The following is a 1,153,433-nucleotide window of genomic DNA, read 5'->3' as shown; positions in this document are numbered from 1 at the left end:
GCAATGAGGAGGGATAGGAGGATTGGGATAGGGTGGAGGCACTGAGAGAATGGGGTGGGGTTCAAGGTAGATTGCCTACCTGAACTTCTGGAGGCCTGTGTCGCCTCTTATTGAACAGGGGCTCTTTGCCCAAGTCGGGAGCTGGGACACAGTGACAGAAAGGGGGAGGGGCTTGGGGAGAGGGAGGGGGGCATTGAGACAGTGAGCGAGGTCTGTGGGCAGGTGGCCTACCTGGACTTGTGGTGATTGGCATAGTGTCTGGTAGAGGGGGAGTGTCCACCAGAGTTGAGGTCTGGGACATGGTGACACAGAGGGGTTAAAGATTGGGGGTAGGGTTGCAGGACACTGAGAGAATGTGGGAGGTGCTCAGACAGGAGGACTACCTGGACTTAAGGTGACCTTCACAGTCTCTGGTCATTTTACCATGTAAGAATCTTCTGTGCTTTACCAATTTTACATTTCCATTTCCTCCTCAATCCTTTGCAACCCCTGATGTGTTTTATCATGTACATAGTCTGGTTTTTCCCAGATATTATTTATATAGTTAAGGTAATCAACTTAATCTCATCAGAGTGACTTATAATTTTTTTGCTCATAAATATGAATGTAAGATTCTCCCAAGGTTAGGCACAGCTTGGGAGGTCACGAGTTTTATCTATGAATATCATTCCATTTACAAGTGTACCACAGCTTGCTTATTTGTTTACTCTTTGATTCCCATTTTGGTTGGGTCCAGTTTTGGCTATATTAACAGTCCTGTTATCCTTCACTAGTGTAGATCTTTGTGTAGCGGCTTTCAATTAACTGGGTGAGTGTAATTGTATGCAATTGCTGCTAACCCTGAGAGACTCTCGTTAGCTTTGCAAGGTGCTGACTGTCTTTCAAAGTAATCGGACCATTTCATATCCCTGCCAACAACAAATAAGAGGTCTCAGTGCTTTGTCTCTTTACTACAACTCATACAAGGGTGTTTTAGATATTAGCAATTCTAAGAGAATTGTCTTATTGTCTATTTGTTGTTTTAAGCTGCATTTTCCTGGAGACGAATGATTTGTGCTTGTTTTCATATGCTTGTTTGGCTTCAGTGATTTCTTTATAGAGTCTATGTCTCTTTGAAAATGGGGAATTGTTCTTTTTTCCATTGGTTATTGAGGTTCAAGAATTCTGTTTAATGTTCTACATTTGTCTTTCATCAAATATAAAGTTTCTAAGAAGTAATTTCTCATCATCTGTAGCTTATATTTTTTGGTACTCATGAAACAGATTTTTAATTTTATAAAAATTAAATTTCTTCAGTTTTAATCTTATAAACCTCATATCTACTTTTCTAAAACCTCATTATCAAATCCAGTGTCACCTAGCTTTCTTCCATAAAAAGATTTTGATGTGTATTTTACATTTAGCCTCTGATCTGTATTGAGTTACTTTTATGTGCTATGTGGACCCTGAGTTCTCTCTGTTGAAATGAAATTTTGTCTTCTGAAAAAACACTTGGCTGTATCTGTGCAGGTTTATATTGAGTCTCTTTTTGCTTCCATGGAACTATATGTCTACACTCTTACCAGTGTCATGTTTTACGTGTAGGAAACCTTGCAATTAGCAATGCTTGACTTTAGTTTTGTGTAAGTCCAAAACTACTCACCATTTTCAGTTTGTCCTGTTTTTCATGGAGGTGACTTCTCAAGACTTAGCATACATACAAATGGTATGCATATGGGGCATTTTACATATATATATATGTATATGTATATATATATATATTCATATAACAACAATTAATGAAAAAAGAGGCCATAAATTTGAACAAGATCAAGGACGGCTATCTGGGAAGGTATAGAGGGATGAAAGATAAGGAAGAAATGATATTATTATAATCTCAAAAATAAAATTTAAAATAAAACTGATCCCAGAAGTTTTCTTTCATATGTTTTATTAAACTTTTGGGCTGGAACCTGGAGAGTTAGTATTTAAGGATGAGCATAGACTTTAGGTTGTACTCACAATTCATGTTTAAATTTTCAGATACAAAACAATATATGTCTCAGCTTCCCTACGTAAATATGGAATTGTCAACATATTTTGATATCTTTGAGGGTTTTTCTGTATTTAACATTAAATATTAAAGTTCAAATCCTTCCTTTCAGGAGTCTAGTACCACCTAGCCCTTTTGAGTCTAGGCCTCCCCTATCCTGGCCCCTTCCATGTCTCTTTCTAGCTCTACTTTGTCTAGAAACACCCTCCAGGCCACATAGTAACTCATGGCTTTCTATTGTTTGGAATAGCATCTTCAATGTCTGTCGTAGCATTTCACCATCTGGGGGTCTTGATTGGCTTCATTTTCTCTGCCACTTAGCTAAAAGGCAGGAAAAAAGTGTTGGGTAAGACAGGTAGCAGTTGAGAAATGCTTGAACATGGCAATCAGAATCAACAATTGAAGAAAAGTTTCTATTAGGGGTGGGGAACACACACATACAGCAGGCACACAGGAAAAGACCCTCAGTAAAGCAGAGAAAGTCCAGAAGCCACAGCCTGCCCTCTCTCTGAAGGGTCTCCTCTCCTAATTTATGGTTTGTCAGTAGGAAGAAACACAGGGCTGACCTATAACTGTTGTGTAAATATATCCTGATATGGCCTCCAACTTGTTAAACCAGTCCATTGTGTGGGTGTGGGTGGGTGGGTGGGACTTAACTGGAAGGAAAAAGGGCCCACTGGGCCTCTGTTTTAAGTTGCAGGGCTTTTGTCTCATCTAATTGGGAGGATGAGGATGAAGTCAGCCATCTTGGATGTTCACCATCTTTAGTATGGTCCCTCAACCTATCTCTCTGTTCGTCAAGGAATTTGTCTAACTCCTCTTGCCTCAATCACAGCTGTGGGAAGAGCAAACAACTTACTTCTCTACATTCCTCTGAAATGGATCAACAGTTGCCTCAATAATTCATGGACTCACTACAGCCAATATCACTAGCTTTAGTTTCTTGAGCTCTTGCTACAGGCAAAGCAGTATTATGTTCATTGCATGAGTTACTTCGTTTGTTCTGTTAAGTTAAACATGTCTCCATTTCCTTCATGTCTCTCTTTTTAATCCAAGAGACTGACTAATTCACTTGTGTACTGCTTAGATGTGGGTGGCTGGAGACTTCAATTCAAATCTGTGTCATACAAGTCTTAGGTGTCTTTTCATCGCAAGTATATTTATAAGACTTTCTTGTTGACTTCTAATTGCATGGTCAATTATTTACAACCTTTAATCTGAACATCTTTCACTTGATTTCTCTTTCATAACTTTAAAGATTGTAGTATAGAAACTCCTTTGTAACTGAACAATGTCTCCTGTTAGACACGGAATTAAAATGTCAAGAGACATGGGTCTTCTAAGTAGCTGTGTGACTTAAACAAGTCATATTTTTGTATTACCAACCACTTTCCGGATATTATCCTGAGTACGGTGCTCATATTGAGCTCATTACCCTCAAACAGAGCAACCTGTAAGACACACTGCTAGGAAAGCAATTTTACAACCGAGGAGCTGGGGTGTAGAACACGCTGCTCATCAGGTGGGTAAACTGGGTTCTCTAGGTTTAGAGTCCATGCTTCTCTGTGCAGTGCAACACTGATGCTTATGCGGATCAATCGGTTGTTCAACAAGCTTGTGTTGAAGTCTGCTGCCTGGATGCTGTGTTGAGTCCTGGGAACATAGTACATCTGCCTCGGTCTCAGAATTCATCTTCTTGAATCTAGAAGCTTGATGCTTAGTAATTGAGTGTGTGTGCAGTGGTCACAGAGCGGCAGCAACAGTAGCAGCTTCAGTGGTGGCTTGAGAACTCTCCTTTTGGGCCTCTTTGAGGGCACTACTTAACATTAAACTTTGAGAAGCACTAATTCAAAATGTAAGCACTCAACCATAGTCAGCAGCATTCTGAGCTTTAGTTTGTTTATCCAGGAAAGGAAGGGGCCTGGCAGAGACCACATCTGAAGCATCTGTGCTTTAATATCTTAGACCAGGGGTTCCCAACCTTCCTAATGTTGTGACCCTTTAATACAGTTCCTCATGCTGTGGTGACCCCCAACCATAAAATTATTTCATGGTTACTTCTTAACTGTAATTTTGCTACTGTTATGAATCATAATGTAAATATCAGTGATGGTCTTAGGTGACCCCTGTGAAAGGGTCATTTGAGAACCACTCTCCTAGGTGGTAGCCAGCCTCTGGTCACACTGCAGGACACTGGACTGGAGGTGACCTGGAGGATGGACACGGGGTAGATGTCTGCAATGGTGTATGGGGTCTGAATGCATAACACGGGTGCCTAGTTTCCATCTTGCTCCTGATTTCTGTAGGCAGCTGAGGAGATTAGACCGTGGCGGGGCAAGCTAGAGGCTGCCTTGAGAAAATTTATAAGGCTTTTATATTTATTTAGAGAGCAGGAAGCCTAGCACAGCTCCCTGCTGCAAGAGGCAGTGACAGGAGAATTTAAAAGGGTTGTTTCATTAATTTTGGAGGGAATTTATTGCTGACAAAAGACTACATTATTGATGGCTGGAAGGCAGCGCTAGCCTTGTCTCTGGGGAACTGCGTGGGAGATCCGCCCCCGCTCCTGCCTGCAGCCTCCTTGGCTCAGCAGCCAGGGAAAGCCCTTCCCAGGGGAGGACCAAGGAGTTCTGGCGCAGCTCCTGCCGGCTGCCAGCCTTAGAAGGCACAGGCTCTGTCTGACTCTGCTACTGCAGTCTGAGGAAGGACACTTAGAGGTCGCCTACTCCAGCCTGCACAAGGCATAGAGAGATCTTGTAAAATGACAGTGAGCAAGCTGTTTACCCACCGCCATAGGGATCAGACCCAGCAGGTGGCTTCATCATGTCTCTCCTTTCAGGGTTCTTACATAGCATTAAAACTTCCTAATCAGCACTGGCAGGATGTGCGTGGGTGGCGTTCTGTGTGTTCTTTGCCCAGTACTAAACTTTGTTTCTCAAATAATGCCAATAGCACATGTTTTTACAGTCTTCAAGCCCCGTGAAATGGAACTGGACTCTCACTCATCCTTTTGGTATTGGAGATGTAGAAAAGACGTCTGTGCATTAAGGTGTTTTTAGCTGCTAGCAAAGGGCTAGGCTCTGGAATTAATTCTATTCATGTCATCATCTTTGATGGTAAACCAATTTTGTGAGGTTGACATCTAATCCTCCAGCTTGGTACAGCTAAGGAGTTTTAAGAGGAAGGAAGTAGCTGGGGTGATTCTCTGTTTACCTGTGTTTTTATGAGTTTTTATGAGTTCTTCAGACTTTGGAGAATTGTTCGAGGTTGATGGAATAGCTTCTGTTAAAACATTCTACCTGTGTTCTTGAGGATGGGAAGATGAACCCTTTTCCTAGGAATGGGGTTCATGGAGTGTGGCTGAGCCCAGAAAAGAGAGGGAATGTTGTAAAGCAGGTTAGCATCAAGGCTAAGATTCATATTCTCTGATATCTCTAATCTATAAGTCTCTGTATCATACCAAGGATCTGCTTGAGTATTATTTCTATGCATGCTATATGTGTACATGCATTTACAAAGTGCATTAGTATATTGCAAATTATATATTTGAAGTGTACATACATATGTATGCATACTCACATATGCTTCTTCTAGCTGTTTATTCTTTTAGTATCAAACTGTGGGGAATAAAGAGCTACCTAGAGTGTGGTAAACATGAACAAGACTGTACATCTTTTAGAAACACCCGACAGTAGGAGCTTTAAGTGATAAGTGAGGACAACTGTAGCAAAGAGGCTTCATTTAGAGCATAGTCAGACCTGCTCTTTCCATGTAAAGATTTGACTCAGGCTGATTTTGAGTTTGGAGAAAATTATATTTAGAAGATCCAAGATCAGAAAATGGAGAGGCTTATCAGTACTTGGAAATTCCAGTTATTTGAAGAAAAATAGCCTGGATAAAATTGTATAGTGGGTAAAAATCCACCTAAAATTTCCTAAAGTTCTTTATTACGAACATACCCAGATGACCTGTGTGTCATGGAGGGACACTTCACTGGAATCAAAAGGCATGTGTCTTATTTTTGCAATTGGCTTGCTTCAAGAAATGCTCAAGAGTATTTGGTGTAGCTTTTCAAATACTGAAGATTGTGGAATTTGTCAGTATCTGACTTTTGGTTAGCAGTTATTGCAACCATTTGTTCCCAATATAGGCTTATTCAGTTAGTAGTTATTTAGTAGATACTCGTTGATTGTTTATTATGGGCTAGGTATCATCAAGAGAATATTGTGGCAACTAAGGGTCACTAAGAAACACAAGTACTTCAGAAGGCAGCCAAAGTCTTGGCAGCCACACCCCTGCCCCTTCTCTGACTCCTTCTCAAGTGGAAGAAGGTTTCAGGTAGTCTAGGCTGGCTTTCCACTTCCAAGTGTTGACACTGTAGGTGTATGCCCAGTTTATGCAATGCTGAGGATAGACCCTAGAGCCTCCCTCATGCTAGCCTAGCAATCTACCAGCTGAGCAGCCTCTCCAGGCCTTGTTACGATATTCTTAATTGCTGGGCTATGAAATGTTTCTTTTCTTGACATTTGAAGACTGTCCACTCATCCAAAGTAGGACACTGGATAGTAAATCTACCTTATACTAAGGAGACAAGAAAACTGACAGTATTACAACAGCAATAGTTCCAGAGTCATGACATTGCAGGGAATGGATAATGAAGAATAAATATGAGTCATGCAGGAGACCAGTATGCTCAAATGGTGGATTCAGGCCACTATTCCTTAATGTGTGACTATATGTCACCTACTTTTGACTACTGATGAGTTAGTTGAAATGAAGAAGACAGGGTCTAACTTCAGCTCTCTGGAACCAAGGCCTAAAAGCACAATTATATATCTGCTTGGTGATGAATAGTGGACACTCAAATTATGTGCACAAAAGTTTCAAAACCCCTGACAAGGTGGCTGCACACACTAAAATAATGGCAAAAGAAACCACTGCGATGTCAATGTATTCAATGTGCACAATACAACCTCCATATACCCAAGCAAACATTTAGCAAATCTTTTTGTTAAAATTCTGAAAACTATCCCCCTAATATTCAAGGTGGCATCCACACATTTTCTCTTTTGAAATAGTAAAAGAACATTGGTTGGAGTCCTAGATAATACATATGCAGCCTACACTGCTCTGATTTATGGTGTGCAATGAGGATCTAATAGAACTCAACTTCTTGACCTCTAATTTCCACTTACTTTTAAAGGTTTAGTGGTCTGGAATCTATGGGGAGATAAGGAAACAGCTCAAAAATAAAGAATACTAGGATGCAGAAAAATGCTACCATAACCACTTTTCTGAATACGTAATCGTGTTTGCTGAAATACAAGACAAATTTTTATTTTGTGTGGCTATAATGGTAATGAAAAATATTTAATGATGCTTAGATGAAAATACTGAAAACAAGCAATTCAGCTTGTATTTTGACTCATTACCAATATATTTATACACATAACACACACACTCACATACGCACAGTGAAAGGGCAAGTCAATAATTAAAGAAGTTGTTTTTCATCCATTCCCTTCAGTGAGTTTGGAAAGGCTTTTCTCTGCTGCCTTCTAGAAAGGTTCCTGTTCTTTCACTAGATGGTGCTGTAATGTGACTTCTCTTCCCGAGGGACTGAGGAGAAGGTTTGGGTCTGTTTTGGAGTACCTGAAAATTTATCCCCTCTTGTTCTCTGTTCTGTGACTTCCTGACTGTTAATTTCCTACTGACTTTCTGATCAGTTATTATTGGCCATGAGGATATATATACAATATGATCAGAGGAAATTGTGACTTTGCTGTCGGAATAGGAGGGAACTCCTTCCTATAGATACCTGCTATTCTGAAGTGACTCTCCGTTTATGATCCTCAAGAACACAGTAGTGGGGATGAAACAGGAATATCACAAAGTCCTACTGTGTTATATTCATTCGTACTAAAGCTAGCTTCCCTTTGGTTTTCTTTTCTCCTTTTATTATTACTCAGAATTCTATAATTTATAGAGTTTACGAAATTTATAGGAACTGACCATCTAGATTCATAAGATTTTGGATTAATGTGGTACCTTGGAAGTTTATGCTTAGTCATAATTAAATTTTCAATAGAATGCTTATATATGTCTGTATTTCAGATAGTTTAATTTAATTATCTTATAGAAAATGTTAAGCACTCCCTTCAGAAAGCATATTTATTTTAATTATTTGTGAGGAAAACAGTTACTGCCTGCAGCCATAAGGTATGATAGAATTGCAGGAAAGTCATAATTAATGAGATTTGTATAATACAAATACTTTGTTCTCTACCTTTCCATTTTAAAATTTATTTCTATTTCTGTTTCTTTTACTAATCTTGAAACGTTATATTAAGATTGAGAATCTTTTCAGTTTTTTAAAGCATCTGAGAGTTTAGTTAACTGTTTTAATTCTACTTTTGTGTGAAAATTCTTTTAGCTCCAGCATGCCTTTTGCTGTGTTATGTGTGGCTTTGCTCAGTAGCACAGAACTTGACTTTAAGAATTGGGTTATACAGAAAGACAAATATGGTAAGTACTCACTCATAAATGAATATTAGCTGTAAAATAAAGGATAACCATGCTATAATCCATAGACCTAGAGAGGCTAGGTACCAAGGAGGGCCCTGGCAGGGATGCATGGATCTACCTGGGAAGGGGAAATAGATATCTTGGGTGGACTGGGGGCAGATGGGGATGGGAACTTGAGGGATGTGGTTAAGGGATGAATGGAGGGGGAGAGTTCTAAAAGAGATGACTGGAAAGGGGTGGCATTTTGGAGTCATGTAGAGCCCTGATGCAAGGGAAAGTTCCACAAATCTACAAGGATGATTCCAGCTAAGACTCCTAACAATAGTGGGTATGGTAGCCTGAACTGGATGGACCCCTCCTGTGATCAGTGTGGTGACTACCACATTGGTTATCAGAGAGCCTTCATTCAACAATGGAAACAGATGCAGAGAGCCACAGCCAAACACAAGACTGAGCTTGGGGAATCCTGCTGAAGAGAGGGAGGAAGGATTGTAGGAGCCAGAGAGGTCAAAGACATCACAAGAAAACACACAGAAACAACTAGTTCATAGGAACTCATAGAGTCTGAACCATCAACAAGGGAGTCGGCATGGGCCTGACCTAGGCCCTCTACATATGTGTGATAGTTGTGGAGCTTGATTTGCTTATGGTACTCCTAATAATGGTAGCAGGGTCTGTCCCTTGTGCTTTGACTGGCTCTTGAGAACCTATTCCTCATGCTGGGTTGTCTTGCCTAGCCTTAATACAAGAGGAGGTGCTTAATCTTACTGCAACTTGATATGCTATGCTTTACTGATACCCATGGGAGGCCTACCCCTTCCCGAACAGAAACAGAAAGAGTAGATTGGGGGGGGGGAGGCAGAGAGGAGGTGGAGGGAGAGAATGGAAGGAGAGGAGGGAGGGGAAAATTTGTTTGGGATGTAAATTTAAAAAAATGGAAAGAAAGAAAGCAGACTGAGCTAGCCATGAGGAGCAAGCCAGTAAGCAGCACTCCTACATGGCCTCTATATCAGCTCCAACCTACAGGTTCCTGAGCTGTTTGAGTTCCTGTCCTGACTTCCTTCAATGATGAACAGCAATATGGAAGTATAAACCAAATATACCCCTTTTCTCCTAAAAAAAAAAAGAACTGGATTATGGCTGGGCAGTGGTGGTGCATGCCTTTAATCCCAGCACTTAAGAGGCAGAGGCAGGGGGATCTCTGTGAGTTAAAGGCCAGTCTGGTCTACAAAGCAAGTTCTACGACAGCCAGGGCTACACAGAGAAACCCTGTCAGGAAAAACAAACAAATAAACAAAAAAAATAGAGAGCAAAAGTAAAAAGCATTTAATGGATTGTCCTTTATTTTTATCTTCTTTCTCCCCCATGAGCTGGTTCTTCTTCATCATCAATTATTTGCTCATGTTCTTATCACAGAATGATTAAAACCTCTGGAACGTCTTACATGATAAGAATTTCCCTAACATCTTTTCCATTCCAGTATTCTGGATATTATTCTGTGAGTTGGTGCTCAGAGGACACTACAGAGGTCCAAGATAGATGCTGGTTGATAGAAGAAAAATCACTCACTTTGTTAAAGAATTAGGATTTCAGCCCTATCTCTACCCTCCAGGAGTGGGAGAGGAGCTGGACAGTGGGCTGAATGGCAAGCTGTGATCAATCCTGTTAGTGCAGTGCACCTTCTAATCACCTCTGAAGGAGGGAGGCTAAGGGAGCATCCCCACTACTTAACACTCAGGTGTTGGGAGAATGACTTCTCCAGACAGGGACCAGAGCTCTGTATTCACAGCTGTATTCACAGTCTGTATTCACAGCTACCCCAGTATTCTGCTCTGTGCAACTCTTCCATTTGGCTTTTTCTGAATTAGAGCTTTTATTATACAATTGTAAATATAGTATTAGTTCTTGAGTTCCCTGAGTCATTCTTATAAGTTACTGAACCTGAACGTGGAGAATTTCTAGTTGGGTGGGAAGAAGTGTGGGTAGACTGCAGAAGTCATGCTGTTCCTCTGAGGTACTGCAGTCTTGAAGGGCTAAGCCCGGGCCAGAGAAGAACTGTTCTAAGGCCAAGTAGCTGGCATCAGAACCAAATTGATTTGTTAGACACTGGGATGGGATACAGAGTTGGATGTTGTTGGAAAATTATACATCATGTTTCCAGTTTTCTCAGTATGGATGGAAAGTTTAAAGCCAAAACATGGCAAGTAGGGAAGCTAAAATCTTGCTGCCAACTGGACCAAGGATTACATAACTAGCAAGACTGAACAGATTACTGGATCCTAAGTTCAATGATGTTTCCATCCTACCAAGATGCCCTTATACTACATGCTCACTTATGTATGACTAACCTTGAATTACACATTTATTCATATGTGTTTTTTAAAAGATATAATTATATCATTTCCCTCCTTCCCTTTCCTTCCTCAAACCATCTGTCTCCATGTTCCCATCTTCCCCAATCTTCTCCCTCTCAAAATCATGATCTTTTTTTTTCTGTGATTGATATTGTTACATATAAGTATAATGCATAAATATATAAATATAACCTGCTGAGTCCATTTAGTATTACTTATCTGTATATGATTTCAGGTCTGACCATTTTATATTTTATAACCAATTGGAGGATTCATCCCTGGGGACAACTGATTTTCCCTCACTCAGTAGTTGTTAGGTAACTGTAGTGCTTTGTGTAGGGGTGAGAGCATATCTTTGGTATTATTCTTGTTCAGGTCTTGATTAGGCAGTCATATTGTTGACATGTGATGGGAGTACTTTTTTTGTCTTTGCTCACAGCTCCAGGGTATAGTCTACTATGAGAGGAAAGTCATAGCCAAAAGAATTTGAGTTAGCTGGTCATATTTCATCCACAAACAATAAGCAGAGAGTGATGAATGTTTGTGACTAGCTCTCTTTCTTCTTTTGAAACAGTCCAGGATCCTAGCATGGGGAGTGATGCCATCAAGAGTGGTAGATCTTCACACATCAATGAACCTAATCAAGATAATTTCCTTCAATGGAAGTACTTTTGAGTACTTCCTGTAAAACACAAACTTTTGGAAGAGGAAGTAATTACAATGCCTGGGAAATTTTTAAATGGCTAGACATTACCTGTGCTTTGAAATGCCTGTGATTACAGAGCAGTGAGAGACTCTCATAATCATGTAGCATGCTCAAATCATCAGAGGCTACCAAAAGACTCTTGACTTTTTTTTGAGACTGCCAGAGACATTTTTGATGGGATTATGATTTTAAAGTGGCTAAGACAAGGTAACCAGTTGACAACACTGGTCTGCATTTCAATGGGACCTGAGTATGCAATTTTACCGGATCTAGTTAGATATGGACACCACAAGCTTAGATGGTCCATTGACTATGATAGGTGAAGAAATTGAGGCTCCAGGATCTTGTCAAATAATCTGCCTAAGATGAGGAACTATGGCCAGTTTGGAACAATGTTAGGATATGAACTTTGGCTTCTATATCAATTTTACCTCAGGATAACTGGAGGAGACCAGTGAACTATGGTCAATGTTATAAATACTGAGTATAAGCTACTCATTGTGCCCTGTATAGTGGAGTCTCTCAAGATGAATAATATGTGGTCTTGATTTTTCCAAAGGTTTCTTGTATAGAATGGGAAATAAACACACAAAAATAATGGTGTCACACAGGGAAGTAATTCTGTAGCAGAGGTGGTGGAGGAGCCTGGGATGGTAGCTCTCTTGCCATCCAGATTCAAGCCATCCACCAGGAGCTCTCACTTGAATAATGACTCTAGCTCATGTTTGTTTTTCTCTCTTCCCCTCCTTCCCCCTGCCTCCTTCCTTTCCTTCTTTCTTCCCTGTCTGTCTCCCTCCCTTTCCAGGTTTTTTCTTGTTCTATAGTGTCTGTTATCTTCAATACAGTTGGACTCATCTTTTAAAATGCCAGTTGTATCACTTTATCCTTATGTGTCAAATTCTCAGTAGCAGTCCCTTTCTTACATGAACACAGAACCAGACTCAATCCTTTATCCAGGGTCATAAGTAGCCCCACCCCCAGTATTTGGTCTCTGCCTAATCCAGCTGTCTTTTTAGCGCCTTTGACTCAGCTCATGATGCCAGCTCATTCCATTTTAGGGCCTCTGTACCAAGGAACACTTTGGACCAAAAACTATTCTAATGCTAGGTCATTCATTACTGGGATGCTCTGAGCTTCTATCTTTTTACCCAACTGCCTTCTCTCTAGGTTGTTTCCTAGAGAGAAGGTCACATTATAACTCAAATGCTCATTTTTCAGAGAACTCTTCTCTGACGACCTCAGTTACAGTAACCCACCTACTGGTTGTTGTCCTGTATCACATCATTTTACTAGATTTTCCGTAGGCCACTTGACTTCCACTAACATGCTTTGTTTTTTTATTCTTATCTATGTATCCCTTCAACTTCTTTACTGCTCCTTCCATGAAAATCTAAGCTCCATAATTATGAGGATGGTGGCATCTCCTCCTGTTGATAGTTGTATTCATGATGTTTAGCATATTGTCTTTCCAGCACACAGTAACCTCCTCATGCTTGCTGAGAAGTTTGGTCGAAAGTTTCAAATATGCATTATGATTTCATTATTTCTCTTGTGTGTGAACTATTCAGTTTGTTTATATGTTAGCTGCTAAAGTTTTGAAGGTGTTGCCAATTTCACAAGGCACACAGTTTTAGAGACAGAAAACACAGAGTGCCCCGTATTACCACTAGGTTGCCCTCCCTATACACCTGACTTCCTTTCTCCATCTTTTATTCCACTTTTTCCTCCCTCAGGCTATTCAGTGACATCTAGATGTGATTGCTACAGACAGCTTTCAGTGAAGATGCATTTGTCACTATTATTGAGAGCCCATACTCTGCCATTGGACCCACCAGGTCACCCCAGTTAAAGCTCAATAGAGGACTGAGGCTATTATTCAGGCTCTTCAAATGAAATTAAGTGCTTTATTGTTAGCCAATTCTCTTTCTGTCCCTGCTTTGTTTTGGCTACAGGGACAGTTTGAATGGAGCTTTGAGAGAGCCCAAGGTACCTCTGTGGAACACCCAGCTGCTCTTTCATTTTCTCTCTTCTGCCATCTGTGACTTGGACAGAAACTGTTCCTAGGTGTATGGGGAGATGATGATGAGAATGCTGGAAAGGTCCTTTCTGAGCCAGGCTTCCCTGTGCTTCTGACCTTGCATTAATGGTGTCAGACACTTTTATTATTGTAGAAAAGTACCGCTGTGTTTGCTCCTAAGCCCACTCGTCTGAAAAAGTAGGCCATCCTCGCATTTTTTTTTTTTTACAAAGAATGCATTATGTTACCTTAATTTATTTCAAGCAACACTTAACAGATACTCATTGTTATCCAAATCCCACTTTGTGATGCAGAGATTAGTAATTGAATTGAAAAAAGATACACAGGTTAAGTGTGTGTGTGTGTGTGTGTGTGTGTGTGTGTGTGTGTGTAAAATATGATAATATTTTAAGTTGAGTTCTGTAAGTAACTTGGGGAGACTAAGATCTCAATAGGCTTTTGGTGATATGATGAAAATAGGTTACCAAACTGTAACTTTATTCAAGAAACATATTCAAAAATCTTCAATGATCAAAGCCATTCAATGGAATAGACATGGGTTAGAAAATCCATTTTACCTTAGAGATAAGAAAATTGAGTGCATATCTGGGAAGTCATATAAGGCAGTTTGGCTGAAATATGTGCAATAAATGCAGGATTATTTTTAAAGATACTGGAAAAATAGAAAGGAGACATACTGTAGTGTTCTTCCAATGGCCTGAACATAATGACCTCACAGGTAAGGAGGAATCAAACTGTTTGAGTGTGTTGTCTAGTTTTTGTCAACTTGACACAAACTAGGGTCATCTAGAAGAAACCTCATTTGAGAAAATGCCTCCACCAAACTGGCTTGTGGGGGATGTATTTTTTTCTTTTAAAAAATTTTTGCTTTTATTTTTTGAGATAATTTTAATCACATAATTTCTCCTTTCTTTTTCTTCATCCAAACCCTCCCATGTGTCATCCCCACACACAACACACAAAATGCAGCACCATTTCTAAATACATAAATATAACCTTCTCAGCCTGTGTAATGTTATGTGTTTGTGTATGTTTTCAGAACTTACGTCAGGGCAGACTGTTTGATACTGTATATCCAGCCAACTGGTATGATCTTCTCCTGCTCAGCATCCCATAGTTGCCTGCAGTTCTTTGTCTAGGGTTGAGGTCTCATGAGCTTTTCCAGCCTCCATCCACATTAGTGTATCTATTGGTATGATCCTTGTTCACTCATATTTAAGTGTGGACATTGCTGAAATTTTTGAGTGTAGCTTCTGACATTCCTACCAGACACAATATAACAGCAATCTTTAATCCCTTTTTTCTGTAATATTCCCTGATCCTTAGGACCAGGAGTTGTCTTGTAGATGTATCTAGTGGGCTCCAAAACTTTGCATCTTGACTAGTCATAATTTTCTGTAACGGTCTCCATCCATTGCAAAGAGAAGACTCCTGGATGAGGACTGAAGACTACAATAATCTCTGTAGTTAAAGGATAAATATTGCGAATGTAGTTAGGAATTATGCTTTGTTCAGTAAAGTGGCAACTGAAGGTTTTCCTTAAGGATCCATGATGTCTATATCCCTGGGCAATTGTATAGGTTTCCAGACCAGACATGTTGAGTGAGTCTTAAATCCAATTAGAGAGCTGTTGGGTACCACCAATGTATTCATGCCACTACTACACTCTTAGGATTATGGAGCCTTGATTATCTTGTTGTGGATGAGAGGCATCATAGCTTGGTAGGACTATTGGTTGCTTCTCCCTTTGGCAGCTTGCACAGCATCTTTCGGGACCATACAAGCCAGTCCTCAGAGAGGCTTTCAGGTGTGTTCCACCTCAGGGGCCTCTGGTCCCTGTGTCTGAAACATGTTGTGTCTTTTGCTATAGGGCCTTATATTCCACCGTGTGTGTGTGTGTATGTGTGTGTGTGTGTGTGTGTGTATGTGTGTGTGTGTGTGTGTGTGTCTGTGTGTGTCTGTGTGTGTCTGTGTGTGTCTGTGTGTGTCTGTGTGTGTGTGTGTGTGTCTGTGTGTGTATGTCTGTGGGCAACAAAGGGCATTAGCCTGTAATTTTGTGGCGTCTCCTGAACAACCTGTACCAACAACTCAAAAAAAAGAGGGCTTTTTATTCCTGGTGCTGGAGTTTTGTTAGATGATCTATGGCTCTTGGAGGAAGCATTGTCTGTCCGGATAGGAAATTTTCATTTAATTTACGTTTATATGCATATTTATACACAAACTTATATGTATTAGAGATATTTTTAAGTATATGATTCCATATGACTTTTTCCAGACATTGAAACTGTTATTTTACCCTCTTCTCTCCTTCATTTTGTATTTTACTTTCCTACTGCTCCATAGTTGGTAGCCCACAATTTTCTTGACTAATAACTAATGTGGGAGGGCCCAGCCTACCGTGGGTAGTGCCACCCCGAGCACGTAGACTTGGGAGGTATGAGAATGGTAGCTGAGTGAGAGCCTGGAGAACAAACCAGTGAGCAGTGTTTCTCCACGGCCTCTGCTTCAGTTCCTGCCTCCAGGTTCTTGCCTTAAGTCCTTGCCTCTCAGGACAGACTTTAAGTTGTAAGCGTAACTAAGGCCTTTCCTCCTCAGCTTGGTCTTTATCACAGCAACAGAAAGTGCACTAGGATGACTTTTATGCATCTAGCTTCATTCTAAATAGCTTCATTGAGGAAGATGATTAGGACAGCCTGAAAATGGACCAGTCAGAGGAGAGGCACTGAAAGCCATGAGGATGGTTTTCCTGAACACTAGTGTGGGGCTAGACTAACTCTACAGATGAAAGTGGGTCAGGTGGACCTACTGCTTTCCGGAACCCAGGTACCAGGTTTCTTGATGTATAGTATTTATAGTGAGAGGACACACATCCAGAAGGAAAAAAGAGAATTCATGAGAATGCACAATGCGAAGACTCCCGATTTCTTGATGACATCTCCTCTGTCCTGAGACTCTTTGATCAGACATTTATAATTGGCCTTTCTCAGTCTATAACAGATATTTCCCAAAGCTCCAACTCACAGAGTCAGTTAACACTGTAACCAGGTGCAAATACAGGAAGAAATTTCTTGACATTTGGTGGAGTTCCTTGTTCTAGCTGTTAGATGGCTCCCAGTGTTGTAGAAGCTAGGTATGGTAAAGAGTGAAAAGTGTGTAGGCTTTGAAATCATAGGCCTATGTCTATGGATTTGGACTTTCTGTCCAAATTATGGTGTGACTATGAGAAAACAGGAAAGAAAATCGGTATATCAATCAAAGCTTTTGAGGGCAGCTGGTTGCCGTGTTTCATGGCTTATGTCTTAGAACCCTGGCTAGGGGCAATGAAGGAACGAAGAAAGGACAGACACATAGACACACATGTAACCAACCTGGGATCAGGTGGCGTTCTCTAACCAATAGATAGCACAATAACCCAGAGCCTTAGTGTGTTTATTAGGTATAGCCCAGGGGAAGGGTTAGCTACTCTCAGTAGGAGGTCTCTGTAGGCAGTCTCAGGCTGCAAATATCCAGAAGAGGAAGCTGCCGTTGCCACTCTTTGCAATCATTCATAAACACTCAGACTACTGAGGAAAGTTTTGCCATCACTCTAGAACTTGGCCCATATGGGTAACAGCTTTGCCAATTCACCACGGGCCAATTGGTCTCGAAGCCCTCAACAGACTGTGCTCATGTCAAAATACACATTCACTCAGGGCTTGCTCCGTTCCCTACAGATGGCTACTTATCTTGTCATTCCCATTTAGTCTGCCATTCCCATAATTATCCTTTGTTAACACTGTAGACTTTGAGTAAAGGTGTTATTTTAGCTTCTATTTCATGTGAGTTGATATCTTTTCCTGAGTTTTGTCCAAAGAGGTACAGTGTAACCAGCTTGTTTCCTCTGAGCAGCTTTAAAGATTATACCAAGATCCACCGAAGTTCTATCATGTCAGAAAGTATTACTGGATCCATGTACCTAAAAGAAACCAAAGTTAATGGAAAGCAATCTAATTATTTAAAAGAATATTCACCAATATGCTGAAACATTTTATCATAGTTCCTATTGCTGGGACTTGAGGAGAATATATGTGCTAACTGGGTTGGAATGTAGTGCGAAATATGCAGTCTGCTCCTACCGTATATGAAAGCCCAGTTTCTATCCTAATATGAAACCTCAAGTATAGAATGTTTTACTCCTCTTTAATAATGATTCCTGGGCCTGTGGGGGGGAGAGAGAGTAACATGATGTCTCGCTTACAAAAGGGACTTAGGAGATCCTACTCCTAGCTGAGGAGATATTGGTAACTGATAGCTGTTGGGGGAAGGAGAGTCAGTTTTCATTGGATGAGGCCACTGATAGGTTGCCTGCATTCCAGTGGATGAGTTTACACCTATATACATACTGGCATCAGTCAGTGCATTCAGTGAGTTTAGAAAACGAGTTGGACAAGAAAAGTGGTAATAGTGGGTATAGAGGATTATAGGGGAAGGACAGGGCTGTGGATTTGAACAAAAATATCTAACAATATTGATATTATCAAACAATAACATTTTTTAAATATAATTTGATTATAATGTAAACAAACAAATAAACTAGATAACTTTGTTAGAAGGGTATATGATATCCGAGTTACCAGTTAAGATTTGTCAACAGAAGTATAGCTTTGTGAGGAACCTGAGAACTCCCCATAACGCTTATATACCTATCATAAATTAAAAAAACTTAAGACTAATAGTAAAAATCTCAATCTAATAAATTATAACTGGAATGGGTGTTATTTTTGCCTGTTGGAGATTCCCAGCTTAGAATGGAATATGTAGGGTCTATTGATTTCAGTTTTTAGAAGGTGACTGAGCCAGTTCTGTTTGGCTTAACAGCTTGGTAGCGTTCTAAGGACCTTTACATAAAGTGCCATGGATTGCTTGAGAAAATTGGAATATTCACAACTTTAGTCACAAGAGTCAATGGAGCATCTTAATTTGTTGATGTTTTAAATTTACCTTTAGCCAGTTAGAAAAGCTATTTATGTGTGGTGGTTTAACATCTCCAGGTGGTTGTGAACTTACATACTATTAGGTCAATAAACAGTAATTGTTTTATTGAAAATCAATCAAGTCACATTTGCTTAACATTCTCCTGCCTCATTAAGTATAACAAGAGTATACTTGAAAAGCTTAGCCAAAAATATTTTTTTCTAGAATTTGTGTAAAGCATGAATATTAAATATGTTAATGGCAACTGGTGACAGCAACTTCAATGCTATGTTTTGCAAAAAGCATGTTGTTATGCTGTTGAACAAAAGCAAGAGTGAAAGACAATCAGACATCTCTATTAAATGCACATTTTGTTATTTTATAAAATAAAAAATCAAATACATTGCAGCATTGCCATGGCAACGATGGAATTTTTTCCATCTATAATCACTATGTGCAGATTTAGTAACATTGATTCCATTTCACCTATTTCTGGGGTGATCATTTATTTATGCTTGGTTGGTTTTAAATTGTTCATATATTTTAAAGGGAAGTAAATTAAAGATGCAATAATAGGACATTAGCCAAAAGACATGATACACCTAAAAATAATATGGCTGATGTTCATAATAAAGAACAATCAACACATTTACTCCACATGAATCTCTAACTTGGAATTTCAGTGATGTGCTTTCTCTTGGCTGTGGCATGGAGGAGTCATAAGTAGCCTACTTTTTTGTACAAGAGACCTAGTATCAGTTCCTAGTCAGATATTGCCTATTCTTAACCTCTGACATAAAATAAATAAACAAAAAAACCGACCAAACAAAAAAACCAAGTACTTTTAGAAGCAGAGCTACATAATGCTCTCTGATGTCTTACATAGTATTCCCCTATATCATTGTCATTTTTTTCTTCCTTATTCTCTGTAGTTTTCTAGTATTCTAGGAGAAGGGAATAAAAATTGGTAGCACTGGAAATTCCTGGTTTCTCTGAAGACATGTACATTAAGCTGTTCTTTAACATGTCGAAATTTTTTTAAAAAAATTATTCTTTGAAAATGTCATATATGTATACAGTGTATCTTGATCGTATGAACTCCTCATTTCTCCCTTTCATCTCCCTCTAGGACTTCCATTCAACTTCATTCCCAACTTCATCGTCTTCTTTTTAAATTGTTAATAAATGTATTCATGTTTCTAACTCACTGAGTCAAATTAGTGCTGCCCATAAGCACATGCCTATGGGGCCATCTACTGGGATATGGGGACCTACCAGTTGTCACACACCCAAATAAAGTGACTCTCCCTCCCCTCAGCCACCATTAACTACTAATGGCTACTCAGATAGTGGTGGGACATTGGTCATTCCTCCACACTCCACACTGAAATTTTAACTGGCTTGCTCTTGTGTAAGTCTTATAAAGATAACTACAGTTGTGTGTTGATGTGTGTAACAGCAACCTCATCTCCAGAGGACAGTATTTTGCACTGTTTCTCCCTATCTTTGTGCCTTTACATTCACATATCTCCTGTGATGATTCCTGAATCTTAGAGCAGGGAGATTAATATAAACGTCTCATCTATGGATGATTGATTATTCAGTCACTTATTCTCATCACTTTGAACACTAATGAGTCTTTTCACTAACCAATACACAGTGAGTTAAAAACAAAAACAAAAACAAAACAAAAACAAATAAACTTCTCTGACCCAAGTTGGGTATAGTACCACTTAATGGATATACAAATAAAAATTAAGAAGACTATCTCATGATGGCCATTTATTTAAAAAAAAACAGTATCAATAGATTATTCTCAAGGGTTTTGACCATGTTTATAGTCCTAGACATGAATTCTCTTCTATGCAATAGGCTTTAAATCCAATCAAGAGAGCAGTTGGTTAACCTCATAAAAATATTGCATCTACTGTACATGTGGTACATCTTCCTTCGAATGTCTGTATTGTAGCATGTAGAGTCCAGCAATATAAAACACATTAAGACCATTAATGTCTTTTCCCCCCAGCAGCATGCACAGCACCTTCCTGCACTATAAAATCCAGCCAGCATGGAAGAGAATTGCTATGTCAGTTCACAATATTTCTTAAAACCAAAGTGTATGCTATCTCCTATGAAGAGATCTTACCATGTAGTTATTATGGGCCATCAAGAGCAGTGGCAATACTCTGTATTGTTTGGGAGTACCTAAAGGTCTTTCTAACAAATAACTTGGAGGGAGGTAATGTGTCCTGGGAACTGAAATTTTCATTTTATAGCTCATGTCTTCTGGACGCAAGATTGCTTACTAATGTGGGGTAGCTCTTTTCAAACCCATTTTTGAATTTATATTTTAAATTAGCCTACAAACTGGCAGAGTTCCATAAGGCTTCTTTATATATCTTTAGTTTTGCTTAACTCTTTCTTAGTCCTTGTTTCTGTATTTCCAACCTCATTCCCAAATAACTTTTTTTTTGTTTTGTTTTGTTTGTTTTTCGAGACAGGGTTTCTCTGTGTAGTTTTGGTGCCTGTCCTGGATCTCGCTCTGTAGACCAGGCGTGCCTTGAACTCACAGAGCTCTGCCTGGCTCTGCCTTCCCAGTGCTGGGATTAGAGGTGTGCACCACCACTACCCAGCCCCAAATAACCTTTAGTTTCCACTATTGATCTCCTTCTTTCATATCACATTCATTCTCCTATCACCTCTTATTATAACTTTTACTTGGATTGAAGGATCATAGGCTCCCAAGTTTCTTCTTCATGTACTGTGGTGATCTGAATGAGAATGTCCTCTACTCATGGCTCATAGATTTGAAAGTTCATTTGATGGAAGGAGGGATTTGGAGGTGTGGCCTTGTTGGAGGAGCTGAGTCACTAGGGTTAGGCTTTGATTTCAAAGGCCCACACCATTTCCAGTTAGTCTCTTGCTCTCTATCCATGCCTGTGGATCAGATTTCAACTCTCAGCTACTGTTCAAGCTCTATGCCTGCCTGCCTGCAGCCATGCTCCCCACCATGTTGGTCCAGGACTCTACTCCCCTTTGTAACCATGATCCCCAAGATAAATGCTTTCTTTTAAAAGTTGACTTTGTCATAGTGTTTTTTTCACAGCAATGGAAAAGTAACTAAAACATGTATCCTTCATTTTGGTTTAGACTTCCTCTGCCTAGCTATTTCTCTATTTCCAATAGTCCACTACTTGTTTGAAGCCTTCTGCCTTCTGTATTACCATTCTCTACTTTCATTTTACCTCTACTCTACTATTTTGAAAAATATGTCAGATAAATTTATAGCTATCCTGCCATGTCCAACTTGTTTTTAGGTTTTAGGAACATATGTCATACTAACAGGTGCCATAGATAGAATTTGTGTTTTCCCCAAATTCATATATGAAATGATAAGCCCCACTAGGTTGCGGAGGTGGAATCTTTGGATGGCAATTTGTTTATGAAAGATGAGACCTGATAAATGAATGGTCTTAGTATCCTTACAAAATAAGAACAGATAGCTCCCTTGCCCTCTTCTACTGTACAAAGGATTCAGCAAGCATCTATGAAGCAAGAATCAGGTTCTCAGGAAAAGTGAATCTGTCAGTCAGCACTTTGACTTTGGACTTTCCGGTCTCTAGAACTATTAGAGATAAATATGTTTTGTTTATAAACCAATTTTATTACAATGATGAATCAGCTTAAAATCAGTAAGACAACAAGTTTGACAAGTAGCATAATATTTCAGTTGAGGTGGGGTAGCTTTGCTGATGGATATACAGCCATCAAGAATTAATAGAACTGCTGGGATTAAAAATACCCCCTCTGATCTATTTGCGTTAGTGTTATAAATAATATAAGCTTCTGCATTTCAAATTAACTGAAATTGTTAAGATAACGATTATACTGGTTCCATCGATTATATGACATGCCTTTGGCCTTATGGCAGGAAATGAATGTTGCTCATTTACTTTCTAAATTAAAGATCTGAATTTAAAAGGCAATCCCAACAAGAGAACAAGAAAGGATGAGAGTATAGTGTATACAGGACTTTTCTTCTGGGGGTATGATTATGGCTTTGCAGTTTTATTTTCCTTTGTATGTAATTACTGTGGATGTAGGGTTTTTTTTTTCATGAAAAATAGAGTAGGGAAGTATATAATAGCTGCATGGTACAAAAATAAAGTGATCGTTACCCCATTTTATTCCACTTTGGAAGTCATTTTAAAGTAGAAAAATCAGCACTAGTAAGTGGTCTTGAGGAAGGTTAAGATAAGCAGCTTGAGACAAAGATGATTTTCCCTCCCACTTCCCCTCTCAAGATTCCTCTCAAGTTTCCATAATATAATCCCTTCCCACGTACATATCTGTATTTTTTCTGGTAACTTACTGAGTCCAATTAGTGATGAATGTACATACATACACATGAGGCTATCCACTGGAACATATGGAATCTACCCATGATCACATATTTTAAAGAAAAGGGTAGAGGTTCTCCCTCTTCCAACAGCTATCAGTGGCCGATAGTTCCTCTCAGTAAGGGGTAGGGCACGGAGATTTTGTCCTCCATCTATACTGACATTTGGATCCATTGACCTTGTGCAGGTCAGTGCAACAGGGGTAAGTTTATGCATGAGACTATGAATCAAGAAGACAGCACTTCACAGCTCTGTTTCTTTACCTAGCTCTCACTTCTGTCTGCTTACTTTTCTGTGATGTTTCCTAAACCTTGGTCATGCTTCATTATATACAGGTATAAAATTCTTAAGAATAAAGATTTTTTTTTAAAAAAAGGGTATTTGAAGCTGGATGAATGTCTCCATGAGTGTCATTTCCAGGCCTCATGTCACATCAGGTGGCTCACATTCATCTGTAATCCAGCTCCGTGGGGATCTGATGTGTCTGTGGTTACTTGCACACACGTGAACACATCCAGAATCACACACACACACACACACACACACACACACACACACACACACACACACACACTGAAAGATGAAAAGGAGTGTTTTTTCCAGTACATTGAGAATTTGATTTGATCTAAAGTAGGTAACTGTATAAGAGGAAACTCAGAAGAGAGCATCTTAGCATTGACCTTTCTGAAGAGAAGACTGAGAGCACACAGAACAAGACCATTTACATAGGAGCTGGAGTACAAGTCTCCAAAACCCTTGTGAGGACACATGAGAGCCTGAGTTTCTGTTGCTAACTTCTTTAAAGTTGAATCTTATAATATGTGAGAATATATATATTGTGTTTGTGATTCTGGGACCTTTATTCAAAATGACTTGGTTGGAAAAGAATTTAGGGCTTCTCACATCTCCGGTGTTCTATACCATGACGACTTCATTGGGACACATGGGTGACTGCATAGTAAATGGTATCTGATGAGCTCGTTCTCTGACTTTTCATTCTTTGGAGATTTACTGTAGTGTAACAAGTACTCATTTTGATCCATAAGAATGTTCTTAGAGACTAGCTTCAGCCCAGATTCTTGAAAGAAGATGGTCGCATTGACTAGTCATTTTGAGTAGAGTCACTTCTTGAAGTTTCTCAGGCTTCCCAGGTGGTGGAGGTCAGGTGACACTTATCTTGTTAGGGTTTTATACCTTTATTTTTGGTGAACCTCACTGCTCCTCTTACTGGAGTCTAGGTTTCTCAAAGGCAACATTATCCCTGAATGCCCGCCCCCTATTCATGAGTGTTGAGTTATTTAAAATAGCTCAGCCCAGATGTCTCTTCTTACTGGTTTATTAGGAACTCACCTTACCTAGAAAACAGGAGGAATGACGAAGAGAAGGAATATGTAGTGCTAGGCTACCGGCAAAGACAAGGATCGTTTAAATTCCCAATGTGGGCGGACAACCCATTTCATATCCACTTAGCAGGTGCCCGGTTGCTCCCCTCTGTACTCTCATTTCGATGCGAGTTACCTGAGTTTTAAATTTAAGCTTCCAAAGTGTCAGTTATTTTAATCCTAAAGTAGGGAGAGGGATTTCTCCTATCATAAAACTGTTTTCAGAATCAGCTTTTATAGCTCTAAGGTATCTTGCATGGAAATACTAGTTTCATGCTGTTCCCTCAGTGGGCCACACGTTTCTCCCCATCTTACTAATGAAGAGGTGGAGGAGATAAAAACCAGGATTGGAATGGAAAATAATGCAGATAAAGAAGCTAAGAAGTCTCGGGGAAGGCAATCTCCCTGCCCAAGACCACATGCATAATTCGTAGTTGGACTGGCATCCACAGTGAGTTGGCCTCATCCCACTTCTGATGTTCTTGAACTGTGCTAACCAATTATCCCAAATCAGTTTCAAGCCTGCGCCTACGGACTGTGTCTTATGCAACTTTGCCAACAATTTTGGCATTTTCTTGGAAATATATAGACCATTAAGAATTAAAACACAATTTGATCCATTTTCCAAATTGGGGAGGTTGGTTTTAATTCAGGATCTAACATGTACCATGAAAGACGTGAGTATGCATAGACTGAATAGTGGTTGGAAGAGGTCTTTACAACTCATTTTTAGTATTGATAAAACACTTCATTTTCTATTACCCAGAAGTTTTTTTTTTTTAAATATGTTATCTATTTTAACTTACTAAATTCTTACCACAATATTGAGAGGCTGAAGCCAGTTTATCATTATTCTTGCTTTGTGAGCAAAGCGACCTCTGCACACGATGGGTGAGCAACTTCCTTGAGGACACACAGCTGGTAAGTACTTCGGCGAAAGACCTAGACAAGAACATCAGGATGCACTGTTACTGCCACTCCCCAGTCTAGCCTGCTGACTCTCAGTTCTCATTTGCTTGACTCGTAATCTATAAGTAAAGGAATGGGCATAGAGGAACGTCAAATTCACCTTTCCTGAACCACTCTAAGACATCTCTGTTAGCGGCACCAAGTTGTCTTATTTTTGTTCAGTTGCAGATCAAACTCTATGAAAATATAAGCATATTTCAGCAGTCCTATCACGTCCTTGTATTGATTGTCACTAGATGATGCACTGTACCCAGAGGTCACCTCATAATGTTTCCTGTTGCTGCATGAATGTACTACTCTCTTAGTACAGCACCTCTGTGCCTATAGCCTCTTGGGCATGTGGCTTGACAAGACATGGATTACAACAGGATTCTCAAATCAAGTGTTCTGGATATCCTGGCACTTCCTCATGTCTCTGGCTTATGTCCCATCATTACCTAGGAGAGACACAGTGGATCTTGGTACCTTAGAACTGGCGACCTTTCCCCAAGTAATGTGTTTTATAGTTAAAAAGCACTTTTGGATTCTGAAGAAACTGGCTTTCTGTATGGAAGCAATACTTCTGATGTCACTAAGAACAAGAAGATAGAGTAAATCCAAGGCAGACTTTCTAAAAAGGACAATCTTTGTGATTGTAATAAAGCTAGTAGCTATAAACATTGTGGGGTCCCTCATTTAAAAACTTCATGGGAACTGTTCTGGAGATTTCTACTCAGGCAAGTTTTATGTGTTTCTCATGATTAATTCATTTTTAAAAAGAGAAAAATTAAAGACATGCACTCAGGAGGCAGAGCCAGGAGGATCTCTGTGAGTTCGAGGCCAGCCTGGACTACCAAGTGAGTTCCAGGAAAGACGCAAAGCTACACGGAGAAACCCTGTCTCAAAAAACCGAAAAAAAAAAGAGAGAGAAAAATTAGGATAGTCATGCAAGGAGTGGGTAGCTTCTGGGACCTGATTGAGTTTCTGTGTGTTAAGTGTGGACTTGAGGTATTTATATTCATTGGCATTTTTTATGAAGGTGAGAGGTTTAGGATGTACAAATGAGGATAATGATGTGTTAATTTCCTATTAGTTCCTTAACACTTTGATGCAAATATGTGCAGTTTCATGAGAAGATGAAAAAAAAGGAGCATGCCATTTTCAAGCAACAAGACCTTTTAGTGTCCTTAGAAAATGGGTATGGCCTCAACATTCTCTTTGGCGTCCTAGAAAATGGGTACAGCCCTAACATTTCAAATTCATTTTCTCTGCTTCGTTGCAATATTCTGAATTAACACATTGTTTTTTATTGTTACGTTATACAACCTATTTTAAGGAGATGTTATTTAATTAAATGCTGTTTTGTATGAGTTCCTGTATAAAGTACTGAAGTAATTGTTTTTATTCTACCTTCCAGAGAAATTCTAAATCATATTGTGGTTAAAAGTCTTTTTTGTTTTGAATTATTTGTGAGAACATTTTTTTGACATTTATTCTCTAATTAAGTCACAGTTCTTACAGCCAAGTAATGATGTAACCATTGTGAGTTCCTTAATTAAAAGGGCAAATCAAGTAATGTAACAAGAATTTAATAAAAGCTTTCTTAATAGCAATTCTGGAAAAGTAAATTTAAAAGCACTATTTTGTTAGTTTGCAGGGGATAGCTATGTGCTTGGGGGAGGATCTGAGCTTGTCCTGGAAGCTAGGAGGAAGCAGGCTTCCATAAGGAGTGGGTCCAGCTTCATGGAACCTGCGTTTTATTGAGAAAATAAAAGGTAATCAGAGAACAACTATCAAACTCAAAAACAATGAGCTGTGTACATTTATGGAATTTTCTGATGAGTATGTAGTCTAGGGCTCTAAAATTTTCATTTTTCTTGTGATTTATGTTAGGAAAATTCTGAAAGAGTTTTATAAGATAGAAGTAGTTTTCTCACTTGGAGAACTGGAGAGATTCAGGCACTGAAAAAGAAAAAGAAAGAAAGAAAAGAACTTGGTCCTTTCATCATGAGCAGAAGAGAATTTCATGAAGTTATAGCATCCAGTTCTTATTCACTCATTATGTCTTCTGTCATTCTGAACACCACACTCTATCTGTCACCGAATCATAGGTTATAATCCATCCTCTTGACAACTTGGGTGTCACTTGACACTTTTCATAGAAGAAGCACTATTAACTCTACACCATGGACACAGGGCCATTTTCACACTTGAAAAGGAAGGAACACATGATCTGGAAATGCCTTAGGGACTTTGCTTCTAAGGAACAGTCACAGATTTTCTGGGCTAGAATCAAACTATCCTCTCCCACATTTCCCTAACCATGATTTATGCCATCTTTATTCCTCTTTGGTGAAGGAGTATTTTCTTTAGTGAAGACGTTCCTATTATCTTCTCATGAATGCCTCACAATACAACATTTTCTTAAATGCCATCCTCTCTGTGCCCTGCATGCTTATGAAGATGCCATCTGCCCTTCATTAGAACCTCTGAAGCATTCAGGGCTTTCTTCAGTCCAGTCCACATTTTCTGATTTGAAATGAAGTCAGTCTGTGCTCATTGTTTTGCCTGATCCTCAAGGTGATATGTGTAGAAACTGTTTTGTGTATTTCCATGTAGTTTGTCCATTTTTAATATATGTAGAAACTGTCTTGTGTGTTTCCATGTAGTTTGTCAATTGGCAAGAAAAGCACCTGGATCTATATTACCACTTAAAGTACTTTCTTATTAAATTGAATTAAATTTATTTATATTAAATATATTCAGACTTTTAACTGAAATGATTGTTCACCTATTAGATCAATGAATGTAAGTTCATCTATACTACCTATCACAATATATATATAGGTTGGTGCTATGGTGATTAAGAACTCAGAGATTGTAGTTAGGTTAAATAAACTTAAAAAAGAACCCCGATTCTGCCACTTTGTCTCTATGAATAAATTATATAGTCTGCTTTTCCTTTAACTTTTTCATATGTAAAATAAGATAATATTTGTATTATTTAAAAATAGGTTGTTGCTAGATAATCTTGGTAATAGTTAAGCTACAATCTTAGATTAGTTAACACAAACAACTAGGCCAACATCTTCTCACATAACTATTATTAGGTTCTGGGAATGTATTGATGTATGCATAACAACTGCTGCCCTCAAGCATCTTTTGTTCCAGAAGAAAAAGAGAGAAAAAGGAGCAGATTATTAGAGTTCATGCGACTAGGAGTATACTTAAACCGTGTGCCAACAGCACGCATCTTCTCTTTCACCCACAGGCCTGTGCAGTCTTGTTGCTATAAACTGATCTTTAGGATGAGCAGATGTCTACTTTTATTCCCAATCGTTTAGCAGCAATCTCCACTTTCAAGTGGAGATGCAATGTAGAGCTTCTGATTTTACATTAGCAATAAATGAGTGTAAGATATAATCCCATAGTCACAGAAAACCATTTCTCCCAGAACTTTATGAACATAAAACATCATAAAAATGTTTCAGTCAGCAGTTCAAGAGTCAAGATTTAGTTAAAAGTTTTCCTTAATAAAACCAACTGATGTGAAGTGATGATTATGGAAGCACACGTTTAAAGCTTAGACATCATTTTCTATTTCATTTTGCAGATGATGGCACTGTTGACCCTTAAATAGAAAGTGACTTGCCCAAAGTCACACAGTTTCTAGGTAGAAGAACAGAAGCTCTAAGGACATACATTACATGACTTAAAAATATATTAGCAGACGCTGGAGTGTGGATAATAAAACTAGTGTCACTTCATTGAAGAAAACCGATTTCCTCTTCTGTCAGCTATCAATTGTGAATGACCTCTTGACTAGGTGTGGGACTTTGTGCCCTCTTCCTCTTGTCTAATGCTGTGATTCGTCTGCCATGAGCTTGTTTAGGTCTTGTGCATGCTGTCACAGTCTCTGTGAGTTTGTATGTGCTTCTGTACTGTTGTGTCTGGAAAACGCTGTTCCCTTGAAGTTATCCTCCACCTCTGGCTCTTACAATCTTTCCATCCCCTCTTCTGCATTTATCTCTGATCTTTGAGGGCCCGTGCGTAGGTGGGATCAATGCAAATACAACTCTATGGTGTGTGTGTGTGTGTGTGTGTGTGTGTGTGTGTGTGTGTGTGTGTGTTGTTTTTAAAAGGGAGAAAGAACATGAAATGGAGTACATGCATAGGTTAATGGGGGGGATCTTTATGGAGTTTGGGTAGGGGAAAGAGTATGATCAAAATACACTGTGTGAAATGCTCTAATAATAAATGAAAACATTAAAAATTTTTTAGCATAAGAAACCAGTCTCATTTCACTTTTACAAAAATAAAATATGACCTCAGTCAGACCTGGTAGATATCCCTCTGCCCTGTGAATTTTTGCAGAGAGTAATAGGGAATGCTACTTTCTTTGGCTGGTTTTACTTTCACACTGATTTATGGGTTAAAGTTGTCTTGAACTTATGGAAAAAGTATTGTTTACCTGTCCTATCCCTGCATAGTCACACACAATGGAAATCAAGTGTTGTGCATCCTCCTTTTCTGCCTGAGGTTCATGCATCCTTGCAGCTATAAACCTATCACTAGTTTCAGAAAGTGCCTGCTTTTCTTCCTAACAGGCTAGCAGCAAACTCTTCCGCTAAGGATGACTTCATGAGCCAAGCAAAAAAAGGAAATTTGGGGTAAGGAAAATGAATGTAAAGCTTCAAAGTATGTGAATGTAGGACTCGATTTTACACAGTACCCAGAAGATAGCCATCACAATTAGCAACAGTTCAACCCACATATGGACTGAGGTCATGGTGGCTAGTGAAATTTTTAAAAATTCTTTTCATCAGTTATTGTCACATACATATGTGCATCCACATACTTATTCCTAAGTAGATAAATACATCCAAACTCAGTCTGAATGTTACTTGTATGTTTGTTTTCAGTGTTGATCATTTGGTGTTGGATAACCAATTACTGTCTGTCTTAGTCAGAGTTTTTAAGAAACACCAGGACCAAAGGCAAGTTGTGGAGGAACAGGTTTATTTGGCTTACACTTCAGCATTGCTGTTCATCATGGAAAGAAGTCAGGACAGGAACTCAAGCAGGGTAGGATTTCCAGAGGCAGGAGCTGATACATAGGCCATGGAGGAATGCTACTTCTTGGCTTGCTGCTCCTGACTTGTTCAGCCTGCTTTCTTATAGAACACAGGACCACCATCCCAGGGATGGCACTACCCACCATGGGCTGAGCCCTCCCCCACTGGTCACTAACTGAGAAAAATTCATTATAGCTGGATCTCATGGAGGAGTTTCCTGAGCTGAGACTCCTTCCTCTCTGATGACTTGACCTTGTATCAAGATGACACGTAAGACCACCAGCCAGTACAGTATCTTCTTCCTTATTTCTCCCACCGTCAGTATTCCTTAGTTGTAAGTAGTTCTTTGTGTAGGGTTCAGGCCTTTGGGGCTTTCCTCTGCGCACCTATCTGGGCTCCTTCACAAATTACGGGTCTTCAGCAGATGTCCATCATCATCATTGTCATCATTATCAACCATCTAATGAATTGATAAATGTAGCCAATCAAGTGAAGAAAAATTAACTTGACCTATTCTTAGGGAAAGGAGTTAATAGTTGGAGGGTGTTTGAAACTTCAAGTGTTGTTAACGAAAGATCTATATTGGGAATTCCATTAGACATTCAATGTTGAGAGCAAACAAACAAAAATTGAAATCTTAAAAAAAAAAACAACAAAAACGATATAAGCCAGTGAATCCAAAAAGGATGGAAAAGACAATTTCAAAACTACCCTTTGTGATAGAAGACCAATGTTTCTGTGACAGTTAATCTACATTATCAAATTGATTGAAATGGGTGAAATCTAGATGGTAAGTCAAGCACATGTCTGGGTGTGTCTGCACGGGTGCTTATAGAGATGAAAAAACAGACAACTAGCCTGTATGTGGATAGCATCATCTGACAGGCCTGGGGCTCAAAATGAATAAAGCAAGAAGGAAGCATATGAGTACAGATCTTTCTCTGCTTTCTAGATGCCATGAGGGGAGGAGCTCTGTTCCTCTGCAGCCTTTAGCCATGGTCCTCTGCTGCATTCTGGGCCCAGGAACTGAAGTAAGCTGTCCATGGACTAACATTTAAAACTGTGAGCCAAAAATAATTTCTCTTCTTTTAAATTATTTCTCTTTGGAATTTGTCAGGGTCATAAAAGCCTAATTAGTGAACTATGTCCATCAAGAGTGCCAGAAAAAAAGAGAACAGGAAGAATGCTAAGAAAACATTTGAAAAGAAGCAGACATTAGCTAAGATTCATATAGCATAACAAATCTGAGAGAGTTCAATAATCATATTTAAAGTTCTGTCAATACTTAAGTTATAGCCATAGTGGTGGACTTATAGAATGCTTATACTCAAGGGTTGAGAATCACTTGATAGCCCTTGAATTCTGTTGGTCACCACTGGAAGGACCCAAGGTGCATTTGGGATTCCCCCGTCATCAGTCTTGTATTAGTTATAATTCCTCATGCTGTGATGACCCCCAACCATAAAATTATTTCATTGCTACTTTTTAACTGTAATTTTGCTACTGTTATGAACTGTAATGTAAATATCTGTGATGGTCTTAGGTGACCCCTGTGAGAGAGTCATTTGAGAACCACTGTCTGAGGTGGTAGCCAGCCTCTGGTCACACTGCAGGAAACTATGGACTGGAGGTAACCTTGAGGGTGGACATGGGGTAGATGTCTGCAATGGTATATGGGGTCTGTATGCATATCATGGATGCCTAGTTTCCATCTTGCTCCTGATTTCTGTGGGCAGCTGAGGAGATTAGACCATGGCCAGGCAAGCTAGAGACTGCCTTGAGAAAATTTATAAGGCTTTTATATTTATGTAGAAGCAGGAAGCCTAGAAAAGACCTCTATTCATTAAGGGGTTTTTAGCTTCTAGCAAAGGGCTAGGCTCTGGAATAGATTCTATTCATGTTATCGTCTTTGATGGTAAGCCAATTTCGTGAGGTTGACATCTAATCCTCCAGCTCAGTACAGCTAAGGAGTTTCAAGAGGAGGCAAGTAGCGGGGATGATTCTCTGTTCACCTGTGTTTTTATGACCGTTCTTCAGACTTTGGAGAGTTGTTTGAGGCTGAAGGAATAACTTCTGTTAAAACATTCTACCTGTGTTCTTGAGGATGGGAAGATGAATCTTTTTGCTAGGAATGGGGTTCATGGAGTATGGCTGAGCCCAGAAAAGAGAGGGAATGTTGTAAAGCAGGTTAGCATCAAGGCTAATTCACAATCTCTGATATCTCTAATCTATGTCTCTGTATCATACCAAGAGTCTGCTTGAGTGTTATTACTATGCATGCTATATGTGTACATGCATTTACAAAGTGCACTAGTATATTGCAAGATATATATTTGAAGTGTACATACATATGTATGCATACTTATATATGCTTCTTCTAGCTGTTTATTCTTTTAGTATCTAACTGTGGGGAATAAAGAGCTACCTAGAGTGTGGTAAACATAAACAAGATTGTACATCTTTTAGAAACACCCAACAGTAGGAGCTTTAGATAAGTGAGCATAGTCAGACCTGCTCTTTCCATATAAAGATCTTTTTTTGTTTTTTTGTTTTTTGTTTTTTTTTTTTTTTTTGGTTTTTTGAGGCAGAGTTTCTCTGTGTTGTTTTGGTGCCAACTGTGGATCTCACTCTGTAGACCAGGCTGGCCTCGAACTCACAGAGATCCACCTGGCTCTTCCTCCTAAGTGCTGGGATTAAAGGCCTCTGCCAGCAATACCTAGCTGGGTGTAGGTCTTGAGAGCCTAAAGACTGGCACCATTTTGAATCTGTTCTCTCTGCTTCCCACTTGTGGTTTATGATGTGAGCTCTCTGTACGGCACCAGTCACCACGTCTGCTTGCTGCCATGTTTCTCTGCTTTGATGGTGGTGGACTATTATCCTTCAGTAACCATGGGCTAGGCTCCAAATAAACTGTTTCTTCAGTAAGCTGTCTTGGTCATGATGTTTTATCATAGTAATAGGAAAGTAACAAAGATAAGTGTCTCTATCATCTATGCTTGGGAGCTTTCTTCATACTGAACTCAAAATAGCCTTTTTGATCTTTTTTTTAACCTTTCCACAAGTCTCAAGATTTTCTAAGTGAGGTTCTCAGTTGAAGCAAATAGAAATAGAATGCCTTATTTTAATCTAATCTCACAAATTAGTTCAAAATCAAATAATTTAAATAGGTACTCAAGAAGAGATTGGAAAAAGAAAGAAACCAAGAAAATATAAAAAAAATATTCCATAGATTTAAACTATTTAAACTGCTTTATAGCCTAGAAAAGGATACAATATCTAGATCATAATAAGTCTAGTTTTATAAATTAATTTCCCTTAAATTTTAAGAAATAAATGTTATAGAAATAGTTCCAGGGTATCAAAAAGAACAATTGATAATTAATTTCCTTGAGATTATAAATAAAACAGAAAGAAAGCTTTTTTTCTTACTTGATTAAATATTTCAATGATATCTTTACAAATTGCATAAATATTAGAAAGATTTTCATTAAATTCAGGAGAAAATATCTATGGTAATTAGTAGCATAAAAAAGTCCTGTTCATGTATTATTAAATATACTCACATGTTAGGAATTCAAAGAGATGTAATAAAATGGTCATTATTTATAGAAGAATCAAAGAAAATTTACAGTCTATTTATAAATTCCATGCTTATCAAATTGGTCCACAAGGTGATGGGTATGAGAGCATTACATTGTCAATGTAAAAATGATTGAGAATTGACAAGTGCTCAACACTGTTCAAATTGACTTATAGTAAATTAGGCCATCAAATCTCTCCCTGGCAGAGAATTAGTGTACTGTCATTATACCTATTTACATGTCACAAAACTGAAGCTAAATAATTTGTCCCCAAATCAGAAAGCCAATAAAGGGAAATTCTGGGATTATACCAAAAAGTCTGTACCCTTAAAGTAATGTTCATAAACATAAGTAATAGCAAAGTAAAAATATTTAAAGGGAATGAAAGTTACTATTCCGCTAAATAGCCATTAAACACAATGCTGTGGTAGTCAGCATTTTTAAGTATTCCCTATTATCTTTCTACATCAGAGTGCAAACTCAGACATGAAGAAGATGGATTACTTTGCACTTGATTAGATTAGATTGTGTAGTTGATATGAGCCATACAGACAGGTCCCATAAAATAATTTTCTTAAGATGATGGGAGAGTCAATCTGCTATTCTAGAAGAACCAAAAACTTGTAGGGATGTGCTGACAGGGAAAGGCAGCATCTCTCTCTCTCTCTCTCTCTCTCTCTCTCTCTTTCTCTCTTTCTCTCTCTCTCTCTCTGTCTCTGTCTCTCTGTCTCTCTCTCTGTTTCTCTCTCTTGATTTCTTTTATTTTTTTGAGATTACTATATAATTACTTTATTTCTCCCTTCACTTTCTTCCCTCCTATATATTTAGGAATATATATATATTCCTAAATAGAACCTGCTCAGTCTGTATGCTACTTGTGTGTATGTTTTCAGGACTGAACATTTGGTATTGGATGACCAATTGGTGATATCTTCCCTGGGGAAGACTATTTTTCCAATGCTGATCATAAGAAACCTTCTTTTGAGTTGTTGGTCAAGTTTGTCTAAGATATTCCCAAACATCATAGGTTATTCTATTGCCTTTGTTGTCCAGAGGTAGAAGGTAAGTCCCTAGTGCGGAAGACACCATGCACTTCAGACACATGACCTAGAGTCCCCTGAGCAGAACTGATTTTAATGTCTTTTTCCTGAGGACCAGCTTTCATCATAACAGAAGGCACTATGCAAGCTTCTAAAGGAGAGTGACAATCAATAGTCCTACCCAGCTATGACACCTATGAACCACAAACAAAGATGAGCATGTCAAGAATCTCAAGGGTGTAATAATGGCATGCACACCTTGGCAGTAACCAACAGCTCTCAAGTTGGATGTAAGACCCACTCAATAATAAGGAAATCATGCCTGGTACCTAGCCTACTACTCAGAAATAGTGAAATCATGAATCTTGGAAGAGACCTACAATCACCAGTTTACTGAACCAGCATAACCCTAACTAAATTAGAAATATTTGTCTTTATAATCACAGATACGTGTATTTCTCATCCTTCATCAAGGAAACATCTTTTTGCAACAGACAAGGCCGTTGTAGAAAACCACAAACAATCAAAATGCAGAGTTGTGGAGCCCAGTTCCAAGGGATATATCTATAAGACAATTTATGAACTCAAGGCTCAGCATCATAGCAAAAGAGGGGATGGGGACTTTTTAAGACCCAGAGATTCCAATTCTGCTGTGAGTTTGTGTCTCTTAGTAATGTCTAAAGCTATACCTGTAAAGCCTCACCAGTTTGTCTGCCTAAATTTGAGATGAACAAGGACAGCAACAATAGACATGCTAACGTGGCCTCTTGAACTGATCTGTCTGCAGCTACCAAGAACTAGAAAATGAGATGTTCAGTTCTATCACAGTCAGGAAATGAATTCTGTCAATGATATGAATAAACTTGGAAAAATAATAGGTTATTTGACTTGGAGATAATCTGGCCTTTGAGAACTTATAACAATCTACTGGTTTAGCAAGTAGCAAAGTCAAGATATAAGGTGTGAAGTCAGCAGCCGCCAATTAGCCAACAGCAGGCCCAGCTTCGTGCCCACACTGTGGTGCTTTCTGTGCTCTGGGGCATTCTGTGGACTAGAAACTCACTTGTGCTCCAGTATTAGACTTCGAAGGAGTACAAACTTAGCCTGCATTCCACTCACTACAGGGGTCTGCTTTTATTTATCTGTCTCCACAGAATAGTATTAGCTAAGGTAGAGTACAAGCAGTCATGTATAGAAGTAGATAAGGAAGGTTTGTCCCCATGTAAACACTTCCAGATGGATGTTGTGGGAACAGCTTAGAAGGGCAGCCTTAGAGAATCAACCTGCTGCAGCAGGATCAAGCTCTCCAGAACAGGCAGGCTGAATCTGCTCTTAAACTCTCATTAGCTTTCAGTCAGACAGAAAAGCAAAGCCTCGGCCAGCCCGGGAGAAACTCGGCTTCTGTGTCTGTCTTGGTCTGTGATGTAGGAGGCTGACTTTGGGGACGGCAGATGAAATGACTTGGTTTGTCATTTATGTCACTGTGCACAGATGGTTTCTAGGCATCTATAGAATCTTTCACAGAGCTAGTTACTGCACCTTCATCAGGTCCCAGGAGACAAGGTGTGATATCCTCCACTCAGCAGTTTTGCTGGCTATGGATTGTGATGCTTCAAAAAGGGCCATGTTGCTGGATTTTGGAATTTAAAATAATGCCATTACATATAAATTAAAACTTAATTGTCTGTTTGCCAAATCTGAAAATATACTCTAAGGAGAAATTCTGTTCTCTTCTAAAAGATGATATCATTTACGTGTCACCAAAAGAAATATAATGCATTCAACTTTTTTTTTCTGATGAAAACTATTGAGTCATAATATTTTCAAATATTTTATTTTTAATTATGTATATATGTATGTGTCTCTATGTGAGTTTGTGCAATGTGAGTGCAGGTGCCTTTGGGGTCCAGAAAAAGCATACAATCCCCTGAAACAGAAGGTACAGGGAGTTATGAACTACTTGACACGGGTGCTGGGAATAGAACTCAGATCCTTGGCAAGAACAGTGTTCTTAACTGATTAGCCACATTTCCTGTTACCTTGAGTCATCATTGAATTCAAATGAATAGATAGTTGTTAACAATTTGTATAAGTATTTCTAAAGACTCAAGTGAAGGACAAACCAATTATTATTATGAAATAGCCCATATAAGAGAAATGTGAGACATAGAGTTACAGACATGAGGCTTTTAGTTCAATATCCAGGAGTCTCAAATGGAAAAACAAAAACAGAAAAATGGAAGCAATAAAATAAATGCTTCTCTGAAAGAAAAGAGAAAGCAGAGTTTATCAGTTGGGTGAGCTCAAATATGGTTTTAGGGTTGACTAGGTGTTACTTTAGGTGTTATGTTTGCTTAGCCCTGAGGAAGGTCAAAATTTTCCATAGACAAATTGAAGGTGATCATTTCCCACATAAAAATCACATTGGCATGGAAAGAATACAGTATATATTTTATACAGCAAGAAATAGAAATGCTTTTATGTGACTGAAAAACTATTTTTGCCCTCAATGAACAAAGTTTAAATTTGAATCATTTATTCCATGGGAACTGTTACTCTTTCAAACAGAATTTTATCCACAAGTCCCAGAGAAAAAGCAAGGTCTAGATGAAGATGATTGCAGCCAGCAGTGATTGAGACATCCAAAAGCATGGCTCTGCAGTAGCTTTGTGTTATGTACTTACTGCTCAGGGACTAAGGGAAAAAAAGATGTTAAATGCTTTGTCCAAAGTTACATAGCTAAGGACAAACCATGAGTTTGAACCAGTGTGAATGACACTATTCCTTCATTATGAAAATTGCTTCTTTGAGATCACATGTTTCAGGATGCAGACTGCCTCACTGTTTTCCATTTGCAAGATTTTATTAATTTATTTCTCTTAATTTACCCATTATATGGGGAACAAAGAAAATAAGGCTTGGAAAGAAGTTTAGATTTGACTTGGCAGAAAATGGATGACTAATTGTGTGAAAAGAGATAATCTAAACTCCTGTTGAAGGTGGGACAAGCCAGCAGAAGATAGCTGGCTCAGAGAACCTTGTCAGAAGCCCAGGCTTGTGTGGCCGAGGCCTGTGGTAGAGTTGCTGCTGCAGAAACTGTAAGGGAATGCCTGGGACCAGAAGGCTGCTTACTGAACAGACATTGAGTTGTCCTTGGGGAGTTAGCTCCTATTCACAAAGATAATTTTTGTTTTGTGTAGTCTTATATCTAGGTTTGGTTTGGGTTCTCTGCATATTGATTTTATTCTTCATTTTTTTTAATTTAAAAGAAAAAAGTTAGGTTTTTTTGAGAACTTTATACATTGTGTTTTGATCATATGTATCATCTTCCCTAACAGTTCCCAGGTCCACTCCTTCCTTCTATACCCACTTAACTTTGTGTCTTCTTCTTCCTCCTGTTCTCCTCTTTTACTTTTTTTTTTTAAAGTCAGACAACTTTTCATGTAAGATTCTGTTTTTGAAAAAGCCAGATGAGTTCATATTCCACTATACTTAACTTACTTTCCTACTGATAAATAACACCTATCAACTTTACAATATTCACAATCATAACCACTTAAGGAAGCCAGAGAGAATAGGGCTATTGAACATTAGAAGATGGAACCTTCAAGGGTCTTCTTCCTTCACGAGCTGAGCTTCCTGGTCTTTGAGCCTGAGGTCAAGGGCTAGTTATAAAGTCTTGAAACTGGACAGCTTTGAAGATTCCAGACTTGAAGAATAAGAGAATGGGTTCAAGGTCATTGAATAGGAAAGAGTTCTGTGCATAAACTGTGCTCATATTTCTGGAGGATTCCCAAGCCACTCATGTGTGGACAGAAGACTCTAAACAACCCTGTTGAAGCAAAACAAAACAAACAAATATGATCTACTGCATAGGAGATAAAATTTTAGTTCACATCCAGATAAGCAGTTGTTTACTGAAAAGAAAAATAGCACAATTCTTGGAAAGAATAAATATTCATCAAGAGAGGGGACAATAGCAACATCAATAAACACAAAACAATGTATACCAATGTGACCCAAAGCTGAGACAGCCCAGATTTCAGAATAAGTAAATAAGTACAGTAGTTATTAAGCTATGCTTAATAAACATAGAGAAAGATACTTACAGGGAAAGAAAGAACGTAAGGCAGTCACTGGAGGAAAGGAAGTTATGAGAAAGAACTAATAACATTCCATATATATATATATATATATATATATATATATATATATACACAGTTGTCATTAATATTACCTTGTGGTGTGGATAAACTTGCTGAAATCCATACTACAGGAGAACCTAGAGTTATGTTTTGAGACATGCCTAAATGTTATGGCTACAAAAATCTACTCTAACTCACTCCAACATACTGAAAGTTTAACCAGAACAAATTTTTAAAGAAAATGTTTTTAATTTTTTTCATAAAATATATCTTGAATCATGTTGTTCCCTCCCCCAGTTCCTCCCCAAACCTTCCTACCTTCGTACCTGCTGAACATTATAGTCTCTCTCTACAAAAAAAACATGCAAAAAATCTAAAAACAAACAAACAAACAAAAATCCAATAAGTCAAAAAAAAAAAACTGAAAAACTGCCCCCAAACCTCACAAGTAAAACAAAAAGTTCACAAAACATACATAGAGTTTGTTTTGTGCTGGTCAACTACACCTTGCAAATGGGGCTTGCCTTGGAATGTGGTCGGTATAGCCTGTAGCACTCTGTTGGAGAAAACTGACTTTCCCTTTCTTAGCAGGTATGAGTTGCAACTCGCTTTTTAGTTAGTGCTGGAACCTTGTACCCACTTCTCTTTCTCAGTACTGGGGTCCTTCCTGACTTGTTCTTGTTTGTGATGCCTCAGTATCTGTGAGTTCATATGTGTAGTATTCCCGCGGTATCTGAAAAACTCTTTCCTTGGAGTTGTGTATCTCTCCTGGTTCTTGATTTCTTTTTGCCTTCTCCTCTGCATAGATCCCTGAGCCTTGAAAAGAGGGACTGATGAAGACATCCTATTTGGGCCTGAGCATTCCAAAGTCTCTCACTCTCTCTACATTGTCTGGTTGTTGAAATTCTGTGCTAATTACCATCTCCTGCACATAGCTTCTCTGATGAGGGCTGAATGACACTTTGATCTATGATGGGTATAGCAGTAGTGATTAGGAATCATTTTATTGCTCTATAGAATAAAAATTTAGCTAAATGTTAGTGATTGTAGAAAATTGCCTTAAAAGTATTTCCTCATAAAACGTCTTACCAGACAATGATTAGAAAAGCAACCCTTTAAAACGTTGTTGCAGGGACTGCAGAGATGGCTCAGTGGTTAAGAGCACTGACTGCTCTTCCTAAATGGTCCAGAGTTCAGTTCCCAGCAACCACATGGTGGCTCACAACCACCCGTAATGAGATCTGGTGCCTTCTTCTGGCCTGCAGGGACACATGCAGGCAGAATATTGTATACATAATAATAAAAATAAATAAATCTTAAAAAAAAAAAAAGAAAATTTAAGCCGGGCAGTGGTAGCGCACGCCTTTAATCCCAGCACTCAGGAGGCAGAGGCAGGCGGATCTCTGTGAGTTCGAGGCCAGCCTGGGCTACCAAGTGAGTTCCAGGAAAGGCACAAAGCTACACAGAGAAACCTTGTCTCAAAAAACCAAAAAACAAAACAAAACAAAAAAACAAAAACAAACAAACAAACAAAAAACAAAAACAAAAAACATTGTTGCAGTATGTACTGTTCTCAAAAGGAAAGACTTGTCTCTGGGGTAGAATGAGAATACAGGAAAACAGTGGGTCTTATACAAGTGAAATGCAATTTGGCAATAGTAATGATGCACTTCCCTTTTTCTCTGTCATCTTTCTTGTCCTTCAGCCAAGACAGAGTCCAAGCATGTGAGCTTTATGAGTCCCATTTACTTGTTTATCTCATTTAATTAGATGAATCTCTCAACCAGGGAAGTTTGAGAATATTACATAAAATAGCACATAGAAATAAAAAGAAATATACATATCAGTGTAGGTTTCAAAAATAATATATAGAAATACTCTAAGCATTTGGGAATATGTGGGTAAGAAATCACATATTATTTTTGCTGGCACAAATGTAATCACAATCCTTTCCTACAACAGCAAATGAATCCCCAAGTGGTGACTACTTGCGACTAAAATGTTAACTGTGTATGGTAATAGAGAAAATAACTGTCGTGATTGACAAACTCAAATGACAAAATAGTATATATACTACACATATAACCAAGTCCAATATATTTTCTTAGAGCAGAAAAACAAGGACAAAGCATTAGGGGGCATTCTAAGAGAGAGAATGAAGTTAAGAAATGTTTTTTCTTGATTTGTGTTGTTATTATGTTTATGTAATAAATAAGCCTTAAGATAGCTTTGCATCCTAGCAACTAAAATTTAAAGGAAAATGAGACTAGATTTTACTTTGCATATTGTGTGAATAGTAATCTATAAAAGAAAGCTTTTTAAAACATGTGTTTTTAAAGCATCTCAGTGTTCAAGGACACAGCATGGAACCATGGCTGCCCTGGTACCCTGACGAGAACACAGGCTTAAGAGTTCTTCCTACCTATCTTTCTTCAATCCACATGAAACTCTCTAACCTCAAGATGGACTAAAACGCGTTAACTGTCTTGTTGTTTGATTATGTTAATGAGACCTGGATATTTTGTCCTGAAAATACTCTTAAAACTTATTTGCACTCACAATCCACTTTAGCAAAGAGGCCATTTAAAGTACAGTTTAATCAATAATTCGAATAAGATGTTTCTTAAAGTTTGCAAGTAGGAGAATGCATTATAAATGGTGTCCTGAATTTCAGATTAAATTTACAGATTTTAGCATCTCTTAGAGTGAATGTTGTCCTTTCACAGATACATGCAAGTCTCCTGGGGTGCTGCACTCATAACTCTCATTGGCAATTTGGTCAGCTCAAGAGAGGGCTGAAAGGATTGGTAAAAGACCTGCTAAGATACAGAGAATCAGTAACATTTAATCCGTTCATGTCTTTAGTAGTTAGTTTTATGTGTCACATGGATTCTACTTTGCACACTCAGTGAATGGTAATCTCAACATAAGAGAACGATATTTAAAACACAAATATTTTAAACCATCTTTCCATTAGAGAAGTCAGTGTGGACCATGGTTGCCCATATACCCTGATAAGAACATAGAGTTCAGGGTTCTTTGTATCCCTCTTTCTCAGTCTACAGCCAACCAAAGCCTAACATCAAGACAGGTGGTATGCTAGCACCTAGTATTTTGTTAAATATCCCTTTGGGTGTATTTGTGAAAGTGTTTCCAGATGCGACTAACATTTGAATCAGTAGGCTGATCCAACTAATTGAGAGCCTGCTTAGAACAAGAAGTAGATGGATGGAGAACTGAGTCTCCTTGCTTGATTGCCAGGCTACTTACCTCTTCTCAGTTTGGGACCTACACCATCAACTCTCCTGGACTCAGATGGGAACTGTTTCCCCAGCTTTCCTGGTCTCCAGAGTCCTGATGGCTAACTCTGGAACTCAGCCTTTCTAGTTACTTAAAACAATTTCTTAATTTTTTTTTCTGTCCAGAAGCAGAGAGAAAAATGCCTGTGCTCTTCAGAATTTCTCCTTTTTATTCAGTCTTGGAATCCAGCCCATACTGATCATGCTAGCTAAATTTGGGGTGGATCTTCCCTTTTAAACAGATAAATCAATCTAAATCATTTTCAATGACCGTCTCAGAATTGGAGTGTCTCCCAGGAGGTTTGCTTACTTATGAAGTTGAAAATTAAGATCAGCTGTCACAACATCTTTATATGCTACCCTTGTTTTGGGGATTTAGAGGTCATCTATGAATTCATCATAGATATCTTCCTTCTCCACCTTTTAGTTCTTAGTTTGCCATTTAAAAAGTGATGTACCATGTCCTAATCCCATTGTTACCAGAGGCACCATTGATTTTGATATTTGATAGATTTCGTTGGAATGAATCTCAATTTTCAGATGAGTGTTTATGACATAAAGCTTCTTGATTTCTCAAAACCTCATATTTCTCATAGATAAAATAGAGATAATCATATAGTTTAGGTTAACAGGAGCATAATATAAAATAATATGCATGAAATGTTTAGAACAGATTGGACAAAGAAAGATCAGGATCTGTTAAATGTAACAAACATGCACTTTCTTTTTCATTTTCATTATATTTCTGGGTCCTAAGAGATTATGTTTTAGTACGAATAATTTTCTGCACTCTAAAGTAAGCAAAGTACAAAAATATAGCACCACCAGAATGTCCATAGATAGACTAATCCTGAAAGATAAGCACACATTATACAGAGCATCTGTTAATTATTCTCCAGCAGGGCCAGCCCCTGTCCCAGTGAGTGTTGATGGGGTGACTTTTCAGCCTCTTCTCTTGGTTCACTGGTGTCTTTGCCTCCTCTGTTTTGCTCTGGTACATCTGATAGATGAGCTTCTGCAGCTCCCGGGAAGTAGCACTGACTTTGTCTCCCACACAACATAGCAAATTGGAGGCAGGAAAGTGTGACTGAAATTATGAAAGTGAAAGTCTTCTGTCTATAGAAATTTATAAAAATGTCTGTACGCTACTGAAAAGCTCCAACACTTTAGCAATCATGATGCTAAATTATTGAATACACTTCACAACTGATGCAAAATCAAGAGCATAAGGCATGACTCAGTAGTTGGGAGGAGTTTTAATGCATTCTGTTTTTCAGAGGCCAATTTTATTTGCCCTTCTTGAGTACTTTGAGTTTCTGCCTTCTCCATCTTCTCCTTTGAAAGCTTTTTGATAATAATTTTGATAACCTCATCATGCCCCTTTCTTCTTAGCCTATTTGGGATTCTCAATACAGCACATGCTTAGGTTGGCTTCAGACTTTTTTTTTTTTACAGTGCTTACATTCCTATGTTTTCCACATTTCACTAAAAACTCTTAATTAACCCAGTCAATCTTTTTTCTCTTTCCCCATCAGAAGATCCAATTTATTGCTTTGTCTCATGTAACTTTGTACATGATTCCTTAGTTTAAAATTGAAGGGGCAGAAGAGAACCTTGGAAGGCAAATCAGACAGGAAGTTAATTCTGCAGCGACTTGGATCCTTACATGCCACTGTCATCGCTGTAACTGAGGCTGCATCTTCCTAACCAGTGCAGAACAATGATTCCAAACTTCAGGAGAATTCAGAGACTTACAAATCAGAGAGTTGGCATCATTTTCTTCACTTTTTGAGCCATGCAGATTCTTACCTATTTAGCCAAAATTCAGGCCTTACACATTTTACTTTCAAGGACATTCTAAGACTTTTTTTTTCAGGTGTTTGGGTGCTGAAAATAGTTCAAGGGCTGACCCAGACTATGACATTTATTGCTGTCTGAGGGACGTTTTAGAGGCCACAGAGCAATTTACATGGTCTAAGAAGTTGATTTTTGAAAATCCAGCTCTGAAAAATCAGAAACTGTAGCACCTGGAGACCTCCGAAGTGTCTAACCTGAATCTTGTTCAGTGACCATGGCCCACAGCTAAGATGTGATGGAGACAGTGAGGAGTTTAATCTTTTACACACAATGTCCAACAGACTATCTGTGTAGAGTACAATCTACCAGTTCCAGGTTCCAGCTACAGATACAGAAAATACCATTAGATTCACAAATTGTCATGGGGATTTTAGGAGTTATTCCCTCCTGAAGTACTGTAATGATTAGATATTCCATGATTAATGTTTTATAAAAGTAAACATAAATGTCAATTTTAATCTCCCAATCAGTGATTTCTTAAAATGAATATGGCATACTACCTCACATCTATCTTGCAACATGCCCTAGAGGAAGAAACTGGAGCAAAAAAAAGATGGGAACTCTGTCAGGGTGACAAATAGTGGGAGTGCAATGTGCCAGGGTGTCTTATTTATCACAAATAAGTAGCTATGATTTGCGATTACTCAGGGCTGTTTGCTACTGGTAACAACATGGTTTGGAGAATGTGTTCTTTGATGACTTGTGACGTACTTCATGGCTTTTACGCTCAAACAACAAGTAGTGATAATTTAATTTTGGGGGCCTGTTGGCTACAAGCCATAGTTATCTAGATTATCTTTTAATTCAAATAAATAAACAATTCCTCATAGAAACTTTTTTTTCTGATAAAGCATCAATTAGTAATTCCAAATAAGATTTGTTGAAAGCAAAAATATCAAATATAAAGCACAAATTAAGATTTCTAGTAAAGAGCTTATTCATTCAAGACAATAATTGAACATAGTTATATATAAATTGTAAGGTTAAATGTGAAGACGACAGAAAACACAACATATATCTGGTCTTCAGGAGTTTGTAATTCAGCAAGAGAAGAGAGATCCAGAGTAACAATGAAACAGCATGAAAATAACTTCCTGAGTGGAGGAGAATTCAAACCTTTGGTGTTGCTGAGGTACTTTTAAAATTCAGAGTAGACATGATTTTATATGTGCACATATGTATATTTGCTCTATATGTAACAAATACTATATTCTGTTAAGCTATGCCCAGGACATGGGAACTCTAACTGGGACTCCCACTTTGGACTGGTATGATCTTCACCATCATCTCCAGTTCAGAGATAGCTATGGGATTTTAGTTTGTAGCCTTGGGATACAAACAAAGCTTTGACAGTTTCCATCCTCAATATCAGAATGGGTCTTTAATGGTGAATTTGGTGTCTGTTCAGTTAATATCATGGCCATATACATACTATAAATAGTCCTTTGTGGATGAAATTAATGGCTTCCAGAAAAAATAGATTTGAGTCATTTCATATGCATAGATAAACCATGACTTAAAAACCAGAGAGGCCATCCCTTTAGCAAGTAAGCTCTAAATGCTACAGTATCAGGCTGTAAACTCTAACTTCTACTGCCCAATAAAACCTGTATGGATAGTGGCTATCAGGATAACAGATCTTGCTTATGAACTCTTGATATGACTATAGCAGTGAAGTTTAATGCAAGGTGGCATTTTAAATATTGGAAAGAACAAGAAGGCTGGATTCCTGAAGTCCTAATATATATTGCATAATTTATACTGTGCTATAATTTGCTCATGAATGTTTAGTTAATAAATGTTTAATGTAGGCAAATTTGAGAATTGTTTTCTTATAATTGGTATCAGGTTGATAAGAGTGAGTTTATTAAATGCAAACTTCTGTGAATGCTGTTAACTCATCAAAGACCTCAGACCTTGGCATGACTGATAATTTTTAGGATAGCTCCCAGAATGTACCTCCTACAGTATGACAGAGAGAGTAATTAAGCAGAGAATAGATAATATATTGAGGTACCAGTGAATACCTTAGCTCCTAATTATATTCTCACCTTGGTGTTAAGTTGAGTTCCAGTTAAATGGCTTTTTACATTTTCTGAGCTGTTTTTCAATAACTGAGAGTTATTTCCTGGCAGAAACAACTATTTCTGATAGAGCATCCGTGATGGGTATTTGCATGTGGCATATAATACAGTTACTGTCTTACTGGAGAGGACATGGAGTCCTGAAGGAGGAATTACAGGAATGTGACATTGAGCTAATTGATTTTTGTCATTAATTTGCATTTTTGTATATTGTATTTTTTCATCCAACATCTAAATAGGTTTTACAATTTGATTTGCAAATGCATAACCTTATTGTCTATAATTCAGTTATCTAAAAATCAGTTATTATGATGATTTTCATGGATATACAAAAGGGATGGAAGGAAGTAATCATGTGTCCAGTGTCCAGGCTCATTATATAGGTCAGTAGGAGTGCCTGCAAGCAGTGGATGGAAAAGTGGCTGTTCCCACTCTCTTTGTGGTGGGTGGGAACAAAGAGCCAGAAAAGCAGATGCCAGGAAAGGTAATGGGGGTAGCTGTACTCTTCCTTTGTCTCCCTAGAAAGGGCTTTTACAGGTAATTTATTCAGTATTCTTTATCAATGCCCTGTTGAGGAGGTTGTCTGTGTTCAGATTTGACATGCAATGAACTGGGAGGGTTTTCAGTAGTGAGCCCTGGAACGAACTGGGGATTTGGAGGTAGGGTTCATGCTCTTGAACGGCCCATTTTTAAAGGGGCTATTGAAAATCAACATTGAAAACTTATGTCAGGGTTGTTTTACAACTGTATATGTATGGTAGAGCAGCGAAATTCTTATATCTGTTTGCAGGTAGACCTCAGGCATCTATAGTTTTGAAAATACTCAGGTAATCTCACTGTAAAGCTAATTTTGGAAAACATGTTCCTCTAGCCTGATGGAAAAATGTCATGTTTTCTGAAAAAAAAAAATCAATCAAGATATTTATGAATGTTTAAGTGATTTCAAATAAAAGCTAATACCTATAGATAGCTGGATTGTAGGTGAGATTTTTGTTCTAATGCCACTGTGACTAATGATATGAAACAGTAGGATTTTATTGTTTAATTAAAAAGAAGCAAAACAAGTCACTATATGGATTTTCTTTTTTCTTTTCTTTTGGAACTCACCTTAATGTCAAATATATATAGATATAGTTATTTTATTAATGTATATTTTCTACATTAATATTCTAAATATCAAATTTTAACATTGCTATGCTATCCTGGAATTTTTGAATTTCTTGAAACCAGAAATAATTACTGTGAGAATGTTAATAACAATAGAAGTTGGAGAAAACAAGGATGGCAGCAGCCGTAGGCACCCCTGTAGAGCTCCGAGGAATCTCAGTGAACCATGGAGGCTCTGAGCTTTGGAGAAAAGGAATGTGTGGGGCTCCAAGACAACTGTGAAAAAAACAGGGCAACTCTTATGGGAAGATGTTTTTACAATGTGGACTACAGAAACTGGAAGGAAAGATGGAAGAACAGAGCTGTGGAGAGAGACAGAACTAGAGATGCAATGGCAGTGATAGTTGTGAGAGAAGCCTGCGGTGGACAGGGGAACATGTTATTGCAGAGTAGTGTAGACAGCATGGTGTGCAGCAACCTGGAGCTTGCACTCGGACTTTGCCCCCAAACATGCAGCCTAGCTGCAGGATCGCTCTGGTTCTGAGCCATGACAAGATGTCAAAGATGAAGAATGGTTCACTTTCTGGATCCAAGACTTCTATGGGCCATACTACTCCTGGAGGCCGTTTTGATATCCATGGTCCACTGTTCCAGGCTGTGTTGAAGCCTAGTGTTCATGTGGATGTCTGTGGTCTTACAGCAGCCAGCATCTGTGTTGATATCCCTGGCCTTAGTTACCACCAAAAGCCATACAGATGCCTTTGTTCTGGGCCACCACCCGAGATTATGCTGATGCCCATGGGCTGTGCTGCTTGCCAGGAACGATATTGATGTGAGTGGCCTGTGCTGCCACCTGAGGCCATGTTGATGTCCTTGGCCTGTGCTGCCACAGAGGGCTGTGATGGTGTCCATGCAGTGACAGAGGGACATGTTGATGTCTGTAGTCTGTACTGCCACTGGAGACCATGCTAAGGGCACTATGAGAGTTTTCTATACCAAGAAGTCTAGCTTTCAGTCCCTTGTTTCTATAACCATTAATAAGAAAGACTGAGCATAAATAAAATATTTCATTTTTTGAAAAGAAAATTTATTTGTATTAGTTTTACTTAAGTGTATGTGTACATGTGCATCTCTCTCTGTCTCTCTGTCTCTGTCTCTCTGTCTCTGTCTCTGTGTGTGTGTGTGTGTGTGTGTGTGTGTGTGTGTGTGTGTGTGTGTGTGTGTGTGCTAGCAGAGGCCAGAAGACCCCTTGGAGCTGGAGTTGCTCACATGTTTGTGAGCCATCTGATGTAGGTACTTGGAACCAAACTTGGGTCCCCTGGAAGAGCAGCAAATACTCTTTTTCTTCTTCTTTGACTATGTTTTTCTCTTCCCCAACTCCTTCAAGATGTTCCCCATCTTAATTCTCACACTTCGTTTTTCTAGAATTAAAAAACAATGAGGCATCTAAAAGTTAATAATAACATAAGATTACATAAACACACAAAAACCAAACCAACAACAAGAACAAAAGAAAGGAAGGAAGGAAAGAAGAAAGAAGAAAGGAAAGAAGGAAGAAAGAAAGAAAAGAAAGAGTAGGACAGAGCAAACACTTTTAACCAGTGAGCCATCTCTCCAGTCTCTATTTGATTTTTCAGGAAGGAAAAAATTAAGTCGTTGGGATTGTCTGTAGAGTCTATGGGTAAATGTAGACGTCAGGAAAATGTGAAGCAAGTATTCCTGAGGTTTTGTGCTTTCTCCTTAACACTTCCTCTTCACTGTAAAGCCTTGGCAGGGAGTGGAGGAATGGCTTGTCACCACTTGTGACAGAGAACCCACTTTGCAGGAATTATCAAGGGAGCCACCACACTGTATTCTTTTGGATTTCTTAGTATGAGTAAAATAATGTGAAACTTTTAAACATATTTATGAAAGCACTTTTAGAATACTTAGAATTCTGAAATATTTTCACAAATAGCCAGTCAACTTTAACCTAGTTTCCAATGATTTCTAAGATACTAATTAGTACCATCTGTTACAGTCTGTCCTGTGGCTTGCTTTCTTTCTCACAAAATTGTAGAAGCTTCGACTTCCCTATTTGCCCACACCTTGTTTTGATAATTTGTTTTTTGAAGAAAGGTGATGGAGTGCACTTCATCCGGCACTATTATTGCACAAGGTTTTTTACCCCCCCCCCAATAATTAAAGGCAAATAGACACTCCATTATTCCTTAGAAATAACAGAGATAATGCCAGGGGTCCCTCGTTAGTTAGCTCGGAGCACAAGAATCTTCCAAGCTATCAAGCACAATGATTTTGCTAGGGTTTTCTTTCTGTGGTGGTGTTCTCCCGAATAGACTGAGTTTGCTACTGTGATGATATTTAAGTGAACCCCTGGAACCAGCACTGCCCTCACGTGGCTCTGGTTGATTTGCTATTGTAAAAATACTGCAAAATGCGTCATGCCCGTGATGAGCCCCATAAAGAAAGTATTTAGCCATACAAAGTTTCCAAGTTGTTCCACATAGTAGTATCCTGAACATTACAATGCACATTCTATAAAAACCGGTTTGTGAAATGTTGATCGAAATCTACCCAGGACAGAAATCCCACTAGCAAGCTGGCTCTTTGAAGGAAAATGACTTGAACTGGTTAAGCACAAAAGCTGTAAGAAGAAAAATGCAGAATTACTTACTATACGCATATCACTGAGTGGGTGGTATGTGTTTTATCTTTTCTAAAATAACTTCTGATCTAAGAGAAATAGGAAACAAGTCTAGAAAACATACAGGAAGAATATAAATGATCCATGACGGAGGTACAGACAGGGTAGTATGAATACAAGGAAATATGATTACAGCCCAGGCATGCAATAGAAACAAAGGCGCCTCATAAAAATATCATTAACTCATATTTCTGTGGTATTGAGGATTGGACCAAGGGGTCTCACTTATACTCTGTGAGCTTTCTACCACTGAGATATACCCCTAGCCCACCCACATTAATTAAATTTTATGTGTTTTACTTGAACACGAAGCTAAAGCATGGCAGGTAGAGATGGATGATAGATAATGACTAGGAGGCAAAAATCATAGGTCAAGCTTAGAAAAACCAGTCCATGTTCAGGTAGTACGCAATAAGAAGATAATGGGGGCAAGAAAGAGGTTAACTCAGCTTAGATTATCAAGGGTAGTGAATTCCAAGGTGAAAATAAAAGATAACCATTTCATGATAATTAGGCACAGGTAATCATTTTTGGAATATGTGATAATCCAAGATACATGGTTGCAATTTCCTCCAATGACCCTAATCAGCAGAATATGGTCATAAGGGCCTTAAATAAAGAATCAAATGAGAGGAAGAAATCAAAGAATTGGGTAAGGCTAATACTGACCTCGTGTTCTTAAAAAAGTGTCCCAGAAGAGTATCCCTCATATTTACTGAGAAATCTGGTAAAATGCAGATTCAGATCCAGTAGTTCTGACATGCAGTCTGATGAGCTTCAATTCAGGCACTAGGCGCTGTGTTTGTTTGCCTGTTTTGCTAATCTGTAGGCTCCATGTAGAGTCAAAATTGTTCCAGCAGTGTGATTTCCAAACTGCAGCACGTGTCAAGATCACTAGGGAAACTTTCAAAATTAGTATCCCCTGGATCTTGCTTTGAGATTCTAATAGAGCTGGGTCTCAACACCAGGGGTTTAAGACTTGCCAGGAAATTCTAATGTTAGGCCTCTATTGCAAAGCAGCACCCTGGGTTAGGTCTTAAGTTAGTGTCTCTCAATCCTGAATGCACAGAAGACTGCCTTAGGGAAGTCCTAAATGTCCCAGCACTCAGGAGCTTTCCAAGCCATTACATGAGACTCTCCAGGGTAGGGACCTGGACAGTAGGTCTTTTCAGTAGCTCCCTAGATGATGCTGATGGACAGGATGGCTTAGAACCACTTCCCTGAAGGGCTTGAGGAATTCTTTTCTGGCCTTTGCTGGATTCATCCGTCTTTAAAGCTATTTAAGAGTCAAATGCTCATTGCTATTTAATCTGTTACCAAATGTTTTAAAATGTAACGCCTGTGTCATTGACCAAGCTTCAAAACTTTTAACCCTGATGTCAGTAGAAGACATCATCTAATGGCTCTGGTTTGGAAGTGAAATAAATTGGACTTTATTTTTTCTGGAACAAAAGGAGTTAAGGAGTAAACAGAACAGTGAAGGGCTGATCCCATGATTTTGTTGACAGCCAGTGCCTCTCAGGTCTCTCACAGGTGTTCAGATATTTTCCCTGGAAACCTGGAAAACAGCCACAAACCACTACAAAACGGAAGAAGAAAGTGATATTTGGATTAGGAGGACATGATTTGGCAGTGGAGCTAGTGGAGGAGTGGAATAGGACCCCAAGGAAGTATGGCCTGGTTCTATTGCTGAGTCACTAATACATAAGTTAGTTTCATAGTCTGCCCAGTGGAGGGAATTATATCTATTCACAGGAGTATATAAAGATGTACTGCACCCAACGACTTTGATGTAAGATATAAACTGTTAATAATTAAGTAACATTACATGCAGAGCCCAGGAGTGATGATGAATAACCTTGATGTGGCACAATCCCCTTTTATTTTTCTGTAATCATTGCTTTCAAAACACAGGTGCTCCATGTTGGAGTTTACAGCTCTCTGAGTTCGAGGTGTGATATACAGTTCTCAACACGGAATCAGAGCTTAGAAGAAAAATGGAGACAGAAAATTTTGGGAAAGTTTTCTCTGTCCTCATGCAAACTTCACTTTTATACAACTCAAGATGATTTTACACTCAAGGCTATAAGATATGATTGCAGTAATAAAAAGTAGAGGTCAGTATGAAGACACATATAAAGGAGAGCAAATGTATTATTTGTGCCAAGTAAGTAGAATAAATAGTGAATCCTAAGTTGTTCATGAACTTGGACATAAACTGAGTATGAAATCCATTTGGATGCAGAATTATAACATGATGAAGTGTTCAACATTGGAATATTACCATAAATTTTTAGAGGTACTAAGAAATAAAAGCAATTTAATTATTCATATTATATGATTATGTTCCAAAGTGTCATTTCATCTAAGTGAACTAAATATAGATAAGTCAGCCATGATGTTAAACTTACAGATAAACATGCTAAATGTGCAAAAGACTCCTCAGATTCATGGTGACTTCCAAATATCTTTTTACTTTTAATATGTTCCCTTCCTCTGTGCTATTAATTACAAGGGCTGATACCCAGTTAAAATTCAAATGAGTCAACTCAGTGATGCATGCACTTCCAGGAATATGAGCACGCTCTGGAATGTTAGGGTTCTGATCCATAATCACTCTTGTAACTGGAATCAACTCACACAATATATATGACACCTGATATTGTTCACAACACTTGTTACATAACCCATTTTGTTAACCATCTCCTTTATTATTAAGTCGAGCATCTGCAGAGTGTTTATTATGTACCAAGCAGTACTGTGAGTTTTTCACGGGTGCTGGTTTATGCGACACTGATAAACTCCCTTTGAGGAAGGTGTTATTGTTCTCACTCATCTTACATGGAAACCCAGTGAACAGATGACCAAGCAAAGACTTAATTCCATATGGTTGGCTTTTTGAATCGATGGGGTAATGATTTAACAAGCTCTCCTCATTCTATATTCAAAGTTATTTTGTAGTGTAATTTTCCATTAGAAAATGAGAGATGATAATTGTGCTGGAAATTAGATATATAAAGATGAATAGGATATGCTATTAGTTCGACCTCACTGCCTACCACTTTCCTTATGCCACAGCTACCTTAACGAGAAAAGGGAAGAAACAGACTAGACCATTAGTTAACCTGAGCCGTTAGAGTTTTCATGAACTAAAAGGATAGCAGCTGCTCTGGTTTGGGACTGAATCCATATTTGATATTCTCTTGAGTGTATATGAAATCCAGCTTCTTTGCCATTTGGCTGACTGAAAATTTCAGATTCCATGAAACTAATAAGCCTTTGGAGTTCCTATGTTTGATAGTGATGTCCATCTCTTACTCATTTGATTCTTGCCTGTGCCCCTTGTGTTTGAAAACAATATATCCTTAGACTCTCGATTAACATGCAGCATCACTGGCCCATTTCTGACAGTTATTATCTATATTCTATAAAACATGCCAAATGTTTACCCAGTTACTATTTACCCAGTTTTAATGCTTATGTCTGGACATGAATAAACCTGGATGACATAATCTATACCTTGATGGAGTTTCCAGAGTGATAGAATATACTGATGTGTGCAACAGAGGTAACGGGCTAGGGGGAAAGAATGTAACAGAGGATGTTGATCTAGGTGAAAAAGTGTATGGCTAGCCTTCATAGTAAAGAACTCATAACTAAAACATAAGGGAAGAATATAAACTTTTGAAGTTCTAAAATGGCAGTGACAGCCCTGTATAATTGACTATGATGTCTTCTTAATAAAGCACCCATTACATAATTAGTATTTAATATATAGTTTGAAGAGATGAAGAGTGAAAAGTATATCTTTCCTTCATCAGACCGTACCCAGGCTCCCTGAAATGTTCTCTTTCTGACCAGATCTCATCTGTATGATGCCCTGCTGAGTCTAGTTTCAGGCAAGAGTGTTATAAGCCAGTTTACTGGAATTTCCAACTCCGCTTGCTATCTACTTACCTTGTTACCTTGGTTTGAATTTATCAGAGTCACAATTTGTCCAAACAATTCTACTTTTGATGTCTAATCAAGTTATTTTAAGTAATTTTCATCTTCAGATTTCCTCATTCTTCTCATTGGTCATAAATCTCCAGCTGTCAGACAGGTGAGGCAGAACATGTCTGTAATCCTAGAATTTGGGAGGCTGAGGCAGGTGTACTTGAGTCTGTAGTCAGTCTGGGCCACATAGGCAGACTGTATTAGTCAGGATTCTCTAGATAAACAGAATCAATATTATATATATATATATAAATATAATATATATATATGTGTGTGTGTGTGTGTGTGTGTATGTGTATGTGTACACAGATGGGATTTATTAGACTGGTTTATGGGCTATGGTCCAACTAGCCCAACATTGGCTGTCTACCAACAGTAGGTCAAAGAATCCATCCAGTAGCTGCTCAGTCTATAGGGCTGGATGTCTCAGATGGTCTTTAGTAAACACCAGAATCCTGAAGAAGTTCACTCCATTGCCAGTGAAGGAATGGACTTGCCAGTGAAAGTGAAGGCAACCAGGTAAACAAAGAGAGTTACTTTCTTCAGTGTCCTTTATATAGGCTGCCAACAGAAGGTGTGACCTAGATTAAAGGTGGATTTTCCACCCTTAAATAATTTAACTACAAAAAAAAGAAGCCCCTACAAGTATACCCAGATATTTGTGTTTTAGTTCATTCCAGATGCAGTCAAGTTGACAACCAAGAATAGCCATCACACAGACCCTGTCTTAAAAGGAAACAAGCCTCCAGCTGTCGCTGCTGAACTTGGAGTTGAGGTTGTCTCTCTGCTGTACTGAAACAGTCTTCTCCCATTTTGGTAGACTTGAATAGAATGTTCCTTACTACTTTAGCAAATTATGGATGGTTTCTCTACAAAACAAGAGTAAAAATTTGTGAAGGACAACATGCAGAAAGTCTCAGTTCACATACTTGCTTTCTGCTTTCAGATGATGTTTTCTTTTTCTTCCCTTTTTTTTTCTTTAAAGGAAGAATTAATTTCTATGCCATTGGTTATTCTAGACATTAATTGAAAATACTATAGGGAAGTAATATGTGCAAAATATTTGCATTATATCGTGCTGAATAAATAGTAGACATCTTTTTCAATTTTTATTTTCATTGGCTCTTGGTAATCCAAAACATGATCACTATCCTGAGATTTAGATAAGGTATTTGGTATATGAATGCTTCCTCAAGTTGCGTACCAAGTTTGTTATGTGAATTTTTATTATGTAGGGAGAAGATCAATACCTTTTATTGGGTTCTTCAACTCTTCACCTTTTAAATATTACAAAGCTGTCCTGTATTTACTTTTGAACAGAGTGAGTCTGCTTTTATGCTTCAAAGCTAATAGTTCATAACCACATTCATCATATTCAAACTGCTCTGTACTCTATATTTTTGCTTCATTAATATTCAAACTCTACCTCCTCAGCTCTTTCATCTTACCTGTCCCAGTGTCTGTCTCGAGTTGGCTTCTCTTCCTGAAGACATTTTAATGATGCTTTGTTCCATGTCTCAAGGTGCACACCTAGAACTGATATGCAAATGTTCACAGTTCTTTCTGCCGTCTGTAGCAGTTATATGATTAGACATCAGCAATATTTACCTGAGGTTGCAGTGTTTTGTCAATTTTCTCTAACCAGCTTTACTTTGTATTGAGATTTTTTTGGGGAAAAGCCTCCTCACTGGTCTCCAGGTCTGTGTTTTGTTCAGATTTAGTTTATCTTCGGTGGCACCATTTATCATAATTTATCTTTAGCAAGATGTTTTCTACAGAACTCTTCTCATTCCAAACTCCCCCCTTAGCCTTGGCTCCAAATGAATGTTCCTTAAATGTCCTAGAATTTCTTTTGACTCAGTTTTCATTATAAGTCTTGGCCATCTTTTATAGCTTAATTTAATCTGTACCTCTTCAGAGAAGCATTCCTTCATGGTGTCTTTCATGTTTTTCCTGCCTTCTTACTGTATTATTTCTTTGTCTTACCTCACAGTATGCATATCTATGAGGTCTCTCTCTCTCTCTCTCTCTCTCTCTCTCTCTCTCTCTCTCTCTCTCTCACACACACACACACACACACACACACACACCAATAAACGGCTCATTAAAACACAAACACACAAACAAAATTCTATGTAGTAACTTTATTTTTCCAATAATAAAATTATGTGGTAACATTAATTTTAGCCATTAATTGTATATTATCTAAGAAATGAATAAAAATAAACAGCAATCACTTCAGAATCTCTGAGAGAACAAAAACATGAGCCTAAATGGGATAATAGCTATTATTTATTCATTGTTTAGTGTGTGCCTAGCTCTGGTACACATTTGATATCAACTTTTGTTCTTTAATTCCACATTAAATTATCTTCTGAGTCAAATCCATATACATAATAATACAGGAACTTGGTAAAGCCTTAGAGACCATCTACCTAGCCCTAGAGTTTTTATATATGAAGATACTAAACTAGATAATGAGAATTACAGCATTCAAGGCTGCACACCAGTTTAAAAGTAAGTTTATTAGGATTAAACATCAAGTATAATTACAATCCTCACCCTCCAATTGGTAATTGTTTTAATAATTAACTAATAAAATAATAAATAATAAAAAGATGGAATTTCCAAATGCAGATTTAATATTGAAATGTGATGTGAAAGCAGTGAAGATTAGATACATAACACAGCCTTGGAGAAAAAAAAACTATGTTTTTACAGTGTCCCACTCAGTGAGTATAGAGATGTGGAGAGACATATTTCTGTGATGCTCAGAGCTAGCAAGAACTCTCTGTTGCTTGTTATGACTGTTTTCTGGGGTTGGTTTATGGTGGAGTTCACATCATTGAATAATGAGTATTATATAAATTCATGCTGAGTTTCTCCTAACTGTTTTTGGAAAAAGGTTATTCAGTAGGATAATGGTGTGATATTGCATACTGTGGGCTGTATTTTATGCTAAAGAGTCTCACATAAAGGGCAGCTGATTCACAGGATTTTCTTTCTATGGCATATAAAACAAAAGTATTGTAGGTGTTTGTCCATGAACCCCTCTGCAAGTTTTTTAATTTTGGTAATTAAATGACTCTGATACATACTTCTAACAAATATAGCCTGCTGAGTTCACACTGAAGGGTTATATCGTATTGCTATGTCCTACACAATGCGGCTTTAGTTGTAATGGTAAGGTATGCCAAATTTCACAGGTTACATATTTTCCCCTTGGTTCAGGATCAAATGATTTGTATCACACAAGAAATTTACCCAAAGTAAAGGCTTTTAAAAAGACTTTCTAGGATTTAATGAGATATTGTCACTAGTATGACTTAATTCTAGTTTTAGCAATTTTGTTAGTCAGCAATCATAACTATTTCCTTTGTTTATCAAAAACTATTTTAAAATTGAACAAATTAAACATCTTGGATTGGTTTCCTTTTGTGTATGTCATTGGGACCTATATAAGTGCTCCTACAATGATATGTGTTTTGTGGACACATATGCTACATACACACGACATAATAAAAGCCTTAATTTGATATTTACATATAATGGGAGGATTTTATTTCTACATCTGTATATATATATATATGTATATGTATACATGTAATATGTATGTGTCTATATATTACATTCTACCCATATACTGTACTTCTAAGAATTTAAGATTTCTTGTGTGCTCTCATTGTCTGTTTTCCTAAGTGTGATGTTCTCCAGTATTCCCTCCTTGAGTCAATCTGAGAGAGAGAGAGAGAGAGAGAGAGAGAGAGAGAGAGAGAGAGAGAGAAAGAGAGAGAGAGATCCGCATTAACTTGCACATTGCATTCTATACATGTATCCCATCTATTATTCATATCTGTACCTACAGTTTGGAATAAAAGGTGCTTCAGTGTTTAATGCTTCCTTAACAGCACATTTGTCTGTATATAACATTTCAATTTCACAAATGATCAAGGAGTGTCTCTTTTCAGAGAGGGTCTCAAACATTGAAGCAAAGAAATAAGATGCATACTAATGGAAGAAAAGGCACAGGAGAGACTAAAGGAAAGGACACTCCATGCCAACAGATTGGTGAATCTAGTTATTCTTAGAATAACCAAGCATTTCTCTTAAAATATAAAAGGTCAAGTAGCATAACTTAAAACATAGAAGAAAATCTATTTAATTTTAAATTTGTTCTTGTAACTTCCAGTGTTACTTAGAGGAGAAAATGACTGAGGTTAATGGACTCGCATATGTCACTAGCTAAAATGGTTGATGAAAATAGGAATTTAAGGAATCGAGACAGGTATTTCAAGCCTGTAATGACAGATCATCAATCTCCGAAATGACTTTGTTTCCAGTTTGTCTGAAGACTGTGGCCCATTTTTGTCAAGTTTTAATTCTATACATTTTTTGTTCTAAGGAAGCAATCTAAAATTTTTCTGCACTTTAACCATATAATCACAGTCAGGAAAATGAATTCTTATTTACCATTTGTCCAGTAAAATGAATAATTATCACAGAAGGCTACTGGAGCTTAGAAGCAAGGTGTGGGGGGGCTTAATTATCAATATAGTGACCTGATATCTATTGACCAGTTTTACGTTTAAAAAAACTACAAAGAAAAAGAAGTAAAAATTACCTACAACCAATCAAAATGCAGAGTGTGAGGCCCAGTCCTAATGGATAACCTATAAAAGACTCTCACTCTGAAGTTTCAGGGAACATTGAAGAAGAGTAGACAGAAAGATTCTAAGAGCCAGATGATACAGGAGTTTGCTGTGAGATTGTGTCTCCTACGAACATCAGAAGCTATACCTATACATTCTCAACAACAGGAAACATGACTGCCCAAGTGTGAGTTGAATAAGGACAATACCAATGGACATGCCAAACAAGACAGACAAAAGCTTGTAAGGCCTCAACCCTACACAAAGAACTAGACGCAACTAAAGAAGGCTGGGAATGGTAGAGGTGGTCTTTTCACGGTAAGAGTACACCAGTCGGTTGTCCACTGATAAATGGCTGTCCCTAAATATATACATACAGGTATCACTATATGGACTGAACAGGTTATATTTAGGAATATGTACGTGTGTAAATACACATATATGCATGCAATAACAATTAGTGAAAAAAGAGGCCATGAATTTGAAGGATAGAAGGGAGGGGTATATGGATGTGTTTGGAAGGAGGTGAGGAAAGGGAGAAACACTGCAAGTGTATTGTAATCTCAAAAAGAAAAAGTAAACATATAAAACAAAAAAATGCATTGGGTTGGAGGAATGGCTTGGTGATTAAGAGCACTGGCTGCTCTTTCTGAGAACCTGTATTTAATACCCGCCACTCACGTGACAGCCTATAACTCTAGTCCCAAGGGATCTAATGCTCCCTTCTGGCTTCAATGGGCACCAGGACAGCCTATAACTCTAGTCCCAAGGGATCTAATGCTCCCTTCTGGCTTCAATGGGCACCAGGCCTCTAGTGATGCACAGACATACATACAAAACATTCATACACATAAAATAAAAAATAAAATAAAAAGCACATATTTATTCACAGCTTTCAATAATTAGTATTGGGGCCAACATTTTCTCTTTCATAGTAACATTATTTTGAGCTGCACTCTAACTTTAGGTTAAGAGCTAATTCCAAATGATAACAACTAACAGGAAGTAAACATGATGTGGACAGGAAGCCAGTTACTGTCTTTGTAGCTTGTTAGGACCACATTACTGAATTACTGATCTTAACATCATTAGCGTGCCTTATTGGGGACATCTAGAATAAGAACAAAGTTCTAGGGAACAACAGGGAATGCCCCACAATGAAGACTTAAGATTCTGACAACCTGAGAGGCATGCTATCTGAGTGCAAGAAATCTTGACCAACTCTGCCACTGGGATGTGCTTTGCTGGCTTGCAAAGACTTCAGTTGCTGTGAAGTCCCTCATATGCTTACTTCTTTGTCAGAGGAGGTCTTCCACAGATGTCATTCTGTTCCTCCTTACCTCTTTCTTGGACCTTCCTTGTCAGCTGACTCTCTAGAAGCACACCTCATTCTTTGGCATTGATTTGCTTTTCATTGTGTTACTCTATTAAGATGATACATACCTGCCATAGAGGCAAACCTTTTCCCTCTTCTTTATCCTCAGAGCCTAGGATAGGCTCAGGAAGTTTCTAAATAGTTATTTGTTGATTGAAGTAATTCAAGGCACAGGGATGAGGGAAGAGGTAATTTAAGGTTTCATTTTAAAAATACGCACACTGCCACTGAACCATTAGGAAGAATAGCAAATTCATCCTGTGACTTCAAGGTTCCAGACTCATTTGTATAGGCCTATAGCTGCGTTTGTATCTCTTCATGTCTGCACATGAATAGCAAGTTGTAAAAACAAAACAAAACAAAAAACAAATACTAAGACCTAGTTTGGCCAAAGATTTAATTAAAAGTAAGCCTTAGCTGGATAGAGTGGCAGAAACCTACAATCCTACTGCTTGGTTATCATCTGTCAGAAGGATCACAAGTTTAAGGCCAGCATGACCTACAGAGTCACACACTTATCCTAAAAGATATTTAGTTATCTTTAATATTCTACTTATTTCATAGTCATATCTAACTTCTTGGGTGTGAATGTGTGTATCGGATGGGAGGTGTTCACGTGCATGCAGGCATGTAAATGTGGGTATGAAAGCCAGAGGTTGGCATTGAGCATTTTAGTCAATTGTTCTCCACCTTATTTTTACTACATTTATTTATGTGTTCATATGCTTATTTGTGTTGGGGGGCATATGTGTGCCATAGTGCACATGTGCAGGTGCAGGTCATAGGATAGCTTGTGGGAGCGAATTGGTTCTCTCCTTCTACTAAGTTGAGTCCCAGGGATGCAATTTGGGTTCTGCCTTTATCCCCTGAGCCATCTTTCTGGTCCTCCACCAGGCTTTACAGAGATGCCGGATGTTTGGTATCTCAATTAGGATACTCCCGATTACATGGCAAGCATTTTACAGATTGATCCATCTCACTAGCCCTTAGATCAAATTAAGATGTTTAATGTATTTTCTTTCAGTGGCAAGCAGGTGGAGGCTGGGGATGAGCAGGAAAAATGGTTAAGGAAGAAGTTAGTTGACATTAACATCAACTACCTTTGACTTTTAAAATCCTTATTTAGTGTGGAGATGGCTCAGTCCTTCCATCATGTTCATCTGGTGTCAGAAAGCTTGCACGACAGTGCACATTGAGAACTATACCTTTGAATGGCAACTTTGTTTTACTCGGGAGGAGAGTACTTTACCCTGGGAGAATCTGAAGCTAACCTTGCAACAGAACTGGGTTCATTTTACATCTGTATCCAAAAGTGGTTCCTGACTGCAGATCTTGAAGGGTGGAAATGCTGGTAAAAGTCTCACGGCAAACTCACAGGTTCTTGACATTTTCATCCTTACCATTATTATTTTCTTTAGCACTAATATTTCAAAAGATGCTGCTGCATTGAACAATCCTGATACCTCAATTTTTTTTTTGTCAAAGAAAATGTCTCCCTTCAGAGAATTTAAAATAGTGATTTTAAAAAATAGAGATCAGAGGCAAAACAGTGTCTTAACTTTTGTGTTGCTTGCATCCTTTTTGTTTTGGGATAAATCTCTATCATTTTGAGTTGGCTTCCATCTCTGTGGCCCTCCATGCACTACTTCAGCATGTTACTGGCTCTGCTCACATTATTCACTGGACCGCTACTTACCATCACAGATCAGATATGTAATTATATCCTTGATGTCTGGGACATACACAAAACATATTATGCTCTCAGACTCCATGCTTATCATGGACCTGCTATTTTTCTATCTCCCCCACACTCTCATATTCCAGTCACACACATATTTTACCTATATTTAGTGAAACCTGAGAGCTCTTTGAGGCTTATTTTTAATGTGTCTTTCCTAATGATAGTTTTTTAATTGTCCTCAAAATAAGCACCTGTTCTTTTCTCCCAACAGTAATCGCTCTCTCATCATATTTGTGATATTGTATTTCTTCAAGATTATAATCAACTTTTAAATTTTTAAAATTTAGTTTTTGATAATTTCATATGTGAGTACTGTATTTGTATCATCTCCCCTTTTTCTCCTTCCTCTAATTCCTCCCATATGACTCTACTGCTTCTCAAATTCATGGCTTCTTATTCTTTTAATTATAATTATTACATTTTTATGCATATAGGTGTATGTTTTTATAAATACAAACTGCTAAGATTATTCAGTGTTGCTTATATGGGTTAGGTCTGACATCTTGAAATCAGCTAACTCATAAGGGAGTGTTGGATCCCACTGAGGTATCCTAGTGGTTTTACCCAGCAGGACTAAATAAGAGGGTGATTGGACCATGGTCTTGAGTACCAGGTGTTTGGAAGGGTCTACACTTGTCTGTATCTAGCAAGGGGGAGGTCTTTTGCCCCTCCTCTTGGCATCGTTATAAAAAGCCCTTTTGAATAAAGTTCTGGACTTAATGGATTAGGATCCAGGCCCCCCAGAGGCTATCCTGCATTTCTATGTATTTCTCTCCCCTCTATATTTCTATCTAAGTCTCTTATCCCTCATTCCTCGAGAGTCCCTGGAGTAAATAAATGTGGGAGCTGGTCTCCCACAAGGGAGCTCATCCCCAGAGAAGATTGATTTTCCCTCTCTCTGTAATCATCAATTCCCCACCCACACTGACATGTCAATTGGTATTGACATTTTTAAGGTTTGGTTTAGGCAACCATATTGTTGTTACTTGGGTGTAGCTTCCTTGTCCATACAACTCACACTAGTACCCTGACTTATAATCTTGACAATCCCTGTTCCACAGTGTTCCCTGAACTTTAGGTATAGGGGTTATGTTGTAGATGTATCAGTTTGGGTGTGGGCACCCTGCAGTCTGTTGATCTCTGCATTTTGACCTCTTGTGGCTTTCTGTAATGCTCTCCATCTGCTGAAAAAAGAAGCTCTGCTGAGGAGGGATGAGAGCTTTATTTTCCGGGATTTCATGCATGTGTACATTGAGCATGATTACATCTACCCTCCATATGTCTCCCTCCAACTTTCCTCCTATTCTATCATTAGGCTCCTCCCAACTTCCTCCCTTACTTCTCTTGATAAGCTACCAAATCCAGTGAGTGCTGCCCATATGTGCTTGTGTTCTGGGATCATTCACTAAAGCATGGGCAACCTACCAGTTGCCATATTCTCAAAAGAGAATAATTCATTCTCTCTCATCAATCATGCACTGTTAGTATCTCCTCAGTCAGAGGTGGGGCCTAGAAGTCACCTAACCCATCTATGCCTGAGTTTTGAGTGGTTTGATCTTGTGCAGGTCTTGGGCAGATAACCACAGAGGCTAGGGCTGTGAAAGCATGGCTGCAGCAGCCTTACCATGTCATAAGACAATATTTCATAGCACTCCTCCCTCTGGCTGTTGCATTTATTCTGCCTCCTCTCCGGCATGGCTCCCTGAGCCTTGGTGGATGTGGGGTTAATCCTCTTGTCCTGGTGAAGGCTGAGCACTCATCTCTTATCCTCAGCACTCTGATGAGTTTTGCATTTCTCCAGTGATTGCTGCCCACTGCAAACAAACATACAAACAAACAATAAAATTTCTCTGACCAAAGCTGAGAGCAGACCAGGTCTATGGGTATAAACATAAGAATTTCAAAGGCAATTTGACACCATAATCATTTAACAAAATAATAATAGCAGGCTCTATCCTAAGGTCTATGACCTCCGAGCCATGGGCTTTTGACCAGGAGTACATTGCCAGGCATGAAGTTCCCTCCACCAGAGCTGGCTTCAAAGTCAATTAACAATGGCTATTTACACTAAAATGATCTTGTCACTATTGCGCCATTAGGCATGTTTTGCCACATACATAGTCCAATCCTGGGTGAGGCTAATGATGTCTTTTCTACTCCCAATGCTTGCATAGAACCTTCTGGTGCTTCCAAAGCTAAACAGAATGGAGGATGTTTCTAAGTTAGTTTGAGATTGATGTCTCTGTGTCCTACGGCCAAATTGCTTGCTGTCTTCAGTGACAGAATCTTATTATGTAGTTATAGTGAGTAACCAAGGGCAATGGCAATCATCTGTGTTGTTTTGGGAACGTCTGAAACGTCCCTAATCAATAACTCCTAAGAAAATAACCTATTCTTTGCTCTACAGCTTTTATTTAATAACCCATGTCTTGTGAAAATGGGCTTTTTCTACTTGTACAAGATAATTCTATTAAAATTTGTTTCTAAGTACTTTTTGAAATTAGTCCACTAAGTAGTGGGTTTCCATAAGGCTTTTTCACACACCCCTCATTTTGGCTAACCTACTTCATTTCTCCCATTCTCCAGTACCCTCCATGTTTAAGCCTCAATATCCATCTCCTTTTCTTTCTTTTTACAAGTGTCCTATTACCACTCAACTTGTTTTTTAAGTTGTATTGTGTAGCAGGCTTCCATATATCCTTCCTTTGGGCCAGGATTTTTCTTGATTTTCCCTGTACTCCCATACCTATTCTTACTTAAATTTTTTGGCTTCCAGCATTCCTCAATACTACTTCCACTTTGTCTATAATCTATTAGCCACCTTTCCTAAATATGTGTACTCCATAAAAAGCCCCCCTTCTCCTTTCTGGGTGTCCATTTATGTTCCCAGCTAAATACACAAAACTAAGATTTAAAGCTACAATCTGTATTAGACAGAACATACAACATCTGTCTTTCTGGGCCTAAGTTATGTCATCCTATATAATTTTTTAAATGATTCTATCCATTTACTTGCAAATTTCATGGGCTCATTTCTATTCAGAGAGGAATAACATTCCATTGTGTGTATGTGCCACATCCTTTTTACCCATTTATATGTTGATGGATATATAAGTTGATTCTACCTCCTAGCTATTGTTAGAAGTGCAACAATGAACATGTGTCTCTGTAATAGACTATAAAGTTGGTGCACAGTATATATCTTCAGATGTGGCATAGTATTTCTAGTTGTAGTTTTTTTTTTTAGAAGACTTTAGATTCATTTCCAAAGTGGCTGCACTAGTTTACATTCTCAGCAACAAAGTATGAATGCTTCTCTTTCACCACATCCATGAAAGTATTGTTTGCAATGTGTATTCTTGATGATGATCATTTTTGACTAGAATGAGGTGGAATTCCTTTTGAAGATGATATGAATTGCTCTATAACAGACCCTAAAGACTCTATCTTATAGAGCTGATAAACTATTTTAACATTTGAAGGACACAAATTAATATGCCCAAATCAAGAAATTACCTACATACTAATGACAAACAGACTCAAAAAGACATCAAGGGAACAATCCCATTAGTAGTAGATGCACATATATAAACCAAACCAAAACGAAACAAAACAACAATAACAGCAACAAACAAACAAATAAAACCCAATCATGACAATAAACTTAGTCAAGAAAATCAAAGAACTCTACAATAAAAATTTCTTGACATTGAAGACACAAACTGAGGAAGACTCTAGAAGATGTAAAGATATCCCATGTTCGTGTGTTGAATACACTAATATGAAATGAGCATCCCACCAAAAGCTACCTAAAGATTCAGTGAGCTTCCCATCAGAATCCTAACACCATTTTTCACAGACATAGAAAAAGCCCCCAAATTTATATATAGTTACAAAAGACAAATGTTAGTCAAAGCAATCTCAAATGAAAAAGAATATTGAAGGTAATATTACCATACTTGATTCCAAATTATACTGCAGAGCTATAGTAATAAAAACAGTCTATTATATGTTAAAAAAGACACATAAGTCAATGGAGTAGAATTGAGAATCGAGATATGAGTCCATACAATTGTTCTTATTTAAAGTTTTGACAATGTTGCCAAAAATGTACATTGAAGAAAAGCCAGCATCTTCAACAAAATAGTTATGGGAAAACTGGATTTCATTATGTGGAAAAATGCAACTAGATTTCAGTCTTTTACTTTGCACAAAACTTAACTCCAAATGGATCAAGAGCCTCAGTGTAAGACCTGATACCGTCCTTATACACTATCCTCATCTAGACTGTTTACTTAGTTTTCAAGGTAACACTAAATTATATATGTGTGTGTGTGTGTGTGTGTGTGTGTGTGTGTGTGTGTGTGTATGACTTTATGATATTGTTTCAGCAATGTATGGATAAAGAGGAACTATAGAATTATCTAGGAAAATTCCCTAGGTTGCATCTCAGTACTCTAGTTTCCAATTATTAATATCAATGCAAAAGCAATAATGGGCCAATATAAGCATTCTGGTAATGGTGCAGACCCTTCAAGAATGAAGGTGTGACCCAGACAAAAATGCACACACCTATGAACATCTGGTTTTTTGATAAAAAAAAAGCCAAAATTATACAATGGGAAAAAGAAAGCATCTTCAATAAATGGTGCTGGCATAACTGGATGTTGGCATATAGAAGAATGCAAAGAGATTCACATCTATCTCCCTGCACAAAGCTCAAGTCCAAGTGGTCAAAGACCTCAACATATATCCAGTTACACTGAACCTGATAAAAGAGAAAGTTGGAATTAGCCTTGAATACATTGGCACAGAAGACAACTTTCTGAATATAACACCAGTAGCACAGACACCGAGATTAACGGTTAATAAATGTGACATCCTGAAACTGAGAAGCTTCTGTAAGGCAAAGGACACTGTCAATAAGACAAAACAGCAGCCTACAGCATGGGACAAGATCTCCACCAACCCCTTATCAGACAGAAGACTGATTTCCAAAATATACAAAGAACTCAAGAAACTAGAAATCAAAATACCAAATAATCCAATTAAAAATGGGGTACAGATTTAAACAGAGAATTATCAACAGAAGAGTCTCAATAGCCAAGATACACTTAAAGAATTGTTCAACATCCTTAGCCATCAGGGAAATGCAAATCAAAACAACTCTGAGATGTCATCTTACACCTGTCTGAATGACTAAGATCAAAAATACTAATGAAAGCCTATGTTGGAGAGGATGTGGACTAAGGGGAACACTCCTCCACTGCTTGTGGGAGCACTTTGAAAATTGGTATGGTGGTTTCTCAGAATATTGGGAATCAACCGACTTCAAGACCCAGGTATACCAATCTTGCGCATATACCCAAAAGATGCTCAATCGTACCACAAGGACACTTGTCCAACTATGTTCATATCAGCATTATTCTTAATAGCCAGAAACTGGAAACAACCTAGATACCCCTCAACTGAAGAATGGATAAAGAAAATGTGGTACATATATACAATGGTGTATTACTCGGCAGTAAAAACAATGACATCATGAAATTTGCAGGCAAATGGATGGAACTAGAAAAAAAATCATCCTGAGTGAAGTAACTCAGACTCAGAAAGAAATCCATGGTATGTACTGATTCATAAATGAATTTTAGCTGTAAAGGATAATTAGGCTACAATCCACAGCCCTGGAGAAGCTAGGTAACAAGGAGGGCCCAAAGAAGGATGCATGGATTTCCCTGGGAAATAGATGAGATCTCCTGGGTAAACTGGGGGTTGGGAGTATAGGGAGAATGGGGGATGGTAACATAAAGGATCAGATTGGGCTGGTTGGGGGCAGGACTGAAGGGAAGTGTAACAAAAGAGAAGTCTTGATGGGGGGACAATTTTAGGGTTAGGGAGAAACCTGGTGCCAGTGAAATTCCCAGGAATCCACAAGAGTGACCCCAGCAAAGACTCCTAGCAATAGTGAAGAGGGTACCTGAACTGGCCTTCTCCTTTAATCAGATTGGTGACTGCCCTAATTGTCATCAGAGAGCTTTCATCCAGTAACTGATGGAAGCAGTTGCAGAAACCCATAGCCAAGCACTGGGCTGAACTCCGGCAGTCCTTTTGAAGAGAGGGAGGAGGGATTGTCTGAGCCCTGGGGGTCAAGATCATGAAGGGAAAACCCACAGAGATAGCTGACCTTAGCTCAAGGGAGCTTATGTACTCTAGACTGACAGCTAGGGAGCCTGCATGTGACCCACCTAGACTCTCCGCCTGTATGTGACGGTTGTGTAGCTTGGTCTGTTTGTGGGGCTCCTATCAGTGGGATCAGGACCTGTCTGTCCCTTGTGCTTGAGCTGGCTTTGGGGAAGCTATTCTCCATTCTGGGATGCCTCTGCCTTGTCCAGCTTGATGCAGGGGAGTAGCTTGGTCCTGCCTCAACTTGACATGTCATGCTTTGTTGACTCCCATGGGAGGCCTGCCCCTTTCAGAAGAGAGATGGAGGAGCAGATGGAGGTATAGATGGGAGGTGAGGGAGAGGAAACAGGAGGAGAGGAAGGGAGAGGAAACTGTAGTTTGTATGTAAAGTAAATGAAAAAAAATTAATTAAAAAAAGAACGAAGGTATGTTAGGAATTAAGAAAGTTAAAGTATTTTTAAGATAATTGGAATATACTGTAGAGTTGGCAGTGGAATAAAACACTTCTAATTACTAAGTTAACCCATAGAACTCAATAGAGAAATGTGTGCTGTTTGCCATTTAATTTTTTCCTTACTTTGCTAGAGTAATTTATATGTACATTGCATTTTTCTCTTGTCTTCCTCCATTTTCCAACTATATCAAATAGATGTTAGTAGTTGTTAATTTATAATCCAGCTTTACATTTCAGTATTTCAAAAGAAGAATGAGACTTAGTTAGAAGAGAATTATTACTTGATAGTACTAGTAAATATGTGTTTTCTTTGGAGGAAGATTCATGTTTCTCATATTGTGACCAAGAGCTACACTATGTTAGGTGTAAATGTGGTTTTATCTTTTCATGAATATGTGTCAATTTGACTAAAGGTGAACTGTGATATACTTACATGCCTTTTCGATGTACTTGAACTGGGACTATATCTACAAGAATTAGATTCACAGAGGAGTTCCACGTTACTGGGGCTCAGAAAAGATGTTTTGTCGAAGCTTTTGAAATTCTATCAGATAGGCAGGTGGTCAGAAACGGAGATGTGTGCACAGTGAGTGTGAGGACAAAGCCAAAGCACTAAGGGGATTCATGGCAAAGTGAGTCCTGCACTGGATTCTCCCCAACGGTAAGCCTCCATGTTGAATGAAATCATTGCCCTGCTGCAGAGGTCAGAAGAAAGACACTGGCCATAGCAATTAGGGACTGATGGAGGAGCTAGTAGGAAACCCAGCAAGAACAACAGGCAAGCCAGGTCTAAGAGATGATGGTGGTAATGAGCCGAAAGCCTGCATAGGCCCTGTGCCGCCTTTCTCCCTGTAATACTTTCTATGAGTTTTTTCACTACCTTTTCTAATTGCAGGTTCTGGCATTTGGTGTAAAGATAGTTTTTTTTTTTAATGTATGTTTAATGTGGCCCCATAATGGTATATTCTCAAAGGCTTAAATTAAAGTAAATCAATCAAATTGTGTGTGTGTGTGTGTGTGTGTGTGTGTGTGTGTGTGTGTGTTAAAGATGGAGATATATAGAGAAACAGAGTTCAAGTCTCCATTCTGCTTTTTTTTTTCTCTTGAACCTGCAATAAGTCATAATTAAAAATGCAATAGACTCCATCAGTGCTGTTATCCTACTTTGGCCTGTAATTTTCTGGACATACTGATGGTGATGACCATAGCAACAGCTTTGTCATGACCATGAGCCAAAACTGTTCTCATGGCTTCAGTTACCTCAGAGGTAGGTGTTATGACCATTAGTGTTCTCAGTCTATAAATCAGACAACAATGATGTTTGAGTGGCATCTCCAGTGTTACGTAGCTCTGATGGGAATCTAGGCAAATCACTGCCAACTCTACAGAGCTAGAAGGTCTGGAGTTTAGACACCCATCTTAACTGCTGTGTGGTTTGGCATCCAGCTCAACGTTAAATGAAGCTTGTTTTGAACAATATGACTTCAGATTCACTCCTATGTGAGTCTGCTAGAAGGTGAGGAGTGAGATAATGGGGTGATCTGTATAGGTATCCCTGGTTTGGCAATTAGAGTACGCTAGTGATAAAAGGAAAATTAACGTAATAGTGGGGCAAATGAGAATAGCCTCCAGGAAATGAATAGCTATCTGATGTCGTCTGAGTGGAAAAAAACAAAACAAAACAAAACAAAACAAACCCAAGCATTTTCTCCAGTGTGCACAGTATTTTAAAGACAACATCCTGGTTTCTGGTGCCAGACATCTGACAAGAGAGGATATATGCTACCTCTTTTGTCCTTGATCTCATCAAGATCTTCGAATCATAAATTTTCATTTCATATTTAGCATGTTAAAATCGTATTCTATAATTTAAATTTATTATCACATTGGTCTCTCAATTATGCTAGAATCTAACTTGAGAATCAAAGTTTTCCTGATCAAATTATGAGAGTCCTTTCAACTAACATTTCTAGTTTCATTGAGGTGAAACTTCCATAACGTAAACTTAGCCATTTTAAAGTCACCAACTCAGTGGCATTTTGTGCACTCACAGGGCTTTCCAACAGTCATCCCTCATTCTACCACAAAAAGAAACCTAATTGCTCATAAAATAATAGCTTTGTTTTACCTTATGTTTTTAAAAGCCCATTTTATGTAGCGAACTCCACTGCCATTTTAGATTTACTAAACACATTCATTTCACATTTGATTTTTCTTTTGCCTATGGATACTAGTGTCTTCTACTACTCTAGAACATAGTTTTATATAATTGTAAATATGCATGCAAATATCCATATAATCAACATATATGTGAGACATTTGTGTGTTAGTGTTTTACATATTAACATAGCTTAATGTTTCCATATTCATTTTAATATATTTATAGAATTTTAACTAATATACACAATTGTATTTACTTATGGCCTAATGAAATTTTTAATAGATGTATATATTGTGTAATGTTCAAGTTAGGGTGTGCATATTTATGTTTTAAAGCATTTGTTAGCTATTTATGGTTAAAAAAATCCAAAATCTATTCTTCTGGAATTTTAAAACATCCACTACATTATTGTTATCTGCAGTCGTCCTATTCAACAGCACACCAGGACTTATTCATGTAATGTGCTTAATTTAATGTTTCACATTCACTTTTTTATCTTCATGTTTTCAATTCCTTTTTCTAAAAATCCTTCCTGATGCTGAGAGCATAAAAATTATTTTCCCTTAAAAATTTGAGACTTTATATTTTAAGACTTTCCTTTGGAATTTATTTTGTATGAAGTATTAAAGTGGGAAATTCTGTTTTATAGGACAAGGAAGTTGGTACCAAACCATGTTTTATCAGCTAGTTCTTTTCTGTCTGATTTGTTATGCTCCTGTTCACGTATGAGTTAGATCTACATGGGATTTAGAGTGTTCCACAATTCACCAAGTTTGCTCCCTTATTCTACCATAAATTAGTAAGACAAAGGCTGGAGCACAAAATACAGCAGTGGAAAACACAGTCTTCTCATAGGGAGGGTGTACTGGCAAATTTCTAGTTTGGTTTATATTAGCTTCATGTACATAAAAGTCTCCTTGCTGCTTCTGCTTCTTCTTTCTTTACTTTTTTTTTTTTCGTGTGTTTCCAAATAATTTTCTACAAAACCAATACAAGATCTGAATATATGAATATAAGTAGAACTTAGTAAGTATGCGTTTAAGGGGTTGAGGACACAAGGAGGACATGGCCCACAGACTCAACTAAGTAGGCCTCACAGGGGCTTACAGAGACTGAAGCAGCAATCATGGAGCCTGCATGAATCTGCCCTAGGTCCTCTACATATATGTTGTGGTTGTTTAACTTGCATTTTTTGTGGGACCCCTAACAGTGGGAGTGGGGGTATCTCTGTCTCTTTTACCTGTACTTGGGACCCATTCTCTCCTATTGGGTTGCCTTATCCAGCTTTGACAAGAGGGTTTATGCCTAATCTTATTGCATCTTGTTATGTCATGTTCAGTTGATATTCCTAGGGGTCCTGCTCTTTTCTGAAGGGAAATGGAGGAGTAGTAGACTTGGGGGAGAGGGAAGAGGCAGGAGACTGGGAGGAGTGGAGGGAGGGGAGGCTGCAGGATGAGAGAAGAATAAATAAAAAGAAAAAACTTGTGGTGTTTTCTGCCACTTTGTAGGCTTTGAGGCATTGGTGAGGCCATCCGTGATGCCACATTTAAAAGTCCTACCACGTGATGAATAGTAATGGTTAATCACTTACTGAAATTGGCCATACAATTAAAACAATTTTGAATATTACACGAGATGCTACAAATAAAACACAATTCATAGGAATCTTAAGCAAAAGGAATATTCTTTGAGTGACAATTGCTATTATATTATCATTATTTCATCATCAATACTATTGTTTAGATACTGAATATTTCAGAAATGAGTTCTTCAGTGCCAAAGTAGAGTAACACAAAACTCATTCAAATCACAAGTGTGTTCAGAGATTTCAAAGAGGACACAAATAAACATGTGGATAAATTTAAATAATGTGATCTGAATAGTATTTTTATATCCTGAATTGACTTCCTTATTTCATTCATCTGTTTGTGTTTCTTAGCATTCAAAAAATTCAGATCACATTATTTAAATTTATCCACATAAAAATAGTAAAGAAAAACAAAACTGAAACTATACAGGAAATGTCAAGTGAAAACCTTAGTGGAAAGCATTAAGCCATAGATTAACACCAACACAGTAATAGCAGGTGATTTCAGTATCCCACTCTTATCAACTGACAAGTCATCAAAGCCAAAATTTTACAGAGAAATATTGAAAACAAATGATGGTATATCATATGGACTCAACAGACATCTACAGAATGTTCAACCCAAACACTACAGAATACACATTCTTCTTCGCAATCTATGAGACACATTTTACAATTAATCACATATTTTGAAACAAAGTTCATCTTAGCAAATAAAGGGAAATTAAAAGAAATCAGTATATTCTATTTGACCATAGTGGAATAAAGCAGGAGAAACCACAGAAAATAAACACACTCATAGACATTAAACACAACACTATTAAACAATGACTATGTAATTATAGGAATCAAGTAACAAATTTAAAAGTTCCTATAAATGAATGAAAATTCAAACACAAACACAAATATCAAAATTTATGGAAGACAAGGAAGGCAGTCCTGAGTGGGAATTTTATAGTTCTTGGTGCCCAGATCTCACATAAATGATGGTACATTTCATCATTAGCCATCAGAGAAATACAAAATAAAATTATTCTAAGATTCTGTATTACTCCAGTCAGAAAGGTTACTATCAAAATGTTAAATGAAAACAGATGCTGGCAAGGTTGTGGGGGAGAGGAATCTTTATTCAAGGTTGATTGGAATAAGTATGATTTAGCCACTATTGAAACCAGTATAGAGATTTCTTATAAAAGTTAGAAATAGAACTATCATATGATCCAGATACACCACTCATTGGCATATAGCCAAAGAACTCTATATCCTACTATAGAGATATTTATTCATGCTAATTGCTGCTCTATTCACAATAGCCAGGAAATGAAAACAGCTCAAATATTCATTCATTGATGAATGAACAGTGAATTTTTAGTACGTATACACAATGGAATTATATTCAGTTGTAAAGAAGAACGAAATTATGAAATTTTCAGGATACTGGGTGGAACCCAGTTAATACATTTCAGGTAACTGGGTGGAACCACTATAATCAGAAAGATTATAGAAAGTGATGTGACCCAAACCCAGAGACACGTACCACATATTTTAAAATATGTGGATCCTAGCTTTGACTCTCTAGATTTGAATGTTTAACCTAGAGTACCTGTAGAAGCCAGGGAACTACAAAGCAGCCACTTGGAAGTGGGAATAATGTTTTAAGTGACAGAGATAATAGGACACAGGTGATATGAAAGTGGAAAGGGAGTACTGTGGGTGGAGATGTATAAGCAGAGATAACATGGGGAGACTGGAGACACAATGAGGCAGGAAGGAAAGCTTAATCAAAAAAATTGATTGCACAAGGTCTTTATATAAGCCTACACTTTGTATGCTAAATTAACACTATATGTTAAACATTAAAGAATTCAACCTCTGGGTAAGTTGGTGGTCTAGAAGCCTTATTACTGAAAGTTGGTGAGAGAAAATGCTGAAGATAACACACAGTAAGCTCTTACACTAAAGGAGGCAAGGTCTGTACACTTAATTACTAATTCACGGGAAATCTCTGCAGGGAAGCAGGCTTGAAGGCTGAGAATCATGGCGCAGCTGGAAGCCCTCTTTACTGTGCAATCTGGCCTATTTGCTGGATAAAGCATGTCAGGAAAGAGCAGGAGGACCACAGGGGAGGTGGTCTTCATGGATGCCCAGCCTGAAGCACAAGAGGAGTGAAGGGGTCTAGAAGAACTGTAGGAAAGGACTTCAAACCTTCCCTCCCCTATATGCTAGATCCCAAGATCACTGAGTCTGCAGAGGTTAAGATTACATCCCCCACCCCCAGTATTACATGGCTTTGTAATCATACATTCCTCTATCCAGTTTTTATTATGGAATATTTTAGTTATCCTTTAGTTATGGCTGGTATGATACTTTGAGTTGGTAAGGTCTTCTAGAACTCGCAATTTATCTGTCCAGGCACTCCTGGATTTTAACATTTCTGTTGCATAATTGGCTGTTATTCTGATGGTCTTGCTTTGGTATGAAACCTCAAATACACCCCCCACCCCTGCCCCAGTGACATGCTTCCTCCACCAAGACCACACCAACTCCATTTGGCCATACCTCCTAATCATTCACGGACAGTTTACCAACTGGTGACTAAGCATGCAAATATGTGAGCCTATGAAGAACATTCTCATTCAAACCACCACGCATACTGTATCTGGATTGGCATTTCTTTTACTAACTGAGGAATTTTTTGTGTAATGATTCTTCCAATATCACATTGAAGGACTATAGTGTTCGCATGAGGCAACCTATGCTTTTGAGCTGATGAACTCTTTTCTGAATGACATAACTCTATCACATTCAACCCTCACATGAATACTACAAATACCTCATCTAAAAGAACAGCTGATAATAACTGAACCAATTAATGACATAACTTAATGCATATATCCCAATGTAATAATATAGGAAACATGACTCCTCCAGAAATTAGTAGCCCTACAGAAAATATATCTAACAAGCACATTTGAGATGGAATTATAGACAGAGAACTCAAAAGAATGAATATGTTCAAAGAAATCTAAAAATAAAATAGGGTCAGGATTGAAACACACACAGCTGAAATAGTCAGTGTGAGATATGAAAGAGAGCTCCAACTAAGAGAGAGAAATACTGAAGAAAAATCTACCTCAAACTCAAAACAATAAGTCAAATTAGACGCTCCAGAGAAAGTCACACCAATAAAAACATCAGTGAAAGGACAGAATATCTTATCTGGAAGGCAATGTGGGGGAAATTCACAATCAAGCAAGGACAAAAATAAAATATGATGGTACCAGGGGCAAATCAAAGATATATGTGACACCCAGGAAAACCTAAATTTACGGGCAATAGGCTGACTAGCTTTCATTGTGCTCAAACGTGCTATGTACGCTGCTGAGAGAGATAAGGCATCAACAGTCTTAAACAACTGGGAACTCTGTTAACTCAAGGTCAACCTGACAGGCAAGATGGGCCTGCTGGAGCAACAGTGGACAGAATGTTTTGGGGTAACCAACCCCATCAGACTGGCTTTGAGGCCTTCTTTACAGGAGATAATACATGCCTGGTACTGTAACCCAGTTAAACCCTGTAAATGGAAAGGTCATAGGCTCTATGAGATCACTGACTACTGTTTAGATACATTGGCATAGCACAAAACTAGATTGTAAATATTTATATTTATGTCCATAGACAAATGCTATGCTTATTCTTAATCAGAGAAGCTTATCTTCGCAGTTAATGGCAAAGAATGAATAGACTTGTGGCTGCTCAATGTACTTTGAAAAAGTGATGGTTGTGTATGTTACTCCAAACAGGATCGTTATCCATACCCTCTAGGGCACAGGGAACATTGATAAGAAAGCAGAAGGTATAAGTGACAGAAGATAGGGAGAAGGACTGCAAAATGCTACCTTTCGGCATACATAGCAATTGCAAACATGATCTCACTGCAGCTGTAGTTGCCTTCACTGGGTATGCATAAGACTGGGTCTGTCAACAGTCAATCAAGGATTCTGTAGGGACCTATTGAGGCTTTATCCCTCTCTACTGAACTATTGGCCACAGATAAATTTTGCAGCAGGCAATCATTGTCTTCAGTCCTGTACCCAATGGTGATCTCACCAGGCTCAAATGAATAATTCCAAAACCCACGGTCACACAGATGGGCTTGGTTAAAATCTCTTTGTTACAAAACAAAATGTGAATGTGGTAAATGGACCCATAGGGAGGAGGGGAGACTACAGGAGGGGAGCAGATATAAGATCATGGAGAGTGATAGCAAACAGAATGCCTTGTATATAAACATCAGACTATCAGTGAAAACATTTTAATTAATAAAAAGTGAAAAAAAACAAAAAAATGATCATTGACTAAGGATTAAATTTTTGGAATACCTATGTAACATCACCAAATGAGAATGTTATGTAGGTACTTTAAAATGAACAGTGTTTCAGATTTATATAGAAAGAACATGGGACTGAAGAAAAATTCCTTGTTTCTTAACTAGACTGTCACCTTATGGCAATCAATACAATATATTCTATTTAACATATTCACATGGCACCTTATTATATATATATATATATATATATATATATATATATATATATATATATATCAGGATATTTTAGGATACCAACTATTTTATGTATAAATGTAACATCCATTTTAGTTCCAGGGGAAACAACCACTGAGTGTATGATTATTCATAGTATATCAACATAATATTTGTTTTAGTCTAAAAAAATTTCCTGTTTGGTAGTAAACTCCAACCCTTCCAGGAAAAGAGATGAGGGGGTAAACTAAACAGTGAGGCCTCACTGGTGCTGTGTATTTGAGGGTGTTTTCCAGTTTCACAAAGCTGGAACCTTTCACAGATAGGACTGCTTCAGTCTCAAGATGACTGATTTTGAATATCACCTTCCCAAGGTCTTGTACTTATGTATTGAATATTAAATGTTCATATTGTATATTGAATGTGCCAAAACCTTTCTCATCCTCAAAGTTGCTGCATAGATTCTTACATAGCTTTAGACACTTTCCAAGAGTGAAAGACCTCAATAGATAGATTAATGAAAGGCTATTTGTGAAAGTCTTCAAGCTACCTAGTGGCTGCTGCTGATCTGCAGCATGTTATCACAGTAGACTGTTATTAGAGCTTAGAGTCCCATGCCCTGCTGGTTTTATCCTGAACAATATAAGCAGAACATGCAAGCTGTGTATATAATTACAATCCGAGAGACATTTCTCTAGATTGAAGACAGGCTTCAATTTGAAAGCACTAGTTATACTTACTATCAAATAGCTCAGTTATATTTTAAATGTGCAAAGAAAATCCCAAACCCAAGTCTCACACAAGTATGGAAACCCTTAAACATTTCTGATCTTAATGACCTGATTTTGTTAAAACTCATATGTGTGTGAAACAATCATTAAGTAAAATCTCTATAAAAGAGCATAGCAATTTAGTGAGTTTACAGGCATTCAGAATTTTCATAAAAGTCACCTGAGTGAACCATTCATGAATTTGATATAAATATTACAATGTGTATTCTTCTATGGAAAAAATGGATTTGTTAACACCTGTGGAAAGTTGTATATTAGATGGAGAAGTTCTAATCTTTAATTGTATTTTAAATATTTCATTTAATTACTCTTGAATAGCACATTGTTTTTTTTATTAAACTTTATATTTTTCTTCCTGTATGTGTGGTGTACATGTAAGTATGGGTGCTGATGTGTGTAGTATGTGTGTGAGTGCTAATGTATGTGCAGATGCAAATACAAGTATGTGTGCATATGTTCAGGTCACAAGGTGATGAGGGAAAATTTCCTCAATTATTCTTCCTCCATATCATTTGAGTCTGGGTCTCTCAATTAAACTAGGGCTCACCAGCCATCTTGCTCTAGGAATTCCCCACCTCAGCCTTCCAAAGTTAGGATTAAAGGTGAGTCACCATGCCCACCCAGTTCTGATATGGGTTCTTAGGATCAAAATTCTAGCTCTCCTGCTTGCCTGGCAAGTGTTTGAACTGCAGAATCATCTCCTTAGCTTGCATATTTATTTTTTTAAGTAGAATGTAAGGTAATAGGTTTCCTTAAAGCATTTTATACATAAATAATAAATATGAATGTTGAGGCATAAGACTCATGCCATTTAATATTATTTATATTATTTTACTCCAATGTATCTTTATCTTATACATCAGGCTTTCTTGGACAGCCAGCCTCCAAATCATGACATGGAGATATATTATTAATTATGAATGCTTGGCTTGTTTCTAGTTAGTTTTTTTTTACTTAAATTAACCCATTTCTTTTAATTTATGTACTGCCCTAGGCTTGTTTACCTCATCTGTGTAGTATCCATCCTGTTTCTGGCTTTCTCCATGTCTGTCTGTCTGGCCCCCAATTGGCTGGCTCCTGACTGGCTGGCTCTCACTTTCTCTCTGCCTGCCAGCCCCACCTCTCCTTCCTCTGTCTAGCTATTGGCCATTCAGCTTTTTATTAGACCAATTGGGTGTCTTAGGCAGGCAAGGTGAAACAGCAACATATCTTTACATAGTTAAACAAATTCAGCATAAACAAATGCAACACATCTTCACATAGTTAAGAAATTATTCTGCAACAAAAACAAATGGGACACATCTTTATATAGTTAAACAAATATTCTATTCCACAATAATCTTATAGAATGCATATAGGCATTTAATCATCTTCTATCCAGCTATTGTGAAATATTTTAATTGGTCTTTACAGCCCCAGAATAAATTCTTTTCTTTTTTTTATAATAAAGCACTCTCCTATAAGGCACTTCAAAATGAGTGCAAGAATACATGATAGAAAACAAATTAAAGAAGGTAAAATTCCTCAAGTTGGTATGTCCCCAGAAACTAGGGGTTCTATGGACTGACACCCGTTAGTTCTTTTAAGAAAATTGCATGAGAAGTTACCAAGATGATTTCTTAAAAATACACTTCAGACCTAGGGCACTGTGGAATCCTTGCCACTGTCCCACAGGCACATTTCTTTATTTGGTAAACTCTAACTATGAACTTATGTTCCCCAAAGTTGTTTGCTGGCACAATGGTCGAATTAAGGTGGGAAGCCATCAATAGCCCTACCCAGCTATGATGCTATGACCCACATCATTGACCAACAGGCAACAATAACCCTAAGGTGTAGCAGTGGCATGAATACCTTGGCAATAAAAAGCATCTCTCTAATTGGATTTAAGACCCACTCAACCAGAGAGAAACCATGCCTAATGCTGGAAACCTAGCTAACTACCAAGTACTAGTGAAGTCATGGTTATTGGGAAAAAAATTTACAACCACTAACTTGCTAAAACATCATAATCCCTAACAACAATCTGTAAACATTTGTGCTTATGCTTATCGATAGGTGTATTTTCCATCCCTCATCAAGGAGACTTCTCTGTGTGCAACAGAAAACCACAGCCAACAAAAATGTAGAGTTGTGGAGCCCACATGTAGTTTTAATTCATAATCTTTGGGGACGTTATTAACTTACTTGGAAAGGGCTACTTCCGGGATTAAGTAAATCTGCATCCTTCATTGGCTTCTTTGTCAGGTTTGTTGTTGATGTGTGAGCCAGACACTCTTGCTCGATTCATTGTTGATCTAGATGATGCTTTCTTCAGATTTGTTAGGGTGATTGCACACCTAAAAGAAATAATTCAACTTGGGTAGATCCAGAGAAAGTGAAATTTATCACACATACATGAAAAGCTTTAATGAATTAAAACCTCAAATAAAATAATCAGAGTAAACACATGTCTATAAGCTGTATGACAATGTTGATATGTTGATCACAGTAGCATACACAGAGTTATCAGGAATTCAAAGCACAGTAGGAGAGATTCACATGTACATACCTGCACCTAAGTACTAAATACATTTTCTAAAAATACTCTTTTTAGCCAGAAAAAAAAAGAAAATGAGATAAACAAGTTTTCTCCTCACCATATGTTATTATTAGCCAGGCTTTTAAATTTTTTTCAGTTTCCATTTTATAAGAAAACAGATGTTTCTGAATAGGTGTAGGTGGGTGGATTGAAAAACCGACCGATGCAGAAACTTTCATATCTATTTTTCAAAAGAAAGTCATTATAGCCTCCATTCCTTTAAAAGCCGTTCAGGGCACCTGTTTTTCACATTCTACTGCAATTTTCATTTGCCTTCCCTTAACCCAGTTTGATCAAATAAATAAATAACAATGAAATGCAGTTTACTTTATTTCCTTCTTAAAAATTGAAGGAGCCCAGAGGGAAATTACCCAGTTGTCCAGTAGTCTGTGTAATAACCTCACACTACCAGTCCATCTGTCCTTTCATTTCCTTCCCTGTTCCAGTTCTCATCTTTTCATGCCCCTCTTTCCTCCCTATACAAGATTCCTAATGAACTCTATACCAGGTCTGTTTCTTTGCGAAATAATGTCTTCAAAATAGATAATCGGGTGGATGACCTAGAAGTCCCTAAATTGTCAGGAGAGTCTAGTTTTGCCTAGCCATTTTACCTTTCTACCTTACCTCTTTTTGAGATTTTTTTAACCCAACTCTATAATCTTGTTCTCAAATTTCTCAACAAGATTAAACAAAATCATGTACATCACATTTTTGGAATAAGTCTCTATTTTAAACAAATTGCTGTTTAATGTCTTTCCCCTAAGCAAAGCCATTAAGAGCTTCCTAACAAAGAGAACGGATTCTGAGTGGCTGATAATGGCATTTGGACCTTGCTGCAGACCAAAGCTAGTGCATTCATCAGTGCAGCTGTCTCCATGGATTTAGTGTTAGGCGGTGGGTGTGGTTTCTGAAATGATTTGCTCTCTTGCACGTGTTGGTCATTCCATGGACTTTCTCCATTTCCATTGTTTTTCTCTAGCCTTCTACACTGATTAGAATGTAGCTCATTCATCTTTCCAGAAACTTTTCCAGAAACCTTTCCTTGCAAAGAGGTGACTTATGTTCTTGACCATACAGTGTTTTCGCTTTTTATGAGCTCATTCTCCACAAATTTAAATAGCACAGGATGCTCTACCTTATGTCCCATGAAGTCATTCCTTGTCCTTTGTAATTGGAAAGTGATAATTTGAATGGCAATTTGTGTCTTGGTTACTTTTCCCTTGCATAACATGCTGTACCCTGATAAAAAGTGATAAGAACTTTGGTACTCACTGCTTGCTGAGTTAATAAAGATAGAAATTACTGTGCATAAGAATCTTCATGTTTGTATGTGATAGGATGAGTGATTTTGGTCTACACAGTGTTTTCATACATGGAAGAGAATGCAGATATTGTAGGAGGAAGCTGGGAAGAATTATAAACAATGATTTTTATGACCTTCCAAGAAATCCCTTCTAGCTATTTATTCAACATGTAATTACTGGTCCTTAACTCATACCACACACAGTTATAAGGGTACCAAGAGTGCAGTAGTAAGACAACAACTCTGGCATCAGCTACATGTTAAAGGGGGATGTGGGAAACTAACAGGTAAACAAATACACAAAAACTAGAGTGTTGTGCTTAAGGTTACAACATATGTGAATTGGGAAAAGGGGATGAAAAAGGTAAAGCTTGCAATGTCAAACAGGTGGCAGGGAAGTCCCATTGGCGAGGTGATGTGGAGGTATTGAACTAGGCAAGGATCCTGTGGGTACCCACAGAGGCCAGAAGACACATGAGATCCCATGGAGCTAGAGTTACAGGCCTCTTTTGGCTCACTGGACTTGGGTGCCAGGATGCAAACTCTAGTCCTTATGCTAGAGAAACAAGTACTACTAACTTCTGAGTCATCTCTCCAGCCTTAGACATTCATTTTTAACTTACAAATACTAGTATTCTATAAAGTGTTTAGATTTCTTCTTATTAGTTTTATTACCATTTATCATATTCCTTTCTTTTTATTTCTTGATTTCTGAGTCTTTGGCCACCTGTATTTCTGTTTCTTTTATACCTTGATTTTCAGACAAGATGATGTTCTCAAATACCAGTGATTCAGCTTGTGCTGAAGACCTGGGATTTGTCTCTGATTAGCTTCAGTAAAATCTACAAAGAATCTTTCTGGGAACATTAAGAGGGACTACACAGTGGACTCAGACATTTTGTTTTATGTTAAACCATGGCATTGAATCCATAGGCATGGCATGTCACTACCTGTGTTTTTGGAGGCTGAGAAGTGACCTAGGCAATTATTCCAGGCAGAACAACCGTGCTGTCTGAAGAAAATATGTGGCTGAAAGCTTGGCTCAATAAAATGGTGTTCCAGCTGGGATGTTGCTCATGGAACAGATTGATCTTGAAATCTGGTCCACAAACCAACTTAACAGCAGGAATTTCACACATGCAGGCACAAATAAGCACTTGTGCAATCGCCATGAAATAGCTGCTAATATTGTATAAACTAGCTTTCGGCTCAGCAGCCAGTTTTTCAGATAAAATGTCAAATCAACTATATAATTACAGAAATACAGAGCCAATGTCCAGTGGTAGGGATGGGAGAAAATGTTTATTTTGATTTAAATTTTGCTGGCTTCATAGACTCACTGAAATAGTGTTTGTTCAGATTCTGACATGTTTAAACAAAAAATTAAACAAAATAACCTAATGCAATCCCTCCCTTTTACTGATCATGTGCCAAGACTTATGTAGATTACTTTGGAATAAAAATAATTAACATACAGCTTCTTAAACAGCAAACTAGTAATCACATAGGGAAGACAAATACGTAAATGCTAAATATAAAATATTGTACAGATGCTTTAATAGTCAACAATGCATTCTTTTTAAATAGTAGAAAGTAAAAAAAAATGTATTTAAGTAGCTACACTGAGAAGATAGACAAAGAGATCCAATGAGTCACCACAAGTTTGTCTTTGGAGTTTTGTCACAAAGTTAGGTTTAAGTAGAGGGTAGTATTCCTGACCAAGGTGTAATCACTCCCATCGCTGGGCATCACTCTCTCCTCTTAGGTAGTCTAACAGGTTGTCAGGACTGTGTGTCATCCTCTGCTAGGAGACAAGTTCCTCCTCTGGCTTGTACTAGGCTTCATCCTTTTCCCAGCATGAGACTCTAGGAGAATTCCAATTTCTTTAGGACCTGTTATGTATTTTGGAAATCACACACTTTCCAAGTCCCTAGACAATCTGCTTTCTCTGTCTTAGCCACTGCTTTTAACTCCATGAAAGCCATGATTTTGAACAGGTGTTTAAACAACAGCAAGACATTCTTTGTTGAGCACTCTGGGAAAGAAGAGTGGAAAATAAAATTTAACCAAATATGTCCTGTGTGAATGGGGAAATAAAACCACTTCCCTTTTAATCTGTAGCATGAAAATGGAGAGGGAAAAGGAAAGAGGGCAGACCCCTAAGGGCTTCCAACACTGCTCTCTACAGTGGCCTTCACTTGATTACTACTAGTAGGTATAATCAGGTAAAAAGGTTCCAAGAGATGACTCAGGAAGGACACACAAATGGCCAGGAAACACCTGCAAAGATTCTCAGCATCATTAATGACCACGAAAAGCAATTAAAACAGAAATGAATGGGCCTCCACATTTTCAGAATTACTGTGATGAAATAAGGAGTGAAAATACCCCAAGCATTGGTGAGCGTGGAAATTCACCGAGTTTAAATGTTTAATGAAGATACTGCCTTCTGAAGGTGGCAGCTCCATATTGTTCATGTGGAGATTTTAGAGGGATAGCAGTTTGCATTCCTATGCACTCATGAGTCCTTTGATGTGGTCTCCATATGTGCACTGTGAATATTATCTTCCAGACTACGGACTGCTTCAAATGAGAGGATGGGTTGAGTTTTGATGAAGTGCAGTTTACGAAGTTTTTAAGGCAACCAGTATTTTTCTGCATTCTAAGAACCTTTTACTTAATTCCTTGAAATTTTATCATTTTGGGTTTAGCTTTTAGTTCTCCCATCAATTTCACCATTTCTTATGCGATAATGATCTCTTATCTTGTGCAATAAATCTATTTGGATATTTAATCATTTCATAAATACTTGTTGGAAAGCATCTCATTTATATATTTAATTGCTTTTTCATTTCTGTAAAAAATAATCAACTAGCTAAATATGCATTGTTCTATCATTTAATCTGGTTCCATTATTCTGTATTCTTAAATTTCTGGCACTCCCAAAATACAGCAAACTGTACAAGCTTTTTTTTTAAGACTTGAAATCAAATTATGATATTTATTCTAGATACTATTCCTTTTATAAACAAATTCCTTAGCAAGTTAATTATAATTTCTTACCTTTCTATAAAAATATTTTATTAAAGTTTGACAAGTTAGCCTATGTGCTCCTGGTTATGACTGCATTGAATCAATAATCATATTTCATAAAACAAAAGTTTCTGAGGAAATTGGATCTGTTTGAATACTAAGATTTTAACAATATTGGTAACCTTTATTTGTAATTTTAGCATGTTCCACTACTTATTTGGTACTTCCTTAATTTCTTTCAATAGTATTTAAAATTTTTTTGTAAGACTTTGATTTTCATCATTACATTTATATAAATATTACATGAATTTGTGTACTACTATGAGTAGATTTTCAAAATTTCTTCATTATTTATTGTGGTTTTATATATATTTTTAAATATAATTTTTATGATAACTCTATCCTGTAACATCGTCGAGTTCATTTGTTAGTTATAGCAGTTATTTTGTATAATTTTTCTGGTTACTTTAAGTAAAAATTACATCTTTTAAAAGGGACAATTTTGCCTACTTTTATTGAAAATAGATTTTTTGGCTGGGGATCTCTACATCTGCTTCCATCAGTTTCTGGATGAAGGTTCCATGAGGACAGCATCAGGCCAAGCTCCAGGAGTCCAGTTGAAGAGAGAGAAGAGGGATTCTATGACCCAGGAGCATCAAGATCATGATGGGGAAAGCTACAGAGACAACCAAATCAAACTATTGAGAACTAACGAACATCAGACCAACAGCTGTAGATTCTCCATGGGACTGAACTAGGCCTTCTGAATAAGCGAGAGAGTTTTGTAGCTTGGTCTGCTTAAGGGGTCCCCTGGCAGTAGGATCAGGATCCATCTCTGGAGCATGAGCTGGTTTTTTGGAGTCCACTACCTATGGTGGGACACCTTACACAGCCTTAGTGTAGGAGGAGGGGCTTGTCCCTGCCCCAACTAAACGTACCAGGTTTTGCTGACTCCTCACGGGAGGCCTTACCTTGTTGGAAGAGGGGATGGGGGATGGCTTGAGGGGTAAGGTTGGGGGTGGGAGGAGGTGAGAGGGGGATCTGTTGTTGATATGTAAAATGAAAAAAAAATGTTTAAAAAAAGAAAATATCTTTTTTCTCATACAATATATCCTTTATAATTTATGCTCCCAAACTCCTCCCAAATCCTCCTCATCTCCTCACCCACCCAAATTTGTACCTTTTCTTGCATTTTCTTATTAAAAAACAAACAATGATCTGAAAAGAAAAAAAAAGAAGATAAAATCAGAAGAAACAAACCTGAATAGGACAAAAACAAACAAACAAAGAAGAAAAGAAAGAAAAAAAAGGGAGCCAAAGAGAAAGCACAAGAAACATATATAGACACAGAGATAATGCCTTTGCCCAAAGAAATTCCATAAAGATAGAAAATGGGAAACGATCAGGGGAAGACAAGACAAAGCATTATGAGCCAAAACAAACAAACAAAACCTCCAAAAACACCACTGAGTTCATTTTGTGTTGACCATCTTCTGTATTGCTGGCCATGGGGGCCTACGTTAAGTGTGGTTTATATACCCAGTGAGATTCTGTTAGCAAAAACTAATTATTCTTTTTAAGTGGGTGGCTATCAGTTGGAGATAGCTTCTGGGTTAGAGACAAGGGCTTGTGTCCACTTCTCCTCTCAGCTCTGGGACTCCATCTGAGGTAGACCTGTGCTGTACCTCTGTATGCTGACACGGTCCCTGTGAGTTCATATTTGTGTCAGGTCTTTTGGTTCTAGAAGGCCCTGTTTCCTTGGAGGTTTCCATCTCTATTGGCTCTTAGAATATTTCTATCTCCTCTTCCACAGAGTCTCCTGAACAATGAGTGGAGGAAATTGGCAGAGACATCCAATTTAGGAATGAGTGTTCCAAAGTCTCTCACTCTCTGCACTTTGCCCAGGGGTGAGTCTCTGCATTTGTTCCCATCTGTCGCAGGAGGAAGCCTCTCTGGTGATGGCCGAGTAAGACATTGATATATGAGTACAGCACAATATCATTAGGAGTCATTTTAGTGCTATGTTCCTTTAGCAGACAGTAATACTTGGTTTTCCCCCAGGTCCAGAGCCTACCCAGTCTCAGATTACAGGCTACCCGAGCAGTGTGAGGCATGGGTTCCATCTCATAGAATGGTCCTAAAATCCAATCAGATATTGGTTGGTTACTACTTTGGGGCCACTCTTGCACCAGTGTATAATGCAGTCAGGTCATCATCGTTAGTAGAAGGGTTTGTAGCTGGGTTGGTGTTTACATTTCTTCTCTGGTAGCATGTAGAGAACATTTAAGTACTAAGAACACTAGTCAGTAGGGGTGAAGGCTCAGGGTAAACATCAGCTGGACTTCTGTGTATTCAATGGGTTATGTAGGTGTTGTCTTCAGCAAAAGGGCCTCACATCAGTTTGTGGAGAGAAATCAATTTCTTTGGCAATAGCATGAGTTGTTTGGGAGTTCCCATAGGGCTATTTTAGCCAACAACACAATTAGATGGAACCCATTCCTGGCATTGGAGGTTTCATTTGGTAGCAAGAGATATCCACTTGGAGCTTTGTCTCATGGAATATTTGGTGATTACATTTAATTCTTTCATATATGTATATATTTTAGAGATGATTCTGTTGTTGTAGTTTTGCATAGGACCCCTCAAATGTATCTTAGTTTCAGGTAGGCCATCTCTGTATTCCTTCCCTCATCTCCTTTACCCCCCTCTCCTTATTTGATAATCTGAATCCTGTTCCAGTCTCCACTCTCCACCATCCATCCATAATTATCTATTCTCTTTCCCCTTTCTAAGAAAATCACCCTTGCATATGTACACACACACACACACACACACACACACACACACACACATACACACACACACTTTCCCTCTTTTTTTCTCTAAATACTTTACTCTGTTCCTAACCTCAGTGTTTTTAATGGATTGTAGCCTGCGAATTGAAGGCTTAACAGCTAACATCCACATATAAGCAAATACATACCATATTTGTCTTTTGGGATCTGGATTACCTTACTAGGGATGATTTTTTTTCTAGGTCCATCCATTTATCTTTAAATTTCATTTTTTGAAAAGTTGAGTAATGTCCCGTTATGTAAATGTACACGTTTTTTAATCTATTAGTTGTTGGTGGGCGTCTAGGCTGTTTACAATATCTGGTTATTATGAATAGAGCAGCTATGAGCATGGTTGAACAAGTGTCTCTGTGGTAGAATGTGGAGTCTTTTGGGTATATGCCAAAGACTGGTATACCTGGATCATGAGGTAGACCAACTTCTAGCTTCCTGAGGAAGTACCACACTGATTTCCATAGTGGCTGGGTAAGTTTGCTTCCCCACCAGAAAGAGATGAGTGTTCCCCTCACTCCACATCCTCAACAGAATGAGCTGTCACTTGTTTTACTGATCTTAGCCATTCTGAGGGTGTAAGATGAAATCTCACGGTAGTTTTGATTTGTATTTCCCTGATGGCTAAGGATATCGAACATTTATTTAAATGGTCCTTGCCATTTGAGTTTCTTGTTTTGGGAGTTCTCTTTTGAGATCTGTACCCCCATTTTTAAAATTGGGTTATTTGTATTTCTTGATGTCTAGTTTTTTAAGTTCTTTATGGATTTTGGATATTAATCTACTATTGGTGTGGAGCTGGCAAATTTTTTCCCATTCTGTAGGCTGACGCTTTTGCAAAATGATGGTACACTTTGCCATGAAAAAGCTTCTCAGTTTCATGAGTTACAATTTATTATTTTTTTATCTTACTGCCTGCCCTAATGTTGTTTTGTTTAGGAAGTCTTCTCCTATTCCAATGAGTTCACGGCTATTCCCCATTTTTTCTTCTATCAGGTTCTGTGTATCTGGTTTTATGTTGATGTCTTTGATCCATTTGGACTTGAGTTCTGTGAAGGGTAATAAATATGGATCTATTTGCCTTCTTCTACATGTTGACATCCAGTTTGACTAGCACCATTTGTTGAAGATGCTTTCTTTTTTTCCATTGTTTATTTAAAAAAAATCAGGTGTCCATAGGTGTATGAAATTATGTCTGAATCTTCAATTGGATTGCATTGATCCCAACATGTCTGTTTGTGGCAATATCATGCTGTTTTTATTAATATAGCTTTACAGTACAACTTGAAATTGGGGATAATGATAAGTCCAGCAGTCTTTTTATTATTTAGAATATTTTTATTTATCCTCCTTCTCTCTCTCTCTCTCTCTCTCTCTCTCTCTCTCTCTCTCTCTCTCTGTGTGTGTGTGTGTGTGTGTGTGTTTCTCCATATGAAGCTGTATACTTTCCTTTTAATGTCTGTGAAGAATTGTGTTGGAATTTTGATGGGAATTTCATTGACTCTGTAGAATGCTTTTGGTAGGATGACTGTTTTCACTCTGTTAATCCTACTGATCCACAAGCATGAGAGACCTTTCCATCTTCTGATATCTTCTTCAGCTTCTTTCTTCAAAGACTTGAAATGTTTATCATACAAGCCTTTCACTTGCTTGGTTAAAGTAACCTCAAGATATTTTATTTTATTTAAGACCGTTGTGAAAGGTATTGTCCCCCAATTTCTTTTCAGTCTGCCGTTTGTATACAGGATAGCTACTGACTTTTTTGTGTTAATCTTGTATCCAGCCACTTTGCTCAATGTTTGTATCAGCAGTAGGAGTTCCCTGGTAGAATTTTTAATGTCACTTATGTATACTATCATATCATCTGCAAATAAAGATACTTTGACTTCTTCCTTTCTAATTTGCATTCATTTGATCTCTTTCTGTTGTCTTTTTGCTCTAGCTAAAACTTCAAGTGCTATATTGAATAGACATGGAGAGAGTGGAAATATTATATTATTCCTGGTTAGGGTGGCATTGCCTTGATTTTCTCTTGATTTAATATCAACATGTTCACTATGGGTGAACTGTAAACTGTAAACTGTTTTTCTGTAAACTGCTTTTAACGTATACCTAATTTCTCCAGGACTTTTTATCATAAAAGGGCATTGGATTTTGTCAAAGACCTTTTTTGCATCTAATGAGATTGTTATGTAGTTTTTGTCTTTTAGTTTGTTTATATGGTAGACAACATTTATTATGTTTGTATATTGTGCCATTCCTGCATCTCTGAGATGGAGCCTGCTTCACCATGGTGGATGATCTTTTTTATGTATTTTTAGATTCAGTTTGCAAGTATTTTATCAAGTACTTTTGCATCTATGTTCACAAGGGATTTAGCCTGTAATTTTCTTTCTTTGTGGTATCTTTGTGTGATTTGCTTATCAGGGTAACTGTGGCCTCATAACATGAATTGAACAATGTTCCTTCTGTTTCTATTTTGTGGAATAATTTGAGGAGTATTAGTGTTACCTCTTCTTTGGAAGTCTGGTACAATTTTATGTTAAAACCACGTGGCCTTGGGCTTTTTTTCCCCATTGGGAGATTTTAATGGCTGCTTATATTTCACTAGGGGTTGTAAGTCTATTTAAGTTGCTTATCTGATCTTGATTTAACTTTGGTAAGTGGTACCCATTAAGAAAATTATCCATTTCTTTTAGATTTTTCAATTTAATAGAGTACAGGTTCTTAAGGTATGTCTTTACGATTCTCTGAATTTCCTCAAAGTCTGTTGTTATGTCCCCCTGTTTGTTTCTGATTTTCTTAATTTGGGTGTTTTCTCTCTTCTAGCAAGTTTAGATAAGAGTTTGTCTATCTTACTGATGTTTTCAAAGTTATCAATAACACAGTTTCAGCTCATGCTTGGGAGGACGTGGAATAAGGGTAATTGATTGTGGGAATGCAAATTTATACAGCCACTATAGAAATCAATGTGGTGGTTCCTCAGAAAGTTGAGAATCAATCTACCTCAAGATCCAGATATAACCACTCTTGGGCACATACCTAAATGACTCTTCATTCTACCATAAGGACACTTGCTCAACTGTGTTTATAGTGGCTTTATTCATAATAGTCAGAAACCGGAAACAACTTAGATGTCCCTCAACAGAAGAATAGATAAACAAAATGTGGTACATTTACACAATGGAGTATTACTCAGCTGTTAAAAAAATGACATCATGAAATTTATAGGCCAATGGAAAGAACTACAAAAAAATCATCCTGGGTGGGGTAAAGCAGACCCAGAAAGAGAAATATAGTATGTATTCATTTATATGTGGATATTAGCTATTAAATAAATGACAAACAACTTACAATCCATAGATACAGAGAGGCTAGGTATAGAGGAAGGGACTAGGGGAAGACACATGGATCTCTCTGAGAGAGGGAAATAGAGTAGATTGTTATGGGTAAACTAGGGGAAGGTTGTGAAATGAATGGGAAGATCAGGTGGGGAGCAGGAGAAGAGATAGGCTTGAAGGAGAGAATGAGGGAGAGACAGCTAGAATGGAGGGACATTTGAGGGATGATATGGAAACTTAGTGCAGGCAATCTTAATGAAGTCTTCTAATAATGGGTGACAGAGTGACAACTGGCCATCTCTTGTCACCAATGAGTCTTCCAGTACTGGGACTGGATTGCATTCAGTTGAGTTCTTGGCCAAAGGGGGGGTCCCCTGGAAATCCCCCAAATAAACTAGGCTGTGTCTAAGACAATGGGTTGCTCTCAGCAAATAGACTGCAGGGCCCCATTGCTGAGGACAATACTCACATGACTCATTAAACAAGTAGAAGTTGAGTTAGAGCCTACATGGAGCCTTCACTTCTACATTCTTGTGCCTTTGGAGTGAAAGGTACTCTGTAAGTTACCAAAAATAGAAACATAAGCACCAACCCAGCCACAAAACCTTTGACATACAATATGTTCTGTCTGCAAGATATGCTAGGGCAATGGTGGCACAGAACTTGTGGGAATAGCCAACCAATGTCTGATTTGACTTAAGGCCTACTCCATGAGACAGAACCCATACCCAGCACCATTTGGGTAATCAAGTAGCAGAGACTAAGAAGCACAAAGATATAGGGTAAAACCAAATATAACTGGTCAAAAAAAAAAAAGAAGTAAAAATGAAATGACTTCTATTGATATTTGCTATTCTCATAGATCAGTGCCTTATTCAGCCATCATTACAAAATAAGGTTCCTCCTGCTGCAGATGGGAACAAATAGAGATTCATAGCTAGACATTACACAAAAAGAGAGACCTTGGAACACACAACTCTAATTGGAATATCTTCATCAAATCCTTCCCCTTCAAAGCTCAGGAAACACCTGCAGAAGAGCAGCTGAAAGAGTGTAAGAACCAAAAGGGTTGGAGGACAAGGCCCTCTGAATCAGCTGAGCAAGGCTCATATGAACTCACAAAGACTGAAGCAGGAAGAACATATCCTACATGGGCCAATAGCCTTTCAGCTTAGTATTTTTATGGGATTCCTGAGTGAATGAACCAGTGGTCTCTGATTCGTGTGCCTGCTTTTGGGCCCTTTGCTTTTATTGGTGTTGTCTTGTCCAGCCTCAATGTGATGGTTTCTGTTTTATCTTATTATATTTTATTTTGCCATGTTTGGTAGTTATCACCTAGGAGCCAGCTCTTTTCTAATTAGAGACAGGAAAGGAGTGAATCTGGAAGAGAGGAGAGGTGGGGAGGAAGTGGAAGGAGTAGAGGGAGGGAAAACTGTAGCCAAGATACACAGTGTGAGAAAACAATCTATTTTCAATAAACAGAAACAAAATAAACAAACAATGAATGTGCAGTGGCCATGGTTTCCTAGTAGGAGTGCTTTTGAGTCCCTGCCATGTGTGGCCACTAGAGGTCCAAGGTAGAATGTGTTTCTAGGTATTGGGAGCTGGTACAAAGGATTGCCTCTTTATTCCTAAATCTTTTTTTTTTTTTTTTTCCGTGTGTCAATTAATAGTCTCTGAAAGTCACTTTTAAATAGATATGGATAATATGGGCTTGCTTGCATCATTCCTCATCTTCATCAGAATGAGATCACTCTTTTACCATTAAGAATAACAATAGCCCATTTTGGCCGCAACAAAGAGCTATAGGAAAGTGAGGAATGTTGGGGAAAATAGTCTTCTTCAGAGAAGAGCACACCAATTGGTTATCAAATGATCAGCTCTGAAAATACACATACAAATAACATTATATGGACCCAGATGGTTGCACTTAGGAATTTGTATGTATATACATGCCCATATATCATGGAACAACAATTTTCAAAAAAGAAGTCATCAATTTGAAAGACTGAAAGAAGAGATATGTAAGACAGTTTATAGGAAGAAAAGAGAAGGGAGAAATATACTTATTTTAATCTCAAAAAACAAACAATATTAGTAACATCTTGTTAATGTTACTATCCCACTAGTGTGAAGTGTTATCACAAATGCATGTTGAATTGCAACATATGAATCTAATTAAATTTATATTTTTCTAGTAATCTAGTAAATCTATCTAGTAAATAAATCACTTATCCTCTGCATAATAGCTATAGAATGTGTAGTAAAAATGCCTCCCTCTTTCATGAGATTAATAGGCTTCCCACTTTTCTTCTACCATTCATTCATTATTCATTCATTCATTCATTCATTCAGAGTTTTTACTTTGCTTAGTCTCTTGCAAAGTATCATTGTGCTCTCTTCTTTATATCAATAAATGATAATAAATACAAATTATAAATAAAATAATAATAAATATCCAATAAATAGATTTTATTCATTCACCATGTTTTCATATCTATACTATTTAGGATATCTTTGGGGTTTATTTACTGTTAGTATATGCACAAACAAAATAGCTGCATCTATTTAGAATTATATTTCTTATTTTAGTGTCTTTTCCTAACTGTATAACATAGAATGCTGGATTATTGATTTTAGTCTTTTCTCCATTTTTTAAAAATTTATTTTATTTATGTGTACAAATCTCTCTCTCTCTCTCTCTCTCTCTCTCTCTCTCTCTCTCTCTCTCTCTCTGTGTGTGTGTGTGTGTGTGTGTGTGTGTGTGTGCGCGCGCACGCGTGCGTGTGTGTGTGTATGCACATGCATGCAGATACTCATAGAGGCCAGAAGAGGATGATACATCCCCTGGAGCGATAGTTACATGAAAATATATGGTTTCTGGAAATTAAACTTTGGTCCTCTGAAAGGCAGCGAGAACTCTAGCTGTTGAACTATCTCTTCATCTCCTTTTCTGGTTTTTTAAGTTAAACGTTTGCATTTTTATCTATACATTATTTACTATTATTATTTTTGCTGTTACCATTATTTTGTAAATTTAACATTTTTGAATGTAAGTGCAATCGTATTCTTTTGTAAGAAATAATGGAAAAAAAAACCCTCATATATCATTTGCCCAGTATTTCCCAATGGAAACACTATAAATGATTAGTAAAATATCACATTTGAGATATAAGCTCCAGTAAAAACATGCATTTCTTCTGCCATAGGATCCTTAGGTTTCTATTTAATAGCTATGCAATTGTCTCCTGTCTCATTAACCTCACCCCAGCTTAGGTCATGGCAAACACTAATCTGTGGCACATTTATACAATTTTAACCTTTGAATATTTCTGTGTAAGTAGAGTCATATAATATATACTTTTGACTGATTTTTTTCCTCAAGATAATTCTATACATATTCATGTAAGTTGTGTACATAGTTCAGTATTCCCTCTCTGTGGTAGTTTTAATGAGAATGACCGCCAAAGGCTCATATGTTTAAATAGTTGGTCTTTAGTTAGTGGAACTATTTGGGAAGGATTAGGAGGTGTGACCTTATTGGAAGAGGTGTGTCACTGGGGAGTGGTTTTGAAATTTCAAGACTTATATGATCCCTAGTGTCTCTTTCTCTGCCTCAAGGTTGTGTCTAAAGATGTGCTGTCACCAGGGCCATGGTGGCTTATGGTCCCTAGCTGCTGAGTTGGTATTCCTGCTACAGCTGGGGTCTGTGATGATGTCCATGTGTTGTGCTACCACAGGGGGCGGTGCAGGTCATAGCAACAATAAGTGTTGGAATCTGAGGGCAGTACTGAGCTATTCCTACCTCTCACTGGCCCTCACTGGGACAGCTGACCCTGCCCCTCACTGGAAACTGCAGCAGGAGAGCTGACCCTATCCCCCATAGGAGAACTGGCTCCTGCACTCAGGAGAGATGGTCCAACCCCTCACCACAGGCATGGGAAAGCTGACCCCAAAGGCTAGCTCTGCTCCTTGCCTGAGGGGAACGGACCCAGTGCCCCAGAAGAACAGCATAGCTTATTTGCTATGTATAAATGCACCATCTTTGGTGAAATACCTGCTTATATCATTTGTCCATATCTAATTTGTTTCCTTATTCTAGTTGTATTAAGAAATGAATTTTAAAAATAATTTTAAATTACAGAAATTTTGCTTAGGTAGTTTCCCATATAATCTAAACACACTTTACATATTGATAACATCTTACAAAATTTGGTATATTTGTTATAATTATTGATTCAATATTGAAACATTAATTACAACTGAAATTACCACAATTTTGTCATGAGATATCTGAACTAATAGAAGACAACATTTAGCCGGGCGGTGGTGGTGCACGCCTTTAATCTCAGCACTCGGGAGGCAGAGGCAGGCAGATCTCTGTGAGTTCGAGGCCAGCCTGGGCTACCAAGTGAGTTCCAGGAAAGGCGCAAAGCTACACAGAGAAACCCTGTCTCGAAAAACCAAAAAAGACAACATTTATCTGTCATTACATTTCTGTATATTTGGATGTTCACAAGATATGTCTTAATCTTACTTAGTTTCTTTATATATGTGAAATATTTCATTGATTAAAAATTGAGGCACTATAAGGAGGCAAAGAGCATCAGTTATACCAATTTTAAGAATTATCATACTCCATTCATTTTAAAAAATGGGTCTTTAAATTTTGTACAGATTTTTAAGAAATCACTATCTATAACACACAGATATTGCCTACTCAATTAAGTATTTTATTTATTAAAATGATATGTAATCATGGAAAAGTTGAAAGCAGAATTAAATTTAGAAAACAACATACATCTCCAGCTGTAGACAACATCATACCCTCCATCTAAAGATAACAAACATCATACCCTCCATCTATAGACAGCAAACATTATACCCCTCCATCTAAAAATGACAAACATCATACCATCCATCTATAGATGACAAGCATCATACACTTCTGACTGTAGACAACAAACATGATATCCCTCTGTCTATGGATAACAAACCTCATATTCTCCATCTATAGGTAAAAATGTCATACCCTCCATCTATCGATAAACATTATACTCCTCCATCTATAGATGACAAACATCATGTACTTCTGTCTGTAGATAACAAACATTATAGCCCTTCACCTGTAGATAACAAATCTCATATTCCTCCATCCATAGATAACAAACATTATACTCCTCCATCTAAATATGACAAATGTCATACCCCTCCATCTACAGATAAGAAACACCATACACTTCTGTCTGTGGACAACAAACATCTATCACTTCCATCTAATCAGTAAGCTCACATCCCTCTCTGTCTGTAGACAACAAAGATCAAATTCCTCCATCTGTGGACAACAAACACCATTCACCTCTATTTGTTTTGTTTTTAAAACATAATTCCTTATTGATTCTTTGAGAATGTCACACCATGCACCCCAATACTGTCCACCTCCCAGTCCTTTCATATCCACCCTTCACCCCTGCAGTATGGCCTCAGTGGCAGTGAGGCCCTCAGATACCAACATGGTTTCAGGTGGCTGTCCAGACCCCTGGCATCTGCAAAGACCTCAGGGGCAACAGGAGCCACAGACATCAACCCAGACCCTGCTGGCTGACATTTCAGGGACACAGACATGGCCCACAGCAGTGGAAACACCATAGCTTCCTGTGGAAATGCAGGTCACCCAGATCAACATGACTCCAGTGGTGTCATGGCCCTCAGACCCACTCAGACATGGCCTCATCAGCAGCTCAGGCTTGGATGTCACCTTGGCTCCAGGTGGTAGTGCAGGCCACTCATATTGGCATGGCTCCAGCGGAGGTATGACTCTCAGACACCAACATGGCCCCAGGTGGTGGCCCAGATCCCTGGCATTGATATGGCCTTTGATGGCATCAGGTGTCACAGACATCAACACAGACCTTGGCTGCGATAGGGCCACAGACTCAGACATGGCCTTCACTTGAAACCTGGGCCCAGATGTCACCATAGCAACTTGTGGCAATGCAGGCCAGTCAGATCTGTTTGGGCTTGGCTGCAGCATGACCCCTAGGTCACTATCTGGTGTCAGGTGATAGTCCAGACCCTGGATGTTTACACAGCCTTCAGTGCTATCAGGAGCCATGAATATCAACCCAGACCCAGGCTGCAGTAGGGTCACGGATCCAGACATGGCCCTACACAACAGCCTGGACTTGGAGGTCACCATGGCCCTGGGTGGCAGCACAGGCCATCCAGATTAGTATGACCCTCCACTCCCATCCACCCCAGCAGGGACTCAGGTGTCTGACCAGAACCCAGTCATACCCAAGGCCTTCAGTGGTTACTGAAGCCATGGACATCATCACAGACCCTGGCTGCTGCAGGGCCACAGACCCAGACATGGCCCCCAGCAGCATCTTGTGTCCAGGTATCATCATATTCCCTGGTGGCAGCAGAGGCCACTCAGCTCAACATGGCCCCTTTGGCAGCATGGCCCTCAGACACCAAAATGGCAACAAGATTCCCCTCTATTTGTAAACAAAGGTCATTCACTTCCTCCTGTAGACAGCTGCGCTCACTTTTACTTTTATTTGTTGGTTGCTTTATTTACTTGAATAGTTGACAATGTTTTACATAATATAATTCAGATTAAATATCTTAATATGATGCTAGCTTTATGCTAAAAAATCAGTGTATAATCACTGGAGAAAAATGAGGAACTGTAAATACACTAACATTTTAATAATCATTACTATTTTTCTGTATTTCATTTAAACTGGATAATACAAATGATAGTTGAAATAAATAAATATTAAAACACTTATAATTTTATTCCTTCTCTATGTATTAACCATATTTCAAGAACTATTCTATATTCACAGCATATAACTGGTTAGGAGACTGTGACAGCCTCATATTCTCTTCACTAAATTTGGAGGAATTTTCTTCTTATAGGTGCTATTACATACTTGACAATTGAACAAAGTACTTTTCTTAAGTCAAATGCAGTTGCTGGATAAAATATTCTTTTAAGACTACCCTTAGGCTGAGGAGATGACTCTGTTGACAAAGTGCTTACTGTGCAAGTGTGAGACCCTGACTTCGTATCTCTAGCACCCATGGAGACAGAAGGATTACTAAGGCTTGCTGACTGCCAACTCATCCCCAGGATTAGTTGGAGACTGAGTCTCAGAGGCATAGTGCAGAGAGTGATAGAATAGAATACCTAACATCCTGTCTGTCTTCTGCATGTGTGCACAGGAACACACACCTGTGTCACACATGTACACACATATAAATAAAAATACAAGCAGAGAGTGATTGATAACAACACTGGACAAGTGTTGTAGGTAGAAATGTGAAACATATTTTTAATCAGAGGTGTTTTGTCAAACAAAAGAAAATGAGGATTTGATTATTATGACCTTAAGAATTATCTTAGAGCCAGGCAGTGGTGGTGCATGCCTTTAATCCCAGCACTAGGCAGGCAGAGGCAGGCTGATCTCTGTAAGTTCAAGGCCAGCCTGGGCTCCAGAGAGGGATCCAGGAAAGGTTCTAAAGCTACACAGAGAAACCCTGTCTCAAAAAAACCAAAAAAAATACAAAACAACAACAACAAAAAGAAATATCTTAGTACAAAGGACAAATGTTATATCCAATGAGAAAGGTGAAGAATTAGATAAGAACCTGCAAAGAAAATGTTTCTTCTATATCAGAAGGCAAGAAGAAATATCTTTTAAATAATTTATAAGATATGATAGCAAATTTGCCCAAAGTATTTGAAAATACAAAAAATAATGTGAAACAAAAATGACTAAATGTGTTTCCAAAATGTGAAGCAAATTTTAGACATGAAAACTAAAATAGTTAAAATAATTCAATATGGAATTTTCAGTAATTTATACCCAGTTAAGGAGAAAATTACTATACAGGAAACTGTATTTCAGAAACTAATCAGACTTTTACAAGGAAAATAAGGAAAGAGAAATGAGGAAAACAGTATAAAACATAAATAAGATAATATCTTGTTGTAGAATAATACTTTAACTACATAAAGATGTGTTATATTTGTTTATGCTGCATTTGCTCAACTATGTACAGATTTGTTGCATTTGTTTCACCTTGCCTGCCTAAGGCATCTGATTGGTCTAATAAAAAGCTGAACAGCCAATAGCTAGGCAAAAAAGGGATAGGCAGGGCTGGCAGGCAGAGAAAACAAGTAGGGGAAGGAATCAAGGCTCTGGAAGGAGAGAGGAAAAAACAAGGCGGGGCAGAGAGAGGGAGAAAAAGAGAGAGAATATTGGAGAAAGAAAGAAACAAACAAACAAAGAAACAAAGAGAGATGCCTGGGACCAGCCAGGCAGTCAGACATGGAGTAGGACATACAAAATGAAAGAAAGGTAAGGAGCCCTTACCTTACCTTCACAGATGAAGAGACAGGTTAATATACACTATAAAAGCCTAGTGGAGCAAGCATAAGATAAGACTGTGCATTTATAATTAATAAAAAAATCTAGTCTCTGTGCCATGATTTGGGAGCTGGTTGGTGGCCCAAAAGAAAGCCTGCTATAATATCTAGTATATTTTACTTGCCCCTGCCAAAAATGGCACCATCACTTAAAGAACCCATTCTTAAATAAGTCATTTCTAAAGTATCTGTCATAAACCACAAATAATAGGTGATTATGTGTGTGTGTGTGTGTGTGTGTGTGTGTGTGTGTGTGTGTGTGTGTGGTGTGTGGTGTGGTGTGTCTCAAAAGAAAGCATGGAAAATAATTCCAATAGGCTTCCATTATACTGAAACTACTTAACTCTAAAAGTAAAGTTCCTAAAACATTTATGTGAAGGAAAGTTACACTGAGAGTTGATGTTTCAACTAAATCTTGGGAGGAATAATCAATTTCTAGTGGCATACTGACATTCATTTTTATTTTTATTTAAAAAAGAAACATCATGTTTAAAACCAACGTGATCACTATTGAGGAAACTCACAATGACCCTACATAGGTTTAGATAGAGTAAAACATATAAGTTAATAAAAATATGAATAATTCTAAAAATATTGACAAAATAAGTGTAGACTTAGTTAACAATTGAAGAATAGAAAACAGTTGAGAGGAGGATCCCCAAGTCCTTGTGTTGGTATGAGAAAGAAAAGATGCTAACTGCTTGCTATCCCCTTGCTTCTCTATATGATCCTACAAGACCTTCAGGAACTTTGACTTACCCAAAGTGAAAGCAGAGGTATATGACCAGGTCCTCAGTCCTTCTCTGTCTCCCCATGTATGTCAGAACCTGTAGGGTCTCAGAATGACTCAGAGTGTAGTCAAACACCCTTGATCTGGTTCCCTAGCCTCTCACTCATCTCTGTCCTCCTGCCAGGATGTGAGATTATTCTAACTGATCCAGTGTGAAGTCAGAGACCCATGACTCATCACCTAAAACTCCACCCCTTTCTCTACACTTCTGCCAGGTATCATGGGGATTCTCAGTTCCTCGGGATGAGATCAGAGATGTGTCACCCAGAGCCCTATTCCATCAACTAGCTCCAGAACACTATTAAGTCTCATGGAGTCTCAGATTGGTCAGTATGAGATCAGAGATCACTGCTGTCTCTACTCACACATGTCTAGGCTATTGCTGGGCACGTGAAGCAATCCAATCAGCCCCAGTGAGATGTAAAAGAGCCCTGTCTCATTTAAACATACCATAGGCCCATCTGATGAAGTCAAAGGTTGTGAAAGCTTTGTCATAGCATGCCTTCACACACATGGTTTTGATTCTCTGTGAGCAATTGGAGGCTACACACCCCCGCTAGTGGAGTGGCAGATTACCTCAACTATCCCACTCATGAATCAATATTGAGCATCTCCATAACTGAATTCCAAGCATCACTCAGTCAAGCTGACTCAACATCAAACACCAATCCAAACACCCACTAAACCAAAGGATCCCAAAGGGCTCAGCCAATCAACTCCAAATGGGAAACTCCCAATACAAAAACCACAAGCAACAGGAAACACTGTCAATGTGTGTATTCCAAAAACTACCAATACCACAGCAATGGTTCCTAATGAGAGATCCTTAAAATTCCAGATGCAGAAGTCAAAGGAATGATTATAAATAGATTCATAAAACTCAAAGATGGTGTAAATAAATACTTCAATGACTTTAAAGAGGGCAGTAATATATTCCTGAATGAATCCAAAGAGAACAAGAGAGCACAACTAAATGAAAAGAATGTCAATTGAAAATGCAAAAACAGAGTTCAACGAAGTAAAAACTGCAAAGCAAAATTAAACTTAAGCTAAGCTGGAAAGGAAAAATTCAATAAGTCAACTCAAAGGCTTGTTGGAAAGACCCAGTAATAGGACGTGTTATGTGGAGGACAGACTATCAGAACTTGAAAACAAAGTAGAGGAATTGGATCATTCAAACAAAGTAGGAAAATATTTGATTAAGGGATACAATAGAACAAAAAAGTCAGGAGAAATGCTGAAGAAGTAGGCCATAGACTTGCTTTTAGGAATGGCACACAGAACTAACACCACTGGAGTGGCATTTCTAAATCAAGACTGATTAGGATGTCACTGACTTCAATGTTACTCTTCCAGTTTTCTAAAGACACACAGGGCAATTCACCTAATAAGCAGATACAGAAAGGCACAAGAGCTCAAACGTTGGTCATTCATTAAAATGAAAACACAAAGGTGGCTCAGGATGCTCATAAAACTTTCCTTCACCCTTGACTAACTTGATCTGTTCGGACATGAAGTTAGCTTCTTCGTGGTTTTTTTTTTTACAGCTTGTAATCCAGATACAAAATAGAATTTGCTAATTGGGTGTCCTTGTGGAATGCAGAGCACACAAATGAGAACTATTGCTGGCATTTTCTAAATCTTCTGCCAGCATCCATAATAAATAAAGCAGAAAACTACTCCTCAGTGGAACCTTCTAGTGTCAAGATGAGATACCGTTCCATCAAAGAGAATGGGGAGCTGACAGTTGACATTCCTTACCCGAGAAGGTTTACCCTCCTATCTCAGCACTAGAACGTACCAGTAGCCACAATTTCCAAGAAGAATGGCACTCACTCTCCCTCAGCCAACTGCTCCTCAGTAAGGGCTGGGGCCTGAAGATCATGTCCTCTACTTGTGAGGGGTTTTGGCTGGCTTGTACATTTGTTAGTCTTTACAGAGTAATTTAAATTTATTTTAAAGAATAGTTTTTAATGCCCCCCCAACTCTGTGTGTGTGTGTGTGTGCCTTGTGTGTGCCTTGTGTGTGTGTGCGCCAACAGAAGCCAGAAGAGAACTATGATCCCCTAGAACTGGAATTACAGACACCTATGAGCCATCTGACATGGATGCTGGGAATGGAGCTCATGTCTTCTGGAAGAATAGCGAGTATTCTTTACTACTGAGAATTTCCTCCAGCTCCTATGCAATTTTTTAAAAACATAAACAATACTTTCTGGGAATTTCTTCAGAGCCCATTGGTGGAATGTGCTTTTAATTTTATTTGTCTGTTAATAATTTTATTTTGATCATATTGCTGATAGACAGTTGCACCTTTTATAGATTTCAAGCAATGTATTCTGTCATTCATTTATTTATTTGTTTATTTATAAGCAGGGTTTCATTATGTAGCATTGGATGGCCAGGTACTCACTATGTAGAACAAGTTGGTTTGAATCTTCAAAGATATCAGGATGCTGAGATGAAAAGTAGATGATACTACATTGATTTAGTGAAAAATCATCCTTACAAAAACATAACTGCATCATGTTCTAGATCTTAGAATTATTTATATATAATTATGGATGTTTTATAGTTGACATATTTTAACATTGGCAGCTTTTAATATTTTCTCTGGTATTTGAGTGGTTTTGTACTGTTTTGCTTGCTTGTTTTCTAGGACAAGATTCTCTCTGTAGATCAGTGACTAATAACTATGTATCCCAGGGCCCAGCCATTGTATTTTGTCCAAAGATGATGTTACTGTATTTTGGAGCTCTGAAATGGGTTATTCTTGGATAGTGTTACTCTAGTAAGTGGTTTCTTTTTTCTCTGTACTTTCTCACGTTCTATATTCAGCTTGATTCCTTGATGGCTATTTTCCATGCTGCTAACAGATTTTCCTACTATAATATGTTCATCAGTTGAATTTCTATGTCATTAAATTCATTTTTGGACCTTACTTTTTTTTTTTTTCAAACATGGCTGTACTTTCTAAAACACTTTTTTTTTTGGTTATAAAACGTGTTAATTACCCCAGTAGTTCAGCATTTGCAGCCTTTCTTGATCAGGACTGAGATTTTATCCTATTGTTTGTGCATAATGATTTAAATTATTTGTGTATGTGTTCATTCTACTATAATTTATAGGAATCTTTTGGGTCTTGTTTGAAATGCATTCTTCCAGCTGTTTTTGTTTTGCCTTTTCCTGGAGTCTGTGGCTAACAACTACTTGGAAGGATGTTAACGACAATTTTCAGGATTTTTTTTTCCAGAGGAGGTGAGAAATAGGACTCACAAGCAGTGTTGGCTGCTGTGAAAACTCCAAGAAGCCGTCATTTTGTTTGTTTCTTATTTAGCTCTACTTACATCAAGGACAGACGGGTGAAGATGTCTACAAATCTCTAGCCAGGCCTTGGCTTTCTGAATTGTGATTGTTCAGAGTTTCTGCGTTTCTCTGAATTTCTCAGCACTCAAGTGCTGTTTTGTTAGCACTCTTAGTCCTCTCTCCTCTCTCCAAGGCTGATTAGAGGTGAGGTCAGCTATTGGCCACAGTTTAAAAAAAGTGTCACTGCTCACAGAATGCTTGCCTGTTCTGAGGTAGAATCTTTGTTGTTTCTGCACTGCGTGTGATGAATGCTGGGAAGCTTACAGAATGACAAGACCACTTTAGCTACACTTTTATGGAAGATGATGCATTTATTATCCAATCGGCCGTATTGCTAGCAAATGGAATCCTTGGTATTTTTTTCTGGTTATTTATTTATTTTGTGTCTGAGTATAATTTATATATAATGCTATTTAGAGATAACCAAAAGAAATAGAAGATAAAAGCCTTTTTATATGGTAGTACATAATATCTGATTTTTGATGTAATCAAATGTTACATTTTGTTGTATTTACAAAGTAACATTATTTTTCTAGTAATGACTAGAGAAATTGCTACAGCCAGATTCATGGCCTGTTTCAAAGAGTCAGACTATTTTTCAAACTATTTTCAGTTATTTTACATGACAATGGTCACTGTATCTTCTACTTAATTTTATCTTTAAACCAAATTTTAAAAAAATGATTTGACATAGTATCTTATTTTTATAAGAAGTAAAACACATAGTAGAGATCTTAGGCAAGAAAACTATAGCACATAACTTTATTTGCTCATTAAATATAAGATTAATAATGCCAGAATGGCTACATTAAGGATGCTACCTAATTATTGTTCAATTCTCTTGGGAAGTTTCTGAGTTTGGCTTATGCTTCTGTGCCATGATGATTTCTGAAGCAGAAATTGTGTATCACTTTGTAAGCTAATAAAAATGTTTATAAGCTAAGATGTAGCACTGTCAATCAAGACAGGCCCTAAAATACCTCATTGTGTTACACTTAGCTAACACAAGATTAGTCACCCTTTTAACCTCTCTATTGAGAACACTTAGTTTCTACTAATTTCCTCTTTTTAATAATCATTTAGAGTAAACTAAAGCTCAACCCTCGACAAAATTGTTGTGATTTATATGTGAAATGCCCCCTATCCACCTATGTGCTTGGTTGAGTCCTTGGTTCCCAGGTGGTATCACTTTGGGGAAAGTTATATAAATGTCAAGGTGGTGGTAGTATGTCAGGAGGGGTTACATTTGAGATTTTATAGCATGGCTCACTTCTGGTTCTCTCTCTGCTTCTGAACTCCAAATGCCATGTGACAGGCCAGCCTCATGCAACTTGCCACCCTGCCTTCGTCACCATGATAGACTGCATCCTTTCTGGAACTTTTAAACAAAACATATCCCTTCTCCCTTCAGCTGGTGTTGTCTGGGTGCTTTATCATAGTAACAGAAAAGTTACCAAAGCACAATTTCTCTTCTGTTGTCCTATTAGTCTATTCCATGTAAGTGAAGAAGTGGTAAGTGTAAATTCCATTTCTTCACAGAAAACAGAAACAAAGACTCCCAAAATAAAATAATTGAAGTAATTAGCTATAGATCACACAGGAATTAATGGGTTAGGTAAGCATTGTTGTATTACCACAGAGACACTACTTTAATCATTTAAAAACCACTATATTGTGCTGAGAGATATTTATGAAGACACCATTATACCCATAATGAAAACTGGGAAATTTGTAGGATGACAAGACTATATATATATATCTTAAATGTTAAGGAAAAAGTTAATGGCAAGTAGCTGGTTACTAGCTATAGGAGCTTCTTGCTTCCAAGCTTCATGTGTGGTAACTGCATCTTCTAATGTGCAGTATTTTAGGATAGTGCTTCTCAAATGTCAGTGTGATATGATCAAAGCGTGACCTTGAATTCCTTAGCTTTAGGATTCCTTGCTTGATAAAAGGAAAGATAATAGCTTTATAGCATATTAGACACAGGTATCGTGACTACAAAATGAAAAACAGTGCCCTTCTTTGAACAAAGTCAGAAATTTATTAACTTAAAAATAAGTGTCTGGATGTACTTAAAATATTTAAGCTAAGGAGAAGTTGGCTATTGAATTGAAACATGTCATCTTGGTGCCTTTTGGAAGAAATCCAACGGGAGCTTCCAAATTGCTTTCCTTGGTTATGAATAAAAGCATCGGATGCAGAGCAGTTTTGATCAAAGAAATGCAGACAAATTGAAAGGAGGTGAGATGTGAATTACATCAGCTCGGCAGGACAAGTGTCAGGTTTATTGAACTCAGCAAGGGCAGCCTGGAAGCATCACAGCATCATCTCCCCAGCGAGCGGGGAGCCAGATATACTCTTCCCTGTCTTAAAAGTGAAACACAGAATGTTATTAATTCTTTGATTTTTGAATCTTATCTTAGGTACAACGTGAAGTTGGCTTTCATTTTTCTATTCATTTGAAAACAAATGTGAATTTTAAACACTCAAAATTGTGCTTTTTGCTTGTGTGTTTGTTTTTGGTTTTTTGAGATAGGGTTTCTCTGTGTATGCCTGGCTGCCCTGGAACACACTCTGTAGACCAGGCTGGCCTTGAACTCAGAGATCTGCCTGCCTCTGCTTCCTGAGTGCTGGGATTAAAGGCATGTACCACCACACCCCACTAAAAATTGTGCCGTTTAAGAAATAAATTATAAGCTTGCTCTTTCATCCTCTCCTCCAGCAGTCATTCTCAAGCGTCATTAAGACCGATTCCAAAGCATTTGCTATTTAATAAAGGAGGCAACCCGAGACTCACTCTGATCAAACAGACAAGCCAGTGAGTAGGAAAAGAAGGGGCAGAGGAAAACATCCAGTGTGCTTATATTTTCTCAGAAACTGTTCAAAGTACCAGGTTTCATGTGCAGGGGGAATGTCAGGGCTACGTCTATTTCACCTTCACTGAGGATTCTTAGGGTTTTGTTGCTGTTGTTTGTTTGAGGTGGAAAAGAAAATATGTTGCCAAGAGGCATAGACTGGGAAGAAGTGCTGCTTATGGAGACCCTGCTCTTACCACTGTCCAGATGACTGCTGCAGAATACCTTTACCTTGAATTCCAATGACTGACTTGTACCAACACTAACACTACCATCTTGCTTTGTTTTTAAAGAAAGAATCTGCCGCATATTTTGCACTAGAACATCGAACCACATTCAATGGATATAGAAGAGTCTGGATATGATAGATAAGTCATTTTAGTTGAAAGACTGTCACTATCCAATGCCATGTGAAGTCACTAAGTCTTTATCCAGAGGTTTCCAATTGCTGTTGAGTGGGAGGAGTAATTTTTCCTCAGGAAAGCTGTAATTTCACAGTGGTTAGAAGATTAGAAGTCCTTCTTGATATTGTTTACATATTGGTTTTGGCATAAACTTCTAAAGAGCCACTCTAAAGAAATAAATGGCCAATGATTTTCATTTAATTTGGGTGATATCCAGGTTGCTGGGGTTCTTGGAAGGCCAACAATATTTAAGTTAACTAAGTCTAATTTCAAAAGCAATCAGCCTTAAGGTCAAACACTGTCAGTGGCTAGACAATATATTCTGTGTTGTAGTGTTACATTTATTTAAACTGAGAATTTAAGTATCTTTTTTATGCTTTTCAAATCTGTCCCTTTCCTCTTCAGTGTTAGTCTATTTTATTAAATCATGTCTTTTCTTTTCATGTCTGATACCCAAGAAAGCATTTGCAACTCTGAATGTTACTGTAATGCTGCACACACACACACACACACACACACACACTGAATAGAATAAAAGGGAAGGTCTAAAGCAACTCTTAAAAGCAAATGCTGTCAAGAGGAGGTTCTAGACGTTCTCAGGGCATGGACAAGTTGTCACTGATTTTTCTTTCTGCCCTTCACTCAACAAGCCCCAAATCTGTTGTCATTGATAGTATGGGCTTAGACATTCTTTCCAGAAGTAATTGATCACTAAATGATGTATGAGTCACACACAAGCTTCAGTTTGTACTTTATAAGCTAAATAAATCATGAGTAAGTAAATATAAATAATGTAAACATCATCTCTTATACTCGGATTGTATAGATAGAGCTATTATCGGAGAAAATGAACATTAGGGAGTTGTGTAACAATTCTACAATGTCAACGTCATTAAAAGTGATACAGATATTTTTTTAACAAGTAAAAGATGTACACGACCTGAAGAGAAATGGGAAAATCATAGATATTTTTAGCAGAAGTCACCTAACGTTTTCTTTGAGAACACACCTGCTATGCATCCACGTAGATATCTTCACTTTAAAAGTTAATTAGAAACCATGTGCTTCTTTCCCCCTTTTATTTAAAATAGATTTTTTTCTCACATAATATATCCTGATTACAGTTTTACCTCCTTCTACTCCTCCAAGTTCCTCTCCACCTTCCCTCCCACCTGGATCCCCCCCCCCTTTCTGTCTCTCATTAGAAAACAAACAGGATAAGGATAAAATTATATAATAAAAGGGTAATAATGAAATAAAATATAAGACCCAAACTAACACATTAAAATTGAACAAAATAAATAGATGGAAAAGAGCCCAAGAGAGGATAGATGAAACAGAGACCCACTCGTTTACACACCCCAAGATCCCATAAAACCACTGAACTGGAAGCCAAAATGTATACACAAAGCATCTGGTTGCGGATCTTTGTAGTCCCCATGCATGCTGCCTCAGGACTGGGAGTTCATTTGAGCTTTGCTCGTGGTGGTTCAGAAGGCCTTGTTTTCTGGGCGTCCTCTGTCTTTTATGGCTCTTACACTCTTTCTGCCTCTGCTTTCATTGGGGTTCTCTGAGACTTGAGGGGAGAATCTGATGGAGACATCCTGTTTAGGGCTGAGTGTTCTAAAGTCTCTCACTCTCTGCATATCGTTCAGTTGTGGGTCTCTGTATTTGTTCTCATGTGCTGTAAGAAGAAGCTTCTCTGAGGATGGCTGAGCAAGGCACTGATCTGTGAGTATAGCAGAATGTCATTAGGAGTCACTTTATTGCTATGTTTTTTTTTTAATTATCATCATCACCACCACCACCATCATCATCACCATCATCATCATCATCATCATCATCTTTAGAACAGTAGTATTTGTTTTTGCTCTAGTTCCCTGGGCTATCTAGTCTCAGGTTCTAGGTCACCCAAAAAATGTCAGGTAGTTAAGGGTTCCTTCTCATGGAGTGGGCCTTAAGTCAAATTAGATATTGGTTGCTGCTTCCACAAGCTTTGTCCCACCATTGCACTAGCATATTTTAGAGGAAGGACACCAAAAAGAAACCACGTGAACCGGGCGTGGTGGCACATTCCTTTAATCCCGGCACAGAGGCAGGATCTCTGAGAGTTAGAGGCCAGCTTGATCTACAAAGCCAATTCCAGGACAGCCAGGCCTACACAGAGAAACCCTGTCTCAAAAAAACAGAAACAAAAACAACAAAAAAAAAGAAGGAAAAAGAAAAATAGTAAAGAAAGCATGTGCTCCTTAATGATCCTTTAACTGGTCAAGATAGAGAGTAATCAATGAATTTAATAGTGTTTTCTTCAAATCCACCCAGAATTAATATTTTGCATAAAATATTTAGAAACTCTTTGCATGTTTTAAACTGTGTATTTTTTCTTACAAAAACTAGCTAAACTAAGGAATGTTGATGAATTATAGGAAACCATGACATTTTAAATAGATTGCTTCTCCATCTGGCAATAAATTTTGTAAACCCCATCTTCTCCTTTGACCCCTTTAGAATTCATGTTTGAATATAAGCAAGTGTGCTATTATTTAAAGAAATGACCACCATCACAGTCAGTTATAAAATATAAAACAGATTTTTTTTTATCCTTGAATATATACCCCCAAACAGCATTGTTGGGTTACAAAGTGTTCTATTTTTATTTATTTATCTTGTTATTTAAATGTGCTTGTCATGTTGTATAACACAGCAGTGCTCTTGAATTCATACTTCTGATTTGATACTTTGCTTCAATTAATCTATCAAGTCTTCTTATAACAATCCCAAGTATGTAGGACCATGCATGTGCTAAATGATTTGGTATAGATATTCACTGCTCATGTATCTTGTTGTATGCAATAGATAAATGCATTTTCCTTGTTAATAAATTTCAAAAATCATTGACTAATTGGAATGAAGTGTTGGTTATCTCTCTGCTTGTTTCTGTCACATGGAGCAAGATCTGCTTCCCTGGGTCTCTTCATTAGTAAGATGAAAGTTTTGAACCAGATGGGCTTTAAGGTTGCTTTTAGGTCCCTAGAAAATTTTCTGAGAGAGAGATTTTCTAGAATAGATAAGAAGAAAAAAAGACATACATACAACCTTTAACAATCACAATCAAAAAAATTTACCAAAATACATAAATTAGAAATTAGGGAGCAATACTTACTTGGAATCAGAAATAAACTGACCACATATTTTCTTGATATTTTTATTTAAAAAAAAAATCTCTGAAAGATACCTTGGTTTAACTCTTCCATTTTGTTTCAGTAAATATTAAGCATCACTACAAAAGGTAACATGAGATTATATAATAGTACAACAATAATGTACTATAATGATACATTAAAATTTCTTCATGTTCATCTTGATTATCTTTTCTGTCAAGATGGTTACATAGAATAGATGAGAAAAAAATCTCTTTAAGTATGGTTCCTATTATGATAATTCAAACTCAAAGTGCAGTGGGAAACCAAAGGCTCCTAACTCCAACAGAAGATGTCAAAAGTGAATTTCTGCTGGGGTGTGGTGGCACATACCTTTAATCCCAGCACTCAGGAGGGAAAGGCAAGTTGATCTCTGAGTTTGAGGCCAGACTGGTGTATGGAGCAAGTTCCAGGACAGCCAGGGCTATATACAGAGAGACCTTGTCTCAAAAAATAAAATAAATTGCTAGTTGATAGAGCTGAAAACTGAATTCTAAATTGATCATGGTGAATAACCTTTTGATGTGCTCTTGAATTCTTATAATGAATCTAAAACTGTAATTACATATTTATAATATAGCTAGAGAATTTTCTTCCTGTGCTTGATCAGGTCACAGATTAGACAGCTTACCAAGTTCCCCATGGATATCAAAAAATTATTATATCTTCCTTAAGAGTAATTTGATGATGGAATCTGCCATGTTAATCTCTGAAGATTGGTTATAATGAAGATGGCAGTATCAATTTCCTATACATAGGAGGAGTTTTCTTGTCCCGCAGTGGCTCCCAAATAAACACGCTGAGGCTTATATTAATTACAAATGATCGGCCAATAGCTCAGGCTTATTACTACCTAGCTCTTACATTTTAAGTTAACTCATATTCCTTATTTATGCTCTGCCGTGTGGCGGTACCTTCATTAGCATGGCACATTCATCTCCTGCTCCCTCTGTATCTGGCTGGCAACTCCCTTATTCCATTCAGCTGTTGTCCAGTCAGCTTCTTTATTAGACCAATCATAGTGACATATATTCACACAGTGTAAAGGAATACTCCGAAGCACCCATATTGATTTATTTAACTTATAATGTACAGAGATTAAAATTAGATAAAACTTCAGATGGAGGTAAAATAAGCTGGGCCCTTATATAATTCTGGTGGAAGTGTGAATTGGTGAATAATTTTTAAAAGTAAATTTGATGAGCTGTCAAAACTTTTTAAATATTTCACACTTTAGATCTACTAATTTTATTCTTAGAGGGATTACTAAAGAGGTAAAAGAAGATGCAAATATATAGTTATGTATAAAAATTTGTACAGTTATGAACCTTAGAAATAAAATAGTTATTGAGCAAAGTTCATTTAAATGTAAATATGAACATATAATCATATAATGCTTTCACATAATTATAATGTTACATTTGCAGGGTTAAAGGGAAATAACTAATATTATAAACTGATCATTATATATATATTTTTTTTTTCATACAAATTCACTGGGAGGAAATTACATAGATCTTTAAGATATCACCAAAATTAAAATGCAAATATGACTTAGCAATTTCATTTTTAGGAATTTGTCTCATAGATAATACATACTCAAAAATGTTTACAGCAATATTATTTCCGTTAGAGGTGAAATGAATATAAATATCCTCCCAATAATGAGCATATTGAATAAATACAACAATTAAGGGAGGATAATCTGCATGTTAATTTTCAAAATATAGTAAATAAAATTGAAAATGTAAAGCACTGTCTGTAGGCAATCTTCATTTATCTGCAATTGTAGAAATATGTTTGCATTAAGTAGGAATTTTCTGGAATATATATATATATATATATATATATATATATATATATATGAGTTGTGCAGTAGGCAGGAAGGCTAATCATTAATGCTGCATTCTGATTTCCCTCTTGGACATTTGGAAGTCACACTTTTCAAACATTGCAGTGACCCAGAGCTATGGTACTAGTAATAGAACATAAAATATTAGTAAGATTGACAAAAACGATGAGCTCCACTGAACCCCACCATTCTTGCCTTATCTCACAGTCTCCCTATAAGGGTCGTGTGCTGAGAAAGTAGAGCTATAAAACAAAAGGAGCTTGGACGGCCACCTTGGTTATGAGGAGAGCTGTGTGAGGGTTACAAGGACACACGAGAAGTTTGCAGATAAAACGAATTAAAAAAACTTTCACTCTTTTATCCCTGTAGCTTTGGTGTTTTGCAGAATTGACTATTTTGCTTTCTTTAAAGGTTAATTTAGGGAGCCAAACTATTTAAAATCAGCTTCTTGCTATTTTTTTTTTTTTCGAGACAGAGTTTCTCTGTGTAGTTTTGATGCCTGTCCTGGAACTCGCTCTCTAGAACAGATTGGCCTCGAACTCACAGAGATCCGTCTGGCTCTGCCTCCCGAGTGCTGGGATTAAAGACGTGTGCCACCACCACCTAGCTCCTGCTATAGTGTGTAAACCGCAAATTCTATAATGCTCACATGCACTTGGGGGATACTCGGCACCACTTGTAATCTGGGATCACATATTCCATACAGGGCATTCAAGTTTTTGGTATCAGTTCTCAGTGATCTCACAGAAGTATGAAAAGCAGCTAACCCCTGCTACATGCCCTGAAGCTGAAAGGTTGCAAAAGGAGGCATTCTAACTTATGTCCCAACTCGCAGTCTCTAAGCTGTTTATCCAGAAAAGCAGTTCCTGGGGATGGTGAAGCCACGCCCTCTCCCTTCCTACCCTTAACACAAAATCTGTGCCCTCTGGTGCCCAGCTGCAGGTTCTCAGGGAAGCGGGGGTGAAGGGTTGGGGGTGGGGTTGGATACTCCCAGACCCATAAAAATCTGATCTTGCTGTTGAAGTCAACCTTGTTTCTTGTTCTTTCACTTACTTCTCACTGTGTTGTTTCTGACATTTGGTGCTGGAACCCAGGGAAGATTTCTCAGCAGGTTTAGCCTGACTGGAAGCTTTTCTTTGCCAGGTGTCTTTCTCATCTCACATTTTCTATCTTCCCTCTATTTTCTGAAGATCCACTCTGTACTCTTTTTGGCATGGACAGCAAGTTAGTTCTTTTTCCTACTATCTATCCTGACCTCCCACACTCAGGAGGGCTATCTTTGCTGTTTCTGTAGCTACCTGGAAAACTTGTCATTCTCTCGACTGAACACACAAGCACCTAGGAGCCCTTTTATACCCAAATGGTGAACTGAGATTCCCATGTCTTTTCAGGCTCAAAGGGTCTACCATTCTTCACAATAGTTCTATTACATATGCCAGAGAAGCTTGCGGTAATTTATTTCCAGCAAAACTTCCAATTTTGAGGACTGCTTGAAAGTAGGAATCAAGCTAATGATACATTTAAGCCCATAAAATCAACAGTAAGCCCTCTACTCCTAAAGACAACATTTTGGCCTATCTCCCAAAACATTTTCAACAACTGAACCTCAAGTCAGCTTTTTTTTTTTTTTTTTTTTTTTTTTTTTTTTTTTTTTTTTTTTTGATTATGAAGGATTCCTTTATTTTTCCTAGATGGGAGAACCTAATTATTATTATTATTATTTTTTTTTTTTTAATTTTTACTCTGCAACACAATTCAGCTCTATATATCAGCCACAGATTCCCCCGCTCTCCCCCCTCCCGCCCCCCCCACCTTCCCCCCAGCCCGCCCCCCACTCCAATCTCCTCCAGGGCAAAGCCTTCCCCACAGACCGAGATCAACCTGGTGGACTCAGTCCAGGTAGGTCCAGTCCCCTCCTCCCATGCTGAGCCAAGGGACCCTGCATAGGCCCCAGGTCTCAAACAGCCAACTCATGCAATGAGCACAGGACCCGGTCCCACTGCCTGGATGCCTCCCAAACAGATCAGGCCAATCAACTGTCTCACCCACTCAGAGGGCCTGATCCAGTTGGTGACCCCTCAGCCATTGGTTCATATTTCATGTGTTTCCGTTTGTTTGGCTATTTGTCTCTGTGCTTTATCCGACCTTGGTCTCAACAATTCTCTCTCATATAAACCCTCCTCATTCTCGCTAATTGGACTCCCAGAGATCCACCTGGGGCCTAGTCATGGATCTCTGCCTCCAGGTCCATCAGTAGTTGGATGAGGTTTCTAGCACGACAATCAGGGTGCTTGGCCATCCCATCACCAGAGTAGGTCAGTTCGGATTGTCGCTCGACCATTGCCAGCAGTCTGTTGTGGGGGTATCCCTGTGGATTTCTGTGGGCCTCTCTAGCACTTTGTTTCTTCCTATTCTCATGTGGTCTTCATTTACCATGGTCTCCTATTCCTTGTTCTCCCTCTCTGTTTTTGATCCAGCTGGGATCTCCCACTCACCCAAGCTCTCTTTCCCTCGACCCTCGCCCTTCACTACCCCCACTCCTGTCCAGGCTGTTCATGTAGATCTCATTCCATTTCTCTGTCGTTGGGCGATCCCTGTGTCTTTCTTGGGGTCCTGTTTTCCAGGTAGCCTGCCTGGTGATGTGAGTAGCAGTCCAGTCATCCTTGTTCCACATCTAGTATCCTGTTATGAGTGAGTACATAGCATGTTTGTCTTTCTGAGTCTGGGATACCTCACTCAGGATGATTTTTTCTAGATCCATCCATTTGTCTGCAAACCTCATGATGTCATTGTTTTTCTCTGCTGAGTAGTATTCCATTGTGTATATGTACCACATTTTGTTTATCCATTCTTCAGTTGAAGGGCATCTAGGTTGTTTCCATGTTCTGGCTATTACAAACAATGCTGATATGAACATAGCTGAACAAGTGCTCTTGTGGTGTGGTTGAGCATTCCTTGGGTATATGCCCAAGAGTGGTATAGCTGGATCTTGGGGGAGATGGATTCCCAATTTTCTAAGAAATCGCCATATTGATTTCCAAAGTGGTTGTACAAGCTTGCATTCCCACCAGCAGTGGAGGAGAGTTCCCCTAGCTCCACATCCTCTCCAGCATAAGGTGTCTTCAGTGTTTTTGATCTTAGCCATTCTGACAGGCGTAAGGTGGTATCTCAGAGTTGTTTTGATTTGCATTTCCCTGATGATTAGGGATGTTGAGCAATTCCTTAAATGTCTTTCAGCCATTTGAGTTTCCTCTGTTGAGAATTCTCTGTTTAGTTCTATAGCCCATTTCTTAATTGGACTGTTGGGCATTTTGATGTCTAATTTCTTGAGTTCCTTATATATTCTGGATATCAGTCCTCTGTCAGATGTGGGATTGGTGAAGATCTTTTCCCATTCTGTAGGCTGTCGCTTTGCTTTGTTGACCGTTTCCTTTGCCCTACAAAAGCTTCTCAGTTTCAAGAGGTCCCACTGATTGATTGTTTCTCTCAGTGTCTGTGCTACTGGTGTTCTATTTAGAAAGTGGTCTCCTATGCCAATGTGTTCAAGACTACTTCCTACTTTCTCTTCTAGCAGGTTCAGAGTAGCTGGATTTATGTTGAGGTCCTTGATCCACTTGGACTTAAGTTTTGTGCACGGTGATAGATATGGATCTATTTGCAGCCTTCTACATGTTGATATCCAGTTTTGCCAGCACCATTTGTTGAAGATGCTTTCTTTTTTCCATTGTGCACTTTTGGCTTCTTTGTCAAAAATTATTTGTTCATAGGTGTGCGGATTAATATCAGGGTCTTCAATTCGATTCCATTGGTCCACATGTCGGTTTTTATGCCAGTACCAAGCTGTTTTTATTACTGTAGCTCTATAGTACAGCTTGAAGTCAGGGATCGTGATGCCTCCAGAGGTTGTTTTATTGTACAGGATTCTTTTGGCTATCCTGGGTTTTTTGTTTTTCCATATGAAGTTGAGTATTATTCTTTCCAGGTCTGTGAAGAATTGTGTTGGTATTTTGATGGGGATTGCATTGAATCTGTAGATTGCTTTTGGTAAGATTGCCATTTTTACTATGTTAGTTCTGCCTATCCATGAGCATGGGAGATCTTTCCATTTTCTGACATCTTCTTCAATTTCTTTTTTCAGGGACTTAAAGACCAGATAAACTATTTAAATAGTCCAATAACCCCTAACGAAATAGAAACAGTCATTAAAAGTCTCCCAACCAAAAAAAGCCCAGGACCAGATGGTTTCAGTGCAGAATTCTACCAGATCTTCAAAGAAGAGTTAATACCAATACTCTCTAAATTGTTCCATACAATAGAAACAGAAGGAACATTACCAAACTCCTTCTATGAGGCTACAATTACCCTGATTCCCAAACCAAACAAGGATACAACAAAGAAAGAGAACTACAGACCGATCTCCCTCATGAACATTGATGCAAAAATACTCAATAAAATACTGGCAAACAGACTCCAAGAACACATCAAAACAATTATCCACCATGATCAAGTAGGATTCATTCCAGGGATGCAAGGATGGTTCAACATACGAAAGTCTGTCAATGTGATACACCATATAAACAAACTCAAAGAAAAAAACCACATGATCATCTCACTAGATGCTGAAAAGGCATTTGACAAAATCCAACACCCCTTCATGATAAAGGTCTTGGAGCGATCAGGAATACAGGGAACATACCTAAACATAATAAAGGCAATTTACAGCAAGCCAACAGCCAACATCAAATTAAATGGAGAGAAACTCAAAGCAATTCCACTAAAATCAGGAACGAGGCAAGGCTGTCCGCTCTCCCCATACTTATTCAATATAGTACTTGAAGTTCTAGCCAGAGCAATAAGACAACATAAGGAGATTAAGGGGATACAAATCGGAAAGGAAGAAGTCAAGCTTTCCCTATTTGCAGATGACATGATAGTATACTTGAGCAACCCCAAAGATTCCACCAAGGAACTGATACAGCTTATAAACACCTTCAGCAACATAGCAGGATACAAGATCAACTCCAAAAAATCAGTAGCCCTCCTATATACAATGGACAAAAAAGCGGAGAAGGAAATCAGAGATACATCACCCTTTACTATAGCCACAAATGACATAAAATACCTTGGGGTAATACTAACCAAGCAAGTGAAGGACCTATATGACAAGAACTTTAAGTCCCTCAAGTCAGCTTTTGATCTGGCCCAAATATACCCTGGACAACCAGAATTGCTGGCCCAAATTTGGTGAGTTCAAACCATGGTCTTGAAGGATCTCTAACCAAAATTCCTCCAATGAAATGACAAAGTCAATTATGTCCCTATATATAAGCCTTCTTTCACTTCCGCTCTGGTCACTTACCTCTACTCTACTCCCTTTGTTCCTCCATTTCTGCATATCATGTTTTATTAGTTCAAACTTCTAATCCTAATTCTCTGGACTCTGTCAGATTTCAATCCAGCAGATAAGCACTCCCCTATCAAACTTTATCAGGTTCTTCCTCTTTCTCTGCCTTTCTACATACACCTTCATCTCCCTCATCCCCCTTTCCCCACTATCTACCCACCATTAACCCCTTTCTTCCTCTTCATCTCTGGCATTTGCCCACTCTGTGTCTCAGGGCTAAAATGCTGGCCCATAGATCTTTTTCTTTGACTCAAGGGGTCCAGTTGAAATTTGTTGACATCCTGGAGCACACCCTAAAATTCTGCCCAATGTGGTTGCTGATGGTTTTTAATTATCCCAGGAGTGCAACCATCAATTTGTATCCGTGCTATGGGTCCAAATGGAAGCCACTAGAGCCAAGGCAGATACAGCAGGAGTAGAGTAGCCATGCCTTCTCACAGGCTCCACCTTATTTATTTATTTATTTATTTATTTTTTGCATCTGTAGGGACCCCAGGAGTTTCAGCAGCTTTGCAGGGAGCTCTACTGTAAGTGGCTGTGGAGCAGGGGAACAGTTTTTATTCACTTCTCTGGCAGGGACTGAAGATATAACCTATGACATGGCCTGAATTCTTTTAGAAATCTGGTTTTCAAATCCACTGAGTTCAGTTTTACAGTTACATATATATACATAACTTGTGCATGTACATAATTTGTATATATATAATGTCATATTGGCAAATTATCATGTGTTGTTAAGTTCAATGAGAAACTGGTTCTGGAGATGAGATTTGACAATTCTATGTCAAACTTAATCATATTTGTCCCAAAATGTCCTTCAAATTCTTATCCTGAGTCAGGCTGGACCCCGAACTCTGTGAAGAAGAAAAAGAGAACAACAAAACAACCCAAGAGCAACTCATCTGCCTTTCTGGACTGCTAATGGGTGGACTATTTCCAACACAGGTTACTATTATTTTTTCTCACTGCACACAGGTGCCTATGGTAAAAACAGCTAATGAGATGTTTAATCTTACGAAGCTCAAAGAGGACCTTCTGCCTAACTGTTGAGATGTCCCATGCCCCTTCACATGAGACAAGAGGTTTCTTTAGTTGACATCACCACAAACAACAGGAACTTAAGCCATTGTACAGATTTGGGGGAAAGAAAAATTTCCTATCTCTTGAGCATCAGGTGCCCCCCCCCCCACCTTGGTCTACACTACTACGGAGAAGGTTAGTGGGAACCAGTGCCTGTCTCTTGGAATGCAGGCTCTCTACCCTATCTTTTGGGTTAAACAACAGCCATCTTCATAACTTCTTCTATACCTCCCTAACATGGTCACAGCTGGACATTTAAAACGTTAACACACTTTCACCAAAAGAAAAGATGGACGAGGCCATCCCAGCTTGTTTTATACAACTAGGCCCTAATTACACAAGGTCTTGGATCTTGAGGGGGACCTACAGTGAAACTGAGGAAAACTAGAGAGAGGGAGGTCTACCTCTGTCATGATGGGGAAGCCCTCATACACACTGGGTGAAAATTTTCCAGTGTGAATACTTTTTGGTCACTCACACTCTTGTCATTAACCCCTTGTACATGATTTGTAAGTAAGCCCAATAAACTTATTGGCTCCCCAGAGTGAACTTTGGTGAAATTGAACTTCAATTTGTCATTAGACCCTTATGTAGAATGGATAGACATTGCTTGGTTTCCCCCTGTGAGCCACCATGAGAAAATTCTCACAACATATGGTATATAGTAATGTTATTATGTCCTGTGGTATTAAGAAAGAAAGCCGGAAAGTAAAAGAAAATGTTAACATTTAAATTGTTTTATTAAAGAAAGATTTGTATATGAAGATTGAGATGGCTAAATTTTCCCAGAGGGAAAAAAGAAAGAGAGAGAGAGTAAAAAACTTAAAATCTTATGCACGATTTAAAGGGCTGAGTAAGTTACTTAAAGTAAATAAAAGATGGTATTTAGAGATGATGCATACTGTGTCAAAATTTCTAAGGACAAAGATCAACAGTTACAAAGCCTGGCTAAAATGTATGCCTAATCAAAGTTTATTTAGAAGTGCCTGGCTTTTTAAGATATTATAGGGCATTTTAAAGCATCAGAAAGGCAATAAAAAGACAGGTCACACACAAGAAGGTCTCTCTCTCAGGGGAAGGATGGCAGTGAGTGGTAAGCTAAAGGCTATTATTCACTAGTGCTCTGATCTCTTGGGCTTTTAACTCTGAAAAAAAAAGCATCAGATTGATATAATTGACTTCCTGTGTGTTCAATAACTGTATTTGGATGCCTATACTACTGTAGTCAGACAGATTAAAATTGAGGTAGATTATTTCTTGCCTTGCTCTCCAAGGTCAACTACATATCAGGAAGTAATGGGAGCTCTGAGAGTCCTATAACTATGGGGAGTCATTTGCTCTCTTGTTCAGGGATGCCATGGAGACCCCACTCAGTGGGCTCCAAACACTGCCAAGTCTAGAGAAGAATAGTCAATGCAGACGAAATATTTCCTCCACATTTCCAGGTGAAGTAACAGTCAGGTAAGGCCTTTGACTTGTCCTCACAGAAAGCCGAATAGGTAAAAAGACTAGAGGAGGCAGATGTTCCTCCAAAGCCCAAGTGAGTCCTAAGGATGAGATCTTTAACAGGTTAGTTAACTGGCTACCTACATGGTCTTAAGTACCCAGCAGAAATGTATAACCAGGATTAAAATGAGCAGTATGTTTCTTTAACAGTCCAAGGGACCGAACTCCTTAGACATTGCTCTTTATCACCAGTGAATCTTTACTAGGGGAAAAAACAAAACAAAACAAAACAAAACCTACAGATACAAAGCATGACCTTGGATGAATTCAGCACTGCAGGATCTTCTTGCTGTTAAGTAAAACAGAACTATCATCTTAAACACTGAGGTCGGTCAAGTCCTAAAACTGGTTTTACCAACTATAAAACACTGTTTCTGGAAAAGTGCTCCTCACAGGTGTGGTATGTCCTTCTACACCCTTGCCACACATGCTCACTGATTAGAGACTTCCAGGTACCCTGTAATTAAACTCACAGGATTGGGGAAATCATTCAGAATGCCCATGTACATAGGGACCTGCTGGTGAAGCCTATTTTTAAAAAGACCTCACAAGGTTCTATTTCTCTTTAAAATTACCAGTTTGATGATGACTTTCACCGATGTCTCTTCCAAGTCTTTCAGGTGTTCATTCCTTATACAGGAGTCTGATATAGCAAACAGCTGAATACACAGTCTTATTCTTCTACAGGGCTCTGGCACACATTCCAGCCAGCTGGAGGATTACATTTTACATTAATCATAATGTTGAGAAAATTTCTTCATTAATTTTATTTCTTAACGTTTCTCATAATATTGGAATAAAGGAGACCTGATGTTTGACTTCTGAACTTACACTGTAATAAAAATTGTCTCCAGCACTTGAGCCAAACCAATGGCTTTACATCTTGTAATGGCCATCAGTAACCAACCAACCAACCAAACAAACAAACAAAAACAACAACAACAAAAAAATCAGTTGTTTTGCTAACACCTATGACAAAGCCCCTAAGGGTTCTTTAGATGGTTTTCTTGACTGTTCTCTTCTTTTAATGAGGGCAAAACCTGGCCCAACTGTTTTCTTAACAACACTCTCAGTAAACATTTTAGCAGTGCTAACCGTCTCACTTTTTGTATGTTACTGATGACACCTCATTTGCATAGAAGAAACAAGGTTGTACATTGTCATGAAATGGCTGACTTGGGTTTTGGAGCGTTGCCATATCAGCTTTGTTATGGCTCCTTAGTTCAGCCCTCCTCTGAGGCACTCTAGCTGCTGCCCTTTATACATCACCATTTTGGTCAGCATGAAAAGGCTAGACTGGTTAGCACCTCCCAACACCTACAGGCAGTTAGAGTGACCTATGAGAAGTGGAAATGATAAACTAGGGGTTAGAGAGATACTTGACAGGCAGGAGAGGGGCCATGACTAAGTAATAAAGACGGCAAATTTCCAAGATGACTGGACTCATCTTGAGACAAAAGCTTGGCACTTTAAAAACCAAGGCATGTTGAGTTTTTCCCCAGCCAGCTGATGAACTTGGCAAAGTCCAAGGTGAGATCTGGATGCCACAGCTCTTGGCCAAAGACACAATGTCCTTTTCAAACTGACCAACCCTAAGCTAGGGGGTTAAAAACTCTTCAAAGACAAAAAATAAAAGAAGAAAAGAAGAAGCTCCCAAAGAGAGACTGGATTTTGAGGGAAATGGGGTTCCTCAATCTGATTCTACTTGGTAGAGGGTCTTTCTCTTGGTTCCTCTGCTGGCTGTGTCCTCGTTGTCTCAAATTTCTAACTTAATATTCCTGTCCACATTATGGGTCTACTTTACCTTGACCTCAGGTTTTCACTTCACCTATAAAGATGGTAGTTAATCTTTGAAATGGTGGGGAGGGCTTTCTTAAGTTGTCTGTACCTCTTACCTTTCAGTGATCTTTTAAAACTTACTCCTTCCCAATGGCTACACAGCGCACCTCACCAGCTGGGAGGAACCCTACTTCACAAGGACCCCTTACAGGTCTGTAGAGCTCACTTCTCTGCATACCTTAGTACCTGTTCCCTCCAACCTATGAATGCAACCTCACCAACTTCACTTTACAAGACTATCAGAAGCATTTCATCACAGGTCTCCCTCCTGACACTATCCACCACACTGGCCTTCCCACTTTTAATCTGTCTGAGTCCTCTTCTGGTTCCCAATATTTCTGGGACAAGGAAAAAGACCTGACTTCCCTACTGTTAGAAAAATCCTTTCAAATACTTAACCCACTCACACCCATTTAAACCTAATGCTGCTGTCCCCTTTTCAGTTCCTTAAAAATCCTTCATTGTCCTGGTTTTCCTGGACACCTTTGTCTTTTTATCTACCTTATGGGGCATCTAACTTGTCCCACTTTTAGTCACTCTGGGCATTCTTTCAGGTTTTTGAAGGGTAACAATGGAACTGGAGGTTTCTTTGCATCAGTTAATCTCTGTTTCACCAGCTCTTGTACAGCCTTAAAAAAAATTCAGATCAACGCAAGACCTTCAGGATCAAATTGAGTCTTTCGCTACTATGGTACTTCAAAATCAAAGCAGGTACTTCTGACAGCAGCCAATGGAGAGTGTTATGTCTTCTTCCAGGATCAATACTGCTAATACACCAACAGATACAAACTTAGTTGAGACGGGTTCAGAGACTTAGGGAACAGGCTCAGAGAATCCAACATCAAACCTCTTCTGGATGGGGTTTTGGTTTCCTCCCATTCCCTACTCATGCCCTTCCCCTTTATTATCATCTTACTTCAAGTCCTTTCCCTGTCTTTCAAACTCATTAAAGAAATTCCTCCTAGATTTCATCATTGGCATCTCTTGGTTCACCAGACAGCACAAAGTTAAAGAGAATGCTTCTCTTAAAGTCATTCTAGACACAAGAACCTCAAAATGATGCTGTCCCCTCTCCTGCCACCAGCAGTAAGTATCTAGACAGAAAAAGACACTCCTATCCTTTGTATAGAAAAGCTCTAATATAAATTCCCCTAAAATCATAGCCATAGGCTCCATAGTCCATGGCTCTAAGAAATATGCCACCCATGGAATCCAGAATTCTGGAAAGAAGTCAATGCCTACCACATGCCCTAGAACTCTGGGTTAAAAAAAAAACAAAAACAAGCAATCTGACTTACTGTCCATCTCAAAGTTTCAGAAAGTAGTTTATTTCAGAAGCAGTTTGGGGTCTGATGAAATTATGCCCTCCCTGCCCCAACTCTTCACTACAAAAATTGTTCTTGGCTTTTGACAGTGTTTTCCTGTACCCTCAGATGCCAAGCTACAGGGTCTCAGGGACACCACCTCTCAGATCAATAGACATCTGCTCTTGCTGTTGAAGTTGACTTGAGTTCCTATCCTTTGATTTTCCCTTGCCTGTGTTATTTCTTACGTTTATTTGTTTCTTATAGAAAGAGCATAGAGTTTCCCATATGGGAAATTTTTATGAGAAGGCCTGGAGGTGATACATTACCATTTTTCTTCTGGCCAAGGAACTGCCATGTGGCCATACCTAAGTGCCAGTGAGTCTGAGGATGGGGTAATTTGACTGTGAGTCCGGGAAGAACAGTTAATGAATTTTGCTCAACAGTTAAAAGACGGTACATTGATCAAGGGACTTGCTTTTCAGTATGAAAGCACTTATAACTATTTGAGTGTAAAACAATGAGTGCCTACTATTTTTTAATAAAAATTATCATAAAAATACCATGAGAAAATGCTCATGCTATGCTTTTTTAACTTAAATTTTGTGAGTTTTTTTGTTTATAATAAATACATAACATTTACAAAAATGTGAATATGAAACAACAACAAATAAACGTGAAGATTACCCCAATACCCACACTCCCATCACAATAATCTTATTAGGGCAGATGAGGTTGGCACACTAGCTTACCGCTGAAGATGCTAACATTAAAGGACTTAATGAAATGCAGAAACTCTCACGGTGGTGTCAAGAGCCTGGGAAGCAATCATTGTCGGGATACAAGAACAGAGAGGACTTCTATAGAAAAAACACACTCGTTTACCAGTGCAATGCCACTGAGAGGACACACAGAAAGAGAAACACAGCAGGACAAAGGCAGTGGTGATGTAAGCCATAGGTACTTTTCATGTCTATTTTCATTTACATAACATCCAGGTGTTGCTTCCTAGCAGGCAGTATGCACCTGGGCACTGGATGCACATTGATGAGGCTATTGCAATGTGTGTATCATAGCAGCAGTGGTTGTAGTGATGAATACCAAACGGCAGAATCCTAACACACAACACAATTTAGGTGTTTCACAGGGTACTGGAGGCGATAGAGATGGCTTTTGTGTCTGTTCTTATGCCATGGCTCATTTCACCCCGAAAAGCTCTTTCCAGAACAGTTGGAATCTGATACAACATGATCCTGGCCAAGATTCTAAATAGTGATTATGGCAACCCATTGGCTGCTTTCAATTAAACACATCCAGGTGTTGAATTCTCTTGAGCTTCGAGGCTAACTGTAGTTAGTCACTGTGCACATCCATTGTATCAAAAGTTATAGACTTCAGAAAATGTAATTTGCTCTTGAGCCTTTTACTAATTAGCTGAACAGAATAGAAACTTGTCTTTCTAACCTGGGCTATATGTGATTTTCCTCCTATCTAAAGAAGAGAAGATACATATTAGTCCTTAACTACTTCCTAGTTCTAAAACCAGAGTATGATAAGAGTAATTGGTTCTTCCAAATAGCTACATTTATAGTTTTATGTATTTATTGTTAGCATTAATTTCTACTTTATCTGGTAATTATATGGATAGTTTTAATACTTCTACTCATCATAGGACAGAGAAGCAATTTACTCCTTTGTTTTCCTTGGTATCTAGTACACACCAAAAAACTTAAATGATGAACGAAGAATTAAGTTTTTAAATTGAAAATACAGTATACTATGCTAATGATGACTCTCTAAAGTTTGAAGGAATATTCTGGAACCATTATACTTAATGTATGACACTCACTACACACGTAGAGAAAAATAAACTTTGAGTAGCCCCATAATCCTCCTTATTCCTAGCATGACTAATGATTTTAAAAATCTTTGAAACATGCCCACGTATCTATGACCTGGAGAAGCATCCTGACTGCAATATTGTTTTTAAAGCAGCAATTTTCATTTATATTCCCTCCTTGAGTCTTTAGTCCTCCACTGCTCTGACAGCTTGTCAGGAGTAAATCTTGTTAAAGAGGGTATTCCCTTTGGAAAACTTCACACAGCTTGTGTCGCTGGTGAGGAAAAAAGAAAAACATAGCAAGCCTGTTCCATCCAATTAGCAAAGATGTGGAGGCTGTCTGGAGGTGCAGCTGGGCAATTGGCAATGGAGGGAGGGAATTTTATGGTCTATGAAAGCCCCTCATTTGTGGTGACAAACTCGGGAATTCAAAGTGTACCATTAACTCTCTCCTCACATCTTCTGTAACTACTAGAAAAAATTTTTTTTCCTCATATAAGCAGAAATAGTTCACTACTATTTGAATCAACACATTATCAAATTGCATGTGGTTCTTCAACACAATTTTAACTAGGAAAAATATTTTAGTTTGTATTTTCTCTGTGGCATGTGGAAATTCTATTGTTATTAACCCCCCTAAATTTGTAGTTGTAGGATCTAGAATAAGAGAATCTAACACTTGTAAGCTATGAAGAAAAAGTTCTCTAGTTGGAGGATCTCAACCCAGTTTCTTACATATGAGAGATTATGATGGTGTTATTTTTGCTATATAACCACTAGGGAGGTCATTGTATAACAATCTGTGAAATTATGAAATCTAAAGCAACAAACAAATTATGTAGATACATAGACAGCTGTGGGATACGTGCAATCAGAGAAACATCATTTCTTGTAGCCCCTCAAAGGCAGTTTTACATTTGTACAGTGTAGGCAGTTAATGAGACGTTTTTTATAGATATCACTTCAGATCATTCCCCATATCCTATAGGGATGCATTAGTTTTCTTTCCACTTGACTTATGAAAAAATGTGAAAACAGATCTTCAGTGATTTTCCTTGCACTGCCAGATCCTTCTGTGAATATACTATTTCTGCTTTTTGTCAAGATGGTTGATGGCCACTGTCTTGGTTGAGACGATGTTTTGGCAGACCACAGAACGGCTTGAGGCAGCCATGTGGATGAAGTTGTGAATGAAGGAATAAGAGGAGCAAAACGAATGCAAAGGTTCTACCCTGTGCCAAATACCTACTGCCTTCGAGGAATGTGAGGGGATGCAGTGAAATGAGTAGTAGAGAGTGGAAGAAGAGAGAAAGAGAGAAGAGTTGAGTTGCTGCGCACTCCCTTAGAGACTGTGTGGGTGCTGTGCATTTAATAGGACAGCAACATGACCTGATTTATATTCTAAATGGATTGTTCTAAGTTTTCAGGGGGCAGAAATTACTTTTGCAAAAAGTATGCACTATTGAAAAAAAACAGGACATTGATTTTTCTAGAGATAAGCATTATTACTTGTAATTTGTATATCTCCCCTGACTTCCAAATTAGTACTGTTAAGAATTAAAGTTTGATTCTGTAAAATTCATAATGCCATAAACGTGATCTCTTTGCAACAGCTATTTCTATAACCAGACAAGAAAACAGTCTAAATTAATGAGGGAGTTTAAAGAGAGAAACTCTTAAAGAAAAGTAATGAGGAGTGGTACCCTTCAACACAGGACTATCCAGGAAAACTGGAGAGGCTCAAGATTCAAACACATTATTGTTGTGTGGTCAATACTGCAGAGTATCTCGTATTCAGTAATAAGCTGATCACCACATAGTAGGTAGACTATCTACCACCGACTGCAACAGCAGGCAGCCCAGGATACGGTGGAGAGACAGACATTTTGTATTATCCCATTTTGTGTGTGCTATTCTATGGCACAGCTTTCTAATTTCAATGTCTTGTTAGAATCAAGCCATGAAATAAGAGACGACAGTCATCCATGACCAGAATAAGACCACACAAATAAATTTATATTCTAAGGTTAGCACTGAAGTGGGCAAATGTAAGCTAATAATATTTTCCCCTTGTTCACTATTTGTTTAAAATTTGTTCATTGGAAACATGATGTACAGGTCAAAGAAGTTGTAAAAGAGGCTCGATCTTTCCTGAGGGTTATTACATGCTGCACACAATGATCGTTGTTTTCTGGTTCTTTGTACCTAAAGTGATTTTTGGATTGGACTGTGGAAATTCTGGTATGATCAAGGCTGTAAATTTTGCCGTCTTGTTTTAAAAGAGGCTGCTTTTTAAAACTACGCACACATCTTTGTTTACAGTAGTGTATTGTTATAAGATTACATCACTTCTCAGAGCCAGAGTAACATAATGATCCTCAGAATTGAGCAAAGAGCCTGACACCTTAAGTCTTTGTTTCAGGTGTAAAATTAATAAAATTAATTGTACCCTTAGCATACTTGGTTTGCCCAATCTCATCTAAATTCTGAACTTCTTACTCTTCAAAGTATCACATCAACAGCATTTTAAATTTAAGGAGAGTTCTAGGATATCAGTTTCAAAGCAAATAAAACTGTATTAAACCAACCTATGGAAGACAAAGTATTTCATTTGTTTACAGATTGGGTGTGAGGGGAAAAATGAAACCTTGGGTACATATTTCTTCCAAATATAATAATGTGGGGTGCTTTTTTTAGTTATGGAAAATCCTCTTGAGACAGCAGAAAAACAAACACAATTGTTGAATATAATCAAAATGTTCTTAAATGTACAGAAATGTAGAAAATAGTATGAAAAGATACTAATTTTAGTAATGAAAGAATAAGTAAAGCCTCTCTTACATTCTGCACAGGCAGTTATTTTAATGCATTTTTCATGCTACAAAGTGAGCAAATTCTCATCTCTACTCTTACTGGTTGTAGATTTTTAGTAGGAACTGGCAGAGTGCAGGGAAATAAAATGTCTGGCTAACAACATTTATATTCTTCAATCTAAGCAAGACTCAAGAGACGGACATTCTGAGAAGGAGAAGATATGTAGTGCAAAACAACACATTAATAGTTGGAAACATCAAGCACAGTATTCTTGGGGAGAGAGTGAAACCCATGGCTTTTGAGCATGGATTAGTTATTCAAGCCTGCAGGAAGACAGAGTCACTTGCTAAAACTCTTTCCTGAAGGCCTGTCCTGGTGAACTCATGCGTTTGTCTGTTAGGAAGTCAGATCATCTCGGATGGCAGATGTGCCGACTTTGATTTCGACCTTCAAATCCTAACTGCTAATACAACCTTGCTTCAGGTGTCAATCATTTAGGGGCTGGGCTTTTTTCTTTCATGGACTTTCTCTTTCTGGAATCCCAGATTTCTCAAGGTTTTCCTGCTCTGTTTCTCGGCTGAAAAGAGAGTGAGTTTTAACTCGGATGTACAGCCACTGGTGCGTGGTACTGCTTCTGTGATCTCCTGTGCAAAGCAACCAAAACAGAAGGCAGCAACACCCTGCCCGTTTGGGGCTCCCAGCTTCAATCCCAATCGAAAGATGATTGTTCACCTTCCAGCTCTAGTTCCCCAGGTAGCTGTGTTTTTAGAATCAAACGCTCTAATTTTCAGGGAGAATCATTTTGTAGAAGCTCATTTTGCTCTGTTAGAAGTAGTATCTTGGTGTATATCTCCTATCGGAATCACGAACTTTGAAAATTATACTATGTGTGATTCCTCTTTATGTTGCAAACCCTAACCTGAGGAAGGATCATTAAGAAACCCTATTAGTATGATGATTGGCCAGTCATACATAGGCAGAAGTTTCTAGCATGGTTTCCAGACAAAAACAACACTACTATTACAACTAATAAGTATAGCTATCCCATGGTTTTCCATGAAACAATCATACCATAGACAGCATTTTCTTCTCATTCTTAGTTCTTCTCATTCTCTTCTGGAATAAGAAGGATACAGAACTGAGCCATAGCCACTCTGTAAGGTTCATGTGATGGTTAGATCACCAACTTGATGGATTAGGACCACTTGGGAGATGAGCCTGAGCATCCTTTCTTTATTTTCTCCGTGAGTCCTCTTCCCACCGCTCTGCTCTCTCCTGCTGGTCCCTTTCTTTTCCCTGGCAGCCTAAACCCCACTTTCACGACCTCTACCTCCCATATGTGCACATATATAAGGATGAAAGTCTTATGACTCTGCTTATGAAACAAAACATGTAACACTTGTCATTCTGAATCTGGGTTGTTTCACCTAATATAAATTTCCAGCTCCATCCTTTTTCCAGCAAATGTCATGGTTTTATTTCTGTTTACAGATGAATACATTCCCATTGTGTTTTCCTGTCCATCAGTTGAAGGACGTCTGAGCAGTTTATATTTTCTAGCTATCATGAGTGTGATTAGCATAGATGTTCATGTAAGAGATACAGAATTTAAATGTATTGTGAATGAGGATGATAATGAATGAATACGACTGTAACCAAACATGTACATATGGTATATGCATATATATTCAAACATATATATTAGATTTAAATCTCCTCCCCCCCCGTGTGTGTGTGTGTGTGTGTGTGTGTGTGTGTGTGTGTGTGTGCATATGCTAAGACAACTGCTCAGTTCTCATCTTCTCCAGTGTTCTTTGAATCTGAGTAAGGAAGACAAATGTAGAAAAAAAGAAACTTTCAGAGACAAAGACTTAAGGAGAATAAAATTGCGAATCTTTTACAGTAAGTATGATTTAAGCCAACTGAAGCACGTTATACATTTTTAGAATAAGAAATTTCTTAATATTTGTCCAAACATATTTGAACATCTCTGTAGTTCAGTGATTAATATTAATGTAAATTTCCCCTTTGAAAAATACATTTTAGAATAGTGTCTAGGAAGACAGAGAACTTGTATTTTAGTTCACAGGTCTTCGTGCCAGAACAATATAGCATATGAATAAAAGGAAAAAATTATCATGAAATTCTGGTTGAGGGTTAAATTGGTTGAAATGAGGGTATTTTCCTCTGGTAATGAAGTAGAATATTTTCTATGAAACTTGAAAGTGACAAGTAAGCACTTGTGATCAAGAAAGCAAATGTTGCAGACCACATCATTTTTTAAGAAATATTAACTTCTACTTCTTTGAAAGAGGATTGTGGGTGCTCACTGGTTACTTCTCATAGCCCTTATTGGAGGTATTTACATTTCCAGTGAATTGACATGGTGGTTAGCTGTATAGCATGTGGCAGTCAGATACTACTTGTGAAACTGATGCACTCAATGCAGAGTCAAAGTCTTATAGGCATCCCAAGTTCCTGTCTGCTACTTTCATTTCAGTCTCCATCGGAATATTCTAACTATACTTGGGAGTTGATTCCTCCCCTGTGTTCCAAAACGAGGAAATTCAAAGAGAAGACATGGAATACACAGACAAAATAAAGAGAAGTCACTGAAGAACTGTGTGAACAAGGAACAAATATTTGTGTAATGTACAAAATCAGAAGAAACGTCTATGTCTTCCAAAACCACATTTCCACCTTAAATTTCAGTAGAAGGTATGAGATTTTCCAAGACCTGGATCCTCTAAGGAAGGTTGTTTGTTCTATTTGAAATATACGTGCACATGTTTATAGGCTGTAATACAACTCAGGGTACATATCATGCTAAAATCTATGCAGGAGCAGAAAACAGGACTACATCTCAACCTTATGTTTAATGCTTGGGGAACACCCCTCTGTAAATCAGATTTTGTAGGTTTCAGATTCTCCATCTATTAAATTAAAATATGTCCTGTTCTAAAACCCTTGAAGACTTTTTGAAGATGGAAATATATATACAGTGTCAAAACATTTTATGACTTACATTAATATGCAAATTTGCTTAGAAGCAGATGAAAAGATAGACTCTCCAACAACTTGGACACTTTTCTCCTTGAAAATGGAGTAGTGGTTTGAATTCAGCACAGGTAATGTGTTTGTTGCACATGAATGCAAATATACAAAATTTTCACAAAAAAAGACAGGAACACACACACACACACACACATACACGCACACTTCACAGATAGCATTTGGTGTTCTATATAGATCAGCAAGTACCTTAAATAAAACAACTGCATACAGACAGAAGAAACCTACAAATTGTGTCACCTTTAAATGCAGGACAAATTGCAATTCATCTAAAAATTCCTAAGATTTTGTTCACTGATTCAAGCCAACAAAATTTTAATCACTTTGTGAATTTATAAATTTGATCTTTGTTTTTTCCAAAGGAAAAATACTGGAAGAAGAGGAAAAGTCTTAATCATGCTTTCATCACTCCTGTACCAATATCTCCTTATCTGCAATTGTGATGAAAACAGGATGAGCTATTTTATTTCAGTCTTCATCATACTGCATCATATGGTTGAAAACTCAAAGAAGTGAGGAAAACAGAATTACAATTATGCGCTGAATACTGAATTAATTGAAGTACATATATGCGCTGGTCATTAATTGTGCAACTGAGCGTCCCTTCTAGCAACAGTCATTTCACCATTATTCACTACAGCGAAGGCAGAGGACTCAAGTATGTGTCTATAAACAGACAAATTGGTAAAGAAACATGATGCATGTGGCACAGCACTGAATACTATCCAGCCACACAATGCTCCTGGCAGTTGTACAATATTGATGATCACAAAAGACATTATAGTAGGTGCAGCAAGCAAGACACAGAATGAAAAATACTACATTCACTTGTGGTTGGAATATGGCGAGGAAGTGGAATGAAGAGATCATCAAAGGACACATTCTCAATTAGGCAGGGTAAGTTTGGAACAAATGTATAGGATGATAAGTACACTCAATTACACTCTACTGTCTACTTGATATCAGTTAAAAGTGTAGAATTTAAATGTTTTAACACATATAATAACTCTTTGGGGCAAAGGAAATGCTAATTACCTCAATTTTGATAACCATTTGACGTTCACATATTCTGAAACCATGCACTTTTCATTTACCAAGAAAATAATGTGTTTGAGGATGTTTTTGCTTTTACATGTACTCAAAAGGCATTTCATAGACCTATGCTAATAATGAGGACTCTCACTCAATTGATGTATTTTGAATTTTCAAGGGGCATCCAAGCTCCATGTTTAATTCTTTCTCCTTTACCCACTGAAACAGTTCCATGCTCTTGCTTTTCTCCACAGATATTTGAGGACTTCTGGTGGTCTCCATTCTTGCAGACAGCATACTTAGGTACTTCCTTCCACTCAGACTTTCTTGCTGTCATTTTAGTAGCTTTTGAATTTGCAAGTGACTGGATTAAACTGAATTTTGTAACATTTGGCCACTGGGATTTTATTCAAGCAATATTGCATGTTCTAAATTATTTGGCCTTCCAAATATATTTTAAGGCCAAATAAACAAATTATGTTAATATTTTTACTGAAAAATTTCACTATAAAAACAGAATACCAAATGCTAAAGAGAAAATAACAGGGAGTCATATATATATATATGACTCCCTGTTATATATATATATATATATATATATATATATATATATATATATATATGTGTGTGTGTGTGTGTGTGTGTGTGTGTGTGTGTGTAATTTCATAGTGGAGCATTGCATTACATCACTCCCACTGCCCCCACTCACACCGGTCCCAAGTAGCTTTCTTATATGTACATGTGCCCAGGGCTGACCACTTGGGATTGGATGATCTCTATGTGAGCTCGTTCTTAGAGGACACTGATTCTTCCTCTGTCTCATCAGTTATTGACCAGCTGAAGCTCTTCCTCTAGAGGTAAGGCCATGCAGGATTTTCCCAGTCGGTGTTAGCATCTCAAATGGAGTCGTCATTATGCTGAGTCTTGTTCATGCAATCGTATCGTTTAGATTTCACGGATGCATTTTTCTTGTTATGAGCAGGGACACATCTAACAGCAGACTTCTCAGACCTCTTGCTCTTACACTCTTTCTGCCCTCTCTTTTGCAATTTTCTCTAGCCTTCTGTGCATTGTACATGTATCAGTTGGGGTAGGGCAGCCCGCAGTCTCTTTTTCTCTGCCTTTTGACAGTTGTGGATCTCTGTAATAGTCTCCACATCTCTTATTTGTGGCTCCTAGCTTTAAACATTTTAGAAGTGAGTATGTAACCTGGAGTAGTCACAGAAACCAGGAAAGCAAAAACACAACCAAGTAGGGAATGGCAGAGGGTGGCACTCTAGAGTGGGAAATACCAGGACACAGGTACTATGAAGGGGAAATAGGGAAAATAGGGACTAACCCAGCAGTGGGGAAGGAAGTCAATACAGAGGATGAGGGAGGGAGAAAGAATAAATAAAACTGAAGATGTTTGATAAAGACAGAGAATTATATTATTTCATGTTTACCTAAAATTACATATACACATAATTTATAGTTTAAATAAAGCCAAGTTATTTGTTGTGATAATAGCCCTTCCCCCAGAGCCATAAACTACCTAATAAAATCTCTAACTAGCTTAACACCTTCTCTCAAGGTGTTAAGGGAAGAGAGAAATTCCCACTTAAAATATTTTGGTCAGGGGAGTCTAAGAGACCTTCAAAGCATTACAGGCTATTGTCATTGTCCTTGCTTACCTCCCAGAACTGAAGGTAAAGTCCTATTGCTGATGACGTCACTCACTGTGGATACAGGATGTGGTAGGACAGCGTGGGAACTCACCTGTGGTCTAGCTTCCACAGTATTGTGTGTAGCTTCCAAGGGAGAAAAGCAACCAGTAGTCCTGTCTGTCTATCTGTTTTGTTTGTTGGACCAGCAATTGTGTTGTGACCTTTATAAGGGACCCCATTCTTTTTCAACACTTTTGGACATTGTAAATACTAGATTTTACTCCTTGAATTTAAAATCATCTTACTTTAATAAATACTTGCTTTTATCGAAAACTATAACTGTTTTAATACTGAATACTTTAGCATTACTAATACTTTAATATGGATAGAGTTTGTGGAGAAAGGTACTGTTCTCTGATCTGAAGTAAAGGGATGTATACATTAAAAGTGATTAAGGAAATTAGCTTTAAAAAATTATCCACCTTTAAACAAATGAAAGCAAATACATGAAGAACTGTCAGAATACAGCATGTTGGATTGAAAGGAAAATGAGATACAGAACTGATATGAGATTTGAGGCTTTAAATTTTAATAAGAAGAGAAGCACTTCTAGAATGGCAGTGAAAACACCCAGAAACTCGGGCAGGGAGCAGACAGCAGAGACTCCCACAGTCATCTTATTCAGATATGAGGACAGTTAGCTGGGACTTGAAATAGCCCTGAGAGTGGCATGCAAGGCAAACAGCTGGATCTTGGTAATCAAAATGAGTTTCCTGGTATTTTTACATTTCACTCCATTCCTGTAGTTCTGTGGTGGCTTTGACAACCAACAGCATCACATCTATGGTAGCTGCAAAACTAACAAGTGTAGAGCCCATGGAGAAGAGACCATGGTTCTGTACATTCCAGAAGCCCCGTCTTTGCAGAAGTATCATGATTTGACCCCTGGCTCACTGAAAACAAACAAATAAACTAACAACAACAAACCCATGAAACTTCATTTCAGCACTTGTCCTTATTTGATCTGGCCTAGAATTCACTCTGTGTGAGTTCTCACTTCTGTGCATTTTTTAGAAAAAAATGATGAGCATAGTTTTAGCACTTCAGTGTCCTGAGATAGCAATATCTCTCAGGGATTGCAAGAGGCTGACTTCAAAACTTCAACACAAAATTAAGGGACAAAATACCCTTGAAGTATTTAAGTATGGTTGCTATATTCTTGGGAACCTAAAAATCTTCATGCCTGAGTAGTGCTGGTCATTGTTCAGGTAAAACCTGATATGGAAGTAATATCCTCCTTCATATGAAAATACATGGACTCCAGATACTCCAGATATATTGAAAAAGAACAAGAAGGCTCAGCCCACACATATTCTGATTTCAAATCTTACTTTAAATCTCCACTAACCTTACTTAACCTAAGAACAGGTGAGTAAAATGCTCATATAACTACAAACAAGAATAAGTGGAAAGAAATTTAAACTTTGTAAATAATGTCACACATTTATGATAGATTATTTTCAACTAGGGTGCAAGGATAATTCAGTGAAAGAAAACTTTTTCAACAAACATAGCTAGAGCAACCAGATATCCACTAGCAAAACAATTAAGAGAAACGCCCTATGTCCTATTATCAACAAAAAATGACAAAATACATCCCATATTTATATATAAAAACCAAAACTTTTATAAAGAAATGTAGAAATAAATATTTTAATATTGGTTTAAGCATAAAGCCTCAAAATCACAAATAGTAAAAGTAAGAAAATGAGCTACATCAAATTAGAAACTTGTATGTTCAGGTGATATCATAAAGACAGTGAAGGGAGAGTCTACAGAATATTAGGTGATACCTGAATTTCCTTTATAAATAAGGTATTTATCCAGACTAGACAGTGAGTTATTATAGCACAGCAATAAACAGACAAACCACTGAATTCTCCAAGAGGGTGAGAGCATAGGAATTAAAGAGGCAAGACTAAAGGATCACATAAGACCCATAAAATTCAGCATCAAAGAACAAGAGAAGAGAAAAAACATGAAAAAATAAGGCAAGGAAAGAGAAAAGGAAGTAAAAAGGAGGGCAGAGAGGAAGGGAAAGAGAGACGGAAAGACAGGTACTGAGACAGGAAGTCATGGGTGGAAAGAGGATATTCAGATGAAACTTGAAACAGATCTCCATTTGTGTAAAAGGGTGACATCTGAGTATGTTATCCACAACTTCAGAAATCTTAGATGGAGAAACGAATGGATCTATTACATGAATAAATGAATAGACTTCGAATAGTTATACATGAAGCTTTAAAAACAGGTATATATATATATATATATATATATGTAATAGTTGCATAAATCGAACATTTATTGACATTTAATCACAAAGAAATGCATTTTAAAACCACTCTTTGTTATGTGTTAAATTCCCTCATTTAATAAAGATGGAAGAGAGTGTGCATACTAATGAGTGAATGTGTTTGTTGGTCAGCACAAGACAATCCAAAGCTAGGCTAAGCCCATACTTACATGCTGAGGAATGATGGTAGTAAGATATGAAAAAGCTTTCATTTTCCAATTAAGCCATTATTATTATGGGAGCAGAAAATTTTACACATAGAGTAAAAACCCTGTGGTTAATAACAGAATAATCTCAAATCTGAGCTGAGGCGCTTCATGCAGCTGCGTTGTATGATGTGAGGACTTGTGTAGTATAAAAGGTGCCGACTGTGCTCAGAACAAGGCAATGGTGAAGTCACGAGACACAACACGGTTAGCACTGGCGGCAGCATCACAGACTCATTCTGCACTTGTCTTTGAGTTAATTGTTGGATCACTGTACGTTCAGAACATGTAAGCATTTTCAAATTTGTTTTACTCTCACATTTAATTTTTTAGGTCTCTACCCACAGCTAAAGAAGCTTTGTGTTACAGTACTGAGGGAAAGCTTTCAGCCTATAATGCTATGCCCCTTAAAGAAGCAGTCCAAACAACAGCTTCCTGGAGCATTTAAATGTTGAAAGGATGCACCGCCAGTCACATCATAAGTGGTAAAATTTTCTGGTCAAAGGGTAATAATTGTTAATTTCCATGTCATTCATTTTAGGGACTCTTTTCTCTCATCTGCACTCTATTGTGAATAATCTATTGTATTTATGTTTTACTTTCCATTTGCTTCTTTTATTTATCTTATATGTGTTTAATACTTCCCATTGTTCTATTTATCCTGCATTTCCCCCTTTGCCTTGGTAGTAAACCTGTGATAGTGTTTTTAAGACATTTGTCTGGCAATTTAAACCTGGGAACACATTCTCAGTTGGCATTTGTTGACTCTATTGTTAAGGGTATACTTGGTTTTTTGTTGAATAATCTTAGATTTGTCTTCTGCCTTTAATGGTTGAAAGTCTCCCTGGTCTGCTTCGTTAGAGAATTTCTTTTGTAGCCATCTGCTTTAAAGCCACACAGTCTGCCTTGTCTCCTTCATGGTAGTGCAAATCCTATTTCAGTGGCTTGTACTTTACCAAATGGTAACATTCTGTATTGTGTTGCTCAGCAACTTGACAACCAACTGTGAAGATTAATCAATACAGGATCACTGGATCCCCTTCTCCAACTCTACTCTCTGCAGCATTCTCCTCTCCCTGGTTCCGAAGACTTCTCCAACTGGCTTCTCAGGGTAGTAACCTTCAGAGCTTCAGGAAAGGTCATCAAGAGTTGAACAAAATAAACAAACATGAAATCCTTTTCTATTCAGTCCCAGTGTTTCAAACTATGTGCTTTTCCTACAGTTGGTTTGTGAAGTGTTCTGCAACATCTAAATTAGTTAATTTTGAATATTTTCTGGGATTTCATCTATATTTGGAAGAAGGAATGGCTTGGGATCTGATTCTAATTGTTAGGAAAGGTAATTTAAGTCTTTTTCTTGACACTGATTTGTGTGACACATATGACCACATTTTCTTTACAATGTGTATGCAGAATCACAAAAGATAATAAAAACACAATCACAGAATAGCACTACAAAACCAAAGAAAGCAGAAAATAAAATGGGAAAAAATAGTGATTTTCATATTGTTCTGAATATCTTGCATTTATTTGATAAAATATTTATATAATTATAAGGCTGGGCAAGATGAGATATGCTGTAATCCTAGCATGTGGTAAGCTAAGACAGAAGATTGCTACGACTATGAGGCAACCCTTGGGTAGACAGCAACAGCTTGTTTCCAAAAGAAAAATTTGGGGAGAGAAAGTATATATACACATCATATGATCTCCAACAAATTATAGGTGAGAAATTATTTTATCTGATACTTCTATTAGATACTACATACATTTAAAGGTCTGATAGCCTCCCTCTTTGCATACCTCTTGCATTTCATAATTACCTGCTTTTATGTTAAGGGTAAACTGAAGGAAAAGCTAATGTAACACAATAATCTATAATACACAATCTTCATCAGTAATTTTACACATTGAACAGTCAAGCTCTGTAACCAATGAAATATCCATTTGCAGTTAAATTATTCAAATTAACATGCCAATATTTTGTAGCGTTCATGGGAAATGCATATGCAACCATGGTAGGAAAAACCATGCAGAGAAAACACAAACCTCAGCACTGATTATTCAGATGAACCTGCGAGTCTTAACACCGACCTGCAGCATGTAGTATGCAAAAGGGAAAAGAAAACACCTGATCAATTCAAGCACAGCCTCCAAATGGAATGCCAAAGGAGCTGGCTCCCTGAATTATAGCAATGATTTGCTGTGAAGCAGCTGCTCACACAGGCAGAGCTCCACAATTCACTGGAGGACAAGCACAGCAGTGTGTTTAATCATGTTTCTCAACGTCCAGCAAAGCCCTCAGGGGAAAAGGTGTTATTTAGCACAAGGGTGAAAAGAGATGGCTGTTAATTCTAACTTGCAAAAAGAAACAATACTGAAAAGCTAAAATCTAAATACAACAAGCATATAGTATAGGAATATAGTATTTGAGGGAGAATATATGGTGTGGGATCAAGAAGAAAATACTGGATTAGCAAGAAATTCAAAAGTATTTTTAGAGGTTTAGCAGTATTTATTGTTGCTCATCATATGTTAAACATATTGTTAAATGTTACCTTGTATATCCCAAAATTTAATAAATTATCATAAGTGAAGCAGGCATAAGGCATGAAGAGGCAAAATGTCATTGAAGAGAAAATATATTACAATAACAATATATTTAACCATTAGGGAAATGTCAGGCTGAGCTTTGGTAAGAATCACTCTTAAACCTTCCTAATTGCAAGCATGGAAGGTTGATTGTCTTCAATCTTGAGCATCTAATGCCACATGGAAATTCCCTCCCTCTGGAAGACAGTTTGGTATTTCTGAATAAATTTAATATGTAGCAACTTTTGATGCAATGGTTTCTGCACTTTTATACAAAATCTATATAAATCTTCCATGTGCATACCCAATGACAAATAAACATGAAAGATAATGTTCACAGTTTGCAGTTATTTAATATGATACTTCAAATTAAAAGCTGATCAGATTTAACTATATAAATATCTATGCTATGAACGTGTAAGGCTATGATCACAGGTGTAGAATTGTACTTGTCCTGAAAATAACAAATTTCAGAACTGTCAATGACATGGACAGGCAGGCCAGAAGATGTGAATGGAGACAATACTCTGAATAATGGGAAATCATGTCATAATATGGGTGGTGTATTAAAGTTGCTCATTTTATCTTTTTCAAACACCATATAAATGTCTAGACCCTTTTATAATTTTTCACATTTTCATTTGTAAAACACAATGAGCTAGCTGCTCCTTCCAAGATATTGTTTTGCACCACTCTATGGCTAATATGAACTTAGGAGGAAAAGAAAAGTTAATGACCTTTGTGCTTGATAAATGAACAGTATCACTGCTATGATGGTTTTCAGTTGATAAACCATAATTACAACCATAGAATCTCCTTTTATTAGATTATCATCTGTGGTATTGACTGAGCAGAGACCAGGTCATCATTTCATGGATGATTACACAATCAGAAAGTGTGAGTCTATTCCATAAGCCAACACAAGATTTCCATTAACTAAAGAGAATGAGATTGCATGGAAACCCCTTTGCATCCTTGTGATGAGTCTAGATTCATCACAACATATTTACTTCTCACTGCATTGCTTCACTTTCCTAACTATTTAAAAAGAATTTTGTTTTTATATTTGTGAATAAGACTGGCCGAATGTATGAATTTTTTTCCCTAATTTGTGTCTTCATTGCATGTGGTAAAATAATATGTATATAACTGTATTAGTTACTTTGCTATTGCTGATAAACAATATAATCATGGCAACGTCTACATTCGGCTGGTTCCAGAGGGTTCAGAGTCCATTGTGTTGGGGAAATGTGACAGCAAATAGCAGACACAGTTGCTGGAGAAAAGATAAAGACTCACATCTTGAATCACAAGAATGAAACATGACGAGTGATCTAAAAGTGACTCATCTTTAAACCTTGTAAGCCTTCCTGTAGTGTCATACTTTCTCCAGCAAGTCCAGACTTCCTAAATCTATTCAAACAGGGGCATGAAGATCAAGTAATCAAATGCTTGAAATGATGAAAGATTGTTGTGTACTATTTGATCACACTGTGTGAAGACTTTTGGCTGTTTTACTTCACCTGCCTAAGGCACCTTCTGATTGGTTAAATAAAGAGATGAATGGCCAATAGCTAGTCAGGAAAGGAAAGGTGGGACTTATGAGCAAAGATAGGAACTCTGAAAAGAATCTGAGAGGCAGGGAATTCACCAGCAAGACTTAGAGGAAGTCAGACATACAGTACTAAGAAGAGGTAATGAAACACATAGCAGAAAGTAGCTTAATATAAAAAGGTTAATTAGTTTTAAGAATTAGTTGGGAATAACCCTAAGGTAAGGCCAAGCTTTTATAATTAATAAATATCCATGTCATTATTTGGGAGTTGGAGGTCCAAAGCAAGACCTGTTACAGAAGACACTTCATTCAACCATTACAGAAACCTAGCCTGTTTTTTAAATTCTTTGCCAAACCAATAGTCAGGCAGTATATCAAATATAAACTTGAAAACAATGCATAACTTTCAGTTTGGGGGCAAAAGTCCATATGTGAATTTTATATTTTAATTTTAATCTTAAAATTTGTTGTTTTACTATACTGCTCTAAACTGTGTTATGTACAATTTACTGAAATCACTGCTAAAGGTCATACCTTACAATGTTGTCTATAAGGTTTTCTTAGGACAGCCTAAAATATTGTGTTTGAATATCTTATGGTAATCATACATTTAACAATTTCATTTTTCCCTATATATTGGCCTTTTTTCATCCCTTCATGATCTGCTTTGCCTCTAATAGTCTTTCTTCTTTGTAGTCCAAACAGATGTCATCATGCCACACCAGCTTGCCTTTGTTTAGCATTGGCAACATGTTTATTTTCCTATGGGTAAGCATTTTCTTTTGTTGTCTTCTCGAAAGCAGTCAGGTATCGTGGTTAAGCATGTCAGGAGCTTAGAGGGCAGCCTGACTAAAAAAATGGCCACAGACTGCTGAGACACAGCATGCATGGTACTTAGAAGCACAGCTGCTGGACTCATTCCTTGCATCTGAATCTTACTCCAAATCCTGTGAACCAAATAATCTTGGTCAACTTAAATAATTCTATTTGCTCATCTTTCAGTGAAGGATGGTATTACCATAATAGCACATATGTGCTGTGTGATGAATAAATATGTGCAAATGGGAAGAATGTGACACAAAAAAGTGTTTTAAGTCACGTTTTCTGTCATGCCCTTCTTCAAATTACATTTTTCCATTTACTTTACATACTAACCACAGTTTCCTTTCCCTCCTCTCTTCCCGTTCCCTCTCCCCACTGCCCATTTACCCAGCCCCCATCCACTCCTCCTCCCTTCAGAAAGGGGCAGGCCTCCCATGGGAGTCAACAGAGATTGGCATATCAAGTTGAGACAGGACCAATCTCGTCCCCATCATACCTTTTTTTTTTTTAATATAGTATGATACTTTAATTTCGTTTCTTAATCTAGTCCACATTCTTGGCATAATAACTGGAGACTTTAGCTCAATTTCAGTTACCAATTGATATACCATCCTAAAAGTTTGTGGCCATAAATACCAACCATTGTCATCTTATAAGATTCTCTGGGTTTACCAAGTTGAACTAGGTAGGTCTTCCCTTCCATAGACTCATAAATTCTAGTTTCATTTTCACAGTATTCCACACATCCTAGATTCCATTTTGGCCCTATCTTTTAACTTTTTTATATAACTCTTAATTATTTATTCATTTATTATTACTGTGTGGTGTGTATGTGGGACCTTGTGCTTGCCATAGCATGCAAGGGTCAGTGGACATCGTTGTTGAGTCAGTTCTCTCCTTCCACTTTTTTTTTTTTTGTGAGTTCCAGGATTGAATTCAGATTATGGATTTGTGTGGAAATTGCTTTAATTCACTGAGCCATCTCCCTGACCCCATTTTTAAGCTTTGTAATGGAGTTCTCATCATTAATCTTTCCCCAGCACTCCTTCCTACCCTACTGTCTCAGCTCCTGTAACCATCACTTTCTTCTGAACTCCCACACAAATCAAATTCTTTAGAGTCTACATCTAAGGGGGATTGTGTATGTATCAGGAGTCTTTAAATCTTCATTTAAGAAATGTACATTTAGATCTATTGCTTATTTTTAAATTAAATTGTTGGCATGCTGTGGAGTTTTTGCAGTTTCATACGGATTAGCCGTAGCAACTTCCCAGCAGTGATGTACTTTGTCAACAGTTCCTCCTCCCACTCTGTGTGATGTTGTCACACTCTGCTTGTTGTTTACATCATTGTGCAGAAGTGATCGAGTTCATAGAATCTCATTTGGCTGTTTTGCTTTTTCTTCCTAAGTCTTTGAAGCTTTACCTCAACCTTCCTTGTCCATTTCAATCCTGAAGCATTTTCTATATATATTTATTTAGTGCTTTTCTAGTTTCTGGCCTTCTGTATAAGTCTATAATCCATTTTCTGGTTATTTTGTGGTTCGTGGGACACAGAAGTCTAACATCATTCTTCTTTGTGTGGATAGACATTTTAAACCATCACTTCATTTAACTCCTCTCCTTTCTCTTGGACATATTCTTACTGGCTTAGGCAAAAAGCATTGGCTATGGATTTTCTCCTAGGCTCTCTATTCTCTAACCTTTCTTGCTCTTTGTGTGGATGCCATTCAGCTTTGCTTACTTCAGAAGTGACTTGAAGTCAGACACTACAGTGCTTCCTGATTTGTCCTTCTTGCTATAAATTAGTCCAGATATTTGTTGTTTATAGCTACATATATAATATATGTGTGTGTTTCATTAATTTGTTCAACATTTTATTGTTGAGAGTTTTCACTATATTTCTAAAATTGTAGACTGAGAAATGGTGGGTTATACAATCAGTTTTAGTGGCAATGAACAATACTTTTCAGTAATAAGATCAAATGAAATACAACAGAAAGCACAAAGTGCACTATAGGGTAGAATTGTTTGTGGGAAAGCATTATCCATTCTTTACCCTTGTTCCACAACCATGTCTATTGTACAGATTAAAATGTGTTTTCACTTTGTGCTGCACTAAAGGAATTTCAAAAATGCATTTAAGATATCTAATCTGTCTTTAGCAATTAATGTATTCTGTGTGTTTAAGTAATCACTCTTATTCACAGGGACTCAAAATACAAGTGTTAATTGAAGCATAATCCAGAATACTTGAACAAATTGGAACTCTTTAAGTTCTTATGTTTTTATTGGATTGTATAACCATTATTAACTGTACTCAAATGCATTATTTTGAAAAGTGATTTTTTAAAGTAATGAAACGACAATAATCATACAATATGTGTTATCTGGCAATGTTTGAGAAACTGTCATGCACATTGGCTGTATTACTGAGGATGTTTTGAAAGAGAGGTATCAGACTTACAGGCAAAGCAAGTGATGGGAATCACAGGCAAAGAGCCCAGTGTGAAGCGCTAGCTCCATCATTTCCTCAGCTCCTTGCAAAGGAAATTCCTTTGCAGATGGCATTAGCCCATCACTCCCACTCTCAGCTACTATTTCTAAGCAGAAGCTACCAAAGGCTGTTCTATGGAGGGCTGAGGGTTTCCCCCTTTGGAGGGTGTTGTTGTCTCTGGCTGCAAAGTGTACCTTGTGACAGAGGCGTGGGATGATTTTCCCTGGGGTGTAAACTATTCCGAGTAGCCACCCACATCCTCATGAATATTTGAGTTCTGGCTTTGGCACTGCTGGCTCTCTGTGTCCCACTCTATGAAACAATGCATAATGAATACTGCCCATGCCCCTCCCCAAACAAACACAGGATGCCTCTCTGATTTATTTATTTCTGGAATCCATGCCAGCCAGGGGAAAACACAGCAGACTGCACACTTCAGCAGTTCTCTGGGATTTTACAATCACATTTTATTAGTTTTTCTTCACTAATTCCAATGACATTGACCCAGCTGACTCTCTTAATAGAAAATTACGATTTCTTGATACTGTAACTTAAAGTTATGGGGAAGGGAGATTTTAAACTATTAATTTTGGACTTCCAACCTCTGGGACAGGAATCATTTGTAAGAAGTGATGGTATTGTCCCATAATTATTATGTTTGTTTTCTCAGACATAAAATGGGAATAAGGCCCTTCTATTCTTTCACAGGGATATGAGAAGGATGGCAAAATACTATCAAACAGGAATTTCAACACGTGCTTAAAAGTGAAAGGGCGGGCTCTGAGAACGGTTAATATGAGCAGGTAACGGCTCAGTTAATCAGTTCCTCTCCACAATGTAGTACAGCAATATTTATACACAGGAAGATTCCTTTTTATAATCAAATGCGTTAATACGGGCATGATCCTTAAGAGGGCTCATATATAACAGACTCTCGGTAACTGTTAGTTCTCACAGAAGACACATACAAACATTCAGTATTATAATTGTTTTGGGATCTCCAATGGGTTATAAAGATGTAAGCTTTTGGATGACAAAGATGTTTCTATACACAGCACGGAACGCTTTGACAGTGGGAACTCAAAGCTCCTAGGCTTAAAATGGAACCTTGAGCCTGAAGGATAAAATGTGACCCATATTTTTCTCACTGCTCAGCAAAATGTTATTTTTGTTCTTTTCTCAGGAAAGCCCTCTATGATTAGTGCTTGACGGGCTGTCTGTGGATCTGCCTGCAGTCTTTGTGACTTGCATTTTCTTCAAGGATTCTTTGACAAGACTGTCTACTAACTCATGTCTTCTTTCATAACCACCCTAGTGAAGCGTTCTTTGTGGGGTATTTCCCTTTTTTCTAGAGCTTCTAAATACAATCTTTTAATAACCTCAGATCTTTGATTAGCATGATGGACCCTAAGAACTACTAGAGTCATAGAGTTTGCATACTGACAGTAATGATTCAGAGTAGAACTTGACTGTGGGCCCATTACCTACACAGCTGTGCTCTTTCTGTTTCTTTTCCTTACCAGTCCCATAAAGTTTTAAGACATACTAGCCTCGGGGTTTAGGATCTGTCCATTGTTTTCAGGAATCTGTTTTGCTTTATGACTTGTAGAGAAGTAGGGGGCATCTTTCTGCTCAGTTACTGTTAAGTAATCTATTAGTATCCTGAACTTCTGTTTCTTAGGGTCTCTTTTATTCAGTTTCTATCTTTTGAAAAATAGTCGGCCGTGTATGTCTGGTTCCTTCTATTCTTCCAAGGCACATTAGCCATAGGCTCAGTAGAATACTCTCTCTGTCTCTGTCTCTGTCTCTGTGTCTCTCTGTTTCTGTGTCTCTGTGTCTCTCTCTCTCTATCTCTCTGTCTCTCTGTCTCTGTCTCTGTCTCTGTCTCTGTCTCTCTCTCTCTCTCTCTGTGTGTGTGTGTGTGTGTGTGTGTGTGTGTGTGTGTGTGTGTGTGTGTTCCATCATGTCATGGATACTTGAGTGAGCAGCTGTGCCTGGCTTTTGTCATGTGCTGAGGTTTCAGACTCAGGTCTTGTGCTTATACATCAAGCATACTTATCTACTGATTTATCTCCTCAGTCACATGAACTCTCCAAATGTAAGACTGTCATATTTTCATGAATGGCTACTATTTTTATATGGTCTGCTTTATTGGTCAGAAATATTTGTTGTCTTCTTTTATCTCCTTGTGGTCATGTGAGCTAACATCACTTTGCAACCTGGTAGGAAAGAAAATAGATGTGAGGTTGAGGAGGCTAAGGAAAACTACAGTTTTGTCTTAGTGGCTATGTCTCCTGATGGTCAGAATGTCCTGTTGTTCTGAAAGCCTTTGAAACTGTAGTTCTTTGCAATATATGAGAAATTAAGGAGTAGAGAACTTTCCCAGTGGCCACACAAAGCAACAATGAAGCTTCTATGACCTCAGAGGATCCCTATTTCATGATAATATCATTTATTATGTGATTTTTTTTTAACTTCCTTTGTAGGCTTTACAAAAGGATGGCTCCAAGACATAATCTAAAAGAAAGATCTTGTCCACCATGACTCTAAAGACAAAAAGGGATTACTCTAAACTGATAAATATGCTACCCATGTCAGAAATAAAAAAAAAATCTGAAATATTCTCAATGCAGAGTCAATAGACTGGCCTCCACCTGTCTACAGCACACTTTAATATCTATTTGAATTATATGGTCATGTTGCTTTGCTGAGTAAAATTGTGCCTAAGCTGTCAGTCAGCTGAATTCTTTCCTTTGAAATGGTTGGAACCAATGGGAAACCTTCACTTGGTACCATCTCTACCATTTCTACTATAATGCACATTGGATTTATCATAAAACAGTAATAAAATAGAATAAGCATGATGGTAATAACAAAGAAAGAGGCAACAATGAGAATTTTCCCAATTGCAGGATTTCAAAGCTAGATGACACCCTGAGACCTTAGAAAGTGACTGAGAAAAGAAAAGGTCATTGCAAATGCCACAATTTCTTCACCTAGAAAACATCCAACATTTACAAAATATCTGAACCCCAAACAGTCCTTAGAACTTACTCGTCTGCCTCTCTTGGTAAATTGAGAACTTGGTTCATGCCTGTAACCTCAGCATTGTAGATGCTGAAACTAAATGATTGCTGGGATTTGGAGGGCAGCTTAGGTAACACAGAAGATAGCAGGCCTCCGTAAGCTATGCAGATAGACAGACAGACAGACAGGCAGGTAGGCACTCATGCATGCACACACACACGTGTGCACACACACATTCCTACTGAGTATTTGTCTGATTATTGGCATAGGAATATGGCACTTAATGCTTTCTGAGGGGAGAGAGACATGCATACAACTATGAATAGATAAAGCAGGGCAACAAAAACTCTTAACTGGAAGCATTTGAATTGAAGCTAAAATAATGAGATGACAGTCACGTTTCTTATTAGTGTTTGTTTTTTCCAATCTATTGCAGTTCTGCTCGTGTCCTGGTGCTATCAGATTATATAAGCCCTTTGGATAGCTTCAGTTGTTTCAGATCTACTCATTGTGCTCCACAGTCCTTATTTGCCCCAGTGGATCATTGAAAAGGAAGACACCTAATTTTAGAAGTGCAGAGAATAAGTGATCTGATTGCTACACAGCTCTTTCCATCCCAACTTGAAATTTCTGCAAGTTTCACCACAATACTGTTTCTTTCCTTTCCCCCTTCACTAAAATGAGGCAGCACTTTGATCCGAATGCATAGAAAAATCTTATTCCAGTCCTCGTGTGATGTTGTCGTTTCGTAAGGACCCACATACACATCCATCACTGCAATCTGGATATTAGTAGTGTTATGCAGAAGTTAGATGTTAAAAAGTAATCACAGGTTTATCTGTATAAAATGAATCATTATTTTAAACACAACCTCATTTACCAGATGGTACTGAGATATGTTGAATCAGGGGCCCTATGATGCTGAAAAATATACTGCAACGTGGAAAATAAGAGGTTCCTTTAAAATGTCCCATTAGAAACAATTAGGAGGCTATTAGTTCTTGCACTGAAAAAATAATGCAACTATTAATCTTCATGCTTAAATAGTGACAGGTATGGGGGGAAGATGGGCACAACAGAGCAGTTGTCTGGGGGAAAAACTATCTTTCTGCATGTTCATACACAAATTATACAGAATTAAATTTTAACTGTTTTGTTTACTGCCCCCCACTCCCAAATATTTCAGAATTGTGCAAAGGGGAGAAGTACAGCTTAAAGCTCTACTCCCTGTGGGATTCACTGACTTATCAATACTGAATCCAAGCTTCCCATTTTGCAATTCACACCCCAAGAAGGACATCTCAAGGTCGCACAGCCAGCTGGAAGCTGCCAAGGGATGAGCAGGGTCAGGAGTTGTTTGGGAAGCTAGACAGTTTTCATTTTCTTCAGGGGCCTGATCTCAGAAAAGCATAGATTAGTGAAGGCAAAGATATTTTAGAACCTCCCATTGAAATAATTGCTAACAAAACACCTGTATCGTTTCACAGACACGGCAGGAACATTATGATCTTTTCACAAAAATATTAAGGAGAATATATGAAATCTACCCCTATTAGATTTTCCATGATTAGGAGATAAACTGGAGACTGACCAGCTCCTCTTTTGTACTATTATTTCTAAAGGTCCAAATGTATGAAGAGCTACTGACTTAAACTGACTGCTGAATCATCAGCCACTTCTTTATGCACAAGCTGCAACAGGGAATTTCCTTTTGAAAAAAATAATTCCAAGAACTAAGTATTGGAAAAATATTTAGATGAAACACTAGCCATGTTCACAAGGACTGGGGAACACCAAAGTCAACCAATAGAGTATTATCATTTGGGCATCATGAATTTGGTAGGAAAGCCCCAGATCAAGTTTTATTAACAAGACATGCTGTTGTTTTTACAATAGGTTTTTGCTTTTAAGTAAATATGACTTAATTATGAACAGAAGAATCGTATGCTGACATATTTATCATATTTCCTAAAAGAAAACCCTTCATCACACTAAGACTATTTTATAATTCCCTAGGAAATTCCTTCATCTCTCACATATTTGATCTTTTCCAAAATCCCAAGAAGAAGACGAAGCAAAGATTAATACTTGGATATACACAAAAGGAAAAGGAAATAATTTGTAAGAATGTGATGGAAGGTTGTGCCACAAATAAATGGAGAAGCTGAGAAAAAAGTTGGACTTCACTCCCCTGACAATTTCAATATATCCTCAAGGAGTACCCTAGCTTCAAACTTCAAGCCTTCAGAGTCTCAATGTGTTAGATATTGGTGCCAAGCTCAGGCTTTTTCTGGGTAGAACAGTAGGTATAAATGAAATTCTACCAGATGAAGGCACCTTGCTTTCACTTCTAGTTTTATTGTGGAAAATCACAATCCCTAGGGATTGCTGGTCCATTAAATGACTGCTGTCTCTCTGAAGATTTCTGGTAATTCCATCAGTAAGACTGTTGGGTTGACTCTTCTAGACTCTCTCTTAATGGCAACTGATTCCTAACACAAGATGACACATTGCAGCTCAGTGATGTTTCTAGTCAGGCTGGAGGCCACCACTACCTCTTTGAAGGCAATACTCACTGAGATGATTCATACCCAAGAGAACACAGCTCTCAGAGCTGAGCAGACATTAACACTTAGATTTTCCACCCAAGTACTTAAGGGAATCAACCATGCCTTTGTTCCATCACAGTTTCAGCCATACAAACATTTCCCCTGCTTTTATTCCTTTCTTGTGTTTATTTATTTGTTTGTTAGTTAAAAGATTACATTTTAACCTAAGCTGCCCTCTAACTTGTGGAGATCCTCCTGCCTCTGCCTCCTGCAAGCTGGGATTACAGGTGTGTGCACAATACCCAGCTTTCCCTGCCTTTCTTACACATCACTGCCACTATTAAAAAATATTAACCATGAGGTGGCCTATTATATTTTATTTCTCTGTTTTCTATTGATATGATTGAATAAAAATTGCATATGGTGTTTTTCTTCTGGAGGTATCAAAACTCTATGTTTTCTGGTGTTTAAGAGGATAATAAACTGTGACACTGAGTCATCTAATACTAAATGCAAGCATACTTAAGCATTTAGGAGTATATGAAAACTTTTCTGTTTATACACAGATAATATTAGCATGCATTCTTCATTACCAGGAATGGTTTACATACTTGCACGGAAAGGAGGCAATATGTGTGAGTAATGTGTTGCTTGCTGAAACCATAAACGTTCTGTCCTAACATCAGAACATTCCCATGTTATATCTCTACTCACAACTCTGAGTGCATCTATGTACTCTGAGAAATTGTCTTATGTATATTCTACTGGTTTGTAGCTAATTATCTTGGTTTTGAAAACTATTTGTGCTAAGAAAGAACAATTAAGACAATATTATGAAGTAAAGTAAGAAAGAAATTTCTTTGAAAATAAATTAGTATTATGAATTATGTGTTGTGAATAGTGATGGAAATATTGGCCTTACTGACAATTTACTGAGTTTTAGAAAGCTAAGCTGTAATGTCATGGGCATCCCCTAAGAAATCTAATGTGAACGCCACTTACTACACACCCTATGATATATTCAACCAAGAAGACTATTTTCTTTCAGCTGGAGAAGTAATTAGAGATTTAGAGTTTACATTTGCCTCTGCTCACACCCCTCTCCCCCAGCTATAAGGTCAAAAGAGAATGCACTTGAGAAGAAACACATATAATTCCTGCCTGGCTTCCTGGGCAGCCATCCAAGCAAGGCTTCCTCGGTGTTCTCTGAAGGATGACAAAGAAGCAGCTTCCCCAGGTGGTGTAGCAGCAAGGTGCCTTCACACTGCAGGAGGATCTCATCAAGGAAAACCAGCTCGGGGAGAATTATTACTGAGGTGATTTGGAGTGATGGCATTCCAGAGGGGATTGCTTAGATAGACTCAAAAGATCACATAGCTCGACAGCTGTGATGAAGAGTCATACTCCTCAGATAAACCACCTCTCATCCCTTAAGTACGACCCTCCCAGACCCAGGATTTCCAATATCAGTGCAGTTGGTGTCAGGAAAACAAATTATGATGCTGCATTGAGCTATATTCTTCCTTCTATCTGAAATGTTTTTGAAATAGATTGATCCCATTTATTTTTGGTTTTTATCTTACGGTCATCAAAATGGAAATTATACAATTTTGAATTCAGAATTCTATTAATTAAAAGGTTTGTGAAAGAAATATAGTTCAGTTAGATTTTTTTCTCAATAATTTTAGCCTGGGAGAAAACTTACTGCTTCTCTCAACTCATCCAAAGAACATTTATTATCATCTACTTACAACACCACTATTTCTGAAATTCTCCAATGAGCATTTTTTTTGTTTACTTTTGAGATTGTATTTTAGTTACAACATTTATTCCTTCCATTTCTTCTTTCCAAACCCTCCCATATACCTCACTTTGCTCTCCTTCAAATTTGTGCCTTCCTTCTTTCAGTTGTTATTGTGATGAATATCATTTTTTAATGGGCACGACTGTTTTCATTTGAGTTACTGGGCCCCTATGCTCCACTGTCAACTCAGATAGACATGAAGTACCCATTTCGTTTCAAGAGATACTTACTTTTAAAATAGAGGAGAGTTGGGAAACAATTAACTGTAACAATTAACTGTAATGTATGAGCATTGTGGTGATTTCACAGGTGTAGTGTTTGTGATAGAGGATAGCCACCCTGTTAGCATCCGCCAATTTTATCTATGTCTAAGGTGGCTGGAACTTGAGGTGTAATAACTAATATGTATATACCTATAGTGCATCTGCTTTCTTAGAGACAGTTCTTCTGAGATGCCATTACGTCTCACAGTTTTACGTTTTCAAATGCGAATAGTGGATATATGGACTTCCTCAGGAGTTCTTAACCTTTATAGACTTATTTATATTGATCAAGAATATCTGAAATCAAGAAAATAAATACATGTATGATAGAATAAACTTTTTAGAAAATGGAACTCTTTCTCCTTATACATCCTAACCTCTCTCTCTTTACCCCCTAGCACACAAACACACGCTTACACACACACACACACACACACACACACACACACACACACAAACACACACACACACACACACACACATGAGATCTGAAGAATGACTCTAGTCATTATAATATTAACTTTTTAATTAAAAATTTGTCCTAGAGAACATACACATATAATAAAATATGATCACAACCACCTCTATATATTCCTCCAACTCTTCATGTGTCTCCCTTGAACATGCTCTCCTTCAAACCTTATGTCTCATTCTCTTTTGATAACCACGAAGTGCTTCTCATACGTTAATAGATGATGTCGCTAGAGCATGGGCAACCTACCCTTGGCCATATCCTCCAAACAGAATGAATGATTCTACCTCCCTTCAGCATCTATCCCCTGCAAATAGCACCTCAAAAAGGAGTATAACCTAGAGATGACCTACTCATTGAGTAGGGGATTTAACCTGCTTGATCTCCTACAGGCTTCACTCAGATCATCACAGCTGTTCTAAGGTTTTGTTTGTGTTCGTCATGGCACAGCATAGCAGAAAACAGCAGTCCACAGACCTCTGTCTCATTATCTGCTGTCTATGCCCTTCCTCCTCTGCTTCTGACATGGTCGCTGAGCATAGCGAGGTTAATAAAGATGTCCCATTTCTGTCTGAGCACCGGGTCTCTCACTTTGATCAGCTATGCATCTCTATACTGATTGCTGCCCATTGCCAAAAAGAGCTCCTCCGAACAAGGCTGGGAGCAGCCCAGGTCATTGGGGATAAACATAAACATTTAGACAGCAGTCTGACAGCGTGACCATTCAGCAAAACAAAAACAGCAGATTTTACCATAGGTTCCGGCCATGGAATTTTTACGAGGACTACGATAACAGACATGAAATTCTCTCTTTAGAGCAGGACTCAAGTATACAGAGAAAGTGGTTAGCTACCCCATAAACAGTCTTGCCACTGCTGTGCCAGTAGGCACATCTTGTATGGCATTTTGGTATTGTAGCATGCAGGATCCAGTTGCCTTAGAAACATGATTTGTGTCTTCTGACACAATGAAAGCTAGCTAGAAGGATGTTTCCAGGTCAGTTTGAGGTAGATGTGTCTATGTCCTTGCAGCCAGTGTGTGATGCCTTTAGCAATATGGTCTTAGCATGTTATTATAATAAAAAGCCAAGAACAATTGTAATAATCTGTGCTGTTTGGGGGACCTCTGGGGCCTTCCTGACTAATGACTGGTATGGAGGTATCCCATGCCTTATACTCTTATTTCTGTTTAATAATCTATGTCTTCTGGGAATAATATTGTCTGTTCATGCAAGGTAATGCTGTCATTTTTTTTTAAATTTTAAGTTGCATTTTGAAATTATCTTACTAAGTAATGGGTCTTCAGGAGACCCATCCATAAATCTTTAGTTGCAGTTAACTTGTTATCCTCTCCCCGACTCTGCCACCCTTATTACTGTTTAATCCTTTCAGCTTGAGCATTCCCTCCCATAACTCGTTTTATCTGTAATCTATTCTTGCCCCTCTCCTTAACACCTCCCAAAGGCACTTTCATTCCTGGCCTCTACTTGTGCTCCAGGTTTAACAAACAGGAGGGAAACACTTGCAGGTAGGATCTGCAAATGAGGGAGAACACACAGTGTTTGGCCTTCTGTGCTTAGCTTGACTGTGTCTGAGTTTTCATCCTTGTTTTAGTTTGCCTTAGAGCTGACAGGTACTACTATATTTGCGTATATTATCACATTTTTCTGCTCCATTCATCTCTGGATTGTCACCTTGGCTGGTTCTATTTCCTAATTAAGGTGAATAGAGACACTTTGAACAAGGAATTGCAAGTGTCTCTGCAGCAAGATATAAAGAGCAGCATTGGGTGTGTGTCTAGGAGTGGTATAGCGAGACCATAGACAGTCTTATTTCTAGCTTCTGAGGAAGGAACCTCTACACTGATTTCTAAACTGGCTACACTAGTTTACCCTCTCATGACATCTGTCACAGCATTTCTTTCCTATTTGTATTCCCGATAATGGCCATTTGATTGGGTTAAGATGGCATCTTAAAGTGATTTTAATCGGCATTTCCCTGTGGCTAAAGATATTCAGCGCTTTTTAATGTTTCCTATTCATTGGTATTTCTTTTGAGAATTTCCTGTTCACTGCTGTAGCCACTTTTAATTGTGTGTTTAGGTTTTTTTAGTCCTTTCTGTATGCCAGACACCAATCCTCTATTGGATGAATAGCTGGCATTCATTCTCTCCCATTCTGTGGACTGTTCATTCACTTCCTGTAAAAAGATTTTCAGTTGCATGAGATCCTATTTGTTAAGATTCTGATCTTGTTTCCTATAGTACTGGAGTTTTATTCAAAAACGTCTTACCCGTGTCTGTAAACAGGAGTGTGCATCCTACTTTATTCCTCAGTAGTTTCGGGGTATCAGGCTGTCAGGGTCCTTGTGTGACTTTGTATAAATTTTTGGGCTGTTTTACCCATGTCTATGAAAAATGATTCTGTGATTTAATTTGAATTGCATTTAATTTTTAAATTGCTTTTAGTAGGATGATCATTTTTACAACATTAATTCTTCCAATCCATTAGCATGGGAGGTCCCTCCATCTTTTAAAAGCTTTCTCAGATACCGCTCTATCTCTGAGAAGCATGTGTCTACTCTGGGTTTGTCCTATTGTTCTCTTATATATTTTTTCTCTCCCACTTCAATACTGGCTCTTAGATCCATATTCAAATATTTGATTATCTTCAGCTTGCTTTCTACAAAATAGTTGAATGGAATATTTAGAGGAATTAAAAATAGCCCAACTAGTTTCAGGAGACTAGAAAGAATTACCTTTGTCCCAATATAGGTGGCCTCTTTGCAAATACACATTTAATAATGCATTTCTCTATTGTTTTCTTTATATGAATTTATTATCACTACTCCACAGGCATACTAAATAAAATTGTGGCTTGCATATGGGTAGGTGTCAAATTTATCAGTGAGGACATACTGTTTTCCTTGTTCATATGTTTAATTCTAGCTCCTGGTATGGATCAGAGTCTAGACTAGAGCCCAGCTGCCAGAAGAATGGAGGACATGCTTCTTTTGATTAGTTGACATACTAACTTTTCTAAAATCTTTAGGATTGACCTAGTAAAACTGATATGGGATCATCAAAAAACAATCTAAAATTCAGAATAACAGGATCCTTATAATTTTCAGGATAACTCTTTAAGGAACATTTATTTGTGGGTTTATATAAGGAAATAAATCAATTTAATATATCCTCTGGTTTTTGCACTCAGTAGAATACAATAAAACACAGAGTCTATTAAACAAGTTCACAGTGGAGATTAAAAATGAAAGAAGTCTGAGACAGCAGACTGAGATGAAAAGGAAGCTTGCTGAGAGGCTGAAACCCACTGGAAACCCCATGAGATGAGAAAGTGGGAAGAAACGGAAATTGCTGTCGCAGAAGGGCTGAGTTTCTGTGCCTGGGAATCTCACCTGGCTGGAAGAGCCTAATAGATGTTGTTCAACTTTTCACAGAGGAATTTATTAAGACCTACTTGTCACAAGTCTGAACCATAGTGGTTAAAACTAACTCACAAACTTCTGAGAATACAGTTAAGAGATGCTGTTCTGGAGATTCAATGAAGAGGAGCTGCGTCTCTTTCTGACTCAGTGGGTCGCAAAGACCTTGACAATCACTGTTACTTTTACCGGGACATTCTTCCTCTCATCATAGTCTTGATGTGTTGATGGCTGGACTCCTACTGTTTTTTTCGCAGCCCTACACAATGGCACATATATCCTAGAAATTATGCCTAACTATGAGCATAGACTAGTTATCATTTTATACATTCTCTTTACAAAGATCTTACTCCTTAGAATAAACTAAAACTAATATTTACTAGCAGGAAGCTTGTTTCTTTTCCTTTATTTTTTCTTCTGATCGGTTCTGTTTTGGAATATTTGTTTACACTGTAAGGATGCGTCTCTGCCTAAGGTACCTTCTGATTGGTTTAATAAAGAGTTGAATGGTCAATAGCTAGGCAGGAGAGAATAGGCAGGACTTCCCAGAAGTGAGTGGGAAGAAGAGAGGCTGAGATGCCATTGAGACGCTGAAGAAGTCAGACAGACAGTAGAGAGGAGAGATAACTGAGCCACGTGGCAGAATGTAAATTAATAAAACAGGTTAATTTAAAATGTAAGTGCTAGTGGGACAAGCCTAAGCTAAGACCAAGATTTCATAGTTAAAAAGAAGTCTCTGTGTAGTTATTTGTGAGGTGGTAGCCCAAAGGAAAGTTCAAGACTACATTCTTCACAAAATCTAAACTAGTGTTAGGCATCAAAAAGACACTCAATGAATATTTTTTAGTTAAAAGAGTTAATGAGTCACATCAATCTGAGTCTGTATCCATACCTGTGAGTACATTTATTAATTATTGACTTCTCTGAGCTCCCTAAGGTTAAGGTCATGTGCTCTGTCTATTTTGATCACTCCTATATAGCTGGACACCAATAGAATGCTTATAGATAGTAAACAATTAAATATTTTAAAATACTTATTGAATGTTTGATAATCACCATTAGCAAATGCAGAAACATGAAGAACTCTGGTAGGTTTGAGTTACAGCTGGTCAAGAATGATAGATACCCATGTACTGAACAAAGAGGAGAGCAGTCTTTCTGAGGAGCAGACATCTTTTGGGAAGAAGACTGAGGGTGCATAATTTGTTCACTACTTGAAGTCTCTAAGTGGGGCTTAACTGCTAAACCAATAGAGTGAGACAAAAGAAACCCACTATCTAATTGTTATAAAAAGCCAAGTTTGTGTGGATCCCACATTGTCTGAGGATGTATGGAAAGGTCTTAGAATGACTGATTCCATTTTTAATTACAAGGATACACCTGTAATTCAAGCACTTGAATGGCTGAGACAGAAGCACAGCCAGCTCCAGGCCTGGTTGGCCTTGATACTGAAATGTGTCTGACAATAACTTTTAAGAGTTGGGAAGGTCCCTCAGTGGTAAATGGCTTACTTAACATATGCAAGGTCTGGGATCAAGAAATGGCTTTAATGCCTTCAACTTCCACCCCATAAAAATATTCCATGGCTCAAAAAGAAGGTCAGAAGCACAGAACTCTTCTAGGGAGAATTCAGTTAGTTAGACAAAAGTTTTAGGGAATTCTTTGAATTCTTCAGAAAATAGCACCAGGGTAGCAGTTCTCTTCATGTGGGTCACTGTGGGGCGTTTACCCAACCACCCCCACAGTTCCCCAGAGTTTTCTTGAGTGCGAGCAGCAGGAAATATTAGATAGAAGGATTTATTGCGGAGAATATCGCGGAGAGAAACAGATAGAAAATAAAGGATAGCCTCGAGAGGGCCTGGAACCTATTCCAACGGGCCCCCGACTGCCTCTGCCCCAGGGTTTTTATAGAGACGCCAAGGGGTGGAGCAAAAGACCTCCTCCCCCAGCACAGCCAAGTGCAGACCATCTCAGACACCTGCACTCAGGCCCGTGGTCTAATCATCCTCTATGCGGACCTGCTGGGTAAAGCCACGAGGAACCCGAGAACGGGCTCCCACAGGTCCCCCTTTCTTAATATATAAAAAAATAACTATAATGGCTTACAGCAATCTCCATAGCTGTTACACCTCCCAGTATGGGAGTAGAGGATGATATAGATGGCATTTCTCTTTTGAATTAGGTCCAAGGTGACTACAGCAGTCTTAGCTGCCTCAAGCCCTTTCTAAGCCAAAAACTCTTAAGGCGACTACAAACTTAAAGAATCCCTTAGCTTCATTATTACCATTAACAGGTTAACATAAATATTGCTATACATAGTCACAATTCTCTCAATCTTACAACTCAAAGCAAACTCTTAACAGAACCATTTGAATTAGCATATATGGTGCTATATATAGTTAACAATTTTCTCCGTCTTACAACTTTAACTCAATCATTTGAATTTTCTTGTTAACAGAACATAGGAAAAACTTCGATGTATTCACATCAAACTTAAATATTTCCTTAACTCCACAAAACCAGGTGCATTAATATCAATAGGTTTCTGCAAACATAATTCAATCTCATAACTCCTCCTTCTCTTTATAATTTTTTAAACAAAATCTCAAACCTAGTTAGAGGAACCCAAACTTATACAATTCCTATAAACCCATATTGAAAAGCAATCTTCTCAGTCTAACCATGAACACTTTGAAAACTTTTAGCAAAACATCCAAAAGCAGTTTCTTAATAAAACTCTTTACACTTTAGAAGTAGTCTCTTAATATACCCCATTTGCATTTCTTACTAACAAAAACATGACATTAATTCACTCAAACAACTTTTGAAATTAGACTAAGGAATATTAACTCTCCCCCTTTTCTTTATAATTTAAGCAAAATCTCAAGCCTAATTATAAAACCCAAACTTTTCCATTTAAACAGTTCCATTTGTAACACAAAACCAGTTCTGTAAGTAATTTCATTTTTACATATCTTATTTTCATCTTTTTCTTACTCTTAATTGTTATCACTATCTCTATTAGAAAGATTCTTAACTAGACAGGAAGTACGTACATCATTGCTAACGTTTAGAGTGTATAGTCAGCTTTGTTATAAAACACTGGGATTTAGTGAGTGTTGTTATAGAATTGTGATAGTTGTTGCTAGGGGACGGTAACCTTCCCAGGATGATGCCACACTCCAAAGTTGCCAGTTCTCTCAGCTGTTCCGGACCCAGCAGAGATGCACTGTCAGCGGTAGACGGTGTTTAACTAGAGGCTGTCCCTTCACCCAAATTCATAATAGTTCCCCTAAGTGTTTCAATTCAGACAAATGTTTCTATTACAGCAGTACTCTTGGTTTGTTCTACCGAAAAACTTCCCTTCATGCTGACGGTGAAATTACCGTATTTAGCTGCTGTAAGCTCTTTGCCAAATATCGCAGTTATTAGGTGATATAAAGTATTTTTCCAAAGGAGCTAGTAAAGCCAAAAGCGGCACAGCTCCGAACTCTATTTCCTCACTGTTTGCATTAACCAGTGACAAAACCTCAGAAACACTAATTGAGCCACTTTCATTCTGGTTCCATTGTAGGAACATCATTGGAGCTGACCTTTCTTAGTTCCAAGCTCCTTACGAAACGCTCCGGTAATCACCGAGCTTCATTCTCCTCTTGTGAAAAAACACAAACATGTCCTCGACCCCATATTAACACAGGATCGGGACCCTTCCACAATCCCGAGCAGGGATCTTTCCATTTCGCATTACCCTCAGCTAAAGGACCAGGAAGATTGGAGTGAACTCTAATATGGCCCACAAAGCATGGCAGCTTTTTTTTTGTAGATAGCATAAGTTTCCTTCATATCTAAGACAACGTTCAGTGTATAAACTGCTCTCTCTTGCTTTAAGGATTTTAAAGTGGCTTGTTTGATCTTATAGGTAGCTTTCTGTCATCCAACTACCGTTAAAACTTTGCACAGCTATTAGGGTAAATAAGTCATTTTACCAACCCCCAAACCGCGAAGTGCCTAGTTCCATATCCTTTCAATGTTTCATTGGAACTGACACTTAAAACTCTTAGATGATTTTCCTCCTTATTCTTTTAAAAGCTGTATTTTAAAGTTTACCATGAACGTATTTTCGAGCTGACAAAAGTGTTTCAGGGCAATGTCGCCATCTTTAGCAGAAAAACTACCTTTCCCAGAATGCATTTCCCTTATATCAGTCCATAATAGTATCAGTCCCTTAAATCAGTCCTTTATATCATTTCCCTTATATCAGTCATTTCCCATAGTTCTTTTTGGGTCTGAGTCAACTTTTAAGTTCTTTTTTACCAGACTTGCTTACAAATTCTTGCCCGGGAGGTTTGAACAAAGTTTTTTGCTTTTGCAACGGGAGATTTGAACAGGCATTTTACATTTTCAATTATGGGACATTGGGAAGTTTCTGGTCTCTCCTCAGCTGGCTTTAACAGGTGTCTCTCCTTTAATTGACACTGGCCCCCAAATCAGAACTGCACCTGCCTCGTTAGCGCGCATTGAGGTGGGCAATTTCTGATAGCAACTTTCCTCGGGGCTTGTGTTTGTCTTAGCCAGTCAGTGAAAAACAAATATTTACAACAGAGTTTTTTCATAGCTCTTTCAGAGAGATTTTCTCCCACTGATCTATTTCATTTTGCTTGTTCCTTCCTTCCCCAGATGCAGAGCTTCAAGTATCTGCGGCTCTGTACCTCTGCTAGCTGCCCTTGGAAGTAGGGGCTTTTTTTTCTCCCCAATCCGCCTCAAATTCTAGCAGCTTTTTTAGGTCATATATTTTTCTGGGGAGGATTATGTCCCCTCTGTTTCTTCGGAGTGTTTTTCCCAGACAGTTCCCAGTTTGGTCTCAGTTTATCCCCTCTACCCCAGAAACAGTTTCCGACACTACAGTGGCGGCTTTCCCTGCTCCTGAAGGTAGGGGCTTTTTGTCCGTTTCTGTTTTCGGGGTCTGTGTGGTTTGCGTACAGACTGAAAATCTAACAAGGGAGGTTTTTGCCATTTCTAAACTCCCATTAGGACAGGCATTTTGTTTCATTAGGCCTTCACCTGGCCCAGTCCCCCAGTGGGTTGTGTTTGTCTGAGTGCTCAAGGACAGAGCTTATGCCAGAGGCAATCACCCCTTAGGGCTACACTCCCTCATCTGATTGGGAGTTAGTTGAAACAAAGCTTTTCTCAAAGAGATGCTTTCTCTGACAGAAAAGAAAGCTTTACTAGTTCTGTTCTGCCCTGGCTGGGCTCTTTCTCCAGACAGCGTTCTGACTCAGCAGCACAACTGCTTCAGACACAGTTCAGCTTTACTGTTTTCCCAGAAAGGTCCTTTCTCTGATAGAAAAGCTTTTTTCTCAGATTTCTTTTTGCAGCTGTGGACCTATCAACCCAGGACTTGTAGGAAAGTGGACAACTGTGCCGTTCCCACCGGCTTTAGTTTTGTTTGTTCATTAGCAATCTTCCCCTGGGTCCTGCACCTTCCTGCCTCAGCTCTGTGCTCCAGGAAGTTTGCAACTGCAGGAACCCTAGTATCCCCGAAATGCACTCCAACTCAGAGACGCTGGCCAGTCGCCTCTGGGTTTTTGGTCAGAAGCGAGGATACAATGCTTCAGGGGATCTTTGCATTAGGACGATTAGGAGACCTTTTCATTCTGAAATGCTCACTCAAACAAAACCCTTGATGCCTCAGCTCAGCTGTAACTGAAAAGCTTGGCTTTTTTGCTTTTCTCAGGTAAAGTTTCTGGCCCTTTTGGGCTCTCTGTAGCTCTTTACCCACACTCTCCCAAGCGTTTCCCTCAGGGTACTCTGACCCACTGTCTTTTACTAGCTTGAAGAGACAGAGCTTAGAAGAGGTTTTTAGGAACTTGTCCCTGCCTCCTGCATTGCAGGGAGGATTTTTAAAGCTTGAAAAACAGAACTTAGAGGTTTTGCTGTCTTAAGAGGTTTGTTGTTTTTCCCTTAGAGCTAATCACAGGTAATCCCCATACTAATATCTTCAGGTGATTCTAATTTTTGCCCTTTTGAGAGAAAGTTAAAGGCTTTAGTTTTTAAGTTTGAGAGCTTTTGAGAAAGATGAAGGCTTTTTAGAGTTTTTCCCAAGTTTTCCAAGAAAAGCTTTTAGTTTAAGAGAAAGATTTTTTTTTCCGAGAGAAAGACCAACTTTTCCCAAAACTTCCCAACTTTAAACTTTTTGGCTTTTTACACCCCCATTTTTTGCCTCAGGGAGAAATCACTTTCTCCTGCCGCTCAGACTTAGCATTTCAGTTGTCCCCAGGACAAAAGCTTCCATAGGAAAACTTTTCTTCAAAAGCTCAGAGAAGAGCTTTTATACTACCCAAAAAGCCCAAAGAAAGATTTTTTCCCCCAGTTTGCGTTCTTAGCCCCCAAAGTTAGAAAATTGAAGAGTTTTTCTGTCTAGTTGCCTTACTTATTTTTTCCTACACAATCTTACACTTCTAAGTTTTTCCTACACTATTTTACTACCCTATGCCTTATACTTATTTTTCACAGATAGAAATTGAGAAAGGGATAGAAGATAGAAAATTTTGACAGAAGAGAATTTCGCTGCAGCATCGGACATCCTTCCAGTCCGCTTTCCTTTTCTCTCGAGGATAAAACCCCTGCCTCTCAAAAATATATATATAAAAAATATATATTTTCCATAACACCGGCATGCCTCATCCACTGGCAGGGCTGAACTCAGCACTTTCGCCAAAAACTCTGTAATAAAACTATTATTTTCCTTTATCTTTAGTCCCTATTACTTTGTCTTTAGTCCCTGTTCATTTGTCTTTAGTCCCCCCTTTTTTTTAGTCCCCCCTTTTTTTCTTTAGTCCCTTTTTTCTTTTTTCTTTAGTCCCTGTTCGGGCGCCATTCTGTGGGGCGTTTACCCAACCACCCCCACAGTTCCCCAGAGTTTTCTTGAGTGCGAGCAGCAGGAAATATTAGATAGAAGGATTTATTGCGGAGAATATCGCGGAGAGAAACAGATAGAAAATAAAGGATAGCCTCGAGAGGGCCTGGAACCTATTCCAACGGGCCCCCGACTGCCTCTGCCCCAGGGTTTTTATAGAGACGCCAAGGGGTGGAGCAAAAGACCTCCTCCCCCAGCACAGCCAAGTGCAGACCATCTCAGACACCTGCACTCAGGCCCGTGGTCTAATCATCCTCTATGCGGACCTGCTGGGTAAAGCCACGAGGAACCCGAGAACGGGCTCCCACAGGTCACAACCCCTTTGGTGGTGGTGGAGGGGAGCGTCAAACAAAGCCTTCAAAGGAGTCACCAAAGATCATCAGAAAACACAGATATTACTTTGTAATTTATAATAGTAGTAAAATTACAGTTATGAACTATCAGTGAAAATAATTTTATGTTTGGGAGTCATCAAAACGTGAGGAACTGTATTAAAGGGTCAGGACATTAGGAAGGCTGGGAACCACTGCACTAGGAGGCTTAGGAGGAAGGCTTTAATAAGTAATGCCTGGATGTTAAAGAGCAACTGCATGCCATACAAAGGGACAATCAATTATAAGAATGGCTTATGAAGAAAGTGTAATACATAGTGCGAATAAACCAGAACTGACCATGATAGAAATCAAACTCTATGCTGAGGGACATGAGCATCTACACATATCTTTCAAAAATGTACTAAAATGATTTATTTAAAAAAGGAAAAGATGGGCTGTAGCTCAGCTGACAGAATGCTCAAACCCTGATTTGATCCCCAGTACTGAAAAAGTAGTGGTGTAGTGTCACATGACTCTACTCCCAGACGTTATGATTTGAAGGTAGAGGAATAAAGGCAACCTCTATTAAAAAGCAACTTTAGAGCCAGTCAGGATACATGAGACCCCCATGTTAAGAAAAATATAAATAAGATAAATCCGAAAAATCATAATTGTGGAATTCTTTTTACTGAAAACCAACAAACCAATTTTGAGCATTTTTTTTAAATTGAAAACCCAAGTTAAAATCAAAGAGAAGATTTGTTTCTTTAATATAACATCAGACAATGCTGATCAAAACAATGTATCTTCAAGTGTAACAATGGGAAAAAATTAGTTGTACCAAATATCCTCAGGCAAAAACACTCAGTTCATGATGGTTTTTATTTTTTATTTTTGAAAATTAAGGCACGTAGGCAAAAACCTCTGACTTTCAACAGCATCAAACCATAGGAGAAAATATCAATTTTGAAGAGAATTATTGTCACTCTTGCCTTTCATATGCTGTCAAGTTGTTCTGTCTAAATCAATGAGACAGAAAGACTGTCTCAAATATTTATTGGCTTAGAGAACATATGCCATCTGTTTCTTTTTCCTCGTCTTCTTTCCTCAACAAACTTGAAATCACACTCCAAATAATTGATAAAGGTCTGGACACACGGTGTGAGCTGCACTCATCTCTGACTATAAGGGTAGGTGTTTAAACTGAAGTGAGGAATTATATTGGCTTGGGAACTTGACAGCAGCGAGTTCTCTTTTAGTGTTGATGACCTCATGGATAGTTGGACAGGTTTACAGTACAAGGCTTGCATTTCTTCCTGTGAGTGGGACTTAAGTCTAGTTAGGTGGCTGCTGGCTACTACTAAGATATGTGTCACTATTACGCCCTTGAGCATGTCTTCCAATGCTGCTCATTGTTGTGGTTCATAGGCTTCACAGCTTAGTAAGACTTTTAATTGCTTTTCTTCCTGGGCAGCTTGCATAGCATCTTCGGATGCTATTAGGGCTGGTCCTCACAGAAGATGATTCGAGGTTAGTCTGGCTCGATTTTTCCAAGTGCTATGTACAAAGTGGGTGGTGTCTTCAGCAGAAGAGTCTTAACCTTTAAATTCCGGAAGGCACCAAGAGCAACAGCAATGGCCTATATCATTTTATGAGTCTTGTAGACTTGTTTGACCCACAACTTGTAGGACAGGTCCCATGCTTGCTACTGGAGGATTGGTTAGACATTCTGTGGCTCTTATGGTAGCATTACCATCAGGTAATGTGTGTGCATGCATGTATGTATACATATATTTCATCTTTAAAATAAATATAAAATAACATCCCTGTGGAGGCTTTTTAAACACCCTTAGTGTTATTTATCCCTTTTCCCTCTCTCCCCCTTGCCATTTAATCCTGCCCCTGCCCCAGTTTTTCCCACATTCACATTGTAGTACCTATGCTCCAGTATCTCCCCTGTGACAGCTGTTTCTCCCCTCCCACGTGGTCTATTTTTATTTTCCTGGTGTCTGTGTTGAATCTACATTATATGTTATATATTATATATTATACATTACATATAACTAAAGATTTGGAGCTAGGATCCCCCAAATAAGGAAGAATATTCAGCATTTATCATTCTGGATCTATGTGATACCGCTCAGTAAAGATATCTTATTCTTTTCATTTACCAGAAAATTTTATGCTTAATTTTTTTTACGCTGTGCATGTGACCCACATTTTCATTATTTAGTCATCAGCTGAAGGACATGCAAGTTCTTTCCATTTTCTAGTTATTATAAATATAGAGGCGCTAAATATGGCTGAGAGAGTATCTGTGGAGTAGTATGTCAAGTCCAAGGAGTGGTGCAGCCAGGTAACAGAGTAGATCCACTTTTAGCTCTTTAAAAATGCTCCAGAACTCTTTTCACAGTGGGTGCATCAGTTTGCAATCCCACAAATAGTGAATGAATGTTCCTGATTCCCTTTTACCCGACTTACCTTCAGCATTTGTTGACATGGTTTTATTGATGTTGGCTCTTCTGATTAGAGTAAGATGAAATTTCAAGGTAGTTTTAATTTGCATTTACCTAATTCCTAAGAGTGTTTGGTATTTAACCTTAAGTATTTGCAGGCCACTTTTGTTTCTTCTGTTGAAAACTCTCTGTGCAGATCCTTAGTTTGTTTTTAATTGGGTCATTTGTTTCCTTGACTCTTTCTTTGCTGCTGTTTTTCTATGTATAGTCTGGATATTAATCCTCTATTAGATATATAACTGGCAAAGTTTCCCTCCCATTATGTAGGCTTCTTCATCATTCAGTTGATGGTTTCCTCTTACGTACAGAAGCTTTTCAGTTTTATGAGGCCTCATTTTTCAATTGTTGGATTTAATTGCTGGGCAAATGGAATCTTATTCAGAAAGTTATTTCCTGCCCATGCCTAGTAGGGTGCTCCCTGTATTTTCTCTAGAAGTTCCAGAATTTTAGGCTTCACGTTGAGGTCTTTGGTCCATTTTGATGTTGCTTTTTGTGCGGAGTGAAGGATGTGGGCCTCATTCAATTCTTCCATTGGTGGACATTCAGTTTTCCCAATACCATTTGTTGAGGATGCTGTATTTTCTCCACTATGTAGTTTTGGCATCTTTGTCAAATATCCAACAGTTTTTCTTAGTTACACTTATGTCTGGGAGATCTGCTTTCCTCTCTTTATTTAAATGTATATTTTGTGCCAGTACCATGCTAATCTTATTACTATAGCTCGGTTATACATCTTGAAATCTGGTGTGGTCATCTCTCCGGAGTTATCATTTTGCTCACTATTGATTTGGCCCTCTAGGATCTTTTATGGTTTTATATGAACTTTGACTGCTATGAGAGACTATAATCAGTCTTCTCCAGGAGAGCAGGCCCCTGATAATTTATCCAAACTGATAATTTATCCAAGTGGTCAGTCCTAAGCACATAGACATATGAACAACACTAAAAGGACTCAGCAGGTTGTGTGTGTGTGTGTGTGTGTGTGTGTGTGTGAGAGAGAGAGAGAGAGAGAGAGAGAGAGAGAGAGAGAGAGAGAGAGAGAGAGAGAATAATGAATAGAGAAAGGTCACGAAGTTGGGCAGGATTGGGGTGGCACTAGAGGCATTAGAATGGTGAAAGTAGAGGTAGAAATGATGTAAACACAGAACTGTTGTCTGAAATTCTCAACAAAAAAATACTGAAATTAATGTTTGTAAGAAATCCCTGCACACACGTGACAGAGACTCCAACTACAAAGGTGAACAGCCATGCAGCGCTGAGAGCACATACCGCTGCCCAAGTTTACAAAAGAAATGAAAGATCGCACACTCCCTAAGGAAAAGCTGAATGATGAACTAGGAGGAATGAGCATTACAGCTAATTAGTTCCTAAAGTAAAGTCGACCAAACAATGTGTCACTTTCAACACAGCGGAGGAGACAAGGACGAAGAGGAAAGTGCTGGAAAAGAGTAAGACCGTCGTACTACATGGGGGGAAAGAACAAGATGGCACAAATGAAGGATGAATGTTTCAATTCCAAAGGTAAGTGAAAATTAAATTACCCCTAAAGTAAAAAAAGAGTCTCTAATTGGACTAAAATTATTTGCTGTGTACATGAGTCATACTGTAATTAGCTTTCTGAATATGAAATATAAAAATTTGGCTTTGTAATTTCAGAGCAATCAGTGCATGCACAGCATAGTACTAATAATGGGAAGTGGGTTGCACAGCAGAAGTAGCCAAGGTCTGTCAGTGCCATCTGGGATGACCTTGAGCTTACTGCCCTTCTGCCTCAGCCTCTGGAATACCCGGCCTTAGAGACCAGGTTCCACTCTAGCATTACATATTCTTATTACCACGGTGTCCAAGTTTCTGCTTTGACTAAGAAGATACATGCTCTCTTATTTCCAGGCCTTTACACTTCCTCTTCTGGGCACCATTTTTTTTTTCTTACTCTTCACTGGATTTTTTTCTATAAGCACAATCTCCTGTATCTAACTTAAACAGATATTTAGGTCACACTATAACTATAGATATTTAACAACCCCCATAAACTATTTCTTTGTATTTTTCTAAAATAAGCTAGGTCTCCATGTTGAGAGTAGTGGTTTGCATGAGAATGCTCCCCGTAGGGTCCTACATTGGCATGCTTGGCCCCTAGCTGGTAACACTGTTTAGGAAGGATTAGGAGGTGTGGCCTTATTGGAGGAGCTGTGTCACTGGGGGCCGGCTTTGAGGTTTAAAAAGCCTACACCATTCCTAGTTACCTCTTTGCTCCATGCTTGCATATCAAGATGTAAGCTCTCAGCCACTGTTCCAGAATCAAGCCTATTTGCCTATTGCTATGGTCCCCACCTTGATAGTTACGGACTTGTAGCTTAAGTTTTCCTGTGTCCAGCTTGGTCCACAGCCACTCAGACCCAAGTAAACACACAGAGGTTTATATTAATTAAAACTGCTTGGCCATTAGCTCAGGCCTACCACTGACTAGCTCTTACACTCAAACTCAGCCCATTTCTGTTAATCTATATGTTGCCATGTGTTCCATGCCTTTACCTGTGTGCCATTACACATTGTTCCCTAGATGGCAGTCTGACATCTCTTCACTCAGCCTTCCTTTTCCCAGAATTCTCCTTGTCTGCTTATCCTGCCTAAACTTCCTGCTTGGCTATTGGCCAATCAGCATTTTATTAAACTAGTGTACAAAAGCACTATCCCACAGCATGGACTATAACATCCTGAAACTGTGAGCCCCAAACTAAACATTTCCTTTTGTAAGCTGCCTTGGTCATGGTGTCTCTTCACAGCATTAGAAAAGTAACTAAGCTATTGGGAGAATTCAGTATTAATCAGATGAAGATTTGTGGGTATGATAAGGATAATCATGTCATTCTCAGATTGCTGCCAGTTCCTGTTACTATCTTTGCATATTAGATCATATCACTTGAGCAACTTGATGCCACTATTTTATTATTTCCACAAATTAACAGGACGGTCATTATGATAAACTTTTTGATTTTTTTTGTTGTTGTTGCTGCTCGCTAATGTGGAAAACCATAATAGAAAAGACTTTCAGATAGGGCATAATTGGAAGTTTGGGCCATGGAATCATCTGGAAATATCTAACTCAGTTGGCTTTTGACTAGCACTTTAGCTAGGCTGTCCATCAGTGCACATAAATGCACATAAATGTCTGTTCACATGGACTGTGTTTTTGCCAGCCTGGAAGTCTGAGACATGTGGAATTTCTTACACAGCAAAGCAGGACTGTGCAGGGTATGGTATCCTAACCAATACAGCAGAACCTGCATCGTCTCTAGCTAGCCCATGAAGACACATATACTAAAATCCATCCAATTCTGTTATTTGAAGTGAGTCATAAGGTCATAGATTCAGATGAAGGGGCATCTTTCTACCTCTTCCATAAATGAAATAATTTGTGTCATTAAAAATATACTTTGCCGGGCGGTGGTGGCGCACGCCTTTAATCCCAGCACTCGGGAGGCAGAGCCAGGCGGATCTCTGTGAGTTCGAGGCCAGCCTGGACTACCAAGTGAGTTCCAGGAAAGGCGCAAAGCTACACAGAGAAACCCTGTCTCGAAAAAAACCAAAAAAAAAAAAAAGGAAAAAAAAATATACTTCAATGTCATTAAAAGTATACAGACTCCTTCCTTAATTAAGCCTATGATAATGAAAAATAGCTATGTTTTCAGAGTTACTTCAAACCTGATCCTTCTCCTGAAAACTCCTGCATGTGACAACCAGAACATGAAGAGGTTCACTAATGGCATACATACACATCTATGACTTTGGATTGAAGGTAGGGCTTATATCTTGCTCCTAATCAGCAGTATTTGGCCAAGATGAAGGGCTTTACAGGTACAATTAAAGCCCCTTTTCAATTTTTTAAAAAGATAAGCCCAAGAGGATATTATCCTAGGTAAGCAAGACACAGCTATGGACATCCAATAAAAAGAGTTGTGAGGTCAAATGATTTTCATTTTTAAAAAAAACTATTCTCTCATACAATACATCCCAACCTCATCCTCTCCTCCCTCTACTCCTCCCAGCTACCCACCCCCACTCAACTCCCCCAGGATGCGCTGCTCCCTGTTTCCCTCCAGAAAAGAGCAGGCTGCCCAGGGATATCAACCTAACATGACAGCAAGATGCAGTAAGACTAGGCACAAGCCCACCTATCAAGGCTGGATGAAGCAACCTAGTAGGAGGAAAGGGGTCTCAATTTTCATCTTGCCTTGGAGAAGAATTAAGTATTGATAAGTTCTGCAGATGTGACGAAATTCAGTTAACCACTGGGTGTACTTAGAAGAAGATTTATCTTAGTCTCTGTAGGAAAACCCAGCCTGAAGGAAATCTGACATCAAACCTCATGAAATCTTCAGTAAAGAGCCCTGGTAAGTGGGGCCTAGACATCTGACACATCTGAGATTGTATTTGCTGTTTCGAGTTATTTGAGAAAATATGCTGGACTAGTAGAATCGATTGTAATAATTTCACAGGATCCCAATCACATAGTTCATAATTTTCACAGGGCATAGAGGCCATCTATGGAAACATAAAATACATAATACATAAAAGTGACCTTTTCTTCTCTCTTTTCTTTCTCTGTACCCAGTGCTGGGAAATCAAGCCAGGGATGCAGATATGCAGAAAAGATTCCATTGTTTGAGGATGTCTTTTTTAATTGTTTGTTTTATTTTTTGAGATCATAAACATATCATTAACCCTTCCCTTTCCTCAATCAAGACATCCCAAATACACTCCCCTATGTGTTATTTTTCAGTTCTCCAACCCTACAGAAAAAACTACAGTCAAACAAGGAATGTTGAGAGTAGGAAAAATAGTCTTCCCCAGGGAAGAGCACATCAATTGCTGATCTAATACAACATCGTCAGCACTGAAGACAAGCCTACAAGCAACATTATACAAACTGAGTAGTTGTAATTATGTATTTAGGAACACATACATGTGCATATAAATTCATATATGTATACATACATGTGTAACAATAATGAAAGTGTTTTGATTTGAGTTTTTCTCAGTTCTCAAATTGAAAAGACCATTGGGATGCAAAGCCATTGATAAAAAGGAAACTTCAGGAGAAACTGGGGAGCTTTGTAACACCACAGAGACAGACAGTAGAATTCTGTTGCTATCTAAGTGGAGAACGTTGGTCAACAGTCACATTCTCTCACAATCCCTGCTTGTTCTGTGTTTTTAGATAAATAGGGATGTTTCTGTTCTGGAAAACATCTTTGTTGTTGGGGAAATGTGTAATGGAGAAGATCACTATGGTTTTCATGCATATCTTTGGGGGTTCAGTAGGAAAATCAAAGTCATGCTGAAGAAATGGATCTCAGGAAACAAGAGTGGGTGATAGATACAACCACTCGCTGATACACGGAAGGCATTTGCTGACACATGGAAGTCATCGAGTAAATATATAAAGTAGATATGATTAATTGATTCAAGAAAATAGACTGTGACATGGAAAATTGAAGTCATCAGAAGCAAATATGAATTAAATATCAAGCTTAATTATTAAATGTAGAAATTCAATAGTAGAGTTGTACTGAATGACTACTAATGTAGACCAGCATTGTCTAAATGTCAGACATTTGGACACATGAATGTGTGATATTTGCAAAGTGGCTGTTTCAAAGTGATCAACTGTGTTTTTTAAATTTTATTTAATTAATTTTATATTGATTGCATATTAAATCATACTAATCAATTTCCCATTTCCTATTTTTGTTTTAATTAGTAGATTTTGTTTCTTCACACTTTTATACGTGTATACCATATAATTTGTGCTGTTATTCTTTCCATTTTTTCTGCCTCAACCAGCTCCTCCTCCCTTTAAACATCTTTCTTCTATATGTAGTTTGGTTTGGTTTGGTTTAGTGTTCCACAGAGTTTAATCAGGGCCATTTGGATGACCCCGAGTTTGGAACCATCAGAGCCTTGTGGGTCTGCCAGTGAGTATACATACTTTCCTCCTTCCTAGAATTTCTTGGTTTGCAACACACCAACAGTAAGTGATAGGACCCTGGTGGTCACTCAGGCCTCCATAGCTGACTGTTAGTAGGGCTGATATCCATAGGTCCGTTGCCAGTACATACAGCTGCTGTGAATATATGTTTCCCATGTTCCTGTCCTGCTTAGAAGATGGCATGCCACACCCTCTCTCTCCATCCTGCAACCCTGGCACTCTGTCTGTCCTCTCTTCCTCAATGTTTCCTGAGCCTTAAAGGGAGTGGTACAAGTTGGTCTTTTCAGGGATGAGCCCTTAGCTATTTTTCATTCTCAACATCTTGTGCAGTCATGAGTCTTTGCCTTTATCTTTGTTAACTACAATGTAACACTTCTCTTTCTAAGGTTGCGAGCATCCTTTGTCTGCGAATATAAACAGAAACTTAGGAATGATTTGAAGTTGTGTCAGTTCAGTTACTTGTGGAAAAAGCTTCTATCTCTTGACTTGGAAAACCAGTGCTTTGTAGACCTTGCAGCCAAGTTAATAATATGCCTTAAGATTATTTAAAACTATGTATTCAGTTTCCCTATTGTGTACTCAGCCTCATTAAGTGTAACCTGTCCTTAAGAAAACAATGTAACCAACATTTCTGAGCCTTGGATTTTCCATGTAATCAGCTTTTACAGCCTAAGCAAAGTACACAGCTTTCATCGTAAACAATGTAATTTTCCATGCCCCTTGGCAAGAATAATGTGGTGTGTGTGTGTGTGTGTGTGTGTGTGTGTGTGTGTGTGTGTGTGTTTTGTGCTAATCACTTGCTGAAAGCAGCTAACAGGTTGAAAACAACCTTAATGAAAACAGTCACCATAAATACTGTGAACAACATGTAGACCTGGGTTGGTGATATTTGTATGTGTGTGGGTTTGAGTATTATTCTGGGTTAGTTGAAGTTCTTGTTTCCTTGCAAAACTCTGAGAAAATTCCTGTAAAGAAGAATTATTCATTACTTTCTCATACCATATTTCCTGTGCTGTTCACTAAATATAGAACAAATACCATCTTAGGACAGACAGATATTAGAAATACACAACAGACAGACTGCAGACAGGCCGGCCACAGACCACAGACAATAGGCAGACTGAAGACACAAGGAGAGAAGTGGAGAATTCAGATCTGGGCTAGCTCTTGCTCTAAACTACCCCAAGAGGAAGACACTTTTCATTCGTTAAGGTGATGCTGATTCACTGAGCAGCTGTCTTGGGTTTTGCTTAGGGTCTAAGTGTCTAAGATCTCTCCAGTCATGGCTTTTGTCTATTTACTTTTTAGAAATTTTCTATGAACTCTCTTTTGTTCACTCCCTCTCCATTTCATAGTACTTGTCCCTGTCCCTCTCCCATTATCCACCCTACCCTGGGGATTTAACCAAAAGTCTTACTCATGCTCAGCACATAGTAACTATAGTCCCAGACACTACATTTCTATTTGGTATGATTATTTAGAAGAGAAAATTATGGAAAAATTATAATGATGAATGTAGAAAAAAATAAATGGAAACAGATAAAAAGTATAAGATATATATGGAACAAAAATAAGCATGGAAATATATGTGATTCAATATCTCAGCAGAAGTAGGAAGAAGTAGTGCCAAAACTTTGCATGATTGAATAATGGCTAAAAAATTCCAAAATCTTATTTAAATAATGTTTAAGTTATGACAGACCTTGGCAAGAAAAACTTGGGCACATCATCTTACAAAATCTTGGTAATCGATTATAAGGAAAATTCTTAAAAGCATATAGAATTAAAATACTTTAAAAGAAACCCAAAAAGTCCTAAGACAATAAAACAAACAGAAGACATGTCTAGGCACACACTAAGGGAACATTTCCCTGGACAACCCTACATTAAATTAAATACCAAAGTGGGCAGTTCATGCTAGAAAACTACCTAGAGAGCACCTCAGAAGGTAACCAGTAGCAAAGGACAGTGGAAATTCAAAAACAAAAATAGAACAGAACTAAAAACAAGCAAAAAAAAAGTGAGACTAAGTATTGAAAAGCATAATGTTCTTAATAATTTAATATATATTTAAATTAAAATGTATGCCTACAAACTTAAAAAGTGGTGAACAGAATTGTGATATGAACCTGGCAACTGTAAAATGCCTCCATCCATTTCACAAAATACATTGCAATTTATGTTCTAGGTGTGTTTAACATTTTGAAATTGTGGCCTAGTATTTATATCTAAAGGGTTTATGCTCAAGAACTATGAAGTGTGTTATGCATGAATATTGTCAAAACCAACCATGATATTTTAGATGGCTTATGCTTTTGTGTTAGGCTACATTGGTGGCTATTGTAGGATACGTGTAATATGTTTATCCTGGGGAATGTATCAGAAAGTCATGATCTTGGGCCTGGCAACAGGAATCAGGGTCTTTTGGGGGCATTTCAAGTAAAATGCCCTTATGCCACTGAAATTTAAGGATCTCTGCCTCAGAAAAACAAAGTCTACTACCAGCAAACTGACACATCCTGATAATGATCACTGTTTCACATATTTCTCTAATAGTTAATTTTTGAGATTGTTTTTACTTAAAAAACAAACTATTGCATAGATTTTTTAATTTTTATTTCCTATTTTTATGTAATTATCTTTATCACTGAAATCCCTCCAAATATTTGTTATATAGGATGGCATAAATTAATGATTTGTACAATTCTTCTATATACCAGTCTGTCTAGAAGCTGGATTTCTTCACAAAGCAGGCACATTGGAATAATTTCTGATCCTTAATTTTCATACTAGTGTCTAATGATATTGGCTACTGAGACAGAGAGAGAGAGAGAGAGAGAGAGAGAGAGAGAGAGAGAGAGAGAGAGAGAAGGAAGGAAGGAAGAAAGAAAGAAAGAAAGAAAGAAAGAAAGAAAGAAAGAAAGAAAAAGAGAGAGAGAGACTACTGTGGATATCGCTCTGTATAAATAAACACTGATTGGCCAATAGCCAGACAGGAAGTATAGGTGGGACTAACAGAGATGAGAACTGAGGAAACAGGAAGGGAAGGGAGAGATTGCCTGGAGCGGCCACCAGGACAAGGAAGATGTAAGGTATCAGTAAGCCACAAGCCACGTGGCAAAGTATAGATTAATAGAAATGGGCTGAATATAAGAGTAAGAGCTAGACAATGATAGGCCTGAGCTAATGGCCAAGCAGTTTAAATAATATAAGCGTCTGTATGTTTATTTTATAAGTGGGCTCTGGGACTGCCGGGACTTGGTGAGAGCTGGAGAGAAATTCTCCAGCTAGAAGAGACCGAAAGAAAGAAAGAAAGAAAGAAAGAAAGAAAGAAAGAAAGAAAGAAAGAAAGAAAGAAAGAGAGAGAGAGAAAGAAAGAAAGAAAGATATGGAGTGAAAGCCTAGCACAGGACCACCCCACTAGAAGATACTTTACTAAGAATCTTCTCACAGCAAATGTCCTCCTTTCCCTATCTACTTGTTTTTGCTTTTATAGTTTATATTACACAATAAAATATAAGCTCTCTGAGGGAAAGGAAAGAGGTCAAGAATAAAAAAAAAATTAAACGAAAGAGTAAGTTTGAGTTTTGATGGTTGAATGTAGGGTAGTATAGTGTTTGGATGCTGGGTCTCTTAGTAAAATCTTTTGCAAAAGACATCAGGAAACCAGACAACAATGCATTATTCCTCAAAACTCTTAGAAAGGTTACCATCTAGTGCTGTGTCAAGGAATCTGAGGTACTGAGTTCTGTTGGTTATATTAAGATGCAAATTTGAATGTGTTTTTTTATATAAACTTAAATTTCCACTTATAGGACTTTTAAAAATATGTATTGATGCTAAAAGAAACAAATTTTACATATTCCAAAATATGCCTATTCCAATGTAAATCTCTGACTGACAGTAGCTCTATTTAGACTAACTTAAATGGTAGACTATTGCCATATTATAGACTCCCTTCAAGGAAAACATCATTTAATTTATCATGGAATCCAATAGGATCTTTGAATATACCAACAGATGTTTAAGTGCTAAAAGAAAAAAGATGTTTGGAATATTTTTAGATGTAATTAACACAACACATGTTATAACTAATTTGTACCTTTAAAAATTGCTTTCAGGAGTTTTCTGCTTTATAAATCATCTGACCTTGGAGAGCACAGATTTCAGGAGGTAGGCACAAACTCTTCTGCATCAGTGGATGTTTTGTCTTCAGTTTCTCTTTGAAAATTTCCTCTACCTGTTTTATGTTTTGCAAAAGAGTTGTTTTCAGAAATCAGGGTAACAGAAATGTAAGGTTGACAATGTTTCAGATATGTTAGATATGAAATTACATAGTTGATACTCTGAGTGATCTTTTAGTATATTTGGTAAAATTATTACATTGCTTGTGGAAAAAAATAACAGGAGGCCTCATGTAGCACAGGCTGGTCTCAAACTCCCAATGTACTAGTGGTCATCATTGAACTACTGAACTCCTGCATCCACCTTCTAGGTGCTAGCATTATAGGCATATGTCACATGGCTCAGCTTAGAAAAAATAATTTCTTATATAAATATAGATGATTACTTTATGTCTGGCTTATCACACATGTTCAAATTTAATTCCTACATTATGTTATAGTAGGAGTCATTTTAAGAGTTGTGAATCAGCATATTCTATGGTGATGTTCTAGATATTAGGATGCTACCTTCATAAACTCCAGTGAAGATCTCACAAAGTGAGATTAAAAGCTTATTAATTATTAAATTAAATTTAAATTTAAAGCTGTTTATTGGCACTTTCAATGTCTGCTTATTAGTTTCTTCCTCAATAAACATTTGAGTACTTGTTATGTACACAATGCCACTCCAGTCTCTGTGAGTTTGCTAGAAACAAGATAGTCTATAACTTGAGGCTCCAACAACATAAAGAAGACAAGAGAGGCAAAAGCTAAGGGAATTGGACAATGACATGGAAATAATAAAGATGCACATTGGCAGGAGTGTGATTCACAGAAGGTGACCTTCAAAGGCTAATCTAAACTTAAAAGGTCAGAGAGAAAGGGAGGATTTCGGGAAAGATAATTCTTGAAAATTACAGTTCCATGTGCATCAGGAATACAGACAAGGATACAGCTATAGGCACATTCTAGGAAGAATAGTACGGTTTGTGGCTAAGAGGTGAGAAACACAGTATAAAGCAAAAATAGATACTCGAAGCAGAGAGAAGCCAAGAATAGTTAGAGCAACAAGAAAGGTTAGATAGGAAGAGCAACACAAGTATCAACAAGTTTTTATTAAACATGTAGGCAATTTGGAGCCACTGATATGCAGTCAGTGGAAGGCTCAAGTGATAGATTTTTTAAATACAGATAGGTAATTCCGGAAGGACTATGGAATCATCTACTTTGAAATTAGCATGACCAGAAACAACAGAATATTTTCAGTAATGTAAAAAGTATCAAAAATTCTGATAGGAACTGAGAGGAAGAATGAGATTTGAGGAATATTTTGCTACTGCAATTAGAACAACATGACGCTTCGGAGTGAAAGGAAACAGAATGAGTCTTACATTGACAATGTAGAGGGCAGGGTATATGAGTGGATCTGATGAGTTTTCTACTTCACTCCAAATAATATACAAACATTTAGACAGTGATGTCTACAGGTGAAAACATCTCTTGCTGCTTCCAGACATCAAAAGAATCACAATCCGAGCAGCTTAAAGTCACAACAAAGTTTCAGATTCTTTATGTAGGTAGAATTTTAATACCCAAGAGTTTTAGTACTCACCAATTATTTCCTTTGTCAAAACCATAAATTCTAATACATTGAAAGCACATTTTCAAATGTATCTGAAAGTGTACTATTTGATGTCCTTAAATATATGTTACCTTATTCTTAAGATGAGAGGGTGCAAATCCAGCAAATGATTAAAAATTTTTAAAATGCTCATACTTTCTATACCTTACACACTTAGAAGATTGTTGTGTATGCCATATGTGTTGGACACTGGACTGTGCACTCAGGCATGCTGTCCTTGATCACAAGTATTTGTTTAAGTTAAAAGATGGGTTTAGAGATTGTTTTCTACATTAGAAATGATTTAAGGAAATACAATGATTTTGCTCCTCTCAGAATATGCTAGGTCGTAGGAGTCTGCTGGAGTCCAGCTCCAAACTGTTGAAGGGTTCTTTGGGGGAGGAGAGAGGAATGAGGAAATGATAGATAGAAAGATAGAAGCAGACAATAAGAAAAGACACAGGATAGCTTCAAGAGGGCTATAGACCAATACACAGTCACTTTGAGGTTAATTCTGAAGAGCTCTTTATACAATGCCAAGGGGAAAGGCAAGAGACCTCCCCCTTTTAAGATCAAAGCACAATGTACAGCCAAGAGTAGACCCTTCAAAATACCTGGCAGCCACACCCGTGCCCAAATCATTCCATTATGCAGCCCTGCTGGAGTAGAGCAAGCCCAGATTCTCTGGCCTTGAGTAATTTGAGCCCTCACACTAGGCCTCAACTCATCAATAATCATAAAAGACAAACAGTCTTTTTGGAAATAATCTGCAGCTGTTCAGTTGTCAGTAATTGGCCCTTGAATTTTTTTAATTAATCTTTGTTTTCATAAAGTGATCAATTTTTTCAAGTTCTTATGTGACCTGGCATACTATTTCATGTCAGTAGAATCCATCCCTGCTAGTAGCATGTGTAACACTTGCACATCTTCTTTATTTATAGTTTCTCACTCTCATACTATATTTTTGTGGAGCCTAAATAAAATTGTTACGAATTGGACTTAGCTGAGTTCTCGGCACCGTCTGTTCATGATAGGGATGTGATTTAATCTCTGGAATACTACATCTTTATAGGAAAAGCCAGTTATTGGAACTGGATCTTAAGATAGGAGCTTTTCAAATATAGCTGTTGCCAATAACTGAGCAATTTGGAATGTTCCATCAAGATATTTCTTGTAAAGAATATTCTTGAAGTTTAAAGGAGCTATAAAAATTTTAGACAGATAACTTCAATTAATGAGTTCAAAAACAGGAAAAATATACCTAACTGATTTGGTTTATTCATTAAATTATTATAATTACTACTATCAAAGAGAGAGAACACTTGTTATTTAAGAGCTTAAAATCATTATAATGCGGGGTGAGGAAAATAAGATTTGGACATTGTTAAAAATTAGATTTCCTCATCAGATAGCTAGATAAAGAAAAACAATCTGAACATATGTCACATGTATGTACACACATATGCACATGTGTGTGTGTGTTGTATTGGTGAGATGTCTCAGAGGGTAAAGGCAATTTCTGTGCAATCCTGAGGGTGCAGGTTTGATCCCTGTAAACTTGTAAAGAGAGGGCCTACTCCATAATGTTCTTCTATGACCTCCATTTGAACACTGTAGTACCTGTATTCCCCCAAACACATCACACACACCCTTAAAACATGCCACATACACATACACATGCACACATACACTAAATCAAATCAGCATTAATAAATATGCCATGTGTGTAGAGGTACAATTTTCATGCATTAAAATTCCTTCATTCTCAGGTAAATATTCAGAAGATCAAGAAGTTCAGGCAAACATACCCAGCTGTGTAAAATATTACAATAAAAGATAAAATATTCACACTTTTGTACATCTTCATTATTTCATTCTTTTATATCAATACTATGTTTCCCACTTTGAGTATATGACACCTGATCTTATTTCTATGGGTATTTTCTGTCTTTTTGAAAATGCCATATAAATGGAATCATACATTATACTAGGTTTTTTGTTTCTAAGATTATTTCAAAATTATTATCTATTACTGAATTTATTGCACGTATCTGTAGTTCACTCCTTTTTAATGATGTCCAGAATTGTTCATTAAGGTTGCAACACAATTCCATGCTTTATCCACTTACCAGTTAATTTTCTGAGTTTTTTGTTTGTTGATTGATTGGTTTTATTTTACTTTTACTTTCCATAATTGGGCTGTTATAAATAAAATGGGTGTAAATGTTCTGAAGAGTGATATGTCTATGAAAGCCTACATGTCCTGAGTACATCTTGAGGAACAGGATAGTTGCATCATAAGATTTAACTTTATAAAAACCTAGAAAGCTCTTTTCTGAATGATCTCTCACATCTTGCCCCTTACTCTTTATCTCCATCAAGGATACACAGTGACTTTCAGTTTTCAGTTTAGCTTTTTGCTGGAAAGCCATCTGACTCTATGTTTACTTTGTATTTCCCTGACAAAGTATACTGAATCTCTTAAATGTTCACTTATGTGAACATTAAATGTCACTCATATATGTCAATGCTTCAACAATCGTTCATACTTAAACTGCTATTTGTACGTTAGGTAGTTAAATTGTTATCTTTATTTACAAAAGTTACTTTTGCATTATGTCCTATGTTGTTCATAAGATACACTTCTTGGCAATATTCTGACTTAAGATTAAACTATGTATTTCTAAACCTTTTGAACAGTGTGTAATTATATTTTGTATGAAACAATTTCTGTATATGCTGTGATTCATGTACATTGTTCTGAAGAAGTTTCACCTATTTAGCAACCTTTCCTCCTGTTTTCTAGGAGTTTTATAATGTTAGGTTTTATATTTAGGTCTATAACCTGTTTGAGGTTGTTTTGAATATGGAGAGAGAAATAATTCAACATCAGAGTACTGTGTTTAAAATATCAAAAGATCTTCCAAGTTCTTTAATAACAAAATTATCTTTTCTTCATTGAATGATTTTGTTCCTATTAAGAAAAGGCAAATGTGTGTGTGTGTGTGTGTGTGTGTGTGTGTGTGTGTGTGTGTGTGTTCCTATACTACCTGCTCTGTTCTTATTGCAAGTATTTTCACATATTCTCATACATGTACCTAGGTTATGTTTATTCTTGGCATTAGTTAATGTAGTTTCTTCTTAAATTGTATATTGACATTCATGATAATTAGCTTTTCCACATAAATTTTATATGAAGCTTATTTAATTTCAACTAAAAAGTAGAGGAAGACATTGGGGTTATTATTGGGATAATAATATATGTTTGAGGGAGAACTGCAAATTTAACCATTTTTCTAGTCTTTGGTCAAGTATATCTCTGCAATGATATATGATTTTAAAATGAGAATTCCACCATATCTTTAGTTTCTACCATGAAAATTTGTTACTTATTTTCTCATATTCATCCTTAAGTATGTGTGGCTCTGAAGCTATCATAAATGACATTTAAATGTTTACACTCCAAATAATTATCAAACAAGTGATGTGGCTATGGTAGCACACAGCTTTCATCTCAGAATTTGGGAGGCAGGGGCAGCTGGAATGCTGGGAAGTTCTAGGTGAGCCTGGTCTACATGGTGAGTTTCAGGATAGCTGGGACTACATAGGAAAACCCTGTCTTCAAAACATTGCCCTCCTACCAGCATCAATTAAGGAGACCTCTTTCCAACATCCTCTCCAACATTTGTTGACAAATGTGTTAATGATAGCTTTTCTGACTGGCCTGGGTAGTGTCTCAATGTTAATTGGCATTTTCCTGATGATTATGGATTTTGAACACCTTTTAACATGGTTACTATCCATGTTTTTCTTTTTTTCTTTTGTAAATTAGTTATTCATTCCATTAGGTCACTTATTGATTGGTAGTTTCATTTTCTGAGTATTTAACTTCTGTAGTTCTTGTAAATTCTGGATATTAGCCTGTCTGGATATAACTGGGATTTTTTCTCTCTCATTTTATGCGGTTTGTTTGCTCTGTTGATAATTTCCTTTTGTATGCAAAACCTTCTTCATTTCATGTAATTCTGTCTGTTAGTATTTGGGGCTAGATTCTGTGCTACTAAATTTTTGTTCAGAAAGTTTTTACCTAGCTAATAACTTAAAGAATATTCCCTAGACTAACCACATGGAGCTGGATACTAAACTCCACTTAAGGGACCCTCAGAATCAGTCTCTTTCCCCTGTTCCCATATTCCCCTAAATAACAACAAGCATCTATAACCTACCAAATAACCCAAAACTTCCCACACCCCTCTTGGGAATGTAGGCATCATGTTCTCCAAACTGCTTCCTATTGTCTCTGGATGAAGTGTCTTTAGGGTCCCTGAGAAAATTTGAGATAATGACCAAGTCCTGGGAAGGCCAGCTATAATCTTTTTTGATAGATATTACCTCTCAAGGTTCAGGAGGTCTTCCTTGATCAAACCTGACCCATATTAACCTGGAACAAACCCACAGCTTCTTGTTTTCTGTGGAAACAAAACTCAAAAGCGTTTTTGATTTCCATTTGACAAATGTAATTTTTGACTTTCATTTTAAAGCTAAAGTATTCTTAAAATATCTAGACTGGCTTATTTCATCAGTTCTTTCAATTCCATGTCTCATAACAGCTGTTGTTTGCTTATCAACAAGCAAAAAATTCAAAATCAACACAATAACACACAGGACTCAGACTCCCTGTGTATTTCCCGTCTCTACATGGCTTTTTCTTTTCTTTTCTTTTTACTGCATATTTAAAGACTTTATTTTATTTTTAAACTATTTATTTCTTTCCACAACTGTCCATACCTTTTTTCTTTCTTTCTTAAGCCTACCCACATTGTAAAACACCACTGGAACCTGTTCAGAGGTTTTTCTGCCTAGACCTCTTTTACTGCATATCTTTTAGCCTTTTTTGACTGCATGAGCAAACTTCAGACTGTTAAGCTATACCCGGATCACTCTGTGTGGCTCTTCCTGTTCTCAGGTCATGATAGCCAAGACTAATGCTCGGAGCCAATTTGGTTAGAGGTGTGTGACCAAGAACTTCATTCAACCTTCCCAGGGCTCTAGAATGCCAATGTTCACACTGTGGCAGACATTTTTACTTAGTTTGTTTTTGTTGTTGTTGCTCCTATTTAACTTACTGGCTACTCGAGGGCTCACTAGCAGGAAGAAAATCCTAAAGTAGCCGGATACACTTTTTTTTTCTAGCTTTCTCAAGCCCCACAGGGAAATTTAAGCCCCAAGTTGGGTGCCAAACTATAGTTGGTTGTTTTCTTTACTCTTTTGGCTCTTTTGGATGGGAGGGGCCCCACCCAACTCCCAAATAAAAGAATGCAATACAGCTCTGCATCATTAAAACAAATGTTCCACAGCATAAGCAAGTATAACACATTTTAAAATAATATCCTACAAGCGGCATAGATATTTTAATATCTGGAAATGTAGACTTCAAGCCAAACCTAATCAGCAGAGCTAGGGAAGAGCACTATCTATTCATTATTGGAAAAGTCCACCAAGAGGATGTTACAATTCTAAACATTTATGCATCAAATGCAAGGGAATATTTAACAAGAAGAAAACAAAAATAAAAAGGAAGAAGAAAGAATATTCTAAAGAGTATACAGGACAAAAAAATAAAGCACAGGGCTGAAAACAAATTAGAAACAAACAAAATGCATAAAGTATCACTGAAAGGAAGTATTGCTTCTTTGAAAAAATTAGCAATATTTACTAATCTTTAGCTAAGTTAATCAAGAGAAAGAGATGATCCAAAGCAATAAAATAGGAAATGAGAAAGGAGGCGTTAAAACAGATACCAATGAAATTTAGAGCATCATAATGACTTACTTTAAAAATCTGTGTTCCACTAATGGAAAATTAAAGAAATGAGCTCAATTGTAAAAAAGAAAAAAAAAAAGGCCATGAATTTGAAGGAGAGTGAGGAATGGTGATGAGAATGTTTGGATAGAGGGAAGGGAAAGAAGAAGTGTTATAAATAAATTATAATCTCAAAAACAAGATAAAAATAAATTAAAAAAAGTAATAGGTTGATTCCTTGACACATAAACAACCTATAAAACTTAAATTGAGATAAATGGAACAATTTAAACAGACTCACAACCCCAGTAAAATATAATCAGCAATTATAGGTGTTCCCACAACAACGAAAGAAGCCCAGGGCCAGTCGGATTTGTTGCAGAATACTGTCAGGTTGCCAAAGAAAAAATAATGCCAATTCTCTTCAAATTATTCTGCAAAACAGAAACTGAGGAAAAATTTCTAAATTCTTTTAAATCACTTTTATCTTACACAACCATACACAGACTTTAACAAAAAGAAAATTGTTGACCAATATCCCTTTGAACATATATGAAAAAATTTCAGTAAACTATAAACTGAATCCAAAAACATACCAAAAATATTGTTCAACATGATCAAGTTGACTTCATTCCAGACATGCAAGGATGAGTCATCATATGTAAATCAATAAAGGTAAACTACCACATAAACAGACTAAAATACATACAACAGTTAGTCATCTCACTAGATACAAAAAATATCCAACACTTCTTCATGATAAAGGCCTGAAGAGATATGAAAGACTTAACTCAAAATGATATAAACAGTTTATTGCAACCAACACCAACATAATTTTAAATGGAGAGAAACTCAGAGCATTCCTATTAAAGCCAGGGGAAAGGCAGAATGTATACTTTCTCCACATTTGTTCAATGTAGTTCTAGAAGTCTTAGCTACAACAACGAGACAACTGAAAGAGATCAAGGGGTAGAAGTAGGAAAGTAAGAAGTCTAAGTATCTTTATTTGAAGATGATGTGATTTTATATGGAAACAACCCTAAATACTCCACCAGCAAATTTCTAGAACTGGTAAATACTTTCAACAAAGCAGCAGGATGCAAAATTAACACACAAAAACAGTAGCCTTCCTATACACAAATAACAAACAGGCTAAGAAAAACATCAGGAAACAACAGCAGTCAAAAAATTAAATATCTTGGAATAACTCCAGCCAAGCAAGAGAAAGACTTGTTTAATAAAACCTTTAAGACACTGAAGAAAGAAATTGAAAATGACATCCAAGGATGGAAGATATTCCATGCTTATGAATTGATAGGATTAATACAATGAAAATAACTGTCCTACAAAAGGCAGTCACCCATTCACTGTGATCCTTATCACAATTACACTATTTTTCACAGAAATTGAAAAACAATCTTAAGCTACATATGAAAACACACACACACACACACACACACACACACACACACACACACACATACACACTATAGTCCAAACAATCCCAAATAACAAAAGAATTACCAGAGGTATCATCATCCCCTATCTCATGCTGTGCTACAGAATTATAGTAATAATAGCAGCATGGTATTGGCATAAAAGCAGACCTGTTAATCAATGGAATAGAATTGAAGACGTAGACATAACATCATACACCAATGATTTATGTCTCTTGAGTGAGTTTGTATCTCTAGGACGAAACCCACTTGGTCATAATGTATGAACATCTTAGTGAATTTTTTAATTTATTTTCAACCTATTTCACTGAGAATTTTTGCCTCTATTTTCACCAAAGAAATTGACCTGTAGCTTTCTTTTATTTTTGTGTCATTACGTGGCTTTGATATCAGAATAATGCTGGCATTATAGAATGAATTTGGAAGTATGCCTCCATTTCTATTTCATGGAAAATGTTAGGAAAAATTAGGATTAAATCGTTCTTAAAATATTGATAGAATTCATCAGTACATCGATCCAGTCCTATTCTTCTTAGACATAAGACTGTTGAGAACATATAAAACTACACACTCCCTGAAAGGAACAGATGGACAATGTGGCTTGGGAAAGAAACAACTTCACCTAACATAATAAACCAGCAACCTCCCAAAACTAATGTAGGAGAAGGAGAAGAGATAACAACAATCCAGGAAAAGAGAGCATTTTACTAATAAATTTGTTAGAAATGGAAAACCGCCGGGCGGTGGTGGCGCACGCCTTTAATCCCAGCACTCGGGAGGCAGAGCCAGGCGGATCTCTGTGAGTTCAAGGCCAGCCTGGGCTACCAAGTGAGTCCCAGGTAAGGCGCAAAGCTACACAGAGAAACCCTGTCTCGAAAAACCAAAACCAAAAAAAAAAAAAAAAAAAAAAAAAGAAATGGAAAACCTCCTATAGTAAATTTAGATGTAAATGTCCTCACTTAACCATCACAATGCTGTCAGTCTGGTGTTTTTCTGGGATTTCTAACTATGGGAGTGGGTGTGTCTTTGACTCTTTTGCCTGTTCTTGAGATTCTCTTTCTGCTGTTGGTCTGTCTTGTCAAACTTCAGTGTGAGGGTTTTTGACTTGTCTTATTGTATTTTGTTTTGTCCTGTTTGGTTGTTGTCTCTTGGAGGCCTGATCTTTTCTGAAGGGAGATGGAGGGCGAGCAGATCCTGGGGAGGTGGGATGTTGAGGGAAGCTGGGAGGAGTGGAGGGAGGGAAAACTGTGGTTAAGGTGTATTGTATGAGAGAAGATTCTATTTTCAATTAAAGACGGAGATGCAGACTAATGGAACAGATTTAAAAAGAGCTACATATTGTCTCTAAGAAATACACTTACCTAGCAAAATCTCTCTCTCTCTCTCTCTCTCTCTCTCTCTCTCTCTCTCTCTCTCTCTCTCACACACACACACACACACACACACACACACACACACACACACACAAAATCACTATTAAATGAGGAAAACAAGCTACCAAGAAAAGTAGCAGTTATCTGTCTTTATAGCTTATGAAGCAGACTTCAAACCAAAACTAATTAGAAGAGATAAAGAAGGATTCTATGTATTAATAAAAGGGGAAACCCACACATAGCCATTGCAAATATTCATGCACTGAATACTGGAGTACTGAAGTCTATTTTTAAAATGCTAAATGGTACAAAAAGGACACATAGGTCCAGACACAATAATAGTGGGGAATTTTAATACCTTGCTCTCATATTTAGTTAGGTCTTCCAAACTGAAAATAAACTAAGAAACTTCAGAGCTAAAACATAGTATGGATAAACCAGAATCAATAATTAGGTATAAAATATTTCACCCAAAAGATAGGTAATATACTTTTTCTCAGGGGTACATAGAACCTTCTCCAAAATTAATTATGTAAGAGACAAAGTTTCAATAGATACCTGAAAATGAGTTACCTAAATATTCCATTGCCTCTCCACCCACCAACCTGGCAATGAATGGTCCCTTTTTACTTTTCTGGTTCCTGAGGTTACTCTGGGAGATGTGCTCACATCTGAAGATTTGGAGCTAGGAGCCTCAAATGAGAGAGGGCAAGCAATGTCTGTCTTTCTGGGTACAATCAGCCCTGAAAATATGCACACAAGTAAAATTACGCAGACTGAGTGGATTGTACTTATGCATTTTTGATTACACATATATGTATACTTAACAAGAACTAATGAAAAAAAAGGCTATGGGTTTGAAAAAGAGCAAGGAAGGGTATATGGGTGGGCTTGGGGGGATGAAAAGAAAGGAAGAATTTGTTTAATTATATTATAATCCCAACAAATAACAGAAATAATTTAATTTTTTTAGAAATTTTTTTTTCTGACCCCCAGGCAACTTTATTTATTAACATACAATTAAAATCACATTTCAGTACAAGTAAAATACCACCACATTTCCCCTTTTCTATTTTAATAAAAAGGAAAAAAAAAGAAAAAGGTTATAACTAACAAAAGAAAAACTATATACAAAAGTACAATAACTATATACAAATAATAAATGTCTAAACAATGTCTAGTCCATTTGTATTTGACAAATTCAGAGATAATAATTTCATTATCCTATTTTGTTAAGTCCAAAATGTATCTAATTCACTTTCTATCCTAATTAATCTTCAACTATAACTAACTAACCTTCAACTATAACTAACTAATCTTCAACTCCCTCAGAGACCCAAGAAGGAAATAATATTAGCTAACAAAAATAAAAACAAAGTGCATGCAAGCAACTTCCAAAAATTTGTGAGTTGACAGAAACAGCCAGCTGCCTGGACAGTCACCTGAGGTTTCTCCGCAATGCTGGGGCATCATCTTCAGTCTATAGGCTTAGCATATCTGACAGACTCATTTGTGAAGTAGGATGTACACAAGGTCAACAGTTCAACCTCACATTGGGTGAGAGCAGTCCATGTACCAGAAACACCTGAATTCCACTAGTGTCATGTCATGATTCAGGATTTTAAATTCTGGAAATTGTTGATGTTTTTTTAATTCAGCTGTCCATTCTTCTTGGCTGTGTACATATGGCTTCATCTCAGCATCCCGTTCTTCTCCACATCCCTCTATCAAATGCCAGTTTACTATTGAGAGGCGTGAGCTTAGTTACTCTTCAAGAATAACTGTTTCAGCTGCTGTTCCATTGCACATCAGAAGCCATCGGCCCACTGCCTGTTCAGCTGCCTTCAAAGAAAAGGGCACTGTACCTTTTCCGAGTTGCGAAGGCCACGTCAGGGATGGTGCCATATTGTCCTGGCCTCAGAAGATGCAGACTGCTGGCAATGGTCGAGAGACAGTCCGAACTGACCTACTCTGGTGATGGGATGGCCAAACACCCTAATTGTCGTGCTAGAAACCTCATCCAACTACTGAGGGATCTGGTTGCAGAGATCCATGACTAGGCCCCAGGTGGATCTCTGGGAGTCCAATTAGCGAGAATGAGGAGGGTTTATATGAGCGAGAATTGTTGAGACCAAGGTCGGATAAAGCACAGAGACAAATAGCCAAACAAACGGAAACACATGAAATATGAACCAATGGCTGAGGGGTCACCAACTGGATCAGGCCCTCTGAGTGGGTGAGACAGTTGATTGGCCTGATCTGTTTGGGAGGCATCCAGGCAGTGGCACCGGGTCCTGTGCTCATTGCATGAGTTGGCTGTTTGAAACCTGGGGCCTATGCAGGGTCCCTTGGCTCGGCATGGGAGGAGGGGACTGGACCTACCTGGACTGAGTCCACCAGGTTGATCTCAGTCTGTGGGGAAGGCTTTGCCCTGGAGGAGATTGGAATGGGGGGCGGGCTGGGGGGAAGGTGAGGGGGCGGGAGGGGGGAGAACAAGGGAATCTGTGGCTGATATGTAGAACTAAATTGTATTGCAAAATAAAAATTAAAAAAAAAAAAAAAAAAAAGAATACGACGCCCACATTCCCAAAGAGGTGGTGTGGGGCGGGTGGTTTTTTGGTCTTTTTAATGGGTTTTGGGTCTGGGATAATTTTCATTGTTTATGGGGGTTGGTTACAAGTTGTTATCAAGGGTTAGGAAAAAGACTAAGCAGATTAGATTTAAGGTTCTTGTTTTTTTTTAAAAAAAGAGAGAGAAAGAAAGAAGAAGAAAAAGACAATTACTAGTTTTAAATACTTTACATTGGATTGGATTGTTTTATATTGTATACAAATTATATATATTGAAATTGATATTGTTAGAAAATGCTATGTATATTTCTAATTGTACTTATATTGTTCATTTAACAATGCAATTTTCTGATCCTTGAATGTTATTATTACCAACTATTAGGATATAAAGAAATGATAGTTAGTAGTTAGACATTACAATAGAACTTGTAGTCATATTAGATATGTTTTAAAAATTGAGCAGATATATTTTAGATAGGTCATCTTCAAACCCTTCAGAGAACTACAGAATATGGCATTTAAAATGTTTTAATAACTTAGAAAATTTTTCTTTTTTGTTATGACTATGAGACATGTCGGCTCCTGGCAGTACCAATCTACTTCAGAGAAAATATGGGCATTGAAGAAACTACGTATGGAGTTAGCTTTCATTGTGGCAAAAGTTAGCCACTGGACAACAAAGTATCCTCGAATCAACTGCTGACAAAATGGACAGACAGGACATGAAACAAAGGACTACTGATTCTTGCCTAAGCAAGCGTGGTTATGGCTTTATCAAATGGCATCTTCTGAGGCCAGGACAATATGGCACCATCCCTGACGTGGCCTTCGCAACTCGGAAAAGGTACAGAAATTTTTTTTAAAAGAGGTGATTCTGAATATCTTGTCAGACAGTGATGCGATAAGAGTAGAATTCAACAGTAAGAGCTCCCACAAAAGTACCTGGAAACTAAATAGTACATCTTTAAAGGAACAGTAAGTCCTCCAAGAAATCAGAAAGAACAATAGCATCGAATGAAAATGAAATCACAGTTTACCAGAATCTTGGGACACATATAAGGCAGGCCTAAGAGGAAAGCTTCGTACAATAAGGAATAAAAACAAGATCTGAGAAGCCCCAAATAAACAATCTAATGATGCGTATCAAGGCTCTTGGAAAACAAACAGCAAATTCCAAACTCTTATTGAAAGTGTAGGAGTGAGTGGCTGGCCAACACAAAGCACACTCCATAGTGTGGTTTGTGTCTTCTTGTTTCGTTTTGTTTTGTTTTTGCATTTTTGTCTCTTTTTTGTTTTTTGATTTTCACTTTTTTATGAGATTATAGTATAAATACAACAATTCTTCATTAGCTTTGCTCCCTGCGAAAAACTAATTATATATATATATATATATATATATATATATATATATATATATATATAATGCTACCTATGTATATATTTTCAGGGCTGACCATTTGACATTAGAATTAGACAACCATTTGATCTCTTCTTCTCTTGGGAAGACTGTTTTTCTGATTCTCAACATTCCTTAGTTTTCCATACTTCTCTGTGTAGGCCCAGTGAGCTTTTCCCTTTCTACTTTGACAGAATTATTGGTATTGCTTTGTGATTTTGAAAGAAGTAACATGAAGTTCAGTAGATATGGAAGCTAGGGAGGATCTCAGAGAAGCTCAGGAAGGGAAAAGGTGATGAAAAAGTACTGCATGAAAAAAATTTAAGTGAAAAAAGGAAAGTGGGCAAACTTAAAAAAAGTACTGAGATGATCATAAATAAAAAAAAATATTAGGAAATGAATCAATAGAATAGAGACTAAAAGAACAATAAATCAAATCAACAAAAGAGATTGTTCTTCAAAAAGAAAATCACTAGATTGACAAACCCTTAAGTTAGTCTGAGAGGAAGAGGTAGAAAACAAATCAATGAAATTAGATATTAAAAGTTTATCATTGCCTCAGACTCTATTGGAATCCAGACATTATTAGAAAATATTTTGAAAACTTACACACGAAAAAGATGGAAAACCTAGAGGAAATACCAAAATTAAAGCTGTAAGATATGAATAGCTTGAACAGACCCAGTGCAAGTAATGAAATAGAATGTAGCTACATTATTATGTGTATAATACATTGTGACCATGTTGTCCAAGGGGCAGTTATTGTTAAATTAAGAATAACATTTGTTACTTTGGGTCCTCTCCTTCTGTTTCTGTTACACTTGAAGCACTTTCCACATTTCCTGTTGTGTGAAACTTCTGATAATGAATGAATGAAGTACACCACTTAGCAATGAAAAATTCTACTTTGCTATTTCTGAAAAGCATGTTTTATGTACAGAATGAGTGGAGTTTTTCTTTCTCTATCAATACTTCAAGAGGTTGAACTACCATCTTCTAGACTCCATGACCCTTGATGGGGAAGGATTCAGGTATAGGTATTTTCTACTCAGTTAAAAGACATTAGATCGTTACGTCTTATCTTTCATCCTAGACAGGAAAAATCTTCTCACCGGTATGATTAGATCATGACTCATACGGTGTCATATGAAGTAAACATTTGCTGTCACATCACTTGCATCACCGTTCTTCTGACTCACATGTGCTTGGGAGTCTGGCAGATTAAACAATGAGACTGATGGTGACTAAGACTCAGTTACTACTCTTTGAAATGTGAGTGGGAGGAGGCACATAAGTTAATCAGTGAATGGGTCAAGAAAAGAGCAAAGCAGTAATGTTTTAGGCTTAATTACAGTCTTTGGGAAAGCAGGTGAAATATTTTACTGAGGAGAGAAAACTCTAGAATGGGCTCTTTGCTAGCATGGTGGAGTAGGGGGAATCTGGCATGAAGATTACTATTAAAGAACCAGGAAAAATATTCCTTTCTGCTTACATTTCCTGAGTTTTCCTTTTGACAAGATTCACTACCTTTCCTTAAGTATTTGCATCCTCATAATGCTGAGATGCTTCTTTTGTTATGTTTTCAGACTTAACTTTACTCTTTTTATTATGTATTTTAAGTTAATTAAAATTTCAAACATGAATTTGAAATATATATTGCAGTATATATAAATACATAGGGCCATTTCCCACTCATTTGTTACAGTTTCAGAAAAGTCAAATTTAATAAAACATAAATTGGTATAATGTTCTCCTCACCCAAATAAGTCTGTCTAATAATAGTTTGCATCTCAGTCAGTAACTCCACCATCTACAAGCTTGGGATATGGGGACTACCCTAGTCTTCCTTACCCTTCATATTCCACTTCTAAAATCCAACCAGTAATTAGGCATATCTGAATCTATTTCTCAATTCACTTGAAACTTTATATACTTTCCAATATACTCTGTTGAATTTATAATTATCAGTTATATTTCTACTTCCATGAAGATTACAAAAATTAACCAAATAAATACAGAGAAATACAAATTTTTAATTTCATATGTGAAACAAAAGTCTACAGATTAAAGTTATCTGAGTGTTAAAGAGTTAGTAAAAGGCATCAAATCTAAAATTATTGATGTTCTGTAATATCATTGTTTTTTCAACTGCATTAACGACTAAAGAGATTTCAGTTGAAAGTTCTCACAGACATGATAATAATATTCTGTATCATCTAGAAATATCCTTGAGGCCTGAGGAAATTTCCTTTAGCGACATAATGGGGCTACCTTTTGGGTTCTCAATAACTGTGTTAATTCAATGTCTAGAGCCCAATGTGATTCTTTTTTCAAAAGTCTTGAATGTTCCCATGGTGCACAAGCTTACTGGGGCATTAGTTCAACATTACCATATTTAGTAATAGATCTGCAGCTCTGCAAAATTTCTAGACAAAATTAACACCCTAGGATTGACTGTCCAGAGAGGGACAATAGATAGAGAAAACTTCTCAGCTCCATTGGGATCCTATTTGATGTCCCTGAGCCAAAACCTACAGCCTGTGGCCTATGAATACCCACTTATCTGTTTGTGGGATGCCTTAGGATGTATTGCAGAACTGGAACTTCCTCCAGATTAAGAAAACCAGAACTTATCTTTTGCATTATATTAAAAAAAATGATCCTTGATAAAGGAAGTAGTCTTATTTTTGCTTGTTTATAGAACTTAACATTTCATTCAGTAAGGATCATGTGTTCCTGTCTTTAAATTAAAAACTCTAGCAAACATGAATTTTTACCTAATTTTAGACAGCAGGTAATCCTACTTCAAGATTTCCTGGAGATATTAAATATTCTTTCCACAGTGGTCCTTTGGGATGGGAAATCAATGCAAATGTGACTTCTCCTCTACTGTCATATTATTGCTTCTACTACTCACTGGTTACTGTTTACCTTTTCTTATGAGTATTGAAATGGAAAGAAGACAGAGGAATGAGCTCTTTTAGGAGCCTGTACTAATGTGCACGCTATTTTTGAATTCTTTCAGAATGCCAATTGTTTGCAGTGGTTCTTTTTCTCCTGAAACATTTTAATTTCTTTTCCAGCATTCTTGATGGCTTTTCTGCTTCAGTCCCCAGGTACCTCTTTATTCCTGGCAGTACTTTGCTCCTTCTGTAACTGGGAATATATGAGGAATTTATTCTTATTTAGGTCTTCTAGACTCACGTGACAAATCCACTGGACAGGACTATGACTAGCTTCTAATTCTACATTCCTTGTCTAGCAACCTCTGGATAAACAGGTCAATTCTGATATAATTGGACTTTCATGGAACTGCTACCATAGTGGTTCGCCTTTTTCTTGGTCCCAAGATCTCCTGGGAAGATGTCATAGCCCAGGCTATATTCATTTGATGTGATAATTCAGGCACAATTCATCTGGGACTACCAACAATTTAAGTATCCAGACTTTTCTCTTTAACAAGTGTCTGTGACTATCCATTGGGTGAGGTCTGTAGCTACCAAGTGTTTGTGGTGAAAACCCACAACAAAGCAGAGCTCTAAGTTTGACCTGTGCTGGGTCTTCTTATTTAGTCTGTCTATGAATTTCCTCTTGTCAGTAAGAACCAAATTCCCTCCCTTCTCATTTCTCTTAACTCCCAGATTTATGGTTCTTATTTTTAAAAAAAATGTAAGCATCATTTCATGACTAGAATTTTTCACAGTTATTACATGATTGAGTTAGGTGTGAGAAACCAGTTTCTTGACACTGTCTTTGCTTTGGAGTATCTTGTCAGAGAATGTTCTTAGAGATATAAAAAAAAGAAAGATAGGAAAAATTATGTTCATGTTTTAAGTAACCATGTTCCTTTTATCTTGAGCTCTATTTTTGCATCCTTACAAAAAGTTATTTTTATATTGGAGATTTTTCTCTCCAAAAATATAGGTGTGAGGACACTGCGTAGTTCTTCTTATCAACATATTAATTCCTATGTGCCTTCCTGACACCACAATTTACCAGAAACTGCAGTGAACTTTCTCTTCTCTCCTCAGATACAGAAACTGCAATAGTAGATGCATTAACTCATTTTCTCATCAGGAAGTAGGAACAATCATCTCTTTTACCAGATAACCTTTCCTTTTACAAATGGGGCAAATAGTTTTCTAACTCCTGATTCAATTTCACCTCTTACTACATGTGGGCTTCCTAACAAAACACTTATGTCTTCAACTTCCTTGCATTCCTTGTGAAGCATAAGAACATGGCACTGTCAATGATTCTACAGCATGCACATCTTTTCAGCTCTTCGTGTCTCAGGTTGAATTTATTCATAACTAAAGTGTCTCATAGCTTAATTTTTGGCTCCTTTTCCTCTTTAGTGGTAAATGAGCTAGCATTCAAGATGAATTGCAAATACAAATTGATAACAATACAAAATACCAAAGTTGGGGGAACATAAACAGTGATAAACTTCAAGATGTTTCAATCATCATCTCATTGAATTTGCTTTGTTTTTATACAATTATTTTGAAATGCCTATATTTTAATAACTTTATTGCATTAATCCTAAATGTGTGTATCTTGTACCTAAAACATTAGATTTTATTACATAACTACTCCTTTATTGATCTACTAACTAATACACAGAAGCATTTAGAAACTCAATTTAATTGCTTTCCAGTTTTCTTTGAGTTAAATTTTATATTTTTTGAATAAAATTTATTTTTTACAACTTTTATTCCTCTCTCATACATTACATCCCTACAGTCGTTTACCCTCCTTCCACTCTTTCACGTCTCTCCTCCATGTTGACTCTTCCCCAGATCCACTCCTCTGCTTCCCTTCCAAAAAAAAATAGACCAGGAATCCAGTGATATCCACTGAACATGACCTAACAAGATGCAATAAGACAGGGCACAAACCCTCATAACATGGATGGACAAGGAGGCAACCCAACAGGAAGAAAAGGGTCCCAAGCACAGGCAAAAGAATCTCTCTCTTTCTCTCTCTCCCTCTCTCCCTCTCTCCCTCTCTCTCCCTCCTTCTCTCTCTCTCTCTCTCTCTCTCTCTCTCTCTCTCTCTCTCTCTCACACACACACACACACACACACACACTGTTGGGATTTCAAAGAACGCCAAGCTACACAACCATAACGCATATGCAGAGACCCTAGCTTAGACCCATCTAGGGTCTGGGTTTGTGTTTGTTGCTTCAGTCTCTGTGAGGCTCCTTGACCCCTGCTCAGTTGATTCTGTGGGTCTTGCTCCCTGGTGTCCTCTACATTTCTGGATCCTATAATCCTTCCTCCCAATCTTCTGCCAGGTTCTCCTGACTCTGCCTAGTGATTAGCTGTGGGTCTCTGCATGTGCTCCCATCAGTTCCTGTGTGACTGCCCCTCTGATGACAACTGGGCTAGTCAACAATCTGTGAGTATATCAGAATATCATAACAGAGTATCATTAGGAATAATTTCTCTTTCTCTCTTTTCTTTCTTTTTTCTTTCTCTCTCTCTCTCTCTCTCCTTCCTTCCTTCCTTCCTTCCTTCTTGCTTGCTTGCTTTCTCGATTTCTCTTTTTCTTTTTTGTGAGTTGTGTTCGGTTCTTTCTATCCTGGGTCTCTGGTCTGTCCTGCCTCTGATTCCAGCCCTCCAGGCAGTGTAGGGCATGGACTCTCTAGTGGCATGGAGCTCAAGTTGGACCAGTCATTGATTGACTACTCCCACAAGTTCTGGGCCATCTTTACCTCAACACATCTTGCAGGCAGGACAGATTGTAGGTTGAAGGTTTTGTGGCTGGATCGATGTCCCAGTCCCACCACTGGAAGTCTTGCCTGGCTTTAGAAGGTGGACGGTTTAGGCTCCATTACTAGGAGACTTTGCTAAGGTCATTCTCTTAGATTCCAGGGAGATTTAACTGCACTAGGCTTCCATGTCATCCCCCAAATGTCCCCAATTCCAGTCATCTCTCCAAGTACTCACTCTTTCGTACCATCTGCCTGATACCTCCTATTCCCATCCGCATCTGCCCCCAGTCCAACTTCAAAAAAACATGTGTTCAGTATTCTCTTCTCTGCTCCTTGACTTTTTGAAGACACTGTATAAATTATCACCAAGAAAGTTCACATTCAGGATTTGTCTTTTCACTTCCTATAGCTTCTTTTAAATTGTTTTTTTTTTTTTCTGTCTGCCCGTACCATTTGAATTAAAAGCTATAGATGTAAGTTGGCTAGGTCCAGGTATAATAGTCTCAGTGTTAATTTCAGAGCTGGAATTATTGACTTTGTACTGTATCATAACAAAGAGGGCATAGTTTGTAGTTCCATAATAGTCACATTTGTTCACCAATTTGTTGTAACATGAAATCTAAAATGGTCTTATAATAAAAAATCCTGGGACCAGATATTGGAGTAAAATGCTGAAAGATCAGAGAGACAAAGGAATAAGCCCTTACCACGTATCACCTCACCAACTCCGCAAATCCTCTGACTGAAATCCTGTGAGTCCTCACCTGAAAACTCTCCAGCTGAAAAAAAAAACCATAATTCCTTTCTCCTCAAGCCTTATATACCTTTCTTGCTGGGATTAACGGCGTGTGGTTCAATTACTGGGATTAAATGTGTGTGCCACCACTGTCTGGCTCTGTTTCTTTCCTGGTCTGAATCAATCTCATGTAGTCCAGGGAGGCCTTGGACTCACAAAGATCCAGATGGATCTCTGCCTCCTGAGTGCTAGGATTAAAGGTGTGTGCCACCACTGCCTGGCATCTATGTTTAATCTAGTGGCTTGTTCTGTTTTCTGATCTTCAGGCAATTTTTATTAGGGTATACAATATATCACCACAATTTGTCTTCCATATTTTAGTTAAGTGTGATTGACTCCAGTAAAAATATAATAAATGAAATGTTCCAGCCATAATTCACAATATGCTAATAATTATTTTTTTCTGAGCACTAGAATGAACCCCTTGCTAGTCCTTTCTCTAACATATTCATTCTGTGAACACTGTCCTACAACACTAATCCCTTAATAATTGTCTCAATTATAGTATCTATCATTTTGTTATCATCATGCTTGTATTCAAGTGATCATTATTTTACTTAATAATGGCCACAAAATGAAATTGTAGTAATGGTAGTAATGCTGGAAATTTATATATGTCGAAGAGAAAGTTAAAGTGCTTTTCTGTACATGCAAAACTAAGTTGTTTCTTAAGGAGATAAATGAAATTGCATGTCAAAGCTTCTAAGTTCCATGGAAAGAAAATACTTCTACCTGTGAACTTGTGATGAAGGAAAGAAATGCATGGCGCTTTTCCTGTCACTCACACTTTAGTCTACAAAAGGCATGGTTACAGGGTGGATAGCAAGTGCCTTGATAAAATGCAAACGGCATGAAATTTGAGTGTGGATATACAGAAAAACTCAATACAATATAGTACAGTATAGTACAATACAATATATTATTTCTGGCATCCACTGAATCTTGTATGCATCTCTATGGATACTAAGGATTACTGTACTGTCAGAAGTAATTTGTTTTCTCATACATTTCTCATAGTGATCTTTCTGTTTATTGTGCCTCAAGTGGATGAATACAGTTAGGGAAAAGTAATGTTAGTTAAAATGCACTAATAGTTGTCTGTTTCCTTACTTCAGTCCTTCTCTTTTGAACTATTTTTTTTTTTCCTCAGAAGTCATGATCACCTATCCACATAACTTAGAATAGCTTCTTTGGCAGATTCTTTATGTTGAAGTATTTCTTCTTTCAGTAAAGCACTGTTTAGCGTTTCTATCTAAGTTTGCAAGATGTGGCCATATATGGCTTTAATTTTAGAATCAATCAGGGCCATGAGGACAAACTATTATCAGAATAAGACTAAGGAATTTCGGGATATTTCTTCAAAACAAGGTATTTTAAAATTTCATTCCCCTAGAAAGAAGAAAGACACAATTCTGACATGAAAAATATAGACCCCCAAACACTCAATACAGGTAATTACAAATTGTATAGGGGAGTTATCCAACCTACTCAGAAAGTATATAAATAGAAAGTTATCTGTTCTACTTTGGGATTTGCTGAGTCAATAATAACCTTCTCATTTCCTCCTTTCTTAATGAGAACTAGTAAAAGTACATTTTCTACCTTTAATTAAGTACTTTCTCCCCCAATAAAAACAAATTATGATTATTTATTTGTCCCTATTTATACTTTAGAAGCTCAGAGAGGTACCCAGAAGAATTAACCAGCATAGTTCAATTAGTAAGCCTCCAACATTTTATGAGCAATAGCAAACATTTTAAAATTTCTAAATGCCATGTTTAGAGCTGAAGAGATGGCTCACAACACATTTGATGCTAAAGCATTAGGACCCAAGTGTGGATTTCTGCACTTAGATTAGAGTCAGATGTGGCAGAAACTCCAGCAGAGGTGGGGGGATACTGAGGTAGGTGGATCTTGGGCTCTCTCTGGTTGCTCAGTGTAATGAGAATGGAGACCTCCAAGTTTAGTGAGAGACTTGTCCTGAAAAAAAAAATAAAAAAGGTGAGTAGAAACTGAGGATGTTTCATGATGTTAACTTCATGCATGCCACACATGCACAAACAGTTGAGCACATCTGTATACACACACACACACACACACACACACACACACACACACACACGACAAAATATTGTCTAAGGACTACAATGGGGGAAATAATTAAGAAGATTAAGTGTAAAAATGCAAGAAGAGCAAACAGAAACTCTCTTGAATCTCTCATGACTAAAAAGTAAACATCGTTTTGTTTCTAACTTTATTATATAGGGAGCAAAGAGGTGTCTCAGTGGATGGAAATGAAATGCCTGCTGTGCAAGTCTGACCATGATAGTTCAACTACTGGATCCCACTGTGGAAGGAAAGAACAGACTACTACGATTTTTCCACATCCTGGCGTGCTCCGGCCCATACTTACACATATGCAACTCCCTCCCTCCCTCCCTCTCTCTCTCTCTCTCTCTCTCTCTCTTTCTCTCTCTCATATAATAATAATAATAATAATAATAATAAATAATAAATAATAATAATAATCCATTAAAGCTATGTAGCAGTGGGTGGTGGTTATAATTTTGCTATTTTTATTTGATGCCATAACCAAAACTCTGGGTAGTAAGTTGATAGCTGAAATATTAAATACAAAGAAAATTTATAATGATTCTGAGAAATGTTAGGTCAATAGCTGGAGGGATTTTCAAATCTTTTGGAAAGACTTTAAACCTAAACTTTCGGAACCAAACTATCCAGCTGGAAATTGTAATTGCACATCAGAGTGGGAAAAGTTTTGTTCCCAGAATAATCTTGTTTGAAAAACCTTAGGCTCTCATGACAAAATTTTCCATCATGAAATTATTTTTGAAATAGTGAGCTAAACAAATTCTTCTCCTGCATATTTGATACACATTTAAATATATCACATACATTATGGTACTTAGAAAAATGGAGTAAAATATGCAAAGATTTTGAAAGGCTTTTGGGGTCGGAGTGATAGTTCAGTTTCTGGGCACATTTGGGGACCTAAATTCAATCCCTCAGAAACCATGTAAAAAATAAATTCACATGGTAGTGCAGGCTTATAATCCCAGCATTCAGAGGAGAATCTTGGAGGATATGAAAGGCTTGCCCAATCAGCCTAATTGGCAAGCTCCAGGTTAATGAGATAGCCCATCTCACAAAATAAGATGGATAGCTCCTGATGAATGATACCTTAAGAGGTTCTCTGGTATTACACACACACACGTACACACACACACACACACACACACACACACACACGCACATTTACATACAGCTGGACTCTCACACCATGAATGTGAACATGCACGTACACATACTCTTAAAAATAGGAAAAGAAAGAGAATGAAAGAGAGAGATAGTTTTTTGACCATATTCTTTCAGACTTTTGTCTTCCACATGAAGAGTACTTTCATGTTATACATTGAAGGTGGAGACATAAGTAGAAACTGAATTCTGTCTATGAGCTGAATTGTATAGGTTTTACTCTAATGAGCATCTAAATTACTGAAAAATTATATAGTTCATCAAAAATACTCATTTCAGACATTATGAGGGTATGTCCATCTTGATTTTGTTCTTTTTCCTAGATAGATGTGTTTCATTCCAGGACGCAGTCACTGTTCTTTTTGTGGTTTCTCGGAAATGGGGAAGATTAACCACCTGCTCCAACATGTCAGTACCTACGCTTCCAGTTCTTTCCAGAGAAACACACGTACTCACATTTCTCCTTGCTACTTCAGGTTTCTACGTGCTCTTATCCTGAGCATGCTGAGTTAAACCTCAGGAATAGACCAAGAGTTTGAATGGTGACTGCCTACATATTTATCATTCTCATTTTGCTCAGGGATCTTCCAGTGTTTCCTCTTTGATTTCACAGCCATCTAACAGCATTGGATGCTGCTGTCAAATCCATCTCTCCAAATAGACTCTGCTCCTTAAAAACCAGCTCTCGTTGACACACCGAAGAGTCATGGTTCTTTCCACAGTATAGCTCTATGTAGTTTTCAGAGCACATTTTAGTCATTGACACTGAACAAAAGCAAGTGTGGAATTTAAAATAATTGAAAATATTTTGTGTTTAAAACAGTAATGCATCCTTATTAAGATAACTTGAAACTTAAGAAAAGGAAAAATCAAGTACATGTATTTGCAAGATCCATTAATACTTGGCTGCATTTTCTACTGGAATATTTCTAGAGCCATGGAACTTACAAATGCATAGCAATAGTTACATGTGTAGTAAAGAAGGCCACTTGCCTCTGTCACCAAGCAATACTACTAGTAGATTTCTACATTAAGAAGCCGTTTATTTAAAAATGGTTTTCATCAAGTTTACTTGAATATTCTGTTGTTTGCATTAATCTTCTATACATTGTATAGAAGTTTCTATAAATTTACATGATTTTCTGGTATAATTCTGCTTATAAATCTATTATTGCTAATTATTATTTCCATAAGTATATTTAGAACATATATAAACATATTTAGGAATAGCAATGCACATTGGGGTAGATATGTCTGTAAAAATTCTATGTAGTGATAATTTTATATTGTTGGAACCAAATACCCAACAGAAACAAGTTAAGGGTGGAGTGGTCTATTCTGGCTCACAGTTCACGGATACAGTTTATGACTTCAGTGAAGGTGTGGGATGATAGTGGTTCAAGAGAAGTATGGTTGCAGCCTTGTAGTTGTCTAGAGAGCAGGGCTCAGACTGGAAACATGGGTATATTTTAACCTTCAAAAGCTGGTCCTCATTTTGCCATTTCTATAACCCAGCCACTATATCTTAAATATTCCAAGCTTCAAAAATCCAAACCACCAATTTGAGACCAATTATTGAAACATATTATATGATATGTTTTACAGCCAAATTGTGATATTCTGTTCCTGGCTTCTTCCATAGCACATTTGCCATTTTGTAAGGTAAAATGCATTCAGTCCAACTTCAAATACATTCCCCCCCCCCACCAAATCTACAGGAACCCAATATTACTCAAAATTCCAAAGTCTGTTTTAAGACAATGCAAACTCTTAACTTGGAACAGCTGTGGTGGTGATGGAACCAAATTATATCCACTCTACAGTAGCATTGAATAAATCACTCCATTCTAAATGGGATGGAAAGCAGGGTAGCCAGGAGATAGCAGAGCAAACAAAACCAGAACACAGTGGAAAATACCAAAATCTCTAGCTGTAGTGCCTACATCTGGAACAGTAGTCTCTGATCTTAGAGAACGATGCTCTTCAGAAACCACTGAAAGTAAAATGAGATGAAGACTTGGGCTTTTCCTACACTTGAGATTTTAGCATGGTCCTAACATGCTTCAGCTGCCAGGGGAGTTCTCAAGCAAAATCATACATTTAAAAAGAAATGAACCAGCTACAAACATCAGTCGCTGGTGAGGAACAGTCAGAGTCAATAGCTCCCTCATGTCCTCGCCCAGTTAGATTCCATGGTGAGATAGAGGCTGTCAGTCAACTATGCTTCTTCGATCATTTTCCCTTTAAGGGTGAGCAACATCCTTCGGGGCCCTACTTCTCATGAAGCACTTTCATCTTCTTTGATGAAATTCACCCAACATTTCAAACACAGAGGTAATTTTATTAGTTCTCATCTTGCTTGAATATGTAACTCCTTAAGAACAGAGCATGTGTATAAAAGAATGCACTTGTATTATTGCCACTCCAAACTGCTTTCATATGTTCTGCCTCCACTGTGTGACTGGTGTTACTCTGTTTCCCAGGTTGTACTTTGTACTTCCTTGTGGATTTCTTCCTTCAAGATTTTTGAGTCTTTAAAAGAAATTATTAAATTAGGAAAGAACTATTTGAGAATGCCAAGACATAATTTTATGTCTTGGCCCTCTTCACTAGGGCCAAAATTTCCTTTCAAATGAAATTATAATAATAGTAATTATACTAAATTTTTAGGTAGAACTCATTTTTCACAGACAGACTTTTCATTGCTATGCTATCTGATTGTTTCTTTGCTGGGCACAGTTATCAAGTACACTAAGATAACGCTTTACCATGGTATGTATCTTTGAGTGAAATAATTTGAAATCCAGTAAAGTGGGCTATGATTCCTTAAATTTATGACTGCAATGGGCAATATTCAAGAATGGAGGACAAAGAGATGGTAAAGAGATTCAAAGGGAGATTTTTCTTTCTCATTGGGAAATCACATATGCAACTCAGAAGTAGTGCCTTTAAAAATTGGACCATCTGGCTTACAGAAAAATCAAAGTGCAAATACATATAGCCAGAAAGTAGGTAACTACCTGAGCTCACGGGGTGTATGGTGACCACAGTTTGGCCAGTGGGAGAGAAACTAATAATGGATATGAGTATGGTGTTTCTTTTTTATGTAACAAAATGTTCTAGAATGGACTGTGGTGGTGGTTCCATCACTTTTTGATTACTCAGGATTGTTAGATCTCATAATTTAAAAGTCTCAACTGCATAATATGGAAATTTTACCTCAGTAGATGTGCTTTTAAAAAATAAAATGAAGGGTACAAATTAAGTTGTGTAGAATCTGCAGTCCATGAAGATGAAGAATCACTACCATTATTGAAAGTGAAGTGTGCTTCTTTCAATGTTCCCATTGAAACTAAGGTAAGCTTGGTGCACAAGCCATGCCATGCACAGAGCATACTATTTCAGACCATTTCTCCCCATCCTTTTGTGCTTAGGTTGCTTCCACTGTCTCTTGATGCTCCCTGAGCGCCACTGTGAGTGATATATTCAAATCACTACTAATTATAGTTTAGAAGTGTTCAACATTACCAGCTTTCAGGGGAATGCAAATTGAAACTACTTTGAGATTCTACAACACTCCAATCAGAATACTATTATAAAAAAAAAAAAATACCAAATGACAAGAAATGCGGACTAGGGTGTGGGGAGAGGAAAACTTATTCACTGTTTATGGGAGTATAAACTGGCAAAGCCATTATAGAAATTAGTGTGGTTGTTCCTAAGGAAGAAAGAAAAAGAAAAACAATATGACCCAGATATATCACTCCTTGGAATATACCCAAAGAACTCTTAACCCTACTATACAGATACTTGCTCAGTCGTGTTCATGGTTGCTCTATTCACAGTAGTCAGAAAATGGAATTGACCTAGCTGTCCACCAACAAATGAATAGATAGTAGAAAAAATTGTTACTTATATACAATAGAGTGTTATTCAGCTATGAAAAAATGAAATTATGAAACTTTCAGGTAAATTAATAGAATTAAAAGGAATTATACTAAGTGGGATAACCCAGGCCCGGAAACACAAAAACATTTTCTCTCATATTTGGGTCATAGCTTCAAATTTTAGTATCTGTGTTTTTAACCTGGAATACCTATAAAAGTCAGGAAGCTAAATGCTCATTGGAGTAGGAGATGGCTCCATAGAGAGGTCATAGTAGAACATGAAATATAGTAGAATATGAAAATAGAGATAGGCATACTGAAAAGGTATTAGCATGGATGGGGTCCATGAAATGGAGAGGTGAATGTGAACAGAGAAAGACTTAACCCAAATAAAGGATACAATACAGAGCTATATGGAAACCTATTACTTTGAAAGCCACAAAAATATAAGAGCTGGAATTGCGATTTCCTGCGTGGTTCGATGATAAAGAACCCAAGAGCCAAGAGTAATTAAACCAAATTACCAGTGCCAGGTATGGGATAGAAACCACAGAGCTCCAGACAATACAAGCTCTTGCTATTATTCTTGGATGCTTATTAAAGTAAATGACGCACTATTGCTGAAGATACCAGATGCTTTTTCACTGCAAGATATAGAGAAATCAACTGGAACTGAGCTGAGAGATTCCTCCCTGGCAGTCAGCTTTCATCATATTGTCCAATGGAGGCTGCTTGGGAGGAAAAGATGCCAAAAGTCATAATAATTGAGCTGAGATCCCTGTAAACTACAATACCAGCCTGCCAGGCAAGATGTTTCCATCGGTACAATAGTGGTATGACTGTTTAGAGAGCAACCTAGCACTCTGTGGGTGGTTTTGAGGTACCTCCTACATGAAAGAATCCATGCTTTGTAGTGTAAATCTGACTTTTTAAAACATGGGTAAGGAGGTCCTAGATCATAGGACGATCTTACTATTGTTGCTTAACTTAACTAAACTGACATGGTTTGTTTACAGATACCTTAAAAACACTTGTCTTGAAGGGCATCTAGGTTGTTTCTATGTTCTGGCTATTACAAACAATGCTGATATGAACATAGCTGAACAAGTGCTCTTGTAGTGTGGTTGAGCATTCCTTGGGTATATGCCCAAGAGTGGTATAGCTGGATCTTGGGGAAGATGGATTCCCAATTTTCTAAGAAAGCGCCATATTGACTTCCAAAGTGGTTGTACAAGCTTGCATTCCCACCAGCAGTGGAGGAGAGTTCCCCTAGCTCCACATCCTCTCCAGCATAAGGTGTCTTCAGTGTTTTTGATCTTAGCCATTCTGACAGGTGTAAGGTGGTATCTCAGAGTTGTTTTGATTTGCATTTCCCTGATGATTAGAGATGTTGAGCAATTCCTTAAATGTCTTTCAGCCATATGAGTTTCCTCTGTTGAGAATTCTCTGTTTAGTTCTATAGCCCATTTCTTAATTGGACTGTTGGTCATTTTGATGTCTAATTTCTTGAGTTCCTTATATATTCTGGATATCAGTCCTCTGTCAGATGTGGGGTTGGTGAAGATCTTTTCCCATTCTGTAGGCTGTCGCTTTGCCTTGTTGACCATATCCTTTGCTCTACAAAAGTTTCTCAGTTTCAAGAGGTCCCATTGATTGATTGTTTCTCTCAGTGTCTGTGCTACTGGTGTTCTATTTAGGAAGTGATCTCCTATGCCAATGCGTTCAAGACTACTTCCTACTTTCTCTTCTAGCAGGTTCAGAGTAGCTGGATTTATGTTGAGGAATGGATAAACAAAATGTGGTACATATACACAATGGAATACTGCTCAGCAGAGAAAAACAATGACATCATGAGGTTTGCAGACAAATGGATGGATCTAGAAAAAAATCATCCTGAGTGAGGTAACCCAGACTCAGAAAGACAAACATGGTATGTACTCACTCATAGGAGGATACTAGATGTGGAACAAGGATGACTGGACTGCTACTCACATCACCAGGGAGGCTACCTGGAAAACAGGACCCTAAGAAAGACACAGGGATTGCCCAATGACAGAGAAATGGAAGAGATCTACATGAACAGCCTGGACATGAGTGGGGGTAATGAAGGGTGAGGGTTGATGGAAAGAGAGCTTGGGTGAGTAGGAGATCCCAGCTGGATCAAGAACAGAGAGGGAGAACAAGGAATAGGAGACCATGGTAAATGAAGACCACATGAGAATAGGAAGAAGCAAAGTGCTAGAGAGGCCCACAGAAATCCACAAAGATACCCCCACAACAGACTGCTGGCAATGGTCGAGAGACAGCCCAAACTGACCAACTCTGGTGATGGGATGGCCAAACACCCTAATTGTCGTGCTAGAAACCCCATTCAACTACTGAGGGATCTGGCTAGATCCATGCAGAGATCCATGGCTAGGCCCGGGGTGGATCTCTGGGAGTCCAATTAGAGAGAATGAGGAGGGTTTATATGAGAGAGAATTGTTGAGACCAAGGTTGGATAAAGCACGGACAAATAGCCAAACAAATGGAAACACATGAAATATGAACCAATGGCTGAGGGGTCACCAACTGGATCAGGCCCTCTGAATGGGTGAGACAGTTGATTGGCTTGATCTGTTTGGGAGGTATCCAGACAGTGGGACTGGGTCCTGTGCTCATTGCATGAGTTGGCTGTTTGAAACCTGGGGCCTATGCAGGGTCACTTGGCTCGGCCTGGGAGGAGGGGACTGGACCTACCTGGACTGAGTCAACCAGGTCAGTCTGCAGGGGAGGCTTTGCCCTGGAAAAGGTGGGAATGGGGGGTGGGCTGGGGGGAAGGTGAGGGGGGCGGGAGGGGGGAGAACAAGGGAATCCGTGGCTGATATGTAGAACTGAATTGTATTGCAAAATTAAAATTAAAATTTAAAAAAAAAAAACGCTTGTCTTAGTCTTAATCAGAGAAATTTCTCTTGGCAATGAATGAGAGCTATATTGGTTAAGTCAGTGCAGGAAGAAGAGAATATTTGGTCTCATTTCCTGGCCACTACCTTGATCAAAAATCTCCTTTTATGTGGTAGGCAGTAGTTAATGCAGAGAGTCCAAACTGGTGAGAACAAGAGACTGTGTGTGCTCAGCCCTAAATGAGCCATGGATGTTGCCTTCTCCACAGCTTTACATATTGGTAAACATTGTATTCAAACCCAATCCTTTAAGAGCATCCAGAGAGTGTTTAATTGAAAGCATGGTAATTTTGGGTTATTTTGCTGCAGACCTTAAGGGACTTTTAAGGCAAAACCTATTAAAATGAGTTATGTTATTTCATTTAAATAAAAATATGATGACTAAATTATTCTCTGGTGTTCTCATCCGAAGGTGGTTTGTTAGGTTCTGACCCTTCATTTCAATTCTAACTTGGAACTGTATGCTGCTGATAATTTCACATACTATTTAAACCTCTTTGAAGGGAGACATTTGCCGATGCTGACAAAGAGAATGCTCTTTCTTTTATGGTTTTAAAAGATCTTATATCGATGGCATCTTTTTAACATCATTTTTCTGCAAAGCGTGCCTGTTGAGACGGCTGTGGAAGTTTCCTCTGCAACACAAATGTGGTACTTTCTGAAATATTTCTTTATTACCTGGAATATTTCTTTTTTTTTTTTTTTTTTGGTTTTCCGAGACAGGGTTTCTCTGTGTAGTTTTGCGCTTTTCCTGGAACTCGCTTTGGAGACCAGGCTGGCCTCGAACTCACAGAGATCCGCCTGCCTCTGCCTCCCAAGTGCTGGGACTAAAGGCGTGCGCCACCACCGCCCGGCGGAATATTTCTTTATTACTTCTTTGTACCTGACTTAGAATTATTTTTATACATGTCTGTTTTCAAATTCTATTTGCATTTTGTTATGGGAAAGCTTTTGTTAATTTTTCTTTTTAACTCAACAATTGCTTATTGGCTTACTCCACATGGCTTGCTCAGCCAGTTTTTCATATACCACCAAGGACTGCCTACCTACCCAGGGCTAGCACCACCTTTACTGGGGTGGAGCCTCACACATTAATCACTAATCAAGAAAATTCCCAGGGATTTGCCTACTGACAATCTGATGGAGACATTTTCTCAATTGAGTTTCCTCTTCCCAAATAACTCTAGATTTGGGTCAAGTTAATTGGAAACCAACCAGGAGAAGTGGCACAAATTTTAAATGACTTTATTGTGGTGTGATTTACATATAATATATGATCCGATTTTAAGTTCAGAGTTAGATTTTGATGCATGTATTCACTCACATAACCACCAGTGCAACCAACATTTACACCACCATGAAGTGCTTCCCTGGACCCTTTGTTGGTCATTTCTCCAATCCGAGTTTCAGGCAATGGCTGATTTCCTTTCTTTCTCTATACACTAATTTTGCCCTGTACAGAATTTCACAAAAATGGAACCAAATAATGTGAGCTGTTTGGGGTATGGTTGCTTTCTCTGAATATAAAATTTTAGTGACTTGTGAGTCATTAAATTGATATATTTTCTACAGTTTATTGCCTTTTTCTCCAGAAATGATTCTGTTTATGACTATTCAGGATGCATTCATATGTTGATGAACACTTGAGCTATTGAGAACTGAAGTATTTGACACTTATAGATAAAGTTATGGCAAAATTCTTTTCAAATTGTTTGCAGCTTTTTGTAGTTATAGGTTTTAATTTCTTTAAGAGCAGCTATCTAGTAGTGAATTACAGAGAGTTGTGATAAATGCACACATAACTGTATAAGAAGCTGCTAAATGATTCTCTCAAATAGGGACATTATTTATATCTCTACTATGAATGTATAAAATTTCCAGTTGTTACATATTCATTTTAACAGTTGGTGTTTTAAATATTTAATTTTAACCATTCTTATTTGTGTTCATACTATCTCACTCTAAGTTTAATTCAAATATGTCAGATGAGTATAGATATTTTTGAGTATGTTTTGAAGTTTTTAATCTTAGATATTTAGATATCTTCCATCAAAAAAGAATTGCTTATATTTTATTGGTTTTTATATTAATAAAACATAAGAATTCATGTGGATACAAATCTTATAGATATATGTAGTAACATATTCGTGTACGTACAATCCAATTATTTTTTCCAGACTGTGACTTGCATTTTTATGTTCCAAATGATCCTATTTTAAAAATAGATTTTCATTTTAATGAAGACATTTTTTCTCTTTTAATGTTTGTTCTTATATTCTACCTAGGATATTTTTCCTTGACTTTACTGATGATTTCTTTATTTGTCACCTAAAGTTTCTCTCTACTTACTTTATTTTCAGGAGTACAATCTATAGTAGGTTATTTTGAGTTTGGGTGAGATAGAGCTGGTGTTTAGTATTTTATATTGATAAAATAATATTATTTTCTCAAAGATTCTTTTCTCTCTGATTATTTTATGTTTCTAGAAAACTTATTAATACACATAATGATATTTGGCGCCTAATATTTAATTTTGTTGCTCTCTGTATTAGCCGTAACTGAATACCAGTTTGCTTTGATTATTGTAGCTTTGAAGTAAATATTAGAATTAAACAATGATAGGTTTGTCACTTTAAGACTTTTTGCTCAAAAACTTAGTAACTGTTTTAATTATTTGTTCAAAGAGTAAATTGAGTGAGAAGGAATTTGCTTTGGCTCACAGTTTAAGAGTATAGTCCATGATGTAGGAAATCCTGATAGTAAAAGCAGGAGAAGGCAGCGAGTCATCTCATACCTAGTAAGGAAGCCAAGGGAGTAATGTGGGACTCAGCCTGTATATTAAATCCAGGACCCCAGCCCACAGTTAAGGTGAGTCTTCAGACCTTAGTTACCCGGATCTAAATAATCCTTGGAGGTTTGCGTTCTGCACGGCTCTAGACTCTGTTGAGTTGATGATAGTTACCATTGCAGTTACTGTCTTAGCTCCTTCATGTTCGTGTTCATTTAGAATCAGCTTATCCATTTTTTACAAAAAAAAATTATATAATCTCCTTCCCTTCTTTCTTCTGTCCTCCTCCTCTTCCTCGTTTCCATTCAGATTCATTCTATTTTATTCGTTTGTTTGTTTGTTTTGGAGTAATGTCATGCTGTGCTTTCTGCAGTGGCTGCACTTTCACACCTTCCGAAACAAGTTGCAAGGGTTCTAGCTTTCCCACTTCCTTTCTAACACATGTCATATTTCACTTCTTGTTTTCTTGGTAGATGCCGTCATGATACATTTGGTGTTTCCCTGGACTTTTATGCTCATTTGCCTAATGATTGGTGATTGTTGGCACATTTCATATGCTTAATTGGCCTTTTTTCAAAAGATGACCATTCAAGTTTTTTGCCCATTGTTGGTAAGACTATTTGGCCTTCATGTCCTATTGAATTATTGGAATTGTGTATATAATTTAGCTATTAACTCTGTCCTAAATATAGTTGCTTCTATTTTTTGCTGTGTAGAAGCTTTTTAGTTTTATAAAGTTCCATTTTTCTAATTTTGCATTTGTTATTTATAATTTTGATGTGATATTTATATACTGTTAAAAATCTACATACTAAGGCAGTGGCACCAGGTCCTGTGCTCATTGCATGAGTCAGCTGTTTGAAACCTGGGGCCTATGCAGGGTCCATTGGCTCGGCCTGGGAGGAGGGGACTGGACCTACCTGGACTGAGTCCACCAGGTTGATCTCAGTCTGTGGGGAAGGCTTTGCCCTGGAGGAGATTGGAATGGGGGGCGGGCTGGGGGGAAGGTGAGGGGGGCAGGAGGGGGGAGAACAAGAGAATCTGTGGCTGATATGTAGAACTGAATTGTATTGCAAAATAAAAATTAAAAAAAATCTACATACTAAAATACAGTGTCATTATGTTTATTTTAAATTGCTCTCTTCTATGAATTGAAGGCTTGGTGTTTAAATTATTTACCTACTTGGAATTTGTTTTGTATATTGTATATAAAAAAATCAGTCTTAGTCTTTCAAATAAAGTTACACAGTTTCCCCAAAACTATTTTTTCAAAATAATATTCTTTCTCTAGTTTGTGTTTGGGGCCCATATATCTAAGATCAGTTAGCTATGTATTCTGTTTGTCTATACACCTGCCATTTTGCTAATGCCATGCTTTTTAAAACACCATATCCTTGTATTATATTTCAAAATCAAAAAGTGTTATGTTTCCATATTTGTTCTTCTAGCCTATGATGGCTTTACATATCATAAAGTGATTATGTAACCCCAGGATGACTGTAGGACATATGAAAAGCTATGCTATAGAAATAACATCCATGTCCATGAACATTAAGATGTAGGAAAAATATGTGATCCTTAATGAATACAATATTATTAATTCCTATAAAATAAGAGAGTCCTGTTTATATGTTGACCTGAATATCTCTGAGAAATGTTTTCACTAAGTGAAATTGTTCAGTTGTAAAAGAAAATATGGTCTATGATTATAAATTGACTAAACTGATAAATCCAAAGAAAGAAGAACAGGATGGTAGTTGTCAGAGTCTGAGGAGTAAGGGAAAGGAAAGGGATACTACTTTTCAGGGGTGAAGCATTTCCATTCTGTAAGAAGAGTGGCTTATAGACGTTGTTAACAGCACATCATTTATTTTCATAACTATGCTGCATGATTCACTTATGAGGAATCAATATCCTCAAGAAAGATCAGTATATGGTGGAAGATATTCCCTTACATTTTTTTCCTTTTATTACCAACTTTTGGAAAAACAATGTCATTATCTGAAGGAAGGAATGTTAATCACTCTTGAAGCCAAAGAATAAGATGCTTTAGGAAAAGAATTACATTCAGCTGATACCTTTCAAATCATAGTTGTGTATATGTTCAAGATATAACTTCCAAATTAAAATTCAACAAAATACTTTTAAATTTCTACATATTCACTATTATTTTTTCTAATTTTTCTCATTTACATTGTAAAATATAAGCTTCCTGGGCCAAAATATCTAACTAGTGTATCCTTTTGTTATGTATGTATGCATAATGAAATTAAATTGTAGTTTAAATGAAAAAGAAAATTAAAATAAGCCTCACAATATTAATTTAAATATAATGTTTGATGTTTTTAGTTTTATTGGATTAACATATTTTGAAATAATTATATTCATACTGAGTCTGGCTTGTAAGCTGAGGGTTATATTTATGCTTTCTGCAAGTCTTCTTAGCAATATTTTGTTGATTTAATATATTGGTCTTGCTAATGCCTGAGCAAATGCATTTTGAAGTAGTCATACATTTTAAAAACAAAAGTTGTAAAAGTCTAAAAGAATTTTAAGATGGCTTTAGACTAAAAAAAGTCAAGATAATATGCAAAAGCTTAATCTATTCCTCTAGCAACTGTCCTCAGTGATACTTGTTTGTGGAGTGATAACAAGGAGCTAGCAGTGGGGAGACAAAACTCCTGAGGTCTGCATCAGGTCTCCCGGGAGGAGCTAATGTCTTCCTCCTAAATGCATGTATATGTTTATCCCAAGACATCGGGAGGATCAAAGGGACCAAGGAAGACAATCCCTACAATAATAGAAGGACCCAAGACATTGCTGTTTGACTAGATAATTTAGCCATTGTTAGTCACAGGTGATGAGATGGGATAGTTGGGAGAAATCGCTTTTGGAAAAGGGAAAATGAAGCCTATACCAAAAGCTATTCTAATGCCACCTCACAAAACACAAAAGCACAAAATTGAAAATCAAACAGATCTGAAAGCAATGTAAGGATCGTGCAGAACAAAAGTCATGAATATCTATCGGAATTTGTAAATGTCTAACATCCAACATGTAATATTTACAATATTTGGAATATAATAAGAACATCAAGTATGAAAAGAAGTAAGAAGGTGCTCCCTACAGACACCCAACTGATGTAAAGTATAGATTAGGCAACAAATATCTTAGAACTGTGAACAATGTATTCAAGAAAAAAGAGAAGAAATGGTGATGTCCTAGAGTCATGAAGACTGCAAAAGCCTTCAAAACTAAGTTCATAAAGAGTGTAACTACAATGTCTATAAGTACACTGAGATTAGTGGCATGTGCTGTAATACACTGAATTCAGCATGGTTAAATATAAAACACCAGGATCACACATTCACCTTTTTAATTCTGCCCAAGATTTCTGCTTTTGGGACAATTGAGTAGACATTTTTCTCTGTTCTCATTATATATACACGTAGCAATTCTGGATGTTCTATATAAAACAAGCAATGGGACACACTGGAGAAAGAAAAGTTAAGAGTGACTGCCTACTGCTTTACAACTCCAGAAATTACATGATGGACTGTTTCCGAGTTTCTTTATATCCTGTCATATCCCAAACCTTGTCAACAGATATTCAAATTCTTAAGGATGGGTCACAGGCACCCCTTTTTCCCCAAAAGAAAGATTTTCCCAAAAATAATTTTATGACTGAGAGTCACCACAGCATGAGTCTTTTCTCTCTAGACAGAAAACAATAAAATAAAAAACGGATAGCTTGGTAAAACAGAGCTCTTTTGGACAAGAGCCACTCTCCTGCAGCCAAACACCTCTGAAAAGAAGGAGCAATGCATCTCCAAGAAAACACCAGTTAAGAGCCCTGATGGAAGAAATCACTAACCTGCCCCTTGTAACGTATTGACCAAGAAGCTCTGCGAGGGCCACACTTTTCGTCAGGGACAAGCAGCAAAGGGCTTCTGCACACATAGGGTGTCAGAGGAGACTAGGAGGAGCATGAGTTTCCTGCCACCTCCCAGGAGTGAGGTGCTTACCCCTGCCTCAGGGGGAAGGAGGAGGAACAAACTTGTTGGAATAAGGAGCCTGAACTTACTCTTCCACAGTGCAGTGATAAGGCCTTCCAAGTATCTTCCAGGGCTTTTTTGGGAAATAACTAGAATAAAAGTTTAGATGAAATAAGCATCCAGGTTTCTTGCAAGCATGACTTATTATACTGAGAAACAAGAAAGTCAACAAAAAATCATGTTAGCCACTAACACAGAAGTTTTCAAATTGTGGGTCATGATCCTTTGGGGGAGTTGAATGACCTTTGCACAGGGGTCGCCTAAGACCATCGAAAAACACAGATTCTGACATTACAATTCATGACAGTAGCAGAATTACAATTACGAAGTAGCAACAAAAGTAACTGTATGATTGGGGGTCACCATAGAATGAGGAAATGTATTAAAGCATTAGGAAGGTTGAGAACCACTGGACTAACACAAAATAATGAAAATAACAAACTTTATGGACACAGATTTTAAAGATGACATCATTAAAATGCATCAATAAGTGATTATTGAAAGTGTGAAACAATAAAAAACAGAAAATGTTAGTCAGGAAATAGCCTTTAAAAACACAAGGCAACAGAAGTAAAGTGAGTTAAAAAAGACACAAGCTCTGCCTTGTGACATAGATTTGCAAGCCACAAAATACAATTGTTAATTTAATAGGCGGTACAAAATTTGACCCTTCTAAAACTTAGTTTTCTAGTAAAACTTAGTTTTCTAGCAATGTTAAATGAGTTAAACCAATAAAGACTGGGGATTCCAAGGGATAGAGATGATGTGATTCAATAATTATGGAAGACCTTCAGCTTCTTGAAAGATTAAACATACACCTACCACACATCCTAGCAATTCTACAAGTAGGTATTTACTCCACAATAATGAAATGCATTTCCATTCAAAGACCTGCTGGAAGATTTGTAGTTCCTTCAGTTATGGTGGCCAAGAAAGATAAACAACTTAACATGGGCACATGTAAAGAAGCCACTTTGTGGTATATTTCTACCATGTGTAGTTTTGGTGACTGTCCTGGATCTCGCTCTGTAGACCAGGTTGGCCCCGAACTCACAGAGATCCGCCTGGCTCTGTCTCCTGAGTGCTGGGATTAAAAGCATGTGCCACCACCACCACCACCACCACCCCAACCCCTTTTTTGTTCTTCCTTATATTTTTTACATTTTATGTCGAGACACTTCATTAAAGGTTTTTTGTTTGTTTGTTTTTCAGGTTGTGTCCCTAACAATTCTGGGGAAAAAGTTACTTTTCTTTAAAAAGTTAATTTGAAAATTCTGAAGTCATTTTATTGCCTTTATAATTTATTTTCCTGGATATTGTGAGGATATTAGGAGTAGAACTCAACAGGGATGTATAAGGTCTCCTTTTGCAGATTGGGCAGCCTATATGGCAGTCTTCAGTCTCAGTGTCCCCAAAGCTGGCATTACAGGCATAAGCCACCATGCCTGCCATGTCTTGGGTATCTTACCTTTCTCTCTGAACTGTAGTCATTTCAGTGGACTTTGTTTCAGAGATAGTAACTCTGTGTTATTTTAGCCGGGGACTGTGAGATGCTTTTAGCATGCCTCTTGAGGTCTTTATGTCCACCTTTGATAAGTTTTAAAATAGGTACCACTGTTCCTAGCTTTAGTTTTTCATCTCAAAGTCCCTAGTAATATGGAGATTATTCATTTTTTTTTTTTTTTGCTTATGCTGTGATTCCATGATTTCTTCTTTTTTGGTTTTAGTTTCCTAGTTTTTTTGAAGGTTTCACTTAAGCACAGACATTCTCCTTAAACTTTCATTTCCTTCCACATTTTAGACTCTACTAGACTTTCTCCTTCCTATTTTTGGTTTTAGTAAATACTTTGGGAAGAAATTTGGGGTAAATATGAGGCTTATATTTATACTTTTCTTCAGCAGGACTCCTCTCTCTTTCCAGGCACTCTGTCTAAATTTTTTTTCTGGTGGAAATACCACACAATGTCATCCTCAGACAATGAAAATAATTTGTTGATAAATTTCCTGAAGTACAGCTTGTTCAATATTCCCTTAATATATTTTCTACTTATTTGGGCACTTTTGACTCTGTTGCTTCTTTGTAACTGGGGGCATTGTACTAGCTTATTTAAGCATATTTATTTTTGTGGTTATGTTCCTAGTATTTGAATGCACTGCCTTTATTGCAAAGCCCATATGAAATTAAAAATGAATAGAGTGATCAAATTATAAAGACCTGCCTTTCTTCTGATACAAGAAGATACAAATGTTGCTTCCACCAGCCTTATAACAAACCACAAAGATGGGGATATTTGCCCAAACCAACTTCTATTTGATGCACCAGAGAGATGATGTTGCAGAATAGTCTTCCAGCCTACAAATCTAAGGATGGATTTAGATTTCATTTAAAGAAAGATGGATAACAGCAAAAAATTGCTGTAGAGAAATATACAAGGCAAGCAAAATTAAACAGTGTTGAAGCAATTGAGGAAATCAGACCTTTGCTCCTATGAAACAGAAGGCAGGGAGCCTTTAATAAGGTGCCAGAATGAGCTACTGTAATACACAGAAGGATATAAGAGAAAGACATTGGCCATCAGTTTTTGCTGTTGACCTTGCCTCCAGCAAAAATTAACTTCCCAAGAATTTTTACTACCTTTTAGTGTACAAAATCATATGAGCGTGTGTGTGTGTGTGTGTGTGTGTGTGTGTGTGTATACACATCTCTGCCATTTGCTATTGTTTTTCACCTATTATGTTACTTTATCTCTCCTCTCTACTTTATTTATCCACTTTATCCTTCAACATAGTCACCTATTTTCATGGCTCTCTATACATATATATAAATATATATATATGAATCTAGGCTATTGTTCTAATAGCTATTATAAATAATATCACACGAAACATGATTGCAGTTGTCTCACATAAAGGTATCTATTGATAATGATTTTTATATAGGAAAGTTCTGGAAGGCAGAGATATATTCTCCTTTGGAGATTATATTTAATATGTACAGCTCCCAGGTCCTGGAGAAAGATATTCCTGGTTTGTAAATGGCAACAAACAGGCTTTCCAAACAGATTTGTCCTCATATGTAAAAAGTATTTATAATTATAAGCATTTTAAAGTGAATGTTCTAAGAAAAGATAAGTAAGAGGCTGGAGTTGGGAAGAAGCCCATGTGGCTGAGAGAAAGAAAGATCATCTTACTTGGATGGGTATTAAAAGATCACTCTCTTCTTTGGGCCTGTATGATATAAGCTAGAAGTAATTCCAATGAAAGTCTCAACAAATGTCAGGCATGGTGGCAAAGGCCTTTAATCCTAGCACTCAGGAGGCAGAGGCAGTTGGATCTCTGTGAGTTTGAGGCAAGCCTGGTCTAAAGAATGAGTTCCAGGATATCCAGTGCTACATAGAGAAACCCTTTCTCAAAAGAAAAGAAAAAGAAAGAAAGAAAGAAAGAAAGAAAGAAAGAAAGAAAGAAAGAAAGAAAGAAAAAAAGAAAGAAAGAAAAAAAGAAAGAAAGAAAGAAAAAAAGAAAGAAAGAAAAAAAGAAAGACTGTTTCAGTCACAGGGCTGGAGACTGTCAGGGTCCTGAAGAAGTCCCACAAAAGACCACCATCCATGTACGCAATCAACAAGAGCCTTTTTATTCCAGCATGCTGAGGCCTCCTTCCTATACAAAGGCAAAATGGCAAAGACTCCAAGAGGGATGTGTGGGCTCCTTTTATACACAGCCAAGGGGAGGTCCTAAGGCAGTTGGGTCACTTTAGATATGATTGGCTCAAGCAAGTGGCAATCATATCAAGTATATTTTAATTGGCTAGGGCTAGTCAGGGTCAGGTCCACAGTTGTTCATTTTCAGGCAGGCCTGGACAAGTCCCAGGCTTTGTCCGTGAGCTGCTGTGGAGGCTGGCTGGCCTAGTATGTACTGACTGTGGGGCCTGTCTCAGTGGCCCAGACTTGGTACATCCTAACTCCCTTGTTCCTGTGGTCAGGGGCACCAGTGATTAATTGTCTTTTGTTTGTGGCTCTTTCAGAACCTGCTTGTTCAACCTCAGGAAACTGAAATTGAGGCCTGATCTCTAAGAGAAGACTGAGAAACCTGTTATGGCATCTGCTTGGTCCTCTCAGAGAGAAGGCTGTTCTTCCAGAGAACCCAGGTTCAATTCCCAGCATTCACGTGGCAGCTCACAACTGTCTATAACTCCAGTTCTAGTGATCAGGCACCCTCACACAGACATACATGTAGGCAAAACACCAATGCACATAAAATTTTAAAAAAATTATATAAAAAAATTCACTAAGTTTCTGAAATTCAAATGTGATCTAGAGTGAGATAGGAAGTGACTGGTAGCTGTGGACATGGGAAACTCTGTCAACAAAGAAAACTCTTTTCCTAGCACTTCAGTGGATTCTCATATGGAAGACTGAGGGCCCAGCTATCATACAAAGCTCCCTGGGGCTCAGGTTTGAGGTTCAGAAGCAGTGAGGGCAAGAAAGGAAGCTGTCAAAAGACTAGAGACTTGTCTTCTCTGCAGGATGAATGCATGAAGCTTTTGAGGATAGGACCAAGCTCTGTAGCCATGGGTTACAGAACAGCCTTGGCACCACAGGAAAAGACCATGCCTCAGGACAGTGTGGTCTTTTCCGACTTACCATGGTCATCAGATTTTTTTCTTTTTTTTTTTTTTCTTTTTTACCTCAGAATCTTTGCCATTTTATTTTAGTGTAAGTGGAGATATTTTGGATTACTTGTTATTTTATTTTTGAATAGTAATTTCTTTCTTTTTTTATCATTAAGAAATTTTCTATTCATTTTACATACCAACCACAGATCCCCACCTCCTCCCTCTTCCCACTCCCCAGACTTCCCCCCAACGTACTCCCTATTCCCACCTCCCCCAAGTCAAGGTCTCCCATGGGGAGTCAGCAGAGCCTGGCACACTCAGTTGAGGCAGGTCCAAGCCCCTCCCTCCTGCATCAAGGCTGCGCAAGGTGTCACACCCTAGGCACGGGGCTCCAAAAAGCCTGCCCATGCACTAGGGATGGATCCTACAAACAGTTCAAGCTAAACAACTGTCTTGCTTATCCAGAGGGCTTAGTCCAGTCCTGTGGGGGCTCCACAGCTATTGGTCCACAGTTCATGGGTTTCTGCTGGTGTGGCTGGCTGTCTCTGTGTGTTTTCCCATCATGATCTAAAAGTCCCCTGCCCACAGAATCCCTTCTCTCTCTCATCAACTGGACTCCCAGAGCTAGGTCTGGTGCCAGGTCATGAATCTCTGCATCCACTTCCATCAGTAACTGAATAAAGGCTCTATGACAACAGTTAGGGTATTCACTCATCTGGTCAAATGACTCTGAGATACCATCTTACATCTGTCAGAATGGCTATGATCAAAAACACTGAAGACAGCTTATGTTAGAGGGGATGTGGAGCAAGTGGAACACTCCTCCATTGTTGATGGGAATGCAAACTTGTACAGACACTTTGGAAATCAGTATGGCAGTTTCTCAGAAAATTGGGAATCAATCTACCTCAGGACCCAGCTATACCACTCTTGGGCATATACCCAAGGAATGCTCAATCTTACCACAAGGACATATACTCAACTATGTTCATAGCAGCATTATTAGGAAACAACCTAAATACCCCTCAACTGAAGAATGAATAAAGAAAATGTGGTACATATACACAATAGAGTATTACTCAGCAGTAAAAAACAATGACATCATGAAATTTGCAGGCAAATGGATGGAACTAGAAAATATCATCCTGAGTGAGGTAACCCAGACTCAGAAGGACAAACATGGAATGGACTCACTCGTATGTGGATACTAGATGTAAGGCAAAGGATAACCAGACTACAACCCACAGCTCTGAGAAGCTAGCTAACAAGGAGGACCCTAAGAGGGACACATAGATAGCCCAGTGAAGGAGAAATAGATGAGATCTACATGAGCAAACTGGGAGTGAGGAGGGATAATGGAGAGCAAAGAATGGGGGATGAGAATATAAGGAAATATGAGGTTCAAGCTAGAACAGGGACAGAGTGGGAGAGCAAGGAAAGAGATACCATGATAAATGAAGACATCATGGGAATAAAAGGAAGCAGGGTGCTGGGGAAGTTCTCAGGAATCCACGAGGATGACCCCACCTTGGACTACTGGCAATGGTCATCAGATTTAAGGATTCATTAATGTATGGCTTTTCCTTTGCTTATTAATAAATTGTCTAATGTATGTAAAGAACCCGATACATAATACAAAACACCTCAATGAGAAGTATATTTTTGAGATACAAAATGGTAAATGTTGGAATATGAAAAATTTGTAAATTCTTTCTCTTCCTAACTCTGAGTTAGTAACCTGAGAAATAATCCATAAAGTCCTATTGTGCATTTTTAAATGATGTGTCTTCGTCTCTGCAGCCACACTGTCTCCGTGTCCCCAGTGGAGACATTGTACTAGTGATGATGATCAATACGGCTCAGCAGATGTTATCGCCTTATCACAGGGCTTTGATTGAATTTCTCCTTTCACTGTTGCATTGTTTTAATGCTTCTAGGCTGTATATCATTACAATATAAAAGGGGGTTTGGTTAAGAGTGCACCATAGGGATCCAGGAAGAGCTGTCTAATCATTGAGTTTAGAGGCGCTCAAAAGAGTAAGTTGTGCCCTTGATGCCAGGAAATGTAAAGGCATCGTTGCGAGGATGGCAATAATAATAACTTAAGATGCTAAAATGCAAATCCCTACCATAATTTTATTAATTACAACGGTGCTGCAGATGAGCTTTCTGAGCCAGGGAAAGTTTTAATAACTTCCTTGGGATCACACAGCAATTAAGATGCTGAGATTCATATGTGTATCGACATGGAAACCATCACCTCGTCTTCTTTGCTTCCCTTTGCCAAGTGTCACTGACTAAAGAACAATGATACAAACATTTATGATTTACCATTATGTTTCAGAATTCCCTCTGAGCGTTTCACTAACAAATTATTGAGAGTTCTTACACTTTCTGTTCCTAGACTTACTTAATCACAATTTCTTAGTAGAACTGCAGAGTATATATTTTAAATAAAAAAATATGAATAATTTTCATAAAGTAAATCGGAGAGCCACCTTTGAACACCTTTGCAGCTTCTGGCATGGGAATTTTTTTGTTGTTACTGTATTTATTTATTTTTTTTTAGTAAGATGTTAAGCTTCACTTCCAAACTTCCACAATGAATTTTCCTGAATGAATCTTAGAAACACAATCATTCTCTGAAAGTATTAACAACCAACACTGTCTTTTGGCTTTGTTCTTTTTGTTGTTTGTTGGTTTTGAGTCAAAATCATTCAGATTTCTCTCATACTGATTCTGAGATTGTTATACATTTTCACTAGCTATAATCCCTCATGGCACCACAGAGCTGTAGAACTTCCATTCTAATAACTTCTAAAACTCATTTTCTTCCACTCTTCTTGGTAACCATTGTTGAACCCTGCTTCTGTGAATTAAGTTCCTTTTTTATAGTCTTAAATTCTACACAAAAGCAAGATTACACCGCATATGTCTTTTTGTGACTGGTTAAACTTATTTGACCATCCAGGTTCATTCTCTTGTTATACGTAGCAAAGATTTCTTTATTTTTAAAAAGTAAAAGAGTTTTTGTTGTATGAATTTATTTATTCATTGATACATCCTCAGAGAGACACACAAGGTTGTGGTACAGCTACTTGGGGAGGCTGGAGGAATCATATTTCTAGGGATGCCTGGAAAGCCCAGTGAGATCAAGGCCAGTCTGAACAGCTTAGTGAGACTCGGTCTCAAAAAGATTAAAAAAAAAAAAAAGGAATTGAGGACATGTCTGGAATGTCTAAGCACAAAGCTCTCTATTCAAACCTCAGTACCACAGGGAGAAAAAAAGAGTGAAAAACACACTGGTTGTTTCTGTATATTGGGTCTATGTGGAGCTTCAGTGAGCATGGAGTGCTGAGAGTTATTTGAGATAGTACTTTTAATCCTTTGGACTGTAGACATGTCAGATGGATGCCTATATTGCCACCGCAACCCTAATCTTAATTTTTAAGAAACAACCATAATATTTTCATGATGCTTATACTACTTATATTACAGCTGACAGGATATAGAGTCCAATTGGACTTAAGGACCTTTCATCATGAGTGAGACTATGCCGAGTGTTGGAAACCTACCCGACCATCTGGTGCTAGTAGGTCATGGGTATTACAAGAGAGTCTGATACTAACACTGTTAAACCAGCATAGTTTCTGTTTCTAAAATATCTTTATACCCACAGATAAATGTAGCTCTCACCCCTCTTCAAATACATTTCTCTTTGAAGCAGATGGGGACTAGAGTGTTTTGAATGAAAATGACTCTCATATAAACTTTTCCCATATTGCATCATTCTTATTGATACTTCTCTCCACTTCTTCCACAATTAAGAGACTGGGTGGAGACTTGGACTGTGGCTCATCACTGGGATGTTTATCAAGCATGTGCAAGAGTCTAGGTTCTTTCCATAGCTCTACAAAATAAAACAGGCAAGGGGATATGGGATTTCACTAAGTCCACCCAGATAATAAATAATCTTCCTATTTAAACATGAGCTAATAACAATCTCATTAGCTGCCTTAATTATTCTTTGACATACAACTTTACATATTTTGGGCTCTAGTACCTAATGTCACTGTCTTTGGCAGACCAGAGTTCAGCATACCACATAATATAGAAAAAAAAAAAAAGATACATCAGTGAAGTCAGGCTTTGCTCAGACATTGGCCTCGGTAGAATACCAAATATACTTTATTGTCCCTTGCGGGTGAAATGTTTACTTATGAAGAAAAAAAATTGTTTGAAAGGATGACAGGCCTTGGCAGTCTGTGACATGTTTTGAAAGCTTTACATGTGCAAAGCTCCACCATGCTGTGAAATGTCCTATTTACTGAGGGCTGAGATGGGGTAATTTATAATAACAATAATTTCTTAAATGTTATATATTCATACTGTTGGAAAATACTTTCCTGGGCATTATTGGAAGTGAAGTTTTAAAAGCTTTAGTTAATTCCAGTGGCCTCTTCTATTTTCTCAGATCCAGTCCAGTCCCAAATCACTTCTGCTACACACTCATAAGAGTGCCTTAAAGCCAACTTATTGCTGTGCAAGGGACACATGGAGAAGACAGCAGATGTAGTATGTGCATGGTTTGGCATTTAAGCATCAGTATATACCTGTGACACAACCACAGACATGAAATGTTCTTAACAAGAGTTTATCTATTTAAATATTTCTTTAAAAGCTACTGAGTGACATGTCAGCCTCCTTTACATAGTTGTTTGTTTAGCTTGCATTTTTAAAAATCAAATATCTTATAATTACCTATGTTTCCTGGTATTCCCTTTTCCAGGTCCCATAAGCTCCTGCTAGCTCAAACTTCCACAGACTTAACTATTTCATTTAAAAAAAAATTAATACAATGCTTGGACTCCAGAGAATTCTATGGTGCTCTTTTATTCATTTTACATTTTGCTCATAATTAGGTATTTGCTAATGTTTAAATGTTTAAACTACCAACTTTTCTGTGGTTAAATATGCAAGCAATTTCTTAGCTCTTCTCAACATGAAGATGGAAACAGCATGATATGTAGTAAGCTCCAATATTTCTCTATGACTCTATGTGAGAACTCCTATTTGACTGTCACTCTTTATCACTGTCCTGATACTTACTGATGTCATATAGTGTCCTAACATTTTCAACAAATGGAATACGAAACAGGGTATGCATTTTTGTCTTTGCTCTATATTATTTCATTTATTCTGATTATTTGAAGGCTCATCTGTTTGAATAATTCATATATTAAAAATGCACATGCATGTTTTGCCTACATGTATGTACTACATATCTGTATATGTACTACATGCATGCTTGGTGCCAATGGAGCCCCAAGAGAACATTGGGTTCTTTGGACCTATAGTTGGTTGTTCATGAGCCATCATACAGTTGCGAGAAACGAAACCAGATCCTTTGCAAGAGCAGCCACTGCTCTTAACTGCTGAGCCATTCTCCCAGGCCCTTACTACATTCTTTTAAACAATGATGTTTTTTCCTTGACAAATTAATCCACATGAACAATGTATTCTGATTATTCTGATTAATCTTTCCCCCCACCATCTCTCTTATAGCTCTCCAATCCCTACTACCCCCTCTCTATCATTGCCAGATTCATAATTTTTGGTTTGGTTTTGTGAGTCGTTTAGTTAAAGCATCTGATTGAAATTATACATTAAACCCTGGTGGAGTCACCAATGGGTACTCAGCTGGAGGCAATAACTCTTTTTCCTGGGTTTCTCAGTCACTAATAGTCCAACAGTTTTATCCAGACTCTGTGCAGGCATCCACAATAGCTGTGAGTTTATGATTTCAATGGCCATGTAATGCCTGGAAAATAACATTTATAGCCCTTCCTCCTGCCTTCTCCTCTTATATATATATATTTTTTGATCCCTCTTTTGCAGTGTTTCCTGAGCCTTACAGGGGATGGTTTACACATTCTGTTTATAACTGAGCACTGATCTGTCACTTGTTCTCAACAGTACTTTTTTGTTTTTAACATGTATGGATATCTCACTGAATGAGTAACCCCCTCTTAGTTTATCTTGTTGATTAGCAACAAATTTAGAAAACAAAAAAGCAAAATAACTGAACTTGTGATATTTACAACTCAGGACATATATGGGCATTTCTGAATATATGCTCTGAAGAAACTGAAATTTCACAGGGCTTCTAATTGAAAAGGGAAGGCAGGACAATGGGATTTCTACAAGGTACAACAGGCATTCACCAGTGTAGAAAACCTTCTGAATACTATGCTGTACTTCACTGGGCTGCCATGATGGATGATGAGGGTTCTTCCTAAGGGTAAAGTTTGTTGGTCATTGGTGACACTTTCTTTGCTATAACTACCAGTAAAAGATACTAATGGTTTTGTCGGGTAAAGGTTAGCATTTCTTGTTATTTTCTCATATCCAGTTCAGAAGTGCATTTAACTAGGCCTTACAACACACACAAGCCCTGCTCATCTAAGGGCCTCCAAACTCCATTTTGGAATAAAAGTTCTAAAGATACTTTTTTTTTTTTTTTTTTTTTTGGTTTTTCACGACAGGGTTTCTCTGTGTAGCTTTGTGCCTTTCCTGGAACTCGCTTTGTAGACCAGGCTGGCCTCAAACTCACAGAGATCTGCCTGCCTCTGCCTCCCGAGTGCTGGGATTAAAGGCGTGCACCTTTTAAAAAATGTATTTTTATTAATTTCATGAGAATTTCATACCTAGAATTTCAATCATATTCCCCTTCTTCTCCATCTTCTCCAAAGTACCCCACTTTGCCGCCCACCCAGCTTTTGTTCTCTCTCTTTTTTTTTTTTAAGTTTTCAATATCAGTTTGTACTGCCCATATGATCATGGACACATGACCTTCTTCAGGAGTGTGATGGACATACATGGAGCCATACCCTTAAAGAAACTGACGTTCCCCCTCCCAGTAGCCTCCAATTGTCATTAGCTCCTCAGCTATGGTGGATTTATCTCCACTCTCCATGCTAGTGCTAAGGCCTGGCTTGAGCTCTGCTAATCTTGTGCATGTCATCATAACTGCCAAGAGTGTACATGCACAACTGTCTTTCTGTGTCTGGGAAAGTTTCATTGTGATTGTTGACTGCCTCTTGCACTTACAATTCATTTCTAACATACCTCCCCCGGCTGGATTTCACAATTTGTTTATCTATTGGCAGAGATCTAGGTAATTTCCAATTTTAAGATATTGGTAATAAAATTACTATGTACATGAATTTGTGTGGATGTATGCCTTTATTCTTCTTGAGTAGGAATAGGAAGTGAAATTCTGATCATTGACAGAGTGTGTTTGATTTCATTTCTCAGATAGCATGTATCAACTTACGACCTGACCAAGAAGAAAGTTTTGACCATTCTTCTTTTATTCTGAACAATCATCAAAAGTATAAGTTCTACGTATTTTCTTCTAGTGGTTTTTTGTTTGTTTGTTTGTTTCTGTTTTTGTTTGTTTGATTTTTCTGATTTATCAGTAACTTAAAGATTGTAGGAGTGTTAGTTTATGTTTTTATGGAATGTGTTTTGCATATCATAGATAAAAATCTAGCACAAAAAATAGAAATGTTCTTATGTCTTTTTGAGAAATTTTACAGTTTCACATTTGATTCTATGGTCCTGTTTTATTTTTATTATTTTTGTTTTGTTTTTATTCTTTTTTGTATTACTGGAGACAGACCACAGACTCTCAGTTTATTACCCCAGCACCCTACCGTTGACATCCTCAGTCGTCTGTGGTCAATATTAAATTAATTTTTGTGTGGTGGGAGGTTTGGCGGAGGTCATTTTGATTCTGTTTTGTTTATAACTGTCAGTCTTTTAGTCACTTGTGTTTGTATTAACTACTTGGGTTTATCACAATCATGTTTGTTTAGGAAAATTTGTCTTTCTGTTGTCCAAGGAGTGTATACACTTTGGGTAAGAAGCTTTTGTCTGTTATATGTAATGAAAATCTTTCCTTCCATTGTATAGTTTAAGCTAATTTCAGTTATGGGGCTTTTTATTCATAGAAATGTTTAATATTATTAATATTATCATTTAAAAAATTTCTGTGCTTAAGGTATTTTCCTTGCCATACAGTCATAGAGATGTTCTACCAAATACATTTCCTAAAAGATAAATTTATGTTTTTCACAGCAGGTTTTTAATCATAAAGTTCATTTGGTAGGTACCTCTCCATTATTTTTTGGATGAATAGCAAATAATACCACTTATTGACTAATCTATCACTTTTATGGCAATTTATGATGCCCACTGCTATTTCTTTAAGTGTGGTTTTTGGTGATCAACTATTGCTTGTCTCAAAAAAATATTTTTGACATTGCCTTCATCTTTTACTTGCTGTTTCTATTTACCAAGGAGTTAGGAGTTAGCAGGCATTTCCTTTTTGTTATTAGAGATACCATTTCATTGTCTTTTCATTTTCATTACTTTTTTTTAAGAAATCTCTTGTAAATTCCTTGGGATTGTCAAGGCAGGATCTTTTCTCTCTGGCTGCTGGAAAGTTTTTCTCTCTGTGTTTGGTTTTCAGAAGTTTTACTAGGAAACACCTTGAGTTGATTATCTCTGTTTGTTGCCGGGAGCTGCCTGATCTGTGGAACAGTCTTGAATGGAAGAGTGAGGATTAAGAAATAACAGATATGAAAAACAGAGACATGGATGAAGAAAAAGACAGAGACACAGAACAGCTTTGGGAGGGCTCTGGGTCAATACCCAGTCACCCTGAGTTTATTTCTCAGGACCTTTTTTTACCCAAGGCAAGGGAGGGGGCACAAAGGACCTTCCCTCTCAAGGACACCATGGCTCAGTGTACAAATAAGTGTAAACATTTCCTTAATTCTCAAGACCCCTCCCTGGTAACCACGCCTTTGGCCATACATCCTGTTATACAGCCTTCTGGAGCAAAACAAACTCAGATTCTCTGACCTTGAGTCAAGATGGAAATCAAGCCATAAAGACAGAGTCCTTGTAGGCTCCCATGGGTTGTCCCGTGGATTTTCCTACCTCCCTTGTTACCTTGATGTATATTTTGTCAGTGTTAAAATCTTGGTTTCTGACCTTCTTTCTCTTTCCCCTTTCTCTTTCAAAAAGTCTGATTGCATTGTCATAACTCTTGCTTGTTTCTCATGTATCTTTTGATTATTTTTGCATTTTCTGTAAATCTGTACTGTTTCTCTGAGTTTTAGTTTTTCCTCATGTGTTATTTATTTTGTGTATTGCATAATATGTACATATGGTACTCATGTTTGCATGTAAGTAGGCCCATGTGTGTTTGAAGATATTTGTATGTGGAAGACAGATTGATATGAGGTGTTTTCTTTGACTGTACTCACTAAGTTGGGGTCTCACACTGAACCCTGAGATCACTACCTTGACTAGTCTAGACTAGCAGCTTACCCAGGAGATCTCCTGTCTCTGCCTTTAGAGCACAGGAATGATCTGGTGGGCTGCCTCTGCCTAGACCAACCTAGGATATTCCATCACCCTCTGCACCAGCCCCCAGAGGAAGATGGGCATCTCAGCCTTACTAGGTATTTGTCCTCTCAAACACTCTAAGTGTCTCCTTTGAAAGAAAAAGATTATTTGAATGAATAAAAAAAAGGAAAGAAAGGTGAGATTGCGAGGAGAGAGAGAGAGACTCTGTTGTGGGATGTTGTTCTGTATGCTGTGAATATGTGTTGCTCTGATTGGTTGATAAATAAAAAGCTGACTGGCCAGCAGCCAGGTAGGAAGTGTAGTCAGGGCAAGCAGATGAGGATAATTCTGGGAAGAGGGCTGAGTGGGGAGTCACCAGCCAGACACAGAGAAGGCAAGATGACAAGGTAGAACTGAGAAAAGGTACCAAGCTATGTGGCTAAACATAGATAAGAATTATGGGTTAACTTAAGTGTAAGAGCTAATCAGTAATAAGCCTGAGCTAATGGCCAAGCAGTTATAATTAATAGAAGCCTCCTTATGTTTACTTGTGAGATGCGAGTGGGAGAGATTTGTCCTGACCGCTGGCAGGCAGGGACATGGGAAAACTTTTAATCCCCAGGGAAGTCCTTGCCTTGGAGGAGGTGGGAATGGGGGGTGGATTGGGGGGAGGCCGGTGGGGGGCAGGAGGAGGCAGGACAGGGGAATCTGGCTGTGGCTGATATGTAAAATTAAATTAATTATAACATTAAAAAAAAAGACTCAATTAACTAGCTATTCCAGAAGTACAAGCCCCAGTGCATAATCAGAAACAACATAAAAGTTCTGTGTTTATCTGGGCCTTAAAATTCTCTTAAAATATGTTGAGCCCAGTCTGGTGGCTCACACTTGTAGTCCTAACACTTGAGAGGCTGAAGTAGGAGGATTGGTGTAAGCACAGGCCAGTCTGAACTACATAATGAATGTCAGGACAGCCTGAGCTACTGTGTAAGAAAATAACTAATGGGAAAGTTCTACACTGAAATAGAAGGTATTTTTAGTAATACATAATTTGGAAATTTAGAGTCATGTGGATTTATTTGAGTTTTTGACTTTTATTTCCCATGCACATTTCACCATCTTTTCTATAGCACAGGATATTTATCATGTATTAAGCATTTTAACATTTTAAAACATTGTCTTGATATTTAAAAGTATTTTTTTTGGTTACCATTTTCTGTTGAATTTTATTAGTTATCATCTCTATGACATTTTAAAAGTAGGATACAGACACTTTTTAGGAAACCAGGCAGCTACACTGAGGCCTTGGGTCATGTTATCTTCCTCCAGGTGTAATTTACTTTTTTTTTTCTGGGAGACAGCTTAAGCCAACAGCAATTGAACAGGAACGTATTAGGGCTTCAACAGCAATGGTCCATCATGGAAGAAAGATGATGAAATGTGAGCCACCAAAGCGACAATGGAGAAGTCATAACATTTGAAAAAGATGTGCCCGTTTTAAGCTGAAGATGGCAAGATTCCTGACAGATGTGGTATTTGATCTAAATGTGTAAGAACGGTTAGGAGTTTGACATACATGACTCAGAACAAGAAGCTCGGCGTGGTGAGGGAGAGTGAGTCAGAGAAGTGACTTTATACATGGTTGAGGCTGATTGACTGCACTCCAACACACAGAAACACACTTCAGATCAGCACTCTTCTTTTTCAGTAGACAAGCTGAGATCATCCCTGGAAAGAGATTTGGTGTAATAAAATGAGAAATAAAATATAATGCTTTTCTGATTATTCTTTCCTCTATGCAGGATACTTTAAAATATAGCTACTTTAATTTAAAGATTACTGCTACTATTCCCAGAGATAGTAACTCACTTGATGGAAACTTACTTTCTTCTAAGAAGTATATATGTTAAATAAATTTAAAATGCCAACTATTTTAATTGTATGTACTTCATCTCAAAAACTGATTTTCAAAAATTTATTTTTGTGTTTATGGATGTGTATACCATGCAAGCAGGTTTGTCAACCTAAGTATGGACACATGGAAGACAGGTCCACATCAGTCTCTTCCTCTGTCTATCTTCCTTTGGGGATAGGATATCTTGACAAACCTATGACAGTTGTTTTGCTGGACTGAACAACCAGCAAGGCTCTTAGATCTACCTGTCCCTGGTGCGGCCTTGACCAGTGCTGGAGTTACAGACACGTACCACTATGCCTTGGGCCCTGGGAGTCCTAACTCAGGTCTTCATGCTTGCCCTGAATCATACTCTCCACACCAATATTTTTTTGAGCACAAAACACCCCATATGACTTTTTGTTCTCTGTTCAGAATTTTATTTGCCAAATGTGAATTTAGTAACTTATGTTATTTCATTTATTAAATGTCGCAAATAATGAGAGTACCTTTATGCACCGAGTATTTTAGTAATAACTGAACAGTGCTTTCACTGTGTTCTAGTGGGGTATAGAAATGTGAAATACATACACCAGTGACTATCACATAATCAAGGTGTATAGTCATGATAGGTTTATCATGAGTTGTATTTATAGAAGGGATGTATTTATTTAAGATTATGGAAGTCTGGTATAGCAAAACAGCACTGCTTTTTTGTACTGTCCTTCCTGAAGAATTTAAGGACAGTGATGTAACATTATAGTACCTTTTAACTAAGTATATTGAAAACACACACACACACACACACACACACACACACACACACACACACACTGCTTTCATGTCTATATTTCTTCTGAATGCCTAGGATTGCAAATATATCACATTTTTTTTCCATAGTCAGTGGTGCTTTGTAAAAAAATTCTAATAAGTGTAGTTATTGACCCTCATCAAAGAAGTTTGTTTTTGTAACAGATGGAGATTATGACAGAAATCCACAACTGGCCCAAATGCAGAGAAAACGCGTCTGCAGGATGCCAAATCCCCATTGAAACATTCAAATGCCATCCTTATAAGTAAGGCTCAGGAATACCACAGAAAAGAGGGTGGAGCGATTGTGAGAGCCACAGAACCAGAGTGCCTGCTAGCTCAGTGTTTCTCAGTTTGCCTTTTCAGTGTCATGCTACTTTTATAACCAACTGTTGACATACTTTTGGCTAAATGAAATTACACTGTTTTGATCGGACCCTCATTGTAAGAAGAAAGCACAGCCATGCATAGGTGTTATGTGTTACTGGACATAGAAGCATGAGGATAGCATGAATCTACGATGCTAAGCAGCCCACAAAGAGCAAGAGAGGCAGAGGTAGGTAGATTTCAGTGAGTTCCAAGGCAGCCAGAGTAGAGTTACATGGTGAGAATCTGTTTCAGAAAAGATTAAAATTAAATTTAAAAACACCTTAGATTTGAACTGTCTTGAAGCATTGCAAAGACATTCATTAAGAGTCTATAACATTTGTAACAGGCAGACAAAGTAGCTTTCAGAAGTGAGAAAACACGTGGCTCCTTCAAATTCCTGTAGCAATTCTGGGCTAAGGCATTTGAGCTTGTATTTGGCAGAAGGCCTTGAAGGCTTCTGAGCAATGACTCACATAACACAGTGTGTATGGACGGTGTTTACTAGGCTGTGCTAATGGATATGATGATGAAGAGCAGGACGTTCAGAGTTTATGACAGTGTTGAGGCAGGTCTAGAGGACACATGATGGCCAAAACCAGGTTAGTTGCAGCTGACTTGCTTAGCTAAAAAGTAAAAATGGTGGCACATGCCTTTAGTCCCAACACTTTGGAGGCAGAGGCAGGTGCATCTCTGTGAGTTCAAGGTCAGCCTGGTCTACAAGGTGAGTTCCAGGACAGCCAGAGCTATTACACAGAGAAACCTTGTCTGAAAAAAACACCTCCCCCAACAAAAAGTAAAAATCCAACATGAGCTAATCTTGTAGCATTAGAATAAAATCGCTGACCAAGCTTTCTAGAATTTTAAAATAAAGACCTTATTTAACAGCTTTTGATGCTACCGTGTCCTTAATTGAGTTGATATGTGCTTCAACTTTTTTTTTTTTGTGTGTGTGTGTGTGTGGTTTCCAATTGCCTTTGGCTTTCTTTAATAATACTCTCTCTGGGAAGTGAAAGGTGACTTTATATTTTATTTACTCCACTTGAAGCTTCAGGCCAATAATTTTGAAATCTCAGTGGAATGTTTAAGATAACATTAATCCACATGAAAGCTGAGCTTTAAGGACCCAGCTTCAGTGAAGCCCAGAGTCCTGAAGGGGAAATCATGAGTCGTGCCCTCTTCTACCCCTCCTGCTGGCGGGGAACTCTTGCCTTAAGCACATAGTTTTATTCTGTAGGGCCTCTGTCCACAAAATAGACTTATTAAAATATTTGTCCTTGCCTTGATATCTTGGGATTTATAGACCTGAGCAATATCTCCTCTCCATCAGAAATAACGTTCTCTTGTTCTAAGTTTAGAATATGAGCAATACATTTGAAGTGTCTTGTGACATTGTAGGATCCCTTGAATTGTATCACCTTCATATAAAATTCTCAAAAAATGGAAGAAAAGTCAAATCACACAACAGAGAAATACATCCCAGGACATTCTTCCTAAGGTCTGAATGAGTTTTACTCCTGCTGCATTCATTTAGTGAAAGGAAACCTCAGCTTTAAGCTTGGCACCTGACACCCACCCTGCGCAGACCCATGCCTGTGCGTTTCTTCAGGCCTTCCACTGAGGTGAAGTCCTCCTTCTGTGCTTTCTCCTCCTTCTTTGATGTACAAACAGAAAGTCGTTTGTAAAAACAACATACTCAATCTCCCATTTGTGCTATTCCTTGATGTCTGTTTCCCTGACAGTCAAAAGAAAAAATAATGTAACTCCTTTCTTTCATGAGAGTTTCCAGGTTGTCAAAAGCACAGCTTGCATGTTCTTTTCCACTTTAGTCACTGACTGATATTGTTTTTTTTTTCTTTTCTCTCTCTTTTTTTTTAATACTGTTTCTTTCCCCTTTAACGCCTATGGGTTTTTGTTTGTGTTTTGGTTTGTTTTAACCAATATTCAGCCAAAGGTTACGAAGAGTCTTTTAGTTTTTTTATTTTTATTATTTTGTGAGTGACAAGTGATCTAGATCTGGGATGAACTCCTCGTTTAGATATGGGCACATCTTGATCACACTCTTGGCAAGGAGCCAAAACCACACACTTATGCCAGAGTGAAGACCATGTTAAAAATAAATTCACTTTGCACATATGACTTTCAAAAGCCTCTTTGACCTTCAAATCACATTTTATACCTCTGTGCCCTTTGCATCCTTCATAATGATACAGATTTGCCAGTCTCGTGTTAACAGTGTGTGTGAATTTCACATTTTCACTCTGCTATTCTTTCCAGGGGCATACAACTACATTCATACGTACAACTTCCAGTCCTAATTCTGTTTCCACACAAGGATCTAGGGTTTGTACAGATATTTGTATGCTTGTATATTCCTCTGCTGCAAAAATCTTACAAAATCTGGTTGCAAGTGGGACCCATGAGGTTCTCATTAAATACAAAGGAGAAGTATAATATACTGGTCTTCTTGCATCTCATCTTCTCTACCTATACATTTTTCCCCACAGCATTGTGCGATTTTTTTTAAAACTCAATGTTATTTTTTATATATCTTAGAGGCTTTTCAGACAGCTAGCTGTCAAAAACCTTCATCCCCTACTCTGCCCACAGGGGCCTGTTGTTTGATTTCTGCCTGTTTTACCCCAGTTCTGTTTTGTGATTCAGTATTCTAAAAGGAAGTGAGAAGAGACATTATATGTATTTGTCCTGGGCAGGAATACGAATGTTCTTACAAGGGATTCTCTGTTGGCTTCTCCGTTTGAGCAGAATGTCTGTGACAATGATGTCAAATGACTTAGAAAAGGCATGTGGAGACAAGGAAGCTTCTGTCAGTCAAGGTCATCCTGTCCTTGATCCTGAGCTTTCACCCCGAAATACTTCAAGAGAAGAGCATAAAGCCTGCTCCACTGAAATCTTTAGTCTTGCCCTGAGCGGCACCACGATACTGGCACCACCCATTCTGAGCAGCAGTTTTTCAGTGCCGTACTTACTTTTTATTAGATAAGCATCATGAAACACAACTGATAGAATAAATATCAAAAATTCAGTTTAACTACTCTGCTTTGCTAAAACCTACCTGCCTGATATTTCCATCAGTATACTTGAAAATCGTGCTGATTTATGACTTCCTTTGTTCCGTTCTTATAAAAATTTCATGAAAGTGCAATCACACTAGAACACAAATTCTGAAGTGACCTGAATCTGTGTACTTTGGCTGTGGTCACTCATATTTGGCTCCAGAATAAATTATTTCCTATCCTCTTTGTGGTGAGAGTTGTGTTTCTTTCACTGACAACAGAAATCTTAATTACATTTACACAGAATTTTATATTTATGAAATACAAAATATTACCGGGTAGGACACTGAGGTTGAAGGTCCTGGGAATATTAAACCTCTGCCTACCACAAAGCATTTCCTCACAGGCAGTTTTAGTTCCTATGCCTCAGAACACAGAGCTCTCTCCTTACTTCACCAAGGTCACATCATGCACGCACATGTCTTAATTTTCTTATTTATACAGCACCTTTCTTAAATCTATCAGTAAATTTTACTTATTTCATTGCTGGTAGAGCAGGGATACTATGGAGCCTGGATTACTTGATTTGGAAAACCCCAGGTTCTAAGAGACTGGACAAGCTGATTTGGAAATTCCAGGTTCTCAGTGAGTAAAGGCAGGGATATCCAGAGCCAGACTTGGAACAGAGAGGCATATTCTTTGCAAGAAGCATTTGCATGTGCCTTCCTTCTTTATTTCAGGCTGTTTACACAAAAAGAATGTTTTATTTGAACATAAAAATGCTAATCACAGCTGTATGGATTTTTTTCTGATAGATGTGGAGAGTCAGAGCACAACAGGGAGCATGGATATAACACTTTTCCCCTTGAGGATCCAACCTGAATTGTTTACCCCAAAATAAGAGATTCTCTACAGTCTTTAATTTCACACATTTTAAAGAAATGTGTTTTGTTTTTTCCAGTCAATGAAAATACAGGCTTATATAATGTTTTTTTAAAGTGGCATTTTTAATCTGGACTGAGGAATCTGATACCCTTTCCTATTAAATGCTTCAGTAGCACTGAGATTCACACACTATCAGTGCTCCATGCATTTCTCATATCCACTTTAATTTAACAATCTGTCGTTAGCCTAAAGGCTTTTTTATTTTCCTTTTTAGTTGTGTTCCTGCTGAGAACCTATTTGTACATTGCAGAAGAAAATTTCCTCTTGTGGTGGAGAGATTCTACTGCTAACCATAAACCTTCCAAATTCAGAACAAGCTGGCTGTCTTAGAACTGAACAAAACAGGCTAATAAGTAACAGTGACATCACAGAAGGCTAGTCCTACATATGTTTTCTTTTTTTTTTAAAGAGATATTCTATTCATTTTACATACCAAGCACAGATTCCCCTGTCCTCCCTCCTCCCACTCTCCAGTCCCCCCTCCAACCCTCCCCCATGCCCACCTCCTCCAAGGTAAAGTCTCCTATGGGGAGTCAACAGAGCCTGGTACACTCAGTTGAGGCAGGTCCAAACAGGAGACAGAAGTGTAGAGCAAGCATCAGAATTAGCAACGAGGACACCAGCGCCTTCCATTGGTGACCTTAGAAAATTACATAACCCGTGAGCCTCAACTACCTCCCTGTCAAAGACGCAAACTGCACTCACCTGGGACGGTTTTGAAAATACAATGAATCTATTTTGTGAGTCTATAGGGCTGACACAAATTATTTTTCCAAATAATAAACCAGTCTGCTGTAAATATGCATAAATATATGATCATCATCAACATCATCATCATCCCACGATTTACAAAGCAACATGAAGAACAGGTTGGCGCCATGCCTGACTTGACTTCAAGCAGCCGATTAACTGCAGCACAGAGGTTACAATTTAATAGATGTGATTACCATCTGATCTATTAATTCCCACTGCTGCCCAAACCAGACAGTTTCTCTCTACATCACCACTGCCCATGGAACATGTCGCTTACCTTACTTAATTGTACTTCTCTGCTTTTTCTTATAATTAAATGCAAGATTTTTTAGAGGCTTTTATATTTACAAAAAAAATGAAGTCTTTTATTAAAGTACATTTTTTTTCTCCTTTTTGTTTTTGTTGTTGCTTTGAGAGACAGTCTCAGTTTATAACTCAAGCCTGTCTGGCATTCACAGCGATTCTCCTATCTCATCCTCACAAGTATTAAGATCACTGATGTACTGGCTAGTTTTATGCCAGATTTACACAAAATAGAATTATTTGGGAAGTAGGAACCTCAACTGAAAAAAAAAATGTCTCCGCCTCATTTGCCTGTGGTCAATTCTTGATTGGTGATTGATGTGAGAAGGCACAGTTCATTGTGGATAGTCACACCTCTCGTCTAGTGGCTCTGGGTACAAACGGAGAAAGGCTGAGCAATACATGAAGGGCAACCCAGTAATTCAGTTGCTCCATGGCCTCTGCCTACATCAGTTTCTGCCTCCAGATTTCTGCTCTGACTTCTCTGAATGATGGACTACAAACTGTAATTTGAAATAAACCATTTCATTCCCAAGTTGCTTTTGGTCATGGTGTTTTTATCTAACAATAGAAACCTTAACTAAAACCAAAAGCATGTGCCAAAATACACATTTTGTACTCAGTGTTTAACTCTCCCTAGACCCATCATTCAAGTCTCATTATAATCTGCCACTGAGATACCCTGACACCATATCTAGCATCTGTCACATGTTTCTGAATTTACTCTTTGTTAGGAAGAAAAAGGCATCATGGCTACCTGCTATGTTAACTGGGAGAAGTATTTTAAAAGGGTGCAATGACAGTAAACCTTTGTTGTTGCTGTTTTATACCTTCATTTCCACCTCCTAAAACATGTATTCTAAACATTTATATGGATCTGACTATTTATATGATGCATCTTTTCCTTAACTAAGTAGCAACAACAGAATCAGCTTCCACAACTAGAAAAACAAAACAAAACAAATATCCTTGTAAAAGTTTTTGCTTCAAAATATTCCAACTGGCAGAGTGAAACACCACTGAAAATTGTCCAGAGAAAGTAAGCTAAAGCTGAAGCAAGAATGTCTAGGAGTTGGTAATTAAAATGACAGGTTATGGATCTCCCATGTTTTTAAATATTTTCCATAACAGATAATAGATACATGCATTTTGTAATGAAATGTACGTACCCTCAAAGAGAACATTGATGCTATCATGGATAATGAATATTTAATCTGAAGAATGCCTGTGCCCATTGTCAACATGGAAAAGCTCTTAGCAGTTTGAAGTCACATGAAGTCAGGAAATCTTCTTAACTTTTTAGTGATTTGATAAATAATCAAGAAAATCTTGTCTATAATTAGAACCTTAAAGGATGACAGCCAATATTCCACCTATATCTTTCAGCTCAGAAATCCCCTTGATCTGTGGTCTCTTTGTTTCAGTATATATAATTTTTTACTTTTGGGCCCATGAAGGCTACTAAATATAGGCTACTTGAAACCTCTGTTTCTCAAAATATATAAATAAATAAAAGTCATATAATTTAAGTTACTGATGGATCAAGATACCTTAGGAGTGGATTCTGGACTTGGAATTTAAATAATATCTCATCTTCATTTTAAAACATTTCCTTTGCAAAAGTAGTGTAAAGAGTTCTAAAAACACTTTTATTTTGTTAAAGATATTGATAATTTTGACAGGTGCTGTTTTCATAGTCTTGTCTCTCACAGTCACATTGATCCATCTTTCAATGTGTTCTTCTCCTCTGACGCTCACATCAATCCTGTGTTCAGATGTTTGATGACAATCTAGTCTTCCATGTGCTGTAATAAATTCTCAAGCAAAAGAATAAGCAGAAATGGAAAACTCACTCTACAAGGGAAATAGGAAATGTGAGTGCATGGCCATCTTGACATGATGTATAAGATACCTTGGGAGATGTCTTCAGGAAGAATACTCAGATGTGACTGTCATGTAGGGTACTTTGGCAGTATGCAGCCAGACAGTACATACAAGCTTCTCAGTGACACACCATCACAGAGAGACACTTCCAAAACATCATCTCATTCACATAACAATTGTTTTAAAATATTTTAATTTTTGAGAATTTTATATGGGTATTACATTTACATCATTTCCTCATACCTTTATTCACTCAAATTTGTTTTATGGCCTCCACTCATTCTCATTTGTTAAATACATAGATGTATAAATTTATAAATAAAAGTGCTAAGTTCAATATTTTTGGCAAAAAATTTATTCAGAAATAAAGTAGTCTAGTAGAAATTAAGGCATACCACCTTTTATTAAAAATATTTATTGTGAGAAACCTTAGGTTAACAATCTTTTTGTTTTTCCTACAGAAAGAGGTACTATCTTGTATTGTGGCAGATAGTGGATGCACTATTGTCAATTTTGGAAAATCAAGCAGAATTCTTGAGGGTAATTGAGTCTTTACATAATTTAATTGCTTTGCAAATTACAAATTTACTATTTTCATCACAAAATAAAACATAATGTTTAATGTCTAGAGAAGCTGATTCTTGACTGAAGCCAGCATCCAAGAATCCCAAAGTTGAAATCTAGAGAGACTCAGCTTTAGGAACTTCCTGACTTCATGCATCATCCATCCAGCTTAGTCACAATAGAGAGACAACAGAAACCTAAGAGAATTAGAAGAGACGAGAGCTTTATTTGGGCACATAGTTTTGGAGTTTTCAATGGTTGGTTGGTTAGCCTATTTAGCACATCCTAGAGGTCAGTGTAAGACAGAGCACACTGCCCACATCAAACAGGCCAGATTACAAATGAAGTAGGAAAAGGAGGGTCAAGGTATAAATGTCTCCTTGAAGGCCATGTCCCCAGTGACTTCAAGTTGCTGCCATTGACCCTCAGCTGCTAAATGGTTCACCATCTCTCAACATTTCAGAGGATTGGAGACCAAATCTTCAAGTGCAATTCTTTAGGAACATTCAATATCTAAACTACATACCTGGCTTTTATTCAGGACTCTCTGTAGGAATTTATGCTAGATTGGTGATTTTCAAAGTAGAATGATCCCATTACCTTGTAATGTTCTGCTTCCTAAAAAAAAAAAAAAAAAAAAAATTGATACCTGGATACAAAATTATGGACTGACTCGCATGGCTCAAGCAACAGAGCTTCATACAAATATAATTTATCTTACTATGTTGACTAACCTTCAAAGACATTTTAGTTCTCTGGCATAAGAATTGATCTAAATTAGAAATTGTTAGGCCTTCCAATGAAAGTTATGTATACAGACAGCATACTTGCTTTATGAAAGCTTGTTGGAGGACTTTCTGCAAAAGGCAACAAGCATCTCTCCTTTATGACCTCCCAGGTTAATAATTTATGATTGTAAAAAAAATTCAGAAAAATGCCATAACTCTATCATACTTACATTTTAAAATGCGGCATTTACCCTAATATCTCACAGTCAGTCACTGTACAGTTTCCTCACTAATGAAAAGTGGTATCCAATATTAAAATCATTTTATGTTAGAAAAGGACCAATACAGGTAAGTTTGTTCTAATTATGAGGACCTAATATTGTCAAAGGAAACACATGATGCTTAGTGAGAAGCAGGAGGCTGGTGACGGTCTAAGAATTTCTTATACCTGAGTAAATTTTTAAGATTCCAATTCATTCAATTTATCTTAAAGAAGCTATTTAACCTGTAAAATTTTGTTTAAATCATACATATCACACCAGTATCTTCATATTTAATTTCAAAATACTTACACTAACTCTAACACTCAAATTACCTTGAGAGTGATCATGCATAAGAGTCATGTAAAATTATGGACCCTATCAGCCTGACCCTTGGGTTCAAAGGCATCAGGGACAGCAAAAGTGAGTAAAAGCAATAATATTCAATTTCAATAATGCAATATTTGGAAGGAAAAAAATTATGTTTATTAGGAACTTTCCAAAGTATAAAATTTTGGAATGTGGAATTAAATCTTAAAAGAAATGAAACTACTTGAAATAGTTGATTCTGTGATTGTTGGCAGGTCAGTGTGGGCTCCGTCATTTCTACCATTATATTAGAGGTGCCACATAAAGCTTCAGAATACTGACAGCCAGCCTACACGTGAACACGGGGCCATTTTTTATTACAGAAAGCTAAGTTATTCCTTCTGTGGTTCCAAATATAAATTCACAGAAAGGACAATGATTTGGCTGGCATTTTAAAACAACTTTAAAATGTTTCAAATAAAATCAGACCTCTTTATGGCGATGTTAAATGAATGGTCTTTGATAGAGGATAATGTACTTAAATAGTTTTCAGATTTAATGAGTCAGAAAAGATATCTGAAGCAAACTTCATTGGTTCACCCACAACATAAGTTCAGGGCCAGAAATAAGTTGAAAGATTGACTGGTTAAATAGTCTTCCGGATACCCACCCACAGCATAGAACCACAGTGAGCTGATGGCAAATTTCACCCTGTAGTGACATAGGGCTCCACTTCCTTTGAAGCTAAAATTAAATACATTGTTATGGAACTGTAGCACAAATCTTAAAAGGTCTTATTAATAAAAACAAACCTGGAGCCAGGTATCGGGGTGAACACTGGAAGATCAGAGAAGCAGAACATGCCACAGCCACCTCACCTTACCAGTTCTTCAGCTGATCCTGTTTCCTCAAACTAGAAGCCTCTGAGTTCTCATCCGGAATGGATCTCAGCTGAACTGCTGCTCAAAAGCCTAAAAGCTTAACCAGCTCTAGTTCCTGGTCCTCATGCTTTATATACCTTTCTGCTTCCTGCCATCACTTCCTGGGATTAAAGGCATGAGTCACCATGCCTGGATGTTTCCAGTGTGGCTTTGAACTCACAGAGATCCAGATGGATCTCTGCCTCTGGAATGCTAGGATTAAAGGTGTGTGTGCCACCATTTTCTCTGTATCTAGTGGCTGTTCTGTTCTCTGACCCCAGATAAGTTTATTAGGGTGCACAATATTTTGGGGAACACTATATCACCACATGGAACTTTTATTCAATGTACAAAATTTTATAAATTAAAATCTCATTATATTCTTCTTCTACATGCTGGACTTTCTCCCTTGACCCGTGTATTGATTTGTTTGTTTTTTGCAGTTTTGGCAGTTGAACCAAATTCTTGTTGAAGTTAGACAAGAGCTCTCACTGAGCTACAACTCCAGCCCTTAAATCTTATCTTCTCATCAACATGAGTCCTTAGACCATTAAGTTCTTCATCCTATACATTTTTGCTTCACTTTGCTTTCAACAACCTGGAAGATTTTCTTAGGATGACCTATTCTGAGTATTTCTAGCCTTCTTTTTAAAGGATGCTAGCCATAATTTAGAACAACTGCAGTCAGGACAGAAGGAAATGAGTCCTACTCTGCCTGTCTGATCTCTCAGTATTGTAAAAGAAACATCTTCCCTTCAAAAAAAGATATAACACAAAGGGCTCACCATATCCCATACCATCTTAGTGTTTTCTCTTATCTCAGACATAGTTTGTTTCTCAGAATCCTTTGTGATTACATGGAACTTGGGAACTGAGTTCTGGCTAATGCAATACATGTAGATGTATGGCTATCTCCTCCCAGTTGAACATTCCTAAGAGACAGGATGCTGAAAGATAGAGGTCAGGGAACTCTTGAAACTTACATAACTCAAGAAGCTCAGAAAGTTATCAAATTTGCTGCTCCCTTCCACAAAGTTACACAAGCAGAGAACAGTATCTGGAAGGAAGAGGGGCACACTCTGGAGCAGCTGCCTGCAAAATGGCCAAAGAATTCCAGGGATGCAGCTGTCTGGAGGCTTTAACTACACTGGGCTAGGCTTTTTACTTGAACCAGCTACCTTTGAGTTACCTATGTTATTGTAAGAATTCCTTTATTGGTGCTTCTGAAGGTAGCCACAATAGACTAATTGGTTCACCATGGTAGACCTGAATGGAATAGTTTCTCTAATTTGTTGGCATATACTCATTTTCTCAGAAAAAGTCATACCAAACAATTGGCAGTCTGATAAGAACTGATAAAAGTGAGTTAGAGGGGAATAGTTACCTGGTTCCTGTGATGAGTGATAAGACAAGCAACTGAGGCTGATCTGTATAAGGGTAGAGCATCCATAGTGAAAATTCAAGTATAGAGATAGTCCTCCAGCAGCTAAAGGAATACAGATTATGACAATATATTTCAATGTGTAAAGGAAGTGAGCATGGGATGGCTTGTAAACTGGCCTTTGCTGTGAGCATGAAGAGATACAACTGATGCTCAACTGTCTGGTGAGAAAGACCTTGTCTACTTAAGGGAAGAACTGCAGTGAGGGGGAAAGGCATGGTGATGCTGTCCCCTCAATCAGAAAAGGACTTGGTTGGAAGCCTGGAAATAATGGAGAATGAGATGAAGATATGGGATTGTCTTTCAGCTTGTGAGATTCTAAAGAAAGAATATAGGTTAGAACTATAACATAAAGCCTTTTCTAGAATCTTAAAATACATAAGAAGAACCAGACAGTAAGTTGCGAGTGAGGTATGAGTGATAAAACACATGAGAAGGGTACTCTCTAAGATGCACACTTTAATACAGAAGAAGGAAAAAATCAGTGACTCCAAATGTCTGTTTTAGTCATAACCTGGCACAGAAAAGTACAATAAGCACGGAATATTCTGGATTTGAACTGTTGGATGGGAACCTTACATGCTGAAGTGGGCCTTGCTAACATTTTGGATTTTTTTATTATCTCGTTAGCAGTCCAAGATTAATTGGCATTTGCTTGGGAAAGATAGAAAGACTTTCAGAGGTCATATACCTTCTGTGATCAGGCTTCCTCATCTAATGCTTAGCTTCTAACGTCTCATGGAAGTGGGAAAACCCCTGGCAAGAAAGTAAAAACATTAGGTGAAGAACTTCAGTGAAGACACCCTGCATACATCCAAAAAGGCAGTTCCAGAATGTAAGGGATCCTTGCTGAAAAATCCCACAACCAAAGCAAGTTACCTCTCTACAAGCTGTTGAGCAGGGAGGTGCTTAAGGACCCACACACTGCAACTGCTATCTGGGCACCAGAGCTACAATGTAGTACTGAATTTCTGAAGACATCACATGTTTTGGTTGCAGGATATGGAGAAATCCATCCTGGACTAAATGCAAAGCTCTTGTTCTTTGGCTTCTATAGTGGAGGGCACTGAATAGGCTGCTGGAGGAGACTTGTCACTCACTGACAGTCTTGTTCAGTTATAGACCCTGTATACTATAGTGCCAACGTGTCAGACAAAGATGACATTCCATGCAACAGCGGTATGACTTTCACAGTTACACTCTACTACTTTCCTATTGGATTCAAAGCCCCCTCTACAGGAAAGAATTCACTTATTGTATTGTAAGCCTGTGGCTAGGAGAAGCAACTGCTATTATTTTGTTAAACAGATGCAATGTGCCTGTCAAACTGCATTCTGAACATTTGTGTTTCTGTCCATAGAATATTGTGGTTGTCAGCAAAGGTCATGGAAAGAAAAATAAATTGGAGTGGATGGTATTTACTGCTTGGGATTCATAACTATTTAAACTTTAGAGAATACATTATTCCTCCTGAGATATGGTGGCCCAATGCCTAGACATAAATGGAAGGAAATAGACATGTGTGTTAACCCCTCAAGGTTCAGGGAATATCGCAGAAGAGGATGTGGAAGAATGTATAAGCTAGAGAATGGGTGCAATGATACAACGATTTCCTGTGAATTACAGCTTTCTTTCATAGATGTAGGAGTCTCATAAGACCCAGGTACTAATGCAACTTAGAGACTTGGGAAGCTAAGGAAGCTTAGAACACTTGGGAAGCTCAGAAAGGATGACAGTATAAAACCTCCTCCTTGAGTCTACATGAGTAGAGAACAATTGCTGAGAAGAGAAAGTTATCTTCAGTGGAGTTGTCTACATGATGAGCAGGGAGCTCCAGGATGCAACTTCTGTGAATCATCACCTATGCCATGATGACCTTTTGAGGATGCAGTATCCTCTGACTCATCCATGCTCCTGTAAGCAGTTCAAATAAGCACATTGTTTTGCCAGTTTAGAATTGAGTGAAATCTTTTTCTCTAATTGGAGAGTATTCAGTAGAACACTGGGCAGGACAAAGGGATTGGAAAGGTGATAAGGGAGAAAATTTGTTACTGGATGACATCACAGACAAGTCCCCAACTTACTTCCTACCAGCCTTAGACAATTACAGGGGTAAGAAATTCACTTTTATTTTATTAACCCACTGGGAATTTGTATATGCTTGTGAAATCTGAAATTATTTACAGTCAAGTGTCCTCCATTTCATATATATACAGTAGCATAATAGCAAGCACCAAGTACTTCTGATGATGTTTCCTGTGATATGTTAATGGTTGAGCTATTTTTGTCCACTTCCATTCATGAGATGTCCTCTCAAATAAAAGTAAATTTTTGACTCCCACATTTACCTAGAGTGGTATCATCACTGTCTTGTGAAACAGTTTGTGATGCTAGAATGTGGTATAGGATAATTTGAAAGGGTTGAAAGAAAAAGAACGCCTAAGTGAGCATCATAGCATCAGCAGTCATTATGGCAGAAGCTCCAGGGAACAATAGCAGCATCTCTCGGGTTAACAAATGCTGTTCCAGCCAACACAAGCTTTTATCTTAGTTGTGCTGTTGCTTAGAATGAAGCTCATCATTACTCACAGATCACTTTGATTTCTTTCACATTTCTCAGTAAATTATCTTTCCTTGGTGCTAGAGTATACCAGTTTCATCTTGTGTTTCTTACATGTTGATTGAATGATGTTTCTGTAATATATCATACCCTACCAAAGTCCACTTTCAGTAATACAGATATTGCTAATTATATTAAGCTGAAAATGAATTTGTTTGATAATCTTGTTTAATTTTTTTCTGAGGTTGGGTTATTGTTCCAATAATTAACAATGAAATTAGATTTAGGCTTATTTTCATTACCAAATTATTTAATACTACTTTTTAATAATATGAAGTATAACCTATTTAAGTGAAATCTATATGATAGATTCGGTAATGAGAAAATTTGGTTCTATATGCATATACATATGCATGCAGTTTGATGGGGGAAAAGAATGGTTTTGATACTAGAATTAATTGGTGACAAAGTGTTTCAATGAACTACTTTTTCACTTGGATATGTGTAAGGTCTTAATACTATTTCCAAGGCATCAACGGGTTAATTTCAGCTCTCAAACAGTCTCAGCTTGGCTCTGCATTTTCTCTGCCCAATTAGCACTATGTCTCTAGATTCCAGCAATCTCAAGGATCATTCCAGCTGTCTCACATCCCGGAATTGTGTTTGACCTATTCAGGCAGCAGTCTGACTTTGATGGATTGATACTAGAATTAAATTCCTCTAAGATCTTTGCTATTATAGCATAGTGCACTTGACCACCTTGCACTGTGTTTTTCTTCTTTCATCCACTTACCCACACTACACAAGCTCCTCACTCTTCTCTCAGACAAGCTCCTTTTCACGACCCACTCCCCACAGACATTAATATCCACCTTCATCATATGAGAATACCTTCCCCCATGGAATGTGCACAATCCAGTTGCTCTCTCGGTGATGGCACAGGAGCCTCCTCTTTTGTGAATCCCATTTCTGAAAAAAAAAATTGTCACCTTCTTTGTACCATCAGATCCTTTTGTTTCTACTGCCCACCCAGCAGGACTTATAATAGAGTTTCATTTTCTAGTTTATCATTGTCACTGGATGGTAACCTACACAGGAGGAGCCATCACGGTTTCTTCTTTTTGTGGCACAGAGAAGCTGTGTGTGAAAGCACTTAATGTGTGTTCGGTGAAGCAGGAGAAAGCAGAGACAATTGTGAAGATATCAGAATGCAGATTCTCAAAAGGTAGTTTGAGATGGTTTTAAAAATGCAGAGAGGAAAAAATAAGCCAAATTTAATTTATGGAAATGACTTAGACCTAAAATACTGTCTTCAATGGGAAGAGTGTTGGTTGTGGAGCCTTGTGCAAGTTAAGCTCATGTTCCACCACCAAACTATTTTCCAAACCCACTGTTGTAACATAAAAGTTAGTGGGTCAGTAGTAGAACATTTGCCTACCATAGCTAAACCCCTGCACTAGATTCCCAGCACTGAGTAAATAAAGTAAAATTAACTCGATAAAAACAAAAGTATAAAATGATCCAAATGGTCCTATACCAGTACTCAGTGGGGTCTCAATCTGGAAATCCCAAATTATGAGAAAAAGTCTTTAAGGAAACAATAAAACTTCATAGCAACTTTTTTAAATTAGTAAATGTTTATTATAAAACTTATTCCAAGACTCAAGTATTAAAGAACCAAATATTCTTTCACATCTTTCTCAGTTTATGTAATTCTAAAATTTATATAAATATATTCATGGATTTTTGATATTATAATTAGAAGATAATTAAATCAATAGTTATCATGATTTTGTAAATCTTTGTGTCATACTTGATTTAATAAGGATGTACAAAATATCAAAAGAGCAAAGAGAAGACTAAGAAAAAATGTCACTGAACTGAACTACATAAAAAATTTCCAACAGATGTGTTCTTACAGATGTTTTTGAAGTTGTATATTATAGTTAGTACAGAACATTTGAGTTAGACAGGAGGTTTGTTATTCTATTCTTAAAGAAAATAACAAAAAAATGAAAAACTATATAACATGAGAAACTGACATCCCTCACCACGAAGATGAAGATGAGGGAAAATACCAATAAATAAGTTATTTATTCTTAAATGCAAAGTTAAATTCAAGTAATCATGTATGCTATTGAATATGTCTCTGTATGTGTGTGTTATCCTACCTAGCTAAATAGTTTTATGTATGCATTAATATTTAGTGAAGTACTGGCTTTTCAAATATAAATACCGTGTTTGGGAAGCATACCTGAAAGTAAAAATAAGCTCAAATACAAATTTCTCAAATTAGAGAAAGTACCATTTTATAACCATTTTCTTTTTCTCTGTAATTTATCATACTTAAAATGTTCACTTAAAATTTTATGAAATTTTTTAAAACCTTTCAAGATAGAGAGAAATTATATCCATGATTCATCACTAAAATCAATGAATATTAGTATTTCACAAATTTTGTCGGCTATATTATTCTTTCTGGTATTTACATATTTAGTGTCACTCAAGATTGAAGACAAGGGCTCCACACATGCTTTATAAACACACACCACTGTTCTATAACCTAAGCCCTCTTTTTACTTTTATTTTGAGACAGACTTTTGTTCTACTGGTCAAAGTAGCCTTAAACTCACTGGGTAGCTTAGGAAGTCTTGAATTTACAATTCTCCACATTAGTCTCCAAAATATATAGGATCACAAGGCTTCATCATCAAGTGTAGCTTCATTTGAATTTGTTTTTTTTGTGAATTTTGAATTGAAACATATCTTTACGTATGATCATCTGAGAACTTGACACACATATACAATGTCTTATGATTAAATAAATATATTTCTTTATATAGTATAAATAGGTAGTATTTCTCTCTCTTATTATTTATTTCCATGTGCTACAAACATTCAGAACATCTTTTCTGAAGTTATTTCAATGTATAAGTATATAACAAATTGGTATACACTGAAAGTACCCCACTGTTCTATGGAACACTAGAACTAACCTGCCTGTCCACCTTCAAGCAAGAAGTACTTATTGTCACTTGTCACTCTTTATACCCCTCTCTCTTGGTCTTCTTAACTTCTGGTGACCTTTACTCTGCCCTGCTTCTAGAAGATCAGTGTTTTAGCCTCCACAAATAAGTGAGTACACAATATTTGTTTTCTATGCCTGATTTATTGCACTTACAATATTCATAAAAGACATAAAGTTATCATTTTTACAGGAACCTCTTGAGGTTTGAATGCCATCAGAATTTAACTTTGAGGCATGAATTTATATTAGCAATCTCCGGAGAGGTAGTATGTGTAGAGAGCCAGATAGATAAACAGACCTACATAGATGGTATGGGACTTATTAAGAGAAATAGCACACAAGGAGGCTGAGAAGCCAGGTGAAACATCCACTGCAAAATAGGGGCAAATGTCTATATCATGACGGATTCAGAACACTATGAGCCTTTGGTGTACCCACCTGGGGCCTGAAGGTGTGTAAACTCAGAGGGCTCTGGGGTAAGTATCAGAGTCCAAAGGCAGAGAGAAGTTGGATGTCTTTTTCTAAGGATAGAAGAAAGGGAGTGTCTAGTAAAGGGACAGGGACACACAGGATTAACTACCATTTCCATGAATTTTAGGGAACATCCAGGCTTTTAACCGATTTCATGATCTAGCCACAGTGAGGGTAGATTTTCCCATCAGTTTACAGTCTATAAACTATATGATGATGCCAATAATCACACCTAAAACTGACTTGTCCATTTTCCAGGAAACCCTGAGTTCAGTCAGGCTAACATCTAAAATTAACTGTCACATCTGTTTTTAATGTAAGGCACTAAAATCCTTTCACTCACATTATTTTTTTCCAGCAGGATTTTAAGTATCAAATTAACTATCTACCTATCTATGTATCTATGTATCTATCTATGTATCTATGTATCTATCTATCTATCTATCTATTATCTATCTAATTTATTCATCTATGTATTCTATTACATCTATCTATTGACCTAATCTGTCTACCATCTATCATAATCTCTCAATCAGAAAATTATATTTAATGCCACAGTTTTAAAGTATGTGCATCAGAGCTAAAATAAATCCCAACTTAAGAGCCATAAATGTCAACTAGCTACTTGTTTTATTTTTTCATGTGTTTGCTTAATTCATATTTTTCCAGAGATAACAATTTACTGAGATGATTACTTGAGTGAAATAACCCCTGAGGAGATGTGTACAATGAGAACACTGAAATGAAAGAATATTTTTCCAGTATCTTTGCCAACTAAAGGCAAATAGACTGTGCTGTATAAGAACATGTGCCTTGCCACCCGATCACGCACATAGAGATATATATTATAAAACTAGTTTTAGTAGCATATGTAGATGAACTGTGTTTAAACTGAACATGCTAGTTTCTACATAAGCTACTGGGATAGCATTTTATTTGTCTACTTCAACAATTATCTGTTAGAGCACATTCTATGACAAGTAATACTCTGTGGGAGGGAGGGATACATGATGAAAATGCCATAATCCTACGGAGGAATTTAGAGTCTGTGGTACAGATTCACATGTACATGCACGACTTCTATAAAATCAAGGACATCCATGAGAGGAATACATGCAATGTACCATTGTAACATCAACGGTGAGGAGATTAGCCAAATATTCCCAGCGCACATACTACTTCATTTTGAAAACAAAGGACAAGCTAAAAGCCAATGCACAAGTGGGAATGTGCCAAGACATGGTAAGAGAGCAATTACATGTATAGTTGTAGAAACACACTTATGCCTTTTCAAAGAATAAGGAATTTTGCAAATGGCAGAATCTAAGCTCCTCCCTCAAGACAATAAAATAATATACTGGAAGGATCAGCTGGTTATAGACTGCAGAAGACCTGCCACCAACTCACATGACAGTTGACCTCATTCTATGAGTGCCAATGAGAAGGGAAAGTTCAAATATGTCTTATGAAGAAGGGTGAGAGTGAAACCTCATATTCATGCCTAAGTATGGTAAGCAAAGTGGACAGTTAGCTAGAGAGAGGAAAAAAATAGAAAAAGGTTACACCTACCTTCAAAAGTTGGAGGCCAACAAGACAATCCATGGGAGAAACAAAAGATCTTCAACTACAACAGTGGCAATCCCAATTTTAATAATGGAATATCTCAAAGACAAAGTATTGCCATGTTATGAGCAATAAAATTGCAAATCTGTGGAACTAAGAGCAGCTGAAAATAGAACTGTCATTTAGGTGGACACTGTGCTCTCCAGATCACCTTTGAACCTTTGTTCTGAATTGCTAGCTCTCCTGTGCTTCGGTATCTTTCCTTAGGGAGCTCCAAATGCTTGGAAACATATATCCTTCTACTAAGACTTGCGGGATAAGTGACTGACAGGAAAGGAGAAACATTTAGCCATGCTCTGAATGTTTTCTGTAGCCCATTGGTTGGAACAAGCCGAGTAGCGTAAGAATGAATCCTTGTTTGCTTGTCCTGACCACCCTCTGGGTGGCATCTTCTCCTCACTCAAATTTCTTCTGAGACTGTGTCCCTAGTATATTATTGGCACATGGATTTCTCATCATCATGTGTTTCTGAGTTACTCATTCTAAAAGAGACAGACCTTTTAACATTGAAGGTTTTGAGATGAAATTAACCGAAATAAGGAAAACAAGATCTATCCCTTTGATTCACTCCTTTTTAAAGCCCATGGAATGTTTTTTATTGATCTGTTTGACTTTGTGCTGAGAACTCATAGTGGAAGAGGAACAAGCTAAGGTGTTAAGCGATCCCAACATGTCCCAATGGATGACTCCAACCTATATCCATGTGAATAGTCTGGGTTAAACTCCAAGGTTCACAAAACAAAGCAAAAACTTGAACTTTTTAAGGGGATTATATGGAGGAGGAAGGATTAGCAGGTGTCAAGGACCTGAGAGAGGATTTGCATTTCTGAAGCATTTCTTATTATTTAGTGTCTGATATCAAACTATATATAACAAACATATATCATTTCCATAATATATAACAATAATTTTGTGCCGGGCGGTGGTGGCGCACGCCTTTAATCCCAGCACTCGGGAGGCAGAGCCAGGCGGATCTCTGTGAGTTCGAGGCCAGCCTGGTCTCCAAAGCAAGTTCCAGGAAAGGCACAAAGCTACACAGAGAAACCTTGTCTCGAAAAACCAAAAAAAAAAAAAAAAAAAAAAAAAACCAACAAAAAAAAAAACACAATAATTTTGTATTTTAAATAGATTATTTTAATATATACAAAATATAATTTTTGTATTTAAGAATGCAATTTCAACCTGGTTTAAAGAGGGTGCTTCTTAAGAGAATCAGAGTATTGTCCTCCAGAGCTGCACACTAATCCCTCAAATACTCAAGACAGGTGGAAGGTGAGTTTTAAATAATTTTGTGGATGACTTGAGTTCATCTAAGTTGCATTAAAAAGACATGAAGGTATTGGTTATTTAGTAGGCATGCTTTTCTCTGGGGAAGACTATTTCTTTTGCTCTCAGCATGCCTTAGTTGCCTGTGGTTCTTTGTGGAAGAGTGAAGTCTTAGGGAGCTGTCTCTGTCCACATTAGCATATCTATTGGTTTCATCCTTGTTCAGTTAGCAACAATTCATGAAAAAAAGAGACCATTGATTTGGAAGAGAACAAGGAGGAATATAGGGGAAGAATTGGAGGGAGAATGAGGAGGGGGAAATTATGTAATTACATTATAATCCTTCAAAATAACTAAAAATTTAAAAAATGAATGAGGGAAGAATGAAAAAAAGGCCATCAAATAGTTTTTTTTTTCTATGAAATTCTGTGATGTGAACCAGACCATCTTAGATGCTCTCATTCTGAGAGACAACCACTCAGTGATGACTTTGGCCATGTTAATGTTATACCTTTTTGAATCTTCTAACAATTATGGGTTAATATTTTTTCCTTTTCCAAATAAGCACCATTATTCCACTTTTTGAATTTTTATATCTGCCAATTCATTTTGTAAATACCTTGCAACTATTTGTGACTAAACTACCATATTTTACTCATTATATTTTTAGTGAGCTGAGCATTATATTTGGTTTTGTCATTTGTAAATTGGAAAGCAAATAATCAAGGTGTGTAGCAGCCTTGGAGTCAGAGGGAAACTGAACACTTAGGTCTTTGTCAGTGAAATTTATTGGCTTTTCTGGATAACTTCGTGAGCACTTCCTACCTCCTCTTAATTTTAAATAGGTAGTTTCTTCCTAGAGACTTTATTCCCTTGGATTTCTCTCTGTAAGCTCAGTAACTAACATAATTAACTGCACAGCTTAACAATCTAGAAATGTGAATTGAATTATTGCATTCCAAACCAACAATGAAGAAAAAACTAATTTTATCTTACACGATATCTCTGTGTGTGGCTGTAGTGATGAAGGTTTTCAGAACTGAGGGTTTAAATAATATCTAACCAACTTCTCATTTCTATAACACAACTAATAATAAAACCTTGGCCTTCCATTTCCTTAGAAACACAGAAATCGATCTACTTCAACAGATTCCTGCAGTTCATCTTACAGTTATCAAAAATGCTGTGTACTAAACATCAGGTTATTAAAACAAAATCTAAAGGCACCACAAATGGAAGTTAAGTGTCTTGGGCATTTCCTGTCCCCAAGTTTGGTCCATATCATCTGTAATTGTTTCCTCTGCTGACAGCCTTGGCCATTTGCTGTCCTTACTGTGGACATCAGCACTTGTTCCCTCTACCACCAAAATCCTTTGTATGGATGAAGAGGAGTTGTCTTTTCCACCACTGGTATTTGATCGGATTTCACCTTCATAAAGTAAGAACTCCACCCCCCCCCTCCATTCTTCTGAGGCCCACATCTACCTCTATCTCCACTGAGCTCATTGTAATTATAGGGCATATATATATGCACAAAGATTTCCTTATTAATTGCTGTCTTTGTTAGAATGGACTCTCTATAAGGAAGGAAATGAATTTCATGTTAGCTCTTGTAGTATTTGCGTTGCATTGAAGAATACATAACACAGAATTAACACTAAGCACATATTCATAAACAGGTTTGTTGGACACATTTAATACTGATGCTTGATCACATCTTAGCTAATATTTACATTGTTCCTTAAAACTTCAAATCAACCTAATTAATCCCTGAAAGGCTAGGAAAGGTCCACCAGGTAGCTAAGATGTAATACACTATCTGAAATGAGCTCTCAGATATTTATTTAACACTTTGAATGTTAATGACACCATCTCTGATAAAAATGAAAGTATCTTTTTAGATTCAGCCTTGAGCCTAAATGTTCATGTATATGTTAAGCAGTATTTTTAGTGTGTACCATATTATAAGGGATTCCCAAAATTAGTTTATGACTGTACTTCCTTAAGCAGGGATTGAATCAGATACTTTGGGACAAATAGAATTTGGAAAAGAACAGTAAATATATTACTAAGCATAAGCCATACATGTGGTGGTTTTGTGAAGGATTAAGAGAAAAAAATATAAAATAAAAAAACATGCATGGTTCAACCCGAAGACTTTATAATTTAGAAGAGAGAGGAACAAAGGATTTATACTAACTTAACAGCATCTCGAGAACAAACAAACAAACAAAAAATCAGTGTACTAGGGGAGAACCTATATTCTTTGGAATCAGGAGAATTTACTTGGAGTTCTAATTTCATTAATCACTCGCTGGGTTATTGTTCTGCAACACGTTTTAATTCTGTGATCTTTAAAATGGAATACTCATAACAATGGAACTGACAAAGCTGGTGACATTGAGGGAAGACGAATTTTAGAAACTGCAAAACTATAAATAACATCAATTATATTCGTAAGAAACCTTGGGTGTTACCCTCACCGCCCTTCCATTCCTGCACTTTCTCCACTGTAAATTAGCATTTTCCTTTGATCACATAATTTCTTTGAGTCCTATCCTTGACACAAGACTTCCTTAAGATTGTTCAGCATGGCACATTCACCCACGTTTGGAGGTTGATTTATAATTTGGCAGGAAAAGACTTTAGGGGAAGTGAAGGTTCTTGGATTGTACTCCAAAAATTGTTTTTTAGGGCCTTGTAAACAGATTATATGGCTTTCTATAACTCTGCATTTGCTGCCAAGGTTACTGACCCGAGTTTGCCCCATAGGACCAAAGTTGTCAGTGTCGTAATAACAAGCTAAAAAAATACAGAAGCTGAGATGAGGAGATAAAACAGGAGGGTACCCAAGGCACAGTTATGAAATAAAAAATTTATAATTGAACTGTGTTCCTACATAATTTGAAATCTGAGGAATCAGATAATTACTTTTTTGTGTGTGAACACAAGAATTTTATTTTTCTAAACTAAATGCTAAGTAGCTTTATAAGTGCAAATTCTCTGCCAATTATCAAATACAATTGAAGTGCAGCCTTGAGGGAAAGAAGATTAAAACTCAACTGAAACTGATCTGTTGTATTGATCCACGGTATTTCTTTGAAGTGTTCTTGATTTTTTTGATTCTCACTTATTCTGAAAAGGCAAGGTTTCTGTCTTTGATTATTTCCAGCTGAGTTCTAGTCTTGTTCTCTGTAGGACAAAAAGCCTACTTGCCTGTGGCAAGCCCAGCAGTAAATGCCAAGCTAAGGATGGAACTGAGGATGGGATTTGCTGGGCAATTTAGATGTTCATTTTAACAGGCACATAATTGTTGCTGCAGCTAAAAATGATCATGGTTACTATGCCAATTGCAATTCTGAAGGAGTCTTTCTATTTGATTCACTTATTAATATGCAGACACTATTCACATTACTCCTTTGTATAGTCTGTTAAAATACAAACAAACGAATGAATAAATAAATAATAAAATCACATAATATGCTATAAATCTTACAAATAGGTGTAATGGATAGTACAAACAGCCTCTTTCATAGTATGGTCTCTTTGGAGAGTGGTGTGCTGAACCACTGACAGGATGCCTACACTTCTTTTAGACAAAGGCACCAGTAGCACTTAGGCAAATCACGGTGTTCTTTTTCAGCAATGCATGTGCAACTGGAAATGTACATTTTGCTTACTGATGACTAAGGAGGGAAGCTTTAACAGCATCCACTCATAAATACTTACCTGCCTCTTCCCTGTTGTTGTGTACACGGTGGTATACACACAAAGAGGAAAAAAAGAATATGAATACTAAATATGTCATAATAACTGCACATTTCAATAGTGATTTGCAGTTTGCTAAGTCTTTCACACTGTGGCATATGGGAAAAAGAATAAAATCTGGACCCATGGGAATCTGCATTTGCTCTAGTGTCTAGGCATGTCTAGTTTAACAGATAAATCCTTCTGTGAGCCTCTGCATTATTTTCCTATAAAGAGGCTCATCTTTCAGCCCAGTTCGCCTGTTAGGGTTGCTGGGAGGACAATTTGGAATTAAATATGAGAGAACATGAAGGAATTGGTAAACTCTGAGAGCTCCACTGAGGTTAGTAATAATCCCCTCAACTTCACTTCTTAAGTGCTGCATAAAGGGACCACAAGTATTCATCTAATAGATGGAAGTAAAATGTATCGCATTGCCTATTTGTTTTATTCTGACAAGTAAATATTAAATCTGCAAATATAATTTCCGTGCATTTTATGTTTAAAGGGCTACTATAAGGAACAATGTAACTAAAACATAATTTTCAGAGTTAGTTCCTTGAAAATAAGATAGCTAAATGTGAGGAAAATGGAAATGTAACTGAAGGGCAGCACCCAGACATCAAGTCTGCCTTGTAGACAAAGGCAGAAAACTGAGCCTTGACCTCTGTAAAATGCTTGAACTAGGAAAACTCTAAGAATGAGAGCTGGGGAGAGAATGGGAAGACTTATTTGCAAATACCTTGAGATTAGAGAGTGGATTTTACAAAACCATCTACTGAATTGCCAAGGTTTATGAAGAATAAACTAGTCAAAAATTCAGAGGTCCCCATTGTCTAAGCTTGGATTAGAAAACTTAAAAGCAAATCTGTCAAGGGTTAGGAAAGAAGAAAGAGAAGTAGAAATCTATTGCTTTATAAAATTATGGAATAATGTTATATAATTGAAAAATGCAAAGTTTGGAACGGAAAAAAAAATGGTTGGATGATTCTTTGCCACAATGCTGGAGTGCTGTATAACAGGCCTTCATGAGAACTACATAATTTTCTTGGACATGTCCATCTTACAATAGCCTAAATTAGGAGATATTACCTACTAAATCATATTTTTAAAGGAAGATAGATATGCAGTTTTTTGTCCCAAAGAAAAGGCAGCTCTAAGGGAGATGTTTTGACTGACCAAGCAGGGTCTAACTGCTGCAGAATTCCAGATGACTTTCCTAGCTGACTGTGTAAAAAATGTGCCTTGAGCAGTCCGCTGATTCCTCTGTTCTTAAATGAAACCTTTTGTGACTTATTACTCTATATTTCATGAGTCACCTTTGTATGTTTTAAGGCAATTGACATTGTGGCATTTTGTTACTTAACATTAATTTTGCATGCCCCTCCCCTGCCAGATTAAAGAAAGGAGCAACATAATAGTCTGTTTTCTATGACTTTAACAGAATTTGATCTGCATTTTACATTTCTTAACCTTGACTTTTCTGATCTTTTTCACTCTGTTATTTATTGATCTGATTGTTGATCAGCAGACGCACCAACCTTAGTGAAGAAAGGCAGGAAACATCTTAAAAGTTTCAAGATATTAAAATTTAAATGTCATAGAGTCTATCTACACTAGAAAAATCTTACTTTATGACAAGATGATAGTATAATAAATCTATAGATTCCTTCCCCAAATCCTTACTCAAGAAATGGAGAATTTTTAATGTATTCAAATAGATATGATAAAATACATTTTTTGAAAAAGAAAGTCACAGAGAACTCACCCTGCTCTAGCGAATGAAATAATTTGTGTTTAAGTGCTAGGAGTGTGGCTCACAAAGGTGTCAAGTCAAATAAAACAAAGGTGTCCTGACCTTTGGAGTATAAAGTAATATAGCCATGTGGTGTATTTGCATCTATAAATGCATACAAATCATCCTCTTTGTTTCTTGACCCATCCAAATTTAGAACAATGCAGGGAACAAAATTCTGGGAAGTGTAATTCTGTCTTAGTGGAGATGACCCAATCAGTATCCCCCATAGATCACTCCTTACCTATTTGGCATCCATATACTTACTTTCAAAGTATATTCAATTTAATTTACAAATAAAGACAACAGAACTGTCCATGCCCTGGCTGAACATAATGTCCTCAGCCTTGGTACATTCAAAGCATGCCGTCCTCATCTCCTTAGAGCAGACATACAATCTTTACCTACTGGATACCATGCATGCTTCATTTAGATGAATTAGGCTCCCCTTTGATGTGTTATAAATTAAGTAATGAGACGAAAACTTAACTATCATTAATGTATTTTCATTAGGTGACAAAAAAATGGAAAAGGAAAAAATATTTGACCTATGATCAAGCATATTCATATTGAAGAAACACAGACATGGTCCATATATTTGTGATCTCAGACCTGGGAAAATTAGAGGCACAGGTTTTAGGAGTACAAAGTCATTCCTTTTTCTTTTTCTCTTGAAGACTATTTTATTAGGAAGAGAAACTACAAGGTAAGCAAGCTATACATCTCAGCAGCTGCCTGAAGGAAGAAGGTAAGAATAAAAGAGGGGAAAGGCTGTGCCCTTTGAATTAAGCTGGCATGAAGGTCAGTCCCATGGCAGACAAGCGGCCACGTGGTGGGGAAGAGAGCTGTAGAGAAAACACGAAAATGGTCAAAATGTCCGAGAAAGCATACTTATGCTCTGGTCAGCATCTGAAGCGAAAAGACAGAAAAGAAGGCTAAAAACAAAAACAACAACAACAAAAAAAAGGTAAAGTTTAAACCTCTCTGAGAACGCACTCAGAAAGAGACCAACAGAACATCATGGTGGTTCTGGAGTAACCCCACTAGGTCATGGGAATTCTGGGAAGGAAAAGTACATGATCTCATAAAGGAGCCAATAATTCCTTCTAGATGGCTTAAGATGAACTTGCCTTATTGACAGATGGTCCATTGATCACTTGATTAACTGGCCCAGCTTGATTAACTCTTCAGGGAAGAGACAGTGGCAGATCTCTACCCAGGAGTAAGTTCCATATTTTTTTTGTTGTTGTTGTTTTTTGGTCTAGGCTGCAAAAGCTATCTTTGACTGGGCTTTTAATGCTACTACAGCGTTCTGCCCTCTGAAGAGGTAACACTGAAGTCCTTCAGGAACTAGGACAGGGATGAGAGTTCTTAAACACTTTTGGCATTCCTGGCCTCCAACTAGAGTAGAACCAAGCTTTCTTGTTGGATGTTTATGTTCATGCAGTCATCCTTTGGTATGGAAAGGCTCTTTTAGGCTTTCTCAAGGCTATCCTTAGCTACATAGCAAGTTCTATGTCAGCCAGTGCTGTATGAGTCCCCATCTCAAAAAAAAAGAAAAAAAATTTAAAAACATGCAGACGAGTCGGGCAGTGGTGGCAGATGCCTTTAATCCCAGCCTCGGGAGGCAGAGCCAGATGAATCTCTGTGAGTTCAAGCCTGGGCTACAGAGTGATTTCCAGGAAAAGTGCAAAGCTACACAGAGAAACCCTGTCTCGAAAAATCAAAAATAAATAAATAAATAAAACAGTGAAGTGTATATTTAAAAAAAATGCAGATGTTCATAGCTATTACCGTCCTTGTCTGCGCAAACTCTCACATGCTAAGCTGGTGTTCATCCTCTGCCTACTGTCTGCCTTCAGTTAGTGCCTGGGATAGTCTTGTCCCTTGTTTGCTACAGTAACAAAACCTTAATTTCTGAAGTGTTGCTACCATAGATTCTTCCTCCTTTATCAGATTGCTGTGGTTTTGATTGACTTTGATCACAAGGTTATATAAATAATGAGTAGACACTGGGGGGACTTCCTGCATTCATGTGTGTTCATCCTTGCCCTCCCTGTGTATCAGCAATTCAGGTCCCCTTTGGTGTTCAGGATTAATTACTCCAAATGTCATCTTTTCCCCCTAGATTTCTTTGAAATGAGGAGCACAAACCAGCCAAGGGGAGTTACCTCCTTTTGGTTAATGAAAACCACTGTAATGTGTCCTGGCAGAAGCAGTCTGCATCCTCTGATGAGCTTTTTTTCTTTGAAAACTAAGACTTCTTGAGCAGTAGAGTCCACAGTTGCACTGACAGGAAGGCCAGCACTTACCAGTGCCTCACAGAACAGTCATTACAGCCATTCACAGTGGTAGCTCTTGATGTCACCAGTCCTGTCTATAAGAAAACCACTTACAAATCATTTTCTAACCGGGAACATGAGTTCCATCGAGGAGGATGTAACTCTAGGACTGTTAGGTATGTCTTATACCTGGTACCATAACTGAAACATCTAAAAGCTATTTAAATATTTTATCAAGACAGTAGTGTGGGTAGAAGCACTCTGGTCATGGAAGGTAAATTCATATCCACATAAGTGCTAGAGCAGAAATAAGTAGAAATAGCATAGAAAGATCAAAGCTTCCATTATAAACAATCTGATACCAGATAAAGGGTTGAATTCCTGGGGATTGACCTCTCATGACCTTATAAGAGGATCAGAACTATCTCTGATTGTTGGCATATTGGCCTCATTTTGGTGATTAAAGATAGACATGCTTTGATGACTCAATAGCTTTATTGCTGAGTCCACATGAATCATCCAGGTTTGTCCATATGACCAGTAATCATTAGTACCTGCAAAAGGATAGATTGAAATAGCATTTAACAGGTCTCAAAATAGTAGTAAGTATTTCTTCTTACTTTATCTTCTACTTAAGTTGCATTTTGGTTTTTGGTGTGTGTGTGTGTGTGTGTGTGTGTGTGTGTGTGTGTGTGTGTGTGGTCTGTATGTTTGTGTGCATGTTTGTACATGAGAATGAGTGTATTGTATAAGTGGAAAACAATTAAAAGCCTAGCAATAAAATACATTTAATGCAGTCAATATTTTATGCTCAACTAATTTATAAAAATATATCCATTTTAAATTAAAATATAACCAGGTCATTTCCCTCCCTCTTTTTCCTCTCTCTAACCCTTCCCATGAATACTTCTTGCAATCTCACAAATTCATGGCCTCTATTTCTTTAATTGTTACATCTCTTTCTCTGTCTACAATCTATTCATCTATCGATCTATTATATCGCTGTCTGTCTTTGTGTGTGTACATTTCTAAAAATATGAATACAACCTGTTTAAATAACTTTTGACTGAGGAACAAAGGAGATTCAACAAGGAAAACAGACTTTTTAAAAGAAAATTTGATGCCGAGGCAATAAAAACATGCAAACAAACATGTTTGACTTAAATTTATGCAAACATTAACAAAAATCAGTTTACCTAACTAAATTTGTAATGTGAAACTATAAAATTTCTGTCAGAAAACATTCAAAGACAATCCAAATGACCTTTGATTTGGTGTACCATCCATGAAAAAGTTTGACAAGTTTGGATTTCAGTATCAGTTTTAAAATCTTCAACTCTATGAAAGACACTTTAAACAGACAAGTCACAAACAAGAAGACAATTTTTGCAAAATACATCAGTTAGAAAAGTGATCCATTTGCATGCATACTATGCCAAAGAAAATGTCTGCATGGCCAATAACAATGTGAAAAGTTGTTCAATGTCATCTTATTCCTGAATTGCTAGTAAAATAATAATCACCTTTAAAATATCTAAAATCTAAGACACTGACACTTTAATACGATAGTCAGGTTGTGATCCTGTGGGAACTCTCACTCAGTGCTGGTGCAAAGACAGAACAGTGTGACCACCCTGAAAGACTCACTGTGTGGCCATTTCAGGTAACCTAAACAGTCTTATCATATGACCCAGGGATTTTCCTCCGTGGTATTTGTGTTAAAGTGTTGAAACCATCTGTCTACACACAAACTTCTGCATATAAATAGTTAATTTATCAGTTTCCAAAAAGTAGAAGCCAGGTTGCTCTTCAAGGCAAATGAATCAGTATGTTTGTGCAATGGAAAGTGACTAACAAAAAAAGAAATGCGTTGTCACGTAAAGAAGAGCTATGGAGGAACACTAAATGCACACTGAGGCTTCATGCTTCAGGCAAGAAAGTTATGTGCTAGCTTTTAATCATGACCCCATGATCAAAGGCAAAGACTTCACATGACAGGCCCCTAGTGGGAAGGTTTCTCTCCATGTACTAGACTGCTGCACCACCTGAATAGAACAGTATCCCTGACCAGCTGCCCTGCTCTTAGGTACATCAAATGCCTTCAGATGACCTTGTCGAGGCCACTTTACTGGGTCCTGTCTTGAAGAAACTTCTCTATTCTGACTCCATAGTCAGTATTTTTCCAATCACCCTTTTCTTCTTTTTACCCTTCCCACTAGGCCCATAAAACAGCAGGATCCTTTTGTGAAGGGCTGCCTTGCCAGTGAGATGACTCTCCCATCTGCCCTGATGTAGCTGACCTTCCTCCATGGGGGAAAATAGAACATTGAGAGAACTGGTGCTTTTTCCTGTTTAAATTCTTGCTTGCACCTTGCAGTTGAAATTAAAAGCCTGACAGTTGCTGTAATTTTGGCTATTGTCTTAATGGACCACCTCAGCATCTGGCAGCTCCATTCTCTCCTGCTCAGGTCCTTATATGTAGTACTTAGCAAAGGAGATCAGCCTGAAACAGCTAAATATATAGTTTATAATTCCAACTAAATGATATCTAAGGAAATATGTACAATTTTATGTAAAATGAGATAGTAAAGTATATGGGATAACCAGGAATTTAAAATGGGGGGGAGGGGCTAAAATGCATAGACTGTGGGAGGATTTAAAACAGTGAAACTATTCAGTAAAATGCCGTTATAAAGGGTTTATGATATTATACATAGGTATCCATTATTACACATATTGTATTATAATATTATACATATTATCTATGGTTCCACACCCATAGAAATGTGTAACATAGAGTCAAAACCAGCAAAAGTGTAGACTTTAGTTAACAATATGATAGTATTTGTGTGTCTATTGTAATAAATGTACCACGGTAAGAGCAGATGCAGTTATCTGGGCAAACTATGAGAAAAGTGAGAATTGTGAAGTGGAGGAACATTAGACTATGATCTGTTTCAATTTTCTATAAGCTCATAATTGCTATTAAATAAAAAACTTGTTAAAAATTTGTATCCCCTGAGGAAAAAATCTTGTATTACAATTGTCCTCCTAGGGAATCTTAGTGAGAATACAGTAGCAGACCCACTGCTAGCCACATATAATTTTCCTAAGTTGGGAAATCCTCCTTAGAGGTTCATGGTTATGTATTGTAAGTGATGAAGCATGTGACATGAATATAGATATTAGATACTTCTGATAATCAGTGGCACAGCTTGCTAATGCCTATCTCACCTGTAAGATCATAGCTGATTTATGTCCTAATTTAACTTCTGTTATTTCTATTTAAAAACAAACAAACAAATAAAACTTGGCCCCCCAAAAAGCAACTTAGGGGAGACAGGGATTTATTTCATCTTTAAATTACATACTCTTGGGGAGTTATGGTGGCTAATTGTTTGTCAATTTGATATACCTGAGAAGGGGAAACTTGTATTGAGAATTTGCCTCCATTAGCCTGACCTGTCGGTACATCTTTGTGGCATTCTGTTGATGGTTGATCTATAAGGAATGGACCAGGCCATTCTGAGCCATGTCACCCCTCATCAAGTGGTATAAAAAAGGCACATGAGAATGAACTTGTAAGCAAGTCTTACCACTGGATATTACTCTTGGATATAGTAGGCACAGATGTTTAACCATGGGTCAACATTATTACCATGGGGTATCCATAATGAAGTGACCAAGTCATAAGGAATGCATAGTACCTTTCTTTCATCAAGTAGAAGTTGATACAGGAGAGGTAGGCATTAGCAAGCTGTGCCACTAATTGTCATAAGTGTATAATATCCACATTCATGTCACATGCTTCATCACTTACAATACATAACCATGGTCCTCCAAGGAGGATTTCCTGACTTAAGTACATCATTAGCCACAGGGTTTCTATTTCTTAAAACCCTTTAGTATTGTAGGTCTTTTTTCCATAGTGCATTGTACTAAAGGGTTTTAAGAAATAGAAACCCTGTGGCTAACGATGTACTTGAGTCCAAGTTAACATCTGTTGTCATGTCATTCAAAGAGATTGAATTTGGAACCTGAAACTCTAGATTTTCATTTACAGTAAGCCAATCATCAAGCTTTACTATCCTAGATTATAAACTACGCTAATCCTTCCTTTCTCATCTGTAATTTTGAATACAATATACTAATTAACTCCAGAAATATGTTACATTTCTGGAGGAATTATCCCAAAACTCAGTTGATGAAAGAGTTGAACTGTAGGTCTTAAGTTGAAATAAAAGCATTGATCTCTTTGCCATTACAAGAGTCTAACACCTATAGGAAGTGTTCCCATTCTTTTTTTCTTCCATGGACCAACACCAATTGAAGGGTAGGTAGATTGATGCAGACTTGTTGTAGACAACCCCAAATACAAAATATCATCAGCCTGAGGAACACTACTGTTGGGGGAACAAGTGCTATGAGTAACAACCACATTATATGCTGAGAAAAGTTTTCTGAGTTCTCTTTCCCCGTGGACTGGGTGTGCTTGAGACCTCTACATGAGGCTTCAGATAAAAGAGTTGTAGGCAATGTTGATGCAAAAACACAACTCTTACCTCAACAATGATAAGAGATAGTTTATTCTGGAGCCAAGTTGGAGTAGTCATGGCCCAGAAACATAGATTTAAGTCTACCCAATACCATGTTCCAGTGAGGTAGAAATATCAGGAACTTTTTGTAGTACCGGAACAAGAAAGCCACAAATCAAGAGTTTTCAAGTACATTTATGGGTGCACCAGGTGAGTGTGTTGTGTCAAAATGGGGAGAACTCTGCTATAGGCCCTGGATGACTTTTGACAACACTTTTATTCCTCTGATTGCTGAAAACTAATGTTTTGCTAAGTTACTACATTCCAAAAAGTTTCAATCTGTTTGTCACTTTGCTAGGTTCCACTTACCTGTTAATTACAAGATGTTAGGTCCAACATGGGGGAGAGCTGTTTGATAAGCTAAAGATAGACCAAGATACATTGTAACTAGGCTCTGGACTTGCAGTGTTTCAGCCTCTTCAAATCACTGAGTTCTAATAAATCAATCAACCTTGGCAGACATAGTTTAGTTCAAAGGATACTAGTTCACAGAACAGCAGTGCTATATCTAAGCATGCAAACTGAGAATAAATATGTCAAATTAGTAGAGATGGGACTGTCACTGCAATCATTGGCTGTGCACTGTATCTAGCACATGGGAGGCAGGTTTCCATATAAAGTTGGCCTAGGAAAGACTTTCTAATTGATGACTCTGAAATCTGAAAGACTATACATAGGTTATAACTAGGTGCCAGAGTAATATAGGCATTTGATTTTAGGACTGACGTAGGATTCACTACAGTCATATATAATTGATGTAGTGAATTATTCACAGGTTCTAACTTGTGAATCCCTCTACTTTCTAAAACTTATTGTGACCTTCAGATCAGCACACAGTCTCTTTTCAGGGACATTTTTGCCTGTGTACAGAATGGTCAACTACTTATCACATGTTATACAAATTCTCTGATTTTTACTATCATATTGTTGATAAGTGAGATTGTTGCATGGTCTATTTAGTGCCATTTTCACAATTTCATGATTTTTGTTACATATGAAGATTTTCCTAATAAAACCCTAATTAGGAAAATATGCTGGTCTTTCAGAACCTGGAACATTCTTACATCAAAGTTTAAAATAACATTTTCAATAATTCTTTGAGAATTTTGTAAAGCATATTTTGAGCAGAATCAACCCTCCATATCCTCCCAAATCCAGCCCCACCTTCTTAGGTGTCCAAATTTGTGTCCTCATTTTTTTTTTAAACCCATTGAGTCCAATTTATGCTGCGCAAATACTCTTGGGTGGGAGACCTACCTTGAAACATGATTGACCGACCACAGATCATATCCTTAAGAAAACTATTTCTCTTGCAGCAGCAGTCAATTTCCAATAGCTCATAAGCTAGAGGGCGGGACTTCTTGCCCTCTTCCCCTCTCCATGCTACTATTATTTTCTGACTTGAGCATGTGCAAATCTCGTACATGTTGTCACAAATGCTATGAGTTCTATGTACAACTTCCTGTTGTGTCTAAAAAAGACCATTTCCTTGTCATTATCCACCAGCTCCAGTTTCAATAATCTTTCTTTTTCTGAGTTTTGTGAGGAAGAGTGTGATACATGTGTCCTTTTTAGAGGTGAACACTTTTCAGTCTTTCACTCTGTGCATACTGACCAGCAGCGGACCACTGTGCTGTCATCTACTACAAGAAGAAGCTTCTCTGATGAGGGTTGAGAGATGCACTTCTCTATAGATATAGCATTAATTCATCAGAGTCCTTTCATAGATATATCCTTTAGCAAAATAATAGTAGTGGGTTCCCCCTTTGTGATCATGGTCTCTCTAGCTACAAAAGCTTGGCTCTGATAATGGCACCAGGTATAGTACCCATCTTTTGTGATTTTTTTTGAGGGGTACTGAATTTACCATTTGGAATGACTTCCAACTGTTGCCATAAAATACAGTACTCCTAAACACATGAAAAATGTTACATAATTTATGGGAAAACACATGTAAAATAAAGGTCATTCAAGCAAGAATTTTAATGCTACTGGCTGTAAGTGCAGTGTCAAAAATCGACTATATGAATTAAATTTGATATCTTTAAACACAAGTACAAATAAAACAACTTGATTAATTGACTGATTGACAAAAGTGTTATGACAAGAGGCTTACAAAAATATAATTCTGGATCTCCCCTGGGAAGAACAATTAAGGATTTGCTAATTCTGTGTTTAGAGTGATTGGATAGAGCATGGCTATTGTGAGTAACTAGAATTGACTGTGCATAAACAGCCAGGGGATTTTGCAGGTAGAAAGTACTCTAAAACCACAGGAATTTCCAGGACTGAACAAACAAGTACTTTATATATTTGTGCTGTCTTTTTTGTTTTGTTTTGTTTCGTTCACTTTTTGGTTGTCCTGAATCTATTTCTTCATTTAGTAGTAGCAGTCCAATCTCCTAATGATGTGTCTCTCTTAAGGACTTTAAACAGTGACTGAGCGACACAAGCACAAGGAAGTGGCTAGTTAACTCTGGACTTGGAAAAGACAATACATTTATTTTTGTTTTGCTTTATATATATATATATATATATTGCCTTCAGAATTTTTATTTTATTCAATATATATTACCCTCCTTGAGTTTCCTTTATTTCAGATTTTACCAAGTTAAGCATATCACAAAGTAACTTTTTAAAGCAAAGCTCAACCATTGCACTTTTTTTGTTGAAATTGTGACATTAGTGTTCTTTGCTCTGAGAGTAATCCACATGGATTATGATGGCATGGCCAACAACAAATCACATGGAAAATATTTTCTGTCTTATGAGTATTTCTCTTATTACTAAAGCCACAATCTTATGTCATCTTCTCCATGAACTTCATCATCTTCATTGGTCATCACACTAACAGTATATGGGAAGTGTTTAATCATCTCCACTACAGAGATATTTTTCCATCCAATTGTAGTCGAGTGGAATTGCATCATTTTCTCTCTTCCCTTTCCTACTTCCAGTCTGTTGCAAGTTCCCTCCTCCCAATTCTAACTGTGCTCTCCTACTCTCAAATTGACAGACTCTTTTTCTTTGATTAGTATTGTTACATACACATAGATGTATGTATATTTATGTGCAAAATAAAATAAGTCTACAAATAAAACTGTGTCTGCCTGTGTTGTTTGAATATATAATGTTTCAGAGCTGAGCACTTTGTATTAGATAATAAATATGGGGTTTATGCCTGGGAGAGGCTAATTCTCCCTCTCCCAGCAGTCTTTAAATTGCCTGTTTAGCTCTCACTTAAACATTAGCATGTCTATGGATACTGCCATTGTTCCAGTATTATTTATGCAGTCATTAATATAAGACACTATTTCACAGCCAACTTCCTGGTTTTCTGGCTCTTGAAATCTTTCTGTCCTCTCTTCTCCAATATTATCTGAGACAGTACCTATGGTACAGATGTAGCCTTTGGAGCTGAGTTCTCCACCATTTGTTGACGTCTGCATTGTGTCCACCTGTGGTTTACTGTGATGGTTTTAGGCTCTTTTCTTTCTTTCTGCTTGTTTAGTTCTATTCCAATGTACTAGTTTTTGTTTTATCTTATTAGATTATATTTTGTTTTGTTTTATTATTATCCCTCAGAAGCCTGTTTGCTTTCTAATAAGAGATGGAAAGGGGTGGATCTGGATAAGAGGGGCAGTGGGGAGGAGCTGGGTGTAGTAGAGAAAATGGGGACTGTTATCAGGACATATTATGTGGGGGAAAATCAACTTTTAATTAAAGGAGAAAAATAAAGAAAAGAAAAGCTTTGATGTGTGATAGCTACACTTCTCTGTGGGTATAAGGATAAGTTTTAGCATGTATTAAGGAAATATGGTGGCCTAGCAAAGTGATGGTAGTAAATTCTTTTCTAAGGTCTGCTGTGGTGATTGTTTGGTAAATAAAACACTGATTGGCTAGTAGCCAGGCAGGAAGTATAGGCGGGACTAACAGAGAGGAGAAAAGGAAAGGACAGGAAGGCAGGGAAGAGAGACACCAGCTGCCATCCAGAGAGCATCATGTAGAGGCAACAGGTAAAGCCACGAAACAGGTGGCGACATATAGATTAATAAAATTGGGCTTAGTATAAGAGTAAGAGCTAGACAATGGTAGGCCTGAGCTAATGGCTGAGCAGAAATAATATAAGAGTCAGTGTGTTTATTTTATAAGTGGGCTCCAGGATTGGCGGGGCTTGGCGGGAGATGGAGTTTCTCTCCAGCTACAAAGGTCCATGACTTCACTACTCCCAGGGAAGTTTTAGAGGTTTCTAGTATCAGTCCCAATTTCCCTACTGTTGAGTGGGCCTTAAATCCAGGTACAGAGCTTTTGTTTACTACCATCCTGTGCCACCACTCAGGACAGCTTGCGTGCTGGTCATTGTCATGTTTCATAGGAGATGCTCTCGAGTAGGACTATTAAAGATTTCCTTCTCTTACAGCTTGCATAGCATTTTAGGGTACCATGGAAGCTAGATGTCAGGAAGGTCTCAAGACTTTTAGGTTTTAGCCAGCTTAAATAATCTGAGTCCTGAGTTCTAAACAGGTGGTGCCTTCAGCAACAAGGGATTACCTTCACCCTCTAAGAAGCAAAGAAAGGCTGTCTCTATGATCTATATTGTTTGGGGAGTCACTTGGACTAAACTGACAACCATTCCACAGGAAATTTCTTGTACCTGGTATTAGAGTTTTTGCTAATCTATGAATCTTGTGGGTTTATGGTTATCCTAAATGGCTCAATTTCTTTCACAAGACCTGTGTGTGTGTGTGTGTGTGTGTGTGTGTGTGTGTGTGTGTGTGTGTGCTATGTATAAAAGTACATATTGATATATCATATATATAATGCATATTTTTGGTAAATATAAAATAGCATGTTTCCCTGAGGTTTAAGTACACAACCTTTGTATTATTTGTCTCTTGTCCCTCCTATTTTTGTCATGACAGTCCTCTAGTGTCCCCAGGTGGAGCCCCATCTCCATATTTACATTTTCTTTTTCATATCACCTCTATCCTGCTATTTGCCTCTTAAGCCACTACCTCCTCCTATGGCCCCTGGATTTCAAAGCTTGACTTTGTATTGCTGCATTTCTCATGTGGTTATTCCATGTTGTATCCACAGAGAAAGAACATGTGGTATTTACCTTTCTGGGTCTGGGTTATCTCACTCAATCTAATCTTTCCTAGCTACATTCATTTACCTGCAAATTTCATTATCTTTTACAGCTGAATAGTATCCCATTGTGTATATGTACCATATTTTTATTATCCACTCATCTGTGGAAGGACATTTAGGTTGTCTCCATTCCCTGGCTATTGTGAATAGGGCAGCAAAGAACATTGCCTGATCAAGTACCTCTGAAATAGGATGGTAAGTTCTTTAGGCATATTCCAAGGAGTGGCGTAGCTAGGTCATATTGTAAAGACTCAGATCTGAAACCCATGAAGGTCACATCATGGAAAAATTAAAAGGAATTCATAAGTGTATGGGATAACTTATTTCTTTCTTTGTGCCTTCCGTGTCAATAGATGTTTCCTGTATTTATATATATTATAAATAAATAAATATAAATAATATTTATAAAGTGTTTGTCTTCCTTACATTTTATAGTTTTGACATTTACATTTAAATTTGTAATTCACCAGATATTAACTATGCATATGATGTTAGGGTCTCAGTTTTCTTTTCCTTTTCCTTTATCTGGATGAGTGAGAGTGTCTACATCATTGATTGAAATATCTATTTCCCCCCCACCGAGTAGCAATGGTGCTCAGATATAAGTTAAGATTCTATGTAAGTTTCGACTTTTTGTGACCTATAATCTGATTTCACAGCTTGACTTTGTATTGCTGCATTCCACATACTTTCTTGCATTTTAAATCCAGTATAATGGCATCTTTGGTTAATACTTCTTGATGGTCAAGATATGAATTTTCGCAACGTGTTCTCTCATTTCTTTACTCCTCTGTATGTATTTGAGAATTTTTTAAAAAGTGTAATCCCACATTTTTTCTCATGCGGTTATGGCAGAACTTGAGTTGCAGTTAGTGGCACAGAGCATCCTCAGGTTTCCCAGACTTCCCCATCTCCGACATGCTGTTCAGGGATATCTTGCCCCTCTTGATGGATTTAGATTTCTTAGGAGCTTCCATCTGCCTCCTGGCCAGTCACCTGAAGTCCCCCACAAGAGGCAAGATTAACCACATCGCAGACCTAGACTCTAGGGGTTTCCTGTTTGGCCCCTCTCTACCTCAGGAGCTGGGTCTGGGATGTGTGCTCATCTTGAAGGGCAGGAAGCAGCCAGGCCCTATCATGTCAGCCTCCAATGCTCTGGAGTTTGGTAAGACTGAGCTGGAAATCCAGAAAGATGCCTTAGAACCTGGGCAGAATATGGTTGTTGTAGATGATCTCCTGGAAATTGGAGGAGCCATGCCTGAGGCCTGTTAAGTGCTGGGCCAGCTACAGGTTGAGGTGGTGGGATGTGTGAGCCTGACAGACCTGAGCTCGCTGAAAGGCAGGATCCATACCATTCTCTCTCTTGCAGTATGAGTAACTGAGGGGCTAGAAAAGCTGCTGCATTCCTGATCCCAGCATCTGTAGCTGGACTGTGGGTCAGCCCTAGCACCTAAGTGACCTTTGTGAGCCAGTGGATGCCCTTCTGTGTTCACTCATTTCATTGTTCAGCTGATCACCATGCCTATGGACCCCCTGGGTCCTTGGTTTTCTATATATACTGAGCCCTGGAGAAGAGCAAAGCTGTGCTACTGTAGGTTATGACACAGCAAAATCAATAAACAGCTTGTTACAATGACAAAAAACAGTATAATCCCACATCCTTTGAAATTTTCTTTCTTCAAAACTCAGAAACCATTTCTCCTCTTCTTTGCTGAAGGATCAATCAGCTGGTCAGTTCATTAGACAATTTCTTCTTCTTCTTCTTCTTCTTCTTCTTCTTCTTCTTCTTCTTCTTCTTCTTCTTCCTCCTCCTCCTCCTCCTCCTCCTCCTCCTCCTCCTCCTCCTCTTCCTCTTCCTCTTATTTCTTCTTCCTCCTTCTCCTCCTCCTCTTCCTCTTCCTTCTTCTCTTCTTCTCCACCTCCCTCTTAGATCACTGACCATGTCAAATAAAATGTGATATTGTCTACATGATGAGGACCTGGGAGCACCCATCTAACAGCTATTGAGAACTACGGAGTTTTTGCAAAACTCTCCCAAGTCAGTCATTTTTGATGAGTATCTATCAATTCAAATCATGATGACAGTCTACTCCAGTACAAGTACAACTTAACACCTACCCTGCAAGACACAACGATAATTATGCATCTCAATACCCACTGCATTCTAACCCAAGAAAAAGTGCTATGGTAAGTATGTGCTAAGCCTCAAGCTTCTGTGATACATTTTAAACAGCAGATAGCCAGGACAAAAGAATACGTCTAGATATTTTCTGCTCCTACATAAAGAGGATTAATGTCTCTCACTAATTTCTCTTCTGTTTTGATGTTTTGTTATTTAAAAGTTGTATTGATCAGATTTCAGCAACAATAATGAAGTGAGATAATTTATAAAGAAAAATATTTGTTTTTATTTACATGTTTTGGTCTAATTTTGGCAAGTCTATTTCTTAGAATGCTTAATAAAGCTAATAGATGTGACTCATGGAACATTAGTGGCCACACAAATACACATTTATGGCCAGAGAATGAGAGAGAGATGATCTCTTTTTAGAGGTCATTGGCTCACAATCCCCTCAATGTTATGTTCCCAATAACCCAATGATCTCCCACAAGGTTCCATCTCCTAAAGATTGCACAACCCAGAGGCAATTTAAAATATGATCTAGGGTAAAGAATGCTGACTAAACCATATCAGGTAATGATCTAACCTCTATACCTTTGTTATCTTTTTTGAAATATTTAAATTTCTTTTCAATTATTTTTTCATATTTATCTTTCAGTAAAGTAACTCTGTTTTTAAATATGATTAATATAGTGCTATGCCATCTGTGTGGTATTTAATATTAATCTCTTTGCTGATATTTTCAGAAGGTCATCTTATTTATCTAAAAAGAAAATTTCTTGGTTAATCTATAGTCTATTTTTAATTCTCTTATATTTTAAAACTACTTTTATATTGTATTAAATTGCAAGCATTCTTGCATTATTGATAATTTTATTTCAATTATTTTCTCTGCATTTGTGGTATCTGTTTTTCTGTTATACCTCTTTAACATTGGTTCTAGGGGATCCAATGCCCTCTTCTAGATTTTGAGGACACCTGCATGAACTTAATTGGATATTTTATCTTTTTTATTATGTGTATAGTCCTTGCCTAAGTGGAAATTATTTATTGGCTATGGTTATGTTTTACCTTAAAATCTGTATTCATTCTAAAGTAGTTGGTAACTATATAAGAGAAATATTAATGGATTTGGAAAATAAATTTAGAAAAGAATTATATAGCTAAATCTACCCAAATGTATCCCAAACATATTCTTTTTATCAATGTGGTTTACAGAAGTCTAGTGTCTAAATCATGGAGTCATTGACTTATTTATTGGGTTAATTTTCTGCCTTCCTAGACATGTGTTTGTCATCTGAGCAGTGTCACAAACATAATACCTACAGGATCACATTCTTGTTTCCTAGGGCTGCCAATGTACAGTTACTCCCACTGCCCATGGGAGACACATTCTGTGGTGGCCAGTGGATTCCTGTAACTGGGTGGATCAGAACAAGAGAGAAATGTGATTTTTTTTCTTTCCTACATATGGAACTATGGCAAGATTTAATTTAAATTTTAGAGGCACCAATTGATAAACCATGGTAACTAATAAATCAGAATCACTATAAACAGTGTATTATAATACAAGTTATTTCAAACTTATGAATTATTTATCACTGGAAATTTCCACTTAATATTGCTGGATTGCAGTTGATCATGAGTAGGTGAAACTAAAAGGCAAAATGACAAGAGATTCATAAGTCAGAAATGTCCAAAATCAAGATACCAGCATGGCAAATTCCCTTCCTGGGAGCCCATGCCCTGGGTTTGGTGGGCACTGGCCCACTCTCACTTTTCTCCTCTCACTGCTTCCTTCCTTCCGATTGCTTACTTTTTAGAAAGTCTTGCAATAAAAGCATTAGACAATAATTTAGAGCCCATTGAGATACAAGATGACTCCATCTTAGTTACATTTGCAAAGACTACTTCCAAGTCAGAGAAGACCTTGAGAATCTAGGAGGGTAGGGTGTTTAAGGATGGAAGCTCTGTTAAGCCCATCCAGGGGAGGATGTATGGTCCATGGGAGTTTAGGTTGAACATTTCCTCTCAGTAAACTGAAGGAGGAGGCCATCAGAGCTATTGTTCCATTCATGAGCACCAAGTCCCCAGGATGTCCCTAAAGCATTACCAATGGCAAAAATAAAAATAAAAATAAATGACTCCAAACCTCATCAGAGCTATTACACCAATTATAATTTGAGTAGTTGGGAGTAATTATTTGTGTTCATCAGAATGAAATCTTGTTGTGGATTTACATTTCCTTCCTGTTACATTTTGCTATTAGTAGAGTGATTTGAATAGCTCATAAACCATTATAATATTCCATACAAGCCTCATCGTGTCAACGAGTTCATGTAAGGAGAAGGCAAGCAATGAGCTAATGCCCCTGTAATTCATTCCACTTGTTAAAGGCCTTCTGGAAGTAGCTGGGCATCTGTTTAAGTGAGTTATGGCATTAACCTAAGGTCTGTTCCTTGAAAGTTCAGAGTATGGTTTATAATATCTGCCATGCTCCTAGTAAATGTAAGTGGCCATTTCTGCCATAACCTTGCTACAGCTGTCCGAAGCCCAAGGAGTGGAGATGAGACAGTAGTACTCTCAAGTATACCTGTAACTTCCCACTTCTGCGAGGGCACGGCTGACCGCATTACTCAGTGAGACCAGCACTCTCCTGGGAAACATGATTCTTCATACATTTAACTAAAACCTAGGCCTCTCATCTTTTCTTTCCTTATTTCTTTTCTTGTTTGCATGAGAGAGAGGAGGGGGAACTTGAAAAGAACCCGTTTTCATTTTTACTTTCACAGTAATAAGGAGAAAGGATGAGACTAAGAAATGAGGACAAGCAACAAACAGTGCCAGGAGCATCTGTGAGCCCCGTAGTCTCTAAGGTCAGTCTTATTTCTTCTCTGCTGGGGGTGTAAATCTGGTGGAAACTGACACATATTTTACAAAAGTGATTATCACAGGGCCGGATCTGTAGGAAAGATTTGGTGGCTAAGTCTGGAGGCAAATAGCTCCAGCTAACCGGATGAATCCTCAAAGGGACAGACAAAAGTGAACACCAGTCTTACCCTTGTGAAAGATTTAGCCTTCACCATTTTTTGTCTATTGCGCTGGTTAATCTTGATTGTCAATTTGAAGAGACTTAGAATCACTTAGAAGACAAATCTGAGTGGGGAGCTTCCCATTCCTTCTCCAGGGGACCTTGCAATCTTTACAAATTGCTAATGGCCAGCCAGCAGATGGACCTAATGGGGATGAAGGAGACAAAGTATGGGAGTGCCTCAGCAGTCTACAAATAAAGTCTGACACAGAACCCTACCTCTGGAGTCTCATCTTTAAGGCCCCTCCCAACCCTTGTTGGAAGAATTCTGTTTGCTCCAATAAAATGTTTTGTTGTATTCTTTTATTATTTTTTTTTCTGTTGCTGGTTGTTCTCCACTTCCACATCTGTAGCCCCTCTGGACTGTTACTTTCACTCTCTGGCGGTGGCCCTCACATCTGCAAGTATTACTTTCATTCTTTGGCGTGGCCCTTTCACGTTCTCTGAGACTGCTGCCTTATGATCTCCAATTATCGCTCTTTCAATGGCCATCCTCTTTTCAACTGTTGTTTTACAGTCCTGTGGCTTAGGAGTCTTCTGTGTGGGTCTGTTTTTCTAGGACATGCAATTTTCATGTGTCCCACAGAACAAACTTGGTGTGTCCTTAGAGCAACAAACCTTACCCAAGACTGTGTAACAACCACATTTCATCTACACATGATCTGATTGCCTGTGTAATCTATTTTATTTCTCTGGATTCAAAGAACTTTTTTTTATACTGTATTAGCAATTATATTTTAAAAAGTCAGAATTCAGTAAATATATATAATTCGCTTAAATACTTCTTTCATAAAATAATACTTAATTGGGTAAGCAAGAACATTATTTTTCTTACCATTCTCCCAAATATACTTGTGAGTTCTTTTTACCCACTATACATAGTATTCTGAAAACTAGAACCTAGTCTAAAAATCAATGACTTTAGCATTTGAATGCCCCTCTAGACTTACTTTTCTATCAATTAGTGTATAAATTTGTACAGTGTACAACAAAACCACCTTCAGCTATCATTGTGAACTTATTTTTATTTATGTCTAAAATGAGGGGGTTGGAATTAATAATCTGAATATAAAAAATAAATATTGACTATTTTTTAATGTCACAAAATACCGTTATGAAAACAACTTTAGCTACTACAAATACTTTTAAGAATATAAGATGTGAAATCTAAAAATTAACAAGTGTGAAAATTTCTTAAGGGTTCAGCTAAATTAATGAGTCTAAGAGAAAATACTAACAAAATAATTGGGATTTTTTAAAAGTAAGTTAGAAACCACACCTAGCAGCCAAAATGAATAAGAAGAAGCATGTTCCTCAGACTGGATTTTTTAAAAGTGGCTGCATGTCAAGTTTTCTAGCTTGATTATTTTATCAGCCTCTGAATTGGAACAGCATAGATGCTTTTAGAAATTTACCAAGAGAAATATTTCAGTAATTAACTTAAATTCTAATCTTTTATATTTTATTTGGACTTTTATTTGAATGTATTATTATACGTCTATAAATCTAAGAGCCCCTTATTCTGTGTTTTATGATAGCTAATGATTTTGCCTAGAGTTTTTCTTTCCTGTATAATCCTTATATATTCAAGATCTTTAAAATAGATAGATATTTGTGCTTTTATTTTTAAATGTTTTATAGTTTCATAAATGTATGTACTGAATGTTATTCTTTTCATAGCCTATTACCCTGGCTTTCCATTCTCCTTCTCACACTGGTGCTGTGCTCTCCAGCGAGTCTTTTATGCGTGTGTGAGACCATTCAGTGTAGTTTTCCAGCATGAATGGAGGTAGGCGGGTTATTCACTTCAGCTTGGCAAGTTGTCAATGGATACATGATTGAAGGAAGTGACACTGTTCCCCTAGCCAGAATCCTATGTCAATAACCCTTTAGGGAGGGGTAGGGCTTATTGAGTCGTTTCTTCTTCCATGAGAAACACTGAGCAAATCTTTAGCAATCACAGTTGCAGTGAGTGTGTGCCATGTCCCCAAGACACTGTTATCCTTGAACTGAGGACCTTACAGTTTTTACAGTCCTTCTTCTGTGAGTTCCCTGAGCTTTGGAAGAGAGAGAGTAATCAATACAGATGTCTCACTTAAGGCTGAGAACTCTTCAGTCACTTGTGGTTTTAATCACGCTGCCTTACCTTCATATTATTTTGTTGGTTTCTGTGACATAACCACCTGGATCACTTCAAATACTTGGATGTCTAATGATACAATGTGACAATGTAGAGAAAAACTCACAAAAGTCCAGAAGTAGCTGTATAACTATGCCAAGCTCAATAAGTCTGTGTGTTACAATCTCAGTTATTTATTTGATTTGAGGGTTATATGTGGCTCATCGTGGCTAAGATATATATGTGGGATATACATGTGGGATCAATATATATATATATATATATATATATATATATATATATGGCACAATACATACACACACATATATATGTGTGTGTGTGTGTGTGTGTATATATATATATATATATATATATATATATATATATATATATATATAAATTTCCCCTTAGCTTCTATGTATTTCTACAAACATATTCTTCTCAAGTAGGTCATAGAAGATGATAGAAAGCTGCACATATCATGTTTGCTCCCACTCAAATTTGATGCCCAAAGAAAGTTAGCAGCCATTTTTTTGCAGTTACCAAGGCAAATACAGGTTATTTCCCAAAGAAAGGGGAAGTACATATAGATACCAAATGACAATTCTATCTGTCACACAAATATAGCTACTCTTTGCTTTAGAGGTCTCCTCTTTGATTCTTTATTTTTTCTGGCATCTCATTGATAGTGTCTCTGTCTCTCAATAAACTCTTTATCTACATCCTTCTCTTTGCTTTTCAGAAAATTTCCACTCTCATTTCTAAATTCACATTTTCTGTAATAGAGACAGGAATAATCTATTACTATATTTGAACTTCCTTTGGTTTGTGCTACCAAAATATTTCATTACTCACAAGTTCAATTATAGGTTCATATTTATAGGGCAATGGGTGAGCCTCTTGCAACCAGATTGAGCCAAAAGAGGCAGCAGTACATGACTAGCCCTTCTTTATGTTCTGAGTAAGTTCACAAAGGCTATCTGAGCAGAAGTATTCAGAGAAGTAATATCAGGCTTTTTAAAGAAACTTTCCATTCTATACTCAAACCCCTAGATTCTGGGCCATAAAAGCTACCCTTAAGTTATTATTTCAAAAGAGATACAAACTGAACATTGTGTTTTTATTGTTTAAACCTTAACCCCCATGTAAGGGGTAAAATCAAATAGTTACAAGGTGTAGGAATAATTGCACCCCAAAATGCTAGTATCTTCTGACAAAATAGAACATTTGATATGACTCAATTTATAAAACTATTCGCTTTATTTAAAGTAGTCTTGTCAGAATGTTAACTAATTTTCTTAAATTCTCATTTGTATTATGCACAACAGATGTTCTTAAACCTTGCCAATCTTAAAAATCTCTAAGTCTGTACCCGCTCTTTTTCTTTTTTCATTTCAATACTCCTGATCCTCATCTTTGACTTTTATTAAACTCAAGGATATAAGAAGAGGTGACAATGTTCATACTTAAAGACCAAGGATTTGTTTGGGGTCATAAGAGAATTTCCTGATGTTGATGTTGTACACACACATCAATGAAGTCATCTGAAATTACTTTCACTGCTCAGGTAATAAAACTATGTGTTTTAAATATATATATTTTTTTTTACTGTGCTTTAACTGATCCTTTTTTATTATTCAATTTACATACCAACCACAGGTTTTACATACCAATCTGTCTCATCCCTCCTCCTCCACTCCCACTGCCTTCTCCAGCCCCACCTCTTATCCCCTCCTCCAACAGGGTAAGTTCTCCCATGGGAGGGGGACAGCTAAGCCTGTTACATTCAGTTGAGGCAGACCTTTCAAAGAGAAATAAGATCATCTGGTGGTTCCACAAACTCAGCAGGACTCCATATTGCTTCCATCATGCTTCTTGGATCTCTTTTTCTTTTTTATTATTTTTATTTTATAATTAACTTAATTTCACATATCAGCCACGGATTTCCCTGTCCTCCTTCCTCCCATCCCCCAGCCCTCCCCCCCCCCAATCCACCCCCCATTCCCACCTCCTCCAAGGCAAGGTCTCCCCTGGGGAGTCAGCCCAGCCTGGTAAACTCAGCCCAGGCAGGTCCAGTCCCCTCCTCCCTACACCAAGGCTAAGCAAAGTGTCCCAGCATAGGCCCCAGGCTCCAAAAAGCCAGCCCATGCACCAAGGACAGGTCCTGGCTCCACTGCTTCCCAAACAGTTCAAGCTAATCAACTGTCTCACTTATCCAGAGGGCCATTGGTTCACAGTTCATGCATTTCCACTAGTTTGGCTATTTGTCCCTGTGCTTTTTCCAATCATGGTCTCAATATCTCTAGCTCATACAATCTCTCCTCTCTCTCGCCGATTGGATTCCCAGAGCTCCACCTGGGGCTCGGCCATGGATCTCTGCATCTGCTTCCATCAGATACTAGATAAGATTTCTATCATGACAGCCAGGGTGTTTGGCCATCTGATTACCAGAGCAGGTCAGCTCAGGCACTCTCTTGACCATTGCCAATAGTCTATTGTGGAGGTATCTTTGTGAATTTCTGGGGACCTCTCTAGCACTCTGCTTCTTCCTATTCCCCTGGGGTCTTCATTCATTATGGTATTTCCTTCTCTGTTCTCCCACTCTGTTCCTGATCCAGCTAGGAGCTCCCACTCCCCTAAGCTCTCTTTCCCCTGACCCTTGCCCTCCATTACCCCCCCCACACACACACACCCAGTTTGCTAATGTAGATCTCATCTATTCCTCTGTCATTGGGCAATCCCTGTGCCTTTCTTAGGGTCCTCTTTACTAGGTAGCCTCCCTGGAGTTGTGAGTTGCAGTCTGGTTATCCTTTGCTTTACATCTAATATCCACTTACAAATGAGTACATACCATGTTTGTCTTTCTGAGTCTGGGTTACCTGTGGGGCGTTTACCTACCAACCCCACAGCTCCCCAGAGTTTTCTTGAGTGTGAGCAGCAGGAAATACTAGATAGAAGGATTTGTTGTGGAGAATCTTGCAGAGATAAACAGATAGAAAATAAAGGATAGCCTCAAGAGGGCCTGGAAACTTTTCCAAAGGGCCCCGACTGTCTCTGCCCCAGGGTTTTTATAGAGATGCCAAGGGGTGGAACAAAAGACCTCCTCCCCCAGCACAGCCAAGTGCAGACTGTCTCAGACACCTGCACTCAGGCCCGTGATCCCAATCATTCTCTATGCTGACCTGCTGGGTAAAGCCACGAGGAACCCGAGAACAGGCTCCCACAGTTACCTAACTCAGGATGTTTTTTTTTAGTTCCATCCATTTGCCTGCAAACCTCATGATGTCATTGTTTTTCTCTGCTAAGTAGTACTCCATTGTGTATATGTACCATATTTTGTTTATTTATTCTTCAGTTGAAGGACATCTAGGTTGTTTCCAGGTTCTGGCTATTACAACTAATGCTGCTATGAACATAGTTGAGCATGTGTCCTTGTGGTATGATTGAGCATTCCTTGGGTATATGCCCAAGAGTGGTATAGCTGGGTCTTGAAGAAGGATGATTCCCAATTTTCTAAGAAAGCGCCATATTGTTTTCCAAAGTGGCTGTTCAAGTTTGCATTCCCACTAACAGTGGAGGAGTGTTCCCCTTGCTCCACATCCTCTCCAATATAAGCTGTCTTCAGTGTTTTTTTATCTTAGCCATTATGACAGGTATAAGATGGTTTCTCAGAGTCATTTTGATTTGCATTTCCCTGATGACTAAGGATGTTGAGCAATTCCTTAAATGTCTTTCAGCCATTTGAGCTTCTTTTGTTGAGAATTCTCTGTTTAGCTCTATAGCCCGTTTTTTAATTGGACTGTTGGGTATTTTGATGTCTGATTCTTGAGTTCTTTATATGTTCTGGATATCAGCCCTCTGTCAGATGTGGGGTTGGTAAAGATCTTTTCCCATTCTGTAGGTTGTCACCATTTACAATAGCCACAAATGATATAAAATACCTTGGGGTAATTCTAACTAAACAGGCGAAGGACCTATATGACAAGTACTTTAAGTCCCTGAAGAAAGAAAATGAAGAAGATGTCAGAAAATGCAACATCTCCCATGCTCATGGATAGGTAGGATTAACATAGTAAAAATGGCAATCTTACCAAAAGCAATCTACAGATTCAATACAATCCCCATCAAAATACCAACACAATTCTTCATGGACCTGGAAAGAACAATACTAAATTTCATATGGAAAAACAAAAAAAACAGGATAGCCAAAAGAATCCTGTACAATAAAAACAACCTCTGAAGGTATCATAATCCCTGACTTCAAGCTCTACTATAGAGCTACAGTAATAAAAACAGCTTGGTACTGGCATAAAAACTGACATGTGGACCAATGGAACTGAACTGAAGACCCTGACATTAATCCAAACACCTATGAACATATGATTTTCAACAAAGAAGCCAAAACTATACAATGGAAAAAAGAAAGCATCTTCAACAAATGGTGCTGTCATAACTGGATATCAACATGTAGAAGACTACAAATAGATGCATATCTGTCACCATGCATAAAACTCAAGTCCAAGTGGATCAAAGACCTCAACATAAATCCAGTTACTCTGAACCTGATAGAAGAGAAAGTAGGAAGTAGTCTTGAAGCATTGGCACTGGAGATCACTTCCTAAATATAACACCAGTAGCACAGACACTGAGAAACAGTTAATAAATGGGACCTCTTGAAACTGAGAAGATTTGTAGAGCAAAGGACACAATCAACAAGACAGATCTCTTATTCTTGGGATTGTATCTGACTTATTAGCTCATTCAAAGCCAGTAGCATATTCATGCTGCAGGTAACTAGAAGAGTTGCTGTGTTTCTGCTGCAGTCAATGATAGGAGAGTTGCTATGTACTCCCTTCAAAGAAGGATTCACTCACCTAACTTCACTCAAAAGGGAGAGTTTCCTGCAATGAGATTGTCTAAAGAAATTGGGAGTCGGATATCAAAATTAAAATAGTTATGAACCTATGGCATCAATTAACTTTAAAATTAGGAAATTTGGAATACAACTGATAAAATATTTGACTTTCTTCACACTAAAAACCTAGTGATGGGAAGAGAAGATAATAGAGAAAAGAGAATCAGTTTCTGAGTTCTAATGATGCTGTTCCAGCTGTGAAAACAGAAGACAGGTAGATGGAATTTTAGCTCAATAGGTCAATGGTTAATAATTCTGGAGTTTAAAAAGGCCAACTGAGCTTGCGGTGTCAGTGCACACTAAGTGTGAAAGAGTGGTGACACACACACGAACTGTGAGGAATAGTGAGGGTGAGGTATGTGTGTTAAAACAACCCAGACAGTGGGAAAGTTGTGAAAAGAGCCTTGATACTCTACTGCAGAAGTCTTTAAATTACAGGTGTTAGAGGGTCATTATTGATCCTGGGTGTGAAAATGAGTAAATAAATGTAAGCCATGGTCTAAAGAAAAAGCTTAAAGAATAATTGCCTTAATTATGGGATGGCAAATATTCTATTTTCATAAAATCATCTGTGTATCAGATGTACAAAAGACTAACTCTTAATTGGAAAAAGAATACTGGAGGAATAAAAGAGAATTGGAAAAAGAAATGGAACACTGAGTACTGAAATAGCCATCTGATGATTATTCTGTCAATTTTTTTATATGCTGGTTATTGCTTTTAAGGCAGGGAAATCAAATAATGCCATTATTTGATAACTATGATACTTGAAACATGAGCCATTGTCTTTGTAGAAGCATTTGTTTTTAAGACTACACAATTATGTTGATTATGTACTATGTTTGCATCTACCCAAAGAATTTGACCTCAATGAATAAATATCTACTATCAAAAAGACAAACGTGTTCCTCTGTGTTTGAATCTTTCTGGCCAGTTTTGAAGAATTGTCTATAATGATACTAGTAAAATAAAGGAAATGAGCCATCATAAATAAATACATCAAAGTGCCATATAAAAGCTTTGCATGGAGGGGTAAGAAATGCTCATATAAATATTAAGCCTTAGGAAGTCATTGTTGCTTTGGACAAAATAATGACAAATAATGTAATGATACAAGCACTCAAACATAGACTCTCTGGCTGCTAGAATTCCAGCACACACAGAATTATAGCCTGGGATATAATTTGAATTAATTGCAACTGAAATGCAGTCATGTAGAATACCTATTATCTGCCAGAGAGCTACTGTGCCTGGCTTTCTTCCATGAAATATATTTGAGATACTGAGTGCAAAGATGATCAGCCATAGGTTCCTTTCATGCCTCCTTTCTGTTTACAGCCTCAGGTTTTTTCCTGATAGGTTTCCAGCAAAAGGGCACAACATATCTGCTCAGGCTGTCTCTGAAAGTCATTGTGAGAGTTCAAATCGAGTCTTAAAACTCCAGATACATCATAGGTGAATCTTCCCTATCATTTACAGGAGACTTGATCTCACAGCAAATCTCCTGGATTTTTGGCTCTTATTATTTTTCTACACCCTTAGATACAGATGTTGTGTTATAGATGTACTGACTGGGGCTTGGCACCCCAAGACAACTGATTCTCTGTATTTTGACCAGTTGTGACTTTCTATAATAGCCTCTGCCTGCTTAAGAATAATTAATTAAAGAAAACGAGTCCATGGCTTTGAAAGGGACTCCTTATCAATTAACCATATAATTCCAGAATACATGTTCATTTCCCGAAGTATATAGATCAGAAGAAGCTCATACTGCTGAGGGGCAACCATAATGCTAAATACATTCCTTTGTTCCTTCCTTTTCCTCACATTCTCCTGGGAATCCTACTTAATCTGGGTGCATCTTGGGACAAGGCAATCCAACACAAGTGCCTATTGAAGGTCTGCTCGGGTGGAAAGCCAAACTGGCAAAGAATCTTTGATACTGGCTTCTCAAGAACCTGGGTGGCTTGTTTCCTATGCAATACAGTTCTGGAGCCCAATGTGAGAAAGACACATCTTTGATGGTATAATCATTGTCCAATGACCTCGTCTCAGAAATGCTCACAAGCACCTTCTGTGATAATGTTTTACATATACACCTTTTGCATTGCTTTTACCAGTCCAGAATGACACTTTTCCTCAGCCTGGAAACCTCCCTAACCTTGTTTTTATTTAGCATCCCCTCTTCCACTAGACACATTATACCATTTATTCTCCATATCTCTAGAGAATTATTTTTCACTTAACCAATGTATTTGTTTAACAGTTATATTATTGTTTACTTCCCCTACCAGGCTGATGAATTATTTCACTTTAGTTTCCAGTTAGCCAGTCTTCAGTATCTAGTGTCTGATTCACAAAAGTTAGGTATAAACATTATCCACCAGAGGACCAGACCAATAGCAAACTTCCGTCATCTTGCTGTACCTGTCTCTCTAACACACCCACCAATGTATTTTAAATTTCTCTTGATCTATGGCTTTCTTTGTTATATAAAACTATGAAATTGCTTTCATGCTGGAACATGGAATTTGGAGTAACCTAAATCTGTATTTCCCAAGTCATGGTTACTCAAAATGGCTCCATAATGAAGTATCTGTTATTCCCTTAAAAACTATTAAAAGATTGATATAATGTATGATCACATAATTGTCAATCAGTAACATTCACTTATTTCCTCATTAGTGAACTCCTGTATCAGCCAGTTCATGCCCTTGTGACTAGCTCATTTTCAGATTCTCCAGGTAGACCTATTGAAGTGTGTCCTCCAGTGATGCCTGAGGTGGCAGACATCTTGTATGACTGTCTGTAAGCAGTAACTGCATAATTCTTGAATAGACAGAGTACCACCTATGCAATTGAATGTTAATTTGCATGTGAGTTGATAAGTGATGTACTAGTCCACTAGCCTAATTATGGCACTCAGTTGAGGAGTGCTCTCTTAAGGACACTTTAACATTAGAGTATATATAATTGAAACTTAACTGATTAAGGATGTTGATACAACTTTCTTTTAAGAAAATAAATCATGATGATGCCTAATGCATAAAAATGTTAACTTTAAATTCACAAATGCAATGGGTTGGGTTTTCTCTAAGTATGTGAAATAGAGAATAGGACAGAAGTGTTCTCTAGAAGATTGTTAGTCTAAGTAGAGATTATAAATTGCATTTTTTTTCTCTAAGTATGTGAAATAGAGAATAGGATAGAAGTGTTCTCTAGAAGATTGTTAGTCTAAATGGAGATTCTAAATTGCATTTATAAGCATATATGCAATTTAGCAATCAAGTACATATGCAGCCTAACTATTACTATTTTCATTATTATTACTCTTATGATCATCGTCACCATCATTGCCAAGGGAGGATGCAATGTCAGAATGGCATTCACATTTCTGGTTTAAAAAACCAGTGGCCACTTTTGCATGCCAATGGTAAGCAGAAGTTGAGACAGAATGATGTCTAAAATTCACTAAACCTTCTGCTTTGGACATGAGAAAAACAGGAAAAATAAATATATCATTTTAATTTGTGTTTTGGTAAAGAATTGTTTGAGAAATACTGCTAATATATCAAAAATCAGATATTTTGAATCACCATTTTTCAACTATATAAATGGGCTTATTTTACCAATCCCAAAATAATTTTTATAATTTTGAAAACTATTAAAGCAGAACAATCCATGCTAGATGTGAAAGTTAAGCAATATTTTGTTAATTACACCTTTTTGTGGGAGGCCAGCTCCTACCTTTTCAAGAGTTCTTATGAGAGGGATAAGAAAATATTAGATATAATGATAGGCCTAGATGATGAGAGGAAAGACAGAAACACCAGATAGGTTCAGGAGGATCTGGGTCAATACCCAATGGCCTTTTCCATTTATTCAAAAGGGCTTTTTATAACAATGCCAAGGGGCAGCACAAAAGACCACCTCCCCTTGGTAGATCAAAGCACACTGCACAGCCAAGTGTAGACTCTTCCAAACACCTGTTAACCACGCCTGTGGTCAAATCATCCCCTTATATAGCCCTACTGGGTAAATCAAGCTCAGATGCTTGGACACTGAGTAAGTTCTCACTAGAAAAACTCTGTGGGTCTCTACACCATGTCCTGAGTTGAACTATTCTTATCAATAGTCAAATATTCATACGTATATTTCCATAAGTATATGTACACATTTGATAAAAAAGTCTCATGCTGCATATGTACATAAATGAATGATAAAATGTTGGTATGAAAATATTATTTCATATTTTTTTAAAGATTTTTATTTTTTAAATGTGTGTGTGTGTATGTGTGTGTGTGTATGTGTGTGTGTGTGTGTGCAGGTATGTGCATATGAGTGCAGGTGTCTTCAGAGGCCAGAGGAAGGTGACAGATTCCCCTGGAGCCAGTGTGACATTAAGTTTTGAGCCTTAGAAAAATGGGTGCTATAAACAAACTCAGATCCTCTAGAAGACCAATATGTATGCACTCCTAACTGTTCAGCCACCTCTCTAGATTCTAAAATATTGTTTAAAAGGTGAATAAAGCAGATCATTGCCATACTCACTAATGTTTCCTATTTTGTAACATGTTCAATATATATTTATTGAGTACTTACATTTTTATGAAGTGCTATGAGAGTTATAAGAATAAATTCAATAGAATTTCTTTGGAAAAGGAAATGTTTTGAAGCAAATCATAAATGAAACAATGAGGCATCTGATGAATTTTATGAGATTAGAATATCCACATAACAACCAGACAGTGAAATGGAACGTTGCTCACACCCAGCATTCCCCTTGGGCTTCTTGTCAGTCAAACATTTTTCAAAGAGGAGCAGATTTCTGGTCTCTCTCTGTGAAGTTTTTCTAGCTACAGTTACATGACATTTGAATGAAATCATACAGCGAGCACTGTTGTCTTGTTTCCATTACTTAATATAGGACTTGTGTTATTGAGCTTCGCTTATAGCAGGCCATTCATTTTCTGTCTGTGTCATGTCCCATTATTAAAGAATGTTTGCCTTGTTTCCATTCCTATGCTATTACAGTTATGCTATTACATATAAAGTTTTGCTTGGCTCTTTGTGTGTAAACATATATATGACTTTTTGCAGGAATCATCTAAAAATACAATTGCTTGGTTAGAGAGCATACTATCCTAAATAGAGTGGCTTCCAACAACAATGGCATTTATTACCCCATATATATTCCATTAGTTAGAAATCCAGGAGCAATTTGGCTATATGTCCCTGGCTCAGTCTTTTATGGGGCTACAGTCAAGATGATGTTCCTTGGCTGCAGTTAACTAAAGGCTTGACAGGGGTGGAGGATCTGTTTCCAAGACACATCACTCACGTGGCTGTTGGCAGGAGACCATATCTCCTTAGCACATTGGATTTTCTCCACAGGCTGCTTGAATGTCCTCATGGCATGATGGCTGGCTTCTTTCAGGAGAGAAGTCAATTCCTCAATGTCTGTAGTGACTTGGTTTTAGGGACTCATACAAACTTCTGTTGCTTATAAAAATCTTTTCTGTTCATTGTAGGATGAGACAATAATGCTTTATGAATCCTATGAGGTAGAGGTGGTGGTTCCATCATGAAGCCTGACTAATAAGATTATATATATATAATATATATATATATTATATATATGTAAACTTTTGTGAATTTTTTCCATTGTGTCCAAAGTGGTTGCCTGGATGAGTAAGTTCTATTTCTTTATGTCTTAGCTGATGATTGATTTTGTTAAATGTTTTGTTTCAGCCTTGTGTTCTATGAGTGGTGACACCTACTTCTGGTTTCAATGTGTTTTTTTTTCCTGAATATTGTAAATATTTTATATAGACTTATGGCTATTTTAATACTGTCCTTTGACCAGTTAAACATTCTCCCCATTTTAATGCACTTTCCTGTTTTAATATTGAATTACTGAGTTCAAAAAATAATTCTAGAAGTATTGGGTCTGTTCCTTGAATCTAATTGTGTATAAGAAGGCTGTGGTAAAGATGCCTTTGGATATCCTGTGACTTGTCTACTTAATACTCACAAATGGTATGTTTTGGTCAATGAAGGTTCTTGAGTTCAGTTCAGTTCATTGTATCTATTATTAACTTTTCATTTAGCACTTTTAAATATCTGCTTAAAAACTGTTCTCCTGCCCAAGATCATGAACTGTTATTGCTGGAAACTTCAGTACTTCATGATCCAACTACTGAACTAAAAACTACCCAATAACGTTTTTCCAAAACACAGTATGAAATAGGGTCACATTTGATGTTATTTATCATTTGCATCAACACACGTTTACTGAAAAGCCCACCTTTCTTCAATGTTTTGCAGGACCAAAGTGTCATAACATGGGTGCATGGGCTGACTTTTGGAAAATGCTTTTTAATCCATATACCTCTTTAATTATCTTGATACCTATATTCACTGTCCCATTTACTGTTTTATATCTTGATATCCACTGCTGTCTTTTTGTTTTTTGTTAAAATTGTTCAATCCTTTCTGAAGATTTGCATTTTTTTTAATAAATTTCATACTCAGGATATAGGATGATAACTCCTCCATTTAAAATGTTAGTTGGTCAGAACCAGCTTACCTGTGCCATCTCCAGATACCAAGCCTAGTTTTGGTAACATCACTAGTGCGTTTGCTTACCCTGTAGCAACCTTGGATCTCACTGAAGACAAACAATTAAGAAAAGAAGTCAACATCCCAGGCTATATCACAAAAACAAACAAAAAAATTATCAAAAGCCAAGACAGTATGCACCCAGCCAAATCTCTAATCACCTCCTCAAAGTGAAAGGATGGGAGAATGTATTTAAAGCAAATGGGACCAGGAAACCAACAGATGTTGCTAGTAATGTCTGACACAATAGATTTTGTTAATTAAATAAAGTTAATCAGAAATGAAAAAGGATACTCCATACTAAAGAAAGGAACAATTAATCAAGAAGACACAATCCTAAACATATATGCATCAAACTCTCACACACCCAATTCCATAAAAAGTCTAATATGAAATATTAGACTTAAAAACAGAGCTTAATTACAGTTCAGTAATATTGGGCAATTTCAATGTCGTATTTTTTCCAATAGACAAGTATTCTGGACAAAAGTCAAACAGAGAAACATCAGAAGTAATGGCATGAAACATCAAATGTACCTAAAATATATGTACAGAATAGTCTACCCAAATAACAAAGACTATAGATGCTCCATGATAACCCATGGAAACATGACTAAAATAGACCACATACATGTCGATGAATTTCTAAATGGTCTTATTAAATAAAAAACATGGAGCCAAATATAGGGGTGAAAGCCTTAAAGAGATCAGGGAAATAGGGAAAGCCACCAGCCAACCTTATCTCACCAAGTCTACCTCTTCCAAATGCAAATTACTTCCTGTCCATCCATGCACATATGCCTTGCTGTTCTGCCATCTGATTTGCTCTCTGTCCAGCTACATCACTTCCTCTTCCTACACAGCTCTGTCACTTTCTGTCTGTCTGTACAGCCCTCCAAACTTCCATGGTTAACTAGTTTTGGAATTAAGGAGTGTGCCACCACATCTGGCTCTGTTTCCAGTGTGGCCTTAAAAACACAGAGATCCTGCCTGCTAAGTGATAGGATTAAGGGTATATGCTACCACTGCCTGACTTCTTGTTTACTTATAATGGCTGGCCTTTTTTCTCTGATTTCCATGCAAACTTTATTTATTAAAAGGCAAATAAAATATGACCACATTTCAGCACAAATAAAATATTACTACACATACTAGGGCATAAAACAGATCTTAAGAAGTCTATAAAAACTGAATTAATTCTATGTATGTGTCTTATCTGACCACAATGCAACAAAGCTTAAAATTAACAACAAATGAATTTCTAGTAATGACACAAACTCATGGAGATTAAATAACTCATTACTGAATGATGAATAGATCAAAGAAGAAATTAAGTAACAAAAGATTCCTGAATAAAGTGAATGTGAAAACACAACACAGCAGAGCCTCAATAAATCTAAACATTTTTAGATTACACTCAGAATAGTTGGCGATCTTTTAGACAATTCCATATAATTTACAGAACAGGAAGACAATATTCAATGAGTACACAGGAATATTGGAACAGAAACTAATTGGTTTGGACTACTTGATAGATATGGAAAAATCCATCCATGGCATGTGCAATACAATATTTGAAAATGTTTTCAGACTCTGGCCAAGAAAAAAGATGCGGTAGATTGTAAAGTAAGTCAAAAGAAAGCATTCCATGTGGTGGCAAAATGTTTCTAATTATACTGAACATGTAATGAAAAACTTCAACATTTACGGTACAGTGGTAGACTTAATATATATAAAGAGGACACATTCCCACAAAGTAAACAATTCCTAAACAAGCAGAAAAGCAAAACTAAGGAACTCAGTTGCACAGGCAAAAAGAAAACAAGAAAAGAGACTCAGCAAACATTAAAAATGTGCTTCATAAAACTGTCAACCACCTTATTAATCAGAGAAATGCAAATTCGACCACAGGGGGGTATCATGAGAATAGGTCTGATGAAAAGGAAGGACAGAATATTTAACAAGTGTCAGAACCAACAGCGATATTTTACACTGTTGGTTTCAGTCTAAGTGTTAAAAATGACTCATGGAAACTGGAAACACTATTTTTTGTATTTAAATAAGAAAACCAAACATTTTTCCTTCCTTGTGATATCCTAAAGGAACACTGGTGATATTGAAAGACCTGAATCCATGGTCAGAGCAACATCAATAACCAGAAGTCAGTTCTACATCATGTGGGCAGCAAATGTCTACTTTGAATTAAGTAACTGGGAGTTATGTAAGCAGGTGCTACCCTCAAGCATGCTGTCACTACAAATGCTAGGAAGGGAAGTCTCAGAAGTTCCCAAGAAGCTTTCAGTGGGATTCTCCCCCCAGCCCTTTTGTATGTCATGGGTGTTTATGTAGACTGAATATGCTCTTGTATACTTAATATATATTTTAAAACATTTTGGTAATGTTTAGGGAGCAGTTTTAAGGCATTAAGAACTTTTGAGTTGTTAATTTAATTGATTCATTTAAATGATATCAAAATCACTTCTGGTTATGTTTGCTGCCTTTGAGGTTCAAATGCGTTCATATAAGTCTTCCCAAAGAAAGATTTAGGAGCTGCAAGCTGTGGGACCAGGTTGTTGGACTTCCCAGTGTGTGTGATACCATCCTATTTAGATAAGTTTCTATTGACTATTCAGGGTTTTAATTTGAATTATTCTATAAGAAGAATTCATTTCATGTAAGATGCACAGTCACTGTCACTACTTGACAATAGTTTTTTTTAGCATTTGAAATTGTTAGAATTACAGAAAAAAACATTAAGTGTCAATACATTTATATAGTGCCTCCTTATCAAGGGATATAATTTTGGCCTTACGTATACAAAGGTTTAGTGGATAAAAACTAATTTCTTCGGACACAGTGGTTGATGTGAGGAAAAGTTCAGTTAACATGAATATCCTTTAACTTTCATATCATTTGATGAATAGTCTTCTAAAACTCAAGTTCAGACAGATTCAGATGGGGAACCCAAGTTACTGACCAGATCAGATAGCATGTGGAGAGGCAGGAATGAGGATGTAGACATGGAAATTATTACATCTTTATTTTCTGTTACTGAATTAATGATAACTTTTAACTTCAGAAAATATGGCTACCTGTAAATTCTGATCCTGTATTATAACATATTCAGAGTTTTACTTTTAACTTTCTAAGAGTTTCATTATTTTAATTTTAAAATATTTAGTCCTTTAACCTAAAATATTTAAAAGGACTGATTATAATCTCTGAATCTGCTAACATAGATGTCATTTTATCTATTACAAGCATTCATATTTGTAACTCATTTTTAATGTGGTAGTCAATTATGCAGAATAATATCTAGCATCAATCTTTATTTCCTCTATCTGTTAAAATAATATTTTCATGAAATATTAATATAACAGCATTGTAGTTTTAAAGTGTCTTGTTGCTTATAATTTCTTATTATAACTTTGCTACAGTTTTCTGGCTTAACAGTAAGTTAATACACACTTCTTTGTGTTTATGTGTCAAATATTCTTTTTTTTTAATGTTTAATGTTTCATTTCCTTTACCAAGTATTGCCTGTGGGTAGTGAATTCCCAAGGTTTAGTACTCATACACAAATCTGTAGGTCAGAGGCTAAAGAGATAGATTGGTGATTGAGAGTACTTGCTTCTCTTACAGAGGACCCAGGTTCACTTCCCAGAACCTACAAGGCTTGCCATACATAATTCCAATTGCAAGGTATCTGATACCCTCTCCCGGTTTCCATGTGAAGAGGCATGATGCACATGGTGCGTGTGTGTGTGTGTGTGTGTGTGTGTGTGTGTAGACAAAACATTCACATACATAAAATAAAAACAAATAAACCCTTAAAAACCCAAATCTGCAGGTCAGCTCACAGGCGATTCAATCAAACCAGAAATCCTCAGTGGTCTTTGGACAAAGCAAGGGAACAACAGCTACATTCTGGGTGAGGCTCTCCACAAAGAGGTACCATGGCCTCTGTCAAGGCGTGCCATGGGATGAACCTGCACAGAGCAACCGTGGATTTATTTTGAGATGATTTTTTTTCAAGATGAGATTATTTGAAAGTCACCATTGCTATGCACGTGAAAAGAAACAAAGAAGAGTTGTATTTGAAGCTGGAAAATACTTTATGACTGTTAATTATGAATTACTCATTTGGTTTTGCACTGTGAAAGAACATGTGCATACCAGAAGACTTTTTCTCTATACCTCTATCTCTTGCCCTAAAATAGTTCTGAAAATCTTGCTAACATCTTCAAAGGTGTTTCTCTTTATATTTTCACATAGCTTACAGAGTTGCTTAAGGGTGCCAAGGTGGATTTAATAGATGCTTCTCTGAAGGTCTAGGATAGTAAGATAGAGCATTGGCTACAACAGGTATTTTCAAAAGCTAAAGTCAAACCAACTTTGTTTCTTTTTGATTTCTACGGTGTGCAAGATTTCCATGAATCTCATACAGAGGGAGGTGGTACAAGGACATGAGATCATAATATCTTTTATAATTTTATTAATGATGATATGCTACTTAGGCACTCTTTACATATCCATGTATACTTTGGCACTTCTTAGTGGACTTGTTATTTTAGAGTGAAGCATAGAGTGCAGGAATAAGTCTCAAAGTCCTACTTCTAACCAAGAAGCTAGTTCCAACTGATAGCAACTTTTCTTTAATGGAATGACACTGACCAATCACACTCCAGAGCAGGCCCAAGGCTCAGGATTCGCTGACCATTACAAATAGAACTCTATGGTGTGTGTGTGTGTGTGTGTGTGTGTGTGTGTGGTTGTTGTTGTTGCTGTTGCTTTTTTTACACACTGATTTATGCATCATTTATTGTTTTTACACCATCCTTGAATAGATGTGACAGAAAGCTTAAAATATTTATTATCTGGCCCTTTCAAGAAAAACTCTACCAACTCTAAATTAGTGTCTTAGTACCCTAATTGATTTCAGCTAATTTCATTAAGACACATTCCCAAGGACAAGGGAATCCATGGCTGATATATAAAATTAGATTAAATTATAAAATAAAAAAAAATGAAAAAGAAAAACTTGAAATGACAAAGCTCAATTACAATAAAGTTGAATGAAAGTATATTTATATATTGTTGGTAACATTATAAATCAATGTAATAACTTTACAAAACAATTTGTTGTTGATTGTTTTAAAGAAGAAAGAACTTGAAATTGGATAGGTAAGAAGGTAAGAGAGGATCTGTAAGAAGTTGGGGGAGGAGAAATGATTGATCAAAATATATAATAGTTTCAAAGAATAATAAAAAATCAAATTAAAAAATAATTGCTGCTAAAAGTCAATATACTGCTGTATTATGCACCCACCCACCCACCTGAAAAAAGAGTGAAGCAGTCAGGTTAGAAACCCAGTTGAAAGGACTGGATGGCCAAGCCAGGGCCCTAACAGGTTCCCCTAGCAGCCCTGGCATGGAGGGTTCTCTATAACAGGCTGGAGCTGAGCAAGCAATTCTCAGGAAAAGGACAACTTAGGGACAACCAATCAATAGGAGCCCCCCAGCCTCCTGCTGGCTCAGCAGGCGGCCCCAGGCCCCTTCTGCTGGCTCAGCACATGTCCTCCAGACTTCTGCTAGTAAACATAGCTTTCCATACCCCCTTGTCAAGAAGCCCCTAGACACTAGATCCCTCCCCCCACACACAACACCAACAGGCCCCTAACCACTACAGCCTCCCACCAATCAACTCTCAGACTAATCTTTCCTCCACCAATCAGCACCAGATTAATCCCTCCTCTTTGGAATTCCTTGAATTCTGCTTAAAAGGAGCTTGTGACCCCCCTTTGGGATCACTATTTGCCACCCCATCATGCTGGAAATAAACGCTCTTACTAAATTGCATACATGACGGTTGGTCTTTCTTGGGGTCTTCTCTCGGACCCTAACACTAGTCTCTTTCAATAATACACAGCCATCTTACTGACAGACGACTGGCTTCCCTGGCTAGTCGTTTTTCCCCAATCAAAAACATTTGGCAAAAATTAGACCTGAAATCATTTCTTTTTCAATAAAGGGGAAAATAAATGTTGAGTAACTCAGTGCCCCTTACTTAATTGGTATTAGATGTAGGGGTGATGGCTTGCTGATAGGTCTATGTGAGCACAGAACGTGAGGAAGCTGCTTGAGGAGATCTGGATAAACTGTCGTTCTAGGAAGCACTGGTTTTGAAAAGTGCATTGAAATGGAAATGGGGCATCTCCGTGTTCTTTTCTGGAATCTGATAGTTGCTTTGTGTGTTCTCGCATAAATTTACTTTTTAAAACCCATAATTTATTGCCCCAGTGCAAAATGAAAATGCCGACTTCATGCTCAAAAAGTTTTTAAGGAGGCAGCTGCAGAGTGTGTTGAACCAAGACCCTTCTTAGAGAAGGGCTCGATGCAGTTGCACAAATTGGATGCTCATGAAGCTGACCTTTCCATTTATGGTGTGCATGCTCATTATTCATAAACCAGAGGGATATGTATGAGTGAGTGTGTGTGTGTGTGTGTGTGTGTGTGTGTGTGTGTGTGTGTGTGTGTGTAGAGAGAGAGAGAGAGAGAATATCTACAACATGGGTCTCAAATTCCATGTTACATTTTGAACAATACTAAACCGGGTTAATGTTCAGTTTACCTGGAGAAACCAATAAAAATATTGTCTCATCACTGTTATTATGAGAATTATTCCCATACTTTCTCCAGGTATCAGTTTCATGAAAGTTGGTTAAACTATAATTATACATCTAAGCCATCTGCATTAAGAAAGTGTGTGTGTGTGTGTGTGTGTGTGTGTGTGTGTGTGTGTGTGTCTATGTGAACAAGGAAGGGGTAGCCTATAGACACATATTTGAAAGGAGGATGAGAGACTGGTGTTATGGAACATGTTAAGTGAGAGAATTAAGGGCTGGAGCAGTGAGTGACAACCTGGCTGATAAAAAACTTATACCGAAAGTACTCAATATTAAATGAACTTACAATAAATAGTAGAATCAGAAAGAAAGTAGAGCTGGCATTACTTTCTCTTTTCAATGGCACCTGCTAACATTCTGAAACAATGTCACATCCCTAACAGTAATGCTGTATAAAAGGAATTTGGGCAAGGAATCAGGTTGGATAAACTGAAATAAAATGACATTTATCTTTCCTTTTTACTATCTTAATGAGATACACATTTTGTCCTCTTTGATTTTAATCATTGTCTAAGACATAAGAAAATAAAGGAACTTTCAAAAGGTACTGAAATTAAAGTCAAGACAAAAGCATGAAAGAAGAACCTCTTCCACTTCAAAGATACTTCTCTTAGAAATTACCAAATATCAGGTTACCTTACTCCAATTCCCAAAATGCTTTACCATAATGATCCCAGGAAATGTTCCTGCTGTCCTTTCACTCACAGGATCTTCCAGCTGCTTCTAGACTCAGTTTTCCAGCACCCACATCTGTCTACTCAAGACAGCTAGAGCTAAAGGCTGCAGCATTTACCTGTAGCTCACTCTCAGCTAAACTTCATTCTCTGAGTATGGTCCGGCACTATACTCTGCCTCTTCCTTTTACAGCCCTATAATAATATTGAGTTTTCTAAATATTTCAAGCCATTCTCTTGCTCATACCATGGGCAGATTGCCCTTCTGTTTAAAATGCTGTATGTATCCCGTTTCATCCGGCAAGTTAGTTTGGCTTGACCTTGCACAATATGCCCTCCTTTGCAGACGAGTCTCTGCTCAATTTCAAAAGGAAAGTAGCTCCAAGATTTTCGGAGTAGTTACTCCAGTACAATATGATATTATTTAGGTATACGGTGAAACAAACCAGCCAACTTCTTCTCAAGAAGCATATCCCAATGCCATATCTCTTGATTTTGTTATAACTCATTCAAGCAATGTTTTGCTGTAGACCTAGTCCCCTTCTCTTCATCCTACAGATTTCCAGTGGTGACTTTCCATTAAGAGATGGTTTAGTAACAGAAAATTAGAGTTTGAATTTTTTGATTGAAACTAATCATCATGGCAATATCCAAGGACTAACAAGTCCAGGGGCTTAAAGCCAAAATCAACCTCAAATACAATGCAGAAGAAAGATAGAAGAAAGACTTTAGAGGATGAGGCAGAACAGACAGGTAAGTGCTCTCTTTCCTCTTAAACTCCAAGTGTGAACCCTGCATGCTGCACAACTGAACCACCAGGAAAGAATTACCCAAGTGCAACGGCGTGACCGTTATGTGGCTAACTGTGATGGTCAGTCTCCATTGTCAGTTTGACTGGATCTGGAATCAACTAAAATAGAAGCTGCTGGGAACTTCAGTGAGGAATTTTTATGATCATATTCTTTGAACTGGAGGATTCACCCTAAATTCTGGCTGTGCCTTCTGGTGCCAGCCCTGATAAAAGGACATGGAAGAATGAAACTGTCATTTTTTCCTACTTGCCTTTACTCTTGATTGCAAGGTCATCCACACTTTGACTGTTTCTTTACTTTGCTGGCATTAGAATGTGCTTCTCTAGGCTTCTAAAACTGACTTAAGAGCAACACATCTCTATGAATCCACCTGGCCTTCCATACAAGATTGAGACTTCAGAGACATCCAGCATCATCAACCTTGTGGGCCGAGCATCTATGGATTCTTTACTTCTTCAAAGTGAGACAGCCATTATTGGACTACCCAAACCATACCATGTAAACCGATCTAATGAATCCTCTCCCTACCCCTGTGTGGGCATGTCCATGTGTATGTGTGTGTGTGTATGTGTGTTAATAACAGATGGAAAGTGAATATTGTGTAATTTCACCTTGGAAGATACAAATATCTATTCACTCCACATATGGCATCGATGACAGACCAAAGAAACAGTTTCACCTACAGCTAGCTTAGTGAGCAGGTGAGCTTATCAGGGTGGCTTATGGAAGCATGAATGAATGGTGCCAGGAGCATGTGTGACACAAAGGCAGCTGCATCTCTGCAAACTCTGTCCCAGCATAGATGGACTCAAACATTGGGTCCCTGGAGCTCCTAACACAACTCAACGGCAACTCAGCTGGGCACAGTCTCCTCCTACCAGCAATGGTTTTGCTTATATCAATTTCTGTAGGAGTCTATTGAATTTTGCAAGTTTCCAGATCTTCAGTGACACTGTTAAGTTTCATCTGCTTCCTGAGTCTTGTGAGCCTTCCTCCATTTGCATTCAACTGTTTTCCTCCAGCTCTTCGATTGTTTTGTTCAGTTCTTCTTCTGCAGTGTCCTCTGTGACGGAGAGAGTTGACATAAGTATACAATGGTTTTCTTCCATTTATGGGTGAGTTTTGGACCACTGTGTCATAGCAACAGTTACTTATTCTCAGGGACTGGACTTATTTTGAGAGCCTAAAGTACTACCTATTGGAAAAACAGAAGAATTTTCCTCAGTTACTGACTGTAGCTGGCAGTATCAATAATCATTTGAATAAACACAAATATTTAGAAGGCACTTTATCAGACATACCATATCCACTTAGGAAAACAATTGTCTCTTCTCTACTGAGGTCTATGACCTCTCCAGCCATATGCTATTATCCTGTCTTACAGTTCCAACAGTGAGTTGACTCTTTTGGAGTGGATCTTACATCCAATCAGAGAGTAATTGGTTGCCCTTATAACAGTCATAACAGTATTTCATCAGTAGATATATTTTTTTTTTGCCTGGCATGTTGGTCCTATAGTATCTGAGATTTTCCTAGCTGAGCTGGACTGTTTGTGACAATTACCTTACACTGCACATACAGCACTATGAAATACAGCTATGAGAAAGACAGCTAGAGCTCTTTCCCAGCCTTATTTCTCCATGTCTTATAGCCGAAGGACTTCAGTGGCTTCAATAATAATGACTCACCATCTACTTATGACATGCAATCAACAGCAGTGGCAGAAGTCTTCATAAAGTGTGGGCTCTACAGGATGTCCTTGGCCAACAAGTTGTAGGCAGGCTGTCCACCCTTCCCCTGGGAGTTCACCTAACACCTTTGTAGTTCTTGGAAATGTCCTTTCTCACTGATGCACGGTATCTTCATTCAAACTCCTGAACTGCTGTCTTTATTATTCCTGCCAGTGGTTTTCCAAATCTGTAAGTCATGCAGGCTCTGTCATTATATAAATGAGACCTTTTACAAAGGGTGGAGAGGCTCTCTGAAGGGCCAACATCATCCATCCCAAGTGTCAGTTGTTCTTGGTAGCTAAAACCAAATTTGCATCCTAGTTTGCTTCTCTCTTCTGTGATAGAACACTTACCAAAAACATGTGGGGATAAAAGCGTTTATTTCATCATAAAGTTCCCAGGTCACAATCGATCACTTTGGAAAATGAGGGCAGGAACTCAAGACAAGAACCTAGAGCAGGGACCACAGAGGAATGGTTTGTGCCCACGGCTTGATCATTCTGCTTTCTAATACAATCCAGGACCATATGTTGAGAGGCGGCACTGTCCGCAGTGGATTGAGCTCTCCCACATCAGGAATTAATCAAGAAAATGACCCATAGAAATGTCCACAGGCAAATTGGATGGATACAATCTCTCAACTAGGTTTTCTCTACCCAGATGAGTCTAGTGTGTCAAATTTACAAAAACAAACAAACAAAAAACCCAGAACAGTTACAAAAGACTAATTCAGAATGAAACGGTGTCGATAATTCTGCATGGGAGATTGAAGTCAGTCTTTGTTCATGAGCCATCTATCCCTCCCACCCTAGGGCATTATTACTTCTGTGAGGCTTGTGTCTCCACATTCCTAACACTCTTGATAAGGCTGGCTTAAGCTGCATATTCCAATCCAGGTCTAATGTGGAGCAAGGCCATGACTCAAACTGCCATGCATGCTGCTGGAGCCAGCTCCTCGGTTCTAACAGGTTCCTTCCCAGCACTGTGTCCCTTATCTCTTTATCAGCCATGGGTGGCTGCTTAAAAAGATGGATTGAGCAAAGCATCCTCACCCTCAGCATATAATTTTAATTTTTTTTCAATTTTATTTTATGTACTAGGTGTGTTGCCCAGATGTGTGTCTGTACATCAGTTATGGGACTGGTGCCTGAAGAAGCAAGAAAATGCTGTCAGATTCTCTGTAAATGGGATTGCTGATAGATGTGGGCCACCATGTGATTTCTAGGTATAGTAACCAGGTCCTCCAGAACAGCAGCCAGTGCTCCTAACTGCTGAGTAACTTCTTCGGTTCTTCAACATCAAATTTTCAAGGAAGAAATGTAGACTGCAGAGACTGAGAGGATAACTGTCAACCCTAGAACAATCTTAATCATCTCTTCTGTATGATTGTGTATGTCCTCTGTGAATTGTTGCTCTAGCTGTAAAGCTCTCAAGAAGCTCACAGCATAGCTTTTGGCTTTCTGAAGTCTCCCCCGCCCACCAAAAAAATCCACCTAAGCAGAAATCTTGACATAGTTGTCTTTGAGTGACCTAAACAGACCCCATTATCTGCTCTACCCATTTCTCATGCTCTTTGGGTTATATCACTAAACATGGACCACTAAGTTATTTATTACCAACAGTGCATCTCCTGACCCATAGAGATAACATCCTGTCATGGAGCTCAGAAAAACTCTAAAGCTATACCAGTCCAGAGGTACCTGCTGAATTAACCTCTTACTTAATTCTTTGTGAAAAGTCATTTCCAGACATCAACTACTGTCCCTCTCGTGCCCAGTTGTTTTAGCAATGCCTTTCACACTTCTGTTCTGTTCTGTTCTGTTCATTGGGAGTTAGTCAGTGGTGACCAAGTGTTCCTGGTTACTGGTATGAGCCAATTCTATGGGAACTGATTTAGTTGGTATTGGCCAAGATGATGTAGCCTTTGTCTCAAAATGGATGAGAAGTTACACTGTTTAGTTTCTCTGTTGCATTCTTGGACTTATCATCCACTTCCAGGTACTACATTCTCACAAGCTAGTCTGTGAGAGGATCTTTCATATATTTAAAAGTTTTCCCAAGTTGAAATAGTTCAGATGCAGAGTGTTTTTTGTTACTATAGTTTTCTGTTCTTGGCAACTCTTAAGGCACATGCATGCATGCTGAATGATGAGTTTTTCTATCCCCACGTGTTAAAGATCAGAGCAGAGGGCTACCTTCATCCCTGCTACCTCACTCCTTCCTTCCTGTTCAACTATTCCATGGGTCCTCACTTTCTGGATCTCAGTACCTGCTTTTTGGCATTCCTCGTAGCTTTCTGCATTGTACTTACCTTTCATATCTTGCTTACATATAGAACCTTTTAATATATTTGAGTGCAAAAAGTAGTTCCTAATGCAAACAGTTTTCCCAATATCATAATTTTCACAACTTTTTATTCATGTAGTCATTTACTGGAGCAGAAATCTTTAATTTTATATAGTTTATTTCATCACAGTATTCAGCACAGATCTATTTATGTTGGAAATTTAACAAGCCATTTCCCATCATGACTTCTCAAATTGGATCCCTTAAATTTATTTCCATGAATAGAATTGTAGCAGAGAAATACAAAATTTCTAGGCATTAGAAATAATCTAGCAAGTAAATTTACTTTGGAATAAATATATCCAAACATGAGTAAATTTCAAATATTAAATGAAGTGAAAACATCAAATGTCCTGTGATGCAATGTGGTATAAATCATGTAAATTATTGATATGCCTAAATAATATTAAAAAATGTAGCTTGGGAACAAAATTGGGAAATTGCCATGAATAATGGATGAAGGGGTAAAAGAAAAAGAATATATTTAGCCATATGTTTAACTTTTATTGAAAGAGAAATTGGACACGAAGCAAAAATATTAGCATCTGGTGAAACGGAAGGGAATGCGCACTTATGTCCCTTCTATGTCATTTTCTGCACTTTTCTGTAGGCTTACCATATTTCAAAAAGCCTTCCATTTGACACAGCGTATCAAGTCCACGTTCAGAAAAATACGTAAAATATTTCAAGTTAAAAAAAATTTACAAAGGAAACAGATTGAAATCAACACGAAACGTATAGGAACACCGGAACACTGTGTTTCAGAAATCAATAATTACTGAAATGCAAGTGCACATGTTTAACGGATGCGGCTGCTTTGTTGAATCCAGCTGCTTGATTCTGAATGAGTGTCTATATTCAGACATTATGAGAGAGAGAGCAGAGCCCAGTTTCATGCCAAAGAGGATAATATATCAGCCCTTGTAAATTATTCTTCTGGGCACATATGAAGGTTAGGTACATTAACCAGAAAGTTAAAAACCCCAATTATAAGAAACTCTTCTCGAAATATATGCAAAAAAACCTATAAGGCATCCCAAAAGACATACTAATTTTCACATTAGGATGTAATTAGATATGTAATTGAGTGCTGGAGAAACAGATGAGTTATCCAAAACTGATTTTTTTTAAAAAGTCAAATGTTTGCCAGTTCTAGGACTCTATAAGCTGGGGATATTCCATTATTTCACAGATCACATTGACTTCACTCATTGTCAGCCATGGCCTAAATCCTCAAAAATGTCTATTCTTCAAAATTATTATCAAGTTTATGAATGCTTTGACGCCTCTGCCATACAGCTTTCTGCTCATCAGTCCAGGGAAACCATAGAACAGGTTTACAGACAGAAACAACTTGCTTGAATTTCTTTACACACCGATACCTAGGTAGTATTACAGAAGGAGTTATTATTTTCTGAACCTTCAGACCCCTCAAATCAACATGAATCAGAATTCTCATCCACCCCTTCCTCTGCTTCAGAATTGATTTTTCTTCAAAGCCCCTAGGGCTCATGCCTCCAGACTGTGCAACTTGCCGCTCGCCACAGTAACTTTCACACCTATCTGGTTAGTTTCCGTCATTGACTGATGGCTTTACTTATTCTATTTTGGTACCTTCTTTTTTTTTAATCACTGCACATACTTTCCACATTTTAGATTTTTGTATCTTCAGTCCTAAAGTTCCCCATCACCCACAGTGGTTTCTCACACCCACATCATCCATCTTGTTCTCTGGTAACGTTTAAAAGCCTTTGGATCACTGATCTTCACTACCTGAGATAAAGCTTACTTCATAGTTTCTTCTCCATGATGCACTGCACTCAGCCTCCATGTTCACAGGCCTACCACTTCTTCAACTTCTTAAAACTCGACAGAAAGCTCCAATTTATGCTGCCTCCTCTTATTCCTGTTCATTTTCTAATCCCTTCCTTCCTCTCTTAGATTCTGCAGCATGCAGTTCTATGTGTGGCTCTGCAAACACTTGTAATTCATCCACCCTTCCCTTCCTCTGCTATACTAATCTGGAAAACTTGTGACTGTAGCTCAGCTTAACCATGTGTCCCAGGTGATGCATGGAAAACTGTTTACTGCTGTAGTTGGCTTAGTGAACATGGGAGAGTATAGCCTAAAAATAAGGTGGGCTAGTATCTCATGCAAGGGCCAACTTTATTCAGAGCATCAGACAATGTAAACTCTGAGGATTCAGAAGAATTATATGAGTAAGATGTCCAATGACAAGGACAAGCCACATGTGGCAAAAACAAGTTTTTCCATAGAGGCATATGAATAATAACAGCTGAAGTCAATTCATTCCTGTCTGCTCCACCTGGGAGGAGCATGAAAACACATTCCAAGAACAGTTCTGTGTTTTGAAGAAACTGAGGTCACAAGACTCTTGTCTTGTTTTCTTGGAGTTTTCTCTCAAGCATTCAGAATTCTCACACCATTCCATTCTTGGACTATGTTACAACCGAAAACAAACACCAAAGTTGACTTGTCCCATTGTAATATCTTGATGATAAATCTCAGTTGAGTCTGCAATGACACCTGCCAATCTTAATCTTTTTCTATTACCCCAAATATCTATTTTATAACTTCTACACTGTCTTCTACAGTCCTATCTTACAGAGTATTGCTGATTATCACTCACTTGTTTATTTAGTCACACAAGAGAAATGCCCCAATTGATCACTCTCAGATGCAAGCAACTCATAAAGGAAATTCGTCAATTGATGACTCCTAGTTACAAGAGTTTATTGGGAATAATATTGATGAGACATTCTGAGGCATGGCCTAAGAAATTCACATATTTATCTGTTTCCAAAAGAAGTATCTGTCAAATTGTGTAGAGTGATTTTTCTCCAACTTTCTTCTTTCTGTGAGATTTAAAAAAAAAAAAAAAAAAAAACATTTATTTGGTTAGTTTTGTTTTTGTATTTATTTATTTATTTATTTATTTATTTATTTATTTATTTATTTATTTATTTGTGTGTGTGTGTGTGTGTGTGTGTGTGTGTGTGTGTGTGTGTACACCTGTATGCATGCCATGGTATAAGAAGACAACTTGAAGGAGTTGGTTCTCCCCCTCTACCATGTGGTGTCCAGTGATCAAACTCAGGTCATAAAGCTTGGCTCCAAGTATTTTTACCCCTGAACCATATTGACAGCTCTTTCCTTGTATTTTAATACCAAGGTCTTAAAAGCTCTTCTGTTTTCTTACGTCTTCAGTAATGAATGCCATCAGAATAGTTTCCCATAAAAAGTATAGATAAAGGTTGTATAACCATTTCCTCTGATCTCCTGGAGGGAGACACATAAATCTTGGAAGTAAATGAAACTTACAAGTCTCAGGAAGTCTGAAACATAAAGATTTAAAAGCCTCCCTTTAGTGACCTTGTACCTATACTTTTATTTTTTTCTTTTTTTTTTTAATTTTTATTTTGCAATACAATTCAGTTCTACATATCAGCCACAGATTCCCTTGTTCTCCCCCCTCCCGCCCCCCTCACCTTCCCCCCAGCCCGCCCCCCATTCCAATCTCCTCCAGGGCAAAGCCTTCCCCACAGACTGAGATCAACCTGGTGGACTCAGTCCAGGTAGGTCCAGTCCCCTCCTCCCAGGCCGAGCCAAGGGACCCTGCATAGGCCCCAGGTTTCAAACAGCCGACTCATGCAATGAGTACAGGACCCGGTACCACTGCCTGGATGCCTCCCAAACAGATCAGGCCAATCAACTGTCTCACCCACTCAGAGGGCCTGATCCAGTTGGTGACCCCTCAGCCATTGGTTCATATTTCATGTGTTTCCGTTTGTTTGGCTATTTGTCTCTGTGCTTTATCCGACCTTGGTCTCAACAATTCTCGCTCATATAAACCCTCCTCATTCTCACTAATTGGACTCCCAGAGATCCACCTGGGGCCTAGTCATGGCTCTCTGCATCCAGATCCCTCAGTAGTTGGATGAGGTTTCTAGCACGACAATTAGGGTGTTTGGCCATCCCATCACCAGAGTAGGTCAGTGGGAATGCAAGCTTGTACAACCACTTTGGAAATCAATATGGCGATTTCTTAGAAAATTGGGAATCCATCTCCCCCAAGATCCAGCTATACCACTCTTGGGCATATACCCAAGGAATGCTCAACCACACCACAAGAGCACTTGTTCAGCTATGTTCATATCAGCATTGTTTGTAATAGCCAGAACATGGAAGCAACCTAGATGCCCTTCAACTGAAGAATGGATAAACAAAATGTGGTACATATACACAATGGAATACTACTCAGCAGAGAAAAACAATGACATCATGAGGTTTGCAGACAAATGGATGGATCTAGACAAAATCATCCTGAGTGAGGTATCCCAGACTCAGAAAGACAAACATGGTATGTACTCACTCATAACAGGATACTAGATGTGGAACAAGGATGACTGGACTGCTACTCACATCACCAGGCAGGCTACCTGGAAAACAGGACCCCAAGAAAGACACAGGGATTGCCCAATGACAGAGAAATGGAATGAGATCTATATGAACAGCCTGGACATGAGTGGGGGTAGTGAAGGGCGAGGGTCGAGGGAAAGAGAGCTTGGGTGAGTGGGAGATCCCAGCTGGATCAACAACAGAGAGGGAGAACAAGGAATAGGAGACCATGGTAAATGAAAACCACATGAGAATAGGAAGAAACAAAGTGCTAGAGAGGCCCACGGAAATCCATAAAGTACCTATACTTTTATAAGTGACCTAATAAACACATTTAAGTTGACTAATTTCTTTCCTGTGTTGTCATGGTCCTGTATGAGGTGAATACACATTGTTCATGTCTCCCCAGGAAAGTCACACAACATAATGACCTTCAGAACCAAAGATTACCTACAATGATTTGATGAGACATGCTACCAAGGGTGGGACATGTGAACATGGACTGTCCTCCAGGGAAATTCTAGGGTGGTCATCTTCCTCTAAAGAGTGAAGATATGGAGACATGTCTCCAGGATGAATGAGGTCCACCCCATAAGTACGAGGATTCCTCCCAAATGTCTAATGAACTAGATTATATACGATAATACTTGAAAAAAAGCTATGGGACATGATAGTAAACCATCAATGATATGGCCCTTGCTGTTGACAATAGACATGCAACTGAGGCTGAGGTGTCTCTTTAGAAAGAACTTGTCCATGTAAAAGAGGAAGCATGATGATAAAGAGCTATGTAGATACCTTCCTATGCATTAGTTTCTGGGTTTGCCTGAAAAGTAAGTAAGAGGAGTCTATGGAAAGATAGGATGAAGGAGTTATCTTGCCCCTCCATATACAGCAAGCATGTAAATGTGAAACTTACAACAAAATACCATGGAATTATCATCTTACTATCTTCTTGCACTCACAGAAATTAGGACTCTGGACAACATAAGCAGTGTCACGATATAGTCTACTTCATTCACTATTACTGTGTGATTAGAGATTTGAACACATGTTCTCCTGAACGGTCTTGTACCCCACACGTGCTGCTGTTCTTAGTGGTCACCCCACAGCCCTAGCATTTACATATGCTGAGCTCTCCGCTGCAACTGAGGTTGCATGTTTCCCAGTGGCCTCTACTGTCCTTTCTTCAGAGAGTCTCCAACCCCAACACAGAGTGACAAGCCTCAGACGTTCTCCATTGTTCTTTCATCTTTCAAAACAAACGCCATGTAGGAGACTCATACACATTATTCATTTCAGCTGCCAGCTTGAGCTGTCTGTAGCCTTGGCCCACTCTGGACCACAGCTTCTGTTTGTCCTGAGGAAATACTTTCCAGAAGAGTTCACTTCAATTATGATGATATCTTATGAACCACAGCTGAGTTTTCAGCCCCAGCTAACCAACATGGGTTATCCCAGTGAAGTACTAAAAGATTCCACTTTCACAAATTCTTAATTGTACCTATGACAACAACCAGCCTTGAGAGTGGTTTTGCTTCCCTCTAAAATCTCACAAGCCTCCAACATTTGCACTACTCTCAACATTCTTGTCTTCTAAGTTTCCACATAACAGTCCCTTGAATTGTAGGCATTCAACAGTTTTGCAGCCCTAAGTTCTGAACATTTCCACAATCCTAACCCAAACAAACATGGTCATGTCTAAGCAAGATCCCAATCCTGGTAACAATTTCTGTTCTACTTCCTTTGCGTTGCTCGATACTCCATGATGAAAACCAACTTTAAGAGAAAGGAACTTCTTCTGGCTCCTATGTCACAGTCCATCATCAATGAAAGCTAGGGCAGGAACTCAAGGCAGGAACTGGAGGGATTAATTAAATAGAAAAAAAAACCAAAAAACAAAACCCAGAAAATTCTACTTACTAGCTTGCTCAGATTCTGTTCTTATAACCCAGAACCACCTGCCTATTGACATTTTCCCCCCTGGGGAAGCACATCACACATATCTACTCACGTGAGAAAGGAGGCCATGACAGACCCAGGTATGGATATCATCAGAGTCTAGCTTATTGAACCAGTGAGTTTTATTGGATTTACTTACAGGAATATGGGTGGGTGGTTGTTTATAGGAGCAGAGATCTCTCAATGAGAGTCACATCACCAAAGTCCATCTATGTGTGACAACTCACCAAGGCTGGAAATCTGGAGCTCATTTCCCAGCCTGCAGGCAGCTCAATGTGTTAGAGGGTGTCATTTCCACATGGCTCAGTTGGTCTGAGTTTCTTCGTGGCAGCTTAGGTGGATTTTTTTCTTCCAGGCAGTTTAATAACCAGTCTCTGCTTCTTCCAGGCAACAAAGATTGTCTTTTCTCGGCAGGTTTTACTGTTTATGTACTTTTAGGAAGGGAGGGGCATAGTGAATCCAGTCAGTTTCAGGGACTTCCGAAATCTAGTTTGAGTTGTTTACATCCTATCTTAACAAGCTTCACTGTGGTATTTGCTCTCTCCTTGGGACATCCTGATGTTTCACCTCCCTGCAAACATCAAGTCTTAAGAAGTTCCCGTCCAAATGGAAGGCTTTTATCTTGGTGGAAACAACTACATTATGCTCCACAGAAGTAGCACTGCACACTGTGGGTGTGCCTCTCCCACAGCAACCATTAATCCAAAAAGAAAAAAAAAAAGTCCCACAGACATGCCCACAGGCCAATCTGATAGAGGCAATTCTTCATTGGCATGTCCCTTGTCTCAAGGACTATAGTTGTGACAAGTTGACAAAAGCTAACCAGCACAAACGTTATTTCTGTATATTTCTGTGAAGATTTTTTAGAAGACATTGACTGATACATGAATAAGGAATCACAATTAGGACTATCTTCCTTACTCAGTATATGTGGGCATTATCCATTTTTCCCAAAAAGAATAAAGAGGTAGAGGAATATGAATTTCCTCTCCCATCTAATCTCTTTTTTCTTTTTCCTTCTTTCTTTCTATATCTTTTCTACTTTCTCAGAAGTGGAATACCCTTATTCTCTCATACTATGGTATCACAACTCCACAGTAGCCTATCTTTTGGCTCTAGGACATTACTAGTAATCTTATGGGTGTCTGATGCAAGATTAAGAGTTACGTTGCCAATTTTCTTGATTCTGAAATTTTGCAACTGAATGATAACTAAACTATGCCAATGACTTACTTGGTTTTCCAACTTACAAAAGACCTATTATGGGCCTTCTCAGCATCCATAAATGCTGTGGAATGGTCTTTCTGTATGCTGTGAATATGTATTGCTACTATTGGTTAATAAAGAAGCTGTTTTGGCCTATGGCAACACAGGATATAGCCAGACAGGGAATCCAAGAGAGATACAAAGAGAAGAAAGGCAGAGTCAGAGAGACACTGAGAGCCTCCAGGGGAACAAGATGTAATAGAACACAAGTAAATCCATGAGACATGTGGTGATTCATAGATTAATAGAAATGAGTTAATTTAAGATGTAATAGCTAGCTAACAAAAGCCTGAGCTGTACACCAAACAGTTTGTAATTAATATTAAGCCTCTGAGTGATTACTTTATAAAAATGGCTGCAGCCCAGGCTGGACCAGGGGAGACAGAGAAACTTCAATCCACGTATAATGACATGAGCCAGTACCTAATAAGTCCTCTCTCTCCTATATCTACATCCATGCTTGTAAATCCATTCATGTCTATATCGTCATTATATCAGCCTTTAATAATCTGAAGGTTAAGCTATCTCTCACAGATTTATGTGCTTAAATAGCCCTTGTCTCCTAGCTGGAGATCCTGACTTTGGAGATGATAAAGTCTTTACAGTTGGAGGCATGGATGTGGAAGAAACAAAAATGCTGAGTTTAGGACTTTGAAGTCAAGAGTCCAGCTCTGCTTTTGAGCCCAGAATGTTGATCCTTGGCTTGACTCTGCCATGATGTGAACAGCTGCCTCACATTTCTGCCACCGCAGCCACAATACACTCCCACCTTCATGACTTCCCTGCCATTATGGACAGTGTCCACTGAACCATGAGTCAACGTGATAAGCCTCTCCACCTTTTAGCTGATGCTGTCACTAAAGGTCATAGTTATGTAAAAGTAACTGACATAGGCACACAGCCTATCAGTTTGTTTCCCTAGAGAGCAATAACCAGGTCTGTGAAGAAGGCTCCGTGAGTTAAGAGTCCCTGATGTGCTCACATGCAGACCTTAATTCAAATCCCCAGCACCTACATGAAAATACGTGTTTTAGTTGTGGTGCATGTCTTTAAATTCAGCACTCCAGGAGGCAGAGACAAACTGTTTTCTGTTGAGTTTGAGGTCATCCTAGTCTACATCATGAATTCCAGGTGAGCCAGATCTATATAGTGAGACTCTGTCTCAAAAAAACAAAAACAGTTCACCCCTGTTGGGGAGGATTTCTGTGGCTTGCTGGCCATGAGCTTAGTTCCAGATTCAGAGGGAGACCATTTCTCGAGGAAATAAGGTGGGAAGTGGTAGAGCAGGATACTCAGCACCCTCCTCTGTCACCATGTGTGTGTATATAGGCTCATGCACCAGCACATTCAAGTACACACACACACACACACACACACACACACACACACACACACACAGAGACTCACACACATGCATAAACACACACACTCTTATACTCACCTACACCTACACACACACACACACACACACATACACACATATACTCACCTACACACACACATTTACACACATATACTCACCTACACACCCACATACACATATATATTCACACACATATACACAGATATACTCACTTACACACACACACCTATTCTGAAAAGTTCTTTTCTCATACATTCTTTGTGGTTTTGCAAAGTGCTATAAAGTCAATAACTTCCAATATGACCTATCCAGCTATAATAATTTTTGACATTCAACATCTATCAAAGTGAGAGTTCTTTCTCTTTATTTTAATTTTTCTTTTACTTGTGTGTGTGCACATGTGTACTCTACATGCACTTGTGCTTGTGTGTATATAGGCCAAAGGTCAAACTCAGGTGAAGTTTTTTGGGTGCTGTCCATCTTATTTTTGAGACAGTTTCCCACAGGTCCAAATCAAGCTGAGTAGGTTGTTTGACTGGCCAGATAGCCTCAGAGATCTGCAAATTTGTGAATCTGTGATTATTATTGTATATAAATACATGTTTTTGTTGTTGTTTTGGCTTGTTTTATATTATGAGTTTAGGGAACCAACACTCTCATCCCAAATACTGACTGAGCGATCTCCCTCATCTAGAGAAATCTTATTCTTTGAAGGTCATTACTCTCTATTCAACCTCTTTCAGGATTTATATTCTATCTTACTGGCACTTATTCTCTACGTTCTAACATCTTCAGCACTAATCTTTTTTTTTATTTCTACTTGATTTGTACAAATTTGCTTTCTATCACAAATCTAGGCACTGTGTCAGAATCCTAAGCCTTAGAAATTACCATGGTGCATCTCTACCCTGATTGTATTGCTGAAAGCATTTCTTCTGCAGACTCAGGCTTCTTTGGCCTTAATTGCCTAATCTAACTCCTTATGTCTACTAAGGAGTTACAGAGCAGCATCCCTCACTCCCACTGCTATTTTTAGTTGGTCATTATTCTTTTTGAAATCTGTATAAGATCAATAGACCTCTCTGAAGGGCCATTTTTCTTGATATGAAAACAAATGTGTGCCCCCTCCTCCTGAAAATGTTAAGATTTATCTATAGAAAGTCATCTGCCAATAGCATTTTGATGTGTTAGAGAGGCCCTCTAACACAGAAATATTAGATTTTTTTTTGTTCAAGATGTATTATTTGTTAAGGAAAGCAAATAAATAAAGACGAGAAGAAAAGAAGATAATTTGTCATTGTGCAGAGTGCTTAATTCAACTCAGAATCATAGATGCAAGAGCAGGAACATGTTTTAGCATAACTAGGCAGTACTAAAAATATAACAAGTAAGGCGACTCATTTTTTCTTGTGATCGACCATAGTTCAAACATACTTTTATCCAGAGTTAATTTGTGTATGTGTGTAGTGAAGCATTAAGACAAACAAAAGTGCCCTCCCCTGTATGAGGATCTCTGGAACTCAGTGCCATAGTGGGCATGCTTCGGTAGCCTGTCCAACTTCCCTAAACTCATGTGCACTAGAATTTTGCCCCTTCAACTTCTTTCTCCAAGGAAGTAATATCTCTTGGTATTAAATAAAAATTTTAAACACAGTTTTCTTTATGCTAAGCTTTCCTGAAATTACAGGATGTTTTTTTTTTTTTTACACTTCTCTCTTCTTCTTTATCTCAAAATCCTTCCTCCTTTGGCCTCCTCTTTCTATACCATTCCACAAATTTGTTCTTTCTAATGAGGGAAAATTATACTGTTTTTGTATTTGTATCCATCTCCTCATGTAATCACTGCCCTTTCTTTCTTGTCTGCCGTGATTATACCTTACATTGCTCATAAACTTACTTCCAGTCCTCTTATAGACCACAGATAGCTTTATAAATTTTTTCAAGGAAACAGTGCTGATTGCACCCAACACAGGCTCTAATGTGATGTTGATCAATTTTTCTCTCCTGAAAGTTACTTTCTGATTTTCAGTATCATTTCCAGTTTCTTAATCATTACCTCTATCGTTACTGTCTCTGGCAGTAAATTTTCTTCCTCTCTTTACACATGATGTTTTCCAGAAATGTTTTCATTTTTTACACTCTTCTTGTCTTCCACTTCATTTATTTCATGAAGAATCTTGGAATCATTGCCTCCTCAGCCCCACAGAATCAGCCCTATGTTCCTGTGAGCACTGCACACATGTATTAGTAACTACTCCTTGAGTGCATTTCTACCCAAGTAAATCAAAAACAAATTCTTTACAGAATGTTTGAGCCTTGTTTTGCTATCCTGACTCTCATATAAAATATTGGTAGCAGCTCATAACCCCAACTCTAGGCCTGGAAAGCCCCTTCCCATTCCCTGGCCCTCTCCTCGAGTATTGACTCCTGTATCACTCTGTGTCTCCACTTTCTTGCACACGTTTGATTCTCTCCATCTGTCTGCCAGAGCCTTAGTTCAGTTTCTTGTTCCTGTAGAAACTGCCCTTCCCTCCTTCACGGTTTCTCTAGCAGACTGCAATGAAGCATGCATGCCTTTACTGCTGCACTGCTGCCTGCTGAGGTGACATCAGAGGTGACTTCCTAACTGTCCCTGAGCAGGTGGCTTCCAGGCAGTCTTTCTAGATAAATATTACCCAAGTCTTAGCATCTCATCGCCTGCATCTTCTTTTGTCACTGAAGTAACCAATCCTAACTTGAGTGTTACAGCATAAAGTGTTGGTAATAGAGAATCTAAGCATGACACATTGCTACTAGATTAAAATAAACTTTATTAGAGTATGCTGATTTCACAACACTATTTCATTAGTATTTGAATAATTATTTATATTGAGTTTATATTGGTTTGAAAGAATATAGTGAAATTATGTTCTAGAAGCTTCTTTTCTGCCTGCTTCGGTAGTGGATCTTCTTGTCACATCTTTAGGTTTGTTTTAAGGTTGCTTCCAAAGGGGTAGCAGGGTAGCTGTCACCCCTTACAGAATACAAACCTCATCTTGTGCACGTTCTTGGAAACAATGGGCTACTTACTTCTCTGACACAGGCAATCCCACACTATTATTTATTCAGGAAAATACTATCCATGGCAGGAAGAAACTGTGTACAAAGAACTAATTACAGTTGTGAGGTTGCATTCTTGTGGCAATTAGCACATCACGGGGGTGTGTATTTTGCAATAAATACCAGCTGGTCTAACATGAGAAGCCTTGCAATTTGAGAAAATGGCAAAAGTCCTGAGTGAGAAACTGTTTTAAAGGGCTTTTGTTTAACATAGGAAAGATTTAGATTTTTTTTTTTAAAAAAAAAGGAAAACAAATTCAAACCAGCAAAGTCTGATGCTGTTTTCCTGCAGTAGTTTTAATAGGTGGTAAGAAAACAAAAATGAGATGCTGCCTGTTTTGTTCTAACCAAGGTAGAGCAACACTCCACTATGTCCTATTTCCAGATGTAAAAGCAGTGTGACTTGTGACATCATGATCATCATAGAAGACACTTTGATTTGTTTTTTTTCTCATCATCCTCATAGTGCATGTGTAGTTCACCCTGATGTCCAGTACTCAATGGGAGAAATGCAGCTTCTGACAGACAAGTGCTCGAACATGGCGGGACAATTTAGTTTCAGATCTTCTAGCTCCAAATACCAAGCCATTGTTCTTTCTCCTGGGTGCCAGGATCCGAATCACAGTCCTCCTTTAGACTGTGTTCTCTAAGCAAAAGTTTAGCCTCACAAATATTGCTTACTCCACAGAACGGTAAAGGTCAGCTTGCTTTGTGTTCTGTTGATCTGGTCTAGCAGCATCTTGCCTCTGAGCCTCCAAACTTACACACAAGGGAGAGGGCCTCTTTGGAGCCTAACGCTGTCAACAGAAGACACTCGGGCTCTTTGCAATGATGTGCTCAATTATTCTGGTAAAGATAAAACTGTGTATTTTATTCTAAATAACTTAAATATCATTGGTCATCAGAAAGCAGTCCATGGGTTGTTCTAGAAGTTTCAAAGCAACTGTTTCCTTTTCTTTTTATTAATAATTTAAAATTGTTTAATGTCATAATATAATTGCATCATTTTCCAGTTCACTTTCCTCCTTCCATATCTTCCCAAGTACCCACTCTCTTTCAAATCATGACCTCTTTTCTTTAATCGTTAAAAAAGCTATTTGTTTCATCCTTCATGTGGACCTCAGTGGCATAACTGAATTTGACTTTCATTTCAGCTGTTCTTAATTTCATCAGGACCACATGCTAAAAAAATTAGTCAATGGTAATAAATAAATAAATAAATAAATAAATAAATAAATAAATAAGGTTACGTGTTTGATTTCACTAATCATTATCCCTAAAAAAAAAATGAAGTCCAGAATCAGAATGGGCCTTGGGGAATGCTGAACTGGTATTTTTGTTTAGCTTTTCCTGCCTAATATTCTACTCTCCATTTGAAGCTCTTCCTTCCATGGAGGATTTACTGAGTCACATCTTCTACCAGAAGCACCAGCCTTCCTACCCCTGCTGTGAGTTAGATCATCATCTCTGTGTGTATAACACTGCATAAACCAGTGTTACGTATTATTGTGTAATGTTTTCTACAACGTTGCTACTTGTGTCTACCATTTTCACTGCCATAGTAATTGAACCATGTCTTACCTCCTACCTTCACCAAAGAAAGTCATCTAAATAGTGATTTTCAGTGACAGTTACATATGAGAAATATAGAAATGATGCCACCTATAAAAAATGATGTGACTCTTACCTGGAGTCTCAGCTTGCCTTATTGACTTCTGTTTTTTGAGGTATAATCCATAAGGAATTAAAGGGACTGATGAGAGTACGATCTTGCCTGGCAATAACGGTACTTTCTAGTTGTAAATGCTTATTGTTTGCATTCTCATTAGAGAAAACCACGTATCTAGAAAGAAACACAAAGGAGTCAAATACACTTCACTGATGCTGGGGCAACCCTCTTCACGGCCCATAGCTGTCCTCCCCTCCTACAGTGTGCCTTGGGACTCTCACTCAACTTGATGATTTGTGTAAGTCGTTATACTTTTGCTTTCCCGTCATATCTAGTTATTTTTCTGCCTTCAAAACTAGCTTATATGTTGCCTTGTTTGATAAGCCCACCATAATTCCCTAGAACCGAGGAATTTTACCTCTTCTTCTATCTTTTTTATGCTACCAAAGATTAAATTTAGGGCCTCACACATGGGAGAAAAGCGCTGTATCACTGAGCTGCATGCCCATACTCTTATCTTTGAGTCACTATCAGAGGACTCTGGAGGCACCTCCATTATAAATCTTCTCCTTTATACTTCACTTTTCTTCTGGCATGCCTGGTTTCTCCCTTAGAGTCCCTTTGGAAGTGGAATGAGTTTTCCCTCTCTCTGTCTATTGGCAGGTGTTTCCAAGGGACCTGAAACATAATAAATGCTCAGTAACTTCTTAATGAAGTAGAGATTTTTCTTACCAGCAGAAGTTATTCATCATCTCCATCCACAAAGCATCTTCTAGGCACTGACGGATGAAGAGTGATGCAAAAATCTCTCATTAGATGCCAAAGGATGTGAAGAGCAATGCAGGAATCAGAGCAAGGACCTGGGCTGCACTTCCAAAGATGAGAGCATTCAGCAGCAGCAGATAGATGTGGGATGTGGGACATGGTTGCGAGAGACAGGACCATCCCAGTCAGAGGAACAGCAGGATGTCACAGGACACTCTGAGGAAAAGAATTAAAGGCAAACTCTGTTAAATGTAAATAAAGCAGCAGGACTTTAAAACATGCAATGTATAATTATTAAAGTAGATTAGAACACAGAGAGCACTCCAAGAGCCCACATTTATTTAGCATTATTTGTGATTACCTTGCTATGTGAAAATTTAGATAGGCTGTCAGGGAAAACAGAATACAGTTTGTCTGGCATGTATTATTCTCTCTTAAAACTAATTCACGTTATCAATTTAAAGTCACAATTAGACCTAAAGCTGAATATCAGCATTAGTAACTCTGATGTTTGCATGGTTCTTTGTTTAAACTCTAAGGCATATACAGCTCTTCTTTCTCCTTCCTCTACTGTTTGAGTTGAGACCCTCAAAACCAGACTGACACCGTGGCAAAGCAGCATGAGAGAGTACAGAGCAGGCTGTGCTGGACAAGAGCGTGGCTAACATGCTCAGGACAGACCAGGCTGCACTGTGTCCTTCTTTACTCCGTCCTCACTGTGCTATAGAAACCACCTTACACGTCTTGCAGAGACTCAGTGACAAAGTCATCCCTAGCAGTTCAGTTCTGTTACCTGGAGATTTCAAATAAGCGAGAGACACGGGGAGATGCCAGGAAAAGAAAAAGACATGTTAATAACTTCTTTTCCTGTTTGTGTGATAAAATAAATACTCTGACAGACACAATTTAAGTGGGAAAAGTTCTTTTGTTTGTTTGGTTGGTTTTCTGCTTTGTTGTTGTTGTTTTGTTGTTTTTTTTTTTTTAAGCTCACAGTTCAAAGTATTCATCATGGTGGGGAAGTCAAGGCAGCCCAGCCTGAGCGTACATCAGTTGGTCACATTTGTATCCTCAACCTGGAATCACAGGAAGAGGAAAACATGCAATCTGCTCACTTTCCCTTTCTTACACAGTCCAGGTTCAAACTATGGGGGCAGGTGCAACTCACAGTGGGCAGGTATTCCCACATCAGTTAATGAAGAAAATCCTCCAAAGACATACTCAGAGCCTGGCACCCTGGTGATTCTAGGTCCTGTCAAATTAACATTTCACAGGGTCACACTGGGTGTGTGGTGGGTGGGAAAGAAGTCTGTGGTTGCTGACACATGCCATACCACTGTATGGCAGGACTATTGAACGGTGACACATTGATGAAGCTGTAGAGAAGTGAGGTAGAAGGGCCAAAAGAAAGAAGGACTGAAATCAGTGGCTAGCTAGAAAAGCCTGGAACACTGGATGGAGATGGCACCAAAACTGGAATGGAAGACAAACCGTAAGAGCTAATGTCCCAGGGTCATGATAACAACCTGTCCCAACCACAGAGTGTAAGGACATGCTGTTACAAAATATCAGGCTAAATGATTCATGCTGTGAACGGGTCAACAAACACCATGATGAAAACAACACTACTGTAAGAATCTGCATTCTAATCCGGTTTCTCGAGTGTAGCCAAGGCTGGGAAATGATGTCTGCGTGCCTCCCTTCTCCTGTTCTCAAACTGAGAGTGCCACACTGGGATCCAGCTTCGACTAAGATCTTGCTCCAGATACGAGTGTTCACACAGGCTTGGGTACTACAAACTTTAGTGGCAGAGACCAGCAGCCTGTGTCTTCATTACTCTACAAATGGTTCTGGAGTCACCCAATTTTGTGAGAACCAGATTTGTATGTAAGCTGATAGTTACTTTCTTATAGCTGCCCTTGTTAATACTTTTAAGTATTAAGTACTTTTTAATACTCTTAAGTATTTAATACTTAGTGAGAGGAGACATAACATCCATGATTTTGCTGACAAACATCAACACCCTTCTGAAAGGGAAGTTGTGACTCATAAAGTTTGACTACTAGAGGCCTGGATTTTATTGTTGACGACCTAGTCCAACTCCAGAGGTGGAAATCCTAAGTGGTCAGAGAAAGACAGAGTAGAGGGATGAAATCTGTGGTCTCTTAAATGTGAAACTTCCAGTGAAGTCATCTTAGGTTTCTGGAGAACCTAAGACGTACTCCAATTATAAAAATAACTTTTATCACGTGCAAGGAAGTGTATAAAATCAACTGGATGAGGAAAATTGAAATATGCTATGGCTTAGGAGGTCGAGCTTGCAAGCATAACTGTGTTTGTGTAAGCAGAAATACGGGACAGCAAACATGCTTACAAATGCCATAAAGGTTTCCTGTGGGTCTTCTTTGCTAAGTGAAGTCAAAGGCCAGAAGAATCTAGTCTCTAAGAGTTCCACATAGCTGAAAAGCCTGCAGTGCATCAGTGCAGGGAGGAAATGGGGATTTTTACATTTGCCTATTCAAACTCTTCCCACTGTGTGTATGGAAATCCCATTAACAGCCGTGGATGGTGCACATGCCCTCTATGGAGACATACTGCCCCCCATGCTCCTTCTAATGAACTCTGGCTCGGCAGGTAGGACCCGATAATTACACAGATAGAATCTGTACTCTATTGCTCTCTCAGTGGATGATGATGACAGAAGACAGTGCCACACGGTGCACACCTTCTGTCTGAAGAGAAAAGTGAAGGGCTTTTTTTTCCAGGGTGAAATTTAAACATGGATTTAGATTCCCTAGGCAATAGGTAATAGGACATTAGCACATAGTTATTTCAAAGTAAAAAATAGTTGAGTAACCATAAGGAAAACTTGAAAAGCAATGGCCTTTTAGAGTCAGGAAAATGTGATTATTATAAACACAGGGAAACATTAGGATATGATTACATTTTCTGTGTGTGAGTTAGAAATGGTATGGTTTTTATGTTGAACATTAATGGAAAAATAACAAAGAAAACTGAAAAATGTTTGATACCTTTTTTCAAGAAAGTCATTAACAGTAATTGTTTGGAAGGAGTCTGGTGGAAGATCCATCACGGCTTTCTTCCCCATCTCTTTCCCCAAACCCAGCCCTTCAAAGCCCACCAAACACAGCTCCTCCCCTAGAGAGGCTCAGGATGACTCCCACAGGGGATATATAAGTAGCATCCCCAAAAACAGACTTGTGGTTCTTCCAGTCTTGCATCCCTGTCTCCTCTCAGCAAGCAGGGAATCGCCCAGGAGCGCTTTACCCATTAAACTTGGGCTTTCCAATTTGGTCTGATTGGGTTTGTTATAATGGTGGAGAGGCCTTTCAGGAGGCCTAAAACTTATCAATAATCTATATTAAAGAAATAATTACAAAATAAAACATATACAGATGTGCATTGCAGTTGTTGCTGTTGTTCCTGTTGCTCTTATTTGGTTGGGATTTTGAAACAATTATTTTAAGTTTCCCAGGCTAGTGTCACACTTGCTGTCCTGCCTCAGCCTCCTGAGTGATGACTTTCCAGGCATGTGCTGCCCCACCCAGCTTTACCATAGGTGCTTGAGGCAGACTGATCATATTTAGTCTCTATTTCTGGTGAAGAACAGAGAAGAGCTGAAGAATCGTGGATGAAAAAAAAAGTGCAATAAACTTTTGAAATCGGAACCCAGAGATGTAATTAGTACTCCGAAAGACACAGCATTGTGTGCGCCTGTGAAGTCACCCTCATTGCCCCCAGAGACTAAACTTGGCAGGATTAACAGGAATCTCTTTCCAACGCAGGTGAGGTTTGCCTGTTTTTCACATCAATTTCATAAAAGAAAATTATAAGCCATTTGCTCTCGCTTGTTTGGATGCATGTTTTATTTATGAGAGCTGTAAATTGTGCCTTATGTAATTGAGATCTGCAAATTCATGACTACTTAGTATTCCATCACTGAATATACAGCAGTGGGATAGGTTGGATTTGATCACTGCTGTTTCGGGAATATCTCAACATTAGCATAAATATTCATCACACAGAGAATGTCTGAGTCCATGGTAGAGGACGGAATGAGAAATGTGCCTAACAGCTTCAAGTCTTTGAACACTTGGTCCACAGTTTGTAGTGCTGTTTGGGGAGGTTGTGAGGAAGAACAGCCTTGCTGGAGGAAATCCATCACTGAAGGCAGACTTTGAGAGAGTTTAACCTCGCCCCTCTTCCAGTTGGGTCTCTGTATTCCATGTTTGCAGTTAAAGATGTGATCTCTTAGCTTCCTCTTGCTTTTTTATTTTTTTATTTTTAGTTTTGTTTGTTTGATTTTTTTGAGACAGAGTTTCTCTGTGTAGCTTTGGAGCCTGTCCTGGAACTCACTCTGTAGATCAGGCTGGCCTTGAACTCACAGAGATCCACCTGTCTCTGCCTCCCAAGTGTAGGGATTAAAGGCGAGCACCATTGCCCGGCCAGCTTCCTCTTGCTAATATATGCCTGCCATTGGTTGCCATGCCTCCCTACCGTAGTGCACTTTTATAGCTTTGGAAGCATAAGCCCAAATAAAGCCTTTCAGAAGTTGCTTTTGGTCATGGTCTTTTATTACAGCATGACAAAAGTGACTGTAATCCAATGGTGTCAAACAGTTGTACAGACTGTACAACTCTCTAGTCTAACTAATAATGATTTTTTCTTTGTACCATTAATTGATTTTGGCACTTATGACTACTGCTCCATGTTTGTTTTAATTTGATTTTTCTTTATGACTAAATTCTGACCATTTCTTCTTTAGGGTATCTTCTATTGCACAATGTTTTCTCTATTATTTTTTAAAAATTTTCCTCTTAGCTTGTCTGCCTCTTAAAGAAACAATTTTGTTTTCTGTGTATTCCATACATTAGATCTCAGTAACATATTTTTATAGAAATATTTATTTTACTTTTTGTCTTTTCTTATAAATTTCTTGAAACTATCTTTGACTGGATATATATTCATAATTTCAATTTGTCAAATTTATCTACTTGTTTTTATTTTGGGGAGATTATCAACTTTTTTATGTCTTGCCTGTGAAAACTTGACTCATCAACAAATTCTGTTTCCTTTTGAAAGATTCTGTCCATAATTTAACATTTAAATTTACATTTTATTTCACATTTAAATCTATATTCATGACATATGATGTCCAGTTGTCCTGGTACTCTTTACTTGTCCACACCTCATTGTAATCTCATATTCTTCATACATCTAACCAAGATATATAAATGATTCCAGACTCTGAATATAATTGTCTATTTATCTATTCTTAGCTAATACAATGATCATACTTTTGCAATTAATATTGATACCCATTTACACAAGTCTTCTTAATGTGCTTCTCTTTAAAACACCTTACACATGTTCACCACTGTATTTACATATCAGTCATGGAGTTAGCTTCTGATAACATCCTACCAAAAGCTAATTGATCCTGGGTTACTGCTTGAGACTGTAATTTCCGTCTATTGAGGAATTTTCGGGAACAAACATTTACATATATTGTATCTTTTAACCCATGATATTAGACCTTCCACACATTTCTTTTTGTCTATGATAGTTTATGTCTTGTTATGAAATTTTGCAAATGCTTTGTTAATTATGTTGTCAATTTCTTTTATTTTTTATGGGGGGGTCTCTCTATATAGCCCATGCTGACTTCAAACTCATGATCCTCCTTCCTCAGTGTTTTGAGTGCTAGTGTCCACAGTATGCACCATATTGTCTAGATATATTGTTAAATACTTTAATTCATAAATGGTATTAATTTTATTATTATTTAAAAACATTGTCACTCATACTCAATATGTATTTAGTTTGTTACTCTTCATTATTTCTTATAGTCTTTAATTTATTTTAGTTTTCATGCGTACAAAATAGTGTCACCTATGTAAATAATAGGAGGATTTTTGCCTTTTGTATGCTATGGATTTTCTGTTCATAAAGCCCTAATTCAAGTGTTAAAAAGTAGTCTTACAGAAGATCTTACCACTTCAAAGATAATTCTTCCAATAATTCAACCATTTATATCATGCCCACTGTGTGACAGTATGATGAAGCTGCTTTTTGTTTTTAATGAGCTAAATATATTTATTATTTCATCATATTAAATTCAACTAATATTCATGGAATGTTCATAAGTTTTCAGATCTGCAATTAAACAAAGCTAAAATTAACAAAGCATACACTGTTTTTTGCATTATAACAATAAAACTTTCTTCAATATCTCTCAGCAGCCTGAAGAAGAAGTGTTGCAATGTATTCCCCTATAGATAGTTTTAATGACTCTGTATGTCAAAATGTTATACCATTCACATTTTTTAATTCTCAACAATGACGATGTTTATGGATTTGTTTCCAATATGTTTCAGCACACAAGCATTGCGGTGAGTAATCAATCCTATAGACTATGTGCCCATACAATAAAACAACAAAACATGTTTTGTTGTGTGATATTTTGCTTGTGTTCTGACAAATAAAGCTTATCTAGAGATCCAAGGGCAGAGCTAGTCACTAGTTAACCAGAGAGACCAGGCATTGGTGGCTCACACCTTTAATCCCAGCACTTGGGAAAAAGAAGCAGGAAGATCAGGAGTTCAAGGTCACCCTGGGCTACTTGAGATTGAACCAGTCTAAAAGAAAAACAGAGCCCAGTGGTGGTGCATATCTTTAATCACAGTACAATCTGGAGGTGGAGACAGGAATATAAGGCTGGTGGAGACAGGATCTCGCCCTCCCCAACCCAGCAATTTGGTCTGAAGATTCGTAGAGGTAAGAAGTTTTTAGTGGCTGCTGCTCTGCTTCTCTGATCTTTCAACTTTCAGTTTCCATATGTGACTCTGGGTTTTTATTGTTAAGACTAATTAGGATCACACATCAGTGTTTTCCCATATGTGTGGCAAATCTAATTAAAGAATACAGAGATATGTCCAAGCATAATATTTGATTAAACTCTCCTGAATTATAAAACAAAATATTTTATTTATAGCATTTTTTTTTTTTTTTTTTTTTTGGTTTTTCGAGACAGGGTTTCTCTGTGTAGCTTTGCGCCTTTCCTGGAACTCACTTGGTAGTCCAGGCTGGCCTCGAACTCACAGAGATCCGCCTGGCTCTGCCTCCCGAGTGCTGGGATTAAAGGCATGCGCCACCACCGCCCGGCTTTTATTTATAGCATTTTAAACAATTAATAAATGCTAGTTTTTATGTACAGATATTACCTAACTATTACTGAGAGGGTTAAATTATTTTTTAAAGTAGTTAATGACTAAGGGCTCACCAGCATGTAAATTTGCTACACTGGTTTGTTTTTATGGTTTTTTTTATAATCTGTCATTCAGAGTAAATGAATTAAATTTCAATGAAATTCCAATTTGCTGTGACCATACCCTAGTGATTCCCAAAATTACCTTGGTCTAATGCCAACTAAAAACTACTGATTGAGTGTTAGACTTTCCTATTCAGCAATACTAACAGTGAAAATAATCATTTATTGATATATATTAGTTCTAAAAGAGACTAGGCTTTTATCTAATCTGGATCCCTTCATAGTTTTCTAATTTTACAGATAGACAGACAAAGTCCCAGACAGACCAACAGACCTCAGCAAGTCACAAACCTCATGAGAACCTGCATGTAACTCAGAAAACAGAGTATTGATATACACTTTAGAAAATTCTATGAACAGTAAATGAGGACAATCTTGTCATTCTCAGTGACAAGATCCAAGGACACTATAAGTAACTGTAGATGTTAACAATAGTCCCTGACTCAGGATTAGAGCTGTACCTACTGCTCCCATTGAAGCATGTATACACAATTGAGTGTCCACAGATACACAAGCCAAACACAATCACATGCTAGAAAACAGGAGAAAGGAGTATGTGGAGCAGCTTCATGTCTTACATGCATCAACAGACTACAGCATGCAGATACCTAAGCCTTGTTTCTTCCTTTACTAAAATTTGATGAAATAATTATAAGATTGTCTTGCCAGTATTTCCAGTTAAATGGTGTCTACAGAAGGCCTAACCATCTCTGCCCCAGCAGAGTATCTTTACTCTGTAACCCATGCCTTTTCCTTACATGGATTTCAAAGGCAAACTTAACAAATGCAATTGAAGAGAAAGAATCTTGAATTTTTAATCGTTTAAGCCACAAAGCAATCAGTTTTGTGAAGGTAAACAATTTGATGGTTTGTAAATTAATAAAACATTAATAAGAATTTTAATATTTTATTTCGTATGACAATGGGATGTTTCAATAGAAATCTTTCTGCTATTTATTCATATGAGGATATCTACTTAGAAGAGACCATCCTCAGCTACAGCTAGAATTTGCTTCAAAAAGCAAGATAAATTCAGATAAGCCCAATAAACTAAATATGATAATGAGACATAGAAATAAAGGAAGAAAGATCTCTGCAGGAAAGTCTGGGCATTGCGATTGGCATTGTGTTCTGGGGTGGGACTGCCTCACAGTGCTTTTGGGGGTTGTGTGGTGGGTTATCAATGCTGCAAAGGCACTTGCAGGCAAGAAACTTGCTGAGTGATAATGAATCCTTTTCCCCTGAATGTCTCCAATACTGTGAAACAAGAGCTTGCATTGCACAATGGACTGGAACTATAAAAACACAAAACACCCATCATATAGCCACAGGCCCACAACTTTCACCTTGCCCCCCCACCCTGCCCACTCCATTACCAAGGCTGTTCTCATTGAAGTCCTGACCCAATTCTCCTGCAGAGGACCTCAGTTCACATGCTCCCAGTTCAATATAAGGTGAAAAGGGAGGTTTGCCTGTAAAACACAGTCACAGGAGACCCAGATGAACAACTATTAGCACGAAGACTTTCTTTGCCAGATGTTTAGCTTAATACACATGTGGCCTACCTGACTTTTAATTGAGCGCTATATAACAGGTTGTAAACTTCAAATCCATTTTCCAAGAAGATAAAATTATTAAAAGTGACCCCAACATTTTACTCTGGTAATTTTTTTTGTTTTGTAGCTTCCAGAAAATTGGCATAAGAACAGACTACTGATCTTTCATGTTAAATGCTTATTATATCATGGGTTAGACTTGGCCAAAAAAAAGTGAACTTAAGATGGCTTTACTTAAATCAGTAAATGTTTATCCTAACTTTCAAGCTCACCTAAACTGGAAACATTCAGCTAAGGAGAAGATGAATCAGACCCTGGCCAAGTACACCCTGAGATTCTACAGAGTCTTATTTATAGCAAATGCTGATGGGTTCTGCAGCAATTTAATTTTTGTAATGCACTAAACAAGCTGTGGCATGATTGTCTCATAGCAATTTTACTGAACTTTTCAATATGCTGAGGGGTTGTGCAGGGCTAATAACCCTGGAGACACCTGCCTATGGGACTGTGGCTTGGCACAGTCTGACTGTGGCAGGCAGTGTGGGTATCCCTTGACAACCAGGCCCAGATACCAACATTGTAGATATAGGAAGTATTTTTTTTTTCTTGTAGAAGACTCTATGACTCACCTATACATTAAAAGGTATCCAACCACCATATTACTAACAGTTTCCCTTTAAAATACTAATCTAATCATTTCAGAATGAGCTCAGACAGACTGAATTCAAGGATTATCAAGTGAGTTCTTTCCCTCTTTTCCTCCCACCTGGACCTGGACTCTTAGGCTTTCCGTAGATGAGTCACTCATCCCTTTTAGTTGATTCTCACTGTCAACTTGACTGGATTTAGGATCACTAGGGGAGGGATGCCTGTGGTGTGCCTTTGAAGATGCTTCCAGAGAGATTTAAGGGGAAAACACCTTAATGTGAGCATCCTATCCCCTGGGGTTCCTGGACTAACAAAGAGGGGAAAGCTTGATGGCCAGCAGCCTTCAACTGTCTGCCTCCTGATTGTGGCTGCAGTGGGATCAACTGCCCTGTGCCACTCCCATGTCTGTCCCACAGTGATGTCCCATAATACTCTCTCAAATTTTAAGGCAAAATAATTTTTTCTTCTAAGTCACTTTTCATCAGTTATTTGGGTCGTGGTAACGAGGGACGTAGCTAATCTACCCCTTTACCTGAGAAGGCCCCAGGCCAGGCTCTGTTGGTCAGCTCAGTACAGAGCTGTGGGTCTGATGGACAGTGTCAGCCCCCCGGACTCTGCTTTTGTTCTTCTGAGGAAAACACCGGTGGCAAATTATCTCACTGAACTGGGAATTTCTATTCATCATATTCAGTTTTGGACCTTTTGGGAAGGAAGGTGACTCACTCTCTAGACCAGATAAAAGGATCTCTTGGCTTGTGTGGCACAGAAGGGCTGAGGGTATAATGAGGTACGGAGTCAAAAGCTTGAAGTGTTGTGCATTTACCAGTGTTCCTTTCTTTGTGCGTTCCTTCCTGTCAGGCTCCTTAAGTGAAAGAAGTACACTATTGGATAAGAGAAGGGGTGCATTGCACTCCAATTGTGTTTAAATATTTATGTTCATTGGAGGCATGTACTCCTATACCCCTCAGCTGTCACAAGGTGCCCTGCATAAATGTGTCGGAATGCTTTCTCCCTTTTAGTCAACTGCCCAACTTTGCTTTCTTCAAACATTAAATCAGATGTAACTTTCCCTCAGATGCTCAAGAAAAACCAATAGGTTTCTCAACTGTGCACATGAAAGTTAGTCTTTCATAGCTGTGTTTTAACTATCTTCTTAAAAAGTGTTGCCTTTTCAGATCCTTTAATGAGTGGAGCACATCGTGTGTTTCAGAAACGCTTCCAGTTCTTCCTCACATAACTGGTGCCAGAAACAACCAGAATCAAAACAGTTTTGAATATTAAAGCAAAAGAAAAAAAGCTAGAGAAAGTACAAATGAATTGATCACTTACATGAGATTGTTTTGGAGTGCAGTTTCTAAACAAAAAGAAGAACCCGGAGGTCAGGCAGGGTGCAGGGAGCAAACTTTATGAACTGCACTTATGTGCTGATGCCCAGCTAGCCTATGGTGGTCTATGACAGTGACAGGAGAGTCATTCTCCCTGTCAGTGTGAGGCTGAACTTGCCAGCCAACCTCCAGGGACCTCACGCAACTGAATGTGACCTGCCTCTGAGATCTGATTGTTTTCCGGGAAAGGATACTAAATAAGTCCAAAGAAGACAGGGCAGCAGGGATGGAGATGAGTTTCCAAATCTTGTAACTGTTTTGTTGACTGGGAGTGGGTTTTTGTTTGTTTGATTTTATTTTTTTTGAAAAGTTTTTTTTTTTCATTTTACATACCAATCTCAGTCCCCTTCCCTCTTCTTCTCCCCCCCCCCCACTTCCCCCAATCCCATCCCCCATCCACTCCTCAGAGAGGGTAAGGCCTCCCCTGGGGAGTCAACAAAATTCTGGCATACTAAACTGAGGCAGGACCAAGCCCCTCCCCTGTGTCAAGGCTGAGCAAGATCATGATGGGGAAAACCACAGAGACAGCTGACCCAAACTGGTGGGAGCTCATGGACTCTGGCCTGTCAGCTGGGGAGTGGCTTTTAAGTGGTAAATTCAGAATGTGCATGACTAGGTAAATAACTTGCTGGCGGGTAAGATCTTTGGGGACACGATACATTACATAGTTATTTTCAAAATATATGGTCAAGATAGTTTTCTGTGTTTCCAAGAGCAAAAGTAAAGTAAAAAGTAAAACTTCAAATGTTAATAATATAGATTCTAATTTTTAAGTAAGGCGTATCACTATTAATAATAATAATGGAATTTTAATTTTTTTATTATTTATTTATGCTACATTTTTTATTAAGATAGAATTTTGTCACTTCCCTCCTTCCCTTTCTTCCTGCCAGTCCTCCCAAACACCCTCACTCCAACTCCTCCCATGGCCCTATATTCTCAAGTCGGTAGCTTTTGATAGCTTCTTTTTCTTTGATCATTTTTGTGACATATATGTACAAACATATCCGTGTGTGTAAGTATGGTTATACCCAAGTATATAAATACAACCTGCTAAGTCCATTTTGTGGTTTGTGTTTGTGTGGTTTCAGGGCTGACAACTTGATATTGGGTAACAAATAAGTGGTCTCATCTCTGAGAGAAGGTAATTCTCTCTCTCTCTCTCTCAGGAGCCATTTACTGACTGTAATTCTTTGTCTAGGAGTGGGACCCTGTACAATTTTCTCTTCCCATGTTAGAATGTCTGTTGATGTTGTGTTGTTCTGATCTTTATAATACAGCAATTTCTAGAAGAGGTTATTTCACAGCAGCTGTCTAAGAATTCTGGCTCCTGCTTTCCTTCATCCCCAACACTCTCCCCCAACCTCCCAACTGTCCCCACCTACCTGCAATGCTTCCTTGACCACAGATGCAGCAACTGTGATACAAATGCTTTAGTCTGAGTTAGCCTGTCCAGGATCTGTTGATCTCTGCACTGCAACCAATTGTGATTTTTCTGTGATAATCTCCATTTCCTGTAAAGAAAAGTTTCTTTGACGAGGAGTGATAGTTGTACTTATCTGTGGGTATAAGGGTAAGATTTAGAATGCAGTAAGGAATTATGCTAGTCTAGCAAAGTAGCCATAGTATATTATTTTTCTAAGGTCCATGACTTCACCATCCCCAGGGAATTGCTAGATTTCTAGCACTAGGTATGATTTCCCTACTGTTGTATGGGCCTTAAGTCCAATTTGACAGCTGTAATGTGACCTTTTAAAGATTGAAATTAAGAAAAAAAAAACATATCCAGTGATCAGACAACTATTAGAAAATTCTGGCTCTATAATAATTTCATTGTTCATTCTAACAATAGATCTAAAATTTTATAGTATCTGTCCAAAGCACCAGCCAATGACTCTGTCGCGGGAAAAATAATACTAACAGCTTCAGTGGGGCTTCTCTCTGTCTCCTCTCTGTGCCCCCCCACATCCCACGAGCATGCTACTTGTCGCTTATATTTAAAAACATACATTTTTTTAAACCTTTCAGAAAAAGACTTAGAATATATTAAAAGAGTTAAAATGGAGCTATACTGCAATGGGATAATGATGTAAAGTTCTTCAGGGTAGGTCCCATATTCTACCCCTTTAACCTTCAAATTACTTCTTTTTTATGTACAAGGTGCTTTATTAATTGACATGTCACTTGGTAGGTTGGTTGATTGGTTAGTTGTTGGGTCAGTTGACTGGTCAGTTGGAGGGTTGGTTTATTGACCAGTTGGTGGTTTGGTTATTCTACAGTGATTTCAATGAGTTGACTTTACTCAAATTAAGAATAGTTAATATTACCCATAATTTGTATGTATCTTAATAATATGTAATAATCCATTATGGAGATTAGTTTTAGATCTTTTTTAACCAATAAGAAATCTACCCAAAAGAATTCATGTTAATTAAGGAATATTTCTTTATGATTACATATAAAATGAATTTTTTAGGGATCATCTACAAATACTTGGGGCAAGAAGTTGTGTTGTTTGATTAAAATGCATAACAAAATACTACACAATAATTCTACTTCTTTACTATTAGATACATACTACTTTACTAACCTGTCCTGGTTTTAATATGTCAGGTGACTTCTTTCTACATAAAATACTTTAAATGTTTCTGACATAACATTTTACCAAAAGAGAATGAATTCTCTGCTATTGTGACATTGTAATCTACAAACAAATTAGGCTTATGTATGCATCAGGGAAAACATTGAAAATTATTTATAGTTATTTGATGAACTAAGTATTTGTTTTATTAAGAGTAGTTATTATAAGCAATAGTAAAATACTAGAAACTATTATATTTAAACAATATTTATTAAATACTTAGTTGAGTATATATGCTTGGAAAATATTAATGCAGTAATATGCAAATTGAGGTTATTTTTTATCTAAAATGTATTTGCATTTGAATAATCTTAAAACTAGCATCTTGAGTGTTTTTTAGAGAAATATTTAGATACATAGACAAAAATGAAGGCTTTTTAGTATATTAGCATTAATAGTTTAAAAGCCTCATTACACGAGCTACGACTCATTATCTTACAACATCTTTAATGAAGTTTTCAGGACCAATGTCAAAACTATAATAATTCACATAATTTATCTTCACTCAAAGATAAACAATATGGCTGAAACTAATGAGATATTTCATGTTTCACGTTCTTTATAGGAATTTTGCAGAGACCAATGGTTAGTTACACTTTCCTTTTACTCAAGTTAGCTGATGGCAGTATGAAAGTTTGTGTCAAAATTTTAATATAGTTTTGTAACTTGCCATTTTGTCATATACAAATAAATAGAAGAAGACACATAAAGTTTTATAAAAAATTATTATGTTATAATGAAAAGACAATGTAACATTATCTTAAAATGGACCATATGTAACAACATCAAGAAAACAAAAACAGAAGAAATATGTTTGCATGGGTGTATCTACAGGGGCAGGTGGGTAAATGTGAAATTGCTGTATCAAAGAACGGCTACTCAAAGTATACCTGAGCAGTAAGTTCTGAGGGAAACTGTTCTAGCTGGCTTCCCTCTTGCTGTGATAACACACTGCACTGACCAAAATCAATTTGGAGACGTAAAGAATTTATTTGGCTTCTGGGTTTTAATCCATCATTGAGGAAAGCAAAAGCAGAAACTCAGATAGGAACTTGAAGCAGAAACCATGGAGTATTGCTTCTTAGTGGCGCTCTCTCTCTCTCTCTCTCTCTCTCTCTCTCTCTCTCTCTCTCTGGCTTGTGCTCAGCCAACATTCCTATACAGTTCTTAGGGATGGCACTACTCACAGTGGTCTCTGCCCTCTTGCATCAATGAACAATCAAGAAAACGCCCCCGTAGACATGCCCATAGGCCAGTTTGAATAAGGCAGCTCCCCAGCTGGGGATTCATCTTTCGAGTTGAGTCAAGTTGACAATCAAAATTAGTTATCACAGAAGGTGTGTAAGGAACTCACTATGTTCAGAAGCTGTATTGACAAGAAGGGAATGAGACAGTGTCAAACTAATCACTGGAATCTGGCTTGTATTATTGGTTATGCTCTCATGGGGATAGGAAATACTTGGAAGCTGTTATGTCACTTCTGCTGTCTGCAGGGCAGTCTACAGCCTCATGTTTGGAAATAGAAATATGTTCAGACAGTGTCTAAAGTTCATTGTCTCCATGCAGCCTGTGAGCAGTTGCTACTGGCATTTGCTTCAGTGAGGGCTTTTTCTACCTCTATAAACAAGCAAAGGCTCCTCTGAATTATAATTTTATTTAGATATGCTTAATAAATACAAGAAGCTATACACATTCTGCTGGTCTAAGGCGGGGGTGGGTGGTGGGGATCCTGTCTCTTCCAAATGACTTCACACATTTTCGTGGATACTATATCTGATTCACCAGATGCCATAGTTTAATTCTAAGAGAAATAAATTTCTCTGTCTTCAATTATATGTCTTAAAATGTGGAATTCTGGAAATGATTAGCATGAGGGTCTTCTTTCAAAGCCTTCATACATTTGTGGCATGCTAGTGAGTAAAATATTAGTGATCTACCTGAAAAATACGATTTCAAAGTCTTAATACACAGCCTTCAATTGAAGATAATGCCCTGTGCATTAAAGAGATAAACACAAACAAAAGTAAATAAACAAAAGCAGAGCTAGGTGTATTGTGTAGTAATCAAGTCAATGGTGACTTAAAAGGGTTTGATGTCTGTGTTCAAACTGAAGGTAAATTAGGTCACCAATGTATTGGTTAGAGTTAGAACCAAGAACCCAGAAGCAGGACTGATTTCCTGGGAACACTGGGAAATTCAGGAGTCTGGCTTCTCTTCCTATTGCCTCATTCTGCTCAAGGGTCACATTCCATGCATAAACAGTTCAGCAGCCTTGTCTTTGCCCAGAGTACACTTGGTGAAGCCAGCATGGGGCCGGAACTAAGGCATTCTCTCTTTCTCAATGCTTGATGTGCAGCAGTGTTAGATTTAGAAGCAAACTCAGTTTCTCTAAGGGAAAAGTTCACAGGTTAAGGACAATGTTTGGTTCAAGGACATTTTCAAAGGCTTAATGCCAAATCTTCGGGCCCTCTTTCTATCAGTAGTAGAAATAATGGCTCATTTATTTACATCTATGCGATGACTGTCCTGTCTTGCTCAATTGGCTCTGAATTCAGAAAGAAGAGGGATAATATGTAAGTTTTTTGAAAACTTCAAACTGAAAAATCTGTGTGCTAATATTAAGGATGTAGGAATGGGTATCAGCCTTTGTTGCCCAACCAGATGGTACTTTGTAACACTGCTGTGACCCAGCCCTCAGCACTGGTGTGGGTGACCCCTGTTCTTAGATGTCAGAGATGATTGGTGATGCCCTCAATCCACCAGGATTTGAAAATCAGGGCTGCCTTTTAGATATTTTGGATGGGTGGTATGATGACACAAAACCAGAAAATTGACTGTGGACTTGTGCATGAGTCTTCTGACTTCACCCAAAGCACCATTGGTATAAGCCTCTTCGATCTAAATTGTCTAAGTTAGGTCATAAAGCTTACTTCAAAACAGCCATAGCATATACTTGCTTTAGACACAGATAATTTTTTGTGATTTCACTGCGTTCTCCAACAAGCTCTGAAAGTAACTGCTTGGAAGTTTACACAGTAAGTTCTCTGTTACTAGAGAACACTGTGGTTTGTTTCTCCCCAAGCATTTTTAGTGTTGATTGATCAGTGGTCCTCAGTTATGTTTCTCTTTACCTTGTTTGTTTGTTTGTTTGTTTCTGCTCCTCAAAGACCAAGGATGCATCAGTCACGGAAGTGACCCTTTGAGTGAACCACTCCAGCCCCCTTCCAATATGCCTTCTCTTTGATTCTAGCTTTTGTAGTTCTGTAGACTTTGACTTGTCTTGGCCTCATTGTTTGGTGACCAGTGTGTAGCACCACATTTAGAAGGAAGGTGGCTTTTCTAAAGCAAGTAAATCTGTAGCAGCATGACTACTTCATGCTAGAGGCTATGACATTAGCCACAACATCATAAGGCAGGTCCATATTACCAAACTCACTTACTAGATAAACTTACTTCTGAACACTAGAGCCAGAGGACTGAAATCCATGGCATACCAAGCCACTTTTAGAGGAAACAGACAGTAAATGCTGATGGGTTTCTTGCTCCCTCCCCAGTATAGTATACACATTATGCCAATAGGACGCTGCTGCTGCAAACATCTTTCCCAATTCATGGACGGCTAGAATGATTGGCATAGACTGGTGGTGCTGAACCAATTTAGCTTTGTCAATTACTTTTCTCACAATTAGTACTAACTCTCTGATTGAATATTTGGCAAAACTGTACTGTGAAATGGCTTCCTGAAGAACCATTTAACTCTGTAATATTATTCTTAGGATTAAATGTGAGTTTGTTTCTGAAAGTTTATGGACATGGGGATGATAGTTGTGCTTCCTCAACCTTTATATTCCTTAGCATAAAGGTACAGCAGCAAGCCAACTTATAAGACCTGGTAGGTAAAAGCAATTATAGTGGGGAGTAGCCAGATTTTAACGAAAAAGGAGACCATGCTTTTACAAAACAACAGAGAGATGATTCTGACTGGCACACAACAGGAAATGGGTTTTAATAGGTTTTTTATTTTTCACATTTTTTGTTCATAAAAGAAGGAACATTGTACTTTGCAATCTCAGCTTTTAACCACGAAGTCAGAATCATTGAATTTTCTGTTACTGTGTTTTCTCTCTGGCGATTTAAAGCAGGATTAGTTTTGTATTTCTAATAGAAGCATCCCCATTGGTGCACTCTGTTACAACGTATGTTATCCCCCAGCCTGGATACATGATTGGTCAGTACTCTACAGCAGATAGTGCATCAGTAGCTTGAATGGTGCTCTGTGGGGCCTTCACACACTCAAGCTTTGCTCCACATAAAACACAGAGAACACAGAACCCGGGAAAGAGCAACACTAAATGCCATTCCTGTGAGTGCTAGCTGAATGCAAATCACCTTCACCCTGGCCCAGAGAAACACAAATTTCCCATGACTCAGAGAATACACAAGTTTGGGCCCTTTTCTTCAAACCTATAAGCTTTATTTAGAGATGGAAGAGGAACTTTCATGGTAGGTTGACTGTAACAAAAAGGGGGAGCAAAAAGGTAACCTGTCTCCAGGAGCACAAATTTCACTTTGTTCTTTTAACGTGTATACCCCACCATGGCCAGTTTATTTTAATACAGCTGAATCTGAGACTGGATTTTTCTTCTTGTGTAATTCTGACAATAGTAAAACTCAGGGTAACACTGAATAGATACTCTAGCTTCATTCGATTTATTTTTAAAATTAATTTTTAGTAACTTGTTTTTGGTAAACTTTAAAGTGTTGGTAAGTTTTAAACTTTCAAAGGCTTGTGTCTGTGTAGCTGAATATTGTATTGAAGTGCTCTCTCTCACTTTCCCTCTCTCTCTCTCTCTCTCTCTCTCTCTCTCTCTCTCTCTCCCCCCCCCCTCCCCCCGTTTGCTCTGGATAACACCTCTCATGAGCAGGTTATAGGGATAATGTTGCCTCAGTTACTTTTCAAGGACTCAAATGTCACTTTTCTCTTCCATGGGTCCTACCTCTGTAAGTGTTTAGTGATTGACTATTTGATGTTAGGAGTTCAAAACATACACCCTCAGCTCTTGCTATCACCTCCAATTCACAAACACATTACACGAAGAGCCACAAGCTCATGCCTGTGCAGCCCATGGATTAACTCATCTCCAGTCATTCATCCCACTTCACACAGACAGCTTCCTTTTCCTGTGACTGTCCCCATTGTGTGCTCTTGGAGGTAGACTTCAGATGTGTCTGCTTTGAGAATTAAGTTCTTTCTTTGCAAAACTTTCTTCCATAAATGGGAAAGCATCCGGCAGGCTCGTTTTGGGAACATTAGCAAGGCCATTTAGCTTTCACACCAAATTAAGTTCTCTAATCATTTGCAAACAAAATAGCTCTAATTAATAGAGAAGTTTCACAAAACAAGGAGGAAGAAACATTCTAAGATTTGGAAACTGTAAAATGAAAATGACCTCAAAACCTCTCAGAGGGAAGGTCAAATTGGAAAGAGTTAACACATTAAAAGATGGAAGTATTTGAGGTTTATTGGTAAATAACAGAAACTGAAGAAACAAGGGAGAAATAAAAGGGCATGGCTGGACAGCAGCTTTTGGTTCCTACAAAGGGTAATCTTCAGGGGTCAATTTAATAAAATTCCTAGAACCCTAAACACATATGTCATTATTTCCAGACTTTGGCACACTACAGAGATACAGACAATAAAACATAGAATTGGAGTTTGAATCTAAAATGTGTCCACAGCTTCATGTGTTGACGGCTCAGTTTACAGTTGGTTGGAACTAAAGGTGATGGGGCCAGCCTGTAGTTCAACATGCATATGCATGTGGCTCTGTGTCCGGCAATGGCCGATTCCTGCTATCCCATCACGGTGAGTCTTCCTCTCTTCAGACCCAAAGCAAGAGAGTCAGCCAAACATGCGGTGAAACATCTCAGTCTGCAAACGAAAACAACCCTCTCCCCCCTTGAAACTATGTCTTTCAGGCATTTGTCCCAGTGAAGGAAATTCGGATGACACAGACAGAAAGTGTCAGAAGAACAGGCCCTCTGCATACGGAAGACAGTTATGTAGCTTGGTCTGTTTGAGGTGTCCCTGGCAGTGGGATCAGGATCTATCCCTGGTGCGTGAGCTGGCTTTTTTGGAGCTCATTACCTATGGTGGGATGCCTTGCTCAGCCTTAATGCAAGTGGGAGGGGCTTGGTCCTGTCTCAACTGAATGTACCGAGCTTTGCTGACTCCCCATGGGAAGCCTTACCCATTCAGAAGCAGGGATTGGGGGATGTGGAAGGGGAAGGCTGGTGGGGAGCAGGAGGAGGGATGAGAGGAGCATATGTGGTTGGTATGTAAAATGAATAAAATAATTTTTTAAATAAAAAAGAATATTTAATGAACCCTTCACAGTACATGTTGTCAGGCCAGTGAGAATGGGATCCAAGGGGTAAAATGGGAAACTTTCAAGTTTGGCTTCTTTCCTATTTTAGTTTTGTTTGCTTGTTTTTTTAACATTTTACACATCATGTTCTGCCTTGACAATTCATGTGTAGTAAGTAACTAAGTATCGTAAGTTAACTAGATGCCAACTAATAAAAAAAAAAAAAGAATGTTTGATTGTTTCCCTATGATAACATGCTGGTGTTCTTGACCATACTGATAAAACCTCTCAGCAGTAGAGCATTTAAACAATAAGGAGTATTGGATCAATTCTTGCAACAGAACTGAACACAACATCACTGTGAAGGCCTGACACTACGTGTTAATCTATCAGATGCAGTTGAAGCATGGCCTACAAACTAGGACGCCTTTATTATTTGTTGATTTAAACAGCATTAATTCCAATGACAAACCTTTTCCTATTTTCGTCATAGTCTCTGTTTTTGTCATTTTTCTTTCTTTCAGTTACAGATGTGTACTTACATGTGCATCTGTACCCTGGATTTGTCCTTTTCTCTTTTTGCACACATATGCATACATGCACATGTGTATATGATATATATGTATATACATACATACATGGTGTATCTTCTGCTTTTATCCTGTATTTTCACACATATATGTGCACACACAAATATATCCACATGCATGTGCACGCACGTGTGCACACATGCACACACACACTGTACAGTGGTGAATATTAAGAAAGTTCGTAATTCACATTATTCATTTACTGATAAATATATTTGTCTGAGAACTGAGTTCAGGATTTCTGAGCAACAAGAAGAAAAAAAATACTATTTTCATAGTCAACCCTATCTCCCCTATAGAAATAAACAAAAAGTTGAATTTGATTATCACCTCGGACATCCTGTGGAATGCCAAGCCACTCAATATCCTTAAAGATCAAATTTGTTCTTAAATAAGTGAAAAGAAATCTACCTCCACTAAGGGACCACCAAGAGTGTGCTGTCATCCCCGGATGTGCTAAATGAGTGTGATGGTTACTTTTAAATGTCATTGTGACACGGCCTTAAATGAGTCTCAGTGGGTGTTTATCTATATCAGAAAGTCCTGTGGGCATGGGTGGGGGAGATCATCTTGACTGCCACAAATAATGTGGGAAGACCTAGCCTAAAAAGTGTAGGCAGGGCATCATTCCCTTGTTTGTCTAAGAGTAAAGAAAGCTAGCTGGGTAATAAGCAAGCACAAGTTCATTCTCTCTCTGCTTTTGACTGTGGACTTGATGTGACAGCCAAGCTCCCGCTGCTGACGTCCCTGCTATGATGGACTGTAACCTTGATTGTGAGCTAGAGTGAACCCCTTCTCCCCTACCTTGCTTTTTTTTTTGTCATGGTATGTCATCACAGCAGCAGACAGTGAAACTGGGAGGGCTTCCCTGTCATCTGTCAGCAATCCTTGATTGTCATACACCGATCATATATTCTAGATAAAGCAGAATTACAACACAAAGATAAATGATGCTTATAAAATGCATTTGCTTTCTATTTAGAGATCAAATTATAACATTTATTTTTACTCTAATTTGACATGAAAATGAGGCACGGCTATACATTAGAATATATGAATATGATGCTTAGGGAGCATTCTTTTGAATTGGTACTTCTCCTGTTGAAATTTAAGCTTCCTGCAGGTCTGACATGCACACTGAGCATATGCCCACATGTTCCTCACCATCCTTTTGCTTGCCTTTCCTTGCTCCTCTTCATCCCTCTTGTTCCATTTCCCTGTTTCATTTACATCTCATATATGAAAGTAAATTATTTTATGTGCCCATTTATATATTTACAAAAGTATAAATTCTAGGAACCACAAGTGAGAGAAAATACATGATATATGTGTCTCTGAGACTAGCCTTGTTAATTTGATTATTATCTCTGTTTGCACACATTTTTTATGCCAATGACATAACTTGATTCTTCTTTATGATTCCTGAGCTTTTGGAAGGTGGAATATGGTCTATAAGTTCCTCTTAGGGCTGGGCACTCTGCACTCTCTTATTTTCTAAATATTGACAAGTTGTGGGTCTCTGAGTTAATCATGATATACTGTAAATAGAAGCTTCACTGATAGAGTTGAGAAATAAATTAGTCTATGAGTATAATGATAAGTAAATAGGAATTGGTTTAATACTACGTCCATTCAGTACAATAATAGTAGTAAGTTTTCCCCTAGAATTATTGGTCTGTCTAACCACAGGTTTTGTCCCAATAATAGTGGAAGTTATGGATTTCATTTTGTATATTGGGATGTAATTCTAATCATAAACTGGTTGGTTACTCCCATGACATTTGTGCCATGCTACCTCAAAGAGAGCACATCCCTCCCTTTACTGCTGGATACCAATAATCTGCATATCACTGCCAGGACTTCAGAAGTGTGCTCTAAGCCCATGTGATATCACTGGCTTGAAGGGCATGTTGTTCACAACACTGCCTCTACCTCTGGTGCCACTGATTATAGTTGAGGAGCTACTGCAGTAACATACCAAATGAGAATCAAAGTCAATTTAGACTGCCAAATGGGCCCCTTATGGCATATCATAAGAAAATAACATTGTACTGAAAACATCACATTACCAATGCCTTAGAGGCAACTAATAGCCGTGTAAGCAAGTATCAATGTAGGAGCACTGGAAGTGTGGAGATGCAAGGTACTGTGACATCACATGTGAAAGCATGATAACATATAATAACACATTTAGCAACAGCCCAGAAGAGGATACATAGTATTAACAAAGTATTCATAAGAAACGGTTCTAAGAAGAATCAATGGCATCTACGAGAATGCAGATACCCTAGTTAGATTGGAAAAACAATTTCTAATATTAAAGAGAAACTCAACAAAGAGAGTGACATCGTGAAAATGCAAATGAAGGATTGAATCGTCCAGACAAAATACATATTGAAAGCTTCCATAACAGACTAGACCAAACAGTAGAAGGGATATCTGAGACCAGTCAGGTGTGTATAATACCTTAAACGAAATCACATCTTCATGCAGAAATTCTCTGAGACTTCTGGAACATCATTTTAAAAATTAATACAGCTTGACTATTTCTGAATACAAAGGAAATGAAAAGAGCTAGAACACCTACTCAGTGAAACAAATGAATATCACCTTTAAGAGATGTGGACACCCATGAGGGCCAGAGGATCTCATACAGAATAGATGGAATGAGGACTTAACTTGACACCACATTGAAGTCCAACTTATAAAAATATGCAGGACAAAGAATTCTAAGAACAGCAAGAGCCAAGCCCCTTGTCAAATTTAAGAACCTCCATTAGAACGACAGCAGGTCTTCATCACTAATATTGGAGACCAGGAAACCATAAAATTATGTATTCACATCCCTAAAACAAAAATAGCATACCAAAAAAGAATACTGTACCTAGAAAGTTAGCTTTCAGAAATGGACACCAAGCTTCCAAGATAAACAAAAGCTGTGGAAATTCACTGGCGCCATAAGAAATACATAAAGGGTTCTCCCATTGGAAGCAAAAGAATGGAAATGTGTAGACATAGCTACTTTGCTTCTAAGTGCAGCTTGGATGCCCAAACTTTAAGCAAATCTTCCATAGAAAACCTCAGAGGCACATTTATCATTGCTTCTGATATGTCTCTCCTTGAAAATATGTGCATACTCTGTCCACAAATTTTGAGGCACTCTTCCACTGGAACACAGTCTTCTTCTCTCTTCTTGCCCTTTGGCTTTCTGCATTATCTCAAGAGGTACCCTCTGGATAGCTAGAGGGAAGCCATGAAGGACTCTTGGACTCTAAGCCTTCCAGAGACCAGGGTTTTCTGTCCCTTCTGCCCAGAGGAGGGATGCAAGTAGTGATATACCCTTGCAGCAGAATGGCTAAGTTATCCCCTGAGATGCATGGAAAGTCAGCAACATCTGTTCCGTCCCTGTCCTTCTGCTAATGTCTGAGAAGCACTTGCTTCTCTTGTTTCAGGTTTCTCTTCTCTAAAATGAAAAGCACCATCCCTTGCTGGCTGTCTCCAGGGGCTCATTACTGCACCCAAATGTGAAAATGTTCATTAAAGAGTTTGGAAAAGTGATAAGTGGTACAGAAGTAATGACTCATGACTGTAAGAGGCTGAAACTTGACTGGACCAACACCTACCCCAGCTCACTTTATCCTCTTCTCACCTCGTCTGCAGAAACTAAGGGAAAATACTAGAGGTGGGAGAGATGACTCACTGGCTACGAGTTCAGATTGACCTTTCAGAGGACCAGAGTTTGATTCCCTGTGCCCATGTTGGGCAGCTCACAACTGCCTGTAAGAAGAACTGTGGGGGATCCGATGACCTTGGTTTTAGTGGGGATCAACACTTCCATGCACAGGTACATAAATAAATAAAATAAACCCTAATAACCAATGAAATAGAAGAAGTAATTTTAAAATCTCTTAATTAAAATGAGCTACAGGGCCAGAGGGTTACTGTGGAACATTCAACCACAACTTCAAAGAAGAGCTAGCAACGGCACTTCTCAAATTATTCCATAAATTAGAAAAGGAAGGAAAACGTCCAAATTCGTTCAATGAAACCAGTATTACCCTGATGCTAAAACCAAAGATTTAACAATAACAAAAAGGATATAATAAGCCAGAATTTCTAATGAGCAGAGATGTAAAAAATTCTCAAAATACATGCAAATAAAATTAAAGATCATTTAATAAAGATTGTTAACCATGATATAGTTGGCTTCCAGAGATCTAGGGATGGTTCAACAAACATACATCAATAAATGTACTCCACTACATTTAAAAAAATTGAAGACAGAAATGATGCGATAATTTCATTAGATGCAGAAAAGGCCTCTTACAAATGACAACATCCTTTCACAATAAAAAGCCCTGGAAAATCTAAGGATACAGGGGACATAGCTCAACGTAATAGAGGTAATACATAGAACCCACAGCAATCACTATGTTAGACAGAGAGAAGCTCAGTGTTTTTCACTCAAAGGTCTAGATCTCATTCAGTGTGACTCCCAGTGTACTCAGAATACTTGGTGAGATATTCATTATTGCTTATTATTGCCATATATACCTTTTTTGGTGACAATTTTGAACTGTATTAACTGTGTCAACCAGCTCTTGAGTTGAGAATACCCTTAGAACTGCATGCCAGTAGCTCTATTAGTAGAGATATATACCAGTAATGTGAATGTATCTATCAGCAGTTGGTGCCTAGCAAACCTTAAGCTCACTGCATCAAAATCAAACTCTGTGGTTCATAGTTTTGTGGCAGGCAGTTTCCACAAGACTCTGTTCAGTAGTTCCATTTTCTCTCCACAGTCATCTGTAGTCAGTGGTGAACTTAGCTTTGATGATCTTCATTGAGATGTCTCTCATTTCTGAGGATGAGACCGTGACACATGGGTGGCCCACAGTCTTTATACACCTAGGCTCTGATATGAACTTGCTGCAGACAGAGGCAGAATGCCCAAGACAACAAGCAGACACTTCCTAGACTCCTTGAGGCTAAGCTTAAAAATTGTCTTGTTCATTTCTGATAAATCACTTTGTTCAAAGCACATCAAATTCAAGAAGTAGGGAAATGGACAAGATGAACTAGAATAAGATCAGGACGGATGTGGGTAGAAGATATGTAACAACTGGGTTCCTTTCTACAACATCTATCAAGCCATTGTGAGATCATACATGTTTTTAAATCTTAAATGAGTTTGACCTCAGAGTTATATTATTTGTTACATGTCTTTCTACAGTGGGGCAAGTTCAATAATATACAATTTACTGCAAGGACAAGTTCTAGAAAAAGTCCTAAAGACAGAGTAGGGCAGCTTAATACCTCTGTGGGATTATGATTGTATACTGTAAGATAGAACCTATCAGGTTGTCAGATTGAAATAAGTTAAATTAGTATTCTTCCTTAGGTATATAAAATATATACATCACCATATATATTACATCTGCAAACAATAGTTTTTTAATGTGATCTCATGAAATCAAAATATCACCAATGTAAAAAATATATCCATTACATAAAACATGAAAACAAAATAAAAATGAAATTTTAGTATCCCAAAGCCCCTAATACTTCTCTCTTTCCAAAAAAGTGTGGTGATATATTGTATATCAAATAAAGCTTGCCTAAATTTCAGAAGACAGAGCCAGCCACTAGATTAAATACAGAGGCCAGGCAATGGTGGCACATACCTTTAATCCTAGCACTCGGGAAGTAGAGATCTGCCTGGTCTGTGAGGTCAAAGCCATCCTGGACTACATAAGATTGATTCAGTCTAAGAGAGAAACAGAGCCAGACAGTGGTGGGACACACTTTTAATCCCAGGGCTTGGGAGTCACACATCTTTAATCCCAACACTTGCGATCTCATGCCTTTGCTACCAGTATTTGGGAAGCACACACACCTTTGATCCCAGCACTAGGAAGGAAGTGAAATGGCTGGGCAGAGAAAGGTCTATAAGGCAGGAACTAGAGCCCTTTCAGTGGAGGACTCAGAGGCATTTGAAGATTCATGGAGATAGGATCTCACCTTCCATTGGGCCTGAGGATCCGGTAGTGGTAAGAAGTTTCTCCAGTGGCTTGTTCCTTTGTCTCTCTGATCTTTCAGCATTTACCCCAATACCTGGCTCTGGGTTTTTTGTTATAAGACCATTTGGGATCTGTGCAACAAAAAAAATGTTAACATCACTATTAATTGCTCACTGTTTTCCAAACCATCCATTTTAGAGTTGTGTTAAGATAATATGGAACAGTATGACACTTTTGAAAGTCTACTGTGCTACACAGAAAACAAACATACCCTCTCTCACAGTTCATGTAGAAGATTAAATGCAGTATCTGTGAAAACATGGTGTAAGTAAAGGGGAACATTTTACATTTCCTTCAAAATTCAATCTAGTATATCACAGAACAAAAGCAAAAAAAAAAAAAGATAGAGAGAGAATAAAATCCATGTTCTTAAAATCTTATCTTCTTCCTCACTAAATGCTCTGCTTTCTTGTCTCTGTCAACAGCTGACCTATCTGACATTTTTTTTTCTGCATTCAATAATAGGGTCATGGAGGCTGAAGACTACCTATGTGTTAGTCAAGATGCAAAGGACACTCGAGCTAACAAGACAATAGTTTTTCTATTGTTAATACAACTTCATTACTTTTACAGGCTGAAAGGAGAAGCTCTTCTAAAGAACCAAAACTGTCCAAGCCAGAGCTCAAGGAACTTATATTGCTGTTTATAAAGACTTGTAGAATTATTTAGGGAAATATACATCAGTGAGAAATTGATGAGTCACTTGGGAAATTTTCTAAAATGTTATAATTTCTCCATTCACCCAAGAGGGCACTCATTATGCAAATGTCTGTTAAAGGTCTCCTATGTACCAATCAGGAAGATGTGTAGGAAGATAAATTTGGCCTAGTCTAAGCCGCTTGGGAACTTTCAGTCAAGCAGGGGTAGGAGTGAAGTGAAATATATTTACATAATTAACTACAACCCCACTCTTAAAAGAAACGCACTACAAGGGAGAATTAAATATATGGTGTGCTTAGGTACAGGCATCATGCTGTGCTGTTAATGAGAAAGCTTCAGATTTCTGGAACTGCAAGCACCACATAGTTAAGATCATTCCTAAATTTCTAGACATTAGGTAAGGAGTTTGAGATGCTCCGGCATCTCTCACCAATGAGACGAGGTCACTCTGCTCTTGGATTTTTCTCTAAGGCAACGCTAAACCAGTATAAACTCTATTATTCATTGCATCATAAATGAATGTCAAGAACAGTAATGCAACTTTAATAAGGATAATGATGACTAGTATTTATTAATCTCTGTGATAATGAAGCACTGTGCTAAGTATTTTATGTTTCTTATTTTGATTCTCAAAATAGTCCATTGGCATACTTATTAATATTCATGAAGACAGTCACATGTCTTAGAGAAGAAAAACGGGGATACAGGGCTATTAAATGGCCAAAAGTTGCACAAGAACCTATGCTGTTACGAAGAAAGGACTCCAGACACTTCTCTTCCAGAATCTCCACTCCCATGCCAGCAAGTGTTCTTTACTTTTGCCCTCCAGCCATGGCTGTCACCTATATACCAGGTGCCCTTCTCTGTGTCTCCATTCCTCATATTTTCTGACCACATATTCTTATACAATGCAAGTTTTCTTGAAGTATTGACAAGAGCATGGTTTTAAGGTGTAGGTGTACTTGAATACAATTTCCTGCTGTCTCCATCCATCTTGTCATTTTATTTACTTATTTATTTGTTTGTTTGTTTGCTTGTTTGTTTATTGGGTGAATGATGGACATAAGAAATGTTTATTCCACACAGTATTTTGAAGCTGACAGGAGATACTCCATAAAATGCCCTGCTATTCAAAATGATCATGCCAGCCAGCTCTATTTTTTAAGGTATATAGACTTCTAAGATTCTCAGTCTTTTCTTAAGTATTTTTATGCCCACAAAATGTTTCAAAACTAATAATTCTTTATTATATCCCCCAACATGCAGTACTATGTAATTATGAAATTCCTAACATCCTTTCATTTCTAACACATTTTAATGTCTGTGACCTTGAAGTTTCCGTTTCCATTTTGCCACTGAGGAATACATGTCCTTCTGGAATCTTTTCATCACAGTCTGCTTTGCATGGATTATGAGCACACAGGGGCCAAGGCCATGGCCCTTCTCAATTTCATCCCTTCTGTCCTCTCTCCCAGACACTGGTTTGATATTGGTTTGGGATAGATGCTCTATAAGCTACGTTGAAGTGGATTGTGTAAATTACATCCTTGTGAGCTGGGGTACCTATGAATGAAAGACACAAAGTAAGATGTTCTTACCCCTACAGAGATGGTAACTGACAGAAAAAAATTGATAGCAGCCTCTGCTTCTTCTGTCTCTCTTGCTTTGTTAACTTTATAGTAGAGAATTCACTTGTGTGCATTACGTTACTATCTGTCTTTTGCATTGCCTATAGTCTGTAGAGAGAAAAGGGAACAGGTTAACATTGAAAAGTGTTTATGGCTGGGTGGTGGTGGTGCAAGCCTTTAATCCCAGCACTCAGGAGTCAGAGGCAGGGGGACCTCTGTGAGTTCGAGGCCAGCCTGGTCTACAGAGTGAGTTCCAGGAAAGGGGCAAAGCTACACAGAGAAACCCTATCTCAAAAAAAAAAAAAAGTGTTCATGTAAAACAAGACAAAAGATGCTCATGACCATCTGACTTGGGCATTCAACTGTGTTCTCAGCAGCTATTCTGCAATTACACAATATATGGTCATAATTTGCATTAATACTATTCATGAACAATACCACTAAATGTCTGCATGTAGGTGTCTATGTAGGTATACCTGCAGGGTCCCAATGTCACGCCTGTACGTCAAGTACCTGTACATAGGACCTATGACATTTTCTTGGCCTTCACAACAATATTGTAAAGGTCTTACGACTGACAGGAAATCATGTAGCACCTTATTTAAATGTCTGTAGAGAAAACAAGACAATATCTAGAAGACAACTGCGATTGAGTAGTCTGAGACAGACAGGCAGATAAGGGATTCTGTACTCTGACGATTTACATCTCTGGGTCTATATCTTAGGATATCCTCACATAAACCTCACATTTCAAGTGAACTGCAATATCGACAGCCAGTTCTCCACCTGCACGTCTTGGAGTATGCTGCCTGAAATAACTATTTGCACCTGTCAAAAATTTTAAATTCTCCAACCCTATTCAGTTGCTATCTCCTAAAAGCCACAGTAGCAAGCGTCACATTGGTTTTCACGACGGAGTACTTGAATTGCTCACAGTATGATTCTAATAACCATAACAATGATAATAAAAATGCTGAGCATTAAATCTATTTTCTCTTTTAATACTTACCTTACCATTTTAAAGGAATACACTACTATTCTGTTCATTTTAATTTAGGACATTAAAGCTGAGAAGGTAAAATAATTTCCCAAAGATGCTCAACTTGCATTTGACAGAACTGAGAGCCAAGCCTGGGCCATCTGCCTCTAGACACTAAACTGCTATCAACAGCCTTGTTGTCCAGCATCCTTCATGTGACTATTGTTATTTTCTTTATCCCTGACACTAGACTCTGTAATGCTCTGGAAAACTTGTTTATTTTCTCTTCTTAGTATAAGTAACCCTTGCTCTTAATTCACATATAAGTAATGAGTGCTGTCATACTAAATTTTTAAGAATTTCATCTTGCTTCTACAAGTTTGTAAGGGAAAATATGAACAATAATAAGAATGCACATTCTTTAAACTGGTGGTTCTCAACATTCTTAATGCTGTGGTCCTTTAATAGAGTTCCTCATGTGTGGTGACCCCCCAGCTGTAAAATTATTTTCATTTCTCTTCACAACTGTTATTTTGCTACTGCTATGAATTATAATGTAAGTATCTGTGTTTTCCAATGTCTTAGGTGACCCCTGTAAAATGGTTTTTCTACACTCCAAAGTGGTTGTGACCCACGTGTTGATAACAACTGGACTAGATGATCTTATCTGAGCATCTTTCCTATGACTGGAAGATTATGAAGTTATCTTTTACACATACCATGACTTTATGTGGCCTGTGATGCCATAAAAAGATGCATAATAAAATTCTTCACAGGGAGTTATTTTCAGTTTTAGCCACTATTCACAATACCTGTTTTTTGAACCATTTGGTCTACTCTATCAGTATCTTCAGATCAGAGATTACTGCTAAATCCATTTTCTTTACTAATATATTCTGTGATCACTTTGTTTTTGTTAATGGATTGAAAGCTATTCAGTTATTCAACACCCGTTTATTGATATCTGTTAATATAAAAGATTGAATGAAAGTCAGCAAAATGTACTACATGTAGTTCATTGTACACATCATTTCAGGGCAATGAATGTAGCAGAAAACACCTCCACAGTTATGACCAGGATACACAAACAGAGAGGAGAATTAGAGTTAGTGCAATCTGTGCATCAGAGATATTTCCAGAGAGACCGTGGGCAGTATTTTATAGGGTTAGAGTAGTTCAGAATGAGCAGCCTCCCCATTAACACACACACACACACACACACACACACACACACACACACACACAAACATTCAAGAGAGAATAAAAGCAAAGTAGCACATGAGTATAAGGAACAGCAAATGTATTGGTATAGCTAAAGTATATAACAATTATAAATTAGAATACTTCTGAGAATTGAAAGGGATGAAGACATTTAGAAACTTTTCTAACTGACATCTTTCCCATACATTCTAATTTTCAATTTATTTAAATTATATTTTATGCTGAAGCCTGTATGTATGGATTTGGAAATATTGATTTTTCATCTCATATTCTTGTAGGAATGCGTCTGAGGTCATCTAGCCATATTTTCCACCGAGAAATTAAGTCATTTGAAACTTTACAAAAATCAAATGTTATATTTGTGTGTTTGTAGTTGAACATATTTACTCTCGGAAATCCATTACATGACTCATTTAATGAACAATGTCATTTAGTATTTAATGGTAAAGACTCTATTTCCTTGAAGGAATTACCTCTTGAAAAAGCTCCAGCTTGCTATATTCCTTTTCTGCACAAATGACTAGAATATCCTGAAGATGCTTTGGAGTCAAGATATTGGTTTCTATTTGTTCACATTGTTTTTTTTTGTTGTTGTTGGTGGTGGTGGTTTTTGGTTTTTCAAAACAGGGTTTTCTGTGTAGCATTGTGCCTTTTCTGGAACTCGCTTGGTAGCCCAGGCTGGCCTCAAACTCACAGAGATCCTCCTGGCTCTGCCTCCTGAGTGCTGGGATTAAAGGCATGCGCCACCACCGCCCGGCTTCACATTGCTTCTTAATTTTGCTGTCTCTCTTAGAATTTCATTGCTTACATCCTTGATAAAATACCTTTCAAAATATTTGTAGCAGTGTGTATATCATAACCATGAACACCATAGCCAACACTCAAACTTCGTGCCAAATATTATTATTTGTATATTTACAGATGATCCATATATATGAATAGACTATGCTTTGTATCAGTACTCATTTGCATAGTTTTATTTTAGGAAGGCTTATTTACTACAATCTAAATATAGTTTTAAATTATTTTATGTCATTTTTAATATTTTAGAAATTTTAATTTTTAATTTCACTTAATGTACATTTCACAAAAAAAAGAATAGTAGTAAGTAGACTTCACTTTATCTATTATGAGTTAATGGTTTAAAGCAATATTTCTCAACCTGCAGGTTGTGACCCCGTTGGGATCTGAACAATCCTTTCATAGGGTTGTCTAAGACCAACAGAAAACACAGACTTTTATGATTCATAACAGTAGCAAAATTACAGTTATGAAGTAACAATGAAAATAATTTTGTGGTTGGGGGTCACCACAACATGAAGAACCGTATTAAATTGGTCACAACATTAGGAAAGCTGAGGATCACTGACCTAGTCCAATCATCAACCTGATACATCTTTTTTTGTCACATTTTCTAAACAACAATGAACAACTGCAACATCAGTACTTTCTCCAAATTATGTAAAAGGGCAGCTCTAAGGGATCTTCGTGTGCACCCAAGAAAGGAACAAGGTGAAGAAACAAAGATTTGTAAAGACGAATTTTTAACAAACAAGCTGCAATTCCTGTCTCCCAAGTTCTTATCTATATATAATTGCATGAAAACCAAAGCAAAGGAGTTGAAATGAGGGGATGGGTAAAGAGAAGTTTCCTCAATATATATGAAAATGCCAGTTTATCCACTTAGTTACACTCCCCTTTCCATATTTTTAGAAGCAACTTGTCTCTGAATCAGACTCTAAAATGTTCCTTTATTTAATGAGTACATACCATGTTTGCCTTTCTGAGTCTGGGTTACCTCACTCAGGATGATTTTTTCTAGATCCATTTATTTATCTGCAAACCTCACGATGTCATTGTTTTTCTCTGCTAAGTAGTATTCCATTATGTATATGTACCACATTTTATTTATCCATTCTTCAGTTGAAGGGCATCTAGGTTGTTTCCAGGGTCTGGCTATTACAAACAATGCTGATATGAACATAGCTGAGCAAGTGCCCTTGTGGTATGATTGAGCATTCCTTGGGTATATGCCCAAGAGTGGTATAGCTGGATCTTGGGGGAGATTGATTCCCAATTTTCTAAGAAAGCGCCATATTGATTTCCAAAGTGGTTGTACAAGCTTGCATTCCCACCAGCAGTGAAGGAGAGTTCCCCTAGCTCCACATCCTCTCCAGCATAAGGTGTCTTCAGTGTTTTTGATCTTAGCCATTCTGACAGGTGTAAGGTGGTATCTCAGTGTTGTTTTGATTTGCATTTCCCTAATGATTAGGGATGTTGAGCAATTTCTTAAATGTCTTTCAGCCATTTGAGCTTCCTCTGTTGAGAATTCTCTGTTTAGTTCTATAGCCCATTTCTTAATTGGACTGTTGGGCATTTTGATGTCTAATTTCTTGAGTTCCTTATATATTCTGGATATCAGTCCTCTGTTAGATGTGGGGTTGGTGAAGACATTTTCCCATTCTGTAGGCTGTTGCTTTGCCTTATTGACCGTATCCTTTTCTCTACAAAAGCTTCTCAGTTTCAAGAGGTCCCATTGATTGATTGTTTCTCTCAGTGTCTGTGTTACTGGTGTTCTATTTAGGAAGTGATCTCCTATGCCAATGTGTTCAAGACTACTTCCTATTTTCTTTTCTAGCTGGTTCAGAGTAGCTGGATTTATGTTAAGGTCTTTGATCCACTTGGACTAAAATTTGCCTTTTATAAGTATTTGTAGAAGAACAATAAGCGTTATGTAAATCAAAACCCCTCTTATACAAGCATTCAGATAATTGGTTAAATTTTATAGAAAACTTTCCAAATGTTCCATTATTTGTCCTTTAATCAGACTTAAAATATAAATACTAGAGCTGATGAACTGCTAACAATTTAGTCAAGGTATCTATATAGTGTCCTATGCTGAGTGAACTTAAAGTTGTGGGTGTATGCACTTTATTAATATAACTATTTATAAGCTTTATTAATATAACTATTTATAAGCTTATCTCAGAAAGAGTGTATGAATACATATGCCTAATAAAATAAATTAAATATAAATGGTCTGTATGTCAAATTGCTCTGATTGGTCAATAAATAAAACACTGTTTGGCCAGTGGCCAGGCAGGAAGTATAGGTGGGACTAACAGAGAAGAAAATTGAGAGAACAGAAAGGTGGAGGGAGTCACTGCCAGCCGCCGCCATGACAAGCAACATGTGAAGATGCCAGTAAGCCACGAGCCACATGGCAAGGTATAGATTTATGGAAATGGATTAATTTAAGCTATTAGAATAGTTAGCAAGAAGCCTGCCATGGCCATACAGTTTGTAAGCAATATAAGTCTCTGTGTTTACTTGGTTGGGTCTGAGTGGCTGTGGGACTGGCGGGTGACAGAGATTTGTCCTGACTGTGGGCAAGGCAGAAAAACTCTAGCTACAGAGCCTTACTGACAAAGAAGAAAAATCCCTAATCAAAATGTCACTTAGCATAGAAAATTTTTAATCCACCTTTTTACACAATCCATGCTATTTTCATAGTTAGTTCCTAAGTATCCCTCACTGGGCCATATGTTAAAGGCTGGATCCCCAGCTTCGTGCCGTTGGAAGGTAATGGAATTTTGGAGTGAGAGTTAGAAGTGTGAGTTAATGAGGAGCCCCTTAGGCATCAAATGGGATCATGGAACCCCAGCAAGTATGCCCATTTCTTCCTGTCTTTTGTTTCCTGAACATGTGGTGAGTGGTTGTCTTTTGCCGTGAGCCCCAGTCATAGTGTGCTATCACTCCATAGTCCAAAACAGAGGGGACCTTGACCATTTAATGAGTGAGACCCAAGCCTGTTTCCTTCTTAAAAGTTGATTCCTATATTGATAGAAAGCTATTTATCACATGATTAAAAGGGGGATTTTATCTCCCTTATCAATATATTAAATATTCCTAATGGATAATATGGGGTAATAAACACAAAATTCTGAATGTTACTGGTCAAATACAACCCTAATAAAGCCAGTGCTGTTTGAATTGTACAAATCCTGACACTATCTATTCAAATACTCACATATAAATTGTTTGACTTTATTTATTATTTACTTTTAATTGTTACTGCTTTCATGTATTTTCCAAACCACTTTCAAAAAAAAAAAATCACAGTTATCAGCCCTTAGGAAATGGCAATATTAGTCTCTACAGGCTTTTTCATAAAATATGCAAATCATACCCAAAGCTACCTAATTTATATAATTTAAAGGTATTTTAATTTACGAGTGTGTTCTAGGCACCAGATGCTTATGAATATAATTAAGGGTAATAAATACCTCCATTCGTCTTAATCTTATTGTGAGAAGCCTAAGAAAAAGAGTTGCTGTTCTTTTTTGTCTTACTGGCATGTTCTCTGAAAGCACATTGGCCTCTTCTCTACACTTGCTCCAACTTCCGCCATCTATCACACGTCCAGGGAAACGGTGGACGCAAGTGTTTTGCCTGGCACCTGAAAGTCAAGCCTTAGCAGTTCTGTGCTTCACTTCCTGCAGCAGCCTGAGAAGTAGAAGAAACAGACAGGGAGAAGGGCTGCGCCCTGTGAAAACGTTCACACTTGCCTCGGCAAAGATGCTCTGCAAGTCAACACAGCTCCAGGAGCCACTGAGAGACGCAGAACCTCCATTCACTTTCCCCCAAACATCTTGCCAAACATTTCCAGAGTCTGGTGTGATACTTGGAGGAAGCTTTCCAGCCACTCACTGGAGCCTATAACCGAGGATCAAATCTGGAGATCCACACCAAAAGTTTTGCTTCAGCTAAAAATCTTGTGGTTGGAATGCATTGCCGTGTTTATTTATACCTTGCCCAAGAACATTTTGAGAGCTGTAGATTCAGTTGTGACATATGGTCTACTGAAGGCCTAAAAAAATCTATTTTTTTTAAACAAAGATGTTCCTTGGCACCTTCCCCCACCACCCCACCCCTCACCATTCATGTTACTAGAGGCTGCTGTGATAACTCTATTTTTATAGGTCCTCAAAAATAAAATCCTGATAAAATACTACACTGTTTAGGGGTTCCCATAATAACATAATTTATCTACTACTTCTAAAAATATGACTTAAATAAAAATGTGCATGGCTTGGTGTATATATACCCACTCCTCCCAGTGTCAGATAAATATTCATGGCTTGGTATATCACCAGCCATCTCCAGATCAAATATTTTGAATTCCAGACTTTTTTTGGTAGAGTTTGAAACTTTCACTCCACGCTCTAATTCATCTCAGTAAATAAATCACAGGGGCAGTAATTTTGAGATAGTCATTCCACTGAGCTCTGGGATTATCAGAGGGTCAAGCCTGAACTGCTGTTACATGCTTAATCTTCCTCTCAGGGACAGCATTCCTTCTGGCAGACTTTGAACCTCACAGGTTCTTTGTAGTTCAATCATCCAAAGGGAGTTTCAACTTTAAAAATACATTTTTTTAAAAAATGAAATGTAAGGAAGTACAGTAATTTAGTGTGAAGAGAATCAGGCCACTTTTTGTAGGGTCGTTTCAAAAGAAATTCATAGTGAAAGTGTGGTCTTTTTGTAGCTTCCAGAAGCATCTTTAGTTTTTATGGGTACAGAACCATCGCACACCTTTTAAAAAGCCATTTGACATGTTTCGGTGCAATTATAGAAAGCAGCAGGTCATCTTGAAATTAAGAAGAAATCAAAGTACATCAGAGACGGGCCTGACTCTGTGTTGAAGAGTTCAGTTACCTTGCACATGCCCTGTTTTCCTTTTTTTTTCTGCCCATATGATGTTTTGTCTATTTTGTTTTACATTGGTTATTATCTTGTTCCTTGTTTTATACGAAAGACAATTTTTCAGAAGAATAACATACCATTTGGGGACTAAATGTTAAGTTCACAGCCCAGTGTGGTTGACAACAGTATCCAAATGCTTCAAGTCAGGTTTGGGCACTTTTCCCAAATTAGGCAACTTGTCCTACACTGTTGCTCCTTTTTCTTAAGGTGGGGAGGACTTATCCTGGCTCACGGTTCTAGGCGATACGGTGTACCAACAGCAGGGAAGGTGTGGGGCCAGGAGCAGTAGTTGGCTGGTCACATTTAATATGCAGTCAAGAAACAGAGATCCGTGCTCAGTTTGTTTTGTCCTTTCTATCTAGTCAGTACTGCTCATGTTTAGGGTAGGTAGGTATCTTCACATTAGTACACCCAGTCTAGAAACTCCCTCACAGATATACCCCAGATTTGTCTCTTAGGTGATTCTAAATCCTCTCTCGTTGACAATAAATATTAATTAACATAGGCAAGAAGTATTGTAATTAGAAATAATGAGAATAAAACAATGTTTAGAATAAAACAATTCTGTATATTGGAGGTAATAGAGTAGATTAGTGTTTTTCTCATTCCTTTTCTAAATTTCTTGTGTTGTATTTTTGTTTGCTTGTTTTTGTCATTCAAAATTTTAAATATTTTTGATAATTTCATGCACAAGTATGGTATTTACATTATTTCTACTCCTCTCTCTCTCTTGATTATATATATAAAATATAAGTATAATTATATTGTACATATATATATATATATATATATATATATATATATATGTAGCTAGAAGTTTTCCTGTGTCCCACCCAGTTCACAGCTGCTCAGACCTAAGTAAACACACAAAGGCTTATATTAATTAAAACTGCTTGGCCATTAGCTCAGGCTTACTACTGACTAGCTCTTACACTTAAACTAACCCATTTCTGTTAATCCATATGTCACCACGTGTTCCGTGGCTTTAGCTGTGTGTCATTACATGCTGTTCCCTGGATGGTGGACTGGCGTCTTCTGACTCAGCCTTCCAGTCTTCCCACAATTCTCCTTGTTTGCTTATCCCGTCTATACTTCCTGCCTGGCTACTGGCCAATCAGTATTTTATTTATCAACCAATGAGAGCAACACATTCACAGCATACAGAGCGATATCCATAGTACTTTCTCTTTTCTCTTTTTTCAAAAAGGAAGGTTTTAACTTTAACATAGTAAAATTACATATAACAAAATAATTATCAAGCAAGAATTACAGTTACATATATATAGATATATAGAAGTATATATATATATATATATATATATATATATATATATATATATATATATACTTCTGAGTCAATTTGTTGTTGCTCAAATGCGTATGTGTTTGGTGCTGACCACTTTGTATTAGACCACCTGTTGGGACAGGGGAGCTCATTCCTGGACAAGATTGAGTCTTTCAGCAGCCATTAATGGCCTGTAGCTCTTCATATAGGGGTGGACATTTCTAAGATCTCCCTATCCGCTTGATATGGCAACTAATGTTGTTGTTTTCTCAGGTCTAGTGTACTCAACCATGTTGTTAAGATTTCATGAGTGCGTCATCCCCATCATACACTGAAAGCATCATCTCAAAGAAGACATCCTGGTCCTCTGGCTTTTATGGTTCATGTATTTCCATGCTTCCCTATGACTTGTTCAAGCATCCGTAGTGTTATTTATCCTTCCCCTCTCCCTTTTCCTCTGTATTGCCCTCCTCCTCCCTTAGCCTTGCTACTTTCAACATGTTTCAATATTCTCTGTTCTTTCTTCCTTGAACTTTACAAGGCTTTGGATTTTAGTATCCTGAAACTTGAAACCAAGTTTCTCTGGCTTTCTCTTTCATTAGTGAAAGGACAGGGCTGTTTAGGAGAGGATTGCAAGGAAGGACAATGTCTGTGTTTGGACACTAATTCAGGAACCAGTGTGAGAAGCAAAACTTTGGGAAGAGCTGTAACATCACAATGAATCATTACTCATTATTTATATCCATGTCTGTAAAGAAATGGAACCCTCCAGTGTCCCCCACTGACATATGTTAAATGAGAATAGTATCACTCTCCTTACCAAACTATAAGATTAAAATAGTTAATAAATTTGAAAATAGCTGGAAAATTAAATACATTAATATTCCTAAAATCCATGTTTTGAAGTAGGAATGAAAATCTCATGTAACTTCCAGATTTCTTCTGTTATCTTCTGTATTCATAAAAGAGTATTTATTTTAATTCTTACTTACATGTCAACTGCTATACTAGCAAGTTAAGGATAAATAAGTTAAATACAAAATGTCTTACAATGTTGAAAAACATGAAATCTATGCCTCTAGATTAGTGGTTCTCAATCTGTGGGTCATGACCCCTTTGGAGGGTGAATGACCCTTTCATAGGAGTCGGTTAAGACCATCAGCAAACACAGATATTTACGTTATGAATCATAACAGCAGCAAAATTACAGTTACGACAGTAATGTGGGGCACACTTACTGTTCTAAACCTCTAGGTCTCATGTCCTCCTGTAACGATGAAGTGACATTTTGACAATTATTTTCTCAGGGGGTATCTAGCAAAAGAACGCTCAGTGTTATAAACAAAGCCGATCACAACCCCAAAAACATTCTAACCACAGTAGCTCTTGCTTGTTTACAAGGCCAGATTCACCTCAATTTGAACAACAAGCCCGAAATTCTAATTTATGGATCATAACCCTGGAAAGCCCAAGGCTGTCATTTCTCCCCCAAGGTTGCTCTGGGTGAACTACTAGCGGTTCAGCCATTCAATCAGTGCTTCAGTTTCAGGCTGATGGTTTCAACTCACACCTTCAACCTCATCCACAGTCCATTTCCTCTGTCTTTTGAGGCCATACTATAAAATCATTTAACCAAGCGGGACGTAGTCATCGTCCCCGTTATGTACCTGAGCAGGTGGTTCCTTCTCTTATGCAGTCAACCAGGTTTGTAAACACTGTGAAGTTTCACATTTGCTTCTCTTGAATAGAGGGGAAAGTTACTGGAGATTAAGTCTGACATCTGACTACTATCCTGAAATTGTTTACCTTGGTGGTATCCTGTTTCTACTGCTTCCTAGGGGGATGTTTCCAACTCTACTTGATATTCATGGTTTTCATCATTCCATGTTGGTCTTACAGTGTATTATAGATTTTGGAAGAAAACAATCTCTGGGGGGCAGGGTATATTGATGCAGGTAGGAGGCAGTTAAGAGAGAGGAGTCACCAGAATGCATTATGTGCATGTAGGAAAATGTCAAAGAATTAACTTTAAGAAATACAGAGTTTCAGATATTATTAATATACAAAGATTCCGACGCACAACATAGGTTGAGATGGACATGCTAATGAAGTTGATTGTGATCAATACTACAAAATAGATGCCAAATCATTGTATTTCATACTTTGAATGTATATAATCATTAATTGCCAATTAAATAGCTTAAAATAAAAAAAAACCTAAGTCCCTATCAAAACAAAATGTTCCCATCCTATTTTCTAACATGAAAGGTCTGGTTCTATACATTTAACCCTAATCCTAATCCTAATCCTGGATCTTTGCCACCTGATGATTATTTCATCACACCCAAGTATACCCATCAAATATGGTTTATTGTCACGTTTTTGAATACAAAAGCTTTGATAGTGTAAAAGAAAAAGATGATGCTGAAAGAATACTGTAGCCAGAACATAGGGAAGGGGACTATAAAATACCTTTTTGAAGAACTATGGGCATTGGCAACCATGAACTCATGGCACCTGTGTATATTCAGGACCTGGGGTGCAGGAGCTGGGTCTGCCTCATAGCTATTAAGGCAGAGGGGAACCATTGGACCCTACCATATGTAGCTGATCTATAGTCAACCAACAGTTCTGGGATAGTCAGAGGCACATCATTCAGCAGTTTTGTATCCCTAGGTGAGCTCATGAAACTCTTTGGTTAAATCCAAACTCAGGATCACACAGATGGCCCCATTAAATCCTAAGTTGCACTAAGTAAAAACAGAATTTGTCAGAAATGCTACTGTATTTAACTTAATGAAATGGATCCATGTGGGAATGGAGAGATGGCTCAGCAGTTAAGAGCATTTGCTGTTCTTGAAGAGGACCAAAGGTTGGTTCTTAGCAGCAAGGTCAGACAGCTTGCAACTCCCCATAACTCCAGCTCAGGGCATCTGATGCTGTCTTCTGTACTCCAAGGATGCTTGCACTTATATGTGCATAAACACAAATGCACATGTAGAATAAATATAAGTAAATCTTTTCATAAGGGATTATCAGGCAATTTTAACTACTTTTCGGTCTTCACAGAATGTTTATGTGGGCATTGGAGCTTGGATTCATTATTCATTTTTAATTCTTTCATTTAACAAGTACTTAGTAATTCAGTGTCACTGCTATATTTCTAAACCACCTCCCATTGTCTGTGTTTAACTCGGCTCTATTCTCTGGTCCTCTAATCTCCCCTTCAATGTGTCTGTTCACCATTATTGTGAAGACTACCTCAGTTTACCTAATAAGTGAAGCTTTCCTTTTGTTCTTTCTGTTCCATAGCTCTTCACAAACTGTTAGTATGAACTTGATGGTTCTGCTCTCTGAGTACATTCCTACCCTTTCTCCTTCTCATGCCAGATTCCTATCCATCCTTCAAAAGGAGCCCAAATGTCACCATCTGTATTGTGCTTCTCCCTTATCACTCAAGCAGAAATAGTATTGCTCCTGGAATATATCATTAATTTTTGCACACCGAGACATCTATTGGTAGTGCTTTTTCACTTGACTATATGTTCTTTAAGGAGAAAAGTGCCCTTAATACAGAAGTCACATTGCCTTGTGCAGAGTTAGTGTGCTCCTTCTGCCTTACATTAACTGAATGGAAATTGGGGTACAATAAGTTAAATGTGACACCTCAGAAGTTTTGTCTGACTTTCCCCAAAGGGAAAATGACTCTTTGTAAAGTAGCAGATTAAATGATGGTGAAAATTTCACAATAAAAGTGCAATCTTTATCTCACTATGGAATACTGGCACCTGCATTCATTGTTGGGGAACCATATGAAGAAGAAGGGTCATTCTGAGACACAAAACACCAGCCAAATGCACATGCCATTCTTTCCTTGGGGAAAAAAATGAACAATAAATTTCTTATGGCTCATTTTAAGACACCCGTTGAATCCATAAATAACAAACAATCAGCATTCTGGTTTTTCTATTTTCTTACTGGCAAATTAAGGAGCTCATTTTCAAAGATGTTCAATTGACTTAATCAAAAAGTGTTAAATCTTTTGCATAAAGAAATAATATGGGATCCAAGAGTAAGTGTGACATCATTTATAGTGAGTGGAACTACAGGGACACTAATATATTTATATTGAGTAAAGATTAATCAAATGAAGTGATGTAGTATTATAGGTAAAGAGTTCATATTGAACATTTTAGTAGGTGAGAAAGGGAGTGTAAAGTGTTTGGTAAAAGTCTCCCTCATGGTAAAGAACAGTAACTGTTTCTCTTCATTTAACTCCAGAACATTTCCTCTAGACGGTTACAATAATCCTTGAAGATGTAGAATGTTGATATTTCAATGACTCAAGTTAAAGTATTGTTTCCAATTAATGGTATTTTAAAATATAGCAATGCAGATAATATAAGGAACATATATCTTATGAATTCAGAGTTTTAATTCTCATAAACTATTAACAAGTTTTAATTTGGGACTTTTGTAAGTACATAAATACCCTTTATACAGAAATTTTCAGAGATAATTTAACACAAAAACTCTAAAAATAGTTGCCCTCCATCCAAATGATCTGCTCAATAAAGCAGCCTTCCATTGTTATTCCTTCCACTTATTATATGTCCAGTGATCATTATTTATAGACAAATGTACAGTCCCTTCATTGAAAGATCCTCTATAGCAATGTATTGGATTTAGCTTCAATGAAACATCAATACTTTCCTGGGGGAAAATAAAACGTCAGCCCTAAGCTTCAGAAGAAATATGAAGGCAGCAGACGTAGGAACCCTTAGATCTTCAGATTCATTGCTTTCATCAGAAACTTTTGCCTTGACATCTAGGGACACCATCCTTTTATCCTTTTGGTGTCTGAGATAAGTAATCACTGACCCAATAACATTTACTGTCCTCTAAATCCTTTTGATTTCATACATTTTTACTTAGCTTCTATTTCTACAGACAGATTGAACAAATATGAGTGTTAAATGAATGTCAATTAATTATGTAATTTGTCTGAAGCACCAAAGTCAGATCTAATCTAACTTTGAAACTTCCCATATTTAGAATATTGCAGACACTTTGACCAATCTGTGAATCTGTTCTCTGTTCAGGACAAAGCAGACAGATTAACTAAAAAGATGTGTTATCCTTTGTCCATTCAAATTGGACCCATTTTTTAGCTGACATCAAATTATTTTGATGATTTCTATCTTCTAAAATCAAGTAATTTACTTTACTGTCGGTAATTGTGAGTTTTTTCTTTCCTCTTCAGCATAATGGTATTTTTTTCTCCATTAATTTTTTTCTTCAAGGATATGGGCTGATAATATTTATTTATTCAAGTCAGAGTTTATTCTGTTGCCATTAAAAAACACTAGTTAGCTACACATGTGCAGATTCCAGATAATATTTGTACTAATGTTCTCTCTCTAGGTTCTTTTCTAGTTAATCAATCATATATTTCTTAGAATACTACTTTGCACGTGTCAATACTCTGCAACAAATATGTTAGGTGATATTTAGTGCATACAAAATCAACTTCAAATTTTTAAACTTCTCTTGTGTCTTGGTCAGTGTTCTGTTGTGATGAAACACCATGACCACAGCACCTCTTATAAAGAAAGCATTTAAACTGGGCTTGCTTACAGTTTCAGAAGTTTAGTGTATTGTCATCATGTTGAGGAGCTTGGTAGCATGCAGTCAAACATGGTGCTGGAAAAGTAGCTGAGAGTTCTACATTCTGATTCACAGGCAGCAGGAACAGAGAGAGACATTGGGCTTGGGGTGGGCTTTTGAAACTTCAAAACCCACTCCTGGTGACACACTTCCTCCAAAAAGGCCATAACTCTTAGTCCTTCTCAAGTAGCACCACCACTCACTGATGACTGTTATATTAGTCAGGGTTCTCTAGAGTAACAAACCTTTTAGAAAGAGTGTGTGTGTGTGTGTGTGTGTGTGTGTGTGTGTGTGTGTGTGTGTGTGTGATTTATTGGAATGACTTACAGAATGCAGTCCAGTTAATCCAACAATGGCTGGCTGTGAACAGAAAGTCCAAGAATCAAGTAGTTGCTAAGTCCGCAAGGCTGGATATTTCAGCTGGTCTTCAGCATATGCTGAAGTCTCAAAGAAGTAGGCTCCAATGTCAACAAAGAAATGGATGTGCTAGCAAGGCAAGGGCAAGCAGGCAAAGAGTAGAAGCTTCATTCCTCCATGTCCTTATATAGGCTTCCAGCGGAAGGTATGGTCCAGATTAAAGATGTGTCTTCTTACCTCAAGATCAAAGGCATATTTCTTCCTAACTCAAAGGTTGGGACTAGAAGTGGATTCACCCACTTCAAACCAAGCAAAAAAAAAAATCTCTCACAGTTGCACCCTCCATTTCTGGATTTTAATTCATTCCAGATGTAGTCAAGCTGACAGCCAAGAGTAGCCATCACACCTATGCATTCAAATATTTAAGCCTATGGGGTCCATTCTTATTCAGGCCACCACAGCTTGGTAGGCCCCGCAGTGTACATGCTCTCTAGTGTATTGCCTGGTTCTTGTTGTTGTTTCTCATGAATAAAATGGTGAGTGTAAGTTGTGGTCATAATTACGCACATTGGTGTGACTAAATTAAGAATTTGGACTACAGGTAAAAAGCTGTGCCTCCTGTGCTTCTAGACTTTTCGTGTGTATGTTTGTTAAGAAGGTGTTTGCTGGGAAGCAGATCTGTACTATCACCAGCTCAAAAGCCTTCCATTGGATGGTTGCATATAACTAAAATCAGTAGCTAGGCACAAAAAAATAATGCCATGTAGGTTAAATTTGATATGCATTCTGAAGTAATTTAAGACAGCGATCCTCTATTCCAGGTGCGTAGACCCAGGTATTCTTTGGAATCAACTGGATAGCAAGGAAGTTATGTAAGATTTCATTGTGCACTTCAAAAGTTTGCTACAACTGTGTAGTATTCGATTTTTGTGTGGTGTACAATGGGAGTCCCATTTACATGTCTGCAGTTAATATGAATTCCTCCAGAATGGTGGAATGCCCCTAGCAGTCCACATAGTGTGCAGTGTCTAATGCATATCCATTCCTGAAGCACTCTGTTGATCCTACTACTAACAGCCATAGAACCATTGCTGAAATTGCTGCCCACTCATTCCATCAATTACTCTTAGATTCGTGTCTGTGCTTTAGTAATATTGTAGAATTTTGGATTACTTATTTTGAAATTAAATTTGTTATATCTTTCTCATGAAAGAAGCCTTTATTATTATTAAATTATGATCTCTATATTTAAGTAAATATTTTTCTCCCTAAAGGTCTATGTTATTTAATATGACGTCTACTGGCTTTGCTTTATTTACACTGTCAATAATTGATAATTCACTGTTCTGTAGCGACCTTTTTTATTAAGCAACATAAAGTGCATTTATTTTGCATTTATATTCTCTGAAATCAAACAACTGTTTAATTTTAATAGAATACTTTCCTTCCAATTAATGTTAAAACTAGTATATTTATACTTATTGCTGTTATTTTTTGTATCTCAACTTCCCTTTTTGGTATTTTTATCATGTTTATGCCTTCTAGATGGATCGTTTTATCATTATTGTCCCATTTTTTTCCTTAAACTTGTTCGAAATTTATGCATTCACTAATAATACAGTGGTACATTAAAAGTTATAATGTGTAATTAACTTACCCATGTATGAAATTAATTTTCTCCAGTAATATGAGGACTAAGGGCACATTTACTGCATTTGCTTTTGCTCTTGACCTATTGTTGTCTATTTGGCTATTGTGATACCCAAATGAATATTGTTTCATGTAACCAATGCACAGTGTTGCTTCCTGCATTCCATTTGTTTGTTCTCTTCCTCTTCGAGCTCCAATCTGATTTGTAAGACTATTTTATATGCAATATGACAATTTAAAATTTTATATAGATAACATCTTTTGTGATGAAATCCTGCAATATTTTTGAAAACAGTTTTATTTGACCTTCAACTGTGATGATATTATTGTTAAGATATTTAGTTCTAATTTCATAATTACTGCTTTCTCAGAATCTTAAATATTATATTATAGAGCATTCTAGCATCCAACTGTTAGTATTCTGAAATAAGTGTAAATAAGTCTAAATAAGGTTCCTTTAGAGAAATCTCTAATGCTGATCCGATTGCTTTATAAGTTTTCTGTGTCTAGTGTTCAAAACTATCACTATCACGTCTAGCTGTATCCCTTCAGATGTCATTGAAAGCCCTAAATAGATTCATTCATTAATTCTTGAAAATTATTAGCCCCTCCCTTCTTTGGCTCTTTGAGTCAGGGTTTCCCATGTTTCTCTGGCTGTCCAGGAACTTACTCTGTAGACCAGGCTGGCCTCTAGTGCAGAGATCCACCTGCCTCTGCCTCCTGAGTATTGGGAGTAAAGGTGTATGCCACCACTACTTGGCTAAATCTTGGCTCTTAAATCAAAAGAAGGGATACACACACGCACGCACGCACGCACGCACGCACTCACGCACTCATGCACACGCACACACACACAGACCACTACCACCACCAACAACAACAAAATAACAGAAATCAACAATCATTGGCCATTGATATCTCTCAGCATTCAGTGGTCTCAATTTCCCTCAAAAAGACACAAGTTAACAGATTAGATGCTAAAACAGGACCAAAGAAACACACCTCAACACCAAGGATAGACATTATCTTAGAGTAAGGGGTTTGAAAAAGATATTCCAAGCAAATGGACCAAAGAAGTAAGCTGGTGTAGCCATTTTAATATCTAACAAAATAGACTTCACACCCAAACTATCCAGAAGAGATAAGGAAGGACACTACATACTCATCAAAAGAAAAATCCACCAAGAGAACATTTCAATTATTAACGTCTTATGCCTCAAACACAAGGGCATCCAAGTTAGCAAAAGAAAGCCTATGACAGCTTCACTCTGTTTCGATAGCTACTTTATTCCTTACGGAAGCTCAAGAAACATATCTTAAAGTGCATTATTCTCAACCTATCACTTCTTTCATTTTCACTTTGTCTGTGCTAGACTGACTCATCGGCTCTTTCTTTAGCTGTGCATAATCTCCTATTTCTTGCCTTCCATTGACTTTGTGTTTGCTGACTTTTGTATTTGGAAATTCTAGAAGTTAGGATTTTTTTTACATAAATTTATCATAGCTTCTATATTTTAAAACTCATTAAAAGCTTTCACGGCCACTGTGACATCGTGGTGTAAAGCATTGCAGACTCATTTCTGCTTGTTTCATTATGGCATATGATTTCTCTGTGTGTTCATGTTGCACTGCATATTTTGCTTGGGTGTATTTGCCCTCAGGACCTTGGAAATTTGAGAGAAGACAGATTTGCTTCTTCAGGCAATCTAGACCTGCTAGTACTCCTTCTGTCATTTTATCCAATTTGATTTGTTTTTGACACTCCAAGAACACAAACTTGTATTACAGGTCAACTGAGATACACATGTACAATGTTAAAAATTAGTTTTGCTATTTCATCTTGTTCTAGTGAAAGATACCACGGCACCTTCCTTTCTATAGTGTTATTATAAGTAGGTTGATGGTGGGTGACAGTTGACTTCCATTGCCACCATTCTTGCCTTAATATTTACTTAAATGTTTTCCAACTTGGACCATCTACAAGAAGAAATGTCTCACTTTTCAGTGAAAGTACTGAATGTGTATTAATTTCCCTGTTCACCTCTCATTTATACCTCCCATATATTAGCTCTAATGATTACTAAACTGACTTAGGATACCTTATCATTTGTTTCTAATTCCACAATTAATCTTAACTCTGCCTTTAAAAGTCAGGGAAACTTGGCTCTAAGGGTTGAAAAAGTCTGTGCCATTCTTTTAAAACTGGACAACTTGGTGTTTTTATGTTGTTTGATTTCCAGACACTGGGCCCTTCATATTTCCCACAGGTCATAAAGCAGGGTAAAGGTAAAGGGGTTTTTCTTTCCCGTTTATTCTCATCAGATGGGTTGGCGTCTAGAATGTAAATTTTTTTTTTTTTGCTTTCTGAGTTTCCTAAAGATATGTTTTTATTTATTGAAAAGTTAAATAAGGAGTCCTTAATTAGCTTTTAGGAAGTTTAACAAAAATGAATATATAAAAACACCTTACTCAGACAAAATGTTTTCTTGTTACAATATTCTCTGAATTTTCTCTGACACTTGGAAAGAATTCATCAGAATACCTGTACATTTTCATCTTGTGGGCATAGATTGTGGTTGTATATGTCTCCCTTACCTGTCGACCCTACTACAGCCCTACTATATAAGTCAGAACATACTCAGTTGTACAAAAACACATGCATACACACACCAGCTTGAACTATTTTCTGTTTAGTTTGAAAAAATAATCCTATCTGGGTCAAATTTATTATTCCAAAGGACATGAGAACTTCCAGACTTTGAAATGTAAATGAGAAACAGTGAAGGTAAGCAAGCTGGAGTTTAAAGACTGAAATTGTTAATGCCAGGATTTGTGTATCCTAAGATAAGTGACAAATCTGGATCCATTATAAGGGAATTGGATTAAAATACATGTTTTAAAATGGGTAAATATTGGGAAATAGTTTGTGATTTAAAGGTGAATGTTGAAAGAATATTTGACAAAAGCTAAATGATGTGCTCTAATTTCTTTTCTCTCACACCTCCTCCCCCTTAACCAATTTATGATCTTGGTCACTTAGCCAAACAAAATAATTTAGAATTTTTCTTCTCTAGATACATGGTCTGCTGCTGAAGTATACTCTTGCAGTAGGGAACACCTGCCCAAATCACTGGTGTGAATTGTATATGTCCTGACTTTCAGAATTTGAGAGTAAAATGTGACCTTTGACGAACTCATCATTATAGAACATTTGGAGGCATGGACCACTTAGTTCAGTAAAAAAAAATTAATACCAATACTCCACTGCAGTTCCATCTTTCCCCAACGGCAATCTGCTTCTAATCTAAAGAGAAAGATGCAGTGATATTCAATCTCCAGTAATTGCAGTAATAGGAACCCTCAAGAAACACCTCAAATCTTTTTACTTTGTTGTAGAGCGTTTTAATCTTCCAAGAGTTTTAGCAACCCAGAGCGACTGACAGCAGAGTCAAGGGCTGAAGCATCTCTGCTTCTTGGCAACTAGAAATCACTAGTAAATTTCATCTTTAAGAAAAGATCATACGTATATTATAAAATATGGGAAAAGGTCAGTTATATCCACTTAAAATAAACTTGGGTTGGATTTAAATGTAGTCATGGGCTCTATCATTTTTTAGTTAAAAGCTGTGTTCTCTGTGTTCAGATCAGTAATAATAAAACATGCCTGATGGCCCTGCATCTATAAGGACCATCTGTCTTCACGTAATGGATTGACCCTGATGATTATACATGACGTCATATGCTGGATGACAACTGGAGACTTGCAAGTATGCTGTTCCTTCCCACTGTGTCTTATCCCTTCCCTCATTTTCTGCCTTTTTGGGGGGCAGGGGTTGTTGTTGTTTTGTTGCTTTTGCAAATTCTTTCTTTTGCAAATTTCTCATACAAAGTAACCCAATTTCTAAAAAAAAAAAAAAAAAAAATTGGTTGAGCAAATGTCTAACTTTCTCACTGAAATGTTGTAAGGACACTTACACTGTTCATATGAAAATCACAGGGGTGAAGAATGTTAGCATTCAGGCATTTACACCTGCCTGCTCTCGGGACCTGGCAGGACACATCAGCAGCTGCAGCCAAGATGTGACTAAGCTACAGAAGCCACCAAGTAGAGCACTCTCCCTATGCCCATGCGCTATGCTATATCCCCTTATAAAAGACAAGCTTTTCTCTTTCTCTTTCCTGCTGCTCTAGGTCAGAGTCCCTCCTCTGCACCTCCCCCACAATAAACCTCCCATGTGAGCTCTGTTGCATGGTGTGACTTTGTGGTGCTCCTTGCCTCCAACTCGCTAAGATCTCCTTCCAACGCTAAATGTACAGGGAGAGCGAGAAAGGATTTGTTCTTGATGAACTCCAAGTACAGCAGAAAAAGAAAACATGAAAACAAGTAAGTAAACAATGCCAACAGCACCAAGCTGTGTGTGACCATTGTCATAGAGAGCTCCAGTAAGTGTTTGACTAGAGAGACGATGGTTTGCTTCTTGGGTGCAGTAGTGGCATTCTGCACATTGACAGATTAAAGAAATGAGTGTGCTATGGAGATAGAATAAAGAACATGAAATTTTCACAGATTCAGTAAAAATCAGTTTCTAAAATCTGTGTATGTCCTCTGACTTTTGGTGGAGAATCCTGTCTAGTGAAAACGGTGGACCATTGGGCCAGGAAGGGCAATTCCTTTATGGCACTCTGATACTCTGGAGGGAGTTATTTCTCTTCTCAATGTAAAGTCTGTTTCTGAATTCTTTTAGGAAATTAAATGTCTTTCACCCTACCTCTTTGTTTCACCTAGCAACAGCCAAGTCAGTCTCTTCTGGAAAACTCACTGGCTTTGCTGGCTAGGAAATCAAGTAAGTGGCTTTTACTTTCCTTCCCTTCTCCAATTCCAGTCTCCAGTCTTATCTCCAGCTTTGGAGCAGGACAACCTGCTGTGATCTCTCCTTCTGTTCTGTCCCCACTCCCAGGGAACTAAGCAAATCTCCCCTCTTCCTTCCTCACTCCATCCCTTTGCCTTACTGCCAACAGCCTAGCCAGAAACCCTTAGGCCGTGCAGCCAGGGAATTAGATCCCACTAGTGGCAGACTCCATTTGCTTGCCCCCTGTGAACCCTCTCAGCTCTCTGCCCCTTGTAGCCCATCCATCTCCATCCTTGCCCATTAGCTCCCAGTATATGAAAACAAGTTCTAACTACTTCCACCTGGGATCCCCAGTGATCACACACAGCAGGAACTCAAAACAACAACAATAACAAAAAACACAAACAATCAAGGAATAAAAATCCTTGACTAGCCACAGGGACTACACTCTCCTAAGATCCAGAGAGGGCAGTGGAAACCAAGAAATGGAAAATTCCCTCAACAAAGACAAAAACAGGTGTCAACACACAAAGTTACAATTGTCCCAAATACAGATGCCTAGATGCCAGCATAAAAATGATAACAGACAGGACACTATGTCTTTACCAGAGTCCCACAACCCTACTACAGCAGGCTCTGAGATATGTAGAGTAGCTGAAGCACAAAACAAGAATTTCAAAATTATGAACATGATCAAGAACTCCAAAGAGGATATGAATAAATCAATTAATGAAGTCTATGGAAACCCAAATAGAGGAATGAAAAGTTTTCAAGATGTAAAAATGGAAATAGAATCAATGAAGAAAACACAAGCTGCGGGGGCGGGGGGAGGGGGGCTGGAAATGAAAAATGTAGGAACTCCAGCAAGAACTTTTAAGGCAAACCTCACCAACTGCCGGGAGCCATTCCCTGGTGGTGGATGGGTCCTGCAGAGGGTGTAAGGAGTCGGCAGGGAAGGAAGTGAGCCAGGCCATGGTGGTCAGGAGAATCTTGACTATTAGAGATGGAAAAGAGAATCTCAGGCACTGAAAAAAAGATAGGAGAAATTGATACCTTGGTCAAAGAAAAAATTGTTTAAAAAAAATCCCAGGAACAAACCCTCCCAGAAATCTGGGACACTATGAAAAGACCAAATTAATAGGAATAGAAGAAGGGGGTGGGATGACAATCAAAGACACAGATAAATTTTCAACAAAATCATAGCAGAAAATTTCCCTAACCTAAAGAAGGAGATACCTATAAAGGTTCAACAAAGAACCTGTAGTGAAAAACAAAAACCAACACTTCACTTTTTGGAGGAGCCTGTATTCTAGATAGCTTTCTACAGAGACTAAGACACCACAGATGCCAGCCCAGACCACTATATCTAGAAGTTTTTCAATCACAATAGATGGAGAAAGTAAGACATTGCATGAAGAAAACCAAATTTAAGCAGTATCTGTCTACAAATCTGACTCTGCAGAAGGCACTAGAAGGAAATCTCCAGTCTAACAAAGTTAACCACACCAGAGCAGCAAATCAGAAAGGGAAAACAATAGAAGGAAGATGGCCCAATTTGTTTCACAAGGCCACACTTACCTTGACACCTAAGCCACATAAAGACCCAACAAAGAAAAAGAATAACAAATCAATTTCACTTATGAACACAGATGCAAACTTACTCAATAAAATGCTTGCAAACCAATTTCAAGAACACATCAAAAAGATCATCATCATGATCAAGTAATCCACCATATGAATAGACCGAGAAACAAAAATTCTGTGTAAAAACCACACAATCACCTCATCTTGACAAGTTTCAATACCCCTTTTTGATAAAAATCCTCAGAAGACTGGGAATGCAAGGGACATACCTCAACATAATGAAGGTGACTTACAGCAAGTCCACAGCCAACAACCACTTACATGGAGAGAACCTCAAAGCATTTCCACTAAGACCAGGAACCTAACAAGGTTGTCCACTCTCTTCATAAGTATTCAACATAGTGTTGATGTCTTAGCTAGAGCAGTAAGACAACTGTCAAAACTGGAATAATTTTAATTTGCACTAAGGGATCAGAGACATCCTTATAAGTCAGAGTATATCATTTCTTCCAATTGAAAAGGTAGCATTCTAGAGGGAGGGTCTATATGCAAAGCACAAGAAAAACAGTGGAATCCTTGCTATCAATCAGAAAATCGTTAACCCACGAACTTCAATATGAGTTGAATGAGGGGAGAAAAGTGGTTCTTGAGTGGAAATAGGCAAATTTTTAAAAATCTGGATGTAAATGACAACCTAATTTCAAATATGAATGAGAGATTGTCTGTGAAATTTGAGTCTCAGGGCTTCAGTTTTCTCATATTTCAAATAGGGACAATAGTTCCTATTGTGAGGTATTGTGGGAGCCAAAGGTAGCAACTCTTGACTGCTTGAAGGCTGTGAGCAGTTAGAAAGGATGTCTGTGTTAGTTTTCTGTGGATTCTTGCATATGAATGTAAAGGCCTCTCACAATCTGTCTTCCCTGTGTGGTTGTGATGGCGCCACCTTCTTCACATTGCTCAATTCTTATTCCTCATCTGAAAAAAAAAATAGAAGAACATACGTGGGTCTACTTCTGAGATTACTGTGGGAATCAGATAAATTAGAATCTCAAAATGCTTTTTACTAGCAACACACACCAAGTCCTGTTGACCTGTTCAATTAATCATTTTATGAGAATTTTTTTATTGAAATGTAAGTGCAAACATTTGTGTGAGAACTGAAGTATTTTGTCAAATGCTGATTTCCAGGAATGACCCCAAACTTACTTTGTTAGGGTTCCTTGAGGCTAAGATCCCAAGAATCTCTATTTTTATTTAATTTCTTGGGTGATTCTTATCCTCACCAAAGATCTGGCACAATTAATCCTGAATCTCTTTTGAACTTTTATCCCTTAATAATCTGTAATTCTTTCCTAGACTTAATTTGCCCCAAGTCTAGGAGAAAAGCAGGACATGTATGCAGTGATCACTGCAGAGGTCAGATGATGCAAATACATTGAGGCTCTTGATTGATCTTGCTCATGCTGAAACAGTAAGATAATATACCAAACACAGTTCTACACGCTTCCCATATCTTGTTTTATATTGTCATTTATTCAATAATTAAGTCATGCTTTTGGGTACTAATTAATTAATCAGAATGAGAAAATTACAACAGGAATATGGTGTCTTGGCCATGGTTCAGTTGGTATAACGCCTGCTGCACAAACATAAGGACCTGAGTTTCCATCTCCAGCAACCAAGTGAAGTCTGGGTGCAATGGCAAGTGTCTCCCCTTTTAGTTCTGGGGAGATGGAAACAGGAGGTCTTTGTAGCTCATTGACCATCAGCTTAGTCAAGTTGATGAGCTCCAGGGTCAGCTCCTATCTCTGAAAAAATCACAAGGAACATACCTACTGTCTGCTTCCATTCTCCACATGCTTGTGCACCCACACACACTTAGATATAGGAACTCCATATACCTACACATACACATGCAAAACATACTCCCCCTGCCACAAAGACAGGGCCACGTTTGTATTGGAAATAGACAAGTGCAGAATGAGAAACACATCAGCGGTAAGATTCAAAGATGCTATGTGGGGGCTGGAGAGATGGCTCAGTGGTTAAGAGCACTGGCTGCTCTTTCCAGAGGTCCTGAGTTCAATTCCCAGTACCCACATGGTAGCTCACAGCCATCTGTAATGAAATCTGATGCCCTCTTTTGGCATGCAGGTAGAATACTGTATACACAATAAATAAATAAATCCTAACAAAAAACAAACCCACAAAGATGCTATGTGTAGGACTGATGCAATGATGTCCGGGGAACTGTCTATCCAGAAACAAAAGTCCTGGTATGGAGTATATGCCAATTTCCATAATGTGCACACCCACACAAATGCCAGTTTTAGATAACAAAATTTTAGAAACCCACTGATCAAACTTCTGAAAAACTTATCGTTGTCACCCAGTAATTGCACCACTATGAATAGAAATTCCCTGATACATAAATTAAGACCAAGGATGAATGTCAATGGGCCTGATAATAAAGCACTAGGAGGGTGCAGAGCAGAGAGTCTGTCCTTACAACTGAGGAGGGCAGTGGCTAGAAGCCCAGGGTTTGTGACTGCTCCCTTGTGCTCCCTCCTGAGCTTAACTTCCCTTTCCATCTTTGTCCTTGCCTTTTTTCCCCCACATTAACTTTCTTGATTTGGGAAAAAAAAATTTTTTTCCCCATCTCTGGAAGGCAAATGTTTTGAGATCAATGGCAACAAAAGCATATTTTAATTCAAGATCAGAATACAGCCAACCAGTCCCTAATAAGCAACAATTCAATAAACTTCTCCTTTAGGAAGGTTCATTGCGAATTTCTTTCAAATGCAAGTATTCACAGAAGCAAAATTTCCCTGAAAGCAAGCATTTCTGCAGGGCTACAGAATACTTTCTTTGATGCTAAAAGTGTCTAAAAAGAGTTGCTTTCTGGTCTGTGCACACAAAAAGAATTCCTGAAAAAGTTTTTGCAAACTTTTCATCACGTGCCCTGAGCCCAAGATACAGAACAAAGTTCTCAAAAGGACTGAAATGCGGTAAGAGTTCAAAATATGGCTGTGTCTCCTTTGCAGGCTTGATTTGCGTGTGTGGCTTCAACGGGATCTGCTGCACAGAGAATGACATGTATATTGTCTGATTTCCCCACACCGACGGAAATGCTGCCTTTGCTCCTCTTTAGTCTGTTCTCAGCAGTTTCAGTTGGAGAGGAAGAGTCCTCTGCACTGAAAACCATCCCCAATTAGGATATTTGTTTGTTTTTTCATCTTAAATCTGCAAACATGTGGGAAAGTAGGAGAAAACATATCAACGTTCAGTTGTATAATCTGCCAGCTTTAAGCACCAAGGAAGCAGGAAATTTTAAATCAGTGTTTCGAGCAGAATCCCTTCACGCTTTTATAACAAACATTTCATTTGTGGCCCTTGGAAGACTTCCATCCATCTGTCTCTACTCAATTGTTAGTGATCACGTTTTTCTATAAAATATATCGCAAGCCTAATGTCTTTCCAAAAAGTATGTTTGGCATAAATATCACACAAAATAGAAAGTAAGGACCTCAGCTGTCTTCATAGCTAATTAAAATCTCATTCACTGGTAGATGCAGCAATATATATATATATATATATATATATATATATATATATATATATATATATATATTTGTTGTTAGATGCCTGTTCTCCTGAGAGAGAATGTTTCAGCAAATATGTCCATGTTTGGGGATGGTTTAATCAGCAATACTGACATACTGACCTTCACAGGCTGATGTATGGATTCATATAATACCCTTTGTCAAAACCCACTGCTTATAAACCAACTAGTCGTGAACATTGCTCTAAAACTTGACATAGTTGAAATCAAATCAGTAAAAGAAAACTCTTCCTTGTCTCATCCTAATTAATTTACATCGCTGTCCTTTTATTTGTACCTATTTTTTTGGTTTAAACTGTGATTGCTTCTCACATTGGTGTTTGAGATTGCATTCTAAACAAATTCTTGTCTCTGGTTCTCCTCCCTGCAGCCCACACAGCATCCCCTGCTAGGATAATCACCCTAAAACACAGACTTTGCTCCTGTTTCCTAGGAACCAATGGCTCCAGAGTCTTCTATTTGCCAGGAGAACAAAGTTCTTCTCTCTCACTTGATTTTAAATGTTCTGTTTTGTTGTAAACAAGCTTGGATACTAGATTTGTGAGCATCTCCTTTACTTAGAAAAAGGCATCTGGGAGTGGGTGGTGTCGCCGACTCTTACGCTTGTTCTTGGGACCTTTTGCCTCCTACTGGGTTGCCTCACCCAGCCTTGCTATGAGGGACGGTGGCCAGTCTTATTGTATCTTGTTATGCCACATTCAGAAGATATTCCTGGGAGGCCAGCTATTTTGGAGGAGGAGTTGATCTGGGGTAGAGGGGAGGCAGGGAGGGTGATGGAGGAGTGGCTGGAGGGGAAACTGAAGTTGGGATGTAATGTATGAGAGAAGAATAAAAGTTAAAAGAGAGAAAGAGTGGGGAGGAGAGAGAGAGATTTGTGTCTTTCCTTGACTGGGCAAACTTGTTACTTTCTCTCTTCCACTTGCCCATTTTTCCTGACCAAACTCTCCCTAACTATTAAGGTAATTGTGATCACTCACGACCTGTTATGTCATTTGCAACCTACATAAATTACATCCACTCATCTCATGCTATTTGGACTATATTATATAGTGGTTCTTCTGCAAACAATTAAATATTCGTGTTATTTCTTAGTTGAAAACACAATGCCATGAATCATAGAATTAGTTTAGTGACATGTCTGTTAAGGCTGTGCTGAGAACCTTTTGAGCCAGCAACCATGCTAAACCACAGGTGTAGAGAGCTGCATGCAGCCGCGCCTCCTAAGATGGTGCTGGCTTCTGCCTTCCACCCTCCCTACGGTGAGTGCTCTCTGAAAAACAACTCCTTATTTGGCTAAGGCTGGGATCTGGCTTGCTTTCGCGTACCTGGACCTATCTGTGGTACCCACGTGGCAGACTGGGGTAGGCTACCCAGAGGCTATTTAAGTTGTGGGTTGGCTCTCCCCGGGGTCAGAAGATTGTTTCAAGGTACCTGAATAAACTGCTTGGAGAAGAGCCTGGTGTTCTGTCTTCCTTGCTGGTCGAGGCGGACGCGACATACAGGAATAGATTTTAGTAGAGAATAAGCGCAGGCAACCTGTGAGATGAGAATTCACAGGCTCTGTCGTCAGACACACATTGCCTACAATCCTGGTTTTCCTACTTGCTATGTGTATTAGGGCTCCCACTTTGATCGTGTTATGAGAGGGAACAACAGCAATCTCAGAATGTCAGGGCTTATTGAGATACTTAATTTAAAACTTCCAAAAGATAGTAGCAGGCCACTAAAAGTAATTCATTTCTTCATCCATTCTTTCCTTCATCTGCTTGAACTATAAACAAGCTATCAATGAAGCTGGAGTCAAGGAAAAAGATAGGAAACAAGATAATAGACCCATTTACAAGGTGATTGGAAATCAAACCAACAGATTTTATTCTGACTTTCGGCAGTGAAGGTGTCTGTCCTAATTCAGTTATTTGTTCTGGGCTGAAAATTACCAGCGCCATCTTGAAACAGGGTGGCTATGCTGACTTGTCTTGTCGACTAAGAACAAAATCTTGGTAAGGAAATCACCTGAATAGTACAGATAAAATATAAGTTTATAGTAACAATAATGAGGACAGTGCATTCCAGTAGAAGGAAGAGAAAAGGTCAGGAGATTCAAGGGATCATCACATTAAATTGTGAAAAACAGAAATCCTATTTTATTTAATTTCACTTTTCCCAAATACAAAATTCTATTAGTAGTTTTTAAGCTAATTAAAATATATGATTTGTGGGGTTGGGGATTTAGCTCAGTGGTAGAGCGCTTGCCTAGCAAGCGCAAGGCCCTGGGTTTGGTCCTCAGCTCTGGAAAAAAAAAAAAAAAAGACAAAACAACAAAATATATGATTTGTAAAAGAGATGACCCTAATTAAACTCAGTAGACCACAAAGACAAAGAAAATACATGAAAATATGAGGGGTACTTCTTAGGAAGAACAGGGTGGGGGGCTTACACCAGGAGTAGGAAAGAATGAGAGAGAATAATGAGTGAAGTGACCAAAATGTATTTTATATGTGCAAAAAGTATCAAAAAAGGGTAAAGACACTAACAAATAACTAACTCCGAATATCTTCAGTGTTCAAAATACTCAAAACACAATTTACCTAGAAAATAAAGGTTTTGTTTCTTAAAAACATAAGCTTCTCAGTCTCTGTAAACTTTTCTTCTACATTGGCCCTCTGTTTTCTCTCCAATGATGTTATCATAGTTTTACTAAGTCTTAGTTGGTTGCCTATATTATGTACATTTTCTTTTTGGTTCTATCTTTAGTCCATCAGATTAGATCATTGTGCTTTTTACTCTACATGTGAAATCTGTCAACATTTAGAGTAACTATTTCTGAGAATTTTTTTCTTATGGTTTTTCAACTCTACTATTATCAAAGTAGTCGGACATTTATCTTAGACAAATGAGAAATTAACAGGCCTTTCTCAGGCTTTCCTGTCTGACACACAAGCTACATTATACCCAGAGTAAAAGATACCACCCACTCTGAAATCAGCAAATATTTAACCCTGATAACTAAAATTGTGAGGGATTACAATTACAAAGAAGAAAGAAAGAACTGGCATATTCCACTGGCTGTACAGCATACAATTCAAGGTGCCTACTATACTGGCATGGGCCAAACTCATGAGGTCTCAACTGTGGCAGGGAGTGGAAGCCATGCATAGTGATGGAAGTCCCACGGGCACTCTTCTACATGGATGATTGGCAGAGACAAAAGCTAAAGTTCAACAGCTCAGACAGGCAGTCTTTGCAATGTAGCAGATTTAGCTGTAGTAAGTTAGAAGAAAAAACAGCAAATTTGACAAGTTTTGCAGCTACTTATGTCAGCAGCTCAAAAGCAATCACATTTCTTTTTAACAAAAATCTGACATATGGACCTCAAAAGAGAGTACTTCTACTTAACAGGGAAAAAATAAAAAAAAAAATAAAGATGCGAGAAATTGAAAGATTTGTTACCTTTACCAACAGTAAACATTAAACACATAAAATCTAACTCCAGATTAACCTGAGTCCTCTCGCAAACTGTCTATTTACCTTTAGTCTAACAATAAAGTACAATTGTCCTTCAGCAGAAAATTATAGTACATGTAAAAGTCAAGGCAAAACATCCTCTCAACAGACAAAATGAGAGCCAGGCTCACATATTCCATAAATATGGAAAATACATAACATATTGTTCAAAAAGACTGGGATTAATATTTAAATAGGGGGAAAGGAAAAATTGAAAAACAACTGGGTGACATTCAGCAGAGGTAGATCCCATAATCAAGAATCAGAAGAAATTACACGTGCAGGAAAAAAGTGAAGAATACTTTTGTTAGGCTTAACACAGATCATGTAAAAATGAGTTGATTTTGAAGATAAATTAATAGAAATTTTCTAAACTGAAACCAGAGACTAAATAATGAATGAGTGGAAGAGAATGAGAGTTATAGGATAGTGTACTTGGACAACCAGACTGAGGAATAACATAGATTATGATCAATATTTTTATAGACACAGAATCTTAAATCGATAAATGTTAAAGAAGACAAGTCATAGTAAATATCAGAATATATGTTTTGATATCTGGATCCTAATTACAATGTATAATAAATAAGAAGAGAGTTGGAGAAGATGCTAAAGTTCTGCTAAGAAAGTCTCATGGCATTGGCCTTGCCTACTTTACCCAACCTTCAGCAGGAAGCAGACTCCATGAGAGGAACCCACACAAGCCAGAGTTCTAGGCGAGAATGGGGTTGTCACTAGAGACTACTATGATGGTTTCTTGAAGATTTGACTTAGATGCTCACAGTATCCGTTCCCTTTCTATTGCTATAATAAAATGCTATGACCAAGGCAACTTTGAAAAGATAGCACTTAACTGGGCTTACAACTCCAGGTGGTTAGAGTCATGATGGAGGAGCGAACACATAATGACAAAAACTGCTAAGAGCTCACATTTTGAACTATAATTTGGAGGCAGAGAGCACACCGTGGAAGGTGGAAGGCTGCTCAAACCTCGTGACATACCTCCTCAAGCAGACTGCACCACCTAGTCCTTCACAAATAGTTCCACTGACTGGAGAAACAAGTCAAACATACAAGCCTATGGCAGTTATTTTCATTCAAAACACCATGTAGAGAACAGCATTAACTTCAACTGAGTAACTGTACAGAACAATAGTACAGCCATGCCTCAAAACACTGTGTGATGAGGAGGAGGCATAGCGCTCCCTGAGGAAATCAGACATGTTTATGAGAACTATTCATACAATAGGTTGCCAAGAACTCCTCTGTTCTTGCTCACTCTGCTGCCTGAAAGACTCAGTTGATTTCACTAGTTGAGCCTTAGAAGATACATGCTCCCACCTACTTCCTGATTTAAGAGTACATAACAAATGTGAGGACAATGGGGGCTACAGTGCCTCCAATCAAGTCTGAGTCCCACCAGATACAAGAGTCTCTGTATGCACGTCTGTTGTTTCCTCATTTCCATTGCCCCAGTCAGGTCAAGGCCAAAGCCATGCAAGTCATGACACTACCACACATGCCCTGATTTAAATCGTACCTCATATATTTCCTATAGATGAGCAGGATCCTCAGTAGTATTAAAACAGAAAACATATCCATTATATTGGCCCAAAGCCAGCAGCTAACTGATTAAACATCAGCAGTGAAGAAGCTGGGATAAATGAGATATACCAGAGAACAATGAAAATACCCAATAGTTTTCTTTCTCAACCAGAAATTCCAGAAGGTCATACATATGCTCATAGGTAATTCAAAAAGATGAGAAGCTCTCATTTCTAGGTGACCTTTTATTTATTTGAAAGCAGTAAATAAAGATCAAGGACACATTGGAAAAGGCCTGACTTGGCACTCAATCTAGGCCCCAACCCATGTGCTACTATATAGAAATTTAGGCTCCCTATACTTCACCGAACACCACCAAACACCAACTTATGCATAATGAGAATTCCAGAAGAATAAAAAGGACAGAAATTCACAGAAAGTATATAGGCCAAAGCTTCTCAAATTTTCATGGGCACAGCTTCCCTGTGTCTAAAAGACAATATCTAGCAGCAGAAGTCCCTGCCCTCTGGCTCTTAGAGTCTTTCTGGAATATTTTTTGTAATTTTCCTGAGTCAAATATCAGTAATACCTAATCTCAACAATCCTTAACAATGCCTAAACAATACCTGTACAGTGTTGGCACCAGTTGACATACCAACATACCCCTATATGAAGATCTGGAGGCAGTTAATGTCTGCCCAGAGGCAGGATGCATTTTTTTTTCAAGGACATGCTCTCTAATAGCTTTTCCAATGCCAAGTGGTCAGCCCTAAACACGTGCACATGTGAGCAACACATCACATGGACTCAGTAGGCTATTCATATGTGTGTGTGTGTGTGTGTGTGTGTGTGTGTGTGTGTGTGTGTGTGTTAGTTACAAATCTGAGAGAAAATGTGGACTGTGGAGGGATTTGGAGGGGGAGAGATAGGGAGAAATGATGTAAACACATTACTCATGTACGAATTTCTCTGAACTTTTATATAATTTATAAAAGGTGAGTTCAACAAAGGTCTTAAATATTTTAACAATTCACACTAAAAGCTTGATAATGAAAATCTCAATAAGGCAAATTTTTAAAAAAGATCATTGTAAATTCTCATCAATAGAATGAATAAAATGGAAAACAGAATATCAGGTAGATGAATTATAACATTTAGACAATAGCAAAGATAAATTAATAAAAAGCTACAAATAGACTATATGTGATCTATGGAATACCATTAGAAGGTTAAATCTATGAATCATGGGCACAGACAGAAAAAGGAATAAGCTAAAGACATAAAAGTATATCAAATAGAATCAGCACAGAAAGTGCCCCAAATTTAGAGAAAGAGATGGTCATGAGGATCACAGAGGGCTTAAAACACCAGAGAAGAGCAGAAAAGAATTTTTCCATACCACATTATGATTAAAACATGAAGCATACAGAGCAAAACAATAATAACATTGCAAGCTACACTAGAAGAGCGTCAAGTCACATAAGAAGACAAAAGTTTCAAGAGCAAATCTGAAAGCCAGAAGAGCATGGAATTATTTACTTTAACTTCTAATTGCCAGACCAGATTTTTAAAAATCCAGAAAAACACTCCTTCAAAGTGGAGGAGCATTAAAGACATTCCATAATAAACACAGACTAAAAAGAGAAAGTAAGCCTCCATTCCTAAAGATAATTTTCAGTTCAGGAATGTTATACACTGAAGAATTAACACATTCACAGGAGTATGAAGAACAATAAACTAAACTAAGAAACTAAGTAAGCAAACAACGGTTAAGAAAATACCAACACAATTTAAAAAATTACAAAATGAAAGGACTTAAGACATACATTTTAATAACTGGATGTTGATGGTCTCAATTTTTAATCAAAATATATAGACTATATATGTTTGGTATAAAGTACAACCATCTCTTTGTTTTGGGTTTTGTTTATCATTTGTTTTTGGTTTTGTGGGTTTTTTGCTTTTGTTTGCTTTTGTTCCTTTGTTAGTTTTTGTTGTTTTTTTTTGTTGTTGTTGTTATTGTTGTTTTATTTCAAGATAGGGTTTCTCTGTGTAGCCCTGGCTGTCCTGGAACTCACTCTGTAGACTAGACTGGCCTTGAACTCAGAGACCCACCTGTCTCTGCCTCCCAAATACTGGGATTGAAGACGTGTACCATCTATTTGTTGGTGATAAGGAACACTTGCAAAGATAAGCACAGTCTTAAGGTGAAATGATGGGAAAATGTATCCCAAGCAAGGGGAAATAGGAAGCAACTTATTGTTTGTACAAAATAGACTTCAAACCAAAATTAGACTGAAGGAATAAAGTCACTTCACATTGATTAAGGATTAAGAGAACAATCAGTAAGGACTCTATTATAACTCTAAACACGTACCCACAAAACATAAACCCATCATTTCTTATAGAACAAATACTGCTGGATGTAAAGTCATAGACTGACTTCAGCACATTAATGGGTGATTTCAGCACATGACTGTCACCACTAGATAGGGCATCCAGAAAAATAAACACAATAAGTCAGCATTAAATGGAATTACAAATCAAACGGACTCAACACACATCTACAGAATGTTCACCCCAAAACTAAAGAACACACATTCTTCTCAGCCACCTCAAGAGCTTTCTCTGAAACAGATAATGTTTTAGTTTATAAAGCAAGTCTTGACAGGTTAAGAAAATTGAAATATGCCGGGCGGTGGTGGCGCACGCCTTTAATCCCAGCACTCGGGAGGCAGAGGCAGGCGGATCTCTGTGAGTTCAAGGCCAGCCTGGTCTCCAAAGTGAGTTCCAGGAAAGGCACAAAGCTACTCAGAGAAACCCTGTCTTGAAAAACCAAAAAAAAAAAAAAAAAAAGAAAAAAGAAAATTGAAATATCTCTAATATTTCATGTGATCACAAGAGATTCAACAGCAAGAGAAACTATAGAATATGGACAGTCTCAGGGAGGTTGAATGGCACACTATTAAATGATTAAAGCTTCACTCAAGAAATCAGAAAGAAAACTTAGAAATACCTAAGTTTGAATGAAAATGAAAACAAAACATAACAGAACTTGTGAGGCAGAATGAAGGCAGTTCTAAGAGCAAAAGCTAATGGTATAATTAGAGGCCTTAGAAAAAGAACAAGTCAAAAATAAAGTGGGAAGGTGGAAAAACAATAAATAGTAAAGATCATTGCAGAAATTAATGAAGTGGAGATAAAACGATCACTACAAAGAATCAAAGAATTGGCTCTTCAAAAGTCAAAAAGGACTGGACAAATCCAATCAAAAATTTACAAAGATGCACAAAACAAAATTAAATCAATACAAACTAACAAAATTAGTTTTGAAAAGGGAGACATTATAATCAATAATAATGAAACTCAGAGGCTTGTTAAAGCACACTTTGAAAACATATTGACAATAAACTTGAAGATCTAGAAGAAACAGATAAATTTCTATTCCATTTGATCTAACAAAATTAAACCAGGGGATAAACTACTTTAATAGCTCTTTAATAATCACTGGCATTAATTAAATCAGTAATAAAAAAATTTATTTCAGTTAAGCAAAGCCCTGTTCTGTGAATTCACTGCTAAATTCTGAGGACGTTAAAGATGAACCAATACCAGGCTCCTCAAACCATCCCAGAGCATAGGAAGGGGAGGAACTTCCCTTATTAAGCCACTCTTGCACTAATACTAAAACCTAATGAGGAAAAAGCAAAATATAAAATTATAGGCTAATCTCTCTGGTGAGTATGGATACAAACATACTCAATAAAATATTTATAAACAAAATTCAACTATAGATAAAAGAAAACAATAAATGCATAAAGACATGGCCATCTTATTTGATGGCCCGAAGACCATGTCTCAAAAGATGACATGCAGATAGCCAACAGATGTGAAAAAATGCCCAGCATCATTAGTCGTAAATGCTAATTAAAACTACATTGAGAGTCTGAAGAACCAAAGCACCCCCATTTCAAGGAAGCCCTTCACCTTAGCTTGAAACAGGCCTGAGTTTCAAAATTCTCAGAGCTGCTGACATAGGTCCCGGGAACCCAAAAGTACAAAATCAGGATGTTTGAAGAGCCATCTGGCAGCAACTGATTAACCACAGAATGCCCCAATGCCAGAGATGGTCAAAAGTACAAAGTCAGGATATTTGAAGGACTATCTGGTAGTAATTGATTAACCATAGAATGCCCCAATGCTGGAGATAGTCTATAAAGTTTGACAAACAACTGGTCAAAACTGCAAAGTAAGATAACACAGAAATTTTGGAAAGCCCCTAAAACTTGAGTCAGTCAGAATTGCACCCCTACTAGCACCCCTAACTTATGTAACCTTGTGATTTTTGCCTTTAAAACTGAGCTTGCAGAGGAGAAGGCACCTCCTCTAGCTAGCCTCTGCTGCATTGGATTGCTTGATGAGGTCCCTGTCATGAGGTTTAAACTGCTCCAATAAACTTTGCTTTTGCATTTCAGTAAGTTCGTGTCTCTGGTGGTCTCTTTGGGAGTCTCACACCCAGGGCACAACAAGTCCATCTCACTCAAGATAGACTGACTATCACTAAGAAAACAAGCAACATATCTGTTGCCCCAGATTCAACTCCCCAGTCTCATCTCCATCTCTGCAGCAGAACACCAATGACAATATTCTGTGGTGATGTATTGTGTCCCTCAATATACTGTATCTCCCAATAAAATTGACCTGAGGATCAGAAGAAAAAGCCAGCCACTATAGTAAACAAAAGTCAGGCAATGGTAGCACACACCTTTAATCCTATCACTTGGTCGGAAGGGATCTGTGTGGATCTCTGTGAGTTCAAGGCCACACTGGGAAACAGAGCCAGGCTTGGTGACACATGCCTTTAATCTCAGCACCAACCGCAGAGGTCTGGAGGTTTGTGCAGACAGACAGGAAGTGACAGAGCTGAACAGGAAGAGGAAGTGATGTTGCTGGGCTGAGAGAGCAAATGAGGGAACAGAATAGAAAGGCATATAGGCGTGGGTAGACAGGAAGTAGCTCACTTTTGGAAGCTACAGACTTGGTGAGGTGAGGTTAGCTGTGGCTTTCCTATTTCTCTGATCTCCCTCAGGCTTTAACCCCAATTTCTGGCTCCAAGTTTTTTATTAATAACCCCATTTAGCAATTCATCTACAACATTCCCTGTCCCCCTCCAATCTCCTGTGGATCCCATAACCTCCGGTCCCCTCCCCCACAACTTGTGCCTTTGTCCCAGACCCCAACCCCAGTAGGCATGCCCTCCAAGGGGGAAAAAAAAAAGTAGGCTGAAGGCAGACCCACACCTCTCCTACTGCTCCTGAGATCCAATACCCCAGTCTCACCCCCAGCTCCATGGCAGGAAACCTGCAGTGGTCTCCCTTTCCTCTCTGACCCCATCCCCAGCAGATCAGGATCACAAAGACCTTCTCCTCCAACCTTCCATCCCCTAACTCTTCCCAATTACCAAAATCCAACACCAGCAGGCATTCTCTGTGAACACATCAGTTGAGCAGACCAGTAAAACAAGCAACACACAGTCATCACACTCTCTGAAAATCCAGGAAACAGAAACCAAGGAACAAAACACCTACCCAACAAAGACAAATGCAGAAATAAGCACGTAGACCTATAATCATCCCAAACCCAGATGCAGAGACACTAGCATAAAAACACAATCTGTAACCGCCAGGACAATGTGTTTCCACTAGAGCTCAGCTATCCTACCACAGCAGGCTCTGAATATTTCAACATAGCTGAAACACACACACACACACACACACACACACACACACACACACACACACACCTTAAAACCAACTATATGAAAATGATAAAGATCCTTAAAGATGAAATGAATAAATCCTTTAACAAAATGGGGGGGGGTGAAAAAATTGGAGGTTGTGAATAAACCTCTTAACAAAAGCTAAGCAAACACAAACAAACATTTAAAGAAAATGAATAAAACTGTTCAAAACAAAAAAATGGAAATAGAATAAATAAAGAAAACATACTGAAGAAATTCTGGAAATGAAAAATTTAGGAATTTGAATTGGAACTACAGAGAAAAGTTTCACCAACAGAATACAAGAGATGGAAGAGAGAATCTCAGGCACTGAAGATACAATAGAAGAAATAGATATATTGATCAAAGAAAACATTAGATCTAAAAAATCCTGACAGAAACATCCAGGAAATCTGGAACACAACCAAAGCCAAGAAAAGAAAAGACCAAAGCCAAGAATAGTAAGAATAGAATAAGGAAAAGAATCCCAGCTTAAAGGCCCAGAAAATATTTTCAAAAAATTACCTAACCTAAATAAAGAGATGCCTATCAAGGTACTAGAAGCATACAGAACATCAAATACACTGGAATAGAAAAGAAATCCCCCTTGTCATATAATGATCAAAACCCTAAACATACAGAAAAAAAGAAAGAATATAAAAAGTTGCAAGGGAAATGGACCAAGTAACATATAAAGATAGAACTACTAGAATGCACCTGACTTCTCAATGGAGACTCTAAAATTCAGAAGGTATGTAGCAATATGCTGTAGACTTTAAGAAACCACAGATGCCAGCACAGATTACTATACCCTGCAAAACTTTCAATCACGTAGATGTAGTAAATAAGATATCCCATGATAAAATTAAATTTAAACAATATCTATCCAGAAATCAAGTACTAAAGAAAGTGCTAGAAGGAAAACTCCAACCCAAGGAGGTTAACTATACCCATGAAAATGGAGGAAATAAATAATATCACACCAGCAAAATCAAAATAAAGGAAGCACACCTGTGCTTCCGCTCATAAGCCCACAGACTCACTCACCACCACCAACAACAAAATAACAGGAGTCAACAATCATTCATCATTGATATCTCTCAATACTGATGTTCTCAATTCCCCCAATAAAAAGACATAGACTAACAGAATGGATGCAAAAACAGAATCAGTCCTTCTGCTGAATCCAAGAAGCACACCTCAACATCAAGGATAGATATTACCTCTAGGTAAAACGTTGGACAAAGATATTCCAAGCAAATGATTCTAAGAAGCAAGCTGGTATCATCATTCTAATATCTAACAAAATAGAATTCAAACCAAAACTAATCAAAGGAGATAAGGAAGAACAGACATTTCATATCCATCAAAGGAAAAATTCACCAAGATGGCATTTTGATTCCTAACATCTATGCCCCAAACTCAAGGGCATCCAAGTTTCTAAAAGAAACACTACTACAATTTAAATCACATATTGATCCTCACATACTGATAGCAGGAGACTTCAGTACTCCATTCTCACCAATAGATAGGTCATCAGAAAGAAACTAAACTGAGAAATGCTGGACCTAACAGAAGCTGTAAAACAAATGGACCTAACATATTTACAGAACATTTCACTCAAACACAAAAGAATATACCTTCTTCTCTAACTTCATGGAACTTTTTCCAATTCAACAGATACAAGAATAACTACCTGCACCCTATCAGATAGTCACTGATTAAAGTTAGATATCAACAACCGAAACATCAAAAACTTACAAACTCATGGAAGCTGAAAAACTCTCTACTGAATGAAATAGAAATGGGTCAAGACAGAAACAAAGAAAGAAATTAAAGACTTTCTATAATTCCATGAAAATGAATACACAGCATACCCAGACTTATGGGACACAGTGAAAGCAGTGCTAAGACAAAAGTTCATAGCACTAAGTGCCTACATTGAAAAAAAATGAAAGATCTCATATTAGAAATTTAATAGCACACCTGAAAGCTCTAGAACAAAAAAGAGTAACCATGCCCAAGAGGAGTAGACCACAAGAAATAATCAAACTCCAGTCTGAAATCAAAAAAGGTGAAACAAAGAGAATACAAAGAATCCATGAAACAAGGAGTTGGTTCTTTGAGAAAATTAACAAGATAGACAAACTCTTATCCAAACTAACTAAAAAACAAAGATAGAATATCCAAATTAACAAAATCAGAAACAAAAAAAACATAAAAATAGACATTCAGGAAATCCAGAAAATTGTAAGTACATACTTTAAAAACCTGTACTTCTCCAAACTGGAAAATCTAAAAGAAATGAGTAATTTTCTCAATAGGTACCACTTACCAAAGATAAACCAAGTTCAGATAAACAATTTAAATAGACTATAACTACTCGTGAAATAATTCAGTTATTAAAAGTCTCTCAAAAAAAGAAAAAAAAATCCCAAGGCCAGATGGTTTTAGTTCAGAATTCTACCAGACTTTCAAAGGCGAGTTAACACCAATATTCCTCAAATTATTCCATAAATTAGAAACAGAAGAAACATTGCCCAATTCATTTCATTAGGCCAGTTACCCGGATACTCACACCATATAAAGACTCAACAAAACTCCTCCACTGTCGGTGGGAGTGCAAACTTGTACAACCACTGTGGAAATCAGTATGGCGGTTTCTCAGAAAATTGGGAATCAATCTACCTCAAGACCCAGCCATACCACTCTTGGGCATAGACCCAAGGAATGTTCAATCATACGACAAAGATACATGCTCAACTATGTTTATAGCAGCATTGTTCATAATAGCCAGAACCTGGAAACAACCTAGATGCCTGTCAACTGAAGAATGGATTAAGAAAATGTGGTACATAATCCAATGGAGTACTACTCAGCAGAGAAAGACAATGACAGCATGAAATTTGCAGGCAAATGGATGGAACTAGAAAATATTCTGAGTGAGGTAACCCAAACCCAGAAGGACAAACATGGTATATGTTCACTAATAAGTGGATACTAGACATAAAGCAAAGAACAATCAGACTGAAACCCACAGATCCAGGGAGGCTACCTAACAGGGAGGACCCTAGGATGGCTGTGGCTAACAATAAGTTTTGGTTTTACCCAATCACTGGCAAGCTTCAGTAAAACATTTCACTATTAGGATAAGAATTTGTACTGTATCAAGCTGATAATAGAAAAAGATAAAATAAAGTGATTAAAAAATAAAGACTCAACAAAGAAAACTACAGACTAATTTGTCTTTCTGAATGTAGATGCAAAAATACTCAATAAAATACTTGTAAACTGAACCCAAGAACACATCAAAAAGACCATCCACCAGGATCAAGCAGGTTTCATCCTAGAGCTGCAGGGATGGTTCAATATATGAAAATCCACCATATTAAACAAAAACTGATGGAAAAAAAGAACACATAGTCATTGTTGGCATTCTGGCCCACCCTCGGGGACCTGCCCTGCGCCCTGATGTAAATCCTCTTTTAAGAAGAAACTCCTCCCTTCTTCTTCCTCTTCCCTCTTCCTCCCTTCCCACCATGAGGTGTGCATATCTCTGCTTCCTCTCTTTCCCTCTCTTTCTCTTTCTTCCTCTCTTCCTCTTTTCACCTCTTCCTCTCTCTCTCTCCCTCTCTATAATAAACTCTTTCCATGTAGATGCTGTACCTGGGGTGTGAGTGACTTTCCAATGTGCCAAGCTGCAGCCAATCACTGTGTCTATATGGCTGTCTGCCTCACCCGACTGGGGGCACCTTGACTCCACAGCCAAGGCTTGTGCCTTATCATTACAGTCATCTCATTGGGCACAGAAAAGGCTTTTGACAAAATCTAATACCCCTTCAGGGATACAAGGGACATACATAAATATAACAAAGGCAGTTTACAGCAAGCACATACCTAGCATCAAATTAAATAGAGAGGAACTCAAAGCAATTCCACTAAAATCAGGAACAAGGCAAGGTTGTCCATTCTCTCCATATCTATTTAATATAGTACTTGAAGTTTTACCTAGAGCAATAAGACTACTGAAGGAGATCAAGGGGCTACAAATGTGACAGGAAGATGTCAAAGTATCATTATTTGCAGATGATATGATAGTATACACAGTTACCCTAAAAATTCTACCAGGGAACTCCTACAGCTGATAAACACTTTCAGCAAAGTAGCTGGATCCAATATTAACTTTAAAAAAAAATATCAGTAGCCATCTTATATACAAATGACAAATGAACTGAGAAAGAAAGCTGGGAGGGAAAATTATAATCAGGATACATTGTAAGAGAAAACAATCTATTTTCAATATAATGAAAAAATAGAAGAAAACAAACAACATTTGTATGTGTTGGGAGAGGAGGGAGAAAGGGGAAGGAGGGAGATGGGGAGAGAGAGAGAACAGAAGAGATAGGTGATAAAAAGAGACTAACGGGACATTAGAGGGGAGGAGAAAAGGAGGGCTGTGAGGGGCTGAACATAGTCAAAGTGCATGATGCACGTAATTCAAAGAAATTATCTTTATGAAACGCAGCACTTTATACATATTCACCAATCAAAATTTACCGAAAAAGGGCAGAGTATCCAAATACTTACAAAATCATTAGTACAAGACAAAGCTTCAAAAGATAAAGTATGAAAACATAGGTGTATGTTTCCAATGCTGCTGTGTTACTAGAATAAAATCATTAGACTGTACTGTGCTCTTTGCTGTGGGAAACACATGCTAAAGTAAAATGACATATAATTGGCTGCCATGTTTTAGTGTACAATTTTAGAGCATTGTATGCACCTCTAATATCATATCCACCAGCCCAGAACGCTTCTTTGTGTCCATTACTAACTTCTACCTTTTACCTTCCTGAACTCCTGTCTCTCAGGCTGTCATTAATATACTTCCCATCATTGTAAATGGACTTACAGTTTCTTGAGCTTTGCATAAGTGGAATAATACTCTGTATATTTTTTGGTTAGTATGGTTATTTTTCTTTTTATTGATCTTATCTTAATCAATGATTCGTTTCCTTTTAGTTTGAAGTAGCATTCCATTGAACTGATATGCTAGAAGTATGTAATTTATTTAGATAATGAGAAGGCAATGTCAATAGTGAATCATATTATTTTTGTCAATCAATATTTCTATTCCCATTTTGACCAGACACTGGCAAAAGGACTTAGCTAGGGAAGTGGATGAGATGGAAAAGCTTCAGGAGTTGGCAGAATTTACAGTTTTGCATTTTTAAAAGAAGAAGTAAATCACATATCCAAATAGACAGATATGCAAATGTTCACTGCAGTTTATTAGCACGAAGCTGTAGTTGACATTATTGCAAATGAGAGAGAAGCAGAGCAGCTGCATCATATTGTGGATTATATTCACACTTCTAAGACTCTAACAGACTGGTTTAAAAGTAATTGCAGTATTTTATGTCGCCACCAGCAGTGTGTAAGAATACCAACCCTACTGCATCCTAACATTTGCTGTGATCGATGACTTTAATTTCAAGCATTTTAATAGGTGCTTAGTGGTATCTCATTGTGGTTTTCATTTACACCCCCTAATGACTAATGATTTTGAATATTTTTTCATGTGCTTATTTGCCATCTGCAAATAGTCTTCCCTAAAGAATCTGTTAGTCCTCTTTTCTGCAGATTCCTGCTGGTATCAGATCTGTATCAATTGATAATGATTGATTTTTCTCCTCATTGGAGGTTGCATTTTTCTGCTTTCTGCATTGTGATCCTTTTAATGGATATCAGATTGTGATATTTACCTTTTTAGGCATGGTTGCTTTCCATACTTATAAATACTCTTAAGCTTTGTTTCAGGATGCTGTCAGTACCCTCAGGAATGGGCTAATCCTGTAGGATTTTGATTTTGTCATTTGTTATCTAGCAAGCATATAATACCCTGCACAGCTTTAAAAGACTCATTGAAGAACAATTTTTTTTCCAAGAAAGTCAAGACTTTCTTTTTATTTAAAACTTTTTATACAATATATTTTGATCATGTTTTTCCCTATCTCCACCTCTTCCCAGATATTACCTACCTCCCTACTCACTCAACTTTTCTTTCTCTCTTGATTTTTCACTCTCTCTCTCTCTCTTTCAAAAAACAAAACCACAAGCACACACAGAAAATGAAATTCAGACAAACAAGCAAAAAAACAATAAGACAAAAAAAAATGCTAAGACAAAACAAAATGAGACAGAAAGCCCACAAACGACAATAAAACCACATAGAGTTCCTTTTGTGTTTGCCTGAGCATGGGGCCTTACCTGAACTATGACTGATATAGCCAATGATACCCCATTGAGGAAAATTGATTTTTTTCTTTGCCAACAGTATCAATTTCAAATAGCTTCTTGGCTAGAGGCAGGACTCCATGTCTACTTCTCCCTTTCTGTGCTGGAACCTCATCTGGCTAGAACCTGTACAGGTCATGTGCATGCTGCCATAGACTTTGTGAGTTCATATGTGTGACAGTTCTGTTGTCTGGAAGAAACTATTTCCTTTGGAATCATCTATCACCTCTGGTTCTTACAATCCTTCTGTTTCCTCTTCCTTATAGATTCCTCAGTCTTGAAGGGAGGAGTTTGATAAAGACATCCCAGTTATGACTGAGTACTCCAAAGCCGTTGACTTTCTGCACCTTGTCCAGCTGTGTGTCTTCATATTAATTCCCACCTATCACAGAAAGAAGCTTCTCTGATGAGGGTTGAGTGAGGCACTGATCTATGGTGACTGGTCAGTCTCTGTTCAGATGGTGTCACTAAAAGACAGGAAACATGAGAAGTGCCAACACCTCCTGGGGCTGTTTGAGCAGACTGCAGATGTAACGGTCTTATTAAATAAGAAACACAGAGCCAAATGCAGAGTTAAAAGCCCAAAAGATCAGAGCAGTAGCTAAGAGCTGAGACTAAAACCGCCTTCTTATCACGTGCTGCCACTGCCGTCCTTCCCTGAGAAAGAGACCTACTTCCTGTGTGTCTGTCTTTTTATTGACTTTCTGTTCTGCCTTCTCATTGGTTGTAAACCCAACCACATGACCTCCTCATCACTGTCTGTCTATGCAGACCTCCAGGTCTCTATGGTTGGTATTGAGATTAAAGGCGTGTGTCTCCAAGATGGCTATGTCCTTGAACACACAGATTCTGCCTGCCATGTGATCGGATTAAAGGCATGCGCCACCACCGCTCAGCTTCTGCTATGGCTTGCTATTAGCTCTGACCCCCAGTCAACTTTATTTATTAACATACAAATAAAATCACATTTCAGCACAAATAAAATATCACCATAGCAGACCTGAGTCTCTGGAACACTAGATGACTCATAATGGAGTCCTAGCTTACTGGAGACCCTCTAACTTGGTGCCAAAGCTCAGGGCAGTTACCTGCTACTTGTCCTTTGTCTGTAAGCACACTGGACATACTGCCCCCCTACACACCCTCACATAACTCAGGTTCCATGCCATTCGGATTCATTGGACAATAACTCAATATGACCTTAGCTGATTGGATAATGCATGCATATACGCCAGTGAACATGCACATTAAACCAGATCTGCACCTCAGTGCTGGTCTCCAGAGTCGACTTCCCAAGGAACTGGTAATGACTCTGTCTCCCTCAACCCTCCCCCACTGAGCCACTTGGGAGAGGGAGAAAAAGATCCCATACTATGGGAACAGCAATATGGCATTAACAATCATTTTATTGTTGTGTTTTTGTAGCAGAATAATAGTAGTGGGTTTTCAATCCTAAGCTGAAGATTTTCTTGAGTATTCCACCCACTGCTTCCTCAACACAGACTTCTTTCTATGGGCAATGGCCCAAGGCTAGATCTAGGACTGTTTGATCTAGGGCACCATCACTTCTAATTCTTCCAATCATTCTTCTTCCCAGTCCTAGACAGCTTTTGCATGGACATGTGAAGATTGTGACTGCATCATTGCAAGAGAACTACTATAGGTCTCAGCATCCTCTTTTTAAGCACATTGCTTCTATTTTCATTTTTTTCCTGGTTTTTCGAGATAGGGTTTCTCTGAGTAGCCCTGGCTGTCCTGGAACTTGATATGTATACCAGGTTGGCCTTGAACTCAGAGATCTGCCTGCCTCTGCCTCCTGAGTGCTGGGATTAAAGGTGTGAGCCATAACTGCCCTTCCTATTTCTATGTCTTAATTCAATCCTCTTTTTCTTCCCAAAATTCCGTGTCCTCAACTCAGATATTCTATGGGTTCTGCCTGTTTTCACCTTCCCCTGCTACAGTCAAGAGACTTCCTCTGCATTAGGAGGAAATCATATTCTCTCAGAAGGAGCTGCCCTCATCATTGGAAGTCCAGGGTCTTAGATATAGTTATTGCATGACTGTTCTTTGTGTTGTTTTCTGTGGGAAAAATCATCAGTTGACATCCTGATATTTCATCTGTGAATGTCTCTTTTCATTGTTAAATTGTGGATTTCACTGTTCCTCCAGACCAAAAAATTATTGCTTTAAATTTTTTTCCTTATATCCTTATATCCTTATATCCTTATATCCTTGTATCTTTCAATATTTCAAGTTAGTATTTTAAAGTTTCATAAGATCTTTCTATCCTATCCACATTTTATTACCTAAATTTCAATTATTTAACACTTTATTTAAACTTGTGGAAAAATTAATTCCACCTCAAAGACCTTCTGAATGTGCTTAGTAGCAATGGCACTAAAATTGGTTGGGGAAGGAAATAAATATTCAGTTGCCCAGAGATTTCTAAGCTCTATGACCTGAGAACATGTTGGGTTTCTTCCTTTCACTCATCAAAAAGCACATCAGAGAAATGTAAGAGAAAACACGGACCAGGACTGAACATTGAAGATTATATTTCCACAAACACAAAGGAACTTTACAGCAATTACGAGGAAAAGTTTAGAAATGAGCACATAAGCTAGTGGCATATCTCTCAAAACAATATGAGCAGCATCAAAGAAGTTGGAAAAAGTTACTCATCAAGCTTCTCTGCTCTGGAATTCTGGCACTAAGAGTGTTTGCTTACCTGGGGATGACCTCACATCTCCAGCCCCACTGTGACTCTTGATGGAGCCAGTAATGGCTAAAGCATCTTGTACAATCCATGCTCCTCAAGTTCAGAATCTCAGTGGAGATTTCAACCCCTCAAACAAGGCTGAACACAGGAGCATGAATGAGGACAGTGGTTCATTTGGTCTTAGAACATGAAATCAGGTCAAATCTAATGTCACACACTAGGCCATTAACAAGAAGGTTTCTGAATGGAGTGTAAGTAAGAGATCAAGATCTTACACTTGGGTCAACTCACAAAAGGTCTGCTTTTATAGCCTATCGTATTTACAAAATGCATTTTTTAAAACATCATTTTCGCCTTTCTGCCTCATTGTTTGTTTCTTTAGTTAATAAAATGAACAAAGTATGTGGCATTTACACAGGAAGTCACATACAACAAGGTTCACTGAGCCTTCATTACGGTCATTGTCACTGTCAGATCACGATTGTCATTGACATTTCCTTTAAATTGTATAGAAAAAACATCAAGAATTCTACATACTGAGAGAAAAAGAAAAACATGATGTAAGCGCTAAAGCACCAATTTCAGGTTCAAAGCTCTAGTAATTAACACAGTATATACTGGCGTAGATGGCTTATTTTTTAAAATTTTCATCAGAAATTGATCTTGGTTGTAAGGAATAAAGACCTCTTCCTCAAGAAAACACACATAATAGCACTACAAAGAAATTTAAACAAATCTAATCACTATCTCTCATTAAAATAATGAGTAAACTAAAAATATGATATCCTTGACATGTTATGAACAATGTCCATCATTTTCAACCCAGTAGTAGATACCACATTTAACAGAGCAGTGGAGGGAAGCTAGAAGCTGGAAGCTGGTCCTCTCAAGTAACAAGACAGGTGAGGGCTGGACCTATTGAAAAGATCAGAGAACTGCCGTTGGTGTCCAACAAGGATTCATCTTCAAAGCCGAGATGCACTCACAGTTAATGAGGTCCATTAACAACATGAAACTTAGGCAAAAGTGATCCTTGATGAATTTAAACACTTACATAAAGCTGAATAACTGAAATCAAATAGACAGTGATTTTTCCCAAAATAAGAAATATATTTCAAATGTCACATTGAGGGAAGAAGTCACCAAAGATAGCATTCAAATACTTCGTTATGAAAATCAGAAAGCTCTTTCCATAAGTCAGAAATTTACGTGGACCAGTGAGAAAATGAGCCCAGCAACTGTAGAATATCCTGCAGAAAAAAGATCACTGTAACTAGAGAGTGAAGACGAGTTCTTGCAACTGCAAGTGTTCATTTACGACAATGAAAAAGGATTGTTGTTTAGTTTGAAAGAAAATTAAAGCACGTATGTGTGTATATGCATATATTATGCAAAAATATATAGTAAGCAAAGTCATAAAATTGAAATAAGAATAGATTATTCCTTAGTTTATAAGCAAATATTTGATCAAATATGCAAATTAATCACAAATGTGTATTATTAGCACAACACACTCATATTTTATAACTGATGTTTACCAAGCAGTTATTGTACTGCATACAACATGTACATAAACTATATTACTCCATTAAATATTCATCCTGTCCTCATGAATTCAGTATACATTTGTATCATTTTACAAATAATAGATAAATGAGAGGCACAGAACAACCTAAATCGTGCACAAGCATACCATCAGCAAAGATCATCTGCAGCTTGAACTCATGTGGTCTAAGTACTTTACCTCATTAACCAGAGCATTGTGCTGCAAATCAGTTCAGACTGACCCAGGAAGTAATTTATGCTCATGGGATCAAAGTTTGATCAAGTGCTACCCTATTTCATGACACAGCAGAACTTCTTACTTGATCTAACTATAATTTAGGACCCATTGATCAACATCGCCTCTCACTGCTAAATCTTCACAAATCACTATTATACTTTCAAAATTTTTAGATGGATTTTTTTTCAGATTCCACATAAATGAGATCACATGATTGCTGTATTACTGTATCTGGCTTATTTTCCCAAATAGAATGATCTTCACTGTCAACCATGCTGTTTAAAGTGACAGAACTTCATCTTTTTATTGTTAAATGTTATTCTATTACTTACACACACACACACACACACACACACACACACACACACACATCACATCACATCACATCTCCCACATCTTTGTTATCTATACATCAGTTAGTGTACAATTAGATTAATTCCACTTCCTGGATGTGATGAATAGTGTTGCAATAAATATGTGAGTATAGATGTCTCTTTCATATGCTTGTATTTCCATTGCATATACATTCAGTAGAGAAATTGATGGAACCAGTGGTAGTCCTGTTTCTGATGTTATAAGTAGCTTCTATGCTCTTACAGTCTGCTAACTGATAATTCTATTAATAGGGTGCAGGAGCTTACTTTGCCCCACAGACTCAACTCTCTTCTGTTGTTTTAATAACTGAAGGGGAATTGATATTAGATATTTATAAAACATTTTGCAGAAATCATTAAAGAAACCACCAGACTAGCTTTCTATCATGAGGCACTTCCATTACTGACTCAATCTTTCCTTTGCTATTGGTCTCTCAAGTATTCTATTCCTTCAAAACGCAATCCTAGTAAAGCATGTCTACCTCATAATTACTGCTTACACTTTTAACTGCTATTCATTCTAAGTTATGTAATAATTCTTAATCTAATATAATAGTAAATTTTGATGTGCAATCAAACTAAATATAATAAAATAATAAACACATTAAATGCTCTGTTAAAACAAATATTTGTAAAACTTTAATATTTTTATTTTAGTGGTTGCATTATAGCCTATTTAATTATTCTATAACACAATTGTTTTCCCAATTATTTTATTCTGGACAACAATTTTATAATTTTTGTACAATGTTGGCTTGAATTAAAAGCTATAAAAAGCTGAACATTACAAATATACAAGACTAGAACCTAAAAGAAAGGGAAAAACTAAAACAAATGGAGAAATTGCTGGAGACTCAAAGTTGACTTTCACCAAGAACACTTTATTCAATCCAAATGGAAATGGGGTTTTTTCTACTACTTTCATGTTTATTTCATAAGGTTCTTTGTCAAGTGTATCCCTTTGAAAAGGAGTAACTCATAATTACCACTTGAAGACGAGCTTTCCTCTCTCCTCTCAGTGAATGATCTCCATCCTGTTACCCATTGTTCTCCTTGCCTTTTGGATAACCATAGCTTTTTCTCATTTCACGATATCTGAACAATGTGCACAAATGTGTGTTTTAGACAAAATAGTTTCAAGTTTGATTATACCAAGAAAGAGTAATAAGTATTTAAGTTTATAGAAGACTATACTGAAATTAACCAACATAAATATGTCTTAATACTTGTTCATTCTATGATATGTACACAGCAACACAAAATATATTTCTCAGTGCATATGCCCCACCATGCATTTCCTATAATATGATACTGAACTTTGTATAAGAACTCAGCAATCAATTTTATAATAACCAATACTACAAAATGTTGATTCACTAAAATCACAATTCTCATGAATTTTAACATATTGAAAGTATATCATTTACCTAAATATAAAGAATTGTGCTTTAACCCTATAATGACACCATATCATTTTATCCATAGATACAGAACCCATTAAATTTATTGAAAATTATACTAAGCCCAACAACAATCAAACTAGTACTCTAGACTTAGACTGTTCATACAGGGGAATTACACTAGAATTGCATAGAGTCTAGCTTGCATAGAGGTACAGGTTCCTTCTCAAGAGACCAGCAAACAAAAGGGCAGATCTAGCTGTTCAGAAGACAACTCACCTCACACTCCTATTTACAGCTTTGTGCCCCGTCTTAATATGAAAGCCACTGCTTTTCTATTTGAAATACCTAAGGCCTAAGCAATGGAATGTGTTTAAATATACAAAAGAAGCATACTAATTTCAGTTTGGAATGCAATTGTGGTACTACTTTTTGTATAATGTACAATTATGTTTAGTAAATTACACAAATAGGTTACTAACCTGAATGAAATGCACACATGTGGAGAAAAGCTTAACAGCAACAAAAATACGGGGGTGGGGGGGAACATACACATAATTAATGTTTATTTTACCATCTTGTCATACTCCTGGGTCCTTCAGCAATGATACATGAGGAAAAAAATAGGAAAAAAAGAAAACAAACAAAAATAAACTGAAATCATAGTTGCCAGTGTTATCCTGTAAGGAAATACAGAATTTGAAATCTGGTATTCATCAGCAAGAGACAATAAATACCATGCTATCAATAGAGACAAAAAACAATGTGAGAGCCATAATAATCAAAACAGCATGGTACAGACACAGTAACAGACATGTATGTCAATGGAATAGAACAAAGTGTCCAGACATAAGTCCCTGTAACTACAGCTCCATCTTTGACAAAGATGTCTAAAAGGCATGCAGGAGAAAAGACAGCTTCTTCAGCAAATGGTCCTTGGAAAATTGGATATCTAATGAAACACAATCCTTCTCTCTCACCCTGCACCAAAAATCAAGCATCTCACTGTAGACTTGGTAAAGAGAAAAGAATAAGGACCACACAACAGTATACAGGCTCAGGTAAGGACTTTCTATAGAGGGCTCTGTTCACTCAGGAAATGAGACTATCCATTAACAAATAAAACTTCATAGAAGTAGAAAGGTTTTGTGGTGAAAAAAGAAAAAGAAAAAATCAACCAAGATAAATGATAGCCCACAGAACAGGAGATCTTTGCCATCTATACATTGACACAAGATGAATTTCTGTAATTATACAAAAAGCTAAAATAAAAATAAATAAAATGAACAACCCAACATAAAATGGGTGATGAAACTAAACAGAGTGCTCAGACGAAAGACAATGGAAAGAGCATTTTTTTTTTTAAAGTGTTCAACATCATCAGACACCGGAGAGATACACATTCAAACCATTTTGAGATTTCATTTCACCTCAGTCAGAGTGACATTTTATCACTAAAATCAAATGACAAAATATCTTGGCAAATACGTTGGGTATGGGGAGTACTTCCACCCTGTCACTGGTGGAACCAGTGATGCAGACTGGTGCAACCATCAAGGAACTGCGCTGGAAGGTTCCTCCCTGCTGGCTAGTGTTCATAGTTTTAGCAGATCTAGACAGGCTGCCAGGGGAGAAAAGTCATAAGTAATCTAACCCAGTGATGGATGATGCATGCTACATTACCAACCTGCCAGTCAAGATATGCCCACCGGTAAAATACTAGCATGAATGTTCTTAGAGTAGCTAACCACCTTCTGATTAGATCTGAGGCCTCCTCTGGGGAAGAGAACACTTGCATAGTACTGGAAATCTGGTCAAAAGTGTACAGCCCCTATCGGGGGAATCTATTACTGATGTTTTGAGATATTCACATGTAGTTAAACTGCTTTCTAAATATTTGTGTTTGTGCCCATAGATTTGGTGCAGCTCACAGCCTTAGCCAGAGAAGCCTCTTTCTGCAGAAGGCAACAGTCAAAGCAGAGACTTGTAACTGGTCAAGAGACTTTCGAGTGCTCAGCCCTAAATGAGACATCTATTCTGTATCATCTACCCTGAGGTCCAGGATACTGCAGAAGAGGGTTCTGAAAGACTGTAAGGGCCTGAGGATGGGGAGGTGTGTCTTCTGGATAAGCTATGGTCATTGTAATCCTAGATACACAGCAGCTGTGACCACTGTGCAAGACCTGGACAGAATAAACAAAATAAATCAGAGTAGGAGCTGGACTCAGGTATGAATAGAGAAAACATATGTCAACAGGAGTGGGTGGTAGCTATAAGATAATGAGGAGAATACAACCATAGCTACATACAAGTGTGGTATTGTCAAAAATTAAAAGACATCTAATAGCTAAAAACTTGCTAGACAACTCTATGCATCATACCTTTCAAATCAACTAAGTGTTGTTCCTTCATACAATGGGACATAAATAGAATTCTTCCTGTTACAGTATAGAAAATAAGTTCTTTTATCTTTTTTAATATTATGGCTGAAAAAAAAAGTGTTTGCAATGGCAATTCTACGAAGCTGTCCCAGAGTAGTCCTGGGACACATTTGTCGGGTCTGAGGCTGATGTGAACTGTAATTCTTCTATTGGGACAATGGCCATTCTACAACAACATATGACGGATACAAAGGTATAGGACAAACACAACAGAGAAGTTCACTTAATATCTGAGCAACATTTAGACACAATCAGTTCCAGTGCTGTCCACTCTTTTAGGGTGAGGCTTTGGTTCATTTACCCCTAACTCTCCATTGCTCGACACACTCTCCTATAAGAAAACTCACAGCCACTGTCTTAATTAGGGTTTCTATTGCTATGATGAGACAGCATGACCATGGCAACTCTTTTTTTTTTTCTTCAGTTATTTGAAACAGGGTTTCTCTGTGTACCTTTGGCACCTTTCCTAGAACTCACTCTGTAGCCCAGGCTGGCCTTGAACTCACAGAGATCCACCTGCCTCTGCCTCCCGAGTGCTGGGATTAAAGGCGTGCGCCACCACAGCCTGGCTTGACCACTGCAGTGCTTTAAAGGAAAACATTTAGTTGGGGCTGGCTTACAGTTTCAGAGTCTTAGTCCATTATCTTCATGGCAGCATGCAGGCGACAGACATGGCGTTAGAGAAGGAGTTGAGAGTTCTACATCTTGATTCATAGGCAGCAGAAAGAGATTGTCCCACTAGACGTAGCTTGAGCATATGAGACCTCAATAAAGCTCCCAACCACAATAACAAAACCTTACCTCTCTTCACATGCCCTTCCTGTGTGTAGAACAACGCCTCTGTTCTGAATCAGGAGTGGATCTTGCTGTCTTACACTGCTAGCTCTAACTTACAGTGGCCCCTCACGCAGCTTCACCCTAGTCAGGAGTGGCTTCTCCACTAAAGCACAGTAGAATCTCTAGCCAGCCCATCCCTGATCCTGGTCCCTGCTGTTCCTTCAATGTCATTAGCTACCACCTTCCCCATTTACTTTTTTCATCTTCCCATGTAGTCTCAGTATGATCCTTGAAAATGTGAGTGCTCAAGCCCAAAAGTCTTCAGAGGATCAAATATAGATCAACCAAAGATGTGCATACCAAGTTTTGCTTTCATCCTGTTTGTAAAGAACCCACTGGTGGGTGCCCGTCTGTCCCACACAGGATGTTTAATAGAGTGCTCTGAGTTGGCAATTTCCTGATTTTCTACTCTTCTGTAGATGGAGAACTGAGGTCTAGGAGTTGGGGTGGACTCCTGCGGTGCATGGGTGAAGGCAAGATTGAGTCACTCTGGGTCATAAAAACCACTCGGAGGGATTATATGAGCAAGAGATAGTGAGACCGTGATTGGAAAAAGCACAGGGACAAATAGCCAAGCTAGTGGAAACACATGAACTATGAACCAATAGCTGAGGAGTCCCCATGGAACTGGACCGGGCCCTCTGGATAAGTGAGACAGTCGATTAGCTTGAACTATTTAGGAGGCCCCCAGGTAGTAGGACCAGGACTTGTCCTTAGTGCATGAGCTGGCTTTTTGGAACCTGGGGCCTATGCTGGGACACTTTGCTCAGCCTAGGTGAAGGGAGGAGGGGACTGGACCTGCCTCAACTGAATCAACCAGGCTAAGCTGAATCCCCAGGGGAGTCCTTGCCCTGGAGGAGGTGGGAATGGGGGGGTGGATTGGAGGAAAGGGTGGAGTGGGAGGAGGGAGGACAGGGGAATTTGTGGCTGATATGTAAAATTAAATTAATTATAAAATTTAAAAAAAAACCACTCCCTGGGTCTGTGATGACTACTCCATTCCTTCTGGAAACTGGATTTTGTAGTGAGAAGAGCAGAAGACAAAACCCAAGGTATACCAAAGTTTGGAGGATCCCCTATGGGACAGAGAGTCATGTTTTCATGACAAAAACATCTATCTCTCACAGTATTTGATGCATCTGATCAACTACATAATATTGCAAAGGTTTGATTTAGTTTCCACCTGTGATCACAGTTCTCAAAAGGTGAAATAAATTTCTGAAGTATGGAATCAAGCCATTAGCAAAGGCAGTCTTCAAAATCAGTCCTACTGTTTAAACCCTAATGCTGTTTGCATTCACTGAATTATGAAAACCTGTATTTTATGGCTTCCTACTTTTTTATTTCTTGATTAGAAAACTTATATGAACTGAACATGCTTACTTCAACTCCATAGTTCCTTTTTTAGAAGCATATCACCACAAAATTTCACATCCAAATGTTCCCTTCTCCATGACTAGCTGCAGAAGGAGCCCATTCTAGAGAAAACCAGTTATCCTTCATCCAGCAGCCAAGTGTAAATAGATGTTTGAATATAGTACAGGAAGCCAATTGGCTACAGCTGGGCTAAACCTCAAACCACAGACATTAAGCAGAATTATTTACCTACATCTTTGGATTCCTTTGTCCTATTTAACATTTCACTCAGAAATCAAGTAAACAAAACTGATTCAAATAAGGATGTAGGTCAGCAGATACTTTGCATCTGTAAAGCCATGAGTTCAATCCCTGGTACACACGGGAATGGTAATTTTATCCTATTCGATCTCCATAATTCCCATTTTCCACAACTCTTTTAATAACTTAACTATCTCTATTTTCACACTGTTTCAGCCCAAGCATCCTTGAGTTGCAAGGCTTCTCAGTTCTCAGGAAATCTCAAAGTGTCCACACTCATGGATCAACCTTCTCCATACAGCAGTTAAGTTCATCTTCGAGTGGGAGGAAGACTTCGTAATTATGAGCAATGCTTGCTTCCTGCTCTTCTGGGGTAGCCCAAGGCCAGACTCCACCCTTTTATTTGCAAATTTCCTGCTCTCACTGAATAGTCATAAACAGGAACTTCAAAGCTGTTCTGTCCCAGCAAGTTCTTGCTGGAGTCTTATAGTGTGATCATGATGAGGACAACCCCCCTTAGTTCAAATCCCACCATGCAGGACATTTTACACATATAGTTGTAGTAGATGGTGATGGTACAGTTAGATCCAACCTCAGGTGACTCATATGGTGCTATGTACTACATGGTGTTTAAAAGTGTTGCTTATCATCCAAAATATTCTGCTTGCACTCTTTAAGATGTTGAAGCTGGGTGTGATAGTGCATGCCTTTAATCCTAGCACTCAGGAGGCAGAGGGATCTCTGTGAGTTCGAGGCCAGCCTTGTCCACAAAGTGAGTTCCAGGACAGCCAGAGCTACACAGAGAAGCCCTGTCTTAACAAAAATCAAAACCAAAACCCCCAAAAACAGTTAAATCAGATAATTATGGCAAAGAAAACAAAGGACATCTCAGACAGGGCTGCCTTAGGACTGAAAACCAAAGCCCTTCAGGGGAGAAAGCTGAGAGTTCCCAGGAACTGAAACCTTAACTCCAAGGTGAAACTCCAGCCTCATATTGGAACTTGCCAAGTCTGTCCTTGGAAAACAACACGGAATATCATTCCCTTTGTCCTTTCACCAGGGCCTCTGAAAAAGCCTTGGATGGGTGTGGCTCTCAGACTCAGACTCTTCCAGGGCAACACCCAGAAGTCAGGCAGGTAGGTGGGCAGCTGTTCTTCCAGGGAGCCTGTCACTCTCCTGAGACATATGTCCTGACTGGGATAGAGGTGCACTCCCATCCCAGGAGACCCCTGTGCCCAGGGTGGTGGCTATGGACTCTAGTTTTTTATTTATAACAAGAACTGACCATTTCTGACTTTCCTAGAGGATAATTGTGGTAATTAAAAGTTAAACATGCAGGAACAAGTTTCATGTAAATGCTAGATGCTAATAGATGCTAATATGGCAGGAAAGAAGTGTGTATAGCTCAAATGCATAGACATAGGACTTTGACTATACTTGTTAATGACTGGAAAGATTCCGACTTACAATTCCTTATATTTAAGTTGGATGAGGCTGATGTCAAAGGGATCATTTTGAATTCTAACATTTTATGCACATGCCATAAACTCCCTATTTTACTAACTTTTCAATTTTGCTTTTACTTTTAACAAAAAAAGTGAAAAATTATGAAACGTCAGCATTTATTAAGTACGCATTTATAAGGTTCACGGAGACTTTGAAGTTAATACTTCCTTTAAGATGAATCCGTCTGGAGCCTTGAGCATTCACACATGAGTGCAATGAATAATAATATTCTCTAATTGCATAATGCTTTTTCTCTGGGAGCTTAAAGTGCCTTACATATTACAAAATCATGCAAATTTATACCTTTACATAAAGTCAAAAGCTAAATATGTTCCAACAAAAAAATGTTAACTTAAAGAAGAAAGTAGAGCTGACAAAAATATTGTACACTTTTCAGTGATAATGATATCAAATATTTATAAAGTCACCACTGTAAGCCACAGACTCATTCTGTGTGTGTGTGTGTGTGTGTGTGTGTGTGAGAGAGAGAGAGAGAGAGAGAGAGAGAGAGAGAGAGAGAGAGAGAGAGAGAGAGAGCGAGCTCCCAATACCCGTGAAAGTTAATGGTCAATACTCTCATTATGTCCACTCATGAATGAATGGACTAAGAATCTTGAAGGTTGTGTTCAAAGTCTTCCAGCTCCTATATAATAATCCTAGGATTCATGTCCATAACCCTCATGGTGTCCATAGTCCTACCAATATCTAATCATACCTGTTACTTTCCAAAACTTTTCCTAGAATGTACCCAAATGTCTTTTAGCTTTGTAACTATAATAATGGAAATTTCTACTATATTTAAGTGAATTTCTTTCTATATCAGAGGAAAACAGTTGAATACTAGAAAATTAAAACAAGGGAGCATCAAATACTCAGTTCACATTAGAACAAGTACTAGAACTGAAACATTTTCAATCCCTTACTAGCATTTTTTGGCATTCCGGTAGAAAAAGTCCTTTCCACCCACATACCTAGACACAAGTATAACTCGTTCATTGTTAGGACAAACCAACCAAATATGAAGTCTTACTGAGGCTGGTGGATGCAACATGCTGCCCAGGGAGAGGACCTCGGGATAAGGCGGGCTTCTGCAATTGGTTCAGATTTAAGAAAAAGAGCTTGAAGGGATGATAGAAAGAAAGCAGGGAGGGATGGAAGGAGGGAGGGGGAGGAGGGCAGTAGGAAATAAGAGGAAGGTGGGGAGGGCGGTTGCAGGTAATACAGAGGTAAAGGATTTTATTTCAAAAAATAACTTTAAGATAAGCTCTTAATATACTGCCTGCTGTAGCTAGTCTGAAAAAAGGTAATTAGCCTCCTGGGACGCAGTGCCAGCCCTTAGTAAGAGACATACAAAGTGTTGTTAGGGGATGGAAAAATAGCTCTATGGGTAATATGTTTCTCGGGAAAGCATGAGGACCTGAGTGTGATCCCCAGCACCCACTTGAATAACTAGGCATGCTCCTGTGCCTGTAATTATAGTGCTGGGGAGGAGAAGGCAGGTAAATCTGTGAGCTTGCGGGCCAGCCAGTCTCACTTATTTAGTGAGCTCTAGATCCTGTGAGAAACCCTGTCTCAAAACGTAAGGTTGAGAGAGATAGTGGACGATAGGCACTGTTGACCTCTGACCTCTACACCCATGTGGTCGTTTTTAGCGGCACTCTTACCCTGTGAAGAAAAGTCACACAGCAGGACAAAATCCACTAACAAGAATTTTATTCAGACAAGGAGAAAGGGGTAGATGTGATCAGGCCTGCTGAAAGGACACGTGTGAGAGAAGGGGGCTGGGGACATGGGGCCTGCCTTTTTAAGGGCCAGCCCGGACCTGGGCACACAGGCCTGGGTGGTTACTCCATGCATGCGCATAGATCACATGGCCACGCTGGGGCGCAATTACGTGACCATGCAGCACATGGGTTACATAGGACACATGACTAGGCAGAAATGACTAAATGTCCCCCAGGGCATACCTGACCATGGGGGCATGGTTGGAATTCCTATCACCAAGCACTCATGCAATACACACACACACACACACACACACACACACACACACACACACACACACAACACAACACACACACGGGGCGGGGGGGGGGGATGCTAAAGTGTCTGAAATTGGCAAGCATCTTGGGATTTGAAGGGAAAACATCTGAATTTGCAGCCTTTGTGCAGATTATGGGACAGCTACTAAGAAATAGATTAATAGAAAAGTGACTGATGAGGTCTTATATTTGAGCCAGAAAAATAAACTTTTATTGGAGAAATTTGTGTAAATTCTATAAAACTACCTTGGTAAATCTCCATGGCTTGTACATCACTGAAGAACGTTAACTAGCCCCATATGGGATTCTGTGCTAAATAAAGGGAGCCAAACAGAAACGTAAACAGAGAACCTGGTCCATAACCAGAATCTGATACAGCTGCATATGCATGCTTAATTGCTTTAAAATTGTTGATAGCCCAGTCATTTCTCTTGACCAATGCTTTATATAAAAATCCCTGTGGATTGTCAAGAAGGAAAATTGGAACCAGAAAGTGTTTTTATTCTAAACCAGGGTACCTAGAAAAAGCAGCTTTTAGCACCTACAATCCAACCCCAGGCTGGGTTCCCTGGGAGCAGATGCTGTTAGAGTTTGCAGTACAAGATGTTCTAAAGATCAACAGCTGTGACAGAAGAGGGTGCAAGCAGGCTTAGGCACAAAGATATTCCACTGAGCTGCTTATGAGAGAGGGCCAGTCATGCTGGGAGCTCTGCAGAAGACAAGGCCCTTACATTTCCTTTGGGTCATAGGCTGGGCCTTTCTAACCTTGCCTACTATGGATATGAGAAGCCAGGAAGCAAGGAGCCTCAGGGTCAGGACAAATTATAGCCAAAAAGACTTGGAAAGAGTCGACAGTGGACCTTTTAGATCAAATTTGTTCTTAAAGGACTTCAAGTTACCAGAAAGGGCTGTGACAGAGCCCATATCAGAAAAAAAAAAAAAAAGCCTTATTGCTATCCCATATTTATTTTAATGTTAATATTTATACATTATGCATTTTGTATTTTTTTAACATTGCAATGAAAGAATTGTTCAATTGCTAAGGGATTTTGCAGGGAGCACCCCTTAAATTTTGCAATAATGTTTCCAGCAATGTCTCTTTTGTCTGCCATATTTTTCTTAAAATGTCTATCATTTTCCATGGAGTCTCTTCCAGAAGACACAGTGTGCCCAGGAGCAATCAGTGCTGTAGGTGTAAAATATGGAATATTATAACCAAAACCCCGTGGAACAGGGAGCAAAAGACTAACTTCATGTCCAAATTCTTTCTTTCTTCCTTTTTTTGCATGTTCTTATTTATTCTATATATTAAGTATCTTTGTGTGTGTGTGAGTGTGTGTGTGTGTGTGTGTGTGTGTGTGTGTGTGTGTGTGATATGTATGTAGGCAAATGCCACAGCCTATTTGTGAAGTTCAGATTAAAACTCACCTGAGTCACTTTTCCCTTGCCACCTCGTAGGAGCTGAGGGTCAAACACAGGTGCTCAGGCCTTGAGGCAAGCATTTCTACCCAATTAACCACCTCTCTCATAACCAGTTTCTCCCAGCTGTTCCAAAAAAGCCCTTCCACTTCTGGGCAGAGTTCTTATAGAATCTATGTCCCTAGGTATCATAACACTTGACATCATTTAAATGTGGTATATTCCATATGGCTTAAACCTTACAGACCCTTGGGAGGTTTAATTGACCACATAACATCTACCATATAAGTAAGAATCAAGGAAAGTACTCAACCCATCTTTCAGCAACTCACAATGTGGAAGCAGCAAATACGGAGTTTCCCTGAACCATTTTTCCAAAGGCCTTAATACAATTTTATATTAAGCCCCAGAAATTTAACACTATATTATAAAGCATGTGATGGGTATTTTTCCTATAACCTTGAGTTTATGTTCGACAGAAAATATTTTGAAATACCTCTCATTACAAATTTCTTTATTAAAAAAAAAAAAGGCTAGGTTTTTCCACTCATATCCTTTGATATCTCAAAGATCAACTGGGAAAAAATAGAGCCAGAAAAATATGGATATGACCTCACCTAAGAAAAACCGTTAGTATATAAAAAGAAATAGTGAAACGGAAGAATATCTGCTTAAGGAATGTGGGAGAAAGGCTTCATGGAGCCTACAGAACACAGAGTGCAGCAGTGTTTCCCATCTTCCATCTCCTGATCAAAACATTAGAGAAGAAAGTTACGTCACATATACAGAGGGGATAGTGAGGCCAAACAAGACCATGGGCATCAGTCCCAGCCACCACCAGTGCCCTTCAATAAACGTACCGGTGTGGTTGTCTGCCAGGTACATGGTGAGAAGGAGGACTTCCTTCTGGCTTTTTGTAGCACTAGCATAGGTTTAACACGAAGATTCTCAGTTCCCCAGAGGAGACACTTCTGGTTCAGGGAACTCAAATCACTTGTTCACTGCGTTTCCCGAGCTCCCCTCAATGTATGTAGAAAAGCTTCCATGACCCTTTGGCCCCCTGCAAATCTATTTTAGCTGGTTGGATAGCGTGTTTCTCCGTCATGAGCTAGACCAGAGTGTAGTCAGAATGAGGAAAATGTTGTGGTAATGCGACCCCATAGGCAGCACAGGTCACGAGTGAGGTAGAGAGTGGTACAGACGGCAAGTGGAGGCGGCACAGAACGGGGCGGTGGTGGCGCACACATTTAATCCCAGCACTCGGGAGGCAGAGCCAGGCGGATCTCTGTGAGTTCGAGGCCAGCCTGGTCTACAGAGTGAGATCCAGGACAGGCACCAAAACTACACAGAGAAATCCTGTTTCGAAAAACGAAACAAAACAAAAAATAGAGAGAAAGAAGTGGCATGGCACCCCGAGGCCAGAAGCCATAGTCAGATAGCTAGTAGTACTAGGCTCTTACAAAAACCGAATGTTAGAGAATTAATAGACTGAATATGAAAGGGGAAAATCAGTAGCCATCTTGAGAGACGCTTCCCCTTCCCCTCCTCCAAAGGTATTTGCTGACCAGCAGTTTTAAAAGTGACCAGAAGTTGAACTTATAAGGCTGGGACAATAAATCCATGTATCCTGGACTTGGCAAAACAAGATATGGGGAGTAATGGGCTCAACTGACCAGAAGGTGAACTCACAGGAGAGTAGGACTGGAACAATAAATCTGTATGTATATATCCTGGGTTCAACAAAAGCAGGACATAAGGAGTAAAAAATTTGTGTCTCTGTAGATACTCTAAATCCTGTTAGCCATCAGTAACCTCATGCTTATAGTTCAGCCAGTAACTTCAAAAAACTGCCTCACCCCTAACCCCCTTATCCAATCCTAAGCAGCATGTAAACTTTTCCTATATAAACCTTTTTTTTTTTTTTTTTTTTTTCTGAGACAGGGTTTCTCTGTGTAGCTTTGCGCCTTTCCTGGATCTTGCTCTGTAGACCACGCTGGCCTCAAACTCACAGAGATCTGCCTGCCTCTGCCTCCTGAGTGCTGGGATTAAAGGCATGCACCACCACCGCCAGCTATATAAATCTCTTAAAGTCAGTGCTTGGCTGTCCTCCTCCACCTGCTGTGTTGGATGTTGGACATGGACCAAGCTTGTTTGTTTTGTTTTTAAAAACCTCTGTGTGCTTGCATCGGATATTGGCTCTGTGGTGGTCTTGCTTGGGGGTCTTGCAACCTGGGCACAACAAATATCAGATGGTATTGATGTATCATTAATTTTAAGAATCAATGTTTATAGAAAAGATACATTAAAATTTTTACATTTGGATATATATAAAATAACTAGAGTTGACAATATACTACCATGATTAACTTTTAAAAGCTGTAGTAAGAAAGAGAAAGAGAAGTCAAACTGGCAAATGATAATAATTATTAAATGAATGTGGTTCATGATAAAAATTCTGCTTATGTTTTTCTTAACTTTGAAAGTATGCTTACAGAGACTATTTAAGTCCTAGAAATTGTGAAAAACAGTTTCTCTATTTGTATCTGTGTGTTTTGTCGCTACCGAGAAGGCAAAGGCTCTTGAGAAAAAAAAAAAAATGTTACTCACACAAAAGACAGATGTGCCTTCTTCTGGGAGCACTGTGAGTTCTGAAACAAAACTGCTGCGTATGAGAGTAAAAATTCATACACTACTGGAAAACATGTAGGTGCCACCAGATCCCTGTCGCTTGTGTTGAGCAACACAAGGAACTCCTGCTCAGCTGCTCTATGATTCATTCTTCAGCATTCCCACCCATATCCACACACTAGAAAGATCTTGACAGTAAGACATTACCCAAAGGATTTCAACCTGCTAGAGTTAAAACCTAAATTCAACTCACCCCTTACTAAGTAAATCCCCTTTACTTGTGGAATGGTGTGTTAACTGACTAACACCCTGTTTGAAGCAGTGGGTTCTTAAAAATACTGAACGTGTTATCATTTGTAATATCAGATTTTGGTCATTGTGACAGAGATAAAATTTACAAGGAAGAGAGTTGTTTGTGACTCATGGTCTTAGGGATTTTGGTCCAAGGTCAGGTGGAGCCAATCCTTTTAGCCTCAGGTAAGAAAGAATTTCAGGTAAAAGGAGCTGGAGGCAGGGGGGCCTCACTTTATGGTGGCCAGACTACACTGAGGTAAAGGGGATTGATACGAGAAAGAACCTAAGGTCACATTCCCAGTGACCAGCTAGACCCAAAACCAAAAGTTCCATTTCCTCCCAAGAGTTCTGTCAAATTGTGGCTCCATCATTTCAGTGGGAGTGGGGATTCATGATCCAATCATCTCTTGATTATTCAATCAGGTCTCCATGGTGACTGGTGCCACCAGCTGGGAAACAAGCATTTCACACTTAAGCCTTCTGGGGAGAAGCTTCACATCTAAACCGTCACATTATAGGTTAATGTCATTACTGAAGTTCTTCAGTCATTTGACTTCGTGTTTTTCCACGGTCCCTGACACATACCTCAGGGTGCTTTTCTTTTGTCATTTCTGCTGCCATCACACCCTCATCAGTTCTCACCGATTGTTTCTTAATGATTCAATGTTTCACCTTGTATCTATACCTTTTTGTTTTGTTTTTTGTTTTTGTTTTTCAAGACAGGGTTTCTCTGTTCAGCTTTGCGCCTTTCCTGGAACTCACTCTGTAGCCCAGGCTGGCCTCCAACTCAGAGATCCGCCTGCCTCTGCCTCCAGAGTGCTGGGATTAAACACCACCCCTGCGTATCTATGCTTTATATTTTTGCTTCATGCAGTTACCGTTCATAAAGTATACTAGAACTTAGTGCATGGCTGAAGCCCGTGAGCTGTAGAGCTAAGACACCTCAGTTCATAAAGCTAATATTTCTTAACTGCATTAATAGTTCTTAATTACACTAGTAATTCCAAGCACGTAAGTCTTAGTAAACTATATTGTAAATAGAGTAAATTGTACATTTACGTCACTTACACCAAGACTGATGAAGTGTCGGGACTTTAAGCAGCTTCTAAAAGTAAGACTAGTGGCTTTGTATATATTTATGAAATATTTGAATATATTTACAAAATATTTGAATTTATACTGTGATAAACATCTTATATGTAGAATTAGATGTTCATCTTATATTCTGTGCCCTAAGTTATGTCAATTTACATATTTGCTAGCAGATCATAAGAATACCCATCATAAAAACAATTCCCACCTCAGGATTAATATTTATTTTTTGTAAACTTACAGAAAAGTATTTCATTTCCTGAGTTTTTAGACTTACATGCATTGCAAATCTAGTGTCATGTTATAAAATTTCAATTCTTCATAATAAATATGATGCTAATTCCAGAAAGATGAAGTGACTTGTCAAATGTCCTACAGATATTCAGCTAAAGGAAGGAAGAAGACTACAGTCTCCCTTCTGCATTTATACCCATGACTGCTGTTGAGAAAACCAGCTGTTGATGATAACTTTCATATCCTCTACTTCCTATTGGGCATTTCCAGCAAAGGGATTACATGTTTTCTCTGGACCTACCACAGTGGTTTGAGCAGACAACCTTTCAAAGAATTATTATCCAATGATTAGCAAGTATATGAATCACATACTAATAAACAGAAAAAGTGGGTTATTTAGAACTGTTGAGCAAGCCATCGTGGAAAGCATGTTGGTTTCCACTGTGGTGCCAGGGTAAATGGCAGGTTTGAGGGACCATCTTCTAGAGAGAAACAACAGAAAAGGCTGTAAGGACAGATTACTAAAGCGTGCTCAACTACACAGCTTGAAATTTATTCATCAACACTGGGAACTTTCAAAAGAATCCGTAGGCAAAGGAAGAAATGTTCAGATGTGTATTCCCTGCAATTGGCCTTTGGCCAAGCGAAGGGTGTATTGGAGGTGAAGCGCACTGCAGCCTGAAGAAGTGAATGGCCTGACAGCGCTGATAATTCATTTAAGGACTAATTGACAAAGGGAAAAAAGTTGACAAAGGAAGAGGAAAAGAGAAAGGGAGTGAAGGGAGGGACTGGAGGGCTGTTGCCCTTGATGGTAAGATCTGAGAAAGTCAGGAGCTTAGGAAATTTAGGGGGAGATGTAAAGAGGCTGTGCTCGTCTGTTTTATAACAATTATCAGATTCTTCTGGGGTCATTCCTTCCTGTACTCATCTTCTCACCAGAACACAAATAAGTTGAGGGTGTGTCCTTGTCTCATGGCTTCTGTATATGTGATGGTTTTTTCAAAGCCTTTATCATGGTTTATGATAAATTGATGCATTCATGAAATGATTTTTACCTGTAAACACATGTATACATTATACGTTGTGACTTGTGTGAAATGTAGAACTGTCTGATTTTTCACACAGGCAAAACGAGGCTGGGATGTGAGAATGAGAATCTTGCTATCTCTTCAGAACATACAACTAAAGTAATTTTTCAGGAAAAAATGAACATTCAAGGAGGGATGGCTAGTCACAGTTCACAGTAAGTCCCCTTTCCCCCCACTTTTATTAAGATCGCATTTAAGATAGGTTTAGCATATATGTTTGATTTTTCAAAGTATGAGTTTTTGTCATTTTCACAGAATTAGGAAAAGTAAAAGAGAGGAATAGTGGATTCAATTTTCCATTTCAGTTTATTTTGAGCTCAAGTGGACTTGAAATACTTCAACAAATATTTCCTCTAGAACCGAAGCCGACATTCAGCTGGAGGCTTTCTTAAGTTATTCAATGGCATGCACTCCAATACAGCAATACCAGCATTTGCACAACTGTTAAAAATTAAAATGTGATCGTTTGGAATGCATCCACCTGATGCTTTCAGATACGTACACCAAAAATTACAAATAAAATGCGCATCAAAGAGTGGCAGTTTGCAATGACCATCTTGTTTCAAACAGTCCACAGAACACTCAGTATCTCCATCCACATAGTACTGAAGTACCCTAGCAGACGCCAACACATGTAACATCTTTCATGTCTTCTTTCTATAATTCCACACACACTGTGCATTCAACCCAATGCTGTTACCAGCCCCTTCTCCTTTTCCTTCTTTACTACGCAGAAAGAAAACTCTGCTACAGCATTAAGTCACTGATCTTTGCTTCAGGCAGCTTATACATGAATATGAGAAGTCCCATCTAAGACCACCTTAACAATAATGCTGAAGATGATGCCCTACAGGCCAAGCCACCAATTTGTAATATGCATTGAAAAGCCTAATTTTCCTTTCTGCATGTCTGTATGTATAGTCCTGTATATTTCTAGAGAGGCTGAATTATGCTAAAGTGGCAAATGATGCCAGATAAAGGTAGAGTAAAAGACCATAGATATTTCCTCAATTCACATTTCATAGGAAGAAAGTTGACAGTGAACTTTGATCAAAGTGTCCCCATGGTACAAGCAGAGGCATGAGCAGTTTTGATCTGGAACCTTCCTTGAGAAGGTGACAGAGGAGAAAGGATATAACAAGTTCCACAGTGCACAGCTCAGATCACCTACACCATTTTCATGGGAGTATCATTGGTAGTTAGAGTGACTTTCCAGACAATCCTGGAGCAGAGGGACAAGGAAAGACTGAGGAATAAAGTAGTGCTATGTGTTTGGAAGGAGAGAGCCTGTGTTCTACCACATAGAGTTGTGGCCCACCATAGATGCAGATCTCATGAAAACTTCCAGGAGAGGACCAGGCTTGCTGGGTCTGCCTCTTCTGCATCCAACCCTCTTCAATATATACTGCCATCCTAACTGGGATAAGGTGTGGGGTTTGGAGGTACAGTCATCATTATTGAGGAAAGAAGGGGCCAATAAGCATAAGCCCACCAGCCAAAGCTGACCCATTGTCTATTTTCAATAATGCTTTATTGGAACATTGATGTTTGTTCTTTTATTTGTTCTCTTTGGAGACTTTCACACTATGAGGAAAGAGCTGAGCAGTAGCAATCTTAAGGTACACAGAGCCCAAAATATTTACTCTGACCTTTTAGAAGAATGTGTCTACTTTTATACTAAAGTGTCTAGAACAGGATGATAAAACTTTAAATAGCATCCTTTATCTCCTACATACTATGGAGTATTTTTAAAAACTTGTTTTTTTTTTAAGGATACAAACATTAAGCTATTTATTTAAGTCAGAGAAAAAGAGTTGATTACTCATAGTCAAACAGTTCTGATATATCTCACTGCAGATATCCCATGCTGACACTCAAACAGTATCCAAATGGTAAAACGTACCATTTTGGGTAAGTGGTTGGTCCAAGCTCAGCACTAGTCTAGTTGGAAGGATCTTGGCTAGAGCTGGGAATATGGGTCCCTGGCTCAGAACATCATTTAGATGCATTGCAATGTTGTTAAGAAATACAGCATTATATTGAAGGAATTATAAATAAAAGCAAAGAAATAATAAATATAATAACAAGTTTGGGAGAAATGGTGAAGAAACATGGGCATCAATTCATGACTCTCTGTGGGAGCCCGTTCTCGGGTTCCTCGTGGCTTTACCCAGCAGGTCCACATAGAGGATGATTAGACCACGGGCCTGAGTGCAGGTGTCTGAGACGGTCTGCACTTGCCTGTGCTGGGGGAGGAGGTCTTTTGCTCCACCCCTTGGCTTCTCTATAAAAACCCTGGGGCAGAGACAGTCGGGGCCCCGTTGGAATAGGTTCCAGGCCCTCTCGAGGCTATCCTTTATTTTCTATCTGTTTATCTCCGCGAAATTCTCTGCAATAAATCCTTCTATCTAATATTTCCTGCTGCTCGCACTCAAGAAAACTCTGGGGAACTGTGGGGGTGGTTGGGTAAACGCCCCACAGAATGGCGCCCGAACAGGGACTAAAGAAAAAAGAAAAAAGGGACTAAAGAAAAAAAGGGGGGACTAAAAAAGAAGGGGGGACTAAAGACAAATGAACAGGGACTAAAGACAAAGTAATAGGGACTAAAGATAAAGGAAAATAATAGAGTTTTTGGCGAAAGTGCTGAGTTCAGCCCTGCCAGTGGATGAGGCATGCCGGTGTTATGGAAAATATATATTTTATATATATATATATTTTTGAGAGGCAGGGGTTTTATCCTCGAGAGAAAAGGAAAGCGGACTGGAAGGATGTCCGATGCTGCAGCGAAATTCTCTTCTGTCAAAATTTTCTATCTTCTATCCCTTTCTCAATTCCTATCTGTGAAAAATAAGTATAAGGTATAGGGTAGTAAAATAGTGTAGGAAAAACTTAGAAGTGTAAGATTGTGTAGGAAAAAATAAGTAAGGCAACTAGACAGAAAAACTCTTCAATTTTCTAACTTTGGGGGCTCTGAATGCAAACTGGGGGAAAAAATCTTTCTTTGGGCTATTTGGGTAGTAAAAAAAGCTCTTCTTCGAGCTTATGGGGAAGAATAGGTTTCCTATGGAAGCTTTTGACCTGGGGACAGCTGAAATGCTAAGTCCAAGCGGCAGGAGAAAGTAATTTCTCCCTGAGGCAAAAATGGGGGTGTAAGAAGTCAAAGTTTAAGGTTGGGAAGTTTTGGGAAAAGTTGGTCTTTCTCTTTTGGGAAAAAGTCTTTCTCTTAAACTATAAAGCTTTTCTTGGAAAATTTGGGGGGAAAATCTCTCTAAAAAGCCTTCATCTTTCTCAAAAGCTCTCAAACTTAAAAACTAAAGCCTTTAACTTTCTCTCAGAAGGACAAAAATTAGAATCACCTGAAGATATTAGTATGGGGACCACCTGTGATTAGCTCAAAGGGAAAACAACAAACCTCTTAAGACAGCAAAACCTCTAAGTTCTCTTTCAAGCTTTAAAAATTGTCCCTGCAATGCAGGAGGCAGGGACAAGTTCCTAAAAACCTCTTCTAAGCTCTGTCTCTTCAAGCTAGTAAAAGACAGTGGGTCAGAGTACCCTGAGGGAAACGCTTGGGAGAGTGTGGGTAAAGAGCTACAGAGAGCCCAAAAGGGCCAGAAACTTTACCTGAGAAAAGCAAAAAAGTCAAGCTTCTCAGTTACAGCCGAGCTGAGGCATCAAGGGTTTTGTTTCTGAGTGAGCGTTTCAGAATGAAAAGGTGCTCCTAATGGTCCTAATGCAAAGATCCCCTGAAGCATTGTATCCTCGCTTCTGAGCAAAAACCCCGAGGCGACTGGCCAGCGTCTCTGAGTTGGGGTGCGTTTCGGGGATACTAGGGTTCCTGCTGTTGTAAACTTCCTGGAGCACAGAGCTGAGGCAGGAAGGTGCAGGACCCAGGGGAAGATTGCTAACGAACAAACAAAACTAAAGCCAGTGGGAACGGCACAGTTGTCCACTTTCCTACAAGTCCTGGGTTGATAGGTCCACAGCTGAAAAAAAGAAATCTGAGAAAAAAGCTTTTCTATCAAAGTAAGGACCTTTCTGGGAAAACAGTAAAGCTGAACTGTGTCTGAAGCAGTTGTGCTGCTGAGTCAGAATGCTGTCTGGGGAAAGAGCCCAGCCAGGGCAGAACAGAACTATCCAGGAGTAAAGCTTTCTTTTGTGTCAGAGAAAGCACCTCTTTGAGAAAAGCTTTGTTTCAACAGACTCCTGTGAGATGGAGTGTGGCCCTAAGGGGTGATTGCCTCTGGCATAAGCTCTGTCCTTGAGCACCCAGACAAGCAAATGCAACCCACTGGGGGACTGGGCCAGGTGAAGGCCTGATGAGGCAAATCACCTGTCCTAATGGGAGTTTAGAAATGGCAAAAACCTCCCTTGTTAGATTTTCAGTCTGTACGCAAACCACACAGACCCAGAAAACAAACGGACAAAAAGCCCCTACCTTCAGTAGCGGGGAAAGCCGCCACTGTAGTGTCGGAAACTGTTTCTGGGGTAGAGGGGATAAACTGAGACCAAACTGGGAACTGTCTGGGAGAAAGACTCTAAAGAAACAGAAGGGACCGATTCCTCCCCCAGAAAAATATGACCTGAAAAAGCTGCTAGAATTTGAGGCAGATTCGGGGGGGACAAAAAAAGCCCCTACTTCCAAGGGCAGCTAGCAGAGGTACAGAGCCGCAGATACCTGAAGCTCTGCATCTGGGGAAGGAAGGAACAAGCAAAATGAGATCAGTGGGAGAAAATCTCTCTAAAAGAGCTATGAAAAAACTCTGTTGTGAATGTTTTTCACTGACTGGCTAAGACAAACACAAGCCCCGAGGAAAGTTGCTATCAGAAATTGCCCACCTCAATGCGCGCTAACGAGGCAGGTGCAGTTCTGATTTGGGGGCCAGTGTCAATTAAAGGAGAGACACCTGTTAAAGCCAGCTGAGGAGAGACCAGAAACCTCCCAATGTCCCATAATTGAAAATGTAAAATGCCTGTTCAAATCTCCCGTTGCAAAAGTAAAAAACTTCGTTCAAAACTCCCGGGCAAGAATTTGTAAGTAAGTCTGGTAAAAGAACCAGTTGACTCTCAGACCCAAAAAGAACTATGGGAAATGACTGATATAAGGGAAATGATATAAGGGACTGATATAAGGGACTGATATTATTATAGACTGATATAAGGGAAATGCATTCTGGGAAAGGTAGTTTTTCCACTAAAGATGGCGACATTGCCCTGAAACACTTTTGTCAGCTCGAAAATACGTTCATGGTAAACTTAAAATACAGCTTTTAAAAGAATAAGGAGGAAAATCGTCTAAGAGTTTAAGTGTCAGTTCCAATGAAAAATTGAAAGGATACGGAACTAGGTGCTTCGCGGTTTGGGGCTCCGTTGGCAAAATGCCTTATTTACCCTAATAGCTGTGCAAAATTTTTACAGTAGTTGGATGACCAAAAAGCTACCTATAAGAGCAAACAAGTCACTTTAAAATCCTTACAAAAGCAAGAAAGCAGTTTATACACTGAACGTTGTCTTAGATATGAAGAAACTTATGTGAAATTAAAAATTATTTACCTTTTGAACAAACTGCCTGCAATGAGTGATTCCTCTGCAAATCTAATTAAGGGGATAAGAAACAGGCATTCAAAAAGAAATGACTGCTTTATAGATGGGAAACAAACTTTAGAAAATCTAGCTGTCTTACAAAAGAGTTGCTTCACCTGAAAGTTCCTTATAAAAAAATCAATGCTAAATATTACAGCTGCTAATAACATCAGGAGTTAAAGCTAATGAAGTGAAAATACTAAATACAGTTTGGAGCTGTGCCGCTTTTGGCTTTACTAGCTCCTTTAGAAAAATACTTTATATCACCTAATAGCTGTGCAGTATTTGGCAAAGAGCTTTACAGCAGCTAAATACGGTAATTTCACTCAGTGTGAAGTAAAATTTTTTCGGTAGAACAAACCAAAAGTACTGCTGTAATAGAAACGTTTGTCTGAATTGAAGCACTTAGGGGAGCTATTATGAATTTGGGTGAAGGGACAGCCTCTAGTTAAACACCATCTACCGCTGACAGTGCATCTCTGCCGGATCCGGAACGGCTGAGAGAACTGGCAACTTGGGAGTGTGGCGTCATCCTGGGAAGGTTATAGTCCCCTAGCAACAACTATCACAATTCTATAACAACACTCACTAAATCCCAGTGTTTTATAACAAAGCTGACTATAAACTCTAAACGTTAGCAATGATGTACGTACTTCCTGTCTAGTTAAGAATCTTTCTAAGCCGGGCGGTGGTGGCGCACGCCTTTAATCCCAGCACTCGGGAGGCAGAGCCAGGCGGATCTCTGTGAGTTCGAGGCCAGCCTGGACTACCAAGTGAGTTCCAGGAAAGGCGCAAAGCTACACAGAGAAACCCTGTCTCGAAAAACCCAAAAAAAAAAAAAAAAAAAAAAAAAAAAAAAAAAAAAGAATCTTTCTAATAGAGATAGTGATAATAATTAAGAGTAAGAAATAGAAAAAGATGAAAATAAGATATGTAAGTTTATAAAAATTCTCTTGTTAGATCTGTGTTAAAAAATCTTTAGGTGTTTGCTAAGTTAAATATATGCTAATGGTAGTAGCCCTATATAAGTTTGTAAAATAGATCTATAGATCCTTTAAGAATATAAGCTTGCAAGAAGTATCTCAGGTAGTCTTAAGACATGTATTAATAAGCTTGTAAGAAGTAAAGATGTTAGCTGTAAATGTAAGTTTAAATAAGAATAAGATGGAATGAATATAAGAAATATATAAGTAATAAGAAATATATTTGCTAAAGTAGTTCTATAGTTTCCTTAAGGAGTATAAATAAGTAGATGTTAATACGTTATATGTGAGTTTGTAAAATGTAGATGTTGAATGTGAGTCTAAATGCTTTGCAAGGCAAAAGGTTATATGTGAGTTTGTAAAATGTAAATGTTAAGTGTGAGTCTATTCTTAATGTATATGGTGAAAGAACCTGAGACATACAGAAGTTAGTGTCCTAGCAGACTGCAAAGCAGGCAGTCTGAGCGGTTTTTCAAAAGCTCCAGAAGTCGCTAAGAAGCTAAGAATGGCGGACGCCAGAACTAGCACAAGGCATCCGCAGCTGAGATTCATGGAAAATCAACGCAACACAGAAAAACCTGAGCTAACATCAAAAACGGTGCGGTTTAGAATACTACTGTACCTAAAAAGGTCTCTGTCTGTGAGAACAAAAGTTGCAGAGACGCTTGTTTGAAGTAAAATTGTTAACGGCAAAAAGTTTTGGTTGAAAACCATCTCTTCATATTTGGAAGTGAAAGCCTGATACTAGAATTTATTTCTTGTTTGAACTTTTTGAACTTAAAATGAGATAAAACTACAAAGATTTTGGTTATGGATTTCTTCATATTTGGAAGGCTCGTACCAGAATTTATCATGTGAATTTTGGGACTTAAGAAATGAAATGAACAGAGATTTCATTGCAATGGGACAATTTTGAGTTTATTCATAGTAATGACCTAGAACTGTTTGCTGGAATTGGGTTAAAAATGGAACTGTTTAAATGAAGAAATTTATTTCTACCTAGAATCAAGATGCAGTTTTGTGTATGCATATATGCTTTATTAACTGGTGATTCATGAATTGTTTTGTGGAACTGTTTATGTAAAATGGAATTACTTATGGAACTGGTTTGTGTTACAAATGGAACTGTTTAAACAGAAGTTTGGGTTTTCTAACTAGGCTTGAGATTTTGCTTAAATTATAAAGAAAAGGGGGAGAGTTAATATTCCTTAGTCTAATTTCAAAAGTTGTTTGAGTGGATTAATGTCATGTTATTGTTAGTAAGAAATGCAAATGGGGTATATTAAGAGACTACTTTTAAAGTATAAAGAGTTTTATTAAGAAACTGCTTTTGGATGTTTTGCTAAGTTTTCAAAGTGTTAATGGTTAGATTGAGAAGACTGCTTTTCAATATGGGTTTGTAGGAATTGTATGAGTTTCTTCTAACTAGGTTTGAGGTTTTCTTTAAAAAATTATAAAGAAAAGGAGGAGCTATGAGATTGAATTATGTTTGCAGAACCCTATTGATATTAATGCACCCTGGTTTTGTGGAGTTAAGGAAATATTTAAGTTTGATGTGAATACATCGAAGTTTTTCCTATGTTCTGTTAACAAGAAAATTCAAATGATTGAGTTAAAGTTGTAAGATGGAGAAAATTGTTAACTATATATAGCACCATATATGCTAATTCAAATGGTTCTGTTAAGAGTTTGCTTTGAGTTGTAAGACAGAGAATTGTGGCTATGTATAGCAATGTTTATGTTAACCTGTTAATGGTAATGATGAAGCTAAGGGATTCTTTAAGTTTGTAGTCGCCTTAAGAGTTTTTGGCTTAGAAAGGGCTTGAGGCAGCTAAGACTGCTGTAGTCACCTTGGACCTAATTCAAAAGAGAAATGCCATCTATATCATCCTCTACTCCCATACTGGGAGGTGTAACAGCTATGGAGATTGCTGTAAGCCATTATAGTTATTTTTTTATATATTAAGAAAGGGGGACCTGTGGGAGCCCGTTCTCGGGTTCCTCGTGGCTTTACCCAGCAGGTCCACATAGAGGATGATTAGACCACGGGCCTGAGTGCAGGTGTCTGAGATGGTCTGCACTTGCCTGTGCTGGGGGAGGAGGTCTTTTGCTCCACCCCTTGGCGTCTCTATAAAAACCCTGGGGCAGAGACAGTCGGGGCCCGTTGGAATAGGTTCCAGGCCCTCTCGAGGCTATCCTTTATTTTCTATCTGTTTATCTCCGCGATATTCTCTGCAATAAATCCTTCTATCTAATATTTCCTGCTGCTCGCACTCAAGAAAACTCTGGGGAACTGTGGGGGTGGTTGGGTAAACGCCCCACAACTCTCCATTTTAAATTTTGGCTGAAAGCATCAGATTAAAGTACAAAAAAAAGGAGGAAAAGTGTGGACATTAAAAAGTGCAATGGTCAGAGAATTTACTGAATAGAAGGAGGGCACATGTTCACTGCATTTACTTTGTGCCAGAGTCTTTTGGTGACTGGTTATTTAATTTAAAAAAAATGACAGTAGAAATGTGTGTTGCCATAGAATCCAGGGAGAGAGGTTTGGGATGACTGGAGCAATAATGACAAATTTAGACAGATGACGGGTCAGGAAAGCTGCAGGTGACAGTGGCAGTTTACAGAGGACTCTCCTGGTGGCCTCTCTCGTGTGGAGTGGGACAGATCAACTTAGGATCATTTGCTAAGAGGATAAGGAAGAAAAAAATGAGAGAGGGAGAGGCAGAAGGAAGGAGAGAGAGCCAAAGACAACAAGACAAGGAACTAGAGCGTGAAACCAGCATAAAGAAGGTTTATTTAATAACCTGGTGAAAACTCTTATACTATTTTAGGACATTGGATTAACACATAACTCATAGTACTTTTAACATTTTTTTTTTTTAGTTTTTTTGAAACAGGGTTTTTCTATGTAACCCTGGTTTTCCTGGAACTCAGTCTGTAGACCAGGATGGCCTTGAACTCACAGAGATCCCCTGGCTCTGCCTGAGTACTGGGATCAAAGGTGTGTGCCACCACCACCTGGCTTTTTTTTTAATTATTTATTTATTTTCTGTTGTATGTTTTAAAGTTAACAATTCAGAGAAACACACAGAGGACACAGCTTGAGGCCTGGTAGGCACTTATTACATGTAAGTGGTAATCCTCTCCTGGTTTCACCACATGGCTTGATAACATGGAGTTTCCGCGTTTCTGTCTTTCCCTCTGGACTTCCTCTTATCGGGAGGATCATAATTTACCCCTGGGGCATAATCCTATTTTTCATCTTGTATAGAAATTTGTCTTTCTTTCCCCATAGTGAGCGTGTTTTAAGCGTGTGAGCTATGCACATATTCTTATATTTTATAAGATTTGTGTTCTTCTGTATTCTTTATCTTCATCCCTGCCTTTGTTCATTTCTTCCATCTCATCTGTTTTCCCCTTATGAGATTCTCAGATCCATTTTCCTTAAGGCCATATTGTCTTCTTCAATATTAATGAAGATCGTAAAACAGATTCTTGTAGTCCATATCCAGTATATACGCCTTTCCTTTGAGCCTCCTTGATACTGATTTTACCCCTATTCTCTAGTACAGTGGTTCTCAACCTATAGGTCATGGCCCCCCTTCACAGGGGTCGCCTAAGACCATCGGAAAATACAGATGTTTACATTATAAATTCATAACAGTAGCAAAATTACAGTTATGAAGTAGCAGCAAAAATAATTTTATGGTTGGGGGTCATCACAACATAAGGTTGCAGCATTAGGAAGGTTGAGAACCACTGCTCTAGAATTTTAATATGTAGATTTTGAAAACATTTTTTCTTATTGTTTTTCAAGAAAGGGAGAGAGAGATAAAAAGAAACAAGGACTTGTCACTGGACAAACCTAAGGATATCACTGCCCACGCTACAGTGCTGTGGGTTCCTCAGATGTTTAACAGCAGAGGAGATCATTGCATGCACAGCCTAGAATCTGAGACTGGCACTCTGTCTGTGGACCACTGCATTACTCTGTCCTTGCATCCTTCTGGCTAGGTCTTCAGTCCTTTAAAGGGATGGAACACATACAACACAGTTGCTAGCAGGCAGGACTACTTGTGGCTGCCCATTTCTGTTGACTTCTGTGGTACATTTCTGAGGATTATCCGTTCTGCTTTTCCAAATTCTAATAGTCATGGCGAACGGAGTATGAAAATCTCCTGGACAGGCTATATAAGAAATGGATTCTGACCACACTCTGCACATATCTGAATCAACTATCTGCAGTCACCAGCTCTTGAAATAGTAATCAATTCAAGAGTTTGAGCAAAAATGCCTGCAGCAGCAGACCGGAGCCAACCGCACCTCATATCAGCTTCCCTAATTTTTGTTCCATTTTCACTGAAGATCACCCAGGAAAGACAAATACATGCCTTAAACAATCACACAGGAAGCTCTGTTTCCACTTAGCCTGTTTTCAACTTTCTCATGGTGGCACAGCTAAGACCTTGCACTGCCACTCTGCAAAGAGCTGGCACTCGAGTGATTACATGAAATCAGTGCCAGCCACAAGTGATGCTGGCTAATTTTCTTCCTGTGGCAGGCTCTGAATAAACAGTCTCTTCATAGTCCCTTTTGAGTGCGCTTCACTTATTTCCTGTTAAATTGCAAGCTGCGGAGCCTCCTCCTTGATAAAGATGAATTAATTTATATTTGGAGAAACAATGCTTCTTAGACAAAGCAAGAAAGACCAAAAACTAACATCTGATTAGCTTACTTCTTTCATTAAGGAGTCCACCTTTTAATTACAAAGTAGTTTTTATTGGTTTTACTCACTGATTTTTTAAAATTCATAAGCATTTCCATGTAAGTTTAAACAAACGTAGACGCCATATTTCTCTAGATATTATAGCACAAGTGCTAGTACACTAAATTCAAGGTTAATGATGTGTTTCCAGTGGAGAAAATGTTATCACTATACACACACACACACACACACACACACACACACACACACACAGGCACACACACATAGAATTCTGATGATTAATGAGTCCCATTATACAGATCATTCTTTTTTTTTAGTTTTCCATCAAATGTACTAATATTTTTGATGATAGTATTATTTTCCTGGAAGTAATCGTGAACTCATTTAATGAACCACTCCACTGTCTAATAAATGTTCTAATTAATGGGGTATCTACTAATTAAAGAAAAAAAAAGCTTACTTCTTGCTTATGCTCCTAACAGCTTTATGTTTTTTTTTTTGTTGTTGTTGTTTTTTTACAAATAGTGTGAAGACCCATCACTCACATGTATTCTCATCAGAAGAAAGACATCATGCTACTTAATAGCAAGGGTCTTTGGTGCTCTGTGAGGTGAGGAAAGTAATCTTCACAGCTGCAGCTGCTGTGTCCAGAGTCTGTTTTTCTTGTATCTGCTTCTCACCTCTGCACATAGACTGTGTCCTTGAGACAGTAATTTAAAGTGGCTCTTTGCTATTCCTAGTAATGCAGCCTTGTTTTTCTACTGTGCACTCCAAAACTCAGTGTGAAACATTTATCCTATTTAATCGTGACACTGTAGATGCCGGGGGAATTGAGTAATGTAGCAGTAGGGAGAGCATCGTGGCTCCTGCATTGTTCCTGGTAACTTCAGTAGAATGTACTCTCCCAAAAATCTTAAAAATGTTTTTGTGTGTGTTTAGTGCCGCAAATGGTCAATTTGCATTCTGTTCCTATCCAAATTTATATTTCTTTGTAACCACAATACACAAATTTACTACATATGCTGAAGTTAATAGAATGATTTCTGCCTCCAAATCCTAAAGATAAATTCTGTGTTCCTTACTTCTATCCCCTTAATAATATTACTGTGTTCTGTGAGGCATTTGGCTCAGAGGATTCCATGGAGATAACCCTTATTTGAGCATTTTTACTTAGAATTGCCCCTTGAAAACAGAGCTATGTTGAAGCCACTTAGCATCATGCTCAGCCCTCTATCATTTGGTTCCTCTGTATCTTGATTTCATTCCCTAAATATGTGTTTTACTAAAGAGACATAGTTGAATCACTTGAGTGCTATTAATCAATAATAATTACTGATACCCAAGCTGGAATGGTAATTACTCCTAAATACTTGTTATGAGCTGTGCAGTGTGCTGAGGGGCGACAGTTCACAGTAACCTCAAGAAGGAGATACAATCAACTTAACACACAAACAAAACTAGCTCTGAAAACAGTGAAGGGATTTTCTCAAGGCTGCATAGCCTTCAATTCAAGCCCTTCTTCAAATGTATGTCATTTTTGTTCTTTCTTAAAATTCTCCATGACGGCTAACATGTTTTCTGAGCCTCATAGGTATTGCCGTCTAATCAGAGAAGCTACATTTACCTACGTGAGGCCCTGAACAAATTGGAGCCTTCTGACTGCCCCTCATAGGTTTGGCTGTGGAGGGTAATCTGACCCTTGCCTGAGAACTCAGTCCTACCTCTGCCACCAGTGTTGTGGGATGTTTGTGCACTGTGTGAAGATGTGTCACTGTGATTGGATTAATAAAGAGCTGAGTGGTCAATAGCTAGGCAGGAAAGATAGGCATGATTTCAGGGAAGAGAGACAAAAAGGAGGAGGAATCTAGACACAGGGATTATACCAGAGATGCTGGGAGACACAGAACAAGTCGAATGTACAGAAATGGAGAAGAGGTTAAAAAGAAAAACAAAAAACAAAAAAAAAAAAAAACACCTCTAGAACATAGATTAATAGAAGCAGGTTAATTTAAGTTATAAGAGCTAATTGGGGGCAAGCCTAAGATAAAGGCCAAACTTTCATAATTCATAAGAAGTCTCTGTGTCAGTATTTGGGAGTTGGCTGGTGGGATAGAGAAAGACTCACTACACACCAGCTGTATGGAATTGTGCCACAGAAGCTCATGGTTTGAAATGTCCTAGCATACAGAAGGGGTGGGAAGTTAACAGAAGGTAAGACTAGGTAAGGCTGTATGTGAAAGTTTTTGGTGAGTCACCTGTTTGGGGGTCAGCCACACTCTTGTAACCAGTGTCCCACTCATACTCATGTAAGGAAGCTCCATGAATGCATTAGTTCCCTGAGCTGGACACTGGGATTTTGCCTTTAGTCTGGAGTTCCTGTTCTAAGGCAAGTAGATATTGCCTCAGGTCTCCCCAAGGAAATTGTGTCAAACAACTGGCAAAAATAATCAGTTGTATGTTAATTATATTTTAAATCTGTATTAAATACAAGTGTTAAAAATAAGGTGGAACTATATGGGAAGATAGAGTACACAGTGTAAATAAGCCCCTCTCTTAGGTCATTTTTAGAGACATGTTCTCATGTATTCCAGGCTCTCCTTGAACTCATTGTGTAGCCTAGGAAGAGGATGAACTTCTGATCCTCCTGCCCCCACTTCCCAGTGCTGGGCATCCAGGGTACGGGAGAGAGGAACTGGCCGGGTAGGACAAGGATCCCAAAGCTCCTGTTCTGGGAATATTCTTGCAGGAGGCCAAGAATACCAAGAGAGTTTGGTTCCTGCTTTCTTTGTTGTCTCCTGAAGGCTGTCTGTTCAGAGTGAAGGAAGCTGGGAGCCGGCATCTGGACATCTGGTTAAACCAATCAGGTGGAGAGTAACCTCTTGTACCTCCTCCCATACCTCACCCCAGTTTTTTGATATAAATCCTTAAAAAAGCCTCCAGTCCCTAATGCCCAGAATTCCCCCTGCTCTGAGAAAACTCAACCGAACCCTTTGCCCCTCCTTTTCATCCCTTCCTCCCCTCTCCTTTCCTTCCCCTTTCTGCTTCCACCTATGGATCTATAGTAAACATCTCTCTGAAACTCACCCTTTGTAGACCATGAATTTCATTTTTTTGAATTTACAAGAATCCAAAAGTCAATAGTTCAAGGCAGTTTAGGTGATCATTGAGTTTTGGGAGACCCTAGCTCCCCAAGAAAGGTCCGATAAGTCTCAGTTATTCTCAGTGATACCCAAATACACACTTATCAGTATTAGGAATTAAACATGGGGCTCCATGGATGCTAGGAAGCATAGATGCTGCCATCTGAGCTACAGCCTCAGCTCCCTAAGTAATCTTTTCTTCAAAATTTGGTATTTATCCATAGAAAAGAGTAATACACACACTGTACACTATTTCACAATTCAAATTTGGCCACTGTAGAAACACTTCCAACCCTCCTGCCTCTGCCTCCTAAGTGCTTGGGTTATGTGTGTTCCTAAGAACTGCCTGCTTGCTTTCTGGCTTTCTTTTTTCTCCCCTTCATCTTCCTCCCTCCTTCTCTCCTTCCCCCACTTATCGCTCTCCCTCCTTCTCTCTCAACAGAGTCTCTTTCCTTTAGGAGCCCTGTTGTCTCTCGTTCATCCTAGACCTATGGCTTTTTTTAGTCTCACTTCAAGGAATAAATTCATTAGATCCCTAGAGACCAGACTTCTTCATGTGCTAAATGAAAATACTTAAGTGTTGCCATGGTGATCAAGGTTCTAAAGTGCTCAGCAAAGGGTCCAACACCCAGTAAACCTTCCACAGCTGCCAGCTATGGATTTGCTCCTATGGTCACCACATCCCTTTGGCTGCTATGATCTTCCCTCTGTGACATTCCTAGCCTGGGAAGGCATAAGAGTCTGTATCCATACACAGTATGACATCTTATGAAGAACTCTGAGATAAGCAAATAAGACCCAGTATAGCCCAGGTTTTTGCTTACACATGATGACACTGGGAAATCACTAAGCTTTGTAATGAGTTATAATTCATCCCATGAAGAACAAGACAGGTACAGTGAGCTCTGACGTCAAACACTCAATGAAGTAAAATGTCATAGGCTAATGGCTCAGTCTGCCCTAACACTATCCTGACCTCAGACACCAGGCATAGGTTCAGGAACCTCTGGGCATCCTCACTGACCAGCGGGCTACAAATCAGGAGTCTCTAGGATTGACCAGGTTTGGTAATATACTGACTGTTGGAAGTCAGAAAAGCACTATTTGGATGGTCTCAGTTTTGTTGTATCAAAGAGGATACAAGTCAGTATGAGTCAAAGGGCAATACACCTCAAGGTCTAGGAAATTCCCAGAGGCTAAGAGACAGTATCCTCAGATGGAAGAAGACACATATACTGACAACCTGAAATGCTCATTCTAACCTCAGTGCCCAACCATCTGTGAGATTAGTTGCATATGGCTGACCAATCATGGGTCATACAGGGGAACGCTGTCTCTAGCCCCTTATCCACCTGGGGATATCAGGTGAGAGAGACTGTAATGGACCTTGGTGGTTATCTAGAAGATAGCCAAACTATGAAGAAAGTGAAAGTAACAGCTTTATCAGCATCCCTTCAGGATGGGAGGGGTTCTAAGGCGGAGAGTCTGCTAAACAGACTCTGTATTGGGATGTATTACAGTGCTCCTGAGTCTTCCTTTCTCGCCTATTGGTCCCATGTCTATATCTGCCTTCTTAGCCCCTCCATTTCTCCTTATAGTATCTTCTGGAAGGAAGAAACTGCCATCTCAGGAAGCCTGCTTTCACTATGACATCTACATACATCCTTCTGCCTCTCCCTCAACTGGTATCACAGCTGAAAGCCCCAATATGAAAAATGCCTGGGCATTCTGCTGTGGCCAGCCTCATCCAGAACCATTTCTTTAGCATAAACTATTTAGGAGCCCTGGGGAGGTGCCTGATTAGCATGGATTGTCTGTAGAGGTCCCAGAAGTCCATGAAAAATCAGAATCCAAAAAACAGGAAAATGTCAAATATTCAGGGGAACACAGGCTTATAGGTAAGGAATTCTCCCTTATCTACTAGGTGATGCACAGTGTGATCCTTAGGAGCTCTCCAACTTTATTTCTTAACATATTCATTGAAGGGGGGGGGGCTGCCCCTGGATCAGGCAGATAGGAGCAGGTGCCTCTTCAGAAGTAATTTTTAAGAAGAAAAGGGGGAAGTCTGTGCTAGAATGAGTTGGAAAGTCCTGATTGGACATGTCAGCCAGTAGAGCCAAATAATGAATTTTGATTGCTGGACTTTGATGTTTTGATAGTTGGACCTTGATGATCAGCCTCAGGAATGAGTTAGGCATACGAAAGTGGCCAAATAAGGGAATGAACCTTGGTGGCTAGCTTTAGGGATACAATCTAATGTTTTAGCAAGGGAAGGGAAGGGGAGAAGGCAAGACCTGTTGGCACCATGTTTGCAATGCTTGGGCCTGTTAGAGAGCCCTTCACTCATTTTCCTAAAGGATTGAGCACAGGAATAGCTTATCAAAGTAATGAGCAACAGGGAAAGCTAAGGACTTGCATCTGCAGAGAACATTTATTCTTGGTTATCTTTCACAAAGATGGCACAGAGGAAAGACGTCTTTGGCAGCAGAAAAGAATTCGGATGAAACAAGGAAAAACATCTAAAGAAGGTAGCTGTAGATACGTGTGCCTGGGAGCTCAACCATCTCTCACCTAAAGCTTCAACTATATCGGTTCCAGACATTGAGATCAGCTGCCAGACGCTTTCCAGAAATATTCCAGAGACAGGAATTGGTAAAGGAAATGGGTTTATTTACAGTTGTGGTCTGCACTAGGAAAAGAAAATTTCTCAGCTTCTCTTCCTTTTGCCCTGTAGCGCTATTAAAATGTATAGAAAAAATGCAACAGAAACTAGGAGGTAGCTATCGGATCCCTGCCTAAATGGGCCGAGGCAGCATCCATTATAAGAAATGTCAAAAGAAAAAAAATTGCAACAATATAAAGTTCTCAGCTGGCATTAGCAAGCAACACTTGATTCTGTCAAGTAGAGTAAATGTTCCCAAGAGCCAAACAGAAGAGATGAGTTTGTTTAGAGCATATCATGTTGATTTTAACTTTGGGGAGATGGTATAAAAAGAAAAATAGATTGGTAAACATCATGCTGCTTTTTGATACCTAGTTTGAATGAGAATAAGACAGAGAGAACTTCATCATGCTGTTAAAATGGCCTTTGGAGAAATGTACCTCTTTAATCCTAATTTCTCAGATTATATTAGTTACTTTTCTGTTGCTGTGATAAACCACCAGGACCAAAAACAACTCATAGAAGAATATGTTTTTGGCTTACATTTCCAGAGGGATAAGAGTCTGCTTTGGCAGGGAAGTATGGCACCAAGTGGCAGGCATGGAGGCCAAGCAGAAAGCTGAGAGCTCACATTCTCACCCCCAGCAGGAAGAAGAGAGAGAAAATGAGCAGAAAGTGAGGTGGGACTACAAAAGCTCAACTCCTTACCCCAGTAATGTACTTTCCTCAGCAAGGCTGTATGTTCCCATAACCTCCCTGTCTTAGTTATTGTTCTATTGCTGCGAAGAGACGCCATGACCAAGACAATTCTTCTATCTTGTGTTAATCCCAAAGACCACTGACCCAAATCATCATGGCCAAACTATTTAAAGCAAGCTTTAATAGCTTTCATTCTTTTCATTCATGCACATAGGTTGTCTCTCCCTAAAGCGGGGCTAAAGAGACCAGCATTGGACATGGGTAAGAGAAGGGTGTTTATAGTTTAGGAGTGAGGGTTTTCCAAATGGGGGATTTGGCAGGCAGATAGGCAGGGTTATAGAAGCAGAATATAAGCATAACAAGTTGGTCATGACAACCTCCTGAAACAAAGACGTAGTCGCAAGGTGGTCATAACAAGGTAGTCATAACAAGCTGGTCATAATAACATTTTCAAACAAAGGCATGGTTGCTGTGTCCTGGAACAGGTTATACAGAACCATTTGTAGTTAAGGTTACAGGTGGAGCATGGCCCAATCCTTAAGAACTAGAGTTAATCATAAAAAGGAATGAATCTGGTTTGTTTTTATTATAAGGTCTAAGTCTAAGATGGAGGCAGGCTGATTTATCACTTGCTTACAGTTTCAGAGCCTTAGTTCCTTATCATCATGTCTGGAAACAGACATGCTTGCTGCTGGAGAAGAAGCTAAAAGTCTAACATAGCTAATTTTCAGGCAGCAGGTAGAAAGAGAGAGATAGACATAGAGACAGAGATGGACAGACAGACAGTGGGCCTGGCATGGGCTTTTGAAACCTCAGATCTGACCCCTAGAGACACACTTCCTCCAACATCTCCTCCAACAAGGCCATACCTCCTGATCATTTCAAGCACTTTCAATCAACTGGGGACTAAGCATACAAATACATGAGCCTATGTGAGACATTCTCATTTAAAACAACACATTCCCAAATATTACCACCAACTGGGACCAAGGGTACAAACACCTAAATTTCTAGAGAGCATTTATCATTCAGGCCATTATCAGGTTCTCTCTGATACAAAATTATAGTAAAGAAGACTCTATTCTAACTTGTAGTTTGGTCTACTGAGGTCTGATACAAAAGCTCAGTTTGGGGGCTTCCTGCAATTTTGGTTTTATTTGTAAGGGAAGTGACTAATACACTAGTGGCCATAGATAGCACCCCCTATCGACATGTAATGTTCTCATATAGGTATCACTGTTCATACCAACTGGACAGAGATACAAGAGTATCTGTACTCTTATTATGTTTTAGATAATGTCTTCTCAGAAGGCTTTAACATGCCAAGTTGAAATTTAATGAGTATTTTAGAGGAGAAAATGTCTCTAAGACTTAATATGAAGCCAAAAAAGAGTCAGGTCCAAGACTCCTTTATACAATCATCTATTTAGCCAATACAGAGCCAAGTTAGTCTAAATAAGATCCCAGAAAGAGACATGTGGAACTTTGTTCTTTGTGGTCTCACCATGAGTCATTAATTTTGTTATATTCCATAATTTAGTAAAACCAATTTTTTAATTAAACTGTTCTATGGGGCTAAGTTTTAGGGAACCTGTTCAAATGGGCCTTCTTATTAAGCAAATTTCTTATTGAATTGTCCTAAATAGACACATTATAGAGATCTGACACAGAATGTTCTGAGAGTGTTGGATGCACCAAAGATGTATTCACCCTCTCTGATGTCAGAAAATCTTGCACAAAAGTTCCCGACATGATCCAGGAAGGAAGATAAGCAGCTGTGTAGTAAAGGGCACATGGGGAGCAGAGATGAATGAATTTTTGGTGAAATTTAGCTTGTGAACAGAATAATATAAGATAAAATGAAGAACTTCCTCTCTACCTGGCCATATAATAAATGGAAATTCATTTTGCAGAATTAGGAATTATGACGTGTTGAGTTTACGATGGCCTGAGGAAGGGAGAGAGCCATCATAGAGCAGGCCTGTGATATAAGTGAATCTCTGTGACTGATCAGCTACAAGATAAAGGACAGGCTTGCTCTGTGCTCCAATATCTAGTTGCAGGTTTTTATAGTTTGCCTGTGGGGCACACTCAGCACACCTCATCTCCACAAAGCTAAAGTATTAACAGCTTGATCCATGATCAAGGCAATATTCAGAAGTGGAGTTTGGGGTAACTGTTTGGATCATGAGGGTTTTTCTTTCATTGATTGATTAATCCATTGTTGAATTGAAAATCAAAATAGACTATTGGGAGAGGCTAGGCCGTGGAAGGTAGGGCTCTGGGACTTTCTTTGAAGGATATATCTTGTTCTAGTTCTGCTCTCTCCCCTCCCCTTCCCTCCTCCCCTATTCCCATCTCTTCCCAATCCATTGCCACTTTTCTCTATTTTCCCCTCCCACCTACTCCTACCTGTGATATACTGAGAATCTTTTCCTTCACCACACCTTCCTCACTACAAGGCAAAACCACCACAAAATCAAATGACGGTGGTATTCCTAGAGTTGTTTGTGTAAAAGCCTCAGCACTGGCAGTCCTAACAGGCTAGGATTGGCTACCTATCTTCAATAAGCCAATCAAACAGATGAGTGACAGTGAAAAACAAAAGGGTGTTTATTCAATGCTGTCATCCTGTGAAGAGAAAAAAAAAGACATCCAGTGACCTCTCAAGTCTACTTTTGAGGCCTTAACATAAGGTTCAGGTTTAAAGAGAAGTCTGGAGGTATGTATGCATAGCCACCCAATCCTTGTTAAACTGAAGTCAGATCATCCTCATCTCAGCTCCAGTCTCCCCTGCAAGAAGGTCGGACTGACATTAAGAGCAGTGTGTGAAAGCCACACTTCCCTCTGTCTGCCAGATCTCAGACTTTTCTGTCTTCCAGGAAGAGACTCCTCTGGGAATCCCTCTTTCTAGGGACTCATTGCTTCATCAGTAGTGTGATAATCTAAGGAGGGAACAAAGTGTCCCTTCAAAGACTTTGATTCCTGCCAGGACAGTATAATAGAATAAAACACTGGAAACTATGAGCCCACCCACTCTTCTTCCTTTAAGTTGTTTCCTCAGTATGACAGAAGAAACAGCTAAGAAGGTACAAGACCTGTCTGCCAGCTATGGCTGGCATTCCAGAATCAGTATGCATCAAGTTTACCTTATTGACAGGGACATGAAAGCATACATGCATAAATGCCTACTTTATTCTATCTATCTCTCCATCGTAACCTCTTCTGTAGCCTTGGGAATTTTCTTTTTCTGTTTCCAAGCTTAATTTGAACATCTTGTTTCAAAATTCCTTCCAAGACTATGCTGCTCACTTCCTGCCTCAGTGCCATGTCTTTACTTTTCTTTGTCCTTTGCCTTTATCAGAACAGACAAGAGTTTATGCCTACAGTTCAAAGAACACACATTGTGTCAACATCGTGTCAGAGTCAGTATGCATTTTTCCCATGCACAGTGAGTCTATCAGGAAAGTTGCCATGTTTGAATTCCCAATGGCCACAGAGGATTGCATGGTACATAAAAAGATGCTGTCTATACGCTTTCAGAAAAAAAGTAAACCGTGGGATATTTTTTACTAAAATTGTCAAATCAGAAATCAGGTAGGCCTCAATAGTAATTTGAATTTTGATACAAGTAAGACAGAATCTGATAATATATATTAAGCTTTATTCTATGTTTTTACCCCAAATAGTAATATGGCACCAGGTGTGCAGAAAACATTCAAGTACAAACTTACCTTTTGACACTTCATAATGTAAATTAATTTTCCATTTTCACAGTCCTAAACAATATTCTTCGATAGTTCATCCAACCGGGAGGTTTTGCTATATAATTTTATACTCCCTTTGTTGATTTATCTGGATAAGTTATAGCTTTATGAGCTATGGCCTATTAGCAAGCATTTATATTGAGCAAGTTATTTTGCATAAAACATTCCTGGGGAATTATAGATGCTGCAACTTTTTAAAGCACAAATAAAACGCACTGCTTGTTGAGAAAAGGAAAATTCTTTGTTCACCATCCTCCCTTTCTCCCAGTCATGGATGTTGTTTTGATAGTTCTTCTCTAGAAAATTGTTTCCCTTCTTTTTCGCCCTTTGATCAGACTTAAGTTGAAAAATCCATAATAATTTCATACTGCTTCCCATTTTGTATCATAGAGTTCAAGGAGGAAATGTCATTTTTTCAGACTCTGGTCCCCGTAGTTAGTGGGATGATGTGTTAGACTTACTATTTGGCTCAGGGGGTGATAAGTTATTGAAGCTGAAGTGAAAAGAAAAATAAAAGCATCATTGAGATGAGAATTGATGAGCCCTGCTGTGGGATGGTCTGTATGTCAAGTGTGTTGCTGATTGGTCAGTAAATAAATCATTGATTGGCCATTGGCTAGGCAGGAAGTATAGGCGGGACAAGGAGAAGAATTCTGGGAAGTGGAAGGCTGAGAGAGGGAGACACTGCCAGCCGCCACCATGACAAGCCACATGGGAAGATCCCGGTAAGCCACGAGCCATGTGGCAAGGTATAGATTAATGGAAATGGATTAATTTAAGATATAAGAATAGTTAGCAAGAAGCCTGCCACAGCCATACAGTTTGTAACTAATATAAGTCTCTGTGTTTACTTGATCGGGTCTGAATGGCTGTGGGACTGGCGGGTGAGAGAGATTTGCCCTGACCGTGGGCCAGGCAGGAAAACTCTAGCAACAAATGGCGTCCAACGTGATGGCAAGAGTTTCCACCTAAAACCTGAGTAAAAAGATTCTAAAACGGAGCTAAAAACAGCTCCTAGTTGTCTCTTTCAAGCTAGCGGCAGCCTGAATGTTTGAGCTACTATGGCGGGTTCCTGGCGTGCATGCTCGACCTGCGGTATGGCGGGAATGAGGCCTCTACAAGTAGCACATTAAGCTATATGATGGATTTAGTCCTTGCTAGTACAAAAAAAAAAAAAAAAAAAAAAAGAGAGAGAGAGGTTTCTGGGCTACACGCTGCTTTGATAGAAGCATAGACCCACTATTTCTGAGAGTTGATGGCTCCCAGAGCTGGTGGAAAACGTACTACCGCCATGTTGGAAAGCTAAAGTGGGCGGAGCCAGGAGCCACAACGCCAGCGCCATTTCAGGCTTAGAAGGCTGCAGTTTAAAGCAATAGGCTCAAGCTAATATAAAAAAAATAAGCCACGTAAAGATGGCTACCACACAGAGAATCTGGATTATGTTCTCTTTGATATTCGTAACTGAAGAAAAACATTTGATTACAAAAGCTGTTGAGTTATGCCAAAATGTGTATTTTAAAGGTACCTTGACTTCAAAATTTGGATATAAGGATATGTTGCTTTGGAAAGGAGGCTCTGATTTTGTTTCCACAGAAAGCCAGAGGCTATGGATTTGTTCAAGATTAAGATACATCAGGTTTGACCAGCCAAGACCCCCTGAAAGATCTCCGATGACACCATGGCCCTGATGATCCAACATCCAGAATGGTTTCAAGGCAACTGGCTCAGACGACATACCCTCATGGACTATTCCATAATTCTAAAATTTTCTTTGTATCCCCATAAGATACAGCGCCCCCCTCCAGCAGGAAGTAGTAAGAGAAACTACGCCCAAATTCCCAAATATACCAAGCTGACTTTGGAGATATGTAAAGGTTAAAACCTTCCTTTTTAAGAAAAGAAAAGGGGAAGTGCTGTGGGATGGTCTGTATGTCAAGTGTGTTGCTGATTGGTCAGTAAATAAATCACTGATTGGCCATTGGCTAGGCAGGAAGTATAGGCGGGACAAGGAGAAGAAATCTGGGAAGTGGAAGGCTGAGAGAGGGAGACACTGCCAGCCGCCACCATGACAAGCCACATAGGAAGATCCCGGTAAGCCACGAGCCATGTGGCAAGGTATAGATTAATGGAAATGGATTAATTTAAGATATAAGAATAGTTAGCAAGAAGCCTGCCACGGCCATACAGTTTGTAACTAATATAAGTCTCTGTGTTTACTTGATCGGGTCTGAGTGGCTGTGGGACTGGCGGGTGAGAGAGATTTGCCCTGACCGTGGGCCAGGCAGGAAAACTCTAGCAACAGAGCCCCTCCAAATCTGTAGGAATAGCTTTAATTCTAAGATTTAGAATTTCAACTTCCAATATCAGTGCTTAGGAGTATTCCCTGACACCGGAGTGTGGCCGAGAAATAGAGCTTCATGCTTCGATTTGGGACTCACTTGTGCCAAATTAATTTCACTTCCTTTGGTTCTATCTCTCAGATGAGGTAAGACCTGATATTTAGGGCTCTCTTCTGCCTGAATACTCTATGGTTTTTAGGAGCTACCTCATCTTTAACATGCTTAAATAAGAATTATTCCACATAAACCTTGTTTCCAAGCATCTACCTGATTGTTTTGTAATTCCCTGAGAAATTATTTGATAATTTTGTAAGCTAGGAATCCAGATTTATTAGGATAGCAAGATAGTAGTGTCATATATTACAGGCATATATTTATCTTTCAGATCTTTGGTCCAGACTGAAGATTAATTTTATAGGAGACAGAAAAACAAATAGGGATTGAGTATAGACACTTCTCCTTTATCTGCTGTTCTCAAATACAGAATCTAACAAACTTGGACCCCTTCTTAAACCTTTCATAGTAGTTTTTACATTTCCATTTAAACGTATCATTTAAACACCCTCTATATCCAGTTGTCTCATCGTTGAGTGCCTCTGTGTGCAGTGAAGCTGGAAAACAATATTGCTAGGACTCACCAGCTTGTGAATATTAGCGAAGCCCGATATTGACCAGTAAATCAACATCCTAAGTCTTTCCCTACCTACACACTTCGTGTCTGTCTTGACTCCTCTTTCCTGTACTTTCGGAAAGAGCTGTACATTTGTGACCTCCACTCCACGAAGCAAAACCTATTCCTTTGCTTCACAAATAATGGTTAACCATAATTGCCGTAAGATAGTGAGTGGTTTTAATTCTTTTTAAAGTTTCAGTCTCTTACCTTAATGAATCCATTTTTATATCAACCTGTGCCCTCTAAGAATCTACCATGAGAACAAGTTTTCTAAAAGGAGCCTGTTAGATTCTCAGTGCCTTAGATCCTTTGATTTCCATGCAGAAACTATAAAGAATGCATTCATTCAAATGATGAATTATGTTTCACGTTCAGTACTAGAAAAATAATACTACCTGCTTGTATCCGGAAGGAATTTTCTTCAAATACCTTCTAGAGTAGTTAAGGCAGTGTGTGTAGGCCAGGTCTGTGCCAGTTCTCTCATTAGCCCCCTTACTCCCTTTTTGTTCTCTGCTACAAGTTAGACAAAGGTTGTGAAGGTAGAAACCTGTCACTTTCTCAGATTTTAGTTCCCCAAACCTAAGTTCTTGCTGTCCATTGATTCATTCTGGGCTCACATAGAAATCCACTACTAGAGATGCGCATTGGATTCTCCAATCATTTCTCACTGGAAAGAATTTCTCACGTGTGACCATGACCATGAAGGACTCTCTCTAAGTCTCTGTCAGCAGCTCGCTTCCATGCCTGAGGGTAAGATGCTCACAATTGTATCTCCCAGTGAGTTAAGCTGGAGCACCCAAGCTTAAGCGGCATAATAGCCTCATGTATGGTTTGTGGCTTCCCTTGTCAAGTCTGAGAATCACAAATGGGGCCAGAAACAAGATTTTGTGTTGAAGAAGACAACTTAGAAATGTTTGGACAATTGGTTTCTTGCACCATAAAGAACATAAGACATTAATCTACAGTTAGTGCATTCTGACATCAGCTACTAAGGCATCTACTATCAGAAATGTACTAATGTCCATTGTCAATGAGTAAATGATGCCTAATTACTTACTATAGTCAATAGGTTTTATATATGGGAGAAAGGGATTAAGGGTAAAGAGATAAATTCTAAAACCCTTTATGAAAAGAGGTTACTAATACATTTATTGGGGTTGTTTTCAAGATCCAAAGGTTAAAGACCCTTTGTTATAAAAGACTTCAGTATACAAGGGGTAGCAAGAGAATTGCGTGAGGCAATCTAACTAGGAATTTGTATAAATAATGATGCAAAAAGAAGTTTTGAAAAGAAGTTTTAGTAAAAGTTTTGTAGAGCCTGGAGGTCAGAGTAAAGCACCTGGGAGGCCCTGTCTAAATGAAATAGACACCTTCAGGAGATCTGAAAGAAATAAGAAAAGCTGACAGAGGATCCTGTCAGAAATACTGACAAATCAACCAAGTAGCCTAAAAGGGATTAGATTTCGGGCAGCCTCAAGAAATGAGAATCTGGGTGACCCTCCTCACAATCAGTCAAGGAAGCAAAAACAGGAGCACCATTAGAGTAATCGCTGAAGAAATGAGACAGCAAGATAAAGTCCAGAGCAACAAGATTGGGCTTTGGTTCTGGAAGATTCTGAGAAAGACCACACCAGTATTTCAAGAACCAGTGATGGAAATGGAAGTTCAGCTGCCGTTTATATCCAGCTCATTACAGCCTGATGGCACCTGTGACTTCCAAGGAACTTGGAATTCCAATGAAAGTTCTTTTTTTTTTCTTTCCTCTTTTTCTAAATGAAATTTCTACACATGACCATCTTGAGTATTTCCAAGGCGTTGGTTCACATTCAGCACTGTGGCAGCTTTTGAGCTTATCAGCTTCCAATGGTATTAACCAAAGATATAACAACGACAGTTGAAGTGCATACAGTAATTGTAGCTAGTGAGGTCTTGCTGATTCCCAAATTCAACCAAAATAGTACCATTTCGGCATTTCATTTTCCAATGTGTGTATATGTATATGGGAGTTCATGGAGGTGTCATACAGGGAAGCAAACTACATGAAGAGATAAGAAGGAAAACGCAATGCAGATTGACTTTGTCAACCTAGATCCGAATTTGGGGAGTCTAATCCCAGGTGGTTCATTGTCAGTATATTTAAAGCACAGTACAATTTGGGAAAGGTTTCCAGACAACAATCAGTCCAATCAATCCAGTTCCAGGTGCACAATAAAGCTTAAGCTGTGACTACATAGACACTCTTATACAGAGTACATGTGACCATGAGGGTGGACTCGGTAGCTGAAAGGCCTAGGTTATGCTGTGGTCCACCGACAGCATAGAGGTCAGCAGGCCATGAAGTACCTGTGACATCTCCCCTAAGGATGAGTAACAGTCTAGGAAGAGAAGGGTCTGGGATAATCATTCTTGGGGATTTGGGTGAGGTCTGCCTCTATAGCAAAAGGTGGATGTGGCCTGCCTCCACAGATAGCAAAAAGGTCACCAGGTTGCTAACAAAATCCACTCCCAGCTTTCTGGATGGAATGCAGATATTTGATTTTTATCTCCTCATTTGAGGAAATACCTCTGCATGGTGTGATTAACATTATTGGTTCTCTTAGTGCTTCTCTGTAAGTACAGGACCTCTGTGCCCCCAACAGATATGTGTGTTTTTGTGTATGTATATAATACATATCTGTTAACATGAAACATGAAAGATCTTGTAACATCACTTAAAGCAGTATCTGCCAGATTATTGAAGCACAGTATTTCTAAGTTATTTTCTAATAGCACGTGTTTCTTTAACACTACAATCAGGAGATTCTGCCTTTGGCACAGACCTAGATCATCATGATAGTCACTCTTGCTTTTGTCTCCTGCCACTTGCCAACTGAACGAGTTAAAGAATCAAACCCTACAGAGAAAAAGAGTAGTGTTTTGGGAGAGTCATGAGTGGCCAATCTTTTTAAAAAAAATAAGATTGGGAGGAGAGGAGGTTTCCCCTCCCTCCTCTCCTCCCAGTCCAATATCCTCTGTTCCCACCCCCAATCCACTCCTCCTCCTTTTCTATTTAGGAAAGGGCAAGTCTCCCTTGAATAACAACAAAAAATGGCATATCAAGACTAAGCTCATCCCCATGTATTAAGGCTGGGTAAGGTGACTCAGTATGATGAGTAGAGTCCTAAAAGCCAGGAAGAGGTCAGAGGCAGTCCCGGTTCCCACTGTTAGGAGTCTCACAAGAGGACCAAACTATACAGCTGTAACAGATATGTAGAGGGCCTAAGTTAATCCCAGGCAGGCTCCCTGGTTGTCAGTTCAGTCTCTTGAGCCCCTATGAGCCCAGGTTAGTTGATTCTGTGAGTTTTCTTGGGGTGTCCTTGGCCCCTCTGGCTCCTACAATCCTTTCTCCCCGCTCTGCTGCAGGATTCCCCCAAACTCCACCCAGTGTTTGGCTGTGGATCTGCATCTGTTTCTATTGGTTGCTGGATGAAGCCTCTCTGATGACAATTGGGCTAGTTGTTATAAAAGATTTTCCTGTAAGAAGCCCGTTTCGAAGCTCTGTTGGGGCAGGATAAGGGCCACACACTGTGGGTGCTTTCAGAACCAGTAGATCATTTATGGAAACATTATTAGAATTACCCAGAAACCCGAGGAGCAAGAATATTAAAGAAGATAATGGTGGAATAATCTGAGGGGAAAAACTGAATCCATCTCAGAAGTTCCTGATTTACTATTCACACAGTGGCTACTAAAGTGCACCTAAGTATCAGCACAATCATAGAATTTCCAGATGAAGTCAGCTTCAATGGCCATAATGTGTGATGTTGGGAAACTTATTTCCTTTTAAGAATATCAGGTTTTCAAAATGTACCCATGAAAGCCATTAATATGCTAGTAAAGACTTCAAATTAAATCATTAAAAGATCTAGAGTACAATTTCAAAAGCTTTCGAAATAGGGCAAGTATTTGCCTAAGTTCTCTAAAGAATAAAAGATGGACAAGCGGCCGGGCGGTGGTGGCGCACGCCTTTAATCCCAGCACTCGGGAGGCAGAGGCAGGCGGATTTCTGTGAGTTCGAGGCCAGCCTGGGCTACCAAGTGAGTCCCAGGAAAGGCGCAAAGCTACACAGAGAAACCCTGTCTCGAACCCCCCCCCCCAAAAAAAAGGTGGACAAGATAGCAAGGGGAGTTACACACACACACACACACACACACACACACACGTTTGTTATCTACCAAAAATGGTAGTGACCAACCATTTAAATATATGTGATTTTATTAAGAACTCATCAGGCAAAGAGTAAAATTCAAGGCAGAAATTGGAAGATCCACTTTGTGCAATAAAGGCCTGTAGCTTGCTAATTCTAACTACATGTAAAGGACCACTTTAAAATTACCATGTGTACAATAAACAGCCCGATTCATAAAGTGCACAAAAGTCCTAAATAACAACCTTGAAAATAGTCAGGTAATCAGTAAATATATAAAGACATATTTAGCATTATTAATCACTAGAGAAATGCAAATTTAAATTATCATGAGATACTAACACTGTTAACTAAAATGACAAAACACATGATGATTACCAAGGATTGCTTAGTAGGGACAAGAAGTTGAAGGCTCTTGCACTGGGGGGAGACTTGTACAATTATGGAGACATGTTAGAGAGCTAGTAACATTGACAAAAGCTTATTAGATGACAAAAGTTTAACTTTATATATAACATACATTTTTTTAAAAAACACAAAAAAAAGCCTTAACTGGAAACTTTATTTGTAATTTACCCAAACCCATATGAAAAAAAGGATGCATCTTTCATTAAAATACTTCAAACTAATAAAAGAATGTAATACTGCTACATGAAGCAAGTAGATTAATCTTATACAATAAGAACGAAAATATGAAGTTTAACATAAAATACTGTATCCTGCAAATTTCCAATTATATGGTAGTCAAAGGCCTTGACCAAATGGAGAATTTTCTCTATGGCTACCAAGTGCTCAGTGGGAAGAGACACTTGCCACTCCCTCCCGAGTCAGACACCATGAACAGGTCAGTGGAGCAGTACATCACACTGTTGTTTTAAACCCATGTGAGAACAGAAGAGGTCATAAAACCTAAAGGAGCTGAATTCCAAAATGATAATAGCTTTATTCACGAGGCAAGATCCATGACTGTGTTCACTCCTGGAAGATCTGAAGGGGAAAAATACAAAAGAAGTCTGCCTTAAAGATATTATTACAAAGGCATTAAAATGGCAACAAAAGAAACGGATCATATTTGAGTACACCCATTAGATTAAGCTTACTTGTGGCACCGTGAATTAGAAATCCAAGCATTTCCTGCCATGATGTGAGTCTGCATACACCTGTGACTCTGCCATCAGCCTTCTGAGGGAGTAACTGGAAGCTAAGGCAGATTGTTGTGAAGAGGTGGTCTCCTGAGAAGAGCAAGTAGCCTGCTGAGGTACAGGGAAAGCAGGGAAGCTGAAGGAACCCTCTATGAGGCACCTTGGGTTTTTATCTGCACTGTAGCTAGCCTCTAAGGCCTGATGCAGGACAGCAGACTGGAGAAAATCTGTGAGTCACACTACCTTTTTTAGTGCATGAAGTGGCCTTCCGGAGGTGGGCAGAAAGTCAGCAGAGAAGAGAGATGGCTGTAAAGATCCAGAGCTAGAACAGAAATGGAAAGCAAAGAGAAGGCCACAGACTCCAGGAGCTGCACACAGACAGACCTCATGGCAGAAATAGCTTTGCAGATGAAATGTAAACAACAAGAGACCTCTGGAGTTTGACCAGTGCTGCATTTTAATCCTGGTCGAACACAAAGTCCTGATGTTAACTCTCAACAGTTTTGAAACAATGGCAAACTGGAGAGACAGTAAAACAGTGGAGGAGAAGGGGAGGAGGAGAGGGAGGGAGGAAATCCCATGAAATCTATGCAGCAGATTGTCTCAGATCACTGCCAGACAATTCAGAGGTGGCTATTACGTACAGTCTAATTGAACTCTTCTCTTAAAATGTACAGCATAAAGTAGAAAATGGTAAGAACATAGGAAGAAGCAAAGAAATCTACTCATGGTCAAGACAGGAACCAGCAGATTAAGGAAAACTCAGAAGTACTTCAGAAATCATCTGGCAACTTCCAAAAGATAGCAACTAAACCATGGCCACGAGTTGGAAATAAGGCTCAAAGCCCAGACCAACTCCATTCTCATTCTTTCTCCTTCCTCCTGTTCTCTCTGCGTCTCTTCCCGTATCACCCAAATCACAAAATCACAAAAGGCTGATTTCTAACAGAAGGTGAGTCGTAGTACGTTGGTGGTAACTACGTCCATTCCTGGTTCAATAATTACTAGGAAGTTGAACAGAACTCAGCATTCACTCTTGGGTGTAAGCTAGTATACCAAATTTAAAACAAATACTAACAATGGGAAGAAGATGTGAGACAAACTCAAAGGAACCCAGATATAGCTTACAAGGCTCTTTCCCACTAGAGACACACAGGATGGACTTTTCCTCCAGCAATAAACTCTGGCAACACCTCTGAAACATTGTCTGTCAGAGATTGTCTTCAGAGGCTTGGTTTCTTGTTGGAAACTGATCACACAGGCATGCTTCATGCAGCACTTTAGAACATCCAAGGTGTCTAAAAAAGAAAGTGACATTGAGCATGAGTCATATTGTCTCATAAATAGCTTAGGCGTAGCCAGATATTATCACAGAATGACGAGGAGCCTCCTGGAATCAAGTTTTCAAATATCAGCCGTTGATGATCTCAGCAAACAGATCGTTCTAAAGACAGCACTCTCAGGTTTCCTAGGTTAGTTTTCTGTTTTTGTTTGTTTGTTTTTGTTGTTGTTGTTTCTCTTGAACCCTCAGAAATGGAAAATGTGGAGGCTGTTTACCAAAGGGAAAGAGTTTATTGGAAAGCAACCACATAAAATCTCTTTATGGCTTTATTCCCGGCTTGCACATGTGAGGATCTGATCAAGGCCTGTGAGAAGCGAACTAACTCACACAGACTTATAAGTAGGGGAGAGCTGAACAAAAATGTTTTAAGGAAAAGTGAAGCTATTGGGAGCTAAATAGACTTTAGAGCCACAGACAAGTGAAAACACATCTGGGGATATTGTTTAATGGTAAATGGTCAAGTGCTTGCAAAACAATTGACATTTCCCAAGGAATTTCAGCAATAACTGGTCACATAACTTAATATTCAAAATCTCCAGACCCATGTCTGACAGAGCCACAACACTTTCAACTGCAGTTGAAAAATATAATCAAGAGATGCCAAGAAGGAGATAAGGGCGAAGTTTGGATTTTCAGAACAGATATTGAACACAGATGCAAAGTCAAATTTCACCTAATCAGTTGCAAGTGCAAAAAGATATAAGGAAAACAAATTTCAGAATTTTAAATTATAACCTTAAAAATATGAAAATTTCCTTGAATGATAGAATAGAGGAAGGGAGCTGTTGAAAACAAGAGTCAGTCAAGTTGGAGATCAGGCCATGGAAACTGGAACAGCCAGGACAAGAGAATTATAAAAACAAAGATTGAGAAAAGTGAAGAAGGCATCAAAGAACAGTACCAATCCACGTTTTGCGGCGTCTAGCTGCCCATATGAGACATGAAGCAGGAACCTGGTTTTGGCTCTGTTTAGAATTGGTTATTAAATATTGTTAGGTTTAAGGTGGACACTGGAGCCATTGGGCGCCATTTGTAGCTGGAGAATTTCTCTCCAGCTCCCACCACCAAGTCCCGCCAGTCCCAGAGCCCACTTATAAAATAAACACACAGACTCTTACATTATTTAAACTGCTTGGCCATTAGCTCAGGCCTGTCATTGTCTAGCTCTTACTCTTATATTTAGCCCATTTCTATTAATCTTTACTTTGCCACGTGGCTCATGGCTTACCGGTACTTTACATCTTCCTTGTCCTGGCGGCAGCTCCAGGTAGTCTCTCCCTTCCCTTCCTGTTCCCTCAATTCTCTTCTCTGTTAGTCCCGCCTATACTTCCTGTCTGGCTATTGGCCAATCAGAGTTTATTTACATATAGTGATATCCACAGCATTTGTGTGGTTGAGTACTGAGGGAAGGATACACACTGCCACCATTCTCAAACCTCATGCTAGAAACAGTTTCCAGTTCACATATTTTGGGATTGTTTGGTTTTTGTCTGTTTGTTTTATTTTTACCCCTACCCACAGTTTTCTTTTATTGAAAATAGATTTTTTTCTTCTACAATGTATTCTGATTATAGTTCCCCTCCCCTAGTTCCTCTAGGATCCTCTCTACCTTCCCTCCCAACCAAATCCACACCTTTTCTGTCTCTCTTTAGGGCATCTAAAAAATAATGATAAAATAAAATAAGGCAAAACCAAATAAATCAGAATAGAATAAAACAAAGAGAAGAAAAAGCACAAGAAATACCCATAGACTCAGAGACACACATGTTCAGACTCACAAAAATCCCATTAAAAACACAAAAATGGAAGCCATTATATATATATATATATATATATATATAATATATATATATATATGCAAATGACCTTCGAGGTAAAAGAAAAAAGTACCCCGACAAAGCATTATGAGACAATACCCTCCACCCCTATTACGATATACTCACATCGAAACCAGCAAATGTGAGTGTCACTGAATATTGAAACCTACTGCTATCAATCATTATCTAACACAGTATTAGAAAACTTAACCCGCGCAGTTAAGGGAAGGGGTGGGGAGAGGGAGGAGGAAGAGGGACTGAGGGGGGAGGGACAAACCTTAGGTAAATACAGACTATAAAATAACAGAGTCCATAGAGATGTAAAATGGAGGGGAGTAAAATACAGAATGTATTCCATATAAAATAACACTGAAGATATGCAGGGTTCCTGGAGCTATGCCCTTGTGATAAATTAGACGGGATCCTTACATTAAAATTGTATTCATTATGAAGAAAAGTGATCCATGCAACAAACTATTTGTGAATAAATGAAAACAAGTTCACAATAAATATATTTTTAAAATACAGCTGGTGGATAAGTGCATAAAAATCTATTTGATAGTGAAAGTATAAAATCCACAGGAAGCTCCACAGCTTTTGTTTCAAATGACTACTTCAATAGTATAGAAGTTTATTGAATTGTACAGTCTTTGGGTCTGTTTAATTTTGTTTAGTGTTTTTTTTTAATTTGGAACTTTTTATAATAAAGTTTAAAATGTTTTAAATCAAATAAGAATTTGATTAGTGTGACTATGTGTAATATTACTTTATGTATTTTTTTGTTGTTTTTTGTTTTTGTTTTTCGAGGCAGGGTTTCTCTGTGTTGTTTTGGTGCCTATCTTGGATCTTGCCCTGTAGACCTTGAACTCACAAAGATCCACCTGGCTCTGCCTCCAAAGTGCTTGAATTAAAGGCATGCACTACCACTGCCTGGCTTTATATATGCTTTTAATGTTCAAACACTTCATATTAATAGCTTGTTCTGTTTGAGTTAATGTATATATTTAAAAATCATGTATAATAATTTTGTTTTTGAAAATGTTTTAGTAGAACTCTTGTATGTCTGACCCTATGATAAAAATAATTTTTCAAGCATAATTATGTAGTGAATAATTAACTTTACTGTTGTGGAATATTATTTTAAGATGTGTTACATTTGTTTATTCTGTGGAACATTTGTTTAATGATGCAAAGATGTATTGCATTCTTTTACTTATGTTGCATTTATTTAACTATGAAGCTGGGTTATTGTGCCTGTCTAAAACACCTGATTGGTCTAATAAAGAGCTGAATGGCCAATAGCAAGGCAAGAGAAAGGATAGGTGGGGCTGGCAGGCCGAGAGAATAAATGGGAGGAGAAATCTGGGAGAAGATCAAGGGATGTAAAAAGGAGTAGAGGAGGATGCAGGGGGCCAGCCACCCAGCTTCACAGCCAGCCACAGAGTAAGAAGTAAAGAAAGGTATACAGAAATAGAGAAAGAAAAAAGCCCAGAATAAAAGGTAGCTGGACTAATTTAAGTTAAGAAAAACTGGCTAAAAACCAGCCAAGCTAAAGCTGGGCATTTATAAGTAATAATAAGCCTCTGTATGATTTATTTGGGAGCTGGGTGGCGGGCCCCCCAAAAGAGCTCAAAGAGTAAAGAGTGAAAAAAAAATACCGACCACACTTTACCTCAAAGAGAAGTCTGGGCTTTGTCCTAGGCTCCAATGGTGATGCTAAAGTCCCTGAAATGTCTTGCCATGTAATGCCATCTTTACTTGCCTCCTGTCTTCGGTCACTAGACAATTTCTCAATGCAATTCATGAGATGAGCTTTGGGCTAAAAGATGAGTTATAACCTTTAGATAATTGCACACTGATGACCAAATCTTGACCTCTAGGGATCAGAGTAAAGATCAGACATGCAAGTATTATGTCATCAACCCAAGAGAAGCTTTGGACACCAAGGGCAAAGTGAGCTTCCCTTTATGACGGTCCTGCATCTCATCCATCTATGCATGGACAGAATGCTCTGCCTTGAGGGGACTTGTGTTGGGAGCTCCACTCTCCTTGTCCTATATTTCTGTTTGTTTAGGTAATTCTAATTTATATCCTTCAGCCAGAATAAAACTTTAACAATAACATTGCATTATCTGAGTTTTGTGACTAGACCTTCTTAGTTATCAAAACTGAAGAGAATTATAGAAACAGCTGCATTTTTAGTCAGTTGATCTAGAGAGGGAAATTCCAAAATTTCTCTAGTGTATGAAGTGTTGATGAATTCTTAGAGGATACTCCATCAGAAGGAACATAAAAGAGTCTCAGTGTGTTGGATACATTTTGTAGTCTAGTAAACTAGGTCCTGAAGTTCAAATTTAGCTCAATGAGGGTAATGATTAAAACTTTAACAACTTTTTATTGTTTTAGAACTGTCCTTTATACTCATCTCTACATGATAAATATTCTAATGGACAGCTAGAAATTTAAAATTCCTACATGCTCTTTTTAACTGTCATGTCAAGGTTTCACTCTTAGTTTCATAGTGGTCTTTGTACTGTGCAAAAATAATAATCAGGAACATTTGTCACAAGCACACACACTAGTAATGAGCCCAGCAGTTTACCTTTTTCACACACACACACACACACACACACACACACACACACACACACACACAAACACACACACCTTTGTTTTCTGTAAATTGTCACTCAGAATAACCTCTAGACATTTATTCTCTTTGAGCCATATTTTAGCTAATAATTGGTTTCAAAGTTTACAGGTAATTGGAAAGTAGTGGTGAAATTTGTTTTGGGTCCATTTGCATGGTTTGTCTGGTTTACCATTTTGATTTTTTCTGTGGTATTTATCATCTCCTCATGAATTACATGCTTTGCATTTCCTATATTCTACAGTGACAATTTAAATTCTAAGATGGCAAAATACATTATCTGCTTCAACACTGTATAAAAACAGCTAGAAGATTGCTTAAAGTGGAGCTGGGGCTGAGGAAATCATTGTCACATGAGGACCAGGATGCATATCATCATTCGTGGTCTGGATGTTAGGGTGCTGAAGAACAGAAGTGAGCTTTCCCAGGTGAGACAGTGGATTACTTTATTCATTAGTGGGTGGCCAAATCTAAAGCAAGTGGTCTACATATTGTCACTGAGGCTAGAGAACATGTATTGTTCCTGAAAATAATTGTTAAAGTAATATTAATATACATGATTTCAGAGGTAACTATGCAGTGCTTGTGAATTCAGAAAAGCAATGTGCTAAGCTGTGATTTTTCCCACTCCACTGGGATTCTGTTGACAAGCAGAATATGACAAGCTGAAATAGTTGGATAATATATTTTGCTCATGATAATAATTTCAAATGATTTTTAATTCTAAATTTTATTTTTTATTATTATTGTATGAGTATTACATAAGTTTTGGGTTATGTGCATGCCTTGGAACATGTGTGGAAGTCAGAGGATAACTTTCAGTTGTTTCCACTTTTCTGTGGTTCTAGGGTCTAAAACTCAAGTTGTCAAGCTTGTCTGACAAGAACTTTTTTTTTTTTTTTTTGGGTTTTTCGAGACAGGGTTTCTCTGTGTAGCTTTGCGCCTTTCCTGGAACTCACTTGGTAGCCCAGGCTGGCCTCGAACTCACAGAGATCCGCCTGGCTCTGCCTCCCGAGTGCTGGGATTAAAGGCATGCGCCACCACTGCCCGGCATTGTCTGACAAGAACTTTTATCCTTGAGCCATTTCACACACACACACACACACACACACACACACACACACACACACACACCTTTGTTTTTTGTAAATTGTCACTCAGAATAACCTCTAGACATTTATTCTCATTCAGCCATATTTTAGCTAATTATTTTTTCCAAAGTTTAACAGATAATTGGAAAGTAGTGGTGAAATTTGTTTTGAGTCTATTCACATATAATAACGACTGGCTTTTTATCATTGTCCATAGAAGTCAAGGGGTTAAGTTTTCTGAAAGTTTTATAGATTATGAAGGAAAAAGTATAAATTATCTGTTCTGAGCCACTGTCATAATAAATTTAGTCTGCTCTGAGAATCTCGTCTTCTGAGGCTTGGGCTCATGTTTGGTGCATGGATTTAACACAGGAAACAAATTGTGAAGAAAATTTCCAAGGTGAGTCTTTTTTGCACTTCTCGGGGTTTTGTTTACAATCTGTCTAATTACACCATGGTATTGATTGATTCATTCATTCACTACGAGTGAGTTCACATTATGTCATTCAACTCATCGTCCTGATTCAGCCCCCCACCAAGTACCTGAGATTACAGGTATACACCATTGTGTACTGCACTCATAGCTTTTTAGATGAACCTTTTGAATCCTTGAATATCTGAATACATCTGTATTTTGAAAGTATACTGAATTACAATTTCAGTAGGCAGTTCTAAGTTTATAATTTCCTTTTTGTTCAGAACTTTACAATTTTAATGTATTTTTATTTTTCTTTGAGAAATTAATACATGTATACAATGTATTTTTTATCATATTCAGCACCATTCCCTACCTCCAATTTTCCTCAAATTCCCCAATACATGCGCTACTCCCATCTTTCTTTTCTTTTTTTTTTTTCTTCTCTTTCTTTTCTGTATAACCACTGGTACCAATTATTGCTGCCCATATATAAATGGGTTTGGGGCCACGCACTGGATTATGAGCAACCTACAAGCAGTCACACCCCTCCAGAAACTGACTCCCCTCACCCCAGCCTCCATAAACTGTGAAGAACCCCTCAATTATGGGTGAGGGCTCATGACTTCCTCTACCATCCACACTAGAATGTTAACCTGACCTTGTTCAGGTCTTGTGCAGACAAGCAGAGCTGCTTGTGAGCTCAAGAGTGAAACAGCCCTACTATGTCCAGAAGACACTGTTGCACAACATTCCTCTCTAACATCCGGCTTTTACAGCCTTTATGCTTCCTCTTCCTCCTCCTCCTCCTCCTCCTCCTCCTCCTCCTCCTCCTCCTCCTCTTCCTCCTCTTCTTCTTCTTCTTCTTCTTCTTCTTCTTCTTCTTCTTCTTCTTCTTCTTCTTCTTCTTCTTCTGAGATGTTCCCTGAGATTTGGGGGCAGGGTACATGATGTAGATGTTCTGCTTATGGCTGAGCACTCACAGAGACTTATTCTCGGCACTTGGACTAGTTGTGAGTCTCTGTATTAACTACCATCCACCACACATGTGGAAACTGAAATATGTATTTAGAAGGCAGTTTGATACTATGTCTGCATAACAAAATAATAGTAGTAGGCTCTACCCCAGGCTTATTAGCTCCTTAGCTATGGGTTCTTGGCCAGAATTACAGTGCCAAACATCCATTTCCTTCTGTGGAGTTAGCCTTAAATGCAATCAGAGAGCAGTTGGTTACCCAAAGAATAGCCATGCCATTATTGCACCTATGGGCAATAATTTAAGTTTTAAAATACTTCATTTTTTTAAATCTATTTTCTTACATCTGCAATGACACATTGGTTATTTTGATGGAAATAACCCTTCTTGGATTCCTGTAAGAATGTCAACAAAATGGATTTTGAGTTATAATTTTACCTTAGTTTTATTGATTTACTCAGAGCTATCTCCTTATCTTTCTCTTTCATTTGGTTCTCTTTTATTTTGGTTGCTTGCTATGATTGTTTTTTACTTGTGTCTGATGCTTCATGTTTATTCACTCACATATTTTAAATAAAAGATCACATTAAACCACTTAGGTATATGGTGTAGATTTCTTCTTTCTTAATCATCTACTCTGCATGAGAACTTTGACTTTAAGCACTTACAGTGTAGGTGGGAACAGAAAAATGGCATGCTTCACTTTAGAGAAGCATAAAAATAGATGAGACCCTCTCCACACACCTTAAATACCAAAATAAAAACTTTGCATTCCACAGGTACTGATCTAAGAAGGTCCTTTTTAACTCCCTGCACGTTATTTTTCTATTTTAGCAAAGAAACAAGTAGCCACATAAAAAGCCATTACACATGAATCCATTCATGTCCCTATTGATGTGTACTGTCCTCTTTCAATGAATAAACATAAGACAAATTAAGTAGGTATTAGATATCCCATTCTCATGGGGCTTAAAATCATGGAGCCAGCAAGATAGTTCAGTGAGGAAAGGCTCTTGCTACCAAGCCTGACAACCTGAGCTTGATCCCCAGAACCCCACAAGGTAGAAAGAAAGAAAGAAAGAAAGAAAGAAAGAAAGAAAGAAAGAAAGAAAGAAAGAAAGAACTGACTCACAGAACTGCCCCCGCCCTCCGCATGTGTACATGTAAACCTTGGTGCTCATGTATCATTCACCCACCCTATGCACACATAAGATAAATAAATATAGGAAAAATAATTTTCAAAAAAGAAATTCATGATAACATATTTAAGCACTGGAATTTTATTGTTATTTGTATAGTTTTACATGTACAATTCTTCCTGGCAGGAGTGATAGGTAAAGGAAGGACAGAAAGTAGTAATGGGAGTCTGTTGCATCATTTTCCATCATTGGCTGAGAATGAAGGGATCTTTGATTGCTTGTGAGTCTTTCTGGGCACTGCCAATCTCAGTACATGCTACACAATCCGGAATGAAAACACAGTACAATGCCTGCAATCTCAACATCCTGTTGCTAAAATCCCATGCACCCAAAGAAAAATTCCATATGCAACTACTCTCCTAGACTCAAATTCTCCATTTTATACGTGTGACTGCTAAAAACTGGAATTTTACTAAGCAAAGGCATAGTGGAACAAATTCTTTATGTAAATGTTGCCTGTAGAACTACAAACCTACTGAACTCAGGAGCCGCAATCATTTCTTATGCGTTCTGTGTATCAAGATTTCCATCATCCCTTATGCTTTTTGAATTTCACAATACTCCCATGAAGTATAAAATAAAAAGATTGTCAATGTTTCCTGATGAAATTAAAAATAAGTCAGGATAGGAAATTAGTAATTTAATCAAAGTTGCACCTTAACATATGGTCAAATCCATATCTGTGAATTTCTCGTTCAAAATTCTCCTCCCAAGAGCACAACAAAGAATGGGTCAACAATTCCCATACACAAGCCAAGTAAGAGCAGAGTCATCCAACAAAAGGCTTCAGACTTTCCATTGACCTCTCAAATTTCTCTGTGGCCATAGTAAGCCTAGAATCATTTTAATTTTCTCCTTTACTAGCCTAAAAGTGCACAGGTGAATTTCACCCTGTCAGCAGAGAACTAAGACGTGGCCAGGTTTCAGCTGTGATGTGTGCAGCCCGGGGCTTGTACTGAAGCACCAGAAATCATAGCTCTGCTTTTCAACAAGACAGCAGGCGCTGTCTTTCATCTCACTCAAGTCATCCAGAAGTACAGGAGCTGGGGCTCGGGCATAAAGGACAATTGCAATGTAATCTCTCCTCCTATTTTCCCTTACCCATGGAGATGGTGTTGTGATTCATCTCAATCTCTTTGAGATCCATAAAGGAAACTTCAACAAGACACACAATAGTGGTGGTGGGTGGGGGAGCAGCCAGCACTTTTAAGCTTTATGATTTGTGCTGGTTTGGCATTTTCCACAGGCATTCCTTGGGGATCAAAATATTAACCACAAAGTCTGCACACTCCACAGGGAAATCTGACGACTGAGCAAAGTCTTTTCAAAGGCTCCCAGTATCGCTTTGTGAAAATCAAAGTGTTTTTTTGTTTCTGGTTTTCAAAACCCAAGATCTGAAGCTTAGTACCTTTGACAGGTCATCTAAGGCCTACACAGTAACTACAGCACCCTCTGGATTCCAGAGTTTAACATCCCTAGGTAGATAACACATATCCAACAACGGGAGGGCAGCAAACTGCCATTTGAGAAATGTGTTCAGCAGTTAGACTGGCACTTCAAAAGACTGATTTCTTTTCAATCACAAAACCACTCTTAATTCAGGAAATTCATGTGTGGAATGTATTCAAGTGGGAACTGTAGGTAGACTTTTCTTTCCTGCCCACCAGTTCCCAAATAATCACTCAGAGACTTATTATTAATTATAAATGCTCAGTCTATAGCTCAGGTTTGTTACAAGCTAACTCTTACATTTTGAATTAACTCATATTTCTTGTTTACCCTCTGCCACATGGCAGTACCTTCTCTCAATATGGCACACTCATCTTGCTTCTCTCTGTGTCTGCTTACCACTCCTCTGACTCTACCTTCTTCTTTCCAGTGTCCTTAGTCTAATTCTCCCACTTAACCTTACCCTGTCCACCTATTAGCCAGTCAGCTTCTTTATTAAACCTATCACAATGACATATATTCACACAGTGTAAAGGAATAGTCCACGTTTCCGCCTTTTTTGTCTAATTAAAAAGAAAGGTTTTAACAGTAAAATTATATACAACAAAATCGTTATCAAGTAAAAATTACAGTTACAATATCCAATCCATTTGTACTTGACAAAATAGAGAAAATACTCCCTCAGCTGTCTTCTCCCGAAAGGTCTAGAGTTTCATAACTAATTTACTTTCTATCATGACTAGGGAGAACTGCAACTGTGACTATCTAGTCTTCAACCCCATCAAAGACCTGAGAAGGATTTAATATTACTTGAGTAAACAGGAAGTACAGAGCAAGCAACTTCTAAAATTAAGAGATGGCAGAAACAGCTGGCTGCCTTGACAGTCATCCAAATTCTTCTGTAACACTGGGGCATCCAACTTTGGCCTACAGGACTCATAATCTGACAGATATTTTGAGAAGCAGGGAATTTTGGAGGACTGTCCTACCTTGTCATAGCAAAGTTGGAGGTTTTTTTTGTTTGTTTGTTTGTTTGGTTGGTTGGTTGGTTGGTCGGTTGGGTTTTTTTTTCATCCTGCTGGTCCAGATTGGACAGTATACTGGCAGCAATTGAAGCAAGGGCAGATTTTGCCCAAATGGCTAGCTTTTGCCATAAAGAAAGCAAACTCCATACAGAGGTTCTTCAATGTCCATCATCTTCTCTGAAGTAGACTGGTGCTGCCAGGAGCAGATGTGTATCACTGTCATGAAAAGCCTTAGATTATTAAACATATTAAATGCAATATTCTGTAGGTCTTTGAAGTGTTTGAAGATCATCTATCTACATATATCTGTGTATGACCTTGAAAATATACCTAACATGACTATAAGTTTGACTACCATAGATAACTAACTACTAACCTGTATTTTTAATTATACATTTTAATGAGTTGCATAAGCACAATACCCCAAACAAGAGTAGAAACATACATACAGTACAGTAAAAATAGCTTTAAGTTTATATCAATACCAAAATACATATCAATGTAAAATATTTTGAGATTAATAGTTATTTTTTTGGATTAAAGTAGAATCAATAATCTATTCTTTTATCCTATAATTTCTATATTCTCTTTTTTTCTTTTCAGAACAAGATCCCTAAATCTAATCTCCTTTGTTCAGCTTTTTTTTTTTACCATAACCAATAACAACTTATGACCAATTCCCCTTAAATATCAATGACCAATATTTTAGGAATGTGGATGTTGTTTTCTCTAGACTGCTTCCTGTGGTCTAGGGTCACTGGCCTCTTTGGGGGAACCTTGAGAAAATTGAGATAATGACAAGTCATGGCTGGAGTACTCAGTGAGGTTGGATCATCTCAGCCAGCAACCTTGGAACTCTTTTGGGTGCAAGACTCTGAGGAGACTGAAACAGAGGCATTTTGAGATGCTGAATCACCTGGGTCATCTGTTTTCATTGGTATCTGATCCGTTTGCCCTGAAAATATATAAACTTTTAAAGGTAACATGGGCTGGAGAGATGGCTCAGAGGTTAAGACCACTGGCTGTTCTTCTAGAGGTCCTGAGTTCAATTCCCAGTAACCACATGGTGGCTCACAACCATCAATAAAGGTAACATATATATTTGCATTAATACAAGTATAGACTGTGCATTGTACATAAGTCAGCCAAAGATGATTTTTTTTGTTTTATGTTTAAGCAGGTAAAATATACATCATGTGTTTTGTAGTTTTTCTGGGTTTGTTTATTTATGTTTACAGCCAAAATTTTTCAGGGAATCTTCCTCGATCAAATCTGATCCATATCAACCTTGAATGAATTCACAGTCTTATTTTCTGTGGAAATAAAAGCAATACATCTTTTGACTTCAATTTTGAAATATATATATATATATATATATATATATATATATCGATAGATATAGATAGATAGATAGATGTTTGTTTGATCTAGTAGCTTTTATAATAAAATGTCTCAGCTGCTATATATAGCTCCTTCTTTAGCAGTCAAAAAATTTAAAGACAACATAGAAATATAGAGGATCCAGACTCTCTTTGTATTTCCCATCTTAATGTGCTTTATTATATTTTTTATTACTGTATTCCCTTTTTAAGGACTTCACTATTTTAAACTATTTTTTAACCTATAACTGTATGTAATCTTTGTCTTTTCCCTCCCAAGCCTATGTATATTTTTAAACACACTGTACCCTTTTTAGAGGTTTTTTTCAGTCTGGATTTATCTTTATTATGTATCTGTAATCTTTTCTGTCTGCATGAGGGAAACTTAAACTCGCCATGTGGCTTAGTTCATGCCATGCTGTCAGGGCTCAGGCTAGTGGCTCAAGTCTTCAGAGAAGAAGGCAGTGGTTAGGAGACATGTCTCCATGTTGTAGACAGCATGAGAGACAGGAGAGTAGGGATCCATGCCTGGTTCCATTTTTGTGTGTCTAGAACCCTTTCCCAAGCTCTCTCAGGTCTTTTGTGGACATAGTATCCCACATTGGGTGCCATTTGTAAGCAAAAGTTTCTGTCCTGCAAGCCATTCCCAAGTAACCACACAGAGGCTTAATATTAAGTATAAACACTTGGCCAATAACTCAGGCTTGTTACTAGCTAACCCTTACATTTTAAATTAGTCCATATTTCTTATCTATGCTTTGCTATGTGGCTTGGTACCTTTTCTCAGTATAGCATGCCCATCTTGCTTCTCTCTGCATCTGCTCACTAGTCCAAACTCTGTCCTCCTTCTTCTCAGCATTCTCTGTTTGGCTCTCCCCCTAACTTTAACTTGTCCAGCTATTGCCCAGTCAGCTTCTTTATTAAATACCAATCACAGTGACATATATTCACACAGTGTAAAGGAATATTCCACAGGGAACACCTTCACAATTTCTAATTGACTGAATATAGTGGGAAGTTGGAATCTCTTTCAAGGATGCTTACCAGAAACACGTAAAAACTTCTAGTGACAGCAACAAGAGATGCCTAAATAATGCATCTAAGGGTTTAAATTGTGCTATTTTACAAAATTAATAATATTATAAGAGAGTATATCTAGTATTGATAAGTAGACTAGTTTTATTCTAAGGTGATCTACATGAATTAGAATTCTTTCTCAAATAGTTAAAGATCTTTATTAGATAAAACAAAAAAACACCAATCTCTTCCCTTTCTTAAAAACTGTACTTAAAGCTAATTTGCTTTTAGTCTAAAATTTTGAAATAGCTCTTTCAAGACCTAATGTGATAATACATATTAAAGTCCTCAACACTATAAAGTGCTGTGTCAATGTGTGGGATATCTACTTACTGCTTTAATGCCTGAGAACATGAACAATTAAAATTTGAATAGCAAAGTGGTAGGGATGAGGAGCAATGCAATGGGATTTCCAAATAATAGCAGCACCAGGATGCCTAAGGTCAGGACACAAACAATCCTGTGTGAAATGTAGAAAAGATCTTCTGCAGGGTCGATCCAATACTGAGGAAAATGGATTAGCAAACAAATGTTGACTCTGATTTTCCAGAGACACCCCCAAACTGTGTTACTCATCTTTTGGCAGTTAAGCTCCCCAAAACATAAGGTATTTGCTCATTTGGCAACGTGTTCATAGGATCACATTGTCCTCAAGTCAGCTATTAACATCCGCTTCATTCTAATCTATTCTGGACTGTTTGGATTCCATTATCCCTGTGAATAAAAGAAACCTACAGATAAATTTCCTAATGTAATACAACACAGAAATACTATTTACTGGCTGACTTAAATCTCTATGTGACCTTCGCAGAAAAAAATTGCAGACTACAAAGAATAACTAAAATTTGCCTGTTTATATTTTCACTAATTGCAAAGTAGGCAACTCATGTGGAAAAGAGGAAGGAGGGGAACCTGAAAGAGTGTGGAGGGGGGCAAGAGAGGTAAGAAATAATATAATTATAATCTCCAAAGAATTAAAATATATATCTATGGTGGGGTATATAGCTCAGTGGGAGGCTACCTCTTCTCACACATGAAGCCCTGGATTTTTAACTCTGGCATCACAAATAATACAGAAGGAAATAAAGATAGGAGGGAGGAGGAAGAGAGAGATGGAGAGTGAAAGAGAGGGAAGAGGAGGGAAGGGAATGGTGGGGTGGAGGAGGGGCACGGAGGGGTGGAGGGAGGAACAGGAGAAGGAATGAGGGACAGGGGGATTTTCTCATCTAAATAGTTCTGCAAGGTTACAAAAATGTAGTATGAGCATTTATTTAGGCAAATAAATCTAGGATAGCTTCACAGAAGGGTAAAGTATTGTGTCTAGAGCTTAAAAATCAGTATTAATATTTAAGATTAATAATTAAATATTAATGTACTTTAAAATAGTAGAGATTATTTCTTACAAATTTCTTAAGACTTATATAATTCTGAATTATCATATTTGGCAAGAATTGTAATTCACATGGCAGGGTTAATAGAGAGAGCTAAAGCCCCATTAAATGTTTTTAAACATGAAAATCAAACTGTCCTTTCAAAAGAAACAATTATTTGCTAGATAAGGTATTATAAAGAAATCTTAGCATGTTTTGTTAAATTAAATATAGTACTAATAGGCTTTCCCTCTACCACAGACCAATATATATCATTTTAAGAGAAAATGCTTGTTATTAGACAAAGGAAAATAAGATGGGATGAGATAATAGCTTTCAATAAAATGAAAGGTTATGATTTTTATATAATGAGAAGAAAATCAGATGTGTTTCTATAGAGAGTCTTAAAATTCACTATATCTGTTTGTGAGATATAAATTACAACTATGAAAAAATAATCCAGGTTGAAGGAGTAGTTCAGTGGTTAACAGTATGTCTTCCAGGGAACCAGGGTTCGATTCCCAGCACCCACATGGTGGCCCACAACTATCTGTAACACTACTTCCAGAGGATCCAATGCCCTCTTCTGGCTTCCACAAGCACCAGGCAAGCGTGTGGGTGCATGGACATATATGAAGACAAAACACCTATACACAAAAAATAATAAAATAAAATAAATTAAATGCTTTCAAAATCCTTAAATATTTTAACAATATGAATTACATATTTTGCTTTACATTTCTATATATTTAAAATTAAAATCCAGTACTTGATAAACCAAATGCTAAAAAAGAATTAAAAACTTTATTCATATGAAAAAGTGTGATGCTTTCATATTTGTGAAATGCTTAAAACCATCAGCATGAACAATCATATTTACAGGAAAATTAATTATTTTCTAACATCTTTTATTAGTAATTTGAATTAAAACATTTTAACTCATGCATGCTGGTTTATTACACATAACACTAATATTTTAATGTTATAAATTTTTATTTATAACTTGTGGTTAAGTTCTTCAAGTATGCTATCAGAAAACATAATATTTGAGGATGAAAGTACTGAGAGTTTTTAAGTAAGAATTATCAATGAAAACTGTGACCACTGCTGACAACGATGTGTTAATTAGGGTCATCTGAACCAGTGTGTGCTCACCAGCTGGTATGTGACCCATCTAAGACTCTCAAAAGTTTCTTACTGACTCCCATTTCTTTGATGTGCTTCTCAAGGTCAAGGCTTTCCCAAAAGTAACTGGTAGAACTTCAACCTACTTCTGTTTTTAGGACTCAACATGACACATGATTGCTTGGATGCCACAGTAAAGGCAAGGGAGATTCCTAGGGTGGTTCATTCCTCAGTTCAGAACTGAACCAGGCTGTTTATTATCACTGCTTATTCGTGTATTGGATTTCACCAAAATAAGGAAGCTTGGTCTTCTATTTGCTTAACACAGAAGAGTACAGTTGTTAATGGGTACTGGCTATATCCAACAGAACTTCCAACATTGCTCTCTTCCTACAAGGTAAGATAACAGCATGCCACATTTTGTTGTCTCCATTGCTCTGAATACTGATGTAAAAATAGGAAGAAGCAGAGTGCCAGAGAGGTTCCCAGGAATCCACAAAGATGACTCCACTATAGACTACTGGCAATGGTCGAGAGGGTGCTTGAGCTGACCTACTGTGGTGATCTGATAGCCGAACACCCTAACTGTCATGATAGAACCCTCATCCAGTGACTGATGGAAGCAGATGCAGAGACCCACAGCTGGGTCCCAGGCGGAGCTCCAGGAGACCAATCGATGAGAAAGAGAGGAGGCATTATATGAGCAAGAGATATCGAGACCATGGTTGGAAAAAGTACAGAGACAACTAGCCAAACTAGTGGAAACATATGAACTGTGAACCAATAGCTGAGGAACCCCCATGGAACTGGACTAGGCCCTCTGGATAAGTGAGACAGTAGTTTAGCTTAAACTGTTTAGGGGGCCCCAGGCAATGAGACTGGGACCTATCCTTAGTGCATGAGCTGGCTTTTTGGAACCTAGTGCCTAAGCTGAGACACTTTGCTCAGCCTTGGTGCAGGGAGGAGGGGCTTGGACCTGCCTCAACTGAATATACCAGGCTCTGCTGACTCCCCAGGGGAGACCTTGCCTTGGAGGAGGTGGGAATGGGGGATGGGTTGGGGGGAAGGCTGGAGGGTGGGAAGAGGGAGAACAGGGGAATTTGTGGTTGATACGTAAAATGAATAGAAAATCTCTTAATAGAAAAAAAAGAATAGAAATTTTGGGGCTGAGGCAATGGCTCAGGCAATAATGTCACTTGCTGACAACCTTGAAACCTGAGTTCTGTCCTCAGCATCCACACAGTGGACTGACTCCTACAAGTTGGCCTGTCTGTGACTTTCTGACCTTCACACATATACTTTGGCAATGCAGGTACATGCATGCACACACAGATACACATACACATACTCATATGTGTGCATGTATGCATATACAATAAATAAAAGTGAAGAAAATGTAATAAATAAATAATAGAAATTCTCATAGTTAAATTCTTTTTGCAAGGGGCTGGAGAGATGGCTCAGCAATTAAGACCACTGGTTGCACTTGTAGAAGACCTAGGTTCAAGTCCCAGCACCTACATGGTGCTTCACAAACATCCATTACTCCAGTTCCAGGGGATCAGACATTGTCTTCTGACCTCTAAGTAAACCAGGCACATGTGTGATGCACATACATACATGTAGGCAACACTTACACATATACAATAAAATAAATCTAAAAACAAAAGTCTCCTACAAGACAAATGCTGAAATGCATATATATGGTAGATAATGTTAGTAATAGCAATTCAGGGCTTTTGTAGACATTGATTTTGCCCAAATACCAAATACTCTGTTCCTTGATGTAAAAAATCTAAAGAGATTTCACCGATCACTTTGAAAGACAAGAGTTTGTTGATTTTTATTAATTTCAGTAGCCACCCCTTAAACAACTGCTGTCCTAATCAGCAACTGCAGCTCCACAGCTACCTGTAGTGGTTCGGCTGCACTGGCCATAGCCAGGTGGGAATTCCGTTCCCTCAGGTACGGGCTCTATCACGCTGCTAAAGGGAACTTTATCTAGATCTCCATTTCTCTATAGGACTCAGGATTCAAAGGTTGAGGTGAAATTCTGCTCGCTCAGAGAGGCTGAATAGCAAAAAACAAATAGCTAACCTTTTCTCCTAGCTTGCAGCTTCCCAAAAACAGCGTGCTTGGGCCTCTATTTAAGAACCCTAGCTACACATGGTTCCTCCCTACCACTTCCTGCCACCTCTTAAATTAATATTCCACAACACACATTGACGTAGACAGAAGTAAAGCAACCAACATCACATAGCCCATATACGGCTAAGCTGATTTGTGTTGAGTCTAGTGAGGACAATAGTGATGGTACCCAGTCTGGTGGAATCATAAAAAAAATGTTGGACCATCAGTGGGTTTTGAGCATAATCTACCATAACCCACAAGTGATAATAATAGTGTTTGCTAGTGTGCTCCTTCTGTAGGGGTGGTTGTCTGCGCTTTACCCCTGAAGCACCACCCCTAGCAGGCAGCAGGTAACTGCCACGTACCTGCTCCCACTCCCCCACCACCTCCCTACCATCCCCCACCACCACATGGGCATGGCCAAGGGGGGACTCCTTAAGACCTGGAATAGTTTGAGCTTGCTCTCTTGGCTACCTCATGGTCTTGGATGCTGGATGCTGGTACTGCGGACCAAGGCAGAGTTCTCCAGAGAACCGCATTGGACCATCCCTCATCGCTCTGGACCCCGAGACCAAGCCCCTTCTGCTTGTTGTAAGTTAACCCAAAATAAACCGCTTTGATTATCAGATAAACTCCGTGGAACTGCCACTTCATCTGTCACTTTACCCTTCCTAATCCTTCTGAGTGTGCTTCCTGGGATATCACTCCTAGATGTTTCACATCCAAGCCTGTCCTTGACCCTCAAAGGTTTTCTTGTATTAAATAATAGACATCTAGATAAATTTCTGCCTGCTAAAGCTAAGGAAGTGCACTCTGGCTTTCGCAACTAAGGATCCTCAATGATATATGTTGCAGATAATTAGCCATCATATACAGTGAAGATAAATGCAAAAGGTATTTCTGAGCAGTGAAATTTTCTATAAAATTTTAATTAAACTAAAATTCAATGAAATTTAAATCCCAGCTATGAAATCGAGTAAGAAGTCTGAGAAACAAAAGATGACTGTCTCACACAAAGGCATCAGGTGGGAGAGACGACGTCTTCTTTTTGGATGTATGTCAGATGTATTCCTTTCAGAAGATTTGAAAATACCCTATGATAATCACTCTTTCTGTTTACTCTCACTTCCATGCCACTATTCCTGTGCATACAGGCTGCTGTAAAATCAGCTTTCTTTTTACCTCAATTTTCTTTTTTGTCATAATCCAGTTATTTGGGATATCACACCTGCCAAGTCCAATTTTCTACTTTTTTGTTTATGTAAAGCTATTGTTAGGATGACCTTAAGAAACTACTAACCCGACTTTTGAAGTTTGCCCGTACTGAAACCTAGAGAAAGGTTGTGAACTAGCTGTGATGGGCAATGTTTGGTGAGGCTTGACTCAAAGCCTCAATCCTTGGTTTCCAACTCACATATTTTCCATGCCCTCCTAAGACAAAGGTCTCTCTGTCTTGATATGTGTTTCTCTGGAAGTACTCAGTTAAGTACATTATAATCTATATTCTCTAAAATACACAGAAACCAAGATTAATAATAATGCCAGGTTAAACTCCATGTTTAAAACAGCCTTATATTGAATAGCTGCTGAACTATTGCTTCCTTGAAAGGTCTGCATTATTTGGGCATGGTATATGATCACAGGAACTTTCTCACTAAAGTGATTAGTTATTACAATGTGTCTTTTGAATCATTCAGTTTTTTTTCTTGGGATGACTATGGTTCTACTTGGCTTACAGGCATCAATGTTTATACCATGCAAAGTAAATTCTAGAAATTATTAATTATCTCACTTAAATAGAATACCCAGATTCATCAATATTCCTCTCCTTAGATGACTGCTGCTTCCCTGGAACCATTTCTTAGTGTACTTTTCTTAGAACAGGAAACTTTGCCCCTGTCACATGCAGGGGTAACCAAGTGGCACAACAAACCGTGTTCAGGGTGAATCAAGTCATAGGGATATTCCCTCTCGGATGGTTAAGGGCCTTTGAAATAACAAAATCCAAGATACAGACAGATATATTATCAACAAAAACAGCCTTCGGTCTGGACATCATTGGCCTGTACCCCATTCTAGTACACCTTCTTTATCCCCCAAATGCTTTATTTTATGCACACACACACACACACACACACACACACACACACACACACACAAAACCTCTCTTCAAATGAAAGCCAACTGTGAACCGTGGCAAGTAAAAGAGTGACGGCAGGGCTCCTGCACACCAGTATCTGCTCGCCCTACATCCGACCTTCAGTTTGTGAGCAGGGCTCCTCCACACCAGTGTCTGCTCGCCCTACATCCGACCTTCAGTTTGTGAGCAGGGCTCCTGCACACCAGTATCTGCTCGCCCTACATCCGACCTTCAGTTTGTGAGCAGGGCTCCTGCACACCAGTGTCTGCTCACCCTACATCCGACCTTCAGTTTGTGAGCAGGGCTCCTCCACACCAGTGTCTGCTCACCCTACATCGGACCTTCAGTTTGTGAGCAGGGCTCCTCCACACCAGTGTCTGCTCACCCCACATCGGACCTTCAGTTTGTGAGCAGGGCTCCTCCACACCAGTGTCTGCTCGCCCTACATCCAACCTTCAGTTTGTGAGCAGGGCTCCTGCACACCAGTGTCTGCTTGCCCTACATCCAACCTTCAGTTTGTGAGCAGGGCTCCTGCACACCAGTGTCTGCTTGCCCTACATCAGACCTTTAGTTTGTGAGCAGGGCCCTTCCTGGTGCTGGGAAGAGCATGGGTGACTCGAAAGCATAAATCTGAAGGTGCAAAACTTGAGACTGGAGGGCATCTTGGGAAAATCTGAGTGGACACATGAAGTAATGTAGGAGTCTCATTCTACAGTAAGGGGAGCAGATGGAGGCCAAGGACAAACCCACAGTGATCATCCTTAACAAGTACACCCCTTGACATTTAAGCCTTTTCCTAATTACATGCTCCAAACTAATTGGTTTTTATTAATGAGACTGAACACAACGTTTGGAGATATGCTATAGCATATTTGGTATTTGTGCTCAAAGAGTAATAATTTTTATTATTTTTCTATTAAGCATTTACTGAGCAATAGAGTGAAATACTGATGAACTGATACATTGTAGGCCTTTAATTCCAATTTTATTGTTGCTAAGATGTATACTTTACTCCTGGGGTTGATGTTAAACAAAATGAAGCTATCACTATAATTATTTCAATACATGTTTTCCCAGTTCAACCATACATTTAACCATCATACTATATTTTTTGTTGTTATTTTGTTTTTGTTTTGTTTTGTTTTTTCTTTTCAAGACAGAATTTCTGGAACTCACTCTGTAACCAGGCTGGCCTTGAACACACAAAGATCTGCCTGCTTCTGCCTGCTGGTATTAAAGGTATGTGTCACCACTGCCTGACCATCATACTATGTTTGAAAAATGTTTATCAACTGATGACTTTTTCTGAGATGTATGGTCATTCAAGTCAAACAAGTGCTTGTGATCGTGTGGGTAATCAACCATTTGCATATTGGATTCTTGTCATAGCTACAAAAGTCACTGATGCAACCTCTGCTACCCCAGTTGCCTTGCCTTTTCCCTCATGTCATTCATGAGCCACTTAATCCTCCATCATTACTGTTCTGTCCAGACTTGGTTAACAGTTCAGTCATCAGTCTAGACTAATATAAAGGACCTTAGGTTAGTGTCGAAGCTATCCACAAACAAGACTGCTGTTCTACATTCCCAACTCCAATGAAAGACCCTTTCCTCTGAAGACCTGTTTAGATGCCATTGCAGAACATAGAACTGCTCATTGGTTCCCTGTATCTGGGTGGTGATAAATTGTCATTTTCCCTAAAACCACCCTACACCCATGTATACATGTACTGCATATTGAGTTTTGTTCCTTAAATAAAAGGACTAGCTCATTTTGCAAAGAAAATTCCACAGTACAGAATTCTTATAAGGAAATGATGAGAGTGATTTTTGTTCTGAGGGAGAACTTCATCAAAAGTCTAGGCTTTTAGTCAATATGCTAATTAAAGATCTATCGTATGCCAGGCATTATTCTATCAATGGAAGATAAAGTCATTTGAAAGAAAGGAAAACAGATTAAATTCCTGTTCTCTTGAAACTTATGGAGGAAACAAATACATAAGGAGTCAGAATAAAAAAAAGTGGATTATTGGCATCAACCTTGCAAAACTAAGTAAAGAAAGTCAGGATCTAATGAAAAAGGACCTTCATCCAAGATTGCTTGATAGAAACTGGCACAGAAGCTCTGTCAGCACTACAACCTTGCACATAAGCCCCCATAATGTCACACACACAAATATTGCTACACAGTGTGTTAACCAATGTATTCTGCTGCACAGTCTGGGTTCAGTGAATTTTATTAGGTGAATGGCACTAAAAGTCCCAAAAGTCTTTTAGGAAGTGAAACCCTTCATTTTGGATTTCAACTTCCTAAAAATATAGTTATTGGGATAATATTGATTAGTCCCTTTTTGCTAAATCTCTGTGAACATGCCATTAATTGAATTAAACTCTTCAAGTAAGCATTAGCCAACGAGCTAAATGTGAGCATGTTCACGAATGGAGTTGATTGCTTTCCTCTGACCCTCCATCCCTTCCCAACTGTTTTTGGAAAAAGCAGTGTGATTCCTTGCACAAGTGCTGTGCCCTGCCACACCAGCAACTCTCCAGATTTGGAGAGGAAACTGGTGATTTGGTAATATTCAAAATTCTCTCATGATATTGTCTCATTTTGACTCTCATAAAACTTTATATGATTAAAAAAAATGAACATAGCTTCAGTTTAGTAGGGAATAAACGAAGCTAAGAGAAATAAACAAATGGCTGTTGCTGTGAGATGGTCTGTATGTCAAATATGTTGCTCTAATTGGTCAAAAAATAAAACACTGATTGGCCAGTAGCTAGCCAGGAAGTATAGGCAGGACTAACAGAGAGGAGAATTAAGAGAACAGGAAGGTAGAAGGAAACACTGCCAGCCACCGCCATGATAAGCAGCATGTGAAGATGCTGGTAAGCCACAAGCCACATGGCAAGGTATAGATTTATAGAAATGGGTTAATTTAAGATATAAGAACAGTTAACAAGAAGCCTGAGCCATTAGGCCAAATAGTTTAAATAATATAAGCATCTGTGTGTTTATTTTATAAGTGAGCTATCGGACTGCCAGGCCTTGGCTGGACCCGGAGAGAAAACTCTCCAGCTACAGGCTGTATTGATGTCATCTAGTAACAGAGGAACTCGAACCCATGTGTCCTGAGAGGCTCTGCCTAATTAAATGCATCCCCTGGATTTCCCCTCTACTATGCACATTTAGACAAGGTAGGTGGGCTATGCTCAGCATGCTAATGCTTTCCACAGACCCAGTCTTTCTTGCTGGGCTCTGGGATGCAGAGGGGAGACTGTAGGGCTCTAGCTTGGCAGCAGCCTCCATTTAACCAGGTGGACAAAGGTGCCTAGGGAGAGCCAACAGGATTCCAAAAGACAGACCCTCCTTGCTTCTTGCTCTTTCTCTTTTCCCAGGATTTCCGTTACTTTATCCTCCTGTGAGTAGACGCTCAGCAAGACATTACCAACATTACCCTTATGAAGGCGGCATTTGTCCTTTTACCAGAAATGCCTCCCCTCCAGGATCTGAGTCCTAAACTGGAAGGTTGCTTCCCTGAGCTCAGAAGACAGGAATGACAGAGTGACCACGCCCTCTCATCCTTCCGACCCTCCTCCCAGGGCCCTTGCTCCCTCAGCTTCCCTGAGGGCAGTAGCTTCCTACAGTTTCAGGGCTTTGATCCTTACCTAGCCTTCTATCCTTTTGAGAGTTTGGCCATGTCATGTCTGATTAAATGTTTGTGTATTCATCCTTTCCCCACCAAATCACTCACTTGGTTTCTGTCTCCTTTACAGACCCCAACATACCCTCTTTTCTAAGGCTACCCTGATGATCACATTTCTAAAAAGGACTCCAAAGGCTTCTTGCTAACATCTCTAAATGTTAAACATGTACCAAGAAGCTGTCACTCACTCTCTGCATATGCCTTATCTTCCAAGAAAGTGCATTTCTCTAGTTTCTACATACTGTCTTAGAACAGATTCATCATGGCTCCTTGCTTAAAGTGAGAATTTTCCTGTCTTGAATTCTTCTTTCCTCCTTCCTTCGTCTAGCTACATAACTACCTACACACCTATACACCCATCCATCTATAGTTTATCACTTAGTCCAAATATCTCCCAGATAGCTCTATAATTTCTCCTCACCCGAAATATTTCTATTTATATAAGTTGTATATGGGAATTTATCACATATATTTCATAAATTATAATATATTTATATAACATAATAATATAAGAAAACAGTCTTATACTTTCAAAATAAATAATTTTACCAAGTATTATCTAAAGGAATCACAAAGCAAAAACAACTTAAATGTTTAATATTCAAATGATGCTATTTATTCATTATAATGAATAAAATACATGTAACAAAAACGTTGCAAAAATTCTACAGACATGAAAAAGTGATTATGACTTAATATTAAGTGAATAAACAGATATAAAATCCACCATGCTGAGAGATCCCAAGTGCATTCAAATACATAAAAATGACAAAAAAGAAAAATTTATTCAATAAAAGAGGAAAACAGAGAATAATAATTTTTTATAGTTTTCCTTAGAGGCCACTGTAATTTTTCTACTTTCTCCCATTGTGTCCCATGGTCATTGGAAAGGAACATTTTATAATACACACAATGCAGTCAAATTATTTCATGTTGCCCTCTGAATGTAGTAGTGCCAACAAATGTGGACAGATAAACCATACATTGATTTTCAAGGTGAATTCATCAATGTAAGATAATAAATAATGTATTTGCAGCCTGAAGCTCAGGTTATAGTTTCAGGTGTGACCTTTTCTAACAGTGAACTTTAAGTAGATTATTACGCTTCTCTGATCTGTAGTTTCTCATTTGTAAACATATATTTTCAATACCCCATAGGACTGGTTTTAGGCAACATAAATTGCTTTTATCGGTAAAGTAATATTATACAGACTAAACAGGCTATATTTAGGAAAATATGTATATACGTATGCATATAATGACAATTAGTGAAAAAACAGGCCATGGGTTTGAAGGAGAATGGGCAGGGGTATGTGGGAGAGCTTGGAGGGAGGAAAGGGAAGGAAGATATATAATTATTTTATAATTTCAAAAGTAAAGTAAAAAATTCTGTATACACTGGAAAAGCCATATAAAATATTTTCTTGCCAAATTATTTTCTCTCTAGAACAGGTTTGTCCCAAATAATTAAAACCTTATTCTTCAAGCTTCTAAATGCTGATCAATTATTCTCTTTTGATAAATAACTATTATAACTTAAAGAAACAGGATTTTCTACAAGGAGTAGTTAGTCTCAAGTGTCTCTGTCTCACCCGCTTCCTCTCTTCCTTCCTTCCTCTCCTTGTCCTGCTGAGGAACTTGAGATCTTCCCCAAGCCCATAGACAAAGTATTTATTTAGGATTGAATTGTGTCCTACAAGTGCACACCCCAGAATCAGGTTCCCTGAGGTCTATGTTGCTATAATATATCTTAATTGATTGCTGTCAGCATTCATCTTTGTAATGGCCTCATTATTCTAACCTTCCTCTGTTTGGGATTCTGAATTTTAAGAAGAACATATTTCACAAAGCAGTTTCCACAAACTTGTCAGTGTTAAGGTGATGTTTGGCTGCATCTGCTGTCAATTCTACCTTCACACAGACATTGCCTTGTTCAAAGACAATTTTCTGTATTTTTAATAATAATCCACGATTATTAGATTTCCCCAGTATTCAATTATTTTATAAATCCTACTTACAATTTAAATTTTTACCATCATTGTGATAGTATGGAGATTGTTAGAGAATACACAATCTCCTTACCTCTCCGTAGACATAAGTCCAGGAAGATACCTTAATTCCTCAGTATTGCTAAGGCACTTCATAAGGAAAATAGGTTAATAACTGTGTACTTTATAAGAAAAATAGGTTTATTTTAGCTAAGAGTTTTAGAGGCTTGTCATGGTTACTTTTCTACTGCTGTGATAAGATACTGTGATGAAGGCAATGTTTCTTTGTGGCTCACAGTTTTAGAAGGTTGGTGTCCATGACTTGCATGGCAGGGGGCCATGATGGCAGACAGACAAGCATGGTGCTGGAGAAAAAGCTGAGAGCTCACATCTTGAGACACAACCACCAGACAGAAAGGAGCTTGCAATGAGTCTTGGAGATCTCAAAGCCTGCCCCCAGTGACTCACCGTCTCCAACAAGACCATGGGACCTAATCCTTCCCAAACAGTTCCATCAGCTGGGAACCAAGCATTCAAATACAGAAGCCTATAAGGGTCCAATCTCATTCAAACCACCACAAGTCTGAAATACCAAATTCACAAGGCCTTCATTGCACATCATACCTGTCCAATGAGATGACAGAGGAGAATCACTATAAGTAAGACAGGAATCTGGAGTGGTCTCACTGGGTAATAACCCAGCTCTTTAAGTAAGTAAACCACTTTCATAAGACTTAATCAATCCCCTAAGAAGGGAATTAGTTTTTTCCAAGGGCAGCCTATGACTTATTTATCTCCCATAAGATCCCTCTTCTTAACAGTTCCATTTTTCTCATAATACTGTTACATTGTGAATTCAGCTTTGAGCACATGAAATGTTAGGGTGATGAAGGCAAACCATATCCTAAACATAGTGTATATATAGTAAGAGACTGAACAATGCATTTCTACTTTCTTATATTTGACGTATGCCAACAAAAACACCAAGTTCTGACTGTCCTTGGTGCTCATGAATTTATTTCAAATTTCTTCCCAATATAGAAATACCTTTACTTGTTTCTCAGACTGGGCAATTACTTAACTTTTAGAATACTTCTTGGGAAAGAGTACTCAAGCATAGCAAGAAATTCTGTTGTTTTATACATAGATCTAATTTTCTCATTCAGATACTAATCATCCTTTGTCACAATGCTTGGAAGACAAACATTGTAGAAATTAAAGCATTTACTTTCCGCACAGTGCCAAAAATGACTTGGTACTTGTTTCCTAATAAAGCCCTCACTCCACTTGACTATGGATATGGTGACAAGCCTTTGTTCTAGATGGAGAATAAATTCTGTAAGAGTAGATAGAGCCCATGCTTTGTTGCTTTTTATACCCAGCTATGGGTTATGTTAGGTGACAAATGAATAATGAATAGGAGGTGAAATGTTTCCTTTATTGAATGGAAATGAATGACTCTAGCTTGCCCATATTGAAATGACTTTGGATTCTGATGCAACTAAGAGAAAGCTTTCGGCGTCTTCCCAAGGTCAGCCTCAAATCAGAGGCAGCTTGAAATATTCTCCCTTCAAGCCTGGCATTTGCTGTCCCTTCTCACCTCTATATTTGATAATTGTTACCAGGAAATAGTTATGTTTGCCAACATCCAGGATGATCAAGGAGTGAGATAGAAATGTTTCCCTTACTGCAAAAATAACTGTCTTGTTGTCCAACTTAAGTATGCACTTTAGATGGCAAAATAGGGTTAAGATAGAAAATCTAAGAGGTCACAATTGTAGGGAGGAATGTGAGTTGGAAGACTTTCTGCTGGTTTTGACTTAGTATTTTTGTCCCTCACACGTTTGGCTTGATGAATTAAATAATCTACATTGTAGAAATGCATTTGCCCTCACTTCAGCAAGAGAAAGTTGCTTACAATGATTTGGCTTCTAGCAATGCAATGATTTGAGATTCTTGGCTTTAGGTTCCATCATTTTACAGTAATGCATTTAATCTCCACTAATACTAATTTTGGGGGGCTTAGGGAGTTTTATGGGATTTCAATGTAAAATTTTCTTAAAACAGTGGCATGTGTTCCTGTTACTATGGGTATACAAACTGATGGTTAACAAGGACATTCCAGCTAAGTCTGATGAACCATAAGGGCATAGCACTGAACTTAATGCCATATGTCAAATAAGACACAGATACAATAATTTCATTCTTTTATCCCATATCTCCACATTTTTTCTCTACTGAGCCATCATTTCAGTTTATTAAATACCTTTTCACACAAAGCCTCTTCTCATCTCTAGCAGAGTTAATCATTTTCCCTTTTGCATGGCCTGCCCATAAGATGAATTATCAAGCTTAACCCCCATAAGATGAATTATCAAGCTTAACATAAAATACAACAACTAAATCCTCACTATTTAAAAAAAATTTTACTTGCACTTTGTAATGGAATTGGGATAATTTAAATCATTATTTTTATGCTCCTACAGAATAAAATGCATGTATGTAGACAAGCAATATTTATATTTTAGGAAAAATAATAATCAATTGAGATTGTGAAATTGTTTTTTGTATTTTTGTGGTAAATCTTATTATTGAGTTCATGATTTTTTACTCTGTCCCCACTGTTGAAGGGGAGCTGGGAGGATAGAATGGCTGGGTTATTTATTTCATGCTGTGACTTTGCAAGCTGATAAGTGATTGTTTTTGCAATATCCATTATGGATGCACAAAAGCAGTGCTTTATAAATAATGTCCTATTCATTCATTCTGTTTTACTCTCCTGGGTGACACAGTGAGCAATCAATTTCAAAAATGATCAACCTTATTCAGGAAACATATGTGTGAATTTTGCAAAGGTAGAAATCTGAACTGGTAGAGACTTGCCTTAATTATTAAAAACAGGCATAACAACCCAAAGGAAGGAAGGAAGGAAGGAAGGAAGGAAGGAAGGAAGGAAGGAAGGAAGGAAGGAAGGAAAAGCAGGAAAGATGGTAAGTAAACTTTTCAATCAATTTCCAAATAAAGAAAACAGACCAATCAAGGTTTTCTAATGAAGAATTTTAAATGAAAAGGACTGGTTCAGAGTTCTTTGTATTTGAACAACCAAACACCAAGTTCAAAACAGATTTCATAGGAACATGTTCATCCTGAGGATGAGTCAGTAGGCAGATCAGCAGTCTCCACTGCCTCATTTGGTACTTCGTCATAGATTACTTTTGATCACTATTAAAATAAATTCAATCTAATAAATCTACTTTAACTAATTGATAAAATCTATGGTAATAGTAGTTTGTATCACCGAAGTTCTATTATTCCCTGATAACAAATGTTTCAATTGAAACAGGGTAAACAGTCCTTTCCTGTGGCTGGTACTAGATGAATGAAAAGCCTTGCCTCCTTTTTTCATTTTCTGCATAAAGGATGCTTTTAATTCTCTCCACATATCTATCTACAAATCACTAAACAAAGAATGCTAATGTAATAGTTTGGGATGAATAAATGACTTAGTGATAGAGAGGTGGAGAAAAAAGAGGACTGTTAGGTCAATTAATTGCGAGGGACTTATTAATTACCTTCTTTAATTCCACTAGAGTCCAAAGAATATGTCACAAAAGAATAAAAAATTCATGTCTATTTATTGAAGGATTAAATATTTGATGTGCACAAATTTACTCTCATATTTATTCAGCTGTACAAGGGGTGACAGATTTGCCTCAGCAATTCCTTTTGTAAGTGGAAATGTCATCGACATAGATTAGCCTATCAGGTTTGTGTGAGTTGCTGGCTTTTCACACATTGTTATTATTGTCATCATCATTATTATTAATAGTAATACTTACTATTAATAGTAATACTTGGGATCACACCCATGGCTTCCTCATGCCTACATGCTAGGCAAGTGTGTTAACACTAGGATAGTTCCTTAACCAAATCTTTATTGTTTTGCTTGTTCATCATTTTCATTTTGCTTTAAAAAAAATACATACATTTATTTATTTATTTATTTATTTATTTATTTATTTATTTATTTGTGTGTGTGTGTGTGTGTGTGTGTGTGTGTGTGTGTGTGTATCTGTCACACTCAGTACAAGTGTGAAGTTCAGAGGACAACTTACATGAGTCCATTCTTTCCTTCCATCATGGAATGGGGATGGGGGCACTTTAGGATCAAACTCAGGTTGTTAGGAGCAGAGATCAGTGCCTTTGCCTTGTGAGCCATTCCATCAGCCCTGTTTTGCTTTTGTGAAACACAAAAATGTAGCACTGGAGGGCTTCAAGCTTGCTATGTATCCAGGATGACCTTGATATCTGATCCTCTCAAATGCTAGAATTATAGCCACAAGTCTCTATACCTACCTAAGGCTTTCACTGCTTTGAGAGGTTTCTTCTATACCTATTTTTGAGAGATTTTAATTATAGATGGATGTTGAATTTTGACAGTTACATTTTTCCTAGATAATGATAAAATTATGCAGGTTTTTGTGCTTTTATATTGCTATTATAGTGTAGAACATTGATGGATTTGCAGGTGTTGAAGCATCTCTGCATGTCAGCCATGAAGTCTACATGACCATGGTGCATGATTCTTTTAATGTACTCTTGAATTTGGTTTGCTAATATTTTATTCATTCAGTCCTTGTTTCATATCCTATATAAAGTCAACTCGAAATGTGTTAAGGATGTAAATATAAGACTTGAAGCAAAAAAATGGTTTAAGAAAACAGAGGGGAAGTGTCTTCACATTATCTGGGCAAAGAGGATTTTTTTTTTTATATGACAGTAAATGAATCATAGCCAGTAGCACTACTAAAGGCATGGTATTGTACTAAACAAAAATGGTTCTGAAAAAAAACAAAGGATGGGAAGAAAGAGAGAGACAGACAGACAGACAGACAGACAGAGACAGAGACAGAGAGAGAAACAAAACAGGAACAAAACAACCTATGGAAGTCAAAAATACTTAAAGTATAGATAAAAGGTTAATATCCAAAATTAAAATGAACTTACATAGCACAATAGACAAACCACATAAAATGAATAAAGAAAAGAGAAGAAAAGAAAAACCATGAAAGAACAACATTAAAAAACACATGGCCTTATTTAAATGGAAAAAGATCTAAACAGAAATATCTTTAAAGAGATGTGCAAATGATCAACAGATATATGCAAAGAGTTCAGCATCACTAATGATCTAAGAAATTCAACTCAAACTGCCATGAAATATTACTTCACACTGATTAGCATGGTTATTCTCATAAAGGCAAAAGATAGTGTAGAACTGTAAAAGTTTGTTTCAGAGCAGTTTAGACTAAATTGTGGTTACCACCATCTGGGGATTAAGGAAAGGATGCAGGTTGGTGGTTGTGGACTGTTATTCTGGCATGCCAATGCACATTAGGGTGACTAGAGTGGTAATGTTTTGTCCACATCAAGAAAGCTAGAAGAAAAGATTTTGAATACTTCCATCACAGAGGTGATAAATATTTGGGGAGAAAGATATGCTTATCATTAGCAAAAGTTATAGAGTGTATATGTGCCTCAAGACGGTACATGGTGCCTGATAAGTGTACACTATTCCTGTGTGCCACTTAAAAAAAAAAAAAAAAGGCATGTGTGATGGCTAATTCTTCAATCCCAGCACTTATCAGGTAGAGTCATGAGGATTATGAGTTTGAGGCCAGCCTGATCGGTTTACCGAGGTCCATGTCTCATTGAACTAAAATAATATTAATTAACTAAATTAAATTTTAAAATAAAAAAGATAATAAAACAAGATAAAGTCTATATTTTTAGTCAAAATTTAAATTTCTATGGTTTCTATGGAAAATAGTCTCACATCTTCTCAAAAGAATTAAAACTGTGATTATTCTACATCTTCTCAAAAGAATCAAAACTGTGATTATTCTACATTCTAGTATTCTACTTGTAGATATATGTCCAAAAACACATGAAATCATCCTCTCGAAATGATACCTACAGCATGATGTCTATTAGTATTCAGAATAGCCAATATGTAGACACAAATCTAAAAAGCCATTGAAAACACCAGTAGCCATCAGAGAAACGAAAATCAAAAGTACAGCCGGGCGGTGGTGGCACACGCCTTTAATCCCAGCACTCAGGAGGCAGAGCCAATCAGATCTCTGTGAGTTTGAGGCCAGTAACAGGCACCAAATCTACACAGAGAAACCCCGTCTTGGAAAAAAAAAATCAAAAGTACATTCAGATTCATCTTATTCCAGTTATGATAACTAAGATTAAGAAAACACATGACTTAGCACGGAAGGATGTGGAGACACCCGAGATCAAGGGCCATGTTGGTGTCTCAGAGCCAAACTGCCACTGGGTAGTGATGACATCCAGACCCAGCCACTGTCGAACCATGTTAGGGTCCATGGTTCTACTGTGGCTGGGGTCTGGGCAGAAGTCCAGGTCCTGCATTTGCTAACAAAGGTCACATTGAGGTCCAAGGTTAGGGCCGCAACCATTCCCACCTTAACGGCCAGGCCCCCTACCCAGAGTCAGATTGTTTACCAACCCAAGCTGCTACTGAGGGCCCTGTCTAGGTCCGTGGTCCAGCCACAGCAGGGGTCAGTGTGGATGTCTGTGACCTGTGTCACCTCAGGGGGACTTAGGAACCATGTGAGATGAAATAAAAGGACCATGCTGAGTCGGCCACAGCCTTCACTGGCCCTGGGAAAGCTGGCCTTGCCTCTTGCTGGACACTACAGCAAGAAAGTTGGTCCCTGCTGGCTGGAGAGATGACCCACACCCACCCCTACCATGGGCCAAGGTGAATTGACCCTGAGGGCATGCATGTACCCCCTCGCCCTAGGTCAGTGGTCCCAAGGGCCCAGAATGACCAGCATGGTGACCAACCAGGCCCACAGCCGGGTCTTCAGCTGACCCACCCTAGCATCTTCCCCATCTGTGACCTGCTGGTGTGGGTGAAGGGACTGATCCTGTGGAACGATGCCCGAAAGATCGCCAAGACTCCTGGCAGCCACATGATATCCCAGAGAAGTTTCAGTGAGGATCTAGTGGTGATGGTGTAACAGAAACCAGAGGCCTTGAGCCAGACCAGTGGCTCACTGCAATAAACATTTGCCGGGAAAACTGACAGGACAAAAAGGTGTACTATATGGCAGACTGAAGCCTCTAGTGCCACCAGGACAAATGAAGAGGTGATGGAGAAGCAGCAAAGGAGGAGAAGCAAAGAGATTTTTCTATTGTAGTTTGTGTTTTGGTTTGGTTTGGGGGTGTTTTTGCTTTTGTTTCCTTGCTTGCTTACTTTAATTTGTTTCCTTATGTGGGGGTATATGGCAGGGATGGGGGAGGACATGGGGGGACCCAGAGGTGAACAGAATTAGGGTGCATGATGTGAAACTCCCAAAGAGATTAAATTAAAACAAAAAGAAAAGAAAAAGAAAACCCATAACAACAAAGGATGGTATGGATATAACAAAACAAGAGCACTCATTTGCTATTGGTTAGAGTGCAGCCTGCCAAACTGATACAACCACTGTGGGAATCACTATGGAGACTCTTCAAAGAGCTAGAAGTACATCTATTTCTCTATACATAGATCCACTTGACACAGCTACACCACTATTGAGTATATATACCCAAAGGACTCCATACCCTACTACAGAGACACTTGTTCATTCATGTTTATTACCACTTCATTAATAAGAACCAAGGAATGGAGACAATCTAGATATCCATTCATGGATAGACAGATAATGAGAATATAGTACATATACACAATCAAATTTTATTCATCTGTAAGAAACAAATGAAGTTTGTGGCTAAATGGATAGAACCAAAAAAAAATTATATGGAGTGATGTAAACTAGGCCCAAAAGGACAAACAACACATGTTCTTTCAAATAAGTACTTCTAGATGCAAACCTTGTGTTCAACTTGGAATACTTCTGGAATCCAGGGAACTAGAAAGGGGCCACTAGAGTTGGAGGGAATAGAAAGTGAAAGGAACTGATAGAATGGAGGTGATATAAAGAAAGGGGAATAATAGAGAAGGGAGTCAAGTGAGGATTGGGAGAAGGAAACAGAGGAGGTATGGGGGGTGATACACTAAAGACCTTCAAAACAGTCAGAGGGAAACCTAGAAACCTACTATATTATAAACTTCCTAATACATAGAGATGAGATAGATAGATAGATAGATAGATAGGTAGATAGATAGATGAGAGAGAGAGAGAGAGAGAGAGAGAGAGAGAGAGAGAGAGAGAGATTCAATTAAACTATTCTACATGGAGGATAGTGCTCCTCCCAGAAGCCATAAATAGCCAAATGAATTGTCTCTTGTTAGGTGTGTGGGATATCCCTTCAAGTTGTTGGTCAGGGGTATTCAGAGACTTCCCCAAACAATAGTTTGTATTGTCATTGATCTTGGTTGCCAACCAGAACTTGATGGTAAGATCCTATTGCTGAAGACATCATATACTTTGGTTACAGGACATGGAGAAATCAAGTTGGTTCTGATTAGGAAACTTCCTCCATGTTATGTATCTCTAACAATACTAGAAAGTGCAATGCTGGCTGCTGTGGAAAAAAAAAATTCATAAACAGTCTTACCCAGATATGAGCTATAGTAATGACTGGACTACTAAGACCTGCCCATGGATGTAATATTAGCATGGGTGTTATGGAGGTAACCAACCAATTTCTGATTGAATTTAAGGCCAGATTCTCAGGAAGAAACTCATCCCTAGAATTGTAAATCTGACCAATAACCCATGGATGGGAGAGCTAGTAGGCCCTAGGAGTAAACTTGCCACTAATTTGCTAAATGGACATGGTACCATATTTATCCATAAATTAGTGCACCTCTCAGTCTTCATCAGAGAAACTTCTCTGTGCAGGGGATGGTGGTTAATATAGAAATTCACAACTGGCCAAAGTTCAGTGGACAAGTGTCTGTGGAGTGCTCAACTATAAATCGGAAGTTTAAATCACAGATCCTCAACCTCAACCCCCACCATGTCTCAGGGAACATCTCAAAAGAAGAGGCAGAAAGATTGTGAAAGCCAAGTTTGGGGAGGACTGCTGTGAAAATCTCTTCTGGACATGGCAGGCTGCTGCACTCACGATCTCACAGCCTGGACAGTACCTATACAAGATCAAGACCATCAGCCTCCCAGTGTGAATGGGAAAGAGTACAGGTGTCTCTGCCATTAGGGAGAGTTACTCTTGGTTTATGGGTACTGGAGGGAGGTCAATTTTATTTAAGTGTGCTTCTCTGGTAGGTTGATCATGCTCCAGTGGGTGATTACACATATATTGGCAGCACTAATTTGACTTAGTAGATTATAAATAAAAATAAAGAGAACATGAACTTGAGAAGGTTACCTTAAGGACATCTGGGAAGAGCTGGAGGAAGTTAGCATAGAGTGAACAGCCGCTTTAATAATTTTATTTGGGAATTTTATTTCACTATACGTATGTTCAAAACATCTTAAGCACATCAAATTTTCGGTTTTTACTTACACTTCAATAAAGCTGAGAGAAAAAGATTCTGTATTTTATAACAGATATATGATATGCACCCTGTAAGAGTGGTGATCACAACTATATATTTCACAGCGTAAGACAGGAGCTGGCAGATACAGAGATACACATTCCGCTTTAATACTGCATTCATGTCCAGCTAATATGATTAATGCCACACTCTCTCCCACAGAAGTTAACTGAAAATTGCACTTAGGGATTGTGCAGTAGGTATCAGTCATTGTTGACTATTAGCAGTCATGCTTGTCCACTTGGGGGATCGCCTGAACCATGCTGCATGTGAGCGTGGTAGCAACATCAGCCAATAAAGCTCCACCCCTAAGAAGAGTCCTCTAACAAACTGGACTATTCCTCAGGATTACTCACCCTACCTTTATTTTTTTTAAAAATATGTTTCTCAATGTTTCCTTAATTCTTCAACAGCTGCCCACCAAATTACTAACAGATTGTTCATTATCAATTAGCTAAAGTATGTTTCTATTGCATGTAATCAAGCAGCCCCACTAAGCTGTCAATAATAAGTGACATGTAATTGTCACTTCCTTAGAAGAGAGGGAGGAAGGATTATAAGAGCAAGGGTGGTCAGAATCATGATGGGAAAAACCACAGATATAGCTAACCCAAGCTAATGGCAGCTCATGGACTCTGGACTGACAGCTAAGGAACCTGCATGGGACCCCACTATGCCCTCTGAATGTGGGTGAAAGTTACATGGCTTGATGTGTTTGTTGGTTCCCTGGCAATGGGACCAGGACTTATCCCAGGTACTCGAACTGGATTTTAGAGCCCATTCCCTATGGTGCAGGGCGGAGGGGCTAGGTCCAGCCCCAACATGGTATGCCAGCCTGGGTTGACTACCCAAGAGAGGCCTTACTTTCTATGAGGAAGGGGTGGGGGTGGGATGTGGGGAGGTGGGAGGTAGTGGGAGAAGGGGAGGGAGGAGGAACAAGGGTTGGTATGAAAAAGGAAAGAAAACATTTTTTAAATAAAAAGAAAAAAAAGAAAAGAAAATTTTCCCAAAGAGTCCCAAGCAAGTTAACGATTATCAATAACAGTCCAAGTAGATGACATTGAGAATTGAACAACACTGACAGAAAATAAGGTCACTGGGACTGTTACAAATTCCTCTCATTCAACCTAATTTGAATAGCATCTGCATTCATCTCTAGAAACACAAGAATGTAAACAGTGAAGAAGGGAACTACATTGCTCTCTAGAAGATATAGAAAATGCCAGTCACGGAACCCAAGACAATTCTTCTGATGCCCACTTGAGAGGTTCTGAGCTTCTAGCTACTGATCCACCAGCTGTGAATCGGTCTGGAAATTAATGAATCAATTTCTGGCAACATATTTAAGTGTTGAAACACAAACCTAGAAATATAGGTTTTAATCATTACCAGTGGAAAACAAAAGTATCCATCACAAGAGTGTATAGTTAGGATGCTTGTAGCTTTTATTGAACTTCTACCAAAAGAAGTAGAGCTGACACTTGGGTGCAAGGTACCCTTTGCCACTTCTAGTTGAAGAAACACAAGAACAAAGGATGAACTGAAGCAGTACAACATCACTTTGACCAGTTCCCACTGGGAGGAAGTTCAAGACCCCATTTTTCACAAGGACTAGTGTAACTGAGGTTTTCTCCAGTCCTGCCTGACCCACGGTCAGGACAAATCTCTCTCACCTGCCAGTCCCGCAGCCACTCAGACCCAACTGAGTAAACACACAGAGACTTATATTGCTTACAAACTGTATGGCTGTGGCAGGCTTCTTGTTATCTAGTTCTTCTATCTTAAATTAACCCATTTCTATTAATCTATACTTTGCCATGTGGCTCATGGCTTACCGGTATTTACATCCTGCTCCTCATCTTGGCGGCTGGCAGCACCTCCTTCTTTCCACCTTCCTGTTACCCCAATTCTCCTCTCTGCTAGTCCTGCCTATACTTCCTGCCTGGCTAGTGGCCAATCAGTGTTATATTTATCAATCAATCATAGCAATACATTTACATCATAGAGAACATCCCACAACAGACTGGGAGAAACTGCTCCTTAAGAACATTTCTACAATGATTTCTCAAAGGAAGCTTTCCAGATCGTCAGCCTCTCACATTGTATCCTCCAGGAATGGGGGCTATTCTGATTCCTCCTTCATCTGGTTTCAGCTACATGAACAAATGAAGAGGTGTGAGAAATGTATAGAGTAAATACTTTGCAATATACACATTTAAAGACAGCATGTGGGTAGTAGGATCCCTTTTCCTCTTGCTCAGCTGTTTTGAGATGATTATACATCTAAACTCAGAATCAGTGCTTTCCCTGTGTTGAACCACCATGAAGGCACCAGTGCACATATCTGAATGATTCTAGAATCATTTATATTTCCTTGAATATGTGTGGTTCTGAAGGATGTAAGGCAACCTTGAACATTAGTGTCCTTGAGAATTAGCAATTGAGTATGCAGTGTCTTTTTTCTCTTTTCCTCCTGTAGCTGCCTTATCCATCTTAGGATATCTGTATTTTGTTCACTATGTCCCCTCTTCATGAGCCCCTAAGCACATAGTCCCAATGATGATTGGAATTAATACTGTCCTATATTTTAGCTACTAGCTCATCTTCCTAAGATTATGGTCAGATGAGACCCTGAGCAGGTTCCTGAATAATACTGGAGATTTAATTAAATAACCTTTAGGCAATTTCCTACAGATTCTATGCTTTTATGAACTTTCTTCCAATCATCTCTTACAAGGTCAGTTAAGTTCTTTTCTACATTTGTCAGCTAGTAACAATGTAGATGACCTTGACTGCAGCGGCCTTCAGTATGAGAATTCGGTATTGCCAGGATTGGGGAAATAATTGACAGTGCATACTCCATTGAAGCTGAAGAGCAGTGTCGTTTCTCTCCGTGAAGCCAGACACATAAAGTATAAAGGCTAATCCATGGGCTCACAGAGCCCCACTAATCCCTGAAAACCATAAGCAGCTTTGCAAATTTTATCATGAACTTGCAAAGCTTGTTTGCAACTCTCTAAAAAAAAAATCACAGAATCCCTGAAATGTTTGCTTGGAGGACCCAGTAAGGTCACTCACTAGCAACCTTCATTAACCCCTCTCCAGTCTGCTTTCCTTAAAGCATTTCTGAGAGAGGATTCTTCCAAAGTCACTGTCCAGAAACTCTTCTTCTTCTAAAAGTCTCAAAGTCTATTTTTTTCATATCATTAAGTTATACCTCTGTCAATAAATGAACTTCTTAAAGTGCAAAAGACAAAAGTGGAATCAGAATAAAAATAAATGAATCCTATCAATAAAAATAATTGAATAAACTGAACCAAATCCACCAGATTTTTCTCAATTCTTGTTTTAAACATTTAAAGCTGCATTTGTGTGTTGTACTCTTGTTATAGAGTACAAAGAGATTCATTATTTGGTTTACACTAATATTTTCAACCTTATCTACTACAAACCTATTTTTCTTTCAATTGTTTAATTTAAACCACCAACACAAGTTGTACCTGCAGTACTTGAAGTTACGGTTTTTACTTTCTCAAAATGTAAAATCAACATCCTACTTGAAAGTACAATCTCTTGTGAGACTTCCCTAACTACACATCAATACTCCTTGACAAAATCATCTCAAAATGCATTTCTTTTATATATTTCTGGAACAGAATATATCATAATACACCATACCTATTTTTGTCTTATTAGATCTAATCTCCTTCAAACTGAAAACCAGTTATCATTTATGTTTATTTTGAATGGCTAGGAAGTCACTTGTATTAAATAACATTGCTAAATTGCATAGGAGTTGTGGACTTTTCAGCTATGGAGATATAAAGAAAGGTATCATTTTTAGTTTAGAATGTGATAAACATTCTTCCAAGAAATTTGCATGCTATTTGATTTTTTTTAGTTCACTAAGAATTGTGGTTGATATCATAATAACATTATATAACAAGAGAAATAGACTACCAATAAAGGAAATTTTAATGATCTCTTCCTCTAGTAGACAAAAAAAATGAAATGGTAGTAGATAGAAATAACACTTAATAACATTAAGTGATTAAAATTGTCCCATGGTTAAAAATTGTAACAATTAACTATGACATGTAATAGCTAGAGAAAACTTTCCTATCATATACATTGTATTAATTATAAGTAAAAAAAAGGTTATAGAAGTTAATTACGTTTTTAAAGACTTGAGTATAGGTAAAAATAACTTGCATAAATGTATTCTGAGTACATTGATTATTATATATATTATCCTATTTTCAAAATATCTAAGACTCAGAATGTGGGGGGGGAATGCCTCTATTCATGTCAGTTTGACAATGTCACTTACAGCATGATCTTTAAACTGGATGACTAGAACTCCACGTTTTAATATTTTTTGATAGGTAAAGAACTGATGGTAGCCTTTTGAGTTCTTAAATGTTAAGATTAAGAAAAATTCAGCTTAATACTGAATAAATAGAGGTAGGTAACACAGTTTTATACCTTCTATTGACTTTAACCAAAGTGAGTTAGTTTATGAGGTTTATCTTAGGCAACAACCAGTCTAGGAAAGAATGGATGGATTTGCAGATAAGAGAGTGAAGTTTAGACAGAGGTTGTGTAACTTATCCACAGAATACACTAATAGTCAATAGCGCTGAGCTTTGAAATCTTGTTTCCAAACTCAGTCCCACAAGTCATACAGCCATGTACCATAGCTACTGCTACAGTCAGGATATTATTTCAACAAAATGTAAAAGAAGTCCTGATTTCTAGTTTCAGCTCAGACATTTATTTCAATAAAACTAATTGAGGCATTTTTCTTAGTTATATCAGAGAGTTGAGGCCAAAGATATCACCAAAAAATGCAGGAATAGAGAGAGAGGAAACCAAGATGCAATTATCTAAAACAGAAGACAATAAACATATGAACTGATTGGAATAGTAAAGAATAATTTGATGAATTATTGAAGATAAATGCAGACTAACTTAAGTATTAGAAATTCTTGATGGCCAATAAATATCCTGATAAGGGTGCTATACTGTTATAGTTTGTGTATAAATGTCACTCACAGTTGTAAAATTACCCACAGGTAAATGAACATTGAGGTCCCAACTAGTGGTGTTTCATTGGCAGATTGTGAACCTTTAAGAAGTGGAGCCTAGTTGAAGGAAGTAAGTTGTTGGGAGCAGACTTTAGCTGTTATAGCCAAGCACTACTTCCTGATCTACCCAGATTGTGAGCAAGCAGCTTCATGCCCCTACTGCCACAGCCAGAACCATTCCTGCTACTGTGCCTTCTCCACCATATGAACTGTAGACTCAGTGAGCTAAAATGCAACTTTCTTCCCTTGCTTCTTCTTAGGTACTTAGTGATATCCAGAAGAAATATAGTAAAATAAAATATTGACACCGAGAAGCAATGTCATTGCTGCGATTGACCTGACTGCATGATTCATGAATTTTTGGAATAATTTGCCTGGAAAAGCCTGAAAGACTTTAGAGATGTGAGTTAGAGAAGCCTAGAGTAGTGTTAATACCATTTAATGAGTGACTCTGGCAGATAAGTAGAAGATGAGAATACTCACAGAAACAAGGACAGTTTCATAGAGACTGGTATCATGGGATCCAGTTGGGAAGAGAGACTGTATCTGACTAGAGGCCATTTGTGTTATGTGGTGGTACTGTGTTCCCCCAAAATATTGTGCACCCTAATAAACTTATCTGTGGTCAGAGAACAGAACAGTCACAATTGTAAACATAGAGGTTAGGCAGTGGTAGCACATGCCTTTAATCCTGGCATTTCAGAGGCAGAGATCCACCTAGATCTCTGTGAGTTCAAGGCCACACTAGAAACAGCCAGGCATGGTGACTCACGCCTTTAATCCCAGGCAGTGATGGCAAGAAGCAGAAAGGTATTTAAGGTGTGAGAACGAGGAACTAGAGCTGGTTAAGCTTTCAGGCTTTTGAGAAGCAGTTCAGCTGAGATCCATTTGGATAAGGACACAGAGGCTTCCAGTCTGAGGAAACAGAATCAGCTGAGAAGTTGGCCAGGTGAGGTTGGCTGTGGCTTGTTCTGTTTCTCTGATCATTCAGCATTCACCCCAATACCTTGCTCCAGGTTTATTTTTATTAATAAGACCCTTTAAGATTTGTGCTACAGTGCCATGTTCTGGAAAGACATCAAGTTGTTTCTGCTTGTGTCCTAATATTTAAGAGTAATACTTAAGCTGGGCAGCGGTGGTGCATGCCTTTAATCCCAGCACTCAGGAGGCAGAGATAGGCAGATCTCTGAGTTCGAGGCTAGCCTGTTCTACAAAGTGAATTCCAGGACAGCAAGGATTAAACAGAGAAACCTTGTCTTGAAAGAAAAAAAAGAGTAAGACTTAATTTATAAGTTGTTTGGCAGAGAAAATGTCAAGACAGCATTACATCCAGACTGGGCATGGTTAATGCTCACAGTTTTTAGTCTAATTTACAGTAAAAGAAAACAGAAAAAAATATGAGAGCAGGAAGTATACAGATTGGTAAGGAAAAGAAGGAACATGACCAAAACTGAACATGGATCAAGAAAGAGCAAGTTAACACTTCCCCCGATAACAGGAAACATGTCCTCAGAAGACGTAGACCCAATGGATACCCCAGCTTGTACAAATGTAAAGAAATTTGAAAAGAGAGAGTATAGGCTAAGAATGCCACCACATAAGTTCTCTGTTCAAAAACAGCCACATAAGGAAGTGTTTCCCAAGGTCAAGAAAAAGAGATCTAAAGCTGTGATAGAAGTGGCCATATCTTAATCTTGGCAGCAGTACCAGATGGTTTTGCTGATATGCAAGATACCAGGGTCAGTATGTCATGGAGGCTTATGCCAAGTTTCCATAAAGCTGTTAAGGTTATGAAATACATGGCAGATTCAGAGTCTCTACAAAGAGGCCTGGGAAGGGAGGCTGTGCACAAGGCTGTGGAGGCAAAGCCTAAGTTTTAATGGTAATCTCAGAATATTGGAGATATCCAGGATATCTACAATACAAAGCTGTAGGCATCAAGTAGAGTCAGCCCAAGAGAGGCCACTTATGCTACAGACAAAATGCTTCAAGAGTTAGGGCTTTTTAGACCATTGGAGCATAGATGATACTGTAAGGAACCCAAGAGACCAGATCTGTAGCTTGGGATCAGATGTTTTATTCTTGCTTTAGTCCAATATTTTTCTTGATAAGTCACTATTTTTCTCTTTAAGAATGTAACTATTGCTCTGAGTCAAAATGTATTCTAAGTATGTAATTAGTTTTTGCTTTTACAGAAACTCTCAGATAATAGGCCAACTGTGTCTTAGAACAGATTTTGAACTCTGTGGCTTTTGAATAATGATCAAACTGTTTGGGAACTTTTGAAATTGAATTCATTTTGCATTATGAGAAGGCTGTGAGCCCTCAGAAGTAAAACATTATGAATTGGATGGAAAATATCCTTCACAGGCAAATGTAAACAAAAGCATATTCTGTAGATGGTAGCACTGTATTGGGGGATTATTGAAGCTTTATCTAACTAGATAAAACTGGTCACTGAGGAACAAGTCCTGAGATTTATAGACTAGATCTACTTCTTAATGCTCCCAGATGTAAGGAACCAAGTGGCCCCAGTCAAGAGCCATTCTTTACTTCTATGTCTTCCCACATCATGGACTATATTGATTGGAACATGAGATAAAACAAACTCCTCCCTTAAGTTGCTTCTTCTCAGTTATTTGGTCACATTAAGGAGAAAAGTAAGCAATATATATTCTTTCATGAGTTTTTGTCTTTAAAATTCCCCATAAAAATCTGAGCATGAGCTAAGAGAATTCATATGTTAGGTTTAGCAGAGGAAGAGGGAAGCAAGAGTCATGAAGTATACATGAAGGGCTTTCCACAGTAATGTTCTACCCTCCAATGAAGTGATTTTACCAGGTCCCCATCTAAGGTTAAAAATAATAAGTCATAATTCCCATTCTTTCTGCATTCCTCTTTTATCTAATTAGAGGGATGCACAAGAAATATTGTGAAGGTCACAGTTAAGAGATACAGACCCAGTAAAAGATAAGACTAGCTCAAATGACTACAGAATATTTACTCTTTCCTTCACAGAATGTTCTTCAATTTAGACTGTCATTATCCTACCATTAAGCCCATCACTACTTGAAAATATCAAGCACTGAAAATGCAGTAAATACACCTAACCTATCAAGTTTGGTAGTTTACAGAACAATGTAGTATCAGTGTCTTTCTTTCCCCGTGACTACATACCTGATTAGAACTATGGCTGAATTATTCCCCATAATCAAGAAATAATGATGTAGAATAAACTGCTAGAGAAATAAATAATATCAAGTTTTGAGGTACATTTTCTAATTAATAGTATTGCTTTGAAGGATAGTAATAAACAATAATAATGATAATACTGATAATCCTTATCCTTGTAAGTCAAGAGTAGTCTGCACTCAATACTTATCAGGGCACCAATAAAATGATTATATGATTATAGATGGATGCACGCAAAGACACAGACTATCTTCAGGAAGGAGGTTTCAAGGACATCCAAAGACAATACAGGAGATGAAAATAAGAACACTAAAGAAAATGGAGACCTCTGGCCCTGACCACTGCAGCAAATATCAAGTAAGGTGCAGCTTCCAGCCAACAAACACAAAACTTCAAACAGAAGGCTGGTTTAGAAAGGCTCCTATCTACCACACGTACACCATGTCTCACTTTCAACAGATGTTACAAGGACTGGAGAAAGCATTGTCTGAGGAGATAAGCCAGTCAGCAGAACAACCCTCAGACATAGTGTAGATCATGAATTTTTCCGGCTTTTTTCTTATTAATACAATAAATTCAATAAGTGTTGAAAATAGGAACAATACATTGGATATTTATGCTTCTTGAATATGTGAAACAAATGGCAGCTGTTACAAGGCTTGAGGAAAAGGAATTAGGAATGCCAGGTTCCAATAGTCCTGGGCCATAAAGAGATAACAGTGTTGTTTGAAAATGGACTCAGAGTTATGGACATGTGAACTGCAAATTTAGACCACTCCAAAGGTTTAAAAAGTATGTGGTATTTATTTGCAGTGCCTTTGAGAACATAAGGTACAACAGAACCCACTATAAGAGTTTTATTAGGGAGGAAAAAGTATAAAAAAGTGAATAGGCCTACAAGAAATGAGTACTGCGGGAGAGGGTAGGTGGAATCTGCTTTTATAGGTCACCTCGTACATGTGCATATGGGCTTATGTAGCTACACCACTCATGCACATAGATTATGTGACCACAAAGCACACAGATTACATAGGACGTAAGGTCCTGGAGTGACTAAACATTTTGCCTGACTGCTGGACAGCACATGTGCAGTCATGTAGCTAAGAAGTAGCTATGAATTATAATAGTATGAGTATTGGTAGGTTAAGCAGGAGGAAAAATTAAAGTGCTCTGTGACAGTCTGTGCAGACATAAAAGATGAAAAGAATCACAAAGAATAAATGAAAGAATCAGAAATCAGTTATAAACACAATGACTATTAATCCTACTGCACTGAAGAAAATCTTTAATATATCAATTAAAAGATTTGTAAGAATGGACACTTAAAAAAACACAGCATGGGGAGATGATTTGATAGGTAAAGAAATTACCAGACACACCCAATGATCTGAATACAGGTCCTAGAACCAACAAAATCCAGCTGTGGTAGCATGCTTCTGTAGTGTTTCTACAAGGCTATGGAAATCTCCAAAAGGTAACAAGCCAGTTAGTCTGGTATACAGAGCAGTAAACAAGGGGGACCCTGTCTCAAAAAGGTGGAAATGGCAGACTAACACCTAAGGTTTCTTCTAATATCCAAATACATGAAGAAATACACACACACACACACACACACACACACACACACACACACACACACGTGTTCATACATAAAAACAAGTACACATATACCATGTACACACATGCAAAGATTTTTAAATAATATAAAATTTAATTCAGTTAAAAAAACAGGCTCAACTATGTGTTGTTTGTAAGAAACCCATTTTTTAAAAAAAGTACAGGTAAAAAAAAGTAAAGGGATTTTAGGGTACAGGCATATAGAATAAGATATGAGTTTAGGAATAAGATAGAAATAAAAGAATAAGATAGGAATATAGGAATAAGATATAAATACAGGAATAAGATAGGAATATAGGAATAAGCTTAAGGGATGGAAAAGGACAGCCATCAGCTTGGCCAGCAAAAAGGGATTCACCTTTAATTGGACCCTTCTGTGTTTTATGATGGGCAGCTCTGTCAACAACCCAAATGTTAGTGTTCTTTTACTAAAGATTGCCCTTTGTATTCCTGGGGTTAGCTATTCTTGGATAACCCGCTACCACTCACTACCAAAACCAAAGTTAACTTTTAATGAGTTCTACATGACAACCTGCCTCATGTTGTTTCATATTCCCCACTCCACACACACACACTATGGGAACCCATCAATGTCAGGAGAAGTTGCAGGTTTGGGCAAACATCAATTAACTGAGTCAGGAAGGGTTGTAGGGATATACGAATATCATTTACCTGAAACATCCTAAAACCTTGTTATGGGAAACTGTAAAAACCTAAAAACAATTTGTCTCTAAAAGCTTAACTTCAAAATTGTAAAAATTCCTTTGTCCATATGTAGTGCTTTCCCTTTACTATAAAAAGGGGCTCACAACCCCCCTCCAGTGGCCACAGCCTCAGAATTCTGAACCCCGGCTGTGGTCTCAGCAAGCTGATAAGCTTTTGTGCCCTATGGTGATTTTTCCTCTTTTTCTCTTTGGTTTTTGGAATAAAGTCTGATTCTGGTTTAATAGACTTTGGTGGTCGGTCCTCCATTATTGCTTGACCTCGGATCCAACAGGGATTACGTTTTCTGCAACATTGACACTAAAAAGAAAATTGGGATAGCTTATATCTATTTCAGACAAATTTTAATGAAGCTCAAGACAAATTGTTAGGGATAATGTAGGGCACTGAATAAGGACAAAAGTGTCAATTCTTCAAGACTTACCTACCTTTAATAGATGACATATAAATATATAGATCCCTGTGATAGAACATCAAAATATTTGAGACAAAAATCCAAGCCAAAAATAGACAAATCCACTATTATAGTAGATTTCAACACATTTCCACCAGTAACTGATGAATCCATCAGGCCTACTTGCACAGATATAATTGAACTGAACAGCACTGAGTGTCAACCTAATCATAAATAAACAATAGTCTCCAGCATTTCAGTAACTATCTGTCCTTGGGCAAGGGGCTTGTAGATCAGAGGCATTTTGTTTCATGGATCTCTTAGGCACAGCAATTAAGACTTAAGACATATCTTTGGTTCTCACAACACTTCCACCAAAAAGGCAACTCCTAGTCCAACGAGGCCATACCTCCTAATCCTTCTCAAACAGTGCCATTCCCAGATGGCTAAGCATTCAAGTGTTTAAGTCTATGGGTGTCATTAATATTCAAACCTCCACATGCCACTCCCTGGCCCCCATAGGCTTGTAGCTATATCATAAAGCAAAATGCATTCAGTATAACTTCGAAATTCTCCATAGTCTTTCAAAGTCTCAATACTGTTTAAAGTCCAAAGTCCATGTGTCTTCTGAGACTAAGGCAGTCTCTTAACTGCAGCTCCCTGGAAAATCATAAAAAAACATATCACGGAGTTCCTGTAACACAAATTGCTAAATGGTCTTTTAATAAAACATCCCAAGTCAGATATTGGGGTAAATGCTGAAAAATCAGAGAGACAAAGAAGCAAGCTACTGCCATATCTTATCTCTAGGACTCCTCAGCCTGAAAAGCCTCAGCTGGTAGGCCTCTAGTTGAATGAGCTTCCTTAGCCAAAAGCCTTTTGGCTGAAAGGGACCCCAATATCTGGCTCGGGATTTTTTATTAAAAGACCTTTTAGCAATTCTTGTTACATCTGGCTCCCAACATAAAATATACATTACCATTCCAAAAGGGAGGAAAAGAATCATAGTGAGGAAATACTGGGCCAAAGCAAGACTGAAAGTGTTTGGTAAGACTAGAAATATCAGGATAAACTCCACATTCTGTATCTCCATGTTTGACGTGGAAGACACCAGATCTCCAACCGCTTTCAGTTTTGTTGACCAAAACATACTTCTCCTTCTTGGGCTGGTTTGACACCCTGTTAGCAGCTCTCCTTGACAGGCATCCCTCCTCTCTAGCATCTGCAACATCTTAGGATCTCCAATGCAATCTAAGCTTCACCTTCACACAATAGCACCTCCAGGCCTGCATGTAGGGACTGCCCTGCCCAATGGCCTCAGCAATTTTCCTTAACTGTGGAGGAAGGTTCCATCTCCCCTTTGCTGTATATTCTTTGATAAGTCAAGAGCTACGTGGCCAAAGTTGCCAGGTTCTTTTGCCCCCTCCTTGAATTACATTTATATAAACTTTCCATTTGCTGATTGTTTCCTTTGTTGCTTAAACTTTTCTTTAGTTCCTTTTCAGAAGTTGGAAGCTTAGCTGGGCAGGGTCTTGCCCTGAGGTCACCACTCCCTTTATTCCATTTAGCATCAAGCTTTCTTTAATTTTTTTTGACCTCCTTGATCCTAGGAACCGACTCCAACATTACATTTCCTTCTCAAAACTGCATTTTATATTTTTCCTTGTTCCTCTTGCTTCTTTTCATTGTAGACCTGCACAAGAGTAATTACTAATTAGCACTAATTGACCACACAGTCAATATTAGCCTCTCTTGAAAGCTCCTCCATTAATTCCATTAATCCCAAACTCTTCAATTTATCCTCTGGAAGATTTTCTGGAGAAGGGCAAAAAGTAGCCACATTCTTTGTCAAAATATCATAAGAATTATCTCTAGACCAGCCAAAAATATCTTTCCCTTCTAAAATAGCTTAACCTGGGCTCCATAGTCTACATCATCAATACTCCTGTTGTTATGTCCAGATAACAGGGACCCCCAAAAGACCACCACAGAGACCGAATCCCATATGTAAAAGCAAAGAGCCTTTATTCAAGCTCAAGCTTGGTCTCTCTGTCTGTCTGGCACAGCAGTGAGAGCAGAGAGGCCTAAGCCCATGTTGGTAGGGTTTTTACCATACCAGAGGTTGGGAAGAGGGGATTTTTAGGGTTCAGGAACCTGATTAGCTGACATTTGTCTAGGGGTATCTGTAAAAGGGAAATAGGTATGTGCTAGGCTCAGGGACATCTGGCAATCTTATCTAATCTTATCTAATGGTTGGAATGTTTGGGAATGTTAGGTACTTCCCCTTAGATGCTGGAACATCCCCTGGGTGGATCCCTGGGTGGTATTAGCTTATGGCCTTCCCTGGATCTGGGTATTGCCTGTAAGTAAGCCTATCACAACATCTGTGTCTGGGCCCCTAAGCCTGTCATGGAAGCTGTGTGGTCAAGCTATTTGGGGGCCCCACACTGTCATCCATGTTTCTATTAATATGGCCTATTCAACCCCATATAAATTGTTAAACTGCTTTTCTAGCAAAATCTCAAAGTCTTTCATATTCCTCCAACAAACATCATGGTCAGACCTATCACAGCAATATCCCAGTCCCTGGTACCAATTTCTGTCTTAATTACTGTTCTATTGCTGTGAAAAGGCACCATGACAAAAGCAACTCTTATGAAAGGAAGTATTTCCTTGGGGGGTTAGCTTACAGTTTTAGAGGGTTAGTCCATGATCATCATGGTAGAATGCAGACAAATATGACACTGGAGTAGTAGCTGAGAGCTTTATATCATTATCTGTGGACAGAGAGAGAGAGAGAGAGAGAGAGAGAGAGAGAGAGAGAGAGAGGAAGAAAGGGGAGGGACAGGGGGAGGGACAAGGGAGAGGGACTGGGCCTGACATGAGCTTTTGAAACCACAGAGCCCAATCTTAGTGACACACTTCCTCCAATAAGGCCACACCTATTCCAACAAGGCCATACCTCCTAATCCTTCTAATTCTTTTCATGCAGTGCCACTCCATGGTGACTAAGCCTATGGGGCCCATCTTTATAAAAACAACCACACCTGTTGTTAACAACTGTGCAAAGACCACATGCTTACCCTGGCCTAGAATGAGTGTTCCCTTATAGGCTTTCTACTGGCCCTGAACATGTTATCTACATTTCATTTTACTTTTTTTATCTTTCACAATATCATTTTATAAAAACTAAAATACATAAGATTTAAAACACAAAAGGTGGCCATATTTGCTAAGTATCATGAGACTGTGTGGTCCAAGATTTAGAAAGCACACTCTATCACATTGGCATAGTAACTACCAGCAACATGTCAGAATAAATTATTTCTCTCCTATAAATGTCTAGTATCTTCCTGGAGTATATTACATCTGAAACATCTGAGTAATATTCTCAGGTTTCCACATTTCTAACCATAAGAGAAAGACCAGATAGCAATTTTTCAATGCAAATATTGAGAATAGTGCCAGTGTTTTCTGAGAACTTCAAACACAAGCAATGCATCTAAGTTACCCCACTCTTTCTTCCTCCAAGTCTTCTCAAATTTATGCCCTCTTTTTCTTTATATATAAAGCAATATATAGTATAATAAATAAATATAAATATATATATTTATAACTTACTGATTCCATTTAGCATTACCCATATGTACAAATGTCCAGGCTTGACCACTTGGAATTGAACAGTTTATGTGTGGTACTGTAAACCTAGCCAACTACCCATTGCTGGAGAAGTCGTAGACCCTAGAGAATAAACTACTACTGCTATTTTCTTAAATTAATATGATTTCTAACTGTGTTCTAAATACTTATCCTTATACCCACATATAAGTCTAGCTATCACTCCTCATCAAAGAAGCTTCTCTTTGCAACATATGTAGATTACTACTACCACTGATCAAATTTAGAAAATAAGTGTCAGGGACATTCCCAAAATCAGCTAGTATATTTGTGATACAACTGTTACAGATAAGGCTTGAGAAGTATCATGGCAGAGAGGCCAGAAAGATTGTATGAACTAAAGAAAAAGGATGCATAGTGCTAGATAGACACAGCAAGAAAAATGTACCCATGGTCTCTCAACAATATAGTCACCTAAACAAGACTAGCATAATGATATCCTTTGACTTCCTAGAGTGAACAGGCATACTCCACATTTTCTATATCTATAAGGACCAGAGGAAATTTGATACTTGTAGTAATCATAAAAATTCTGTCATAGACTTTGAAGGGACCACAGGGAAGAACAACTAACATTAAGGGTCAGTTGAGGGGTCATATGGAAACCTACTACTATAGACCGTTATTAAAATATATACATATATGAAAGATATAAAATTGTAGTCACCAAATAACGGGAGAGACAATGCCCCAACTAGACATCTTTTATCACCACCTTAAACCTCCAGTACATGAATGGGTTACATTTGTTTGAATCATTGTACAGAGGGCCCACGTAGAATCCTCCAAATAATTCAGGCTATTGCCAAGGCTGTAGTTGTTCTCCACAAACTGATGGCAAAGATCTATTTCTGAAGACAATGCTTACATACCTCTTAGAACACAGAGAAATTGAACTTTGCCTGACTAGAGCCTTCACCCCTGCTGACTAGTGTGCATGGTACTGGATGGTACTTTTCAGGCTCCCAGAGGAGAAAGGTAAGTACTAAGCCAGCTACAAATCCATTTATCTGTAGTGGTGACCTCCCTGCATGATACCCTGGTGCAATAGTAGCACAAACATTGTGCAGATGTGGGATGATTCATCCCTAACAGGCTTGAGGGCCAGCTGGCCCAAACAAGTAAAAAAGGTACTTTCTGAGAGCCAAACTGGGTCTGCCCAAGGGCTTTAGCAACAGCAGCTGAAGCATGATCTGGAAATCATCTGGTCCAATGAAAAGCAGCCATGTCACACCAGCAGATTCATACTTGTCAGACTGCCCCCCAGGATGGGGTGGAGGGTATATAAACTGAGCTTGTTGTTTCAACATTCTCCCAGAGTCTATGTCACTGACTCTGCGCCTACTTGGCCCCCTCCCCCAAAGGGAACAACAGCACAGGACCCTGCTACATGTGAATAGTGAACTATTATCTGATTGGATTTAAAGCCCACTCCATTGGATGGAATCCATGCTTCACACATCTCAGAAGGCTAAGAACCTGAGAAGTAGATAGGCCATGGACATAGGGGAAAAACAAAGCAAACCTTCTGTTGAAGGAACGTAGGAATAAAATGACTCCTAACAACAGCTACATTCATAGGTAAGTGTCTTATTCAGCCATCACCCAAGAAGCTTCCTCCTGAAGTAGATGGAAACTAGCACAGAAACCCACAAAGAGAAATGAGCAGAGAGTGAGAGACCATGGAGCATGAAGTCCTAAATGGGATGTCTTCATAAAACCCCTCCCCTCGGGGCTCAGGAACCTATATCAAAGAGCAGGCAAAAAGTTTGGAAGAATCAGTGGGGATGGATGACACCAAGGAAATAGTGCCTTCCAGATAGAAGAGGACTGATGCACATATGAACTCACAGAGGCCATGCACCATGCACAGGGTCTACACAGGCCCAAGACAGATGGGTACCCTGTGCTGAGAGGGGGAAATGGAAACAAGCTCCCATCCCTATCCAAAAAATCATCTTCAGTTAATATCTGCTTGGAAAGAAAAAATATTAGTTCCTGCAATGGAGAATGGGGTTATTGGGCTCTCTCTCTCTCTCTCTCTCTCTCTCTCTCTCTCTCTCTCTCTCTCTCTCTCTCTCTCAATGGTAAGCCCAATGTCCAGCAATACATTGCTAATGCAAAACAAACTCAATGGTATTTTTTGGAGAATTTTTTTCTCATATTGTTTGGTTGGGCATTTTTTTTAATCTTACTGATTATTTGCTTATATATTATGGCTTCTAGTTTTGTGTTTTTATGAGTTTTGTTTGTGAGTGTGTGTGTGTGTATGTGTTTCTTGTGCTTTTTCTTTGGTTTTATTTGTTTGTTTTATTTTGTTCTCATTTGTTTGCTGTTTTATTTGTTTGTTTTCTAGAGAGTGAAAAAAAGATGTGGAGTTGGAGGGGTAGGAGATGAGGAAGGTCTCATAGGAAATGAGGAAAGAGAAACCGTCATCAGAATATCAGAATACATTTGTATGAAAAACAATATTATTAATTAAATTCTTTTTAAAAATAAGCAAAATACTGCATTGATGAGAGAGAAAGGAGAGGGAGTGAGGGGGAGACAGAGAGAGAAAGATAGAGGAGAATATTCTATTGTAGACTTGGGCTCATAAATCACAAATATCCTGTCAGACATGGGACCATAACTCATGTCCTTATTAGCAGTAAAATGAAAAATTGAAGAAACTGGACTCTTCCCCAGTGTGTAATGGAGAAACTGTGTCCTCTTTCTTCACTTCTTTAACAAAATGTGAATCGTAATGGTCACGCTCATGAACTTTGAGAAACTTGGCAACTCAAATTTCTTCTCATCTCTGAACCTTTGTCTTCTTATGTATAAACCAGAAATAATAAAATCCATAATAATGTAGATTCTAATGAGAAATGAGTGAAGAAATTCATGCAAAGCACTCATTTCAGTGGCAGGCACACAGTGAGCATGTGTTCAACAGAGGTTAACTATCTCATCATTTCCTACACAGAAGAGCAAAGCTAAAGGTTAGAACCCATATGGTACGTGATCCCTATAAGCCCTGTATGTAGATCAGACCAGCTACCCATGTTCCACCCACACTGTCAATCACCTTTTTTCCTTTTACTAACTGCACTCAACAGGCTTTGGGATATAAATCCCACCTCAGCGTCAGCTCATAAACTCCCCAAATCCCTGTAGGAACAGCAGTGCTGGTAAGCTCTGCCACTAGATGCCATTTCTCTGGGGTCTGAGCTGGAAACCAGCAGAGACTACTTGGATAAGCTTCTCCGTGGGTTCTTATCTTGGTCTTGCTTATTAATGAGGGCTATGTAGCACACTTTAGACATAAATAAGGATTTTTTCTCATAAATTTGATCTTTCTTGCTATCAGAGCCTTATATTTTTCTTCTGTTAAGCCACACAAAAACATGGCATAATACTCTATTAATCAGGAAGGATCAAAAGAATCTATCAGATAGACTTCCTTATAATTGTTGGCTCTAGGAAAAGGCCCTTCCTACAACCATCAAATTTAAGGGTATATACAGCTCCTATGGAGCTTTATTTTGCACGTTGAAATTCTTTAAGTTTGAAGCTCTACATGTCAGAAATTAATATGCACCATTCACATCACTTTTTGTTTAAATATCTCAATATTCTCTACTATGTGTGAGGTCCAGAGCATGTCTAATAGATGACTTCTTACCTGATTGACCCGTGTTACCACTGTCACAGTCACGTATATGTTTATGATCATCCTTTGCTCTGTAAGATGATGGTAAATGCTTTAAGAGATGTAGGAATTAACTCCCAAGCAAACCTACATTTATGTCCCAGCTCAGGCACTGTGTTATTGTGATTTTCTTATTGGCACCTGTTACAAAGGTCATTTAATGTCTTTCTATCTAAAGAACTCTCCAGTGCATCCAAGGGTACTTACTTTTTGGTGGTGACTTCCTATGAGCTTTATATTGCTCTGGCAACCTTCCTTACACCAGAAGCAGAAGCCAGAGCACAATTTCCAAGTGTGGAATGTGTTATTCCCAGAAGCCAGAAAGGTTTATAAAAGACTGCTACCTTCTTCCTGGTAAAAGCTGCAAGATATATTAATCTATCCTTTACCTCTGGAGAGGGGATAAGTAACCTATTGTTCCCTTAACACCTGGTGTTGATGAATCCAGATTGCTGCCTGGATTGTAATGGAGTTTTGCTTTGAAACATTTCACATTTATATATAGATAATATACAGCTATATTTTTTGCCACAGTGGTGAAATTGATAGAGTTGTGAGAGAGACTGTTTAGTCTGCAAAAAAAGAAAATTTTTAGTATTTGGTTCTGCAGAAGCAGTCTGCCAACTGCTACCCTAAATCTCAAAACATTTGATTACTTCTCCAATGTGTCAGAAATTTGAATCTTGGTGGCATTAGTGCCTCACCATTTGTATGCCATATATTTGACTACATTTCCAAAATACTGCTAAAGCCAGCTTGTCTATTTCACTGAAACAAGTTTACAAGCTAGTCAGGACATCCATAGACTTTTAATTTCACATTCATCAACAGTACATCATACCTAGCCTCCCATTGTCTTTTCCCACTGTATTGGTAATAGTCAACAACAGCCACGTGACTCAGGAGTCATTTTCTTCACCCCCCTCTACACCTCAGTTACCTCATGGGTAACTCTATGGGAGCAGTCTCATCCACAGACAGAGCTCCGCCAATGAAACTGCTGTATTCCATTGCTATGGTGAGACCAAGGCTTAGACATAACATAGCAACAAAAGTATTGTCTACACTGATGGCCAACTGTCTTGAGTTCATCCTCATTGATTTTTATCTGCTCACCAAGAAGGATAGATTTAAATAATTAGTTTCTTTTGAAAGAAAAAAAAAAGGAGACAGTGTGACTTGCATGGATTCCACAGTAGTGTCCTCTAACAACCAGCTCCCAGAGTGAAGAAGTCAAGACTGGGCAGAGAAAGAAGCAAGTTTGTGATGCAATCACAAGAGAGGTCTAAGCCAACACCTGGGGAGGGCCTTAGTTGAGCAGGTTGGGGTTTAAGGGACACCCCAGATTGGGATTTCCATCATACTCTTTTTATTCTATCAACCAATTTGGAACATGGGTGCAATTTAGTCCTCTGTAGTCCAAGACAAGTCCTGAAGAACATTACATGGATGAGCTGTTAGCATGCAGTGAGTGCCTTCAACAACTGTTGAAAGGAAGTTTGGACTCCGATGTCCAGGAGACAGGGTGTTCAGAGTGACAGAGCACATTGTCTCCTGCAGGGGCTGATGAGAAAAACACAGACTTTGGTAGTGTCACCGTGAGATGGTTAAATAGCGGGAGAACAGTAACCAAAGCTGCACTTGAACGTTCTTGGACTTGGTCCCTGGAAGAAGAGACGGCGCTGCCTGCAGCATCCATGTCTGCCACCAACAGAAAAATAAAATGGTGGCCACTCTCGGAAAGTAACGTCTCAATTTCTAAAAACAACATTTGGTGTCTTCCCTTTTTAGCTCAAGTTTGGGCTGTCACTTTGGTGAGACTTTATGAGGAAAGCTTCTGATGTTACTAGAAGACATAATAGAGCAGACAGGGTATCTGGGAGGGTTTAAAGGAAGGAAAGGAAAGGGAGGAATGTTGTAGTTAAATTATAATCTCACAAAAAGGCCATATTTGTACTTATTGTATGAGCCACTCAACTCTAGGCCATATATTTCAAACAGATGAAATTATATGTCTATTCAAAACTGTGTATGAAATATATACGACTTTATTCATAAAAGGTATAAACCAGGCCAACCTCCAATGGATGAATGGTTAAACAAACCAGAGCACATTCATACTATGAAATACTACTTAGCAATTAAAATGAAATAAAATATTGAGTACAAATAAGCTAGATGAATCATCAGTATCAATGAAAAGTGCTAATCCGAAAGATTGCTCACTGCTTGCTGTGTGGTTTCCCTCATATTTCATCCTTCAAATGGCAAAACTAAAGAAATGAAAAACTGATTAATCACTTCCAGGAATTAGTAGTTGCCAGAAATTAGGGAAGAAGGAAGAGGAGGGTTAGCTAGCTGTAAAATGGCAGCAAATGAAGCCCATAGATAGACTGCTCTGTGTTTTCACTATTGTGAGACTCATACACAGAAATGCGATCGTAGAAAGCAGGTATTGTCTGAGAAGGTGACAAGGCTGTATCAGTGTGGCTGTTCTGGTTGTATTACTGTACTACACTAAAACAACCACTATTGTTGGGAGAAACAGGTTAATGCTCATGTTAGAATTGTCTGTACTACTGCTTAGGGTGAACGTATATGAATTGACAATTATCTCAAAACAGAAAACTTAAAACCCCCTTTACGGAAATTTTGTACCACAGAAAATACTAAAGAGAAAAATTTTCAAAACCATAGTTTGTGGGGAGCTTGCATCTGGGCTATAGGTGACAGCGTTTGTGTGTACAAACAGTGACATCTGGTTGGTGGAAGAAGATTGGAAAAGTTCTCTATATGGAAATCAGAGGAATGGAGCAGAAGGGAGCATTAAACTTTTATACCCATGGTTTCTATACTTTTAGTTGTTTGTTTCAAGGTGATGCCAAGCACTTTTAAAATACAAAGATTCAATTCTCAAGTTAGAAATATTATTTTAGAAACATAGATACCATCTTCCAGTGCAGCACAGAACATTTCACCTAAAATTGTTTGAGTCCAAATATTGGGGTGAGCTAATGATCTGTGTTTATCTCACAAAAAGAAATTCTTTAAGACATGAAGATTGTATTACTTTTATCTTTGCTTTTCAATACTCACAGATTCAGAATTGTACCTCCACTAGAAAAGTACAAGAGGAATCTTTCAGATCAACACAGAAAGAATATATGAATTACTTCAGGTACTGTCCAATCATAGAATTAGCTGCCTGAGAGCATTGTGGGTTTTCCCATTTTCAGATAGATCCAAGTGGGGCAGGGTGGCTGTCAGGAAAGGAGATTCAGGCTTTTACTTAATAACCTAAGTTTTCCTTAAGACTTGAATTTCTATGAAAAGCATTTTTACATGATTCCTAATAATAAACGATTTTTAATGAAAAAAATCTTTGCTTTGATTTGCCAGAATTAAATTTTGGCAAAAAATTCCAATAAAGACCATTAATGCTAATGCAATGCCTGAGGCTGGGGAGGCTGTTCAGCAGTTAACAGAATGTTTTGTTTTTTGAGAGGTCTGGGGTTCCATTCCCAACACCCACATTAGATGACTCACAACTGACTGTAACTATACACTCACACACACACTCTCTCTCACACACACACACACACAAATTTTAAAAATGAAAAAAAAAAAATCTTTCGAGCTAATGCCCAAGAAGATAGACAACCTCCTTTGTTTAATATTTTTCCACTAAATAAAGGAAGTTAAATGGGAACCACAGCATTTCTCTGTATTGAATACGACTTTTTCTTAAAGAATGGAAAGGATGTTTTCATCATTTCTAATTTGTATTTAGAGTGATAAAGTCACTCCATTTCCTTCTTCTCACTCTTCACAGAGCTATAGTGCCAACCTCTACCAGATACATCAGTGTGTGACTTCACAGTTCTGCTTTAAGTTGACCTTTAGAAAGACTGTTTACTTTCTTATGTTTCAAGGTAAGTGATTCAGGAAAAACAAATTCATATTTTGTTGATGAAAATTATTTTTCCAAAAATGATAATTTGGCAATGAAAATGTGACATGTGGGAAGCCATGACAGAGAAATGTTTTTCAGTGTTACTATAAGTACCGAAATTTGTTTTTATATAATACACAATTATCTTTAATATTTGTGCGTAAATGAGGATCAGGGAAGGAGAGGGAACAAACACGGCTGAGAGTATGGCACATCCTTGACTGATGAACGATACAGATTGAAATCCATGTTTAGACTTACATAACTCCATGTCTTAAGTACCCATTTAGTAATTATTTTCAATGCATAGAAATTCCACAATTCAACCTAAGAAACAAATTGCTATTAACCTACGTGAAGGCTGTGCATGACCTTGTAACTCTTCGAAGTGAAAGTCGCTGTCATGGATTTGGTGTTTATGGTAGTCCTCCAACCCCCATTTTATTCCAAGAGTTTTAGGAACTTCTATGCATGTCTAAGAATTGCATTTTGAACTAAATAGGTTACGATGGAGTGTTTACTATTCAACAGGAGACACCAGCTGTGCTCTGCAACAGAAAATGTTGACTTAAGTGTGAGATGCTTTAGTTCTGTTCTGTCTTCTCCTACAAAGTCACCAGGAGCCTCTGTTTCCTTAGAGGCTAGGATGGAATTGTGCTAGATGAGTAAGTCCCAGCCTTTCATAAAAGCAAGATGTTCTTTTTAGAGTTTATTTTTCAATTTGAGTTCTAGGGTTTGTCATACTATAGAAGTACTTGGTTCTACCCTCCCAGCTCATAACGCTTCATGACATCAACAAATGTCCTGATATGCATTAGGCACTCAGTGTTATCTTACTAAGTAAACTTAATTCTAACCAGGGTGAAAAAAATTTCATTTTAATACTGCTGTAAAATTTTGTGTACATACTCTCTCATCAGGTATACATTTGTGTATGCATTTTTAGATAATATTTGATACACAATTTTAAGTATGTAAAGGAAATTGGATCAAAAACCTATTTTTGATTCGTGTTAGGTGCTTGAAAAGAAAAGCTCTCTTTATAAGTTCTCCCATCCTTTGCCATCAATCATACTATTCCAGTTCACAATGAAGGCCTCATTCTCAGTCTCAGAGAATGATAGATAAGTGTCTGGTTATAACCAAAAGGCAGACTTGTATTAAATTGATCTACATTTAAAGTTTGACTCTAAAGAGCATTTGCCTGCATAATAAAGAGTCCTTGTGCAGACACATTTTGAAATGTTGACCTTTCTATTAAATGGCTGAAGTGTTCAAGTAGTTCAGATTAGTGGATAGATACCAAAGTGTAGTGTGCGCATACCTGCCAGAAAATCACTAGAATCACATAAGGTATTTGTTGAAATTCAAATTTTGGAGAAATTATTTGACATAATAGATCAGGATACTCTTGGCAATAGAAAAACAACACTAAAGACTGCATTTCTGAAAAGCTCCCTGGATGATTCTTTTGTTTTACAAGCTTATTTAGCACAAGAACCCAGTTTTGCTAGTCAGTCAGTCCTCTGGGATCTGTTCCATTGTCAGAACAATAACAGCATTGATAAAATAATTTTATAATTTGAATCAGTGAAAACCCATGGTTCTTCATCAGAATGGGTCTAACCTATGCACTCACGGACTCCCATGTTTGCTAAGAGCCACATCCTTACTGACAAGAGGACTCCTTGTTAGGCTCAACAACGTAATCACAGTAAAGATTTGATGCTAATTCTTAGTTACAGACATGATTTTTATCTCTGAGAACAGAATATTATTACCAAACCTCAAGCCTCCTCCCAGAAGCAAAGCACCAATTATCTCGCTCTCAACAACATATTGCCTTGGCATTTTTACTTTATTTCTGAGAGAAGTTGCTATGTGGAGTGGGGGCAGGGACTCAAACACAACTTCCAGCTCAGGATTTAGAGGCAGAGACCAGCTGTCCAAATTAATAGGCAAGTCATAGGTTCAGTACCTGACACAAATTAGACAGAGTAAGGAGAAGTATTAATGGAAATTGAAAGGAATTCCCACAGAAACTGCACGGGGCTTCCCCTTACAGTACGGCTTCCAGCTGCACCATTGTGATGTCTGTCAAAAGCATGAGCATGATATCTAGAATCCTTTTGTGGGAAGAGGGAAGAGATAAATTGAGGCCATGTGTCAGATTTTCACTTCATTTGCAGGAGACCAAAAGGGTTAATCAGTTTTTATTTAAAGTATTGAATTACATAGAAAATAATAAAACAAAATACATTGAAATGTGAATGCAGAAAAAAATCTTGAGAAGCTGGAATAAAATCATTCTGAGTGTTTACTTTCATTTTGCCATAGATTAAAAGCATATGAATGCAATCCTTTGGATAAAATATAAATCCATTCACCATAATTGTGTCTGTGTGCTTTGAGAACAACTAGGTACATGTGACCTTCTCGGGTAGTGGAATCCCATAGGCATCAGGCCCACTGATGGTCACTGTGGTGCTTGCTCTTGCAGCACCATCCTGTTATGGAATGTTATTCTGCATGTTGTGAGTATATGTTGCTCTGATGGATTGACAAATAAAATGCTGATTGGCCATTAGCCAGGCAGGAAATATAGGCAGGGTAAGCGGATGAGGAGAATTCTGGGAAGAGGAAGGCAGAGTCGGAAGACACCAGCCCACCATCCAGGGAGCAGCATGTAATGGCACACAGGTAAAGCTACAGAGTCCATGGCAACATACAGATTAACAGAAATGGACTGAATTTAAATGTAAGAGCCAGTCAGTAATAAGCCCGAGCTAATGGTCGAGCAGTTACAATTAAAACAAGCCTCTGTGTGTTTACTTGGGGGACACAAGTGGGAAAGATTTGTCCTGACTGCAGGCCAGGTGGGACACAGGAAAACCTCTGACTACAAATGGCTCCAAAATGTGGGGCAAGATTTTCCACCTAAAACCTGAGAAAGCTTAAAATAAAAATTCTAAAATGGAGCTAAAAACAGCTTCCCAGTTGTGTCTCTCAGGCAAGCCATGAGCTACAGTATGGCAGGTTCACAGCAGCCTGTGGGCTTGAGTGCAGGATGGCAGATTTCTGCCATGGTAAAAACCGGTGTCTCTAAGCCACACAATGCACTGTGTGGCAGATTTAGCTTTTGCTAATACAAAAATAATCAAAGAAAAAAAAAAGGCTTTTGACTACACACTGTTGGATGGAGGCATAGACCCACTGCCTCCCAGAGTCAGGTGGTGAGCACATGGTGAGCATGGTTCCCCCAAAGCTAGTGGTAAATGTAGTTCCGCCATATTGGAAGGCTGAGGTGGGTGGAGCCAGCAGCCAAAGCTGCTATTTTAGTCCTAGTAATGCTGCACTTTAAAGCAATAGATTCACAATAAAACAGATTCAAATGAAATAAATCTCTAAATGGTTTACAATGTGTGTAAAAATATTCATAGGCTTGGAAGAGAGAGGAAAAAAATAGAAAGTTTTAAAAAATAAAGTCTTTAAAGAGACAGTAAATGTTATATAAAAAAAATAAACCACGTAAAAATGGATATTACACAAAGAATCTGGATTGTGTTATCTTTGGGATTTTTAACTGCAGAGAGACATTTGATGTAAAACCTGCTGAGTTTATTCAATATATATATATTTTAAAGATATCTTGACTTCAAAATTTGGATTTAAGGATATGTTGCTTTGGAAAGAAAGCTCTGCTTTTGTTTCCACAGGAAGCAAGAGGCTATGGATTTGTTCCAAATTAAGATACATCAGGTTTGATCAGCCAAGACCCCCTGAAAGGTCTCCAATGACAAAAATGGACCAGATCATCCAAAATCAACTTCAAGGCAGTTGGCTCAGAGAATACAGCCTCACAGACTACTCCAGTCAAGACTTGACCATATCCTAAAGTTTTCTGTTTTTTTTCATTGAGAAATTTTTTCTCATTTTACACCCCAATCAGAGATCCCCTCTTTCCTCCTCCTGCCCCCCAGCCTTCCCCTCAACAGACCCCCATCACCCCTTTTTTGTATCCATAAGATTACCAGTGCCCTCTATCAGCAGGAAGTAGCCTAGAAAACTATGTCCACATTCCCACAACATGGATTATGGATATTAGTCTTTGTTTAGGTTATTTGTTACAAATTGTTATTGGTCATAGTCACTCTCTTTCTAAAAGAAGAAAGGGAGATATGATATAGAAACATAAGATAAATATTTTACATTGCTATAGATTTTAGTTTATTGATACAAGTTTAAAGTTAATTTTGTTATACTACAATGTATATTTCTACTCTTGTTTAAAGTATTTTGTTTGTGCAACACATTTGAAATTGTAGCGTATAGTTGAGAAATACAGATTAATAGTTAATCATATATGATAATCAAAGTTGCAGTCACGTTAAATTTTCTAGGTATACATAGATATGATTCAGTTAGGTAGGTAATTTTCAAACACTTCAAAGACCTACAGAATATGGCATTTAAAATGTTTTAAAAACTTAGACTTTTCTGGACAGTGAAACACGTCTGCTACCGGCAGCATTGATTTGCTTCAAAGAGGATGATGGGTGTTGAGGACACTCCATATGGAATTTGTCTTATTCTTGGCAAAAATAGCCATTTGGACAAGAAACTGTTCTTGCCTGGACTCCTTGACAAAATGTATCGACTGGACATGCAGGACACATAGGAAGGTGACCACTGAACTTTGCAAGGAGAGATGGTCCTTCAGGTTCCAGCTTCACAGAAGAAACTGCCAGAAATTCTACAGGACACCAAGAGAAACAACTGAGAGACTTTAGGTCTGTTGGCTGAAGATGGATATTCTAATGTTGCAAAGGAACTTTGGATGACTGTCCAGGCAAACAGCTGTCTCTGTCACTCTAGATTTTTGGAAGTTGCTTACAATGCTCTTCCTGTTTACTTAGGTAATATTATATCCTTCTGGGATCTTTGATGTAGTTGAAAACTAGATAGTTATAATTTTGCTTAGTTATGATAAAAGATAAATTAGATAAGAAACTTTAGACTCACAAATATAGGATAGATAGACTATTTTCTTTAATTTTGCCAAATACAAATAGACTAGATATTATAACTGTAATTCTTGCTTGATAACTGTTCTATTATTTGTAATTTTACTATGTTAAAGTTAAAACCTCCTTTTTGATTAGACAGAAAAGGGGAAGTGCTATGGGATGTCATTCTGTATGCTGTGAATATATGTTGCTGATTGACTGACAAATAAAACACTGATTGGCCATTAGCCAGGCAGGAAGTATAGGCAGGGTAAGCAGATGAGGAGAATTCTGGGAAGAGGAAAGCAGAGTCTGAAGACACCAGCCCACCATCCAGGGAACAGCATGTAATGGCACACAGTTAAAGCCACAGAGCCCATGGTGACATATAGATTAACAGAAATGGGCTGAATTTAAATGTAAGAGCCAGACAGTAATAAGCCTGAGCTAATGGCTGAGCAGTTACAATTAATGCAAGCCTCTGTGTGTTTACTTGGGGGACATAAGTAGGAGAGATTTGTCCCGACCACTGGCTGGGACACAGAAAAAATTCAGCTACACTGTCTTCTCCTTGGAGCTTGTTAGAAATGATAAATACCAGGTTCCACCTTATACTTGCTGAAGCCAAATCTGAACCCTAAGAAAATAGCAGATGATTCCAATGGAATTTGCATTGTAGAAGCCTCAATTCAAGCCTTTAACTAAGCTGATTCTTTTCTATTGGCTTGGAAATAATATTCTAAAGTTAAAATTGATATTTTGGTAAATCCCTAAATATAAAATAACTTCAGAGTGGAAAGCATCTGTGAAATCGTGTTTTACAATTTTTTTTGATAGATGAGGAATGTAAGGGCTCAAAGATGGGAACAAGAAGCCCAAAGCCACACAGCTGTTTCAGAACAGAGCCAAGTTCGGATGTCTTTATCCCCAGTTCTAACATGGAAGAAAAACAAGATTCACCTGAGTATAGGAAGAGTGTTGTAACTTTAATGTTCTGCATCCCAAAAATCTACTATTATTTACTTGCTCTATTTGTACAAATTCAGGAAAAAAGCTATCATTTGTGCATAAGATAGACTCCAAAATTAAATTTCCTTGTCTCTAAAATCGGTCATTTACTCCTTCGGATCAAATATGTTCTTCTCTGTCAGTCCTTTGACAGCAGTATATTTATCTCTAATGCCAGATAAGCTTACTAAATATGTATGCCATTGTGACAAAAATGGGTGACCATTGTGACAAAAATGGGTGACCAGGAAGCCAAAGGAGGTCAATGACAAAATAGGTGGCGCTAGAGGGCAAGGACTTTTATTTTATTTTTTTTGCAACAATGAGAAACAAACAAACAAACAAACAAAATTAACCTTGGAGAGTCAGACACAAGTCAATAAGCCCTGAACCTCCACACAGTCAAAGCTGAGCTCTATGAAGAGAGGGTGACTACATCAACCCGAAGTCCCTGTGAGTGAGTGGTCCACCCAGCTCATGGCTAGACTATACAAACTGTGGCCGCTGATGACCCTTGTAAAAACGTTGATCCAGCAATAGATGCAGTAGGGCTTTCAAGATAAAGAAAAATTAGAGAGAAGCAGGCTGAGAATTTTAAGTGAAATACCATTTTAAAAGTATTTGAAGAAGGTTTGGGGATGTAGCTCAGCTGGTAGAGTTCTTGTCTGCCATATCCAAGTGCTGCATGTGACACCCTAGCACTGCATAAACTTGGCATGGTGGCACACGTCTACAGTCTCTGCCTCAAAAAGATAAGCAAAACTATTTGAAGTGTTTACCACCATTAAAAATAGATAATACCTACACAATTCTCAAAGTGTATGTAGACCACAGTGATTCTCTACAACAGTTATTTGCAACCTTCCTAATGCTGTGATCCTTTAATACATACAGTTGCTCATGTTCTGGTGATCCCCAACCATAAAATTATTTTATTGCTACTTTGTAACTGTAATTTTGCTATAGTTATGAATCGTAATGTAAATATCTGATATGTGGCCCCGAGATTGAGAACCACTGCTCAAAAACATCTAAATTACAAATAGGAGTAAGTTAGGTACTTAGAGAGTGATAGAAATGATAAAGCAGTACCCTGGTGTCTGAAGGGGCTGCACACAGCATCTCATCACCTACTGTTTGACAACAGTTGATTTAAGTACCTTAACTCTTTGGAGGTTTTGATATTGAGGGATGCAGAGATGAAGAAAGCAGAAGGAGCAGATGAGCTTGAGGTGGTAGAATGAAATCCAGAATATATAACCTGATAAACACGTATGAAATAACATAAACACACAGTGAAAAGACATTTGATTTTTAATGTCTTCCTAAAATTGAATTTGTTTGATGGATGTTCCATAAGTTGTACATTTTCAGAATTATTTCTTTGTATTCCATTTGGTTGAGACCACTCCAGTAATATCCAAAATAAAGATTTTATGTAATTGCTGCAAATTAGGAAAGGACTCAATACTATAACATATATAATATTATATACTATTCATTGGTACTTGTGTCTCTTACAAATGAAAAGTGAAACTTTTTGAAATTCTTGTGTGAAGTATGCACATGCCATACTGTGGATTCTCGTTGAGTTGGATCATTGAAGGGCCATGTTAAGCATCTTATGAATCCTTGGATTCCTTTGTCTGCGCTAGCACCCAGAAAATGGCAGGAATCCCCTTTCTACTTTACCTCAGTTAAATCACTCTTTTCTTCTCCTCACTTTCTAGTCAGAAAAGCTACGAAGACATACATGTAAATTTCTATTATTTGACTTTAAACTCTAGGTCATTGTGCTTGAACTAATACTGTACACAGTTCTTGGACAAGTGTCTATACATAGCCTGGGCTTAAACTTCTCTCCTAAATTTATCTGCTTCCTAATCCACCAAACCTTTATGTTTACTCATATGGTAAAAAGGACTCTCCAAAGTTAGTTAAACCAGAAATGTCAAGATGAGTAGGATACCCTGGATTCTCCAGGCATCTGGTTTTTTTATAAGAGGGCACCATGAAGGACAGGCCAGAGAAAGACACAGGAAACTAGGAGCCAAAGTTTGAATAATTCTGCTCTAGAGTAAACAGCAACGTCGCCTCTGGCAGCCCACTGTCCACACAGCCTTCAAAAGTATCGTACCCGGGATGACCATATTCAAATGCTGACCTCTAGGGCTGCAAGATAGTAAATGGATTTCTGCTCAAAGACACTGAATTTGTGGTAATTTTTAGAATGGTCATTGAAAATGAACACAGGTACCTAGGATAAGCTAAATGAAAGGAAAATACAGAGAAACTGAAAAAAAATTAATTTATAATACTGATATAAAAATGTATCAAGTTCACAGTTTATACAATTCTACAGCATAGAGGTGTGTGGTTCAGTTTACTAGCAACAGTGTCACGTGGCTACTGAGCACTTGAAATATGACCACCTCTTATTGAAATAGTTACTGTTGATTTTAGAAAATTGACTAGGAAAAAAATTGTAAATATTCTAGTCATCATTTTATAGCAAGTTGCAGTGGTTTGGATGAGAATGGCCTCCATGGGCCCATCTATTTGAATGCTTGGTCCCCAGTCAGTGGAACTGTCAGGGAAAGACTAGGAGGTATGACCTTGTTGAAGGAGGTGTGTCAGCAGAAGTAGGCTTTGAAGTTTCTAAAGCTTTTGACAATCCCAGTTAGCTCTCTCTGCTTTGTGCTTGTGGATCAAAGATGTGAGCTCTCACCTACTACTCCAGGGCCATGCCTTCCTGCTGCTGCCTAATATTAATGGCCAGGAACTCTAACCCTCTGGAACCATGAGCCCAAAATTAAGTGTTTTATTTTATAAGTTGCCTTGGTAATGGTGTTTTGTCAAGGCAATAGAAAAGTAACTAAGACATAAGTATATATTGAATTGTCAATATTTAACATTGAATTAAACAGAACTTATCATTAGAATAGGCTGCATTTACATGTTTTTCCTTTTAGTACAGCTATGAGAACACATGTGGTAAAGATTATTCTTCTACATATAATGCTTATACAAATATTTCACAGAGGCTCATATCCTGAGGTATCTCTTTGCATTCTGAAATTCTACACACTCATACATAACCTCAAAATAGGATAGTGTGGGTTCTCACTAAGTGCTATTATACAAATGAGCTTAGTTACCAGCATGTACTGCTCTTCCAGAGAACCCAAATGTAGTTCTCAGTACACCTAAAGATGGCTGAAAACTGTAACAGCCGTTCCAAGGAATCAGGCTCCCTCTTCTGGCTTCTCAGACACTACACTCATATGTACACACCTGCTAGCTTAGTTATTGTTCTTGTCATGAAGAGAAACAATGACCAAAGCCACTCTTACAAAAGAAATCATTTAATTTGAGACTTTCTTACAGGTTCAGAAGATTAGTGCATTATCACCATGGTAGGAAGCAGACAGACATGGCCCAGGAGCAGTAAATGAGACCTACATCCTGATGCAAAAGTACAAGGCAGAGGGTGGAAGAAGACTGGGCATGGTATGGGCTTTTACAACCTTAAAGCCCACTTCCAGTAACACACCTTCTCCATTAAGGAGTCCCACTCAAACAGTCCTACTCTCTTGTGACTAAACATATGAGCCCATGGGGGCCATTCTCATTTAAACCACCACACCGACATAGACATACACATATACACAATTTCTAAAAAAAAAACAAAAAACAAAAAAAACAAGCCTTTTAAAAAATGAGATAGCAGCTGGGCGGTGGTGGCACACACTTTTAATCCCAGCACTTGGGAGGCAGACACAGGCGGATCTCTGTGAGTTCAAGGCCAGCCTGGACTACAGAGTGAGTTCCAGGAAAGGCATAAAGCCATACAGAGAAACCCTGTCTCGAAAAACCAAAAAAAAAAAAAAAATGAGATTTTATATAATGTATCAATAGCTCTGCCTCAAGGCATATATGCAGCTATTTTTCATATATATTAAAGTCACTTAAGAAGCCTGCTTTGTGGTCTTACTGTCATAAATTTGGATGTCTACTATTCTTTGAAATTACATCATGAAGCATGGCTTTTCAATCTTATCTTTGATTATATGGAAGTGGCATTATTTTTCTCTTTTCCAAGATAAACAAATCTCTTTGAGATTAGAATCATGTGTCAGAGAGAATAAAGAATGACTTTACTCATCCTGGCAAACACTTGCATTGGTTTAATCATGTTCTCTGTTGCATATAAGACAAAATAATAAATTAGATACTATGCAAACCAATACAATAAATCTGTTAATGGAATATTAGAAATATTAATAGGAATTTTACCAACTTCTTTAAAATTCCAAGTAGTTTTAGGACTTTAGTCAATTGGAATATTTCCAAAGATATATTTCATTATTTCCTAAAACCTTATTAAAATCAGCCTAAGTTTTTCTCTGTGCTTAGCAATTCTGCTTTTTCCTTAATTAGGTGAAATATAAATGTCTACCCGCAAACTACTATATATCATTGCTATTATATAACTACATAAGTCTTCAGTGTAAATCATAAAGGAGAAATAAAATAGTATCAGAGATGACACAGTAAATTATACTTGCAATCAGTTCATTCTTATAACCTTGAATAAATGAGAGGTAGGGTTGAAAGTCATTTCCATAGTAGTCCATTTGTCAATTAAAATTATCTCACTATGGAAATACAAAGCCTAATTATGGCTGTTCACCCAATGTGTAGGAATGTGTTCCAAGTGCCACATCTGTCTTCCCTCTGTTCATATCCCAATTCATTTAAAGAGTGATTATTCTTAAAGGAGAACTTAACAGTCAAACCTCTAATTTCATTTGGGAAATCAGGTAAGAATTTGAAAACCTTTGGCCCAGGCAATAAATCCAGGAAAGATTCTTGTTCTGTATTTAAAATGAATGAATCTTAATTGAAATTATTATAAAACTTGCTGAAGTGTGAACAAAGAAAATCACTTTCATCTCTACTAAAGGCCCCTTGTGTTCCAGCTGCCTTGATCATAACCACTAGTCATATACTACAGAGAAAATTGGGTTCACAGACTAAAGGAAGCTGGGTAATCACACAAAGTTTGCTTCTGGATTTTTGTTTTAACTAGGCAAATAATTTTCAGTAGGCAAATAAATTGTAACTATCTTATACTACGTCCTGTGAATATTAATAAATTATACAGATAAGGTTTAGAAACACCATATATTGAGGACAGAAGCTGAATTATAAATTGTGGGACACTATAGTTTTCTTTTCAGAAAGAAAGGCTCATACAAGAAATTAATAATATTTTTAAAGTAACCAAGAGGAACTGGAGAGTTGCCCCAGAGGTTAAGAGCACCCATTACTCTTTCAGAGGAGAACCACCCACAAGGTAGCTCACAACCAATAGCTCCAGTTTCAGGAAACCCACACCCTAGTGATCTCTGCAAGCAAATATGCATGTGGTGCACACACGTACACGTAGGCAAAACACAAATACACATAAAAATAAGTAAATCTGAAGAGGATTTAAAACTAGCCAAAGGGACAGGAAGCATCCCTGAAGTGTGTCAGCGATGTCAAAGAGGCACAGTTTTGTAACTTTGAGTTGAATCTATACAGGCAACAAGGAGAAGAGGACTAAAAGGCCCTGTCACTCAGAAATGTAAAGTCTCTGAGGAATCCATTTTTTTGGACATATAAAGGGATAAAGTGAGACTTTTATTAACAAATATAGAATCATAACCAATTTTGAGAGAATTGTTACTTATATAACGCATGTGTATTTACATGAAATTTCTCATGCTAATTTCCAAAATTATGGCAGTCTCCAAAACAATTATGCTTCAATTTCATTCTCTGCTTTCATCCCATTTTTCTTACAAATTGAGTTTGAAAAAAATGCCATCCAGCCAACAGTCCCACCGTACGCTTTGACCTGTTTCAGACTGCTCTGGTCCCCTTTTCCTCCATTGGTCACCTCAAGAATGAGGGAGCACTGGCACATGATTTCATGAGAAAACAAAGGGGCAAGTGCCACTGAGTAGAAGACTGTAAGTTCTCAGAACGATGACATTTGTAAGCAGCTTCAGGAAAATAATAGTAGGCCCCTGATATGGAATTATAATTGGACATCTCAATTGAAACTCATTCTGCTTAGAAATAATTTTTTTGCTGTAACCTTTACCACAGTCTTTAAGCAAAACCATCAACAGCAATGAGCAGATTCTGAGACAGATTTTAATTGTTAAACATCATTCTTTATGTAAAAGAAATAAGGAATTTTTAAAGAACCTATACCAGGCAATGTTCAGGTGCTAACAAAAAAATTGTACCTGTTGCAAATTGGGGTGCATTAAAGAAATAAAGAAGTCTGTTTCTAGGAAACTTTTGTGGACACTTTGGAAGAAATGGAAATTATTTTAGACTATTTGATATTGAAAAACAATAAAATACTTGCAAATTAAATCTAAGAATACATTAATAAGATAATTTACATGCTCGAGTAGGCTTCATCTCAGAGGTACAGGGATGTTTCAACATATGTAAATTGATAAATGTAATCCACCATATAAACAAACTGGAAGACAAAAACCACATAATCATCTCATTAGATCCAGAAAAGGACTGTGACAAAATTTAACATCACTTCATGATAAAAGTCCTGGAGAGACTAGGAATACAAGGGACATACCTAAACATAATAAAGTTTATTTACAGCAAACCCATAGCTGACATCAATATAAATAGAAACTCAAAGCATTTCCACTAAAATCAAGAAAAAGAAAAGGATGCCCAGTCTCTCCATAGATTAAGGAAGAAATCAGGGAAATAACACCATTCACAATAGCCTCAAATACCTTAGGGAAACTCTAACCAAGCAAGTGAAAGACTTGTATGCTAAACTCTAATACATTGAAGAAAGAAACAGAAGAAATATCAGAAGATGGAAAGATCTCTCATGCTCAGGGACCAGTACGATTAATATACTGACAATGGCCATCCTACCAAAAGCAATCTACAGATTTAATGCAATTTCCATCAGAACTCAAACATAATACTTCACAGATCTTGAATGGGCAACTTTCAGTTTCATATGGAAACACACACACACACAGACACACACACACACAGACACACACAAACACATACACACAAGGATAGCTAAAAATAATCCTGAATATTAGGAGAACTTCTTTAGGTATCATTATCCCTGACATCAAATTTTACTACAAAACTATAGTAATAAAAACAGTATAGTATTGGCACAAAAAAGTTCATTGATTGAATCAATTGGAAGACCTAGATATAAGTCCACATGCATTTGGACGCTTGATTTTTGACAAGAAGACAAAAATATACACTAAATCCTCCACATATAGTGCTCTTAAAACTATATGGCTGCATGTAGAAGAATATAAATAGACCCATATTTATCACCCTGAACAAAATTCAACTCTAAATGAATCAACGACCTTGACATAAAACTATATACACTTAACCTGATAGAGACAAAGTGAGGAATAATCTTGAACTCATTGGCACAGGAGAAGACTTTCTGAACAGGACACCAATAGAAGAGGCACTAAGACCAATAATTAATAAATGGGACTGCTGTGGAATAATCCTTCTGTGCACTGTGAATATGTATTACTCTCATTGGTTAATGAAGAACTGACTGGCCTATAGCTGGGCAGGAAGAGATTGGACAGGAGAGCCACACTAGAAGGATGCTGGGAAGAAAGATGGTGGAGTCTCGACTAGTGAGCAGATGCAGAGAGAAGCAAGATGGACATGCTAGACTTAGAAAAGGTACCAAGCCATGTGGCAAAGCATAAATAAAAAAAATATGTGTTGATGTACTTAAATGTAAGAGTTAGCTAGTAACAAACCTAAGCTATTGGCTGAGCATTTGTAATTTATATTAAGTCTACCTGTCTGTTATTTGGGAACTGGTGACTAGGAAAGAAATGTCATCTACATGGAACCTCATGAAACTGGGAAGCTTCTGTATGGCAAAAGACACTATCATTCAGACTAATAGATATGGTACAGAATGGAGAAAGATCTTTACTAATGAAGATCTTTTAAAGGGTTAAGATCTAAAATATATGAAAAACTCAAAAAACTGGACTTCAAGAAAACAAATGACACAATTTAAAAAGAAATGGAGACAACATTGAATAGAAAGTTCTCAAAGGATGAAACATAGATGGCTGAGAAACACTTAAAGAGATGTTCAACATCCTTAGCCAGCAGACAAATGTAAAATTACTTTGAGATATCTTCTTATACTAGTCAGAATGGCCAAGATTAATGAAACATAGGACAGTTCATGCTGGCAAGAAGACTACTCATTCATTGCGAATGAGAATGCAAACTTGTACAGCCACTATGGAAATCAATGTGGTTGTCCTCAGGAAGCTAACAGTAGATCTACCTAAAGATCTGGCTATACCACTCTTGGGCATGTATACAAAGGCCTCTACCTCCTACTACAGAGATACTTGTTCATCCATGTTCATTACTCTTCTATTCATAGTAACCAGAAATTGGAAACAGCCTAGATGTCCATCAACAGATGAAAGATTAATGAGAATGTGGTACATTTACACAACGGAATATTACTCAGTAGTTTAAAAAATGAAATCATGAAATTTAAAAGTATGTAGCTGTAACTAGAAAAAATATCAACCTAAGGACCCAAAAGGACAAATATGATATGTATTCTCTTAAATGTGGATGTTAGGTTTTAAGTCTTCAATAGGCATGACACTATTTATATTATAAACACAGGGTTAGGTATAGGGTAAGTGGCTAGAAGAGATGGAAAAAAACTCTTAAGGTAGGGAAACTAGAACATATAATTATGAAGAGATAGGGGAACAAGACTGGAATGGGAGGACTAAATGGAGATGGAGAGGGAAGAGATGATGAGAGAGGGGAGAGGGAATATGAGTAGTGGCAGCTAACACTAAGGATCATTTGAGGGGTCATATGAAAACCTACTATACTGCAGGCTGCAGGAAGATATCATAAGAACTTAGCTGGTTATGGCAAAGTCACTACCTGGAGGGATCAGGGAATTCCTCCAGAGGAAGCCAAATTCCAAGGAGCTTTTGGTGTTACTTGGCTTGTTATATATCAGCTGTATTCTGTTATGAAAATCATGTGTGCCTTCATAGTTTTCCCAAATGACTTTTCCCTAAGAAGGGCTAACAGTGAGGACTGATCACTCTCTGGACATACACATTCCAGATATTTGGAGAACAGCCTCAGAAAAGGCTTTCTCTGGAATCAGATATCTCCCTTAGCCACTTTCAAGGACTACAGGAGACACCACCTAGGTGGGTGCCCAACTTTCAAGGACTAACAGTGATAGCAGCGCACATGCAAGTCTCCTGACTTAAGGTAAATTCCACAAGGGGACACTGCCTAGGTCAGGTGGACATTAAGTAATAGCTTTATACAATTTAGCTCAGACCCTCCCTTCTTACAGCCTTACTAACTTTAGACCTCTAACTCCTTACCTAACCACTTCTAGGAATATTTAGATAACCTCCTGCACTGACAGCTATGCTCAGCCAGAACCCCAGTTCAAGCCTCCCTGTAATTATCATCATCGGCAGCATCCGGCCAGGTCCATCCCCAGATGGAGGAAAGTACCTCATCAGAGATACCTCTGTACTCTCTAAGAACACACTTAAGCATCCAGATTACCTGTTTGAGAAGGCCTAGCAGATGTGAAAATTAAGCTTAACTTCCTCCTTTTCCAAATGTTACCTCTAGTTCCAGATCTCCCTTTAACTATCACCAGAGGCATCTAGCTGTATACTAACAACTGAGTACACTTTCCCCTACCCTGCAGAAAAAAAAACAAACAACAACAACAAAAAAAAAAAACGGCAGATAGCTTGGAGCCACAGGAAAAAGGAAGGCAGTTTTGTTTTCTCCCATTGACCTAGCAACTTACAGATTTTTAACATTTTTTACCAATCATGTTTAAGATTATAGTTGTGCACATAAGATCCCTCTTCTTAGATATTACACAAATTTAGCCTTTAGTTAATTCATCAGTCACTTCCCCTTTGGGTTGCAAATGGTAATTAACAATTATTGCCCCTCTTTGTGATTCTTATCACCCCTCCATTTGACCCTAATAGCAGACAATCACTGCCTGAGGAAATTCAGGCTGGGTGACCTGGGTGGAGTGGAGGATTGTGATTGTTTGGATATATAACTATAAAGCAAGAGACAATGGTTGTATTAAAGTGAATGGACTAAGAGCTCAGTGTGCTGAGATTCATTTTTCCCGAAAATAGTCCTCGCCATTAGTAGTTCTCTCTCCTGAGCCCCTGGGATGTATAATATTGAGGCTGGTCCCTCAAATATTATACAAGACTACTACAGCAGAATCATATGTGTGTGTGTGTGTGTGTGAGAGAGAGAGAGAGAGAGAGAGAGAGACAGACAGAGAGAGAGAGACAGAGACAGAGAGAGACAGACAGAGAGAGAGACAGAGAGAGAGAGAGAGACAGAAACAGAGACAGAGACAGAGACAGAGAGAGAGAGATCTAAATCACATCACCAAAGAAATCTGTCTCAGAACTGCAACTAGACCCTTCTCAACACCAAATGAAAACTCCATTGACAGGAATAGGTTATATCTAATTGAGTTGTTGACCATAGAACTCAAGGAGCCCCATAGAAACTCCCAAACAATTCAGGCTATTTTCAAGGCTATTGGTTGCTTTCTAAAAATTAAAGGCAAGGCCTTGTTTCTGAAGACAACACTTATATCTCATTAAACACAGAGAAGTTGAGCGGGTGGCTACCTAGAGCCTTCACCCCTACTGATTATTATTCATGGTACTGGAAGGTACTCTGCAAGCTACCAGAGGGGAAAGGTAAACATCAACCCCACTACAAACTGTTCAGTCTACAATTGTGACCTGTCTACATGATATGCTGGTACAATAATGGCACAAAAGTTGTGGAGTAACCAAACATTAATTGATTAGAAATAAGGCCCAGTCCATGATAGGGAACCCATACCCAACACTGCTTGACCTGAGACTAGATAGCCCACAGACCTAGAAGAATACCAAATACTACAATTGTGCTAAAGGACAAAACAGTAATAAAATTATTCCTAGTGGCATTATGCTATGCTCGCGGATCAGTGTCTTGCTCAGTGGAGATGCATCCTCCTGCAGTTGATGGAAACAAATATGGAGACCCACAAATTGAAAATGTGTATAAAGTGAGAGAACACTCGGTTCTAAATGGAATGTTTTCAGCAAACCCCTTCCCTTACAGCTTAAGGAACTATGTGTAAGAAGAGGAGGAAAAATTCTAAGAGCCAGTGAGAACTAAAGACACCAACGAACAAGGCCTTTTAAACACAGCAGGAATGATACATATCAGCTATGAGAGACTGTAGTAGCATGCACAGGGCCTGTATAGGTCCAAACCAGATCAGGTGCCAGCAATGACAGAGGAAGTGGACAGAAGCCCACATGCCTAACCCATAAACTGTCTCCAGCTGACAACCACTTACAAAGGAAAAATTAGTTCCTACAGTGTAATCTCACCAGTATACCAACAACACTTATGAGAGGCTCCATGACCATCAGTAGATGGCCAACACAAAATGAATGCGAAGATTTTTATGTAGATGTTTTCTCTAATAATGTGTTGTCTGGGCATATCTACCTTGCTCTTCTTTTGCTTACCTATTTTGGTTCCAAATTTGTGATTTTATGGAGTGTGTGTGTGTGTGTGTGTGTGTGTGTGTGTGTGTTTCTCATGTTTTTCTTTTCTCTGTTTTGTTTTGATCCAGGTTTTTTCTTTCAAAATTTGCCTATTTATTTTCTAAAGGAAGAAAGAGAGGTATGTTGTTGGATCAGTGGAGAGATGGGGAGGATCCAAGAAAGAAAAAAAACCACTGTATTATAAAATTGTTTTCAATAGAAAATTTTATGATATTGAGGGGAAAAAAGCTGAGAGACAGCTGAGAAACTAGGGACTGCTGGAAAACAATTTGACATCTCTGAGGTTGACTATATAATTACTTTACTTAGAAAATTGGTAAAAATAAAAGCATTTAACTTGTCTACATGAAAAAACAAACTCCTTGTCAGTGAAGAAAGTTCTTAATAGAGAATATCGAGCAAGTATATACTATGCATAATTTGTCCTATTTAAGAATCATACTTTGTTTGATAAACAAGCTTCTACAGAGCTCTATTATCTAGACATGGAGGATATTTATGTTCTATTTTTTTAACTTATCTTTTTAAATTAGATTAAGAAGAGGTAGTCTTCATTTGGATTTTTTACATTTTCTTTACTTTGGCTAATTCTAGTATTAAATAATAGCTATCAAAGAATAGAGGGGGATGCTAGTGGTGGAGAGGTTCAAACATGCATCAGATGGGAGAAGGGGAGAAAGCAGGCAGAGGGAGGGATCCAAAAAGCTGGTTCATGTACCATGATCACACTACCAGGGGCCCCTCAAACAGAATCAGCTACACAACTTCCTCCCATATGCAGAGGGTCTAGTTCAGTCCCATGCATGTTCCACAGTTGTTGGTCTAAAGTTCATGAGTTCCTTTGAGCTTGGTTCAGTTGTCTCTGTAGATCATGATCTTGACCCCCCCTTGCTCATACAATCCCTCTTCCCTCTCTTCGACTGGACTCCCAGAGCTTGGCCTGGTGCTTGATTTTGGATCTCTGCATCTGCTTCCATTAGTTACTGGATGAAGGCTCTATGATGACAGTTAGAGTATTAACCAATCTGATTATCAGGGTAGGCTAGTTCAAGTACCCTCAACACTATTGCTAGTAGTCTAATGTGGGGTCATCCTTGTGGATTCTTGATAATTTCCCTTGCACCAGGTTTCTCCCTTACCCCATAATGTCTCCCTCTATCAAGATATCTCTTTCATTGCTCTCCTATTCTGTCCCTCCCCCATCTGGACCATCCAATTCCCTCATGTTCTCATCCCCCATCCCCTACTCTCTATTGCTCTTCTCATCCCCAGTTTACTCATAGCCAGAACATGGAAACAACCTAGATGCCCCTCAACTGAAGAATGGATAAAGAAAATGTGGTACATATACACAATGGCATATTACTCAGCTGTAAAAAAACAATGATACTAAGAAATTTGCAGGCAAATGGATGCAACTAGAAAACATCATTCTGAATGAGGTAACCCAGACTCAGAAAGACAAACATGGTATGTACTCACTCATAAGTGGATACTAGATGTAAAGCAAAGGATAACCAGACAACAACCCACAGCTCCAGAGAAACTAGGAAACAAGAAGAACCCTAAGATGGACGTACTGATCACCTTGGGAAGGGCAAACAGAGGAGATATTGATGATCATCCCTTCGAACACATATTCACCTGTGTTCTTCCACTACTCAGATAATAATTTTCCATTTCGGTTTTTTATGCCAAAAATCTTAGAAAACATCAGTAAAACTCTCTCTTCTCTCACCTCTTTTCTATACATCAGAAAATCCTGTTGGCTCAAACATCCAAACGTATTCAGAATCACATTGCTCTACTCACGTCCAAACTATCTTACCCTCACGCAAGCATCCCTAGAACGCCTCCTAACTGCCTTGTTTCCATATTTGCTAATTTATACTCTATTCTCAGCCCTGCATCCAGAGTCATCCATGATAGGGTTCAGCTGTCCAAAAGAGACAAGGGATGTTCTCCTCCCTCAACATCGCCCCTTCATAATAATTATACCTTTTGTCAATTTATGGCCAATAAAGGAGAAAGGGCCCATCAAATTATCTCTTAGGAAATGGTCTGAAGTTTGCACGCATTAATTCTTCCCATGCACTACTATCCAAAGTTTAGAAGCATCAGAGTCTTCCTAGAAGAAAGCATTAAAAAAATCATGCTGTGAGCAATTAGAACCTTCTCATTCTCCATTCTTGTCATGTAACTCTTCATGTATTTATTGCATCCAGCCCCAACTTTTGGGATCCTGTGATATGCTTCCATTTCTACTATATATGAATTCGGTTATTCAAAGGCAAGACACCTTTTAACCAAATACGGTAATATTTTCCCCTCCCTTTCTGAATGTTTAAATATATTTGAACAGTGGGAATGATCGAACCATAAGGAAGTAAGCACTGAAATGGAGACCATGGGGAATAGAGAGTCCTGTGTTGGAGAGTAGTTACAAAATCACAGAGATGTCTCCAGCTGTTGGCTAAGTTTCTTGCTTTACTTAGCTGGGTCCCTCAGTGTGTACATTCAGGTATAATTCCTTTAAGTCTTGTTCTCCATGCCTCCCATTGTATTGCCTTGGACATCATTGCATTTTATCTTTATGACAAGCTTGAGGATGAGTTGGTACATGTTCTACCTTTGGGGCAGGATATTCTTCTCACCTTCTTTGGTTCAACGAAGGTTTGAAGGTTCAAGGGTTTATTAGTGATCAAGGTCTGCAGTAGAACTCCTTCTTTATTATCGTTCTTTTGCTGCCCTCCATGTGAAGACTGGCCAATTTCGTTTGTTTCAGATTTCTTTTTATTTATGTGTGTATGTATATGGACATTTCTGTTAGAGAACCCCTGCTGTTAAGGTTGCAGCCCCCATGTCTGGATAGCTGTCTGAGCTGGGAATAAAATGGAGGACTCCCTTTCTCAGCGGGGCTTCTTCTTCTCCACTAACCTTAATCTTCTCCACTAACCTTAATTGGAGAGTGTCCCTAAGCTCAGATGCCTGGCCTTATTTGCAGGATGACCCGGTACAGAGCTCTCTGCAAATGCTGTATGACTCAGCACTTAAGTCTCCCACTTTCCTCCTGCCCATATGATAATTAGGTGCTGTGTTATGACCAATCAGCTGTTCCCACCCATGACCCTAAGAGCCCTTATATATGCCTTACCCTGGGAACAATAAAATGAACTGTCTTTCTGAAGCTGACTCCCCGAAGTTCTTTCTCTCATGCTCACAGCCATCTGAACCTTGCTCCCTGCTTCTGATCCCTTTTCCTTGTGGGTCGGTGGCCAGTGACCTCCGAGGAAAGGGAGACCCACACATTTTTATGTTGCCATGTGTGTGCAGGTACCTGCAGGGCCAAAAGGGCCTTACAGATCCTCAGGAGCTAGAGTTACAGGCAGTTGTGAGCTGTCTGATACAGGTGCTTAGAAGTGAACTCAGGTCCCCTGGAAGAGCAGCAAGGTCATGTGTCCATTGGTTTCCTTCCTACACTTACTTATTACTTACTGAAGTTTGAAAAGCAAGCAATACAGAATCTTAGAATTATGCCGACTGAATTTTCAGAAGTACAGGCTGAGGAGTACATCGCTCGCCTTCCAAGCTATGGCACAGCAACATTTCTGAACATTTTACCACAGCATAATGACATTTGTCAGTTTCACAGCTCACAATATTTATGAATTTTTCCATCTGCTACTTTGTCCATATTACATATAATCCTTTTTTTTCTTCATGAATCATCCCACTTCCAGATACCATCTTTATTTTCCAACAAAAAATTGTTAACATTTGAAATCTAAAATAGATGTACTCTATGTCAATAGGTTTCCAATCCTGCTCTCAATTGTTACCATTACCCAGTTGGAAAGGAGGAGAAATAACAAATCAGAGTAACATCCTAAAGATCTCTGTTCCTGCTCACATAACACCACAGAGCTTTAGTCAACCACAAATCTCCACATTTGCTTGCGAACAAGAGAATGGCACAGTGTGCTCACTACCACCTTAACTTCTAGATTCGATTATTAAGAGGAGTGAAGGAGTTAGTTGATCTTTACCACATTTATTTATCCATATTATCCATTATTATACCCAACAGAGACACAATAGTCAAATACTGAACAATATAGTATCTTTATCTCTATGGATTCTAGGAACCACCTGTTCAACATGATTCTCTGGTAAAGTTATTGCCAGCCTTGTAAAGAGAGAAGGATAAAAGATGCCTGTAAATAAGTTTTGAGCAAAATGTATGAAGAAACAAAGTCATATTAAAAGAAGGGCACATGAATATAAAAGACATTTGCATGGAAAAATAAACACATGAAAAATTGTTCAATATCACTAAGTACCAGGGAATTGCATTTCATACCCATAATGGTATTATCTCTCACCAGCTAGGATGCCTGCATCAAAATCAAATCTAACAAAGCCTGATGAGGATGCAGGGAACTCACACACTCACAGTGAGAGTGTAAATTAGCAGCTATTGTAGAAGTGGTTTGGTAATAACTTTGAAGTACCTTTGGTGCATAAATACCACTAAAGAAGATGAAAATGTTGTATCAGCACAACACTGAAATGTCTCATGTTTATTTCAATACTGCTGATAATGGCTAAAATACAGAAGCAACCCAAATTTCAACCAATGGATGGATGGATAAGAAGAATGTCACACCACACACACACACACACACACACACACACACACACACACACACAAACACACACTATACTATTCATCCATAAAAATGTTAAAACACTGTCATATGCTGCAGAACAGATGGACTAGAAATCACTGTTAAAAAAACACAAGCCAGACACAGAAAGACAAATTCCAAATGTTTTCATTCAGTGAAGAAGTTAAAAAGTCAGTTTTACAGTGGAATGGACTGTAACAGTGGTCATCAGAGACTGAAAGGGACAGAATGTAGGAGGGTCATCAAAATACAGGTAGACAGGTAGAGACTAGAAATTAGATCTTGTTTCCAATAAACAGTAGAATACAACCAACTATGTTTTCAGAAATAACTTGAAAACAAGAGTCTAGTTTTCCAGTCCATGGAAGGACATATGACATTGCCTTGGTCACTACACTGTATATATATATATATATATATATATATATATATACCAAATTATAATTATGTATCTCACAAAATATATAAACATTATGTCACAATAAAAATTTTAATGGAGACTATTTGAAACATGATATTTGTCATTTCAAAAGTCATTCAGGGGTAAAACACTCCACCCCGCCCCCCTGCCTCCAGCAGAAGATGAATCAGTCTTTTAAATTTTCTGTAAACATGTATGACACCTTTTTTTCTATTATCTTCTTTCTTGTTAGCTTTAACTTCCTGCCTGGAAAAATCACCTTGTGTCTGTTAATGAACATAGAAGTAATCTATGTTTAATGATATTGTCTTAATAATAGTCTGTAAAATGTGGGCCGTACAGCTTCACATAATTTCCTTATGGATAGACTTTTCCTGTATCTTTTTTAATAAATATTTATCATTTTACTTCATGTAGAAAGATAATATTTCATTCTACTTTTTTTTACATTTATTTGTATATATGTGTGTGAATGTGCATGTGTGTACGTATGTATATACGTGTGTGTATGTGTGTGTTTATGTGTGTGTGAATGTGCATATGTGTATCTGTGTGTGTTTGTGTATGTGTGTATAAATGTATATATGTGTGTGTTCATGTGTGTGTGAATGTGTATATGTGTATGTGTGTGTGCTTGTGTGTGTGTGTATGTGTGTGTGCCTGTGTGTACCTATGTATGTGTGTGCATCTGTTACCCCCATAAATTAGCACATGCATGCTACTGGCTTGTGGAGGTCCAGGAATCACCAGCAGGAGTTTGTCCTCTACTTTTGTCGTGTAGATTCCAGGATTGAACTCAGCTTTGTCGGGCTTGCATGGCAAGCCACTTTAACTATTTATAACACAAAATAATGATACACTTTTATAATCTATCAAATGTTAATCCAGCTGCATCATCACACAATTTGGTCAGGAAATTCCTTCTGTCATATAGAAAACTTTCTTATTTATGAAAGTCGAGTCCTGGAAAAAAAAAAAAGAGGACACTTGCTTAGAGTCAAACTAGTAAGTGAACAGTGTACATCAACATCCAGCAGGAAAGCATGAAGTCCTTCAGTTGTGCAGCCATGACTGGCCCTACAATGAATGGACATGGGATTGATTCATACCCAGACAGCAGGAAAGGTGCATGCCGGGGTTGTGGGGGTAAGAGGATAAAAGCACCTTGAAGTTTTCATCTCTAGGCCTAACTGGGTTTGCCTTTCCTGTGATGTCCATCCAGACCTCTCTGTTAGCACTGAAATGCGTAACACTCCAGCTGTGCAAAGGTTGGTTGATGTGGCATCCAGAAGTCTACCTGTTCACTCTATGTTCCGTGTAAGTGGCGAGCTGCCACAATTAAATCAATGAATCAATTAAGGGTAGCCCACCTTGCATACCTAGATGATATGAGGTATGCAAAACAGAATCTTTGTTGAAACCAGGATAACCCATAGAGGTCATCTCAGCTGCAGAGACCACCTCCTTCTCTCTCTCTCTCTCTCTCTCTCTCTCTCTCTCTCTCTCTCTCTCTCTCTCTCACACACACACACACACACACACACACACACACACACACACACACACACACACACACTGTATTATCTGAGATATTACCTTTTTTTGTTTGTTTTTTCGAGGCGAGATTTTTCTCTGTGTAACAGCTCTGACTGTCCTGGAACTTGCTTTGTAGACCAGGCTGGCCTTGAACTCCCAGAGATTCACCTGCCTCTGCCTCCTGAGTGCTGAGATTAAAGGCATGTGCCCCCATGCTAGTCTTTAATTTTAAATCAATACAGGTTAAGTTCTCCTGTTGGCTTGCAAATCCTGCTTCTCAAGCTGCCTTGCAATTGTGCTTGAGAGTACATTCTCTTATGAACTTTATGTACTCAATTTTCTATGGCCCACTGTTTCCATGGAACCTGACCTAAGGCACATTTGCCTTTCCTAATTATCAATGAACTGATGCAGGGTGACTGACAACACAGGGTGCCAGCTCGGGCTCATCAATTTGAAAGTGGGATTTTCTATTACACATTATATAGTCCCTAAAATGAGCACTTTTTTTTCAGGTGACAGTCTAACTTTATTTTGCTTAGAATATTTTCAACACAAAAGGTCACCATCGTACTTGAAAACACCACGCTGCTGTTCATCAATTCACAACAATTTACAGAATTATATACTATTAGATTTGTAAAATACCATGTCCATCATCTAAATTTTATAAATGACTGATGACTTGATTCTCCAGTGCTGCACTTACTACACAACATCTGTGTTTCTCTCTGTTCTGATAGATAGGTTTCATGTTGTAAACCATTGTTTTGTTGCTGGTTTCTGTCCAGTACTTCCTATGTAATGGCTGCTTAGACAGTGTTTACACATGGAATTTGGGAAATCGGGGAGCACAGACAACTAAAATGAATTCACCCTGGGGACCACCCTAGCTTTTTCCTTTGGTGTGACTTTTAACATCCAGCTAGTGGCTGGCTGTAGCTGGAGAGTTTTCTCTCCGGGTTCTGCCAAGCCCCAGCAGTTCCTTAGCCCACTTATAAAATAAACATACAGAAGCTTATATTATTTAAACTGCTTGGCCATTAGCTCAGACCTATCATTGTCTAGCTCTTACTCTTATATTCAGCCCATTTCTATTCTATATTTTGCCACGTGGCTTGTGGCTTACTGGTACCTTACATCTTCCTTGTCCTGGCAGTGGCTGCAGGCAGTGTCTCCCTCTCTCCTTCCTGTTTCCTCAATTCTCCTCTCTGTTAGTCGCGCCTATACTTCCTGTCTGGCTACTGGCCAACCAGTGTTTTATTTATACAGAGTGATATCCACAGCAGCTAGCATTCTCAATTCCAAGGCCTATAGGACCATGTAATGTTGTATTCATTTGTTCCATGGATTTGACACGATGATGTTAAAATACAATATAATTATTCTCTGTGACAATACTGTTTACTTCTTTCAATGTACTTAATTCATTCTTCACATTTTACCTTGAGAGATCATTCTAAAATAAATAAATGAGCAATCCAGAAACAAGTGCTTGCTTCCTACATTAAATCCAAATTTGTTGCTCAATGGTATGGTAAACTCTGCTTACACTTCCACAATTAGCCGCTGCACCATTTCTGGCATCTACACTGGCCATCCAGCCCCCTTCCTCCCAGTGTGCCTCCGCTACTACAATACTCTTCCCATTACTCAGCATTCTGATATGACCACATGGCACTTGTTTGATATATATATATATATATATATATATATATATATATCCTTAAAGTAAATTATTACTTGTCTTACTTCTGCTTATTTATTCATTTATTTATTTTCATGTTTTTGAGACAGGTTCTCTCTATGTATCCCTGGCTGTCCTTTAACTCTTGATGTAGACTGAGCTGGCTGGCCTCAAACTCATAGAGATCCAGCTCCCTAGGCTTCCCCCGGTATTGGGATTAAAGGTGTGCCCCACCATGCCCATCTATTTAAAAGAACACATACCAAGTTTTAACTTTGTCACAAGTGTTTAAATATCTTGCACGATACTCCAGCTTCATGAATGATTGAGCAAGTTGTTTCTTAGCTCAATAGCAATCAAAATTTTCAAGTCTGGAGGAATTTGAAAAATAAAGAGATAATTTTCCAGTTGAGGCTGAAGTGGTAGCCCATGGATGGTCAGATGTACCACATATATATATATATATATATATATATATATATATATATATATATATATATATAGAGAGAGAGAGAGAGAGAGAGAGAGAAAGTCTGCTCTTGTTATTCACAGTAGAGTTATATTCTGTAAAGTTGCAGCAAACACCAAATAAATACAAAAACTTGTGTTTATTTCTGTTCAAAGGCACTTTAACATAGACTGTTGATTTGGTTACACTGCACTCAAGAACAGCAGCATTATAACTTGTGGTTCAGTGAAGCTTGTCCAAAACACAGGGGTTCTTCTTAGAGCACACCACAGCCTTCTTGCCATTAAGAAAACTAGACAGGATACTTCACCATGACGTGGGGATACCTTGTTAAATGGTAAATTCATCAGCAGAAAGAAAAAAGTGTGAAAGGCACAATAAGGAGGCCAAAGTAAGGACACTTGTCTACAATCCAAGGACCTCTACAAGAAAGCAGACGGCCACTTTATTCCATGCCAGCCAAGTACTTGCAGTTATGTAACTCAATTGTTTTTCAGCATTAATTCCATGCATAAATGATCAGGATGATGGCATAAGTATTGATTCTAGTTTACAAACAGATGTCATCTGGGGCAAAATTTGCTAATGTGAATAAGAATGCTGACAATACTCAAAACACAGGGTTGAAACTTGGAAGAGCTGTGAAGAGCCATCCTGTGTTCTCTTGGTTAGTAATGTTTTTCAAAGCTCAAAATAGTATCATTTGGTCTTTTCATTTCTGGAAAGTTTAGGTATTGACATGGACAGTAGCTAAATCTGAGTGGGGAAGGGGTGGGGGTCAAGATAATAACACAAACTAGCCAGCAGAAGCAGAGGCAGTCTATGACTCCCAGCAGTTCCTGGCCTCATTCTCCAGCTGCACGGAGAACTTTATCACTGTGGACTGATATTTGTGATTCAATGGTTGCTGCTTCTTCTTCTGTTGTTGCATGAATTTTCTCCCACAGAAAATCATCTGCTGCTGCCACTTCACGAATAGTTCTTTTTCATCCCTTTGAAGTCCCTTCGAGGAATACCCTTTTCTTTTATAGCCAAGTGTTTTTTTTTAATTAAAACTAATCTAGAATAATATATTTTACCTCCATTATAAAAAAGGGTAATATAAAATGCAGAAAAATTAAATCATGTCTTGTTACTTGTTAAAAGAAGGCCATTTACGCTCTGCTTATGAGTTCTATGGTGATAATAGGTGGTATCTTGGGTTGCTTTTTTTTTGTCCTTCATTCATGATTTTGATGAAAGAGAAGGCCAGTGGCTCCCTCAGACTAAGCACTAGTGGTTTGGAAAGGGACCTTCCTCCAGGCCCTCCCTGGATTCTCTTTTTCAGTATCTAGCCTCGCAAAACAAAAGCCCACATGCTATTAACCAGATGCTCCACAGAGAATTAGAAATCCTGAAATAATGCACAGCCATGCCCCCATGGAAGGATGCATTGATGCAGACTGATTTTCTGTCTGCTTTAAATCACACTAGGTAATTTACAGCCTGCCATTTCCTCACTGAGTAGGAGGAATTCTTCACATGTTATCAATGAAAGTGCAATATAATTTAAAATGTTCTGCTCCCCAACCCCTGGTATCAATTTCTTCTGAGGGGAAAGCATAATGCATAAGTAAAGGGAACTGCCATGAAACAGGTCCTCATAAATGTAATCAGTAGCAAAGATCATAGAAAAGGAATGGGAAGAGGAAAGGATCAAAGGCATGAAGACAGAGAGGAGACATAACACAGGTCCTTGCAAATACTGATGAAGAGAATAAGGCATGCTAGTGTGACCATTAGGTTATTCACAGGAAGGAGCGATAGTAGACCTGAGAGGCTGCCACCAGGTTACAAAGTGTTTCAGTAAAGATGGTGGAGATAATGCAAGTATCCTATTTGATGCTCACCTCCAATCCCATTACATGAAAATCCTACTGAAACAACAAGTAATATTAAAGGAATAAATTTATAAAATAGTGGAAAATAAGATCAGGGCCATCAATAGCAAAACTCTGAATGATAGAGAGCACACTGCACGAGAAAACTTGACACATCAACACCAAGAAGAGCAAATCCCAAAATATGGTGAGAAAACCCAGGGATTTACCTGAATAATGAAAAGTACTAGTTTTGGAAAGCTAGGGTTTAGGCAATAATCCCTATCTAACTCCATAATTTTCACCCTTATCTAACTGCCTCATAAAATATGAGAAGAAAAACTACAACCACCTCTTCCATTTTAATGTCTCTGGACAGAAGGTAGCATGGTTATTTTCTAGAATCACTATGACAGGACCTGTCTACCAAACTCCAGACTAGAGGGCAGAATGGCCATGGCTATCATGCAATTGAGCATGTACTTACTAGTCACTTCTGCTGCTGTTCTGACAAAATAGCCTTACCAAAATAATGTAGAGAATGAAGGGTACTTTCTGGCTCACAATTTGAGGGTGCTGTACATCAAGGCAGGAAAGGCAGGGTAGCAGGAATGTGCAGGGGCTGGTCACATGGCATCGACAGTCACATATCAGAAGACAAAAACTGGTGTTCAGCTCACTTTCTCCTCTTTATTCAGTATAGAAGCTAAGTCCATGGGATAGTGCAGCATGTATTTAAGGTGGGTCTTGCTTTTTCAATGAAACATGTTTGGAAATACCCTCATAGATTGCAGTTATATTTCCATCATGATTTTAAACCCAGTCAAGCTGACAATAAAGATTAACCATACCTCTTATCAACTTGACACTGAAACATATTACTCCAAATCACAGCATTCCATTCCTTACCCCTGAAGTCACATTTTCACCTCATAATTCAAAATGTATTTACTCGGTCACCAAAATTCTCCAACACTGTTCAAAAGTCCAATGTTCAAAGTCTCTTCTGAAACTCAAAACACAAATTCTTAACTGTAAGCCTCTACAAAAGTAAATTTAAAACAATACACTGGAACAGAGTAAGCATAGTGGCATTATGTGGGCTCTAACAACCTTGGACATTCCCACTCCTCCAACTCCGCCGCCTACAGCTCACAGAAACTCTGGTTCCACTACACACCTGCAGCTTTCCTTGGGAAATGTCACATGGCCTTGTCATCTCCAATATCCTGGTGACTCTATTACAACTTAGTATTCACCTTCCCTTCTTCAGGAACTCCCTTTCAAGAAATCTGACCCTGTCACACATCCTGGTTCAGCGGCTTTCTAGAACCCGAGTGTACAACTGCACAGCCCCTTCACCCTTGCCTTCTTTTTAATGTGCTAATCCTTTTAAAAATAGCAATTGCTCTTTCTATATCCCCCTTTTAAATTGTATTTATTGGATTTGTTTAAATTTATTTAATAAACAATGGAAAATTCTCTCATATTCCTTCCCTTCCTAAACTTTACTTTTTTTCTATGGCTCTGTACCACTCAATGCTCTGTTTCTCACCACAAACCCAAATAAGAAGGATGAGCAGCAACCATTCCACAAGCTAAATGCTATCCTGTGTTGAAATTTCTTCTAGCAAAATAAAATAGTCCCTTACCTTTGGATTTAGCTTCCCTGAAGTTTTCAAGATAAATGCAGAATGAAGTCAGATTCCTTGTCAGAGCACAGGATGGCCTTTAGCCAAGATTCTGTTAGAATTTTTGTTCCTCTCTAAAACCTTATGAACTGAGCATTTAGTAGCTGAATTTCTCTCAGCATTATAGTCATCTAATCTCCTACCAGAATGGTCCATTAAGATCTGATTACAGTATTCCAATTTTTCTTAGCTTTCAGCAACTATACCTGGCATATTCCTCTCACAAACAGGCAGAAATGTGGTATTATAAAGTTGAAGGATTCTTTATGAAGAGAGTCAAAAATTACAAAGATAGTAAAGCAAATATACAACAGAATCATTAAAAAAAATGTCGTAAGTCTCAATATTAAGCCCACCAAAATGAAATTGAATCTTACCAGAAATGTGAGATGGAAGATTGTATATTTCTTTGTGGAGAAGGAGATAGGAAAAAAAGCCAAATTCTCTCTTTCAAAGTAGTTGGTAGTGCTGAAATTTGAAAAGAAAAAAAATTGCTGAAATAGTATTTAGTGATGTAAGAGAGAAAGAGATGAAATTTACTTATGGTATTTAGTGGTGAAAGAGGGAGATATGAAAGTCTATATAGCTGCCATGGTATTTAAGGTTATAAAACAGAGATATGAAATTCTACAAAGCCCATTCTGGTTCACATTTGAGATTAGTGCTGTGCTATAGATGGATTGCTAAATGGTCTTATTAAATCAAACAACACGGAGCCAGAAATTGTGGTTAAAGCCTGATAGAGATCAGAGGAATAGGAACAGCCACAGCTAACCTTACCTCACCAACTTGCAGCTTCCAAATGCCAGATAGTTCCTATCTATCCACGCATAGATGCCTTGCTGTTCTGCCATCTGATTCACTCACTCTGTCCAGCTACTTCCTCTTCCTGCCCAGCTCTGTCACTTCCTGTCTGTCTGTACAGACCTCCAGACCTCCATGGTTAACTAGTGTCAGAATTTAAGACATGTGCTACCACACCTGGCTGTTTCCAGTGTGGCCTTGAACTCACAGAGATCCAGACAGATCTCTGCCTGCCAAGTGATAGGATTAAAGGCATGTGCTAACATTGCATAATTTTTGTATTTACTTATAATGGCTTGGTTTTTCCTCTGATCTCCAGGCAAGCTTTATTTATTAAAGCACAAATAAAATATCACCACATTTCAGCACGAATATAACATCATCACACTGTGCCCTGATATCAGAATGGCTTCTTACAGCAGTGTAGTAGTTAATGTACACTCATAACTGGCCAACATGCCCAGAGTAAGTGCTATTGCAGTGTTCTGTCCTGAATGAGACAGCTATATCATCTCCTTCAAGGCTCGGGAAATTTATTTTTTGATAATCAGATAATAAAAGTCATTATTTTATAATAAGAGATTGTAAAATCTATGGAAGAGCCAATAGGATAAGAGATGTGCAGCAAAAAGATGTCTTAATATAGCTACTGTACTCAACTCACAGCATGCTGCTGTACATGATTGGTAAACTGCACAAAACTAGGCCCACCAACATTTTACCGTGGATGGGGAAGGGTCCATATGGCTTCAGCCCTTCTTGGGGGACTATTGGCAATTGAAAGTTGAGGGCAGAGAAGGTTTTATTTTCTTCAATGGTACAGGTACTGACAAGTTATGCTTGCTCTAGCAAATTACCTCCCACCCACACTTAGGCAAGAAAGTCTAATTAAGTTCAGTGGACCACACACACACAAAGAAGACGTGAGAATAGGAAGGAGACTGGTTGGGAAGAAGAATTCCAGCCTGAGAAAGGGAGAAGGAGAGGATAAAGGAGGGCAAAAACTACTAAGACTCCTGATGTGGGTATTTGAAACTGTAAAACCGAATTTCAATGTTCAAAGAAATATCTGTCGGGGGAAAAAAGAATTGCTTCACAGTTAACTACATTCTGAAAGAAGAGAAATGAAGAAAGAGATGGTGATCACTGTCTGTCTTAGTGGCATGGTGGAATCAGGGACGCTTTGAACCTGGTACTTACTGTGGCTAGAGAGATGGTTCAGGGGTTAAAAGCAGTGCTGCACTTTTACGGGACTTGACAGCAGTTTCCAGCATCTCTGTTGGGCAGCTCACAGCTGCTTGTAAATACAGCTGCAAGAGATCTAATGCTCTCCTCTGTTTGGTGCTGTTACCTGCACACATGTCACACACACACACACACACACACACACACACACACACACACACAGAGACCTAAATAAAAATAAGTCTATTTTTAAAAATCTTGAACCTATTTAACCCATAAAATGTAAGCTCAAGGGCCAGAGAAATGCTTAAAGGTTGAGAACACTTGTTGCTGTTCCTGAGGACTGGAGTTCAGTAACTAGAACCCACATCAAGCATCTCAAAACCACCTCTATCTCCATTTGGGGGAGATCTGATGCCCTCTGCTGGCCTCCTTGGGCACAAAGCATGCAAGTGGTGGACATATATACAAAGAGACAGCTCATAATACACATAAAATAAAATAAATACATTTAAAAAAAAACAAAACCTTTAAGCTCAAAACGGTGACCAGATCCTAAGGGCATAGACATCGTTTTGAGTGAATCTGATGTAGGCAAGAAAAGCTGTGGGAAAGAAACCAGCAGGGATGAGAGGAATGCTAAAGCAGGTGAGGGGAGAACAAGAGGCTGGCAGACTAAAGGGGTCTGGAAAAGCCAAGGTGCACAAAAGAGCTCATCTTTGTGAAATATGAGAATCAAAATCTCCTGAGAACAAAAGAAGTGCAGAGAACTTAAATAACATCTTCTCACACAGCAAGACTTGCTCTAGAACAACCTAGATGCAGACATGCAAAGGACAGGCTGGCCTGGGCCTGGGGGGTTTTGAAGGTTGTGCCAGGGTGTTTTCTTTACAAGGCTCAGATGGATCTACATCACTCCTCAAGTTTCGACCTAAACATACAAACTTCAAAATGACAATTTCTCATAGAGTGTATTCAGAAAAAATAAATATGTGAGCTGGGAGTGGTGGCACTCTCTTTTAACCCCAGCACTGAGGAGGCAGAGGCAGGCAGATCTCTGTAAGTTTGAGGCCAGCCTGGTCTACCGAGTGAGTTCCAAGACAGCCAGTGTTACACAGAAAAACCCTGTCATGGAAAAACAAAATGAAATAAATAAATAAATAAATAGGTGAACACACACAATTTATCCTTTCATCTATCTGACTTTTATTGTAAACCTAAATGTAGGTTGAAAGTATTTACTGTTCAATATAATAACTGGAAGAAATTATTCTGAAAAAAAAAAAAAACAGCCAAGAGCTGTTGGGTTTTTATTTAGTAATTACATTCATATCTATTAATCTTCACTCTAAATCAGACTGGAGAAATGATCAATAGGCAAACAGAAGGGAAATCTTCAAATATATGCATCACTAAAATGATTTCACCAAGGTTCTCTACTTTAACAAAATGTCTTAGGATGTAAAAATGAACATTGAAGATGTCATTATTTGAAATGCTAATTTTAAATTTTCTGCTTTTAACAACCCACTTGAGTTCTTAAAAAAGCCATTTACTCAGAAAGAAAACCTTGTCGCACTCCTTGAAGTAAATGTTTATGGATTATGCATGTGAATTATGCTAGCTGCATATCCATTTATACCTGAATGCAAAGGGAATGTGAACAATCTTATGAACATGGAAGGATTCCCATAAACCCCAGCAACCACATTAGCCAAGCAGCTAGAACACAGTAGGCTTCCTAACAGGACAGTTTGTCTCAAGGAAGGTCAGAGTGACCTTGTCATTCTCTGAGTCTGTAAACAGGCAATTACTGAATTCACAAAGCAAAGGGACTCCATGATCTGCCTGAGTCAGAAACAGTATTAGTACAAAAGAAAACATGTTCATTTCCAACAAAATCCTTCCCTCCAGACACCATTCCTGAAGCTCTCAACATCTTAAATGGGAACCCAAAGAAAAGGATAGCCCCTTGCTAAACACCTCCTTGTGGCGTTTTCCAGATCTAATTACAGAACCCCATGTCTCATCAATACTAAATACAGTGGGGATTCCTGCCAGACAGAAATTACTCAGGACCGTTCTAATTAATGTGTGTGACTCTCACGGGGATTAACTGCATGCTGGGCTCAGAACTCTGCAGTGAGAGGAGTCAGAACATGGAAAAGGTCACACATCCAAATCCCAGGGATAAAGCTGTGTGCAGGAAAGAGGTGGACTGTTTCTTGACAGAGGCATCCCTCCACTTCTGCCAACTGGGTACAAAGGGAGCGATACACAGCTAGAGATCGATCCTCTGTGAGGCACAGCTGATGGAGAGGAACGACACTAAACATACACTTCCCTGGTTTATTTAGTTTGGATGGCTAAAAGCAACATAGGGAAATGCAGAAGGCAACTGGAAACAACAGATACATAATACAATAATAAGAAGAGAGGCTGAGAGATGTGGCCCAGTTAACAGAGTGTTTGCCTACCGTGCATGAAGCCCTGGGTTTGATTCCCAGTACTTCACAAACCAGGTGTGATAAGTATCATACAGGGGAGATAGAGACCAGGGAATGGCGAGTTCAGGGCCAATAGCAGCTACATAGTGACTCTGCCAACAACCTAGGATGCATGAGATCTGTCTTAAAAGGAAAGAGAGGAAAATGGAAGGCAAAGGAAGAATTAGACATCTCTAGAATTCAAATAATCTAAAAAACAATCAATCGCTACATTCAAAGTTCCAATTGTGGGGGGGGGGGGCAAAGCCTAACAAAGCACTGTTTATTAAACAATATTAAATATATTAAACAAAACATTTGATAAGATTAATGATAAAGTAGTTTCCTTGGAAAAGCAAAACCTGGAATCTATTTCTGGTAGATAAAATCTGCGGGATAAGAAAGAAATTTTCAAGGAGAGTATAATGCACGTGGATTTACAGAAGAATGAGAACTGGAAATAACAAATGAAGATAATACTGAATTTTATTTTTTATTCTTCAAAATCATTTTACATGTAACCATTGAAAGCAAAAATTACAATGGTCTATTTTGTGTCTATAACCTGTGTAAAAGCAAAAGGCATAACAAACAATAGAAGGAATATGAGATGAAGTGAAAGAATCAATGACGAAGTGTGAAATGATGCAGCACTGTCTGAAGACAGATTTGAATGAAATACATATTGTCGCCCTTAAAACAACCACTGACAAAAGGTTATAAAAACTAAATAATAAACATAGAGCAGATAAAATAGAATTATGATACATCTGACTAACTCAAGAGAAGGGAAAAAAAGCAAAAATAAGTAAAGACACATAAAACACAAAGTCCAACTTGATTCAATTATATTAGTAATCCCATCAAATAAGTATCATGTAAACACTCAAGTTAAAAGATGTTGGTGACTGGCCATGCATACTGTAATCCCAGTCCAGAGGCTGAGGCAAAAAAAGAGGATCATTGCTTCATAGACAGCTGTTGCTACATAGCCAAACCCTATCTCAAAATTAACAAACAGCAAATATATAATAGTTGTTGAACATCAAACCTTTTCTAGTACTCAAAAATTTTGTCATGAAGATAGAGAAATATTTAAAGTCATAAGCTAGGTAACATTAACTCATGCTAACAAATTAGTAACTACAAAACAAAGAATGTTATCAGAGTCAAATAGGAACATTGCCTTTGTATACAGAGACCTGTTCTTTAAGAAGACACAATGCTAAGTGTGTATGCATCCAAAACTGAGTTTCAAGCGACACTAAATAGCAGCTGTGGTGAAGGATCTCTGGATAAAAGCAATTGCTGCACAAGACAAAGATTTTAATTTAGATCTCCAGCACCCATATTAAAAGTCAAACAAGGTCTCTCTCTCTCTCTCTCTCTCTTTCTTTCTCTCTCTCTCTCTCTCTCTCTCTCTCTCTCTCTCTCTCTCTCTCTCTCACACACACACACACACACACACACACACACACACACACACAGTCCTAGTACTGAGAGGGACAGGTCAGGAGGATCACTAGGGATTTGGTGGCCAACTAGTCTAACTGAAATGGTGAGCTCTAGCCTCAATAAGTGACCCTGCTTCAAGAGACTAAGATGGAGAATGACAGAGTAGGATCCAATCCTCCTCCTCTGGCCTTTGCATATGTACATTACACACATACACATACCACACATTAAATTTTAAAAATCAGAATATATTGACTGAAAACTTGATAGAAATAAAATAGATATTTACATGCAAAAATAATCCCCTTAATACATAGATCATACATTTTAGAAAAAGTTAATTAAGAATTGATTATAGGCAATTCCAGGCACCAGCTTCAGGCCCAGGAAGGAGACCTAAGCTAACTCAGGGTAAGGTAAACTACATGTAGGGAGTTCTACAACTCCTGAGAAAAGAATCAATTAATCCAGGCAAAAGATTAATGCTGACCCAGGATAGTACTTGAGACTCAGAAGAAAACTAGGGATAGAGTTTCCAACTCTGAATATCAGACATGCAGAGGGAAAACACGACATCTCAATCCTTCCATGATTTAGTCCTGTACTGAACATTGTAAAAGTATCCACAGAAAGAAGAAAGGAGGATTGAGTTTAAATATGTTTATATATACATATATATTTATTTATGTTTATATATACTGGCTGGAAAAAAAATGTCTCAGCAGTTCAGAATGTTGGCTGGTCTTTTGGAGCATACAAATTCAGTTCCAGACCACAACACCAGCTCCAGGGGATTCACTGCTCTCTTCTGGCCTCTGGAATACATGTACACACACACACAGACACACACACACACACACACACACACACACACACACACGCAAAATAAAACAAAATAAATAAATGAATAATAAAAAAATTTTTTTTTGGTTTTTCGAGACAGGGTTTCTCTGTGTAGTTTTGATGCCTGTCCTAGATCTCACGCTCTGTAGACCAGGCTGGCCTTGAACTCACAGATCTCTGCCTGGCTCTGCCTCCCGAATGCTGGGATTAAAGGTATGCACCACCACTGCCCAGCTATAAAATAAATATTTTAAAGAAAAATAATTCTTATAAAAGAAAGCCTTACCACATGAGCTAACCCCAGATGCACAAGTTCCAACACAGCATGTGTAAAACAAGAGTGCTCATCTTCTCCCCAGACCACCATTCCATAGTTATGGCTGATAAAAATAACTAGAAAGGACTTCCAGATACAGAGTTTGAAAGAATAATCATAATTATGTTCAAAAAACTAAAAGAAGTCATTAATGAACTCCAAGAAAACAAAGAGATGAATGAAATAATGAAGCCAAGACAGGAAGTAAAATTCAACAGAGACAGGATTGTGGAAGAAAAATGAAAATAAAATGATCTTTGAAATGGGAATTCAATAAGCCAAGTGAATATCTCAGGGAAACACTAAACCAAGAGAATGGAGCATGCAGGACACAAAGCATGGGGCTTGAATGCAAGATAGAGAAATTGCATCAAAAATTTTGATAGGAAAAATATTTAAGGTCAAATTTTTCTTTTGCATCTACTGTAATGGTATTTGCAATAAAAGTATCAGTATTTTTCTATACTACCTTAACTGTTTTAAGGTCAGGAAAGGTAAGGATATTATTCTGAAAGTCCTATCAAAGAACTGTGATAAATAGAGCAAAGAATTTCCTATAAATTATGTTTCTATAAACTCCAAATTTCACTAATAAGTCAAGGAAAGGTCAATAAAACGTTATTATTCAAAAGCAAATGTCATAATGTCTTAGAGTTTCTATTGCTGAAACTTGACTTATACTTCCACATCACCAAAGGAAGTCACAACAGGAACTCAAGCAGGGTAGGAACCTAGAGGCAGGAGCTGATGCAGAGGCCATGGAGGGATGCTGCTTACTGGTTTGTTTCCCATGGCTTCTTCAGTCTGCTTTATTATAGAACCAAGGACCACCAATCCATGGATGGCACTACTCATAATGGCCTGGAACCTCCCCCATCAATCACTAATTTAAAAAATGCCTTATAACTGGATCTTATGGAGGCATTTTCTCAATTGAGCTTCCCTCCTTTCAGCTAACTCTAGTTTTTGTCAAGTTAACATAAAACTAGTCAGCACAAATAACAGTTGTGGATAGTGACATATAGGTGACCTACTTGTTTATGTATCATGCATCTTTTGAAAAGTATTTATAATTGCTAATTTTTAATTAGAAGGTAGAAACATAAAATTCATAAAAAAATGCTTTCTAAGTGACCCACAAATTCACTGAATTTTAAGTTTTGTATAAGAACATTTGCATCCCAGTTTCTTCTTTTTTTAAAAAGGAGAGTTTTTTTGTTTTGTTTTGTTTTGTTTTGTTTTTGCCGTGCGGGATATTGGGATTTGGTTTCAACAAATGATCAGGAATGCTTTTAACTCTCTGGATATTTTCTCTTTGAACAGCTCACTTCTTATTTGGACTATGAAAGTTTTTGAAAAATGCCCACTCAAAACCCACGCCTCACTTCTTTTCTACTTCTAGCTGTAGTACTTGAGCCCTGAATTCAGTCCTTGTAACATCTTCATTTAAATCACCTGTCACTTGGAGACTGCAGAATGGAAGTTTCAGCGAGAAATGTTCAGGGTCAGGCCTTGGCTCTTCTACTGATTCACTCACTCAAGGACCTCAAGGCTAATATCAGAGAAGTATAAGTTATCCACACGTGAAATAAATTCAGATTCCACCTACCCTCCTTGTCACATGACACACACTTCTTAGGCTTGCCAAGGTTGCCCCATAAACATGTTTTGGTTTCAAGAAATGCACCTACAGTGTTACAGGAGCAATTTTTCATAATAACGGAGATACCCAGTTTCTCCGATTCTAGTGACTCTAAAAGCGATACTCAGTCAGCAATGCCTGTAATTTGCTGTAGTCTATGCATCACCCATTACCTCATATGAGGCACATTTCATCTATTTACACTACTTGCTTGGCTTCTATAACTATATGAGCTCATGACACGTGATTATATCTTCAGAAGTCAGTTATTTCTTGCTGAGAAAAAAATGTCCTATGATCTCACAGAGGTAGGCAAGTGTAGGTGGGGAGAGGAAGAGATGGAAAGCTAATAATTAGCATGCTGGTGATGATCTTAATAACAGGGATGAAGAGAGAGCTAAATAAATTTGAGCACCAAGATGTACTTAGGGATTGCATTTAACAATTACATATTTTATACCACTGATTTATGAGGACATTAATCACAGATGTTAGCTGCCTACTTTATAGAGGATTCAGGAAGACTAAGAGGGGAGACAGTCAGCCCCGTTAAAGCAGATGGAAAGACAGCCACCCCTGATCTCCACTTTATCAGCCACAGACCTGAACCACAGGAACAATATGGGGGATCTGATCTTGCTGTACATGCTGGAGCATGTAAATTTCAGTTACAGAAATTAGGAAGTTGTTATATCAAGGTTATTTCATTTCCTCCCAGTACACATGGGCCCTTCTATTCTGAAAGAATTAGCACACTCCAACTTAAACATAAGTATTGGTAGGCATTTGTATTTACAGGCTCTCAATGCTAGAAGGAACTTAAGCATCATCTGTTTAGTCTTTTCTCAACCTTTCATGTTTGGAAGTGGATTGATTTTTTTTCTCTAAATAACTTTAGAATAACTTCATGACATATGCATATATATATATATATATATATATATATATATATATATATATATATATATATATCATGGCTGTCCTGTGTTCTTCAACACTTCTGCTCTCTCATTTCACCTACATTCTACTATCTTTCCTATCTAAATGTATCTCTCCTTCCAATGACTTACTTCTAGTTTCCATATATACTTCACATTATACATATACAACGAAAGATTTGAAACTAGAACCTCAAATGAGAGAGAACATGTAGCATATGTCTTTGGGGTCCTGGATCATTTCATTCAATATTTTTTTTCAAACAATACATTTATAGGTTCCATCCTCCAAGTTCCATTTTCTCCAGCTCAGTATGTTCCATGTGTGTGTATGTATCACATTTTCATTGTCCACAGGTAAGTTGATGCACATCTAGACTGACTCCATTGCCTAGCTGTCGTGAATAGAGCGGCAATTTGACAATATGGTCACTTAGAAAAATCATCAACAGTTTTGCCTCAGAGCCTAGGAATTTCATAGCCACAAGCTTTAACCATGCTTACATTAGCCCTAGATACCTTTGGACTCATAATGAGAACTCATAATGACTGGCCTTGAACTAACAGATGTCCACCTACCTTTGCCTCCTGAGTTCTGGGCTTAAAAGCTTGTGCCATGCCACCTGTAAATACTTATTTTTATGTCCATATATTTGTGCTGTTGTCACCCTTGCTAGGTGAAGCTTCTTTTTGCAGTGGAGTAATGGTTAACGTAGAGATGCATTATTGTCCAAACTGCTTAGAACTATAAATGCACTCAGATGTGCAGCTGTAGATAGCACAAATCTACACTATATCTACACACTGTGCCAATTCCTCCCAAGGCTCAGGAAACATCAAGGAGTTGGAAGGATCATATAGGAGGAGAAAGAGAGTGAGGATTGCTACAAAATGCTGTCCTGTGGACAGGGCACGACCGCCATAACACATGAATTCACTGTACCTATGGTTATATAGACAAGACCTACTCAAGATCAAGGCAGTTAAAAATTGCAGGATGGAGGCTAGGGTGGAGTGCCCGTGGTCCCACTTCAAGCTGAGGAACTATTGACAGCTGTTGGTCACTTCTCTTTAGGACTGTAATCATTGATCAGTTTCCCTATAACCCAGTGGATGGTCCCAAGTCCATGGCATATGGGCAACACTAATTAAATCCAATGGGTTAAAAATAAACCCAAGCAAACAAATAAATAAATATAAAAGGAGGACATGAAGTTGGGAGGGAGTTATGATGGGAGGTCCTGGGTAAATTAAAGTGGGGCACAGGGGTAGTTATTATCAATATACATTGTATAAATACATGGAGTTTTCAAGGAATATATGGATAGATATATGTGGATAGATAGATGATAGATGTAGATAGATAGATAGATAGATAGATAGATAGATAGATAAATAGAAAGATAGATAGATGATAGAAAGATCGATGATAGATAGATATGATAGAGGATAGATAGATAGATAGATAAATAGATAGATAGATAGATAGATAGATGACAGTAGGGTCCTGTAGTTTTAGGAAAGTGGGGTCTGAAAACACTATTACTCATGTCCTAAAGTCACTTCTATCAGTGAGCTTAGCGCTACAGAACCATGAAGAAGAAAAACTTCCTGCCCCCTTCTTTTCTTTCTGGAGAGGGAGTCTAAAGTTCAAACTCGCGTAGATAATGTGTGATGATAGAGGGAATGGGGGGACTTAGGGTAAGGTGACACATGGCACCAATACTAAAAATGCTGGAAATAGTGACCTGCTCTCCATCAAAGTCTCAATGAATTTCAGCCAACGTCTGGCCGAAGATCCTTTTAACAACACTATAACTCAAAAGTGGTTCATCTCTTGCATGTCTGGTGTTCTGTAGAATATGCACTGCAGGATTGGGTGACAAGGGAGAGAGAGCACAAGAGGACAGGTGGTCGGGATAATTGCAGACCTAGAGACTCTCTGTGACCCAGTTCCTCAGTCTACAGGAAGGTCAATTATCTCCCCCCTGCTAGCCTCACAGGGATGTGGTGAGACACAAGAGACAGTTCAATCTGGAGGGTGCATTCATTTGAAAGCATTAATAATAAACTCCGAGTCGCCAACAATTCATCAGCGTCACATTAAGGGAAGGAATAATAGCACTTACCCTTGGGGTCATTTGACCCAGAGAGAGCCCAGATTTGAATTCTCTACTTCAATCTCCCTGGCTCTGTATTGTATGAGTTTGAATCTATGCCTGTTTGAATGCTGTTTTGTGAACCCGTCTGTCCTTACCTCTGTGGTATGTATGTCTCGAACAAAGGGCTTTGCTCTCTCCTTTATTAAACAGCACAGAAAGTGTCACATGGGGGGGAAATGAGGGACATGACAGAAATCTTTAACAGAGTTTTATAAAAGATCACATCACTGACTCCAACTGACACAGGCAATAAACAGTATTACAAACACCATTCCTTATCAAGCAATATCCATATATTATTTATCTGTATATTATTAATATCCATCTAATATTTGTGGGGATAATCATTTTATAAGATGACTTTAGTCAGCTTTCTGTTTCCAGCCAATGACTATCACAACACACATAAAACACATGTGCCTTATCCCAGGCAGGGTCATGGATGTGTACCCGACAAGATTGCTGCTATATATGTACTGGCTTTGTTTGTAAAAGTTGATTACCTGGGAAATCCAAAGCAAGCAAGGTTGGTTGTTGCTGTTCTTTTAAAGCCAGGCCAGCAAACACGCTAAATACATGGTAAGATAGCACTCTTAACTCTTAAATGACCTCCAATTGTATTATTATTATTATTTTTTAATTAAGAAAAATTTTTTATTTATTTTACATACCAATCAAACATCCCCCTCTTCCCTCCTCCCTCCCCTCCAGCCTCCACCTCCCAACCCACCCCCCATTCCCTCCTCCAAGAAGGTAAGGCCTCCCATGAGGAGGTACACTTAGTAGAGGAAGGTCCAAGCCCCTCCTCCTGCCTCAAGTCTGTGCAGGGTGTCTCACCATAGGTAGTGCGCTCCAAAAAGCCCGCTCATGCACCAGGGATGGATTCTGATCCTACTGCCAGGAGGGCTCTTAAGCAGATCAAGCTACTTAAATTGTATTATTAACTCTACCTGTGAGTCCAGCCAAAGTTTGTGGTCTCAGAATGCAAGAGACGTTTTCATAATACGGTATCGCCACGGGAGGGGTTGAGGAAAGGAAACCGACCTCAGTATTTTTAATGGCCAGACTTGAAGCTTAGCTTTTGTATTGTCTGTGTCACTCAGTGCTCCGCTGGGTGTGATAAACGTGTGTTCTTGTACCGTCTCTGACTGTTATTATTTATTTCTCAACATATGTGGTTTACGATTCTATTGCCAAAAGCCGGTAGATACTTAAGATAAGGCGCTAGGATATCTGCCATGCCATGTTATACACTCAGAGGCCCAACAATTTGTGCCACTTGGAAAACTGTGCTTTGGTTTCAGAAGAAAGCCTGTCTGGACAGTTTTTCCTCTCCTGCTCTTGAAACGTGATGGGTCTTCTAAGGGAGCCATGTGACGGGCCCAGTTGCAGCCTGGCTCTTTGCAGGGAAGAGGCGCCTGTCACCGCTCAAGCCTTTTGGCTTTGCTCCAGACAGCAAGGCCTCTTCACCACCCCCACTACTTCCTGGCAGCTGGAACAGGAGGCGGGAAGCCAGTGGCAAACTGTGAAGTCTGGCTGTTTGGGTCTGTCACTAATGACAGCCCCTGCTGAATCATGACTCAATAACTGTGACTCTTGCTCAAAGGGATTCAAGGGAGAGAAAAGAAAAGGCCTCTCTGACCTCTAGTCTACCTTCTCCTGGTAGAGAATGCTCCTATAGGCTATTCTGTAGTTTCCCGGGAGGAAGCCAACTGACGGTGTAAAAAGAAAGTTAATGAATTTTTTTTTTTTCAAGCATTGTTCATTCACCCTGTGATTTAAAGAAAATAATGGTGCTACTGCAGGAAGGTAAAGACATGGAGAGAAAAGTCAATACTTGCTTGCTACGTGGCAATGACATAAACACTGTGCATGCCTCCTGGCTGTCTTCAGCTGGAGGAAGACCACACTGGGACTTCGCTCTGATCGCAGCCTCTGACGAGAAGTTGTTCAGTGGAGACCCTCTTTCTTCTATCTCCTCTTCCAATGCTTCCCCCTGGCATCTGCCAGAACCCGCTCACACGTGCCTGTGGGTCCAAGGGGTGTGTGCAAACGCATGCCCAGAGTTCAGAGACAGCCCTGCCAAAGCACCAGGGACTCCTCAGGCGGAGAACCAGTGGCACTTGGAGCAGCAGAAGACTGCTTGGGAGGTGCTGGGAATGGGAGTTCAAGGACAGGGTGGAGGTGCCGCACGTCCAGGCTCTCCTAAGTCACTGCCTGCTGAGCACCCAGGGCTGGTGCGGGAGAACGAACGTGACACTGCCTCCACCTGCCACTGCTACTGATGTTTCTCTGTATCTTTAAATTCTCACCCTTTTTGTCCCAAGAACACTTCCCAATTTCGTCTCTTTGTTCCCCTCATTTTACATTTCTTTTCCCCCTTGTCAGCCTAAATAATGCCTTCTCTTTCTCCTCCACTCCGTCCTCCATTCCTGCTTCTGTGTCTACACACACTATGGGCCTTTTCAGTCTTCCTTTGTTCTCCCCTAGCCTCTGTTTGAATGACTTCCCCTAGGCTTACACTTATTCTTTGTAGCCAGGGTTTTGCCTTTGTCTCTAAAGTGAATGCTCATCAGTGCCGGGTAGACTGGGAAACATAGAGTGCCTCAGCCATCGCCCCACAACAGTGAAAGACTAGGCTGCTGTTAGATAGAGAAAGCTTCAGAGCTGGCAGGGCTGCTGGTAGTGTTATGTCTGCGTTCTTAATCTTTTCTGATAAGCATGCCCGGCGTGAAGATAAAAGAAATCAAAGGCTGGTTTTTCAGCCTGCTAGTTTTGAAGTCTGCTAGTGCAGTTGCTGGAAGCTTCCATTTTCACTCCCTTCTGGATGAAAAAGCCCGAGCTTCGACTCAAAATCAAATGTTTCCTCATTATTCCCCCAGGCTCCCTTGTCAAACTTCCTAAGGACTAAAAAACACCAAGCTTCATAGTCTAAGACCAAATGTTTTAAACATAGACGATCAATGAACATTTTTACCTGGTGAACAGTTGTAATTTGAACGACTAATGTAGCCAGTGAATGATTTCAGTTTCTGTTTTAAGTGTGGTCCCCACTTGTGGAGGTTGGAATGAAAATATCCCCAACAGTCTCATATATTTGAATGCTTAGTTCCCAGTTGATGGAATTGCTTGGAAAGTACTGGGAGGTATGGCCTTTTGGGAGGAGGTATGTCACTGTAATTTGGCTTCGGCATTTCAAACGTCCATGCCATTTCTGATTAGTGTTCTCTGTCTCATACTTGCAGATAAAGACGTGAACTCCTTGCCTGTTGCCACGTTCCCACGTTCCCCACTCTCATGACCTTGCCTTGGACTGTAACCCTCTGCAACTGTTAAATGTTTTCTTTTGTAAGTTGCCTTGGTCCTGATGTCTGATCACAGCAATGGAAAAGTAACTGAGACACCTCTGCAAGATCTGTGGACATGCTATCATCTTTTTGTCATTGGAATACAATGTTGTTGGTGGTTATTTTTTCTACTCTTTGCTCTTTACTCTTTTGGGGGGACCACCACCCAGCTCACAAATAAATCACATATAGAGGCTTATTCTTAATTATAAAAGTCTGGCCTTCACTTGGCTTGCTTCTTGCCAGCTTTTCTTAACTTTAAATTATCCCTTCTACCTTTTGGCTCTGGGCTTTTTCCCTTTCTTACTTCTGTATATCTTAATTTCACTTACTCTGTGGCTGACTATGTGGCTGGGTGGCTGGTGCCTAGCATCCTTCTCCTTGTTCTCTTGCTCTTCATTTTGCTCCTTCCAGATTTCTCTTTCTATTTATTCTCTCTGCGTGCTGGCCTTGCCTATCCTTTCTCCTGCATCCCTATTAGCTGTTCAGCTCTTTATTAGACCACCAGGTGTTTTAGACAGGCAAAGTAACACAGCTTCACAGAGTTATACACATGCAACATAAAAGAATGCCACACATCTTTGCATAATTAAACAAATGTTCCACAGCATCAACAAATGTAACACATCTTAAAATAATATTCTACAACACAATAAAGGTCTGAAAATCTTAATGAAAACAGAGAAGCGACTCAGTTTAAACAGTATCACAAGCAAGTTTTTCTTTAAAACGCTGTCCTTGATAATTTTAAGTCAATGAATCTTTATTTCTGCCATGTGAACACCCATGCATAGATGCCACAATTTAGTCTGTATTTTCTCTGCATATCAGTTAACAGATACATTTTGAAATGCATCATTCTCTTAACTGCTACTTCATCAAGAAAGCCATTTCATGCCCAAGAAACAATGACCACCTACATAACTCATAATTTCTAAAAGTTCCATAGATTATCACATATATAAGTAGTCTACATTAATTATTTGTTAGCACATAGAATATGATTATCAGGAATGTATAAATTCAATCACTTGAAGTAAAAACAAATGTTAATGTTATATAGTACACACACGGAAGTCATCTTTTTGGGAAAGAACATTGGGAAATTTTAACACAAATTGCTAAATGTTATTAACAATAAAAAAAACCCAGAGCCAAATATTGGGGTAAAAGCTGAAAGATCAGAGAGGCAGAGCAGCAAGCCACTAGTTCTTACCCCTACAAATCCTCTGCCAAAAGAGAGCGAGCTCCTCTCTCCACCCTGCCTTATCACTTCCTCTCTCTGCCCAGCTCTATCACTTCCTGTCTGTCTGTATAGACCTCCAGACCTCTACAGTTAACCAGTGGCTAACTCCTCCTTCTGATTTTCAGGCAAACTTTATTTGATAGAACACAAATAAAATATCACCACAGGAGATGGTATTTCCAAGAAAATATAAGGATGATAAACAACTTAAACAGCAAAGGATCAGAAAGTGAGCAACTATATTCATCTTTTCTACTTATTCAACACAGCTTTTTTGTTCTAACTTGCTCTGGGACCATCAAACCTATTAAATAGGCATTATTATTTTTGATGTTAATATCTTTCAAGTCTTACTTTTTTAAAGCAATTAATTCACTAATTAATACATTTAAAACTAAGAGGTTAGGATGGAGTTAGTTGGGGGCTTCTTGGAGAGTCTAGATGATAAGAGTTGGATTAAACATGCAGATGAGACTTACTAAGATGAAATAAAAGGATTAGAGCATAATGATGCATGTGTCATTGAAGAATATGGAAAAGGGGAGATGTAGACAAATTTCTAAATGGTCTTATTAAATAAAAACACGGAGCCAAATATAGGGGTGAAAGCCTTAGAGAGATCAGGGAAATAGGGAAAGTCCACCAGCCAACCTTACCTCACCAACTTCACAGCTTCCCAAGAGAGGGACTTCCTGTCTACCCAGACTTATATGCCTTGCTATTCTGCCATCTAATTTGCTCTCTGCCTAGTTACGTCACTTCCTCTTCCTGGCCAGCTCTGTCACTTCCTGTCTGTATAGGCCTCCATAACTCTATGGTTGGTACTGGGATTAAAGGCATGTGTCACCATGCTTGGCTCTGTTCCCTAATGTGGCCTTTAACACACAAAAATCCTGCCTGCTAAGTGATAGGATTAGAGGTGTGTACTACCACTGCCTGACTTCTTTATTTACTTAAAATGGCTTGCTATTTCCTCTGATCTCTCGGCAAACTTTATTTATTAAAGCACAAATAAAATATCACCACAGGGAGAAAGACTTCTAAAATAAGTCTAAATTAGATTCTTAGAAGAATGACATTTTACAAAAGTCAATAAGCTTGATTTTAATGAATCTGTTGTTGTGGCTTTAGATTTACAAAGATAGTATTGGAGTTCCCATGTCATAATCCCTGTATGCCTTGCTGTGAACAGCTTCAGTTAGCATGCATCTTTTTCACTGGATTCTTCAGAAGGAAGTGTCTATGTTAGGATACATGTAACATGTGGGAAGTTCGGCTTCAGATCCCTAAGAGCAGACTTTCTACATAAATTAAATTTCTACGTGGAATATTTATCTATTCTAAATTGTTTCTTTTTATTCAGCCACTTATTTATGTCAATAGGAACTCATAGAAATTAATTTCATATTTTAGTATACTTTGGGTTACAAACTAGCAGTATTTTATTTTATTGAATACACTGGTCCAGCTCAGGCCACTGGAAGTACTCTCAATTCGCCTCTACATACTTTTGGCTTTACTCTGTGATGGATCTTTTGGTTTGTGATGTTATAATCTACCGCAACCAGTCTCAATCACTCTTCTAAAGATCCATAAGGACATGAATGACTCCATAAGCTTTGGGAGTCATAGCTAAAAATAGAACTTTATAAATTTGATTTTAATACACTAATTTTAGTATTTAATAAATATTTTCTACTTTTCATATTAAATTTAAGTTCATACAAAAATGGGTGTTTTGCCAACAGAAAAAGGGTTTCTTTCTCCGTCTCGTGTTTCTTCAATTCCTGTCTAGCATTATGGAATTAAAAGTAAGCTTTTTAATCATTAATATCATATTTGAATAGCAGGAAAGGAAATACTAGCAAAATATTAAAGGATAAGACCACCCTATTAATTCAGTTTTTTTCAGCGTTTTGTGTGTGTGTGTGTGTGTGTGTGTGTGTGTGTGTGTGTGGTATGTTTTGAGTTGTTTGTTTGAGTGTTTGGGGTTTGGATTTTTGTTTTTTTGCATTATATATATCATATTACTCTGTTGGCTGTTCAAGCTTACAACACACTAAGTAGCCTAAGATGACACTGAATTTAGAATGAATCTCCTATGTCTCTGTCCCAGTTGCTGAGATGACATAGTCACAGGCCTCTATGACTCAACTCAGTTTTAAAATATGCTTCTAAATCAATGTATTTAATCATTCACAATAATTTGTGTAAATTCTATCATTAAATCCCTTTTTCCACTTGCCTCACTGTTTAATGTTTTGGAAAGAGATCAGAAATATAGGAGGGTAGGGAAGAGATTACTATGAAGACATGAGATGTGCCTGAAGCAAGATAGACACTCGTGGCTTTGTAGTCTATGTGAGGTTTCCCAGCTTCAGGGGAAGAAGCTTGTGCTTCCACATGTCTTTACTACTCTGCTCCAAACTCCCTCTGTACTCTCTTCTCGTTGTATTGTTCTTCAAAAATTCTATTGTTTCATTTTATCTCCTACTCTTCTCTGAGATACAACAAAAACAAACAAACAAACAAAAAAACAAAAAACCCTTGTCTTTAGGAGCTAACCATTATACACATGCTCGCAATACTCACACACTCACATATAGTCCCCCTCATGTATATACACACTACATACTCACACACACAATCATTCACACATATTCTCAAACACATCCACCTTCTCACACATACACACTTCATACACACTCACGCATACCTAGACAAACATACACTCATCTTACCCACACATACACAAATAGCAACTACCAGTTTTAGTTACATTTTTTTCTCTCATAAGATTTCAAATAATTGCCTTTTAGAAGCTCACTTCATATCTTCATACAACCATCTCTCCTTAAATGTGTGTGTGTGTGTGTGTATATACACACACACACATATATGTACAAATATATACATATATATATTCTTCTGTATATCACTTTTATCCACAATTTCCACTAAGAAGCAACATAATACAAAATACAGCACCAAATAAAATGCTCAGTCTGAATTCTAGTGCTGACTTGTACATTTATTCTACATGAACCGTGTATGTAACTTCCTTTAATTTTTATATCCTTTCTATAAAGATGAGGGCCTATGTATGAGATTCTTACTGACGCTTAACCATTTTTAATGTAACTGGCTAAAAAAAAACAATTACCATTTAAAATAATGTCATTTGAAACTAATGATTTATTAACGGACATAATGCTAATACATTAACAGATATGTAATTTGTCTTCAGAAAATATATTTTTCTAGGGTACTTACTAAAAAAGTTAGATTCAAAGACCTTCATGACTCCAAATAAATATGATACATCTACAACCATAATAAACAGCATTAGAATTGATTAAAATCCCATTTTTCTTAGTTTAGGAGAATGCTAAGCCAGTTTACATTATTTCTTTCTCCTCTGACTTCATGAAAGAAAACACATTACTTAGGTCAGTAGGATTTCTGAAAACCTAATCCTTTTATTGATGGCAGTGATGTAGAAGAAACTTGAAGTGAAAGAATTGATGCTATAAAGGATTTACTAATAGGTAATTCTTATGAGACATTAAATAGAAAGGGAGCATTGCCTCCAAAACACCCCCAAAATAAGTCATAAGCTATCCATACCCGTTACAGATAAGCAGGGTGCCAGGATGCTAATGTGCTGCACACCTCCAATTAGGCTCCATTATCAAAACAAAAGAAGAGAACTCTGACCTACAACAGGCCCTTAGGGCCACCTCCAAAGCTAAGAATACATGTCAAAGGGGCAGCCCAAGACAGTAGGCCATGGTCACAACCATCAGGAAGTCCTGGTCTGCCATTAATCTCCTGTGCTCTATTCAGAAAAAGCCTATTTCTGCCAGGAGAGCAAGATGAACCTCGGTAACAACTATTCAAAAACAGCAACACTGGAGTACTGAACTAATAATTCTGGCAATATTTTTTAACTCTGTAAATCTCTAATCTGGAGCTGGGACCTGACAGAAATTTCAGGATGACAGTGTTCATGGAATGCCTAAACCTAAGGTATACATAAGCTTTCGTATAGACACTTTAGAAGTACCTAGTATCAAATTATGTTAGTAAAGTATTCATGGCTGGCTCCTCTCTGAGAAGTAGCTAGAGTAAGATATGAACTATAAATAAAGAACTTTTTCCTTTATTGATCTCTAAGTGTGCAGAGTGACTTCCTACTGGGAAGACATGGTAATATTAATTCTAGAATTCTAGGGTCTTTTGTGGTGGTGGTGTTTTGCATTTTTTTTCTTTCCTTCATTTTTTTCTTTTCTTTTTTCTTTCTTTTTTGTTTTTTGTTGGAGAGGGTTTGTCCTATAATTTCTGAATAGTATTCTTCCTGGGAGAAAGTGAATGATTTAACAGCATATCTTTTGAGCCTGGGAAAAGTACAAAAAAAGAACTATTTTCAAGAACTGCAAACAGGCAGTATGTGGCTATGATTCCTAACTAAAAACAACAACAACAACACCACAAAGCAAAGGAGATGAGCTCAGCAGTTAGTTTTTTCTGCCTGCAGCTGCAATGAGTTCACTGAAGACAAAGTGGTCGAAATATCCAAGACACCATGACTAAAAGAAGCTGCTAAGTAGATAGAAACCCCGAAAGTTTCATTTAAAAAAATCCCATCTTTGAGTGAATATCAACCTATGTCTGAAAATAAAAGCCTATGTCTATTAAATGCAGCAAAACTGAATCAAGGAAAGTTTGAAAGAGAGAACAATGAAGGGCCATAAACTTAGTGACTCCAAGAATTCATATAGAGCTTGTAAAATCCCATTGGCTTGAGTAAGGATACAAGATGCATCCAGTAGGGACCCAGACATAGAATACTTTGTATATGGAAGTAAAGAAAATTCTTCTAGATTAAATTCACCAAATACAGTAAAACCCCTCAATTATGAAACTAATATGCAAGTACCCTTACCTCCTACCAGGAAGACCTAATACTTTTAATTAGAATATAATAAAATTCAGAAAGAAGAATTGCTAATGAATAATGCAGTCTAGCAAACAAAAGGTCAGCAAACACAAGAGAAAATAAGACATTCTGAAAAACGTCAATCAAAAAAATAGAATTATAAAAGGTAAAGATAAAGAATTAACATAAACATACATTAAACCATTATTGTAAATGGACTTTATGATATAAGAGGAGTATAATATGTATTCTAAATGTAAAGATATAAAATATAACATTTGAAAGCAGAAATATTGAGTGAACTTAACAACATATGGGGCAACATACTGTAAAGAAATAGGATATAATTAATAATATATTTATAAATATATAAATACTATATAAAATGAAGCAAAGGTAGAATAAGATGAATAATCATTATAAGAATTCAGTGAACTATGGAAAATATCAAATGACCTAAGATACTACAGCAGTGACTGAAGTCTCAGAAAATTCAAAGAAAAAAAAAAAAAGAAGAGAGAAATATTTGAAGATACAATGACCAAATATTTTATTCAATTGATGAAAACTGTAAATTTGGAAATTCAAAAACAATCCCAACCCCCCTTCATACAATCATAAAAAAAACCTCAAGCCTAACAATATTTTAAATAAAAGGCTAAAAAAGGATAATGGATGGAAAATGTTTAAAGCAGACAGAAAAAAAGCATCAAATACAGATGAACAAAAATAAGCATTATTTCATGCTTATGATTAAAAATTACTATAGAAACTAAAGACACTACAAAGTTGTCTCTAAATTTGTGGGGAAAAAATCTATAACCTTGGAATTCCACAAAGATCCAAAATATCTTTCAAAAGTGGAGTAAATATATGTTTAGGCAAATAGCCTGAGATTATTTATTACCAACAACCTTATGATAAAAAATATTAAAGAACATTATCAGTCAAAGGAAAAATAATGACAGGTAGGAATTTTGATCTATGCAGTAAATGAAGAATACAAGCAAGTTGTGCTGGCTAATTTTATGTCAACACGACCCAAGCTAGATTCATCTAAAGGGAGGTAATCTCAATTGAGAAAATGCCCCCATAATAGCTGACTGTAGGGCATTTTCTTAATTAATAATTGATGGGGGAGGGCCAAGTCCATTGTGGGTGGGGCCACCCCTGGCCTGCTTGTCCTGGGTTCTCTAAGAAAGCAACCATGAGCAAGACTTGAGGAGCAAGCCAGTAAGCAGTACCCCTCCATGGCCCCTGTATCAGGTCCTGCCTCCAGGTTCCTGGCCTCCTTGCATTCCTGTCCTCACTACTTTTGATGATGAACTATAAACCCTTTCCTTCCCAAGTTTCTTTTGGTCATAGTGTTTCATCATAGCAACAGTAACCCTAACAAAGACACAAATGGTGTGCATAAGGGTAAATATCAAAGACAGTTTTTCATATGAAGTTTCCCTATGGTAGTGATAATCAAACTCACAGTTAATTGTATAAAATTCTAATTAATAATTGGAAATCTGTGAAATGGATAAAAGTGAAGGGCCCAACTTGGCACTTTCTTAATAATATTTCAATTATAAATGTGAAGAAAATTAAAAGCAATAGGAAGTATAAATATAGCTTTCAAATGCTAATGAAATGGAAATAAGAGTCATTATAGTAATGACAGTCAACACAGACTTCATAATAAGAAATGATTAAACAGTCCATTTGAGGGACTGACAAAATGGATCAACTTTTAAGAGCATACACCACTCTTACAGAGGACTTGAATTCAATTTCCTGCACTCACAACTGCCTGTAACTCTAGCCCCAGGAGATCTGATGCCCTCTTCTGGCTTCTACAGAACTAACAAGTTCATACTCTCACACAAATGTACATGTATTTGCATAATTAAAAGTAAAAAATAAACCTTTCCTTAACTCCAAGTGGTAGTTTGAATAAATTGTCCCCCATAAGTCTTTGTCATTTGAGTACTTGGTCCCTAATAGGTGGCTGTTTGGGGAGAATTGGGAGGCATGACCTTGCTGGGGAAAGTATCTCACTGGGGGGTCACTTTGAAGTTTCAAAAGACTCATTCTATTTCAGGTTAGCAGCTCTCCGTGCCGTCTGTTTTTCACGAGAGACTGTACCTCTTAGATACTCCTCTAACTTCCCTTTCTAAAAATTCTTTGTGTTTTCTCTTTGGAAAATTTGCAATTGTAAATTCTTCTTCTGCTTCTTTGATATGTAAATCACCTCCCACCCTTTGCTTTGGAAGTGTAATTATCAAGAAAAATGGGTCCCTGTGCTGAATCAGAGCCTAAGTTCAATAAGCAATCAGCAGCCCAGAGAGTGCCTAAATCACATTGATCAACCCTTCCAACAATACCATCAATTTCTCTTTTTTTTTTTTCAAATTAAATTACATTTTATTTATTGTGTGCTTATGTGCATGTGTGTCATAGGACCCATGTAAAGGCCAGATGACACCTTGCAGGAGTCAATTACCTTCTTCCATCGTATTAGTCTTGGAGATTGAATTCAGGTTGTCAGGATTCCTGGCAAAGGGTCATTATCAGCTTAACCCTATAGCTGGTCTAATATCATCTAATTCTTAGGGCTGTGTGGAGACTAGCTTAAATAGTCTCATGCTGGAGAGGTTGAGACTGATGAAATCCTTGAGCCCAGGAGATTAAAACTAATCAGCCTGAGCAATGTAGAGACACCTTGCCTCATTTATTCAAATGGTCCTGTAATTTTTGTCCTTGGGTTCATTTATTCAATACTATTGATCCCACCAATCAAGAATAAGACACTACCACAATTTAAAGCCAAATCTGAAGCAAGGTTTAATTCAATATTCGCCAGGTAGATGGACTTTGGCCAGGTCCATACCCAGGTTCCCAGCAAATGGCCACGAGTCACATTTTGCAGGAGCTTAAAAAGGCAAAACCCACAGTTCACCGCAGTTCCTATCAGGTTCAATCAGGAGCGAGCATACATGCTGACATGCTTGCTACCCTTATACCTCCCACCCACATGTGATCAAGCACAGCTGGTCCAGATGGGTCAAACAAAACTTGGACGAACAGGAACTTATTCTTAACTGTCTTAACAGCAAACAGAACCCATAACCTGCAAGGTATGTTTTTCCTGCTTTGGTCTCACATTTATTTGCAAGGTGTGTTTTTCTCGTTTTGCTCTCACAATTACATTTATTAATTTGCATACTTTGAATCATCCTTGCATTTGTAAAAGAAGCCAACTTAATTGTGGTCAATGCTTTTTTTTTTCAATGTGTTCTTGAATTCAGTTACCATGTTTTACTGTGAATTTTTGCATGTATGTTCATTAGGCTTAAAATGTTCTTTTTGAGTTTTGTGTCATCTGGTTCAGATAACAGGGCAATGCTGGCTTTGTAAACAGAGTTTGGTACCATTCCTTCTTTTTCTGTTTTACAGAATACTTTGGGAAACACTGGGGTTAGTTTTTCTCTAAAAGTCTGGTAGAACGGAGTCATGACGCGATCTAACCTGGACTTCTTAATTTGGGAGTTTTCATAATTATTTCTTCAACCCCATTGCTTTTCATAGATTTTTAAATTGCATATCTCATCTTGGTTTGATTTTGGTAGGTCATATGCATCTAGAAATCCATCCATTTTTTCAGGTTTTCCACTTTAATAGAATATGTTTTTAAAACATGTCCTAGTGATTCCTGGGATTTCATTAGTGTAATAATTATGTCAGCAAGAGAAGAATAAAAGACTAGACTCAGTTCAATTTCAAAATGGTGAGAGCAGATTTTCTTGGCCTAAGAGGTTGCCACCATCAAACCCTGCAGCTTGGTATCTGAGGTACAGAACTCACAGCGTAGGGTGTGGCAGTGGCTTTTGTAGTCCTGATGAGGGATAGGGGAGGCCAAGGTTTCAAGAGACCTAGAAACTCCTTTTCTGGATAAACTCCTTTTTGAAACTGGGGGTGGGAGATAAGCCAGGAGGCCTGGTTTTACAACTTCCATCTGTGGGTTAGGAATGTAAGGGATATTAAATATGAGTCTTCTCTATCAAATACTATAAAACTTGCATTTGGAAAAAGAATTTTTTTTTTTTAATCTTCCCCACCTTGTAAGACTTTTAGTCAAAAGTTTTAATTCCCCCTCCCCCCCCCCCCCATGAGTGGTAAAACTTTTGTTTACACAAAGGTCTTCTGTTGTATTCCATGAATTTTATGCCCTGGAGGAATGTCTCCATTCCCCCTCCTATCAGAAACTATTTGTCCTATCAGAAACTCTATTTGTCCCTGAGGGGTCATTTTAAGACTCTTGCTAAGTTGGGTTTCTGCTTATGGTAGCTGTAGCTAAATTACATTTCTATTTACTATAAAACTTAATTTTCTGTTTCTCAGAATTGGGTTGTGCCCTACCTCTGTGAACAGAGAATAGTCTTTAACAAATGTTCCGGGAAGATTTTCTTTACTGGTCTCTCTTCTGTAATCGTTTTTTGGTTGTCAAATCCCCCACCTTGTGGTTTTGGTTTTGCTCTATAAAGAGGCTTGAGAAATTGACTCAAGGTTGTTCTACTAAACTCCAATTTAGGAGGAGGCTGCCAGTTCAGCCCCCTGGTGTACACAAGAAAGCATGCTTTAATTTGGCCATAATTTGAGATCAGAGGGTCTTTCTCCTCACATCTGTAGAATGCACCAAATCTTTTCAGACTAGCCAATCAAATAAGACTGTGTAGTTCAAACCAGCCAATGGGGGAAAGACATAGTTACCATACTCATTAGAATAAAAATCAAATGCACTTCCTGTCTCCAGGTGTTCACTCTTCAAGCACACTCTCTTGATCAAGTGTAGTCTGCCTTATCCAGATGCTTCTGTTGGAGTAGTGGTCTCTTTCTTTTTGACTCTGGATTTGTTACTAACCGAATTAACTCAGATTGCTTGTTTTTGCAAACTCTGGGCTCTATAGAGTGTGGTGGCAGTAGACTGCTTTCTGGAACTCTATAGGCAGCAAGTTTCTTGAAGCCTTGAGCCTGTTTTATGGCCCTAGTTTTGGGTGGGTGGGGGCTCCTTTTCATTGGCATCTGTTGTAATTGTTAATATGTGTGGAGAGGAGTTTGAAAGATTCTGAGATTCTTGTGTCTCCAAACAATTCACACAGAGACACATGAACTATAACAGGAAGGAAAATAGTTTATTAAAGAAGAAATAAATGTGCTTGGAAACACATCAGGACTGGATCTGGATTGAGGTACTGGTCCAAAAGAAACCTAGTTGGGGACCCTGTGTCCTATTATGGGTCATTTACCTATCATTCATTTCTCCTCCACCTATTCTGCTCTCTTACTTATAGCCAGTAGTGTGGAAGCCATTTTTCTCTTGTCCCTGTCTTCTTCCATATGTTAATCTGGATGCCTCTAGACTCTATTCCTCCATCCAACTCTTCTATCGATAATCTCACCCTTTCTTTTTTTTTTTTTTTTTTTTTTTTGGTTTTTTGAGACAGGGTTTCTCTGTGTAGCTTTGCTTTGCGCCTTTCCTGGGACTCACTTGGTAGCCCAGGCTGGCCTCGAACTCACAGAGATCCGCCTGTCTCTGCCTCCCGAGTGCTAGGATTAAAAGCGTGCGCCACCACCGCCCGGCCAATCTCACCCTTTCTTGTCTAGTTTTATTTTATTTTATTTTATTTTGTTCCTTTTTTTGGTTAGTTTTGCTAACAATTTATCAATCCCACCCACCCCCCATTTTAAAAAAAAAAGCTTTACACACAGTACACACAGTGCAGATATCCTTAATATAACAGGACCTGAGACTTCATGTGTATTTTCATTTAAAGTTTTTTTTAAATAGTATAGATTCTGTGGTGGTTTGAATATGAATGGCCCCACGGAGTCATGTGTTTGAATGCTGGGCCTATAGGGAGTGACACTATTAGGAGGTGTGGCCTTGTTGGAGTAGGTGTGGCCTTGGTGGAGGAAGTGTGTCACTGGGGAGGCAGCTTTGAGGTCTTATATGTTCAAGCTACGCTCAGTGTAGGACACAAGTCTCTTGCTGTCTGTGGATCATGATATAGAACTCTCAGCTCCTTCTCCAGCTCCATGCCTGCCTGCACACTTCCATGCTTCCTGCCATGATGATAATGGACTAAACCTCTGAAACTGTAAGCCAGCCCCAATTACGTGTTTTTCTTTATAAAAGTTGCCATAGTCATGATGTCTCTTCACAGCAATGGAAACCCTAACTAAGACAGATTGCTTCCTTGTATGAACAAAAATTCCTTAACAGAAGTTGTATCTGCCTGGCAACCTAAAAAAAAAAAAAAAAAAACACGTAGAAGGAGATTTTGTGTCTTCAGAGACTTATGGACTAATTGGAGTTTTAGTACTCTGGAAAGCCTGGGATTTTATAGGTTCAGAGGCTAATTACATTATCTCAGGCTACTTTTTGCCTTCTAGAACAGACATTCCGTACCCCACTCTGTATCTAAACTAACATCCTTTAATAATAAATAAAAACTTGTGATAATAAATAAAAACCTCTTAGAAGCTATTAACTTAGAACTAACATCATGTGATAATAAATTAAAAAAAACTTTCAGAATCTATTGACTTTGCAGAACATTAGCCTCTACCAACCCAAGAGATAAGAATGCAATCAGATAGCATCATGGGACTAGAAAATAGCTCCATCTCACTATTCCTGCTTGTCTGGTATACCTACCAATGTTTTTAAAGTTGCCTTTATAGCTTTGTTCTATAAGACTATAAAAATCCTGTGAAACTGCTTCCATGTTGGAATATGGAATTTTGGGCAAGCTAAATCTGTGTTCACAAGTCATGGTCACTCAAAATGGCTCTAGAATAAACTATCTCCTATTTCTTTAAGGTGACAGTTGTGGTTTTCACATGGACAGATATATAATAATTTTTTAATTACTTGAACAATGAGTTGTAAAAGATGAATTTGTTTCATCCTTTCTCTTTTCCCTGATGAAACTTCAAAGGAGAATTTGTGAAGACATGCTTTTCAGGGACTCTGTACATTTGAAAACAGCTGACTCTGGTGCCGCTGAGCATGGTTAGTCTTTATCTTGCTTTCTGTGTACTGCCTGGCTCCTCTAGGAACTGTAGGATCATCTGTCAGTTGTGTACAGAACTAAGAGACAGACACCAAGAGAAGAAAAATGTCGGCTTTTTTTAATCACAATCTGTAATTAAGAAAAGGCTGTCATATCTCTTCCTTCTTGCTTTTATGCTGGATTTTTATATGCTGGAATAATGGAAAGTTAAAACCCAAATCTTCATTTTATTAATTTGAATAGAATTCATGCAGAGAAAAGTACTGAAAATGGACTATTTGGGGAAAATGCAAAGGCACACAACTAATTAGATGCATAAAAACCCTAAACTGCCTTTGGGCATACTCTAAGAATTAAATATTCACTCTAATAAAGTATTCTGATTACTTGAGATAACTAAAAGTGTAGCTAAGCTGGGTTTTTAAAAAATAAAATGTTTCCTTATGTTTGAATTTATTTTGCATAGACTTTGTCCACTACAATCTTCTATAAAGATTACCAATGTCATAGGGTCAACATAACCAAAGCATTTGCCATTGGCCTATATAGATGAGCAAAACCAATCTCAAGAAATATTTATACACAAAAGGATGTTTATGCCGTATATAGGCCTACATTATCTAGGTATAATACCTGGTGAATCCAGTTATTTTAAACATTGTTCTGAAAGTCCAAAAAGAAAATCGAGTCAAGTTACACTTAATTTCCTTTAACATTACTTAGAATTTGCAGCAAAGGCCTTTTTCAGAAGTCTGGGATGTGCAGGATGATTTAGCAAGACACTGACAAGTCTAACAAATAAGAGCCCAAGAGTAGGCCTGTTCTTATTCATCTCTAAAATTTCTCAAAAAGTATAGCATGGAACCTTACACAAAGTCAATACATACAAAGTGTTGACAGTGTCAGACTTTAAAGAGTTCAATTTTTTTCATCTGAATATAAGTTGTTGAAGTGTTGAGTATTAGCAGGTTGTTAAAAAATAAAAAGCCCATTTTATCTTCATTTAAAAATGATTGCTCACTTTACTGAGCACCTCCATGTACCTTCAACAAAATTCTCTCTATGGGCTGAAATGCTCACAGTCTCAGGGTTTCTGTAACATGCCAAACATTTAGTAGACCTAGAGTTCCACCTACAGTGATTACATCAGTGTATAATTCTCTGCCTCAGTGTCTCAAATAACAATAGCAAATCTGAAACCCTAAGTAGCACTGCTAAGTTCAAACACCAAAGAAGCAGATTATAAAATCCTCTAAGTCACTCTCCCTAACTCTGGGCGGGGGTGCTTTTGCTGTTCATGTTTATCAAGGACTACTTCCTTAACATTTCAGTGTTCTCAAGACCATAATGTCAGATATATTTCTAATGCTGAGATGTCTGTGAGCTCAAGAGGATATAAAATGTGCACACTCCTGTAAAATAGAAAGAAATTAATTCCTTCACCACTGTACAATATGTATATGGGAACAGATGAGAGAAAGCCAGACCATCCATTATTCACAAGACCTTTAGGCAAATCTCATTTTCTCTGACACATATCTTAAGAACACCAAATGTCCCTCAAGTCAGTGAGTGATTCCATAAGAACCACCAGACTTAGACCAATCAACATTTCTTTCCTGCCTAAGATTTTTAGACCACCAAGCTATTAGAAAAGAAATAAATTCATATCTGAGTTAAGAGAGTTGAAGGAGAATGAAATAATTTTATAGGTTTGTATTTATAATTTTCTCTTTTTATGAGATACTTTAGAAAAGAAGATATAGGTAAACATACCTATATTTTAATCAGTAAAGGAACTGACAAGTACTGGTATTGTCTGTCCTTATTTTGTGTGTGGCACAACTTTGACGATCAGTTGGTGAAGTCTCAGCTCATGATGGATGTCCGAGATGATGCCTCCAGCCACACCAGCTTTGCTAACAGTCTCTTCTTGTGCTGGCACAATTTATCTTCAACATGCTGCCACATCCAACATCTCAAGACAATGTAACTTTTATTTCAAAGGGTGAAAAATGAGAAAATGAAACAAAGTAAAGTGTACTCTTAAATAATCACGTATCCAGAATATATAAGGAACTCAAGAAATTAGACATCAAAATGCCCAACAGTCCAATTAAGAAATGGGCTATAGAACTAAACAGAGAATTCTCAACAGAGGAAACTCAAATGGCTGAAAGACATTTAAAGAATTGCTCAACATCCCTAATCATCAGGGAAATGCAAATCAAAACAACTCTGAGATACCACCTTACACCTGTCAGAATGGCTAAGATCAAAAACACTGAAGACACCTTATGCTGGAGAGGATGTGGAGCTAGGGGAACTCTCCTCCACTGCTGGTGGGAATGCAAGCTTGTACAACCACTTTGGAAATCAATATGGTGTTTTCTTAGAAAATTGGGAATCCATCTCCCCCAAGATCCAGCTATACCACTCTTGGGCATATACCCAAGGAATGCTCAACCACACCACAAGAGCACTTGTTCAGCTATGTTCATATCAGCATTGTTTGTAATAGCCAGAACATGGAAACAACCTAGATGCCCTTCAACTGAAGAATGGATAAACAAAATGTGGTACATATACACAATGGAATACTACTCAGCAGAGAAAAACAATGACATCATGAGGTTTGCAGGCAAATGGATGGATCTAGAAAAAATCATCCTGAGTGAGGTATCCCAGACTCAGAAAGACAAACATGGTATGTACTCACTCATAGCAGGATACTAGATGTGGAACAAGGATGACTGGACTGCTACTCACATCACCAGGGAGGCTACCTGGAAAACAGGACCCCGAGGAAGACATGGGGATAGCCCAATGACAGAGAAATGGAATGAGATCTACATGAACAGCCTGGACATGAGTGGGGGTAGTGAAGGGTGAGGGTCGAGGGAAAGAGAGCTTGGGTGAGCGGGAGATCCCAGCTGGATCAAAAACAGAGAGGGAGAACAAGGAATAGGAGACCATGGTAAATGAAGACCACATGAGAATAGGAAGAAGCAAAGTGCTAGAGAGGCCCACAGAAATCCACAAAGATGCCCCCACAACAGACTGCTGGCAATGGTCGAGAGACAGTCCGAACTGACCTACTCTGGTGATGGGATGGCCAAACACCCTAATTGTCGTGCTAGAAACCTCATCCAACTACTGAGGGATCTGGATGCAGAGATCCATGACTAGGCCCCAGGTGGATCTCTGGGAGTCCAATTAGCGAGAATGAGAAGGGTTTATATGAGTGAGAATTGTTGAGACCAAGGTTGGATAAAGCACAGAGACAAATAGCCAAACGAACCGAAACACATGAAATATGAACCAATGGCTGAGGGGTCACCAACTGGATCAGGCCCTCTGAGTGGGTGAGACAGTTGATTGGCCTGATCTGTTTGGGAGGCATCCAGGCAGTGGCACCGGGTCCTGTGCTCATTGCATGAGTCGGCTGTTTGAAACCTGGGGCCTATGCAGGGTCCCTTGGCTCGGTCTGGGAGGAGGGGACTGGACCTACCTGGACTGAGTCTACCAGGTTGATCTCAGTCTGTGGGGAAAGCTTTGCCCTGGAGGAGATGGGAATGGGGGGCAGGCTGGGGGGAAGGTGAGGGGGGCGGGAGGGGGGAGAACAAGGGAATCTGTGGCTGATATGTAGAACTGAATTGTATCGCAAAATAAAAATTTAAAAAAAAGAGAATAAAAAAATCTATTATTTAGAAAATACCAAGTTTATTATCACCTTCACACTGAATAATTAAAATTAAAAATAGGAAAATACTACCATGCTTTAACAGTTTTATACACACACACACACACACACACACACACACAGAGAGAGAGAGAGAGAGAGACAGACATAGACAGACAGACAGAGACAGAGAAGTCAAAACAGCAAAATATGCATAGATATGAAGTAAACATGAAAAGACAGTGTCAAAACAGTGGTAAAACCATCCCATGTATGCTCACATATTAGAATTTGAGCTACATAAAAAACATTCACTTGACATTGTCAAGTCAAGGAATGTGACGTTTCTCTTACTGATGATAAAACTTTAAGACATGAAGAGAGATTATTCCCCACTTAGAAGTAGTCTGTACTAAGCAGTGTGACTAACCTTCAGTCAGAATGACTGACTTCATATTTTTCTTCTTAGCTTACAAAATATAACTTAAGAGGATATGTATGAAAAAAAAAAAAACAAAGAAATAGACAAAAAAAAAAAAAAAAAAAACCCACGCACTGGAACATTTATAGTGAATCTGACCAGATCCTACTAGATAGGAGTTTATTCCACAGTGAAGGACGATATCATGCCAAGGTGCCCAAAGCTGCCCCTCAGTGGTCTTTATGAGTGAATACAGGGTAAGTCTTGAGCAAGTAAGAAGAGTCACCTACAGTGTCTGGAGAGAAAGGAGGAGCAGAGGAAGTGGATCAGAAATAATTGTAGTCTCTTCGTGCCTCTTGGAACAGATTATATTGTGTGTGCATGTGTGTGTGCAGATTAGTATTTGCATTAAAAAATAGACATCAGGAAAGGTGCATGGGATTCGATCTTCGGCACACACAGTAATTTCTAAAGTTTGTGAGTCTGGGCAAGTTCTCATGTTAAACCTGCTTGTCTTTCACAAAAGACTTGGAGGATAGTTTGTTGGAATTTAATTTACAAGCAGCACAAGTCATCACAGAGAGATAGCACAGAATATGTAAGTTCCAATTACCCTAAAAAGATTAAGATGATAGCATTATAAACCAGGAAACAATTCTACAGGTAAAATCTTATCACTGAAAGTTGATCATATTTGTCAACTGATTTGTCCTGATGTAGACACATTTCTTCTCATTAAGCCCCACGATTATTCTCCAGTTAACTTCAGCCAAGGTTACCAGGAAGAAAGAGCAGGCCATGATCATCCCATACACAGACTTTGTGACTTACATTTGCAATAGCCAGCATTTACAAACCATCTTCATAAACCCAAAGATTCATGTGGCATTAAGGCTGGAACATACTCAGTATAATTATGTGGTTTCCTCTCTCTCTTTCTTTCACCTACTCTCCAAAGTTCTTAGATTTCTAATGAGATGTGAACAAGAAGGTTTCCCTGTTCTAAGTAACCCCAATCATGTGACATCATCTTACTTAAAGATAGTGACAGCAAGACAGGAACATGCCTTATTCCATTAATTCATAGTATTATATAATACCGTATTATTGCTTGCCCTATTTCTCATGATTATGGAGGTGAATGAAGTAACCTGAGCAATGAAGACCATTTTCTGTGCTGTTAATTGTTCATTGAGAGCAATGTATGTCCTTCTCACTGTCTCTGCTCACTTTATGCAGTTTCTATCATGAATGGAATCAATTCTGTGAGACTCTGGGCTACCTCCATATGAGCCTTCCATCACTTCCCCGTTTGTGAGGAAGTTATAGTGCTTATATATATATATATATATATGGTCATTTTTTGGTTGGCCCTGAATGGTTTGAAGTTTGGAAATTATAAAAAAGAATGAATTGGTTTCATATAGATGCCATAGTCAAATACTACAAACTGTGTGGATTAAGATTCCAGGAGTTTATTCTCTCATGGTTTGGGTTGCTGGATATCTGGGGCTAATGTTGTCTGAGACATTTTTGGGCTGAGATTCTAGAAGTAGTCTGCCTTAGCTCTCCCTGGCTGATGAGAGTGCTGTGATTCTTAGCCTTCCTTGGGAGCAATGGCATCTATCCAATTACTGCCACACAGTGCCCTCCTAGTGTGTCTGCCACCCCATGACAACTTCTAGTCTTGTATATGACACAGGATACAACCTAATGACCTGATCTTAACTTGATTGTGTGCATACAGAATGTGGGAGATCCACAAGTTTTCTGGTGAAATAGAAATTAACTCATAGATGGAAATTTTATAAAATGTAACAGCACAGATTTAGGACAATATTTTTTTTTTGTATTTATATAATAAAAGCTACCCAGAATAATGGTTTCAATGAAGTAGGATGTTTAATGTGTATTGATTTGAGTTTAATTGACTTTTGTCCCAAGTTGACACAAGTAATTTTATGTTTCCTTAATAACAGTATAGAATAAGTAGAACAAAGCTCTATGTGGTGGTTACTTTTCTGTTGCTGTGATGAAACACCTTGATCAAGGTAACTTATGGGATGAAGAGTTTATTTAAGCTTACAGTTCCAGAGGATTAGAGTCCACATGGCAGCAGGCAGCACACATGCCAGCTAGAGGAGCAAGCTGGGAGCTCACACCTTGAGCCAAAAGCACAAAGCAAAAAGGAAAAGTGGAAATGCCCCATGCTGTGGGATGTTCTCTGTGCTGTGAATGTGTTGTTCTGATTGGTTAATAAATGAAGTGCTGATTGGCCAGTAGCCAGGCAGGAAGTATAGGTGGGGAAAAAGAGAGAGGAGAATTCTGGGAACAGGAAGGCTGAGTCAGGAGATGCTGCCAGCCACCACGATCATGAGCAGGATGTAAAGTACCGGTAAGCCACGAGCCATGTGGCAAAGTATAGATTAATAGAAATGGGTTAATTTAAGATATAAGAACTAGAAAGCTAGAAGCTTGCTGCAGCCATACAGTTTGTAAGCAATATAAGTCTCTGTGTGTTTACTTGGTTGGGTCTGAGTGGCTGCGGGACTAGCAAGTGAGAGAGATTTGTCCTGACCTTGGGCCAGGCAGGACTGGAGAAAACTTCAGCTACAGCCCAAAGTCTTTAAACTCTAAAAAGCCCACCTTTAATGGTATACTTTCTCCAACAAGGCCACACCTCCTAAACATGTCCAAGCAGCACCAACAACCAGAGAACTGAAGACTAAGTGTTGAAATGGAAGAGTCCGTGTGTGTGTGTGTGTGTGTGTGTGTGTGTGTGTTTGTGTGTATGTGTGTGTGTGTGTGTATTTTCATTCAATCCACCATTCAAGATTAAAAAACAAACAAAAAATGGAGTGCGATATTTTGTTTGTGCTCTAACAAATAAAGCTTGCCTGGAGATGAGCATGTGAAACTAGCCACTAGAGGCCAGGCACTGGTGGCACATACCATTAATCCCAGTACTTGGGATCTCATGCCTTTGACTCCAGTACTTGGGAGGCACGTGCCTTTAATCCCAGCACTTAGGAGGAGGAAACAGGAAGTGATATGGCTGGACAGAGAGAAGAAGTGATAAGGTGGGATGGAGACAGAAGCTCGGCCTTTTTGGTCTAAGGATTCCTAGAGGCAAGAAGTCTTTCTGGTGGCTGGTTGCTTTGCATCTCTGATCTTTCAGCTTTCATCCTTGATATCTGACTCCAGGTTTTTATTATTAAGACCAATTAGAATTCATGTTACACTGGAGTTAGTGAGGACTACAATTATTTCAGTGCTATGAGAGACATTTTCCCTCTAGAAATCATGGTTAATCTTCCATTAAATGTGTGTAAACTGAGTGTGTGTGTGTGTGTGTGTGTGTGTGTGTGTGTGTGTGTTATGTGTGTGTGTGTGTATGTGTGTGTACATGCACACATGCTCATACACACATGTGGAGGGCAGAGGACAAGTCACTGGAGTTGATTCTCTCCTTTCCCCCTGTACATTCTAGGGATCAAACTCTAGGTTATCAGCTAAGGTAGATACCTTTATCTGCTGAGACATTTCTCCAGTCCAAGAATATGTGTTTCACCACCAAGTATATGTTCAAAATTCCTTACATTGTATGCACACAGGTATATGCTAAGGTACTCTAGGTATTGTATTTATATTGGTTTGGATGTGAAATGTCCCCATAGGCATTTAATGCATTTGAACACTTGATTTCCAGATGGTGGCAGTGTGCTGGGATATTCTGAAACCTTTAGGAGGTGTGGTCTAGCTGCAAGGAGTAGGTCACTGGAGGACAGGCCTTATTAGTTATATGTAGAACTGACCTGGTGAGTGCCTGATCTCTCTGCTTCCTGCTACAACAAGATGTGAGCCCACTGTCTCACATGCTTCTGTCATCACAGACGATGCCAGCTTCTATCGTACTTTACCCACTGTGATAGACTGTAACCCTAACCACAAAACCAAAACAAATCTCTCCTTTGTGAACTTGAATTTTGCCACAAAATTGACCATAGGAATATATAAATAAACTAACCAATAGGTGCAAACTGGAAGTATTATTTTTTTTGTTCATGAAGGTGTAATGGCAACAACATTTATGGTTATGGCCTGGATCATAACTAAATAAATTTAATTTGATCTGATCATTTGGATCTTCAAGATGGAATTTGAAATTTCTGATTCATGGGCCAAGATTTCTTGATACGATGAAATAAGTTAATCTCATCTAAAACATAATCCTAATTGAGAAATTGCTTCCATCAGAATAGCCTACAGGCACATCTGTGGGGCATTTTCTTGATTCAGTGATTGATGTGGAAGGGACCAGCCCTCTGTGGGTGGTGCCACCACTGGGCAAGTGGTCCTTGATTGTACAAGGAAGCAGGCCAAGCAGACCATGACAGCAAGCTAAGGAGCAGCTTCCTCTATGCTCTCTTCATTGGTTCCTGCTTTCAGGTTCCTAACTTGATTCCCTCCCCTGACTTCCCTTCATGATGGATTGTGGTTGGGAAGTATTACGCCAAATAAATCATTTCTTCTCTAGGTTGCTTTTGGTTATTATATTTTATCACAGCAACAGAAAGCTAACTAGGACAGTGCCACATTGAGCCTCAATGCCCAGCATCAATGTGACATCTATTCTTACATGTCTCACATGTTTTTTAATGCACTTGGGTTACAGAAACTACAGAATGGTCATCTAATGTACACAGTCCCTTACCAACTCTTTTCCAATAACAGTAATGCATCACATACCAAAACCATAGCTCACTGATGCCTACAAGTTCTTCAAAGTGAGGCTCCTGACTTTGTAAATTTTACTTAATAAACCAATTAAGCTCTATTTGTTATAATCCCTAAGGGTTCTCCAAAATACAGTGCTCTTGCAATGAAATTGTCTATTTGAAGCATGCTCAATCTGTCTAAAATTGCCGTTGAAGCATTTTACTGTTGTGGGCCAGCAAATTTCAATGAGATTTGGATTCATCTAGCAACTTGAGAGACAGATGGTGTTAAAAAGATACCGATGTAGCAACTTCTATTGATTCTTAATATGCCCCTCTTTCTGTTGTCTTAAGCATTTTCATCAGTCAATGAAATACTTGTTTTGCCAGAGTCAATGATTTGCATAATAACTTGGGAGAAAAAAACATGAGGCAATAACTGAAAACTTAGGCTATTACTGCTGCAAACAGAAGATGTTCCAAAAGAGAAATTCTTAATTTTAAGGAACCATGAATCTTTCATTGCTCATTTATTTGTTCATATATTTATTTACCCAATAAATATTTTTGAGCACTAACCACTGTAGACCCTTTGATAACCACTTGGGAATGGTAATAGGCATAATTAAATTATGATCCCTGTTCTTAAAGAATCTCTCAAGAGGAAAATAAATAATGAATAAGAAAACTCTAAGTAAGTAAAATGCTAAGAAGTGTCATAAAAGATAAATTACTGTCAAACTGAAGCCTGGGAGTGTCTACTTAGCAGATTATTTCTGGGAAAATAACATTTAAGTTGGAGTTTAAGTACTGGGATGTCTCCAATTAATGAATATGAAAAGGCAGGCACACAAATCCCCCACTGGAAAATCTGTAAAGAATTGGTGGCCTCAAAGAAAAATGGGCAAGATAGAAATTCTCCATAGAGGTCTGAGATAAAATGGGAAAGATCTAGGTTTTTGAGCAAGGATCAAGGTGTTTTAACTTTACTAACCAATAATGAACAAGTGATACTATTTGAGTAGAAGCAGGTTACTTGGTCATGTTTTATAGGTAAGTTTAACAAGAGTCTACTGCAAAGATGTGTGATTCCTGAACTGTCTAGGACAGACAGAATTGAAGACAAACAAAGGTACAGTCAAGGCAAATTTATAGGGAAAAAATATAGGGTTTAAAGTTTGACTAAATGAGGACAAGGTCAGGGTGATGGAGAAGAGCTGACAGGTTGTTTGAGACTAGTAAGCCCTATGTAAAAGAGACAGGAATAGTCCTGAAATGAAAATTCAGATAAAAGCACAGGCTTAGGAGAGAATATTGAACATACATGGGATTCTTTGAAAAAGCATGGTCCAATCAGAATATGATGCATGCTTATTTCAGTTTTCCCAAACCCCATTTTAAACTGTAAAAATGTATCAGGTGTGGGCTGTGGAGATGGTTCAGTGGTTAAGGAGCTTGCAGTGTTAACATGGGGCTCTTCCTTCAGAGCCTCAGCACTCACAGAAAAAGTAAGGCATAACATTGGACACGTCATGGCAGCCATTTAAAAGTCCTGTGAATTTCCACATTTGCTTCCAAATATAGACTGGGACTTGTGCCTAAGTTTGTGATGTGACTTCCTCTCCCTGCATGTTATTAGATGATCTTGTTGCCCTTCCGCCTTCTAACATACTGTACCCATAGAGATAATCATTGTTTTTATAAAGTGTTGTCTGTATTTCTCCTCCAGAAGATAGGTTTCTAAAAGTAGATCTGTATCTCACATGCTTAGAAATGTGACTATTCATAGTAAATGCTCTATACATGTTTATCCAATAAATTTTTCCTCATTCTCAGACGAACACAAATCTGTTAGAGTAAACCTCAATTCCAGGTCTGTGAAGATCACTGTGGGTACAGAATTGGGCATTCTCTGTCTTTGAGCATATCCAAGATCTTAGGATCTTGCCTATTTGGTGATGATTATGTTGACAGGATAAAGGTAAGTTCTTACTTTAAAGAATAGCAAAACTTTCTATCTACAAACTACTACCACGGCCTGTTATATACAGAACTGATGTGTAGAAATTAGATCACAATGTGCACACTGGCAAATTCTGCATTCACTAAGCTTCTCTCTGGAGTCAGAAGGCAGGTTTGAAAATATGAGGATAAAGTAAACAAGAAACTGTCTATAACCTTAAAGGAACTCATATTCCCAAAGACACACAGAGTTGCTGGAGGAGATGACCAAATGGAAATAGCAACAGGAAGACATTAAGCCCAAAGAGAAAAATCAATAAAAACAGCAAATTTGAAAATTACATATCCAAGCTAAGTGTCTTAGAAAATTCCTGTACTGATTGGAAGTACATTAGTTTATTATACATTGAAAAAAGTGAAGAGTAGGCAAGAAAAGGTCAACCATCCTGTAAATTGGATTTTTGGGTTCAGTGCAGCCGAGAAGCCTGAAACGGGTGCGTTATTAATCCTGCAGCAATTACAATGTGTTCCTTTGGACAGTGCCTCTCCCTCTTTTCTTCTGGGCACTTTCATCTCCACACAGAAGCCATGCTGCAGTCGCCATACTGCTATTATCAAAATGCTAATTGCTATAATAACAACTGCTCATAAAGTACCCAGAGCAATAGTCACAGCAACAACAATAATATGTGACTTACCAACATGTTTTTTCAATCTGGAAGGACAATATGTTCCATTTTCTGTATCTGTCCTCTCCTAGCTTTACAATCTTCCCTGTGGCCATTTTCCATGGTGTTCTATCCCCACTGTGATTTGATTTAGAGGTTTTTGTCTTCAATTTTCCAAGTGAACACGGTGTTTTAAGTGACACCCATTAACATTCATGCACAAACATATAAGATGTACTTATAAACCATTTTATAAATTTAAATACAAACTATTTTGTCTGTTCAAATCTACCCAATTGTCACTCTCTTTAGTGATGTAAACATTGCAAATCAATCTATAAGTATTTAATTTATATCTCTTAGCTATTTTTATGTATTTATTGTCAAAGTCTTTATTGTACATGGGAAACATGAATGATGTTAAAAACTTTGCTGAAAATCAGCTATTTTAATCTATTTATGAAACACTCAGTATTAGAAGACAATAGAAAGTCCAATTTTCTTGTGATACCATGAGTTTTATCAAACAGAACTTAACCCTGATCAGAGCATAAAACACCAAGTATGAATGTAGCACTGAGAAAAACAAGTCAATCAAATGATTTAAATGACTTATGACTTTTGACAGAATTTCTCTCTTCTTAACAATCATTTTCTTTGTATTTCCAACCAATAGATAACTAATCTATAATTCTTTAAAGAATACTTGATTTCACAATTTCTCAGAGTGTCATAGTTCTTATATCCAGAACCACGTCTTCATTTCAGAACAATTTAATATGCAAAATACTCATGTGTCTACCATATTTTCTTCACCTTTCTCTTTTATATGAATAAATTTCAAGAGGATCTTGAAAAATGGCTCTTCAATGATGAGAATTCTTCAGTCACATCTTAAAGTTATCATCAATACTCGTTTCTTAAAATTAGAATCATTTAACCTTTCCATGATGATTCTAATCTCTTCATCAACCTTGCTCTTTATCATTTATAAATGTGAGAATGGTATCATACTTTATCATAAGAGATATAAAACGAAAGTGTTTTGCAAAATGCATGAACAAGAAGTTGAAAAATGCACATTCTCATATGGTAAAATGAAAACGTGAACGTGAGTTGTCAACACTCGAAGCCCAGGAAATATGATTGCAGCCCCAGGTGTGTGGTAAAATCTGGATTGTTACCTGGTCCTTATCCAGAGACTTTACACACACACACACACACACACACACACACACACACACACACACACACTTACTTCTTGCTGAGGTCAAAGAATAAAATTTTATGAATTTTCAGCATTTGGGAGCCATGGAAAAAAAAGTACTTGGAATTAGGAGACTCATACTCCTGCCTTGACTCTGTCAACTGTTTAGATACTCACAGTTAGCGCCCACATTATTTTACATCCTGTTTTGCATTTTTACATTCATCAAATGTGAGCATCTACTGTGTGTTCCATGCTACCCTTAGTGCTGGCAAAACAATGGCCCTAATACGCTCTTTAGATTTTTCATGTGAGATAAGAAATTATTGAAGCTTTCAGGAGAGTAACGAATTTGGTTTATATTTTGTAAAGATTATTCTTTAATTGTTTTATACATAATGGGATATTGTAGATGAACGAATGGAACTAGTTCTAACACTTTCACAAACATTACGCACTAGATAGGATAACAATAATCAGGGAATGGTTGGAGCATGCACAGACTTACTGAAGGAATTGTAATTACTAGAAACAATAAGTGACAGAAGTAGTAGAAGCAACTAGTGGATAGTGGCTCCCTACAGTACAGCTGTGTTTCAAGAGACAGCTACACATTCGTTCAATTGGCCGCCATGCTTGTGAAGTTCTGTATAATGAGTAGTACAAGTGTATTAAAATTCTTTCTCTCAGATGAGTGATGCAGCATGCTGTTATTGGCTCAGACACTACCATTTCCCACTAGGAAAAGTCCATCTTGAAATAATATTCTCTTACATTTTTAGCAACATTGAAATTTCAGAACAATTTTTTTTATTTTGTCCATGTCGAGTCATGTAGATATTGTATGCCTCTTACAAGTCCTGAGAAATAATTCTTCCCTTAATTTGACTGTAATTGGTAATTTGGGATTACCAAAGTGGTTTTACCTATTTGTTTCAGTTATTCTATTACTATTATTTATAAAGGTTTAATTCTCCATATACTCTCTATGTATTCTAGGCTTCTAGAGATTTTGTTATGAAGGCAAATCCAAAAATTTATAGAAGCATGAGATGGTGTAAAAAATAATATGCAATGATACTTAATGCAATGTAGGTGAATGTGCCTAAAGTACCACATACAACTTGCTAAGCTACTAAGTGTTAGGGTAAGTTTTGTGTAAGTATAACATTTGACTTAAGTGTTGAAGAAAGAAGATGGAGTATGATTTATTATTTGCCTTAGTTAATTATCTTTCTTTTTTAAAACTTCATAGTTCCTCCAAAATTAAATCCCCACAGCACAGTGCTACATCATTGCAAAACTGACTAAGCTCTCAGACAGAGGCATAAAGTGTAATCCATGCTCTGTATTACAATTTGCTTCTGAAAAGCCACAACCCCCCCCACCCACCTCCCACCCCCCCCCCCCGACCCCACCCCACCCCCGCATAGTTTTGAACCTTAGTCCCTGACTAGTAGCGCTGAGTTGAAAGCTGTGAAAATGTTAGGAGGTAGGATCTGGCTGACAGAACTAGATCACTATGGGTGGGTCTTTAAAGTTCTAGTTCACCCTAGTTCCAGCCATTGTATCTCCTTCCTAATCTGAGAGCCATATGAGCAGGTCTGTCTCACACTCCTGCTGTCAAGGCAGAAGCAACTCCCACTGCCTTGGTGGAGGACACACCCACTGCATGCCTTTCCCTCTCTCTCTTTAGTCCTGAGCCACAGCAAACTATTCCTCCTTTAAGTTGTTTCTGTCAGGTATTTTTGTCAAGTAACACAAAAGTGACCGACAACCATGAAACTAAACTTCGTTGATTTGAATTTTGTCTTCTGGTTTCTGCAGCACCATGTTGTTCAGCATATAGTAATGTACCACTGTTGGTGCTTAGGTTTATTTTACATAGATAGACATTCTTGACCTAAATGGTTTTAGTCACAGTTAGTGATCATTAGGAGAAAAGCTATGTTATATTAAGCCAACTAATTAGAAGGCACTTTAAAAAGAAAAATCGATAGAAAGTTAATTAAATTAAAAGTCAATTAATAGTATGCTGCTACGTTTTACAAAGGTCCAAGGGAAAATTATAACTGTAGATACCATCCTAGCAGATGGTCTTGGTGTGCTCTCCACACCATCCAGCAATTGCTGAGAGCTCTTCTAGTAACCTTGAATTTATGTAGCATTTTTGTGAATTCTGATCTCTGCTTGGGATACTTCCTCTGACTGGAATGTAGACTTCTACCCACATGCCATCTCTTTTTCTTCTACTCACTTTATATCTTTTTATATCATTAACTGTGTAGTTTGACATATATTATGATGATTCTAATGCGTTCGTCATCCTTACAGTGCTGGTCACTCTACAGAGAGGACAAATGCTGGTTATATCTCTGATTTTCAGCTATGAGTGGAGTGCTTGACTCATGTTTACCGGTGAGTGAATGGACTTATAAATGCAGGATGTAGGTGCCACATTACCAGGAGCTGAACTGAATTAATTGAGACCCAGGAAGGCCCAGGTCCTCCAAGGTCTCTATTGCTTCACTGTTAAATGTCACTTCAAACTTAGCAATGATGATTCATGGCTTCTGAAAGACCATGTTTAAAATAAGTAGCTGTTGCCTGGGAACAGAGCAAACAGGACTGACGAGGTTTTGTGGATTATCTTGTCAAATTAGCTCATATTAGCAGGAAATTTTTATTTGTACAAGAGAGAAAGATAGGGAAAAGGAAATGGAGACCACTGTGACCTCGTTATAACCAACAGGGTCATTTGTACAGATTTCTACCATTCCATGACTCTACCCCAGCCTCATTCCAACCACATGAGCTGCTATTCTGACAATGCACAAATGAAAGTGCCGAGCAGAATTTGCCCTCATACTGTCCTTCCCTTTCTCCCTTCCTTCCTTCCTTCCTTCCTTCCTTCCTTCCTTCCTTCCTTCCTTCCTTCCTCCCTTCCTTCTATCTATCTATCTATCTATCTATCTATCTATCTATCTATCTATCTGTCTACCTACAAACCTATTTATCTATCTATCATCTCTCTATCTATCTGACAGAGCTTGATGTATGGCCCAAGATGATCTGAAACTCCCAATCCTCCCAAGCCTCCTGTGCACAGGATTAAAAGCCTGTGTCATCATACCTATCTTGTTCTTTCATTTATAAGTGGATTTTCACCTTGTTTCCTATATGTACATGGAAGTCTGGGAACCCAGGTTGATCCAGTACTGGTGGGTGACCATGACAGAAAGCTGATAGGCAAGTGTATGGAATTCTGTACCTCTGTAGCTCCTGGTCAGAATATTACTTACCTACCAGCAACTTGCTGCTCATCACTCAGTCAGTTGATCAACATCCTAGAAAATGAGATGCTTTCTTAGCCAAGGTGACACAGGGAACCAAAAATTGCAAAGAGTCCAAGTTTCTTTATACCAGTGTCTCAAAGCCATCAACTGGTCCAGTATATGCTCTAGACTGGAAGGTTTAGAGAGTCTAACTCTATATTAACAGGAGGAAATTAAGGACAAGGTCAGGCAAACTTAATTGACCATTGATTGTAGTTGATAGTATTTAATGATTTCAGAAACCACATTTCACATTTACATAAATATAATGAGAACCCATGTTAAGTAAGACATCACAGTAATAGAGAAGATATTTGAATTATTTGTATGCGTTCTTTAGTTCATAGCATTGAAATAATCCTAATTGGCCTTTAATTTATCTGAAATCAAGGACCAACTGTCACTAAGAAATTTTATGTGTTTTTTCCATGAAAACTAAAATCAAGTTGTTCTAAAAATAGCCAGAATTGTAAGATGAAAGTTATCCAAAAGCAGTACGTAGAAATGTCAGTTCATCTACATTAATGCTACACACAGTCATTGTTATTCTCTAACACTTTAGCTTAGACACATTAAAATGCTATTTAAGCCAATATCCAGGACACTTAATGTAGAAACACTATTCAAGAGAAGTAACAGGAATTTCTCCCCTCCCCAAATAATAATGAACAAAGGGGAGTGCTATCAAAAGGAAGATTTGGGCCTCTGGGTTGTCACTAGAGAAAGGTCTCTCGACCATTGCCAGTAGTCTACAGTGGAGGTATCTTTGTGGATTTCTGGGGACCTCTCTAGCACTCTGCTTCTTCCTATTCCCCTGGGCTCTTCATTCATCATGGTATCTCCCTCCCCACTCTCCCAGTCCGCTCCTGATCCAGCTGGTACCTCCCACTCCCCTAAGCTCTCTTTCCCCCTGACCCTTGCCCTCCATTACCCTCCCCCACCCCCAGTTTGCTCATGTAGATCTCATCCATTTCTCTGTCACTGGGCGATCCCTGTGTCTTTCTCAGGGTCCTCTTTACTAGGTAGCCTCCCTAGAGTTGTGAGTTGCAGTCTGGTTATCCTTTGCTTTACATCTAGTATCCACTTACGAGTGAGTACATACTATGTTTGTCTTTCTGAGTCTGGGTTACCTCACTCAGGATGATTTTGTCTAGTTCCATCCATTTGCCTGCAAACCTCATGATGGCTACTGGCAATGGTCAAGAGAGTGCCTGAGCTGACCTGCTCTGGTGATCAGATGGCCAAACACCCTGGCTGTCATGATAGAACTCTCATTCAGTGTCTGATGGAAGCAGATGCAGAGATCCATGGCTGAGCCCCAGGTGGAGCTCCGGGAATCCAATCGACGAGAGAGAGGAGGGATTGTATGAGCGAGAGATATTGAGACCATGATTGGAAAAAGCACAGGGACAAATAGCTAAACTAATGGAAATGCATGAACTGTGAACCAATAGCTGAAGAGCCCCATAGAACTGGACCAGGCCCTCTGGATAAGTGAGACAGTTGATTAGCTTGAACTGTTTGGGAGGCCCCCAGGCAGTGGAGCCAGGACCTGTCCTTGATGCATGGGCTGACTTTTGGAGCCTGGGGCCTATGCTGGGACACTTTGCTCAGCCTTGGTGTAGGGAGGAGGGGACTGGATCTGCCTTGGCTGAGTTTACCAGGTTGGGCTGACTCCCCAGGGGAGACCTTGCCTTGGAGGAGGTGGGAATGGGGGGTGGACTGGGGGGAGGGCTGGGGAGTGGGAGGAGGGAGGATGGGGGAATCCATGGCTGATATGTGAAATTAAGTTAATTATAAAATTATATATATATATGTATATATATATATATATATATATAAAGGTCTCAGTAATTGTTGTCATCAAAGGGAATCAAGAGGATGCCACGCCAGTAGACTTCAACTGCATAATGCTAATTATAAGAGCCTTTGGTCAAGATATAAAGTTTGCCTACCGCAATAGTTAAAAGTTGATTACTACAGCCATGATTTCCAGCTTCCTTTTTAAAAATTCAATGTATGGATGAAATGTGTCTGTCAGTTAGCTACAAAAAAAAGATAGCACACCCCATCGCCATTAGTAAACCTGTCAGAATCTGTTCTAAATCTATGAAGGATGCATGTTAGCCATTGACATCAATGTCCTTTCAGTGTTTGTTTCAGCCTGTGTCTCCCTGCAATGCTGTGCTCCACAAACATTCTGTCACGATGAAGCCGCCACTATTTTCCACACATTTTCCTCAGCCTTTGGGGCATTACACATGTTGTTCTTGATTTTTTTCTCTAATTCAATGTCACTCTTCCATTAAGACATCACAAATCTTCAAAGCAAAAGAGAATATATTCATAGTAATGGATTTAAATTATGTATGTCATGCCAGAGTTACTTTTTCATTTCTTATATGTTCATTATTTTAATATATCCTTAATTTTTGCAGTGTAACTTTTAGAATAAAAGTGAAATAGTCCCAATTTTCACCTCTGTATCCTGAAAGCGTAGTATATAAACAACACCCATAGAGTCTAATTGGTGTTGATGGTCTGTTCTTAGGCCCTTGATATCTTATCACTAGCTCAGATTGTTATACGAAAGAATAAATTAGTGATGTCAAAATAACCATCACATTCTTGTAACTACACCTGTAAATTTTAGCTAGTGATGAAATTACTCAATACGTCTCACAGCTAGACTGATATATTACAGAATTTGAGAACTGTGCTTATCCATCCTTACACACCCATCACCTGGGATATGACACTCTCAGTTTATTTAGTGAACAATTTTGCCGAGGGCATTCAATAAAACAGGATTACGTTAAACACTTGAGGAAAAAAGTAAATGAATGAATGCAGCTGGTGGAGATAAGCTGAGGAAGCCAGCTAGAGCAATGGTTCGCCTTAACCCCTGAGTCAGACAAACATCAGGAAAACACAGTTGTTTACATTCCAATGCACTACAGTAGCAATGTTACTGTTATGAAGTAGCAACAAAAATAATTTTATATTCTGGGATCACTACAATATGAGCAACTATATTAAAGGGTGGCAGCATGAGGAGGGTGGAGAACCACTGAGCTAGAGGAAGCACAGGTATGGCTTTACTAAGGGGTAATTTGGTGAAGCTGTCCATGTTGACCGTGAAGTCGACATGTCCATCAAACAGCTGTTTTGTAATCTAAGATGCGCAGATGGTGAGTAAAATGATGCTACACACTTCAGTGCTCCTCAAACAGCTCCACACCTGCTTATCTCCAAAAGGATCACTTTAAATTAGTTAAAGGTGGAAAACAGAAAGGATGCAGACATGTGGTGGTATGGGTCAACAGGCAGGAGAGAAAACAGAAAAAGGAGGTTAGAGAAAAAAGGAAAGGAAAGGATAGAGGAAAAGGAATGAGGAAGCAGGAGTGGGGGGGAAGAAATGGGAGAGAAAGAAACAAGGAGTAGAAGAAGGGAGAGAAAAGACAGAAGTGATTTAAACACACCTTAAAACTTCACACATACACTAGAAAAGGTAAGTACGTCAAACATACACATATGTATTCTTTTTAGTGTTTTTCTTTATTGTGAATCTCAATTGCTGAGGGCTAAATCAATTGCAAAGACCTATGTCAAATACTGGTATGTTCTTTTGGTCTTATTCCCCACTCCATTGCATGCAACCCCTAGACAGAATAATTCTGATACATGTGCTGTACACCTTTATATTTTCTTTGAATTACACTTAGCAATTTTTACATCAAACAAAAAAAACCGTACTGCAATTCTTTCTCAACAAAAATACCATAATTATGAAAATTCTTCAACATTTTTCTCAAGAATTTGCACTAGAATTTGAGCTCTGCCTACTCACAGGTGGCCTTATGGGACTAAAGTAAGACCAGGTACTGACATAGTGCTTCCTATAATAGCCTTACCAGTCCACACTCCCATCAGAAGTACACATTGCATTAGATTTTCAGAAATGGGCTATCTAGTATGTAATTCCAATTTTCTGGATGCTTGAGTACTTGTAACTCTGCTCTCCACACTGCAATGACTGACCTCTTAAAGAATATCCTCTGAATGTGTGAATTGTGTACATTCAATTGGACCGTCGTCTAGAACCTACCTCTGGCCAGCTATGGAGCTTTTACCAACTCACTTTCTTTTTCAATATTTCCATCACTGTACTCATTTAAGCAATTATCCATTCATCCAAGAAAAATCAGTCATGCACCCACTATGTAGCCAAAGATTGTGTCCCCTGATGATGTCTCCTGCCTGCAAAGTAAGCCTTCACACTAAGTACTCTGAAGGCAGCAAGCAAGGGTCTGAGTGCTACTGTCAGAGAACTTTTGAAAGTTCTGGGAAGCTCTCCCTGGGAAAGATACATTAATTTAAGATTCCAAAAAGGAGTGTATTACTCCAAAAACCATGGAAGCCCAGTAACTTAGGGGTTGAGAATATTAGCATGCCTTGCATTCTATATAGATGGAAATGATGTCTACAACAAGCCAAGAGGAACAACTGCCCACCCAGAGAAGGGAGGAGGGACTACATGAACAAAGTGAAAAGATGGGTGTTAGCTAGAGGGTCAGGAACGGGGAGGTGATACCCAACCATGAAGAACACTGCAGAAAATGAAAAACATTTGATTAGAGAAAAATATCTAATGTGTAAGCATTTGATGAAAACTTTAAGGATTACCGGGTCTTTCCATTTGTTTCTTTGAAATCTACTTCTGACAGGACACCCACTAGCCACAAGTGGCTGCTGAATGCTTCTAAAGTGGCTGGTCTTAACTGAGATGTATTGTAAAAATAAACATCAAGTTGCAAAGCCTTACTTTAGCAATCAACAGAAAGTACGTATTGAGACTTGCATGTTGGTTATATATTCAAATGGCAATCCTTTGGATTTATTGGACTGCATATACTATGTAGTATGAAATTAATTTCACTTATTTCCTTTTTTGGCCCTTTCTGTGCGGCTACTGGAAAACTAAAAATTATACGTATGGCTTGTCATCTATTTATTGGACAAAGCCAATGCTCATTTGTCTTCCAGGCCTCTGTAGAATGCTAAAGAGAAAAACTTTCTGATGATCTTCTTATTAGATATGCGTAGTGCATTGTATTATGTCAATACTGAGATGGTTTCAACTAGAATCCCAGGTAGAACGCCATCAAAGTAGATATACACTGAGTAGATATAGCCTTCAAGGAGAGCAGTGTAGAAGATTATGTGGGAGTTCAATATATGCACATATCCCATTATGTATTAACAAGATATGTGCTTTGTGAAGACTCCCACACACCACTTAGAATACCGGCTTAAATTTTTCCATCAGTAGAGCAACTGAGAATAAAGGAGGGGGAAGTGTAGCAATAGTACAGTGAATGCCACCAGCTCTAGTCAAATGGTAAGGACTGTTGTGTAAAGAGTGAATTTTTCATGAGTGCTCTTTAAAAACCACCTTGCTAGGATTCTTTTTCTTTGATAGGGTCACCTCAAGAAGCCAATTAACTCTTATTGAAATTTTCTGATTGATCTTTTTCACATTTGAAATAAGAATTAGTAAAAGAGGGCTGAAGAGCTGGCTCAGCAGTTAAGAGCATACCCTATACTTGGACAGAACCCCAGTACTATGCTGTTGTCCTCACAGCTACCTGTAGCTCCACCACCAGGAGATCAGATTCTCTGGGCAGTCAACTGCACTCACATACACAGACCCACCCCCCTTGTACACACACACACACACACACACACACACATACACATACCCAACCCCCACATGCACATACTACCCCCCCACATACATACGCACCCCCATATATACATACCCAACCCCCACATACACATATCCCACCCCTATGTACACACACCCATCCCCTACATATACATAATTAAACATCAATGTTAAAAAAGAATTTGTTAAATAAGTTGTAAAGAATGTATTACATTCTGGCTTTGCCAACCTAGTTGTCCAAACATTACTTTTGGCCATCTCAGCTCAGTAGAAGAAACTGATACACTCAAAAATGAAATGGTGTAGAAAACTGAAGAATCAAGTTACATCTAGAATACAAATATGGTTCTTCCTGTGAGAAAATTTGTCACTTTTATTACCTACCTTATCTATATTTTTGTTTAAGACACAGATGACTATCCGTAGTCTAGAAAACCTTTAACTACATTTAAAAACTGTCTTATATGACCTAAGTGTAGGAACTAACTTTTTATTAAATAAAATAACATTTAGAGAAATATACCACCATGAGACTGTACAGAGGTGCTCTCATTGCCATTCTATAATTAATAATTATGTAGGTATTAGAGTGTTGCATTAACAGATTTAGCAGACTTATCCTGTCTGTACAGTTAAGACAAGATTGTGTAGCATGTTGTTTATTTATGGACTGGCAGTCACTGTGGCTTTTCTGAAATGCCTCATTTACTTTAAGAAGTGTTGTAGATTTTGCTGAGGAAAGAGGACCAGGTATTTAACTCTAAACATTTTCTATGGGTGGGCAGCTTCTGTATTTCATCTGAAGCACTGAGCTTTAACCATGGCTTGAAACATGACACTCTGATTATTTTTAAATCCACTTAGAGGTCACTTAGTTTTCAATACATTTTAAATCCAAATCAGTGGGCTAAACAGGAACTCCCAATCAGCCATTCACAGAATCATTAACACCTCTCCTCTCTCTCTCTCTCTCTCTCTCTCTCTCTCTCTCTCTCTCTCTCTCTCTCTCTCTCTCTCTCTCTCTGTGTGTGTGTGTGTGTGTGTATGTGTGTGTATACAGGTGCACATACCTGTGCATGCACCTGCGTACACACGTCACAGAGTTAGGGCAGGTTTCCAGGTTTCCTGCTCTGTCATTTCCCATCTTATTCTTTTGAGATAGCTTCTTTTAGTGAGTCTGGAGCAAGGCTGACAGCCAGTAACAGCAAGCAATCCTCCAGTCTCCATTCCCCGCGGTGGAGGGTTTTAAGCACAACCCCTGGCCTTTTACATGTGCACTGACTATTAAAATACAGATCCTTATGCTTGTGCGGCAAGTGATATGAGTTACTGAGCCTTTTTTCCAGCCTCAGCCTGTCAGCTAAAAAAATCCTTCACCCATGATGTTTTAAAAATCATATGGTTACACTTTATACTTATGTGGCACAGGTTAAATGGAGACCTTTCACTTTTTCCTGAGTCAAACAAGACACGTGGAGTTTTGAGATATTTTGCTTTTATTTAGAATTCTTTTGGGATTTATGTATGCATGTGTGTAGTTAGAAGGGGTCTTTGAAGGGAAGAGAAGACATCCCTTCAGAAAACTGACTAGAAATGAAAAGTTAAATAGAAATATAAAAGCATTACATTTTGGGAGTTTTAAGGAACCCATTTAAGGTCCATTCTGGATACTGTATACTAAACATACATATATTTTTTTCAGTGAATAGAAGCTGGCTAGAATACAGAGGAAATGTCTATAGGGATCCAGATAAGTACCAGTCCTGGATTCATTTGTCACTAAACCGGTGGTAGCTTTACTGTATTTTCTTCCCATGTCTCTTAGTAACAGAGCAGTAGACAAAGGGGCCGATGGAGTGCAGAAGAAACCCTCTAAGCCTGGCTTAAGGGACAGAAAAAGAAACTCAAAATTTTCAGAGAAATATAAAAAACATTAACAACATATCCCTCCTTAATTTTCCTTCCCTTCTGTAACCAAGCCCGAAATAACCTTGGGAAACAGCAGCGTCTCTGGAAGCCCAAATTCCGAGGGCTCCATCTTTTTACTCGCTTCAAGAGTGCAGCTGTGATTCGGAAAGCAAGCCCATCTTCACTACTGTTGGCTGCCCTTTCTGTCTTTTCATTCATACCCAACATGGACACACCCCCAGAAGTGCTTTGAACTATTACAAGTCTAACTTGTAATACTGAACTATTGCAAGGCAATGGGGAAGGTTCCGAAGGACCTGGAGTGCAAGCAAGGTGGAACTTGAAAAACCATTCCAAACTGATACTTACAAACTAGATTATTTCCCAAAGACTAAGAACTGAACACATAAGCCACTAGTTATGTCTGAGACTGGCCACTAAGTCTCTCAGGATCTGACCAGATTCAGATCAGCACTTCAAGGACTTCCGATAGGATCACCCCATGATAAGCCCATTCATTGTGTTTTGAAAATATCATAAATCTACAAAATGCACATTAACCACCTAGCATACCAAATACTATAACTTAAAAACATAATACGCAATGTAGTGTTGGTTGCTTGTGGCTTACAGGAAGCAAGATGGTGTCAATGCGATGCATAGCACTGGCTCAGGATAAGATAGCAAAATTTTGATGTAAGATTTCTAATGCACGCATCTCACTTTCACACCATCATAAAGTTGAAAAGTTCTAAATCAATCCATTCATTATAATTCAAGGACCATGTAAATTACTGTAACTGCTTTGACAGCTATTCTGGAAGCCCCTCTGTGAACCCATCCAGTTACTGTTCACTGAATCAATGGGTTAACACTCTGTTTTGTATTTAAAGAGGATCCAGAGAATTATAAGAACACATGACATTTAAAATGTCCAGGAGGCGATAGCAAATCATGTGGAATTTGAGTTAACAGGAAAATATGTGCTTGCTTAGGAAAAAATAAGTCAAAGGACAACATTCTGAAATGAGGAAGAGGTTGGAATTAATGCGACCCCTGAAAACAGAAGACCATGGAAAGTATGCCAAATAAACAGAAAACATAAAGAAATACCAACCTGGGAAGTTTGGAATTCTACTCACAAAAACAATGGAAGCTGATGGAAGAAACAATAAGTGAATTTAAAGATATATCACCAAAAAGGGATTCCATCTAAGCAACGTGCAAGTATCAAAGCAGTGAAAATACTCTTAGGGATCTATAGTGTAACAATGGAAAATCCAGAGTTTGGAGTTTGTCCAGCTATTTTTTTGTTTTGCTGTGTTCCAGTATTTCCCCACTTATCCTGCCTTTCCTCTGCTTTGAAATGGTAATGTATATCCTGTGCCATTATATGTTGGAAGTATGTGGTATGTTTTTTAATTTTGATTTTATAGGGAATTGCAATTAAGAGATTGCACGAATCTTAGAAGAGATTTTTGAACCTTGGGCTTTTAAACATTGTTGAGAGCTTGATAGGATACTGGCACTTTTAAAGTTGGACTTAAATACATTTTTGCATTATGCAACGCACAAGCCTATAGGGGTCCGGGAATGGAATGTGGTGGTTTGAATATGTAAGGCCCCATAGACTCATGTGTTTGAATGCTTTGATAAAGGGAGTGGCACTATTAGGAGGTATGGTCTTGTTGGAGTAGGTGTGGCCTTGTTGAGAAAAGTGTGTCACTACAGAGGCAGGCTTTGAGGACTTATATATGCTCAAGCTACGCCCATTGGGACAGCTGCTTCTGCTGCCTACAGATCAAGATGTAGAACTCTCAGCTGGTCTCCAGCACCTTGTCTAACTGCATGCTGCTATGCTACTTGCCATGAAAATAATAGGCTAAGCCTCTGAAACTGTAAGCAAGCCCCAGTTAAATGTTTTCCTTTATAAGAGTTGCCATGGTCATGGTGTCTCTTCACAGTAATACAAACACTAAGACACATACTTTTAGTGAATGTCATATAAGATCCACATAGAGACATATGAAAATCAAGACTGTGGAAAATTTAAGAGAAAAAAGAAAGAAATTTAAAAAAATTATACTTTGAATATGGTATGTCCCCCTAAGCATGTGAGTTTGAACACATGGTTTCCAGGTGATAGTGGCATTTGGGAAGGCTGTAGGCCTTCGTAGGTGGAGCCTTGCTGGGGAATGTGTGTCACTGGAGGCAAGCCTAGATATTAGTAGCTCAGCTCTACTTTCTGTTTACTCTCAGCTACCTGACTGTGGGTGTGATTGACAAGGCAATCTCCTGCTGACAGTACTGTCTCTTTCTCTGCTCTTACACTCTGATCCATTCAAAGTGTGAGCCAGAATAAACCCTTCCTTCCTTCAACTGGTTCTTGTCAGGTATTTTGGTTACAGAATTAAGAACAATAACTAATGCAAATTCTGGCAGAGCACAGAAAATAGAGACAGAGTCAGAGGGCAATCACTAAAACATGAAGGCAGAAGTGTTTTTAAAGGGTGGCTCCAGGAGAAGCACTGCCATCCTGCTAACATATCTTCAAGAATGAAAGAAAATTAAAATAGTTTCAGATGAAGGGAAAATGAAGAGAATCCATTACTAGTCAACTTGCCTCACCCCTGGCATAACTAAGGAAAGTTGATTAAGCCCAAGGGAAATGAGGATTCCAGAAGAAAATCGGGATCTTCAGAAATGAAGAGCAGCAGTGTGGGAATGACGCGAGTAAATACATTCTCTTCTGGAGTTTTAAAACCATGAGTGAAAGCAGGGAAGAGAATTCAGAACATTGGTGAAGTGCAGTGTCTGTACATAATTACAAGTGAGAGGCTCAGTGGGCCCACATAGTGGTAGGCTTTCTACTTTCAACCCGAGTTGGTAAAATATTAATTCTAAGTAGACTTGAAATTAAATATGTATATTGTCATCTCTGGATAAAATGTCTGGCAACCAAAAAGAAGTTGGATAAAGGAAAGTAGAAAGAACTAAGTAAGAAAAGAAAGAAAAACTAATAATTTAACAGTAAACTCAAATCTAAACATACACATGATTATATTAAATATAAATTGATTTGTACTTTATTAAGAATAGAGTCTTTTCTTATATAATATGTCTTGATTACAGTTTGTCCTCCATCTACTCCTCCTAGATCTTCTTGACCTCCCTTCCCATCTGGATCCATTCCTTTTCTTTCTCTCATCAGAAAACTAACAGGCTTCTAAGGGATAATAATGAAATAAAATATAATAAGAAAGGCAAAACTTAACACAGTGATACAGGACAAGAAAAACAGAAGGAAAACAACCCAAGATAAGTTGCAAAAAACAGGTACAGATACAAAGACCCACTCATTCACAGAGTCAGGAATCCCATAAAAACTTTAAACTACAAATTTCATGATGCCATTATTTTTTACCACTGTGTAATACTCCATTGTGTAAATGTACCACATTTTCTTTATCTATTCTTCAGGTGAAGGGCATCTAGATTGTTTCCCAGTTCTGGCTATTACAAATAATGTTGCTATGAACATGGTTGAGCAAATGTCCTTGTGGTGTGGTTGAGCATCTTTTGGTTATGTCATCATGAAATTTGTAGGCAAATGGATGGAAGTAGAATAAAATCATCCTGAGTGAGGTAACCCAGACTCAGAAAGACAAACACAGTATATACTCATTCATAAGTAAATGTGAGACACAAAGCAAAGGATAAACGGGCTACAATCCACAACCCCAGAGAAGCTAGGTAAAGAGGAAGACACTAAGAGAGACACACACGGATTGCCCCAGGAAGTGGGAAGAATTAAGATATGCTGGGTAAACTGAGAGGGGAATAGAGGGGAGGAGGTGGAAGGGGATGGGGGGGCGTTGGAAAATGGGGGAGAGATGGGGAAGGAGAGCAATGAAAGAGATATCTTGACAAAAATTATCATTAAGGGGATGGAGAGAAATCTGCAACTAGGGAAAACCCCAGGAACTCACAAGATTGTCTCCAGTTAAGACTTATAGCAATGGTGGAAATGGTGCTTGAACTAGCCTTTCCCTGTACTCAGATTGGTGTCTACCCTAATTGTCATCATAGAACCTAGATCCCATGACTGATGGAAGCAATTGCAGAAACCCACAGCCAAGAACTTGGCCAAGATCCTAGAGTTCAGTAGAAGAGAGGAAGGAAGGATTATAAGAACAAATAGGGGTCGGAATTATGATGGGAAAAACCACAGAAGTAGCTGACCTAAGCTAATGGGAGCTCATGGACTCTGGACTGACAACTGGGGAGCCTGAATGGGACCAAACTATGCCCTCTGAATGTGGGTGAAAGTTGTGTGGCTTGATGTGTTTGTGGGTCCCCTGGCAATGGAACCAGGACTTATCCTGGGTACATGAATTGGCATTTTAGACCTGATTCCCTATGATGTAATGCTTTACTCAGCCTTGACACTAGGGAGAAGGGCTAGGTCCAGCCCCAACATGGTATGACAGCCTGTGTTGACTACTCAAGGGAGGCCTTACCCTCTATGAGGAGGGGGTGGAGGTGGGATGGGAGTAGTTGGGAGGGAGTGGGAGAAGAGGAGGGAGGAGGAACAGGGGTTGGTATGTAAAAGGAAAGAAATTTTTTTAAATAAAAAATTATATAAAAAAGAAAATTAAAAAAACAAAAACAAAAAAATCCCTCTAAACTAGAAGCCGTAACATATACACAAATGACCTCTAAGATGAAAGGAGAGAAAAATAAATAAATGAAATACAAAAAATATAAAGTTAAAAAAACCCACACAACCACAATATGACATTATGAGACAAGGAACCTCCAAAGATGCTACTGAGTTCATTTTCTGTTGACTATCTACTACTAGACATGCAGCCTTCCCTTAAAAGTAAGTTTGTTTCCACAGGAAAATCTCTTGAAGAAAACTAAATTTTCATTTGCAAGAGAATATCAATTGAAGATGGTTGTGCTCTAGGAATAGGGCCATGTGTCTACTTCTCTGGGACCCCATCTGGTGCGGACCCATACAGGCCCTTTGTATGCGGCCTCATTCTCTGTTAGTTCATATGTGTGTAGATACTGTTGATTTAGAAGGCCTTGTTTCCTTTGTGTCTTTCATTCCTTCTGACTCTTACTCTTTCTTCCTCCTCTTTTGCTGGGTTCCCTGAGTCCTGATTCTTGAAAGGCGGGGTATGATGTAAACATTCTGAATAGGACTGAATGTTCCAAGGTCTCTCACTCTCTGCACGTTGTCTGGCTGTGGATACCTGTATTTGTTCCCATCTATTGCAGAAGGAAGCTTCTATAATGATGGCTGAGTCGGGCACTGATTTATGAGTATAGCAAAATGTCATTAGGAGTCATTTTATTTCTACTTTGTTTTAGTAGAACAGCAGTATTTGGTTTTACCCTAGATCCCTGAGCTATCCAGTCTCAGGTTCTAGATCACCCAAATAGTGTTGGGTGTGCGGTTCATCTTCTGGAGTGGGCCTCAAGTCAAATCAGACATTGCTTGATGACTCCCACAAGCTTTGTGCCGTCATTGCACTAGCATATCTTTTTTGTAGGCAAGACACAACTGTAGATCACAGAGTTTGTAACTGGGTTAGTATTTATGTTTCTCCTTTGGCACCCTAGAGGTCACTTCTTGTACCAAAGATACTAGAACACAGAAGTGAAGGCTCTATGTAGGCATTAGCTTGACTTCTCCATGTTCAATGAGTTATGTGGTGTTGTCTTGTGTAAATAGAGCTTTGCTGTCAGTTTTTGGAGAACTTGGTAGCAGCCAGAATTGTTTGGTGGTTCCCATGGAACTTTGCCCAACAATTCAATTAGCTATAACCCAATCCCAGTACTAGAAGATTCATTTGGTAACAAGACATGTCCAGGTGGGCCTCGGTCTCCCCCAGTATTTTGCAATTTCATTTAGGTCATCTTCATATATGTATTTATTTTAGGAATCTCCTACTGTATTAGATTTATATATTACCCTTCAGCTAACCCTTAATTTTAGCTGTCATTCCCTGTATTCTCTCACTTGTGCCCCTCTTCCTTCTCCCTAACCACTTGATCCTCCCATTCTAGCAGCCCTACCTCTAGCCCTGGTTCCATCCAGCTGTATACCTTACTTTCAACCTAACTTCTGCAGTTCTGTGGATTATAGCATGGTTATCATTGACTTGACCTCTAATATCGATATCTAAATGAATACATAACACATTTGTCTTTCTGGGTCTGGGTTACCTCACTCAGGATGATTTTTTCTAGGTGTCTATTTACTTGTGTATTTCATGTTTTTTTTTTAATGGCTGAGTAATACCACATTATGTAAATGTATTATATTTTCTTTATCCACTTATCTGTTGAGAGACATCTAGGTTGTTTCTGGTTTCTAGTTACTATTAATTGAGCAGCAATAAATATGATTGAACAAGTGTCTCTGTGGTAAGATAAAGTGTCCTTTGGGTAAATGTTCAGGAGCTGTATTGATGGATCTTGAGATAAATCAATTTCCAGCTTCTTGAGGAATTGCCACAGTGATTTCATAGTGGTTGTGTAAGTTGCAGTCTGACCAACAGAGGATGAATGTTCCCCTTACTGAACATCCTCTCCACCATGGTCTGTCATTTGTTTTATTGATCTTAGCCATTCTGACTGGTGTAAGATAAAATTTCAAATAGTTTTGATTTTCATTTTCTTGATAAGTAAAGATGTTGTTTATTTCTTTAAATGTTTCTCAACCATTTGAGTTTCCTCTTTTGAGAATTCTCTGTTTACATTTGTACCACATTTTTCAAATGGGTTATTTGTTTTCTTGATATCTAGTTTTCTGAGTTCTTTATGTATTTTGGATATTTACCCTCTATCAAATGTGTACTTAGTAGAAGTTCTTTCTCATCTTGTAGTTTACAGTTTTGTCTGGATGATGGTATTCTTTGACATACAGAAGCATTTATTGAAGTCTCATGTATTGATTGTTTATCTTGGTGCCTGTGCTAATGGTGTTCTGTTCAGAAAGTCTTTTCCTGTGCCAGTGAGTTCAGAGTTACTCCCCACTTTCTCTTCCATTAGCTTCAGTGTATCTCATTTTATATAAAGTTTTGTGATCCATTTGGAGTTTAGTTATGTCCAGAAAATTAAGTGAAATTTGTAAAAAGACACCATTTATTAAATTGTGTTATTTTGTGTATGTCTGGGAGTAGTATGCATGCCACAGTGATTGTGGATGTCATAGGACAACTGTGGGAGTTGGGAATGTGGGGTGTGGGAGTGGAATTCAGGCTGGGCATCAAGTGCCTTTACTCACTGAACCATCCCTATATCCCAAAGCACACATTTAAAAGATAGATATTTTCAGGTTGGATAAAGACTGTTAGACAGTCAAATATTCTACATGGTATAAATCATTTTTGTTTCATAATCAGGCAACAAATGTATAAGATTATTACTTGATTAAGATGCAACAATACCAATATTTAAAGAATTTTCTAATGTCTTACCTAGTGTCCCTAATGTATAATCAAATAAAACAAGATAATACAGTTAATGAGATAATAGCCTATCAGGACACAACTCAAAATTCAGTGGCATTGGAATCCTGACTCAGTCCAGGAAGATAGTGTAACTAGGAAATCCATTAGAGAAGCCAATGACTATATATAGAGGGGGTAAACTATGACTAAATGGCACTGGACTCTATATTGATTATATTGAATATATTGCTCATGGTTCTTTTTTTCCCCAATTCCCCCCCCCTCTCTCTCTCTGTGTGTGTGTGTGTGTGTGTGTGTGTGTGTGTGTGTGTGTGTGTGTGTAATGCATGATTTAATGATGGGGTTACATTCTGAGTGAAGTGTGTTTTTAAATGATTTCCCAATAGTGTGACTACCAGTGAATGTGCTCACTCAGCCCTGTATGTCATAATGTATCATACATCTTAGCTATGTTTTATCACTGATTGCTTGGGGCCTACAAAACTGTGTAACATGATACCTTACTGAATTTTCAGGAACTAGAAGATAATTTATGTATTATATAATTTAAGTATATGTGTTATAAACATAACTAAACATAGAAAAGATAGAATAAAAACACTAAACAACAGGAAATATTGAGCTCTGTTAAACAATTGTAAGCCGGGCGGTGGTGGCGCACACCTTTAATCCCAGCACTCGGGAGGCAGAGGCAGGCGGATCTCTGTGAGTTCAAGGCCAGCCTGGTCTCCAAAGCGAGTTCCAGGAAAGGCGCAAAGCTACACAGAGAAACCCTGTCTCAAAAAAACAAAACAAAAAACCCAAACAAACAACAACAACAACAACAAAAACAATTGTAGTGCCATGACCGTTGTATATGCAGTCTTTTTTTCTCTCACCGTTCTTTAGAGAAATAAAAACAACATACAATTATGCATTTATTATATATATGTATGTATATATATATACAAATATATGTACATATATATAATCCTCCCATGATAGACACTGTAGGGTTCTAGAATGTCCTCTCAGTGTCAGTGTCCATGTGCTAAAGATTTTGTCTCTAGATTGGCATTATTGGGAAGTAGTACAACCTTTAAGAAACAGGGGACAGTAGATATTCAGGCCATTGTGACATAATGTCCTCCAGGAAATAGTAAGTACCTAGCCTGCCCCTCTCTCCTTCACTTCCTAGCCTTGAGGTAAACACGCTGCTCCGCATACTGATACGGTCTCACTACAGACCCCAAAACAACAACGCAAATGGATTGCAATATAATTTTCAAAACAGGGAGTCCAAATTAGCTTTTTCTAAACTGTCTCAGATATTTGTTATAGTGGTAGAAATATATATGTATGGAAAGAGAGAGAGAGAGAGAGAAAGAGAGAGAGAGAGAGAGAGAGAGAGAGAGAGAGAGAGAGAGAGAGAGAGAGAGAGATTTAGTATGATGAATTGGTTTATACAACTCTGCAAACTGGGAAGTTTCAGTCTGATATCTCAAGGTGGATATTTAAGAAAGGCAGTAATATGATTACAATCTAAACCAAAGGCTTAAGAACCCAGAGAGTTGATGGTGCAAATCCCACCTCATAAGAAGATTGGCATCCAACCCAAGGGGCAGAAAAGTGCAAGACTTCTATTTAGTTTGGTTTTTATTACTGTGATAAACACTATGACCAAAAGCAACTTGGGGAGGAAAGGGTTTGTTTCATCTTACAGTTTATATCATAAAGGGAATTCAGGGTAAGAAATCAAGATAGGAACCTGAAGGCCAGAACTGAAGGAGAAGACATACAGGAGCATGATTTACTGGCTTGTTCCTCATGGCTTGCTCAGCATGATTTCTTACACAATTCAGGACTACTTGTCCAGAGATGGTATTACCCATGGGCACTTTCACATTGATCATTAATTAAGAAAATGTCTCATAGACTTATCTGCAGACTAATCTGGTGAAGTTATTTCTCATTTGAGGTCCCCTCTTCCCAGTTGACTCTAGCTTGTGCCAAATTGTTCAACCAATCAACCAACCAACCAATCAACCAACAAACAAACCTACATTACCAAGAAACAAACAGCAGTAGCTTCAGCAACGTCAACAACAAAAGCTAACCAGTACGACTTACTTCATCTTTTAGTTCTATGTATGTTTCCAGTGCACTACATGATGACCACCCATATGGATGAGGACCATTTATGCTACTGTAGTCACTAATGTGAATGCTAATCGCATGAGAAGACATCCTCGGATATATACACCAGAAATGATGCTTAATCTGTATCTTCCGTGATCAGTTTAATATGTAGAGTTGAAGTTATGCTAGGTCTGATCAGTTGTATCATTTCTTTTCAATGGGACAGAAGGGGCCAAATTATCTAAGAGAAATTCACCGGTAACTTGGGTATATTCTGTTTTGATGTCTATACTTTGCATTATGTGGGTTCTGGGCACTGGAAGTCAGCATAGTCTGTAGTAAATGTCTAACTTTCTTTCCTTTATCACAGGGGCATGTCAAGGGGAGTGTGTGAGACATGCTGTGTTTTTTTTTTTTATCAAAAAGGATACAGGTGTATTAGGTATAAATGAGCTTAAATGATTAGATATTGAAACAAGAGCCAATGTGTCACATAGTATTCTGAAGCAGTCTCACATTTCTTTTCCCAGGCTCTCATTGAATCAGTCAGAGAACATATAGAGAAAGAGTCCTATGTTGTGTCTTGCTTTCTCTGGTATAGTGATGAGCAGAAAAGAAAATGCCGAACTGACAGTATTATTAGAAGCAAGAGCGTGCTTTTAGCAAGTGTAGAGAAAGCAATTTTAACTTAATTCTATCCTGATACCAAATGTTCTGATCTAAGGGAATGAATCAGATCAACAAGCATAGGCTAAACTGTGAGGAAAAAGTGAACTCTTTTGCAACTGCCAGAGAAGTATGTCTCAGTGTATTTGTGCCAAATAAAGTGGTCTCGCAAATGTTGGGAGCAGAGGCAAGAAATAAAGTTGGTTGTCTAGAAAGATCCAGATTCTAAATGGATGTCTTTGTTTTTTTTTTTTTTTTCTCGAAGCTAGTACTTCAGGACAGCAGCCATGTGTATTAACATCATCCAGATACAAATATGTAATGTATAAATAAGCTCACACAGTATGTTTGCTGGAAAAAGAAACATAAGATAAAAGAGATGGTGCTTGAATCCACTTGAATATTCAAGCAAGTGCTAAGTTCTACCTCAAGCAATTCTTTTGTGTGTGTTGTGGTAAATTCTTATTTGGCATTCTTTCTTTGTTCACTATTTTCTCCTTCACATGTATTTCTGTTTTAAACTAAATATATATGTATATATAACATATGTTTATAAACATATATAAAATATATAGCTTCATTGAAAGCTAATGTAGACTTAGGTGAAAACCTGAAATTCACTTATCATACAAAATTTCTTAATTTATTTTTTATTTATTTAGTTTGTCCTCGGACAATGGCAAATGCATGTATAGTACATTCTCTTTATTCAACTCCTACTCTTTCTTTTCTCCCACCCACCTATCTCCATGTGTTCTTCCCATGAGTCCCTTTCCCACATTCTTGTTTTTCTGTTATTTTTGAACCCTTTTGGTTTTAATCAGAACATTCTGCGTGGGTCAATGGTTTGGAACTATCCACTGAACCCTAATGGACATACCATTTAGTGCAAAACTGAAGGCTGTCCCTGTCACTCTCCAAGAATCTATCACCTGTCACTAGTATAGCATGCAGGGTTAGGGTCCCATGATCCCTCCCTAAAACATGATTGGATGTCACAGGTGTTGTGAGATCATGTTTGCAATGGCTGTGCCATGCCTTGAAGACAGTATTTTGCATACATTCTCCTTATCTTCTGATTCTTTCCTCTTCCATGATGTTTCCTGAGCCTCAGAGGGGTAGTATAAACGTCCTGTTTAGGAAGAAGCACTAAACTGGCATTTATTCCAAGCATCTTGTACAACCATGAAACTATGCATTTACCACTATTTATTACAAATAGAAGCTTCTCTGATTAAGAATGAGAACAGTGTTTGTCTATGAATACAAACGTGTAGCAGGGTCCTGTGCTGTTGTTCCCTTTGGGGGCGGGGGCCAAGTAGGTGCAGAGTCAAACCACACAGACTCCAGGAGAATGTCGAAACAACAAGCTCGTTTATTCAGGAAGAGGCAAGCCTTATATACCCTCCACCCCTCCACAGGGGGAGGTCTGATGAATATGCATCAGCTTGTGTGACATGGCTTCCTCTCATTGGTCCAGGTCATCTCCAGATCATGTTTTAGCTGATGTTGCTAAGACTATCAGGCAGACCCAGGCTGGCTCTCAGAAAGTATCTTTTTTACTTGTTTGAGCCATCTGGCCCTCAAGCCTTTTAGGGATGAGTCATCCCACACAAACACAAATATCTAGACTAGTTTTGTGCAACGGTCATATCAATTTAGCTAAAAGTATAATTGTGAAGCCCCCCACTTTAGGTCTATGACCTTCCCAGCCATGTTTTTTTGTTTGTATGTCTTGTTTTTTTTTTCCCCCAGATTGACAGTATTGGACATATATTTCATCCTTTGGAGTGGTCCTCAATCTAATCTAAGAGAGATTGGTTATCTCCATAACAGTCACGCCATTATTGCATCACTTGGCACATGTTATCTGACTGGTTGGCATTATAATAATAAAATATATTATTCATACCTTGATAAGACCATTGATGCTTTATCCCCCTCAGAAGTTTGCACAGCACCATAGGACACCACAAAAGCTAGCCAGAAAGGAGAAATCTTTCAGCTTGCTTTATATTTTGTACCCAAAAATGTATTGTGACTTCAGAGTAGGGTTTTACTGCCTAGCTGAGGTGAGATATAAAGAGGAATGGCTATGGTATTGGGCGGGGTGGATATATAACTTTTCTAACCGAGAACTCATAAGAAGTACATGATTCTGGACCACTGAAGTTTTTGTTTTGATAAACAATGGCTTCTAACATTACCACTACCCAGTCATATAGGATACTTTTTAGTTTATATTTTAATGGGATCACAAAGTAGTGGGTTTTTATTGACATTTTCACACATTTTTTCATTTTGGTTAGCTCTTCCTCCCTGCCTCCACATCATTCCCATTTCCTCATCCCCATCCCTGCTTGAACGTTTCTACTGCCAGTGTTCCTGTCACGAACATCACATCCTTTCTACTTTTATACCACGTATGTTCTACTTGCCCAGTCTTTATGACCACCACTGGCCTATTTCTAGTTTCCTGGATTCTACAAGTATTCCAAGGTCTTTAAGATCCCCACTGGCCTATTTCTAGTTTTCTGGATTCTACAGATATTCCAAACTAAACATGTAAAGCTAAAGATTCAAAGCTTAGATCCACAAAAATGTGTGGCATATGTCTGTTCAGGCCTGCATGACTTCACTCAGTATAGTATTTTTCCAGTTGCAACTGATATATAGGAAGACTACTGATTTTTCTGTAATAATTTTGTATCTTGACACTTTGCTGAAAGTAAATACTTTCAGCTTTAAGCATTTGCTGGTGGAATCATGTTTTTTGTTTGCTTGTTTGTTTGTTTTGTTTTGAATGTATTCAACCACATCATCTGCAAATAAGGATTTTGATAATTTTTTTCCTATTTGTACCACCTCCTTTGTCTCTGAATGTATTACCCTAGCTAAAATTTAAGTACTATGTTGAAAAGGTATAGAGAGAGTGGAGATCCTTGTCTTGCTCCAGGTTTTAGTAGAAATGCTTCTAGGTTTTTGTTGTTTAGCATGATGTTGACTGTGGTAAGGTTGCATGTTGCCTTTACTATGTGAAATATACTCCTTGTGTTCTTAGTCTCTCTGAGGCTTTCATTATTAAAAGATGTTGGGTTCTATCATTATTATTTGCTTCTACTAAGATTATCATGCAATTTCTGTCCTTGAGTCAACTAATACTGAAAATTAATTTATTAATTTATATATGTTGAGCCATCCCTGCATCTTAGGGATAGAATTATTTATTTTTGTGTCTATGTCTATCAGGAAGACTGGTCTACAATTTTCTTTTTTTAGTGTGTCTTTACCTGACTTTGGCTATCAGGATAATTCTGCCTTCAGAGAAAGGTTTTGAAAGCATTCTTTTATTTTCATTTTATGGATTAATTTGAGAAGCATCAGTTTTAGTCTTCTCTAAAGGTCTGGAAAAATTTTATGGTGAGTCCATCTGGACCTAGGCCTTTTTTTGGTTTGAAGTTGTTCTTTTTTATTTTTTAACTTTTATTTCAATCTTGTTTTGTTTAAATTTGTTATCTGTTCTATGCTTAGCATTGGTAGGACATGCGTTTTGAAATTCATCCATTTCTTTTAGGTTTTCCAATTTGGTGAAATATAGATATACACCCTTATGGTTCTCTGGATTTCATTGGCATCTGCTGCAATTTCTTCATTCCCATCTCTAATCTTTTGGTCTTTGGAAGCTAATTTGGCTAAGGATTTATCAGTTTTCATTAGTTTGTCAATAAGAATCAACTTTTCCTTTCATTGATTTTCAAAATTGTATTTCCTGTTTTTGTGTAATTGATTTCTGCTTTGATTTTAAATCATCCTGCCACTGTTCAATAGCGTATCATTTAGTCCCCACAAATTTGTATATTTTCTGTAATTCTTGCCATTTTTATTTCTAGTTTTATACTATATGGTCAGATAGAATGCCAGGAGTTATTTTAATTTTCCTATATTTTTTTAGACAAGCTTTATGCCCTAAGATGTGATTGATTTTAGACTCCATTTCTTGGACTGCTGATAAGAATATGTAATCTGTAGCATTTGAGTTGCATGTTCTGCTGATGTCTGTTAAGTCTATTTTATATATAGTATCATTCATCTTGACTGTTTATCTATGAGTTTTTCACCTGTATGACCTGTCTATTGGGGAGGGGGAGCGGGAATTGAGGTCACCTATTGTTGCTGTGTTAGGATTAATCTGTGACTTTAAGTCCAGTAGCATGTGTTTTATGTAATTGGCCATGCCTGTATTCAGTGCCCACATATTTAGATCTGCAATGTCTTCTTGATGACTTATCACCTACCTTAATTAGTATGAAGGGTCCTTCTTTATCTCTTCTTCCATGTGTTACTTTGAAGTCTGTCTTGTCATCCATCAGAATAGTGACTATTGTTTCCTTGTTCTGCTTGGAACACCTTTGTCCCTCCTTTCTAAGTTGTTATTACTCTTTGGTGTGGAGTTTTTTTTTTCTCTTTCTTTCTTTCTTTTTTAGGCAACTGTTATGAAGCAATCTCTCCTGAAATAAAACCTCCATCTTGGAGGGAAGATCCTTTAGACACAACATGTTCTAATATGAAGTGAAACAGTTCATCTTTCAGGTGCACGTCACCCTGACCACAGTCCATGATGTGTTAGCATGTGCATTGAGATGTGCCTGTTCTGACTGTTGCTAACCATCTGAGTGGAGCTGTTTAGCATTAGGAAAGCTACATCTAGGTTTCATGGTGGCCTTTATCCTAGTTATCTTGGTAACAGAGCCAATAGACTCTGCAAGGTGATCTGGCTAAAGTTTCTGGGTACTTTATACAGAGTAGTGATGTACTAACTCCATTCTAACTCATAGGAATGAAAGAAAAATATCCTTTTCCACATAGCTCTAATATGTTCCTATTAGCATCTGACAAGGGACACTCAAGCAGGCTATGTTTTGCATATGAAGTAGAAACAACAAAGGTTCAGTTGTTAGAGTGAAACCATTATTCTGAACTGAACCTCTGTGTGTATGGCAGTGAGGGAGGTGTAAAGGTGTGTGTGTGGGCACATTCATGATGTGTATGTATGGTGCATGTCTTGGTGTGTGTGTGCACATGTGCATGTGGAAGCTAGAGGTATTGTTTCTCAGGAACTATTCCCCTTGATTTTTGAAGGAGAATTTCTTAATGGGGTCTCGGACACCATTAGGTTAGGATACCTGACCAGTGATCATCAGGGACCCTTTTGTATCCCCTTTCCCAGCACTGGAATTATAAGCACACACCATCATGCCAAGGTTTGTTCATGACTGATGGGCATCAGCTGAGGCTCTTGTGCTTGCATACCAAGAGCTATTTCTTCAGCCCCCAAGAACTCTGTATCAATAGCCTTGTGCAGTCTTGAGGGCCTGTAGAATCAGGATGTGCTCAGTGAAAATGGAATGTGCTCAGTGCAAACCTAAACAGCAGTTCCAACTTGTGATAGTGACTTCCAATTTCTTACCCAGTGTCTAAGTCACTCTCACCCTTATTAATGCAATTCCATTTTCTTTTTTTCAATGAGACATAAGCTAAGGGTTCCTGAGAAAGATGCTCTCCTGGCAGGGAGACATATCTTCCTATATCCCTTTGGCTTTTTTTCTGAGACTAAACGTGGAAGTGGTACACAGAACTGGAACAACCATTAGGAATTATGAATAAAAGCTCTATTATTTAAAAAGTACTAATTATTGCAGACTTTGTTCCAAATGTTTTTGATTGCTCCAAATAATGTCTACCAATTCTGTATTGATTTTACATTTAAATGCCTCCTAATTTACTTACACTGCTATTTTCATGGTTGTGTATGTTTTGTGCCAAGCATATCGATTAGAAAGTATAGAATTCTAAGATAAATCTGCATATATAGAAAAGAATTACTCCAAAGAATTTAGTAAGCATCTCGTAAACTAAATCCTGAGACAATGAGCAGAAATTTTAGGCAAGAAATGAAAATAGAACTGGCTATGAGAAAGCAAAGCATGGGTAGGCTGATGAGAAATTCATAATTAAAGGCCTCTTCTTAGAATGTCTTATTGAGCCTTTCTGCGGTAGGAAAATACTTTATAGATAACAAAATATAATGGATAGTCAGTGCTAATATACAAAGGTGAATATAAATATCACAGAATAGTGATTAAAATACACTGTTTTAGATGAGCTTTCAAAAACTAGAAAAATGTGATAATGTGAATAATATTTTCAAAACTTAGGAACACTAATTGTGAAAACTTGTGATTAGAAGATGCATGTTTTCTAATAGGATGTATCAGCTCATCTGCAAAAATACAAAGTCGAAAGTAAGTGGAAAATCAAGATAAGTTTTGAGAAAATGGTAGCTCAAAGATTTGATGTTAATATAAAACAACAACAACAACAAAAAACCCAATACCATCCACAATTGGGAGATACAGCTTTGGAAATTTAGTATATTTACTCTCATTTTGAGTGTTTAAACATAGGATATTGTAGAGTTTAGGGAGGTCATGCATGCTGCCCAAATGCTTTTGAAGTTCTTCATATCTGAGGACTCTATAGAATCAGTGCAGAAGGTGACATCTTGAGAATTTTGCAATTACCTAACATAACACTAGACGTACTTTGATAGGTATTGGATGCTTTAATATAGTCCAAACCAGAAGAGCCAATCAGCACTTTCCAGCTTCTTTGTGTCATGGTCATCTAAAAGAACTAGGTAGGATGCGATGTGTTGAGTCACTGTCAAGCATGTCACTTGTTCTCATTTTTGTCAAGAGCTCCCAAATCTCTCCTTTAGGTTTGTAGCCTGTTTTTCTCCATCTGTGTACTTGCATTTGTGGTCCTTTTTTTTTATCTGGGAAATTCATTTTATCACACATTCAAGTGAAAATTCTGTCTCAGAATTTATGGTTCGGTTTCTACCCATTCTGTTGATTCTTGGTTATACAAGTGTCTTAACTACACTGGCAGACAAAGATCTATCACTTTTATTTAAGGTTATGTCTATTCATTTTTTTCCCTATGACTGATGGTGCCTTCTTTACAGCAGGCATTTCATAATGTTGGAGGATTATAAATGTATGGATAGTAGCATCAAACCTCCAACACATCTCAAATTAGTGTTCAAGATGATTCTTTAAAATGCACACATGTGGAGCAGTGAGATGTGAGTAGATTTCTTTTTGCAGGGGGTGTTAAAGAGTGACATTATAGATGATGTGAATAAAGCTAAGAAAAACCAATTACAACTTATGTCCCAGTGATGATATTGGAACCTCTTTGTGAACTGCCAGTTTGTTCAAGAATTCTGGATGAACAACCAAAAACTCCCCAACAGATAAAGGACTCAAATCCACAAACTGCACTGACAACATTTTTTAATAACTTTTAATTTTTATTAGTCTCAGCTCAGTTCTTTTCCAGCCTCATGTTATGTACTGTTTTCTTGCTTTATTCCTAAGTAGTTCCCAAACTTGGCGCACATATGGCTCTCTTTTAAATAATTTCCTGTCAGATGGTCCTCTTTCATCTTGGTTTCTACAAAGCAGTCATCTTTTCTGCTTTCTGAAATCCCTTCCTTTCTAGACTCCATTTCTGCATCATCAATGGTGTTCAACTTCTAAGTGACATGCCACTGTAACACATTTTCAGGGGCATCCTATCATTTATGTGTCTAACTTTCTTAGATTTCAGAGATGATAATTTAGTTTATGATCTCTAAAGTCAACCAAGTATCTAGATTAAAAATTATGAATAATGAAATAAAGGTTATGTACTCTAATTCTTGACCCTAGAGGAGCAGGTGTCAGGTCACCGCAGGTATCTGTGTAATTAGAAAATATTATTTACCTTTGAGTGTTGAATAAAATTTAATTGACTTCTCATCTGTAAAGCCATATCTTTCTGTGCACAGCACACTTTCTCAGCCACGCAATTTATCATAGACACACTAAAAGAAAAAGAGAGACTTCTCGGTGAAGTTTAATGTTTTGTTTTGTTTTGTTTTTGTAAGTGCCAATATTCTACATGCATGAGTAACTCAAGATTTTAATTTCTTTTCACTTCAGGAAGGTTGTGGTGTATAAACAGTTTACAAAGCTGATCTCAAAAAAAAAACAATGACTTAAATAATCTGTGCTTTAATGAAAAACAAATATTAATCTGCTTGGTTTCTCATATAACATGTTTATTAAAATTTTTTAGTATCAATCATTTGTTAATATTATAACACTTAACCTTGAAATGGAGCCAATAATGACTATTTGTGGCTATATATTTTAGATTTTTAAATGGCTTTGAGTAAAATGAATGCTACTGTCAATATATTGTGCTTGGATGCACAGACAAAGAAACAGCAGCTCATTGTTTCTTTGTAAAACTAATGCTGCAATGCTCAATGCATTATTTTAATGCTGTTATAGTGTTAAGTGCTCTTTTTTGCTTTTATTTGTCATTGAAGCTCAATATACCATCCCTGAACATTAGCAATTTTCACTCAATTTGGATTTAAATATTGACTTTAATTATGGTCACCAAAATGTCCTGATAAAGATCAATATGTCACTTCCTTTGCCTATCCTTCAACCAGCTTTCAAACCTCAGATTGGAATGAGATTTCTATTGGGAATTATAGCTTTCTAAGAAACATTTTAGACATTAAAGCATTATTGCTGCATCAGAGGGGATTAAAAAATAACCAATGTTCTGAAGGAGTATGTGCTTTAGTATTGTTCCCACCTGTTTCTTTTTTTATTATAAAGTGGCAATTTGTACTATCATTAGAAATATACATTTATATATAAAGTTTTGCATTCAAGTCTCTTTATTTTTGACTACCTAATGAAAGTCCACAGATCAAATAGAAACTTTATATAATATATCCTCATTTCAGAAGCATATGTATATATACACATATATATTTGTAGAACAATCCACAGTTTTAAAGGTGATTCTGGCTTAAAAAATGCTATTTACAATCTATGACAGAGTAATAACCTCAGCCTTTAGTGGCATTAAAATGAGCAGGGAATTTTTAAGTTTGATTATGTCTCATCTTGTGCAGAAGCAACTTCATGGAAAACCTTTTCAAAAGCAAAGCCTTGTACACTAAGCCACAGGGTATAAGGGTAGCTTTTCTATTTCTGGGTCTATGTTTTAAAATATAAATCACTGTTGACATAGTCATGCTTCTTCTCCAAGCAACCAAGGGTTCCAGATTGGACCTAAAGACAATTCAATACACAACAACCAAGTTACACTCCATCCTTTCCTCTTGTTTCAATACTCTCAACACTTCTCTGTGGCATGACAGAATCACTGATTGAGAAACAATACCTAGCAACAGTATTGCCATGTTCTTAGGTAGAAGAGTTATTCTGTATAAATATCTGAATTAGATGAGGCCCATAATGAATCACACTATATTACATAGATGTCTATTCACTGTGCCAATCCGTAATGGCTAACAATGTCTTACGAACTTCATAGATGTAATTCAAAACCAAAACTATCACTATGATCAAGAAAAGGATGGCTTACTGTGTTCAGTCTCCTGAAGCATAAGGTCTCTAAGTTAGCAGATAGAACTTCAGCACCATTTGTTTCTAGACCTCAGACATCTAGCTAAAATATCAAGTAAAGAATATTGACCAAAAAGCCATTTTATGAGACTCACAGAATTTTTGTTTTCATTATGAAGACCATTCACTTAAGACATAAGGGCTCCTATAGTTCTCTACTAGAGTCCTTTCCTGGGAATATCCCCTTGCATTGTTTTGGAAACTACAAAAAGCAAACCCTTATTGCAATTAAAGGAGACGAGATGATAGATGAGTTGAAGCCAGGAAATAAAATAAAGATTATCACAGTGAAGATATCAGTTGGAAATCAAGCTGAAAAACAACCATCGAAACTGGCTCATGTTTTTAAGTGAAATTGGACATTTATATGCTTATATTTCTTCATGTATTTTAAAACTTAAGTCAGTGAATATTGGTTCTATTTATGCTTTTAATGTACTTAAAAGGCAACCAAAGAGTAAACAAATGTTCACCCTGTGCTCTAAACCACATTTTTCCAGGCTTATGAATAAAAGGAATGTGAGGCTTTCAATTTGTTCTTGAAGTCAGTTGTAAATGAAGCAAAGTTAATTTCCAAAACACATTTACAATTGCTAAACACAATGTGGAGGGAAAACTAGAGACAATGTGAGTGGTGAGAAAGCTTTTTAACTACTGATATGATAGGGACAAAGCTGTGTCTGTATGATGAATGATTGACAACCACTGAAAATAGAGATGGGATTTTATTAGAGATCAATATCAGATTATATTTTCATAAATAATGAGCTTAAATTTCTATCATGAAATCATCAATGAGATGGGCAACTGTGATTTCCACCAATTGTATTTCCTGTGGACCCTCAGCTGCATTATGGTTGAGTAAACATATCACCTTAAAACCTCTAGGCACTTCCCTCTAAAAGAGCCCATGACCCATTTTATTGAAGCCTCTTTATTTTTTTTTTCAAAGAAAATAAGGCTTTGTGCTTGGGATTTGTTTGGTCCTGGAAGTGACAGGTGTATTTATAATCAAGCTGGATCAATAGTGACAATGAATACAACTCCTGAATTTGTGTCTTTATGTAATTATTCTTTTCCTAAGACAGCAATATTCCTTATATAAAAAATTAAATGTATCTGTTACTTTTCCTGTATTCTGATTTAAAATGTGTACAAATGCCTTGCCTTTGTGTGTAACTGCTGTTCTTTGTAGTTTTATAGGAAAATTCCTCCAGTACATTTTCTGCCATTGTCCAGAGAACATAAATAGGATACTTGATAGGACAAGAATCACACTGAAGAATAATGATGTGTAGAGGGGGGACACTACACTGACCTTGAAAGAATACAGCAACCAGTGGAAAGGTTCAAAGTGAGGGCCAAGATCTTCTGCAAAGTATGTGTTTTAGGGGTCATATTTGGAATAATACATGCTGGACAGTAGAGATATAGGAGAAGTTACATGCTAAGTCTTCTCATTATGATATCCATAAATCTGCAAACATTTTTAACATTCTGGTTTGGTTTGTTTTAATTTGGATGTCTCTACATCCTTCCTGATTTCCAGGCCTAAGTAGATCTAGTAATTCCAAAATGCCATGGTATAACTTCATGCCTTTGTTAATGTTTTCTAGTACTTCAGTATTCCTAACTGTGTGTTTGCTTGCTCTTACATGGAGTTCTTTTTCACGACACAAATCCACCGACAAAACACTGTATGTTGGAATCAAGGCTGTTAATTCCACATTTTTTTTCCTCACCATCCCTTGAAAATTCCATGTTTAATTAGTTACCTTCCGTTTTCTAGAAGATAGAATTATTGCAGTCTAGTCTTTTAAATTGGATAATACTAACAAGCTACTGGCTTCATAGATGGTAAGTTAGGAATCTCACTACCACGCCTCCTGATTTCTCATAGAGTTTGGAAAACATCTACACATAGAAGTCTGGCAATGTAAAAAAGGCAATTAAAATTTGTTTTGACTCTAAATCTCAGGCTTATTTCCTTAGGCAAAACCCACTTTCCTTCTTCCCTGCTGCAAGATATGGTAAAAAAAAAAAAAAAAAAGGACAACTTTCTATGACAGCTAGACATGCACATACACACTCAAAGGTACCCACAGATCAACACTAAGACTGAATGGAAAAAAGCAGGAAGCCTGTGCTTCTTCACCAAACATAGCAATGGCAGGGGGTTCCCTACATCTTCTCAGAAACACAACAAAACCCTTTCCCCTAAATGTCAAAAAAATAATGAAATCCCAGATCAATACCTAGATAAAAATATGATATTCTCTTAGGAGAAACTCTTTACAAAGGAATTAAATCAGCTAATATGATTAAATTCAACACAAGATTTTCATTTTCTAAAATAAAAAAAATATTATCAACATCAAGAATAATGTTTAAAACCTTTCTTCACGCTAAATGGCCCCTGGCTATATGTCTGACAGACATTAGAAGAATATAATTTTGACATGTTCAAATTTATGATTGAAGGAATGTCCTGGAAACAGGATGTAATTGTGTATCATTTACAGAAGTCTAAAGAAAATACAAATATGAAACAAAACTGCACATCACAGAATTCTCTAGAACGTAAAGGCATTTACAGTTCAACATTTTTTAAGTGGCTTTCTCAAAACCTTTTCCATCAGTTCAATGACTGTATTTTGTCTGCATTATAGTCTTCATTGCAACTAGCCCTCTGTTAATAACAACACACTTAAATTTAGTGTTTGTGGAGTCCTGATTTATTTTTTTCTTTGCTTTTATGTGCAATAATTGTTATGCACGTGAATTATCTACCACATTGCAACAGGCAAGCTTTGGTTCAATTTTCTTGTCCTACACAAAGGAAGATTTTGAGTGCAGAATCTCAGCTACTAAGTCCTGTGATGCCGTTTTATTATTTTTTTCTCTTGTTGGGGTGGATTTATTGGAGAAAATTGGGGAAGGGGCGGGAGGAGAAGGGAGAGGGTGGGGAGGGCAGAACAGGAGGAGTTCTCAGCTATGTGGAGTCTTGATTCACAACTTTGCCGCCATTCATGGTGGGTGTTCCCGAGCTTTTTCTTGAACGGCCTTGCTTTTCTCCAATTTCATGTAGCGATGGTTCTCTGTACATACACACTGGAAGGCAAAAACCACAAAAAATTACTTATGATGATCAATGTAGATATGGCTTCAATGAACTTCCTGAATCTGACTTTAGAATGTTCAGAATATTTAGAATATTCAGAGCACCCTTCATCAGAAGTGATACCTGGATGAGGATAGAGAAATAGAAAAATATCAATGTATTTCCTTAATTGGCCCAGACTTCCTTCACCTAAACTAAGGCCCAGAGCCCATGCACAGTTAGCTACTCTCCAATAGGGAATGTGGCTATTCAATGGAAGATTAAAATCGCATCCTCTCTTCTCTGTCTGCCTCTAAGGTTGTCATCTGAGAGCTATCTCGGCTTTTGTTCAGTTATCACTTAGAATGAGTAGGGTTTTCCAATTCATAGCTATTCTTACAAGATCAATCACCACAATGAGTCTTTTAACCTCACTGGGCTGTTATGATAGAGACGAATGTGTCTATATAGGCATATTTTACTTAAGCATCAGGAGTTACTTTCCTTCTTAAAATAAGAACAAATAAATATCTTTGTCTATTCTGGCTATTATCACTACAATGGTTCAGTAATTTGCATGGTGCTTCCAAAATCAAATATTTTTTTTTTTCTTGGGTAAGACTGGGGAATTTACATCTTCAGGAGATGGACTATTTGGTCCATAGGCTTACTTAGCTGCTTATTGTCTGTCAACCCAGGCACACTTTTATGATGGAAAAATGGCATTTTTATCAGCAGGAATAGGTAACAAACATCTAAAATGATCAAGAAATATAAAAAAATAATGCCATTCATTAAGATTTTAGAAACATGTTGTAGAGAATACAGGATAAACTGTTCAGATCTAAGCTATTCCACTACTTCCAAAACATACAAAAACACAAAAATACAAAGCATGGTTCTTCTGACACTAGTTCAGTAAAAAGACAGTTTTTCCCCCCAGTGTGTTAGTAGTGTATTTAGCAGTACTGTGCATTTATACTGCGTATGGGAATTGTTATTATGTGACTTATGAGCCATTAGTTCTGTGGTGAATTTGGGATCCTCTGCTTTTACTAAGCTACCAGATGATGCTGATGAAATACAATACACATTCTCTGAGTAATACAGAATATAGATATGAAAGATGCTTTTTCAATGTCTTATGCAAGAGTATCTATCACACATCTATTTCTGAATGACATGTTTAAACCTTTCATTTATTTCCATGAATATTTCTAATATCTCCAAATGCCGTTGGTTGAAGAGTGCAACCTATAGGTAAGCTTTGCACTAATAGCTGAGAGAGTTGATTCTGTTGTTTTTAAATGGTGTAAATAGGTAATTCAACTTCTTTAACAATAACAATAAGAATCCTAGAAAAATCTTATAGTACAGCCCACTAGATTGTTGACGTCCCTCAAGTGTCCTAGCTCTTAATTGTATTTCTGTTTTGAGGAAAGTAGAGCAGGTGCCAGATCTCCAAGGTGAAGGCAAACTTTTATTTGTGCATGATATATCCACTTATCTACCACTGGCTAATGCACAGGCAACTCAAAGGTAATGAAGTGATTCCACTGGCAAACAATCCACAGGCTGCCAGGAAGCAGTTTTCTGAACTCTATCACCTAATTGGCTGTGAAAACCCACAGTCTCCAGGCTCCAGCACAGATCACTTAAATCATCATCTCAATGGATAAAAAGAACCTTTCTGTTTAAATACCCAGAAAAAAATATTAGACCTCAGATGACTTCAAAATCATCTTAGGGGAAAACTTCAAGGGTGTGATATTGCTTGATAACCACTAAATAATGTCTTTGTATAGTTGATTTCTTAGAGTTGCACCATCCCTTCCCTTCTCATTATATAGATTCTACCCAAGTTATACATTTGAGAATTTATTTTTATGCATTTACTATTTCTCACATATACACAAAGCACTTCAATTATAAACACACACATATTAGCACTAAAATTAGTGCTGCAGGCAAATTTTTCAATAATTGAACCCTACTGGCCATCCTTGAAATGGAGTCTGCAAAGAAATTTCCAAACTGACCTCTGGAATTTTATAGTTTATCAAAGTAAAACTCAATAATGCTACAACAGAAGATGCAGTTTTTCTTTTAGGGTAATTCAGTCACTACTGTTAAGGATTATGTCCTTAATTATGTCACCAGCCTGCGATGGGGTCCCAGCCTAAAAAGCGGGTGTGCCCTCTCTGTGTTTCCTCTCTTTCTGTACTCTCTCTCCTTCCATCTGCCCCCTGCCTCCGTGTGGTTTCCTCTCTCTCTCTCTCTCTCTCTCTCTCTCTCTCTCTCTCTCTCTCTCTCTCTCTCTCTCTCTCAATAAAGCTCTAGAAAGGTAACCACGGATCCTGATTCTTCCGCCAACCAGTACTCTCCTCTGTCAGCATGGCCACTGCAGGCGGCAGCCAGCCACAAGTGCTGCATGACCAACAACTACCCTCTTTATATACCCTATTAAACTGAATAATAAAATTCAGGGTTTTAATAAACCAAATGATTAACAAGTATGTTTTCCAGGTCACTAAAAGAAACTGTCCCTCATCCACCCAATGAATCAAATAGGTATTTTATTCTCTACATTTCTGTTGACAAAGTGGATTTGGATTGTAAGACAAAGAAAAACCAGGTCATTCTGGGAATTGCATGCAAATACAGAAATGGGAAGGAGCAAGGCAGGGAGGAGGAGAGGAAGGGTGGGAGGGAGGGAAGAAAGGAGGGAGGGAGAGAGGGAGGGAGGGAAAGAGAAAAAGAGGGAGGGAGGGATGAATAGAGACAGAGACAGAGAACTATTAAACCAATTACTTTTTCATTATCATTTACAAGTCCTGGAACTCAGCAGAACATCTATCTTTAGACTGTAACAGGTAAAGGGCTCCAGCTCCCAATCAGATTTTAGAACTAAAACGTACAGAGTGCGACTGAATTCAGTTACAACACGAAGAAAAGGGACAGGGAAAGGACAAGCACTCTTCAGTGTGGTGACAGCCACCTCTGCTAGTTGTAATAACTTTCTTTGAGTCAAGTTCTGAATACTTCAACATAAATCATGGAACAAAATTTAAGAAGTGACAAAGCATAAGATGTCTGACGAACATATTGTAAGTCAAAATGTAAACTGTTAATGCCACAAACAAATCTGTCATTTTGAAGTATTCAAAGTCACTTTAAATTGATCCTCTCATTTACTGAATAGAATAACTTTGTGATCACCAGAGGCAAGAAATTATTATCTTCATTTTTAAACATAAATAAAAGTAAATGACTTCCCTAATATCAAGGGCTGAGCAGTGGCAGAGCCAGGATGTGCCTGTCTAGTCAGGAGATCTGATCTAAACAAGATTCAACACACTAACTGATATTAGACAATATTTACATTATTGTGGTTGCATATTAATTAATATTTAAAGTTGGCCTTACTTTCACTAAATATTGCTATTGTCATCAAGGAATGATTTTGAAAACAAATATGACACATATATACTAAAAACAATAAGTAGAAAGTAACAAATGTTGGCAGGTATGTGAAGAAATTGGAACACTTATGTATTGTTGCTCAGAGGAGGTGGTACAGCCACAGTGAGAAATGACAATTGTCATCCTTCCCAAGAGATAGAACCTATACCTTTTCTGTTATTTCACCTTTAAATTCTCAGTGCTACTTCCAACCTTACCAGATTCACATGAGAATAAGCATCTACTGCAAGAGTGTTATGGTTGAGAAAACCTGGTCTAAGGGACCACATTATGCTTTAAAATGTCGCCTAGGAACAGTTGACATATTGAGACAACACACATTTGTACACACACTCACTAAGTGGCACCCCTCCATTATTTTCTTAATGAAGCTCAAGCTTATAATGTGAGGACATGATTTTTGCTGACTTTGTTCTGACAATAAAACCATCCCTCTTCTCTTCTTCCTCATTTTAATAAACACCACCATCATTCACCAGCTGCTCTTATACCAAGCTTGACAGTCACCAATGATTTCTTTCTTGCTGTCTAACATCCTGGAGCCATTAAATTAGAATGCTCTACTAGGTCTAGCATCAAAATAAACAGAGTCATTCTTTTCTCCTTTAGACCCCCGGGTCTGAGCTACCTCCACCGAGAAAAGATTCTAGCACTTTGCCTTGCAATCTTCCTCCAAGTGTGTAATGCTTTCCCAAAACATTAAAGAGAAAACATAATGCCTTATGGCAATTACAAGGTCTCAAGTTCTCTGGAGTTTAACAAACCATTTTCCCCTAAAATCAACTGCATCCAGACAAACTGCCATTCTTGTTCATAATCAGAAATATTGGATTACCTCGGATGTTTGTAATTCCTGTTTATTTTGCCTGGACAAACACTGCCCTCAGATCATTGGTTAATATTACTAAATTTCAGTGCTTTTTAAATATTATTAATTCATAATGTCTAATGAAAGATTTGCTTTGATTACCACATAAGATGGTTTGAGATATTTTTCCTTTGGGACTAGTCTCTAGTGACAGTTTTAAGTGTTTGCCCATTTGTTATTTATCCACCTAAATGCATAGAATTGTTTTCTTCAATAGTACCAAATTCCCTCTTATGGTGAATGACACTTAACTAAGTGTTCCATGATCATTTTCCATATGAATATCAAAATGTTCGTTGCCTAATTACAGGTATCCCTGTTTGGGATACAGATGAACTTCTTCCTCAAAGTCAATGAATCTTTCCCTTCCTCTAAAATCCTGAATCTTAATCTAGAACGTACTTGTGTGACTGTAAAATGGATGATTTTGAATGGAAGTGAGCACTGCGTAGTAGGTCACATTTACCAAGATTTTTAGTTTACTGATATTTTTTATTTTTAAATCTCCTTTATCTTCATAGGCAAAGAAAATGAATCAGGAAAGCTAATCACAAACCCTCCCTTTCTTCCACAGGAACATATGATAAGTTGTAGAGTCTAGAAAACAAAGAGCCCAAAGACCTTTGCTTCTAACAATCTCCTGCGTTCCTGTTTATTAAAGTGTGACAACTCCCCCAACACACACACACACACACACACACACACACACACACACACACACACACACATTCACACCAGCAACAGCAGCACATAGAACTTAAGAAGGGACATTCTTGGACATAGCCCGACCCTCAGAGGGTGAGGTTCCTACACTTTGTGCTCTAACGAATCCTCCAGGAGAATCTGAAGAACAATGTATTTACAAAGATGCCACATTTAATTACTGTATGAAAATCAGTGGTGTCACCTTCTAAGCAACGAATTCATGTATATACATCCTGCCTGTGCAGATTTTAACTCTCAAACAGAGAATTCACAATCACAGGAATCATTGAAATAAATAAGCTGATTAGTTGTGAAAAATGACAAAACCTGTGTGTGTGTGTGTGTGTGTGTGTGTGTAGGAAAAATGTGAGGTCTGAAGTTGGAAGATATGTGGATCTGAGATAATTACTTTATGCTTCTTAAAATGAGTTTTCTCCCAATTAAAATGGAGATAATAAGCTATCAGCTTATTATCAAGGTCTTGGTGACAATGAAATGATAATCCGTCTAATTCAACAGATGGAAACAGCAGTGTTGGACAGAGAGGACAAGGCTGCAGAGCTGTGGCTCACTGACTCCTTTTACATCACTACTCGATTCTTTACAGATGAGAAGAAAATGGGGACTTTGAGTGGTGATGTGGCCAGCTGTGACAGTCACCAGCATCAGGAAGTAGGTTGTCGGATGTTCGTACATGGCCATTGTAGTTGTTACTGACAAATTCTCCATCCAAATGGAGACAGTAGACCCTCTGTTTTGAGTGAAACTCATAATCCATGTCTTTTATCAGTGTCTATGAAAGAAGAATTAAATATGACTAACATGTTTTTATTACTGACAGTTTAATCAAATCTTCTTTGGCCTTCTCTAATTTCCAAGAAATGGAAAGGTTAAATTGCTCTGTAAGTTAATGTACCATTAAAAATATCCAGCTGTCTTAATAGCAGATCATAGAAGGGCCTGGGCAATTAGCATGAAGCAATTCCACACCTTAATTAATGTCACATGGAATCTCTCTGGAACTGTGGGAGTGAGTTAAACACTTGTTTGAAGGTAACAGATCATAAGGAAGTCCCCAGTATGCTGAAATGTTTATAACAGAGGTTGGGAAATTATGAACAACAGAAGATTTATGTCTTTATCTGAAAAGAGAGAAGGAACAATATTCAAGTGTAAAAGAGAGATAAAAGTGAGTGAGGAATGTGTTGGGGGACTTTTCATTAAAGATTGGGGACATTTTATTAAAGATTCATCTCAGAGACTAGCAGAAAGTTGCTGTGAAGAGTTACAATTGGGAAAGGGAAACTCAAAAGGGGAGGGAAGAAGAGAGGGTGGAACAGGAAGAAGGGAGGGAGAGACAAAGAGAGAGTCAGAGTGCCCGTGTGAATATCCTTTCTGCAATATGCTGTGCCAGGGAAGTTTGGGGAATCCATCTCTATGTAGTTATCTTTAGTATGGTCCAGCCCAAAAGAGACTCTGTGCATATGAACCATCTAGTTCTTGTTCCTGATAGTTTTATATATGTTTGTGGTCTTCACCTTCCCATTTGGAGCTTCACAACCTTAGGAACCCAGGGTCCTTCTCTTTGGTGACTCACTGTATAGCTGTGGAAGGGACTCTCTGCTCTACAATCTCGAGTTGAGATTTTCTTCATCCTATGTCATATCATCCTCAGCATTTCTTTAAGATAGAAGACAATAAGGCAATGACCGTTTTCTAAAGAAAAATATTTAAAGGCATTTTGTTTTTAAACTGGCAAAATTTGAGACACTGAATACTTCTATAGGGATGAGTTTCAATTGATAAATACTTTGGTAATATCTTATTTTCTCCAGTACTCAGTCCTGGAAACTTAAAGTCTTTGGATAATGCACACGCACACGCACACACACACACACACACACACACACACACACACACACACACACACACTGTTTTTCAGGGGGAATAATTTGATTATAACTACTCAACCACCTGCAAGAGCTGAGTAATAAGCTTATGGAGGAGGAGGGTGGAGAAAATGAAGTGTTTCTATCTTTTTCTTTGTCAAAGAGTCTTTTGCCCTCTATCTGATACTGGAGGGGGAGGTCACCCAAAGACAGTTTAAATCTGGGGTGTCACTTTTCCATGGTGGAATAATGCTCTGAGAATCAATGAGCCTGTGCTGTTGTCGTAAATTCTAGGGACGAGTAAGTAGAGGCTTATGTGCAGCGTACATAGCAATGGGCTTAAACACCAAGTCAATCCATCCAGCACATGTATCTGCAACCCCTCATTAACATTGTCCTTACGTGGAACACCAGAGAGTGAAGGATTGAAGGGAATGGGCAAGTGAGTAATTATTATCATGTTATCTGTGTAAGAATTACAGATCCTTTAGCTGGAAAACTTAATTTTAGGAATCTTAACACTCAAAGGAAATCAACACAGGAGTGGGATAAAGGCAAAGATGTTTGAAGAAAACAAAATCAATCACAACACTAAAATAACACACTTTGGCTTTCTACCACCTAGGGCTAATGTACTTCACAAGAGAACAGCCCATTCATCATGCAGTGCTGGGATCTGTCGGGGTGGTAATGGTATAAGCAGTGGGTTAACAGATTTATAAAGAATTTCTTGAACATTAAAAATAAACCAACAACCACTTGTTTAAACAGATACATGCTTAATTGCAGTGCTATTATTTCACATTTCTTTTCTAAAACTATCTTCCAATTATATGCTTTATAATTAGACCATGGAGAGATCATTAAAAAAATAAAACTCTTTCCTTCAAAATACAGTTTATGGCTAAAATACTTTTCATCTTAGGTTTTGATTCAGAAGAAACAGACAAGGAAATAACAAATTATCAATGACAGAAATAGCCCATAAAACTGTACTTTATTCATTCACTAACTTAATAAAGGAAATATGTCTAAACTATTTTATATGTAAATTTAATGCAACGTTCCATCAGAGTGTGTGACTTTACACTAAAGTACTTACAAAAAGTGCTGCACATCCTATCAGAGGAGATGAGACATTACCTCCCATCCTTAAGGGATGGCTCCCATTTTTATCTATCTATCTATCTATCTATCTATCTATCTATCTATCTATCTTCATCATCATCATCTATTTATTTCTTTATCTCTCTCTTTCCTCTTCTCTCTTCTACGTTTTATTTTATTTTACATATGTAGGTGTTTTGTCTGTATGTTTATCTGAATGCTACATGCATACAGTGCCTGAAAAGGCCAGAAGAGACTTAAATCTCCTGGAACTGGAATCGCAGCCGGTTGTGAGCTGTCATGTGGCTGCTAGGAATTGAACCTGGATTGCTGTGTGATGTATGGCAAATGTGTTACTGATTAATCAATAAAACACTGATTGGCCGTTGGCTAGGCAGGAAGTGTAGGCGGGGCAAGGAGAAGAATAAAGCTGGGAAGTGGAAGGCTGAGTCAGAGAGACACTGCCAGCTGCCACTATGAGAAACAGCATGTGAAGATGCCAGTAAGTCACGAGCCATGTGGCAAGGTATAGATTAAAGGAAATGGATTAATTTAAGCTATAAGAACAGTTAGCAAGAAGCCTGCCAAGGCCATACAGTTTGAAAGCAACATAAGTCTCTGTGTTTACTTGGTCGGGTCTGAGAGGCTGTGGGACTGGGAGGTGAAAGAGATATATCCTGACTGTGGGCCAGGCAGGAAAACTTAAGCTACAAATGGTGCCCAACGTGGTGGCAAGAGTTCCCACCTAAAAACTGAGAAAAGATTCTAAAATGGAGCTAAAAACAGTTCCTAATTGTCTCTCTCAAATGAGCGGCAGCTGCTGATTTGAGCTACTGGTGGGTTCCTAGTGTGCAGGCTCGACTTGCAGTATGGCGGGAATGAGGCCTCTGCAAGTGGCACATTAAGCTGCGTGGTGGATTTGGCCTTTATTAGTACAAAACAAAAAAAGAGGTTTCTGGGCTGCACTCTGCTTGGATAAAAGCATAGACCCATGGAGCCAGCAGCCACAGCTGCTGCAGTTTAAGGCAAGAGATTCACAATAAGACAGATTCAGATGTAATAGTTTACAATGTGTGTAAAAGATACGTAGGCTTGAAAGAGACAAAAAAGGTGATATATAGAGTTATAGAAACAAATACATAGTTTTAAAAAATAAAGACTTTAAAGAGACAGTAAAGGTAGTATAAAAAATAAGCCACGTAAAAATGGATATTACACAGAGAATCTGGATTGTGTTGTCTTTGGGATTTTTAACTGCAGAAAAACATTTGATTGTAAAAGCTGTTGAGTTATGCCAAAATGTATATTTTAAAGATACCTTGACTTCAAAATTTGGATGTAAGGATATGTTACTTTGGAAAGGAGTCTCTGCTTTTGTTCCCACAGAAAGCCAAAGGCTATGGAATTGTTCCAGATTAAGATACATCAGGTTTGACCAGCCAAGACCCCCTGAAAGATCTCCGATGACACCATGGCCCAGATGATCCAACATCCAGAACGATTTGAAGGCAACTGGCTCAGAAGATACACCCTCATGGACTATTCCATAATTCTAAAATTTTCTTTGTTTCCTCATAAGATACAGCGCCCCCCTCCAGCAGGAAGTAGTAAGAGAAGCTACGCCCAAATTCCCAAATGATATGTAATTTTATTTTGTTAAGGTTAAAACATTCCTTTTGAAAAAAGAAAAGGGGGGAAGTGCTGTGTGATGTATGGCAAATGTGTTACTAATTAATCAATAAAATACTGGTTGGCCGTTGGCTAGGCAGGAAGTGTAGGCGGGGCAAGGAGAAGAATAAAGCTGGGAAGTGGAAGGCTGAGTCAGAGAGACACTGCCAGCCGCCATGATGAGAAACAGTTTGTGAAGATGCCGGTAAGCCACGAGCCATGTGGCAAGGTATAGATTAAAGGAAATGGATTAATTTAAGCTATAAGAACAGTTAGCAAGAAGCCTGCCAAGGCCATACAGTTTGAAAGCAACATAAGTCTCTGTGTTTACTTGGTCGGGTCTGAGAGGCTGTGGGACTGGGAGGTGAAAGAGATATATCCTGACTGTGGGCCAGGCAGGAAAACTTAAGCTACGCTGGATCCTCTGGAAAAGCAGCTGGTGATCTTATATGCAGAGTGATTTCTCCAGCTCTGTCCATCATGTCCCCTTCCTCCATGGTAAGATATTAATTGAAGCTAAAAATCTATGATTGGAGATAAATACTATTACAAATTATTGATGCTCTTAAAAGGTTTGGAGCACTTTCTATATAATGTTTTAAACTAGTCTTTACCTTCCACAGTAGGAGCCTGCTTTTAACCAAAACCCAAGCCTACAAGTTATTCATATTTTGATTTTCATATGGTGTGTAATGAAAAGGTGAATACATAAACAACTCCATAGTATTACAGATTGAGTTTAGTTTATCAAACTAACAATGTACCTGTTAGACATCAGTAGATGTGCCAAAGCCAAAAAAAAAAAAAAGCAACTATAAACTTGTGTGGGGGACCATACAATTTCATTGTCAAAAACTTTAGAAGTCATTTATCCCAAATTATTTTACATAGTGGGAAATTAAGAGCATTAAACATAATAAGTATATAAGCATTTTATATCTTATTTATGTATTATATAAGTTTATAATAATTGTTATAGCTCCTTGTTGAACTGGTCTCTTTCTTTGCCTCTTTATATGGTTTATCTCAAAGTATATTTTATCTGATATAAATATAGGTGCTTATGTCTGCTACTGTTTTCACTTAGCATGGAATGTCTTTTTCTGTCTACTCACTGTGTCTATATATACTAGGGAAGGGCACTTCCACTGGGCAGCAAACTGTACGACTGGGTAGCTCACTGAGTTATTTATTTCTAAGATTATTAAATCTTCATTTTTTAAATGCATTCATTCTAAATCTTATTAGTTTTTGAAGTAAACTTTCCCTTTTTATTATCATATTTAAGTTAACAGGTACAAAGGCAATGCATTCTTAATTATTTTTAATTCAGTTTGAACATGATACTTCATTAATGGTCACATCCACTCATCTTCAATATGCATTTTTATATCACTTCATAGACAGTTGTCTTAATTCTTCTGGGTTGAAAAACCAGCTTAGTATGTGTTTTTTTTATCATGGTCTATAGTGGTTTGAATGAGACACAGGCCCCATAGTTTCAGGCATTTGAATACCTGGTCTGCAGTTGGTGATAGTGTTTGGGAAGGTTTGGGAGGTGCTGTCTTGCTGAAGGAAGAATGTGACTAGGGGTGAGTGGGCTTTGAGTGTTTAAGGCCTTGCTCTACAATGGATTTGCCTTCTCTGTTTTCTGTTTGCAGTTCAAGATGTGAGTTCTCAGCTTCTGTTCCTGCTGTCTAATTCCATGCTATGACCACCAGGCTGGACTCTAACTCTTGAGAACAATAAACCAAAATAAACTTGTTCTTCTGTAAATTGCCTTGCTCATGGTGATTGATCATAGCAACAGAAAACTAACTAACACATGGTACAGCATTTCTACTTTGCCATCTCATCATCACTGACTTCTCTGGGTAGCTGGATATTCATAGCTTGCTCCCAATCACAGGGCAGTATAATGTAGGGTCAAGTGCTGAGGCACTGGGTCTGGGATTCCTGGATTGTAATCTCACTGTTGAATTTTTGTAGACTTGTGATTTTGGACACTTTACTTATTGGTTTAAATACTAGTCATCTCATCTATAAAAGAAAAATTAAACTAGGGCTATTGTGATTCTTTTAAATAGAGATAATATATACAACCTTCCTAGTGAATACTAAATTGATAGATTGTATATAGCAAGAATAGTTTGGAAACCCACCAGGAAGGAAGAAGTTCTGGTACACAGAAAAGAAAAACCTAACATAACCTCAATTATCTTTCTTACAAATAGAAACCCAATGGTATAAAATATAGCTGCATAGAGAATTGATGGAAAATGTTTCAAATTTTGCATATTTTGACAATTATAACAGAATATATATGAAGCATAAGGACCTGACAAATTTGTGTTTATCAAGTAATTTACAAGAGCATGAATTTCTTCAAGGATTTGCAAGGAGTTTTATTTCTACACTGTAGTATATTCCAAGAGAAGAAAAGGATAAGCAATCATAAGTAGACATAAGTTCAAGATCATTGAATCCTTTTGTCTAGTAATTAGATTACATCCACAGCCTTTCTGACTTCAGACCAGCCCGTTGTCACCCATGTTCATGGAAGTTCAGCACTTGACTGCGTGAGGCAGACTGCTCTGGTTTGAATTCCAGCTCTGTTACTTACAGATTCCATGATTTGGGACTAATTACACACTTACTTCTTTGCTTCAACTTCAACATTTGTGAAACAAATTATTCTAGAAACTATTTCTTAAAAATGAGAAAATAATTGAGGTATACTTTAAAACACCACCTAGAAGAAGAAAGGATTATAAAACTTGACCAATGTTGTTCGATTAAGTATACTTTGTTCTTTAAGAAAAATGGCAAATACATCGATAGAGAATTAAATGGTCCTTGATGAGAAAGCAGCTAAGTTTCCATCTTCAGAAGTGAGTCTTATCACACACCTAGGAGTTATTTCCTGCAAATGAAACTCATCAAAGGACCTTGGAATTAAATTAAAGTATTAGTGAATCCAATTTAAAAACAGAGACTATTTTCCTTCCAGTGTCAAGGGGAAATCCTTATAATTCACCAGTAAAAGCAAAATTAAAACAAACAATTAAAATGATGCCAGTAAGGGAACCTGAGACATTCTAAGGTGAAAAAGCTTAAATCCAGAAGCAGAAACTGATGTCTCAGTGCCCACTCTACCATTGTTCTCCCAGACCTGAATCTATATTTGGCATGAAGCCATCCATCAAAAGGCTACATGTTCATCTCCTCTGTACCTAAGTATGGCTAACCGTCTAGGTGTTGCTACTGAGGTGTTAAGATTGTGTGGCAGCTATTGGAGACTATGCTGACACGAAAACATAGATTTTTTAAATCCCTTCTTCCAGTTCTTCTTTGCCCTCTGAATCTGGAAGGGTCACACACAGTGTGTGTAGTTTTGCTAAGAGTGCAATGCACAGGTTTAGGGGTGCACTCTACCTGGAGCTCTATTTTGTGCATCATTCTGGCTGCACTGTGCAGATCTAAAGAATCCCAGCAAGGCACTAAGATGAAAGATGTGAAAGATTCAAGCAGCCAAGGTCCCCAAACTGGGACACCATGGCACCATTTCTGAAAGAGCTCCCCTCCAGATTCAGTTTCTGAGAGGATAGCATGAGTAACCTGCCATTGGCACACGTTGTGTGAGGCCAATCTTACTTCTAATTTATAGCATTGTAACAGTCTTCTTGTACCTTCCCTTATTTCTACAAAATGCAGCAATAAGCAGAACACTGAAGCGCATCTGGGACTCTGAGCACAGTCATCCCACGCATTTCTTTTCGACATGTGCACAAGGCCATCCGCCCCAAGAGGAAACTCAACTAACCAGAGTACAGAACCAGCTCCAATTAAGGAGGCAGATTACAGATGTTTCCTTTGGGGGAATGGAGTGGAAGGGGTTCTGCAAGACTCCACCATCTATATAAAGAATAAATAAAACATAGATTTTTTTAAAATATATTTTTCTAGCTTTACTGAAGTTTGTTAAAAGCCTTGTAATACTGTTGCAAAAAAATGAATACATCAGCTTAACTGTTAAAAATGATACAGGAGTTGAAATTATTATTTGCCAAAGCATTCCTAAGAATGAATATATTTCCTATAGTGGTAGTATCTATTTCCTAGGGACCTTCTACTCAGCCCTACAAAGCAGGCTCATTTCTGCCTTTAACCATAGTGTACGTGAAATGGCATTGTCTGGATGATTCCTCCTTGTCCCCATTTGTATGAGTCTGGCCTAGTCCTTAGTGATATATTCCTTTCTGTAGAAATGACAATACTTCCTCTAATTCCCAGTTCCGCTACACCATTGCCATTAGTAACCGTATTTCATACCTCTAGGAACATATCCTCTGGAAAATATAGTTCTTAGTCTTTACACTGACTTGTTTCGTCACATGTTCAACTGAGAACTGATTAAATATCTCTTTATGATATGCTAAATAGTGCACATGACAAAAGAGAGGTGTGAGAAAAAACAAATATATTCCATTCATTCTGAGAGTGAGTTAACCATGAATGGGCAGAGACAGTGGAGCAATGGGCATGTCTAGAACATGATCAGCAGAAAAACATAGAGAAGATATGAGAAATAATGTTTACTTCCTCTGGTAAAGAAGTCAGAGAAAAATAACAGCAGCAGTATGGACTCTTTAATTCATTCTTTGCAAAAGTTATTAAGCAGACGAGTGGATGAAAATTAGGGCAGGTGGGATAGAACACATGAGGCCAACTATAGTACAAGGTCACTTTCACATGACTAATGGCTCAAGGTGTGAGAAAAGGCTCAAGAGGCATTGGGAGTAGTGACTGTCCCCTTCCACCCAGCGTTCCGAACATAACATAATGTGAGCTAGACTGTGATTGACTGCTATAGTCTGCTATAGTCACATGTACTGTATGATCACTGTGCAGCTGGCATTGTGCACACTCTCCAACTGACCACATCTATAACATTCACAGGAGAGCATGTCAGACCAAGTCAGGGCTGCAGTGCACTGCCTCCCTGCTTTTCATTTCCTCCGAGAAGGAGACTGAGCCATGGTTTAAGTTAGTATCATAGTTTCCAGAGAAAAATGCTATATTGATAAGTGTCAATATATAATTAATTCTTTGGTCTGCATTGCAAATATGGCCATTCATCATCCTAAGTAGAGAACTTTGGAGGGAAAAAAAATAGTTTCTCTCAATGGGCTTACTCCCTGCTCAATTTGAAACACTCAACACTGTTTTAAGTGGTGAAAGATGGGCAAGTGTTAGGCTCAAATGAGAATGGAAATTCTGCAGATTAAATAAAACAACACACTATTGTTCCTTACAAATGTGAAGAAAACTTGCACAAAATGTTACTGTATTTTCTCACAGGGATGAAGAGATCAGCATCACACCTATTTATAAAACTAATTGGAAAAAATTAAGCTCTGTAATAATAGTATTAATTTTTTCAGAGGTATTCTAAAAAATTAAATAGCATTCAACAAAGAAGGAAATTACATTCCAAATAGTAACTGACACTAATATTCTATATTCAAAAATTTTCTAACTTCCATATTCAAGCACATTTTTTCTAAGTGCCACATATTTACAAGAGTTCTCTGCTCTCTATTTTTCTCTTTGCTGTGAATATTCTTACTATATTTTCTGAATCTTTGCTCCATCATTTCACTTCAGGCAGAGCCTACAGTACAGGAGACAAGAAGCACCACTCCCAACACATAGATCAGGGTCCAAGGAAGAAAAGAAGTTGCTCTCATACCTTCAATAGGTTTTGGTACAAAATGAGATGAGGGCTTAGTTTTCTTCACTCTGTTCCCCTTCATGATTTGACCTTCTTTATTAAGTCCTAGAAACCATGCGCGGCCTGATTCCTGCTGGCGATACAGGGTTGAAGAATAGATCACATAGTAGTTTTCAAACACAGACTCCTTAAATTTGCATTCTGGGGTAAAAACGTCCTGCAAAAATAAACACAGTAAATGAGAAAGGAATTAGTAAGGAATCAGCAATGGCTGCATCCAGCCAGTCTCAAACATATACCCAGTGTTCAGAAAAAAGCAAAGGAAGCTGTACAAAATTTCAGTTAGCACCCACATAGAGAGTAATTGTACACAATCAAAACTCAAGGTTCTTTTTACAACCAACTTTTAGTTCAGAGAAAACAACTGCTCAGCTATGGTCACTCATTGGAGACTAAGGCCCTAGATAGGTCTAAAATCTTAGCAAGTAAAATGTCTTATAAATCAGTGTTTGGTCAGTCCTCATTTAGTGGCTGTTAACATGGACTTAAAACAGTAGTTCTTATCCCTAGGAACCAAAATCAAAAGGCAACCACAGCCAACACAGGCACACCAGATGTTTTTGAAGGGAATATTCTATACTCACAAAAATCTATAACTCAGCAAAACTTGTTCCCTAAATGCATCAGTATGCTGTTACTTTGCTTGATGCCTGTAGCTTTCCCTTTAATTCATTTAAAATGAGGCATACTTAATAATCAGAACTTAGATATAACAACCTTAGGAGTAAAGCAGTAGGAGAAAATACTCCTATTGAAGAATCCTCAATGAAACATAGAAGGATGCTGTTATTCCAGGAAGAAATCTTAAGACCATCTACTTCAGTCTCATCTCTTAAATTAGAAAATCCAAGTGCTAAAGAGTTAGTTAAAAGATGCATGAAAGTAAAATTACAAGCCAATGCGAGAATTCCCTCTTAATTGTTTATAATCTCAGACTCGCCTCTCAGACTCACTGCTTCTGTTTCTAATGATGTATAATACAATTTTTTAATCAATACAATAAAATCCTATCTTAAAACATCAAAGAATTAAATATGTTTTTCTAAAGATAAAACACATTTATATTCTAAAGATAAAGATCTCCTTTTGAGATAAGCAAACGAAAAACGGGACAGCATGTTATCCAGCTATAAGCAAGTAACCTCCCCACCCACCCACCCCCGTGCCAACCCCCCTCATGCCACTCCTTCTTTCTTTCCAAACATGCTTGCCATAAAAAGTCTTTGTCACTACATGCTGGAAAGTTCCCAATGTGAAGCCTCACAATTCGGTACATTTAAACAGAGAATTCCATAAGTGATGACTGTGTAAAAATAATGCTGGTAGGTTCTTATAGTATCATCTATAAGAACCACATCCTTATAGATGACACTCCTAAGAGATAAACAAGTAGGAGGCTAGTGAAGGCTGTAAGTGGTAAAGATGCCACCAAAGGGACTCCTTTGATTTGAAAATGACTTTCATATTACTGAACAAAAATGAGACTGAGAAAGTGGAAGCACAGTAATAGTAGTAATAGTACATTAACACTATTTACATTAAAACTAGAAATGAGACTTCTTAGAGTACTCTTCATTCTAAGAAATTATCCTGGTAATCTTGGAAATACATGACAATAAGATATTCTGTAATATGGTGGTGGTGGAAACTTCCCAGTTAAAAGTGTTGATTAGGATAAGAATGTAGAAAAAACTGTAACTCTCGCACATTGCTGGTGGGAGCATAGAATGCTGTAACAGATGAGAAAATAACCTGCATCTTCCCAAAAGAGTAAACATAAAGTTAGCAATGATCCACCTGTTCTACTGCTAGACATGCACCTATAGGAAGTGAAAACATGTCCATAAGAAAATTTATAAATAAATGTTGATAGTAGTATTGACTACAGAAACAACTCAAGTATCTATCAAATGATGAGTAGATCTACAAAATGTGGCATAGCTGTATAATGTATTACTGTTCATTGATAAGAGTAACAGGATACTGATTCATATGACAATATAAATGAGCCTTAAAACCATTATGCTAAGTGGAACACAAAACCATTAGGCTCCATGATGCAAACACTACATGTTATTTGATTCCATTTATATGAAATATTACAACAGGGTTTGTAATATCGCATATAATGAGCAAACAATTTCAGAGATGGGAAATAATGGATGTCAAGTGCTACCACGGAGTTGGAATAAAACAGAGAATGACGGCTTCCCTGGAGAGACGGAAATGAGTCGGAATTAAGTAGTTCTGATATTTGTGTAACTTTGTAGAAATACTAAAATCCAACAAACTTTAAGTCTTTAAATGTGAATTTTATTGTGTGTAAGTTATATTTCCATAATAAAGAATCAGAGAAACAAATTGGCTGGAGAAGATGAGGGGAGAGAATAAAATCATTCTTACCTGGCAACACTGGTCTTAACAATGTGTGCTCTTTATGACATTATATCCATACTACCAAGGAAGAGTAGAATCATTGCCAAGTATCAGGATTAAAGAAGTACAGATTCAATTAGTGAAAATTACAAGGCTTTTCAGGTTTTGATGCTAGGCACTGAACCCAGGCCTCGTGTATGCTAGGCAAGTGTTCTGTTCTGAACTACACCCCCAGCCCGGTAATGGTCTGTTTTTCAAACTGATGCACTCCCTGAAGCAAGTAAAGATTAAAAGCCATTAAAAATGGTTTATTGAGCTGGTTGTTTTAGAGGCTGAAAGGGGTCTAGATAGATGGTAGAAGAGAGAGATAGGGAAAAAGAACATTTCACAAAATGCAAAGCCAGAGACAGACATGGCTCTCCCAGTCCTTCTGAAGACCACACTCCTGGTTGACCTAAGGCACTCCCACTATGCTTTCCCTCCTGGCAGTCCCGCTATCTTCCAATATTGTCAGTCTGTAAGAAAACCAAGGTCCAGTTTTCTTGTAGAACTAAATCAAAAGATTTAGAAAAAGTTTAAATTGGGCTATTTTCTTTTAAAACTAGGCTGAGGAGTTGGGAGAAGACTTAGTAGGTAAAATGTTTGCTGTGCAAGCATGAGAAACTATGATAGATCCCACAGAACCCAAATGAAAACGTTAGTGTCCATATTCTCAGTCTGGATCAGCAGAGACAGAGGGATTTCTGAGACTTATTGACTAGCCAGTCCAGCTGAAATAGTGACCTCCACACGCATGCACATTCATGAAAGTGCACTCACATGAATATGTGCATACACAAACCCAAGATAACCATGTATGCTTTTTTTTTTTTTTTTTTTTTTGGTTTTTCGAGACAGGGTTTCTCTGTGTAGCTTTGCGCCTTTCCTGGAACTCACTTGGTAGCCCAGGCTGGCCTCGAACTCACAGAGATCCGCCTGGCTCTGCCTCCCGAGTGCTGGGATTAAAGGCATGCACGACCACCGCCCGGCCCATGTATGCTTTTATCTCTTCATCTATCTCAATACTAAATAAACATAGTATTATCCCTAGATGTCAAGGAGCTTTGAGATTCCAGGGAGAAACCTCATGTCATCAGTTATCCGTGGGCAATGATTTTCAGTATAACCTCTACCATATAACTGTTATTTCAATTTCAACATACAGTTGGGCACCAGTGAATTTATATTATATTTTCTATTGCATTCTTTTTGTATAGTAAAAAAATAGAAACCTTGGAGTGCCTAGCAATTAAGATTGTGCTTCTATCACCAATATATATTATGTCATGAGACTTCCAAGTAAGTGGCTAAAATCTGAATTTCGTATTTTTCAAGTGAAAAAGAAGACATTTCAAAGAGTTGATACAGATTGGACACAAGTTATAAACTTTCAGAATTTACACAGCCCCATGTTAACATTATCCATGTGACAAAATGATTGTTTTGTCACATAACAAACTATTAAATTCTGTGCTTTTGTCACACATTTGTATGGTGTCTATCATCTAGAAAGGCATGCACAAGCATACTTGAAATGAAGTACACAGTCATTTAAAAGTCTTTGGCCAAGACTTAGACAATCACGTATATTCAGATGGATTCCAAGATTATTCAAAACTGTCCAGACTGACAGCACATCTCGTGTGCAGTGAAGACAGCCTGGGAGCCAAAGGTGACAAGACCCTAGAATGCCTTGATCAATACTGAAAACAGAGCCAAGGGCAGTATAATGAGGAAGAATTTTCCCTCTTGAAAATTCACATTGCAACTTCTGAATTTTCCTAATGTCTGTGATCCTGAGCTCTTAGCTTAATATAGAAATTACAGTGAAGTTTATAGAAACATGTTTTGATGAAGCAGAATCTCCCCACCAGCGCATCATGTATGTAGAAGAGGGCAATGCTTTTGATACAAGCCAATCAGTAATTTAACAATTATTCATTCATTAGAATATGAATTACTTCAGTAGAGTATGAATAGATTGATAGTGTTCAGAAAAAAATATTTATCAGAGTTTGCTGTGCTTTGGTTGCACAGCCTTAGAAGCCTGTGACAAGCTCCTTCTCACCTTCTGAACATTTCTCGAGCCTAGCCTTGTTTTCAAAAGTTCAGAACATCCACCCAGCTCAATCCAGATGATGAATGAATGCCAAATCATCCCCCAAATCCATGAAGCTCACCCCAGTATCCCTCTCAAGATCTTCCCATCCCATCTGGTTCCAGTCTGACCCTGTAGAATTCCAGATTCACATCTTCAAAGTGTATGCTGTACTTGGATGCCCTTTCATGTCAGATTTACTCCTGACTCCTTTTTATCCATTTAGCTTTCTGATCTACATGGTCTCTGCCTTCCTAGTCTGTAGTTGACAACTATTTCATTCTTGGCCAGGCTTTACTTTTGGCAGTACAGACAGTTACTAGTTTCATTTAAACGTAGTTTCTTGGAAGATTGGAATATCATGAAGAATAAGGAGGTGGAAATTCAGAGAGTCCAATGAACATATGGAAAAACTGCTCTATCTTTTTTTTTCATAGTTGACTATACTGACACAGTTCTCATTAAATGCCAGTTCCTGACCACACTGCACTTCCCATGATAATGATGAAATTCTCTTGATCTCTCTATGCTATAGACCCATGAAAGATGTTATTCATAGTAACATTAGGTGATGTTGAGCTTTCCCTCCTTCAGTTTCTCAAAGGTTTTTTTTTTTTTTTTTTTTTTGGTTTTTTGAGACAAGGTTTCTCTGTGTAGCTTTGGTGCCTGTCCTGGAACTCTCTCTGTACACCAGGCTGGCCTCGAACTCACAGAGCTCAACCTAGCTCTGCCTCCCAAGTGCTGGGATTAAAGGCATGCACCACCACTGCCTGCCTAGTTTCTCAAAGAATGTATATATATTTTTTGTAGTATTTAGTGTGTTGTCTGTGTCATCATGGTTTGTCCTCCCCCCATAGACCCATCGCACTTCAGTTCATGGAACACTCTTCCTTGACACATTTTACAAATCTCAGCACATTTGACAGTCATTTTATTCTTGTTGAAATAAATAATAAGAGTTACACATCAGGGAAACAGTAATGAAAATATACAACAATATAAAAGTGACTGATGGAACAGAGTTGATTGTGATATCTTAAACACAATATTTAATTTTGACTTAGATTTTTTTCTTATCTATAAATGAATAAAACAATTTTCATATTAAAATGTTATGAAATTAAGTAAGATATAAATATTATTTCCTAAAATCTCCTTTTAAAATGAAGATTTTCCTTTTAACTAACAGATTATGTATACCATTTTAATGTCAGTAAAAAGCAGAGCTATAGGTACATTTGATTCAAGATGAAAATCTAACACTTGAAAGCCATATAACATTCATATTTTCCATTGTCTCCAGCTTTCCCACTATACTTACCATTTTCTCTTCTCAGCCACCATGTTTTATTCACTTTAAATGTTTTATTTTCTGGTGTGGGATGTTTTGATTGCACTGTGAGACTTCAGACTGACAGCAAAGTTTGTCTTGAATCAGGAGACGGAACCAACTAGCTGAACAAAATTAGCCCTAGAGAAGCCAGGAATTTGGATAGAGACGATGTATAGGAAGGAAAGGGTAGGGACTAGAGGTTGTGCTTCCTTTTGGTTCGGGGACAAGGGAAAAGACACGTCTCTTGTGGTATCTCTGGCCAAAAAGCAAGGTCTGCTAGTTGCTACTCAACCTCTCTGAGCTGGTTTGTCAGCTCAGCTTTTGATTCCTGAGTTTTATTGATAAATAGAGCAAGACTTAATTTAAATTTATATATCGCTGTCCCCAGACCAGAAGCTCCAGCCAGACCATGGCTTGAGTGGCCAGTGAGGAGATGACTGTGGGACTGTGGGGCAGCAGACAATCGTTAAAATATTAGTAGATTCATGGGCAGCTGCTAAGCCAACAGAAAAACATCAGTTTACTAATAAAGAGCACAAAGTTCATAAGTTAAAAGTGTCAGTTTACAATTTCTTGTAATAGTGATATCAATACATAAAATGAATAAAATATAAAAAGAGACTCTTCCAAAATACTTGAGAAATAAATAGTAAACAATTTGATGAAAAATCATTTGGACTCCTAAATTTCTGGTGTATTGTCTACTGATAATTTTCCTTCTGACCTTTGGCAGATCAGTTAGCCTCCCCAAACCCCAAATGTCACCAACATAAACAGAAGATAAGATTTCTACAGACACAGAAGTCACAAAAATCAAATTATGTAACACCTATCTTTTGATACCTACAAAACCATGGAATTATTTGGAATTGTTTCCCTTTCACCAAATAGTATGATAATTTAAAATGTTTTTGTATTTTATTATTCTGTGAAAATGCATTAAAAGTATTGAAAGTGAATTAATTTGGTTTTTAGTTAAAGCCAAATCTTTTTGCAGTGGTAGGTATGGAAACTAAGTATATACTAGACAGGTTCTCTATCAGGAAACCACAGCCCATTCTCATTACAACCTCTTCTGTTTCCTCTGGTTTTAACTATAACATGTATACTTTTGAGTTCAGGTAAGAATCTGTGATTTGCATAGCCCTGTGTAGTTAACATGGTAAGATGGCACTATTCTGCACATTCCTTCCTTCCTCTTTTTTAGCTGGTATGATCATGAGATGAATATGAAGTCAGTGAATGCACAATCCTTGCCCTCTGGCCTCTGTTCTCCTTACTGTTGCTCAAACACAAGTAGCTCATCACTTTCCCCTTGTTCCTGACATCCTCTTCACTTCTTATGCATCCTAGTTACTACCTCAGAGAGACCTTCCTTGCTACCATGTCACCACCTCAGGAAGAGTACAGAAGCATCTTCTCAAACCACTTTCTAACCTTTATCTTGATATTTCATTTTTCATAACATTGCCCAAGGTCATTGAAAAATATGGACCGTTTAAAGCCTTATGAAGGGGGCATTTTGATTGTTGTATCCCCTGGATTCTCAATAAGTCTGGAAATAAAAACTATTTAGTCCAAAAGGATGAATCTGGTGAAAAGACATCCTGGGACCTGACTCACTCAGCTATGCATTTCTACATTGTGTTCACAGTGAGGTCATTTGTCTTCCTGGGTGTTCATCTCCCTCAATGTAAAATGTAACTGTCAAAATTAATCAATCACAAGTATATCTTGTGTCTTCACCTCTCATGGGCTTACTATTCACACCAAAAGTAATTTCTTGAATGTGAACAATTTCTATAAAATATCATTTCTAAAGTAGTTCTAACCTTTCAAGAAATGTTAGTATATTATTAAAATATCATGAGGAAAAATTTAACCAGAGAAAATAAGCTGTGTGATTATTTGAGCAGTTATGATAATTTTATGATATTTAAAAATCACTTTCTTTCAAAGGCTCCTTTAGTTTTTATTTTTCTCCTTTACTTTTCCCGTGAAAATCTCCCACATAACTTTTTTTAACCCACGGCTCAGGCTGGTCTCCACCTCTCAGTCTCAAGTGATACTCCTAGCTGAGCCTGCAAAGAAGATGGAATCAGAACCACATACCACTGTGCCTGGCCTCAAATTCTTAGAACACTTTTATCAAATGAAATCATCTCAGCTGTTTGCTATGTAGTACTGTTACTGAAACATGTATAAGAAAGAAAGAAAACACAATTAGTGGTAATCCTCATAAACTTGGTTTGTATCTAATGACTCCAGAGCAGATTCCTTCCACAGAGCCCTTTGGATATCTGGCTGTAAACTCTGTGGTCTATTCACTTTGCCAACTGCCTTTTGATCGACAGGACTAGAAAGTCTTAGTGTGTTAGCAGTTGCTATGTTAACGTGTTATCCAATATAATGATGTTAAATCAACTGAGAAAATTATTGTTTCCCATTTGACAAAAGGCAAAGAAAATGCTATATTACATTACTTCAAATGAGAAGTAACCCTCCTCCCTTGGTAGCTTTGACTACAAGTTCAATGTTATAACTTAAAAAATAAATACAAATATGGGAACCATTGTCTATACATTTTTTAGTCTTTTTTTTTACTGGAAAATTACTGAGAGTGGATTTCTTTAAAAATCAAGATTCCTTGTTAACTTGTTCTTTGCAGTGTCTAGTGAGACAGTAAAGTAAATGCACAGCACATGAAATAATGCTACCAGGGGCACTGGAACTGTAACTTTGGAGGCAGTTAGACATGCATGTTTAAATTTCCACTGTTGTACCTTGATCCCATTTCCTGACTTCTCTGAAACTCAGTTTCAACATCTATAAGTCAGAGCTAAACGTCACCTCCACGGTAAGGCTGCCACCATTATACAAGAGAAGGCAAGTGCGTCAAGCCTATTCCACCTGATATTTTACACTCTTTACCCCTCATTACAAGCTTTAGGTGCTAGCTAATGCCACAGATGAGAATGGGGCCAACATGAGCAGCAGACTAATTTACTTGGGGAATCTAAACACTGTTCTGTACATGCCTTAAAGTGTGAAGGGTTGACCAAGACTACCTTATACAGGGTTCAATGTGGCCATCTGTCTGCAGAGTGCACAGAGAATGCCATTGTCAGCTTTTCACCACCTTCTACTGAAAAGTCATATCCTAAGGACACTTTATTAGCCTCCAGCAAGCATCCTCTAAGAATGAGAGGTGAATATGGGAAGGGAAAGGAGCCCAGAGGGTGAGAGGATGTATCATCTTACATTTCACTGTTATCAAAATTGTTTCTACAAGTGGTTTAGAGGCAATGTATATCTATAATGGAGATTGGGCAAAGACAGAACAACAAAATATTTGCATGTAGCTAAAGGGATGCTGGGAATAAACAGGAATTAAATTCTCACATTACAATGTATCCTTTGACCCACTTTTAAAGTGCAGATATGGAAACATATGTGCAAAATAGAGTATGCTGAAGATTTTATATTCATAGCAAAGGTGTTGGAAATGTCTAACTACTGAAAACAATTTATATGTTTTTCAAAGTGACAGTGATTGGGTAATATCAGTGTTTTTCCACATAGGATACTATACAGTTCTCGATGTGACTAGAGCTGTTCATTCCACACTATTCTTGAAAGACCTCCAAGACACAAAATAAAAATATCTCCACAAAATTAAAAAAAAACTTTCTGTAAATATGCATGCACTTGGATATACAACCATTTGTATTAAATACATACACAGTATAAAATATATTTGGGCATTTTTGTTAAATATATAAACCCAAATTAGTATTTGCTAGTATTGTTCTTTGAAAAATAATCTACTGAAGGATGCCCACAGATAATGCTTGCCTCATGAGAAGGGATTTATATGGCTAGAGAAGAGCTAAAAGAAACAGAAGTTTTTGTGAATATGTATGTATTATATAATTGTGTGTATAGCTAATTCAAATAGCTAATTAATGAGGAAAATCAGGAGCCAGATACCATTAATGCTCCCGCCATATATATCCTCCAGACTCCCATGATGGAGTGCATTTACTAAGACCTAAGACATGGATGCTGAGGTGAAAATTTACTTCCCCAACTTCCCAACAGAATCTTAGAGACTCTAAGAGTTTTCCAAATGATTACCTGACTCCATATACAGAAATGAAACTGTTTTGTGAAAAATTATTGTACAATTCCTGCACTCATCAAGCTGAAGGAGGAGGAGGAGGATTGCTAAGAGATCAAGGCCAAGCTGGGTAGCAGGCTACCCTGAGCTACATGGCAAGACTGCATAAAAGTAAAAACAAAACAACCCCTAAAAGACCAAAATTAAAAAAAAAATGTTAAAAGATCAGTGGATATTTCATTAAGTGAGTGCCACAAAATAAGCTAGCTAAATTGAGGGAGAATAAGAATAAATCTTTTATCAGAGAAATTTAGACTTTAGTAGAAGGAATATATATTTAAAACAAAACACTCCTTGTGATGGCTATTGCTGGTTGTCAACTTGACTATATCTGGAATGAACTATAGTCCAGAAGTGGAGGGTGCCCCTGTGATCTGGATCTTGAGTTGAGAAGACACACCTTTAATCTGGGCCACACCTTTTGCTGGAAGCCTATATAAGGAAAGTAGAAGAAGGAAAGATTTGTCCTTCTTTGTCATAGTGCACTCACCTTGATAGAATATCCAATGGAGCCTACTTCTTTGAGATTTCAGCATCTACGGAAGACCAGCTGAGACACTCAACCTCGTGAGACTGAGCAACTACTAGATTCTTGAACTCTCCATTCCAGCTAGCAATTGTTGGACTAATTGGACTGCAGCCTGTAAGTCATTTCAATAAATTCCCTTTATATATAAATAGAGAAGATTCATTCTGTAAGTTCTGTGACTCTAGAGAACCCTGAATAACATATTCTCTTGTTTGAATTTTGATGATTTCATTCAGTAGACATTCCATGATTTGATTTGCCCTTAGTTTTCAGTGGACTCCAAGATCCCCTTCCAAGAATATCTAAGTTTATTTCAAATCTTGGATTTCTGAAATACAATGACATTTCACCTGTGGTAACTGAGTAAAAGTATTTGTATTTGAGGCAATGTGTCACCAGAGGTATGACATATAACTACTCTATTAGTTACTTTTCTATTTCTATAATAAAACATAATGACCAAGGCAACTTATAGAAGGGAGGGTTTATTTTGGACTTACAGTTCAGAGCAGTAAGAGTCTGCCAAGCAGAGCTGCTAACAGGGAGTGGAACCAGACCAAGAGAAAGAAGTGTGTTGCATTCAACAAAGCTCAATAGAGTTGGTGATCTGGAGTGTTTTGACAGACATGGAAATGCAGAGTTTAGAGTTTGCCCAGTTGGTTTGGGGTCTTGTGTTGGTTCAGTATTTCCTTGTTATGCTCCCTTCCCTGCATTTTGGAATGGTAATGTATAATGTAATAACATTATATGTTGGAAGTATATGATCTGCTTTTTTATTTTGATTTTTTACAGGTGATTACAGTGAAAAGATTGCAGGAATCTCAGAACAGACTTTGAACTTTGGACTTTAAAACATCCTTTAGACTTTGATAGACTATGAGGACTTCTGAAGTTAGACTAAACACATTTTGCATTATGATATTGCTACAAGCTTATGGGGGCTAGGAAGTGGAATGTGATAGTTTGAATATAATTGGCCCCCATATTCTCAAAGGGAGTGGCACTATTAGGAAGTGTGGCTCTGTTGGAGTGGGTATGGAGGAAGTGTGTCACTAAGGGAGCAGGCTTTGAGGTTTCCTTTCAGGATACCATCCACTGTCTCAGTTGACTTCCTGTTGCCTGCAAGATGTAGGACTCTAGCTATTCTTGAAACACCATGTCTGCCTGCATGCCACCATGCTCCCCCCATGATGAGAATAAACTGAACATCTGGAACTGTAAGCAAGCCACCGCAATTAAATATTTCCCCTACAGTAGTTGCCATGGTCATGGTGTCTTTTCACAGCAATAGAAAAACCCTAGAAATAGAACAAGACAGAGTCCATTACCATGAGGAAGAATTGTAGCACCAAGCAAGGGGAAGAAACATCTGAGAGCTCACTTCTCCAACCACAAAGCCTGCCCCCAGTGACATCCTTACTTCCGCTAGGAGCCATACCCAAACCGTGTCACCAACTGGGGAATAATTAGTCAGATGCCTGAGAATATGGGGTCATGTTATTCAAACCACCACAAGTGTGTCCTGTCATTGAAGGGATACCGCTCCAGAACTTGGCATGCTCACTCTTTAGGTTTAAATACAGTGTCCCAGAAAGTGTTTGCAACTCCAGGTGAGTGACTGTAGTGATGGAGGAATTCAGGACATGGCTGCTGCTGGGAAGATGAAGGCCAGGGGAACATGGCACAGAGCACCTGAGATGGAGAATGTCTAGAATGTTGCTATCATGTACAACAGACACCACAGATCCTGTTTGCTTGTTTGTTTAGGCATTTGGGGGAAAGTAAGATTATATTTTTAAAAAGCAGCAAAGCAAAGGAATCCTGGGAACAGATGTTGACCTGCCGTTCTACTCTAAGAGTGCTGTTCACCTACACCTTACAGACCTGCTCTGAGCTGGCAAACTCAAGCCTGCATGTGCTGTCACATCAACCACTTCCACGTCAATAGCCTGAACAGAATCTGCTAGACAAACAGTTCTGATGGCACTGCAAAGCTAGAGCTCTGTTTAAAAAGGTAAAAAAAAAAAAAAGTCTCCTGTGACACATCTTGCTGTGATGATGAGTCCTCTGCACAGAAATTCAAAGTAAACACATTTACCTCCAAAAAGGAATTGGGAGAAAGGAGCCCAGCTCACTTTGTGCTTTCCTCTGAAGTCCTCCTGGGCTATGGAGTAGCATTTCACTCTCTTGTGATTTTTGACATGCTTTCGTAAAGACAAAGAGATTGCAAACATATTTGTTTGATTTCATAAAAGATGCTGAACACAAAGGAAGTTCTTAGATCTGTCTGTCCTTATAATGAGCAAAAGGCTTTTTAAAATTTAGACCTGAGAATTTTAGAGTTGAGGAAAGCAAGGCCGGGCAGAGGGGAAGAAATGACCCAATCAGGGCCACAGGGTTGGCTAATTGAAGAGTTGGGGTCAGAGCCCAGTGTCCAGTCCAGAGATGCGCCCCCAGCATGCCATTCTGGTGCTTTGGTTGAGTTTTGCTCTTGCACAGATTAGCAATGGCTTCAACTTACAATTATATTTCCAATTAATTAGATGTTCTTGACCAGTGAACTTCAATTCATGTAATAGTTGTTCCTTTGATTAACTGCAACAGTGAGCACTTTGTCTCAGGCCGCTCTTATCGTAGGTAGCAAAATTTTCCTCGTATGGTTCGGTAAACCAAACTTACATGAAGTATGAGGACACAAAAATGTGACAAGGGGTGATCATTTTATGTAAATTAGGTAAAGATAGAACAGGTTTGATGGATGATCTTACTAGGGATGGTTAATGGATAAAAAAAATCATTTCCAAAGTAAAATCGGCATTTCTGAACAGAGAGAAACCTGAATAAAAGGTAAGGGCAAGCTCAACCACTATCACACTGTGACCTAAGAGTCTAATAAATGCACATTCATTTGTCCTCATGTGACTCCCTCCCCAGTGTGTGCGTGTGCGTGTGCGTGTGCGTGTGCGTGTGCGTGTGTGTGTGTGTGTGTGTGTGTATACATGTGGAGGTCAGACATTGATCTTGGTGAAGCCCTCTACTACTCCCAACCTATTTTTTGAGACAAGATCTCTCATCAAACTTGGAGATGACAGATTTGGCAAGGTTAGCTGGTAGGTGAGCTTCGGGGTTTTCTCTGCCTCTGCTTCCCTAGTGCTAAGATTACAGGTAGATGCAGGTATGCCCAGCACTTTATGTGGGTTCTGGGAAGCCCAAACTCGGGTCCCCATGGTTGTATGACAGGCACTTCAGTGACGAAGCCATCCTCTCACCATTCCTACAGTGTAATTTTCTCTAGAAAACCAGCGGTTGACAAGTCTCTTCCTTGGAGCATCATCTTAGACGCTGTTAAAAATGGTGGACCAATGTCACATTCCTCCGAACGTGCATGTTTCTCTCTCTTCCCATTAACACAAAGTGTGCCTACAGATTCATGCAAATAATGATTCAGACCTGTATGATTATCTATGTCCTCTTTCTTTATCCTAAGACTACTGCTAAACAGCTAGTATGTGCATTGGTCTTTCGCCTTTTACCCCATGGTAATTTGGTTATAATTTGCATATTTGTATTTCATATGCTGTTGCTGCAGGTGGGCTTTCATGTGGAGTGTGTCCTCTCAGCTCTGTCTGTATGTCAGTTTCACCTGTTTCCCCAGACCTCCTTCTTATTCAACTCCCCGCACAGTATCCTGGACCTTGAAGACCATCCTTCCATCTTTGGGCTCCATCACAGAACTCTATTTGTGTCTTTCTGATTATAACAACCCCTTAATGCTTCACATGTTTTTACAGTGAGGACCTCACTAAGCACAACTTGTTCGAAACCAGAACCTTGGTTTCAAAACACAGTATCCGGCTACAGCAGCTCCGGCATGGCTGTGAGGGGTGGATAAGCTCTGACTGTGCCAAATGTCCAGGGTAATTTGACAATGTGGCTCAGGTAACAGGTCACCAAGCCCAATACAGAGAGTATCGATAGCTAAGCTTCCATTGGACAACTTCTGGAACTAAGCAACAAAATTCAAAATTTAGCCCAACTATTTGCATTTTCATTCTTGAAGTATTTTTAATTGAACTTTAAAAGTTATATCTAGCCATCAATGAATAAACATTGCAACATCTAAAAAGTAACAGCTTATTGTTTGAGAATGTATTAACTTTACTTAAAAAAAAGAAAAACATTTAAATATAAACAAAAACATCCGTTCTCTTCAAGTCCATAGCACCCCAGAAAAATTACATGTTTGAATTGGTATTTTTTTCTGTGTTGGCTTACAAAAGATAATGACTTCATGTCAGGAGCCTTATAAAAGATTATTTCTCTCTTGAATTGAGAACCAATTACATACTGATATAAATATATTTTAACTTTACAAACAGATATTAATGTATATTAATCACAGCATGTAACTGATGCCCTTGGCCTTAGAGAATGTGAGGAGACTACTGATGCTTCAGGTATGAACATAGAGACCTGAAAAGGAATCATTCAACACTAAAATACACCATTTTGTACACTGAAATGTCTCCGTATGCCTACCACTCTACATAAAATCTGACATGAAATGTCATTTGATAGATAGTGAAGTGTATGTACATGACTTAGTCACACAGATGTCTGGCACATATCCAGCAGACTGGTATCAGGAATAGCAACTTAGTTCTTTAAATAAATTCACTCTGAGACAGTCATTTTGGGGAAATAAATGAATAAGCTAATTCCGCTTTAGATTAACAAGTGTAAAAACTATCAGTTCCCCATTCTGAGTAAGCCTGTCTATGGTTTCAAGTCTTGAGAGAGGGAGAATTAGTCTCTCCCAGAGATGGGCCACCAAACTGGCTTATCCAATACAAAGTGGTTAGTCTTGAAATCATATGTACATAGCAATGAAAATAGACTGAGCAAGTTTTACTTATATATTTATGCATACATATGTATTAGTAATAATAATAATAATAATAAAGAAGCCATTGATTTAAGAGGTAGTGAGGGGGATTGGGAGGAGTTGAAGGAAGAGGACATGGGAGGGAATGAAGGGAGGGAAGGAAAGGGGGAAGTAATGCAATTGGATTTTAATTTAGAAAAACAAAACAAAATTTTAAAATGGTATCAGTTCTATTTTTCTTTCTGTGGAACATTACTTTATAGGAGAGAGGAACAATTCTGTTTCATTTCCTGTGCTATTTTTTTTTTTGCTCTATACAAAAATATAATGAAACATTAGGTTGGTGGTTTGAAATACATTTGACAAGCATTGTTAATATGGACCACGTCTTCTGCTAAGCTTACATTGTTTACTTGTCTCCAACTTCAGTTCCAAAGTTTGGCTCTCAATCTTTGATAAGCAGTTGACCTTTGCCCTTTCAGGCTGCTCCTGAAATGTGCCGATGTGTTTAATTACAGATAGTTTTCAGTTTGACATTTTAAATTTCCTTTCTCCTTTGTGTATGTTTGGCTTAATAGAGATAATGATGAAAGAAAGTGGAGAGGTTTTTTGTTGTTGTTGTTGTTTTTGTTTGTTTGTTTGTTTGTTTGTTTTTTTCCTAAACCAGACACCATCGTTTTGTAAAATGGAAAGATCCCACCATCAAAGTCAACTTCGGCTGAGTGTTCTAATGAGAAGCCAAGTGGCAATGTGTCACAGCGTCTCACCAATTTAGCTTGTACTCAGGATGAACAGAGTCCGACCATTTTCTCTAATAGAATCAGCATGCAAATTTCCAGCACTCAGCTTTTGAAAAGCTGTTTTTAAAATTACTGTGTGGGAGAACAGAACAATATGGGAAGAAGATATTATGTTAGACTCCACAAGTTTCTGACACATGTAATCAGTGGTGTTGGAGCAAAGGTAAAAATCTATTTAGTATATCTGTTGATTTCTTATAAATTGATCAGACCATAAGCAATGTATCTGCCTGTAGTCTATGTTTCCTTGTAGTCAATATATACAATATTTTACATATATTGTATATGTAAAATGGCTACAGACAGGTCAGATAGGAAGAGGAAAGGTTACTGTGAGGTTTACAAAGTAGTATACATTGTATTTAGTTCCAGGGTAGTTACTGGCATAATCATATAATAGATGTAATATTTCAGTTAACATTTAATAATCTGATCATGTTCTAACATAGTTTAATAATATATCCATGTTCTGATGGCTTTTTTGGACGACATAAACCGAAGTGTCTCATGGAGTAAAACAGCTGGCATTATGAAGCATGAGATTGTAAGCTTCCTTCATGAAAGGAGGAAGGTGTAGCTGACCCTTGAAGGATGTTTAAGCTTTAGTAGAGAGCTAGTGAAAGCAAAGAAAAGGAGGGAGGAAGATAGGAAAAGAAAGGAGGAAATGGGATGGAAAGAGGATTGGTCACTTTTTATCAGCAGCTGTAAGTCACCCAGGGTTGATTTCTGGCAACTGAAGAGCAGCAGAAGGTGGGTATTGGAGCCAGAAGATCACGAGTTTGAAGCTAGCCTGTACTACATAACAAAACAGCCCAAACGAAGCAAATTCAAAGGTAGTATTGCCATGAACTAAGAGAAGAGAATTAGATGACAAGTGTGAGTGTGTGTGTGTGTGTGTGTGTGTGTGTGTGTGTGAGAGAGAGAGAGAGAGAGAGAGAGAGAGAGAGAGAGAGAGAGAGAGAGAGAGAGAAGACATTCCTTTCCAATTCCAACCGTGGAGTCATCCCTGTGAAGCTGACAGGATGAGGTTTTCCAAGGAGGGTGAAAGATGAATTTATTCAACCGTCTGACAAATTGCTTTATTGTCCAGTAATAAGTATATGATGTTATAACTTAATAATCATGATAGCCTATGAATGAAATCTAGAATTTAAGTCACTAATGAGGGGGCTTGACTTCAGAGACAGAAATTCTAGGTGTAGATCTTTCGTGTTGTATACTCCACATTACCTAGTCATTTAGGAGAGCATTATTCTGACCTTCCCAAAGGTTACTATGGCATTAAGACTGAAATTATGCACATGTTTTCTTCTCAATTTTAAGTGTTTTCCTGAGAATGTACTTAACCTCCAATTCCATAGTGCTGCCACTAGGTGGGGAAGTGGTGACTTGGTTCCAATGGGCCTTCAGTAGATCTCACCAAAGGCAGTTATGGGTCCATGATTTTCCTTTCTCTTTCTTTTCATTTTTCTTTAAAAAACTGCAATGGGCAACTAAGATCTAAGCTCCCAGAGTAAGCGTTCAGAAGTAATTGTATGGCACACGATACCTGGATTAAAATACATTTTCTGAGGGGTAGAACGAAGCAAAAGAAAACCTAGGGCTTTGATTTAAAACACTGGGTTTTATGTCTGCCTGCGCCATTTGTTAGTTGGGTAAAAGCCAGCATGCTTCCTGATTTCTATGTACCACCGTTTTACCACATCAACAGTTCAATCATCACACTCATTTAAAATTTTTGTTAGAAGATAAATGAGGCCATGTGTTGCAATGTGCTTTGGAAAGAACAATTGGAAACCACCCAGATATAACCCATGAGTGTTTGATTTAATCCTAGCAGTATTTTCAAGTTCATAAGATTTCACATAGAAGCCTGATTTCTCAGTTCTCATAAAAAGTCTGAAGTTCAGGCAATGTTAGATCCTCATTCTTCCTACCTAGGAATTAGCTGAAGGCCTCTGACTGTCCCCTCGCCTCAGTCCTTGCATGTTCCAGCTCTGGTTAGAAGCTCACCCAGGGCTCTGATGCATTAATGTCGATGAGACTACATAAGCACTTTCACCCCAGCTGACAGCTCTCCTGACCTCTTGTGCCTTGTTGAAACTGTCCAGGAGGACTTCCAGAGTCTCTTTGCTTTCCCTGTTTGCTCTTCTGCCTCCCTTCCATGCTTAGAGGAATTCCAAGAAGCAAGAAAACACAAATTCCATCATCTCTATAGGAACTGACCTTCTCTTCTGTGACACAACCATACTTTTCTACTCCAAAATTACAGAAGAACCAGTAGTGTCCGAACGATAATCACTCAGCCATCAGGTTCATTTACTTAGCTCATAATTATATTGAAAGTGTAACGTTGGCACCTGTTTCCTCCTCTGCCCTCTATTATGGACAGAATTATGCATGGCATTAAAAAATCCTATATTGACGCTGAACCCCAGTACCTCAGAATGTGACTGTGTTTTGAAATAGGGCATTTAAAGAAGCACTCGCACATGCGCACACTAACATGAGGCCGTTAGGGTGGATGTTAAATTCCTCTGACCGGTACGTTTTTAAAAAGAGGAAATTTGAACATTCACAGAGACAAGTGTACACATATGCCCTGAGAGATTCAGGGAAGGAGCAGCAAGAGGATGGCCACCAGAAAATGAAGGGGAAAGGCTACAGAGGAAGCTGGTCCTGCAGCCACAGGGATCTTGAACTTCAAGGAGCTCCAAGGTGATCAACAAATAAATTTCTGTTGTATACATAACTTAGGCTGTTGTAGTTTGTGACAACACCAAACAGGACTTGATAAAGCTTTTTGTATTTGAAAGGTAGGAAAAGAAGGAGTTACAGAAGCCTAAAACATGGAAGGTCAAAGCAAAATGGGGATAAAAACCAGAAGGAAGAGTCATGGAAGCCCAGGAGGCACACATAGTCAGTGAGAATAAGGAAAGAGATTTTTAAAAAGAAGTCTTGAGAAAGAGGAAGAATTTAGATCATTTTGAATTTACGTTGTCTAGGCTTGCCATTGTTATCCATATACTTCTCCAGAATCAAATACGATGGTCAAAACTCTATAGTTGTCACATGAATAAGATGTATTTCAATAACAAGCAAACTGACACATCTTTTACAAGGTAAATCTGGAATAATGTTTTATGCTATAAGAATTTCTGTCAATAATTATTTCAAAGGAAAAAATGATTAATTGGTTGAAATTTAGTCCTGTGTTGCAGTCCCAATATTCAACCCGAAAGCAGTTGGTTACTCCAATGACAGTCATGTCACTACTGGACCAGTGCGTACACCCAGCAAGCAGGTGGGTATGGCAGCTTGTAGACCTCATCGCTGGGTAAAACCACCCATGGCTTTCTTTCTCTAGCAGCCTGCATAGTAGTGCAGGAACTAGCCAGCAAGCAGAAGGCTTCTAGCACAATTCCAGTTTGTCTGCACTGTATCCTACAACAAATGGCTGTTTTCTTTCAGCAACAAGATCTTATCATCTAGTTCTGATGGCCAACCAAGAACAATGATAACAACTTGTACAGTTCTGGTAGCCCCTGGGGCCACATGGACCCACATACAGCCCTGAGATGCTTCTTTAATAACCAGTGGTGTCTGAGAGCTGTGTTATCTACCTATACAGGGCACCTCTCTTCATATATGCTTTTAAAATTATTTTTAAAATTAATTTGAAAAATAGTAGGTGCCATAGGGCCTTTTCATACACAGTTAGTTTTGGCAAACTCTGCCCCTGAAGACTCACCTCCCCCAACCTGCTTGCTCATTCCCAATTAAACCTTCTCCTCAAGGATCCCTCCCTCCAGTTTTCATATTACATGTTACCAGAAAATGATTGCAGCATCCCTGCAGGAATGAGGATTCTAAAGAGGTCACTGTGTCTCTCATTTAGCTCTGAGCCAATACATTCAAAAGACTGGAATTTCCTCAAGAACCTCCTGCTGTGGGAGAAAAAGGTTGGATCCTGGGGGAGCTTGTCTCTCAGGAAGAAATTTCATATAGCTCAGACAATTTGTTAGAGATGGCAGCAGAAATGGGCCACAGTGATGATGGGCCAGGACTTGACCAGGACTGCTAAGGTTTGACAACCTCTTGCACTCTGTTTAAACTTAAGTTTCATGGCCACACCCCAAAGACCAGAGGCTTAGTGTCCTTGGACTCTGATATTCTTTCCAATGTGATCACATTAAGTAAGTTTCCTTTCTCTGTTTCACCAATACTTTTTTCCACTTTTATTGGCATATTAAGGATGGGTGGGTAAGCCAAGCTTTTTGGGTTGCCAGGACACAAGCTCTGATCCCCCAAATTCCAGTAGCAAAATGACCTCTTCCAAAGAACATCCATTATCTTTGTCCATCTTTTTTAGGCTATTGTAAGAATAAATTGAGAAAAGCAACAACAGATACTGTATAGTTACACAGGGCTACTATAATGATACCCAGTATTTCCCCCCCAAGAAAATATCTTTTCCATCAGTATTTTTAGTATCAGGAGCTACTTTGACATAATATGCAGAAATATTTTTATAAGTAGCTTCAGAAAACCATGAAGACAATTGTGAGATTATTGAGAGTCACCTACGTGGAAGAACAGGATATTTTAGGGCAATGTAAATACCAGGAGTGAGTCTACAGTGATGGATGAAGGACATCATACATTTATCCAAATCTGAAGAATGTACAACAGCAAAAGCAAACTCTATAGTCAACTGTGAGCTAAAGTGATAATGAAACAATGCAGGGTCATCAGCTCTGACAAATACGCCACTCTTCGCTGGGACCTTGATAACGGAAATGGTTGCCCACATGTCTGAGCAAGGAATATTTGGAAACTCTCTATCTTCCTCTTAGGTTTTCTGTTATTCTAAGGTATTTTGCAAAAACAACCATTGAGGAATAAAGAAAAGGAGACAGAGAAATCTACAAATATGGTGAAGGACTTCCCAGAATATTAGACAATTAAACCGTTTCTTCTTGTTATCATCTTATTTGTGCTCCTTTTGTGCACGGGCAGTGCTGGGTATCATCAGTTCAGCATCTGTGTATGCATCATGATCAGCTGCTCTGATAAACTTTATGAAAACTTCTGATAAAAAACATGAAGTCGTATTTGTTACACAACTCCATTTACAAAAGAGGGATTAGAACTGGAAGCCTAGGTCTCTAAATTTTCTCTTAGTGAAGAACAGTGTCTACAAATGACTGGTGATTTAATGACCGTTTTATGAGCTGATCAAAAATAAAACAACTAAACTATTGATTAGGCTTATCAGTAAGAAGGCAAAATTTCTTTTCCTCCCTTTCATTATCTCTTACATACCCATACACAGTCCTGTTCTACTATAAAAGTAATAAATTTGTATTTTAAAAGGGTATTCAATAAGAAAGAACTCACTAGATGTTTTATTATAATTAATAAAGGATTCTCCCATCTTCTCATTTACAATTATTTATTTATATCTTAGGATCATAGAATGGCAGTATTTTTTTTAAAAAACACAAAGTGCACAATCTTTGATTTTACATAGAAACGTGCCCTGGGTGGGGAAAACATTCCATTGAAGTTTATGTTCAATATGAGACAAAGCAGCTTTAAATATATACAGTTGGATTGTGGTGAAGTTCAACAATCACTTCTGGAGAGCCACAGTGACTTTGACTCACATGTCACCAGAAGATACGTAGTGTTTCACAATGTGGGATAGAACATCCAGGCATGTGACACTTTGTGTATGAAGCACTTTATATCATACATTTTTCCATTTCAATTTGGATAAATTAACAATCTAGCTATCATCAAATGGTGACCCTAAGAATACTTTCAGTATCCATGCTGAAGAGAGTCATACTAGACTTTGAGATTGGAATTGAAGAGTTTTGAAAACAGGACGAGGTTTGACCCAGAATCGAGAATCACTGAGATTTTGCCTTGGTGACCTGGGTTTCCATGAAGTGTTTGGGAACCACAGAGGCTATCAAAAGTTTCATATGTATTTTTAAATGTCTAGCAACTTTGACCATTTCCCATGATATGTCATGACTCACTTCATAATCTTGCTGGCCCTGCACCATACATGCTCTGGATTGGCACCATCCTCTTTAGAACACAAATCTGAGAAATTAATGTGATGTGAGATGCAATCTAGCTGAGCCAAGAAGAGAACAACTTTAAGACTTATGCTTGGGGTAGACACTGCCACCATTACTGCCCAGCCATCAAAGCACGTCACAGAAATAATCAGGACAGGAGTCTGTCTCCTTCTATGGGTGATGAAGGACCCACAATTCCATGGCCATTCTTGTGTCTTTTTCCATTAAAGTAGATCCCCATGGCAGTTTCCCTTATTATCAGTCCCAGCTTTATTTCATCTATTTTTTTTCCTGGACTCCTTCTCCTGAAGATAAGATTTCTTGTTTAGACCTGGATAACAGGTCAATAATATACCTTAAACCCAAAGTTGAATTCCATGTCAACAGAATTAAGTCACAATCATGACTCTACTTATTCTGGGATAAGTTCTCAATCCATGTTGAAACACACATAAATACCAGAAAGGCCTCCTGCCCTCGCCTTTAGAATGTTTATCTCCAAAACTGTTTGTATATGTACACCAGTGTGACTTGCTGGAGGATAACTAGGCTGGCATGAAAAATTGCCTTTGCCGTGGCCTTTCAAGCCTGAATTTATCTGCGAGTAAATGGCATCAGACTTTCCCTGGTTTTCTTTTTACTGAATGGTACACACTAGGCTAGTCGGTGTGGGCAGGATTTAGAAAAAAGAAAGGCAGCATCTTCCAGAAATCTCTATCCTTCTAACTCACAAACTGCTCTATTTGTGTCTCTGACATAACTGTCAAAAATAAATGTGGAAGATTTTAAAGGTAGTCACACTCTTTAGAAATGTGTAGCTTCCTCCTTCTTTAAGAAGCTGACTAGCTGAGTGTGGTGCCAGATACCTTTGAAACCAGCGACTGGGAGGCAAAGGCAGACTGACATCTCTGAGTTCAATGACTACGTGTCAAGTTCTGTGCTAATCAAGACTGTTGTAGAATATTATTTTAAGATGCGTTACACTTGTTTGTGCTGTGGAACATTTGTTTAATAATGCAAAGATGTGTTACATTCTTTTATGTTGCATGTGTTTAACTCTCTGAAGCTGTGTTACTGTACCTGTCTAAAACATCTGATGGTCTAATAAAGAGACGAATGGCCAATAGCAAGGCAGGAGAAAGGATAAGCAGGACTGGCAGGCAGAGGATAAATAGAAGAAGAAATATGGAAGGAAAAGAATAAAGAGCAAGAGAACAAGGAGAGAAGGATGCTAGGGGCCAGCCACCCAGCCACCCAGCCAGCCACAGAGTAAGAGTGAAAGTAAAATATATAGAAGTAAGTAAAGGAAAAAGCCCAGCAGGCAAAAGGTAGATGGGATCATTTAAATTTAAGAAAAGGTGGCTAGAAACAAGCCAAACTAAGGCTGGGCATTTATAATTAAGAATAAGCCTCTGTGTGTGATTTATTTGGGAGCTGGATGGCAGGCCCCCCAAAAGAGCAAAAACAAACAACAACACAGGACATATAGTGAGACCCTGTCTCAAGAAATAAAGAGGTGGCAGGGGGTGGAGGGGGTCGGGGGACGAAGCAGATTTAAGTTGAGCATGGTGGCAAATGCCCATAATCCTGGCACTAGCAGCTGGATGGCCATGAGATCAACTGCAGCAAGATTCTAGCTCAATAAACAAACCAAAGCAAGAAGAAGATGGAGTGATCTGCCAAATATTCCAACTTTCACTTCAAAACTGCAAAGCTTTTTTAGTACACTGGCCTCAAGTCCACTGTGTTCTTATGGGGACGATACATGCCTAAAGCTGTGAATTGTGCTGGCTGAGAACAGTGAAACCTAGGGATACTCTTTCCTCCACGTACACAATTAAAGCTAGGTAAAGACTGAAGCTGACACTGGAAACACAGAGAGATGCATGTGTATTACTCTCCATGACTTTTTTTTCTTCACAGCTCTACCTGTCAGGAAATTTCCACATGTGTTGATTTTCATACATTTAAATATGTAGCATTCTAAAAATAAAGTGCTAGATGCTGCTGGAACTTTTCTCTTTCTACTCATGTATATTCTATTCATGTGCCCTTTTGTGTGTCTTTCTCCTGAAAGCTACATTTTTCCTACAAGTATCCTAATTAATTGTTTAAAAATCAATGCTAAGCTTGATGCTTCAGAGTCTCTATTATTTTACATTAAGCAATAATATAAAATATCAAAGCATACCATTTTATAAGAGCCTGACAATTTGTATATGGTATGTGTTTTACAGAATTCTCACCAAAAAGAAATTAAAATCTACACAGTACAACAAACGTTAATTTTTTTTAATTTATTCTTTGGTAATTTCATGCATGTATACATGTGTTTAGATCATATTTACACCTCTCCCCTTCCTTCCAGTTCTTCTCAGACCTTCTTCACATCTGCTACACAACTTCATTTCCTCTTCTTCTTCTTCTCCCATATGAATTTTGGTTATTTAATCTCTATGGCAAGGATTTACAGGATATCTATTTCAGATCAGCATCTGTACAAGGGTTGATGTTTAAGGAATACTGATGATTGACTCTGATCTCATGTCCTTTATAGCTAAGTGGACAGAATCACAACTACCCGACATTTTGTGACCCATCTAGCTTAGAACCAGAGCTAGGATGACATTGGCGTCCCACCTGTGGCCAGCAGGGACCACTGATGACTTATTGATTTTAGCAAAGACTACTTTACTTTTATTTTGGAGCAACTTTTAAACTGACGGAATATTTTTCATCATTTTACTTACTTAGTTCTTACTCTCTAACCCTTAGCTTGAGTTGAAATGAAAGTCCAGTGTAAATAAAAACCATGTAGGAAATGGGGCCCTGAAGTCTGTGATGATGCACTTTGAGGTTGTAAATGCTGAGATGTTCATACAGTATTTGTGACCTCATTTGCCTTACCCATAAAGTGGAGTGAGGAGGGAGGGACAGCAATGTTGCTCATATTTGTTATAGACAAATGAGCATTTTAGTCTAATGAAGTGCTGAGGACATTGGAAAGAAAGAAAACTGAGATATGGAAAATACAGTAACAGTTCAAAAAGACCATGAGCTCTTTGGATTTGGCATTCCCCCGATTCCTCATACTTAGAATGACTAGTATCAACATCAACCTGGTGAGTGAAGGGGATGTTTGTGGAGAGGCAAACATGAGTAGCACATTAGTGTCCTCTGCCAAAGAGGTGGCCCGGGTTCCACTCAGGCCACCTTCGGCATTTCTACTGATATGGCTCATTACCTAGAGAAAGTCTTCACGTCTCTGCAGTAGTTCATTAACAGAACTCCTCCAGATGATGTAAGATTTTCGTCCTGGAAGCATTTTCAGATGTGCTTTTCAGCAGTCAGCTGAAGCTGTGCTAGGCTGAGCTAGCTTACCTTCACACAGTTTTAAGAAGAATATGGCAAGATACAAATGAGAAGAACTAAAGTTATTATTGTTACTAAAAGTACACATACTGACATATTACTTTGCTTCACTGGATGTCTACATGTAAGAGAATCAAAATAGAGCTATACTTATCAGCCTGGACAAAACTCAACTTCAATGAATCAAAGACCTCAACATAAAACTAGAATCACTGAAGCCAATAGAAGAGAAAGTGGGGGATAGCCTTGAACTCACTGATCAGGAAAAGACTTTCTAAACAGGACACTGAGATTAACAATTATAAATGGAACCTCATGAAACTGAGAAGCTTCTGTAAGGCAAAGGACATCATCATTCAGATAAAGTGGCAGGCTAAAGAATGAGTAGAGGTCTTTACCAAATACTATCTGATAGAGGGTTAGTACCTAAAATATATCAAGAACTGAAAGAAAAAACAAATAAAAAATCTGGGAAACTAGACATCAAGAAAAAAAATAACCCCCAAAAACTGGGGTACCAAACTAAGTAGAGTGTTCTCAAAATATGAAACACAAATGGCTGAGAAACAAAGAAATGTTTAACATCCTCAGTCATCAGGGAAATGCAAATCAAGACGACTTTGAGATTTTATTTTATAGCAGTCATAATGACCAACATCAATAAAACACATGGCAGCTTATGCAGGCAAGGGTCCCTGGGGCAAGGTGAACACTCATCCATTGGTGGTGAGAGTGCAAACATGTACAGCCACTATGGTGCTGTGGGATGGTCTGTATGTCAAGTGTGTTGCTGATTGGTCAGTAAATAAATCACTGATTGGCCATTGGCTAGGCAGGAAGTATAGGCGGGACAAGGAAAAGAATTCTGGGAAGTGGAAGGCTGAGTGAGAGAGACACTGCCAGCCGCCATCAGGACAAGGAAGATGTAAAGTACCGGTAAGCCACAAGCCATGTGGCAAGGTGTAGATTAATGGAAATGGATTAATTTAAGATATAAGAACAGTTAGCAAGAAGCCTGCCACGGCCATACAGTTTGTAACCAATATAAGCCTCTGTGTTTATTTGGTTGGGTCTGAGAAGCTGTGGGACTGGCGGGTGAGAGAGATTTGCCCTGACTGTGGGCCAGGCAGGAAAACTCAAGCTACACTATGGAAATCAGTGTGCCAATTCTTCAGAAAGCTGGGAATAGATCTACCTAAGATACAGCTATACTGTTCTTTGGTGTATAGCTGAAGGACTCCACATCTTAGTACAGAGACACTTGCTTAGCCATGTTCATTACTGCTCTGTTCATAATAGTCAGAAATTAGAAATAGCCTTGATACCCACCAATTGATGAGAAGATAATGAAAATGTAATCCATTTACGTAATAGAATATTATTCAGCTGATAAAAATAAAATTAGGAATTTTGAAGGTAAATGGATGGAAATAGAAAAAAATCATCCTGAATGAGGTAACTCAGACTCAAAAAGATAAATATTTTATGTTTTCTCTTGTATAAGGATGTTAGCTTTTAAGCATTAGATTGGAATGCTACAATCCCTATAACCACGGAGGTTATGTATAAGTAAGAGACTAGGAGAGAGGGGAACGTCTCCCAAGGAAGGAGAAATAGAATATATAACTATGAAAATATTTGGGAAGACAGGACAGAAGCATTAAATGGTGAGAGGGATGGAAGAGGGGGTAAAGAAGGAAATTTGGGAAGGGTCAACAGACACTAAGCCATTTGAGGGGACCTATGGGAATCTAATACTATAGAATTTTCTTAAAATATATACATATGTTTAAAAATCTAGATGGAGTTGCCAAATAACAGGGCGTACAGTGTCTCAACTAGACCTTTTGCAACCAAGTAAAACTCTCCAGTGCATGAATGGGTTATACCTAGTTGAATCATTGGCCAAAGGGGATCACTGGCCAAAAGGGACCCATGGAAACACCCAATATTTCAGGCTACTTTCAAGGCTATTAATTGCTCTCCATAAACCGATGGTACAGACTTGTTGCTGAAGACAATACTTTCAGATCACATTTAACATGGAGAAGTGGAGCTGATGCCTAACTAAAGGTTAGGTTTTACTACCAAGGTGGTAGCCTTTGCTCAGCCTGACTAGTGTTCATGGTCCTCTGCATGCTATCAGAAGAGGAAGGTAACCACCCACGCAACTACAAGCCCTGCAATCTACAACAGTAAACTGTCTGCATTTCATGCTAATGCAATAGTGGTACAAATGTAGGAGTAACCAATCACTATCTGATTGGATTTAAGGCCCACTCCAGACGATGGAACAGATGCCCGACACTACCTGGTTGGCCAAGAACCTGAGACTAGATAGGTCATGAGCCTAGGGGAAATCCAAATATTATTTTGCTAAATGAACATTGAAAAAAAAAAGACTCCTAAAGACATTCTGCTATTGTCATAGATCATTGTTTTCACAGTATCATCAGAGAAGCTTCATCTTGTAGTAGATGGGAACTAACACAGAGACCCACAACTGGAAAATATGCAGGGAGTGAGAAATTTAGGAACATTCAGTCCTAAATGGAACATAATAATCAAACCCTTCCCCTCAAGGCTCAGAGACCTATGGGGAAGAGAAGGTGGAAAGAATGTAAGAGCCATAAGGGATGGTTAATTCTAAGGAAACAGTACCTTACAGACAGAATGGGACTGATGCACATATGAACTCACAGGGATTGGTGGCATACACAGTGCTTGCATAGGTTCAAGCCAGATGGGGTCCCAGGGCTGAGAGGGGGAAGTGGGAAAGCTTCCAGCCTTAACCAAGAAGCTATTTCCAATCGACATCTGCCTTCAAAGAAAAAAATAGTTTTTGCCAATAGAGTTGAACTGCATATATAAACCACACTTAAGGGTGGGCCCCATGCCCAGCAGTAGATGTTCCAACACAAAATGAACTTAGTGGTATTTTTGTCGACTTTTTGTCTCATATTGCTTTGTTTAAGCATTTATTTTTTCTTCCTAGTTCTTTGCTTATATATCATGATTTCTGCTTTTATGTTTTAAGTTTTTTTCTCTTTCTGTCTCTTTGTTCTCTCCCTCTCTCTCTCTCTCTCTCTCTCTCTCTCTCTCTCTCTCTCTCTCTCTCTCTCTCTCTCTCTCTCTGTGTGTGCGTGTGTGTGTGTGTGTGTTTTGTCTTTGTTTTGTTTTTATTCTGGTTTTTCTGCTTTCTAAAGAGAAAGGAAAAGAAATGGTGTAGAGTTGGGTGTATGGGGATATGAGGGAGATCTAGGAAAAGTTGCGGTGTAGAAAATTCATCAGAACATATTGTACGAAAAAGTTTTTTCAGGAAAAAAAGAAACTTCAACAAATGAAAGAAATGCATTCCAGCATTATTTCCCTTTATGTGTATACACTAATTCTTGGGAGCATATTCACTATGAGGAATTATCATGCTTCCCAAAAATGACTTAACAAGGTCATTTTTTGTGGAATAATATGCATTGTGATTCTGGAAAAGACATGCTCCTTCTCTTAGGATCAATCTTTATTGTCAACTTGATTGCATTGAGGAGTACCAGTGATATTAGGCCAGTTCACCTCAGAATGTATCTGTGAGTCCATTTCCAGAGAGAACTAGTTAAGAGGGGAGACACATTCTGAATGTCAGTGGCACTATTCCGAATGTTAGATATCTTCATGGATTAAGAAAGTCCACTATTACAGGCATCCCTTCTCCCTGCTTATTACCCACTGTGAGGTGGACAGCTTCCTCCTACACTGGCTTCTACCACCAAAATGTTCAACTTCATTATGGGCAAAGCATCAAGGGAGTGTAGCAGTATAGAGTGAAATCAGAAGTCTTTCCCATTTTTAAGTTTTTCTGATAGATATTTAGCTCACAATGATGCAAAGGTAACTAATACAGAAAATTGATGTCTTAGAACTTTGGTCACTGCTGTTTTTAGATTATTTAAAAGCAGCTGTAGGGAGACAGGAGGTAGAGAGAGAGGCTTGGTCTGATCTTAGGCAGAACCATGTTTATTTGAGTCAAGGGAGCATTTTATCATCCATGTGTGCTGATGCCAAAATGCCTACAGAAGAAGATGGGATGCAGCCTTTTATAGGGGCAGAAATGACTTCCTCAGTCCACAAGGCGAGCTTGGAAGTGTAGTCTTTCAGCAGGACACTATCATTCTTAACTCTGACAAGATATAAAAACTGCAGGGCAGGTGTGTTATTTTCTGCTGAGAAGGGTTGGGGGAAGGTAGTTCTGGCTCCATTGAAGAGAGGGTCCTCTGGTTACATAGCATAGGGAGAGTCTTAGCTTGATTGCCTGTGACGGATGAAGCAATTACCATCCTGTACTCCTGAAGAGACTTGGAAAATAAGGATTAGGAGGCTGGAAGCAGATGATTTGGCTACAGAGTAGAAATGAGAGATTTCCCAGGAAGGTTGGGGGAGGGGTGGAGGTGGGAGAGACAGAGTGGGTTGCTGAAGGAAAGTAGTCGTAGCATTGATTCAGGGTGACAGTGACTGGTCCCATTGTCTGGACTGCTGCACCAAAATGAGCTAGCAAGAATAGCAAAGAGCTGCAGAACATCCAAGGAAGGGAAAGGAGAAAATAAAGGACTACTATAAAGAATTATTTTCTGCCTTGGAATAAAAGAAATTAAGCTCCCTTTTAGCCAGAGTTTTCCCACAGCATCTAAGAGGTCTTCTTTTCTCCCTGTTGGTTTTTTTTTTTTTTTAGATGTATCTGGAACAAATGGAACTGTTGTAGGGTGATAGCTATTGAGAGAGCTATCATGGAACATTTTGTTTGGGTGTAGGATGAAGTTCAGCAAGTAAAACATTTAAAAGACAGGGTAAAAACACAATTATGAGGATAATAAGGAGGGAGGATTGATTAAGGCAATGAGCCAGATTTAGAAGGCACCAAAGGCCCATACATAGGAAGAGGCTTGTGGTTGAATTTTTGTCTGGCCCTTGTCTCTAGGCATCATCTAAAACATGTTAGGACTTGGTGTGGAAGCAGCATTGTTTGAGGAGGGCAAGAATCCCATCCTTAGCAGTCATCAGACCTAGTTCTTTTTAATTGTGGAGCACTGCAGCAGCAAGGAGTTTGACGAGGCCCCGAAGGATATTAACCTGATTCGTGCTGAGACAGGGAAGTTAACTGATGCAAAGAAGCCCAGCAGTTTTAGGTTCGGAATCTCACGAACAACATCTGGAGTGGCAAGAAGAGGGATGAGGTGGATGGCCCATGACCCTACCCATTATCCTTTCAGTGGTCACCCGAAGTGCTTTCAGGGACTGCAATCTTTTATGGAACTGCTTTATGGCTGATGAAAGGAGGAAGAGGGGAGGAACAGTGAGAGTGTCTCAGAAGAGGTTCCATCCCAGGCGCCATGATGAAGATTAACCGAGGGAAAAATTGAGACTACAGGTCACGAGGTAATACTTGAACTTTATGGGGAACATTAAGAGACAGTTACATGAGGCAAAGGTTTACATCAAGATTAGCATAAGGTTAAATGTAAAGTTAACTTAAGGTTCAAGGCAATTGTACAATGGGCTGGACCACATACCAGAGTTCTGTATAAGGATAGGATAGCTGTTATTAGCTGTTTGTTTACATCAGATCCCTATATAAGGAATAAGCACCTGGAAGCTTTGTGAAAGAATCCAGTTAAAGTCAGCATCTAATGAATGAATCTGAACAGAAAGAATCTAAGTGATAATCCTCCCTTTCACATATGTTCACATGGTGAACTTTGTATTTTTGTTTCAAGTATTAACAATACCACCTATTATTTAATAAATAAAAAGGAGTATCTCAAGTAAAGCACAATTTTTGGTTAGAAAGAAATTGCTAAGGTAAGTTTTTTTTTAAAGTTGTAACTATTACCTTAAATATAGACCATATATGGCATTTAAAAACATGACTTAATACTTATTTTTGTTAATATCAAATCATTATAACTATATTTCAAGGTCATATAGAAAATTTTAAGTTTCGTGAAGAGACAATTTAATTTCAAGTTGTATTCCCCCAAAAGAAATGTTTTTCAATTTCCAATTTAAAAATACTTCCAGGAACAGTGATTGCTTTCTCCTCAACAGGCACTTCCTCAGAACACATTAGAACAGTGGTTATAAACCTGTGGCTAAAGACCATTGTGGAGGTTAAAGACCCTTTAACAGGGGTCACATATTAGATATCCTGCATATCTGATATTTACATTATAATTCATAACAGTAGCAAAATTACAGTTATGAAGTAGCAACGAAAATAATTTTGTGGCTGGGGAGTCACCACGACATGAGGAACTGTATTAAAGGATCGTGGCATTAGGAAAGTTGAGAACCGCTGCTCTAGGACAACCTAAGTTACAACCCGAGTCAGTGACTGCCATGTCAAGGGTAAATAATGTGCTTTACAAAGTTTTCTAAAACGAACTCTATTAACAGACCCTTATAAAGTTTCTCTACAACATTTTCATTCCATGCACTCAACCAACAGATGAAAGATGAAAGCAGTCAGTCATGTCAAATCTGTAACAATTCACATGTAACTTGCTCTGAATGACAAAGAAGGCTGACACCAACTCTACTCCTTCTGCCAGTGGACAACTCTCTGGGCCACTGCACACTGACAGCAGGGAGTATGCTTCTTAACGTCCTTCTGTTTGAAAATAGATTGGTTGTTTAGAGGCATAATTTGTAAAACCAAATTAGATGAGCTTTAACAAATGTTGCCTTTGGGAATTTCTTAGAAAACATTCAAAGCATCACTGAGGAAGCCTGTGCACTCCATGTAGGGTTTAAGGTGAAACTACATACAAGTGCTGGTTTTGAAGTCCTCTGTCTGGGTAGAGACTAGATTGCATTCTCAAAGCACCAGGTTTGAGAGAGTCTCCTTCATCCAAGTCTCTTCCTCCTGAAGAACCTGAGAGATTGGGATATCACTTAACAGAATCATGTCTTGACTCTACAGATATAAAACCAACTGTCAAAGACACTTCTTGATTATTCTGGATAACGTTCCAATGCTGTGAGTTTGATGACAGAGTGTCTGGGAATCTGCCTTTAATGAGGGAACATGAGTGGTTGGGGTATGGATCCTAGTTAGCTTTTTCTAAGAAGAATTGAATGCCAGAGTAAAGGACATGACCAATCTAATTAGCATGCAAATCCAGTTCCAGTCAGTGATAGGTTTAGGTACAAGGTTCCCTGTTCACAGTATCCTCATATGTAAGTCCATGACATGTTGGGAGCAGAGTGATTGCTATTTGTCTCTCTGTTGTCTGAGACATTTAGGATGCATGTGTAGACTCTGAGATCCTCCACTGAACAAGACAGTCCATGCCCCGTTATGTGAGACATGGGGAAAATTTATCTTTCCTGTAGTTAAGGAGGGTTTTGGTTTGGTTTGGGTTTTGTTGTTGTTTTTTCTTTTTTTTCTGGTTTGGCCATATTGTTAGAGCTGGTCAAGCAGAAGCAGCAGACTCCTGGAAGGCCTTATTTTCCATTCAGCCTAATCATATAATGAGGCTAGCATGCAACGTACTCTTTTGGGATGGTGCTCCAGCCGAGGGAACTTGTGCTTTATCCAAAGGAACTACTTGAGCCTGAGGACTTCCTGCCATGTAAGTGTATTGTAAACTTAACTCATTTTACTCAAGAATTCAATCTTTTATAGCCAATTTTTAAGCTGTGCCTGGTTTTGAATATTATTTTACACTAAACAAACTTTAAGTTTTCTTTAAACTTGTTTTGCTCTACTCGTTTTAGGCTTAATTTTGACAGTATATGCAGAATACTATTTGATGGGAGATAAAAATTGATCTCTCACTCCAAGCTTATCTCTGTAAATAAATTACATCTGTACTTAGCATGACTGACCAGTAACTTGTGAATCTTAATTATCTTTAACAGTTTATAATAAGTTAGTAACTCTTTTATAGGATTAGGATTTTATAATTTTATCCCTGCTAAATTTGAGCTTTAAAAGATATAATTCTTAGGGACTGAACTGTGGTCAGGATATAAAGTAAATAAATAAATACTCAAAAATATATAATTCTTTAATTAAAGGTCCTTTAGTATCAAAATAAACTTCAAACCATAAATAAAGTCTATAGAAAGACTGGGGACCTCATTTTCTGTTCCCTTTAAAGTATACTTTCACAAAATGCCAGTTTCTTATATGATTCAACTTTCAAACAAACCGTCTTGGAAGCCTGAGATTGCCCACTTAGTCTAAAAAAGGGAATACAATGGTAAGTAGAGATATACCACATAATCACTTTAACCAAGACGGCCATAAATTCACGTGGCATGCTTCCATACTGATGAGATTGTCAGCCAGGATGACTGCAAGCATATAGTTACTAGGTCATCAGCCAGGATGGTGTCAAGCCACAAGGTTTTTATTTACCATAAGATGAACCTAGGTCATCAGCCAGAATGATGGCAAGCCACATGGTACTATAAGGCGAGTCCATCAGGTACATAACTTTCAATTTTATAGACCATTATATCACGTTCAATGAATTTAGAAATCCTAAAACACAAAAGTTAAAATTTCAACAGAGCTTTAAAGATAGCAAACAAAACCAAGGAAGGAGAGTTAAACACCTTGCCATTTGCAATCTTCTATGAGCCATAGTTTTTTCCTTAATTGTTCTCAAGCACAAAGTATCTTTTCCGGGGCCTGTTGTGTTTTGCTTCCCTTTTCTGTCAGTGAGTCAGGTGGCTGGCCTGACCCAGAACAGGGGCTCCGGAGGAAACTTAGATGAACATATTCAGGTCTGGAGCAGGCTGGCTGAATTTCAACTAGAGAGCTAGCCTTTTCAATAGAGTAAAACAGCACGGAACAATTTTTCAATATTATCCACACTCAAAATACAACTGAATCCCTACACTCCTGATCCCAGTGATCTACATATCTATAACTAATTTTTGTGTGTCTGCAAATTAAGCAGACTATCTGAAATGCTTTTTTATCTCTTAAGCTGTTAAAGATACAAGCAGGATTTTCCAATTTCGTTGAGGAACAGACACAAGTAGGCAAAAACACAAGGCAAAAGAGCACTAATCTCTCTCTTAGGAATAGGTACAAGTTCGGAAGCCCAGGAGAAAAGACAACAGACATTCTGACTCTTGGTGGGGATGGAAGTCAGAGCCATGATAAGGATTAAAGTGAACTGTGAGTTATGTGGGGGAGGGGCCTCAGATCATGCTATTATTCCCTCTCAGGAAGTTATCTAAATCAATTTCGGTATTACAGTCAAAAGTTCAGAACTTGGGCCATCAGTGGACATTTGTGCAATGTATATTGAGGCCAGATTTGGGCTGACAGCTAAACAAGTGAACTCTGTGTGAGGTCTACCAAATGGAACTTTTTAGATTAGCCTGCAGTCAGGGTGAGGATGTGTATTTTGGGAAGGAGAAGTTGGAACCCATGGAGTGGCCCAGGATCAAGGTAAAAACAGGGGTCAATATCCAGTCCTTTAGAGATCCTTCAAGTCTCAAAATGACCAAACATGCCTAGAAAGCAAGTATTCAGGCAAGGGAGCATTGTCACCCAGGTGTGGAAATGGCCAGAATGCCTACAGAAGAAGATGGGATGTAGCCCATTATATGGACAGGAACAACAGTCAGCAGTATGCAGGGGAAGCTAGGAAGTGGAGTCTTTCAATAGGAATCTATCAGCTGTGACTAAACCTCAAAACTGTTGTTACTGGAGGGGATGGGAATTCAGCCGATTTTAGAAAAGCAGGCTACAGTAGCCCTATGATGGAGCAAGCAGGGCTTAGCAGATGATTCTAGTGAGAGATCAGAAGGCCACAATACTGAAAAAAATTCAGAGAGTGAAGACTTGGCTCCAAATATTTCAGGTGGCAATGAAGAGCTTACTGAGAATTTGACTAGAGACCATTCATGTTACATTCGGGCAAAGAAGATGATTCTGGCCATTTCCACACCTGGGTGACAATGCTCCCTTGCCTGAATACTTGCTTTCTAGGCATGTTTGGTCATTTTGAGACTTGAAGGATCTCTAAAGGACTGGATATTGACCCCTGTTTTTAACCTTGATTTTACCACATTTTATCCCTGTCCTGAGATTTTCAGCCAGGTTGGATTTATAAGTCATAGACTAAATTAATTTTATAAAGGGAATTTCAAACTAGCACAGCCTTAAAGCTGTGGTATCATTATTTCTGGCTGCTTTTACCCAGGTTAATACTGAGAACTGAGTTGAAAAGGCAGAATAGAAAGATTTGAAAATGTACAGGTAGACCAAAAAAAGAACACATTTAGAGTGGACAACAAGAGCATTATTGTTGAAATGATTACCATTATTAAAAAAAATCAAGCACTTTGAAACAGGATAGGAGGAAAGACACCTTGTGTGCCTCTCAGGAATTAGTTTTTCCTTAGAATAAAGGACTCCAGGACACACAAGTGAATAGAGAAGGGTTTTCCCACGTCCACCATCAGACACTCATGGGCCACTGCAGCTATGGATCAGGCCACCAGTAGAACTGGTGGCAAATTTTGGTCTTCTTGTGATGCTCATTTTGCAGGCATGGAAAAATGAAAGAGTTATGGGATCATGGCAGCTTCTGCCCAGATTCCAAAGATGGGTCCCGGAGGATAAGCAATGTATAACTGGGTCCCCAGGTGAGCAATGAATGAAGCGGTCATGGTGAATCATAGGCTTCAGTGGGAACTCTACGATGATGGAGAGGCCAGAAATATCTCCTTAGAATAGTTGCAGACAACAGGCAGATCTACCCCAAGAAAAAGACACCACAGCCTGCAAACAGCAAAGGCTTAGGTGTAGGGTTTCACCTTGGAACTTGTGTCATACAGCATGCTTGCCCTGGATGCAGACTTGAAGGCATAGGCAGAGCAAACATTTTATTCTTATTATCCTATTCTGAGCTTTCACAAATATATATCACAAGTGATAGTTCAATTTCAGTTTCATACAAGACTTTAAAGTTAGCCTTTTGAACAGTGTTGGAACTATGAAGACTTGGTGGATTCTTAAATTTGGATTATATTTGTGTTTCATTAGGAGATGGGTGTGATGGCTTGGGGGCAGGGACACAAGGTTATGGTTTGGATATGAGGTGTCGCTCTCAGAAAGACTCATATGTGAAGGGTTTGTTCCTTGGGTGGTAGTATTATTTCAGAAACTTTTGGGAGTGTGACCTGGCTGGAAGAAGCTGGTCACTGACATTCTCTCGCTCTCTACTTCCTGATTCTGGTCCTCTAAGAGATCTCACTCTACCCCACATACTCTTGCAGCTATGATATTCTGTCTCAGCATGGGCCCTCTGAAACCCCTGAACTATAAGGTAAAAGAAATACTTTTCCCTTAAAGTTTTATGTCAGTTTTTTTTTTATCATTGCAACAATAAAACTGACTAATATAGCCATTGAGAGACTAGGAAAGGGTAGCAAACAGCATATCTAGACTCTCTGTCTCACTCTGAATTTGGTTGTCTCTTGTAAGCCTTCCACCCTTTAAGTTTCTTTATGTTAACAAGTGGCTCTGTCTTTTATATTATATCAGAAGAATGTACTCCTTGCAAAGTCAGAAGAACCAAGTTCTTCTGTAGATAGACATGAATAGGCATACTACTTCAGTATGTTAAGGAATAGTAGAACATCTTATTTTTGACAGCCAGATGAAAAGGCAAATGACAGTGTCTAAGGTTTTCACATGAAGGGCTGTAGTTCCAGAAGATCTCAGCCAAACCATCTGTTTGGTGTAAAGGGTCAAACTCAAGAAGGCCACTGCTGGACATCTGTTTACCAAGTCAGCTAGCTTACAACTGGATCCCTAAGGAATGAGATAAAATCCTGAAATTTCCCTGCTGCTGTTTTAGTTGAACTCTGCATTATCACCCTCTTTCTAAAAGGCACATATTGATGTATATTACCAAAACATTTCCTGTATGCATGTATAGGAAGAAATGGAAAACAACTCAAATGGAGATATGTAGAGAGGGCAGGGATAAATGCAGAAAGGATGGAACTGAAGAATAGACCTAATCTGAAGGTTAATTTTTCATACATATGAATAAATTACATTTTAAGGAAATGTCCACATTTGTCATTTGACTTGATCCTCAACAAACTCCCTCTAGGCCATACATCTAGCAAACTGCCGTGTTGGGCCTGAGAGACAATCTCATATCCATCCTGATATGCATACCACCATAGTTGACCCATAAGCACTGAAATTCAATTAGCATAGTAACTCATTAAAATCATGTTTACCCTTTTATTAACTTAAAATCATATTTATTTAACTAGATGTCTCATTAGCTCATTACTGCCTGTCAGTCAGAGAAAGCAAATGAATGAACGCCGTTCACAACAGAGCAGTAATTAATGATTGCTAATAGCAGCTTCATGTTCATGCACATTGATTTTCAGATATGGAATACATATTGATGACTTCTGGGGAATAGTATTCTCCTTTATGTGCCGAGAACACATTTATTGATAGTTATTAACAACCTACCCTTTGAAAGACCTCTTCCAAATAACTTTTTCATGTGGCTATTTCTTCAGTGCCTGTTACCTAATTGGATCAGAATCATTTCATCAAATGCTTTCCATTTATATCACTTAGAAGACAAAACGAACACATCAGTGATACTTCCTGTACATAAATGTTTCAAGAGGCAGAAAAACTTGAGTTCTCATGTTGGGTAGCAGGGTCCTGTGCTTTGTCTACAAGAAAGCAAATCTCCAAACACTTAAAGCCATAGGTAACTGGTGGAGAATCCAGTCTCATTTGTGGTTGGACTTGGATAATATGACCCCACTCTATTTAATACAGGTAAATATACTGCTTTAGTGAAACATGCATTTTGTTTTTATATAAACCCCGAGGAAAATGATAATTTGTAAGATGCTTTTTTATCTGCACGTATGTGTATGTGTGTGAGTAAATGATGTATGGCAGTGAATGATTTTTATGTATGTATGTGTATATGTATGTATGTATGTATGTATGTATGTATGTATGTATGTGTGTGTATGAATGATGTGTGTGTGCCCACATGTGCATATGCATCATATATACATGCATCCTCATGTGGGCAAGTGCAGGCACATCTGTAGAATTTTGAGTATGGCAAGGACAGAACAATCTGGGGCGTTAGTCCTTAGCTCATACCTTGTTTGAGACAGGGTCTTGTTTTACACCACTAAGTGTGCCAGGCTTGTTGGTCTGCATGTTTCCAGAGAGTCTCTTGCCTCACTCTCACTCCAGACTGTAGGTATGATGGAACTACAGTGCACCACTGTACCCACTTTGATGTGCTTATGGAGATCTACTACACTTATGGTCCTCACACTTGCATGCCAAGAGCTTCAACCACTGGGCAATCTCCAGAACTTGACATATAAGAGTTTTACTTTCATCAATGACAATATTGTTTTTCAATTAAAATCTAAAAATCAAGAAATATTTCATTTTGTCTTATAGCAGAAAAGAAGCAGGAGGAAGAGATATCAGTCTGCCTCTTAAGGTCTTGTTATTGGAAGTTGGAGACACTAGATATCCACCTGCTGGAAGAAGAAGAAGTTGCATGGATCTAACAAGGTTTTAGGAGTGAAAATGTTCTACACTATGCTGAGCAACCACCTAGTGAAGCCGACACACCTTGAAAATGTGCTTAAGAAGGTATCATTACTTTTATCACTGATTTTAATATTTTTATTACTCCATCAATAAAGAAAGTTAGGAGTGAAAAATCTAATCTACACAATGCTTGGTGGTAAAAATAAATTTGTTAGTACAATTTACACATCTGGTTATTTTTAAAACATTAGCCCTCATATTCAGAGGAGAAAAGGGAGTCAAAGACAGCTGTTTGGATCTTTTAGAAACCAAATTCTTTAAAAATATTTTGTGCTTGTGTATGGTGTGTGCACACAAGCATGTACATGTTAAATATTCTTTCCCTTCATCCAAATGGCTGACAGGACTAATTAGACATTTTATTTCCTAATAAGTTGTTACTTTTATGCACATTTGCCCTGTAACCTGTTTTTCACCTTGACCTACATTAATTATCTTTCTAAACAAGATCTTCTCAAGCTAGAAGTAATTAGAATTCTGTGAAATTGACTAATGAAGTACAGCTTCATTTTCATTCATACACACACAAATTTATTGAATGGTGTCAACAAAACTGGGATTTGGAAGGCTGTACCAAGCCTTTTGTAAATACCGCATGCTTACATTTTAAAGAAAGTATGTTTTCATAATAGCTTAAGCATGTCTAATAAAGGATGGGATACATTTGTAACTGTAATTTCTATCCTAGGCTCCCCTGGGTCCAGCTCAAATACAACTGATTGCATTTTTTTTAAAGAATAGTGGCCAGCATTTTGTGTAATTAAGAACAATTAGTCATGTTATTCAACTGATCTGATTATTTTATTGTACAATAAAAAAGAAAATCTGTCCATTGGATTGTTTAAGATTGATACAAATATTCACTTTCCAATCAGATGGGTCAGACAAAGGTTACCTAAAGGCTGACATGGAAATCAGTCAAGGTGTCTATCTAGTCTGAGATAAGTCTGGCTTGTCTTATCTCCACAGTAGGCAGATGGGAGTGCTCAGAGTCCTCAAATAGGAGAGAATCCCGTCATCCTTATCACAGTGTAACATGAGTCTAAGCAAGCAAAAATTCCTACAATGCTGTCTGGTACAGTGGCTACAAATCACATATGACTATGGAGCACTAGAATGTGGTTCTCATGACTCATGACTTAGAAACTAAATTATTACATTTTAGTAGTTACACATTTGTAGGTCTAGAGTCTGCTGCATTGGACAGCAAATATAATATAATATAATATAATATATATATATATATATATATATATATATACTATGCATATAGATATATTTATACATTTTCTATGTCTTGAGACACAATGGGCTTACTCAGAGCCATTTTATGACCACAGGTTTAAGACTGTCCATTGGATCCTGGAGGGCTTACCAGTGGTTGTACAACTGATGGCAGTGACTCTCCAGTTCAGTTGAAGGGGCGGGGCTCTTAAGCCCAACCTCCATCCATGATTGATTATTGACAGTCCCATTAGTGTGCATATTTGGCATAGGCAAGTGAAACTGCATTGAGTTCATGATTGAAAAGGTTGTATCATGCCCAGAAGACACCATTTAGTAGCCTCTCTTCTGTGTATCCTCTAGCTCTTGCATTCTTCCTGCAACTTCTTTTGCAATATTCCCAGAGCCTTAGAGTGGGTAATATAAATATCTCAATTATAGCTGAATATTTATCCTCAAAGCACTCTCACTACCTTGAGCAGTCATATTTCTGTATTTACCACATTTCACTGAAAAAAGGAGGCTTCTCTGATTAAGGCTGAATGTAGCATTTGTCCATGAGCATCAACATACATAATTAAAAGGTAGCTTGATATCATGTAAATTTGGCTAAACATCATTGGTAGATTCTTCTTTAGGGTCCAAAGACTCATACTGAAGACCACACAGTTTTAGCAACCTGATTTTGGACAAAACGTCAGAAACAAAAACAAAGACAGCAACAAATGCTGGAGGAAAGAAGGCATCTTCAACACATGGTGCTGAGAAAACTGGATGTCCACATGTAGGAGAAGAAAATGAGACCCTTATGCCTCACTCAATAGAAATCAAGTTCAAATGCATCAAAGACCTCATTATTAAATGTGAAACCTTGAATTTCTACAAGAAAAAAGAGGGATCTGACTGCAACATACAGGACAGATTAGGACTATCTAATTCAGACTCCCTTTGCCTAGGAAGTACAGCTCCCAGTCGTCATGGACCTCATGAAACTAAGACGCTTCTTACAGCAAAAGAGACAGCCAATCAAGTGAAGAGGAATCCCACAGAATTGGGAAAAAAAAATCCTCATCTATACATCTAACAGAGGATTAATATCTAGTATATATAAAGAACTCAAAGCTTCAAGAAAACCAACCAATCAATCAATCAAACAAACAAACAAATAAAACCCTGAGCTACTGAAATTAACAGAGTTCTCAAAAGACAAAATACCTATGGTTAAAAACATTTTAAATGCGTACAGCATCCTTAGTCATCAGGGAGATGCAAACTGAGAGTAACTGGAAATTATCTCTCACCCTCATTTCAGAATGGCCATTATAAAGAAACTGTGTGATTACAAATGCTGGCATGGATGAGGGGTAAGAGGAATCCTTATTCACAGTTGGGAGGGATATAAACTGGTGCTGCCATTATGAAATCAGTGTAATGGTTCCTCAAAATCTAGAAGTAGAAACACCATATGACCCAACTATAAGAGCCTTTGGGAGATCTAATTAGGGCAATCATCAGAAAAGTGACTAATTTAATCTACTTTAGAAATTCTCCAAGTGTAATGAATTTTTAAAATAGATTTGTACATGGTCAAATTGTAGCTAAATTCAAGATTTAAGTATTCTTCATTAAAGTACTCCACATTCCGAATGGGCTTCCTAGAATCAGAGCCTTGTGCCTTTCATAGGGCTTACTGAGAGCTGGGAGAATCACCAACCACGATCATGTCACTTATTCCCAAGTTAACTTGAAAAAGGGTCTAGAGATAAGAGAGGTAAATTGAGTCTAGCTCTTTTGATGAATACACTGCTCAGAAAAGTTAGCAAGTTCCCTTCTGGATTTCTGGATTAGGAGAAGGGAGAATACTTAACTGCTTGAAGCCAAACCAGGGGGATCTCAAGGCAATGGCCATATAATTTGGGTCATTGCCAAGGAAGAGACTAACATCTTCCTTGACTGCATGCTTGCTGAATTGAGCAAACCACCAGGCCTTTTCTAGCGGTGTGCTTTGAGTAGGGATGATCACAGAGCTCTTGTAAGACTGCGGCCTGCGCCAGCTAAAGTGTGAGACACAGAAAAAGTGGGAAATACAGCCCATCTTTTATGCAGAGACTTAGAATCCGATTGCCTCCTAGAATCAGTCATGGCGGAGGCTGTGATGTGGTGGTGTCCACAAAGGAGAGTCACTCATGCTCTCTCCATTCTAGTTCCTCGACCTTGGAAGGACAAAGCAAAAGTCCTCTGCTTTCTTCGTGACTCTGCATACTGAAGGGGTAGCTGGCTGCGTGGGTAAAGAAGAGGATGTTCTGCTAGGAGACAGTAGTGAAGTGACCCACTCATGGCATCAACTGAGACACATTTACTCCCTCCTCTGAGATGAACATTTCATCAATAAAGCCACATATGTGGCTTATATAGAGACTTATACATCAACTGAAGCCCAGGCAGCAGATGGATGGTAGATAGCCCAGAGCTATGTCATGGACAGTTCCCCAACTCTCCCATGTTTCTAGGCAATAAAACACAATCTCTGCCTTTGTTAATATTCTTCCCCTACCTTTGAAACTAAAGACTTCAGGCCCAGAATGAATAGATAGGATGAAAACCTTACCAAATCTTTTCATTCACTCTGTATAAGCTAAAAACACAGTTCTAATCTCCAAAAAGAAAGAATGGGAGGTTGAAAACAGATAAGCGTTTATGCTAAAGTGGACATGTGACTGGAGAACACCAGATCCCATATGTCCTTAAGAAGCAAAAATGTAACTGTGAACAATCAGTTCAGATGACTCACTAACGGCCCTTTGAAAAGACATGCTAACATGGGCAGGGCAAGCCCATGAGGTCTCAAGCCTGCACAAAGAATTACAGTCAACTGAGAAATGCTGAGAACAAGAGAAACAGTCTTGCCCAGGAGGAACATATCAATTGGGTATACAAAAATCACACAATCATCCCTGAAACCACACAGACTGTGCAGAAAATATTTATGTACTTAGGAATTTACATGTACCTACAAGTATGTATGTAACAAAAATTAATGAAAAAAAAAAGAGGCCATGAGTTTGAAAGAGAGCAAGAAAGGGTATAATGGGAGGATTTCAGGAAAGGAAAGGGATGATGAGGATGGTGCAATTATATTATAATCTCAAAAAATAAATAATTAAAAAATAGTCCAAGCTAAACATGAATGGGGGAAAGGGCATTTGAAAACCGTTATTATGTAAATTTCCTAAAATATATACATATATAAAATGAATTTAAGTAGAGTTACTATATAATATGGAAGATAATACTCCAACTAGATATTGTGTGATACCAACACTCATCAGTGAAGCTCTTTTATTTTTATTTGCTGTAGATGGGAATTAACATAGAGACCCACAACTGGACAGTATGTAGAGAATAAGAGACATTGGAATGCTCATCTCTGAACAGGATGTCTTTATCACACCTTTCCCCTCAAAGCTTAGGAATCTATGAAGAACAGGAAGTGAAAGGATTATAAGAGACATTATCAGGTGGTGAATGATTTTAAGGAAAGAACATTTTCCAAACACAATAAGTAAGATGCACATATAAACTCACAAAGAGACTAACAGCATTCATAAGACTTATACAAGCTCAAGGCATTGAGGAGAGGTGGTGGGCCAAAGTCCACCCCTAGCCAAGAAGCTATTTGCAATTGATAATGTTGTGAGAGGGAAATCACTTTTTTTTCCAATGGAGTGACACTGGATATACCAGCCACACTCAGGATAGGCTTCACACTCAGGAGAAGTTGGCTAGCACAGAACTCCATATTTTTGTTTTGTTTTGCTTTATTTATTTATTTATTCTGCTTTTTTTTCTCTCCTTTCCTTTTTTATTTTAAGAGAGAGAAAGAAAGAATAGGAAGTTGCATGATAGGGAGGGTTAGAAGATCTGGGCAGAGTTGGGTAGTGGAAAAGAATGTAAAAAATATTCTCAAAGAATAAAAAAATAGAAGCATGAATGGGGGATTTGGCACAGGACAGTTAGAGCAGTGAAAAGCACTTTTTTATTTTTTATTTTTTCAAACAATGACATAGTACACTCTTGTTTCTATCAATCAGGTTGAAACTACTCAATTGAATATGAGGTATATTTCTTTGTTCTTCTGGCCCAATTACTATATCAGTAAATAAATATTTTCAAATGACATAAAGGAATAAAGGAATAGTTTAATATTTTATTGACAGAGTGGCTGCATCTATGTCCCAAGCTTCGAGCTAGTTCTAAACAACACAGAGAATACCCTTCAAAGCTTTCTATGGACCTTTCTTTACATTAGCCTCAGTTGTACCATCTTGTCCTGTGGGTGGTGGCTTCGATTTTTATTGACAGCCTAAGCTCAATTTCAGAGGAAAGAACTAGATATGCTAAGAAAAACATCCGGGCTTTGGTGTCTGAAATGGGTTCAAGTCTGAGCACTTTGTTTTATTAATAAGTTGGTCTTGATTAAGGGCCTTACTTAGCACCTTTGTGCATCCATACATCCATCAATGAAATGGAAATAATGCTTCATAATTTTAATGAAAGGAGTTAATGAAACATGTAAAGTATATAGTAGTTCTGGGGTTCAGCACATGCCCAAATGTTACCCATTCCTAATACAAGAAGGATTATGATGTCATGGTTCTTAAACTTAAAGGCTTTTCATGAAGACAGATATATATAAAGACAATGGATAATGTGCATTGAAATGTAATGACCTTTTTCAGACATGAGCAGAATATTAAGGGGATAAAGACATAGAATGGTGCTGTCTGAGTGAAAGCTTGCAGCAGGTACAAAAGGTGTGGGCACAGACCAATCCAGGCATAGCTAAAGGCAAATGCAGAGAAGTGTTTGCTATATTTGGAGAGTGAGGAGAAGTGAAGTGTTGCTGGAACATATGGCATGTAAGGGAACGGGGATCAGGAAATGCTGCTATCACAGCAGACAGGGTCAAAACATGAAGGACCATCAACACTCGGCTATGGGGCTTGGCTTCAGTCCCACAAGGGATGTGAAATGCAGACAGGAATCCAGAAGTGGTTTTAAGCGGCCAGGGAAATGAGTGGAATTGTTTTTCAGGAAATAGTATTTTGGCATCAGAGTGGCTGATGCATTCGAGTCCAGAGAAAAGGGTTTAGGTGCAGCAACAGCCTCCTGGCTGGGCTCCCTGCCACCATTTTAGACACACTAAAACCAGGGTGACTGCAGGATGTGCAGAACAAACCAGTTCGTAAAGCTGACCAAAGGAAAATCCCACTTAATGCTTGTTAAATTACAGAGTGATTCCTTCCACAGCAAAACATTCTTTGCTTTGTAAGAGGATTCATTTGAGGATTCCAGGGTTCCCTTAGATAGCTCATTTCTCAGTGCATTTGGGCATCTTGCAGGCATTAGCCACTTGGTAGAGGAGGGGAGAGGTGAGAAAACCTTGAAGATGCACCTTTAGGCTTTTTTTTTAAATTGAGAATATTCATGGGAAGAAAATAAAACATTTTTGAATTTACCATTTATCAATGAGAACAGGAATTAGATTTATAAAATCTTTGATATATGACTTACAGAAATGAGAAAGAGAACTTGTCCTACGCTACAAAGTGGTTCCCCAAATTTTAACTGCAAAACTCTAAGAACTTATATGACAATATGTATAGTCAATCTGATAGAGACAGAAACACAGAGGCTAAGTTTCTGAACACGGAATTAGCTATCTCTAAGTCTGACACACACAGGCTTATGTTAATTGCTTCTCTTTGCCATCAGGCATTTCTCATTGATCATCAGACAAATGCTGTTCATTGCTACATGAATTAGTAAAGCACGTACTTGAATTTGGAGTGTGTGTGTGTGTGTGTGTGTGTGTGTGTGTGTATGTGTGTGCGTGTGTGAACATGTGCACATGAAGCATTCTGACATGATTAGCCAATAGGAATTTTATTATGAATAGATTAATTTTTATCTCAACTGAGTAATTTTAAGATGCATATAAATGTTGAAGAAATTCATTGCTAAAATCAAGCAAACCAAACAACACTTTTGGGAACCTCTTTTGAGGACTGCCTTCAAAGTATTTTTGAGATATCTTTCCTGGAAGCAAATCCTATATGGTGACTTTTGAAGGGTGAGCAAGTTTCAGTTAGAATCTGACGATTATAGGTTTCCATGTGGCAGACATCTCACCTACAGACAATGAATGTCTCATTGCTAAGAATTAATATGTACAGGCTTCATAAAATCCTTACATTCCATGAGGGCAAAGAATTTCTTATCGAAAAAGAAAAGGTGTGTGCCAGCAATTAGAAGCTGCATTTCAGCACTCAGTCTTAATTTTGTAGATGTCCGATAATAAAACATATTTTTATAATAAGTTACTTTAAAAACCAGAAGTAATTTTCATTTCCTTATGGGTATATGTAATCATCTCATTGAACTAAGATCAACACAATATAAAAAAATAAGTATTATAGTTTTCACAAAACCTGATTAAAATAAGCATATCTGGATTGAAGAATGAAGTACTTTGTTCGTTCCTGTTTCTCCCAGCTTCTGTGGTCATCATCACTGAATGACAAGCAGCTAGCTACCTTGAACCCAGAGGTATGAGTGAGTGAACGAATGAATGGATGAATGAATGAATGAGTGAAGATATACTCTGGGTGACTGATATCTTCTGTAAACCATATGCTAGCATGCTAGGTTTGGACCTCTAAACCTCTTTGTGTAAGAAAAATACATCTGTTAACACTTGTATTTTATATTTTTAGTTATTAAAATGAAAAATTAATCTAAATGGGCACCATTTATATCAAAAGAAAAATTGTCTGTGTCTGCAGAAGTCATGAAGATAAACACACAAGACAGATTAAGGGGAAGTCATGATCATTCTGAATGCCCTACTTTGACAGATAACCATGATGTAAATAAAAATATCCTCTCACTGGCGTGTTGGATTTTAGAAGCAGAAATTTATATCCATGACCACATTTAATCCTTGATGTAATTCTGTGATAAGCAGCAGGACTTCCAGTTCCCATGGAAACAGATGATGAAATTAAAGCTCAGAGGGACCTGTTCAAGGTCAGCCGATTCCCACTGGGAGAGGCAAAAATCAAATCCTTTTCCTTAAATCTACTGAGAATCTGAAGTCTCTATAGGTGAAAATTAGTCATGTTGTCACATTCTATGTGTAACTTGATTCATTTATTTGCTACTGTTATGAAGGAAACAGACAGGCAGGAAAGAAAGCAGACAGGAGGAAGGAAAGAAAAAAGGAAGGAAGAGAGGGAGAGAAAGAGGGAGGGAGGGAGGGAGGGAGGAAGGGAGGGAGGGAGGGAGGGAGGGAGGGAGGGAGGGAGGCACAGGCAGACAGGCAACCTGTCAGGTAGGCCAGCTTAAATTTGGCTGCAGTAGACTTCCACTGAATTTTTTTCCCTAGCAGTATTGAAGTAAGTGATTTGCTTTACCTCCTCACCTTAAATAACCCAGAATCATCTTCTATATATATAAATAGAGCCCAGCGGCTTTCAGACATTGGCAAATGGCAGTAAGCAACTGACAGTTAAAAGAAGGAAAACAAACAGGCATGCTTGCCCTAGGAGGCAATATCCAGGAAACAGCATTAGACTCACTGATTCAAGAGAACAGAAATTGCAGTTTAGGGATTCAAAGTGGCTAGAATCTGCATGGCAAAGTCTGAAGTAGCAGAAGTGTGACTTTAAATTACTACATAGCCCCACAAGTATCTGGATGAACCGCGGAAGGAGACTGACTACCCAAGGCTTTAGGTATGAGGCCTAGGAAAGGACTAGAAAACGGAAAGAGCTGAATCTTAGAGTTTATAGGAAGCTGGGAGTAGGTAATATGCCCATAAGAGTAGATGAAGCTGATCATTTATGAGGATTTGGACAGTGTTCAGAGAAGGGAATTTCATCTATAATCTCATACTAATCAGATCTGGCAAAGCAAACATCAGAGTCAGCAGACAAAAGAGTGGGCACCTGGGTTTTTAAAAGACAAACAAATAATAATTGTAGGATTGTGATTGAGAACTAACAAGTCATTATTGGTCATTACCTCTTGACTTTCTATGTATGAAGTATGGCAGTATAGAGAGAGACTCTATTGCCTTGGAGAGTATACTCTAGCAGAGGGGGCCATAATAATGTAATAAGTACTATATTAAGAGTGATAAGTGCTGCTTAAAATATAAATGGGAGTAAAGTACTGGTACACATGAGTGGGGTGATGAAACAAACTTAATAGGTTCATACATTCCCCAAGACAGAGGAAGCCAAAGAGCAGTAGGGGCCAGGCATCTGAGAGAAAAGTAAGCAAAGATTAGAACAAGAAAGAGATAAGAGTAGAAATGTCCCCATGGATTGGATCCTGCAAGGCCAATGAGAAGTCTTTGTTCTTTAGTGGAGATCAGAGGAAAATCATGGGTCTAACATGGGGTCACACACATTCTGATAGGGCACCCTGGCTGCTGTGTAGATTATGTTCCAAAGGACACTGGGAAAAACCGAAATGACAGACAGCAGGCTATTCTAATACTTCAGAAAGGTGCATTTGTCTAGGAGTAAAACTATGGACACGTGAGAAATGGTAAGATTAAGCATACATATGAAAAAAACGGAACTATAAGAATTTCATAACAGATTATATTAGGGTATGAAAGAACAGAGGAGTATAGAATGATTCAAATGTTTTTCATGTGGTTTATTCTTTTTTTGTGTGTGAGGTGGAGCTGGAAGGGTAGACTTACTATTAACTGAAAAAAGAAAAGGTACCGTTTTCCATATTATTGGACATATAAACTCGCTGACAGCTATGCTAATAACACTCAAGTTTCTGTGAGAAAAAAATCAAAATAATGTATGAAATCTATAGCCAGGAAATTTTGAAATAATTTTTAAAATGTATTTTCCTTCCAAAGAACATAATAAACTCTACACGGTTGTGTATTTCAGAGGAAGTAAGAAAACACAGAAGTTCAGGTCTTGCTACCAAGTGGAGCCTCTCCCACATTAAACACAGGAACACTAAACAGCCCACAGTGCTTCCCCAAATAGCCCACTGTGCAACTTGAGCAGCATGTATTTGCAATTTAACTTCTGTTTTTGCTCAACTTATTTTGTAAATGCATTTCCTCTGTGTTGTGATGCCATCATTCTTATAGTCCCGCACAGCAGGACCCACCTTTAAACACTGAGATTACCAGAAGTGGATGTTCTTCATATTGTGTATTTGGCTCCGAGGCACCGTATGGTTGTCATGATTCACAGTTATTCTTTCATAGGCAATAAAAACAGAAGGGTTACGTAGCCAAGATTTGGATCTCACCGACTGTGGGTGTCATTTTACAGATGTGAAAACTGAGGACCACAGGACGGATCATGAATGATCAAGGACTGGCACAAGCCAACCAGTTAGTCTTGGGGGAAAACTGTATGAAAAGCCATCCTGAAGAAAACACATGGGGAGAACGGTTAAGTTCAAGCAACTTGTTATGCTGAAGACAGTAGGTGACACGAAGTTGCTGTCTGCTGCTGTCTCCCTGGCCCCTCCACCCAAACTGTTTGAAATCACAGTAAACCAGGCCAATAATTTACAGAACAGGTCTCACCGCCAAAATGAAGATTTCTTCCCAAGACTGTTAAGCGCAAAGGTCATATTTAATACCAACCTTTTTAGCCAGCCCAGACTCAAAGCAGTTTTAGGATTCATCACATAAAAGTCATAAATAATGTGCTTTCTCTTTGTATGGTAATCTCACCACTCATATTTTCTCTCCAACGTCAAAACACAAAGGCATGGGAAAGTAAAAAGGAACATGCAGGCAAGGTGGTCGCCCCTGTTAATGATTTCAGTTACCCCCACCCCCAGCTTTGCTGGGGTACACCGCTAGCAACAATGTCACGTCACACAAAGAGACGTAAATTTACAAACAAGTGTCCTGTCTCATGGATAACTATGCTTGTCAGAGCTATCTTCCCACTCCAGAACTGTAAACCACCATAGGTCTGCAGCTAGGCTCTGCCTCCAGGAGAGCCTGTCAGAATATGATGTGCCCATCTTTAATCAACGTCAAAAGTTTTGCACAGAGGGGTTCACACAGAATGCTGTCATCCTTCCAGGCAAGGAAAGGTTGCATAGTGTCACTCTCTCTCCGGTGAGCCACAACCAGACCCTGAAGGTGAGTGATGGCAATGGCTGCCTATTTTTAGGTCCCAGTTACTGTGAGTGGGCCTCTTATGTATTTATTTTTATTTTTTTGTGGAAACTGTATTTGCGGTCAATCAGTGGGGACTACTGGATAAACTGGCATAGGAACTTCCCTCTAAAGAGGATACTCACTTTATATAGGCTCACAACTTTATCTCTAATAATAACATCCACCAACATAAATTAAGCTCACATTTTACAAAGCGCATCCCATTTTGCACCCTCACTTATTTTTCATTAATCAAATTTCATTTGCAAGTTAATATCAGCATTTTGCTCTAGTAATCCATCCAGGAGACAATTTTCTTTTTTTCTTTTTCTTTTCTTTTTTGGTTTTTCAAGACAGGGTTTCTCTGTGTAGTTTTGGAGCCTGTCCTGGATCTCGCTCTGTAGACCAGGCTGGCCTCGAACTCACAGAGCTCCACCTGGCTCTGCCTCCCAAGTGCTGGGATTAAAAGCGTGTGCCACCGCCATGCAGCCAGGAGACACTTTTCAAGAAAACGAAGTACTTACCCCAGATCACCAAGTGACCAGGCTACTTGATGACTTCCTTTTCTCTCATGCCATAATTCACTGTCTTATCTAATGAAACTGCTATGTACATTGATACTGGAATTTATTTTCCAAAGAATTGACTTAGCAAATATGAACAGAATTGTAATGACTGTGTCTCATTGTGGCCTATACATAGACAGTCAAACTCTCAGAAAACCCCCTACAGACCATGAGAGATGCAGCTTGTCACTGATTTAACATGACGGAACAGCTTCTCAGCCTTCAGGGTCTCTCACTTTGTGGAATCACTGTGGAAATGGTAGCCATTTTAATTGCTTACTTAAAATCCAACTGTGCATCATACAACAAGTGCATACTATTCTACACCCATTTATTCCTCCAAACAACCCTTGAGATAAATGGGATACCTTACAGTTAAGGAAATTAAGATGTCAGAGATGGCAAGGCATTTCCTAACCTTTCATTTTTTTAATAAGTGAGAGAACCCAGAACTGAAGCTAGAACAGCAAAATGACAGTGGGATTTTAAGTAAGCAATTAAAATTTCTCTTGTAAATCTTGTGTTTTGCTTCTTTTATTTGAAAATGCTCATTTGGGGATATGGAAGGAAAGATCGAGTAATAGGGATGTTATATATTTTTGTCAAAGGAACATTTGGAACAATGGGAAGTAACAGTCTGGGTCAGTATCAGCAGACACTTTGCATGTGGCTGTACTGTCAGATGGAAAGGATCTCTGACTACAGACTGTCTAATAGACCATCTGTATTTCCCTGTTTCTAAACAGTTCTGGTTGCTGTGATTGAGCAACTTATATAAGAGTGAAAACCAACAGAATGAAGGGGATTTGGCAATTAGGTTGTTAAAACCTATTTAAGGTGCCAATCATAAATGTGCTGAAGTTATCCATCTGGTGGCTAGGCCAAAGGCTAAAGGCTGTGTTAGATATCAACATTAGGACAAAATTGATTAGTGTGAACAGCTGTGATCACAGATGAATGGCTGGAAAGAAATAATTTTAGGACTTTTCATTTTATGAAGAAGATTTTTGATGAATTTGTGCCACACACACACAGACACAATGACAACATTCCTTCTGGGCACCATCATGTATAATGCAGACCCCTCCCGAGGAGTGGAGAACTCATTCCTAAGGTATTGCAAGCAAGGCTGGCAGAAAGTCTTCAAGTTCTCAGCTCTTCATAGGTCTACATAAGGCAGCTGCCTTCTACAAGGTCAGCAGCTCTTTAGTACCCATGTCCAACTCCTCTGGATGTCCGGTGGCTCATCCTGATCACCACAACACAGAAGAACTGGTTCTAGTTCTCATTTGTCCTTTAGAGCTCCCTGTGGGGCCTTTTCCATCAAACCTCATCCTAAACCATCAGCTCTCCCTGCTTGGCCCTCATTGCATGGCTTTCTACAAACGTGTGGGTAATACAGTTCCATTCTCTAATCACACACTACCCCACTTATCTCCACCTCGAAGTCTCTTTTGCTGAGCCAAGGTTATGAAAAACAAATACCTAAAACTCATACATCAACTTAAAAGAAGCACTTCCCATCCTCACCCCACTACTGCAAGCTATAAGACCCCAACCCTCCACAGAATTGTTGATGGATCTCCATGGCAACTGTCAGTTAGAATAAGCATGCTTCTTCTATTAATATTTTTCTCATTTCTGATTACCGAGAGTGCAACTGCATTAGAGTAAAATGGGCATTACAAACAGTGGATATAAGATTCTTGCATTCTGATTGCCTCCTCAACAGCCTAGCAGACTCTCCATCTCTTCTCTCCTAGCAGATCTCCAGGCATGAATTTCCCATCATCCTCGAAGGTCTCAGCACCACCTGAATGCTCAACTGTTAGAGATTGTGCCAGGTGCTCTTTGGAGCAGTCACATAAAACAAGTCCATTTCTTTGATGTGTTTTAATTATTTGGCTACACAAAACCTCTCTAGTTTCCCCAAAGGCCTCATGGGGACTGCCTTGATTTTTTTTAAGCTATTGCATCACAAAATGCAATCTTTAGACTTCTTGAAAATGTTGCTGCCTTCCCTGTTTGCTTCTGCTTCCTTGTTGGAGTTAAGGTGGTGATCATGGTGATGATTAATCCATTGTATAAATATCTGAGTTTCTACTATATGCAAGGCACCACCTATGTCCCTAGCAATGGAGTCCATAGAAATCTCATGTTCCACAATAATTTGGGGAACCATTTACTTTTTTTTCCCTGTGACTCATTTCCAGACATTTGTTATGAAAACAGTGCAGTGTATTGTTACATTCTCTGACCAACAACCCCAATGTTGTTTCTACACAAAATCTGTAATTCTTTTCCATTTACGGGTCTCCAAGTTACCCTTCCTTTTCCTTCTAGGTATAAAGAATTGTTCTCGAATCACTCATAATCTGAGTCTGTTGTAGATGGGAGAGTGTCACATTACGATGTTAAGTAGTCACTCACACTGGTAATGGAGGTCATCCCTTGCCAACCTCACAGTCCTCCCTGGTTTACACCCATTGTCTGGAACAATAAGACAGAAATTGTTTCCCAGGTTTTTAGCCTCAAATGTAAAACAAGAACTCTTTTGCCTGGAAAGTAAATGAAATTGCACATTGTTCTGTAGATTGTAATTTGTATCTCATAGTTTTCATATATTAAAATCCTTGCTTTCCCTTTAAATAAAAAAAAAAATCTCCGTATCCTACAATATACAATACCTTTAAAAATGCCAGACAATCAGAACCTTCTGTGAACAATTTCACACAAAAGAAGTAATCAACTTTTCCAAGGCAGTCAGGGTGGAAAACAATCTCTAGACAATTATCTTGTCCCTTTGTCATTTTTATCTTAGAAATCAAATTTAATTCTTAAGGCTGTTGAGTTTAAAAAAAAAAAAAAACCTTCAAAACCATCATCTGGAAGTAAGGCGATTGGAGCCCAGGGAAATGCAGAGCAGACCGAACTTACACTCTGGTTTCCAGTCCTATCACTTCATTGTACAGTAACTTTTTTATTGCACTGGGTGATAAATGTTTCAATAATTGAATATAAAGGGAGTGAGAAGATGAATTCACTGAAGCAGATAATTTGATCTTTCCATTGTGTTTGCTTTACTTGATTATCTGTATGGTAGGCTGTAGGGTGTGGAGGAAGCCCTGAGTGAATGAGTTTTATGTGAATGTATGCGTAGACAGCCTGGTCAAGGCCACCAAAGCTTCAGACCCATGGGAAAATGGCAAAGCCTTTGCTTCTGGTCCTAGTGTGAATGTTAGCAGGGTACGCATAAAGTGTCTGTCAGCTTTCTCTGCTAGGATATTTGTGGCCTGACGACTGCTCCCTTAACAGAGATTAGCTAAGGCTGTCTCCTTAATCCAGCTATATGTTATAAACTCCACCTCCTTCTTTATCTGTATGCAATAACCCTGCCTCCCAGTTGAATTGTATATAATAAACATGCTGAACATCCTGGGTGCTATGGTTTCTCCATCAGAATGCCCAGCCAAGTTGACCCTAGTTATTTCTCTCTGTGTGTTTTTGTCTTTTCTTCATTCCCTCATTGGCCCTAGTCAGATCTGCCCCTGGAGATATGCTAGAAGGGACAGCGAGGGAAACAGCTTACTGGGTGGCATTTGCCACACCTTAAGTAGACAACATGATGATCAAAAACGTGTTCTGCATCAGAGAAACACAGCTTCGGATGCATACTGTGCCACCTTCCCATTCTACTGGCCTCCTGCCACTGGGCCAGGCGTTAAGTTCTGTTGCCCTTAGTTTTCCTAAAAAAGATGATGGAAGTGCCAGCCTCATAGACTTGCTTTGAGGATAAGATGAGTTAGTACGTGTGTAATCCTGTAAAACCTGCTGGAGTGCATATGCATTGCTGCTGTGGCTGTCCTTACTTCTAAATTCAAGAATTACTTTTCCCCTACTCTTTCCATGTTTATTTTTAATTATCAACCTTTTCACTAACATCAAGCTAAGGTGAGAAAATCCCAACCAGGGGAAGATATAGGTGGGTGGAGCTGACTCCATTACTGTGGACAAATGTTCTATCTTACTGAAAAGACATACATATGGAAATCACACAAAGCATTCTGATCTATACAGTGTCTGTAGACTTGTCTGAATTACTACAAATTTCTTTATGGCCATTTTAAAATAGATTCTGGACAGCTTAAAATGCTTAGTATTATATTCAGACAATGGGAAATCAAATTTAAAGGCTTTAACAATGATTTCCTTCAAATAGATTTAAAATTATATAATATATCTAATTCTTTTAAAATCTTCAAGTGGCCCTTTTCATCCCTCCCCCATCCTCCCATCCTGGGTGTACAAAGAGACACACTAACTGAAAGTAATTTAGTCAGGCAATTTACTTTTGCACAACAGTGTGCAAAGACTCACACTGGGCTAGCAAACACACTGGGGTAGGATGGTCACTTGGTTTTTATCTGATCACGGGGTAGTGGCAGTATCTCACCCCATTGGTGGGAGCTAGGCCTCACAATCCGATGTGATTTGTTAATTCATGAAAGGAGAGGGTATGATAGAGAGCCTAATCTCAGGGGTCTGGCATCCAGATTTTAGATAAACAGACAGAAAATTGCCAAGATCAGGAAGGTTTATAGAATACTGGCCCCTGCCAGGCTAGCCATCTTTGATAGAAAAACAAAACAAACAACAAACAAAAAACCTCTCATTGTTCCCACTAGTAATCTCTAATTTATAGTCAAGAGTTACTGTTAAGTCAAGAAATAAAATTGTATTAATTAACCTTTAAAAGGGTGACTTTATATAGATAAACGGAATACACCAGATTTGAATGCATTTTGTGCCACCCTGTGTGCCTTTTTTGAGGCCAGTTAGTCTTGAGGATATAATTTATGGGTGTGTACAACAGGGTAGGTACTTCGATTAAATCTGGGGACAGGTAGAAAAAGAGAAAGAGCTGTTCAGGTGGTCATTCTATTTGGGCAATATCAAATTCCAGTTGTCTCTTGTTGCTTGACTTGCTGAGTATTTACAGAATGCACACCTTGATCTATGGCCACAACGCAGTCCTCACTTCCTGGTCCTGGACTTTTCAGTTGTCTGCTGTTCACCTAAGTTAGATTTTGCCTTGGAAGTGGTTTATATGGACAGTGCAATGTTATAAAAATTGCATAAACATCTATATTTGTAACCTAACCACTAGAATCTCTGAGAAGTGGTTTTCTGACTGGCTTCCCGGGAGATAACATAAAGAAGTTTAAAAAAAAATAAAAAGCACCCTCAAGATTATTCTAGTATATATGGCTTTAGCTTGGGTATTATGCCTGTAAGGCTCCTCAGGCCTCATGGGACATTTTGCTGGGGTAGAGTAATAGGGATCAATAAATATGTAATCCTGCAAAGCCTGCCTGAGCTCATAAGCATTGCTGCTGTTACTGTCCTTATTTTAAATTCAAGAATTACTTGAATTTAGAATAGGGTTTTTTTTTAAAGAAGGCAACCAAAACCATCCATGTCTCTTGGTCAGGTACTAGAAAACATGAACTATGATGGGGACCCCAAAATAAACAGAATTTTTCAGGAAATCTAAGAAAGGGATTCAGGGAACTGACTTTTTAAAAAAATATGGTTACATATATTTTTGGAGACAGGTTCTAACTCTGAAGACTAGACTGGCCTCTAACTCGAGATTAACCTGCCTGTCTCACCATGGCTATAATTTCGGGTGTGCAACACAGCTTTCTTCAGGTAGAGCATGATGCTTTGATACACACATACAAAACAGCACAGTAAAATCAGCCACTTAATTTTCCTATCATTTTTGTAGTGAAGCATTTAAAATTACCGTCTTAAGGGTCCAAGTGTATACTGCATTATTGCTGACTATAGTCCACCTGAAGGCTATTATGTGAAAAGGAACAATCCAGGCACAAAAGGACAAAACTGCCCATTTTATACATGAACTCTCTGTAAAGTTAACTTCACAGAAGTAGAGAGTAGGAAGATAGGCTTGGGCTGAAGATGAGGAGTGGGGGCACACAGAAGTTGCTGGTCAAAGGGTACGAAGTTACATATGGATGAGAGGAACAAATTTTAAGGAATCAATGTGTCACCAGTCAGTTCAAGTTATTCTGATTCACAATCAAGGTTGAGAGCGACCTCACCTTGCATAGTACTTGAGACCTCAATCAGGCATTGCAATTTGCTTCCAATCAATTAAGTAACTACCTTAGTGTACATTTGTAGACCCTAACTGAGATCCTTTATATTCTTCCAAAGCCAATCCTTTTCCTGAATTTCCTGTTTCTTATAACAAGAGGTTATCAGCCAAGCTGCCTCTCTCTCTCTCTCTCTCTCTCTCTCTCTCTCTCTCTCTCTCTCTCTCTCTCTCTCTCTCTCTCTCTCTCTCTCTCTGTGTGTGTGTGTGTGTGTGTGTGTGTGTTTTACTGAGGACTGACCCTAGTGAGTGCCTTAAGCATGCTATGCAAACACTCTACCACTGAGCTGTATGTATATCACCTGATCTTTATATATATTAAATTTTCTGCTTTAGTTTGTTTTCATTCCATTTGGATTGACTGAAGTTTGGTTTTTGATGTTCTATAATCTACTATTCTTCTCATGTTATGCTTGTCTCAAGCACTATTTCTTCCTGAAGCCTTCTCTAAGCCATCAAATCTAATGTAATTTTACTCATAGTATCTGTTTTTCTTTTTATTACATCTCGAGTGTGTTATTTAGTCTACACACACACACACACACACACACACACACACACACACACACAATATACTCACGGTCATTAAGAAATATTATGAGTCAATGAATAAAAACAATTGCCTTCTGTGATCAAAGTGCTATGCTAAACTCCAGATCACTCATGAGTATTGACTCATTGAAGTATGAGTCTTACCACCTTAACAGATGCACTATGTCACATGGCTAATCCAAGCATGTGATACACAGAGCTCAACATAGTATTTCATCCTATACCAAGTTAGAGGCCAGCCTGGATTACCAGATACTTTATCTCAAAATGAACAAATAGAAAAAAAATAAAGCAAAAATTTATGGATAAGAACACAATTTCCAAAAGCTAATTTAAAGCCTTCAAAACAACAGGAGCTATGACTGGGTTTATGAGATGTGGCTATATTACTGTGGTTTACCGTGGAGAATTCTGTGGGAATCTTCTCCTTTACATCTTCATTAGCTCCCTTTATTATCACTCAGTTTTTCTGGTGAAATGAGACATAGTAGTCCTCTGAACATGGGCCAACCACTAGTATCAAGGAAGACATTGCTTAAAATCGTGCAGAAGACAAAGAAGCAAGTTAATATATTTGTGTGATTCCATAAGAAGTCAGCTTAAGGGATAAGACTGGGTGGCAGACAGACAGCAGTTTAACCACGGCTAGAAGTTTTATCTCAAGCTTGAAACACTCCATTGCCCTCATTGAGCAGAGCTCTCTCTCCTTTGATAAAGCCTTCCAATTCTATTTCGCACTCATGCATGATCAACATTTCCTTTTCCTCTAAATAGTCTCTGTGTGCTAGGGCCTCCTAAACGTATTTCCACAAGTTCCTCACATTTGCCTAGAGTCATTTTATTTATAGATCTATTTTTGTTTTCATGAGATGAATGCTTAGCCCAGGTTGAACCTGAAATCATTATGTAGCTGAAGATGATGCTGAACTCCTGTTCTGACTGCTTCCACTTCTCAAGTGTTGGGACTCGGGTGTGAGCTTCCATTCCTGATGCCTTAGTGCCTTTATAGGAGCGAGTAGTCGTTCTTCAGAGGGGTCAAGCAATGGGAAGATGACAGGAAGGCTGAAACTATGCCTCTGTGGTTCTGACCAGAGCTTATCATGGCTTGTTTTCTGAGACACTGGTCTTATTCAAATGAGACCTACTACTGGGTCTGTGTATACAACAGTGGGGGCAGGATGGGTTTGGTAGCTTCATATGAAGGCATTTTCTTTTGTAAAAACAAATACTTTTCAGCACGAGCTAGGTTAAACTGGGAAAGACTTTCCCTCTGGAAACTCATGAAATGGGGTACAACTTCCCTATCTCATAGAGATACCTGATTCTCTACATTAGAAAACAATTCCCTTTGTTTCTCTCCTCGTTTAATTTTGAGGTTGCAATATATAAGTATATCTATCATTTCTCCCTTTTCTTTCCTGCCTCCAAACCCTCCCATATCCCCATCCTTGCTCTTTTTCAAATTCATAGTAAAGCGTCTTTTAAACATTAATGGTTTTCAAAAACGGGACTGATAACAACAGCACAGGAAGAAATGACTTTGTCTTTTATATTACCACAGAGTCCTTTAAATATTAATATTCACAACTGAATTTTGGATAATGTGGTTCAGGACAATTAATGAAAAAAAGAGGCCATTAATTTGAAAGAAACCAATGAGGTGTGTATGAGAGTTAGGAGGGAGGAGCCTGAAGGTAGAAATTATGTAATTGTATTATAATCCCCTGCCAAAATAACACCCAATTTTAAAGAGTAGACTGTGGGAAGAAAAAAAGGGAGATTCATTATTTATTTATTTATTTACAAAATTGATTGTGTATTTGAGGAGCTTGAATAAAACCACAGACTTAAAAAGGGCTTAAGATGAAACACTTCAAAAACAGAACACATAGATTGGGGAACGACGCACAATGCTAATACAAATATAGTACAAATCTTGGAACTCTGAGCATAAGATGGTCAAACATTTGTTGATACATAAAATACAGTAAATTAAAAACATATGCTAAGGATCTTCCAGACCACTGGTGCAAGGGAAGGCACACTTTATAGAAAAAAAAAAAACACTTGTAATTTAATATCATGAAGATTTAATGGTATGTGGACTTAAAGACACACGACAAAAATGAAGGCCTCTTTTAGTGAAAGAGAGATATTAACAACTAATACACTTGCCCTCTAATTCCAACTCAATTTTGAGAGAGAGTTTTGGTATGTAGTCGAAGCTGTTCTCAAACACTTCATCATCTTGCTTCAGTTTCCAGAGTGCTGAGGTTATGACTAGTATAACCATGCCCGGCCTCTAAATTCATTATTGGTCATAGAAGGATTTGGGGAGAAGAGGAACTTAAAGGAGCAAAGAGAGAGACTATGATGGGAATGTAGGACATAGATCTTGGTTCTATCAGATCAGTGAAGAAAATCTCATGGAGTCCATATTTCCTATTCTTTAGTACTCAAGATTAGCTCTGTATTTCACTCATCTACATTGCAGGGAACTGGACAGGGTCCCTTGCTGAGATCATTTCACCACACATCCACAAGAAATTTGGTTCCCACCTCAGACACCTTTGCATTTAATTAGAAGGATTTGCTAGACTCCTTAGATACAATGATTGGATTTCAGATGTTTTTCATTGAAAAGTGTCAGCATCCAGAGACCCAGAGGAGTAAATCATTACTAACATATATTCTTGCCATCAGGTTTCACCTTGCATAGGGTTCCTTGGGAGGTGGAATTGGCAGAGGCCAGCTGAGTTGTGAAAATATATCCTTCTTAGAGACTCAAAGAAAATAATACCATCTTGGAAAGATGCCACGCTAATTCATGATACACTTATTGCATATGAAACAAGAGGAAATCCCAACATATCCTTACGAATAGTTGGCTGATACCTATTAAGTTATCCCAGTACAACACATTAGAAAGCAGAAATCTATGCCATCTACCAGATTAATTGCTATTTATGGCAGACTGACTTCTCAGTCTGGCTCCTTTTGTGGAACATATTTTAACTATCTTTTCTACCTTAAGAACAAGCCAGATTTCTGGATTCAGACAAATGGAAGATAACTTAAAATGCAATCTCTCCGTTTTGATGCAGATGGAAATGTCTCCACATTTCATGGCCCTCCAGTTTGGCTGGATAGCTATCCTCACTGCTTTTTGCCTCTTTTCCATTCTACCACTGTCTAGCCTTTATCATAGACCCATAGAATGTATGTTTTATTATCAATATGTTCAGATTAAATAATAACGTTAAAAGAAATCTTGGAATTTTCTAAGACAAGACTAGCTCCTTTTAGCTATATACCTTCGACAGATTCTTATCAAAGGCGCGCCTGAACACTGACTATTACAGGTTACCTAGGAAACTCACAGCAACTACACTTAAAAACAACACAAAGCTCTCTAACTGAGACTCAGTGCCATTTTTAAAGCCTCTATTTTGAGGATGGTAAAAGAAATAGTTAACAAGTGGAGACCAGTACACAGCTACTGCTTTATTTAGGTTTCCCCTTTCTACATTATTCTGTACTTCTATGCCTGCTAGAGTAGCTGTTAAAAGAATTAAACCCTAACATAGAGTAAGAACAGTGCTCTATGTTAGCCTCGACGCTGTCCACAAGATGTAACATTTTAGGCCATCCAAAGGTGTGAAAGATAATTTTTTAATTTTTAGATCTTTTTGGCATTCACTATTGTGAGAAGACTGTGTTAGTAGATTGTGTGATTATAACAAATACTTATCTGCACATACAGGGTAGTGAGTTTTTATTGTGGTTCATGGTTTTTAGTGCATAATGGTGGGATAGTGTGGTGGAACAGCTCATACCAGGGCATCCAGGGATCAAGCTTCTGTTAAGTGGTTTTTTTCTCATTTATTCTATCTAGGCCCCAGGCCTACTGGCTGGCTCCACCCATTCTGAAGCACCCTCAACTACAAACTGAGATGTGCTATATCAGTCTCCTAGGTGCTTTCCAATCCGATCAATGTGACAATGATTTGTAATTGACTTTTTAAAAAAAAGTTGCATGTACATGCATGAGTTTATGCAGACTACATGCATCCAGGTACCCAAGGAGGCATGAAGCGGGCATCAGATCTCTTGGAACTGGAGTTACAGGCAGCTAGGAACTGCCCCATGTGGATGATGGGAACAGAACTCAGGTTCTCCAAATAGCAGTAAGTTTTCTTAACCATTGAACCATCTCTCTAACTTTGACAGTCAATTTTGAGTCAATATAAACCTTCATGCTAACCATCTGTCCTGCTTGTCTAATCTAATCGTAGTTGATGGTAATGGAAAATTATTAATGGTTCACTATTTTACCTTAAATTTTTCTAGGCATGGACATTTGTCTTAGTTAATTCCACTCTATACAAACACTACTAGAGAATAAAATCAAATTAGGATAATGCTACCACGGAGAGCTGAAAATGTACAGCTGAACTGACAAATACCAATTGCAGTGTGCAATTTTAATACTTTACAATATTTACTACTCAAATAATATGGTCCCCTTCTATCATTCACTATCACAAAAATGACAAAAATTTTCCCTTCAAATCCTTGTCGTAATGTAATAAATTATACCAAAAATGTGCATCCTCATGGTTCATAAAATGAAGAGATAAAGTCCATACAGAGTGAGATGTATTTCTGAAAGCACCTTATTGGCTCTGAGTCAAGGTCACCTTGGCTGCAGCCTAGTCCTATAAGCACCACTGAGAAAATGCCTGGGGCTGGAACTTGGTCTGATAACCTGAGAGCTGTTGCAATGTTTTCTGAAATCCAATTACCAAGTCCTTTATTACTACAAGCAGATCGTGGAGCTTTTCTGTATTTGAAGGTGTTGTACACCCATAGTTTCATACAAAGAGGCCAGAGAAGCGTTTCTGAATGGTGTGCTGATGATGGACAGAGATGTTGGAGATGATGCCAAGGATGAAAAATTCCATCTCTCTAAAACCCGCTTTTCTAGTGTACTCAGTTAAAGGCAAATGCAAAACATTCCTCGGGAGGGAGAGATTTTTCTTTCCTTCTTTCTCACCAACACTTCTTGTTATACAGTAAATAGAAATTATGTAAATATGGTATAGTAAGTAAAGAAAACTTTTTGAAGATTAAATCTCAAGGCTGCCATATTTCAGTTTTATGTCCTAAATGTCTAACTCTTGATGGTCTCCTTTTATAGTGATTAATTAAAGTTATAATCCTATGTCAACAATTTGTTTGATTGAAAGGAAAGGGAAAGTGTGAAACGTCTTACTTAATGTCAATCAGGCTTGGATACGAAGGTGAGTTTTGAGCTGCAGACAATGCTAAGGGTGGTCTAGGCTAGCATCCTTAGTGAGGCCCTTGCAGTGACGCTTTCTTCTGCGGTGTATGTACCCTGGCAGGTAAATAAATCAGCAGGAATATTTGGTAAAATACGGATTTGGTTTCTCCACTCTGAACTCTGATTTCAAATATGCTCAGCAGCAGTCCTGGTATTTTGCCTTTTTTACTGTCAGTGGGTACAGTGGAGGTAACCAACAGCTTTCTGATGAGATTTAAGCCCAATCCATAGGAAGGATTTCATATCTGGTACTGTAAATCTGGGCAAAATCATTTATCTGGGGAGTTCATATATCTAAGCAGGGAAATGACTCTTGTTGTTTTGAAAAGTAGACATGGCATCAAATTACCCTCAAACTCTAATACCTATCCCCATAAGTAAACACTGCTCTCACCTCTCATCAGAGAAGCTTCTCCTTGTGGTAGCTGGTGATTAACTCAGAGCTTACACCTAGTCAAGTGCAGGGAATAAGCGACTTCCTGATGCTTAGCAACCATTCGACATCTGTAACACTACCATTTTCCCAAGGCTCAGGCAACACTGTGGAAGAGGGGCAGGAAGATGATAAGGACCAAAGGTTAGGGAGTACCCCCGATAAGGAGTGTCTTCTGGATACGACAGGATCATGGCACTCATAAAGGTACAGCAGCTACAGCTGTCACCACAAGACCTTCACAAGGTAAAGACAATCAACATTCCAGAACGGACGGGCAGGGCTTTAGGAGGCCCTACCTTTAGCTGAGAGCTAGTAGCAATCGATGGCTGCTGGAGAATGGAGTCAGTTTTCTTCAGAGGGTGGCCTTTTGTAAGCTCCTCACACAAATGCACGGACATGCACACGAGGCGGCACCAATTGGTCTCAGAAAGGAAGTGGATATGAAGCGAGGATTTAAGAGAAGAGTTTGGGAGAAGTTGGAGGAGGAAGAGGCTTTGAATATGATCAAGATACATTGTATATAAGTGTGAAATTGTCCCGGCTGGTGGTGGCACACGCTTTTAATCCCAGCACTTGGGAGGCAGAGCCAGGCAGATCTCTGTGAGTTCGAGATCAGCCTGGTCTACAGAGTGAGATCCAGGACAGGCACCAAAGCTACACAGAGAACTGTCTTGAAAAAAAAAAAAAGCAAAAAAAAACCCCAAACAAACAAAAAAGTGTGAAATTGCAAAAGAATAAATAAAATAGAGTATGACAGAAAATATGTTCTTAATGTTAATTAACTTCAAAATATGCTGTACACAATAGTTTTATCTGCCAATTAAAAGATAAGAAAATCAAGAGAAAAATGTAACTCTTTCTCTTCTGTCAATACAGCTGACCATGAACTACAGGAGGGTCCAGACAGTAAGAATGTAGCTGCTTTAGCTTCCAGCCTTGGAAATAGAAGCCATTGCTTTATGATAAATTGTTATAGAGCCGAGCTCAAATGGGTCTCTCTCTTTTCCTTTCTCTCTCTCTCTCTCCCATATGATCTCACACACACACACACACACACACACACACACACACACACGCTCACACACACCCCACTTATGATAAATAAATGATGAGCAGCTTTATACACTCTCCTCATGCCTGGTCTATTATATCTATTTTAGACACAATTTTGGAAAAAGATGTAACACCCAGCAGAGCATAACTCTCGCACCTTCACAGATATTCCAATCCTCTGTCTGAGCTGGCAATGTGTTCTTTCCCCTGTCTGTGACAAGGCCTGTTAAACCTCCCTTCTCCACAACTAGACTATTAAGCAGGCAGTGGCGTACATATCGATTGTTTCCTGGTGTTTCCCTCCATTTGTTCATCAGAATATGTTTAACGACGGGAAAAGATCTCCTGCTTTGAGGAAATGCTAAAATCCCACTTTATTTCTGTGCATAAAAGGGCAGAGGAGGTGAGCAATAATTGTAGGAAACTGAGGAAGAATTGATTGTAAGCCAAAGGGCAGTCCTAAGTAATCCTCATTGACAAATGCAGGTCAATTACTGCTTGCTGAAGCCCAAGACATACAGCTGTTACTTTCAACCTGTGCTGGAAATGGAGCAACTTCAGAACAATTAGAAGAGAACAATTTTCAGGAAAGAAAATTGTAAACAACAAAAGCTCCAGGAAGTTGTGGAACATTCAATGTCCTCTTTTCGCTTTCTGTACTCTCTACAAGTGCCTATTCCTTAAAACTGTGTGTATTTGTTTATAAGAAATAAAAGTGATGGCGGGGAAGAACAGGTGTTGGCAGGAAGCCACAGAGCCCCAGTTAGATAAATGCTTTGGTGATCTACTCTATAGTACGGGGTGGAGGTTGATCGTGATCATTTCAAAATTACTGAAAGATTTTAAATGTTATCTTTGCAAAAAAAAAATGACAGCTCAGTTAGGTAACAGCTATGTTAATAAGTTTAATTTAATCACTGCACGATGCATACATATATCAAAACATCACATTGTACCCATAAATATATGCCCTCACTATCTGTCAATGAAGAATAAAACTAAGATAAATGACTAAAGAGAAGCTCTACTGTGGAAGAAGCAGTCCCTGTTTCTGGGGCTCCACATCTTCTTCTGCTAAGCACATGACACCTAGTCACGCCAACTGCGCTGCAGGCACTGAGAATACATAGAAACTGAAATGGCCCTAGCATAACCAATGCCGTTCCCATCACAGCTGCATCTGTCTGTGCAGCAAGGTCTCAAGACCAACCTGTCAAGGCTCATCACCTCTACACAGTGTTCTCTGACAAGACACTAAAAACGTTGGGAACTTAATCACAGTCACCCTGCCTTCAGGGATTTTTCCCCCCAGAGTAAAAAATGACACAAGCTTGTTGTACTAAAGATAAAGCAGAATCACCATCACTGTTTCAGGAAAGAAACTGTAGTGAGAAGTGCATGCCATATTACAATGGAATCCACACTCCATGTGTGCCTGGGGCACTGTAACCAGCAAGACAGAGATAGAAGAACAACACCGCTTCACTAATTTCCTTCTAGCCTTGCTTGCAAGGTTTCAGTAATTATTTTGTACAGCTATAAAATTCTGTGCCTGTCAGAAAAAAAAAAAAGGATGGAAAATAGACAAGAGGAGATCCAGGTGATCTGAGCTTTGGATTAACCTGTTCCATCATCTCAATAACTCTATGAGTTACATGGATTGGAAGCTCCATCCCAAAGCCGATACTATAGAGTGTGTTATACTGTGGGAATGAGACCATCCTTACACCTCTCAGCTACTTGTGCACTGGGACATCCCAAACCAATCATCTGTATTCTAGGAACTGATATGTGACTGATGCACAATAAATTTTATGTATCAAATGGATAAAAATTATATAAAAATTGAGCCCTTAAAGGGGCAAGCCCAGAGAATTAATAAATGACTACTTGAAATTTAGGCCATAAAATACTTACCACTTAGCAAGTAATATTGGCAGAGTGATTATTTACATGATGGTATAATATAAATGTTGGTTAAAAAAAGGAAAGAAAAATTAATTATACTCTAATAGGTTAATATGTAAGAGATCAAACATCACTTTATACTACATAACACAATGTTACATTTTGAAAATAAATTACAGGTTCTAGAGAGTACAAAGGTCAGTTTTAAAGAACATAAAATCAACTAAATGTGAATTCCTATGTTAATATATATTATAAATATATGTTATATATGTTATACATATATATATATATATTATAAATGAACATAATGTAGTCAAAGTATGTACAGCTGCAGAATATTATATATAGAGAGAGATCTATTCAAAAAGTCTAAAGAACAAAGTTCTTGTACTCTATTTAATAATTACAAAATCTTAAGTTGAAAAAGCTAGGGAAAATTGCATTCAATTCAGTTTTCTTGTCAGTAAAATGATAAAGTCTTCCATTCAGAGCCTTAAATACTTACAGAAATTAGATACTACATTCTGTGAGAAACCTTTTTCAGAGATTCACACTGTAGCCCAACTTGTCCTGTAATTTGACAGAGAAACACATTCCAACCACACTGCTACGAAGGATATGCACACAGAAGATGAAAAGGAGCAAACAGAAGTAAATATCACTAATGTTTGGAAAATGTAGATTAATATGTTGTATGCTGAGAAATTTCAGTGGATACATAGTTATAGGAACTCGCTAAGACTTTTTCAGCGCACACATGCCCTCCATTTGTGTTTGATGGCTTTGTCTTTCACACTAAGTCTTTCTGGAGAGAGTAATTACTTTCACATACTTCGTTTGCTGTAGGTCCGAGAAGCAAATGCATGAAGCTGACTTTGAGAAATGGTGTAACACTTTAATCTGAGATGATTTAGGAAAGAAGACACTCACATCCAAATCATCTGAAAATAAAGCCTCTCAGAATAGAAAAAAAATGTTTTTATTGAGTAACTGTGACTGATTTGGATGAGAATTCATTTGAGACTGACCTGGAATCTCACACAGAAAAAATAACATTCTATTTTATCCTGCAGTTTTTTATTGTCCTAAAGGTAAAGGCCTCTCTATATGAAATTTAATAGGACAGTAAGAGGGCTTGGAATACAAGTAATGACAACCGAAATTAATTCAGTTTATCATGTCAGATAACCCCTTGTGCTATGAAATGAAGTTGAAAATATAGATAGCAGACATGGTCTCAGAGCTTTCTAAACAGGACTCACCCTTGAATAGAGCTAAACACTGTAAGCTGAGAATGACCTACTTAAGAAAATCATTTACCTTTCTCATCTTTAAGTACCTCAATAAAGTAGTTTAGATGTACATCCTCTAGACATTGCTAAATTTAATTGAATATGAAATGCTGAAAGTTCATCTGGATAATAACCTAGATTAATTTTGTCTGTAAGATGGGAATCTTAGCCGGGCGGTGGTGGCACACGCCTTTAATCCCAGCACTCGGGAGGCAGAGCCAGGCGGATCTCTGTGAGTTCGAGGCCAGCCTGGGCTACCAAGTGAGTCCCAGGAAAGGCACAAAGCTACACAGAGAAACCCTGTCTCGAAAAACCAAAAAAAAAAAAAAAGATGGGAATCTTTGCTATTCTCTCTGGCCTTTTATCTATGACAGAAATTTGAATTCTGTACATATCGTTGATACATTATTGGTGTAGCTTTCAATAACACTGGACAAACCTTAGAACACAGGAAAAATCTGGAAATGGATATTTAAACAGGTGGTCAACTTCTTTCTCATTAAATGAAGATTTAAAAGTTAGGAGCCAGAGAACTTGAATAACAAAGTAGGATTAGAGGTTACTAGGTGTTTTAGACAATTTCAAAGAAATGCTTTAAATTTGTTTTTTTCATATATTTTAAATTAGAGCTATTAAAACGAGAGGAGGTTGTTGTGAAAGTAGAAAAGAACTAACCATACAGCAGGAATTGTTGACTAGCAGCAAACAAATACCGAATTTGATACACAGATTTAATACACTTGTTCCATGGCTTGATACCTAGATAATTATTTCTCATTAGATTATTTGAATTAGATCTGGCAAACTTTCTATAATTTCTCCATAGTGAGGGAGATCAAGACAGAGACAGAGACAGAGAGAGTAGAAAAAAGACAGAAAGGGACAAACAGAGAGAGTTATTCATCACCCATTGGCATGCTTGATATCCATAAGATTCATCATTGTTCATCTTTCTTGCAACAATAGAAGATGAATGGATAAGGACTGGCTACATCTATTAAGATTTTGTCTCATTTTCTCCACCTAATCATCTGTCACCTGTAGTGAGTCATGATCTTATTTTCAATCTCAATATTAAATATAGAATAAAATGGCTTAAACAGAAAAATAATTTTAATTCAGCAGGAAGGCTTCAGTGATCACAGTTGACATGCATAGCAGAGAACTGTAAATGAGGCACTGAGGCTATGGTAGGTGTAGGAGGGAACCAGCCTCAGGCAGATCCCAAGTCTCTGTGTTATAAATATGTTGCACAGTCCTCTCTTCTCATTCTTCTTCAGAGGCTTCCTACAAATCCTCTAACTCTAACTCAGGAAAGCTGAATGACTTTGATCATTCCTCATCAGGCCCTTTGAAAAAGCATTATCAGTAGGATGGCACTACCAAGGAAGTAGGAACAAACTCCTGTTCTCCTCCACTGAATTTTGTGGAAGAAAATGACCATGGGAAATTCATTTTAACTCATCCTGCTTTTTTAATGGCAACATGGAAGAAAATAATTAATTGTGTGCTAGTTGGTTAATTCTAAGGGTTTAACTGCAGCCACAAATTGAAGATAGAAAGCCCAAGTAAATACCTGAGGGTTTAGTAGAAGTGGGGAGAATGAAAAGTGTTAAGTATACATGTTAAGCATGGACACGTAGGTCCCAGAAATAGGCTTTGTGATGATGAATCTTGATCATCAACTTGATTGGACTGAGAGACACCTAAGAGATTATTAAGGCGTACTCCTGGCTATTTCACTGAAGGTGTATCCAGAGATACTTAGCATGCAGAACTCAACTGAAGGGGAAAGACCTGTCCTGAACATGGATAGCACCAGTCAACAGGTCAGAATAGTAAATGGAAGAAAAGGAAAAGAGAGGATGGAGGCCAGTAGTTGTAAGCTCCATTCTTCCTGGTGGGTCTGCTGCTGTTTCCACGAATCCTCAGACTGAAAGCCTCTGAGTCTTCACCCTTGAGGGTCTCAGTTGAAATGCTGCTCAGTTCCTGTCTCCTCAGGCCTTATATACCATTCTCCACCCAGCCATGTCACTTCCTGGGATTAAAGGTGTGTGTGCTTTCCAAGCAAAGGCATGAGATCTCAAGTGCTGGAGTCAAAGGCGTGTGCCACCACTGCCAGACTCTGTTCCCAGTGTGACCTTGAATTCACAGAGATCTAGATGGATCTCTGCCTCCCAAGTGATAGGATTAAGGCCACTGTCTGGCTTCTATGTCTAATCTAGTGGCTGGCTCTGTCCTCTGATCTCCAGATAAATTTATTAGGGTACACAATATATCACCCACATCCCCTAGGGCCAGATATCTGAAGACTTGTTTTCAGGTTGGTGGTGCTTTTTGTGGAGGATTAAAAGATGCCACTGGAAAATATACATTATTGAAGGTGGGCTTGGAGAGTTTGAAGTCTTCTACCACTCCCAGTTTGCTCTAGCTGCTTCAAGTTGAGGATGTGAGCTCTAGCTTTCTTTTCCTGCTGCCATGCCATACTTGCTGCTTACTGTTGTGCTGTGTTGGACTCTTATCTCTCTGAAACCGTAAGCCCAGATAAACTCTTCCTTCTATAAGTTGCTTCTGGTCATGGCGTTTTTATCACAGCCACAGAAAAGTAACTAATACACAGAGAATTGTAAATGCTTGTTCAGCTTGCTTTCCCCATTTTACTCAGTCATTCTTTTGCCCACAGAATGGTACCAACCACTGTCAGAGCACAGCTTCCCACCTCAGTCAACCTAGTCTAGAATCTCCGTCACAGACATGACCAGACATTTTTCTCATAGGTGATTCTAAATCAAGTTCAAAATCAGTATTAAGCAACTGAAAAACTTCTTAGATTTTTTTCTTCCCAGCACTGAAAATAATAATCATTTTTAAAAAGATGATAAGACAGGTATTAGCGAAATAGCTCAGCTTTTTAAGTGCTTGCCACACAAGCATGAGGACTGGAAATTGGATCCTCAACATCCACATAAACAGGTGTGGTGGTGGGTCTGTATTGCCAGTACAGAGGGTATGTGGAAGAATATAGGTTGGACTCTAGAATTTACTGGTAAGTCATTCTAGCCAATTTCTATATTTTGTGAGAGGCCATGTTCCAGAAAAGAAGACACTCAATATTAATGTGTTGCCTCCCTGCATGCACAGATACACATATCTCAAATATTTTCACACATACACACACACACACACACACACACACACACACACACACCCAAAAAAAAAAAAAAGAGCAATCAACTTTAGAACAAGGCTACTATGGCTCATCTGGTTTCCCTTACTACTTCATATCCTCTGGGAAATACTACCTTTTCAGTGAATTTAAAATGGTATCCCACTTGAAAACCATTCATAATCTGGAAACCAATTTAGATTTATGGATCGGTTGCAAATAAGGATGGCAATGTACATCGAAGAATTTTATTTTAGCTGTTATTATATGCAAATGATTAAGCTCTGAGTTGTAAGCGACACAGAAATACTGACTTGAATCTTTTCAAACTCTAGTAAATTAGCTGACAGAGCACAATGATTATATTATGCAATTTCTCTTTCCATTTACCTGAATTCTGTTCACCTTCAGTCTTCTGTGTCCTAATCTTTCAATACTCCATTTAAGTCCTTTGAAAAACATCATATCTTGCCAGAAAATGTATTTGCCCTTCAACTCCTTAGAGCTTCTTTTTATATTGCTTACAATTTCTCATTTTATGGTATTATTGTTACTTTATTGGCTATATATATTATTAAAAGATGTATTTTTGGCCAGAGAGATGGCTCAGCAGATAAAGGTGAATTCTAAGGACCTTAGTGTGATCTCTGGTACTCACTTGGTGGAAGGGGAAAACCAACTCTTGCAAATTGTCCTCTAACCTCCACAAAAAACATGGTACATGTGTGCGTTCCACCCTACTGTGCAGACACACAGAGACAGGTATGCACACAAGCCTACATGTTCATACACACATATAGACGATAAATAAATAAATTGAATAGTTTATTTAAGACATAACTGTAGTGAGTAGCTGTTCCAGCTTTGGCCTGGAGGTATCACCCCTATTGAGGCTTCCGGTAACTGTCAAGCCTATGAGGCAGGGCCCAGACAGAAACCCTTAAGACCTGAGATCCGGATATGCCAGCTCTCTTGGTTCCTGGATCCTGGGCCCTGGAGGTAGACCAAGCAGAGTTCTCCAGAGAACACCACTGGACTGCATTACACCCTTCCTGGACCCTGTAACCTATCCCTTCACTTGTAAGTTACCCCACAAAATAAACCTCCCTTTTAACTATGTGGAGTTGCCTTAATACTTCCACCAATACATAACTCTTACTTTTTAGGATATGCTTTTCTCCAAGATAAAGAAAGGAACGCTTTTGGCTTTCAGGAAATCAATTTCAAGGAGAAAATAAGAGCTTCCTTAGGTATCTGTACAGTAAATTTCAATTCTGAAGGCAATGAAAAAACTTCTCAGTTATTAAAAGCAACACACAAATATGCACACAACGAGTAAGACAAAAAAAATGTACACAGGTTTCAAAGACAAAAGAGCCTGTCAGGAAATAGCATGCCAGGAATGAAGTTAAGTATATCTACCCTTTCATCTGTGTCTTTATTACTACTGTGTCATTGTCGCCTTAGCCATGCCTGACTTGTGACTAACATCAAAAATCATCTTTGAGAAATTAAATACATAGGTACTGTACACATGTATTTTAAAAAGAACAAGACCCCCCTCAGACTTTCATATTGTATTGCACAAAGCCCCAGTATCAAATTTTAAGAAATCTAGATGTTAGAAACAAAAATACATGGTATCAGAACCTAGGGAACATAGCTGAACTATGCTCAGAGGAATCATCGCATTATATATTCATAGAGACTAAGAAAATGAATAGGCACGATAAGCATGCATCTTTGGGAATTAAAGGATTAACAAATTTTAGAAAAGTTGAAGGAAGAATAGTGGAATTAAAACAAATTACTGAATCATAAAAAAAAATACTGTAGGATTAGCAAGTAAATATAAAAACAGGATGTTGGAAAGATAAAATAAGAGGAGTCAGCCTTCAGTCTCCTGGATGCCTGCAGCACCCTAGATGGGCAGCTGTTTGTTGTGAGTACCTCTCTCCACTGAATTGAGCATCATGCCTGCCTCTCTCCTTATGAGATGCCAGTATTCTCGCCTGACTAGTTGTAACAATACTATGGCCTTTATCGTTTTTCTTCTTGGGGAATCGAAATTGCCCCAGTTGAGAATCACTGAAGCAGCTGACACAGAGTGAGTGGAAGGGCTGGCGAGATGGCTCAGTGGTCAAGAGCGCTTCCCTTCCTCCTCTTTCTGAGGATTAACGTTTGTGGTAACACTCGTGTCAGGTGGCTCACAACTGCTCGTAACTCCAGCTCCTGAGGATCTGACACCTTCGTCCAGCCTCTGAAGACACCTGCATGCACATCCCAGCCCTCACCCCCCGATTCTGCATGTGGAAATCTAAACTACACAGATAAAGCTATCTGGAGAACTTTAACATTCAGAGCACTCCAAGTCTGGGTTCTCTCTGGACCAAACAGTTCCCTTCATCACACAGAGTGAAGTCCTAGTCCAGCTGATCATCACTTCCCCTTTAGAAGGCTTCACTTCCTAGGTCCTGGCTGTGACCGTGGCACTCCTCTCTCCTCATTGTGGATGCCATGATTTAGATTTGGAATGATGTGCAAAGGCTCTGATAGTGAAAGCTTATCTTCCACTGTGTGCTGTTACCAGGTGGGAGAGCATTTAGGAGGTGAGGTCTGAGAATTAGAGAGATGGCTCTGCAGTGAAGACCATGCACTGCTCTTGGAGAAGGACACAGTACAGATTCCAGAACCCACTTCAGGTAGCTCATAACTACCCATGACTCCAGCTGCAGGGGATTTAACACCTTCTAACTTTCACAGGCACTGTGCTCACATTACAAACCCCACACGTACTCACATAATTAAAAGTAAAACCATATTTTATGAAAAAGGTGTGAGATCTAGTGGAAAGCCTCTGTTACTGGGGTTTGAGACCCTCAACACCTCCCTTCTCTGATTTCACATGTTGTTGGCCACAAGGTAAGTGGCTTTTTGTTCTCCCATGTGCTCACACCATACTTCCCCACTCTGCTCCATCACAGGCCTCGAAACAAAGGGGCCAAGGGACCATGGGTTCAAACCCACAAAACTCTGACTCTAAACTTTTCCTCTTTATAAGTTGATATTTCAGGCATTTAACCACAAAAGCAGAAAACCGCCTTGGAGAGACTCAGAAATATTTTAAGCCAGCAATAACTATGCACTACTCTCTACTTATCAAATGTTTACTGGGAATCAATCCCATGCCAGATGGCATGTAAAGAGCAGGGAGAGCTGCAATATTGTGGCTCTGCTCTCAAGAGCTCACACCAGCCTCACACAGGAAGATGAGGATTTAGTGGAATTTGATGTGAGTCATTCTGTTCAGCCCGGTGGCAGGAAGCAACAGTGAGAAACCTGAAGGCCGAAGCAGCAACAAACCTAGAGAGTTAGAGATCCTCACAAACCAGAGGCTGCACACATGGGGCTTCATGGAGGTAAGATGGCACAGAGTTCTTGCTTCATGGTATTGTATACCAAAATAGTTTGAAAGCTGTGATTAGTGGGCTAATTAACGTTTGACTCCTCAGTTGGAGATGTCCCTTTCATATCCACCTGGCTCATTGATTTCCAATAAGTTTGCTTATGAAAGCGTTATGATTGTGTTGGTATCTACAGAAGCCAAACTAGTAGGTCCTGGGAGAAAATCCACATCTGAGGGGGATTGCTAGTTGATGTATCCCATTATGAAATTTCATGTAAGTTAAAACTTTAAACATAGATACACTTTCAATGCAGACATGGAAATGGTAGCTCTTGTCTTTAAATAGCTCCCGAAAAGAAAAAAAACTCTCCAATCAAATGCAAACTGTTCATAAATTAAAAAATATGAATTCCAAACTTTATATTGTCAGGATAATGATTAAAATATTTAGTATTATGAATTAATAAAAATATTCAGAAGACAGTAAAATAATTGCTTGACCTCTTCTGGTGACATAGATGATCACTTAAAATGGAAAGAGGGGAAAGATTAACAACACAAAGTACAATATAATTCTAAAGGACATAAACATATAAATGAAACAAATCACTTTGCACCATAGATCCTACAGTTGAACAAAATCATCGTAAATACAAATTGTGCTGAATTCTGAGTTTTGAAACATTTAACGTTTCTAGATGGAGACATCTTTCCTTTGACTCAAGCTTTAAGGACTTACTTTACCTGCTGCATTGACCATTCTACTTAGCGAGTGGCTCCATTGATTGGCTGATACAAATTTCAAAGCAATTTGAAAAGCTACAGCAGCCCCTAAGAACACAAGCATGTTGAGAATGGGAGACTGGTGACATGAGAAGTTGCTGAGAGAGGATTAGTGCATCCCTTATGCTAATCCAAACCTGCTACTCTTTCCAGCCTCATCCCAGAGAGAGAAAAAGACTCAGGATCCAGAAATGACCTCAGCAAGGAGCAGTTGACTCTCAACTTTGCATTATTGAATACATTTTGTTTGTTTGTTTGTTTGTTTTTCTATCAGGAGACAGAAGCACTTGTTTGGAGTCTATTCTTAAAGGTCATTTTATTTTGCAGTTGTCTATGCGTGCAATTAGATATGGCTCAAAGGACCCCACTCACTTCACATGTATCTCTTCAATATAATTTAAAGTCCAGCTAAATTTCACTCTATCTGAACAGTCCAAGAAAAGGATTTCAGTGATATGATCATGATAATATCATATACTGAGTTGACCATTTTCCAAAACCATCACCTAGAGATTACTGGCAGAGCTTGACAGCTCAAGGTTAAGAATTTAATTGTCTTTTTATATAGTTAATGATTCTCCCATAGTTAATGAGGAATATAGAAAAAAACCCTGAAGATCTTAAATCTGGAAAGAATTTTAAACATGTGCATGCTTAAGGCACAAATAATGGAAAACTTGAGGGAAATGTGATTCTGAATAAGAACCTACTTCTGAAATTTTTTAAAATACAGACCAAAACAACACACACACACACACACACACATACACACACACACACACACACACACACCCCTCATTCCTTATAGCAGAGCTCAGGACATGAACTTAAATAAAATGGTGAACTCAAATTTTATTGGAATCCAAACACTAAACTTTATAAACTGAGCTAGTTGATCGTTTGAGTTTCTGTAATAGTCTGTGATGGATTGTGAGGATTGTAAAGAGGAAGAATGATTCATAAATGTGATCTCTTCTGTCGCACATTACTGTCTAGTAACAGTAGTGCCAACTGACGGCATTTGTTTTTTCTAGGACAGATTTCATCTATCCATTAGACATGATACACAGGTTCAAAGGGGCTTGAAAACAAAAGCCACAAGCGGAAAATTAGTGTAATGGTCATGAATTAGATGTGTTTGAAGTCCACACTACCCCTGAAAGTTTTCCAAGAATGACAGTCCTGATAGTCTCTGGAACTGTTTCCCCATCCATAGATTTGGCCCAGAATGGAACTTCCCCCGGCCCTCTGTGCAGTTGCTTTGACCTGTTTTAACATATTTATGTTGTCTGAACACAGGAAGTCTCACTCTTCCACACTGAGTAAGTCACATTGAATAACTTACCACATCCTCCAGATGTGCCTTCTGTCACTCTGTGTTTTACATATAAAGGCTTTCATATGCATTCCAAAATAACTTAATTTTTAGACTTCTGAACTAAAAAATATGAAACCTTAAGAATTATTGACACTATTGACTTTTTCTACTAAATTCTAGCTGCTTGATAAGCCATAATATTATTATACTTAAATTTTTTTTTTGCATTGAAGCAAATATTTTATTGAAAAAGATCAACAAAATTTGACTGGATTTACTATTTTCAGTCATGACTATTTTGCTTTGCTTAGAAATATTCCCTTCAGAATTCTATTTTATTTTTTAATTTAAAATTCTTAATTAAAATATGATTACATTATATTTCTCCCACTCTTTCCTCTCTAGCCTATCCCAAACACTTCCCACCACTCTCTCTCAAAATTCAGGCCTCTATTTTTTTTCAGTTGATATTGCTACACATATATACACACACATGCCTAAATATATAAATATAACATGCTCAGTACATTTATTGTTACTTAATTTTTAAATTTGCAAAATATTTTTATTAAAATCTTATTGCAAGTAACTTACAAATAAAATAAAAAACATCGAGCAATGAGATGAGCCAGATCCAAAGCTTATACATCTAAGTTCACTTCAGTGTAGTCAGAACAGGCATTATGAAGCTGTAGAGCTTTTCACAGGATGTTACACTTTCATAGTCAAATACATGCGCTTATCCACCAAGACACACACAAAATGAAAACTCCAGCACAGAGTCAAAACCAGAAAAACAATTCTCTTTATATTCTCTCTCATGACTCCTATGCTTATTACCTGCACTCCATCCTTCTAAACTTTTACTACATTTAGTCACCAACATATAACTAATATCCATTGCTTAGCCAAGAGTTTCGAATACTGTATTTTTAACTTTTCTGTTGCTGTGATGAAAAACCATGACCAAAGGCACCTTACAGAAGACAGAGTTTATTTTTCTCACTGTTCCAGAACAAGAGTCTTTAAGGGCAGGGCAGCAAGCAGCAGCAGCAAGCTGACTAATCACATTTCCATCCACAGGCAAGAAGCAGAAAGTGAGCAAGAAGGAGGACAGGACTGTAAATCCCTCAGTGACAGACTTCCTCCAGCAAAGCCTCCCCTTGCCAAACTTCCAACAGGTTCTGTTGCTTCCCCAGGCAGCAACACCAAGTAAGGCCCAACTATACAAATACATGGACCAACAGGGGACATTGTTCATGCACACCACAGTAAATACGTTAGTTTTATCAACTCTTTTTGAACTCTAGGATGTGGTTATGAAAAAGCTCCATCAACCACAGCTAAAATTGAATAGTTGCAAAAATTAGATAATGACTATAACAGCGCTTTTTATTATCAAGTTCATATGAACTCAATGCACCGTGAGATTTTAATAAGAAGAAGCATAAGCTCGTTGAGGGAAAACAATTCAATATAACTCCCATGACAAATGTCTTTCACAAAGCAGATGCTTTTTTACATGAGCACTTGGCTAATAAAATACTATTACAGAGAACTAAGATGTGATTCAGTGCATTGTTTTAAAAGCCTGCCCACCATTATTCACAACAATACTTGCATCAGAGAGTCAACAAAGCTCTCAGGGTAGAACAGTCAGGCTTTAGTCAAATTTGTGATACAATTGCAGACTTTGTTGTCCCTGAATACTTAAAGTACGATAATGCATTAAAAGGGCTTCTTTACCACATCATGAACAGGGGGAGGGAGGGTACTGCTCACTGTCTTTAGCACTGTGGGACCTAAAGCAGAGAGGAGCTCCTGTTCTCAGCACAGAGTTTGAGTCTTCCAGGATTGAACGTTCAGCTCACATAATAGAGAAATTTGCCTCCTTATTTCTGTTTATTCTGGTAATCTGTTAAATGTGACATTTGGCCCTAGGAATGCCATTCTTTGCCAAAGAGTCATCCACAGAAACAGGTTTTGATTTGGGTATACACTGCCATTCATGATGATGAGTTTGATATAAACTCAATCCAGGATAGAAACCCAGGGTTCCTTGATCATTCTTGCACACTATAAAAACTTCTACACATTGTGCGATACTGATCTCCATACCTTCCAAGCTTCAATAGAAAACTATTCTACCATTATTAGTACACGTGAATTTGCTAAACAATATTAAATTTTTACAAAATTAAATTGTATTTCAATATTAAAATTCTGTTCGTAACATATATACCTCGTTAAGGAGAATAGTGTTTGTTTCATGGTAGCAATAACTCGATGATAAATATAGAACGCTAAGAACATTGCTTTTCAAATATTTTGTCAACTGAGAAAAGTAGGGAGCAATATATACAGCCTTCATTTTAGTAAAGTCCGAGCACAACATGAAATGGAAGCTTTTGATGCCAGGAAGAATTCAATGAAATATGGAACAACTAAGTACATTCATAAGCTTTTAATTTATATGGACTACCAAGGAAGGACACAAGTTAATTCAAATGCTAAACTGATTATGGGTCCATAGTGGAAAGCTACTGAGGCACAAATTTGCATGTTTTTCCATCCTCCTAGGAAATCTTTTATCACTCCCCTGTTCTGGGACTAAAGGCACATACTGCCATACCACAGAATTTACTTTTTGTTGTTGATCTAATATGACAGTTATTTATGGCTCCTGTAACACAGCACAAAATTCTCCTAAAAAAAAAATAAAACCCTACTCAGCTCTCCCTCTGAAATCAGCATATATTCTGTGTTAGCATTGTTGATGAAAAGTCACCCTCATTCTGCCAGGGAAGACACTTCACTTCCTCTCCTCTTTTCCTCCCTGACTTTCTTCTAAGCATTATCTACAGAAGATTTAATCGCTTATGACTCAGTCTGTGCTAAGTATTCCTATAATGATTGGACATATAGTCACAAATATGATAACAGTAACTGCATGCTAGTATGAGAGAGAGAGAGAGAGAGAGAGAGAGAGAGAGAGAGAGAGAGAGAGAGAGAGAGAGAGAGAGTCAGACAGATGGGGTGGAGTCTTTCAATGCACATTTTGAGAATTTTGTGTCATTAAGATCGGCCCGACTCATATGTGTATTCTCTACATCTAGCACAATAACAGGCAGGAATTAGATAACCATTAAACTTTGTATTAATGCTCTTATGACTTGAAAGACTACAAAGAGTTACTGTTATATCCAATAAGCAAGGTTTAGACTAACTCTACTTGATAGACTGTACTATACACAATCATCTGGTTTTGATCCTTACCATAAATAGCAAGTTTACTCTGTCCTTTGTTTTGGAGTACTGGGGGTTGAACCTAAGGTCTCGAGCATGCTGGGCAAGCACTCTACCACTGAGCTGTATTCCCTTGTAACCACATCTTACTGGCCCTTTGAACAGTAATGCAATGCTCTACAGAGTTGAAGCTACAGAAGAATCCTTTAGGAAGAAGACAAGTCCATCCTCAAATCAAGAAGATATTTCATAATAAGAATTCTGAGGGGATATTACACATGTCCCAAAATAAGTAAACCAGAGGTGTTTTAACTCAATCCAAGGAAAGCAGTTTTCATTGCAGGACAATGAAACATTCAGGCTTCAGAAAAAAATGATACTCAACACCCCTAATTGACAGAGGAAATGAAATGTGTGTTCCCAGTTGTTTGTCTCTAACTAGAATTAATGGCTCTGGCAGGTGTTCCCTACTGCCAAGTATTTCAAAAATAACCACAGTGTTCAAATAATACAATGATCATCTTCATTTGAGCAATGAAAGCTATGTACAAACTGTGATGGGATAGTCATGAAAAATATTTGTTAACGTATTACCTAATTCATGAGACACCTACTTCTGTGAAATGTAAAACAAAAAGAGCCTCAAGAAAGATTAATGTTAATAAGAAGCACTGTATAAAATGTGATTTTTCGCTTTGCTGCATTTCAGCCTTACTCTCATTATATCCTCGAGGAAATGATTTTTGTCTTACTGCCAAAGAAAACTAGGAAAAGAAAGTCAATCCTACAGACAGCTTGGCTATTTAAAGGTCTGAAATACTATTCTTTGACTATATTGATTGACTGATTCATGGGCTCACAGATCATTTCCTACCAATGGAATATAAAATATATTGACAAATTGAGATGGCAAAATGCTTGCCATGTAAGCACGAGAACTTGAGCCAATGTCCAGCACCCACATGAAAAGGTATGGCAGTGTAAGTCTGTACTCCCAGTGCTGGGGAGGCAGAAACAGAAGATCCCTGGAGCATGTTGGTCATTAATCTGGCTGAATCTCCTAGCTTCGGGTTTAGTAAGAGACCAACTCTCAAAAAATAAGGTGGATAGCAACAGAAGAGGACACTAGTGTTAACCTGTGGCCTCAGTGCACACATATGCCTACACACATACACCCACACATACCTGCACATACAAAAACAAAGAAAGAAAGAAGGAAAGAAAGGAAGGAAGGAAAGAAAGAAAGAAGGAAGGAAGGGAAGGAGGGAGGCAGGAAATAAGGAAGGAAGGAAGGAGGGAAGAAAAAAAGGTAAGTAGGGAAGTAAGGAAGGGAAGGAAGAGATAACAGGAAAGAAATCGTGTTATCTCTGTTTTTTCACTGAAGGAGAAATGTCCCCCGACATTCAGTGAGCAGCAGGAGCCTGTGATCTCTGACACTTGGTATCTGAAGCCCTCCTCACCTCAATGTTTTTACAGGTTATTGCATTACTTCCTTCAGCAATCAGAGGACTGTATTTCTGAGAACAGCAAGGTCACTTTACTGATTTTGGACTTTTCCTCTAGACATAGAAATAGTTTAATTAAAAACGAGGGACAGGGAAGGAGGTAGCAAGAACATCCTGAGAACACATGAGTCTTGGCAGGGCCCTCACGTATTACAGAAATACCCAACAATGTGCAGGGGGGAGAAGAGACGGTGTGGAGCAAAAGGGAGATCCAAAAATCTGGAAGGAGGAAAAGAATTAGGAAAACTAGCTTTAGTAAACTTAAGTAACCAAGAGCCTGAGGAAACCATTGTGTCCGTGTGGTTTTTCTATAAAATATGCCAAAATTATAAATTAACTCAATATTGAAATTATTTAAAAGGATTGAATACAAAAGGTAGGATGTGGCTTAAGCCTATAGTTTGAGAGAGGAGACACTATTATTGTAATTATGCCTTGATTCAGGAAATGGTGGCATATGCCTTTAATCCCAGCACTCTGGAGGCAGAGGCAGGTGGATATTTGTGAGTTCAAGACCAGCCTGGTCTACAGAGTGAGTTCCAGGACATCCAGGGCTACACATAATATATATATATATATATATATATATATATATATATATATATATATATATATATGTGTGTGTGTGTATATATATATATATATATATATATGTGTGTATATATATGCCTCACATCATGCTTCTCATGGTATTGCAAGAAAGCTGACCAAATCCCTGACACTATAAGCATAAAAACAATTAACTTTTTTCCAAAAGTTAACTTAATTTATGAAACATATTTGCTTTATAAAGGGAATGAATCATGTATTATTGTTAACAGTACATTGGTAATTAATGACATGTCTATCTAAAAGTAGATATCTGAAATACTACCTTATTCTTTTTGGTGAACTATTTAATTTAATAAAATAAAATTATATTTATTCATCATGTATAATGTGATGTTTTGAAATAAATGTCCAAATGGAACTAGTTAACATATATGTTACATCACCAGATTGTGACTTTTTATGGTAAGTTGTACTCTTAGGGATTTTCAAAGGGACAATTCCTGTGGCCACCACACTATGCAAATGATCACTTAAATATTTCTTTCTTGTCTATCACAAATGTGTAACCTTTGACAAATATTTCCTCATCTTTTCCCATCATTCCTCTCCCAACCCCTGGTAAACATTATTGTGATTTAACGTTAAGTTTGAAATCTTGTACATAAGTGAGATCATGCAATAGTTATCTGTGTGGCTTATTTCACTTAACATAGTATCTTCCAGGCTAATGTATGTTGTCTATAAAATACAGAATTTACTTATCTTAAAAGACAGGAAAATATTTAATTGGACATATACTACACTTATATTATCTATTCACATATCAATAGCTGCCTTAATATAATGAAACGTTTTTATAAATACTATGCATGCAATTTCAAAAGCATGTCATAGCTATCTTCAGCATAGTAGTACATACAGGATATTTGACAATTAATACCTAAAGATGAACACAAACGCTATTTCAGAATCATGAACAAAGGACAATTACACTGGTTGTGATACTGGACCATATCATTCTATAATCTAACTTTGCCTTGAAATACCTGATTATCAAATACGTGAAAGTCCAGATATGTAAGCATTAAAATGTAAAATTGGAGATGAGCTGGGTTGTGCAGGCTTATAAGCCTAGCTATCAGCCTGGGCCATGAAATGAGCTTAAGGCTAGCATGGGATACTTAGCAAGACTCTGCTTCAAAGACAAATGCTGTAAACCTTTTCAGAAGGTTTTCAAAGACCACCCACCACTGTGAAAGTTCTCTCTGCTGCTCTCTCTCTCTCTCTCTCTCTCTCTCTCTCTCTCTCTCTCTCTCCCTCCCTCTCTCAAACACACACACACACACACACACACACACACACACACACACACACAAGTTAAAATCTTGTAACAAGGCCACAATGCTCCCATGAGGTACCACAGCATCGCCAATAAAAAGTTCAGTGTGAAGAAAGGGTTACTTTTGGGTTGACCTTGTTGGCCAGTGAGGTCCCATAGGCCCCAAATATTACAAGCTACTGCTGATAATATTGATTGCTGTCCAGAACTTTACAGTAAAACCCTACCACTGATGATATCACATAATTGAGTCACAGAACAAGAAGATATCAAGCTAATGCTGATCTGGAAGCTTTGTGCCTATAGGGTTTTTGTTTGTTTGTTGTTTTGCTTTTTTACTTGAAGATGCTATGTACCCTACCAGAGGAGAAAAGTAATCATCAGTGTTAATCAGCTATGGATCCTGTGAGCTGCAATAATGACTGGCCTGGTAAGACATGCCTGCTGGTGCAATAGCAGCACAAACATTATAGGAGTAACCAAACTATTATTTGATTGGACTTAAGGTCCACTCTACAAAATGAGACGCACACCTGGCATCATTATTTGGGCCAGTGCACTATAGACAGATGGGTCATAGACCTTAGCGAGAACGTACTATTATTACTCTGCTAAATGGGCATAGTATTAAACCAACTGCTAATGGGTGATCTTTATACTCACAGATTAATGCATCTCTCAGACCTCACAAGAAAAGCATTTTGAAGTAGATGGTGATTAACAAAGAGACCACTAGTCCATGGTACAGTGAATGAAACATTGTGGAATTCAAAGCCCTAATTGGGACATCTACATCACATGTCCCCTCATCAAGGCTCAGGGATCCTTGTGAATGAGGTAGTGGAAAGAATATCAGAGCCAGAGGCAGTAGATAACTACAGGGAAACAGTCTTCCAAACCCAACAGGCTAACTGCACATATGAACTATTAGCTGTTATGGCATGCACAAGACCCATGCAAGCCTAAGACAGACCAAACTTCAACATAAAGAGGGTAGTTGGGAAGAAATTCCACCCATAGCCAAGGAGCCATTGACAATCATTAGCTTTTGGGAGAAGAAAAGTCATGTTTCTTTAAGCATATAGCTTTGGGCAAGTCTACCATACTCCAGGGGAAGGCTCCAAATCCAGACTATGTACACACACCACAAATTGGACTTGACAGATGTAGAAACACATACAGAACACAAAATTGAGTAGGTAGGGAAGTGTGGCAGCTATGGGAAGTGTTGGCCTGACTATTATCCAAACACATTGTATGAAAATTTCAAAGAACTAATAAAAACATTTAAAATAAATTAAATGAATAAACAAACAAAAGTTGAGAATGAACTGGAAATACAGTTCAGTCATTTAATGCTTACATAGCATGTGTGTCATCATGGGTTCAATCCTCAGTTGTTCCCCAAAGCGAACAGAAACATGAAATGAAAAGATATTGCTTATGTGAAAAGTAGTCTAGACTTAGCTTACAGTTCACAGCTTAACAATTCAATCAGAAGAAACTGCAAAAAGTTAAGTGTGTTTACAGGATAAGAAAATACTTTCTTATGATGAATTGGCTCAGTGTGAACACTTACAAACTTCTCCAAACCATTGAAAACATTAGGTATCACTGAACAGCATTTTTGCTAAGATGCAAAGTATCCATTTTGTTGAATGCACATCACCCTTGAGATGGATGAGAGGGCATGGAGGGAAGCAGTAAGCAGGGCTTAGCTCCGGAGGCAAAATGATTAAGATATAAATGGCAATCCCATAGTTTACAAAATGTGAGACCTCAGACAAAATTCCCTATCTGTTGACACCTTCAGTTTGTTTTCTATAAAAAAAAAAAAGAAAGAAAGAAAAAAGGAAAAGAAAAAAAGAGTAAAGAGCCTTCCTCTCAGGAAAGGCTATGGTAAAGAACAAACAGAAATATCTCAAACTGAGCACTTCATTATTAAACACCGAGTAAGAGTAGTTGTTAAATTAACCATAGAGTTAAACATTAATACTAAGAATGTGTATCCTAGAGACATTAATGATGACAACATTAATTATACAAACATTGCTAATGCTAGTATTAATAATATTAATATTTATAAATGGTATTAGTTATTAATAACTTTATTAGGGAGGGTGTGAATTTTCCATTTGCATCCAGAAAAGGCCAATGACTAGGTCTAGGAGTCAGGTTTGCACATTAAAATGCAGTTTGTTCTGGAGAGGGAAAATGTCTCAGCCCAGTGCATTAGGCATAGCTAAGTTGATTTACAGAGGGAAGAGTGCCATGGTGCTTACACAAGTTTGAATTTTCAATGCACTATGGGAATCATGCTGATGTACATAACAGCATAAATTCCAATAATGAATTGCAATTCATAGTGTGATAAAAATTGTATGGAAGTCATATCCTGTTTTACATATCAAATATAAACACAACTTGATTCTCTGTTATTATTTCCACTTTTCCACTTACAACCTCTGATGAGTCATAAAGGCAAATATGCTATTATTGTTTAAAAGCAGCCTCGGAAAATTTTATTCGCCTAGAATTAAGTTTATGTGGTCCTCATGTCTGACAGCTTCCTCATTGTGGAAGAGAGAAATGTTACCTGGGCCGTAGACAGCTATGCACATACATTTTCCAAGAGGTATGGGCATCATTAAGTCGGTGGAACACCTCCAGTGGCCATTAATGGCCTTCTCGAGGTAATGCAGCATCTAATGAGTGCCAGCCTGACAGAACTCTGCTTGGCATTTCACAAAAATGAGGTAAAATAGCCCATTCAGCGAGATTTGTAGAGAGCTTTGTGGCACCGTTTGTGGTGTGGAGGGAAACTGCAAGTCACTCCTGTTATGACTGATATTGTTGTGCTACTTCAGATGACGAATTTATAGTCATAAATATTCAGGTTCAGGGCGGAGAAGAGGGGCCATGGCTACTTGGCTTTTGTCCTGTCCACTTTCCTTCACCATAATCTTCAACTGGCTGCAAGGGAGCACACTTCCTATATGACTGGGTCATTTGCGTTGGATTTTCAGCTGTGGATTTATAAAACTGACAAAGTATATAACAGCTTAGTAAAAGAAAATTTGCAATATTCTAAGCTAGTCTACCTTTTCCTCTTTGAAATGAAGAGTATATATATATAAAAAGGGGAAAAACACCTTAGGACATTTTTACAGTAATTTATACTTTTTTGCTTTATATTTTCTGCTAGAAAAGCTATTTCCTCGAGGCATGACACGACCATTGGCCATGGTGAAGCAAGTTGCCATGATGGTCAACAAAGACCTTGTCTGCAAGCCAGGAGTGGAAACGAGCTGAACGGCATGGGGTAAGTAGACCCATCGTTATAGAAATGAGACTGTGAACATTCCTGCCTAGGAAGTTGGAAGGGCCAAGAGAACCTCACATCAGATGCCAGACCACACTCTCCTAGAGCAGCACATGACATTGAGAAGTGCCAGAGTGTATTGGAAGTACAAGATTAGCTATAGGTTGACATTCTTTCCATGATTGTGTGGGACTTTATTTATTTATTTTTTGGCAAAGCAGCTGCCTTTGAATCACCCATGTCCCCGTAAATAGCCTGAATTAACTCAGTGGTGTATCAAAGTAGAATTCTTTCATTAGCTTGTTGATGCCTCTTTGAGGTGAACAGATATTTCTTTACGTCTCCCCGGGAAGAATTATATGACAAAAATCTCTGTTAAAATTACCTGTTGCTGAATTAAATGCATACAGCTAATTTACACACACAAAACCTAATGGATTTATTAATATATAAATATTTTAGCATTTTATAGTTACTTAAACATTTTATATTTATTTATGCAATTGTTAATGTGTGTGATTGGTGTGTGTTAGCACACACACACACACACACACACACACACACACACATATTCAGGCCAAAGTAGACATCATTTCAATGAGATATCTCATGGTACCTGCAGCTCCACAATTTTGTTAAACTGGCTGACCAGTAAACCCCAAGGATCCTCCTGTCCTTCCCTTCGGTGTGGAGACTGTAGATGCCATCTCACTGTGCCTGACCTCTCCATGTGGGATCCAGGAAGCTCAGGTTCTCCTTCCTTGAAGGGAGGAGCTTTCTTTGTCAACTAAGCCATCTTCCCAACCTCTGATTATATTTGTTTTAAACATTTAAATATTCTTTAAGTAAGGCAGATAAGTAAGTCATCAATGCCCTTTTTTGAGTTATAAAAATGATACATGATAATTTGCATGCCATTTGGTGTAGTATATAGCTACATCCAATATATTTTGTGTCAAAGTATGCTTAACTACTTATTTTTGTTCCCTTAAAAATGTTTTATATCTGAACCAATTTAATTAAAATAATTAAAGGAAAATATACTTCTCGGGTAACAGTATATAAATAATAAAGTAGGTTATAAAAAGCTTGCTGCAGAATAGTTTTATTTAAATTAATCAATGTACTTATTTATGGATAGATACACAGATAAATGGCACAGTACATGAATAGTGAAAATTGAGTGACGGAGAAGGCTCATAGGTTAAAAGCACTGATTTCTCTTCCAGAGAACCTAGGTTCAATTTCCAGCACCCACATGGCAGCTCACAACTGCTGTAAATCCAGTCGCAGGAGAAGTAACACCCTCTTCTGGCATCCATGGACACCAGGCATGTGCGTGATGCACAAACATACATGAAGGCAAGCATTTATGTGCCTAAAATAATAAAATAAAAAAATTTAAATAATAACCATGAAAATTCTTGAACCAAGACAAATTGTATAGTGTTACTTCAAGCTTTGGTATTTTCATTTGGTGAGCTTGGATATGTTTAGAGCTCAGTTGGAAGTTAATTTCTGTCTTTAACATTTCTATTTTGAAGTTTGGATTCCCAGCATTATGACTCTCAGAAAAACCTCATGGGTCAATAGCTATTTTCTATAAGCTTATAAAGTGTAATTATGTTCTGATAGAACAAAGGGTGGCAGCTCCAGGTACTTGGTGCTTGCTAAGCTATCTGGCCCTATGTGAAAGTATATATCATCCTCAAAAACCTTGTCTGTACTGTTATTGTAGAATGTCTTTTCTATTTTTCTGGAGTTTACTGAATTCTATAAGGACTAACTCATATTGTTTTGGGGCACTTTCATTGGTGTTAAATCCCTGCCACAATTTTAGCATTAGCATTTGACAACAGAGCTAAGATTTTAAATGCACATCCCAATATTGTAAGAGTGTTATTTAGCTTCCTATTTAACAGCAACCAAAATAGAACCTGCCCAGGATCTAAATGTCCTCTCCCCAAATAACAAAGAAACAGCTGGTGCTCCGACCCCTGTGTCAGCTGTACACATATTTCTTGTTGTCATGTACATCCCCAAGTCTTTAAACAATTTCTTTTAAATCTCGAACTTCATCTGGAGACTTCAGCTTTTAACATTTGTATTAATAGTGCTGTAGAACAATCCTTTTCTACACTATGAATGTGTATTACTCTTACTTGCTAATAAAAAGCTGATTGACTGATAGCTGGGTAGGAAGAGATTGAGCATGGGAGCCAGACTAGGAGGATTTTGGGAAGCTGAAGTGGAGAGTCGGAGAGTCTCTAGCAAACCCAGAGAAGCAAGATGAGAATGCCATACTGAGAACAGGTACCAAGCCACACAGCTAAACTTAGATAAGAATTATGGGTTAATTTAAGTGTAAAAGCTAGTTAGTAATAAGCCTGAGCTATTAGCTGAGCATTTACAACTCATATAAACCTCTGTGTGTTTATTTGGGACTGGGCAGTCAGGACAGGAAATATCCATCTACATAACAGAACAGCTTTCTTCATACATTTGGCATCAAAGCCATCTTGATTCCACTATTAGTACAATGATGTTTAAGTGCAGTTCATCTGAATCATGTTTTAGTGCTGGTTCTGCTGATTGGTTGGGGAAATCAAACGTTCTGGTTATTGGGTGGTTTGCTCATAGGGGAGAAAATTCTACCTTGCTAACAGTTTCCTTTGGACATGTTCTCATGCCCAGAGCAAACAACTGCTGTTGCCACAGCAGAAGAAAACCTTAAGAAAAATGCCCATTTTCTTAAAACTCTTTAAGTATTCCATGTTGTAATTGACACATAACAATTCTAGGAAGCAAGTGCCCTCGATGAGCCAAATTTCTAACACATATGTTGAATATGTGTGTTTGTACATTTACCCCCACCATCTGTCTATCAATATTTCTTATATAATTGGAAGTTATTCAGCTGAATATATACTAACAGGGGATTAAAAAAAATAATTCTCTTGAGAATCTAAAGAAATTACTTGGATACATTTAAGATTCAACCAGAACAGCTTTCCTTGTGTCAATTCACTACAAGCTCAAGGGCGACTCCTCTATTTAGTTCCTTTTTCAAGGTCATGGAACATGGAACAGAGCTTGATTAATGTGGCTGCAAAACAGAATCAGACTCAGAAAATATCAGTCTCATATCGAAGAAGGCTTTGCTAGAAAACTGAATAGGAAAATTTTTGCAATGTAAATATTGCATAATAAGCTAATAGGTACATTGTATTTTTATCACTTAGGGTGATGAATAAGAAACATAAAGTAGATGCTGAGGTATAGTTGCATGGTTATAATGCAAGTTTTTAGCACACGAAATGCAGGCAACAATTATTTCCATAAAATTAAAAAAATGAATAAGCTGAACACAATTGTGTTGTTACTACTGCTAAAACAAGGATATTCTGAATGTATGGGGGAAAAATTCAATAAACTCCTGACATGATATGTACAAATATGCACAGAAACACTTGTTTTTCATCAGAAAGAAAAAAAAGGAAATGTTTAAATGTGTAAAAGAAGGCATGCTTTATACTTTATCTTTTCAAGGAAATCTGTAGCTTGAAGGTAGTTTTAATATATTTACTCCACGGATAAGCAATAAAGCACTCATTGTCACATAAGATGCAATATGAACCTTTTCCACAAAATTGTGGAAATGGCTTAAGTCATATTTAAAATGTTTGCATCAGACACAGCAAAAATATATAAATGAAGACGCAAATAAAAAACAGTTCAAGATGTAAGACCGATGACCTCATGGAAACCTAAGATTTCAGGCCTGTTGCTAACATTCAGTGTTCTGGACTTACCTTGGAAAAGAGATTTTATGTTCTTCTCATGTGTGTCCCTGATACCTAAATGTCTTCATTGTTAATGCTCTCTTGCTTAGGAAAACAGAGATTCAGCCTGAGTTTACTACATGGGTTGTAACATATTCCAGGGTCATTTACAGCAGTGGTTCTCAACCTTCCTAATGCTGCAATGCTTTACTACAGCTCCTCCTGTTATGGCGATCCCCCCAGGCCCAAACATAACATTACTTTGTTGCTGCTTCTTAACTGTAATTTTGCTACAGTTATGAATCGTCATATTAATATGTGATAGGCAGGATATCTGATATGCGACTCCCAAGGGGGTTGCGACCCAAAGGTTGGGAACCATTGATCTTCGGCAGATAAAGCTGACCGTTTCCCAGTGATGCGGGAAGGTTTCTGATGTGTTCTCTCTGCGAAACAGAGGACTGGGTTCTGACAAACCTAATGAATTTTATTAGGATCCAGCTTCTGAAGAAGTAATAGCAAGTGGGGAAAGGCCATAAGATGAGAGGGTGTAACTTTTTACCATAGCGCAAACCCCAGAGTTGACAGAGCCGGGGATGGGCATAGGTACCTCTGGCAAGATGCAGATCCAAAGGACTCAGGAAGCTGGGTGTGCTCATGAGAAGGCTAAGCCTGAGTGTAGGGGTACAGAGGCCTCATCACAGGCAGTCGGGCACACACCACAGACTACTCAGGGGCTACAGGAGAGCTACAAGGGATCATCCTGCAGTAGAAACTACAGTTAAGCACTGGACGTGAGAGAATTTAACAAGAAATCTTTAAGTTTCCCATGGAAACCCTCAAGCAAGGAGAATAGTTCGGTTTCAAAGCCAAGGCCCAGAGTTCATTAGTCTACCCAGATGAACATGATTTTACTAATCTGACAACTCTTTTGTTCTCTCAGCTTACTTGTGGTGAGGTTAACACAGAACTTAACAGTAAGTGACAAAGTAAGATGATCTATTTTTCCCTCTTGTTGTTTCTTTATTGAGTCAAGCTTGCAATCTGCAGCATAGATTGGCCTGGACTCCCTCTCTATCCCTTACTAGCCTCAAACACATGGCAATTCTCTTGCCCTCAAATTACAGATGCAAGGCTCCTGTTAAAGTAAAACCCTCCAAGTAAGACAATCCAGTTTTGTGTTTACATCTCAGCTGCAGGCTTCCACTCTGATTTAAAGCATCATGTGCATATGGATGTGATTTTTTTGGTGGGGGCTGATTTAATTACTGTTAAATTTAACATCTAGTTACGTTAATACCCCAGACTCAAATGCAGTTACCGAAATAACTCCATCTCCGTGTGTGTGTGTGTGTGTGTGTGTGTGTGTGTGTGTGTGTGTGTGTGTGCAGATATGGACACACTGAGGGCACACAGGAATGAGTATAAATCATGTCCTCTGACACAAATGTGAAGGGCAAAGAGAGGAAAAGTCTGTTGTTCACACTATAAGACATGTTTTGCTTTATAGGCTGCAGACGGTTTGTGTAATGAATTCTAATGAATTTTGTGTGTTACAAAATTTTACAAAACACAAAGTCATTGCATTTCTCTATCAACCAAGAGAGCATGGTGAACCATTTGTCCTGAACAGGGGAAAGTGTTTGAAGAAACAAACATCAACAACAGTCTATGGAGCGTTTGCTTTGGCTTGTTTTTCTGTGAAAGCACCTACTTGATTTTTCTAGGATGGGCAGTAATTGCCAAAGACAACAGCAACCACCACGTTGGTGGTTAAAGAACTAGAAAATGTGTTCACAAAACGACATGCCCAAAGGAAAGAAGAGAGCAGGTTCCCAAAGGGGTCCCTAAATAGTATTGTTAAAATCCACACTCATTTGCTCAACATCAAAACCCAGCAATTACTTAGCAATCCTTGGTGACAGACTGCTATTAATTTTGTGCTGACTCCATACATGTAAATTAAAGCATTGCCAGTTCCCTCACGTGATACCTCTGACATTTGCTTTAAGCAAGTAAGCTGGCAACGGGAGGCATAAACTTTGCTCTTAATTCCCCTGGCCTCTGAGCTAGTGATCACTTTGTAAATTTCTGGAAAGATATTTAAAAAATACTTTTGAAGTTAAGTGTTTAATACGATGTCTTCAGTTGCAATGCCAAGTACTAAAATTTACAGTGTTACAAGGAGTTTTCAAAGGACTTAGATTTGGCTATAGATACTTTAACAGGTAATATTATGTAATTGCAGTAGGTAATAAATAAAACATGAATAATTTATATTTTATGAGATAACAAAAATCTCATAAGTTATAATTTAATGGGTCTTAAGGAGTGAGTACTTATAAGACTAAAACAGAAAGTACTTGACTTACTACAAATAATAGGCACTGAGAAGAAACAAACTTCTTATGTTTATAGAAAAATTTCTCATCTGTGATGAGAAGAAATTTATAAATTAGTCACAAAACTCCAATGACTTCTAGTCACCTGCAGATTGCAAGTTTCTATCGAGAGTACTAAGTGATTTAGTCATGACTTCAAGCATCGTGTCAGAGACATGGTGGCTGGCTAAGTAGAGAACATTTCCCACACAAGAGTGAGGACCAGAGTTTGGATGCCCAGATCCCAAAGAAAAGCCACAAAGGCTTAGTCCCAGGACTTAGGAGGCAGAGCCAGTGGTCCCCAGGCTGTCTGTCTAACTAGACTAGATGAATGTGGGCAAATTCCAGGTTCAGCAAGAGACCCTGTCTCAGTAAATACAGTAGAGAGGGGTCAAGAAAGACACCAAGAGCCAACATCTGGGCTTCACAGGAACACATACCTATTCATATTCACTGCTGCATGTGCATACACACACATGCACACACACACACACACACACACACACACACACACACACACACACCACATACATATTCGAAATGAAACAAACTTATTTTCAAGCTGGGGAGACTTAGTTCTCTAGTGTACAAGATAGCCAGGGATTATCCTGCCCCTCCCTGCAGGGGTGAGACCTGCTCCTTGTAAGAGTGCTGTGCTGGAAACACCCACTGCTTCCACCCCTCCATTTTTTTTATAATGAAATTATCCTCATGTAAATTGATCCTTAGGTGTCTTTACCCTTGCTCCTAATTTCTTCACATTGTCTGCCTCAAAAATCACACCTTTAAACAGTGAGTGATAGAGACATATCACCTGTCATTCATACCATCAATATTTCTCACCTTTTGTCACTTGGGTACTATTCTACTTTTTTGAATCAATACATTATTAAAATGAATGAAAATTCCTAAAAACCATTTTCATATACGTATTTATTCTTTTGAAAGAAAGAGGTCATTTAGACTTTAAGAATTTTCAAATCTTAAAACAAGACTTTACCGAATGGCATAATATTGCAAATTTAAATAGAAAACCAAACATTTCCTGCTAATTAGCACTTCACTTTGAGTTACAATCATTAGCATTTACTCTCTTCTACTTAAGGTACATAAATGTAGGGTTTGTGTTCAACTCTATATTCCCTGCAATCCAGGCATAGTAACTGCAAACAAAGGACTCAATTAAATAATTTGATCGTGTAATTTATCTCATGTTTTTAATTATGAGATTATTTTGAATAACTAATTAAGCAGAAATAATCTGACAGACAATTGTTCAGTTAAGGCATTTATAGGCCAATGTAGAGAACTCTAGAGCCTTTTAAGTCATACAGAATTCCTTGGATAGCTGTAGTATAGTTAAGTTATCCATATTCTTCTAAACCAAAAAGGATAGAATTCTCAAGCCAGCACTGACACTTATACCAAATGTCACTGGCATCCACAATCTACTGCCAGCTGTTTTACCTCTGTCTCATGAGAGAGAGAGAGTCCAGACAGACAAGAGAGTCTTTCTGAGTATATGCAGGTATGGTGGACACCTTATTTTCTTGGAATACCTTCAGATCAACACTGTGTTAACTTTGCAAAAAAGCCAAAACTCAAAAATTTTCAAGCAATAAGGGGATGACTAAAGATAAGGGTGGAATATAAAAATATCTTGTTCAAAATTGACAAAAACATAACTTTGATTTTTTTCAAGAACAAGCCTGGAACATTTCTTAATTTAATGACAGAATTGGATTTTCATTTGGAAGACAGTCTTGCTGTGTATCCCTGGCTGATCTGGAACTCACTAAATACACTAGGCTGTTCTCCAAATTGTGGCATCCCCCTGCCTCCATAGTAATGAAGTTACAGGCATACACCACCACACTTAGCAGAGTCTAAGCTTAACTCAGTTGATTTCAAAACATTATTTTTTAGTGGATTGCTTTTATTAAATGGAACAGTGTCCAGTATCATATTCTTCCATGTTAGAGTCTGGGGCCACTGTTCTCCCCAACCTGCAGAGTACTCAGTTGTAGGTAGGGCTATTGACACAGAGTGGGACTCACACGAAGAACTCAAATGTTGTGTGATACATCAGCTTTTGGCAAACAGTAGGGTTTCTTCCTCCTCTTTAATTATTGTCTGTGATAAATACCAATAAAACACTTTTTTATGCCATTAGGGGTCAGTAAACTATACACATTCAACAAACCCAGGTCAATCATCTGATTTTGTAAAGTCATTATCAATAAGTGATTTTAATATTTCTCAATATTTTATAAAATAAAAAAATTAGATAAATTTCTTTTTTTTAATTTTTATTTTGCAATACAATTAAGTTCTACATACAGGCACAGATTCCCTTGTTCTCCCCCCTCCCGCCCCCCTCACCTTCCCCCCAACCCACCCCCCATTCCAATCTCCTCCAGGGCAAAGCCTTCCCCACAGACTGAGATCAACCTGGTGGACTCAGTCCAGGTAGGTCCAGTCCCCTCCTCCCAGGCCGAGCCAAGCGACCCTGCATAGGCCCCAGGTTTCAAACAGCCGACTCATGCAATGAGCACAGGACCCAGTGCCACTGCGTGGATGCCTCCCAAACAGATCAGGCCAATCAACTGTCTCACCCACTCAGAGGGCCTGATCCAGTTGGTGACCCCTCAGCCATTGGTTCATATTTCATGTGTTTCTGTTTGTTTGGCTATTTGTCTCTGTGCTTTATCTGACCTTGGTCTCAACAATTCTCTCTCATATAAACCCTCCTCATTCTCGCTAATTGGACTCCCAGAGATCCACCTGGGGCCTAGTCATGGATCTCTGCATCCAGATCCCTCAGTAGTTGGATGAGGTTTCTAGCACGACAATTAGGGTGTTTGGCCATCCCATCACCAGAGTAGGTCAATTCGGACTGTCTCTCGACCATTGCCAGCAGTCTGTTGTGGGGGTATCTTTGTGGATTTCTGTGGGCCTCTCTAGCACTTTGTTTCTTCCTATTCTCATGTGGTCTTCATTTACCATGGTCTCCTATTCCTTGTTCTCCCTCTCTGTTGTTGATCCATTCCTCATAGCCATAGCCACTTATTCATTGAGTTGCACAGTTTGTCCTGGAGCTACAATGGCAGAGTAATTGTAACAGAGATTGTGTAGTATACATCACCTAGAATATTTACTATCTGGCCCTTTAATAAACAATAGAAATGATTCCTGGAAATACAGCGCTCCATATGGTCCATTAAGAAAGACTTGCCATCTGCTGTAAACTTCTCAAAGACTCTGGTGACTTTGCTTCTTATCTCCCTTTGAGCCTGAAATAAACTCAACTTTGCATTTTTTTTCCTCCATGTTGTGGAAGAAGACTAGGTCATGGCTCATTGAAAGTTATTTGTTAGTAAAGTACTTTACATGTAGAAAATTGCCAATAAATTAATGTTTCTTTCATGTGGAAGTTCAAGCCCTCTTCCCCGCTTTCTGCCTGTTAAAGTTCTGTAAGTCTTTTCAAGCCAGGAGAAAGCTGACACTCATAGCAATTCTACTGCCTGAACCTCTATAATGCTGGAATTACAGGCATTCACCACCACTTCTGGTGATACAGTAACTCTTCATTAGTAAAGACTATTTTTAACTTCTACATATATAATTTTATGTAATAATTTATATACCATTGAATATTTAAGTTGCTATTATCTTTTACTGTTACTGCCAATCCAACAAAGAATGTCACTATCACAAGGCTATTATATGAGAGTGTTAGGGCAAATTTCCATGAGTTGGAAAAAGAAGTCAGGATTTGAACACCGTTGCCAAGCCTATGTTAGGAAAAGAAATATTACCACAACTTTGCATTGATGATAAATGACATTAATTGGGTTAGTGACTATGTATTTCTTTCACTAAGGCAGAATGTTGGTAATCCTGAAATATCACAGAAAAAAAAGAATAATTTTTGTCAGGTTACAGTTTCAATTCTGTGCCCTATATTCTCCTGCATCTCAAGGTCAATAGAGTCAAGACCTGGTGGCTTATTCGGTGGAAGCCTTTCACAGTACGAAATTCAAAACTCTTTACTCTGATGACCACAGAGCTCTTTTTCAGAGGAATAAAGCTTCTCCTAGTGGTTTTGGAACAATTTCCCAGAGCTCATTGAAAAGTGAAAGCATTTTTCTTCTCTCCAAGGAGCCTCAGGCTACATGTAATGTAGGCTTAATTTCCTGCACCTTCGTTGGCAACAGTTAAATCAGTTCACCAGCAAGAAACTGGACTTTCTTCAGGTTCTCTTCACAAGGTATCCTAGCATTGCAGCAACATTTCACAGAACATCTCTTCCCCCTTCTATCATTTGGCAAAATTAACCGACAGAACAAAAGAAAATAGAAATCCAATCTAAATTCCTAAAAGCCACAGCATGATCCACGAAGGCTACTAGGGGAAAATAAAGACTTGAGTGTATTGTAGGAATTAATAGAACCAAATGGAAAAGGCTTACAGGAATTAATGCATCTCCCACTTTGTATACTCTTCTCACTTTCGTCAAAGATAATGGAAATGAAAAATACATTTCCATACTTACATAACCTATAAATCTTTCTAGATTATAGAAAGGAACTATATACTAGGTTGAAATTTAAGTGAGAAAAATTGTAAGAGGATATAATTCAGTGAGAAGAATAACAAGAAAAATACAGTTGGTGTTGATGGGACATTAGAATTCCACTAATCATGACTCAGATTCAGTAAAAATTGAATTGATGAATGGTTTTCTTGCCATTCTGAGTTGCTCAGCTGGGATACTGGCAGACTATCTCATTCCATGCTGTGTGGATGGTTCTTTAGAAAACTGGACCATGAAGAATCAATTAGACAGGCTACAAATCTCTCTCCAAGTGTCATCTCAAAGTCATTAACTTTGGGCACAAAACATGAGGGACATTTTATGAGCAAGAGAGGCATGTGCTATTCTGGATTACCGAGAAAGAATGACCATCATATTGGAAATGGCATAGCCTTCTTTGTGTTGATGTACTTGTTGCCATTAGATGGATTTGATAGCTCTTTGTAGTAGGCATTCACAGACCCAAACTCTTTTCACTGTATGTATTTTCCTTTGTAGTCTGTGGTATGCTCCAATTAAAATTTCTTGAGCTTACACTGTTGAATGCTATTGTTACTCTTTCAACAAGCCCTATTGTTACATCTTTTATTTATTTTTTAATTTTAATTTTATTTTGACTACTTCCTTTGAAGTTTTCCTTTGGAGGTAATGCTACATGGGTGAAGGGTGGATGTGGAGGGACTGGGAAATGAGTGGGATTTGGGTGCATGATGTTAAATTTCCAAAGAATCAATAAAAATAATGTTTAAAAGAAAAGAACTGTTGTGACTTCTGATTACAGTAGCTGGACATGATAATGGCAATACAGAAAAGTTGTGACAGTAAAGCAAACCTAAATTTTCTTTGGGCATCCCATTTGTTTTTAGTTTTACTTTATTGCTGTCGAACAAATGCCTGAGGTCAGAGAATATGTTTCTTTACCTCAACGGTTTTGGAGACTGAAGACCCAAGATTGGAGGTGGGGCTTTCTCTGGCCTCTGGTGAGGGATCTCTTAGCTTCCGCACAACATGGAGAATGCATCACATGACAAGAACATTGTGCAAGACAATGTTCATGGGATGAGAATAAGAGGCTGGGCAGAGGTACATACAGATCACTCTTTTATAACAACTGCTCCTTATAGGAAATAATTCACTCTCCAAAGACCCAGCACATCGCTTTCAAAAAGCATCAACATCTAGAGAAGGTAGTCCTGATACAGTCACCTATCACCAGGTCTGACTTGCAAAGGACTCATCACCATTCATTACATCGAGGAAAGAGAATACAGCACATTTTTTCTTTTGAGAACAAAGGCTCAAAACTTATTGGAAATGCAAAACAAAAATCCTGGCTTACTATATCCTTCTGACTTCCTTCTTCCTGGCCCCGCTTTAAACGTTTACTAAGCAGTTTGTTCTAGAACCTTCAGGTACAACCTCAAACATTGCTACCCTGAGAAAGTCTCCTGGCCCTCATGCCCAAATTACACCAGCTCACTCATACATCATATTTGAATATGTTAGAAGCAATCATATACAATTTAGCGTTCACCAAAATGACTCTCAATATGCTCTGTGGGTGAAATAAGCTGAGGACATCAGGTTTTGAAGATGACAAGAATATCATAAAGGATCCGTTTCTCTGGGTAAGATTCCTTAAGTTATCAGAGGAAGGAGACTGAGTCCTGGAATCCAACCCGCTCCTATTCATTCTCTTTTCCAGGTCTGGGATATCCTGGGTGGAACAAAAGAGGAAGAAATATTGACTTGCCTTTCGGCAATGTTAAGAATGACTAATAAAAATGATAGGAAGTTTTGAAAAATTCAGAACGCTGAAGAAAAAAATAAAACAGTAATGGCCAAGTTCCTTAGAGACATCTGAAAATGAAATAATCACTCAGTGACAGATCCAAAATGAAAACTAAAACATTTCAGATAAACACAATCTACTCCAGGAATTTTCAATAACTGTTATTGCTGTTTTGAGGCAGCTAAGCCTCATGGAAGCTTCATTTCATTTCAGGACTTCCTTTATATTTTCATCAACAGGAGAAAGGCGAGTGGGGTGTGTTAGGTGTTCACCCCATCTGACTGGAGTTTCTATGTCAAAATGTGCTCCATGTAATACTGACTCCAGATATAAAAACTTGAACCTAATTTCCAGAAACCACTCTACTAATTGATGTAATTCTCTAACTATGAAACAGAGGGCTGCATATTGATATGTGTATAATATTTCTGCTATTCTTTCAAACAATCTCTCCCTACTTGAGCAAAGTAGAGAGGAAATTACTTAGACACACATCAACAAATCTATGACACATTTTGTCATAAAGTTCTAAGTTGCTTGCTGGACACCCTGAGAGGGAGGCAGGTCTTTATCACTGTGATAGCCCAAGAGGAAGTAGACTGACTGCCAATTCTTTAGCAGGGAGAAGTTGGGAAATCTTTTCCCAGTTTAACGCCACTTGACATGATCTGTTTAATTTGGCAAATCATCACTTTCATAACCTGCTTTAAAGGCAAAATTATCCCAGATTTCAGGATCAAAACGTCATCTCTGTACATCTACATCTCTTTTACGGGACCTTCACAGACAAGGACAAGGCAGTGAATAAATTTTGGATATAAGTTGAAAGGCTGGATGTGAAGCAGAAAAGAAAGGGAAACAAAAAGTATAAGACACAAAACTAGGCTCTTCAGAGACTGAAGAGAAAGTCAGTCATACTAAGAGTGCTCTATGGAAGGAATTGTTATTTTTCATATGCGTATGTGTATGATATATATGGGTGGGGAGTGTGGATATGCATGTGTGAATGCACATATGTGTGGGTACACATGTGTGTGCATGCCTGTTTACAACAACAATCCATTCTCAGAGAGGCAGCAACTTTTTCTCTCCCAGAGCTTTGCAATTGGTATGCATCAGTAAATGTTAAATGAATGAATGCACGGATCTCTGACATTGAGAATGCCAGGATTCTGGAAAATTCACTTCTGCTCCCATAAAACATCTTTTTCAAAAACCCTGGCAACAATAATAAATGGAGGGATTCCATCTCTAAGTGCAACCTTGAGAGCAAGCTGGGAAATTGGTCTGTCTCTCTCTCTCTCTCTCTGCCTGTGCCCTTCCTGCTCAGTGGACTGATTCAAGGATTTGAGTCTTCAAGATGTAGAAGAAGTGATTTTTTAAAAAGTAGCCCTGAAAATAATGAAAAATGCCTGTCATCAGCAACATCATGATTGATCACCATCAGCCAGATAATTATACAGGCTGAAGAAGACAGTTACAAACATTAGACCCAAAATAGATGCCTCAAGGTTAATACATCCTAATTACCTTTTGTGACAACCCATATACTCTTTTAAAAGATAAGCCTGAAAAAAAAAATAAAGGCAGGTAAAATTAATGTGGATCATTTCCTGTGTCCAGTGAGTCACTGAAATTGCAGGATAAATCTTCCCTTTACCTTCTCATCTAGCAAGGCAGAGCAAGGCAAAAATTCTCCAATATAAAAGCCTCTAGAAAATAGCATTATTTATTCACTACAGGCATTTGCTGAGATTGCCATGGAGAATTCAGAGCAAGTGTCTCCATATAAAGTTTGTGCAGTAAGACACGCTAAGAGTAAATAACAGAAAAGCAAAGCAAGTGTCACATTTACTAACTGCTTGCACATTTTATAATACGTTACATGTCAACTCACTTGAAAGAAGCTATTTAGTATTAAACATAGCAAAGTGGGCAAAACCCCTAATTCAGTGAGTATTGACTAAGGACATTGAACCTTATGATCTTGGTAAGAAAGTGAGGCAGAGCTAAGCAAAGCCTGGCTTCTACTTACAGCTACTTCTTAGTTATCCGGCTTATCTGCAGTTCAGGTCAATAAAGTATTGACTCCTCTAGCATATGCAAGAATTGGATGCAGATGGTGTTAACAGTATCACATTAGGGACATAGAGTGCCCCTCAATAATGTTATATAAAATATAGACCTCTCCTACATATACTTTATTCCCTTCATATTACCACATGGAAGCCTTTGGAAGTGTTCTTTCCAATGTAGAGCATCAGTATTAAGTCCACAGTTTAGACCTTTCTTTACAAGAGGCCGTAAGAGTCTAGTATACATTTGTTCATCTCATTCTTATGAGAAAAATACATCCTTAGAATATGAAAACAGATCTGTTAAATAACAGGGTGATGAAGTTTAGAGATTATCAATAACAACAAATGTGCCTATAACTCCAGTACTGTGGAGATGGAGGCAGGAGGATAAAAAATTCAAAGATGGCCTCAGCCATCTTTGGAACAACGAGTTCCAGGACAGCCTGGGCTCCATGAGACTCTATCTCAAAAAAGTGTGTCAGAACTCACAGAGAATGTGACATCACTCAAAAGGCCTGCACAAATTCAAGCTAGACAGAACCACAGCACAGAGAAGGGGAACAGCAGTATGCGAACAGGCAAGGCAGAAACTGGTTCTTCATATGACACAGAAATATGAGAGTAGAATAAAAGTTTATTTCTTTCTTTCATCTTAACCCTGCGCAAAACCTGTTTAGTAGGATAGTAGGATCCTTTGGAGGTCTTCATCTCCCCACTGAACTAAGAGGCACATTTAGCAATGTTAAAACATAGTCTCACAGAAAGTTAGGAGGCAAAGGGGAAGAGTCCATTGTGGGGCTGTGTTGTACCTGACTAATACTTCAGAGTTGGAGGAGACACCATGAGTTCTAAAGAGTGCCACATGACAAGAGACACCAGCCTAGAGTCATTACACTTCCAGTGTAAGAGAACACGGCAGGAGGTAGAGGATCGCCAACGGAGAAAGTCTATAGAGTAGAAACCCAAAAGTGAAGGGCTGAAGGAGAAGCAGTGGTGTGAACCCACCTCGCATCTCATAAGGTTTCAGCTGGATAGTTCAAGAAGAGAAGTCTCTAAAGAGCACAAACCTACAGTGGGAATGAGTTACCCCCAACACCTTACTTTCATTGTAATTTAATTGTACATATTTGTGTGGTGTAGTATGGTAACTTAATGCACGCATATGATATGCAATGATCAAATTCACATTCTCACCTCCAGTACTTAAATAAAAGAGAGAGGGAGGGAGGGTGTCATGTAGTCCAGCCAATCTTGGATTTGCTACAAAGATGAGGATGATGGGGCCCCTGCTTGAGATTTCTGGAGGGCAGAACAATGTCCAGGCCACTTTAAATTGTTTTGATTGGCACGTACCAATTGCACGTGTATATAAGACAGAGCACAATCATTCAGCACCTTCACACGATCAAATCAGACTGATCAGCACTTCCCTCTCAGTATCATCCCTCCTCCTTGGAGTCTCTGAGCCTCTCTCTTTTTCCTGCTCTGTAGCACCGAGGAGCCATCAGAGTAGCATGGATGAGGATGGGAAGACAAGTTGGGATGTTCATAGGTGGCTTCCTGTATGTATGCCCAGGCCAGGGTCTGACTCTGGTGAGAGTATTGAATAAATGGACTTTCAATAAAGAAAGGGTGCTCATATTAACTCTATTAGCCTGGGAAAATCTACATTTCCTAAATTAGTAATTATTTTTTGCTGTGGATATCGTTCTGTATAAATAAAACACTGATTGGCCAGTGGCCAGGCAGGAAGTGTAGGCGGGACAAGGAAAGAGGAGAATTCTGGGAAGTGGAAGGCTGAGAGAGAGACACTGTCAGCCGCCGCCATGACAAACAGCATGTGAAGATCCCGGTAAGCCACAAGCCACGTGGCAAGGTATAGATTTATAGAAATGGATTAATTTAAGATATAAGAACAGTTAGCAAGAAGCCTGCCATGGCCATACAGTTTGTAACCAATATAAGTCTCTGTGTTTACTTGGTTTGGTCTGAGCAGCTGTGGGACTGGCAGGTGAGAGAGATTTGTCTTGACTGTGGGCCAGGCAGGAAGGGTCTAGCTACAATTTTTCTTAGTAATTTTTTTTTGAGGGAGGCAGGGATGGGAAAAGAAGGTCTTCCTATGTAGCCCTGGCTGTCCTCAAACTCATGACAACCCTCTTGTCCCACCTTTCTATCTGCAAAGATTAAAGGTATGTGCCACAATATCCAGCTCCGGATTATGAAGTATATTAGAACTTTAAGCTCATTAAAAGATTTTCATTATGTTGTATGGTATTTTTTTATTTTTTTTAAAATATTTTTTTCTCATTTGAGAAAAAACAGAAAGGACTGTTTCATAGACATGGGAAAAGATTTTTCCTTGATTTATACATTTTTAAAATGCCAAGGAAAGAAAAACAAAGTTGTGGGTTTTTTTTCACTTATAAATCACACTTGTTTAATGTGTGAGATTATGCATGCATTTGTGCACACACAGACACACACACCACCCATATATATTAAACAGCTGAAGAAACTGAGGCTATCCATAGTTTTATTAATTCTCTGGCTCTATACAGCTACACACTAAAGTTCTAAGCATTTTGCACACCGACAAAGTCATCTAATCCTCCTAAGAGAAGTATGAGGTAGTCAACATGTGCTACACATTTTACAGCCGAGGACACTGTGTTGGCTGCCACACCCTTCCTGTCTTTGGAACCCAGGGCACTGCCACTCCAGGCAGCAGAATAAGCAGGAGCCATAGCTGCACTGGCAATCCCCAGGGGAGCTCCTCTGTCAAGTACAGAAGCAGCAGCTGAAGCAGAAAGAAGGTGAAATGGGAGCAGGGACTCCAAGGAGGTTGTCACTCCTTTCATCCTGTGATAAAGAGTAAATAGTTTCCCTTCTCTGGGCTTACATTCAGAGAACTGGACTGGATCACCTCCAGAAGCCTCTGCAGCTTTGGATTTGACTTTCAGCTCTGAAAGAATGCTTCTATGGTGGGCAGGTTATACATATTAAATTATGCAAATAATTCAGCTTAGCATCTGACTACATGGCTGATGAAGCAGTTATAAATTTACATAAGAGATGCTCTTGAAAAATGTTAGCGTAACATGCAATCAACAATATTTTTGAGACATGTGAACTGGATGAAAATCTAAGACAATCTCAAAGATCTAAGACAACTAAATGAAAAATTTAAGAGCTTGTGATAAGGTTAGTCTTTGATTCACTATTATTATTTTTAGAACTGCGCGGCTGTTTTGGCAGCTTGTTTTGTGAATCCTGCTTTGAAAATGTAATGAGATTTTTTTGCTTTTCAAACAAATTTTAGTTAATGGCGAAGATAACCCATTTATTTTCTTGTCATATATTAGCATTAAATAAGAAATGTAATAAAACTTCAGAGTTTAAAGTTTGTTATGAAGTTTGGCCTCTTTGCTCGCTAGTTATGAGATTAGGAAATACCTCATTATTTTAATTTATTTCAATATGTTGTGTGATGTTATCTTTTCAGAGGAAACATTATTAAGAGTTTCAGTCCTACCATGTAACTCTCTAGGCATTCAACATCAACAGTTATGATCATAGAATTGCCTGTTCCAAATGAGTATGAGGCAGCTGACTAGAAATGTATCCTGGATGGTTCCAGCATTTTCTATGTGCTCAATCTGCCTTGATGACTTTTGGTTTACATAGTTCTCACATGCCTAGTGCTAGAGACTACTATTATCCCCATGTGATTAATGAAGAAACTGAGGTAGAGTAATCTGCCTAAATGTAGTCAGTTAGTAGTCAGGGAGTTTGAGTGGCACCAGACTGTGGATTGGTGTAGAATAAAATCATTAGCAAAAGAATACTGAAATACTCTAAATTTTGGTTTGGAGGTTTTATATTTAGAAGTAATACATCAGATGAATGGCACTAAAGATCTACCTTACAAATATAAAATGCACGCCTTTGGTGAAAAAATTATTCCTTTTTATTACAATGACAATTTGGAAGATCCCTCAGGACTGAGGTGATGGGATCAGGGGCATTCCTCTTGCCTGTAAGAGAAATTTTGGATTTTGGTGTATTTACCACATTGACTGATGAAGCTTGTGAGTTGGGTGACATGCTTCCTTTTAGTTTCTAAGTTTCTCAGTCAGTGTGAAATTTCATTTATTTCCCAATACAGCCATCATAAATTACAGGAGCACTGGGTGACTTAAAAAATTAGTAACATTTTCTTTCATGGTTCTGGGGGAAAGAAGGCAGTCTAATCTTCCTTCCACATTCTCCATGAAAGTCTCCTTTCTTGCCTTTTCTCAGCTCTTTGGAGTTCCTGAAAATCTTCATTCTTTGGCTGTGGCTGTACCATCCAATAGGGAAACCTTCCCTGTGTTTTGGCTCCCCTGCTTTCCCTATAAGGACTGAGGGGCTGGGACGAAGAGCTCAGGACTGAGGGCCCGGGACTGAGATCCCGTCTTGAATCACATGAAACTCTCTTGAGATTGTTAAATAGTTTTATCTGTAGAGACCCCATTTCCAAATGAGGTCACATTTTAGATACTAGATGAACATGAATTTTGGGAGAGACAACTGAACCTACTTCAGGCAGTGGGGAGATACTGCAGCCTAGCAATAAAGTACCTACCATTCGTGATGCATCCAAACCCCCTATTCCAAAAGCACAGTGCGTGTTACTCTACAAGCAGTGACGTGACCTCAGCCTCGGCACTTAGCAACACAGGAAAACAGGTTTCAGAGACTCCCTCAAGACTGAGGTGATGGGATTAGGGGCATTCCTCTGGGTGCAATACGCCTAAAGCACAACAAATACACAGCTTCAGCCTTTCCAAACCTGATTCATACAGCAACTCTGGGATGTCAAGGCTTCAGTGTTTCAGGTTCCCTGCCTCCAGTAACGGGCCCCTGAAGACATCATGGATGCTGATCAGGAATGACTGTTCACTGGGAGATTTCACACCGAATTAATTCCTAAATTTATAATAATGGTAAAAGCTGGAGAGAGAAACCAAACCTAACTCTTCTAAGTGGCATGACAGAAAGCAAACACACAGCCTGCACCTTCTTCACCCACCCTAAAAATTTTAATAAGTGATTCACGACACTTTACTAAAGGGCAAATCAATGAAACATGCATTTGACATTATAGAAAGGGTATACTTTCATCATTTATCCTTAGAACATTAATACATATTTCTGAAAAATTGTCTAATTTTTCTACACTGTTAATAAGTTCCATTGTTATCAAATATATCCTCGATACCTAGACAAATGTCTGGTACATGCTAGAGGCTCAACGCATTTTGTAAATGAATGAGTGAAAGAATAAATGAATGAAATATAGAGGGAAGCTAGGGTACAATATTGCCGATAAATTCAAACACTTCATTATCATAATCAACAATAACCTGCATTAATAGAATTAAACTTTTTGATGGAGACTCTTTCATTCTGTGCCATTCCTCAAAATGCCTGCTAAGAAAGGCTATTTGAAAAAATCCATTGAGTATGAGTAGCTAAGTTGGCCATGCTTAAAAAATTAAATAAGAAGAAGTATTTCCGGTTCTATATTAGGCTCTGAGCAATTCACAGCAGCAAATGCACCAGCACCATAGGCTCCCTTGCTTGAACACCTACTTTCTTGTATATAAACCTATCTCCTATTTAAATTTAAAATTTTGGTGATTTGAATATTTTACTTACTGTGTTATTTGTATTATCGATTCCCACGAGTCTTCTCTAATCAATGGTAGACTAAGACAAAGCATTTTAGAAAGAATCAAACTCCCAAGGTGCCTCACAATATGAACTAGTTGTTTTAACACTCTTACCTCCTGTACTAAAACAAGTCAGACTGACCTGAGAACAGTTTTGGATTTACAGATAATCTGCCCAGAAAGTGCACAGAACTCCCCAATGATCACCTTGCACACAGAATCTCCCTTCATGATCTTGCATTCATATGGTACCCTTACTGTAACTGATGTTATTATTAGCTGAGGAGACACTGAAGTCCCTAGGTTTAGTTTTGAAGACTGCACAATACCATGCATCTCCTCTTAAAGTCCCATCACAGCTTTGCTGTCCTAAATCTCCTCCATGTACAAGCTTCACCCCTTCCTCACTCATCTCAGGCCAGGGCAAATGCTGGGCTTTTCTTTTTTCTTATGTCTCCTACCCACTTCTAAAACTTAGTTTTCAGCCTTTTCCTATGTTTTCCTTTTCTAGAATGTTATAGAACTAGAATGATGGATTATAGAGTATTTCATACTACCTTCCTTCACTCAGAAATACGTATTTATGTGTCCTCCACATCTTTCTTTGGCTTGGTTGGTAGGATAACATTTCATCTCACGGGCACTCCACACCTTAATTCATGCATCTAGTAAGTACTGATTTATATATCTTTTCATGCATCTAGTGATGCCTGTATTCACTCCTGTTTTGGCAAGTTTGAATGGAGCTTACATAAGCATTCATTTATAGTTTCTTGTATAACTGTTAAGTTTTCAGGTCATTTTGGCAACCACTAATATGTACAACTGCTGCATCATATATTAAGCCTAAAGTTATCCATGCAATAAAGTACCAAACTGTCTTCCAAAGTAGACCTAGCAGTTTGTGTCAATGAAACAATGAAGGGGAGTTCTTAATGCTTCATATCTTATGATCATTTGTCAATGCTAGTATTTAGGTATATGATGATATAACATACTCTCATTTCCAATTTCTTATGACTTCTTAAGCCTATGATGCTGAGCATCAATTGCTAATCCAATATCAATATCATTTATTGAGGTAGGTAGTCCAAATATTTGTCTACTGTTTAGTTGGATTGTTAATCTTATTTCTGAGTTTTAGATTCTTTTTGTATATTTTAGATATGCTTTATCAGATACATGATTTAAAATGAGAACTCACCTTCTCATTCTCTTAATGTGTTTTTCAGAGCAAAAGTGCTTGTTTTAACAATGTGCAGCTTATTTTTCTCTTCCATAGTTCAAACTTTCGCTTTGAATCTAAAACCATTGCCACACTCAAGGTCATCGTGGGTTTCCTCCTATTTTATTTTGTAGCAATTCTATAATTTTATACTTTACATTTACATCCATGATTTATACTGAATTGACTTTTGCTTAATTTTGCTGTGTCCAGGTGGTTACATCACCATTGGTTGGCGAGACTCTCTTGCTCCCTTGAGTTGCCCTTGTTCCTTGAACCAAAAGGCACATTGCTATTGGTCTATTTCTTAACTTTCTAGTCTAGTCTATTGAGATACTTGTCTGCTCTGTCATTAAACCACACTATTATTATTTCTGTGGCTTTATAGTAGGTCTTAACTTTGGGCAATGACAGATTTCAAACTTCTGCTTCATTGTAATGTTGGTTACTTTAGATACTTTGACTAGAGCTTAGGGTAAGTTATTTACATCCACAAATAGTTTCCTGTGATTCTAATTATTAATTCATTCAACATAAAGAAAAATGATGTAAACAGTATGTTAATAATAGTATATCATCTATCCACGAATCTGATTCTTTTGTAACTGTTTCTGCGAATTAAAAATTTCTCATTTTCCTTGAATGGGACTATTATAAAGACTTTCATTAAGTAATAATTGAAATTTATGCTAATGTTAATGTTATTGTGCTTTTTCTTTTAAATTTCAAGTATTCATTCTAATATAAAGGACAGAAATTAACATTTGAGTATTTACCTCATACCCTGTAACTCTGATGTAATTGTTTACTATTTCCAGGAGTTCAGTCATTCTTTTAGATTTCTTACAGTTAATAATTTCTTTTGTTGACAATTAAAGTATTGATTTTTTTAAATGTTATTTATTCACTTTTTATGTATATGAGTGTAGGCCTTGATGTATGTGTGCATCACATACCTACAGGCTCAGAACACCTGGGACTGGAGTTACAGATGGTTGTGAGCCTCCATGTGGGCACTTGGAATTGAACCTGCTTCCTCTGGAAGAACTCTCAGTGCTTTTACCTGCTGAGCCATCTCTCCAACTCTGAAAGTCTTATTTCTTTATACTCAATATTCATGCCTTTTCTTTTCTTACTAAACTAGCCAGAGCTTTCCTGAAGTTGTTGGATAGGAACAATGGGTCAAACACCCTACCATTGATCGGAGCAAACCTCCTACCATATGAACAATGGGAGAAAACATCCTACCATACTGTATGTGTGGAAACATTAAAGGAAACAGTCTAGTGTTCGAGGTCTGAGGGCAGTGCTGACGTGAGGTCTTTCTATATGAATTCTGTAACAGGTTGAGGAAATCGTTGAGCTGCTCAGAGACTTTATCTGTAATAGGTTTTGAATTCTGGCATTTTTCTGCATTTATCATTATAATAATATATTTTCTTATTCAGTCTTTTGATATCATTGATTATATTAATGAATTTTCAAATGCTGAAACACTCTCCCATATTTAGAATAGATCCTAACTGGCAATACAGTTTATTTATTTTATAAGTTGCTAGAACCAATGGGCTATTATTTTGTTGAAGATTTGTGTGTCTGTATTCATGGCAGGCATATTCTGTTCTTGTGGTAGCTGTCTAATTTTGGTATTACAGTAACACTAGTCACATTGAATGAATGAACTGCTTCTGTTTTAGAGAAGAGAATGTAGAAAATTGGTTCATTTTCTTCTGTAAATGTTATATAGAATGGAGAAGTGGTATTAACTAAGCATTGTGTTTTCTATTAGTTTGATAGTTTCTGCATCATCTAAGTTAATCAACATGTTAGTACAGCCCTGGTCATAATGTTCTCTATTATTTTTTAATATCCATACAAATAATAGTGACAGCCCAACTTCTATTTCTGGTATTAGTAACCATAATCATTTTGCCTTTTCCCTGGTTAGCCAGGCTTGAGATCCATTGATTTTATTGATCTTTTCAAAAAACAAACTTTTGGTTTTGTTGACTCTCTCTATTAATTCTGCTTTCAACTTCAATTAATTTCTGCCCAAATTTTTAGCATTTTTCTTCTCTTTGGATTTATCTTGTTCTTCTTTTTTTCAGATTCCTAAAGTGGTAACAAAAATCAGTCCTTATATCTTTCTTCTTCCAAATATATGTGTTCAATGCTATGAACTACTAGGAACCACTTTCATTGTATCCTAAATTTTTAATTTTATATTACTTCATTTTAAAAACATGTTTTACTATGTGCATGATCTGACATGAATACAGGTAGAAAAAAGGTTACTGTTGTAAGCAAATTAACACAGCCATCATATCACCTCACTACTTATTTTCTTTGTGTTTATGCAGAAACAGGTATAAATTTCTTACTCAACGTGAATTATGCACAGCAAAATTCATTAACTATGGTCTTCGGGTTGTATGCTAGTTCTCTAGACTTTACATTCTGCACATTTGCTATGTTATAACCTCGCTGAAATCTTGCCATTTTTCTCTTGCCAGCTCCATTCCACTTCCATTCCTGAAAATTCGATGTTGTATTTTCTACCACTTTATATCTAATATAATTTTATTCAACATTACACATGTAAGTGAGATCATGCATTATCTTTCTTTCTTCCACTTACTTCAAATAAATTTTTCAACTTTCCAGTTTTATTTGTCCAGTATATTGATTAATCTCCAAGCATGTGGCAATTCTCCTAACTATATTCCACTTATTTCTAATGTAATTCTATGGGGGTCTAGTTGTTTACTTTCTACAGTTCCTACTGTTTTAATTCATTAAGATGTAATCCATGTCCCTGAGTGCATTCTGTTTTGATGACTCTTCAGGGCGAGTTTGAGGAGAAATGTGTATCACGCTGTTGTTGGATGAAATAGTCTCTATATGTCAACTAGATAGTACAGTTGATTGATGATGATATTGAGTTCAACATTATCCTTACTGCCTTTCTGCCAACTGGTTCTGTCCATTACTGATTGAATGGCGATGATAAGTAGAATAATGGATTCATTGGTTTCTATCAGCAGCTCTGTAAGTAGTTGCCGCATACATTTTGATGTGGTGGTATTACACATCAACCTTAAGTGCTGTTATGTTTTGTGGGGAGTTACTGACTTTATTAATAGATACTGCTACTCATGCTGAATAACTTTTTTCTTGATCTGAAGTTTACTTTGAAATGAAAATGGTTACTCCAGTTCCTTTGGCTATTATTGGCACAGTGTGCCTGTCTCTACACCTTACTTTAAGTCTATATATGGATTCATTTCCAAAGGGCATTTTTATAGACACTGCATAATAAGGTCATATTTTTAATGTGTTCTGACAATTTTCCTATTAATTGCTGTATTTACACCACAAAGAAAGTAATTATTCCCACCATTAGATTGAAGCCACCACATTGGTGACTATCTGTCGACTTTCTGCTCCTCTTTTTCCTCTTCTTCCCCTCACTCCATTTTCTCTTGACTTCCACTCTGCATGATTTAGTTTGAACCGAACATTTTATGATCACATTTTGTAATCTTTGTTAGCATGTAAAATATTTTCCTCTTTTTGTATTTTTTAAAGTATTTCCCAATAGGTGGAAAAACACTTTTATGAGTAAATGTCATGTATTAAAAATGTCATTTAATACATGTTGGACTTCCAAGGTCAAGTTTAAAAAAAATCCACACACAAATTGTTAAAGTACTTTAAAAAAGAATAGTCCCACTTCTCTCCTTCCAGTCTTTATGTTATACTTGCTCATGCACGTTGTGCTCTGCTTCTATTAGAGCCACTGACACATCAGTAACCATGCTTGTCAAATTCCTGTTTCAGTCTTCAGTAGCTGCCGTAGTGGAGTCTGTTTCTGATGCTTGGCTTTTCCCTTTACACTTTGTTCTTGCATTTAAGCACATCTTGTATTTCTGAAAGCCAGATAAAGTATTGGGCTGTATATTAGGTGTTGTGTTGGATAAAAGAAACTGAGGTAAAAAGCGCTCAAGTGTGATGCTCTGTATGTGTCTAGCTGGAAGGGAGGCTGTGTTTACCACCCAGTGTAGCCATAGTGGTCAGACCTAAAGTTTCCTTTATTGTCATAGCTTTGCTTTACCTTCTGTTTTTGCACTTTCCCAACAGCTCCTTTATAAATGCCCGTGTTTTGTTGGTGTGTTCAGCTGTAATTTTCCATTATCACAAGGAAGTCCAGTTAGTATGGTGTTAGCTCTACTGGGAAGGAAGAATTCTTTAGCCTGATGATTAAGGCTGTCTTGTATTGAGCCTGTGCTCCTGAGATACAATCTTTCCAATTGCTTTTCAGCTGTCCCTCTGCTTCACCACCCTTACATGAGATGAGAAGGATGAAATGGGCTGGAGTTGTTCTTTCAGCTCATCTTGGTTTATTCCCCGTGAAAGCCCAAGACGGGCTCTGATAAAACTTGGTTAGGGCAAACAAATGATGCAGTTCTATCTCAAAACAGTTATTGCCCCTCCTTTTCCTAGGTATAATAGATACTTTTCTCAAGTCTGCACTTTTAAAACCTGGTGGGGATTCTGAAGGAAAAACTCATGAAAATGTGTCCCAGCCTGGGTTTGGTCCGCAGGAATCGCTCTATCTCAAGCTAGTTCAGACTCAGTCTTAACAAATGAGTCAATTGCTCTTCAGATGTTCTTACCAGGCCCATCTATAGTGTCTTTGCTCAGCAATTTGGAGTTCTCTGTATTTTCCTGTTTCCTGTTTTCCTTATGACCTCAATTCTCCAAGGGAAAAATTCTGGCATCCTTTCATAGCTTGTTTGTTCTTCCTTTTCTTCTTTCTTCTCATTCTCTTCATCATCATCATCATCCTCTTCCTCCTCCTCCCCTCACTTCTTCCTCCTCCTTCTTGTGACAATGGGAGTGATGATTTCCAAGTTCTCTACACGTCCAACAGGAAGCCAGAAGGCCATTTCACTTTGGTCCTGCCACACATTTTTTTGTACTTTTCTCCTTGGTATGAACTACTGTTTCTATCTGGAATGTGCCACTTATTTTCCTCAAACAACAACCCCAACTTCTTTCATTATCTAGCTCCTCTCAGAAGCCTTTAACTAAGAAGATCTATTTACCTGTCCACTAACAGGTTCATAGTATAAGCATACTATATATATACACTATAAAATGATTATATTATATTATTTATAGCATTGCATGTAAGTATATATTGTGGGGAGTGGAAGTTGCAGGCATGAGAAATAGAGCACTAATAAATTAATACAGTTGCTTATTGATTTCAGATTTGTCCTCTTCAGTGTCTGGCATTAGTTCTCTAGTCATGCCCTTCTTCAGCATGGCTACCTCAGAGACTCTCTGCTATGGTATTTTTATGATTCCTTGGTTCTGTAACCATTCTGGTAGGAATGTAGATATTCTAAAGACAAACTTGTACTCTCTCTTTGGGCTGTCACACTAGCAAGACTATGGTCCCCAAGAAATCCAAATTTGCTCAGCAATCTTACACAGGAAGGAGGAAAGGATGAAACTTTAGGCCATTCTTAGGAGATTTGTCTCTGAGGAAGAGATTTCTCATCGTTCTGGCAACTTGCCAAATCACACTGGAGGCCAGAGTAGACCTGACAGCTACCTCCACTCCCACTCTGCCCTAGTGGGATTTTTAATAACACAGATCTATTGTCCTCTAAACCTATACCCCACATCAAGACCCTGAGGATGGACTCCAGGCTCAGTGAAGCCTTCATTTGTTCCTGTTCACATTGTGACCACATTGAATTAATCCCCCTTTTCTCTGCTCGCCATTGTCACTTGTCAACTGTGCTGAACTGGCCAGTTTAAGATAACCAAAAACTCTCACTTGTAAAGACTGCCAGAGTCCAGGCTTTGACCCTAACAGCTATGGTAACAATTTTAATCTTTCAATTTTATTTTTATTTTAAATTAAATATTGTTAAATAATTCACCCCTTCATTCTCCCCCCATCAGCCTCTCTCATGCACCCCAAATTCCATTTGTGTTCACAGTTTCTTTTTCTTTAATCGTTCTGTATCTGAATAAATATATAAATACAACCTGCTGGGTCTATTTAGTGTTTCTTGTATGTATATTTTATATGACGGTGCCTACAAGCAAATATACTAGTTCCATGAGTGCAAATCAGTACCATATTCTCATGAGATTCTAAAGACTGATTACTACTTTCCTGGTCTAATGAAGTTCCCTGATAAAGGGGTAAAGAGATGGTTTAGTGAATAAGAGTGCAATAGTGGTACAAGCATTGTGGGAACAACCAACCACTCTCTGGTTGGTGTTAAACCCCACTCCATGAGACGTCAGACACATGCCTGACACTGAAACATGCCAAGAACCTGAGACTGAAAAGGCCATTGCCATAGGGGAAACAAAATACTATTGTTCCACTAAAGAAAAATAGCAACTGAATTGTTCTTACTGACACTCTGCTATACCCATAGATCAGTGCCTTGCTCAGCCATTATGAGGGAAGCTTCTTCTTGAAGTAGGTAGGAACTAACACAGAGTCCCACAACTGGACAGCATGCAGAGAGTGATAAATTTGAAGCACTCAGTTCTAAAGGGGATGTCTTCCGCAAGCCTCTCCCTAGGGGCTCAAGGACCCATGTAGAAGAGGATCTGGGAAGATTTTAAGAGTCAGAGGTGATTGATGACTCCACGAAAAGACTGTCTTCTGGACACAACAGGACTGATGTACATATGAACTCACAGAGACTGTGGCAGCATGCACAGGGCCACACAGGTTCAAACAAGTCAGGATTTCAGCACTGAGAGGGGGAAGTAGACATAGGCTCCTATCCCTAACCAAGAAGTTATCTGCAATTGGTACCTCCTGGCAAATTAGTCTTCTGCAAGGGAGTGTCACTGGGTATATTAACCAGATTTCTGGACAAGCCCCATACCCAGCAGTTAGTGGTCAACATAAAACACAATGGTAATTTTTGTGGACTTTTTGTCTCATAATGCTTTGTTTGGCTTTTTTTGTCTTATTTGTCTTTTGCTTGTATATTTATTCCCAATTTCATGTTTTTATTAGGTTTTATGAATGTGTATGTGCAAGCTGTGTGGTTATTATTTTTTGTTGTTTGTTTCTTAAAGAGATAGAGAAAAAGGGCATGGAGTTGTGTGGGAGGAGAGGTGGGAGAATCTGGAAAGAGTTGAGGGAGGGAGAAAATGTGATCAGGATATATAGTATGAGAAAATCATTTTTCAATAAAAAAAAAAGCAAAAAGTTTCCAGATTATTAAAAACAAAAACCTGAAACTTCTGGCAAAATGGGATAACATGATTCAAGATTTAGGCAATAACCTTTGAATAGAACATCAATAGCATAGAAATTAACCCCAAGTATAAACAGATGAGTCTACATGAAAATGAAATGTTTCTGCATAACAATAGAAGCTATTAGCATAGTACATACACAGCCCACAGAATGGGAGAAAGTCTTTAACAGCTACACTTCAGACAAGGAGCTAACATTCAGAATATACAAAGAAATGCAGAAACAAAATGTCAGAAAAATAAAACTGTCAATCAACTGGCAAATGAACTTAATAAATAACTTTCAAAAAAAGAAGTACAAATAGCCAAAATATTTAATAAAATGTTCAGTATCACCAGTCACCAGGAAAATACAATTTAATTACATTCAGATACCACCTCACCTCAGTTATAATGGCTACCATCAACAAATGTTGGAAAGAATGGGGTGAGAAAGAACCTCTTATACACTCTTGATAAGGGTGTAAATTAATGCAGCCATTGTGGAAATCAGTTTGGAGATTTCTTTAAACATTATAAATAGACCTACCATATGACCCTGATATTTCACTCCTGGCCATATCTACCCAGAGAACTCTATACCCTACCATTGAAATATCTGCACTCCCATGTTTACTTCTGCTTTGTTCAGTATAGCAGAAAGCTTAACTAAAATGAAGAATACATGAAAAACAGCCACATGGAAACCTATGATCTTCCAATCCAAGAAAAAGAATTCAAAGATGGAGTCCAAAAGGGCATGAGATAATGTCTAGTCACAGTATAACTCAATATATAGAAGTTAAGTGTTCAAAGAAGTTCAGTTTTAGTTTTATTTGAGACCACATTATAATCATGCTTTGTGAGGATGGCTCTTCACCTCCCTCTGTACTAAAACAAAACAGATTTTCATTTTCTGTGTCTATCTCTTTACTCCAAAAGAAAAATAAGTAAGCAATCTTAATAGCAAATTTGAATTTTGTTGAGCCATGTTTAAAAAAAAAAATGTGAATAGGGTTGTTTAGGTTTAAACATATGGAAAGAGTACTATTTCCTCTCACTGCTGGCATTGTGACTACTATTTATGGTCAGTGTTCTGAAGCAGAACTAGGGTCTCTCATCTGAGGGCACAGAAGAAGCCCAGCTCTGTCTGTCAGAGAACCTCTAAAAGGTCAACCACCTAAAAACCCTTTGGACCATCTAGTGGCCAAGTGTTCTCTGTGAGTAGGCCCTAAGGTCCACATTCAGATACCCGGAAGTAACCAAAAGCTTTTGTCTTCAATCAATACTGAATGTTTCATTCAACACTACTAGACACTTGTCACAAATAATAAAACTCATACAAAGGTCTCTACAGGCATTCTTGTTCCCATTTTCTACAGGTATAACCTAGAAAAGAGGAAGCAGCAGTCAATACTCTATTTCAACATCCTTTCTAAGCTTAAAGTTCTTTTTGAAGACCTACTTATCTTTATTTTATATGTATGAGTGCCTTTGCTGCATGTATGTCTATACACCATGTTCATGCAGTGCTCACAGAGGCTAGAGGGGGTATCAAATGTCCTAGAACTAGAGTTACAGATGGCTATGAGCCTCTGTGTGGGTGCTAGGAGCCAAACTTGGATCCTAAGCAAGGGCAGCCAGTGCTCTTAACTGCTGAGCCATCTCGCCAGGCCCCAAACCTGAAAGTTCTTGATAACAGGAACATCAAGGACATTCACTTAATATTGTTAAGTAGACACCTGGGTAATCAAACATTCAAAAATATGCTCAATTATAGCTGTCACCTACCATGCCCTTCAAGTAATTTTCAACCCGGCATTTTCAACACAATCATATAAATGTAGTATTAGCTCTGAAGTTTAGCTTTCTAATGATAGGAGTCTACTAGCTATACAGGTGCAATAAAAAGAAGCAAGAAGTTAGGAGAAAGTACAAAATGTGTGGATCTACTTGAATATTTAAGAAGCAGGTCATACCACAAAACTGCTTTTTAATCTATAATTCCATGGGGAGAGAATAATGTTTGTCAGGATCTCAAATCAAATCAATACACTTGAGGAGGAAAAAAAAAAAAGAACAGGGACTCCAAATCTTAAGTTCCCAGTAACACAGAAGGCAATGAGCATTGTATTAACTCTGTTGTAATGTATCAGCTTTCATAAACCATAGAACCACCAAGCAAACTGCCTTAAAATGAGTTCCCAAAATCTCCTTAAAAGTTTCTGGGGAAACTGAGTCTTTAGTTCATTAGCCTCAGTGTTATTTACTGAGCACAAGGCTCTTGGCAGATTGCTGATGACACTAAGGTCATATCTGACACTAGTACTTAACACTCAACGAATATAATGGTCATCTTGGGAGCGTCCCAAGTTCAGCAGCACAAGCTTGAGAGTAGAGAAAGCAAACTCCATTCAAAGGTGTATTGTAGATGTGTAATAAGCTGCTTTAGTATATAACTTATAATTAGGACTTAACATGACCTGGTAAACAAAAGTGTCTAGCCTTAGCATATACACTGTTGCTATAAGACAAAATAAAATAAAAATATGAATATAAGTCACCTTAATTAGTGCTCACAGCCAACAGCAGATGATAACCAGGATTCATGATCTCCATTGTACAAATGAACTATTTGAGCTTCAGATAGAGAAATGTGGCCACAACCATGTGCTATGTGTTGTGCTCTCTTTAAAAATCTCATTCTCTTTACTGCAATTTCAAACACATGAAGAACTATTTTCTAGATCAATGGCTTATACAGAATATCAGCTTATTCTGCACAGTAAAGGGAACAGGTTAAAAAAACTGAAGAGATAACCTACAGCATGGAAAAGAACATTCATAGACTGTGTTCTAGTTTCATTCTATTGCTGTGTCAAATACCATGACCAAAAGAAACTTAGAGAAGGAAAGAGTTTATTTAATCTTATACTTACAGGTCTCATAGTCCATCTTTGAGTAAAGTCAAGGCAGGGACATAGAGACAGGACAGATTGCTAGTCCATGTAGCATTAACCTCTGACCAAGGAACTTACTCACAGAAGAGAAAGTACAACAGAAACCATAGAGGAATTCCACTTGATAGCTTGTTTGCTTGGGTTCATGTTTAGTTAGTTTTCTTAAATAGCTCAAAACAACCTGCCCATAAAATGGTTCCACTGGCAGTGGGCTGGGCATTTCTACATCTATTAACAAGAATGACTGTATTCCCCACAGACATGCCTACAGGTCAATATGATTTGGGCAACTCTCTTCCCAGGTGAGTCTAGGCTAGGTCAAGTGGACACTTAAAGCTAATCAGGACACTATCATCTCAAGAGAACTCAATATTGGAGACACTAAAACAAACAAAAAAAAAAAACCTCAACAGTAAAAGAATTTAAACAGTAAACCAATTTAAAAATAGGCACAAGATGGAATGGACATTTCTCAAAGGAAGACACACAAATGGTTTAAAAGTGTATGTTAAAATGCTCAGTGTCACAAATAATGAGGAAAATACAGTAAATCCACAATAAGATATCATCTCACACCAACTTTAGTGGCTACTGTAACAACCAGAAAGGACAAGCTGTAAGAGAAGACAATCCATTCTCATAACTGGTTGGGATACGAATTAGCTATGGAAAACAGTATGAGTGTTCTTTAAGAAGCATAAAACATAACTTCCCTGTGACTCAGTGATACCCCTGTTGAATGTTGCAGCACTACATATTACTGGCAAGAAATTGAAATGATCTCAATATCTATCACTTGGTGAATGGACAAAAGAAGGCAGTACATTCACTCAACAGACCACCATTCTTCTTTAAGGAAGATGAACCCACAGCAATGTGGACAGGAATAAGAAGTCCTGATATGCTATTGCACAGTGATGTCACTACAAATAATAACATACAGTATACTTAAGAAGCTAGATGTTGGCTGAGGAGATAATTCAGTTAGTAAAGTTCTTGCTACACAAATGAGGACCTGAGTTTAGATCCCCAGCAGCCACATAAAAAAATGAAAAAGAAAAAAGAAAAAAAAAAAAAACAGGTAGAGCACAACATGCCTGTAATCACAGCGCTTTGGAGGAGAGATAGGAAGCTCCCTGGAGGTTGTTGGCCAAAATCAATGAATTCTGAGTTCAGTGAGAAATTCACTAAAAAATCAACTGGGAAGAGATTAGGGAAGATACTCAATGTTGACCTGTATCCTCCCCGAATGCACACACATGTGCACCCACATACACATGTGTACCCACATACATATATGTGCAATACACACACACACACACACACACACACACACAAGCTTGAAGAAAGGTTTTGAATTTTGTTGAATGATTTCACCACAGAGAAAAGATAAAATCTTTGAGGTTGGACTACAAAATAAGATATAGTTGGTTTGGGTTTATATATTATATATGACATAAATATTTGAAGAAATAAATATGTGTTCATGATGTGAACATTATGCAATTTATACATCTATCAAAGCATCACATGGCACCCCATAAATATGTACTAATATTGTGAGAAATTGAAAAAGAATAGCAACTTTAAAAAATAGTCGATATAAATAAATAAGCATTTTCCTAAAAATGTACCACATAAAAATAGTTTTGTAAATCATTGTCTCATTATAAATTCCTAAACTCTTGCTTTGTTTCCTACTCCTCCTAATGAAACTGAAATGCACACAGGCTTAATTATACTCTTAGTTTTGGTGTTCATGCTGTGAACCACCTTTCAGGTCAGACTAAAAAAAATTTTTATGGAGCCCCTTAGTAATTACAACTTCTTGCATGAAAGAACTGAAATGTCACCACCTTGCAAATACATCCTGTTAGCGGAGTATTTCAAGTAGGATTTTACACCACTTGAAGGTTATCTCATTTAGGGGGAAGGATAAAGAACAGAAATAATCAGGCCAATGAAAAGCGTTCTCACTGCTTACGAAAACACACACTTGTTCCTGAGAGTTGGAAACACACAACTTAGTACAACCTTTCCATAAGGACTCACAGGTCAAGAGAGATGGGTATAAGTCACCACATTTGGTAAACACCTTTTTCCAGCAGATGCACTGAAATTAAATGTATTCAGTTTTATAAGCACAGAATGGCAGGCTTACAGAGGGAAAGGCATCCACTCTCCTAAAGCATGTGAGGATTCCAAAGAGTGGTGATAATTGAGCCAAATACTAAAAGAATGAATAGATTTTGCTGCTGGAGCATGAACTTGAGATGGGGAGGGAGAGGCTTAGCTGAGTCTCCCATGACCCGTCATCAGATGTTTGCCGGGATTTTCCTTCACGTGCATTGTCAGAACCCATCTGAGGGAGGTGAATTTTCTGAAATTTCTAATTATGATTCATTTTTGTCTCTTCAATTTGTAAGCCTCCATAAGGTCCTTGCCAAATCACAGAACCCTCCAAGTCAAACACACGTCAATGGTAGACTCTCGTTGGAAGCATTTCCATTCACAGTTACTGGTGCTGAATATTGTGGTGTTAGAGTTAAGGAAAATTTTGAGTACCCAGAAATCTGTTCTTTTCTCAGTTACAGCAATCTGCAGTGACTGAACTGCCTTGTTCTGGAATCAGCAGCACAGTTTCTGGTTTTTTAAGCTGTGCATATTAATATATAGATATAGAAAATACACAGCTTTTTGTCAAAGATGTCTTCAATGTCTCTAAAGAGGTACATAGGACAAGATGGCATGAACTGTTTCATAGAGGTAAGTGAAGACATTGCATGGATTACTATTTAAAATGTTTAGGATGAGGATATTTGTTGTTGTTTTAGATTTATTTCTGAAACTTCTCTTTTTGAAGTTAAATTATATTCAAGTGACAAAGTAACATAACCACTCCATAACAGCTGAGAAGGGGCTCTACCACTAATGGAAATTTTACACATTGCGTGAGAGGCAGGGCATGTCATGGCTTGTAATGTCCAGAATTCTTACTGTCTATGGAAATAGTGAATGCCTTGTGATTTGTGAATCAGTCTGCTGTGTAAAATATACCATCTATCTAAAATTTCTTTGGAATACATATATCCCATCCAATTTTAAGAGGATAAAAGAACCCCACCAAATTTAAAAAGTAGTTCTGCCACAACAAAATTAATGGTCAACATAAATGGAAATTCCCTGAATCTCTCCAAAAGAAATGAAAGACTCTCAGATCTAAAACATCTCAAATTCTGTCAGTCACCCCACCTATTTTTCTTTGCTTAACTTTCAAGGTTGGTATCTAATCACATAGCTGTCAGGGTAAGTTACTGGTTCCTTTGATTTCCCAATACCCTTACTCAGTTCCTTTACCCTGACCTCCATTGCATTATTCACTACTGAATACATATTATCCCATTCATCAGTTGTGTTTTCTTTTGTTTAATAGAAATTAATGAGGGATCGAGTCTTGCTTTTTCTCTGTACCACATGATGCTTAGCACAATTCTAAGCATTTAGCTATGTTCGAAGTTTATAGTCCATACCATGAAACTGGTTTTCATTTCCTCATTCATCTAGTCTACCTAACAAAGTAGGTTAGAAACAGCCACATGGGCAAAGCTCTAAAAGCCAAGATATGTGAATTTACCTTAACTGAGAAAAGTTTGCCACCACAGTGAAATCAGTGACCCTAAAATAGGCATGGGCTATTCAGTGAAGAAGAAAATCATTGTGAACCCTTACTTATTTCTTAGGAAGTAATTTAAAAAATAGTGAAATATTGATTCAGGTTAACTTCAACAATGGCTTAATAATTATACTATATCAAGCACTATGCCAGAACATGATCTCACAAAGGCTCATAAATGGTATCTGGGACATCTCACTATCTATTAGTGGACAGGAACACAATCAATAATACTGTTCTCAAAACCAAGTATAACTGCTGTGATAGACAAAAGCACCTTGTGGCACCACATGGAAAAGGTGCTCTCACAGTGCCTCTTTAACCAAAAGGCATTTTCTGCTCTGCTAACTTTCTTTGACAACATCGGTCATAAAGAAGAATGTAAAGAAAATTTTCTAAGTAATTGTTTAATAAGGCGTTGTTGTCCCTAAAAATAAGGTCAAAGAAAGAGCTTTCAAATGAAGGAGTTTCAAAATACTTCAGGATTTGGGATCTTCATCAGAGGCATAATTTTCACTAGAAAGGATGCAATTTTAAGCACAGAATGGACACCAAAAAATACATTTGTGAAGTGCAATATCACACTGTAGAATGAAAATATATAACTTACAAAATATAAACAATTACCTAACAGAAGAAAAATATTTCCCAGCAAGGAAATGAACAATTTATAGCAATTAATGCAGATTATGCCTAGTTATCAAGAAATATTAGCCAAGCTTCAGCACAATTACACAAACCATCTGCGTGTCATTTACAAGGAAAACAAAACATAAAATCTATTTTCCCAAGAGGTTCATGAGTCTCCCCTAAAGAGTTAGATTTATGCCTGTGATTAAAGTTTTTAAATGACAATCTTAACCTAAATTGTAATGTTATCTCATATTACTGCTTATGTCCAGATCACAGTTCTGCTTAAAATCCAAAAGAGACTTTTAGCCTATTTGATGATTCCAAATTTTTAACAAAAGCCTGACCATGCACTAAGGACCATCTTATTTCTTTGATCACCAGTTCTACAGCAGCCATAACTTGGATTGTGACTGACACAGGCACTCAAGCAGGCAGAGCTGAGACGAAATCTCCTCTTACTGAGTTTGCAACAACAAAGATCAATTTTAGTCTATTCCCAAACTAATTTGTGACAGTTAACAAGGATCATGGATCATTTTTATATTCACTTTTCTGTTTGGAAATGGTCTTCTCACGTATCTCCCCATCTTGATTTAAATGCGTTAATTTTATGAAATAATGGGTTTCATTACGGCTTTTCATATACATATACAATGTACTTTGATCTTCTTCAGTCTCCTATTACCATGGCCTGCTCCTCCTTCATCTGCTCTTCTTCCTCGGCCTCCAAGCTCCCCTTCTACTTTTGTTCATTTTTCTCTATTGTTTTCTTTAACCATTAGTGTAAACTGGAATTTTAAAGATTGGATGTAGACATTCAAGTTGTAAGCACAACCTCTGCATTTTTAAATGCCTTCCAAAGTTCATAAGTTTTCATATGTAGCATGTTTTACAAGCTTAACTTTGTGTCACAGTGAAGAATGGGCATTCAAAACTTACTGCATGTGAGAGGGGTCCTTGCTATCCTAGCTCAGATGCAAACAACCCATCTGCAGCCAAACCTATCAGAGCCACAGAATTTTTGCAAGAATTTAGGTGACATTCATGAAAAGCACTGAAAATCATTCAGAAAACTCAAGGTGACATTAAAAGTTACTTACTCAACCTCAACCTATAAAGCAAATTTGGAGAGATAGCTTAAAAATCATTCATCCATGCATTCATTAGCCATTCATTTCATGCTGCTTTTGCCCATGCCCACTCTGGGAATTGGAATACAGGACCAAAAAAAGATAGATAAGGTCCTTGGTTTCATGTCCCTTTACATTCTACAAACACATAGATCAATACAGAAGAATTTCCAAGTGCTACAAAGAAACCAAACTATGTAAACTTGACCTGGTCCTACATACTGGCAATTCCAGAACTTGGGAGGCTAAGGTGGTAGGGCCAGCCTGGTTATGCATACTGAGGCTGCCTCAGAATAAGAGGGAAGGGTACAGGAATGGAAGGGGGTGAGAGGACCAGTCATCAGGAGAGGAGAATCTATGATATTCTGTGCTAGAACAAAGGTAAGATGAAAAACAAGGAGAACGAGGGAAACAGAGAAACACAATGACCATTGCCAGTCAACACATGTGAGACAAGGACTGGAACTCTGTAGGGTGGGTGCAGAGACCTGGCTTAAACCTGAGGGAGGGAGACGGGAGGTGGTGACGCCCGCCTTTAATCCCAGCACTCGGGAGGCAGAGCCAGGCGGATCTCTGTGAGTTCGAGGCCAGCCTGGGCTACCAAGTGAGTTCCAGGAAAAGGCGCAAGGCTACACAGAGAAACCCTGTCTCAAAAAACAAAAAAAAAACCAAAACCAAAACAAAAACAAAAAAACCTGAGGGAGGGAAGGGCAAGGCCAGGTCTGAAGCCGTCCCTCATGGTCTGTGGTATGTGGGGAAATGGGCCCATTTCAAATATCTGTTTTCTTTCGGCAAAATGAGTTAATAGCATTTAGTTTCTATTTTTGATAGCCTTAGTTGATATAAATGAAGTACTTCATAGATATAAAGTGTTCAGCAAACATCAATCCTCTCTTCACTAGGGGAATACGTAGAATTTACTTGTATAACTCTGTATAATTTACTTGAATAACTCTGTAGGTAAAGCACCTGCAGTACAAGGACTGAAGTTCAGATCCCCATCACCAACATTGATTCCAGGTGGATGTGGCAGCCTTTCTGTAATTCTAGTGCTCAAAGTAGAGACAGGGTTGCCCAGGACAAGCTGGCTCACAAGACCAGCTATGGTGATATTTTATTTGTACTGAAATGTAATTTTATTTGTATATTAATAAATAAAGTTGCCTGGGGGTCGGAGCTAACAGCAAGCCATAGCAGAAGCCGGGCGCTGTTGTGCATGCCTGTAGTCCCAGCTACTTGGGAGGCTGAAACAGGGGGATCGCTTGAGTCCAGGAGTTCTGGGCTGTAGTGCGCTATGCCAATCAGGTGTCTGCACTAAGTTCGGCATCAATATGGTGACCTCCTGGGAGCGGGGGACCACCAGGTTGCCTAAGGAGGGGTGAACCAACCCAGGTTGGAAATGGAGCAGGTCAAATGCACCACCACCACCCATCTCAGAAAGAAGAGAATATAGATATGAGGTAGATCTCTACTCTGAGAAAAAAGATAAAGAAATAATAAGATAAATGGGTAGGTAATTGAATGTACTCTAAAAAGAAAAGGGGGAAGATATAAAAATGACAAAAGGTAGATTATTGAATCTATTATGAAAAGAAAAAAGAGAGAATATGGATATGATTAGATAAAAAGGCCACAAGGATACAGACAGCATGGAGACACACGCCTTTAATCTCAATACCAACCATAGAAGACCTGGAGGTCTGTATAGACAGGCAGTGATGAGGAGGTCATGTGGTTGGGTTTATAACCAATAAGAAGGCAGAACAGAAAGTCAATAAAAAGACAGACACACAGGAAGTAGGCTCCTTGTTGAGGGGAAGGACAGCAGTGGCAGTGAAGGGTAAGAAAGGGTTTTTAGCTCTTAGCTATTGCTCTGAACTCTTAGGCTTTTAACTCTGCAACTGGCTCTGTGTTTCTTATTTAATAAGACTGTTCATCTACAACCAGCCAATTCAGTGAGCTCTGGGTTCAGCAAGAAACCACATCTCAGTAAACAAAGTGGAAAGTAATTAATAAAGACACCTGACAAAAACCTCTAGCCTCCACATCATAAACATACACCTGCACCTGCACACCCAGACACATGCATGCATATATACATGTACAACATACACGTGCCAAAGCACCCAAGACTTTTGTTTGTCATCTGTCTAGCCTAGTATATAGTAGTACTCAGTATAACCAAGAAAAAAAGTGCTTTTCATACAACAGTGATATATTGGGATAACTAGGAACTACACGTGTATATAGATCATAAGTTGTAGGCACAATGGAGAATAACAAGCCTTCTGATGACAGATAAGTTCAAAACTGTGATACACCCATATGGATGAGCTGTACTCCTAAATGAACTTCTTCTTGATAATTCAAGTTATCATTTGTTAATACTCATAGAATTAATACTATTTACCAAGATGGAAAACACTTAATACATTGCTTGGCAAATATCAAGTACTCAATAATTGGCAAGTATAATTATTAGAATGCCATTTCTCATTTGATGAAATATCCCATTGATTTATAAATGTCAGTTTTAAGTGAGTATTTTTTTCAGAATATCACAAACCATTAAAAATACATTTTAATACAGAAATCACACCCTCATGAAGGTTGCACATAGCTGACAAACACAATGTATCTTGATATCTTTAAAGAATTACATTAGGATTTTCTAATCCATGATACAAATGAGCACTCAAGGGCCAGATAGCCTTATAGTTGATGGCTCACCTGCAAAAGAGACATGCATGTTTTAATACACAGATGGCAGACATACAAAAATCACCACTGCCTGTTGGATAATGCCTAGAGCCAAATCACAAGACTATTTGTAGCTGGAGAATTTTTCTCCAGCTCCCGCCACCAAGTCCCGCCAGTCCCAGAGCCCATTTATAAAATAAACACACAAACTCTTATATTATTTAAACTGCTTGGCCATTAGCTCAGGCCTGTTATTGTCTAGCTCTTACTCTTATATTTAGCCCATTTCTATTAATCTTTACTTTGCCACATGGCTTGTGGCTTACCGGTACTTTACATGTAGTGGGTACTTTACATGTAGTGGGTAGCCATTCCAGCTTTGTTCTGGAAGTTCCAACCCCCATTGAGACTTCGGCAACTGTCACGCCTACAAGGCGGGGCCAAGGGAGGCGCCTGGGGACCCGAGATCCGGATCGGCGAACGCTCTCTTGGTTCCAGGACGCTGGATGGTGGAGGTAGACAGAGGAGAGCTCCAGAGAACACCGCTGGACTGTGATACACCTTCCCCAGACCCCGCGACCTACCTATCCCTTAATTTGTAAGTTACGCCATTAAATAAATCTCCTTTTAACTACGTGGAGTGGCCTAAATAATTCCACCAATAACTAATACACTAGAATCAGTCATTATTGTATTAATCATGGGGTACTTTATGCAAGTTCTTATTAAAGAATATTTATTGATAACATGCCAGGCTCTTTGCCAAAGTAGATGTTTTTGTGGCTTCTCTAGTCAGTTCTGAACATGTTCCAAGAAGTATAAGAATCTTACATTTTCAAATATACTCATTTGTGTACCTGTCCAGTAAACTATCATGCCATCACTTACTTCTCAGTATAATTAAATTTTAGTTTATGTTCACCACACCCAATGAGGTGGTGTAAGTATTAGAATTATATAGAGCCAACCTTTACAGAATGGATCTGTGCTGACAGTGAGCATCAGGGCCTAGATCTGGACCCTTTAGCCTACAGCACACCATAAAGCCCCATTTTCTTAGGAGACAAGCTGAGAAACAACACCAGCTATTCAGCAAAGACAGACTTACACAGTAGACCTTATTAAAATGACTGTGTATTAAAAAGTTGGAATATACCACTTAGGTAGTGGTATGTCCTTGCATTATTAACCATTTTGGAGTCTTATAATCAATCCTGTATGGTAACCTCGTACATTATTTGCTTTACACATATATGTGTGGGCTGGTGAAATGGGCCAGCAGGTAAAGTGCTTGCTATGAAAGCTTGAGAGTCTGAGTTCAACCCCTAGAATCCATGTAAAGGTAGGAGTAGAGAACAAACCCCCCACAAGTGTCCATACACTGTCACAAGCATGCACACACACATACATACACATCAAACACACCCAGTAACAAGTAAAGGTACACATGTACAAATATACACTGCATATGCATATACAGACATACCTATACTTTTGAGCATGTGCATATACACATCTGCATGCTGGATACTCTGCAGTTAGATCTTGTTTGTTGAATAACATTATATTATCACGTTCCTTCATAAGAATTTGTTATGGTCATGTGGTAATTTAATGATTTACTAAGAAACGATTCTTAGTAAAAATATCATATATATATATATATATATATATATATATATATATATATATATATAAAGGAAACACTTTTAATGAATTAATTATCCTATAGATAATAAATTGAGAAAGATTATATGGATTTTTTCAATTATAGACAAAAGGATATTTCAGCATAGTTCTTGAAAAACTTAACTTTTTCCTTAAATAAACGGCTTGAGAGGTACAGACTTACTAAGACAGATCAAAAGGCATATGCTAATAGATATAAATATGAGAAGTTTACAGAATTAAGTAAAGGAAAAGAGCATTTGAGAGTGAATTATCCATAGAAATTCACTCTTCCCAAAGTTTATGGCAAAAGACTAAAATTATTTGACCTTTGACAATAAGCTCCTGGCATAACAGATTGTGAATTTTAATTAGAAGAAATAAAAAGTATTTCCTCAAAGTCCTGATAAAAGCAAAGTATGCTATTATTGACAATATTTGTATTAAATTAGCATTGGAACCATGTGTCTAACCCAACTCAAATGCTGCTTCAGTTGAAACAGAAAGGCAACAGAAAGTGATTTCACAGTCAGACCTCAAATTGTGTGCATGAAACACACAACGAAAGTATGACATTGTTAAAATTCCAACAGAAGGCCAGCTAGCCCCATGCTAAGTTTAAAGTCCATCACTGACATATTCAGAACCAAAAGTGTTCTCAGCATGAAGGGACTGACTGTACAAGGGCTTCACCAAGATCCACCCAACTAACTTTGGTCAAACCCCGAGGCTTGTTTTCACATTAGGTTGGGCAATGTATCAATTTTATTTTTCAATATTCACACATCCTCCTGGCATCATGCTGTGAGACAGAAAACAGTATGTTCCATCAATCAAGATCCTTCCCTTCTAATTCTGTAAAATTTAAAATAATAATAACAATAATTTGCTTCAGAACAACAAAGATATGACCTTGATTGCTTTTAAAATTATTTTCAGCATTAATTCCCTGCTGTAATAAATGAAAATGGAATATTTTAGTTTGTTCCTTCCCCTTACCAGTTTTCTTTCTTTCTTTTCTTCTTTCCTTTCTTTCTTTCTTTCTTTTTAAGATTCTAGGATCATTTTATTAAAGAGAAAAAATTTGTTAAAGAGAAAAACTTCTGATACAGGCAAACTGTAAACTACAGCAGCTGTCAGGAGGAGGAGGGTGGAGAGGAAAAAGAAAAAAAGGACATTCTATTCAAGTTAAGCAGACAAGGAGGTCAGCCACATCATTGGGAGGGAACACCCATGGATATGGCTGTGTAAGTGACTGTAGTAGTCGCTGGAATTCTGAGATAGAAAAGTATGATATCTCATTAAAGGGATAATTATTCCTCCTACCTCTTTAGCATGACTTAAGGTGGATCCACTCTCCTGAGGGGTGGTCCTCCCTTTCTGAGGGGTGGTTCCTAAGCCAGGACATTGCCCCACCCAATGGGAATGTTAAGTCTCTTGAAATTATTTTCACTTAAAAATATATAAGCATGGATATTTGAGGAAAATCTTCATGTACTCAGTTACACATATATTTACTTTCATATCTACAGTACTGAGATACATTTAGGGAAATTACTTTAAAAGTCTACACAATTTTCTGGTTTGTGAAAAATCAATCCTTCCTCTGAAAAGTTCACTATCTAATCAAATGGCATACATCTTATTTATAGGTGTGCATATGTATAGATGCTAATAACTTTTCATTTTCAGTTGACATGTAGCTGTTAAGAGGCCATGTGTGATAACTTGATATCACATACCATACAATGTGTCACTATTAAACAGGCATTTTAGTACTCATGCAGACATCTACCTCTTCCTTACACTGAGAATTTGGGAAATCTTTTCAGCTGACTTTATGAGAGACGATTTCCATTTAAATATCTTTCCCAGATAGATGAAGAAAATAGTACAATAGAAGCATGTGACTTAAGTTAGTCATAGTTTTCATGACTTAATCTAATCCTGGGCACTGGGCACTTGTAATTTCTTGAAGAAAACAGAAGATCAAAGTGTGGAAGAGGAAAACCACTTTCTGTTGGAAAACAAAATTATTTTCTTCAGAAATGACTCCTTACTGTTTTTAACAGAAGAGAAAATGAAGTGGTAATACCAAGGGATTTCCACTGATAAACTCTAACCTAATTTTTAACAAGGCTTTCTAAAATAAAATTCAACACAGCTTTCCATCACAACTCACCCCAGGCCTATTTTATTTTGGGATTATTCTAAGTGTTTTGATTTTATATTAGTTTGAAATGTCCTATCTAAAAAAGATATGTCAGTTTTGTGAGACTTGGAAGAGAAGACTTTAGGGGCACAGAGGCTTGGTAAATTGTACATCTCAAGAATATAACACCCTAGATTGTCACTCATGATTAATTAGAGATGTGGGGATCCTGTCCATTTCAGGCTTTGTTTATTCTATGTGGAACATACTGGAGTATAGGTTTAACATTCCCCTGACTTTGCTTTATATCTGGGATTTCCTTTTCCTTCCTCATTCTCCACTCTGTTAACAGTAATGCTTTCACAAAAAAACATCAAATGGATGGTCTATTAATAAACACATTTACTTCTCACATCCCCAGAGACCTGAAAGCCCATGATGAAGATGACAATAATTTGTGGGTGTGATGAGTGCTCACTCTAATTCATAGCTGCAGTTCTCACCTGATGGGCAGGCGCAGCTAAGTCTCTGAGGTCTCTTTATAGTAAGAGTTCCCATCCTACTCATGAAAGCCCTCAGGGCATAATCACTAACCAGTTTCTCAAGTTCTACAGCAGATTCAAATTTCAGCAAATAAATATAGGTAGTTCAGAAACTCTTCTTTCTCCCTTTCATGTTCAGCATCCTATCTCATTCAACAATGAAAGGAACATTGTTTGATAGAACTATGGACATTAGCTAAAAAGGAAGCCAAATAATTTCTTCACTTACAATCTAAGAGATTCCATAAAAAGACATTGTAATATCTTTGGACCTTTAGATTTGTTTTCTTTCTTCCTGGTCTTTTGATTGTATTTAATTTGGAGTGAATAATAAGTATAAGAGCAAAGTTTCACAACTCTCAAAAACCAAGATATGTGATGACAATCTACAAATTGATAAGGGAAAATTACCTAATTGAATTGAGTAACCATAACAGACAAAACATTTCTTTCAAAAGACATGCTATTTACCAGTAAGATGCCTTCCTCAGACATAAAAAAAATATGGAAATAATCAGGAATTTGGTGCCTTGGGACAAAGATGAGCAAAATATTGGTCATTGGATCTTATCTTTAAATAATGCCAACTGACAATAGCAGGTTAAATGCCTTACGATGTTGGGGGAGGGCTACAAAAATACAGCTGTATTGTATCATATGGCATGAAATGTTAGGGCTTAAAACTGAGAATGCCACTGAAGAAAGGGCAGAGCTCTGCCTCAGTCCCTTGCACTTTCACTAGCTTTCACTCCTACCAGTTTACCAAGACAGACCTTTCCCACTGCCCTGGTGTCTTGGGTCCTTCTGGCAATGCTCTGTGCACTTTTCCATAGGTCAAGGGGTATGAAAGGAACAATAATTAAATTTCTTCCTTCCAAGTTCATGTATCTACCCACTATAAAGCAATGTAGTGATTCTGGCAACATTTCCACTAGTAGATCATCATAAATCTCCAGAACCCACTGCAGAGCAGGCATCTCTGAGGGTTTCACCCAACTGTGGTGGCCATGCTATGGCAAAACGAAGATCAGAAGCCAATTCTCCTGAGTTGGTGGTCAACAGATGCAAGACCTCAAAATTACAGTTAAACATAGCAATCGAAACAGAGACTGTTCAGTTGTGGAGAATGCAGATTAACACCTACATTTCTCTCCCAATTTTCTGTCCATCTAAGAAGAGCAGGTTATAATCACAGCAGGGACAATGTTGATTCATTAACTACAGAAAACTATGCCAAACCAAAACGGTTGTTTCAAAGGTAAACTTGGATTTGCTCTCTGAGAAACAACCTCATGAAGTCAAATAACTGTTTCCTTACAGTATTTGTCAAAGTCAAGTTTGGCAAGGGATTATTTTTATCACAAACATTCCCATGTTTGACAGTTATTTCAACATAGTTCTGATTTTAAAATATTGTGCTAGTGATATTTCATTTTACTTTTAAATCAAAGCTTCAAAACTTGCCATAACTTAGTAAGAAGCAGGAAGTCTCAAAGCATGACTTGGATATTTATCTTTTAACTGAAGTTTCATTGATTCTTTAGTTTTTTAAAGAACCTTTTAAAGTCTTCATAACAAATGAAACAATTACCTTTCATAAATTTAGCACATATATATATATATATATATATATATATATATATATATATATATATAATTTTTGCATCAGGCTTTTATAATTCCTTTGGAAATGTCATGAGAAATTGATATCTTGAAACTTCAAAACCAAAGAACTTTATAGTCTACACATCATATTTCAGAAGAAAATAAGAGGAAATATTGAATTTTCATAGTCTAAGCCTCTTATTTCATTTTCACTGATGCTATCATTTCTGAACACTTTGTAGTCCAAACCCAGAGAACCCAGGCTTACAAATACGTTTACACAAAGAATCAAATTGAAGTAGTCAGCAGTATGCCCCTCAATGAGAAAACCTAGTTCCTTTCAAACAGCTTTGTATAAGTTTTATTTTCTGGACTTCTTTTGGCAGAGCAAAGATACTCTCTAGCCTTTCCTACTGTTCTTACTGTTCTACAGTATATTTCCTATGTCCGGGGCAAACATACTATCAAGAAAAAGTTCTGTCAAAGAATTGGTATGAGTGCTTTAGGGTTTTTATTGTTGTTGTTTGTTTGTTTGTTTTGTTGTTGTTATTTTTAAGAAATCAAAAAAGATATTTGGCTAGAATTCTCCCACAATCTGAGCCACAGCCCACAAAGAGGCTGATTCATTTGGTTGCCTGGAAAGTGTTATAAACCAAAATTCTTAAAAGGAGTGGCCATATTTATTTGCTACACTGGTGCAGATATAATACTTTGATGAGAGAAATGCATACTCTGGAGTAATTGGAATTCAAAGGCCATACTCAGTGCTATCCAATGCCAATTGCTTGATTCACTGCAAAAGGAATACTGCAATATAATTACTTTTAATTACCAATTTACAAATTTTAAAGGAAATACTACATAGTGATTCCTTGAGGTACTTTGCTACAGCAGGGAGTTAGTTATACACCAAATTAGGCATCAGCAAATGGCATCTTTGTTCATATGTATCACTAACATAACCCACAGCATAACAATACCACTTAGAGCCTACATACGTCATTCATTTGCAAAGTGCTTTATAATAACTAATCCTTGGAATACTCACTTGTGGGGAGAATGAGTAATGAACTGAACATTAGGAACTTCAAGCAATAAGACCAAAAAAAGAAAAAAAGTCAGTGTTTTGAGAAGACAGAAATAGAATCATTAGCATTGCTGAAATGAGAAATCTTGCTTTGACATGCTCACTCTCGTCTTTGGGAGCTGACAGGGAATCTCCCTGCTTGTTTGTACTGATCACAATGCTCTAAGCTTGTTGCTAAGTCAAAGAGTGTTAGACAGTTAAGAACAACAGATTTCCCATGTATTCTCAAAAATGGTAGAATCCTAACCTTTCTGTAAATCTATTCTTTAGCATAAAAAGGAAGAATACAACTATTAAGTTAGACCATAAGTGCATGAGTTTACTACATCACTGAACAGAGAGCATGGCGTGTTGTGGCTGGTCATCACACCTAAGATCATCAATAAAGAAGCAAAGTTCTCTTAGCTGAATTCATCCCTTCATTTATTCAGCCCATCATTATTTGCTAAATTCGAAGGCGGGTGGTGATGGTGCATGCCTTTAATCCCAGCACTTGGGAGGAAGAGGCAAGCAGATTTCTGTGAGTTCAAGGTCAGCCTAGGCTACAGAGTGAGTTCCAGGAAAGGCGCAAAGCTACACAGAGAAATCCTGTCTCAAAAAAAATTTAAAAAAATCTATTTACAGGTTTATTTAGGAAGAAGAAGAAAGGAAGCAACATATCTGTATCTTGCATAATTTATAATGAACTAGAAAGAGGTACATAAGAATGAAAGTGGGGGCTGGAGAGATGAATCAGTAGTTGAGAGCACTGGTTGCTCTTCCAGAGACCCAGGTTCAGTTCCCAGCACCCACATGGTGGCTTTCACCTGTCTGTAACTCCAATTCCAGAGCTTCTGACACCCTCACACATGTAGGAAAAACACCAATGAATACTAAATTTTAAAAAGTTAAAAAAATATTAAAAGTGAGGATAGAGAGATGGCTCAGCAGTTAAGAGCACTGGTTGCTCTTACAGGGATTTGATTCCCAACATCCACATAACCACCTGAAACTCCAGTTCTGGAGATCAGACACCCTCTTTTGGCCTTTGAGGGCACCAGGCACATGTGTAGTGTACAGCCATATATGCTAGCAAAACACCCTACACACACACACACACACACACACACACACACACACACACACACAAATAAACTTTTTAAAGAATTGAAAGTGATTAAATACCATAGAGTGATGGGAGCACAAAAGTAGTTTGGGTTGAGTAAAGATTCTGAACACTTCCCAAAAGAGGCAAGTTTTATTTGGTTTTGGATAAACATGATCTCAATATAGAGACTAGCTGGGGAAAAATCCTAGAGATTGAGTGATGGCCACATCATTCTCACCAATTTGTACTAATCACTGTAGCTGAAATTGTATCACTTTGACTACATCCTTCTAATTCAAAGTCCATTCCCTTGCTGAAATGCTCAAAGAGAAATGCTTGCGATTATCATACAGATTGGTTGCATGTAAATGTGTGCTTCTGCAGTGGTTATGGACACAGCTTATTCATCTATATTTTTTTAAATATCTCTAAGCTTGTTTCCTTTCCTAATAGCAGATTCACAGAGTGGAACAGTTTAAGCTTCTCTTAGATGTAGAGCTGAAACACTAATCATGCTACATCATAAATGCTTATACAGAAATATAATAACTCTATGGGAACACTTCAAATATACATCTTCAAGGGCAGTTCGAGGAACATAGGTGGACAGGAAAAGTGAAAACTGGCTCTCTGATAGGATGGCATCTTGTCCCAAGAAGACACTGTGATGAGAAAAAGTAGGAAGGCAAGGGCCAGGGTGCTGTGGAATAATGCTTTTGCACACTGGTTTAATAAAATGCTGATTGGCCAGTAGCCAGGCAGGAAGTATAGGCAAGATAAACAGACAAGGAGAACTCTGGGAAGAGGAAGGTTAAGTCAGGAGACACCAGCCTGCCATCCAGGGAGTAGCATGTAATGGCACAGGTAAAGCCATGGAAAACATGGGAACATATAGATTAACATAAATGGGTTGAGTTTAAGTGTAAGAGTTACTCAGTAGTAAGCCTGATCTAATGGCCAAGGAGTTTTAATTAGTAGAAGCTTCTGTGTGTTTACTTGGATCTGAGCGGCTGTGGACCAGGCAGGACACAGGAAAACTTCCAGCTAAACAAGCGAATCTAAACAAGACCAACAGGTTAAAGAGGAAGAGCCAGGGGCCCTATAAAACACCCGATCTAGAATCCCTGTTTAGCCTACTCTTAGGCTTAGTTTTCATCCCATTCTGAAGGGATATTGGTCTTCTGTCTTTCCCTCACATTCAATTCTTACTCCATCCCAGGGAATGAGCTTCCCAGTCTCCTAGATAACCACCAGAAACCCCTCCACTATACTTGTACCTGAATTTTTTTTTCTAGGTATTAAGAAAGAGCATAGGATAGAGCGTGGCTCCTAAAGGATATCTTAACAGACCTGACCCAAGAATAATGCTCAATGAATCCTGGTGAAATTAAACATTACCTGGTTAGTACATAATTTCCAGAGAGTGGGGATGACGGCAGACTGTATGTGACATGAGTGGAGAGTCGGAAGAAGTTTTAGAAAGGGCCCTCAACACAACCTGCAAGACACAAAGCCTAAGCCAGGAAGTGAGCTCACACCTTTCAGCTCTAAGCCCAGCAGATTCCATTGGGTAGCCTTTCATTGAAAGGACTTAATCTCAGTACTGGAATCACAGAGTTACCCCAGTTGTTTATGCTTTCTTTTTTCACCATGTGCTCACTGCTCCACCCATCCCATGGGGCCTCTGTTTTCTCTATGGGGTTTGTTCCTCTCCTACAAAACCCAGTAGGAATTTCAGCAAAGCTTCAGGGAACACAACAGTCTCCTCCAGTACTCTAGTGCTGGCTCAGGAATGGACTGTACCCAGTGGCACCTGAAGATAGGGTGTCCTGGTTGGAAGATCTTACCTTGTCTGTTCTGAAACAATCCTCCTCCCAGCACTGGCAATCAGTTACTTCTCAGATTTTTAATATCTATTTTAATGTCAGTAAAGTTAGGTGTAACTGACCTTAAGACAGATTTGGATGGACTAGATCTCTGACTGAGGTTGTTCACTGATGCTGTTTTAAAGTTTATCAAGGGAATTTTTTAGAAAGGATCTTCAAGCTTTTACTTAAACAAAGGTGACTGAGTGAGTTTCCACAATGTTACAGTCACAAATGACCAGTCTACCACCTTCTAATTGTCTGAAACTAGGCCCCAAAGGAGAAGTAGAAGCAGCCAATTTTGGTCAACCCAGGTTTTTCTTAAAGGCAGTCATGAGAATTGTCAAAAGCTTAAATTGTAGTATAATTTTCACTAAAAATAGTTACAATTTCCTTTGTATACATTTGTTTTATTTACTAAATATCATTATTTTTTAAAAGAATGATAAACATCACTATATATATATATATATATATATATATATATATATATATATATCATATACAGTGATAGACATCATCACCATGGTCTATAAATGCTAAGAATGCCTGAAAGTGCTCCAGAAATTGGTTAATATAGCAGCATATCAAATGTACTGGGCCCAAAAGAGGCATCATAACCCAAGAGGAAGATAAATGAGATCCTCAAAGCCCACAGAAATACAGACTGAGTGTTGTACTTAGAGGAAACAGACAATGCAGATGACTTTGTGAAATGAAGAGAGTCACTAGGCCTAGAGGCAAATCTTTCCAGGACAATCCTTACAGATCCTAATATTTCCTGCATCTTGCAACTCAGTCTTGAATAAAAAAAAGGGGTCCCATTAAGCATTTGGTTGGTAAAAATGGACAATAGTTACTACTTACTGGTAATTATTAACATTCACCTAGTAAGTGAAATTTATTAATGCCAGGTATCACATACAAGGTAATGAATGTCCAACAACATCAGACTTTACAAATCACCTCTAACTTAGGAAAACAATTTAAGCAAAGAACACAAGACACACAAATTATGATAAATACTGTGGAGGAAAAGATAAATGTGGTAAGGAAGCCACACAGATGTTGGCAGCAGAAAGCTAAAGTTCCAACTTTGAAGAGAAGCCACGCTGCCTCAACAAGATCCAAGCAATGACAACATCAACAGACATGCTGATGTGGAAGGGGTCTCACCCCAGACATGCTGATGTGGAAGGGGTCTCACCCCAGACATGCTGATGTGGAAGGAGTCTCACCCCAGACATGCTAATGTGAGAGAGGTCTCACCCTAGACATGCTAATGTCGGAGGGGTCCCCTCTCTAGTTGAAAAACTATAGGCAACTAATTGACGTTGGGAGAGGGAGAATTAGTCTTCCCCAGGGATGAGTACACTGATTGGTTGTAGAACACCAAGTGATCAGGCCTGAAATCATGTCCATATAAGCAACACTAAACAGATTGATCAGGTTGTAATTATGTATCTCTTTGTGGGTGTATGTGACAACAATAATCAGACGAAAAGAGACAGACTGTGAGTTTGAGAGGGAATCAGGAAGGAGGAGAGACAGGCAAGAGAGGACAAAAGGGGAGAGTTGGAAGGAGAAAAGGAAAAGGAGAAAAATTACATAATTATATTTTACTTAAAATTTTTTTAAAAAAATGCATGTATTGAAAAGAGAGAAAGAGAAGCCAAGCCTTGAGGGGAGAAGCACTCATAGTTTGGTTTCAAGACATAGACAAGCCAGCCTCAAACCAACCAGGAAACGTTCCCCCCTGGAGGATGCTATGCAGTCTGTTAGGGGAGAGAACACATAGTCTCACTAAGAACTGGACCCTGCATGCTGCAATACCCACCTGCCAAGCGAAGTATTCTCACTGGTGTAACAGTGGCATGATTGGTGTGGTATAACAGCTGCTTTCTGCCTGGATCTCAGACCTGCTCCACAGGACGGAATTCCATGCCGGGTATGGTAGGCCTAGTCAGAAGCCCACAGCTCAGAAATCAAAGACCCTATGCTAGAATCTGTAGCTGGAGAGTTTCTCTCCGGGTTCTGCCAAGCCCCCAAAGTCCTGCAGCTTATATTACTTAAACTGCTCGGCCATTAGCTTGGCCCACCACTGTCTAGCTCTTACACTTAAACTCAGCACAGTTTTATTAATCTATACCTTGCCATGTGGCTCATGGCTTACCGGTAACTTACATCTTGGTTCTCATCTAGGCGGCTGGCATCAACTCCCTCCCTCAGCCTTCCACTTCCCAGACTTCTCCTCTCTCTTTGTCCCACCTATACTTCCTGCCTGGCTAGTGGCCAATGGGCATTTTATTTATCAATCAATCATCCACAGCAAGAATCTGCTACTGTTATTTTACTAAATGGACAGGCTGTCAAGCTGCCTTCTAAAGTGGCCCATGGACTTGGGCTGCTCTCAGCCTTGGTCAGAGAAGCCTCCTTTTGCAGTGGACAGGAGCTAATACAGAGACTCATAACTGCTCAAAGTCCTGAGAGTAAGGGACTGAGTGCTCGGTCCTAAGTGGGATATCTATTTCAACCCCTTCACCACTGAGGCTCATGAAACACTATGCAAGAGGAGACAGAAAGGATGTAAGAGCCAGTGGATAGGGAGGAGTGATGTGAAATGCTGTCTGCTGGGCACGATATGGCTACTTTACTCATGAACTCACAGCAGCTGAGATACCTGCACAAGGCCAAGCCACCGGCCAAATTTCTAGCCTTGATGGATAGATGGTCTCTATGTCTCGCTCCTTTATTAGGAGCTATGGACAATTGATAGTTCCTGGAGAAGAGAAAATTACTCCTTTTTTTTGTATTTCTTGAGTGTGTGGCCACTGGTAGGATTTCCATGCTCAATTAGATTGCCCCACACCTGGGCATTATGGTAAGCACTTCCTATATTCAGTGGGTTGGATCTCTCTCTCTCTCTCTCTCTCTCTCTCTCTCTCTCTCTCTCTCACACACACACACACACACACACACACACACACACACACACACATGGGGGGGGGAGAGTTGAAGTTGGAGGGGGATATTGAAAAAGTTGGAGGAAGAAAATGACCATGCTTCATCCTAGACCAGTATGAAATTGTCACTGATGGAGAAGAAGATGAGAGGAAAGAGAGGGGGGAAGAAAGCAGTAGGAAGTTTATGCCGCAATTGGTAAGTGCACATTGCTGTGATCGGCTTCCATTTCCAAACAGCTTGACCGAGGTTCAGGAGCCTGGAAAAGAGGCAGACGCTGCTTAGGATGGAGAATTGTTAGACTTCTCAACCTGCAGAGGGAAGCCCGTAGATTCTTCACCTTGAGAAGAGGGTAAAGGAGTTGAGGACAGAGGAGGGAGGCAACAGGGGGAGACAGGAAGGAAGAGGGCAGACAAACCTTCACATCCTGACTCTTTGACCAGATGTTCAACAGCCTCTTCTTTTAGCAGAGTGCCTGGAGTGGATGTTGGTTCTTTTACACTCTTTGTAAGGAAGAGGATGGGGTGAGAAGAGGAAGGAAAAACCAATTTTATTTCAATATTTACTGGCCATCAAAATGCATAGCTATGAAAGCTTTATGGAGAACACTAAATTGAGTGCAATGCTAAGTTGGCAGAAAACATTAAGTGGGAGGGAGAAAAGAAATCTAAGAGAATGTCCAAGAGGGGTCAAGCAGAGTTCAGTCACCTGCCCTCTGGGTGGCTTCAGGCATATCAAGGCCCCCTCTGGAAGCCCTTCTTTTCACATCTGTCAGAGAGCTCGTGAGCCTTGCAACTGTGTGACCTCCCTTCCACATTAAACACCATGCTACATGTACCACACTCCATAATCAGAAACCGCTCAAATACCTCCAAGTGTGGATGTGATCAGAGGCAGTTAGCATCTTCCAGAAGCCAGAGATATGTTTACTGCTCTGTTGTGGTGATTTATTCATTCAGTTTTTACTTTTAAGCCTGGCCTATAAGACACCTGGGTCTGGAATGAGCTGTTTAGAGATACAGAAAAATACATTACAGTCATGCACTTGTTAACTCACTGAACAGTTCGGGGCTGGTATTCAGGGCATGAAGAAGTGGTGTCCACTAGGAACTAGATGCAGTTCTAAGTGCTAGGAATTCAAAATTGCATAAAACATGATCCTTGGATCTTAGGCATTCAACAACTCAGGAATGGAAATGGCCATAAGAAGAGGCAACTCTCATGGAGGTTGACTATTCAAAGTTCCAGAACAGCAGCACAAGTGCTGGAGCTAGGCACACACATGGGGGAAATTCCCACAAGTCCTGTGCATCAACTTGACTTGAATGAGTAAAGATGGGTTAAGCCAACAAGGTGAGGAGACAACAGGCTATGGAAAGGCAAGAAAGGAGAGAATGAGCATAACACTTCCCTTTCCTCAGCATCTATTTCAGTCACACTGCAGATAAACAGGATTTTAAACACGGGAAGCCACCCAAATCCAACAATTCTCATTCTCCTATTCCAGTCCTAGGGGAATATTTTAAAATCTATTTTGTAATTGCCAGGAAAATGATGCCTACCCAGCATTCTTTTTTTTTAATAGCCTTTGTTTCTTTTAACCTAACAATTACTTTCCTACTAGTGAAGAAACCAAATTCTGCATTTCAGATGTTAATTGGAAATTACTTATTCTTTTGTAAGGTGAGTGAATGGTCTGTTAGCAATTTAAAAAAAAAAAACCTAAGTAAGAAAAGGGAGAAGAAAAAAAAACAGACAAAAATGAACTTCATTTTTAAAAAGCAATAAAATGCATCAACATCAGGAGCTCTCTGAGCCCACTTGATAAAAATAAAAATAAAAAATAAATAAACAAAATTTAAAACACCATCGATCTGAAGGATGTCCTTGCCAGGTGAGGGCACATTCCTTTTCTAGCTACTGTCAACCTGGGTTCAGCTCCACTCAGAAGTGCCTGCATGGCTGGCAGCTGCTGAAAGCCCACAACTCCTCTTAGCAACAGATGGAGCCAATCAAAAGCCGGCAGCAATGATGCTTGCTGTTCGGTGCACTGACATCTCATTTATCTAGCAACTCCAGTGAAGACTGTACGATGTGTAAGATAATTACCAAGACACTGAAATTGACGTTCCCAACTTCCAAAAACTGTTCGATTTTACCCTATTGGCCTGGAGAAGTGCCGAAATCAGATGTGTCTATGCAGGTTTAAGTTATAGAGAGCTATCAGGATACAGTAGACTGGCTTCAAGAGAATATACAGTCAGGAAATTGACTTCGTTTTAGTGCTTATCACCTATAAGTCCTTCAGCATGTGCCCCTGAGCCTTAATGTTTTTATCTTTAAAAAGACAACTAAATATACCTGATTTGGCATACTTCACAGGGCTATGTTGATCATAAACTATAAATGATATAAAAAGTCTTTTGAAATGGCCGTATACCACAAAAATCAATATTAATTTTCATTTTCTTTTTATTAGATCAACAGTACTTAATACAGCTAATAGCTTCAGTTCTCTTCAATTTGGAGTAGACTACTTTATTTTTCTTCTTCATTCATGTCCATGGAAGACAATATTAGGACCTAATTTAGGGATGACTGTGATGTCAGAACGAATAAACTGGTAAGATCTAGTGTGGGGGGCACTCAGATCTCTTAACTGGTGCAATTATCTTTCCTATCACTTCATCACTTGACACAGTGAGTGCCTGGGGCATTGTTAAGCCAGACAGAGCTATTATCCCTCCCCTAAAGCCAGATGTGGGCTGTGGGATTCAAACACACACGGAAAGGATTGTGCAGAATCCTCCCAGCCCTTGGAGGCTTTTTGAAATAGCCCTGCAAGCTGGAAGTGATCCTCAAGCTTCCCACTGTCTCTGCAGACTTCCCCTGACTTTGCTTTCACTTGCCTTTTCCATTGTTCCTGCAATTAGCTGCCTCCTGCTCCCCACAAGAATACAGTTTTCTGTTTGTCAGTGGAGGAAGTGGTCCTACTAAGCCCATAATTCCCATGGTCATGGCAAACAGAGCTCCTATTTCTTTTCTGACTCCCGATTTGCTCCTTGAATAGAAAGGAGGGAACAAAGATTTTCTACTAAGGCAACTACTTGTTTCTCCTGAATTTATTTTTTGTGGTAATTTTTAATATTAAAATGAATAGTATATTATCACATAATCCATAGCAAAATATGGCATGATAATAGAATCTATAACTTATTTTACAGCAGGTAATAGGGGTAGTTTTTCCCTAGACCTGAAACTGCAGGATTATATTCATAAACTAACTTCTGCCCCATAAGGTTTCCTCCACACTCAGGACTTGGGCAGAATCTTCTCTAAATGCCTTTACTTTGTGCTGTCTGGCCCCCTTGCTGGACTCTGAACTCCTGGGAGAGGAATTTGCTAGCACTGTATACATACCAGAGAAGGAGGGAGGAACGGTGGAATGGAGGAGAAGATGAAGAGTTAGAAGGAAGAGAACAAGCAGGAAGAGAGGAGGCAGAGAAAGGAGAGGTAGGAGGAAAAATATGTACAGAAAAGAAGTATATAAACCCATTGAAGACAGGGCAGAGAACACAAGAACCTCAGTGACTAACTTCCAATTGTATTATGCTTGAATGTGAAAGGGCCCTCACAGGGTCATGAGATAACACTTGAGCCTCAGCTGGTGTTTTGGAGAGTTGTAGAAACTTTTACACGTGAGACTTGGAGGCCTACACACTTCCACGGGGATAGGGCTAGAGGGCTCTTGCTGGCTAATCACTGGAGGTCTACCCTTCCTCAGTGGCCACAGATAGAAGCCACTCTACTGTCATGAGTATTACCCTGCTGATCATCCTGTTCCACCACTGTGCCTTTTCTGCTATGGAACTGTGAGTTAAAATAAACCACTTCCCTCATTAAGATGTTTTCCTTCAAGGATTTTATCACAGCAACAGCAATGGTTACTCCAGGTATTACATTTCAAAGTAGAGTCTTGGCTCTCCCTGCCACTCTTTCCACTACTTCTTTAATCCTGGGCCAGGCATCATTAGAAAAAGGGAATTTCAACTGACTTCATTCCCATGTAGTTAAAAAGCTACAAGGAAAAATGTGCTAGGCAAAGACATAATCATCTGTTTGTTTTTATTTCCTTCCAGGAACATCATTCCATGTGCCTTTGCCCTTGACCAGCTCTGCCTCCTGGCCAAACTCCACAATCAGTCTGCTGTCACCTGCTGTCTTCCTGGCTTCCAAACATGGACATCACTCTTTCAGACACACATCTCAGCCAGTAGTCTGGCATCAAAGGACAAATAAAACTCTTACAAACGATAAACTCCAATGGGTGGTAAAATGATTCTTTTTCTAATACAGGAGAGAAATTAGGCTTAAGCATGAAATATGAAAATTTTCTGCTTCGAGTGGTCTTCAGACATGATGCTGCCGAAGTGACCCTACTTACTTGTGGATAACACACTCTATATTAGCTATAGCAATAGTTACACTACTCTGAAACACCCAGGGTTTGATTGGATCCAGTGTCATTATGAACATGAGAACTCCTCAAGCATAAATAATATAATGGACTTAAAATTACAGAAACATTTTAAATGTCTATTTTTGATACATATGAGAACAAAATCCCTTGGAAATGCTTTTGCATCGTCTACTAAAGAAGACCCAGGGCACCAGTATTCCAGTTCCATTAGGAATTGTGACCAAATGCCTTAGTCCACAGCTCAGATGAGTCAGATGTTACAGTTCCTAACTATGGAATTCTAAAAGAAGACCAAATGGACAATATTATTTGAGGGTCATCGTGACAACCACCAAGTAATTAGCTAAGGAAATACCCTCTATAAGCTGAAAATGGGGTACTTGAGAAAAAGGTCTTTGGTGGATATGTGGGAGAACTGATAGAGATCGCAACTGATAGATTCTCATCATGGGAAGCAGAGTAGGAAAACAGTGAAGAAAAGGAGACATGGCAGCAGGTAGTGTGAAACTCAATGTGAGCTTTCTCAAAGTGCCCTTGAAAGGCCCATTTTGCAAATGTGTTTATTAAGCAGTACAGAGATACTTTAGGACCTGCGTTTTAGTTGAAGAAAACATTAAATATGTACAAATAATGATGCTAATGAAATTGTGCTAAAATATAAATGCCATCCAACGTAGAGGTTCAGCCTGATGAGATTCCTTTTGGTAGTAAGAAGGATAAAGGAAAAGCAAACGTGGAGAATGGATACAGATCAAGGATGGTGCTTTCTTCTATAGACTCAACATGAACTATATCTTTCTCCACCAAAATAAAGATGGCGAAGGTAGAGCTCCAGCCCAGGCGAGTCTCTGGAGTAGGAAGAGCAAAGACATAAATAAAGGTTTAGAGTTGAGCTATGAATAGGAAAAACCAACACATTTGGAAAGATAAGACTAAATAAATAATAATAAATTCTAGTTCTCTGGGTTGTGCTATTGACAGGCTGTGAGTGTTTTCTCATGGCCTCAGAGAAGAGCCTAGGAAAAGCAGAAAGGCCACCATGGTATAAACTGACTTGTCATTTGCACAGATGATACAGTAGGATATTTCTCAACAGGCACACACAGAACAGTGAACTCTGGATAAAGAAATGATATTTCAACTGTAGACTCTAAACTTCAGTCTAAAAAGCAATGTAGGGATTGGAACAAATGGTTTGTTTTCTTCCACTTCCAAAATTTAATGATTCTGTTGACTAATCATTCATTTATTTATTGAAAGATCCACTAATGTAAAAATGAAAAAAGTGATTTCCGAAGAACTGGATTTGGTTAATATTCCCATGGAAACCATAATTACATTACATAGTATTTTAATGTGTTCAACAAATAATTGAATTTTGCAAATACTTTTAAAGTTCTTTCCACTAATATCATTTACTGGGACAGATGATAAATGTCTATGGGCAGGTATGGATACGAACTATCACAATATCATTACAGAATGGAGATAAAGATGGAGATACTTATTCTTTACAATGACAAGAGCTTTAGGATGCTAACCACATACAAAGAACATGACAGATAGTATGTATTTGTGTTACTTCATACCACAGAATCAGGAACAAAAACGAATATTTATCCTAAATGCACACTAGGTAACAAAGTCCTTTAATACCAGATATGATTCTGCAAAGACTGGATTCTAACTCTGGTGAATATAAGATAGACATCTGTTATTCAAATTCCTTGGGAACAGAAGAGTTTTGTATGTTGTATTGTTTTGGATTTTGGAACATTTCTGTATAACCAGGAGTTCTTCAGGATGGCATCCAAGTAAAAACACCAGATCCATTGCTGGTTTATCTATCCTGTTTTACGGCCTGGAAGGAATGATAGGTATTTCCCACCTGCTTGAATTTTGACTGTGATTTCTCATGTGTGATCAAGTGGAGGAGAATCGTCTGCTGAAGCATCATGTCTGCACTCAGACAGTTTGGGGTTGTGTAGCATTTTAGAGTTGAATTTTGAAATTACTGATGCTCAATTTGTATGAAAAACGTCACTGATTTGATTTATTTTTTTTTATTGACTAACTCTATAAAAATGAGGCTGGGAGACCATGACGTTGGAAAGCTGAGGCAGAAATGGTAGATGTCCAGATCTCTCACTATAACAAGTGGTGTTCCAACATAAGCTGTCAGAGGATGAATTTGAGCAGAGCTTACAGAGTTTGCCGAGAAGCTGCCTTACAGAGTCAGGCAGTCTTGAGTGCCAAGGAAAAAGCCAAGCCTGCAACAGTGCTCAAAGAATTATCTTTCCTGCCACCCAAGATGAATGTGCGCTTCTATGGGGAAATGCTTTTTTTCTCCCAACACTCCATTTTCCATTTTGGACTACTGGCTTTGGCTCTCAAGAGTGTGGAATGCAGCCAATTCCACTCTGCATTTTTCATGTGAGACTTTGACTGTATAACTCTATTTTAAATTGTCACATGGTATATCTTAGACACTGGGGATGCTGCCTATGTCTCTTCATTTGTAAAGAAAAAGATGCCCAAAACTGTCTGTTTATATAGAAAGACTTGAGAATAAGGACCAAGAAATGCACGTAAGAGGTCATAAAGGGTATAACATGCAATCTACTGAAACATGCTCCATACTTCCATTTGAGATTTCAACAGTACATTAAGTCCCTATGGAAGTGATGAAGTAAGAGAGAACATTAAGACATTTAGAAATAAAAACCACATTCCAACAATGCACCATGGCATAAAAATTAGACATGAGAGGGTGGAGAGATATGCAATGGTTAGTAGTGCTTGCTGTTCTTCCAAAGGACCAGAGTTTAGTTCTCAGCACCCATGTCTGGCATCTCACAACCACCAATTACTCCAGATCTAGAGAATCCAAAAACTATTTGTGGCCTCGGTACATCCACACACATATGGCACACCTCACACAGACATTAGACATGCACCCATAAATAAAAATAAGATTTTGAAAGTCTAAAAAACAACAAACAAACAAAAAACCCCACCAGGCATTGAATTTTAATTTATATTGCTTTAATGATTAAAAGAATATAGGTAAATTTTAAGAAAATTCTAAAACTTAATTTGAACTGTTCTGATTATATTTCATCACAGGGACAATCAAAATATGATACCTGGATCTAATGACCAAAGCAAGTAATTTCAAATGTCAGGCAGAAGGTCCTCCGACCAAGGCTTTTAAGCTGCTAAACTGCAATGATTTACCTCATTTGAATAAATATTGGGAGAAACCACTGATACATACTTTAAAGTATTAAATTATGTGGGCCGTAAGTATACTAGTATTATACAACACAAATTGTCTTAAAATGAACACTGGAAAATTCCCGATCTGGGATGTTATCTGTCCTAATTCACAGAAGGAGGAATCAAATGAAAAACTGGGGACCAGCCGGCTTCGATCACAGAAAAATTAAAAATAAAAATTTGTAGTGTAAATTTCATTTTTCTCTGCAGAAATATCATGTGCTTTTTCTAAACTGAAGAATCACCTTCAGTCTGTAACAGTCTGGATTTAATTTTTTCTTTTCTATTTTGAAACAAGGTCTTATGCAGCCCAAGCTGGATTTGAACTCACTATATAGCTAAGGATGGCTTTGACCTTCTGCTCCCTGTAACAGTTTCCAGTTAGCAGAATTATAGTGGAGAACCACCACACCCAGTGAATGTACTGCTAGGGATCTAGCCTAGGGCTTTGAGCCTGCCAGGCAAACACTTTACCAAATGGCCTACGTCCGCAGTCCAACAGCTCCATTTCTGAGTAAAATATCATTTTAGTGTGAACTATAACCATAAATACATCAAACAGATTTTAGAAACAATATACTGGGAGAAGAAGAAGTGGAGAGCAGAGCAAAGGCATGAAGACAGTGGATGGTGGATACAAAGAAGGCATCTGCTATAATAGATAGTAGGTGAGCAGAAAGGAAAACACAGCTTGTATCACTTCATTGAAGGTTCTTGATGGTTTTCTCGGTGAGTGCTGTCAGGCCATACAGCTGCCCCCATCGATTTGAAGAACTATAGAAGCTAGAAACGGTCCGGCGGATGACTCTGTCACCACTGTTAACTAGTCCTGGTTGCTGGTGCTGGCAGATGCTGCGATGGAGAATTTTACAAAAACCTGGGAATTTGGGAGGGCATCTGAGGAAAATCTACCACTGGGTTTGCTTTCAAGATGCTGACGGCTCAAATCTGGAGACAAAGGTACACACTGCACCTAAGGAAGCAAAGAGGTCAGATCCAATCGGAAGTAAAAAAGTAAAAAGCGAGGTGTTAAGAAGCGAAAACAAAGCAAAACAACAATAACAACAATAAAAAAAATGTGAAAAGCTGGCCTGGGCGGTGGTGGCGCACGCCTTAAAAAAATGTGAAAAGATGAGGGCTGAAGGTGTGAAAAGGCAAGATGAGATTATGAAATGATGCAAGAAGAAAAGAAAGCCTGCCTGAAAGGGAAAGAAATCTAGAGGTGAAACCGTAGAGGTCATTTAAGGTCAACACTGTTCAAGTGTTTGGAAGGTCAGGCACAAAGTGGAGATTTGATGATGTGCTAGGATGCGGTGAAGGCTTCCAGAGCAGCGAGTGACTGGTCTGCCTGGAAGGTGGTACAATACAAAGTAAGTAGGAGGAGTATCAGGGACCCGGTGGTTTCAGGATGGAGATTTGAGATCTGGGAGAATGAGAGATCCCAGGTAATGAAGGAAGTGAAGAGGAAGCAGGGCCAGAAGCAAAAACATGTCTGCATTCCTACCCACATATGCAAAGAAGAACATTTTCAAAGACAAAGTGCATGGAATGTACTAGATATCTATGTCTTGCCAAGTACCTTGACAGATTTAGGAGGCAGGAAGTAAACCTACGTTTACTGAGTGTTTATCATGGATCCATGCGTATCAGTTATTATTATTTTATCATTCTAAATCTTTCCAACAAGCCCTCAAAGTAAATATGCCATGGCCACTTTTTAGACTTTCAAGAGGAACTAGGAGACAACAAACAGGTAAATCATCCCCCATCAATCAGCAACAGCGGCGAAGTTAGAACTGACTACTCCCCCCAGCACTGTCGCCTCCATGACAACAGCCAGCCTGAGCACAACACGGCAGCCACACAGCCTGGCAGCCTCAGGTCCAGAGCCCCATGGAGACCTCCACTGCTCAAGCAGAGACTGCTAAATCTGAAGCCTCGACGAGCTAAATTGTATGGAAAGTCTTTTAACTTCCTTGAAACTCTGTCGTTTCTTTGTAATTTTCAGAGTACGCCTTCTCTTCTCTTACATGGTCTGAATTAAGCATTAATTAGATATGGAATATTCAAAACAGTAACATTTCTGATAATGTACACCATTCAAGTGACTAACCTGCCACTGGCCTTGAGTAACAGACATATTGAGGTAGTGACGGTAGAACAGCTGTCACAATGTCACTAGATAAATGCAGGATGAATAGCCACACTTCGCTAAATAGGCTGCCATTATGACCTAAGATGTGCTTAGCATTTGCAGTGGTGATGATAACACCAACTACGATGGCTGGCAGAAGACACATGACGGGTCTTCACTGTGTGTTGCCATACATTGTTAGTAGAAGATCTGAAGTGATTGCCACTCTATGTAACTAAAATAAACAAAGAAAATTGATCTTGATTTCTGACAGCACTAATCACATATGTATTTGTTGAATGCTGTAGTCTTCCACTACAGTGAAAGTGTTCCTCATTTTACTTCTAATATCTAAGACAGTGGTTCTCAACTCTGAGATAGACAGCGGTAGAACAGCTGTCACAATGTCACTAGTCCTGCGACCCTTTAATACGGTTCCTCATGTTGTGGTGTACCCCCATAATAAAATTATTTGCATTGCTAACTGTTGTTATGATACTGTTACGAATGGTAATGTAAATATCTGATATGCAGGATACCCGATTTTCATGCAACTCCCAAAAGGGTCGTGACCCACAGGTTGAGAACTGCTGATCTAAGATCATGTGTGTACACTTCCAATTATAAATACTCAGGTAGCAAATGACTGGATGAATGGGAAGATGGAAAGCTTCACTGTCTCTGAATATTCATGAGCAGGTACTGACCCTAGTCAAAGATGCCTGCAAAGAGATACTGCCATAGTCTTTCAACCCCCAAAAGGGTCTCCATCCACAGGTTGAGAACCACTGCCCTAGAAGGAAGCTAAACATATATACACATTGTGTGTCTGTTTTTTATTAAGTAGCCCTAAGGTGGAATTTTAAGTCACACAATATTATAAAATGTCTCATAACAACATTTAAAATGAAGCTAAGGAGAGAAAGCAAAAAATATATTTTGTGATTTAAACTTACAGCTATTCAGGTGTACCATCTTGCTGTCGATTGTGTACCAATCCAGGAGCTCATAGTCCTTGAACACATCGGTGTGAGGGAACAGTCATCTCGTTAGAGAACTCTGATCTCACAGTCTGTGTTTGTGCTCAACATTATTAGAGTTTATGGTTGTAAAAAGAAAAACAGCACAGCATCACCATGACAACATGGACTCTACTGCTTCCATTCCTTTTCCCACATTTTGCTCTAACAAAAGAGTGCTAAAACTTTGTCTCACTTCTCCAAGGTGATAAAATTCACATCTTTGCACTACCTTAAACAAACAAAACATGCAACCCAATTGGGCTGTATGGACTCCATCAAGAAAAATGTTGAGTTTACCCTTAAGTTTCTAGTAAATCATGATTTAATTGACATTTTAAATAAAATTGGCTTTTTAAGTCACCACCTCATTGATTTTTAATTCACATCCTCTACAGTTTAGCCGCTCAAAATATACAACCTAGCGGTTTTTTGTGTAAGATCCAAATTGTAAACGCCCAGATCAATTTTAGATCTTGTCATGAGCCCAGAAAGCAAATCCACCTCCTTCAGCAGCAAGCTCCTCTCTTTCCTCCTATGTGCATTTTGGCATTCTGCACTACATAACCACTGATCGTTAATCTGCTTTCACATGATGGAGTAGCCTATTCTGGACATTTTCTGTAAATGAAATACCTTTGCCTTTTATTTTATTTTTATAATTATTTTATTTTTGCTTTTTAAAAATATCAGCTTCAAGTAACATGATTTCACAGTTAATCTACTTTGCAGTATGCGTCAATGATTTTCTAGATTCGCCCACATATGTTCTACTGTGTGAATATATAAAACTTCATCCCTCCATTAGCTGAACATTTGAGTTGCTCCAACTTTGGGACCATAGTTAATTAAACTACTGTGACTACTCAGAGTTTTGTGTAGAAATACATTCATTTCTTTGCAGTAAACACTTGGTAGTATAACTGCTGGTCGTGTAAAAACTATGTCTAACCTTTGAAGGCAGCACCAGAATGTTTTCCAAAATGTGTACAACACTCTACATCCCCGACAGCAATGTACAAAAAAATTCACTTTCTCACTTACAAGTGTTATTATCTAACTGTTAAATATAACCTTGATGAGGCAGTATCTCTGTGTGACTTTAATTTGCATCTTCTTGATGGCTGATGGTGTTGAGAGTCTCTTCATGTAGCCACTGGCTGGTTTTTGTTTGTTTTTTAATTGTGTTTACTACTTAGGTTCTTGTCACCCATTTTGTTTCATGGCTGGGGGTGGAGCAGGACGTTGTAGACATTAGGCAAGCGCTCTATCACTACACTGTTGTTAGACCTTTGCACACCTTAACCATGCCCTCTGATTACTGAGTTGTGGCAGTACTTTATATATTCCAGATGTGAGTTCCTGACTGGAAAGGTGACTTTCAATTTTTTTCTTCCATTCTATGAACTGAGTTTTCACCTGATCGTATCTTCTGAAGCACAAAAGATTTTAATTATGATAAAATCCGGTTTATTCTTCTTTCATTGATTGTACTTTGGTGTCATTTCTATGGAACTGTTCCTTAATTCAAGGTCATGATGACCTACTTTCATGCTTTCTTCAAAGTTTGCTCTCTTACAGTTACTGAGGTCTCACATCCTTCATGTAATACTGTTTCATATACGCTATGAAAATTGTGCTTCAAATAGTAATTGGAGTAGTTGGAGGATATGTACTGTCAATCAGAACTCTCAAGGAATTAAAACAATGCCAGCATGCCAATAAGTATCTTTTTGTTGAAGTAACCAGAAATGTTCATAAAAATCCCTAAAGCATACTAGCAACTTTAGAAAGCCTTTAAGTATGTGGTACACACAAGTTCTGAAACTATACATCTTGTTATACGTTCTACAGAATGTATATAGAAAGTCAAAATGTACCATAGATAGATAGTACAAAGGACAGCAACTCCCTCAGGACAAAGTGGTGAAAGTTTGAAACTTTAGGCTGATGGCCAAACAAAGCGGATTGATCTTGATCACTCTGACACCACTGATCACATAAGGGAAAGGTTCCTATTTATTTGTTGCATGTTGTTTTCTCCCACTGTAGTCAAAGTCTTTCTCATATTACTTCTAACATCTAAGACAGTGAGTGGTTCTCAGCCTTCCTAATGCTGCGACCCTTTAATAGAGTTCTTCACGTTGTGGTGACCCCCAACCACAAAATTATTTCATTGCTACATCATCAATGTAATTTTGCTACTGTTATGAATCATAATGTAAATATCTGTTATGCAGGATACTCAAATATGCCATTGATTCCCCCCAAAGGGGTCATGACCCACAGGTTAAGAACTGCTGATCTAAGATCATGTGTGCACACGGCCAATTATAAATACTCAGGTAGCAAATGACTGGTGAATGGGAGGATGGAAAGCATCAGTACTTCTGAATATTCATGAGCAGAGTGCTGACACCAGTCAAGGATGCCTGCACAGAGATGCTGCTAGACACTGCTCCACGGTCATTTCCGTTTCCTCACGACATGTTGAGTGACGAAGAGTTGTCTGTCACAGTTCCCAGAGAGAGCTTTTCCCATCCAGTGAAGAATTACTGATAAGTAGCAATGCTTATTCATCCTCGCCCTAGCTACCATGAGACATTTCAAAGGAAATCCCTAGCAACCCGATATGAAAATTCAATAAGCAAAAATCTTCTGTCCAAATTGCAGGGAAAATCTAATCTGTTTGATTCTGAATAAAATTAGAGGTAATCTTTCTTCCCTGTAGTCTCTAAAGTTCAATATTTACTTCCTAGTAGAAGTTCATAAGCTTATTGACTATCATTATTTAAATATTATTATCTTTTGCATAGATACTATGCAACTTAATGAAAAACTACATCTATGGTCTATGTTTCCATCTTCTCATGTATTTTTTCCTTTCATGTACTAAAATATTACATTACATACAGATTTTTGTCTGAAAAGGTATTATAACTGGCAGGTATGTACTTGATATCTAGAGTTTTTTTCCCTTTGTGTGTGGGAGGGGCACATATCACGTGGTTGTATAAGTGTATGCATGCATGCACGTGGAGGCTAGAAGATAACCTTAGGTATAATTCTTGTCACCATCCACCTTGTTTTTTGAGACAGGGTCTCTTATTATTCTAGAGCAGTAGTTTTCAAACTTGCTAATGCTGTGACCCTTTAATACAGTTCCTCAGGTTGCGGTGACCCCCCCAACCATAAAATTATTTTAATTGCTATTTTATAACAGCATTTTTGCTGCTGTTATGAATTATAATGTAAATATCTGATATGCAGGATATTTGATTCATGACCCCAAAGAGGTCACAACCTATGGCTTGAGAACCAATGTTCTAGAGCCTACTAAGTTGACTAGACTGGCTTCTCATCAAGCCTCAGTGATTTGCCTGTGTCTATATCTCTACCATTCAATTGCAGAGAGTATCATCCTTGGATTTTAAAATATGGGTTCTGAGGGTCAAATTCAGGCCCTTGTACCTGTGTAATAAACCAATGAGTTATCTCCCAACCATCAATTCTCTTCTTGAGTTCTTTGCTGCGGACTAAATATTTCTATTTATCTCAGATTCATGTTGAATCCTGACCTCCAGTGTGATGGTATTTAGAAGGACTTTTGCAAAGGAATTAAGTCATGAGGATAGGGCCCTCATCATGTAATTAGAGCCCTTATAAGAACAAACAGGGAGAGCCTGCTTCCTCTCTCTCTACCTTCAGCTCCAGAATTGAGAGAAATATTCCATTATTTAAATTACCCAGTTTCAGTCATTTGCTGTGGAAACTCATATTCACTAAGAAAACTATGATTTTGATGAAAATGACAAACTGGTTTTCTTAAAATTAAAAACAAAACCAGATAAACTTTGACAAGCATTACTCTGGTCTCCTTCCACAAAGAAGTGACCTCATGCCACCTTTTAATGACAGAACTGTAAGAAGAGATTGGCTAGACTCCTGAGGAGGTCTCAGCTTTCATGACCACTGTATCATTTCTCTTCCTATAATCCTTCTATAATCCTTCCACTGCCTAGAATGTGTAATATTAGCTGGGGATACCAGAACCATCTTGTACCACGAGGAGAAGGCAGGATGAACCCACCAGTGAGCCAATATCAATAACTACCTAGTTCAAAAATTCTGCTTACATCAAGAAAACTTGGGTCTGTGATCCCTTTGTGCTGTTGATACTGCTTCTCTGTGGCCCACAGCCAAACCCACTTCAGAACGGATAGAGAAAAGTGAATTTATGAAAGTTAAACTCTGTCACCTGTGATTCCCCTCACTCAGGGCTGAGGCAAGAGGATAGTGAGTTAGGAGATCAGCTCGAGCAGCTTAATGAATCTGTGTCTCAAAAACCAAAATCAAACCTTGGGGGAAAAAAAAACAGCCTAGAAAAATTACAAATTAGGCCAGGAGCCTCTGTGTTTGTATCAACACCTCAATCTATCCACCGACTCACATCTGGGATCACGTTCTGAATGTGTGTAAGGTGGCTACATAATTATTTCCCAAATTCTAATCCAGGACACCTCGGAGAGCTAATTCAGTTCTGTCAATAATTACACTAAGAAATCAGCACAAACTAGAACGATTTGGAATGAACCAGGGCACATACTCTCCCCCCGGGAGGCCGATGTTCTCTGTGGCCTCAAAATAATAAAGCCCTTCCCAGTTCAGGGGACTGAAATACACACCACCTCTACTTTAATATGTGTAATTAAGTTCCCCATTGCAATGGCTAGATTTTAATTTGAAGGAAGCACAGAAATAATATTTAGGTGCTAGCATATGGTGAATGAAAAGAGCATCATATTTGTGGCCTCGTTCTGTCTACTACTGTTCTGAATTGACCACCTCTCACATGTTTTTTGTTTGCTTCATTTGTGTTACTTTGCTCAGTGTTGTCTGCTTAAACAGCTAACTTCTGTACAGATGTAGTCACAACAATGTCCTGCCTCTCGTTTCTCTGCCTTGCCACATCTCTATTCCATTCACATCTCAATTAAAAGGGAAGCAAAACGAATCTCAGTTGAAAACACGCTGGGCTTCCCTTAGCATAATTCTGCTCCTGACTTCCCTCTTTTTCCCTCTGATGGCTCTCAAAGCCATGGGTGGTAGACTTATTTCGTATATGTTTCCTTTCAAGTGGCATGTGTTGAGACATTTCCAAAAGGGAAGTCCCTAGTGTTGGAAAACTGGATCATGATAGAAGGAGAAAAAGGGAAAAATGATTAAGATTTTAGTGTTTTCTTGTACAACCCAAGATACATTCAGAGATCAAACCTATTAATTTTTCAGATGGTAGTGGAGGAGACCGGGTATGATTGACATCTAGTTGCTCCATCTTTCTCCCAGATCTTCTGTCTTCTGAATGGTACAACATTCCAGAGCCTTGTGGCAGTGAAAAGTCTATGCTCTCAGTTCCAAATGGGAGGAGTTTGTGTTTGTCTGTTTTTGTTGTCATTGTTGTGTTTTTTTTCCTATGTTTTTAGAATTTCATACTTTAGTACTGTATTTACTTCATTTCAACCCCCTCTGCCTCCAGTCCCTCCCATATTTATGTCCCCCCAACTTCCTCTCACATTCATGACTTCCAATCTTTAATTATTATTGTTATATAAATATAAACATGTATAGGCACATATATGTACATATATATGTATATACATATATATACATACATTCATATACATACAGCCTGCTGAATCCATTTAGTGTTGCTTGTATGTATGTGTATTTAACACTTACTGAAATCTATTGGGGGACTTGTCCCCTGTTTGGTTTTTAAAGCCAATTCTTGTTCAGATAAAATTGAGTCTTGAGACTTAAGGTAATTGTCCATAATTAGATGAGAAGCAGCCAGTCACCCAGTGGCCAAGGTAGCTAAAGAGACTGGATTCGGTGACCCAGGAACCATCACTGTAACTAAGGATGAGATGGATCCTACGTAAGTCTCATGCACTGAAGCCAAGGAACTGACTGTTCTGTGAGCCTCCTTTGATATGTCTATTGCTGACATACATGGTAGCCCATATCTGTAACCCCAGCTTTCTAGAAGCTGAGGCAGGAGGACTGCAATTCCAGGCAAACATGGATCACAGTAAACTCTAGACGATGCTGAACTAGAAATGGTACCTTATCTTAAAAACAAATAAATAAATAAAACCTAAATCATATGCATTTATGTACATACATATACATGTATATACATTCAGTTACTATCATTATTATGGATAGTGTTAAATAACTATACCACACACTGTCCTTAAATCAGAAAGGAAAATTTAAAAATTTGGTATTAATTCAAATTATTTAAGCACAGGTGCTCATTCATGCTGCTCTGAGAAACTCTTTTTTTTTGTTCTTCAGTGAAAAACATTAGTAGAAACACGTGTTAATTTTTACAGTGTAGGCCAGCTTTAGGGTTGAAATAAGAATGTTTTCTGAAAGTTACAAACTGTAGGCAAGAGACTAACATAATTTTCTACTGGACAGCAAAGCAGTCAAAATCTACTCAAATGTGAACCATTAACTGCATTGGAGAGTACACAGCGTCGCAGTCAGGAAATCCTTGGGACTAAACAGACATGAGTTACTGCAGGAACTAAACTCAAAGATGCTCCATCAACTTATTCAACAAGATTTAAGCCTTCTCATGGAAACTCCAGTTTGAGGTGTGAAATATTAACCTATAGTATATATAATCTCTAACTTCAAAGGACATGTAGTATGGTAGGACAGTAAGGTGTACAAAATGTCCTATGGGGTGAGTGGTTCTTAAAATTAGTTAACCCAGTCGAAGCAAAACTGGTGACATTAATTCTTTCTCAAGAAAGACAGAATAGCCCAACGAAAATTTATATCTCACATTTGCCAGTAGCTAACTGCCGGGTTCCTGTGATGCCAGGGTTTCATTCTTTCTCTTAGTTCAACATCCCAGTTCAATCAACTAATACATATATATAGTAAAATAAAAAATAGGCAAAAGAAGTTACTTTTTGGCCAGATGATGTGGCCAAAAATTACTCTAAGCTGAAAAGAAATGATTCAAACTTCAAGGAAACCATAATGAGAAGACAAAAATCTATGTTCATGACCTAGATTACATTCTTAACAATGTAATCATTTAGCAAGTTCCTATGATTTGACCTTTGACTTTCTTTATTTAGGTGTCACTAACTTCAAAACTCTAGGATATATTTGATATTAAGAGCAAAGACCCATCTATTTCTCTTCCCCAGTCCTTTCCTCTTTCCTGCGGTCTGTTTTTCTCTCTCCCCTCCCTCTAGATATCAATTTCCTAAGACACCACTCTGAATATGCCTCAGATTTTTAGATGTTTCCATGTAGAAGTAAGCTGATGAGGGCATTAAAGTGAACTGGGAGGGTTGGAGAGATAGTTTAATGGGTAAAGTGCTTGGAATGCAGACTTGAGGACCAGAGGTCAGATCCCCAGCACTCATGTAAAAGGCCAGGCTCAGTGGTACATGTCTGTAATCCCAGTACTCTGCAGGTGGAGACAGGATCATCCCTGAGGCTCAGTGGACAGCCAGTCTTACCAGACAGTGATTTCCAAGTCAGTAAGAGACCTTAGCTCAAAATATAAGGTAGAGAAAGACCAAGCAAGACATCTTCAGTTAACCTTTGACCTCCACATGTGCACACATATAGTCACAGGTGAGAACATAAACACATTCATTGCTTAAATATCACACATACACACACACACACACACACACACACACACACACAAATGAATGAATAAATGGAGGAATGTATGTATGTATGGATAGATGGATGGATAGCTATTCTATAAGGAACAGCTTCATTTCTCTGTTCTAAATACATTATGTTTTTTAAGTATACTACTTTTTAGACTAAAGCAGACATTTTTCACTGAGATGATGGGAAGCAGATGGTCTTCCAGGAAGATGCCATGGCACGTCTTTACCCTCTATTCATTGGATAAGCAGTGTTTCTTTACTACAGAAAGGAAAACATGGTGATACATGATTTTTAAACCTATAACTTTGATCAGCCTCAACACAGGAGGCTCATGACTAGCAATTTGCAAACCCTTACACACGTGCCAGAGATTATACAAAGCTGAATTGGAGGGCATGAATCGTCACAATCAGAAACATGATTACAACGATAACCACCAGACAGCCAATTCATTATTGCCAGAAATAGGCTGTACGATGGCGTCATCAACCAGCTCCACAAGGTCTTGGCCAATGTCTTCATCTGGGGACTGCAGATTTCAATGCCGTGAGAAGTATGCATCCTTATCACATAGGATCTCTAACTGTGAGCCCTAGGTAGGATCGACAAGGCATGAAAACAATTAATTCTAACAGAAGGAGAAGCAAGGACAGATTTCTTCTCCGAGCCTTAAATGAGGAAAACTATTTTGACTACGGTTAATGTGGAAATGTTTATTGTGTACTGAATGACAGGAAAGCTTGGGCATCGATAATAAAGGAAAAGGAAAAGGAATTAGAGGCACGAACGAAAGAGCATGCTTCTCTCTACCCCAACCTGTGAGTGTAAAATGGTCTCTGACAGCTCTCAATAGGGCTTCCCTTTTCTTCTCCCTCAGAGCCCCCATTCTCCGTGCTTCTCAGTAACTGTTAACGCGTTCTCAAAAACCCAGGGTTATCTCCTGTCTTCAGGGTGTCTGCTCTCACTGACCTGGGTGTGAAATTCTAAATGTTGTTAAAGGTTGCTCATTAATCAGGCAGCTCTCCTTTGTTTTCCCAATCATTTTTCTCAGTGTCTTTACATAAAGCTTCTCAAAGAATTCTGGCTTTGATGGTGTCAAACTCTAGGGTAACGAATAGTTCATTGTGGGAGAAAACAAGAGCAAGGTTGATCACAGAAATGAACACGGAACTGAAGTGCCTTCTTCTTGACCTTCCTCCGCTTGTTAAGGGACATCATTTCATTCACTTCAACTTTCTGTTTCCCAGAGAGACCTTCTGCCACTCAGCAATAATAACATCAGAGATATTACGAAGATCTAATGAGATAGTTTATAAGAAAGGGTGAGGGAGATACAAAACAGTCCACAATGAAAAGGTGTCATTCCATATAAGGCCAAGGACAAAATGGCATCATGAAAATCCTATGGGTTTTCAGTTCAGGCCTAGATCTACCTCCTGCTCCTGTTGCTAGGATGGGCTTATTAAGTCAATTAACCCCTCTTATGTCTCAGTTCTTCATCAATGGCTAATTTAATTTTTTCCTTCTTTCCCACAATTGCTTTAGAACCTGGATACAAATCTAAAAGCTCTTTCAAGGTAACGACCAAGCACCATTTATTATTTCTACAAACATGATTGTTAATCCCGTTGCTATGGCAGCTATTGCTGCTGCTGTCATAACAACTTACTGCTCACTAGAACACAGACAGACTTAAAGAAGTGAATTTATCACTGCCGTAGATCCATACACAGCCACTACAGGTTACAGCAGCATTCAACAAAAGATAGTGTTCACGTCATCTTAACTGATCTCTCGGTTAAAGAAAACGACCATCCGTTTACAAACTCCCTAATTCATATTTGGGAGATAACTACTCAACGTTTACAAAATAAATAATAATTACAACAAAAAATAGAGCTTTCCCGAACATCTTAATCATTATTAATCAATGAAATGTCAGTGACATGTGTGCTAAGTACACCAAACTGCTCATTAAAACGCAAATTACTCAAATTGCATTTGAAGTATAATTTTTTTTTTCCAGATGCAAATGTCAAGGCTCTCAAGTTGTCCAAACCGTTCACTTACATTTTTACTTCCCAAAGGCTGACATGCAAGAGTAGCTCTGCTCCAAACTTTCTTTTTTCACTGTTTCCTTCTAGGATGGGGCAATAAATAAATAAATAAATAGATAGATAGATAAATAAATAAATAAATAAATAAAAAAGGAAAGAGAGAAAGGACATGGTAGGAAGAAGGGCCATATCAGCTGACACTAGAGCTGGGCTACTGGAAGGATTGTGAACATCACAGATTCAGAACGTAAAAAGGCAAATATGATCCTGTCAGCAATGGGACTGCAGTACCATCCTGCAATATTTATTTAAAAAATACCACTCTTATATTTTTGGTTGTGAGCCTAGCCTTTAACGGCTGAGCCATCGGATCTCTGTGAGTTCGAGGTCAGCCTGGGCTACCAAGTGAGTTCCAGGAAAGGCACAAAGCTACACAGAGAAACCCTGTCTCGAAAAACAAAAACAAAAAAACAAACAAAAAAAAATACCACTCTACACAGGAATTAGCGAAAATGTTGTACCACCAATGTCCTAGCCACAGTATGAAAATGATGTAGATTTACAACATATGTAGATACAACATATTCTTAATGATATCCTCTGCAGTTCAGTCATATATACAAACTTCAGTTCAAATTACTTAAATGTGAAAAAAAAAAAAGTTGGCCAGGTGGTGGTGGCACACACCTTTAATCCCAGCACTCAGATGGCAGAGTCAGGCGGATCTCTGTGAGTTCGAGGCCAGCCTGGTCTACAGAGTGAGATCCAGGACAGGCTCCAAAACTACACGGAGAAACCCTGTTTCAACCCCCCACCAAAAATATGTTGATGGAAGTAAATTTATATAGAGAGAAGCTAGCCTTTAAGCTCTTCCCTTTGTATGTGGTGAAATATTCCCTCTTCCTTTGACTCACACCTAAATACAACCATTTAAGAAGTTTAGATGCTTTTATAGGCATTTTCAAAATTTATAAAACTCAAGGAGAATAAAGTATATAAATAAAACAGATTAAACTTCAAGGCAGAACAGGTTAAACTGCAAAAAAAAATTTAGACACTTGACATATAGGTATGTAATGCAATTTATGTATATAATAAAAAAATTACATAAAATGTCTATTTCAGTCAGTTCTTTCACAGGGTATGAAACAGATTACATTTTTTTCTACTTAAAAACAAAGTGTTATTTAATTTCATTAAAAATATTTTAAACTCCCTTTCAAAAGACACAGTGGGTTTAAATTTAAACAAAGAAGTAAGAAACTTAGACACTTAAAAACTTCTTGCTATAAAAAAAATCAGAAGTTACAAATGAATAGAAAGACATCCCAAATTCATAGGCCAGACTACTTAATATTGTTTAAATGTCCAAATTTACCTAAAGCAAACTATAGATGCAATATCATTTCTATTAAATCTCAAAGTCCTTTTTGTAAAACAAAAATATCCATATTAAATTAAAAGTCAAAACAAACCCCACCCAAAAAAATGGAAAAGTAAATAAAGCAATTAGCCTCCAGATTTCTGATCTTAAAACATAGATCCAGCTACAGTATTCTAACGGAATAATCCTGGCACACACAAATAGAGACATATTTTCAATGCACGGTACTTGGAAAACTTCATAGCCATATGCAAAGGAATGAAAAAGACTCAAATATATTTTTAAAAATTCACTCAAAATAGGCGAAAGACTTAAATATGAGAGTTGAAATTAAAGCTTCTAGAAGACAACTGGAAACAAAGCTTCACAACATCAAATTCAGCAACAGTCTCTTCAAATGACACTGAGAAAAAAGGGAACAGAGGAGGAAAGCCTGTGGAACTTTAGCAACTGAAATTTCTGCACAGCAAATGACCAAGAAAATAAAAAGGCCACCTGGAAAGTGAAAGAAAATATTTCCAAGTTATAGTTGACGAAGAGTAACTAGCCACCATAGATAAGCAAGCTCTAACTCAGCAGCAAACAGTAAACCAAGCAAGCAAACAAACAAACAAGCAAAAAAAATGTCCAAGGAATTAAATATGCTAGTCTCCCAGGACGCTATGCAGAAGACATCACAATAGACACAAGAATTACAATAAGCTTCGGCACATAGAGAAGCAAACCTCAACGCAGACTGTACTTTGGGCATATTCTAAATGGTGGGATGACCAACATCAAAAGAATTCTTTTTTTTTTTTTTTTAATTTAGAAAATGTCAAGTATTGGGCTGGGAAGAGACATCTGAACTATTGTACACTGTTGGTAGCAATACAAAACAGTGCCAACGCACGGAAGACAGTATGAGGGTCCACAAACAAATTAAAATAGAGTGATTTGGTCTAGTAACTTTGTCTCTGGGCATACACCCAGAGAAACAAAAATATTTTTGAAGATGTATTTGTAACTTTGTGTTCACTGCAGCATTAATCCTACAACCAAGAAGTAGAAGGAACTTAAATGCTTTTCAACAGACGAATGGGCAAAAAGATACACAGTTTTTTAAGATAAAAGTAATCCTATTGCATGCTATAACATAGATGAAATGAGAATATTCTGCTAAGTGAATTAAATTTGGGGAGGAGAAAAGGAAAAATGATTATAATGGGCATGCAACTTTAGTTCTTACAATAGGAAAAAGGTATAGAGATCTGTTGTCCAAAGTGTGGACATGGTTAACAGTAAAGTACACGCAAAAATATTAAGATGGAAAATTTATGTTATGTACTTTTAACCAAAGGGGAGAGAGAGAGAGAGAGAGAGAGAGAAAGAGAAAGAGAAAGAGAGAGTCATTGTTTGTTCACAGTATCATACACCCTCTTTCCAAATAGAGGGCAAGGCCAATAGAATACAAAACTCAAGGCCTAACCATCTCTGCCACCACCAGCACTGTCAAAACAAGCATAACATTCCCATGGAATAGAAATGGTAGCACACCACCGGCAGCTTCAGGTAAGCCTGGCTCCATGTCCTGAAGAAAGCCATTTGGCCTAGGGCTCTCTCTAGTTAGCTGAATGAACTAAAATTCTTCCCTGTAAAGTGAGCACCAGAGCCTGGCTAGCTAATCATACAATGAGCTGCACTGGAGTACCCTGTAGTGAAAAAAATAAAGATGCTGCTCCTTCCTAGAAACTCAAAGCAGTCCTTTGCAACAAGAGAAACTAGCCCAAATCACACCTCAGCCCAGGCTCCGGCATTCACCCCACTGTTCCCCTAGGATAACATCTTGGGAATGCCTTAAAACTACTCTAAACTAGGGACATTTGAGGCTGGGTAGAAGCTATCCCAAAAGCAACAGACCTCAGAGGAAGAACTATCAAAGAGAAAGGGAAAGGAACATGCCCCAAAGCCAAAACCCAGAACACTTAAAGAACTAATTCTAAAAGCTAGCCTGAATGTGGCTATAAAATGACACTCAAGAAAATTGATACATAAAATACGAACTCAAAATTATGAAAAACACTGACCGATTATGTTAGAAACGCTTGGAGAGATAAGCTAATAACTTCCTGTGAAAAGTGAAAAAAGCCATACAACAAACACAGGAAGAAATAAATCAAGGGTAGGAGGATATTAATAGAAGTCATTCAACATTCAGAAATGAGAAACACCATGCCTGAAATCACAAAACAGCTTAAAATTTGAACACAATGAGTTTGAATATTATATCATAGAAATGGCATGAAAGACTGGAAAGCGTGGTTGATAGATAAAATGGATAAGGGATACAAGTCCTTTTTTTTTTTTAGAATTGGAGAATTATAACTTTCTGGATTATAAATTCATTACAAATTTCTAACAGGTAAAGACAGTTTAAGAACAGGAAATATAAAGTGAAAATATTTTTCCCATTTCCACAGAGATTACCTAAAAGGAAATATTAAATTGACAACAAATTCCAACATTCAACAACAGATGCCGGAAACCAATGGAATATCATTTCATGGATGCTAGGGGAAATGCCAGTCCAGTGAGCTGCTTCCAAGCAAATGAACTACAGTCAAAGGGAAAAATGGAAGGAAGAGGGTGCATGGATTCATGAGGTAGGAAATTACCTGTTACACAGAGATACTTACACAAGAAGTCACTACATGTAGATGCCCCCACAAAGAACAATGAAATGTGTTGTTTGGAGAAACAGTAAATACAGCAAGACTAAATTTGACGTAGTCAAAAACTGTTCGTAGAAATTACTTTCTAAGTCTGGTAAAATGCGATAACTCTCTACAAATAACTCATTTTAAAATACATTAATTCAGATTGGTGAGATGGGTTTTAATAGCCGAGAAAATATTCTACAGCTCATGAGCTGTATAGAAAACAGAAACAGAACAATATTTATCAATGTATGTAATCATGGATGTACGTGAATTGAAAACTAGAAGCAATCACTCAAGGAAAAGAAATGCAGCCTAAGTTTAGAAGAATAAAAGAAAAATGGGAAAATTTCAGTGATGCAAGGGAGTTTAAAAAGATAAACACCAAAGTATGTTTAAACATGCAAAATGCAATGATTAAAAAAAAATCTAGAAACATCAAAAACCATGTCAGATATATCTATTTTTGTATTTATATATCTATATAGTATAGATAGATATAGATATAGATACAGATGATACAGATAGATACAGATACAGATGATATAGATAAAGATATAGATGTAGATAGATATGGATAGATATGAATATGGATATAGATGATATAGATAGATATATAGAATAGATTTAGATACAGATATAGACAGAGATGGAGATATACATTAGTTTGCCTGGATTTTGAGAACAGGCTTTAACCCTTAACCCCATCTAAGCTACCCAGCAATCAGCCCACCTTCACTACTCTCCTTTGTTCCTGCTTATGAGTGAATGAAGAGAACTCAAAGGTGGGAAGGGAACGTTCTCCCAGCTTAACTCTAAACAGAAACCAGAAAATGACGGTATGGACACGATAGCATCACTGCATTCCTCTTGGACTCAGTTTCTCTAGGACTTCTTCAGTTTGTACACCACCCATCCTCCCTCCACGGATCTCTTGATGGCCTTCCCTGATGTGCTCTCCTGCACTGGTCATGGGAAACAGGAAGCTGCTTTTCAAATAACTTCAAGCTTTAGTACATGACAAAGACACTCCCAGGAAAGCTGGGGCTAGCACCTGCCTTTGAACTCACCACAAGACCTCCGTGCCAGTTTCTCGTTGCAGCACACCTGACAGACAGACTGGAGTACAGAGTGCGATGTAGCCCATACACTCTGATGTTTGGTCCCTATAGTCCCATTAGAGGCTGTTTAAAACCAGGATTCACCCCTCCAGTCTGGGACAGAGATAGAACCTTGAGAGAGAATAGAACCAGCTGGCTTATGCCAGCGATGATCTCCTTAGAATTGTAGGACATTTGCTCCTGGTACCCTAGCAAAGAAAGCACTGCAATTCTATGTGTGACAAAAGCAATCTTATGTAGCAAAGCATGTAACTCAGGAAATGATTGCTGGCTTCACAAAGGTGTTGGCTTTATTTTAGAAACGGGACTGTAGTCAAAACTGCAAGTTTCTTTAAAACCTCTCCGTCCTGCAGAACTGAGATCCATGCACTTAGCTTCACTTCTAAATAAGAAGTACAAAAAGAATACAACTCTGAAAACTGAGTGAACCTGCACCCTGCTTTGCCCCATCCATTCTATACACAAACCACTGGCCAATAAAATCAACTCTAGTTCAATGGCCCAAGCTTTACAGCTTCTATGCCATCACATCTGAGCCTTTACATGCTTATTCAATCTTTACTACCATCCCCAGGTCATCTCCATATTTTTGTTTTTTTTATCCCAGTCAATGTTTGTGTTACTGCTGTTTAGCTAACTAGAATTATTCAACATAGTACCATTCCTTATTCTTATTTTGATTTTTCTATTTTGAATGAATTTGTAAGGGATTGGGCCATAGCGTAGTGGTAGAACACCCGCGTAGCATGTGCGAGGCCTAGATTCAATCTCTGCTGCTGGGGAAAAAAAAAAAAAAACTTGAAGAAAAATTTAAAGGGACTTCCTGATGATTTTACGTGAAAGCTATTAGTATATCTAACACGATGCATGAAAAATGAATGCTTGTTACTTAAGCTGAAAATGTTTCTATCTCTAAATGTTATTTCGATCATCAACTTGAAAATGTGTGCACATGTATGCCATATATAAGTGGACATGCAGATCTGAATATACTCAGAAGTAGACCGTAAACTTTGACCTTTCAAGTTATTTTGTGTTTTAACTAACACAGTAATTATATTTATGAGAGACCATAGCAATAACGGCAAACCATATGTAACAATCCCATCAGAGTAACTGGCGTATGTGCTACCACGATATTTATTATAGGTTGTAGGGAACATTCATATGATAGCAGCTTTAATATAATATATGATGACAGTTATATTGCTAATAAGCAAGTATAATGTATGAGATTCTCACTTAATAGTTATGTGAAGTCTACTATGACTATTCAGTGTTTAAAGTACAACTGGGAAACACAGGTGAACTTCCTAGATAGTCTGTGCAATGACCAAGATTACAGAATGGGTAGAACTCCTTAGCTGTGATTTTCAAAAGGATAATTTTTATGAATCACAAACAGGCCATTCCCATATGAAAAACATAAATTATTCAGAAAAGCTACATCTTTTCAGTGCATGAATTAAAACTTTTGAGACAGAACAACCAGGATAATGCTAACTTTAAAAATGTTTCTTATATGCTTAAAAATGTGTCCATTCTCACAGTATAGCACTGGCACTATACACTTAGTTATTTGTAGATTTGAAGAGATATTATATAAAGGAGGAACCGACACCAACCCTTTAAAGGTCCAGAAATTAAGATAAAGTGGAAAAGTTACTTGTACACACACATACACACACACAATGCTGACATGTGCATAATATACTAAAGTCATTGTTCCTAATCCAGGATTCATTATACAAATCCATTGTCCTTAAATTAGATAATGTCTGTAAATTAGAGAATATGACACACTGGACACTCCATGGACTTACGAAGCACAAACAAAAGCAAAGTCTATGAAAATTATTTCTCTATGATAAGATAAAGAAGACCCTCTATAATCCATCTGTCCTTGAAGGGGAGTTAACAAGGGAAAGACAGAGTGTCTTACTCCTTGAACTGAACAGACAGGTAAATTCCAAACTTCATTCTCTGAAAGTCAAAACTAGATGTAAAAATACATAACAATGAAAGTAACTGGTTCATTTTCATTCATTGGTACGTGATTTTTAACACCCAAATGGTAAAATCCTTGCAATAGACTTGAAAATCAGTTTTAAAATATAGGGTGACATCAGTTCCTTGAAACAATGATTGCTTCACACACACACACACACACACACACACACACACACACACACACACACACACGGAGCTACTTACTGAGCTATAAAGATAGCCTTCCCCATTCATGGCCACATAGAGGCTGGCCTTCACGCCTTGGATGGCCACCACACGCAGTCCCACAGGAATTAGATTGAAGAGGGCTAGAAGAAGAAGAAAAAAGGACAGGTCAAGATTAGTGACCTTGCAAATAAATCACCTTGCTCTTTACAATGTCCTTAAAATTTTCAGTGTTAAAATCTATTTATTGGAAACAGCATGGAAAGAATGATGGAAAGAGAGAGGGAGAGGAAGGGAGAGAGGGGGAGACAGAGAGAGAGGGAGGAATGGAGGGGGCATTAAAACAAGGGGAACTACACTACCTTGCCTTGTCTCTACAACACCATCAATGACTCAAAGAAGTTCTAGTGAGAGGCGTGAGTCAACTGGTACAAAAATGCTAGATTAGAAGAACTTTAAGAGTCTCCATGAGTTGGAGTGTCTAGAATCCCTGCTCCCCAAAATAAACATAGCAAGTATTACAGGGTATTTTTCTAACACACAACTTGAAGCAATAACCTCTCAATAATAAAAGCAACCATTCATCCTAAGTAACAGTAAAATACAACCGTTAGAACATGATAGAACCTGTTTCTGTCTTCCTGCTGTGACCCTGAAAAGGTCTTGAGCACAGACAGTGACTATGATCATAGACTAACATGGAGCAACAGTGGGGAGACCTTGTCTAGATATTTTGAACCTTTGCATGAAAATGAAGATATAATAATAAATGATGCTGTGGTGTGAATGAGAGTGGCCCCAAATGCCCATATATGTGTATGCTTGGTCCCTAGCAGGTGGACTGACTGTGTGAGGAAGGATTAGGAGGTGTGGCTTTATTGGAAGAAGAGTGGTGTGTCACTGGGGATGGACTTTGAGGTCCCAAAAGCCCATGCCAAGTCCAGTCTCACTCACTCTGCCTCCTGCTGGTGGATCAGATGTGAACTCTCAGCTACTGCTCCAATGCCATGTCCACATGCTAGCTGCTCTGCTCCCTGACATGGTGGTCATGGACTCACCTTCTGAAACTGTGAACAAGGTCCTTATTAAATACTTTCTTTTATAAGTTGCCTTAGCTATGGCGTCTCTCCCCAGCAATAGAACAGTGACTAAGACAAGTGGACAGGCAATTTATAGATAGTTTGAGCAACAACACATAGATGTCATAGCTAAAGAAAAATATACTATATAAAACATCAAAGTTGGCAAGTTGATCAAAACAACCTAAAATCAAACAGAAATATTGTCTTTATGTGTTCAAGTTGCCTGTAACCCAAAATACTAAGAGGACAGCGAATGCATGGACCAGAAAAGACAAAGACTATACCCTGTACCCCTTCTAGCAATTTCTTATTATGAAGTATATGTCACGGCCCTGCGTCCAGTTGCTTTTGAGGTTACAGAATGAGCATCAGCAGAAAATGTGACCCTGGAAATATTTTCTTCACATACAAGAGGAAAGCAACCAGCCACCTAGTTCGACTCTATAGACGGCATTGCAGGGAGACATTAAATATCACATGACTACATTTGTGACAAGAATTCCTTGCAGTTCTCTTTAATAAATGGACTATCAGAGCTCATCCACCCTCTCTACAGATAAAATTCCTTCAGTTCTGATATTGTCAAAGTTTAACAGAGTACGCCCATTAGTTAACCCAATTGCTTACACCTGGGTTTTTTCCAATGAGACAGTAAGCTATCTACACACACAGCACAGACACAAGCATGTACAGTGTTTGGATTTTAGTCAAGTGTTCGGTTGAGACTTGCAGAGGATCAAGTCTTAGACTACAGGTTTCCTGGAACAGGACTGGATTCCTAGTTGCTGACACTGGCTAAGTCACTTCCTCCTTGAACCTGTTTTCTCATTTGTCCTGGAAATGTAGACTCTGTTATAACTGTTGCTTAAGGATTAATTGTTGATTCAGTTTAGAGCTGAGCTAATTTTAGTTCTTCCTATAGGCTCCACACTGATCTTGCACATTTTAAATTGCTTAAGAAATATAAGTCAGTCTGCTTAAGGAGACAAAATAAAGATACACGGAGTAACCTAATACATTGTACTATTTATTTCTATAATCAAATGACTACATGCTTCTCTGTATATAGTTTGTATGTTATGGAAGTTCCAGGGAAGACATGGAAGATCTTTGTGGCCTGAGGTATTTAGGAAATGTTTTAAACGCAGAACACAAGACTGAAGCTGGCCCTTAGGAAAAGAGAAGAAGGTTGGGGTTCATTCTTGGGAGACATAAGAAAGCACAACATGTAAATAAACAAGCATCTTTCTAATCATAGAGATTTGGGTTTTACCAAATAGACAAGAGAAGTATGACACATAGGACTTCAGCAGCAACACAGACAAAAAGATGAGGGTTTTGAAGGTGGAGGTTTCTAGACAAACCACTCAGAGTCACGTGGCTTTGAGCTCCCTACACCCTTCATGTGTTGTTTTCCTACCTGTAAAGGTGGGATAACAATACAGTGTGCAAGTCTACACACACACACACACACACACACACACACACACACACACACACACAATGCATTATGCTCTTAAGAGTGTCTCACAAATAGAGTTATTTAACATTAACAGTAAATAGTGCCTCATGTGTATGTGGATAATTGATGTGCATGAGGGGTGCACACATGCCACAGTACACATGTGGAGGCCGGAGGGCACCCCAGGGTGTCTGTGCGCATCTTCCACCTTATTTTGAAGCAGGGTCTCTGGCTTGTTCTCAGATGCTTCCAACAGGCTCTCTGGTCTGCAAGCCTATAGGTTTTATTTCCACCTCCCATCTCACCACAGGAGCTCTGGGGTTAGCTACACATTCTCACACCCAGCTTTGTATGGGTTCCAAGGATCCGAACTCAGGTTCTCACATTTGTACTCCAAGTACTTTACTCACTGAGCCATCTCCCTAGCCCAATATTGAATAATTCTCATAAATTATGATCTGACATAGGTTAAAAAAAATCAGCATAGTTCCTTAGCAATTTTCTTAGTTTATACTCAGCACCTTGCTTAGTGCTTCAAAAGATAACCTTCCATATCTGTGCATTTTCAAGATGCCTATAAACTCACTGATCATATTTGATCCTAAACCATAAATAGCATGAGGAATTTCTGGCAGAAATTTTTGTTTGTTTGTTTTTGTTTTGTTTTGCTTTTTGTTTGTTTGGTTGGTTGGTTTTTGGAGACAGGGTTTCTCAGTGTAGTTTTGGTGCCTGTCCTGGATCTCACTCTGTAGACCAGGCTGGCCTCGAACTCACAAAGATCCGCCTGGCTCTGCCTCCCGAGTGCTGGGATTAAAGGCGTGAGCCACCACCGCCCCGCCGGTTGCATGGGTTTTTATGACAAACTAATTCAGAGAGGTAACTGAGGTGACAGTGATGCTAAACAGAGAGTTTCTAGGTCACTGGTGTAGTTACTTGTCTAAAAACTGTGTTTCTTCTTGGTACCATTTGAACTTTAATTTCCAAGGCTCTCTGGCCTTATCTTCTGACAAACCAATATGTGTCTTAGATGATTTTCCTCCATGTGCTATGGCTAGAGTTAACTCTTACAGACTCACTATTTGACAGAGCTAGACAGATCTGGATATGTTTAAAGAACCCTTCCCAAGAAACGAGATGGTTTCCTTCACTACCTCTTCTCAACATTTTGTCTTACTGTTGTTCTAGTGGGGAGGAGTGCAGTACCTGGATCACCTCAGACTTAAAAACAAAGACTGCTCCCAAGTGAGTGAGAGCTGAGGAGTGGAAGAAGCAGAGTCCCAGAGAGTTCTGAGAGTGTGGCAGCCGTCCAGCACTCAATTACTAAACCTTGCTTCTAGGAGAGAAACTGGTCCTTATTGCTTAAGTCTATGTAATGCGAAACCTTCCCTAATCCTGACGGAGATTGCTAATGAAAGCAGAATTAGTGTGCAAAGCACAGACTAAATGCAAGGTACTTATGTATTGTAAATAAAAGCATCTGCTGGGAAATAACAAATTAAATGATGGTCCTTGTGAGAATGAATGGAGAGAAAAACCTAGAAAAATGATCCCCTAAGGAAGAGACTTCTTGGTCAAAAGCTTGGCTGGTGCAGCTGAATTGGAGGGGAAAAGCCATTCAAAGGCTTCCCCTCTGAGAGGGGCTTAAGGAAAGTACAAATATCGCTGAGGCTCTAGCACAAACTGAGAGAGTCCTCTATAAACCAAAAGGTGATGACGGCTCTTAGGTGGAATGCTTCTGGAGACTTAGCCCTTACTGCAAAGACTCAGTAAACAACTTTAAATAAGACTTTTCAGTGTCAAGAACTAAAAAAACCTATTCATCTGCACTCGGAGATAGGGCTCAGCACTTCAGTATTGCTTTTGCCTTACTCAGGAGGAAGTTTCCCAGTACCCATGTCAGGCGATCAAAACCACCTTAGATCCAGCTCAAAGGATTCCACACCTTTTCCTACCACCTTGGGAGCCTGAATACATGGGCATGTGAACATATGCATGCACACACACACACACACACACACACACACACACACACACACACAATTAACAATAAAATAAATGTTTAAAAAAATTCTCTAATGAAAGGTCTCCATCTTGCCCCCTAAAATCTCAGAAAGTCACAAGAGCCTTACTTCTGCCTCATCTAGAGTATATGCAGGCTCACTATGGCTGAGGATTACTACTGAATGTGATCTTCATCCTTAATCCCCTTAGTAACAAGGCTATTGGACTCCACCTCATTCTTCAGATTTGTAGCATCTGCTCTTGGCATTTTCTTGCTAAAAATCTCTACTGTTTCCTCTGTCCCCATCTCTTACGACCTGACACCATCCTACATTTATACCTTATCACCTGTCACCCACTCCGTCCACCATAATTAGAAAAATATAGCTTTTTTGCCATTTCCTAACTTCCTCTTGGCTTTTAGCTAGAATTGGTTTTGACTTCTTTTTATCTTCTATCTCTTCCTGGAAAGACTGTCTTTCCACTTGTAAATGTAGATAATCCTTTTCATTTGGTTTCTAGAGGTGTGTTTGTGTCTATGTGAATGCACACCATGTGTGTGAAAGTGCATACAGAATCCCTAAAGAGGGTGTCAGATCACCTAGAACTAGAGTTACAAGTGGCAATGAGTTGCCCAGATGTGGGTACTAGGAACTAAACTCAGATTGTCTGGAGGAAGAGAAAGCACTCTTAACCACCAATCGAGCTCTCCAGCCCCATCTTTTCATTCTTCAAACCTTAATTTTTTTTTAACTCCACCTGAGTCCTGCAGAAGCTCGTCAGAGATAGTAGGTCCCTTTCCTCCATGATGCATATTGGAAATGAGCCTTAGAAAAATTTGTTTACCTATCTACCTCCATTCCTGCCTGCAAATCTCTTGAGGGCACCTCTGCAAAGTTGTGCCTGGCAACGTGATCACAGTTTGTGTTCTTCATATGTGATTAAATGTAAGTCTACAGAACTTTGTCAGTACCTACAAAATATGCTTGATTTAGAACTATCTATTACTTTTATAAAGCTCTATGGTGCATTTAGAATATATCAAGTGTCCTGTATGTGCAAAGGATGAGTAGTAGTGAGTCCAACAGTTGCAATCTCCAGTAAATACACTTTCCTCTGAGAATCCTTCTGAGGCTTTCTTTCACTTGAATGCACTGGAAAATTTTATTGCTACTCATGTGGCCTAACATGGAACCTTGGTCTAAGAAGCTGTTATTTAACATTTGCTGAATAAATAAATGGATCAGCATTCTCTAGCTTGCTTATTCATATCTTTTCTAGGTCATATTTCCATAATTGACTATGCAAGAAAAATTGAAGTTAATAATTTACTGCACATGAAATACATTTGAATATGGAATATAACAGAAAAAAAGAAACCCCATACATTCTGAGATGTGGAACACAGAATGCAGGGGCTTCTTCGAGGGAACATCTGTGTGCTGTGTGTCAGTATACCCCAGTGTTTACACAGTCATGAAAGGTTGGAAGGAATGAAAAGGAAGGGGACAGCTTGCAGAATCTGTCGTAATCAAGGTATTATGGGTTGTTATGATTGGTTTTAATGTCGACTTGCCACAAATAAAATCACCTATGCTCTGAGCCGCAGCTGAAGAACTACCCCAGTTGCCTGAACAGTTTGGTAAGCCCCTATTGTAGGGTGCACCTTCTGCAGCAGCTCAGATAAAAGGGCGTGGCGCAGGAGAGGTCATTCGACCTTTGCTTGCTCCAGCTTCCTTCTTGTCTCCAGGTGGCTACTGATTCCTTTCCTATAGCAGAAGCATTTCATTTCCAAGCTTACATTGTAGACTAAAGACCAGCAGTTCTCCAGGAATGTTCTGGGCTTCTTGCACAGGATTGGAATTCCTGAGACACCCAGCCTTGTGGATAGAGCAACTGTGGGTTGTCACTCCCCAGGGAGAGTCATCCTGTTGAGTCACTCAACCTCAAGGAATACATAACTACAGACTCTAAGGACTCAGCTATGATTCTGCTGTGGCTGTTACTTTAAAGATTACTTACTTTAATACACACACACACACACACACACACACACACACACACACACACACATTCATCCTTTGAGTTCTGTTCCTTTAGAGTACCCTAACTAACACATACATCTTTCAAAATGATGTTGGAATAGAAAAATATTGTTTTGTAAAATGCTATGCTATTTTCAATTTAATTTCCACCTGTGTATTATATGCCTCAAGTGACAAGAAAATAACAGTAAATCCAAACCATATAAACAAAATGTACAAGATTCAGCCAATGAAGTCACAAACAAGAAAGAGGGTAGATGAAAAGAGAGGAAGTTAGAAGAAAGAAAAAAGACCCCAGCAAAATCTCCTCCAAAAGGTACAAATTCAGTGTATTCCCAGATTACATTCTAAATTCCATCTTAGTTATATTTTGTGTGTGCATGCTTTTGTGTGGAACCTTGTGTTCAGGCTTACATATGGAGGTTGCAAGACAATTTACAGGAATTGGTTCTCTCCATCCCCCATGTGAGTCCTGGGGTTTGAATTTGATTGTCAACCTTGGTAGCAGGCATTTTTACCCACTGAGCAATCTCATTGGCCGCATAGATAAATTCTAAGAACAAGTTCCTTGTGGCTTGTAATAATGAACTGGTATAAAAAAAAAATTACAATTGCATTTCAAATTTCAAACTCCGGGTTGAAGTTTTTTGGGTGGGCAGTGAGAAAAAAAATCTTATGACCCCATTAGAACCTAAGTGGAAGACACTGAGAGAAAATGAAGATATTTACAACTAAAATTGTTTTCTAGATTTTAAGCTGTTTTCAGCAAAGACATTTTGATAAGGATGAATAGCATCCTATGATAATGAAGCTTTAACCTAAAAGCAAGCAAGTACCCAGTTGTTTTCACCCTCAATCCTAAAGACTATGGAAATATTTATAATTGCAGTATTTTCTATAATATTTGTAAGCTGCTCAACTATTATTTCTTTAGTCATGAAATTAATATTTCTCTTTAGTATTTAGTTTCTCACCCACTAATGTCAATTCTGCAACCTTTTTCTGTTCTTGATGATAAAATGCCATTGTTAAATGTTCAGCAAGAAAAAAATACGGAAGGCTTCTATCCTTCAATGCAAAGGTGATTATGTAAATTATGGGAGAATGAGACTTGATTACTTATTCAAACTGATTATTGATCCATCAATCCCATCCTACAGTGCTCTACACACAACACCTATTGCACGTCTTTTTCAAGTTTGTGTATTTGCATGGGTGTTTGTGTAAGCTTGGTATCTCCAAGAGTAAGAAATAGATTATTTATTTACCAATGACTTTTCAGAATAGTTGTATTCTGTTAAACTATTCTAGCTATGGTTAATGTAAAGTTGCATGGATGAGGCTTTACTGTATGCATAAATGGTAAGCTCCATTTCTTAAGTTAAGCTGCTTTAGTAATTTTCTTTGACAAGCTATTAAATGTTGAAATTTTTACTTTTTCATTTTGTGGTATCCAGAGTGTGTTGCACAATCGCAGCACGAATAATTGTATTTCCCTCTTTAAAGCAGCACATTTCTTACAGAAATTAAGAGAAAAATAAGATGGGCTCTAGTCATTCCTTTAGTTTTCAAGTCAGGAGCACAAGACCACAATGGGGTACGGATCCACGGGTCCGTGTTGTGACCATTACTCCTATAATTACCAACTTTGAGACCTTGGTGACTAGGATTCTTTCCTGCTTGCATGGTATAGTTCACTGAGCTTTTATGAAGATAAATTAAAATGGTAAAATGGAAACAAACTGGACCTTGGGCTATCAAGGTAAATCACGAAGCATCACTAGTTGGTTTGTTGTTACTCTGTCTCTAAATCTGGAGCTTTGGAGGTGAGAGAACTGGATGATTGCTGCCCCAGGTTTTAACTTGGATTTCTTAAAATATTGTGGGATAGGGAGAAGCTGTGTATTTCATCTTATACAAATGCAGACCCAGAAAGCACAAACAATATATACTTTAAATAAAATCATACATAAGACTGTAGAGTCAACATACTTTCCAGTGTGCTGACTCGATGCATTCAGTCTGGTGCCCTGCTTTAATAAACAACTGGCCAAATAATCTCATTGGCTGATTTAGTCTCTCCGCTGAATTTGTTGACTTATGGAACTGATTAGCGGTCTGGGGCTTAGAGACGGAGATTTTTCTTCTAAGCACTGCCTGACAGCACAGATTGCGGATTTCCAGCCTGGCGAAAATGAGCGACACGGTGATCTCCTGCTTTGACAAAAGCTAGCAAATATGTACACATGAGCTCCAAGAGAGGGCCGGCCTTTGGTTTTTAATGATGAGATTACCATATCACCCTCTCCATGATACCTCAGAGATGTTGAAAAAGCCCTGCATAATTAACAAGTCAATTCAACCTGAGTCTTTTTTTTTCCTTTAGGATGAAAAATGAAGCACATCACTACCGATAATGGAAGCAAATGCCTGTCATCACTCATCCTCCGCAGCCAATTTGTCTTCTACAGAGGATGTGTCTCTGAGCCAGTTTGGAGAATTCAATGAACAGTACAGGTGTCAGTCCACAAGATCAATGGGCAGGGCAAAGCATCCAGGAAATCTTTGCACGCTGTAGAACGTTTACAATTATATCTCCCACAAATCTTCCACTCAGTGCTGCCGCTGATATTGATATTATTTCCTGTTAATCTTAGTCGCTAATGCAGTGTGAGTATTCCAGACACTGAGCAAGGTGCTTTGTAACACAGTGGTGGAAAGAAACAGGTGTGACCTTTGTCACTGCAGTAGTTAGGTTGAAATATTTTTTTAAAAAAAAAATCCATGTGTGTTTTATAGGTCATATTTACAGATGAGTAAATCAAAATGCAAAAATATGGTTTTCCCAGGATCATAAAGTCAGCCAACAAATGCCCTGAGACGAAACCTCAGTCCTAGCGGCTACAAGATGATACTGTTGTTTGTAAATAAGAGGTGAGTGAAGTAATTAGAATCTAAATATTTGTAAAGATAATGAGAAAAAATAGACTAATGGTTAGCAAAATTGGAAGCCTCAGATAGAATTTTCTGGGGACCTGAAATATTCCAGTGATAAAATATGAACCATTAATTCTCAGATCCAGTCACACAGAGCAAGTACAAGACAACTTGAGTCAACTAGTTTAGACATTCTAGACCTAGACTGTGAGCCTCATTAACGTCAGCTACCATGCATAAGTATATGCCTGCCTCACTCTAAAACTATTAGGAGTGTCCATAGAAATAAATACAATGTGGTAAGACTTTTTATGAATGGACAGATTAAAAGGGATTAAAAATAAAATGCAAATTTCTTCCTTACTAATTCTCTACATAAAAACTTGGCTTTGACTCATCTCTGCTCTAAAGGCTAGCTAGAATGTTCCCCATGCATTGCATCCTGCCCCCAATGGCCTGCAATTCCTGAGTAGCTCTCATTGACTCTCTGTTTCCCACCTCAGCAACTTTCCACTCCTCTAAATGTAATCTGAGACACTCTGAAACACGGCCCAGCAACTCCTCCACACAATCTCCTTCCAAACTAGTCAATTCATTTTTCTCTAACCTGGCAGGAGCTTTCTCCACCAAGTGATTGCCTGCTTCCTTATCTGAAACTCGATTTTTCTAATCTTAGCTTATGTGTCCTGTTCCTGTTCTTCAAGATTCAATTTAAAACTAACCTCTGCTGAGTACATGGCTTTGGGGGATCTCTGATCTTTGAAATCTCAAGATTCATCTGATCACTCCGTGGTACCAGAGGCATCTTCAATCAAGTTTTGTTTTTACATGAGGGTCCCACCTCCTCTACTGCTCAGAGGAATGGAAGGAATCGTATCAAATTCCTTTTTGTAGCTCCATAACTAGAAGGCTCTTAGGCTTCAGTATGTTGGTATGCATGGAAGTGGGGTGTCCAGACGACAGCCATGGTGATCATCAATTACTGTGTGGTAGATGCCTGAAATAGCACCAGAGGAAGGTGTCAAAGCCAGGCAAAATGAATGTTGTGGGACTTGAGTGGAGCTGGCAGGTCAAACACCAGGGTCAATTGCTGTACAGGTGTCAGTCCACAAGATCAATGGGCAGGGCAAAGCATCCAGGAAATCTTTGCACACTGTAGACCTTTTACAATTTCCAGCTTCATAATCTACTTTAAAAATAAAATGTTGGAAAAAATATTCCAGGAGATAATGCAATAGTATCTCTGTACTTTAAGCTAATTAAAACTTTTAGATGAAGTTATACAATAAAATAAAGCAAATTTGGAACACAAACCTCAGAAGTGAAATCCCCTAAGAGAAGTTTACCTCATTGGTTCACAAACTGCTATATATCACAGCATTCTAGGGGGATTTTTTTTATTTTTTTAATTCTAATGCCTAGGTCACAGCCATATCAATTAAATAAAAATTTCTGTGACAGGAAAAAAATCAATGTTCTTTAACTCTGCCAATGATTTTTATTGTGCAGAAATGTTGTAAATCAATCTTGGATCCAAGAGACCAAGGTTTGAGCAAGCTCTTTGGGAATATCGATGTTTTCCAAACCTTACCAGCCACTGGGCCAACACCCCTGACATGCTCACTGGATATCATCTGCATCCACTGGAGCTTTGTGGAAAGGCTTGTGTGGCCCCATCCAAGACTCTTGGAATCAAAATTTTTAACCAGATCCCTGTGTAGTTGAAACTATACAGTAGAGGCTGGAGCAGTGCTTCCCCACAGCAATTCCACTCATGAGTGTCAAGTTGGTATAGAAGAGACAATCCCAAGCCTGGACTCAACCTTCTAATCAGAATCAGAGGGTGAACCTAGCAGAGATGTCACCACCACCACCACCCCAAACCTGGCCCCAACCTTCTGATCAGAAACTCTGGGATAGATTAAGCAGTGTCATCTTCCAAACACTGGCAAGCCCTAATGTAGTAACACGATGAAGAATAAATCACTGTTCTTAAACACAACTGCACTTTATTTGAGATGGATCTCAAACTCACTAGGTGGCTAGATGATCTTGGATATCTGATCCTCTTCCCTCCACGTACAAATTGTGTGTGTACCACCAAACCCTGTTCTATGTGATGCCAGGGACCAAGCCAAGGGCTACCTTCATGGCTGTGTAAATACTCTATTAACTCTGCTTCATGCCTAAATCCATAATCCAGGTTATGTCTAGGGAACATTAATTCCAAAGTTCTAACATTAAAGGTTCTGATCTTATTGTTCTATATGATTCTGTGATAATGTTGTTCAAGAGCATCAGAACACATGACAGGACAGGAGCTATGGTCTTTTGCACAGGAAATGGTGGTACTTCCCCGTCCGAATTTATCAGTCATCAAGGACCAAGAAGTGAAAATTCCAACCTCCCCAAAGTAGAACCCCCCCCCCACTCCAATTGCAGTAGAGTTCCAAATTTCATTATTTGTCCATTTCCTCCAAACTAAACCATTCCCTCCTGGAGAAAGAAGGCCCATATGACTCAAGAAGCTACAAATCGTTATGCAGCTCAGGAAACCTGTGGAACCTGTAAGACCCAAGGAGCTCAGGAAGTCACAGATTCACAAGCTTGTGTCACAAAGTTATGCAAGCAGTAAACAATTGCTGAAGTTGGGGACAGGACATTCTTCAGTGGAGCTGCCTATGACGTGATCAAGGGGCTTCCTGGATACAACTTTCATGAATTATCATTCATCCTGAGGTGAGCTCCTGGATGATGCAGTTGTCTTTGAGTCACTGCTGCGTCCCCCCTCCCCCCAGTAAAGCCCTGGCCCATCCTCCTGTAAGCAACCCCTGACTTATATTCCTGTGAGTAACCACAATAAATTGTTTAGTTCAACAAGCTAGAGGTGGATGGACTACCTTGGCTTCTCATTGGTATCCTATCAACGATGAACAGGCATTTGTTAACATTTCCCCAAGAAAAGCCATGCAATTCCCAATTAAATTAAACTTCAATTGATTTTCACAAAGATGAAAAGGTTAATTCTAAGGCCTAGAGAATGATGAATGGCTTTGTACACAATTACTCAACGCTATGCTCAAGTCCTCCATTTCCCCTGAAATTATTCTTGATTATACTTCGGCAGGCATGGTTTTCTCTAAACAGGAGAAACCTAGGCCACTTCCCTCCCTGAGTGGGAACATCATAAATTTGATATTAACGTCAATACCTCCACACACACACAAGCAGAAACTTTGGCTTCAAGGTGCTATTCTTCCCAAGTTCAGACAATTGGTAAATGGAGAGATTCCTATGACTATCCAGGTATCCACTGAGTTCCTGTGGCTTTTCTCCAGTGCTGTGTCTAGAGCATGAAAAATGAGCCTGAGTGCATACTGAAGAAACAGTAACAGTGATGACTCCCATGATTCCTAAAGAAGAGGCAGCAGGAAAAAGCTCTGCATAATAGTTTGAAAGATTCCACCGAAATACTATGGAGCGGGTTTAATAATGCTGTGCAGACATAAGGCAACCTGCATAGGTGCTCCATGTTCCATCTCACTGTCAGAGGAAGCAGTTTATGAAGAGCAGCCACACTAGCTCTTGGCTGAATGCCTGCTCAGTACCAGTGTATATGGGATGCTAGAAAACATGTGAAAATGTATATACACACAAACATATACATCCCACCCACGTCAAACTTCCCAAGTCTGATATATGAAATAGGAAAACAGATCTAACATCTTTAAAATTACTGTATAATGGTTTACTACTTTCAACCAACAAATAAATTAACAATTAAACATATTGAGGAAAAAAATCCTCAAGTTCAGTGTTTACCCTGTCTAAAAAAGAAAGCATCATAATATTTATCAGTCAGTTACATTCCCTTCTTAATGTTTGGTAAGTGTTGTCAGAGGGATGCATACACACAATGTAATGAAGTGTTTCCTATGAATGGAGGGATACTCACCAGGAAAGAAACCCAGGAGCCACAGTGTAGACTAGGTCAAGGATTCTGGAGTTAAACTCTCTGAGTTCAAATCCTAAGCCTGTTATTTAATAACAGTATAGCCACAGGGTAACTATTGAATTTTCCTGTGCTTCTCTTTACTCAAAATAGGAAGAGTTGCAGTTCCTGTTCTTACATTTGTCTAAGATACAAGCAAAAGTTTATAAAATTTTTCACACATGTACTAAACACTTAGAAGATGCTTAGTAAACATTAGCTACTATGGCAGATAGATCTCAAACTTACAGGTTAAAAAAATAGTTCTTGGGGCCCGGGAGATGGCTTAGTGGGTAAAGGCACTTGCTACCAAGAGTGAGGACCTGACATCCACTCTCTGGAGTCCACATAGTCGAAGCAGAAAATGAACTCCCTGCAAAAAAAAATCCTTTGGTGTCTACATGTGTTTCATAGCATGTGCATATTCACAGACAAACATATGTATGATAAATAAATGTAAAAATATTAATGAAATCATGTTTGTCACATAGCCATTTATTTTCCTGACCCCCTCATTGAAGATATATAATCCCTCCTTTAAATTTCATGGCAATAGGCTCTGAAAACACCAGTCCACAGTATGCAGTCAGGATTTGTCCCTATTCCTTTATTTTGTTGGTGACTATGAATAAACAATTAAACTAGCCACTTACCATAAACTCCACTGCCATGAATTAAGCACATAGCAGATCCATACTAATTGCCAAGGTATATTTATACAGAAAGAAGACCCAGCCTATACCCCCCGGAGTAGTCAGCAGGCTGCACACACAGTAAATGCATCAGCTACAACTGTATAAATAAGAGATACAGTTTGTTCAGAAGGGAAAGCAGACTTTACAGTTAAAGAAACCACAAAGGGTTATTGTCAAAAACCAAAGACCAACAGTCTTGCTTTAAGTGATGTCATGCACCGAAAGAAACTCCCTAGGCAAGTATGGACCAAGAAGAACATGTGGTCTGTATGGGAAATGCTTTAGTAGTAGCCGTAGACAATAAAGTCAGTTTATTGAATAAGGAGTTCTAGAAAACGAAAAAGAATTCAGGTATCCAAAGGAGATCATTAATCACAGAGACTGAAATCTATCTAGATAAACCAGAAAGAGAAAAGAGTGAAATACACACAGAGATTAGAGAGAAGGGTGTTGAGCTAGAGGGTGCCTATTCTAGTGTCCTCAGGTGGAAGAGAGCTGATATGTTTGAGGAACATCAGAAGGACCAAGAACAGGGGTGAAGAAGCCTGAAGGCAGGAGGTTAACTTATATAAAATCTTACCAGTCAAATTTCAGCTTTCCTCTTAGTGATGCATAACAGTGAAAAAAAATTGAGCAGACCAGTGAGTTTATCTCATACTATGCCTTGACTAGGTTGCTGGCCATGAAGGATGATGGAAAAAGCTTGGGTAAAAGGATCCCAAACAACTGCAAGTGTCAAAGACAAGACAGGGCTGGTTCAGGTTTGTGTACTTATTGACGGTGGAAGGGAATTTCATCTCTGTTTTTAAAATCAGTACAAAACCTACCCCACTGCTGGATCTTACACCTTTGCCAATTTTTATAGTCTTTCGAAAGTTAAGAAATAGTCACTGTCAACTTGTAAACTTGAAAAGTTTCAGTTGTTAAGCCTGCCTTTTGCAAACACATCATTACACGGAGAAGAAAATATTAAAGATCCAGCAGGGGAGAAACCAAGTGACCTGGCCCTAGATTCATTCAAGCTGTTCTATCTTTCAATGGGTGATGTTGAGCAGATATGAGCTGGTCCGTTCCGGTTTGTTCTCAGTTATTTTTCACAGCCGTTGACTGAGAGCTGCAGCTATCCTGAACTTGAGCTACTAGGGCCTTAAGCAGATGGAAGGAGAGTAAGGAAAAGTAGATGTGTCTGTCCATTGCTGAAATCTGTCCAACGGCTTTCATTTGAAGTAAGTCAAGGAAAGCAAATGTGTCTCTGCAGTTTGAGAGCTTGGAACATGTTCATTGCTTGCTAGAAGAGCAAATAATTAAGTCGTACTCGAACAGGGAAGCACAGATGCAGCTAGCCCTTGAGTGTAATGTGATCTGTGCAGCTATAAATAGGCATATAGGGCTCACACACACAGCAGATAAAGTGACGGTTTTGTGGCAGGAAGCAGTGGCTGAGCATGCATTGAGTTGGCGTGGCGCATACCATAGACAGAGTATAAGGACTATGAGAGATTCTGGTGTGACTAGGGTGACTCATCATCGGGTGCTTTAGTTACTTTAATGTTGCTGGGCCAAAATGCCTTGACCAAAGAAATTTAAGGAAGAAATGGTTTATTCCGACACACAGTTTCAGGGTCCATGATAATGGGGAGATCAAAGCTCGCAGAGCTTGAAGCAGCTGGTCATACCACATGCATAGTCAGGAAGCAGCGAGGGCTGAACTCAAGCTGCTGCTCAGTTTCTTTTCTCCGTTTATAGTCTAGGAGCCTAGCCAGGGGAATGGCACCACCCACAGTGGGTGGGTCTTGTTACCTCAATTAACAAAATCAAGATAATTCCCCATATGTTTGGCCAGAGGCCCATCTCCTGGGTAGTTCTAGATCCTTTCACGTAGGTGATACTAACCATCATACCAGGTTAATAAGACTTACTATGTTTCAGGAAAACAGAAACAGCGTGTGTAAAAACTCAAAAGCATAACACTATGTAGTACATAGGTTTGCTTACAGTATTAAGTCATTCGTCATTTCTCTAGTTTACGTTTGCTTACATATCTGTCTAGAGTTGAGCTGGAAGATACGTTTCTACAAAATCACCACATAATGCTGATGATGCAGGTGAGAAGACTTCACATCTTCTGAACTATTTTACTTAATTATTTCAATACCCTCCAGTGTAAACACTTCAAATTGTTTTGTATAACAGCAGCCACTGTGAAGAATTCTACTTCTGCTAAACAGCTACTGTCTATGAGCTGCTTGCAAGCTCCTCCCTCAAAAAAAAATTCCAAGCAAACAAAACAGGCTCTCTAACGCTAATGACAAGTTAACAATAATGAGTGAGCTTTATTAAGAATTACTGTGTTCTAGGTACTATTGGAAACAGTTTTTGTAAATTGTCTCATTTAATTGATGTAAAAATCCCTGATATCTAAGGGTCAGTATATTTTCATTTAATCAAAGGATGAATTAAAGACATAGAGAATTTTAAATTACTGGCCCCAAGGTACACACAGTCATGTTAAACCCAGATGGAAACGAACATGCAGGAGACTCTTTGGGTCTTTACCTACATCTCAACAATACGATGCAGTGATTTGCAAATTGATGACCTCATATCTGCTTACAATATACCTCTCAGAGAAAGAAGGGGAAGCAATAAAAAAAATGTACTGAGCACACATTTATTTCTGCACAAAAAGGAAAGAAAGGACACATCAAAGGTTTATGAGGTTATCTGTCCCACTCATCTGGTACAACCTGAGCTCATAAAAACGGGAGAAAGTTTATGTGACTGACCCAAGGCCAAACATTAGTTACCTCATGGAGCCAAGAAAACACTAAAGGCAACTTAGTCCTCACCAGCTTTTAAGAATCCACTTAGTTACGTAGTTTAAAAAGATTCTAAACCAATGTGTCCTGCCTATAAATGCATTATAAACAGTGGGAGAGCAATTTGGCAAGAGCACAATTTCAACCATCTCGTGTGTTCCTCTTCTGAACAAACAGTCACATTGGAGCAAGAGTCTCCCCATCAAAAACAAATATCCCATCAAGAAAAGAAAAAAAGGGACAAACCCCGGGTAAAAGAGCCAAGTAAGTTATTCCTTGTGATATGTGTCAGGTGCTAAACTATTCAAGGAAATCAATGGGTCTGGTTAAAGCTTTCCACAAATCTTATTTGGAGGCAATATCATGAACTACAAAATATGCATTTCTAATAAACACCAGAGCTACCTTCCTAGTCTCCAAATCACACTGCAAAGTTTTTTCCTTTCTAAAAAAAAAAAAAAAAAAAAAAAAAAAAAAATCCAGTGGAATAAATGAATTCACAAGTTAAGGGTGATGGCTAATTGTGCTACTGAGAAGAAATAGCATGAGGAGTGACAGCCCTGTATGTGCCAAAGTGCTGCTTGGCAGGGATAAAAAGCTTTGCTTGGGGATACCCGCAGGATAATGCATCCACTTCCTTCTCTTTCAGCTCAACCTACAGGTATAATTTCACAAGAAATAATGACAGAGTCTTAAAATACAGATGACTTTAGAAAACAAAATTAGACATGCCACAGCTCTTCTGTCAAGAACGCTAACAAATGTGCTCAGCCAGGTGAAAGGGGTAGAAAGGCTGAGCCACAAAGACCCATCATTAGAGAGAGGAGATGTCCTCATAGCTTTTGGAGGCATCTTTGCGTCCTTATAACTAGATACACGATTCCCTTGACAATTTTCCCCAAGCAACCATTTGGTTCTTGTTTCTGTTCATAGTTGAGCAGGATGGGCCTTTGGCTGTGTCTACAGGCTTGTAACTAGTGGTATCAAAACATCATATGCTTGGTATTGTATAGAAAACATAACTGGATGACTAACTTTTTACATTTACAATTAGATTTCTGAAAATCAGATATAGGCCATTCTGAAATATGTTTATTTTCATCTTAAAGTCATAATGAAGTTAATATTATATGAGATCAAATAAACTATAATTGTATTTATGATTGGCAGGAATATGAATTATTAAAAACTTAGAATTAAGGGATCCAAATTAATTATGTGTTAGCCATTAAAAAAATAAAACATTCATTACTAAAATAAACAAGAGATGGAATTTTCAGTCTAGGAATGAGTAGGATTTATATGTGTGAGTGTGAGTATGTATGTATGTATGTATGTATGTACGTATGTGTGTGTACGCATATGTGTGAGTGTGTATGCATATGTGTATGAGTGTGTGTGTGTGTGTGTGTGTGTGTGTGTGTGTGTGTGTCACTGAGTACTGAACCTAGGGCCTCCCATATGCTAAGCAACTGCTTCAAGATCTCCCCTTCTTCTGACTTCAGGTTTGTAGACAGGATTTCACTAAATTGCCCAGGTTGGTCTTAAACTTAGTAGCACAGATAGGCCCTAAAATTGTGATCCTTCTGCCTCATCTTCCCAGTATAGGCCTGTGCCACTAGGCTTAGCAGGAATGAGTAGTTTTAAAAAGAAAATAGGAAGGAAAGAGAAAAAAACATATTTAAAATAGAATAGAATTGAAAGGCAAATACAAAAATGTGCAAAGACAACAAATTTGGCAAAAACGTTGTACAACACAAGGAAGATGACATTATGTAGATTGAATTTACATAGAGTAGAAGTGATAAGTGGTTTCTTCTCAGAAGTGATACAAGGTTCATATGGCATATGAAAGAACGTTCGACCTAACTCAACAAAAAATAAAAAATAAAGTTTATAGCTTAAAGTAGCCAGCACACACACATACACACACATGCACACACACACAGACAAACACACATAGACACACACACACACAGACACACACACACATACATACACACGCACACACAGACAAACACACAGACACACACATACATACACACACATAGACACACACACACACACACACACACACACACACACGTGTGTTATGTGTTGAACCTCACCATGTAGCCCCAGCTAGTTAGTCACGTAAGGCTAGCCAGCATTACAGATGTGTGCTCACACTGCTGCTTCCCACTTGCACATGGGTTCTGAGGATGGAAACACAGGTCTTCCAGCTTTCCCGGCAAATGTTTTACCCACAGGGCCAACTCTTTAGCCCACAAGTTAAGTGTCTGAAGCACTCTAATTAAATTTGTATTAATATGAAAAAAATCTGCCAAATACATATTATGAATTTAAAAGATGATAAGGTGGGGAGTGATAGGGAAAGCAAGCAAGGAACAGCCAGAGAGAACGTAGCAGGAAAGAAAGTACCTAGAATGTGGCCAGGTTGGGGAGGGTGGCCTGGAAAGAACATTTCTTTGGTGATGTCAATGCCTTCCCTTCAAGGAATATCGGAAACACATCCGTGTTTGAACAAATTTGGGGGTAATGACTCCACAACAAGCACCAAAGATGTGCACCATGGCAGAACATCAGAGTCTGACCAAGAAGACAGAGGAATAAACAGACTGGAGTTTGACTGTGGTAGGTGATTTGGGAAGGACTCAGAGAACTGGTTTCCCTCTCCCTGGATGCTCCAAAGCGGGGGTGGAGGGGGTGGGGGGGGTGGAGGTGCGGGGGGGGGGGGGCGCGGTCGGGATAAAAGTGATCTATTGTTTGTCTTAATAAGTCTTATCCAGAAGGCTTTGTTGGATGAAGTAGCAGTGACACTAGGCAGCCAGGACTGTAAAGTGGCCACTCTGTGATTTCCACTACATCCTTGTCTTGTCTGTGGGCAGACATGAGTCCTGAGTGGGTTGGCTTTTATCTTCATCCATCCCATCACTGGGGCCTCGTGTGGTTGTTACTGTGCCCTGGTTTATAATCCACCTCCAACTACACAGCATGGCCTGCTAGGTACGGGGCTACAACTGCTGATCCCCACATGGTTTCTCAGCTGCGAACTCTCCTCTGCTTTTGTAATGCTGCCCCATGTGCTTTTATTTCTTTCTTAAAATAATGCTGAGAAGAAAGGGCGGAAGGAGACTCCAGGGGCCACCTCACTCCAAGACTACTCAGACCTTTGGCTTCTTCATGCTACACCAAGGGCCTTTCCTTGGCCCTCTCCCCTCTCTCCAGGTGGGTACAGCATGGATCCCACTCACCAGTCTGATGATGACACTAACTTAGCATGCAGCCCCTCTGCACAGACAGAGGGCACTTCATGGTTTTTGTTTTCAGCAAAATAAGAACAATGCATTTAGTTACAATATCATCATCATTTTCTTTCCAGCATTTTTTAACCTCTTCAAATATATCTCCTATGATAACACATAGAATAGAATAATGAGACATTAAATTTTATGTAAAATATTCCTATTAATACCCTACAAGCTGCAATTGTCTTTTTTTATAGCAGTGTTCCAACACAGTCCTGCATTTTTGTTATCATTACATTTGTAGCGATTCTTATCTGCCACTGCAGAAATAACCATTTGCTTTGTACTCAATTATATATAATTAGTCTTTTCTTCATGAACAAAAGAGCAGGTGTCTATCAGTTCTCTGAAGATGCCATGGTAAAGTTGGTTTGGACCTAATGAACCAAACAAAACATTTCTGGCAGATGCTTATAGTAACAAGAGTTTTTTTTTTTTTTTTTTTTTCAAACAATAAACTGCTTTTACTCCCCACCCACACAGAGTGGAGAAAGAAAAGGCATGTTAACAACTTAAAGGCTTATAATTTTTCTATTAAAAACATGAGAAGAATTTAAATATCTCTCTGGCAGTATTTAGCCTTTTTTCATCTCCATTTATGGAAAAAATATAAAATTATTATTTCATTTAAAAATGAATAATTAATATTCATTTTATTAATATACATGGTAGGAGAGGGTCAGGAGAAAGTTCAGTAATTGATGGGCAAATGTTGTAAGCCAGTATACAGCATTTTAAGCGTGTCTGTTTTCTGGGTTTTGATAATTGTTCTGCTGTTCTGTGAAACAGTGGTATTAGAGAAAACTCAGTGAGTAAAAGGGTGTTTGCTCTACTACTCTAATTTTTCTAAAGTCCAGAATGATTTAAAAATCCAAAGGTAGGGCTGGCTGGAGCGATGGCTCAGTGGTTAAGAGAGCTGGCTGCTCTTCCAGAACATCGGGATTCCATCCCCAGCACCCAGATAGTGCTCACAGTTATCTGTAACTCCACTCTCAAGGAATTCACCACCTTTGTTTGGCTTCTGGGGACATTGCACACATGTGGTTCACAGACATACATGCAGGCAAAACACCCATACACACAAAATAATAAAATAAAATTTTAAACAAGAAAAAGGTAAACATTATGCAGGTGGGAAGTATTTAGCCAACTACTGGAAAACCTGTTTACAAGAAGACCCATCCAATCACCCAGTTCCGAGAAAATGTCGACTATGCATGATAGACCATTGTAAATACAACAAAAGATCAAAACAAACTTCTTCACATAGGACATAGGAGCTTACCTTCTGGTGAATGAGATATAAATAAACAAGTAAATAAATAAATAAATAACAAAACATCTATGCTGCCTGGCAACAGAACTTAAAAGTAAGAATAAAATGGGCACTAGTTTAGATCTAAAATAGCACCCAAAGTCCAATGTGTTTGAGGCATGATCCACACCATGGCATTATGGAGCACCCTTAATGCACACATGACTTAGATGAAGCAAGTAAGTGTATTACCTATACAAACCTCATAACCATAATAAAATTGATGATAGAATGTAACGTGTACATGATAATGCTCTGACTTATTTAAAAAAAAAGCTCCATATATACCAAAAATATGAAGAGCGCTTTAAGCATGTAAACAGAAGAAGTTATTTTTAAAACTGTACGTGTGATTTACATTATGTTGGTAAACTGTCACATGTTGTTTGAGCTCACTGAGAAGCTGGCTCTAGACGGGAGATTGTTCCCCCAGCTCAGAGCCCAAGCATGTTGATCTCAAAGTGTCCTGCAAGTCCCCTTGCTGGAGTAAGCTGCCCCCCCTCCTAACTCTGAGAGGGAAGAGAGAGAGAATAAGGCTATCCAAGAGTGTAAGTTACATCGTGTCCCCTTGAGAAGAGCTGGAAGGTGAACCATCTCCAACAGAGATTACTATTGTTTGGCCCATATTGTAAAAGCTCCTAGAATGGGAAAGAAAAACCAGTTCACTCTTGGGCAGTCCGTCCATGGAGTGAAAACTCAATCCAGAACTCAAGTTTATTGTTTCAACTTCCCAGTTTCTGTTGGATATTGTGGGCTACTGATTTGATGATGTCATCTCTCTCTGTTTCTATTTGTTACTATTTGTTCTTTTTAGTGGCTTTTTTTCTTTATTATTGAGAATCTCACAGAGGTAGACAAAGAAATATGATATCTCTAACCCCATTTTCTTTCCCCAACCACTCCCGTATCCCCACTCACCAACATGTGTCCCTCTGTACCTTTTTTTTCCTCTTTCATTTGGAAGTCTCACCCAAGGTGACCCTCTGTTATGCCATAGACTTACTCTTCCTAGAACCCAAACTGACTACCCCAATGAGGCCTTCCCAGTTGATTCCTGCTGGATGTTTTGATGGTATTTTGCTACACACACACACACACACACACACACACACACACACACACACACACACATGTTTTCATCTATCTATATAACTATCTCTATATCACTTGCTATTTTTTCTTTTAATTTTACAGATTGCTATATGCTGAATAAATCCACTCATTCAAAACCCAATGTATGGCTATAGCAGATCATTTTTAAATAAGCAAAGTCAAATTTGGGGAAGCTATTATGCCTGATAACCAAGAGAAGCAGAATTTCTTCTTGAACAAAAGATACAAATGTGTTGAAATTTCAAATTAGCTTTTATACTGATATCCAAATGAACTTATATTAATCTTTAGATTTTGCACACCTAAGTTATTTTGATAATAATGTATTAAAAGTATTCATAGTAGATCATCTTAACTTAAAAATAATGGTATGAATTTCTGAGTTTGAACCAGTTCTATAAGCACTTGATAAAACACATTATCGGTTATCCTCAATGTGTGTGTTGCATATGTATCAGGCATTCTGGTGCTACGTGTTTTTGCTGTATGCCTGAAGTATGTGTGCATGCATGTATGCATTTGTAGATAGGCATGGCTTCAGGCATGGGATGGACCTAGCCGCAGAGTAAATCACTTCCAGTTATTTTCGGGCAACAGTGAAGGATTCGTGTGCTTGGATCCCACACTCTTTGTGACCCGCTCTCTTCTGGGTAGAAAGTATTACACAGTTGCCTGGGTTCAGGCAGCATCCTGTGGAACAGAGGCTGGCTGTTTGGCTTGCTTAGAGACTGAGTCTTCATCAGTTTATAATTTTTCATTTAAGTGTTTTTGAATGCTTTCATAGTTGTATACAATGAAGTATCCCCCTTCTCTTCCTTCTGACCCTCTTTTTCTTCCAAACTGGCCCCCCTCTTACTTCTCTGTCCTTTTGTGGTCATGGTGTGTCCCTCTTGTGGTCATGGCTGCTATGTGTTCATGTTTACAGTGGTCTTCACATCCAGAAGACAGTATTTTGAAGTATTCCTCTACCTCTCTCTGTCCTGTCACCCCCTCTAACAAAATGTCCCCAGGGGCTCAAGGTGAGTGGTATAAATTGGGCCACTAATTTTTCCATTTACAAAATGCCCTGTGGGTGGTGTTGACAGAAAATGATAACTACCGCTATGTTATTCTCTTCAGTCACTTCTCGTGTGAAACACGAAACTGAGATCCAGCGATAGCTCACAGTTAACGTGAGTGCCACAGCTATACAGTCCTCTGCCCCAGTTTGTGTGGCCCTCCTAATCAGACATTCAAGTGCAGAGGCAATGGATGACAGTCATACACGGGGAGCATGGGCTCTCCATTCTTCTCGCCTGAATTGAAAACTTGAACCACTTAGAGAATGCATTCATAGAAACACAAATTAACAGTGCAAACCACAATAAAGCAATCAACTACTTGGCCACAAACTGAGAGAAAAGTGGAATGGGATTCTTCATAACGAGATCTTTTCTTTAGTTCAGAATTTCTGTAATTCATATTTTGTGATGTACAGTATTAAGTAAACAAAGAAAATTCAAAAGGGGTGGACAGGAAAGTCTCAATACTTTAAGAATTTTAAATCTTGCCTCAAACGCTATTGTTAATTTTAGAGTTACAGCACCATAAAACATCTGGTTTTCTAAATTACCTTTTGAAGCATGAGGGGTTTTCAGTCTGACAAAAATCACTTTCATCAGAATCACAAGCCACTGGATGGGTATTTTGTGGACATTTACTCTGTGTCTCTGACTGTTTCCCTTTCTCTTTTGAGGCAAAACCTCATGTAGCTCAGGCTGCCCTTAAAGGCAGTAGAAAGCCTAAGATAATGCTGAACTTTTGTCCTTCCTACATGTTCTCTTTAAAGCTCAGTTATACTCATGCACCTACCACACCGGGTTCATTCCCTGTACGTCTAACACTACAGATCTAGCAATAAACATGGACAAAATTATAAAAAACAATACAGCACCCTGAGCAACTCTGGGACTAGGAATTTACCCAGCGACACCTGGATGATTCTGGAGCACTTGAAAACTATGAGAGCAGTTCTTCTCACTTCCGAAGCATGTGTATTAACTGTTTCCAAAGTACAAGTACATTCTCTCGTGTCTTGATGAACTGTATTTCCTTCTTGAACTTGTCAACTCTAACGCTTAACAACCATTTCTGGGAGATTTTTAAAAAATAATCTTTAATATTTGCAACTTTCATTTCAAGACTGTTTTTAAAGTCCGTGTTAGAGCTACCAGTCTTTATTAACTTATTCCTATTATATATACTGTGATTCGTCATGATGATATTCAAATTTTGTCCTTAACCAAAATGAAAGAATATATACATACATGTTCAGCGCTTGCCTGTAGAAGTAACATTTTCCACCAAACAATATACTCTGAGAATTATAATTTGTTCATCACTTGGGTCCAAGATTTAAATATCACCTTATGCTGGAAGGTCTGTATTATTTGAATGAGTGTTTAGCTCCCTGACCAAAAAAAAAAAAAAAAGACATTTTCATCTAATGACTACTGGAACCTTTCAAGCATCCTACCTTCTCATTGAATACATAGCTCCTCTGATATAGTACTTTATTTTCTGTAGAGAATGAGATAATAATGCTGCAAGAAGGATAAAGGGGGAAGACTAGATCCCTAATCATCAAACAGTCAAAAAAGCACTGTGGCTGTGATGGACCACATAGTCAATTTACACTGCACTGCAAGTAGCTGGTGTTCCTTACTGTAGTCGCTGTTTTCGTCCTTGGTCCCGTCAATGGTACCATCTGGATGCATCTGCAGGAAATATCCCTGCTGGCTGAATAACCTTGTCACAATCCCTTTCAGCTGGGGTTCTGCAAGACAAGATGAAATAATTGTTCGCTTTTTTATTTCGTTTATAAAAACGCACACTTGCAAGTTGTTAAAATACCTTCTATAAGTAAATGCATGAACGCCCGTGTCATAAATATTGAAATTAGCATTTGGAGTGGGGTTGTTTCTGGGTAATAGCTATGCTGTTCTTCTTCCTCGGGTCAGAACCATAGTACTTTGAAACAGTATGTCATGTGTAAGTAAATATTAGAGCCAATTATGGTTAGAAACCCCAGACATGTTAAAAAGTGAATTCTTTCTCCTTCTTCTACATACAGCGCCTTCCTGAAAGATACCCCCAAGTTTGTGGTTATAGTCCAGCAAGGCTCGCTTCTCAGTACGAAGCAATACTCTAAGTCTCCGGATGTCATAATTGGGATCTGGAAGGCTTCTCATTTCTGGATGTCAAATATCTGTCAGCAGTGCCTAGATTTTGAAATTCTGGTCAAGTCCATCTGAAAAGAACTACAAATGAAAGCAAAACCATGAGAGAATGAGACCCTTGCAGTTACTAACCCTTCACCACGGACAGGCCCAGCCAAACTCACTTCTCTAGTACAAAGCAAAACAGCAAAAACCTCAAGCAATAAACATTTCTTTAAAAAAAATTTAAACCATAAGTGGTCCTCACTTTTAAACATTTTACATAATTAAGTCATCACACTCCTTGGTACAGCACATTTATATTTCTGTACATCAGCTGATAACAAATATTTACAGCTTTTCCATTGCGGTGGCGCCTATGGCAACAGACTGGTTTCTCCAGCATTGCCAACCCTTCATCTCTAGTGCTGGATGAAAATTATCTTAGGACATTTACAGCTCTAATTATTTCATAAAACAGAAGGAAAACCAGAGAATGCGGTCTCTGGTGGCGGAGACTGAGGCAAGGCTGGAAACGACCCAATTGAAGTTAAAGATGGTCTACGGCCATACCACCCCGAACACACCCGCTCTCGTCTGAAGTTAAAGGTGAAGAATGACGTGTGTGGAAAGAACATTTCTGAATCTGTCCCTGTCGGCCTCAACCTTTGTGTTTATTCAGTCAATACCAGTTAGGAGTTCACTTTTGCCCCCTCTCTGGGAAACATCAGGTAAACTCAACACTTGAATGATGTTTGGTTCTAACAGGAATCCAGTATGTGACTTGGTGACCATAATTGGGAATATAAGGCAATGTGCGTGGCATCAAAGGTGTCCTAAGAAACAAAAGAAAATTGAAAATGAGCAACAAGTGGTTAATACAGAACTGAATTGGAAACCAGGCATTCTGGTTAATAACAATACATTCTCCTGAATTAAATTAGATGCTTTCAGTTTGTAGATCTAAATTTCCTTGTGGATACAATCTGGAAGTCAAACTAAGTGTGCCTTAGGTCCCTTCTATGATTTGCTTCTTGTCACATTAGAGTCCTCTTCTCTTAGTGGTGACAGGATTTGTCCTCAATGCTTGTCCTCCATGGACCCACTGAACCCGACATGCATACCATGACTATGTTGAAGAAACACACAGCTACATAACAAACAACTGTGTCCATCTTCAATGAGGCTGCATGGCTGGGAAAAGACTTCCAGTATGGCCCACCCAGCTCTAGCTATGCATGGGGACATAAGATCTCTGAGATCCCCAGATTTCTTGGTGTACCAAGCAAACAATGTAGCAGCTAAGTCTCACGTTTCTCATCTGGGTTTAAAAAAAAAAATTCTATGCATACTGTAGTCACTGAGAAGTTCAAATGAATAACTAGGTGACTGTATGAACTATAAAACTACACAAATCTATAAATGCTAATTAGTGCATAATTTTTCAACTATGAAAATGAAGGAAGCTGTAGGGCAGACCCCATGCCTCCTGGGTCTGTTGCGGTAAAATACTGATTGAACTTGTGAAGGAACAATGCAAAGAACGGGCTGAGAATAGACAGAGAGACAGAAAGCAACAATCCGTGTCTTTCTGACAAGCTTTGGGTCACTTTAAGAAGTCCTGTCCTCTTTGGCGATGAGATGCAGGGCAGCCTACTCATTAAAGCCTGCAAATTATTGTTTGTTTTCCCCATGCTTCTCTTTCTGCACCTGCAATTAGACAATGTTTTTTGTCATGGTGAAGTTATCCCCCTGTTGGGAGTTTGGGAATTCAGGTTGGTAAGTCTTGTTCAGAGTAATGAGCGCTAGACCTTTACACCACCTCCCTGTGCCAAGAGCAGTGAGGAGTCAGATGTGGATCTGAGTCTTGATTACATGATGATCTAGAGACATGAATGTCCTGCACCACAGAGATTTCCCAGGAGGCCAGCACATCTACTGAGCATGCCCAGAGCCCAGTGCAAGCCACTGTGAGCTGTGCAGCCCAACTGTAGAACAGTGCCCCATTCTGTTCTCTCAATCCCTACCAGCCTTTCTAGGCTCCTGCCAAAAGGAGGCCTTCCAGAGAGGCTGGCCAATAGAGTGAGAGACCTATGTTGAGGAGGGGGAGTGTCTTGCTATATTTGAAAGAAATGCTAACTACCTAAGCCCACTTTTGGCATATAAAACATCCTATTCATATTAAAAACATATATGTTCTTTGTCAGTCTCTGCTAAGCGATTGGGGAAAAAAAAGCCTGTGATATCCTCAGGAAACACCTAGGCTAATGCAAGAAACATAAATTATACTAGTGTCAAGGGAGGGGCCACTAAATGAGTTAGGCAACATGGCATGATGCCCCCCAGAAGCAAGGACTAATTCTGTCTACATTAGACAAAGATACCACTGCCCCATAAGGAATGAGCAAGATCCTCTCCCCCAAGTATGTGTGTATTCCTATGCATAGGAATGCATGTGCATGAATGTGAACGTATTTTCACCTGTATGGAAGTACTTGGGGGGAGGAGATAAATAGATGATAGATAGATAGATAGATCATAGATAGATAGATAGATAGATAGATAGATAGATAGATAGATAGATAGATAGACAGAAAACAGACAGACAGTAATGAGGAGGCCAGAGGACAACTTCAAGTATTGTTTCTCAGGCACTACCTGCCTCCACCTTTTCTTGAGACAGGGACTCTCACAGGCCCCGCTAAACAGGCTAGGCTGGCCAGCTTATGAGCTCCAGGAATCCACCTGTGTCTACCTCTCCAGTGCTGAGACTGTGAGTGCATGCTACCACACTCAGCATTTTCTACTCAGGCTCTGGGGCTAGGCCATCTCCACAGCCTAGGAATAGAAGTTCATCTGAAAAGACAAAAGAAATAACAAAACCAAAGGATAAACAGAGGCATTCCAAAGAGAAAACACAGCAAGCAGACTCTGCCGAAGAGTCTGGTACAGACAGAACATAGAGTCTAAGTTTTCAAATGCTGGCATGCAAATTAGTGTGTCCTACAAGTGTTTACAGATCAAGAGTAAATGTAATAAATAGTGCAATTTAATGAGACATCTAAGTAAATTTTATTAGATTCTTTATGATTTAAACAACTTTTAGATTGAGAAGTATTTTATTCTCTTTTTTTTTCTATTTTCTAGTGAACTGGTGGCCAAATTATTGATGGCGGTGGAGGAGTTAGTTTGCTAAGTTTTAGGCTCTAAAGAGAAGTGGTAATACTGCAAGCATTTCCCTCAAATCCATTTCCTCCTTTTCCTGGGCACCCAGCTCGACCATATGTCCTAGCCTCCCTTGCAATTAGGCTTGGCAGATGAAAGAGTGTCATATGGAATGCGAGTGGAAGTGATATGTGCCATTTTCAGGCCAAGGCTTTCAAAAAGCAAACATTCTCTTCCTTGTTCTCTCTGGATTAAGATGGCTAAGCCCTGGGGGATGCTGGAGCAATGGAATGGAAGAATGCGGTGCCCTGAATAACCAGTAAAGAAGAGAAAATAGCTCTCGGAGATACCCACCTTGGGCAATGAGGTAAATAACAAACAAATTTCCATTGGCTCAGTATGGTAGCTTTCTTCTAATGAGAACAGTATGGAGAGGAAAGGAGGGAGGGGTTTTACCAAAACACAACCAACGTCTGCCTCAGCCAGATCACCAAGGAGAACACCGACAGTAATAAATCGTGATGTTACTGTGTATCCTTGGTATAATCAGCCAAGATGGCATGTTACCTTTGTGACTTTCCATCAAAAAATGTGTAACTTCTCACTGTGAGAGAGACACAAAGCAAATCTCAACCAACTGGCACGCAAAACTGTCAAGGTCATCGTCCACCAAAAGGAAACAGAAAATATCACAAACAAGACTAGAGGAATACAAAGGGATGTGAACACTAAATGGAATGTGGTATTTTGTGGCTGAAAAGTCAAAACAGTGGGCTTAAAATAATCAGAGAGGCATGGTGGCCCACGGTGGCAGAGCTTGGTGGGCTGAGGCAGGGAGATCACAAGTGTTAGGTGACTTTGCTTTAAAAACAAAAGATAGAAAGAAAAATTAATAAAAATAATGGGGGAAGGAAGGAGAAATGAAGATGTGAAAAGGGAGAAAGATAGGAACAAAGTTTAGATTTCAGTTTATCATAATGTATCAAAATTAATTCTTTATTGTGACAAAAGTCTCAGAATAATGTAGGACATTAATAAGGAAAATGGGTATAAACAATACAGAAACTATATTATTATAACTTTTCAATCAAAAACTATTACAGAAATAACCAGGTGTAGGAGTACATATCTATAATCCCAGCATTTGGGAGGCAGAAACAGGAAGATCAGGAGTTCAAGGTCAGCCTCATAATGAATTCAAAGCCATCCTGAGCTACATGAGACTCTGCCTTAAAAAGGAAGGAAGGAAGGAAGGAAGGAAGGAAGGAAGGAAGGAAGGAAGGAAGGAAGGAAGGAAGAAAGGAAGGAACAGAAAGGAAGCTGAAATTCTATTATCAAATACACAAATAGGTTATCACAGTAGAAATTCTTTGAACAGTATGTATACTATTGTAGCCCAGTCTGTGTAGCCCAGGCAGATCTCAAATTCTAGCAATAAGCCTGTCTCGGTTTCCATAGTGATAGGCCTACAGGTGTGAGTCCCCACAGGCAGATCTTAGGTCATGTTCAAAAACAAAGCTAACTAAGCAACGAACAAACTGAGGCTCGGAGCAAACAGACTTTTTGCCAAGGCCACCCAATTGGCACACGGAGGAGCGGCCATAAAAATTCATATTCTATCTAAACAGCATCCTCTTCTTTGCAAAGAGCAGACAAAACTCAGTGCTTATCTTGAGCAAGCAGTGGGCAGGAAGAGCTAGAGGACGTCAAAAAGAAAAGGGGGTTGGGGAGAAGAGCCATGAAAGCAGGGTGATGTGAAACTGTCTAGCTGTGCATTAGTTACTGGACTCCAAGTCGGTCACTGGAAAGTAAAAGCAAAGAATGTTTGACCCACATAGTAGAGAATTGTATAATTTTTTTTTCTTTTAAAGGCTCAAATAAAAACATTCCATAGATCAGGTTTAATTTATTTCACTGTTTATCTGTCAGCATTTGTTCAGACCAGGTGAGAATTTGAGAGTGAGGGCGGGGTAAAGAAATGAAGGAGACTGTGCATATACTGGGCATTCATACTTGGATGCTAAAATTAGGTTGTATTTCTATGGGACCAACTTATCAATATTAATCCCACAAATCAGCTAATATGCTCGCAGGTTAAACTCTACTCTAAAGTTAAAACCAAATGAAACGTATGACCATGATGCAGATGTGAGGCGGACTGGTGCTGGAGGTTTAGCCGTTCTTGTTTTCATCCAAGTGGCCATACTTTGAGCCTGTTTCCCTGGTAGCACTCACCTGCACTGTGATTCCTCTAAGCCTGCATTTACCACTGATGACATGTGAATATGTCACTTATTCTCTTCCCATTTTACAGGAACTATTACGGATGTCCACTAAAGATGCATCTCTTAGCCCAGGTTCCATAGCTATAAAGGATGAAATGGGTTACGCTCATGGGACAAGGGTCCCACCACTCTCTAGCACTGTTGAGTAGGTTGTTTTAAAAGGGGCACAGGAAAATGGGCACACATCCAGAAGAAAGCAAATAAAGTAAAGAGTATTCGAAGGACTATTTGGTGTGAAGTCTGGCCGAGTGCACAGTCTACGCTGTCTGTTCCCTGAAGAAGCAGGGAGCTGGGGGACATCTGGGCTGCCTCCACATTCCAGAAAGCAGACACAAATAATAAGGAACCAATTTGGTGAGCACCCCCATAGGGTCAGCACTAGGGACAAAGCAGCTTAAAAGGATGCTCTGGAAATTGTCTTCAAAGAGAACAGGTTGCCCAAGGAAAGAATGCTTTCTACAACTGGGCAGGAAGATGCAGAAAAACTACAGGTCAGAACCCTGTGAAGGGCATGGGCAGCTTCAAAGGATGAGACACTCTGAGTGACAGTGCTTCTGAATCCTGATGCCACCGGGAAGTTTTGGTATGAACCAGTGGCTGCTAAATACAATTTCCCTTCTCTGTTCTTAGTTTGTGCTTTCAACAGGGAACTGAAAAAAAACAAACTGTTCAGTTGGAAGCTAAAAATGCAAATTTCTTTGATAAGGATACCAAGCACACATACAATTAGTTGGTGGTTTGCAAGTGGCCCTGCTGTATTATGGTTTAATACTGCCCACTTAAAGGCACTGAGATTGCAGAGGCTGTTAAATGAGTTTTGTCAAGTGTTTCTGGGGCCTTCTATCCCTGCAGATTTCAAAATTAGACTGTAGGGTCTGGAGGTTATTCAGAAGAAGCAATAGTGACCACCAGTCATAGCTAAAGCGTATACAAGAGGATATGTTTACAAATCATAAATCGAAATACCAGATAAATAAATCAGAAATGGAAGACAGCATAATAACACTTGAAAAAGAATAGAACTCATCTGGACACAGTGCAGGAAAAAAAAAAAATTGCTATGGCTATTCATTAAAAATGCATGCTCTTTAGTAAAAAGAGAAGCAGCCCGGAGGCCCCTCATCCACTCCACAGAACACTGCAGTGAACAGGCAAAAGGAGCATCTTCAAGAGCTGAGGCATGAAGCTGACAATGTGTCACTGCAGACTGGGAGGATCTGCTCCAAAGCTGAGAGAGAGCCACTTCCTGTCAGGAGTCCCTATCTCCGCATGAGTGAAACAAGGCAGCTGATGCATGCCATCAGGGATTACCTACCATGGGACATGGATGTCCCCACAAAGCATGAGTAATTAAAGGTATGTTCAGAATTTACATGTGAATCCATTCTCTGCTTCAACTAGTACTAATGGCACATTGCACACACACACACACAAGTAGAAATATTCTCAATATAGTCAATTTTAAGCAATTATTTGACATCATAAACCATGGAACCGAAGCTTAGAAGACACCATCTCAGTCAATCCAAGTTCATCACTGGATCAAACAGAGGAGAAAACATGAAACAGACAGCCTCCTAAGAAATAGAGTAAAGAAACAGATAAACACATCTTTAATTGGGATTTGGTAGAAGTGCTATAATTAAAAAAATAAGACAATAGAAAAGGACTTCACATACCAGAGAAGAATGCGCTTTGATGAACAGTTAAGAAAATGAATCATATACACCTGAGTGAAGAGCCGGAGAAAGTTACCATGGAGCATCCCTGGGCCACAAACTAAGTATTTCTAAACTTGAAAGGCTTGGCCCCAATCAGATAAGATTAGAGGCTCACTGAAGAGTTAGCCATCCTCTATGGTAAGAGTGCACAAACCACAGCCCTGTCACTGCAAATGTTGTTAATAAACTTTATTGGCACACAGCCATGGTTGGTCATCATTTTCCATGACTGCTTTTATACTCCAACCAGAGATGAACACTTGCAACCATGATCTTAAAGTCTGGACCTGCCTGGACTGAGTCTACCAGGTTGATCTCAATCCTCGGGGTAGGCTTTGCCCTGGAGGAGGTGGGAATGGGGGATGGGCTGGGGGGAAGGTGAGGGGGGCGGGAGGGAGGAGAACAAGGGAATCCGTGGCTGATATGTAGAACTAAATTATATTGTAAAATAAAATTAAATTAAATTTAAAAAAAAATAAGTTCAAAAAAAAAAAGTCTGCAAAGCCAAACATACTTACTATGAGATCTGTGCACAGAGTTTGCTAATGTTTGTTTCACGAACCTTGTTTCTATAATTCTCTTTGCCCTAAATTCATGGCCTCTGCCTTCCGCTTAACTTGGACTCCTCATCAGGAAGACCTCCCACAAAGTCTTTCTGATGCCCTGAAGCAAAATCCATCCTCTTTCTCAACTTTCCCTCTTACACAGGCTAGCAGAGGACTCACTGCAGGGTTAGAGTCCCTTGCTAACATCTCTCTCTGTAGAATACCTATGATCATCTCAATGGCAGGAACTTTAAATCATTCAGTACTCCAGCCCAATTTAAACACAGTAACAGGCACAAGGTGAGTGGATAGTGTTCAAACATTGAATGAGTAAGTTATAGCTGGCATTTTCCACCGTCACCTGAGACTTTCAGAGGAGCTCATTTGTAAGAAAGAGCCGTTCACACCCCTTAATACAATGCCTCCAGCCTTCACACCACACTGTCTGACAGGCACAACAGCAGCCTCCATAAACCGCACGGTCTCCAAAGCATGGAGCTGCCTCACACTTCAACGGGAATCAAGTGACCTTGAGGCAGGCTACCCTCAACCTTCATGCTGCCTCAAAGCTAAACGGAAAGAAACACCCTGCTTTTCCACAGTGTCCTTTGGCTGACGCGGTCTGAGCTGAGGAAGACAGCAAGGTGGAAAACTGACCAAGGATATAAAACCTCAACAGAGATGAGATTTTTGTAGTGAACCGGTTTCATTCCTCATGGCACATCCCCCCCCCCTTCCTCCAACATCCTTCCCTTTAATGTGCTCATGAAAGTTTAAAATAACTCAAACACCATTTACTGACTTCCGACAAGCGTGAGGTGCCCAGTACAAAGATGAGCAAGAAGCATTTCCTGCCTCGAAGGCACCCACGGCTCATCAGGGAGGCACACAAAACTAATCATTCCACCAGCGAACATGAAAAGTGCTGTCATACATAACAAATAAAATGCCACAGAGATTCACAGAGTGAGGAGGCTAATTTTACCAGGGATGGCGGGTTGTGAGACAAAAGGCAGTTAAGAAAGACTCTGAATAGGAAATCCCATTTTAGATGGATGGCCTTGAATAGGTAAGAGGATTTTTGCTTCTGGCAGGAGCAACCATGCACTTAATATGATGAAAGACTCCAAAGGTAAATGTGTGGTCAGCACATGGGGAGATAATTCAGGGGTGCAAATATGGCTGGAGGGGACAGTGGAAAGAGCACAGGGTCCAGAACATCACACGGTCTGTAAATAACCCTAATGCTTTAAGCAAATAAGTTTTATTTCATCCTTTAAACAAGAGATCGACATCATTTTTACTGTGTGTCCTATGTTCAAAAACTTAATCTACGTCTTCTATATCTGTATACTTATTTATAGCCACATGCATGTATGTCTCTCCAAACTGTGTATATGTGATGAGTCAAAGAATACATTTTAAAATACATCAGTACCAGTCATAAAAGCAAAATCTTTCCACATGCTGAAGGGCTATTCTGCTCCCAACTCTTTGAGGAGCATTGCTTCAGGCCACTGAAATACTTTAAAAAAAAAAAAAAAAAGTCAGGGGATGAAGTGAAGTTTTTGTTGTTGTTTTGTTTGTTTGCTTTGTTTGTTTGTTTGTTTGTTTGTTAGAAGAAGGCTGCATTTGGGCACTGTGCTATGGTGGTCGTGGCAGCCAAGAAGGAAGTTATTCCATATCATAAAGGCCTTAATGGAGGCATAGATGTCCACGAAGACCTAGTCTTACTGAGACAGTCATGTTTATGCTTTAAAGAGCCTAGGAATGGCAGTTCTGGTGAGGTCTCCCTCAGCTGCTGAAAGATGTCAAACTGTCTCTCCCCAAGTTAAAATCCACCTCAGGTTCCAAGAGACCCAAAGGAGCCCGTGGGTAATGGAAGCTTAAGGAAGCCATTTCCAGCAAGAGAAATAATGATTTCTTGCTTCCTTGGGATCTGGGTTCAGACAGAGTAGTCCGATTATGGTAATCTCACCAGTACACAGTCCCTTGATTTTCTCAGATGGCCCTCCAGAAAGGTAGACCTTGAATGAACATAGCTTCGATGACAGTTCACAACTGATACTGAGGTTCTGGAGAACACAGGTCACCAGATAATCCAAACCTGAAGATGACCCAAGACTCAAGAGTTGAGATCTGGAAGAACCATGTGGGCAGGAAGAGCTAATTCAAGGCTTACTTTACAGCTGAAGAAGCACAAAGAAGAGAAGCCATGATGGAGGAAATATCCCTTAATCCCTGGAGTCAGGGCTCTCTAACTTGCATGGTTACCTCTTTGTCTTCTACTCCTGAAAATGAAAAGCATCTTTCATATCTCCCCTGAAAGATCCCTGGACTTTTCTCAAACTGCCCAAGCAGAATCCAAGAAGCCATTTCATTTCCTCAAGTACAGGCATACTTTGCTTCTTGTGCAATTGATATAATGACCAGGACCTACTTCAGAAGGCCTTCCTAGGGATTTAAGAGTGCATGTTATAGTACATGGCTAGGAGATAGCCATGCTTATAAGGCAGATTAAATTCTGAGATACAGTCAATACAAATAAACCCATGGTTAGGACCACAAAAAAATGGGCAAAATCTGAGTTGCATGTAAAGATAGCAAATGTCCCATATTCAGCACCACCAGAAACTTTATGTGGATAATAACATTGTGTTCTTATGGAAATCATCACGTAAGGTGTGTATCAACAGTGAGTGTATAACTGTATGTATTTTTAAAGAAACTGGGAAGGTTAGAAACTAAAGCTAAGTCCCAGAGTTATAACAGCCAGACATAAGCTTGCAGGATGATCTCTTTACTAAACACATCTTCTTCTCACTAATCATGAATTGTCTTTCCGAGTATAACATGCCAGTTTAGTCTCTCTCCTCCCTTAACTGCAATCAGCCTAGAAGTAAATGGGAAACACTAATCTGAAGTTGAAAACATCTTTTGGCCTCTTGGCACAAACACAATCAAATGAAAAGGGATGAAGGAATATAGACACCTCCATGCACACAGAAAGCATTCTATAATTGGCCTGGAAAAATCTGTTACTTGTTACTCTTAAACTTCTTCTTCTTTTCACAGACACCAGAAATAAATGAGCAGCATTCATTATCTGGGAGAGGCGACACTTGACAAAAGTGCCTGACATCATAGTTCATGTACAAATGTTGAACCTCTCCCAGACTGCCCAGCATTCCAAATGAGAAAATCCAGAGAACTCTCTTACATCTCCCAGATCCAAATTACCAACATGTAAAATGATACTGTGGCAAAATATGATTTTTTTTCTACATTTTTTTTACCAAAATCTCCAGTTGATTGAACCAGTTGACTGATAATAATAACTTCCTGTAATACACAGTACAGGTAGTCATAGGGTACCATCCATCAGCCACGAGGATACGTTCATCAGGCTCTGAGCTGGCAAGTTCAGAACAAGAAGTGTCCACAGCGAGTTGCATGGGTCACAGGTTTGCAGACCTCTTGGCTGATCCAAAATTCCACCTCTATTGCCGATCCTACCACTCCTGTCCGGCATATCACAGGACACTGACCAGTTCATTACTAACACTCTGTCCAAACCACAGTTAAAGTAATATTTTACGATATAAATTGTAAAATGTCACTCTCCTGCCAAATCCCTTTAATAGCTTCCTATTTCACTTACAATAAAACGGCAAACCCTCACCATAGCCTGGAGAACTTCCTACCATCTTGTTCCTCCCACTGTCCCATCAGTATCTCAATTCACTCTGCCTGGCTCACTAGACTCTCGGCATACACCCTTCTCTTTCATCAGACCCAGGCATCTCTGTTCAAGTACTCCCTTTTGCCTGGATTTACTTCTTCTTGTGGTACGTACCAGTCATTTCACAGATCCCTTGCTCATTCTCTCAGTTTAAATTTACCTCCGTATTTATATTACACATCAACACAGATTTTTTTCCCCTTTGTTGCATGCATCCCGATAGATTGGTAGATAATTTCTATGTATTGTTTAACATCTACCTCTATACCTAGACTGTAGCATCCATAAAGGTGAATGAAACCTTGTTAGTTTTAGCCATCGGGATACGCCCAGTATTTAAACGAATGATTATCAACACCCCTTAGTAAGCAAAGTTCTTTAATGGACTGATTGATCCCCTCTCTCTGGGCTTCAGGTTCCATCTATACGATGACAGAATCGGGAAAGTTCAGTAGCTGCAAAGATAGGTTCCAAGAAACACAAAGAATTCAAACGTAGAAGCAGATGCATGCAAGCTATTTGTAGCAAGGTAGAACTGAAGGTGGAGAAAACGTTTTTAATAGATGAGCATCTTTCAGCACTGTAAGTTAGGAAAAAATTAAAACTTTCCAATTGAATTATAAGCGCTACGCACTGAGTGGGTGAAAACAACTGATTTTTTTTTAATATATAATACAGCACACAGAAAGGAACTGTAAATATTTATCAGTGTGAACAGCACATTTGAGATGTAGGTGTTTATGAGGGGCTACATCCCACATACACTGGGGAAGCTCTCAGGAACAAGTCCAACATAGGTACAAGCAACCGCCACTGTGACTGCAAATTTAGAACCATGACCCAGACTGTAAGATCTCATGAAGAAACTCAAGCCAAGACGATGCTTTCCAGAGTAGCTGATCTGGCTGCAGGCGGTCTGAGACCCAGAGCTCACTTCTCTCATAGGAAACTACAAGAAGCATATAACAAGTCCCATATAGCACTGGTTCATGGGAGGACAGCCGCTGGATCTTCTCGGCCCAGAGGTGGAGGACAGTGAACCTTCAATATCCATAATCTATTTTTAAAATTGTAAGCACTTTTGCACTTATATGGCACATACCCTACTAAGAACCATAAACAGGAACTAGAGAGACGACTCTTAGTTCAGCAGCACCTATTGACCTTGTAGACGACCGAGATTCAGTTCCTAGTACCCACATTGTGGCTCACAACCATCTGTAACTCCAGTTCCAGGGGATCTGACACCCTCTTCTGGCCTTCACAGGCCAGGCTTCTGCACACATGTGATATACATAACACACACACACACACACACACACACACACACACACACACACACACACTCAGGTGTACACATACACATAAAATAAATATTTTAAAAGGAAAAACATTAAAATATGTGTTGAATTTATGTTTCACAGAATCAAAACTGGAAAAAAAACATTTATTTGATATTTTAAAACCTGCTTTTTTGCTCAAGTCAAAAGAAAACTGGTTTGATTTTAGAATGTTGGATTTTTTTCTTCCAGAATCAAGAAGCCCCTTACAAGTGTGTATCCACACAATCAATTCTGCCTAGAGATCCTCCTTCTTGTCATAAATGGAAAATCAATTAGCGACAATGCTCATGAAATCTTTTCTTTTAATTATGATATTGATTGCGTAACAACTTCTTGATGTGCTGTGTAACAGTTTGATCTGTGGTTGTCATTTGTGTTTTCTGAGGATTAGCTTAATTATAACTTTCAGATTTATAATAATCTTACCTGTCCACCAACTATTTCCTTTCCCTACATTCTGTTTTATCATGAACTGTTTTTGGCATGCAGAAAGCACACCACTAACAATAAAAGATGTCCTGAAGCTACCACATTTCATAAGTAGAGGGCTTGAGACTATGGGCTTAGTATGGCCCTGTGGTCTAGAGAGCAGGCTCCTACCCTCACTGCCTCGCAGGTATCCATGCAGTTCATAGACATCATCAAACACTAGCATGCTGTATGACTGCAGTAAACCATTTTCCAGAACCCACATATTACCGGCCTCCTCTCAATGTCATTACTCCCCTAACCGGAACTGACCTTACTTCTAAATTCTTAGCGTGGCTTTTCAGTTCACACCTTTGTCACCCTCTTCCTTCGGGCCACAAATGGAGCTAGTGCAACATTTGTTTACGGCACAAAAAAAAGTACACATCTCATTCTACGACTTAGTTCATTCAACATCATGTTGATTCATTTGGATTTTGAGTTTTCATCTGATCTGGAAATTCCTCCAATAGACAACCACAAGCCTTTTGTACTTGTTGTAATCTGATTGACTTATTTATGCGTTACATCTCAGCTTGTATTTCCTATGCCTCACGTACTTCTTGACTTTATAATCCTTTGGTTTCTTCATTCAAATTGATCTCCCCCTTAGTCTTCCTCCAGTTTTGTTTTTCTTATCTTAATTTGGAAATTACAGTTTGATGTCTGTATGTCTCTCTCTCTCTCTCTCTCTCTCTCTGTGTGTGTGTGTGTGTGTGTGTGTGTGTGTGTGTGTGTGTGTGTGTGTAACAGACTCTAGAATAGCACGGATTGGCCTCCAGCTCACCAAGTAACCAAAGGCAGCCTTAAACTAACTGCTTATCCCTCTGCCTCTCTACCTTGGAAATGCTAGGGTTACTGGTGTGCACTACCCTCACTTGGTTACCCTTTCATAATTTCTGTAGATTTCTAATTTAGCAAGTCCAGGTGTAGATGTTATCACTCAGTTTCTACCAAACAACAAAATAGTTAAAATCCTAGAAATCCACAATTGCAGTCCCAGCTTCAGGGTTTTTTTCTTTTTCTTTTTAAACTCCCAAATTGTCGTAAGATCTTTTTTGGTATTTACTAGAGTTTTACCAACATTCTTACAGTCTTTTACATTCTCTGTTGCTCCTTTCCACTCCTTTTCTCCCAGAACCAACCAGTTCCCTCCTTTTGAATCAATAATGAAGGTGCAGAAATGGGAAAGTTGTCTTAGCATTTGACACTATAGCGATCTCTCTCTCTCTCTCTCTCTCTCTCTCTCTCTCTCTCTCTCTCTCTCTCTCTCTCTCTCCCCCTTGTTGCCTTTCCCCTTCCTTCTCTTTAACTGTAGTTAACTGAATATGCAACATCAGAAGGTTGCATATGTTCTCTTAGTATCCTGAAAATACAGTCCCATATTCTCACAAAAACTCTTATCACTGGTGCTAAGAATTTTTCTTTCATTTGTATAATCTGTCATTTTCTCTCTGGCTGTTTTTGATAAAGTTGTGCTTTATCATGTGACTTTGCCACAGTCTTTTCACATCTGGATTTTCTTATGAAGCGACACAATGGAAAGAGGTCATGTGAACTTTCGAGTTTTGCAACTTCCTTTTTAACCTCTTTGGTTGTAGATGATGTAGCCCTGTCTCCCCTTCAGGACTCCTGTGGCATGCAGGTTGGAACCTCTTTTGCTATGCTCCATTTCCCTCAAAGTCTCACTCAGTTTTTTCCACTTATATGTTAATCTCTTGGGGAAGCACTCTGAGTGACTTATCTGATTTCATTTCAAATTCAATCATTTTTCTCTTCTATTGTATATAGCCTACTTTTGAATAAAGACATAGATTTTCTCTCCTAATATAATTACCACATTTTAATTCTCAGTGCCTATCTTCTTTTCCACACTGGCCTGTGATTTCTTCTTGCTTTGTGCCTTCTGCTTCTTTCAATGAATAAACATTTCAGATATGCTTATGGTGAATTTACCTCATTATTTGCCTAGTGGTTAGATCTTAAGGATTTATTTGCTGCATAGTTTCAGTGTTTTGATCATAATATTTTCTTAACAGGGAGCTGTTCATGCTGCCCAAAACTGAGAATTTCATATGATGGTTTCACATGCTATACCTTAGAGATGTCTTCAGCTGGAGCATTTTTTTTAATGTAATCTCTCTGACTGGAACTCCAGTTGGACAAGGAGAATTTGATACTGGACTTCACCTGGGAAATTGTCCAGTGACCCAGTGGTTCAGCAACACGCTCTATCCTTTATCCTAGGTGGGCATCAAGTCCTTTTCAATTTTATTTAGGAGGTAGGTAGTTTTTTCCAGACACCCTTTCCTAGGACAGATCAAGGTCTCCGAAAAAGTTTCTGTCTGGCAAGCACAGACCCAAGGCCTTGTGCGAGCGTGAGGGTTCACCCCAAAGTCCAAGTCCTAATGCCTAAGTCTAGATCTGGTAACTCCCCCAGGAAGGGCACAAATCATTTCCTGTTCATTTACATACCTACAAACTTGCTCTTCAATTTTGGCACCTGAAGATTTTCCCCGTTTCATTTTGAGCTGCACTGCGCATTTTAATTGTTGTTGTGATAATCCTCCTACAGATGTATCTATTTTAAGTGAGAAAGGCAGAGGTCTTCTATAACAGCTCACATTATAATAGTCAAAGTATTACCATTTCACCACCAATGTTTCTTACACTTCCTGCCTTTAACAAATGGCACACTGTGAGACAAACATGGAAAAAAAAAAAAGATGTAAACAGGAGATGCCGGGAACGACTGGGTTAGACACCCATCCTAAGTAGTCAACAACTGCAAGAAGAATACGGCCAATTTCTATGCAAGGATCTTGGGACACAGTAGGAATCCCCTAAGTTATTTATTCCTGAACTTTAAATCTTAAAAGTATTTTAATTCTTCTTCTCTGTAGCTTAAGGAGATTCAGATTTAAACAGGTATTTTCCCTAGAGGACTACAAACCACTCACCAGAATCATACTGCTAGTCCCCATCCTTATTTCACGAGTGAGGGCATGGAATACTTTACTTGCATGGAAGAAATGACTTCTAAGATGTACTTCAAGGTCATCAGCTATCAATCAAACCCTTTTAACTACCACGGTAGTTTTTCTAAAAATGTAAATATATAAGCTCAACTAAGTTTGCGCAATGAATCTAAATGGCTAAACCTTAGGCTGTTAATTAAAATAATTCAGCCTGTTTACAACGAAGATTTAAAGATTGTCTACTATGAGTGCTGACTGCTTGGGTTATATCAACTTTCTAAACATGATGGAATGAGGGTTAGTGTTCTTCATTTTCCTAGAAAGCTCTTTAAGCATATTCTCTAGAAAGCCTACACATTGAATTAAGAATAAAACACCAATTTGCTCCATCTGACTTTATTCTCAACTTATTATTCCCCAAAGCAGGAAATCAGGAGCACTTCCTATGTGTCTTCAACAGTACATACCTACTTTTCCAAAGGACCATGCAACATGTACTTGAAGAGTGCTTCCTAAATGTGTCAATGTATGTAAAGGGGAAGGTATTTACAGAAGAACCAAACAAAGGGTCAGAATTGTCTCTTAGAGCAGGAAAGGATGTACTGGAAGGTCTCTGTATTTTCTACTCAGTTTTGCCATGAACTTATAACTCCTCAGGAAGATGGTGCTACAAATGTCCTCCTGTGATCTGACACCACAGTAATAAAGGAAGCAATGTAAGCACACAAAGGACACTTTCAAAGGTCCATGTTCTCTCAGAAATTTACAAGACACCTGCCTTCTAGAACACATGGAAATCCCCCCCACCTCTTTCTCTCTCTCCCTCCTCCCTTGAGTCCCACCCCCATCCCCTTCCCTACCCCACGCCTACACATTGATTGTAGGTTCTACCCCTATATCTCACATACTTAAGAAGCTATCTTGTTAACCAGTCTCATAGTATTAATTTCTGGTTGGGGCATTTTGGAGCAGATAAATTCTCACAAGAACTTAGCAGAAACATCTCTACACTGATGGGGAGGGGGCAAAAAGCTTAATCTCTGGTCCCAGCTCTGTCATTTCTGTATTTCCCTTCATGACTCAGAATTTTCATGTAAGGTAAAAGGAGTGTCATCATTGAGATTTCTTTTCTTTTCTTTTCTTTTTTTTAGACCTTCATCCTATGGTTTTGAAACAGTACTGGTATTAGGGATAAGGCATTGGCTTACTGTTTTATTACATATTACTTATTTGACGTCATACAATACCCAGATCAGAGCAGGCTCAACCACCACAGTACTTCATAACAAATATGTTTTATAGTTTGGTGCTTGGAGGGGGAGATTTCCAGAAATTAATAACAAGATTTAAATTAGAGGCAGTGCCAGAAGTCTCAAAGAACTCTAAATCAGTTCCAACTTTAAGCTATACTAATTAATATCCACTAATAATTGAGTGATGTGTAGCTTCAGTTCCAGGTGCCTGAGCTTCCTTTTCTTGGCTCATTATTAAGAATTACAATTGCTGTTGCTGCAGACAACGCTTTGGGCAAAGCATAGTTCATCTGTTTCCCTAATGGACTGGGATCTTCTTGGAATTCAGTGTTCTAGAACTTAGTATCAATGGTAGGATAACTTATAATCAATTTCAACATTCCCTTTCACATTGCCAAAAGGTCCAGAATGTTTCAAAGCTCATCAGTCTTCCAACTCTCATGCATGCTTCTGTGAAAACATCAACCCTCATTTAAGGATTTAGCATAAGAAATACAGATGGTGGCTATTAGATCGTGGGTAGTCACAAGAGAAAACATGTAATCTAAGCCAAAAAAACATTATGAAAAGGGGGCAATGGTGTTATTTGAAAAACAGCATTCATGTGCAAACCGTTTACTTATGACAGATCATAAAACGAACTCAGGAAAAATGAAGCCCTAGTTGATCCATAAGCAGGAAAGTGTGACCATCTTAGACTTTTCTGCACACCAATGCTAACAGCAGTTGTTGCTTCATTTTGTCACAACGGCTTTCCTCACTCTTGGGATCTGGGTAGGAGAAAGAATGCCACATTCTTTCCTGAGGTCAGTGCTAGCTGGTAGCATTGCAGTGCAATCTATCTAGGCAACATTAAGTGGTTCAAGTTATCACATTCTCAGAGAACAGATGATAGGGTGGTGAAATCACTCAATGTGGTGGTTTGAAAGAAAATGGCACCCAAAGGAAATGCCACTATTGGGAGGCGTGGCTTTGTTGAAGTGGCTATGGCCTTGATGGAGGAAATGCATCACTGTGGGGGTGGGCTTTGATATCTCGGATGCTCAAGATATCACCCAGTGTGTTAGCCTACTTGCTGTTGCTTGCACATCAACATGTAGCCGCTCCTTCTCCAGCACCACATCTGCCTGCACCCCGCCATGCTCCCTGCCGTGATGATAATGGACTAAAGAGATGAAACTGTAATTTGCCACCTCAACTAAATGTTTTCCTTTATAAGAGTTCCCATGGTTATGGTGTCTCTTCACAGCAATAGAAACCCTAAGACACTCAACAATATATTTTATTTAATATGTCGGAAATATGAAGCCAAGATACTTTACACTCATTTTTCTCACATTGTTGTCGAAATCTACTGTGGAGATTATAATTACAGCATATCTCACTTTGAACTAACCACTTTCAAATGTTCAAAAGCCACATTTAGATTGCAGCTACAACATTAAAAAGTGCAGTCCGATTTGGTTGCACATTACAACAGTTTTATTTTTCCAAACAGCACTTGAATAATTGCTTTACAAAACAATACTTACTTCAATGATTTACAATGTGAATATTGAGAAGATACAAGCAACCAACTATCACATATGTTCTTATTTTAATTTCTTATTTTTTTAAATAGAATTTCTCTAAATAGCCCTGGCTGGCCTGGAACTCAGAGATCTGCCTGACTCTGCCTCCCAAGTGCTGGGATTAAAGGCATGCACCACCACTGCCTGGCCCATATATCTTCTTAACAATGTATACCAAAATAAGGTGAAAGACCAAAATTATGTCCTGAGTATGCCTGCTTGCATCCCTCCCACTCTTAAACTGACCTTTCCTTCCCCTAGTATTCTGTCCTTGGTCTTGTGCCAAGGTATACAAGTGTAAATATGAGAGCTTTGGCCAGTGGCCTGCTGAAACTGACCTTCTAGAGCAAAGGATAGGAAGTAATAATCCTACAATTAATTAACTGTAAATACAAGAAGGGCTCTGAAAGAATTTTGGAACTTACCTCTTCTCTAAAAAGGAAAATGGCTACTTGTAGAACATAAAAGCAGACAAGTCCAGAAGAATAAGTAGTGACCAGTTCAATGGAACATGGATAAATGAGAGAAACTAGGGAAGCTGGAAAAGGGTAATTTTCCACCAGGGGTCTCCAGGGAAATGCAGGGTGGAAAAGGAGAAAGAACCAGGAACACAAAATGGGAGCTAGAACCACACAATTCTATTGCATTAGCCCATCAGACCGTAAGAGCAGAGGTTCATCTACATTCAGGCTGGTCACCTCTATGTTAGTCTTGCCAGTACTACAGAACTTGAAACATACAGCTGTGAAACCCCAAAGAGCACAATACAAACAGTCTTTGGCTCTATTCACTATTTTCCCAAAACTAACAGCCTTCCTTTACTTACCAGTCATTCGTGTGGTCAATCACAACAAAACGAAGTATAAAAACCCCTCAAACAAACCAGGTAATTTAACCAAGCAATGGTAATTTTCCTTTCATTATTATTACTCATCTCAAGACAATAATTGTCCAAAAGAGGTTGGTTATAAGTAAATCATACTACTTGTGTGGTGGTGGTGTGAATGAGAGTAGCCACCATGGGTTCATAAATTTGAATGTCTGATCTTCAGTTGAATGTTTGTAGAGGGTTAGGAGGTATGGCTTGCTGGAGGAAGTCCGTCACCAGGGGGGACAAGCTCTGTGGCTTCAAAAGACTGGCAACATTTTGAGTTAGCTCTCCCTGCCTCCGACTTGTATATCACGATGTGGAGCTCTCAGCTTTTTCTGCCACCACGCCATTGTCCCACCATCACAGACTCGAGCCCTCTGAAACCATCGGCCAACTAAATTCTTTTTTCAAAAGTTGTCTTGAGCCCGAACTGACCTACTCTGGTGATGGGATGGCCAAACACCCTAATTGTCGTGCTAGAAACCTCATCCAACTCCTGAGGGATCTGGATGCAGAGATCCATGGCTAGGCCCCGGGTGGAGCTCCGGGAGTCCAATTAGCGAGAATGAGGAGGGTTTATATGAGCGAGAATTGTTGAGACCAAGGTTGGATAAAGCACAGGGACAAATAGCCAAACGAACGGAAACACATGAACTATGAACCAATGGCTGAGGGGTCACCAACTGGATCAGGCCCTCTGAATGGGTGAGACAGTTGATTGGCTTGATCTGTTTGAGAGGCATCTAGGCAGTGGGACCGGGTCCTGTGCTCATTGCATGAATCGGCTGTTTGAAACCTAGGGCCTATGCAGGATCTCTTGGCTCGGCCTGGGAGGAGGGGACTGGACCTACCTGGACTGAGTCTACCAGGTTGATCTCAGTCTGCGGGGAAGTCTTTGCCCTGGAGGAGATGGGGATGGAGGGCGGGCTGGGGGGAAGGTGAGGGGGGCAGGAGCGGGGAGAACAAGGGAATCCGTGGCTGATATGTAGAACTGAATTGTATTGCAAAATTAAAAATAAATTTAAAAAAAGTTGTCTTGAACATTTTGTCACACCAATAGAAAGGTAACTAAGACACTACTGTAGCATTATTACTTACACAATATGCTTAAATTATTTCTTTTCAATGGTAAAATATATGATTATTAAGATAGAAAATACATATTACATATATTTATTAAATTGGAGTTTTAAAAACTATTCTAAAGAAAGACTGTATTACAGATTCTTATTTTTGTGCAAAGTAATGAAAGGTCACAGAAAAATTTTAGAATAAAAATATCCAACCTAAACCTGTATTTTAAAAGCACCACAGGGAATCCTCGAGAGAGCCCAGATGGGAAGATGGACAAGAAGTCAAGTAAGGAAGTGGCAGCATTTAACACATGTAAGGCGATGGAGAGAAGACAGTGATGTGCCAAACACATGGAGATGGGAAGTAGCTTAGGGTGTAGCATTATCTTATTTAATAACTTCGTGTGGGCATAGAGAAAAACGTGTGGGAGAGCAGCAAAAATAGAAAGTGGAAGTGTACAACCAGGGCACAGCCAGAATTTTCTTCATAGGGTAGAATTACCCTGGTCTATTTCACTCCAAATAGCATAACTCTCCCTGTATGGCAGGAAAGGAAACAAGAATTTATCCTGCCATGAGACAACCAAGATCACCGTCTGCTAAGCTGCACTGACCAACGAGTCTGGCAGTGTGGAACGCCTCTGTGAAATGTTAAGGATCTGTGACAGTTCCAAGGAGGAGCTATGTGTTAATCTGCATGGCTGCTCTTGTGTGTATGCTACATACAGTTCATATGCTGGTATACTAATAAACCACAGTGGTGAAAGGCAATCTTAAAGAAGTCTACATATTTATTCTTGGCAGTGACCCCCTTCACCTTCACTTGTTACTTATTTAAACAAGAAAGTTTGGGATAGAATTTTGTGGAAAGAGAATCAGTAGAAGATAACAGAGTTTAGCATATCCACCTCTCCAGCTTGGGTTATTTCCAGGTAGAAAGAGAAAGTGGAAATGAATACCCAACTCAGAGGAGAGGCCTTGACTGAGGACATCAGTGCAGTGGTGCTTGGTATATGAGGAACATAAACTGAGTGCTAAGTACCCAGTGCAGAGCCTTGCAAATCCACAGATGTGGAAGAAGAAAGGGTTAGCTGATGAAGAAGAACAAGGAGTATTTAAACAAAAGTAAAGAATATCTTCAAAGTAAGGACTAACCAGTAGCGACAAGTGACATGAAGAGGTCATGGGAATGTGTGCTGGTAACTTTCCATTAGGTTTAAAATGTTGGAAGTCACTAGCAGAGCAGGCAAGAGCAGTTTGTTAATGCTGATTATAGATGCCGTATTCAAAAAGAGTAGGGGAATGAAGAAAAATTGACAGTAACTGTAGAGAAGGTCTTAAGAGGTCAAACATCAACAAGAGGGGCAGTTTCCCATGCCTTCTCTCTCTCTCTCCTGAACAAAATGAGCAAAGATGAGATGAGAGATTATTAAAAAAAGCTGCTTTGTGTTTCATAGAACCCAAGACAAAGGGCTTAAAGGTAATACACCTCCTCCATGGAGGCGGGAGTGGAGGAAACAGAACCCAGGAGAGTAGTCTCTGCTAGAAGAAAACAACTTCATTGAAACAGAAGGAAAGAATGATAGAACAGATGTCAATTTGCTTATTCAGTTGCACAAGTGTCGGGGAGCTTCCAAATGTGGTGGCTCCTCTTTATAGCAAATAATTCTCGCCCGAGAGTTCCAGTACATATGTGAGGATTCTTAAGGAGGAAAAAACATCTCTCAGACTACACTGAGTATCTTCTTAGAACGGTTGTTTCACGGAGCCACTTCCCCTGCTGGACTTCAGAAGTTCCATTTGCAGAAGGTCCTGTGAGTGATGACCCTCTACCTTGGAATTGGGCAGAGTGCAGTCAGTCTCGGTCCTTTCTAGTAAGTTACTCCAGTATTCCCCAGGAAGACAGAAAGGATGAAAGTTGGTCTGAAGTGTCACCCATGCTTGTCTCAATTCCTAACTTGGTCACTAGCCTTTTGGCAGATTCACTTGTCTTCATCTGTGTGAAAAAGCCACAGATAGATGATTCATAGCTGGAATGATTTAAAGATAGATAATAGATAGGTAGGTAGGTAGGTAGGTAGGTAGGTAGATAGATAGATAGATACATACATATATACATACATACATACATAGGTAGATACATAGATACACAGATAGACACACACACATCAATAAACAGCATGTGAAATGCTGTAGTGTGATTGTGACAATGAGTACTTGTAATGGCCTAGGCATGATGTACTAAGGTGCATGCAAAATATCAAGTATCTCATGACCATTGAACTCCTCCTGCTAGGATAATATGTTTATACTATGGCATAATAGTAATTTATCATATATTCATGTACAGTTTTTATAAATTAAGTAATACCTTAACAAACATACACAGACTCTTTGTTCCATAAAATGTGATTTCAAGTTGTTTATTATATAAGCCAATCTCTAATATTTGTAGGATCAACAGAAATTGGACACTCACACAGCATGTCTAATGCTGAAATATAGAAATCAAGATAATTAACCATCATATTATATAAAATGTTTTGCTTGGGGGATGGAAAGATGGCTCAGTGATTAAGAGCAGGTACTGCTCTTGCCCAAGTCCAGGAGTTCAGTTCCCAGCACCAATGTTGTGCATCTCACAACCACCTGTTAACTCCAGTTCCAAAAGCATTTGACACCTGTGGCCTCCTTGGGCACTTGCCTTCAAATGTACACACACACACACACACACACACACACACACACACACACGCAGGCACACACACGCAGGCATACACACATGTGTGCGGGTGCATGCACACTCAACACAACACACAAAATCAAAGCAAATGTTTTAAAAGTTTGGTCTTGACACTTGAAAATTCTATCTTCCCAGTTCATATAGATTTCTTGGACTGCTCAGATCCCTTTTATTATTATTATTTTATTGATTCTTTGACAGTTTTATACATGTACTATTTTTATTATACTCATCTCCTTAATCCACGCTTACCCTGCTCCCATTCCCACTAACTATCTTTTTCCCCAAAAGCCCCCTTCTGCTTTCATCTCTTCTTATGTGTGGGACCCACTGACTCTGAAGATGGTTGATTATATGATCATGGGCAGGGGTTATTTAATAATGCATGGGTAGCAAGCCAGTGGCTATACCACGGAAGAAAAGATTCCCCATTTTCAACAACCATGAATGACCATAAGCTCTTCAGACAGAGACAGGGCCTCTCAAACCCCTCCCCCACCGGGGGAGGGATAGTGGAATACACATGATATGAAAATAAAATGGAGAATTTTGAAGTTGAAAAAGTTTGACCAGGAATGAGGCAAGGAATGGGGGTGGGGTCAGAAAGAGGAGGAAAGGGTTTATCAAAGCCACAGTTATGAGAAAGCCATATCAAAACCTACTGTTATAAACTAATAAAAAATATAAAACTAAAGAATATGAATGAAGGTACCATTGGATAGATAATGATGTTCCTTGAAGCCATAGATTATTAAATAAAATCCTAATGCTGGATGTGTGATACTTCTTTATGAGTTGTTGGTCAAGGAGGTATCAGAGATACCCTCCCAATGTCATATAGGTGATTGCCATTGCTAATGGTTGCCACCAAAACTGTACAGTGAATGATACCTTACTGCTGAAGACAGCACGCACTTTGGTTGAATGACATGAAGAATGAAGCTGGAATTAAGCGGTAAGTTTCCTTCTTGTTTGTTGGCTTTAATAGTGCCAGACAGTGCTAACCAGGACCCTACGGAATAAAGGTCAACAGTGGTCCCATCTAAACGTAGACCCTATATGATGCAATACTGATCTACCAGGCAAGATATGGTGCACTGGTACAAAAGCATCATTGCTGTTAAGGGGGCAACCAACTACTTTCTAATTTAATTTAAGACCCATTCCACAAGGCTGAATTAATATTTGGTACTATAAATCTGCTCAAAAGCCCATAGAGAGGAAGGACATAGGCCCTCGGTGTGAACCTACTACCATCATTTTGTTAAAGGGATGAGCTATCAAAGTGCCTTCTAAATATTTATGTTTATACCCACAGATCAATGGTACTCCCAGCTTTACTGAGAGGTCTCTTTCATGCACTGGTCATAGTTAATGAAAAGTCTCATAACTGGTCAAAATATTGAGAAGAAGTGACTGTTGAAGACTGTGCCTTTCACACAGTTACACTAATCCAACCTGTGCTTCCTTAGTCTGAATATGAGTATTACTATAAATAACAACATAAACAAGGGTAGGAATACGAGAGTGAACAACTGCAGCAGGATCTGCACTGTAACGCTGGGAGAGTACAGGGAAATGTTCATGGTGACTCTGTCCCCTGTGTGCTTACTGCTACACTGCAAACCCTAGGACAGTCGTCAGTTCTCATTATTATCAGAGAATCCTGGCATGCCCTGGCACGCCTGCCTACGGGATCACAGTGAAGGAGCTGGTTAATATTTTATAGTGATTTCTAGAAGGAAGAGCTGGGATGGCATCTCGTAGTCAGCCCTTCAGTGATTTCACAGAACAAATGTGACATGTGTAAGACCAATCAGGCACTACACAGAAGCTTAGAATTTGAAAGTTCCAATGGACCAAGGCTATGTCTAACCATCCAGCTGGAAGATTGGACATCCAAAGATATATTCTTTGAGTTAAAAGAGGTACAATGAGTCATTAATATACTAATTAAGACTGTCAGGTTTGCTTAAGTAATCACTGATAATTTTTAAAAAATTGATTTTATGTCTTATTTTAATTTTTTCAATGAACTTGGATAGTTATTATTAATAAGTACAGTAATAAAATTGATTAAAAAAAATCAAAGTACAATTATAGCTGTTCTTTATTATTTTTACATAAGTGGGCATATGCAAATTCATGTTCATGAAAACAAACAGTCCAAATCACTGTACTGGGATAGTAACTCTCATAATTCCAGTGGAGGCACTGGAATTCATATCACACTTTATTTAATAACTGTGTAGAGTAGAGACTGTTGTATTAAAGGGGGATGTTCTTTTGTTTCTGGGCTAGATTTTTTTTAATTGATTATCTATGGAAGCACAGTGCTGTGCCAGATATCTTACCAGATGCTGTTGGAAACCAGATGTGAATCATGTCCCAAACACGTCAGTCTAACAGGAAGATGCATGACTTACAGTCACATAATTGTGATACAATAACAAGTAGAATATGAAGTGGAAATAAAAGGTATATAGAAGTAAAACAAAAAAAGTAAAGCCATATGATGTCATACTGAAGTATGTTACAAATCACTCTTTAAGATTGAAAATACTTGGAAAAAATGCTGTTTTTAAAAAATGTGAAACATGTGGAAAAAAATAAAAAGAAAATGAACCAAAACTTCCATGTATGACTTAGTAAATACAAGCCTTACCAAATTGTGTCACTTATTTCTTGATAGTGATGTTGGAGGGAGTCTTGGGATGAACTGTAGGTGAATGGCTAATGTATGTGAAAACACTTGAGAACCACATGCATTCATAATCTCCCCCTAAGCCCTGAGTAAAGGTGGACTGAGCAGTTCCTCAGAGACTATCCCAGACTGCTTGCATATACCGCCATGATATCTTTACAAAGCGAGCGCTCCTCCCCCCTTTTTTTTCCATTCTAGATTTTGAAAGGAAACGAGGCATTTCCAGTCTTCAGTGTTGAATTAGTTTTAATAAAATCAAAAACAGCAAAACTTTGACCGACTCCACATTAATTCCACTTAAAATCGCTTTGAGGCCTTTATTTCACACTGAAGCATTCTCTTTTTTAATTATTCAGTAAAACCCCATTTTTCTGAATACATAATTCCTGAGACAGAATACATAATTCTAAAATAGTGGTATCAGGTACAAACTACAATTAGACTAGACGATAGTTCAAAATTCAACCCAAGAACAAATGGTAAGATAATACCATTTCTGATTAAGCCCATCATCCACAGTGTCTGAGCTGTCAAAAGAATTTCTTTTATTTAAATATCATGTTCTAAAGTTCTCATTTTGAAATTTAAACTCACTCTAAATGAAGAAAGGGCCCCATAATAATCCAGGTATCTCAAGGTAGAACTTGCCGAAAGCTGACTCACAGCTTCCGACATACTAATTTATGAAAGGCACTCCAATCTACCGAGTTCTGTTTTCCTAAATTAGACCACACTGAAGCAGCTGCTTTGACAGAAAACTAGTGGGAAATATCAGAAAGGGGAGGCAAGGAAAAGCCCTTTTATCTGTTATGTCATGTATTTCTGAGTTTGGGGAAATGCTAGGATACGCAGCCACAGTTTCCTCTGCTTATTTATTTGCTCGTATGTTTTCTGCCCATATTTGCTGCTTCGTTGAGAGTCTTCTCATCTTCCCTGGCCTGGCTCAAATGCCACACTGCGCGTATAGGGGCTGTGGTTAAATACCCAAGAGACAAGATAAAGAGATTGGGTGAGACAAAAGCTCAGGGAATCCCAGTCAGTTTAAGGCCATTGTAAGGAGCCAGGGATCTTTGCCACCATTTTTATAGGAAAGTAATAGGATATTGAATAGTTTTTTCTTTAAATTATGATCAGATAATTGAGAGAGGAGACACACCTCGTAGAAGACTTCACACTACTCTGAGTCATAACAAGCCCCTAAACTATGAAAAGGAAGATGAGAAACAAAGATAAGTGGGTCATATGTTAGCTCTAAATTTCAGCTTCCTGAGAATTCTCCACATTGATTTCCATAGTGGCTGCACCAGTTTGCAGTCCCACAAATGCTAAACAAGGGTCGCCTTTCCTCACATCCTCGCAAGCATTTGTTGTCAGCTGTGTTTGTGATCTTAGCCATCCTGACTGGGAAAAGATGAAATCTCAAAGAACTTTGAATTTGCATTTCCCTGATTGCTAAGGATACTGAACACTTTTAAAGATATTTCTCAGAAATATCAATCTTTTCCTCTGAGAACTCTCTGGTCAGATTCACAGCCCATTTTTATGGTTGTTGTTGTTGTTTTTAACTCTTATTTTTTGAGCTCTTAGTATATTTTAGATATTAATCCTCTATCAGGTGTGTAGCTGAGTCTCTCTGGGATTTCTCATCACTCGATTTATTATTTCCTTTGCTGTAGGGAAGCGTTTTAGTTTTATGAGGTCCCATTTGTCAACTATTGACCTGTGATCCTCAGCGCATGGATTCCTGTTCAGAAAGCCCTTTCCGGCACCTGTATTTCGTAGGGTACTGCATATGTTTTCTTCTAGCAGTTTCAGCATTTTGGGTTTCCCAATAGGAGGGAACTCATGCCTAGAATTGTAAACCTAACCAGTTACTCCTTACTGGGAAGATGTGGACCCTGGAAGGAAACCACTGCCATTTTTCCAAACCAGCAGAATTCCCAACTACATTCAAAGTACCTATCCATATATCTACAGGTAAACATAGCTCGCATCCCTCATCAAAGAAGCTTCTTTTTCCAGCATAGGGGAGACCATCATAGAAACCCACAACTGGTGAAAATGCATAGAGCAATTGACTATGGGAGGGCCCATCCCTAACTGATACATCTACAACATGACTGATATACCTAAGCCCCAGGGAACATCACAGAAGAGTAGGTAGAAAGACGGTAAGAGTTAGTGGATCAGGATTGCTGCTGTGAGACAGTATCTTCTATATACGACAGAGAGATGCACCCGTTCAATCTTAACAATATGGTCATCTAAAAAGGACCTGTGCCATGACAAGATGAGTTGACGTTCCATCCTGGGTGGAGGAAATCTCACATAAATTCATAGATAAAGAGCTATAGGCTGCCAAGAAAAGGAGACTCTTCTCAAGGAACAAGCTCCCTGAGAGAATATCTAACCCCAGAGTGGTCATCCCTAAACATATATATGTAGGAGCAATACTAAGTGGCCCCAGTAGGGGTGTGTGTGTGTGTGTGTGTGTGAGAGAGAGAGAGAGAGAGAGAGAGAGAGAGAGACAGAGACAGAGACAGAGACAGAGACAGACAGAGAGACAGAGAGACAGAGAGACAGAGAGACAGAGAGAGAGATGATAGATAGATAGATAGATAGATAGATAGATAGATAGATAAACAGGGAGAATGAATCTCAATTAAGAAGTCATGAATTTAAAAGAGAGTCGGGGGACAAGAAAGAAGTTGGAGGGAGAAAAATGTTGGGTAGAGATGATGTAAATACAATACTCATACATGTCATTCTCAAAAAATATAAAATAAATGTTAATAATATGGAACCAAGGTTGTCAACTATGTGACATATGACTGTACTTGAATCATCTCGCTATCCATTGTAGTTCCTGGAAAGTCCTTAATTAGTACCTGGTGAGTGAACAAGAGTAAAACATCGATGAGACAAGACCCATGAATATGAGTGGAGAAAATGAGACAGACAGATCAGAGAAAGTGGGGTTCATAACACAGAAGACAAAAGAGGCTGGTGACAGAAAACTGACATGTTTTCTAATGTCATTCATTAAGACAGATAACTGAAAACACAAAGTAGATTGGGGCCTGGAGGAAAATCACAATTTCAAAATGAGGCAAGCTGTATTTGGGTGGCTAGTGGGAAAACTATAGAAAGTTATCTGGGGTACAGTCAGGTGTGAATAAGAAGTTCGGACATTGATGTGAATCAGAAATAGACAGGTAATGAGTGAGCTAATGGCAAGAGTAACCACAGCAGAGAGAAGAGAAAAGGGACACACAAAAAGCGGGGAATATCTTTGTCCAGACTATTACTCAACAATATTAATATTCACAAAGACAACCCAGATTTCACAGATCACTGTCTACAAACTCAAAAACTCTGAGAAATAATTAGCTTGAATAATGATATACTAGATAGAGTAAATGATTCACAGAGTAACTTGGAGAAAGTGAGGAATTTCTCTGGGAAGTGGGTCTGAGTGATAAATAGGGGTTTGCAGAAACCCAAGGAAGACAAAGAAAGCTACCATTTGGAAATTAGCAGAAAGTGTATCTTTTCGTCACATTAATTCACTGACTATAAAGTACAATTGTGAACAACACTATGCTCCAAACTCTTGGAAAACTAAACACAGCAAGGCCTTCAAGCACATAGCTCCCACGCTGTGAATTCTACCTGTGAATGTGCCGGAATCAATTCAGATGAGGTCTAGACCAACTGGAGACCTAATTTAGAAAGCCTGCAAAAACCTCTTATGAAAATCCAAAGCGTTTGGCTAACATTAAAAAATAATAAAATCCCTACTGTGAAATTATAAAGTTCTCCTCTCAAACCACATTATAAACAGCAGTTCCGAGGACAGCTAACCAAATATTACTGTGCAGAAGAATAAAGTGATCACCTAAAAGCCTTATACAAGTTCTAAGTGCTAATCCCAACTGAAGATATTTTGAGGTTATCAGACTAAGCATGGGTTACTATATTTGATTCCAAGCAACACTCTCTATAATGGTATTGACAAACTGGGGTGTTTCTAAACTGGTAGCTAATCAAGGTCAATATACCTCCTATGTACAATGGAATCTCAAGTAATTTTGGTCCAAATTTAAGGTAGGTGTCCTAATCCTCAGACTAGAAAAACAAGGATAAAAAGTGTAAATCTCTTTCTTAGCCTTCAAGCTTGCTAATTATATGCCTCTATGACGGGGCAGAGCCACAGAATGAAAGCCACAAGACAGGAAACAAGGAAGAGAGTTAGACTGGAGGCCATAAAGATACAAAAATAGAGAGTTTGGGGGTATACCATGACTTTTGTTTTAAGATACCTAAAACCTTGGCATTCAGTGTTGTCCATAGACCATGTTAAAATCCAGACTGGGTTTCAGTGAGTCTAGAGTAGTTTTAGGATGTCCTTGAAGGTACTGTGGTATGCTGACAACACTGAATGTCTTGCATGCATGTTAAAGTTCAGAAAACCAACGAGCAGGGGACTCTTCTGTGGGGAAAACTGTTTCTTCTACTCTCAGCATTCTTTGGTAGATTGCAGTTCTTTGTCTAGGGTTGAGACCCCATGAGATTCTCCCCTTCCAAATTAGCATTTCTATTGGGGTTGTCTCTGTTGAGGTTTTGTTTAAGCAACCATGTTCTTGAGACTTCATGGGTGTAGCTTCTCAGCCCTGAAATTATATGCATACTTTACATGGACTGAGAGGGATATGCGTGTGTGTGTGTGTGTGTGTGTGTGTGTGTGTGTGTGTGTGTGTGATAGCTAAAGAACTGGAGCATGTTAACATCAAACTTTAACAGAGCAGGGGAATGGTTTGGAGAGTGGAAGTGAAAGGGGAAAACAGCATAACCATATTTTAACTTCAAAAATATTAAAAAATTTTTTAAAGTTTGAAATCACTAATCTACAGAACTATTATACATAAAAGAGAAATAAACAGCACTTTTTTCTTTCTATTCCTCCCTCCATAAAAAAAAAAAAAAAAAAAAAAAAAAAAAAACTTAAGAAGTTCCCTAGAGAACCCTTTTGTGTTAACGCTGGAGGTGGGGTAATCAATAGAGTTGACAACATAGGCTATAGCTGACCACTGGCCACAATAAGATACCTGACTCGTGACTATTCAAGTACAAAGCTGTTCCATGAATGATACCAGCAGTGCTCTAGCTCACAGCTTCCTTAAGGAAAAAAAAAAGCTTATGTCTTGTCCGTTGATTCCTTCTTTAGTACTGGGTAGATTATAAATAATAGTAGATATTTGTCAAGTAGCTGAGAATGTAAATGAGTGAAAGATAAATCACAGAGGTGGAGATTTGAAGGCAATCAGATGCCCTCTAAAGTAGGCTAGATCCCTAAGACTACAGTCACATTAGTGGCAGATCGTATTGCTTTGAATTGCACCTAGGTGTGGAGAAAAAAAAATTGGTCAGAAAAGTTTTACTCAAATTTCTCAAAGAATAGAGGACTGATGAAGGTGTTGCTGAGCATTGTTGAGTGTCTTCTCTTTCAGGACTACCTGTATTTATCTAGTTTCATTAGGCTTAAGTCATTTGCAAGATTATTTATTCAACATGTCATGACAGTCTCTTATAAAACAAGAAGAGCCCTTCTTAAGGAATAGTTATAGTGGACTTGTGCTAGGTTTCAAGTTCAGAAAGTAGGCTATATTTTTTTTTTGGCAATGTAACATAACATGGTCAGTGACTCAAAAGAAAGAAAGTGAAAGTTCAAATACCAGTAATGCTTCCAAGAACAGATGACAGAGGGTAGTATATACAAACTCATAGAAACTAAATATCACTATAAGCACTATTTTAATTAAAATCGTCATTTCTACATCCTCTAGTAGAGGAGCACAATCATTTTTCACCAACTGTCTAAAATATTAGATCTTATGAAACTCAGAGGATGCCAGCCAGTAAATGCTCTTTCTGTAACTCGAGATAAAAAATGTGCCTAGCAGGAGATCCCAAGGCCTGGGATATCTTGAGACTTGATAACTAAGAAATGAGTTATCTCTCCAGTACTATTCCATTTCATATGGTATCCTGTACTTTGCCATATTTCCAATGTCTAGTTTAAACCTGTCTTAAATATGATATTCCTTGAATGGGTGAGACTGTTCAACAGGTAGGGTACTTACTACCAAGGCTGATGACCTAAGTCAACCCCCAAAACATATATGATGAAAGGCAAGAATGACTGATTGCCCAAAGTTGTCCTCTGACCTCACTACACACATAGCCCGCCTCCCTGCACAAATAATAAGTATTTTTGAAAGAAATGTAACATTATAAACTAAATTATTCAGAAATTCTTTAACTGTATTGCATCAATGGTTCCGTTTCTGTCTGCTTTATTGTTAACATCTCATTATTTTCCAGAAAAAAAAAAAAAAACTTCCACAGTTTATTTTTTTTGTAATCACTCCAGTTTTGAGGTCCAAGCAAGTCTATCTTGAATGGTTAGTGAAATACTACAAAGTAAAAGTATAATCACAAGAGAAAATTTTCAAAAATTAATCATTGCATGATCAATTATATTAATGTAGTTAAGAAAAATATAGATAGGAAAGCAATTAAAAATATTTGCTAAATTTTGCATTTCCACTTAGTATGCATAGAAACTCTTACAAAATGTTATGTTAAATCTATTGTTAAACTATTTTCTTAAAACTAATACAGAGGTATCTTAGAATCCTCTATGAGTAGTCTCCTAGTTAGCTTCAGCTAGAGTCAATAGTTATCTGATAGAGTCTCCACTGGGGGATTCCTTTGATCATGTTATACTGTAGGGATATATTTGAGGCATTTTCTTGATTTTTTTTAAATTGCTATAGAAAGGCCCAGGCCACTGTGAGTGGTACCACCCCTAGGCAGGGGGTACTGAGCTGTAGAATAAAGCTAACTGAATAGAAACAAGGGACCAAGTGAGTAAGTACATTCTTCCATGGTTTCTGCTTCAGTTCCTGCTTCCAGGTTCCTTCCCTCATTGATGAACTACAAAAACTTAGCTAAAATAAACATTTCCCTACTAAAATTGGCTCGGGCCAGTGTTTTAGCACAACAGAAAAGCAAACTAGAAAAGGTATTCCTAGCAGAATTGTATATCAAGAATGATAAAGCTGAATCTCAGAATCCCCTTCATTCTAACCGAGAAAACTGCCTGGGCTGCAGAAGACAAAGGACAAGGTCAACGGGGCTCATTCTTGTGACAGTGTTGACTTAAGACTAACTTAAAACCTCCCATTCAAATCTCTACAGGTGATGAAATAAATCCAGAAGACTGTAGCGTATCAACAGCTTTAAAAAGAAGGGACTAAGCAAGAAGAAAGCCAATAGAGGAAAAAAGTGTTGACAGAAGACAACTTTTAATTAGAACTAATCAATATTTTATTCCCCCACCACTTACAATTTCACCCAGTAAAGGGAGACCAGAGTGAATGTATTTCCTCGGGAGTGTTTAACACCAAAATGACTTGCTGATCTCAAATGTAAATGTAAGGACCAGACTGGACTAAAATTGAAATCAATAACAAAGGCTATTCCTCATTAACCCAACATTAAGAAACCAAAGTCGGTCAAAATAAAAACGAGCCCTTTTCTAAATTGCCTATGCTAGTAATCTCTCAGTTCCTGGGTCAAATACGTAAGGCAGTGTAATAACATTCCTTCTTTATCCATGCAGAAGCTGCCTCCTCCCTAAGTAGTTACTCTGATTGATAAAAGGGAAGTGTGTAAAATAACCAAGCAAAGCAGGAATATCGTGAGTAGCCATTAGGATTGAGTTGGGGAAGAAGGGAAGACATAGGGACCTATGCATTTATTTAACAGCTACATATCAAATGAAAATGTGTCAATGATATTTTGCTACTTTAATATTAAATTAAGAAAAATGAGTATTAGGCTAAAATAGCGATTTCAAGTCTTGCCCAAGATTATCCTGTTTATGGAGAAATTTCCTTAAAATTTAAGTAGTACTGATTCTATGAGCACACCAGTCATTAACAGAACCAATTTTGTTTGGCTGGGGTATTTCTGACCACCTTCTAAGGAGAGAGTTTGATATGGTGGAGTGTGAGTTACGATCCAGGAACTCACACTCCAGAGGTAGAAACAGTCCTTGCACAATAATTACCAAATACAACAGAATGAACTGCAAATAAGATGGGTACAAAGCCGGGGCAGGAAGTGATTCATGCCACCTGGGAGGAACGCAGAAGTTCTGGCAGGAGCGATGGGAGTTGAGCAGAGCTGGAAATAATGGCAATGCTGCTGCAGCAGGGTGAATAAAGGCAACAGAAAGGTGTCAGGATGAACAGAGGATGGGCGTCGAGGTTAACTGTACCCCCACGGAGAAAACAAACAACAGTAAACTGAAGGACTGAAAAAGATGGATGAAGAAAATGTTCCACGACAGGGAAGAAGATGCAGTCAGCTAAAGAGGTTCGTGGCGAAAGTGGAGAAAGGCTGGATAATGCATGTTGATGGAGCTCAGCTACGCATGCATCTTGAAAGGACAGGTTGTGACTACACATTAAATAATTACTTTTGAAATATAGGCATTCGAGAAGAAACTTTCTGGAAGAACACAGTGAACGTACAACCTAGGATGCAGGAGTGTTAGTGCAGGGCTAGAGTTAATGAATCTTCATCGTATATCACCTTGCTAGAAAGGACTTTCTCATTAGTTCTATATGCCCATTCCCAAATACATGGCACAGAGAAACACAGCAAGTGCCTGGAAAATAAGTTGATCATCACTGTTTAAGAACAGTTCCTCTAACAACTACATATATTTCAGTACCAGCATCAAGCAAAAGCCCAAGAGATAGCTGTGGTATTGCAAGGAGGCATAGAATTTGGGTGAATCTCAATCCCTTTCTTTACCTTTTTTTATTTGTATTTGCTAATTCACCCGTGACTCTCTCATGAGATGAATGGGTTGACTGCAATAAATTCTGATGTTTTACAATTTAAAGGGACAAAAACTTTAAATCCTATTCCAGGCTGGGTAGACATCCCAAGACTTGGGCCACAAATAGGAATCCTTGAAGATACAATGGATATACCATGGCCTGAGGCAAAAGTTCTAACCAAAGTGCCATTTCCAACACAGACTTTACCATGAGAATTTCAGATGCCTGCCTGGAATTCAATAATGGACCAAGGTGTGTGATAGCTCCTGCTCTCCAGACCCCACAGGTATACCCATCAGCTCAAGAGAAGCCCACTGCAAGTTGCGGGATGTGGCGGCAGAGAGACACAACTCCTTGTCTGAGCAAATGCTACAGAGGATAACAGCCCAGGACCTTGCAAGAAAAGACAGGTGTAGCCGGAAGGTGAATGATTAGAAACTCTCTCTACTTTACAAGAGGAAAATAAATCTCTAATCTCTCAGAGAAATGTCCTGTGTATATAGGGCTATGGCCATAGCTTCCTTTCCTAGAACTAGAAGATTCAGGGTGATCACTCATGTACCATTCCTCCCTTCTTCATGACTGCACTTTGGCTGCAAAAATCCAGCCCAGTTTCCTTGAACAACAAAACATGACGGCAACAATTCTATTTCTGTCCATGAGAGACATGGGTTTCCTTAGAACTTGAGGTTCTCTTTACTTCTCAACATTCTGTTTTTATTCAGACATAGAAAAACTTTCTTACACCTCCCTGGAGTGATTTTTGGGTCCTTTAAAAAAAAAAACCTAACACCATTGAATCAATATTCTGTGGGTAGAACAGGTAGAGCTGTTTGTCCCTAAATGGAATCAACTCCTATTCTCACCAGGCAACTTGTATATGGACCCGAGTTTGGATCCTTAAATTTTGTCCCTTACTCCTCTTTTGTGCAAATACATTCTGACCAGAGGCCACTGTAAGGTTATCTGGTTCATCATTGGAATCCCCTAAATTATAATACAATACTTACGTGACAAACCCAATAAAGTTAAAATCTTTTCTGGAAATTTTCATCTATTTTTATTTGTCTTTATAACAACTTATATAAGATCCCAGGTTTTCTCTAGTGAATCTTGCCTGTGCTTCATTTCAATCCCATTTGGCCTTAGCTTATAAAACCCAGCAAACACTGTAGCACATTAGATTTCATTCCAAATCCTCAATGAGACCAAAGAGGCCCAAAGTGAAGTCAAAACAAATAAAGACTGATATTTTAGACAGAGATATCTTTGCTAGTAAATCACCAGTAATTAAAGCAAGGGATGCACAAAACCGCACCCTAATAAAATAGGTTCTGTCCTTCCTAATAAGCAGGGAGCAGACTCATGGTTGATGGCTCCAGTCACGAGTGGTTTTTCTGCTATGGAGAAAAGAGCTAGAGTTAATGGCTTTCCAAGCAAACAGATCTTTAGCTATGCTTCTTGTTTTCAAGGAAGAAAACCAAGGTTCATTTCCAGCTCTAACAGAGAAGAATGGACAGGAGATTGTGGAAAACAAACATAAACTGAAATCTAGAATCTAACCAGTCCTGCAAGATTGGAGGCCCTGACTTGGAGGGCCTTGCTGTACTAATGTGGGAAGTGAAGACACTAGCGAAAGGCCCACTTTTCACTGAGCAGGCTGTAGAGACGTCTCACTGGTTCAGGAAACAGTTTCTGTTCTTACAAAAGATGGGGCTTGGTCCCACATGATAGCTCACAACTACCTATAACTCCAGTTCCAGAGGATCCAAGTCCTCTTCTGGCCTCTGTAGGCTCCTACACACTTGTGGTACATTTTACACACACTTAGTCTGCACATATACACTTAAAATAAAATAAATAAATACTCTTTAAAAAAAAAAAACAAAGAACTGTGCATAAACTCCAACTAAGAGACATTAATCTACCCATGGCTAGAAGAAGAATGTCTGACAGACATAAATTCTACACACTAACCAATTGCAAATAATAGACAAACAAGTAGCCATTGCAAAGAACATCTTTTCAATGTTGTTTGACTATGTATAGACCAATGAACTTAGTCCACACTCAAATATGTAACTATATATTCTAAATTGTTAGTGAAAAGTGAAATTTGGAAGAATTTTGGAAATCATTCTAATGTCGGGCTTCACTGGAGGCAGCTTAATTCCCAAACCCTTTTGGGTTCAGTTTCTTGCCTTACATTGTTATAGTTGAAGGTGTATCGTGATAAGCTGGTCTTGCTCCAAAACATGGTTACAAAAGTAGGGGATCATGTGATGTATTTATCAAATAGTCCCTGGGGAAACCCAGGGAACATTCAAGACCCAATCGGAGCCCCCCTCCCAAAAAAAGAGGGGGGTTTCAAATAATGGGATTGCTCTAAGAACTTTTGCCCTTGTGGACTGGGAGACTTTTCAAGACACCCAGGAGCCCTCTACAGCAGTCAGATACCCATTGGCCTTGACTCAAATCCTAACTGCCTTTCCACTCATGACCCTCTGTGTCCATTCTCTTCTCCAAGACCAGAGTGCCCATTCTAAAATGCAAATCACATCTTATCACTTCCTGACCCTTCTTTGGATTCTGGATTACAACACAGTCTTTCCTGGGTTTTCAAGGCCTTGAGGTACATCCAGGGCCTTGCTGTGCTTCCTGCATCAGCCTCTCCTGGGCTCTCACTGCTCTATTTTTCTTCCGGGTCTCCCAACGAACTGAGTAAGGTTGCCCTCCTCTGCCTTGAGAGCTCTTCGACTTCCATCCCTTTCTGCTTGTCTCATCTTTTAGAACACAGCTTAGACAACTCTTCAGGATAGAGATATGACCTAAGGAAACACCAGAGAGAATAAAATCTTCATTTCACAGTCAGCAAACTGAAGCTCCAAGGGATTAATAAGCATCTTTAATGCTCTTTAAAATGACATCCAGAATTCATATTGACCTCACACTCTACAGTTCGTCTGTTTAATGGTTCTGCTATCCATTAAATGGTAACCCCAATGAAGAAAGATTAAAAACACTAAGTGAATAATCCTGTAAGGCTCTGTTGAATTTGCTATTAGCCACATGCCTCTGGAAAACATCTGAGAAGCTTTTGAAACAGGTGTTTATGTTTACACTTAAGAAAGTCTGCCCACTGGGCCCAAGTCTCCAGGTGGATCCTCTGATGCTTGCAGAGGCACTGGTTGGTGTCTCTGAGGCTCCTGGCATACAAAGGGAATCCCAGCCAGGAGCCCGGCCCACAGCAAGACAGCCTTGGGATGCCTCCTCAGCACAGAGGATCCCCATCAGCTTTTCCACTTCTCTCTTCTTCCTTGGGGACCTTAGACCACACACAGGGCACAGAGCAAAGAAACCAGGCAACCATGCTCTATGTTTCTTGATCCCTGACTGAGATCCCTTCCCACAGTAGTTTTCCAACTTCAAAACAAGTTATTCAGAAGCAGAACCTCTTAGCTTGGTGGGGTAGCAGATAAAAACAATGGGGCTTAGTGATGACTTAAGTCTCTTTCTGATTACAGCAGGTGGAACCTGTCTCTCCAGTATGTAGAGTCTAGTGTTCTCTGTTTTATGTGATGGAGAGAATACTTCAGTGCATTGCTAAAAAGATTAAAAGAGGGAAGTTCTGGAGAAATTGTAAACCCCAAAGTCACTTAAGTTATTATTAAAATGTTTTTTATAGTGTCAGGCATGGTGGCACATGCCTTTAATCGCAGTACTAGGAAGGCAGAGGTGGGCAGATCTCTGTGAGTTCGAGGACAGTCAGAGCTACATAGTAAAACCCCGTCTTAAAAAAAAAAAAAGTTTTATTATTCTGGTTATTTTAAAAGCATCTGACAGCAAAGGCTCCTTCTCTCCCAGACTCTCAGGTGATGGCTTCGGAAGCTGAGCCCTGTAGACACAGTGCTTCTTCCTCTGGAGAAGAAAAGTTCCATAGATCCACAGGTAAGCCATTAGCTAAAGGCCAAAGGTGTTATAAAGGATGGTCACAGCCATCTAAGATGGCTATGCTGCTAGGCCTCATACAGACAGTAATAATCCCACAGGGACACACTGATAGCAAGCACCCCTTAAGATGAAGCACTGAAGGAACAGACAAGAGCAATCAATCATGATTCAGACCATCACAGAAATGTCAATACGTAAAGACCTGTTCACTAGGAATAGAACAATATAATACTGTGCTACCAAACCTGGGAGGATTTCTAGAAACCCAGATTTATGAGACAAAACTCTTGTTTCTAAAGGCCTAAAAATATTCCTAGTGCTTTCTCAACTACAGAGACTGCCTCATTTCCTGCAAATTGTTTTCCTAATTCTGTTCAAGAATATCAACTTCATTAGAAAGTTAAAGACTTAATCCTGTGTGAGGGCTTGATGAGATCTCTGTGGGATGAAAAATCAGGAGATCACAGTAGCTACTGTTTTACAGTGTCCTTAAGGTGGGGATATCAATTGCTGGTGAGAATGTCCTGCTGTAGAGAAATGGAATTTATAAAACAGTAAACATCACTTTAAACTCCAAGATGTTTGCTAAAAGGAAAACTTGGCTCACTGGGGTTAGCAGCTGGGTGGTGGTATGTCTTTAACAAACATCAAACCAAATATCATCTGATTAGACTGATTTTGTATTTCAGACATAAGTCACTTAAAAGAAAGAACGCAATAAAGGCATTTGCTATAAATGTAAAATCTCACGTGTCAGACCATAAGTACTTTAATTTGTAAAAATCTACTTTCCATTCCATAGACCCTAAGAGTAAGCATTCTTTCAAATCTTAAAGACTTTATTTTTTATGAGGCTTTCTTCCTTCGCATGAAAAGATATTTTTAGACATTTTGGCAAGTTTGATAGTAACATGTTGAATGAGTATGCTGCTGCATGCTATTTTAAACATCTGCCAAAGGAAGCTGGAAGAACACTGAAGTATCATAAACAACTATAATTTTTTTGAGAGAGAGAAAAAAAGGCTCAGAAAAATAAGAAAGAAAATCAACAAAATTTGGTAAAATTATAATCACTTCTCTGATTTAGTTTATTGCAGATATAATTATACTACATCATTTTTAAAAGGGAAATGGTGTAGAAAGCAGAGTGCTTTAATTAGGAAAAGTGTTTCATGTGTTTTAGGTGAAGGATTTTTCCTCTTTGGTGATTCTGTTTAATAGCTTAAGGGAAGGGACTAAATTACACAGAGAAGCAATAACAAAAGTAAAATGCACAGATTTGACTTAAATCACACAGATTTTAGGCTTATCGAGTTACTCTGTACTTTCCAGAGAGGATCTCATTTGCAAAATGAGAATGACCCTGGATAATTCCCAAGCACCTTGTCCACTCTGACAGACAGCAATTCCACTAGTACCTTTCTTTTCTTGATGGGGACAACTCCCGGTGACCACTGAGTCACATGTGAAATATTTGAGACCGACTGCCCCTCTTGAAAATAAAACAAATGATGGACAAAATAACCCATGTCTACGGGCGGACTGAAAGCCGAATGAATTAGTGCAGTGAATTAGGTAGTACCCACACTTAAGTAAACACGGGAGCCAGTTTGGCTCATACAGGTACTTCACACAAAAGGAGTGTCTCAGATAATGACCATCACACTTCTCTATTAGAAAGTGAGAGAACAGAAGTGTTCTAAAGGCTTTTTTATGGTTCAGTAGCCTCAGACAGCATGGCAGTTCAGGGTCTCCAACATTTCATTTTCAAAGAACTACAATCCACACAGTGACTAAGTTGTTAACAAGAGCTGAGCTAGTTACAGGATTTCACTCACTTCTACTTCAATGATGCATGCTGGCTATAGGTGATGGTAGTTTCAGAGCTAAATTGCCTTTGTTAGCCTTTACTAAGAGTGACTTCCTCTGCACTACACACTCTAATTGTAAAATACTATAATCCTACTATTACTACCAATAACAGTTAAAAAATAAAAAATAAAAAAAAATTTCCATCAGTGGAGAGCAGACACCTAACTTCCCTGCTACTTTTTTCTCTGTTATACTGTAAATAGAGCAAACAAACAAAAAAACTAGAGTGAATTTACTTCCAGTCCCAATTTTGCCACACTCGAGTTGTGTAATATCACAGATTTTTTTTGTTTTTGTTTTTGTTTTTTTAATTGCCATGGCCCTTGAATTTCTCATCTCTTCAAATCAGGATCTTGCTGCACAATCCCCGAGTACTCTAGCACATCATGCTCCAGAGATGGCAATCTCAAAACTGCCTTGCCAGTTCCCATGTCTTCATTTTGTATTTCTGTGCTTTGTGAAACAGAGTCTTGTACCCTGATGATTTCTAGATTCCTGGTGTGTTTGTGAGGCTTCGGCATTTTTCAGACTAGAACTTAGTGAGCTAAGAAAGGAGACTGAGAGATACTCAATGTGTCTGCTCTGAAATCAGAACCACAACCATGCCCTTTCTCATTAAACACCCAGTTTAGACCCAGTGCCTCAGCTGAGCTCTCCTAGAAAGTCTGCCCCCTGGAGTGTGTGTCCCAGAGGTAGAAGCTCACAGTGGAGCTCAATTCCTTACTGAGGCAAGTTTTTCCCCTTCGCCACTTTCCAATTTCTGACTCAGTTTGCAATTCAGAAGGCCCGTGGCTTGGAGCATGAACGGTTTTGAAAATGAACTCAAATATTAGGTGACTATAAGATCAAAGCACTTACAACATGGAAAACAGAACCCCTCTTCGGTGTTGAGCAACTTCCCCTGACTCCACTAAAGATTCCTCTGTGGCACTGAAATGTGGAAGGTGCTAACTCTCTATAAATAGTCTCATCTCATGCTATGTGAATCATGGTTGCTGACATAAAATCAACAGATTAATTATTTGACTTTGTTAGTAACAATAATAGCACAACTATCATCTTCCCCAAAAGCTCTTCCACACACACGACACCCCCGTTCTTCAGAGCTAAGTAGGCTTTGCAACAACCCGAAGTCTTTGGTGAACGAATTCACTCCTGGTGTCCTTATACCAGAAACATCTTAGCAATGCCTACCATCTTTCTGCTAGGTTATCATGTGATACTTTAGCTAAAGGAAGTCACCAGTCAGGATCCTCAAGATGAGCACTCAGTGTGTTAACAGGAGAAGCAGATTAAATAAGCACCAAGGGAAACAATAAGCTCAGAGTATCCCTAGTTTCTAATAAGATTTTAAGGAAGTGGCCTCAGGAAACAATACACAATCCTTCTTTCCCAAGCCAAACAAACAAACAAAAAAAGGAAGCCATGTAAACTGTTCATGTTCATCTACAAATCAACTTACACAAAGATAAGTGAGTTTATCTCATCCATTCACAGTTATGACCAACATATTGCTTTTATTATCTTGTTAGCTGAGAAGGCTGAGTAGAATCAGCTCATAAATATCACATAAGTATCCCAGCTACAGGGCAACTCCACTCCAGAGACTGAGTATATGAGTCACATTGAGTTTAGAGCCTTGAAGTCCCTTGCAGACCACGTAAGTCCTGAGAGCAAGGTTCCAAAGGATCCCTGTACAAGAAAATGAGGGATTTATACTGTTCTTTAAACTGAAATATTCAATACGCAGAGATAATTCTGCTTTTCCCTTCAGTCTTCACTTCACCAAACATACAGGCCATATTAAGCCGATGTAAGATGGAAAGACTTTGGCAGGTGCTGAATTGGAACCATCATCGATTTTGTTTACTCTTGAAATCTACCACTTTACGGACATCAGAGAGTGTGGAAATGAGACACCAATGGGGTGATGAATGTCGCAAAAAGTCAATGAAAGCCAAAGCAATGTACTCTCCCTCCCACAGCTTACTCTGGAAATCTTGACTTATTCTGAGCCCCACTTCGAATCTAACCTACACACTTCATTTGAGGAACTCAAGAGAGTGTGGGAGTCTGAGTCGCTAACAGAATAAGGTAGTCAACTCATCACTGGGCAGGGTCCCTTTTCAGCCCATCCTTCCTTTGGCTATCAGTACTGAGGGTGCTGTAGATTGCACCTGACTCTGTGACCACACCCGGAGGTTTTTGGGGAAAACACCATTGTGGTGCTTTGCTTTTGGTCTCTCAAGGTGTGACATTGTCCTGGCTTATGGTGGGACTCGTCCCCTTGACACTGAAGGTATTCAGTTTTCCTTCTGTAAATAGAGGCATATGAGGAACCATTTGGACCCAAGGCTGCCGAGAAGCAGGGTCAACTTCAGAAAGGTTGTGCCACGGTGATGTCTGAGAAGACTTTTCTTTACACTCTCTGGGGGCAAACTGTGCAGATATCACATTGTTGGCTTGGTTGCTCAAAAGTGTTAGTGTGCAGAGAATGGTAATGGGACAGAAAGTTTTAAGAAGAGCCCGTGGTAACTATCAACCGGTTGGAAAGGGGCCCTACTAGAATGAAGCACATGAGCACGTGAGAAAATGGAAAGTTGGGAAACTGGTATGTTTAAAAAGGCAAAATACCATGTGCTTGTTGAAGGCAAAGAAAATCAAAGTAATATTAAGTTCATCTGATATCCATTATAATTCGTAATCCTCTGCCGTGTGTGGTTATGGGGAATATAAAGAACTTTATTCATCTTCGAGTTTCTCCATAGGTAGTATGATGACTCTCTAGGTAGGTGTATGGATGGGTAGAACAATGGGTGGTAAATAAACAAATAAATGAATCAATGAACAAACCAGTCACTGCCCTCCAGGACGTTACAAAATTTCGGAATCTAGGTGCATCCATACAAGTGGCCCTCATACTAGTCAAACTGTGGACTGATGGAAGCAGGAAGTCTTTTGCCGAATATGGGACAAGCTATTAACTGACGCAGGGTTGTTGAAAGAGGGTGGGCCAGCATGGAAGAAAGGAATTCTGACTCCCTTCCATGAGCAATTCCCAGAAGCTTTTAAGAAAGGGGATAGGTGGGTGTCAGCCTCTGGGGAGCTACTGACCTGGTCTCCGCCTCACCGGCCTCTTGCGGCCGCTGCAGAAGCGCACTTTGCTGAACACCCCGAGGACGTGCCTCTCGCACAGGGAGCGCCCGTCTTTGCTGGGACTGGAGCGGCGCTTGGAGGCCGACACCCGGTCGCTGTTGGACTCCCTCGCCTGCCGCTTCTGCCGGATTAACGAGCTGGCTATCGCTGCAGCCATAGCTGCTCAGTGCGGGCCCGAGGCCCCGGGCTCCACTGAGCCCTCGGGTTCGTACTCCGCTCCGCCTGGATGAGGGAAGGACCTCGGGGGGGCCTGGAGGGATAGGGCAGGCGCGAGGAGGCAGTGCTAATATTTGAGGAGGTTGCAGTATCGAAAACCTGGAGCCCACAAGGTTAGTCGGAGTCTGGGCAGTGGCAACAAAACGTGTGAAAATCCAGATGTAAACTTCCTCAACCCCCGGCGTCGGGGGGCGGGGCGGTCCCAGGCCTTCTCACGAAGTAGACGTTTGCACCCCAAACTTGCACCCCCAAGGCGATCCACGTCCAACGGACAGTGAGGAGTTTGGTCACACTGCGTTCAGGGTACAGGATGGAAAGGGGGAAAAGATGTCCAAAATAACAAGCCGTGCCCCGGTTGGAGAGGCGCAAGCGTTGTAAGGTGTCCAAAGTATGCCTACACATACATACATAGAAAACCCGTTTACAAAGCAGAGTCTGGACCGAGGAGAGAAGCGTGTCCCCGGTTTAAAAAAGAAAAAAAAGAAAGAAAAAAGAAAAGAAAAGAAAATACTAAAAAGTGAATAAAACGTTCCTTTAGAAAACGAGCCACCAACCGCGTCAGAGAAGAGAGGAAGGCAGCAATTCAACTCCCTGTGGCCCGCGGTTCTGGAGATTAGGAGGTCCGTCCCAGCTGGGTGAGGTCTACGGAATGCATCGCACGGGCTGCGGTTCTCCGGGGGCCGGCCTCCCCACTTCTGGAATTCCAAGAGGCGAGAAGTGGGAGCGGTTAGCTAGACTCGGGGTAGGGGCGCGGGGCGGGGGCAGCTGTTTCCAGCTGCGGTGAGCGCGCCTCTCCTCCAGCAGCACTGCAAAGAAAGCGGGAGACGAGGGAGGGGGAGGACAAGCCGGAGGGAGGGAGATCCTCGAGGGCCAAGCACCCTGGGGATCCGCGGGGTCCCGAGAGCGGGCGCTCTCGCTCTCTCTCTGCCCGCGTTCCGGCACGAGACGGGCACAGTTGGTGATTATTTAGGGAATCCTAAATCTGGAATGACTCAGTAGTTTACAGAAGCCCCTCCAAAGGCAGAGCTGCCGAAGGTGTCCTCCTCAGCTCGGCGCCCACACGCCTTTCACCGGAGCTCCCCGCCACTGTGCGCCCGGGCCGCCGCACCGAGGAGCCGGTCTCCTGCACAGGCAGCGAGCGAGCCGGGCAGCAAGGGACCGGCGCCCTGGCGGGCTCGGGATCAGGTCATCGCCGCGCCGCCCGGACCCCAGGCTCGCACACCCCAGCGGTCGGCAGCTCCCGGCCGCAGCTCAGAGAGGGGTTACCCGGCCGACGCTGGGCCGCTCGCTCGGTCCCGCGCTGCCCATCCCGGCGGCGGTGGAAGGAAATGACCGCGCGCTGCGAGCCCCCGCGCGTCCGCTCGGGTGGGGCGGGGGCTGGTTGAGGGCGACGTCGGCTCGCGGCGGCTGCGGCTCCGGGTCGCAGCTGCCCACCATGGTCTGGCGCCCGGGCGCAGGCAGGGTCCCTAGGCCGCCCTGGGCGACGGCGGGAGGCGGCGGCCGCGCGCGCCACCTGGGCTCCCCCGGCCGGGCGCGGACTCAGGGGCCGGGGACGGGAGGCAGGTGCAGGCGGCCACCAACTCGTTCAACTTGCTGCGCCGGTGGCGGCTGGGAGCCGCGGGATCGCGGGGCGCCCCCCGCAGCCTCCCCTGGACCGGGAGGGGGCGCTCAGGGCGGAGTCCCATTCATGGGCAGAGGCTCCTGGGCGCCGCCGCGGGCTATCTCCGCGAGCGCTAGCTCCGCAGGAAACTCCCGGCAGAGGCGACTGTCGCCGAGACAGCCGGTGCGACTAGGAGCCCGAGTTGCTCGGGCTCCTGGAGAGCAGGAAAGCGTCCTGGTGGGGCTGAATTGGGGGCTGGGCTGACGGAGCGCTGGAAAGCGTGGCGCTTGGGTCCTGCTCCCTTTCCTCGCGCCCTCTGCTCCCAGACTCTCTCCTTCCTCCCCCCTCCCCACCCGTCTCCCCCCTCTCTGTCTTCTGTCTCTCCCCTTTTCTCCTCTCTACGCAATCCTACGTGATTGAGGTTTGGATGAGAAATTCTCAGAGGCAGAGTGAGGGAACTGCAGCCTGGGTCTGCTGTGTCCGGTCCCTCCCCCAAGAGAAAAACACCTCCACCGGCTTGTTGAAGGACCCTGGGTGACCAAAGAAGGGGACAGTGCAGGGAGCAGGGAAATGAATTCTGCCCTCTCTCTAGTGACCAGAAGCATGTAGCATTCTTCCTTCAGGAAGAAAGTGGACACACTGGAGAAAGTAGCAATGACCTCCTGGTCACCCAAATTTGCCTCCCCCCTCTCCCCGCCCCCGCCACATTTTGGAACAGCAAACTGTGTTTCCATCTCTTTGGAACCTAGATTTCTTGTTTCTGTCGGGAAAGCTGCACAGCAGATTCAAATGCCTAGAAAGGTCTTCGTAGGCAACCTGCCTCGAGGGTTAATAGAAGTGGGATGATAGATTGATGTGAACAAGGACAGTGAACAACAGCATTGGAGTGCACTCTCGTCTCCAGAAATGTTTGCCCTGCTCCTGAAAGAGAAACCCGAGTCATCCAAGGAAACACAGCATGAGAGATTCTGGAAACCTGTATTCCTCCTTGGTTCAGGCTGTGGTCTGTCCGGGAGTGCCCCTTAGTCATGTTTACCTTTTCTGTCCAACTAGTCTTCAAATAGCCCCACTCTCTTCATTCAGCGGATAATTTGCAAGCAGAGACAGACATTTCCTAAGAGGTTGGGAAAGATACCAGCCCTGCACACGGCTGAAAAATGGGCCCAGACTCAGAGGGACCCAGGAATTGTCTAAATGTGGGTACAAATTTGCTGGCTTACCAGAGATTCCCTTGGGCCATGAGAAGAACAGAGGTGTGTGAGTCTTGACAGCTGAACACTGCCCAGCGATCTGGTGTGTGGCCTTCCTGACTGCTGCCCAGGCAAAGCAAAGACTGGCAGACAGGGTCTGGTGTGACTGAGAGTTGAGAGGAGTATTAAGTAGGCAAGGTGTGGGAGGAGGGAGCTTCCAAGGGTCAATGGGGAGAACATAAAACCCTTGTAGCAGCTCAGTTTGGCTGGGTGGGGATGATAGATTCGTTCCTGGAATTTGAACAACACAGATCAAGACAGGTGAAAAGGATACGCACTCCAAAGTACATCTGACAAGACCGAAGAGATTGCTTGAAATCAATTGGCAACACAGCCCATTAGGGAAGTGTTCAATTTCCACAAATAAAATTATTTTCTTTCCTTGGCTCCAGAAAGACTTGTCTCATTTTTCAGCAAGGCAGGCACAGATAGTACTGGCTGGCTTTGGGGAGGACCCTGTCTTTTGCAAATCAACACCCAAGCAGGAAAAGGTCAGCTAAGGGGAATCTCAAGAGTGAACAAGAAGGTGGCAACGTATATATAATGAGGAACTAAGGAAATCAACTCAACTTAGTTCTTTTCATCCTCACAATGGAGGTAATGGTCCCCTTCTACCTCACAGAACAGAACATACATATGTAAGCATTTTGACAACAGGAAAACACCAAATGAATGACAGAGTTGATGGTGGTGTTTTGAATGCCTCTGATTCACCTGAGGTGTTTGCTCTAAAGATGCAGATTCCTTAGCAGAGGCTCTGAGAATATGAAGCAGAAACCTCTATGATTGAAGCACATACACCAGAACTCTTAAAAGCTTCTCCAGCTCTCAAAATATAACTGTTTACCGTACACATGCAATACATACAGATAATGTTGGAAGAAGAGAGGAAGGACTCTCAAAATCAGTTACATTCCTCCCAAACTGCAGTCCTCTGCCCCCCTCTTCCTTCAAAAAGGACTATAAAGATGACATGGATTCTCAAATCTTTACATTTTCAGTGGCCGTGGGCAGTCAGGGTGTTTGATGGAGAGGAAATAAACCTAGAGGCAAAGCCATGGAAGAAGAAATGAGAAATTGGCTCCCACTATTGGAACTCCTCCCTTCTTGACAGGTCATTATCAACTTGGGCATGCAAGGACTAAAAAACTTTCCAATGTCAGGTCCCTGAGACACACATTAGCCCTGTCTTAGCTCTCCATAAAGGAATGGGATGTTTGGGTTTTGATGAAATGGCAAAGACTTAGCATTCCCCCTCACACTTGTGCTACTGTGGATGCATTATTTTAGCTGTTTGGTCCTTAAATGTTTCATCAGCACTACCATCCGCTTCGCTTCCCCGGTAGAAACAAACAGATACAAGGAAATCTGAAAAACATAGGTCCAGAGTTCGTGGAGGTTGAACTCAGAGGAAATATGTAAATTAGGATTCTATGAATCAATTCAAAGCTTTTCCATCTGGCTCCCTGAATTGCAATCGTTCCCCAGTGCTTCCCAGGATGTGTCCAATAGCTCTGCATTTGTGGATGGGGAGACAAATCAAACTGCCGGGGGTTGTGATATCTCAGTTTTCCTGCTGTCTTTCTTAGGATAAATGAAGAATGTCCCTTTCCAGTTTTGAAGACATCATGAGTCGGGAAAGTCTTAGTTTGGAGAAAGTTGCCAACTACACATCAGAAGAATTCTTACATAGTTATATTTATATCTCTTACCTCCAGTCAAACAAAATATAGACAGTATTAGTCATCTCCATATTTTAAAATTAAAAAAAAAAAACAACACACAGAGAGAGATTTAATTGTCTTTGGCTTGCTCACAGACCAAATCTTCCAACTCCCAAATCGAACTAGGATTACCTCACACATCCATTTTAAACACTGTATTGAGTGCACCTGGTATTCAGGATATGGTGTCAGTAACGCATGGGGAATTCTATATACTTTTACAAATTCCTCTGCCACCAACAAGCTTAAAGTCCATGCCACTATGTTCTTTGTTTGTTTGTTTGTTTTTGTTTTTTGTTTTTCAAGTCAGAGTTTCTCTGTGTATCCATGGCTATCCTGGAACTTGCTCTGTAGACAAAGTTAGACTTGAACTCAGAGATCCACCTGCCTCTGGCTCCTGAGTGCTGGTATATCAGCCATTTTAAGTAAGCTACTGGATCAGTCAGTCAGTCAACCTCTCTGAACCACAGCTGCAGCTCAGCTAAATGAGATTAACACTCACAGAATCTAACCAAGGTCACAGAATACCAAAGACTGTGACAGTGACGGGCAGTGTGGGAAAGAGAATGTTACCCTTTAGCTGTCCATCTAAAACAAGTCCCTGCTATAAAATGCAGACCTCTTAAAACAAGAAACTGTACCTCGTGATTCATACACATCATAACTCACTCCCGTATAGAAGGTATTTAATGGGGACTGGAAATCTACACGAAGTGAGTGATTAACCTTGCAATGACAGACATAATGTTCATCAGTAAAACACTGTCATTGTCCTTGTCTGTTGGAAACACAAGAAGGCCCACCTCTGTACATCCACCATCCTTCTGGGAGATTAAGCCTTTGACTCAAAGTTCAGGAATATAAGATAACTGGTCTTGACCACAGAGATCAAGTCTCCAACTGTTTGTCCTGTCTAGTCCTTGTACTCGAAGCCGCTCCATTCCGTCAGATGGTCATTAAAGTAGGCTGGCCGAAGCAATGTACACAAGTACTTTCTAATAATCTGTGAATTTCTCTCTCTGTAGCAAGTTCACTCTTGGTTCTTTATTCAACAGTTCAACAATAGAATTACCTTGTGTATGTGAGTGTCTGTTTTGGCTATCTCTCAAAACAGGAAAAGGATAGGTCTTATTTCTATTTTTGACAGACAAACAGCAATGTCTTTGCCGCTGGAAAAGGGAAATGTTTAAGTCTTGAATCATATCTGTTTTAATGAGAAATATCAGCAGTAAGTTTCTTGATCAGCTCTAAGTATGTCACAATCATTGACACACTGAGTCCTTACAACAGTCATCTAACACGGGCTTGTCACAACGAAGAAACTGGATACAGAAAGGTCAAGTTACTTAACTTAGGGCACACATCTAAGAGTTTGAAGAGTTTGTAGAATACAAATTTATTTTCAGAGGTTCTTTTTTTAACATGATTTTGATATTGTATGCCAATAAAAACAGGAGGTCATTAACAAGTATAATCATGCAATGAATTTCACAATTAAGAATATAATTGCCACTTCTGTTACACCATAGTTTTTTTCTTTCTTTTTCTTTTTTTCTGAGTTTCTCTGTGTAGCCCTGGTTATCCTGGAATTCACTCTGTAGACCATCCTGGCCTCCAACTTAGAGATGTGCCTACCTCTGCATCCCAAGTGCTAGAATTAAAGGTGTTCGCCACAATACCCAGCTACCCTTGTTAATTACTGCTGAACACTGTTCTTCCATGTGTTTCCTCACTACAACTCAAGAAACTTGTAACTAAAGTTGAGGAGGTAATTGCAACCTAATTTCGTAAATGGACACTTAGTGGAATGACTTCCCAATCTCACACAATGAAAATCTAGGAGTTACACTCAGGCCTGCTGACCTTGATGTCTACACTGCCCTAATTATAATCACACAGAGGGGAACCAATGGGAATTCCAACCATCCTTGGCCTCTACCACAGCCTTAAGAATAACTTTTAAGAGATGGCTGTATGGTGGTCAGAGTGGGCACAAGCATCCTACACTCTGTCCTGCTCTGGTTTTACCTTCTCTGGCACATACACGATTCTTTTCCTTCCCAGGTGGACTGAAGGTGTCACCACATCACTGTGGGTGCTACCTATAGAAGAGACAGTCCCTGTAAGAGGCCAAGAGCCACAAGGGTAGGATTCTGTCTGTTTTGATATTTCCAGTGTATGAAATACAGTTTAGTACATAGCAAACATTCATCAAACACCTAGATAAAGGAATTAATGCATCCATCCAATAGCTTTGGTTGTAGCTCAGTGTAAGGGTGCATGCTTACTCTTTGTATGTTTGAGACCTTAGGTTCTCTCTCTAGTGCTAATAAAATAAAATTCATCCATCCACTCATGTATCTTTTAAAGTCAAATAGATGCATAAGTCATCCCAAAGAGAAGTGGGGAACATTCACGTTTTGTAACAAGAAAGAAATTCAAGGTTGCCTCTGTATTCACAAGTGGACTATTTTGATTCATCAACATATTTTAAAAATTATCTGCTTTGATTCAATATATCTTAAAATCTGGTAGCCTGAAAAGGTATCTGGACTCAGATTTCTGCTCTAACTAACAATCCTTCATATCTAGGCTTATCTTCTCAGTTTCTGTCTGTCTCTGTCTCTCTCTGAAGCATGCATACACGTTGATGTACATGTTAACACCCATGTTCATAGGAAAACTGGAATAAATTAATAAGACAGTGGAGCAGATATGTCAGAAAAATGATGAACCAATATTTGAAGTCTGAGAACACTACTGAAGTGATCTTAAAATGGTTTGATAATTCTAATACTTATACTGGCACCCATCTTCTCTGAGCTGCTTCTCAATGGGCCTTTTCTGGTTGCTCTCATTTCTAATTTTAGTTTCCAAATTTCCAGGATATGTATCTGGTTGAAATAGCACATGACTAACACTCAAAATACACTACAAAAATCATAATAAAATCACATTTTTGCCCTTTATGTTGCACACAGCCCTGAGCTGTGAAATATACAAACAATTTAGAAAAAAACGTGTCAGGGATCTAATGGCAATTTGGGCAAAGTGACTGATAAAGCCATTTTTGGTCCTAGGTTTTGAAATCTCTAAAAATAAAATGTATGATAAACATGCAATTAGAGTAAATAATTTATCTTAAAATAAAGCTTTTTAGTTAACTGAGCCCTAGTTTATTCACTTATGAAATGACTACTATGTAGGAACCCTAAATAGCTGAAGGAATATATTGAAACTGAAGCATTAACTTTAAAATCAGAAGTTGTATGAATAAAGGAATGAGTCAATGCATGAGCAAGGATGGATGAAATATACCCCCTTCTAAGCAAAACTAAGCCAGCATCATTAACTAAGCACAATTATTCAACACAAAAATTAAAATATTTGGAGAGCTTCCTTCAGAATACTGGAGAAGCAAAGAAGAAAATGTTCAATAATCATAGGAAAGCAAAATGGAAGCATCTAGCAAAATCCCTAGCGACTTACTCACCTGCCTCTTTAGTGTCAAAGTGTGTTCCCTTGGGCCCACTTTCCTTGCTAGCCTGGCATATTTAGAATGACATCAAAAGAACATTGGTTTAGACAGCTGTATGTTTTGGAAACTCAAGCCAAGAAGGATGGAGGGAAGGATAGACGAATGGATAGATAGATTTTTCTCAGTGCTTGGATATTAGGCAAGAGGGCGGGGGGGGGGGGAGAGATAATCATGCAAGAATATTTCTGCCATTAGTATTTAAAGAATAAGCAATATCTTTGCACCATTTTGAATAGGATACTAATCTTTCAATTTGTTGTGTTGGCTTGTGGTCTCAGAGGCCATCAACCCATTTGCTGTGATGCATATGTATTACAGTCAGTTAGTGAGGACTTGACACTTCATCCCAGATAAGCTAACCAATTGCCTGTTGCCTGGTTGAACATGCTAACCACGGTGGTACTGGAGAAATGCATTTCTTCCTCTACTTTTTGGTAGTCCCATCCCCTTCTTAAAAAGGAAAGAAACAAGGAAATCATTAGAACTAGCTTTTTAAAAAGAATTAATCAGGAAAATGTATTATTTGCTAAGGACAAGAGTTAAAAGTTGGCTTCAGGACAAATTGAATCCAGTGGGGGAAAAAAAAGCCATAAAGGAAATCATCTTAAATGTGCTCTCTAGATAAGATTAGAGATAGAATTTGGGGACAAAAATCAGATTAACAATTTCATCACTGTGAAACCCTTGTATAGTATTTTGAGCATTATAGCTACTTCTAAGTGTCTTGACTTAAATATGACTTAAAAATATTAATGTCCAAGATGAATAGGGGTAGTTCAAGTTTGATCCTGAACAAAACACCTGAAAAACCTTTTGTTAATAGTGGTATCACCTTTATTTACCCTCTGATAGTGTTATTTAAGCTGTGTCTGTCATAAGCAAGACGTACACAGCTGATAAAAGTGGGGAAAATGGTCTAAACCTAGAGGTTTCCCTTACCTCCTGTTTTCTAAGAATTCTGTCTGAATAAACAATAGATAAACTCCACCACTCTAGGGAAGTAAATGGTTGTTACCTACATGAGTAAGAAGTTAGTTTCAGAAATCACATAATAAGGGGTCTGTGTTTATGAAGAAATATCAAAAACTGTAGGAAGAAGGGGTGGCCTAAGCCCTTATAACTGGATTTTGAGATTCTCCTATGTTCAAGATTGTCAAGGGCCTGGCGGTGGTGGCGCACGCCTTTAATCCCAGCACTTGGGAGGCAGAGCCAGGCGGATCTCTGTGAGTTCGAGGCCAGCCTGGGCTGCCAAGTGAGTTCCAGGAAAGGCACAAAGCTACACAGAGAAACCCTGTCTCGAAAAACCAAAAAAAAAAAAAAAAAATTGTCAAGGGATGAGTCCTCTTCTGTACAGAATCAGGCAGAAACAATGAAGCGAGATAATCTCATAGTGACTCCTGAGATTTGAGGGCTTCAAGTTATATAGTTGTTGCTTGCAAATCACTCTGGGCTCAGCCCTCAGAAAGTCTTACAGTAACATTCCTGCTCAGCCCTCTTCAGGTTGCCTATAATAAACAGGTCAATAACAATACTTGGGCTAGGCTCCACTTAACACTTAGTGTCAGGGAAGTTGATCCTCACTGGGAAATACTCCTCTGTAGTTACTGTTCAGTAGGAAAAAAAAAAATTTGATCTCAACATAACTGTGTTATCTTTATGAGTCTTTATATAATTTCAGGCAAAACTTATGTTTCCTAATTTGAAGCATGCAAAAAACATATCAAGTGAAGGGAGGGTTCTTCCGATGCTGGCCATATGCCCTTGCAAGAAGACAGAAGTATTGTCTTAAAAAGAAAACTAGTCTTTGACACCAGGCTAGGGCTCTGAAGACTCAGACCTCATTTCGAATCCACACCAATTCATGAGTTACTGTGGAAATGCATGCATGAGCTGTTGATACAGAGCTTCATCAAATAATAGGCTGATTCTGTCATTGGCTTGACCAGAAAGGAATAGTTTCTCAACTACCAGGAAAAAAAGGAAAGAAAGAAAGAAAGAAAGAAAGAAAGAAAGAAAGAAAGAAAGAAAGAAAGAAAGAAAGAGGGAGGGAGAGAGGGAGGGAGGAAGGAAGAAAGGAAGGAAGGAAGAAAGAAAGGAAGGGAGCAAGGGAGGGATGAAGGGAGGGAGGGAGGGAGAGAGGGAGGGAGGGAGGGAGGGGAAGGAAACTTTGGTGGGACCCTGAAAGCTACGCCGCCATCTTGGTACTAAGGAACTGGCTTCCCTGACCAGAGCTATGCTGCCATCTCAGTGTAAGATTAGGCTTCCCTGCCTGACTCATTGTGTTTCTGAGAAATTCAGGGCATTAGAATTATCAGTAGTGAAAGAAGGCACTGACATGTCTGAGCAAAACTTTGAAAATTACCACCACTTAAAGTTGCAACTCAAGTCTACAGAAACAACACTGAAGAAGGTCGTGGGATAGCAGCAAAAAGTTGTGCAGAACATTTCTATTCCCAGCCAGCATCGAGAGCTACTGCTGTAGAGTAGTCCCTATGTCTCCTCCCACATCCCCTGGAAAATACCAAACAGAACTTCTTTGTGGTCAGAGATGCACATGATGGTTTTCATCCATTGCTTTACATAACAACCTTGTAGAATTCTGTTGACTGTATGTACACATGGATGAATTTTGGCTTTGTTCTGTTCCATTGGTTTTTACGATTATCTTTAAGCCATCATCAACATGCTGTTTTAACTACTGTAGCTTTGTAAATATGCATTAGGACCAGAATGACCTATCAACTTTGTTCTACCTTAAGATTATTTTGGTTACTTGAGGTAATTCGTGGTTTCCTATGACTTTGAGGAGTATTCATTTGGTGTCTATAAAAATTACATGCATATTTTCATGACATTGCATTTCATGTACATATTACTTTGGTAATATGAACTAGTTTATTTGCCTGCAAAAGGGCTATTCATTTTGGTATCATATAAATCTAATGCATTTGAAAATATAAATATTATTAGTCTTTTAAACACAGCCAATGTAATTTGAATTCCTCTATGATTTGTTTATATGGAGTTGAGGATCAACCCATTCAAGCATGCTAGTCAAATGTCTAAGTACAAGAAGTAGAGTTACAGGTGGTTGTGACCTGTGCCTAATGGGGATGTTGGGAACTAAACTCTGGCCCTCTGGAAGAGCAGCAGTTGTTCTTAACTGCTGAGCCATCTCCCTAGCCCTAACCTTATGATTTGAATTGCATCCTTTCTTTTATTTAGGAACAAGTACAAGTACACAATCTTATTTAAAGATCATAAATTTTGCATGGTTAATTTTCTTCCTTAATTTATTTTTCCATTTCACTGTTCTTATAGACATTTTCCCTAATAAAATATGCTTATTAAAACGTCTTTGTGTTCCAAAAATGGGTTAAAAGTGTTAAGAGGAAAGAGAAGGAAAGCTAGAGACTGGAGGAGACACCAAGATCCACGTGATGCCATGTGCAACAGGCACTGCGCTCTCTCCCTTAGAGCTGCTTTATCCTGTCCTTCTGAGGCCCGCACTGTTACTCACGATGAGAAAACTGAAGCCAGGATGATTACTCATTTGAAATATTGGTCATGAAGTTGTGTTACTTTCTACAAGACCTGTCGTCTGTATTAACAGTAGTAAGATATATCTAGAGACCTAATTGTGATTGAGAGAAAATTCTTAAATCTTATACACATATTTACAGCATATAAAAACATTTTTGGAAGCAAGGCCTCACCATGTGGTGCAGGCCACCTGCCAGCTTAAGATTCTCTTTCTTTAGCCTCCTCGGTGCTTGATTAGGAATGTCTGTCACTGTGCCTGACTTGCCTCACAGCTTGTACAGTAGTATCTTTGATTTCATATTTTAGAAAGATAGATGAGAAATACTTCAAATCGATTTGAGAATACTGATTATCAACTCTGAAAAAAAAAAACACCCTCAGACAATTGTTTGTTAACTAAATGTTACAAAGCACAGTGAGGAAATGAAATGAGATTAGACAGAATATGGATGTCCCATTCATAGAATTGGGGATTTTGAAAGGTGATCATGCTATTTCTGGATTGAAAGTTATTCACTGACTACACGGACATGTTATCCTTAAAATGGGAGAGTAGCTATGTGTCCCCTAGTAGGTATGAAAGTCATATAAGCATAGAAAGGTCCTTTGAACTCCCTGCTCACTTGTCTATAAAATGGTTCATGGAAAAATAACTGCTCCTCGTTATAGTTGAAGTCCTTCAATCAAAGAGTCCTGGAGCCAATGGCAATAGTTAATTTAGGATTCTAGAGGACAAGAAGCATGTGTACTCTAAGGTACCCTATGAGAGATAGTGGTGGTGGTGACAGTGGGTGAATAAGAAATAATAAGATGTTCTGTTCTCTTTAGAGACGGAACTGGACAGAATAATGTTCTTCCCACTATAATGGGGGCAGGGGAGGGTGGGAATCAAAGGTTTCTGTTTGAAATTTTAATTGTTGATTTTGTAATGAATAATATGCATATATGTATACACACATCAGATCATCTTAACCACTGAAGAACAATTCCATAAGAATTCAGATCCAGAGAAAAATCTTTTAGAGTTAGGAAAGTCAGAAAAAAAGTAGATTATAATGGACCCATTTCTAGTTTTAGCTGAATATTTACTCAGATGCTGCCTAAATAGAAGCTTGGATAACCTTCCCCTCTCTCTGGAGTCCATTTTCTCAAACCTAAAGTGAGTCTATCCAGATGGTTGCTGAATTCTTCTGCTCTAACATCCTAGGACCATAGGCCTGTAATTCTCACCAATGTTACTTCTCTTACGCAAAACAAATTGAGATGGATCCCTTCGCTTCTACCCAAGTACCTTTGCGATGGTAAGTTAAATTGTTCTCATTTTTTAAGCTGGGCATTATTATTAATGACTAAACAAAGGGGTAAGGGAAGTGACTTGATGTAGGTTACACAGCTACTAAAGAGAAGGACCACAATGGGAGCACACAAATCTGAGTCTTCCACCCTCTTTCTAGTCTATCTGTACCTCCCAAGTCTTCTGGTGCTGCTGGTGGCAACCGTGATGATGATGGTTATGGCTCACAGTATTGTTTTTCCTATATGAAAATGAAAAGATGTAGCTAGGAACATCTGATGTAAAGAATCTCAACAAAGAGACTGGGAGAACACATTTTTCTATTGTAGACTCTTGATCGTCCTAGGTGAACCACAGTGCTAGCTAATATTTCCATGAGTTTCTAGTCTTAACTGGGCCCTGTAATGCTACAGAACCTTGCTTCTCTCAAAATTGGGGACAAGACATCCTGCTTCTGAAGTACAGTCAGGCCTCAGTATGTGTCATACTGATTTTCTCCTTTGTCCGAGGGCCCCCAGTTACATAACCACTGTAATTGAAGTGTGTACAGCTTTGCTAATCAGTTCTCCTGAAGTCAGTGAAATGTGTGTGAGATTAAAAAAAAAAAAATTGTACTGCCAGTATCCTTAAAATGCCAACCTGTGATTTTCCTTTCAGAGTGTTCAATCCTAGGGAGCTACTGTATAAGTATGAGGCTAGAGGAACAGCTTAGCTCAGGAGTAAGTCATTGAGCTCTGAGAGTTAGCTTTTCAAAGCAGAGCTGCTATTAGCTTGTTGAGAATGCCTGGGCGAATGTTGAACTTTCTGCTCCTTAGGATCATTCAGGAAACAAATGCAGTCAGTCGATCTTTTCATGACAGTGATTCACGTAGAGTGACTAAACATAAGAACCGGAATGAAAAGAACACTAAGAATCATCTGGGCCAATGCCTTTATTTCAAAGAGGATGGAACTGATGACTGAGAAAGACACGGTATACTTTTGGTTACATAGCACTTGATGGCAAGCAGAAATACAGCCCAACTCCCTTATTCTGAGACTAGTGATCCCTTCCATACAAGGTTAATTTATTAGTTAATGGATACATCTTTGGCTTTGTCTCAGAAAGACTAGCAAAACTTATTATGTGTTACAGTTTAGAATGAAAGGGACTTTCTAGTCAATGCTCACAACCACACAGTAAGATACTTGAGACATTTTAAAATGCCTCATTTGTAGATGCAAAAAACCAGAGGCTTAAATGGCAGCAGAAGTAACAGGAAGCCACACATGCAGTAGATGGTGGTGTGAGCATGCTAGCTCTGATCATCCCAAGGTGATTTGCTTTCTTTCCTTGGAGCCTTTTTGCCCTCTGACCCTTTTAAGTTTAGATGACCAAATTAATTATGAAATCTTTGTAAATGACTATAAATCCTTTTCTTAAAATGTCTCCAATTGCCATGCAGGCTTTTTATAATGAATATTTTACTGGTTTACTAGTAGTTGTTACAAGGGTAAGGATTGTCTTTGTAACTGTAGAAATATCATCAAATTACAGAATTATTTGCACTGTTCATGAGATGTTTCACTCAGCACCAGGTAATGCTGTTTGAAAAACATCTGGCCTTGCTCATCAGGAACACAAGGGCACTAAGAGGCAAGGCAGTACCCTTGTCTCAGGATTTTCTTCACCTGGTACTCCAAGACAGAAGCCTTCTTTAATGCATGCTTTCAATGCTGAAGCATCTGATAATTGCATAAAAATTCCTTTAATTAATTCACCACTTGGACTTCTTTAATTTCAAATAGTCAATTAAACAAAACTAGCAATTTGTTGTGGAAATAATTAGGCTGCAAGTTATCCTTAGAAGCAACTAGGGGAAAATGTGAAGAAATGAATTCGCCTGTCTTGAGTATATATAATTTGACTCATATATTGAGAATACAAGTTGCTAAACACTTACATTTGTTCTCTATACATCTCACTTCATATATTTATAACCTGCTAAATTATTTGTTGACAATTAAACGTATCTAATGAAATTCAATAATAGACGATATTTCTTTTAGCCCTTCATCAGTCTCCTTTCCTTGGCATTTAAAAATTGTGTGTACAGCAAAACAAGCATGGCACAATGACTCTAAAGGCACATTAGTGGCACACAGTTATCAACAGCTCTCTAATTGGACACAAGGCTTGCTCAACAAGAGGGAAACGATGTCTGGTTCTGCAAAACTAGCCAACCACCCAGGGCTAGTAATGTCATGAATCTTGGAGGAGAATCTACAAACACTCCTTTACTAAGCCATCATCATTCATAACTGCACTCTAAATATGTGTCCTTATACCCACAGGTAAGCGAGGTCCTCAGTAAGCGAGTTTCCTCATCAAGGAAACTTCTCTTTGCAACAGGCATAGACCATTATGGAAAAACCACACCAATCAAGATGTAGAGTTGTGGAACCCAGTCACAGGGGATGTATCTACAACATAGATCCTACATCTAAGGCTAAGGAGTCCTTTCTGAAGAGGGCATAAAGCTTGTAAGAGCTGGGGGATCAAGGAGTTTGGTGCAAGATTATGTTTCCTAAAAATTTCAGAAGCTACAACCATGAATATCCTCAACATGGATGCCTAAACGTGATCTGAACAAGGACAACACCAATAGACATGCTAACATGGAAGTGGGGAGCTCAAGGGACCTCAAACTTAGAGAAAGACCTGCAGGCAACTAAGGACTGCTGAGAGCAAGATAAATAGTCTTCCCCGGGGAAAAGCATGCCAACTGGTCTTCCAATAGCCAAGGGTCAGCCCTGGAGACATACATACAAGCAACATTATATGGACTGAGCAGGTTGTATTTATATATCTAGGAATACACACACACACACACACACACACACACACACACACACACACACACACACGCATGCATGCACATCCATTATATATATATATATATATATATATATATATATATATATATATATATAAAACAACAACAATTAAAGAAAAAGATGCCATGAATTGGAAAGAAAGCAAGCTAATATGGAGAGAGGATAAACAGAAGTTTTCAAAGGAGGAAATGGAAGAGGGAAATGATGTAATTATATTATAATCTCAAAAAATTAAAATATTATTTAAAAAATTTCATATTGTGTGTATATATGTACATGTGTATAAGTATATATTATATATCCAAATATATACACATATTTAAATTTGTGTTTATGTATGTATATGCACAATTGTTATACACACAAATATATGCAACACACCCATATATCAGTGTATTTATTTTCCTTTATTTTTCTATCTTTCAACAGTGGATATAATCCCATCATTGGACACTTAACGTATGCTCAACTCTTCAGCAGGTAGGAGGCATAAAGACATAAAACACAATTTCTCTCCTCAAAGTACTTACTTTCTAGGGGATGAGCCTACAGAATGAGCCACATGCTAATGGGAGGTAGGTTCATCCAGGGACATTTAGAAGAGAAGGTTACTCTTCTCAGTTGAAGGGACCTTTTCAGGGTTTATCAGAAAACACCATAAGAACTTCCCACTCATGAATATGTGGGAGAGACCCTCCCAGAAATAGGGCTAAGAAAGGACTTCTCAACAGAAGAGGTCCCCAATGTCAAGGTTTTGAAGTCCCGCATTGGGAGACCTGGATCTTGTTCATTACTAAATTTCATGGGCCAAGTTCATGATGAGTAAAAGTAAGTTGATGGAACAAAACAGCCAAAGGATGTATGAGGGGGATGGAGTCAGGATGGTGCTTGGTCTTGCTTTTCGTATGAATTAACTGGAAGACCTTGAGTCTTTTCCCCCTTTCTGAGCCACAGAACTCTAATTGCAGTTCTGAGAGCTTGTGATTCCAGTGAGGTCAGTGAGGTCTCTGGAACAAGACCCTCAGAGAGAGCCTGCCTCAGTTTCCACATTTAGGCCAACAGATACTTGGGCTACACATTGTGAACTCAATGTCTTCTAAGGTATCCCTTCCTTTGTTCACCTAAAAATGAACTAATAAGGCTATAAAGTAAATAAATGAGTTAAGTAGGACACAACACAAGAATCTTGGGATAATTTTGAGAATACACTAGGCAGAAAATTTGGAAATCTGTGAAGTTTGATTTTGCCCAGAGAGTGCCCCGTTTCACACTATGACAATCCTGTGTGTATAGTAATAGTCTTTGTTAACTTCCCAAGTGACAAGTGACATGAGAATTTTAAGAGACAAAAAGCATAGTGTGGGAAAAAAAGATAACACCCCAGTAATTATATTAAGAGCTAGAGAAAGAGAAAGAGTCCACACATTTGCTTTTATCCCTCGCTGTGTTTGAAAGACAGACACTTGTGCCATAAATAACAAGATTGAAGAGAACCAAATGTCTCAGGAACCAAAGAGTGACTGTGATCAGAATCCTGAGGTTAAGTTGTGATGCTTGGACTAAATAACAATAGAACCCTAAATTAATTGCTAATTCATTGTCCCTTAATCACCATCAAAGTGAGAATAAAACTATTAACATGATTATTTTTAAAAACAAGTGAGAAAATACATAAAATAACAACTTAGCATGTTCCATATCACATAACATACGCTGAGTAAGTAGAAGCCATTTCCATTATGATGTGATAACTTGGAACTTTTCAGTGACATTTCTATTGGGAAATCTGAAGAGACTGCGAGGAATTATACTGTTTGTGAATGGTGTAGGTAGTGTGGCTGAACATAGTCTAAATTATCAGTAAATATAAAACTTTAATTTGGTTTGGGGCTTTCAATTTGTATCTGGACAGACAAAATACAGTGTATAGTACAGGATGCTCCACATATTTGGGAAATAAATGTAAACAGTACATGGCTGTTCTTGTTTCGTTTGGAGTGCACAGTACAGATGTAAGTAAAGAGACATCAGGAGAAAAGGTAAAGAGAATATACTGAGTGCATCTTGAAGTGTATCCTCTGGTGTAGTCCTGACAGAGCACACATGTGACTGAAACCCAGCCGTGGGGAGCAGAGGCCTTCTATGCCCTTTCTACTACGCACAGAGCCAGCCCACTGACAGCAGACACCTGCAGAGGAGAGACCTCGGGGAAGCGTTTCTTCTTATGCTTGCTGACATCTCAAAAATAACTCTGTTTATTCTGTTTGCCGGGATCAAGGTTCAGACTCAATCCACCCACATAACTGGACACAGAGAATATCTTAGAGCTAAGTTGTCCTTTTGCAGCTAAAACCGAAAACACGATCATGGAGTCCAAAGTGGAATCAAATAGAAAAAAAAAATCCTTCCTTCCTCAGACCCCTCAGGATTCCTACCAGTTGCACTGCTGTTGTGGGTCCACCCAGACTTGACCTTCTGGATGACTAAGGTATGGTTTGGGTTTGTCACAGGTAAAGACAGCTTCCTTTATCTCTTTTCAGTTCATTTCTCTGTCTGAGATGATAGACTGCAGAGGACCAGCTCTCTCCTTTTCTACTGAAGGAAGCCTCTTCTCTTATTTTTTTCACAAGACTGATGGAAGATGATGTTAACGAGCTTCATGATTTAAAATGGCCAGCCTGTGAGCACTGTCATAGGCCAGAGTTTAATGTCTTATTCATGAAGAGGTGAGCCTGAGGCAAGCTATTGCTCATTTCTACCAGTGAACGTAGATATTTGTACTACTTTCAATGTGGAGGGTAAATAATGAAGACATGCTTTTGCCCACAAAGAAATCAGATCTGGTTGGAAAACCAACATGTATCAACGTGCAAACTGATGTATAAGTGGTCCAGGGAGGCTGGAAGGACAGTTAATACAACTGAGAGACTCAAGGTAGTTCTAGGTAGAAATGACATTTAACTTGGCTCAAACACAGGAGATTTCATTTCAGACATGGATTCAAGGGAAGTTCAAGCCATATGAAATATCTAAAGAAACAATCTCAGATTTAAAAATACATTTTTGTTTCTTTGTTTCACAATATTGGGATTCAAACTCAGAGCATTGAAAGTCTTCTACCATTGACGCATAACCCCTAGCCCTAACCTTAGAATCCATAAAGTTAAGAGGCTGGAATAATTAATTTTTAAAGTTGCTTCATATTCTTTCTGGGCTTCTGAAAGTTACACAAGTATTGGTTACACATTTTTTTTCTCATATGTTTCATTGTTTCAACTCCTGACATTGATGCTTTGTCATTTAAACTTCCATTACCACTCTCGAGTTACAGATCCATCTACGTATTTCTCAAAATAATAAATAAACTGGTTAGAAGATATTTAATTCATTGATTGAGGCCTTTTTTATAAGATAATATTTCTCTGTCTCTGATATGAAAGAGGTAAAGAATGAAACACTTTCATTAAATAATGATTTTTTTATATAGAAATAATTATCAAAAGGCCGATGCTAGCAGGGCCTTAGAGAGCACAGTCAAGAAATGACAAGATTTCATCAGTCCTGAGTCGAGTGGTCTGGTGCACTGATGAAATGTATTTGTTATCTGGATTCTGAAAGCCCAAATTCTCCAAATACTTGAGTTATATCTAATATCGACAACTTTTAAGTCCTGTGAGACTCTTGCTACCTTCCAGAAACACCCGGGGCTTTCACATCATGCCCAAGTCACAATGCAAGCAAAACCGCTTCCCCAAGCACCCCGAGAAAGAGATCTTCCAAGCCAAAGAATGAAGGAGCAGATGATGACAGGAGTTATCTTGAGAATTCTAACACAAAAGGCATCAGAACTGAGAAATTACTCATGACAAAGGTAAAGGTTGCCTCTACCACCTACAGTGAGCCTCAGAGATAAGCTCACTCTACTTGCAGAAACTGGGTCTGAACAGAGGAACGTCAGAGGCATCTGGAAGCCATAGTAGGTGAAACCTTTCAATCTGAAGTTTGTATCAGGCTGATTTTTCTTGGTAGCCAAAATAAAAAGGAGCTGATTAGATCTCTGCTAAAGGGGAAGGACACGATAGCTCAAGATCCTGAGAGTAGAGCATATTTGAAAAAAAAAAAAGCCACTGGGAGGGGGGTAATTTTTAAAAGGATAGGTAACTTAATTCTTGTGCTTCTATTTCCAACATGACTCCAGCCCACAGTGAGAAACCAAGGAGGTCTTTCTTCACACTACCCTTCTGCTTCTTTTAATCAAAAATGACAGGGAAATATGACAAGCCATCTCCAAAGCAAACCTGATACACACAAAACAGTTCTGATAGATCCCAGAATACCAGCTAGATGTCTGTGTACACCTGTAATCCCAGCACCTGGAGACTGAGGCAGAAGGCTCATGAGGACAAATGAACGAACAAAAAGGCCTCAGAATCCTGCGTTGAAGGCCACATAGCCCAACTTCTGGAGAGGCAAGCACTCTTGAAAAGCTTCAGCAATGGCCAGGCCCAGTCTCAGGGACCTCTCCATCTCTGGCCCGCTTTGACCCTAAAAATATTCTTCGGTCAAGAAAAAAAAATGTGTCTTCCAGGCCTTAATTCCACTCTTTGGTGCATTAGAAATTATTCTGGCTCCCCTTATGCAAAAAATCTTTTTATATATTTTTTTTTTCACAGAAAGCAGTTTCAGACATTGGGTCCTCCACCTCTCCAACCTCTGTTAATGAAACATCTTTCTTTCAATCATTGCTCACAGAACTAGTTAGTCTGGCCTCTTCCACCTGAATGAGTCACAGTTTTCAATCGCTCCTTTAGTGGCAGCATCTTTGTGGCTTTTAAATATGTTAGTCCACAGTCCTACTCAATTTTGAATGTATTCAGAAATGATCTGAGGGCCAGCGAGATGGCACAGCAGGTTGAAGCACTCTCTGACGAAGTGAGCTTGAGCTCCATATACCACATCGTAAAAGAAGAGACGTGACTCCTGAAAGTTGTCCTTTGACCCCCGCAAGGGTACACAGACAGACAGACAGACAGACAGACACACACACACACACACACACACACACACACACACACACACAAATGTAAAAATAATTTTAAGTGATTAAGTGATGTTTCAGCTTAGTAAAGGATATTAGTTATTTCCATGTGTGTCTCGATATGTCACTATTTAAAACATAAATCAGTATTTAGTTTTCCCAGCAGCCTCTCCTGTTCCGCTGCTGATCAGATAGGAGCGTTCACCTCCACCTGGCCATTACACAGGAAGCACCGAGCATTACCTTTGACTCTAATTCACCCTTCATCCTCCATCCTTCAACCACATACACACATTCACGCACACACCCTCACACACTCATGCACACTTTGCTCAGGGTTGGACCTGCAGAGTCTCTCTGTTGGCTCCTTTCTGTTCCCGCTGCTACTGTGTGTGTCAGGTGTTCCACCAATGCATACCTGGGCAGTGCCGCACATGCCAGCTTTGCCTGTGGCCCCCTCTTAATTCCCATTCCACGGGGGACTTATTTCAGCCTCCAGCTTTCGGTGCTCACTGACTCAAGTTACGTTCTAGGCACTGTTCCTTGTGCTGGCAGTTAGAGAACAAATGTGTTTGCTTTCTGGTTGAGACTTCAATGGGGGTGGCGGGATCCAGCAAATAAGAGTAGATGGCAGCAGAAGAAACCAAGCACGACCTCCTGCTGTTGGGACCTTGGTTCTTTTGGAGGCAGAGGAACTGACTAACTGCACCTGACAGAGTGAGAGAGTCAAAGAGGCCACCTTTAAGATGAGGTCTTTAGCCATGTTCACAAAGGGCAAAACCAGGCCTGGCTAAGCAAACTGAGGTCTGACTGGTAGGGGAGAGGTGAGCTGGGTTCACCCAATGGAGAAGAGAACTGAATATGTGAGAAAAGCTGTGGAAAGACAACCTGGAGGTTTACAAAGCTACTCACAGAAAGAGACAAGGAACAGTCTCTAAACCATGTTATAAAAGACAAAATAATGTTGGGAAATAGAACACAGGGTTAAGAGAAAATATATGACACAAAACTACATGCTATGTGTCATGCCAACTTTATATAAACGTGTGAAGCTGGGCACAGCAGTGAATGCCTGTATTCTCAGTACACTCCAAAGTATGAAGCAGGAGAATGCCAACTGGAGGCCAGAATGGTGTACATAGGGAAATCCTCAACACGCCCTCAGAAAAGTACAAACAGCAAATATACAGTGTTTATATATCTATTTGGTAAATTCTGAAGTGCTATTGGGTTTTATTTTAACAATTCTTCCCTACATTTTTGTGTATTTGCTGCAGTGAAGGTTTAAAATAGTGAAAGGGACTTACAACGCTAACCAGAAAGTAATCTCCGTACTATACATTGTTTTGTACAACGCTAACCAGAAAGTAATCTCCGTACTATACATTGTTTTGTACAACGCTAACCAGAAAGTAATCTCCGTACTACACATTGTTTTGTACAATGCTAACCAGAAAGTAATCTCTGTACTACACATTGTTTTGTACAACGCTAACCAGAAAGTAATCTCTGTACTATACATTGTTTTGTACAACGCTAACCAGAAAGTAATCTCTGTACTATACATTGTTTTGAAAGAAGAAAGAACCCTTACATGAATGGGTGACGACGGGAATGGAGTCAGGGCTCTTACGTGAGATTATCACATGGACAAATGGCAAGTCATGGGGCCCGCCCACAGCAGTGGGAGCACTAGATGGTGCTCCCTTATCATTAACATTTTTAAGTTTCGGTTAGAGTGCCGGTACCTCTTTCATCAGTTTTATTCATGGGATTTTATGGGGACAATTCATCATTCAAAAAGATGAGAAGCAAAGGTTGTATGAAGAGAGTCAAGATTCCATCACAGAGACACACACTAGAGGCAAAGCATCTGCCTGGGAAACTTTTCAGTCATTACCAGTCCACAGCTGGATCCTTGAAAGATCAACTTTGTCCCCCACTCCCACCCTCAACCCCCCCCAAAAAAAACTCCTGGAAGCTCCCAAGCCAAGGGTAATCCTTGTTCCCTTCACACCCTGGTAGCACCTTGCAGAGCCCCGTGCAAATCTATAAAATGTGGCTTATAGACATAACTGTTGATAACCTGATGTCTCCTGACCAATTCTTCGATCCACACGAGTGTCCTTCAGAGAGAAGTATTACAGGTCAGAAAGTCGGACTGAGAGCAGACAAAAGGCACTTACATTCTGGGCTTTACAGTGTCAGTGTTTTGTTTACTCTACCATGAAGATTCTTGTTTTAAAAAAATGTTGCTTCAAACACTATTTGATTAATTTTATTTCCTTTAGTGAATTTCAAACGGACAGTTCTACAAATATTTGCTGAGTTCAACTGTAAATTTAGAGTTGGACAACTCATTTTGGAGAGTGAGAGGGTAAACTTCAAACTGCTTTACATGAGCTGCGCCAGTCACTTGATGTACACACATTATATTTACAAGGTACTGGCCCCTAGGATAAAGACACATCATTAAGTGGTTTTACATGCCACTTGCCCATCCAGTGTCCTTCTGTCCTACAGACCGTCAATCAAATCCCAAGGCCACCAGGTATGCTTCGAACATCTTTGGCTGTGAAGTCAGACAGACATTTGCTTAAATCTAGATAGACACTGTATCTCCAGTAATTACTTACCTTCTTTGTGTTACTGAGTATCAAATTAGAGTCCTTGGGCATGTTAGACGATCATTGTCCCACTGAGATATATCCCTACCCTTTATTCATTGTATTTTATTTTAAAACAAGGTTTCACTAAATTTTCCAGGCTGAACTTGAGCTTACTTCAAGACAGGTCTCGAATTTGTGATCCTCTTGCTCCAGTCAGCTGAGCAGCAGGGATCACTGGCCTGTGCCACAAGGTTTGACGATGTTTTATAATATGGTTTCTTGATCTTGAAAAACATGGGGTAATTTCAGGCATTTCCAAACCCAACTCTGAGACATAAATAATGAATATAAATAGTGTGTGTATGGTTGGTGTTCAAATTTTATTGCCCTTCCCTTCTGTGGCAGGTCAGTATTCTAAGAAATCCCCAGTATCTTTCCATCCCTTGGCATACATGACCTATGCAATCTGCTGCTTTTGAGTGGGAGTGGGAATCCGAATTGGATGAAATATCAGCCTGAATTAGGCTATGCTGTGTAAGACTCCTTCTTAGCAGACTGGAGAGAGATTTTCCTGCTGGCCTGGGGAAGCAAGCTGCCACGCTGTGAACTACCTATGGAGACAGCCACATGGCGATGCCTCAGAGCAGCCTGTAGGAGCCCAGAGTGGTCACAGCTAACAGCTAGAGAAAATACTACCTCCTAGTTCTACAACCACAAGGAAAAGAATGCTGTCCACAGCCTGAATGAACTTCAAAAGGAATCTTGAGAACTAAATCATGACAGGCACTGTAACCCCAACCCTGTGAGACCCCGAATAGAGTACCTGGGTAAGTTGTGCCCACAGTCTCACCCATAGGAACCATTAGATAATGGGCATCTGATACTTTAAACCATTAAAGTTGTGATAATAGATGAATAGTATAAAAAAACTAATATACTCTTCCTGAATGAAATGAACCAGCTGATTTGAAGGACCAAGGCCCTCATTGAGATGGCAACTTCATTTCAGCAATAGCTATGACTACCCACATTGTTTCCAGGAAAAATGCCATTCACGTCACCAAGCATGTGCCAACAGAGACTCCAACGGGCAGCAACCCACCTCACTCAGTCCAGACCCCAATGCTCTACATGGAATTCTTACAAAGGGCATTGCTCCGTTATTTTGGGATGAATTATTTTCAAGGGCCATGTAGGAACCATAAAATGCCTTTAAAAAAATATATCACAATCATCACAAGGTTCAGAAATAGCTTTAATAACTTTACTTGATTTTTACCTGCTTTCATTTTTTCTTCACACAATAACAATGCTGCAATATTTTTATAGAAAACCTAAATGATTTAGCTCTCCTTTAATTTGATTAACTGATTTCCTTTTGTGAAAAGTTAAGCAATCTTAAATTCAATCTTTACCAATCATGCAAGGAAAATATTTGTGGTTAGTGATAAATTTGATTTTAGAAGAAAATTGAATTTTATTGTATGTGGGCTAAAACTCAGAAGAATTTCCCAGAGATTAATTTCTGTACTTCCCTCCTCCACATAGCTATGACACACCACAACACAGTCTCTTAACCCCGGGCTTTGTGTCATGCCCCCCACCAAGTCAGCACATGGGCAACTGGACTATTTCTGTCCATTTCGACTTGGGGAGGGCTGGCATTGAGTTACAGGAAGTTGCTGCGATCATAAGTGGTAATCCTGACAAACACAATCTGGGACTTCTCACAAATGGACTCTCTCTTAACTAGACACCAAAAATGTCAGGGAGTGCTCTACCACTTTGCAACGGGCACAGTGATCTAGGGGGCGAGATAGCAACTTCAACTCATTTTAGTCAACAGATCTTGCTTTTGCAAATGTACACAAACCAGATGAACACATGACTGTGGGAAGGGTTGTTCCCGGGACCACAGAGAAGTCAGGGGAAGTCTGGAACCCAGGAAGACACAGCTGAAGAAACTTTTGTTCAGAAGGAGAGGAAGACAGCAGTTTTATATTGAAAAAAACTGTGAGACGATGTAGTGCTTTGAAAGATGTCCCCAGTAGGCTCCTGCATGTGAACACTTGGTCCTGGGTTGGTGGTGCTGTTTGGGGAGATTATAGAACCTTTAGGAGGTGGGATCCTTGCTGAAGGAAGTGTGTTACTGCGGTCAGGCTATTTATTCTCTCTCTGCTTCTTGTGTAAGGGTGGAAAATGTGATCAGCCTGCTTACTGCTCCTGCCGCCTGCTGCCAAGCTTTCCCCACCATCTCTAACTATCCCGCTGGAAACTTAAGTCAAAAATAAACTCTTTCTTCCTTAAGTTGCTTTTGGTCATGGTATTTTATCACAGCGACAGAAAAGTTACTAACACAGATCACACAGGAGACTCTTGGGCTAAGGCAAAAAAAAAATAAAATAAAATAAAATAAAAATAAAAACAAACAAACAACAAACAAAGGAACAACCAAGCTGGGGACTGCAGTGTGCACATGAAAAGTTTTGTTTGATAGTCAAGAATGGGGGGTTGGGGATTTAGCTCAGTGGTAGAGCGCTTGCCTAGCAAGCACAAGGCCCTGGGTTCGGTCCTCAGCTCTGGAAAAAAAAAAAAAAAAAAAAAAAAAAATAGAATGGAAGAGCTCTGTGAACTTAGTCTTAATGTGTCATTTTCTTCCCCGTGTCTTTGGAGATCTTGATTGTTCCACTTGACTACAGCAGGCGCCTATAGCAACAGAGAGCTCATTGTAGAGTTGAGTTTGGGTTCTGTAAGGAGGAATGAACTACTATCCAAAATTTAGTTTGATGAAGCGTGATCAGAAAAGTCAAACTCAAGGCTTCCTCTAGAACGACACACTACTTAAAAATCAACGTGATCAAGATGGCGTCTCCTCCCATCATCTGGGAGGGGGGAGATGGCAGCTCTTTTACTTCCTTTTCATGACTATGAGCACTTTCCCCAGCGGAGACACTCAGCCATGCCAAGATTCAAAGAGCACTCAAGATGGAACCAGGAAACACAGTTCAGACCCCCTCTCTCACCTTTAACTAAGTGACAATGGCCATTTCCTCAACTGGATGACTGTCCAGCTGTTCCAGTGTTCTATCACCCAAAAAGCATCAATTCTTTCTTTTTCTGTTTAAACCACAAACCAACAGATACAGCATTGATGGCTGTAAAGGCAGAAGGACAGTTTGAATTGTTTCACATCTCTTTCTCATTTAGACCCACTTTTGAAGCAGGAAAAAAAAAGAAAAAAAAAACCAAACACCTAACTCGATTTCCTTGAATGCTAAATGAGGTGCGAATTTTTAATTATTGTTAAAGGAAATAGAGTGAGAATTTCAGTTCTGGAATAGAAAGCCACTCAGTAGAGGCAGGAAGGCTCAGCAAAGCCCAAGAAAGAGTTCTGGCTGGCTGCCTGCCTCGGCCAGCTCCTGTGAGAATCCCTGGCCTCAGAGATGCCCTGGACTTGCAATGTCCAGGAAGTCCGTGACCCACTTTGGACAGGTGGTGCAAAGGAGGATGTCATAGTCCCAGAGTAGCTCTGCCCAGTGGTACAACTGTGGAATAGCCTGTGGAGCTTCCTTCCCTCAGCTCTAGAGGAAGCATGCATACCTCTTCCTATCTCAGAAATCTGTGTTTTCTAAAAGGCATGTTTCTCCGAGGACTGGAGCAAGTGCTCTCTGTTGCTGGTACAGTATACCAAGCCTTAATCAAACAATGTACCAGGCTTCCTTTTTCTGCTCTGTGGGCTCTGGTAACACAATCTGCTTCTAGAGCATTCCCTGGGCAGAGTAAGATCTTCTGCATTACCATACTAAGCCTCCTTATCACATTTTTCAGAAGCACAAATGGTAAATAACATTTGCTTAACCAGACTTTGCAATCTCTTGCATTTGTAAAAGATTATTTATTTTAAAGAGTATCTTGAAAGCAGTAAGCTTCAAGGAAAATATGCCATAATGATAGCATCTGCTTCTTTGAATAAGACCAAGTCATCATCCATGTTTTCTTCTACTCCTTGCTAAAAATACTCCTTTCACTCCAGACCCTGGGATAGTTTGGGAGGCTCAGGAGGAAAGAGGAGAAAGTGAGCCTGGGATGGCACAGGTCATAGTCCCATCTTCAAGAGACTCACTCTCACTCTAGGTAATGATTTCACTAAAACTGATATGTAGCAGGAGCTTTCCAAACTTCCAGTATCATTCACTTGTCTGCATTGAGATGTCAGAGAGAAATAGCCTCTCTTGTGCCCAGATTTACTTCTGAGATCCAGAGTCCTGGGAGTCCAGCACTGAGTGCCGGAGAGCAGTGGTTCCCAAGCATCTGCGGGCACCCAAGTCAAGTGGAGGGCTGACTCAGCATAGATCACCCAGCCTCATTCCCCCATTTTCAACTCGGCAGGACTGGGTGGGATGGATAGTAGGAATGCTCTAAGTTCCCAGGTCCTACAGGCGGCACCCTTGGGGGCCTCCCGCTTAGAGACCCTGAATCAAAAGGAGCCATAATGAAGCCAGCTAATTAGCCTGGAATAAGGCTGACTTGGGTGGATTTAAAAAACTTCCCCAGCTGTTTCTAATGTGCGGCCAGACTGGAGAGCCACTGCCTTAGAGTTTTCAATATGACTTTCCTTGCTAGTTGCTTTAAGTTTGTGGTTGAACAAATGGTCTGATATGCATTTTCTTGCTCAGTAGCTTCAACTTTTTAGTTGAAGTTATGCTTCAGGTGACACATCCCAGGAAAACTAAAATGACCCTGCCTATTTGCTAGCAAGAGACTTCTCTCCCAACAACATACTAGGCGTCAGAGAGCAGAAAAATGGGAACCCACATCAAACTAGGTAGATGTTAAAGGACACATGGGTTAACATATTCAAAACCATGCCTTCAAAAATATTCTTTGAATGTTCACTCTATGCTGTGTCCAGTGGCTCATACATCTGTCTTTAAGAAGAATTAAAAAAAGACTTAAATTAGGCATGATGGCCTACGCTTGTAATCCCATACTTGGGAGGCTGAGATGGGAAAACCGACGCAAGTTTGAGGTCGAGTTTGGACTGTTTAGTGAGTATCAGGCTGTCCACAGCAAGACCCCCTAAACAACAACCAAATGGTGGTCCTGCCAGATGGCTCAGTGGATAATGCACTTACGACGCAAGCTGGACAAGCTGAGCTTATTCCCCAGAATCCAAGGGAAATGTGAAGAAGAGAACTGACTCTCCTAAGCTGTCCTGAACTGTGGCAAGCGTGTGCCCTTCACCACCATCTACGCACATAAGAAATACGCTGAAAAGGAGAAACAGTAAATAAATAAAACTATGGAAGGTTTTTCAGGATAAGCATGCCATAATCTGAGTTACTTCTTAGTAGTGTGTATGGCTCACGAGGAGTTTCTCGGGGCAGAGAAGCTGGGAGCAGTCATAGCTAAATAAGCCGAGGAAGGAGGGGGGCATTTTTGGGAAAATTATAGAAAACAAAGTTATGGAAGAGTATAATGACTACAGGAATAGCCTTAGAGTAATGGGTCTGCAGAGAGCACAATAAACCCCAGTAACACATTGTCAAGAGAATGATGTAAGAAGAAATGCTATCACCACTTTGACAAGGTGCTCCCAGAGTACAAAGATAACAAAGGGAACAAGAGTGCTGTGTAAAGAGCAAGTCGGGGAACTACATCGCTCTTCATCCAGACATTTTAAGGAAATTCAGAATATATAAGAATACTCAGTGAACTATTTGCTATAAACCGCCGAGCTCCAGTCCCAAATGTAATTCTTCAGCTGCTCCAGAATCTCAGGACATAACCCCTCCTACTTAGAAGCCTAGCTTCCTGTGGCTTGGTGGCCTCCTCCTCATTGCAGACTCACCTGCACAGCTGCATTTCCTGCCTCTCCTTCCCTTTGTTCCTTTAAGAAAGGTGTTCTCTGGAGTCTCTTCTTCTTTAGCAATGCTGTCTCTTAAGTTAAAAAACATACAAACAAACAAGCAAACAAAAACAAAAAACACCCACAAACTTTCTGTGGTGATGAACTCAGTCTTCTCCCCGAACACCTACAAATCCCCTGTGCTTGAGCTTTGGACTTCAGCTGCCTTGCAGCTTCTTTTTCAAGGTAGCTGATAAGCACCCCACCCTGCAGGTTATTATTTTATTCACACCATCCGCTGATGAGCACTCAATCTCTTTCAAAGAGCCTCAGAGGCTCTCTGAATGCACTTTAATTCCAACTGAATGGGGTTCCAGACTTTGAACTCCCCGATCCCTCCCTCTACCCCTACACTTTAAGCTTCGGCTCTTCCAGATGTAAGAACCGTTGCCCAAGAGGAATCTGTCGTGTTTACCTGCAGGTCTGCAACCCAAGGTTTCCACAAATTTCAAACTGTAGCGCAAAGGTTAACAATTGCTACAAAGATAGAAGTGTATGTCTTTCTGGAAACTTACAAGGAATCTAAAAGAAACTCTCTGGGAATGAGGATAATAGACATGGTTCTTATCAGTCCAGAGACAGGAACAGCTATTCCTGGGGTTCCTATTTTCTGATGTTCATAGATCTCCTGATCCAGCCATACAAGGGTGAACCCAGAGCAGTGTCCCCAGGGAAGAGAGCAGACTACACACAGGAGGGAGTCCCGATGGGGACCCTCTTGTCAAAGAAAGATGACCTAGCAGGACACCAGTATGAAAAAACCCTTTCTTGGCCAACACACCGCCATGAGACATCTACAGTGTTGCCGAGGAAATCAGTCTGAAGGTTCCTCAACCCTGGCAAGCCTCTTAGCTTCAAAGCTTCTTAGGAAGGTTCCTTTGAGAGGGACTGAGCCTGGACTAAAAAACAAAGGACAGCAAAAGCAAAACCACAGACTCAGTTGTCTTTGTCCTGAATCACAAGTGTCTGGGTCACAGTCTAGTCACAGGTGCTGGAGTTTTCCACAGCGGGTCTCAAGAATCATTTAAGAACCAGTCTCAGCTAAGTGGGAGTGCCTGCCCTACCACGCTCTTATGGGGGCTTGTAAAGGGCAATCAGATGTGTGGTCTAAATATCAGGTCTACAATTCAAGCAAACTTGAGTCACCCGAAGATGTTTGTTGAAATGGAGGTTTTGTTTGTTACAGCGACTCCGTCAGGAGTCCACTGATCCACACTGAGTCTGCCCTGTCAACTTACATTCTGCCGCCACACTCTGCTTCTTCTAGGCAGGTTTAGGCCTTTACTGGTAATTTGGTAATTTTCCTATCACTCTGATGTCAACGCACTGTGTGATTTTTTTTCACAAACCCTCGGAGAAAATGAATTAGCTTCAAACTTTCCTAGGAGTAAGTGCTCTTGCTGTGAGATTTTTATTTATTTACTTATTTTATTTTATTTTATTTTATTTTATTTTATTTTATTTTATTTGGTAAGCCATAGCTGGAATCTCCTCATCTACAACGCTAGGCATTGTGCTGTTCTGGGGGATCTAACTGATGTTCTGGGGGATCTAATGAAGAGGAAGTTGACCCAGTTCTTGCCACAACCCAGCTTACAGTCTATGGTGAGAAGAAGAGGCGGGAATCATAATCACACAAGCTAACTGCAGATCTGCATTTGCGAAGGAAATAGTTGTGGAGGATCACACAACAAGGGAAGGGCCGTGAGAAGAGGTTTCACTGGGAAACTGAACAATGAGCTGAGATTGAAAAGTTGAAAGTGGACATACCTAAGAGAAGACTTGGTCAGGTAAGGAACAGTCTGCCATGAGCATCAAAGGGAAACTTTTTAAAGGGCTGGAACAAAATCTATAAGCCACTGAAAATAAATCTTTGTTTTAAGAGCAAGAGTAACCTTGGAAGGGTATGGAGGAGCTGTAGGGAGGAAGTGAAAACATCCGCGTTGTGGAAGTCACCAACTACGGTCTTGGAATGGTCAAGTGGAGGGGTCGGCCATTTCTTGGAGAAGAGTGATCTGGTTAGTGATGATCTGCAAAAGCCCAGATGACGGAACAATGAGAGTGATGGCGACAGCAATGAGGCTAAGTCAGGTTGGCTTGGGCAGAAGCAACAGAGCATGTCCACGGTGACCTCTAGGTCCCTAGAAAGGTGGGAGAGTCTGCACGTCATCTCCAAGCACAGCAACACCGCCAATACACACTGACAGCAGGTGTCAGCCTGAACTCGGATGTGTTTAGGGTTTTGAGTTGTCTCCCACTGACCCTCTTTTCTTTTTTTTTTCCTTTCTCTAGTTCTTTTTTCCCCTTCTTTCCTGTAGAATTACCACAAAGTGGAGAGAGTGCTAAGATACCAAGCGGAATCTCTTGACATTCTGTTCTGCAGATGGTAGGGAGTTTTCAAACATCTGCCATGTTTGACGATCAAACCCCATTCTCTCTTCTAATATTTATTAATCACTCAACAAACTGAAAGTGAAGCAGCTGCTGCCTCCCCCACCAGCATGAGTTAACTCTGCAGTCCCTGGGAACACCCAGTGTTAGGCTGAAGTAGCTCCCACCAGATACAACCTTAAAGACTAGTCTTTAAATGTCATTGTATTTGGGACTTCTCTTTAATTTAGGTGTACAATCATCAGTAGTAGGAACCATAGTGTGTGTGTGTGTGTGTGTGTGTGTGTGTGTGTGTGTGTGTGTCTGTCTGTCTGTCTGTCTGTCTGTCTCTGTCTTTCTCTCATGTGCTCTCTGTCTGTCTTCCCCTCCCCCACCCCGTGTGTGTGTGTGCGCGCGCGCGCGCGCGCGCGTGCGTGCGTGCGTGCGTGCGTGCGTGCGTGTGTGTGTGTGTGTGTGTGTGTGTGTGTGTGTGTATACTCCACACATGGGCACTGTCCTCTTTATCCCTTTAAAGCAGGGTCTCCCATTGAACTAGAGGGTAGGTAGGTAGCCAGCAAGTCCTAGTGATCCTCCCTGTCTCCACCATCCACAAAGAACCGGAGGTGTAGACACAAACCCAGACAGCTTTTTATGCAGTTGTTGAGGACTTGATGTCAGGTCTCACACTTGTGTAGCAGCAAGAACGCTTATGCACTGATCCATCCCTGCGGCAACATGTGTTACATATTTGTAAGACACTACAGAAAATGCTCACAAATAATATATCATTCTTCCTCAACCTAAGTATAATAAATGCATAAATACATGTGTTTCCCAATCCCTGGCATGTTTTTGAACACTGGTAAAGATAACAGGTATGGTGGTACAGCTGTAAGAGGCTTGTATCTGAAGGCTGGTGTTGGAATGACGCTATTGCTACTTAGCTAGCTAAGGAAAAATAGGTGCATTATTACATTTCCTTGGGCTTCGATCATTTCGATTTTAAATCTCAAAGTTTCAGCTCTTGGAGCCAAAGTATCATGGAAGCCAGGACTACTTTCTTATCCTTAAAAAAAAAAAAGATTTATTTTATTTTAGGTATGTGAGTATTTTGCTTATACATTTGTATGTCCACAGTGTGTTTGTCTGGTTCCCAAGAAGGCCGGAGGAAGATATTAGATCTGTGGGAACTGGAGTTACATGTAGCGTGAGCTGTCATGGGGCACTAGGAATGGAGCCCAGGTCCTCTGCAAGAACAACAAGTACTCTTAACTGCTGAGCCATATTTCTAGCCTCAAGCTGTCCTTGCTGTTTTTGAATGCACAGGGAATAAATCATGATATGAAGGGGTGAATATCTGACTGAGTGAACCTGAGAGGCGATGCAGCCTATCAAAAGGTATTGTCCAGTAGCCAGGAAAACAAGGTCTAGCCATGGTCAACCACTTGCTTATTTTCTGATCCAAAACCAACCTTTTCCCCTTGTGTGCCTCAGTTTCCTCTTTGTAACCCCCCTTTCAGTGACACTGCATTTTTTTCCGACACTGTTATCATTGTCCTTGCTCTAGAGAGTCACAAAGAGAAACACCTTACTCAATTATATCCCTTTGAAAAGGAAAAAAGGGAAAACAAATTGAAAGCACAGTTCATTGCCAGGATGAAAAGATCTCTTCAAATGAGAAATGGCAGCACTTAGATTCACCCTTAAGATTCTGTCTATATCACTTTCTTGCCTTTGTTTGAGAAATAGCAGGAGAAATTCTATGTTAGGAGATGCAACTATCTAAGCAGTGAGTCGTTAGCATTCCAGATGAAGAACCTGGTGGGTCAGAGATGGGCAGGCACCCGTTGCCTCTCGAACATGGCCCTGCTTTATAGCTGAACAACTTCACCTGTTAGGAAATGCCCTGTTCACAGCTCAATGTCCATACAGTAGGTCAGGAAATTATGCTGTGATCATCTTTGTTTGCCCAATAAACAGGTATAGATGTGGTATGCATCTAGTACAGGGCAGAGGATGTTAGGATTAGACCCATGGGTTTTCTTTAAAAAGATGATGAAGAATATCAAGCTTCTATAGTAACTGACTCAAGATAAACTCTCAGTAAACCCCAAATCTTTTACTATAAATGAATTCTTTTATTTGGATGCTACCAACACAATGCTGCAGAGGACTGAGATGAGCTTTGCCTAAAACCCATTCTGATTCCGGAGGGAGGAGCAGAAGCCACCTGCTTTCTGTCTTTACCGTGAGTGAGGCTTGCACCAGGCTGAAGAAGAAACCTGATTTGGGAAGTTGGGATCTCAGACAGACTCATCATAGATCGATGTGGACACCTGCAAGGAGAGCCATCTTCCCCGGCAAAGTGTGTAAACATCGGTTACTTGGGGATAACCTTGAGCTCTCCCTGATCTGTAAAACCTTCTCACAGGAGCTCCAAAACAAGACTTCAGTCAAAACAAATGGAAAGGGATAGAATAACCTCTGTTTCTCATATGAAAATCATCCAAAAGTGCAGGGGACCCTATATACAATATCTTCTAAAAACATAAATGTAAGTATTAGAGGAAGTCATACTTAAAAAAAGACTAATAAATAATTTGGAATACTTATTTTAGTACCTATATTTTAGACCACTGAAGATTTTGAAAAAAAAATGGATATAACATCAATACTCTGAATTTACTAGAAAAGTTAATCATTTTATTTTGGCTAAATATTTCATATGAGGCCTTGCCTAAGACCTAAGCTAAAAATAAATTCTTACAGAGAGTTAAGCTTAGTAGAAAAACATAAATAAAAGTCATTTTTTTTAGCTCAGCCAAATCAGCTTGATGGTTTCTTGCTTCACATAAAGTAAGTATTGGTAGAAAATCTCCCTGGGGCCAAATGAAGTTCTGGACTCTGAGCGGTAAGAGGAGCAGGTAGCTTGTGAGCATTCTGCTATGACAGTCGAGAAATACTGGTGCTGTGTGTGTGTGCAAGGCCAGCATTAAGCTTGGCCCCTTGGATGAGTGGACATAGGTCTACACTCAATTCAGGAGCCTTAGACTCTCAGAATTCTACAAGTTCCAGTAATGTCTTATAAACTAGTAAGGCTGATCAAGTAACACTAAATGGACTCAAAGGTTTTATATATATGCTAATTCATAATATGAATATATATATTCATTATATATGTATATATATGTATGTGTATATATATATATATATATATATATATATATATATATATCTCAATAATAATTCAAGAAAAATAGACCATGAGTTTGAGAAGGAATGATAGGGCTGGCGCAAGGGTGCAAATACAGTATGTATAGATGAAAATTTTTAAATTGTGTGAATGCTTAAAAACATCACATTCCAAGCATAAATAAAATGAGTAAGAGTTTCCCTAATCCTAGACATGTGCATGACCTTTCATGTGTTGATTCTGAACATTAGTCTGCAGCCATGACTTCCACAGCCTAGTCCTAAAACTAAAGACCAGCATGCCATGGCTCCTAACCTATTTTCTCTTCAGTCTGACCTTGAGAATTGACATTGGGAAAAGTAAAACTGGAATTCAGCATCTGCCAGGATTCCCTTATTCCCTTATCTCCTCTTGGCTCCCACTACTTCCTGGTCCGTGGGTTACTAGAAGGGTCGTACGCTTTTGATTCTGGACCTTTCTCTCTTTTTATCTTTTGTCTTTTTCTCCCTGCCAGCATGGGAAGCTATTTTGTCTCTGATTCTTCTGCAGAGTCCATTGATCCTTACACTGTTTCTGGAACAGGATAACGCGACCTTCAGCATTTAGACAAGCTAAAGCAAGTTGGTAAAGAGCAAAGAATATTGTCACTGTATGTTCTAAGAATAATTCAAACAAGGCTGTTCGGTAAGGCTGACAGGAGCTCTCCAGATTCTCTGCTTTGGACACCATCTCAGAATCACCTCAGCGCCACTTGCTAGGAGGCCAGGGACGGGCGAAGCATGCCACCTTGTGGGCTGAAGTGGGAAAGACCTCACTCTGGGACGCCGACTGAGCCTTTTAACTCTCAAATCACGTTGAAGAGAATTGTGTTTTTAAATGGCTGGAACACCTTCCAGTCACTGAAGCGAAGCCTAATTTTACGAATTCCCCATCTTACTTCTTCTCTGAAAAGTAGTAGAAATAGCAGTGTTATGAATCTGTCCTCAGGTAAGATTGAAAGTGAAGGACAACCTCATCTTCTCTAGATAAAGGATTTGGAAATTCAAACGGGGATGGGGGGGGGGGGGGCTGGGAGACACTAATTATGCATATTGCATTCCAATTAAAATTTACATAGCACCTGAGCAATAAATTCCACCCATACTTTGAGGCAGAGAACTAATTACTTCCCTTGCATTGGAGCTTCCCTGGAAAAAAGCTGTTCTTGACTCGGAGCTACCACCCATTTGCAAAAGCCAGCCAGTATTTAACTGTAACAGTTGTCAGAGCAGCATTTTATGGGTCATTTGCATTGAAATCACCTATAGAAGTGTGTGTGTGTGTGTGTGTGTGTGCGTGTCTTCTTGAACCCCATTGAAGATCAACTTCTGGGTCTGGAACTCATGCATGAAAACTTGGAGTCGCCACCTCTGTGGACACCCTTCCATAGGGCAGATCCACTCCCCTCTGCATGCGTCAAAGAAATAAAGTACCATGGCAGGGACTTGTCTTTATCCCTGGATGTTAGACTGCTAATAGGTTTCCAGAGCCCAGCTTCCTAAAGTACCTCATCCAGGAACTTTTCTGAAACAGACCCTCCCTCCTCTGGTCCTTCGCCCCCATCATTTTCTTGCAGAATAGTTATATTATTCCTTTACACTTTAGCTCATCAGAGATCCATATCTTTGCTGAGAAATTTGGGGAGGGGGGCTCTTGTGCATCTCCTTGTGCCCCCCAATATAACCTTAGGATAGCTTGCACACAGTAGAGTTTACAGAGTTCATTCCCAACCTCTTATGAATTTCTGCTTTATAATCTCCTAACTTAGAACTGATTAGCTTAGTAAGATCAACTTGCAGGGAAACCACTAGAAAACTGACCTCTCCTCCACCCGGAAGAAAATCACCTACCACTAGCAGAAGAGACTCATCCCTTGCTCCACCCTTTGGATACTGTGATTGCAGCTCCCAGACACAAGAATCGTGTTGCAACTGCTTGGCTCTCTGCAGTGCCCCAGGAATTCTGAGTAACAAAGAAGACAGCCTTCCGTTCCACAGCCTAGCAATTGTGTCATTAAACAAATTGCTCCATAACGTCAAAAGAGGCACTTTTGGTGACAGCCAAGTGATATAATTTGTCTTGATTCCAGACACTGGGGGCATCTGTCTGGGATTTGTGCATGTCATTTGATGTTGCAAGTTTATCCATGGAAACCACTGCCAGATACCGAACGCAAGGTACAAACGCTAGGTGACTACTTAAAAAGTCGGCGTTTTTAGCTTTTAGCACAAATGCATGGAAACCACATTGCCCACAAAAATGAAAATCACAGACAGAGTCTAAGACAAAACTGCTTTTCAGAATAGGTAAATTAATCTGCTTGAACTGTTGAGCATAGCAATAGTTCCTGGTTAAACTGGTGGCCCATTCAGCTTCACCGGCCTGTTTCCAGCACTGACATTTCATGGTGTTAAATAACTGATGTTAGCTGAGTGTCAACTCATGTGGTGGTATGGGCAGAAAGGAAGGAGAGTATGGACTGGCGTGTGCAATTCAGTGACTGTTTCAACAAACACCCTATTCTTTATGTGCCTTACAAAACGATGAGGCAGAAGAAACAGCCTGGGCAGCCACAGTCACCAGCCCCTTTCTTTCTACCCCTCCCGCCCCCCATCATTGTTCTCAGTGAAGTTCATGCATGTGGTTGATCTATGTCAATTTGGACTGAGAAATGTCTAAGTAGGTATTCCAGTGTGGATTTACTGAGGAGGTTGACAGGGAGGTGCTGCTCTGAATGCAGGGGACCCAGTCCTACAGACTGTGGGTCCTGCTAGGAGAAATGGAGAAGGCAAGCGCAGCATTAGCATTTCTGTTTCTTTCTGGCTGCAGTGATGTCCACTGATGTCTTTCTCAGCTTCTCTGCCACGATGGAAAGAACCCTCTCGGAAACCACGAGCCAAATAGAACTTTCCTTCCTTCGGCCGTTGATGCCCGGGCACTTCGTTGTGGTGCTGAGGAAAGTAACTGAATGTCCACATCCAGCGCCAGGTCTCAGGCCATCGGCAGCCTCTCTTGCATGTTCCCTGAATGAGCTCCTCTTCTGTCCCAATCTAGCAATTCACACCACGCCACACAAGACCTACGCCAACCCTGATGTCACTATCCAAAGCATGCCACTCCGACTCACCTCCTTCCAGCCTCCTGTCTCATCCCTCAGCAAATCCTCAACAATTCCTCAGTGTCGCGGTGTCACCCTTCACTGTCCTCACAATGGCCCAGCATCACACATCCTGGCCTTCTCCAAATGAAGGAGCTCCCTAAATATTCATCTTCCCAGTAATTACAGCTAATTATAAACTTACTGAAAATAACCTGAAATTTTAAATTTGGAGCTGTAGAAAAGTTGTTTTTTTTTTTTAAAGCCACCATTTTCTACAACACTGCTAAGATTTTATGTATTATTTTCTAGGCATTTGTTTTGCACAATGGGAATAGTGTAGCACACTCAAATTTGGTGTGGCAACAAGAGGAAACGAGGTAACACCAGCACCCCTTATTGGTCATTTGCAAACTCTAGAAAATGTCATCTGTTGACTACCTAACATTAAATCGTACTGTACATTGTTTTAAGTTGTCATTTTCCCATTTTTACACTCACCTTTCACCAGTTGCAGTCCATTGTGTTCAAAATAAATGGAGATTGGCAGATCTAAAGTTTAGCTTTGCTGGAATGTGAGTGTTTTTACCTGCTTAATAATACATCTGTGAGATTTACCTATGCCACACTTTTGGGTGTACCAGTAGCTCATTTACTGTCCTTTAGTTAAAATAGTCACCCTGAGTATGTAGCTCAGCTGTAAAGTACTACCTGGCATTTGCAAGACAGCAGTTTGATTCCCAGTACAGCAAACACTTTTCCCTTATATCATATAACATACTTTTTGTAACTGTTAGCAGTATTTGTTTGGAGATTACACATACCATTTTAATTACTTGAAGTTCCTATAGCAGCAGTTTCAAATAATGTATTTTAATGTCAGTTTTATAATGCCACAGCTGTTTTCTAACAAAATAAAGCTTTAATATTTGTCCTGTCATATGCTCTAAGATTCTGTATATTTTTTTCAGTCTGTATAATGTTACTTGTATATGTGTGTTTTCAAGGCTGACCATTTGGTATTAGATAAACTATTAGGGTTATCATACTTTCTTAAAACCCTGTTGATGGAAATTTGGATAAATTCTAGGATAGTATTTTTACATATAAGGTCTGGTTATTAATCATTTTAACCCAGTCACATTGTTAGTGGAATACTTCTTTGTGAATGGGATCATGGAGACCTGCTAACAAAATGGAGGAATGTGGCTTATTCATTTGTTCCACACTCTGAAGTGTTTCCTAATGTGAGAACAGAACAACCAACTATGAACCAACTTTTATTCACCTGTTCTTCACAACCCCCACCAAGTTTGTGAGGCACCGAGAAGTGTCTAAGTATGAAAGGGAATACCACTTACAAGTTGAGCAGCAGATAGACACCACACCCATGTGCACATAGATATTGACGATCTAGAGAGAAAAATATAGACCCCATTAATGAATGTATCTACAGAAATTCTCAGCAAATTCTGGAGATCCAAGTTCAGGCAACACATGAAGAAGTTCAAACACCATGACAAAGTTCGTTGGATTGCAGGATGAAAGATGGAGTCAATACAGGCAAATCAATATGTGTAACTCATCACATAAATATATGCATGAACAGAGATGTCATAATCATCTCATTTGATTCATAAAAAGACTTCAACAAAGTCCAGCACTCCTTCATGATTAAGACTGTGAAGAAACACAATGAAAAGACTATCTTTGACAGGCCTTTAATGAACATTGTAATAAATGAGAAAAAATCAAAACGATTTCCTCTAAAATCAGGAATAAGATATAGATGGCCATTTTCTCAAGTTTTATCCAGAACAGTGTCAACATCTTAACTATAGCTATAAGACAAGAGAAAGAAATAAAGGAGACAGAGTAAGAGAGAAATCAAATTATCTGTATGTACAGATAACCTTACCTTATATTTTAAAGACCCTAATGACTGCACCAGAAAATATTTAGAACTGATAAATACCATGAGCAAAGTAGCAGGATACAAAAACAACATACAAAACTTAGTAGTTTTTCTGTATACTAACAATGAACTTGCTGCAAAAGAAATCAAAGAAAAATTCCATTCTCAGTAGCTTAAAAATACACTCAGAAATGAGCCTCATTGAGAAGGTGAGAGATCTCTACAACAAAACTTAAAGATGCTGAAGAAAGAGATTTTTAAAGGACACTAGAAGATGGAAAGACCTTCCTTGATAACACCAAACGGGTGCTAAGTCAACATATCAAAGAGATACATACATATCACAATAGCCAGGAAATAGAACCAGCTCACATATCTGCCAACTGAAGACTGTATAAAAAAAATTTGATTCATATACAGGATGGAATGTTATGCAGCAGTAAAGAAATCAAATAGCGCTATCTAAGCTACTTTTTTATTGTTGTGCCAAAACACTGTGACCAAGGCCACTCAAAAAAGAAAATATTTAATTGGGGTTATGGTTTCAAAGGACTAGAGTTAATGATGTCAGAGCAAAGACCCAGTGGCAGGACCAGCTGAGAACTTACATCTTACTTTGCAAATAGGAGGTAGAGAGAGAACACTGAGACCTCAAAACCTGCCCCCCCCCACCAGTGATACATCTCCTCCAACAAGACCACACCACCTAATCCTTCCCAAAGAGTTTCACCAATTGAGGACCAAGTATTCGAATCTACGAGGCTATGGAAACCATTCTCATTCAGTTTGCAGGAACTGAAAATGATTATGTAAATAATTATGTAAAATCAAACAAGCAAGACCCAGAAAGATACAGCACATACTTCTCATGTACCAACTTCTCATATACCTGAATCTGCATTTTAAAGAGCGTGTGTGTGTGTGTGTGTGTGTGTGTGTGTGTGTGTGTATGTGTGTGTGTGTGTGTGTAACAATATGGGGGGGTAGAGTATGAAACTAATAATGGAATTGTGACAGGTGAAGAAAAGGTCTATGTAAGTGGGGAGAAAAAGAATCCTGAGATAGTGCAGAAGATAAAGGCATTTGTTGACAGGCATGACGACCTGAGCTGCATGCTGGGACTCCTCATATGTTGGAAGGAGTGAACAGACTCCAGCAAGCTGTCCTCTGACCTCCACACCAATGCTGTGACATACACACACACACACACACACACACACACACACACACACACACACACCACTTTGAAAAAAAAGGATATTGCAATACGTGAGATAAGAACACAGAATGGAGTCCTATGGACTAGGAGGAAGGAAGCAACCATAGGCAGGTAGGAGGACCGAGGACTGGCGGAGGTCAGTGCGGATGGGTGCAACTGAGAACTAAGTATGATGACACTACTTTGCACGATAACCTAAAATTTTATTTGACCATACTCTTTTCCTTTATTTTAAAATACCATTAATGGCTACCAACATGGAGTCGATTTTTATCTTAGGAGCTGAAGTTCAGTTTAACATGGCTCAAATGGAATCATCATGAAGTAACATCTCCCAAAGTGCTAACAGTTCAGTTTCTTTGGCACAGTCAGCCCAGTCTGACTTTGGCATACTGTAGATTCATATCAGTTCATGTTCAATTACAGTCAACTGCTTCTATAGCAACAGTGAATTTCGGTGCCCTGTTTCTGAGCTTTTAAATCCAAAAGCAATCCAATCCTGTTGATACCTCACAGACTTTAATTGGCACTAGCCACTGATTTGCTACACTTCAGCTTAAATCTACCCATTACTGCATATATGTATTAATAGAGTTGAATCTTGTAAATGTCTCCTTTTTGCACCAAACATAAGTTTTGTTGGTAAAGAGCTCTTAGGAAAAGGTGGGTTTTTTGTTTTGTTTATTTGTTTTTCTTCTCAGCTTCCATTTTACCACTTTACTGATTCTTCTGTTATTCCCACTGCACAACAGCCAAGAGTAAATTGATGGAAATACAATGGTTCTGGGTCCCAGTCACATGTCCAAAAATCCCTCAACGGTTTGTAACTCTTATCCCAGCCTGGTGACCACCTTGCCATGGATCTTCCCATGTGGGTGCTGCACAGGCCAGGCCTCACACCCCCTTCATCTGAAGAAGGACCTGCCATCCCTGTTCTTCCGTTCATCCACCAGTGCTCAGCTCCTGCAGGCTCTGTGCTTTCTCCAACCTTAGGCTCCTGCACAGCCCAGTTTCCCAATGCCGAGTCTCTGGCCTCGAGAGCTGCAGCTTCTGGTGGCTGCCAGTGATCAGCAGTGGGTGGTTTCCTACTGCACTGGCTCCAGTCAGCCTGCAGCAAGTCTTGAGGCACAGGGCCTTGCCGCAGATTGCTCTGAGGACCCCAGCACGCAGATTTCTAGCGAGTCTCAGGGATAGGGCACTTAGTGACTGCAATCATCCAGTCTCCAAAGCAGTCTGCAACTCCGACTGGGGTGCAGTTTGGAGCTCCTTCCTAGCACCCTGCCTTGGTTCTGTGACAGCAGCTGCTCCTCATGGATGGTAGTGCTGCTGGAGAACTCCCTTCACTGGCCAAGTCTGTTATTTCAATCTGCACTGTCATTAGCATATCTCATATTAACCTTTCTATTTTCAAATTACTGCGTGATTTCTGTCTCCATATTCGAATGTAGCTGATAACACCATTCACCCTAGATGAAGCCCGGCACAAACACAGACCTTCTAAACCACTACACCGAAGTTCTAGTCTCATGAATGAAGGCCCATTGATGAAGAAAAGAATAAACATTTTAAGCCAATAAAATAATTAGCCTCATAATCACTTTAGAGTGGCCCCCTTCCAACTCATTTTCTTGGATATGGTGGCAAAAATGTCACACTATACAACATGCTGTGTGAGTACTTTCCACTACACAGAGATTTGCTGTGGGACCCTAATTAAGAAAAAAATGATGAGGAATGTCACTGCACATACCTTGGTGGTTGGAAAGAAAATGGCCCCCAAAGGCAGAGGCACTATTAGGAGGTGTGCCTGTATTGGAGTGGGTGTGGCCTTGTTGGAGGATTGTGTCACTGTGGAGGGGGGCTTTGAGGTCTCACATATGCTCAAGCCATATCCAGTATCTAAGACTACTTCCTGTTGTCTGTGCAAGATGTAGAACTCTCAGCTACCTCTTCTCTGGCATCATGTCTACCTGCACGCCACCATGTCCTATCATGATGATAATGGACTAAACCTCTGAACTATAAGCTGCCACCATCACAATTAAATGTTCTCCTCCATGGAGTTGCTGTGGTCATGGTGTCTCTTCACAGTAATAGAAACCCTAACAAAGACACATAGACACCTATCCAACTTTAATAACAAAGCAAATTCTAGAAACCACAGGCAGTAGCACTCAGCACAGATAAAACTGGACACAGGACACCAAGAAAACCTCAATAAGGATCATTGTTAAGTGACCCCAGGACGCTAGATAAATGTCGTAGCTTTAATGGACACAGTGTCTCAGGCTTTCATTTATTTTATGGCTTAATTCAACAAGCCAAACCTAGTGAATAGTTTGCTTGATTCTTAATAGTAGTCATGAGCCACTAACTTATTGTATATGAAAAATGGGACTTGCCTCTTAAAATTATAACAAATCAAACAGCATGATACTGTTTGATAGTTATGTATCAAAATTATTAGGCTTCTCAGGGTCTCATTTTAATTAATCTCTGACAGTGAACAGATTATTTATGAAGCCTCCATAATGGTCTTAATTTCAATTAAAATATCAAACTCACTAATAGGGTTTGGTGGTGCTCACCTGTGACCCCAGCACTTGTGAGGTAAAGGCAAGAGGATCAGAAGTTCAAGGTCATCCTCCACTGTATAGTGAATTTGAGGTCAGCATGGGCTATATAAGATTCTGTCCCAAAAATAAATAAGCAGAACGAACAGAAAACAACCAAACTCTAATTCAGCTCTGTCCCTCTTTTGGCTTCCAGAAAGCTTATCCAGAGGTTTTCGCCCTGGGTACAGCTTGACATATGCATTCAGCGCTCTTGTGAACTTTGTGTATTTCTGGTCCAGTTATCATGTCAGTTATGAGGCTTTTTCTCATCTCCACCAGCAAAACACACTGTGACTCCTCCACCGTTGGTGTCCCATGAAGGGACTTACGCTTTTCCAGTGAGTATCAGTGCTGATTGGTATGCTTGCCCTGCATGTATTTCCTCTGTCTCTCAGACACTTGTAAGCAACTGAGACACAGAGAGTTCTTCGTTTTGCAGCAGCACAGGGAAGTTCCTGCACTGTCGGTACTCAATAAAAATGTTTGGACGACATCTCAAATTCACACAGTAGGTAAAGAGAATGACCAGGAATGCAACTCATGTCTCCCAACTTCCTCAAATTCTTCTCTGCGTTATGCCATTGTAAGTGCCAAGAGTTGAGCTGTAAAGGTATTAACATGGGGATGTTGGGGCAGAAAGCTAAAGAAATGGAAAGACTATGTAAGTTACCAGTTACACATCCACACACATACTATAATTGACAGCACACACACACACACACACAAAAGAACTTGTGAAGATGGGTTATTGAACAAACTAAGAATTGAAACCAGCATATACTACTTGAAATGTACTTACGCCATGCCATTCTATTAAGCAGAAGAGTGGTACATAGAGATGGCATTTAACATATTTACTAGATAATTAGGTTCCCAAATGAATGAAGATAAATCAGGTATGGGGTTGAGGAAACTGCTAAGTTAAGAAGTTAAAATAAAAGCCTAATGTGTCAAGATGGTAGGCTATATATATATAACATATTTCACATCATACTTTGCAATTTGTTTTTATTCAACAAGCTCTTTCTTTTTTTTTCTTTTTTCTTTTTTTTAAAATTTTTATTTTGCAATACAATTCAGTTCTACATATCAGCCACAGATTCCCTTGTTCTCCCCCCTCCCGCCCCCCTCACCTTCCCCCCAGCCCGCCCCCCATTCCAATCTCCTCCAGGGCAAAGCCTTCCCCACAGACTGAGATCAACCTGGTGGACTCAGTCCAGGTAGGTCCAGTCCCCTCCTCCCAGGCCGAGCCAAGGGACCCTGCATAGGCCCCAGGTTTCAAACAGCCGATTCATACAATGAGCACAGGACCCGGTCCCACTGCCTGGATGCCTCCCAAACAGATCAGGCCAATCAACTGTCTCACCCACTCAGAGGGCCTGATCCAGTTGGTGACCCCTCAGCCATTGGTTCATATTTCATTTGTTTCCGTTTGTTTGGCTATTTGTCTCTGTGCTTTATCCGACCTTGGTCTCAACAATTCTCGCTCATATAAACCCTCCTCATTCTCGCTAATTGGACTCCCAAAGATCCACCTGGGGCCTAGTCATGGATCTCTGCATCCAGATCCCTCAGTAGTTGGATGAGGTTTCTAGCACGACAATTAGGGTGTTTGGCCATCCCATCACCAGAGTAGGTCAGTTTGGACTGTCTCTCGACCATTGCCAGCAGTCTGTTGTGGGGGTATCTTTGTGGATTTCTGTGGGCCTCTCTAGCACTTTGTTTCTTCCTATTCTCATGTGGTCTTCATTTACCATGGTCTCCTATTCCTTGTTCTCCCTCTCTGTTGTTGATCCAGCTGGGATCTCCCACTCACCCAAGCTCTCTTTCCCTCGACCCTCGCCCTTCACTACCCCCACTCACGTCCAAGCTGTTCATGTAGATCTCATTCCATTTCTCTGTCATTGGGCGATCCCTGTGTCTTTCTTGGGGTCCTGTTTTCCAGGTAGCCTGCCTGGTGATGTGAGTAGCAGTCCAGTCATCCTTGTTCCACATCTAGTATCCTGTTATGAGTGAGTACATACCATGTTTGTCTTTCTGAGTCTGGGATACCTCACTCAGGATGATTTTTTTCTAGATCCATCCATTTGTCTGCCAACCTCATGATGTCATTGTTTTTCTCTGCTGAGTAGTATTCCATTGTGTATATGTACCACATTTTGTTTATCCATTCTTCAGTTGAAGGGCATCTAGGTTGTTTCCATGTTCTGGCTATTACAAACAATGCTGATATGAACATAGCTGAACAAGTGCTCTTGTGGTGTGGTTGAGCATTCCTTGGGTATATGCCCAAGAGTGGTATAGCTGGATCTTGGGGGAGATGGATTCCCAATTTTCTAAGAAATCGCCATATTGATTTCCAAAGTGGTTGTACTAGCTTCAACAAGCTATTTCTTAAATTCCACCACAGAGTACATATAGCTCTAGTTTATTTTCTGTACATGTGTAACACCGCAATGTGAACTTACTAATGTTCACTTTCTGTTTCATTGCTGGTGAAACGTGGGCTGTTAATAGCTGGCTTGCTTAGCATAGCTGCAGACCGTGTGTCTTAGTGACCTGAGGCCTTTATGTTAGGCATTTACCTCTCAGTAGAAAAGGTTCTTGTGGAGTGTTCACATACATAGCACTGATGGTTATTTTCCTCTTTCCCCTAACTTCTTATTTTACCAAAGATCTTCAAGACTACACTGAAAAAGGAATTCCATAACTATCCACTTTGTGGTGTGTAAGTTTATTTGTGATTTTGTAGATGTTATTTACACATTGAAAGGGTTATCAATATTTCCATTTTGTTAGGAGATTTTTGTGTTTAATGAAAGTGTGCTCAGTTTTGTTAATGTTCTCTTTGGATCTGTTGAGATAATCATGCTGAGGACAAAACAGGTATTTGCATTATGATTCATAACAGTAACAAAATTGTGGTCATTAAATAGCAATGAAAATAATTTTATAGTTGGTGGGGAGCCACCACAACATGGAGAATTATAAAGGGTCACAACATTAGGAAGTTTGAGAACCACTGGTTTAAGATGTTAAGTTCTTGAACCTTGGAGCATGTAATCTATTTGATTTCTTAACCAGGTGACTCTCACCAGAAATCATTCATTTAGGAGAGTTTGTGTGATATTTTACTTCAAGGTCATAACTAACTTTAATTTTGTTATATTCCAGGGACTTTCTTACCTTGTAAGATACTAACTCCCCAAAAGTAACTAAAAGTCTCCTAAGTCTTGATGATTTCTTTAAAAATGATTAGATGCTCTGGTTTCCTTCAAAGAGAAGTCTTTCCTGTTAGAATGCCACAGGTCTGTGATTTCTGTGACATGCGGGGTGACACCTGCTTGGCTGGGGCTCAGCTCACCTACTACCACAGGTAGTCCAAGGCCTTAGAACTATCTCACGCTCACAGCGACCTTTGCTTAGACTAATCAGTTAGCAGCATCCATGCATTTGAACCAAATGTAACTGTTTTAAATCTCTCTCTTTGACAGATCAGAGATTTTTGTTGTTTTTTTTTTCCTAAAGTGCACTATCCATGTAAATAATTATATTTAGAACCCAGCAGACTGCTTCTCTCTGTGTAATGTTCCTGGTCTGTTATTCACTTTCTAAGCAAGGTATGGCAAAATGTTAATTAGGTACACACCCACATTTCTCTTAACAAGAGAGGCTGCACATTTTAGTCTCACACAAAAACAAGAGATGCTTCCATTTTATTAGCAAAATAAAATCCACATGGTCAGCTTTCAGCACAGATCAGTCGTTTTTGCACCCAGAGAGAGATTCGTAAATGAAGGGCAATAATTGAATGGTAGCAAGAAAAGAAAAGGCCAAGTTTCAGGTACACAAAGTCCATTTTGTAAGGTTAACGTGAGATGCAGCCACAGGCCACAAGAAGAGAGCCACGGGCCATGAGAAAAGAGGATGAGGGTTTGTTTCAAAAATGCAGCAGAGGCCATAAAAACAGAAACACAATGTCAGGACTGGGGAGCGCATGCTCTTGCAGAGGACCAGGGTTTGGTTCCCAGCACACATAGCAGCTAACAACCACCCACTCCAGTTCCGGGGGATCCAGCGTTCTCTTCTGGCCTCTGGGGGCACCCGCACTTGCATGCATGCAGGCAAAACATCCACACGCATAAAGTAAAAAAAAAGAAAAAATTTTAAAAAAAGCACAGCAAAGGTCTATCTGCCAGACTGAATATTCAAGCCCTTTCTATACTGGGAAAGAAGTTTGGAGAAAATTATACAGGGTGGCAAACTATTGGCCAGGAGTTCACAGAAGTTAAAAAACAATGCTGGCTTGGCTCTTAGTTTTTGCAGACAGATTATTTCACTCGTCTGTCTAGAACTGAAATCCTCCCCTGCCTGGAAGAGGACACTGAGCCACATGGCCAATCTGCAGCCCTGCAGGCCTGGCTGTGCCTCAGTGGACATTCTAGAAGCATCTATGACGTTTTCATTTCTTATGGGAAATCTAAGCCAGAACGTTTATGATTTAGTTGTAGTCTTAAAACCCACAAATGTGCTCTTTCCCACTCTAGTCCTATCCGGTTATCAGAAGTTCGCTTGTGCTCTGTGGAGCTGCTTGTTGAAGAAACTGGAAAGCTCAATCTGTTTGTCACTGGGCACACTTGCTGGAACTGGAGGATCTCTCACCCAGAAGCCTCAGCCCAAGCAGAACTGGCTGACTGGGCCTTAGTATAATTAAATAGTTCTGGAAATTTCAATAAAAATATTTTCAGAAGACAAATCTTTCATATCAAGTGTGACACATACTGACTGTGGAAAATTTTCAGGAGGTATATTGAAATAATGTAAATTCCACTTAGAGATAACTAGTGTAAACAATGAATATTTTATGTATATATCCTATTTCATCAGCGATTTATCCAACTATTTTATCAATTTATATTTTATTTCTTATCTCCTATCAATTCTCTATCTATCTATCTATCTGTCTATCCATTTATCTATCTATCTGCTAAGTAATTTAATCAACACCAGGGATTTTCTTAAAAAAAAAAAACTGCCTTATTAGTGAACTATTTTGAACACGGGTATACCTTACCCTTTTCCTTTTTGCCTGACTTTTCTTTTCTTTCTCCCCAAACACAGCTGACATACCTATTCAGAACATGCACACATCCCTTAATCATAACTGCATTCAACTCTACTTGTCTGAGTTATCTGTCTAAGGTTAGAACACAGCCTTGGACCCCAGGCAGAGAATAAACATGATGTTCAGAATGTCTGTTGACTCAGGGGAGACAGAGCGATGAGCTACAGGCTGGCAATGGAACCCAGTATCTTCCCCAGATCTGAGAAGGATTTCACTTTTAGACTCATAAATAAAACAATCCATCTGTAAAAAGGAGGCCCAGACAAAGAGGAGGCTTGAGTGTAGCTAGAGTTTTTCTGCCTGGCCCACAGTCAGGACAAATCTCTATCACCCACCAGTCCCACAGCCACTCAGACCCAACCAAGTAAACACAGAGACTTATATTGGTTACAAACTGTATGGCCGTGGCAGGCTTCTTGCTAACTGTTCTTACAGCTTAAATTAATCCATTTCCATTAATTTATACCTTGCCACATGGCTTGTGGCTTACCAGCATCTTCACATGAGGCTTGTTATGGTGGCAGCTGGCAGTGTCTCTCTGACTCAGCCTTCCACTTCCCAGCTTTATTCTCCTCCTTGTCCCGCCTACACTTCCTGCCTAGCCAATGGCCAATCAGTGTTTTATTTATTGACTAATCAGCAACACATTTGCCATACAGAACATCCCACAGCACTTGAGTCATAGTGGTGTTTTCTAGGTAATCTTTACTCATCTGAAAACTAAAACACCAATGTGCTTGATCAGGAAAGAGCATTTAAAGAGTAGATTTTCTTAATTTCCGGGAGAATTTAACCTTTTTTGCTAACTTTCAATTATCCACATGATCGCAGAAAGAGTAACACAAATTTACCTAAACCAGATATAAGCTTTCTGTGCTGACATTTACCAATGCAAATGTCCTGCAGCTAGCGACAACATCCCAGGGATGATGATTTTGAAAGTGCGGAGTGCTGGGAGCCAAACCATTTGGGGAATGAGTGTGTGTGTAGACAGAGGAGCCACACTTCCTGTTATTGCCTGACCCTGCACTTCCCAGGGCACCTCCCTCAGTTCTCCCATCAGTCTCTGCATCCATTTCCTCAGGTGGCAGTTTCTGAATGTTAGTCAGATAGGTGCTTGTTGAGTGAAGTAGCCCTCAGAAGAAGGAGCAGGTTCCCTTTCTTTGGACCCGTGAACTGCAGTGTGATAGGTGACCTTTTCAGCAGGTGGGTGGAGAAATCCAGCTTCAACAGAAAATTTCAGATTCCCTAATGAATCAATAACGGGTCCTTAGGGATGGTGTACATTTCCCTACTTTTTTTTTTTTTCTTGATCAAGCAACCAAAGTAGGAAAGAAGGAGTTTAAGCTTGTTAGAAGTAGCCAAAGATCTAACAACTCAGTCCATCAAAATAATATTGATGAGAACTGGGCTGGGAGGAGGGACATTCTGAGAGATGCTAAGATTCTGCTCTAGAAGAGAAGGAGGCTCTCTGCATTAAAACCATTCCTCTTACTCTGCTCACAACATGACAAAAGTGCAGCACAGCCTGTATGCTCACTTAAAGCTTCATGTTCAAGAGACAAGGGAATACAAGATTTGTGAGTATCGTGTCTCTGATGCTCTCTCAAACAGGATTTCTGTAAACTTACTGCCCATAGATCCCTAAGTACAATGCTCTGCAAGCAGCAATGCAGACCGAGAAGCTCTACTGTTCCCCCCAAATCACCCTGCACTGTGTGCCAGATCCCTGTGGTTCAAATAAGAGCACTAACCCTACCTCCTGCCATAGCCTCTCCTGACCTGGACCAGTACATCTTTCTTCAGTGACAGGTTCCCAGGAGATCAGAAAATAAACATGATTGGAAACTTGGGTTCAAGAGGTCTTACACAAGCTACATCCATGCCAAGCAAGTTGATTAAGAAGTACAGTATCTTCTAAAGAGTTTTCAAGGAGAAAACTGGGACAGAGTCAGCAGGAAGCCCTCACACAATGGGATAAAGTAAGCTGAAAGCAGATCCAGGAATGTTGCACAAGGGGAATACAGGATATCTCATGCACATTGCAGGCAGAGCACACAGTGACCTTGGGACTGATAACTCCAGTCTCTTCAGGGGTAAAGGTCAAGTTCCCAGGAATGTGCATCTTCATTCCTTCCAGGCCCCAACCCCAGACTCTAGACTGGCCTTGCCAAGTCTGCTCCTGAGCATGGACATAGAACTGGGTTCTTTTTGTCCTTAAGTGGGGGCCTTTGAGAAAGTCTTGGCCTGGTCCAGCTCTCAACACCCTCCCATCAGGCATGTAATGTAGTTCTTTGAATTAAGGAGCTTTCAAAGGCAATTATTTTCAAGGTCTGTGTAAAATTCCTTGCATCAGTGACTGGTGTAATAATCACCTGCTAAAATAAGTTTTCTCCAATGGAATGTCACTGGTATATATCAACCACACCACAGGCCAGGCCTTGTGCCAAGGAGTAACTGGCCAAGACAAAACAGCCTCCATTGTTTTAATGTGCTTTTTTTTGGTCTTAATGTTTTCTTTCTTTCTTTTCTTTTCCTTTTTTTGTCTGTTTTGAAATTTTTTATTTTCCTGCTTTGGCATTTGAGGGGAGTATAAGGTTGGGTGAGTAGGGATGTAAGGAAGAGGACCTGGGAGGAGCAGGGGGAGGTTAAAGACTATTACCAAAATATATTGTATGAAATTTTTTAATAAAAATGGAAAAAGAAAAAACGTTGAATTTGTTGTTAAAAGGCCGAATTAACCAGGGGAGAATTTTCCCTTGTCTCCTGTGAAGACTTGCAGGGTGCTGTTCTTCCTCCCCCTTTTTAAAGAACATGCACACTGCTTTCCCACAGAGCTACACAGGCCTTGCCAACAACTGCCGAAGGTGCCTCTCTCAACTGTACTCTGAACTAGTCAGGAAAAGCATCCCAAGGCTCAGAGTGGTGAGACAGAGCCCCTACAGCCTGCTACGCTGAATCAGAGCAAGATCGCAGTGTGTTCAGTTCCATTGCTTCCATTCATGCACCGCAACTGCCTGTCGTCCTGTTCAGCCACTGATTGTACACAGAGTTTACCTTGACATTTTAAATCATTTAAATAAGAGGTAGCATTCAGAGATCCCACCCAACAGTCATGTCTTCTGAAAAGCGTTCAGGGACATCAAAAGGCATGTCCCCAAAGACATATCCTGACACTTATGCCATTGTGCCAAATGAAAAGGGCTAGCTGGCTCTCACAGCTGTAAGAGGCTCCACATCTGTAGGACAGGGAGTAGCAGAGCTGAGTAGAGCTGCCACACAGAAAACAGGGCAACAGCCTCCATGATGGAAAAGTGGACCTTGTTTCTACCCACTGAGAAGACTGGTGATTGTGTTATTTTCAGAGAATGAGTTACTCAAGTGACCTGGTCAGCTGGGTAAGTGACCACCGCACACCCCACAATGTGTGCATTCTGATTCCCTGTTGCTTGGGGCAACAAGGTGACTCTGAGCTAACGGTTCTGGAAAGAATATTAACACTGTAGTTTTCTGAAAGTAAATGTGAACTACATGGGTGACAAGGCAATCCTGAGAATGTTCCATTTGTTCTTCCTGAAGGCTGAGGAAAGCTCAACTTCTTTTTAAAAAAAGGTGCTCAGCTTGGCCACAACGGCAGACCTAAATATCTTTCAAAAGTATCAAATTTTGAAACAAGCCACATGGATATACAAAAAAGACCACATAGGAAGCCTAGAGTGAGCAAGCACATTATGTGGATACATGAAGAAACAAAGCTGAAAATTAACACATGAGCAATGTGAATATATGCAGTCCTAGGACAATATGGCTATAAAATGCCCATGACTTAATATGCACATGGCATCTGTAAAAAATGTCTCCATTAGGCTGTTTCAGTTGGGAGCACTATGTGGAAAAAATCTGATACAGGAGGCCTGAGGCTGTTCCCACTAGATAGGCTGGCCTTAGAAACGTGGGCTTTCAGAGTATCCTCTTCATATCACTGGGGTGGCTCTCCCTGTGCAAACGTGTTTACATGGACAGGTAGTTCATGCCACTGATTCTGGCCAGTTGCTGAGATGAAGGTGCCTGACCTCACTTAGATACCTGGGTGCTGGATTCTGATGGGCTTCCCTGGGGATTGCATAGATGTAACTGTAGTTGTTGCAGCCAGAGAAACAGTCAAACTTCACGTGTCTTGACAAAGGACAGAGATAGAACTCTAGAAATTTATCACTGAGATCTACAGTTTCTCCACAGCCCGGTTAATCCCATTACATTGATCCTCTTTCCTGTCGTATACCTAGAGGATTTAGACATCTATACGATGAGTCCTGTGAGTTCCTCTAGCCATCACACAATGGAGGAGTGTTATCCAAGGATCCTCTAAACATTTGTGTTAGGCATATATGCGCACCACGAGACAGGTAGATATGCGAACACACACTTTTAATGGCCAGACTCAGAAGATAATAAGCCACAAACTTTCCCACAGCCTAAGACTTTTACTATGCACCCTTATCAAAACATCTTCATCAGTAGGTAAGGACATGTGATGTCTGCAAGGGCTTGCCATGCCCTCACTGGCTTATTTTACTCACCTCAACTCACTTCATGATCTCAGTAAATAACATGCATGCCCAATGAACCTTATAATTTACAATCAAATGTAAACTTCATTTTCTTGGCTAAATTTTACAAGAATCCCACAAGGAAGGTATTCTCTAGTGTGGGTGAGGACCAGGAGGAAGTCTGGGCTAGCTATACTCTTGCCACAGTAGATAATATTTGCAGACTGTGCAGGAGTTGGAATACAATTCAGTGGTTCAAATGCCCAGTCTTCATTTACCAGCAGTTTCCAAAATCTGGTTTGTCATAGGCATTAAACCCTCAGAAGCTGTTTAATTTAGCAGAAAGGATTTTAAAATGAAACATAAAATTCGTGGTACATTCTCAGTTGTATCTGCCCTCTGCAGGTTCAATAGCCTCTGTTAGAACCTTATACAAATACTAGGGGCAGTTTCTGTTTACAACTTAGAGTTATTTCATTGTTTTTTAAATGTATACATAAGATAATATAAAAAATACAGATCTACATAGACCTGGTCCAAAAATGCCTCATGTCTTTGTTTTTCCACCTCAGCCAAATGCCAGTCTGGGAATCTTCCCCTCATGTATGTCTGGCCAATTAACTTCCACCACACTGACCTCGCTCCCGATCTGCATCAGTCGCTAAGCAGCACAGGGGGTCACTGTGAGTCTCTGGGGATCAGTTCTTTACTAAGGAGGGGGATAATTCACATGAATTCCAACGTGTCTTCCACCTCTCAGTTCTCCAATTCTCCCTGGGTCTCTTAAACGCATTGCTTGGCCTTACAGTGCTTGCACGTAGCCACACGAGGGCAGCACACTCCCACTTTTGCCTACTTGTAAGTCCAGCGGCCAGAAATAGATGGCTGTACTGAAGGGGAAACCTGGTAGCTGCCTTTCTTAAACAGAAAGCTGTCACAGGTTAATTGCCTCTGACACACCGGATCAGAAAACACGCGTGCATCCACGGAGAAAGCCTGTGCTTTTGAATTTAAGAATTCTGTGAGGTTTCAGAATCATGCAAACGGAAGCTTCAGAGGCCGGGTTTGAAGACAGAGCAGTAGCGCAGGGGGAAGCATGGGCCACTCAGTGCCTCGCTGCTGGGGAACGGAGAAGCCCAAGGAGAAAGCAGGTCTTCCGACTCTCAGACCAATGTTCTGTACTAACAGAATGCCTTGGAAACCACATTTGTGCTGGGAAGTGGGAAAGGTTCGGAGGAAAGCTGTGTCTCGCTACCATCCGGGGTACTAGGAATGCTCGAGCTGATGACCCACTCTTCACAGACACGAAAGCAGCTCCCTTGATAAGAGAGTAAAGAGACCAGCAATTCTGACTGCAAAGGCCAGGGCTTCCCAATGGGTACACTCAAGGACTTTTTTAAATTTAAAGCTAATTTGGAAGATTAACGGAGTCCCTTTATGCCTCTCATTCAGCCTTCCCTAATGGGAGATTCTCACATAGTCACGATGCAATTTCCCAAACCGCCAAACGTATGTTACCATATTCAACGATGGTTCTTACTTAAGGTTATTTCCGGTTTTCTACTAAGGCCCGTTTTTTTCCTTCCCTTCATTTTTCCCTTTCCACCCCGCGGGCCCCAGGTTGAGTTCAGGCTATCTATCAGGTTTAGTGGCAATGCACTTTATCTATCAGGTGCATTTGCCTTGCTTCCCTTATCTTTCTCGTCTTTTCTCCTCTTGACATACTACTGCTCACCTTGCTGACTGCTCCACTGGTTAGGTTTGCTACAAATTCACATGAGCTTGTGGCTATGCATTGTTTGGGGACGAATGTTCCAGAACTTATACTAAGTCCTTCTCGGGCACAATATCAGAGTGAGTGTTGTGGGTGTGTCGTATTACCAGTAATGTTTGCTGCCAAATGGTCATCTGGTTAAACTGGCAGTTGGTATTTTCAATGGAAAGTGGCTGTGCATCCATCTGTAGGGATAATGAAGGGACTTGGAGATAGCACATGTGTCTTGTCTCTCCAAACAGCCTTTCACTGATGTTCGCTTGAAGGAGGCTCCTTATCTGCATTTGCTTTGACAAATGGCCTGCCTAACAGTCATTTCTCTATTTCCCTGTCTTCTCCCACAGTTGGGATTCTTCTGTAATTCCAAGTCCATTCTCTTCTCCTCATTGATCCATAGCAACTTCCATCCATTTATTATATGAATTAGAGTCTTACTCTAGGTTCCTTGTTTTAGAACAAGTAGTTCCATCTTTAGATCATGTTGCAGAATATTTGTTTAACTATGCAAAGATGTGTTGCATTTGTTAACTATGCAAAGATGTGCTGCATTTGTTTAATTATGTGAAGAACTGTTGCCATTTTACCTGGCCTGCCTAAGGAACCTGAGTGGTCCAATAAAAGGCTGAACAGCCAATAGTGAGGGAGGAGGTATAGGCAGGACTTCCAGGCAGAGAGAGTAAGTAGGAGGAGGAATTTAGGATTTGGGGAAGAAGAAAAGGATGCCAGGGGCCAGACAGCCAGACATAAGGAAGCAGGAAAGTAGGACATACAGAATGAAAGAAAGGTAAAAAGCCCCGAGGCAAAATGTAGATGAATAAAAACAGATTAAATTAAGTTAAAAGAACTAGTGGGACAAGCCTAAGCTAAGGCCGAGCATTCATAATTAATAATAAGTTTCTGTGTCTTTATTTGGGAGCAGGTTGGCAGCCCAAAGAAAATGCCAACTACAAGATTGATTTTACATTCTTTGATAAGCTTCTAGCCTTGAGCCCTTCCTTGATTTTTTACTATTCTTGAATGTAAAAAGCCCATCCATCTGCCTGACCCGGCCCTAGAATCAAGCACATCTCCAAGGTGTCTTGACTCTTTTAATTGGAGAATGCTGGTCAGAAACCAAATTCCGGCTAAGTGTGTCCACTGCAGCTAGTGTACCTTGGCTTCTAGCCTGTTTTGCCAAGTGACCATGAGATACATGCATCTCTCAATCTATTTATCTGTCCATCCATCCATCTCTCTACTCATTCATATTAATATTCTCAAATCTAGTCAAACATCACACAACCTTTCTTTATTAGCAACCTTGTCCTGGTTGTCATCTGAACCTGGCTTTTTCTTTTTTTAATCACCTACTCGGCCAAGCCAAGAGTACTGATGAAAGTGTTTCTTTAAGAAGGAGAAGGGGCTGGGCTCGTTGGCAGAGTGCTTGCCTGGCATGCAAAGGTGTAGGCTTGATCCACAGCGAGAGAGAGAGAGAGAGAGAGAGAGAGAGAGAGAGAGAGAGAGAGAGAGAGAGAGAGGTGGATGGGAGAGAAGAAGGGAGAAGAGAGAGAACACGAACACGAAAATCACTTTCCACTGAGGAAAGGTGGTCTCCTTGGTGATCACTGGGCACTGATCCCTTCGGGCAGAGCTGCATTATCTCCATATTTTCATGGCACTGGTTCCCAGCAAACAGCATTTCTCCAACCATCTCATCTGACCACCTGTTTTAAATACTCTCTTCGACTCCTTTATCACCTACCATGTTGTTAACTTATTTTCTAATTTAATGTAGTTTATTTTACAAAGTTATCTTTCACTCTTTCCCTGTTGGCTCTGGGAAGCAGGTGCTGGATGCTTTCTTAACATGACACTTCACCTGCAGATACAGTCTCCCTGAGGACTGCCTCCCTCAGATACGGGCTTCCTCCCGGGATGGAGGGGGTTCTGCATACTTGCTCCCATTTCCAGCCTCATGAGCTAGGTAGTGATACAACTACCTAGTGGATCTGATCTGAGAAGATTTTTGCTGTTGAACCTTCTTTCATATGCAACAAAATATTTTTTGGCAACATGAATAAGATAAACTGCATAAAATTATTTTTATGGAATCCTCCATATAATCCGGCCACTAATAATGTAATACTAATAAAATCACAAACTGTAAAGTAGCATTGACAAACTTCTTTAGAAAAGAGAGAAAATATGTGCTCTGGTTTCCATTTACTTTGTGGTGTTAATTCACGTGTGTACCCACATGTGGTAGATGTAGGCAGACCATTAGTCAGCTAGTCTATCCAAATTAATGAATTTCAGGTTCAGCAAGAGAAATTTGTCTTAAGAAGTAAGGTGGAGAATGATGTAGGAAGACACTGCATGCCAACCCGAGGCACATGCCTGCAAGGACATACGTACCTATATACACAAACTTTCACATGCACTTCCCCACAAATGAATCTTTTCTTAACACTTTCCCTTTGCATGGTATCTGGAAAGTATTGTATCTTTGCCTTCTTTTGGTTTCTGTCATGTCCTGTAGACCAAATGTTCCCCCAATACCATACTTCAGGGCTTCCAAATACAAGTTTGGAGACTTAAAATCTCCTAGAACTCCAGAATGAACCATAAGGCAGAAGTCCCAAAGGGCACCCAGCTGCTCTGTGGAGGAGGGGGACCAGAGAGAAAACCAACACTTTCCACTCCTGAAAACCCATCTTCTCTCATGCTCCAGCTCCACCTGCTTGCCTCCCCAGTCCCTTCTCATCACCTCCATCTACTCTGAGTCCTGAGTCCTGGCTTCCTGCCAGAAGTCTGAAAAAAAGCACCGCCCAGGTTAGCTTGAGTTTGAGTTCATACTTGCTGTCTTCATTGTATAGAGCTTTCTGGGCTTATGTACAATTTCCACTGTAATGTCTTTTGTTACTTTACTAGTATCACAGGATGTCTCTCCCATCTGCCCCCCATGCCAGGCTTCAGAGCTCTTCCCTAATACTGCACTTGAAGAATCACCCACTAATTTACATGCCATTAGCTCTACCGAGCAGGACCTGTGAATTCACTCATCTGTGATTTTAGCTTACCGCCTGTTCAATTCATGGATATGCATTTGACTGAACCAGGAAATAAGGGCCCAGGGCATTCTTGTAGCCAACTATACCTGAGGGATAGAGAGAAGTTGTGGGCTACACCTCACGTCTCACACCACGGGAGTGCGGCATAACTTTAGGAACAGCTGACATTGATCGGTGTTCGCTTTTACTAAGCCTTCAGCCTTGCTCATTTTTAACCATCAAGTTTTGCTTATGATGAGCTGGTGACTGTCACAGGGTGATCAAAGGCACAGTAGTCATCAAAGGCTGCATAGACAGTGGAAAATCAAGGAAACAAAATACAGACCTGACACACGCCATCCCAACATCTGCACCCCTGAAGAAAAATATTTGCAAAAACATTAAACTAACCGCCAGTGTTTCCTTTACAAACGCATACCAGGTAAATAAGCAGAAATTCAATATTTCTTTGTAAGGTAGAGTATTTTGAGCTATTTTCTGCAGTCAATTGTTTTGTCTCTGTGACACAATTTCACGTCTACTCATTGATGAACAAGTCTTGTACATTCTGTAGAGAAGGCCATAACACACCCTCTTCAATTCTGTTCTTGGCTATAGAGCAGGTGCTGGACCAAGAATGATGCCCAGCTGTCTACCATGATGGCACAGCAGCCTTTGAAGTCACCAGAAGCTCTGTTCAAGGGGGATTACTACCACCTCCACCTCAGAAGTACCGTGTCTCCATGGCCTTTCTCTTCAGTAAGGCTTCCAGAATGGAGAGATGGACAGCGTAGAGATCTGCCAGCTCTAACACAGCCCCTGCATCTCACAGTAGGTAGGTGGATGTTAAGTGTGAATTGGTAAAAGCCATTCAGTTTTGTGGCTATCACACAAAAAATACAAAAGAAAAGCCAATACCTAGGGTCAATTACTGGAAACATTTTAAAATTTAAAATTAACAAAAATTATTGTCTCTATAAATACTTTGAATGAATATAATGCCAATGAGGTAAAATAGGTTTTGTTCAATTATGGAGAAATTTAAATTTTTAATTTAGTTTCTTTCTGTGGCTTGGGCATTCAGCTGTTTTCATTGGTTCAGATTCTCCTATTCTACTGCCAATAACAGCAACCTTCCCATTGTAGGGGTGACTGATTCGTAGAAGGATCCTAGTCAAAAGACACTTACCTACCAGGCAATGGGAGCAAGCACAATAGCCTAGATTTTGCCAATGAAAGCACCCAATTTCCCCTGTCACAGTGGTCAGTACCTAAACAAACGTCACCCAGGATGCTCCTATCTGTTCTTGCACATCCTTTATCAAAGTGGTTAGAGAAAACCCGATTTCCTCTGGACCAGCAGCAACCACAGACTGTAGCAATGTGCCAACATCAATGAGACAGCAGACTACAGTCACCCCAAAGAAGAAGAGTTCAAGAGTTAAAAGAAGGTTCTAAGGACTTGAAATACCAGCTTGACCCCTTCCACACAGCTCTTCCTGTGAGCAATCCCTGTTTCCTTCTAAGAATTGTTTCTTTACTTATGTAAACTCAAGTCAAGACTCTGCATCTCTGAATCAAATATGGTTGCGTATAAACTGAATCAAAGTAACTTTCAATCACTTATTTTATGGTAAAATAAAAAAAAGAACAGAGCAGACCATTACACTGAACCAACCCAGAGTTTAAGATTTAAAGAATGATGCTCCTTTAGACATGTTAGATGGCCAAGTCAGAGATCGATTCTAACTGTAAATTAGTGGGGACAAGTGAGTCAGGACAAGCTGTTCCTCCCTCAATCTTCCCAAAACCTCTGTCCACACTCAGAAAACATTCTGCCTTCATCTGGACCGCAGACGATCAGGATAAAGAAATATATGCCCTCATAGCACATCTGTTAGGATGGGCAGCATGCACTGGCAGAGGACCTGAAACAACAGCTTATTCCCAGTTTAGATACTGTGAGAAAAGCACAGACTGGAAGATTCTCCACCCACTGACAGGAAGACCAGGATGCTGAACTCCACAGACAAAGCCAGGTTTCCTAAAGAGAGGGAGCGTTAAGCATTATGAGTAATAGATCTTCCTGCATATCTCCTCAAATCATAGACTTTCAATGACAAAGGAATGGACAAATTATAAATAATTATAGATGCTGCTCATGTCACAGGGACGTGTAGGAGATCAACACATGGCTCCTGTGTGTCTGGAATACAACTCTGGCTTAGCAGCAATAAAACAATTTTCCAGAAGGTCACTACTTGCAACCCTAAAATCATTACAGTAGAAAAAAAATCATGGAAAAAATAGCTTAGGCAACCAGGTAAATTAATGTGTTGGACCATCACCCAAAAGGAGAGAAATAAAACTATCCTCATGAGAGCCTTGGGCTCAGGTGAAGTGATGCCGAGTTATAGACTGGAACAGACCCACAGCCACCCAGATGGACAGCAGCCTCGCATGTGGCCAAAACATTGCCCCCAGGAATCATGTGTGAGTTTTAGACTTGAAATAAGAATAACAGCTAGAGTCTGAAAACTTTCCCCCTGTATCTGTCTGTTTGTCTGTCTGTCTGTCTATCTAGAGTGACTCAGCACATTGGTTATCTCATTCATTATGCCCAGCAGCCTGTGAGGAACATGTTATCTTTGGTTATAGAAGGAAAATAGAACCCAGAGACACTCAACTCATGAATGGTAGAATCCACACATGAACTAATTGTGTGACTCCAAAGCCTGACTCTCCCCATTGAGACATCATCTTTAAGGAGTTGCTCATCATCCTATTACAGCATGCAGAGGAGCTTGGTGAATATTTTTTGATGAAGGAATGATAGTGAGTCCCAAATTCTCAGAGGCATCTGTGACCCTCTGATTTTGTCACTCTTGGCTCTACTGTGGCTTTTCACTACCACGGGTACTACTATCACCATGATAAAGTGCTAGAGAAGGCTTAAAAATTAGGGTCTGACGCAGGAAGCAGAGACAGGTAGATCTTTGTGAGTTCAAGGCCAGCCTGGTCTATATAGTGTGTTTCAGGTCACACAGAGCTACATAGTGAGACCCTGCCTTGAAAAAACCAAAAAAGTAAAAGAAAAAATAGAGGGTCTGACAACAGAGTACCAAATGGCTTGTCCAAGTTGACATACCAAAGGAGAGAGAAGTATCAGGCAATGTGGTTTTGGTGGAGTAGTGGTACCTAGAGGAGAAGAATTGTAATTTGAAAACAGAAATATTGATTGATTATAGACTGATTATACAGGTTCAGAGGATCCTTCTGCTGATAGTAATAGAAAAACACTGAATGGGTCTAGAAGGGAGGGGTGGGTAGCTTGATCTCAGCCACATGTAAGCAAGCATCCAATGCTTTCAAAAGATATTGATACCATATTACAACCCCAAAGAAATATATGCACACTTAAATAGGATCATTTGAGGATGGCTTAGTTACCAAGGAATTAATTGCAGAAGGGAGAGCCAGCTGTGGAGAAATAACATCAGAAGCCATAGGTGGTCCTGGCAGAACTGGACTTCTGTCTAATCACAGGAAGAGGGAGCTACCTACACCAGGAAAAGAGGACATTCTGTCATGCCAGGCTGCCCAGAAGAGAGCAGAGACAATCTCCCATGGGCATCAGAAACTGGTTTCGCAAAGAAAGAAACAGGATTGACATTATGATCTAAACTTTTCTTTCCCCCTCCTACCAGCGGGTCTTGTTGGGCAAACCCAACTGGAGCATACAGAATGACATCTAGGAATTCACTTGGGCAGAGTTCCAGACAGCAGACACAGAAAAACACGAGAAAGGACCTAGGGCCTCAAGCAGAGGACAATCGGCTCAAGGTCTTCCCCATAATGAAGAAAATGCAGTGGCTGACAATTCTAGTTATTTGTACTAACAGATGAAGAATTGGTAGATGCGCTGTTCAAACAGAAGAAACCATGGCCAGCATAGAAAATAATAAACTCCCAGCGATTAAGTAATGTGACCGGATTTGTTTTTAAGCAACAGAGCCAATTAGAATAAGTTTCTATAAGTGTTCCCCCCTACCAACGTGTAGTATGGGGTAAGGAAAGGGGAGGGTCAAGAAGGGCTCAAAGGTTGAAATAAGGGGATTTGACCCACTCTGAAACACTAGCTGGGAGTTATTCACAGCAGACACTCTGCACAGATTATTAAAAATTAACTTCCCTTGAAGCCACATATTGATATTAATAGTTTAATATGCTGTTTGATCAAGTAGGTTTTTCAAGTTCATGGAATAGCAGGAAGTTTCCAGAAGCAGAAATGCAGGCACTTCCTAAGCAGAACCTAAGGGGCCATGATTCATAACATCAAATCACTTAGATCCATTACTGGAATCTTGCTTTGCACATGAGTATCTATAAGACAAAAATTGCATTTCTGTACCAATGAACGAGGACCAGCGCTCTGGTTTGTGAAAAACATAGGTCAAAATTCTGTAACTGGATCTGCCAAGAACTGGTAAAACCAGAATAAACTTGGTAGGTGAGAGATCAGAGATCTGGTCTCATTTCAGCTCCTTGACCTTGGATAATTTGTTCTGACTCTTTTTAAAGAAAATACCTGTGTTCTGCTGAACCTCTCACATAAGAACATATCATACAATTACTCTTTCCTGAGCACTATTTTGTCCCCCTTGTTTATCACAGCAAAGAAGTGGGTGTGATAGTTTCCCCTCAGTTTTGCTTCAGAGAAAACTGAGTTATATTAACACAACTTCAGTAAATTACTTACAGACTTAAGGCTAATGGGACTGGCACTCAGACTTTGGCCTGACCACAAACTATGTAGTGCAATACTCCTCTCCTACCGCATAATAGTCCTTTGGGATTTGAATGAAAACAAAACAAAACGACTATGTTAAGACACAGTACAAAGGTAATAAAGATAAAGGGCTATAGTATTACACTGATTTTATTTTATAGGTTCCAATGTACATCATCACCCCCAACATACATATTTTCAAACAGATTACTCTATTCATTTTTTGCATAAATATTTTATCATATGTTAATGATTTTCAGTCTTCCTGTGATGGAGACAAATTTTTCAAATACTAGATTTGGAGACAGGATGTTTGAAGTTATTAAAAATGTGAATACTCTCTGAAAGAAAAATGAATCTAGTAAAGAAAATTAAAAGCACCTGTTCCATTCTTACAGAATTTATCTGCCTGCACTTCAGAATACTCCTATTTCAGTGCGGCTACCGACTTGCATAAACCCAACGTGGTGGTTAATATTCTGTTGAATGTGCAGCATGCTACTGTTGTTGCTCTGTATATTTTAATTCTTACTACAGATGTTCTTTGTTCAGAACCTGCTTGGCCAGCCCACTTTTCTCCAGAAGATAAATTACTGAAGTAAATAAAGAGCTGTTTGTGCATATGGCGAAAATACAGAGGCTTAAGAGAAACATATGCTTGAAAAGCACTGTGAAACATTGGGCAGATGTGTGTTCCCACCTAAAGCTCAGTCCTTCCTTCCTTGTAGTTCATTTTCTGGATATAAGAAATGCAATCCTTTCTGAACAAGCAATAGCCCGAGGCCTATGTCTTTCTCCCCCAGCATTAGCCCAGAGAACATCTTCCCACTTCAAGTCTCTGTCAAGGTGATGGGAGGTTAGGTACATCAGTGAAGTTATGTTTAGAGTCTAAACACCATCTCCAATAGGCAGCACCAGCTATTTAAAGTGATAAGAACAGTGGGATAGGTTCCCAGCAGGTGCCTACCTGCACAGAGCCCACCACTACCCTCCTGAAATATGTGATCAAATGAAAATTACACAGAGTCTTAGTAACATAGATTCAGTCCATTTTTAAAATTCCAGTTGTTAGCTTAAAAAGTCTACAAACCTCTTCCATAAGCCAAAACAAAGGCACATTCTTTGTTCATGAATGGTAGAAATATATACAATAAGAGAATAAATATATTAACTTAGAAAAGTTAAATAATATTACGTTTTAGTCTCTTGACATACTATCATCAGGCTCATGCAAGTCATCCAACTTTAGTGTTTCCTATGTACCCAGTCCTGGAGATGTGAGGACGGCAAAACTTAAAGTACTTTTCATAACCTCCACTCCATTGAAGTGTACAATATGGATAAGACAATGAAAGAGTAGGATGATCCAGATTAAAGAATAAAAATTATGGGTGCTAAAGACACTAAGCAATTCGTAAGCCATAATTTTGGGAGCTGGGGAGAAGGTTCAGTGTGTAAAGCATGAAGATTTGAGTTCTGATCCTCAGCACAGAATCAAAACCCTGACAATGACACCCAATTGTAACCCCAGCTCCAGTGGAATGGGGACAGGCAGATCCTGGGGTTTGATGGCCAGCCAGTCTAGACAAAATGCCAACCTCCAGCTTCAGTGAGAGACTCTGTCTCAAAAATAAGGTGGAGAGCAACAGAAGAACACCGACATTGACCCCTGGTCTCCACAGTTGCAAGCACAAGCAAATAATGCGAATACACAAATAAAGAACTCAGAGTGCTGAGGAGCGTCTGTGGCACAGGGATGAACAACCCTGAGTTTGAAGAACAGAATTTGCTCCGGGAAAGAGAAGGGTTTTCCAGGATGCCATGCAGGTGGGAAAAGCTGAAAGCAGAGACATCAGTGTGCCTGCGCTAGTGAGCAGAGTGGAAATCAAGAATGGGAACCAAAGAAATTAACGATGAGTTGGCTGAAATAACCTGTCGGCTTGGCAAAGGAGTCATACCATTCTCCTCCTTGCCCATAAAATCTAGTTTCTTCTTTCTATATACTAGGGCCACATGATTCTAATGTTTCCCTTGGTATAATCACCTTTATATATCAACACGAAATCCCTTTCATCCTCTACATGCATCTAAGACACTGAATATCAATATGGAATGGAGCCAATTCCAGGCAACTGCTCAGTATAGTAGCTACGTGACCAGTGGGAACAGGATACTTGATTATTAGACAGAACAGTTTTCTCTCCTAACAGAAGAAAAATGGTGCTGTCGTGTACAAAACTGATAAGAGAACAAGATAGAAAGATTTTTGTGGCATAAAGCAACCACCAAGTGCAGAACATAAGTATTGAAGCCAGAAATAACAAGAAATACCTTTCCACTCTCTCTGAACTCACACAACATAGAAAGCTCCTGCCCAACATCTCAATGACCTGGACTATGAGACACAACAAGAGTCCCTTAGACTCTTAATGTCATATAAAACATACACAATTTTAAAAATAGAAAGACAAATTCATGTGTTTGGAAGCTTAGACGGGAATCCAAAACCGTTTAACTGCATTAGCTCATGACATTTACCCATTACTATTGATTGATCAAAGTGTTTTCATTGTCTACATACTGAGCTAATCCAGATTAATCGCTCCAATATCTATTTAAGAATTAAATCAAAGGATACTGTGCCGTAATTGGTTGGCTCTAATCATGAAGGCAGGCAAGCGAGTAGCACCGTTAATGTCGCTGATGTTTAATTTATTTTCCTAAGAGATGGTGAATTTCAAATCCCCCCAAATGAAGACATTGTAAAACTGACAGATGAGACGTTCCATTTTCTGTATATTTTTTTTTTCTCAGAGCGCTGCATGTAATAATGGACCATTCACCTTAAAGGCTGCTGGTTCACATACTGAGGTATGTGAACACAGCGAAGAATTAGGAAAAATCTTCAAAATCAGAAAAAGCAAAACAGCTTGAATTCCTGAAAACACTTACTTTAGACACCAGTGTTCTCTTCAGCATTCACTAGCCATTCTGCTTGGAGAACTCCCAGCTAGGGGTAGATCTGCATTCATATACCTTGATAAAGATTAACCCCGCTCACCTCCAGGTATATGGACTATCCACTGATGAATGGATGATTGTTTTGTCACCACAGAGGTTTCTGAAGTTTTTCTCTATGTGTACCCACCCTGCCCCACTGGATACTGTCTCAGGTACCCTCCTATCTGTGGCCATGAGGATAACCAACTAACCACGCTGCAGATTTCAGAGCTGCAGGTGACGAAAATGAATTCTGAATGAGAGAGTTGTGCCCCGTGACCAGCCAGCCTTGCCGTCTGCCCACAGGTTTATCTCTTCAGTAGAACAGACCAAACAAGCAGCTCTGCTTTTAAGCCGCTTTGCCTCATATTTTCTGTCCACTGTCCTCAGAAGTAGTTTTATCACAATACCAAAAATACAGAGCTCCCGTTTTCACAGAGCCTAGCAGAGTCTGATCGTTTGGTTCATGCCGTCTATGTGAAAGTGAAGGTTGGTTACTTCAACTTTCAAAGGTTTACCTCCTCAATACTATCAGAAGAGGAAGCCAGGTGTGGTGGGTTAGAGCTATAATCCAGCTACCGGGGAGGCTAAGGTTTGAAGAATAAACTTTCAAGGCCTGCCTGGACCTTGTGTAAAGGTCAACGCCAGTGAGACCCTGTATCAAAAAGTAAAATGCAGGCTGGGGTTATAGCTCAGTAGAATAAGAAGTGACTGGCAAGCATAAGGTCATAGGTTCAAGTCCCAATATACCAGAAGAAAAATATGTATGTATGGTGTGTGTGTGTGTGTGTGTGTGTAAAGAATGAGGCTATAATTCCCATTGCTATTAGGAGGACTAGAGCTAATGTGAAATGGCATAAAAATGCCTTTGTTATTATTTACCTATGATGTCCTCAAAAAGGATGGAATCTAGCTCTGGAGCGCATCACTCCATGTTGTGTGCATGGATGGAAATATGACAATGAGCTCCATGAACATGGACAACTAGTATGTGTTGAAAATGGGCATTTTCAAATTTCAAAAAATTTCTCATTTGGTTCAAATCCTCCCCTTCCTGCAAGCTCTGCCTCAACTACACTTGGGTTTGTCGTCATTCACACTGAAGTGATAACTCTCAGGATTTGACTGTTTTCACCCTTCACATGTGGCCTATAACATGAGTTCATCCTGCATTCTAAGCCATTTTCTCATTCTGTTCCTTGTGGCCGGTAACTAAATAAACATTGCTCTACTTCTATATTGAAAGCATTTAATATAGAATGCTTCCCATTCTTTCAATAATAAAGTCCAAGCATTGAAAAACAGAAACTAGAGTTTCTATAGCTCATGACTTGGATTCAATTTCCACCTCCAGCTTCACCTCCTGAAGTTCACCACCTCTGGCACCAGGGAAGCTGCAGATGGAACCCAGATGCACTCCCCCTGTACCAGCCTCTTGTTCTCTCCTTTCTCCTCTGTAACTCTCCTCTTTCTGCCCCTCTCTTCTCTAGCCCGCTCTCTCCCCTACCCGTGCCTCGTCTTTGTCTTCTTATTTACTTTGAAATTTATGAGTCTTGGATTTCTTTTCAAATGCCACATGCACTCTTTCTACAGCTTCATTTGCCAGCAGGATTTGGGAGCGGTCTTCGCTGAAGTCTTCTACCCTCCCACTTTTAACGTGTTTGCTCGTAAAAGCAAACGAAAACATTATGTAACCACCTCGTTAGAAAAAGGTCTTGTTTCTCTTACTGATTCTGAAGCCCTTGGGAGAAGAATTATGTCATATATGGTTCTGTGGCCTGGGGATGCCCAAATGAGACCGCTCCAAAATAAACATTTTTGTAAGTAACAATTCAATTAGCGGCCACTGGGAACAGAATGAGGAAATGGCTTAGAATGCAGGATGAACTCATGTTATAGGCCACATGTGAAGGATGGAAAGAATCAAATCCAGAGAGTTATTACTCCAGTGTGAATGACAACAAATACAAGTGTAGTTGAGGCAGAGCTTGCAGGAAGGAGAGGATTTGAACTAAATGAGAAGAACCTGATAGGCATTCCAGGCAGAAAATAAATTATATAAGCAGTATCCTAGACAGAAAACCTGTATCATTTGTATCCCAAGGCATGAAAATATCCCAGGTATGGTATTGTAAAGTGAAATACCATCCTCCTTCATAAGCTAATGTACTTGAGTGCTTGGTCACTAGCTGGTGGTAATGATTTGAAAGATTGTGGGACACTTGGCAGGTGAAGTCTAGCTTGTAAATATAGAACACACTTGGGGTGGATCTAGCTGGTAGACCACACTTGGGCTGTGTCTAGCTGGTAGACCATACTTGGGCTGTGTCTAGCTGATAGAGCACACTTGGGCTGTGGCTAGCCAGTAGACCACACTTGGGCTGTGTCTAGCTGGATCACGCTTGGGGTGGATCTAGCTGGTAGATCACACTTGAGTTGATTCTAGTTGGTAGAGGTAGACCATACTTAGGATGGGTCTAGCTGGGAGAACCCACTTATGATAGGTATAGCTAGTAGATCACACTTCCATATGAACTGAAATCCCCATCAACCTGAAGCCAAAATAAACCTCTTCCTTTGAGATACTTCCGTTGATTGCTTTGTGATAGCAAAAACATTAAATAATGAATATGCCATCTAACAATGGCAAATGATGGTCTAGAGAGGGACTTCATGTGAGATCAAAGAGGTTGAACACTTTTTGTCCCTTTTTGCTATGGAAATGAGATTACCTTCTTGAAAGATCTTTAGCATAGCATACATTCTAAAGAAAATGTGTGAATTGTATGTAACTTTTTAATATCAAAACAACTAAAATCATGTGTTAAACAATAGATTGAGCTTAAGCTAGAAAACTGGAGACGGACTCCTTAAGAAAAGCAAGTGTACTCAAAGGGCAGTTAAATAGACAAGATGGCAAATGCTGTTTTGGTCTTACTGAATCATAAAGGAAGACACTATGGAAGAGTTAAATGTAACTCTGTTATCACCACTGAGATGCACACTACTGCGTGTGAAATTCTGAGGTCCACACACAAGAGCACACAACCAGCAGGTACTTTTTCAACAGATGGGAGAAGAGAAGGAGAAAGAGAGGGAGAGAGGCGGGGTGGGGCAGAGAGGGGGAGATTGGATTTCGTTGATTTAGAATCCCCTACAATAACCACAAATAAATAGATTCTGAAGTAGCACACTACCCTCAGTCCATAGTGTCATGTGATGAAAGTACATGTGATACTGACTGTGGCCCCTCTGTCTCCTCAAGGCAAAATACAGCCTATTGCCCTACCTTGTCACTCTATGGTTAAAGTATTCATCACGTCCAAGAGTCAATTTTCAGGAGGCAATGCAGCCCCCTCTTTGTGAGGAGAACCCTCATTTAAACCATCACCAAAGTGGACAAATTGCTATGAGAGGTGGATCAAGGTAACTTTGGCTCTCTGGGTGGAAGGAGAAAGCAGTGGCCATGCAGGTGGACACATGGATGGTATGCACTCTTCTGTCTGGATGGTCAGGCTCACCTTGCAAGGCTGCAGGGAGCACTGTTCCCACTGCACTTGTGTGAGATGGCATGTCTTGAAGCACCATGCCCCAAGTTATGGGAATGGTGTCTCCAGAACTGCCTCATACACTGGCCTTTGTCTGGAACACAGCACAGTCCAGAGAAAACAGCAGGAGGCAGAGAGCTTCTATCCTCTTGTGTCTATGTTTATTTTATGTGTACATCTCAAGACTAGTCCAGAGACCTATTTTCCACAGTTAGAGCCTAGGCAGCAAGAGTAGAACACAGCAGATCCTCTCATCCATTGTTTCTAGAATTAGTTCAGGGTAGAGATGGGAGTGTCCATGGAGATGTAAAATTGCATGAGCATCCACATAAACATCTACCCACACATACTGAAGATATAAATGTGTGTGTCCATCTGTACATTCAACAGGCAGGCATTCTCTAGGATACCAGGACAAGGACTTGAATCAGCTGATGCCAAAAATGTTGAAACCAGTGCTCCAGGCTTTTCACCATGATTATTTTGCCTTAAGAAAGCACCAGATTACGTCACCATGAATTAAGTAAACAGTGATTTGTGATAGGTCAATTGGAGAAATAGAGAAATCACCTGACTTTTAAAAATAGCCATGACCAAGCATCAAGGAATAACTTTCCTTTATAGACAGTGTTACTTCAAAGACCACAGCTGTAAGTATACTACAGCTGTAACAACTGTTGCCCACAGTGAAAGATGAACAGCAAATATTCAAAGAGAAATCCCAGTCTTCAAGTCTATCTAGTTCACAATTTAATGTAGTTTTCAAGAATGCTACCTTAGTAACTTAAAAATGGAGTTATAGAATAAATTGAGTATTTTAGAATTCTAAATTCAGTATTTAGAATTAAATTTAGTATTTTAGAATTAGTCAAGTATGAGATCTAATTATTGTCAGTTACCGAACAAAAATGAAGGAAGTATTAATGCAGTTTTTCAAATATGCTTATATGAATGAATACTCTCTAAATATAATTTAAAGAAATACATGGGAATATTTTATAGAGAACTATTATCAAAATGAGTTATAAATTCAGGCAATTTTGTTTGATTAGAATTAAGTACATCCTCAAGTCAATATTAATACGAACTGATCTACTTTTGTATAAATGTACTGATAACTTCATTTGTAGCTTCACAATTTAGTAACTACTATAGATAAGATATTCTTTTAAAATATAATATTATAATATATAATTTTATTAATATTTAATGTAATATAATATAAAGTTATAATATAACATAAATCTCTCTTAGAAGAATTTTCTATCTATAGTACAGCCTTATACATAACACATAATGGAATGATTTAAATTTATATAAAAGATGATCATTAGTATAAATTTTAATTATAAGGGATGAGGACCTTCCCTAAACATGAGAATCACTGCTCTAGAAGGTCCAAATCCAAAGAATATATCAGCAAAGCACCAAGGTAAGACACAAATTTTCCACAGCCTTTTCTTAGGAATGCATCCATTCATCCATATCTATTGAGTGTCTACTAGTCCTGGGCAATGAAGTTATATCAGTGATTATTGCACCCATGTAATGCCTGCTCCCCAGGCAGCAGATAACCAAATGAGTAAGACAGATTCTTAGCATGAAAGTAATTTTTTAAATTAAATTATATTCAATATGCAGTCTTATGATAAACAGAATAACTGATGCCTTCCAAGAATTGCTAGCAGTGAGGCTCTCCTGGAAGTCATGGTGTGTATGATGCTCCCTAGAAGGGGGATTCTTCCCTGAAAACAAAGAGTTGACTTGCGTGGCAAAGCCAGTGATTCTGGAAGAAGGCATGATAAAACTACAACCTTTAATGCATAGCCTAGGAAATAAAAGATGACCAGTATGGGTAGGAACAGCAAGAAGCATGTTCCCGGATGGTAGATGAAGAATGCCTTCGGAGGCTGGGGACACTTACTAAGGGGCTGCAGCTTTACTCTGGGTAAACGGGACACCACAGACAGATACAGCAACTGAGAGGCACAAAGATGTAAGCCAATTTACACTTTGAAAATGTCAAACTGAAATGAGCAAGAGAGTGTGTCCATATCCTCATCCTCAGCTTTGGTTTTGTGAGCCAGTGTCCCAGAACCCGAGCTCATGTTTGACCAGGTCTCTCTGAAGATATGCACACCTGAATTCTGCTCTGTCTAGATCTACTGTTGAAGTAATTCCTAGGGCCTTTCCATACCCAAGCATTCTAAGGCAAATTACATGCTACTTTAATGATTTTCTAATTCAATTATAAATTTGAAAAGTAAAACTTACATGATTCTCACCGCAAATGTGCAATACCTTCAAGGGAAATTAACTAAAGTCTATTTCCAGGTTTTCCCTTTACTCTCATCATCCTAGAATGCTCATACTTTTGTTAGCTCACTAAAAATGCTCCAAAAAGACTACAACTACTTTAATTTGTTTATTCTGCACAGTTGTTGGTACCTAGAACAGTTGTATATGTTAGTTTCACATTAAGTATTCTGCTGTACTCATGAGTGAATAACAGGCCACTGGACACACAGCCCAGACTATTGCTTTAGACATATTAATCTATAAAATAAGGCATAAGGTGCATTTTGTGATAAGGTCTTCAAAATAAGAAGCAGTCCATATTGCTTTCTTCCTCCAATACCAGCACTTTCTTAAATGTAAGCTCTGGCTTCTGGCTCACATGCCGCTGTCCTGAGCCTATTTATATTCTGAAACTGTGACATCTCTCAGAATAATAAAATTTGCCTAGTTAGCTAAGATTTCTCCTGGTCTCATGCAAAGCAGTTCAGCGGGCATCACCTTTATGAAATTCTAAAGCAGTCTGGAGAATGTTTTCTCCTTAGGGAATGCTATGCTCATTGTTATTAATCATTTATGCAAATAAGTTCATCAAAATTTACTGTCGAACCCAGGTCTGAACTGTGCTTTCTCCCTGTGCTCACATTTATTTCCTCATCTCTCTGAGTGAATTTCTTGGACAGAATAATGTTTGTCTTGCTCATTATGGAACTGAAGTCTGTTATCTCTGCTTCTATCAATATTACATTAGAGACAACATGGCCAGTGACTCTGTTCTTCCTCTGTAGTCCCCTTAACACAGAAAAAAAAGAACTATCCCTGACAAACAAATACTGCCCCACATACCCTAACACAACCTGAACACATAACCACATGGGACACACGTACATTCTATGACGCTGAATTGAATAAGCATCTTATTTTGTTGCTTGTAGGAAATAGTCAAGGAACTAAATTTGTAGACTGACCTCATTTCCAAGCCTGCTTATTCAAAAGAACCTCATATGACCGTTTGCTTTTTGAGGTCAGGACATACCAAGTTTGAAATATCAGCATCAATGTGTTTTTTCCTCTGAGCCAAAAGCCACTGATTTAGTGGCAAATTGATTTGTCTAAAATCAACAAATTCAGGTTAGAAGGTAGAAATGAAGTCACATGGAAGACCAAATTGGGCTATTTTGGATCTGTTAGCCTTCTGATGGGATGTTTTAATTTATGCAACTTAGAACCCTCTTTACACCATTCTGCCTGTAATTGCAACAGCTCACGACACTTGCCTGTTCTTTGGTTTCATTTCTGTTCTGGAAAAGCTGGTAAATGTCACTTTACGTAACAGCCAATTTGCTGGCACAAGTTCATTTTAAGACACAATATCTAACCTGTTTTATCTCACCAAATCACTAATAATTATAAGAATGATGATGAAATGGTAATAGTCATTATTAGCATGCTTTGCTAAGTATTAATCATCATCATTTAATAAAATAATGTATTAATTTTCCATTTTTCCTAGTTTTCTATGTGAGGTAAATTTCCTAATGTGTCAAGTCCCATCCTCCAGACAGCCCTTCATTTGAGGTCCTTACTGTTACAGAAGACCCATATAATTGTCTTTCTAATATAAAGTTATATTGTTCTCTGCTAAAAATTCCCAGTTCCTCCAGGACAACAATGCATTTAGTCTCAGGAAATGGATCTCAATCAGTGAACGCCAAGCTTATTAATGCCATCCTGAATTTCCATGCCTTCCATTGGACAATGAGACTGAAGGAGGAGGCTGTGAGGAACACTTGGAGAATCTGTTTCTCTGAGGAAAGAAAAGTAATGCCAGTGGCATCCCTGGCCACTTATTATGGAGTTGGATTTAAACTTGATTCTGGAGCCATCTGTAAAGAGGCTCCATAAAGAGATAGGGAAGATGTGTGTGAATAGCAACATGGTAAGGAGGCCACATTAGAAACACAGATCCTAGGTCCTGGCTGACTTTGTGGTGGTCTCTGTGAAAACCATCAAAGTCCTTACCCTCAAATTCTTAATATGCAAGGAAAATCAACCCCATCTAAGATACGCACTGAAGTCTCTGATACACAACTGATTGACTGTCTGGCTGATCAGATTACTTTTTTATAAATTACCTAAAAGTTCTCCATATTCCTATACAACCCTGCCTTCTATTATAACTCTCAGTAAGTACATTCCTGACACTTAATTATTCTTTCCATGGCCTGTGGAGGGCCTTTACAAAAGTTTCTTCCTCTCTCAGGGAAGTCTTCTGCCGCCATCTTTGTTTTTCCTCATGGAAAGTTCTGGTAGCATAGGTGTGTTCCATGACTCAGCAAACACATATTCACAAGTATTTCCACAGGGGCTGACATAGACTCACCAAGAGACAAGGACAAGACTGTTAACAGGGTGTCATTCATAATAACCTGGAAATGGGAAGGACCCAAGTGGCCATCAGTGGTCAAATTGATGTTACACACACACACACACACACACACACACACACACACACACACACACACACATATGAAATGAGTAAACTATAAACCTCATGCGATTAGGTGCATAGAATGTTAAAAAATAACACAAAATAGCACTAAATGGACCATAGATATGCAGAAGAAGGTCTGCTGTATCATTTCACTCATTTAAAGCTTTAGAATAGGCAAATTCATCTGTATAGTCAGGGCAAGATAATTGTTGCCCTTAGGGAGGCAGTGACTGGAAGGAGGCACAGAGGAGCCACTGGGATGCTGTGACGTTCTGTTTTCCATCTATGAGGTGGTTACATGGGAGTGTCCATTCATGATTTTATACTAAGTGGTGTATTTGTGACTTGTGCGATTCTATGCACATAATATTTATATATAATATTTAAACAATGGGATTTCAAACAGAAAGTGTACCAAACTACAAACAATCAACATAGCATTTCATTCCTAATGCTTCCTTTGAGTTCACTTTGTTTCGGCTTCTTTTGTAACACAAATTGCTAAATGGTTTTATTAATAAAAAAAAAAACTGGAGCCAGATATTGGGGTAAAAAACTGAGAGATCAGAAAAGCAGAAAGAGGTCAGCCACGTTCTTGCCAGTTGGAGATCCTCAGCCAAAGAAAGCTACTTCCCGTATATCCACGCCTATATGACCTTCTGTTCTGCATCTCACTTCCTCTCTCCGCCCAGCTACATCACTTCCTGTCTGTCTGTCCAGACCTCCAGACCTCTATGGTTAGTGTTGGGATTAAAGGCATGTGTCGCCATGATTGGCTCCATTCCCAGTGTGGCCTTGAACTCACAGGGATCCGGATGAATCGCTGCCTCCTGAATGCTAGGATTAAAGGCATGTGCTACCATTGCCTGACTTCTATGTTTAATATAGTGGCTGGCTTTTTCCTCTGATCCTCAGATAAGCTTTATTAAGATGCACAATATATTGGGAGAAATGATATATCACCACATTTTTTCTTATTCCTATGTAAAGATTTGCCATTGCGGCTTTATAATGCACACCGCAAGCCATTTTTTTATAAGATATTGAGGGAGCATATTTCCTGTCCCCCTCCATAAAACTAATCTCTTTAGAGGTGACCCTCTTATTTGCAATGTCATTCTGCAGTGCATCAAGTAGTCTGGGAATCATCCTTGACCACGGCTTTGTTTCAAAATGGCTTCCTATGAGATACATGCCCCAAGGACTATTGCTTTATTGTATATATGATTTTGAGTTTTCATGTTGTAATAATGTGAAACTTTGGTTTTCAGAAGGCAGATGTATTATGGGAGATGGTATATTGGTTTAAGCATTCAATGCTTTTACTAGCAAGATTCTATTGCCTTTATCTTGAGCTGTGGGAATTTATCTCCAAAAATCTACCCCAGACTCATAGCTTTCCTCATTTGAAATATGACAATAGCCATGTTTGCCTCACAGAAATACTTTGTGTCTAAAGAGAGATGATACACATGTTTTGTAAACTCTAAAAGACAGTACAGGCTAGAAGCAATGTAGACATAGAAAATTATAATTATTGTACTATGTACTTAAGTCAAATAGCAAAGCTTCTCAGGGATGGAGAATAGGTAAAATTACATTGGCTAGAAATCTCTATTCTAATAAAGCACAAGTTTATTGGAATTGAAAATTTTGGCTAGATAAGATCACTGTGTTTTGTATTTCCCTCGGAGATCATGAAAGCATCCAGTGTTATATTGAGCTCAACTACAAAATGTAGTTCTAGGAGACAGATTGCCCCAAACATCAACTCTAACCAAGCACAGATGTCACCCATCATCACAGAAGAACATCCACAGCAGAATTTAATACCCAAGCATGCCGTGAAATGTTTATTTACATGTACGTGGACCTTCTTCTGGCGTCACTTCAAGGAAGGCTCTTGAAGATGCACTAATTTGTATTTTATGTTCTCATGAGTGTTAATTTATGAACAACTGATGCATATTTGAGAAGGAAGGAAATACTTATTTCACACACTTTCTTAATCATGTTTAAAGTCAAGAGAGCCTTATCATTAGTTAATATAGAAATGGAAACTCAAGCTCTCATTTTCTAATGAATTGTTTTTAATTATTTCCTCTTCATCTCCTTTAATCCCACAGAGAAAGAAAAAAATTCTATGCACAACAGTAGGAGTCAGTGTTCTTTTGAACTCACTGAGAATCTCAGGAGATAGAGAGGAAGAAACAGCTATTGTACTTTGTTTGAGCAGAGACTTCACTGAAATAATTCATTTCTTCAGTCCTTCCCAAAGTACCAGATGAAAAATGATTTAAGGTGGCATCTGGATAAGCCCTTAAAAATTATAACTATATGAAATAACTTTGTTCTGTTGGAAAAGTACAGCATGCTAACAGTTGCTGAAATGGTCTACATTGATTTTAAGTGTATTGAATTAAATGGTAACTAGTATTACTGGGAGAGTACAGCTATAGTGAAATTATGTAGGTGTGTGGATTTCTCTAGTTTGGAACTACTTGTTGGAGACATTTGTGCTTTTCTTTAGATATAATGAGCTGTGTGAAGTCTACTTAAATTGCTTTCATCTGGGACAGATCCAAAAGCAGCAGTTCCATCCCATATTCTCAATGATAGAAAAGTGATCCCCAAGACAAAACCAATTTCTTGAAAACTTATCTCAGCAAGTAATGGTGGGAATAATCAATTTATGAGACTGATCGACACATAGAGAATTACAGTGTGCTTCAGAAGGTGGTGGCAGAGGGTAAGTCTTGGTCTTAATTTTGAGACAACATATCTTCTCACAGATTGCTTTCTTGAATCTAGCTTGCTCTTCAGTGAAAGCACTCACCTCCGAAGTTCCTTTCAGAAGCACCAATGCACCAGACATTAACTACATCATGAGCACATGATGCTGGTACACGTCAAAGGAACTGGTGGTCAACTAATCATCCTACACATCAAATTGCAGCTTTTACACTCATTGCATCCATTTATCTAGAAATATTTGTTAAGGGTTTTACAATTTTTATTTTGGTTTTTTGAGACAGGATTTTTCTGTGTAGCCCTGACTATCCTAGAATTCACTCTGTAGAGCAGTTAGAACTCACAGAGATCCACTTCCAAGTGCTGAGATTAAAGGTATGGGCCACCACCACCCAGCTAAGGTTTACAATTTTATGGTGAGTTTTACCCATTGAAAGTAAATGTAAAAAGACCTCTGACAGAGGTATTTCGTGTGTGTGTGTGTGTGTGTGTGTGTGTGTGTGTGTCTGTGTGTGTGTGTGTGTGTGAGAGAGAGAGAGAGAGACAGACAGACAGACAGACAGACAGAGACAGAGAGAGACAGAGAGAGGGAGAGAGATTTAAACAACCAAACTATGTACCAATAACAGTGTTTTGATCCTGTGAATGAGAACAGAATGACAAAGCTGAGCCCGGAAACTTAACTTAAGGCTTCTGAGCTGAAATGTCAAGTTCAATGTTCCTACGCACCTGAGTTAAACTCAAAGTCCTCTGTAGCCCTCACCCACCCATCAAGAGCATAGAAAGATGACTGGTTCTTTCTTTCATCATATCTTGTACTTGACACGGAGTATTAGGCTAGACCTGGCTTCATAAGTCATGAGTTTCTGTTTCCCCGCAGTAGACAATACAGCCACTGCGTGTTTTCTATAATTTCAGTGACTCTACTTCCTGTTGAGGTCAGGCTTATCCTCTCAATCTCTAAAACCTACTTCTACTTCCTGGAAATCATCAGAATACCATATTCTACCTGAAGCTATCTTCTCTAAGACACATAATTTCACAGATCACCTGCTCTCTATAAATCATGGTTTTGAATCCTGCTGAGACTCCGTTGTTGGAGACTATGGCATCTCAGAACTAACACAATTTCTCCCTTCACCCCTGCACATGTTTTGTGATGTGTATGGGACACCACGGCACAACCTGCATTATTGCTTCATTGTTTCTTTGCAGGATGGAGATTGAAACCCAGCTGTCATGCCAGGAGAAACACCAGTGGGTTACTGGGGCTTACTTTCATGTTTGAGGAAAGCGTGGAAGACAAGGCATATAATTCTGTAGTCTTATTAGCTATATACCAAAAACTATCCTAAACCCGTAAGAGACCCAGTAAGATTAATACTGAGCAAGGAAAGCTATATACTGACAAATACATTTTGTACATGTTTGCATGAACATATATGAATACATAAAATATCCATTCATACATCTGTAATCAGTTTCACTCTATTACCAATACATGTATTTATGTATACAAATACACACACAAAGACATGAGCTTTTCTCAACTTCCTCCACTTATTTGAATTCATTAAAACTGTAAGATGAAAGTAAAGAATGTATTTGCATGCTCAATTTCATATAGAAACACAGAACTTGTCAAAATTCACTCTGTAAACTAAAAACCTGGAGTCTTTGGATTGCAGATCTAGTCTCCCTAAACAATGTTATTTTCCCCAAATAAACAATTCTCTGAACATCTAGATCAGTGGTTCTCAACCTTCCTCATGCTGCGACCCTATAACACAGTTCCTCATGTTGTGGTGACCCCCTCCAACCATAAAATTGTTTTTGTTGCTACTTCATAACTGTAATTTTGTTACTGTTTTGAGTCGTAATGTAAATATTCTCAGAGATAAAGGTTTGCCAAAGGGGTCAAGACCAACAAGTTGAGAATTGCTGATCTAGATGGTTCTAAGACTCAGTTTATTAGTCTTATATTACAAATATTTTTTGAGACAGGATTTTATTCTGTAGACCAGGCTGGACTTGAACTCACAGAGATCCATCTGCCACTGCCTTCCAAGTGCTGGGATTAAAGGCGTGCACCACCACCACCCAGCTTATACTATAAATCTTAATGGTAGCCTTAACCCAATTACTGGGATGTGTTCAAGCTGGATGTGGCAGTCTCATGGCTATTTCTGTATATTTCTACAAGACAGGAAGGCACATGATACTCACTTTTTAAATGGGAACCACTTGATTCAATTCCTGATCAAACATTTCCTAATTACAAACAGTGAGAGCAAGGTAGACACTTCCATAAATACTACTCCCAGAGAGACGCATGGACTCTCACATTTGGTCCAGTGTGGGAACACTGAGAGACAAAATCAAACTGCATGCATCCCACAGCAGTATGGGGTTTGTTGTGCTTTGTTCTGTAGTGATGAGAAGTGTCCCAGAGCCTGGTACACGCTGCACAAGGGCACTACCATTGTGGTGTGCCCCAAAGCCTCCTTTCACTTATTTGTTTATTCATTCACTCATTCATTCATTCATTGCTCATTGTGTTTTTACTCTGAGGCAGGGTCTCACACATTTGTACAGTTTAACCTGAAATTTGTTCTGTAACCCAAGCAGACCTTGAATCTGCCATTTTTCTGCTTTGGCCTCTCTGGTAGCTAGAATTATACACCGGTACCAAGAAGTCAGACCAAATATCACTCTGCTATGCTTAGTGTGTGTGTGTGTGTGTGTGTGTGTGTGTGTGTAGTGCATACACATGTGCGCCACGGCATGAGTGTGGGTGCCAGAGGACAATCCTCAGGAGTATGTTCTCTTCTTCTGGCTGATGTTCCAGGGATCAAACTCGGGTCACCAGACTTGCCTAGCGTCTCATCTGCCCTTTAATATCCTTTTTAAGATGGGAAATACAAAATCAAGAAAAGCCAAAGCAACAAGAACTAGTATTTACAGAAAGCCAAACTTCTTTTTCTGTCACCTTGCTCTAGTGGATGCTTATACCGTCACAACACCTCATGTTGCTTAAAACAAGCTCTGATATCTGATGGAACCCGGGGAGACTTCCCAATACATAAACAACCATTCTGGCGTGGGGGTGGGGGGGTCTTATGTAGAATAAGGTGATTTGCTTCCTTAATAAGCCAGAATCAACCCTGCTGTGGTTGCCCCACTCTGGCACTGGGCAGACGTGGAGGCCACTGACATATGCCACATGCCCTCCCTCCAGCAACAGCTACTTCCCTTTGTCTAATCAATCATTGTCATCAGCAATCAAATGTGTTCAAATGTTTTTACAAAATGATGCTCCCTGGTCTCACATCCCCTCATTTCTCCATGAATTTCACTGCGAAACTCCTGGAAGGCTTTTCTGTTTATTATCTTACTCTCTTGCTTTATAGTCTCCTATGCTCCTTCACACCCAAGGAGCCACTGAAATGTTTTCCCAGGTTACCGATGACCACCATGCTTCCCATATTGATAATCCGGTCTGGATCTGCATATTACCACTGTCTCCATGTCTTGTGAGCCTGTCAATCATTTCTTCCTGACACTTCCTTTATGGGTCTCCTGAATTTTCTCCATACTCTAGCTATTCATCTGTGTCTTTTTGGGAATATTTCACTTCTGGTAGTTGAATATAGGAGAACCAATGTTTATGTCCCAATGTCATATCTTTCAACTCTAACCCCAAATGGACTAAATGTAGCTCTCTAACCTAAAATACTACCTATATGATGATGAACCACATGCTCGTTTCCCCAGCCCTGGCTTCTTCTATATTTCAGAATTCAGTTTTTTATTCACTGCCTCTAGTCTGTATCAAGTTCAACACATTCACAGTAGACTATTCTAGTTGTTGCTGCATAATATTACTGTATTCTATTTTCATTGCAAAAGATGTCACTCTTCAGCTAACTCCCAAGCCTAACTACTTGAGTCAACTTTGATCCTTCTCTACTACTCAAGTTCCATTGCCAATCAGTTATCAAGTTCTGTCAGTTGTATTTTAACACATCTTGACTCAGATCACACATCACCACCTTACACAGTTTACTCTGTTCTACGGATTTCACCAGAGTCTGTAATAATGAACAAACTGTCTCCCTATCACTGTCCATTTTCATACTGTAGCCACAGAGACCCATTTAAGGTACAAATGGCTTACTGTAGCCTTATTCAAAAGCTTCAATGATAAACCCTGGTACCACACAGTCCTCAAAATAAATTTCAAAGTGCTTGCCATAGCCCATAGGACCACAACCAATCTTTCCTCCTGTCCTCCTCCCTTGCTTTGCTCATCCACTCTGCCTTGTGCTGTCCCTCAAGTATGCCCAGCTCTTCCCTCCTCTTGTTTCTTGCAATGGGGGCAGGATTCCTCAACACATCTGAAGGCTTGCTCCCCTACTGCCTTCGATACTTCCCTCAAAAAAGGCGATCTGTCTGGAAAGTTCTTCCTTTCCCTGACTACCCCCTTAATGGATTTATTTCTCTTTACAGCACTTAGTACCAACCAACATTATCTTACATGCATAGAAGTTGTTTACTTATTTATGGCTTTACTTCTGCACTAGAAAGTAGGTCTCAAAATAGACATCACTTTGCTTGATACCAAACCCCCACAATTAGAATAGGGCATGGGAAAAAAAAGTAGGCCATCAATAAATGAATAGAAATGAATAGGAGAACAAGTCCATCATGAGCCTGCAGCACATACTCCTTCTTGGCTCTGGCTCTGGTGCATCCCCACCTCCCTTTAAATAAAATGCTTTTTTCTTATCATTTTCTATGCCAGGTAGGTGACCCTTAATTTTTAATGTAGCTCAGATGCCATCTGCCTTCAATAATTACCCTCTCTGACTGCAAACACACACGTATGCATTCGTACAAGTACACACATACACACACACACACACACACACACACACACACACACGTACACATGCACATGCATGTACTATCACCACCACCATTACCATTCAGAGGAACTATCATGGTTCTTTGCCTCTGGAGTAAGTTGCTCTTTCCTTTAGTCCTTAAGATTTTTTTTGTCTTGGCTTGTTTGGGTTTGGTTTCAAACCTTGCCATATTATGACCTTCTTGAAGCATGTATTGACCTATCCTTCTAGGCCCAAATTCTGATACACAGTAGGAAACCCATGGTGTATGTACCTGTTAAATTGCTAGTGTACATGTGAGCTTTCACCAGTTCCTTTTGCATCTTGTTTTGTTTTTGTTTTTGTTGTTGTTAGTCGTTGCTATTCATTAATGTGTTTGTCTCACCTAAAAGGAATATAAGCACTTAATAACATAAGTTGGTCTGGATGTTAAAGCTCATCTCCACATGCACTGTAGCTGTTAGTTGTTAGTGCAAGAATGTAAAGTGAGTTTGAATCAACAAAACTCCTTAACTGTTATCATGTTATCCCACTTTATGCTGTAGAACGAAAATGTATTATTTGATGGAAAAGTGTTTTCTTCAAGCAGTTTCACAATAAAGTAGTAAGGAAGGCTGTGCTTATTTTTAAGCAACCAGATTCTACCAAAACTCTCTCTGTACCAAAGAAGCCATCTGTGGGCAACTAGTCACTCTATCAAGCTGAGCTCTCCCGACAGTATTTCGATGAAAGGGAGGATAAACATGATAATCACTTTGTAAATGAGGATCACGATTCTCACACAGCTGAGAAATTCACTACTTCCCTACATTGAGTAGATGAAAGAACCAGGGTTCCACCCAGCTATTAGTCTCCAGTCATGAATGCAATAAGGGTTAAAAGCCTACATTCAAACATCAGGCACTGTGCACAAAGGGGCTTTGCACATCCATTCAAACTTGCCAGGCCTCCGTCTCTCCATTCCCCCCATTAGTAGAGGGTGCCCATTCCCACAGTTGCTGCTAGCACTCAATATTATGATTCACTGAATTTTAAATCATTTACACTCTCAACGTAACATGATATCTGGTCGTTCCGCATTACAAGGTTACAACCCAGACGTTGTCTTAGTTGGCTAACACTTGTACGATGTAACACCAGCAGGAGAGTGTAGGGGAACTGATGGTGATTGCCCTCAAAGAAGAGTCTCATGAGATAGGTAGAACAATCAGAACAAAAGCCAGCTTATTTCTAATGAATGCCTTAGAATGCAAACCTGGTTTGCGCAAGCTGGCTACTTTCAATTAGAAGCAATTTGCTAAGGAGACCTAGATGGCTTAAACTCAGATCTGAAGTCATTGGTCGTTCCTTTTATTTTTTTTTTCCCTTCCAATCCTAGAGGTTTTTGCTTCAGTCTCAAGTGCTCACTCTAGTCCCATGCCAACCAAGAAGCATCCCTTCCTGATTTAAAAGGTAGGATAACAAAGTGAGTTTATTTGCAATTCCGGAGAGATGGAGAGGAGGGTTAAAGACTCAGCAAAAGTGAAAAGTCCACCTATTCATATCCATTCTAGAAAAAAACATCAAAGCTCTGCCTCTGGAATGTATTAAGTATATAAATGTGTGGACTGGAGGGACATAAACATCATAGGAGTACTATGTAAGGGGCGTGGGGACAGAAGCCACGGACAGATTCTAATGATTGCAATTCTATCAGTAATGCTTGAATTCTTCATCAAATAAGGAATAAAGATGGCATAAAGTTATCACCTTCTTCATTCTGTTTGTCAAAGTTTATTATATTATTTAGTGACCACATTTTAAGTCTAAAAAGAATGTCACTTATCCCTTCTGCTGTTTCCAGTGTCATGCACACCATTTCTTCTTGAGGTCATGGAATCCACAAGTATTGTAGTTTGGAAAACAGAATCATAATGATGATTCCACTAAGGCTACTTAGCTTAATGTTGACTGCTAGAACATTCTGTCTAGTGAGAAAAACAAGCTAGTCAATCAGCACAATTAACCGAGCACATGCAAACAATCTCAAGAGCCAGAGTAACTGTCGAAGAAGATAACGAAAAAGGGAAATTACCGGGAAAAGTTACCCCTGCTCTGCACTCAACAGTCTCTCTTCTAGAATAAAAACAACGCTGACTAAAACTGACTTGTTTTTTTAAGTAAGGATCAGCTGTACTAAATATATTTTCTAATTTATCAAAGTATAAATCCTTATACGATGGAGTTAATGCAGGCCCACTATTTAGCACATGGTGTGGGTCTTAATATTGTTGACTGTGAATGTATAAATTAATACAGTAGTAGACTAAAATGAGTTTGTTTTTTCCAAATATTTTTCAACATAACCTATGAGGGTAAGCTTCATCTAACTTGATAAACACATTTTGGTGGGTTGTAAATTTCTTGCCCTGGGGCATCTGCCTTGTGATGACCTATGTTTTGTTTTGAGAAGATCTCTGTTTTAGAAGCTCCCAACCATGCATAAGTCATTTCTTACTCTTTGTTCTTAGAATTCCTGCTACCAACATCTTGTAGCTAATTTTTCCAAGATGTTAGATATTTTGTTCAATACTTGGATATATTCTGAGGTGAATCAAGTTTTTAAATTTTTAATTTTCACTAATACTGTTCTATTTGAAAGATCCATGTTTCTTATTCTTGAAAGACGTGTGTTGTTTGTCCAAAGGGCATGTGAAAAGAACGTGCTAGGAACACTATGGCAGACAAGGCTTCTCTTCAGTCTACTCAGAGAGAAAGAAGGTAGAAAGTACTGTGCTCCATGACATATTTCTAGTATCTGGTATTTAAAATGGAATGATGCAAAGACTTAGGAATGTGCTGTAACTACTATGATTGCTTCTCCTAATCTTATCATGGGAGTGAGTGTGCCCCAGATGATATGATGTTCTAGTCACAGGCATCTTCAACCAGAAAAGCAATGACCCTTGGAGCAGAAGTAGGGATAATTTCTCTCAGGAAGTGGAACTTTGCCTAATTGCTGAGGGGGACAAAGAATACTCACCATGCAGAGACAGAACACCGTTAAAGAGAAGTGGCTAGGAAGCTCACCTCTGGGACAGCAATCTCTCTGTAGTAGCAAAAGACCTGCCTGGACATTTCTGTGAGCTTACTGTATACAAGGCTTTCTCGGGAATCATGTTCACAGTGGCAGAGCTGAAGGACGTGCCACATATACAGGTAAACCTTCAGTATGTGTATGTATAAAAGAGTTCAATATTGAGCATCATATTAAGAATAAGACAGGCATCAAAGACAACTAATGTTATTGCTTGTAGCTAGAGTTTTCCTGCCTGGCCCATGGTCAGGGCAAATCTCTCTCACCCGACAGTCCCACAGCCACTCAGACCCGATCAAGTAAACACAGAGACTTATATTAGTTACAAACTGTATGGCCGTGGCAGGCTTCTTGCTAACTGTTCTTATAGCTTAAATTAATCCATTTCTATTCACCTATACCTTGCCACGTGGCTTGTGGCTTACCGGTACTTTACATCTTCCTTGTCCTGATGGCGGCTGGCAGTGTCCCCCTCTCAGCCTTCTACTTCCCAGCATTCTTCTCCTTGTCCCGCCTATACTTTCTGCCTAGCCAATGGCCAATCAGTGATTTATTTACTGACCAATCAGCAACACACTTGACATACAGACCATCCCACAGCAATTGCTACTAGGCTAATTCCCCAAATTCCATTATTCAAAGTCACATAATGTCACTCACAGTATCTTTACAGATGAATTATTCTCAACATGATTTTATTTTATTTTATTTTATTTTATTTTATTTTATTTTATTTTATTTTATTTTATTTTATTTTATTGTACTGATTTGTTGTTGTTGAGAATGGACCACAATCTGTAGCCCAAAAGAGCCTGGAAATTATTATGTAGCCCAAGATGGTTTCAAATTCATCTCAATTATTCTGCCATAGCCTCTGAGTGCCAGGATTATAGACATGAGCCACACCTGGTCTTAATTCTATTTTAAAGCTTTCTCTATCAATAAAGGCAAATTTGGAATTTTTCTGTATTTTTGAGACTATTACAGTGATAGTTTAATGGAGATACACAGGAAATGTGACAAATTGGCTAAATAAAAGCAGTGGTGAATTTTTATGAGAACAAAGGCCCATCTTAATACCGCAAAGTTCAACATACCGAACAAAATTATAAACATATTCAAAGATTTAATAGTTTATGGTTCTTTACTATAGTCAAGAGAAGGAATAACTCAGAATAAGTCAGACATTTATAGCATCCAACTGGTATCTCATGGCACTGGGAAGGGTGGACAGTAAGAATAACAGTAGCAAGAGAAGTTCTGTACTGACCACATACATGACCAGAACAGCACAGAGGTAAGCCTTGTGGATAAAACATGAGGAATCCTTTGCTGACAGGAAGCCATATCATTATGCTCTACTTCTTACTGGAGCTCCCAAATGACAAGCAACTCCCTCAGGGCCCCATAGCCTGTGACAGCTGGACCAAAGCCTTTTCTTGAAGTACGCAGTCTCCCACTGTCTTCCAATGTGTGTTTGGAGAACCACTGAATGGCCTTGAGGCCACAAGTTGTGCATCTTATTGGGTCAATTCAACTCTGAAATTTCAGTGAGCTGCATCTTCTATTTACTAAGGATCCTTATCCATGATCCTGGGAGTTTCTTCCATTCTCCCTCCATTGCTTCTGAAAGGGTAAAAATGCATAAACAAGGCAGCTCTCACTCCCTCAGTTCCTGTCATCTACATGACTCACAAAGAATTTTCCTTACTATTACCCCTTCTTCAGCATAGGTCTGTAGGTCTTCCATGTTTATTCCTCCAATTGCTCCTTGAAATTGTGGTCTGTTGTATTTAAACAAGGCAAGAATCTATAACTCACAGTATCCCAATTTGTAGAGCAACAGGTCCTCCTTAAAAATTGCACCTGAAATTTGAATTATCTTTTACCTACTGCTCCTTAGGCTTCTCTTCTGCTTGCCTCTATCCTTTGGCATACCCTATGGACTTCTTTCTTTCATCCAGCTTCTCTCCATTCACATTACCACAGTGTCTAAGGAGCTTAAGGCTCAAGAAGAGAATAGCAATCTTGGGCAACTTTTTTTTTTTTTTCGAGGCAGGGTTTCTCTGTGTAGCTTTGCGCCTTTCCTGGAACTCACTTGGTAGCCCAGGCTAGCCTCGAACTCACAGAGATCTGCCTGGCTCTGCCTCCCGAGTGCTGGGATTAAAGGCATGCGCCACCACCGCCCGGCTTGGGCAACTTTTAAATCAACTATCTTATTTTCTTCTATGTTCTAACAACAAAAATTTCAAATGTGCTCTATGTTCCCTTTCACAATAGAAGGAATAAGAAAAATAATATAAACACAGTTAGAGATGCTCCATGGCAAAGAACAGAAGCTAAAGGACAGGGAACAGGGAAACTCATGGCCCTAGGGACTAGCAGGAAAAGAGAAAGTAACTCAATTACTGGTCCAAGTCAAAGGAAGATTCAGCTGTCTGTAAAGTACCTTTCACCCTCCTCTAAGACTGCATCTAGAATGCTGTTTATCCCCAGTTACTGGGTACTAAGGGCATCCTGTTTCCAATAAATGAGGCATCAACACCCAAAGTTGTACCTTTAATGATTTTATTCCTGATAAATAAAATAATTTCTTTAATCAACAGGTGTGTGTGTGTGTGTGTGTGTGTGTGTGTGTGTGTGTGTGTGTGTACTCCTTATAGATGACAGAAACCATATGGAGCACTACATATCAAAATGAAGGTAAGGGAAGCTGCCACCCTAAGGGAGATGGATAGTAGGTTGCTCAATATAGATAACAGATAAATAAATGAACAGTTAGATAACATAGAACACACACTCACACATACACACACAGATAGAGATTTGTTAAACTTGCTATGCTACCTAAATGAACACTGTGCAACTGGTCAAATCATTTTAAAGGGGTGTTTTAATATGAAGAACACTGGTGATATAATGTCATATTTTAAAAGTTTATAGAAGATAACACCTACACAACTCAATTAACATGGACAAGTTAAGCTGGTGTCTAACTAGAGCCTTCACCCCCTACTGACTAGTGTTCGTGGTACTGGAAGGTATTCTGCATGCTACCAAAGGAGGAAAGTAAGCACCAATCCAGCTACAAACTCTTTGAACTATAAAGATGACCGCCCTGCAAGATGCACCAGTACAATAGAGGCACAAAGCTTGTGGGAGTCACCAGCCGCTGTCTAATTGGATTGAAGGCCCACTCTATGACATGGAACCCATCCCCAACACTGCTCAGTGGCCGAGAACACAAGACTGGATAGCCCGTGGACTTAGGGGGAAATCAAATACTCCTCTTCTGCTAAAGGAACATAACAATAAAATGACTCCTAATGACATTCTGCTACACTCATAGATCAGCACCTTTCTCAGCCACCATTAGAGAAGCTTTCTCCTGCAGTAGATTGAAACAAATACAGAGGGGCCCCAGCTACAGAATATGCAGAGATAGAGACCTTGAAACACTCAGTCCTCAATGGGATGCCTCCACCACATCCCTCCCCTCAGTCGGGGCTCAGGGAACTCTGTGGAAGAGAAGAAGGAGGGTGTAAGAGCCAGCGGGGTTGAAAGACAGCACGAAAACAAGACTTTCTAAACATATCAGGACCATTGTATATATGATCTCATAGAGGCCAAGGTAGCATGCACAGGGCCTGCTCAGGTCTCTGCACCAGATGGGGTCTGAGTGTAGAGAGAAGTACAAGCCCCTATCCATAACCCAAAAGCTATCTCCAATTGATAACCATGTGTAAGTGAAAAATTAGTTCTCTCCAACAGATTCTCATTGGATATACACACCAGTCTTAAGGGCAGGCCCCATGTCCAGCAGTAGATGGCCAACAGAAAAGAAACTCCATGGCAGCTTTGGAGGTTCTCTGTCTCATAATGTTTAGTCAGGACATTTATTTATTTATAATTTTAATTTATATATATATTTAATTTTAAATTTTTCGTTATTTTTCAATTTTTAAAAATGTTAATTTATATATATAAGGCATATATAATCTCATATTATTGTATTATTGTTCTTTAGATGACTGTTTGTTTTCTAATAAGAGACTTAATGGATGTTGATTCAGTTGGGAGGGGATGTGGTGAGGATCTCGGAGGAATTGAGGGAACGGAAACTGTAATCAGAATATATCATGAAAAAAAATCTGTTCGGTAAAAGAAAAAACAAAAACAAAACATAAAATAATTACAGACTAGTATACTGTATAATACTATTTTATAAATGAGCAAAAGAATATTAAATGAGATAGGAGTTATTTGGTATGGGCTCATAGACAATTTTTATATTTGTTTCGGTTGTCTGTATTTTTGAGGTTGTTAGAATCAACTTGTGAAGTTTAAAGGTTTTAAAGGAAGAAGTCCATGTTTTTACTCATGACACCCAGGCCTTTAGAATGTTATAAGAAAAATGTACCTCTGTGGAATAGCTAGAAATTAAACTCGAGAATAGATAACAATGACTTTCCCCTCATTTTCAAGTACTAGACTAGAAAGTTAGCCCAACATGGCGTGGTCTCATATCCTCCATCATGAGCAAAACTGAGAGTTCTACTTTCTCAGCAACAAGAGAAAAGTTGGCTACATAAACAGCTAACCCAAAATAACATGATAAAAAATATTTAGGAAAATAAAGTATTTAGTTACAAATCGTGTGTGTGCCTCAGAGCAGCCCCATAACAGAAGGTTTCTGCATTTTTAAAACTCAAATAACAAAATAAAAATATATTTCCATGCGTATAGTAAAAAGGACAAGAAATTGAGGTCAACAAATATTTTAAAATGGGATTTAACTCACATCCTATCAGAAAATACAAAAGACATGGTTTTTTAACCTAATAAAAATTTTAAAGATACATATATTGCATCATAGAGAAAATACAACTAATAGAAAGCCATGAGGAAAGTACCACGTGACTGGCAGGATTGTAGGCCCTGGAAGACATGCCAATCCCCACCCTCAAGACTACTCATATATTGGAAAGTTTCACACTATAAAAGCTAACATTCATCCTCCCATATTCTCCATTTTCATTTTGGCCTGAAAAAAAACAAAGGCCTCTGCCTTTTCTTCAGTCCTAGAACGAAACAGCATGCCCTTCTGTCCACCTCATTCTTTGGCAAGGCAGAAAAAATTCTGAATGACCAGGGAAGGAAGGGGGCAATGCAGCAATGTGATTCAGCCTCTTGTGTATTCCCTCTGTGTGTGGATTGTGTTGCCCATGGGATGCATACTCTCTGGGCAGCTGACTGGGATCCTACACATGCGTTCATAGGTAGATGCTGAGTCCAGAATCTCTCCTAGCCATTCCAGAGACTCAACAGAAATGAGACTGGATCTACTATGTGCTCTAGTGAATTTTATGACATACCAAGATTCTCCTTTAAAAATAAAAAAAAAAAAAGCTCCTACATTTGTGCTTAATGAGTCTGCAACCTTTGAGGTGGTAATCCAAGATGAGATGAATACATATAATAGCATCTATTGGACAACTTTATCTACCTCCTTAGTTGTTTTGAACTCAGGATTAAACACGGGGGAGAAATAAATGTTATTACTCAAATTCTTACCTCAGCCCACAGTACACAAGATTTCTGTGCAAAAATGTTTCCCAGAGCAAAATCTAAAGGCATAGAAAGTGAGTATTGGATGAATACACAGTAACAATTATTATAATAATAACAGACCCAGGTGATATCATTCTATTCAGTAATTAAGAGTTATATTTAAGACAGTCTTATGAAAACCACAAACCTATTAGTACTTTTAATATACATGTATATATATTTATATATATGTATATACATTTTTAATATATACTTACTTTTTTAAATGCAAGTGATACACAGTTTCTCAACTCTGATAATAAGCAAATAAAGCACTATGTATATCTTTAGAAAAAGCCTGGAAACACAAAAAAGTAAAAACCAAAAAGGAACAAGGAAGTCTCCTTTGCCATGACTTCCAAGGACCATTATGAACAGCTCTCTCGAAACACTTCTCAGAAAACAATTTCAAATAATTCAGTGTGCATTATTAATGACCACATTTAGAGTAATTGTTTAACTCCACAAGAAAAAGATGAACCCTTTTGCGCTAACTTTTGTACAGTTTCACACAGAGACTGGAAGAGGTTCTCTCAGAATCTTGATATTATGAAGTTTTAGCCTATGGAGTCTTCATATGGTCAATGCTTTCTTTTATGAACAAAAACCGTATAATATGAAAACTAAACCACTAGTTTTTTATTTTAAAGGGAGCACATTTTAAAGTACAAAGCAATTCTTTTGTCTGTCCTATCACTCTCCAAAGGTAACTGTCATTAGCAATATTGAATGAATCCTACCCACAAATACACACACACACACACACACACACACACACACACACACACACGCTTTATAGAGGTAAAATTGTTCTCAAAAGTTTAAATTTTGTGGAGGAGATATGTTTGTTCGTGTCTGTAATCCCAGCATTTGGAAGGCTGAGGCAGGAAAGCTGTAAAGGACCAAAGGCTAGCCTAAACTAAATAGTGAATCCCAAGCCATCCTAGACTACAGAGTAAGAGCCTGTCTCAAAATTATTTTATTTTTCAAGATGAAACAAAGAAAGGTACACAGACAGATAACACTCCACCTGGAAAAGACCTAATGTCCCAGTGTGTATCAAGTGTCTGTGAAGGATCTGCTGGCCTGCCAATCTCGATGAGATTCACAAACGGAGCAGCTGCAGGAAGTGTTACTCTTACTCAGTGTCCATACTGTAGCAGATTCTGAAAACCTAATAGCAACTTTCTGTTCTACCTCTCATCACTTCCATGATCGCCACGCTGCTTGTGAATGTAGGACTGTTGTCTGCTTAGCACAGACATTTACTGCCCCAAATTCCTGATTGCAATTAATCTTCTGATTAATTAATTGTATAGCGAGAAAAATTGGCACATCCATGGTCTTTAGTCGACGCGTCGTGTGCAGAGTGCTAGGTAAGGAGAGGACCACTGAGGCTTTGAGAATGGTGTTGTGTCTGTGACTATGCTCTTCACACTGTGGGTCCTAGGGTCAAGGTCAGCCACCGAGCTAACATGGAGAGTCAGTTCTCAAGCTTCTCCAAGTTAAGCAAATAATTAGCGCTTTAGAAAGTGATGCAGCTAGCACCAACCCCTCTCCCCTCAAAAAGGAGATTCATTTTGTGCCGCTAAGTTTTATTTAAAGACCATGCAATCGCATCCCAGCTGGCTTCATTGAAGCAACAACGTGGGCAATCAGTGACACCAACTGCAATGCCTTCGTTTCTATAAACAGTAATGAGTGGAGGGGGTAGGATGGTACTAGAAGCTTATGTATAAACAAGAAAAATCATTTCAGCAAGAGAGATTGTCTGGGCAGGTTCACAGCATCTCTGACTGGGCATCAGAGGAGACTGAGATGTCCAGTATTGAACGGCATTGAAAGAGATGCTTTGACATGACATTCGAAACACTGTGCAGTGAAAATAACACGGCACAGATAAAGCAATTGTATGCACCAAGCTGAACAAAGCGAAAGAGTAAAACACTCTGTAAGACATTCCACAGAAATCAAGGGAACACATCTGTAAGTATTCCCCAGATGTTCCTCTGGGGTCACAGATTAGAATTTGTACCTCTGTAAGAAGCTAATGAAGTTTATCTGGTCCTAGATAAATGGACATGTTGATGTATGGGCAGAGGTGAGAGATATATAAATAACTAGGAAGAATATCTGACCCTGGGCAATGCTAAGTAAATTTAAATTGAAGTGTAGATCAACTACTTTTATAAAAGTAATACTCCTTAAAGTGTTTTTTTTTAATTCAAAAACATTATTTCCAAAAGAGAGTGTGGAGATGTTACCCCCTGCCCCTTGAACCACAGCTGTTATTTTGCATACCCCAGCATGTCTTTTTTAATTCTTAGGTGCTTTAGAAACTCAGGAAGATTAACATGAATCCTGAGCCAAACGGACCTTTCCTTCTTCGATGTGATCCTTGTCATTAAACCTCATAAAGCTTGGTTAAAGCGAAACAAGCAAAGCCTCCTGAGTCCTTTGCTTGGGCGTTTATTTCATCCTTCATTGTATCGTGCTCTTTGTTTTCATGCGTGTCTCTTCCTGCTGAGGCTCTAGGAACTTCTCATACACAGTGTACCCAAGATGTTTTGCTGAATTGAAATATCAAAGCAGAAATCCCTGGAGGCATAACATGTATAACTTTCTACCCTTGGAAAGAGAATAGCAGACAAAAAGGGAACGGAGCCTTTTGCAGAGAGATAATTGGCTTGATACAAGTATTCTAGGCTTCATGAAAGGTCTGGCTTGCTTTCTCTCTTCTGCTGTACTTTACACAGAGACAGGAAGACACAGTGCCGATCCATGACCCAGATGAGGACAACATTGAACCTGATCCCTTCCCCATGAAAAACTGCACGGGGTTCCTTCCCAATGCACCTTGTCTGAGTGTACAAAATTAGGGGAGAAACACAGCGTTTATTTGCACTTACCTTTGCCTGCAAAACTACTCTAAACTGTCACTGCTTTAAGTGACACAGTGAGTTTTTGCTTATCTAGATATGATTGGGGGCATCAGAATTTCACATTTCTAGGTAAGTAAAAAAATAGCAGCTTCATCCCTTAAAGACTTACAATGAAATCACAAGTATAAAAGAGTAATCACAAAGTGTTTTGGGGGATGTCAGTGGAGAATTGGTACAATGGTAAAGGAACAATGTATCAGCCATGCTAAGAGCACCTGCTAGCTTACTGAAAGATAACAAGACTGTGGCATAATACACTAATTATTAAAATACCGTGAATGGAAGCCAACACCTATATTCATTAAATACTACAGAAGATATCAGAAAGAAACTAGAGTGTCTTGACTGGAAAGAACCCTAAACATGACTCCCTAACATTACACTAACTGTTATTTTAAGCAACATTGCTTATCAATCAGAATAGGGCAGATAAGAAACTACCTTTGAAAGGAAATTATGAAATAATTTCCTTTAACGCCTCATTTCTGTTAAATGTCCACCAAAGATCGTGCAGTGGGTTCTGTTAACAACAGACACTCAGGGACACAGGCTAATGGAGTAACCACCACCCTGAACACCGCCAACAACCACCACCAGCAACAGCAAAAACAAAAAACAAAACAAAACAAAAAAACCATGAAGTGCATTGTACTCTAGGCTATTGGAGTTTCCATGTACCAGTGTGTCACCTGCTCACCTTTCATTAGCCAATATTAATCAAATGGGCACACTTAACTTCATGGGGATGGAATAAAGCTATCTGAAGTGGGAAGTATCCCCCATAGGTTCTAGTATTTGAATACTGGGTTCACGGCGGGTGGTGGTGTGTAGGGAAGTTTAAGAGGTGTGGCCTTGCAGAAATAAGTATGTCACTGTGGAAGGTGTTTGGGAGTTTAGGGCTTCTGCTTGCATTGGAAGCTGTGAGCTCTCTAACCCCTGCTCCTGCCACCAAGCCTGTCACTTGTTCGATGGACTCTTATCCCTCTAGAACCCCAAGTCCAAATAAACTCTTCTCTAAATTGCTTTCAGTAATGTGCTTTATCACAACAGCACAAGAGTAGCTAATAGATCTGACAATGTTCCCAGAAGAAGAACCCAAAGTGTTGAGTGAAAGATGTTAATGACAACTCTACAGTAAGACAATAAGCAATCCTGTTTAAAAAAAAAAAAAAAAAAAAAAAACAAACCTGAGGTCACCAGGACATCGCAACAAAGAAAATATTCAAATGGCACACAATCACATGGAAAGATAGGATATACTATCAGAGAATTTCCAATCAAACAAAAGGATATGACTACACACCTATGAGACTGCCAAAAAATCCAACACATTTGCAACAACAAATTCAGGCAAGGATAAGGAGCCCAAAAATATGCACTCCTTGATGGTCAGAGTGCAAAACACCACAGCTATTGTTGACATTTCCCTACAAAATCAAATTTCTTTTATTACATAATCCAATAATAGGCATTTGCCCAAGTGAGTTGAAATTTTATGTTTACATAAAAGCATGCACATTGATGTTTGTAGCAACCCCATTCATTATTTCTCAAACTTTAAATTACCAAAATATCCCCTGCTAGATGAATGAATAAATAAACTGTCATACATGCCAACAATGGAATATCCTTCAGAGTTAGGAAAAAATGAGCTGGCAAGGCATGAAATGAAAATGAAAGAAATTTCAATGTTGATTAAGCAAAAGAAGCCACTTTCAGAAGACTGCATACTATGTTACTACAACAATATGATATTCTAATAAAGGTAAAACTATGAAGACAGTTTTTTTAAACCAGTGGCTTTTAGCAGTTAAGGGAGGTGAGTAGTTAGGGAACAGATTTGGGGGGCAGTAAAACTCTCTGAGTGACACTATAATGGTAGAGATATGTCATTACCCAAACCTACGAAATGTATACACCCAACAGAAAATACACAGTGCCAGTGCAACTTCATGTATTGCAACAGACGAGCCACTCTGATGAAAGGCAGTGCGAGCAGAAGAGACCAGGCACTTGTAAGCGCTGGAGTTCATAAGACACCTCTTTAGCTTCCTTCCAATTTTGTTATGAATCTACAACGACTCTAGAAAATGACATAAGACTCCTAACGATACTACATTGATACCCAGTAGACAATGGACTATCTAAAACAAGTTAACCAATAAAAAGCAACATCTTCTTGAGTTTTCTGGCACTGACTTTGAAAACCTAATATGAAATGTAAAAATTGAAAAGTAAATGCCATAAGAAACTATAAACAACTGTCTTCAAAAGATAGATTTTGTCATTCACTTCTTTAAAATTTGGTAGATGTCTTTTGTGTGTGTGTGTGTGTGTGTGTGTGTGTGTGTGTGTGTGTGTGTGTGTGTGTGTTTTACTGGACATCGAATCCAAGACCTCAAACAAACAAGGGTAACCATTCTACCACTGGGCTATCCTGTCAGCACATTGGATTTCTTGGTAATTTTCTAAAGATTAAGTTGAATTAAAAATATTCTCAAGTACAAAATATGTTATTTCTAATTGTCCTCATGGTTGACATCAGCCACTTTTACCTTTGAAGGAAAAACAAGGGGTTTAGAAAGCAGCATTTTCAATGGTCCTCTAATGTTGACGCTGGGAAGAAGGCTCAGTGGGTGAAAGTATTGACTGTGTAAACCTGAGAGTCTGAGTTTGAATCTCTAGAAGCCTTGTAAACACTGGATGCAATGTGAGTATCTGTGATCTTAGTGCCCCTATGGAGAGATAGGAAGCCAGGACAGGAGAATCCCCTAGACGTTCACGGGCCAGCTAGCCTGCTACACACAATGGAAAAAACAACAAAGCGACTCCATCTAAAACAAGAGGGAAGGAAAGCAAGGCTGGACACGAGGATATCTTCTGACCTTCACATGAAGGCCATGGCATAGGAATGCCTGCACTCATATAGACAAAAGCATGCCCACAGACACATAAACATATATCACAACACACACAAACACACAACAGCTAATGTTTTGAATGACGCTATCTTGCTAGGAAATCAGCTTATGAACAATAACTATATGGTAAACAAATATCCTTCCTTGAATCATTTCACTGCCCTGTAGAAAAACTAGAGTCTAGATACCCAAACCTGATGCACGGTGTCTGAGATACCTTGTCTATTAGAGGGCAATTTTTATTTGGATGTCTGCATGATACTTGAAAACAGTGGCACTGTGAGTTCTAAGTATGTGCCTTTGTCAGGCTCAATAGATGAGTTATGCTTGCCCAGGAATTCCGTGTCAAGGAAACTAGATGATCTTGTAGGGCTCCAGCTCTAGACATCTGATAACCCTCACTCTGCCAGGCTGGGAAGCTCCTCCCTTACTGCTTGTAGTAGAAGAGTCACAGCCATCACTTCCATGTGGCTTTTCTAGAATAATTCAGTAACAGCTAAAGCAAGCAAACACATGCATACACACCTACCCATACACTTACCATACTCCTCCTCTGGGGACCAACTCCCAGCAGAGCCCTGGGTGTGAGGACAGAATTTGCTCCTCTACAAAATCAGAGTGGAGCCTGCTGCAGGGAGAAGCCTGTAGCCCCAAACTCATTGGTGGGACTCTAAGGCTTTTCCCCACTCATCTGCAGAGGAACGCAAGCAGGTGTGAAAGCCATCCTTTGGACCACACCCTTCAGTGCCTGTTTCTTTATAAAAGCCCCACCTCTTTGTGTCACTCTCTCTTTAAAAGCCTTTTTAATTCATCAGTCTCATAGAAATGTCACATTCTCTGAACAGAGATGTTTAGACTTTTAAGCTTCTAATCGACCTTTCAATAGACTGGCTCCATATGCTTTTTTAAAAAAATCGCTTAAATGAGAAAAAGAACAAAACCCAAGTAATGAAAGTGACTGGGAATTTAGCCTTGAGCAACTGACTTCACCATGTATTAAGACTGCCTTCCACGTGTTCCCATCATCTCTGTCCTTCTGAAGTACAAAGGACTTATACAGTGGTAGACTTACTAAACTAAACATAATATTAATGCACAATAATACAAAGGAAAGGAAGAGTGATAAATGTCCCTGAAAAGCTCAAAACCAATGGTTAATTTTAATTTTAGGCCCATTTGGTTGACAAAATATAAACAAAAAGTGTAACATTTACAATTTCAAAGCCTGAATATGTTAGTTGAATCTCTTAATCTACTGTAGTAAATAGCATCCCATGCCCCTCAGGTATGTGATCAATTCAACTGCCATGAGGAAATAGCTAGAATGCAACTGTAAATGCATACTGACATTGTTTAAAAATGCTACTGAATTCCTTTCAGGCAAAATTTAAAAACTTACAGTGCTTTCATAGCCTGGTTTTTATAAATTCACTTCATGAAAATTTCCAGTTTCTTTATTCCAATTTGCATGAGAACACTGGGCACAGCACTATTACCTGCAGAATTGCTATGATGTTGTGCTAATGGCAGAAGCCACAGTAATGATACCAATTTAAAACAGAACACACTGACAATGTGTAAACATGCTAAGCATATTGTACATGAGAGGTACCTGATAATACAAGAGTTCAATTAAATCATGTTATTCCACCCACGATGTGTGCAATATGATTGTGGTAATTTAGATTTGCACACAAATTGACAAACAGCCAGGCTATGTTAGTTGCATACAATCATAAGCTCTATCGAGTCATAATTTAAATAAAGACCTTGTCATTCTAGAAACACTCTCTCTTGGCAAGTAACTACATATTACTCTGTTTGGGAAAGGCTCGGGTAGAGGTTTTATCTTCTCTGTTTGATCCTGTAGCCTTTTACAAAAAATTTTTCTAGAGTGCTCATTCCCCCAAATAAAATATTTACCTCACTAAGTAAAATTACATGTATAAATAAGACACCACCTTCTTAAAGAACCGCATGTTAAAAGCAGGTGAAGTCACAAACAGAGGAACCAGGCAAGAGCTAACAGCATTTCCACTTTTAATTTTTTTTTCAGATGAAAGCCAAGACTTTTTAAAAGTAGAGTGACTTATGGAAATTGCCTCATAACTAGATCTCTTGACTCGTAAGCCCCGTGCCTGCAGCAGCCCACGCTACCCAGTCACACGGATCACCCTTTCCATTTGCAGCTGTTACTATTTGGGAAACGAACTCTGCCTGTTATCTGAAGATTTTACCTCGCTTTATCTGAGGAAGTGCCTTGCTCAGTTATACACCACACATGCCTTAAAATTCCACACCTAGGGTGCGAATGCCTTCGATACAGTCTATTTACATTCTGTTTAATGTGAACCGGGAGAACTGAAACAGTATTTGCATGCATCTCCAGAGGCTTCCTGGGTCACATACCATTAAGATGCAAGTCTTTACTGAAAGCTTTTTAGTTGAAAAAAAAATGTAGCAAGATCTTTCAGCAACTCGCAGGTACACTAACAAAACGAAAAGAAAGTCTAGCTAACCTTCGGGATGGATATGGAAGTAAAACATGAGATCACATGACCAATTTCATTTCACAAGCATGTCCACAAATATCACGAAGTTAAATTTTCCAGTTTCTTGAAAACTAGCTTCTAGTTTTATATCTTGACTGGTGAGTCCAAGTTTGAGAAAGGATGAATGAATGAATGAATGAATATATATATATATATATATATATATATATATATATATATATATGTCTCCAAAGATATATATATCTTCTCAAATATAATTTTCATAGCTCTAGAACAGAGTGAAAATAGGTGCCATTACCAAATGAATCAGATCCCCCGAAATAGCACACAAAGTTTCAAACACAAAAGCTATTATAATGTTGTTGAATTTCTTAGTTATTTGGGGTTTGTAGATCAAAAATACATTCTTTGCAGAGACACTCGTTTAAGCACAATTCGGTGCCTTTCCTGTCTTCTCACACCCCACCTCCACTCTTGAGGAAGCAACCAAAGAGCGCAGAAACTGAATTAGCGCTTGCAAGATTAATAGATGATTGATTTAAAGGGAACTTTCATCTTTTGAAAGAATCAGACAAAGGAAGAGAATGCCACGAAGCGCCACACTGTCTTGCAAGGCTTCTGCAGAACAGAATGGCTTATTTGGCTCTAGTTTGCTTTTTTTACAAAGTCATTAAGTGTTTCAACGACTTCTCTCAGCATCACAGGTTACTCAAAAGATCAGTTTTTCTTTGCTTTCCTTTAAGGGAGCAGATTGGCAAAGTCCCAGGCTACTTGGGCGCCTCCTGCTTCAGCACCAAGGACAGAAACCGCTCCATCGCCACCGAAAAGGTAACCCACCTAACCACCGCCAAAAGTCCACTTGCAGGCAAAGCAAGAAAAATAAGATACCTGTCTGCCAGCCACCTGTTTAAAGTCCCCTCTGCAGCCGAATGCACCAGCAAGTTCTCCGAGGAGACCCTGGACAACCGTGAGTCCCAGGCCGCCCTCGCAAGTCACAAGGAGCAGCTGAGGCGCGAGGAAGTGTGGGAGCCGGTCCCTCCCGCTCCCCGCGTCCCGGACCCCGCAGGCTCGGTCTCGGGTGCGGGGCGACAGCGCGGGTGACTCGAGGGCTACACACACTCACACACACGCGCACACGCGCACACACGCGCGCGCTCGGAAGTCGCGGGCCCTCTGGGCGCAGGGCTCCCGCGGTGGGCAGCCCGGGGAGGGGACGTCGGCTCACCGCTCGGGCTGTCGCTGGACCTCAGGCTCCTTCCACAGAGGCACTGCAGCATATGCACTCCTTTCTTCAGAGAAAGCGCAAGAATCTTCATGGAGAGACGCGCGCGCGGGGTCGGCCGGCTCCCCGCCCACCTCGGCTACTCCTGCGATCGGGCGGTGGCCTGCGCGGGGCGCCGGGGTCCCGAGCCCATGGTACGTCCCGGAGCCGCGCAACTCGTTCGCCGGGCTGGGGCTCCGCCGGGGGCGGCCCTCCCGGGGGGCCCCCCAGGCTCGGCCACGCCTCAGCGGGCTCCGCGCGACACTTTGGGACTTTCGGGAGGGCGGCCCCACTGCAGGCGGGAGTGCGGGCGCCGCCGCGGCGCCGAGGACGTCACCGCGGGTCGCGCCTCCTTCGGGTCCCGCGACCCGGGGCTCCGGCTGCCTCGGGGTCCCCGCGGCGGGTGGCTGGGGGCGTGGCGCGCGGCGTGGGAATCCGGCGGAAGGGAACGCCGGCAGGAAGGACTGCACCCGGGAGGCCGCCGAGCGTCAGAAGCGACTCGGGGGGACTGGGGGGCGGGGGACAGGGAAGCAAGCGGGGTGTGGCATGGAGAGAGCTTCAGGGCGCGGGCGGTGAGAAAGTGAGCCCAGGCGGTCTCTGGGTGCTGATGTGGGGACCCGGACTCCTGGATTTCCTGGATAGGGCTGTGACCTTGGGTAAGTCTTTTGCCACCTTGGGCGCCTCTCCATAAATCAGGATGGGGAAGAGGGTGTGAAATGGGGGGGGGGGGGGGTTGGCAGCTTCTGACAGTTTTGTCCCTGGCCTTCCAGGCTCCTGGACAGGTTTAGCATGGGCGCAATCGGAAGAGCAGCCTGACTGGAACACCAGAGTTGGAAAGGGAAAGGGGCAGGTGAAGCAGAATCAGGCAGCACCAGCGCTTCACTATGACGAGAGTATTCTGGTATCTCTCTGCCCCTGCCAGACTGCTTGATTATCCTAGGAGGATCTGCTTGGTGTTAAAGGGCTCACGTTTCTTTACAACAGCTACTTTGCTTGCTTGCATCTCGCCCCTCACTTCCCAGAGATTATCGATGTCCTTTTGGAAATGGGATAAGAGAAGAACTCAAATAGTGATGTCCATGGGACAGAGCGTCCCCTTATAAGAAATCCCTATGCAGAGAGGAACCTTTAAGGACAGACATCTTTGAGAGCACAGATACTAGAGAAAAAGCCTGAATTCAAATTCCTCTTTGCTGTGTGATCTTCAACACATTAACTTCTTGGTGCTTGAGGGTTTTGATAATTCATCACTGATGACTGAGTGTCTCGGATACCCCTTGCTGTGGCTTAAGAACGCTCTGGTTATAAGTGCTGTTATTCTAGCTGCCTCCTTTAGAGTTTTGGATCATTTTCACAGCCCAGGGAATGGCAGTTTACTTACCAGTACCTGCACAATCCAGGTGTTAAGAAGTTCAGTGGCTCCCCAGGTAATTTATTGCACAAACCCTGTTAGAAGTTTGGCCCTGACACTGAGTCAGAAACCATCTTGAACTCTTTCCATTCATTGTCTCCAGGGCATCTAACACTACTTGACTTGTTTTTACCAGGAAGGAAGGAAGACTACATGGCTGTCATCACTCCCTCTCTCTTTACCTCCTCTAAGCTAACTAACCCCGCTGGTCTTCCTGTGTTTCCCAAAAGTTGAAATCAAGTATTCAGATGGCCTGCTCTCATGTTTACACTACCATGCTGGTGATTCTTAGGACCAGGTATACATCTCAAAGAAAAAAGAAACAGAGGGGTTACATTCACACACTGTCATGGTACTTTCTTTTTCCTTTCAATGGTGATAGAAGAAAGCCAGGATATGTGGAAGGGCCTCCTGAGCCCTCTGTCACTCTTGGCTCCATGCCCTCAGCTCCTTTCAGAAATCAGCTTCAGACAAGGCCTTTAGGGTGGTTCCAAGGCTCAAAGAAGACCCTCCCCAGTCTCCCACCAAGTCCTGTCTTAGTCTCATTGGTCTGTAACTTGAGCAGAGAGCTCTGTGAGCTTCAAGACCCTTGAAGATCTTGCTAAACTTGCTTCCTGGTCATCACCAAGAAGGTTCTGAGGCCCCAAGGCAACAAACAGCCATGGCCTTCCTCTTTCCCATCTCTGCGGGAATTAGTAAGAAAATTGGCTCATCTGGGATTCTACCCATGGAGAATCCCCAAGGAGGGCGAGACAATTAGCCAGAGGAAAACACCTAAAAATAGTCCTTGGTGCTGTAGCAGAAGACAGCGAGTTTTCCGGTAGTGCCCTCCTGCTCTGGACCCCAAAGCCCAGAGCTTTCTGCTTCACTTTGAGAGAAGTGGTATTGCTCAACAAGGAGCAAATGGATCAAACGGATGAGACCTTGGTTCTCAATGGAACTTGAGCAGAATGAGGCAGTCCATGTGTAAATTTAAAAGACACCTGAGTGTGTCTTCACGCTTATGCTAAGCCTCTCTGCCTACCTGGCAAGGTTGTCACAAGGATTTAATGGGCTGAGGCACAGGAAAGCTTTTGAAGATTCTAATTATGTATGCAAGGTGAGGTACCACTGTCAGCTTTTCTGGATTCTAGGTCTAATGTAGTGGCTCTGTTACTGATAACAGGAAGCACTAAAGTGTGAATCTTCTGATCCCTCATTAAACCTGTACCCCTACAAGCCTGTTTAAAAAAAAAAAAACAGGGCAGAAAAGTCTACGCCATCACAATTAGTATTCATATGGCCTGCTCTCATGTTTACACTACCATGACCATGATTCTTAAGACCAGGTATACTCATCTCAAAGAAAAAAGAAACTGATTGCATTCACACTGTCATGTTATCAAACCACCAGAAGTCCCTTTGAACTGGATAGCACAGCATATTTTAACGTGATTTACCTTTACTTTAAATGATACATGTTTCATTAAAGTGGGCCCCAAGGGGAGGCCCTCACTAGAATTTTATTCTTTGGATCACTTTTTAAATGTTTTCCCACACCTAGCAGAGTTTTCTAGCACCTCCACATGTGTTTGGCATCAGTGACCATAGTTCAGCTTCCCTAAAGTATCATGTCCAGGACTTCAGAAGAATTCACTTTACTGGTGCTCTTATGTAGAAAAAATAAATAAAAACTGTAGAGGCCAGGAGAGTGGTAGACTGGTTTGGACAAAAACTTTTAAATTTTCTTTCTGTACATTTCTAAGTCAAACTCAGAACTTTTGTAGCAATGATATTTTATTTTGAATGTAGTGCACATAGTTGTCTTGATGAGTAAACATTAAGTTATATATTTTCTGTCTCTGATTGGGGCTTTTACAGTTTTCTATGCTTCCTATTTTCTGATCAAAGTGATCCCTGGGACCAATCCTAACATGTAACTTAGCAATATGGTTTCATAATGAAATAATTTAGCACTATTTTGGGGAGATCAGATCTTGCTGTAAAAACTAGGATGGCTTAGAACTTATAATCCTCCTGCCTCAGCATCTCTAATGCTAGTACTAGAAATGTACACAGACTGGTCTAGTAGTACTTAATAAGAATTAAGTAGATTGGTACATAAGTGAACTTTTATGAAATTTTGAACACCTAATTTTCACTTTTCAAAAATGTTATTTACTTAAGGTTTATATGAGTTAATGATTGTGTGAGGGAACAGTGCCATTTTCAAATGGTGGCTAATATAAGGTATTTTGGTTCATATTAAACACAGGAATCTGCCCATGCTTGGCAACTAGTGAATTTATCTTCTTGGAACCCTACATTAGATCAGTAGGTCCCCATATTTTTATTGAGTATATAAATGACTATTAAGTAGATAGCAAAGTATTTCTCCCTCTCATCAAATCAAGCAAGCATGTGAGCTAAAAGACTGAAATCAGTATGGCACACAAGAGTATGTTTGTTTTGTCAACTGTAGGGCAGCAAACTATGCCTGTGTCTCATGTCTTAGAAGTCGCTTCAAACCAATATGATAGGCAAGCATGCCACTTTATTCGGACATGACAAAAACAGTTTCCGGGAGCTAGCTAGCTTTGTTGGAATGAATTTCAACCTGTGGAAAAGTTAAAACAGCGCAGCGTTTATGTGCAATTTATCCAACTTCTGCTAATATTCACCGCTTATTTAACAACGCTGCAAACACTAAACTCGGAATATTTCCACTGGCACCTGATAACTCTACAAACTACAAGCTTTGTCAGCTTTCATGGGGTCTCCCCTTACTCTCCATTCTTTCTGTTTCAGGATTCAGCTGGGACCTGTGCTAATCCCCGAGTAGCCTCAGTCTCCTTCCATCTCGTGACAGACCCTCAACCCTTTCTTGTCTTGATACTCCACAAACATCGGTCGACTACCTTGTGAAACACCTTGGCAGTTCCAGATACTTAGTCGACAGTGACTCAGTTTGGGAAGACCACCGCAGATTGACAGGGTTGCTCCAACCTCAACCATACATCACTATTAGGGGGATTCATGCTGTCGATCAGTGACATTAACGTTGCCCGGTAGTGTCTGCTAGGTTTTTATATTATAAAGGTCTATTTTAAATTTTATCTTGAGAAATTATGCCATACCCATGTCCTGTTCCTCCGTCCACTCTCACCTGCCACTTTCAACATTTAGGGCCAGGTCCTGTCTGTGACCACTGTCACTGTACTGGGTTCCTAACAGTGAGTTCAAAATGCCTTGATTTCTTCAATAAACTGGCAATCATTTTGAGAGACTACCCCCTCTCCCCACTTACTTCTTTACTATTTATATCATGTGGTCTCACGCAGGGTTCTTCTGTGGGTTGTGGCTCCCTGTCATTGTCCTGTGGCTGAGGTAGTTTAGTATTGGGGGCTGCTTTGACTGGATCCTGTCGCCTTTGGGCAGTTTCTGTTTTTAAATCACTTCCTTAATTTTCTGCCATCAAAGGATGCTCCAGATTTACTTTTTGTCTCCTTCTTCTGTGGATCCTGCCCCAGCCTTAGAATCAACTAATTTCCCCAGGAATCCTAGTTCTTTGTATCAGATATGATATCTAAGAGTCTGAATCTGGATGCTGAGGGTTTGTTTCTGTTTTGTTGTGTTGTGTTGTGTTGTTGTTGTTTGGGGGAGTACTGGGGCATTAACTGCTGCTGTACTCAGTAGAGAGTTTGAAATCAATGCTTATGTGAACGCCGTATAACATATATGTCATGCATTTCTACATTTTCCTTATCAAACAGAGACATGGGTGTATATACCCAAGGTATGTCACAGGAAGATAGAGATGAAGATGTCCAACACCTGGATCCCTGTCTAATAGCCCAAGTTATGATTTAGTCATCTGCCTTGCCTGGTGTGTAACTTTTTTTTTCTAACAGCACAAAAACCTGCCTTTCATTGTTTACATTCTGTTTTTTTCAATCTTAGCACACACCTAAAGTAGCCACAGAATCTCTAGCCAGTAATCAGAGGAGAAACAAACTCACAGTTGGGGTCCCGTTGTGTACAGGAGCTTCTGTCACTGGCATTGCAGAACTCTACCAAACTGTTATTTCCCCAAGTTTTGAAACAAAAACTCTGTATTCGTTCCTCTTCTTCTGTGAGGGTGCTATTCACTTGTAACTTAGTTAGGTTTGTTTATGATCTACAACCCATGCTTGATGCTTTTAATTATTTTATTAAAATTAATTAGCTTCATTTTTCTAATACTTAAAATGTTGTTTGGGTGCATAGTTAAAGCTTTATAAAGGTATATCTCCCCTGAGAACTGCCCCACCCTTTTGTTTTTCCTGACTGGTGCCACCCCCACTTCTTGCCACCCCTTTCCTGGACACAGGATATCCTGTGCATAGGATACTGCCATCTAACCCCCTTTGTCTTTCCCTTTGCCTTACACCCATGAAGATACACAGGCTTTTGTGGTAGCAGACATTGATCTGACTCAGGCTGAAGATTGGTTGACGATGTGGTGATACAGTGAATGAGTGATCTCTATCCCTTTTTAAAGTGTTGCTTTCTATACCAATATATGCACAGATGCACATATCCATGCACCTTGGGCAAAACGCAAGTTAAAATCAGGAGTGTCACGCTGAGCCAATAGGAAAGAGCTTCGTGTGGGGAAATCCCAAGGCCCTTTCTCCACTGTGCATTCCTCTCTCTTCTTTCTGTCCTTCCTCAAACGTGCAAAGAGCTCAGCGAGGGATCTCCATGTACTCTCTCTATATTAGCAACTTCCGTTCTTTCCGTAACTTGTTGAATGCTGCCTTTTGCCCACACAATCCCACCTAAGTTCTTTTACGTAAAGTCACCATAAACTAGGCTATTCTAGATTCAAGTGTCATATTTTATCTTCAAGATACTAAACATTACTGGTCCCAACCAGTTTCAGTAAACTCTTCCTCTTTCCCCTTCAGAAGCAATGTTCATCCTGGTTTGCCTTTTGCTTCTCTCTTAATATCAGTGTTCTCTCCACCGATCCTACGGACATCACTGTTTTCCAAGGTTGCATCCGGGAATCTTTTTCCTCTCGTTACATCTTCTTTGACCTCCAATGATTTTGCTCTGTTTTCTTTTATCCATACAGAAACTTAACTCACCTTACACACTGGTTTAGGCAGTGTCATGATCATGTTGATATATGTTTGCACAACTTATTCTACTTGTCTAAAATACTCTCTCTGCCTTGGTTCTTAGAGTGAATGCATATGCAACTTTGAAAACTAGCCCAGCATCAACTCCCTGCTCCAGAAACCTCCCCTGTATGGGTTGCATGATCCTCTCTGAGGAATAAACTCTGCATATTTCTCAGTACACAACTGTCACTCAATAACCCCTGATGTCCTTTTTTGTGGGGCTATCTCATGATCAAGGAGCCAAAGTTCTATTTGGATGTCAATCTAAATAATCTTTCAAATTATTGTACATTTGCAACTATGACAGATGAATAAAGAGAGAAAGACTTGGTTCTGAAGTCCCTAAAGAGGGGTGAACCTGGGAAAATCTGAGAGTCATTACAATCAACACCACTTGTATTGTTGGATATAGTTTTAGGTGCATGTCCTTACCTCAAATGAACATACACACATGCATGACAACCCCAAGCACATACAAAATTGTTATCTCTTTCATGGAAAATCTGAGGTTTGCTCATCTTAAAATGCTACCAATAGAATGTTTCCACACACATGGAGCTTCTCAGAATATACTGAATACTCAATAAATATTTTCTGAAGGAAATTTAAGTCTGGTCTGGAACAGCAGGGTGATTGTACAGTTAGTTTTCTTTCAAGGTTGAGTTAAGCATCCACCTCATAAGAAGATATAATCAAATTGATCAGAATCTCACATTTCAACTAGATACAAAAGCAATCAAAACGGTTTATCTGAAAGAGGTCATTAGTGAGAAGCTGAGGAGATGTGGCCCAATTGATGAAGTGTTTGCCTTGCAAGTATGAGGTCTTGATTTCATATCCCTGTCACTCATATAAAAAGCAAATGCCAATCCCAGAAGTGGGGAGGCAGTGATAGGAGGATCCTCAGAGCTCTCTGCCCAGCCAGCCTAACTAAACAAAACAGAGAATCCTGGATACAGTGGCAGTCCCTAACTCAGACCAAAAAAAAAAAAAAAAAAAAAAAAAAAAAAAAAAAAAAAAGTGGAGAGTTACTAAGGAAGACAATCAATGATGACCTCTGACCTCTACACACACACACACACACACACACACACACAACACACACACATGTGCATCCATACAGATACACACTCACACAAGTACACATAAAAATGTAAAAATGCATCTTTAACCACATTTATGACAAACCTACATTTCTGTTATGCACAAAGGTAGCATTTGTCATGTGTTTTTCTGAAAAATCAACGGCATGACACACCTACCAGATGCCTCCGAGTGTAATGCTCAACATAAGGGGAGTCTTCAAAGAAGCAAAGAGAAGTTCATGCTTGGGGAAGAGCAGCCTTTTAAGCCCTTAAATTGACTCAAGTAGTGGTATTTGCTCCGCCCATGACCTTGGGCTATCGGCTCAAAGGAGGCGGTGCTTCCTGCTGTAGTACAACCTCTTATAAGGAGTTGGAGAAGGGTCACATGCCCCTTTTCTTCCTGCTCCTGCCTGTGAGGTGGATTCGCTCCCAGTCAGATCAGAGGATGACTTCTGCTGTCTACTCTGTTCTGCAATTGTGAGTGTATTTCCTCAATTTATATCTTAATAAATTCTGTTACCTGTTTAATAGACTCAGGCGGATTGATCGTAGTAGACTCATCCAACACAGAGGTCAGGAAGACCAACAGTTGGAGACGGTGGAGAAGTGTCTACAGCATGAGTCTGAAGGGTATAATGCTTCCAGACACTGCAGCTGCTCCATTGTGGCTTGATAGGTTCATTATCATAGAAGAAAAATGGGAGGGCGGGAAAGATCTGGTTTCTGTAGTCTCACGCAGGTGCACACTTATTACTACAAAATCAGGTGACACAGAGGTCACTAGGATAATGCTTCTAATAGGCAGCATTAGGAAGCCATCTTCAGCATCTCTGGTTTGTACAAATAATCAATTGGGATGCCCATGCTCTTTTCACTTGGGTATCTGTGCTCTCCTTTGAACCATGTCTGCTTTCTTGCTGGAGCTATGGGTGAAGCTTGTGCTTCCAAATTGGACCTGGGTTTGTTCCTCAGCTCTGACACTTAGACATCAAATTTCAGGGTTTTTTTATGTTGTGCATTGCAGTGGGTATTAATGAATGCTTAGCAGAATTGCTAGTGGAGTCAGTCAAGACGGAATACCACAGCATAATGCCTGCCAGAGAGCAGATGCTCAGTAAGCATCAGTGGGATTTGGGTGCTTGTGACTAAGTTTCCTAACTTCTTTGTGCTTTGTTACACTCTTTCACAAAATGAAGCTAAGAACTTGGTATGCAGGTTGTTGTGGGGGGGGGGAGCGGGGGGAACAACATAATCTATTCCTATTGGCTCTAGGAGGATCACCGTGAGCTTTAGCCCAGTGTGATCAATATAGCAAGTTCTCAACAAGTCTAGGTAACAGAGTGATACCCCTCCTCAAAAACAGAAGGAGAGAGAGTTCAGTTTCTTGTTTCTCTTTTCCAAAGAGTTGCTTACCAATGACTAGTCTATTTTTAAAAGAGTTTTTATTATTATTGTTATTTAGAGTCAGAATTGGATATGACCTGGGAATTCTTGTGTTTCAAATTTATTGCTTTTTTAGTGTATTTTCCCCATTGTTCTACAGCAGGCCTGATCGATCACTCACAGCTACAGCTGGGAAATGGAAGCCCTTTCTGCCTTGGAGGTGGTCTGAGCCCATGGTGGATGAATGTGCTCTTGTTTCTTAGTTTTCAACTTATGTTTTTACCTTGCCGATCAACAGTAGGCCTCCTTCCTGGCTTACCAGGATAGAGGTACCAAGATGACTCCGCTGCCATTTGTTAATCTTAACAGACTCCATGGTCAAAGCACCAGTGAAGAAAGTGAGTAAACAACCTGTACCAAGATTTCAAGTGTGCACCAAGTATATGTACACCTGGAGAAATAGTGAAATTGAATTGAGTACATGAAAGTATACTAGTGGGTATTTCTCTGAAACTACTTAGTACTTATTGTTGACAGATGGGAAACTTTCAAGTACTCCTGTTCAGAACATGTGCTCTGGGCTTGGACCTCAGGGCTTGGCATGATGAGTCAATGGCCAATCAAGTCACCTTTACAGCCCTCAGTTGCTGGTTTTTTTTTGTTTTGTTTTTTTATATCAAATAGGAACAAAAGTACATCACAGCATGTTTAGCTGTGCTAATATATCTAAAACATGAAGTATGGTACCTATAGAATGCTTAAGAGACTCAATTCTATCACTAATTCTTAACAAGTACTTCTCTAACATCAAAATTAACAGGAAAGAAATAGTTCATTACGAAGCAGCACCATCGTGTTTGTGCTCATGAATACTTTAAAGCTGTCAGACTAGAGTGTAGGTCATGGGCAATGTGTTTGCCTAGCCTGTAAGGTCCTGGATTTAATCCCCAGGTACTGAAAAAGAAATGGCAGTCAGAAGTTAACTCTCGAGGTGTTACTCTCAAACCCATCCAAAAATACTTCATCCATGAACCAATCAAAGTCCTTCATCCATGGTCTCAGACCCAGAAAATGTTTGTAAATGTGCAATTACTACTTGATTATTCTGAAGCCAAATATAGAAGTTTTCAGAAAAGCACACTCTATGATTTGGGTGTACTTTCTCAATCTCCAAAGAGACATTGCAGTATTGGAATCATCTAGGAATCAAAGCTAAGAATGTCACTAAGGTGGCTATACGAAATGTATGAAAAAAAAAAATGTACCAATGTATAGCTTAATTATGCGTGCCTGCCTCTGCTTCAGCCTCCCAAGTGCTATTTTTAAAATTGAAAATGAGATGTACTTTTATTCCTGAGAACCAATACTGATTATTACACACACGGGGAAAATGGAAATTCCATACACCAAGCAGACAATCTAACAGAGGAACACTGACGTGGGTCCAGCCTGCTGCCTCTTTCCAAAACTAGTGTGCACAGACTTAGAGTGAACACCCACCACACACCAAGTCAACACCATCACTGCTCAGCTAACATTCTTCGCTTTGTCAGAATGAAACTGCCTTGATCTTGCCTTCCGCTGTCGTCAGTAAAAGAAAGTGAACAAAACTCGAACGATGGTTCCTTTTTCGCCTGGCTCCTTTTCCTTTCAAGAATCTATTCCTTCGTTTTCAAAGAGGAGTCATCTGGGGACAACAAAGTCTGGCCGTATTTATGTGGTATGACTCTCAGCAACTGCAAACGCAGGCTGAAATTGCTTTCTCTCACCCCATTTCTCCCACACACCTTTCCCAGGAAAGAAATGATAGATGCAAATGTCTCCTTTCAAAAGCAGCTCATCTGACATCACTTTCTTCCTCAAAGGAGAGCATCACAATCGTTGTAATTGTTTGGGGGAAGAATTTCATGCTCAGAAATACAAACCGATTTAAAAATATTATTTCACTGGCTTTTTCAAAAACCTATATACAAATAACACTAAATGGACTGAACATGTTATGTTTATGGATTTAGGGCTCTCTCTCTCTGTATAACATTAACTCTTAAAAGAAAGAGACCATGAATTTGAGATCAAATGGGGGGGGGTACATGTGAGAAAGTGGAGGGTGGAAAGGAAGAGGGAGGAAATGATATCATTATATTTCACATTATATTTCATTTAAAATATTTTTTTTTTTTGGTTTTTCGAGACAGGGTTTCTCTGTGTAGCTTTGCGTCTTACCTGGAACTCACTTGGTAGCCCAGGCTGGCCTCGAACTCACAGAGATCCGCCTGGCTCTGCCTCCCAAGTGCTGGGATTAAAGGCATGCGCTGCCACCACCGCCCGGCTATTTTTAAAGTCTATAATGATTCTTTAGAGCAGTGGTTCTCAACTTTCCTAATGTTGCGACCCTTTAATATACTTCCTTATGTTATGGTTAACCCCCAATCACAAAATTATTTTCATTGCTACTTTATAACTATAATTTTGCTACTCTTGTAAATCATAATGTAAGTATCTGATATGCAGAATATCTGATATTCAGGCCCTGTGAAAGTGCCATTCGACCCTCCATAGGGGTCTGGACCCACAGGTTGAGAACTGCTGTTTTAAAGGCCGAGGTCAAATTTCTAACATTTTAAGTTTGGCTTTCAATGCACAGCACATGTATGCCTAGCTCTCTCTGGCTGTGACTTGTAGAGCATCCTTTCACTACTAATTACTTCAGGTCCATGGGACCTCAAATAGTTAGAAAGATATTGTTCTTCAACTCAGGTTTTTATTTTCAAAAAGTAATGTGATTAGTGCATAAAATGTTAGAAAGTCTCTGTATTTAGAACTTCACCTATAACAAGACACATTAATGTTTCTGCAGTAAAATGTCTACATTGTCTTGTAAGTGAGATGAATAAAACTTGCCAGCGTGTCCCTGGGTGCATTTGTTGTAAACCTGAGGGGCAGAGATGGTTGTCAGGGCTTCTTGGATTTAGAAATAACCGATAAATCCTGTAAGTCTTTTTTTATCTTGTCTGGATACAGACTTTTGGACTTTGGGGCATTTGTTTACATTCCTTCCTAGCCAAGAATATGGCTAAGAAGCCTCTATGTCAATTCTAGCTTATTAGATTCTGTCATGGGTTAGCCAAAATGTCAACTCTTTATTTGTACAAGGCTTCGTGTCAAAAGCATGGATCTCTCCTCTATTGCCACAGGGGTGAGTGTTTCTTCCTCATGACTAGAAAGTCCTAAAGACCGCCCTGTCTGGTTAGCCTTTGTGCCTATGGCTCCTGGATGTGCATTTTCCTCAACAGAGTCAATGAATGGAACAATGAAAGCCAGCTCCAGGAAGGCTCTCATGGCCACAAACTTGTCCATGTGTCCACTGTTCTAGTCCACACTCTTTTTTTTGGTTTTTCAAGACAGGGTTTCTCTTTGTAGTTTTGGTGCCTGTCCTGAATCTCCCTCTGTAGACCAGGCTGGCCTCTAACTCACAGAGATACACTTGGCTCTGCCTCCTGAGTGCTGGGATTAAAGGTGTGAGCCACCACTGCTTGGCACTAATCCACACTCTTTACAAATGAGGATGGGCTGGAGGTTTTTGGAAACTACTATTGTTAAAAAAAAAATCTATCTTTTCTGGTCAAGTACTTTCTAGGGATTCTAAGCAAAAATTAAGTACTGTTCTTACTGGACTTCCTTCCGTTTCAGCACTGAGCAGTCCTGAAAGGAAACAGTTTCTGGTTAGCACCATGCTCAGAAATCATGAGTTAAAAGATAACTGTCTCACACTACACCCTACATTTTTTTAGGGCTTTGATCATGCTTGTATCACTTCCAGAAGCATGAATTAAGTTATTCAGTGAATTAGAATTGTACCATCCTATTTAATAGTCTTGGTAGTGCCTGAAGCATGTGGAACTAGAGCTCACTCATCCATAATAACTAGTTATAATCTAGTAACTCATTTAATAAGTGTCTAGAGTATATATACAAACCTTCCAAAATATTTAAAGAACGGACAAAATAAAGATATCTAGCATCCCCAAATGAAACTGTGGCACAAACCTTCATATATTTTGTGGCTAGAACCACATTAATTCACTGCATAATTCTGTTTACTGTATCCTACATATTATTCTACACAGTTCTGTCACCACACTCGGCTGTTTAAAAGGGGGTTGATAGACTGCAGTCTACAGACCAAGTCCCCCGCTGCCCAGAATTGGTTTCCTTGGAACATCCTTCATGGACCTCATTTGCCTACATCTGTGACAGCTTTGGACTACAACTGCTCAGCTGAGTAACTTAAATTCTCTGGCCTACAAAGCCTGAGGCGCTTAGGATCTGACTTTCAATGAGCAGTTAACAGATTACTGACCTAGAGGCAGAAACTAAAGGCAATAGATCCAAACAGGAAAGAAGACACAAACTATAAAATCAATCAAAAAACTGTCATACACTCAAAAGTCACAATAGTGGTGCCATTTTTTTTTGGGGGGGGGGAGGAGGAGGCAGGCAAACATTGGCCAGTACCTTAACCAGTCATTAGTGTATTAATATTTTATTTTGTTTTATTCTTCTTTCCCTTGCCATGAGACAGGGTTTCTTTGTCAACCCTGGCTGTCCTGGAACTTGCTCTGTAGAACAGACTGGCCTCAAAATCACAGAGATCTGCCTGCATCTGCCTCCTGGGTGCTGAGACTAAAGGCATACACCATCACCACCCAAATGGGACTAAATATTTTCATAGTACAATGTAACTATTAGCTATTAACACTAGTTCAGAGAAATCTATTAAAGATTATATATATATATATATATATATATATATATATATATATATATATATATCTTGCAAAGCTAAGTTCATGCTGCATTACAAAATATTTGTAAGAAGGCTTTTGCTTTTGTTATTTTTAAATTTTTATGAAAAGCCTCATACTGAAAGCAGCAGGTTTTATATCTAGAGATTTTACTCAAATAAATCTTTTTTTTTCTGAATGATATATTAAAAATTTAAAGTAAAGATCTCCAGGGCCAGGAAGGAGGCTCAGTGTGGGTCAAGTGCTTGCTACACAAACATCATACCTGGATTCTCATTCCCAGTGCCTATGTAAGAACTGAGTATACTAGGCTCCTGTAACCCCAAGGCTTAGAAGTCAGTGATAGATACAGATCCCAGAAGCTCACTGGCCAGCCAGATTATCTGAAATGACAAGTTCTAGGTCCACCAAGAGATCCTGTCTCACAAAAAAAAAAAAAGCTAGTACAACATCAGGAATCAACCCCTGGTGTCCATATGCATATGCAGGGTCAAGGACACAGCCACACACAGCCACACAGGTGTGTACATACAAATCTCTCTCTCTCTCTCTCTCTCTCTCTCTCTCTCTCTCTCATACACACACACACACACACACACACACACACACACACACACACACACAAGATGATAATAATAATAAATGTAAAAAGTGGAATGTTCTCTAAAACTGTTATAAAAGCATGTGAAGCCTTATAGTATAGGGTTTTACAGAGCTGGTGATGGACCCAGACTTCCTGCACTCACGCTTCAGCTCATCACTTGCTAACATGTGCCACTGACAGGGAATCAGGGAGCACTAACAGGCCTTGATTCCCCTTCAGCTCAGGGATCAGTTTGTCTAGATAAAATGAAACATCTGTTTCAGGGGAGTGGTTGCTGCTACCTATCTGAGCTTCCATGTTCTTATTTCTGAAGAAGGCTTGAGGGAAAGACACAGACACATAAAGAGAACACATGAGGAGAGCTTGAAACTTCATAAACAGAAACAGTTTCACTGGTAAGCTGAGCCATGCCTAAGAACACCTTATCCTACTTTCCAACCTGATGGAAGCCCCATGGTGGTCAGGATGCTGGCAATAAGCAGTTGTCTCCAGCACTGAATTATACAGGATCCCTGTGCCAAATACAGGTGCCTGAGAAATCAAGTAACACGGAACCCTCAGTGGTGTGAACACTAATCTTACGCTTGTTCTCAGGTCCTCCCGCCTGACCATGTATAAATTCAATTACTAGGACAAGTGTATCAATTGATTGTACCAAACACATTTTCCACAGCACTGATTCCAGGAGGCATTTCTTTTGTGAACCCATGAAAATGGACCGTGAGCATCATAGAGAACAACCATCAACTGTGACATTTGTAATAGTGAACTCTTCCCTCCACAGCCATTACCTTTCTCTCTTGTAGAAAATCCTTCACAGCGGGTACTTTATGCATGTTTCACCTTCCAGCTGGGCTGGGAATTCTGTCTCTCAGCCAGCTGTCATTGCTTCCAGCTGCCCAGAGGAAAGTAGCCAGGGTCTGCACAGAGGACTGGAGTTGAGGAAGCTGGAGAAGATAGCTCCTAGGAGCAAAGGGATTGGCCACAAAGCATCCAGAGGGTTCTTTCATGGACTAAATCTCATCGCTAGAGTGAGAATCCACCAGCAAACTGAGGGCCGATGGATGGTACTGTAAAGACTTGAGAAAACCTTTGATCCTTCTAATCCTTTCACATGAGGAACTTCCTGTCTTTGCTCAAACAGTCCTTCTAGTCAGCATTAGAGATGTTCGAGCTTTGGGTAAAGGCACAGGAAACACATGCCTATACTTTCTGAGACAAATTTGGTTTGATAATTTTGAGAAGAAAAATTATATAGTTTGCCTGATTAAAGACATAGGGATCTCTGTGTTCTGGGTGTATTCCAACCAAAGAAACTAAAGAAGAAATCGTTACCTCTCTAACTCTGAGCTTAATTCAAATGTCTAGCTATGAATGTTGCCTTGGGAAAGGCCTACTAACTGAGGCTGGCATTCCAGGGCTAAAGATTTTGACACATGAGGCTCACTGACTAGGATCCAAACCTTTTGCCATTTATCATCTGTGTTACTTTGGACAAGTTAGATGATCTGAGTTTCAACTGCTCTGTTTAACTACTGGTAAGAATGATTGCTTACACAGTACTTTAAGGGCCTCTATGATATCATACACAACGTATCTAATACATGGCAGGCTTAGATTAGCAAACTAAATACATCAAGCTTATGATTTGATTATTCATTATTCATACTGAAGGACCACATCTGTCATATATGGTATTCCAAATGGCACTATCTGCTCTGTCCCTGATAACCAGGATGACTTGTAGAAAGTAGAACAAAGTTGAAATACCCAGATTCCAGCTCAACCTCCACAATATTCCTTAGAGATTCCAAACTCTTAGTGTGATAATTTCATGTTGCAATTTTGCTGACCACTTTAGTTTTCATGAACTGCACTGGAATCCTTTGTGGAACACATGCTGGCCATTTCCAATGACAGTAGGAAAAGAATGGAATTCTCCCAGTGCGCATGCTTCCTGTGTGCTCTGACTTCTCTACCTGTTCCTTAAAGTGGCTCACAGTGAGTGTGTCTTCCTGAGCCTAGTTACAGGAGGGACTCCCTAGTCACACCACCCTGAATTTCCTTATAGCATTTTTGCCCCTCTAGTAAACCCCAGTCTCTCTCTTCTCATCACCTCAATCACACCTATTTATTTGAGGGGAAGTGGTCTGTAGTCATTTTTGTACTTTGTAATGTAATAAAATTTTTAAAGGGAATGTTAGAGTCTATTAACAATGAGACTTGGACAAATTTAGATTACACTGTGGTAAAATTGGCCACATAAAAATGATAATAGATTCTGAACAGCTTTTCTGAATGCAAAACTGGATCCAAAGATAATAGTAAACATTTTATTTCCAGTTAGTTCTTCAAAATACTTGATCTGGGCCCATGGTATGAGAGGTTAGTCACTGAAACTAGTATTCTCCCTACAGCACTGGTCAGTGTTACCTACTGGCCACAAGGAGGAAAACAAACATTTCTGATCTACAGCTTATCTCATATTTTCTTGATCTTTTGAAAAGAGAGAATCCATATTATTTTGAAAACTCTTCCTAAGGTGAGAGGTATTGTAGTGGTGTGAATGAAAATGGCCTCCATAGGCTCATAAGGAGTGACACTGTTAGGAGGTGTGGCCTTGTTGGAGTAGGTGTGGCCTCGTTGGAGGAAGTGTGTCATTGGGGATGGGCTTTGAGGTATCAGAAGCTCAAGCCAGGCCCAGTGTCATTCTCTCTTCCTACTGCCTGAGGATCTGGATGTAGAACGCTCAGCCCTTCTTTAACACCAATGTCTGCCTACACTCTACCATATTTCCTACCATGATGATAATGGACTGAACCTCTAAATGTAAGCCAGCCCCAATTAAATGTTTTCTTTTATAAGAGTTGCCATGGTCATGATGCATCTTCACAGAAATAGAAACCCTAACTAAGACAAAAGTTGGTACCAGGGACTGGGGAAATGCTGTGGTAGGCCAGCCTATGCTTCTTGTTGATGGAATATGGACTTTGAGACTTTGGAAAACTAAAAAAATTAGAAAACCAGTTGAACACTTTAAGTGGGGGCCTAATGGGCCATACTTGTGGGAGCATGGAAGACAGTGCTGAGGGTAATTTAAAGTGTAGGGGCCTGGCTCAGGTGGTTTCAGAGAAGAAGAATATTAATATGTGGCCTAGAGATCATTCTTGGGATACTTTGGTGAAGAACATGGCTGCTTTCTGTCCTTCTCCAAAAAAATCTGCATGAGCTAAATTTAAAAGTTTTAGATTAACAGCTTTAGCAGAGGCAATTTCAAAACAACCTAATATTGACTGGTACATAGTTATTGCTGGCCAGTCTTAAGCACACCTATAATGAAAAGGCACAAACTGATCAAGGACAAATACAGAATATAGATAAAAAGTTTAAAGAAAAACTTGGTTCTATAAATGGGATAAAGGGTGTAGTGCCCTCAGAGCAGGATAACACCCAGATAACCTTTCACCTTGTGAAAAGGAATTAAAGAAAGGCCTAGGGCCAGGCTTGGTGATACATACCTTTAATACCAGCACTGGAGAGGGAGAGGCAGGAGGATCTCTGAGTTCAAGGTCAGCCTAATCTACAGAGTGAGTTTTAGGACTGCCAAGCTTAGGGAGTGAAGGAAACCACCAAAAACAGAAAGCTGGTAAAAATGTATTTGAATGAAGGAACCATGTTCCAGCTTCAGCTAGCAGCAGAATTTGGCAGCTTCAGCCATGTGGTTCTGGCTTTAGAGTCAAGGGTGTTATGAAATCTTGCTCTGAGACTAGGGAAAGCTGCTGGGGCCAGACATGTGTTAGGGGGTGTCCCTGCATGGAGACCCAGAGAGGCCATTGCATGAAGCTGTAAAGTTGAAATCTGGATTGTGTTGAAGATCCCCAGATACTGGAGATGCTAGAGTCATGGAATGCCTGCTGGGGAAAGTTTCTAACAGGGAGTGGATCCAGCCCAAAAGACTTATCAACTGGTCCTGGTGGGCAACCAAGAAGACTAGCAAGAACCTATATTGTTTGGGGGGGCTCCAAAAGGGGTGCTCAAGATGTTGGGCATTACAGTCATCAGAATGCACTTTATACATCTATGGGATTTTCAAAGAACAAGTGTAATAAAAGTACAAATGAGAGAAAATCCTTTTGAGTTCTTGGTTCAAAAATGTACTAAATGGCTCTTTTTAATAAGCAGATCACTAGAAATATAACTGATTTAAAATAGTGAATTAAGGTAAGACATCTTTAATGAGTTGGACCCTGTAGCTATACTTCTAAATGGGTGCTTTTGAACGAAACTTCAAAACATACACATTCTGTTTCTTAAGTGTTGGAGTGTGCTGAGAGAGAAGGGGAGATTTCGATCTGGTACATGGAGACTTCTTGTCAATTTACCTGCTGTCAATTATTTGACTTAAAGATTTTAATTTCTAAAGTCTTGATTTACATGTTTAAAATATAAATTGGGGCCTGGAAAGATGGCTCAATGGCTAAGAGCATTTGCTGCTCTTGTAGAGGACCAAGGTTCAGATACTAGCACCTACATTGTGGCTCAAAACCACCTGTAGGTCCATTTCCAGTGAATCCAATGTTGACCTCTGTGGGTAACTGTATGAGCATGGTGCACCTAAACTCAGTCAGGAGTGTGCACATACACAAGAACAAAGAATAAATAGATAAATGTAAAATACAGATCAGGAATAGAATTTTAAAATTCCAAATTTGAGTTTTAATTGTTGAAGATTCAGATGTTACCCAGTCATTGAAGTTACCTTCATTGAACAAGTGGAAAATGTTTAAGAAAGGAAGTGGATCCCAGGGGATGGTTAGCCATGTGTACTGTTTACTTTTCTACTGCTGTGATTAAAAACTATTACCTAGGAAACTTATAGAAGACAAGGATTACTTGGGGTTTACAGTTCCAAAATGACAAGTCCATCAACATCACAGCTGGGAACCATGGCAGCAGGCAAGCATGGCAGCAGAAGCAGCAGCTAAAAGCTCATGTCTTAAACCTCAAGCAGGAAGCAGAGAGTCAACTTGGAATGGTATGTAGTTTTTAAAATTTCAAAGCCTGGCCCTATGACTTAACTTACTCCAGCAATGCTGCTTCCTAAACCTACCCAAATAGTGCTACCAATTGAGGATCAAGTATTCAAATGCCTACAACCAAGGGAGACATCTCATACAAACCACCACATCTCAGTCCTTGGCCCCATAGGCTTCTGGCCACATCAGAATGCAAAATGCATTTAGTCCAATTCCAAAAGCCCCCATAATCTCTCAGTTTTAACACTATTTAAAGGTCCAAAATCTCTTCCGAGACTCAAGGCAGTATCTTAATTATAATTTCTTATAAAACAAAAAAGCAAATTGCATACTTCCAATGTGCAATGACAATGGATATATATATCTATATATATCTATATCTATATCTATATCTATATCTATATCTATATATACATATATATATCACCATTTCCAAATAGCAGGCTGTGGGGGGGCACAGTGAGGAAATACTGAACCAAAGTAAGACCAAAACCCATCAGGTCAGAGGCCAAATCCTGTAGCTCCATGTCTGCTCTCAAAGGCTTAACTGGTTCCTGCCCTCCAGCTTTGCTGCCTGCAACATACGTCTCTCTCGTAGGTTGTTTCCACTCCCAGGCTGCAGCTCTCCTGTGCAAACATCCCACTGCTCTGGCATCTTCAACTTCCTGGGGTTTCCAACACAATTCAGGTTTTATTTCCACAGCTTCACGCAATTGCTTTTCAAGGTTTCCAGGCAGGGCGTTCTCTGCCTCCCACCCGGCCGCAATGGCTCTCTGAAACGGAGGAGGAAGATTCCACAACTCCTTTACACAGGTATCCTTCGTGACTGCACTGTCAACTTTGGCCGCCAAATTGAGACGGACCCTGACCCCTTGTATCACATTTGCAGCAATGTGACTTGTTGCTCATTTCTAGGAGCAGACAACTCCCTTTTCCTCTCCTTTCCTGGGTTATAAGATAGCTGGGTAGAGTGGAGTCCTAAGGGCACCTTCCCCTTTATTCCAGTGTGGAACTGGCCTCCCCTTAACATCTTTATGTCTTTCATCACAAACCTTGCCTGGAATATTAAGTTCTTGGGTTCTCTTTTTCTCTTCAAGCTATCCATTTTGTAAATTTTTTTCTTCTCCACTTTTTCTTTTGTAGGCCGGTATAATAGTCATTAATAATAACAACATGACAATTAATATTAAGCTGTTTTGAAATCTCCTCCACCAAAGAAATTAGTCTATTACTTTTTGATTTGGCCCCAGGAAAGTTCTTAGGACCAGGGCAGAAAGCTGCCACATACTTTGCCAAAATATCAGAAGAAAGGACCCTAGCCCAATGGCTAATATTGTTCCCCCTGACACTCTTCAGCTGGGCCCCCATAGTCCACGTTGTTCCCAGCACTGCCTTCCAAGCTACTACTAGGATGGTCAGATGAGCTCTATTTAGAGTATTCAATGGCATTCTAGTCCAGAACCCTAAATCTTCCAGATTCCTCATAAAAAAGCATGGTCAGGTCCAATCTGTCACAGCAATTGACCACTCCTTAGTAACAACTCCTATGTTAGCTAATTTTCTATTGCTTTGATAAAACACAGTGTCCAAGGCAACTTAGAAAAGAAAGGGGTTTGGGGACATATGGTTCCAGAGGGTTAGGATCCATAATTCCAGGGACAGTATGGCAATAGGCTACAGATAGCTGAAACTGGAAGCTGAGATGTAAGGGCTCACACCTCAAACAGCAAGCTGGAGGCAGAGAGCAAACCAGGAGTGTCATGTGACATTGGAAACCTCAATGCTCCCTTGAGTTGTTTGCATCAAAAATATCTTTGAGAGCCCAGTGGTGGTGGCGCACGCCTTTAATCCCAGCACTCGGAAGGCAGAGCCAGGCGGATCTCTGTGAGTTCGAGGCCAGCCTGGGCTACCAAGTGAGTTCCAGAGAGGCACAAAGCTACACAGAGAAACCCTGTCTCGAAAAACCAAAAAAAATTAAAAATATCTTTGAGGAACTCAGCAGTTAAGAATGCTTATTGTTCTTGCAGAAGACCCTGGTTCCATTCCCAGAACCCACATGATGGGCCTCAACTCCAGTTCCAGGGAATCTGATGCCCACTTCTGACTTCGATGGGCATTGGTATGCACATGGTGCACATGAATTTATGTACGCAGAACACTCATTCATATAAAATAAATCAATTGAAAAATCTTTGTGAGTCATTTCCAGTGAAGTCTTTATATCATTTTATTAAAACAAGCCACCACTGTGTTTGTGAATAGGCATTACAATGAGCATGACAGATCATGTTTCTTACTATAACATAAAAGCTAGCTGCACGAATTGTTATTAGTCTGAAAAATCTGGGCTATTTATCCATGTAAAGTCATTGAACAACTTTAATTTACCATATTCTGCCATCAAATTTGTGATTCAAGAAAGCCACTCTGGTACTAATGTGGAGATGGGGAAGATCAAATGGTTCTGTCAACAAATTTAAGTCCTATATTATGATAAATACAGATATTGAAAAAATAAGAATGTGAGATTTGATACTTTGGGACATAGTACTGACCAAATGCAGAAACTCACGGCACGGGGCAGTGGTGTTATACTGAGAACTAAGGAGCTCAAATTTAAAACAGGAGCCCTAACTAAGCACTCCACTGTGACAGAATAACAGCTGTTTATGATAGACTTATGATGTGCCACACATGGTCTTATGGTCTGGGTGTGAGCATGGGCTCACTGGGTCCATGAGCGAGCATGACTTGAGGGTTGTAGCCTACACACTTCTGGCCCAAGCTCTCTATTTCCTACCTATTGCTGCAACAGGAACATCAGTGAGCTCCTGCTACCAAGAACCAGATCCCTACAGACAAATTTTCTCTGCCATGATATACACTGTAGCCCCTGAGCTGTGAGCAAACCCACCCCCTCTCCTATCTTGAATTGCTTCTGTCAGGATATTTCACACAATAAAGGTGAAGAGTAATACATATCAGCAATAACAAAAAATAATCAAGATAAAATCACACTTGAACTAGACATGAGGAAATTGTGATAGTTTATCCTATGTGCAACCTGGACCAGGCCACAAGGGTGTCAGGACAGTTTACCAAACATCATTCTAGCTGTGTCTAGAAGGCTGTTTCTGAATGTGATTCATACATGAATTAGTAGACGAAGGAAGGCAAGTGTTCTTCCTGTAGTGAGTGGCTTTTTTCCATCAACTGGAAGACTGCATAAGAGACCTCTCCTAGTGTGTTCATACTGACATTAAAGCAACAACTCTTCTGGGGCTTGGAGTTTGCCAGCTTTACAACTAGACCTTATATGATCAGCAGTATATATCAATTGGACATGGAGTGGAACTACACACCAGCTCTCCTGCATCTCTAGCCTGCAGGCTACCAGTACTGGGACTTTTCAACCTCCACTTTTTATGAGCTAACTCCATGCCCCCTTCCTCTTTCTCTAAAGAACCATGACTAATACAGAAATCAGTAAAAAGGAATGGAGTGTATCAAGGTTGCTACACCCTAAAGAAAGGCAGCGGTCATTTGAAATATACTAAAGAGACAATCAGAACATCAAGTCAGGCAAAGAGATAAAGGTATAAAGGTGGATTGGAGCTACAAAATGAAGGAGCCTGAAATATAGCTAGAGAGTTCAAAGATTATTTAAGAAAAAAATTCATTGTGCCTTGTGTTTTAGGCCTGTGATCTCAGCTACTCGGAAGGCTGGGGCAGGGATATCACAAACTTAAATACTGCCTGTGCTCCAAAGTGAGTTCAAAGCCAGCCTGAGCAAGGTAGGAAGGTCTTGTCTCAACATAAAAAGTTAAAAAAAAATCTGAGCTATTTCTCAGTGATAGAATACTTCTCTGGCATTGAAGAGACTCTCGGTTGAACCCCTAGTACCACACACAAAGAACAGAATAGAAAAGAAAAAATGCATCAAAGTTTTGAAAGGTACTTTTAAAACTGAAATGATAAAATCTACTATAAAGTATTACCACCCAGACCCAGGCCCAGAGCTATGAGTTTGTCTTTCCCATCATCCACCCCATCTATGAACTGCTAGAACATGTGAAGGGGTTAGTACTGCAGACTCAAAGTTACAGGATCTCCATGACACAGGACAACAACAAGAAATCCAAGAGGAGCCCCAGTGAGGGCCCAGTATTGATGATGTAGCAAAAACCCGAGACCTCAAACCAGACCAATGACTCAATGCAATGAACACTTGCCAGTAAAATATATGGACTAAAGGACTGTGTGAATCACTGTGTCATACTACAGCTTCTGCAACAAGATTTTCCTTTTCTTTCTTTTTTTCTCTTTTCTCTTATTTTTTTATGGGATGTGGGGCAGGGTTGCAAGGATAGGAAGGGACAAGGAGATGACTGGGATTCATATGCATAATGTGAAATCGACAAAAAAAATCAATAAAAAGTTAAGTTTAAAAAAATGTAATGTTTACAAACTCAACAGATTATGAAGTCACGATATTTTCAATTAAATTTATTTTATATAAGAAAAAATTAAATATTTCAAATATTTTGAAGGATACAGATACTTATGTTTCTCCTTTAAAAATAACAGAAAGGAGAGCCTCCTCTTTCTTTGTTTCCACTGCTTGGAAGACACACTACTATCAGGTATAGTGAGTCACTTATTGAGAAGACCTAGCAACTGTGGATAGATTTTATGTGTCATGCTAAATCAAAAACTGTACAAAGTTCTCAATTGTTTCTACTCATGGCAGAGTAACTAGAATAGTATTTACCTTCCAGCCATAAAGAACTTAAAATTTACAAAAACTGTCTGGAAATATTCATTCTTCCCTGCATGGATAGGATATGCTGTGTGACTCTGATCTTCATGAGGAATGGAAGCATGAAGTGAGATCTAACCCCCACTAATGCCAGCTTTCCTCTTGGGGCCCCTTTCCAGGAATCAGCATATGTTGTAGAATATTGTTTAAGGTGTGTTACTTTTGTTTATGTTGCATTTGTTTAACTCTATGAAGCTGTGCTACTGTGCCTGTGTAAAACACCTGATGGTCTAATAAAGAACTTAACAGCCAATAGCAAGGCAGGAGAAAGGATAGGCAGGGCTGGCAGGAAGAGAGAATACAAAGAAGGAGAAATCTGAAAGAAGAGGTAGCCAGAGAAGGAGGAGGACTCCAGGGTTCAGCCACCCAACTATACAGCAAACCATGAAGTAAGAGTAAGATTTACAGAAGTAAGAGAATGGGAAAAGCCCTGAGACCAAAAGATAGAAAGGATGATTTAAAGTTAAGGAAAGAAACAAGCCAAGCTAAGGCTGGGCATTTATAATTAAGAATAAGCTTAAGTGTGTGATTTATTTGGGTGCTGGATGGCAGGCCCCCCCAAAAGAGTAAAAAAAAACAAACAACAACAAGCATGGAAGATCAAATCTCAGAGGATGGCAGTCTCAGACAAGAAGATTTGGTCCACAGTAGTGGGAGCTCATTGATATTCCTATTGCAGCAATGGGTAGGAAACAGAGAGCTCAGGCCAGAAGTGACAGGGCTACAGCCTTCAGCATTTAGCATACAAGGTGCAGATCAGAAGTCGGGGCTGCTAAGGTATTTGGAATTAGTGAGTCAAAGAACTAAAGAGAGTGAGCTCCACTGAGTAGGCTCAACACCCCAAATTTGTTTAAAAGTCAACTTAGGCAACTCACTAGGTTAGCAAGCCTTGGTTGTATAATTGAATAAAACTTCCTTTGTGGAACCAGTATATATATATGAAAAAAATAAAGCAAGAAATCTTCACAAAGACTCCCCCTCAGGTCCCATTCCAAAGATGAACTATTTGTTTACATGTGAAGTTTCTGGGAGGTTTAACAGGCAGCAACCAGTGCAGGAGTCCTTCAGTGTTCCTCTTACAGAGATCAAGGACCTTACTCAGCACTCCACGATGTCAGACTTCTAACCCAGGCAGAGTGGGTACATCTTGCTCAACAACTCATTTATTTAGCTGAGAAGCCAGAAACATTATGCTCGTGAGTGAAGGCCATGCCCTTGATAAAGGTCAATGCACAGGGCTAACAATGAACTAAGACAAAACATAAAATCAGTTCTAACACAGTCAATAGGAAGTACCAGTCAGTATGTAGCTTACAGACTTGCAAAGTGTGAGCAAAACCAAGCACTCTTCAAAGCAGAACGACACATAACAGGTTTCCTACAACACACCACCCTTAATGTCTAGTGCATAAGGAAATATTGTCAGACATGCATTAAAATAAGGGAAAAAGTGTCACCCATAACCAAACATGAAAGAAGTTGACATAAACAGATCTGGAGTTGGTACAGGTATTGCAAACATATTAGATAGAACTTTCCAAACATATTAGATGATAGATAGGTGGTCCATAGATAGGCATATAGATAGATAGAGGGATGGTTGATAAATAGATGGAAGTATAAACTTAAAGAATAATATACACATTTTATATTCACAATGTAGGGGATTCTCTATAGCAAAAGGAAAGTTATACAAAGAGTTAAATGAGAATTATAGGACTGAACAATATAGTTTTTGAATAAATTCATGGGGAAAAATAGCGTTTGGTTGTATATACAACAAAAACAACAATGAGCTTGAAGATATGAATAAAAGCAAACCAATTTAATGACAGGAAAAATTAAAGGAATAAATAGATTCCTAATATTTCAGGTAATTCAAATTAGTGAGAAAACCCAGCAGAAAAGGAGAAAGAGAAGAATGAAGAGAGAGATAGATGAAAGATAGACAGACAGATAGATAAATAGATTATAGATAGATGGTAGATCATACATACATATATATGTAGATGATATAGAAAGATAAAAATATATGGATGGATAGATAGACAGATGATAGATGATAGATGGTAGGTAGATGGTAGATCACACATACATACATAGGTAGATAATGTATAAAGATAAAAATATATGTATGGATAGATAGATCATAGATAAATGAAAAGTAGATAGATAGATAGATAGATAGATAGATAGATAGATAGATAGATAAAATTATAACTACATACATAGGTAGATGATATATAAAGATAAAAATATATGTGTGGATAGATAGATAGATGATAGATAGATAGATAGGTAGGTAGGTAGGTAGATGATAGATGATAAACAAAAGACCTTAACAATCTGTTTTACAAGACAACCTTGAGATCCAAGAAGTTAAGCAAACTATGAGCCATGTAAATAAAACACAAACCTCTAGCACACACTAATTGAATTGCTAAAAACAGTTGAGCCAGTGGCCCCACACACACACACAAAAAAAAAAAATCTTAAAGATGATCATAAACTGAAGAACCATTGCATGCAGAGAAATATTCAGAAAGGAAACTAACTTCTTCTTTTTTTGGAAATTAACTTCTTATTTGGAAAAATGGTCCTTGCTCAGAGAGCTTCGTCCTGCAGCAGAAGGAACAAATACAGAGACCCACAACCAGACCTTATGCATAGAATGAGAGACCTTGGAACACTCAGCCCTAAATGGGATGTTTCCATCAAATCTCTCCCTCAAGGCTCAGGAAACCCCATGGAAGAGGAGGGGGAAAGAGTGTAAGATGCAAGGGGGATGAAGGACACCAAGAACACAAGACCCTCGGAATCGACATAATCAAAGCTCATAAGAACTCACAGAGACAGAGGCACCATGCACAGGGCCCACAAGGTGTACACCGGGTCCTCTGTGTATATTTTATGACTTCCAGTTTGGTGTTTTTATGGGATTCTTGAGTGTGCAAATGAGTGGGTCCCTGATTCTTGTGCCTCCTCTTGGGCTCTTTTCCTTCTGTTTGTCTCGCTCAATTCCTGTATCACAGTTCGTTTTATGTTATTATACTTTATTATTTGTTTTCTAATGAGAAACTGAGGGTGAGTGGATGTGAATGGGAGTGGAGGAACTGGGACGCGTGAAGGAGGAAAACCATATTTGGGATATATTGTGTGTAAAAAGAATCTGTTTTCAGTAAAAAGGGGGACAGCACTATATGGAAATATTGTTTATCTAGACTACTGGTTTGGAGAACTCTATTAAATTTTATTCTTCTAAAAAAATCTGCTGCACATTTCGAATTTATTGCTATTCAATAAATTTGACATTATAAAAAGACCAAAAAGAAAAAAAATGGTCCCAGACTAGTTTGAAATAAAAATGCTTTAAATAAATATACAGTCAACTCAGAATGTCACATTAACTGGAACCAATACTTCTAAAACTAGGATGAAACAAAGAATTTTACAATGAATAGATGACCAAACAGAAAGGTAAAATAATTCTATATGTGTGTGTGTGTGTGTGTGTGTGTGTGTGTTACATTTATCTAGTGACTAAGTAACCAAATACGTGAAGTAATGTGGATAGAAACAGAGGGAGAAATAACAACACATAAATAAAAGGATACTGCAGCATCCCACTTTTGGTAGTGGGTGGATCATCCAAATGGAGGTCAGTAAGAAAGCAGTGGTGCTCAACAGGACTCAGTGGACACAAACACACAAGGAACCCTCACCCAAACCAGCAGACATGCTCTTTTCAAGCTCATGCAGAATGTGCTTCAGCACAAATCACATCATGAAAGAAGCATCAACTAGTTAAGAAGACTGAAATCACACCAGATGTCTCTCCCCTGCAACAATGGATTGACACTCAAGGCAGAAGGAAAACCTGAAAAATTCACAATTAAGCGGAAACCACAATGCAAGTTTTTGAGTAAATGAAAAACCAATGTGTCTAAGAAGAAAGAAGGCAGAAAAATCAGAAACAATCCTCAGGAAAATGTAAGTGAAAACAAAAACAAACAAACAAAACAGCATACAAAATCAACTGAGGGCAGGAAAGCAGTCCTAGAAAGGACATTAATAGAAGTCAATAAAAAGAAGAAAAGTCGAGGCAAACACTGCAGTGGCATCTTTGAAAGGACCAGACAAGGAAAAACAAAGTAAGCCTGAAGTTAACAAAAGAAACTAATTATATAGGAAATAGAAAGTGATAGGAAAAATAAGACAACTCTTAATTTCAAGGGTTTTTTGTTTTTGTTTTTGTTTTTTTTAATAAAAAGCTTAACCAGCAAATCTTCAAGACAGGTGAAGAAGAAACCATGCAAATCTAAAACAAATAAAACAAGTCATAATGAGACAGGGACATTGTATTAGGCCATAGAAATAAGTATTATAAGAAACTACTGGAGAAATAAGAGAGGGAGGGAAGGAGGGAGGGAAAGAGGGAGGGATGGAGGAGGGGTGGGCAGACAAGCTTAGAAATATGCAATCAACCCAGCTTGAATCTAGAGACAAAATCCAAGCAGCTGGTGGATAGTTGGCCAGTCTGGCCTCCAAGGATTCAGTGTTGCTTCACCAGGCTCATCATCCCTTCAGATCCACTGCTCCCACATTCACCATTTGCTCCACGTCGGGATTTCATTCACACAATCCTGATTTCCCCCTTTCCTGTCTGTAGCAGCTGCTAGTCAGTGTTTTAATGCACTGTCAGAGGACAGGCTGGAAAGTTTCAATCTCTTCGCTCTCAAAGAAGGAAAGAGATCAAGCTGTAACGGTGATGTCGAGGGACACCACCTTGACTAGGAGTGAACAAGTTCCAGTGTGAACACAGCTGCACCTAGAGCAGTCACAAGGGGCACAGCAGTCAGCTAGTGTGTATGTAGAGCGTGCTGAAACAGAGAGAAATCCCGCGGAACTGCAGAACTCTGTCTTCATCAATTGATAACAGGAAGCGCATGGCCACAGTTAACACTTGAACTTTGGAGGCAGGCTACTTAGAATACATCTCTCTGTGCCCCGGTTTTTCCATAGATTTGTTGCATGAATTAATCTCAAGATGAAGGAATGTGTGTGAGTAGAGATATCTGTGCTTGTAATCACCAGGGGGGGGGGGGGGGGGGGGGGGGGGGGGGGGGGAAAATCCACTTAGTGTGGCTACATTTTTCAGAGTTTTCGTTTTCTACATCAGTTAATGATTAATTCTGAAAATGAGGCCGTGTGTTTATACTGGACATATACAAGGGCAGGCTGCTGCTGCTGCTGCTGCTGCTGCTGCTGCTGCTGCTGCTGCTGCTGCTTCAGGGGCTGGATGTTTGCAGCTCTTGTGCTTCAGGGCCAGTATTTTTAGGAAGGTTTTCCTGCACCAGCCAGTAGTGGGTACTTTGCCATAGGACTTTACAACACGCTAATTGGAATGGAATCATTGACTTCCCTACTGCATAAAGCTTAAAACTACTTGGTTGTTGAGGACTCCACACTTACAGCTCTCCACATGCAACAGAAATCATGGTTCACAGTTCATTATCGCATAAAGTGCTGCTCCCAAAATAGGTGACCGCAAGTTTGAGGCCTGATGCAGCATGAATACAGCCTTGAGCTTGGCAATGCACGCAGCACTGCGTTGATAAATATTCCTTAAGTATCTGTTTTGATGTGCAGAAAGCTCGCAGTGGACCCAAAACCAAGCCTTAAAGGAGGCTCACTCGCAGTGTGAATGTTTCCTAGGAATGTAAGCTCTCGAGACAATTGCCCTGGCTCTAATCCAGTCTGTGCTACATGCTTTGGAACTTAGCCACACCTTCGTGGAGTTAGTACAGACCTCCAAGCTATGTGAGTGTTGAATAGAATCATCCATGCAAAGCTTTCTGAGCTGATCCTTCCATGTAGCAGATGCTCAATGAATTGTGATCTGCAAAACACACAACACACACACACACACACACACACACACACACACACACACACACACACAATCATGGTGTATCTTGATGACATATTGAAAATTCCAAGACCTGAAGTAAGTTTACTTAGAAATGATTGACTCCCTGCTTATGTATCCCAAATGTTGTCAAATTACTATAATCTAAAAGCGATATGTGAAATTGAAGATATGGAGATTAAAAATAGTCTTATATTCAAAGGAACCCATGTTCACTGGGGAGAAATAACAAGAGCAGATTCATGTTTATGGGAGCCCCCCTCCCATCCCATACTGCGTCAGTGGGTGCATGTCACGTCTTTACACAAACCTGTGGGTTGGTACAGCAGTATCCACACTATAAACTCAAGGAAACCGACTTACAGAGTATATAAGTGACTTCCCAGCTCACCCACTGGGAACCAAAATGAGAGTTCGGAAATTCAACCCCAAGAAGCCTGACCCCAGACTTAATCCTTGGGTTCTGAATACCTCCTGCAAATCAATCTTAGAAAATGTACAAAACAACAAGGTGATGGAGAGAGGTCAATACTGCTGTGACATCCCATGGATGCTCCTTGGATAGGGTGGATTTTACTTTACTTTTACATTACTAAAAGTCTGTGCTCATTCATGCTCTCAGACTACCCTGAGGTTTCTCCTCTTTTTAAATCTATCTATTGAAAAGCCAGACACAGTGGCGTGCCTTTAATCCCAGCAATTCGGAGGCAAAGGCAGGCGGGTCTCAGAGTTCGAGGCCAGCCTGGGCTACAGAGTGAGTTTCAGGACAGCCAGGGCTACACAAGGAAACCTTGTTTCAAAAAACAAACAAACAAAATTTATCTGCGGTAATTCTTCAAACGGTATTTCCAAATCTAAAATAAGAACAAATGGAGACAACGGAAAACTTGGAGTTATATTCCCAGTATTTTTTTCTGTAAAGAAAATTCCTTTTTATATAAATTTATAAAAGTTACAACGCATTAAACTATTGCACAATTCCGGTGACACAGACAAATACCAGAGAGGCCACACGATGGCAGCAAAGCACAGCTAAAGGCGGCCTGCGACGCCGGCCCGGGCTCCGCACAAACACACCCACCAATTCCTAATGTTTTCCGGGAAGTCCCTGCATATTAGTCAGCAGGGCGATGAGAGCACTTCCGCAAAGCATTTCCACGCTCCGCAGGCATTTCCTCGTCGGCCCCAGGCCACCCCTCTGAGTCCTGCAGGGTTAGAGCCTTTTGGGGGACATGGACCCCGGGTTACTTACAGGTACCAGGAGCCTCTGGGAGGCCCGAGTCCAGGCAAAGCTCCAGACCTTGTTGCCCGCCATCGATTCTGCTAAAATGTGCTCCCGGGAAGACAGTTAGAGCGGAGGTACTAAAACTTCAAGGACTATAAGATATTACTCATGAAAATTAATGGGGAAAGGAAATGATTTTCATTTTTAAAAAATAATACACACACACACACACACACAACACCTATTACAGAAAGCTTGACTGAAAAAGAAGTAAACGAAATAAACTCAGAGGAAGACTCACTCAGCCCTGAGGGGTCACATGCATTGCTGTCCTACTATCGCCAACGTATGTAAACCTTTGACCTCACAGCTAATGTTCTGAGGCAGCCTGATCAAAATCAGAGTGTCCACAGGGCTGTGCTCCTCAGGTGTTGTGGGGAACACATCTCAGAAGAAGGGGATTGGCACTTTTCTAGTATGTACGGCTGCTCGGCGGCTCTTCTCTTTGCCTCCATCTTCATGGATAGGGTCATCCCTTTGGTGCGTCTCTTCAAAAGACTTCTTAATTTGGCTTATGATCTACCCAGATATGCAGGGATGGTCTTACCTGGAGAGTTAAATCTTCAAAGGTCCTTTCCCAAGAAATACCACTCTCATGGGAGCCCAGGACTAGTATATGGACGTTGGATATAATGTTTTAGGGTTTGCCATCCAACCATGGCAACATTCCCATGACCTTCTTTCTTCTAGCCGATGGGGAGTTCATAAACGTGTACCCTACAGTGTCTGGCCCTTCCTCATGTTTAGCTGTCTCGAGTAATAACTTCTGGCTTGGGCTCCAGTCTGCTGCCTCCCTGCTGTATCCATGTATGTCCTTCTCTTGTGGTTGATCTCACACGTAGAATTAGGCAGTTAGACAAGCTAGCTGTCACAAAATCAAAAGAGCATGGGGGCAAAAGGGAATAGCAAATGTGGCTGCCTAGTGAAGAAAGTGTCCCCTCACCTGATGATGGCTGTCTAGTGCCATGTTGTCTGTGCTCTCTTGCTAGTTCAAAGAGTGTCTTCACATTGCATTAAACACTTTCTTCATATCAGACACTGCTCTAGATTGTACAGATGCAATAACAGCCAAGACAGAGTCCTTTCAGGGAACCACATCCCAATCAGACAGTCAGAGCCATGATGGCATCGCTGGGATCTAGTGTCCAAGGACAAAGGAAAGGGTCTTTGTATACCAGAGCATGGAGATAAGTGAGCAACCTAGGCTGTGGGCAGAAAAGGTGTAAGGAGACCCTTTCCAGAGCCATGGTCCTCAGTGCAGGATGAGTATCATCAGAGCCAAGCAAGACAAAACAGTAGATGAAGAATAGTCACAATGTTTAAAGATGCTCTGATGGGAAACAGAAGAAATGAGCATCTCAGAATAAAGAAGGTCATCAAAAGTTAGCCAAGCCAGCATCAGGGACACATTTGGTCCAGAAATAGAGGAAAAATCAAGTATTGAGGAGCTGAAGTAACTTTACTGCCCATCATCCTCGTCGCTCTCACTTTTTAAAACCGAGAAGTTAGTTACCCAATGTCACGTGGCGAGAAAACCACAGAATGGAAGTTTGAGCTCAGGTCTGCCTGACTCCAAGTCGTCAACTTGGTGGAGAAATGAACATGCCTGGAAGTGACTTGAGGCTTTACCGAGGGATGGGGGGAGAAGTGTGGTAACCCGTATTTGTAATTTAGAAAAACATGTATAAACAATCATCAGAAAGGGGAAAGACATAAGATATAAGTTTTAAGACATTGTTTACGGGAAAAGCAAAGGCTCTAAACTGGCCTGTACCAGCGAAGACAGCACAGAGGCAGTGGGCACAAGGCTACTGCACGGATGTCAATACGTAAGTGACTATAAAACAGGAAAAAGGATGGGTGACGAGTATGACATGCAGACCCAAGCTTGGAGGAACAGACAGGTACAAGGTAAGTAGTGCTAATCTGTCTCGTTTACAGTAGGGGACATCATAGCTGCTGCAGATTTACACATGTCAAACTTGAGATGCTCGTGGAAATGTAAGTAGCTTTGGAGCCGTTTCATGAAAGATGTGTGTGTGTGTGTGTGTGTGTGTGTGTGTGTGTGTGTGTGTGTGGTGAAGAAGCTGCATGCAGTCGGGCCCAGTGAGCATCTAATGTATATCTGCATTGTAAATTTATCAAAGAGGCTTCGATTATAGATAACTATTGATTCATGACGTTTCCAGAGGAGAAGGGACAAAGGAAAAAATATAAGAGGCATGAAGGAAACCAGAATAGAGTGCACCGTGTACCTAAAGTTAGGAGCCCTATAGTTGCCTTTGGTCTCTTGGTCTAAGTAAGTCCTGGATCTAAAAGATTTCTCCAAACACAGTTGGCTATATCATGCAACAGAAAACACCCTGCTATGTACACTATCCGGAAACAAGGTTGAGAGCTGGGTGTTCACAGCACCATAGTGTCCACAGTGCATCTAGTGGGAAGCAGGTCCCCCAAATGTCAGCATCCTGGAAGCCATGGCATCGTGGCACCTTCTGTCCCGTGTGTGTAGCTATCCATCTACACAGTGCAGATAATCATGGCAATGCGTATGAAAGGAGAAAGACAAGCAGGATCCAGTCTTAGCAGCTCCCTTGGCAATAACAATTCCAAACCAGATTCTCTCCTTGGCATTCACCCTGGGAACACAAGCAAAGAAAATGATGTATCTATGGGGAGAAAAGGCATGTCAGGGAGAGCTACACGTGTCCGGTTCCTGGGATACCATTATCCTCTGGATGTTTCACAGTGTCTCCACACCTTCCATTTTCATTTCTACCACTGGGTCAAAAGAATAGCATGCAGCAGCTTGTTAACTACACACAAACATCTTCCATCAAGCTGCTCTGGGGGCACTACCACTGTTAACATGGTTAACGGGCTGTCAATGTCAAAATGTGAAACCCTTTCTCCCAGAGAACCGCTCCGTGATACTGTTTCTGTGCTCAAGCAGAGAGTGAGGTATTCTGGAAAGTCACTCTTTCTGAAAACATCATGGCCTGTGAAATCTGCTCAAAAAAGAGCTCATCATATGCCTGTTTTCCCAAAATAGCACCTTCCTCCATTATGCTGAGATTCGGCGCAAAACTGACTCACGAAGCTCTGGGCTGCCTGCCAGGGCGGTGGAGAGCAGAGCGCTTCCTTAACAGGCCTAAGGTGCCCGGTCAGCCCCATGGGGCCTGCTCTGCCAGGGTCTGGCTTACTACCCAGCAGAACCAGCTGAAGTTCTGTATTATCTTATAAGAAAGTGGAAGAAGTATTGGGGTATCTGGCCTCATTAATAGACCCTATCATGTTCAAAGTCTTTTGGCCTCCCTTGTTCCCCAGGCTCCTGTCTGCTTGTGATCTCCCAACACCAAAAGTATCTTCCACACCCAAAGTCAGACTACCCCCTTTCTGACCACTGCCCCAGTACCAACCTGGGCATTCAGTCTCTCCAGATCTCACAATGCCCACACCTCCTAAGAAATGATCCCAGAGCCCCAGGAGTCCCTTCCTCTCCCAAGAAATTTCTGAACACAGTGACCCCAGCATCCTTTTTAAAACATTATAGTTATACTATATGGTTCTAGCGGCTCTCAACGTTTACAAGCTACTCACTGTGTCTGGTTATGTGACAGAAATTTTTAGGAGCAAATTACCAATTTGATGAGTTAGGGATCTAAAGTTCTTCATGAACACTCAGTACTAATGGAGATCCTGGTAGAAGATGGATACAATGGTAAACACATCCCTGTTCCCTTCTTCCTTGTTTTATATTCTTCTTAAAAAGGAGTTGGGCTGGGCAGTGGTCGCACACGCCTTTCATGCCAGCACTGGGGAGGCAAAGGCAAATAGATCTCTGTGAGTTCCAGGCCAGCCTGATCTACATAGTGAGTTCCAGGACAGCCAGGACTTAAGAGAGCCTGTCTCAAAACAAAGAGATACTTTGCAGAAATTGAGCTCTTTCCCTTCTTCCTTTCTCCCAGACCATAGAATTGACAACTCTCTAAATTGCTCTTGGTTTGAGTTCCCAGAGTCCTTTCCTTACGTCTAACTTAGAAATTCTCGTTGCAAGAGGAACCTACACCACGAAATGCCCGTAATCAAGCTGCATGTTCCTCTACTGCTGTTTAATGATAGGCATGTAAGTTACTAACAAGAGAACAAGCAGCCATCAAAACAAATAAACAGAGACAGTAAGTGGAACCTGAGATGTAAGGGCAACAAAAAGATAAAAGTGGGAGAGGCAGATAATGACACAGCTTTTGGGGTAAAGGACTAGTATTTAGGGACCATGTGCTTGATACCGGGCCGGTGAGGGTCTGAAGTGATGTATGAATATCTGTGCTCCCAAGTCTTATTCTACATGTGATGTCTGGGCCTAGGAAGGACACACTTGGAAGGCACTCTTTTTTTTTTTTATAAGGTAAGAGCTCACATGTGCATATGCAACAATTACCTGAACTGACCTTAAACAGAACCTTGGGAGTGGTGATGAGTCAGCCTTGAGTAGCTGAAAACGTAAATCAAAACCCACCGTCAACATATCAGAGATGGCTCCTTCCTTCCTTCCTTTTTTTTTTTTTTTTTTTTAACAACATGACTGGCATTTTCTGAGTTGCTGATATGGGTGATCTATTGGATGAGACCAATCATACAATCACTAGAATTGGTAGAACAGGTTGCCTTCTATCATAGGAGTGGACCGCCGCCTATCAGATAAAGGCCATGATAAAACAAATAGCCTTTGCAAGAAATGATAGCTTTCCCTAGACCTGCAGCCCCCTGAAAAGGGGTACCAGCTGTGCACATTTAGAGCTAACCATGCGCTAACCATGCTCCATAATCACATAAGCCAGACCCTTCAAGTCCAAATAAATCTCCTCTTGGTTCTGTCACTCTGGAGGACTCCGGCTCATAGTAATTATTTTTATAATATTCATTAGAAAAAAATCTCTACCCCGTTTGGATGTACAGCAAATAAATGGGGCAAGAGTTGTGATATGCAAAGATACACAAGATAATTAGAGTACAAGGCCATTCTCAGGGCTTCAGAATTTAAATAACACCCTCACTGCCATGTGTCAGCAGTAGTTATTTGCCAGCTTATCAGTCTCTCCCCTCTTCACACCTCCCAAAAATGCTACTTAGCCTGTATTTAACCTGAGAACAAAAATACAATAACACAGTGGTCCTTTTCTTTCTTCTCTCAGTCTTTCTACCCTGAGGAGTCCTGAAATAAGGGCTGTATCCAGACATCACTAATGGAAGCTCACAGGAAGGGGAGGGTGTCTGTTCCTGTTGAGCATCACCTTGGAACTATGACGCTAAAAGCAGCTTCATCATCGGGCGTTTAATGGTGATTACATACAGAAGTCAGAGATATGGGGCTCTTGAACTTTGATGACCCCTCTGAAGTGAATAATTCCACTTTCCTATCATCCTACATGATACCCAAACCCAAAAGGTGTACAAAAGTTAGCTTGTCCATATTGCCTGCATTGGACATGCAGAAATCAAATCTTTAAAATGAAAAATATCCACTGTATGCCACAAAATAACCATTAACAAATCTGTAAAGCCAAATGTGATGAATGTCATACCCTTAAGTCTCTAGGACTTAAGGATAAAAGCATGGGATGGATACTTTATACAGCTCTACCAGGCCTGCTCTACTTCTACAGGATGGACAAGTCCCAAAATTCCAACTCACAAGTCATTTTGGTAGCCCTCCTTTCATTGGAAAATAGGTCCCTTCTTGTCAATGAAACCAGGAAGTGTTAAATCTCCCAAGCACTCTCCATTCAAACAGCAGATCTCTTCAGCTTAGAATATATAGGGAAAAAAAAAACCACATTCAAGCTCTTTAGGCTGAAATGTAAGGCCCTATTGCTTAACTGTAGCCCGGTGGTTCTCAACCTTCCTAATGCTGCGACACTTTGATATAGCTCCTTATGTTATGGTGACCCCCCCCAGCATAAAATTATTTCGTTGCTACTTCATAACTGTAATTTGGCCACTGTTACAAATCGTAATGTAAATATCTGATATGCAGCATATCTGATATGTGACCTCTGTGAAAGAGTCGTTTGACCCCAAAAGGGATCATGACCCACAGGTTGAGAATGACCGCCTTAGCCACATGAATTTGATGACCACCTACTATGCATTGAGTCCAGTGTGTGTGCGCACTTCAGAAATGAAGTCTCAGCCCAATCCAACCTCCAGAGGGTTGCAGATGCAGAAAAACCTGACCAGCATCCCAATATCATGGGAAACTCTGAACCAAGAGCACTTAGCCATTCCCCCACCAAACATCCTCCCACAGAAACTGTGAGTAAATGAGTGAATGCTTAGTTATTATAAACAGCTACAGCTTTGGAAAATCTGTTGCACAACAATGCATAGCTTGTACAACCATCAGGAGATGAACACATAAACTAACTGGTTTAGCCAGACCATAGAATCAGACTGAGCAATAAAAAGATGATCTATTGTAGCCTGAAGTAAGAAATCCTAGGATTTCCTACTAGGACTGTAGGAAACAAAATCTCATTCTATAGCCCAATGACCTGAATTTGATCATAGAAACCCATATGGTGGTGGGGGAGAACTGCTTGCGGTAAACTGTCCTCTGACCGCCACAGGTGACACTACACACATACATGGGCTCGCAAAATAAGATAAAATGTCTTTTAAGCATCCAAATAACCTTTGTTTTAAATCACCAGACAAACAAAGTCATGGTTAACAGGGGTGAGCTGGGGTCATGTATTAACAAAACCTTGGAAGACGAGGAGGTTGAACAGTGGTCTTTACCAGCACTTTGTACAGCCAATTGTCTCTTCAAAAGAAAGAAAAGAAACCGAAAAATCAACCTTGTCTTTGGGTTAGGAAAATAGATCACAAACAGAAAACAGTCTTTTATCTTATAATTGGTAAGATAGTTTTTCTATTCATTATGCCATTCCTTTTTCCCATAGGCAGGGAACAAACAAACACCACATAGGTTAGTGTTCTAACACTGTTCCAAACCTAGTGTGTTTCCCCAGCTCTCAGCCACCCAATGAGGAAGACTGGTTGGAAAAGAATGGGAGATAAAGAATTTCTGGGTGACTCAGACTTAAGTGATGCCTTATGCCCAATGTTTCATTTGAAAAGTCTCCACTAATAATAATAATGATGATGCTGCTGCTGATGATGATGATAAAAATAACAACAACAATAATAATAGGATTTGAAAAATCACAATCAATTCCATCATATATTTCTTTTAAAAACATTTCATGTACTGGGAAAATGCTTATAACTTAGTATGAAGTTAAAAAAACAGATGGAAGAACATTTTAGTCTCAAATCTGTTGGGCAGCACGAGAGGGGACATTAGTGTATCAACACATAACTATTACTATGTTCTTTCTGGTTCTGATACTGTAAATGGTTTGAGGTTTCTTTCTTCTTGACTTTACTTTTCCATTTTGAAATAGAAGCATGTATTGTTATCCTATGCATAAGAAAAATAATTATTTTTCAACTATGCATGATGGCTCATGCCTGTAATCCCAACACTCAGGAGGCTGAGCAAGAAGGATTACTGTGAGCCTAAGGCCATTCTTGCCTACAGAGTGAGATTTTTGGAGGAAAAGCAGAGTGAGATAAAGGAGAGAATGAGGAGAACAGGAGGAGATGTGGTGAGAGAGAGAGAGAGAGAGAGAGAGAGAGAGAGAGAGAGAGAGAGAGAGACTTTTTAAATAGACACAAGGTTCTGACCATCATTGTGAGAGTCATAATGCTTGAACTCCTTGAGCTCCTAAGCATGTGGCCCGTGTGCTATTATTTTAGATTCTAGCACCTAAACCTTTACAGGGGGTTCTATAACAGGAAGGAAACATGATCCTGCCAGATTTACCTGAATGTTGGTACACTTTGGCACTATTAGAGGTGAAGCTGGACTGGCCCTGGAGAGAAGCTGGGATGGAGAACCAACAGAGAGGAAATTTGGCCATATGGCACAACAGAAGCCTTTGTACTGATAAGACAGAATGGAAGTCAGTGAACACTAAAGAATGGGACAAGTGTTTTATAAAGCTACCCATTATTACAGCTGCAAATATTCAAACCCATGGATTTCAATCTAATAACAACCATATTGTGACTTGTATCATACTAGTAGCACAGGCCTGTATGGGAATGGACACTGTCATCAGAGAAGAGCTTGTCCTACAATCTCAAAACACTCATTTGGTGTGGTAGATGGAGCCCTAAGGATGTGCTTCAATTAAGTGGGGCCAAGGTTGTGGTTCAATAGTAGAGCACTCGTCTAATATGTGAGGCCCCAGGTTCCAACCCTAGCATTGAAAAGAAGTAATTATGTTCTTATTACAAGTTGATAAAATTGGTATCATAGCAATAGAGGAGCAGGCAGAAAGCAAGGCCTCTGGTAACAGGGATTATAGGGAACACATTTGAAAATAGCAATGCTGTACTTACATCACAATGGATAGCCTTCTCTATAGAAAATACTTTGGGTACATTGCCTTAAAGGAGAATGCAAAACCCATGAAAGGAATACTAAATAACAATCAAGGACACTGTTAAGTCTAAATAGCAATTACAATGTGCCAGAAACTGTTCTAAACACATTAATAAATAAACAGATTTAATTCTCTCGAATTCCTCTATCAGTAGGATCTGCTGCTTCCCTCCATCCTCTCCTTTTTAGTGATGTGGGTGCTAAAGCACAGGAGTTTAAGTGTCTTAAGCAGCAATAGATACAGGATTTGAACTCAAGCCTTCTAGCTCCAGATTCTGTATTATAAACTTTCTATTGTCTTTTAAGGGCAAACCACAACGTCTTTATGTAAACATATTTTTAATTGTATTATTGCTTTTATTCATTCATTAACACCCCAGTGGCCACTGATGCTAGATTTGCAAGCAAGATCTCTCTCTCTCTCTCTCTCTTTCTCTCTCTCTCTCTCTCTCTCTCTCTTTACTTTTTGTCCCAGTGAGCCCCATGACACCCAGTCCTGTTACCATCACACAACCAAAAGCATCCCTGCAACATGTCCAGTATTCACACGCCTTAAATTCAAATTGCCTTTGAAAATATATCCCTTTCACCCAAATTGTCATCTGGAGAGAAAGAACAAGTCTCTGTGGAGTTAATAAGAAAATAAGGAGAACTGGGTCACCATATGTGAAGTGATGTGCAGATTTGATTTTAGCTTTCTTATCAGTGCAGAGTGAGTAAGCTCATATTATTCCCACCTGCAAAGGAACAGCCTTTGTGAACTACATTTTCATCACATAGACACACGCATCCACTTTCTATAAGAATGCTCAGCCCATCTGCTCACATTTAAAAATATAAATTGAAAACCTCCCACACTGCCTTGGTTTGTAAAGTGTCTATCACTGAGTCTTCATTCCAAAAGTCTTTTAACAAGATGATTTATTTTCTTTCTCCCTTTTAATAATCTTCCTGGTTCTCCCGCAATACCAGCTCCTCTTTACAGTTCTGTAGATCTTGATTTTGAGATTGCTGGGGTTGTGGCTCAAAGGTAGTGCCTAGTGTGTCTGAACTTTGGACTCAGTGCTAACCAAGAAAAACGAAGTGAAGGGTCTGTGATGTGTCTTCATTTTTATTAAAAGTTGCAGTTTTGGGAAAGGAAGTACTGAGCCTGTTCTCAATGAGAGAATTAGACACTTCATCTATCCTCAGTAGGGAAGAAATGATAATATCAACCACAAAGACCACTTCTTAAGATGTACAGAAAAGGAGGCAGGCCCTGGTGCTACTGGCCTGTAATCCCAGGTGCTTTGGAGGCTGACACAGCAAGATCTGAAGTTCAAACCCTGCCTGGGTTATAGAGTGCATTCAAGTGTAGCCTAGGCACCTCAGGGAGATCCTGCTTTAAAATGAAAAATACAAAGCAGCTGGGGATGGATTTCTGTGGAGAGCATTTGTTTAACACCATAGTGTGTGCATGCGCTCATGCTTGTGTGCATGTACACACACACACACACACACACACACACACACACACACACACACACACACTTGTGCAGAGTTTTTGAGGCATCATCATAGCAACTTACAAATTTGCATTGCCCTAAGAGCAGATAAGAGTTCCTTTTAGTGCATACCCATGCCAGCACTGGTTAATCTTTAAAACTCTTTTCTTTAATAGCTGCTCTGACTCTGGTGAGATGAGAACTCACTGGTTTTGGCTGATCTGAGCATTCTATAATGAACACAAGTACCAACTTATTGTATTGTGTCCTAGAAATGCATGCAAAGATTCTAGCAATAATTTCCAAAGCGTTGAAACGTAAATGAGAAACAAATAAGCATTCAAGGGTTAACCTTGAGAAAGCACACAAAGAATGAGAAAATAACATTGGGCAGACACCTCACATGGAGTTGCACAGATGTACCCCTCATGGCATGTGTAACAGATGCACGAGGTCCCTGTAAGTGCAGTAACCTGTCATCTTAAGAATGTGGCCCCAAGCTGGGTATGCCAATGGTGTGCTGTGAACCCCGTGTTCTTCTAGTAGCCTAAAGATGCCTCCTCACACATTCATTCATCTCTTTCCATGCACTGACTCATTCAGGAATTGAACTTGACATGACTGGGGCCATGGTGCACACACTCAGAAAGAGATGACAGCTGTGCCCAGTCACCCTGAAGGAACACACAGAGGAACAGTGTCACTGAGGCTCTTTTTCAATCTACTGTTCTCTCTCTCTCTCTTCTCGTAAGTCTAAGGCATGCAGTGCGGAAGCCTTCCTGGTTCTTTGCTTGTTAGCTTTTGTGAGGTGCTTCAAAGAAGACATTATATAACGATCCTTTTAAAATTCCAAACAACATGCCCTTCCCCTAGCAGCATAGGTGCCTACTAAGTTACAGGGGTTTGTCCCCATCCACACAGCTGGGTTTTGTTAACAAAAACGAAGCCCTTATTTCAAGAATAAGTGGGACCAAGTTTCCCCTTAATTCCAGCATAAAGATGTTTAGAAAACAGCTGATGATTGCCTTCCAGGAGAATGTGACATAATATTCAAATGCTGTGATTTAAGGTGTGGCTCCAAACTGGTTTCTACTTGAAGGTGGTTGTCACATGTCCCACGTATTACACTTTTCAAATATGCTTCTCAATAAATATTTTGAAAGAAAATTAATTTGCTCTGGAATTTAAGTTGAGTTAGATATGTTTGATTAACATGTGAAGTCTTAAGTTTTGTATAGATTTTAAACAAATAGTAAGAGTACTTATGTTACTAATGTATGAAATTTTCATTAAATGCTTAACTTTTATAATGGAGACATACTGAATACAATATATTCAGTAAGAGGGGCTGGTGAACATGAGATTAGCTGACACAAATATATCTTCATAAAGCCGGGTGGTGGTGGCACACGCCTTTGATCCCAGTACTCAGGAGGCAGAGGCAGGAGGATCTCTGCGAGTTCAAGGCCAGCCTGGGCTACAGAGTAAGTTCCAGGAAAGGCACAAAGCTACACAAAGAAACCCTGTCTCAAAAAACAAAGCAAAACAAATATATATTTATCTTCATAAAACATTATATAATAGTGTAGGCCAATAAATATAATTATTCTGTGGTGAATAAAATAAATGTGAAACTATTTAATCCAAAATATAATAAACTATATACCTCAATGTATCTCTAATAATAAACAAAATAGTGTTTATCAGAATGTCAGTGATATGAATTCAACTTACCTGACACTGTAAAATGCCTTAATTTTGTCAGGCTGTCTTTAATTGTGACCCTCTTCCTGCTCCAGCTGAGCCACTCAGCTCTCAACAATGGTTCTTTCATATCAGGAAGTCCGGCTCACTCTTCCCTGACCGATCTACTTCGATTTCATTTCCTGGCCCTCTGGACTCACCCGGGGAAGCCCTTGTTGCATCCTGCCTGGTGCCTGCACCTTGCCTACCCTGTCACTTATCACACATTTTATTTTGACGGTGACTTCACTTCATCAAGAGGTAACCGAGCTCTTTGAAAGTCTCCAACATGGCTGCCATGCTTCAATCAATGGTGCCCATGTCTGGCATACTGTGGTGACACACGGTTTGTATGCAAAGAACGTCTGTGTGAAGAGTAAAACTCTTCTGGGTTGAACATATTTTCCTCAATAAACACTTATTTCTTTTGCAAGTCAAAAAAAAAAAAAGATGAATGTTGTATGTGCTGCTGCCTTGGAAAATTTCTTTAAAATGTAAATGAAAACATTTTAGATGGCTTCAGAGTTTTTCCTCTTTCAGAACCCAAATGGCGTGATGGCTTCTTAATCCATCTAAGTGCACTAAAATTGAAAAATTCCCTCACGTCTTCCAGAATTTAGATGACATGCTGAATTCTTAATCCATCAATGTGATGAGCACATTTACCTCTAAAATATCATTATGTTGAATTTGCTAAAAAAAAAATGTGAACAGATTTGAAAATGCCAAAACCACGATGCCTTCTTCTCTTAGGGAATTCAATTATCCTGCTGGATCAATGTTGTGCTCATTGAGAATATTTCTACAATTTTGTATTCATTTGGGAGTTATGAGAAAATCAAATGATGCTAGTGTAGTAGAATAGTCCAAACTCTTGACTATTGGGCAATTAGATATATCACCTATGCTGATGCTAAATGGAGTTCAACACAATTCACCTTTGCATTAAGCTATGCCATTTTATTTCAGAATTTCTCAAATTATGACAGATTTAAAAATAGCTCTCAGCTTTTAAAAATAATTATGGCTGTATATTTAGAATCTCTATAAAGTTATTTTTAGATGTTTAGCAGATCTTCCATAAACTATTGAAGTACGTTTTAAAAATCCCTTTCCAAAGCACCAACTATAAATAGAAATGACAGCCATTGACCAATAGATGGGGGAGCATTCACTTTTTCAGGGTTTGTGTCTCTGTCAAGACTTACCTATTGCTATTCCTCATCTACTCTTTTCCCAGTGTGGTACCCAGTTACACCCGCTATGGAGAATACCAGCTGACCTCTGACAACGTGAGGCCTTCCTTAGACTGGGTGCTGTGAGATCTGGTGGGGACCAGCCAGTTTTAAACTAACAGTAAGCTTCCAATGCTAGTTGGGAGTGAGGGCTGTCCTAACCGTTTGGAGCTGGAATATAAGGAAGATGCCCAGCCATAGCTGGTGACAAGATAGGGCAGGAAAGGCTCGTACAGATGGTGGGAGAAAATCCTTGCTACATCCTTGGAAGATTACAGAGATCTGAGACTCAATCAGAATGAGTGGGACACTAAGGAAGTTGGTCAACACCCCCCCCCCTTTGCATTATGCCTGATTTCTCAGGAGAGCCCATTGGCCAGCACCTCATTCTGCACTCTTATCCCCAGCCTTAGCACAAACATGTACAATATTTTTCACTCCTTACTCTACAACTTGCTTAATCTGTTCCTCCCTCTCCTCTCAGCATGGGTAGCCTGACCTAAATGTTACTTGGTCCACTCCCCGTCATTCTGAAGCCAGCCCTTCTCCCACACACCAGCTCATGTCTCATTTGCTTCCCAGGGTAATTCTTCACTGTGAGAGTTCTTGTTCATTTCTCCTGCTTCTGAATTTTCATTTTCCATATCTGATACTCCATTTGTTAACTGACTATATTCTGCCTCAAATAACCTGTGCTTGAGTTCCCACTGTGCCTTGTCTCTGCCGGATGTCACTGTCACCTTGCTTCTGTTGTGTGCTCTACAGGACCTAGTGTAGTGTGGGAATGTTGAGGGCATAGAAGCTGCCAGACAACAAACATTCACTGTTCAGTAATATTATTGCTTGTAATAATGTATGTTTCTACATATTTTTTAAATACTTGCTTACTTTTATTTTATGTGTATGGGTATTTTGCCTGAATGTGTATCTGTGTACCACATGCATGCAGTGCTCACAAGGCCAGGAAAGAGCATTTATATCCCTAGAACTGGAGTTCCAGAAGGATATTAACCACCTTGTAAGTGCCTTGTAAGAACTCAGGTTCTCCAGCAGAGCAGCCAGTGCTCTTCCCAGATAAACCAGCTCTCCAGCCCCTGTTTCTACATACCTTTACACTTCTCCAAGTCGTTGGTTTTGAGAAGATAATTTTGGCATGGAGTGAGAGTGTCTTTGATTTGCTTCAGTGACGTTTTTAGCTTTTCATAAATAGGAAGAACAGTTTGAAAAAGAATTAAACTTGAGTATAATATAAGACAGCAGAAAATGAAAGACCTATATTTGAAAATGCTGAATCTGACTCTTGGTGAGATGGATCAGGGAAAGCAAATAAAACAAACAAGCCATTCCCATGTCTTGCGGATACCCTGACCTCATCTTACCAATCATGGCACAGCAGTCTGCAGCCTTCACCACCCCAGCCACCCCTCTATTCTCCCACACTCAAGCATCCTTTGCTGGATGCCTATCTCTAAAATTACCTTCTAGTCTTGAGTTTCAAGGTAGCCTGTGTTAAAGGCATTAAAAGGCTGTGCTCCCAAATCATCGTTTTATCCTTTTCTGTGGTAATTTAAATCCTAGGGGAACTTTGGTCTGACCAGATCCGAAGCCTGCTGAGCTGCTCTGAAGAATAGGGTTCTGCTGATTCAAAAGAAGAAGAAAAAAAACCTCTGAGCTCATAATCCTCTTTAGAAACACCGAGGGAGATCAGACTGCTCAAGCGTGGCATCATGGCTTGCACAACTCAGATGCTCTGAACTCCACTGGAAACTATTTGTGGTATCTGGGACTAGCTTTGTCCCACACCACACTTCCTCTTATACTTCCCATGCTCCTTTTCATGAGAAGCGAGAAGTATAAGAAACGACAAAGTTGCTAGTCAGTTAACCCTTCGAGTCCCTGGGCGTTTCCTAAGTATTTCTCTGACTCACATGTGTGTTCTAGCTTTCTTCCTATTGCTTTGATACAAACTATGACCAAAAGCAACTTGAGGAGGAAAGGTGGATTGTTCTTTTTTTGTTTGTCCCTTAACATAACTGGATCACAGTCCAGGGTTGAGGGAAGTCAGTGTAGATACCTGGAGTCAGGAACTGAAGCAGGGGCCAAGCCATGAATGCTGCTTACTGGCTTGCTCTCCATGGCTTGCTCAACTTTCCGATCTGTTTTCTCATGCAACCCAGGATCACCTGCCCAAGGGTGACACTGCCCACTGTGTGCTGGGCCCTCCCACGGTAATCATGAATCAAGAAAATACCCCTCAGGCTTGCTTACAGGCCAGTCAGATGGAAGCATTTTCTCAATTGTGGTTCCTTCATCCCAGATAACCTGGCTTGTATCAAGTTGACATAAAACTAAAGTTGACATAAAACTAGTCAGTATGACAACGTGTGTGTTTTTTTTTAAATTTTCTTCTACCTCGTATGAAATGATCCTGCTTTCTACACAAACACTTTTGATTTCTGTTCCCATTTTGCATAGGTAAGTATATATTTATAAGAATGTTTATAGACAATGTACATAGGGAATTTTTTATTGAAAACAGAGGTCCTGAGAAGTCTAGAGCTGCACTCTGGTCTCATCTTGAACAGAGATTTCTGAGTTCAAAGCTTGAGGCACTCTTTATCTGATACAGTGGTTCTCAGCCTGTGGGTCATGACCCCTTTCAGGCCAAACAACCTTTTCACATGTTTACATTATGATTCATAACAGTAGCAACATTACAGTCATGAAGTAGCAACAAAAATAATGGTTGGGGGTCACCACAACATGAGGAACTGTATTAAAGCGTCCCAGCATTAGGAAGGGTGAGAACCACTGATCTTATACATTGCCTAGCTGTTGTTCCAGATTCTTGAAAAACAGTTTCGCAAAGGAGATTCAGCTGTCTTCCACTGCAAACCAACATGCCAGCCATTATTCTTACATTTATTTATCTGTTGTGCTACCTCTCTTCTTATCACTGAGGAAGAAATAACGCAAGGCAGGCTGGGGGTAGAGTTCCGTGGTAGATTTCTTGCCTAGTATCCATGTGGTTCTAGATTCAATTCTCACCACTGTAAAACAGAAGTATTTCTTTTGGGTCATAGTTGTGGGGCTCTTTCCCATCAGACTGGAGAAAGAGTGGTTATGGAGGTGTTCCTGTCCAGGCATGGGAATGGTTAGTCACATTGGGAGGGACAGGAAGCAGAGTTCAGGCTGGAATCAAGGCTCTGTTGTAAGCAACCCACAGGACCGCCCTCCTGTAACCCACTTCCTCCACATAGGCTCCCACCTCCTCAAAGTTCAAAGTGAGTGGGAGCGGGGGTGGGGGGGTCTGGGGGTGAGGGAGCCTGGGGAGGATGAGGAGATGGAGCACTCACTAGGGACCAAGTACTCAAACACATAAATGTAAAGGGGAAATTTCACACTCAAATCGCAAAATCATCCATCCCTGGACATTTCACTAAAATTTGTGGACGAAATCTGATCCTCACTCCCTCTTAGCCATCAGGGGTGTCCCAGGTTGTCCTCACTGCCTGTTCCTCAAGCCTTATTCACTTCTAAGATTCTTCCCTTTCTTTGCTCTCTCTACTGAGCTCAGCCGCCTCGTCCAAAGCTTTTCTTCTGTTGATGTATTCCTGCAAAACTGTCACGCAAATTCTGTTCTTCTACAAAAGACTCCTTTCTCGTCTTCAGGTGGCTCATTCATCCACACCAGTCCTTAATTATGTGCCTTGTGCAGTTAGGAGATTGGCAGAAGACGGAGTGTCGTCCAGTTATTTACAGGTCACTTTCACTATGAATTAGGCTTATTGTGTTGGATTTAACAAGTAAGAAAAAGCCACTCTGCTTTCAATAAAGCCACTGTGTCAATAGCAGAAGCAAATTCAATATTTAAGGGACAAACTATGGGGCAAATTAGTTCTTTTTCAGGTCAGGTACAAATGTTTGTAGAATGCTCCTACATGCTGGGCCCCGGGCTTTCCCGCTGCGTATGCTGACTTTGCTAACTTATTTTAGACCTCATAAAAAGCTTGGAAAGTATAAGATAAAACCTAAATACCTGGACCCAAATCCCCTGTATTGTCTACGATATGCAACAAATTCTCGTTTTAGCCTTTTTCCAGCTGTGGGGGTGAGTGGGGGCACTTTCAAGTTTCAGAATACGCGATTAAATCCAACTGTGCTGTGGTTTGGCACCACCTGGTGGCAATTTTCTGACTCCATTTAAATATCCACAAGAGATTCTAGGCTCCTGACTGGTTAGGACTTGCAGACACCAGCGGTTATTGTCTCTGTGTTACCAGCTTGACCCAAGGAGACTGAACCCGTAGAAGACCACAGGGGACTCCTGAACCCATTATCTACCTTCCCACCCCCTGTTTGCTGCCCATGGGGTTTCTGTTTCTTCAGTCGAGGTGCTCCCTAACCTCTGTAATCACCCCAAAGAGCAGGAGCGGGAACAGCAACAATAAAAAGTACTGTGGTAGAAGATTAAAGCCAGTGATCAATTACATTGAATTACGGTAGCAAGGCAATTAGTCGAGTCACAGAAATAATGTCATGTCTAAGAATTCATCGCCATTAAGGAAACTACATGACGACTATACTTAGTTGAATATATTTACAAAAATTTAACTGAGATATAGCAAGCGAAGAAAGCCTCAGGAGAAATAATATATGAAAATGCAATATTGCATTGAGCTACATTATCCAAAGGAATTCACTCCTGGAAAGTGGGGGGATGTTTATTAAGTTGTACATACAATTTTATCAAACACGTGTGAAAAGACTCTCAAGATGGAGAGGTAGAAGGCTGTTTAGTGAGACAGACACAAGTAAACAGATAAACAACATGAAACGTCACCTAAAGTGGCCATCCTCTAAGGCTGGCACATAGATGAGTCACACATTACAAGCCCTAAGCCCAATGACCTGGACCAACTAGAATATTGACATAGGTGATGTGTTCCTGACCATGTCACTTTGGAGCTTTGAAAATTTAGAAAAGTTCATGTTCCTGAATTGCATCTTCCTCATTTATACATTTTGAATAATATCATCAACCTCAATAGTTGCTATGAAGCTCATATGAAATGTGTAAGTAAGGGGCTTGGTGCAGTACCTGATGCATAATCAATTCTTATTCATTCAGCATATGACCAGCTAAATGATTAGCAGGTGTTCTTTATCTTTATTCTTAATATTAATTTATCTAAGAATGGTGCTCTTAATAAGTTGACGTATCACCAGAGGGAGCTTGTTTGTCTCTATTCTGTTGTGATATAATGTCATCTGAACCATATAGGAAGCAGAAAAGGCAGGAAGGAGGATTCTATCTTACTCCATGCATTTAACTGACTGATGTCACTACAGAACTGATGGGTAACTATCTGAATTTCATCCTTACTGAATTTTTGCACTGAAGTTTTGCAAGTAATCAGTGAGAACGGTCAGTCTATGTGCAGGTCAAGGTGAGTCCACAGAGATGTATTTGGTTCTGCTAGAAATGTGTGCTTGTATCTGGCCAAAGACTGAACCAAACCCACTTCTGATTCTTTTTAAATCATATAAGTCTTGTTCCTGAATGATTTAATGGAAAAGTCTTTCTGCTAAAATACTGACAATGGTATTTCGTGTTAATATGGTTCCTATGTGCACACATTTCCCTCTTGTGTCTCTATAAATCTAAAAACTTATTATTTCAGAAGGAGTCTAATAAATGTTAGAGACACATTCTTGTACTTTCTAGAGCCACTGACCCCTCAGGGTATCCTCAGAGTACTACATATAAAAGCCACAGCTTTAAATCAGTTTCAGAACTATGTGGTGTTAGGACTTAACATTTATGAGGTAGCTGAAAGGAAAGAGCTTCTCAGACCCTTTCCACCTGGCACTTCTGTCCACGGAAACAACACTGCTTTCTGGTGGTCATGCAGCTACACACCTTCAATACAAACTGAGGTGAGGCTGGTGATTCAGAGAGTTACCTTCTGAAGGGTAGCATCAATCCACCCATCAGATGGATGCTGTTGGTGCTACAGAAAGCACCTGTGGTACCCACCTATTCTAGGAGTTAACTCAAGAGTGGGTCAGACTGGATAGAAGCTAAGAAGGGCCTTGGACCTGAAGAGCACAGACATATTTCAATATTATGTGATCAGATCAGTAGTGTTGATAGGCACCATCCAAGCACCACATTTACACTGTATTTGTATATCATGGCAAAGGCATCACTTTATGCTCAAGTCAACTAAAGATACCTTTACAAAAGTGATAAAGTAATACTTTTAATACTAAAACTTGGACACCATCTTTATAATACAATGATAAAATGATGTGTAATAAGAGTATTTCTCTCATTGCATCAGTGATTCTTACAGACTTTTATTGGACGTCTCTGGCGGGGATTTTATAGCACTGTTTTAAAGCAATATGAATGCAAGGAATAAAGCATTCACTATTGTATAATAACAATGAAAACAATGGTGATGGTGGTATTGCTACAAACAAAGCTAAGGTCCTTTACAATAATGGCATTTTTTGTGCTTTAGAATTTCTAGTGTTGTATTTCATATGCCAACTTTTTGAATCTGTTCCATATCCCTGGATACAAGACTTTCACCTCTACCTTGTTCATGAAGATGTTATGTTACAGGAGACTAACTTGAGGCCCCACTGTACTGACACCTCCTGGAATCACAGTTGTTTTTTATTTGTTTTTGTTTTTGTTTTTTTCTTCGTACGGATTCATAGTGGTTTTCTTTCTTTCCCTGGGGATTACAAGAATGAAGTGTATTATCATTTTACCTTGGTAGCATCAGAACAGATTTGTAATCACTTCTTCAAATCTTATTCCAAGATCCATAATACCCAAATGCTGAGACTAGCAGACTCTGTGTGTGTGTGTGTGTGTGTGTGTGTGTGTGTGTGTGTGTGTGTGTGTGTGTGTGTGTGTTAGAGGTCCCTGGAGTTCTAGATCAATCTGGTTAAGGGCTTCACATTTTAATAGCTTCTTTTCAAAGTCTAGCCATACAACTATTTTGTTCAAAGCACAAGAAGCAGCTATAGTGGTCTTAGGCATTTATTGTAACAAACTAAGATAATTGTTACTGAATGGTAGCAAGCCATTTACATAGGCAGGTTATGCTAACTTGTCAGAATACACAAAACTCTCAGAGACTTGCAGACCATAACATTGAGAGGGGTGGAGTTAGCTAACAAGAGGGAAAACACCTCTACACAGGCAGGATGCCCTCCACCACTCTACTAATGTGCTTCTCAGCTCAAGTCTTCTTGAATGGCCCCTTGTGTCCCCACAGCGCTCCCACAGTGGGAGTCATGCTGCAAAGCTCAGACAGAATGCAGGCATGATGCCTGACCTCCCTGAATGACAGTGGCAGAAGGAAGACTCCCCTAGTCACCTGTGGTCCCTTTCCAGAAACAGTGACACCGAAGGGACAGACATCATTTCACCAAGGTCATATAGCTCCTGTAACTGGGATGCTTTAGGAAAAGGACTCTCTGCAAGTGTGCACTCTGCTATACGGGGAAGGAAAGTGGCCAGGAAGAGGGGAAAGAAACAAGTGTTATCTTCTACGTTACCCAGGTACATTGAGAAAAACACATATCTCTTCTCAATCAAACCGGAGTTTAGTGTGGCTTCTTATTACCATGCAAAAGAGGAAAGAAAATCTTCTTACAATATATTTCTAAGATTTATGCACAGTAATTATACATATTTATAGAGTATAGTGAGGCATTTCAAAATACGCATGCAACACATCGTGATCAGCACTGAGTAAATGGCACATCTAAGGCCTCAAACATGCCATTTCTTGCAGTGGGAACACTCAAATTCCACTCTGCTGGATAGCTGAAATAATTTGTCATTTTCGAATGTTACATTGCTGTGTGCTATGGCTTAAGCATTTGAACACTTGAGGCTTATCTGTTTGTACACTGAGTTCCCAGCTGATACAGCTGTTCCCAGAGGTTATGGAACTTTTAGGACATTGGGCCTCGCTGGTAGAGTAAGACCACTGAGGTGAGGCTAGGCAGTTAGTTACAGCCCCATTTCTGATCTACTCTTTCTGCTTCCTCATCCAGCAAGATGTGAAGAGTCACTGTTACACACATCTGTGCTGTGGGCTGGCCAGCTCCTAGCTGAGAAGCCCCCCACTATGATTGATCGGCTTCCTGAAAATACCAGTCAGAATACATCAGTCCCCACTGCTTCTGTTAAATAGTCTGTCAATTCAAGGAGAAGAGGAGTTACCTTCCTCCCATCACCCCTCAACATCCTTCATTGGATCTGATAATTACCATTCTAGAGAACAAATAAGATTCTTAGGAAATACCCTTCTAGAGAACAAATAAGATTCTTAGGAAATTACGTTCCTTCAAATGTAGTTCATTCAATTATAAAAGGTTTTGTGGATGTATCAATGGGAACTATGGATAGTTCAAGGTTTTCAAACATCTGAAGGTTTTTCTTTTTAGTAGGAAAACACTTTCTTACAGCAGTATAGACCATTTTAAATGATAGAGAAGTATTTGTTCCAAAACAAGAAGCCCACAAAAGTTGAGTCCTTCTGAAAGTCTCGAAAATCACAATCGTTCTTTAAAACAAAGCACTTCCTTTTGCCCAAGAGAGGGAGGTTAGGGTCAAGCTCAGGCTCTGTTGCTTCATTACTGTTGAATAATGACGCATACCTTGTCACATTTTCTTGAGTTATGGACCTTGGGAAATTACATTTTTTAGCCTAAGATTTTAAGCCCACTTGAGTACGGAACCATCAGCTTAAGGCTTTGGCCTCATGAGGATCACAGGCTCCAGCCAAATAATGCCATGAAGAAGCTCTGATCCCATTTAGACCTTGCTCTCCCCACCTATTTCCTGGGCTTCCTTGCCTAGAGAGCTTCATCTCAACTTCCATCCCTCCCCTCTTCCTTCCTGACAAAACACAGACTCACCACTCCGTCTCTTCCGGAAGGTCACGTCCAATTGATGGCTTCTATTCTTTATCTACATACATTCCTTCCCCACCTCTAGCCTTAGAAATGGCTGTGAGTCTGAGTGGCCCATCTCATGCGGTACAGGAAGGCCATAAATGCAAAACCCAGTTCCTTCACAGGTACTGTGGAACTACTGCAGCAGCTTCTCTGTCCTCCTCTTGAGTGACCTCAGGGAGTCCTGAGCCGGCTCTTTTGACGTCTAGTGAGATCACATTCACATGCACTCAGACAAAGGAGACTACATTTGCCACCACTGGGGGAGGGGCGTCCTTGGGCCTCTGGATGGGGTCAGCTCCCAATTTTAATGGCAGAAAAATGAAGAGTCCAGATTGCTTGGTGCCCTACCCCCATGGGCTAAACGAAAGAGAAGTCCCCGAGGTGAAAGAGTTACAAATGAAACTGATGAGAGTTTTCATCTTGATCTGATTCCCAGTGGGGTTCAGTCCAAGGCCAGTCAAGCTCTCTGTCTCCAGCAAGGTCTTACAATGGCCTTGGTCTGTGGCACACTTTCCGTGCATCACTCACTGATAAGAGTTTTTTGGTGCTGAGCAAGGCACTGTGTCACCAGACACAGGGTGAGTGATGGGAACAGGGACAGTATGGCTGAAAACGCTTACACGGCAGTGCGAAGTCCATCACGTTATGTGAAAAGAGTTAGACTTCCTACAAAAGCCCTTCATTCCACAGATGGGAACTTGGAGACTTTGAGAGGAGACGGGTGTTTGTGTGTGGGCGGAGGAGAAACTAAGCGCCGGCTCCAGCTACTCACGCCACAGATAAAATTGGAAGATATTACTACTTTTAAATCTAATTTCAGTAGTTTTGCCAGAAAAAAATTATAAAGTAAATACATACAAACATTTCTGCCCTTAGAGAATATGTAAACAATAAGAACGGGCAGAGGGAAGGGTTCCATGGTCACAGATAACCCTGGGCACTTGACTTCCTTCTAGAATTATAATCCCACCCTTTCAACTCATCCTTGATAAATAGCAGCTTTAGTTTGGAGTCCCTTTTCCAGTGTTTCTTACAGCTGTATACAAGACTCTGGTAAGATAAATTCCCCTGGGAAGGGAGGATTCTGTCCCAGATATCTGTGACAAACTCTGGGTGTATTTCAAACCACAGGGTCTTAGGTATTGAATCCAATCCTTATACACCTGCCAATACCAGCTTCTTTGGTCCTACCTGAACCTTGGCAAGCAGGCCTTGTACAGCAACATCTTCCTGATCCTTGCCACTGGTCCTTCTAGTTTAATTGGTTTCTTTCTGACTATCATTGTTTCCATCTCAAGGTTAGGAAAAGATTTGGTTTTCCATATGCAGAATGGTAAGTATGGGAGAAATGGTTCTCTAGTCCATCCTTCCAAGCTCACTCCCTGGCCTGTTATTAACCCTTTATCATTATAAAGCCACGGAGGAGCCGGGCGGTGGTGGCGCACGCCTTTAATCCCAGCACTCGGGAGGCAGAGCCAGGTAGATCTCTGTGAGTTCGAGGCCAGCCTGGTCTCCAAAGCAAGTTCCAGGAAAGGCGCAAAGCTACACAGAGAAACCCTGTCTCGAAAAACCAAACAAACAAACAAACAAAACAAATAAAGCCACGGAGGATGCAGCACTTCTCTACAAGACCCAAATTTAGCCTTCTTAGACAAAATAACTCTGTCCCAGAATCCCCTTAACTAAGTCAATGGTCTGCATTTTCCTGTGATTCCCCAGAGCTCAGCCTGCAGCAAAGGTGAAAGAATGTGGATCATTTCTTTGGGACTCAGCATGTCAGCTCCATGCACAGCTCTCTAGTCATTTCTTTGGGACTCTGCATGTCAGCTCAATGCACAGCTCCCCCAGTCATTTCTTTGGGACTCTGCATGTCAGCTCCATGCACAGCTCCCCCAGTCATTTCTTTGGGACTCTGCATGTCAGCTCCATGCACAGCTCCCCCAGTCATTTCTTTGGGACTCAGCATGTCAGCTCAGTGCACAGCTCCCCAGTTGCTCCTTCCAGCCCACTCACCACAGCTATCTCTCCTTTGGTATCATAGCATGCTGGTCACGACTGAAATAACCCCAGAAGCCTATAGACCTCACCTCTTTATTTTAATCCCATTGGATGAGAATAAGACCACTACCACAGTTTTGAGCCAAATCTGAAACAAACTTTAGTTAAATACCGGCCAGGATGATGGACTTTGGCCAGATCCATTCCAGGGTTCTCAGAAAATGGTAACAAGTCACACTTTGCAGAGGTTACCCCATATGGCCACTGTATTTCCCATCAGGTCCAATCAGGGGCAAGCATATATCCTGATGTACTTCCTGCCTGTATACCTCCCACCTGCATCCAATCAGAGGCAAGCTTACATCTTGATGTATTTCCTGCCCATGTACTTCCTGCCTATATGTGACCAAGCACATCCAGTTTAGTTGGGCCAAATGTGTTTAGGGGGAGTCAAAACATGTGGCTTTTTATCTCCCATAAACAACAGCCTCCAGCATTTCAGGAACTATCTGTCCTTGGGCAAAGGGATTACAAGTTAAAGGCATTTTATGTTTCATGAATCTCTTAGGCACAGTAATTAAAACTTAAAACATAACTTTGGCTTTCACATCTGCTCTTAACATGGTGGACTGAGCCACCAGCCCCTTTCCTTGTATTATTGCTCCCTTACTGGTCTCCCTGCATCAACATATACCAAGAAGCCACCATGAGCCATTTATAATAAGGTTACATGAAATCAGTCCCCCACTGGTTTCTCCTTCATTGTTAGCAAAACATAAAGTTCTGGCATTAGCCCATGCTGTGGATTTAATTTGAGATGTCCCAAACAGGCTCATGTTTTTATTACTTGTTCACCACCTTATGGGATTATTTTGAAGGATAGTGGGAGAGTGGGCCTGGATGATGGAAGCAGCTTGCTATAGGTGGGCCTTTGAAGGTTATGTCCATTGCTGGTTCTGACCTCTTTCTTTGCCTCTTGGTCCACTGCCTTGGAAGGAGTCTCCAAGACATACATCCCTGGCGGAAACTATGTATTGCTTTCCTCGTGGTAATGGGCGGAGACTCTCTGAAAGCGAAATCCAATATGTAAGTCTCTCCTTCCATGTTGTTCTTACCAGCAAATGTAGCTAATACACCGGGAAGCTCTGTGTACGCTCCTTTCTGAAGCACAGCTTTGGCTTCCTCCACTTTGGGCCTGTTCAGTTCTCTGTACTGGGAAGCCAGATGCCTGCATGGCTTTCCCCCGCACTGTGTTAGGTCTGATCAGTTACCACACACACCTTCCTTCTTTCATGATTGTGTGCAATTACTGCACCTCCCTCTATGTTTTCTGGGATTTACATGTCTCCTTCCATTTCTTTATTGTTTTTTTTCTCCCTATCCGCCTATTATTTGTTTATCTGCTTGTACACTTACTGTTAATTCTATCCATCAAAACTTGAATCCATTAGAACACTTCGCTCCGTTGACTTCTGTATATCCAGTGTCTGTAACATTACAGATTCTTAGTGAATAATTGTAGTTTCAGTGAAGGAAAGAACATCGAATTAGGAGCCTAGGAACATTGACTCTTGATATGCAAAGTAAATCTGGAAGTGGAAGCTAATCTCACTAGAACCTGCACTGGGCTCCTAGACCATTTTCTTTGCTGAACACATTTGGAGGTCTACCTTGCAAATCAAAGCAGAGGATTGATTTTCTTTTTATGGGTTGTACCTGCCCTTTCCTGAGGGTTAAAGCATAACTGTCTCAAAGAGTAGAACCTTCTGGAACAAGAGGGAAGAAGGAAGAAAAGGTCTGTTTGCATAAAAATCCTCAAACTGCTCCCTCTACCTGAGAGGATTGTGATACGGTTTTAAACGGCTTTGGTCTTCCTTAGACGCAGCTTTCCTTCTCAGGCTTTGCCCTGAATCCCTTAAATATTGATGGGGAAGTGGCTCGGCTTTTAAATTAAGGTTATGCAAGGAAGCAATTCTGCTAAGATTTCCTCTGAGAATACAGGGGAGCTGAGTTTGGAAGTACCTGCTAAAGACATGTGCACAGGAGACTAAATTGTTTTGCTTTCAGAAGTTGAACAACATGCTTTCCTATCAAAGCAGAGTGCTTCCTTGGACACAAGGCAGAAAGTGAATAGAATGAGAGGCATCAACAAGTGAGTAGAATGATTTTGGATTTCGGACATGCAGTAGTAGTTTATGTCCGGGTTGCAAGGTCGCACATTATAGTAGCAGTCCCATGGCATGCTTTATTTAGGCTACAGCTAACGAAGTTTCTATTTGAACCCTAGCTGCAATTTCCTTTTGAAAAATGCAGAATCTCTCTGTCATACTTGCTTGCTAAGTAGAAAAGAGTTCTGCAAAGACCTGGGAGAATTGGTCTACACATCCTGCTCCTTAGGAGGATGAGGCAGGAGGATTACAAGTTCGTGGCCTGTTAGAGTCTACAGAATGAATTCAAGTCCAGCATGGACAACTTAGTGAGAATCCATCTCAAAACAGTTCAGTAGTAGAACTAGCTTAGGCCAAACCCTAGGTTTGGTTCTCACTAACACACACACACAAACACACACTCCAAACTTTAGGAATAAGGCAACAAATATTATTACACGTTCTTTCATTGTTTAATAAACCTGCCTACAATTTATGTAATCATACATATACTTGACTCCAGGTGTACAATATTGGTTTATTGTTTGATATTGATTAGGAACAAGACTCTGTAAAGTTAGATGTTAATGTATAGAAAATTGAATGTTTGTAAACTATTTTTGTTGAGAGGAACAAATGACCTCCAGGTAACATTTTCATTTCCCATTTCCCTCCAGGGTATCAATCAAACTTGTTATTAACTTAATCTTATTTCAATATTCTTCTATTCACATCCACCTAAAGACATCCACCTCTCATTTTCTCTTGAACAAGCTTTATTGTCTTTCTGATTTCCTATTCACGAGCAAATCTTCAGAGTGTGTTCAGTTGCATATTCATGAAACAGTCCTGTTTTTATCCTTTGGAGCTTTACCTTTGGAGGTGTTGCATCTTCCTAATTCCTAAATGCCAAACAAAAGTGGAATGACCACCAGTTGTTGCCATGAGCAGAGGTGGCAGGCAGTTCACCACTCTCCCCTTCCTTAACCCCGACAGTATTATTAACTCCACTGCCTCATTCACGTGTCCTTTAGAAGCCTCTGACTTGGCAGTTACTTCCAGCTTGAGTTTTAGGGGAGCAATGGCTCTCACTCTTGATCACATCAGAGTCCCCAGCACAGTTCATTAAAACAGATGGCAGAGCATGGCAGACCTGAGGGAGACTCGGGAGCTTGCATCTCTAAGAGTTTGTCAGTGGACTGCAAAGGCTGCTTGGGTGAGGACTACCTCTGGAGAGTCACCTCTGTAGTGAGTAGGGGGACGGCAGCTTCCTTTTGCTCCATGAGATCATTTCCACTATAACAATATGGCAAGTTGAAAAGAAGATATAAGGAAGTGGGTTAACAAAAGAAAAGTAAGTTAAAATATCAAATATCAGAGTTTTTCCTAGGATGCTTACTCCAAGGAAAAACCAACCACTTAGTAGTTATCATAAATTCATTAAAATGTCAAGGCATGATGGGCTTCTGGGTAGGACTGAATGGAAGCTACATTTGTGTAATCCATTTAAATAATTTGTGTAATTCATTTAAATAGTAAGGTTTTTAAGGGAATGAGCTGAAAGAAAAATGAATAAACCTAAGAAGCATTTTCTCAGGAAGAGAGGACCATGTATCAACTCTTTCCAGCTGCAATTGTACTGCTCACACAGGATGGCCTAGAGAGAAGCTGCCAGGAAGGTGCTGTCCCCTCTGAACACAGGTGCGGCAAGAACAGTGTGGTGGTTGGAATAAGAAAGGCTCCTATAGGTAGTGGTATTGGCTCCGCCCATGACCTTGGGCTATGGTGGCACTTCTTGCTGTTGTACGTGACTTCTTAAAAGAGAAGAGAGAGGGGTCATGAGGTTTCCTTTCCTGCTTCCTGCTTCCTTTTTCTTTTGGAATTGAACTCAGGTCCTTTGGAACATCATTCAGTGTTCTTCACTCGGTGCTCTTAACTGCGGAACCATCTCTTTCCTTTTGGTAGATTCCCCGGGAGCAGCAAGCTCAGCTAGACTCTCCCTGGCTTCCTCTGTTCCTACTTTCTCTTTTAAGAGGTCACATACAACTAACTCAAGAAGCACCACCTCCTTCGGGCCCTATAGCCCAAGGTCATGGGCGGAGCAAATACCACTACACCTATAGACTCATATATTTGAATGCTTAGTCACCCTAGAGTGGAGCTCTTTAGAGGATTAGAAGAATTAGGAGGTATGGCCCTGTTGGAGGAAGTATATTATTGGGAGTGGACTTTGAGGCTTTCAAAAGCCCATGCCAGGCCCAACCCCATCCCTCATCACCTGACACCCATTTGTGGATCAAGATGTATGTAGCTAGCTCTTAACTACTTCTTCAGCACCATGCCTGCCATGATGTGCCCTGCCATGATGATAACGGGTCAAGCTTCTGAAACTGTATGCAAGCCCCCAGTGAAATACTTCCTTTTGTATGAGTTGCCTTCATCATGGTGTGTCTTCACAGGACCAGAGTAGTTACTAAGACAAACAGTGAGCTGGACAAAGGCAGGGTTGGCTGTGGAGACCTGACCAGGGCTTGTAAAGATGGAGGCAGAGTGTGGCATGAAGCCAAAAGCTGAGACTCTCCACAGGTTCTTAGGAGCTATTAGACTAAGAAGGAGTGAGTGAGTCCCTGACAATCTGAGCTAGTGACGTGGGAATGCACAAGGTATACTGCTGAACGTGTCTGTGTCTCCCAGTGGGCAAGACCAGGAAAAGACTATCCATTAAGAAAGGGAACAGGGCCCTCTAACAGGAGTCTCGGCCACAGAATGTCCCGTGTACTTAAAGAACAAATTCAAACACCAACAGTGAAGTTGTACCTGGAAGGCAGGGTGTCTCTGAAAAGGTCAAGTCCCCATAGTTAAACCCCTCCCAGTAGGAAGGGCGCAACCAGGTAACCTGTTTGAATAGTTTACACCAGAAAACTTCCCCTACTGGCAGAGTGCTGCAACATGACCTAGCTACACAACTCAAAATGGAACCAGTCGAGATGACCCACAACAGAGGAATGAGCAAGGAGAACATGGTCTGTATACACAGTGGAATTTTATACAGCCTTAAAGAAAAGTAAAACCATGACATTTATAGAAAATGGTTGAAATTGGAGATTGTTGAATGAAATCAATAAGACACAGAAAGACAAATACCATTTTCTCTCATATGTGGGTTGATTCTAGAGTTTAATTTGTGTATGTGGAGGGGGATGGGGTAGAGAGGAGATGTCGGTCAGGAAACTAGAAAGGGGATCATGACAAGGGAAGAAGAGATTTTTTTGAAAAGAGATTTGTTCCTATTTTATGTGTATGTGTGTTTGCCTGTGTGTATGTATATGCATCAGGTGCTTGCTAATGCTTTTGGAGGCCAGAAGAGGTCATGGGATCACCTAGGACTGGAGTTACTGATGGTAGTGAGCCTCTCTCTGCACAGGCAGAGAATGGTAAGTGCTCCACCTGGGTCCCGGGCAAGAGCAGCCAGCGCGCTTATCCACTGAGTCATCTCTCCAACCCTAGAAAAGAAAAGGTTCTAAAACAAGAAGAGAGAAAAAAAAAAATAGACGAGGGTAACGGAAGGCCTGTGACATGGAAGCCCAAGGGGCATCGGTGGGGGAGGAAGAGGATGAGCGGGAGTTGGGCATCGAGAGGAGAGTGGGGGAGGGGACACCTAAGAACCCAGTACTCTGTGAACTGCCTTTAAATGAAAACAAACCAACAAAAACCACTAGTTAAAAAGGGACCAAAAAAACAAAACAAAAAAAAAAAAAAAAAGCTCACTGACTGTAATTTTTTTTTTTTTAATTTTCAGTTACTTCAAGGAAAGAAAGCCCCTTCTGTGCAGTGCCTAGCGTCAGCTCTCAGGTGAGCCTGGCAGCTACCCACTGCCTCCTTGACAGCTCACCTCTAGGGGTGGGTACGGTTTCTATGCCCACGGTCAGCCATGAGGCCTTGAAACACCACCTCACTTCCATGAATTCAAATGGCCCTCCCAGGAAACAAATCCTGCACATACACTAAGACCTTAATCTTGTAAAGGATTAAGCAAGAACATACACATTCATAGAAAGAACAAAAGACTGTGCCGGCACTAGGAAGGTTTGAACACGGAGAACGATGCGTGATAACGTTCGGCATGCTCGACTTCCACCAACTTCTTCCAGGGTTGTTGAATTGTTCCCGCAGCGAAGCACAGCGCGGCACATTCCAGAAAAAAAGCGTATTGCAGTACGATACAATTCTCCCTTAACTGCTGTGCTAAGAGATCGGCAGAGCCTATCGGCACCTTAGCAGGTGATTTAAATGGATGTCAGATGCAACAACGTATTGTATTTCCATTTGATTGTTGTGGTGCAGGCAGGAATCAGTGAGAAGGAACAAGGTAACAGCTTGGGTTACAAAGGATAAGAAGAGGAAACGGGACGAATTGCACCTATTCTGGGTGCAGAAAACGCCGTATGATTATAAAGAGCATGAAAGGAAATACGCATAATTATAGTCTGCATATAACTTCGGAACAAATGAGAAAGGAAGGGTAGCTGTGGAGAGAGCAGAGGGAGGCAATCTGAGGAACTGGTCGTTCAGCATTCCAGGCACAGAAAGATTTCCTCCTGGAACATCCTGCTGGCTGGACTTGCCAGTTATGTTTATGACAAAGCAGAAAATAAATGCACTGATCCAAGCCCTGAATTCAGCCTCCCACGCCAAGACCACTACAGCAAGGCTTTTGGATGCAGATAGAGGGTGCCGGGAAAGTCAACATACCTGGAACAGCTCTGTTTTCCTCCCTGACAAAAATGCCCATAAGCAGTTCAGTATGTAATAAGGGCTGCACTCGGGACAGAGATATTACAACGCACCAACTCTTTGTTCCCTAACGTAAGAATGCAGCAGCCCCAAGTTGTGCTGAAATTGACCACCCACAACTTCTCCAGTGGAAATGCTGTAGTACTCCTGTGATGTGTAATCAAACATCAGCTTTCCCTGGCAACACCCGTTATCATTATCGCAGGATTACAGATGTGTTGCCTTCTGAATTCTATTATGGAAATCTACCCACTGTAGTAGGAAGTGCTGACATACTAGATACCCACCCTACTACTGAGTCATGGCAGGAGAAAAAAAAAAAAAAGAAAACCCTGAATTTTCTATGCACTATTGAAAGAGAATATTTTATGCTGTGTGGGAGCTAGAGACTGGCTTGTTCACCCTCTGCTGCAGTCAGTCCATTTTCCTTGCTGATGTTTCATCTCTTAAGTAATTTATAAGACTTCAGAGTGTTTGGTTAAGTACCAGGGAGCATGATAAGCTCAAGCACAGACTGCTCTGGAAGCTGAGGCTGCTTTCTTTGTTCCTTAGTTAGGGGATGGGATTGGAGGTCTTGATATCCCTCTTAGAGAGTAGTATTGCTCAGACACGCATGTCTCACACATCTCAGGCAACCTCAGATGTCCTCAGGTGTCACTCATCTTGGGAGGGGGCTGGGGATGTCTTTCTCTCGCCTAGCCTGAGACTCTCTAAGAAAGTTAGGCCAACTGGACAACAAACACCAGGCAGGTACCTGTCCCTACTTCCACAAGTTTTTCAAAGCACAGACACTGATTGGTGGGTCCTGAGGAGAGCAGAAAGTCTTCTAACAATAGCCAGGTGATACCCTAAATCACACAGCCAGCCAAAGGTAGGTGCTACATGATATTAAATGGACCATAGTGAGCATCATGGCAAGTAAATTAACCAGCTGTGTTCCAGATCCAAGATGTGCAGTGGATTCATGTGATGTTATCTCTAATCCTAAACTACTTAAAGAATTTCAGTTTGGGAATCTTATGGGCCTGAATTTTGGGCACAGTCTTGACATTTTCTAGCTGTGTGACTTTGGATAATTTCTCAGAGTTTCATTTTCTTATCTGAATATTGGCTGTATTTCTTATATGCTACCTATGTTACCTGTTAAAGTGGCACCTACCCTCAGGTAGTTATGACGGCTAGAGTAAACAAAACATGAGCTATACTGTGTGGTGCTGGGGCCTGGATGTGGAAAATAAGAAAAAAAATGGCAATTTAACCTTCCTTGCTACTTTTGTAAGTATCTCTAACCACCAGGTCTAATGTTAGCAGAAGAGGGCAAGTGACTTTTATGATTTATTCCTTAATTAAACTCTCAGGCAGACACAGTTGAACCCAGAGGATTGACACTGCTTTCACATAGTGAGAGAAACAAATAAACAAACAGAAATAATACAAGGAACAATAAGTACTGTAGTGGTTGGAATGAGGTGTCCCCCATAATCCTTAATCTCCAGTTGGTGTCTGTTTGGGGAGGATGAAGAGGTGTGTCCTTGCTGGAAGAAGTATGTCCATGGGGGAGGTTTTCAGGTTTCAAAGACCATGATGTCTTGAGTTAGCTTTCTCTGTCTACTTCTTGTGGTTCAAGATGTGAAATCTCAGCTATTATTCTAGTTGCCTGCTTCCTGCTACCTCCACTCTGCTGTCATGGACTCCAACCCTCTAGAACCATAAACTCAAAATGAAAGATTTCATTCTATAAGTTGCCTTGGTCATGGTGTCTTATCATAGCAATAAAAAAGTAACTAAGACAGAAATCGATTCCAGGAAGTGGGATATTTCTGTGAAGAACCTGGCAATGCTGTTTTTAGAGGACTGTGGAAGACTGTGAGATCTTCTACTAGAAAAGTGGTTGAATGTTTTAAGCAGAGCTCAATAGGCTACCCTACTAGGAGCTTGGAAGACAGTCATTCTGGTTAAATGTGGACTATGGAAGCCCAGCTCAAAGTTTTAGAAGAGAACAATATTAGCAAATGAGCTATAGACTATTTTCGTGATGTTTTAGCAAAGAATGTGGCTGCTTTCTGCCTTTGTCCTAAGAATTTGCCTGAGGCTAAACTAAAAAGTAATGAGCTAATTTCATTGTTGGAGGAGATTCCAAGACAGCCTAATATTGACTCTGCAATGAAGTTATTAGTAACTCTTAGCAGTTATTAGACCTATTCTAAGTAGGTCTAAAATAAAAAGAGGAACTGAGGCCAAAACAACAACAAAAACAAAAAACCACTACAGAACATACAGTTTGAAGAGAATAAAATCTCCAGGAAATTTAATTTTGGAGCCAAGGCTTGTGCTTAAAGAGGTGACTAGATTAAGGAGAGGCCTGATCCACATTGGAGTAATGGAAGGGGTGACCTCAGGGCAAGCCCCCACCTAACTAAGCTTCCAATTTGTGAAAAGAAAGACCTAAGGAATTTTCTGCTCCTAAAAATGAATGACAAATCAGAGCTTCTGGAAACGTGATCAAGAGGGCCAGGGTTCATCCCAAGTTGCTAGCTCAGCAATGTTGTCCCCTGCCAGCTTTAGAATCATGAAGGGTACACAAGTGATGGGACTGTGGAATCTTCCTCTTCAGTTTGAGAGAACTGCTGAGTCCAGGGTCACGGCAAGGGACTCCTTGGATGGAGGCCCCGAGAGATCATTGTGTGTAGCCATGAAAGTGAAGCTTGAGTTACATTGAACGTCAGAGGCTCCAGAGCCAGGAGAAATCTGCCAAGCAGAGCTGCAAATGAGGAGTGGCACCAGCCCACGAAAGAGAAGTGTGTTGCAATCAGCAAAGCAGGATGACAAAGCCATCTAAGCCCTTTGATCTCAGACAAGGAGGTACAGGACTTGGAGTATGCCCTGCTGGATTTCTTTGGTCCAGTCTTGCTTTGGTCCAGTATTTTCTCACTATGCTCCAATGCCTTCTCTTTGAAGTGGTAGGGTATGGTCTATGGCAGTGTATGTTGGAAATATATATTTTGATTTTTTGATGTTATAGGTGGTTTCAGTTAAGAGATTGGCCTGAGTCTCAGAAGAGACTTTGGACTTTTAAACAGTATTGAGTCTGTGAAGGAAATGGGGACTTTTGAAGTTGATCTGAATGCATTTTACATTATGAAATAGTCATGAGACTTTGGGGGCCAAGAACCGGGATGTGGATTTTCTGCCTCTTGCTGTGGTTTGAGATGTGCGTCCTCAGCTATCGCCCCAGTCACCTGCCACCTGCTAACTCCACTCCACCATCACAGAAACCAACCCTCTGGAACTCTTAAGTCCCAAATAAACTTTTTCTTCTATATGTTGCATTGGCCATGGTATTTTATCACAGCAATAGAAAAACTAATAGAAGTTCTTCTAAAAAAAATATAGCAACAAGCTGGACATGGTATGACACACCCATAATCCCTGAAGTCAAGGGGTAGAGGCAGAAGGATCAAGAGTTCAAGACCGGGCCAGGATGCATAGCAGGGTTTATACCATTTTGAATAACACTGGAAGAACTTCTCTCAACAACACAAAATAAAAACATGAAGGTATATGCCATTCCAGGAAAGCAAAATTATGGAAATTGAAGAAAGATTAATTGTTGCCAGAGATGGGGGTTGGGGTATGATTTGAAAACACGGAGGAGTTTTTGAGCAGAGAAGTCAAGTTTTTCTGAGATACGGCAGTGATATACACTTGGCAAAAGTCTGCTGAACGCCTAGACTGTGCTGCAACAAAACAAAGCCTTGGTGGACACTATGGCCTTCAGTGATGCTGCTGTGTGATGCCGGCTTATCAATTGTAACAGACATGCCACTCTGGTGGAGAATGCGGACTGTGAGGAAGGTCATGCACTTGGAGTGGGACAAATTTGTGCTTTCTGATTAGTCTTGTAATAAACTTAAAGCTGCTCTAACAAGTTAAGTACATTATTAAAAAAATAAAACAGCGTAAAAGAGATAGATATCACAGGTTAGGATGAGGCTGTCTAGGATAAAAGTTATCAGTTCCCTCTGAGCAGGTGGTTTCTGTGCAAAACATGTACCACAAGAAAGGAACAGTCACCCATCTTTTCCTTCACATTGAATGTTGGAGGTTGTACATGTTGTCAGAGCTGGGAAGTGAAGCTGAGTTAGATAGTCTGCTCTCCAGGTGTGTGAACTGCCATTGCATGTACAACTCAGTTTCAAAAGCACAAAATTCCAGAAGCTTCGTTTTGAGGAGTTAGATCTGAGACGAGACGCCAGTGCATGACGCAAGAAGGACTTAACTCCTGAAAGTCTTGTGTTTTTAGTTAAATCAGTACACACTAAGACTCCCCATTTGCTTGGAAGTAGCTAACAGGTGTGCCATGCTTGTGGCTCTCCTTATCTCCATGATCATCATGAGGAACCCTTGTTTATGTCAACTTGGCACAAGATAGAGCCATTTTAGAAAAGAGAACATCAATTGAGAAAATGGCCCCCATGCAACTGGCCTGTAGGCAAGCCTACGGTACATTTTCATGAGTAATGATTCATGTAAGAGGTTCTACCTCACTGTGGGCTATGCCACCCCTGGGCAGGTGGTCCTGAGTGCATAAGAAAACAGGATGAACAAGCCACAGGGAAAAGCCAGGAAGCAGCACTCCTCCATGGCCTCTGCTTCAGTTGCTGCCTCCAGGTTCCTGCCTTCAGTTCCTTTCTTGACTTCCCTGAGTGGTGGACTAGAAGATGTAAGATGAAATAAACCCTTTCCTCCCCAAGTTTCTTTAAGTCATTGTGGTTTATCACAGTAATATAAACCCTAACTAAGATACTGGTATGCTGGTCTGAGTATTCTGTCTGTTATACTAGGAGAAACAAGACTTAAGAGATGAGATGAGCTGTCCCAGCTCATAAGTTACTAGACTTCAGAAGCTGGGTGTGGCGGTGCACACCTTTAATTGTTAAGGCCTTGTGAGACTGAAGTAGGGTGTTGCCATGAGTGAGAGAGCATGTACCAGGTAAGTACCATGCCATTCAAGAATCCATAAAATGTCCCTCTTTGTAGTGGTTTAAATAAGATTGGCTCCCATAGGCTCATGTATTTACCTACTTTGTCCCTAGCTGGTGAACTATTTGGAAAGATTAGGAGGTATGTTCTTGCTGGAGGAGGTATGACACTCAGGATGAGCTCTAAGGTTTCAAAAGCCCATGCCAAGCCCAGTATCTGTTGCTATCTCTGTCCACTGCCTATGGATCAGGATGTAGCTCTCATTTACTTCTCCAGCACCATGCCTACCTACATGCTGCCATGATGTATGGACGAACCCCTCAAACTACAAGCAAGCCTGTAGCTGGAGTTTTCCTGCCTGGCCCACAGTCAGGGCAAATCTCTTTCACCTGCCAGTCCCACAGCCTCTCAGACCCGACCAAGTAAACACAGAGACTTATGTTGCTTTCAAACTGTATGGCCATGGCAGGCTTCTTGCTAACTGTTCTTATAGCTTAAATTAATCCATTTCCTTTAATCTATACCTTGCCACATGGCTCGTGGCTTACCGGCATCTTCACAAGCTGTTTGTCATCGTGGCGGCTGGCAGTGTCTCTCTGACTCAGCCTTCCACTTCCCAGCTTTATTCTCCTCCTTGCCCCGCCTATACTTCCTGCCTAGCCAACGGACAATCAGTGTTTTATTGATTAATTAGCAACACATTTGCCATACATCCCACAGCACAAGCCCTCAGTTAACTTTTTCCCTTTGTAAGAGTTGCCCTGGCCATGTTGTCTCTTCACAGCCACAGAACAGTAACTCAGACACAGTCTCACCACCCCTACCCCCCGGAACAATTGAATCCAGATCTACGTTGCTTTGCCTTCAAGTTCGCTCTGCCAAATAGCTTCCAATCAGGAAGCTTGCCCCTGGACACGTCAGTCTTCCCTCCTATCCAAAGGCATCCATTGCCTTGTTCCAGACACTGTGGTCTATTCTACAGTAAAGACAGCAGTGTGCTGAGTAAAACCTGTGACTATAAATGTTTACTGTTGGAGCAGAGAACATAAAGACCATCTGAGGGGGCATGCACACATGTGTTCACCATTTTACCATGCATCCCCTAACAGCTTCTCCCAAACTTCTAACATGTCCTCATTGTTGGGGGACTACAAAGTGAGTCACAAGACACCGACAGCTGAACAGAGAGGCCCCCTGCTTAGCTACTGTTGGAGAAAAGCTCCTCCCAAGCCACCTCATCTTGCCAGTTTCTGTGAAATCCCCTTGTGTCCAGGAGATTCAATTAGGGTATCTAGGACAGTATCAGAAAGGCCAAAAAGAAGCCGAGGCTTAAAGAAGGTATGCTGTTGGGAACAGCGGAAGAGGAAGTCCAGAGATGTCTGGTTTGTGTCTTTAGCACACTGCTCCCCAAAGCTACTGCTCCACGGAGCTTCTGCCTCTTTACAGCGTGCAGATGGTAGTGCCAGAGTGAGGCGAGACTCAATGCCATTCCATATGCCTGACACATCGCAAGCTTCCAGAAGGGGCCAAGTTCTTTTGCTGGAGTAAAAGGTTTTCGTCATTTCCCATTCACTGTTTAAAACACACACTGATGACTGTTATTATTCCAGTGCACGGTTCATTAATTTTAGTTCAGGTAACTATCTATTTCCAAGTGTCCGTTGTGACAGCTATTTCTTTTCTTTTAAAGATATAAAATGCTCGTCGGTGGAAATTTTTGGTCCTCTCTTTCCATCTGGATGCTGAGAACAAGGGCAGTCACCACTGGTTTAGCACTTACTCTGGGACTGCCTCTCAGCAGGACTGTGATGGAGGGCTGTTGCCGCCCCACCATACAGATGAGAAAAGGGCAGCACTAAGGAGTTGGTTATAACTTGCCCAAGTCACATGATGATAGGTCTAGACCGAAGGTCAGAACGAGGCCCTGTGTCCTCACAGCTATGCTTGTTAGAAGAAAAGGAGTATGGCTCCAATTTGACACTTTATGAGGAAGTGTATACAGAGCCTGCTGTTTACAATTATGAAGAACTTAACTTCTGTGGCAGGAATCTCAAAAGCAGTTCAAACTGGGCAAAGCCCGGAACAACCAGTGAATAGAAAAGCCTGCAAACGCCTTCTAACCTTCTCAGAAGATGCCCTTACACTGAGAAGCAGAAAATTATGAAGAACTTAACTTCTGTGGCAGGATTCTCAAAAGCAGTTCAAACTGGGCAAAGCCCAGAACAGCCAGTGAATAGAAAAGCCTGCAAATGCCTTCTAACCTTCTGAGAAGATGCTCTTACACTGAGAAGCAGATAATTCTGTTACTTCTGCTTCACTGTGGGACTCAGAATTGCTGACAGTGAAATAATTCAGCCCTCTGGCAAAACCCGGCTCCTGGTTAACTCTCCCCATTATGCCGACTCCCTGAGCAGTACAGACATAACGCAGCTCTTTAGATTGTTCTAAATTTACCAGCTCTGAAAGATGGAATGCAGAAGTCCATCTTAGCCTGGTCAGTTCCACATATTCCAGCACTTAACCAGCCCAGTGAGGCAGCTTTGAAGAGGAGGATACTAAAAATGGCTTTTGGATGAGCTATAACGGGCATCTCACTTGAGGGATGGAGTCTGTAGTTAGCGTCTGGAAATGCTGGCTTCCTGCTGGGGGAAGTTTGCATGGCTCCTTTCCACCTCTAGACTCCCTTTTAATGATTAGGGAATAGCTAGGTCAAATAACTCAGATTCTGTAAAGTCTTTGTTGATTATGTGGCAGTCTGTGTTGATCCTGTAGTCATAACTGTGATTCAGATAACTGAAGTGCTAAGCGGGTACCACCTATCAAGGTCTTGAGTGCTCCTCTTCCAACTCACACAAGAAAGATCTTTGTGAAGACACTCATGAATCCGGATGAAGTCTATGAAAGAAAGGTTTTAGGAAAACTTCCCACTCTCTCATACTTTTAGCAAAAGGTTATCCGATGTCTTAGTTAAGGTTCCTATTGCTGTGATAAAACACTGTGACCCGAAGCAACTTGGGGAGCAAAGGGCTCATTTCCTCTTAAAGCCTGTAGTCCACCACCCAGGAAAGCCAGGGCAGGAACTCAAAGAGGACAGGAACCTGGAGGCCGGAGCTGATGCAGACGGAAGAGGACTGCTCATGATGTAATCTTCATGTACTTCTCATCTTGCTGTCTTATCGCACCCAGGACCACCTGCCCAGGGTGACACCAATCAGTGAGCTGGGGCCTCCCACATCAATCATCAATCAGAAAAAAGGTACCACAGGCTTTGGTTTAAAAAAAAGTACCCGCCGGGCGGTGGTGGCTCACGCCTTTAATCCCAGCACTCGGGAGGCAGAGCCAGGCGGATCTCTGTGAGTTCGAGGCCAGCCTGGGCTACCAAGTGAGTTCCAAGAAAAGGCGCAAAGCTACACAGAGAAACCCTGTCTTGAAAAACCAAAAAAAAAAAAAAAAAAAAAAAAAGTACCCAAAGACCAGTCTGGTGGAGGCAGTTTCTCAGCTGAAGTCCCCTCTTCTAAAAGGACTCTAACATGTGTCAAGTTGACATAAAACTAGCCAACACAATGGATCTAATTGTGCCAGGAAGTACCCAAATAAAGAAAGAGGCATAGATTTAGAAAAAGGATATTATCCTATGTGTCTGTTACCTAGGTTGGAGCTGAATGCTTCACTGGGACCTTGCATTTCTCTTCCAAGGTGCTACAAAATATTATGAGATTAATGATATATTCCTATCCTACAGATCAGCTTAGCTGCCTCTTTATATTAATCTGAAGTCTCAGATGCAACACAGCTATGAATATGCAGGCAAACGTGTTGGGGGGGGGACAAGAATTTGTAACAGGTTTTTGTATTTCCCATGTCAGATTACTCTCGATTCATTTTAAATGCAAAGTGTTCCCTTCCAAAGTGCTTAATAGGTGATACCCACATCTCACAATATTCATTTACATTTCTCTCAAAATGTCGGGTACAAACAAGGCACAGACATGTCTGTTTACTCCACTGTCTCAGTGGAGTTTGTTAAATCTGACAGTGCCTATGTCAGATCATCATCAGTTAAGGTGTGATGTGATTCACACCTATGTATAAGGGTAATTTATAATCAGCCAGATAGATGCATGGCATCACCTGATGTTCATACAACTGACATCTATGAAGATCAATGTCTGTGCTGGGCCAGTTGTAAACGTGTAGAATGACCATTAATATTTGCTTGTAATATACTATGGCAGTCGTTGCCACTCTTGTGTATGAGATGACTAAGTTTTCAGGCCTTGTCCATCCAGAAATTTTTCATAGTTACTAAGAACTACATAGTAATGAGATGTCAGTACTGGGATGAATGCTCAAACCCATCTACTGCGACTCTCTTCTGGGACAGGATTCTCTTTAGATTCATCCATAGTCTGGCCGGCCAGTATCTAAGAAAAGGATGGTGGGGATGCACTCAGCAAGAATCACATTTTCAATTGTAATGAGGCATAAGAAGTTCTCATGGGACTGCAAGAAAATTTGAAGGTTAATGTTATTATAGTATTTATTTGGGGAAGAAAGTATGGGTGTTTTTTTGCTCAGTCATTGTCATGTTAGTTCATCAATCATAGCTTATTATTAACCCAGGTCCAAATCACTAACCTCCTTGTCTGTATTATTGCTGTTGACTCTTGAATGGTTGCTTTACTCCCACTTGTTACTCACATTGGCCTAGTCACTGTGGTGACCAGAGTGATCCAGTTCCAGTGTATTTCCATATCACTAGTTAAAGCCTTTGGGGACACCCCATCTCTGAAAGAATGAACAGTGATGTCCCTATTACAGCTCTGAAAGGCCCATAAGGCCTCTCCTCTGCATTGCTTGTTTGATTCTCTCTTATTCCAAGTCATTCGGCTGTTCTTTGGACACCCTATGTGTACTCCTGTCCCCTGGCTTCTGATTTTGCTGATCCGTTAGCCTCTTCCCCCAAGCAACACTTCACCCCCTCTCACTATTTCAAGCACTGTCTTCTTAGGGTTGCAGAGGAAAGCACACTCAGAAAGCCACCACAGAGGTACTGTCTCACCCCAGTTCTTTGTGCATTTTCTGCCTCATTTCCCTCTGTACTCCTTGTCACATATCTATTATATTTCCTAATTATATTCCAATATATGTGGAGACAAGGACTTTTACCTGTTTCATTCATCAGTTTCATTCACTAGCATATCCTCAAAGCTTGGAACAGTGCTGGTCATGCATACACACGCAGTCATCAGTTATAGGGAAAAGGAAAGAAAAATAAAGGATGGAAGGTGAGCTCTGATCATTTTGGATATAGAATTTTAAAGAAGATCTACTTTGTGTTTTGCTTGCGGAAAGAACTTGAGGTTCTTTAGACCTTGACAAAAAGCATGGCATCCTTAGAAAATTTTGGTGCCTTCTAGACCTCATCAAAAAGTACGGCATCTTCAGGCAGTATTGGTGACTTCTTATTGGAATTACTTCCAGCTCTTCAAACCTGCATAGCTGGCAGTAAGGAATGTAAGCAGCTAACAGTGATCTGCCTTCTCTTTGATTTTCATCTCACTTGAACACTGTTTGCATTATAATGTTTTAGACCTACATTCATTCAACAAATGTTTATTGAGAAGCTATTATCTGAAAGGTCCCTGAATTAGACTTAAGGGGTCAGAAGCTATACTGAACACATTCTCTGAAGCACTTAAAAACTACATCATGAAACAGCAGAGTCGCGTGTTGCTGAATAGTAAGTAGAATTGCTTAGAAAGCTCAAAACTAAACCAGCTCCTAGGGCCTCATTCCAGAAATCTGAAAAACAAGAAAATATTTTCAGTCTTTCCAGTGAGTCCAGTGTTGTTCTAGATTTTATGATCACTGTAACTTAAAAAGGACAGATTCTGAAGGAGCAGCAGATGGAAGTGGAGGTGGGGGTGGGGGAGCAGGGAGATATAGATAATATCTCCCTAACACTGTCTGTCTCTGTGTGTCTCCATGTCTCTGTCTCTCTCTTCTCTGTGTCTCTTTGTCTCTGTCTCTTTCTGTGTCTCTGTCTATCTGTCTCTCTGTCTCTCTCTCTCTCTCTGTCTCTCTGTGTGTGCGTGTGTGTGTGTGTGTGTGTGTGTGTGTGTGTGTGTGTGATTACATGAAGGATAGTCTGCAATTGAAATAACTTCAGAAACTATTCATTCTCACTTCCCTTTCTGGAGATTCAACAGCTTGGTGAGTCTCTTTGTACTACAATTGGTTGATAGAGAGGGGACAGAAATTCTAGAACAGTCTTGCATTGCTCGAGACCTTGTAGAACAGCCATGCCGGATCTTTGGTATTTGAATCATGTTCCAGCTCCATGTGTCACACACTTCTCTTGATGCCCATTTATCTTGGCCACGTAGAGAGCTCAAGCCAAAGCCAGCTCTTTGCCATGAAAACAAACCAGGCAGAGAGGCAGACTAATGGCTATATTTTTTAAAATGTGCTTCAAGGAACTAGATAACACGTGCTCTAGTTAGCCCCAGGTAACATATCTAACATTTTGTCTTTGATTCACTTTTTTCCCATTTTACTAAAATTTGTATTTCTTACCTTGTCTTACCTTGTCATATAATTTCCTTTGCCTGGCTTTTGTAAGTAAATGAATAATTTGAACAAAAAGAAATCAATTTTGCTTTATGATACTGTCATGATCTGTAATGTCAGTGGAAATTTAAAATGGCATTTGGCTTGTATGACTTCTTGATCAGTTGATATCAGATTCTTTATTAAAAATAAGAAGGGAGGGCTGGTGAAGCAGCTCAGTGGATAATGGCACATGCCACCATGCCTGACCATCTGAGTTCCATCCCCAAACCCACATGGCAGAAGACAACTGACTCCTGCATTTGTCCTCTGGCTTCTACACAAGCACCTGAGAGCACGGGAACACACACACACACACACACACACACACACACACACACACACACTAAATAAATAAATAAATAAATAAATAAATAAATACATGTAAAACCAATTAATTAACTAATTACTAACAAGAATACTTATTAGAACTGGGTATGTCAATCAGTTGATAGGGTGATTTCCTAGGGAGCACCAGACCTTAGGGTTGATCCCTAGAAACATATAAAAATCAGGGATGGTGAGGCACTCCTCCAATTCTAGCACTTGAGTAGTAGAGGTGAGGAAGTCAGAAGTTCATGTTCATCCTTGGTATATAGAAAGCTCAAGGTCAGCTTGTACACTCCATATGTGTTCTACCCCCAAAACACAAATGAACCGAGCAAGAAAGCTTATTAAATTTATCTTGGATCGGTTTGGTGAAATACTTCAAAGGAAATATTCAACATACAATAAAAAAAAATTGTGGTGGAGATATAAAGCTCACCAGATACACAGAGTATGAGGAAAAACCATCTATTGATTATGTCCCTGGGTAAGATTAGAAGGGCAATTTGTTTCTTCTGTTGCTTATTTTACATTTCATAAATATTCTAAGCAGAGCATATACTCATGTCAAGACAGGGAAAATTGGAAAAGGAGAGCCAATTATTTGTGAGGTTCTGAACAAAAACCAAATAACTAGAAATGTTTTTCTTTCACCCTGTCCTCCAAGGAACACACCACAAACTGCCCAAATTTTACTTTAAGACTTAAATTGGCATAACTGTTTCAAGTTGAATGTTTCCAGACTTTTTAAGGGAAAAACTAATTAATGCTGATAAAATACTTTGGAACCACAAACTGTGAGATAGACAAATAATTCTGAAAACACAAGATGGTGACCTTTTCTTGCTCATTTTTCTTGCAAGGAACATGCAGGCATTCTTGTTTGCTGCTCTTTTTGCTGATCTTTTTCATTTTGCTTTGTTTTATTTATTTTTATTTCAAAGCAAAAAAATATTTTGCTGACCAGTAGAAAGCTTGTTAAAGTCAATTATTCCTGGAAGACTTTCTTTGCACAATTTCTTTCCTGAAAAATGTCTCAGAAGAGAGGAGGGTATCTTTTTGGGTGTGGTTCAAGCCATATCAGCTGACGGGAGGCGTTTTCTTGTGTTTAAGGTACACGTTGGTAATTTTGGTGTGGGTGTCTTTGCTGTATAATGGAGAAAGTAACAAAGAACCTGCCAAGCCATAGCTTGGTCATTTGTTCCTTTATTGGTTTTTGCGACAGTGTGATAATAAAGTGTTCACTGCACAGATAGAACTCTGAAGGCTGAGGGGACAACCACAGAGGTCCTGCCCCTCTTCTCATCTGAGCAGGTGGCCATGTTTGGCCTATGGATACACACATTGACTAAATAATCAAGAAAAGACCTTTCTATAGAACACCTATTCTCGGTTATTGTAGATGTTCAACATGTTTTCTAGAAATTCACTAATATCTGCAGGTATTCATAACATGTTCAGAGACAAAGCAGGTATGGGTAACTTCCCTAGTTAGAGAATTCCTCTAAGAGAACTGAAGGAAGAGTCACCCCAAACACACTCATGAGAAAGCTACAGACATAACCCATGGATACTAATACACTCACGGAATAAGGTTCCATGTTTATTCTTTAGAATGCAAACTTCTATCAACACTTATGCACAAGATCCATCATTTATAACTTTACAATTGTAATAAGGTCATCAAATGAAGGGATGTAGAATATTCTTTTTTCAGTCACAAGAATGAGCAACCTTCAAATACTGGATGAGTTACTTATTGAAAAGCTCACAGGGGCGAGAAATCCCTTGCATTGTACCATTTCCTGGAAGTCCCCATTGTTTCCTGATGGAAAGAGTGGTATTCATCTCTCCCAAGAATACAGAGTTCCTCTTGGGATTGTCAAGGATGAAGATGCACATTTAATGTACCATTCTGCATATCTTTATTACTAATTACTTTATTTCTAAACATTCATTTCTCCATATGTTGTATTCTCTATTTACATTGTAAGGATTTTTAATCCTTAAAGGCCAATGCTCACTAAAATCAAAGATAAATAATTTCCTGTAAAGTCTTGTTTTTGAAGGGATCTGCTATCTGAACTCTTTGTTCACTTGTATTTTCACATCTAGATCAAAATTAAGAGATTGGGGAGATATGGTGGCTAAAATCGCAGAAGAGGAGCATCCTCTGAGGACTTAGTGAGTTAGAAGAATTAAGGCAACAAAGGAGAAGCTATATTCTGAGGAGGAAGGAGAGCAAGAGATAAAAGAATACAGAGAGCGGTGATTAAAGGCTAAAAAGCATTGGGTAGCAGAATGGCAACTCAGAGGGAAGCTTCAAGCACTCAGCATCTCCAACTCAGGTTCCCTGGGGGCTGGACAGGGACCAGATGCTACGGGCACAAGGTAAGCTACAAAGTGCAGGCAGCCTGGTGATAATAACAGACAGGCAGACCTAGCCACAGGAGAAACCGTGGTTCATAGAAGTGGTAAATGCAGAACTGGAATTTGATCTAAAAGTGCCCCTCCCCAAACACACTTGCAACAAGCTTAGTTTGGAGAAGAAATCCATTATATCACTTATCATTCCATAGAGGGCCATCTCAAGAGCAGCCTGTCGGTAAGTCTTAACTACTTTAATGTTCTGAAAGCATGGAAAAATCATAATGTGGAGTTCCTTAAGATACCCTGTCACTGTGGCTGTGATTGACTGCCTGTCAAAATCAGTCAAGTAGTCATGGAGTAGGGACATCTGTAACACACTGGTTAAGAAATTTAAGCAACAGAGATCACTGGCTATAAAGAGAATGGTGGTAGCTGCTGAGGAATGAAACCAGTCACATGGTTTAACACAGAGGTCACATCTGAGAGTACAGGGACGAAGATCAGGACAAAACTTCATTCCCATAATACTCCTCAAACCAAAAACTGAAAGGTTTATTTGGTTCCTCCAATTCCTCAAGCTTTGGGTGATATGACCTACTGAGGACATGTGCCACATCCTGATGAACTGAGAGAGTGCCCACTCAGCCTACACACTACCACAGCTTGTAGAGGCCAGCGGTGGCTCTTGTGTTAAAACAAACTAATAAAACAGAGGGATAGAGCAGTGGGGAAGAGAGAGAGAGGAAGAAAGGAAAGAGAAAGGGAGGAAGATAGGAAGGAGGGAAGGAAGGAAGGAAGGAAGGAAGGAAGGAAGGAAGGAAGGAAGGAAGGAAGGAAGGAAGAGAGAGATAGGGAGGGAAGGAGGGAGGGAGGGAGGGAGGGAGGGAGGGAGGGAGGGAGGGAGGGAGGGAGGGAGGAAGAAAAGAACCAGACCTCTCAGGTGTGAACATAGCCTTGCCATGGACAGCATACCCTAGTCATCCCATTAGGAGACCTAGGGTACGGCGAGACCTGAGAGGAATTACAGCATGCCTCAGCTAGGAGCTGCTACCCTGCACCTGGAAGGTTCTAGCATTGGAGGAGCCTGAAAGAATCTTGGCAAGTTCAATAATGTCAGCTAGGAGGGCTCTTCACCTACTTTTATTATTTTTTTTTTCTTTTTAAACAACAGTTCCCTTCGATTTGGTTTTATTTACCTGTTTCTTAATTTGATTTTAGCACTCATCTTTTTCTCATTTTTTTCCTTCACCCATCTTTGTTTACTTTTCTGTCCCACATTTTGTTATTTTTTGTTATTATTATTGACTGTAATCTTGTTGATTTTTAACTTTTTTCTTTATTCTGCATTATTTTTATGCTTTCCGTTCTTTTGTGAGTCAGTTGTTTTTTAACTGTCATTTCCCTGAATTTCAGCCTCTGCTTTGTTTTGTGTTGTCATTACTGGGGTTTATCTCCTCCTTTCTAAGCAGTACTGAGTATCACATAGTCAAAAGTTGGCTGTGTGGGTGAGACTACGGAGACTCTCACACGAAAGTGACCAGGATTGCTATCCCCATTGATGAAATCTCAGCATGTAAAAAGAAGGTACGTGTGTGTGTGTGTGTGTGTGTGTGTGTGTGTGTGTGTGTGTATGTGTGTGTGTGTGTGTGTGTGTGTGTGTGTGGAGAGAGAGAGAGAGAGAGAGAGAGAGAGAGAGAGAGAGAGAGAGAGAGAGACTCCTTCTCTTAAAGCTCTTAGTTTCCCAGCAACTGAATCCAAACATAACTAAGTGGACCAAATGGAAAAGAATTCGGGAGACTGATTATTAAAATGATCTACATATTCGAAGTTAATAAAAATGAACAGCCTAATGAATTAAAGAAGAGGATGCAGAATACAACAAGAAATCCACTAAATGTGTAGAAATCAAGAAAAATAATCAGAAACCTTGAAAAGCTCAATAATTTAATTGAAAGCCTCACTTGATAAACAAGGTGAAGGGGAGAAAAGAATCTCAGGGCTTCAGGGTAAGGCTGGTGAATTATCAAGTTCAGACAGCAACCAAGTAAAAAAATAGGAAGACCCATGTGACAGGATGAAAGGTCAGTCTTGTGCCAAAACCACAGATAAAGGGCAAAGGTACAATCAAAAGTATAGAAAACCCAGTCAGTAAAATAAAAGCAGACAACTCCCCAAGTCCTGGAAAGGTAGGAACACCCTGGCTCAGGACGCACTTAGAACACCAAATAGGCACGATCAGAAAACATTTCATTTCCCTTTCTCTGCATCATGTCAAACTGATAGATGGCAGGAAACAATAGCGTAACAAAATACTAATATTAAAAGTTACAAAAGAGAAGTACCAAGTCACCTACACAGGCAAGCCAATCACAACAACAGACGTCTTACTAGAGGCTCCGATGGTCCGAAAATATTTCTGACTCCAAAAGAAAATGACTGCCAACCTGGTTCGCTGCACGGGAGAACACAGCCCTGAGTCCAAAACAAGCTCAAGTAAATGGAATTCTTGACCCCTGAACCAACACTCCAGACCATACTTAAAGAAGTCTTCTACACTAAGGAGGAAGAAATTTAAAGAGCACCAAGAAAGAAGAATAAATCTCAGTAGGAGAACCATTGGTCTGTAAGAGAGAATTAGGGAAGAATCAGACATCATTTAGTCAATAATCAAACGTCTAACATGGGTATCAGGGAAAGAAACAAACACAAGTTATTCCAGACAAGCAGAAGAAAATCAACAAGATGATGGGAACACACACAAACCTCAAAACAGTAGCGTGTGACACCAATGTAGCTCTTCAAATAAAAGTTGCAGGCTGCCTTATTGTATTTAAGTAAAGAATACTAATCATTTGCTGCTTCTGAAACTCAGTTCACTGGCCAAGCCATACACTGACTGAAAGTGAAAGGACAGGAAATGGCATTCCAAACAAGCAGAATCCAGAAACCAGCAGGAACATCTGTACTTACAGCCAATGAGATAGCTACAAGCCTAAGGTGTGAGGCAAAAAAATATCTTACTACAGTTGCTAAGGGACTGATATAATTATAAACGGACAGGCACTGGATTTTGAAACATTACACTGTTCAAAATTGACACTACAGAAAACAAAGGAAAATGGGTGCTATTGTTATAGTAATGGGTGACTCTCATCTAGAGGTAAGTTTTGCCGAAAGAAAACTATCAAAAAAAGAGCAAAAATTTAATTATAGTATAGAAGACATGGGCTTAATAAACATATGTCAAGCTTTCAGTCTGAAGCATCTCCCCATGGACTCCTGCATGTGAACAGTTACTTGGTCCCCAACTGGCAGCACACTGCTTTGTGGAGCTGTAGGACTTTTAGGAGACGGGGCCAGGATGATTGAGGTGGATCACTGAGGGTAGTCTTTAATGGTTATAATTCAGTCTAGCTTCTGCCCTTCTTCCCTGCTTCCTGGCTGCCTGCAGGTGCCCTGTCACTTTGCATTCCTGCTAACAAAGACTGGACCTGCCCCACCGCTATCACGTCTCCATCACAGTGGACTTGCACATCCTTAAATCGCAAGCCAGAACAAATGCTTGCTCCCCTAAGTACCATCTGTCATTCATTTTGTCACAGTGACACCGAGGGTACTTAACACAGCAGCTCCAGAACATTCTACACAGCAACTACAAAACATACATTTTTATCATCACTCAGAACTTTTTCTAAAACCAACCACATTCTAGGTCAGAAAGTGAGTTTTAACAAGTATAAAAACTTTAAATCATTTCTTGAATCTTACTGGATCACAGCAGAATAAATAAGATCAAGAAAATAAATAAGAGAAGCTAGAGGGTTATACAAATGCAAGGAAATTAAAGCACAATATTTTTAATCAAACAATAAAGAAATATGTGAGTATATAAGAATACCTAGAATCAAGTAAAAATGAAACTATAACACACCAGATCTCACTGCACATGGAGATAAAAAATTCTAGTGGGAAAGTCTGTAGTGATGAGTGCCTTAATTAAAAAAAAGGACAAGAAATCAAATAAATAACAAAATGATATATATCATAGCCTTAAAAAAACTATTACAAACAAAAAATTAATAGAAAGGGAAAATAATAACAATTAGAAGCAAAATAAGTGGAGACTAGAATAATACAAATGATTACTATAACTGTTCTTTCAAAGAAATCTGACAGTCCTTTAATCAAACTAACCCAAAGAATGAGAAACCCAAATAAATAAAATTAGAGGTGAATAAGGTCATATTACAACAAGCACCACTGATCTTTGGGGAATATTTTAAAATTTTATGTGTTAATGTATCGGGAAATTTAGAAGAATTATATAAATTTCTAGACCTATATGTGTAAGCAGATCAATAACAAGCAATGAGGTGGAAGCTATAATAGCAACAAAAAACTTCCCAACATAGAAAAACCAAGGATCAGATAGATTCATAGCTGGATTTTGTTCTAAGCTTTTAAAAAATACCAATTCATCAAATTATTCCATGAACTGAGAGGCAGTATTACCCTGACACCAAAACCTATAAGGATGTACCAAAAAAGAGAAAATTATATGAACATAGATGCAAAAGTCTTCAATAAGATACTTAAAATTAATATTAAAACACATTTAAAAAAGATCAAACTATGTTTTAATTCCAAGGATGCACTAATGGTTAAACGTGTTCAAATCAGTAAATAACACAGCAACATGAATAGAACTAAGATTAAAAACCTCATTGTCATCTCAATGGATGCTGAAAAGACTTTCATAAAATCTAACTACATTTCATGGTTTAAAAAAACCTAAATTAACTGTGTGTGAAAGAATTATATCTCAACATGGTAAATCATGCTTAGATATGAGCCAGGCACAGAAGGACAAGTACCCACATGTTCAAGTGTGGACGCTAGAGTCTCTTAAAGGCAACCTGAAAGTACTAAATTGAAAAAAATAAACAAAATATGCAATCAATTAATATAAGAAGAAAAATCTATAGCCACTTCATTTTCAACTTCTAAAATCTTCCCTGCTGGTTATAAAGGGGTGGGGCTATTTCAGGAGAGACACTACTTATGACTTAACTAGATTTCTCACTTTGATCCATATTCTATTGTTGAAATGGTGACCTAAGGTACAGTTAAGATCACTAAGCTGAGCACTGTTACATAATATGATAACTGCCATGTTTTCACCACAAGGAATAAATATTTAAAGAGATAATTTAAACCAATTGAAACATCATGCAAAGCATACATGTATCAAATGTTATATCATACACTGTCTTATAACTTTCATGATTTTGGCTCATTTGTATTTTAAATAATAAACAAAATCTTATTGTTTCTGTATTATCTTTTAAACCTGTCATTGCCTTATACACACTCACAGAAGAAAACAAATTATGCCCAAATTGCCACAAGTGCTAGAGATAAGATTTTTAAACTAAAATGCATTTTTCTCAGTACTGTAAGACTGTGTGTGTGTGTGTGTGTGTGTGTGTGTGTGTGTGTGTGTGACACCCACATGCACATGTTGGAGGTGCACATGAGGAGGCCACACGTTAGCTCAATTGCTCTTCCTCTATAGTACTCCACCTTACTTTCTTGAGACAGACTTACTGATTGGCTAATCTGGACAAGTAGCTCTAACGATTTGCACATCTCCATCCCCTGAGCATTGTGGTTATAGATACATTTTGGCTTGGCTTCTACATGGCTGCAGAGAATTCCATTCAAGCCCTTACGTTTGGGCAGCAGGCACTTCACAGACCGAGATATCCCCACAGCTCCAGACTAAGTTTTAAGAGGAAACATTTCTAAAGACATGATTGTTCTCTGTTGTAGTAAGCCCGAGAAAAAACAAGAAGATGAGATTTCAAGTAACCGTTCTTGGGCCGGTGGTGGCACATGCTTTTAATCCCAGCACTCGGGAGGCAGAGCCAGGCGGATCTCTGTGAGTTCAAGGCCGGCCTGGGCTACCAAGTGAGTTCCAGGAAAGGCGCAAAGCTACACAGAGAAACCCTGTCTCGAAAAACCAAAAAAAAAAAAAAAAAAAAAAAAAAAAAAGTAACCGTTCTTAGAAAAGAGAGAGAGATACAGATCTGGTTTCTTGAGATTCCCCTATATTTAAAGGGATCCTGTATACTTCAAAATCGTCATTAAGAAAGGTCTACAGCCTTCAAAAGATAAGATTAAGAATGGTTGTTCAAAACATTCTTGTTTATAGAACTGTTTTCTCCCATTGTATTGATGCTCACTTAAGAATTCTGTAAGAGCCGGGCGGTGGTGGCGCACGCCTTTAATTCCAGCACTCGGGAGGCAGAGCCAGGCGGATCTCTGTGAGTCCGAGGCCAGCCTGAGCTACCAAGTGAGTTCCAGGAGAGGCACAAAGCTACACAGAGAAACCCTGTCTCGAAAAAAAAAAAATTCTGTATGAAAATAAAATTAATTTAACCAGATCTCTTTTAGACTCTAGTCATCACATGGGGAAGATTTATATATTGTCCCTATATCTACTGTACCCCATGTGTCAAGCACTTCATGGAGACACATGCAAGACAGTCTCCATGTCTGCCCTCACGGAGTTCACAGTTTTACTCTGCTTTCATTCAATGGTGCAATATAAACTTTTCCTAAGGGATTTAAAATATTATTCATTCCGTATACACAAAAATAAAACAATTGCATATTTCAATGTGCTTGTTCCTTTTTTTCCTACTAGGAAATGGGAAGATTAGAAACTCTTCCTTGTTTACAACTGTAGGACTGAAATGTCCCACCATAAAACCACAAATTTAGAGTATTTCTAATTAGTTAACTGGTAAGAATTTGAATTACTTGCTAGCAAATAATTTTAGGTTTTGCCACAATTTTAATTCTCTTTCTCCTCACCCCTATGTTTCCCTACTTCATATTCCACTTGAGAACTGTGTGGTAAATAAAATTGTAATTAAAGACAAATCAAACACCATACTCATTAAAAGCTAAGTATGACATGTCTATATTTTTAACCAGCAGCCCCAATCTAAAGAATTTCAACATTAGATTATGGAAATGGTCAACATTTATGTACAATGATACTTACTTCAGTGATACAATATAAAGCTTAATATATATGTATATTATGCATACCACCAATAAGTGGATGGTAAAATGAATTATGGTGTCTGCATTTGCAGGTATATTATGTAATAATCAAAAGTGAAAAAAAAGACTACTAGGGAAAAGCCATCAATATTTTTACCCAGATATAAACTTTGTAAGCTACATTGTCAACCTATTAACTTACTGGGCAAGGTGTACTCACAAGTGCAATTGTGGTATGATTATTATGGGGACAACCAACCAGTTTATGATTGGGTTTGAGGACTGTACCACAGGAGGAAACCCATGGTACTAGAAACCTTGTCATGAGCCCGTGGCAGGAGAGTTCATAGGCCCTAGAGAAGAACCGACTACTACTATTTTGCTGAACCTACATATTGCTAAACTGCCTTCAAAATATTCATGCCTATATCCATAGATCGGTGTTGATCTTAGCTTTCATCAGAGAATTTTCTTATTGCTATATGTGACATTTAATGCAAAGACCCATTACTGACCAAAGTGCTATTTATTGACTGTGGAATGTTCAGCCCTAACCTGGACATCTATATCACACTCACACATAAGGCTTGGGGTACATTGTGGAAAAAAAAAAGAAGGGAATGGAGAGAATATGAGAACCAGAGAAAAGAGAGGTTATTCTAGGAAAACAAAAGAAAGGCCAAACAAAAACAAAAACAAGTCAATGGCCATGGCACTCATGAAACCATCATGAGTTTGCATCTGTGGATCCCTGCATAAGACCCATACAGTACTGGGCCAGTCATCATGCGTGGGGGAGAGGCTCATGGGGTCCCACCCCTCCATGAGAGAATATCTTTAGGCAGCTAATGGCTTCTGAGGAGGCAATGCCATTTTCTTCTGTGATGTAACTACTGAAAAGTTGACCGTGCTCCAGTAAATAACCTCCCATCCATTACATGCAAGCAACACTCCTCCCATCCATTCTCATGCATGCAACACTAAGTACACTCCATGGATCACAGGTAAGTAAGACACAGAAGGAGGAAGGGAACTTCTTGGGAGAAATAAAGTTTCCAAGAAAAGAGAGAGGGGGATAGGAGAAGGTAAAAATGACGAAAATTTATTATATGCATGTGTGAAACAGTCAAAAAATAAAAATTTTAAATAATTAACAGTAAATTTAAACACATGGAGATACACAATATGATAAAGATAATACACGATGATATCCACACTTACATTGTGTTTAATATTTTACACAAGAAAACAAATACCAAAATATGATTTATCTGAAACAAGTATGATTTTTGATGGTTTTAACTTCTTTGTGATTACATTTGATTATAACATTGTTAAAACTTCTAGAATTCTTAGTTTATATTTAGAAAAAACTGTACATTTTTAAATGTAATACATATAACTGGAAAATTAGTGTATTGGTAAAGTACTGTATTTTATAGTCATCCTTATGCTTTCTATTCCAATGGAGCAAACTTTCCTAAAAAGTTTATGTTTGAATATTTGAATCACTGACTAGTAAAACACAACATGCCACTGTGTCACAACTTCAGAGAAGTTTCTTTACTTTTGTTACTTCTAAAGCCTTATGAGCTATAACCTAAAAGGGAAAAGAAAACCGCCAGTGAGCCCTGCAGTTTGTGATGTCAGTGTTTGCTTGGATTTGCCCTCACCATATGGTGAAACTTCAGCCATAAGCACTGTTTCCAGCATCAGCTCGATAATGATCTGTTAGTTACTAGTTCTAATATTCACGAACTTCAATAGCTGTGGACCCATGCAACTCTGAGGCTCAGACTTGCAGGATTGTGTTGCTTAAAGAATTCCTAGAACGAACACTGAAGAAACTAAAACATAAACATAAAATACAATCAATAAACTGATCATTAAGCAATAAACATGCACACACACGCACATATACTTTGACAATGGCTAGAAATACCTCATCTGACTGATATATGACAGTGCATTCAGTAGTAGGGTTATTTTCCATCTTTATAACAGTCTGCTCATACATTACACATGCCCTCTCTGTGGTAGAATATTTTCTGCCTTTCCCTATGGGCCATTCTGCAGCAACTTCTGTGACCCTGATGTTGTTACTGTATTATTTATGGTCACTTATAGTCAGTCATCTTAAGGCACGTCCAAATAGTACTAAGCCTTCAACTCTAAACATGAAGATAACTTGCCTGAGGAACTTGTTAGAGTGCTGACTTGACAATCTGAAGTGGTACCAATGCTTCCTCATTTCAAATAAACTCTTGAGAGACATTGAAGGTGTCAGTCCACCAACCGTTAGATGGTAAGATCTTAGCAGAGATCGTTTGCAAGGAGAATAGAATGATAAGAAACTGAGACAAAGGAGGAAGAACACAGAAGATACTGAACAGGCTCAGAGACTCCCACAACATGTGGTTTATGGATACTGTAATTCTACACTCCACCAAAATCAAAGTGATCCCAGAAACACAGGGAATTGTGTAGTCATGTTAGTTATTGCAGGCAGAAAACTATGGGAAAAGACACTGAGTTTGGGTGACTGATATAAATATGACTCAATCTGTATACTCAGGATATCAGAGAAAAATCAAAAGAGCCCCAAACAGCCTTGCCTTAATGTGGAAGAGTGTAAATTGCTCTCTTCAGAGTTCAAGTTGAACCAGACAACCTCTTATCACAAGAAATACATTGGGGTAACTGCCGAGGTCCTGCTTATTCTATTCTTTTCTGATGTTATGATGCATTCAACAAGGGAATCCATGGCTGATATGTAGAACTGAATTGTATTGCAAAATAAAAAAAAAGAGAGAGAGAGAGAACTCGTGTTGCAGACGCAAAGGAAAAGATCTAATGTGATCCTAGTTAGCCAGGGGATGCTGTAAGGGAAACAAGATTGCAAGCTGATGGGGGTCTCTATACTCCAGTGTGTATGTATATCTCCCCTGTTCTTCCTAGATATAAAAGAGAAGTAAGGTAAGTGTCACTTCTGATAGACATTAAAGAAGGGACAGGTAGGAAAGAACATGTCCATAGCAGAAAGAGGTGGGAATTTTACAGGAACTGGGCAAGTGGAACATGGCTAGGGTGAATGGCCAGTATGGCCAGCCTTTACTGTATTCTACTGGATGTTCTTGCCTAGTTCCCTCAAAAGCATCTCTTGCTGACATCTGTGAGGCATTTGCTCTCAAAGTTAAAGTCTTTATCTACCTTCAGCGATGTGGCTGCTAACATTGGGCATGGTATAATTGCAGAGTAATAACCCACCAAGCCACCCAGGAATGCATGGGAGTAGGCATGTGTAGTGAGCCCATTCCTGTAAAGCTCAATAGCAAGTCTTTTGATGTTGCTTGTTTATTTGTCTTCTGCTATGAGAAATTTAAGCTAAATTACTCTAAACCTATACCTTCTCACCATTTGCAAAAGAAATGGGCATATTGACTAGGGCTGGGCTTTCATTCGAAATATCCTTAATCAGAAAGGAATCCCCAGCTTTCATTTTTTTTTTCAGCAAAAGCAAAGAAATGGCAGTTTAGCAGCTTGTGATAATTGGGCCTCCAGCCACTGGGCAATGGTTTCTCCCTAACTCTTGGGAATGGCTAATGAGATAGGCTCCAGGGAGAAAAATAATGACCTGAAAAAACCCTATAGACCATTTCAGATGTGAATTTGCAGTCAGTAGGTGGAAAGAACACAAGGGGGGTCTTTATTCTGATCCCTGTTGTCCACACATTCACTCTCTTTGGCATCACATCCTGCTCACTCTCCATTTTTGCCTCCCTGATCCCATCTTCCGAGTTGATGTAGACGTGAAAACATACTCTGGCTTTGAATTTAGAAAATAAAATACCACTTGCTCCCTCCGCCCCACGCACGCCCCTGACTAAAACCATTTCTGGGTTCCATAAACTAAAAAAGAGCCAATTTTCTTCTTTTTAAAAAGCATTCCTTGCAGTGATTGGAGAGTTTGCCAGAAAGGCCTTCAAGGCCTATATTTCATCTCCCCCAAATGGCTGTAATACACAAGAAATAATCTGCATCTTTCCCTGCTGAGAATCATTTGCTTGGTGTGTGCTCAGAATAAAACCGATACAGTAGGAAAAACGTCACCCATGCTGCACTAGCCAGCACGCCTCTAGCTTGCTGCCCAAGCTCTGCTCCTGGAGAGCTGCTGAGTGGAGAATCCATGTGGTTCAGCTTTGACATTTTTGAATCCTAATGCTAATGTCCTCCCCATGTGCATCATTCACCGAAAACATTAGACTATAAGCCCCATTCTTTGATTTTAATTTATGGCTGCTGAATATTCCTCAGCTACCTCTTTAAGCTCAAATGTCTAAGCTGCTGAGTATTCAGCTTTGAGTACCATGTCAACGCAGGGAGCAGTGAGCTCTTTGAAGTAAGCTGAAATAGCTGTGTGTATACACCACTAGCCAAGTGCATCCCGGATACCCTGGAAGACTAGGATGTTCAGCTCTGAAGTCTCCATAGGTCCAGGTGCTGAGACCCGACCTTCCATCCATATCTGGAATGGCCAGGTGGGCCATCTAACAACATAATCAAAGATGTTCTAAGATAACATAATCAAATGCCTTTTAATTCAGCAGTCTATTGGTGACTCTAAATCCAAAGCTTGCTTTTCACATTTCCACATTCAATCATGTGTACTTTTCCTACATATTTTTTGTCTGCACCTAGCTAGTTAATTTTTAAGAGAAATTTCTCTTCTCAAAATTTTTGTAGAAAATGTTTTCTTTCTGTCCACAGTTTTGCACCACAGATAGCAAATTGGGTAAGAAAAACTGTGCGGATTTTAATTGAATTTTACATTCTGTAAAACTTGGTTTGTGTTTAGCTCAGCTATGCAGTGTTGCATGCATACAGGAATGTGGGTTTTGAAACTTAAGAATGAGGTTGGAATTCAAGTTCTGCCACTGAGACTGTGAAGAAAGTGTTAAACTGACTTCAAGAGCAGAGGGAGGCATCAGTTCTTTCTTCTGATGAGACAAAATGAAAATGTGTATTCTCTCACTTTCCCCACCATTTATGGGAGGTGGAAACAGCTGCACCTTACTGCAAGGCTGTTTTAAAGACTGGAGATAATGTATAGACAATCCAGGGAGCAGAATACCATTTGCTACACAGATCTTTTTATGGTGAGAAAATATGTGTCTCCATTTTAGAGAAGCTGCAACATGAATTTAAATAAGTAGACTCTTTGACACACATGCATGCACGCATAGAAACAAAGGAAAAAACAAACACAAACACACAAGCCCACATGTATTCATAACTCAGAACCTCCTGCCTTCAGCCCCAAGAACTATAATTTTACGAAACAGAAAGGGCACCAAGAAAGCTGGAATGATTGGCCAAATACTTGGCACCTTGCTCCACTGTCAATGGCAAAATTTTATGTATGCAAGCTCTCTTTAGAGCAAGATGGGAAATGGGTCCATGTCTTGCACCCCAAACATTTATTTCCCCTGTATGAAGAAGAAACAGTATCTCCAGACTGTCCCACAGAAAGCTGTAGACATCCAGGACTGAGCATTCGGTTTTCGTTGTATGCGGCCCCGAGCAAACATCCTTCATTCTAGCTCTTCTCTAGATGCAAGCCAAACACTAAATCTTACTGTTGTCAAATGGCGTGGCTACAAATAAATATGCACAGCATGGCTTCTCTGTGCCAACTGGCACGTTGATGTAATCATTTTGCACAGCACGGCCTCCTTCAGCTCAAGGGCACTAAGCAACATTCGGCAACCAAGAAACAGGAAGCCTCTTGAGCAGGCCAAAGAGAACCGAGGAGGCAGACTGGACTGAGTCATCTAATGGACTGCTCCTCTCCACCTCACCATGGGCCACTCTTTCCTAAAAGATAAAACAACACGCGAGTCCCTGGTAGGAAAACGCCTGAGCAGAGAATACGGAACTAGAATGCAGGAGTCACCAGGCCACTAGAAACACCTACAGGAGGCAACTTCCTGTTACAGAATCAGTGCTGGCAACAGTGAGAAGTGGGGGCAGATGTGGAGTCTGAACTAGGTCCAAAGATTCCTGGGAAACGCCGTTCTCCTGTTGGGGGAAATAACAGTTATAGGAGATCTTGAGCTAGTCTTGGTTGCATCCCTTACTGAGCAGGGAAACTCAGGCAAATCGTTTAGCTGCTGCTTTAAATTTTAGTGTACTTAACTGTAAACTAGAGGAAACATTCTCATGTTGCGTTGGAAATCATGTTGCTTATGATCGTGAGAAAAGCATAGATACACCTTGGGAACTGTGGAACTTCTCAATACTCACACATAAACAGGGTCACTCTGTCCCTCTTCTTGGCAAACACACACACACACACACACACACACACACACACACACACATGCACACACACACGCATGCACATACTCACACAAGCATGAAAACATGCATACACATGCACGCATGCCCAGTGCCTCACCAGTCCCAAAGGCTAGCGGGTGGACATTAGTGCCCATAAACACTAAGTGCTAACCACGTAATCTTTCTGGATTACAACACTTAAGGCAGGACCTCGTAGTAGTACGTATTTGTACTACAACCAGTTTGTATTTCATACCCAGCTAATTCCTCTCCGCCTTTCCCCTCCATTTACAATAGAATCATGAAAGCATAACTTGTAATTAAGTTGAATCAAATGAACATTATCGTGCAGCAGCTATGCACCAGGTTCCCTAACAGAGACTATGTTGGGTACAGAGAGAATTGCATGCTCCCTGCCCTAAGTTTTGCTTGCTGTAAGAACAAGTGATGATAGAGGCAAACGTGAATCCAGCACTATAGGGACTGTGAATGCACAGAGGGGTTTAATCTTCCTCTTCCTCCTCCTCCTCCTCCTCCTCCTCCTCCTCCTCCTCCTCCTCCTCCTCCTTCTCTCTCTCTCTGTCTCCCTCTGTCTCTGTATCTCTGTGACTATCTCTGTCTCTTTATCACATATACACAAAACAACGTAAGCCAAACATGCTTTTTCATAGTAGTTCGGGGTCAAGTTTCTAATCAGAGAAATCAACTTTCTAATTCTAATCTAATGTTTGTGAATAAGATAGTTCAGTTCTGTTTTCTAAAATAGCAATATCAAGCATAATATAATACAAGTACTGATTTGGGTGTGAAGCCACAATGCCAATTTAATTCCTTCAGAATTGTTCTAATTATCATAACCCCTCCTCCAGTTGTTTTGGTTTTGTTGGTACAAAAGTGTCTGGCATTTACTTGTCTTTGATTATGTATATATAATATACATAATATATAAAATATACAATGTGCTGTATGCTATATATAACATTACATATAGTATATATAACATATTATAGGCCCCTCACACACAATGTGGACCTCATACACATCTATATGTATGTGTATATATACATATATGTGTGTGTATGTATATATATGTATGTACACATACAGAAAAATTGGTGCTTCATTCCAAATCAGGAGGCCCATTATCATCACCCCCTTCTCCATGTCTTCCCACAGTAGCACACTGCTCCCTAGGGAGCACAATAAAGTCACTCCTGGTGCAGACAACACAAGAATGGAAGAGTATGGAGAGAAGAGAAGCCGGGAGAGGAAATCCACCCCTCGCTCCCTGCTGCCATCAGCGCTTGCAGTTTTTTTGTGAAATGAAGCATCTAAGACATTCATAGAGGCCCACTCACTGGAGGCTGAAAAGTAGTCATGACATGATGCCAAAACTGTGTGTTTGAAAATGTAAGTTATTTAAAATGGCTCTTCCAAACATGCCCAGAGGTGGATAATCAATTTTAAGATTGGGTCATCACTGTACTAGACAGAGGTTAATCGAATGTGAAAACTCATGTTCTCTTGAGCTGGATTGAAATGGCATGATTAAGCCAAGTACTTTAAGCTCCCGTCACCTATCTCCGCAGGACTTGATGCCAGAAATTTCTAAAATGAGCAATGTTCTACAGAAGTCCATACAGGGAATATTTCCCCTTGACAAATGGAGAGCAATTTCAATTCTATTATTTTTAAATACCAAATGAAATTAAATCAAGAACTAAAAAAATCCTTACTCAAATAAGGTTGGCACATGCAATGAGACCAGTAGTCCTGCTTCTACTTATGTGAGCACAAAGCACTTTATTTAAATTAATATATGAATATTAATACATCCATGCACCCAAATTTCGTTGATTGTATTTTAAAAATCACCCAAATTTTAGCCAATGCCACAGAGAAACTCCAGAAATGGGAAATGCAGAAGAAGAGGAGGGATCTCACACACAGAGGGACCTCATACACACAGGGGGCCTCCCCGACACAGGGGACCTCACAAACACTGAGGGAATCTCACACACCGAAGGGACCTCACACACAGAGAGGCCCTCACACACGTAGTTTTCATTATATTTCGTGCATGTGAATGCTAATAGAAGCAATGAAATAATTTCAATGTGATGGAGCTCAATTCTCAACCTTCTAAAAATCATTTCTCATCTTTATTATAAAATAATTATGTACTATCTTTTCTGTCTGGAGAGAGAAAAAAGTAAGGAACAGATTAACTCCAACAAAAGGAAAATTGATTGTACACATTTTGATCTATTATATATTTGTTTAAAGTCATTATTATATATCATGTTAATTGCTTTTCTCATTAGATAACATGCTTTCATCATCTAAAACCCCCAAGAGAGTGCTCATTTTAAGTCTCCTCAATGCCCTTCTTGCCAACATCATCCTTCCACAGGACAGGATTTTTGTCCTGGTTCTTATTTGAGGTTTTGGAGGCGCTTCTTGTTTTGCTTCAGTGTTTGTTTGTTTTTTGACAAGCTAGTTTCACTGTGTGGCCCTGGCTTGGCTAGAACTTTTCATGTTGATTAGGCCGTCCTTGCTTGAACTCACAGAGAGATCTGTCTGCCTCTGCCTCCCAAGTGCTGGGATTAGAGACACATGCCACCACACCAGGCCACTGTCATGTTTTAAGGAACTCTTTCAGAAATAATGTATGATTGTTAAAGTGGGTGGGTTTTAGATTGCTGTCACAGTCCACGCCTTTGCTCTGTTGATTCAACAATACTGTTTCATAAATATCACATCTAGTACATTACGCTATCTTGCATTTTAGGTACACAAAAATTCACTTAATTAAGTTCCGCCATCTCTTTGACCAGTTGCTACCTAGGTTATAGCCAGTCTTTTGCATTAGAGATGACAGGGCTGAATTACTTTACATATTTTCATTACACATGCCTATGTATATCTAGATGAAATTCCTAGGCATAGACTTTCTGGATCAGAATTATGCAGTGATAAATTGGACTGATAGCTCCAAATCCCCTTCATAAAGATTGTATTATTCCTACATGGTTATTGTATGGATATCCATTTACCCTATGGCCCCAGTCCACTGTGTTATAAAATATTGTCATCTTGGAAACTTAAAGAACTTAAAAAATGATAGACCAGGGTGAGGCAGTGTGGTGCATAGCTGTAATCCCAGTACTTGGGCAGCTGAGTCAGAATGGTCTAGAGTTTACATTCAGCTTGGACTACATAGCAACACCTTGCTACAAAAACTGTTTTAAAAGGCAGATCAATGCCTACATACTTTGAATTTTTCCTTATTTAATTGTGATAGAGCACATTTTTGTAGATCTAAGAGCTGTTAGGTTTTCCTCTGAAACAATAACTTCACTGTATTAAGAATAAAAATCGAAAGTCAGGTGGTGGTGATGCATACCTCTAATCTTAGCACTTAGGAGGCTGAGGCAGGCAGATCTCTGTGAGTTCTAGGCCAGCCTGGTATACAATGTAAGTTTCAAGACAGCCAGGACTGTTACACAGAGAAACCCTATCTTGAAATACTAAAATAAATAAACATATATATATACACATATATATGTATATATATATATATATATATGTAAAGCTACAAGCTCAGACAATTTTAATATTCTTTAAGGGTTGATAATGAACATTATACTCAAGCACTAATGGTTTCCATAAAGGAGCATAGATCTTAGCGTATGAACGAATATGGAAGCAGGAATATGAAAATATGGAATCTCTATTTTCAGAAAACACACAGTCTTTTAAAAGTTGTATTTTGCAAGCATTTTGTTACCAGGTGTCACAAGAAACTTTCAGATTATGAAATATTTTTAAACACATGAAAAAGGTTCAAACTCACTAGAAAATGCAAATCAAAACTACACCAAAATTCCATCTCACCCCAGTCAGAGTGGGAATCATCAAGAAAACAAACAACAACATATGCTGGTATGGATATAGAGAAAACAACTCTTGTACACTGTTAGTGAGAATGTAAACTACTCCAGCCATTGTGGCGATCAGTATGGCAGTTTCTCAAACAAATAAACAACAACAACAACGAAAATTCCAAACTTCCAAAAGTAGAACTACATATGACTCCACTATACCACTCTTGGGCATTTACCCAAGGGGCTCCAAGTCAACACATCATGGGGACACTTTTATATCAATATTAGCTGTGGCATTATGCACAGTAGCTAACTATGGAGCCAACCCAGGTGTCTGTCAACAAAGTAAAGGATAATATATATATATATATTCACAGTGGCATTAGTGTCGACTATGAAGAAGATATGAAGTTATGTTGTTTACAGGAAACTGGATGCAGCTGGAGATAATCACATTAAGTCAGTCTCAAGAAGACAAATGTTACATGTTTTCTCTCATTTATAAGTCATAGACTTTATATAGATATGTAAAAATTATATATGTGAGTGGAAGCAAAATCATCCAGGTGAGCTAAGGAGATGGAGAGGAGGGAAAGAAAGGAAGGTTGAGTTAGCGGGGTGTGTGAGGAGTAATATATTCAAAGAACCTTATAAATGCTTTCATGAAAGTGGCTTTATAAGTATGATAAAAATAAATAATTTTGAAGGCCCAAAACATATTAAAATATCAATAAGAATGAGAATCAATAATGAGCAAAGTGAAGTTTAGAGAGTTCATGAGTTGCATTTTTCAGAAGATCTTGGGTTATGCAGTGAAACGTCACAGAGAGATTGGTTAGTAACTTGTTGTGTAAGCTAGACAAATTTTATTGGGATAGATAGATGAGATAGCTCCTGTTGACTTCATTCTGCAGTGTCTTGTTTCCCAAGATCATCCTTTACTCACAGCACTGCCATGCAACAGGCTTACAAACTGGAAGGCTGGTAGATACCTCTTGAAAGGCAAATTAAAAGTCCACTAATAGTTAAATAAATGTTTGAATGCTTCCTAATGTACCAGGCAATTGGTTTGAGTTCTCAGTTCTAAAACCAACATGTGCATTTGAAACAATTGGCATATGTTACCTGTTTAGTAATTTCATTAATTTCCCAGAAAGGTATTTCTCTACTGCCAAAATAAACAATATTTTTCAATATTTTATTTCTGTCCTTCAAGATCAAATCGTATTATTTAACTATAAGGTGCAAACTTGAATGCAGCAAATCGCTCAGTTCACAGACGCCCGCTGTCTAAGAGAGTGTCTTAGGATGCATCAGTCTGTAGAAGTTTACAATGTTCTTCACATATGGACCACCTGCAGGAGATGTAGGATGAATTATACCTTGATGTAAATTAACTATTAATGGTGTAAAGAGTGGGAATAAGTTCAATATTTCATTTATGTGCATACACACACCATTTTCATTAAAAACAAATTATCATATGGCTTTGTTAAATGTGAAAGTTTCTTCAAAGTACAGAAAAACACAAATGGGGATAGTATTACTATCACACAAAGACAATTACTATTTCACACCAGCCTTAAAATTCACATGCTTAGAAGAAGAGTTATAGCCATTTTGTTTCTATAAAGGGTGAATGCTCCTATCAAATGGCTATTGTAAAAAAAAATGGGTCCAGAAAAGGATTTAGCAATCTGACTCAACCCAGACATCTAGGAAATATGTTATCAGACACATGTGTTAGAATATAGTTTCTGATATAACTAATAGTGTCACCTGAACTCTTGTACTCAGTATTATCTCATGATCTTCCATCCAATTAACAAATATTCTGGAAACATGATTATATTTATGTATAAATGTTTTCTCTTTTTCTACTTATTTTCCTGTGACTTTCATGGATATAAAATAAGGAGCTCAAATGATTTAAAATGTGTCCCGGGGAGATGGATCAGTACTCCATCCCAGTACTCATGTAGAAAGCTGGGGACAGTGGCAAATGCCTACAAGATTTGCACTGCAAAGGCTGAGAGAGGACCCCTGGACATGCTGACTAGGTAGTGTAGCAAAATTGCTCTAAGAGACCTTGTTTAGGATAGATAGATAGATAGATAGATAGATAGATAGATAGATAGATAGATAGATAGATAGATAAATGGATGGATGGATGGGTGGGTGGGTGGACGGACGGGCGGGCGGGCGGGCGGACGGACGGACGGACGGACGGACGGACAGACAGACAGACAGACAGACAGACAGACAGACAGATAGATAGATAGATAGATAGATAGATAAGGTGGAGAGCCATTGAGGAAGACACCCAAGGCTGACCTCTCCTCCACATACCTCCTCACACACAAACGAAAAATAAATTTGAATATATCAAATTATTTAAGTTTGTAGCAATTTGGAATCCCACAAGTATAGTATAGAGGTCTACTTTACCCTCCTCAACAACACTGCATAGCGGCATACAACATCCTTTTGCCCAAACTGACATACAGCATTCATAAAACTAGCTTTTGCCGGAATGTCTCTTCTCTGATCGAAATGTTTACAAGATAGTTATCAGTCACGTGAAACTGTAAGAAGTAATACAGAAAGGACCTCAATACACCATCCAATTTCAAGTTTGAGAAACTAAGACAGCATTTTACAGTGCATGTGATCCACCAGTCTCCCTAATTTGAGCTGTGTGCAAACACAGTCTGCTCAACTTTGTTTCACATAGAGGTTTATGTAGAATCATCATAGGCAAAAGCTGAGTTTTTCCATCACAAAAAATTGCTTGTGCTGACCGTCTGTAGCCACCTTCTCCTCTGTTCTTCTCACTACACCAATCTATCACTACTGCCTAGAAATAACAGGGTCTCCACTAGGGAAATCTTGTCATGTAAAAGATCATAGACATGGATCCATAAATTCTATAATCTTCTGGGATTGGCATTTTTCACTCAGCATAATTTCCTACATACTCATTCAAGTAGTGGCATATATTAATAGTTGGTTTACTTTTATTACAGAGTATATGCGATCCTGGCATCTGCTGAAGGGCACACAGGCTGCTACCAGTGTGGCTGTTACAGATAAAGCTCCTACAAATAATAGTACATACATGTTGTGTGAAGATAGTTTTTAGTTCTCTGAAACCAAACTCCAGAATCCAATAGCAATGTTGTATGATAATTTAATGTTTTGTTTAGTAAAAACTGTCAAACTATATTCATATATATATGAATATGTATATATAAACATACATGTCAAGCTATAAAATAGCTGTGCTATTTTTTTCTTTTCCACCAGAAAAATGTAATGGAATGTTTTTCTACTTCCTTGCCTGCATTTTGCTTTTATAATGTTTTCATTTGGTCATTCTGTTATGTGTCAAGGTGACTAATGTTCTGTATCAACTCATCAGAACCATAAGGTCCCCAGACATCTGGATAAACATTATTCTGGGTATCTGTGAGAATAATTGTAGGTGAAGTTATCTTTGAATTGAGAGACATATTGTCTTCCATAGTGCGTATAGGCTTCAACTAACCAATCAATGGCACAGGGCACAAAGAAGAACCCTCTCACCCATCAGAGGACCTCCTACCTGGCTGCCTCGTGCTTGCGCATGAGTTTTTTTCCTGCCTTTGCTTTCATACTTAAATGCAAATTCTAGCTCTTCCTGGCTCTCAGACTTGTTAGTATTAAAGCTGGAGCTATAAATTGGACCTTGAACTTGACTAACACCTTTGGCATGCCTACTCCACACTGATTGCCAATCTGGGCACGTGTCAGCCTCCATATTCCTCTCTCTCTCTCTCTCTCTCTCTCTCTCTCTCTCTCTCTCTCTCTCTCTCTGTCACTATACCTGTTACACACACACACACACACACACACACACACACACACACACACACACGCACAACTGGTTCCATCTCTTTGGAGAGCCCTTAAGGCTATGAATGAGAAGGACAGTTTTATTGCTGTTATTGATCATTGACTGTAGAACTAAGAACCAGAGGTTGAGATTTTCTTGACACTAATTTGATAAATGATCTTGAGTGAGTTACTTTATCTTTCTGGGGCATGGTTTCTATAAATCAGAAATGTTTTAATTGCCCTTTTAATTTTAACTTTATGAGAATATACATATATATATATTTCCAAGGCTGATTGTGAAAATTTAGAACTTAGGCAGAGTTTATGAATTATTTCCAACAGAAAAAGAAGTAATTTGCTCACAAGTAAGTAATGACATTTCTGGAGAGCTATAAAAGCCCCTGAACATACCATTTTCAAAAAAAAGAAAGAAAGAAAGTAACCTAATTCACACATCAAGTAGACTTGTTTAATCTAAAATGAACTCCAAAGAAGTCTTTGTAAACAGATTTATTTAATTTTTTAAATTTTATTATATGTATGTGTGCCTGTCCATGTCTGTGTATGGATGTCTCACTCAGAAACTAAAGAGGGTATCAGATCCCCAGAGCTAGAGTTATAGGTGGTTGTGAGCCACCAAACACGGGTGCAAGAAACCAAATTTGTGTCCTTTGTAATGGCAGTATGCACTCTTAACCATTAAGCCATCTCTGCAGTCCCTTTAAGAGGAGTCTTCCTTTTATCCTATAGGGCAGTAGGAATCACCTAAACATCACAATGACTATCATATACACCTATGATAATCATTTTTCTCTAAAGGATTTGAAATACTGGGTAGGTGTTACTAATCACACTGCAGGAAGGTATCATAGAACTTTGAAAAACACACCAGTGATCTCCAAGAAACCCAAATTCAGATGTGGGATTGGAGAGTGTGTGATTTTTACATAGACTTTTAATGGTTTGTGCTTCTATGAGGGCTGAGAATACAATAAGCATAGGTTCTCTGCATCATTTGGCTCCTACTTCAAGTCTCTATTGGGAATGATGTGCTAATAAACTCTTACTCTATCTTTGGCAGCATCCCAGCTTATAAACACAGAAAGATGCAAACACAAATGATGGAGAGAAAACAATAAAACCAGGATGTTGAAGAAGCCCCAGGTCTCCAGTGTCATGGAGTTCCACATGGATTCCCCACTTAGAATGACATGGGGTCCTTGATAAAAGCACATATTTCCAAGATCTGTCCCTATTTCAAACATGGTCTTATATGGTAGAACCCAGGAACATGAATTTTCAAAAGCTCCCCAGGTGACTTTTATAGCCAAACCAGTGACAAGCCATGTCTGACATTTGGAAAATACTGATACAAAGCAACATTACATTCTAAGATTTAAAAAAAGGACAAAAGAATAATTTTCCAGAATATGCCAATGTCATGTGCCCAATAACTAAGTATATGTCTTCCCATCCTCCCCGAACTTAACCCTTTGTGAACTAATGTCTGACACAATATTTTTTTTCTTCAAGAATCCATGTAAGGTCTAGATTGGTACCAAACTTCTTCTCTGTCCTTCTGTCTTGTGGGTGAAGCCAGGGTTCTATTTCATGCCCAGACTCATTTCCAACCCTTGTTTTCCTCCTAAATTTTATCTGGTGACCCAACTTTCTCAAGCAGCTGCCCTCTTGAATCCTGGGATATCACTAGACCAAGTCCTCACAGAAACCCACCCCTTACCTCTCCCCTGTCTGTAGCATTACTACCCCCTCCTTCGGTCACACAACGTGCATCACTTTCTATCAATCTACCTCATTGTCCCATGTCCTCCACCCATTTCCTGGTCATAATTTACTTCCTGATCCTCTTTTCTTAGAGAAGCATCCTATCCTCAGACCTCAGGCTGCTGACTGGGTTCTACTATTCTCGTGCAACTGTTCAGACTTCTGAGCTCACTCCGTTCCACAGCATCCATTACTACCTCTAGCCCAACTATAAGGATATAATCCCGCTTCAAACAATATACCACTCCCGACTTCCCACAGTAACTGCACTATTTGATCCCATTCTAAGCCCTGTCTATGCACCCATATAAGGACAATTTTCCTAATTCCTAACATATCCAGCACCAGGAGGCTTTAGTTTAGCCCTCTCCACCACATCTTAGTGAACTGAGTGGCCTTGTGGAGCTAAAATGTGAACTCTGACAAACTGCACACTGCTTTATCCACTGTGTGTTCATCGAGTCATGACCAGACATGCCACACTAATGACAAGGGACAGACTGAATGGTTCATTTACCTATCAAGGCATTTCTAGATGCAAGGATAGTAGAAGAGAAACTGATAGATGCAAGAGAGGAGAAGGGTTTGAAATAAATTATAGAATGCAAGTCTAGAAAGTAATTCCGTGGATAACGAGATAGGGAAGATATCTCAGTGGGTAGACTGGGTGTTATGCAAGCATCACGGCCTGCATTCTGATCCCCAACACCCAAGTAAAGAGTCAGGTCTGGTGGCACACTCCTATAACCCCAGTGCTGAGTATCAGGGACAGGTGGATTCCAGGGGACAAGCAGGCTAGCTGGTCTAGTCAAAATGGGAAATTCCAATCTCAATGAGAGACCATGCCTCAAAACATAAAGTGGAGAGCAATAGAGAGGACACCCAGTGTCAACCTCCAGTTGGAGTATGTTCACCACCTTCCCCCATGCATAAACAATGCATACATCACACACACACACACACACACACACACACACACACACACACACAATTTCTTGAACATTTGAGTGACAGTGGGGGCATGGGGAGACTGGGGGTCTTCTCACATCATGTGAGATACACACCAGTGAGCAGAATACTAACATCTGAGGAGTTCAGCTCCAGCAAACATCTATCCCCTGTACTCACTTGTTTTATAACCAGCCTGATCCATTTCAGCCTCTATGTTGTGAAAGAACACAACTCATAGTTCCCTCAGGAGAGCGATAGGAACAAATTAGCCGATATTTACCAAACCATCTGAAAGTGAGCTACACTGAATGGCTTCACACATCTATTTCCTCCTCCGGGGACTCCAGTTTGCACTTACTACAAAGTACAAGGGGTTCCTTCTCCTTGAGAAGTTATGGTTTTTCTTGGAAAAGGGAAGCAATAATAGAAAAGCAGATCCTGCTTTCAAACTCCACTTGGAGGCTAAACTGAACACACACATTTTTCTTACTAATTCATTGCACAGTGAGCTTTCACTTGTCTGTGTGAGGGAAACGCTTCTGAATAATGAAAAACATCACCAGGATGTTGGCCAAAGCATTCTGTTTTACCCCCAACAAGTAAATACCAGCACATATTGTTACTATTCTGTTCTAAGGACCAAGATGCTAAAATAATATTAGATGGCTTTATCAATAATCCCATGGTATGTTCTCCAATGGCAGGGTGGGCATAAGGCATGGCATGCTCTGACTGCTGCCCCGTTAGTTCTCAGATACTATCAAGCATTCCACCATTTAGGAAGTGTTTACAAGTATAAATATTTGCAGAGCACCTTATAACTAGCAAGTCTCTTCTTAGTGATTCTAGTCCCCTTAGTTCTCAACAAAACTCAGAGGAGAACCATCATCTCTTCTCTGAAATGAAGGAAAATCAAGTTTGAAAATGTGTTCACGCCGGGCGGTGGTGGCGCACGCCTTTAATCCCAGCACTCGGGAGGCAGAGCCAGGCGGATCTCTGTGAGTTCGAGGCCAGCCTGGGCTACCAAGTGAGTTCCAGGAAAGGCGCAAAGCTACACAGAGAAACCCTGTCTCGAAAAACCAAAAAAAAAAAAAAAAAAAAAAAAAAGAAAATGTGTTCACTTCCCAGGACAATGCCATGGCAAATGCCATACCACAAATTGGACATCTTTAAACAGTAAAAATGTATTCTATCCCAGTCATAGAAAAAGATGAATATAAAACAAAGTGCTGGCAGAGTGGGTTCCTTCTCGACTCTAGAATCTAGAGGCAAATCTGTTCTGTACCCAGCTTCTGCCTTCTGGAGATTTCTACACATTCCTAGTGTCTTTGGCTTGTGGGCACATCACTCAAATCTCTGCCTTCATCTTCACAACATATTTTCTCTGTGCCCTTTTTTTACAAGTACACTAGTCATTGAATCTAGAGCTAATGCCTATCTACTGTGGTAAAGCCCTATCCCAAATGAGGTCATATGTTAAAGTCATGAGTGAATGGGAATTCTGTGTGATCAAAACTCACTACCTAAGAAGAGTTAATCAATTTCAGAATTGGATGATAAATCATGGAAGGAGGACTCAAATTTAGGTTTTTCTCACTCCCATCTAAATCCTGTCATGGGTTGGACCCTCTGGGTATATACTGGCATCATTCTGCCTCACCTTGGCAAAGGGTTCCTGCTTCATTAATAGCTTCCGAGCTAGAGCAATTTTCACAGAATTAAACATGGTGACTCTTACCTCTGACAACAGGTGGTGGCCACTGTCCGGGGCTTCTCTTACATCCCAGCATCGCTTCTTGCACCATATTTTCGATCAATAGGTATTGTATAAGTTTCTTTTCATCTATCTTAGAATGCTTTACAGCCTTGTTTCTTCTCCTACAGTGACTTTCATTCAGTCCAGATATGCAAACTCAAAATATAAGTGTAAATGAATATTGGAAGGCCCGGGACAGATATAGATGCTCACCCCACTTCTTGATGAGCTGCTTTAGGCTGATTCTAATCAACACCTAATTTTTGTCGTAGTTTATTCTCCCCCATTCCCCTTTCTTTGTCTCACTTCTTTTTTATTTTCCTTTCCTCTTCCCCATCCTCCTTTTCTTCTTTCTTTCTATAAACTCACACATATATGTTTATTTTTTTAATATTTGAAAACTGGGCCTGTACTAGATATGTATGGACTTTTTATAATCACTGTTCCCTAGACAATACAGCACAACTATTAATATAATGTTTAGATTGTAGGACACATTGTAAGTAACCTAAAGACAATATAAACATAGAGCAGGATGAGCAGCTTATTATGTACAAACACCATGCCGTCTTGCACCAGGGATTTCAGAATCTATAGATGTGAGTATTGGCAAAAGTCCTGGAACCAATGCCTCATGCATACTGGGAGAAACAGTATACTCATTGTGCAACACGGTTGGATGTATATACACATGCATTCACATGCATATCCAGCCTCAAACACAGACATTAACATCATCATAGGAAAGATCATAGCTTCCCACTGCTGAGTGTCTATTACAATAAACTTTATGAAGAGTATGCCTAATGAATCATTGATAAATGATGTCATACATTCAAATAAGTTGAGATTTCTTCCATACAGTGATATACTTACAAAGAAAAATGTCATGAAGATTTAAAAGAATAACCGTTTTTAAATATAAGCTCACCGTTAGTAAAGGAGTGGGTGTGGTTCTCATATGTGAGCACATGTGCTCCACACCGAGTGTCTTCCTCAGTCACATCTCCACCTTATATTTTAAGGCACAGTCTCTCTTTAGACCTAGATAGCATCCATTGGTTATGCTGGCTGGCCACAGGTCCCCAGGATCTTCTCTCTGCCTCCCAGGTGCTGGCAGGACAGACACCTGCAGACATGCAGCTTTCACAGCGGAGCCTGAGGCCTCATGCTTGCACCTGAGTGCTTTACTGACGGACTCCTCTCCTCGTCCTTGACAATTATCTCTTAAATAACATAACCTAATACCACAATCACAAATAATCACAAAGTGTCCTCACAGTCTAAAACACCAGTCAAATGGCTTGTTTTTGTGAGATGTCCAAAGCACCTGGCCCCATGTTTCAGAGTGTAGAAGGCTTGAACTTTTCTCACTGTTTCCTAAGTCTATTCATTTTTTCTAAAACATTGTAATTGAAATATAATACTTTCTCCTTTCCTCCCTCCACCTTTCCTATGTCCCCCCACTCTCAAGTTAATGACCTCTTCTATTATTATCATTATTATTATTGTTGTTATTATTTGTGAGTGTGTGTATTTGAGCATATATATATATATATATATATATATATATATATATATATCCTGCTAAGTCAGTTTTTTCAAGTACTTTTTCTGACTCTTCCTCTAAACTAAGCCTTCTTGTGTCTAAAGAACATCATTATGAGGCTCAGTCTGAGAGAGAGGAGAGAGAGAGAGAGAGAGAGAAAAAGAGAGAGAGAGAATTGATGTGTTGTTGCCATGTCAACATGGTGACTTCCTGGGGCTTTGTACTAATGACTCAGGTGCTAAGGAGAACTTCAAAAATGTTAAAAAAAAAAAAAGTGGCCTCTTCCAAAAATCCATGCTTGCCTAATTCCAAATTAAAAGCAGAAATGGAAATTAAGACAGACCCAGTCTGGCCGTGGTATTAGGAAGGACACCAGCAGAGAAAAGAGGGTTGCTGCTTAGGATCAGGGAAGGAAGGCAGAGGCTGATTTGACTGCACAGCATCATAGAATCACCTAGGAAACCATCTTTCACCCAAGCATCCTTCCAAACAACGGATAACTAAGGATGCAGTTGATGAACAGCTGTTTCCTTCACTCTTTTCATTACATCTCTCCTACCCCTGATCTCTGGAGAAGGCAATGGCTGTCTTGCTACACGCTGACAATGCTTTTGGCTGGTTCTGTGATGACACTTTGGCAGTGCCAAGTTCTTTCTACTGAGGATGTCTCTCCCTTGGCCACCAGCATGTAGGCTGCCTATTTCCTTTCAGCTTAAATGCAACTGTAAGTGCTCAGAGGAAGACAATAACACTGTCATTGCTTCCTCTGCGGTACACAGAGGTTCTTAGCATGGGGCCCTGATTCTCTGGGTGCCATTACCCACATATGGACATTGCATTCTGGCTCTGGAACCTGGTTGTCTGTTAATCTTCCCCTCTGCAATTGCAGCTTGCTAACTGTACCCTCCATGGAGTAGACACTCTTGTTCTAGGATGGTTTCCTACTGCTCACAAATGGAGCCTATTTTATCCTTTTAAAGTCATCTTTTAGCCTGGAGTCTAATGTAAGGTAAATATTCATGATATTAACAAATACTGTTGGGAATGCTAAATAAACAGAGATTGAGCTTACCTATGAAGGTTCTCCTGTTGTTGATAACTGGGATTTCAGAAATGAGAGGGACCTTAAACACACATCCTAAACATCAGGACATTGAGACGCACACAGGGAGCAGTGCTTACCCGCATTCTCAGGCAAGTCAACGACAGGGGCTGGGATGGATTCCTCAAGGAAAGGCTTTCCATTTCATCCCCTGCTTTTCTCAGATGCTCCTATATACCCAGCATGCTGTTGGCTTTACATGGTGACCAACAGTCAGGCCAAGGACCCTCTTCATTGTACCAACAATAGGGAGTGGGTCCTGGCACACTATCAATGGCATACCATGACCACAGCATCCTGAAAAGCACCGCCTTTTGGATATGCAATTTCATATGTCATATGGAGTATGAAGAGTATTGTCATTTTTTACAGTAGTAGATCTAAGAGTGAGCATTAGCACCTCAAAAACTTCCATATCCCTTCCCAAGCTCTTATTCTTTCTCAAATATTTCATTACTAACTGATCATATAGATATGCTAATAAACTTCACCTTATCTGTCACTATATACTCATATTATATATAAACAGATTGTATAGCACGCTGTGTATATTCTATTCTGTGCAGATCTGAAAGTGCAAGCCCAGCTTTTAACATTTGCTTCTGAAATTATTTCAGGGGGTCAGAACTATGAAATCTTCATAGCAGAAGGAGAAATAAGCTCTGAAACTGGCATTTTCAAGCCTCTACCTTATGAACTATGAAGTGCTAATACAGCAAAACTTGTGAGTCAAGGCACTGCCCGGGACACTCGGCGCCCCGGCAGACGTATGGTAGCTCTTCTTGGTTCAGTCATGGATATGTGACTAGACAATTCCAGAGCCTGGCAGTAAGAGCTGGTTACACCTAGTACTTGTCAGGGAGTAAAATACTGAGAAAATATATGGCAAGTAACTTGTCGAGTAGCATCAATATATGCACCTTCCAAGAGACATTTATTGACTGATTTGCCCCCTTTTATTCATTTAACAGCACTTCCGTGGTCCAGAAGCCTCAAGAATTATACTTGTCCTAGAGCCTAGAATTAAAGTTCTCAGGAAATATTTTATAGGTGTGTGTGTGTGTGTGTGTGTGTGTGTGTGTGTGTGTGTATGCGCGCGCGCACGTGGGTGTGTGTGTTTGATATGTCAACTTCAATTGAAAGGCAAAATCACTGAATGCCAGTACTAGAAACAAACTTTTGGGTTACTAGATGATAGAATTTTCTAACAACAAAATTCTTTGGATGCATATTTGAAAAGAACCTTGAAATGTGTAAGAGAAATAATGAATATAGTCTATGGGCATGAGCGCTGCCATGTTTATTGGAAAATAATTATTGGTAGACACCATGATATATCTGTCATTAGCCTTAGATTCCAAGGAGCAGCATCTGAAAATCAATGATGTAATAATTTTTACCAGGAGCCTGAGATTTGGGGAGAGAAGAAACTTACTAAGAAAGCAAAGAATTGAACTTCTATTGAGGTAGCTATCCCACAATTTCATGTTCTTTCTAGTATAATATGTGGTTGACTTTCACAGTTTTGTAAGTAGGAATTAAATGGCTTCACATCTCATAATCATATTCCCTTCTGAACTAAGTTGTATATTGTGGAAGCAGGACTTGGGACAAATAGTCAATGGCTATAATCTATACCACAATGTTGACCTACATAAAAGGTCAATTACAACCATTAAATACAACTATTGTTTTTCATCCCACAAGACATCATTTAACATCTCTAAAATTGTTAAAAATCACCTTATCTTAGCTGGAAAATATTACCATATTCTTTTTATACTTAGACAAAATTACTGTTAAATACTAATAAATTGTGTGATGCTTTAGCAGAATGTGCAGCATCTAAGTTAACTAATGATCCTGGGTGTGGAAGGAAGGAAGGGAAGAATTCATTACAATGTTACCTGTAGCTTCATGTGCCCTACAAACAAAGTTAAATACCAGCTTCTTTCAGAATTACTGCCATTATATACTAAAAATGATGTGCCTATTGAGAGATAATAAACAATAATAGCTCCTAGCATTGAATACTACCTTTTATTCACAGCTTTAAAAGTTCTTCAGAAGTATTAAATAATTTAGTCACATGCCCACAAGGTAGGCATTAGGTTTCTTGTTTTATAGATGTGTTCATTTACTGTAGTATGAGTTACAACCCAAGTTTGCTGTATTTGAATAAGAAAAATTACACTGAAACATACCATTTGCAGATCCAATTTGCAATTTCTTTTAAAATGGGCAAAGAACGTAACTAGACTTTATCTAAGGAGAATAGCAAATAGCAAATCACAAAGAGCTATGAGAAGACATGTTCAGCATCCTTACTCAAAAGAGAAAGACATGTCAAAACCACAGTAAGATATCACCTCAAACCAATTAAACATTAATAAAAGCTAACAAACAGTGTTGACAAGGATGTGAAGAAAGAGACCTGAACACTCTCAGTGGGAATGTGGATTGGCAAAGCCACTACAGATAACAGCAAGGACCTCATAAAGAAATTTAAAGTTGAACTGCCATAGCACCAAGTAATCCTGTTTTTAGACATACATCCAAAGAAAATGCAATGTCTACATTGTAAAGAAATCTGTAATCTCCCGAGAATTCAACATTCACAATAGCCAAGATATGGAAATAACTCAAGCATCTGTTGATGCACAAATGGGTCCAGAAATTGCTACTTAGACTTATCTGTAACAGTGTCATCCATCCTTGAAAAGGAGAGTCTGCCACTTGCTACAACCTAAATGGAAACTGAGGATAACAGACTGGAATAAGCCAGAGAAAGATCCACACTGTGTGATACTTGTATTTGGAATTATGTGAGATTGCTTATTTGGTTTCAAATGTTAATTCACAGAAACAGAGAATAAGCATGATTACCAAGTACAGAGAGGAGGAGAAGGATGCTGCAGCATATATGCCAAGAGTTGTCAGGTAGTAGACAGAATAGTGAACAGAAAGAACATTGAATCTAGAGATCTAATTTTCAACCTGAAGAGACACTTCAACAAAATTCTATTGAGTCTGAGATTCTTGCTAAATGAATAGATCTAGCTGCACTCAACACAAAACTAACTGACGATGGGGGAAACTACGTAAGATGATTGGTATGCTAATTTTTACCATTTTATTATTTATATATAGCTTGTAATGATATGTTTGTTTTAAGAAAATATAATAAAAACTCTCTTTAAAATTTTCAGGGTCAGCAAGATGGCTCAGTGGGTAAAGAGAGGCAGTGAAAGTTCCTTTGAGATCATCAAATGTCATTTCTCTTGATCTTGGGAAGAAATGGGACCTAGATGACAGGAAGGCTCACTCACCTTCACAGGCAATGTGTCTCACTCATCTTCACAGTCAGGCCAGCCTTGTACAGGACAGGTGGAAATCATTGGCAAACATAAATTTTAGCTGGCAAAAGTTTAGTTTACTTCATGAAAATTTGTTCTAAATTAGTGATTCAAACCCAGACCATAGCTTCTGTTTTATGGTTTAAGTTGAAAGTGATTTTTATACATTTAAATTATAGAAAAATGATTAATACTATTTGGGAGTAATGGGGGCTCATTACACAGCCTGAGTTTGTCTGAAACTTGCTATATAGCCCAAGTTTGCCTCAAATTTAACTTTCTTGTGCCCAAGATTGCCAAGAGATAGGATTAAAGGTGTATGCACCACATGTGGCAGAAATAGCATTTTTGCTAAGTGAAAATTATATAATAATCAAATTTCAGTGCCAGTGGATAGTTCTGTTAAAATACCATTATGTCGATGTGTCTGCTTACTACCATCAATAATTTTCAAGCCACAGTGAGACTGAACAATGACCAAAATAGCACAATCAGAGCCCTAAAACCTCATCCATCATGAGATTTCTTACAGAAAAACATGCCAACTCCTCTTCTAAATGAGATAACTCAGAGATGTATACTATGTGTATCTGTGAATAGATTATTTTTCTTTACAATTTGATTCATATTCATGTCATTTGTACATCTGAAGCTTATCAAACTATTTTATCAATATATCAAATGTCCTAGAATTTTTCTTGGCTTTTCAATAACTGATGAATAACTCTTTCACAAATCATATTTAGACAGATATTTATCATTTAAAAATATTTTCCAGGATATTAATTCAGTAAGCTCTCACAAAAGCCATTTGAGTTATACCTGGAAAGGCTTACTATTACACTTTTCAGAAAGAGAAACTGGGGACTCAGGGAATTGAAGGAATTTTTTTAGGAGCAGGTTTCCCTGAGTAAACCATTACTCCCCCAGCTGGAGAACCCAGGTGATTCTGATAGACTAGCACTCTTCCTGAAGGTTACAAAATGATGAGATTAGTAAGTCAGTAGCATTCTAAAATCAAAACCATCCCCAGCCCCCATCATCCACATGGCAGCTCACAACTGTCTATAATTCCTGTTCCAGGGGATCTGTTACCCTCACACAGACAGAAGAACACCAATGTACATAGAATACAAATAAGTAAATTATTTTTTAACAAAAGAGGTAAGGACACAACAACAACAAAACTACAGGTCAATACACCTCATGAACACAGATATAAAACTATGAAACTCCTCAATAAAATACTTGCAAAACAAGTATAGACATATATAAAAAAGATCACCCACCAAGATTAATAAAGATGCAGAAACAAGTCAACATATGCAAGTTAGTAAATGTATTAAATAATTAAATGTATTAAGTAATATAAATAGGCCTAAAAACAAAAGACACATGACAAAATCCAACACGCCTTCATGATAAAAGTTCTAGAAAGAGTAGGACTAGAGGGAACATATCTCAACAGAGTAAAGGCTGTATATGACAAACCCAAAGCCACCGTTGTCCTAAGTGGAGAAAAACTCAAAGTAATCCCATTAAAATCAAGAATGAGACAGGGATGGTGTCTTAGTTGGGGTTTCTATTGCTGCGAAGAGTCACCATGATCATGGCAACTCTTATGAAGGAAAACATTTCATTGTGACTGGCTTACAGTTTCAGTGGTTTAGTCCATTATCATCATGGTAGGACATGGTGGTATGCAGGTAGACATGGTGCTGGAGAAGGAGCTATATCTTGATCCACAGGCAACAAGAAGTGAACTGTGTGTCACACTGAGGATAGTTTGAGCAAAGGAGACTTCAAAGCCCACCCCCACAGTGACACACTTCCTCCAACAAGGCCACACCTACTCCACACCTCCTAAAAGTGCCACTCCATATGAAGGCCATTTTCTTTCAAACCATCACAGATGGCCACTGTCCCCACTCTTTTTCAATATAGTGCTAGAAGCACTAGCTGGAGCAACAAGGCAAGAGAAGGAGATGAGACAAATGTAAATATGAAAAACAAGAAGCCGAGTTATCCATATGTGCAGATGACATGATTTTATGCACAAGAAAAAATTCCACCCAGAAAACTCTGGAAATGATTGCTAATTTCATCAAAGTGGCAGGATACAAAGCCAACTTAAAAATCAGTAGCCTTTCTATACTACAAATAAACACACTGACAAAGAGATCATGGATGAATTCAAATTCACAATGGCCTCTAAGAAAATAAAATGTCTAGGAGTAAACACAACCAAGGAGATGAAAGACCTGTACAATAAAAACCTTTAGATCTTTGCGAAAAGACTGGGCAAGATACTAGTAAACAGAAGAACCTCCCAAGCTCATGGGTTGGTAATTTGATATTGTGAAAATGACCATTCTACCAAAAGCAATTTACAAATTCAATGTAATTCCAATCAAAAGTCCCACAATAATATTCTTCACAGAAATGGTAGTGTTTAAAATCCCCAAATTCATATGAAACCACTAGAGACACCCCCGCCTCCCAGAGAGCCAAAGCAACCCTGAACAAAGAGAATGACACTAAAGGGATTACCAATCTAGATTTCAAGAAATCGGTCACATATGACCACGTAGGTAGAAGTGTTAGGAAGAGCTCAGAACAGCACAGCTGAGAGAACATGAGGACTTGAAGGATGCCAATGTCAGTGAAAATACAAGAAAAAAAAACATTCACAATCAACTGTTACCTTATGGCCTGTTACCTTGTGATACCAAGGGCTAAAAGAAAAAGAACATGAGATACCTCTCAAGTTTCAGCTTAGGTAGCGAGAAAGGTTTCAATGCCTCTTAACAGGGCAAGTGGAGGCAAGGTTGAAAAGGGACAATGATAAGGCTAGTTTTAGAAGTGCTGACTCTGGTGTTCTGTGTGAACATTCAGATAGAGACGTCAAGACAGCAACCCACACCAGAATGGAGTGTCAGGGCTTCGAGAAAGATGCCAGGCAGGGAGCCGTTGGAGAACAGGGGGTAACTAAAGCTCATTGTTTGTCCAACAAATACTTATTGAACACCTATTGTGTGTCAGAAATTGTTTTAGACGCTAGAGGTACGGAAGAAAGAAAATAGATTTTTTTTTAATTCAATCAGTGCAGTGGAAGTTATATTCTAGAGGGTACACATAAAGCCACCATTCCAAATCATGCCAGTGCCAGAGAGAAATAGCACCAAGTGCTACAAACAGGAACAACAAAGGATGTGTCTTTACTGAGAGACAGTGACAAGTTAGGTTAACTGAAGAACTCCCTGAGAGAAACTGAATATGTGAAGGAGATGGAAGGGGAAAGGGTTCCCTTCCATCACCCTGAAATGGGTCTTCATGGTTGGAACTTAATGCATGAACCCAGGATGGGAGAGAAGAAAGGTGTGTTCAAGTGCTGCACATATGGGGAAAGTCTACTACAGTACCAATCCATAAATCAGTCATCAGCCTGTGGACTAGAGAAGCCAACAGCTCATAAAAGGAGCAGGGGAAGACATCCAGAGTTTGATCATATCAAGCCAGTATAATGTGATGTATGAGCCCTTCCTCCAAATAAACATAAAAATAGACATCATTATTAGTGGCTAATTTATTGACTGGATATGTGCTTGTTCTTCAGGAAAATTGGAAGGGTAGGTGGGGCACTTGGTTGAGAATAAGGAGTTCAAGGAAAGGGGACACAAAATGAGGAGAGCGAAATGTCATTCCGACACAAGTGAGATTCAGATTCAGCCTGAGACATGGGGAGATCTACAGAACAAGCCCAGGGAAAGAAGCCAGATTCAATGGCCACGGGCAGGATTCCACCTCTGAGGAGCTTCCCTAAGAGGCAACATTTAGTAGACCCAGGAGCTGGAGTGGGGAGACAGGGAATAACTGTGCGATAGAAACAGTCTTCTTCAACAGTGTAGACATATTTGGAAATTGATCATTGAAAAGGATACACAATTATAAATATCATAAAATTCACTGAAATGTAGTTTTACATGTTAATTACATATTAAGAAACCCTTTTAAATGTTTTTAATGGCATGGGCCACCTCTTCATTAGTCACAATATGACACAGTGATGGGAAGAGAGGTTTAGATGACTAGATCATGTGATTTTTGTTTTCTAAAGCTGGCATTATATTGAATGACCCATGGTTGGATGTACTTTAGTTGCATTTAATAATGATTTTGGAAACTGAAGATGGTTCTTCTACCTGGGAGGAGACCATCACAGAAGCACGTGAACAGTTCGATGTTTTATAAATCTCAAGGTACAAATTCGATCCTAACATCTGCACTATAAAGTGCACAAGGCAGAGATATCGCTCCATTCACAGTGGGGAAAGGTAACCCTGGGCCAGGGAGGCCATGCTATGCAGATCCTCACTGCTGGTAACTGGTGTATCTAGTTGTATAGCAACTCAAGTCTCCTGACAAAAACTCCAGAACTTTCTCATATGGTGTGGTAAACTGCACCTGAGGTTGTTTTTATTGCCATAAAACAATTATAAACAGGATTATAAACAAAGCACACACGAAACAGAAAGCAAATAGAAATAAAGGATAAAGTGCTCTATCATATAAAACCGATTGATGGAATCAAACGTGATTGTGTTTTCTTACATTATTAATTGAAGTATAATTATATCATTCTCCCTTCTTTTCCTTCCCTCTAATTCCTTCCACATTCCAACTCTCAAATTGGTAGCTTCTTTTTCTTTGATTCTTAATGTTACATACATATACATGTTCAGATAGATACTAGATATGCATGCACAACCTACTGAGTCCATTCTTTTTGTTGGTGTGTATATGGTTACAGGAGTAATAACTTTGTTTTGGATGAAGAATTAAGAAGCTTACCCCTGAATGAGGCTAATTCTCCTTCTCTCAGCAGCCATTAGTTACCTGTCTCTCTTTAACAAGATCACAGAAGAAACCTTCCCAAAACTAAGAAAAGACATACTCATACAAGAAGCACACAGACCCTCAACTAGAAAAGACCAGAAAAGAAACTCCCCAAAGCATACCATAGTTAAAACACCAAATATACAGAACAAAGAAAAAAAGTATTGATAGTCGCAAGAGAAAAAAAAATCACAAGTCACAGAAAGGAAAACCCATCTGAAAAGTGATTTATTTTTGAAAACTGTATTTGATTATGTTTGTAATTTAAATCATGCCATTATTTTTGAAAAGCAAGACATTAAGCTCCTTAGATTCATGAGATGAATCACTCACTCTGCAATGAAGTCTCAACTCTCCAGGTTAATGCAGGAACAATAACAGGTAGGTATTCATCTGCTTGTGTGCTTGTTTTTGTTCGTTTGTTTTCTATGCTGGGGTTTGAACCCAGAACATTGCATATACCAGTCAGGTGCTCTGCCATTAAAGTACAGCCCTTGCCCAGTAATTTTTTTTAACATTTTAGAAGTGCCAACTCTCAAATTAGCGAGCATTAAAAATTAGCCAGTTGGTGGTGGCGCACACCTTTAAGCCCAGAACTCAGGAGGCAGAGGTGGACAGCAGATCTGATTTGCAGACCAGCCTGGTCTACAGAGCAAATTTCAGGACAGCCAGAGTTACACAGAGAAACCTTGTCTTGAAAAACAAACAAACAAACATACATCAATCTACCCAGAGCTGGTGAGATGGCTTAGTGGGTAAAGCCCCCTGCCACCAAGCCTAACAACTTAAATTCAATCTCCAAAACCCACATGGTGGAAATAAAGAAGCCACTCCCACAAACTGTCCTTTGATCTCCTTACTTACTTGTATCATGGCACATACGCATACACATGCATACACACAACATAAATCAATGTAAAAAAATTAAATTAAGACTGTCACCTGTCACTTTTCCCTTCTTCAAGTAGATAATCATCTAAATGAATTGTAATTAATTTGATTAAAATATTATTCACAAGTTGTTCTTTACTCCAAAACTTAGAAGGAATGTAAAGTAGAAATTACATCATAAGAGAGTAATAAGGAAGAAAATAACAGGGAAAAAGCTGCCAAAATTAGAACAATTTATCTTTAAGATAAAGCTTCAGCCAGCAGTGGTGACACACGCCTTTAATCCCACTACTGGGTGCAGGGGTGGGGGAGGGGGGGGGCGCGGGGCAGACAGAGCCAGGCAGATCTCTGTGAGTTTGAGGCTAGCCTGGTCTACAGAGCGAGATCCAGGACAGGAACCAAAAACTACACAAAAACCTGTCTCGAAAAAAAAAAAGAAGAAGAAGATAAAACGTCAATTGAGTCATGACCAGGAATGTGTTAAAATCAGAGTATGAGGCAAGACCAGTCAGACAGAATCAACTTAAGGTAGATTCATCTCCACCATGGGCTTGGCTAGATTGATGAATACTTTTTCAGAGTTATCTCAAGTTGCCACTATCCCTCAAAGGGTAGAACAGACAATAAGCACAGAGGAAGAGTTTCAATCCCCATTAAAATGACCACACCCAGCATGTCACAGTGGAGGGCTTCAGAGTCACCATGTCAACTGAAATCGTCTCAACTTTCCCAACAGTCAACCTATCTGTGGCCCGCCTATCTGATCTAACTGAGTGTGTCACAGACAGTGAAAAACTCATTTCTGTGACCCAGCAAGTGACCCCATCTACCCCTCATCCGTCAGCAGGGGATTGGTCACCAAAGCCAATACTGCAGCCCTCTACACAATCATCGGGGTTACTCAAGTGGCCATGTCTACTAGTGTACAAAGAGTGCTCACCCTACCCACTGAGGCCTAGACCTTGGTATTAATTCATCTGCCGCTCAAGATCTCTGCTGCTCCAATAGCAAGTTATAGTTCTCAATTCGCAAATAACCTTGACAATCTAGTTTCCTTCTTCTTACTGTAACTTTTTGTAATAATAAATACCTTGAATTTTATACATTATTTAAGTTGTACTTAAATTTTGTTTTTTAAACATTCCCGATCCTGCCCCTGGACATCCCTTCTGGACAAGAGGTGAGTGTCTGGGCTCAGCCTAGATCCCATCCCTGGGCACCAGCCACTCCAGGGAAGACCTGCCCAACTTAGCCCCAGGTTCTGGCCACTGAGCAGGTTCCCTTCTAGCCCTACCGGGAAGGCTCCCCTTCTCCAAGACCCCCGGCAGACCCTGCAATCTCCACGTCCTGCCCCACGCCCATCTGCCCGAGACCCCAGCCACTTCCTGAGACTTAGAGACCAGCCCCCAGCTCCCATCCTTCCCCTGGACTTCCCTTCTGGACCAGAGGTGAGTGCCCGGGCTCAGCCTAGACCCCATCCCTGGGCACCAGCCACTCCGGGGAAGACCTGCCCTACTTGGCCCCAGGTTCTGGCCACCGGGCAGGTTCCCTTCTAGCTCCCCTTCTCCAAGACCCCCGGCCGACCCTGCAATCTCCACGCCCTGCTCCCACGCCCATCTGCCTGAGACCCCAGCCACTTCCTGAGACTTAGAGACCAGCCCCAGCTCCCATCCTGCCCCAGACTTCCCTTCTGGACAAGAGCACCCATCCTGCCCCGGACTTCCCGTCTGGACAAGAGCTCCCATCCTGCCCCGGACTTCCCGTCTGGACAAGAGCTCCCATCCTGCCCCAGAGTTCCCATTTGGACAAGAGAGCTTCCATCTGGACAAGAGAGAGAGACTTCCTGAATCTGTCAGCTTTGTCTGGACCAAGTGCACTGATAAGACCAAGAACGAACCACAAGGAGATGGGCAGACGTCAAGGCAGAAGTACATACAACAAAATGAAGAGCAATACAGCATCCCCAGAACCTAGCCCTCCTCCAGCATCTAGACCTGAACATCAAAAAATTGGAAGAAGCAGAAGAAAACCACCTTATGAATAACATCATGAAGAAGGTAGAGGCTTATATAGAGGAAAAGACAAAAAATGGGAAGAACGCTAAACATTCCCACTTGCGAATTTCTCCTACAGAACAGTCTCTATAAAAATGCAGCTCAATGAACAAGTCCAACACCAACAAACATGCCAACGAACTGCACAGGAGAAAGCCCATGAGGCCTCAATCCTATTCAAAAAACTATAGGCAACTAAATAAAGCCAAGAGCGGACTCTCTTCCAGGGAAGAGCATACTGATTGCTTGTTCAATGTCAAATGATCAGCCCTGCAAACATACATAGAAGTAACATTATATGGACTGAATAGGTTATATTTAGTAATACATATGTATGTACAAATACATACATGCATGAAATAACAATTGATGTAAACAGAAGCCAGGATTTGAAGGAGGGGGAGGGGGAGTAGACCAGGGTTTGGATGGAGGAAAGGAAAGGGAGAATTATAATTAAAATATAATCAAAAAAAATAAACACAAACAGTGTCAGTCAATTAACTGACAAGATGGCTGAATGGGTAAGGGGCTTGTTAGCAACCTGAGCTCGATCCCTGGGACCTGCAGAGTGGAAGAAGAGAATCAACTCCCTCAAATTGTCTTCTGATCCCCACACATGCACCACAGCATGTGTGCATTTACACATACCCACATTCTCACTCACAGTATATAAATGATAAAAAATGCTTTTTAAAATGCAGCTCCAATTCATACTACTGCGTATTCATCTGCTGATGTATTTTCCACTAGCAGTTTGGGGGTAAATACATTAGTTTTGAGGGAAATGTATTTTTGCTGATAAGTTGACAGCAGGCAAACCCATTGACTCTTTGATAATCTCTCAAAAGAAATCACCTCTCCCTGTATTGCATACTACAAAGAAGAGGAACTGAAGGGTCTTGGAGGAAGAAACAAAGATATATACATACATATATATCCACACCTCATGGTTCAAAAAAAAAATCTCATCCTCAAAACTCAGTCTTGTCCATAAATATGAAACATTTTAGCGGACCTTACACCTTTGAAAAATGCTGTCCATTTCTATTTTCCTTTCAGTTTCTATTATTAACCTGAACTAATCCTGCATCCCAGGCTTACAACCCCTGGAACATGCCATCCTGCCTCATGGCTCCTGGCTTTGCATCTGCTGCTTCTGCCACCAGAACTTGATCCTTCCTCCTGATTTCCTCTTCTGACAAACTCCCACCCACAGTGGAAGGCAGTTCCCATCTGCATCAGCTTTCCTGAGCCACCCAAACAGCTGCCCACTCACTTGTGCGTGTGCCAACCCTACACCTATTATTTATCTCCTTTTGCGTGAAGGACTTGTTTCTTGCCCTAACTTGTTTCTCCCATCAGCTGTTGAGTTTCTCCCAAAGACCATGTACTGTTCAGCTTTGTTTCCTGAGTAATTGACACCCCACATTGTGTCCTATAGAAGTTTCTGAATCAAGTTAACCTGTTCACGACCTAAAGAATAAAACATCATCATTGAAAGAACAGTTTTTAAGTTCCACAGAAAAATGTGACAAGTGAACATGAGTCCCACAGGAAATTTGTGACTTTATTCTGTCCTTTCTTGAGAACATTTATCTTGATTTTAAATTTAGAAAACATGAATAATGTGGAGATGTGGAGGAGCTAGCACATTTCACTGGCCAGTACCTAACCCTACCCCAAAAGAAATTGAATTCATTTTTCCCTAATGCCTCAAGTTGCTAGGAAAATGTTGATGGCCTAGACTTCAAAGACTATCGCTGTCAAGTTGAATCTGTTTCTTTCTGCCCATTGCAGTCATAGGCATATATGTACTAGATAGCCAAAAAGGTAAAATCAGGGGAAATCCCACAACACTTACTACATCTGAATTACTTGGGTCAATGGACCCCAAGAAAGTGCAGAAACAGGGCTCAAAGGCAAATGGAACACTGTGCTCTCAGGCTCGCTGGCATTTACACTGCTCCATGCCTTTAACTGACATGTATTCATTGTATGCTTGATGGGTTTCTAAAGATACTTTCACACAACTGTACCGTGGACTTGAGCATGCTCAACTCTGCCCATCCCTTTCTCTAGATCCCCTCCTCACTCCAATTATTTCCATTCGTTGACCTAACAGAGTAAGATCCACAGATGGGGCGAGGAATGTGATGTCTTTCTGAGTCTGACCTGATTTTAGGCAGGGTGAATAGGGTGTCAATCAGCTGCATGAACTTGAGCAAGAGACTACTTTCTGAATTCTGAGTCCTCCACTATAAGATTTGTCTATATACACAAACCCGAGCACGACACATTATTTAACCTGATTTTGTCATTCTACAGTATACATATATACTATTACATAGTACAAATACAAATAATTTTTGCCTATAGGTTGTATTAGTAAATAATAAATCATGCAATAAAAGATTTACTTTGATGATTTAGATTTTTTTCATTACACTGGTAGGTAGTTTAACACCAAAACACCTGACCTCCCCTGAAGTCTGCAAGATAACTTTGGGGGAGGGGCATGAAGACAAAAGGAAAGACTAGTTTATCAACAAAAAATGGATCATTTAAGAGAAAACTAAGAATTGATGCTATGAGGCAATTATTTCATTTCTGTTGGTAATTGGAATGGATGTCACCTGTGGTCCTAGTCTCCCTAGATTAAGCTGATTTTGTGGGCTGAATTTCTTTTAGACATTCTATGATGTCATATGCCAAATGGCTCACAAGTAGACACTGTGGTATGCTCTTTATGGAATTCCATGTCACAGGCAAGTGTGACAACTACTGAAGACAGATTTCCCTACCATTTTTTGGTTTGACCTACAACTGGTTACTATTGAATTAGGTAAATAATCACAAGTTTCTTTACGTTGTTATTATGACTAGGCTGTGTGGTAGTAGTTAGTTACTCACAATTACTTTCAAGGAGTTTTGTCTAATTGCTTTTCAATACTGAAAAAAATCCACTCAGTTTTCTCAGTTTCCCTGATCCCCACCTTAGAAATTACTCCCAGGGATGTTTGTCCAGACAAATCATTTTGTTTCTTTTTGGAGGTCAGTTGTGACAAGATCTCACTATGTGTCTAAAACTGGCCTTGAATATATCACAAAACTCAAATGGGGCAACCCTTCTGCCTCAGATTCCTGAGTACTAGGATTACTGCTCCACCACTATCTACAGCTGTGAAAACTGTTACAGTTAATCTCATAGTCTTTGCTCATTCAACCAGATGTCATTTTATCATAGACAGCATAGATCAAAACATTATTTCTCTCTTATGAAATTCTGTGACCTTCTGGGAATACAATGAGATCTGTATTATTAAAAAATATTCTAATTAGTTCCTGTATGCCCTGAAAAAAATCTGATGCAAATAATTTCTAATTAAGAAAAAGACAATGGATCAAATATTCATTAAGGCAAAAAATAAATATTTAAAACTGTTTGCATTCAGTAGCCTTTCTTCATTGGATTTCTCAAAGCGACAGTGATGGTGCCATCCAAGCTTTGTACAAATGATCGTACCTAACAAGTCTACGAATGGGCTAATAAATAAAAAGATAAGGAACAAGATATGTTAACTGATGATATGTGTCTTGGAAGTGGACCCAGGAATTTTTCAAGGCCCATAAGGATACAAAGTTAAACAAAGGCTTTCTGCCGATGCTTCTTAAATCCTCCCTGATCAGCATTAGTGGGTAATACATACTTGTAATATCACACAACAGAATCTTTCATGAGATAATTAGATGCTACTGGAATTTTTGGAAAACAGAAATTGTTTCCGAAATAGCAAAACTTGGATCTGTATCAAAACAACAAAAATAATAAAATAGACTCCAGCAACACAAGAGGATTTTGAATTCACACAGGATTTTCTATGGGATTTTTTGGGGGTTTTTCAAGACAGGGTTTCTCTATGTACCAGCTGGAACTGGCTGTGTAGATCAGACTTGTCTGGAACTCACAAAGATCCGCCTGCCTCTGCCTCCCTGGTGCTAGGAATAAAGACGTTCGCCGCCACCACCCGGCTCTATGGGATTTTTAATTTAAGGTTTACAATCATTCTGTATAGTGTAGTTTGCCATCGTATGATGATCGATACATCTTCAAGAAAGAATCAAACAAACGATGACCAGCAATGGATTATTGGCCCCATTTATAGATGGAAGAATGGAGTAGTCTTGGAGTGGGAAAAGTGACAGAGTCAGGAAATGATGAGAGTGAAACAGAGTCCACTTCTGGGGTGAGTCCACAGCACAAGCGCCTCACGTTTTCACAGCACTTCTGGATCTGCAAGTGAAACTGCCATGCTTTTCACATACGCCAGAGAGTCCTCTTGATGCTTCCATGATAAATGTCAGCTGCATAGAGAATGTATGGATAATCAGTGGACAGAAATAGTCAAGAAGATGGAGCCTATCTCACTTTTCAGAATATGAACAGTTTTCCACCTTATTCTTTGTGACAACGACACAAAATACTTTGAACTGTATACTCATGTGCAAGGAGCAAATGTTGGAGTAATAATTCAGTGTTGAAATAACAATCCTTTCCTAAGAAGGATATAAAACATCCTGCTGAAGTTCTATTTTATGCACAGTGAAAACATCAAAGGCTTAAGTTCATCTCCAAATTGTCTATGTGTAAAAGATTGCTGTCTGACCAAATTCTACTCTCATGTCTTTCTTGTTAGTATAATTCCTATATTGTTGACACTATCAATGTATGTATGCATGTATATATGTATGTATGTATGTATGTATGTGTCCCAGCCATCCTTGGAGATAGGTATGAAAATTTAAACAAAACAATTTTAATTTAATAATTTTGCAGAAAGAGAATATGTTTCATGGAAAATTCACCTTTTCCCCCCGCCTTGTGTGTGTCTGTCTCTTTCTCTCTGTCTCTGTCTCTCTGTCTGTCTCTGTCTGTCTCTGTCTCTCTCTCTCTCTCTCTCTCTCTCTATCTATCTATCTATCTATCTATCTATCTCTCCCTCAGAATGCTTTGCCTAACATTCATGTGATGGCTAAATCTGCAATAGAGAGGCAGACATTTTGCTTAAACTAGGAATTGACTTTGAGGGTTGAATGCAAATATCAGAGCGGAAGGGCAGAGAAAAACTTAGAAACTAATGACATCACAGCATCACCATACCAACGTCTTGACTTCTATGTTAAGGGACAATTAATTCTATTTAGTTTGCCACTTTTACTTCTGTTACTGGTGGGTCAATTTAATCATAACTATTGAATTTCTGCAAACATGAGAGGAATAAAAAAAGCCATAACACTTTTATTTTGCCAAAATTTTAAATTAAAGACAGCTGGGTAATACACGGACAAGTATTCCACACTATTGTGGGATAAAAGAAGATAATTTTTCCCTAAATGAGGCAATCAGAAGTGGAACTTTATCAGGAGTCTGACTCATGCCAGGAAGACAGTGGTGGAGTTTGGAACTCTGCATAGTGCTGCAGAGATGAAGTGGAGGGTAGGGAGGGAAATCACGAATGAGGATGATTTTAGAGCAAAAGATAAGTGCATCTACAAGGAAAGAGATGCTGCTTGGTGCTGGAGTGAGTGGCCCACCCAGACCCCAGAGACATGGAACCAAAATAGAAACATGGCACAGAAGTGAGTTCATCATTGTCTGTTGTTTGAAAGAATTCAGGTGGACCAGAAAAGAATCTATACTTGTGATATTTTTATAGAATATTTTAACAGATGCATATTCGATAAATGTAAATTGATTAACTTACAAAAGCCCTCAAAAATAGGGAAGCCTTTTTTTTCTCAAAAGCCTACATGAGGCACACTATTTCTTCCCAATCCTTTCTGGAACTCCATCACTAAATTCACAAGGGTTCAGTTGCAGAGAGAGAGACCATTGCCCTAAAACAATTAGGTGTCATCAAAGCCTCATTGCATAAGGGAAGGAGAATTTTAAAACACTTACTGTTAACATATCAATACCATTTTAATCTATATACTCCACACGTATACTGGTTTCTATAACATGGTGGTTCTTTGTGGGATAATTTTATGTGGCCCACCCCCAGGATATTTGACAATGTTGAAAGCCATTTCTTGTTCTTACAATTGGAGTTGGAGAAGGTAGTATTGGCATTGAGTGGACAGCAGCCCTGACTGCTGCTAAACACCCACTCAGCAACTCAGAGGATGCCTACCCCCTGCCAAAAAAAAAATTCCAGAATTATCCCACACAACAGTCACTTCAAGGTTATGGCAAATCTCTTTTTGTTCATGTATTATTTTCAGAGTACCCAATGAGAGCACACACCTAGCAGGATTGAATCATAAAAATGTGAAGCTGGTCCGTGATTCTTGGCACTAAGCAGTTTCAAATGTATTTCCCTGTTCACAGGATGCTTAAAATCAATTAAAGACAAGCTTATGAAATACATACTATTTGGCAGGCACAATGTGAAAACTTTACAAAGACATCATTGAATCCATGGAAGACTCCTAAGGCATGAATGTCATAATCACTTTACAGAAAACCCCTCTAAAGCTTTGATACACAAAGCTCCATGTTCAAGACCACAGAGGATTCTAGAGCATGTCAAATATAGGAAGCTTAATGCATATTCAAGAAGCAGATATTATTCTCCATACCTTCCCTCTCCAGTAGCTTGAGGTGGGGCTATTTTATTGTTCTATGTTCATAAAAATAGTCATTGTCTTGTACAAAATGGTTCCTGATAATCACTGTATATGTTTCTGTATTTTATTTGACACATCATATTAAATATGATTTAACATTTTCTTAACACACCAAGATGGCTGTGATGAATGTTCTCATTCCCCTGTACGAAATGCCATGGGACACATCAATGATTCTCAAACAATCAGAAAACCATGCATGATGAGCTTCTAAATAATCAGTCGGCCTCTTGTTTTAAAGATGTCTTTTGGATCTAATGAAATGTGCAGGGTTTCCTCCTCCTGAGTGGATGGAAAGCTGTAGGGAAATAAGTTTTTCTGTATATTCATCATTTTTGTTTCCCTGGCTTTTCTGGAAGAGTTAGAATTGTTAGAATCTGAGTAACTGTGCCTACCTTCAGATGTCTCAGCTTTTCTATGGACTTGACAAAGTTTACCAAGCTGTTTGAACTGTGTGGACCATGCTGAATGACCTTTCCATGAGGTGGAGAGCCTTACAATTTGATCTTCTTTAGACTTTATTTGTTTGTTTGCAGCTAATTTCCATGTAGCTGAGTTTAGTTAGGTCTATCCTCTTTGGAATAATGAAGTATTACAATAATGGGCATTTTAATTACTATAGTTTAGAAAGTCCTACATTTGTCTGTCTCATAACGATACAGATGTAATGTATTAGAGTCCCCTGAGAATATATCTACTGGCATATAAACCTTACTTCAATATAACCAATTTCCTAGATGCATCCAAGCAAATGAATTTAGTTTTCAACTACTTTTTTTTCTGAGCAGTAAGTCTTCATTTCTTGTTGCATATGAGCATGTTATTATCAAATAGAGAAGACACCTAGCACAGCCTTTGAAAAAGCAAGCAGATGGGCTGGAGAGATGGCTCAGAGGTTAAGAGCACTGGCTGGCATTCCAGAGGTCCTGAGTTCAATTCCCAGCAACCAGATGGTGACTCACAATCATCTATAATGAGATCTGGTGCCCTCTTCTGGTGTGCAGGCAGAACACTGTATACATTATAAACAAATAAATAAAATCTTCTTAAAAAAAAAAAAAAGGAGACACATTCCCTTCTTTGACTCTCTGGGAGAAGTGAGTTCTTGGATGCATCTCAAAGAGTGGAGATGTCATAAACAGCCTTCCCTTCCGATCCACGAGGCATTAACTAGTCTCTGGCCACATGGCTTCACATTTTCTTGAAGTTTCAATTAAAATCTTAAGATAGCAAGACCAGGTGAAGATTCAAAGTTTTCTCCACTTTGAGGAGATTATATATATTTCCCCAGGATGCCTTAGGGCATTTTTGTTGAGCTTTTTTTCTTTTTCTTTTTCTTTTCTTCTTTCTTCTTCTTCTTTCTTCTTCTTCTTCTTCTTCTTCTTCTTCTTCTTCTTCTTCTCTCTCTCTCTCTCTCTCTCTCTCTCTCTCTCTCTCTCTCTCTCTCTCTCTCTCTTTCTCCTTTTTTTTGAGAAAGGACTGCTCCCCTCGCAGCACTTCACGCTTGCTGGTAGAAGCTAACACACTCCCAGGGAGACTGGGAGGTTTATTCAGAAGGAACACAAGCAGAGGACACTACTGTTTCATAAAAATCATAGAAAAAAAACACAATAAACTACTGAATAATCTATCGACCCATTGATTTAGAGATTATTACATTTAAGTACATGGTTTTATGGGCACAAAATAGGTGATGGCCTGTGCCCATGTCTCAGCAGGCTGAAAGCTGATCTCAGAGCTGCCAGGAGTCAGGTGCCCAGAACTTGGCATACCAAAGTGCTGCATTGCTTCTGTGGCTCGCCGCTTGCCTCTTTCAACCAAGATCAGCTGCTGGTTTTCAAGAACGTTCCCTTGAGTACTTAAATGCTGCTACCAGCAGTTTTATTCGGTTTGCCATGATGTTGTGAAGCTGAGCAAGCTGCATTAAGGTCGTTATGGAGAGCAGAGCAGAGCAGTCTGGAGCACGAGTGAATAAGATTTTAGAGCGCATAAGCTCAAACCCGGAACACAGGGGATTTGGCTCACTTGGAAAGTAGACATTGGCTTGAGAAGAGGTTTAAATGAATTTATTCTTTGACTATTTCATGCAACACACACACACACACACACACACACACACACACACACACACACACCAAAACATAACCTGACATTCTAATAGCAACAGAAATAATAATACCTAGCATAAGTTTTTCTCCAGCACCTGGAAGAATCAATACTCCTCTTGGTGGGATGCAGATGTGGACTCATGCCCAGCTGCTAGAGAAGCAGTAGTTACCAGTGCCTCCCATTGTGTAGCTTTGTCATGGAGATGCAGAAATTAGAGAGCAGAGGACTACTCCTCTACATGTGTGCATGTATACATGAAGAAACACCCCAAAGAGCAAACCCAGATACGTTTTCTCTCTCCTATGGCATCTGCTTCTTCCCTACAGCAGTATTAGTGGGCTCCCCCTGTTGGAAATGTGGAAACTGTAATGCCTAGTAGTGTGGAAATGCTAGTAAGAAGGGACACAAACCTAATAGACATTGAAGAGGACAGTTAGCTCTGACAGTGGCATGCGGAGATTCTGGGGGAAATAAGAATTAAAATTATCTTAGGTAAACAAGTGGGGGATGTATCTTTTTCACGGCATTGAAGGAAACATTGGCAGGAGATGATACTTCCTTATTTAGTTGTAGGCATGCTGAAATGACCAGCTATATGTTAGCGAAGCTTTTCACAAAGCTGTTACACTCTCGTGAAAATCAGTGAGGAATAAGTGGAAACACAGAAATCTGGCTTTGGGAAACTCCAAAGAGACACAGCACAGGTGAGACCCATGCTTCAGAGCCTGAGAAAGGCAGAGTTGCGCCAAGACAACATAAGAAATCATGGCTAAGACATACCATTTAAAATCTATAAGAAACCAGCTAAGAATAACAAGGTAACAAGACCCAAAGCAAATGTACACCAATGGCTGATAGACTAGCGCTTATGTTACAGGAAAGCTAAAACATCAATGTAAAGAATTGGCTCCCCCATCAAAACAAATATGGAAGAGTAGCAAAAAAGGTGGCGCCAACTACAGACTTTATTAATAGTTTTTATACCCGAACACCCTTAACTAGTGGGCAGAAGTAGCAATCTAGCAAACGAAGCAATGACTTCTCAAGGTAATGAATGCTTTGTCTGTGACCACCCAGCTCCAGACAGATGTAATCCACAGGGAAAATAAACCACCGAAATGATACCATTCAGCCCCTGCTCTACCCAAGGTGTTGGAAGCCAGACCTGGCAATTCCTTAGGTTGACGGCATTCAAGACCATACCCAGTCTAAATCCCAGCTCTATTATGAACTGCTTGTGAGCTGCCATGAGCATGTTCCTTGAAGAAGTTTGTCTACCTAGCATAGTCCCAGTCCCTAACAACAACAACAACAAAATCCCTTCACCTAATCTACTGCACCTGGCTCAGTTTGAACCTGGTTTTGACTCTACAGACTACATTCACCAGGGTACACCCAAGAGAAAGAGGGGGTGAAAAAACCAGAGTAAGAACAAGACCATCCTCCCTGGATCAGCAAGAACTGGCCTCAGAGGATCAGAACTAACTTTTTTTAAATAATAAAATATTCATGCTGTACTCACCCTTCAGTGCTGATGTCTGTTGCATTTGGTGCAGGTTTGCCTGGGTAGGCTAAGCATCCCCCACCCCACCCCGCTTTTTAACTTACTCCCACCATTCATTTTTCCTTTTAAGTTCATTTTCATGAATTTGAATCAAGGCAAAATCCAAATTAATAACTTCCAAAACCTCCACTGGCTGTAAGAGTCGCCTCATTAACTAACTGTCTGAAATCAGCCCTCCCCTGGACTTTATGGAGTGCTACCGGCGTCAGAGTTAAGTCTCCAGTACTTTTATATTCCATAGTAGTCTGCCTTCACTGCTGCTCACTGTCTAGGACAAACTCACCTGTATCCCCACACACAGGAGCATGTGTTGCATTCAGACTCTTGCCGAAGCCCAAGGCTCTGCTCCCATTTTCTACAGATTCCAGGCTGGAAGGTAGGGCTTCCCTTTCACTAGCTCAAGCTTTAAATACTGCTTCCTTTCATCCCTGCTTCATTTTTATTATAGATTAAGATCGTGTCTCTTTATACTAGTAATTCTCCTTTTCTTACTTTATTTTTTAAAATAACTTCATGCTTTTTATTTATTGATAGGGGGCAGTGTCTATGTGCAGATCAGAGGTCATCTTGCAGATACTGGCTTTCCACTTCCACCTTATGGATTTTGGAGATTTAATGTGGGTCACCAGATCAGTGGCACCTGTCTTTACTCACTGAGACACTTCTTTTTCCCATTATATTATCAGTGTTTTAGTGACTGCCTGGAGAAATAAATCAGAGTTACAGCTTTCAGTGCATATATATGTACATACACACAGCTATAGATATATACACATATATGTTTATACACACACATAAACAAGCACACATACACACATATGTATATACATACATACATATATACATACATATACATAAGCATATCTTGGTTATCAGGAGACTAAGTCCTCTGTATTCTTCTGCCAGCTGATTACCCTAGAGGCAACTACCTGTCTTTCGAGACTTCGAAGTGAGTAAGTCTGGTGGGGAAGGAAGCAAGACCAGAGTTCTGGTTGTTAGGCAGTGTCATTTTCAAACAGACCACTAGGACTCAGAAGAAGCATCATGCAGGCCTGCCTTAGAAATCCTGGGGCCAAGAAAAAGTGGCAACCAAGTTAGATAATTTGTATGAAAGTAGTTGGTAAATTGAGGGTTGTTATTAAAATTTTAAGCAGCTGGGGTGGGGGAGGCAGGAGGAAAGACCTTTATAATGTAAGGAGAACTAGCTTTATAATTAGAAGTCCTGAACATAAGGAAAATCAACACCGTCACTTGGAATATTGGGTTTCTTGTGCGTATTACTAGAACAATGGTGTCCACCTCACAGACTTGTTCTGAAAATCAAGGGCCAAATCTTTGCCTAAGTATCAGTTGCAGAGTGCATCACATAGTAGGGCCTGGAGAAAATCAGCTCACAGCTTGTCGGTGACAAGCTCTGGCCTTCCTCTTGCCACAGAGCTGGCCCTCCTTTACAGCCCATGCAGCCTGTGACAGATGATCACCCTCAGCCAAATGTGAGCATCCAATCCCTCTCAGCTCTTCCAAGCCTCTCCTTGCAGCAGTTTATGGCTTTCCTGATTTTAGTGGGTTCTCCAGCCAGAGAAGCAGCTTCAGAGCTCCATTACCATTACACATAAAGGCATATTCAAGCTGCCTGATATTAAGTGGGCTCTCACTCCCAGTCAACACTATTTTCTCTCTCAGAAAGGTTTCCTTCCAGCTGCAATCAATATTCACTTCTGGCAAAGAAATGCGAAAGAAATTAAAATCGTGCAGTGTGTTTCCAAGGATTTCACATTCACCATCCATACGGGTAGATCCTATAACGGCAACATCCACCTGCTCTATGCTTTGCAATTATCCTGCATTTTCTCATGCATTTTATAATCCTGTAAAACTGACTGGCAGATAACAATAGTCCTGTGCTGCATAGAAAGCCCCTGAAGATCAGAGTAGTCTCAGGAGCCGCTCAGATTCATACCAATAATGACTGATAAAGCCAATTCTGAGTCTATGAATTTTGAAACTGAAAACTCCATTCTCGAGATATATTGGAAGAGAATTAATGACTGGAATTTTTAAGCAAATACAATATCTTCCTTTTTTTTAAAAAAAAAAAGGCCCCCCTTTTCTGACAACCAAGTAAATCCATTATGAGATATAAAGAATATATGCTCTCAAGAAGATAAAGTGATTTTATAATCCAAAAAATTAGCATTCTGAATTTGATGAGTAGGAGCAACCAGATAAGGTAGAAGTACGTGTGAGCATTCCTCATTCTAAAACAACCACAGCCATGTCAGGAGGTTGAAGGCACCCCGCTGCTTGTTCGGGACCACATATCCATCACTGTTGAGTCTGAGTCTTAGCTAGCACCGAGAGTCTGCTTACATTCCTTCCTTAATTTACACACACACACACACACACACACACACACACACACACACACACACACAAAAAAAAAAAAAAAAAAAAAAAAACTTAAAAATCAGCCTTGCATAGTTTGTTTCCTTATTGTTCTTTTCTACAAGAAAGAAACACTTCAGAACAAAATTAAGTAACATTTGGGGTTTTTGTGGGGAGGGTTGGTTTGATTTACAGTTAAGTAATATTGAGATATATTGAAAACTTGGAAAAGCACAGTGAAGCAAAAGGATTCATCCAGAAATGCCACCTGTCGTTCATCGGGATTTTTCACTTCATTCACCCTAAAAATATAGCAAACTTGGGCAATCAAATACAAGATTTCTATATTAAGAGTTTAAGGTTCACATTGATTCCAAGTAGTTACAAATGTTTGCTGAATGCATGCTATTTTCCCGTGCTGGTAGGGGGTGCGTCAATTAAAAAGTACATGAAATATTTCAATGTTGACTGAGTATGTTTAAAAGAAAAAAAAGTGCCCAAAATAGGAGGAGGAAATGAAGACTGAGCCATAAATAAGCCAAAATGAGAGGTCAGATGATATCTCCTTCCAGGAGACAATAACTCTAAAATCAATAAAGGTGCATGCTTGCTGTGTCTAAGGCCTGAAACTGCTGAGGCCAGGACATGGGACACAGTTGCTAGCTCAGGACATTCAGTGTAATTAATCATGAAAAAGGTCCTTTCATAGAGAAGACATTATCAGTAATGGTAAAAATGAATGAATTATCAAAGTTTGTGGTGGGTTTTGTTTATTCTTTTTTTTTGGTCCGAGTTCATTCATCAAATTTGAATATCTGTAAGAAGCCATCTTCATTTCCTATGCAATTAAGACAAAGTCAATGTAGGCTGCTGCTGAAAAGGAAGAGATGAAGAGTTTTGGAAATGCATGAATTCCAATCATTATCTCTCAACTTGCTAACAATGAAATGAATATAAAGGAAACTGTACAAACCTTATTAGTTTGTTACTTTAATACATTCAGTTTGTTGCAATTCCAGATACAAACTCAGGGTGCTGTATATGCTAGGGAGGCACTGTACTATTGATTTACATCCCTAGCTCACTAAATACACTTTTATTCCGTCATTAATTAAACGTCCTTTACTCCTGTCCTTTTTCCATTGCATTGAATCCAACCTTTCTCATTGTAAGAACTTACATTCACTATATGAACTTTCTTTAGAAAGCAGCAAAGACTTTATCATCTTTTGTATCATTTTCAAACCACTAGAGATGTGGGTGGGTGTTCATTTGTCATCCAAATATTTGGAGAAGGGTTTACAAGCCTTCTCCTCAGTCACTTCTCCAGATGTAAGTTGAGTCATAAAAGCAAGCATGATGACTCCTTTTGTAACACTCTAAAAAGCCTATTACAAACAAATGTTGTTATGAAACATGAGACACACGCATATTTATGACTGAACAGGTGGCTTGGACATAGGGTTGCAATTGATTGTGAATAAAAAATTAAACTAGGAGAGCTTTACCTTGGAGACTTGTCAGTCCAACCTTTTTGCTTTCTACCACAGAAAACTAAGGAAGAAGCAGAGGTTCACCTAAGGTATGTGATCACTGCAAATGTTCTAATGGTCTAGTGTATGACATCTCAGAGCAGACTCCAGAGTAAATTTTCATCTATCTCAATAATGTTCAAAAATCTCTAATAGTCAATGAAACAGTACATTATTTGGAGTATACCCACACAATGGATATAATTGCATTTTGGAAAAGAAACAAAAGCAATAGCATATGTATTTAGATAGATCACAGGGTGACACTTTCTGATAGCACTTTCTGATACAAAACTATGTGATTCATATGATGTAACCCACAGAGTTATGTAACAGAAACAATTTTGTTAGACATTAAGTACCCACTATGCATCATGAAGTCCTTAAAGATGCTATCATTCTTTGAATTTTGATATAATGTTAATAATATCATTTGAAAAGTTATTGAACTACTCCTCCATCTTCTGATTTTACATCTGTGTGGCTTGAATTATTAATTTATGTTCACCAAAATAGTATTTGTCACAGATTGAGTGTAGAAGCAGATATGAGAATCCAACTGTCTTCTATTAAGCCAAACATCAAAAGAAATTTGTACAAATGTAAAACAATGCTGTTCTTCATACTAATATTTTTGTTTAGAAAATTAGCTATTTTAAAGACTCCTAGCAGTGGCGGAGAGGGTGTCAGAACTGGCCTTCCCCTGTAATCACATTGGTGACTACCCTAATTGTCATCATAGAACCTTCATCCAGTAATGGATGGAAGTAGATGCAGATATCCACAGCTAAGCACTGAGTGGAGCTCCTGGAGTCCAGTTGAAGAGAGGGAGGAGGCGTTTTATAAGCAAGGGACAGAGGTCAAGATCATGATGGAGAAACCTACAGAGACAGCTGACCTGAGCAAATGGGCGCTCACAGACACTGGACTGACAGCTGGGGAATTTGTATGGGACCCAACTAGGCCCTCTGAATGTGGGTGACAGTTATGTGGCTTGATGTGGGGCCCCAGGCAGTGGGACCAGCATTTATCCCTGGTGCATGAACTGGATTTTTTTGGAGCTCATTTCCTGTGGTGGGATGATACCTTGCTCAGCCTTGATGTAGGATGGAGGGGCTTGGCCCAGCTTCAACTTGGTATGCCAGGTTTTGTTGACTCCCCAAGGGAGGCCTTACCTCTCTGAGGAGTAGATGGGGGATTTGGGAGTGGAGTGGGAGAAGGGGGAACTGTGGTCGGTATACAAAATGAAAAAAATTAAGAAAAAAATATAGCTATTTTAATAAAATATAGTTTTTTATCATTTTAAAAATGAATTAGTGACTTGTTTAATACATGTTTGAGTAAACATCAGTAGATATAATTCACATAAACACAAGCTCATGGGAAGTTCAAATTTTGAAATATCCAAATCTCCTAAGACCAAAGGGTTGAAAACTAATAATATAGGGACAATCTTTAACAACAATATTTGATTTATGTTGATGATAAATAGCGTGAATGATAAACAGCCAAAGTAACAGTACGTATTTATTGGGACATATGTACAGGCAAATAAACAGTTCTGAAACTGATACGAGCCCAATAAAATGCACACGTGATTCTGGGCAAAGATTTGTTAGTTGCGTAGTACTTTGACACACAAACTTTAAAAGCACCAAAAAGTGTTAATGACTAGCAGAACTTCAAAGAGTCTTCAGCCACATACCCCAATGGGAATGGCATTGTTTGTGCCTTTGTGTAGGTATATGCAAAGCATAATGTGGGCTCTAAGGATAGAAAACATTGACGGGGAGGCAGTAGGAAACTATCAAAAGACTGATATGAATGATGTGCTTTTGAAAAACATAATTCTAGTAGCCAAATATGTGTTGCATGAGACAAAATAGACACCAGGAAGCCAGGGAAATGTGAAGAGAGTGATTTAGGATTATATTCCACTTACCAAAACATCACCTATTAAATTCAAAAAGAGAGTAAAAATTTTAACAGAAATTCCATGAATGGGCTGGGTTCTCTAATCATCATTTTTCCAGCAATCAAAAGTTAACCAGATGTGTAGGAAGAACTGCAAGATGAGTAGGACAGATGAATAGAAATGGCCTTCATTGCTCATCACCTATCTACTCCTGGGACATTCTGAGGATTTCAGTTCTTTTTTCCAAATAAAATAGCCAAAACAGCTCCCATGAGGACCCACTTTCTACATAGATAATATGAGACATTGAGTGTGAAGCTCTTTATGTACTGGAAATACTACACTCATTAGGAGAGAAGATGAACGATGTTGACCAACAGCAAAGAATCCACATAATGAATACCCAATATTACCTAATAAATGAGAAGCTAGCCAAGCATATATAGGCTCACTGAGAAGCTCATGTGATGTTAATCATAAAAGTATAAATAATTTTTCATTATAAACCAGACTACATAACAACTATCTGTCTTTCGGATCACCAGAGCCAGGAGCTCAAACAAATTCCCTTGTATTACCAATGAAGTAACACTGGAAAGAGAGATGGCTCAAGTCAGAACCAATGGGTTCTTCTGCCCTGCAGCCAGTAGTCTTTATCAATAAACTGCAGGGGGATGATAATGGCAGGAAATAATGCAGGAGTTTGCTGTGTTCCACTGAGCCACAAGGAAGGCCTGGAATGGGGTAAGAGAAGGTGATAGAGAGAGAGAGGTCCTCCAGTATATACTTCCCTGGATAAATACTTTGGGGGTAACTAACTTTTTATAAATACAGCAAATATTAAGGATCTTCTATCAAAAATAAATTAACTTTCTAGTAACAGCGTGTTCCTTCTATCTGTGACATTTGGAGTGTGCAAACCTGAAAAGTCCAAGTCAATGAACATGGATCAAAATTGTTATTGTAGGTTGATACTCATACATTCATCTCTATTTACTTTGAATTCCTACGCACACACACACAAACATTGCCAACTGGCTTGGAAGAATGCATACAGCTTTTCCCCATGACTAATCATCACATTTTACCACTGTAAGCCCGAGGGGACAGATCAGTGAGAAGGCATAGTTATTTACCAAACTGTAGACACGATAACACAACTAGGCTTCTCTGAAAGAAAAAGAACTCAAGAGAAAAAGATGGCTACTTTCAGTTCTCTCTGTTAACCAACTTGCTGAAATTTCCATAAATGTTTCATCTGTAAAGCTTCTTGCTTCAAGGAGCCCATCAAGACAGCAGAAATACTCACTCAGCCCAGGTACAATGGAAACTTCTCGCTATGAATGTTGAAAGTCTGATGCTGAAGTACAGCCACTATAACCCACAGAAGCAGGATTCACAGTCTATATACTCATGTTCCATAAAATCTATGCAGCTTATCAAGAATTATCTATAGGTAAGCCTCTATTGTGTCTAACACATTATGTCAAAAGAACAAACAAATGATTTAAACCATATGTTAGGAGTGAGTCCTATATCTAGAGTCCTGGCAAAAGTCCCTTATTCTCTCATTTAAAACTTTTAATGTCTGAGTATCAACTTTTTTCCATCGTAAAAAGATGGGAGAAATAGAATCTGTGGTCTGAATTAATTTTAACTCCTAAAAAGCTTAATGATAATAGTAATAAAAAAATATTAAGGACCATGAATAAAAATCCCCATCAAAAGTATATTCTTCAGCCTAGATATCCCTCAATGATACAATTGCTCATTCAAAGAGTTGAAAAGATATATAGCCTATTATTCTGCCAGCTACAGGACAAGACTTTAATGGAGATATGCCTTTTCCCAGAGGAAAAGGTAAGGTCTAATGACGGGGAGAGCTAAGGGACATCAGCATCAGGAATAAATGCAGAGGACAGAGCACGTTGGGATTTGCAGTTACTGTCACAGCAAGAATGTAAGGAAGTTAAGAGCAAAGCCTTTGTAACAAAGTCCTTTCTGACGCCGTGCAGCCTCTCTATGCTCTTATTTATCCTGTCACCATCTGTCCACCAGCGTGATCAGGAGCTTTGTCCTCGAGATGTAGAGGGCTTGGTGACTGTCATTGGGAGCAGAAAAGAGAGGACTACAGAAGTTGGCATTACCCTGCAGACAGTCTGGAGATAGAGTAGGTGGTAGGAACAGATCAGTGGAGAAGTTAAAGCCCGAGCATTGGCTCTTCCTCCCACAGCAATGAGCAGTGGGAGGTCCCGTCACACACAGTAGCTGTCACATCCATCACACAAACGGGCATGCTGCTCATATTGAGGTACTTATTCAACTTTGTTAGAAGGCAGTTCTGTACTTTTAACTCTTTGGAAATCTTAAAATTCTGTTGTGAAACAAATCTTGTTATGTAACTCAATTTGACCTCAGAGATCCATGGTCTTGACCTGGTCTTATGGGGACTGTAGTACTACACCCTACCTCCAGCTCTTAAATGAATATTTAAGTGAGAATATTTAAGAAACTGATATTTTTATTGTTGTTTGCTTTTTGGTTTATGATTTGTTTTTTGTTTGTTTGTTTGTCTTGTTTTTGAGACAGGGTTTCTCTGTGAAATCCCATGCCTGTTAGTCAACATTTCACACAATCTACGTGCACCACCTAAGATGGAGATAGGATAAAGCTTTTCATAACTATTTTATAGTTGAGGAATCTGGTGCCAGATATATAAACAGTGAGCTTACAAAACCTGAAGAATAAGGCTCAACATTTACTTAAACTGGATACATACTTAAAAACAGAATTGTGTTTAGAGATGACTATGTGGTTAAGAGCATGCATTGCTCTTGCAGATGACCTGAGTTATGTTTTAAGTACCTACATCAGTAGTCTATTCACAATTGCTTATACTTCCAGCTATGGAGAGATAGGATGCCTCTGGCCTCCTTGAGCACAGACACAATCTCATACATACATACATACATACATACATACATACATACAGATGCACACCCATACACATAATTAAAAATAAAATGAATGTCAAAAAGAAAACACAGTAGACTGAAGGTGAATATTATCAGAGAGACACAACAGGCATGTCTGAAAGTGCCATAGGGAAATCTATTATTGTGTAGAATTATTAGTAAAAACAAAGTGCAACAATAAGTTATCGTAGAGTCAAATTCAATCACTGAAGCTAGAGGGATAGTTAGTGGTAGACGAGTAAGCATGGACTCAGGGTTTCATCTTCAGCACTACAAAGAAAAACATAAAACAAAACAAAGCTAGCCAGGAGCAAACAAGTCTCAATCATTAAATCTACCATGTGTTCAAATCAGTTTGTGTTCTGTGTGCATCACAAGACCATCAAAAAAAGTTAAACAGACCCCATGAACACAGTTAGGGGCTGCACCATGCTAATTCACTGGTTATGAAGAAATAAAGAGGGTAAGTTAGAGGGCTCAGTGGTGAAGGACTTGGTACCAAGTCTGATGACAGGAGTTGGATATCCAGAAACCACATGGTGAAAGGAGAAAACCAACTTCTACAGGTTGTCCTCTGACACACACACACACACACACACACACACACACACACACACACACACACACACACACCAATTTATTAATTAGCTAATTTTAAAAATAAGATCTACAACTACCAAAAGTCCATTGGGTCCCAAACCTAAACGCAGATTGCCATGCTCCTTCAGGTTGACAGATCCCAGGGAATTTTATATCAGAGTGCCTATACCTTTAACAACCTTCCCAGTGTGTGGAAGACGAAGAGGTGAGTGGATACCTTTCTGGGAACCCATTAAATCCAATATTCCAGAGAGACCTAGAAGTATTCTTGATGGTTCAATAAAGGCATAAATCAATTCTCCCTCCTCAGTTGTGATGAGTGACCATATCATCCCCCTGGGCATCCCTTGGCCAAACTCACATCATCACAAGTGAATAATATCAGGAAAATGTGCAATATTACCAAAAGATGTGGTATTACCAAAAGTAGACTTCCTAGATAGCACAGAACAACTTTAGGGGGAAAGTACAGCCTTCTCAAGGATTAGAGTTGAAAGTAATCTAAGACAGCAGTACTGAGCCACCTGCCAATATAATTGAACAGGGACTGTGAAATCTGTGTCCTTGTCATATTGTGAATTAGAGGTAACACTTTGAGGCTTCTTGTTATATGGTCCACATTACACCATAGCTATCCCCAGGTCACGGTGTATGAGACTGAATTAAAGTGCACTTATTATGTATGAGTTAAAAACAACCATCCTCGTGTTGACATCTTAATCAGCAATTAATCAAAAATGCAATCCTATTTGGAAATGGTACCTTCACAAAAGTAATACAATTTAATGAGGTTGTCATGGCAGGGCCAAAATCAATACATTCAATCCTTATAGAAAGGCCATATAGGATGCAAATATCCAAATGCACACATGAAGAAGTCCCTATGAAGAAGGCAGACACGGGGCTAGAAAACAACACAGGTGACCAATAAACCACCCGAAGCCGGGAATGAGCCATGGACCAGACTTTCTCTACTACTCTTCCGCAGGAGGAAACCAACACTGCTGACTGCCTGATCAATGTCATGCCTTCTGCCTTCAAATCCCCGAGACAATCCATTTTTACTGTTTAAGCCACGTACTCTGTAGTGTTTTATTACAAAAATGTGAGAAAACTAAGACAAGGTTTGTAGTATTGACACAGCTCTTCCCCTGTCTTAGAACTCTTCTATCTGCAGCCCGGATTTGCTCGCTCCACAGCATCAGGCCCTTCGAAGACCTAAATACACACCACAGAGAATGCTTGACATTGCATAGCATGAAATGTCCATAAGCACAGCACACTACAGGTGGCATTCAAACGGGCCTCACCCATTCACTTAGCAATCTATAACGTTCACCAAGACCCATTCCTTGACCTCCGCAGTGAGGGCTGGCAGAGCTCGGTTCTGTAGTTGAACCTGAGCCCAGAATTAATAAAACTGGTGAGCTTCAATGTTACCCTGATGAACCAATTCTCAAATATGGAATCTGGTTTGTTGTCAACTTAAATATTGCGAGTGACATAATTTATCCTCCATCTTCTTCTTGAGAGTTTACATCGTGTAAACGATAAAAAGACCGGTTACTGATAAATGACAACAAGCAAGGCATGCAGCACATGATGTCTTACACATTTATACAAATATACAATAGACTAGAAATAAGAAGAGTCATAAATGTTGTTCCCAAAGAATTATTTATCAGTTATGACGTGTTGATAAAATGTGGAGGAATGGGTCCTCTTAAATATGCAGTAGTCACACAATACAGAGTTTCAGCTGAGAGAATATAGGGCAGTTTATCAAAATTGAAGAACTGTGAAGGGCTGAGTACAGAAAATCTTTAGGTATGTATGTCAAATTAGATGTGAGACAGGTTGTACAGAACCATTTGCAGCAGAGAGTTGAACAATGTTTGTAGATTTAACATAAACTTTATGTTATTGACTGTTTGGGTACATATCTTATTAAGTGAAATCTGACATTAGCCTGTAATTAAACCATGTATTGGTCTTTGTTCTACTCTAGTACATAGCTCATTATGCAATTAATAAAGAAAGCAATGCCTTCATGTCAAAAAAAAAAGTTACTTATTTGCACTTAAGCATAATGTATTAGCTCCAAAAGATGTGCTACGTTCTCATTTATTTTATTTTTTAGGACAAGCTTTCCACCCAAAGTCTAGAGGGTGGTGTGAAAGTGACTTCTGGAATATTATCACCCCAAACAGGCTTCCCCTGATGTGGAATACTTGAGCAGAGGCTCTGAGTCAGGGGTATTAGCCCATAACTCTGGAGCCCTCTGAATGAAAGCCCATTCGCCAAGAGATGAAATGCCAGAGTCATCTCCAAATTACAATCTTTATACTACATTCCTGCCCAATACAAAGCAATTCCCCTGAGGCATGCTGAACTTACTGTCTAGAGGCATTCTGAACCCATGAGCAAATATTATAAGAATCATGATGCAGCCGGGTGGCGGTGGTGCACGCCTTTAATCCCAGCACTCGGGAGGCAGAGCCAGGCGGATCTCTGTGAGTTCGAGGCCAGCCTGGGCTACCAAGTGAGTTCCAGGAAAGGCGCAAAGCTACACAGAGAAACCCTGTCTCGAAAAACCAAAAAAAAAAAAAAAAAAAAAAAAAAAATCATGATGCACAGCCTAGCACCCAATTCCTAGCTTTCCAATTATACAGAATGTTATAATGATTCCAAATGACAAAATAATATCAAATACCTACTACTTAATAAGAACACTTACTTAATAGGCCAGGCTAACTGCTTATAATACTTTTGTTCTGTGTGTGTGTGTGTGTGTGTGTGTGTGTGTGTGTGTGTGTGTGTGTGTGTGTTTAATCACTGTGAGGTTATATTCCCATTTTAAAGACAAGAAAATAGAGGCAGAGACAGAATGGTAAAGTCAGTAACTCAAATCCACACAGTAAATGTGTTATGGCACATGAAGCTCATCTGGCTTCAGCCATCATTCTGTTAGCTGCTGTCTTATCTACATCTTGAAACAGGCCACTGTTTCTGTTGCATCTTGCTTGTTCCACTGTGGTCTCTCCATGTCTGAGGCTCTTCCTTTCTCAGCCTTCTAACTGTGTCACCTGCATTTGATGGTTATTGTTGAATGACTTGGGTCTCGGGTTCATGCCGGTCCTCACGCCCTAACTGTGAAACATCATCACCCCCAACACACACACACATAAACACACACACACATAAACACACACACACACACACACACACACACACACACACACACACACACACACACTCAACTTTCTCAGTTCTTGACAATTTCTGCCTTCTAGCAATTCGTGCCTCTTAAATCTCCCTTCTTGTACACTATGTGTGTGTGTGTGTGTGTGTGTGTGTGTGTGTGTGTGTGTGTGCCAAACTCATTGTGGGCTCATTTCCCTGATGCCCACTGTTCTGGTTGGCTTTTTTGTCAACCTGATACAGGTTAGAGTTAAATGGGCAGAAGGGTGTCAATTGAGTAAAGGCCTCCATCAGATTGGCCTGTAAGCAAGACTGTGGGGACATTTTCTTGATTGCTAGTTAATAGAGAAGGGTCCAGTCCACCAGAGGCAGTCACACTCATTGGCAGGTGGTCCTAAATAGTATTAAAAGTAGGCTGAGCAAGCCATAGACAGCAAGCCAGTAAGCAGCACTCCTCCATGGCCTCTGCCTTCAGTTCCTGCCTGGAATTCCTTCCTGACTTCCCTTCACAGTGCATTATAAGCAATGAGCTGATATAAACCCTTTCCTCCCCAATTTGCTTTAGGTAACAGTATTTTATCACAGTAATAGAGAGAAACTAAGGCACCTACTATGTTCCCTTGCGCTGAATAAGGCTTTTCTCCATGAGTTTTTGTGTGATGAAAGAAATCAGGGTCAATGCTATGGCTTGATGCAGAGTCTAGGGACTCCAGAGAGTTGGCACATGCCCACCTTATCTTCCGCAAGACTCACTATGGCCTTTTGAAGGCTTTCATGGAGGACTTGGAATCCACCCTAAATCAATGCTTATCATGTTGAACAATTCTTCAGAGTCTCTTGAGCACTTTCTAAAGTACAGAGTGCTAAGCCTACCCCAGAGTTCCTGACTCAGGAGTCTGAGGTGGGGCCTGGGCATTTTCACCCTTAATAAAGTTGTATTCTCATGCCCTGGCTATAAAACAATTTTAAAAACAACTACTCTACCGGAAAGATTTCAAGTGTGAAAGAAATGTACAGATAAGCAGAAGCACAGATAAGTAGAGTGCAGGAAGGGATCACCGAGGAAAAGGGTGAGGATTCTGCGGATATGAGCAGTCGGAGAAGGCTGGAGTGTGATTTGTACAGAAGGGGGTGTGGGAAGATAAGCAGAGCATTTGGACTTGGCTCAACGGATAAGTAGCTCAGATTCCTCTCCAAATCACCTTCTCCTACAAGGAGGTGGCAGATCAACACCGCCACACAGGGATCACAGTGACAGGTCAAAGATCTCACTGTTCTGAAGCGGCCGCGTCACCCTGGCTGTCTTCTGTCCTTCTCCGGGCACGTGAGATGAGCAGACAGGGGTGTTAGACATTCCAGCCCGAGCAATGACCTTTCAGAGTGGTGGGGCAGAAGAGAGTAACTGTCCCTGAACGGGGTGAGCAAAGGGTTCTCTCCCACTCTTTATGCCCCCGGGTATGCACAAGCTAGCAAAACATAACCATTTAAAGATGAAAACAATTATTTTTTTTTCCAACGAACTCATCTTGGCAATAACTTTTGATACTAAGGACTTTTTCTCCTTACTATAAAAAAATAAAATAAAACTTGTCCCATAGATCTCATTCTCTCAATACTAAGATACCATTTTTAAAGGCTAAAACATATCTACCAGAGACAAGGGAGAGGTCTTGTTATACCCTTGGGACTATCTGGAAGTATCAGTACTCTGAGCCTATTTTAAAATGAAGATTTAGAGAAAGTGGGGAGTGACTGAAGAACCCTGCCATGGGCAGTGCATGATGCTGGGGGTGACTTCTGCCAAAAGAAATGGGGTACAGAGGATGAGGGACAATGTCCAGGCCCCACGATGAAAGAACTGGAGCACTGGAGACCCACTGGACTGAGACAGGAAAGCAGGTGGTGCCCTTTGCCTGGAAAGCTGTCATAGGAAGAAGAAATGAGTTCCTGCCGGAACCATTTGGGTCACTCCACACTGCAAACCAAGGACATGGGAAGCCCAGTGCCAACAGAAGAAAACTCTCAGTAACAACGGAGATCAGTGACATCACAGCAGGGAAGCCCATGGGGACAGGAGACTCATGGGAACAGCCAGGCCAGACAGGCTCTGTTTACAATGTGATTTACTTCCTTTGAACCCCACACAGTGTCTCCATCCATAAGTGAAACGGTCCTATTATGTTTTCTCTGCAGAACCTTTTGTCGTTCAAGTACATAAAGAGTTGCGTTCCTGCATCCCTTCAGTCCATAAAACCTCAAGCACCTACTGTTTGCCAGGCAATTAGGCAATATACTCACTAAATAAATAAATAAATAAATAGGTAAGTAAGTAAATAAAAGCATCCCTACCAAGGACCAGGCCAATGAGCTGCCAAAAAAATCACTGGATGGGAGTTTTGTTTTTTTTTTAAGCCTGCTCTAAATTAGACTGAATGACTAATTGATGTGAAGACATACAACAAGGATCCGGTGCAGCTGGGCTCAGCAAAATGAGTCCTTAAGCTGTTCCTGTGGTCAATAACATAGTCACCTACAGGACTCACCTGTAGACACTGGCTGGTCCAGTACTGTTCCTGCATGCACATCTCCTGGCTCAGAATAACCAAGTGCACAGAACTTATGTCATCGGATAGATAGTGAAGGAGAAGAGAGGCAAAGACAGATCACGGGAGACCAGCTGGGCTGGCTCACAGAACACAAGGGAAGAAGGAAAGAAAGGCTGAAGCCAAGCTGCAGAGGGGAAGGGATATTAACATTCAGACGAGAGGTGCTTGAAGGGAGCAGAGCAGGCCAGGCAAGCAAAGGGATGCCTTTGAAAAGATTGAGCTCTGCACCGGGGGCCTTCGTGGCTTGTGTTCCATGTGGCAAGCTGAGAAAACATGGAGAGGATAGGGGAAGTCAAAGGACTCAGTTTGAGTCTGTAGAGCTTGGGGTGCTTTCAGTTGAAAGTTCAAGTGAACAGTCTGGACTGGAGATAAAGGACAACAGGACTGTAAGAGGCCATTCATGACCCAGAGTAGACGGTGGCTTCTACTACTAGGATCCATGTTTGCATCCTAGCCGAAGATCTCCGGTCCCGAGACAGGAAATCTAACCCCAACTCTGACTTGAGTTGGACCTCCACTGTTTGCTGTTCACTGACCTGGGGACTTACTCCCTGTGCCTCTGGGCCTCATTTCAAGTCACAGATTTGGACTAAGTGTTTTCTAAGATTCATCTCTCTTCTTACAGTGTATGTGGTTTTCTAATCACTAAGACTTTTAATCTAAGAGATAACTTTATAGAGAAGAGAATACATAACTTCTATATTCCTTATCCTGGTATCTAAAGGCACCAAACCCGTGGAATTTCTGTAAATAAGTGTCTGTCCTTTGTAGTGACCATTGAGCCACAAGTGAATACATAGTGAGATGGCTACACATGGACTGGCCATGCCAGAAGGATTAACCACATGATTTTAGAGCTGAGGCACAGCATATAAGGAAGGATAGGAGGCTAAAGATTCATTTTATTTAAGTGACAAATAAATTCAGTAAATGTCACCTGTGTAAAAACTCTGGACCTCAAAGCTCAGGTGAGCCTCCTGACTGGAGAACATATCCATGTGCCAAAGGGATGGTATTTCTTGATTACATCGGGAGAAGGCACAGGTGTGTTGTGACTGAGGCCCTCCTAAACGTCCACCTATGTGGTTCTTCATTTGTCTGGTCCTGAATTAAACCCTTTATAATAATGCTATAATTCTAAGGGTAGTACTTCTCTGAAGTCACCTGAGAAGGTCATGGAACATGCATCCTTTGATAAACAAATGAAACCAGAATAGCTTTGACAAGTGCCCTCTGGTTTATGGTCTTGGCAGCACCGTGGGTGCTGTGTGATTATAACAGATAGCCAGGTGACAGCATCTTTAAATCACGGTTATGCCAGTGTGGTGATGAATGGCATGGGAAACTCTTCTGAGATGTCGGAGGGGACAGAGTCATCTACACCAGCACCTCCAACAAGGCTTTGAAAACAATGCTTCCCTGATATATTAAGCAGCCATTGCGAAGCTTGGAAAGATTTTGGGGGGCAGCTGTCATCATTCAGGTGTTGACTAAAGCCTTGCCTAATATATTATCTCTAACCACTTCTCTGTGTGGCTTCTTTTTATCACTCACAAGCAATTCAAATGTTGGTCATCCAGAAAATTCATTCCTCTTTCCTTCCTACAGGCATATGGAACAGAAATGAAATTACTGATGCGAACTGAGCGAAAACATACTTTAAAATAATTTTTGTTATGACTCAAGCTTAATCCCCTGCACAACAACAAACACAATTAACTGATATTAATTAGCATGGGAAATGTCCTGAAAACGTCGCTGGCAGGTCAAGTTAAGTTCTGTATGACACTCTGAACAACTGGTTGGCTTCAGTGACAGTTAGCCCCTGTGTTCCATCTTGATTCTTGTTCCCAATGCAACTCTTTAAAATTCTCTCCCAGAGATTCTGCATCAGGTCTAGCTGCCCTGAAGAAACACTCACAAGTACTTCCCATTTGTCTTCCATGTAGCCCACCGGGGCCTGTTAACGGAACTGAAGAAGAAGCAGCCATCGGATCTGCTTGAAGATCTGTGCTTTGCATTAGTGAGCAGTGAGTAATCATCCTGGGTGTTTGTTACAGGAACTGATCAAAAGCTCCTTGATGCTGAACATGCCAATCAAGATCAGGGTTTGGTTTTTGCTTTGGAAAAAGGTCAAATAGCTTTCCATTCTTTTTTTTCTCCCCAGGGCCCTTTGAAGAAGTTCATCTGTTCTCAACAGCTGTTCCTAAGTAGAATTGATCCTGCAGAAAAGTGATTGTAGGGCCACACTCCAGAGGTGACATAAGTTAAACTATATTCCAGTTTTGCTTTCCTCTGATAGAACAGAAAACAAGAAAGTACGCTTCCAGTAACTTAAAACTGGGGTGAAAATTTTAACATTACCCATCTCATTTCTATGAAGCATCATTCTTACAATGCTCTCATTTTAACATTGTCATGATACATATTTACATAATACTTTTAGCAGAAATCAACGGATCCACTCATTAATTATGGTTTTGTAGTTTATAAACTTTACATGTATCTGCCATGGTGTTCAAAAATCCTGCAAATAGGCAGGACATATAAAGTTTCCCCATAGTAGACAATATTGAACCCAGATGTGGGATAAAAGGTTAGAACCATGTTCAAATACCAGCTCCCCCATTTACCATTTACCAGGGGGGTGTGACAAGCTTCACCACTCTGTGCCTTGGTTTCCTCATATGTAAAGTGTACATAAAATGCCTCCCCACCCCCCCGTGTGTCTATGTGTGTGTGTGAGTATTTATAGCACGCACTTCCGTATGAGTGCAGGTGTGTGAATGTCACAGCATGTGTGTGGAGGTCAGAGGAGAACCTAGGCTTTACATCCTTGTCTTCCGCCTTACTTGAGACAGTCATTGGTTCGTCATGACAGATGCCAGGCTAGCTGACCTGTGAGGATTCTCTTATCTCTGCTTCCCCAGCTGGTCACAGGAACACTGGGATTACAGATGCATGCCACCATGTCCAACTTTACTGGTAAGCACCATTTAAAAGCTTATAAAGTTAAATGTGACAAGTCCTTGAGTGTTCGCAGGTCAGACCCTGTCAAGGCTGTGTAGATAGGAGGTTTTCATCGCTGCTCCTGTTTTCCAGGTTGCCTGGGAGTAGTGTGAGGACGGAGGCAGAACACTGAATAAATGTGAGAGAATTTATCAGGGACCGCGAGAGAGCAGAAGGAGCACACTGGATTGGGGGAAGGGGAAGCAAGTGGCAACAGGTACCAGCTCAGGGCAGAGCATTAGAAGATGAGCAGGAATTTGCCAAGAGCACCGCACTGAAGGGGTGTAAGAGGGAATGGGTAGGTTTTCAGGTCCAGGGTGAGATATGCATGAAGAGCAATATGATTGCATCTTTACTATGCATTACGTGCACGGACTGTGGTAAAATTGCCTACACTTTATTACATCCTGAGAATCACCTTCAAGCTCATCTGAACTGATACCACCTCAGAAATGAAGACCTTGGGACTTCGAAAGGCTTACAGTGTATTTCTCAAGGAGAATGTACTGTGAGTGGCAGAGCCCATCTGTCTCCAGGACTGGAGCTGCACACGCTGCTTCCTAGGCAGTGCAGCCCTGGAGGCAGAAGTCAATGTTGCCAGAAAAAGAATGCTTTGGACAGTGGAGAAGTTTGCAGAAGGAGCTGGGAAGAGATGGAAGGTTAAGGTAATGCTGTTTTTGTCTGCTATTTTCCAAAGAGCATTGGTATGATGATAGCGAAAAGCTAGAAGAGGATGAAAATCCGTGTCTGAGGAACACCTGTTGATGCTGATGTTGATTCTGCAAGGAACTAAAGGGGATAGGATCCAGGGAAGATGATGACACGCTTAAAACACAGGCAACCAACTCTACCCCGAATAAGTAAGAGGAATAATGAGGCACAGGTGGTGTGGAGTTAATATATGCTGCAAGGGAGTCAGAAGTCTTGAATTCTGACCAAAATATAGGGACCTAGCGAATAGTCTCTAAGTCAGTGGAAGAGGCCCCTACTACTCTCTCTTGCCTCAAAGCAGCATGGCCAGCCTGAGCACACAGCACTCTTCCTTCTCTTACTTCATCCCTCGGATCCTCTGAACATGATGCAGTTGTTTATTAAAACAGTGACTTAGGTTATTTCAGCCTTGTATTGCTATTGGAAGTAGACCTCATGAGGTATTGTTTCCAGTAAGAAAAGCAGAAGTGTTTTGAAGAATAGTGCTTAGGAAAGATGAGAGTCACTAAGGATACTTCAAGGTTTAGGGGTAAGGGAGATACGTAGGAAGGAGATCTCTTATGAACATTGAGATAGAGGCAGACACTTTCCTGAAAACCAGTGGAAAACACAGATATTTACATTATGATTCATAACAGCAGCAAAATTACAGTTACAAAGTAGCAACAAAATTAATTGTATGGTTGTGGGGGTCACCACAACACAAGGAACCGTTTTAAAGGGTCACAGCATTAGGAAGGTTGAGAGCCACTGCTGAAGACCAAAAGCACATAGCGGGAAATCAGGGTAGAGACGGACAACAGCACTGTGGCTTCAAACACTACCTAGGGAACTTCTCCTCTTGTCCTAGTAATATTCCCCTTCTCTACCCATGCCACACATTCCTCTATAGTGTCCATTGCCCACGGATAGAGCTTTGACACACTGATTAGACAAGATAAGACCAATAATGGCTGACAACGATTTCACTACCAGGAATGGAGACTCAGAGTCAGACTTAAGTTGGCTTCATTCAAGAGAAATGAGAAGTAGCTGCAAATTTTGTCTGGGTTCCAGTCTAGAGACCTATCACCACTGTGCAGGCTGACCCAAGAAGCAAGCTAGTGTTTGCCATTAGCTCAGCTCCTAAAGCTGCATGTGGCAAGGTGCATGTGGCAAGCAACTTGACCCTTCTCCCATCACTGTCCTTTTATCCCAAACTGGCCCCTTCATCTGTATGGATGCTCACAGATCCAGTTGTTCACTGTCCCAGGGCACAGCGTCCCTCCAAAATCATGTGCGTGCATACCGTTATTACCCAGTGAAAACATTTGCTTGCACCCATAAGTTGGCCCTGCCCAATACCTCTGCTCTCAGTCATCACGATTCATGCATATGCCTGCAGCTGGGCATGGCCATCATGCATGTGCCTTCATCTTGCCACTGCCGCTGAGTATGTTACATCACTGGCTGGCATGTCCACTGAAGGCATCCCCACAGCTTTTGCCATCAAGGACAGGGCAGTCACTTGTTGCTATGAGCACTGCCTTCTGGGCTGGTGAAACACCAAGCCCCACTCCAGATGTGGAGCAGCTGTGTGTGTTTATTTTTAGCAATTAGCTTCTACAGCAAACTGCAGCATGATTCCTTATGGCCCAATCCACCTGAGTGAAGGTCTTACTTACCAGAGCAACTCGGTAAAATTTGGGAGAGATATGGATCCTTTAAATATGCAAATACCTTTTCCAAGGCTATCAGGATTATAAGTCATCAGTGAAATAGTTTCTCAAAGAAAGATGGTTTATTTGTCATATCTCACCCCCAAAAGTTAGAAGTCTGTTCATTTCCAGTCAAAGAACTCAAAATGATCATTGTATGGCAGCTCAGTAAACCACGATATAACAAAAGAAATAATAATGAAGTAAAAAATATATAGAAAAAAATGAAACAGAAAATTTGAAGGTGAAAACCATAATACCTGAGCAGTAAAATGCAACCAAGAACAGGTTAGACCACCCAGAAGAAAGAAAGAGCAAGCTGGCCACTTGGTAGCTAGGAAGGTCACTTGGAATTGTGCTGCATAGGAAAAATGGGGGACGGATGAAAAAAAGCCTATAGATTTCTGGAACATGAGCCTCAAAATGCTGTATGTGGGGGGGGGGGTGGAGAGAGGGAGGAATAAGGGAAGGAGAGAGAGAAATTCTCATAGAAGAGAGAGATAATAATAAAAGAAGTGAAACTTATTAAAAGAAATAGTAAGCTGGGTAGTAGTGGTGCAGGCCTTTAAATCCAGCACTTGGGAGACAGAGGCAGGCAGATCTCTGTGAGTTCAAGGCCAGCCTGGTCTACAAAGTGAGTACCAGGACAGCCAATGCTACACAGAGAAATCCTGTCTCAAAAAGAACAAAAACAAACAAATAAATAACAAGAAAGAAAAGAAAAAAGAAATAATGACTGGAAATCTCCCAACCATGAGGGCGATATGAATACATAGGTACAGGATTAATGTCAAAAATCAAAGACATAGAATTTTGAAAGCAATAGTAGAAAAGAGACATATTTTTCTATAAGCATATTTTCTCAGGGAAAAATCCTGCAAGTTGAGAGAAAGTGAAATGATACATTTGAGGTGCTATAAGAAATTCCTTCAACCAAAACTTCTTAACCAAGCAAGTAAGCCAAGGAAATGAGGATGCTCACAGAGAAGGCAGAGCAACCATAGTCAGTCTCTACAGCACTTGCCTCACGAAGTTGGCAAAAAGAATTTTCCAGGCTAAAACAAGGCTGCTAGTCATAACATAAAACCATAAGAAAGTATAAAACTCAATATAAAAGGTAAATTCATAGTCAAGCACAGAATAATACTGGTGTGGTGAATAAATCACTTAGGACCCTAGAATAAACATTAAAAGAAAAAAGTATTAAGGTATCTAAAGCCACATTAACTTGATAATGGATACAAAATATGACGACAGAAACTGACATCCAAAAATATAAAACATATGTGGTTATTGGCTCAAACTGTGAAGTTTTTATATGCAACCAAATTTAAATTGTTATCAGCACAAAATAGACCAGCATAACTATAAGATGTTTTATATAAGCCCCATAGCAACCATAAAGCAAAAAATCCTGCAGAAGTTACACCAATGATAAGGAAGAAGTAATCCAAGTATACGACTGCAGAAAACTATCAAATCACAAAGCCAACAGGAGAGGAAGAAAGCAACAAAGGATCTAAAAAAATAGAAAAAAACTAACACTCAATTGTGAATCCTGACTTATCATTAAACATAAGTGAAATGTGCTAAAATTTCAAATAAAAAGACAGAGTAGGTAAATGGATTAAAATTGTAAGGCCCACGCTGCCTGCAAGAGACTCAATTCATCTTTGACGATACACATATAGAAAATATAAGGAGAAAGAAAAGCATATCATATGCAAATGGAAACCAGAAAGGAGCAGAGGTAGCTATAATTATAGTCAAGACAGACTTTAAGTCAAAAGACTGTCATAAGAAACAAAGGCAGCAATTGTATAAGGATAAAGAGATTAATTCATAAAGTAGGCAAGATGAGATGACATAACAATTATAAAAATAAATTCATCCAACTTAAGAAGTCTAAAATGTAGAAAGCACATAGTAACTGATCTGAAAGGAGCCACAGACCACAATATAATAATAGGAATAATTGTTTTCAACAATGGATGGATTTGCTGACCAAAAATCCAAGAAAGAAAGATTGGTCTTGGACTCCATTTTCATCCAAATGGAGCTAAGAGAGATCCACAAGACATTACATCTATCAACAGAGGAATACATATTTTTCTCAAGAATACACAGACCCTTCTCTAGCACCAATCATGCATTAGGAAATGTGTTACCACAATTCTGTTAAAACTGGAGAAGACAGAAATCATATCATGAATCTTTTTCTAACAATAGCAACATGAAACTAGAGATGTAAACTATCAGGAAACCCAGAAAATTCACATGAGAGCATATTCATCTGAACAATAAAAGGATCAAAAAGGCAACATTAAAATACCTTAGAACCAATGAAATTGTAATAAAACATTTTGAGCAATGAATGTTTACATTATTTTAAATATCCCCAACAACCTAATTAATATCTCAAGAAAGACTTTAACTCCATGTAGGCAGAGAGGAAATTACAAAGATCTTAACAGAACTATGCCAAATAAAGACTATATAAACTACAGGATAAATAAAATTGAGTTGATATTTTAACATTATTTTAAAATTTATTCTTTGAAATTTTCATACATGTACACAGTGAATCATGATATATCCACCCCATTCCTCACCTACAACTCCCCCTAAGATATCGCCAACTTATCTTCCTCCCCAACTGAATATCTTTTTTGTATTTTTAATTTTTTAATTTTTTTTCCTACTGAGTTCAATCATCTCTGCTCAGCTGGGCATGGGTGTGGGGTCATCTACAGAGGCATGAAAAAAATCTGTCACTATTCCACTAGTAGACACATCTTGTCTGGCAGGTCAGGATTGCAGCATGCAATGCCTAAGGCTAGACCTAAGAGCACTGGTGTCTTTTCCCCCCTTAACAACCTGGATAGCACCTTTCAACACTATGAAAGCTTGCAAACAGGGAGAGAATGTCCCGGTCAGTTATAGCTTGATTTTTCTGTGTCCTGCAACCAAAGAATATGGTTTCTTTTCATCAAGTTATCATGGACAAACAAAAGCCATGACAATACCCTATATTGGTACGGATGCATCTTGAGAATCTTAGTTCAGTAACTAAAAGAGAAGAAGCTGTGACTATTAAATGAGTTGATTTAAAAAAAAATTATCAAACATGACAGACCCTTAGCTTGACCCAGAACAAAAATAGAGGAGGCCTCAGAAATAAAAACAGATCGTAACATGAGTGATCACATGCCAACAAATTGGAAATCCAAAGGAGAGTGCAAAGATATACAAACAATGAGAACTGACCAAGAAGACATATGATAGAAAGCCTAAACATGGAAATTAAACACCTGACTAGATAACCAGATAAGTTTAAAACTGAGTCTCCCAAACATTCAAAGAACGCCTCTTAGTCGGTTCCAAATTAATAAAGACAGAAGCAGAGCAAACATCTGTAAATGCATTTATGAGGTCAGATTACCCCAATCCTAAATCAAAAGATGTCACAAGAAAACTAGAGGCCAACATCCCTGATGGACATAAATACAAAAGTCCTCAAAAGTATACAAGCAAACACAATTCAATATCACATAAAAAAATATTCATCTTGACTTAGGGAGACTTACTCGGAGAGTGCAAGGTTTGTTTACTCCAAGTATATACAGTTAATTAGCAAAATAAAATATTTTATTTACTACTATGACCATTTTAAAAGACACAAAAATACATTTAACAAAATTCAACGTGCTTTTGTAATATATTTTTTTATTACAAACAGAAGTAAATTCACATAAAATAATTGTTATAGTTTGCTTCCTGTTGCCATGATAAAGACTATGACCAAAAGCAACTTGAGAAGCAAAGAGTCTATTCTAGCTCAGGCTTCTAACCCATCATCCGAGGAAATCAGGGCAGGAACTCAAGACAGGAACCTGGAGGCAGGAATGGAAACAGAAGCCATGAGGGAGTGTTACTTACTGACTTCTTGCTCTGTCTTACGAATCTTGCTTTCTTATACAACCCAGAACCACCTGACCAGGGGTGGTCTCGCCAACACTGAGCTGAGTTCTCCCACACCAGTCTTTAATCAAGAAAATGCCTCAATAGACTTGCCTACAGACCACTCTGATGGAGACATTTTCTCCACTGGTTTCCTCTCTATAGATGTCCCAAGATTGTGCCAAGCTAACAAGAAACTAACCAGTACAATAATACAGAACATTCATGAAAAGCTGACAGCGAACACCATGACCAACGTGGGGGAAACAGAAAGCCCTTTCCTAAGATTTGGCACAAGGAAAGGAAACCTACTTTCACCACATCTGCTCATCATAAACTGGAAATACTAGCAAGGCCAATGGATAAAGAAAGGAAATAAAAGGCACATAAATCAGAAACAAAGAAATGGAACTAACTGTAGATTGTGGATTATATAATCCAATACAATCCAATGTATAGAACACCATAAAGATTCCTTAACAAAACTGTTAGTGCTCGTGGGTGAATGCAGTAAAGTTGAAGATTACAGAGTCAAAATACCAAAATCAATTGCATTTCCAAACACTAATAATCACTTATCAAAAAAGAAAGGGGAGATAAAGAGAGAAACTTGAGGGCTGGGTTATACCTCAGAAGTAGAGTATTTGCTTAGCATGCGGGAGGCCCTGGTTTATATTCTCAGTACCCTTCCTTACAAAAAAGGAAGAGAAGAAAACAAGCCCATTTATAAAAGCATCAAGAAGAATAAAATACTTAGGAATAAATGAATAAATTCAACCAAAAAAATGAATAATCTATATGCTGAAAACTCTAAGATAATGATAAAAAAGCTATAAAAATGTTCTGAAGCCATAAAAGATCCTGAAACACCAGAGCAAAAGTGAGAAAGAACAAAGTTAGAGTTATCGCACATTGCCATTGAATTTAATTTCACAAAGACACAATAATTATAAAAGTATGGTACTGGCATGGAAACAGACACATAGACCAAAAGTACAGAATTGAGAGCTCCAATACAAACCCATAAAACATGATCGAAATTTAAAAAGTGAGGAGAAGAATGTTTTTTTTTTCAATAAAGAGTACTGAGCTCATGCCCTCGAGGATATCTCCATCCAACATGTAATAATGGTTGTTATACATTGAGCCTTGCTGTTAGAGTAGATTTGGAAGTTCTCACCAAATGAAAGAAACAAAGGTTAACTCTGTAAGATGACAGGTGTCTAACTCCAGTCTTTCTGTTACTGGATTAATCTTAGACATGTTCATCCTGCATAGCTGTATCTTTTTACCGTCTGATCTTAGCCCCCACATGTCTTTGTTTCCACATATAATCTATAAAGTACCACATGCAAAAGAGAGCATAGTTTCCATGTTTCTATGTCTATGTCACATTTCAGTGACAAATGGGAAAATTCAACCTGACACTAAAGAGCTTTACTCAGCTCAGGATCTGCAACATATTCTCAAACTCCTGTTAGAACCATCTCACAATGGTGTCACTTTCCTTTAATCCCAGCACTCAGCAGGCAGAGGCGGGCAGATCTCTGTGAGTTCAAGCCAGCCTGGGCTACAGAGTGAGTTCCAGGAGAGCCAGGACTACACAGTGAAACCCTGTCTCTAAAAAACAAAAACAAAACAACAACAAAAGAATCCTCTCACCCTAGTCAGATGTCTATGGACAAAGCGTGACTCATTCAGCAGACTACATTTTACCTGCATGTCAAGTGCATTAGTCAGCAAGAAGTGACTTCTTCCGGACATCTAAATGGTATCTAGGCAAGGCTTCACATCTTGAAAGGGGGTGTGCTAATGCTCTTAGGACTACAGTAAGCAATAGTGAAGGGCAGTCAATGCAGCTGTGCTGAGCTCCTGTTTTCCTATATTAAGCTAGACATCATTGTTACTGTGTTCCAACAATCATCTGTCCTTTCATGGGACCAGACAAGGATGGGGAACCTTTTGTTTCCTAGTTGTCTTCCCTTCAGTGGAGCCTGAAAGTTTTCAGTGCAAGTGTCTGGAACAAGCACCTATGAGACCCACTCACCATTTGGCTTCAGAGAGGGGAGCCCAAGTAGACAAGACACAGAGGTTGTGGAGTAGACAATATCCAGAGCTGCAGGACTGAGAAGCATAGAGCCTACATGGGATGAGGTTCAAGTCCACTGCCTACAGAGTACTCAGTGAGTGGCCTTGGCTCAATTATCCAGCCACACCAACTCTTAGATTAAAATGGGAATGATACGTAAGGGCATGTTTATGTCACTTTGTGTAACGAGGCTACTTGGAAGTAAAGAGGAGACTGGATGAGGTAAGGGGTGGGAAAGTGCTGTTATCAACTGTGACACATTACAGAAGTTCTTATGGTTAGCAATAAAAACAAGCACACACACACACACACACACACACACACACACACACACACACACACCTGAGCTATTGGGGCATACATATAGATGTGCACATTTTCTGAGGGGCAATGATTGCTACTGTCTCTGACTTCTCAGGTAGAGGTCACAAAGAAGCTCAGCTCCCAGCCACGGTGGAGAATGTCAGAGACACTCTTGTTTAAGCCTAGCAGAAGACACTAGCTATGGTTTAAGGGAAAAGGTCTATATTAGAAAGAATATGGACTAACTTCTCCAAGGAGTGTCGTATTGAAAATGTGAGATCTGGTCATAAGGGAAGCTATGAGGCAGGACATGTGGATGAAGGGGGACTATTCCTAACACACTCTACTGATCAGGATACATGGATGAAGAGGGACTACTCCTAACACACTCTATTGATCAGGATACATAGATGAAGAGATACTATTCTTAACACACTCTATTGATCAGGATACATGGATGAAGAGGGACTATTCCTAACACACTCTATTGATCAGGACACATTGAAGAAGAGGGACTATTCCTAGCACACTCATTGGTCAGGGCATGTGATAAAGAGGACCATTCCTAACACATTCCTTGTCCCTGTCTTCAGTGGTCTTCCTGATTCTCAGCAAATATCTCAGGCACATTCTCTCCTCAGTCTTTGCATTACTGATCCTCCCACAGTAAATGCTGTCCCCTAGACAGGCCATGTCTCTTCCTTTACCTAAATAGAGTTTGTACAAATGTCACGTCTTCAGAGAGGACTACTGTGACCTTAATGACTAAAGTCCTGAATTAATCCTCCCAATCCTGGTGTCTCCTACCATGCATTACCTTTCTTTTCTGATAATTTCCTCTATATAATTTTTAGATATATTTGTTTCATTTTTTTCTTACTTATTTTTTTGTTTGCTCATTGATAATTTTATACAAATCATTGTGATCATATTTATCCCTTCTGCCTTGCTCCCAGATCCTTCCTACTTCCCTACTCACCCAACTTTGTATCCTTTTTAAAAAAAAAATAGCAAATACAGTTGATGATGCCTATATACTGTAGACTGTGTGGCCTTCCACTAGAGCTTGGTCAATCCACCAGGGCCACGCCTTTAAAAGAGACTCTACCTTTCCCAGCAACCATCAGTTGTCAATAGCTCCTTAGCTAGAGGTGGGACTTTGTGCCCACCCCTTTCTCCATGCTGATATTCTGTCTGACTTGAGCTTGCATAGGTTATGAGCACGTTGTCAAAAGTGCTATCAGTTTATACGTGCAACTGCCTTTTTTGTGTCTTGTATCCTTGTAGCCATTCACCACTTCTGACTCTTAAACTATCTCCACCTTTCAGTGTGATTCATGAGCTTCGGTGGGGGTGCGGTGGGGGGGCAAAAACACATATCCTGTTCAGAGCTGAGCATTCTGTAGCCGCTTATTCTCTGCACCTTGACCAGATGTGGATCCTTGTGTTAAATGCCATTTACAGAGAGAGAGTGCTTCTCTGATGAGGACTGAGAGATGCACTAATGTATGGGTATAATGATAAATCATTAGTAGTTAGGCACTACGCCAGTTTAGGAAAGTAATAGTAGTAGGTTCTACGTCCCCTATGACCTGCTGTCCATGGGTTCTCAGCCTCAGGATCAGTGCCAGACATGTGTTTCATTTTGTGGAAGGGGTCTTATATCAAATCAGAGAATGGTCGGTTGCGACAGAATTGTTTTATCTATGGAACAGTTTCTATCTTTTTGTAGAAAGTAAATGCTACTAAACTGATTTTTTTTTTATGGTTTTGTTCACCCTATGTAGAGATAGGTACTTAGTATGAATACAGATCTCAGAAATTTGGTAAATGAATGAATAAATCTTTTAATTCATTAGCTAATTAAGAATAGAGCTTCTAAATTCACAAATCTCAGCTAACAAGGCTACTGGTAAAAATTATATACGGAGATCTCTCTAACAAAATTGTCTACTCAAAAAGGTAGCTGAGGTAGCTGAGAGGCAAAAAAAATGGTATGGGCAAGTTCTGTTAATGATCTGCAGCTATGTAGCTGTATGTATTGAATCCTTTCCTAGACTTAGTTTCTACTGCAACCTACAGAAAATATACCTAATTCTAAGCCCCTTCTAAACACTAACAGTTATGTAACGCTAAAAACAGAATAGTGGCAGCTTCAGACATAATGATAATCTCAAAAGTACCTATTGAGTGAGTCAGGCTTAGCACTGTGCTAAGGGGGCTGAGAGGCAGGAAGGTGACAGGACAGACCCCAGTAGACTTTCTGTTAACACAACGGAAAGAAAAAACAAAACTTTATGGAAAGTGGGAACAAGTCAAATTCTTGCATGGAGCCTGAGTGAGAGCTGAGAGTTTCTGCTGGCACTGGAATTGACCTTGGGCGGTCAGCGTTCTGAAGGGAGGAGGACACGTGCCAGAGACGATCAAATAACAACGAAGATTTTACTTACTCCGGCTTTAATTTCGTCTCTTGTCTCAAAGAGAAATCATGAAACATTTGAATTGCAAACAGCTCTTCTGCCTGTCAGGGCACTCATCAAATTGTTCTCTTCTTTTTAAAATATTAGGCAATAACATACAATAGCTGTTCAGTAATAAGCCTCGGAAATAGGCTACCACTGTATTTGACGCTCTGCCATTTACTATCTAAGCAAATTGCTAATATTTTCTGTTAGATGGAGATAAAGATTGTAAATTTAATGAGGAATATAAAATAAAGTAAACATATAGAAGCATTTGGTCACATAGTATATACTCAGTGAAAGATGATGATTATGGTGTTAGCCATCTTAACAGTTGCTAGTTAGTCTGGATGCAAGAGAGCAGCTAGTTGCTTGAATTTTCAGCTACAAGAACAATGATGATCTTAAACAGGTGTCTTAGCCATTTGTCTGTGTTCTATGGTTTGTCTGTTAAGTGCCTTTGTTTCTTTGTCTTCTGAATTTTCTTTCTGACTACATTTGTAGAGTTATGTTTGTATTAACCATAGGATAATTTTATGTATATACTTTTCCGAATGTTTTCTCTAAGCCTAACGTATATAATTCTAAAATATTCTTATTAAACTAATATGTACTCAGAGGAAGGTACAGTTTCGGGGACATTCACAGTCTGCTCACATCTGCAGCCAGCATCCCAATGACAAAGAAGAGAAAACATTCCTGAAGCTTAGAAGGCATTCTCCCGCCCAGCCAGCCCATCACACCTGAGAATAGCTGCTACCCTGACTCCAAACAATGTGAGTGAGTGTGCCCTTGTGTTTCCTTACACTGAACCACTACACTCACACAACATGGTACTTTCTTCTGATTGCCTGTGATAATTTGGAAATTTCTCTTGCTAAGCATTTTAGAACGTTTAGTTGCTTAAATAATTCCATCAGTTTAGAGCTTAATGTAAATGGAGAAAATACAGCTTTACATATGGTCAGTGAAAAAGAACTGTTAAGCATCTTAGTTTAATTGTGATATCATTAAGAAATTATTTCTCCTAGAACTATGTTTATTTTTTAAATGAAATAGAAGGGGGGCTATATATATATAATTGTCCCTGTTATAAAAGTTATTTTGTGTTAGTGCTATGAAGAGAATAGTATGTCATGAAAAAGATGCTTGCCTTTGCCTGTCTGAGAATATGCATGTAACTTTGTTTTATTTTCTAGAAAACTGCGATTGGGTCAGATGATAGATTCTATGTCTGTAACTTTCCTCTTTGTTTCTCATATCTTGTTTCCAATCCTCATCTGCTATCAAATTCCAGCCTTATTTTTTTCTGGCTTCAAGATTTATAGCGGCCAGAGGGGGGCCAGACAAAACAACATTCCTGCTGTTTATAGCCCTATCATTTTTTCCTACATTAGCCATTTCCTACAACCAGGAAATCAGTTTGGACCTGTCTGTGCTGCCTTTTCCTCCACATGTTCACCTCATAGAAAAGGGTCCATTCATGGTGATCATGGCTCTCACAAAGCTCTATCTATGGGGATGTTATCGCCATGGCTGAGTGTGAAAAATCCATCCCAAGACAGGCTGTTCAAAAAAGGAACACTACAAGATATCCTCCCACACATTTATTTCGGGCTCCTGAGAACAAAGCAGTCATCTGGGACGCATGGTGGAATTCTGTAGTTCCTAACCACAAGCCACCTTCAGTCACAGAGTCCACTCTTCATCACCTCCATGGGCAGAGGTGCATTGCTCGAGGTAGCTTGAGCTTGGCTAAACTTGTGTGACAACCAGTCAACCCCACCACACACTGGAGCATCCAATAATCTTCAGGACAACAGGGTAATGGAAAAGTCCTGATGGTGGGACACATATCAGACCCATTCATCTATGAGTTCTCCAAAACCTTCTTTGAGCCTCAAAATACACCCTTTGGGTCAGTTATTTTGGTGTAACTAGTCGTTTTCCTTGAATCTCTCTCTCCAGATGGGAATACAGAACCAAAAGATAACTGGAGAGAATGTTTTGTTCAGAGGTAAGAAAGGATAAAGTCTCAAATGTTATCAGCTCTTCTCTTACAAATATTTAGGATGGAGACTGTGGTCCCCCTGTGAACCCCTGATGTGTTCCATTCCTTTAACAACAGATGAAACCAAAATCTCCAAGTGTTCTTTCTCCAGTCAATTCAGGCTGAGGGTGGTAATTAGCACATTTCCTGAGCTTTCTCTTTTCTATGTTAAGCAACTTCAGTACCTTTAACATGTCATAATGTGTTCATTTCACATACACATATATCTTGACTAGGTTTTTTTTTAAACTAAAGAGTCCAAAAGAGACCATAATAGTCTCAGTATACAAATAATACAGAATATAACCAAAGACCACACATACATGAACCCAGAAAATCATACTTCTTAGAATAAAATTATATTGTAGCCACAGTTATTGAAATTTAAGACTCACTACATTTAATGTGCTCAACTAAAATAAAATTGGAATTTTACTTGGCAATAAAACCCAAATAAAGTCCATTACACCACAATAAAAAAAAAGATACATTTCAATTTTTAAGACTTTGTCACTGGAAACAAAGCAGAGAAGAAGCAAGATCCTTGCCACATTTCACTTTAAGAATGGAAGTCTCACTACATCTCAACTTATGAGTAGAAGTCTCAACATAGCTGAGAAAACATATTAAAAGAGAAACTGGGGCCAAAAGAATCACATTCCCTCAAAATGTTAGCATTGGCATCATTGGCGGCTTTGGCCACTGCGTTAATTATTTTAGGAAATACGCGTGTGAAAATGCTGTGCTGACAAGGGACACACCAAGCCAATCTTGGGACTCTCCACACCAAATATCTACTTGCCACATCTCTGTTCTGGCTGCCCTGTGGTGGGCAAGGAAACTAGTCCCTGAGATCTTCACCACAGTCCTGGCTTGTGTTTGAGAAGACACTTCTTTGATGAAAACAACTTTTAAGGAAGATATACCATATTCATTAAGTATAAAGTTAGGTTATTCCATTGCCATATGTTGAAGGTACAGACTATGTTTTGATGTACATATACATAATGAAACTGCTACAACAGCTAAGCTAATTAAAAATCCACCATCTCACGTGAGTGCCTTTTTTGGCAAGATCACCTAAAGTCTGCTTTTTAGTAAATTTTCAGTCCACGATACAATACTATAATTACAATGTATGTGCTTCACTGGGGATCTTTAATCTTATTCATCTTATGTAACTGTGTTTATTCTTTGTTTGTTTGTTTGTTTGTTTGTTTTTTTGAGACAGGGTTTCTCTGTGTAGCTTGCGCCTTTCTTGGAACTAGCTTTGTAGACCAGGCTGGCCTCGAACTCACAGAGATCTGCCTGGCTCTGCCTCCCAAGTGCTGGGATTAAAGGCATGAGCCACCGCTGCCCGGCAAGTGTTTATTCTTAAGCCTACTCATCTTCTTCACTACCCAGCCCAATACACACCTCTGTTGAACAGAGAATACCATTCTGCTCTTTGTTGTGTCCTTTACCTTTCCAACATTCTGCCATGAGAGAGATCACTGAGCCCTTGTCTTTCTACGCCTGACTTATTTCACTAATCATGATGTCCTCTGCTTCATCCACATGGTTGCAAAGACACAGATCTCTTTAAGGTTTACTAATATCCCATCATATATGATATTTATAATGTGCATGATGAATAGGAATCAATATCTTATCATTTCTTTATCCATTCTCCTGTCAATGATCATTTGGACTGTTTTTTCATCTTCTGTTGTGAATAACACTAAAGCTTTCTAATGTGAATTCATAATGTCTCTCTAGCTCTGCAATTCAAAGCCAATATGCTATAAATAAGATGAATTCACCTTTAAAATATTCGTGCAAGTAAACACTTGCATTATATAAACTAAGAAGTTTCTCTTAGCCTTCTCATTTAAGGAGAGGGTATCTACTGAGTGCAATTCATAGCCATATATAATCCAAGTCATTTAAGGCAAAAATCTTCATAAATTTAAGAGTTTATCAAGTCACCTTAAAATTTAAATTATAATATGACATATCTATATTTTATCCACATTATCTTCTTTCAGAAGATTTTTAACTTGATTCCCAAAAGATGCCATCTTTCTCTATGCCTATAAGAATCTGAATAATGCCTAAATAAGATTATACATGGGATAAAAGCTACAGTCTGCAAAGCATGAAAGATGCAGTGCCTTCACACTCCCTTTGTCTCGCCAGCGACATTAGCCCCTTACTTCCATAATTTTGGATCTTTATCGTTCTCAGATAATGCTGTCCCGTACTGTTCTCGACAGTAAGTCCATTTTCCCTAAAATTGGAATCCTCTGACTTGTGTGTGTACAGCACCCAGCACAGTGCCTGAGTCTGGATAAAAATGTTTGCCACTGCTGGTCAATGAAGTAAAGAGAAGACGGCTCAAGAAAAGCAGGGAGCAGAGCGCAGCAACGACACTTCCAGTGCTGCCGACACAAGCTGACTCCTCACACAGCATTTCGTCTGTTAATACTTTGCCTCCCTTTAAATTCACAGTCCTCCCAGAAACAACACAAAAATCGAGTGGGTAGACTCCACTGGTTCCTTTCCAGTACTCAAGGGATTAAGCTTCGGCATTTTCTTTTAAAGGAATCCCTTTAAATTATGGATTCAAAGTGTATCTGGTGGGCCCAGGATTGGCCAGACTTCTGTTCTAATATCTACACCTAATGATACCCTTAAATAAAAAGTAATGTCCCCATCTAGAGTAGAAAAACAGGTCTTGGGCCATCCCTACTCAGCTCACTTTGCATTTCTGCTGAGGCCAGAGGGCATGTGAGGCAAAGCTAAGGTCATGTCCACTCCGTGGCTGAAGGCTGAAGGCTGAGGACACCAGGATGGGTCCAGATAGCCTAAGGGCAGCTGGGTACCATTCCTTTCCTTCATGTCCTATCCAATTCATTCATCCAGAATTAACTAATAGTCCATGGCCATACCACCCTGAACGCTCCCGATCTCGTCTGATCTCGGAAGCTAAGCAGGGTCAGGCCTAGTTAGTACTTGGATGGGAGAATTAACTAACGATGCAGAAACAACAGAGGCTCAATCACCCTATGTCTTTTCTACTGTACCCTATAGCTTATGGGCTGCCTTTTGTCCACTGTCACCCTGAATCCTCTCCCCAGCCCCAGAGGAAGGTGGCAGCCTACCACCGCTTCAGGAAGGAAATGGACAGATTCAAGCTCCCCAGCAGAAACAAGAATTCAGATTTTCTCACTACAAACCCGGGTCTCTATACATAAACTCACAGACTCACAGCCATTTTTGTTCCAGATATTTAATCAATAAGCTAAAAGAAATGTTTCTACTCTATCCCCATTTCTACCCCCACTAAGTTCAGATTCCAGTGAGCCCCCACCTAGTAATTTGGTGAACAGTTTGTGATACACAAGCTGGTTTTCAAAGAACTTTAAAGGGAACCGCAACAGTAACCACAGAGTGGTTGAGGAACTGTGGCTGAACAAAAACCGAAAGACAGGTTGAACCCAGGGACCAGCACACAGACGGTAAGAAGGCTTTCCTTATCTACTGATTCCATGGCCTAGCTGTGAGCTGAAAATCACAAAGGACTCTCTAGCAGCCCACAGTAAGTAGACATCCTTGTCTAGCTTACAGAATGACTCTACACAGCCCTGGCTCCAGGGTTTTGAACACAATTGTCTTCATTGATACTGGTCAAAGGTCCTGATAATTTGTACTTTAGAGTCACTAAGGTTGAGGATGTATTAAAAGGCAAAGCTGTAGTTGGTATGCCAGGGAGAGAAAGGCACTGGAAGCACATGGAGGAACCTAGGGTAATGAAGAATCTCACCTCTCTTCATTGTATAGGGAAGAAGGGTCATTTTGTTTCTCGTTTTTAGCATCCAAAGAGAAATTACTATTACCCAGGTACAGGAGAGATTTTACACCAAACCTCATTGCTCATGTCCAAGGATCTGGGGACAATAGGAAGTCCCAACCATTATTTAAAGAGCTGTAGCTTCTTAATTGGGAAGCATAATGAAAGACTTTCCAAAGAGAAAAGGGACATGGAAGCATGTGAGTTATGTGTGTGTCATCCTGAGCCTTTATGACTACCATATAATGAAGAATGCTATGAAAATCAAGCCATTTTATTAGAATGCATATTCTGACTTCCCCCATTAGCTTCCTATTGAACGCTTAGTTTGTGACAAGTCACTGGGATAACAAAGAGGAAAGAAATAATGTTGCCTTCATGAAGTGCATAGTTGAGGAAAGAGGGGGTGACCCAAGAGATGGACAGACAGTAACCCCGTGTGACAGAAGTCAACACAGCAGAAGAGGACTAAGAAAAACATGGTTGAGAAAAAATGTAATCTAAGTATTTATGTCTATAAAAAGTTAATACATGTTGGGAAGATGTCCCAAGATCTCACGGGTGTTGTCAAATTTTGTTTTTAATGAATAACCCATTGTTAGTGTTACATTCCTGATGAGGTGACCATTGGATGATGTGCTCTTGTACATCTGAGAGGCTCTATACTACAGTATTTGGTAACCACTAATGCAGTTGTTTTGAAATCATAAATTTAACAGACTACATCACACTCTTAAGGAGACTGAGGAGACATCATCCTCTGCCTTGCCATATATATATATATATATATATATATATATATATATATATATATATATATATATATGATGGATATGGATATGTATACATGTATGTACATATTGCTGCTGTGTGCTCTCAAGACACTGTAAACATGGGAACACTTGAAAAGGATGTCACAAAATGCCACATCCAAACTTTCTGGGGGCAACTGGTCCCTGCATTTGCAGCATGAATTTAAACTCAATCGATATTAACCTGTACAAGTGAAAACAGCTCTGGGTTTTTGTTTGTTTGTTTGTTTTGTTTTTTGTGGGGTTTTGGTGTTGTTGTTTAAAGCAGTGACCCTTTAACCTTTCAAAACAAAACAGTAGTGAGGACTGTGTGGTAGTATTGAACCATTCTCTTCCAGTGTTGCAGGATTTTGGACTCCCAAACCTACATGCAGAGCACACATGGATCTCATCAAAAATAGTGTTCTTTAATTCTCAGAGGTTCTTAAAATTAGTACTTACAGATTTCCAAGGCTCATAGTCATGCATTAGAATTTTTAATCGTATTAATAGACAGCTGGGCAGGAGGAAGGAAGATTGATATGACTTGGTAGGAAGAACATTAGTATAGGAATTTAAAAATCAAAGTTACAGTCCTGACTTCACCAAGAGTAGGTGACATGTTTCCCTTTGTCTCAGATGGACCAGGGAAAATGAAAACTCTGAAATCACCCCAAAGTCTCTCCTGGCCATAAAGAGTCTGGCAACACCTGGAAGTTACCAACTTGACTGATTTCCAATTGACAAGAAGGTTTTTATGAGAAATTATGGCTTTAATAATGAGAGTGGAGACACATTTCCAAACCTGAGTCTTGAAGTCGAAGTCAATCTCTGCCCTTTACACAGCCTCTAGCTGTGTTAACATTTTTACGATGTATTTGCTATAGTATATCGTTCGCCAACACCTAGCAGCATGTGTAGCTCTGGATGGGTATTCAGTTACTGGCTGTCACAAAGAAGGGATGAATGTGTCACAGGCAGGAAATTAAATAGTATTCAATACAGAGAAAGTAGAGCCCGTTGAAAACAATTTAGTTACTAAACTCATAAAAAAAAAGAAATCTTAAGACAAACAGAAAAGCCATCATAGTTCAATTTTTAGTCATGAAGATAATTTATTTACATAATCATAATAATGTTATTAGTAAATGCCTACCTAACCAAAATTACAGAGAAAGACCTGGAAGATGAAAGGATGGACAAGTTGCATTCTGGGGTGGCAATATGATATGGGAGCAAGGTGAAATCTTAAGAAGTGATTATTATTTAGGATATGGGAGTAAATATGAAATAATTCAAAGCAATTATTTCTATAAAGAAAAATGGGAGAAAGGTCAAGGAACTACTGTCTGTGAGAATAAACCTTCCATTATTGTGATAAAAATAGTGAGCCAATGGAAGAAAATGCAGAGGGGCCATTTCTACACTCAGGAGGCATTTCTGAAGGGTGAGTGTCCCAGGAGGCTGCTGCATACCCACCTTCTCCACTCAGACTTGAATCATTGGTCAACAGAGATCAAAAGAGCTTTGCTCAGAGAAAAGATCAAGCTGCCCTTGCCATCTGTCTAACCACTCTTAGAGTTCCAAGATGAAATCCCCTGATGACCGTCATTTGAAAAATCTTACTCATAAACCTTTCACCAGCCAGAGACCTCCTCTATACAAGGCACTATTTCAGCCCTCATTGAATGGGGCCATCTAGTTCAGCAGGATCTGCCTTCCTAGGATGGATTTATGACTTTGATGTGAGAGCCATACATTTGCAGAGTGACTCTTTTTTTGCTTTGTTGTTTTTTTTTGAGACAGGGTTTCTCTGTGTAGCCCTGGCTTTCCTGAAACTTGCTCTGTAGACCAGGCTAGCCTCAAACTCAGAGACCTGCCTTTCTCTGCCTCGAGTGCTTGGATTAAAGATGTGCACCACCACAGCCTGGCTTGCAGAATGACTCTTATATTGACTTAAAATGAAAGATGATGAGTACTAGTATTTCTTTGGAGTTCATTGAAACAGTCAGAGTTGGAGGTGTTGTTCAGGGGTAGACTATAAGCCTAACACTGCTAAAGACCCTGGGTTCATTCTCAGCACCACCAAAAAGGTTTTAAACATTGAGCAAGTCTGAATCCATCAGACTCAACAAAAGTCCAGGGCTATGACTTTGAACCAGAGGTTATATGGAGGCAGTTTTGAGATACAGTACTTAAAATAAATGGCAATGCTTTACTAAGTGACTATGGAAATAGGAGCTAAGCACTTTCAATATCTAATTTAATCTTTAAAACAGGTCAGTTAATAGTTATTAATATTAGTGTTTCTATCTCCATTTTGTGGATAGGAAAATCTGAAACAGTAAGATTAGGAATTTTGACCAATGTTGTCAGCTAGAATATAAGCACACAAAAACCAAGACTAGTTAGGCTCAGAAATTACTGTTAGCTTCTCTCTCTTCTTAAAATAACGGTCTTGTGACTATATAAACACACTACTGCAAGAGTGTGACTAAGATTGAACACAAACGTGCCACACAAAACCTTCATACACTTAAGAACAGAAGAATGTCATCAAATGCAGTTGCAACATGCAAGGATATTATTAGTCCTTGCCTAGTTTCAGTTCTGTGTCTAATCTTGAAACTTGCTAATTATTTACAGATGTTCAGAGAGTGATCATTTAAGCTTGATACATTCTGAAAGATTGTCTGGGCACTTCCCCAAAAATATTAGTCCAAAAGTTTCCATGTAAGTACTTTCGGAAGCCAGGAGTCACAGTGAGCAGAAAGGCAGCCGGAAGGTACCACAGCATTGATTGGTAGAAGTCACAGAGGGGAACTGTGGTTGGGACACTTCTGTTGGCCATGCCGATGTGCTCACTGGTATGCTTTGTCTTGTGCAGCAGATGTGTTCTTTAAATGCTACTGAATAATTGAAGCTTTATGATCTAAAAGACCCAAGAAATCTAATAGTTTTAAAGGTGATTATATCAATTAATGTTTTTGAAAGGTGAATGAAATCATAACCTACATTACATAATTTGTAACAGGCTTCCACAATTTACTTTCGACCTTTGCTTCATGATTCATCATTCCCTGCATCCTGTCCCCATCTCTCTGTGCATCCTGAATGCAAGAATTCTACATTTTCACCACTGTATTCAGCCCCTAAAAGAGTGCCCGGCAACCAGCACAGGTATCTGATGGATGAATGAACCAGACAATCTTTTACATCTTGGTTGCTATTGGTACAGTTAAGACCCCTCTACTGTGGTCTTTACTGCTCCTTCACCATAGGATGCTTTTCCAGTGTTCAAGTTCCATCCTTTCTATAAATGCCAACTTCTTCCCGGATTTGGACTTTTTCTCTTCATTTGTGCACATTATATTTCTATTATGTGGCATGATAACAGATGATACAAACCTTATTTTAGTCATTACTTCCAGAACAATCTATACAGAAGCTATATTGGTAAAAGCAAATTTAGAATTTAAATTTTCACATGTATTGCTAGCAGTCAGTTCTTTGTAAGTTTATGTTTGCCCATATCTCTAGTTGCTGACTTGAAATGTGTTTTTCAGATAAAATAAACTGTGACTTTTTTATTGCTAGTCCCAATAATAAGCAGAGTATATGGTAAAATGGTAGATAAATGGCCATCAGCCCAAAAGCTTGTGTAATTAACTATTGCTGCAATTTATTCACAATATGTAATACCGTTTACTCTTTTAAGCCATGCATGGCCTTCCATCGTGAGAATGTTACCCCAACCCCTTATTCTTGACCAGTCAGAAAAATAAACATCTATTTCTAGAGTCAAATCTAAGTGCAAGTCAATATTTGAGTAGGTTTTCTGTACCTATGGTTCTTAAAAATCAGTCCCTAGAGTAGCAGCAGTGTCCTCTGAGAAGTTCATAAATGAACATTCTCAAAGGTCCATCACAGACCATGCAATCAGACCCTCTGGGTATGGAGCCAGCATTGATTGGTAGAAGTCACAGAGGGGCAATCACGTCTTTGACCTAACCAACAGTGTTGACATTTTTTGCTCCAATAGTCAAGTTTACTCTCCTGGAGAAACAGAACTTCATCTAGGTCAGACAGTGAGAACAAGTTAATAAAATTCATATCCAAATATTAGTTGTCTGCCAGCTAAGGTCAACCACTGTTTGCTTTTAATGTATGATTTAAACCCGTGGGTCCTAACTATCTTATTAAATTACACCCCACAACTGCCTGGTAATCTAGTCATCCTAACCAAGAGGAAAGTGAATGAAATTGAGTTATGCATAGTACTGGCAAAAACTAACAGAAACTTCGAGAATCAGCTGTTGAAAGGAAGGGATGGAGGAATGTAACCAAGCTAGTCCATTGCAGCTGGTACCTAGGTAGGATAGAGGGTCAGTGATAAATGAAGAAAAGATAATGGCATGGAGATTATAAAGGCCCCGGCTTCCAGCATCAGCTAACAACCCCATTTGCATCAGAAGTGTTCACCCACAGTGGTGCACAGAATGCCAGAGGACATATCCAGTTCTATGCTAAGGGGTTAACAGGATGATGGGGCTCTTCAGCCTCAAAGAAACAGATGATAAAAGTAACAGCAAAAACGACAAACACAAGCCATCATTGAGTTCTGGCTTTAGTTTGGCTCTTGACATCTTTTCCTTCCTGACACCATTAATTTTGAAAGAAATTCCTTAAACAAATTAGAGGGAAAGACATGGAACTATGCCTTTACTGGGTTAGAGGGACTAAAAAATTGTTAGTGCTATGTGTGACTTCCAGTCTTGTGGCTGTCCTACCATACAACGACCTTCTCAGATAAGCCATGCAGCTATGCAGTATGGGGGTTAGAAAGATGGTCCAGCCCTTGCTTAATTAAGCCACTGGAGTTGAAACCAATTTAAAATATGTAAGAGTACCAGGTTCCTTCTTGAACTCACCTGAGAGCCAGCAGGAGCTCCCAATAACACTTCAAGTCTGGCTGGTCTTGGCTCAGGGCTTATGTGTGCATATAGTCACAAATGCTGTTTTTTGGTTTTTGGTTGTTTTTTTTCCATACTTACTATCATATCACCTGTATTTCTGATCATAATTCACATTCACAAGCATGTTAACAGCCACTGAATATATAACTATCTTGCACTCTTTGGGTAAGTAGGAAGTTCAGTTTATTAGCCATAAAGGAAGCAGATACTGGATGCCCTGAAGGTTAGTAAAATCTATAGGTGCACAGCTGGACTGTTTTTTCTTTAATGGAAGAAAGGTGAGTGTCATACCAGACTAGAGCAAAGTACACCTAAGATTCAGTAGTGTTTGAGGTCGCAGACTCTGACACTAGTCCACATCCCAGTAGCTTTGTGGGTTAAAATGTAAACTATCTATCATCACTGTGCTTGAGTTTCCCAGCCTATAAACTATGAATGACATGAGATCGCTGTGAAGATTAAATGGGACAGTGTGTAAAGTACAGTGCCTAATCCATAGTAAAAGCTATAGAAACCTCTTTTCAAAAGGCAGTGATCTTTTCAAGTGTCCCCTCGATGTCTGGCATGAACAGGGTGTAAAGCCATGAGGCATAAAGAAAGAGATTTGGTAAAGTTTAAATAAATCTATTCAACAGCCTATAACCGAGCCTGATACTGACTATGCCATGCTTAGGCTGTAATAAATTATCTAGATTGCTAGAATATCTGAAAAAGAATAAAAATCCACTCATGGTTTGGTTCCTACCCCAATCATACCACCCTTCGCACATTTCAATGTATATTTGTCCATATATACTGCTTGCTCCTGCTGTCAGGGCACATGCCCACAAATACTGCTTTCATAGCCACCATTATCTCTCAAGTATTCCTGATCACAATCTTGTTTTCAAACACCTTAAAGCTGTTAAATATTTTGCTTTCATCCTTTGCATAACTAAGGAATTCAGTTTAATTATCAATCCATTCTACTAAATAGGTATCAACTGGAAACGACAATACTTCTGTCTTGAAGGATCAGCAGAGGTCTGAGTGTTGCAAGAGACACCTATGGTTTCCAAATTATCTAAAGACAAAAGAACTGAGTGTGTTTGGTTTTGAATAATGCATCTCTAATGACTGTAACTAAAGGAAAGTCAAATCTCCTGCCTGTAACAGGAGTAAAGCACTCAGCACAGAGTGCTTGGCGTGATTGTTACTTCTGCCTTTTCTCAGTGGATGGGGTGCTTGTTAGGTCTCGAAGAGGGAAGATACTATATCAACTTCACATAATAAAATAATCTTAATTGTAAGAAGTATACATAGGATGATTTTTTTAAAAAGAGCTTATAAAACATAACGCCAAAGCTGCTGAGCAAAAATGCTACCACATTAGCTAAAGGCAAGAAGGAATGAGCAACCAACCATAACCATAAAACAAGCTTCTCCTGTTTTCTCTACACAACTCCACAAATGCCAGTTCTCACAATTCCTCAGATTCAAAGACTCCCACCTCTGTGCTCCTTTGCTTCAGAGATGAAGGGCAAAGTGAAAGAAAGAAATGACCACATCAAACTCCCATAATGAGTTGAGACACGAATCAGGATTCAAATCTAGACCTCCAAATTTCCAAGTCACGGCAATTTCCACAGGTCTCCATAAATAATCCATCAGTACAAATTCATGTTCATATCACACATAAAGCTAAATGTTATGTCCCAAGCCAAGAGATGTCCCCAACAAGCTCATGGTTCCAGCAGGTACCACTATTTTAAAGGCTGTGGAACCTGTAGGGTAGGGTTTGCTGTGGAGGGTACATCACTAGGGTAGGTCTTTGAGAAGTATACCACTCCCTGGCTCCAGATGCACTCTCTGCTTTCTGGACTGTGCCTGATCCCAACTGTTCACACTCTTCCCGCTGCCTCAGATGATGTCATTGCTATCCCCTCATGCCTTCCTCATCGTGACTGGCAGAGATTCTTATGAAACTGTGAGCTGAAATAAAGCCTTCCTCAAGAAAGCTGTTTCTGTACGGTATTTTGCTCTTATCAACATAAAAGTAACTAATATTCCAAATGATAATTCCACCAGGCTTAGTGCTGTCCCACTCAGAACAAAATCAATTATCAACCCAGCTACATGACCAAAAGCTCAGTCTTTAAAATTATTACCTAAAAAAAGCTGGCTTAGGGCTGGGCGTGGTGGCACATGTCTTTAATCTCTGGAGGCAGAGACAGGTGGATTTCTGTGTCTCCATGGATAGCCTCGTCTACACAGTGAGTTCCAGGCCAGCTGCGGCTACATAGTAAGAGTTTGCTTGAAAAAAAAATACTAGCTCAACATTGGACCTTTAAAATCAATGTGGTTATTTGGACTACAATCCACTAAGTTTCATTTCTGTAGAAAGCACACATAGGGATCAAAACAGAACATTAGAAAGCTGATGTTTCTCTATAATAAGAGAGTGAAAATGGGAAGAAAGAGGAAGAGGAGGAGGAAGAAGAGGAAGAGAGAGTGGGAGAGGAGTGGAGGAGTGGGGACGAAGGCAGGAAGGTTGGTTCAGGACACTGAGATTTATAAAGGGTTTTTTTTTTTTTCTCCAAAGGTCCTTTGTGAGATAAGTAGAGGAAGTAGAACTTGAACACAGGACTTCTGGTTTGTTCCATCAGAACACATAACATGTTTGCTCTACACCCCTATGTACCAAACCCAGTAATATAACCTCAGCATCCCACCAGTATGTATAACCCAGTTTTCAAAACTCAACCTCAGGACATCTAACACAGTGGTTCTCAAAAATGCTGCCCATTGATCCACCCCACCCATCATCTGACACTGAGAGCCAGGTGCTGATGGTCCCTGTGCTGGCTCCGCCTCCCTCCCTCGGGTTATCGAGAACCTTCCTGTGTTTGCGTCACCGCTTTGCCTGCTGATGCGGATGCTGACGGAGGGCCTGTAGGTAAAAATCCCCACATCATCTTATTTTGAATTTGCAGGCTCACAAATAAAGCATGATTTGCAGACTCTTTCTCCTTGACACACAGCAAATATTTCTTCCTTAAATCCTAGAGAAATGACAACACAGAACTGAACTAAATTCAGGTTCAAGTGGTACTGGAAATGGTAAAAGTATTTTGAAATGCCAAAGGAGCCTTTGGAAAGGGGGTTTCAAATTTCCCAGATTTTTCACTCCCAATTAGAGGGATCGTATAAAAGATGTTTTGTGGTTATCTTATTTATACAATTTAGAATGTGAATGAAAATTGGAGCAAAAAAAAACCCAACAATTTAATATGTTTTGAGGCCAGAAACATATCTACATTTTCCAGTTTCCAAATAGTGGGAGAGAAATCTCTCAGTGTGCCTTGTACTGAGGTCTGTTTGGTCTATTTGAACACAGTCAGTATTTGAGGCTCTGAAACACACCTGACTGCTTCTCATGGGTGATAATTGTAGGAGCAGGGAAGATTCCAGGAGGTAGAGATTGGAATAGCTGCCTCTTCTTACCTATTTGCTACAGAAAAGTTTTTTGTATTTGGTGACCCTTCGAATAGCCTGTAAAAGTTTCTGGATTTTTTTCTGCTGTCTATCCCTTTGGGTTGTTTGTCTGGCTGAACACAAACAGAACAGAAATAAAGCCCATGAGCCCATGTCTGTAGGACCAGCCATAGGGATGTTAAGACAGGACCTTCATGAGTTTAAGGCCAGCCTAAGTGAAAAATAACTTCCTTTATGTAGTGTAAAGCCCTTTTCAATGAAATGTGCTCATCACTTGAATCCTCAGTGATGAAGTCTCTTTTAGGTAAACATCCAACCAGGTTACACGCTAGTGAAAAAGGAAAAGATCTGAGAAAGGACAACAGGTGTCCTTTTGGACTTCTGCCAAGGTACCATCAGTTGCGTCACAGAGGCTAAGGAGCTTAACTTCTCTAGGTGAGAACCTCACATTTGTGAGGAGAAAAAAAAGGGGACCTTAAAATGTAATGGGGGAGATGAGAAAAATTAAAATTAGTCTATACGCATAGGTCCTAGAAAAACCATAACCTGTCCTGTAAGCAAGGATGCTAATAGGATGAATGACATGTCTTCTTAGCCTCAGTTTCTTGTCATTTGTTTTACATTTTTATTTTTTATCCCAACCTTATAACAGAGGAAGCAAATCTTCCTTTGCTGTCCATGTTCTCTTTAACCCTAAGGAATGATTTTAAAAAATCAAGGCAGGAGCCCTACAGTGTTCCTGGTTAACACAGTTACTGGCTCTAGTTCCATAAGAACCACCATGCCACTTCCCTATCACACACCTACCTTCCTGAGTACTTCACTAACAGCTGAGTACCATGTACCCTGGGTGCCCTGTGGCTACTGTGTGAGAAAACCTGCTGGTGCAGAATTTACACACTGTTTTAAACCCATTCAATGGATATTCGACCTCATGTAGCTCCAACTACAACCAACCTACAAAAATGTTACATAACTACCCCAAAACAAAGTCCTAGAGCATCAGTAGTAACTTAATAACAAATTCAGGTATTTCAGAAAAGTTCACATTACAAATGTACTGGGGTGTGTGGCTCAATGGTGGCCCATGGTTAGCTTGAGTGAGGCCTGGGTTCTATCCCAACACCCTAGATAAACACATGGAATTTATTAAGTAAATAAAGTAGAATATGCACAAAAGTAGCCCCTTTGCTACATGAAGCCTTTGTGGAAGTCAGTGAGGATTACTTGGTAAATATCTATGCAGCGTACTTGCTGCTAATTCCACAAAGACAAACTGTACTTTATAATTCTGATACTGTGGGATGGAGGTGGGGATGGGTATATGGGGTCTTGTTTTATAAAGAAACAAACTAGACTTCCAATGCTCTGTTATGTCTATGAAATGAAGTCAAAGCATGTAATCATGGAGCTCTAAAGCAGATACCATACAAAGACCTTTGCAAAACCACAAAATGTCTCATGATGTTATTTACAGCCATTAATATGCAGTAAATTCAGAAACCAATGGTAATAAATGTGATAAGTCACTATTAGTCACTTAGTGGGCACAAGAAGCCTGTCTAGGGATGGAGATATATCTCAGAGGGTAGGGATACTTGCCACCAAGGCTGACAGGTTATCTTTTGAGCTGCACATATACATAGCATACGTGTGCATACACACACACACAGACAGACACACAGATAGGTAGGTAGGTAGACAGACAGACAGACAGATAGATATAGATATAGATATAGATATAGATATAGATATAGATAATAACATAACACCAATCTAATAGTGTCAGCAGTTCACAAGCTTGAAAGAATAAAAATGTAGGGCTAAGAAAGTGGCCACCCCTGGACAATTGCTGAGGATAATAAATCTGCTAATGACTGCTTAAGTCATACAATCCATTCCCAGCTAGGCAGCTGGTCAGCTGGAACCGCTTTCAGAAGAGAACACAACATAGTTGGTGTTCACATGTTCTCCCACACAGTGACTTTTCTTTTGAAGAAACCAAGGTAGAAACCAAAGGAAGGCATTACAGTGGTGGAACATTCAGTCTTCTCTCAGGGTCTCTAATTACAGTAGAACTCCCCCATTCTAGCCTCCTGGGTAGCCTACAAGGACTCGGAAAGATGAATGGAGCAGTAGCGTGTCTAAAATAAACAACTCCAGAGCCTGCTTGTGGATCCCAGCTGCAAGCGCAGAGAATGGGAGTCAGGACACACATCTCCAACCCTGCACTGAGCCATATGCCTGGAACAACATGGCAATTCAGCAAGCATTTGAATCAAATGAGCCAGACGCTCTATACTACTTAAAAATCTTGAGTCCCAGAAAGGCCAAGAGATCTGTTCAAAGTTAACACCCCTAGAACTGGGCAAGAATCTGTACATCCTACACCCAGTACCTATTCTACCACCTTATATATTAGGTGTGACTTCTCCTACCACAATGATCTCTCTGGTTCTTATTGGTATTTAATGAGGAAGCAACTTTTCACAAAATGACTTTCCAGTTCTCCTAAGCTAAGGACTGCAAAAGCATTTCCTTTCTCCTCCAGAGGGCATGAGCAAGTCTGTTGGGAAAACGAGTTGGTTTCCTGCCTTCTGTGCTCTGGTATCAAACTGATGCTTCGGAGTGCCCTTGTGAGATGTCAGCTTTCTCTCTCCCGGGTTATAATCATCTCAACACATGAAAGTGGTGCTTAAGACTACTGTCTGTTTGACTCAGCATGTAAAAACCAGCGTCCCTGCCATGGAAAGTAAAGCATGTTTCCTGAGATGGTCTCCAGGGTATTTATGCTGAAATGTTAAAGGCTCAAGAAGGCTCACCAATCTATTATTAGCAAAGTCATGGGGTAGGAGAACAAGGTGTGTAAGATCAATGATTATATCTTTGTTTTTGTTACCTAGGCAGAGTCTCAAGTAGCCCAGGCTGGCCTCAAATTACTATATTGTAGAGGCTATCAAACTCCTGATTCTCCTGTCGCTATTCCCTGCATGCTGGAATTATAGCTATGAGCTATCACACTTAGTTTTCTTTTAGATTTTCAGAACTAAGCATGGTGGGCACATAGTAGGGACTCATTATTTGTTTATATAAATATCATTCTATTGCTGGTGTAAGGAATACACCATATTAAAGGTATTTCAGCTGTGTAGAGCACTCTATTTAAAAAAAAAAAAAAGCCATTAAACACAGCGGTCAGGAAAGACAGTGCCGAACAGTGGCATCAAAGAACGGAACAAAGATGAAATACAGCGGAAGCATCCTGCACTCTGCTAAGATGCATCCTGGCTTAAGCAGTCTAGTACCATCATTTAACCAGAGGGTAATAGCAGTAACGTAACAGGAGTTCAAAGTGAACTTAGGGAATAAATGTTCAAAATTAACTGGGGGCTGGAAGTAAATGGCTAGAGTAAGAACAGAGGGAGTTCTTAAAAGTAAGTCTGTTTAGGGTTCAAATCACAAGCCAAAGGCTTTTTTTCCCACTTTTCCCCAAAGCCAACAGAGGTCTAGGACCTGGCCACACACCTGTAATGACCACACAGAATGGATGATCTCAATCAAAGCTTCTCCACTAAGTTATCCTGTGTGCAGATGCTTGCAGTTACAATCTGCTTTCCACAATTGAGATACATGGTTCTGAGACTTTAACACACATACAAACGATCGTACGATTTTTCTGGAATCTAGGTTTGAATCATAAATCTGGAGAAAGCCTGATATTCAGCACCTTAAACAAGCTCTGGGGTGATGTTCATGTGCCTGAAATGTAGACCAACAGTGGTGAGGTCTGAGATCAATGGTTGTTGGCTGGCTAGTAGCATCACTTGGAGGGTGTAGTGGTTTGGATGAGAATGGCCCCCATAGACTTTTAGATAGTTGAGTGCTTGGTCCACAGCTAGTAGAACTATCCAGGAAGGATTAAGGGGTGTGGCCTTGTTGGAGGAGGTGTGTCACTGGGGGAGATGGGCTATAAGGTATCAAAAGCCCATGCCATTCCCTTTTAGTGCCCTCCCTTTCTCTCTTGCCCTTTCTTTTGCCTCTGATCATAGTTATGTGTATGCTCTCTGCTACTGCTCCAGAATCATATCTCTCTGTTGCCAAGCTCCCTGTCATGATGATTATGGATTCACCCTCTGAAACCATAAGCAAGTCCCGATCAAGTGCTTTCTTTAGTAAGCTGTTTTTGTCTTGATGTCTCTTCACAACAATAGAAAAGTAACTAAGACAGAGTAAGTTTACTTTATTTTGTTTTGTTTTAAAGAACTATGCACAGATCCCTCCCCACAACCAGTTAAGCTGAATCTCAAGAAGTGCAGCCTAAGCCTCTCTATATAGAAAAAGTTCTACAGGTGTTTTTATAGGTAACATGCATGAAGTTGAGAATCTAAGCAAAGAAAAAAGTGATACAATCAGGAGAAGGGGAAACAGAAGAGAAACACAAGCTACCTTTAAATCGTTGCTCCTGAAACTTTATCCTGAATACAAACTACCTGGGGTTTTATTGAAATCAGTCTGTTCAATAGGCCTAGAGGAAAAAAAAAAAAAAGACGAGCCTCCTGCAGTACTAAATGTATCTGCAAACAACGATTTATCATCCAGCACCTAGATGAGTGGTTCTCAAACACATTGCACCTGAGACATTAAAAAAAAAAAAAAAAAAAAAAAAAGTGCACCTCTTTGTTCCAATCCAACATTCTAATTAACTGTTTTGGCTAGGACCCTGCATGTGAATGTTTATGAAGCATACCAAGAGGTTCTGGAGTGTAAAAAAGTTTCTGAACCACAAGTTTAAATGTTAAAAGTTTACATTATTTGAGCGGCTCTAGTCCTCGGCACCAGTGAGGCACAATTTCCGTCAAAGTTACTCCAAACACATCCAACTCAGTCTTTGAGACAATGTAATTACCACGATACACAAAGATCCTTGAAGTTGACTCTGAACTGAACTACTTTCCTCTTTATCCTGGAAGACAGGAAGTGATGTAAAGTAGTAAGGGAGGAAGTAGAACTGATCTTACTTGTGAGTAAGGGAGTTACTCAGAGGGCTGCTTGGCTAGTCTGCTTTTCAAACAGCAGAGGTAATGTGAAGGTTGCCTGACGCTCGTGACAGGATTCACGTCTAAACGGGACATTCAACTGTTTTCTGGTATGGAAAACTATTGCACAGTCAAATGAATCCTGTGATGATTCTTTGACTCTTTTTAAAATTAGTTCCAATACTTACGTTTAATAACATTTTCCTATAATTACACTTGAATTTATTAGGGGGAAGAAGTTACACAGCATAAAAAAATGAAATATGTTCCAACTAGAATGGAATACAGATGCAACTACCCATTAATATGCTCCTTTCCCCTTCTAGAATAAACATTTAAAGTTAGCTGCAGGGATTTTTTTTTTTTTTTAGAATGATACTTGCATTGACTTAAAAAGTATTAGTGTCAGCATGATTGATAATTGGGCAGCTCAGCTTTGTAAAGTCCAGGAATTAAAATTCATCAAGACTTTCATTTGCTCCTTTGTTACAAGTAATTATGAACCCTCTGCAAAATGACCACAATATTGGCTCGTAGCAAGAGTTATCGTCGCCTTTTTAACAGAGCTGTGATCCACTGTATCACTGTTGTCTGACTTAACATAGAACTTTTGGCCCAGTTCCTCCCAGGTCTATTTCTGAAATTCCGTCTCCCTTCTGAATTCCCCAGACTGGAAGCAAGGCTGGAAGTCTACTGTTATTATTAGGCAATATAAACCACCCGGAACTCTGAGAAGCAGGCAGCATTCCCTATAGGCAATAAAAGAAAATACAAAATATTGCTGAGAGATACATCTTCATTTTACAATTATGGGCCAATAATTGCTGTATAAATTAAAGGCAAAATGTTACCAAGAACCATTGCCAAATAACCAGATTTAATGGCCAAATACCAGGTGTCGTCTAAGCAGAAAAACAGTTTCATAGTAAAATGATACTCTCTGTTGCTAACTCTATGTTCAAGAAATGTTTAACTAACTGGAATATTATATTAATCTCTGATTTAAGAAAGATTGGATTTTCATTTTAAAAATGGATTTTGTAATATGCATAATTTTGTAAATATGTATATTTAGAGAAATGGATTTTTTTCTCTATATGTACATTGTCAGACAAGGAAATGCCCACCAACATGTCGCAAGAATAATTTGCCCCATCTGAAAGCTTCCAGCTAATCTTTATCCACATCACTTCAGTTCTTCCTACAGTGCTTACCCTAGATATAAATATGACAAAACATACTAATTAAATACTCAAAAAAAAAAAAAACCTGTACTGGGCAGATAGCTGCTATCATCAACACTCTAGTTTTATTAATCAGCCCAGAAATAGGTAGTTCAACACCACTCCCTGAGCCTAAGTACATTGCCACAGTGACTGACATTCTGGTTAAAAATAAAACCTTGCTTCAAATATAGCTTCTCCAGTTCTGGGTAATGAATATAGTTTCATAAAAGTTGACATCATTTCTCTGGTTTCACCAGAATTAAATACATCCTATAATATCCCTACTGGGTATCTGGCCATATCACTCAGGGTCCTCACAACCTAGTGGGCATTTTAAGGAGGGGACGAGACCTGTATAGATGAGGGTAAAGTCCAAATGACATCCAAACTTACAATTTAATGGTTGCTTTGTTTATATGCATTCGATATGCCAACCAGAAGTTGATTACCACAGTTCATGTAGCAGTTGGTGGGTGTACATTTTGTAGATTTGCTTATGAGGGGAATTTTAATGTGTACATGTCCAAAACTAGTGAACGGCATCGCGCCCAAAAGAGCCAAGCAGTACTTCCGTACCCTGATCTTCTTAGAGGTCAGTTCCTGTGCACGCCGTTTCAAATAGATACAATTTTTTATCTGTTACCCATTCAAAATGCAGTCGAATGTGGTCATACACACCCAGAAACACCATGTTTATAGGGTGGGGTGGAGAAATTCAAACATTTTTTTAGCAATGCATTATTGGATATCAGCTATAAATGTGCCCATCAGCAAATCCTAAAGCAAACAGAATAGATTTATTCCAGCCCATCCATTATACGGAAAAGAAATCGTTTTACCAACACATCTTTCCTCCCCCTCCATTTTGGGAGGGTATCTTCTCCATCTCACCCGCCCCCCCCGAGGGGGGGGGAAACTCATCCTACTTCACTACGCAACTGATGGGAGTATTAAACATTGGCTTCCACACGCGGTGGGAGTTAGTGGCCTTCTCGCCACGTTCCCGCTGCTGCAACGGACACAGCATATCCTCCTCCTATCGACCTGGTGCGATGCTCCTCCCGCTCCGGAGCACTGCAGTCCCCTCGCCGAGGGCTGCCCTGGACACAAGCACATGCAGCGGGAAGTGCCCCGATGGGGACAGCCACATACCTTTGCTCTCCATTTCGGTCCCTTTAGAGTGCTGGGAAGTTCAATGGAAGTTGGCAGGAAGATGTGGGCCCGCTTCAGATCCCCAAATCTGGAAAGGCAGTCTGATGATTTCGCCGCCCCGTACTTCCTTCTTTCCCTTCAGGCTTCCTGAAAGATGGGATTTCTTAAACCTTGAAGCTGCGATCAGCTACCAAAGGACACTTAGCAGCAGCAGATTGCTTCTACGGGGGTTAGGTTGCTATGCATATCTGCTACTGAAAAGCATTCACAGGGCCGCTTGGAATTGTATTATTATTATTTTTTTTTTTTTTTTTTTTTTACCTGAGTCTGGAAGCTGCAAGCAGGAGCTGTCCTCGGAGCGTGGTGCTGCAGGTGTAGTGACAGATCATCCCACTTTGCTCTGGATGTACAGCAGATTTGCATGGGCGCTGGCACGCATGCGCAGGTCTTCCCCCTCCCTTTTTCACCGCCTCCCGCTCCCCCACCCGCCTTGGCTTCTCTCCCCAATAAGGTCCTCAGTATCCCAGCCCGAAATCAGTAGCATTCGGTCACAGGAAAGCGCTGCTAAAAATAAACACCGGACCGGATTTTCCCCTGCAAACTAGAAAATGGATTGGACTGGAACGGCGCATCAATCCCTTCCGATTTTCCCGGACTGCTTACTGAAGCTCTAGAGGAGGCTGGGGTGTCTGAGCTGAGCATGCCGCCCTCCCCAAAGCAGAGGGATTTACGAATCCTGCTTAGTGGTCATGATGTGGGCTTCTCTTGGTTGCTGCAGTAACTTCTCAGGTGTCTGCCTCCCCTCTTCTCCCTTCAGACTTCCGACATCGTCCCCCACCCCCCACCCCCGTGATTATTTGTTTTGCCTCTCAGGTGGAGTGGCAGGAGTTCGGGGCTGTGGTACTTTAGCATCCTCCCTTTTATGTGCCATCCAGACTGGGTGTCCCCTTTGGCCTCCACCCCAGCAATGTTCCTTGCAGGTTCCGAGGTTTCTAAAGTTCTTCAAACAAAGCGTCCGCCCGCCTGGGGTGTCCCAAGGTGCTCTGTTTACCTTCTTTCCAACATCTACAAAGAAGGAAAGTTCCCAACGGGTGGGAAGGCACCTTATAGATATAATATATTTTGAAATGCAAAAATGTGCCCCTCCCCTTTTTTGAAGTGTCAAGGCATGCATTTTTCTTGTTTCAGGCTGTAGAGAAGACTCAAAAGGCCAAAATACTGCGGGATGCTGTTCTCAAGCCTACACTGTGTTTTGTTCATATATGAAATATTTACTTGGGGGAAATGTTATATACTGACTATTTTTTAGTTGTCCAAATTTCCCTAAGAAAATATTACTCCTCCAAACGGCAATCTTTTTCTCGGGCATAAAAACAAATGCAGAAGACTCAGATACCTGCGAGAGCTAAGGAAGAAGACAGAGGGATTACTCACCCACAACAACTAAGAGGAGGCTCTTTCTGCAGTAGATTTCCACCTCAACTTCCAAAACACGGAAAGGAAATAAAATGTACTCCCAACAAGGAACACGGGGCTGATTATAATTTAATATTTTAGTGATTCAGAGGGGATCCTGAGGTTTGCCAGTGCCTTGAGCTATGACTACCAATTTTTATCATCACATGACTCAACAAGACACGGATTCTCATCATGAAGGTATCCTGTGAGTGACTTCCTGGGATGTAACAAACACCGGAGCATCAGACCACAGAGACCATAAACTAAAGTTATTTAATCTGTAGATTCTGAATACATGCCTAGGTCAAAGATTTGGAGAACTATACAACATAGGTATGTTTTCAATGTTTCAGGGGTGTAGGAAGCAGAGCGAGAGCGGCATTGTTCTATAAGAGCATGTCACATGGAGATATATGTACCTCACAATGTATTTATCCCTTAAAGATATTTAGAGCTACATAGAGAGTATCTCTGTACATTAGTCATCCACACCCCTCAGTGTCTCTGGCCCTTCTTCCCCTCCCATCAGGCCCTTCTCCACCCGTAAATAGTTCCCATGTATCTCTGTACATTAGTCATCCACACCCCTCAGTGTCTCTGGCCCTTCTTCCCCTCCCATCAGGCCCTTCTCCACCTGTAAATAGTTCCCATTCTAGATTTTTAAATATGAGGGGGAAAAAAAAACATGATCTTTGTCATTTTCCCTCTGGCTTATTTTCCCTAATGTGAAGCCTTGATTCTAAACATACAACATGTACACTTCACTGTGCCACAAAACATCAACCACATCGTACCACAAAACATCAACCGACGCTACCTGAAACATCATGGTTCAGGTTTGAGGATCTTGTTTTCAGTCACAGTGCTTGTACTGATTATCCGAGCCTTAATTAGAGTAAACAGACTATAGTTAATATTTTCCTACCATCATCCCTCGGCATGCAAACTTCAGATTAGTATTTCTTTGATTTGTACTGTATTATGATTTTTTTTTTTAAGTTCTGGAGAATTGAACCTAGGGCATCCATTTATACTTGGGAGGCAAACACTCTCCTCCTGAGCTACAGCCCCAGCCCTAGAACGTTTAATTTTTAAAATTAATATTTGAGTTGACAACTTGACTTTCACCTAAAAAAATAATCTTACGAATTTTGACGTGGGATCAGGACAAAATCTCTAACAATTTCTGAACATGCATCTGTCATGTTGTACTAGGAATTTATGCAAAGCGGCATCCTCGGCATTGATTGATGATTAGAAATTCAAAATATTGATTGACTCCAAAATTGTTGAAGATGCTTTGCATCCCATGGCATTAAATATTCAGCCAAGATTTAATTCTTTGTGTAAAAATAAATAGGCACTAATCCCACTGCAACTTGATGTATCATGGCTGGTGGATGTTCTTGGGAGGTCTGTACTTTTCTGAAGAGAAACTGAGGAGGGGAGGGAGAAGGAGAGACTGGGAAGAGAGGAGGGATGAGAAACTGCAGTCAGGATGTAAAAATATAAATAAATAAACAAACAAATGAAGATATATTACTGATTAAAAATAAATAAATAGACATATCCATCATGGTAAGAAAAAATTCTTTCGTGATAAGTGATAAAATTACTATATGTCAAAGAATTATTTTAAAACAAATTTCTTTATTGCTACCAGTAAACATGTGATTGGTATGCCTATTTTATTTATATACTTGGTTTCACATTAAAATAAAACCCACTTTGGGGCAAAAGGATTTGTATGTCAAGAAAGTTTAAGAATCCCTGACATATGCCCTGTTTTCTTATCCACTCATCTGCTGATAGACATCAAAGCTGATTCTGTAACTTGATGACTGTGAACAACTGCTGTGATAAACATGGATGTGCTGATATCTTTGTGGTATTTAGACTTTATTCCCTTGAGTATACTCAGGAATAGTTTGCCTGCATCATATGGTAATTCCATTGTTTAATCTCTTGAAGTCTATCCATATTGATCTCTATAGTAGTAGGATGAGTTCACATTTTCCCCAATAGTGCTATACCTGATGTCCTCAATGGGGATTATTTTAGAGGTGAAGGAACTCAAATGGCAGTGGGTACTTGCTATGAGCTCCACTGTGGAACAGAAGCAAGCTTCAAGGTCTTGTCTTAAGAGCAGAGGCAACCCGTCTTCTCCAGGATCACTTGTACACCTCCCCATCTAGAGTGGACAAAAGCGAAAGCAGCCTCCTACTTCATGATCCATTGTTCCTTTTAGTCACTGTTCTAAACAACAAGCTGCCTTATTAAACCCAAATAAATCAAATGTACTGCAAAATCCACAATCTACATTTAGGAATTTTCCATTCATCTCCAAGCTTAGTTTCTAAACATAGTTGTCATGGTACTAAGCAACTCTTCAGATGTTACTTTTGTTCAGGTTACATAGTTGTTACTGGAATGCTTTTACTGTACCTCAAACACATATATATCCACATCTTAGAGTTTTCTGAAAACTTCACTAAAATTTTGTCTCATTCCTATAGCCTCCCTGATTCCCTAATTATGAACATACTCTATTGAGAAGGGGGGATCTTTATCTTCTCTTATTTTTTTATTGGGCATCATAATTATTTATGTATACATCCATTTTCTGTTTCTTATTCTTACTACAAAAAAACAAAAACTGGCTGCTGAGTCATTTTTTAAGTCAACAGAGTTTCTTGACCAATAGAACATACTGGATGAATTAACGGTATTTGGTATGTAAGTCCTTATGTGTCTTTATTTTATAACATTGACTACAATGGTTACAAATAATGATAATACTCCTGAGCTAGTGCTAAGAACCTACTGTGTGCTGTGCACTATAATAAAGATTGCAAATGCTTGAATTAATTTTACCTTCACAAAACTCTCTGAGGTTAGTACTATGATTATGTCTATCTTAAAGATTGACAACCTGAAACACAGAGAATATAAAGTATTACTAAAATATAACATCGGCCTTATAGAAGCATAGCAATTCTTAAAGATGATAGAAACAGAAATGATATTTAAAAGATATTATAAGATATAAGACAGGCTGTCACCAGTGAAATGGGAGAACTAAGACTTGGCAGCCCGTAAGACTGATGGTGTTAAGAAAGCTGCCTGCAGGAGACACACCATGCTAGCTGTTGAGGCCTTAGCTTCACAAGCCTAGACTTGGGGACCACTTTTGGGGACTCCAAAAGTACTCTTGAATGTAAGAAGTTGTTATTGTTTCTAAGGTTTTTCCACAAGATGTGAATTACAGTGACAAAGGGGACAGGGAAAGAGGCAGAGACCATAATAAATACAAATACGTTACACCACCAGTAATTCAAATAGATTTCACTCACTACTATATAATAATGTAGTATTGGGTTCGTGTGCATTAAAAATCAAGGTTGGACCTCTCTCTTAGAATAGGGGCTAATCTTCTCACCACACTGTGGGTACATATTTCAAGAAAGAAATGCTTCCTGAAAGTGTTAATCAGAGATCATTTGATCTAGTTATGATAAACTCATAGATGAAGAACCTGAAACATAGACATGGACTGGTACCCTAGCACTTAGCTATTTCAAATGCCAAGGACTAGACAGTACTAGGTTCCCTGTTCTCAGACTGACCTGACATTCTGGCATTCTCATTGTCCAAGGTATCCATATTTATATCCATTGCTACAGCACAGTTTTATTTATTTACTTATTTGTTTGTTTGGTTAGTTAGTTAGTTAGTTAGTTGGGTGGTTGGCTGATTGGTTAGTTAGTCAGTTAGTGTATACTAGGGCCTCCCACTGTTGTACAGTCAGGTTTGAAGTTGTGATCTTTCTCTCAGCCTTTAGAGTTGCTGCAATTACCATGCTTCTGGCTTTGTTTCTTCCTATAATACACAGAAATAATACACATAATTGGAATTCATTAACAGCAATGCATTACCTCATAGTTACTTTAAGCTGCTTCCCAGCCACATATGTTTATTACATATACTTATCCTAGGCTTTTGGGAGAGCTGAGTATCAATGGAGAGGATTCATGGCCCAGTCTTTGTGCTCCATCATTTTCTTATTATCCATCTTTTACAACTGAATAATATAAACAACAGTTGGCCATTTCTTAAGGAAGTATATTCATCCTTATAAATTGGTACTCACCATAAGGTGGAAGAAGTGTCCGATTCATTATCTCCACTAAAAGTGTTAATTTCACACATCACCAGCATGTAAGTTTCCTAAGGCCATGTTTGCTCACTACTGCATCTCCAGCTTCCAGAAGAGTGTATTATACATGAGGTACATTATATAATATCTTTTAAGTAATACCTGCCAGAAACAGTCTGATGGGGTAATGACTTATCTTAGCTCATGGTTTCAGGGCATTCAACTCATGGTTGCTCAGCCCCATGTGCTTAGGCAGAACATCCTGGCCAGAAGAGCTTGTACTGTAGCAGTTCACATCGTCATGATAGACAAGAAGTAGAGGGACAGAGACTGGAAGAACCCAGTGACCTGTTTTTTCCAGCTGGATTCTACTTGTTAATGTTTCCAGAATATTCTAAAATAGCACCACCAGCCAAGAACCATGACTTTAATACTTGGGCCTATGAAGGATGTTTCATATTCAAACAATAACATTGTTTTACTTACTACCTCATGATAAAATAATGAGTTTAATGAGATAATGCTTTCTAACAGCAATAAAGCCAATTTACTTGGCAAATGGGAGGCATCAATCACTAATCCTAATGGCATAAACTAAACTGGGTTTTCAATGATCTGCCAGAAGTAGCAAGAGCATCATGAGGCAGGAGGACAGCTAATTAATGTGCTCCTGGCTTATTATGAGGAAAAGACCATAAATGATAAGGTCTAGGTTCAAGTGTCTCTGAGCCTGAATTCAAGTGTCCATTTTAAGCAGCCAATGCCTCCATAAACAGCCTGAGGCTAGAAAAAGTTAGTCACAGCAGAGGAAAGAATAGGGAAGATGATGAAAACTTTCAAAGGTCAAGATGATGGGTCAATGTGTGTGTGTGTGTGTGTGTGTGTGTGTGTGTGAGAGAGAGAGAGAGAGAGAGAGAGAGAGAGAGAGAGAGAGAGAGAGAGAGAGTTGTGAACAGTAGGGATGGCCTTTCAGACAGGAAACACATTTTGATTACTTACTATTTCTAAGGTTCCCACTCTCTCTTCCTTGAGTGAGAATGTGAGAACATTCTCCCTAAGAAGAAAATGATGAGTGGTAGTTGCCATAGAAATGGTTCAGGTCATTAGTAAAGAATAGGCTATGAGAGGGGCATGTTTTACCTGTCCATGTGGTTTATTGGTGATTTCTCTGGGGACTGGTAGGAGTCTGAAGAGACTTGCAGAGTACTGCCATAGGGTAATGATGCATGGGTAAGGCATCTGGAAACCAACTGACAAACATTTTTGACATTTCTTGTTAAGGACTATGTCCACTTGACAATGTGAGAGAATTATACACAAGCCATCACCCGACAGTTTCAGGATCCATCTGTTATCCTGGCATAATGCCTGTTTAAAATGGGATCTGTCAATCTCATTAATGTTTAGGTCTCAACTTGACATAGGTTGAAATAATCAATCTAAACAAGATCTGGAGACATGATGTTTTTCAGCTTAGTGTTCCTTTTTGCTGTGGTAATGAAAAATAACCAGATAAAATAATAATATACAAAGGAAATATCTTGAATTTACTTGGGATCCTTATGAAAACCAACAAGTTCTTGGTTGCTGGTGGTAATAACAGAACAAAAGTATATCTTGTTTTAGCCTGAAGAATCCTATCAAAAAATCAGCCTTCAAAAGAACATAGATATTTGAATAGAACCATTCCCTCCTCACCCTGTATTTCTCTCCCTTCAAAATTCCAGATAGCAACATGTTTACTACTTTGATTATATACACATGTGTGTGTGTGTGTGTAAATTTTCATATATAATAGATATTCAGTCCCAAACAGCTAACAAACATAACCAATATCTGTCATTCATTTACTGGGCTAAATATTTATTAATAACCTACTATGTGGAATGGATAGAATATATTATCAGTCTGTGGGTTAGTAGCATTTAAATTGTAGTTTCAAAGCTGGAAAAAAATCCATAAATCTTGCAGTTTAAATTTTTATTAGAAAAAAAAAAGTGATAAATGAGTCCAGCACAAGTTTCCTCAAGTCAAGGAACCAGTTAGAACAAGGAACCACTTAGAAGCAAGATTCTAAGTTCAGTTACCTGGTATCCTATGTCATTACCACCTTCAGGACAGCAATGCACATTTATGTGCATTCCTTCACGGGGGCTGTGCTGGCTGCATCACAGTAAAATGTTTCAGGACTCTGCTCCTTTCACTTAGCAAACGCAACCGGAAGTTCTAGTGAAGGCCTGGGATATGGTAACTACTAAGCAACAAACGTCCTCCATAATGTGTTCTCCATGCTGCCTGGCTGACACACACAGTATGTTGTTTGTGTGATGGGCAATAGCAAAGCCTTATTCATTATCACCTTTGTTCTCCTTTGGTGGGAACCTTCCTGGTTCATGTTCATACTTAAGTCCAAGTCCCAATTCACACAGCGGCCATGGCTACACGGGCAAAGTGAGATGTAGAAATAAAACAATTAGCTTTGTTGCTGGTGAAAAAAAAAAACAATCTGCTGTTAAAAAGTGAGGAAATGATTAATGATTAATTTCAGCCAAGTGAAATTAAATAACAGCAAAAGCATACACCAGCATAATGGATCTCCAGCTGCATTAATGTAAGGCCATTACTCGAAAGGACTTGGAAGTTCATGACCAACTACATCGTGATGATACTACATTACACAACTGACCAAAAATAAAAAGACAACTAGATTTTTATATTTATGGTCTTTTTTAAAAAGTGTTTTATATTTACTATCTTTTTAAATAGTAATGTTTCTCAAAGTGTTTATCCCTCTCTCCCTCCCTCCCTCTTTCCCTCCCTCCCCCCTCTGTCTCTCTCTCTCTGTCTCTCTCTCTGTCTCTCTCTCCTTCTCTTTCATCTCTCACCATCAGTTTAGTGAAAAGAGTTCCTGATGTGCTACCTGTTAAGGAATCAAAGCCCATCCTGGAGTTACAGACGGACCCAGACTGCTGCTCTGCACAGAAGCATCTCTGACATTCCAATCTCCAGGCCCTGAATTCTGATGCTAATGGTTCTAGGTCCTTTTTACATCACCTGAAATTTATTTCAGTTTAAAATACCAAATGGAATTGGTTTTCCTTCAGGCAAGAAACATTTTTCCTGCTTTCTGGATGAACATCAGCCATAAACAACTAACAGCTGTTATTACATGTAGCACAGAGGCTTAAGACTCTGCTCCTATTTTTCTTCTATAAGAGGAAGAGACTTGGAGAAAAGTCTTTAAGATGCCTTCTAGCTCTCATGCTGGAGAGCTCAACATTGGACCACAACATCACTCCTTGATGATCATTCAGGCATACCACATTCCTTTTGGCATCAATGTCAGAGTCAAGAAGGGCCCTAGGTATCCTCTAGGCCAATGCCCTCCTTTTACATCAGATGCCTGCAGCTCAGAGAGGTGAGAACTTTTGCATGTGAGTTTGCAAGAGCATCATTCCAAAGTCGGTATCTGTAACAACTAGCTTGTTTTTATCTCTTTATCACTGCAGGTTCCATGCATGGATGACATACAAAGAAGTTGAACAGAAAATGAATGAAGACAGAGTGGTCCACCCAACCTCTGAACTAAGAAATGCAAACCCTGCTTTTCCCTGCCACACTCTCTCTTTCTTCTTTATGTCTTTCACTTGTATCTTTCATTTTTACCTCTTAAGTTGTGCCAGTTGCATGAACTGACAGGTGATTCAGGCTGTGGTAAAGAAGAAAAGAGACAATTTCATGGAGTCTTAGGATTTAGACAACCTGTGCTTCCCTCCCAACCCACTCCACCCTCAACCTAGGAAACGCTTACTTACCTTTCCAAACCCAGGTAAAGCATTTCCTGAGAAACTTTCTCTGAATCTTAATAGTATCTTCAGTACTTTTTATTCATGTCTACCATGTATTTATATATCTGCCTCTAGATGAAGGAAGTGCTATAGGTTGAATACCCATGGTCCCCGAAATTCATATTGACATCTAATATGTGTGTTGTGGTGTTTGTATGTTGGGACTTTGAGGAGTGAGTAAGCCCTGAAGGCAGAGCTCTCTCCTGGATGGGACAAGTATCCGTATAAACAGGACCCTGGAGTGTAGATGTAACCAACCTTCTTATTAAATAAGAAACACAGAACCAATGCAAAGAAGAAAGTCAAGAGGTCAGAGCTAAGAGCTAAAACCTTACCCTTCTTCCTGCGGTGGTCCTACCTCTCCGAACCAGAACCACCCCTGTGTTAAAGTCTTTATATAGAGTTCCTGTTCTGCCTTCTCATTGGTTGTAAACCCAACCACATGACCGCCTCATCACGGCTTGTCTGTACAGACCTCCAGGTTTTCTATGATTGGTATTGAAATTAAAGGCATGTGTATGCAATACTGGCTGTATCCCTGAACACACAGAGACTTACCTAGCTCTGCCTACCAAGTGCTGGGATTACAAGCATACGCCACCATTGCCCTGCTTTCCTATGGCTTGCTAATAGCTCTGACCCCGGGCAACTTTATTTATTAACATACAAATAACATTTTAATACAAATAAAATATCACCATACTGGAGAGCTACTTGGACCCCTCTCTACAGAGCGAGATCCTGGACAGGCACCAAAAAAACTACCCTGAAGAAACCCTGTTTTAGAAAAAAAAATGAAATTACATCAAGACAGCTGACCAGAGTCCAGGAAAGGGGCCCTCACTAGCCCCCAACTCTACCAGCATCCTAACCTTGGACTTCCTGGATTCCAGGCTGGTGTGCAGTGCATCGATGTTATCTGTAAGTTCCCCAGGTTCTGTCCTAGGACAAGTAGGCTGTCATTCTCACCACTTAGAGTGCAGCACAGAGTAATCACAGGATAAGCATATTCCAGACTCCCCAATGAGTCAGCGGGGACACGGATGAATGAGTAAAGGTGGGGCTGACGCGGCACCTTCAAACTGTTTGAGTCACTCCTTTCTGACATGCTAGGACAGACGAGAAAGAACCAGCAGTGCTGACTCCATGCTGGGTCTGCCCCAGGAGCGTCAGTGTTGCCCACTCCTTGGATTCCTTCTTGCTCCTTTCTCGCTGGATCTTCAAGTTGCAGAAAGGGATCTTTGAGGGATTTGTTGTTGTTGTTGTTGTTGTTGTTGTTGTTGTTGTTCTTGTTCTTGTTCTTGTTCTTGTTCTTGTTCTTGTTGTTTTGGCTTGAGCTTTTTCCCACCCATATTTTCCTTTCTCTCTGGTCTTGGCATTCTGACATTCTGAAATGCTCACCTTCCTCCCACCATCGACATTGTTTACACAGTCCTCACAGTCTCCTGCTTTGTCTCCAGAGACTTTCAGAAGCTGATCCATCACCCTCATGTTGGCAGAAGAAAAAGAACCATTTAGGTGAAGAGATTCATACATGATAGTCTGTTAAGTGTGGGGGCCCACAGAGGCTCCCCAGTAAGGCCTTACTCAAGGTCAGAGAATCTGAGCTTGCTTTGCCCAACAGGGCTGCATAATAGGATGATTTGGCCAGAGACATGGTTACCAGGTGTTTTGAAAGGTCTACACTTGGCTGTACGTTGTGCTTTGATCTTGAAAGGGGGAGGTCTTTTGCTTCTCCTTTTGGTAGTGTATAAAAAACCTATTAGAATAAAACTCTGGGCGTATTTACCCAGGGCCCTCCTGAGCTATCCTGTGTCTCTGTCTTTTTCTCCATCTATATTTCTATCTAATACGTCCTCATTCCTCTCTCCTCCCGCTAAGAACCCTTTGACAAGTCAGAGCTGGACTTCTACAGTTAAGTTTTATCTTCAAATTCTGAGCCCAAGGATATAGCTGAAATGCTCAGCTTCCCCATTTCTTCTAGTTTTGTCCAATTATTACTTCCCTTTTAAGCAGGAAACCTAAAAATATCTTGTCCTGGTTAGAGTTACTATTGCTGTGATAAAACACCATGGCCAAAAAAAAAAATTGGAGAAGAAATGTTTATTTCACTTGTACTTCCATAAAACAGTTCTCCAGGCAGTAGGGGCAGGAACTAAAGCAAGGCAAGAATCTAGCAGCATAAGCCATGGAGGAGTGCTGCTTGCTGGCTTACTCCTCATGGCCCACTTAACCTGCTTTCTTATAGAACCCAGGACCACCAGCCCAGGATTGGCAGTATCTGTAATGGACTAGAAACTCCCCCTTCAATTACTAATTAAGAAACTGCCCTACAGGCTTGCCTATAGTACAATCTTATTATTATTATATTACTTATTATTATAGTACAATGGAGGCATTTTCTCAGCCAAAAGGTTTCTTCCTCTCAGATGATTCTAGCTTGTATCAGCTTGGCATAAAACTAGAAAGCATCTACCTCAAATCTTTTCTCCTTACCCCCAAATACAGTGTTTTTCCTCCTTTAAAGAAATATTCGCTTCCATAACTAACTATAGCAACTACCTATAAAGAGTCCTCATGCTTGAACTCGAAGAGGCACTCCAGCTTTCCAATAGAGGCCGTGAGGTTTTCTCAATTGAAAGGAACTATGTTGGGGGAGCACACTGAAAAGGATGATGCATTCTAGAAGGATACATTACTGTGCATTTGGAAACGCATTTCCATATCGATGCACACACCAAATCATTTGCTGTGATTACATTGAGCATTACCTGCTGTGGATAATAGGGCCAAAGACTAATGTCTCCTAAGTACAGAGGGCAGACACTCCGAGGCAGCAGAGATGGAGATGGAAGAAGTGCCGGGAGCAAGGGTACCTTCTTTACATTTGGCTTTTTTTTTTATGCATGTGTGTTTTTGAATTGTTTTAAAATATGAAGAACATTATTATTCTGGCCTTGGATAAAGAACCACTAATATCTGATTTCAGATGAGCTGGGAGAAAATAGAGGGAGTGAGGGAGAAAGAACATCAGGATTCAGAAGAGAAAACTCTCAGAAAGCCAAATCAGCCTATGAAATTAACCCGAACAACTTTCATCGGGGATTATTTACAAAACAAAGTTAAAATGTCACCATCGTATCACTATAATGATTAAAACAGCATAACTATCAAGAGAACAGAAGGGTTCACTCTTGTAAAGCCTTGGAGAATTGATAAAGAGGGGCAAGGTGATGATTTAGAAAAAAACTTTCTTCTCTGTTAGATGCAAGGTGTACCTCTAGTTTTCACTTACGGTCACGATGCTTTTAAGTTCCATATGCTAAATTAAATAAACAAAATATCCTAACTTTGATCTAAAGTATAGTTACTTTATATCTACTATCTTAGTAATTCCCCATAAAAAGAACTATAAGGAACTGAGACTCTGAAAAGACATGTTATTTGTGCAAAGTACACAACAAGTGGACTGTGAGCTTCAAGGTAAAACTAATCACAGAATGTAACGCTTAGCCTTTGAATATGCTTCACAGACATATATGGTTAGGTGAGGCATCGTCCCACCACCACTGGGGTAGGGAGCAGGGGAGGGGGACAGGCAGGGAGAGACAGGAGGATAAGAAAACCAAAAAGGACCAGGAGACAATGATGGATGCAGAGATCTTTCCCAAAAAGGGAATGCCTTACTAAGACCTCGGCAGCAAAGGCTCTGTGGAGAGCGTGTGGGGACATTGAAGGTGAATTAGCACCATGTTTCTGCAGTAGAAAGATGATAAGGAGAAAATAGTGCTGACCTGGATCCCCCCGGGAGTCTAGTTGAGCCTGGAGTGTGCCATATCTGAAGGGCCCATTCTAATTTCTGCACCAATGGGTTTGACCACTTTGGACCTTTGTGATAACATCAGAGCAGAAGAGTTGCCGGGGGAGGAGCCAAGGTGAAGGGACCTTCCAAGGAAATATGATTACTGCTGATGACTCCTTTGACTTCCTTCTCCTTGGCTCAAATTGTCAAAGTATTGACTATTTTTGTTTGCTTATTCTGTCTCATTTAGTTCCTTGGCTGTTGTCTTATTTAGGGTAACTATTGCTATGATAAACACCATGACCTAAAGCAACTTGGGGAGGAAAGGGTTTATTTCATCTTACAGCTTACAGTCCATCATGAAGAAAAGTCAGGGCATGAACTCAAGGCAGGACCCCAGAGGCAAAATCTGAAGTAAAAGACCATGGAGGAACCATGGACCGTGCTTCCTGGCTTGCTCTCTTTGATTTTTTTTTTCTCAGCATTCTTCCTTATACCACTCAGGACCACCTACCCAGGGATGGCACTGCCCACAGTACCCTGGCCTTCTCACATCAATCATCACTTAAGAAAAGGCCTCAGAGATTTGCCTACAGGACAATCTGGCAGATAATTTTTTCTCAATTGAAATTCTCTCTTCCCAGATGACCCTAGCTTGCATTGAGTTGACAAAAAACACTAACCACAGCAGCTGTCAAGGCTAAATCCTGTGCTAACTCTTACACAGTCCTTTCCCCAGACCTTGCTTTTCCCAGCAGAGTCTCCTTGAAGACCTAACCTTGACTTTCCAAGCTACTGAGGCTGCAAAAAAAGAAATCTGGACCAAGTGCAACTCTACCTCCTCATGCTCCAGCCCCATCTACTCAGCAGTTCGATGGGTTCTCTTTCTGCTGGCTTGTACATCTGACCTGCTTCCATCCCCACCCCAACTCCTACCCCTCACCCCACCCCCACCAGCATGATACAGCCCAAGCTCTGACCTCACCTTCCTCCCAACTGTGCTTCTATTTCCCCCTTTAACTTTCTGAGCTCTTAAACAACCTTCAGAAAATCAGTCCTACCTTGGAGGTGTCTCTGTGTCCACAGAAATCCTATTGGCTCTCTGCTTCTCTCTACCCTGCTCTGAAGGAGAGGTCCATACCGCCTGGCCCAGAGAGAATGAACCCATACAACTGATTGATAATTTTCCCTAGATGCTACATACTGTATATGGATGTATTTAAGACACACTTTTATTTTATTTCCGTGTATGTATGTGTGTGCTATATGTGTCAGGGTGCCCACGGAGACCAGAAAAGCATGTTGGATCCCCTAGTGCTAGAATTACAGGTGTTTGTGAGACACCCAATGTGGGCGTTAGGAACCAAACTCTGTTTTTCCAGAAGAGCAGCAAATGCTCTTAACGGCAAGCCATCTCTCTAGCCCTAAGTTTTGCATGTATTATCTTTGAGTTTATTAAGTATTATTTCTAATCTCTAAGTCATATAAGATTTGCCACCAAATTTGTCAAGTTGGACGTGAGAATGAATTCAACAACCATTGATGGATTTAATTTGAGCACTTCTTTCTGCTTGCAGTTTCAAACTTTAAACCTTCCTTTCATTTATTTTTTTCTCCTTGGCTTTAATATGTTACAATAAACATTACAAACCATTTTAATTTGAAAGCTCATAAAATTGTGCCAAAAAAAAAAACCCAGAGCATATCCTGAATATTTAAACTCAGGAACTAAAACAGGGTGAATACCATGAATAAACTGTTATTGTGAAAGATATGCTAATATTTGGATTAATATCAAAGCAAAATGGTGAATATTTAAGTGAACAATTGTAATGTTTTACAGCATTTTCATGATTCATGTACTTGACAAGACATTATTCATCAATTTTGGTTCAGTTATCATGCCAGGTTAGGGCTTGTTTAGTGATGTACATTAGAAAGGACTATTTGGTAAGAAGTTAGGCACTCTTCAATACTTATTTTATCAGTCTTTAAAATCTGTGAATAGGGGTTGTAGAGATGGCTCGGTGGTTAAGATCACAGGTTGCTCTTCCAGAGGACCTCAGTTTGGTGCTCAAAACCCACACATTGGCTCACAACCACCTGTAATTCCAGTTCCAGGTGATCCAAAGCCCTCTTCTGGCCTCCACAGGTATTGCACACATGGTGCACAGACACACATATACAAGCAAAACACCAATACACACAAAACAAAAATAAACTTTTAAGGTCTACAAGTATGTTTGTCTTCTGTTTTATTCTATTTCCCTTTTAAATTATATTATACTAGTTACATAAAACAGTAAGCTTCCTTATTACACTTTTCACTTCTATTTACAAGCTACCGTCATTACTAGCTTGGCCTAAAAGGGCCTTTTGCTGCTACATCACAGTCCCACGTGGCAAATCTGCCCAAGCTTATGCCTCTCTCCAACACCCAGCCTTGGACCTCTCAGATGCAGCAAGCCAGACCGCACTCTCCTGGACTGCAAAGATGTCTTTTCCCCTCTCTTTCCAACAAGTTCAAAATTTAACACAAATGCCAGTTTATCTGGGAATATTTTTATGTCCCATAGTATCATTTAATGTTCTTAATCTTGGGATCTACAGAACCCCTGAGTACTCCTGTTTCATGACCTACTGTAGGCGGATGTTTCTTTCCTGCTCACCAGTTCCCAAATAACCAACACAGAGACTTATTATGAATTATAAATACTCAACTGATAGTTCAAGCTTATTACTAAATACCTCTTACAACTTAAATTAACCCATTTCTATTCATCTATGTATTGTCACATGGCTCATGGCTTTACCTGACCTCCAGCATGTCTTGTTCCCTCTGTGTTTTCTGGCAACTTCTCTAACTCTGCCCTTGTTCTGCCCAGAATTCTCCTACTCTGGCTCTCCCACCCAATCTCTCCTGCCTAGCTATAGGCCAGTCAGCTTCTTTATTAAACCAATCACAGCAATATATATTCACACAGTGTAAAGGAATATTCCACATTTCCCCTTTTTGTCTAATTAAAAAGGAAGGTTTCAACTTTAACATGTAAAATTATATACAACAAAAACAGTTATCAAGTAAGAATTATAGTTACAATATCTAGTCCATTTGTATTTGGCAAAATTAGAGAAAATATTTTATTATCTATTTCATCTTTGTGAGTCTAAAGTTTTATACCTAATTTACCTTTTATCAAACCTAAGGAAAACTTTAACTATGACTAACTAGTCTTCAATTCTATCAAAGGCCCCAGAAGGGTGAAATGTTATCTAAGGACATCTGGCTGCCTGGACAGTCATCCTAGGTTCTTCCGTAATGTTGGGGCATTCAACGTTGGCCTATAGGCCTAGTACACCTGACAGACTTTTCTGAGAAGCAGGGAATTTTGAAGGACTGTCCTACCTTGTCTTGGCAAAGTTTGGCAGTCACTTTCTTTTGTGTCCTGCTGTTCCAGTTTGGACAGCATACTGTCAGCAATTGAAGTGAGAGCAGTTTCTTTGCCCAAATGGCTAGCTTTTTCCATAAAGAAAGCAAGCTCCATACAGAGTTTTTTCAATACCCATCATCTTCTCTGAAGTAGATCAGTTCTGCCGGGAGCAAACATGTCTCACTGTCATGAAAAGCCTTAGATTATTAAAATATTAAATGCCACATTCTGTAGGTTTTGAAGTGTTTGAAGACCATCTATCTAAATATATCTGTGTATGACCTTGAAAACATACCTAACATGACTATAAGTTTGATTATTATAGATGACTATTAATCTGTATTTCTTAATTATACATTACATTTTTAAATGAGCTTTATAAACACAATAACCTAAACAAAAATAGAAACATACATACCTACATACATATAGCATAACCAAATTAACCTTAAATGTGTATCAATAAACCAAAATCTATACCAATGTAAAATATTTTGAGATTAATGGTTGTTTTTTGGATTGAAGTAGATTCACCCTTTTATTGTATCATTTCTATGTCCCCCCTTTTTCTTTTCAGAAATAGATCCTTTAATCTAATCTCCTTTGTTCAGCTTTTTTCCTGATCATTACCAGTAACAACTTGTAACCAACCCCCCCCCTTAAATGATAATAAATATCCATAACCCATTTTCTGGGAAAATAGGCATTGTTCTCCAGACTACTTCCTGTTGTTTGGGGGCATTGGTAATCTTTGGGAGAGCCTTGAGAAAATCAGGATAATTGTTAGGTTTTTGGCTGGAATAGTTTGTGAAACTGGACTATCTCAGCCAGTTGCCTTGAAAACGTTCTGGATGTTGGATCATTTGGGCCATGGTGTCACCAGAGACCTTTCAGGGGGTTTTGACTGGTCAAACCTGATGTATCTTAATCTAAAACATAGCCTCTTGCTTCCTGTGGAAACAAAAGCAGAACCTCCTTTCCAAAGCAGGTTTCCAATCCAAATTTTGAAGTCAAGATACCTTAAAGATACACACATTGGTTTAATGGAGCAGCCTTTACAAACAAATGTCTTTCTGCAGTTAAAAATCCCAAAGACAACACAATCCAGATTCTCTGTATAATATCCATCTTCAGGTGACTTATTTTTTATATTACTTTTACTGTCCCTTTAAAGACTTTATTTTTTAAAACTTTCTATTTCTTTATATAACTGTCTGTGTTCCTTTTCCTCTCTTTTCCAAGCCTATGTACATTTTTACACACATTGTAAACCATTTAAAGTCTTATTTTATCTGAATCTGCCTTATTGTGAATCTATTGCTTTAAACTGCATAGGCTAGTACTGAAGTGGAAACCTTAGCTGCCCACTCCACCTAACTCAGCTTCCCAACATGGCAGAACTACATATACCACCAGCTCTGGGAGAACCATGTTCACTGCTAACTCTGGGAAGCAGTGGGTCTATGCTTCCATCCAGCAGCATGTAGCCCAGAAACCTTTTCTTTTTTCTTCTTTCTTCCTTTTGTACTAGCAAAAGGTAAATCTACTAGGCACCACACTGTGCAGCTTCGAAATGCCTCTGTGTACTATGGCAGGGATCCACAGCCATGCCGTAGGTCAAGCCCACATACCACAAATACTGTACTTCAAGCCTGCATGTTGTGGCATCTCGCTGCCCGCATGAGACATGAAGCAGGAACCTGTTTTTAGCTCAGTTTAGAATTGTTTATTAAGTATTCTCAGGTTTCAGGTAGAAACTCAAGCTGTTGAGTACTATTTGTAGCTGAGATTTTCCTGAGCCCACCCGGATTCCATGTCCTCATGGTCCCGCAGCCACTCAGGTCCAAATGAACACACAGAAGATTATATTAATTATGAACTGTATGGCCTATTGGCTGAGGCTTCTTGCTAGCTAGATCTTACATTTAAACTCAGCCCATTTCTGTTAATCTATATGTTGCCACATGTTCCGTGGCTTTACCTGTGTGTCATTACATGCTGTTCCCTGGATGGTGGGCTGGCGTCTACACCTCAGTTCTATTTTTCCTTCCCAGAATTCTCCTTGTCTGCTTATTCCACCTATACTTCCTGCCTGGCTACTGGCCAATCAGCATTTTATTAAACCAGTGTACAAAAGCATTATCCCACAGCAGACTGTGTTGTGTATACAATTCAGCCAAAAATGATTTTTTGTTATGTGTTTGATGAGGTAAAATGTATATCATGTGTCTTGTAGTTCTTTTAGGCTTATTTCTTTATGTCAGCAGTCAGGATTTCAGAGGATTTTCCTCAATCAAACCTGATCATCTTTAACTTTGAATGAATCCCCAGCCTTTCATTTTCTGTGGAAATAAAAGCATAACCTCTTCCCCAAAGTAATGTTATCTTTTGACTTCCATTTTTAAGTCAAGATATTTTTAAAATATATAGGTTAGTTTAATCCAGTAGTTTTCATAATCCAATGTGTCTTAGAGCCTGTCATTCCTTCCTCAGCAGTCAAAAACTTCAGTGACAACACAATAACATATAGTCTCTAGACTCTCCATATATTTCCCATCTTTACATGGCTGTGATTATATTTTTATACTCTATACTTTCTTAAGAATTTTATTATTTTATAACTATATTTTTTAGTCTAAGACTGCATATACTCTTTCTCTTCTTTCTCCCAAGCCTATGTATATTTTTAAACACACTGTAACTCATTTTTTTTATGTGAATCTGTCTTTACTACATATCTGTAACCTTTTTCTGACATGAACCTTTAAACCAGGAGATTTTTTTTGTACTGTGGCCAGTGTGTGACAGACTGTTGGAACACACCATGAAGCTTAGCTCATGGTGCACTGGTGACTCAAGCCTGCAGGCAGTGAGCAGTGAGACATGTCC

At 39.0% G+C, this 1,153,433-nt stretch overlaps 1 protein-coding gene and 1 pseudogene across 2 annotated transcripts; one reads left to right on the top strand and one right to left on the bottom strand.

Annotated features, from left to right (window-relative positions):
• The first annotated feature begins 268,015 nt into the window (after nt 1–268,015).
• On the top strand, nt 268,016–268,545 carry LOC131922126 (adenine phosphoribosyltransferase-like; annotated as a pseudogene).
• Nucleotides 268,546–600,822: 332,277 nt separating this feature from the next.
• Nucleotides 600,823–1,134,280, bottom strand: Fgf12 (fibroblast growth factor 12). Of its 2 annotated transcripts, XM_059277387.1 has the most exons (6): nt 1,134,171–1,134,280; nt 1,133,850–1,133,996; nt 809,807–809,917; nt 784,374–784,477; nt 616,537–616,735; nt 600,823–601,075 (listed from the first exon to the last, which is right to left on the bottom strand). In XM_059277387.1, exons 2-6 carry the CDS (start codon nt 1,133,860–1,133,862, stop codon nt 600,957–600,959), a joined length of 546 nt encoding a protein of 181 aa, XP_059133370.1. In that variant the 5' UTR covers nt 1,133,863–1,133,996; nt 1,134,171–1,134,280; the 3' UTR covers nt 600,823–600,956. The 2 variants fall into 2 exon arrangements, with proteins under 2 accessions (XP_059133370.1, XP_059133369.1); XM_059277386.1 differs by lacking the exons at nt 1,133,850–1,133,996; nt 1,134,171–1,134,280 and adding an exon at nt 854,617–855,574.
• Between the last annotated feature and the right edge of the window lie 19,153 nt (nt 1,134,281–1,153,433).

The sequence above is a fragment of the Peromyscus eremicus genome, chromosome 12 (assembly GCF_949786415.1).
Source record: "Peromyscus eremicus chromosome 12, PerEre_H2_v1, whole genome shotgun sequence".
Lineage (NCBI taxonomy): Eukaryota > Metazoa > Chordata > Mammalia > Rodentia > Cricetidae > Peromyscus > Peromyscus eremicus.
The sequence above is the reverse complement of the archived record's forward strand: the minus strand, read 5'-3'. Positions and strand labels throughout refer to the sequence as shown.

Coding starts and splice junctions, on each gene's coding strand:
- Fgf12 (XM_059277386.1), bottom strand. CDS start 854,815: ATGGCTGCAGCGATAGCCAGCTCGTTAATCCGGCAGAAGCGGCAGGCG. Junction 784,478..809,806: donor GGACGAAAACAGCGACTACA/GTAAGGAACACC, acceptor TTCTTCTTCTAG/CCCTCTTCAATCTAATTCCT. Junction 601,076..616,536: donor TGTACCAAAACCTATTGAAG/GTATGAGAGCAA, acceptor TTTGCCTTCCAG/TGTGTATGTACAGAGAACCA.